This window comes from Rhipicephalus sanguineus, chromosome 2, assembly GCF_013339695.2.
Source record: "Rhipicephalus sanguineus isolate Rsan-2018 chromosome 2, BIME_Rsan_1.4, whole genome shotgun sequence".
NCBI lineage: Eukaryota > Metazoa > Arthropoda > Arachnida > Ixodida > Ixodidae > Rhipicephalus > Rhipicephalus sanguineus.
The window spans coordinates 231,320,185-232,368,303 of NC_051177.1; the positions used below are offsets into that span (position 1 = coordinate 231,320,185).

Consider the following 1,048,119-nt stretch of genomic DNA (forward strand, 5'->3'; position numbering starts at 1 on the left):
TTTATATGGCGGTAGATAGGAACTTTTCATTTAGCAATGTCAATAACTGTACTCGGCAGCTGATGCTATAGCCAATTCACTGGAAAGCAAGGGTTGATGTCAGTCGTTGGTATTGTTTTAAATGGAAGCCTTTCTTAGCGAACTTCTGCGACTTGAGCGTATCTATCTATCTATCTATCTATCTAGCCGCCTACGACTTTGTGCTCTCCTGGTCGCTTGGTTCATCGAATGTGCACCAAATTGGCATGGCGTAACATGACTGTATGACGAACATAAATGACAAGTCATAACATGAAATCATGACACGCATGTCATGTACAGCATGATTTACATGCTACTCTCATGGTCGCTGGCGCCGTTTCGCTAGTTTGACATACACCAAATTGGTATCTTGCGACGTGACTGTGTGACGAACATAATACACGAGTTAACAGAAATCATGACACGCATGTCATGCACAGCATGATTTACGTGTCACGCTCATGGTGCGCTGGCGGCCGTTTCGCTAGCTTTATATACACCAAATTGGTATCTTGCGACGTGACCGTGTAACGAACATAAATAACACGAGATACACGAAATCATGACACGCATGTCATGTACAGCATGACTTCGTGGCACGCTCATGGGCGCTGGCGGCAGTTTCGCTAGCTTGATCTACCCCGAAATTGGTATTGCGCGACGTGACTGTATGACGAACATAAAAACTCGAGTTAACATGAATCATGACACGCATGTCATGTACAGCATGACTTACGTGCACGCTCATGGGGCGCTGGCGGCAGTTTCGCTAGCTTGATATACACCAAATTGGTATTGCGCGACGTGACTGTGTATGAACATAAAAACACGAGTTAACATGAAAATCATGACACGCATGTCATGTACAGCGACTTACGTGCCACGCTCATGGAGCGCTGGCGGCAGTTTCGCTAGCTTGATCTACCCCGAAATTTGTATTCCGCGACGTGACTGTGTGACGAACATAAAACTCGAGTTAACATGAAAATCATGACACGCATGTCATGTACAGCATGACTTCCGTGCCACGCTCATGGGGTGCTGGCGGCCGTTCGCTAGCTTGATATACACCAAAATTGGTATCTTGCGACGTGGCCGTGTGAGGAACATAAATAACACGAGTTAACATGAAAGTCATGACACGTATGTCATATACAGCATGACTTGCGTGCCACGCTCATGGGGCGCTGGAGGCGGTTTCGCTAGCTTGACCTACCCCGAAATTGGTATAGCGTGACGTGACTGTGTAACGAACACAAATAACACGAGTTAACATGAAAATCATGACACGCATGTCATGTACAGCATGACTTACGTGCCACGCTCATGGGGCGCTGGCGGCGGTTTCGCTAGATTTATACACCAAAATTGGTATCTTGTGACGTGACTGTGACGAACATAAAAACACGAGTTACCATGACAATCATGACTCGCATGTCATGCACAGCATGACTTACGTGGCACGCTCATGGGGCGCTGGCGGCGGCTTCGCTAGCTTGATCTACCCCGAAATTGGTATTGCGCGACGTGACTGTGTACGAACATAAATAACACGAGTTAACATGAAAATCATGACACGCATGTCACGTACAGCATGACTTACGTGCAACGCTCATGGGGCGCTGGCAGCCGTTTCGCTAGCTTGATCTACCCGAAATTGGTATTGCGCGACGTCACTATGTGACGAACATAATAACATGAGTTAACATGAAAATAATGACACGCATGTCATGTACAGCATGACTTACGTGCCACGCTCATGGGGTGCTGGCGGCCGTTCCGCTAGCTTGATATACACCAAAATTGGTATCTTGCGACGTGACCGTGTGAGGAACATAAACAACACGAGTTAACATGAAAGTCATGACACGTATGTCATGTACAGCATGACTTGCTGCCACGCTCATGGGGCGCTGGCGGCCGTTTCTCTAGCTTGATCGACACCGAAGTTGCTATTGCGCGACGTTACTGTGTGACGAACATAAATAATAGGAGTTCACATGAAAACCATGACACGCATTTTCCTCAATGACATACAAGACGATGTATGCAGCTCTTTGCTGGCTGCTTCGCATTATATCGATTCCCACAATGCGTGGGATCTGCCGGCTTTTTTTTTTGTTACTGCTGATCGTCCTCGAATCACGAACATTCTGTCCGTTATCTGCTCTATGACTGGAAGTGCACACCAAGTCTTGGTCTCCTCACTTCCTGTATAACAACACACGGCTCGCCTTTTGCTTCACGCACAACTTGTGGGCACTGTGCTGTTTTGTTGCACATCCACCACACTGTCCCTTTTGAAAGGGCCAACTGATGCTGAAACAGATCGTCTGGCATTTAAAGTACCTTTTTCTCATTCAGAAGTGTGCTCATTTGTGAATGCAGAAGTAATGTGAAAGAATATGCACGCAGTTTCTTCAAGACAGAACCTTGTAAAAAAAATTCGGCAGATCCCACGTACCGTGGGAGTCGATGTTATGCGAAGCATGCGGCGGGTAGGTGACTGTGGCGTGACTTTTTTACTGAGCGAACGCGTTACAAAATGACGCTAAAGATTTGTATATATTTTATACGCACACATATATATATGTTGAAGAGCTGCATATGTGTTATTAAGCAGTTGTTTACGGTTGGTAACGCGCTGCCAATGACAACGTGGGTATTACCCAACCCAGAAGCGGTAAGCTGATATGTAGTGTTTATACGTGTCCCGAGAACGCACGTGCGTTTCACGAACCCGTGTGCATGTGTGCAAGAAGTTTTTACAGTTCTTGAACAAGGCATCATCACCGTGATCAGTGAGCACCAGCAGCTGGTCATGACTTGTTATAGGATCCGGTCGTGATCGTGGGGAAGAGGGGTCCATAGTGTATTGAAGTACGTGGTATAGTAGAGCTGTTGGAATTCGTGGATGCCTCGGTCATTTCGTCGACAAATTGTCTGTCGAAGAGCCGGCGACATGTCAGAACCTGAAGCCACCTTTCGCGTTGGTGAGGCATAGGCCGTCGAGGCTGGTAGGCCTGGATAGTGCTACGTAGACCAACATCAGTGGATGGTGTTTGTCCTATTCGTAGACTACCTGGGCGTATGTGGCCTACGTAGCCTACTATACAAATGGCTGTCAATCAATCTGACCTCATCTTCGGTCAGCATGAGGCCATCGCCCAGCCTCTTAAGAAATGAAGAGGACACTTCATCGTTCTGGTGGACGAAGTGCACTTTACGATGCGGTGATGTGGATAACATATGTAACTTTCGTTAATGTATTCCTCAGGGGTCGAGCAATTCTTCAATATAGCTTGCTGAATCATAGGAATACAAACGTAACGTTTATTAGACTGCTATAAAATAGTAGCCAACACTGGAACTACAGACGTCAATCTGATATGACGCCCGTATCGTAGGGGTACACATCGTAGGAGTATCATGTAGTGTTTATTGCTTTCTTGTATAATTAGATAGCCAGCACCACAACCACAATTGACGTTGCACCGATATTGCGCCTGCGTAGGTTCTTATCCAAACCAATTTATAGACCTGGTCGTGGCTCAGTCGTAGAATACCTGAGTGCCACGCAGAATGCTTGGGTTCGATTCCTGCTGGGATCCTAATTTTCATTGTATTCTCCTGCGTGATTGGTCAACGCTGCCGATGTTGGTTTTACTTAACTCTCTAGCATTTAAGTTACCCAGTGTCTGTTCTAGCCGTTCCTGGTAGACATAAACTGTCAATCACCTGTGGCGATACCCGTACACCTAGGCCCGTGGTTAAACGGGGTAATGGGCCACACGTGTTCTAGTGGAAAGGGTTTGACGACGTACGCGACAGGATTTTAACGTTATTTATGTCATGACGCGGCAGTCATATTCGTCAACTCCTCTTACCCTCCCCATGCAAATTTTGGTCTACACCAAGTTAAGGAGGCGATCATGAGAGCACCCAGACGTAGGCGGCTAGATAGATAGATAGATAGATACGTAGATAGAAACGCTCAAAGTGGCAGAGGTTCGCTAAGAAAATGCCTTCGGCATTTTAAAAAATTATTCGTGTTCACACCAATGCAAAGATAGCATATACTTTCTGTAAATAAACGTACATTGTGAAACTGTTGTGTCATGTTTTAAAGCATTACTGACATTTATTAAATGCACAAGTTACAAGAAACATCATGCTGAAGGAAGCACAGTGTGACATCATACTGCATGGGTAATTAATGACTATACAATGGAAATATAGATGACATCAGCATGCAACATAAAGCATTATACGCGTTTCAAGGAGCACCTTTGTGGTCACGTGTGGCAGGGACAAATACTGTAAACAGTATCTGCGCACCTCAAATTTTGGTTTAAGTTCGGCACATGTTGTCTCTGTTTATTGCTGTGTCCCATCCTACAGCATGAAAAAAAGGGACACATGAAATTGCTGCACAGTATACCAATCACAAGGTACATGGGCAATTGTGTGCACAGCTATGCATTTCAGATATATTACAGGGTAGTATAGTACCCCTAACAAGATGGCCGTTTGTCAATGTTTATAAGAAAGGACAGTTGCATAAGACTGGTAGTACATGAAGCAGCAAGACAAACCAATATATACAGTGTCCAAAACACACCTGTGCAATTGATGGATGCTTTCCTGAATAGCAATAGGAAAGTTTTTCCTTACAGATATAGCATCAACATTACATAAATGTAAAATGCATGTTGCAGTGTAACTGGCCTAATTGGTTTACAAAAAAAAGTATATGTTTGGTTTTCGAGGACATAACTTTGAAAAAGGATTGATAGCTGTGACCCACGCAAAAGTCAACTGCAGTTACAAAAAGGACACAGATAGTAGACTGTGTTGTTATTTTGCTTAGTGTAAAAGCACCTTCTGTGAGTGGCAAACAGGCATATCATCCTTTAGTGCAACTTGTAAAAACACTTGTGTCATATACATTCCTACTTCAAGTGACAACTACAGTCTTTTGGCGTACAGTCAAGCATGGTCTGCATATCATTTCAGATAGCTGACTAGCACATGTAAAAAACTTATGAAGAGCAAGCACTGCCATGAAATCTTGCAGTGTCAGTTTCACTGGAGAGAAAGGCTATGCTTAGAGGCTTGCCGCATGAAATGACGCGCATGATATGTGTTGTGTGCATCATTTTAGAAGGCTGACGACCACATGTCAAAGCAACTTCTGAAGACGTGCTCACACTACTACAAGAAAGTGGAGTATCTATTTAAAAACACTAATGCCCTACGCTGTCACACCAAGAGATGACATGCAATAAAGAAACGTGAAACAAAGAACAGAAAAATGAAGACAAGTTAAAACGGAAATAAAGTCTTAATGTTCATGGCCGACGAGGTGGCTACAGCAGTAGTGAAGACTGGGGAACTCCAGGCCCAATGGCAGCCAGGAGATGTAGACGGTGCCTGCGATGCATTAGGTAGCCGAATGCATGCCACTCACTCCATCGACAAGCTCCGGATGCTGCAGCTAGAGAAATTCACAATGTATTACAGGCCAATTAATGCAAGAACACACAGGAAACCAAACTAACGCTCCATCGGTTTGATTCGGATAGGCGGCGATGACAAGGCATTTGTCATTGAGCTGGAGAAAAAATGCAACCGTTTTTTGTTATTTATACGTTTAAACCAGGGCCCAACCACAAGAACTCAATAGATTTGAAGTGTTGGTTTCACTTATTTTTGTTCCACGAAAATGTGACCCCGAATTGACTCCGCTCCTTCTCAACCTCGGTACAAGCACTTCAAAGTAGCATCGTTAAGTCTTCACACTTGAGCCTCCTTTACGTGGCAAAAAAACCTCGGAACTTGGCGAAACACTCGTAGCACTTCTAGCCACACACACACCAAAAACAGGCCCTCCGCTGCTGGAACAGCCTGATAGGTGGCTCCGTAAATTTTCCCATCTTTTTTTTTTTTTTTTTTTCAGAGTTCTCGCCGCAACGCGGTAAACCAATGCAGCATATATCATACAGTTCTTTGCAGGCTACAACAATTATACTTATCAAATCTATTCGTTATATCATCACAAATGAAACACCGTGGTGTGCATGTTAACACAAATGTTTTACGCAACAAGTTTCTTCTGTGCAAGTTCGATTCATTAGAAGTGTACGTAAAATGCACAGGGGAAACAACTGAATGTGCACGTCCATGTACGCTGTAACTACGCTCGCTCACGCACTATCGTTCAGGAAATCAAAGGTGAGCTTACTAGATATCAGACGATAGAAGTACAGGCTTCCCCAGTTCATAACGATTTTTTTTCGCTACCTGTAAGAACCAAAGCAAAGTAAACATAACGCGGTAACGGCATTTTTACTCACCTTGCGGCTAGAATTCCATGTTTTCCTTGCTCTTCGCAGCTTCCGATATTCCTCTGCGACGAAAATACTCCCCGGTAGTCGCGATCACATTCTTTTCCGCAGCATTATAGGTGACAGAACAGAAAACACGGCTCGCAGAGACGATCAGCTGTTTTTCTCGCAAACGGCCGCCATAAGCGACTTGGATTGGATGCAAAAGCGACACCCATGTGGCTACGACTCTCAAAATACGTTTGTTTTGCGTTTACTTCGCAATACGCTTCATTAACCTTAGCACCAGAAGCTCATAAAACAAATTTGTTTTCATTTGCGTACAATTGTTCTTTTGTCACACGCTCGCGGACGAAATAAAAGAGTTATACGGCCCCTTTGCGGCCCTCAGCCAAAAAATCACTAAAGCCCTAGATTTTCCCCCCAAAATACCTACACATTACTAAAGATTTCCCCAGAATTCCTACGTAAAAAACGCCAATTGCCGCACTTGTCTTGCTCAACAAGCTATGGGCGGCTACGAGCGCTTTTTATTGGCCAAATTCAAAAAACGTCGCGGCTTCCACCGTGGGCGGTGCCTCAAGCGTGACGTAACAGGGAAAACGGAATACGGAACACGGAATAAAAGTACATTATACGTATAGTGCCTAGAATATACTGGCTTAGTGTGCTGAGCGCGCGCTTTGGCGTGGCCACCGCGCTGATGCCTTCCCATAGTCACCGCATGGCGGCGCTGCGACTCGCTAAGGTCCGTGATGATTGAGCAGAAGCTTCGAGGATTATTTCATGCTGACGATATTGTCTTATTTGCTGACAGTCGAGAGGATATACAGCAGCTGGCGGATATATGCGGAAGGGAAGGGGAAGCTCTAGGACTAGGATTTAGTGTAACAAAATGTGGATTGATGGTATTCAATGACCCTTGTGATCATGCGGTGTCAAGACAGGGCCAAGAAATACCGAGGGTGAGCGAATACAAGTACCTCGGAGTATGGATAAATGAGGGTGACAGGTACATGGAAGTACAGGAAAAAGCCTCAGCAGCAAAAGGAAAGAGGAATGCTGCAATAATGAAGCACAGAGCATTGTGGGGATACAATAGGTACGAGGTGCTTCGAGGTCTGTGGAAAGGTGTAATGGTTCCGGGGCTTACTTTTGGGAACTCAGTGGTGTGCATGAGGGCAGAGGTGCAATCGGGAATGGATATAAATCAAAGGACTGTGGGACGCCTCGCGTTGGGTGCTCACGGGAAGACGACAAATGAGGCTGTAAAGGGCGATATGGGATGGGCAGGTTTTGAGGCGAGGGAGGCTCAGAGCAAAATAAGGTTCGAAGAAAGGCTAAGGAATATGAAGGAGAGTAGATGGGCAGAGAAGGTGTTCCGTTACTTGTATAGGAAGAGCGTGGACACAGAGTGGAGAAAAAGAACTAGGATACTCACTAGTAAATATACGGCTGGTAGTGTAAGCAGTATGTCAACAAAGAGCGTTAAGCGAAAAGTCAGAGAGGCGGAGAGGATTTACTGGATGGCAGCTGAAAAAACCGGCTTTGAGTAACTACCGAAAGGGCAAAAATGAAATAAGGAGGGAGGCATTTTACGACAATTCAATGGGAAGCGCTTTACTGTTTGAAGCGAGATCGGGTTGCCTTAGAACGGGTAGTTATAAAGCGAGATTCAGTAAAGAAGAAGAACAATGCACGTGCTGCGGGGAAGATCAGGAAACGGCGGAGCATGTTCTGATTGAATGTGGAGACATCCACCAGGTGTACGTTTAGGCACGAGCCTACATGACGCCTTGGGTTTTAGAGACAATGGAAAGCTGAACACACCCGCGATTGAAATAAGTAAGAGACGGTTAGAGTATTGGTGGCAGAAAACTAGAGAGAAAGGACAAAAATAAATAATGGGGAAAAAATAAGGACATTCTGCCGTACAGGGCGCAGAATGGAGCTGTAAGGTTTTTTTTTCTTCTGTAGTAAATAGTTTTAATTGAAGTAAAGACACTAGGCCAACGCTACAAAAAAAAAAGGTAAAGGTTTTTTTTTTTTTCGTTTCGAGCCTGGTGGCACACTTGTCACCGCCCCGTTATAAAGGGGACGCTCATAGCATCCATCCATCCACCCATCTACCGCGCGTCGGAGGCTCCTGCGCTTGCAGCTGCGTAGCACGGCGCTTTCTGCCGCAAGTACAGTGTTATTCGTCTCCTTTAACACAGTCGTCAAAACGCTCGATCGGAAGAAGGAAATTTTATTGCCAAATTATTGCCCGCAGAGAATCCTCAACTGGTTGGGCAATAGAAAGCGACGAAGCGTTTCACACGTACCTCACGTCGTCTGCTAGTTTTCGCGACTCTTTGCTTCACCACCAAAGCGAAGTAGAAAAGTCGCAATTAATATACTACGACACACCCAACTTGCCAGTCGAAAACAGTCAGCTAAGGTTGACACGTTAGACGCAAAAAATCGTGAAATCCTGTCGTAAGGATGGCTCACGGCAATTTCGATCGCGATCAAGCCCGACTCGGACTGTTCGCAGTTGGTACATCTTATTCCGTTGAAAACCGCGCGAAGACGGGACGAAGGCTAAGGAACAGCGCTTGTGTTCCTTAGCCTTCATCCCGTGTTCGCGCTGTTTTCAACGCAGCGATTCTACCCGAAGTCGATCAAGTCAACTGCAATTCGCGCCTCAGTCGCGGTCATATTTTTATATTAGCGGTGCATGTCACTCGGTATGATGCACCATCATGGACTTATCATGCGCCGTCAGATCGGTGGCTACGATAATTCTCGCGAGCAGATATTTGATCCGGAGCGGGTCGACAGTAATCTCAAATTCCCGTGTAACGCTGGTATTACACAAATACAAACATTACACACGCTGTTTTTACACAAATATTTCTTGCAGACATTATGACACCAGCTTTTGCACTTTGTTGGCTCCGCAAACAGGATGCATTTTGCTCATCCAATGCTACAGATAAGCATATGCCCCATACTTTCGGATCGGTTGTTTCGATGTTTCTGCAGTTCAGCTGTGCCTACTGCATTTTGTAGTACGTGAGTAAGTTCGTAGAGCATCGTTTATACGCAAATGTAGGTTGGGGTCACTTTCACTGTTCTGCGTTTTCCAGCATGGCATCCGCATTTTCTAGAACCACATGCGGTGAACACAAGCCAGTCTGAATAGGATTCACTACTCATGCATTTTATTGAACGGCACTGCTCACTTCACAAAAAAAAAAACATCACGAATGTGTCTGGAGCTTCAATTTCATTTTAACGGAAGGAAGGTAAGTTCAAAGAAACCGAACAGGGGTCATTGTAGTCAAGATCGACAACTCAATTAGATAATTTCATTAGTGTAGCATTGTGATTGGCTGAAATATTGCCTGAAAAAATCAAGTGCAAGGCACCTTTGTGAATATGGGCTCTTGTTTTTAACCGCAATGAGTTAACAGTTTAAGGTGGTTTTTTGGTAAAAAAATTCAATTTTGGGATTTCTAATTACCTGATACAGCATTATTTATCCTTCAGAAAATATATCATATTTCGGCACTCACCATTCCAAAGCAATTTTGGGTTCTTTTTCTTGACACATTGACAGGTAATGCGCGCGTACCCTTACGTTACTTCTGCGTTTTTTCAAAAGAACATTTTTGTCATTTCTGTACCTTTTTCTCAAGACCTAGTGGGCTTAGAAAACAAGAATTTCTACGTGTTAACTAATGGCATTTAGATAACTGGCACTAGAACCAGTAGCCTATGCGCACTCGTATTTTTAGTATAAAAAATCAGTCATAAGTGGCAATTTTCATAAATCAACAGACATAAAAAACATAACAAATCTCGTTTTTGTTGTACGCTCACAATTTTACTTCCACTTCTGTAAAACCTTTATGCAAAATTACAATGCTCTGCAGATGGCAGATCTTATTTAAAAAGTACATCAGTAAAAAATACAAATAAAAAAAAACATTAAACAATTTCAACTATCTTTGAGCTTTAATGTAACCTGCGTCTACCCTAAAATACCTCGCAAATTTTAGTCATAGCTTTTCATTACCACTGCTGTACAGTCAAACTTCGAAACTCACTTTCAGAGTATGACCCCACCTTAATAAACTGGGAATATAATCTGAGCTTCACTATGAAAAATCCCTCGTTTCCACAACTTGACCATCAACTTATCAAACATAAGTATGCTGTTCAAAACACACACATAAATGTGACAAAACGCTCAACAGAAGAGACACAAACAAATAGTCATAAACAGTTCTAAATGAGCAAAACACAGTGGAAAATGTTTAACGGGCAGGGAAATACTCACACAACTGCTTAATACAAAATATTAGTGAAAACCTCATCTGTACATCAACAGAAAATGCGATAGCCACTCCGACAAAGCGGCACGAAGCATGTTTTTCTGCGCCCCTGATGCTTCACCGCTTCATCATAACTGTTTGCAGTTCTCATTTACACGCGCGTACACAAAGAACAGCGCAAACACGATAAAACAGACAAATTCGGACACGAAGGCACGGAGTATTTATAAAGCTGCGGAGGCACTAAGACACGCAGGCCAAACCGGCGCGCGGGCTACTACACCTTTGCGACAAGCGTCGCCGCCTGCCGGCGAAAGTTGGAAGGCATCACCGGCCCTGCCACCTCCTCCCATAGGAAACCCCCTCCGCTCAGCACACTAGCCAGTATATTCTAGGCACTATATTATACGTACAGTGTACTAGTAATTATACGGGTACTGATCACTGACCTCCATTCACGACCTCCTCGGATTTTTTCGACTTGACTAGGGAATTCCTGGGTACACTAAGGCGCTAGTTTTGCTCGGTAGCCCAGGGTAGCCATCATGAATGGTTCTCGTACCGCTAACGTTGGGCGATGTTTTGGTGGCTTTTTACCCCGTATTCTGAAACTAGCCTCGACTCGAATTTCACTCCTCACTTGACCGAGCTGAGCAGAGCGCCGCTGGCGCCGCCGCTCGACAGAAAATGACTCACCGGTTCTCACGAAATGCCGGCTATCGCTGATATGCAGTGAGCATTCCTGCCGAAAGGTGGATCTGCCATCGACATTCCCGAGTCAAGGTGGAGCGCCGGGTGAAGGGTCGTTTATCTCGTGCCGACCGTCGAGTGCAGCTGAAGCGTCTGTGACTACGGCAACATCAGCAGCTTCACTCCATGCAGTGAGCCCACTACTCCTCTTCTTCTTCACTGTAGTGCCACCGTCCACTTCATCGGTTATTTCTGTGCGTGTAATACTGGAAGTGTCAGCCAGCGCAGCGCCACGCGTAGCCAATCGTAGTTCGAAGGCTATGTGCTGGGCCAGAGGCTCCGGAAGTCTTTCGTAGGAGAGGGCAGGATAACGTTTGGAACCATATTCTCAAGTGCACGCACGCGCACGCAAGCTCGCACGTTTCTCATCTGTTTATACTTAGCATGTGACTTTGAAAATATTTGTCAGACTGTAGCATGGGCATTTCAAGCATGACCATTGTTGTTATTGTTTGTATTTTCTTTTACTCTACTAACTTTTTTCATTGAATTAGGAGCAGATATGAATTATAGTAACTTGTATTCTTTGAATAAGTAAAGCATCTTTCTTTATAGTTTATCCATATCTATCGCAATAGATAACTCCAAACAATCCTCTTGGTAGTGTATGCGGTCCAGAGCCCGACGTGAAAGAGCATTCCCTGGTTCTTTCCATAAATTGACTAAGGCTGCACAACCTTGTTTGACAAAAAGGCTTGCATTTCTAATGTATCTCCAGCGTGACGTTAATAAAGACGTCATTTCGCGTCTTCAAACAAAAACAATCATACATAAATCAGAAAGGTATACTACCAACGATATTTCATTGTTCGATAAAATGAGCCTTTACGATTTCAAACAGAATCTGTTCGTCACGCGCGATAAGAATTCAACGGAAAGATATAATTTTCGAATAGGCAGCGTAGAACAGTGCAACAAATACGTACACAAAAGAAGACGCAAACACAAGCGCTGCACTGCAACTGGTGATTTATTGTCAAAAGACCCAGCTTATGTGCGTGAACACGCACGTGCGCCCTGACAGCAGTGGATACGATGAGGACCAGAAAAACACGAGCAAACCGCACAAATAAAGGCACAACAAAAAACAATAAACACGTGGTTCCGATTAAAAAAAATTGCCACACTGTATGTGGTTATAAGGTATCGGCGCGCTTTTTCAGAGAACGCAACCGAGGGGCAACTGACACACTTATCTTTGCATTTGTCAATTTCCATGGCCTCGATTACCTCTCTAGTTTCCTTCTTGCGTTCCTTGCGCACAATCTCCGTACCGGTTAAAGTGGGAGCACAGCCACAATCCCTACAATGGAAGGCCGAATGTCCAGAATCTTTTGCTGCAAAGTGGCGGTTGTGTTCCGTTAGCCGTGTGTTTATGCACCTGTCCGTCTGACCAATGTAAACCTTGTTACAGGTCAGAGGGATCTTGGAGATCACCTCCTCTGTGCATGCGACGTAGGGCTTGCGGTGCTTGATTTCATATGATTGCGTATGCCTCTTAGCGCCATTCACCTTTTTGCACAGGCCCGACAACCGCACTGGTGCTGAGAACACAACGTCGACACCGGCTTTCCGGCCTATCTTTCGCAGATTGTGCGAAATGGCGTGCACATAGGGTATCACCACCGTACTCCGGTGGTTCCTGCTTGCGGCAGCACTTGTTTTCTTTTTTTGCAAGCCTTCTGCAACCGAAACCAAGAGGTTCGACGGATACCCAGAGCGCCTAAGGCGGCTCACCTGGTTAGCGAAGCTGACATCACCTTTGTGCGGACAGGATTTTTGGAGGGCGCTAAGGAAGCATCACCTGGCAATTGCTCTCTTTACAAGGTGTGTGAAGTTGTGTAAACCACTTACACAACTTGTAGCTCTGTAAAGTTGTGTAAAAAGCAATAATTGGAAGAACTTGGGAAGTCCTTGGGACCGTAAAGAAAGCTAGGTCTAGACTTATTCTTAGCTGCAAAAAAGCATAAACCTGAGTGCCCGCTTCGGGTAATTATCTCTGAGACAGGAACCTGGCAGAAATGTCTTGCCAATTTTTTGCAAGAGAAACTTAAACTTTCCACCATGGATGACCCTTACCAGATTCGAAACTCCAGTCAGGTAATAGACTTTTTTAAGAACACGACCGAGACACGGCTTTCAGCTTTTTTCTGCTGACATAAAAGATTACAGTATTCCGCACAACGACCTAATGACAAGCGTGGGCGAATGTATTGACGGGCACGGTGTCACCCGATTTCAAAATAGCGCCGGCATTCACAGCAGCCAATTCATGGAACTCCTGTCAACTTACTCGCATTCCACTTTTGCGGAATGGAAAGGCGAAGTGTACATCCAGAATAATGGAATTTCTATCGGCTCTTGCATCGCTCCGCTGCTGTCCGACATTTATTTGGCTGCGCGTGACAGGAAACTAAATCACGCCTTTCAAGGTCAGCAGGTGACTTGAGTTTTTAGAATACGTCGATGATTTTTGAGTGGTTTTAGAGTGTGACGACAAGGACCTTAATTCTGCAGTATCTAACGTTATGGCCACATTTTCTTCGTGCCTCGCACCATTGTTACTAACGTACGAGCTGCCCATTAGCGGGTATATCAGCTTTTAGACCTTGGTGTATAGCAGTGTTGCGGAGTTGCCACTCCGGAATTAGAATGACTGCGGAATTATTCCACATTTTCGCGACCCCGGAACGGAATGAAATGGGGACAACGCTTGGAGGAACGGAATGGGAATGGAATTAAGCACCTTTTGCCCGGAATGGAATTGGAATGGAATTACGTCTTTTTTTTGAAAATAGAATTGATGAGACAAAATATTTAATTTCACCGCACTATCTCTCAGACCGCGTAGACCATACGTTCAAGGTACGAGAAATCGCATGCAAGACTGACGTATTTCAAGATGTTTTTTTTCCCAAAACAATCCTAGAATGGAACCGATTGCCTTCAAACACTGCCTCTATCGTGTCGAATGATTCCTCTATTAAAATAGCCGTGTTTTTTTTTGTTTCTACTTTTCTGATTTTTATATGCAATGTTATGTTATGTCATTGTTATATGTATTTGTGTTGCTGATTGTGATTAAGTGGTGATCTTGATTATTTGTTTGGCGGTATTATATTCTATTGTATTCTCTTTTTGTGAACCCTCCCCACTGTAATGCCAATTGGCGCTGTGGGTAATGAAATAAATAAATAAAAAATAAAATAAAGAATCAAAGAGAGGGAGAGAGGGAAACAAAGATGAAGCAAGCGTGAGAGAGCAAGGCAGAGAGGGAGGAAGGGAAGTGAAGGGGGACAGGAAAGAGTAAAGCGTAGCGCATACAGATTGAGCAAGAGATAAAGAAATGTGGAAAGACAATCAAAGGGAGAGAGAGAAGAACTAGGAATAAAAATAGAAAGAGCAAAAAAGAGAGAGAAATACATGGAAATAAAGACAACAAAAAATCGGAAAGAGAGAAAAAGCAAAAAGGGAGAGGAAGAAAGAAAAACTAAAGAGCAACAAGGAAGGCCGCCCAGCTCCGTACTTCCTTCAGGCTTGACACCATTAGTGCGAAGCTGCGTTACTTTTTTTTGGCTATGACTTCTCAGCAAACCTCGCCACCAACTAGTTGGTTATTTTGTTTGAGCGTGCGACAGCAGCACGCGTTTAAACCGCCCCGCACAAAAAAAAGAGAGAAAATGCTGCGTGACACCTGGGAGGCTGACAGAGGGGCCCCTCTCCGCTTCCGGGGTAGATATTGCGAGCCACGTGCGGCACACTTGTGCCACATGCTGCGCGAGCTGGCTTTTTTGATTGCGATCGGACATCCGAGAAGTTCGCGTACAGCTGCGGAGCACCTAGTAATAAAATACGGGAAAGGTGTTTTTCAGCATTTGTTTTATACAGGGCGTTTACAATAGCGCACGTGGCAGCCGCACCGAGCTTCATCGGGGTCGTCGTGAAGGTACAGTGTTTCACCTTATATTGACTGCTGTCGTCCAATGCACAAAATTCCTCCGAAACAGGCAGCCGTAGTTCTCTAACGATGCAAGAAATCACCTGAGCACAGTCCAGTGCTGCCGTCTTCGCTATTTTAGCCGAGTCTTCTTAATTACAAAAAAGATCCTGCGGTTAATGTGGTGCTTGTGTATCCAAATTCCGCTACTATGAAACCCGAGGAAGCGCGTAGCACGGGCGCCTAGCGATTCCCTTGGCTCTCGACCTTGCCAGCGCCTCGGCAAGCGCCTGCTTGCCGAGCCCTATCTTGCACGGCGTGGGTATCAGCCGGCTCTCTCAGAAGCGTTTTTCGCGATTTTACATAAATCATTGTAATTAATTCTTGGTTACTTCTGTTCTGTATTGGTCACCACTGCGTAACCATGAGACAGTGGTTGGCCGACAAGCCGGGACTCTAAAGTGGCACGTACTTGAAATATGAACTGCGTTCAAATGCCGTTTCGGGAATTTGCCTAAACAGCTCACGCATTTGAAATCACTGCAATTATATGCTGACGCGATGCAGTCGTCTGCGTTTCGTATTTTTCGCACTGCTAGCTGCACTGCTAGCTGGTATGCTTGCTAGTCGTACAGCTGCCGGCGGATACATCCGGCTGCTGCTGCTTTTGCTCTTCAGGCTGGCTTACCGGCAAACAGTTATGGAATGCTTTATTTGACATTCCAATTACTTCACGCTAACCCCTCGTTTCGGTTAATCAAGGTCTTTTCACAACAAGCGAACATAGGCTTACGAAATCAATGAAAGGCACGATAAAGGCTTTCCTTTCGTGAATGTTCATTTCCACTAGTCGGCATGTTTCGCTATGCCTAGCATCACGATTGGTTGAAAGATTCTTTTTCAGAACCACTCTAGCTTGAGCACTCGGGTGTTCACTAAGTATTTCGTTCGTCACGAACGAAATACTTAGTCGCTGGCTTTTGCCACTGCTTGGCCGCCTTTGGTAAGGCTATGTCCAGCATTAAGAGACATGTGGTCATTTTCAAACAACTCTAGTGTAGGAAGCTTTTGTGAATGAGGAGCACACACCACCTCGTGCGCTGGTGTGGTGGCGTCACTCCTCAGTTCACCTGGTGACAGGAGAAAGAAAAAAGCGGATGTCCTTCTCCTAACACATAATTTCAGCCAATACATTTTTGGGCCAAAGTCAGTGCTTCATCCCAGGCCCGTATCCAGGAGGGGTGGGGGGGGGGTGCTAGCGGAATTCTGATGGAGGGGGCTGTTTTACCGAAAATCAAAAATGAAAGTAAGTGTTTTCCAAGGCCTTCAGCAAATGGGTCGCCCCCGAAAAAATTTCGTGGCTACGGACCTGCTGCATCCACCTCACTTCTGCACATTTAACGGTGGTTAAAGTGCTCGACTGCTGACCCGAAGGTCGCGGGATCGAAACCCGGCCCTGGCGGCGGCATTTTCGATGGAGGCGAATAGCTTGAGGCCCGTCTATTTAGATTTAGGCGCACGTCAAAGAACCCCAGGTGGTCGAAATTCATAAGCATATCGTGGTTTTGGGATGTTAAACCCCAACAATTACTATTATTACTATTTCTCCGTGGGTCGTGAGACGCAAGAGAAGACTAGACAGTGTTCTCTCAGCAATGTCTCTGGCTCGCGGCGCACCGCAGTTCAATTATAGGAGTGGAAAGTGTGCTACGGACATCATGGGGAACATAGAAATTGCCGCAACGCATACGACAGTATACTAAGTTGCTCACAAAAAGTATTTACAGATACTGCGATCCCCAAAGGGAATTTTAGCAGGGTGGAAGTACAATATTGCCGCGCGCTTAATATGCCAGCGAGAAATAGGCAGACGAAGACGCAGTAACTCTCACGCCAGAGCCTTTTTGGTCCTGCTGGTTTCCCTTCCATGAGCGCTGCTTGCCCCGGTGGTCGGTTAATCCCGACAGGCAGCTGTAGTCCATGGTAGCCCCCAGGTGGGCTGGCCTCCACAACCTTTTTGGTCCTGCTGGTTTCCCTTCCACGAGCGCTGCTTGTCCCGGTGGTCGGTTAATCCGGACAGGCAGCTGTAGTCCATGGCAGCCCGCAGGTGGGCTGGCCTCGATGACCTCTTTGGTCCTGCTGGTTTCCCTTCCACGAGTGCTGCTTGCCCCGGTGGTCGGTTAATCCGGACAGGCAGCTGCAGTCCATGGTAGCCCCCAGGTGGGCTGGCCTCGAGGACCTTTTTCGTCCTGCTGGCTTCCCTTCCACGAGCGCTGCTTGTCCCGGTGGTCGGTTAATCCGGACAGGCAGCTGTAGTCGATGGCAGCCCCCAGGTGGGCTGGCCTCGACGACCTTTTTGGTCCTGCTGGTTTCCCTTCCACGAGTGCTGCTTGCCCCGGTGGTCGGTTAATCCGGACAGGCAGCTGCAGTCCATGGTAGCCCCCAGGTGGGCTGGCCTCGAGGACCTTTTGGTCCTGCTGGTTTCCCTTCCACGAGCGCTGCTTGCCCCGGTGGTCGGTTAATCCGGACAGGCAGCTGCAGTCCATAGTAGCCCCCAGGTGGGCTGGCCTCGACGACCTTTTCGGTCCTGCTGGTTTCCCTTCCACGAGCGCTGCTTGCCCCGGTGGTCGGTTAATCCGGACAGGCAGCTGTAGTCCATGGTTGCCCCCAGGTGGGCTGGCCTCGAGGACCTTTTTGGTCCTGCTGGTTTCCCTTCCACAAGCGCTGCTTGCCCCGGTGGTCGGTTAATCCGGACAGGCAGCTGCAGTTCATCGTAGCCCCCAGGTGGGCTGGCCTCGAGGAGTTTTTTTATTCTGCTTGTTCCCCCTCCACCCGCTGCCTCACCGGTGGTTGGTTACTCCGGACTAAAGTCCCTAGATTTTTCCCTGTTCTTTAAAGGAAAAATCTAGGGACTTTACTCCGGACAGGCGGCAGCCACGTGGCACCGCAGGTAAACCGGCCAGGCGGCAGCCACCTGGCAATCGCAGGCGTCAGGAACGTCTCCTTTCTCTCCGCCTTCGGGGAATGCATGCCCGATCACAACACACAGCGCTGACTTTCAACAAAGTCAGCGCTGTGTGTTGTTACCTTCCTCTGTCCTTGTCCGTTGCGGTGTTCGTATATTCAATCAATGATGCTTTTCACTTGCAGCGACCTATTATGCAATAAAATTTGTTCTCTGTATCGACTGATCTGCTAGCAAAACAGTTACATCACCCGCGAGCAGCAGGAAAGCATTGCATAACGTTGGTGTGCAGCAAAAAAATCACAGCATATCCACGGGGTGAATGATGATGAGTGGGGCGAAGCTACGGAGGGAATCATCTGTAAACCGTGAAACTCTTCCGTGAAATGCGCCCAGTACATAATATAAAGAGTGTGAAACATCGTGTGTATATTAAACATCAAACTTTTATTGTACTGTTGGTTTACGTGGTCCCTTGATTATCACTTGTGATCGGTGAAATGCAAGGAAGAAGTCCGCTCCCGAGCGAAAGAGCGCCAAGAGCGACCGCATTCCCCGCTCGCCCTGTGCGAATTAAAGGCAAGGCTAGAGGGAAGACAGGACGCGCGTTCCACGACGCGAGGTCGGTAGCATGCCCAACGAAAGCCAACGGAACGCGATCGTGCAAGTGCTCCGGCTTCGCATCGCCTCATGGTTCCATTTAGCGTCCCAAAACCAAACATATTGCTCAAGGTGTGCCTTGCGTTTTTCGTAGAAATAATTTCTTTATCATGTACATTAAGACGAAAAGTTGAAAGCTCACTAGAGTGTATCGCCCGCAAAGTATGTCTTTTAGTGTGATTTAACTCTCGTATGGCAGGGTCCTCGCGCCGTTGCCGGTCCACCTCGCCCGTTGACGATCGGGCGAGGTGGCTAAATACAACAACTACTACTACACTTTAAGAAAAACATCTGGCGTTCTTTCGTTCTGCTTTTACAAAACATCTGGCGTCTTTCGTTGGTTTATTTCATCAATCAACGGCGTTTTGAACAAAATTTTTATTGTTTAATCACGCACAGGAGAAATCTCACCAGGCACTACCTTGGAGGTAAACAATGGCTGCTAATGGCAATGAGAGACAGAAGAAGTCGGCTTTTAGCTAACACTTACACTTCTACTTCTACTAACGTTTCCTACTGGAACATGCCAATGGCTGCTAATGGGGAATGAGAGACAGAAGAATTCGGCTTTTAGTTAACGCGCACGCTGCGAATTTTTTATTGTTCAACAACGCACAGGAGAAATCTCCCACCGGCACCACCTTGGAGGTCAAAGCGTAAGACATGTTACTCACTACTACGATCACGACGACTACGAGGGACGAACGGGTGCCGCCTTAAGGAGCTTCGCCCCTAAAATATCCTTACCTTTCATGGCTTGCGGGGCTTTTCATCATCGCAGTCACGTTTAACCAAAAGACAAATCATCATCAAACGTGGACGGTGTTGTGCCAGAGCACCTGACCGAACGGGGAAACGAATAAACACCTGCACTTCGTTGGAAGTCAACGGCATCGCGGTCAGCGTCTGCCCTGCGACCAAGAAAAGGGCCAGCTCCTGCCACCTGGAAGCAGGGATAAACCCCTGCATGCTTTGTCTGCATTCCCGGAAAACGGCGTCTTCGCCCAGCCGGCCCCGTCGACTGACGCCAGTCGTTCTCCCAAGCTACCCAGCTACGGAAAGCAGCATTCCTGAGGACGACGGAAAGGCTGCTCAACACCTGCGGCCAAAAGGAGGGTTCCATCACAAAGGTGCCTTATTTAAGACCAGGCTGGTCCGTTGTAATGGAGACGCCGACTTGGTTGAGCTGGCAGGCTCTGTACCGCTATAAACTGCGATAACCTGCTATAACCTGCTATAACCTGCTATACCTGCCATAAACGTTGTTACTGTTTCATAAACGTTTTGCCTCCTTGTCCTGCTCCTCAGCGATAAGTCCGATCTTCGGCTACATCGGCTCGCCAGCCTCCCGGCTTTCATCGACACGAAACCCGCATTCATAAAGGCCCGAACACACGTACGCGTTGCAGCGCGTCAACGCGTGACTTTTTGAAGCGGCGTCGCGCCCTCTCTCTATGGAGAGGGAGGGCGCGCAGCTTCGCGTAGCCGCGCGCCCTCCCTCTCCGTAGAGAGAGGGCGCGACGCCGCGTCAAAAAGTCACGCGTTGACGCGCCGCAACGCGTACGTGTGTTCGGGCCTTAACAGTGGTGGCAGCGGTGGGATACCACGACTCCGTATCTCGAGCTGCGCACCCCAGGGCCTATACCTTATTTCTTAAAGGGGTCATGAACCACTTTTCCAAGTAATGATCTAATGGCCTCAGTATCGGAGTGTACTGCCTCCCGAATCGATTGCCGCAAAAATTTCTCGAATCCGTCAAGAATCAGCGGAGTTACGGGGGTTTGGCGCACGCTCCCAGCGCTTTCTCTCTTTTCTCGTGCCGACGAGCGCACTGGAAGCTAGACAGGGAGGGATGGCATGGGGGAAAGAAGTTACGCCAGCGCGCGTCATGAAACGCGATCGCTCTCCCGCTGTGATTCGCTGCGCGAGTGCGGCGCCGGCAAGTGGCGGCATTCCGCGGCAAGAAGCGCATCTGATCCGAACGCCGCTCTCGATTTACGTCGGCTATCGGCCAATAAGCATGCTATGTCTTTGCGACGTACAGCGGACAGACGCCCCGCCCACCGACGAGAGTGAGAACCGGCCTCTGTTTGAAAAGAGGGTGCCTGGGGAAACGGCAACTTCGCGCTCCGCTTGTGGCCATTACGCGGCGCGCACGACTGTAATATTTGGCAGAGCAGTTCATAGCCGTGTCAGCTTTCCGCAGGATGTGTTTTTTCAATCAGTCCAAGGGGTGCTTCATGACCCCTTTAACAGTGGAGGAAAGCGGTGGGATACCGCAACCCCAATTCATAACAGTGGTTGGCAGCGCTGGGATACGCTACCCTCATCTCAACGTTTGGCTGCGATGGGATACGCTACCCTGATCTCAACGTTTGGCTTCGGTGAGATACGCTACCTCAACGTTTGGCTGCACGGGGATACCCTGATCCCTACGTTTGGAGAGCCGGAGCGGATCCCTGCAGGCCCGAGGCTCGAGGACGACCACGACACCTCTCGACGGCAGCTACGAGTTCGACCAGGGTCAGCTACTTTGGTTGGGTGAGTGCCCAAGGTTTACTGGTCATTTCGCCAGACCTCTCTAGCACAGGCAGGTGTTAGTAGAGTTTGATTCATTTTACTCACTTCGAACCACGATATTAGTTTTAAAGTAAGAGTAAAGTTTGTAGAAAGGCATCACGAGGGACGAGATCGCGATGGAGAAGTACCTAGTGCAGGATCTCCTTGAAATTTGTGAGGACTTGGGCATTTCCGCCGGGTCCGCAAAAACGAAGGAAACGATTCTCGAGGTGATGCGGACAGAGAACGTGACCATCGAGGAAGCTGACGAGACTTGGGAGGAGATTTGCGAGAAAAAGCGGAAGGCAGAGGAACGCGAAAGGCGCGAAAAGCAGGAAGCGGAGTAACGCGAAAGGCGCAAAAGACGGGAGGCAGAGGAACGCGAAAGGCGCGGAGAGAGGCAGGCTCAGAGGCGTCGCGAAGAGCGAGAGCATGCTCTTAAAATGAGAGAGCTTGATCGTAAAATTGAGGCGATTAAGTGGCAGCGAGCACAGTACCAACTCAAGATCTTCGAGACAGGCGAGAACATTGTGTCTTTTCTCGTTAAGTTTGAAAAGGTCTGCGAGGAGGTTGGTGTTAGCCAAGACCTTTTGGTGGAGAGGCTTCTCGCGTTGCTCCCGTGCCGAGTCGCATCTGTTTTAGAGCGCTTATCCGCTAAGGAAGCGCATGACTTTGATAGAGCTAAATATGCTTTGTTCAGCCACTTTGCTGCTTCAAGTCCGGCTGACTGCGAATGTAGAGACTATAGGTACAGCGCTGAAGCGCGTAGCAAAGCGCTAGAAATTGAGGCCCGTCTCAAAGCACGTGTGGACGAGGCGCTTCGCAAGACGAAAGAGGAAGAAGCGCTTCGCATGGCGCAAGAGGCTGAGGCGCTCCGCAAAGCGCGTGAGGATGAAGCGCGTTGGAAAGCGCAGGAGGACGAGGCGCGCCGCAGAGACCAAGAGGTCGTGAAGCGTCGCAAAGAGCGAGAGGCGGAGGTGCTTCTAAGGGCGAAAGTGGCCGAGGCACTTCGTAAAGCGTTAGAGGCCCAGGCCCGTCGCAAGGCGCTAGAGGGAAAAGCGCGTCAGAGAGAGCGTGAGGATGAGACGCGCCGCGAAGACCAAGAGGTCGAGAAACATCGCGACGCGCTGGAGGCTGAAGCTCGTCGCGAGGCGCAGGACGCCGAAGTGCGTCATGGTGATGAGAAGGCCGACTTCGAAGGACAAAGAAAAGGTTGTACTCGCGACATTAGTACACCGCCACGAATTGAGACATCTCAAGGCGAGCCGGCTAGGCTAGAAACGTCGGAACTATCGTTCTGCCAGAAGCGCAGACACCAATAAGCGATCCCGAGGATCAGCTAGTTGAGCAGTCTCAAGCTTTGGCAAAGCAAATCGAATGCAGCGTACTTGCGAGTACGAGGGCCAATGCTACGAGCGTTGCGAGCCGTTTGGTCAGAAAAAGGCGGTGGCGAAAACGCGTGAAGGCGAACGCGAGAGCGACGAGTGGCGTTAAGCGCACTAAAGTGGATGGCGCGATGACGTCATCTCTCGTGACGCCAAGCTCCAGGTTGGGCCTAAGAAATCGAGAAGGCCCGCTAAGAAAAGATGGAAGTTGAGACAGCTGCGGAGATCTAGATTTGACGTCGAGCACACTAAAGTGGCCAGGCACGATGACGTCATCTCTCAAGACGCCGAGTTAAAGGCTGGCCTTCAGATCACGAAGAGTCCCACCAAGAGAAAGGTCAGGCAGGAGATTCCAAAAATTCCTGCTGGAAAAAGTTGAGACTCCTGCGGAAACTGAGATTAGGCGTGAAGCGCGTCGCGAAGAAAAGAATTTCAGTGAAATTCAGACGCCGAAGTCTTCACCCTGGTCTCATCCTTTTCACGACCTAGTCGGGGCAGGAACGCAGCGAGGTGTCGCGTACACCGTAGAGATGGGTCGCTCAGGAGCGAGCCGGCTCTTTTGAGCGGCTCTTTTAACACGAAAGTGTTTTATGCCGGGGTCCACCAAGTACTTCCGTCACGGTTATGACGTTGATAAAATGGACGCCAACGGGTGAGAAAGAAGAAACTAAGAAAAAGATCCGCCGCTGGGAATCGAACCCACGACTTTGCGGCCGCGACGGTGAGCGCCCAACGCTCAACCGACTATGCCAACGTGGCAGATGACGGACCTAAAGCCCCTCCATCGCGTCTACTGCCGCTTTTTTAAGTACCGCCATCTATTGTTCGACGACGCCCACTTCCGGTTCCGGAGCTTCCGGAAGGAAGTTCTTGAGCCACTTCCTTCCGCTTTTTCCTTCCATCTTGTTTCTGCGCACGCATGTGCACACGCGAGAAAGCTCATATTTGCTTCTCCGTTTCGCAAGTGTTGTTTTAAGGTTCGTCGTAAACTGCCTGCCGCCGAGCGAGTTTTCGCTCGGTGTTTCTGCGTCGCGAGGGCATGGGCGGGCATCAGGCGGGCATGGGGCAGGTGCATCAACCGGAAAAGCAGCAGAAACATCACGGCGGCACTTCGGCTTCCGCTATGCGGGGAACCGGTGTAAAGGGAGAGGGGGCGGACGAGTTGGCGCTACGTAACCTAGCCGGCGGAAAACGCATGGAGGGGCTTTAGACGGACCCTCCACGAACGCGCCTTATATCTTTCACACATTCTCTCTCGTACGGTGCTCTCTGTTGGCGGTGTAGGTAGGCCGCGCGGAGCGGGGCGGTGCCGCCGTCTGTGAGAGGTAAAAAGAAGTAATGCGTCAACGATCTACATTTACTAGCGCTTACTCCGAGATTGCGTGTAATATCGGAGGTCATGGTTAAAGCGCCTCGATACCCGCGAGGGACACTTGTCGCGCTGGCGTTGCCGAGGGAAGCTAGACGCAGTTACGTTCTTTCCCTTGCTTTCGCTTCGTGTTAGCCTGCGCCGTCTCATCGGATTAGTGCAAGTTCCACGTGCACCAACGGGGTTTCTCCGCCGCCGGCTGCTTCGATTGCGAGAGCCCCGACTAACATAACTGCTGCAATACGCGTTGCAAAAAGGAAGCAATTTCGACGGGCGAATGTCGTGCCTTGGTAGAGCAAGACAGAGGCCAAAAGGACGCACGCGCTTGTGGCTCAAGCTACGAACCTCTGCCTCCCGTGTTGCTGAAGCGCAGTGTGTTAGTGCATGCATGAACACAGGCGTCGGTAACCCATTACTAGTAAGCGCACACCGTGCTGCTTGTCTCCTTAATTGACAACGTTTTGAAGAAGTGCATATCGGGTACCAGTGTTGATTATGAGCTTGTTGATGTCATCTTTACGCGCGATTCAAGATTCGCTGATTCCAAATATATGTTCACAACTTCAGCTACCACAGCGGTTTAATCATGATCATGGGCGTTAGTCGTCGCGATAGAGACATGCCACTAGGCGTCAACATGGGTGTATCGACGTCAAACGGTGCTATAGCTGCCAAACACCAATAGACATTGTAGAAGCTCTCATATATCACTACACGATAAGCACAACCTCTGTGGAGACACGTTTCACTTTCGTGTTATACCGATTGCTATGGCGGAGGGATCAGCCATGTTTTTTAAAGAGCGGGTGATCCGCGGCTCAGTAAAAGTGAGCGGCGGTTCTTTGGGAAAGGGGGAAAGCCGGTTCTCGCTCGTTCAGTGAGCCGTGTTGAACCGATCTGCTCAGAGAGCCGGGGATGAGCGGTGAGCCGGTGAGCGCATGAGCCGGGCGGTACAGTAGTGCATTGTCGGTAGCCGGCTCTCTCTCGCTCAGTGAGCCGTGTTGAACCAACGCCACTAGGTGTTGTTCGTTGAACCGGTCGAGCCGCTTCGTTCGAGTTCGCGTTCCTTGAGAGAGGTACGCTACGCTGGCTTTTACGCCACCTATTGGGGATGACAGAAAGCAACTGCCCTTTCGTCCTTGCTCACAACAGTCGTGCCATGGTCGCAGCCAACAACATTGGAGAAGGGACAATCAACGTAGTCGCAGCATCCTCGCCTTCGGCTTCCTCCGCGGTGCCCACCGGCCGCTCCATGTTGTTATCCAGAGGCGTGCACGGAAGTTTCGTCATTGGTTTCACTTTCGTTTACTGGCCGACGAGTGTTGGCCGCTGCGGGCAGACTCGCGCTACTTGCTCGCTGTGTGTAAAGCCCTGGCTTCAGCTGTGTGCGGTGCACGTGGCAGTTCATCGTGAGCTGGTGCAACTTGTCGAAGACCAACAGATGAACGTAGGTCCTGGTTTTAGTGTACCGTAAAATCCCGAGCAAGTACCCCCCTACGGTAGGGAGCATATCTAGGCTTCCCGAGTCACGCGGAAGCACGTGGCACTGAATTGCGTCTCCAGAACATTTTGCAGAGGGGTGCATAAGCGAGGGGGGGGGGGGGGGGGGGGACATCCAGCAGCGACCAGTGCACGCCGCGGAATTTCAGGAGGGGGAGGCCAGCCTCCTTCTTGCCTCCTCTCCCTCCTAGTGTTTTCCCTTCCTCCGTTGATTTAGGTGAACCGTGAACCGGTGAGCCGTTCAAATGAGCCGGTTCACTTAAGTGAGCTGAGCCGTTCGGAGCCACTCACTCAAGTGAGCCGCTTTGCCCATCTCTAGTACACCGGAATAGCGACAAAGGCTGTTCTCCACAGTGGCGAAAGGGTAACGGCTTAGCCCGGAGGGGTACAATGGGCAGACAAAACCGCTGGTCTGCCGGTTTGTCTGAGTTCGGCGACCACGGTACAAAGGTAGCCGCGACTAAGTCTTTCGGACAGGTTTCTTCCCTGTTCCTTTGTCGAGATCGGACTCCTCGAAAGGGTGGAATGCGCGTCTCCCCAGCGCTCGTCTGAAGGGGGTGCCGTATGGAGATAAGCACAGTACAATGACGGATCCCAAGACTTTCTCTTGTATCCAGTTTTGGTAACTAATTTGCGTGCTTACATTTGGTCGTCTGCTGATGAGTAAGGAATGCGTCAATGTTTTTGTCAATTTTAATTTCCTGCTCATTTGCAGAAGCAAACATTGAGATGTTCGTTTGCTTATTTGTTTGTTGTATTAATATTTAGAGCCATTACCGTTAACGCTAGTGTAAAGAGCTGTGAATGGTTTTAAAGGAGATGTAGGCTAAGTTGAAAGCCTCCGTTTTAGATACCTTTGTTTCGACAGCTAGAAACATAGCTGTTAGCGCTCTTGTAGAGCACAGCTTTTCGTAGTGGTTATAGAGATGAAGGCTGAATGATAAAAGCCTCTGTTTAACGTACTACTGATCGATTTTGCGTTACGTGTTAGTATGCGCGTCAGTGTAATTTTAGTTTCTCCTTGATTTGTGTTAAACGCGTGAGTTTGATTTCCAGTTTTACTTCGTATTTAGTTTGAAGCGCTTTGTTTTCTTGATGTAATAATCATTTGCCGAGTGCAATGAGCGAAAGCGTTTCAGCGAAAGGCTAGTGTTATTTATCCTGAGAGGTTTGTTGACAAGCATTCAGAACGCTTGCGAGCGGTGCCAAGGCGCACGATTTGGGAAGCACTTAGTGAAGTGTTCGTAGTTTGGGGCAAAATTGAGTTTTCCCAGTTGCTTCGATTGTCACAATCTGCCGATGTCACCATTGAGAATCGCTCGCGAAGAAATTCTGATTGGTTTTAGCAGTGTCACGTACTGACGCTTAGCTAGATGCACGTCCTCACTTTGGTATTTTTCTTGAAATACGTTGCTCGTGATGTTTTAATTTTAGCTTAGCGTAATCTCGAGGAAAATGTTTTGTTCTTGTATGCTGGTCTGGCAATTTGATCAGCATTTGGAGGGCACTTGATTTGGCCAGAGTGGTTTGGCTTTGTGTTGAATCTTGGCAGTTCCAGTGAACCGCTGCTGAGCCATGGAGGTCACTCCTCGAGGAAAGAGCGGTACGGCCACAGTTGACATCGGTCAACCAGCACCGCATCATCCGAGCTGCGTTTGAGAGCTCGAACTCTGGATGCATTGTCTTGTGGCGGGGGTGCTGTTGTGCCAGAGCACCTGACCGAACGGGGAAACGAATAAACACCCGCACTTCGTTGGAAGTCCACGGCATCGCGGTCAGCGTCTGCCCTGCGACCAAGAAAAGGGCCAGCTCCTGCCACCTGAAGCAGGAATCAACCCCTGCATGCTTTGTCTGCATTCCCGGAAAACGGCGTCTTCGCCCAGCCGGCCCCGTAGACTGACGCCAGTCGTTCTTCCAAGCTACCCAGCTACGGAAAGCAGCATTCCTGAGGACGATGGAAAGGCTGCTCAACACCTGCGGCCAAAGGAGGGTTCCATCACAAAGGTGCCTTATTTAAGACCAGGCTGGTCCGTTGTAAGAGAGACGCCGACTTGGTCGAGCTGGCAGGCTCTGTACCGCTATAACTGCGATAACCTGCTATAACTGCTATAACCTGCTATACCTGCTATAAAAGTTGTTACTGTTTCATAAACGTTTTGCCTCCTTGTCCTGCTCCTCAGCGATAAGTCCAATCTTCGGCTACATCGGCTCGCCAGCCTCCCGGCTTTCATCGACACGAAACCCCCATTCATAACAGTGGTGGCAGCGGTGGGATACCACGACTCCGTATCTCGAGCTGCGCACCCGAGGGCCTATACCCTATTTCTTAACAGTGGAGGAAAGCGGTGGGATACCGCAACCCCAATTCATAACAACGGAGAGGTAGACTTCTTTTATGGAGCGGAAAGTAATATCTGGGGTTTTACGTCCAAACCACGATATCACTAGAGAGGCGCCGTAGTGGAGGGCGCCGGAAATTTCGACCATCTGGTGTTCTTTACCGTGTACTGACATCGAACAGTACGCGGGCCTTTAGCATTTCGCCGCCATCGAAATGCGACCGCCGCGGCCGGGATGAAACCTGCGACCGTCGGGTCAGGAGCCGAGCACCATAACCATTGCTCCACCGCGGCGGACGGAGCAGGGTTACCAGATGGTGCGAGCCTCAAACCGCCAAATTGGACTCCGAGGTAGCCAAAACATAGCCCAACGCGAAAATTTGAAGTAGCCCAAATATAGCCAAAATCAGCAAATGTATGCGTGAATCCGTTGTATTGCGTAATATTTTTTTCTGCTATTCCATCCACAATGATTGAGCGATGGCTGCAGAATCTAGAAATTTAAGTGCACGAAAGTAGCCGAAATTTAAGTAAATTTAAGTGGACGAAATGACAAACTGCCACCGACAGGGTCACTGAACCTGCACCTTCGGATGGGCGCTCCCCACGTGTCACGCGATCTGCTAGCTTTCACAATCATGTGCCCACTTCCCCTTTTCGGGAGACTTGAAAATATGCGCCAATGACTGACCAAGCGCCAACCTCACCCCCCCCCCCCCTTCCTTTCCCTCCCTCTCGACGTTTTTTTTTTTTTTCAACCTGTTCTCCGCCACATAATCCTGCAGCAGCGGTTCCTGAGAGTCTTTAGATATGTGCACGATTTCTTAGTACTTGTACAGTGTGATGTCTCGGGGTCGCATTGAAGAACGTTTTTCCACCCTTGTCAGAACACGTGAAATCTCAGACAGACAACCTCCGATTCAGTAAAAACTGTAAATGCACGCGTATTCAAGAAAGCATTTCATAAGAAACACAGGTGTGCATTCTACTTAGAGGCACTTTCGCTGTTATCTTGAATTTTGGTCTGGGAATGAGCAAGAGGGCCCCCTCCACATCTTTCTTATTATCTTTCACTGAGTGGAGGGGGGAAAAGGGGGGGGGGTGATTGCTCGGCATTTTACGGTAGTAGAAGTCAAGAAAGTCTAGAGAAAACGTGAGCGATCAACATGGTTTCAAATTGACGACACGTGAAGCCCTTTCTTGGGCTACGTCTCCAGGTGCTGGCATCGTTCAACACACTGGAATGTTTTGATGACGGGACCTATTAGCGGCATGCGCATGTAAGCCTTGGCGTTCTTTGTATAGAGCTTTTAACAGAGAGAACGATCACCACCTTTCTTGGCTTCTGCACAGGAGTACAAAAGCTGACATCGCGCCTCGGTACTGCATTTTTGGGGGGTCAGGCATGTTAACAACGGCCCAAAGGGGCTTATGGCGGCGGCCAGGGGGCCTTTGTTGACAAGGTGCATTAGAGTTACTTGAGAGTTTTAGTCCTGGGGACCCACAGAGGATCGCGTACGCACGCTCCTGCTTTCCTTTGTATTCTCCATGGGTGCAGCTGCTGGGAGTCCCCGGCACTTGTAAGTCAGGAGGTACAGACGAGCGCAAGAACGTGCGTGCGTAAGCCGTTTGGGGTCCCGATACTAAAATTATCTACATTTTGTAGCTTTTTGGAATTCTTGCCTAGTCGATAGCAATGTAGCCCAAAAATAGCCACATAGCCAAAGAGAAAAATTCGACGCCAACTCGAACAAACAGTAGCCCAATTTGGCTATTAATAGCCCAATCTGGTAACCCTGGGACGGAGCGAAAAGAAAAACTCGTGTGTGCCGCTGCTCAATGGCGTGGTGTGTCGAACCGGAAGCCGCCGCATCCCATGGTTCCCTGCGACTGATCATTTTATGGGTCACCTACTCAATGCACACGTGAGAGAGGATGCTAGTTAAATTGAGAAAATCCATCAGGTTGTCTTTGAAAATGTTTGATTGCAATGCAGTCTAGGAAATAAAAAATACTTCGTGTGAAAATTTGTCGGCCATTTTTTAAGAATGTCCGGATGCTATGACAAGGCCCGTGTGAGGAGGAAGAAGAGGAAAAGTAAACGCTGATTGGTGGTTTGCTTGCGCAGCAGCGGCGAAAAATAGCTTTGGGGAGTGATTCGGTTGCCAGGAGAGAAACGATGACGCTCCGCGGGAGGAAGAGGTAAAAGCGGCGTCTCGCGAGCGGTGAGCGGCGCTCGTGAAAGCGCCGCGCCGCCAGTGTGTTTGTACCAAGGAGGTTTAAAAAAAAAAAAAAAACTTCTGGAGTGGAGGTCCCCTATGCGCACCCACGCGAGCGGTTGACGCCTGGGAAACCGGTTGGCAGCCATTTTGCTCCAGGCAAGAGGCAGCGCAGCTTGTGCGCGGGCAGCGTAATTGTGAGCTTCCGCGGGGGCATTTCAGCATGAGAACTGGATAGTTAAGTGTCACTTATTTGGCGGAATTTTTTTTTGTCCTGCAAGATTAAAGAAGGCAGCTTTTTACGCCATAATACATAGGGTGAAGCGCGCCTGATAACACGTAGAATTCGCTGCCAGCATTCCCGAAATCAAGCACATGGTGGAGTTAATAAATGGTACATAAAATTTTATTCATCCCCGGCTTTTATACAATTTCAAAAGAAAAAAGAAGAATATACAATGTGGTTTTACGTGAATCGATAAAGCAACAAATCCAAAATAACTTCAAAATGCATCATAATGCAGACAGTAATGAAACTAACCGTATGAAACACGCGCCCTTAAAAACTAAACACAGCAAAAGAAAAGATGGAAAAGCAGAGCAGTTGACCAGTTGCAGCAGCTCTTGTTTACGCTCGTCCACAATTTTTTAAAAATAACAGTCCTTGTCAGCAGCGTTCTTACTCCGCTCTGGGAGTTTTAAATGCGAAGCATTTCTTAGCGAACCTTTGGCACATTCAGCGTTTCTATCTACAAGTCTATCTACCTAGCCACCTACGCCTGGGTACTTTCATGATCGCCTCCTTAACTTGGTGTAAACCAAAATCGGCATGCGAGGGTAAGAGGATTTGACAACATGGCTATCGGATCATGACATAAATACGGGAAAATCCTGTCGCGTACGTCGTCAAACCCTTTCCTCCAAACACGTGTGGCACATAGCCGTTTAGCACTGGCCGCGGTGTACGGTTACGCGCCACAGGTGATTGACAGTTTATATCTACCTAGGAACGGCGAAAAAAAAAAAGACATTAGTAACTTAAATGCGAGAGCGTTAAGCAAAACCGACATCAGCAGCGTTGACCTGACGAATGGAAAGAATAAATATTAGGATCACAGCAGGAATCGAACCCAAGCATTCTGCGTGGCAATCAAGCATTCTGCCACAGAGGCACGTCAGGTATATAGACTGGTTTGGAAAAACAGCCTACGCAGGTGTAATGGCGGTGCAACGTCAAGTGTGGTTGAGGTGCTGGCTATCTAATTTTGCAAGAAAGCAATGCACATTACGCATGTACTCCTACTATACAGACATCATATGAGATTAACGTCTGTGGTCCCAGTGTTGGCTCCGCTTTTATAGCAGTGTAATAAACATTACATTTGTATTTCTATGTTTCAGCTATATTGAAGCATTGCTCGACCCCAGAGGAATACATTAACGAAAGTTACGTATCATATCCACATGGTTACACCATAATGTGCACTTAGTTTCCGTAATACGGACATTATGTACTCTAACGTGAGGGCTGGCGTTACATTTCACCATAAAGTTACCCTTTAAACGCCAGTGTTGTCGACGTGCCTGGTAAGCCCACGATGTGCAAACAGCTACTACACTTACAAAAACACGTTGATCCACCTCGTAACGCTTGGCTCAAAGCCATAAAATACAGCATAGAAGTACGTGCTGACTGCTTCGCATGAAACAGATCCCCAGAAAGCGTGGGATCTGCCGAATTTTTTTCCGGTTGATTTCTTTTGAAATGTGGTGAAGCCTGATTTCACAGCGAAAGCTGTTATCAGATCACAAGGGCAGTGGGGTGTCCGCCGCCGGTGTCCGTAACTACTATCGCGCGAAATAAGAAAAATCAAATAAAAATAAACAGGCGCAGGTGGGATTTGAATCCGGGTCCTACGCGTGACAGTTGAGTATTCTGCCAGAGAGCCACGCTAGTGACTGGAACTCCTTTGCAAAGACATCCTTACAGGCGTCATGTCGGGCAAGGAATCACGTTAAATGTGTAATGTATATGTGTCAGAAGAGTAAAATAACGACCAGGCGTCACACAATGCTAATTGCGCAACGAGTGACCGGGTCGTTAAATGCTTTAAATCCATTACAAAAGGCTCAGCCATAATTCTTGATCGTCATCAGCCACCAGGAGCGTAGCCAGAAATTTTTTTCGGGGGGGGGGGGGTTCAACCATACTTTGTGTATGTTCGTGCGTGCGTTTGTTTGTGCGCGTGTATATATACGCAAGCAAAACTGAAAAATTTCGGGGGGGGGGGGGGTTGAATTCCCCCAACCCCCTGGCTACGCCCCTGTCAGCCACAGGCAGCATCAACAAAGTTCACATAATGCGTTACAGATGTGTAGCGGGTACCTCGCTTATCCGCAGAAAGACGAATAATGGCATAGTGATTGCTTCCCTACTTCACAAAAATTATGATTTGCGGCGTAGTGGGTAGCTTGCAAGTGTACCTGTATTAGTTTCCTCAAGAGAGTTTAGAACGGGCTCTAGAAAGGCCGCTCTTCCAGCTTTCTCTGTGACTGTGCTGCGCGCTCCGCGCAGGCCTGCAATTTTTATGTACAGCTTGGCAATCTTCGACAAATTGTAAATGTGGTTATCGAGTGGATCGCAGTCCAAAAAGTGATACATCCACAACACTCGCTTGTCACCAAAAGGGTGGAGAAATTCGCCATCTGTGGAACTTCCGCGCGGGCTCAAGCGACGACCCACACGTTTTCTGCGTGGAGCAATATGGCGGTCGTCGGCTTCAGCCGTTGGCTTCAGCGGCGGCGCCCCGCCTCCACTCCAGAAATTTTTTTTAAACCTCCTTGGTTTGTACCCATACCTATACAGTCCGCGCCTTACAGCTCAAAGCAGCAGCGGACGAGGCGACCCACTTCTGTACACAGTATTATTGCGATAGCAATTATATGGACAGTCTCGGCTGGATTTTGCCGTCGCCGTCGCCGCCGTCATGCACCGTATATGTATAAGTATGTATATATATATAACAGGCCCAAAGAAAAATAATTCAGAAAAATGCCCCCGAAGCGCGGAATCGAACCAGGGACCTCTTGTTCCGCAGCGAGTGGCGCTATCCACCCCACGTAGCTAACGGCGAGCGTTATATACACACCCTCTACCGCTGGACGGACTCAGAGACGGCAAGCGATAATAAGCGTTTCTTCATTACCAGCGAGATGGCGCTAGCAGCGCGACGGGCGCATTTAAAAGTCGTCAGCGAGCTCGCTTCTTGTTATATTTGCGCAGGGAGACCCTTGCCTCTCCGCTGTCTGCTCGCGCGGTTTTCTCGTGGTGAGGGGAAGAGTAATGTTTCAAGCTTTCACCGTGATGTCCGCGCTCATGTTATGGAGCGTACGAAAGTCACTCGAGCTCAAGGGACGCCGCTAAACGAACAAACAGAAGATGAGCGCGAACTATCAAGTGTCACAGCTCGACACTTGAAGCACGCTAGTTTCCTTCGCTGCTTCGGCCGCCTTTGCAACAGGAGCGGTGTTCAAACTGACAGTATCCATTGGCGAGCCTCACTTCGTATAGCATTAATTTCTTGCTATCGCATTCATTGCTTCGCCCTTGCGGCGAAACTGTGACTTTTTTAAGTTTTACGCTGCTGCGTGTCTGTAAATTGCCCCTTCGCTCGCGGTTGTGTGAAGGGAAGCACTCGCCCCCTGTGGACATCTTTTAGGTGCAGTGATCAATGCCGTCCAACGTGGAGTTGAAAGCCCGGCTAGCTGACCGCTGCCGCTTGGTCCAAGTTGTCCGTACCATGGCACACGCGCACTCGGCGCTGCGTCAGCAGGATACATACTTCGGCGCAGCACGAGGAAGGCTTAAGCTGCGCTTGCAGGAGCTACTCGCCGATAACGGAGAGGCTCAGGTGAGTGCGCACACCCATCTCGTGCAATGCAGGAAAGCATAACCAGTCATTGTTCAAAGCAAAAGCACATGAAACAGTCAGCAACCGGCTCTCCCGGGACTCGCGTTGGGTCACGCCATGGCTCGAGGACTTCAACTGCTCGAAAACAGGAGCCCGGCCTTCAGAACATCGCGCGTGGTTGCGGGTTCGCAGTACGCTCCCTCGCCTAGTCTTGCCGGCGTTCTAACCAGCTCTCTTCTGCGCGAGCCCGACTCCCCCCCCCCCTTTTTTTTTTATCGCATTCGCTGCGCGAGCTTCAAATCTGTTTTTATCGTCTTCTTCTAGAAGGAAGCAGCGCTGTCGTCTGCTTCACTCGTGTTTTTCCAGGTACTTCTTCACAACAGCAAACACGGACGCCTTGGTGAAGCGGAACCTGAAGGCAAAATCTTCAGTGTAGAACCCATGGGGCTGACCCTGTCGCGAAGTGACTTTAGCGCCGATGAATACTGGCACACACTTTTACGAAGGAGAACTGATGGTCATGGTTCCAAATTTCCGTGAAGTCAGTCGCGCTTCTATTCGCCCAAGTTGTTTTTTTCCTCCCAAGTGGCGCCGGACGCCGTGCTCGCGTGGCTCGCGTTTCTCCGCCGTAGGCAGCAGGCGAACGCGGTGCCGGCAGCGCCACCTCCTTCGACGCTCGAGAAAAAAAAAAAAAAAAACCTAAAGAAACTCTCTCACGCCAAGGAAAGCTAACGAAAGCGTATAAAATGCAATTCTCAGCTATGCATATTTGTTTTTAAGCAAGATAAGCCTACCTGCGGGGGTTTCTTGCTCCTACCAATAGATTGAACCGCACTGCCGTCGAGTGACGCAAGCGGTCATACTTTCACGACTTTCAGAGCGAAATTAAAAAAAAATATATAATTCCTGTTTTACTAGACAAAAGCACGCTCGTTGCCACCGATTTGACAAACGATCTTCTCATTTCCACCAAATTAAAGAGAATTTCCGAGTGGTAGACAACCTCTTTAATGTCCACTCTATCTATAGCTTACCCCATTTCATGCAGCTGATATTTTTTCAATTTTTAGCGGGGTCATCGGACAACTCTCACCGGCGCTAGACAGGGTGGACTGGAAGATTGGAAGAGTGTCGCTCGATGCCCCTAAAAATCACACTCTCGCCGCATGGGCGAAGCAATGAATGCGATAGCAACAACTCGAAATGCTACACGAAGTAAGGCCAGCAGCTAACTCCTTTGCACCCGATGTCGCGTAACTCAACAAAAGGCTGGTTTAAGGCAATGCGGCCGCTCCAGGGACCGAAGCGGTTTTCGTGCGGTCAGTGGCTACTTCACCAATGATGTGCTTCACTGAATCGCTTACCAAGCGAGCACGCCACCAACGAGCTCACCAAGTTTACGAGCCGTCTTGTGATGTCTGTCGCAGCAGCGCTCGCGACCGTGCGTGATTAGCTTTTGTATTGTAATATGAGGCGTGGTTGGCTTTTGTACTATATTTATTCGTGCCGTTCCTTTAAATAAACTTCAGTTGTGAGTCAGCGCTCGCGTCGTCGCCTTCTTAATACTGTGTCCTCGTCCCTTTAGCGCTGTCAGCTATAAAAAATGAACTATCACCGAGTAGCCCAAGTTTCCTTTGTTGTGCCCTTACGAGCAAAGTTTGCAGTTGCCGCTTGAGCGACGCGGCACCATTTAACGAACCTAATTTGCGTGACACGCTGCTGGGTTGAAGGCAGACGCAAGCTTTGTGTGGGGTTGCACTTGATACCTTTCAGCGTCTATTTGACGAAAATGTAGTGCAAGGTAGTGCTTTCAAGCACAAGCAAGCAGCGTGCTTTGCCACGTTCAACGTGCATTAAGGTTTAATTATTTTGATGGTATTCACGCCTTCAAGATTACAAGCTTTCGTCTTCAAAAGGTAGTAAACGGTACGGTGTTCCTGAACAGCTGGCCAGAACTTCATGCCTTCATTCCAGTGATTGATGTCCCCAAATTTATTTGGAGACAACGCATCTGCATATAATACGTAGCATTAGTATGCAAGTAAGCAGTACACTCCTGGCAAACGACCGCTTAAAACAACGCATATAAGGCGGAAAGTAGGTCAAATTTTCGACGATTTTAAATGGCTCTTCAAGCGGCCTACTTATACGGCTCTTCTATGCGGCCCCTGGCTAAGCGGCTCTTTCCTATGCGGCCTAAGTTTATGCGGCTCTTCCATATGCGAGGCCACCTCGTTGCCAGAAGGCCGTTTAAAAGTGAACGCTTAAAGTAACGCATACCATCGATTCGGTTAAGCGGTATTTCAGGTCAAATCTGTCCGGCTTATATACGGCTCAATATGCGGTCGAAATATATGTGGTACTTTTCGCAAATTTCTAGAAAAAAAAAAAGAAGTTCTTCTAGATTGTAGTTGGTCCTGCAGTGTTCTTTTTTTTCTTTTGCTCTTTTCAGCCTTCCAACTTATAAATATGCACTTAGACATCACAAGAACACTGCACAGAGAGTCACAAACCATGAATAAACACACACACTCCACCACGGGGATTTGAACCCAGGCCAACCGCGTGACAAGCAGACACTGTAACCACTACGCCACCGCACCACAGGATCTAGGTGGACTTCCGCGGCTTTATATATGCACTTCACGTTATCTTGGACGATTTTATGATCGGTTACAACGCTATAATTTTGCATATATGAGAGGCATCGTTCGCGTATAATGCGTGTGTATACGAGTGCACGATCTTAAGCGAACCCACGCGGGCAGTCATAGTCAGTTTGTGTGTGGAATTATGTTTCTCGTCCGACGGCTTGCGCATCCCGCACGGAGACAGAGGTGAACAATGAACGATGCGTTTCCGAGTGCACTTCCATTTGCCGGCATCATACAGCAGCCGAGCGTGCCCTGATGTGCAACCAGTCGCCAAAGAAAAGTTTTCTGCGATGTTTGACGCAGTACAGGCGGTGGAAGTCAGCTGATCTCATCTCCACTCGGCGAAGTACCGTCTCCCACGTCTTTCGCGAGCATTGCGTTGATGTCGGTGCGTTTATACGGACAGTATTGTGTAGAGGTTCATCTCAGGGAATCGGATTAAAACACATAATCGCTTATTCGCGCAACAGATGGGTTTGGTGTAGTGCAGCGCGTACGGGGCGACGGACCAGCTTTCAGAACGGGCGCGCTCATTTCTCTCCCGAGTATAGTATAGACGATAAAGAAACGTTGTTGTTGAGTCGAAAGAACAACGAGCCTTCGCAGAAAAAGAATGCAGTCTCTCGAGCTCGAGGCTGACGGCAATGACGAGCGATGCCGTGGAATTGTCATGCTGGGGAGGAGGGCGGGTCTGAGATTGGTCGTTCTCGTGGTTCGTTCGTTGTTGACAGTTGGAAGTGATGCCCCCTTGGCTTCCACAAACGATGAAACGTAGTGCATGACTGGCGCGGAAAGAGCACGCATGAAATCGCCTGCATCACCCGTTAGAACATATGTTTCCTGCCAAGCGTCGCATCAAAAGAAGCTAGCAATGCTTGAAATCGAATGAAGTCACAATATGATCCAGCTTTCAAGGATAAAACCATGCTATTTCTTCAAAAGTCAGAAGTGGCCTGAAGGATTCAGAAGGATCATGTGAGCAATCATACTGAATAATGCAAAGATTAACTTGAAACATTTTAATATTTAATGGGCGCTGTTAAATCTAAATAACAGCCCCAAATTAAATATGCACTTGTTTTGCACCTTGAAGGTTCATGAACGTTAAGCTCTACAAGATGCCTCAGTTGACCGCATATCAGCACCGAAGAACGATCTGGTGGAGGCCCTGTGTTGGGGAACATGGCAGGTTGAAGGTTGTTTTCGTATTCCACCCGTTGTCGACGAGTGAAAGTGATTCTTTCCTTGGCTACGAGATGTGATCGGAGCGACAAGGGCCAGTATTACTTCACTCGACGTCATCCAGTCGAGTATGCTTTGAGCGTAACGACGCTTTAATGTATAAACTAGCAAAATGCTGAAAGCGGCTGAACTCGGGCAGTAATCTTGACTTCTAGGAATAAATATTCACCTGTCTTAAAAATGTGCTGTCAGTAGCATCCTGCTTGATTCGGATCATGGGACACGACATGTAAGCGTATAATACTAAATAGTAGATATAGAGGAACAATTCTTATACTCAATAATTGTCATAATTGCAAATAACAGCGGCAAATAAAAAGCATGCTTTCACACTAATAGCACACCCATAAATGTTGAGCTTTACGTGTCCCAGTCAACCTCCCTCATGTTCGATACCAGGGGCGTAGCCAGAAATTTTTTTCGGGGTGGGGGGTGGGGAGTCAATCATGCTTTATGTATGTTTGTGCATGCATTTGCTTGTCTGTGTGTATATATACGCAAGCAAAATTGAAAATTTTGGGTTGCCCCCCCCCCCCCCCCATAACCCCCTTCGCTACGCCCCTGTTCCATACCATGTAGCTTTACGAGCACCTTTATTTAAATATCAGCTGTCATGCAACATCCTTAGCTTTGGCTAGTACAGCAGCTAATACAAACTGTGCTTGAGAATTCAAGATTTATTGCCAGTACCAACACTAGCTATACACAAAAACATTCTGTAGTAGTTCCAGCACAAGTGTTGCAGCTTTTTTTTAGAATTAGCAGCTCATATAGCGCTCACATAAGCATGCAGACATACACGTCTAAATGTGCAGCTATTATTCTTTTTTACGAAGAACTGTGCGAAATCAACTGGCACAAGGAGAGACGCACGGACAAGCGTCTTCCTTGTGCCAGTTTATTTCTCGCAGTTCTTTGCAGTCATGAATTACCAACTTGCCCAGCGATCTATTCTTCGATATTATCCTTTACATGCAGCCCACTTCCATGGCAGTTACCACGGCACACCATCTGTCAGACATCGTGCCACATGAAGGGTATTCGTATAAGTAGTAGATTTGTCCTTCACTAAAAGTTGAGACCTGAAATGTATTTGTTCTTTTTCTGGCATCATTTCAAAACATGAACTTTCCCTTGCAGTGTTGAGACATATATTTGCAGTAAGTTAGGCATTGTGTCCAAATCCATCACTGTGCCAGACTGGCACTTATTTATGTATGCATGGGTCCCTTATTTCCACTCTGTGCTCCAAGCCCTTCCCTTCACACATTACTGTAGAACTGGGGCACTTAGGTGTTTCATCTCGCAACGCTAATTGTTGTTATATTTTGTGCCATTTCTTCAAGTACCCATGCCATTATTTAGTGCATTAAGTGAATGAAGGAACATGTTATGCTGCTGCAGAGCTGCACACTGAGCAGAACAATGAGATGCAGAGCCATGAGAGAAAATATAGAGAACATTGTCACGGTACAACGCAAACACAAGACAGTGAAAAGTTCTACAAGAGTAGGACAGCTTGTTGACACAAAAAATGGCAGGCGCAAACATGTCTAACAAGAGTGAAACTTGGGCTAGTTGGTTGTCCTTCATGATGAACCATCAGCACAACCATACACTGACAGGGGAAAGGTACACGAAACACAGCACTCTGTTGTGTGCCTTCTTTCCAATGTCCATGTGTGGTTGCACTGCCGGTTCATCATGAAGGACAAACATGATGTCTTCGGCAAAATCCCAAAGACCCACTAGGCATTGATGTTCATTGATGTCGCCATTGTCTTTCTCGCCTGCAGAGCACACACGTCAATACATACACAAGAGGATGCATCGTAAGGGTTTTTCACCTACATGCTCTGTTGTTGGAGTAATAGGGCATTGTGTGAACAAAATAATGAATGTAAAAATGAAATCACCCTAATATATATGTCATATTCCTTATTGCTCAATTCTCAACCTCCACGTGTTCCACTTCAGCACCTGTGCACATAATGGCCCCCTAAAGGATCTGGGCAGTAGTTTCCCTGAAATGGATTTGAAAGCTGCTATTGGATCAGATTAAGCTAACTGGATCTCATGAATGTATCCTTTCGAAACAAAGAAGGGGACAGTCCACTTGTTATTTTCTAGCAAGCTACCTTAGCAATTTGGCCTTGAACGTGTGTACTTTCCTCGCAGTTGTGTCCCAAACTGCAGTCAGTGGCCTATCGGTTATCAGTAAAAATTTTCTTTATGAACAGTCTACAAGTTCAGTAATGCAGCACTGTAATGGATGTATCATTCTGACATATAGTTTATGCATTAAAAACTCTTCAGTTGAAATTCCTAACCAGTTTCTCTATCAGTAATGACCACAATTGCTATGCAACTCTCGGTACCATCATCTGCGTGCATGGATTGATGCATTCTGCAATGCTTTAATCATGCATCTTATCACTGGCCCTGTGATCTCACAAGTCACCTGTGTCCTTCTCTAGACAGTAACAGCTATAAATATTTTGCATAACTTAACTAGTTTTTTTTTTCAAACCGCATGACTTACCTCTATTTGCACAGTCAGTAAGCCTGAACACACAGTGCACACTTTTGTAGTTCGACATATTTTATTTTCAATTACGAACAAAACTGTGCAACAATGTATACACCAATACAGCGTTTGTAAACTAATAAGTGATTCTTACACTTTTACAGAAACAAGGTTAAAAAAACAACTGCGAAAGAGGTGATCAAATAATTGAACAGAACGATTAGTTGTTTTTCTACGCTTTAGGGGTTTCAGGCCTTCTCATCTGACGAGAATTAATTGATAATGACCTAGCTTGAGCTTCAGCACGCCTATACGTAGAAAAAACTCCACTTTCTTGCAGAGTGCAGGTCAATACATACATGGAAAATTGCACCACATAAATGGCAGGAGCTACCTAAATGCCTTCAATTATAATTACTTAAACACAATAAGATAACGCAGAATTGACTAGAGTAACAAAGAAGTATTGCAAGTAAGTTGGCCTTGATCGACGCCATATATGTAGCCTTGGAAACAGACGAAGGGTTGAGGTGTGCTTCCTGCCTGTTTCTGGCACTTAATTTGCAATATATGAGTAGAATACACAGTGAAAAAAATTCTGTTCTATACCATGAGCTGTGTAGTGCACGTAGGTACTATGATTTATCACAAATGTATGACTAAAGTAGATACCCTCTATATTAGTGGGCCTGAAGTTTGAGGACGCAGCTTTTCTAAAAACATGGGTATCAGCTGTGCATGAACGACAAGTGATATGCTAATATAATGCCCTAATAAATAGGATTTTTCATAGTACATGCATCAGAAATAATACGATGACTGTGTATGTTATACTCCGAGGAAACCTACAAAATGAACAATGAATATGTATACAGTCGACGTCCGATTTCCCGGACCCTCAAGGGACCGCGAAAACGTCCGGAAAATCGGGCAGTCCGGAAAAACGAATGCACGTGAAAACGCACATTTTTGGTAGGTATTTTTCGCTGACGGAGAGCGTCACAGCCGGAGTACAAGATTCCCATAGCAATTCAGCCAATGCATTGTTTAGGTGGCTCTGAAAAGAGCCGTTTATAAAAAAAAAAATACGACGTGGCCGGCACTACCTCATAGGTCAGCACTTGGGCGCAAAGAAGTCGCTTATTTTCTTTTGCACGGTCCGCTTGCCCGCGATTATGTCTGCCTCAATTTCAGTCAACGTCATGTTGCCGCTGTACACCAATGACAGTGTCATCAGTGCTCGCGTCAACTCCGTGTTCGTTGGCTGTGTAGGAGCTGGCTCTTCGTTCTCGGTGTCGGCATCGGAATCCTCCGTAACTTCATGAATGATTTCGTCATCGGTCAACTCCGCACATAGCTCGAGGTCTTTGTCAGCGTCGGCGAAGCCCTCAAGGGTTATCTCGGCTGGAATCAACACGCCGCCAGCGCGCAGATCGTCGAAGGCAACGTCCGCGGATGGCAGTTCGTCTTCGTGAGCCTACGAGGTGGCTTTGTGCGCTTCGAAGGCGCGGACGAAGACGAAGGAGCAGTTGGTGCCATTGCTGTAAACGGCGAATCCGCTCGACGAAAAGCGCAGCACGAAACAGCTAGGAACTCGGTGGATGCTGAAGGTCGGGAAACGTGATCACTGAAGGTAGCGCGCAGCAGCAAACGATCAACCACAGACACGACCGCAGAGCAGGCACAGCTGACAAAACAACACGTGAACGAACACAGTGAAGTTTGGCTTGGCTAAGCTACGGCTGGCAACGGATTGACACGTGCGGTTTCGAGGTTACAGCAGCCGCGGCGCGGTGCGGCGTTGCTGCTGATGCGCGGGTTCAAGGATATGAAAATGAAAACAACCAAAATGGCGGCGTCGGTGGTGACTTTGGGTCGGCGGTTAACAGTAAAAAGTCCGGGAAATCGGATGGCGAAGGCTATAAGCGTCCGGAATTTCGGACTTTTTAATACATTGACTCTATGGGGAACTTGACGGTGCCACAGATGAGTCCGGGAAATCAGGCATGTCCGGAATTTCGGGCGTCCGGGAAATCGGACGTCGACTGTATATGAACACACACACATACACACATTATTGCACATGATGTCTGCCTTAGATTCCAATGCTAGTGTACCTGCTACTCAGGTATCCTCAAAAGAAAGAGCATTGAAACGTGCATGCACATAAAACAAACTTAAATGTCTCTAAAGTTTGTGAAAATTCAGCTAGCCAGCAGCCTTATCTACCCAGCCTAACAATGTAACAAAAAACACACAAACGAAATAAAACTGCACAAAAAAGAACATAAGTTAGGCGTTGTCCTTGAGCTTGTCGAGAATCTTCAGCAGTTTACTGCTTGCCCAGGAATGTGGAAAACTCTCTTCCTTGTGCAGCAAACTTTGAATTAGTCCCAATGTTTGGGCGAAAGCAGATGGGTAGGTTACATCCTTTATGTAATGTAAGGTCAAACACAAGAAAAGTGTCTTTTCAAGCGTGCAGTCATCTTTCAGGGTAACACGCTCGTCCTCAGCACAAAAAGTAAGCTTTGTTGCCGAGCTCCAAACAATCATGGGCCCCGGCAACCCATGGACATCTGCAAGATACTGGAAAAAAGTAATAAAAACTAATATATGTTTTATGTTCTGCACAGCACATCTTCATACAAAAAGCTAACAATTCAGAGGTAGTGGATGGATGAATGCCAGCACTAAAATATTGCAAGCTTTAGATGCAAAACCGTGCATCAATTGAGATTGTTATGGGCGTGGTTTATGCCACAGTAAATAAATCAGTTTCAGCCACCCCGATACGCAGCTACAGGTGCCACTGCTTGAAACTTTGCTAATGCATTCAAAGCAGCCACAAGTACAATGTCAGATCTCACAAGTGTATAAGCAAGCGTTTCTTTGTGTTTCGCACGCAATGTTCATATCATATATCTGTTCCATGAAAATGGGTAAAAACAGCAGCCAAATGAGTGTACTGAGACCATAAGTTACGGAAAGCAGAGCCTTGGCTTGCTTCAATAGTAGGCTGAAATGGAGGCCTGAAGCCACCCCTCAATGATGACATATCACAGGTGGTGACAGATGGCATGCGTGTTGGGCATGTCCTTTTGCACTAAACTTGAGTGCTGTAGTGTCACGCTCACAGGGCAAACCTGGAAATACCTGGTTTCTGTTGGGAAATGGAAGTACCACAGGACAACCAAAAAGGCCCGAATGGATTGCCTACATTGACTTACATGATTGCTTATGTGTGTACGCCTTTGTGCATACAGATGTACCTGAGCTATCTTAAACTATTTTAAACAAAGGAATTGACTGGGCCCTATTCAATTGCAGAGTGAGTGAGTGAGTGAGTCAGAACTTTATTTTGGTCCAAAAGTGGCAGAAGCTGAACGCGACTGGAGGTCCCGCTAGCTCAGCCAGGTGGCTCCACCCAGGAAGCAGAAAAGGAACTCTGCTACAAACAAGGTGGACGTAGCGACAGAGTCCACATTGAAAAACTAAAGGCCATGTCCACACTAGGATACATAGCAGTTCCCACTCATCATGTAAGGTGGCTACGCATGTAAGGTGGCTACGCATAGGCTAGTATCAATATTATTTGCAGCACCAAGGAAACAAACTTTAATCTACATGGTTGTTCTAATACTAAAATTTGACATATAATCTTTCGTTGAGTGAATGATACAAATTACATTCAAAGTCAATGTCACAGTACTTTAGCAGACTCAAAGGGCCCACTTTGTGTACAGAGATGCGTGCAGTGAATGGTGCTGTTGTATATAGACTAATATCACAACTTTGCAGGTCCTTTCGGCTGTCAATGCACACGTCTGAGAGTGGTGCCACCACCTGCTTATCGAATATTGTCTTTCATTGAAATTAAAGCTCTTTTGCAGAAAAGCATTCTTGCACTCAAAAGTATTTTGTGTTTGCATATAGCATAATTGGGGATAAAATTACCCTGAACATCTGCTTTCAACGTGGTCTTGACCATGTATTTGTCGTCTGTGCAGACATAGAAAAGCTTTCGTTTTTTTTTAAATTTCATATGCTGCGCCGAAGATTGCTGCATAATTGTGACAAAATTGTTGTGCGAAAGAAAATCCTTCAATGAAATGAGCTAGCTATAGACTTAATTGTATTTTGTCAACTCTCCACCAGAAACAAATATATAAGTTATATCTGTTGCAGTACCTAAACGCAGATAAATAGTTACATTGTTTACGAACGTTCTACGATAGTCATGCACGTACAATGCTGATTCCGTTTTTGAGCAATATATGAGAGATAGATCCGCTTTAGGTGCACAATTGTAGATGGTGCTTGATATTGTTCTTGATTCGCGAACCACATAATAGTGAGCAACAGTGTTTCGCTTTCTGACAATTTGCGACCTTCATGCATTTCGAAGAAAAGGTCCGAGCAAGAGGCTCTACCGATGCGCCTTTCACAGATCTATAGAGACTCGTTAGGAGCGGTGCTTTGTTTCTAACAGCACAACACAAAATTGGGAGCATCGAAATAAACTCACCCAGTCGTGCATGGTTCACGGGGCAGTGCCCGCAGTAGGAGCACCAGGCAACTTGATGTGGCACGCCTGGTTCCCCTGGCTGGCGGCTGTACGCGAGCAATCCAGTCTGATGCACTCACACTCACATCGCACTCACACGTGCCATCATAACTGCACGCTCTTCTCTGAATGCCTTTGACGTCGGTCGAGGCGTACGTCCCACGCAGCAGGGCCTGATCGGCACTGCCGAAACTTTGAAGCACGCCAAGACGATCGCGGGACCGAATTCTCAACGAAAACAGAGAGACCACGCAAGGAGCGGGCGCAAAAGAGACAGACACCGCTCGACGCGCATGGGAGAGAGAACTGTATAGGGGGAATAAGTCAGCAGCGTGAGCAGGGAGAGAACGCGATCAAAGGTTAAAACTTCCTTCGCACGTTGAGTTTGTAGACGTCGCGGGCGTTGTTTGCGTGACAATTTTGCTCACGAGTAAACAGAAACAAAGGCACGTCTACAATACGAACTTGTATACTTTAAACAAAAACGTTGCGAGGCGAACGAGGCGACTGACATAACTCGGCACGGCCGCTGCTGGCCGCTGTCTTTCCAACGCACGTGCTTCACACGAAATCAGATACAATCGGAGAAGGTCAGAGAGGCGCTGGCTTTATCTCGAGTTCACCGGCCGCATTCGGCGCCAACACAGGAAACACTACGCGACGTTAACGTGGACTTCGAGCCTTGAGCACGCTCGCTCGGCGCTGTTGATATATAAGTTTCTCTCTCGCTTCTCGCCGCGGCGCCGATCTCAATTTCCCGCATAAATAGCGGGCCCTGTATAAGCGTTGCGTCCGCTCGAGACATTTTCGCGTCAATAAGCACTGGGCCCCATATAAGCGTTGCGTCCGCTCGCGGCCGCATATAGCGGGCCCAGCCCGTCACCGCAGAATTTATCACGCTTAATGGCGGTTGAAGGGCCGCTTATATGGAGTACCTTGTGGTGGAATAAAAATGGGCCGTTTATGTGCCGGACGTTATACGGGACTTGAATAAGAGTGTACTCGCGCCAATATCCTTTACGTCGCAGTGCAGGCGTAGCGCTAGCTTAAACAGCTAAATTTTTAGCATATGGTTGCAGAGAACACTTTTAATAAGATGCAACGGGATTCCGCCCATTTCAACATCGGCTTAACTCAGAGTAGCACAGGTTCGCTTCTAAAGCATCATTGTTGCAAGATTAATATCGTGCAGATAGCTTCCAAGGCAATTGATGAAAGATATTGCAGGTGATGCTCTCCGATTGCACGCTTTTGTGAGCAAGACACATGATTCAGAGAGCGCTCATAGAACAAAAATTACATTCCGTGAAACTAACCGCGAAGCGTAAACTAATTATTACGCGAGTGATGTTGAAATGATGACTCGGTTTCCATGAAACTTTGTGCTCAACTTGTAATATGCGGCAACAAAACATTCACTCTAAGGAAAAAGGGTGTTAAAAGTGTATGTGGTTTGTCCCTTTCGGGATTAATGGGGCACCGAAAACCATTAATCACTTTAAGGACTAACGGCGCCGGGTCTAACAGTTAGTCCCCGTGCAGTCACTCCTACAAGCTAACTGTTATTCCGCACTGATCACATCAACGGACAAACATTTAGTCTTCACATTTACACCTTATCGGGGAACCGTTAGTCCAGTTGAGATGATCTGTTAATCCCCAGGGTTGAGTTTTGACAGTTACTCTCCGCAAGGCTTAATACTTTTTACAGCGAAAGCTGTTATGAGATCGTTTCAGCGGCCGTTTTTGGCGCCGTAGTTCAGTTCAGTTCAGTTCAGTTTATTTTCCTTAAAGGCCCCATTAGGGGTGTTACATAAGGGGTGGGGTACATCATGTGATGGGTAATTCCAAATAAAATCCAATGAACTTTGTAAACAGAGGAGGAAAAAAAAAGCAAAATGTTGATACACTGAGAACAGCTATAAGGTGGGCTAGTTGGTGTTGATTCATCTTCAAAGGTGCGCTTAAGTGAACACAAACGACACAAACGAAAAAGTACAGGACATACAAACGAAAAACGAAAAAGTACAGGACAGTTGGTAGTTTGCGCTCGTTGCCGTATGTCCTGTACTCTTTAGTTTGTGTCGTTTGTGTTCACTAAGCGCACCTTTGAAGATGATACACTGTGCAAACGAAAACGACAACACGCTCTAGGTAATTAATTTGGCAACATTAGGAGAAACAACACAATGTGCTAATTTTAACGTAATAACTGTTGAAGATCTTGCACAAAAATAACACTGTACACATAAATACAACATAAAAACAATGAACCGTTGTAGAAATAAGTACTCGCGTTAGGTACAATCAATGGCAACTAATTTGGTAAAACAGAAGACACAGCAGCAATGAACATATGGTTGTTATTTGTAGATACAACATGGTGCGGAAGGGCATTCCACTCTGACGCTGTTCGAGAAAAAAATGATGCAGAGAAAGTAGTTGTGTGTGAACGCGGTTTTAAAACCTGTAGCTGGTGACCAGTGCGTTGCGATATTCTTGCTGGTGGGGTGATGTACGACATGCGGTAAAGTGAACTGTAGAAAAACTTATGAAAAAGACCAAGGCTGGCTATCGTACGACGGTGTAAGAGTGATTGTAATTTAGATTTTTCTTTTAAGGCTGATATGCTTACGTCATACGAGTAGGATGAATGAATGTATCTTGCTGCGCGATTTTGAAATTACTCAAGTGCGCTGATGAGGTATTTTTGATATAGGTCCCAGATTGGTGAAGCATACTCAACTTTAGGCCTGATTAGTGATATGTACGCCAGTAGTCTCACGTCGCGTGGGACATGACGTAAGTGGCGCCTCAAAAAGCCTAGTGATTGGTTCGCCGATGATAGAATGCTGTTGATATGTGTGCCCCAGTTAACATCAGATGAAATTAAGACTCCTAAGTACTTGAATGATGGGACTGTTTCAATGAGGCTATTGGCTATTGTGTAAGAAGAAGGAATGGGGCTGCGACTACGGGTAAATGACATATGTTAACATTTTTTTTTTGGATTAAGAGTCATTAGTCACTGGGTACACCAAGTCTGTACATGGAGCAAGGTGTGGGAGCGGGCTAGTTGGTATTTCATAATGCTAAATCTTTAGCGCAGAAAAAAGGCAGTGATGGTTTCTTGGCGGCTCATTGCGCAGAATGTAAATGCGTGCCTTTATTTGACAGTACATCAGTGTTGGCATCTCACCCTAAGGATAGCATCAGGCTCATCATTGAGGCGGCAGCGATTGCTAATGGAAGCTGCATCAGCAAGCCATCCATCGCACTAACAAAAAAGGAACTAGATTACTTAATTTCACCCGCACGTGTAGGTCCTGCGTAGTTTTGCTGCTTTTTATTTATATAAGTGTCCCCTTTTGCGTTGAATGATATCTGTGTAATCACATGTGACAGGTATATATGTGTGTGTTGCTTTAATAAACGATAGTTGGAAGTTAGCGCTTGTCTTCGTCGTTTCTTTGTCCGCTGTGCTCGTTTTGCGCTAAAGTTTTAGCATTCTGTACATGGTTAAGGTTTTGCTGCAACGTATCTGCGTCAGTAATATTGTTAATGGTATGATAAATCACGCAGTCATCTGCGGACATACGGATTTTACAAGTTACATGGAGGGGTAAGTCATTGATATATATATAAAAAAAGAAGTGGGCCAAGAACAGACGCCTGGGGGACACCTGAAGTAACCGCAAGTGGGACGGAGGACTGATCACTCACGCTGACGAATTGCGAGCGGTTGACTAAGAATCCGCCGCCGCCGCCGGTGTCCGTAACCACTATCGCTCGAAGTAAGAAAAAAAACGAAATAAGAAAAAAATTCAAGCATGGAACGAGGTTCGAACCTGGGCCCTCTGCGTGGGAGCCCGGTATTCAACCTCTGCGCCATGCAGGTTCTTGAAACTGCTTTGCAAAAAGGTCCTATACAGGCTTCACGTCGGGAACGAAGCACATTAACATGTGCAATGTAGCGTGGTAGAAGAGTAAAAAATTACACCATCTCCCGCTAAAGGGGACCATGAGGCGATGCGAAGCCGGAGCACTTGCACGATCGCGTTCCGTTGGCGTTCGTTGGGCATGCTACCGACCTCGCGTCGTGGAACGCGAAGAGGGACACTACGCGCGTCGTATCTTCCATCTAGCCTGGCCGTTAATTCTCACAAGTCGAGCGGGGAACGCGGTCGACAGGCGGGCGAGAGGGTGGCAGCGTAGGAGAGGAGAGAGAAGGGGAGGGGACGCGCATGCGCTCGAGCTCATCGAGGCGTTGCGCAGGAGAGAATTTCGGCATATCTAGCCCGCGTTTCAGAGGAAGAGTGGAAAGGGGGAGGAGATAGGGGGAGGGGAGAAGGAAAGTGGGGAGGGAAAGTGGAGAGGGGAAGGGTAGATGGTGAGTGGAGAGGAGGTGTGTGGAGAGGGTGTGCGCATGCGCAGTAAGGGTGGTCACGCCGCACACCACCACCACCCGATTGAGCTCCGCCTTAAGATACTTCGCATCTAATAAAGTAGCAAGCGTCGCACAACGCGAATTCTGTAACCAGGCGCCATACAATGCGAATTGCGCAACGAGGAGGTTGTTGAATGCTTCCAACCCATTACAAAGGGATCCGGTATAATTCTTCATCGTCATCAGGCACAGCATCAACAAAGTGCGCAGCCTTACATGCATTTAGCAGGCACCACGGTTCTCCGTAGAATGACGAAAAATGGCATAATGCCTGCATTCATACTTCTCAAAAATTACAATGATTTATAGCGTAGTGGGTTCCTCGCAACTGCACTTGTATTGGTTGCCAAGGGAGACCATAAGCGCATGATCCATATCCTCGGGGTCTCAGTAAAGTTCTTCGCCTCCCCCCCTCTCTGTCCCACGTCAACGTATGTTATACAGCATGGCAGGAGAGGGAAATAGCGACCGGGCGTCACCCAGTGCAAATTACATAAATGGTGGGCCGTTTAAAGTTTCCAACCCATTACAAAGGGATGAGCCATAATTCTTCACCGTCAGCAGTCGTCGCGTCAACAAAGTTCACATAATGCCTTACAGACTTGTAGCTGGTATCTCGTTTCTACGCAGAATGGCGAATAATGGCTTAGTATGCGCTTCCCAGCTTCACAAAAATTGTGATTTATGGCGTAGTGGGCACCTTGCTAGTGTACTTGTATTAGTAGTCCCAAGAGAGCTTACAACGGGCTCTAGAAACGCCGCTCTTCCAACTTTAGATGTGACTGTGCTGCGGTTTCAGCGCAGGCCTGGCGTTTTTTTGCGTGTTCTTTTCCGCGGTGAGCAGGAAAAAGAACACGCGAAAAAATATTTAGTCGTGCGTGCTTCAGTGCTTTCGCAGTCAGTGCGACAACGAAAGGCAAAACTGATACAATTGTTGTGGCTGCGTCACACCCGAATACTGTGCATGCGCAGTATTGTTCTTCTGTCCTCCTTTCCTCTCCCCCCTCTTTCTACCTCGGGGATAAAAGCAAACACACGCCCCCAAATAAAGGTTTTTTTGTGTTCGAGCAGTCTGGGCCTCGTAACCAGGGTGTCGGAACGGAACGAAAACCGAAAACGAAAAACGAAAAAAACGATATTTTTGACCGGAACGAAAACGTAGCAGAAACGTTATTTATTATTTCGTTCCGGAGTGAAACCGAAATTTTTTCAATCGTTTTTCGGTTCACGAGAAAATTTCGCAATCCGGAACAACTGAGCTCATGCAATGTGAGCATATCTCAGGGTACAGTATTAGCGCGTACCTCAGACAGGAAATCCAAAGCAAAGATATGTTGAAATTGTGCGAAAAACGAGAACAGTGGCAACCAGAGATGTTCATATTAACGCAAGTGGACTTTTGCGCGCCTGTCAAGCAGGCCAAAGTGGAGAGGGCATTGTCGGCACTGAAGTTTGTTACAGCGAAAGCTGTTATGAGATCACAACAGCCGATTTTGGCTCCATAGTTGTCCGCAGCCGCCGGTGTACGTGACCGCTATCGCGTGGTATAAGAAAAAATTAAATGAGAAACAATTTTCTAGGATCCGCGCCCTCTGCGTTGCAGTCGGGTCTTCCACCACAGTGTCACGCTGGTGCTTATAACTCCACCGCAAAAATACTCTACACAGGCGTCATGTCGGGCAAGGAATCGCGTTAACATATGTAATATAGGGGTGGCAGAAGAGTAAAATTACAAGCAGTCATCACACAATGCTAATAGCGCAAAGAGTGTGTGGTTTAATGCTACCCACCAGTGTTGCGGAGTTACCACTCCGGAATTGCATTGACTGCGGAATCTTCAACATTTTCGCGACCCCGCAATGGAATGGGGACAACGCTCGGAAGAATGGAATGGGAATGGAATTACGTCTTTTAGGGGCGAAGCTCCTTAAGGCGGCACCCGTTCGTCCCTCGTAGTCGTCGTGGTCGTAGTAGTGAGTAACAAGTCTTACGCTTTGACCTCCAAGGTGGTGCCGGTGGGAGATTTCTCCTGTGCGTTGCTGAACAATAAAAAATTCGCAGCGTGCGCGTTAACTAAAAGCCGAATTCTTCTGTCTCTCATTCCCCATTAGCAGCCATTGGCATGTTCCAGTAGGAAACGTTAGTAGAAGTAGAAGTGTAAGTGTTAGCTAAAAGCCGACTTCTTCTGTCTCTCATTGCCATTAGCAGCCATTGTTTACCTCCAAGGTAGTGCCTGGTGAGATTTCTCCTGTGCGTGATTAAACAATAAAAATTTTGTTCAAAACGCCGTTGATTGATGAAATAAACCAACGAAAGACGCCAGATGTTTTGTAAAAGCAGAACGAAAGAACGCCAGATGTTTTTCTTAAAGTGTAGTAGTAGTAGTTATATGTAGCCACCTCGCCCGATCGTCAACGGGCGAGGTGGACCGGCAACGGCGCGAGGACCCTGCCGTACGAGAGTTAAATCACACTAAAAGACATACTTTGCGGGCGATACACTCTAGTGAGCTTTCAACTTTTCGTCTTAATGTACATGATAAAGAAATTATTTCTACGAAAAACGCAAGGCACACCTTGAGCAATATGTTTGGTTTTGGGACGCTAAATGGAACCATGAGGCGATGCGAAGCCGGAGCACTTGCACGATCGCGTTCCGTTGGCTTTCGTTGGGCATGCTACCGACCTCGCGTCGTGGAACGCGCGTCCTGTCTTCCCTCTAGCCTTGCCTTTAATTCGCACAGGGCGAGCGGGGAATGCGGTCGCTCTTGGCGCTCTTTCGCTCGGGAGCGGACTGAGCGGACTTCTTCCTTGCATTTCACCGATCACAAGTGATAATGAAGGGACCACGTAAACCAACAGTACAATAAAAGTTTGATGTTTAATATATACACGATGTTTCACACTCTTTATATTATGTACTGGGCGCATTTCACGGATGAGTTTCACGGTTTACAGATGATTCCCTCCGTAGCTTCGCCCCACTCATCATCATTCACCCCGTGGATATGCTGTGATTTTTTTCCGAAAATAGAGGACGTTTTCGTCTACGTGCTGTTTTTGAAGCTTCAAACGTTAGTAAGTTAGAGCCTCGCAAGTTAACACTAAAGCAGTATTTTTAAAATGGCTTAGCTTATTACAAGCACGGTACATTTATAAGCAACGCGCCAACTACAAACGGAGGCATAAGTTACTGTACAAACAAATGCATTATCCCAGCAGATACCGAAGGGAGAAACAAATTACCCCTACGCGTTGGTTCCCATTGATACCCCGACCCGAAAGTGGCGAATACTGTATGCACAGCCTGATCTTTATCTCACGAGTAGCTTAGTACCTGACACACGTAAATAACCTTTGCGACAAGGAAGACATTGCATACCTGCGCACAGGCGAACACAGAAAGTCTCCTCACCCCATCCATGCTTGCGAGGCGCGCTTGACAAGCTTGAGCGCTGACGGGCAGTGCGGCCCAGTGTTCCGTATTCGATGCAAAGGCGCTTTTGTCAGCATAAAAATACGATATGTCGTAATTTTAGCATTACCAGATTTAAGCTTAAACAATATTGAAACACCACCATTCGTTCGAACATGTTGACCACGCAAATACTATCGGTAGCGGGAGAACTGCCTCTATGGGAATTAGTAGGGTCTGCACGAGATATGTCACCAAGCTGCTATTCCCCTACCTTGGCAACGTGTTTTGCGTACTTTTGCAGTTCTTAATACATTTGATGACATCAGCTTTATGGGGCGTTCATTCTTAACTCGATAAAACTATCAAGATGCCTTTCCTACGCTGAGGAATTACAGGAATGGAATCGGACTGCCAGGCCATTCCCTGAGTGTCAATGGGCTAAGCGGGTACCGCGATTCTCCGAAGAATGAAGAAAAATGGCATAGTGGGAACTTCGCTACTTCAGAAAAATTGCGACGATTTATGACGTAGTGGGTACGTTGCATGTTTACTTGTATTAGTTGTCCCAAGAGATAACAACGGACTCTACAAAGTCCGCTCTTCTAGCTTTTTGCTGTGACTTGTGACTTTTTGCTGTGACTTGCTGCGTGTTTCACGCAGGCCTGGAGATCTTTTTATCAGAACAGCGGTCTCGCACATCAGAGAGTGCACTCAATGACGTGCTGCTTCTGAGATCGTGCTTACTCCCTTGACACAAAGAAATTAAGCCAACTAAAAAAAATCGTATTTTTCTTGTGAGAAAATAAATACCATGACTTTGAAATGAATGCTGGTTTGTGCTAGTTGGTAGGAATACGCGGTACAGTTACTTCCGCTCCTCTGAAGAACGTGTTTTACCCTTGTCCCATTAAGAGGAGAGCAAGTAACTACATCACAAATCCAACGTTTTTTTAATGATTGCTTTACCTTTTTCATATTTTCTTTTTTTATACAAAGAAAAGAAAACCGTTACGAACCGTTACGGAACGTTTTTTTTTTCGTCCCGGAACAGAAACGAAACGGAACTTTTTGCGGTGAAACGAAACTAAAACCGAAACGAAAAACATTTCGTTCCGACACCCTGCTCGTAACTGCTCCGGCTCGCGGGCCGTGGATATGCTACACAATGAAACATTTTATTTTTCTACATACATAGGAAGTTTCTGCCTTTCTTCAGTGAATTCACTGTCAAATGTCGAATACAGGTCCAGCCGCGTGTGATATCTCGTATAGTCCTTTTTGTGAAGCTGCTCCAATGGAAGCGGTAGATGACTGGTATTGCACGCGCCAGGGCACACAGAAGTCTGCACGTTGTGGACAACGGCTACGTCCTGCAAAGCACAAAAATATTGCACATAGTTAGTCACACGTGCCAGAGAGGATGAAGATGCGCGCGAATGGCCAATACGTGCAAGGTGAAATAAAAGCACACGTTTAAAGTATGGCCTAGCTGGGAAATCAAGAAGAAAAAAAGAAGGAAGACTGGACGAGCGCTCCTCCTTCGTCTTTTATTTGTGCTGTGTTTCCCTAGCTAAGCATGTACCAACTCGCCCAAATCAAAGTCTTGGTTAAAATATGGCATGCAAATGATTTCACCGTGATGTCATATATATTCAAAGACGACGAAAAAAACCCTTAAACAAGGGGTTCGAGCCGACGTTTCGTCAAGTGGTCTTGTTTTCTTCAAGAAGACAAGTCCACTTGTCGAAACGTTGGCTCGAGCACACGCCCCCTGTTTACGGGTTTTTTCATTGGAAGCTTCCATCTGTCCTTTCCTGCCGTTTTTTGGATAATCAAAGACGCATTTCGAGCGACCTAGCCCAACAGCTCAAGTGCGGCAGCCGCAGCCATCACGCCGAGGCGCCACCAACGTGTCGGCGAGTTTTCTGCGAGCGGCGTCGTACAGCTCGAGCAAGCCCGTCAGCCACCGCTGCCGCCGGCGAACTGGCGAACCTCGAGTAGACATGTGCGCCGGACCCAAAATCACCGGCGGCGGCGCGTGAACGGCGCGGGGTTCATCGGACCGACGGCGGCGCGGCGCGGAGGGGGAGGGGGGAGGGCGAAGCAGTGAATGCGATAAGTACACGCAGCAATGTTACATGAACGAGGGCTAGCAGCTAACTCTTCTTGCTCCGATCTCACTTCACTCTACAAAACGCGGCTGTATGGCAATACGGCCGCTCCCGGGAGAGGAGCAGTTTTCGGTCAGTTTGTCGTATCAGTGGTCCAAGCGCGCAGCACTAAGATTACAGTGCTCACAGCGCGTAGAAGGTATACGAGCCCTTCGCTGGGGGATGTCTGCCGAAATAGCGCGCGTGCCAGCGCTCTTGACCGCGCCCTTATAGTCACAGTTGCTGCTCAAGTTACGCAGTCCCTCTCCCCAGACATCCCTTCCTGCTCCTTCGCCCAGCAAATGACGGGCGGGGCTTTTCCTTCTGCTTGAGGAGCGATCGATGGCAGGCCTCTCACGCGGGTCCATGTTATCCCGTGTGACGGAGATGGCCAGCTTGTTTCATCTCTGCTTTAGCCATGTTCCTTGCCAACGCTCGCGAGCTTTTACTCGCGGGTAGAACATACAATGCGCGGAGCGATGTTATCGATTTAGAGTTTATACGGAACATGACGGCGACGGTGAAAACCTGTCTTGAGTGTCCATACAAGTACTAACGCAATAAACATATACAAAAGACGTCGATGCGGGCTCGCCTTTTTCCTGGAAAGCTGCGTCGTCTCCGCTGTAAAGAGTGCGTCCGTTGTAAGGATCGTATAATCCGGCGCCTTTTCCATTGGTTTCGTTCTCGCCTTCACTACCCTTCTTACAGGGGACATCTCCTCCACACTTATTTCTTCATAAAGCACGCGTATAATGTCAGCACTGAGCGTTGAACCTATCATGATTTCGCTCGTGTCGGCTGCAGTCTGTTATCTCTGCATGCGCGGTCGCAAACGCACAAAATGGAGCGAAATAAGTTAATGGCGCACGATAGTCGTGCGAGAGAAGCAAGAGCGGGTGGGCGGCTGCATAGAAAAGCAGTATGGGAGACAATTCACAACTGTTATTTCCCGTATGTGGACCAGTCGAGAGTATGTACCCTGATGATGTCACGTGAATCACTGTTCTGGCATCACGAAATGCACCAAAAGACAAGAAACTCGAATAGAGAATAACGCGCTCGTTGTTCTTGTTTTTTGTTGTATTTTAAGAGGCTGTTAGGGACCTTTACAAAAACAGGGTGTGCAAACACTGAAACAGCAGAGTCGGCAAGACACTAGAAACGCCGCTAACAACTGAAAAATCAGACAGCGGCGGAACCGAAGGTAGACACAAATATTTAACTGCGCATTCCCACGTAAGAGGCCATACCTATCAATCAAGTGCGAGTAGTGGTCTACGTGGGAGATAGCTGTTCACTCTCTCGACTTTTCTCTTTTGTCCGTGTTTCCACGTCATGTCTTCTTAACATGAATACCTACCAACTGGCTCAGCTATATTCTAAGTTTGCCATTCTCTTTATTTCTGTATTTATTTATCGATTTACTCGAGTAAGAATGAAAGGAAAAGGTGTACAAACGCACCGAGTTATATATATATATATATATATATATATATATATATATATATATATATATATATATATATATATATATATATATATATATATATATATATATATAGCGGTCACACGCAGTTGTCATCTTATGTTGTCATTCTTGCTATCTATAAGTTCTTAAACTATCTACTTCAAGCGTGTTTATAACGAAACCCACCGCGATGTACTTGTTACTTTGACAAAGTCTGGTCCACCAGACGAAATGTTAGTGAAAATATACAGTGCCAAACCAACGAAAGTCGTAGTTTCTTTCTTCATTCCTTATTCTATCGGGGTCCGCGTGATTCTTTTCCCACTACTATATATATATATATATATATATATATATATATATATATATATATATATATATATATATATATATATATATATTACTTATCTATTTTATTTATTTATGCACTGTGTACTAGGTTCAAGACTCCAAGAATATGCCAACCAGCGAGTTGGGTCGTCGCCCTTTAAGGCCGGAGGACGCGGCAGCGTTAAGGTCAGGCAAACTCGTGATATTTCTGGAGAAGAAAGAGATACTACCACTTCTGGGGAGCAGCTCGATGCGTTCATCCAAAGGAGATGTCCACAGTCCATTTCGGCAGAATGCATTCTGTGATTCGAAAAAGCGGTGAGCTGTGATGTCACCTCGCTCTTGACCACGTCGCCGCAGCGAATCCGCCAGCACATTCCTAGCGTAAGAAGGGAGTGGACGAAATGCACAGAAACAGGAACTTTTAAAGTGTGAATTTGCATATGAATTTGTCCCAGATGTTTGCGAACGATTCAGGGAATTCGTACCGACCTTACAGCTGCGTTAGACGAGCGGCCGCATTAAACCTAAATCGATGGCTAACACGATCAAAAGACATGTGCACCGACAATCGGATCTTTGAGGGCTGCGTTCGTTGCATTGAAGCGCATTCCGTCCCTACCATTTGTGTCGAGAGTGTTTGAAAGCTTCGTGATATCATGATGACGCTGCAGAACAAGAACCGGAAACGGGAGGCACGCTTCTCGCAGAGCTCCCGCTATTGAGCGGCCGCTGAAATGGACACTTCATTACATAGACACATCTAGAAGAGCTCCTCCGGCGAAGTGCTGTATTTTATTTCCAGATTTCCCATTCGAATCAAAAGAAAACACTAAAGGTACATTCACACCGAAGGCGGGGCGGCAAAGCGGTCAAGCGGGCTTTTCAAGGCGGCGAGGCGGCGAGCGCGCGTGCCTGTTCAGACCGCATGGCTCTCTTGGCTGCCCGCGCGGCCGAGGAGGCGGGGCCTCTCGCGCTTTAGCGCACGTGTCGCTATTACGTGGCACGGCTTCTCCCAAAGAGACACCCGCACCACCGCCGCGCCACCGCCGCAGCGCGTTCTGATTGGCTGCGGCAAAGCGGCGAGTAGCGGCGAGCGGCAAAAAATTGGTCCGAGAGCGATCGGACCTGCCGCCTCGTTTTCCGCCCCGCTTTCGCCGCCTGGAGAGGAGGTTTTGCCGCTTTCCGCCTCACCGCTTTGCCGCTTCGGCCGCCCCGCCTTCGGTATGAATGAGCCTTAACGGCGGCGCGCCGCAATTATTGCGCGGCGGCGGCGGCGGCGTGATCTCTCTTAGGACGTCGGCGGCGGCGCGAGCGGCGTGACCAAAAAACCCCGCATTTCCCCGAAGGAGAGTATGAGGAAGTGCGAAGCACGGGGTGATGCTATGAGGGGGCGCGCGCGACTACACTGCAGAGCCGAGCGAAGGAGACGGCAGCGAGAGAGCACGCGCCAGCCGACCCACGGAGGCCTGGCCGTTTTTAAGTTTTAAGTGCAAAGCACTTTTACTGATGATGATGATCTGTCTTCCGAACTCGTTCCAAAGAACCCGCAACGCGTTCAACTTGTTGGCGGCGTTGCGCACGCCCGAGATGGGGCTCAGGTTGTTGTCGAACCACAGTCGATCGCACACCGCGCAGCTATATCCAAAGCTGCAGTCCAGGAAGTCTCGCTTGACGCGCGCGTCCGGCCGATCGAATTCGAGGGCCCGGGCCAGATCGGCTTCGGGGTGCTCTGCTCGCTTTGCACGCTTTCGTTCGGCGTCTCGCCGCCGGCCTTCGTCACCACAGGCAATGCGCGGGGCGCGCGCAGCCACGGAGCGGGGGGGGAGCGCGCGCAGTCACGTGGGGCGTGACGTCGCTGAGCCGTTGCTACAGACGCTCCTCTCCGCTCCTCGCGCCGTTGCTATGGGACGGCGGATTCAGGGTCGCTTATAAAGTGCATTCGCACTTAAAACAGGCGGCGGCGGCGGCGCGGCGCGGCGGCGCGGCGCGGCGGCGCACACCTGTAACCTCGAGTGAGCGCCACAAGAGCGAGCGAAAGCGGGCCGCCGCCACGGACGGCGGCGAGCCGGGCGAACTGCTTGCGAGCGAGAGACGGGGAAGCCGACGGTAAGGGCGACCAATGTCCACAGAGTTCCGAAGCGCAGCGAAAGTCGGCTAGCTTAGCCTAGCTAAAGCCCTCGCCAGCCCATGCGGTGCATTGCGAGCGCACGACGTACAGTCGAGCTCGTTACCGGCCACAGCAATGCGTTTTGGCCGATTCGCAGCGCAGCGGCGAGGCCTCTGCCTAATATCGCGTGCTCGCAGCTCATCACCGCGGCGAACCCTGGGTAGAGTGTACTGTACCCTGGGTGAGTGAGCGTCCGGGCGGCCGACAGAAATGGCGGCCAGTTTCGAGGCGGTCACAAAGCACAGGCGAGCTGACGCCCAAGCCGGCCTTCGCGGTGCATTTCGTGCGCGCGACATACAACACGATCGAGCCCGTTGCCGCAATCGCGGTGCGTTTCACGCACTGGACAGGTACGACAGAGTAAAGAGTGAACGAATCCAGCGCCGATTTCTTCCCAGAGTCAAGATTGAAATCACGGATCCGATAGGCCTACCGCCTTCTCGGCCGCCATTCCCAGCCGGTGGCGATGCAGTGTCGTGACTACTATGCAGAAATACAGCGCGGCGCGTTGAGATTACCTCCACACTTTATGGGTGAGGCGAAACGTTAAAGCAGCACGGCACCAGCCGTACATCCATGCGAACGTGTATATCTAAGGCGCCGCGGCATAGTTCCTACATCGTCGAGCTAATGCTCGAGCACGGCACAACCGCCAACACGCCACGACGAACACAAGTGGGAGGACGGTTAGATCCCTTGAGAACGGTTTGCACGCGGAACGTTTCTCTGCACACGGCCTGCATCTCCCGACTATCTGATTCAACAGTGTATCCGCTGATCGCGCGCGCCTGTTAGACTCCGTTACTCCACTCTCCACTCCACCACATATATATATATATATATATATATATATATATATATATATATATATATATATATATATATATATATATATATATATATATATATATATATATATATATATATATATATATATATATATATATATGGTGGAGAAGATCCTCTGTGAGAACAGTAACAACGGGAGTTTTTATTTCGACAGTTTCGGACAGAGGCTGGCCTTCATCAGGAATAGGGGACATGTTGCTTGCACTCTTATTTATACAATCTTGTACGAAAAACGAGAGAGGAAGGAAGCGAAAGAGGGGAAAAAAGGAGAAAAAGAAGACCATGAGGTGGAGAAATTTCCACGGGTCACTGCGCTATGCAAACGGCGTCGTCAATGCTTATATCTTTGGAAGCATTGCGTTCTGTGTGTGTGCGGGTGGCGGTATCTTTAATGTAGAGGGCGTGTACGAGTGGCCGGCAACGGGAAGGGCTGGTGTGTGCGGAAGTGCACGTCCAACGACCTACTCGCTTACCAAGTGTTCGTCTCGACCCCCTCCTTTTTTACCGACAGTCACCATTCAGGTGTTGGCGGCCTTGACTGGGCGACAGTGGTGGGCAATCGGTCGGGGTCTTTCCTCTATCCTTCCCTCCCTCCGCATATTGTTCCTCAACAGGACGGCGCCACGCGGCTCCGGCGGGACGGCGTGGGCAGAGAAGGAGTTGAGATAATAGAGAGTTTTAGCAAGCTACGGAAATACGGTACGCAAATACGCTACCGTAGGACGGTACCGCTCCTCCTTTCCAGGTCGTCGACCTTTTGCCGGGAAGGCACCCCAACACCACAAAAGCTTTTTCAAAATTTACTGTGGGGTTGTCACGGCGTATTGTTGCCCGCCAGCCCACGCATTATTAACGAGACACCTGTCGTTTGGGGTACGCATTGTCACTGGAACGGGGAGCGGCAAAAGCACAACCAGCGGGAAAGGAGGAACGCTACCGTACTGCCTTACCGTATTTGCGTGCCGTATTTCCGTAACTTGCTAAAACTCTCTATTAGAGTCTTTTAGCAAGTTACGGAAATACAGTACGCAAATACGGTAAGGCAGTACGGTACCGCTCCTCCTTTCCCGGTCGTTGAGCGGCCAAACACAACCAGCGGGAAAGGAGGAACGCTACCGTACTGCCTTACCGTATTTGCGTACCGTATTTGCGTACCGTATTTTCGTAACTTGCTAAAAGACTCTATTAACTCATTGCTACGGCGACGTCTCGCTTCGAGGGGGACACCGCGCATTGCCGCAAGGAGAAGCAAACGGGCGTTTAATGTAAATTCTAGTTTGTTCTGGAATTCTGCGTTCGGAGGCCCTTGGTTGTGTACGCGGTGGCTGTTAGACCTGTCAAGCTTAAAACCATTGGTCGGTTAGTAAGACAGAGGTGGAAAAAGACGACAGTAGTACTTCGGAGAGAATAGTGACAATAAAAGATTTTTCTGACTGTCTAGTCACCGGCGCAGTTACAGTGCCGCAAAATATTCAATTGTTATGTTTATTATTACTTTACAGTGCTTTAATTGCTGCAAGTGTACCCGGGTTCTCATTTATGCCTCTTTCGAGGGTGTTAAACAGATGTATGAGGTATGACTCGCGTTCACGTTTCCGGTTTGATTTAAATCGTGTTTCTAAGAGTGCAACTGATAATTTGTCAAAGGAATGGCCGGGAAAGTTGATGTTTCGATAGAGGTAGATTTCGGGCTGATTTTGCGTGGGCTCCGTGATTATTAAAACGAATCCTAAATGGTGTTTCTGTTTGTTCGATGTATGGCATGCTGCACACGTTGCATTCGAGTAGATATACCACATTAGAGGAATCGCATGTTAGATTTCCTCGTATGTTAAAAGGGGGGGGGGGTGCCATCAAATTTCGAGGCTATAACTAGCCTGTCGCGGGTTTCCTCTGTATGCAAGGACACTCCACACGAAGGGCCGGACACAGGAAACGTTTTGAATATATTTTAATTCGCTTCCAAAGTGTACCTAAATGCCCGTTCTCCCGATCAAAACCCATCGCTAGCGCGCCAACTCTGACGTAGATCTATAGGAGGGGCAACGAAAGTTGTAGTGACGTCACACCAGATCTGCTGTAGTGACGTGAGTGACCTTCGGACCTCTGCCACCTCCGCAACGTACGTACCGGCTGTAGTGAACTAGAATATATTTTAGTTTACTATAGTACCGGGAAAGCATCGGTTGCTACATCACTCGCCGAGTTTCGATCGATTCCTGGCTAAGTGCGTCACAGCCTTGTGTGGTCACGTGACCAAGCCTCCTACACTTCTACGTCACTGCCCAACCTCGGCGCCCAGACACGGAAACCGAAAGTTGTCGACATTAAAAGGTGATATCAAAATATTTAGCGAGAATACATGAATCTTGGTGCGTGCATCATGCTTCCTGGAGCTATAGGAAACGCTTACAGCAAAGAACGCGCATGCCACAAATTTGGTGGCACCACCCCTTTAATTGAAAACTTGGATTGTGTGCTGGTTACCATGTTCGTCTCTCGCATCGCCTTACATACAAGACATCGAGGCGTTAGACAGGGTCGGCATGAATTATTGGGAGTTGAAGTATTGATTCGGGGGTTCACAAGTGTGTCTTTGAGGTTGCGCGATCGTCGATAAACGACGCCAGGGGCAGATATAAATGCGCGTTTCAGACGTACACTTTGTTCCAGTATGTTGTAATGTCGTTTAAGGATTCTGTTTACATGGGGGAAATTCGTGCTGTAAGTTAAACACAGGTTTGTCTGTTGCAGGTTGCGTTGTGGTGGCCGCTTCATAAGAAGGTCATCACGCTTCAGTTTCCCAGCTTTTTGAACAGCGTCATCGATTACGTGCGGAGGGTATTTCTGTTTATCGAGCATAAGTTTTAACCTCTGTGAGCTCGTGTCAAAATCAGCGTCTCTTGAGCAAATTCGCTTAAAACGGTGGGCCTGGCTGTATGGAATGCTGTTTTTACAGTGGCGCGGGTGGTCACTTTGGTAATGGAGGTGCTGTTGTCAATCTGTTGGTTTCCGGTAGAGGGTTGTGGAGAGCTTGTCATCTTCTATCGTTATGGTAACGTCGAGAAAATTTACGGTTACTTGTGAGTAGGTGTGTGCGAAGTGTATGTTTGGATGCACAGCATTGTAAGTGTCGATAAAGCTTAGCAGTTCGTCCTCGCCGTGGGTCCTAATAAGAAAAATGTCAAGGTATCATCTGTACTGTATTAGAGTGGTTTCAAGGAGGTTTTAGCATAATTTGGTGCCAGTTTGGTACCCATAGCGGTTCGGCTAATTTGTCGAAAGTACTCCTGGTTGAATTCAGATGAGTTCAATTCCAAGACCATCCTCGTCAAACTTGCGATCGCAGGGAAATCTGGGGTGTCAGGCTGTCTATGGTGTGTGTACAGGTTTTTTAATGCCGCTATGCCATCATCGTGAGGGATATTTGTATACAATGAGGACACATCAAGAGTAACTAAGAACGAATCTTTCGGCACGCACAGATCTGCAATATCTCGAAGGAAATGTGTGGTGTCCTTTACATACGGCGCGAGAGTGCAAGGAATGTGGCTTATTAATTTGTCCACGTACCCCGATATGGGTTCGGTTACTGTACCTATGCCTGATATGATTGGTCGATTTGGGTTACCGGTTTTATGAATTTTTGGGAGTATGTAGAAACGACCTGTACGAGGGTGTGCTGCGTCGCATTAGTTTGTGCTCACTGCGTGTTATTCTTCCTGCGTCCAACAGTTTCTTCAGTTCTGTTGCTACGATACGCACGTATTCGTTTATCGGATACGGTGGGAGGCGTTCGTAAAAGTTTGAGTCATTTAGTGACGGCATGCTTCTTGCGTCGATTATGTAAATTTCTGTCCAGGCCGAGCAGAACAAAATGATAGAGTGAGATAACTGATATTTATTCTCCAACCAAAGTTACGAAGACACGTAAAAACCCGACGTTTCGGAACCAGCTCGGTTCCTTCCTCAGGGGGGACTGCGGCGGCTTGGCAGCGGCCTCTTTAAGGCACTCTCGCGGCGTTTAACGACCCCACGCATTACCGAGGAGCGTAGCCCATGCGCATACACCGGGGGGAGAGTTCCGAGTGAACGGTTGATATTTTGAGTGGTCCTCTGTATATGCCACGACTCCAGTAGTAACCTCCTCCTCCACTTGGTTTCACTTTCGAGGATGGCGGTTCCGTTGAAGTCTATTCTGTGGTCAAACGTCTCTGCGTGCTCGGCGACGGCGCTGCGTTCTTTGTTGAGTTTACGGACGTCGTTGACGTGTTGCCTAATCCGTTCGGGGAAGTTTTTGGTCTCGCCGATGTATGACGAGGGGCAGTCGGCACACGGTATTTTGTAAACGACGCCGGGCGCCCTGTCTTTTGTTGGTCGGTCTTTCGGGCGGGGAAGGAAGCGGCCCAGCGTGCATGAAGGCACGTGCGCGATGTGCACGCCTTCTTTCCTAAAAATCCGAGCCAACGCCTCGCTGGCTCCCTGGACGTATGGGACCGACACGCGTTTTGGAGAGCTGTTCGTCAATGCTGGCTGGGAGTCGCGTAACCTCTTTTTCTCTGCGCGGCGGGCGACGGATCGAATGAAATTTCTGGGATAACCGTTTTTTCTGAGGTCCGCAATTACGCGGGCCTCTTCTTTCCGGCGTTCCGAAACGTCGGGTTTTTACGTGTCTTCGTAACTTTGGTTGGAGAATAAATATCAGTTATCTCAGTTTACTTACCCAACCAGACAGACTTCTGTCTAATGTTTACCTTCAAAATGATAGAGTGCTCTAACGTTGAGAGCGCCTACTCAGCGTTAGCCTCCTCTGCAATGCTGTAGCGCAAAGACAACCTTGTTTATCGCGGCTCAGAGATAGAGTTGGTTGAATCTATTAAGGTACTTGGCGTGCATCTCTCAAAATCACTGCAGTGGGATGAGCACGTAAATGCAGTATTACAAAAGTTAGGTGCGATAACTGGTATTGTGAGTCGAAACCGCTATGTAATCCCTAAACCAGTGAAATTGTTGATTGATAATGCCCTTTTCGCGTCGTATTTAAACTACTGCCATTTAGTTTGGGGGACTACTACTGAATCGAACCTCTTGCGGCTATTACTTATGCAAAAAGATTTTTGAGAATAATTGCAAATGTACCAACTGTGCATCCTTCTGAAGAGCTATTTAGAAGATTCAAAATATTAAAAACACAAGACATATACGTGTACAGATTGCTCCGTGAATATCGAATACATTGCGAGCACCAGGATTCTCTTTTCATGGGATTAGTAAAGTTGCGTCCGAAAGAACCATCATATAATATACGAACAACCGGGACATGGGATGTTCCACATTGTCGAGCTGGTTACGGTCGGCAAATGGCTCGTAATAAGCTTCCGCATTTATTAAATGATTACAAGAATAAACAAATTGATATTCGCGATGTAAAATTGTCTGAATTGTATGATTTTTTCTTAACTTAAGCCCTTCGTCTAAAATTGTTTGACTTTATATAAATAAACACTTAAGCTGTCACTAATGCAATACTATAGAAGTGATGAAGTGTTGTGTTGGTCCATCACGCAGTTCTAAACAGGATGTATGAAAATGCAGGACGTTCTGTAAAGGGTAACTAACAATCGATGTATATTTTGGTGGTTCGTTTCCATTCATATTTTGCTGAACATGATTCATTACAAATTTTTGTGTTAACAGTGTCAAGAACATGCTTGTAACTGAGCTGCTGTCTTTGTACGGGGGTGAAGGACTCCCTCAAGCCATTCAAATGGCTTTTCCCTTCGCCTCCGATAATAATAATAATAATATCTGGGGTTTTACGTCCCAAAACCAAGGTATGATTATGAAAGACGCCGTAGTGGAGGGCTCCGGAAATTTCGACCATCTGGTGTTCTTTAACGTGCACCTAAATCTAAGTACACGGGCCTCTACCATTTCGCCTCCATCGAAATGCGACCGCCGCGGCCGGGATGGAACCCGCGACCTTCGGGTCAGCAGCCGAGCACCGTAACCGCTATACCACCGCGGCGGACCTTCGCCTCCGATCACATGTATTGTGATGAATCAATAAAATCAAATCAATCAATCAATCAATCAATAAATAAATCAATCAATCAATCAATCAATTAATCAATCAAAGCGTCGCATAGGCGGTCCGCACAGCAGAGCTCCGACAGTCCGTGGTCGTGAGACACGAGAGACGATCTCCACAGCAGAAGCGCAGGATAATTTTGCTCATATAAATAAGTGTTTAATGTGTAGAAGTAAAAGTACGCCTCAGTTGATGCTTTCCCAGTGTGCAGCCGACAATGACCACTGTAGAAAGTGGGGGGCTCCACCCCCCTAGCTTTTCTCAGAGGGGGGGCAGGTGCCCCCCCACTGAGAAACCAGCTGACACGCGTCCGTAAACCAGCTGACAAATGGAAAGAACCTGAGTCGTTTGTGGAGTTACACTGCACGAAGAGTGAGTGCCCCGAAAGTATCCTTTCGGTGACGTATACATCGCGGCAAGTTTCTTCGAGTGGGGAGGCTGTGTGAGCGTGGTGGGTAACGGACCGTGCGCAAGCAGAACCTATGACAGCGGGAGCTCGCGTGATAGCTACGCTGTCAATGTGAAAGCTGTTGTGGCGGTGCGCTCTGTCGAGATGGGCTAAGAGCAGCTGGTCCGATTTGTGGGAATTCTTGGCTTGCAAAATCAATGCACCACAAGTCCTTCACAGCCATCAGCCGGAAAGTCTGTGATGCGGTAGTGGATGCCATCTCTGCAAATCTTGCGAGGTCTAGGGAACTCGCAATGAGTGAAGTTGGTAGGGACGACATTACCGTAATGTACGATGGTACGTCACAAAAGCCACAGTGGCATAGGGACATTTGTGTCCCTCGACACTGGACTTTGTTTGGACTTCAAAGTAGTGATGCAGAACTATCGATGGTACTATCGATACTATCGATAGCTGAGTCACTATCGAACTATCGATGGTAAAAGATACTATCGATAGCGCTATCGACAGTAAGTACTATCGATAGTTTAAAATCAACAGCGCGAACTCATTGCAGAATAAACTTGGTTCCCCTTGCGTGTCGTACATAGTGGAGCCGGAGGAGCAGGCTCAAGGGCAAGAAAGTTGATATGATTGAGTTCTTCACCGAGTGCTTCACTGACACATGGTCATAAAGTCAAACTATTCAGCTGTAGCGGAAAGGAAGCCGTTACATGCGGTGGAACTCCGCGGCTTGAGATTTATATTGCATTTTATGATTTGAAAATTAAAAAAAAAACATCAAGAACTAAGTTTGTAATTCAGATGATGTAACTGGTTGCTTTTAAATATTAATTTATTCATGGACATATGCCGCTATTTTCACTGCGCAAATCATTTCTCTCGCCAAACATTTGCTCATAAATTAAGCGAAGCTGATAGTAGGCTATCGCAAATATTTTGGCAGTTTGGCGAGCCAGCAACAGCACCATTATTCGTAACACTGGATAGTTTGTCACGTAGTTGTGATGGTGAAGAATGCTGCAGCAAGACGGGGAAATACGAAGCTCTTTATTTGATCGAACTTGTGCCCAGAAAATCGAAACTCAGAATACAAGCGATACACGCTGGGCACTAATAGCTGCGAGAACAGTCGCCGGCCGTCGCGTAATCTGATAATCGGCGGAACGCTTCGTCTTTTATACATCAGTCATCAAACCTTCCAGCTTTATCGCTGGTGCTCGCGTAGGCTCTCGAATAAACTTGACTATTCGCGTCCGGCGCTTAATTGTTGCAATGATCTCAGACAATCGCGAAGTTTCTCAAACATTGCGCCGCGGTTTGCGTCAAACGCTGCTAACAGTCTGTGGGTGAAACCCGAATACATCAAAACAAAGCAAAAAACACGCGTGGCAGTAATATCGCTCGCAATATTACCGATGGTACTACCAATTCGACTATCGATAGTTTATCGATAGTAGTTCTATCGATAGTTTGTTTACACTATCGATAGTTCCAAAGGAACTATCGATACTATCGATAGTCAAATTACCGATAGTTCTGCATCACTACTTCAAAGTGCTGTCGAACTTCTGCCTATCCTGCAGTCGGCTCAAGGGTCTGCCAGATGAAGAGGAAAACATTTGGCAAGCGTTTTATGGCCCGGTCTGTCAGCGAAATTTTGACTGTGCGGCCTATGCTATGGAAGCAGAAGCTGCCGTGCGTATTTGGCAAAGGAGCCAGACTTAGGGCACGCCACTGCGGATCAATAAGTTCCTCAGCGACGGCGCCTCGGGACTGTTCTTCGCAAACTCAAGGAGCCACTGCCAAGAGGGGAGGAGTTGAAAGAGCTTGCGATTCAGAAACTGCAGACCTATTATCTGGTCGCCATCACAAGCAATAGGGCAAACATTAAAGACCTGCACCAGGTGATTTGGGCCTCCTACTTTCATTCTTGCTCATCAGATGGTGAGAGCATCCAAGAATTCGGCCCAGGTGGACCAGGATCTTGGTGCAAACACAGGCGTGCCGAAGCCTTGAGCAAACCGCACCGGCACACACACCACTGCTCACCAAGGCCCAGGGAAAGGCAATATTCCCCATCTACAAAAGGCTCACCGACGAGAAGCTGCTTGCGCGCTGTGTTCAGGGCAAAACTCGGAATGCAGCAAAGTCCCTAAACAGTAAAATTTGGCTCCTCTGTCCGAAGACACGATTTGCCTCAAGATATGTTGTGGGAATGGCCACTACCATGGCTGTTCTGTGGTTTATTCGAGGGCACTGCAGCTTTGAACGTGTCCTGGAAGAGCTGGGCGTGCTCCCACCTCATGACCTGGCTGTGCTTGGCACATCACATCATACCTCTGCACGAATGGATTTGGGAGCGCAGTCCATTCGAACACGTTGCATTTCCTGGAAGCAAATGTTTTTCACCTTTACGTTGTTCACTGGACACTAAGGCTTCCCGACCACTCGTGCGTTAAGACTCCGCACAAAAAGTCATTTGGAATGCTCGCACCAAAGCTAACCTTTCTCTCTACAATGTATGAAACTGTCCTGGTTACAGGAGAAGTAGCTTGCTGGGACATGCTGTGTAGTCCATAGTTAACGCGATTTTCTAGCGGGAATGCTGCGCCCTTGTTCATGTCGGACCGCAGTACGAATGTCTAAGAATTTCTGGCGCGCTTAATACTGATTCGGTGGTGGAGAATTGCCGATCCCTTAATAAAACACGAATTCAGTCTCGTGTGTCCATCTTGTCTTAGTGGTTTCGTTGCTTGTCAGTGCTCGGACAGTCACCTTGGCTATGCCTACATACGTCAGAATACAGTTTCTGTCGGCGCCCGCCTGCCACGCTAACGGCGTGTCCTTCTTTTAGATGCGAAGTATCTTATGGTGGAGTTCAATCCGGTGGTGGTGGTGTTGGTGGTGTGCGGCGTGACCACCCTTACTGCGCATGCGCATACCCTCCCCTCTCCACTTCCCCTCTCCCTTTCCACTCTTCCTCTGAAACGCGGGCTAGACATGCCGAAAGTCTCTCCTGCGCAACGCCGCGATCAGCACCAGCGCATGAGCGTCCCCTCCCCCCTCCTCTCCTGCGCTGCCCCCCTCTCGCACGCCTGCCGACCGCGTTCCCCGCTCGCCCTGTGAGAATTAACGGCCAGGCTAGAGGGAAGACAAGACGCGCGTAGCGTTCCTCTTCGTGTTCCACGATGCGAGGCCGGTATAGCATGCCCAAAGTACGCCAACGGAACGCGATCGTGCAAGTGCTCCGGCTTCGCATTGCCTCATGGAACCCTTTAGCGGGAAATGGTGTAAGTTTTCTCCGGGCACTTGGACAGAAGCAGTCTGTTCACTCCTGTCTTCATTTGTTAGAAGTAGCCCTGGCCGAAACGGTGGCAATAAAAGATCACACTGTGTAGATTGATGCTGCCTTTCGGCGTCTTTACAGCAACACCAGCGGGAGTGACCAGAAAAAGTGATGGTCTTTTGCTTAGCTGGTGAAAAGTTTTCTCTTTCTTCTCGGATTTTATATGGCCCGGCTCTAAAGCATGGAACTCCATGTTCCCAAGCTTCATCTGGGAGTGCGAAACTCATGCCGCTCTTCTTTGAGGGGCTTCTGCGTTTCGTACGCCGGTGCCTATTAGGGGAAACAAACTTATTGTACAAAGGCCCAGACTTTTCTAGTTGGCCATGTAGACCTTTGATGGTAGTCAACTCCGTAGGCGAAACCACTGCACGGGAATTATGTTTCCTGTTCAAGTTGACGGCATAAGGATCGTTGTCTTTTGATCCTCTCTCCTCTGAAGTTGCTGACTCTTCGGCCCCGTACTGCCATTTTGGGTTCGGGTCATTGGCTTCTCGGGCGCCCCAATATTGCCGACAATTACTTGGCACATGGGTCGCTCCATACACCTCACTAGTAGTTTGCCTGTATAATACGGTGATGACAAATAGACCCATGCCTCTGGGAGATCGAGCGATATCCCGTCCACCAAGACAACAGTTCCGGTCTTTCCCGTTAGCGCGGTATCAGGTACTAAACTTCGCTGGACAATGACTGTGTTGCTACCAGTGTCCTGCAGCACTGTCGCCTTACGTCCGAAGACATAACCTTTCGTTGTCGGCATATAACTTTTATTTGCGCCGTCTCGACGTTGAGGACTTTTGTCTTTCGCTCACACACCGAGAAGGAATGACTCGCCAGTGTTCCGACACTCCTGTGTATTGGCTCGCTCCTGTCCCACGCATTCCCTTTGTGTTTGCGCACCTCTTGGTTTGTCGGCCAACACACGTCACGTTACTGACGGACCTGCTCCACTTACAGTTAGCAGCAACATGTCCCGTCTTCTGACAAGCGCGGCAAAAAGGTGGCCCGACCTTCCAGTGACACGTGGAAGCGTCATGTCCTACCCGGTTGCAGAGCGAACATTTCGTTGGCAGTGCCTTTTGCGGAACCCTGCCATATCTGCTTTCGTCAGCAGTAATCGGGTCTCCGGGCGTCTCTCCAAATTTACCCAAATTGCGTTGTTGCTGAGCTTCCATGAAATGGTCGCATGCTTCCGACATCTCAGCTAAGGTTCTGCAGTTTCTCTCTCTTATAAACACCGCCAGCCTGTCATCACAGTTCTCAGGAACTGCTCTGCTACCAGAAGGTCTCGTATGCTTTAAAGGGGTCATGAAGCACCCCTTGCGCTGGTTGAAAAAAAACGTCCTGCGGAGAGCTGGCACGGCTATGAACTGCTCTGCCAAATATTACAGTCGTGCGCGCCGCGTAATGGCCACAAGCGGAGCGCGAAGTTGCCGTTTCCCCAGGCACCCTCTTTTCAAACAGAGGCCGGTTCTCACTCTCGTCGGTGGGCGGGGCGTCTGTCCGTTTACGTCGCGGATCTGTCAGTTTACGTCGCAAGAGACATAGCATGCTTATTGGCCGATAGCCAACGTAAACGGAGAGCGGAGTTTGGATCAGATGCGCTTCTTGCCGCGGGGTGCCGCCACTTGCCGGCGCCGCACTCCTCAGTACACGGTAGCCGCACTCGCGCAAGCGAATCACAGCTGGAGAGCGATCGCGTTTCATGAGGCACGCTGACGTAACTTCTTTCCCCCATGCCATCTCTCCCTGTCTAGCTTCCAGTGCGCTCGTCGGCACGAGAAAAGAGAGAAAGCGCTGGGAGCGTGTGCCAAACCCCCGTAACTCCGCTGATTCTTGACGGATTCGAGAAATTTTTGCGGCAATCGATTCGGGAGGCAGTACACTCCGATACTGAGGTCATTAGATTATAATGGGCAAAAAACAGCGCGCAGACGGACGGGACGAAGAAAGGGATACACAGAACAAGCGCTGACTCTCAACTGTGGTTTATTAGGCATATGCAAATTATTTATACACAAATGATAAGCATCAAGAACATGCGCAGAGGGGCTGGCAAGGTACCTTAACAAGGAAAAAAAGAAAAGAAAACTGCTTTTTAACATCGTGATGAGACTGCGCAGGAGCGACCAAAGATCAAACGAACATACGACTGATTAAGTTTACTTCTTTTTCGTGTAAAGAAACCGATGTTTGGCTGACGCAGAACTCTCCTTCTTTTTTAATGTAGAAAGCTTCCACAAGTTCCCGTGTCGTTTGATCACCGTGCCTAAAGAGCACAGTCGTGTCACTGAACGATGGTCCAAAAAGCCGGGGTATGCATAGGGTCCAGGGTTGCACCGGTACTGAGCGACATTTTCCTAGGAAAAGTCGACTTAAGCCTAGCCAAGAAGCTTGAAGGAAAAGTTGTCCGTGTCGCCCGATACGTGGATGACTACTTAATTGTAATGTCCAAATATGAACCGTCCCTGAATGTGAATGAGATTCTGGAGGTCTTTCAAAACGCTGGAATGGGGCTTGAGTTCACCAGCGAAAAACCTTCACAAAACGCCATACACTTTCTAGACCTAAAGATTACCTTTTCTAACAACCACCCTTGTTGGGCGTATAACCCCAGGTCTGTCAAACCACTCCTTAATTATAAGTCGGGGCACTCTAAAATAGTAAAGAAGGGCATCGCTACGTCAAGCCTCGGAGCCGCGATTAGGAAGTCGTGTAGTCACCAGGGGGAAAAAAGCTTTTCTGATCAGGTGGGTCGCTTTCAGGCAGCCGGGTTCCCGACTCCTGTAATCACTTCCGTCTGCGAAGGACTAGTGCGTCAGATTAAGAAGGGACAAAAAAATGTAGAAAAAGAGCGGCCAAAAAAATGTGCCACTATGCCCTACAAGCACAAAATGGCACATGGGTTAAAAAATGTGGCGTCGCGTTACGATGTTCAAGTACTATTTTCAGCCAAAAATAAGTTAGGAAAATTGTGCCCGATGGTGAACAAAAAGCGTGATAAAAGAAGGTCTAGCGAAATTAAATGCGGTGTGAAGCACAGGGACGCAGCAATGCCTTGTGCACAAGGGGTAGTGTACAAAATACCCTTAACCTGTAAAAAAGTGTACATCGGGCAAACGGGGCGCTGCCTCTATGTACGGCTAAAAGAACATTCCGCAACCTTCAAGACATGCACGTATGCCAACCTGCCTTCGCACTGCAACAAGTGTGGGTGCAAGCCATTGTTCAGTGACACGACTGTGCTCTTTAGGCACGGTGATCAAACGACACGGGAACTTGTGGAAGCTTTCTACATTAAAAAAGAAGGAGAGTTCTGCGTCAGCCAAACATCGGTTTCTTTACACGAAAAAGAAGTAAACTTAATCAGTCGTATGTTCGTTTGATCTTTGGTCGCTCCTGCGCAGTCTCATCACGATGTTAAAAAGCAGTTTTCTTTTTTTCCTTGTTAAGGTACCTTGCCAGCCCCTCTGCGCATGTTCTTGATGCTTATCATTTGTGTATAAATAATTTGCATATGCCTAATAAACCACAGTTGAGAGTCAGCGCTTGTTCTGTGTATCCCTTTCTTCGTCCCGTCCGTCTGCGCGCTGTTTTTTGCCCATTATGTATCACCAACTAGCCCAACTTTCAGTCCTGCTGCATTAGATTATTACTTGGAAAAGTGGTTCATGACCCCTTTAACACGTCTTATCTATTTCTGACATTTCGATCCATCGATCGAAGTAGCCTTGAAGACGAACAGCGAATTGGCCGCCTGTTTGGAGGTCCTCGGGCTTACACGAACGAAACTTCAAGCGGTACCCATCTGCCGTAAACCGGAATCGTTGTAGTAAGGCCTTCTTGGCTTTCTCGTAGTCCAGTGAGTCCGCAGGAGATAGTCGCCCGTACACTTTGAGTGCCTCGCCCGCCAGAAGCATGCTCAATGCGGTTGCCCACTTATCTTTAGGCCAATCCTGCCCTGCTGCCACTACTTCGAAACGCCTGAAGTACGCATCGAGGTCGTCCCGATTCTCATCAAAAAGAGGCATAAAGTTACGGGGGCATACATGCAGGGGCACGGGATGATCAGGGACGGCGGCTGTTTCCACGCGTCCACCCGAACCCGCTTCAGCTTCTGTGAGACGCAAGCGAAGCAACAAAATTTTCTCCTCCAACGCTGCCTTCTCGCGAGCCAAAACTAATGCGCGCTCCTCGCGCTCGGCCTGCTCGCGCCTCGCGTCACGTTCAGCGGCACGCTCCTCTCGAGCACGCGCTTGCCCCTCCGCCACCCACTTTCGAAGCGCGTCCCCGGTTAGGCCTAACTTCTCGCTGGCGCTTACTAAGTCCTTCAGATCCATGTTTCTCTACAGTAGCTGAACACTACAATCAGCCTCGTCCTGTTGCTGACGCCATTGTAATGAGAAACGGTTCGTTTCTTAGAATATTTAGGTTAGGAACGCGGAAGGTTCACACCTTACTGACGAGGCTGCTTGCAAGTTTCCACCAACATTTTATGAAAACATGTGACGAAAGCACATACACACAAAAGCAAACACAGCAAACAAATATACAATTAACTAAAAACAGTGTCTAAGCAGCAACTGTCCTTAAGAAAGTGAGCTGCCACAGGCTCACCCATCGGTGAGTCGAATGCTCCGGGCGACGAGAGGATACGACCGGCGCGGGAACTCTTGAAGAGGTCGACGAAGGTGTGAGGAGGATGGCGAGAAACGTGGTGTCTTGCCGAAGCGAAGCGTCGGAGGACGTCAGCGGCCACGCGAAGACCTTGGCTCCGTGGACCGCATCCGAGAGCGTCGACACTCGGGTCCGGTCACCCGACTCCATCGAACGCCTTTTGCTTCTCCTGCACGCGACTCTTCGTGTTCGCGCCCCTTTTCCTCAGCGTCCTCGTTGTCTTCTTTGGCCGCCGCACGTCACGAGTACAAACCACAACTCATTCGCGCACACATCACACGTGTGCAGGGCCCGTATTCTCAAACGATCGCAAAAGGCGACAGTATCGCGTTTGGTGACGTAGAATTTGATGCGTTCAATATGTAAAAAAAAATTACACCATATCCCGCTAAAGGGGACCATGAGTAGATGCGAAGCCGGAGCACTTGCACGATCGCGTTCCGTTGGCGTTCGTTGGGCATGCTACCGAGCTCGCGTCGTGGAACGCGAAGAGCGACGCTACGCGCGTCGTATCTTCCATCTAGCCTGGCCGTTAATTCTCACAGGGCGAGCGGGGAACGCGGTCGACAGGCGGGCGACAGGGGGCAGCGTAGAAGAGGAGAGAGAAGCGGAGGGGACGCGCATGCGCTCGAGCTCATCGCGGCGTTGCGCAGGAGAGAATTTCGGCATGTCTAGCCCGCGTTTCAGAGGAAGAGTGGAAAGGGAAAGTGGAGAGGTAAAGTGGAGAGTGGAAGGGGAGATGGTGAGTGGAGAGTGGAAGGGGAGAGGGTGAGTGGAGAGGGGAAATGGGAGAGGGTAGATGACAAGGGGAATGGTAAGGGGGAGTGGAGAGGAGGTGTGTGGAGAGGGTATGCGCATGCGCAGTAAGGACGGTGACGCTGCACACCACCACCGGATTGAGCTCCGCCTTAAGATACTTCGCATCTAAAACAGTCGCCTGTGACGTCATTGTTGCAACTGGCCGTTGGTAGTACGAATGTCTCACAACACAGGAGTGAGCGCACCGTACGAGCGCAGAGCAACCCGAGTGCGGCGTCTTCGAGTGTGTGCTGCTGCTTCTACGCAGTGGCCAGGCTTGGCCGGCTTGGCTGTGGCTACTTGAAGTGTAAGACGTGTTGCAAGTGCTTTCAACGTTTTTTTGTCCGATTCTTTAATGCACAGTACAATACGTAAAGAATGCAACTTTGCGTGAAACGTATTTTCGTTGAGAGTTTAACACGGCGTACTCGGAGAGTTCAGCTGTAGCGTGCCGCCGCAGCGACATCGTCTCAAGATCTCAACATGTTGCCGGCTCGCGATAAGCCACGCGAGCAACGCACGGTTCATGTTCCTGGGACGATCAAACCACGAAAAAAACACCCGCTGGCAAAGAACGAGTGCTGATAATACCCCAAGGTAATGCTCGATGAAAGCTTTAGCGTAAAAAAATTGGCCGCGTATCTGCGTGCTTCGCTGCAAATGTCGTCTAAACACGATAGAAGAGGCGCTGCATGATATGGGCGCCATCTGGCAATACGTTGAGAAACATGAGTGCTGTGTTGCGGGCTGGTAGTCCCGGCGGTCCCGGCGCAGCAGCAGGCGAACACCGGCGGTGACCAACGCGACCGACGGGGACGCCAGCCAGCCCGAACACGCGGTTTGGCGCGAAGCGCTGAAGCAGAAGAAACGTCCGCACTCAACGAGTACTCTCCACACACTCTTTTACTTACACGACGCCTGGGTAAATCAGGAATGCCAGAGCGGTGCCCCATGCCACTCGTACAGTGCAGTACTGAACCGAAACCGAAACACAACAATGAGCTCGTGCAGAGGGCACGGAGGAAGGCAAGTTTTAGCGCAGTCGCATGTTCAGCGCAGCTTAAGAAACTAGGGTCTTTAGAATTACGTATGTATGCATTTTCTATTAAAGGAACACACCCCCTAATACTTACCTAGTGATGTTGCGCCACAGATATGCGTAATGTTTGCTTTTTCATCGACAATGTGCACAAGTATGAACCTAGTCAGCCGTTCAAGATGGCTGGCCCTTGGGTAAGTGGTTCAACTTTGGCCGAGTGGCTGAATCGAGGGATGTGCTGACAAACAGAAAGACAGACAGACCAAAATTTCTCCGTTTAAGTATCCCAAGAAAGACTATCGTCTTTAAAAATGCTGCGTATATCCACCGAGGATTGAATACTAGAAGCTACCGCCTACGTCACTGAAACGCTAGACTTCACCACGAACCGACAGTTAACGGTGCCTTCGTTTATTGCAAATATGTCGAGAGCGCCGTCGAGCACCATGACGCAAAATTGACGTCGGCGGAATTACCAGATGGCGCCCTAACTTTTCCGGTTTGCTCAATAGCCAATCAGCGCGCACCAAAGGCGATACTTTTGCGATTGTCGCCTTTTGAGAATACGGGCCCAGTATCACGGTATAAGCCAAGGGGTGTAGCAATACCGGGATACCGGACGATGGTGTCGACATCTTGTGGGCTTCGGGCACCCACCGTCATGGACACGTTTGTTTTGCGCTTAGTGTTTTTGAGGGAAAGATGATTAAAGGGCAACTCATTCGTAATTACGCCGCTGCAAGGCATTTACATTGGAAGTAGAGGGCCCGATCTTTCTGCAATAACAATTTTGTGCTTGCCTGGTTCACGTTGGCCCCGCTAGATGGCGCCACCTATCCAGCCCGTCAGGGGCTTTAGGCCTCTCACGTTTACGGATTCGGTATTCTAGGTCGCTCTAGCCTCGCTAATCCGGCTGAAACAAGGTGATCGTAAGTGGCGCTCGCACTTCAGCTTATTTTGACTCGGCGGCTGGAGTCTCTGCAAAGCGGATATCGCGAGTGGCCACGAACGAAGGTGGATTTGCGAGATAGAGCCGTGAACGTAAAGCCTATACGGCGAGTAGTTTACGTTCCGTAAACGTTCACGCTCCGTAAAGGTTCGCGCATGCGCAGATTCCATCCGGTATCCGGTAACACGGTAACGTAAAGAAGTATAGGGAGCTTGCACGAACGGCGGCGACGCTATGCACTCTGGGTAGGAAGCCATTTTTTTTGTCAGAAGCGACCGCGGAGTCCAGTGGTGCAGTCGTGTTTGCGAGCGTTGGCGTAGCTTGCAGGTGTGATCAAGTGCGAGCGCGACGCAAATTTAGCTCCAAGGAGCGTCGTGCACGATGTCAGCTACACCGGAAGACTACACCGCAACGCTGTGCCAAAAAGACCGCGAGCGGTACGAAGAAAAGACGAGACTCTGCGCGATCCACACGTTGTGCGGACGACCGTGTAAGCGATGTGGACTTGTGGCCGCGCGTCGACAGTCGCCGATATTCACGAATTTCTTATTTTGAGGACGAGTTCTATTACCGCGGAACAGCTGAAGTCGAGAAAGGCCCTCGAGGGCCACAACTTTGTTACGAGTGGCTGGGAGCCGTGGGCGAATAAATTCGCCGCCGACACCGTGATCATCGTCGCTCAAGTAAGACGTATTAATTATTTGACTTTTCCGTGTGTGCCAATGCTGTGATCCGGCCAGTTCGATAAGCGTACCATTTTACGCTCATGTTTTGCTTCCTCGATGCTACTCTGAGCTTTCTCATTTACGCCAAGTGTAGCGTAAGTTTGAAGGCACCTCTCCGAAAGCTCTCGGTGAGTAAGGGTCAATGCGGATCTGTCGTAAAGCCGACGCAAGTCAGCACAGAGAAATAGACATTAGCACTTACGGAAAAGTCAAACAATTAACACGTCTTACTTGAGTGACGACGATCGCAGTGTCGGCGGCGACTTCTTTCGCCCACGGCTCCCATCCACTCTTAACAAAGTTGTGGCCCTCGAGGGCCTTTCTCGACTTCACCTGTTCGCCGGTAATAGAGCTCGTCCTCAAAACAAGAAATTCGTGAATATCGGAGATGTCGACGCGCGGCAACAAGTCCACATCGCTTACGCAGTCATCCGCACGAAGCGTGAATGGGTCCAGCCCGCAGAGTCTCGTCTTTTCTTCGTACCGCTCGCGCTCTTTTTGGCACAGCGTTGCGGTGTAGTCTTCCAGTGCAGCTGAAATAGTGCACGACGCTCCTTGGAGTTAAATTTGCGTCGCGCTTGCACTTGATCACACCTGCAAGTTACGACAACGCTCGCAAACACTACTGCGCCACTGCACACCGCGGTCGCCTCTGACAATAAAATGGCTGCCTACCCAGAGTGCATAGCGCCGGAGCCGTTCGTGCAAGCTCCCTACAAGTACAAGCTAAAGGTCCCTCTTTACTGTGAAATAAATTCTAGGTGGCGTTTCTTTCACCGGCAGCGCGCACACACCGGCCGCCGGCCGGCTGGTGCCGACGACGCAACGAAGACTACTTCGTATCGCTTCGAAGTTGTAGCTGGTGATTCTGCGGGAACACGACCGATACGCCCGCTGACGAACCCCTTACTTTTGTTAGCGCTGGCAGTGTTGTTCGTAGTTGTTCCTAATTCGGCACATCGAAGCGAGTTCCTAATTCGGCACATCGAAGCGGCACATCCGCGGTGTCCGGGCTCGGAGGCTTGCACTTGTTTGGGCCACGACCTCCGTGGTTTGGGCTCGGCAGCTAGCTAGGGAAGAAAAGCGGGTGAGTTGGCTCGCTTGCTGTGTGCGCTGGCGCGAGTTGAACTTGGCTCTCATAACAGTTTCTATTCGTTGTAATAGTGCTTCGCTCTCACTCTGGTGTAGAGCCGATATAACTCGTTTTCGTGCAGGCCGACAGGGCCGAGATGTGCAGCACGGTAGCAGGTGATCGGCGCGCAGTTATGCTCGCCTTTCTTGCCGGGCATTTGCGTACGACACGCACTGTCACGCATTTACTACCTGTTGGACGAACCGTTTATTCCTTGGTTTAACGAGTGCAGTTATTCCAACTTTTCAGAGTGTGGTTGTTGTGCTCTCTCAGCTGCGTTCTTTTTTGAACAGCAAAGCTGTTTAAGGCAGCCGCAATCTGTGCTGTGTGGCTTGTCAAGTATGTGCCACAGAAACTGGGTAAATCCCAATACTCGCCACTGGTTCACACAAAAAAAAGAAGAAGACAACCATCAGCCGAACACTAGGGAACGGGAAAAGCAATTGTGCCTGCGAGAAGACCCCGAAGTGACGGAAGGCGTACGACAACGACGACGTGCCCGTAGATCTATGAGAGGTGCGAGCGCTTGGTTTCACCGCGAGACTGTGTCTAGAGTTTGGACATCCGTGTCGTGTGTGTAACTGTGAGTGGTTTAACTCGAACCTCTCTGCGCTGAGAATCAACGAAGAAACAACTTAGCACCACCTAACTAAAGCCTATAACAACGACCTAGAAGCAACCTAGAAACAACTCTCATCACCTAGCTAAGGCCTAGAAACAACTTAGAAGCAACCAGGTTAGTCTTCAGAATCGTCCGGTTTCTGTTAGTGCTTAGTGCAAGCTTTGCCAGTTTTGTTGTTGTTTTTTTTGAGACATCTGAATGGTGGGTGTGGTACGACGATGCCGAACACGTTTTGCGTGCCGGCGGGCGGTTCCGTATACAAGAGAACAGCCAAAAGGCGCGTTTGGTTTACCGAGCAACAAGAAGCTAAAACAGCTTTACATAATGCCCCGGAAGTGTGCATTGCGTTTTCGCGAGCAGACACTAACGCCTTACTTCGGCAAGTAATGCGCACCTACACTTCGGAGCACTGGAACAAACCAGAACGCCGGCACGAGCGGCTTCATAAATGGGACCCAGAAATGAAGTTTCGTATGCCTCACAAGCTGAAGCGAAATATGACATGCATCATTCACCGCATTCGTCTTGGTGTGGCATTCACAAGACGCTATGCCCACTTGATCGGCTGCAGTGACACAGGTCCCGATTGTGGTCATTGTCGGATACCAGAGACACTTCAACATATATTTTGCGCCTGTCCAGCGTACGCACGAGAACGACAAAAACTGATCTCATCGATTGGGCAGTATCATAGTAGGCCTTTAACCGATGAGGTTGTGTTAGGTCCTTGGCCTGACGTCAGCAGCACAAGTGTGGTCATCGATGCAGTCGTAGCCTTCTTACAAGCCACTGGACTGGATGCACGTCTTTAGATTTGCCCCAGCGTCACGAACTATATTCTCATCTCCCTACCTTACCATCGTCATTCATCACTCTTTCGCTCCCCTGTCCCCCCTCCCCAGTGTAGAGTAGCAGGCCAGAGCAAACTATAGCTCAGGCCGACCTCTCTGCCTTTCTGTAAATAAATTCTCTCTCTCTCTCAAGGCATATACGCGAGAAATGAAAGTGGGCCGTACCGCTGCTAAACAGTGGTGATTCCAATCTTGAATCGATGAACACGCGTACGTGCACGAGTGCTGGCGGGTGGTTCCGTTTGCAAGAGAACAGCCAAAAAGCGCGTTTGGTTTACCGAGCAACAAGGTGCAGCACGAGAAAGGAAAGAGGGTCCTACCGCTGCTAGACTGTGGTGATTCCAATCGTGAATCGATGTAGTACATGCATATTTGCACGAAACACATTTATTCCCCTGACATCGTCGCTGCCTGCGATTGCAATTTTAACGGCATAAACTTGTTGAGTAATGGCATCAGGTCGGCGAAAAAGTTATGGCTGGCGAAGCACCTCAGTTTCACTTTCTTGGTCATTAGACGAAGTCATTCTACAGAAGCAGCCCTTGCAGTAATGATTTATTGATCTGCTGTTAAAATAGTTTTCACACTTGGAACAGAAAATTCAACAGCCGTGTTGGACGAACAATCGGCTCTCTGCGCGTCAATATATTGCGATTGCTTAGGGATGTATGTGGTCGCACCAGCCCAATTGTTCCCACTTTTTACAAGTGTTACCACTGGCGCATTGTTCGAGTGCGCAGCATTTAATGTCAGGCAAATATTTAGACGTGAGCAAACAGCGCTAAACACGGGACGAAGAAGAACGACAGACACAAGCGCTGAACTAACTGGTTTATTGCTTGGATATGCAATATACCGGGTGCTCAAAATTAAGCTTTATGGTTTTCTTAAAATTCAACACTGGGAGGCACGTGAAAACCACTTTTGCAGATAAGTTATGTATCCAGGGGGACACAAAGTGAGACAATAATTATCGCTGTCAGCCGCCCAATTAACTAAGATTGAATAATGAACTTTTTAATGAGTGCAGCAAGCGGGCATATTTGTATTGAAAAGTTGGAGGCAGTCGCGTTTCTACGCAGTTCCACTTGGAAGAACTCTTCTAGCATGTCTGCCGAACAATAGTCCGGGGCGCTAGTTGCTTATGGTATTTAGGCGGGCGTTTTGAATTAAGGCCAAGATTGTTCTCAATTAACGACGCTAACATTAACTATACGATGCGTTAGAGCAGTTACGATCCAACTTCGGGTTTACCAGACACATAGCTACAAATTACAATAAAAAAATTACACCATCTCCCAGTAAAGTGAACCGTGTGGGGATGCGAAGCAGCGCATGGGTCGACTTAATGTTTCGTTCATCACGGGCACCTTGCCCGATGTTAACGCGTCCTTGCACGTGGAGCACACCATGAATTCACTGTAGTTGCTGTTGCTGTTACTCGTCCCGAACTCTTGTTGGAGCACGCCACGCGGCTTGATCGCGCGTCTGCAGAATCTCGTTCCCCCACGCCATCACGCGATGGCTGAGAGAGTGTAAGGGGGAGAGCCAGGCCCGTAGCCAGAGGGGAACCCTAGGGACCCGCCCCCCTTCCCCCCCGAAATTTTGATGAAGTAGGTGTTTTTACCAAAATAAATAATAAACATAAGTGTTTATCTCGAAAAGTCGAGGTTTTCAGCAAGTGGGTCGCCCCCCCCCCCCCCTCTGAAAAAAATTCCTGGCTACGGGCCTGGGGAGAGGCCGCAGCGTCTTACCCAGCCCCATACACAGGCGCGAACGCGCTAGCGCGTGCCAGCACACATGGTTTTGTCTGCGTTACGCCAAGCTAGGACAGCGTACGGCAGCCCGGGCCCCTGAAGTGCTCTGCACGTATCGTCATCAAGGCGATCGAAGAACAAGGGGAAGAAGACTTCTCCTTGGCGCGAGCGTGCGCTCAATATGTTACAGATGGCTTTGCTAGGTATTAGAAAGCGGACGGTCGCCAATGGAGCTACGGATACAGCGCCGAGCAAAAGCTGCTTCGCATCTAAAAAGTCGCAAACAAAACTTTCGCTGTCAGGGGTCCGCTGTCAAGCAAAGCGACCTTCGCGGAAGTTTAGAAAGCTAGAACACCGAGGCTGTCCCATACACAAGCACAGCGATAGCAGCGTTCGCATCCCCTCTCATGCAATGCTGCGCCTCTGGCGGTGGTCGTTCGCTCCATATGAGACTGAGGGTGCAGTTTCATGACCATAAAAAGTATTAACGGACTCTGGTAGTACTAAGTATTGCTAGGCTTGGCTATTCTCCGCTTTCGGTCGGTTCACCACGCTACGCACGCGTTACGTGGTTTCGACGGGAACATGTCACGTGACTAGCTGTTACGTGACGTGATTTTAGCCACGTGATCAGCTGTTACGTGGTTTATTGCGGGAACATGTCACGGGACTATTTGTTGCATCATGTTACGTGATTTTAGTAACGTGACTGGTTGTTACGTGATTTTAGTAACGCGAATAGTTGTCGCATGATGTTTGCGGGATTTTAGTCACGTAAATTCTTGTTACGTTATGTTACGTGATTTTTAGTCACGTGACCAGTTACTTGATGTTATGTTATTTTAGTTACGTGACTAGATGTTGCATGATGTTTAATGACGTGACTAGTTGTTGCGGGATGTCACTTGATGTTTAGTCACGTAACAATTACGTGATGTTTTGTCTCGTGACTAGTTGTCACGTGACGTTACGTCATTTTGTTCAGGTGACTAGATGTTACGTAACTTTGGTCACGTGTCTAGATGTTACGTGGTTTTACGTGATTTTATTCAGCTGACAATATGTTACATGATGTTACGTCATTTTAGTCAGTTGACAAGCTGTTACGGTATGTTGCGTTATATTAGTCCCGTGAATAGATGTTATGAGATTTTTAGTCACGTGACTTGTTATTACATGTTTATTCGCGTGACTAGATGTTATGTGATGCTTGGTCACGCGACTATTTGTTACGTTGTGTTACGTGATTTTAGTCAGGTTACTAGATGTTGCATGATTTTAGTCACGGGAATGAATGTTACGTAATTTTTAATCACGTGTTGTTACTAACGTTACGTGATCTTTAATCATTTGGCTAATTTATACGTGATGTTGCGTTATTTTAGCCGCGTGACTAGTTACAGATGTCATGTAATTTTCAGTCACGTAACAGGCTCGCTCATCAAGTTATTGCATCCCACGCTGGACAAACCGGCGCACGTGTTGCGAAGCAGAAGAGGACGAAGCGAGGCCCTGCCGGTTCATGAGGATAAGTTTTGTTCAGGCTAGCCGGCTAACGAGAGAGCTGGGAGAGTAAAAGCTTTATTAAAGGTAAACGAGCCTCAGTCCGGGTCCACGGCGCAACAAAATGCTTAAACAGCGTCGCTGTTTAAAGGTCCACACAGTGATCTACATAGTAGTTATCAAGTTGCACCTTGCGCAGAGACTGAAACGTTCTAGAAATGTTTATTACGTTCACATGCTGGCCATGTTAACCCTATCGTGCATGAATGAATATTGCGTGGTTGAAATTTTTTTCGTTCAGATATTAAAAAACTGACTCCAAAATAGAAGCAACAATTGTTTCCGCTTTTTTACATCCCATATTAAAGGTGATACGATGTGTCCCCATGTTAGGACAACGAGGAGCTACGCTTCAAGCATGCTTCGCAGGAGTCATACTTGCAGTTCAGGACATTCGTTGTAAAAGGAGGAGGAAGGAAATGAAGGAAAGGCAGGGAGGTTAACCAGACGCGCGTCCGGTTTGCTACCCTACGCTGGGGGGAAGGGATGAAGGGATTAAAAGAAAGAAAGAAGAGGGAAGAAGGCACTGTCAGGGTACATATGCACCTGTCTATTGAATGCCTACAAGCGGTCATTTAAGCCGGTCGATTTTAAAAACAGCAGTAATGCTCGCGTCGCTTTGCTGGCCTGCGATGCGTAGGGCCACGATCCGAGGACCTTCTCTTCGGAAAACGGTCTGTCGTCTAAGTTATTCAGCGCATCGCGCAGAACGTTTCGTTCGTTCACAAAACGTCCACAGAAACACAGTAGATGTTCTATCGTTTCGTTGCTATTGCACGAGTCACATTTTGAGGTGTCTGCCATTCCTATGCGAAAAGAGTACGCCTTCGTGAAAGCTACTCCTAACCACAAGCGGCACAGTAAAGTTGCATCACGGTGGGGGAGGTGTGATGGAACTTGGAGCTTCCTCGATGGGTCTAGTTCATGCAGGCGACGGTTCCAGACACTGGGGTCACTCAACCAAGTTTGCGTCATGGTGTCAGCGAACGAGCGCAGACCCCTTGCAGCGTCTGTCCTCGACAAGGGTATTGGGGTTGTCTGGACATCCTCGTGGGCGGACCGAGCAGCATCATCAGCGAGGTTGTTAACCACAACACCACAATGTCCTGGCAGCCATTGGAACACAACGTCATGTCCCTTCGATAAAGCTTGGTGAAGAGCTTCTCTCATTTCGTTCACTAACTGCTCGTGCACCCTTCGTCGTAATGCTGATTGCAGACTCTGAAGGGATGCCTTAGAGTCGCAAAAGACAGCCCACTTTTGAGGCTGGGCTTCCGCGATTTAAAGGATAGCAGCACGTAAGGCGGCAAGCTCCGCTGCTGTTGATGTCGTCCTGTGTGACACCCTGAACTTGACAGTCACTTGGCAGGCCGGAATAACAACAGCACCCGTGGAGCTGTCGGCTAAGACTGATACTCTTTGTTGAGTAGTGACAATGTCGCCTGTCGTAGAGCCACTGTCGAATGACGGCTCTTCGTTATTCCCGGAATTGTGAGGCGTACCTGTGGTTGTTGCAGGCACCAAGGAGGCGACAGTGGTCTTGCTGCTGGAGTAAAGCCCGACGGAAGGCATTCTCTATGAGTCGAAACAATCTTTTGAAAACATGGCTTGCGGTCTCTGAAGTGGCAACGCAGCAATATGGTGACCGGGAACTCGGCAGAGATGTCTAATGTGAGCTCTTAAATTGTCAGTAGTGACGTATGTTAGAATCGGATGCTCTCTTGCAATCGTAATTGTCCCGTGCGTTGAGGTGCAGCGTGGTAATCCTAAGCACGTGCGTAGTGCCTGACCTTGCAAACTTTGGAGGGTGTGGATGTTCGTCTTGCATGTATTGGTCAGCATCGGCAAGCTGTAACGTAAAAATCCCAGAAACAGTGCTGTGTAAAGCTGCATCATGGAAGGTATCGATGTGCCCCAAGTTTTCCCGCAGAGGAACCGCATTATGTGAACGATGGAAATTAGTCTTCTCTTCAAGTAAACGCAGTGGGCGCTCCACGAAAGATCCCTGTCAATAATCACACCTAGGAAGCGATGGTTCTTCTGGTACGAGACATTTTGGCCGTTGATAATAACAGGATATGGTGTCATGGCCTTGCGTGTAAACGCGACCCACGCACATTTCTCGGTAGAGACAGAAAGACCCTGTTTGCGGAGATATGAGCAGGTTAAGGTGGCAGCCTGCTGGACTCTTGTGCGCACTTGAAGACGGGTCACAGCCGAAGACCAAAGGCAAATGTCGTCAGCATATATTGATATGTGAGCAGTACTTGGTAAAAGCTCACGAATGCCGACCATCACAAGATTAAACAAAGTGGGGCTCAATACCCCGCCCTGTGGGATGCCACGGGAAGTATAGTGGTTGGCAGTGGGACCACCTTCTGTCTGCACAGAAAAGGACCTCCTCGTCAAATAATCGCGGATCCACTGAAACATCCGACCGCCAATTCCGACAGCCTCCAAGGACTCCAGGATCGCGTCATGTGTTACGTTGTCGTACGCCCCTTTCACATCGAGAAATAGCGCCAGTGATATGCGCTTGAGCCACTTTTGCTGCTGGACAAAGGTTGTGAGGTCAATTACGTTGTCAACGGATGACCTGCCGCGCCGAAAGCCCGTCATGCAGTCTGGGTACACATTGTAGCACTCGAGATACCATTCTAGGCGTAGAAGTATCATCCTTTCCATGACTTTCCCGACGCAACTTGCCAGGGCAATAGGGTGAAATGACGTCAAATCGAATGGTGACTTTCCTGGTTTGAGTAGTGGCACAAGCCGACTTATCTTCCATTGCTGGCGAAGAATGCCCGCATGCCATGAGTGGTTGTAATATCTCAACAGCTTTCCTCTGGCCTCTTTTTCAAGGTTGGCTAAAGCGGCGTAGGTGACGCCATCAGGCCCTGGTGAAGATGATCGTCGGGAAGCCGCCAAGGATGCGTCCAGTTCTTCCATAGTGAAATCTTTGTCCATTTCTGGGATCCGGGGCTCAGGAAAAACACTCTGAACTGCGGAAGCGGCCATGGCACACACACCAGCGATTCGCGTACAAAAATCATTCGCCACTTCAAGTTGGGTGCGGCCTAGATGTAGGGCTAAAGCCATGAAAGGATGTCTTTGTTGGGGAGTCGAGCGCAAGCCACGAATAGTGCTCCAGATGCATGACAATGGCTTGCGAGGATCCAATGTATCGCAGAATGATTTCCAGTGCTGCTCTTCAAGTTTGTCTAAACGTCGTGGGACTTTTTTCTGTATGCGCCGTGCCAGCCTCAAGTCACATATTGATTTCGTGCGTCTGTATCTCCTTTCCGCCCTTCGGCGAAGCGTACACAGTTTCTCCAGTTCAACGTCAAAGTCTGAACGCTTGCCGGCAAAGGGGAGCATGCAGGAAGCTTCCCTCATTACCTCTTTGATAACATCCTCCAAGTTATGGCCAAAGTCTTCTCGGCATGCATTTTCCATGAGACGCTGAAATATTTGCCAATCGATTCTCCGTATTTTATTCCTAGAGGAGGAGTTGGTAAGACCTCTGATTCGCACATAAGTTGGAATGTGGTCACTTCCATGTGTTTCAATGTTTGAAAACCACTGGACTTGCGACCGGAAGCTTCTGGATACCAGGGTCAAATCTAGGCAACTGCTGTACGTAAGCCCCCGCAGGTATGTAGGACTGCCATCATTTATAAAACACAGGTCGTGCTTAGAGGCGAATGACACGAGGTTTCTTCCTTTAGCGTTGATCGTCGAACTACCCCAGAGTAAGTGATGTGCGTTGAAGTCACCAGTTATTACCCAAGGGCCACTAGTTGCTGACAATATGTCTCGTAGTCTGTCCTGTTCAAATCGTCCGGCTGGCGATATGTAGACACCTATGAGTGTGAATGACACTTTCTCCTTTCTTACTCGTAAACAGACATATTGATTGTCATCATGTGGTTGAACTGTGTGGTGAACATACGTAAAATCCGTGCGAATGTATATAACCACCTTGCTGCGTTCCTCGCACGTTGAAGAAACAAAAGCTTCGTACCCTGATAGTTTGAGAGGTTTTTCTATGTTTGGTTCGCAGATAACAATTACGGGAATCCGATTCGTGAATACGTACGGTCGGAATGATGAGATGCGTGACCTCAGGCCTCTTGCGTTCCACTGTAGAATCGACGCTTGTCTGACCTCGCTGCGGAATGACAGGATTGGACGAGCCATGGTTTCTACTGGAGGCTTGCAAATACTGGATTTAGAGCATCCAGTACTTGTAGTGCACTCTGAGCCAGCGGGGATTTCTGATTGCTGCAGAGCTTTCGCAGGGCATCCAGCAGCGTTCGAAACATTGTGATGACTTCTTTGTCCTCCTCAGGCAGCTTGTCGGCGGCTGGTTCGGAGGTTATGGCTGTCGATGTGAACTTGGAACTTGCAGGTGGCTGTGACTTCGGCAGTGTAGGCCAAACTGACTCAACAGCAACAATACTGTTCGTCGGTTTGTTGGTCGCGCTGGCCGCCTTCGTTCTTGGAGGCAAGGGCGGTGAAAAAGAAGGGCGGTGGAGGGGCGCGGCCGATGCAGAGTCTGTGGCATTCTTTAAAGAACTGCGGCGACGATGTCGCCTCTTTCTGAAGGTCTTGGCAGCCTCCCGATGCGAAGAATGGTCTCTCGCCATTTGTTTCAACACTGCTATTTCCCTTTGAATTTTTGGGCATTCTTTTGACGAAGCTGCATGAGATCCATCGCAATTCGAACATTTGAGGATAGTCGCTTTGCATTCATCCGCAGAATGGGTCTCGGCGCAGCGAGAACACACTGTCTTGTTTTCGCATACGCTTTTCACGTGGCCCATCTTCATGCAGTTATAACACTGTAGTGGCTTCGGTATGAAAGGTCGCACAGGATGTCGAAAATGGCCCACCTTTACGTGCGAAGGAAGAGAGTCGCCCTTGAACACTATCTTTAAGCAGTGTGAGTTGCCCAGACGGACAACCTTTGCGATGACGCTGGCTTCATTTGCCGGCTTGACAAGAATATCGAAGTCGGAGCTGGGAATGGCAGTATCCACGTCGTAGATCACTCCAGTGACGACGCTAGAGCCCAACGGAATATAGGAACGAACCTTCATTCCATCCAGCTCGGTGACGTTGCGCAGTGTGTTAAGTGCGGCAGCATTTGAAACGTCGATCGCCAAGACGTTCTTACGCGTGTTCACTCGGATGTCCGTGATCTCATTTGGCACCAGTTCTTTCAGCAGCACCGAAACAGATTGCCTGTTGAAGCGCTTCATGTTGCCGTCCGGTACCTCAGGGACGAAAAGGATGGTGTTGGTCACGGGTCTCCTTTGCGCTCTCTCATTCAATGTACTCGATGACGAAGAGGTTCTGGTGTTCCGCCTCTTCGCCTTACGGCTCATTACAAGCTCAAAATCGTCGTCGGAAGGTTCCTCGCTGCACAGTGAGTAGACATGAGTGCCCTCGCTGTCAGAGTCGCTATAGGGGCCCGTGCGCTTCCTGGATGTGGCCGCCGCCGACGCCGCCGGACTTGGCATGCGTCCGTGGTGGTCCACGTCCATCACCGACGAACACGGAAGCGATGTTTGCAAAGTACACGTATAGTTAATTGGAAAAAGGCGGGAGATACTCAGACAACGTTCTGACAGAGCTACGTGTAATGGAGTATAAACGCACAACCAAAGGAAACGAGAAAGAAATGTATAGAGAGTGGGATGACGAGAGTTAGTATTTGAAAACGCTCGTTCGTTCTTTCGTCAGAACAAACAAGTGACCACATAAATAGCGACAACACGACAAATTTGACAACCGAAACTATTTTCCTTGCAGCAATATTCCTTGCACTCACTCTGCAGTATAAGTGGCCTTAGGTTCAACTAGGTTGCGTGTAAAGATTTGAAAGTGTTGGCACATTTCACGGGCCGAATAACTCCATGTGCTTGTTACGAAAAAATGCACTGCGGCAACACTAGGCATACATTTGCTCGGTGTTATTCGAAGACTGGTTACCACCATGAAATCTTTCATCGCTCGCGTGATACTACGACGTCTTTTTTATAAGAAGAGGAGATTCGCAACGACGTCCCCGTTGCTTGCGTTCTTTCGCTAATTCACTACGAAAGACGAGAGCTCTGCTGCAGAACTCGAGGTGATCAGCAAAGCTTCAATTTGGGCTTGTTGGTACGGCATTGTAATTTAGATGCACTGAGCGAAATGTACAAACGAGAAACGCAACAAGAGTACAGGTCTAGTCAAGGCATTGGATTCCACGTCCTCTTCTTCATCTGCTTCGCTGCAGCAACACGTGCGCTCCCCTAGTCCTGTCCTCTTGTTACGTTTCTCGTTTGTGCATTTCGCTCAGCGCATCTACATTACAGTCGAGGTGATCCGTCGTCTTTTCACCTCCTTTGAGCCACTTCCACAGAATTCATGGTTTCACAAGACCTGCTTTCAGGAGGTGATAAAGCATCCTGAGATATCTCCTCCTGTTTCGGACGTGATTCCTGTGGACCACTGTGGATTCCATGTGGTTCGCTCCACCCTTGCTGCGAAGCTGTGTACCTCTACTCTGCAACGGTTTCGTCTCCTTGGGTAGAAAGACGCGTGCGCAAAAGCAAAACGCCAGGCCCCTAATCCACCAACAGACGCTCGCGCTCGCGTGCTCCTCTGCTAGCAGATGCGCGCGCTTCTTGCGTTTTCACCTCCGACGCCGAGGAAGGGCATTCGGAGAGGTGGACAGACGAGCCCACCAACGCGTTTGCTATAGTCTCGTGCGCAACCAAATTTCGACCTCTGGGTGGTTTAGGGGCCATTTCACAATTGAAGGTACACGGCACATCTGTCTTTGCATCAGGCGTACAGCATAGAGATCGGTATTCGTTTCAATAAAGAAAAGCGCAAAACAAGCATCAAAAGCGCATGCTGGATGATAAGGTGCCTGACAACAATGGGAGCACCCTTCCACGCATTCCCGGTGACGATTAGGTTGCAGCTGCCTTGCACTTCACACGAGGGCTTCGGATTAGGTCAAATGGCCCTTCCTTCTCCCCGCGTGTGCTTCCCGCTTTCATATATAAAAGGGAGACCCGTCTAGCAACTCATACAGTTCATGCTAAGACTGCCGTAGGTAGACCACAGAAATCAAAGGCAACAGAATAACAGCGTGAATACAATGCTCGAGGAAAGGAACAAATTCGTCTTGCTGAAAATGGTCGCAGAAGCAATCACGGTCTACCACAGCAACCACAAAGCGATTAGCACTACCATTACTCTAAAGTAATAATAAAACGTATCCTACCATCAGCATGTTTGGTGTTCGATGCAGCTTCGCTGGACATGCACGTTCGCAGGGTGGGATGGCGGCGAATTTTTTTAACACGAAATTGTTTTATGGCGGGGTCCACCAAGGCTTTCATGACGCATTTCCGTCACGGAAACACGTCAGAAAAGTGAACGCCATCAGATGGCAAAGAAAAAAAGTATAAAAAAAAGGTCAGTTGACAGGAGTCGAACCCATGCCCTCTCGGTCCGCGAGAATGGCTGGCGGGCGTTTAGCCCACTGAGTTGCCACCAAACACATAACGGCGACTACATGAACGCGCCCTTTATCTTTCACATATTCGTCTTCAAGTGCTCTTGGATGGCTATGAGCGTCCCCTCTATAACGGGGCGGCGACATGTGTACCACCAGGCTCGAAAAAACAACATAAAAACGCGCCGTTTCTACGACCGTCCCATTCGGCGCCTTTCTAATAGAAGTTACATTTAGGATGACTGCCAGTTGGGCATGTGCGGTAAAGGTTCGTGATAGAATGTAGTAGAAGTGTAATTTCGTCAGCGCTTTAACACATCGCGAGGTGGTGGATTTAGCCCAAGCCTCGCTCATAGCATCCATCCATATCGAAAAATATCTCTCCGACGCTCGCCTGGCTGTCGCACCGCGTTCCACGCTCGCCTTGTGAAAATTAACGGCCAGGCTAGAGGGAAGACAGGACGCGCGTAGCGTTTGTCCTCGTGTTTCACGACGCTTTGAAGGAGTGCATATCGAGTATCGGCGTTTATTATCTGCTTTTTGATGCCATCTTTGCGCGGTATTCATCATATGCGCTGTCCATGTATATGTGAAGAACTTCAGTTGCCGCAAGGGTTAAATCGTGATCATAAGCGTCAGTCGTCGGTACGGAGACGTTCCAAAAAGGCGCCAACGTGATTGCGTCTACATCACGCGGTGCTATATCTCCCAAACAACAGTGGACATTCTACAAGCTTTCATATACTAATGCACTATAAACAATCAACTACTTCTGTGACGACACGTTTCACTTTCGTCTTATACCGATTCCTATGACAGAGGGATCAGCCATCTTTTTTATACACCTCTTAGAAGAAAGGCCTCGACATCTCATTTATGCTTATCTCTTTACATCTACCGCCTCGTTGTTCCTTCAGGCTTCCGCTCAGCATAGCTGGACACAACGTGAAAAAGGGAGTTTTTCACTCTAAGCCAGAAGAGAGCAGCTTGGCTATAGGGGTTGCACTTTTGGGGGAACAATGGCAAGGGCACCCTAACAATTGCACTCTTAGAGGATGAAATGTTAGTCCCCGCCGTTGCTCCCTACGGATGACATGTTACTCCCACCACTCGCTCCTGAAAAGCCAACTGCTAGTGTCTGCCGTTACTCTCGCGTTTTCGTAGTTACTCTTTGAGGAACAGCTGCTCATGCTTCCAGTTAGTCCCCAATGGATAAACTGTTTAGACCTCCATATCTGTAGTTACTCCTAGTGGGGATGAATATTTATCTCGAACATGCTTTTCAGACGCTGGACACATGGCCAGAACTCCTCGGCAGTGCTTTGCTTGGGCGCTTGCAACGCAAATATGGGCAAAATTTAAACGAAAAGAAATGCTTTATTATTTTCCTTTCATTGCAGCAACGTGTCTGCACGCGCAGAAGTAGAGCTGGCCGCAAACCGCTGCAGACGCTAATCCTGTGGTATAATACATCCAAGGCTTTCTGCGTCTTTAGTGGAAGAACGTCAAATTTCCAGCACAGGGGAATCTGCGTCACTAGGGCAGAAACAAGGTCATCTTCTTCGATTGTGTCTGGCTCGAGCTACGGAGTGCTGTTGCTTCCATCAAACTAGCGCCCTCGAGCCTCACCGCAGGCATGTGACGTGAAGTATCTCGTTGCTGCAAAAAGAAAAAAAAAACACGGTTGATCCCTCCGTCATAGGAATCGGAATGACACGAAAGTAAAGCGTGCCCTTGCAGAAGTAACTGAATGCTTACTGTACATTGATATAAGAGAGTTTGCACAATGTATATTGATGTCTGGCAGCTAATGGCGCCGTTTAACGTGTATGCACCCACTTTGATGACTGGTGGTACATCTCCATCCCGACGACTAACGCCCATGTTAAATGATTAAACAAACCCTTGTGGTAGCTGTAGTACTTAACGGTGAAAGCGTAATCAGAGAACGAGGTGTGATAGCCAGAAGAGCGTCGCATATTAGGCGCAGAACTTGGTCGCCATCCCGCGGCATGTTAAAATGGGATTGAACACCACGGCCGGATAGAGGGAAACGCAAAGCGCGTCGTGCCGCCCCGGTAGCCCGGCCGCGATTTTTATCGGGGCGAGCGCGTGAGCATGGAGCGCGGTGTTACAGCCAGGTGAGGCAGGCGCGCGTCGCAGAGCTATTTTTGGTTTGTATTAGCGTGATGCTGGGCGAGGCCGACGCTTTTACGACGCTAGGGCTAAGGTTGTCACCTCGCGGTGTGTTAATTCATTGACAAACTTGAACTTCTATTGAAAACACGCCGAATGGAACGGACGTGTAACGCGTTGCAGGTGCTAGTCGCGGAGGCAACAGTAATGACGAATTACTTTACTGCTCACAGAGGGCAACACCACCCCGCCGACCGAGAGAGTGGTACATATGAAATGCGCGTTTGTAAAGCCCCTACAGTCTGTGACCGTGGCGCAGTGGATAGCGTGCCAGGCATCTGTTGTTGCGGAGCGAGCGGTCGTGGGTTCGATGCCCGTTGATGGAACTTTTTTGCTTTGCCATCTGATCGTGTATATTTTTGACGTCATTTCCGTGACGGAAATACGTCACTGAAGTCTTGGTGGACCCCGGCATAAAACACTTTCGTGTTAAAAAAAAAGTAATACACAAGAACGTTGAGTTGTCGGGAATGTAAACAGTTGTGTGTGTCTCTGTTTGATGCGATTGGGAACAAAAGTTATAATGCCAGCCTTATCATCAATGTTTAAAGAAAAAACTATTTGAAGCGCTATAAGACGCATGCTGCTGAAAACAAACGTGGAAATAAAAAAAAAGCAAAACGTTCGTGATGTTTCTATCTGCGATTGTGCGCACTCCGGGCGCCTTTAACAAAGAAAGGGAGTGTTTCATCCTGAAAGGAACAGCCTGGCAGACGACGCTTGCGCTAGCGCTGCTTCGTGCGCCTGGGCGTACTGCTGCCAGTCTCGCAGATTATCGCCGTTGTAAGGCGCTGATACTGCGTGCGGTCGACGCTCGCGCGATATTATTAAAAATGCTGGAGGCTGTACATTGCTGCTAACATGGGTACCTGTTAAGGGAAAGTCATCAGTTACTGTGCCAAATGTTAATAAAGTATTATTATTATTATTATTATTATTATTATTATTATTATTATTATTATTATTATTATTATTATTATTATTATTATTATTATCAGTAAAGACAACATGCATGTGCCCATTCCTGTACTTCCCTCTTAACTACTCCCTCTTAATACTCTTTCAACAGCGTGAAGTGGCGTTGCGGCAACAAAGGCAGTGTGTAATCGGCTAATATTCCCTATGAAATTACCTATGCTTTCCAGGAAAGCAGCGTACACTAAATAACGTGTTGAAAGGGTGTCGTTTCGGCTCACAAAAACAGTCCTGATATCGTGCATGCCTCTCTATTGCATTATCGCCGCGCGCCCGGCACTTCCAGGTCACAAATGGCATGCACCTTATGAGCGTGAGACAGCATTCTTCATAGGAAAGTGGCGAGTGCCGAGAATTCAAGAAAGGAAACGCAAGCCAGCAGCAAAGTAGCCGGTTGAAGATCTCTCCGTCGTTGCTATGGCAACGGCGCGAGCGGCCGCGCTCGCTTCCGAGTCTGCTTGCCTACCGTTCCCGCCGCCGGCCTGCGCCAGTCAGCGAGGGGGGGGGGGGGATTGGGTAAAGGGAGGGGGTACTTGCTGAAGGCCTTGACAGTTTCAGAGAAACACCTATTCTCATTATTCTTGTCGGTGAAACACCGCCTCCGTCAAACTTTTGGGAGGAGAGGCGGGCCCTTGGGGCCTACACCCTAGCTACGGGCCTGGCCTCTGGACTCCTAGGTGGCCCCGGTCGGTCTACGAAACTTCTTCCGAAGTACCACGGCCCGTACCGTGTGGTGTAGCAAGCCTCGTACTTCATATACGCCGTCAAGTCGCTTGATGCTTATTGTAGGGTCATTCCACGCCAAACGTCCCAAACATTGCGCTCGACCCTCTCCAATTGTATTGTAAAAAATTGTGGACGTATGAAAGGCTGGCTTCTCAACGCTCGTCTGTAATTTTCAGTCTTTTTTAGCAAGAGTAGAGTTCATCTTTTAATATTTGTGCCTCGACATCAACGAAGGACGGTCTGGGGGTCACCGTCCTGCGACGCAAGTACAGCGATCGACTCCCGAAACGTGTTGGCCAGAAGCAGCAGCGCGGCGGCCCTCCGTTGTCGCCCGCCCTTCATGATGCTCTAATGGCATCCACCGCAAGTTCTCAGGCATCAGGTCAGCATATTCATTCTGTAGACCACAAAGAAGATGAACAAGCAAGAAAACGGCTGCGTGAGGATGACGCTCAGTCAAGGGCGTCTACAGAAGACAACGAAGAGATGGACCAGGCAGCCTTCACTGTTGTCTCCTACAAAAAGAAAAGAGCTGCAGGTGTTCCTGTCATATTCAAGCCAACTCAACCTAACAGAAGCTTCTGGAAAGTCAACCCAAATCTCCTGGCTTCTGCAGTCGTGACAACAGCCCAAGAAAAGGTACTCAGCCATCGTCTCAACAAGGATGGCAGCCTCATGGTGACAATGTCTTCAGTTCCTGCAGCTAATCGCCTCCTCGCGGTGACAGACCTGGCGGGTATTGCTGTAGAAGCACGAGTTCCGTACTCCTACTCTGCCACGTACGGGAGGATACAGGACGTCCCTGTTGAGTACTCAGATGACGACCTCAAGGAGTATTTGAGCGAACAAGGGGTTATATCTGCTAAAAGGCAAGTTGCTTACATTCCAAACGAAGATGGCGTTGTAACGGAGACCCGAAGACGTTCGGTCATCCTCGAATTCTCTAAAGACGCCCCTTTACCAAGCCGAGTGTCATTTGGATTCTGCAGTTATCCTGTAACGGAATATATAGGATCCGCTACTCAGTGCTTCAGATGTCAAAGGCATGGGCATATAGCGAAATACTGCAACGGCCCCATCCGCTGCAAGATATGCGCTGGCGCACATACGCACAAGGAGTGTACGTCCCGTTCTCAGCCTCGATGTGCAAACTGTGGAGCTGACCATGCTGCGTCATATGGCGGGTGCCCCAAAAAGAAAGCAGCTACTCTAGCACGGACAATGGAGCAATTCCAGGGAAAAGCGCGAAAACGACGAGAACCGCCGCCGAATCCGGATGTGATATTCACATCTACAAATCAAAAGCAGCAAGAGCAGCAAATCCAGCGCAGCGACACAACCTCGAAAAAGTCATTTGCCTCAGTCGTGAAAGGAAACCAGAAAAGACCATCATCTGCAAAGAGCCAAGAAAAGTCCTCAAGTGATCCAGATGCAAGTCAACAACAAATGTCCCCAAAGTCGCAACAGAACAGGAAGAGCCAAGAAAAGCTGTTGGGTGGCAGCACCATACAGGACATATCAAGTATGCTGATTCCCATGATGTTCGCGGCAATCAAGGCTCTCCTGTGTGCCAACCCATCGTTGAAAGACATCCCAGAGGTGCAGGCAGTCCTGGCTTTTGAACCACTAGTGACCACTTCTCCCACGGCGCAACGCCGTGGTTCTTCTGAGTAACAACCATGGATTCGCTACCAATCGACTCGCCAGCGGTGTCCACCAACAAGCACTTCCGTACATGTACTATTTTCCAGTGGAATGCTCGCGTTTGCGGTCCAAGTTACCAGACTTTAAGTATCTAGCGCGAGTGTACCGTTTCCCGTTCATGGTCATTTCCGAGTCTCGCGTCGACGAGCAGTTTAGGTTACAAGGTTATTATTTTCATCATTCCAGGCGACAAAGCGGAATTAGCCGACTCCTCATTGGATTTCGAAACGATGTGCCTGCATCTGTGATTGACGTTGGACCACATGACAAGAATGAATATGTTTGCGCAACCACAATGATTGCATCTCAAGTGTTTACCCTAATCGGGGTCTACTTGGAACCAGGATCACCGTTCGACGTATCAAGACTCGAAAACTTGTTGACAAGCACTCAGTCTCCGCATATTATTTGTGGCGATTTCAACGCACATAACGAGATCTGGGGCAGTTCTTATACATGTGCTCGTGGTGCTAAGCTGGCCAAACTTCTTGCAAAATACAATATAGAGCCCTTAAATGATGGCAGCATAACTTACCTGAAAAATCCGAAGACTGTCAGCTGCATCGATGTCACATTCGTCTCAAGTCAAGTGGTCCAAATGTTTGGATGGTGTACAGACTTCGAGACTCGAGGAAGCGATCACTACCCTATCCTAATCTCTGCCCGTCATCTTCGGAAGTCGCCCAAGAAAGTGACACTGAAGTCGGTAGACTGGGACGCTTACACAGCAGCGGTAGACAAAGGGATCACAGCCTCGACTACGAATGCAGAATTAATACAACAATAGCTCATTGCCTCCAAAAAAGCACTCGCTCTGTCGTTAAACGATGTAATATACCAACTAACGACGAAGAATTCGAAAGATTATGTGCCATTCGAAGGCGTGCCGAAAGGAAGGCTCTACGTACAAAAAGTATCGAAGACCTCAGAGCTTGCCGACGGGCACAAAGACACATAAGACGTTACTTAACCAAACTGAACCGAAAAAGATGGAAAGACTTTTGTGGTACGCTGGATATACGAAAACCGCTGAGCAAAATCTGGCGAGTCATCAGAGGCATTCGCAAGGAGCCGCAACAGCTTTACCCTTTTCTTGCGCTGTCACTACATGAGCGCGCATCGCTGAAAGAGGTGGCAGAGCAGTACTGTAGGCTCCTTTCCAGCGGGGCAACGCCATCTCTGAACATTGCAAATCATCAGACTTGTACACCTCGAGCGACCTTTCCTGACTTAGAGGAACTTTTCACAATTGACGAGCTCAAGGCAGCAATCAGCGACACGAACAAGCGATCAACTCCTGGTCATGACGGCGTGAGTTATGCAGCCCTCGCAAAACTTAAGCCCCACATCTCGCCTACGTCTTCTGGAGTACTATAACGCCTCGTGGATAAATGGGGAGGTTCCTAAGGAATGGAAACTTGCTAAAGTTATTCCTATATTGAAGCCGGGAAAGCAGCCAACAAATTACGCCTCCTTCAGACCCATATCTCTGCTTAGTTGCGTAGGGAAGCTATTCGAAAAAATGATTCACAAACGTCTTGACTGGTTTCTGGAAACTAAGAAAATTACCCGGAGGAAATGAATGGCTTCCGTCAAAATAGGTCTGCCATTGACAATGTCATTGCCTTGATCTCATCAGTTGAAGAAGAATTGGCTTGCGGAAACACACCTACTGCGTTATTTTTAGACATTAGGCCGCATATGATTCCGTCTATCACAAAGCAATACTTGACGCTTTGGAAACCCTTGGTCTTGGAGGACGGCTTTACGCATGGATTGCAGATTATCTTCAAGGGCGCCAACTTTTCATGTGTACACCGGAGGGCCCTACAACGTTCCATGCCGTCGAAAAGGGAGTACCACAAGGAGCTGTGTTGAGCCCGGTATTATTTAATCTAGTGCTTATCCATCTGAAAAGAAACCTGCCCCGTGGCGTCAGCATCACACTGTATGCGGACGATATCTGCATTTGGAGTGCAGCGCGTTCCCGAAGAAACACCCAACAACGTCTCCAGAGAGCGCTGGCAAACATATCGGCCTACCTAAATTCAAGAGGTCTCAAACTGTCCCCCGACAAAAGCGTTGCTATGGCTTTCTCGAGGAGAAGAATGGAAAAATACCCACTAGTGTTGGGTGGTCGCACCCTTCCATACGTGAAGACACAAAGGTTTCTTGGGGTGACGATTGATAGGAATCTCACATGGTCTCCTCAAGTGAAGAAACTGACTGAGAAGATTTCGTCGGCGTCGCACGTATTCCGATTTTTAGCCGGGTCACAGTGGGGCAGCAACTGCCGAACAATGGTGCTCCTTCAAAAGGCCTACGTTGACGGTACCTTGCGTTATTACCTGCCCATCCTGCATAATATGCCTTATACAAGCAAGAGAAAACTTGAAGCGGCACGTAACAACTGTCTTCGAATATGTCTCGGCCTTCCAAAGGGATCGTCTCGAGTAGCAACTGTAGCAGAAGCCGGATGTCTGCCTCTTGAAGTGATAGCTTCGCAGGAGACACTTCGGATTCACCTCAGACACGTTCTTCACAACAAGAACCACTTTCTAAAGAATATTTCTAAAGCCAGTGCTACATCTAGTTTCGGGCAGGCCGTCGGAAGCATAGGCGCACGTATTACGATCCCTGCTCAGACGTCACCTATTATGCCAAAGAACATCCCACCCTGGACACTGTCACCACTAGAAATTGTGCCGTATATCCCCGGAATTAGTGCAAAAGGAAAATGCCCCAAGCAGCAATTCATCAGATAGCGTTGGAGTATATGTATAAAGAATACGCAGCCGAAACGCACATATTCACAGATGGTTCTACAAGGCAACGTCGATCGTCATATGGAGTTTTTGTGCCCTCAACAGGAAAATCCCTCTCGTATCGTCTTGAGAGAGCGACATCTTCTACGTCAGCTGAGCTATATGGCATTGAGAGGCTCTTAAGTTTATACTACGACAGCAACTGCCAAAAACATGGGTGATATTACAGATTCTAAGCAGCCCTGCAAAGTATATGGAACAGGCACAAGCATGGTAATCACCCAAGTGTAGCATCTGATATCGCCTATCTTCATCACAAGGCTAAGATTGATGGACATTACATTAAGTTCCAATGGATTACCTGGCCATGCTGGTATTTCAGGAAACGAAAAAGCGGACGAAGCAGCCCGAAATGGACTCCAGTACCGGAATTCAGAAGAATATTTTTTACTAAAGTCGACGCCTCGAACATCGCAAAAAAATATGCCTATCAAGAAAATGACCGCCTCTGGAATCTGCCGCTCCACAAGATAACTGTCTTCGTTGCATTGACCCAGAAGTGAGAGCGAAAATTTCCCCAACACTTCCTCGCCAACTTGAGACACTGTACATCGTCTTCGACTGAACGTGGCATACACGAACAGTTATTTGTACCGCATAGGGCGCACCACTAGTCCCTGCTTGATACTGTGGCAGCATAGAGACAGTAGAGCACATATTACTGGACTGCTCCGCGTACCGCGATGAGAGAGCAGTGTTTGAGAGACAAATGGACATGATTTGTCACGATCAATTAACGTTGCCAACATATTAGCCCTAGTGCCCGGCCCTTCTAAACAGCGACGGGTTTACAGTCCCTGTTTAATTACTTGTCAAACATTGGCCTAGTAGGAAAGCTTTAATGAATATGCACCCCAACCCCCCCCCCCCCGATTATGTCATACAGCAAAGGCTTCACTTACCTGACACACTCGTTGTAAACATTTCTATCCGGTTCACTTGCGCTTTCATTTTTGTATTTCTTTTCTTTATATTATTATTTCCTTCTCTCTCTTCGTTAGTCTGTCACACCCCCTTCCCCATCCCTACACAGAGTAGCATGCCAGCGGTTATATACTGACGCCGGCAAAAATCTCTGTTTTCCAATAAAGAGTCTCTCTCGCTCTCTCACTGCACCATTTGCCCTCGGAAAGTATTTCTTGGAAAAAAAAATTTTCTTGTCTGTTACAGTGATTTGAATTTTGCCGTAGTGGGTGAAACATAGGTTGCGAAAAAATACTATAAAAATACAATACTTTACGGAACGCCTTAAATGTCGGCTGTTTACTTGAAAAGGAATGGCACTATCCTATTATCGCCCGTTGACGACCACTACTTTGTCTCACGATGTGCTTTGTGGTGAAGCAATGTTGCAATTCTGTGCCCATTTTGATTATTTTTTAAAAATTTTACGAATATTACAGACAAAATAGGACTATATCACATGGCTGAATAGTTGGCAGTAAGCGTGTCAAAAAAGTTTTGAAGTCGATGACCGAGGAGTTTCGAAGTGGAAGGGGCGCAAACATTGAAAAATGTGTGAAATGCCCCACGTTCAGGCGCATGTAGAGTGGTGATGCGGTCCAAGTAAAAATGCACGCTTGGTCTTGTTGGGAAGGGTATACAAAGGTAATTTATTTCTGAAAGTTTAATCGGAGTGTTTTTGTTTTAGGCGACAAACAAAAATTATGTTTAGCGTTCGCGGCGTGCCTGGGCGTGGGCCCGTAAGTCCGCTTCACTGCGCCGCCACACTTCCTTGGGGCAACGGAAGTATTCAGCGCCCACGCGGGTGGCAAGATCGTGTGCTGCTGTGAGTTTTCACGTTGCTGAAAACTTGCAAACAGTGTATATGGCTGGCAGAATGTTTCGGAAGGGCACTAAAGGCTGCCGGTTAGTAGTCGGAGCAGAGCACGATTTCATTGGCCACGTTACTGCACGCACACGTACGACAGACGCAGAGCTTGGGTTGTGTTTTCGATCTCTGCGGAGGTTGCAGTTCTTACTTCCGTTGCCGACGTATGGTTCTTCGCCACTTGAAATGCCTGTGTTGCTGAGTAGGTGGTGAGCCCGGCATTTAAGAGTGGTCATTGATGATGGCACGAAATGGTGAAACGTGCGCATACCTGTGAGGGAGATTGTAGACTGAAACCTTGCTGAGAGCTCAACTTTCTTCCACGCTGCATGCGATGCCTTCATCTTAGTAATCGCCTTGCGATTACTAAGCGAAGGCGATAGACATTAAAAGGACGAAGCCGCCTTTAAGGCGGCTTCGTCCTTTTGTATAGTTATCGCTTTCGGTTTTCGTTGTACAGGCTCTCCGTCTAAAATATGACACAGTAGCAGTATACTCACCGTTCACAATGTTTATCTTACGCGCTGCCAGGGGATGCGGCCGAAAGACGAACCTTCGAGTGCCGCGTGCTCGCTCGGCGACGCGATCACCGGAGCAAAGTTCACATCTGCCGAAGATCCGAGCGTAAGAATACGTAGCACCATTCGGCTCCGAGGCACGAATGGCGCGAGTCACGTTCAAGCGAGCTGCCCATAAAAAAGAATTATAAGTGTATTCCCGGTGCCTGTTAGCCGCTTTTATTATATAATAATATATTTTAAACGAACCATCACTCGTTTTCCCTGACACTTCGTCGGCGGCACTGCGGAAAGCCGAAGACTGTGTGTCGAAACGAGAAAACTCACAGCAGCACACGATCTTGCCACCCGTGTGGGCGCTGAATACTTCGGTTGCCCCAAGGAAGTGTGGCGGCGCAGTGAAGCGGACTTACGGGCCCGCGCCCAAGCACGCCGCGAACGCTCAACATACATTTTTGTTTCTCGCCTAAAACAAAAAACACTCTGATTAAACTTTCACAAATAAATCTCCTTTGTCCACTCTTCCCAACGAAATCAAGCGTGCATTTTTACTTGGACCGCATCACCACTCTACATGCGCCTGAACGTGGGGCATTTCACACATTTTTCAATGTTTGCGCCCCTTTCACTTCTAAACTCCTCGGTCATCGACTTCAAAACTTTTTTGACACGCTTACTGCCAACTATTCAGCCATGTGATATAGTCCTATTTTGTCTGTAATATTCGTAGAATTTTTAAAAAATAATCGAAATGGACGCAGAATTGCAACATTGCTTCACCCAAAGCACATCGTGAGAAAAGTAGTGGTCGTCAATGAGCGATAATCAGATAGTGCCATTGCTTTTCAAGTAAACAGCCGACATTTAAGGCGTTCCGTAAAGTATTGTATTTTTTTAGAGTATTTTTTCGCAACCTATGTTTCACCTACTACGGCAAAATTCAAATCACTGTAACAGACAAGAAAATTTTTTTTTCCAAAAAATACTTTCCGAGGGCAAATAGTGCACTGATATGAACGTCCACTATTTTTTACAATACAATTGGAGAGGGTCGATCGCAGTGTTTGGGACGTTTGGCGTGGAATGACCCTGTAATGAAATAACTAGGCATGATATTGTGCATATGTACCTGACGAAGCTTCACTGTCACTGTGCAGCTGTCCGTAATTAGCCGTGATGGCTCTTTTTCAAAGGGACGAAAATGTAATGCAAAAGAGCGGCGCTACTTCCAGAGGCGGAGAAGGCTGCTCCTTAGAAAAAAGGCGACGATTCGACAATACAAGCTTTTGCGCTGGGTCTACTATTAACTGGTTACGTTTCTGCGTCGTCTCTAATAGTAGAGTACTTCTTTAAAACGCTTAATTATATTACAAATGGCTGCCCTCATGCTTGCCTTGGTTTCGTTTTTGTATTGCCTTCTTATGGTTGAGGTTAACTAAAATCTGGGTTCCTTTTCTTCGTTATTAAGTAATGGGTTGCGTGGTAATAAATAATATAATATTAGAATTGTTTACTTGCTCCATTTACAGAAGCGAAACCGAAACTGCTGCAAATATCTTGGTTGCAATGCTCCAGCGGAAAAAAACAAGCAACTAAATCTCAGCAAGCGTTGTACTAGTAATAATAATTGCTGGAGTCTACGTGCCCAAACCATAATATGTTATGAGGCGTGCCGTAGAGGAGGGCTGCGGAAATTTCGACCACTTCAGGTTCCGTAACGTGCATCTAAAACCAAGTACACGAGCCTCTAGCATTTTCGCCTTGTTCAAAAATGCTGGAGCTGCCGTCAAACCTGTGCCCTTTGGTCCAGCAGCCGGGCACCGTAACCGCTGTACCACCGCGGCAAACATAAGCAATTCTGAGAGAGACAAGAATAGAAGAAAACCGCATTGGGATTCGAACCAAGGCCCCAGCGATTGCGCGCAAACAGCCAGCACGGACGATCAACCCATTCAGCCACAAGCGCGCGGCGGCTAGCCTGTGATTACGATAGCTATTATAAAGATACTACGGTCAAACTCTCCTTGCAACGCTCCTTGTAAGTGTCCCCACCTTCCAAAGAGCAGGAGCGGAATGCAAAAGTGAAAACAGCTGCTTTCTGTTTGCAAAAATGCGCTGTAGACCATAATTCGATGTTCACAGCGCAAAGAACGAGGACGACATTGGAAACCACACACCAGCGCTGAACTTAAAACTGACTATATTTTCAAACGTACAGCAATATATATGCGCTCTTCACCAGGAAAGAAAAAAGAATAGAGCAAATGAAGCATACAAAAAATTCCACAAAAAATTGTAGAAGCCCAAACAATTTGGAAACGTGATAAAAAGTGCACGAGTGCAGCTTCGCTTGCTCTTTCGAGCAAGGAAAGTGAATTTCTCGTGATCGTAAAATATATGTGATATCGATGATGAGTTGTTGTTTCCTGCGACTACAATTTTTTGAACACCAGGCCTGCAATTGTCGCGTGACCAAAATCACGTAACATCGCACATCTACTTATGTGACTACAATCCCGTAACAACTATCCACGTGACTAAAAATCACGTAAAATCAAGTAATTAGTCTCGCCACTAAAATCCCGTAACGTCACGTAACTATTGACGTGACGTGTTGGCGTCAAAAACTTCGGAACAACCGGGTGGCGCGGGGCAACCTCAGCGTTCGCACTGGACTCTAATAAAGATGTACTTTCTCTCTCACGTGACTAAAATCCCATCACGTAACTACTAGTGACGCGACATTTCCCCTCCAGAACCACGCAACGAGTGCGTAGTCTGGGGAACCGACCGAAACCTGAGAAGAATAGATGATCCAAGTCTAGCCATATCCTATAATACTGTCACGTGCGAAAAGGAGGTCCCCGGGCAAGAAATACCACGCTGGCAGAAAGACTGACGCAGGTCTAATAATATGGCCGCGCCAAAACCAACAGAGACTGAGCGAGAGCGCGCGCTGTCCCAAACGACTTCTTCATTTGATTTTGCTCGATGCGGGCTCGTGCTCGCCGCAGTTCATCATCCAGGTGGCATTATTCCCCCACTGAAAAAAAAATCATCGCCCCGATGCTCGTGCAAGCGGACATGCATAAGCAGAAAAGACCAAACGGGCCCAGTGTGGGCACTTCGTAAAAAAAAAAAAGAGAAGGCCGAGGCACAGTCGCACTAACGCGTGAAGTACGGCTTGAGTCGTAGAACGTGAACAATCTCTGGGTAGTGCTTTCGACGTTGGGGTGACATGGTTCCATCTTGGACAACCTCATAATTCACATCACTCATGCGACGCACCACTTTGTACGGTCCAAAGTAGCGACTCAGGAGCTTTTCGGACAATCCTTGGCGGCGAACCGGAGTCCACACCCAAACTTGATCTCCTGGGTGGTATTCGACGTGTCGATGGCGAAGATTATAGCGGTGGGCATCTGCAGTTGCTGTTGCGTGATGTGGAGTCGTGCCAACTGGCGAGCTTCTTCGGCGTATTGAGTAAGCTGCTCAGCTTCAGGTGTAAGCGAAGCGTCTTAGTCGTGTGGCAGCATAGCGTCCAGCATGGTTTGTACCTCACGCCCGTAGACGAGACGGAACGGCGTGAATCGTGTTGTTTCATGGACGGCAGTGTTGTACGCAAATGCTAAGTACGGCAGGACCTGATCCCACGTCTTGTGCTGAACGTCCACATACATGGATAACATGTCGGCGATGGTTTTGTTCAGTCGTTCCGTCAACCTGTTAGTCTGCGGATGATACGCCGTCGTCTTGCGGTGGTTCGTGTAGCTGAGTTTGAAAACGTCATCAATAAGCTGGGCCGTGAAAGCTGTTTCTCTATCAGTGATCACGCACGACGGGGCGCCATGCCGAAGAACGCTCTGGTCGATGAAAAACTTGGCAACATCGGAAGCCGTAGCTCGTTGTAGGGCCCTTGTCTCGGCGTATCTCGTTAGCTAATCTGTCGCCACGACGATCCACTTGTTACCGGCAGATGACAGCGGAAATGGCCCCAGTAAATCCATTCCTATTCGATGGAACGGCGCCCTAGGTGGTGTGATGGGTTGCAGCAGGCCTGCAGGCTTCAGTGGCGGAGATTTGCGGCGTTGGCACTCACGGCAGCTTTTTACGTAGCGCTTCACGTATGCAGCAAGTTTGGGCCAGTAGTACGCCTGTTTAACTCTGGCGAGGGTTCGTGAAGAACCTAAGTGGCTGGATGTGGGCTCGTCATGGCAGGCAAGAAGAATGTCGTCTCGCATGTCAGAAGGGACGACTAACAGGTGGGCTTTCCCGTTGCCGTTCAAGTTTTTCTTGTACAAGACACCACTGCGCTGACAGAATGACACGAGATTGCGAGAAAGGTGTCGTGGTACGGGAGTGTTGCGTCCTTCTAGATTGTCGATGATTGCGCGAATCTCGGCGTCCTCGTGTTGTCGTGCGATCAAGTCAGTTGCAGTGAGAACTCCGAGGAAGCCGCTGTCGTCTTCATTGTCGGGATCACAAACTTCAGTAGGTGCACGGGACAACGAATCAGCATCTTCGTGCTTGCGGCCTGATTTATAGACGATGGTAAGGTCAAACTCTTGCAAACGAAGGCTCCATCGTGCCAACCGCCCAGACGGGTCTCGTAAATTGGCTAACCAGCACAATGAATTATGGTCGGTCACCACCTTGAAGTGACGACCGTACAGGTAAGGCCTGAATTTCATGGTTGCCCATACTACTGCGAGGCACTCCTTCTCTGAGGTAGAATAGTTCGTCTCGGCGCGAGAGAGGGTACGGCTGGCGTAAGCTATTACTCGCTCAGTGCCTTCTTGGTGTTGGACAAGAACGGCGCCAAGACCTATATTGCTCGCGTCGGTATGAACTTCTGTGGCAGCATCCTCGTCGAAGTGAGCAAGGACTGGTGGTGCCTGCAAACGCTCCCGTAGATTGATGAAAGCCGCGTCCTGTTCTTCATTCCAGGTGAATGGTACATCTTCACGTGTGAGGCGAGTCAGAGGTTCGGCAATCTTAGAAAAATTTGCGATGAAGCGGCGATAGTAGGCGCAGAGGCCGAGGAAGCGACGTACTGCTTTCTTGTCACGGGGAACAGGAAAAGAAGCAACGGCGGTGGTCTTGTCGGGGTCAGGTCGAACGCCGTCTGCGCTCACAACGTGGCCCAGAAATTTGAGTTCTTTGTAACCGAAGTGGCATTTTTCTGGCTTCAGCGTGAGGTTTGCAGAGCGGAGCGCTTCCAGAACAGCCTGCAGACGCATCAGGTGTTGTTCAAAGGTGACCGAAAAGACGACGACATCATCAAGATAAACAAGGTAAGTGTGCCACTTTAGACCGGTGAGAACAGTGTCCATCATTCTTTGGAATGTCGCTGGCGCGGAACACAGGCCGAAGGGGAGCACCTTGTATTCATACAGGCCATCCGGTGTAACAAAAGCAGTTTTTTCGCGGTCACGTTCGTCAACCTGGTCTATGGAAGAAAAATACTTGGCCCGTCGCAGTCTGTCCAATGAATCATCGATGCGCGGCAAAGGATACACGTCTTTTTTACTCACGCAATTTAGCTTCCTGTAGTCAACGCAAAAATGCAATGTTCCGTCTTTTTTCTTTACTAGAACGACTGGCGATGACCACGGACTATTGGATGGCTGTATAACATCATCTTGGAGCATCTCTTTGACTTGCTCATTTATCGCGACATGCTCTTTGGCCGAAACTCGGTAGGGCTGTTGTTTAATGGGCGAGGTATCGGTGTGCGTAATAATCCTGTGCTTCGTAATGGGCGCTTGACGCACCTTCGAGGACGAAGCGAAGCACCCTTGAAATTTAAGCAGCAATTCATGCAGCGCCGTTCGTTCTTGCTCCGAGAGGCTCGAATTGATGTCCACCCTTCCGAGCGCTGAATAGGCGTCTGTCGATGTCGATTGGAGCCCACTCTGCATTGATGTAGACGTCAAACATTCAGCGACGTCTTCTATGGGGTAGGCGAAAGCGATGGCAGTGCGAGGAAAAAGGTTCCGCTGCTCATTACTAAAATTCGTAACAAGCAGTGTCGCACGGCTGTCGCGAAGCATGACGAGGCTGCGGGCAGCGCAGATACCTATGCTAAACAAAAGTGCCAAGTTGCCTTCGGCGACTGCCTCACCGTTACGTAGTTCGTCACACACGATATCAACCAGGACGCTTGAACGCGGGGGCAACGTGATGCTGTCGGCAGAAACGCGAAACGTGCTGATATGACGGTCATCGGGTTTCTCTGCTACTCTTTCTGTTGAGAATGTGACGGTGCGCTCTCGAAGGTCAATAATTGCACCGTATTCCCGTAGAAAGTCGACGCCTAAGATGAGGTCTCGGGAGCATTGAGGAAGTATAAGGCAACGGCAGAGGAGAGTACGTCCACGAATGCCGACTCTGGTCGTGCACATCCCGAGAGGGGTGACTACGTGTCCGCCGGCTGTACGGATTGTCGTCCGTAGCACGGCGTCGCAACTTTCTTCAGATGCGTCGCAAGTTTTCTGCTCATGATAGAATAGTCAGCCCCGGTGTCTACTAAAGCACTAGCGTCGTCGCGGCCGTCGAGCACGACAGGTATGTCTAAGGAGAAGTCGGCTTTCGAGTTCAGGTGCTGTCGCCGTCGAATTGCTGCTGGTCCGTACTTGCGTCGATGGAGGCCTTGCTCACGTCGATTGTCAGCGGCCTCGCCCCCGAAGGTCGCTGCCTTTAGTTTTCCCGTCTAGGGCTTGGCGAACGTGCTGGCGCCGCCACTGGGTAGTTCCGGAAATCTGGAGAAGATCGTCTTGGAGACGGTGATCGCGACTGCCGCCGCAACGGCAGTGGCATGCGCTGCTGGGACAGGTATTCCTCGATCGCTCTCGGTCTTTCACCAATCTTGGCCTTGGCGAGTCGACGGCGAAACCCCGAAGTCCAAGGCGGCGATATGGGCATTCGCGGTATACATGTCCGGCTTCACCACAGTGATAGCACAGTGGCTTCTTCGTTTGCTTTTGCTCGATGCGGGCTCGTGCTCGCCGCAGTTCATCATCCAGGTGGCAATACTATACTAGCAAAAACTTCGCACCTCTAGCAAGAGCTTGGTATTACTAGCAAAACCGTAGAAGAAGCTAGGTCGAACGCTAGCTCCGCTTTCGGTTCCAGCCTTCCGCAACCAGTACATGCTGCGCACATTTTCATTTACAGATGTTTAAAATGGCATCTTATTGCGGTACGTTGTGGTGGGCTGCGAGTGCGTGCGAAAAGCTGCTGAATGACAGGATTTTCGTTTTGTAAATGGGAGCACCAGTCCCTGGACTTCCCGAAAGCTTTGATCCACACACTTCATATCACACGGACCTATCCGATGCAGCTCACAGTGCTTTGTGATGTTAAAGGAGAAGGCATGCTGGTTTTTTTCTGTTCACGTAGGGCGATAGATATGACAAGAGATGAATAAAAATCCCAGTTTCACCGCAAGGACGATGCAATGAGTGCGATAGCAACAAATGAAGTAAAGCTGGCAGCTAACTCTTCTAGATGCAGTCTCGCGTAAATCTACAAGATGGTGCTGTAAGAGAACGCAGCCACTCCAGGTAGGAAAGGGGATTTCGCACAGTCTCTTCGAGTTGACAGCGCAGCATATAGAAGGGTATATGAGCTAGAGGTGTGCACGGGCTCCGGGTAGCCCGAAAGCCCGAGCCCGACCCGGCCCGCGGGCCGGGCTCGGGCGGGCCGGGCTACTTGGAGTTTTATCGAGCCGGGCTCGGGCCCGGCGCAAAGCCCGACTCAAGCCCAAAATATAGATAATGAGCGGGAAATTTTTCCAGCACGCATAGAGCGCCTTTTCCGCGACCGCCGTTTACCGCTTTTCCTTTCCATTCGCTACTTTAAACAAAAGGGGAGCAGGTAAAGCACTGCCTCTGTTGCACTCCGACAAACAGAGAAGTAACACCACCTGAGTTAGTGACGGCGCCACGCGACTGTTCACGTTAGATTTAAGGCCAAATCCCATATGAGTGAAAATGCACGCGACAACGACGAGCGAACCGACGTAGATCGCTTTCGTGCAAGCTGACGCTTGCATGGGCATACCCCATACACGTGACGGCTTTGGCTAGCGAACTCCATTGTTGCTGGCATGAGGCCGTCTACTTGTATAGCAAAAGTGCCGCGCTGTCGCAGGTATGCAATGCAAATAAAATTCCCAAGCTTGCCAGGCTGGCAAAAAAGATATTAGCAATTCCGGCGACGAGTGCAAGCAGCGAACGTAACTTCAGTTCGGCGGGCTACATAATACAAAAGCGCCGCACTTCGTTGAAGCCGGAATCGTTGGACTGCTTGCTGTTATTGCACGACAATTTGTAATCTGTGTAATAGAGACTGTTCGTCGTGTGTCGCGTGAGCATATTTGATATGCTCAATAAAATGCCAAATTACCGGAAAATGATGTTTTGTTTTCGCAACGAACCTTCAAAAAGCCGGATCGGGCCGGGCCGGGCCCGGGATTGTGTTTTCGTACGTCGGGCCGGGCCGGGCGGGCTCGCAGCCCTTTGCCGTCGGGCTCGGGCGGGCCTTCGACAAAGTCAGCGGGCCCGGGCCGGGCTCGGGCTCGGAAATACGGCCTGTGCACAGCTCTAATATGAGCCGTCCGCTGATGCTTGTCGAGATAGCGATTTTGATTTCATTTAAGTTAGGGCGAATTCATTGCACTGCTGTTTGAAAAAGAACAAATAATTTTTGCTATTCTTTGATTGGCTTAATTATCTGTTGGTTTCATTAGTAGTGTATAACAAAAAAAAAAGAACCCCTCGAAAAATTACCCTTCGTTCGTTAAGATTACGACAAACACTTGCGTTAGCCCTAAAGTAAAAATCAACTGCGAAAACGTCTAACTGTGTCATTTAATTACTTACGAATTTCTTAAAAGGTACGTGGAATGGAGTAGTAAATATCTCGGACAGATTTTTAGGAAGTCTTTCCAGCTCGCTAAATTACCGTCAGACTGGAAATTAGCTAAAATCATACCAATACATAAATCAGGAGATAAAGGTACTGTATCCAATTATAGGCCTATATCGCTCACAAGTACATCGTGTAAACTGCTAGAACACATTATTTTTAAACGCATCACACTTTTCCTTGAAGGAGTACACTTTCTTTCTCCCAACCAGCATGGATTTCGAAACGATTTATCAACTATTACACAATTGACCGAAGTTGTACATGACCTTGCATATAGCCTTAACAACCGCAGTCAAACAGATAGGGTCCTGTTAGATTTTTCAAAAGCATCTGACAGTGTATGTGATAACAAATTAATCGCAAAATTAGAAGCCGTCTTAGGTAACAGTCCATTTACCTGTTGGATTAAGGACTTTTTGCTTAATCGAAAACAGTTTGCATTCTTTGAACACGCTACATCAAAAACTGTTTCTGTGTCATCAGGCGTACCACAAGGGTCAGTTCTTGGACCGTTGCTATTTTTAATCTATATTAACGACATTGCAATGAACATCAATTCTAACATTAAACTTTTTGCCGACGACTGTGTTATATACCAGGAAATTAATAGTTATACAGACCACGTTGCTCTGAGTGCTTCCCTTAACACAATATCCGAGTGGTGTAAGCTATGGCAGATGTCAATTAACGTAAAAAAATCCGCCGTGATTACGACAACTAAAAGAAAAGATCCTTCCCACTTCGCTTATGCAGTCGACGGCACCGTACTGACTAGAGTATACGACCATAAATACTTAGGTGTGACGCTTACTGCAGACCTTAATTGGACCCAGCACGTCGATAACATTACCGCAGCAGCACTACGCAAGTTATTTTTTCTTAAAAGATGCCTAAAACTAGCTCCTATCCCGATTAAGCTGCTCGCCTATAAGACATTTATAAGACCGATTTTAGAGTACGCCATTGTGGTTTGGTTCCCGCATACGAAGACAAACTTAAGAAAACTGGAAGCAGTGCAAAGAAAAGCCGTAAGATTTATCCACAACAGGTACAGGCGCACAGACTCGCCAACTAACCTTCTAAACGCATCCAGTCTAAAAACGCTGTCAGAAAGAGCGAAAGAAGCCCGGCTAAAATTTTTGTTTCAGATTCTTAACAAAAACTTCAGGATAAACGCGTCCAAATACATTTCGTTTTCCGAATCTCGACTTACGCGTCAAAGGCACGCAAATGAACTAACAGAATATTCATATAGTAATGAAACTTTTAAACATTCATTTTTTCCACTTGCCATTAGGGAATGGAATCAACTACACCAATCTATCACAAACACGAAATCGTTCTCGGAATTCGCCAATAAAATTGAAGGTACACACAACTAGTATTGTCCCAATCAGATGTCATACTGCCTACGCCTATCCCCCATTAGTACTTGTCGGTTGCCTCCCCTTGGCGCAGCTAGGAAAACATACAGGCTAATTCCCTCTTCTCTTTGTCTGAAAATACTTTTCATGGGATGTGATATTACTGCTTCATTGTACAAATGGTGTTCAACCTTAACACAGTGTCACTTGATTGATTTGATAAATGTACGCAAGTTGATCGTATGTATTTATGTAACCACTGTTTGTTGTTGTAATATATTATTGTAACCTTTTTTTTTCTACGTTCGTTTGCATAGTTTATTATCCTGTAAACATTTCGCATATTGCACTGACTTTCTGTATTGCCCTCCCGCTACGCTCTCAGCGGAGAGCAGCAGTATTGAAAATAAATAAATAAATAAATAAATAAATAAATAAATAAATAAATAAATAAATAAATAAATAAATAAATAAATAAATAAATAAATAAATGCCTCGCTTGTCTAAGCTTAGTTCGCTTCCTTTACGTTGCTGAATTGTAGGTACCTGAGAAGATCGTAACGACATCATTGAGAAGGGAGAAATAAGTTTCCACCACAATACGCGTACAAAAGTTCGAAAGAGCTTTGTTCACCATAGCTTGATCGGGCGTTCTGTTCCTTAGGACGTTTATAAAAGAATAAAGTAAGAATTACAAATGTAGATCTGAACGATGTGATACGCGTGGAGTGTTCAAACATACACTGAAAAAGTCATATAATAAAGAGAAAAAGAAACGGCAGCTCTAGATTACAGTCAAGAACCGAAACCGAAACGAAAGCTCTTTTTTGTTTCGGCGGCGACATCCTGTGCGAAGCTGTGGAACTAAGTCACGGGCTGAAAAAAAATGCTGATCCGTCGCCAGGAATCGAACCGATGACGGCGCGGTTATGATGCGCTCTGAACTTGAGCGCTTAGCTCGCTCGGCCACGGTGTACGCCTTGTCGCCTGTGGTAAGCAAGGGTTTACCAATTTACCACAAACATTTGAACGACCGGGCTTCAAAAAACGCGTTAGAGAAGAATGTTATGCCAATTGCGGCAAGTTGAGAATGGCTTCAGACGAAAGCTGATTGTCAGGACTACATGTGATTTCCTCAGGGGCGTAGCCAAGGGGGGGGGGGGGGTTGAAACACCCCCCCGAAATTTTTCAGTTTTGCTTGCGTATATATACACGCACACATACAAACGCACGCACGAACATGCATAAAGTATGGTTGAACCCCCCCCCCCCCCCAAAAAAAAAAAAAAATTCTGGCTACGCCCCTGGATTTCCTGACCATTAACATAACTTGCTTAGTTTTACGACAGTGACCGTTTTTGTCTCCAAAAACAGGCCACATTTTTCGCCGTTTCTGTAGGCTCCCATTGTACAATCTTTAACTGCTCTGGGAACAAAATTGAAGCTTACTGCAACATGATCGCTGCAGTCATCTCGTGCGTTTAGGTCCCCAGAAGCGCTCTGTGGTCTGCGTTTTTCAACATTCACCCTCTACACTTAATTATTCGGGAAAAACTCGCCAGTTCCATTGAAAACGCGCTAGCTTCGCACCGGGGCCGCCAGGGGCGCTGGCTGTGATGTGTCCACAAAAGCTGGATATGTTAAGCTGTTGGTTCGGCAGCCCTACGTTTCGTGCCCCTGACCGCGTCTACGTCCACTGTGGCAGTGTTTTCATTTTGGGTGACACAGGCCACGATCTGTGCGGCAGTTTGTCGTTGTCGCGCTTATAGGCGCTTGCTCGCTTTCCAAATGTTTAATTTTATCGTTAGCGGCAGCAAATTGTTGTTCCAAGAATTTGACGTGTTCTCATAGAATAAAGAACCAGTTTAGAGAAGGGAAACTGTAGCCTTGACAACGGTACGAAAGATAAGCAGCGGCAGCGCATGGAACTACTGAAGGCACCCAAGAGATGGCGCTGCGTAAACAGGAAGCGGAAAACAAAATTTATTGTTTTTTTAGGTAGAAAAAAGCTAATGGCTGCCTTTTTTATTCCGTACCGGGTGCGTATGCGCATACGCGGGTGCCTCGGCTGGTTTTTTATTCTATCCTTTGTAAACAGAAGTGGAAGAAAGAGGCCGGGACTCGCGTAGGGCTACGGAGGTCTCGTTATCTTTCGCCCGCTTGTTTTGAGCACGACGATACGTCCAGCAGCACGCCAAAGCGCCCTTCGGAACGCAGTACCTGTGCGTACGAAGGTTACATGGAACCGAAAGGCATACGTTGGCAACTGGCACCAGTAAGAACAACTCACGAGTGAGTAGAAGGAACGATAATCTTTATTGACAGTGAGCAAGCGGTAAAAGGCCCTTGTTCAGACATCGTGAGCTCGTAAACGACTAGCCTTCGCGGTACTTCAAATAGACAAAACAAATTAGATGACGTTTGTTGCCCGTTTCTACCGTCAGCTAGCGCTCACAATAACCAACTTGTATTGTAGGACAGGCGTAAAGCATCAATATTTTTTTTGCTACAGTTTCAGTACTTGCTTTCAACGAGTACACCTGAAGACGCCCGGGTTTGTTGTTATTACAACATATTGCGGTCAGGCTGAGAATACCAAGCAGGTTCACGCAAAGAAATCACATTATAGTGGATGCCTACAGAATGGCAGAAAACATGAGCATTTTAACACGTGATACCGATGAAACAACCCATAAATGGGATATATGCAAGGCCTCAAAGAGGTGCAGAAATACAGAGAAGGGAGAAACGATTCTCTATCCCGGTCATTCTCCTATTGTAACATCGCCACTGGAATGTAGGCTTCATCAACAGTCTGGCCAAGTCATGCTCATGCCATCGCGTAATTCACTCGTTCATTTGAGTCCACCAGACCTTGCACGTACACAGGCGTCCACTGTTAAAGGGAACATCGGAGCGTGTGGCGGCAGCTCGGCGCCACCGCCGGCCGTCGGCCGCAACGAGATTCGCGCAGACGCAGTGAGCACCGTGCCCGGTGCGCTTTCGTTGCGTCAGCGGTTCGCTTCGCGACGATTTGCAGCGCGGAAGCAGACGGCAGCAGACGACGAAAGAGCACGACTCACAGCGCGCACTGCGCCTGCGCAAAACTCGTTGCAGCCTCTGGCCGGCGGTGGCGCCGAGCTGCCGCCACACGCTCCGATGTTCCCTTTAACAGTGGACGCCTGTGTACAAGTGGAATAGCAGCTTTGTCCACACGTGTTAGCATACAACTCAAAAGCGAGAACAATGAAGTGTGATATGTTAACGAGGTCACAAAGCAGAAAGAAAAACGCCGAGCTTGAAAGTACGTGTACCTGCTATCGTCGAGGAACCTGTGGAAACTGACGCCTTCGCTGGTATCGCAGCTCCTGCGGCACCATACCGCACCGTACCGCACCATAGCACACCGACTGCCCACCATAATTGCAATATGATTACATCGGTGAATTAAAAAACTTTCATGCGTATTTTAGACAACATTAACGATAGAATTCGCAAGAAAACGGGGAGCAACAAACCAGCTGCCAACCATCGGACGATAACTGCGCATATTCTGCGCGTCATCTGCGGCACCCGAGACGCAGCGGCGCACTTTTTGCGCTTCGTCACTGGTCACAGCGACGGTCCGCTTGCTCGCTACCGCGCGCCGGCCGTCAGCGGTGAGCGACAAGGCAGAGATGTTTTCAATCACTAAACAACAAATTACTCATCATTCAAACATTACTTTCAGTTACACAAGAAAAAGCACTTTATGCGGCAATGATAGCTGTATTTTTCTTAAATATTGCTTTTATTACGGCGCCTCTGGCGGATTTTTGGCGTCGCCGAGGGCAGATTTGAACGGAGCCACTATGGTTTGTTTTTTAGCTGCGACGGGGTCGAATTTTCGCCCCCCTTCGGCGATGGCTGGAACTTGAGACTTTCCGAGGCCTGGTGTTCTGCCAACTCCCTCACCTGTTGGTTTTTCGCCAGGGTGTTTTCTGCGGCTGTTGCGGCTAGAGTCACTGGAAAATCAGAGTACCGCAAAGGTAGGCTGCACGCGGGCAACATTGGGTGGCGGCGGCCATGTCCCTTCCAGACCGTCCGGCGCGTTGCTAGCGTGTGTTGTGAGGTGACTGATCTTTTAGCCTCAGTGCCGTGTTACGCTCGTCAGAACGGCATTATGTGTGTGTTTCTTCAAGAGGATATCAGAAGTGATTTCGAGCCATCGACAGACAGGTATGGATCGACTGCGCGGTTAGCAGTGTAACTAATGGAACGTACGGCGAATGTTGCCATGTGCTCGCGAACTCTCTTCATGGCTTCATCGGTCTCTTTTCGTGTCACGCCCGGGCGTGTTCGCTAGGTCGGATTTGTAAACATAGTTTGCATTAGCGAAGTTACATCGTGCGAGATGCCATTTACTTCGACATTTGGTGAATCTTGACTGTTTGCGCTAGCTTTGCAGTCGGTGTTCAGTTTCACTGCACTCGAGAACGTTATCGAACAACATCGAGAACATTCAACATTGCGTCCTTCGACTGATTCGCTTACGCATAGCTTGCTTGCGCGCCGTGCTTGCTGTTCAACTGGTTGATATGTGTAACAGAAGTTGTGTGCTTACGGTAATTGGAAGTTGTGTGCGACGTCTTGATTCGGAATACCAGCAGCCGAACGCACGGGCGAATCGGCGTGCGGTAGGTAAGGTGCATCTTATCTTACGATGAGTAGAAATAGGCCATCGAAAATTATTGACATCACTACTTAGTTTGTTTCATTCCTATTCTTGTCTCCTTAATATTCCCAATGTTGCAATGAATTTGCAAAAATTTTGCTGTGTTCCGACAAACAGTTCTTTTTTTGGCGTTGCCAGCGCGTAAACAGCTGGGGTTCGGTTTCCGCACTGCTGCACTTTTTTTTCACAATGCACTCTTATTAAAACTTCCTCGGCACGGTGTTTTATGTTTTTTTGATCAGAAGTAGCACATCCCGGAATTTTAAAGCGCATGCTACTGCAACACAGCATGTATATAGACCTAGGGCTCGCATAAAATCAACTCCCTCAATGCGTGGGATCTGCTTTTTTTTTGCTGTGACAATTTCTCACCAATTAACAGTATTTTAAGGGTACGCTCGGTGCAATGCACCATTAGCAGCATTTTTTGCAACAAATTTAAAATATTCTTCAACATGCCTTATACCAAGTTTATCAACAGAGTTCCACGCTTCTGTTTTGTGCATTGCCAAAGATCATGCCACAATTGCCTTCAATGTATACCAGTAACCAGTTATTATTTTAATAAACTCTTCGATTTCGCTCTCGTGAATGACACGCTTATAACTCGGACAGCGTGCGTAATCTGTTCAACAGATCGAGATATAAACAGCCGAGCAAATAGAAAAGGTATGTAGTTTTCAATATCGCTTACATAGCGAACCGAAAAGGTGAAGTATCCTGTCGCATAGATCTTTTCCAGCAAAGGTAGCGTAGTTCACTGCAGGAGGAGTGTTATTCGAGGGGGGGCGAAATTCGTTCAGCCCAATATGCAGCCACATAGAACGGCGCTCTTTGACATTAATTTTTTCCCACACGTCACACGAGATTCCCAGAGTAGCTCACCAGTACGTTCGATTGATGGTGTGCCAGTCTCTTCTGGCATCTGCCTGCAGTGGCGTAGGCAGGGGGTGGCACACCGGGCCCGTGCCCCCCCCGAAAAAATGTCTGCTTACGCCCCGGTCTGCATGACGCGTTTAAAAAAGCGACGAGGTACTTCTGGGGACCGTGGTACTGCTAAATGTCCGGCCCCGCTCTGCTTGAACGCGCCTGCACCCAAAGCGCTTGGAAGGGATATGGCGGCGAGAGGTCACGTGATGCGAGTAAGCCAATCGTGTCGGCGGCGGCGCGCGGAAAACAGATGTGATACTCTGAAATTTTTCCAGTGACTCTAGCTGCGGCTTGTCCGTCTGCCAAGCAGCACCCTTTGCGTGCGGGACGGCCGGTTGTCTGTTGTGGTTATTCCGGTCCTAGATGGCGATCGGAGTGGGCACCGTGGTCAGGTCCGGTGGCACTGGTACTCTTCACGCTAAGCGGCGGGAAAGATCCTTGATAGTTCTTATTGTCGATGGTAGTCTCCTCAGTCTGGGAGCCGGAACGGTTCTGAGTTGCCTTGTCGATGCTCTTGAAGGTTGTTGGAAGGTTCCTTTTCAGGAATCTGTATTTAAAGTTGCGACTGCCGCTTAGGTGGCCGCCTTCAAGGACGACGCATTGCGCCGGGCAAGCGAGTTCTTCGCCGTCGGTAGGTTTGCGGGTGGCTTCCGCCACATCGACGGCAGGGATTTTGTTTCGGCTTCGGACACACGTCGGGCCCGTGAACAGTTTGTTTGCAATTGAAACACGCCTCTACTCGTTCTCTGAAGAGATATACCCAGGACGTGAAGGCAAGGTAGCGACATGCTTGGCAAGGGTGTAGACAGCGAGGGTGTGTGGAATCGAGCGCGCCCTCCCCTTTGGCGCCTCGTTCCCCAGCTAGCGCGTGTGTTCGCCCACGCGGCTCGACCGCCGGGGACCGCCGTTAATCGGCAGCATGGCGAACACGGCGGCAGCGCCAGGCCTCTTTGTCTGGTACGGGCCATGTGTCTGCTTCCCGGTGCGCGGGCACGCGTCCGGGCATGCCTGGGCATGCTCACATGCTCACGCCACCAAGCTAGCTTACGTCACTAAGCAACGCCTGTCCTCATTGGCCGCCAGTGACAATCCCCTTCCCCCTTGAGCTCGCTTCCAGGTATATGTAAAGTGTAGCGTAACTTCCGTAGAAGCCCACGTGTCAAACCGGTGCTAGTTGTTGCAACAGTCGCCATCTATGTGAGGAGGACAAACAGAATTAAAAAAAAAGAAGAAAAGATGACGCCAGAACCGGAAGCGGAAATGGCGTCACGTTTTAACGCGATGGGCGCGAATTATGAAATTGTTTGACAGGGCGCCGCTTCTCACTTTTTTTTTATAGCTGCACGTTCTTTTTCTTATCACTATGACGGCTCCATAATGGAAGCCTGCAAGATAGCGGGAAGACGGAAAAAGATTTGATAAATAAGGTGTATTTTATTAGCGAAATATTGCAGTTGAACAGGGTATTACCCCAAAATATATAACACAGAAATCAGAAGTAGCATAACAATTCAACGTGCACACAGACCTTGCACATGTGTTGCTCTTGCATCCGTAGACAGCGCAGCGTTTCTTCGCGTAGCGTGGCGGACTCATCGTCCCGAAGGCGACAGCACGCCGGCCGTGCGCTGGCAAAACACAGTCACTGAAACGGTTCCCGATGGCTGCGATGGCTATATTACCTTCTGCCAAGTACCACGACTAGAAAACAACGCTTATGCGAGGAAATCACCTACGGACGACAGGCACAAACCTACTGCGCAAAAACGAGCGACGCCAATACATCTGAAAATGCGCAAAACCGTTGGCCCATGTTACCAGAACTGCCTGCATTGCCCGCTGTTTCTGAAAATAAACGAAAAAAATTGGCCACTCAACCACATACCCAAGACTAAAGTTTGAATAAAGTAATCTATAATTTAATTCGTGACAAATAAAATTAAACTAATGAAAATAACGTTTAAATAATTTTTTGTTTTCATAATTTGTGTCCCCCTCACCTAGTAGCGCTTTAATCGTCACGCGGTTGTTGATGTTTGTCGCAATAGGTTTCCGACCACTTTTCGTTCCGACTTTCGCGACCTATTTAGATTGACCTTTCGCTTCTGTCTAGCGTGGGCTTGCCCGCGGCAGATGCTCCCAGGTCAGCACGAGAGGTTGACGCGCTGCTCTGGGAGGCGGCTTCTCGTCCGTGCGCTCGACTGCTGCCCATTGTGTGATGGTCGTAGCGCCGCTGGCAAGCGTACTCGATCGGTCTTGCGGAGTTGACTTTACGGCCTGCAAGCCCGTGACTGTCGTACTGTGCTGCATCTTGAGTTAATAAACCCGTGTTGTTTGTTGACATCCTGCCTCGAGTGCCTTTTCTGCGCCGTGCCGGAGTCGACGAACCCGGCCGTAGCGTCTTTGTTCGCTGCGGCAGTGGAGAATGTCGCGTCCTTCACGGTCGCCTCGTAGGTAAGCTTTGTGCTAAACCTATCTCCACAAGGGTTATGAGTTATGACGAAATGCCTGGTCTTACCCAGTCGCCGGGCTCCTACGATGTCGATAGTTGGATTACGGGCGCGAAGCTCGTTGAAAATCTGGTTGTCACTCTCGAAGCTGTGCGCATTGAGTATTATGCCCTTAACTGAGTTGTCAGGTCCTGGGCATATACAGCTATGGCACAGGATTGGTCGGCAACTTTCAGTTGCGTAATCTTCAGGTAAGCCATTACGCGGTTCTCATCAGGCGTGCTGACTGTAATAGTATTGTTGGTCAGGTGAATGCGCACCTGGACCATGTGCAAGACTGCGGGCGAGTCGAAAGCGGTAGCGGCGCATAAGGCTTCAGTAAGGCGGGTCGATCCCAGATCGGCCAGGTTTAACGAACCCTGCGGTCGCGGGACAATTTTGTAGTCTTCCGGCGGTAACCGTGGTAGTGGGCGACGTTTTGGAGCAGGGGCTGGCCGTGCACGACGAGGAGCGGGCCTGCCGCTTTGGGCGTCGGCGGCCGCATTGTCAGCAGCGTCTGAGCAGTGCTCGGGGTCAGGACGGGGATATCGGCGATGCATGGCCAACGCAGTATGTGACCATGATCAGTCACTGAGGTCTTCATCAGTTATTGGTGTTCCGTCTACGACAACTTCCATTTATTTCCCTGCCTGGGACGCGCTCTGGAAGCGAACGCTGGCAGAGAAAGGTGTCCTCTCCTTGTCGCAAGCACGCCGGAGTTATGGTAAGCACGGCGGCGTAGCGAAGTTGGGCATGTTGCGCTCACAGGAGCAAAACGACGACTTGCCGGCGTGGAATGGTGATTTCCAACGGTGCCAGGCGTCCTCCTGGAGCGGGGGGTCACTTTTCAGACGTAGAAGAGCAAACTTGTGGCGATGCAGCAAGGTGAAAATGCAGAGTCCATGCGAAACTTGTCCGTGAGCTCTGGGGATCGCAGCGCCTTGGCATTTTTTCTTCTACTGTAAAATGAAGTGTGAAAACAAATGGTGGGAGAGGACAAAGGTGACGCGGCAAGCCGTAATGATGTTGCTGTGATCCTCAGGTGATTTCTGTTTTCAGGAAAGCAGGAAGGATTTTGGCACAATGTCTGTGTCATCTCAAACAGGCAGTACAATGGTGGCATTTGAAGGTACTGATATGATAGTTCATCCTTTTTCCTTTACGTAGCTGAGTGATATTTCGATGAGCCTTTTCACCAACGGGGCGCGCTAAGCACTATCATGTATGTGATCAATATTCCGTACCGTCTGCTTGCGTCAAAGCAGATATGTGGCTGGTGTACAGAAAACTGTGTGTCCTATTGTTCTATCATATGCTGCTGCGTCCTCTAACATAAACAAACATGTTTGCATTCAGGATGCTTGATCTGCATAATACCGCTAAGTGAAGCATACAAGTGAAGCATGTAAAAGCTGCTCGAAAGCATGAATATTTTTTGTTGAGGCTGCGCGATGAAAATACAACTATTAGTAATACTGCCAACCTTAGTAGCAGCATAACAGTTCAGTGCTTCAGAAAAGTAAGGACGTGCACGTGGAACCCGAGAGCACTCTTGCAACGCTTTAGAACGGGAGAACATGTAAGGGTGTGATTGGTTAGCATGCACTGGGACAAAGTGCAGAAACCAGGGTGCAGCCCAGTCATGAAATGCTGTTACGAAGGCCTGTACATGGACAGCCTTCTGAATCTAGGCCGAAGTGTTATGCTTTGTGCTAGCCAGTTAGACGTCAATGAGCAAAATAAGATGTTAGTAGCACCAATATAAAAAAGTCACAGTTTCACCGAAAGGACGAAGCAATGACTGCGATAGCAACAAAGTGTTATACGAAGTGAGGATGTCAGCTAACTGTTTTGTATCCGATCTCGTGTAACTACAAAACGCTGGTGTAAAAGAATACGGCCGCTACAGGAGAGATGCTCTCCGCATAGTCACTTCGCGTTGAGAGCGCAGCACGTAGAAGGCTATACGAGCCGCCCACTGTGATGGCTGTGGAGATAGCGCACGCGCCAGCGATCGCGACCGCGTCCTTAGATTCAAAGTTTCTCCTCGCGCGACACCCCCCCCCTCCCGTCTGAGCGAATGCGCCATCCGAGCGGCAGAGGGTACATGCGTCTTTTTATGCTCGTTAAACGGGCGCGGGTTTCCTGTCTGCTGCAACAGCAGGCCTCCGAGCGGGTAGATGTTGACGCATGCACCCTCTGAGCGACGGAAATGGGCCGGCTTGTTTGACCTCTGCTTCGGCCGCGTTCATCGTCCCCGCTCGCGCGCTTTCACCCGCGGTATAACATGCGATACGGGAAGACCTTATCAATTGGACTTCATACGAAAGGGACATGATGGCGACAGCAACGGCGACGGCAGAACCCGTCGAGACTGTCACTAAACCCGTCGGGACTAGCAATAAAAATCTTCCAAGTTGGCTTTTTAGTACCATGAGCAATCACTCCAATGAAAACATGGAGAATTTATCACAGCCATAACAGTGTAGGCACAGACACGTGCCAGCGTAGTTATGTACCATGATACATTTACTCGCTGGTGCATACATGGGCAGTTTGTCCCAAAATCGATCCTTTCATATGTGTAACATACACAATATCTGCACTTACCGAAATTCACGTCTTTATTTTGCATCATGGAGGACAATATTATCTGCGTTATGCACAAACGTGTGAAAATCACGATAGACCTACCAAGAAAACAAATAACTGGATCAACATTGTTGCACACAGTTGTAGGAGAAATCTGGTTAAATGAAGCCAAGCGGGAATCGGCCTATTTAGTCGCAAATGTTAGAGCTCAAACGGCGATATTGCGTTTAGTAAAACGACGTGGCTTTCAATCTCTCGATTAGTATTAAAGCTGGAAACGTGATTTCAACAGCTAAGCTTCAGCAATGCTTCACTGCGCATACACATTCCTTGATGCAGAATAATTAGGTTCATAAGGGCTAGGTCTTGGGCCAGTTGGTGCATCCTGAACATGAAAACGCGGTTACTAGCGAATACACAAAACACGCACACAAGAAAGTGTCAGAGAGCGTTCTCCGTCTAACGCCTTCTTCATGTGTACGTGTTTCGTGTATTCGCTGGTACCCCCGTTTCAAGTTCATGAATAATAAGGACCGCACTGACATAACTATACTTCATCTATATATGGTTCCGAGAACGTTCAATTTCGTGAAGGTTTGTCATAATTTAAGGGACCGACAACTGCCCAGAACATGAAATGAGATGACTCCACTGATTGAAAGATTATCCGTCACATTTACTCAAACCAGCCCTGTTTTTTTAATGAGAGATGGATTTATATTTGTATTTCTTAATTGAAAGTCGCGAAAAATGACCTGTGTTGCCTCTGGTGGCAAGAACATGAACGATCCGATGAACCCGACCACGTGACGGTTGATTGCTGTACGCGTTGGACAATTTTTATAGTATTAAAATATTGTTCGGTTCTTTATATTAAAAGGTATTACTCGATAAAAATGTACATATGGCCTGCGTTAGAAGTATGCATAAAGTGGCGCTGTTTTCGCGTGATGTAATGATCCCATGCTCGTTAGCGCGTCTTGAGGAACTTTTCAGCGTGCTCATGGAACCGTGTACGCAGTTTCCAGGTCGCTAAGATTTTGGAGCGACATAGTTTTGGTACCTACACATCGTCTCAGAAATGACGCGCGCTGCTACTCGGCGCGGTCGCGCATATGCGTAGTGACGTTTTCGATGACTTGGCTTGGCTCGTGCATCGAGAGAGTAACGACGCCGGGACAAGCCACCCATGACACAGGCGCAGGCAACCTTGGACGCATGCGCACACAACGCAGTAGAAATACAGGGAAGGTGTATAACGCCACATCATCTCATTGTAACAGCTTGTTATTTTCAAAAATAGTTGAAAGCTCTAAATAAAGGTGCATAGTTCACAGGAACTCCTGCGAAAGCAGAGCAACAACAGCTTTCACAAATCGCGGGAAGGGCTGGTGTCATCGCTATCAACTCTCAGCGTTGCTGGAAGAAAGGTGCATCTGTCTGTAGAGCCTTTCCGATCGAGAAATACTGCTTGTAAAATAACTACGTGCTTTTGGATTAACTACTGCAGGTACAAACACTGCGAAGGGCGAGCTTTCTGTCGCGTTGTAAAAAAATGGGCCGAGAAAAATCAGTTGTCGGTCCCTTTAGGGAAAAAAATGTGAACGATGTCTGTTTACGATATTGTGTACATGTGCAAAGTCCTTGTTTTATAGGGCTCTTCTGCCAAATGATGCATGCAACGTGAACGTGAAGCAGTGGCTCGTCAGTGATGTGCGACAACACATTAGTTACTTTATTTACATATACTGCATCCCGAACAGGGCTGCAGCACAACCGCAGTCCTCAACACGCAGCTTTCATTGCCATTTTGCCAATGAGGGACAAGTAGCATCAAGGCAGCAGCAACGAATGCAATTTTTACGAAATGGATATTATTGTGCAAAGGCCCAGAAACAGCAAGAGTGCAGTGGCAGTGTGTTGCGAGAGGCAGCAAGAGAAGTTCCGGCGGTAACAACAGTGGTAAATTGAGCCCGATGCAGCTAGCATTTGATGCAAGAGCCGAGCATATTCCCTTTGATAGCGCAAAAGCACACAACAATGTCTTTAGACAGCTGCTCACGAAGTCAACACGTATTGCGCATGCGGTGAACAAAGACACATTTGGTGCTTGAGAACGGCGCGAGCAGTGCTAGTCTGTAAGTACATAAACAGTTTACAAGCCGTAAATATAGTTGCAAATGCAACGCAGCTTGTCACTATACTCACCTGCAAGCTCATGTCGGCTCATGGGCGTCGGCAGGGGGCTGCAGAAGGGGCATTTGCCTCCCCAAGCCACACCAGCACTTGCCCCCCACGCAAGCCACACTATTCAACGCGGGCCCCAAGACAAAACCCTGCCGACCCCCACGTGTAGGCACAGCGTTTTGTTCTGCGAGCAAGCTGGTGTATGGCAGATAGCTGAAGACTTCGTGTTTACGCCGTGTTTGTTCCATTCACCATCAAAATCCACAACAGTGTCGCGCTATTGAAATATCAGGAGACATTAAGCTCCACGAATAATAAACAAGAACGCAAATCTGTGAAACGTACGCGAGTGGAGAACGTGGTCTATCGCTATGTATTCAACCACAAACCATGTGAGTATTCCCAATGTCTACGAACGTAGACATTGGATGGCGCGCTGTGCGATTCAAGATGGCGCCCGGAGAAGGGTCAACCCGTCTGCTAGCATACGGACAGACGCAGGTCCTGCGCCGCTTTCACCGGATGAAGCCATGAGCTGCACTGAAATGGTTATGAGGCCAAAATACTTGCCGAAATCGTCGGAACAGCTAAATGCTCGCGACCTGATTATTGCATAGCGTCCTCAATGCTCGCCACCTAATTATGCCGCTTAGCGTCCTCAAACGACGACAGCGGCACAGTTTGCACTTATGTGCTTGTGCCATAACATTGAATTGAAAACGGCCGAAGACATGTTCGTGCTCAGGTGAGACTAACATCTTAAACATAAAAAGTGTATCATGAAAACCAGCGCGTCTGCCATTTGCAATTTGTTTTCATTTCGACAACTGCTTCTGAGAGATTTCCAGATGTTACGCGGGGATAAATTAAACAAAAAAAAAATAACATGTACACTTAGTGCCATCCGTGATATACTTCTAAAACCTTCTCTCCTTACATGAGGACATCATGGAGCAGGGGAAGAATAATCGCAGTGCAATGTCACTTATTAATTTTTATTTAGGTGGCTGCTATGCGTGAGAGGGTCAAAAGTGCAAAAATACCGAGAGAAAAATATGGGCGAGTGTGGCGTTCAACTCGGTCATGCCCTATTGCGCAGGATGAGACCGCCACGCTGTACTTCTACGACCGGCCGGACACGGTGGGCCCTAAGCGCAGCGACTACGAGTTCATGCGGTTCTCCACCATTGATGAGGCATTGGTCCTGAAGGTGAGCAACCGCAGCATGCTGGACTGTGTTCGGCACTGATCACAGTAGGGGCCTTTGTGCAACGCTGCGTGCAACGACACCAGGGGCATTCATTAATGGAAGTCTTCTAACTACAATCAAACGCGCATATGTGGCAACAAAACGGGAATTAGATTTATCGTATACGTTAAATAGAAATAATTTAACGTACAAGGGGTGTTCAAATTACGAGGTATGAAACGTCGTAAGAACATGACCGTTTACATAGATGCCTATGCCGCTATGGGAGAATGTAGCGATACATCTAGGGATACGATTGGAGTCTCTGCCGTGGATCGGAGCATGCGGGGGCGCCGCATGCGCAGTAGAGCGCAGAGGCTCTTATAAAGAGCGCCGTCCAATTGAACCGGCAGTGCGTGTGAGGACAGGATGGCGTTCACATTGCAAAATTCGACGATTGAGGAGTAGCCGCGCGTTAAACGATGTCTGACAGCGGAAGGTGTTAAAGCGGCCACGATTCATCACCTGGGATTCCATGTGTTTGGTCCCCTGAAAAAACACTTGAAAGGGAAGCGCTTCAACTAGGATGACAAACTCAAGGACGTGTGAAGGACTGGGTTTCGTCATTGCCACGGGAATTCTGAGAACAAGGAATCTTTCGGCTCATTCATCAATGGGATTGTTGTGATCAGGCACATGCCGGTGCGCAAGTCGGCGACACGGCATTGCTATGCAATACTGCAATAAATCGGCCTCACGGCGATTTTTTTTCGTTTTTCTTTCTGTGCGGTGAAGCGGTCTGTGACGTAAGCACCAAGGAGCAAGATCGGCGGGAAGATGAAGAAGTTGCGTTTGGAGCAGGTGAATAAATGGCGGACGACATCTGTCTCTTTGTAGACCAATGATTGACTGAATTACATTGAAGGAACAGTACATTTTGGCGCAGCCTACAGAATCTATGGCAAAAGTACTGGGATTGCATACACCAATGAAAAATTGTGAAACAGATATGTTCGAGGGAAGCTCCGCAAAGCCCAACTACTGGCTTTCGAATATGCATGTTAAAAGAATGGGTGGGTGTCTGATGACCAGAAGATTGAAAATATGCGCCGCGATCTTGGTGGTATAGCTAAAAAGTGGTACGACATGCAGCTTCTACTTGACCACCAGCATGCTGGCAAACTGGAAAATGTTTCTGGTTGTCGATTTTCGATCGCAATGCGGTGGAATGTTGGGACGCTGCTCTGCGCTTTACCTACCAATGTGGTTCATTACTAGCAAAGGTACTAGAATGCTTTCGTGAGAAATGGCACTTGTGTACGAAGCGGAGCCTAAACTTGCACCATCGGCAGCTGTAGCTTTAATTATACAAGGTCTATGTGACGATGTACGGAGCAAAGTTCATATTAGAGACCCGAATACATTTGAGGATCTTCTACAGTGCCTAGAATTCGTGTTGCCAACAGCTGAAATACCGTGACAACTACCGTCCTGTAAAACAGAACAGGTTCCTAACTCATCTGAACTGAACGCACCACATGACTGAACGCCAATGAAAAGTTAGTTCATTTGCGTCTAGCGTCATCTCTTTTAAAGGAAAGCTCATACCATCCTCCTAATTGTAATGATAGCAGTGTTCAACATGACACACTGTCCGGTACCTCAAATGTGTCGCCAAGAGAACTCCAGGCCGAGGAAAAGTCCCAAATGACAGGCTAGTATGATACAATGTACGTCGTGTCCACTTGCTGCTTCATGTTCCAGCTAAAGTCAATGACGTGGAAATGAAAGCTCTCGTCGACGTTGGAGCATCCGTGTTGATAATGAATAAGAGGCTTGTGGACGTCAACTGCCTGCATACTGGCACTACCCTGCGCGTTCAGGGATGTGATGGGACTGTGAGTTCACTTAATGAGTGGGCGTCTGTAATTCTCGCTCGAATTTCAAGGCCACAGAATTACAACCGACGTGTTAGTGCTGCAGATGTCACGAGTTTCTGCTATCTCGCCCTAACATAAAGAAGTTAGAGATGAACCATTTACGAGGACGACAAGATTCTAAATGAAGACCATCTAGCAGGAAAGGACGAGATAGAGTCGCTTGCGCGCTTAATGCAAATGTACTGCGGGGAAGACATGACAACCAGTACCCAGAGCTATTGTGCATAGGAAACTATTCTCCAGCAATAAAATCTCATGAGGTTCCTTTTGAGCTCGCAGACAAAACAGGTGCTCGAAGAAGTCCATATAATTTGTCGCGAGAAAAAAAGGCATGGTTGAAAGCAGGGTTACAAGCCGTGCTGGATGCTGGCATTATTCGACTTCCGTGTCGCCATTTGCATCGCGAATAACTATCGCTCCAAAAGAAGATAGCAGTTTTCGTCTGTGCACATATTACAGGGCTCTTAACCAACAAACTGTGCTTATACCATACCCAATGCCTAGAATTGATGACATCATTGGCCAGACCGGTGGTTGCCATTGATTTTCAAGATTGGACCTTTGCAAAGGCGTCTGGCAAATTCCATTGGCGGAAGACACGAAGTACACTGCGTTTATTACACCATTTAACCTGTATGAATATAACCGGCTACCGTTCGGGTGGAAGAATTTCCCAGCTAGTTTCAAAAAAATCCTGCACGAAATGCTTGACAGCCGTATTTCGGAAGCTTCTACAACATTTACACGATGACATAATAGTTGATTCGAAAACAAAAGAAGAGCATCGAAAACACCTGTCCGTAGTTTTTCAAGCTCTAAGTGCTGCAAGGCTGAAAGTGAACATTAAGAAAAGTGCTTTCTTCCAAGAAAAGGCAGTGTTCCTTGGGAAGAGTCTTTAACGGTTCTCCAAAAAGCACAAAGCAGGAATCCGTTGAAAGAATCTCAAATTGGTGAAGCCCTATGGCATACATCATTGCCTGTTTTCCTGGGACTGGCCGGACCTTCATTAATGACTGTGCTACGAAAACGATATGCCTCACACTCTTGACCTAGAAAGGTATGCCGTTCAGTGGGATGCCGACTGTGAAAGGGCTCACTCTGAGCTTGTGCAAAGAATATCATCGCACCCTCTCCTACGATACCGGACTTCTCCTTGCCGTTTGTGCTGAGTACTGATGCGTCACGTTATGCTAGTGGAGCAGTCCTTTACCAAGAAGCTATCAGACTTGAATCATCAAAAGCATTATGTAGCTGTAACATCGTCTATCTGCAAACACGGCGACAGTTGTTTTACAGTTGTACACTGAAGTCAGCTGAAGTTAACTGCTCAACAACAGAAAAGGGTTCATTTTGTAACAGTTCAAAAGACGAAAGACACAGAAGACGTAACAACACGAGCGCTGACTGACAACTGAGTGCTTTATGGAAACAAGACAAACAAAAGAAAGAAGAAAAATAACAGAACATGCGCGCACAAACTATGCACATGACAAAAAGACGACAGGCTTGCAGCATCATTAGGTATTGAAGTTTAATGTTTGACGGAAGCCCGTCTGGTCGGGATGATAGATGGTGAAGGTAAAAGAACCTCGAGGCACTGCGCCGACCAAAGTGAAAATTAAAACACACAGGAAAAGACGTTTCGGCTCCACACGTTCCAGAGCAGAAACTGCGACAATCACTCGTGAAGTGAAAGACAGACTACCCAAAGTGAAGTTCCCCTGTGTGGTGTACGCTGGTCCCATGCGCGGATTGTGACGACGTATATATTGGTGAGACTGGTGACTTTGAACGGCGTCTCAAGCAGCACAATTATGACGTGAAGAAGGGAAATGTGAAATCCAGTGCTTTGGCTGAGCATGCGTCAGGTGGACACACAATAGACTGGGGGCGGGTACGTGTTCTCGCTAGAGATAAAGGACTGTCACGGCATCTTCATCTTGAGTCGCTCGTGATACAGACCAAAACCGCGCACTCTCAACAGGAGCGATGGTAATATGCCGCCAGTTTATGCACGCTGCTAGCGTGACGTATTCAAGCGTACATAAGGCGAACTGCTTGATGCACGTTTTCCATTCACCTTGTGAACAAGCTCCCGTTGTGGGAGCCAAAACGTCTTTTTAAATGCGAAGCATTTCTTAGCGAAACATCTGCGACTTTGAGCGTATCTATCTATCTATATATCTATCTATATCTAATCTATCTATCTATCTATCTATCTATCTATCTATTATCTATCTATCTATCTATCTATCTATCTATCTATCTATCTATCTATCTATCTATCTATCTATCTATCTAGCCGCCTACGACTTTGTGCTTCCTGGCCGTTTCGTTAATCGGATGTATACCAAATTGGTGTGTCATAAATGGCCTTATTACGAACACAAATGACAGGTAATATCATGGAAAATCATGGACACGAATGTCATGAACAGCATGGATTTACATTCCACGGCTTTGGGCTCCCTGGCCGTTCCGTTAATCGGATGTCTACCAAAATTGGTGTGTCATAACATGGCCTTATCGCGCACATAAATGACAGGTCATATCATGAAAATCATGACACGCATGTCATGAACAGCATGATTTACATTCCACAGCCTTTGGGATCTGCGGCCATTCCGTATATTTCATCATACCAAAATTGGTACGACGTGTACAAGATTTCATGAGAACATAATGACAGGTCCTAACATGGCAAATCATGACGCGCATGTCATGGGCAGCATGATTTACATGACATGGTCTCGGGGCGCTCGCGGCACGTTTAAATGAAGGGATACATACGAAAACTGGTATGACGAGACTTTCTGTATGACGACCATAACTGACACGTGGTAACATAAAATCATGATAAGCATGTCATGTATGACATGATTTACATGCCACGCTCATGGCGCACTCGCGGCCGTTTCGCTAGATTGATATACACCAAAATCGGTATTGTGCGTTGTGACTATGAGAACATGAAAACAGGTGGTAGCACGAAAACACCATGACACTCCATGACATGCATGTCATGATTTACATGCCACGCTCATGGTGCATTCGCGTCCGTTTCGCTTGCGTGATATACACCAAAATTGGTGTTACGCGACACGACTGTGTGACGAACGTAAGTGAGACGTGGTAACATGAACATCATGACATGCAAGTCATGTACGACCTGATTACATACCACGCTATGATGCGCTAGCGGCAGTTTCAGTAGATTGATCTACACCAAAATTGGTATCACGCGAGTGACGTATGAAGAATATGAATGACAGTTGGTAAGATGAAAACCATGCATGCATGTCATGTATGTATGATATACATTGCCACGCTCATGGTGCATTCGCGTCCGTTCGCTTGCGTGATTACACCAAATTTGTGTTACGCGACACGACGTATGACGAACGTAAGTGAGGCGTGGTAACATGAAAATCATGACATGCACGTCATGTACGACTGTTTACATGCCCCGCCATGATGCGCTAGCGGTAGTTTCAGTAGATTGATATACACCAAAATTGGTATTGCGCGATGTGACTGTATGAAGAACATGAATAACAGTTGGTAAGATGAAAACCATGACATGCATGCATGTATGTCATGATTTATTTGCCACGGCTCTGATGCATTCGCGGCCGCTTCGCTAGCTCGATATACACCAAAAGTGCTATTGCGCGAAGCGACTTGTACAGACGACGGTAAATGAGACGTGGTAACATGAAATCATGACTGCATGACATGCGCGACCATGATTTACAGGTCATGCTCATGACGCACTCGTGCCGTTTCGCTTGCTTGAACACCAAAATTGGTATTGCGTGGACGCGACTGCATGACGAACGTAAATGAGAGGTGGTAACATGGAAATTCATGACATGCAGGTTAGGTATGTCATGATTTACATGCCGCGCTCATTGTGCATTCCCGGCCGTTCGCTAGCTTGGTATACACCAAATTGGTATTGCGCGACGCCACGTATGACGAACGTAATGAAAGGTCGGTAACATGATAATCATGACATGCATGAAATGTACGGCATGATTTACATGCCATGCTCATGGCGCACTCTTGGTCGTTTCGCTAGATTGATATGCACCAAAATTGGTATTGCGCGATGTGACTGTATGAAGACATGAATACAGTTGGTAACATGAAAACTATGACATGCATGCAATGTATGTCATGACTTACATGCACGCTCATGGTGCATTCGCGGCCGTTTCGATAGCTTGATATACACCAAACTGGTATTGCGCGATGTGACTGGATGACGAACATAAACATGCGAATCATGTATGCCTGTCATGTACGGTATGATTTACATGCACTGTCATGGTGCGCTTCCGGCCGTTTGTTAACGTGATATATACCAAAATTGGTATGGCATGACACGAGTGCGTGGGATGAACATAAACGACAGGTCATGCATTTACATACCAGAATATGCGTTTCATTGGCATGGTGTACACTAGATTGTGCATGCATGCGGTGATTGGCAAACATGCGATATATGGTGACTAGATGCCATGGCATGAATGATTTCATTTGGCTCAAAGGCAAACAAGGCGATGTATGCAGCTCTTTGCTGCTGCTTCGCATTACATCGATTCCCACAGTGCGGGGAATCCGCCGAATTTTTTCTGTGTGTTTTAATTTTCACTTTGTCGCGCAGGTGCCTCGAGGTTTTTTTACCTTCACCATCATTAGGTATTACTCAAGTAAGTCAACTCGCATTCGAGCAACGCTATTGGCCGCGAGATCGAGCGGTGTCGGCGCCTCGCGGCTACTGGCTGAAGCGCCGCCATAGTGTGGATTGCTCCCTGCGGCGTCTGCTAGCCACGCCGTGGTTTGCATGTGCGCGTACGTCCTGCACGTTCTCAAAGGGCGGTTTGTTCTGTTCTGTTAGCGCGAGTTTAACTGCTCGTACGTATACCTAACTTGGTGCACAGAAGCAAATGAGCTTGCTCGGCTGCATGCTCATTGTAATAAGATCAATGAGTGCGACTTCCGAGAGGGCTGTGTATTGGTTGTCGTACCCTTCGTTCGTCAGAATCATTTCAGTCTTGGTGCCGCTTTCTGGTTCAAGCACACCCTAAAGTGCGCTTGGCGTAGTCCCAAACATCAGGAACATTAAACAGTATGTGAATGCAGCGTTTTATCAACTCGGTGGTAAACAAAAACGAGGCTCATGTACTTTGGCGTTGTTGTAATGTGTATAACTGCGGCACTCCAGTTCATGATGAGCTTTAGCTGTGCCTAAGATGTCCTTTCATTGTACGGTCGTGGTCCCGCTACAGCGAAATATTTCTATCAAGTGAAGTCCTGAGACTTCGGTACTCAAACTGTCCCTAAAAAAAGAAAAGAAAAGAAAACAGACAATGGAATGACACGGCCGTGATAAAACGGAGTTGCCGCGCGCAATTTTAACTTGGGGGAAATTTATGCAGAATCACCCATGTGCTTAGATTTAGGTACGCTTTGAAGGACCCAGATGTTCAAGATTAATCCCGACGGCGTGCCTTACATTTATGTCGCATAATTTCACGCGAAACCTCATACATTTTTACATTATCTTGAGCGTTTGTGTGGAGTTGTTATAAATTGATGGAAGGCACCGGACATTATTAGTTTGAAAAAAAAAAGACACTTGTTCCATAAAATAACCAGACCTTTGTTGCATCACTGTCATGCACGTAAACAATCGATGAAACTCTGTGCTAAACTCTTACCTGCGTATACATGCGTATTCGCGTGAACAGTGCTATTGAACTCATTGCACAGGAATATGGGCTGGTATACAAATGAACAAGAAGTAAACACTTGAGTAGTTAATTCGTGCTACTGCAGTGCGTGATACACAAACACAAGCTGAACACGTACAGAGAAAAAATTCGGCAGATCCCACGCACCGTGGGAGTCGATGTTATGCGAAGCATGTGGCGGGTAGGCGACTGTGGCGTAACTTTTTTTTTATTGAGCGACACGTTACAAAATGACGCTAAAGATTTGTATAAATTTTACACGCACACATATATATGTTGAAGATCCGCATATGTGTTATATAACCAGTTGTTTACGGTTGCGTAACGCTGCCAATGGCAACGTGGGTATTACCAACACCAGAAGCGGTAAGCTGATACGTAGTGCTTATACGTGCCCGAGAACGCACACACGTTTCACGAACACGTCTGCATGTGTGCAAGAAGTTCTTGACAATTCTTGAAAAGGGCATCATCACCGTGATCAGTGAGCACCAGCAGCTGGTCATGACCTAATTGTTATAGGATCCGGTCGTGATCATGGTGACGAGGGGTCCATGTGTAGTGAAGTATGTGGTATCCCTATTGCAAAACCCAGCGCCACTGGGTGCCAGCGTCCAGTGCCATGCCTGATTATGGGCCCAGCGTCGCGCTGGATACTGGGCCGCTGGAGAGGCGTTTTACTGGGAGGCGCTGGGTACTCAAGCGCAAAACGGCTCTACAGTGTAAAAACGGCGGTGCTTACGTGCCCTACATAAATATATTACTAAAGAAAGGCATATAGAAAGCATTATTGCAATAAAAAAAAAAGCCGTATGAAAAAGAAAAAAAAACTCCACCACCAGGATTCGAACTCGCCACCTCTCAATCTCCAAGCGAGTACTCTACCACTGCGCCACGCTGAATCACGTCAACAACGCTGTAAAAGGGCTAGTCAACACAGTAAGACAGCGTTTCGTTTCATATTTCCGTGTCGCGTATTCAAGGAACACGCGATCTTCCTCTCCAAATAACGCTTGCTTCTTTATTAGACACAAAACAAAGGGTGGCCGGAAACGAATGAAATGCCCGAAATGGGATGAGCGCTAGGTTTATTCAGGAATTCCCGTTTTAACTCCGAAAAATATCAAATGGATCGAGGACCAGCGTACAGTTGGACGGCTGTTACTGCCGATTTTTTAACAGCCGTTTCTCGCCCTTGCTAATGATGAACATGTACAGAAGCTTTATGATGACGCGTTCGAAAAACACGCGCCTGCATGAATTCATACTGAGTATTTCTCGCGCGAGCGACGATATTACTGGGGGCGGGCGTGGCTGTATTCTGATTTGCAGTTTTATCGATACCTACAACTATAAAACCGCTCAGCAAAAACAAATACAATTCGTAGCAAAAAGATGCCGGTGTGTTAGTTTACTAACGCGTACCAGTTTACACGTATGTGTTCTCACGTATGAGTCAGAGAAGTACCGGCGAGTGCGGCCGGCTGCTTTCGGTGAGCCTGCGTTCGTTGCTGAAAGCGCGTCGCATCGATGGCCACCGCTCCTTGTTCGGACACCGTACAAAAGAAAAAATGGTTAATTTAGGTTAATTTAGCGGATGTCCAGACTATACTTTACAATAAATTTTACACGTTGGAATTGCGTGTACTTAAACGAAGAAGCGCCGGTGGCATGTAGATGGACTCGGCCGGTACGCTAGGCCTAACACTCGCTGGGAGCCGCACTGGGTTGGACCGATCTCGGCGCAAATGAGTTGCGATGGTTGAAGTTTTTGCATTTTAGCCTCGAAACCTTTTTAACTGTTACCTAACGTATTGCTGAAGTAAGTGGAAGTGCGAGAATTGCCCGAGATGCGTTTCCGGTGTGGCGATATCGAACGACGGCTGTTTTTCTGGCCTCCGTTCGGAGGGGGTCGCGAAGCCAGAGCTCATTTAGTTCTTGCCATTTGCACAGCGATGTAACAATTTGCTCTATATGTTCAGACCAATGCCTCCAGACTTATAAACATTAAAATATGAAGTCATTACCGCAACACATCACGAATGCAAAACTGATATATATGAGCGGTATGCACGAACGAAATGTGTATTCACTGCTCGTGCTCCGCAAAAATTAACGACTTCATTGGCACTGCATGAATAAAAAAAAGCGTGGTAGAAAGCAAAATTATTAGTGTTGGCTGCTTTGGGTTATTAACATATTTTCCTCCACATTCGACAGGGAAACAATAAAAGTGACCGTGATTTCACGTATATCATATCACGTATATTATGAAAATAACTCCTCGTCTTTCTCTGCAAAGCTAGAATTTGTGACACATGTTTGGGACCCGTTAGGATAGCATCTATCGGTACCATCGAATCAGACATTTGATATTCAAAGATACCAAAGCATTGCGCCGCGCACGATACTGAAAGCAACGCTCGCACTGGCAGAACAGGGCGGGCTCCAGTATGTGCCAGCGCACGCCAGTGAGAATTCCAGCGTCTCCAGCGCTTCCCAGTGAGCGCCAGCGTCACAGCGGCAAAGCCAGTGGCTCTACCAGTGCGACCCAGCTCTTTCCCAGTGCTTTCACCGACGTCCCAGTGAATTCGAGCGTATACCAGTGTTCCCAGTGCGGTCCAGCGCCAAAAAACGTACTGGTATCACGCTGGGGGTACTGGAACGGCGCTGGTTTTTGCAATAGGGATAGTAGAGCTGTTAAGATTCGTAGATGCCTCGGTCATTTCATCGACAAATTGTCTGTCGACAGAGCCGGCGACATGTCGGAACCTGTAGTCACCCTTCGTGTTGGTGAGGTATAGGCCGTCGAGGCTGGTAGGCCTGAATAGTGCTACGTAGACCAACATCATTGGATGGTGTTTATAGTATTCGTCGAATACCTGGGCGTATACGTAGCCTAGTCGACAAAGCGGCTGTCAATCAATCTGGCATCATCCTCGGTCAGCATGAGGCCATTGCCCAGCCTCGTAAGAAATGAAGAGGACACTGCGTCGTTCTCGTGGACGAAGTGCACATTACGGTGCGGTGGTGTGGATATCATATGTAACGTTCGTTAATGTATTCCTCCGGGGTCGAGCAATGCTTCAATATAGCTTGCTGAATCATAGGAATATACAAACGTAATGTTTATTAGACTGCTATAAAAGCGGAGCCAACACTGGAACTACAGACGTTAATCTGATATGACGCCTGTATCGTAGGAGTACACATCGTAGGAGCATCATGTAGTGTTTATTGCTTTCTTGTAAAATTAGATAGCCAGCACCACAACTCCAATATACGTTGCACCGATATTACACCTGCGTAGGCTGTTTTTCCAGACCAGTTTATAGACCTGGCGTGGTTCAGTGGTAGAATGCCTGATTGGCACGCAGAATGCTTGGGTTCGATTCCTGCTGGGATCCTAATTTTCATTCTTTCCATTCATTGAGTCAACGCTGCCGATGTTGGTTTTCCTTAAGGTTCTAGCATTTAAGTTACCAATGTCTGTTCTCGCCGTTCCTGGGTAGATATAAACTGTCAATCACCTGTGGCGCATACCCGTACACCGCGGCCCGTGGCAAAACGGGTATGTGCCACACGTGTCTAGTGGAAAGGGTTTGACGACGAACGCGACAGGATTTTAACGTTATTCATGTCATGACCCGGCAATCATATTCGTCAAATCCTCTTACCCTCCCATGCAAATTTTGGTCTACACCAAGTTAAGGAGGCGATCATGAGAGCACCCAGACGTAGGCGGCTAGATAGATAGATAGATAGATAGATAGATACGTAGATAGAAACGCTCAAAGTGCCAGAGGTTCGCTAAGAAATGCTTCGCATTTAAAAACGAAAAACGTCATATAGTGCGTAAGCGCAGACTGTCATCCATTGCGATCATCCCTTTCATCGGCAGATCGCGCTTCTCTCACGAGTAATAGTAAGGTTGGATGATCTTCGTGCATCGATTCAACAATGAGGAGCATATATATTACCAGTAAGCTGCAATCAACGCATTTTTATTCGCCGAAAATCGGCTCAAACCACTTACAGCGAAGCGCCGCTGTGTGCATTTGTATACGCGCCTCCGACCGCCTCTCCACACTAACGCGGCTACGGTGCTGCCACCTATAGGTCGATCTCGCGGCCAATACACGGTGTGCCAACACACTTGTCGCCATTTTTGCAGATAGACAATGCTTCAGCTGTCTGCCCTATGCAAGAATCATTGTGCCCAAAAACGGTGGTCGTGCGGCAGAACTCCGCGGAGCACCTACAAGCGGCACAGTGGGCAGACAAATGGAAGTACGGCGTAGCCTTCAAGGAGCTATTGTGCTCACGCAGACGAATGTTGAGACAGCGCCCCGTTTGTCTCACATAAACCTTACCGCATGACAACGGAATGGAATATACGACATTGCTTTTGCAAGGAACAAATTGCGTGCGGTGCTTGACTGTGAAACTTCTGCTAGACGACACATTCACACCTGGGGACAACTTATCAATTCTGGCATCAACATTGAACTCAACATTGAACTTGTCACCAATCTTTTACAGCGAAAGCTGTTATGAGATCATTTCACCGGCCGTTTTTGGCGCCGTAGTTGTCCGCCGCCGCCGCCGCCGGTGTCTGTAACCACTATCGCTCGAAATAAGAAAAAAAAACGAAATAAGAAAACAATTTCAGGACGGAACGAGGTTCGAACCTGGGCCCTCTGCGTGGGAGCCCAGTATTCAACCTCTGAGCCATGCCGGTGCTTGAAACTGCCTTGCAAAAAGACCCTATACAGTCTTCATGTCGGGAAGGAACCACATTACCATATGTAATGTAGTGTGGTAGAAGAGTAAAATAACAACCAAGTGTCACACAATGCGAATTCTGTAACCAGGCGTCACACAATGCGAATTGCGCAACGAGTGAGTTGTTGAATGCTTCCAACCCATTACAAAGAGCTCTGCCATAATTCTTCATCTTCATTAGCCACAGCATCAACAAAGTGCGCATAATGCCTCACAGGTGTTTAGCAGATCCTACGGTTCTGCGCAGAATAACGAAAAATTGCGTAGTGGCTGTTTCCTTCCTTCACAAAAATTATGATTTATAGTGTAGTGGGTTCCGCGCAAGTGCACTTCTATTGGTTGCCAAGGAAGCCCATAAGGCTCCCATGATCCATTTCCTCAGGGTAAAGTTAATTCCCTTTCTCTATCTCTTTCTCACGTTAGCGTATGTTATAAAGTGTGGTGGGAGAATGAAATAACGACCGGGCGTCACACAATGCGAAGTACGTAACTAGTTGGTCATTTAAAGCTTCCAACCCATTACAAAAGACTCAGTCATAATTCTTCATTGTCATCAGTCATCCCGTCAACAAACTGCACATAATGCCTTAAAGATGGTACCTCGCTTCTCCGCAGAATGACGAGTAATGTCGTGGTGGGTGCTTCCAACTTCACAAAAATTATCGTTTGTGGCGTAGTGGGTACGTTGCTAGTGTAGTTGTATTAGTAGCCACAAGAGAGTTTATAACGGGCTCTAGAAATGCCGCTCTTCGAGCTTTCGCTGTGACTGTGCTGCGCTTTCCGCGCAGGCCTGGCGTTTTTTTTTATACGGTGAGAGATACCATGAATATAAGGAATCACCGCTATCCTCGTGTTGTTAAGTCTTGTTCTGTGTAATTCTTTCGTCTTTGGCGCTGTACCAAAGGTAATCCGAACCAACTAGCTCAACTCTCCCTTTTGCAACAGAAAAGGAAGCATTGGCCACATTAAAAGCTGTGTAGTATTTTCAAATGTACCTAGAGGGTGCAAAATTTACCCTTTTAAATGCGAAGCATTTATCAGCGAACCTCTGGTACTTTGAGCGTTTCTATCTACGTATCTATCTATCTGTCTATCTATCTATCTATCTAGCCGCCTACGTCTGGGTGCTCTCATGATCGCCTCCTTAACTTGGCGTAGACCAAAATTTGCATGGGAGGGTAAGAGGATTTGACGAATATGATTGCCGGGTCATGACATGAATAACGTTAAAATCCTGTCGCGTACGTCATCAAACCCTTTCCACTAGACACGTGTGGCACATACCCGTTTACCACGGGCCGTGGTGTACGGGTATGCGCCACAGGTGATTGACAGTTTATATCTACCCAGGAACGGCGAGAACAGACATTGGTAACTTAAATGCTAGAGCGTTAAAGAAAACCAATATCGGCAGCGTTGACTCAACGAATGGAAAAGAATGAAAATTAGGATCCCAGCAGGAATCGAACCCAAGCATTCTGCGTGGCGATCAGGTATTCTACCACTGAGCCACGCAAGCAGGTCTGTAAACTGGTTTGGAAAAACAGCCTACGCAGGCGTAGTATCGGTGCAACGTATATTGTGGTTGTGGTGCTGGCTACCTAATTTTACAAGAAAGCAATAAACACTACACGATACTCCTACGATGTGTACTCCTACGATACAGGCGCCATATCAAATTAACGTCTGTAGTTCCAAGTGTTGGCTCCGCTTTTATAGCCGTCTAAAAACATTACGTTTGTATTTCTATGATTAAGCAAGCTATATTGAAGCATTGCTCGACCCCGGAGGCGTACATTAACGAAAGTTACATATGATATCCACATCACCGCACCGTAAATTGCACTTAGTCCGCAAGAACGGCGCAGTGTCCACTTCATTTCTTACGAGGCTGGGCGATGGCCTCATGCTGACCGAGGATGATGCCAGATTGATTGACAGCCGCTTTGTAGACTAGGCTACGTAGGCCACATACGCCCAGGTAGTCTACGAATACGACAAACACCATCCACTGATGTTGGTCTACGTAGCGCTATCCAGGCCTACCAGTCTCGACGGCCTATACCTCACCAACGCGAAGGGTGGCTTCAGGTTCCGACATGTCGCCGGCTCTGTCGACCAGGGGCGTAGCCAAGGGGGGGGGGGTGTTGGGGGGGTTCAAACCCCACCGAAATTTTTCAGTTTTGCTTGAGTATATATACACGCACACATACAAACGCACGCACGAACATACATAAAGTATAGTTGAACCCCCCCTCCCCCTCCCCGAAAAAAATTTCTGGCTACACCCCTGCTGTCGACACACAATTCGTCGACGAAATGACCGAGGCATCCACGAATTCCCACAGCTCTACTATACCACATACTTCACTACACATGGACCCCTCGTCACCACGATCACGACGGGATCATATAACAAGTGATGACCAGCTGCTGGTGCTCACTGATCACGGTGATGATGCCCTTGTTCAAGAACTGTCAAGCACTTCTTCCACACATGCACACGGGTTCATGAAACGTGCGTGCGTTCTCCATCATGAGGGACAAGTATAAGCACTACATATCAGCTTACCGCTTCTGGTGTTGGTAATACCCACGTTGCCGTTGGCAGCGTTACGCAACCGTAAACAACTGCTTATATAACACATATGCGTCTCTTCAACATATATATGTGTGCGTATAAAATTTATACAAATTTTTAGCGTCATTTTGTAACGTATCGCTCAGTAAAAAATTACACCATCTCCCGCTAAAGGGGACCATGAGGCGATGCGAAGCCGGAGCACTTGCACGATCGCGTTCCGTTGGCGTTCGTTGGGCATGCTACCGACCTCGAGTCGTGGAACGCGAAGAGGGACGCTACGCGCGTCGTATCTTCCATCTAGCCTGGCCGTTAATTCTCACAGGGCGAGCGGGGAACGCGGTCGACAGGCGGGCGAGAGGGGGGCAGCGTGGGAGAGGAGAGAGAAGCGGAGGGGACGCGCATGCGCTCGAGCTCATCGCGGCGTTGCGCAGGAGAGAATTTCGGCATGTCTAGCCCGCGTTTCAGAGGAAGAGTAGAAAGGGGGAGGGGAGAGGGAAAGTGAAGAGGGGGAGGGGAGAGATGGGAACCATCGTTAAAGGCGCAACACCACACAACACAAGAGAAGACCAGACGAGCACAGGCGCAAACTAACAACTGGGCATGCTACCCTCCAACTGAGCATCACCCCTCCGGAAGTAAGTGCCCTGTTTGGACCTGTTGCGCCTTCGTGGGGACATGTGAAAAGACTGGTTAAAATTTTACGATCCGAGCTTTGGCGGCAAGTGCGTTTATACTTCGACTGGCTTAGGGTGGCTACCTTTACTCGGTACCCTGGAGGTGTGGCGGAAAGGCAGTTCCACACTCTTAAACGGGAAGCCATGCGAATCACGGAATTTTGGTGGAGCTACAACCTTAGGTGGATCCTTGGCGCTGTGGCGAAGCCTAAGGACCCGGAACGTCGTACCGGCAGCCTGACAGTCATGGGAGGAGCTTCAGTTCCTTCCAATATTAGAAACATTCTAGAGAAGGGTCCTAAGTTTGGACTAGAACCGTGTGTGCCTCCCCACGAACTTGCAGCCTTGAACCGAATTTTCAGAGAGAGCACCTCAGGAAGATCGTGAACGCTGTCTTTTGGAAGGAATTGACTATCTCGCCAAGAATGTAGAAAGTACGGATCCAAGAGGTGCTAAAGACAGTTTGAAATGTGTGGTGAAGTTCTTTAAAGACAATGAGTTGTGCGTCTTGCAGGCAGACAAGGTAGGCGGTTTCGTTGTCTTGCCCAAAACACTGTACCATGTAAAAGCTGCTGTGGCTGTCAACAAGAATTTCTTTTGCGTGAAGAAAGGCAAGGCAAGAGTTAAATGTAAAGCAGTAGAACTTTGCAAGCGCTTAGATCTTCTTAAGCTCGCCCGAGATATCACAAACAGTGATAGTGCTGCGCTGAGCGTTTTCTTTAGCGTTAAGACGCATAAACCCGATGCCCCATTTCGTACCATTGTGAACGAACGGGGCACGTGGCAGCATTGCGTCAGTAAGTATCTGCTTAAAACCCTGAATTACCTCGATATAACTGATCCGTTCCTCACAAAAAGTTCCGTTGATGTAGTGAACTTTCTTGAAGGCAACAATGACATTGGTTTTGCGTTTTCTGTTGACGTGGAAGAGCTCTTTTACGCGGTGCCCCATGATGAACTGTTTCTCGCAGTTAAAGACTGCATTGATGAAAATGGTGCGGTTGCTTTCCAAAATGCCGCAGGCATGTCAGTAGGAAACCTTTTAGCCCTTTTAGAATTTTACCTCCAGACCACTTTTATCAAATTTGACGACCAGATTTACCTTCAAAAGAAAGGCATCTGTATTGGTTCATGCATCGCGCCTGTGTTGTGTCATATCTTTTTATCATCCATCGATCGCTCTTTACACGATCGTTTTAATTCTTCTAACAATGACAAGGTCCTTAAAGGTTTTCGTTATGTGGACGACTTCTTAGTTCTTTTTAACAAGTGCTCATCCTCATATGAGCATGCGCAGAAGTGTGTGCTAGAAGATTTTAAACATCATGGGAAAGGGCTAACCTTCACTTTTGAACGTCCGGAAGAAAGTAGGCTTCAGTTTTTAGATTTGCAATTGACGTTCAACGAAAGTCATGTTTGCTGGGCGTACTCTCCGCGTGCACAAAAAGAGCTCCTTCCGTACAATTGAGCTCACTCAAAAACGGTAAAGAGAGGCATCGCTACTCTCTGTTTAGATTCAGCACTTCGGAAGTCGTGCATTCACAAGGTGCAGGATAGTTTTAACCTTCAATTGGGGAGGCTCTTTTCAGCCGGCTTCCCTGGGTCGGTCGTCTTGTCTGTTGCTGAGACGCTGCTTAAGAAGTTGAAGCACCGTTGCTACTCAGATGCCGCGAAGCCCCTGGTGGGCGCCCAGAGGCCAGAAGTGGTGCCGTACATGCATAAGGTCACACATAGCCTGAAAAAAGTGGCTAGCCGGTTCAACGTGCCGTTGGCTTTCTCGGCCCCCCAGAAGCTCGCTCAGCTGAGCCGTCGCACCACCTGTGCGGAGGAAAAGGGAGGCTGCAAAAAGAACCATGAACGACGTTTCGTTCAGTGTGCCAGCAACGTCGTGTACGAGATTCCCCTGACCTGCGGCAAAGTATATATCGGCCAGACGGGGCGCTGCCTCAATGACCGGCTCAGGGAACACGCAAGAAATCTAATTAACAAAGAGCGAAGCCATCTTCTCGACCATTGCATGACATGCCCGAATTGTGAACCACGTTTCCGATGCGCAAAAATTGTAGGTAGAAGCAGACAAAAAACGGCTCGTGAAACGTTAGAAGCGTTTCTAATCAGGAAAGCAGGTGAGGCGTGTGTCAGCGACACTTCCATTGCGCTTTACAAAGCTGAAATTGATTTTCTTTCGCGATATTTTTGATGTTTTCCGAGGATTGTTGTGACGTTGCGCCTGCGCAGCCTGTTGGTATATATGCTTGGAGATCTGCCTTCAATAAATCAGTTGTTAGTTTGCGCCTGTGCTCGTCTGGTCTTCTCTTGTGTTGTGTGGTGTTGCGCCTTTAACGATGGTTCCCATGTCTGAACACCAACTAGCCCAACAGTCAACTCTCTTAAAGGGAGGGGAGAGGTAAAGTGGAGAGGGAACGTAGAGAGGGGAGGGGAGAGGGTGAGTGGAGAGGAGGTGTGTGGAGAGGGTATGCGCATGCGCAGTAAGGGTGGTCACGTCGCACACCACCACCACAACCACCACCACCACCACCGGATTGAGCTCCGCCTTAAGATACTTCGCATCTAAAAAGTTACGCCACACTCACCTACCCGCCGCATGCTTCGCATAACATCGACTCCCACATAACGTGGGATCTGCCGAATTTTTTACGGATCACCAAGCACTGACTCAGCTTCTCGGTACGACACAACCAAGAGGCAGCATCGCCAGATTGGTAAAGTATCTACAACAGCTTGACTTCTTCTTTTCACGTCTTCTAGGTCCTCTACTCACAGATGCAGATGCACAGTCCAGGCTTCTGATACCGGCCGCTGTTGACAACCCTCTACAAGTTAATCACACAAAGTTCTGAGAAGGTACCAAAAATAAATTCATCAATGGAAAATACCACGTCCCACGAACAATGATTGTTAAGATTATAAATCATTACCACGACACTCCAGAATCAGGCGGACATGACGGTTTTTGGCGCACGTTTCATACGTGGCCACGTAAATCGTTTCACAGTTTGCGAAACGATTTACGTGGCCACGTATGAAAGGTGACATCAAAAACTGCATCCGCATACGTCGTGATTGCCAAAGGAACAAAGCCATGTTCAAGCAGCCCATGGACATAATGATAACAACGGAGCACTCCAGCGTCCCATTCGACGTTATTCACTGGGACTTCGCAGAGCTCAAAAAGAAAGGGGAAGGAGACAGGAAGACGCAAGCTTTCCTGCTAGCAATCAATGAATGTACGATGAAAGTTACAGCCAGAGCAGGAAAGGATGACGCCAACAGCGTCGTGGTTCTACTAAAGGCAGAATGTTTTCGAAATACGAAGAAATTGGTGTGTGACAGTGGACCTGTACCTGCTTTTCGAAGCGCAAAGCTTTCAGAATGGGTGAACGATCACGGAGTGCCAACAAAGTTTTGCTCCACCTACCACCCAGCTGCCAATGGCCTTGCTGAGCGTGCTATACGAGACGTGAAGCAGTACATGAAGATGTACCCGAACTTTCCAGGTGGTTAGAAGTGCTGCCTCGAAGCCGCTGTAAGACACCACCACCGGTCGTGCACAAGTGGTCTGGGATGCAGTCCTCTTTTCGCAGCTTCCTCCGCAGGGACGTCTGCACAAGCCAGCTTCTTCGGGGGGGGGGGGGGGGGGGGGGTTCGACACCCGTCCATGCCTACACTCACAGAATAGATCTAGTAAAAAGGGCGCCTTTTTGTCACACAACAATGATCGTCATCTGGCTCGCTTGCGGTTTCCTTTCTGGAAAACTCGGCGCTGGCCACTTTCCTACCAAGAGTTCCATGTCACGCTGAAAACGCACATGCCGTTCGTGACCTGAAAGTGCCGGGCGCCCGGCGATAATGCAAAATAAATGACGATTATTGTTGTGGGACAAAAAGACGCCCTTTTTACTCGATCTATTCTGTGAGTGTAGCCGTGCGTGGCTTTGCCGTGTCCGGGGAAAAGGGGATCCTGGCGGTTGAGCCGACGCCGGGTGAGTGGACCTTTAAGGCCCACCGGCAGAGGCAACACATCCCCTTGGTCCCGGCTTCACGTAGACGGTATCCCTGGGCTGACCCACCCATGGGAAATCGGCCGTCATCTTTTCCTACCCCTTTACCCCCTCATCTTCGTCTTTCTGTCTCACTTTTAATCTTTACTGTCTACTTCTCTTTTCCGTTTACTTCCGATTCTTCCTGGCGGCAAGGGTTAACCTTGTGTGGCTGTCCTACGTATGCTAAACCATATTTGGTTATAGTAACGGCGTACTGTTGGCGTAGTGGAGACTTTTCCCATGTTCTGCCACGTCACCTTGTTGGGCTCCGTGGTGGGTGGTAGGCGCCGTTGCCGAAGAACTCACTTTTCTCATGGGACCTCCGAACCTTTCTGTAACCGACCGTGCCCCGAAAAGGGTACGCACCACCGCAGCTTCTCTCTTTTCGCCTAAAAACAAAGAAACTTTCCCGAAATAACAGGTCCTTCACTGTGAACAATTAGCTATGACAGCTACAGCAATTTCGCCTTTCCTTGTGGCCAAGTGCCTAAAAGAGACCATTGGAGCCGGTTATAATAATAATAATAATAATAATAATAATAATAATAATAATAATAATAATAATAATAATAATAATAATAATAATAATAATGATAATAATAATAAGTTTATTTGCCATCTTTGTGAAATACAGATGGGGGGATTGTAGAAAAAAAGCTGTCCCCGGACAGCTTGACTAGCCTACAACCCTTTGTATTTGGCAGTAAGGCAATATCACACATAAACACACATACATATGTACATACACTCTTACATAATTATACAAACACAAAGCCGCACACACGCGCATATATACAGGGGCATAGTAGTGCTTTAACATATTTCAACTCACACTTTCATCTTAATAGGCAACGAAATCAAAGATGTCTAAACATTGCAACGTGAATCTATGTAGAAACCTCATACGACCTTTTAAGTTCTTTGAAGGAGGCCGTAAAAAGATCAAACTGTATTGATTTATAGCTGTTTAATAGTGTAGGTATTGTATATTGAAGCATTTGTTTTCCGTAGTTTGAACGTGGTGTTGGCACTAACCATTCCTCTAAGTGTCTGGTACTGTAACTTGGAGCTTTTCTTTGAAGCTGGGCAAGATTACCTAGGTTGTTTATGTTCCGATAATTATCTTCTTTGTATATGTGACTCAAACGATATTTTTACAAATTATGTGCAGGGATCACGCCCGAATTGTTAAAGAAAGTTATTGTCGATGCTGTGTAAGAAGCGTTGTACGCTTGGCGGAGATATTTTTTTTGTAACAGGAAAATACATTCTAGATTGCTGTGCGTTGTGGTACCCCATAATATTTGACAGTAGTTTAAATGAGATTGAAAAAGTGAATTATATAGTAAAAGTTGAATACATGTGGGAAGAATGTAGCGTAAACGGCCTACTACACCAGTGATTTTGCTAGCTTTATTTAGGACGTAATTAACATGATTATCCCATGACATGTTGGCTGAGAAGATAACACCCAGACATTTGAAGTTCTCGGTAATTTCAATACTTCGGGAATGTAACATAATGCCTTGATGTGGGGGCAACCGCTTGTTCTTTGGCCTGAATATGACTGCTTTTGTCTTGTTTATATTTATTTTCATTAAGTTTAATGCAGACCACTCCTCTAGATTTTTCATTGTATTGTTACATTGTTCTATTAGATCATGAATATCATAACCAGTGAAGAAAATACTCGTGTCATCCGCGTAAACAATAAACTTTGCCTCAGGGTTAATATTGATGATATCGTTCAAATAAATATTAAAAAGTAGAGGTCCCAAAATACTTCCCTGTGGTACTCCACATTTGACAGATCTTGCCTTAGAAGTAAAGGTGTCGATTTTCACAATTTGGGTTCTCTTGGATAGAGAATACAAAGATGGCAAGTGAAGATCTGCTCCTCGAATTAAAATACAAAGAACAGTTCAACAAACTCGCACACCTCGTAGCTTTGCGTAACATCTCTGTATCTGTAACTTATGAGCGATTTGGTGCGAGCTAGTTGGTACTCTGTGCTCGGGCATCTCGTTGATTCCTTCGGTGTTCGCCCTGATCAAGATAAAATACGGGCTGTGAAAGATTTTCCTGTGCCAACTTGTTCCAAAGACGTTCGCAGTTTCTTCGGCCTCTGCTCTTACTTCCGTCGTTTTGTCAAAAACTTTGCCGACGTCACGCGCCCTCTCACTGAGCTCCTCAAGAAAGACGCTGCCTTCGTCTGGGGTCCTGAGCAAGCGGATGCGTTCTCCAATCTGGTACAACTGCTTACCTCTCCACCCATTCTCGCTCACTTTGACGTATCAGCTCCAACAGAAGTCCTTACCGATGTAAGCGGTCATGTCATCGGTGCAGTCCTGGCCCAGACACAACAAGGTCGGGAACGCGTTGTTGCCTATGCCAGCCGCCTTCTTTCTCCTGCTGAGCGCAAGTACTCCATTACTGAACGCGAATGTTTGGCGCTCGTTGGGCAGTCGGAAAATTTCGCCCCTATTTGTACGGCCGGCCATTCACAGTCATCACTGATCACCATGCTTTGTGTTGGCTTTCGTCGCTGAAAGACCCTTCAGGCCGCCTTGGTCGTTGGGCTTTGCGCCTCCAAGAATTCGACTACTCAGCTGTCTACAAAACCGGCCGCTTACACGAAGATGCCGACTGTTTGTCCCAATATCCTGTTGACCCCCCAGACAGTTCTACGGCCAACCTTTCTATGATAGTCTTCTCTCTGTCCGCTTTTCACGACATTGGAATCGAGCAACGGCGGGACACCTTGCACGATATCACCCAAAGGCTAACATCCGCGACGCCCGACCCTTCCCTTCGAATGTTGGAGCTTCATGATGGTGTATTGTACCGTTGCAACATGCGTCCCGACGGCCCCGACAGACTACTCGTTGTTCCTCCTCACCTGCATACCTGTGACTGTACCGCGACGTCTCCCGTTATATTGCTGCCTGTGACCTTTGTCAAAGACGGAAAAAACCTACTACCCATACTGCCGGACGCCTTCAGCCGCTCGACATACCATCAGAGCCATTCTACCGTGTGGGTGTTGATCTCCTTGGCCCTTTTCCTACGTCCACTGCGGGCAATAGGTGGATTTCAGTAGCAACCGATTATGCAACCCGATACGCGATCACACGGGCTCTTCCAACTAGCTGTGCAACTGAAGTTGCCGACTTTCTCCTCGAAGACGTCATCCTACACCATGGCGCCCCTCGGCAGCTCCTCAACGACCGAGGTTCGAAAATGGGTGATGACCTCCCACGCTCCTGCGCCACCACACACAAGCTTTCAACTGCTTATCATCAGCAAACCGACGGCCTAACCGAGTGCCTTAATCGAACTCTTACTGACATGCTATCCATGTATGTCTCCGCCCCTAGTGACGCCACCGTCGTTCACCCTCGCACTGACGTAGTTCATGTTACACGGCAAGCCCTATCACTCGACTGCCTCCTGATGAGCACCGGGTCGGTGCTTCAGCCGCCGGGAAATAATGTCACGGGCTGAAAAGGACAACGAAGAAGAGAAGGAGGAGGACGACGTTGACAGAACCTGCAAGCTGGGCGCCATCTTGCCAGCCGCTGCTTGCAGGTTCTGTCAACGTCGTCGCTGTCAACGTGGTCAACGTGGTCAACGCTGTCAACGTGGTCGCAGGACGAGCGCTGTCCTGTATCTGTAAGTCCACACCGAACCACGAACAGGGTCAACAGGTAGTATCGAACAAAGACTTGATGACATTCAACGAAGATGAACTCCTCGACGAATGGAGGTACCAAGCTGTAATCCTTGTGCAGCGCATCAAAATCAGTCAGAACAACGAAATCACAACAAAGCATCTAATACTCACTTTCCGTTCAACCACGGTACCAGAGACTCTTGAACCGGCTATGTGAAGCTTCGTGTCCGACCGTATATCCCGAACCCGAGGCGTTGCTCCAAGTGCCAGAGATTTGGTCATGGGTCACAGAGCTGCCGAGGACAGCTTATTTGCGCTAAGGGCGGCACCATCGGCCACACTACTGACGATTGCAGAAATGATGAGGTCCATTGTGCAAATTGCCGTGGCAGTCACACCGCATACTCCAGAGCTTGCCCGGCCTGGAAGAAAGAAAAACAAAGAATCACTGTAAAGGTAAAGGAAAATATACATTCCGCGAAGCAAGACAACGGATTTCTTCGTCATTCCCACTGAAAACATCTTTCGCCGAAGTGGCGCAACGAGGGTCGGTGCCACTAAGACCCCTAGTAGTTGCCCGGACCACGCTTAGCGTGCCGAGGCTAGCGCCACTCGCACCTACAGTGGGAGCAGCCAGCGCTGCTCTGCCCACTGTCAATCAGTCCACACCAGTGGCCTCCACGAACTCTGGCAGCAGCCAGGGCAATGAAGAAGCCAAGAGGATCCCATGGACCTCCGGCTTGGTGGGGTCAAAGACTTCGTCGACCGCGGTGAAGTCTAGATTACGCAAACACCATTCGGTAGAGCTGTCTAGTCTGGCGCCTATCAAGAGGCGATGGACACTACTGGTCCACCGGCGCAAGGTTGTGCCGAAGGAGCGGCGAACATCCGTCGACCGCTCCAAAAAAGACAAAACCAAAATCACAGGGCCTGACAAAGGCTCTATCAAATAATTGACTATCCTTCTTTGCGACACACAGCACACGTGCACTTTTGACATGGACACTATATTACAATGGAATATTAGAGGACTCTTACACAATCTTACGCCAGAACTGCTCAGTAAAATGTGTCCAAATGTGCTGTGTGTACAGGAGACACACCTTAATCCTAAACAGACAAATTTCCTCTGTCAGTATGTTGTCTTTCGAAAAGACCACCAGGATGCTCTCGCATCTTCTGGCAGTGTAGCAATCATACTAAACCGAAAGGTACCATGCCAGCACTTTCCACTCCGCACGGCACTGAAGGCAGTAGCCGTTCGAGATGTACTCGCAAATCAACTCATTACTCTCTGCTCAGTATATATACCCCCGCACTACCAGCTACACAAACATGAACTCCAATCATTTATATTATAGACGAGTTGCCTGAACCTTACCTCGTCTTCGGTTATTTCAATGCTCACAGCAGCCTCTAGGGCGACTCTCGCACCGACGCGCGAGGCCGCCTCATTGAGAATTTCCCCTTTTCCACAGGCGCATGTTTACTCAACAAGGAAGATCCCACGTTTTTTAGCCTCGCGAAGAAATCTCATTGAGCCATTGATATTAGCATCATATCTCCATCGATTTTACTTGATTTTTACTGGGAAGTGGTTAACCCCTTAACTGCTTTGGACGAGCAGAGCTCGTCCTGCCCAAACTGTCCCCAAACTGCTTTGGACGAGCAGAGCTCGTCCTAGCGGAGTAGGTACTCCCCTCTAGCGTTCAGGACAAGAGGCGCTCTTCTACAGCTTAGATTGCGTGTAATCCACCAGATGGCAGCATTTACTTGGCAATTTATTTTTCTTCTGCCGAAACAGCGCGGCTTTTGTATGAAAAGATGGCTTGCGGTGGCGGCCACCCATGCATAACTGGCTCGTCAACACGAAAACGAGGCTTTTCATTTTGGTCATCTTCTTCGAGTGATGATCATTCGGATACGGATGTTTATCTTGTATCCGGAAATGAAGACAGCGAAGGCGGTGAATTGAGCATCTCCTCCGGTGAAGATGAAAACAGCTCGGAAGCGAACATCGCGAGTGCTCGCCAGTGGATCCTGCTCATCCTGCTTGATGCGGACAATCCTCCTGTGAAGCCTCCTCGCTTTCCATTCTTGGCCATTCCAGGCAAAACTTTCAACTTGTCATTGCCAGATGACCTTATGGAATATATTCAGCAGTTTCTTCAAATGTGCTTCGTTTGCTCTCGGAAGCGAGGAGAAAACGGGAAAAAATTGAGAAAGAAAGCTCACTTTTGGTGCAGGAGCTGCAACAGCCCCCCTTGCGTTATTCCGTGTATTGATTTGACTACGTATGTGGTACAAATATTTTTTCAGCATTGACAAGCTGCTTTTTAGTACAATCAGATTCGAAATCAGCAATAAAAAAAATAGGCACTTTTGGTTGGGAAATTTTCAAAAAAATAAAGCACTTAAGGGGTTAAAAACCTTTACGGGAGTGACCACTTCCCAATACTCCTCAAAACACAACAACAAAATGAGTCTCCACCCCAGGCTCCTTGGTGGAAGCTTGACAGAGCCAATTGGGAGGAGTTCCACAACCTTACTAAGATCTCGTGGGCGGACATTTATTTTTTTGGTATTGACGCTGCTGTTAAGTATTTTGCCGCTTTTATAATTAACGCTGCTTTTTTATGCATACCAGAAATAACTAGGGCGACCGGCAAGCGTCGTGTTCCCTAGTGGAACGACGGGTGCCGTCAGGCTCGGAGAAAACAGAATAAAGCTGGGGGCTTCTGCGCGATTCCCCCACCACAGAAAATCTTATTAATTTTAAGCAGGTCAAATCAGAAGGCCAGAGAAACCGCGGGCAGGCTAGAAGGGAAAGCTGGCAGAAGTTTATTTCGGGCATAAATTCCTACAGAGATGAGGCTAAGGTCTGAAATAGTGTGAAGAAAGTAAGTGGTCAACCAGCATATTTGATGCCCTTCGTACACACCCAGGGGGAAGGCCTGGAAGACCATGCCGACTCTATGGGAGCACATTTCGAATTAGTATCTAGTCCTACACCTTATTCCGAAACCTTCTAAAGATACAAAAGAAGGTTGGAACGAGAGATGTTGGAAAGGAAATATACAAAAAATGAGGCATACAATGCACCGTTCCTGCTAGCAGAGCTACAGGCAGCACTGAACTGTCGCAAAAAGTCTGCCCCAAGTTCTGATCGTATTGTATATCAAATGTTAACACACTTTTCCGACGAAACACAAAAAACACTTCTTTCCCTTTAAAATACCATATAGGTTTCAGGCGCGATCTCTACTTCCTGGAAGGAGGCTATAGTGATACCTATCCTGAAACAGGGAAATGATGCATCGTCTGTCAAAAGTTAGAGGCCTATCGCGCTGACAAGTTACCTATGCAAGCTCTTCGAAAAAATGATAAAATGCTGGCTAATGTTTTCCTCGATACAAACAAATTACTTGACCCGTACCAGTGCGGATTTCGAAAGGGTCAATCCACAACCGACCACTTAATACACATTGAAGCACAGATTCGCGAGGCATTTGTCCATAAGCAATTTTTTCTCTCTGTATTCCTTGACATGGAAAAGGCGTACGATACAACATGGCGCTTTGGAATACAGAGAGACCTCTCACACCTAGGTGTGCGAGGTAGGATGTTGACTATTGGCCTCGAGGCCCACCACTGGAAACGCTGGCGCCACCGTCGGCGTGACGTGCTTGGCAGGATCACGTGGTCTCAGCGGCTGCGTCGACAGCTTGTGGCGCACTGCCGCGTGCTTTGAAAACGAGATTCAAGTCCCACATGCGCTACGGTCTGTTCAAATTCGGAAGTTTTCTCTCAATTTCTACTCAATCGAAACCATTGTAATAGAGTGGCTGCCTCCGAAGGCGACGAAGGCTGCCTCCGAAGGCGGCGCTACCGCTCGGTGCCGCAGTACAGCGCTTACGCAACGGAGCCCAGTGTCAGCCCACACCGGTAACCGCGGGACAAGAAACAGCGTGAAGCATGGGTTGTAAAGCTAAGAACCGGCAAGTAGCCATCGGCTACGAGTCTTGTGTGCAACAAGCACTTCCGCGACAAAGACTTTCGTTACTGCGTCGGGCCTGCAATGTTCGGTGAGTAGCAGACAGCGCGCACTGAGACGTTGGCTCGCGCGTGCTTCCCGCCGGCAAATGATGCTTATCTGCAACATGATGGTAAAAGCGCTACCTTTTACCACGTGTGATGCCATCTCAGAATCCTCCCATGCAACCTCTTGATCGTCGGCCCCGTGCTCAGCGTCCACAAAATCGGCTGCAGATGCGCAAGTCATTGTTTAGATGCGTTGAATTAAAAAACGCACAGGGTCCCTTATGCATACGCTAAAGATGACTAGAAGCTGAAAGCCACCTTCTTCTTGTGAGTCGATGTACTGATTGTCCGCGTTCTGCACCTAACAAGGTTTTGCATGGCCTCCGTCACTGATCATGGAGGCAATGCAAAGCGACCATGACATGTGAATACGTCATCACGTGACGTCATAATGACGCTACATATTTTGGCGATCCGTGACGTCATGATGACGTCATATGGTGACACCATCACGTGACAATTATTGTTTGCATCACTCGTGTTGACGCCGCCAACGCGGGACGCCGACGGGCAACCTTCTCAGTTGATGAGGCATCTAGGGCTTTCGCCTTCATAAGCTAGATAAGTTTTGCATTGCTTAATAATCTACATAAGTTTTGCATTGCTTCGTAAGCTACAGAAGTTTTGCATTGCCTCCGTGATCGGCCCATCGATCACGGAGGCAATGCGAAGGGACCATGCCGTGTGAACACGTCATCATGTGACATCACGTTATGTCACGTTATGGTGGTGTCATAATGAAGTTACAAATTTAGGAGATCTGTGACGTCATGATTACTTCATACGGTGATGTCATCACGTGACGATTATTTTTTGCGTCACGCGTCTTGACGCCGCCGACGGTCAACGTTCCCGTTTGAAGAGGCATCTAAGGCTTTTGCCTTCATAAGCTACGCTACGTTTGCTGGTGGACTAGCGAGAGAGTCAAATGCTGCGGCTGTGTGCTGCGTTTATGTTGCCAAAGTCATTTTTTCAGTCGAGCTTGCGTTCCCCTAACGCAAACACAATGTGCTAAAAAGCCCAAATTTATTTGTGCCACCCTCAAACTCACGTTGAGCCTCTTCAACCACATGTATTTTCTTGGAGCCTCATTTATTTACGTGGGAAAGATGTCACTCGGTTGGCGTTAGACACGACACTGCTGCCAAAATTGCTGATGTGCTCTCCAAATAATTACTATCCTGTTTTGCGGCTGCTGGTTGCTGCAATAACTTCTATTTTATTCACCGCTATTTCAAGTTCATGTGGGTCCTAGTTCACAGCCGACGTTTGCAGACCAAGTCCGGCAAACGCTACTGTATTTTCTTTCTTTTCTTTGGCGTCGCATACTACTACATGTTCGGTCTCGTAGACTGGTTCTCCTTCCACCAGCAATCTCGAAGTGGTGAAGCTTCGGTCTATGAATTTGTTGATGATAGAGAGCGGCAAGTTCACTGAAATGCAAAGGTAACGATTATTAAGGAGCATTAAAAAAGGCGTCGCATTTGCTCACGTTTTGTGTGAGCACCAAACGAAACGAATGCACTGAATAAAGAAACAGAAGCAGCGGCATTTGCCCGCTGAGAAGGCCGATCAATGCGCAGTGCGAGAGAACTTGTCAAATGACATTGAAACGTACCCGAATTGAGACCGAAAAAGAAAAAAAAAAAACACTGAATCGTCGGGACGGCACATCACAAAGTTGCCATGCGCACCGAAGCCGCAGTTGTAAGGAAATTGTTTTTGAAGAGCTTTGATAGCGTCGCGAAACAGTAGTTGTTTGTGTACTCACAAATTCTCATATTTTGCGGCCTAAAGTTCACAGCGCGGTGCCAAAACGCGCTCGTAGCAAAAGCGAAACCATCAGTACGAACATACACGCAGACGCTCATACATGCAGATGCACCGTCAGTCGTCGCGAACCCGTGCGATCGCTGGCTTGAGGCTTCTTTCTGTTATGCTCCGTTTGGTTATACAGGCAGCCTACTCTAACGAGATATTTCACATAGTTTGCACTCAGCGAGTGACTACCTTTCACGCAAGAAGCCGGTTCAGGGGTCTCCAACGCGGTGACAGCGTGAAGCGGATGCTCGGTTTTCTGCAAAGAGACAGCGACTGTAGACTGTCTTGTGCTTTCACTTCGTCGAAAATGATTATTTTGACAGTAAAGAACACAGTTCCTTTCGAAAGTAGTTACAGAAATGCCCTGGAGGGCTTCCGCGAGGTGTTTTTGTAGAGCGCCGACAGCAAAACCTATGGGGAGCGCGCCGGCGGTATTCTACCTAGCACGCAATCGAGGCGTGTCCGATAGAGGGCGACTCCGTAACTCCTCTCGGCAAATAGTCGAAAGCTATCCATCTAATCGCACATTTCGTGTACGAGTGGGCAATGTCTTGTTCCGGCCATTTGTTCCGGCACCAGCCTGTGGTACTCCAGGACACTGGAGTACCACAGGCTGGTGCCCAGAGTTGTACGATTTTAAATGCGAAGCATTTCTTAGCGAACCTTTGGCACTTTGAGCGTTTCTATCTATCTATCTATCTATCTATCTATCCAGCCGCCTACGTCTGGGTGCTCTCGTGATCACCTCCTTAACTTGGTGTAGACCAAAATTAGCGTAGGAGGGTAAGGGGACTTGACGAATATGAATGCCTGGTCGTGATATGAACAACGTGAACATCCTGTCGTCTACGTCGTCAAACCGTTTCCTCCAGACACGTGTCGCACATGCCTATTTATCACGGGCCGTGGTATACGGGTATGCGCCACAGGTGATTGGTAGTTTATGTCTACCAAAGAACGCCGGCAACAGACATTGGTAAAAACCGACCTCTGCAGCGATGACCCGACGAATGCAACGAATAAAAATCCGGATCTCAGCAGGAATCGAACCCAAGCATTCTGCGTGGCTGTCGGGTATTCTACCACAGAGCCATGCCAGGTCTGCAAACTGCTTTCGAAAAAGAACCTACATAAGTGTAATGTCGGTGCTACGTCAATTGTCGTTGTGTGCTGGATATCTAATTTATAACAAAGCAATAAGCGCTACATATGTACTCCTACGATGCAGGCCTCATGTCAGGTTAACGTCTGTGGTTCCAGTGTTGGCTCCGCTTTTATAGCAGTCTAACAAACTTTACATTTGTATTGCTATGATTCAGCAAGATATATTCAAGCGTCACTCGACCCTGGATGAATACGCTAACGAAAGTTACGTACGATATTCAGATCATCGCGCCATAAAGTGCACTTCGTTTCGATAATACTGACGTAGGTGCTCTAACGTGAGTACTGACGTTACATCAGTTACCCTTTAAACGCTAGTGTTGTCGACGTGCCCGGTACGCCCACGATGTGCACACAACTACTACACTTGCTGAAACACATCGATCCACCTCGTCACGCTTGACTCAGAGCAAAAAATGCAGCATAGAACTAGTCGCTGACTGCTTCACATGAAACCGATTCCCACAAGGTGTGGGATCTGCCGAATTTTTTAACATAAAGGTGAATTCTTTGCTTCTATACATCCCGCGTACCATGTTCTATTCCACATATGTGGATGACGTGCAGATAGGTCTTGTAACCTTGCCACGCGTGAGCGGCACGTTCAGCTTGGTCTCATCAAGGTGTCTAAATGGGCAGACGAAAACGGATTCAGGCTGAATCCACAAAAAAGCATTTGCGTGTTATTTTTTAGAAAGAGGGACCTTCATCCCGTTCCTGACATTGACCTGCATAGTCAAAATCTGTCTGTAAAGACTGAGCATAAAGTCTTAGGCCTAATCCTAGACACACAAGTAACCTTGATACCACACGTCAAGTATATAAAAAACAAGTGCTTAAAATCAATGAATATCCTGAAAGTGTTGTTACGGTCTACATGGGGTAGGGACAGGAAGTGCCTGATGAATATGTATAAAAGCCTTATTCGCAGATTACGGTGCCGTGGTTCATCAGTCTGCGGCACCGAGCGCCTTTAAGAAGCTTGACCCTGTCCACCATTTAGGCATTCGTCTTTCTACACGTGCTTTTCGCACCAGCCCCATAGAAAGCCACTACGTTGAATCGAACGAGTGGTCACTCCAACTGCAGAGATCTTACATGTGCTTTGTAAATTTCCTCAAAATGAACGCAGACAAGGAACACCCTTCCCACTCTACAATCAATGATTTGTCCACTTCTGCACTTTTTCACAACCGGCCTTCCGTGAGGCAACCGTACGCACTTCGCATTAGGAGCCTAGCTCAGGAATTGGGTCTGTCACCCCATGAACACTCTCTAATGGCTCCCGCCGCACATCTCCCGCCTTGACAGTGGCGGCTTATAGATTGCGATGTCTCCTTCATGGAAATCAGGGAGCACGCGCCAGTTGCACATATACGTACAGACTTCCTCGAATTACAGCACAAGTATTCGCAACCTGAATTGTTTAGTGATGCCTGAATTGTTTAGTGATACATCTGTGTCGTATGCTGCGGTTGGTCCATATTTCTCAGGTGCCGGCGCTTTGCACCCCAATACAAGCATCTTCACAGCACAAGCTGATGCGATACTTGCGGCTGTTAAACATATTAAACAAGTAAAACTACAAAAGGCAGTTATATACAGGGATTTCCTAAGTGCGGTAAGAGCTTTAAAAACTATGAAAAAATCGTAGTTACTTAGCTCGGCTATGCCAGGATATACGTAGTGGGAACCAAGGCTCAGCTGAATATTCTTAGCTGTCCTTGTTGTCTAGGATTAGCTTGATTATCATGCTTACTGCTGCTTTGATGACACACACACGGTATATGCATTATGTGACACATTTATATTGCGCGCGCGCGTCTTATTTTTCATGAGTTGACGCTTCACCCACAAAGAATGGGCAACGCGCTGCGCAGGCCGCGCCGCGATGTGTAAGAAGCTTCGCGGTTGTTTTAGAACGTCCCGTTAAGATCGCGTGCCGCACGCTAATGTTCCAGCTTTGCGGAGATATAACGCCGCCACCAGCGATATCGCTGGAAAGTTCGATAGCGCCTGTATAAAAGCCGACGCGCTTGACCGCTTGTCAGTCGATCGACGGTCGACGCTCTGTTCGCCGCTATCAGTGTATTGCTGTAGTTTGACTTTTAGTTTCCTGGCCACAAGTTCGGCCAAATAAAGAGTTTCATCTCGCACGTGCTGACTGCTGCCTTCGTCGATGTCACGACCATGTGACATTATTTATTTTTGCTCAACGCCATTTCTATATTGCCACAAAGACGGCTCGGTGGTCAGTGTAGTAACATGCTGCCGTCTCTTTGGCCGCAACGCCAGGCGCAGCGTAAGACGGCCACTGCGCAACGGAGGCGCTAAGCTGGGCGCGCGTCGGCGCCAGTATGTCTGCCGCGGCTATGACGTCACTCCTCTTTAATGAGCAGATCGGCGAGGCGCGTGCGGTGGCGCCAGCTCTGCGCCCTGTGACGTCACTGCACCTCGCGCATGCGCAGCACGACTATGAGACTGCTACGCGAAACTGCTCCAGCTCGGCCAGTGTAGCTAACGCTACAAGAACACAGAAATCCTGGCGTTGTCTCGCTATACTTATTTTATGCACAGTCTACACACTCGAACAACATGTCGTAGTGTGCTGGATGCCAGGGCACCGCGATATTTAAGGAAACGTCTTGGCGGACCAGCTCGCTGGATCCGTCCGGGAAGACGCTACCGATGCATCCATACTAGAGCACTGCACGGGCCTGATCTTTAGGCCCGGGCCCGCTTTGTGAAGCCCAGCCCGGGCCCGGGGTTCCAAGCCTGGGCCTGGGCCGGGCCCGGGCGTACATGACCGAACCCAGCACGAGCCCGGCCCGGGCCCGTGGTTCCAAGCCCGGGCACGGCCCGAGGCCGGCCATACACGACCGAACCCAGCCCTAGCCCGGCCCGAGCCCGGGCGTTCATTACTAAACTTATCCAGGGCGCGCGTGTTCATGACCAGGCCCGGCCCGGGCCTGCTAGAGGATATTATTTGATGATGATTATTTATTTATTTATTCATGTGACCCTACAGGCCCCAGAGCAGCATTGAGTAGGGGGGGTTACAGAAAAATCAGAATACATAAAGCATAAAAAAGAAATTATTACGAAGAAGAAAACAAAGAAAATTGTACAGTCGGAGGAAGAAGAACAAGCACTATAATCAAATGCAGCAAAATACAAAATGGAAAAAAAATGAAGCATAATAGACCCTTTTCGAAAAAGGGCGCCCCTAGCGCCGCGCACGCAAACTACAGTCTGCCGCCATTGTGAGGGCACCGCAGCAGACGACGCAGGCTTCGGCAACGTGCCAGTGCGTGAGATTTCAGCACCGCCGAATCGTGAACTGTCATCGTTTTTCGTAGAGACGGCGTGCTGCAATGGTGCAGACGTGCTGCGTTCCCATGTGCCACCATCGAGGATATCACGACGAGAACAGCGATAAGGTACGCGGTAAAACTTGAATAACAAACGCGCGTGCTCTCTCTCCGTATGTGATGTCAAACGGACGTGCGGAAGGACGCCGTTTTGTAAACGCGCTACAGAAACGGACGTGCTTATTTCACAGCGCCATGTGTAGCCTTGCTTTTAAGTGGCTGCATGTGGTGAATTGCAATAGATTGTTTGCGCAGAACTACTGCGAGGGTTCGTAAGGCCAGTCAGGAGGAGGAATAAACTTTCATTGAGACCAGCAATTTGTTTGGCTGGGCCTAGGCCTCCCACGTGGGGACGTCGAGGTCTTGCCTCTCCCCCGCCTCGCGGGCAAAATAAAAATGAAGTTGCGTACCGTTCATTTAGTAGCGACAGTACTCGCATATCGTAAGCCACGTGTCAACATTTTTTAGTACATACAAATAGGGGCGTAGACAGAAATTTTTTTCGGGGGGGGGGGGGGGCACCACCTTGATCTGAAGTGTGGGGGCCGGGCAGGCAGATGTGGTCGAGTGTTATTTTGTGCTCTGTGTGCCATGGCAAAAAAAAAAAAAAATTCGGGGGGGGGGGCACCCCCTGGCTACGCCACTGCATACAAATATACATATAGAGAAAAGAGCTGGTCATCTCGGCTTCATCTCGAATCTATCACGATCCAGACAACAGCGCACACACTCAATCGCAATGACGGAAACTTTCCAGACGCCTACACACGTTGCTTACGTCACGTTGCTCACACAGTCATTTTTCACTTGTGAACAAGGCTCCCGTACGGGGGCCGAAACGTCGTGCTTTTATTTGCTTTTAATCGTGGTCAGAGTGTTGTTTTAATTGGTTCAACAAATATACCCAACGCGTGGCGTCTGGAAAGTAGTTGCGTGGTGTGGCTTGCGGCAGACCTGCAGGAATTTCACCGGTTGCTGTCGCATAGTTCCACGACAGCGACGTCCTCCTTTCCTTCGGTGATAAGTTTGTAGCTTCGGCGAGCCTTTTTTTTCCTGGTCCGGGCGCGCACGCGAGTTGGCTGTGGTCATGGTCCCGCACCCGCGGCAGTCGAGCCAAACTGCTCCTCCAACCCGTTGAAGGGTACAAAATGTTGCTCATTGTGCATCGGAAGCATCTCAGAAAGACCAACGGAGAATACTAAGAGCTCGTTCAAGCACGCAAACAGTGAGATTTCAGCGGATGACACGGAGAACTAGCCGCCAACACAAACATCACAGCACTCACGCATTTGACGGCTCGCTTTCCATGCCCCCACGATGGCGCTGGCTATCCCACGCTCCTTTGCGAAGCGAAACTGACGAAAAGCCCACCGTCAGGTGGCGTATTTATGAAAAGGGTCTATTATACAAAATCAAGGGAACAGATAAACTTGCAGTTGCTCACGAAATTTGGCCGGATCTCTCAAAGAAGCTATTTCATCCGGAAGGCTATTCCAAAGTGCGATGGCGCGTGGCAATGCAGAATTATTGAATAAATGTGTGTTGCCGAAGATGCGTCTGAAACTGAGGTGATTATGAAGTCGACTAGATGTCCGCGAAGGAATGTCAAGCGATAGACGACTGGTCCACGAGTTGTAGTAGTACTTATGGAGGAGGCATAGACGGGTGACAGAGCGGCGGGAATCCAAGTTAGTAAGGGCAATATCGCGTTTGATTTGGATGATGATGGAGTGGCGATTATACATTGAAGTGATGAAGCGGGCTGCACGATTTTGGATGGATTCCAGTTTATCTATTAGGTATTGTTGATGCGGAGACCAGATCGACGAAGCGTATTCCAGCTGAGGGCGTACAAACGTTTGGTAGGCCTGTTGCCGAATGGTAGATGGGGAATGATGCATATTCCGGCGCAAGAATCCCAGTGTTCTGTTTGCTTTCGCGCATATCTTGTCGATGTGAGTACACCAGGAAAGATTAGTACAAAGATGAACACCAAGGTATTTGTAAGTAGATGAACGGGGAATTTCTGCTGAACAGATAGAGTAAGAAAAGTTAAAAACCGATTTTTTACGGGTGAAAGAAAGTACGCAGCACTTAGATGTGTTAAGCGTCATTTGCCAACGGTCACACCACTGATTTATTAAGTCAAGGTCCTTTTGTAAATGTACGTGGTCTTCTTCAGAGCTAATAGTTCTGTACACTACGCAGTCATCCGCGAAAAGACGAATTGAGGAAGAAATGTTACAAGGCAAGTCATTAATATAAATCAGAAAAAGAAGAGGGCCTAACACACTGCCCTGGGGTACACCTGATGAAACAAATGAAGTAGACGAGCTGAAGTTATTGACAAATGTAAACTGCTGTCGATTGGATAAAAAATTTCGAAGCCAAGATAATGTTGATGAGTCGAGCTTAAGTGCAGACAACTTAGCTATTAGGCGACAATGGGCAACTCTGTCAAATGCTTTCGCATAGTCTAAAAAGATGCAGTCAACAATTTGATTACTATTCGTGCCGTTATGTAAATCAGACGTAAATTCTAATAGCCGAGTATCACAAGATAGCGCTTTCCGAAAACCATGCTGATTTAGAAAGAAGAAGTTATTTCACTCAAGATGGCTGTATATATGGGAGGTGATGATGTGTTCAAGCAGCTTGCAACAGATGCATGTTAGCGAAATGGGGCGGTAGTTACCGGGTGAGTGTTTGTTACCATCCTTGAATATCGCAATAACCTTTGCTATCTTCCAGTCAGTGGGAAGTTGACCAGTAGGTAAAGACTGTTGCAAAATGTGGCATAAAATTTGACTGGACGAAGCGGATGTGTTTTTAAGTACCTTGGAATTAATATTGTCAACACCACACGATGTAGACAGCTTTAGACCGTGTATAAGTTTAGATATGCCTTCAACAGTAACACTGATAGGAGACATGAAGCAGTGCTCACAATCGGGAACACTGGCAACCGAAGAAGAGTCTTCATTAGTAAAAACAGAGCAAAAAAAACGAATTGAAGATTGAAGCACACTCAGATGCAGAGACAGGAACATTATCGGCGTTATGTAATGTAACAATGTCACTGCCACGGTCAGGCGAAATGGCACGCCAAAACTTTTTAGGGTTAGTGAATAAAAGTGAAGACAGGTCAGCGGAAAAATATTTCTTTTTTGCTTCGCTAATCGCAAGGCAGTAAGATTTTAAGCAGTCTTTATACATCGACCATGACTTAGGAGATGATAACCTTTTAGCGGAAGCATATAACCTTTTCTTTTTATTTCTGAGCGATCTAAGCGATTTATCAAACAATGGGTTGGATTTATCAATAGATATTGTTATTAGTGGAACATATTTATCTATGAGGAGCGCCATAATATTTCTAAAGGAATTCCAGTTATCCTGAACAGACCTGTAGGTGAATGAGGGAAGAAATGTATTGTGTAGGAAGACATCAAGTTCAGCGTTCATTTGATCGTAATTTGCCTTGCTATAATCCCTGATTACCTTGCACTGAACACCCGGAGATTTTAGTGGAATATTAATTGAAAACTGTAGAAGGTTGTGATCGCTAAAACCGTCTAATTGCACAATTGGACCTACGGTATGTGGCTCTGTTGTCAGAATAAGATCTAAAATATTAGTATCGCGAGTGGGCTCTGAGACAAGCTGGGTGAAATTGAAGTCAAAACATAGTTCGATGAATTCACTTGACGTACTGATCGAAGAAGACATGCGAGACCAATTAATATCAGGAAAATAAAATCACCAAATAAGTAAATTTTTCTGGTGGGAAACATGTCAAGAGCCCTGGAAACACTTTTGTGAAGCTCAGACACGAAAAGGCGGTCAGAGGATGGTGGGCGATAGCATACGCCCATCAATAATTTTCCAGGTATGGTAGGACAGGCGACCCAGACTATATCAAGGGGAGTGTCAGTATCAAGGAAGGAAGGTATAGTTCGTTTGATGGCTAACAGCACGCCGCCACCCTTTTTATGTGCCCGGTCATGGCGATAAATTGAGTACTGATTTGAAGCATTGTCACAAATTAGCGGGTTATAAAGCGCGCGCGAGGCCGCTTTCAGCTGGCTGCGAGACAGAACGGCGCGAACCGCTCGCCCAAGAAGCGCAAAAGACGAAAAAACAAGCATCAAAAGACGCCGGCGCGCCGCATCCTCCTCACCCACTCGAGCCAGACGCCGTCGACACGATCGAACGCCCGGCAAAGCCTGGATGGTTCTAGAAGGAAGGGGGGACGCATCCCCGAGCGGTGCCGCCGCGATTCGAACCTACGAGAAAGCTCTCGCCCTTTCTCTGGCCTCAGCTGTACTGGACGCCGAAGAAACATCCCGACGCTTCTAGAAACCGGGGGAGAAGGGATAAAAGCGTGCAAGCGACGACGTTAAGTCAGTGCAGGCAGTCGAGACAGTCAGTGAGAGAGTCGAGACAGGAGTGAGTCAGTCGGCCCGGATGGTGAAGTTATGCTACGTGTGGCTCCGTTAGCCAAAGAAGACGTGTTTATGATGGTGTGCGGTCAGTCGATCGTCGATTTGGAAGAATCCGATGACGACACCGTGTGAGCCGTGACAAGTCACGACGACGGTTGAGCTACGACGATCAACGCTGGAGCTGGCGTGAGTGTTTCCTTGAAGAGAAGCATTCGATTACCGTCCAAGTATTGCGGACTGGATACGCCATTATCTATTCAGGACTTTAACTGTCGTTGAATACTTGTAATGCATGCGATTGCATTCATAGCGTGTGATCTGTTTGTTTAGCTCCCGTTGTGTAAACACCATCTGAGTTATATTGTGAAGCTGTAACTGGCACCAGCCGAGTGTGCATGTGTTTGTATTAGTTGTATTGCCTTAACTGAGAATATATTTCGTTTTCGTTTGTGTTATCGACTCTCGGCTCCGACTCGGTCTTTGGACCACAACCGGCGTTCGCTGGCGCACCAAAGGACCAACTCTAAATTGTCCGCGCTTTCGTGGTGCGTTTTCGGAGGGCCGTGACGCCAGCCCTTAGAATCCGCCCGGCGATTGCCGACCCGATTAACGGGATTAGTGACAATTATTCTGGCGTCCGCGACAGGACCTTTTTGGTGCACAGTGTGTCCAAAGTAGGGAGAAAGAGCCTTGAGACGTTGATAGTGCTTGCGAACGATTTTGAGTGTTGCACCGCGTTCTCGCTAACCTGTGTGCAGAGAGTGTTTCTGAATTCGAAGTTAGGCAGATATTTCGTGCACGCGGCTAGGTTTTGTCGACTGGCATCATGGATCTCGAGAAATTAGTTGCCCTTGGTGAGAAGATGGGTTTGTCTGGGGCCGAACTACGAAAGTGGGTTAGCCAAAAGGAAAAAGAAGAAAGAGAGAGGGCTAAGGAAGAAAAAGCTGCAGAACTCGAAAGAGAGAGGTTGGCAGCTGAAAGGGCCAAAGAAGAAAGAGAGCAACCATTGAAACTAGAGCTTGAAAGAGAGAGGTTGGCGGCTGAGAGGGCGAAGGAAGAAAGAGAACAACAATTGAAACTAGAGCTGGAGAGAGAGAGGCTAGCAGCTGAGAGGGAGAAAGAAGAAAGAGAGGCGCAGATGGCTGAGAGAGAAAGGCAACGGCAGCACGAATTGGAACTCGAGCGGCTCCGTTTGCAGCAGCGCACAGAGACTCCCGTCCAGGCTAGAGTGGAGAGCAGCGAAAGGGAAGATCATAGCTTCCGTTTGAACCCAAGCAAACTGCTTGAGAGGAAAGATGACCTTGATGCATACCTGCACAGGTTTGAGACAATAGCTAGAAGCCAAAATTGGCCGGAGCAGCAATGTGCAACAGCTTTGAGCACTTGTTTGAGTGGCGAAGCGCTCAGTGTGTACGGTAGGCTGACACCTACCGATGCAGCTAATTACGTAAGAGTAAAAGCTGCTTTGCTGAAGCGATTTAGATTCACCGTGGAGGGCTTCCGAGATCGCTTCCGTACAGGAAAGCCAGCTGATGGTGAGACGGCAACGCAGTATGCTGCGCGGCTCAGCCATTGTTTTGACAGGTGGATCGAACTTTCAGAGACGGCACAGGAGTACGGTGAGCTTAGAGAGCTCTTAATCAGAGAGCAATTTCTCACCAGTTGCCACCCGAGCCTGTCGCTGTATCTGAAAGAGAGGAAAGCTAAATCGCTTGACGACATGCTTGAGTTGGCCGATCGATTCTTGGAAGCGCAAGGTGGCACGAATTTGGCCAAAGTAAAAAAGGAGGTTCACGAGGAGTCGAAGAAATCGGCATCTGAAGAAAAGAAGCATGCACCGGAGAGTGTTCCGCGATGCTTTCTGTGTAACCGGGTGGGCCATCGCGCTAACAGTTGTCGGACCAACTTCTCACGCCCCAGTGTGATGAAGTGTTTTAAATGTGGTCAGACCGGGCACAAAGCCGACGCATGTCGAAGGGATATGAGTAAAGTCCACCAAGCAGCTTGTGCGTATGCCCCGCCAAAAGAGGAAACAGAAGCGATCAAAGATGAATTGGCCGATGTGAAAAGCGGGAAGAAGATGCATTTCATTGGTGCTGCGGTGACAAAAGACTCAACTAAAGGAATGCCGACACTTAAGGGGAAAGTTGGTGGAAGGGAAGTCACAGTACTAAGAGATAGTGGATGCACCACTGTTATCGTACGAAAGAAATTGGTCCGAGAGAGTGACTTCACAGGCAGTACCCAACCGGTTCGCCTGCTTGATAGTTCTATTCGAATGCTTCCTGAGGCCAAGATTGAGGTGGAGACCTCTTACTTCAGCGGGAGAGTTACTGCCCTGTGCATGGATAAGCCCCTGTTTGACCTAATCGTGGGAAACATCGATGGAGCTCGAGGGCCATACGATCCTGAACGTTTGGGAGAAGCCCCAAAGATGGAGCCCTCGTCAGTTCAGGAACCGCGACGAAAAGAAACCGCGGAAGAGAATCTCAGGAAAGATGTCACCGGAGCTCATATTGAAGCCGAGGCGTCACAGAATGGCAACAATGGAGCACCAACGGTCGCTGTACCGCCTGTGAAGACGCGCCGAGCAGGTGACATTGCAACTGAGCGGCCACCATCATCTGCGGCTCAAAAGATGACGAAGGTGGTCGTCCAAGCAAAACACCACGGCGCGCAGAAGTTGGCAAAGCACCACGAACGTTCTAACGAACGCGACCACGCCTTGCTAGCGTCGAATGTGTCGACGGCAACAGAGACGCCCCCTCCGGTACCGTCAAATGGAACGGCTCGAAAGAAAAAGAAGAGAAACAAAAAGAGAGCGAGCGAGCACCGAAAGAAGGGGCGCAAGCGCGACACAATTTAAACAGGATAGGGTGTTGGAATTGAATTTGTTTGAAATGGTTTGAGTTTTGAGTGTGTTGTGTTATTGGTGGCATGTGTGTATGGCTAGTGAGCCTAAGTGTTGTTTGCTTAACATTATGTGTACAGAACTATTGATATAACTGTATAAGCGTTGTAAAGGAAGAGCTTGGTTTTGTGCGTTCGCATTGTTTTATACGAAATGTATGATGGCGTTTTGTACTTATGTACTTGTGTTTATCTTTCATATGTTGTGACGTTGAAATGCCCTGTGAATTATATTAGGAGTTCTGTTGTGACGCGCATTTTGTGTGGACTGAGTTATGGACTCTGTCTGTGGGACATTTTTGGATGTGTATGTGCGCGCTAATTTGTGTTGTTTGAATATTATGTGATAATATTCTTGAAGTGGCGGGCAGTGTCACAAATTAGCGGGTTATAAAGCGCGCGCGAGGCCGCTTTCAGCTGGCTGCGAGACAGAACGGCGCGAACCGCTCGCCCAAGAAGCGCAAAAGACGAAAAAACAAGCATCAAAAGACGCCGGCGCGCCGCATCCTCCTCACCCACTCGAGCCAGACGCCGTCGACACGATCGAACGCCCGGCAAAGCCTGGATGGTTCTAGAAGGAAGGGGGGACGCATCCCCGAGCGGTGCCGCCGCGATTCGAACCTACGAGAAAGCTCTCGCCCTTTCTCTGGCCTCAGCTGTACTGCACGCCGAAGAAACATCCCGACGCTTCTAGAAACCGGGGGAGAAGGGATAAAAGCGTGCAAGCGACGACGTTAAGTCAGTGCAGGCAGTCGAGACAGTCAGTGAGAGAGTCGAGACAGGAGTGAGTCAGTCGGCCCGGATGGTGAAGTTATGCTACGTGTGGCTCCGTTAGCCAAAGAAGACGTGTTTATGATGGTGTGCGGTCAGTCGATCGTCGATTTGGAAGAATCCGATGACGACACCGTGTGAGCCGTGACAAGTCACGACGACGGTTGAGCTACGACGATCAACGCTGGAGCTGGCGTGAGTGTTTCCTTGAAGAGAAGCATTCGATTACCGTCCAAGTATTGCGGACTGGATACGCCATCGTATATTCAGGACTTTAACGGTCATGGAATAGTTGTAATGCATGCGATTGCATTTGTAGCGTGTGATCTGTTTGTTTAGCTCCCGTTGTGTAAACACCATCTGAGTTATATTGTGAAGCTGTAACTGGCACCAGCCGAGTGTGCATGTGTTTGTATTAGTTGTATTGCCTTAACTGAGAATATATTTCGTTTTCGTTTGTGTTATCGACTCTCGGCTCTGACTCGGTCTTTGGACCACAACCAGCGTTCGCTGGCGCACCAAAGGACCAACTCTAAATTGTCCGCGCTTTCGTGGTGCGTTTTCGGAGGGCCGTGACGCCAGCCCTTAGAATCCGCCCGGCGATTGCCGACCCGATTAACGGGATTAGTGACAAGCATGATATAGCTCTGTGTCGCATACGTCAGCGTGAAGCCAAGTCTCGGTTAGCAATAGAATATCTGATTTACTGTCCTCGAGATATGAATCAAGCAAGACACGTTTCGGTAACAAGCTGCGAATATTAGTAAATGATACTGAAAGTGAAGGAGAACATGAAGTAGACGGCTGCTGAACATTAGCACTGCGTACATCGGCAACTAGCTATCTAGCGGTTACTACGGTGTCAGAACAAGTGTCATAGATATATGTAGTATTATCGATACGGAAGTTTGTCGACATTCAGTTTGAAAGGACAATTCCGTTCCCTAGCAAACTGAAGCAGTTTCCTGCGCGCTTGCCGTGTTGCTTGCGAAAAATCTTCTCTAATAGAGATGCCAGTATTTTTCAGCCGATGTGCACCAGCGAGGATTGCTTGCTTGTCCTTAAAAAAAAACGTAAGCTCAATTATCGGCCTACATTTGTTTCAAGCAAATTTACCCAGCCGGTGCACACGTTCATATTGAGAACTGGTAGTGGTGATCGCTAACTTATCTGAGCATACGGCGATAATTTTACTTTCAGAAGTTTCCCAGCTTTCTTTGTCCACGTTGGGAACTCCAAAGAACAACAAGTTGCACCGTCGCATTCTATTTTCCGCCTCATCACACCTTGATACTACTGCTTGAAGTTGATCAGAAATAGAACCAATAGCACCATCAGCAAAGTTGGATGAAGGAGGGGCATTAGAAACCAGCTTTGCTTCCAGAGTGACCACTCTCATGGTCAAGCTTTTGATTTCTTTATCGGTAGCATCCTGCTTTTCTTTTAGCCCCTTAATTTCACCAATTGTATTCTGACCCGCTTCAAGCCTACGCACTGTTTCAAGAACGATTGCGAGTGTTTCCTCGACGCTAGGGCCGGGATTTGATTCAATGTCACCTGAAAGCAGCAACAACAACTACGATGCAAACTTCCGGCGCAGGCATGAAAGAAACAGCAATGTACGAAACATCTTATCAGGCAGGTCAGTAGGGCACGACACCGCAACAAGGCAGTAATGGCTACTTTTCAAACAGGAAGCATCTTTGAAGTAACCAACCTGGAAATACAGCAGCGGTAAGCGTCCCATCCCTTCAACGGTGTCGTGCCCAACCGAATTGGAGCTTGGCTGGCTTATATATCCTACGTCATGGCTTGCGAGGGCATCTGGGAGTGAACCATGTTGCAGCCGCCAGTAACCGAGGGAGCCAAACTTGGCCATCTTTGCACTTTCGGAAACGGAACTGCCTGATCAAGACAGCGCGGCCAATGTTCGAGAACCCTCGAAGGCAGGTCACTGAGGAACGTAACCGAGGTGGCGTCTGGCTGGCCGCTGAATCCGGAGTCATATTCTGCGATGGCGTCCACGAAAGAACCATGTCGCGGGCCGCCGGTAGCCGAAGGAACCAGCTCTGACCACCCCTGCACGTTTAGAAGCGGGAGCGGAACTTCATGGCCAAGACTTCACGGCCACCGTACAAGAAGCCACGTCGACCAAGCACTGAGGAATGCAACCTGGAAATACAGCAGCGGTAAGCGTCCCATCCCTTCAACGGTGTCGTGCCGTTAATTAATGATGCCTTGCGCACTGTAGCGGGCGATCGGACGGAAAATCCGTTGTTTACATTCATCGAAGTGTTGCTTTGCCCGCGGTGGTAGCTCAGCGGTTAAGCTGTTTCGCTGTTAAGTCCTAGGAGGCGGGTGCGATTCCCGCAGCCACGGCGGCCGCATTTTCATGGGGGCAAAATGCAAGAACACCCGCCTACTTATCTTTAGATGCACGTTAAAAATCAAAGCATCCCTATTGGAAAAAGTCAAATGGTGGACATGGTGGAAACCACCATCCACCATTATAGTGGATTAATGTAGTGGGTGGATGGTGGACGGTAGTGGATGGTGGGTGGATAGTGGACGGTGGTGGATGGTGGACGGTGGTGGGTGGATAGTGGACGGTGGTGGATGGTGGGCAAGGTGGGTGGATAGTGGACAGTAATTTAGGTGGGCAGATGGTGGACGGTAGCCTTGGTGGGTAGAAATTATGCTGTGTACAAGGTACGTGGCAGGTACGGAGATGGCGGGCATATTTGTCAATGAACTATTTCCCTTTCAATGCTATTTCAGTTATATTTCAAAACATATTTGCCTGTTACACAAGGCATACAGGTTAACCACAGAAAACCAACTGGTAACTCTCAGCTTTGGTTCCAAATGTGTTATGAGGCAAAACAGGCAGAATAATACCAGGTTTGCACTAAGCAAAAAGGAGACTGGCTCAGTGAATAAGTTTATTCCCTTTTCTACATTGCTTGGCGTTATGCTTACTCCTTTGCCTCGACGAGCAGCTTCTGCAGAAAACCTTTGTAGAAAACCCTCACCACTACATCAGGGTAGTTCCTCGGTGGCTATAATTGAAGCGGCTATAAAGAGATGCATTTCTCCAAGCAACCTGAAAAATATTTAAAAAGCATCATTAAAAAATATAAATGATTTGTTTAGAAATCAATATATTGATGCGTCTTACACTGCTCCTTTCAATCAAATAAATAGATACTATAGTGATTCCTTGTTGCAAGTATGACATATTGTTGGGCTAGTTGGTTCATAGGTACAGCAGACACCTTTAAAATGGGCGACGACAATACGTTAGAAGACAGAAATAAACAGACACACACGAAGCGCACGGTGTGTGTGTTCTCTGCGCTTCGCTCGTTTTCGCGCAGTTTATACGTGTCTGCTGAACTTACGACTAAGTGACTTTTGAATTATTACAGTAAAATTGCACTACAAATCACTACAGCTCGTGAGGTACTACCGGCTGTTATGTTATTTTTTCGCGAGTTGGCGTAAGCGAAATAGTGCCAGCATTCCGTGCGGGGACAATTACTTGCCCTCGCAACAGGTCGGCAGCGTTCACGTGATGGTAGCCCTTGAAATAAATCTTATTAAAACCACAAATGGGTCAGTTCTCGCGGCAATTAACCTACCCCTCCCAAAATGAACGCGCGATTCGCTAGCCAGCGTTGAGCAAGAGAAAAAAAACACACCGAAACCACAGCCTAAACTTTCAAACGTTGCAGCGGCAAAAGAAATCCGCATTGGACGATGCCGGCGCCCAGCCAACGGGGATACACAGCCGGCCAGTTGACGCTAGCGCTGCAGTGCCGAACCCCCACCCCATTCTGCCTTCCCCAGAAGCCCACCTACCACATTATATCGTCCTTCAGGGGCGGATTCTGAACAAATTCCCGTTATTTCCGACGTAAAAACTTATGAGTATACAAGGGTGCTAGCATAATCAGTGTTGTTTATTGCATCACCAAATGAAACTTATCGCGCCTCACCGATTCCCAGTCACAGCACAACCCGATGGCAGTAGCAATAATTTTTTTAGTTTGGTTATTACAAGTGCAGTGACGATACGAGAGCCTTTCTGTCGAAAATTTGATCTATGCTTTCAGTTTTACGGCGGGTAGTGCGCCCGTCTCACATATCCAAGCACTTTGTAACAGTATCGATTAAGCTGTTCACAAATGTCGGGCGGGAGCAGCTTCAACACAACTGCAAAGACATTCAGCACCACCGTATTCAATATCCCTTGGCAATACGCATAGAGCAATAATAATGCATAACGTGCACAGAGTAGCACTCACAGCCCTACCTTTCGCAAGAGAACATGCTGGTAGCGTACACGTTGCGACGTCCGCCGGTCTTCAGGTGATGTAACGAGTCGGCGTTGGCTGACCACCCCGTTTGCAGGCATCCGTCGGTCTAGATGCAATATGGTGAGTTCATATGTGCACGAACTGTCACGTCGATTCTCCATGCCACAGCGCGCGTTGCGAGAAACTATTCCGGCACTCTTCATAGATGATGATCACCAACAAAGAAATCGTACTTGGGAAGCTGGCGCCTGCAGCTCGCTTAGTGTGCCGTGTACCGCGCATCACACTGATTCAAGATGTTCCGCCTAAGTCAATGACCGCAACATAAAACACAAAGCACGGGCACGCACGAAAATCAACCGCATCAGCACAAACACAATCACCACGCCATTACCACGTTGTAAGCAGCGCGCCGCCATGTTAGGAAAGAAAAATCTGGGAGGGACGACAGCGGCGACGCCAGTGGCCACGGCCAAAACGAATTTCACTTCCGACGCTGTCGGACGTGACGTCACCGCCGCCATTGAGACAGCGCTTATGGCGAACACGGCCTCAGAGACTGGCAGTAGACATTAATCTCGGAGGCTAGGTTGTAAGGCGCTACCAGCGCAGCGAGGAGGAGGGAGCTGGGAAGCAGCTGCTCGGCTCAGATAATAATAACTGCTGAGGTTTGACGACGTCCCAAAAGCACGATATGATTTTGAGAGACGCCGTAGTGTAGGGGCTCCGGAAATTTCGACCACTTGGGGCTCTTTACATGCGCCAATATCTAAGTATACGGCTGTGCTTTGCACCTTGCCCCCGTCTAAATGAGGTTCTCTGCTCAAGCCGCAAATTGTTTTTACAATACAGTACATTGTCAATCTGTTTACGCGAGGTGATTCGGTTGCAGCATGCATTTCACGGGCCTTTTTCTCAACGTTTACATCCGTAGCGCACATGATGTTGATGTTTACTTCCAGCCTTATCATAAATGTGAGCGAGCAGCAAATTCAGCGCGAATGTTAAAGCGCAACAGGCGTGGTCTCGGGTAGTTACATCCCACGGAAGTCCAAAAATTAACTGCTATCCAGTGATCACTAATTTTGCTTTTTCTTCGTGCTCGAATCAATATTCTCAGCCAGGAAAATCGTATTAAAATTTACTAATAATCAGGCAATTTACTAATAATCAGCATTTTTTCGCGATCGATACAATAGGTACTGCAAACAAATGTAGCATTGAAAACGAAAGCTCAGGGGGCTCGTCCACTCACCACAAAAATATAGATTTATTTCATGTCAGTCAATAAGAAATAAAAAAAAGGCATGCTCAAAAGGGGTGTATTACAAATACAAAACAAGTTCGATCCTGTCTATTGAGTTTTACATTGCTCCATTAGGCATTACCAACAAGCTCAAAATGCTGTTCATTTGCACTGCAATGATATTTCACATTAAACTCATCGTAGTTGCCAGTGCTTTCGAGTATTATGACGGTGTTTGGCGCAGCTTCTCCGGCATGGTGCAGCCGGTACACCATCATTTTCCTCACCCACCATTCCCTCGCTGCTTTCCACCATTCGCGCCATAGTGGGCGCTGTCTCTTACCCCTACCCAGTATTTTGCTGCTACTCTCCACCATCGTCCACCATCCTTTCCACCTTACCCAGCTAACGTACACCATGCCACCCACCACTGTCCACTAAAACACCATGATTTCCAGCATACCCAGCATTATTTCCACTATATCCACCACCTTTTCCAGTATCCACCATGGTAGTTTTTCCGATAGGGATATATCCACGTGGTGAATGATGATGAGTGGGGCGAAGCGAACACGCGCTGCAGCAAGCGATGGCATTGGCGCGAGCGTGGTCCTTCTTGATGGAAGATAGTGTGACTAGATTGAGAACCACAATCTGTTGCACGCACCGCAACTACGGCCGAAACTGTTATCAAGGAAGTCCCGCTGGAAGCGCGCGTCGGCGCCTTCGGGCAGAGCCCGCCTGATGCGTTTTGCAGCCACTTCACGTGCTCGCACAGCCTCGGGCTCTGCCTGCCGGTACGCGCGCTTTCTCGCTGCCTCACGGTCCTTCACATTTGGAAGATCCGATTCGCGCCGCAGCCGTGCAGCTTCGGCCTCGCGGGCTCGAACGGCGGGCTCTTCGCGCCGCAGCCGTGCAGCTTGTCGAGCAGCTTCGGCTTCGTGGGCTCGAACGGCGGAATCTGCTTCGCGCCGTCGACGTGCAGCTTCGACCTCTCGGGCTCTCACCTCAGGATTCTGTCTGCGAGCGCGCGCTGCCGCCGCTTTCCGTGCCCTCCGTTCCGCAGCCTTGTCTTGCATCTGGCGACTCCGAGCTAAAGAGAAAGCGTGCCAAGAGTGTCACTCGTCAACGTCTTCTTCTTCTACTGCATACCAGAACGCGCGCAGTAAAGAAGAAAGAATGCCACACAGGCGAACACGCACGAGAGTCTCACTCGTCAACGTCGTCTTCTACAGCATACAAGAACGCGCGCTTCTCACGAGCTAGAGGTGGCTAATACAACGCTACAAACGGAGGATGGACAGACCCACGGTATAAGAAGCTTCGCCTCTAAAAACTCCAGGTGGTCTAAATTATTCTGGTCCCGATTACGGCTTGCCTCTTAATCATATCGTGTTTTTGGCACGTAATAGCAATGAATATAAATGAAATGTTGCTATATATGGTACATGGCAAGCATTACAATAACAGTATAGTGAAAATAAAGCATAGCCACAAAATTTATTTAAAAGAGGTATACAACTATCATGAAGAAGCGGATAGAAGCAAACCCGGGATATTTTCTTTAATGCTCTTTTCTACATTCGCGTTGGAAACAATAATTACACAACTTTTTAAAAGAGCCTCCCGATTATTAATTTTTTGCAACAAGATAAAAAACGTTAGCGTTATATATGGTGAACAGCCACCAAAATCAGATGAAATATAAATCGTTCATATTCTAACGTCGTCACGGAAACGTAATCGCCATGTACAATATAATTATATAATCAAGCTGCTACACACCATACTTGATGCTATTCCAAATGAAAGGTTTCACCCTTCTACTTCTAAGCTCTACTGAGAGCCAGCTTTTTGCATGTGTCACTTCAGCTTGGCACAGAATGCCTTAGACCATGCAATGCACAACGTTCGCGCGTGCTCGAAGGCCCGACCTAAGCCTTATGAGCGGGTCCGAGTCCGGCCCGGCCTGCAGACTCAAGCCGGACCCAGGCCCGCGGCTTCAAGCCCGGGCCCGGGCCGGGCCCGCACTTTGAAGCCCGAGCCCAGCCCGGGCCCGCCGAGAAACGTTTCGGACGGCCCGGCCCGGGCTTTCGGTTCGGCCCGGGCCCGTGCAGTGGTCTAATCCCTACCTGGCCCCCTGATAGACCTACAACATTTCCTAAGCAGAGAGATCAGGGCTTTTTGGCAGAGGTCACGGAATAGGCAAACACAAAATAAACTACACGTATCAAGCCACATCTGGGCAATTGGCCGCTAGTATCGAAGTCACGCCACACAGAAGTCAATCTGCAGACTAATGAGTGGTTACACTCCAGTACACACACACCTTCTGTCCGGTGGCGATCCACCATTGTGTGATAAATGGGGTGAACCAGCCACCGTGCCTCATATTTTCATGCAATGCAATGAATTAGACGCTATTCGAAAAAAAAACACTTCTCGTTACCATACCAACACAGCAACTTCCAGTACACCCTTCCATGTTCATCGGTAGGGAACCGCTTTTTAAATACGAATAGTTGTTCGCCTTTTTAAAGGATCTAAATAGTTTTGACGTCATACTTTCAGGCAAACCGTAGCACAACCTCTGAAAATAGGTGCTGCTGCGGCAGCTACATTAGAAAAGGACCTGCCTCGCGGCACTTGGACCCAAGGGCGTTGACGAGGCATTCGAGCTCATACCATATCCCCATATTTTTATTATCACGACCAATTGCTATGCATTGACTGTACACATATTTCACGTATACACATATTTCACGTCATTCTCATGATTATAATACTGCTACACCCGCTCCTTTCTTTCTATGTTTTCTGTTACCGGTCCATTCCATGTGTAGCTGATGCCTTGTGCAAAGCGTGCCAGAATGTCTGAAAAGATTCCAGATTGTAGTAGATCATTTGGTTAAGATTTCGCACATGACGCGAGTAGTCAAGATTATTTCAGAACTTGCGCGACCACGATGATGACTGCTTCTTGGGAACCATAATTGCCGACGACTTCGCTGAACGACAGCAAGCGGAACCGGAGCTCAGGGGCCTTATGGAATACCTCAAGGGCAAAACCGCCGTTGTTCCGAAAGTATTCAGGCGAGGATTGGCGTCATTTTTCTTCAAAAACGACGTCCTCGTAAAGAAGTACTTCTCTCCGGCCCGGGCCTTGTTGTTGTACCTTCGGCACTACGACCAGAAGTTCTGCAGGCCCTGCACGACGACCCGACGGCTGGCCACCTCGGCCTTTCCCGCGCGCTTGCGAGGATACAAGAAAAGTACTGGCCACCTCTTACCGCTGACGTCATTCGCTACGTGAGGACATGCCGGGACTGTCAGCGACGCAAGACACCGCCGACAAGGCCAGCAGGACTTCTGCAGCCCATCGAACCACCTCGCCGATCGTTTCAGCAAATCAGGAATGACTTACTGGGGCCGTTCCCGACGTCGACGTCCGGAATCAAATGGAGCATAGTAGCTATACCAACTTCACACGCTACGCCGAGACAAGGGCCCTGCCCAAAGGCAGTGCCGCCGAGGTAGCGAAGTTTTTCGTTGAGAACATCGGCCTGCGTCATGGTGCCCCAGATGTCATCACCGCCAGAGGTACGGCCTTTCCTGCATACACTACTCAGGCGATCTTGAAATACAGCGAAACAAGCCACCGCCTGACCACAGCCTACCACCCACAGACCAATGGCCTCACCGAGCGTCTAAATAAGACCATCGCCAACATGCTGGCCATGTACGTCGACGTCGAACACAAGACGTGGGATGCCATCTTTCCGTACGTGACCTTCGCGTACAACACGGCCGTGCAAGAAACGACGCAGATGACGCCATACATGTTGGTATTCGGAAGGAACCCGGTAACGACGCTCGACGCCATGCTACCCAACGTCACCAACGAAGAAAACCTCGACATGACTGTCTACCTTCAGCGCGCCGAAGAAGCCCGACAACTCGCCCGCCTGCGCATCAAGAATCAGCAGACGACGGACAGCCGCCGACACAATCTTCGACGGCGCTCCGTGGAATACCAGCCCGGCGATTGCGTTTTGGTCTGGACGCCGATACGCCGACGTGAACTTAGTGAAAAACTTCTTCGTCGATACTTCGGCCATACGAGGGGCTTCGACGTCTCGGCAATCTTGATTACGAGGTTATCCCGGGCGGCATTACGAACTCTCAACGGCGCCGTGCACGACCTGAAGTCGTTCATGTCGTGCGTCTTAAGCCGTTTTATACGCTTTAGTGAACCAGAGGACTGTACCTTTTGCTTTTTTATTGTAATTTTGCTTGTAATTATTGCTTGTGGTCCTTTCTTGCTTTATTATTGTATTTCCCTTCTGTATGCATTTGTTTTGCCCTTCCATGTTCTGTTAAAAGCATCGGGACCATGCCTTTGCAGAGGGGGGCAATGCCACACACCAGGGGCGTAGCCAGAAATTTTTTTCGGGGGGGGGGGTTCATCCATACTTTGTGTATGTTCGTGCGTGCGTTTGTATGTGTGCGTGTATATATACGCAAGCAAAACTGAAAAATTTCGGGGGGGGTTTGAACCCCCCCAACCCCCCCCTTGGCTACGCCCCTGCCACACACGCTCATTTCTTTCGATGTTTTGTGTTACTGGCCCATTGGAAGTGTAGCTGCTGTCTTGTGCAAAGCGTGCCACAATGTCTCAGAAGATTCCAGATTGTAGTAGATCATTTTGTTAAGATTTTGCACAAGACGTGAATAGTCAACATTATTCCAGAGCTTGCGCGACCACCAGTGATAAGGCTGGAAAGTTCGATGCGTGATGTATGATAGACGGTGCATCTCAGCGATCTTCAGTTTTATCGACGGCCGACGCCCTGTTTACCGCTATCAGTGTACAGCGTGTATTGCTGTAGTTTCGGTTTTCATTTTTAGGCCACAAGTTCGGCCAAATAAAGAGTTTGTCGACGTCACGACCCCGTGACAAGAGAGAGAGAGAGTACAAGTTTATTAAGAGTCAGGGCCGTTAGACCCCGTGACAATACCTATATGTTCTACCCGCCTTTACCCCTCAGAATCTTAGGCCCCTATTGGCCGCGAGATCGAGCAGAGTCGGCACCTAGCGGGGAGCGGACGAAACCCCGTGGTGTGGATGGCTCCTTGCGTCATCTGCTAGCCACGCCATGTTCGCATGTGTGCGTACCTCATGCACGTCCTCAGGTTACATCTGATTTCTTTGTGCTAGCACAATATCAAATGCTTGTACGTATGCCTACACGATATGCATAAGCATTTCGCCTTACGAGACTTGTATGCACTCTATTAAGTGAGCGCATGGACGTGTCGGTATGGCGCTTGTTCTAACCATCGTACCGTCCATTCGCCAAAATCATTTTAATGTGGGTACCACTTTGTCGTATAAGCACATCACATAGTGCGTTTGGCGTCGTCCTAAATGAAGAAAAAGTACTAAATGTAGATGTGACAATGTAGAATTTTAGCGACACCATCTCGTGAAGTGTCGGCGATTTGCAAAATCCTTTTGATACCGCAAAGCATGAACTGGCGTCTGAAGACGATGGTTAGCGGTAATAAAGACCTGAGGCCAGGCATTTCTACTGCAGTACGCGTATTCATGCAAACAAAGAGCAATGTGCACAGGTTCTACTTCATCTAGTTACGCAAAAATACAGGCTCTCTTTCTTTTGTAGCCGCTAGAGCAGGAAGTAAATACTTCATTGCCTCAGTCGCACAACACTATTTATGTCGTGGTATAGGCAACATACAATATAAACACGTGCAATTAAAGCAAGGAAATACGTCGAGCACAGTGCAAAACACGAATGTGACCGAAGGCCAGTACCTCATTAATTGGCAGATTGCGCTTCTCTCACACGTAATAGGTACGTTAGGCCGGTTTGGTGGATTAATGTGGCAATGGAGGGCGTGTACATCACCATTAGGCAAGAGTTACTGCATGTGCTACCTTTAGGTAGCAGAGTTCCGCATCTGTCTTACAAACGCCGCTAACAACCATGCATTGCGGAGAAACTGACGCTCGGGCCAATTTCTGTATTTCTCGACGCCGCCGCTGCAGCGAACTGGATTAACACTAGCCATCGACAGCCAATGTTTATCGGCGGTCTTCGACACGCCCGACATGTTAAGCGGCGATACGATAGGCATGTTGCCTGAAAAAACGGAGTGCGACTTTACCGCACAGCTGTGGTTGCTAGCCAGACATATGCGCAACTCTGCTACCTAAAGGTAGCATATACAGTAACTCTACATTAGGCTGTAGTCAACACGCGTTATTCGCCGACAGTCGACTCAAACTGCCTACGGCGAAGCGCCGCTGCGTACATGTGTATAAGCGTCGCCGACCGCCTATCAACACAAACAAGGCGACGGTTCTGCCACCTATAGCCCGATCTCGCGGCGAATACGGCCACCTATTGTTCACATTTGCTATCATGTCCTGGCGCTCCTTGGCGATCCAATGGCGCTTGCGCCTTTTAGCGTACAAATCAATTGTTTTACCAATATTAGATTACGCCGTTATTATATGGGATCCGTTTACTAAGACTAACATTAACAAATTAGAAAAAGTGCAAAAACGAGCAGCGCGTTTTATTTACAATAATTTTTCAAGGACTTCTGTTACGGACCTATTAACCAGAGCTCAACTTTCACCTTTGTCATTAAGATACCGTAACTCAAGGCTTAAGTTTTTGTATCAACTGATTAACGGCCATTATCAAGTAGACATAGCTGATATTTTTTCTTTTTCTTCTGGCTACTCTACCAGGCAGAGACATGACCTCACCATAACCCCCTTTCCCACACGCAATATTGCTTTAAGTATTCATTCTTTCCTCGCACCATAGTCGAGTGGAATAAATTAACTAATGCAATTGTCTCAGCACCCTCATTGGCATTGTTTTCATTGAAATTAGAAAGTGCACTAATCAGTTGAATCGTAGTACATACTACTGTACATGATTGTGTAATGTATTCTTGTATTTTTATTGTATGTTTTTGCCCGTTGAAGTATTTTTTTTTCCCTGTATTCATTGTATAACATGTATATACTATATGTCATTGTACTTACCAATTGTTCATAACTAACTTGATGTACCACCCTGCTAAAATCACCAAATGGTGATTGCAGTATCTGTAAATAAATAAATAAAAAATAAACTACAGATACCATCATCTTTTGGTAGCTTCAGGGACTGTACCAGTGCTTCCAGCAGACCACGAACTGGGCCTTCTCGAAAATCTGGTGCTTTCCGAGAGAAGGAAAACTGCGAAGCAGCAAGAGGCCTACAATAAGAGAATGGAACATGAACAGCAGACATACAACCTGGAGACTAGTGCGGAAAGGAATGAGGTGATCCAATGATAAGCCCTTTCAATTTATCAAGACGGCTTCGCAACATGGCATCTTGAAGACTACCTGGTACCAGCGACACTCCACGCAGACAGAATGCGCCTCAAACAGCAGCAACAATAAATACTACGCCAGGAAGTGTGAATAATGAAGTCCGGGAAAGTGTAGCGGTCTGTGCCTGAAGCACCAAGGAGCAAGATCCGGGAGAAGGAGAACAAGTCGCGTTTGGAACAGGAAGTATAAATGGCGGCCCGTCTCTCTGTCGCTCAATGTTTGCGTGAATTACACTGAAGGAACACTTCACGCGGTTTCTATTTCGATGTGCGGGTTATACGCGGGAGCGAGTTATACGCGAGAAAATATGGTACCCACGTAAACAGCGCATCTCATAAAACATTGCTCTTTACTTTGTGAATGCATGCACCGCGGGCACACAGCGCAGAAATAAGTCTCCGATCGTTTTTCGCTCTTAAGAGAACGTCGACCGTATACGACGAGTGATGATCGGAAAGAGCGCGTGATGGCAAGCACCACTTTCCACTTTCTCTGCGCGGCGCCCTCCTGATCTATCCGAAACGCATGCGCGAAAGTCCGCTTCCGTGAGCAACATCCACCTTCTTGTGAGGGAGAGCCGACATCTTGTGTGTTCAATGTATAAAGTTCCGACTATTTTGGTTCGATGTAGCCGTAGGTGTTCCTATTCCATGGCGTTAAAGCTTTGTCGTATGCGAAAATAGTTCGATATGTAGGATAATTTAATTTAGCCTAGTTCGGTATTGTCACGTGGTCATGACGTGGACGAAGTCAGAAGTCAGCAGGATAAGAACGAGTCTTTTATTTGGCGAACGTGTGCCAAGAAACGAAATAGTCACTTTACAAGCGACGCACGAGGAGCACGGATTGCGGCGAACAAAGCGGCGTCCGTCGATCAACTGACAAACGGTCAAGCGCATCGGCTTTTTACAGGCGCTATCGAACTTTCCAGCGATATCGCTGCTGGCGGCGTTATCTCTCGACAAAGCTGGAACATTCGCGTGCGGCGCGCAATCTCAACGGGACGTTCTAAAACAATCGCGAAGCTTCTTACACATTGCGGCGCGGCCAGCGCAGTGCGTTGCCCACAGGGTTCGTGGGTGAAGCTTCAACTCATGAAAAATAAGACGCGCGGCAATATGACCGGGCTTGACGGTGCGGATCTTTCTCCGTTCATCACTATGCGGGCGACTGTTTTCTGGCTTGTGGGGATAGCAACAGTTTTGTCAGCCGAGTCGCAGATTGCAAGGTCACTGAATGCCGCGGCAATTCACTCAATCACTCTAGTGAAGACATAGTGCGTGGTCCGAACACTTTCTTGGAAATTCGACCGCAGGAAGTGTTGATGGATTTGTGACATATGGCAGTAGCAACAACGCAGCGGATGACGTGGACATTCGGAACGGCTGCCCTATGATACTGCTGAAAACACACAAATAAAACTATTGAAGCATCACTATAAAAAAAAATTGGACCATCTCCCCGAAGGCAACCTTGATGGGATGCGAAGCAGCACCTTTGCGCACGGGTGGCGTCACGGGTTGAACGCGGGTGCTGCGGTGAGCGCTGGAAGATTCGTTTGAAGCGAAACTCGGTGTAGCGTTTACTGGTGTAAACGTTTGTTTGAAACGCAGACACGGGAGGCGAGCGGGCGTTGGAGCCGGCAGCTGCGGGCGCTCCGGCGGGTGAGGGAAAGTGACGTACGCGCGCACCTGCGAGGGGAGGCTGACGTCAACGCCCAGCTGCGGCATGACCTACTTGGCGCCGCCCCAACATCTGCGCCGACGGAAGCGCGTTGCCTCGCGTTCGTGCGGACGGAGGGACAGCGTTACACAGGCTAGTCAAAGAGCTGCTTCGCATCTAAAAAGGGATCGAGAATAGAGCAACGGGCTCTGTTCCTCCTTCAGAACGGCGACTTTCTCCTTTGCGGGCGATTTACTCGTCGCGCCCTCTTGCGGCAAGCGCCAAGGGAGAAACATTTCTCCTCAACCACGTGACTTGCACGTGCGCGCATGCGCACGCGGAGTTGCATTGTGATTCCGTGCTACGGAGAGCGGCCGCCCTTTCGCGCTCACTCGGCAGCCTCAGACCAGACTATCCAGTGCAACTGATCTCGGCCAGTCGAGTGCAATTGTACCTAGGATTGATGCGAGCAACACACGAGTGACGTTCATTGTTTTTGTTCTATTTGTTCAGTAACGTGTGTGGCGTTTTTTTTCTTTTTTTATAGGCATGGCGTGTGCGCGATGCGCCGCATACTTCCGTGTGTCTCGTGTTGTTTGTAAACGTTTGCGCACGATCTGCTTGTCATAAATACAGTAGGTCCCGCTTCACAAAACAGTCTTGTTTTAATGAACACCTTAGATTGTACACCAATAATTCAATTTTTTTCGGCGTTAACATACTTGGCAAGAGCACGCGTTTTTAGTTTTACACAGCACTTATAGCACTTATCAATACAACAAGCAATATAAAGAAGCATGAAAGTTAATTTTTACAGCATTTTAGCAAACGTGATACCACTGGACAGTGCATGCGTGAAAGTACGATAACATATACTTGCTGCAGTTTGACGTGTCGAAGCCACCGTATGATTATGAGGCACGCTGTAGTGTGGAACTACGGATTAGTTTCGATAAACTGGGTTTCTTTAACGTGCACCCGAACATAAGCACATAAGCGTTCTTTGCCTTTCGCCCCCATTGAAATGTGGCCGCCGTGGCCGCATTTTAACGTTAACCTGCATCATAATTGCACATATCTGAAAAATCACTTCTGTCAATTAGGCCAAAATTCTCAATGACACGCGTTTTGGAATACGCATGCCATCACTGAGAATTAGGACGGACTTATGCACGCGTGCAGTACGTATCTCTCGTTCTCAGGATTTTGCTTTGGCGTGCGAAACTCAACACAAAATGCGCTTGTAATGACAGCTGTGCACAGTAGGTAATCACTAACAGTCTCACTCACCTTTGTGAAAAAGCATTCCAAATCCAACGCAAGACTAACCACCGCCACACGACAACTACACAGTTGTCGCATAATGACCGCGATTTCACACACCAGGCGAATACCGTGACGTAACAGTAGGAGAGCAGCATGTAGGTACAGCGTACTGAAATATTACAGAACACGTAGTGTGGGTAGCGTTCTTTTCCATAATTCGCGCGGTGTAGCGCCAGTTTCTCTACTAAAGTAATCGAGGTGCCGCGACGCCAAGAGCCACTGCCATCACTCTCGAAAGACCACCGTCCGGTGCGAGGCCATCTTGTCTTGTTTCTTCGCATGACCCGCGTTGTAACGTAACAAGGTATACACAAATGAGACGGCCGTACCGCATCAGAAGCATTGTCATTGAAGGGCTAGCAGTTGAACGAATCCATGGCCCATCGTCATACTGCCACGTGCGTTTCTTCTTATCACTTTTGCTGTATTCGGTTTTTTCCCACAAAGACTGTCAGCAACGCTCAGCGCAAACACCTGATCGTTCGAGAAGCTTCGCGATTATTGTAGACCATTTTGTTAAGATTGCCCGCAAGACGCCAACACTCGAGCTTATTCTTGAGATTGCGCAACAAGCAGCGATATCGCTGGAAATTTCGATAGCGCCTGTATAAAAGCCGACGCGCTTCACCGCTTGTCAGTTTATCGACGGTCGACGCTCTGTTCGCCGCTATCAGTGTATTGCTTTTCAGTTTCCCGGCCACAAGTTCGGCCAAATAAAGAGTTTCATCTCTGACGCGCTGACTGCTGCCTTCGTCGACGTCACGACCACGTGAAATCTGGTGGAGGTGCTGGGTACGTTCATGTTCCGGACGCCCCCGTCAAGCGGTGAACCCAGCCCCACTCGTGAAGAAGACACCGACACCATCAGGGACAGTCGAGCAAGCCGGAGACTCAAAGGACTACTCCCTCAATTTGGACTCCTACCGGACAAGCCAAGAGCCACGGCGACGAAGACAACTGGCACGATGACAGCCGCAGTGTCCCCTGCAGCTGTCGTGATGCAGCCGCCCAGGGAGCCGCCTACCTTCCATGGATCGCCAAGCGATGACCCCGAAACCTGGCTGGAGGCGTTCGAAAGGGTCTCAGCATTCAACAACTGGAACACCGAGGACAAGCTGGGCCACGTGTACTTTTACATGGAGGACGCGGCAAGGACTTGGTTCGAGAATCGGGAATCAAATCTTCGAACCTGGGACATCTTTCGCAGCGCTTTCCTGGAAACGTTCACAAGCGTCGTGCGAAAGGAATGGGTCGCCGCATTACTGGAAACTCGGGTGCCGCTCCCGAATGAAAAGGTGACAATCTTCGCGGAAGAGATGAACCGACTGTTCCGCCATGCTGACCCTGACATGCCCGAAGAGAAGAAGGTTCGTCTCCTCATGCGAGGAGTAAAGGAACAGCTCTTTGCTGGACTTATGAGGAATCCACCGACTACCGTCCAGGAATTCGTCTCAGAAGCCACGACCATCGAGAAGACGCTGGAGATGCGCACCCGGCAGTACAATCGCCGCGCATTTCAAGACAGCGCAGCTGTTCATGCCCTCGGATCCGACGACTTGCGCGAAACGATCCGAGCCATCGTACGAGAGGAGCTGCGAAAGCTCGCACCTTTTGCACCGTCCGAAGTGACGTCGATTGCTGACGTTGTACGCGAGGAAATCTAACAGTCACTGGTTGTTCCTCGGCCGACACCGCCGCAGCTGCAAGCAATGAGCTATGCTGCTGCAGCCCGACGCAACGCCCCCCCCTCCTCGCCCACGTCAAGACGGTGCGCCGCCCCAGCAGTTCCGCCGCCAGGCACGACCGCCGCCACCACCGACGTCATACCACCCGCCAGCCGGCCAGCGATACACGCCGAGGAAGACCGACGTTTGGCGCGCCCCTGACAACCGCCGGCTCTGCTACCACTGCGGGGAGGCCGGCCACACGTACCGCCGCTGCAAGTACCGACAGATGGGGCTACGCGAATTCGCCGTCAAAGCGCCGCGCCCGCAGCCAGGCGAACGGCCTCGCTTGATCAACGACTACCTCACAGGCACGCAGTGGCAAGAACGACGACCTTCCCGCTCGCCGTCGCCCGGCCGCTACATGTCACCGCACCGCCGGCAGTACACTGGCCCAAACCGGGGCCGGTCGCCTAGCCCATATGCGGAAAACTAAGGGCAGCAACTGATGGAGCTGCGGTTGTTGAACGACGAAATGCTGAAGATCCTCCGTCGTCGACGACGACACCGCGACGATGTTCCGAGCCCTCGCCGCACGCCGAACGACGTCGACGTCCTGACGACGAAACTTTGCGACCGGAAGGAGACCTGACGACGCAACGCGGAAGCAGCGGTGCAAACCGACGTAGCCGTGACCCGACGACGCGACGTAACCGCAGCGCAAGACTGCGGACAAGCGACCTCGACGTTCTGATCGACGGCCACAACGTCACCGCTCTCGTCGATACTAGAGCCGATTATTCCGTCATCAGTGGGCCGTTCGCAGCAAAGTTGAAGAAAGTTAGGACTGCTTGGGAAGGCCCCGAGATCCGGACCGCTGGAGGCCAATTCATAACGCCGATTGGTATCTGCACGGCGGACTTATCCTGCGAGCTTCGTAATCCTTCAAAACTGCTCCAGGGATGTGATACTTGGAATGGACTTCCTAAGTGACCACGGCGCCGTCATCGACTTAAGAACCAAGTTGATAACCCTATCGTCGGAGAAAGCGACACCGCCGGATACGAACCCATGTCAACATGCCCAGAACGTGCTCGAGGATCAAGTCACCATTCCTCCTAGATCCAGCATCATAATTCCCGTCGGCACCGAAACGGCTGAATTAGAGTGTACTAGAACAGGGGAGTGCTCGGAACGGCCGCAGCACCAATGTACAGAAAGTTAAGCCCAAACAGGGTCAATCCACCTGCAGCGCTGCGATCGGTAGTCTGCAATGTGTCGTCGTTTAAGAGTTGCGCGCGGCTCCGTCAAAGTGGCGCAGGGGTAGAATGCCCGCTTCCCACCCAAAAGGCCTGGGTTCGAGTCGCAGCAGTAGATGGTGGGTTTTAGGGGCGAAGCTCCTTATAGCGGCACCCGTTCGTCCCTCGTAGCGTAGTATGTAACCAGTCTTACGCTTTGACCTGCAAGGTGGTGCCGGTGGGAGATTTTTCCTGTGCGTTGTTGAACAATAAAAAATTCGCAGCGTTAGCTAAAAGCCGACTTCTTCTGTCTCTCATTCCCATTAGAAGCCATTCTTTACCTCCAAGGTAGTGCCTGGTGAGATTTCTCCTGTGCGTGATTAAACAATAAAAATTTTGTTCAAAACGCCGTTGATTGATGAAATAAACCAACAAAAGACGCCAGATGTTTTGTAAAAGCAAAACGAAAGAACGCCAGATGTTTCTAAAGCAAAACGAAAAGACGCCAGCTGCTTAATGAAAGACGCCAGATGTTTTCTAAGCAATGGTTTTCTAAACAATGAAAATTCACAGCGTACATGTAAAATTAAAGTGCGCTGCAAGTCGTCATAACTCATCGAACCTTTAGTATAAACGCGCCCGATCTCACGTCGGTGATGATGTACTGGGCAGAATTCACGGAAGATTCACGGTTTACCGATGAACCTCCGCAGCTTCGCCCACTCATCATCATTCACTCCGTGGATATGCTGTGATTTTTTATTCTTAGTGCCACCTGATATAGCTGTGTTGGTTTTTTACTTTATTTCTTAAAACTAGCTTCTGTTGCTACGTATTGCTACAAAAAGTAACGTAAAATGTGAAATCTTGTTTCGAGTCTGATATTTGCGAAAATCTCGGAGGCCATACTTTACGTTTTTGTTCAATCCCGTGTAGTGGCGCTGCAGATAACTGCGCTCACTGTCAAATTTCGTTTATTTCACTTCACATATTGCGTTACTTTTTGAACCAACACGTAGCAATCTAAGCTAGTTTTAAGAAACAAAGGAAAACCAATACAGCTACAAAAGGTGACACTAAGAATAAAAACCCACCATCTGCAGCTGCGATTCGAACCCAGGCGTTTTGAGTGGGAAGCGGGCATTCTACACTTGCGCCACTTCGGCGGAGCCGCGCGCAATTCTTAAACGACGACACATTGCAGACTACCGATCGCAGCGCTGCAAGCGGATTGACCCTGTTTGGGCTTCACTTTTCGAAGCTCGTTCCGGGCACTCCCCTGTTCTAGTACACTCTAGCTGAATGCATCGAAGGTGTCATCGAGAGCTATCAGCGTTTGCTGCTAGACCGTGACATTTGCGTCGCAAGGGGCATTGCTCGGTTGCACGAAGGAAAAGGAAGCGTGATGCTAACGAACTTCAGCCAAGAATACAGATACCTGAGCAGGGGCACGACGATCGCATACATCGAAGAAATCTTGGCTGTCAGCGATGCGTTTGTGTTTTCAGATTCTGACGAAGCTACAACGACAACCGCAATGCCTGGCCATCCTTCGACGTAAACTCAAGCCTTCCCGCTCGCCAACAACAACAGCTCCGATGCCTTCTGAGGAAATACAAGGACTGTTTCTCGTCGTCATCACGGGTCCGGCAAACGCCGCTTGCTAAACACCGTATCATAACGGAAGAAAATGCTCGACCACTCCGTCAGAGTCCCTACCGGGTGTCGACGCGAGAAAGTGACGCCGTTAAGAAACAAGTCGACGAAATGCTACGCGACGACATAATCCAGCCGTCCAAGAGTACGTGGGCGTCTCCCGTAGTGTTAGTGAGGAAGAGGGATGGAACCCTACGTTTCTGCGTCGATTATTGTCGCCTGAACAAAATCACGAAGAAGGACGTGTACCCTCTTCCACGGATAGACGACGCCCTGGATCGACTTCACAACGGGAAGTACTTTTCGTCGATGGACCTCAAGACCGGCTACTAGCAAATCGAAGTCGACGAGAGAGACCGAGAAAAGACGGTCTTTATAACACCAGACGGCCTCTTCGAGTTCAAGGTCATGCCCTTCGGTCTTTGTTCGGCACCTGCGACATTCCAACGTGTTATGGACACAGTGCTGGATGGCTTGAAGTGGCAGACGTGCCTCGTGTACTTGGACGACGTCGTTGTGCTTGCCTCAAGCTTCGACGAACACCTCCGGCGCCTTGAAGCTGTACTTGAAGCAATCAAGACCTCCGGCCTCACCTTGAAGCCTGAAAAGTGCCGCTTCGCTTACGAGGAGCTCTTGTTTTTAGCTCACGTTATCAGCAGCGATGGTGTTCGCCCAGACCCGCGGAAAACAGCTGCGATCGCTGCCTTCCCGCCACCCACCGACACCAAAGCCGTGCGCCGTTTTCTCGGCTTGTGCGCCTACTACAGGCGCTTCGTCAAGGAATTTTCACGAATCGCCGAGCCGCTAACTCACCTCACGAAGACCGACGTGCCACTCAAGTGTGGAAACGGCGCAAATCGAAGCATTTAAAGAACTGAAACGACGCCTTCAGATGCCTCCGATACTAGCGCATTTCGATGAATACGCCGATACGCAAGCAGCGTAGGACTCGGCGCCGTCCTTGTGCAGAAGACTGACGGGCAGGAAAGGGTCATCAGTTATGCTAGCCGGTCGATATCAAAGGCAGAAACGAACAATTCCACAACGGAAAAGGAGTGCCTAGCGATCATCTGGGCTACATCCAAGTTTCGCCCCTAGCTCTACGGCAGGCACTTCAAAGTTGTGAGCGACCACCACGCATTGTGTTGGCTAGCTAACTTGAAGGGCCCTTCAGGTCGGCTCGCACAGTGGAGCCTACGACTTCAAGAATTCGACATTACCGTCGTTTAAAAGTCCGGAAGAAATCACTCCGACGCTGACTGCCTGTCTCGCGCCCCCGTCGCCCCACCGCCGCAGGACGACAAGGAGGACGACTGCTTCTTGGGAACCATAAGTGCCGACGACTTCGCCGAACGACAGAGAGCGGCCCCAGAACTCAGGGGCCTTGTGGAATACCTCGAGGGCAGGACCACCGTTGTTCCGAAGGTATTCACGCGGGGACTGACGTCGTTTTTCTTGCGCAACGGTGTTCTCCTAAAGAAGACCTTCTCACCGCTTCGAGCCGATTGCCTTCTCGTGGTACCCTCGAGATTGCGGCCAGAGGACCTCCAGGGTCTGCACGACGACCCGACGTCTGGACACCTGGGTGTTTCTCGCACGCTAGCAAGAATACAGGAGAGGTACTACTGGCCGCGCCTTTCCGCCAACGTCACCCTTTACGTAAAGACCTGCCGGGACTGTCAGCGACGCAAGACACCGCCCACTAGGCCAGCCGGACTTCTGCAGCCTATCGAGCCACCTCGGCGGCCGTTCCAGCAAATCGGGATGGACTTACTGGGGCCGTTCCCGACGTCCAATACCGGAAAAAAGTGGATCGTCGTGGGAACTGACTACCTCACCCGCTACGCCGAGACAAAGGTCTTGCCCAAAGGCAGTGCCGCCGAGGTAGCCAAGTTCTTCGTGGAGCACATCGTCTTGCGTCATGGCGCCCCAGAGGTTCCCATCACCGACAGAGGTACGGCGTGTAGCGTCATCATCATCGTCATTTTCCAACCACCGCGCCGCGCCTCGAGCGCTAGGCATGAGCTGCGCTCGAGGCTAGATAAGAACGTGCCCACGCTCCGTGCCCACGAGGTAGATAAGAACGTGCCCACGCTCCTGGCGGTTTGAACGCTGCAGCCGCCGCCGCTCCGCTTCGGCAATCGCCTTACAAATAAAGTGGCGAGACAACGACACGGCCACGTTGGCCGCCGTCACGTCTACCGTTCTCGCTACAGGCGTTTACGGCTGTCCTAACTCAAGCAATCTTGGAATACAGCCACCGCCGGACCACCGCGTACCACCCACAGACCAACGGCCTGTCCGAGCGTCTCAATAAGACCATCGCCGACATGCTGGCCATGTACGTCGACGTCGAACACAAGACGTGGGACGCCATCCTTCCATACGTGACCTTCGCGTACAACACGGCCGTACAAGAAACGACGCAGATGACGCCATACAAGTTGGTCTACGGACGAAGCCCGGCAACGACGCTCGACGCCATGTTACCAAACGTGACCGACGAGGAAAATATCGACGTGACCACCTGCCTACAGCGCGCCGAAGAAGCACGACAGCTCGCCCGCCTACGGATCAAGAACCTGCAGACGACTGACAGCCGCCGCTACAACCTTCGACGACGCCACATGGAATACCAACCCGGTGACCGTGTATGAGTATGGATGCCAATACGCCGACGGTGACTTAGTGAGAAGCTTCTTCGAGGTTACTTCGGACCGTACAGGGTACTTCGACTCCTCGGCGCATTCGACTACGAGGTTGTCCCTGACGGCATTACGAACTCTCAGCAGCGCCGTGCGCGACCTGAAGTCGTCCATGTCGTGCGCCTCAAGCCATATTACGCGCGTTAGTTAATCTGAGGACTGTACTTTTGCTTTAGTATTGTACTTTAGTGCATGTGCTTATTGTTTATTGTATATCTTGCTTGTTCATTGTAGTTTCTTGCTTTATTGAGTTATTTATTGTTGCATGCATTGGCCACCTCCCCCCGGCCGTTCTGTTTTGAGGCATGGGGACGATGCTTTTTCAGAGGGGGGCATTGCCACGTGCGTTTCTTCTTATCACTTTTGCCGTATTCGGTTTTTGCCCACAAAGACTGTCAGCAACGCTCAGCGCAAACACCTGATCGTTCGAGAAGCTTCGCGATTATTGTAGATCATTTTGTTAGGATTGCGCGCAAGACGCGAACACTCGAGCTTATTCTAGAGATTGCGCAACAAGCAGTGATATCGCTGGAAATTTTGATAGCGCCTGTGTAAAAGCCGACGCGCTTCACCGCTTGCCAGTTGATCGACGGTCGACGCTCTGTTCGCCGCTGTCAGTGTATTGCTTTTCAGTTTCCCGGCCACAAGTTCGGCCAAATAAAGAGTTTCATCTCTTACGCGCTGACTGCTGCCTTCGTCGACGTCACGACCACGTGACAAAACTTGTGGTCAACGCATAAATACAACGTGAACAGATGTGAACGCCAAACTATTAAACGAAGTCGACGCGACGAAGGCGACAGAATCTCAACTGCATGTTGTCGATGTTGCGCCCTCCCACAGTAACTATTGAAAATAAAAAAAATCACAGAGAGAAATTTCATCTGTGGCCACTGTCGAAAGATGGCGCTACTTCAAATTGTCGTCGGAATGGTATGAACGGTTCTCAATATGGTCGTTTTCGCACTAACTTAATCAACTCTGTAATTATATTGTTCATTACTATGCGGCTTTAGATTAACTGGTGCGCTTGGCTAAGCCATAGCTACTATTTAATAATGTCGGCATATATTGTGCCGCAAGGGTACTAATGTGGGCTTGTTGGTTCATCATAAACTGGCATTTAGCATAGCGCGGGAAGACACACGGACAAAGAAGAAGAACGATACGAACACAAGCGCTAACTTTCAACAACGAAAATTTTATTTCAGGATCGGTCATATATACACACATGAAATCACGCGACAGTAATCACGCGAAAACATAAACGTGGTCTTTTCAGCTCCGAACAAGTTGAGCACCCTATGTAGAGCTACTAATCCAGTAATGACTACCCGGTCGGTGTGTGATAAGAAACACAAGGATCAGTTTGTCCCATGCGCTGTGGGCGTTGTTTATCGCATTCCCATCTCGTGCGGCAATTGCTACATAGGCTAGACCGGAAGATGCATTAATGACCGATTGAGGGAACACCGAAATAAAGTAAAAGGTGTGTCAGGTGACGGTTTTTTAGCACTTCACTGCAAAACGTGTGCATGCCACCCGGTACTAGAGCACTGCACGGGCCGTGATACTCGGCCCGGGCCCGGCCCGGGCCCGGAACTCGTTCAAGTTTACCCACCCGAGCCCGGCCCGGTGACTCCAAGCGAGACCCGGGCCCGGCCCGACCCGACCGCAAATCGGGCCCGACAGGGGCCCGAACCACTAATCTAGGTGGTGTTGCCCGAACATGGAATGTGTTTTAATTGGCAAATATGTTGACTTTCTTGGCGCATGTTTCGCTAACAATTATACTTTAACCTACGGTAATTTCTCGTAAAAAGGGACTCACCGTGGAAACAGCTGAGCGGACACACTGGGCACAATGGATGTTTGTTCAGCAGTGGTATAATCTATACCTATTTTTTCTGCAAATACAATAGGGATCAAGGGCGTTTTGTAGCAGATAATATTGTATCAAGGAAAGTGATTTGCAGCATGAGTTTAGTTTCAAGAGGGAGCGCATTAAAAATCAGAGAAAGAGAACAGAACGCCCCCTTCACTTTGTTTTTGTTGCACTCTCGTTGAAGTTTAAAGCAAGCTCTAACGACAAAGCCGATCGTGCACTCTTCTGGATATGTAGAACCTGTCTTGAGCATAATAGCACCTTGCCACAGGAAGGGAAATAGGCGAAGAAAGCCAAATGTATTACCTTGTTGTAAATGCACAAGCCTATAGATAAAAATTATAATGAACCGCGTGCACCCCGTGTACTTTTAGAAATACGTATAAGCAGCTAAAAGGAAGAGAAAAAAACTATTTGTCATAGCATACTATTTGCAAACATCACACCATTGCTAGTATATACAGTCTATAATTTTTGTGGCATATTTTATAGTTTATTTCTTCTCGTGTTATTGTGCAAAAAATCAAATTGTCAAGAGATTCCGGCTTTATAATCACACCATGCGCTATTGCATCACCTATCCTGCCGCGCTATAAGTTTCTCGCACTGATTGCGTTAGCCGCAGGGGTGCACATCCACCTTGCGAATTCTAAGGCGTCGGCAGTCCTTGTTCTTAACTTCCACCACTGGAGCAAATTTAGAATACCTTCGTGGGCCTCTGTAGAATGAACATAGCTGTCCAGCTCACCCTTTCATTTCTCTTGTTCTCGAACGTCGCGCCACTCTTAAATGTCATCTGTAGAACTCTTTGAGGGCTTCTCCTTGAAGTTTCCAGCAGCGTATGTTATGCATGGTTTGCACCGTGCTCTTTTGTGTCCATATTATAACGGTGTATGCCTTCTTAACGATGTTGTACTGGTAGAAGGTGGTCATTGGGCTACCCGGGTAAAACGAGCATGAAGTGGACGAAGCGATTTCGATCAATTTTCGGGGTTCGTTACCAGTGTGGTAATAAAGACGCGAATAAGCTTACTTACTCATTGGATGCATATGGTTCGAGATAAAGCGATATCACCCCGGCCGGAATTGGTAATTGTCGTTTTTCAAGCCAGATATTTCGTCAAGCGAATATACTTTACCCCACGCCTTGCTTAATGGGCCTATGCCATTCCTGCACGTTTCAACGCTGTTGCGGCAGTATCATGTAGCTCTCGCACTATATAGCAAAGGGGCCTCAACACGTAGCCCGCACATGTCTGTCTTCGTCCCATTTTCTTTCTTTATAAGTACGTTCTTAACCTACACAGTCAGGACAGGGCTAAAGTATTTTTTTTTTCGTGAGGCGCGTACCCCCTGCAGCGACCATGTGTTGATACATAACCGTTAAACAAAACTACATTTCAGAATTGGCGTCCAGATTTTAGTCATTTTGGAGATAGGTATCCATATGTTGTTGGAATTCTGCCTCCGAATACCCTTCAGAAATGACCCATATAGAAGATATGGAAAAGGTCTTTCAAATGACAGCGTTAGCTGACATTTGGTACGACCTAACCCCCCTCCCTGTTATCTTCGTCACTGTCCTTTTCCCTGCGGGAGTAAATTTTCGTGAATGGGGCCCGTTAGCTGAGGTCAGTTTGAAACCCCCTATATAGCGGAGCAAGACCAAAGCTCAGACGTTAACAATGTGGACACGCAAAGCAGGCTGTGCGCATCTATCTCGCGTCACATGACCACTGGGAGTCATGACGGAACCAAGGAAAAAGAATGTCTTTATAGGAATTATACACAACGAGACTCCGTGCAGTTCTTTCGTTTAAGTGGAGGGCTGGAACTTTCAAGAACGTTTCCCTGTTTTGGAGCTCTGTGATCGCTCTTGCGATCACAGAGTTGCGATCTTGCGAGTTATAAATTTATTATATTACATTTAATACTGCGATTACAGAATAACATTTGTGATATAAAATAATAGCGACTGCAAATAAAGCACAGCATAGCGATTTGTTAACCATATAAGCGTCTGGTCTATTTATTCTAGCTCGCCTGTTTCAGATAAGTCAAGTAGCCCCAAATGCAAGGAGCGGAAAATGTTTAGTACTTGTCCCTCATAAAACTTCTTCAAATAGCTTGGCCACACATAAAAAAGCAGTTTTTTTCCGAGATAAAATGTGAAACATATATGTATGCACAAGGTATGTGGAACAAACTTAGAGACATTGAAGAGAAGAATGATTTTACTATAATCAGTAACTTGCTCTTTTACAATTGCAAAATGACGGCGCTCGCTACGACAAGGCTCTTGGTAAGCGATAAAACGCACAAAAATAAAATGCGGGTGGCGACGCCACCTTGAAGTTCGCGCAGCAGGCGCCGTGACGTCATAGATTCCGACAGTGTCCACAGGGGCCTGCGTAGTTCCTAATCGGTAGAAATGAAATACATTGACCTCTGACGGGGCCATAGACCTAACATACCAAGTTTTAGGAAATTTCTTTGAGCCAAAGTCCGCAAAATACGACAAATACAGTTTGAAATCCGTGACGTCGCACGCGGAGTTTACATGGCGAAATTTCAAAATGTAACTTTGACCTTGACTTTCTCCTTTATTAATAAGCTTATGATGATTAAGATAATGACATTCGAGTTCTCAGAGTACAGTTTATCAGTCTAAACCGATTCACTGCATGTTTCACTTTAGTGCCCCTTTAGGAACTGAGCAAAGTTCAAGCCCTGCCCGAACCGAGCCCGTCACCTTAAACCCGGGCCCGGCCCTATGCCCGGAGCTTCAGGCCCGAGCCCGGCCCGGGCCCGCCGTGAAAGTTACTTTACCCGGCCCGGCCCGGCCCACGGGCCGGGCCGGGCCCGGGTTTTCGGGTAGGCCCGAGCCCGCGCAGTGCTCTACCCGGTACTAGAGAATACTGCGATTCTTTCAAGAAGTAAATCAGAGCCTGTAAGACTGATAATAGAGACAGATCGCATCCTTTCCGCCGGCGACCACTGTATCAGCAAGGTGTCAATGTCATTATCCACCAAAGAAATTGAATATTTGCGCATGCCCGGTAGTTAAGGTTGATTGCCATGTTTAAACTGCTGCATGACGAATAAGACTGAACGCCATTTTCCATGTGCTATCAGTTGTAAACGAAAATATCTCACTACTGTCGCGTGATTTCATGTGTGTATATATGACCGATCTTGAAATAAAATTTTCGTTGTTGAAAGTTAGCGCTTGTGTTCGTATCGTTCTTCTTCTTTGTCCGTGTGTCTTCCCGCGCTATGCTAAATGCCAGTTTATTGTGCCGCAGCCATGAAATCGTAGAGTTGAAGAAAAATGACGCATCGCTTGTGCTAACATGGTCCACTGTAATTCAGCGACTATATAAGGGCCAGCGCTTCATTTAGGGGTATGTGTAAACGTCTGTACGTATGCGTCTGTAGTGAATTGTTCATGTTATAGGTTTTATACTTGCGAATGAATTGTGTATGTATTGAATTCATTGTGTGTACTATATGTCTGCCTAGTAAACGTGTGCGTATTATTAACAGCTCTATCAACTTTCTGGTGTTCTTGAGTAATCCATGAATGGGCCTACCTTCCCGAAATGCCGTGTGCAGTATCAACGTAGGCCGCCTCAGTCAGAAACAACTTTTTTTTAATATTCTTTATTCCCTCTAGGTGGTGGTGGTGAAAACATTTTTATTAGTGAAAATTAACCAAAGAGTTGCAGTGTGAGGCACTGCATGCTTGAGTGGCCAGACCCTATTCCGGGACACCAATGGAGCTGGCCGCTGCCCGAGCGCGCGTCACCAAGGAGCGTTGAGCATCTAAGGTGTAGCAGCTGAGCAGGTACTCCTCCCAAGCCTCTCTAGTTGGGATGGGGAAGGGGGATGAGAAGGGAAGTGGGTTGGAGGGGCACGAAGCTACGACGTGATAGGTGTCGACGAGGACCTGACAGGTCGAGCAGGTGCCATTGATTTCCCGCAAAAAGTGCCTGGCGACCGCCGGACTGAGATAGGTGTTCGTCTGGAGGCGGCGTAGCAGTCATTCGTCCGCCTTCTCCAGACCTCGTGCGGGATCTGAGTAGAGGCGGCGCGAAGCACGGTAATAAGCCAAAATTTCGCGGACGCGCGTCAAATTCGTATTGCCAGATTCCGTCTCGGGACATGGAGGGGCAACGGCCCGGGTGCGAGAAGCGCGGGCAGCGGCATTCGCCGCCTCGTTGCCGGGCAGGCCCGAGTGGCCTGGGGTCCATACTATGCGAATGGGGTGAGGGTTAAAGCGCCAAGAGGCTGCCCGAAGCAGGCGAGCCGCCAGCGGGGCGATTGAACCCTGAAGGTAGCGAGAACAGGCCGAGCGCGAGTCCGTCAGGATGGTGCGTGAGGTGGGATGCGAGGCGGCCAAAGCAATGGCAACCTCCTCAGCTTGCGTTACAGTGTCGCCTCTAAATGAGAGGCCATCGACGTGTTTTCCCTCTGTGATCACGGCGGCCGTGAAGTGACCCGAGGGGGAGGTGCCCGAGACGTCCACGTAGAAAACGCCAGGACGATCGGAGTGTCGCGCCTGAAGGGCCGCGGAGCGTGCTAGTCTACGGCCGGGATGTAGCTCAGGGGACATGTTGCGGGGCAGTGGTTCCACCCATAGTTTGTGACGCCAGAGTTCCGGTATCGGTGTAAGAATGTCCTCATCAGATATCGCGTTCAGGCCAAGCCTGTGTAGCAGACGCCGCCCTGAAGGCGTCTGCGACAGACGGTTGATTTGACTAACGCGATGAGCTTCCCGCAGCTCTGCAAAGGAGTTGTGCACCCCCAATGCCGCAAATCGGCTGTTGGAGGTGGCAATGGGAAGGTCTAGCGCGCGTTTGTGGACTGAACGGAGGAGGACGTCCAGTTGGCGCTCGTGGTGACGACGCAGGCGAAGATAAGGCGAGGCGTAGAGGACGCGGCTAGTCACAAACGCGTGGGCCTACCGCAGAGACTGGGTCCCGCGGAGGCCACCGCGCCTGGTAGAGACACGCCGTATCATAAGGCTCACTTGTTCGCTGGTGCGTCGGAGGCCTGCTATTGTGCCCTTGGGATCCAAGGATGATGTGAGGTGAAGCCCAAGAATTCGTATGTTTTCGACTGACGGGATGAGACCGGACGGAAGAAAAATCTTTGGTGGCGGTAAGCGGGAGACCGAGAGAAGAGCCGATTTAGCTGGAGAGCACTCCAGGCGCGCATGAAGCAGCGTAGGTGTCCACCAGAAGGGCAGCCTTTTGCAGGCGTTCTTCGATTTGCGCTGGGGAGCCAGCGTTAGTCCAAATTGTGATATCCTTAGCTTATAGTGCGTGGTGTATTCCCTCGACCTCGCGCAGAAGGGAGGGGAGGTTCTTCATGGCCAGGTTAAAGAGTAGGGGTGACAGGACTGCCCCTTGCGGTGTACCCCGTGTGCCTAATTGGTATGGGCCGTGTTCGGTAGACTCAAGGCGGATGAAGGCGGCGCGATGAGATAGAAATGCGCGAATGTAGTTGAATGCCTTCTGTCCACAGTTTGTGGTAGATAGGTTAGAAAGAATACTACTGTGTCTGACATTGTCGAACGCCCCTCGAAGATCGAGAGCTAGTACGGCTTTATCGTTGCGGCGCATAGTGGTCGGGTGTATAATATCGTGTTGAAGCTGAAGCAGGACGTCCTGCGCCGACAGATGCGGGCGAAAACCAAACATCGTGTCGGCAAAGGTCCCCCTGGCCTCCAGGTAGACGGAAAGGCGTTCGCGTACCATACTTTCCATAAGCTTGCCGGCGCAGGAGGTAAGTGAGATGGGTCTCAGTGCCTCGATGCTTACCGGCTTGCCCGATTTAGGTATGAATGTAACGAGCGATGTTTTCCATTCCAATGGGAGCGGGGAGCCGTCCCATATCGAATTGACCAGGTGGAGTAGCGAGAGGTGTGCCTGGTCGGGAAGGTTGGCCAGGAGCGACACTGTGATGCCGTCCAGTCCAGGGGCCGTGCCCCATCGCATTTTAACCAGTGCAGCTCGTAGATCGGAAAGCGTGTGTGGGGCGTCGAGATCGGCTTTAGGGGCCCCGGAATACGCATATTCTGGGCCTGCGGGATCAACCGTGCGACTGATGTATCGGTCACAAAGTTCTTGCGAGAGTTGATCTGTAGTGCCCTGGTAGGGCATGCAGAGCGCGGCGGAGCTGGCGTTGCGTTTTTCCCCGGGTGGTGGAGGGATCCAGAAGGCTACGAAAGAGTCGCCACATACTCTTAGAACTCATTTGGTTTGCCACCTTCGTGCAGGTGTCGGTCCAGTTTGAATCGGCAAGCTGCGCACAGTATGCCGCCGCCTCTGCAGTGAGCGCCTCGATGCGAGCGCGAAGTTTTCGATTGAGTTTGTTACGCTTCCAGCGCTTTATAAGCCCGCGGCGAGCGTCCCAGAGGTGTAGGAGGTGTGGATCAATTGCAGGAGTCAAATTGGAGGTCGTGAGGGTGCGAGTGTTCGCTCGCTGCGTATGGAGGACGTATGACGCCCACTCCGCGTATTCGCCGAGTCGGGGATCGCGGGAAATGGTTGCATTCTGAATTTGGTCCAATCTGTGAGGCGGGCCTGGCCACGGTGTTGGCGCATTTTCTGCCGCGGCGTGAAGCAATTGCGGATCATAAAATGGTCGCTGCCTAAAGTCTCGCCCAAATTTTCCCACGTAGCATCGCGGATGTTACGAGTGAGGGAGAGGTCGGGAAATGTGTCACGTGTGACCGAATTGCTGGAACGCGTGGGCTGTGCCGGATCGGTAAGCAGCGTGAGGCTAAGCGAGGAGATAAGCTCCTTAAGCTCTCTGTCCCGGGCCTTCTCCTAGTGGTAACCCCAGTGAGGGCTGGGGGCGTTGAAGTCCCCAACAATCACCAGGGGTTGACGGGCCGCCGTACGCAGCGCCCGATGAAACAGATGTGCAAACGAGGCCCCCGCAAGACGAGGGGGACAGTACACGTTTAAGATATGTATTGATGGTTGGCCTCTCTGTTGAGGCAGCACTGATACCATACAGTAGTCGTATGGGAGATCCAGATCGAGGTCGATCTGTATCGCCGTGTACGCCTTATGCACTAGGAGGCATGCGGTAGTGCCTCCCATATAGGAGCAGTATCCAGAAAGAGTTGGAGTCGCGCCAGATTCTTGGAGTGCCAAGATGGCCGGCTGAGAGCCAAGGGAGTGGAGGAAGAGAGAAAGGTGCGAGCGCTTTCGCCTGTTCCCGAATCCTCTAGGGTTCCACTGTATGATCTCAAATTTCGAAGGCAAATTTGAAAGGGATGTACGGTTGGTAGCCATCGTGAATATCGTAGGTTTTAGATTTGGTCCTCCATGTCCCGCTCAGAGCCTTGAGAGGTAGGTAGGGGTACGGAGGCCGGATTGTCTGGCGGCAAGGTGGTGGTAGCCACTTTACGACGACGTCGAGGAGCTGAACCCGCACTGTTCACCGAAGAAGAGCGGGAACGCGATGCTTTCGGTTGAAACTGAGTGATCGCCCAAGCTTGAATATCTTGAGTGACCTCTACTACTATGCGTTGGACAGAGAAGTTAGTAATGAGGTGATTGATCGAGGCTTCGACGCGCGTAAGGCGTTCCTCTATGCGCGGGACGCGGTCCTCGCTGGGCTGAGTTGGGTTAGTAGGCAAGGGAGCCTGAGGTGCCCCAGAAACTGCCGGAGCTGCCGGAGTAGGTTCGTCAGCCACTGGAGCTGGGGGGTTATTCGGAGTGCACGTAGCGCGAGGGCTAGGCTTTGAGGTAGCCGGTGTAGCCGCCTGGACAGGGGTGGCAGTACCGAGTGGCTTGGCAGTGCGCTGTTGTTGGGGTGCAAGTTGTTTAGTTAAGAGTGAGAGTTGTTTAGTTAGTAGTGCATTTTGCTTTTGAAGTTCCGCAACTTGCTGGCGAAGGGTCGCAAGCTCGGGGGAGGGAGCATCGAGAGCGGGGGGTGAAAGAGGCTGGGAAGCAGCAACCCCTGCCCAACTGCTCACCTGAGGTACCGCCGCCGGTGCGGTGAGCGGTGGGAATGCCTGAGTGTTGGCCGGTTGTGATGGACCCGTCTGATGCATGCGGGTGCCTTCGTTCGGTTGTGACGAAGATGAAGTGGTCCCTTGAGATGTCGAGGGTGGCTTGGGCTTCCGATATTTGGCCGCGCAGCCACTGGTCCCAGTCTCGTGGGCGCCGTGGCAGAGGAGGCACTTGGGGTGGCAATCGTGATCAGTGAGGCCCTCGGGGTCGGGGATCCCACACTTGGCACATTGCGTTGGAGTGGGGTGAGGGCACTCTGGCGGTCGATGGTGCCGCACCTAGTGCAAGCCGGGACGGGTTTCTTGTAAGGGCGGATATACGTCGCCACGCAGTGGTAGAAGAGGAAGCGGGGCAACTTCGTGCCCTCGAAATTCACCACCGCCGCCGCGGACTCTCCGAGTTTTCGGACCGCGAGGATGGTTCCTCGAGGCCAGTACAGTTCCGATTTGATTTTCTCCGGGGTTTCAGCAGGGTTGATGGTGATCACACCCCTGCACGTATCCCCTGATGCCTTGGCGTGGCCTCGGACGGGCAGCTGTTGACCCCCCACTTGCAGCTGGGAGTCCCCGAGGAGTTTTGGAGCCATAGGCAGCATGGTAGTGCTGAAGACCAAGATATTAAATGCGAAGCATTTCTTAGGGAACCTCTGGCACTTTGAGCGTTTCTATCTACGTATCTATCTATCTATCTATCTATCTATCTATCTATCTATCTATCTATCTATCTATCTATCTATCTATCTATCTATCTATCTATCTATCTATCTATCTATCTATCTATCTATCTAGCCGCCTACGTCTGGGTGCTCTCATGATCGCCTCCTTAACTTGGTGTAGACCAAAATTGGCATGGGAGGGTAAGAGGATTTGACGAATATGATTGTCGGGACGTGACATGAATAACGTGAAAATCCTGTCGTGTACGTCGTCAAACCCTTTCCACTAGACACGTGTGGCACATACCCGTTTACCACGGGCCGAGGTGTACGGGTATGCGCCACAGGTGATCGACAGTTTATATCTACCCAGGAACGGCGAGAACAGACAATGGTAACTTAAATGCTAGAGCGTTAAGGAAAACGAACATCGGCAGCGTTGACTCAACGAATGGAAAGAATGAAAATTAGGATCCCAGCAGGAATCGAATCCAAGCATTCTGCGTGGCAATCAGGCATTCTACCACTGAGCCATGCCATGTCTACCAACTGGTTTGGAAAAACAGCCTACGCAGGCGCAATATCTGTGCAATGTCAATCGTGGTTGTGGTGCTTGCTATCTAATTTTACAAGAAAGCAATAAACACCACATGATACTCCTACGATGTGTACTCCTACGATACAGGTGTCATATCAGATAAACGTCTGTGGTTCCAGTGTTGGCTCCACTTTTATAGCAGTCTAATAAACATTACGTTTGTATTCCTGATTCAGCAAGCTATATTGAAGCATTGATCGACCCCGGACGAATACATTAGCGAAAGTTGCATATGACATCCACATCACCGCACCGTAAAGTGCACTTCGTCCGCTTGAACGACGCAGTGTCCTCTTCATTTCTTACGAGGCTGGGCGATGGCCTAATGCTGACGGAGGATGATGCCAGATTGATGGACAGCCGCTTTGTAGACTAGGCTACGTAGGCCACATACGCCCAGGTAGTCTACGAATACGACAAGCACCATCCACTGATGTTGGTCTACGTAGCACTATCCTGGCCTACCAGCCTCGACAGCCTATACCTCACCAACGCGAAGGGTGGCTTCAGGTTCCGACATGTCGCCGGCTCTATCGACAGGCAATTTGTCGACGAAATGACCGAGGCATCCACGATTTCCAACAGCTCTACTATACCACTTACTTCACTACACATGGACCCCTCGTCACCATGGTCACGACCGGATCCTATAACAAGTCATGACCAGCTGCTGGTGCTCACTGATCATGGTGATGACGCCCTTGTTCAACAACTGTCAAGAACTTCTTCCACACATGCTCACGGGTTCGTGAAACGTGCGTGCGTTCTCGGGACAAGTATAAGCACTACATATCAGCTTACCGCTTCTGGTGTTGGTAATACCCACGTTGCCATTGGCAGCGTTACCCATCCGTAGACAACTGGTTATATAACACATATAGGCTTTTAAACATATATGAGTGCGTATAAAATTTATACAAATCTTTAGCGTCCTTTTGTGACGTGTTACTTAGTAAAAACAAATTACGCCACAGTCCCCTTGCCGCCGCATGCTTCGCATAACATGGACTCCCGCGGTACGTGGGATCTGCCCAATTTTTCTTTTTTGCTCCCAGATCGGCCACACTTGAACTAGCGTGGTGGAGCGATCGCCCAGGTAGTTCCGGATCGCGTCGCCCGCGCGATCGGCCGGGACACATGTGCGTAGCTCGCAGGGAACGCGAGGTTTCACGGCCACGATGTAGTCATCTCGAGAGAGGCGGGGCGTCTGACGCGGACGCCACTTGTGTTGCCTCGCCGGCAGCGAGGAGGAAGCAGAGGTGGGCCATTTGGGTGGGCGCACCACCGGCGGGTCGGCACGCCGGCGTTCCTTGCACAACTGGGGGATGGCAACCAGCTGCGGCTCCTCGCTGTTGCTGGGACGCAGACTCGGATTGCGCTTGCTTGCGTTTCCATATTCTCACCATATCCTCGAGATATTCGTCTTCTGAGGGCATAGCCTCTGAGGGCATAGCTTGTTCGGGGGATGGAATCTCCATCGACAGTACTTGCGTTGAGGCAGGGTCATAGCCCGTAACCACGTTGGCAGCCGCCATCGCAGGGCCGGGAGCCGCCCCGACGGGCTCCCCCAGCGAGGCGCCTTGCAGCCGGGAGTGAAAAATGTCCTTCAAGTTCCAGAAGCTGGGCCCACCTGGACGAGGGCGGTGTCTAGGTGAAGCGTAGAACTTGGTGGTGACGATAAGCCCGGATTTCAGGGGTATGGTGGTGGTGGCCCGCAGAAATTGAAGGAAATCTGCGGAGCCGATGCGGCGTGCGTCCGTCACCATCCAGCGCTCACAGCGCCCTCCTCCCTCTACATGGCGCCAGCTACCACCTAATTCACGGCCGCGGCGCTCTCACAGCTCCACCTACTTATATGAAGTTGAACATCTATCTATCGAAACTATGCTCTGCTGCGCCGGGATTGTTTTGATGCTACAGAATGTACATTTTGGAGGCACAAACATGTGGATAACGTCGCTACACCGTGTGACGCTTCGACAAATAAAGACAGCAAGCCTAACGTACAGTCTCCGGATGAGAGGCCCTTTGCAGTATCCGTCTCTTTTAAAGTGAACGCCGTCTCGCTGCCGAGCGAAACGTACGAGTTCCGTCGTTCCGTTTCGCGAGGTTTTCATCACTACAGGTTTGTCTGCTCGATTTTATTGTCATAGCGTTCGATATTAGGCTCAGCGGGACCATTTTTTGTGATTGCCAGTGCCGCATACTCTTTATCAGTCGAGAATCGATGCACTCGCTAGGCCTAAATCTATTGCTCGCTTCACTGGCTTGGCGTCAGCCATGTTAATTTTGACGGTTTCTCCATTGAAAAGAGAGGAAAGTTCCTCCATTTGAAGGCGACCATTGGGGACATCGCCGTTTCTCCCTTAAAGAAGAGAGGGTCACTCCATTTTTTAAAAGAGTGATGGAGTACATACTCTTGGGCTAGGTGGTTTTTTGCTATAAATGACGCCTCGCGAATGACGTGTTGCCTGACACGTCCTGTCTTTCGGTCTCTATGGCGTCATTCGTAAGAATTAAGATATACTGAGTAAAGACTGGATTCTTCCACGAAGTTTGTCTCGCCGGCATTATCACTGTTCTCAATGAAGACAAGCCTCCTGTCGCGTAGATACGGCCCATAAATGCAGCGTTTGTTCAAGAAAATATGACGTGGTGGTAAAGGATTCCATCGATTTCAGAGGCGTTCCACAATGGGCGCACCGAGGGTGCGCCGGTACCCAGTAACTGATGCTATCTCCATGGTGGGCTGGTCGGCGATCGGCCATTTCCGATACGGGAATCTGACAGCGGAGCTGCTCGGTCCGTGGACAGCAAACTGTGCCAAGCAGCTGCTAGGATAGCATAACTGTTCACAGTAAAATATGGCAAGGGAAGTGAGGGGGAAGGAAAGGATGAAGCCATAGCATAACCATGTACACTATACCACAGCATGGGATGGGAAAGAGTAGTGACGTTGAGAAGGAGGGATGTGAGCGTTAGGAGGACAGATAAGGAAAGAAGGATTAAAGAAGAACAAGCTGTAGAAAAAGGCAGAGAAAGGAAGAAATATCAATCAATCAACTTTTATTTCTCGCAGAGAAATATGGGGGTAACGGAAAAAAAGCCGCAATACTGCGGCTTGCCAAAGCTCCGGCCCCCCAGAAAGTCCAGCAGCAAAAATGAGCAATGGCAAAAGAAATGATTTTGCTGGAAATAAAACATTTGATTTGAATGCACTTTGACAGGAAGAGGCAAATGTAGCAAAAACTAGGAAAAACATGAGAGGACTTGGTCTTTATGCATCATTATACGTAGTGATACACATTCGTAAGAATTATAAAAAAAGCACGTCAGAATTGAAGGTAATGTTACGTGTACAAAAGAAGTTGATAAATAATCCAACAAAAAACTGCAAAGGGAATAAATCAGTATTACAAGAGAACATAAAAACGTTAAAGACGTACTGTAATCATTGGTAAACGACATGAGACATCACATTCATTTGAACGAAATCTAAACAGATAAGAGTTACCAACATTGAGCACTTTTCTCTAGTATGCAAAATGTTATAGCCTCGGTTTATAATGTGGACCATGATAATAAGTGCTATAGGTGAAAAAATTACATCTTGAACGCAAAGTACAAAAAATTCATATGAAAAAAAAAGTCACAGTTTCGCCGCAAGGGCGAAGCAATGAATGCGATAGCAAGAAAAGCGGCCCGTGATGGACGCGCTGCGACTACCGTGCGTCCATCACTACCCGGCAGCTACTAGACAGTTTTAATATCACGTACGTAGGGACTTCTCATACGCAAACGTGAAAAGTACACGTACGTTACGTGCACGACATCTGAAACGCTTTTAGCTACACGTACGCGACGCGCGGTGAGAGCTACCACGTAGCTCCATCTGCTGAGAATCATGAACACTGCGGTAGCTTGTTCGAGCGCCCGCGCGAGCAGACAGCAGAAGGGCAAGGTTCTCCCGAAGAAGCGAGAGAGCTGGCCGACGCCTTTAAGTGCGCCCTTCGCGCTCCTAGCGCCATCTCGCTGGTAATGAAGAAACGCTTATAAGCGCCTCCGTCTCGGAGGACTGCAAACGGTAAAGGGTGTGTATATAACGCTCGCCGTTATCTACCTGAGGGATGTACGCTTTGTGGAGTAGTGCTTAGCGCACCGCGCTGCGAATTGAGAGGTCGCTGGTTCGATTCCGCGCTTCGGAAGCATTTTTCTGATTTATTTTTCTTTGGGATATTGATGTATATATACATACTTATACATATACGCAGCACGTGGCGGCTGCATTTTCGATGGAGGCGAAAATGTTTGAGGCCCGTGTACTTAGATTTAGGTGGACGTTAAAGAACCCCAGGTGGTCGAAATTTCCGGAGCCCTCCACTACGGCGTCTCTCATAATCAAATCGTGGTTTTGGGACGTTAAACCCCAGATATTAATTATTACATATACGCAGCATGACGACGGCGACGGGAAAAACCAGCCGAGACTGTCCATATAATTGCTATCGCAATAAAAAGAACTAAACATTTTACCAAAGAGAATGAGCAAGCCAAAATGCACACAGTGAAAAAAAGAACGCCATGCGCAAACAGATAAACCGTACGTATCATTCTGCGACTGATGAATACGACTAGATGTTAGTGAGAAACAAAGTCTAATCTACACCCGATAAGAATGAGCGAACGCTGCGTGTTGAAGCCGTCTCAGCGGCTATGCCATGTTTTAACGCGATAGCGTTAGAGAGCTCGTGTCGCAGAAATTCCGTTGTCGGTGTCGGCACCGTTGGTTGTGAGCGAAAAATCGACCGTGAGCGAAAAATCGAGAAAGCAGCAAATAAAATAAAAAATAGCAATTTCGGTTTCATTGAGGATCGAACCCGGGACGTTCGCGTGGCTAGCAGGTGTCCTACGACGAAGCCACGAGGTTACTTGCAGCTAATTCGAAAAAAAAAACACTACATAAATGCTATGTAGTGGAAGGAGTCTCCTTAACGCATTTTGTTCGACAGGTGTCACGACGAAAACGAGCCCATTCGGCGATTTGTAGGCGCATTTGGGAGACCATCACACTACGTCGAAAGAGGCCGGGATAGTGCAGCCATCGCCGCTAAAAACACACACGCTTTCAAACAGCTCTAAAAATGGACAACTATGTCCATCTAGCGGAAAACATATCAACAAGCAAACAGCAAACGCTAGATAATGTGCTGCCATCTGTGAGGCATTGTGAGACTCTTCATGGCCTCCGAGATGGCGAGCGCGCGGCGTGTATCTTAGAGGCCATGCGACTCTTGCTTTAGATCGAAAACCTGTGCCATTCGCGCGCGCGTGTGTGTGTGTGTGTGTGTGTGTGTGTGTGTGTGTGTGTGTGTGTGTGTGTGTGTGTGTGTGTGTGTGTGTGTGTGTGTGTGTGTGTGTGTGTAACAAAACACATTAATAAGTATGCACTTAGTGGTTGAAGTGCGCACTAGGGGCCGGATTTCGCTATTGCGTTCAACTCTTAAAGGCGAAGCTTAAGGGTCCGCCAATTTTGCATATTTGTTTAAGGTTGCAGCTAGTTGGTACGATACAGACTGACTGCCATAATTCGTGCGGCATAATGGCTGGATCCAGGCATACTGACTTCTTGTGTCGTATGAATAGTGAGGTCTTCTTAGGCGAAACGAACTGATGAAATCGGTGTTATTAGTCCTCGTGGCGAGACGGTATGTACAGGAAAAACGGAATGCGTAGACGAATTTAACTTTGAGTATATTAAGTGCTCCAAAATAACGGGCAGTATATGAGTAGCATACGAAACGTTGGCTATTGCACGAATTGCGCGCTTTTGGTATAACCCTAGTTTTTTCAAGTTGTCAAAGGATGTAGTAGACCATACAAAATGACACTAATTTAATGTCGATAAAAATAATCCATTGTATACCAAACGTTTAGCTTTTTCTGGTAATATTTGACGGTTTTTTGTTAATCGATGCAGTGGCGGAATTTAACTGGTTACAAATATTTTGCACATGCTTATTCCACGACAATGTTTCTGTGAAAGTGACACCCAAAGCTTTGATCTCGCTAACAATATTTATGTCGTTATCAAGATACATAGTGACGTGAACAGCGCGTTTAATACACAAGGACGAAGAACCGACGAGGACTAGCGCTGACTTCCAACTCAAATTTATTAACACAAACATAGAAAAACGAGAACGAGTAGGCACACGTATTCACCGCTCATTTGAATTGTGCATGACGGCAGACATGGAGAGGGAACCAAGAAACAAAAAGAATTAATAAGCAAAAACCACAAAACCGCGAAAAGACGTCAGGAGAAGCAACCGGAGTATGTCTAGGTTATCTGACCGAATGACGTCTTCTCCTGACGTCTTTTCGCGGTTTTGTGGTTTTTGCTTATTATTCTTTTTGTTGCTTGGTTCCCTCTCCATGTCTGCCGTCATGCACAATTAAAATGAGCGGTGAATACGTGTGCCTACTGGTTCTTGTTTTTCCATGTTTGTGTTAATAAACTTCAGTTGGAAGTCAGCGCTAGTCCTCGTCGGTTCTTCGTCCTTGTGTATTGCACGCGCTGTTCACGTCAATATGGAATACCAACTAGCCCGGTCACAAACCTTGCATCAAGATACAACTTTGTTGTCAGTTCAATAACTGTATGTCTATGCGAAAACTTATAGGTTGAGTCTCTTTTGTGTTAATTTTCAAGGAATTTCTTTTTGACCACGCTAATACTTCTGCAATGGCATCATTAGCTAAAGATACCAACTTATCCGGCATTACTCCGCGGAAAAACTAAAGAAGTAGACAGAAAATCTGCGTTCGCCAAGTGGTGGCTTGGCGGCTTCTGTTTACACATACTGCGCAGGCGTGGAAGTGGCTTCACGTCAAAGAATCCCAGGTGGTGGGAATTTCTGGAGCCCTCCACTACGGCGTCTCTCATAATCATGTCGTGTTTGGAACATTAAACCCCAACTATTGTTATATTGTCGCGGTCAAAAAAAAAAAAAAACAAAGGCGACGTTTACAAGGCGGCGATACAAGGCCCAGGTCCCATCGTCCCAAAAGGGGTCGCCACAGCACAGCCAGAAACAAAGGCACTGGTGATGATGATGATGATGATGATGATGATGACCTCTTACTAGTGGCGCTTACCCACAAAGGGGGATGGGCCAAGAACCGGGAGGCACTGGTGCGAGGACTACTGCCTCTTCGTCTGCCTCTTTCTCGCTAGCATATTAAAGAGGCCATGACGTGGTCGCCCAAAGATTTGTGGTTTTCAGCGAAAATTGGAAGTAGAGGGTCTATTATCCCTATACAAATTTCAAAAGTGGGCCGTAAAAGAATATTTCAGTGCAAAACAAGCACTAGAAGTCACCGGCTGTAAACTCCGCCCACCGCCGGCGACCGCCATTTAGTCATGGCGCGTGTGACGTCATGTGCAGCACAGAACAGAGCCGTCGTCTTCTATCAAAGTTTGAGCCGCTGCAAATCCTTTGATTTCAGTGCGAAGCTGAAGAAAGCTAAAATATCTCGATATCACGTGCAGCTGACCCCGGAACAATATCGTTCGCCGCAATGCAGACGCTTGCACAGCTGGCTGCTTGTTACTTCACGGCTCGCGGGTGCACCAATGTAGCCTGACTCTCGGGCCACTCGCGCGTTTATAAAAATATTCGATTATAAATTACGTGCTCGACCAAATGCGCTAAAATTTCGCCAGCTTATTTGTGAATGCACAACGATTAATTCACATAACACAGATTGTGGTCGAAAGTTGGGTGTCATGGCCCCTTTAAGCGCGTGGCATTGCCCCTCCTCCCGAATGAGCATCGCCTCGATGCTAAGTTTACTGCAAACATAAACGAAAACCTAATGTCCCGAAAACCATATTGTCACAATGTGTGGCATGGTTTTAACCGCACCGCATACACAATATCGGGTCGTGGCTGTCGGCGTTGTGGTGGCTGGCTTCCGTCCGGAAGGACGTCGTAGTTGATGCCGCTCACTCGTCGTAGGACTTTGTAAGGGCCGAAATAACGACTGAGAAGCTTTTCAGAAAGACCATTGCACCGCACGCGGGTCCAAACTAACACCTGGTCACCCGATCGGTGAACGACTTGTCTGTGGCGGAGGTTGCAGCGCCGTGTATCGACGCCCTGTTGTTTCTGGATGCTCACGCGGGCCAGTTGGCATGCTATTCCGCGGCTCGTTGCACAAATCACTCAGCATCTTCGTCAAGATTGGCGATGTTGTCAATGTCGCATGGGAGTGTGGCGGGACGGTGCGGCGCCGCTTCTGCGCCTGCGCGCAGCGTCGACGCTACTAAACCGAGCGCCAGTGTGATAAGAACACTCCCGCCCTCAGAAGACAAACTGTGAGTGCTCCCGGAATCAAGTCAGTTGTCTTCTTTCGCATCCCAAGCCAGAACTTCAACAGCAACCCGCAGAGATGGCCGCGAGCTGCCAACTTAGAGGCCGTCGCATTTTTGTCACCGAACAAGTCAGTAAGCGCAGGTTCCTCATCGACTGCGGTTCTGACATCTGCTGCTTTGCCCGAGCCTTCCTGCACGACAAGCGCCCTTGCACGTCGTTCGAGCTAAGTGCGGCGAGCCATTCAAGCATTAAGACCTACGGCGCGCTCCGCCTCAACATCACCCTCAAAAACCTACGCCGTGCATTCCCATGGAATGTCGTCATGCCCGACGTCGCAGAGCCAATCATCGGGTCCGACTTCCTGGCGTACTACCATGTTATACCTGACTGCCGGCATGACCGACTTATCGACGCCACAACAGGCCTCTCCGCGACCAGCGTTAAAGATTTCGCCGTTAAAGATCAATCGCCATACCACGCCATCCTCGCAGAATTTCCTGACCCGACACGACCTAGCGGGCGTCCCCGAGAGGTACGCCACTCAACCGTGCACTACATCCGTACTACTCCAGGCCCCCCGGTCTCCTGTCGCACCCGCCGCCTAGCTCCGGACCGCCTTCGAATCGCCAAAGCAGAGTTTGAAGCGATGCTCCGCGAGGGTGCTGCCCGCCGCTCGGAGAGGCCTTACGCCTCACCGCTTCATTTGGTGCGGAAGAAGACCGATGGCTGGCGCCCCTGTGGAGATTATCGCGCCCCCAACGCCCGTACCATTCCAGACATGTACTCTGTTCGTCATATACAGTATTTTGCCCGCCGCTTACACGGCAGCACCGTATTCTCAACTATTGACTTGGTAAAGGCCTACACACAAATTCCTGTGAACCCAGATGACGTCCCGAAGACCGCGATCATCACGCCCTTCGGCGTATTCGAATTTCGTTTCATGAGCTTTGGCCCCCGCAATGCGGGACAAACCTTCCAACGCTTCATCGACGACGTCGTCCGCGGCCTAGACTTCTGTTTCATCTACCTAGACGACATCCTGGTCTTCTCCCCCAACGAAAAGGCTCACCACCAACACCTTCGTAAACTGTTTCAACGTCTCCATGACCACGGCTTACTCATAAACGTCCAGAAGAGCACGTTTGGCGCCCCCGTCGTCACGTTTCTTGGCCATCAAATTTCTTCAGAAAGGACTACACCCTTGCCTGACCGCATCTTGGCCCTTCAGAACTACGCACGGCCTGTCACAGCGAAAGACCGCCGCCGTTTCATGGGCATGCTCAACTTTTACAGGCGTTTCGTGCCTAAAGCGGCCGCATATCGGGCCCCCCTTCACGACGCGTTGGCTGGCCTACGAGGCAACCACCCTGTCACTTGGACACCACTTTTAACTCAAGCGTTCGAAGACTGCAAAACTGCCCTTTGCAACGCCACTCTACTTTGGCATCCCAAGCCAGACGATTCCTTGGGCCTTTTCACGGATGCCTCTAGCACCGCCGTCGGAGCCTCCCTGATGCAGCGCGCGGGCCAAAACTGGTGCCCGTTGGCCCTTTTTTGGAAGAAACTCTCTAGCCCAAAAACACCCTCGTCTAACAGGCATCGCCGACGAAACTTCGGCCCCTGCGGATACAACATGGCCGCCTCCTACAGAGAGCTTCTCGCCATCTACGAAGCGGTCCAACACTTTCGCTATATTGTCGAGGCACAGCACTGCACCGCGCATATACACTGACCACAAACCTATCACTTACGCCGTCTCCCAATGACGAGAAAAACTTCCACCGGTCCAGCAGAACCAATTGTCCTTTATCGCCTAGTTTACCACCGACATACAACACATCAGCGGAAAGGATAACGTGGTCGCCGACGCACTCTCGCGCGTCTCTGCTGTCGAGCTGCCACCCGTTACGACTGACACCCTCGCGAACGGTCAGAAAACGGACGCCGAACTCCAGCAGCTCCTCGAAAATGGCTCCTCTCTTCAACTCCAACAAGTCGCCGTCCCTGGGTCGACGGACACTCTCTACTGCGATATATCCACCGGACGAGTGAGACCATTAGTCCCTTCGCCGCATCGCCGCAGCGTTCTCAGCCAGTTACACAACCTCAGTCACCCCTGCATCCGCGCTTCTACACGCCTTGTGACTGACCGCTATGTTTGGTCCTCAATGCAACGGAATTGCGGCGCCTGGACACGCACGTGCAGTCCATGTCAGCGCGCCAAAATCACCCGGCACGGCACATCACCGCTCGGGGCATTCCTCCTGCTGTCGCAACGGTTTCAACACGTCCACATCGACATCAGTGGCCCCCTTCCACCGGTCGGGCCTTACCACTACTGCCTCACCGCCATCGATCTGATTCTGATCCATTTAGCTTAATGTCTCGGTAAGTAGGGCACTGCTGTTGATAACATTGCCGTTTTAGAAGTTGTCATACGTTGAGCTTTCACTCTGACATAAATTGTTATTTGCCTTTAGTGTTCCTTGAAGAAGTTTCCTCCTTGCTCCTACATTCGATCATACTGCGTCACGGACCTCCTCGCGTCATAATTAGTGACATAAAACTGACATATTAAGTCAGTTTACGGCAGACGTTGTCGAGAAACTCCTCTGTACGGGCGGCTCGAAACTGAGACACTCGGCACCTTAGCAACCGCGGATGAATGGCCTCACCGAGCGAACAAATCGGACGCTGGTTAACACGCTGTCAATGTACGTTGCGTCCAGCAAGAATAACTGGGATGACTTGTTACCGTTCGTCATTACTGCGCTACACATCAAACTGTAAGCACGGAAAGACCGTCAGAGACTCGGTGGTCGAAATCCACAAGCTTACGGAGCCTTCGTGCGGCGCATCCACACAGGCAGAGAAAATCCGACAAACTGACGAGAGGGCTCCAAGAATACATGTAACGGCAGGCAAAGCTGTTGTGGCATGGACCGAGATGGAAAGGTGATCTTTTCAGGTGGCAGAACACTTTTGTCAGGACATGGAAATGTGTCACCCCCACATACACACGCTGTCAACACGAAGTCACCCATGGATAAGAGTTTTATTTCTGGTATGAAACTTGTACGAGTCACAGCGTCGACGCTAATATACATAGAGAAGCTGCAAAGGGAGCCGATCTCGTCTCGGGAGCTTTCCAGTGAAGAGCTTCAAGAGGCTGAATGCCACCCGATCCGCGTCATACAAAAGGCATGTATTCGACGTGTTTACGTGCCTTCACGAAAAAAAGCCTCTTTCTGTGTTGAGCCACGTTAAATTATCTGCAGGCTTTTGTTCGACAAGAGAAGATTAATTCACACAAAAGGTCTGCTCCTGTTACCTTCATTCTCTGGACGGGTCCGAAGTTAGACGCTCTGTTCAGCTGGAGTGGGAGAATAAGCTCTACTGGAACCAAATGGAGTGGGGCAGCCAGGTTGCTCAAGTCATGGAAAATTGTGTAACGCGATCTGCTGGGCGAGCGAAGACACTGTCGCCCAGCACACGTCACTCATACTCGTCGTTATTGCTCCCCGTGAGCTGTTGCTCGGTCGAGCGCATGAAGCCATTATCATTTATGCTGTTTCGTGAGAGAGTTCGTGTCGGACGCGCCGTCTTTTGCTAAAGAAGACAGCGTGGCAGCGAGCGAACATTAAGGTCCACCACAAGTATCATGCCTGCTGAGCAGTTAAATCTAGCCGTGGCACTCCTTCTGGCCAGCGGTATTAGAATGTCTGTTGTGCCACTACGTTTTGTCTCAGAATGCGTGGCATTCTGTTGCGTCCCGCTATTAATAAAAAGAAAAATTGCGCCCTGTAAAATTGTCGAAAATAGCATTTATCACTAAGGCGTGATGGCAAAGAAGTTATGTCGCCTAACTATGTGTGTGTATATTTTGTCATTGTATTCACGTAATTCTTCCATGCAGAGGCTGCTCTCCCGAAGCATGGGCGTGCGTGGCATTGTGCAAAAAAGGCGGGACCTCTTCCTCGTCGGCCAGACGAGAGTGCATGTGGACACCGTGGAGGGTCTCGGCGACTTCGTCGAGCTCGAGGTAGGTTAGCCTGCTCGACCGATGGGCAACAAGCTTTCCATTTTTCTCTTCGCTTTACTGAAATCAGTTGAAAGAGTGCACCCTTTGCTCCTGTCCCTGCTGCGCTTTTAACCCCAGTTTACTTCGCATTCATCCTCCATGTGTGGTTTACATCTTGACCTATACAGGGCTTTTATTGCGCCATCACTAAATACTTCAACGAAGCCTTCGTGGCAAGTCTTTTACTTTCTGAGCCGCGATGGTACTGTGCTTACGGTTTGCCCAATTTCTGTGGCACACACGCGCTATCGGAGTTTTACGGCAGAGCTGTTATGGTTCGCCATGTGTTGTAGATAGAAAATTATCATCATCATGAACCTGGACAATGACTCTGGACAGAACAAGGGAAGCTGCCCATCGGCTCTGCCGTGCCTTGCGCTATTTAGTGCAAGCTGCGCTAAGTTTTATTTTTACTTCCAGTATACACACATTGAGATGCTGCATATATATTCACGTTTCGCAAGCGTGTCTGCTTAGCCAAGTGCGTAAGACATTCGGCTTTGGAGCGGGGACTCTAGGCTCGAAACCCCGTGAAGAATATTCATATAGTCAAATACGTTTATGTATGTACAGAAATTGGTCGTGCGTGAGGGACGGATTGACAAACACAGTTTTCTCGCTGAGTTATCACAGAATTGCTTGCGGTTTTCAAGTTCCTGTCGTCGCTCGCACTGTGCTAACCAATATTGCGTTGTGCCGCTTTGTTTGACATTGAGCTGAATGTTACGAGGCTGTTGGACGCCTTTACGCAAGTGCTCTATGCATGTAGGCAGCAGTGTGACGGCTAAAGGGCAGTGTGACGTTACGTGGCCACCCGCCGCGGTTGATATGGGGCTCGTCTGCTGACCCGAAGGTCACGGGGACGAATCGCAGCCGCGGCGGCTGCATTTTCGATGGAGGCGAAAATGCTTCAGGCCCGTGTACTTAGATTTAGGTAGACGTTACAGAAACCGAGGCGGTCAAAATTTCTGGAGCCCTCCACTACGGCGTCCCTCATAATTATGTTGTGGTGTTGGGACGTTCAACCCCAACAATTATTATTACATTACATGGGCACTGACGTTCGACTGTAGATGCCAGTTACAGCAGCAATGCGCACGAATCAAATTAAGCCGTGGTTCGCCGAAGCGCTTTTATGCATTTGCCTAAGACGATTCGAAGGCCCCCGTCTTTTTCTTCTCAGTTGATGTGTTGATCCTGCCACGCCCCCTCCGAAGTCCTTCTGCACCTGACGTAGCTATTTGCATGGCCTCCACGATCGGGGCATTGCAAGCAAGGTTTCTTTACCTCACCTGGTTTTGTCCTGCCTGCTTGATCGGCCTACCTTTGACCAAGCGACGTCATGGGGAGGGTCATATGGTGACGTCATGGCGTGATGATGGTTTTTTGCATCACTCGTATTGACGCTGACGACGCGAGACGCGTTTGATGAGGCGTCTAACGCTTTCGCCTCAATAAAAAGAAACATCGCTTCCGATTGACCGTGCGTCTTGGAATCACCGAGGCATGGCGGAGAACGCCTACCCGAATGCTGTAAAAAGAATATTTTTCACAAATTAACGGCTGTTACTTTATGAATACCGCTGGTATGCTTTCACAAGAGGACTACGTATTGTCATGCACCGACCACGTATGTTTTGTTTTATGGATGCCAACGCATTCATGCACTGGCACTGTGGCGCACATAAATTCACCCTTCTCATTTTCTTTTCGCCTTATTCTCATAATCTCAGACATTAAAAAAAAGTGCCCCGGAATAAAACCGCACCTCTTTTGCTCAATGCAGAAGTGTATGCTGAAAACGCAATATTTATTGCGCCTCGCCTGTCCCTCTTATCTTTTTTTTTCCTATACATGTATATGTTACGCCCTGTGCGGTTACATGCCATGCATTGTATAATATTGCTATGCCATGCATTGTATAGTATTTCTGCAATTACATGCTATGCATTCTATAAGCAAATGCGAAGCATTTAGTAGCGAACCGAAGTCACTATGAGCTGTTTTATCTACGTGGGTATCTATCTAGCGGCCTACATCTGGGTGCTCTCTTGATAGCCTCCTTAAATTGGTGTAGACCCAAAATAGCTGGGAAGAGTAAAAGTATTTGTCGGATATGACTGTCTGGTCATGACATGAATAATGTGAAAATCCTTTCACGCACGCATTCAAACCCTTTCCTTCAGACACGTGTGGCAAATACCCGTATACCACGGCACACGCTATGCGAGTATGCTCCACAGGTGATTGACAGTTCATATTGTCACGGGGATGACGAATACACGAGAGAGACAGCAGCGAGTATATTTACAATATTTACGAGCAACTGTGCCACCGAATGACTGCCAGCATCTCGCGCGGCATTCCAGCTTCTTCCTTGTCGCTTCGTCTCAAACGGCGTGCTCATCCACAATGCCTCGTAACATCACCCCCGGCGGATGGAGCGCCGTCACGGCGCCTCCTAAGTCATTCAGCATTGTCAGTGTAGTAGCGTTTGAGGCGCGACACATTAACGACATCAGTAGGTGGTGTAGCAGAAGACGAGAGCGGATGGACGCGAGTGATGAGGTAGTCAACGTCAGTGACATTGCGGAGAACTTTGTAGGGCCCCGTGTATCGAAGGAGAAGCTTCTCGCACAAGCCTTCGCGTCGGTACGGCGTCCAGAGTAGGACAAGAGATTCAGGAGGGTAGTCGACGTCGCGGTGCCGGTTATCGTAGCGCGCTTTTTGTAAGACCTGAGAATTACAGAGCCTGGCGGGGGCGACTCGGCGAGCCTCGCGGGCGCGAGAAGCGGCGTCTTGAGCATACACGCTTGGTACGACGGTATCAGAAGGGAGGAGCGTTTCCAAGGGGAACATAGGATTGCGGCCGTACAGAAGAAAGAACGGCGAAGAGCCGGCGGTGTCATGCCTCGACGAATTATAGGCAAAAGTAACGTAGGGTATGGTTGCGTCCCAATCACAGAGGCGCACATTGACAACATATCCGTGAGAGTCGGTTGAGGCGCTCGGTAAGACCGTTAGTCTGCGGATGGTAGGCTGTAGTAACTTGATGTTCGGTAGAGCAGCTACGGAGGATTTCGTCGATGACTCTTGCGAGGAAGCAGCGGCCCCGATCCGTAAGAAGCTGGGCGGAGCACCGTGTCGAAGAATGACGTCATTTAGCAGAAACTCCGCGACGTCTGTAGCGCACCTAGTTGGCAAGGCACGTGTTATGGCATACCTGGTCGCATAGTCAGTTGCGACAGCAATCCATTTGTTGCCTGACGAGACCGACGCGGAAGAATGGCTCTGATGGAATGTCACTAGTGCGACGCACCTCCACCAAATTGTCAAGACGTTTACTAACGGGCACTCAGCAACGGCGCACGGCAGCGACAGTCAGAGCGGGGCCGACTCTCTGCACGAGGAGCCTGCTCTCAGAGAAGAGAACGACCCACTGGAAGGCGCTCGAGAGGACGACCCATTACTGAGTAGGAACGCTTCGCTACACTAGGTTTAAGCAGGCCAGCCTGAGGAAGAGCAGGACGTTTGCGCCGCTGACAGTGCTCGCAAGCAGCGACATATCGGCGCACAGAACCATAAAGGCCAGGCCAAAAGAACCGCGGCCGCACGCGGTCATAGGTGCGTGAAACGCCCGGGTGTCTCGCAGTCGGAGCCTCATGCAGATGTTGAAGAAGGGTTGCACGCAGGTGTCGGGGAATAACTAACAAAAGTTCTGGACCATCAGGCGTCATGCCGCGGCGATACAGAATGTCATTGCGTAGGACATACTGGCGAAGAGAAGGGTCGTAACGTCCCGAGGAAACTTGGCGGATGACCATCTTGAGGGTTGCATCCCGACGCTGTTCTGCGCCGATGTCGTGCCAATCTGATATGGCGAGTACACAAGAAGCATTGTCATGATCAGCGAGGCTAGCAGGGTCCACCGGATGACGCGAGACAATCGGCGTCTTGGTGCAGCCTTCCCGATTTGCAGATTACGTCGAAGGCATACACTGGGCCAAGGCGACCAGTTGGGTCCTCGAGCGATGACAGCCAACAGAGAGCGTGGTGGTCGGTAATAACCGAGAACTCACGGCCATACAAGTAGGGGCGAAGTTTTGCGACAGCCCAGACCAACGCAAGACATTCGCGCTCCGTGATCGAATAGTTCCGCTCAGATGAGGAGAGAAGGCGGCTGGCGTATGCAATAACACGTGTTTTGTGGGTTTACCCCATCCGTCGGACATGGCAACAGATGTGTGGTGATCGGCGATCGTGATGCGAGCTGTGCACATTCCTATTACGGCAGGACTTCTTCCGTCAGCGACACGAATAATAACAGGAGGAACCGGAGTAAGCACTCTTCAGGCGGCGACGAAGTCGAGCACTAATCACGGAAATATGTGCCCCAGTATCAACAAGTGCAGAAACAGTCAAGCCGTCAACGTCAACGTCGATCAAATTGCGTCGTGTCGGCAGTACGAGAAGAGAATTTGAGGTGGAATTAGAATATGCAGCATCACCTCTAAGAGCTGCAGCTCTTAGTTTTACTGTCGAACATTGAGCGGCGAGGTCGGACGTCATCGTAGAGGAGACGGGGACGACGGGCGACGCGCTGGCGGCCAACGGGACTGGTGACCTCGGGGCGACGGCGAGCGGCTGTGCGGCGTAGCAGTGGCATCGGCGTTGTATGGCTCGAAAGGCTGGGAACGGTGATAGCTGTCGGCGGGGCTAGCAGTGGCATACCGGGTTCTCAAAGGCGAAGACCAACGATTGTTGCAATGTCGTGCGACGTGACCCATACGGCGGCAGTTGAAGCAGATCGGCCGATCACCTGCAGTTCGCCATTTAGCCGGATTACGAGAACATGTATAAGAGGTATCTTATACATGTTTTTTTTGCCAAAAATAACATTGGTAACCTGTGTCACCAAGTAAATCGAGAGACCAAGACGAAAATATGCAGTAAGAAGCATCGCCGGAAGTACGTTGAATGTCGTGATAGTGTTGTGTATAAGATACCTCTTTCTTGCGGCCGTTACTATGTTGGTCAAACGGGGCGGTGCGCTTATGACCGCATGCGCGAGCATGCGAACAACGTCCGTAAACAAGCCAGAGATAGTCAATTGTCGCTTCACCGTAATGAATGTGGTTGCCAGCCATCTTTTAAAGATTCGATTTTCCTGTCGAAGTACCATGATGAACGGGCGCGGGTCATTTCTGAAGCGTACCATATCTATCACGGCGGAGAGGCATGTGTCAGCCTCCCCTCGATCTCCCTCCTTCTGAAGGAGTTAACCTTTCTCGTCCGATTGAGGATTTTTTGGCCTCTGCGCAGGCTAATCTTTTTTCTTTGTTTCTTTGCTTTTGGTTTCCTTGAGATTGTGGCGCAGTATATATATGCAGACTGGAAGAATAAAACACATTTGGTTGTTAGTCAGCGCCGTGGTTTGTGTCCTTTCTTCGTCCCGTCTTTTAGCGCTGTTTCTACAGTTAATCATAAACCAACCAGCCCAAATGCGTACCTTATTGCAGTTCATTTCTTCTACATCGGTCTCTTTTTCTTTGTTCACGTCTTTCTTGTGTTTGCGTCCTTCTGTCGTTTGCATCAATCTGCTCGCCACTGCGGCTTCTAGAGCTCGTCCCTACACCTACTGGCTCAAGCATTCCTACCTGCCGCCGGAAGTTTCCCGTCTTTTCGGGGCTCTGATGCCTTCAGAAGGCCATGTCAAAAGGTTGTGCCGCATCTTGCGGTCAGAGGCATGCCGACAGGTTCGCTTCTACACGGACTGCTTGCAGGTTGTGAACCGCAATGAATTGCCTTTACCTAGTGCCCAGAAGAGGTTTCTGGAAGACTTCCGACTGCCGTCTCAGACTGCCGACTTCCTTTGGGGCAACTTGGTCGTTCGACTGCCAAGGAGCAGACATCAGTATCCAGAGCAAGGTAAACATGTCAAGTTACTCGGAGATTCCTGAATCCCGGAGCTCGGGCCTAAATATTGTGAGCATCCTGCTTTGGACAAGACGGAGCTACTCGGCCTCGTCAGAACAGCTGCTGGTAAAGCAAGGACAGATGATGTTGACCGGTGTATTAGGGAAGGAGTTGACTGCCTGCCTCAGAAGGTTAAAAAAGGCAACACTGTAAAGCTCCGCTCAGCGGTTGCTGTCCTTCGAGAAGCCGGCCTGAAGCTGCTCCTCTCTGACAAAGAAGGATGATTCGTGGTGGCGCCTCGTGGTCTGTACAAAGAAAAAGCAGACGCGGCCATTGACGGCAACTTCAACGAAGTGAAAGGAGTGGTTCTTACGAAGGTGAAAACAAGGGCTGTTTAGTTATGCGAAAAAGCAGGACTTGCAAAATTGGCACCATCCGCGAAGGCGTGCAAATGAACCAGCCTTTCAGCCTTCTTCAGCGCCACGACTCACAAGTAACTTTGCCCGTTCCGGGCGATCGTTTCTGAGCGCGGAACCTGGCAACGAGAAGTTGGTGTGTTTCTGCAAAGGTTCTTGTGCATCCTTGACATCGACGACCCCTTCCTCATAAGGACCCCAAGTACCGTTTCTGTCTTTTTCACGGATGACTGTCCAGTGGTGCTTGTGCTTTTTCGGTCGATGTCAAGGATTTACATTATTCGTTACCCCAGAATGATGTGTGTGCCGAAATTGGTAATTACATTGACAGATACGGTGTTCTCAAGTTTCAGAACCCATGTGGAATCACTGTAGACAAGTTTTTAGAGTTTTTAAAGTTTTGAATGATATTCACCTTCATCAGTTTCGAAGATAAGCTTTTTATTGAACGGAAAGGAGTCTGCATAGGCTCATGCATCGCCCCTGTTCTCAGTGACATTTTACTAGCCAGCTACGACCGTAACCTCGAGAGCAAGCTCAGACAGACTAGCACGGTAAAGGTGATGCGATACGTGAACGACTTTTTATTTTTTTATAGAACTAACTCTCGTGACGTGCCGCGCCACGGTGGTCTAGTGGTTATGGCACTCGACTGCTGACCCGAAGGTCGCGGGATCGAATGCCGGCCGCGGCGGCTGCATTTTCGGTGAAGGCGAAAATGTTTGAGGCCCGTGTACTTAGATTTAGGTGCACGTTAAAGAACCCCAGGTGGTCGAAATTTCCGGAGCCCTCCACTACGGCGTCTCTCATATTCATATCGTGGTTTTGGGACGTTGTCCTTCAGACAATAGGCTACGCTTCTTGGAATTGGAACTTTCGTTCTCAAACAGCCATGTGTGTTGGTGTTATGCGCCTAGGTCTCAAAAGAGCCTTCTCCCGTTTTCTTCTGCGCATTCAAAAATTGTCAAGCGCGATATTGCAAGGGCTTGCATGAAGGCAGCGCTTGAGAGGTCCTGTGACCACCAAGTGGAAGCGAGCTTTTGTTCTCAAGTAGCACGCCTGAAGCTTGCAGGTTTCCCAAGAACGCTTTTGACCAGCATTGCAGAAAGCATCGTATCTGGTTTTAAATGCAAGTGCTCACCAGCTGTTCAATCAGTGACACACCCGCAGAAAAAAGTAGTGGTCATTCCTTACGTGCGCAAGATGGCACATAATCGCCCCGCCACGGTGTTCTAGTGGTTATGGCGCTCGACTGCTGACCCGAAGGTCACGGCATCGAATCCCGGCCGTGGCGGCTGCATTTTCGATGGAGGCGAAAACTTGAGGCCCGTGTACTTGGATTTAGGTGCACGTTAAAAAACCCCAGGTGGTCGAAATTTCCGGAGCCCTCCACTACGGCGTCTCTCATAATCATATCTTGGTTTTGGGACGTTAAACCCCAGATATTATTATTATTATTATTATTATTATTATTAAGATAGCACATAATCTTAAGAAAGTGGTCAGCAGGGCAGGCGTTAGACTGTTGTTTTCTGCGAAAAATAAGCTTGGTAGCCTGTGTCAGCAAGTAAATCGAGAGATCGAGACGAAAAGATGCAGCAAGAAGCATCGCCAGAAGTACGTTGAATGTCGTGATAGTGTTGTGTATAAGATACCTCTTTTTTGTGGCCGTTACTATGTTGGTCAAACGGGGCGGTGCGCTAATGACCCCATGCGCGAGCATGCGAACAACGTCCGTAAAGAAGCCAGACATAGTCAATTGTCGCTTCAGTATAATGAATGTGGTTGCCAGCCATCTTTCAAAGATTCGATTTTCCTGTCGAAGTACCATGATGAACGGGCGCGTGTCGTTTCTGAAGCGTACCATATCTATAACGGCACAGAGGCATGTGTGAGCCTCCCCTCGATCTCCCTCCTTCCGAAGGAGATAACTTTCTGTCCGATTGAGGATTATTTGGCCTCTGGCTAATCTTTTTTCTTTGTTTCTTTGCTTTTGGTTTCCTTTAGATTGTGGCGGAGTATACATATGCAGACTGGAAGAATAAAACACATTTGGTTGTTAGTCAGCGCCGTGGCTTGTGTCCTTTCTTCGTCCCGTCTTTTAGCGCTGTTTCTACAGTTAATCATGAACCAACCAGCCCAAATGGGCGCCTTATTGAAGCAAAGGGAATAAAGAGATAAAAAGGCAGGAAAACATAGACACAGAGAAAGGAAGCGATAGAAAGAAAGGGAAAGATAGAGGAAGTAAAGGGACTAAAAAAGATAGAAAGACAGGAAAACATAGACAGAGAGAAAAAGAAAGCGATAGAAAGAAAGGGAAAGATAAAGAGAAGCCAAGGGAATAAAGAGATAAACAGAAAGTGATAGAAAGAAAGGGAAAGATAGAGAGATAAAAAGATAGGAAAACAGGGACAGAGAGAAAAAGAAAGTGGTAGAAAGAAAGGGAAAGATAGAGGAAGTAAAGGGAATGAAAGGATAGACAGGAAAACATAGACAGAGATAAAAAGAAAGCGATATAAAGGGAATGAGAGAAATAAAGGGAATAAAAGATAAAGAGGCAGCAAGACATAGACAGAGAGAAAGAAAGCGATAGAAAGAAAGGAAAAGATAGAGTAAGTAAAGGGAATAAAAAGATTAAAAGACAGCAGAACATAGAGAAAGAGAATGTGATAGAAAGGGAAAGATAGAAGTAAAGGGAATAAAGCCATAAGAAGACAGGAAAAGATAGACAGAGAAAAAAGAAGGCGATAGAAAGAAAGGGAAAGATACACAGAAGTGAAAGGAACAAAGAGAAAGAAAAACATAGAGAGAGAGAAAAAGAAAGGAAAGATAGAGAGAAGTAAATGGAATAAAGAGATAAGAAGACAGGAAAACATGCACAGAGAAAGAAAGAAAGCGATAGAAAGAAAGGGAAAGGTAGAGATAAGTAAATGGAATAAGGAGATAAAAAGACAAAAAACATAGATATCGAGAAAACGATAACGATAAAAAGAAAGGGAAAGATAGCGAGATGTAAATGAAATAAAGCAATAAAAAGACAAGATAGAGAGAGAGAGAAACAGAATGCGATAGAAAGAAAGGGAAAGATAGAGAGAAGTAAAGGGATAAAGAGATAAAAAGACAGAAAAACATAGACAGAGAGAAAAAGAAAGGAAAACTAGAGAGAAGTAAATGGAATAAAGAGATAAGAAGACAGGAAAACATGCACAGAGAGAAAGAAAGCGAAAGAAAGAAAAGGAAAGTAGAGATAAGTAAATGCAAGAAGCAGATAAAAAGACAGGAACAGATAGACAGAGAGAAAAAGAATGCGATAGAAAGGGAAAGATAGAGAGAAGTAAAGAGAATAAAGAGATAAGAAGACAAGAAAACACACAAAGAGAAAAAGAAAGGGATGGAAAAATAGGAAAGATAAAGAGAAGTAAATGAAATAAAGAGATAAAAAGACAGGAAAAGATAGGCAGAGAGAAAAAGAATGCGATAAAGAGAAATGAGAAATAAAGAGAATGCAATAAAGAGAAAAGGAGACAGGAAAACATGCACAGAGAATAAAAGAAAGCGATAGAAAGAAAGGGAAAGGTACAGATAAGTAAATGGAATAAGGATATAAAAAGACGAAAAAACATAGACATAGAGAAAACGATAATGATAGAAAGAAAGGGAAAGATAGAGAGAAGTAAAGGGAATAAAGAGATAGAAAAACAGCAGAACAGGGACAGAAAGAAAAAGGAAGCGATAGAAAGAAAAGGGAACGATAGAGAGAAGTAAATGGAATAACGAGATAAGGAGACAGGAAAACATGCACATAGAGAGAAAGAAAGCGATAGAAAGAAAGGGAAAGGTAGAGATAAATAAATGGAATAAGGAGATAAAAAGACAAAAAAACATAGACATAGAGAAAACGATAATGATAGAAAGAAAGGGAAAGATAGAGAGAAGTAAAGGGAATAAAGAGATAGAAAAACAGCAGAACAGGGACAGAAAGAAAAAGGAAGCGATAGAAAGAAAAGGGAACGATAGAGAGAAGTAAATGGAATAAAGAGGTAAGAAGACAGGAAAACATGCACAGAGAGAGAAGGAAAGCGATAGAAAGAAATGGAAAGGTAGAGATAAGTAAATGGAATAAGGAGATAAAAAGACAAAGAACAGACATAGAGAAACCGATAACGATAGAAAGAAAGGGAGAGGTAGAGAGAAGTAAATGGAAGAAAGAGATAAAAAGATAGGAAAAGATAGACAGAGAGAAAAAAATGCGATAGAAAGAAAGGAAAAGCTAGAGAGAAGTAAAGGGAGTAAAGAGATAAGAAGACAGGAAAACATAGACAGAGAGAGAGAAAGAAAGCGATAGAAAGAGAAAGACAGAGAGAAATAAAGGGAATAAAAAGATAAAAAGAGCGCAAGACATAGACAAAGATAAAGGACGCGTTAGAAAGAAAGGGAAAGGTAGGGAGAAGTAAGGGGAATAAAGAAATAAAAAGAGAGCAAGACATAGAGAGAAAGAGAATGCGATAGAAAGGAAGGGAAAGGTAGAAGTAAAGGGAATAGAGAGATAAGAAGACAGGTAAACATAGACAGAGAGAAAAAGAAAGCGATAGAAAGAAAAGTGAACGATAGAGAGAAGCAAAGAGAATAAAGAGATAAAAAGACAGCAACACGTAGGCAGAGAGAAAATGAAAGGAAAGATAGAAAGAAGTAAATGGAATAAAGAGATAAGAAGACAGGAAAACATAGACAGACAAAGAAAGAAAGCGAGAGAAGGAAAGGGAAAGATAGAGAGAAGCAAAAAGAAAGAGATAAAAAGTCAGAAAAACAGACGTAAAGAAAACGAAAACGACAGAAAGAAAGGTAAAGATTGAGAGAAGTAAATGGAATAAAGAGATATAAAAGACAGGAAAAGATAGACCGAGAGAAAAAGATTGCGACAGAAAGAAAGGGAAAGATAGAGAGAAGTAAGGAGAATAAAGAGATAAGAAGACAACGAGACATGAAGACAGGAAAACATAGACAGAGAGAGAGAGAATGCGAGAGAAGGAAAGGGCAAGGCGGAGATAAGTAAAGGAAATAAGGAGGTAAAAAGCAATAGAAAGAAAGGGAAAGATAGAGAGATGTAAATGAAATAAAGAGATAAAAAGACAGAAAACCATGGACGTAAACAAAACGAAAACGACAGAAAGAAAGGGAGAGACAGAGCGAAGTAATTGGAATAAAGAGATAAAAAAGACAAGAAAAGATAGACAGAGAGAAAAAGAATGCGATTGAAAGAAAGGGAAAGATAGAGAGAAGTAAAGGGAGTAAATAAATAGAAAGACAGGAAAACATAGACAGACAGAAAAAGAAAGGAAAGATAGGGAGAAGTAAAGTGAATAAAGAGATAAGAAGATAGGAAAACATAGACAGAGAGAGAAAGAAAGCGAGAGAAGAAAAGGGCAAGGCCGAGATAAGTAAAAGGAATAAGGTGGTCAATAGACAGCAAGACAGTGACAAAGAGAAAAAAGCAATAGAAAGAAAGGGAAAGATAGAGAGAAGGAAAGGGAATAAAGAGATAAAAAGACGGAAAACATAGATATAGAGAGAACGAAAAAGACAGAAAGAAAGGAAATATAGAGAGAAGTAAATGGAATAAAAAGAAAACAAGACAGGAAAACATGCACAAAGAAAGAAAGAAAGCGATAGAAAGAAAGGGAAAGGTAGAGATAAGTAAATGGAATAAGGAGATAAAAAGACAAAAAAAAACAGACATAGAGAAAACGATAACGATAGAAAGAAAGGGAAAGGTAGAGAGAATTAAATAGAAGAAAGGTAAAAAGACAGGAAAAGATAGAGAGAGAGAAAAAGAATGCGATAGAAAGAAAGGGAAAGATAGAGAGAAGTAAAGGGAGTAAAGAGATAGAAAGGCAGGAAACATAGACAGAGAAAAAAAGAATGCCATAGAAACAAAAGGGAAAGATAGAGGGAAGTAAACAGAAGTGATAAGAAGACAGGAAGACATAGACACAGGAAAAAGAAAGCGATAGAAAGAAAGGGAAAGATAGAGAGAAGCAAAGGGAGTAAAGTGATAAGAAGACAGGAAAACATAGAGAGAGAAAAAGAATGCGATAGAAACAAAAGGGAAAGCAAGAGAGAAGTAAGCAGAAGGTATAAGAAGACAGGTAAACATAGACAGAGAGAAAAAGAAAGCGATAGAAAGAAAGAGAAAGATAAATAGAAGTAAAGGGAATAAAGAGATAAGAAGAAAGGAAAACATAGACAGAGAGAAAAAAGTGATCGAAAGAAAGAGAAACATGAAGAGAAGTAGATGGAATAAAAAGACAGCAAGACGTAGACAAAGTGAAAGGAAGCAATAGAAAGAAGGGGGAAGATAGAGAAAAGTGAAGGGAATAAAGAGATAAAAAGACACCAAACATAGACAGAGAGAGAAAGAAAGTGGTACAAAGGGAGAAAAAGATAGAGAGAAGTAAAGGGAATAAAGAGATAGAAAGACAGGAAAACGGACAGAGAGAAAACGAAAGCGATAGAAAAAAAAGTGAACAATAGAGAGAAGCAAAGAGAATAAAGAGATAAAAAGACAGCAACACGTAGACATAGAGAAAAAGAAAGGAAAGATAGAAAGAAGTAAAGGGAATAAAGAGATAAGAAGACAGGAAAACATAGACAGAGAGAGAAAGAAAGCGAGAGAAGGAAAGGGAAAGATAGAGAGAAGTAATAAGAATAAAGAGATAAAAAGTGAGAAAAACACAGACATAAGGAAAACGAAAACGACAGAAAGAAAGGGAAAGATAGAGAGAAGTAATTGGAATAAAGAGATATAAAAGACAGGAAAAGATAGACAGAGAGAAAAAGATTGTGAGAGAGAGAAAGGGAAAGATAGAGAGAAGTAAGGAGAATAAAGAGATAAGAAGACAACGAGACGTGAAGACATGAAAACATAGGCAGAGAGAGAAAGAATGCGAGAGAAGGAAAGGGCAAGGCGGAGATAAGTAAAGGGAATAAGGAGGTAAATAGACAGCGAGGCATACACAAAGAGAAAGAAAGCAATATAAAGAAAGGGAAAGATAGATAGAAGTAAAGGGAATAAAGAGATAAAAAGACAGGAAAAGATAGACAGAGAGAAAAAGAATGCGATAGAAAGAAAGGGAAAGATAGAGATAATTAAAGGGAGTAAAGAAATAGGAAGACAGCAAGACATAGACAGACAAAAAAGGAAGGAAAGATAGAGCGAAGTAAAGGGAATAAAGAGATAAGAAATAGGAAAACATAGACAGAGAAAGAAAGCGAGAGAAGGTAAGGGCAAGGCCGAGATAAGTAAAGGGAATAAGGTGGTCAATAGACAGCAAGACAAAGACAAAGAGAAAGAAAGCAAAAGATAGAAAGGGAATGATAGAGAGAAGTAAAGGGAATAAAGAGATGAAAAGACAGGAAAAGATAGACACAGAGAAAAACAATGCGATAGAAAGAAAGGAGTGATAAAGAGAATTAAAGAGAATAAATTCATAAGACAGAAAAACGTGGACAGAGAGAAGAAGAATGCGATAGAAAAAAAGGCAGAGATAGAGAGAAGTAAAGGGAATAAAGAGAGAAAACGACAGGAAGTCATAAACAGAGATAGATAGAAAGCGATAGAAATAAAGGGAAAGATAGAGAGAAGCAAACGGTGTAAAGAGGTAAAAAGGCAGCAAGACATAGACAGAGAGAAAAAGAAAACGATAGAAGAAAGGGAAAGATAAAGAGTAGTAATGGGAATAAATAGATAAAAAATCCGGCAGATCCCACGCACTGTGGGAATTGATGTAATGCGAAGCAGCCAGCAAAGAGCTGCATACATCGCCTTGTTTGCCTTTGAGCCAAATGAAATCATTCATGTCATGCTATCTTGTTCGCTATATATCGCATGTTTGCCATGCATGCATGCATCCACAATCTTGTATATGTCATGCGAATGAGACGTATATTCTGGTATGAACAATGCATGACCTGTCGTTTATGTTCATTACGCACTCGTGTCATGACATGCCAGTTTTGGTATATATCCAGTTAACAAAACGGCCGGAAGCGCACCATGACGGTGTCATGTAAATCATACCGTACATAACATGCATAACATGATTTGCATGTTAGGACCTGTCATTTATGTTCGTCATACAGTCACATCGAGCAATACCAATTTTTTGTGTATATCAAACGAGCGAAATGGCCGCGAGTGCACCATGAGTATGGCATGTAAATCATGCTATACATGACATGCATGTCATGGTTTTCATATTACCACCTGTCACTTATATTCGACATACAGTGGCGTCGCGCAATACAAATTTTCGTGTATATCAATCTAGCAAAACGGCCGCGATCGGACAATGAGTGCGGCATATAAATCATATCGTAAATGATATGCATATCAAGATTTTAAAAATCCCACTTGGCATTTATGGTCTTCATACAGTCGCGTCGCGCAATACTAATTTTGGCGTATATCAAGCTAGCCAAACGGCCGTGAATGCACCATGACCAATTCATGTCGTACATGACTTGCAGGTCATTATTATCATGTCACCACCTCCCGTTTACGTTCGTCATACAGTCGGGTCGCGCAATACCAATTTTGGTGTATATCAAGCAAGCGTAACGGACGCGATTTCACCATGAGCGTGGCATGTAAATCATGACATACATGACATGCATATCGTGGTTCTCATGTTACCACCTGTTATTCATGTTCTTCATACAGTCACATTGCGCAATACCAATTTTGGTGTATATCAATCTAGCGAAACGGCCGCGAGTGCGCCATGAGCGTGACATGTAAATCATCTCGTACATGACATGCATGTCATAATTTTCATGTTACCACGTGTCAATTATATTCGCCATACAGAAATGTCTCGTCATACCAGTATTCGTATATATCCATTTATTTAAACGGCCGCGAGTGGTCGAGATCATGTCATGGAAATCATGCTGCACATGACATGCGTGTCATGATTTGCATGTTAGGACTTGTCATTATGTTCGTCATGAACTTTTATCACACCATACCAATTTTGGTATATAATAAATGAACGGAACGACCGCAAGTGCCCCAAGACCGTGGAATGTAAATCATGCTGGTCATGACATGCATATCATGATTTTCATGTTATGACCTGAGATTTATGTTCGTAATACGGTCAGTTTATCCCATAACAATTTTGGTGTACATCCGAACAACGAAACGGCCAGGAGAGCACAAAGTCGTAGGCGGCTAGATAGATAGATAGATAGATAGATAGATAGATAGATAGATAGATAGATAGATAGATAGATAGATAGATAGATACGCTCAAAGTCGCAGATGTTCGCTAAGAAATACTTCGCATTTAAAACAACAAGACACATACAGAGAGAACAGAAGTGATAGAACGAAAGAGGAAGAGAGAGAAGTAAAGGGAATAAAGAAATGAAAAGACAGCAAAACATGGACAGAAAGAAAGAAAAAGATAGAAAGAAAGGGAAAGATAGAGAGAAGCAAAGGGTATAAAGAGATAAAAAGACTGTTGGAAAAATATCGAAGAAGAGAAAGAGGAACGTTGTCTCGAAACACGCGCTAAAGCAGCAACCCACGGAGTCGGGCTGCGGTTTATCATAAATAAACCACCGTTTTACGCACTGGAGGCTCGATTTTCTTCAACTGGTGCCGAAACCCCTCGCAAGAGTGAACCACATCGATGGCCACAAGGTAATCGCCTTCCAACGTACACGGTTTCATCGTGAGACCTCTAGCGGCTCAACGCGGATTCGAGTCATGGAGGCTCTCAAGCTGAAGCGCAAGGCAAAAAGAGCGCAATTAACGCGCCTTATCAACAAGATTGAGGCAACTATCGACCAAGACGCTGTCACGGAAGAGCAGCTTTGCATTTTCACCGATCGCCTCACGCAACTTCACACCGACTTGCGAGCCACTGACTCCGCCATCGTTCCTTTGTTATCGAGCACGGAAGCGGAGACAGAATTTGACCGCGTTGTGGAATACAACGATCGAGCTACAGCGACGTCCGCGAAGCTCAAGTATCGGTTACGTCGGTTTCACGAGTCCCAGAACAGTCCTCTACCAGAGACACCAACCGAACCCGTGCAGCGCACGCCCCAGCCCGCCGTCCAGCTCCCAAAAGTCGACCTCATGAAGTTCGATGGCCAACCGTCATTGTGGACGCCCTTTTGGGAGCAGTTCAGCCAATTGATCCACAACAACGGTGGACTCACCGACGTAGACAGATTCACCTATCTACGTTCGGTCCTGACCGGCGACGCGGCGTTGGCCATCGCGGGACTTCCGGCAACTGCAAGTTGCTACGCTGAAGCACTGGACATTCTGAAAAACCGATTTGCCAAAACCGACGTGATAATTCAAACTCACATGCAACGACTCATCGACATGCAGCCCGTGCGATCCTCCAACGACCTTCAAGGACTGCGCTGCCTCTACGACACGGTGCAGTCCCAAACGCGAGCGCTGAAGTATCTCGGAGTACCAGAAGACAATTATTCTGCAATGCTCTACCCCATCCTCCTGAAGTCGCTTCCACACGACATAGTCATCGACTTCACCAAGACCATCGCACGCCAAAGTACACAGCAAAGAGGACAAGGTGGAAACACGGGCCAGCACTCTCAGGAACTGAAGGCGAGCATACAGTCTTTACTGTTTTTTATTCAAAACGAAGTAGAGTCTCGCGAACGATCAGTCCTACACATTTCTGTCGAAGAGAACGCGAAGATGGTTAGAGTAAACGAGGTTCGCACTACTCAGACATCCTCTTCGCGCCATCAACGTTTAACAACGGAGTCTCTAACTTCATCTGCCAAACCAGTTCCGAAAAAAAAACCCCTGCTTTTTCTGCGAGTCCACCACTCATGATACAGAAAAGTGCGACTGTCCGATTCCGCTCGAGGAAAAGAAAAAAAGGCCCCTAAACACACGTCGATGTTTTCGCTGTACTTTACAACATCATTTGGCGAAAAATTGCAGGAGGAATGTTACATGCACGAAGTGCAATCGACGCCACGCAGAAACGATGTGCGACCCTGGGATGTTGAAACCGACTAATGGTGCTCAGGCATCACCGACACCGATGCAACTCGAAATGATTGGAGCCGACAATTCAAAACGGCGCGTAAACCTTCAGACAGCTGTTGCTTGGGCAGCCAGCCAAGAGAGCAAATGCCTAGCTCGAGTTTTATTCGATGGAGGCAGCCAGCGCACTTTCGTAACTGAACAACTGGCTGAAAAATTACGTTGTCAAATACTAGATCACGAGAGCCTTACGGTGGGATATTTTGGAGGTCAACTTGAAGAGAAGACTTTCCAGCGTGTACTTGTCACTCTAAGTTCACAGCGTAGTGGAAATTCGCTACTAATCGAAGCTCTCGTCACGACTAATATCTGTCATCAGTCCATTCCACGACAGAATAAAGATGTCATCGACAGACTTGAACGCCAAAGATATTACTTCTCAGACATCGATCAAGCCGACAGCCCAAACGTTGTCGACGTCTTAATCGGCAGTGACTATTATTGGTCATTTGTTACAGGAACAACACAAAATTTGGACAATGGACTCAAAGCTGTCGAGACTACTTTAGGCTGGACTCTCCATGGGCCAGTAGTCTCTTGCGCCACAGTCACGCATTGTAATGAGGCAATAGTTCTAAAAGCAGTGACAGATTGTAAAATTACAACGGAAAACTACTGGGACTTAGAAATATTGGGAATAAAATCTCAGGAGCACACGGAGACACAAGACGAAAACCCAGTTCTGGATTTCTTCAACAGCACAATCAAGATGGAGAATCGTCACTACGTGGTATCGCTGCCATGGAAACCAACAAGTCTTCACAACAACAATCTAGCAAACGCAGAGACTCGTTTACATCAGCTTCTCCAGAAGCTTCGCAGATGTCCTCAGCTGCTACAAGAGTATGATGTTGTCATACGCAAATACACCAACTACGGTGTAGCAGAGAAGGTCACCGAAGATAAAACAGAGGATACGGTATATTACATGCCGCACCATACAGTGATACGCGAGGACCGCACAACGAGAGTACGAGTAGTATTTGATGCTTCATCCCATGAAAAGGGAGAACTCTCGCTTAACGAAAGCCTACATTCTGGACCGAACCTAAATGCCGATCTTATAGGTCTGCTTCTCCGTTTCAGGAAACATCTCATTGCTTTAGTCGCAGACATTCAAAAGGCCTTCCTACAAATCAGTGTCAACAGCACAGACCGCGACGCATTGCGGTACTTGTGGTTGGAGAAGGCGCCCAGTCCCGGTCAACCATTGCCTAACCTTGCCACATTTGGCGTGGCAAGAGTACCTTTCGGCACGACATGCAGTCCGTTTATTTAGCGGCAACCATACGTCATCACCTTGATCAGATGTCGTTTAATTACCCCGAAACTACAAAACTTCTACGGAATTCAATGTATGTTGATGACATTTTAATAGGAGCGGAATGCGTCGAAGACGCGTTAAGTTGCGTACGGAAGCTACTGAGATATTTTCAAGTGCATCGATGAAACTGCACAAGTGGGCTTCAAACGACCCACGCGCACTTAGCACGCAACCGACACAGCCACCGGAGCTGCCTCTAGGACAATTAACTGGAGTGCTGAAAGTCCTGGGGTTGGTTTGGCATCCAGACACCGACGTACTGTCGTTCAGCCCAGGAAACGCTTTGGAATTCGTTCAATAAAGGACCGATACCAAACGGTTCATGCTACAGACGACTTCCCGCTTATACGACCCTCTTGGCATGTTGACTCCTTTCACAATAAGGATGAAGATTTGTTTCCAAAAACTTTGGCGGAAAGGCGTTGACTGGGAAGAACAGCTGCCTTTCGACACTCTACACGAATGGAAGAGTTGGTGCAATGAACTTCCCCAGCTTTGTAATATAGAAATACCTAGGTTCTACCGACAGGGAGCGCATGAACCTGACGACAAATACGCACTACATTTTTTCGCTGACGCCAGTAAGTCAGCCTACTGACGCTAGTAAGTCAGTTTGCTACATTTCAACGACAGGACAAACGAACAGCAAAAGTTCAACTATTGTTTTGTGCAAGTCCAGGGTAGCACCAATAAAGGAGACTAGCCTTGCCAGACTAGAACTGCTAGCCTGTCTAGTCTCAGCGCGGATGTACGACTACGTACGTTCGAGAGCTGGACGAGGACATCACTTCAGTCCACTTTTGGGCTGACTCCATGATCGCACTGTACTAGATTACCGGGGATCCTCACAAGTGGAAAGATTTCGTTCGACATAGGGTAACGGACATTCGGAGTAAAGCGGACATAACAAAGTGGCGACACTGCCCTGGAAAGCAAAACCCTGCTGATTTTTTAACGAGAGGAGTATCCGCCAATTGAGCTACTAACAAACTCTGTCTGGTGGACGGGACCCAACTGGTTTATTTCTAAAGAAAATGGATGGCCACCACACCGCATTCTGAACTCCACAGATCTTCCACTGAGTGTCACGGAAGAACGTACTCCTCGAACAGCATCATTGGAAATTTCCGTTTAAAACGAATCACCAATTCTGGATATTCATACCTACAGCTCCCTCTCGAGATTACACCGAGTTACAGCTTGGGTACTAAGATTCGTATCGAAGATGAAGCGGAAAGATTTATCACAGGGGGCCCTGACTGCCGAAGAAATACAAGCCGCCGAATTGTATTGGATAAAAAAGGTCCAAAGTTCAGCCTTCTCTCGGGAAATTGATCACGTTTCTAAAGGAGCTCAGCATATACGTGATTCTATACTCCGGGATGTAACATGCTTCCTCGACAATGGAGTTCTTCGCGTCGCAGGACGTCTACAATTCAGCAAAAAATCTTACGAGGAGAAGCATCCAATCGTCTTACCCAAGGATCACTACTACTGCGAGCTTATCGTACTGCAGCACCATCGTCAACTGCTTCATGCAGGAGTTCGGGATACACCCCTTGAAATAAGGGAAAGATTCTGGATAATAAGAGGACGACAACTAATCAAGAAAATCATCAGAGGGTACATAGTATGCCAACGCTTCAATGCCAGACCTATGACCGAAGTAGCTGCTCCGTTACCACCGGAAAGAGTGACCGCTTCAGAACCATTTCAAGTAACAGGACTAGATTTCGCCGGTCCCTTATATGTTAAACATTCTGATGGCTACACCAAAATGTATATTTGCCTATTCACGTGTGCCATGATTAGAGCAGTTCATCTCGAACTAGTCGAAGATATGACTGCCACAAGCTTTCTTAATGCTTTCCGACGCTTCGTCTCGCGACGGGGACTTCCGTCGGCCATATATTCAGATAACGCCTTGGCGTTCAAGAAGAGCAAGAGAGAGCTCTCAAAACTGTGGAAATCATTGAGAAACGAAGAAGTTTGTAGTTACATCGCTAACAATCGTATAAAATGGAAATTGATTGCCGATCATGCACCATGGTGGGGCGGTTTTTACGAGAGACTTATCAGGTCTGTCAACCTGGCGTTGAAGAAGTCCATCGGAAAAGCGTCTTTTACGGAGAAACAGCTACAGACTGCCATAACTGAGGTGGAAGCTGTCATCAACTCCCGACCAATCACGTACGTTTATAACGACTGTCGAGATCCGGAACCCCTCTCTCCGGCCCACTTTCTCATTGGAAGGCGAATATCTGCACTTCCTGACCTAAAGCTTGCCGAGATTACAGTCGATAGTAACCACCTTGGAGCTATCTGGGAACAACGAGAGAAAATTCGAAGATCTTTCTGGGAGCGTTGGTCGAAAGAGTACCTCTCGGATTTGAGAACAATACCAACTCCCAAGTCCACGACTTCGTCTGACCGAATTAAGAAAGGCGACCTCATTCTTCTGCAAGACTCCAACAAGCGCCGGCAACTATGGAACATCGTGCAAATAGAGGATCTCCATAAAGGAAAAGATGGCAAGACAAGATCCTGCACATTGAGACTACCGGGTGGGAATACCGTTAAACAGCCAATTCAACACCTTTACCCATTGGAATCAAACCCTCTGTGAACTTCTGTGCGCGGGGCAGTTTTGTTGGAAAAATATCGAAGAAGAGAAAGAGGAACGTTGTCTCGAAGCACGCGCTAAAGCAGCAACCCTTGGAGTCGGGCTGCGGTTTATCATAAATGAACCCTCGTTTTACGCATTGGAGGCTCGATTTTCTTCTAAGACAGCAAGACATAGACAGAGAGAAAAATAAAGGGACAGATAGACAGAAGTAAAGGGAGTAAAGAGACAAGAAGACAGGAAAACATAGACGGAGAGAAAAAGAAAGCGATAGAAAGAAAGGGAAAATTAGAGAGAACTAAAATGAATAAAGAGATAAAAAGACAGCAGAAAAGAGAAAAAGAAAGCGATAGACAGTAAGGAAAAGATAGAGAGAAGCAAAGGGAATAAAGAGATAAAAAGACAGGAAGACATAGAGAGAGAAAGAAAGCGATAGAAAGAAAAGGAAAGATAGAGAAAAGTAAAGGGAATAAATAGATAAAAAGACAGCAAAAGATAGACAGAGAGAGAAAGAAAGCGATATAATGAAAAGGGAGCGATAGAGAGAAGTAAAGGCAGTAAAGATATAATAAGACAGAAAAACATAGAGAGAAAAAGAAAGCGATAGAAAGAAAGGGAAAGATAGAAGCAAAGGAAATAAAGAGATAAAAAGACAACGAGACATAGACAAAGAGAAAGAAAGCGATAGAAATGAGGGGAAAGATAGAGACGTAAAGGGAATAAAGAGAGAAAAAAGACAGGAAAATATAATAGACAGAGAGAGAAAGAAAGCGAGATATAAGTAAAGGGAATAAGAAGGTAAATAGACAGCAAGGCATAGAGAAAGAGAAAGAAATAGAAAGAAAGGGAAAGATAGAGAGAAGTAAAGGGAATAAAGTGATAAAAAGACAGAAAAACGTAGGCATAGAGAAAACGAAAACGACAGAAAGAAAGGGAGAGATAGAGAGAAGTAAATGGAATAAAGAGATAAAGAGACAGGAAATCATAAACAAATAGAGAGAAAGCGATAGAAAGAAAGGGAAAGATAGAGAGAAGCAAACGGTGTAAAGACATAAAAAGACAACAAGACATAAGCAGAGAGAAAAAGAAAGCGATAGAAAGAAAGGGAAAGATGGAGAGAAGTAAAGGGAATAAAGAGATAAAATAAACAGAAAAACATACACACAAAAAAATGAGAGCGATAGAAATGAAGGGAAAGATAGAGAGAAGTAAAGGGATTAAAGAGAGAAAAAGACAGGAAAGCATAAACAGAGAGAGAGAGAGAGAAAGCGATAGAAAGAAAAGGAAAGATAGAGAGAAGCAAACGGTATAAAGAGATAAAAAGACAGCAAGTCATGGACAGAGAGAAAAAGAAGGGAAAGATAGAGAGAAGTAAAGGGAATGAAGATATAAAAGGACAGCAAGACATAGACACACAGAAAAAGAAAGGGAAAGATAGAGAGAAGTAAACATAATAAAGAAATAAGACGACAGGAAAACACAGACAGAGAGAAAAAGAAAGCGATAGAAAGAAAGGGAAAAATAGAAGCAAAGGTAATAAAGAGATAAAAAGACAGCAAGTCATCGACACAGAGAAAAAAGAAAGGGAAAGACAGAGAGAAGTAAAGGGAATAAGGAGATAGAAAGACAGGAAAACATAGAGAAAGAAAGACGTAGAAAGAAAGGGAAAGATAGAGAGAAGTAAAGGGAATAAAGAGATAAAAAGACAGCAAGGCATAGAGAGAAAAACATGGCTGATCCCTCCATCATAGGAATCGGTATAACAGGAAAGTGAAACTTGTATTCACAGAAGTTGTGCTTATCGTGTAGTGATATATAGAGCTTCTACAATGTCTATTGTTGTTTGGCAGCTATAGCACCGTTTGACGTCGATACACCCATGTTGACGCCTAGTGGAATTTCTCCATCGCCACGACTAACGCCCATGATCATGATTAAACCGTTTTGGTAGCTGATGTTGTGAACATATATTGAGAATCAGCGAATCGTGAATCGCGCGTAAAGATGACACCAGCAAGCTCATAATCAACGCTGGCACCCGATATGCACTTCTTCAAAACGTCGTCAATTGAGGAGAGAGGCAGCAGTGTGTGCTGACTAGTAATGGGTTACCGACGCCTGTGTTCATGCAAACACTACCACACTGCGATTCAGCAACACGGGAGGCAGAGGTTCGTCGCTTCAGCCGCAAACGCGTGCGGCCCGCTGGTCTCTGTCTCGCTCCACCAAGGCACGACATTCGCCCGTTGAAATCGTGTCCTTTTTGCAACGCGTATTGCAGCAGTTTTGTTAGTCGGTGCTCTCGCAACGAAGCAGTCGGCGACGGAGAAATCCCGTTGGTGCATGTGTAAGCTGCACTACTCCGATGAGCCGGCGCACGCTAACACGAAGCGGGAGGCAAAGAACGTAACTGCGTCTAGGTTCCCTCGGCGACGCCAGAGCGGCCAGTGTCACTCGCTGGTATCGAGACGCTTTAACCATGACCTCCGATATCGCGCGCAATCTCGGAGTAAGCGCTAGTAAATGTCGATCGTGACGCATTACTTCTTTTCACATCTCACAGACGGCGGCACCGCCCAATTCCGCTCCGCCTAGCTACACCGCCAACAGAGAGCACCGTGCGAAAGAGGATGTGTGAAAGATATAAGGCGCGTTCGTGGAGTGTCCGTCATCTGGCAAGTTGGCTTAGTCGGTTGAGCGTCGGGCGCTTACCATCGCGGCTGCACAGTCGTGGGTTCGATTCCCAGCAGCGGATCTTTTAGATGCGAAGTATCTTATGGCGGAGTTCAATCCGGTGGTGGTGGTGGTGGTGTGCGGCGTGACCACCCTTACTGCGCATGCGCATACCCGCTCCACTCACCCTCTCCCATACCCTTCTCCACATCCCCTCTCACCCCCTCTCCACTTCCCATCTCCATTTTCCCTCTCCCCTCTCCTCTTTCCCCTCTCCACTTACCCTCTCCCCACGCCCTCGCCCCTTCCCCTCTCCACATCCCCTCCCCCATCCCCTTTTCCACTCTTCCTCTGAAACGCGGGCTAGACATGCCGAAATTCTTTCCTGCGCAACGCCGCGCATGCGCGTCCCCTCCCCCTCTCTCTCCTCTCCTACGCTGCCCCCCTCTCGCACGCCTGTAGACCGCGTTCCCTCCTCGCCCTGTGAGAATTAGCGGCCAGGCTAAGACAAGACGCGCGTAGCGTTCCTCTTCGCGTTCCACGACGCGAGGTCGGTAGCATGCCCAACGATCGCCAACGGAACGCGATCGTGCAAGTGCTCCGGCTTCGCATCGCCTCATGGTCCCCTTTAGCGGGAAATGGTGTAATTTTTTTCTTAGTTTTTTCCTTTCTCACCCGTTGGCGTCCATTTTGTCAACGTCATAACCGTGACGGAAGTACTTGATGGACCCCGGCATCAGAAAGCGATAGAAAGAAAGGGAAAAATACAGAGAAGCAAAGGGAATAAACAGATAAAAAGACAGGAAAACATACACAGAGAGAAAAAGAAAGCGATAGAGAGAAAGGGAAAGATAGAGAAAAGTAAAGGGAATAAACAGATAAAAAGACAGGAAAACACAGACAGAGAAAGAAAGAATGCGATAGAAACAACAAGTTAGAAATAAAGGCGTTAAAGAGATAAAAAATAAAAAGACACGAATACATAAACAGAGAGAGAAGGAGAGCGATAGAAAGAAAGGGAAAGATAGAGAGAAATAAAGGGAACGAAGAAGTAAAAACGTAAAAAGACAGAAAAAACATGGACACAGTGAGGAAGAAAGAGGGAGAGAGACAAAGAAAGCGATTTAAAGAGCATGCGAGGATTTTGGCCTAAGCGCTTACTTTCAGGGATGGAACATTCTCTGCTGACTTAAGGTAGGTCAAGAGATAAAGCATCCAAGGGTGTGCTCATACGAGCTGTACTTAAGAGGCAAAAACAGTCACAATTACCTTGGTAGAAAGAAGAATTGCGTCGCGTTCAATTCAGAATTCTTCCTCCGCACTGTTCGGCTGCGTGCCTTTGTTTTCTGAATGAAAAGGTGCTGGGGCGCAGCAGCAAACTGTTGCACGCGAGCTGTCGGAGGCGTTTCACATGAAAAAGAAGAATGTGTGAGCAGCCACACGTCAGTGTATTTGTCGGAGAGTCAGCGATGGCTGCCTTGCCGGTCAGCAGATCTTTGGATGGATTCGCCTTTTGACCCGTGCGCAGGCGCGCTTGTGACATACTGAGTGTATATTTCCCCCAGTTGTCGTAATAAACCAGTTGATAGTGAGCGCCCGTGCGGTCTTCATTTTTTCTCTTGTCTTTTTTCCGCTCTGCCTTTATTTTAAGACAACGAACAAACTCACCCAGCAAAACATTTAGTAAGCCAAAAGTCACGAGTCTTACATTTGAATAGTATCCACCAGTCTAATGGACTGTAAAATCGCTGTTCTTCGAATATTTTCGCACATAACGACGGCACTGGATACGCACGCATACGGTTGTTTCTGCGTGTTTATGCCTTCCGGTTTGCAGTGAGCCCTTCAGTTGTTAATTCAGCGCCTTGTCCTGTGCATCTGTCTTGCTTACTGCCGTAAAAATATTGCTCTCCGCAGTAGTGCCGGCGGCCTTTGAGGTGTATTAGAGAAAATGCGCCCTTTTCCGTTTTGAGTGAACGTGGAGACTCGAAGTGTAACTTCGAAACATACAGTGTTATTGGCTTTCTGTGATAAAATCTTTGTGAAAAGTAATGTCAAGTTCCCAGTTTTACCGTCAGTGCATTTGTATGTATTTTCGCTTTGTTGTATCCTTTCTTGTATTGTGCTCAGTTAAGTACAACTCATGGTGCGTTTTCAGAGAAATCGCTTCATTGAAAGCCACGATGTAGGAGCGCGCGTAAACGTTCATGTGCAACTTTCCGCATAGGTTTGGGTTGAGTAAAGAGGTGTAACCGTATTTCGTGGCGCATGTGTGACATAATTTGCTCTTGTCTGGTTACCAATAGGTTATGCTGGAAGAGACGCAGACGACAGAAGATGGCCAGGCCATCGCCGAGGGTCTTTGCAAGGAACTAGGTATAGGTGACGAAAGCCTCATCTCTGGCTCGTACATCGACATGCTGCCTCATCAACCACTGTGGCAATAAAGTCTCTCACGGTCCTCTATGCCTAAGACGACTCGAAGGCGAAAGCCATCTTCTTTTTCCGAGTCGGTGTACTGATCCTACCCTGCCCTCTTCCGAAAGCTTTCTGTACCTACCGTGGTTTTGCACTGCCTCAAAGATCAGAGGCATTGCAAGCTTTCTACACCTCACATGGTTTCGCACTGTGTTCTGTGATCGGCGCAGCAATGATGTCATGTGATGACGTCTTCATGTGACGGCACAGATTTTGGTAATTTATGCTGTCACGATGCCGTCAAACGGTGACGTCATTTCGTGATGATGCTTTTTGCATCAACCGTATTGATGCGGGACGCCGACGCCACCGATGCCGACGGTCAATTTTCGCGCTTGATGAGGCATCTAAGGCTTTGCCGTTAAATGTCACTTCTAATGAAGGAACGAATGATGGTTGCAACATGTTTAACTGCGGATCAGTTTAAGCGACCACCCTGTCGTCGTCCCATTTCTCGCGTTGGCGTCACGCAGCTCCCACGTTTAATACACACAAGCCGAGCAGGCTGCACGCTTGGAGCGCCAGCGCGCACTTGCGTGCAAACGCAGCGTCGCCAAAGGACTAGTGCGTCTGTCCAAACCAGCGAAGCGACAGCGAAACGCCAGCGTCGGGAGAGAGACACAGATCTACGAATGAGAGGAGGCGAAACGCCAGCGCAGTGATTTAGACGAACTGCGCTCGGAGTAGCAGAAAGTAGAAGAACATTAGAAAGGCGACCACAGAGCAGAACATAGACGATTGCAAAACGAATTAGATAACCACGAGAAATGAACAGAAAAATATAGAAAAGCTGACATAATCACAAGAACAGAAAAGAGCGGATAAACAGAAAGGAAACACAGGCGCAGTTCGTACCGCATTCACTTGGGCTGCGATTGGGTCTTGATTATTATCTTTAGCAATGCCAAATGAAGAACCATTAAACATGACGTACAAGGGTAAAACACATTGGCTTGGTATAAACACGCAGTCCAGCGTGTGCTGTCGTATATCCTGGAACGTACGTCACTACTCGCATCGTGCATGTAATCAGTATTGAGGACAATTTCGCTATACAATTATTGGCAACATTCTAGATGGCTCCAATTCCGAAATCCGAGATGACTGCGTGCCCTGCGCCGGGAGATACCGTCGTGAAGGTACGTTCACACCGAGCGCGGATCCGGAAAGCGGACGCGGAATATCCACAAAGCCGGAAAATCCGCGGCCTCTTCCCAGGATCGCGCCCGGACTCGTTCTTTTCCGCGCGGAAAAGTTGGCCGCAGCCAATAAGAACCGAGATGAGCGCTCCCAATATCACGTAGTGCTGCTAGATGGCGACACGTCCACCGTCGAATAGTTAATTGCTCCACGCGCGCGGCGGAGCATGCAGAAGGCAACGCGGTCGGTCTGAACAGCCGCGCGCCCTCGCTGCCTCTCCGCTTTAAAAATCCGCTTGCCGCTACCGCTCTCCGCGTTCGGTGTGAATGTGTCTAGAGAGTTTTCAGCCAATAGAAAAACGCATGGCAAAATATCGCCAAGAGTGCGTGTCAACAATTCTGACGGGTACAATTAGGGAAAAAAACGAAAAAAAGAAAGAAGGTGCACTAGAATAAAGTACGACGCAGAGAATTTCAGTTGTGCCGTTTCACTGCGCGGCTGCATACGCTGCATTATTGCCCTTCCGTATGAGTGTACTGCGACGACCGAAAACATTACAGCGGCGCGAGTTTCTCGTTGAGCACGGTAATATGATGACGACAGTAGCCGATGTGCAGGGCGACATACCGACGTGATACGGGATATAATCATCTTAGCGAATATTGTTGTGTGAAGAATGCACAGGTTGTGGATCTAACGTCGCGGCAATGAGATGGATTAAATTTCTTACAACCTTAGCTGAGTGGAAGCTGTTTTCTTTAGTGATTAGTTTGTGGTAGGCTCTTCTGCGGGTACGTACTTGTTTATTCACGTGCATTCGATTGGATCTTCCGTGTGGCCATGGAGCAAAACTCAGCAAGAGCAAGAAACTCATCACAGCGTTCCTAACAATGAACCACCTTTATGCGATGGATCAAAGATAATGCCATGCCCGCTCATTACCTTATTTGTGATGTGGTTGGCTCCCACCCACAAGAACTGCTACCGCCGGTCGTCGCAGGCCGCGCCGCATTCCTTAAAAGCTTCGCGATTGCTCCAGACTGTGTTGTTACGATCACGCCGGAGGACACGAGTAACCGAGTTTACCCTAAAGCTAATACGAGCACCAGCGATAATGCTGCAAGGTTCGACAAGGGATGCATAAAAGCTGACACATTTCACAGAAGAGCAAATTACCGACGGCTAATGACATTCATCGCCGCTATCAGTGTGCAGCGTGTGTTGCCTGTAATTTGAAGCTTCATTTTCTGGGCACAGGTTCGCCCAATAAAGAGCTTCAACAGTCCGACTGGGCCCAACTTCTTCACCGTCACGACAACGTGACAAAATTGTTTCCAACATGAGCCAATGTCACTGTGTAAGCTACAAGAGCGTGGCTCTTTGGAGGCGGCCGGCGAGTTTCAACGCTTGTTCCGAAAGATCGACTTCCGTTCGTCGACTATCTTCATTCCTGAGGAGCTCATCAGCGCCCGGGTGCCAGGCCTACACGATGCGATTATGCGAGCTGGAGTATTTTATTGCGATCGCAGTTATATGGGCGCTTTACGGCGGGTTTCTACCGTCACCGTTATGTCCCAATTATACATATATATTCTAAAAACGTTTATTGGCGAACACTTGGCGACGAGGCACGCCAGCGACAGTCAAGGCGGGGCCGACTCTCAGCACGAGCTGCGTTCTCTTCGAAAGGAGCCGAAGAGGGCGACTCGCTAGAAGGTGCTGGAGAGGACGCCCCACTGCGGAGTTCCAAGGCCCGGGTACGAAAAGGGAGCCGCCTGGTGACCTAAAAGCTTGGGACTATAAGCGGGTCATGGTAGGCCTCGAGGCGCTCCACGTTGACAATGTCGCGCCCTCGACGGCTCATATCCCAAGATGGTTCAATGCGTTCAATCGGGCAGTTTACAGGGGATGTGCGTTCGACGACTAGGTACGGACCTTCGTATTCGGGCAGTACTTTTGAGGAGAGGCCAGTTGCAGTAGGAGGGATCGAGAGCCATACGAGCGCTCTATAGGGAGGAACGTGGGCTTAGAAGTGGTTGTGTCACCGCGAATGCTCCTCTGCCGCTGTTGTTCGTGTGTATAAAGGTCTTGGCAAGTTCGCGGCACTCTTCAGCAAGTCTGGCTGTGGCAGCTTTTGGCGCACACTCAGATTGATGCGGCTTGTATGGAAGGATTGTGAGGATTATGTGTGATGGGCACATGCCATACAGTAAGAAAAAGGGGGGAAACCAGTAGTACTCTGAGGGGCGGTATTGTAGGCGAGGTGACGAAGGGCAGAATGGCATCCCAATTATTGTGATCGCCGGCGACCTACATGGAGAGCATGTCACCGAGCGTACGGTTAAAGCTTTCGGTGAGGCCATTCGTCTGCGGGTGGTAAGCAGTAGTTTTACGGTGAACAACCTTGCACTCTTTGAGAATGGCTTCGACGACTTCCGATAAGAAGATGCCAACGCGCCCAAACGGTCGATCAGGGCAAGGTAGAGATTGCAGACCTGTCGGTGACAGGTGCGTCGAAGTTTTGCGGCGCTGACAATCGATGCAGGAGCGAATGAGCTTCTGGACATGGCGGTACATCCCTCGCCAATAGTACCGTTGGCGAATGCGGTGGTAATTTTTCTAGACCCCCGAGTGGGCACATTGCGGATCAATGTGGAACGACTCGCATATGTCAGAACGCAGACTGCGGGGTATTACTAGTAGCCACAGGCGGCCGTCGCCGTCGTAATTGCGTCGGCGAGGAGGTCGTCGCAAACGGCGATATGGTGAGCTTGATGAAGCAACGCGCGACTGGATGTTGTTGCCGATGGATCAGTCAGCAAGTCTATCAGTAAGGCAATCCATTGATCCTTGCGCTGTTCGATAGCAATGGTGTCAATGTCGATGGAAGAAACGGCAAAGTGAGACACTGAGCTGTGGGCATTGTCGTCTGGTAAGGGAGAGCGCTACAGGGCGTCAGCATGCTGGCGTCCGTTGCGGTACAGTACGCGGACGTCGTGGTCTTGCAGGCAATGTGGCCGACGGGCAAGATGGCCTGACGGATCCTTCAATCACGACGACCAGCACAGTGCATGACGGTCGGTGACGACATCAAATGGGCGACCGTACAAATAAGGTCGGAACTTCTTAAGGGCCCAAATGATTGCAAGGCATTCTTTCTCCGTAACGGTTAGCATACGACTTGCATATGCCACGACATATTCCTGGAACCGAGGTTTTCGCTGCGCAAGGACAGCGTCGAGACCAACACCGCTAGCGTCCGTGTGTACCTCTGTAGAAACCGTAGGGTCGTAGTGGCGTACTGTGGGAGGAGACCTCAGCAAACGACGGAGATTTGCGAAAGCGTCGTCGCACTCTGACGACCACGAATAGAGGGGCCCATTACTTCCAAGGAGCTTCGTCAGCGGTGATATGGTAGTCGCGAAGATTCGGATGAAGTGCCAAAAGTAGGAGCTAGTCCTACGGAACTGCGCCGTTCTTTGACCGACGTAGGTTTGGGGAACTCTATCATGGCCCGAAGCTTGGCTGGATTAGGGAGAATTCCGTCCTTGAACACGACGTAGCCTAGTATAGTCTGCTGCCGTGCTGCAAATCGGCACTTCTTCAGATTCGGTTATAGCCCGGCGTCGTTCAAACGCGTCAAATCATGCCGCAGGCATTGAATATGCGTTGAGAAGTCCGGGGAGGAAACGATGACGTCCTCGAGGTAGCACAGGCTCGTGTGCTACTTCAGCTTGCGCAGAACGGTGTCCATCATGCGCTCGAAGTCTTGGGCGCATTGCACAGCCCAAACGGCATGACGTTGAATTCGTACAAGCTGTCAGACATGACAGTCTGTCTCCGGTCTCGTGTCATCAGCCATGGGTACTTGCCAGTACCCTGGGTGCAAATCGAGCGATGAAAAGAATTGTGCCCCTTGCAGGCTGTCAATGGCGTTGTCTAGTCGATGTAGGAGATAAACGTCTCTTACGGGTGAATTTAATCAGTCTTCGGTAGTCCACACCGAACCGCACAGAGCCGTCCTTCTTCACAACGAGAACGACAGGAGACGCCCACGGGCTGTTTGAGGGTCGAAGAACATCGCGGTGAAGCACGTCTTCGCCTTCATCGTTAATTACACGACGCTCTGCTGGAGATACGGAATATGAACGTATGGATACGCGATTTGGACGAACGATGCGATGCGTGACAGCAGACGTGTGGCCGCGAGAAGTTTCCACGACTTCGAACGAAGAACGAAATTCCTCCAACCGGCACAGAAGCTGAGAAAGCTCGACCGACGTAAGGTTGTCAGCAGTCGAGGAACCAAATACATCAGCGGGTGACGAATCAGATGTAGAAACAGCACTGAGCGTACGTAGAAACAGCACTGAGTTGGCGCAGTGCCTATCACCCGGTGCGTCCCTAACTTGTGCGTCTTCGAGCGGTTGCTTTCTGCCGAGACATTCCCCTAGCACCAACGTAACAATGTACGGGGATGGGTTGGTAACAAAAATATCGGTGTCGCCCTGAGTGATATCCACGGTCGCAAATGGCACCAGCAAGCCTTTCCTAGTCAAAACACGGTTACATGGAAAAAGGAATGCAAAGGTGTTCGAGAGTCCGGTGCAATAGACTGACAGACCCATTGACGTGTTTGCAGAAACTGTGGTGTCGTCTTTGACGAGTACCTTGGTCGCAGCCGATGGATTGTCTGCTGGCATCGAATCAGAGAATGCTGAGAGCTCTATTTCGGTTGGTGCGCAATGAATTACGGCGTCGTGGTAAGAGAGGAAATCTCAAGCCAAGATGGCGTCGTGAGAGCATGAAGAAATTATTATGAATTCGACGGTGTACAAGGCGTCCTTAATGATGGAACGGCTGTGCACACCGCTGTCGGGTGAATCCTTTGGGCGCTGTCTGTATGGAGGGAGAGCCCGGAAAGTGGCGTCGCCACTTTTCGTAGTAGTCGGCTAAGTTTAGCGTCTATAACGGATACGGCTGTTTTAGTGTCGATAAAGGCAGATGCGCGAACACCGTCCACAAAAACGTCTATCACATTCGATGTGCTTCGCTGAGGGCTTTCGCAGTTCGATAGCGTCACAGCCCTTGCCTCGTGGACTGTGACGACTAGTTTTCCTGGTCGCGTGGGACCGGACGTGGCCGCATCGGCGACAGTGATCGTTGTCGTGGAGACGGTGAACGGCGGGTAGATAGCGCGGGGTGGGAGGTCGGTGACATAGGCGGCAATTGGTCGTAAAATTACACCATCTCCCGCTAAAGGGAACCATGTGTGGATGCGAAGCAGCGGGTAGATGGTTAGCTTGAGCGGGAGATGGTGTAATTTTATTTCTTGCGTTCTCGAGCCTGTGCCTTCCTCTGGCGTAGAATCAGCACTGTCTTCCAGTCTCGATCCAGCTCCCGCTGCGTGGAACTGCCGGCGTCCGAGGTATTCGACTTCCGCAAAGTCGCAAGACCATGTGCGTCTGCCTCTCTGCAGTCCATGTCATTGGTGTCGTCGTGGGATTCTTCAGCAAGGGGAATGAGAGCACGAGCGCCCCGCGTCTACAGCAAGGAGGTTTTTTTCAACCTCCTTGGTGTACAGCCACAGAAGCGGAGGCGGCCATCGGCCGCTCGTGCCACGTGAAGACGCCGGAGGCGTCGCAGGAGAGAATGAGGCGAGCGAGAGTGGGAGTGCAGAGGAGTGTGGAGAGGGTTTGCGCATGCGCAGTAAGGGGGTCACGCGCACACCACCGGATTGAACTCCGCCCTAAGCTGCTTCGCATTTAATAAGGGCGGCATGATTAGCTGGTGTGGGTTGATGCGAACCGAGGCGGCTGCACGCGATTGCAATAGCGTGCGACGTGACCGGCGCAACTGCACGCAGAGCAAATGGGGTGGTTGTCGGAAGTGCGCCATAGATTCGCAGCTTCCATCCATGCAAGGAGGTTAAAGAAAAATTGCTGGAGTGGCGATTATTGCGCGAGAGTGAAGCCGTGCCCACCACAATATGGCGGCTTCGCCCGCCATCTTAGTAGAGGCATGATAAACCGTTGGCGTTTGCCGAATGAAAGCGAGCGTTTTCCTCGCACGCCAGACGAGTTCAATACGGCAACTTTTACGGGTCAGATACAGCTCCAAGTGTGTCTTTGTGCTACTAGTTTTCGATTGTAAGCCTCAATGTCACGGCAAATTTTATTGGAGATCAATCGCCAATACTCCCCTCGACGGGTTACTTTCGTCGGCAACAACGATCTTTTATTTTATAATTAACGTAGTACTTAGACTAACAGATCAAATCCATTTGATCTCTAAGTAGGCACCACCAGAAAAGAGCACGTTTCCGAGCTCTTTGGTGGGCAAAAGTCGGCTTCACTTTTGCTGGCAAGGCGTTGCAAGAGCTTCCACTCCAGAATTTTTTAGATGCGAAGTATCTTAAGGCGGAGCTCAATCCGGTGGTGGTGGTGGTGTGCGGCGTGACCACCCTTACTGCGCATGCGCATACCCTCTCCACACACCTCCTCTCCACTCACCCTCTCCCCTCCCCTCTCCACTTCCCCTCTTCCCCTCTCCACTTTCCCTCTCCCCTCCCCCTTTCCCCTCCCCCTTTCCACTCTTCCTCTGAAACGCGGGCTAGACATGCCGAAATTCTCTCCTGCGCAACGCCGCGATGAGCTCGAGCGCATGCGCGTCCCCTCCGCTTCTCTCTCCTCTCCCACGCTGCCCCCCTCTCGCCCGCCTGTCGACCGCGTTCCCCACTCGCCCTGTGAGAATTAACAGCCAGGCTAGATGGAAGATAGGACGCACGTAGCGTCCCTCTTCGCGTTCCACGACGCGAGGTCGGTAGCATGCCCAACGAACGCCAACGGAACGCGATCGTGCAAGTGCTCCGGCTTCGCATCGCCTCATGGTCCCCTTTAGCGGGAGATGGTGTAATTTTTTAAACCTCCTTGCATCCATGTCGCAGAACGCGATGGACAAGGCCGCTGCTCATATGACTGCATGGTGGGCTCCAGTCGAGGCCTGTGGATGACGTCGACGTATGTAGACGGCACAGCCGCGTCGAAGGCCTTGGATCTTGCGACAACTTCGGCGTAACTTAGCGGGCCAACCACAGGAATCGCTGGGGGTGTCCTGACTACAGCTTGCGCGTAGCTTAGTGGCGCAGACACTGGAGGCGGCTGGTAGTATTCAGGAATGACCTCTGCGATGTCTTGCTGAATTGCTCGGCGGAGAGGAGGCAGAAGTGTAGTTCAGGGCTGTTCAAGAGCTTGCGGTGGAGCGAAAGCCAGTAGACAGACCTGGCGGGCAATTTCCTCATGAACGAGCGACTTGATTTCGGCAAGCAAGGTGGAGTGGTCAGAAACGGTCGACAAGCCCACGAGATCAGCGTTGCGTGACGGCGGACGACGGGTCATCAAGCGCGGCCGGTGCAGCTCCTCGTAGCTTTGGCACAGCGTGATGACCTCGGCCACTGACGAGGGTTTTGGCCAGCAGCATGGTGAAGGCATCGTCGTCGATGCCTTTCAGAACCTTCCTGATTCGGTCAGACTCCGACATGCTCGCGTCGGCTTTCTTGCACAAGTCAAGGATATCTTCATTGTAGCTCGCGAAAGATTCACCGGCCTGCTGAGCTCGGTCACGTAAACACTGTTCGGCTTGCAGCTTGCGAACGGCAGTATCGTGCGTATATATCGTGCGTATATATATATATCGACAGTATCGTGCGTATATATATATATATCAGTACGTATATATATATATATATATATATATATATATATATATATATATATATATATATATATATCAGTACGGCATCATCCGACGCCGTAGTTAATCTGCACCGCGACGGAATTCTTTAGGGGCACGACACCTGTTCGGGAATGGAGCACTCACCGTTCTTGCTCTTCCATGCTGCCTTGCTGTTTGCTCAACTGACTGGCTCAGCTATCGGTGGCCTTTCATCGGACTGCCCGGTTCAAACAGCGCTACCACTCAATAATCGGTCACAATAGACCCCGGGAATGCCCCTTCCACTTCTGGACAAGACAGGCAACTTCGGTTGGCAACCAGACATCCGTACCCTCGCCTCCAGTGCATCATCCGACGCCGTACTTAATGTGCACCGCGACGGAATTCCTTTGGGGCACGACACCTGTTCGGGAATGGAGCACTCACCGTTCTTGCTCTTCCAGGTTGGTTACCTAAATAATTTAGCAAGGTGCATGTTTGGGCTAGTTGGTACTCCATTTGAACATCTAAAAAGCGCTTGTGTGTGTCGCATTCTCCTGTCTTTCGTCCCTGAAGTTCGCGCTATTTAGATGTTCAAATACCTAAATAAGATGAGCACTTGCTGCTTTGAAGCAGTAATCGTTCCTTATTTCTTGTGTCGTGCCCCAAAAATTGTCAATGATGCTCAGTGTGTGTTGTGAATTAAGCGCCTACTGTGTTACTGAAATGCGTCTGTTAACCTCCGGCGATGTGGAGGAAAATCCCGGTCCAATAAGAACGACGTGCTGGCTACTGTTCTTGCCACAGTTCAAAGAATAGAGACTGGTCAAATGATATTCGTAGTGTACTCAGTACCTTTAGGCATTGGCAGGCGTCCGTGGATGTAGAACTATCTCAGCTGTCGGCCAGAATCCGCAGCATTGAGGTCGACATGACTGAACTAAGATGTACAGAGCCATCCGCCTCAGAACGCACCGGCGGATTGGTTTCTCGTGACATCTCCGAGAAACTAAAAGCAATCGAGTCTCGTTGCGACAACGAAGAAAAATGTATGTGTCGGTCAAACTTGCCCTTTTTTGGCATCGAGGACGATTCGTCAGATACATGGTCAAGCGCCGAAAATAAAGTGCTTGAAATGTGCTCGGAACGTCTAGGCATAACCATTGATCTTGCCAAGATTGAACGAGCACATCGCATGGGCAAGTACAGCAGCGGGAAATGTTGACCAATCATTGTGAAATTTACGTTTTTTAAAGACAACCAGCAGATTCTAGAGAACGGTCACAAATTGAAAGGCACGCACTTTGCAGTGCGAGATTTTTAAATGCGAAGCATTTCTTAGCGAACCTCTGGCACTTTGAGCGTTTCTATCTATCTATCTATCTATCTATCTATCTATCTATCTATCTATCTATCTATCTATCTATCTATCTATCTATCTATCTATCTATCTATCTATCTATCTATCTATCTATCTATCTATCTATCTATCTATCTATCTATCTATCTAGCCGCCTACGTCTGGGTCCTCTCGTGATCGCCTCCTTAACTTGGTGTAGACCAAAATTAGTATTGGAGGGTAAGAGAACTTGACGAATATGACTGCCGGGTCATGACATGAATAACGTAAAAATCTTGTCGCGTACGTCGCCAAACACTTTCCTCTAGACACGTGTGGCACATACGCGTTTACCACCGTCCGCGGTGTACGGGTATGCGCCACAGGTGATTGACAGTTTATATCTACCCAAGAACGGCGAAAACAGACATTAGTAATTCAAATGTAAAAGCGGTAAGAAAGACCGACATCGGCAGCGTTGGCCCGACGAATGGAAAGAATAAAAATCAGGATACAAGCAGGAATCGAACCCAAGCATTCTGCGTGGCAATCAGGTATTCTACCACAAAGCCACATCAGGTCTAAAAAAAGGTTTGGAAAAACAGCCTGCCCAGGCGTAATGTCGGTGCAACGTCAGTGGTGGTTCTGGTGCTGGGTATCTAATTTTACAAGAAAGCAATAAACACTACATATATAGTCCTACAATACAGGCGCCATATCAGATTAACGTCCGTGATTCCACTGTTGGCCCCGCTTTTATAGCAGCCTAATAAGCATTACATCTGTATTCCTGTGATTAAGCAAGCTATATTGAAGCATTGATCGACCCCGGAGGAATACATTGACGAAAGTTACGTATGATATTCACATCATCGCAGCGTAAAGTGCACTTAGTCCGCCAGAACGACGTAGTGTCCTCTTCATTTCTTACGAGGCTGGGCGATGGCCTCATGCTGACCGAGGATGATGACAGATTGATTGACAGCCACTTTGTAGACTCGGCTATGTAGGTCACATACGCCCAGGTAGCCTACGAATACGACAAGCGCCATCCACTGATGTTGGTCTACGTAGCCCTATCCAGGCCTACCAGTCTCAACGGCCTAATCCTCACCAACGCGGTGGGTGACTTCAGACTCCGACATGTCGCCAGCTATAAATACAGAAAATTTGTCGATGAAATGACCAAGGCATCCACGATTTCTAACAGCTCTACTATAACTCATACTTCACTACACATGGACCCCTCGCCACCGTGATCGCGACCGGATCCGATAAAAAGTCATGACCAGCGTCTAGTGCGCACTGATCACGGTGATGATGACCTTGTTCAAGAACTGTTAGGAAGCCCTTCCACACATGCACACGGGTTCGTGAAACGTGCGTGCTTTCTCCACGATAACGGACAAGTATCAGCGCTACATATCAGCTTACCGCTTCTGGTGTTGGTAATACCCATGTTGCCATTGGCAGCGTTACCCAACTTGAAATAACTACTGATAACACATATGCGGCTCTTCAGCATATATGTGTGCGTATAAAATTTATAGAAATCTTTAGCATCATTTCGCAACGTTTCGCTCAGTAAAAAAAATTACGCCACAGTGACCTTGTCGCCGCATGCTTCGCATATTATCGACTTCCACGGTACGTGGGATCTGCCAAATTTTCCCTTCAAACAAGGCTCGCGAGTAAAAAATTGTTGGCGTTAGCGAAAACAAAAAATACGCCGTTCAAGCTCAATGTCGACAAACTTCGAATAGATAACTGTATTTATATGTACGATACTACAGCTGAATCTACCAAGCAATGCACGGAACAGCTAGCACGTAGAAACACCCACACGTGTTTCTACTAATCCTCCTTCCTTGCCTCAAAGCAGAAATTTACACTCGGCGCTATCACTGTGCTTCAGTACCATGCGTAGCATAATTCCTCAAGTCACGGAACTCTGCTCATATCTCGAAAACAGCGATTGCGATATCCTGTTGCTTACCGAAACGTGGTTAAATTTCGATATTGCTGATATAGAAGTCCTGTCCGACTTGGATCAATTTAGCATCTTCAGAAAAGACAGGGACGATAGGCGGGGAGGGAGCGTTCTCATTGCTGTAAGGAATCACATCGCATGTTTCATCATAGACACTGCTACTACGATAGAAATGTTATGGATCTGCATTACGCATAACATGTCTAAATCCGTTCTTGGCATTTGCTATCGACCGCCAGATAGCCCAGACACATTCCTTACTAACTTGCACGACAACATTGCCGAAATCAGAAGCAAGTTTCCAAGAGCCAATATGCACCTTTTCGGTGACTTCAATTATCTTGAAATTGACTGGATTAACTTGCGTTCTTCCTCACGAAACTGTCGTGATTTTATTAATCTAACCCTGGATTTTTCATTCGCACAGTTAGTCGACATACCCACCAGAGATCAAATCACATTAGATTTAGTACTAACGAGGGTAGCGATGCGGGCTTGTTGGTCTGTCATGGTACTTGGATGTGGGCGCGAAAAGACACGGACGAAGGGAAGAAGACACACACACTGGCGCTACTTATTTATCGACCGCCAGATAGCCCAGACACATTCCTTACTAACTTGCACGCTAGCGCCAGTGTGTGTGTCTTCTTCCCTTCGTCCGTGTCTTTTCGCGCCCACATCTTAGTACTAACATCTGCTCCAGAGACTGTCGGTGTCATATGTTTTATTGATGGCTTTAGTGACCATCGCCTTCTACAGCTAACAATTGAAATACCGTCCACCACTCGCCACGCCAAACCAAAGAACATATTTAACTATAAAAAAGCTGACTTTAGAGCGATCAATGACGGCCTGAAATCATTTTCCGAAGCTTTCCTAAAAACGTTTTCACACAGGTTGGTTAGTGAAAACTGGATTGCCTACAAAGAGAAATTAACGGAACTAACCCACGCCCATATACCCCGCACAAGGCTACGTGTAAACGTATCAAAACCTTGGTTCCATAGGCCACTTCTAACGCTGAAGAACAAAAAGGAACGCCTTTTCAAAATTGCGAAACACACCGGCACAGAAGCATCGCGGAAAAAACACAAGGATTTCGAAAAGGAATACCGTAACGCTATTCGTAGTGCTAAAAAGCAATTTTATTCGCATGAACTTCCCGCCCTCATTAAAGACAACCCCAGAAGGTTTTGGCAAACGATCGCTCCTCCAAGTACCCGTGATGACATAGTGTTATTGGGCAGTAGTGGGAACCCTGTTGTACAAGAGCACTGTTCAGGCATACTTCACAGCTGTATTTACTCAGGAGGACCACTAAAATTAGCCACTGCCTTCTGAAGTAAACTATCAGTACATGGTACCTATAGTAATTACATCCCAAGGTATTTCAACGTTGATCAACACACTTAAATTATCTAGTAGCTCCCGCATAGAGGGCATTAAGTCGAAAATCCTGAAAAACACTGTCAACTTTGCGAGCACCATCTGGGCCAACATATTTGAACAATAAGGTCGAAGTCTGGGTCAGTTGGTACATGACGCTGAGGCAAAAACCAGTCAAAAAGTCGCCGGACAAGGGGAAGAAGTGACACACACAAGGACTGGATTGAACAATCCTTATCAACAGGTGAGATACCCAAGGATTGGAAGGTGGGGAAATTATTCCCGTCTATAAGAGCGGAGATAAACGCTGTGTTACAAACTACAGACCCATATCATTAACAAGTATTCCATGCAAAATGCTCGAACACATCATCGCTTCTAACTCCGCCCAGTTTCAGGAAAATACTTCTTTTTTGCGAATCAGCATGGTTTCAGGAAAGGGCTTGTTATGTTTGCCGCTCATAAGTCGATCCTGCAGACGGGATGGCGCGGCACGGTACGTCGTACAAAGCTTCTTTCTCGGCTCTCCCCCTGCCCGGTCTTCGGCTGTGCAATTATCAAGAGAAAGCAAACGGCTTCTTTTGAGCAGCGATGGCCAGCATGGGTTGCGGTCAAGCGACCGTTCTCAGAGGTCGGCGGCCTGAATGTGTGGGAAAATGAGGAGGACATCCCCCGCTCTAAGCCGTCGCTCGAGGCGACAGTATGCGTGACCCCAACACGGACCAAGATGTGCTTTTGCAACAATGCAAGGTCGAATGCGTGGGAGGCAGGGTCACGCAGACGCCTTTTCTTTCCCGGAACGGTTTAACGACTGGCGCCGCGAGTTCAACTCGATGTGTATGGGAAAATGGCGTGGATGCACCAGGGCTAAGATACAGATGTATTTCGACCGTGGGAATCCCTGAGAGCGTGGGAAGGAGAGGGAGAGCCATGATGGGAAAGAGTGCCAAAACGCCTGTCTGCGCTGTAAAGACACTGCTGTCGAGATTAAGGACAGCCCAGTAGGGAGTGGCTTAATCTGAGGATAAACGGATTGGATAAGGGAATGTCGAGGCGGACCACCAGTGGCCGCCTCCCCTTTTCTTTGTTACCGCAAGGTACTTAAGACTGGACGGAATTCGTTTCCCTTCAGTCTAGGCTGTAATCACTTAACTGATCGATCAGTAAGACTCCGTACGATGCAACTTTCGTCTGGGCCGTAACCACTCGGTGGTCGAACAGTGAGACTCGGTTCTTCGTATGTAGTAACAGTGTTCTAGGCTCTAACTTAAGAAAAGTTAAGTAGAAGAGTAAGACGCTGTTGATGTCTATGTTATCATCAGTGTGCTTCGGCAAGATGTACATATGACTGTAAATATTTCGCTGCAATATACCTTCAAGTTTTTATTACCTCCAACCTGCCTCCTGCTTCATCGACGCCGATCATCTCCTTGACGGGACTTCAATCCACATCAGGGAGAAAACGAACAGGAAAAAAACATAACTGGGCTCTCATGTGAAACACAGCTCATCGAATTTACTCACGAACTACACCAGAATATGGACAACGGCTTCCAGACTGATTGTATTGCCACGTGCGTTTCTTTTTATTACTTTTGCTGTACTCGGATTTCGCCCACAAAGACTGTCAGCAACGCTAAGCGCAAACCGCGCCTCTATGTTCTAGATGCTTCGCGATTATTAGATGTGAAGCATCTTATAGCGGAATTCAATCCGGTGGCGGTGGTAGTGGTGTGCGGCGCGACCAGCCTTACTGCGCATGCGCAAACCCTCTCCACTTCCCCTCTCCGGTTCACGTACGAGGCGCTCTTGTTTTTGGGTCACATGGTCAGCAAGACTGGAGTGCGCCCAAACCCGCAGGAAACAGCTGCCATCGCCGCTTTCCCGCCACCCACCGACAAGAAGGCCGTGCGCTGATTTCTCGGCTTGTGCGTCTATTACAGACGCTTTGTCAAAGACGTTTCACGGATCGCCGAGTCACTAATGCAGCTCACGAAGGCCGAAGTCGAATTCAGGTGGCAAACAGCGCAAGTCGAAGCATTTCATGAGCTGAAACGACGGCTGCAGACGCCTCCGATACTTGCGCATTTCGACGAATACGCCGATACGGAGATTCACACCGATGCAAGCAGCGTAGGACTCCGCGCCGTCCTTGAGGAGCGGACGGAAGGACTGGATAGCGTTATCAGTTATGCTAGCCGGTCGCTGTCTAAGGCAGAGGCCAACTATTCCACAACGGAAAAGGAGTGCCTCGCCACCATATGAGCTACGTCGAAGTTTCGCCCCAAACTCTACGGCAGGCCCTTCAAAGTTGTGAGCGACCATCACGCCTTGTGTTGGCTAGCTAACATGAAGGACCCTTCAGGTCGCCTTGCACGGTGGAGCCTAAGACTTCAAGAATTTGACATTACCGTCGTGTACAAGTCGGGAAATAAACACTCCGACGCCGACTGCTTGTCTCGTGCCCCCGTCGACCCACCACCACCCGGCGACCAGGATGATGACAGCTTCTTGGGAGCCATAAGTACCGACGACTTCGCCGAAGGACAGCGAGCCGACCCGAAACAGAAGAGTCTAGTTGAATACCTGGAGGGCAGGACCATCGTTGTCCCAAAAGTATTCAGGCGAGGGTTGGCATCATTTTCCTTCAAAAACAACGTCCTCGTAAAGAAGAACTTCTCTCCTGCCCGAGCCAGCTACCTTATCGTTGTACCTTGAGGACTGCGACCAGAAATTCTGGATGCCCTGCACGACGACCCGACGGCTGGACACCTCGGACTTTCCCGCACGCTGACACGATTACAGGAAAAGTACTACTGGCCGGGCCTTGCCGCCGACGTCACTCGCTACGTAAGGACGTGCCGAGACTGTCAGCGACGAAAGACACCGCCCACAAGACCAGCAGGCTTCCTTCAGCCGATCGAGCCTCCTCGGCGACCATTCCAGCAGATCGGGATGGACCTCCTGGGGCCGTTCCCAACGTCGACTTGCGGAAATAAATGGATCGTCGTGGCTACCGACTACCTCACCCGCTACGCCGAAACAAAAGCCCTGCCCAAAGGCAGTGGCGCTGAGGTAGCCAAGTTCTTCGTTGAGAGCATCGTCCTTCGACACGGCGCCCCGGAGGTTCTCATCACCGACGTTTCCGGCGTTTACGGCTGACCTAACTCAGGCGATCTTGGAATACAGCCACACAAGTCACCGCCGGACAACCACGTACCACCCACAGACCAACGGCCTCACCGAGCGTCTAAATAAGACCATCGCCGACATGGTGGCCTTGTACGTCGACGTCGAACACAAGACGTGGGACACCATCCATCCGTACGTGACCTTCGCGTACAACACGGCCGTACAAGAAACGACGCAGATGACGCCATACAAGTTGGTCTACGGACGAAGCCCGGCAGCGACGCTCGACGCCATGTTACCAAACGTGACCGACGAGGAAAACATCGACGTGACCACCTACCTACAGCGCGCCGAAGAAGCACGACAGCTCGCCCGCCTACGGATCAAGAACCAGCAGACGACTGACAGCCGCCGCTACAACCTTCGACGGCGCCGCATGGAATACCAACCCGGTGACCGTGTATGGGTATGGACGCCAATACGCCGACGGGGGCTTAGTGAGAAGCTTCTTCGAGGTTACTTCGGACCGTACAGGGTACTTCGACGCCTCGGCGCACTCGACTACGATGTTGTCCCTGACGGCATTACGAACTCTCAGCGGCGCCGTTCGCGACCTGAAGTCGTCCATGTCGTGCGCCTCAAGCCATATTACGCGCGTTAGCGAATCTGAGGACTGTAATTTTGCTTTATTATTGTATTTTCTTGCTTGTGCTTATTGTTTATTGTACTTTGTTGCTTTATTCTTGTTATTTATTGTTATCAGTGTATTGCTTTCAGTTTCCCGGCCACAAGTTCGGCCAAATAAAGAGATTCATCTCGGACGTGCTGAACCAACACCCTCTAGACTCTAAGGCCGAAGCGCTCTCCGCATTCGAAGTGCTGACGTCACCAAGTGGAGGCGGCGACGGCAGCGGGAATCCGGTTTCCCCCGTTCCCGGTGGCCCGCTCAAACGCGGATGGATACAACTCGAAACACGTGTCACTGGTCGTCATTAAGAAAGTCGCGCCATTTTTCTGAATAAACAAATACAATCGGCGGAAGAAACCTGCAATAACCCTATGAGAGTTATCTTTAAATGAAATATCAGCACCCAGCGAGATAACTTTCAACTCAAAAGCGCGCTATATTTAATGACGGAGGGCGCGTAGTGCGGCGGCACACCGGCACGTCAGTATGTTTCTTGCTGCCACACGTGGTACGTCGGTTCTGTCAGTGCAGTGTGCCGTTTTTTTCTAAAATGTGAGAACGTCGTGCGTGCTGAAGCGTGTGTGGGGCATTGAATTCGTCAAACCGAACAAGTGCTGTGTCCTTCAGTGCAGTAGCAATTACGACTTGAAGTGCAAGGTGTGCGTTTTTCGATTTTCGAAGATGCGGAGCTGCGCTAAAAATGGCTGCGCGCGATTCCGTGTGACAACTTCACTCCTTCACAGAACCTCAGGGTGAGCTTTCCTGCAGAATATTCTACATATACTTCCAAGCGTGATTAGAAGTACGACGGTCGCCACTTCTAGAAACGCCAGTGACGAGGATGAGGAATGGCATGACCTTCAGAGGGAAGCAAACTGTTCACGGCCTTGCTGCAACATAGTTGTCACCGAGGAAACGCTGTAAAACATGACGGACATTATCCCGGTATTAGTGTATATGGCAGGGTATGCTGTCTACGCCGCCTTGAAGAAACTCAAGAGTGAGAAATGTAGAGAAGCAACGACAGTGAATAAAGAAATTTCGGTTTGTGTTGCAGAGAAGCACTGACCTCGTCAGAGCAATGGACCGTGGAAGTATCCTGCTTTTAGCGCTGTTTGTCGTAAATGCTGTCGCATATAATCATGCAGTCCTGGAGCAATCGTCAAAACAAGAAGTGCTTTAAAGTTCTCGAAACAGCACCAAGTGGTTACAGACCTCACCGTGGAGCTCCTAACCAACGACAAGTCGTCATATTTTAATACCTGCGACGATGGACATGCTTGACAGCTGGTTCTGAAGCAAGAGTTGCAGTGCAGCACGAATCCTCTCATACAAGTCTTTAGCCGCAAGAAATAGTTTTAGAAGCTGAATCGAAATCAAAGAAGGGAAAGCTGGAAACGCTTAGCTAGAAATAGCTCTCGAAGTGCCTTTGGCCCCGCTGTAAATAAAGTTGTTCAGACAAAATGCCATTAGTCTCCCGTTCTCGCTTATAAAGCACGCTTGCGACCTGGTGTAAGATTTCCTCTGTTTCATTTATTACCTGCCCATAAGTTTCCCTATCACTGGCAAGCGCAACTCGAGAAGGCAAATGTATGGAGCCTACGTAGTTTCGCACGAAGAGTTAACCTTGCAGTTTTACTTAAGGTCGAAGGGTAGCTTGTTCCTATGAATCTTTTTTTTTATTCGAACTTCCCTGAATGCATTACGCGAAGATAATTTTCTTCGAGGTGTGACTACGTGTTCGGGCTCTTTTGTGGCCGATGTATCAATCAGTCGCAAGTTTGTGCTACCAGCCGGATGTATAACGAAGAACCGATGAACAAAATTATGCGAAGTTCCTGGACATTTGATATATCTATTTCTGTTTACTACCGAGGTGAAATACAGGGCATAAGCTCAGCAAAACTCGGTTTAAGTGCTTGATACTCCTCGGAGCAAACACACGTCTTTTACTTATTCACAAAAGAAAGAAATATGTCAAAATTTGTGAGGCTGATTTGACCGTAAATATTTGCACGCAATTCCTTTACTCCTGGGGAGGGAATTCCTAAGCACCAAACAGGAACACTGACGAAAGAAAAAGGCCAAGACAAGCGCACAGCAGACGTCCCTACGCAAGCCTTCGCTGTGTGGCGAGCAACCGCCGCCGCCGCTTCGTGACGTCACGGTGGCAGCCTTCAGGCGTTAAAGTCTAGAGGGTGTTGGCTGAACGCTGCCTTCGTCGACGTCACGACCACGTGACAATATTTTCATCGACTTTTCGAAAGCGTTTGATCGCGTCCCCCATACCCGCCTTATAGCTAAACTGTCATCTTTACATCTTGATTCGTTAACAACATCGTGGATTCGAAATTTCTTATCATCTCGCAAGCAGTTCAGTCATAGGCGATCATTGCTCCGAGTTAAGTGACGTCACATGTGGAGCCCAACAGGGAAGTGTATTAGGCCCCTTATTGTTTTTAATTTTCATCAATGATCTTTCGACAGAATTGTATCTAACATCAGGTTGTTCGCGGATGATTGTGTCGTCTATCGTAAGATTTGCTCACATACTGACCACATCACCTTGCAGCAGGATCTTGACAGAATCACCAACTGGTCTTCATCTTGGCCAATGACCCTTAACACGGATAAATGCAAGTTGCTTACTTTTAGTCGTAAACACACCAACTCGACATTGCATTACTCGCTTAGCAATAATTTTGTAAGTGAGGCATCTATGTACAAATACTTGGGTATACATCTGACATCAGATTTAACTTGGTCTATCCATATAGAAAAAGTAACCACAAAGGGATCGCGTACAGTTGGGTACCTCAAACGAAATCTTCGGGATGCACCGTCAGCTACACGTAAACTTGCCTATTTATCATTTGTTCGTCCCCAACTCGAATTTTCATCATCCATATGGTCACCCCATTAGGCATATTTGGTTCATTCACTCGAATCCATACAAAATCGTGCAGCTCGTTTCATCGTCGGCGACCACAGGCGAACATCGAGCGTGACTGATATGAAGTCGAAGCTATCCCTTCCATTGTTAGAGACGCGTAGGAACATTGCACTTACCAGCCTCCTTCATAAAATTATCTGGCCGCATCATGCATCTACACTACCACTTATTCATGCGCATCGTAGATCCCGTCGCCTTCACAATCATCGAAGTTTGCAACGTCTGTTCGGACGAACAAAGGCTTTTAATTCATCGGCTTTGCCCCGTGCCATAAATCAGTGGAACAATCTTCCAGATAATGTGATGGACTTACGCGACCCTGACGACTTCAAGCGAGAACTTCACGCTATGTTTTCGTAACTTTTTTTTTCTTTGTGCTTTTTTCTTCCACGTACATACGACATTGTATAATGATGTTTGCATTGCCAAAAATGTGTCGCTCTTCTTTGTTTAAACATTTGCTTACTCAAGTGTGGTTTTGTTTCCAGATGCAACAATATTATTGCGCATCTCCTATCGTTTCCAGCCAAATCACTACTAATACAAAACGTTCACTGTGTTAAAAACAATTGTATTATGCATTCACTTTGCACAACTTACCTGTTTTGGCTCTACTAACACATGCACCAAACTGTTCGGATTATGATGTAAGACCCCCCTCACCTAATGTTCCAATGGGAACCTGTGATGTACTTGATTAAATAAATAAATATATATGGCATGGTGGCGAAAGTAGCCGTGGCGTTGCAAACAGTGAAGAAGATCCTCCGTGAGAACAGTAACAACAGAAGTTTTTATTTCGACAGTTTCGACCAGAGACTGGCCTTCATCAGGAATGAAGGCCAGCCTCTGGCCCAAACTGTCGAAACAAAACTTCCGTTGTTACTGTTGTCATGGGGGATCTTCCTCACTATATATATATATATATATATATATATATATATATATATATATATATATATATATAGTATTGGGAAAAGAATCACGCGGACCCCGATAGAATAAGAAATGAAGAAAGAAACTACGACTTTCGTTGGTTTGGCACTGTATATTTTCACTAACGTTTCGTCTGGTGGACCAGACGAAACGAAGAAGGACAAAGTCTGGTCCACCAGACGAAACGTTAGTGAAAATATACAGTGCCAAACCAACGAAAGTCGTAGTTTCTTTCTTCATTTCTTATATATATATATATATATATATATATATATATATATATATATATATATATATATATATATATATCCACAACGTTTAAAGGGAACTGGGAGCCCCTGGTTTTCATTGCTTCTTGGAGGAGTCAGCACAAACTTATCATAATGTGTTGCAAAACCAAACGAAGCCAAATTTACTAGAGATGGAAAACATACAAACAGCAGCATTTCACAGCAAATCAGAATTCGGACGCTGAGCTGGAGCTCCCGGGAGAGCTGCAAGCGATGCTCATGGAGTCGCGACAGAAGAAACGCAGGCAAATTCAAATTACTGATTACGTTAAATTTTTCATTGCATTAACTGTGCAATGTAAACGAACGTGCTCCGGAACACAAATAGCGTCATATATTTCACATTAAGGGTCACTTCTCACATGAATGCATGCCGGTGCTTGTTTCTGGCATAACACTGACTGATCAATTAGTTCCGTTCCCTGTTAGAGAACTGCTATGCAAGAAAACCGAACATCGGTGTTCTTACATAGCAGAGAAATGATATTCATCAATGAGCGCTGTTAAAATGACGTCTTATGGGTGATAATATTTTTTGTGATGACACATTTTTGAAAAGCGCATGCTCGGTATTGATTTCTGCGAAGTGTACTTATAGGAGGAATGTGTGTAATAAAGTTCAGTTGCAAGTCTGCGCCAGTGTGTGTCTATGGTTGTTACGCGCGTGTCAGGTAGCGCAGTTATCCCTTTTGTATTAAGATGCACCAACTCGCCCAGCAACAACTTCTGCTTTCTAGATTGTCTCCACTGACATTTCTATGGAAATTTAAGGTGCTGATATTCTGTCCATTTAGTTATAGTTTCAATCATATCTCTACAAATTGTCCACCGATGGACATTCCTCGCGAAGTTAGCTCGACCGGGCTGATCGACACGGTACTGCGAGAAGCTTCGATGAGCCTTGAAGCCTTCGTGCAAACAGGATCGGTGAAAGTGAATCTGCAGCTCCAGACACTGAGCGAACTCATTCTGGAACCCATTCGCCGTGGCACCTTCAAGGAGGAAACGGCTTCTGAGGAGGTGAGCAGCGTTTTGTCCGCTATTGAGCGACAACAATGGTGCATGATGCAACAAGCTGAAATAATGGGATCACTGGTCAAGTCGCTTAGCCAGGAAAAATCACAACGACAAATTGTAGAACCAGACCTTTTTGAAGGAAACTCGAAAAATGCGGGTCATCGGATGTGGTTTTTTGAGTATTCATGCGAACAGAATCTGTGGAAAAGTGACGACACGAAGATTGTAAACATGCGCCGTTACTTGGGTGCCATCGCAAGAAAGTGGTATGATTTGCAACTTATGGATGGAACACCAATGTGTTGGGAAAGATGGAAGAGCAACTTTTTGGCGTCTTTCCAGGTCAATGCTGTAGAAAGATGGGATGCGGTACTACACTTCACGTACACGTATGGCTCTTTGCTGGAGTACAGTCTTGGGAAACGCCGCCTTCTGCATTCTGCAGAACCAAGCTCCCGTCATCTGCAGTTGTAGCTTTGGTAACGCAAGGTTTTTCCGTCAACATCCGCAGTCAAGTATAAATAAATGATCCACGATCATTTGATAAACTTCTGCGATGCATACAGACCTCAGTTCTTCGCGAGAACAGCGAGGTGGTAAACAAGCTCTTGATCGTTTTAACCAAAGTAAAAATGAAGCGTTCATTCTGTCATCTGAGCCTGATAACGAGTATCGCGGATGTGTTCACCAGCGGAACAATGAAGAAGGGCGATTTTCAGCGTTAAGCGAGGCAGAGCTTCCACGTGAGCTAATTGCGTTCGAGGACAAGCCCCAAGCAAATGCCTACACCGAGATAGTTTACTTGATATCATTAACCTTACTTTACGCACCTATTAGCGTAGATGGCACTGAAATGAAGGCCCTTGTTGATAGTGGGGCTTCTGTCTCTGTCATCAATAAGAGTCGAGTGGATGCCGGTCGCCTGCATACTGGTAGAGCACTGCGTGTGCAAGCCTACGATGGGTCCGTGAGCACGCATAACGAATGGATTACCCTAACCATTGAATTTCAAGGACAATCAATTACCACTGACGTATTGACCATTCCTGACGTTAGCTACGATTTCCTTTTGTCCCCTCCAGACAAGAAGAAGCTTAAGATAAATATCTATTGGGATGACAGACTAATGGTTGAGGACAACGTCGGACCAGAGGATCCCCATGGGGCGCCTGACAAAACACGGATGATTTTCGACCAGGACGACAACGAAAGTACTCAGAATTTACGTGCATGGGCAGCTACCCTCCGGCGATGAAATCTCACGTCGTCCCTTTCGAACTTAGTGACAAAAGAGTTGTGCGCAGAGTTCCTTATAGCATGTCTAGAGATAAAAAGGTGTGGCTGAAAAAGGAGTTGCAAGAAATGTTTGAGGCTGGTATTATCCGCCCTTCTGTCTCTCCATTTGCTTCTCCCATAACTATTGCCCCCAAAGAAGATGGAACATTCATACTCTGCACACATTACCGGGCTCTTAACCACCAAACAGGGTTGATACCTTATCCAATGCCGAGGATCGACGATATCATTGACGAGACCGGTGGTTGCCATTGTTTTTCAAGAATAGACCTTTGCAAGGGGTTTTGGCAAATCCCACTCATGGAAGAAACGAAAAAGTACACCGCATTTATAACTCCTTTTGACTTATTTGAGTACAGCCGCCTACCATTTGGTTGGAAAAACTCTCCGGCATGATTTCTGAAAACTATAACTGATATTCTGAAACCTTATTTGGGAGTATTCTGCAACGTCTGCATTGATGACATCATCGTGTATTCAAAGACCAAAGAGGAGCACCGGAGTCATCTGTCAAAAGTTCTTCATGCTTTGAGTCTTTCTCAACTGAAAGTCAATTTCAAGAAAAGTGCTTTCTTTGAAGAAAAAGTTGTATTTCTCGGAAGGGTGTTTGACGGACGTACTAGAAGCACGAAACGAGAATCAGCAGAAAGAATTTCTTAGCTGGCAAAACCTTATCATGTGCACTCTCTGCGTGCTTTCCTTGGCCTCGCAGGACACTTCAGGGCGTTCATCAAAGGCTACGCACTAAAGACACGGTGCCTCACACGTTTAACTAAAAAAAAACGCACCCTTCCAATGGAATGAGGAGTGCGAAGCCAGGGGCGTAGCCAGAAATTTTTTTCGGGGGCGGGGGGGGGGGGGGTTCAACCATACTTTATGAATGTTCGTGCGTGCGTTTGTATGTGTGCGTGCCTATATACGCAAGCAAAACTGAAAAATTTGGGGGGGATTTGAACCCCCCCAACCCCCCCCTTGGCTACGCCCCTGTGCGAAGCTGTCTATTGTGACCTTGTAAAGCTAATATCGTCGGATCCCATCCTGCGCATACCAGACTTTTCTCTGCCTTTCGTACTGAATACGGACGCATCACACTACGCGACCGGTGCAGTTTTGTATCAGAAACCCTCAAAACAGGCCGATCAAACGAAGCATTACGTGGTGGGATACTACAGCTACACGTTGAAACCAGCTGAACGTAATTATTCTACTACAGAAAAGGAAGCTCTGGCAGTCTTAAAAGCAGTTCAGTATTTCCGAACTCACCTTGAAGGGGCTAAGTTCATGCTATTCACGGACCGTCAGGCGTTGACACAACTTTTGAATATGGCACAACCGAAGAGGACGCATTGCGAGATGGGTCAACTAACTGCAACAGTTTGATTTCACCGTTTCGCACCGTCCTGGCCCGCTTCTAACCGATGCTGATGCACTGTCTAGATTGCTTGTTCAATCGTCCAGTGAAAATCCAGAAATGATCGATCATAACAAGCTATGGGAAGGTACACAAGATCTGCACTTTATTAATGGAAAGTACCATGTACCACCCGCCCTGGTTCAAGAGATTCTTAATCTCTACCATGGCACCCGTGGATCAGGTGTGCACGATGGCTTCTGGCGCACATACAAAAAATTGCTTATGAGGTTCACATGGCCAGGTATGAAAAAGGACGTCACTAATTATATCCGCACATGCCATCTTTGCCAAGTAAACAAAGTGAAGTACAAGCAGTCGACAGATGTTATGACGAACCCCGAATATTCAAAAGTACCGTTTGAAGTGGTTCAGCTAGACTTCGCAGAGCTTAAGATGAAGGGGGAAAGAGTCATGCGAACGCAAACTTTTCTGCTTTCCATTGACGAATGTACAAGAACAATCGTAGCTAAAGCAGGGAAAGAAGATGCGAACAGCGTCATCAATCTACTCAAAGATGCGTGTTTTAAGCACACCAAGACACTAGTCTGCGATAACGGTCCTGCTTTCCGTAGTGCCAAGCTAGCAAGATGGGCTAATGATCACACTGCAGCGATCGCATTAGCAGAACGGGCCATACGGGACATAAACAGCTTTTGAAGATGCATCCAGACTTTCGCGAAGGCTGGAAATGCTGCCTTGAAGCCGCTGTGAAGCACCATAACCGGCCATACACAACGGGGTTACGCTGCAGTCCTCATTTTGCTTCAACCGGAACAGCACCCATACTACCTGCAGATCGTGACCTAGGCCTCCTAGAAAAACTCCAACTTACTGAAGCAGAGAAAAGTGCCGAAGGTCAAGAAGTATACAAGCGACGGATGAAGAGGATTTTTGATAAAAGGCACAACAGTGACATACCGCACATCCAGCCTGGAGACTATGCTCGTGTGAGAAAAGGAGTGACACCTTCAAGTGCTAAATATGACGGACCGTTCCACGTTGTCAAGACAGCATCTCAACGCGGGATATTGAAGAATGTGTGGTACACTGCAGCCTCGGGTTCACAGAGAGTGTCTTTTCACTGGCAACGTATATAAGTAATACACCAGGAGGTGTAATCAAAGAAGTCAGGAAGAGTGAAGCGTTCTGCAATACGCGCACGGAAGAAGATGAAGTGGAAGAGGGGTAGAAGTGGAGGGCGAAGAAGTTTGAATAAGATGGCGGACGACACCCGTCTGATCGAAGCCATGTCTTTTATGTGTTAGTTCTTACAAAGAACGCTACAATATATATATATATTGTAAAGGACGAGATAGAGACAACACCCGTTCCTGGGCCAAGCTGTTCTATCCTCTCCTCGACTTTCTCTTCCTCGCCCTAGCTGTCCGCGCGCCAGAGCCTCGGTGGCGCTCTTCGTCATCACACTCGGCCATGACTGCGACTCGCGGACCAGCCGACAATGTCTCCTGTGGGTGGTGTTGGCTACATCGCGGTGGTCGGGTTCGACCACGCCGCAACTTGTTTGGGAGACCTGCCCAAAGAGCCTCTGGCGGTCGACACTGGTCGAATCGCTGTGGCCGGTCTCGACCACGCTAGGGCTTAGCCTGAAACTTTGCCGACGCTGTCTTTGAAGGTTGGTCTCGGCCATACTGCGACATTGCACGGGAAGCTGGCTCGTTTGTCTTTGGTTGATGAAATTGGCTCTTTCGCGGTAGTCGACGTTGCCTGTAACGATGCGGCTTGGCTCGTCGATCTGCCATAAGTGGGTCTGGTGGGCGACCCTGGCTGTGATGCAGCGGTCGTCGCACGCCAAGCGGACAATCGTTGTGCCGCCTCAGCTTGACGCTCTGGTCTTTATCTGCGTTTGCGTGCAAAGCCGGCGAACACTTGCGCAACACCGAATGCGTGCGAACTCGGACAGGCAGCGGGACGGGATCGTCGTGATTCGACAGAGCAGCCTCTCCCTCAATATCACCGTACGTTGTCGTTCTGTGGTGACTGCCCGAACGACTTGCATTGGCATCTGCAAGTGTAACGCTCGCACACTCGGCCAATGACTGCCGCGATTTCCGGGGCTGTGACTTCCCAGTGAGGGTCGAATCTGGAGTGGCGGTTCGTTCATCGCTTCCAACTTGTTGCGAGGAAACTGACGTCCCACAGCAGGCCGACGGCTCCGTGCGCTCTAGTGCTGACCAGCTTAGAGGCCGCGTCGGCGGCCGCTGTGAATGGGATGTGGTCTCGGCGTCTATATGGGATGGTATGGTGTCAGATACTGAGGCAAGAAGTGGTGCGCTTGGTTTCTGAGGTATGTGTGTACCAGGACAGGTTGTCCAACTGCCTGCCGGTGAGCTACAATGCACAGTTGCAGCCTCGAGGTGGTTCTCCTCCTGAGCTCCATCCTCGGTAGCAGTCAGGTTGGACTCGGTGCTCGCATAGGAGTTATAAAGACTCCGTCCAAAAGCAGCTATGAGCTTGTTGCTCCATTCCGCCCAGGACTGCTGCTGCACGCCTTCGTATCGATGCCACGCCGCGGCACCATTCCGAAGGCGGTCAATTGCCACGCACCATTTCTGTTGGTCCGTCCACGCTTGGCGAGCTCCAAGAGCGTTGACGGTGGCCAGCCAATGGTCGGCGTCGTCCTGGAAGCCGCGGAACTCCGGTAGTTCGCAGGCAGCCTGTGATGGTGATACGGCAGCCGAAACTCCGGAGCATGACGACGCCAAGCAGCCTAGTTGGTATGAGAGCTCCGTGAGGGCATTCAGGAGCTTTCTGCGGCTCTCGGGTGAGGTCTTTTCCTGGTCTTGTGAGGCAGCTTCAGCTAAAACGGCATTCATTGTGCACAATGAAGGTATAGCGGCCGGACACATCTCGGAGCACCGCACTATCCAGCCGTTAATCTCGTCGCGGAGGTGTGCGATGGCACAGAACAGCTCCGCGGCGCTGTCGGATGAGTCGCAGAAAGCGCGAGGACTCACGTCCGCGGAGTATGCGGCGGTAGCAATACGCCCGACGGCAACATCCACGTCCAAAGAAGCCTGAACGGCGTGCCTTGGATGCTCACGCGTTGGGACAGTCCTGGGCACGGGTGCATGTCACGGGAAATGTATGCGACGTTCCCAGACGACAGGAGCCCGTGCGGATTCACATACGATGGTGGTAGTATGGTTCCTGACAGGTCGTACTCTGGAACCACCGAAGAGGCATGGACGCCGTCCGCGGAAGATTCGATGCGTAGCGGCAGCAGAGGTCGAGTCGTGGAGTCCATGATGGAGGAAGCGTAAACGGCGTTCCTTGGATGGAGAGACCCGCGCTGCCGACGACACTCGACGGCAGGTGGCTTCAGCTTGAAGGTTCGAGTCGCGTCGTAGGGTGCGCCGTTGTAAAGGACGCGATAGAGACAACACCCGTTCCTGGGCCAAGCTGTTCTATCCTCTCCTCGTCTTTCTCTTCCTCGCCCTAGCTGCCCGCGCGCCAGAGCGTCGGTGCCGCTCTTCGTCATCACAATATATATAATGTAATGACGAGGAACGACACCGGGGCTCTGGCGCGAGAGCAGGATGCGCGAAGAAGAGAAGAACGAGGTTCAGAATAGAACAGCCGGCCTAGTGAACAGGCGTTGTCTCTGTTTCTCTCGTTACAATGGCGCAGTCTACGAACTATGGACCGTAAGTGCGTCCTCGTGGCTCATCGGCGCTGCGAACCTTCGCTCGAAGGAGCGAATATGCAGCCCGTCTCGCTACTACTGCCGGAAGCACCTGTGCCACCATTCAAGGATGGCGTCCAGGCCTCCTCGGTGGCTCAAGGGCAGGCTTACCCCGGCGCCGCCAACATAGTACACGGCCTACCGTTGCCCAGGAATGCTGTGTCCTACTCCTCGAACGTCACCACTGGCTCCACGCGCGGATTAACCGAGACCGCTGCCGAGCTTTCCGCCACCATCGCGCGACTCCGAGTCACGGTGAACGCCTTGGCAGCGTCGGTCTCCGTGCTGTGTGCTACCGCCTTGCCAGCGCTGTACTCGCTCAATGTCGCATTGGCCGCCGCTGCCTCGTAAGACCATGAAGATAGCTCACCCGAGAGCCGCAGAGAGCGGCGGTATGCCCTCACGCAGCTCTCTTACCAACTGGCCTGCTTAGCGTCGGCTCACTCTGGATTTTCGCCTGGTGTGTTACCATTGCCGGCGGGCTGCGAAATACCGGAGCTCCGCGGCTTTCAGGACCACGGCGGAAATTGGGTGGCGGCCGTCAACGCTGTGGGAGCACGCGAGGCCTGGACAGACCAGCAGAAATGGTGGGTGGCCATCGACCACCTTCGCGATGCCGCCAAGGCATGGCATGCCTACGAAGGCGTCCGGCAAGGATCTTGGCCGGAATGGTCAGCGAAGCTGGTGAGTCTTTTTCGCCCGCTATCTCATGCCTGCGGCCACCTAGCTCAAGATCCACTGTCAACCCCGGATGGGAGCTGTCGGACCCCCGATGGGAGCTGGGAACCCCGGATGGGAGCTGCCTAGACAGCGCAGCTCAAGCCTCTACCACCCTGCCCTCCCTCAATGACCGAGATCCTGAAGTGCATCATCCCGACGGTGCAGGTACGCCCTGCACCGACGTGCTCACTCTCAGGTACCGAGTTCCTGAAGAGAACTGCCGCGATGGTACAGCTGTGTCCGGCAGCTCATTCACAGCAAGCTTTGCGGAACGCACCACCAAAGACACTGACGCAATCCGCAAGGCGGGCATCGCAGTCCAGACCTCAGACTCCGCGTCTGGACACACCTCACGGCATACCTTGCTCCAGACCAAGACCACCTGCGGGCCACCGAAGCCGATGACGGGGACCCCAAGCTCATCATCACTTGGAAACGTGCAGACTCCGGCTGCTCTAATGCCTGACACCCGTGCAGTCCAGAAGCCGAACGAGCCCATGACAGCAGATGGTCACCTTGCGCCAAATCGGAACTGGGGAGACCCCCCGGAGGCCGGTAGGCCCATAGAGGCCGGAGAGACCAACACGACTGCAGACATTGAAGACATGCCTCTGCTATCTAAGTGTTACGCTCCCGCGACGCCAGCGCAAGACGTTTCCTTGCACACACATCTGTCACCTCTGTGCGACGCTAAAGTTATGGACACTGATGACTCGGCAGCGCTGAACCTTCTACCAAGGTCGCGCAACAAGGGTCATCCACTAGCGTCATTTCCTGCCGCTCAGCCTGTTAAGTCAGAGCGTGACCAAGGCCTTCAACGACCACCCCGACACAGGCAATGTCGCCCTGCGGAATGCTCGGCAGCTCAGCAGGACAAGTCACGGCGTATACAACACCGACCACCGCGACACAGTCAATGCCGTCCGCCTGAACTACGTTTGGCACCTCATCAAACGAAGTCACTGCGTGGCCGAGATCGGCCACCTCGATGCAGCCAGTGCCACCCACCAGAGACACTGTCGGCAGATGCGACCGCTCGCAGTCGTGGCCGAGTGTAATGACGAAGAACGACAACGGGGCTCTGGCGCGAGAGCAGGGTGCGCGAAGAGAACAACGAGCTTCAGGATAGAACAGCCGGCCTATATATATATACTGTGATGACGAAGAGTGGCAACGGGGCTTGGCCGCATGCTCGGGTAGCGCGAGGAAGAGAAGGACGAAGGCCAGAGAATAGAACAGCCGGCCCACGAACGGGCGTTGTCTCCTGTTTCTCTCTTTACAATGACGCAGTCGTGAAACACAGAGCCATCAGAAGACGTTAATCCGCCTGCCTCTATCACCCTTCGAAGCGGGCGAGTGCTTTCGGACTCGCAGCCACTACATTCCGGGGAAGGCGTCCAGGCCTCCACGGCGGCTCAACCACAGGGTGGCGACTCCGATATGACCCGTTTCTTGGACATGTTGACGCAACGCCTCACCAACATGGCAAGCAGTTCCACTACCGCCATTGGATGCGCCGCACCTGGGCCGTTACCTGAGACTGCTATTCCAGAATTTCACGGGTTTCAGCACGATCCGACCACCTGGGTCTCGACCGTCGACTCTGTCGCCACGAAATACTCTTGGCCAGAGTCTACGAAGAAATCCGTCGCGGAAGGGCGCCTTCGAGGAGCTGCACAAGCCTGGCATCGTCTTCACGGAAGCAAGTGTGCCTCATGGACTACTTGGTGTGCGGCCCTCACGTCCACATTTGCCCCGCTTCCGGGCGCCTATGACACTCGCTTCATGGAGATGCGGTCGCGCCGGCAAGCCCGAACTGAAGACATTGCCGCATACATCTGCGACAAATTATGCCTCCTGCAAGCTTGCGATACTGCCTGGCCCTCTCCGGCAGCCAGACAGTATGTCATCGATGGCATATACGATTCGACGCATGCGGCCACACTGTCTGTGCAGACAGTCCATCAAAGCATCGATGCTTTTATCCGACAGGCAGCGGAGTTGCACGATACTGCAAGACGCCGCGCTCCTGCAGTCTCCCCACAGGAACCCGCTACCACGCGGCGCGGATGCTTTTCCTGCGGGCGCTTGGGGCATGGATACAAGGACTGCCCACAAACGCCACGCCAAGCCATCCAGTTCCAAGCGCGGCCACTTCCGACTGTTCGGGTCCGCGTCGATGGCATCGGTGAACTCATGGCACTCGTGGATACTGGAGCCCAGCGAACGGCGCTGCTTCGCCGACACGCCCCAGTCACCCTCTAGCCTTGGACCGAGCCGCCCCTACGGGGCCTCGGCGGCAGCGTACTCCCTGTAGGTGCGGTGGACCTGCAGCTACACACCGAAGCCGGGAGCAAGTTACTTTGCGCCGTTCCCGTCTTCGATGACCTACCCGCTGACATGGTTCTGGGAGCGGACTACATCATGTCAGGTCAAGTGCAGCTCACCATAGATAGCGACGGCGTCCACATCCGTGGATTGACCCCGAGTACTTCTCCGGATAATAGCTCCCAAGGTGAGCCAGCAACGCTGCACTCAATCTCGGCCGTGCTCGAAAGGCACACATCACTTTTTGCTGATAGTACTGCGCAGCTCCCTGGCACTAGCTTATTAGAACATCGTATACCGACTGACAATCATCCGCCGCTGTCTGTGCCGTTACGGCGATATGCAGAAAGAGAGCGGGCCGTCATTGCCGAAGAAATAGAAGAAATGCTAGCCGCTAATGTAATCAGGCCGTCTTCTAGTCCATGGGCTGCGCCTGTCGTTTTAGTCCGCAAAAAGAACGGTAGCCTGCGATTCTGCGTGGACTATAGGGAGCTAAATAAGCACACCATACCCGACTCATACCCGCTGCCGCGTATTGACGACGCTATTGACACCATACGAAATTCAAGATTCTTTTCATCTCTGGATTTGAAAGCGGGGCATTGGCAAATCAACGTCGCCGAAGAGGATAAGTGCAAGACGGCTTTCCGTACGCCTTCTGGCTTGTACGAGTTTAACCGTATCCCTTTCGGGTTGCGAACCGCCCCAAGCACGTTCCAGCGGGCCATGAATACAGTACTGGGTTCGCTGAAAGACCAAGCCTGCGTTGTGTACCTCGACGACATCCTTGTTATCGGTGTAACTGAAGAAGAGCATCTACGAAATCTCGACGAAGTTGTGAAGAGGCTGCATGACGCTGGATTCCGCCTTAACCGGGAGAAATGTCACTTTGGCATGACGACAATATCCTATCTCGGGTATACCATATCTCAGGACGGCGTGCAGCCCCTTCCTGAAAGAATTCAAGCTGTGACCAACTATCCCGTGCCAACCTGTATTAAACAGCTGCAGGTATTCCTGGGAATCGCGTCGTACTTGCGCAAGTTTGTCCCCAACTTGCGTCAACTGCTGCACCGCTCACGGACCTGTTAAGGAAGGGAACACAATTTCAGTGGGGACAATCGCAGGACGACGCCTTCCGGACCCTTAAACATCAATTGACCCATAGCCCTGTTCTGTGCCACTTCAATGAAGAACGGACTACAGAGGTACACACCGATGCAAGTCAAACTGGTATAGGGGCCGTTCTTATACAGCGTGACCCGCACGGACGTGAGCACGTCGTCGCCTACGCCAGCCGCAAGCTGCCTGACGCGGAGCGCCATTACCACTCCAATGAACTAGAGTGCCTGGCTGTCGTCTGGAGCGTTGACGAGAAGTTCCGGCACTACCTGTTTGGCCGACAATTCACTATTGTAACGGATAACTCCGCTGTGGCGTGGATGTTCGCTAAACAGCACCTCAAACACAAGTTTGCGCGGTGGATAGTTCGGCTGCAAGATTACACTTACAACATCCGTCACCGCGCAGGAGCACAAAACCAGGTTGCGGATGCCTTATCGCGAAACCCGACCGAGGAACGCTCCCTGCAAAACCGCGAAGACTGGATCATGTTCTCCCAGGAAGAAGTTTCGAATGCCCAACGCATCGACAAAGATTTAGACACCATTATGAATTCCCTATCAGACACGGGCCGCAACGCCAAATTTGCTTTACGCGACGGCACGCTGTATCGTCGTCGTTGGGTCGAGAAGCAAGACGAACGCCACCTTTTGGTCATTCCTACCTCCTTACGTTCGGGTATTGTGCGTGCCATCCACGACACACCCGAAGGAGGCCACATAGGCTACCGAGCAACATTGCGCAAAGCACAAGAGCGCTTTTGGTGGCCGAGAATGGACAGGAGCGTGCGTTCGTACGTTGCAAGCTGTAAAGTGGGCCAACAACACAAACGGCGTCCGGGCTGTCAACCTGGATTACTAACACCGATTACGCCTCCGGACACAATTTTTCACACTGTGGGAATAGACCACATCGGGCCTTTTCCAACGTCGGCAGCAGGCGACAGATACATTATAGTCGCGGTGGACTACTTGTCAAGGTTAATAGAGGTCGCTGCCTTGCCTTCCCTTGCCGCCAGTTGCGTCATAAACTTTCTGCGGGACCACTTCGAATGGAGACACGGCCTCCCTAAGAAACTCCTCTCCGACAGGTCGACCACTTTCCGCAGTCGTGAGCTCCGTACCTACCTCCGGCAAGCGGGGGTTGAGCATCATTTCGCGGCAGCCTACCATCCACAAGCGAACGGCCTGACAGAGAGGTCGAACCAGACGCTACAAGCTCGACTGGCACCGTATTGTACGAGCAACAAGCCCGGTGAGGCCGACTGGGACGAGCATCTCAAAGCAGCTGCATACGCAGTTAACATGGCGTTGCAAAGTTCAGCCGGAACCTCTCCCTACGAAATTGTCTACGGTCAACTATCAAAACTTGGCGCTACACTCTCCTTGGACACGCCTGTACAACCTGGACGTTCTGCTGCACGAGGGACACTTTGCCGCAAAATACGAACCAAGGCGCGCAAGAGGATAATGCATGCCCAACAGGAGCAAAAGCGACATTACGACCGCCGCCACCGTCGGGCACCGCCATACCGTATCGGCGATGAGGTGTGGGTGCAACGAGGTACACCGTCCCCTGCGAAGAAACTATGCGCGAAGTTTGAAGGGCCCTTTATTATTACGCAACAACTGGGCGAGAACACTAGGCGAGTGCGGTCCTCGGATTCTGACTCTCGCGCAGACAAAAGTAGGCGCAACAATTTTGCCGTGCATGTGTCGCGTATTAAGAATTGTGTCCGTAGAGACGTCTGAAGTGCCGAAATCTGCATTTCTTTCAGAGGTGCACCTTTCGCAGCGCGGCCGAGTGTGATTACGAAGAGTGGCAACGGGCTTGGGCGCATGCTCGGGTAGCGCGAGGAAGAGAAGGACGAAGGCCAGAGAATAGAACAGCCGGCCCACGAACGGGCGTTCTCTCCGGTTTCTCTCTTTAGAATATATATATATATATATATATATATATATATATATATATATATATATATATATATTGTATCGCTTCGTGCAGAAATTCGTCCGCTCTTGCCTCGATTGCCAACGCCGAAAACCCTCAACGCACGTGTCACCAGTCGGTCTGCAACCATTACCTTGCCCTAACCGTCCGTTTGGGCGCGTGGGCATCGATTTATATGGACCACTTCCTCTGACGTCGGCTGGTAACAGTTGGGCCATCGTCGCCGTCGACCATCTAACGCGATACGCCGAAACCGCTGCCCTCCCAGCGGCTACAGCGTGCGATGTTGCCTCCTTCCTGCTACACCGATTCATGCTGCGTCACGGTCCACCCCAGGAGCTTCTCAGCGATCGAGGCCGTGTCTTCTTATCGGAGGTCGTCGAAGCCATTCTCAAAGAGTGCCATGCCGTTCACCGCAAAACTACTGCTTACCACCCGCAGACGAATGGCCTAACCGAACGCTTTAAACAGCACGCTCGGCGACATGCTCTCAATGTACGTCGCCGCCGATCACACAAATTGGGATGCCATTCTGCCCTTCGTCACCTACGCCTATAATACCGCCCCTCAAAGCACTACTGGTTTTTCACCCTTTTTCCTGTTGTACGGAAGGCACCCGTCGCACACCATTGACACCATACTACCCTACAAGCCGGATCCATCTGATTGTGCGCCTATATCTGACACAGCCAGGCTTGCTGAAGAGTGTCGCGAGCTTGCAAAGTCCTTTACAACGCACGAACAAGAGCGTCAGAAGAGCCTTCGCGGTGGCACCACCACTTCTGAGTCCACGTTCCTCCCCGGAGCGCTGGTATGGCTCTCGGTCCCTACCACTGCAACTGGTCTCTCGTCAAAACTACTGCCGAAATACGAAGGCCCCTACCGGGTCGTCGAGCGAACATCTCCGGTCAACTACCTGATCGAACCCATCGAACCAGCTTCGGACATGCGCCGTCGAGGGCGCGACATAGTCAACGTGGAGCGCCTCAAGGCCTACTATGACCCACTCATAGTGACGAGCTGTTAGGTCGCCGGACGGCTCCCTTTTCCTTTTGGACGGCTCCAATTTGTTAAGCTGTTTATTGGACAGCACTCGGCGACAATGAGCTATGGCGACAGTCAAGGCAAAGGCACGGGCCCCGAGTGCGAGCGGCGTTTAGAAGAGGACGACCCACTAGGAGCCGCTGGAGAGCGCAACCGTTAAACAGTACCAATTGCTTCGCCACAATATATATATATATATATATATATATAATATATATATATATATATATATATATATATATATATATATATATATATATATATATATATATATTTATTGTAATGAACGAGACACAGAGACAGCACCCGTTCCTGGGCCGGCTGTTCTATATTCTACACTTCTTCCTCCTTTTCCTTGGTGCTTTCCCAGCTCCTCGCGCAAGCAGCGGAGCCGCATTGCCGTTCTTGCCTTTCACACTCGGCCACGCTGCGGACCTGGCAAACAAAGAGAAACAACAGTTCATTCCAAGGGACGCACTCGTTTCTTGAAGCGTGACACATGCACTGCGAAGTTGTTCCTTTTCCGCTGATCGAGTTCAAAGCTTGGATGAGGTGGTAACGCGCCAGGTATTTTGTCCTAACCGTTCGGTGATCGTGAAGGGCCCCTCGAACTTCGGTAGTAACTGCTTGCCCGGGCAGCTGCCGCCCCTTTGCACCCACACTTCTTCTCCAATTTTATATTCCGGTGCAGGGTGCCGGCGGAGGTCATAATGGCGCTTTTGTTTTTCTTGTGCTCGTGCGGCTCTTTTCCTGGCCGCAGCTCTGATCTTCTGACAGGCGTCTGTACGGATGTAATGGCGTGTGACGCTAACAGGAGCGTCTAGGCTGAGGATCGCTTTCAGCTGGGGCAGCTTTCCGTATACGATTTCGTACGGTGTCGCACCGGTAGACGTCTGCAGCGCCGCGTTAACTGCATAGCCAGCAGCCCGAAGGTGTACGTCCCAATCGGCCTCTCCTTTCTTGTCGACTTTGGTGTACGGAGCGAGTCTTGCCGGAATACTTTGATTAGTACGCTCAGTAAGGCCGTTTGTCTGCGGATGGAACGCTGATGCGTAATGGTGCTGTACACCCGCCTTGGAAAGATACGTTCGCAGTTCCCGGCTACGAAATGTTGTTGCACGGTCAGATATGAGTTTTTTTGGCAAGCCATGCCTCCATTCAAATCTGCGCTGCAAGAAATTGACTAAATGAACGGAGGCAAGAGATGGTACGGCTGCCACTTCTACGTATTTGGACAGATAGTCCACAGCTGCAATGATGTAGCGGTTTCCAGCAGTGGTGGTGGGTAGCGGCCCTATGTAATCGATACCCACCGTATGAAATATCTGATCGGGTATCTGCACTGGTGTTAACAGTCCAGGCTGACACCCCGGCAGTCGTTTAAACCGTTGACACTCTTCGCAACTGGCTACGTAAGAACGCACATTACTCTGCATTTTCGCCACCAGAAAGCGTTCTTTCAGCTTGCGAAGCGTGGCTCGTTGTCCAATGTGCCCTCCTTCGGGATCATCATGAATGGCCCGTAGTATTTCGGTACGCGGACATTTCGGAACAGCCAAGAGGTAGCATTCTTCCGAGAGGTCGTGGTGCCACTGACGACGGCACAGTACATCATTGCGTATTGCAAACAATGGATTTGTTTCCGTGCCCGTTACAGATGCAATGATTGGAGCCAAGTCCTCGTCCTCTTCTTGGGTTTTGCGCACGTTACTTGGGGCACAATAGATGTGATTTTGCTTGCTTCCTTCAACGCGCATGAGTGGGTTGCGTGACAAGGAATCGGCGATGTGTTCAAGACCCCAGCGCGATGACGCACGTCACAAGTCATACTCTTGAGCGTGATAATCCACCGAGCAAACTTATGCTTGAGCTGTTGCTTGGAAAACATCCAAGTCACGCGGCATTATCGGTTACCACGGTGAACCTGCGTCCGAACAGATAATGGCGAAAATTTATCGTCCACGCTCCCACACCACTGCCAGACATTCCAGCTCATTGGAGGGATAGTGGCGCTCTGTCTCGGAGAGTTTCCGGCTGGCATAAGCGACGATGTGCTCGACGTCTTCTGGATCACGCTGGACTAGCACTGCCCCTAGACCGACTTGGCTAGCGTCGGTGTGCACTTCAGTGGCCCAGTCATCATTGAAGTGACTCAATACAGGACAGGCAGTGAGCTTTCGCTTTATCGTCCGAAAAGCAGTTTCTTGCGCGGCGCCCCATTCAAACTGGACGTCCTTTTTGAGGAGATCGCTCAGGGGAGCCGCAATCGAAGCGAAGTGGGGAATAAACCTCCGCAGGTAAGATGCCATGCCCATAAACGACTGCACTTGCTTCAAGCTGGCTGATGTGGGAAATTCCGACACTGCTGCGATGCGCTCCGGGAGTGGCTGTATACCGTCGGGAGAAATCTGATGTCCAAGGTACGCTATCTTAGACAGACCAAACTGGCACTTCTCTCGGTTTAAGCGGAACCCCGCCTCGTAGAGATTCTGTAGCACTTCGTTTAAACTGCGAAGGTGTTCATCCTCTGTGGTGCCGACGACGAGGATGTCATCTAAATAGACCACGCAGGCTCGGTTCTTCAGTGAGCCTAGTACGGAATTCATCGCGCGCTGAAATGTGCTAGGGGCCGTTCTGAGCCCAAACGGCATGCGATTGAATTCATATAGGCCTGACGGAGTGCGAAAGGCGGTCTTGCACTTATCCTCTTCTGCGACGCTAATCTGCCAGTAGCCTGCGCGTAAGTCGAGTGAGGAGAAGAATCTGCAGTGGCGAACTGTATCGATGGCGTCGTCGATGCGAGACAATGGGTACGAGTCGGGCGTCGTACACTTGTTGAGCTGCCTGTAGTCTACGCAGAACCGCATGGACCCGTTTTTCTTTCGTACGAGCACGACAGCTGCTCCCGACGGACTTGATGAAGGCCTAATTATGCCTGCGGAGAGCATTTCGCGTACTTGATCTGCGATAACGGCGCGCTCCTTCTCCGCGTATCTTCTCAACGGCACGCATATCGGAGAGTGGTCCCCCGTTGGTATTCGATGCAAAATCATCATAGTACCCGGGAGATCTGCCGTAGTGTCGGCGAATATTGCGTTATGCCGAGCCAGTACAGAACTTAAGGTAAGCGGACTCGGCGGCTCACCTCTCAACGTTGGCAGGGGCTTCGCCGCAGCCTCGGTTGACGAACGCCGGAGCTCTACATGGCCACGATCGATGGTGATCTGGACGTCGTCCGACAGCAGGAAGTCTCTACCCAGAATCATGTCGGCAGGTAGATCCTCGAAGACAGGAATGGCTGGCAGAGACTTTGTCCCCGCTGTCGTCTGGACATAGACGTCGAGCATGCCCACTGGCATCACGCTGCCTCCCAGTCCGCGGAGTGGAGGCTGCGTCCATGGGGAAATGGCGTCGGGAGCGTGACGTCGGTGCAGTGCCGTTCGTTCAGCGCCGGTATCAACAAGCGCTGACAAGTCGCCGATCCCTTCAACATGCACTGGTAACACTGGGGTTTGAAATGCTTGTTACTGAATCCGGGGTTGGGACGATAAGCGGCACTCCTTGGCGCTGTGCCCAATACGTCCGCACAAAAAGCAACCCCGTCGAGCGGAGGTGGGTGGGGACTGTCCGGCCTGCTCTGGCGTGCCGAACGTAAGACGACGTCGGGTACTCTGCTGCACTTCCGCGGCCTTGTGAGCGAAGACGGTGCGTGAGATCTCAGGCAACTGAGAGGACAGGATGGCCGCATGAGTGGCGTCCCACATTCGGTCGACCATGTACTGGCGCGCAGCTGGAGACTGCCACGTGATGCCGCAGTCGTTGAGGAGCTGAAGCTTATCATAAATGTAGGTCGTGACATCTTCAGTGGGACCTTGCCGGCGCGATCGCATTCGCATGAACTGCTTGTCATACGTGGACGAAAGCGGGCGGAAGGCACTCACTAGGGCTGCACTCCATGAGGTCCAAGTGGTGTGGTTATGTCCGTCGTAACGATGCCAAGCTTTGGCCGAGTCGCGTAGTCGGTTCTCGGCGAAAGACATTTTGACGTCGTCAGGCCAAGAATGTTGGCGGGCCAAGGCATCGATGGTCTGCAGCCAGATGGTTGGGTTGTCTTGAAATCCTCGAAATTGGGGAAGTTCCGTCAGAGATGGCGGAGACAGTGTTGTACGTGCCAAGGCTCTTGTAATGCATGCGTTGGTGTCTGCCACGGACTTCATGATAGTAGAGACTGCCTGCGTGAGCACGGTGAAGTCGCTGCAGGCCGCATTTGAAGTAGGAGTGTGACCTCTGGCGTCGATGCGGAGGTCGCTTGGGCGGCGGTGTGCGAAATAAAGTCCGAGGGAGCATGGACAGCGTCCCTTAGGACTGAGGTAGCGTCCACCTGCAAGGCAGTGAAGTCGAAGACCGGAGCTGTGGTGACGCCTGTAGACGAGTCAGTTGGTCCAGGGGCGGGGTTGGGCTCGGAGCCCGAAGTCGCTGTAGCGGAAGCCGCTGAACGCGAAACTGTGCGTCCGCTCCGTAGCACTGTGTGCGACTGCAGGTCGTCAAGCAGAGGTCCGTCGGACGGCTGCGCCATTGTAATGAACGAGACACAGAGACAGCACCCGTTCCTGGGCCGGCCTGTTCTATATTCTACACTTCTTCCTCCTTTTCCTTGGTGCTTTCCCCAGCTCCTCGCGCAAGCAGCCGAGCCGAATTGCCGTTCTTGCCTTCACAATATATATATATATATATAATATATATATATATATATATATGCATATATATATATATATATATATTATATATATATATATATATATTATATAATATATATATGTATATACATATATATAATATTATATATATTTATATATATATTGTAGCGAAGCGTTGGAAGTTTGTAATGGGTCGCCCTCTCGAGCGCTTCTAGTGGGTCGTCCCTTCGGCTCTTCTCTGACAGCACGCTCCTCGCGCTCAGAGTCCGCGCTCTGTCTTGACTGTCGCCGTTGTGCTTCGTCGACTAGTGCCGTCAATAAACGCCTTTATAATTTGGTGGAGAGTGCTGCGCCGTCCAACCAGCTTCGGTCCGTTCGATGCCCCTGGCGCTTCGATCCCTTGCCGTGCCCTCTACCATGCCTCAAGACGCCGCCCAGCAAACGCTTCCCCCTGTACCGACACCATGCTCCGGTTCCCCCCGCATCCGCGACCCTCCTATATTCACCGGCGCGGATGGCACTGACGTGGAGGACTGGCTCGCGATATACGAGCGCGTGAGCGTACCCAACAAATGGGACGAGGCAGGGAAGCTCAGCAACCTGGTTTTCTACCTCGCGGGTGTGGCCAGCCTGTGGTACAACAACCACGCAACCGACTTCCTCACGTGGTCTGATTTCAAGACCGCCATCATCAACGTGTTTGGCCGACCTGCCGTACGTAAACTGCAAGCCGAACAGCGTTTACGTGAATGAGCTCAGCAGACCGGCGAGTCGTTTACCAGCTACATCGAAGACGTCCTCGACTTGTGCAAGAAGGCCGATGTAACCATGTCTGAGTCTGACAAGATCCGACACGTTATGAAAGGCATCGACGACGATGCCTTCACCATGCTGCTCGCCAAGAACCCTCGTACCGTGACAGAGGTGATCACGCTCTGCCAAAGCTACGAGGAGCTGCGCCGGCAACGGTTGCTGACCCGTCGACCTCCATCACGCGACGCCGACCTCGCTGGCTTGTCGGCCATTTCTGATCACTCGGGCTTGCTCGCCGAGGTCAAGTCATTTGTGCGCGAGGAAATTGCCCGCCAGTTTTCTCTACTGACCTTGCCGCAGTCGCAGCATGTTGAACAACCGTCGACCACACTGCTGCCTCCCTTACGCCGCGCTATTCAACAGGAAATCGCGGAGGTCATGCCGGAATACCACCAGCCACCTCCGGCGCTTGCGCCACTCAGTTACGCGCAAGTAGTAGCCAGGCCACCCCCAGCGATCCCTGTGTCTGCCCCACATCCTTACGCCGAAGTCGTCGCCAGACCACAGGACTTCCAGGCGAGTGTGCCGGCTGCGTACGCCGACGTCATCCCTAGGCCACGACTGCAGCCGACCATGCAGTCCTATCAGCCGCCACCCCGTCCACCGCGTCTTGGGCCATGGATGGGACCCACCCCGGCGAACCGATGGCGCACTTCCGACAACCGCCCCATCTGCTTTGCGTGCGGTTGCGCCGGTGACGTCGCCCGCTATTGCAATCGCGTGCAGTCGCCTCAAGTCGCCTCAACCATGTCAAGCCAGTCGAGCCGCCCGTATTACGATTCACCGCAGCCTATGTCACCGCCGTCTCGCCCAGCGCCCGCTACCCGCCGTTCACCGTCACCACGACGCCGCTCACTGTCCCCGATGCGGCCACGTCTGGTCCCACGCGACCAGGAAAACTAGTCGTCGCAGTCCACGAGGCAAGGGCTGCGACGCGATCGAACTGCGAAAGCCCTCAGTGAAGCCCATCGAACGTGATAGACGTGTTTGTAGACGGTGTTCGTGCATCTGCCCTTATCGACACTGGAACCGCTGTATCCGTTATGGACGCAAAGCTTAGCCGAATACTGCGCAAAGTGACGACGCCACTTTCCGGGCTCTCCCTCCGTACAGCCAGCGCCCAACGTATTCACCCTACAGCGGTGTGCACAGCCCGCGTCATGATTAAGGACGCTATGTACGCCGTCGAACTGATCATAATTCCTGCCTGCTCTCACGACGTCATCCTCGGATGGGATTTTCTCTCCCGCCACGACGCCGTCATTCATTGCGCACCAGCCGAAATAGAGCTGTCACCATTCTCTAATTTGACGCCGGAAGACAGTCCATCGGCTGCCAGCAAGGTGCTCGTCAAAGACGACATCAAATTGCCTGCAAAACTCGTCAGCGGCGGTGTCCGTCTACTGCGCCAGTCTATCCGACACCGTTGCACTCCTCTCGCCATTCGACCGTATTTGCACGAGGAAAGGCTTGCTGGTGCCTTTCGCGACCGTTCAAATCACTCAGGGAAGCACCTCTATTTTTGTAATCAACCCCTCCCCGTACAGTGTTACGTTGGTGCGAGGGGAATGTCTCGGCAGCGTGGAACCCCTCGAAGACGCACAAGTTATGGACGAACCCGATGACACGCACGGCCGCAGTTCCAGTACGCTCAGTGCTGTTTCGATGTCTGGTTCATCACCCGCTGACGTGTTTGGTTCCACCATAGCTGACAACCTTACGCAGGTCCAGCGTTCCCAGCTTCTGGACCTGTTGGAAGAATTTCGCTCTTCTTTCGATGTCGCTCAAACGTCTCTCGGCCGCACGTCGGCCGTTACGCACGGCATCGATACTGACGACCACCTGCCACTGCGGCAACGTCCATATCGCGTATCTCCCACAGAACGCCGTGTAATCACCGAGCAAGTCGACGACATGCTTCGACGCCATGTTATTCGACCCTCCAACAGCCCCTGGGCGTCTCCTGTCGTTCTTGTTGCGAAGAAGGACGGTTCTGTGCGGTTCTGTGTCGACTACAGACGACTCAACAAGATCACTCGTAAGGACGTGTATCCACTGCCGCGAATAGACGATGCGATTGACAGCCTGCAAGGCGCCGAATTCTTTTCATCTCTCGATTTGCGCTCAGGGTACTGGCAAGTACCTATGGCTGACGACGCTCGACCGAAGACCGCCTTTGTCACGCCCGACGGCCTGTACGAATTCAACGTCATGCCGTTTGGGCTGTGTAATGCGCCCGCCACCTTTGAGCGCATGATGGATACCGTTCTGCGCAACCTGAAATGGCACACGTGCTTGTGCTACCTCGACGACGTCGTCGTTTTTGCTCCGGACTTTTCCACCCATCTTCAACGCCTACGGCATGTTTTGACGCGTTTGAGCGACGCCGGTCTGCAACTGAATCTAAAGAAGTGCCGATTTGCAGCACGGCAGCTGACAATCCTCGGCTACGTCGTGTCCAAGGACGGAATTCTCCCCGATCCAGGCAAACTTCGCGCCGTGACCGAGTACTCGAAACCTACGTCCGTCAAAGAACTGCGCAGTTTCGTAGGACTGTGTTCCTACTTTCGGCGCTTCATTCGAAATTTCGCGACTATCATATCGCCTCTGACGAAGCTCCTCGGAAGTAACGGGCCCCTCCATTCATGGTCGTCCGAGTGCGACGACGCTTTCGAAAAGCTCCGCCGTTTGTTGACGTCGCCTCCCATACTACGCCACTACGACCCAACGGCTCCTACAGAGGTACACACAGACGCTAGCGGTGTTGGCCTTGGCGCTGTCCTTGCGCAGCGCAAACCAGGGTTCCATGAATATGTCGTGGCATATGCAAGTCGTACGCTTACTAAAGCCGAGACCAATTACACCGTCACCGAAAAGGAATGCCTGGCGATCATCTGGGCCCTTACGAAATTCCGACCTTATTTGTACGGTCGCCCATTTGATGTGATCACCGACCACCATGCACTATGCTGGTTGTCGTCACTGAAGGATCCCTCAGGTCGCCTCGCCCGCTGGGCACTTCGCCTACAGGACTACGATATCCGCGTGCTGTACCGCAGTGGACGCCAGCATGCTGACGCCGACGCACTCTCGCGCTCCCCATTGCCTGACGACAATACCCATAGCTCAGTGTCTCACAATGCCGTTTCTTCTATCGACATTCACACCATCGCTACTGAACAGCGCAAGGATCACTGGATCGCCTCATTGATAGACTTGCTGACTGATCCATCGGCAACACCATAAACTCGCGCGTTGCGTCGTCAAGCCCACCATTTCGCTGTTCGCGACGACCTCCTCCACCGACGCAATTACGGCGACGGCCGCCAGTGGCTACTCGTAATACCCCGCAGTCTGCGTTCTGACATATGCGAATCGTTCCACTCTGATCCGCAGTGCGCACACTCTGGGGTATCGAAAACCTACCACCGCATTCGCCAACGGTACTTTTGGCGAGGGATGTACCGCTACGTGCAGAAGTTCGTTCGCTCCTGCATCGATTGTCAGCGCCGCAAAACATCAACGCACCTGTCGCCGGCAGTTTTGCAACCTCTGCCTTGCCCTGACCGGCCGTTCGGGCGCGTTGGCATAGACTTGTATGGACCACTTCCTCTAACGTCGGCTGGTAACCGCTGGGCCATCGTCGCTGTTGACCACCTTACGCGATACGCCGAAACTGCCGCCCTCCCAGCGGCTACAGCGCGCGATGTTGCTTCCTTCCTGCTGCACCGATTCATGCTGCGCCACGGTCCACCCCAGGAGCTGCTCAGCGATCGAGGTCGTGTCTTCTTGTCGGAAGTCGTCGAAGCCATCCTGAAAGAGTGCAACGTTGTTCACCCGAAAACTACTGCTTACCACCCGCAGACGAGTGGCCTCACCGAACGCTTTAACCGCACGCTCGGCGACATGCTCTCGATGTACGTCGCCGCCGATCACACCAATTGGGATGCCATTCTGCCTTTCGTCACCTACGCCTACAATACCGCCCCTCAGAGCACTACTGGTTTCTCCCCCTATTTCTTATTGTACGGCAGACACCCGTCGCACACAATCGACACAATCCTTCCATACAAGCCGGATCCGTCTGAGTGTGCGCCTATTTCAGCCACAGCCAGACTTGCTGAGGAGTGTCGGGAGCTTGCCAAGACGTTTACTACGCATGACCAAGAGCGGCAAAAGAGCATTCGCGGTGACACCACCACTTCTGCGCCCACGTTCCGCCCTGGAGCACTCGTATGGCTCTCAGTCCCGACCACTGCACCTGGCCTCTCTTCCAAACTGCTGCCAAAGTACGACGGCCCCTACCGTGTAGTCGAACGCACATCCCCGGTCAACTACCTGATCGAGCCCATTGAACCATCTTCGGACATGCGCCGTCGAGGGCGCGACATTGTCAACGTGGAGCGCCTGAAGCCCTATCATGACCCGCTCATAGTGACAAGCAGTTAGGTCGCCAGGCGGCTCCCTTTTTCGTACCCGGGGTAATTGTAGCGAAGCGTTGGAAATTTGTAATGGGTCGCCCTCTCGAGCGCTTTCTAGTGGGTCGTCCCCTTCGGCTCTTCTCTGACAGCACGCTCCTCGCGCTCAGAGTCCGCGCTCTGTCTTGACTGTCGCCGTTGTGCTTCGTCGACTAGTGCCGTCAATAAACGCCTTTATAATACATATATATATATATATATATAATATATATATATATATATATATATATATATATATATATATATTGTGGGTTCAAAGGGGCGCCAGCTAAGTGGGCAAGAAGCTACTCGCGAAGTTGGAGGGGCCCTTCACAATCACCGAACGCTTGGGAGAGAACACGTGGCGCGCTAGCACCGCGGACATATATATATATATATATATATATATATATATATATATATATATATATATATATATATATATATATATATATACATTGTAGCGAAGCATTGGAAGTCTGTAATGGGTCGTCCTCTTCAGCTCTTCTCGGAGGGCAACTTCGCGAGTAGCTTCTTGCCCACACAGCTGGCGCCCCTTTGAACCCACAATATATATATATATATATATATATATATATATATATATATATATATATATATATATATATATATATAAAAGAAGACACACGTCGAAAAACAGAATGGTTTCTTTACGTTTCGGCCGTGGGACCGGCCTTCGTCAGAATAACCAGGCCGTCCCACGGCCGAAACGTAAAGAAACCATTCTGTTTTTCGACGTGTGTCTTATTTTTATTCATACTATTTACCGGCGTCCAAGAAGTTATTTTCCTGCAATTATATATATATATATATATATATATATATATATATATATATATATATATATATATATATATATATATATTGTGGGTTCAAAGGGGCGCCAGCTGTGTGGGCAAGAACCCACAATATATATATATATATATATATATATGGTTCAAAGGGCCGCCAGCTGTGTGGGCAAGAAGCTACTCGCGAAGTTGGAGGGGCCCTTCACAATCACCGAACGCTTGGGAGAGAACACGTGGCGCGCTAGCACCGCGGAGATATATATATATATATATATATATATATATATATATATATATATATATATATATATATATATATATATATATATATATATATATATTGAAAGACGCAGGAAGACTTCACCAGGCAGGGCCAGCAGCAGCGTTTATTCCGCGATGTCTGCCTCGGCTCCGAACAGCAACCAACCAACCCAATGGCGATGATGATGGTTATGTACAAGTGAGAACGATGAAGTACGATAAATGTGCTTACACTAATTCCCCCCCCCCTCTTCGAAGCGGCCAGCCTGGCCGCAACTCAAAGATCAGCTGAACGAGTAATGAAAGGCTTCATGCGTGACACGTGAACAATTTCTGTGCTGCGACGACGGTGGTCAGTGACGGACTGAAGCGGGGTGACGAGATAGTTCACTGGGGAAGTTCGTCGTAGAACGGTGTATGGGCCAACGTACCGGTGAAGAAATTTCTCGCAGAGCCCTGACGCTCGAGTCGGGGTCCATAGTAAGACCTTATCTCCGGAATGAAATGTCACGTCGCGTCTTTTGCTATCGCAGCGACGTTTTCGTTCTTCTTGAGTGGCTTCCGTGTTGCGCCGAGCAATTTCACGGCATTGCGCGACTCGAGCTGCGAACTCTTCTGGTAGAGGAGTACTGGACGGAGCTGGACCAAAGAAGAATGCCGTGTCGAAGACTGATGATGCAGATCGTCCATACACAAGGAAGAAAGGGCTGTAGCCGGTAGATCTTTGTGTCGCGGTATTATATGCGAAGGTGACAAATGGCAAAATATTGTCCCAGTTTTTGTGATCCGGACGTAGGTACATGGAGATCATGTCAGAGAGCGTTCGGTGAAAGCGCTCAGTAAGACCGTTCGTCTGTGGGTGGTACGTAGAAGTGGTTTTATGCGTCGTTCTACAGGCCCGTAGGACTTCCTCGAGGACGTGCGAAATGAAGGCTTTGCCCCGGTCACTCAGAAGAACGCAAGGAGCTCCATGGCGCAAGACGATGGACTGCAAGAAAAAGTCGGCGACTTCTGTAGCAGTACCGGACCGAAGAGACGCAGTCTCGGCGTATCTTGTCAAATGATCGACTGCAGTGACGATCCAACGGTGACCGTTAGACGTCAACGGCAAGGGACCATACAAGTCAATTCCGACAAATTCAAAAGGTGTTGTCGGACAGGGAAGAGGCTGCAGGAAACCGGCGGGTGGGGACGTGGACCGCTTACGGTGCTGACATGACGCGCACGAGCCCACGTATTTGGCTACCGACGTGGACAAGCCGGGCCAGAAACAGCGGGTCCTGATGCGGTCGTAGGTCTTGCGAAAACCTAGATGACCAGCAGCAATGTCATCGTGAAATGCTTCTAAAACGCGAAGACGAAGGCAGCGGGGAAGGACCGGCACCCACTTGTTACCCGTGGGATGATAAATATAGCGTTCGAGCACACCGTCGTCGAGGCGGAATTGTCTAAGCTGGCGTCTCAAGCGGCTGTTAGGTGGTTTAGTGATGCCGCGAAGGTAGTCAAGGAAAGTTCGACAGTAGGTGTCGGCCTGCTGAAGTGAACGGAAACCGGCTTGCGAAGAAGGTTGAATTTGGTCCAGTGAGGTGATCGACAGGTGTCGTGAGGCAGGCGGGATGTCGGAGCTCTGAGGAGGCGATGCGGAGGACGTAGTGTGAAGAGATAGTGAAAGTGGGCATCGGGACAGCGCGTCGGCATCATGATGACATTTGCCAGACTTATATGTGATGGTAAAGTCATACTCTTGCAAGCGCAGGACCCAGCGCCCTAGACGTCCTGACATATTCTTCATCGAGGACAACCAACACAGTGCGTGATGGTCTGTGACGATAGTGAAGTGCCGACCGTAGAGGTACGGGCGGAATTTTTGTATCGACCAGACAATAGCCAGGCATTCCTGCTCCGTGATCGTGTAGTTCCTCTCCGCTGTCGACAGAGTCCGGCTGGCGTATGCCACAACATGCTCTTTAGAGGCGGCATCACGCTGCAAAAGTACTGCTCCAATACCTTGCGCACTTGCGTCAGTGTGGAGGACAGTAGGCGCGCTCTCGTCAAAGTGGCGAAGCACTGGTCCGGAAGTCAGGCGTTGTTTAAGGACTTCAAATGCGATCTCGCAGTCGTCGGACCAAGCGAAAGGAGCACCAGCGACTAATAGCTTATTTAGGGGAGCCGCTATAGTCGCGAAGTTGCGTATAAAGCGGCGAAAGTATGACGCCAGGCCAAGAAAACTGCGCAACGTCTTTTGGGTGGAAGGCCGAGGAAACTGCAATACAGCGGCTATCTTGTCGGGATCTGGCCGGACTCCGTCTTTGGAAACGACGTGACCGAGGACTTTTATACTTTTGCTGGCAAACATGCACTTTTTGGTATTTATCTGAAGGCCAGCGTTCGAAAGGCACTGAAGTACCTCGTCTAATCGTTGAAGGTGTTGGGCAAAGGTAGATGAAAACACAACAATATCATCTAAATAACAGAGGCAGGTCTTCCATTTTAGGCCACGAAGAACAGTATCTATCATGCGCTCAAATGTTGCCGGAGCGTTGCACAAGCCAAATGGCATTACGTTAAATTCGTAGAGCCCATCCGGCGTAGCAAAGGCGGTTTTCTCTTTGTCAGCCTCATTCATAGGGATTTGCCAATACCCCGATCGTAGGTCAAGGCTGGAAAAATACTGCGCTCCTTGTAGTGTGTCCAAGGCGTCATCTATTCGAGGCATAGGATATACATCCTTGCGCGTGATCTTATTCAGCGCTCGATAATCAACGCAGAAACGAACGGAGCCATCTTTTTCTTCACTAAGACGACCGGAGAAGCCCAGGAACTGGAAGATGGCCGTATTATCTTGCGTGATAGCATATCATCAACTTGTTCTTCAATGACTTTTCTTTCCGATTGTGAGACACGATAAGGCCGACGGCGTATAACACCAGAACCATCCGTTTCAATGCGGTGTACGGCCACGGGAGTCTGACTCAGTGTCGTGGCACAGCTATCGAAGCAGGCCTTATGCTTAGCTAAAAGCGCCAATAACGCTGTGGATTGTGCAGAGGTTAGATCGGAGCCGATTACTGCTCGGAAAGGGGAAGAACTCGCACCTGACGTGGGTACTGACGATGAAGACGGGCAAAGTGCTGCAATGGAGGTCAGTGGAGATGCGTCTATCGTCGCTACAGTCATCCCCTTGGGCAACATCGTAGATTCTGCAGTTGTGTTGCAAATGGGCAGAAGCGCGCGGCCATGAGACAACCGGAGGAGACAGGGGGCGACGAGAATTCCACGAGAGGTGCAGCGAGGAGCAGGGGCAACTAGGGCGTCACCATCGGCTACTTGGCTAGATGCAACAGCTACCACGTGTTCATGACCAGGGCGCAAAACACAGTCTTCAGCGACAGCCAAGTTGAAGATCAATGAAGGCGGGGCTGACATAGATGCATCCGATGTATCCGTGATGTGAACGACGTGTTCTTTACATGATATGACAGCGGAAGCAGAATGTAGGAAGTCCCAACCAAAGATAAGTTCATGAACGCACGTGCGTAGCACAATCATCTCGATGTGGTGACGTATGCCGTCGATGAAAACGCGAGCCGTACACTGTCCATCAGGTTGGATGAGTACGTTATTTGCGCCACGCAACACAGGTCCCACATAAGGTGTTCTGACTTTACGGAGCCGCGAGCACAAGTCACTACGTATAACAGAAGTAGCGGCACCGGTATCAACAAGCGCTTGCACAGGAACACCTTCAATAGTCACTGACAACAGGTTAGCCGGGGAAACGGGAGGCATTTTTGATGATCGACGGGACGCAGTTTTCCCTCCAAAAACTGCAATCCTTAGTTTTCCGAATGTTGTTCAAGAGTGCGGGAGAGGGGCCGAAGCGGCGATGCCGAGCGGCGGTAGGGTGATGGAGAGCGTCGTCTGGAGGAGCGGTAGTCCTGATGTTGACGCGGGGACGCTGGAGGAGACGGAGCCCGGTACTGCGTGAATGGGTAGGAGTCTGGACCATAATGATCGGGTCTTCGAAACCGGTCTCGCTCGAACTCAGCATAGCCTCGTCGTTCATCCTGCTGGCGGCGACGGCAGTAACGAGATATGTGGCCTCGGATACCGCAGTAAAACAAACAGGACGGGACGGACGCCACTGAGGAGACGAGGGTGGAGCAGGTACCGCACCTCGCACAGAAGCCAAATGGCCACAAGTAATGTCAGCAGGCCCAGACGTGACCGCAGCAGGCGGAATTGCAGCTATATCGGCATATGTGGGCATCAGTGTTTGAGCAACTGATGCTGTCGGTGTCGTCAGGGAGGCCACATCAGCGTATGTGGGCAGCGGGCGTGCTGGTGGAGCGACCGGCGCTGTCGGTGTTGTCATGGCCGCCAACTCCTGCTTCACAAGATTCCGCAGGTCGAACGGTGCGGGTGGAGTTGAGACGGCAGTGGACCGCTGCTGTTCCAGGTCTCGAAGTTCTTCACGGATGATGGCGCGGATAAGAGCTTTCAAATCAGAGGGAGGCATAAGGCGAGGATCGCTGTCTTGTTGAAGGCGGAGGGACTGCAATTGGTCAAGGCGTTGGCATGTGGAAATGATGTTTTCAACCGTAGTTGGATTGTTAACAGCCAAGGCGTTGAACGCAATCGTGCCAATTCCTTTAAGGATGTGGCGAACACGCTCGGCTTCCGTCATATCGCTGTTCGCACGGCGACAGAGGGCCAAAACATCCTCGATATATGAAGTGTATGTCTCCTGTGCAAGTTGAACCCGCGTAGCCAGCTTCTGTTTGGCGGTTTCGGAACGACCTGACGAGCATCCGAAGATTGTCGCAGCTTGGTGGCAAAGGTCAACCAATCGACGAAGTCAGTTTCGTGGTTGAAATACCACGTTTTGGCAACGCCGGTCAGGTAGAATGGGAGATAGCTCAATTTCTCCGCTTCGGTCCACCGATTGGCTGAACCCACACGGTTGTAAAGGTCGAGCCAGTCCTCGACGTCGTCACCGCGGAGACCAGCGAATACGGGTGGTTCGCGCTGAGGGCTGGTGACAGTGGACGAAGGGAGGGCAGCCGCAGGCATCGGCGCGGTAGGGTTAGGGCTAGGTGTTGGTTCCGTTGTCTGCATAGCTGTGGGGGTGGCCGGGCGCAAGCGGCGACCGGATCGTAGCTCCAGGTGGGACACGAACGTAGGAGGACGTCGGGATCTTGACCCACCTCCACCACTCTGAAAGACGCAGGAAGACTTCACCAGGCAGGGCCAGCAGCAGCGTTTATTCCGCGATGTCTGCCTCGGCTCCGAACAGCAACCAACCAACCCAATGGCGATGATGATGGTTATGTACAAGTGAGAACGATGAAGTACGATAAATGTGCTTACAATATATATATATACATACATTGTAGCGAAGCATTGGAAGTCTGTAATGGGTCGTCCTCTTCAGCTCTTCTCGGAGGGCACGCTCCTCGCGCTCAGAGCCCGCGCTCTGTCTTGACTGTTACCGTTGTGCTTCGTCGAATTGCCGTCAATAAAAGCCTTTGTAATTTGGTGGAGAGTGCTGCGCCGTCCCACCAGCTTCGGTCCCCGTTCGATGCCCTTGGCGCATCGATCCCGTACCGTGCCCTCTATCATGCCTCAATACGCTGCCCAGCAGACGCCTCCCCCTGTACCGACACCATGCCCCGGTGTCCCCCGCATCCGCGACCCTCCTGTCTTCACTGGCGCGGATGGCACTGACGGGGAGGACTGGCTCGCAGTATACGAGCGCGTGAGCGTACCCAACGAATGAGACGAGGCAGGAAAACTGACCAACCTGGTTTTCTACCTCACGGGTGTGGCAAGCTTATGGTAAAACAACCACGCAACCGATTTCCTCACGTGATCTGGCTTCAAGACCGCCATCACCAACGTGTTTGACCGCCCTGCCGGTCGTAAACTGCAAGCCGAACAGCGTTTACGTGAAAGAGCGCAGCAGACCGGCGAGTATTTTACGAGCTATATCAAAGACGTCCTCGACTTGTGCAAGAAGGCCGACGTAACTATGTCTGAGTCTGACAAGATCCGCAACGTTCTGAAAGGCATCAACGACGATGCCTTCACCATGCTGCTCGCCAAGAACCCTCGTACTGTGACAGAGGTGATCACGCTCTGTCCAAGATACGAGGAGCTGCACCGGCAGCGGTTGCTTACCCGTCGACCTCCATCACTCGAAGCCGATCTCGCTGGCTTGTCGGCCATTTCTGATCACTCAGCCTTGCTCGCAGAGATCAAGTCATTTGTGCGTGAGGAAACTGCCCGCCAGTTTCCTCTACTGGCCTTTCCTCAATCGCAGCATGTTGAACAGCCGTCGACCACACTCCAGCCGTCGACCACACTCCATTACGCCGAGCTATTGAGCAGGAAATCGCGGAGGTCATGCCCGAATACTACCAGCCACCTCCGGGACCTGCGCCGCTCAGTTACGCGCAAGTTGTAGCCAGGCCACCCCAAGCCATCCCTGTGTCTGCCCCACATACTTACGCCGAAGTCGTCGCCACAGGCCTTCGAGGCGAGTGTGCCGGCTGCGTACGCCGACGTCATTCCTGGGCCACGACTGCAGCCCACAATACAGTCCTATCAGCCGCCGCTCCGTCCACCGCGTCTTGGGCCAAGGATGGGACCTACTCTGACGAACCGCTGGCGCACTTCCGACAACCGCCTCATCTGCTTTGCGTGCGGTTGCGCCGGTCACGTCGCCCGCTACTGCAATCGCGTGCAGTCGCCTCGAGTCGCCTCAACCATCCCAAGCCAGTCAAGCCGCCTGAATTACGATTCACCGCCACCTATGTCATCGCGGTCTCGCCCAGCTCCCTCTACCCGCCGTTCACCGTCCCCACGACGCCGATCACTGCCCCCAATGCGGCCACGTCTTGTCCCACGCGACCAGGAAAACTAGTCGTCGCAGTCCACGAGGCAAGGGCTGCGACGCTATCGAACTGCGAAAGCCCTCAGCGAAGCGCATCGAACGTGATAGACATGTTTGTGGACGGTGTTCCCGCATATCTGTTAGGAAGCCGCCGTATCTGTTAAGGACGCAAAGCTTCGCCAAATACTGCGAAAAGTGACGACGCCACTTTCCGGGCTCTCCCTCCGTACAGCCAGCGCCCAAAGTATTCACGCTACAGCGATGTGCACAGCCCACGTCATGATTAAGCATGCTCTGTACGCCGTGGAATTGATCATAATTCCTGCATGCTCTCACGACGTCGTCCTCGGATGGAATTTTCTCTCCCGCCACGACGCCGTAATTCATTGGGCCCCAGCCAAAATAGAGCTCTCACCATTCTCTAATTTGACGCCGGCGGACAGTCCATCGGCTGCGAGCAAGGTACTCGTGAAAGGCGTCCCTTCAACTTCTTGAAGGGCCAACTGGCCCTTCAAGAAACCCTTCGACATCAAAGTGCCTGCAAACTCGTCAACGGCGGTGTCAGTCTACTGCGCCAGTCTATCCGATACCGCTGCGCTCGTCTCGCCATATGACCGCGTTTGCACGAGGAAAGGCTTGCTGGTGCCTTTCGCGACCGTGCAAGTTACTCAGGGCAGCACCTCTATTTTTGTAATCAACCCCTCTCTCCTTCGTCCTTGTCTGCTGGCGCTGATGATGGTTTCTAACCCCTCCCCGTACAGTGTTACGTTGGTGCGAGGGGAATGTCTCGGCAGCGTGGAACCCCGCGAAGACGCACAAGTTATGGACGAACCCGATGAAACGCACTGCCCCAGTTCCAATACGCTCAGTGCTCTTTCGACATCTGGTTCATCACCCGCTGACGTTTTTGGTTCCTCCATAGCTGACAACCTTACACAGGTCCAGCGTTCCCAGCTTCTGGACCTGTTGGAAGAATTTCGCTCTTCTTTCGATGTCGCTCAAACTTCTCTCGGCCGCACGTCGGCCGTTACGCATGGCATCGATACTGGCGCCCACCTGCCTCTGCGCATGATGGATACCGTTCTGCGCAACCTGAAATGGCACACGTGCTTGTGCTACCTCGACGACGTCGTCGTTTTTGCTCCGGACTTCTCCACAAATCTTCAACGCCTACAGCATGTTTTAACGCGTTTGAGCGACGCCGGTCTGCAACTGAATCTAAAGAATTGCCGATTTGCTGCACGGCAGCTGACAATCTTCGGCTACGTCGTGTCGACGGACGGAATTCTCCCCGATCCAGGCAGGCTTCGGGCCGTGACCGAATTCCCCAAACCTACGTCCGTCAAGGAACTGCGCAGTTTCGTAGGACTGTGTTCCTACTTTCGGTGCTTCATTCGAAACTTCGCGACTATCATTGCCACTGGTGAAGCTGCTCGGAAGTAACGGGCCCCTCCATTCGTGGTCATTAGAGTGCGACGACGCTTTCTTAAAGCTCCGTCGTTTGCTGACGTCGCCTCCCATACTCCGCCACTACGACCCTACGGCGCCTACAGAGGTACATACAGACGCCAGCGGTGTTGGCCTTGGCGATGTCCTTGCGCAGCGCAAATCAGGATTCCCTGAATATGTCGTGGCATATGCAAGTCGTACGCTTACTAAAGACGAGACAAATTACACCATCACCGAAAAGGAATGCCTGGCCATCATATGGACCCTACAAAATTTCGACCTTATTTTCATGGTCGCCCATTTGATGTCATCACCGACCACCATGCACTCTGCTGGTTGTCATCATTGAAGGATCCATCAGGCCGCCTCGCCCGCTGGGCACTTCGCCTACAGGACTACGATATCCGCGTGCTGTACTGCAACGGACGCCAGCATGCTGACGCCGACGCACTCTCGCGCTCCCCCTTGCCTGACGACAATACCCACAGCTCAGTGTCTCACAATGCCGTTTCTTGCATCGACATTCACACCATCGCTACTGAACAACGCAAGGATCACTGGATTGCCTCACTGATAGACTTGCTGACTGATCCATCGGCAGTACCACCCACTCGCATGTTGCGTCGTCAAGCCCACCATTTCGCCGTTCGCGACGACCTCCTCCACCGACGCAATTACGGTGACGGCCGCCAGTGGCTACCCGTAATACCCCGCAGTCTGCGTTCTGACATATGCGAGTCGTTCCACTGTGATCCGCAGTGTGCACACTCTGGGGTATCGAAAACCTACCACCGCATTCACCAACGGTACTTTTGGCGAGGGATGTACCGCTAGGTGCAGAGGTTCGTTCGCTCTTGCATCATTGTCAGCGTCGCAAAACTTCAGCGCACCTGTCGCCGGCAGGTCTGCAACCTCTACCTTGCCCTGACCGGCCGTTTGGGCGCGTTGGCACTGATTTATATGGACCACTCCCTCTAACGTCGGCTGGCAACCGCTGGGCCATCGTCGCTGTTGACCACCTTACGCGATACGCCGAGACTGCCGCCCGCCCAGCGGCTACAGCGCGCGATGTTGCCTCCTTCCTGCTGCACCGATTCACGCTGCGCCACGGTCCACCCCAGGAGCTGCTCAGCGATCGAGGTCGTGTCTTCTTGTCAGAAGTCGTCGAAGCCATTCTCAAAGAGTGCAACGTTGTTCACCGGAAATCTACTGCTTACCACCCGCAGACGAATGGCCTCACAGAACGCTTTAACCGTAGGCTCGACGACATGCTGTCGATGTACGCTGCCGCCGATCACACATATTGGAATGCCATTCTGCCTTCCGTCACCTACGCTTGTAATACCGCCCTTCAGAGCACTACTGGTTTCTCACCCTTTTTCTTATTGTACGGCAGGCACCCGTCGCACACAATCGACACAATCCTTCCATACAAGCCGGATCCGTCTGAGTGTGCGCCTATTTCTGCCACAGCAAGACTTGCTGAGGAGTGTCGTGAGCTTGCCAGGACATTTACTACAGATGACCAAGAGCGGCAGAAGAGCATTCGTGGTGGCACCACCACTTCTGCGCCCACATTCCTTCCTGGACGCTCGTATGGCTCTCGGTCCCTACCAGGGCAACTGGCCTCTCTTCCAAACTACTGCCCAAATACGAAGGCCCCTACCGTGTAGTCGAACGCACATATCCGGTAACTACCTGATCGAACCCACTGAACCATCTTCGGACATGCGCCGTCGAGGGCGCGACATTGTCAACGTAGAGCGCCTGAAACCCTACCATGACCCGCTCGTAGTGACACGCAGTGAGGTCGTGCCCGCGCTCTGTCTTGACTGTCGCTGTTGTGCTTCGTCGACTATTGCCGTGAAAAAACGCCTTGATAATATATATATATATATATATATATATATATATATATATATATATATATATATATATATATATATATATATATATGTATATATATATATGGATATATATATATATGTATATATATATATTGAAAGACGCAGGAAGACTTCACCAGGCAGGGCCAGCAGCAGCGTTTATTCCGCGATGTCTGCCTCGGCTCAGAACAGCAACCAACCAACCCAATGGCGATGATGATGGTTATGTTCAAGTGAGAACGATGAAGTACGATAAATGTGCTTACACTAATTTCTCCCCGTCTTCGAAGCGGCCAGCCTGGCCACAACTCAAAGATCAGCTGAACGAGTAATGAAAGGCTTCTTGCGTGACACGTGAACAATTTCTGTGCTGCGACGACGGTGGTCAGTGACAGACTCAAGCGGGGTGACGAGATAGTTCACTGGGGAAGTTTGCCGTAGAACGGTGTATGGGCCAACGTACCGGTGAAGAAATTTCTCGCAGAGCCCTGACGCTCGAGTCGGGGTCCATAGTAGGACCTTATCTCCGGAATGAAATGTCACGTCGCGTCTTTTGCTATCGCAGCGACGTTTTCGTTCTTCTTGAGTGGCTTCCGTGTTGCGCCGAGCAATTTCACGGCATTGCGCGACTCGAGCTGCGAACTCTTCTGGTAGAGAAGTACTGGACGGAGCTGGACCAAAGAAGGATGCCGTGTCGAAGACTGAGGATGCAGATCGTCCATACACAAGGAAGAAAGGGCTGTAGCCGGTAGATCTTTGTGTCGCGGTATTATATGCGAAGGTGACAAATGGCAAAATATTGTCCCAGTTTTTGTGATCCGGACGTAGGTACATGGAGATCATGTCAGAGAGCGTTCGGTGAAAGCGCTCAGTAAGACCGTTCGTCTGTGGGTGGTACGTAGAAGTGGTTTTATGCGTCGGTCTACAGGCCCGTAGGACTTCCTCGAGGACGTGCGAAATGAAGGCTTTGCCCCGGTCACTCAGAAGAACGCGAGGAGCTCCATGGCGCAAGACGATGGACTGCAAGAAAAAGTCGACGACTTCTGTAGCAGTACCGGACCGAAGAGACGCAGTCTCGGCGTATCTTGTCAAATGATCGACTGCAGTGACGATCCAACGGTGACCGCTAGACGTCAACGGCAAGGGACCATACAAGTCAATTCCGACAAATTCAAAAGGCGTTGTCGGACAGGGAAGAGGCTGCAGGAAACCGGCGGGTGGGGACGTGGACCGCTTACGAGCTCACGTATTTGGCTACCGACGTGGACAAGCCGGGCCAGAAACAGCGGGTCCTTATGCGGTCGTAGGTCTTGCGAAAACCTAGATGACCAGCAGGAATGTCATCGTGAAATGCTTCTAAAACTCGAAGACGAAGGCAGCGGGGAAGGACCGGCACCCACTTGTTACCCGTGGGATGATAAATATAGCGTTCGAGCACACCGTCGTCGAGGCGGAATTGTCTAAGCTGGCGTCTCAAGCGGCTGTTAGGTGGTTTAGTGATGCCGCGAAGGTAGTCAAGGAAAGTTCGACAGTAGGAGTCGGCCCGCTGAAGTGAACGGAAACCGGCTTGCGAAGAAGGTTGAATTGGGTCCAGTGAGGTGATCGACAGGTGTCGTGAGGCAGGCGGGATATTGGAGCTCTCAGGAGGCGATGCGGAGGACTTATTGTGAAGAGAGAGTGAAAGTGGGCATCGGGACAGCGCGTCGGCATCATGATGACATTTGCCAGACTTATATGTGATGGTAAAGTCATACTCTTGCAAGCGCAGGACCCAGCGCCCTAGACGTCCTGACATATTCTTCACCGAGGACAACCAACACAGTGCGTGATGGTCTGTGACGATAGTGAAGTGCCGACCGTAGAGGTACGGGCGGAATTTCTGTATCGACCAGACAATAGCCAGGCATTCCTGCTCCGTGATCGTGTGGTTCCTCTCCGCTGTCGACAGAGTCCGGCTGGCGTATGCCACAACCTGCTCTTTAGAGGCGGCATCACGCTGCAAAAGTACTGCGCCAATACCTTGCGCGCTTGCGTCAGTGTGCAGGATAGTAGGCGCGCTCTCGTCAGAGTGGTGAAGCACTGGTCCGGAAGTCAGGCGTTCTTTAAGGACTTCAAATGCGATCTCGCAGTCGTCGGACCAAGCGAAGGAGCACCAGCGACTAATAGCTTATTTAGGGGAGCCGCTATAGTCGCGAAGTTGCGTATAAAGCGGCGAAAGTATGACGCTAGGCCAAGAAAACTGCGCAACGTCTTTTGGGTGGAAGGCCGAGGAAACTGCAATACAGCGGCTATCTTATCGGGATCTGGCCGGACTCCGTCTTTGGAAACGACGTGACCGAGGACTTTTATACTTTTTCTGGCAAACATGCACTTTTTGGTATTTATCTGAAGGCCAGCGTTTGAAAGACACTGAAGTACTTCGTCTAATCGTTGAACGTGTTGGGCGAAGGTAGATGCAAACACAACAATATCATCTATATAACAGAGGCAGGTCTTCCATTTTTTTGTTCTTCAATGACTTTTTTTCCGATTGTGAGACACGATAAGGCCGACGGCGTATAACACCAGAACCATCCGTTTCAATGCGGTGTACGGCCACGGGAGTCTGACTCAGTGTCGTGGCACAGCTATCGAAGGAGGCCTTATGCTTAGCTAAAAGCGCCAATAACGCTGTGGATTGTGCAGAGGTTAGATCGGAGCCGATTACTGCTCGGAAAGGGGAAGAACTCGCACCTGACGTGGGTACTGACGATGAAGACGGGCAAAGTGCTGCAATGGAGGTCAGTGGAGATGCGTCTATCGTCGCTACAGTCATCCCCTTGGGCAACATCATAGATTCTGCAGTTGTGTTGCAAATGGGCAGAAGCGCGCGGCCATGGGACAACCGGAGGGGACAGGAGGCGACGAGAATTCCACGAGAGGTGCAGCGAGGAGCAGGGGCAACTAGGGCGTCACCATCGGCTACTTGGCTAGATGCAACCGCTACAACGTGTTCATGACCAGGGCGCAAAACACAGTCTTCAGCGACAGCCAAGTTGAAGGTCAATGAAGGCGGGGCTGACATGGATGCATCCGATGTATCCGTGATGTGAACGACGTGTTCTTTACATGATATGACAGCGGAGGCAGAATGTAGGAAGTCGCAACCCAGGATAAGTTCATGAACGCACGTGCGTAGCACAATCATCTCGATGTGGTGACGTATGCCGTCGATGAAAACGCGGGCCGTACACTGTCCATCAGGTTGGATGAGTACATTATTTGCGCCACGCAACACAGGTCCTACATAAGGTGTTCTGACTTTACGGAGCCGCGAGCACAAGTCACTACGTATAACAGAAGTAGCGGCACCGGTATCAACAAGCGCTTGCACAGGAACACCTTCAATAGTCACTGGCAACAGGTTAGCCGGGGAAACGGGAGGCATTTTTGATGATCGACGGGACGCAGTTTTCCATCCAAAAACTGCAATCCTTAGTTTTCCGAATGTTGTTCAAGAGTGCGGGAGAGGGGGCGAAGCGGCGATGCCGAGCGGCGGTAGGGTGATGGAGAGCGTCGTCTGGAGGAGCGGTAGTCCTGATGTTGACGCGGGGACGCTGGAGGAGGCGGAGACCGGTACTGCGTGAATGTGTAGGAGTCTGGACCATAATGATCGGGTCTTCGAAACCGGTCCCGCTCGAGCTCAGCATAGCCTCGTCGTTCATCCTGCTGGCGGCGACGGCAGTAACGAGATATGTGGCCTCGGATGCCGCAGTAAAAACAAACAGGACGGGACGGACGCCACTGAGGAGACGAGGTTGGAGCAGGTACCGCACCTCTCGCAGAAGCCAAATGGCGACAAGTAATGTCAGCAGGCCCAGATGTGACCGCAGCAGGCGGAATTGCAGCTATATCGGCATATGTGGGCATCAGTGTTTGAGCAACTGATGCTGTCGGTGTCGTCAGGGAGGCCACATCAGCGTATGTGGGCAGCGGGCGTGCTGGTGGAGCGACCGGCGCTGTCGGTGTTGTCATGGCCGCCAACTCCTGCTTCACAAGATTCCGCAGGTCAAATGGTGCGGGTGGAGTTGAGACGGCAGTGGACCGCTGCTGTTCCAGGTCTCGAAGTTCTTCACGGATCATGGCGCGGATAAGAGCTTTCAAATCAGAGGGAGGCATAAGGCGAGGATCGCTGTCTTGTTGAAGGCGGAGAGACTGCAATTGGTCAAGGCGTTGGCATGCGGAAATCATGTTTTCGACCGTAGTTCGATTGTTAACAGCCAAGGCGTTGAACGCAATCGTGCCAATTCCTTTAAGGATGTGGCGAACGCGCTCGGCTTCCGTCATATCGCTGTTCGCACGGCGACAGAGGGCCAAAACATCCTCGATATATGAAGTGTATGTCTCGTGTGCAAGTTGAACCCGCGTAGCCAGCTTCTGTTTTGCGGTTTCGGAACGACCTGACGAGCATCCCAAGATTTGTCGCAGCTTGGTGGCGAAGGTCAACCAATCGACGAAGTCAGTTTCGTGGTTGAAATACCAAGTTTTGGCTACGCCGGTCAGGTAGAATGGGAGATAGCTCAATTTCTCCGCTTCGGTCCACCGATTGGCTGAACCCACACGGTTGTAAAGGTCGAGCCAGTCCTCGACGTCGTCACCGCGGAGACCAGCGAATACGGGTGGTTCGCGCTGAGGGCTGGTGACAGTGGACGAAGGGAGGGCAGCCGCAGGCATCGGCGCGGTAGGGTTAGGGCTAGGTGTTGGTTCCGTTGTCTGCATAGCTGTGGGGGTGGCCGGGCGCAAGCGGCGACCGGATCGTAGCTCCAGGTGGGACACGAACGTAGGAGGACGTCGGGATCTTGACCCACCTCCACCACTCTCAAAGACGCAGGAAGACTTCACCAGGCAGGGCCAGCAGCAGCGTTTATTCCGCGATGTCTGCCTCGGCTCAGAACAGCAACCAGCCAACCCAATGGCGATGATGATGGTTATGTACAAGTGAGAACGACGAAGTACGATAAATGTGCTTACACTATATATATATATATATATACAATTATATATATATATCTGTGTGTGTGTATGTGTGTGACGCCTGCAGCCAGTCAGGTAAAGCTGACGAGGAAGAAGGGTGCGTGCAATAGAATAAATAAATGGCGTATGAGCCACGGGACGTCTCATTCATAGCGTCACACAAGTCGACAGGATCAAGACCTGGCAGCCACTTCATCAGCCGCACATCATCCACTAAGTTCTCAACAAGACGTTCTGACCACATGGACTACCGAAGGAGGTCCTAGCTGCACACAGCGACCACCATCATGGCAGCAGCATCAACAGACATTGACATCCCACAGTACGCCGCATGAGCGGACGATGGACCCGTAGAGGAATGGTTCAACCATTTCGAACGTCACGCTAGCGCTGCATCATGGACGGAACGGCACATGGCTGCCAACTTCAACAACTACGTGACCGGTGAGGCTTTCAAGTTTTAGCTTACACACATAATTCAAAACGACGAATCATGAAATAAAATTAAAGAGGAAATGGTCATCTGATCTAAAAAATACGATGAAGGCTTGTCTATAATCCGCCACCTAGAGAACTTTCAACTGAGCCATCACAGTCCACGTGCTTTTCCGACGAAAAGTAACCATCCATCAGGTTTCCCTTCTGCACAAAAATTGGCATCTTCTACCTCTTGACTGAACCATAGGACACGATGAGTAATTGCACAAAGCGATGCAGGTGATTCGTCGTATCCAATACGTGACCCACCGCCTGGATTTGCATGAAGTGGCTCTTCTGTTGCTCACAACGATTACCCCATTGCTCACAAGGTCGCTGCTTTCACCATGAACGAACTGAGGTGTAGCGGCATCATCATCATCGCTCACGATCATCATCATCGTTTTACCATTTACGCGCCGCGCTTCTCGCACAGCTCATGCTCAGCGCTCGAGGCGCGAGCAGTTTGGAACGAGCTCACGCTCCTGGAGGCTGGACGCCGGCAGCCGCTGCCGCTCTGCTTGTACCAGGGCCTGCGAATAAAGTAGCGAGAACGGCACGGCCACGTCGGCCGCCTGACGTCTCTCTCCCTCGCTACAATTGGTGACCCGGAGAACACGGCCTTCGCCGAGCGGCCCGCTGCCATGCTTCCGCGACTCTGCCCTCCAGTTCCGCCGTTTCACCCGGCCTACCCACGAGCGTGGTTTATGCAGCTCGACGCCTGCCTCGCGGTGAACGGCGTCACCGCACAGCCACTGATGCACGACATCCTGCTTGACGCCCTCCCAGCTGAGCTGCGTCATCTGTCCGCCGCGTCGTCATCCAGCCCGCAGCCATACGACGACCTCTGCGCTGCGGTGCTGGCTCGCTATGGCGAGACGTACCGCCCGCTACCGGGGACCCGTGAGTTCTGGGTTTCCCCTCCGCCAACGCGAGCGGTACCACCCGGCCCGCAGCCCTCCCATGACCGCGACCTACCTTCCCCGGCAACGTCTCTATCCACCTCTCGTCCGGCCACCAGCGCAGTGGTTCCCGCGCCGGACGACCCGCCCGACGATGTTCAGGATCCTACGCCCGAGGTTCCCGCACACGACGACGTTGCTGCTGCCATCGACCAGTCCGCCACGAGCCGCGTTTCTTCGACGACCTCGGCCGACGGTCCATCAGGCATGCCCGCCATCCGCCCGTCGTCCCTGTCCTCGCCGGCTCACGACACGTCCCTGACCTCTGCTTCCACGCTGGCTACCTTGCCGCCCGAACTGGAAGCTGACACGGACAACCTCTCGCCCACTGTTCGCCCCTCGCTCGCGGAGGTTTCGCCGTCGACGGTACCCGAACACGACCTTTCACCGACTTCTAAGCTCTGCGCCTCTTGTCAGCAGCGACCAGCGTCGCCCTCGACGTCTACCGCAGCACAAGTTCGTGCCCCTTACCAACTTCGGCCGCACTTGCGCGACGCTGCTACTATGACGGAAGCGCCTGAGGGCGACATGCCTGCTGGTTCGCCAATGGCAGAGCAAGCCGCACATGTGACGCCTGCCACGTCGACCGGCTTCCAGCATCCTGATCAGCGCACGAGCCCTCCTGTGCCACCTGCAGAGGGTGCTTCAACGCGCACAGGAGCATCATCCGAGCCTGCAGCGACTACGCCTGCTCGGTGTCACCGCAGATTTGCTCCTGAGCCCTTGACACAGGACGCCGCCCACCTGACATGTGGCCACTGTGCAGGCGCGCTGTGCCGACATCCGCGTCAGCGCTTTGCCCGCACAGGAAAGACCCATTGCAGCAGCTACTCGCCGATAGTTGCTCGTCGTGGCTTCACTGCGCCTTTTCGCATTGTTTCGCGCACATCGCCCGCACCGGCCCTTGTGCACCCGTTCTCAACGCCATCTGCCAGCCGCGCTCACTTGCGCCAACCGGTCCGCTACCGAAAGGCCCCTTCATGTCGTCGTGGGATCCGCCTGGGCACGACACCAGCGTACTTTCGCCTAGTTCCCCGCCCTCTACGCTTCTCCCAGAGCCGCCCGCCAGAGACCCAAGGGTTCCCGATGGTCCTTAACCGTTGACGACCTGAACTGCCCACGGACATTCTGTCTCGCGTCACTAGCCTTGTATATACGCCCCCATAGTTTTTCATTTCGGCTTCATTTCTGCGGGGGGGAGTAATCTGTAGCGGCATCATCATCATCGCTCACGATCATCATCATCGTTTTACCATTTACGCGCCGCGCTTCTCGCACAGCTCATGCTCAGCGGTCGAGGCGCGAGCAGTTCGGAACGAGCTCACGCTCCTGGAGGCTGGACGCCGGCAGCCGCTGCCGCTCTGCTTGTACCAGGGCCTGCGAATAAAGTAGCGAGAACGGCACGGCCACGTCGGCCGCCTGACGTCTCTCTCTCTCGCTACAGAGGCATCGAGAAAATACCCAGCCACGCCAGGACGAGTCCAAGAGATGTCTTTGGCCACAAGATTTTAATTCAAAAGTTACGCAGTGTTACCAGCATTCGTGACCGGGACCTAACCAAGGCATCTCTGCTGCCGTATCATCGTCTAATGCTTACCCACTTGAAGAGAGAAGCAATATGGAGTCACCCTCACGATTGATCGGTGCACACATACCCGAGAGTCAAAGCAACCCCGAAGGCCCAGATGCATCGCACCTCGCACGCTGCCAAGTGCCAGAAGCATTCATAGTGAACGGCGTCGTAGAACAGTGTGAAGAGCTTTCTCACAATTCTGACATACAACCACCAATGCCCGACACGACAAGCATCAGCCCATTGTGCACCAGCGACCCATTGAATACTGCATTAACTCGCGACGAAAACGAAAGTCATGTTCTGAAACGAAAGCCGCATCAGCAACATGGGCAGCAGCAAGCTCAAGCAAATTGACCAGGTTAAGCGACTTGTTTTCCGACAAGGACAACTACAGGCATCGGAGCAACACTCACGGCTTAAAGAAATACGTTTACAAGCGAGTCAACTGGAGCGACGACAAATTCGAGGTGTCAACACATCAAATTCAAGACATTTTCGCAAAAGGGAACGTCATGCAAGTTTTCTCCAGCAGAGATCAAGACTCAGCCTACGATCAAACCTATTCATCCTTCACTTACTCGTGCAAACACACAGGGACAAGAAGAGACGTACGAGGAATGGCATCCCGCAACACGTGCTGGATGCCCATTGAGTCGTTCCTCAAGTTGTTGCACTTTTATTTAGTGAACACCCAGGAGCGTTTCCGTGAAGGAACGTCCATTCGGGCAAAATGTGTATGCCTTGGGTCCAAGGTAGCTCCGGTACTAAGCAACATGTTCATGGGCAGCATAGACAGGGATCTGGCAAGGTGCCTAGAAGGTGGTGTTTACAAGGTCTACAGATATATAGATGACTACTTAGTGCGTGGCTGCAAAGTTCTTCAGGATGATTTCAGAAGAACCATATTAGAGGCTTTTAATTCTCACGGCAAAGGATTAGCCTTTACTTCCGAGGTACCGGTTCAAAATTAGCTTCAATATCTGGATATAAAGCTACAATTTTTGACCACGTGTGTTGTTCGTTTTTGCCGAAGGTTGGCAAGCCGCTTTTGCATTATACTTCAAATCACTCTAAGCTAGTTAAGAATGGCATAGTCACGAATAGTTTTCGGTCAGCATTGTCAAACTCTTCCTCTCACAGAGCTCATGACGTGTTTCATGAACAGGTTCCCCGACTGCAGGATGCAGGATACTCGTTGTCGGTGTTGCAAGCTAATGGCAGCAGACTTGTAAGAAAACTTGTAGGGATCCTGCGGCTGAAGAACCGACGGAGAAGAGAAGAGGCAGATGAAGTCGGCAATGGCTGAAAACTGTGTTCTGGCAATGGTGAAAACTGAGCTTCTTCACTGCTTAAAATACGTCTCATGTGAGACCTGGTCCGATGTGACTCCAATACATGAGGCGACACATAAATCGAGGCCACATGACGAATACGGCAACTACACTACTTCCGTGGCATCTTGCATACCAGGCGAATGTGAACAAGCCAACAGCATGACATGGGAATTTACTAGCAAGGAAACCCCGATTCTGCAGGAGATGGTGTTTCTTATGAACTCAAACATTTTATCCGTACCCATGGCTGTAAATAATTGCAAGGTGTCAGCAATCGTGGACACTGGAGCATCAGTGAGCTTGATCAACGAGCAGCGAGTGGACAAAAATCTCATTTTCGCAGGAAGAGTTGTTAGAGTCCAAAGTTACGACGCAACATGCCGAGAGCTAGCGAAATGGACGGACGTAAAAGTGAATTTCGGACGTCAAGAGCATATGGTGAAAAGCCATGTCATTACAGGAGTTGAGTTTGATTTCCTTTTGTCAAGGCCTGACATGAAGCTATTTAATATGAATATTCTTTGGAATGACGCCATCACCACCGAGCATTCTAACCTCGTACATACATCTCAAAACAGGAAAGTCACGTGCTCGGAAGAAGTTGTGTCAACATTTCCTGAGCTTTTGTGTGTTGGGCACTATCCACCAGCAACTACAGTGATTGAAGTACCTTTCGAGCTTCGAGGCAAAAGTGTCGTGCGAAAGAAACCATATGGACTAAGCCACGAAAAGAAAGCATGGCTTAAGCAAGAGCTCCAAGGAATGTTAGATTCCGGCGTTAAGAGACCATCAACCTCTACATTTGCTTCACCGATTGCCATTGTGTCAAAAGAAGACGGGTCTTATCGATTGTGCACGGACTATAGGCTTGTTTACAAGCAAACTGACTCGTTCCCGTTCCCCATGCCCCGAATCGACGAAATAATTGACGAGATGGGAGGATGCAAGTGGTTCTCCAGGATTGATTTATGTAAGGGTTACTGGCAAGTACCACTGAAAGAAGAAACCAAGATGTTCACCGCTTTTGTCACGCCTTTCGACGTCTACGAGTACAACCGGCTTCCATTTGGGTGGAAAAATTCTGGCGCATGGTTCCAGAAAATGATGAACAGGGTGCTCAAAGATTTTCTTGGAAAATTCTGCAACGTGTATGTTGACGACATACTGGTCTATTCAAGATCAAGAGAAGACCACATTGCCCACCTGTCAATGGTTCTAGGAGTGCTAAGTAAAGCACAACTTAAAATAAACGTTAAGAAGAGCGAATTCTTTTGTCGGACGGTTGTGTTCTTAGGCAGGTCCTTTGACGGAAAGACTAAAAGCACCAAAAAAGAGAGCATTGAGCGGATAAAAACACTAGTCAAGCCATTCGATTTGCACTCTCTTCGCGTCTTCTTTGGCCTTGCCGGACACTTCCGGGGGCTTATAAAGGATTATGCCACAAAGACTAAGTGTTTGGCAGCCCTTACGCAAAAGGATACCCCATTCGTGTGGTCGGAAAATTGCAAGCGTTGCTACAACGAACCCGTCGAAATTATTTCGGCAGGTCCTGTACTTACGCTGCCGGATTTTAACTTGACGTTTGAGTTGTGCACAGATGTCTCTCATTATGGTACTGGAGCCGTCCTTTATCAAAGAGGCACCAATAAGCCCGTCGCACAAATGCTACAAGTGATTGGATATTTCTCCTGTACCTTTACGAAGGCTCAAGTAAATTAATCTACCACAGAAAAAGAAGCCTTGGCTGTTGTTATGGCACTCAAATATTTTAGGAGCTATCTCGAGGGAAGAAACTTTATACTATACACATATAACCAAGCATTGACTTATATATTGTAATTGACACAACCAAAAGGCCGCCTTGCCAGATGGGTCAGTGAGATTCAGCAGTACACGTTTGAAGTGGCCCATCGCCCAGGACAAAAGCACCAGGAGCAGACGCTCTAGCGAGACTCCATGTATCTAGGGACAATAATCTTGAAGAAGTCAACCTAATCAAGTTGTGGGAAGGCTCCGAAGACCTCAAGATAGAAGATGGCAAGGTACTTGTGCCCGAAACGGCAGTACCTACAATACTGCGACTATAGCATGAGAGCCCTGAGTCTGGAGGTCACGATGGGTTCAAAAGAACGTACAGAAAATTACCCCAAAGATTTACTTGGAAGGGCATGAAGGACGACGTGGCTAAATATGTAAAGACATGCCACAACTGTCAAATTTGCAAAGCAAAGTTTAAGCCATGTGGAAACAAGATGGTAACTCTACAGTATTCTGACACACACCATTTGAAATACTGCACCTTGATTTTGCAGAACTGAAAAAAAGCCAGGCCTGCGCTGAAACCGCAGCACAGTCACAGCGAAAGCTGGAAGAGCGGCGTTTCTAGAGCCCATTGTAAGCTCTCTTGGGGCTACAATACAAGTACACTAGAAAGGTACCCACTACGCCATAAATCACAATTTTTTGAAGTTGCAATGGGAAGCACCTTCTAAGCCATTGTTTGTCATTCTACGGAGAAGCGAGGCACTAGCTACACGTCTGTAAGGCATTATGTGCACTTTGTTGACGCGACGACTGATAACGATGAAGAATTATGGCTCAGTCCTTTGTAATGGGTTGGAAGCTTTAAACGGCCGACCAGTTATGTAATTTGCATTGGGTGAAGCCCGGTCGCTATTCCCCTCTCCCGTCATGCTGTATAACATACGTTGACGTGGGAGAGAGACGGGGAGGGGGGGGTGAAGAACTCTACTGAGACCCCGAGGAAATGGATCATGCGTTTATGGGCTTCCTTGGCAACCAATACAAGTGCACTTGCGAGGAACCCACTGCGCTATAAATCATTCTAATTTTTGAGAAGTAGGGCAGCCGGCACTGTGCCATTTTTCGTCATTCTGCGGAGAGTCGTCGTACCTGCTAAACGCATGTAAGGCATTATGCGCACTTTGTTGATGCTGTGCCTGATGACGACGAAGAATTATGGCAGAGCCCTTTGTAATGGGTTGGAAGCATTCAACAACGTACTCGTTGCGCAATTCGCATTGTGTGACGCCTGGTTACAGAATTCGCGTTGTGCGACGCTTGGTGCTTATTTTACTGTTCTACCACGCTATATTGCATATGCTAATGCGGTTCCTTCCCGACATGAAGCCTGTATAGGACATTTTTGCAAAGCAGTTTCAAGCACCGGCATGGCTCAGAGGTTGAATACTGGGCTCCCACGCAGAGGACCCAGGTTCGAACCTCGTTCCATCCTGGAATTTTTTCTTATTTCGTTTTTTTTCTTATTTCGAGCGATACTGGTTACGGACACCGGCGGCGGCGGCGGCGGACAACTACGGCGCGAAAAACGGCCGGTGAAATGATCTCATAACAGCTTTCGCTGTAAAAGAAGGGTCAGGGTGTCAAGAAGACTCAAGCTCTTCTAGTCGCAGTGGACGAATGCACGCGGTTTGTGGCTGCCAAAGCTGGAAGGGAGGATGCGAACTGCGTCATCTCTTTTCTAGAGAGGGACATGTTCTGCAACGTCAAGGTTATTGTTGCAGACAACGGACCGGCGCTCCGAAGCGAGAAACTTCAGCATTGGGCTACCGCAAGAGGTATCGAGCTGCGTTTTCCTGCACCATATCACCCGGAAGCGAACTCTCTGGCTGAGAGAATTATTCGAGATGTGAAGATCTTCATAGCCCTGTACCCCAACTTCAAAGGCAGGTGGAAGTGTGCGTTGGAAACTGCTGTCAACCGTCATAACCGGTCGCACACTGCTGCCTTAGGATGTAGCCCCTATTTCGCCGTTTTCAAGAAACCACCTTGGCTTCCTGCGGACAAAGAACTGTGTATATTTGAGAAAATCACGCTGAAGGAAAAGCCTTTGGATGTGCAACAGAAAGAGAAATATAGGAAAACGGTGAAGGCGAACTTTGACAAACGTCACCAGTCAGCAAGGCCAAAATTGAACCTGGAGACATGGTACTGGTTCGAAAGGGTCTGGACTCAGTGTCCATTTGTAGGTCCTTACCTGGTCGTGAAAACAACGAGGCAACAAAGAATTCTCAAGACTATATATTATCAAGGACCACGAAGCAAAGTTGAAGAGGCGTCGGTTGGCAATACACTGCTATACCATCCACGGAGGGATGCGAATAAAAGCCCGGGAGGACGTAGGGATGCTGCGGCTGAAGACCCGAAGATGAAGTCGGCAATGGCTGAAAACTGTGTATATTAAACAGTAAACGTTCCTTCCTCCTGTTGGAACGTTATAAAACTTAAACAGGAAAAATAGCCGTCGGTGGAAAAGTGAAGGCAGAATGATTCTAGCTCCCACGTAGTAGTGATTCCTTATGTGCACGGGCTCTCTCACACAATAAAAAAGGTAGCAGGAAAGTACGATGTCAAGGTGGTGTTCTCGGCCAAGAACAAGATCGGAGGTGTATGTGTCTTGGTTAATCAAAAATGTGAAAGACTTAACAGTGCACAAGAAGCTTGTAGAAATAAACACAAGCACCAGTTTGTTCACTGTGCCATCAACGTAGTATACAACATTCCGTTGTCATGTGTACTTAGGGCAGACTGGTAGATGTATTAACACTAGACTAAGAGAACACATGTGCAGTGTGAAAGGTCGCCGTAGCACTTATTTAGCGCTGCATTGCAGCAAGTGCGCATGCGCATCTTGTTCCGAAAGCACAACTATTGAATATAGGCATCGAAATAAAACTTGTAGGGAGATAGGCGAGGCCTATCACATCGAAATGCACAAATATAAGTGTGTTAGCTCTGGTTGCAAAGGAGTTGTCGCTGATGTCAGTGCGTTAAGGCGTATGTTCATGTGATGCTGTGTGTGCTTTTCATGTTTTTGGTGTTTTTAACTTGATCGAGCAGAACAGTGGGCTGTTAAATATGTGTGTATTCCGAAAAACAACTCAGTTATTAGATCGCGCTTGTCCTCGTAAGTATCTTCTTGTCCCTGTGTGCTTGCGCTCGTAATTAAAGGACGAATTTGTTCCTACTAGGCTTAATTGCAGTTTTGGATCAAACCCACTCAGACAACAGGACACAAAATGACCAAAGAGGCCCAAAACCACAACCTATATTCCGGAAGGACACAGAGATAGCCCCGTCAGTCTCGGTCAACGAATACGCAAACTGCTAGCGCCGCATGTGTACCACAAACGACAAAGGAAGCGACATCTACCAAATTCGAACCGCTGGTGCTCCAAGCCGTTTCAACCCCGTTCATTCCTCGCCAGAATGCAAGATGTACCATCACCAGTTTCCACGTTCAAGGTGTGCATGTTTTGTCCAGAACGCAATAGCCAGCCTCGCCAACCAGAGCGCTTGTGCATGTGACAGAACTGCCCACTCTGAATTATTTTTTGCGAGCTTAGGGAAGCTATTGGGGCATGGATCTATCTGCAAGTTCGGATATTTTCCCCCATACGACTCTCCTTGATGACTTGTAACTCTCGCATTCTCTCGGGGGGAGGAGGAATCATGTGACGCATGAAGCCAGTCAGGTAGAAGCTGACGAGGAAGAAGGGCGCGTACAGTAGAATAAATAGATGGCGTATGAGCCACGGCACGTCTCTCTCTCATTCATTGCGTCATATATATATATATATATATATATATATATATATATATATATAGAGAGAGAGAGAGAGAGAGAGAGAGAGAGAGAGAGTAAGGAATGAGACAGAGACGGCACCCTTGCTGCAGGTTGGCTGTTCTATCCTCCGACTTTGTTCTCCCCCTCTTCGCCCTATCCGAGCATGCGTTCGTGCCCGAGCGCCGCTGTCTCAATTACACTCGGTCACGCTGCGAGCACGATGTCCTGCCAAAAAAAAAAAATTCGACAGATCCCACGTGCCGTGGGAATCGATATTATGCGAAGCATGCGCAGGAAGGTGAGTGTGTCGCAATTTTCCTCATTGAGCAAAACGTTGCGGAATGACGCTAAAGAATTGTGCAAATGGCAAATGGTACACACATATTTTGAAGAGTCGCACATGTATTATATAACGAGTTGTTTACAGTTGCTTAACGATGCCAACAGCAACATAGGTGCTACCAACACCAGACGCACTAAGCTGATATGTAGTGCTTATTAGCCCCGAGAACGAACACTGGCGTCGCTGCGATCGCAGCGATGTGACGTCAGGGAAAGGACTCTCCTGCTGCGCCGCCGAAGCGCGCGTTTTTCTAAGCCCGCAGTGTTCCCGCTCTTGCGATACGATGGTCACTTACTGCTCAGTTCCGCAATGCAAATCTCGCAAGGTAGACGGCATAAGTTTTCATCACTACCCGAAATCGACCAAGCTGAAGAAAGCATGGATAATCATGCTTAGGATGGGCAAACTGCCGTCTAAGCACGCTGTCGTCTGCAGGAAGCATTTCAAAGAAGAGGATTTTGTATATCCCGTGTACAAGACGCTAGGTAAGCTTTCACATTTGCTTTTCGCTTCTTTGTGCTCGGTTAACGTGTCCACTACTATGTATCAACAGGTTACAAGTACCGAAAGGTGTCTCCGGAAGCAATTCCGTCCGTCAACTTGCCTGTTCGTCCGCACGATGCGAAGAAGCAGCTCATGCTCGCAGCGAAAAGACTCCGTAAGTGTATCGGTATAACGTGCATGTGCCGTTAGTGCGCACTCGTCGTTCAAAAAATCTATGCAGATAGCATTACCAATTGACAAGCATCTGCGGTAGCCACAACGGACGAGATGTCCGCGCCGGTGTTACATGGTGCCGCACAAGATCGACTCGTGGCGGTAGCTCGTTTCCCATTTGATCATGCTGAAGCGATGTAGAAAGCTCTGTATTCTGATCGCTGAGCTAACTATTCTGTTTATGCTCCAATGTCTAAGATATTTTTAGAGTAGTTCATTTGAACACGGTGCAAAACACGTACGGTACCAAAGACGACACTTATGAAGAGTGCTTGTGTAGTCTTTTCGGTTCAGCGATTACGCTTCGCCGTTTTCAAGTATGCTTCACTGACGGGCTCAAAGTTTTTATCTATATATGCACTGAATCAGTGAGCCATTACTCTCGGCGCTTTAAAACAATTGTGTAGGCATATTTACGGGCGCCACACGGCGCGCTTACGACTGTCATCAATCGCGACAAAAGGTCAATCCCGATTGGCTTCCTCATACTAGCTGCAGAGAATCGCGGTGGAGAGAACGATTGCAAGTGTTTACGTAACATCGGCGTTACACCTGCGTGAAGTAATTGCTAGGAAAATCTCCAGCATGGCTTGATTACCATTTCAGGAGAAAGACGTGTTCCCGTGCGATCTTACCAGCTGCCCCAGGCAAGCGTGCCCACCGAGGCCGACAGCTCGAGCAACGCGACGTTGGAGCATGATGCAGAAGGAGAACCAATGGAATGTAACGGTATGTTTATCTGTCGATACCAAGAGTCGACGTGCCAAATTTAGGTCTCAAGTGGGCCTTAAAGTCATTTTTGTAATATGGAGTGTTTCAGTGTTGTTCTTTTATCATCCAGCTGTTCCGGACGAGAGCTCAGGCGACTTCATTCAAAATACAGAAGGTATAAGTTCACACTGCAGCAATCTTACCGCTGCATGTACTATTACTGCTAAGTGTTTTAATTTGCGTAAATCTTAAGCTCAGTATGTTTTTTTTCTTCAGAGATTGCTGCTGAAGCTCAGAAGCTATCCAGAGAAATCGGCATTCAGGTGGACACTACAAGCATCCCATTTTCCAGAGGACAGCTTATCGCTATTTCAAAGGTTCCTGATGAGCATGGTCTACTTGTCCTCACAGGCATTGGATCTTTTGAGTTGTTTTACAACTTAACAGAACTTTACACGGAAGCGCGGTTGCGTCAAGGAGCGCGGAGGTTTTGCTTAAGCGATGATGACGCTGTGCTTCTGACATACATGAAATTGTATCATGGTTTAACATTTTCACTGTTGTCAGTGCTGTTTGGCATTCACCGAACAACTGTTTCGAATATATTCAAAGACTCAATTGTAATATTAGCAAGCATTCTTCAGCACGCAGTTTTTTGGCCAAGCAAGAACGCGATTGTGAACTGCCTCACAGTGTACTTTAAGCATTATAGAGACACAAGGATGATGCTTGATTGCACGGAAATAGAAATTGAGCGGCCAAAAGACCTTGTGTCCAGGCTCCTCACGTACAGTCATTACAAGCGTACGTACACCGCTAAAGTCTTGGTGAGTGAAACATGAGGTGGCTTAATAAGTTACATCACCCCCGCATATGGCGGGAACGCCTCAGACACGCACATCACGAAGCAGTCCAAACTGCTTCAAAAGTGCATTCCACATGTTGATAGTGTGATGGTGGACAAAGGTTTCCTTATAGGCGAACTTTGCAAAGAGCGCAACCTAAAAATGATCAGGCCTCCTTTTCTCATGGAGAAACAGCTCACCACAGAGGAAGCTGCAAGAAACCGATCCATAGCAAGTGCCCGAGTGCATGTGGAAAGGGCCATTCAAAGGATGAAGCTGTACCGCATTTTAAAAAATCGCTTTGATCTCGACCTTGTGCCATACATTGACAACATATTCAAAATAATTGCAGGCACTGTGAACCTCTCAAAGCCACTGTTCAACAACAACAAATTTCTTTTCGACTCTTAATCTCAGTGTCTTTTCCCTTTGCAAAGCAGTTCTTGAGCAGTTAAGCGTGCGCCAGGCAAAGGGTAGTGTGTACATAATGAATGTAAACTGGTTTGTCAGCTTAATAAAACATTATCCAAGAAATCACCACGTGTGACGTTTTTTTTTACGGTTCTACCATCAACTCTGTAAAAAAGCAAAGAAATTATGAAATGCCACCAGCTGTGTTGGTAGTTAAGGTTTCTGCATTTGGAGTACACTATGAAACCCCCTATTTTTGTAGGGGGAAAATGTCACTACTTGTTTTGCATGAGCTTTGTGGAGGCCCAGCACTTACACAGATTCTTTGAAGTCTGAGAAAAACCAAATTGTTAACACGTGACGGTATTTTTCTTGTCTATGGCCATGTTTGCACCAGCAAACCGCTTGAGTGCTTTTCTACTGTGCCTTTTAACAAAATCCATCAGCAACCGTCATGAGCACATGGTTAGTGCATTGAGCACAAATAAAGCGTGAGGTTTGTCCGAAGCCAGCGTGCGTCATATGCTGGTATGACATCACCGCTTCAATGAGGCACATCTTAGCTATTCTGTTATTCAAAAGTTGAGTACACATTAGATGAAATGACAGAAGTGATTTTTGCGATATGTTAAAACCATGTTTTGGTATCCGTGTATACAGTATTTCAGAAGTCAGCACTGCATTTTCTAAAGTACCATTAAGTGTATTTGTCTTGTCAGAACCTTGCACTGCAACAAAGATCCTGTAAAACCATACCTGCAACCACAGGCCCTTATATGCAGGACTTGTGCTGTGTGCTTTAAAAAAATTATGTGCATGCAAGGACACACTGGGCAGTAAGGCAAAATAATAGAACAGATTTCAAGCTTCTGTCAAGAAGCAACGCATTTATTTTTTTCAAAACCAGATATAGATATCCATTGGAACACTTTGTGAGAAATGTGCGAAATATTGCTGCATGCATCATCCTTGCGTTGCTTCGTAATGCAGGTATCACACATAGCAGCTAGTACATCATTGTAATGCCTTTCAGCAAATCTTAATAATACAGAACTAAAAACGAATCAAAAATATAAACTAAGAAGCGTTGCACCCTTCAAAATTGCACTCTTTACTGCCGTAATAGTAGCTTAATTCTCGCAGAATGTGCACGGCCTGAATTCCCACAGCAATTCAAGCAAAGATTATTGCCAAGTAAGCAGGCAGCTGTGTGTGAAAACTGTTTACAATATTCAAGAACCATTCATTCTATAACAATGATGTCAAGATGTTCAGCTAGCCAAAAACCTCATTGCACGAAGCACTTTTTTATCTCTGACACAGTCACGTCAGTTAACACGCCAACTACACAACAAAACGAACATGAAATAAACATCAAACAATCAGAACTACAAAGGCTTACTGAGCAAAAGATAGTCGTACTTGAATATCACAGCATCAATGAACTTTCTATATACATGATTGTACAAACAGGAAAAAGAATGAAAACATATTTTTGATGTGGGGCCACTGCTCAATATTTATTCTATCAAAACAAAATACACATGCAATTATGACTAGATGCGCATACAGATAGCTTGGTGTGGAACATAGTGTCCTTCCCGGGTGAGTTTGACATCACAGTTACACCTTTATCACAACCATATCACAAAATGTATTTTACTAAAAAAATACATGCACTTAATGCCACATGGATAACTGAATTGGCTGCAACTTGAAGTCGACTAAGTGACATTAAAAAACTAGCGTAGCAAACGTATGACTAGGAGTGATCTCCAATTCCACATGCAACTTCTTTTTGTGATTTATGTGGTGAGGTAACTATTTCAAGTTTTTTTGTTTCTGAGCAGAAGTTTGCAGGTTCGTTTTTCGGGCTGCTTTGCGTTCGAGAAGAAACATAGCTGGATGCTTATAGTGCCAGGTATCCAACCAAATATTGATGCAATATTGCCCACTAAGCGTCCTGATAGCCTTTTTGTCAATGTTGAAAGTTAAGCACCATCTACAGACATTGTTTTGGTTAAAAAGGGAGCTTGCCATTTGGTGACCATAGTGCATTAAAAGTTGCAAGCATAACTGAAGCAAAGCATATCACATAGAAAGAACATGTGGCAGTATGTACTGTTCGAAAAAAATGAGGACCTTTCAAGTACATTACTGAAATATTCCTTATCAAATGGCACTGCAATACAGGTGTAATCTTGGTCACTGACATATACAAACAAATCTGCATGCTGAATTCCTGTGATGCCCATCTGTACCTGCACTTGACAAAAGTATGTGGCGGTACGCTTGAGATTCTGAGTCAAAATTTTTTCTTTGTTGTTCTCCATGTTCTCTTCCAAGAACTTTTTTGTTGACTCAGGGCATTTGATTTCCAGCACCCTCTCAGGGCAACAGTCGCACTTTACTAGGCCATCTGGACTCGCACCCATGTATGGGAGACCTTCCACAATGAAAAGCCCACACTGTCTGAGAGCCAAATTATCATGGCTGGCACGTTGGCTTTCATAGCATTTTCGTGCATTGCATTCCAGAGCAATACCACGACGCATTGTTGCTGTACAAGCATTATTCTGCCTCATGACTTTTCTCAGCAAGGGTCTCAGATCATGCGGGCCCATTTTTGTCCTTAATGTATTTACACGGGTAAATATACTGTAGGCAATAGAAGCGGTGACCATACCTACCCTGCGACGCAGCCAGAGACTAGATTTTGCCTGATCTCGTGTTAAACTTTCAATCACAATAATGTCTTCACGGCTCTTGCTTTCCAGTAAGTGTGCAAGCAACCTTTCTGGCGTCACTTCACCGCTGATCCCAAGGAGGCTCCTTAGCTCGTTCACAGAACCGATGAGTGTTAAATCATGATGCGTTCGCTCAGAAGTGGAACATCCTGCTTCTTTGGTTGGCTCCGGTAGTGCGTATTCTGCTGCTAAAGAAACATTTGCAGAAAAATATGTGAAGTGTGGCATATGCTGAAAATAATATTTACAGTAATGGCTTCAGGACTGCTTAAAAGTGTGTGTAACAAATGTGATAATGATCAATCCTTATGTTTCTTGAATGAAATGTACACAGATGATTGCATAAATATATCCTGCACTAGTCATAATATATAAACTGAAAATTTCAACCATTAAGCACTGTGTTCATGCATGGTTTAAGAACAACATGGAAGGCAGTCATTTTTAGAAGCACATTTTTAAAGGAGAAATGCCCAATGCATGTGTTATCTATCTAACAGGAGAGCCGTGGAAATTCAGTGACGTAAACACTACTGTTTGCTACATGTGACTACCCGTGAAGGATTCAAGGGCATGTAATGTGCCTTAGGACAGATCGAAAACCCTTGCATGTTCTATTACTAAAACGGCTCCAAATCCATGCATATTTAACTAAACAAACTGCATTGCCTAAAGGTCTACACGCATTTCTGAATAACCTGGCTTGCTATGATCATGAAAAACATATTTTGCATTAACTTATGTTGCAACAGCAAGAAAACACTGCATACTGCCATGATAACACACACATCACAGACCAACCTATTAGGCAGCAGTGTCTTCAATTATATGTTGCAAATACTTGCTAAGCAAGGTAATGCGAATTACACATTTGCACTATTCAAGGTGTCAATGTGGTGCATCACACCTGGAAACTAAACAGATTAGAGTTATGGGCGAAGGCTGTTTGTGACTCTCAGATGCAAAAAGCCAAATTAGGTTTGAATGCATACCTGTTTCAGTATCTCTGTCTAAGTGCATTTTTGCAGCAGATTGATAGCTTACATTTTTCAGCAGTCTCTCAAGTATGTTGCCATCCAGTTGGGGGACCTCTCTGATTTTTGCCTGAAAAAAGGAACAAAGATAATGTTACATTTTAGATGGCAACATGTATACACACCGCATAGATCATCACCATGGACACTTAGTATTGAGGTTTATGCATTTATTTTCCCACCTGTCAGACTTTTGTAAGCAAGCATGGAAATGCATATTTTCACTGTGTCAAAAGTGCTTCATCAGACTTGTTTTTACAATAGCATATAGCGTGCCTTTGCCTCAGACGCACATTGAGGAACGTCAGAGGAACACACAGGGGAGAAGTGCTCGCATTGTAGTGTCCCGTCATTGTTGCACAATCCACCATCCAGTACACCGTACCAAGACATATTTCAGTCTCTAGTTCTAGAATGATACTGTACTCAGAAGCCAACACATGTACCTATGACTACAATCATAATATGTACTCTTGACAGGCATCTGTACACAAAGTTTGCCGAATATATAGTCTATGGTCACGCAAGTATTATCCTAAATAATGAAAGTGCTCTTACATTTTAAGAAAATACGAACAATCATAGTAAGGCACGTTCACAAGATCATTCAAGCCGACATATTGAGGAGACTGCTTCATCTCATTGTTACCCTTTGCTTGCCCTAGTTTTTCATGCACTTTTAAAATAGGAATATATTTGCATACCTTTTTAGCACATGGAAGATCAATTATAGCTCTTGGCTGGTACTTTTCTTTTACTCGTTCTTTGTGCTCTTTGCCCTACTTCTGCGGCTGGTCGGTTGACGAGAGTTTGTCAAAAGTCTTGGCAGCATTTATATGCAACAGAACAGCAACAATGTGTTTGCACTTGTAATTCCTGTGAATAAGATATTTATAATGAGTATATTCCAAAAACACAAACCTTCACAAGCGTAATTTGCGTTAATCTCAAGCCTACTTTTCTTTACGTGGAGCCTAATGATACACTTATCAAACTTCTTCACGCTATTAGAACAACGATTAACACAGACTTCCAGTATGAAAAGAAAACCCTCTAGCTAAGCAAATGCTCTCCGCAGCATACAAGAGTTCACATTTTTTAATGGAAGCAGACGCTACAAAAACAGGAGCTCCACAGTAAATAAGGAGATACTTAATTAGAAGACCAAGATCATCACAGGTTGAAATACTTAGTTTTCATATCATACTTCAAGAAATAGGTGCTAAGAAAATATTTTTTAAATGTGTGCAACTACCCCACAGTGTGGCTCAGACTCCGTAATTAAAACGAGCATCTCAAAGTATTACAAATAAAATGAATGAATATTTTCTATTAACTAAGATTGCCGTTTATCGCGCAAGTGATGTCCACTCTGCAAGCGTCGATCCGACGTAATTGCGCTATCTGCTACCTGAGGCTTTAGCTGAATCTGCCTGTCATAAAGAACCACACTGTATATCTGAAAATCTAAAGAAGGCGATAATTTCAGTTACATGGTTTCGGAAAAACCAAGATATTGGTACGAATGTGCAGGTTTCATCAATATAGTCGCAAGTGATTATTGTCATACCCAGCTTTGCACGAACAACTCGTCCGATCGACCGCTGCAACGCAAACGGTAATTTTCACTTCGTGCGGAGCACTGCTGATAGCAGTAGTCTGCAACACAAAGGCCAGAAAGTCGAAACGAGCATCCCGAGCTGTTTCGATGGCGCACTCAACGACGTGTCCCGCGTAATAAACGTCCTCCGCCTCAATTAAGCACCGACTTGTTTCGCACGCCTTGTCCACATACCGGTTGATGCTGCTCAGCGGCAATGCAACTGAAAACAAAAATAATATACGAAAATGTTATCTAAACTGGTACATGAGAGTAGTGTGCACCGCGGCTACGGTGCTGCACGAACAGACAAGCTGAGAACAATAAAGTTAACCGATTAGCTTCCCCATCTTCGTGTGGTGAACATAAGCACTAAAATCACTGAGAATTTCATTCATTCAGTTTATTTCGACAAAAGGAAAGTTTGCCTGGGTTGAAGGGACTAATAAATGAGAAACTGAACAAAGGCGAACTGAGCGACTACAATAGAAAAAACAACTGACACAACAGCTGGGGCGAGCACTTTGGAGATATTTTGCTAGATCCACACAGCAACCGCTTTAGTGGCAGCGCGGGCTTTGCACAGCGTCAGAAAGGCTGCCTGGAGATACGCGGATGCGTCCGATGCAAAGAAAACTTGAGTCAAAACCATCATCTCCCCTGAAGCGATCACCAAAAAACAACGCAACCTGATCACAGCTTTCGAAGCACGCACGACGAAGCGCCGGCATGGATGACGCTTGTAGACACAAATAATTGCTTGCTTACCTGAAACACGATCGGTGCTGTTTCCGTCGTTCATTAGAAGCTTGCGGCAAGCGATAGGCGAAAACAAACACATTACCACGCAGGGTGCCGAAGCGGGCGCGTGATAACGCACGCGGATAACGGCGGGCGTCGAAATAGTCGAGACGCGAGTCCTTGCCGTGACGTCATCCAGGCCTCTCGCCAGGCGGCGCCACTCACACTTCTCGGGGCTAATATTCTTCAATACTGGATAGTTCGAATTCCAATAGGACAATGAAGGAACACAAATGCACAGGACAGGCTTTACTCGCAACTAAGCTTGATTCAGACACACACGTAACAACCATAGACAAACACAGGCGCAGATCTGCGCCTGTGTGTGTCTATGGTTGTTACGTGTGAGTCAGGTAGCGCAGTTATCTCCTTTGTATTAAGACGCACCAACTCGCCCACCAACAAGTTCTTGATTCAGAAAAGTTTCCCTAGATATATACACAGCCGAATGGCACGCGCAGGCGCACTACAAGTGCGTTACACTCACAGTTGCAGTTGTTAGAGTTGCGTTAGAGTTCTTATGCTTATACTTATCCGTTATGACGGAGAACGCACGCATGTTTCATGAACCCGTGTGCATGTGTGGAAGGCATTCTTGGCAGTTCTTGAATAAGGTCATTATCACCGTGATCGGTAAGCACCAGCATCTGGACAGCACTTGTTATCGGATCCGTTCGTGATCGCGGCTACGAACGGTCTAAGTGTAGTGAAGTACGAGGTATAGTAGAGCTGGTGGAAACCGCGAATGGCTATTAGGAAGACATGATCTATGATGCCTCCTGTCCTGGACGTGGCACCGAGGTCTTGTGATGCGCTGTCCACATCCAAGCCGCCTTTCATGCCGTCTAAAAACCAGGTGTTGTTGGGTTTTGATAAATGCTGAAGTCGTCGGTAATCATGAGGGACATGGTCGTCTCGGCAGAGTTATTGTAGGAAGCATTGACCCTGGTTTTTGCATAATCCACGTGCACGACGTTGCAGACTACGTGGACGAGTTTATGATAGCCCAGCGTCTTCCAGGGGTGCTCTGTTTTAAACTCCCTGACTTTCTTTGCGTCGGCCGCTGTGGTGTAGTGGTTACGGTGCTCCGCTGCTGACCCGAAGGTCGTGGGTTCGATCCCAACTACGGTGGTCGCATTTTGATGGAGACGAAATGCTAGAGGACCGTGTACTGTGCGATGTCAGTGCACGTTAAGAATACCATATTGCCACGCCCACTTCTTGTCTTGTTTTGATGTATTCGGGTTTGACCGGCAGGGACGGTTATCAACGCTCGACGCTGTCCGCGAAGTAGTGTTCCAGAAGCGTTGCGATGGTCGTAGATCGGTTTGTTAAGATTACGCCCCGCACGCGAATGTTCCAGCTTTGTTTAGAGATTACGCCGCCACCAGCGATATTGCTGGAAAGTTCGATAGCGCCTGTATAAAATCCGACGCGCGTGACCGCTTGTCAGTTGATCGACGGTCGACGTTCTGTCCGCCGCTATCAGTGTATTGCTGTAGTTTGACTTTAATTTCTCGGCGACAAGTTCGGCCAAATAAAAAGTTTCATCTCGGACGTGTTCACTGCTGCCTTCGTCGACGTCACGACCACGTGACATCTGGTGGAGGTGCTGTTCCTTCATGATCCGGACGCCCCCGTCAAGCCGTGAGCCGAGCCCACACCGTCAAGAAGACACCGACCAGCGGGCCAGCCGCAGGCAGCAAGGTCTCCCACCGGAGTACGGGCCTCTACCCGACAAGACCAGGAAGACCCCGACCATGCCCACCACATCAGCGACGGCGACAGCACCCATGGTGCCTGCACCTGTGCTGCTACATCAGCCGAGGGAGCCACCTACCTTCCGTGGGTCACCGCTCGAAGACCCGGAAAGTTGGCTTGAAAAGTATGACCGCGTCGCCCTTTACAACAACTGGACTGATAACGACAAGCTACGGAACGTGTACTTCGCCTTGGAAGACACCGCTCGAACATGGTTCGAGAACCGAGAGGCCACGCTCACAACCTGGGACCTTTTTCGCGCCGCTTTCCTGGACACGTTCACGAGCGTCGTCCGGAAAGAAAGAGCCGAAACTCTGCTAGAGACTCGCCGCTTCCTAATGCGAGGAGTCAAGCAGGAACTCTTTGCCGGCCTTGTTCGTAACCCACCTAAGACGGTCGCGGAATTCGCCTCGGAAGCCACAACGATCGAAAAGGCGCTTGAAATGCGTACGAGGCAGTACAACCGCCGGATTCCCACGACGACCTACGGGGAGGTTCAAGCGCTGCAATCCGACGACCTGCAAGACACGATCAGAGCTATCGTGCGGGAGGAGCTGCGAAAACTGTTGCCGTCCTCGCAGCCTGAAGTAGACTCGATTACTGACGTCGTGCGCCAGGAAATACAGCAATCCCTGCGAGCACCTCAACTAGTGCAGCCTGAGCCACAAGGGATCAGCTACGCCGCTGCAGTCCGCCGCAACGCTCCTCCTCGCCCGCGCCAAGACGCCGCGCCGCCGCAGCAGTTCCGCCGCCACCACCGACGTCATACCGCCCGCCAGCCGGCCAGCCATCCGCGCCGAGGAAGACCGACGTTTGGCGCGCCCCTGACAACCGCCCGCTCTGCTACCACTGCGGGAAGGCCGGCCAACGTACCGCCGCTGCCAGTACCGACAGATGGGACTACGAGGATTCGCCATCAATGCGCCGCGATCGCAGCCACGCAAACGGCCTCGCGACATCGACGACTACCAAACCGGAACGCAGTGGCAAGAACGACGTCCTTCACGCTCGCCGTCGCCCGGCCGCTACATGTCACCGCACCGCCGGCCGTACACTGGCCCAAATCGGGGCCGGTCGTCTAGCCCGTATCCGGAAAAGTAAGGGCAGCAACCGATGGAGGTGCGGTTGCTGTACGACGAACTACCGAAGATCCTCCGCCGACGACGACGACGTCGCGACGAAACCTTCAGAACACGACGCGAACCAGACAGACCCCTGACGACGAGATCTTGCGGACCGAAGAAGACCCGACGACGCAACATGGAAGCAGCGGAACAAACCGACGCAGCCGTGACCCGACGCCGAGACTCAACCGCAACGCAAGACGACGAACTAGCGACCTCGACGTTCTCATCCACGGCCACAACGTCACCGCTCTCGTCGATACTGGAGCCGACTATTGCGTTGTCAAGACGTTTATTAGCGGGCACTCGGCGACGCCGACAGTCAAAAGCGGGGCCGACTCTCTGCACGAGGAACGTGCTCTCAGAGAAGAGGCGACCCACTAGAAGGCGCTCGAGAGGACGACCCATTACGGACTACGAACGCTTCGCTACAATTACCCCGGGTACGAAAAGGGAGCCGCCTGGCGACCTAGCACCTTGTCACTATGAGCGGGTCATGGTAGGGCTTCAGGCGCTCCACGTTGACAATGTCGCGCCCTCGACGGCGCATGTCCGAAGATGGTTCGATGGGTTCGATCAGGTAGTTGACCTTGGATGTGCGTTCCACGACACGGTAGGGGCCTTCGTATTTGGGCAGTAGTTTGGAAGAGAGGCCAGTTGCAGTGGTCGGGACCGAGAGCCACACGAGCGCTCCAGGGAGGAACGTGGACTCAGAAGTGGTGTTGTCACCGCGAATGCTCTTCTGCCGCTCTTGTTCGTGCGTTGTAAAGGCATTCGCAAGCTCGCGACATTCTTCAGCAAGCCTGGCTGTGTCCGAAATAGGCGCACATTCAGAGTGATCTGGCTTGACGGGAAGGATGGTGTCGATTGTGTGCGACGGGTGCCTGCCGTACAATAAGAAAAATGGCGAGAAACCAGTAGTGCTCTGAGAGGCGGTATTGTAGGCGTACGTGACGAAGGGCAGAATGGCATCCCAATTTGTGTGGTCGGCGGCGACGTACATCGAGAGCATGTCGCCGAGCGTGCGGTTAAAGCGTTCGGTGAGGCCATTCGTCTGCGGGTGGTAAGCAGTAGTTTTGCGGTGAACAACGTTGCACTCTTTGAGAATGGCTTCCACGACTTCCGACAAGAAGACACGGCCTCGATCACTGAGCAGCTCCTGGGGCGGACCGTGAGGCAGCATGAATCGGTGGAGCAGGAAGGAGGCCACATCGCGCGCTGTAGCCGCAGGGAGGGCGGCAGTTTCAGCGTATCGCGTGAGGTGGTCTACAGCGACGATGACCCAGCGGTTACCAGCGGATGTCAGAGGAAGTGGCCCATACTGATCGATGCCAACGCGCCCAAACGGTCGGTCAGGGCAAGGTATAGGGTGCAGACCTGCCGGCGACAGGTGCGTTGAAGTTTTGCGGCGCTGACAGCCGATGCAGGAGCGAACGAACTTCTGCACGTAGCGGTACATCCCTCGCCAAAAGTACCGTTGGCGAATGCGATGGTAGGTTTTCGCTACGCCAGAGTGTGCACACTGCGGATCAGAGTGGAACGACTCGCATATGTCAGAACGCAGACTGCGGGGTATTACTAGTAGCCACCGGCGGCCGTCGCCGTTGTAATTGCGTCGATGGAGCAGGTCGTCGCGAACGGCGAAATGGTGGGCTTGACGACGCCACGCGCGAGTAGATGGTGTGGCCGACGGATCAGTCAGTAAGTCTGTCAGTGAGGCAATCCATTGGTCCTTGCGCTGTTCGGTAGCAATGGTGTGAATGTCGATGGAAGAAACGGCAAAGTGAGACACTGAGCTGTGGGCATTTTCGTCAGGCAAGGGAGAGCGCGACAGGGCGTCGGCGTCAGCATGCTGGCGTCCGTTGCGGTACAGCACGCGGATGTCGTAGTCTTGCAGGCGAAATGCCCAATGGGCGAGACGGCCTGAGGGATCCTTCAACGACGACAACCAGCACAGTGCATGATGGTCGGTGACAACATCAAATGGGCGACCATACAAATAAGGCCGAAACTTCGCAAGGGCCCAGATGATTGCCAGGCATTCTTTCTCCGTGACGGTGTAGTTGGTCTCGGCTTTAGTAAGCGTACGGCTTGCATATGCCACGACATATTCTGGGAACCCAGGTTTGCGCTGCGCAAGCACAGCGCCGAGGCCAACACCGCTGGCGTCCGTGTGTACCTCTGTAGGGGCCGTTGGGTCGTAGTGGCGTAGTATGGGAGGAGACGTCAACAAACGACGGAGCTTTGCGAAAGCGTCGTCGCACTGTGACGACCACGAATTGAGGGGCCCGTTGCTGCCAAGGAGCTTCGTCAGCGGCGATATGATAGTCGCGAAGTTTCGGATAAAGCGCTGAAAGTAGGAGCATAATCCTACGAAACTGCGCAGTTCCTTGACGGACGTAGGCTTGGGGAACTCTGTCACGGCCCGAAGCTTGGCTGGATCAGGGAGAATTCCGTCCTTGGACACGACGTATCCTAGTATCGTGAGTTGCCGTGCTGCAAATCGGCACTTCTTTAGATTCAGTTGGAGCCCGGCCTCGCTCAAACGCGTCAAAACATGCCGCAGGCGTTGAAGATGCGTGGAGGAGTCCGGGGCGAAAACGACGACGTCGTCGAGGTAGCACAGGCACGTGTGCCATTTCAATTTGCGCAGAACGGTATCCATCATGCGCTCAAAGGTCGCGGGCGCATTGCACAGCCCAAACGTCATGACGTTAAACTCTTACAAGCCGTCGGGTGTGACAGACGCTGTCTTCGGTCGAGCGTCATCAGCCATGGGGACTTGCCAGTACCCTGAGCGCAAATCGAGCGATGAAAAAAATTCTGCTCCTTGCAGGCTGTCAATGGCGTCGTCTATTCGAGGTAGGGGATAAACGTCCTTACGGGTAATCTTATTGAGTCGTCGGTAGTCCACACAGAACCGCACAGAGCCGTCGTCCTTCTTCGCAACGAGAATGACAGGAGAAGCCGACGGGCTGTTGGAGGGCCGAATAACATCGCGGCGAAGCATGTCTTCGACTTGCTCGTTAATTACACGACGCTCTGCTGGCGATACGCGATATGGACGTTGCCGCAGTAGTGGTTGGGTGCCAGTGTCGATGTGATGCGGGACAGCAGACGTGCGGCCGAGAGAAGTTTGCGCGACATCGAACGAAGAACGAAATTCTTCCAACAGGCATAGAAGCTGGGAACGCTCGACCGACGTAAGGTTGTCAGCAATCGAGGAACCAAACACATCAGCGGGTGACGAATCAGATGTGGAAACAGCACTGAGCGAACGGGAGCTGGCGCAGTGCGTGTCACCCGGTGCGTCCATAACTTGTGCGTCTTCGAGGGCTTCCGCTCTGCCGAGACATTCCCCTCGCACCAATGTAACAATGTATGGGGATGGGTTCGTAACAAAAATATCGGTGTCGCCCTGAGTGACTTGCACGGTCGCAAATGGCACCAGCAAGCCTTTCCTGTTGAAAACGCGGTTAGATGGAGAAAGGAGTGCAACGGTGTCAGCGAGACCGGTGCAATAGACTGATACAGCCGTTGACGAGTTTGCAGGAAGTGTGGTGTCGTCTTTGACGAGTACCTTGGTCGCAGCCGGTAGACTGTCCGCCGGCGTCAAATCTGGGAATGGTGAGAGCTCTATTTCGGCTGGTGCGCACCGAATTACGGCGTCGTGACGTGCGAGAAAATCCCATCCCAGGATGACGTCGTGGGAGCATGAACAAATTATGATGAATTCGACGGCGTACAGAGCGTCCTGAATCATGACACGGGCGGTGCACACCGCTGTCGGGTGAATACTTTGGGCGCTGGCTGTACGGAGCGAGAGCCCGGAAAGTGGCGTCGTCACTTTTCGTAGTAGTCGGCTAACTTTAGCGTCCATAACGCATACAGCAGCTCCAGTGTCTACAAGGCCCGATGTGCGCACACCATCTACAAACACGTCTACTACGTTTGATGGGCTTTGCTGAGGGCTTTGGCAGTTCGATAGCGTCCCAGCCCTTGCCTCTTGGACTGCGACGACTAGTTTTCCTGTTCTCGTGCGACTGGACGAGGCCGTATCGGCGACAGTGATCGGCGTCGTGGGGACGGTGAACGGCGGGTAGATGAAGCTGGGCGTGACGTCGGCGACATAGGCGGCGGCGGGTCGTAATACGGGCAGCTGGACTGGTTGGTGACGGTTGATCCGACTCGAGGCGGCTGCACGCGGTTGCAATAGCGGGCGACGTGACCGGCCCAACCGCACGCAAAGCAGATGGGGCGGTTGTCGGCAGCGCGCCATCGGCTTGCCGGGCTAGGTCCCATCCATGTCGCAGGACGCGAGGGACGGGGCGGCGGCTGATACAGCTGCATTGTGGTCTGCAGTCGAGGCGTATGAATGACGTCGGCGTACGCAGCCGGCACACTCGCTTCGAAGGCCTGGCGCCTGGCGACGGCTCCGGCGTAAGTTAGCGGGGGCACCACAGGGAGCGCTGGGGGCGGCCTGGCTACAACTTGCGCGTAACTGAGAGGCGCAGGCGCTGGAGGGGGCTGGTGGTATTCCGGCATGATCTCCGCGATTTCCTGCTCGATTGCCCGGCGTAGGGGAGGCAGCAGTGTGGTCGACGGCTGCTCAACATGCTGCGGGTTAGCGAAGGCCAGTAGAGAAAACTGGCGGGCAATTTCCTCGCGCACGAAGGACTTGATCTCGGCGAGTAAGACGGAGTGGTCCGACGTGGCCGACAAGCCAGCGAGATCGGTGTCGCGTGATGGAGGTCGACGCGTCATCAGCCGCTGCCGGCGCAGCTCCTCGTAGCTTTGGCACAGTCTGATGACCTCTGCCACAGTGCGAGGGTTTTTGGCGAGCAGCATGGTGAAGGCATCGTCGTCGATGCCTTTCATAACGTTCCGGATCTTGTCGGACTCAGACGTTGTCGCATTGGCTTTCTTGCAGAAGTCGAGCACGTCTTCAATGTAGCTCGTGAAAGACTTGCCGGCCTGCTGGGCTCGTTCACGTAAACGCTGTTCGGCTTGCAGCTTGCGAACGGCAGGGCGGCCAAACAAGTCGATGATGGCGGTCTTGAAAGCCGACCACGTAGCGAAATCGGATGCGTGGTTGTTGTACCATAGGCCGGCAACACCCGCGAGGTAGAAAACGAGGTTGCTCAGTTTGCCTGCCTCGTCCCATTTATTGGGGACGCTCACACGTTCGTAGATAGCGAGCCACTCCTCGACGTCGGTGCTATCCGCGCCGGTGAAGACAGGAGGGTCGCGGATGCGGGGGACACCTGGACATGGCGTCGGTGCAAGAGGAGGCGTTTGCTGGGCGGCGTCTTGAGTCATGGTAGCAGGCACGGTACGGGATCGAAGCTCCAAGGGCATCGAATGCGGACCGTAGTTGTTGAAAGGGCACAGCACCTCTACCAAATTGTCAAGACGTTTATTAGCGGGCACTCGGCGACGGCGACAGTCAAAAGCGGGGCCGACTCTCTGCACGAGGAACGTGCTCTCAGAGAAGAGGCGACCCACTAGAAGGCGCTCGAGAGGACGACCCATTACGGACTACGAACGCTTCGCTACAGCGTCATTAGTGGGCCCTTCGCCACGAAGTTGAAGAAAGTTAAGACCGCTTGGGAAGGCCCCGAAATCCGCACCGCTGGAGGCCATCTGATAACGCCGATTGGTGTCTGCACGGCGAGAGCCACCATCAATAACCGGACTTATCCTGCGAGCTTTGTAATCCTACAAAACTGCTCCAGGGATGCAATACTTGGAATGGACTTCCTAAGTGAACACGGCGCCGTCATCGACCTGAGGTCCGAGTCGATAACACTAACCTCAGATAAAGCGCTCCCGCCCCGCGCGACGCCAGGGAACAATGCATTGAATGTGATAGAAGAGCAGGTGACCATTCCGCCGCGTTCCAGCGTCATTATTTCCGTCGGCACCGAAAAAGCTGCAGACATTGAAGGCCTCATCGAGAGCGATCAGCGTTTGCTGCTAGACCGTGACATTCGCGTCGCAAGGGGCATTGCTCGGTTGCATGAAGGAAAAGGAAGCGTGATGCTAACGAACTTCAGCCAGGAATACAGACACCTGAGCAGGGGCACGACGATTGCATACATCGAAGAAATCTTGGCCGTCAGCGATGCGTTTGCCTTTTCAAATTCTGACGAAGCTACGACGACGATCCCTGAGCCACCCTTCGACGTAAGCCCAAGTCTTCCCGCTCGCCAACAGCAACAGCTTCGACGCCTTCTGCAGGAATACAGGGACTGTTTCTCTCGTCATCGCGCATCCGACAAACGCGCCTTGCTAAGCACCGCATCGTAACAGAAGAAAATGCTCGACCACTCCGTCAGAGTCCCTACCGGGTTTCGACGCGGGAACGGGAGGCCGTTAAGAAACAAGTCGATGAAATGCTGCGCGACGACATCATCCAGCCGTCCAACAGCCCGTGGGCGTCTCCCGTGGTGTTAGTGAAGAAGAAGGATGGGACCCTACGTTTCTGCGTCGATTATCGTCGCCTGAACAAAATCAAAAAGAAGGACGTGTACCCTCTCCCACGGATGGACGACACCCTGGATCGACTCCACAACGCGAATTACTTTTCGTCGATGGACCTCAAGACCGATTACTGGCAAATTGAAGTCGACGAGAGAGACCGAGAAAAGACCGCCTTTATAACACCGGACGGTGTTATAAAGGCGGTCTTTATAGACCGAAAGACACCGGACGGTGTCTTTCGGTCTTTGCTCGGCACCTGCGACTTTCCAACGAGTCATAGATACTGTATTTGCTGGCTTGAAGTGGCAGACTTGCCTTGTTTACTTGGACGACGTCGTTGTGTACTCCTCGAACTTCGACGAACACCTCCAGCGACTTCAATCCGTACTTCAAGCAATCAAGAACTCCGGGCTCACCCTGAAGCCAGAAAAGTGCCGCTTCGCGTACGAGGAGCTCTTGTTTTTGGGTCACGTGATCAGCAAGACTGGAGTGCTCCCAGACCCGCAGAAAACAGCTGCCATCGCCGCTTTCCCGCCACCCACCGACAAGAAGGCCATGCGCCGATTTCTCGGCTTGTGCGCCTATTACAGACGCTTTGTCAAAGACTTTTCACGGATCGCCGAGCCACTAACGCAGCTCACGAAGACCGACGTCGAATTCAGGTGGCAAACAGCGCAAGTCGAAGCATTCCATGAAGTGAAACGACGCCGGGGTGAGCGTCAGCGACGCTCAGCTAAATGTACCTAATGTCAAAGCTTACGCTACCAATTCAGAAGCGCACACGACATCATTACTATATCGAAACCGAACGTGTTAGAGGTGGTGCCTTTAAGACATCTGAAAAAGCAAGTAGTATAGACATACACATACCTTCGAATCACGGAGAGAATGCATGTAGATCTCATCCAGTGTCATCACGATGAACGGCACGCTCTCATTTCTCTTTTTGGTAGCCCTGGGGGAATCCAAACACTGGAACATTCGGTACATTGGCACGATCGGCGACACTTGGGCACCCAGCACTGCTCCATTGGGAGAGCTTGCAGGTGTACAACGCGAACATTCAGTGAACGAAGCAGATCACATCACCACGTAGCACTTCACAAACGCAGACCACGGTCTTCATGCAGACGCCAAAAGAAGCACCAGTATGCCACGACAGGCTTCGTCAGGCTTAGCAATCCTGCTCTCTCGAACGGCGTGAGCATGCATGCGCACGTCTACTCCGCAGGAGACGAGGGTCAAGAATGAGTGACGTCAGAGGCCATGCCCGGAGTAGTGAGCAGGCCTGAAAGCATTCTAGAGGGCGCTGTCTCATGGCGGTAGGATCCATGGCCAAGGACGCGTGGACGGCGTCCCTTGTCGTGAACTGGTGTCACGGCGTCGGCGAAGTTGTGTAGAGCCGCCGAGGAGGCCTAGGCGCCGTCCCCGAACGGTGGTTGCAGCGGCGGCAGGTGAGCAGGTGCTAAGGAAGCCTGGACGCCGTCCTCACGTCGCGCTTACTGCGGCTGCACGTTGGCGGGTTCCATGAGCGAGCAAGCGTGTAATCTTACGGTTCGATGGTTGTAGACTGCGCCATTGTAAGGAATGAGACAAAGACAGCACCCTTGCTGCAGGCCGGCTGTTCTATCCTCTGACTTCGTTCTCCTCCTCTTCGCCCTAGCCGAACATGCACCCGTGCCCGAACGCCGCTGTCTTCATAACAATATATATATTGTAGCGATGCTGAAGCACAAAGGCTAATAAAACAAACGTATTTATTAAGGGCGAACCTGTACCCACAACTCAAAGGCACTGCAGTCGGAAAACTGCGAGTCAGTCGAACACCAAAGATGTCGTTCATCTGTTCTCCTCTTCTTTTTCTCCCGAGAGACACACGAGAGCGTGGCGCATGCGAGCCAGGTACGGCCAGGTGCTCGTGCCGCGATGGTCGCTGCGCGGCACTACGATACGGCGTGCAGTGTCGGGTATGCATGTTAACGGCGCGCTATTTGAATGCGGCCAATATGTCGCGGCATTATCCCCTTCCTCAACGCATCGACCCGATGCGTCAGACAGGGAAAGTAGTCGTGCGAACTCTCACTCGTTTTACAGCGAAAGCTGTTATGAGATCATTTCACCGGCCGTTTTTGGCGCCGTAGTTGTCCGCCGCCGCCGCCGCCGCCGGTGTCCGTAACCAGTATCGCTCGAAATAAGAAAAAAAACGAAATAAGAAAAAAATTCCAGGATGGAACGAGGTTCGAACCTGGGCTCTCTGCATGGGAGCCCAGTATTCAACCTCTGAGCCATGCCGGTGCTTGAAACTGCTTTGCAAAAAGGTCCTATACAGGCTTCATGTCGGGAAGGAACCACATTAGCATATGCAATATAGCGTGGTAGAAGAGTAAAATAAGCACCAAGCGTCACACAACGCGAATTCTGTAACCAGGCGTCACACAATGCGAATTGCGCAACGAGTAGGTTGTTGAATGCTTCCAACCCATTACAAAGGACTCTGCCATATTTCTTCATCGTCATCAGGCACAGCATCAACAAAGTGCGCATTATGCATTACATGCGTATAGCAGGTACCAACGCTCTCCGTAGAATGACGAAAAATGGCACAGTGCCTGCTGCCCTACTTCTCAAAAATTACAATGATATATAGCGTAGTGGGTTCCTCGCAAGTGCACTTGTATTGGTTGCCGAGGAAGCCCATAAGCGCATGATCCACTTCCTCGGGGTCTCAATAAAATTACACTGATTTATAGCGTAGTGGGTTCCTCGCAAGTGCACCTGTATTGGTTGCCAAGCAGGCCCATAAGCGCATGATCCATTTCCTCGGGGTCTCAGTAAAGTTCTTCGCCCCCCCCCCCGTCTCTCTCCCACGTCAACGTATGTTATACAGCCTGACGGGAGAGGGACATAGCGACCGGACGTCACCCAATGCAAATTACATAACTGGTGGCCCGTTTAAAGATTCCAACCCATTACAAAGGGCTGAGCCATAATTCTTCATCGTCATCGGTCGTCGCGTCAACAAAGTGCACATAATGCCTTACAGACGTGTAGCTGGTGCCTCGCTTCTCCGCGGAATGACGAATAATGGCTTAGTAGGTGCTTTTCAACTTCACAAAAATTGTAATTTATGGAGTAGTGGGTACCTTTCTAGTGTACTTGTATGGTAGCCCCAAGAGAGCTTAACGGGCTCTAGAAACGCCGCTCTTCCAGCTTTCGCTGTGACTGTGCTGCGGTTTGAGCGCAGGCCTGGCGTTTTTTTCGATGATCTGTCATAGTAGGGCTTCATGCGGACTACGTGTACCACCTCTGTGGGATTGCGGCGTCTTGAGGTCTCGTGTCCAGCAGATTTGACTTCGTAAGTAACGTCGCTTATATGACGGAGTACTTCGTAAGGGCCGAAGTATCGGCAAGGAAGCTTTTCAGAGAGTCCACGGCGGCGCACTGGGGTCCATATCCACACTTCGTCACCAGGCTCAAAAAGCGCTTCAGTACGTCGCTGGTTGTACCGACTGGAATCAACGCGCTGTTGGCGGCGTATTCTGTATCTTGCCATCTGTCGTGCTTCCTCGGCTCTTTGCAAGAAATCGTCTAGGTCAGGTGGATAGCTGCTTTCGTCACCTTGTGGCAACATGACATCCAATGGAGTGGTTACTCTTCGGCCGAATACAAGTTCGAATGGCGCAACTCGAGTTGTTTCTTGAACGGCTGTATTATATGCAAAGGGTATGTAGGGCAATATTTCATTCCACAGTTTATGTTCAACATCGACATACATTGAAAGAATGTCGGTCAGAGTTCTGTTCAGGCGTTGCGTTAAGCCATTTGATCGAGGGTGGTACGCCGTGGCTGTTCTATGACCGGTATGTGTCGTTCGCATCAGGCACTGCATTAGGTCTGTAGTAAAGGCCGTTCCACGATCCGTGATAACGACGATGGGCGCACCATGTCTGAGGACTATGCTGTTGACAAAGAACTTGGCGACTTCGACTGCTGTTGCGCTGTACAGAGAGTCAGTCTCAGCATAGCGGGTCAGATAGTCTGTGGCTACCACTATCCACTTCTCGCCTGTAGAAGATGTCGGGAAAGGTCCTAGGAGGTCCATGCCGACTTGTTGGAATGGGGCGTCCGGAGGGTCTATTGGCTGGAGAAGACCTGCAGGTTTTACGAATGGAGTTTTGCGTCTTTGACATTCGCGATAGGTTTTGACGTAGCGCTGCAGTGATGCGAGCAACTTAGGCCAGTAGTACTTCAGACGAATCCTGGCGAATGTACGGCTCACACCCATATGTACAGATGTCGCATGCATGCAGAATTTCTTCTTGCATAGCTTTAGGTACGACTAGTAAAAACTTTTCGCCGTTGGGCTCGAAGTTCCGCTTGTAAAGGACTCTTCCTCGAAGACAGAACGAAGGGAGTCCTCTCGAGAATATGCGCGGGAATTGAACGTCGAGACCCTGCAGGCGTTCCACAAGCGGCAGCAAATCCGGGTCATCAAGTTGTTGTTGAGCGATTTCCGATGCATAGACAACGCTTAGGAACGGGAAGTCATCGTCTTCAGACACACTTGGATCGACTGGTGCGCGTGACAAGCAGTCGGCATCGCTGTGTTTTCTCCCGGATTTGTATACTACAGTAATGTCATACTCCTGCAGCCTAAGGCTCCATCTTGCTAGTCGCCCTGATGGATCCTTGAGATTTGCCAACCAGCATAGCGAATGGTGGTCACTGACTGCCCTGAACGGTCTACCATAAAGGTAGGGACGAAACTTGCTTATTGCCCAAATGACTGCGAGACACTCTTTTTCTGTTGCAGAGTAGTTAGCCTCAGCTTTCGACAGTTTGCGGCTAGCATAGGCTAACACTTTCTCTTGACCATTTTGCCACTGGACTAGTATAGCGCCGAGGCCGATATTACTGGCATCGGTATGAACGTCAGTGTCGGCTGTCTCATCAAATGGGCAAGGATTGGTGAAGCTTGCAGGCGTTCTCTTAATTCGTCAAAGGCGTCCTGCTGTTCGCTTTCCCATATGAAGGGCACGTCGTCTCTTAGTTTTTTAAGGGGTTCCGCAATGTTTGCAAAGTCTTCCACAAACCGCCTATAGTATGCACATAAAACCAAAAAGCGACGCACTGACTTTTTGTCTCTGGGTGTCGGGAACATCGCAACAGCGGTTGTCTTTTCGGGATCTGGGCGAACGCCTTCAGAACTAATGACATGCCCAAGGAATCGCAGCTCTTCAAAGCCGAAGTGGCATTTTTCCGGTTTAATTGTCAAGTCTGCTGAGCAGATGGCTTCCAGTACTATGCGCAGTCTCTCTAGATGTTGGTCAAATGTTGCGGAGAATACGACCACATCATCCAAATACAATAGGCATGACTGCCATTTCAATCCCGCGAGGACAGTGCCCATCATTCGCTGGAACGTCGCTGGTGCGGAAACCAGGCCGAATGGAAGCGCTTTAAATTCGTAGAGGCCATCTGGTGTTACGAATGCTGTCTTTTCACGGTCCCGCTCGTCCATCTCTATTTGCCAATATCCACTGTTGAGATCCAAGGAGGAGAAAAACTTTGCACGTCGCAGCCGATCTGCCGTATCATCGATACGTGGCAGAGGGTATAGATCTCGTTTAGTTACACTGTTCAGTTTCCGGTAGTCGACACAGAATCGAAGCGTGTTATCTTTCTTCTTAACGAGCACTACGGGGGACGCCCATGGACTGTTGGAAGGCTGGATGACGTCGTCTGACAGCATCCCCTCCACTTGCTTCTCGATAATTGCTCTTTCCTTTTGCGACACTCGATATGGGTGCTGGCATATAGGTCTCGTGGCGTCTTCTGTTATAATTCTGTGCCTTGCAATAGACGTGCGCCGGACCTTCGAGGTAGTGGAGAAGCAGTCAGAGAATTCCTTTACCAGGGCATATATCTGTTTCTTTTGACTTTCGGGGAGGTTCTGGTTGATGGTTACTGATGTGTCGACGTTGCAGGCCCCTCGTTCAGTGGTTGACATTGTCGTTAAGCTGCATAGTTCGGTCGTCATACAGAACTCATGGAAATAGGCGATAGCCGTACCTTGGACGATGTGTTGAAATTCATTCCCGAAATTCGTCAGTAGGACATCTGCACGGCCATTGGTTAAATGGACAAGGCCTCGAGCCACGCAAATTCCTTTGTTCAAAAACAGCCCTACGTTTCCATCTGCTAAACCTCCACGGTCATAAAATGCCTCATTCTCCACAAGCACCATTATACTGCAGCGTGGCGGCACAGTTAAGTCATTCGCAACGACGCGCAGAGCAGTAAGGCGCCGCTCCTCCGATTCCTCCACAGGCATAGCTTGTTCGGTGGAGAATACACTGGACCTACGCAGGTTAATTATGGCGCCGTTAGCTTGTACAAAATCCATCCCTAATATGAGTTCCCTTGAACATTCGGGCAGTACAATGAAGTCGGCAACGTTAGTAAAGCCTCTTATTTGGAGCCTTGCAGTGCATCTACCAAGGGGCGCAATAATGTGTCCACCTGCCGTACGTATCTGCGATCCGCTCCATTTCGTTACAACTTTTTAGGGGCGAAGCTCCTTAAGGCGGCACCCGTTCGTCCCTCGTAGTAGTGCGTAACCAGTCGTAACGCTAGTACCAGATCTTGACCTCCAAGGTGGTGCCGGTGGGAAATTTTTCCTGTGCGTTGTTGAACAATAAAAAATTCGCAGCGTGCGCGTTAACTAAAAGCCGAATTCTTCTGTCTCTCATTCCCGATTAGCAGCCATTGGCATGTTCCAGTAGGAAACGTTAGTAGACGTAGAAGTGTAAGTGTTAGCTAAAAGCCGACTACTTCTGTCTCTCATTCCCATTAGCAGCCATTGTTTACCTCCAAGGTAGTGCCTGGTGAGATTTCTCCTGTGCGTGATTAAACAATAAAAATTTTGTTCAAAACGCCGTTGATTGATGAAATAAACCAACGAAAGACGCCAGATGTTTTGTAAAAGCAAAACGAAAGAACGCCAGAAGTTTCTAAAGCAAAACGAAAAGACGCGAGCTCCTTAACGAAAGACGCCAGATGTTTTCTAAAGCAATGGTTTTCTAAACAATGAAAATTTACAGCGTACATGTAAAATTAAAGTGAGCTGCAAGTCGTCATAACTCATCGAACCTTTAGTATAAACGCGCCCGATCTCACGTCGGTGATGATGTACTGGGCAGAATTCACGGAAGTTTCACGGTTTACCGATGAACCTCCGCAGCTTCGCCCACTCATCATCGTTCACTCCGTGGATATGCTGTGATTTTTCAGTTTCTTCGCCATTTGGTGGCTTATTACGGAATAATCAGCGCCGGTGTCGACTAAAGCATTCAGCTCGCATCCGTCTATCTTCAACCGCAAATCTGAAGTAATCTTTTCGCTGCTGCACCTATTTACGGGCAATATAGCGTCGTCACCCTTAACCCATGATGGAGGATCTTCGTAACTGTGGTTTTCAGCGGCTTCACCTCCGCAGGTCGCTTGCTTCAGTTTTCCGGGTGTGGGCTTGGAGAACGACGTCCAGGCAGTCTTGTAGACGCACGTGGGTTGGGCGAACGGTAGCGCATGGGCGACGGTGACCTTGGCTGATGCTGGCGTGGAGCGAGTGGGCTCTGGCGTGTGGATAAGTATTCTTCAATCTCTGTTTGTCGTTCACCATTTCGAACGCATGGTGCATACAATGGAAAGCCCCGTAATCCAGCCTGTCGGTAAGGGCAGAACCTATACAGGTGACCTGCTTCTCCGCAATGGAAACACAAAGGCCTGCGATCGTGGTCACGCCAAATGTCACTTTTCCGGGGCCTTTGCTCCAAATAGCGAGCTACGCTACGCGCTGGAGGCTGGTAGCTAGCCGTTGGTTCCGGCGGATGAGGCGCACTGCGCGCTGTCGGCGCGTAAGGCGCCGCCATCGCAACTGCTGCATTGCTGTGCACCACGGGTTGCCTCAGTACCTCGGAGTACGTTGGGATGCGTCGAGTTGACTGTGGCTCACGCTCCGGCTTCCGCATGAGCTGCCTCAGTTCGTCTCGCACTACGTCGACGACAGACAGTGCAGTTGTGGTCTGAGGTGCTTGGCACTTGCTGAGTTCTTCCCTGATTACTGATCAGATTAGCTCTCGCAGGGTTTCCATGTCATTCCGTACGCCTCCAGAGAAGACAATGGCAGGTGAACAGTTTATGTCCCGGTTGTATTGCCGAGCCCGCTGTTCCAGCGTTTTTTCGATGGCTGTCGCTTCGGAATGAAACCCGGCAATCGTTATCGTTGGGTTTCGGACGAAAACAGCGAATAGCTCCTGCTACACGCCACGCATAAGATGGCGCACCTTCTTATCTTCGGCCATGTTGGCATCGGCACGCTTGAACAGGCGGATCATGTCCTCGATGTACATCGCCACACTTTCGTTCGTGAGCTGGTTCCTGCTTTGAAGAGAAACCTCCGCCTTTTCTTTGCGATCTGTGCTGGCGTAAGTAGCCAGCACTTTTCGTCGAAATTTATCCCAGGTAGACAAAGAGGTTTCATGGTTCTCAAACCACGTCTTTGCAAAGTCCTCCAAAGCAAAGTACACGCGACGGAGCTTCTCTCTCTCGTCCCATGCATTCAGGCTCGCCACTCTCTCGAACAGGTCCAACCAATCTTCCACGTCTTCGAACTAGTCGCCATGGAACACTGGCGGCTGGTGAGGTTGATTGATGACCACTTGTGCCGGTGTTACCTGGCTAGTCATGGTGGCGGTGTCCGTTGTCTGAGTTCTCCTTGGCGTGAAGTGAAGAGGACTGAACTCAGGTGAGTCACCTCGAAGACGGCGGCTGGCCCTCTGGTGTACAGGTGTCACTTCTACGGCATCGACTCGCTGGTCGTCGGGGCTACCCTGTCTTGCGTTCGTGGGGCTTCGATTCATACCCCGCACCTCCACCAGAAATTTAGCGATGCTGAAGCACAAAGGCTAATAAAACAAACGTATTTATTAAGGGCGAATCTGTGCCCACAACTCAAAGGCACTGCGGTCGGAAAACTGCGAGTCAGTCGAACACCAAAGATGTCGTTCAGCTGTTCTCCTCTTCTTTTCCCCCCGAGAGGCACATGGGCACGTGGCGCATGCGAGCCGGGTCCGGCCAGGTGCTCGTGCCACGATGGTCGCTGCGCGGCACTACGATACGGCGCGCAATATCGGGTATGCATGTTGACGGCACGCTATTTGAATGCGGCCAATATGTCGCGGCAATATGTATATATATATATATTTTTTGCCACGGGGTCGTGACGTCGACGAAGGCAGCACTCAGCGTCTCCGAGATGAAACTTTATTTGGCCGAATTTGTGGCCGCGAAACTGAAAGTAAAACTACAGCAATTCACACTGTACACTGAGAGCGGCGAACAGAGCGTCGGACGTCGAACAACTGATGATCGCTGGGACGAGCCGTTTTTTGTAGCTTTAGCTACACTTGCCTAGCCGGAGCCGATTTCGCGTGCATCCTCATGAGCCGTGCTGCGCATGCGCGAGGATCACTGATGTCACACAGCTGGCATCTCACGCGTGCTCCGCCACCGCCGCGCACGACTCGCCGCTGCTGGTCTGCGCGTTCGGGAGGAGTGGCATCGTAGCCGCGGCAGACACACTGACGCCAGCGCGCGCGCAGACTCCGCCACCACCGCGCGCAACTCGCCGCTGCTGGTCTGCGCATTCGAGAGGAGTGACGTCGTAGCCATGGCAGACACACTGGCGCCGGCGCGCGCGCTGCTATTCGCCTTCGCTGTGCAGTCACCGTCTGACACTGTGCTGGAGCCGCTTGATAGCGCCTCTGACTGGCGTTTGAAGTTGGGTAACGCCATGGAGAAGGAGAGCGCAAATGCTGCTCAACGGCGCAGAAGAGCCGAAAAGCTTATCTCATCGGATCCCGAAGTAGTTGCTTGGCCATTAGCGGTTCAGCGTACGAAGAATGAACAGAAGGCTGATAATCTTAGACAATCTGGAAAGCTAAGAATAATCAGCTGAACCTTTACTAACGCTACGTATATCCTGGCCTAGCCGAGCTAAGCCACTGCAAATTTTTTATACATCATGCATCGAACTTTCCAATCTTATCATTGGTGGTCGTGCAAGCTATGGAATAATCTTGACTCTTCGCGTCATGTGCGCAATCTTAAGAAAATGATCTACTACAATGGCGAAAGTTCTCGAACACTGCGGCGCGGTCAGCGTCGATCGTGCTAACCGCCCTTACAGGTCGAACACGAATACAACAAAGTAAAACAAGCGGGCGTGGCAATGCCTCCTTGGTAAAAGCGTCGTCGAGATGCGTAAAATAAAACAGGTAAGTAAAAAAATGTGAAGTGCCTTAGCTCGGCTATGCCAGGATATACGAAGCGTTAGCAAAGGTTCATTATTCTTAGCTTTCCAGATTGTCTAGGATTATTAGCCTTCTTCTGTTCATTCTTCGTACGCTGAACCGCTAATTGCTAGGCAACTACTTCTGGATCCGATGAGATAAGCTTCTCGGCTCTTCAGCGCCGTCGTGCAGCATTTGCGCTCTCCTTCTCCATGGCGTTACACACCTGCAAACGCCAGTCAGAGGAGCTATCAAGCGGCCCCAGCGCAGTGTCAGACGGCGACTGCACAGCGAAGGCGAATAGCTGCGCGCGTTCCGGCGCCACTGTGTCTATGGCTACGACGTCACTCCTCTCGAATGTGGCGCAGACCAGCAGCGGCAAGCCGCGCGCGGCGGTGGCGGAGTCTGCGCGCGCGCCGGCGCCAGCGTGTCTGCCGCGCCTACGACGCCACTCCTCCCCCAACGCGCAGACCAGCAGCCGCGAGCCGCGCGCGCCGGTGTCGGCGCGCGCGGCTCGCGGCTGCCGACACCGGTCCTTTCAGTTTGCGGCTGGCGCGACTGTCGCTAATGGCGTCGGTGTCTTCTTCGCGGCGTGGGCTTGGCTCACGGCTGGAGGGGGGCGTTCGGTACATGGACCGGGAAGTACCTCCACCAGATGTCAAGGGGTCGTGACGTCGACGAAGGCAGCACTAAGCGTGTCCGAGATCAAATTCTTTATTTGAGCGAACTTGTGGCCGGGAAAAAGTCAAACTACAGCAATGGACACTGTACACTGATAACGGCGAACAGAGCGTCGGCCGTCGAAAAACTTTTGATCAGTTTCAGTTTCAGTTTATTGAACGTATTTGAATGGGGGTTACATATGGGGAGAAGTATACAGAAAGAGGTCCCTTAGTGCGAACACTGCAATGGGACCTCTTGTTATAGAATACATAAGAAAATAAAATCATGAGCAGAAATAGCGCCAAACAAGGATAGAATGTGCACAAAATAACAGGAGAGGCATTATGGTATGCGAAGACGATTTACACTATTTGACACTGAAAATACAAGAAAGGTAGCAAAATAAGTAAGAGCTAACAATGTGTAATGATGCTATCTTTAGGATAGTATATTATTAAATATTTCACATGAAAAAGAATGCAATGAAAGTGAATAAAGAATACATGAAGCATTGTGAAAGCGGCGATGAAGTAACGACAGTGATTAAATATAGTTCAATTATCCAAAGGATGGTTCAGAAAAAGGCGAACGGAATGTTTGAAAGCATATAAAGAGGGCGATGTTTTGGCTTCCAAGGCAGAGTGTTCCACACCTTGATTGCGGAGAAGCTTACTGTTTTTTGTCCATAGTTTGTGCGAGCCTTGGGCGGAAAAATATTGCTTTGAAGGGAGAAACGTGTATTATTAGAGGAAGTCGTAAATTTCTTGCCTACGACATACAGCAGATTCGGATTACGTACCATGCGGTAGGCAATTACGGCTAAGTTAAAGACGATAATATTTGAAATGGGAAAGATATTTAGTGAAGAGAATAGTGGAGCCGAATGAGCGTGATAATTACTGTGCGTTATTATACGGAGAGCCTGTTTTTGAATATGCGCTAATGGGCTTAAGTAAGTTTTATATGTAAGTCCCCAAGATTCAATGCAGTAGTTGAAATGACTATGAAGGAACGCAAAATAGAGAGAAGTTAGAGTAGGGAGCGCAAAATATTGGCGGGCTCTGAGCAGAACACGAATGCCATAGGCGGTCTTTCTTTTTATTTGGTTAATATGTTCATTAAAGTTCAAGAAACAGTCAAGTTCGATGCCGAGAAATGTACACTTGTCAGATGGGAATATTTCATGGTTATTGACATACACTGGTAGTGCGTTATCACGTTTTTTCGACCGAGAACTGAAATGACATACTTTGTCTTAGATGGGTTAATAACAAGCTTGTTTTTATGGCACCAACTAATGACGCTCTGAAGATCACTGTTTAGCTGGGAGGTTAGGGCAGGAATGGAGTCATGTGCAGTGAAAATGGTGGTGTCATCAGCGTAAAGCAAGCATTCTGTGTGAGGTGATAAACAGTCTGCCAGGTCATTTATGTAGATGAGAAATAAAAGAGGACCTAATATAGATCCTTGTGGGACTCCTATATTGATAGTTTTGGAGTCCGAGAGCACGCCTGAAATAGATACAACTTGTGTACGGTTCAGTAAGTAACTAGAAATGAATTCTCGTGAAGGGCCAGTTACACCATAAGAAGAGAGCTTGTTTATGAGAATAGCGTGGTCGATCGAATCAAAGGCATGACTGAAGATCGCTGAAGCGAGCCGTCTTTTTACACACGCATCAAAGTTTCCAGCCTTATCACTGGTGGTCGTGCAAGCTCTGGAATAATCTTGACTCTTCGCGTCATGTGCGCAATCTTAACACAGTATTCTACTACAATCGCGAAGCTTCTCGAACACAACGGCGTGGTCAGCGTCGAGAGTTACTAACCGCCCTTGCGGGTCAAACCCGAATATATCAAAGTAAAACAAGAAGCGGGCTTGGTAAGGCAATATATATATATATATATATATACATATATATATATATATATATATATATATATATATATATATATATATATATATATGGGTCATTTCACGCCAAACGTCCCAGACATTGCCCTTGACCCTCTCCAATTGTATTGTAAAAAATTGTGGACGTTCATATCAGTGCACTATTTGCCCTCGGAAAGTATTTTTTGGAAAAAAAATTTTTCTTGTCTGTTACAGTGGTTTCAATTTTGCCGTAGTGGGTGAAAGATAGGTTGCAAAAAAATACTCTACAAATACAATACTTCATGGAACGCCTTAAATATCTGCTGTTTACTTGAAAACCCACTGACGCTGCATACTTCCGTTGCCCCAAGGAACAGTGGCGACGCAGTGAAGCGGACTTACGGGCCCGCGCTCAGGCACGCCGCGAATGCTCAACATAAAATTTTGTTTCTCGCCTAAAACGAAAAACACTCCGATTAAACTTTCACAAATAAGTCTCCTTTGTTTACGTTTCCCAACGAGACAAAGCGTGCATTTTTACTTGGACTGCATCACCACGCTACATGGGCCTGAACGTGGAGCATTTCACACATTTTTCAATGTTTGCGCCCCTTCCACTTCGATACTACGCGGTCATCGACTTCAATACTTTTTTGACACGCTTAATACTAACTATCCAGCCATGTGATATAGTGCTATTTTGTCTGTAATATTCGTAGAATTTTTAAAAAATAATGAAATTGGGCGCAGAATTGCAGCATTGCTTCACCACAAAGCACATCGTGAGACAAAGTAGTGGTCGTCAATGGGTGATAATAAGATAGTGCCATTTCTTTTCAAGTAAACACCAGATATTTAAGGCGTTCCGTAAAGTATTGTATTTTTAGAGTATTTTTTTGCAACCTGTGTTTCGCCCACTACGGCAAAATTGAAATCACTGTAACAGACAAGAAAATTTTTTTTCCAAAAAAAAAACGCCAGGCCTGCGCTGAAACCGCAGCACAGTCACAGCGAAAGCTGGAAGAGCGACGTTTCTAGAGCCCGTTAAGCTCTCTTGGGGCTACAATACAAGTACACTAGAAAGGTACCCACTACGCCACAAATCAAAATTTTTGTGAAGTTGGGAAGCACCCACTAAGCCATTATTCGTCATTCTATGGAGAAGCCAGGCACCAGCTACACGTCTGTAAGGCATTATGTGCACTTTGTTGACGTGACGACTGATGACGATTAAGAATTATGGCTCAGCCCTTTGTAATGGGTTGGAATCTTTAAACGGCCCACCAGTTATGTAATTTGCATTGGGTGACGCCCGCTCGCTATTTCCCTTTCCCGTCATGCTGTATACGTTGATGTGGAAGAGAGACGGGGGGGGCGAAGAACTTTATTGAGACCCCGAGGTAATGGATCATGCGCTTATGGGCTTCCTTGGCAGCCAATACAAGTGCACTTGCGAGGAACCCATTACGCTATAAATCATTGTAATTTTACTGAGACCCCGAGGAAGTGGATCATGCGCTTATGGGCTTCCTTGGCAACCAATACAAGTGCACTTGCGAGGAACCCACTACGCTATAAATAATTGTAATTTTTTAGAAGTAGGGCAGCAGGCACTGTGCCATTTTTCGTCATTCTACAGAGAGCGTTGGTACCTGCTAAACGCATGTAAGGGATTATGCGCACTTTGTTGATTCTGCGCCTGATGACGATGAAGAATTATGGCAGAGCCCTTGTGTAATGGGTTGGAAGCATTCAACAACGTACTCGTTGCGCAATTCGCAATTGTTTGACGCCTGGTTACAGAATTCGCGTTGTGCGACGCTTGGTGCTTATTTTAATCTTCTACCACGCTATATTGCATATGCTAATGTGGATCGTTCCCGACATGAAGCCTGTATAGGACCTTTTTGCAAAGCAGTTTCAAGCACCGGCATGGCTCAGAGGTTGAATACTGGGCTCCCACGCAGAGGGCCCAAGTTCGAACCTCGTTCCATCCTGGAATTTTTTTCTTATTTAGTTTTTTTTCTTATTTCGAGCGATACTGGTTACGGACACCGGCGGCGGCGGCGGCGGACAACTACGGCGCCAAAAACGGCCGGAGAAATGATCTCATAACAGCTTTCGCTGTAAAATACTTTCCGAGGGCAAATAGCGCACTGTTATGAAGGTCCACAATTTTACAGCGAAAGCTGTTATGAGATCATTTCTCCGGCCGTTTTTGGCGCCGTAGTTGTCCGCCGCCGCCGCCGCCGCCGGTGTCCGTAACCAGTATCGCTCGAAATAAGAAAAAAAAACTAAATAAGAAAAAAATTCCAGGATGGAACGAGGTTCGAACTTGGGCCCTCTGCGTGGGAGCCCAGTATTCAACCTCTGAGCCATGCCGGTGCTTGAAACTGCTTTGCAAAAAGGTCCTATACAGGCTTCATGTCGGGAACGATCCACATTAGCATATGCAATATAGCGTGGTAGAAGATTAAAATAAGCACCAAGCGTCGCACAACGCGAATTCTGTAACCAGGCGTCAAACAATTGCGAATAGCGCAAGGAGTACGTTGTTGAATGCTTCCAACCCATTACACAAGGGCTCTGCCATAATTCTTCATCGTCATCAGGCGCAGAATCAACAAAGTGCGCATAATCCCTTACATGCGTTTAGCAGGTACCAACGCTCTCTGTAGAATGACGAAAAATGGCACAGTGCCTGCTGCCCTACTTCTAAAAAATTACAATTATTTATAGCGTAGTGGGTTCCTCGCAAGTGCACTTGTATTGGTTGCCAAGGAAGCCCATAAGCGCATGATCCACTTCCTCGGGGTCTCAGTAAAATTACAATGATTTATAGCGTAATGGGTTCCTCGCAAGTGCACTTGTATTGGCTGCCAAGGAAGCCCATAAGCGCATGATCCATTACCTCGGGGTCTCAATAAAGTTCTTCGCCCCCCCCCGTCTCTCTTCCACGTGAACGTATACAGCATGACGGGAGAGGGAAATAGCGAGCGGACGTCACCCAATGCAAATTACATAACTGGTGGGCCGTTTAAAGATTCCAACCCATTACAAAGGGCTGAGCCATAATTCTTAATCGTCATCAGTCGTCACGTCAACAAAGTGCACATAATGCCTTACAGACGTGTAGCTGGTGCCTCGCTTCTCCATAGAATGACGAATAATGGCTTAGTGGGTGCTTCCCAACTTCACAAAATTTTTGATTTGTGGCGTAGTGGGTACCTTTCTAGTGTACTTGTATTGTAGCCCCAAGAGAGCTTAACGGGCTCTAGAAACGTCGCTCTTCCAGCTTTCGCTGTGACTGTGCTGCGGTTTCAGCGCAGGCCTGGCGTTTTTTTTTTACAATACAATTGGAGAGGGTCGAGCGCAATGTCTCGGGACGTTTGGCGTGGAATGACCCATATATATATATATATATATATATATATATATATATATATATATATATATATATATATATATATATATATATATATATATATATATATCCCTTTCAGTCACGAATTATGATGCACTGTCTGCAAATGCACAAAACTTCCATGGCATGATTTCAAGGCACTCAGTATTACATTTCAAGAAATAAAATGAAGGAATGTGTTGTTTTGTGTGTTACAGTAATTAATGCTAATTAGCGTGTAATTGAATATCTAATTATTCTGCAATCAGTCAGCTTCAATCCTTGCATAAAAGGAATCAGCTATTAGGCCCTAAATGCATGCACAGTTTCTTTTTTGGTTGTATGCTTTTCGAGCGAAGAAAAAGAATACTCTTGACGTTGGTCTTGGAACGTCGCACGTCGAACGATCGTCGAACATGGTAGTGTCTCTAGCAAAGTAAGAATCTGCAGCAATGTACAGCATAATGAAGTTAAATAAGCGCTAGCTGTCAACTCAGGATGCCTGCACGAATGTGCACACTAAGTTTCAGGTCATTTGAAGAAACACGCGGTGCGTGATGCGACTTCGAAGTTGATGTGTACATATGTACACACCGTGACTGAAAGGGATATATATATATATATATATATATATATTGTAAGGGAAACGCGCGAGTGTGCGGAACGCAGAAGAAGAGTAGTGGAGCCTCCCCTCTAACCCCCCTCTACCTCCCCTCCCCTCCCCTCTAAACCTCCCCTCTAAAGAATTATAACATTTATAAAACCACTCAAGTCTTGGCCAATCCCCCACAGTGGGTGTGAGCCAAAGTTGCAGGTGAACAAGAACAAGAACAAGGACTATGTGGTTGTGTGGTTTGGCGATCGGCCACAGGTCTTGATCCGCAGTTACGCTCATCCGGTTCCTAATCATTTCATCTCACCTGTAAGCAAATGCATTCCTTCGTAACAGTTTGGTGGAATGTGCGGGGTACATCGCTCTGGACGACCCAGCTCTACCGATTTTGCGACGGAGCAGACGCTTGGCTGGCTTGCCACCGCATTTACCAGATATGGAAGACACAGGAGAAGGCCATAACAACCTCGCCGGTGATGAGCAACAGGGCAAGCTGCCTACGGCATACCGAAACGTCAGCCAAGGCCCTTTTCGGCGAAGCTGGATGAAGATGTTGGGGACTGGCTTAAACACTACCAAAGAGTGAGTCGCTGCAACCGCTGGAGCACTGTCAAGCAGCTCGAGAACGTGGTGTTTTTTTCTCGCCGGGACTGCGCTTCTCTGGTTCGACAACCATGAGAGCGCATTGACGACATGGGAAATGTTTGTTGACGAACTGAAGAAGTGTTTTGGGGACTCGACAGCTAAGATTAAGCAGGCTGAGCAGACACCTTCGCGCAGACCTCAGTTACCTGGCGAAACTTGCGCCACCTACATCGAGGCTGTATTGAAACTTCGCGGAATCGTCAGTTCGACCACGTCTGACGAAGATAAGGTAGGCGATCTCCTCAAAGGAATCGCGGAAGAAGTATATATTTTTCTTATCAAAAAAGAAGACCTTATCACTCCATCCGACATAAGAAAGCACTGCCGTGCGTTTCCAGCGCTGAACAGGAGGAGAATTATTTCGAGATTTGGGCGTCTTGATAATGTGACCACGATTGCAAGTGTCACCATCCCATCGCATGACGACATCTCCTCGGTTATCAGACCAGTTGTTAAAGAAGAGCTTGCCCAGTTGTGGGCACAGCTAATGTATGCCATCAGTGTGCGTTCGACCAACGCCCCCATGAACCACCGGTATCTCGGTCGCGTCAGAGTTCCTCTGAGTCTCGGCCAACTTACACCGAGCGGTTTGGACAAAGGAGTGAGCGGGCACTCGAAAACCAGGAACGTAGGCAAGCGGCGTCACGGAGCTTTGCTCCCCAGCCGCCATCTCCCGGCTTCTATCAACCAGAGAGGTCTTTCTCACCGAGGACGACAAGCCGCTACACACGCGTACTTGCTACAACTGTGGACTGCCTGGTCACATCGCTGGGTACTGCTACCGCCGCCAGCAACGAGCGCCGTGATTCAACAATGACACGCCCCATGTGTCTGCTGATGAACCCGGCCATTTCCGAGCTCCTTTCAACGGCAACGCGCCGCACGCGCTGACCCCCTTTCTCCGACCACAGCGTTACCTTACCGCCAGCAGGACAACGGCGATCGCCGACACCGCGTCGTCACTCGGGGTCACCACCGCCGCTGGGAAACTAACTAGTGCGACCGTTGGGGGCGAGGCCGCAAAATGATCTTCCTCAAGACCCCCTTGTGTTTTAATGGTTACGAACAAAGTGCGTGTTTCTGTTGACAATGTGGTACTGTTGTCCTATAGTTGATACCGGTGCTGCGGTTTCTATAATGAGCTTGTCTTTCAAAAATCGCCTTGGGACGAAAGTAATGTTTGCTTGGAATCGGAGTGCCACCTTTCGTGGTGTATGGAGAGAAACGTTGTGCCCTGTTGGTGTTTGTTCTGTTTCAATTACCGCAGGGAATCAAAAGCTTAGAGCTGAAATAACTGTGCTTGCACGTGCCACTCATAACATTAGACAGTTTGAGTTTCACGTACGTGAAGCTCCTGCGTGTCTTCACTACGCATGCGCAATACGTGGAGGCCGCCCACGCGTCTTGCCGACGCGTGTGAGATCTTGGCGCTTGTGTTGCGTGCTCTACGTACGTGAAAGTCCTATGGGGTGCTCTCGCGAGATCGCGGAACTATCGAGATAGGGTAGCTGGGCAGTGTTCAAGATGGCGGCACACGAAAAACGCCCCGAGTGGTGCTCCGCGCTAGAAGTTTTCGAAAAGTGACGACTTGGATGTACATCGTGACGTTCTAGAGTGCAACCCAATCGAAGCGAGCATGCAGTATTGATTGAGATGGACAGAAATCGCCCTGCGCTTGTCGACGGCCAGTGCCCGCACCCGCCCGCACATGAAGAGCGCGATCGCGTAAATAGCAGAAGCTCGGATTTTCAGTTGCGTCTTATCACATCTGCGTCGTCCGGTGAGCTCCTTAAATACTGTTGCTCTGTTTTCGCCATGATGACGTGGTGAATTTCAGCCCAAGAGAACACTCACAACAAATGTGGGTCACAGTGCGCGCTGAGGGGTATTTTTCTGCTGAATATACGCGACGACCGTTACGTCTGCCGTGCGTCTCTACGTGCATTCCTGTGGGTGTGTCTTCTGCGCGCTTAGCGGCCCCCGCCGAACATGGGACGGATCGTTTACCGCTCGCCGACGGCATCTTCGATTTTTCTCGTACAGGACTGGCTAGGCAACTTTCAAAAACCACGTTTCACATGAATAAACGCAATTCGGCTTCTGGCCTCCGTGTTGCTCGCGTTCTTCGACTACCGGCGGTCGTTCTGCCGCCGAATACGCAACATCATGCGACATCTGCACCGCTAACCTTGCAACAAAATCACGCGTCTTCGGGTTGAATATTTCGCTGTATACTATAGTACGTGGCGCTGCGTCTCCGTACGTGAAACGCGTGCCGCGTGACGCACGCAGAGTTCTCACGTTCGCGTAAGCAAAGAATCCGCGTACGTGAAACTAAAACTGTCTATTATTATAGGTATCGATTTCTTGCGTGAATGCGGTGCCACTCTGGATTGTGGCAGTGACGAAACTTTTCTTCGCAGCGCGTTGCCCATTTCATTGACGGAAGACAGTGGCGATAGCTCGGCCATGCTTTCAGCGTCGCAAGACGGCTGTTTGGCCCCGCAGACCGCAATGGTTGTGGGCGTAAGCCCTTCACGTTTTCATGCGGGTTCTTGCTATGGTTTAGCCGAGCCGGATTTTAATAGCGCTCTCAAGAAAAAATTGGCAGATCCCATCCGGTCAATTGAACCATCGCCGGCCGTAAAGAAATCCCACCCAGATTCCTACCCTGACTATTCTGCCAACATTCAGCGTATGATAAACAAGTCACTTCTTTCTACTGAACAGTGTCTGCTGCAGGAGGTCCTCGCAGGCTACGCTTCCGTGTTTGACTTTGCCCAAGACGAATCATCTACCGGTACACCGCCACTATCTCGTACACAACATCGGATCTATACAGGGTAAACACCGCCAATTCATCAGAAGCCTTATCGCGTATCGTCTTCTGAAAGGAAAGTTATCGCCGAGCAGGTTGAAGACATGTTGAAGAAGGGAGTGATACAAGAATCGTGTAGTCCCTGCGGGGCTCCGGTCATTCTCCTAAGAAAGAAGGATAATTCATGGAGATTCTGTGTGGACTACCGCCGCTTACGAAAAAAGACGTCTACCCTCTGCCACGTAGAGATGACGCCGTCGACTGTCTGCACTCTGCCTCCTATTTTTCTTCTGTTGGCTTGCGTTCGGGGTATTGGCAAATTCCCATGCTCTCAGCAGACAAGGAGAGGAAAGCCTTTGTAACACCTGACGGTCTTTTTGAGTTTAACGTTATGCCCTTCAGTTTGTGCAATGGTCCAGCGACATACGAGAGATTTAGGGATACAGTACTCCGTGGACTAAAGTGGGAAATTTGCATGTGCTATTTAGATGACGTTATTATTTATGCAAAGACTTTTCAAGTGCACAATCACCGCTTTTCGCTTGTACTTGAATGCATACGGAAAGCTGGCCTTGTTCTAAACTCTACAAAGTATCATTTCGGTGAACGTTAAGCCTTCGTACTAAGCTTTCTTGTGGGCAGAGAAGGCATTCGACCGGACCCACAGCCACAGAAGACCGCACTGGTTCGTAACTTCGATCAACCGCGAAACGTGAAGGACCTTCGAAGTTTTCTGGGTCTATGCTCGTATTTCCGCCGATTTATTAAGGATATTTCACAACTCGTGGCCCCGCTGACGCCCCTTCTCCAGAAAGATGCGCCGTACTTGTGGGATGATAAATGTGAGGTCGCGTTTCAACAGCTGAAAATTTTGCTGACTTCAGGACCTATCCTGAAGCCTTTTGATCGCGAAGGTTTCACAGAATTGCATACTGATGCTAGTGGACTTGGTGTTGGTGCTGTGCTCGTCCAAATGTGCAGCGGCCGCCAGCATGTCATAGCTTACGCCAATCGGACACTGACCAGAGCAGAGAAAAACTACACCGTCACCGAGCTCGAGTGCTTAGCAGTCGTATTCGGCATTCAGAGGTTCCGACCATATCTGCATGGCTGAGAGTTCACAATAGTGACTGACCATCACTCCCTATGCTGGCTTGTGGGACTCCGTCTGGCCGGTTGGCCCGTTGGGCGTTGCGCCTCGAAGAGTACAGCTTTTCTGTGACCTATCAGAGCGGACGGTGTCACACGGATGCCAATTGCCTATCCCGCCTTCCTTCAGTGCACACCAATGCTGACGACGATGACTTTGATGATTGTTTAGTTTCTGTCTCGTCCGACTTTCCCGATCTTAGCAACTTCAAGAGCGGTCTATGGTCGCGGCTTGGGCTAGTTGGTTCATGGTTAAACTTGACAAAAAAACAGCGCAAAAAACAGCCGGAAAAGACTGCAACAGAGCTACTCAGCTTAGTGAGGCAAGTGTCCGGGCTGGCGCCGGAAGCTGAGGCAGAAGGAGTGTACGTAGTATTGAAGTGTGGACAAAAGAAATGTCTAGTACCAGTAAAACAAACGGAGCGTTACTTGTGAAATAATTCGCTTACCCTGCATCCCTCAGATAAGCAAGTAGGCTTTTTAATCTTAAAGAAGGCCGTGTTCATGTCGAAAGCTAAGGGAGCAATTTTATCGCCGTTCACTTTCGGAGATGTTTCCCTGAAAAAAAGTAAAAACAGACGCTACAAAGTTATGTAAAAATTATTTCTGCACGATTTGTTTACATCTATTAAGAAAAGCATACGATTGAGCTTGGATGCGTATTTTAGCGCAAAAACTCATAAAGTAGATATACCGCTAAGGATCATTATTTCAGAAAGCGACACCTGGCAAAAAAGCGTATCCTTGTTTTTGCAAAAGAAATTGAACCTGTTGAATGTAGATGACCCATTTCTTGTGCGGAAGTCAGATGAAGTTGTCTCGTTTTTAGAAAATTGCAAGGACAAAAGCTACATAGCATGCTTTTTTGACTTCAAACACTTGTATTATTCATAATTGATTTTTAAGGCGCAAAGCAGGACATACACAAGAAAGGACACGGGACGGAGCGCCACTAACAACTGAAGTTTATTCGCAGAAATTCACATATAAATATATGTCGTCCTCAGCGTGTGCGCAGAAAGTTGTATTGCCATCAATGGGGGCGGGATAAAGCATGTTCAATGAACTTTTTCTCTGATTTGTACAATACTATAGACGTGTCGCTGACGCACATGTCACCTTTTTTATCGATAAAAAATGCTTCCATTAATTCTCTGGCAGTTTGGTCTGAGCTTTTAGCGATAACCCGCACGTCATTAAATCGCGGTCCACAAGAGCTTAACGGGCACTGCCTAATGTGCTTAGGCAAATTGGGGCCCTGTTTATTTTGCTCTACATTTCGTTCGTGCTCCCTGATTCGCTCATTTAGGCATCTGCCGGTTTGTCCAATATAGGAGCAGCCGCACGCAAGAGGAATCTCGTACACTACCCCTTCAGCACATTTCGTGTAGGATAGCCCATGTCGAGTTCCACAGCCTCTTACATTCTGAAGGTCTTTTTCTTTTTCTTTTCCTATTTGAGAGCAAAGCCCTCCGAGCTTCCTGGGCGCAGAAAAAACGAGCGGAACACCATGTCTGCTCGCAACCTTTTTCAGGTTATGGGCCAACTTGTGCACATACGGCACGGCCACCGGTCTGACCTCTTAACGAGGGACCTCAGCAGCGGCCCTAGGAGCCCTTTTCTTCATTTTTTGCAAGAGGCTTTCAGCGACTCCGGTGACGAGCGAGCCAGGGAACCCAGCTGAAGCCAGCCTGACCAATTGGTTGTCGACACTAGACTGCATCTTGTGAATACACGACTTTCTGACGGTGGATTCCAAACATAGCGATGCGATTCCCCGTTTAACTAACTTTGAATGACAGGAGTCATATGGCAGAAGCGCCTTCTTTGTACGAGGGGCATACCCCCAACAGACCTGATTGGCACAAAACACAATTTGCAGATCTAAGAACTGCAAGTGATTACCATTAGGCAGTTCACTGGTAAATTCCAAGCCTTTTCCATGTTGTCTGAATAGCGATAAAATCTGGTCCACAGCCTCATCGAAGTTAACGCTTCCTTCCTTGGTTAAAATGATCAAAAAATCGTCCACGTACCTAAAAACTTTAAGAACTGTGTTAGAAGGTAAAAGCTGCTGCAAGACCCGGTCAATTTGTGATGTGATAGGAAAATATTACATAAAACAGGCGCGACACAGGATCCAATGCATATACCGGTTTTCTGCAGATAAAACTGCTCGTCAAATGCGATAAAAGTCGACTTCAGGTAAAAGTTTAAAAGGTTTAAAAAGTCATCAATGGAAAGGCCAGCAGTGTTTTGAAAGGAAACAGGGTCATTTCTTTCAATGCACTCTCGAACTGCAGCAAATAAGGCTTCATGTGGAACAGAATAAAATAAATCAACCACATCTACAGAAAAGGCCCGTCCAACATCATCGTTTGCATGGAAAAATTCACACACATCATCGGACCTTTTCGTTAAGAACGGGTCGTCTACGTTTAACATGCGCAAGTGTTTCAACAGATAAAGGCTCAGCTGGTTCTGCCATGAACCATTCTCGGTAACGATTGCTCTAAACGGCAAACCACCCTTATGCGTTTTTACTGAAAAGAAGACTTTGAGTGCGCTACTTTTACATTTGTTGATTCCTTTAGCGAGGGTGTCCAAGCCGAGGCGCTCACACAACGCCACAGCTTTGCTTTTAACCTTCGTAGACTTAACAGGTATGGGTGAAAAATTCTTATTAACTGCCTGGCCAGCTCTTAGTTTAAAGTCATTATCAGCCATAACAACAAACCCACCCTCCTTATCAGCTTGGAGCAATGTTAAACAGTTTCTGCTAAAATAGGACACGATACATCTGGTGGACATTTCCTTCCCACGTGCAGGCTTCGGAAAACCTGATTTTAGAAGGCAGTCTACTCCTTCTAGCAGGCACTTTTCTCGCTGTTCTGCTTCTGCTTTCCGAGCGATTCGGCGATTAACGGCGATCAGTTCGTGAGGGGTAACCTTTGGTTCTAAACCAAACTTGGGTCCTTTTTGAAGCACCGACAACACTTTCTCAGGTAGGTTAGTATCCCCCACAATCACTACATCACTTCCTACTTTCGTCTTGCTCTTTCTAACTTCCCTGAGCAGCGAGTTCAACTTGCACAACCATAAATGTTCCGTCATCTGGCCGGTCAACCTCTTGACAGAGCGAAAGTTCCTTTCCGCCAGCCACGCAGGGAATTGCGCTCGATAGGATGTGCGGATAAGGTCGTTAAGCAGGCGAACTTGACGCCACAACTCTGACCTGAGGATTTTGCTCATCCTTTTCACATGTCCCCAAGACGGTACCACTGGAAGGAACAGGCGACTTACTTCAGCGGGAACCAGTCCATTCTTGATGCAGAACGCAACACTTCTGGCGCAACAGGTGCTGAAGACGATACGTGAAATCCATTCGTTGATGGAACACTGGGACGACACACACACAGCAGGGCCCACTGGACTAGAAATATGGTTTAGGAGAACTTTTTGTTGGGCAAGTTGGTGAACGTTCGTAATTGATTTTTAAGGCGCAAAGCAGGACATACACAAGAAAGGACACGGGACGGAGCGCCACTAACAACTGCAGTTTATTCGCAGAAATTAACATATAAATATATGTCGTCCTCAGCGCGTGCGCAGAAAGCTGTATTGCCATCAATGGGGGCGGGATAAGGCATGTTCAATGAACTTTTTCTCTGATTTGTACAATACTATAGACGTGTCGCTGACGCACATGTCACCTTTTTTATCGATAAAAAATGCTTCCAATAATTCTCTGGCAGTTTGGTCTGAGCTTTTAGCGATAACCCGCACGTCATTAAATCGCGGTCCACAAGAGCTTAACGGGCACTGCCTAATGTGCTTAGGCAAATTGGGGCCCTGTTTATTTTGCTCTACATTTCGCAAAATAAACAGGGCCCCAATTTGCCTAAGCACATTAGGCAGTGCCCGTTAAGCTCTTGTGGACCGCGATTTAATGACGTGCGGGTTATCGCTAAAAGCTCAGACCAAACTGCCAGAGAATTAATGGAAGCATTTTTTATCGATAAAAAAGGTGACATGTGCGTCAGCGACACGTCTATAGTATTGTACAAATCAGAGAAAAAGTTCATTGAACATGCTTTATCCCGCCCCCATTGATGGCAATACAACTTTCTGCGCACGCGCTGAGGACGACATATATTTATATGTGAATTTCTGCGAATAAACTTCAGTTGTTAGTGGCGCTCCGTCCCGTGTCCTTTCTTGTGTATGTCCTGCTTTGCGCCTTAAAAATCAATTATGAACGTTCACCAACTTGTACAACAAAAAGTTCTCCTAAACTTGTATTATTCCTTGCCGCATCGGGAACTTATGCTCTGTATTGAAAATTGTATCGACAAATACGGGGCTGTTGCGTATCAAAATGATACAGGGTTTTCAGTGCAAGGTTTTTGGAGCTGTTAAAAATTGACCTCGAGTCGACATTTATGACATGGGAAGATAAGCCCTGCATCCAAACTAACGGCATATGCATTGGCTCGTGCGTAGCTCCAATCTTAAGTGACCTCTTAGCGCAGCTTGATAGGCGTGTGCGTGAACAACTGGAAGTGTCAAGGGTAGCCAAAATACTCCGGTACGTAGACGACTTTTTAATCATTTTTGATACGGACGAAATGGGCTTAGAACCAATAATGCTTCATGTTTTTGAAAAATTTCGTGACTGTTTTAAACCGCTAGAGCTAACCTTTGAGATGCCGGTGGACGGAGCTATCAAGGTTTTAGATATCAAACTTCGTTTTTTCAAGGATCACATTTGCTGGGCGTATGAGCCACGTGCTTGTAAGCCACTTCTTCCATTTGACTCGGCCCATTCAAAGCTCGTAAAAAGTGTTGTAGTTCGGGCAAGTTGGCTCGTAAAAAGGTCCATTGCTTTGACATTCCTCACGAACGCATTAAACAAGTCATTTTTGCATTTGATGACAGATAGTTTTAAAAGACGGGTGCTCCGTCTTGAAGCAGCAGGTTACCCGAAGCATGCGCTTATTTCCGTAGCGTAATCACTTCTGAAAACGATAATGGAAAACACAAAGGATGGCCAAGAAGAAACAAGAGAAATAGGGCGAAAAACAACCATCATACCTTACATTCACCGGCTGGCGCATAACTTCAAAAAGATAGGAAAACACGCCGATGTAGAAGTTGTATTTTTTGCGCCTAAAAAATTGTCCGCAATGTGTTCAAAAGTGAAAGAAACAGAAAGACAGCCACAGTCTTGTCCCATAAAGCATGTCAGTCAGTTTGTAAACTGCATTGAGTGTGTTGTCTATTCAATCCCACTGTCCTGCGGAAGTAAATATATAGGGCAAACAGGCAGATGCCTTAATGAGCGACTGAAGGAGCATAACTACAATGTAAATAGAGCAATTAGTGGCCACCTAGGCCTCCATTGCAGAGATTGCGGCTGCAGACAAATCTTTTCCGAAACAAAAGTTGTAGCAAGAAACAAAGATTATAGAACTAGGGAAATTATCGAAGCTGCAGATGAAACGTGTTAAGAATAACTGTGTGAGCACGCCATCTCTAACCCTGTCAATGAAAGAAATAGATTTTTTGAACCGAAGGTGAAATGTACAGCACGTGCTTGTGGCGCTCAGTGATGAAGCATGTCGATGAGATACGGACAGCAGTGAACCATGTTTGTTTTCTTTCCATTTGACTGTTAAGGTAGCTTTGTTCATTGTGAGATTTTGTTCATTATCTGATTTCACTGTAACCCCCCCTTACTCAATGCCTTCGGGCCTGTAAGGTATTTTCAATAAATAAGTAAATAAATAAATAAATATATGTGCCCACATGTCAAAATAAAATCAGTTATAACTCAGCGCTGTTGTCGTGCCTACTTTGTCTTGTGTCCTCTCTAAATTCTGCGCTGTTTTTCGCCAAGTTTAATTCAAGAACAAGCAACAACGCGATCCTACCTTGAAATCCTTTCTGGAAGCTGTGCAGGATTCCTCAGGAAAGCATTTTACAATTTCTAACGGCTTACTATACAAGAGGAACTACTCAGCCGACGGTCTTCCGTTGCTTCTGGTTGTGCCAGAGAGCTTGCGGCCAGTCGTTCTCCGTTCTATGCACGATGACATAACCTCTGGTCATCTTAGCTTCGCACAAACGCTACATTGACTTCGGGAGAGGTTTTACTGGCCGCAAATATGGAAGACCACGAAACAATACGTCGCCACCTGCGCTGTTTGTCAGCGCCATAAGCAAACCACGACTGCTCAGGCAGGTTATTTACAGCCCGTTTCACCAGCGACATCTCCTTTTGAAAAAGTCGGCATCGACTTACTCCGACCACTTCCTAAGACCCCATCCGGCCACCGATATGCTGTAGTGTGCGTGGATTATTTAACCCGATATACGGAAACAGAGGCACTTACATCTGCCTCAGTGACCGCCGTCTCTTCTTTTCTCCTTCAACGGGTCATATTGCGGCACGGCGCTCCACGGGTAGTCATCAGTGACCGTGGACGGCAATTTATCGCCGACGTTGTTGAAGAACTTTGTGGTTCTTCTTATCGACAATCCACTGCTTACCATCCGCAAACGAACAGTCTCACCGAGGGGACGAATCGTACTCTGATGAATATGCTATCGATGTACGAAGGTTGTACCAAGAACAAGGTTCCCATATTTTTTTGCAAAAGGAAAACACTGTTTATTGTTATTATTTATACATCGTTGAAAAGCTTACACTTTTGTCTATTTTTCAACATAGTCTCCATTGTTTTCGACACAGTTTTCAAGACGGTGCTCCAGCTTTTGTATTCCTAAGTCGAAGAAGTCTACCGTCAACCCGTTGAAGAAGCGTGTGACCTCTGCTCGGTCGGACTTCATCGTCGCACTTGAAGCGTTTGCCACCCAAGTGTTCCTTTACCTTGGGGAAGAGGTTCTTTCATTTGTGCCCTGGGAAGCTACAGGAATGCGTTCAACAAGTTCACGGACCCTCCGATCTTTGAGCAGCTCACTGTTGATCTTCTGGACAATCGCATCCGAAACCGGTGGGCTTCCTCTTCGTTCTTCATCGTGAACTTCCGTGCGACCCTCAGCAAGAGCCCTGCACCATTTGCGGACGTGCTGAACGGTCGCGCACTCATCACCATAAACCTCAGTCAGTTGCCGATGAATCTCCATGGGCAGTAACTTCCTTGCGTGGAGAAAACGAATTACTGCTCTAACTTCGCACTTTGCGGGAGTAGCGATCAACAATTCCATCTCTGACGGCTGCCAAGCGAACGCTGAGCGACGTAGCGAATCGCGGAAGGGACGGCTCGAGAGAGGGGGAACCACTGCGCGGGGCAGTGTAGTCGGATTTAGCCTAGCACCTTCCCTCGAGGCTGCAGCTCAGTGGGAACCTTACTTTTGGTACAACCCTCGTATGTTGATGCTGACCACAGGAACTGGGACGCCATCTTGCCTTTCGTAATTACGCATACAATACTGCTAAGCATGAAGTTACTGGGTGTGCACCTTTCTTCCTGTTTTATGCACGAAACCCTCAGAGTTTTCTGGACTACCTTTCTCGCATCAGGAAGATCTTTCCATCGCTCAGACATTGTGTCGTGCCGAAGAAGCACGTCGACTTGCGCGCCTTAGAATGTTGTCATCGCAAGAACAAAGCAAGAGTCGCTACGATGCCAAGCATATTCCTGTAAGTTTTTCTCCTGGTGACTATGTTTGGCTGTGGACTCCTGTTAAAAAAAAGTACTGTACCGGCAGTTCCTAGCCAACTATTTAGGCCCATTTGTGATAGTGTCTCGTCTAAGTGACATAGCTTACATTATCGCTGAGGTGACGGCAAGTAACAGGCGTTCTCGTTACACAAGCTGTTCATGTGGCTCGCCTCAAGCAGTACCATCATAAGAATATTTAGCTCGCTCGACGAGCTTCGTCTGCCCCCGGGGGAAATGTAAGGGAAACGCGCGAGTGTGCGGAACGCAGAAGAAGTAGAGTAATGGAGCCGGCGCTTGAATTATGTGGTTGTGTGGTTGGGCGATCTGCCACTGGTCTTGATCCGCAGTTACGTGCATCCTGCTCGTAATCATTGCATCTCACCTGTAAATAAATCCATTCCTTCGTAACAATACATTGCCACGCCCACTGCTTATTTTATTTTGATGTTTTTTTTTGTTTTGACCAGCAAGGACGGTTATCAATGCTCGAGGCTGTCCGCGAAGCAGTGTTCAAAAAGCTTCTCGATTGTAGTAGATCGTTTTGTTAAGATTTGGCGCCGCACGCGAATGTTCCAGCTTTATCGAGAGATAAGGCCGCCACCACCGATATCGCTGGAAATTTCGATAGCGCCTGTATAAAAGCCGATGCACTTGACCGCTTGTCAGTTCATCGACGGTCGACGCTCTGTTCGCCGCTATCAGTGTACTGCTGTAGTTTGACTTTCACTTTCCCGGCCACAAGTTCGGCCAAATAAAGTTTCATCTCTGACGTGCTGACTGCTGCCTTCGTCGACTTCACGACTACGTGACATCTGGTGGAGGTGCTGGGTACGTTCATGTTCTGGACGCCCCCGTCAAACCGCGAACCCAGCCCCGCTCGTGAAGAAGACACCGACACCATCAGGGATAGTCGAGCAAGCCGGAGACTCAGAGGACTACCCCCTCAATTTGGACTCCTACCGGACAAGCCAAGAACCACGGTGACGAAGAAAACTGGCACGATGGCAGCCGCAGTGTCCCCTGCAGCTGTTGTGATACAGTCGCCCAGAGAGCCGCCTACCTTCCATGGATCGCCAAGCGATGACCCCGAAACCTGGCTGGAGACGTTCGAAAGGGTCTCAGCATTCAACATCTGGAACACCGAGGACAAGCTGCGCCACGTGTACTTTTACATGGAGGACGCGGCAAGGACTTGTTTCGAGAATCGGGAATCCAATCTTCAAACCTGGGACATCTTTCGCAGGGCTTTCCTGGAAACGTTCACAAGCGTCGTGCGAAAGGAACGGGCCGCCGCATTACTGGAAACTCGGGTGCAGCTCCCGAATGAAAAGGTGACAATCTTCGCGGAAGAGATGAACCGACTGTTCCGCCATGCTGACCCTGACATGCCCGAAGAAGGTTCGTCTCCTCATGCGAGGAGTAAAGGAACAGCTCTTCGCTGGACTTATGAGGAATCCACCGAATACCGCCCAGGAATTTGTCTCAGAAGCCACGGCCATCGAGCTGACGCTGGAGATGCCTACCCGGCAGTACAATCGGCGCGCATTTCAAGACAGCGCAGCTGTTCATGCCCTCGGATCCGACGACTTGCGCGAAACGATCCGAGCCATCGTGCGAGAGGAGCTAAGAAAGCTCGCACCTTTTGCACAGCCCGAAGTGACGTCGGTTGCTGATGTTGTACGCGAGGAAATCCACCAGTCACTGGGTCTTCCTCAGCCGTCACCGCCGCAGCTGCAAGCAATGAGCTATGCTGCTGCAGCCCGACGCAACCCCCCCCCCTCCTCGCCCGCGTTAAGACGCCGCGCCGGCGCGGCAGTTCCGCCGTCAGGCACCGCCGCCACCACCATCGACGCCATACCGCCCGCTGACAGGACAAGGATGCGCCCCCCGAAAGACCGACGTTTGGCGTGCCCCTGACAACCGCCCGCTCTGCTACCACTGCGGGGAGGCCGGCCACACGTACCGACGCTGCCAATACCGACAGATGGGTCTACGCGGATTTGCCATCAACGCGCCGCGCCCGCAGCCAGGCGAACGCCCTCGCGACATTGACGACTACCTCACCGGAACACAGTGGCAAGAACGACGACCTTCCCGCTCGCCGTCGCCCGGCCGTTACATGTCACCGCACCGCCGGCAGTACACAGCCCAAACCGGGGCCGGTCGCCTAGCCCGTATCCGGGAAACTAAGGGTAGCAACCGTTGGAGGAGCGGTTGCTGTATTTCGAAATGCCGAAGATCCTCCGCGGCCGCCGACGACGACAACGCGACGAGACCTTCAGAACACGACGCAAACCGCACGGAGCCCTCACGACGAAACTTCGCGGCCCGAAGAAAACCTTATGACGCAACGGCGAAACAGCGCGACAAATCGACGAAGCCGTCATCCGACGCCACGACCTAACCGCAACGCAAGACGACGAACTAGAGACCTCGATGTTCTTATCGACGGCCACAGCGTCACAGCTCTCGTCGACACCGGTGCCGACTATTCCGTCGTCAGTGGGCCATTCGCCACAAAGCGGAAGAAAGTAAAGACCGCTTGGAGTGGACCCGAAATCCGGACAGCCGGAGGCCACCTGATAACGCCGATTGGTGCCTGCACGGCGAGAGTCACCGTCAATAACCGGACTTATCCTGCGAGCTTTGTAATCCTGCAAAACTGCTCCAGCGATGTGATAATCGGAATGGATTTCTTAAGTGACCACGGCGCCGTTATCGACATGAGGTCTGAGTCGATAACACTAACATCAGACAAAGCGCTCCCGCCCCACGCGACGCCAGGGAACCATGCACTGAATTTGATAGAATAGCAGGTGGCCGTTCCGCCGCGCTCCAGTGTCATTATTTCCGTCGGCAGCGAAAAACCTGCGAACCTTGAAGGCGTAATCGACGGCGATCAACAACTACTCCTGAACTGTCAAACTTGCGTCGCAAGAGGTATCGCCGAGCTGCATGACGGTAAAGCAAGGGTACTGCTGAAAAACTGCAGTCACGAATATCACCTCAACATGGGTACGATGGTTGCCTACATCGACGAATGTGCAGCCGCCAGCGATGCTTTCGCCCTCTTCGATGCTGCCGAACCTGCTTCGACGAATGGAGGTCCCGAACCGGATTTTGACGTCAACCCGAGCCTTCCGAAGTTCAAGCAAGACCAGCTCAAAACCTGCTCCTGCAATACAAGGACTGTTTCTCGTCCTCATCGCGGGTCCGACAAACGCCCCTTGCTAAGCACCGCATTATAACAGAAGAAAATTCTCGACTACTCCGACAGAGCCCCTACAGAGTTTCGACGCGAGAACGTGAGGCCATAAAGAAACAAGTCGACGAAATGCTACCCGATGACATCATCAAGCCTTCAAAGAGTCCGTGGGCGTCACCCGTGGTGTTAGTGAAGAAGAAGGACGGGACACTTATCGGCGCCTGAATAGAATCCCGACGAAGGACGTGTACCCCCTCCCACGGATAGACGACACCCTGGATCGACTTCACAACGCGACGTACTCTTCGTCGGTGGCCCTGAAGACCGGCTATTGGCAGATCGAAGTAGACGAAAGAGACCGAGAAAAGACCGCTTTTCTAACACCCGATGGCCTCTTTGTGTTCACAGTCATGCCTTTCGGTCTTTGCTCGGCACCTGCGACGTTCCAGCGCGTCATGGACACCGTACTGGCCGGATTGAAGTGGCAGACGTGCCTGGTTTATTTGGACGACGTCGTTGTGTTTTCCTCGACCTTCGGTGAGCATCTCCAGCGGCTTGAGGCAGTACTTCAAGCAATCAAGACCTCTGGACTGAACCTGAAGCCAGAAAAGTGCCGATTCGCATACGTCGAGCTCCTGTTTCTGGGTCATGTGATTAGCAAGTCTGGAGTGCGCCCAGACCCGCGGAAAACAGCTGCCGTCGCCGACTTCGCGCCGCCCACCGACAAGAAGGCCGTGCGCCGATTTCTCGGCTTATGCGCCTATTACAGACGCTTCGTCAAAAACTTTTCACGGATCGCCGAACCACTGACGCTTCTCACGAATACTAACGTGGAATTCTGGTGGGAAACGGCGCAAGTGCAAGCATTTCAAGAACTTAAACGACGCCTGCAGATGCCACGCATACTTGCGCATTTCGACGATTGCGCCGATACGGAAATACACACCGACGCAAGCAGCGTAGGACTCGGTGCTGTCCTTGTGCAAAAGACTGACGGGCTTGAAAGGCTTATCAGTTATGCTAGCCGGTCACTATCCAAGGCAGAAGCCAACTATTCCACAACAGAAAAGGAATGCCTTGCCGTCATCTGGGCTACGTCCAAGTTTCGCCCCTGCCTCTAGGCAGGCCCTTCAAAGTTGTCAGTGACCATCACGCCTTATGTTGGCTAGCTAACTTGAAGGACCCTTCAGGTCGTGTCGCACGATGTAGTCTGAGGCTTCAAGAATTCGACATTACCGTCGTGCACAAGTCCGGACGAAAACACTCTGACGCCGACTGCCTGTTCCGAGCCCCCATCGACGCGCCGCCGCAAGAGGACGACGCGACTGCTTCCTCGGAACTACCGTATTTACTCGAATCTAGGCCGGCCCCAATTCTAAGCCGATTCCCGAAATTCGCAAGGCCAGAACACAAAAAAAAAACTTAATCATTGTACTCGAATCTAAGCCGACCCCCCAATTTCGCACATGTTTTTTCGAAAAAAAAACATCGGCTTAGATTCGAATGAATATGGTATAAGTGCCGATGGCTTCGCCGAAAGGCAACGAGCCGACGCGGAACTGGGGGACCTTATGGAGTACCTCGAGTGCAAGACCGCCGTTGTTCCAAAGGTATTCATGCGAACACTGCCGTCGTTTTTCTTACGGAACGGCGTTCTCATCAAGAAGAACTTTTCGCCACTTCCAACCGACTACCTTCTTGTCGTGCCCTCATCATTGCGACCAGAGGTCCTCCCGGCCCTACACGACGGCCCGACGGCTGGGCACCTCGGTGTTTCCCGCACGCTCGCCAGAATACAGGAAAAATACTACTGGCCACACCTTGCTGCCGCCGTCGCCCACTACATTAAGACTTGCCGAGATTGTGCGGAATACACGACGTCGACGTACCCCTGAGTCACAAGCGTTCGAACTTCGCTGGAGCCGCCGCCTTGCCGGCCTCTCACCGACGACTTTCATCATGCTCCAGAACGAGGGACAAGACTCAGTACCAGCTGCAACCACGCATAGGTCAACACCGGATGCATCTATTCGTCTTTACATCGAACCGCGCCCGTTCGCTGGAAGAGGAGGAGAAGATGTGGACGAGTGTCTCAAGCATTATGACAGGGTGAGCCGATACAACCAGTGGAAGTCCATCTTCAAGCTCGAGTATGTAGCGTTGTTTCTGACGGAAACCGCTCTGGTATGGTATGAGAATCACGAAGAGTCTTTAACAACGTGGCAGCTCTTTGTAGAAGAAATGAAGACGTGTTTCGGTGACTCAGACTCCTAGGAGAAACGCACTGCACTTGCGCAGAGCTCAGACTCCTGGGGAGACTTGCACCACATACATAGAGGAAGTCTTCAACCTGTGCAAGATTTTAAACCAGCGGATGTCGCAAGAAGACAAGGTCAGACATCTTCTGAAAGGTATTGCCGAAGATGTTTACAGCTTCCTAATATGTAGAGAATATGTTACCTCTGTCTCGAAAGTTCTGCGCCGCTGCCGTACCTTTGAGGCGCTGAAGACACGCCGCATTCACCAAAATTTGGGCGACTGGCAAATGTCACAACTGTCGCCAGAGTCGATGCGAGTCCGACCGCAGATCTTGCTTCAACTATCAGGAAAATCATGCGTGCAGAACTGCTGCGACACGACGTCACCTATTCTCCGCACTACTCGACGCCAGTAGCACCATCTTCTCTTTCGCCGCCGCCAGTGTGCGTTGCGGACCCCATCGAAGCAGGAAGAATGTGGCCGCATCAAGACACATTCGCATTTGAACAGCAATATGGGCAACACGTTCGCCCCGGCCGCGGCACACAGCGACAGACAGCTATAGTCGAGGCTGCTTAGCCTCCGCATTCGTTGAGGCGACCCTTCACGGCAAAGCGTTCTCAACAGCATTTCTTTGAACGTCCTCTGCCCGTGTGCTACAGCTGCGGCGTCGAGGGCAAAATTGCGAGGTACTGCCATCGCCGTGAGCAGCCGAGGTACGACCGCTCGACGGCATCTGACCGACCTCGTGTTTCACGTGCCTACATGTTCACAGGAAGCTCGGCCAAGCAAAGACCAGGGATGTTGCGAAACGCCTCTACGGCCTCCGATAACAGCTTCACGCCACCGCCTGCTCCTCGGGGAAGCCAGTCGCCGTCTCCTCGGCGCCGATACCTGTCGCCCCCTCCGGAAAACTAGTCGACGCGGCCGTTGGAGGTGAGGTCGCTAGACATCCTACGATTTCGACAGAAGTACCTCGGTCAATTCGCATGTTCAAGAATAGGGTGTGTGTGCGTGTGGATAAACAGCGTTTCAACTATGGCCTTAGTGGACACAGGAGCAACCATTTCAGTTATGAGTTTCGCGTTCAAGCGCCTCCTTGGTCGAAAAGTGATGTTCTGCTGGCACTGTACCGATACGTTTCGCGGAGTGAGTGGTGAGCTTCTACATCCTCTTGGTGTGCGCAGTATAGAAGTTAGCTTGAGTGGTGATGTATTACAGCGAAAGATGTATCAGATCATAACAAGGGCCGTTTTTGGCGCCGTAGTTGTCCGCCGCCGGTGTCCGTAGCCACTATCGCGCGAAATAAGAAAAAGAAAGATGGTTGAACCCTCCTTCATAGGAATCCGAATAACACGAAAGTAAAGCGTGCCCTTACAGAAGTAACTGAATGTTTACAGGAGTAACTGAATTGATATAAGAGAGTTTGCACAATGTGTATTGATTTGTGGCAGCTATAGCACCGTTTACCCTGTACTTTGCTTTAGGTGCACGTTAATGAACCCCAGGTGGTCGACATTTTCGGAGCCATCCACTACGGCGTTCCTCATAATCACATTGTGGATTTGAGACGTTAAACCCCAATATTAATAATAGTATTATAGCACCGTTTAACGTGGATGCACCCACTTCAATGATTGGTGGTACATCTCCATCCCGACGACTAACCTCCATGTTGAATGATTAAACAAACCCTTGTGGTAGCTCTTAGTAGTTAACAGTGAAAGCGTAATCAGAGAACGAGGTGTGATAGCCAGAAGAGCGTCGCATATTGGACGCTGAACTTGGTCGCCATCCCGCGGCATGTTAAAATGTGATTGAACACCGCGGCCGGACTAGAGGATAACGCAAAACGCGTCCTGCCGCCCCGGTAGCCCAGCCGCGATTTTTCTCGGGGCGAGCGCGTCAGCGGTGAACGCGGTGTTACAGCCAGGTGAGGCAGGCGCGCGTCGCAAAGCTATTTTTGGTTTCGATTAGCGTGATGCTATGAGCGAGGCCGACGCTTTTACGACGCTTGGTCTAAGATCGCCACCTCGCGGTGTGTTAAGGCATTGACAAAATTGAACTTCAATTGAAAACGCGCCGAATGGGACGGACGTGTAACGGGTTGCAGGTGCTAATCGCGGAGGTCACAGTAATGACGCATTACTTTACCGCTCCCAGAGGGCAACACCACCCCGCCGACCGGGAGAGCGGTAGATATAAAAGGCGCGTTTGTAGAGCCTCCAGAGTCTGTGGCCGTGGCGCAGTGGATGGCGTGCCCGGCATCTGTTGTTGCGGACTGAGCGGTCGTGGGTTCAATGCCCGTTGACGAAACTTTTTTTACATCTGATGTAAATTTTTTCTACGTCATAGCCGTGACGGAAATATGTCACTGAAGTCTTGGTGGACCGCGGCATAAAACACTTTCGTGTTAAAAACTAAAGCAAAAAAATCCAGGACGGGACGAGGTTCGAACCTGGTCCCTCTGCGTGGGAGCCCAGTATTATACCTCAGAGCCATGCCGGTGCTTGAAATTGTCTATTCTTCTGAGTCCTGGGTTAATGTTACGTGCACGAATTTTTTCAGAAAGTTCAGTATAGCTGGAAGAGACCACGTAGGCAAAAGGTGTTAAAGCTTAGTTTAGTGAAAGTTGGGGTTTGTATGTGGTGCAATGTCAAATATATTGGACCTCAGACCTTGACTTGGTCCTGATGTCCAATATATTAGACATCATTACCAAATAACACGGCAAAAATAACGTACTTAAAAGATACTTTAACAATGATAAGGTACTTAAAAATGATAAGCAAGCAAACAAACTTCAGAAATGCAAGTCAAATTAAGCAGTTTGACGAGTGCGGCCATAGAACACGCCACTGCTGACCGCTGCCATTTTGGACTAGTATTCCAGGCGCGCCGCTGCATTGATTATGCCCACACTTGACATAGTGCGCTAGTAGACGTTGAAAAAAACTAAAAAAATAGTTTTCAACGGCAAATAGTGGGTGCTGGGGTTGGAGCAGACGACAACGAGTTGTCCGATATCTTGGACAATTCTCCATAGCCGGGACTCAAGAGGATATTTGATGTAGCGTGGTAGAAGAGCAAAATAACAACCAAGTGTCACACAATGCGAATTCTGTAACCAGGCATCCCACAATGCGAATTGCGCAACGAGGGGGTTGTTGAATGCCTCCAGCCCATTACAAAGGGCTCTACCATAATCCTCCATCGTCATCAGCCATAGCATCAACAAAGTGCACATAATGCGTTACAGGTGTTTAGCGTGTACCTCGGTTCTCCACAGAATGATGAAAAATTGGATAGTGGCTCCTTCTCTACTTCACAAAAATTATGATGATTTATGGCGTAGTGGATTTCTTCAAGTGCACTTCTATTGGTTGCAAAGGAAGGCCATAAGGCTCCCATGATCCATTTCCTTAGGGTCTTAATAAAGTTAATTGCGTCTCTTTCTCTCTTTCTCACTTTAACGTATGTTATAAAGCGTGGTGGGAGAGGTAAATAACGACCGGGCGTCACACAATGCCAATTACGTAACTAGTGGGTCCTTTAAAGCTTCCACCCATTACGAAGGGCTGAGCCATAATTCTTCATCGTCTTCCACCATCGCATTATCGAAGTGCACATAATGCCTTACAGATTGTACCTCGCTTCTCCGCAGAATGACGAACAATGTCTTGGTGGGTGCTTCCCAACTTCACAAAAATTATGATTTGTGAGCGTAGTGGGTACTTTGCTAGTGTACTTGCCCCATGAGTGTTTATAACGGGCTTTAGAAATGCCGCTCTTCCAGCCTTCGCGGTGACTGTGCTGCGCTTTCCGCGCAGGCCTAGCGATTTTTTTAACGCAGAGTTGGCAGTTCTACCAGGCCCCGGAAAGTCTCAAGTTCCAGCGATCGCCGCAGAGGGCGAAAAAATCAACCGCGGCGAGTTCCATCGATATGCGCGGAGAGTGGAGCTACTGACTCCTCTTTTAGCGGTCGGATAAGTTAGTTCGCATTTTCCGTGTTAGGGGCGCTCAACGCGGCCAAAAAATTTATTTCAGAATGTATCAGAAGATTGTTAAAAGCTTAGTTACCGTGTCATTTTGCATACAGCTAGTAGGGACCAGTTTTTGTGTTACTTCTAGAGTTAATACAAGAGCTTGATTGTTTGTGGACAAGTATTGAGATTACACTGACGCTCGAAAAGCAGCAGCCCATTGGCATCGATTGCGCTTCGGTCGGGTATTTCATTCAAATTGTACCGCGGTCGTTTTCTTTGATCGGCGTTACGCAGCTCCGTTTTAAATCAGTTTTGATATAGCAATGCGAGTTTGTGCGCCAAATTTTACATGCCGCTGCCACAAAGCGAACGTGTCTAAAGCCTGTGAATCACGTCAGCTGCGGCGCTTCACCGGCTGCCAGCGTGAAAATTCAATGCCAGCAAGGAGCTCGGAGACTACCTTCGAAAACGGAATAACCATGCACCATGTGGGTGTGCGCACCGGTGAGTGAAAATGCACTGCTTTGCATTTGAACATAGCTTTTTTTTTTGCATGCGCTACGGTTTTTGTCATTTCAAAAGGTTTTACGACTCGTCCAGCTGATCGGATGCACCGCTTGTGGATTACAATGACATTTTCTAAGATTATTTACTTTGTTCTCACTTTTGCAAAAAATATCTTTACTGCTAAACTTTGTAACACAGATCACAGCATAAGTTTTACCTATTTCTGCACAAATTAGTCTTCTGAGATAAATGCTCATAAGTCCAATGCATGGTAGAGCCAAGTGAACTTATAGTATGTATATGCATTTATACATTTTCGTAAGTTTACAATCATACATATTACATTTGCACATACCATGTAGTTTATAGAGTTGGGAAATTAACTGACTTAGTATCCTCTAATTGAGGCTTGGTCAGACACGGTCCACTGAAGGTCACCACTAAAACAAATTCACAAACAAAGCAATGTTATGCGCCCACTATTTTTCTCATGCATTGCTCTCATATACATTCTTCTCAGACATGAATCACAAATTCACTCACGCTTCTGCCATAGTAATCATTATTTTTTCCTCTTCCAACCCAACCACAGCCTCCATCCAAGAAACTGCTCATATCAGCACACGCTCGGATGCTTTACCTCTGAACCTACCTTAAGTCAGCAGAGGATGTTCCACTACTGAAAGTAAATTCGTCGTCCCAAATCCTCACAAGGTATAGTTGTGGACACTTTACTTATTGAACCAATTTTTTTTCTTTCATCATTTCTGTCTTACTTTTTCTCATGACTCAATTTTTTTTCTTCTCAGAAAACTGGACAAAAGAGAGATCATTGGTTTCCAAGCTACCCACACCAAGTCGTAAGAAGCTCAAGAGTCGCCTGTGCACCACCAACGTTTACCAGGCGGACAAATGCAAGCCTTATACTGAAAAGCAGTGATAGTGTACGGTATGTTGAAGCAGTACAAAATTGGGTCCACAAATGATTGCTTCTTGCTTCATGAATTACTCAGTTTAGAGGAAATGTGCTGGCTTCAAATTTCTTGGATAGTGCATGTGATGGGGTGCACATACTGTACTTTAATCTACGTGTGAAACTTTGCATAGAGTATCACATGTAACTTGGTAGCAAGTGGGCCAGTAGTAGTGCATATTTAGCAGCACTTGTTTTTTCCCAGTGAATATAGTTTGCTGCAATTGTGGAGGCTGTTGCAAAGCAATGGCAGGGAAAGCTACAGTAGTGCTGAAACAAAGAGTTATGTGTACCGATTGGTTGTAGGGAGGGACATTGTGAAGGTTCTAAAATAGAAAACTGTGTGCAAACACTCGTGCCTTCATTAAACAAGGCATGTCGTGTAGTGGTCACCTGGAGAATAGTTTCCGAGTCACTACTCTGGAATAAATAACGTTTGATGATGGGAGTAGAAGAATAGAAGCATGTGCATGAGGACATTTTGGGCAGTGTTCTATGAAACAGGCTGTTGAATTTGTAAAGCATTTGAAAATTTAGTCTTTAGTTTTATTCAATGAACTTTGCCAATACATTAATGGGATGATATGTAAACAGACACATCCAGAAAAGAGGGTACAGCACCGTTGCATTTGTGCAAGCAATTTGTTTTGTATGTGAAGTGGAACCACAGACAAGTAGCAAATAATATTTATTCTAGATAACAGACCTGACACATGACACGGAGTTTTTAAAAGTATGTTTATTTTTAACAGAAAAATAAATGAGTGCACTCAATAGATACAATCAGAGTTCAATAGAGTTGGCCAGTGTTTGTGCATGTGAAAGATTTGAATGTGTAAGAACTGCTATTTCTTTGATATGGGCGTGAGCTATATATCCAAAAAAGGCTAGTCTTGTGTTCATGCTTGTGATGCGCTGCAGGTAGACACGGACCAGAAAAAACGAGAACACAGGGTGATGCGCAACACCTTGTGCTGTTCTCGTTTTTTCTGGTCCGTGTCTACCTGCAGCGCATCACAAGCATGAAGACATGCCATCTAGCCCCTATCGCCGCCTTATTAGTTTTGTGTGACACCCGTGTTAAGAGTGAGGCAGACAGTTAGGAGGTAGTGAAGAATGAAAATGGTAAATTCAGCTTCTGGCAATCGTCCATCGTTTAAGCAGTGTCTTTCACGACTATGCACCATTGGCACCAGAAAAAATTGACTAATTTATTTTTCAGTGCGAAACATATCAATTAAACAAAGAAGCTAATTATACACATTTGACAGAAATGATTACTCACTGCCTATTTTTCCAACATTGCTACTATTACTTCCAGCACTTCCTAGCTGTCTAGTATACTACTGTTCCAAATGTCTCTATTGTGCGTGCACACATCATGTGCAGTCTATCGTCGGTGCTGTCCACTGGTACATCATTCTTTTTTATTTATAAATGAGTGCTTTCAGGAACACGCGCAGGCATCTGCCATCACATACGTCAGTTGATAAACAGTGGGCGAGCAAGGGTAGCTCACTTCTCGAAACTTGTCTTCCGTGACAACCTTTACAGGAATGTTCACTTGCTGAAATGTTGGATTCAGGCTAAGGGTTTCCTTATTCGCCAACAGTTACTCAACTGAAGTGTTTGTCACTGCAACCTCTTTTGAAACATGAACCAAGTTTCCTTTTCAACGTGATACCGTAAATGGTGTTTTCCCAGAACACACGAGCTTAGCTGAACTGAAAGTTGAGCTAAATGGTCGGAATTCATCGTAAAAAGATCGGCGCGCAGGCACGAACACAAGGATATTGAGCACAATAACGAGAACACGTTATGTACAGGAATAGCTATTGCCCCGCCACGGTGGTCTAGTGGTTATGGGGCTCGACTGCTGACCCGAAGGTCGCGGGATCGAATCCCGGCCACGGCGGCTGCATTTTCGATGGAGGCGAAAATGTTTGAGGCCCGTGTACTTAGATTTAGGTGCACGTTAAAGAACCCCAGGAGGTCGAAATTTCCGGACCCCTCCACTACGGCGTCTCTCATAATCATAGCGTGGTTTTGGGACGTTAAACCCCAGATATTATTAAAAATAGCTAGCACAACAGTGTGGTTTCACTTTTTTTTTTCAGCGCCGAGTGGCTCTCGCCAATGTGTTGTCAAAATAGTAACGTCGGGCTGAGGCTAATCTTACTGGCACTGCATCTTTTGCGAGCTTTGATGCTGTTTGTTTATTACCGCTCAAATCGTCAAACGCGCATGTGTAAGTGAGAAAGAGGACGGGCAGCACTGTACGCAAGTACTGTGCAAGGGTCACCCATCGTAAATAGTATCGTCTGACGCTTCGTTCCGCGTACTATAAGAGGTATGCTGAACGAGCCAAGAGACATAGAGTTGCTCAGTTTCAGCTGTCAATTTTATTAAGCAGATGGATATTTCTGTTTCTTGTATGTATTGTTCAACTCTGTAACTGACAGTGCTGCTTGTTTACATGTATACTGCTACATTCACGATTGCCAATAAACAATGTAAGCTTACTTGCTTGGCGTGTTTTTTGCCAGTTGAGGCCTTTCGGTCACCTGGCGACGTAACGGAAATATTTGTAGTAACGATAGGCTGCCGCGCGCGCGAATACAACCCCCGGGCAGGAGTGAATAAACGCCCAGAACCAGCGGGCGCGCACCGCGACCACCTGCACCCGCCAGCAATGCGGCAGCCATATTGCCTCAACGCAATGATGATGATAGTTTTCGCAGCGCCATCTCTTGGTCGGATACTTTAGTTCACAACGCCACCGCTACCCTTATTTCCGTTGCACTGTCAAAGGTACAGTTTCCCTTCTGTAAATGGTAGTATAAGTATTCTGTGGTTCTACCTCATGCCACGCATGACGTAATTCTGGGTCTGAATTTCTTGAAGCTGGCGGTGCCAATGTTGATTGCCGAACGGGCGAAATTAGCGTATATTCGAGCATTCCGCCTGCGTTTGTCGAACACCCGCCTTGCCACGAAAGTGCTCTTTACGTATGCATAGATACAGTTGTCCCGTCGTTGTCAGCAAAGTGTGTCCCAGAAACATGTTCGCCTACCACCGACATAACATTTGACGCTTCACCTCAGTTGCATGAAGAAGAATGTCCTGATACCTTACTGTACGCTGCCAGTTGTTCAAGGGCGCACTAGCTTATGTACCATGAACTGTTCCGATGAACCCACGATACTGTCGGAGGTTCTGAAGCTTGCGGCGATTTGTGAACGGCAAGTATTTTCTCTTGCGAACCTTGCAGGGCGCCGCGATTCCCCACATGAGTCTAATTTTGATAATGTGCACGCCATAGACTCTTCAATTATGGTTGTGATCAACAAAGAGCTAAGCACAAACTAGCGTCGTGAATTGGCGAGTATTCTCACGAATTTCTAAGTTTCAGCGCAAGGAGACACAAACACGAGCAAGAAGGGACGAGGACACGGCGCTTCTTGCTCCCTTCTTGCTCGTGTTTGTGTCTCCTTGCGCTGAAACTTAGAAATGCAGTACCAACTAGCCCACCAGTCGGATTTATTGAGATTGTCACGAAACACTCCGGAGTTTTCGAAAAGACTTTGCCCAGAAAGAGGATCCACCATCGTTTCCTCCTGCTCGCATACAGCACCGCATTGATACGGGATGTAATCGACCTACAAGTCAGAAGCTATACTCTATGTCACCTTCGGAGCGCAAGGTTATCAATGAACAACTTCATGACATCCCAAAGAAAAATGTTATCCAGCAATCGTGCAGTCCGTGGGCAGCCCCAGTAATCCTGGTTGAGAAGAACGACGGCTCATGACGATTTTGCGTTGATTACCGTCGCCGCAACGCTATCGCCAAAAAGAACGTATATCCTCCTCCACGGATCGATGATGCTATAGATTGCAGATAACAGTGCACAACAATGTAGATATTGGCAGATAACAATGCACAATCCACGGATCGATGATGTTATAGATTGCAAATAACAATGCATAACAATGCAGATATTGCAGAAAGCAATGCACAAGAAAGATAAGGAAAGAACAGCATTTGTAACACCAGACGGACTTTTCGAATTTAATGTGATGCCGTTCGGACTGTGTAATGCGCCAGCTACGTTCGAGCGCCTCATGGACAAAGTCTTGCGCGGTTCGAAAGTGGAAGTCTGCATGTGTTATTTGTACGATGTACTGCTCTTTGGGCTCACGTTCCGTGAGCACAACACACGCCTCGACTTTGTGGTACATTGTCTAAGCAAAGCACGTTTGGCGTTAAACTCGAAGAAATGCCATTTTGGAGAGCGCCACACACTAGTTCTAGGCCACTTGGTGGACAAAGAGGGCATACGACCTGATCCAGCAAAGACGGCTGCAGTGGAAGCCTTCAACCAGCCTCGCTCAGCCAAAGAACTACGGAGCTTTGTGGGACTATGTTCGTACTTCCGTCGCTTTATTCCTGCATTCGCGAACATTGTGCATCCACTGACGTGCATTCTCGAAAAAGGCGTATGGTTCGAATTGACCTCGGATTGTGCGTCCGCTTTTTGTGAACTCAAGTTCCGATTGACGTCCCATCCGATTCTCCTACACTTCGACCCTATGGCTCCCACAGAAGTGCACTCGGACGCTAGCGGCGTTGGTGTCGGTGCAGTTTTGGCTCAATGCGTCGATACCAAAGAACATGTCGTGGCGTATGCGAGTCGCTCCCTAAGCAAGTCTGAGCGTGACTACACTGTAACGGAACAGGAATGTCTTGCAGTGGTCTTCGCAATACAACGCTCCCGGTCATACCTCAGCGGACGCGTCTTCACCGTCGTGACAGACCATCATTCTCTTGCTGGCTGGCAAATCTGCGCGATTCATCCGGTCGACTTGCACGTTGGACACATCGTCTACAGGAGTACGACTTTACGGTTTCATATAAGAATGGTTGCCGTCAGGCTGATGCAGACTGCCTTGTGCGGCTGCCGCTTCCCACGACGGACGGTCACGCGGACAACTTCGACGGGTACATCGCATCGTCGGCGCTAAGATTTTCTGACAGGTATACATTTAGGACTGAGCAGAAAATGACAGTACTTTGCAGCAGCTAACGGACGATATTCATCGGCCACTCGTTCTTGCTTACACGAAGGGCTCCTATACAAGAACTATTCTACTACAGGTTCGCGATATCTTCTGCTAGTCCCGAAGAGTCTCCGCGTTTCCATTTTGAGAGCCATGCATAATAATCCAACATCTGGCCATTTAGAGACAACGAGGACTCTCTACCGCCTTCAAGAAAGGTTTTACTGGCCCGAGATGCATCAGAACACGCAACAATACGCGAATAGCTACTACGAATGTCAGCGTCCCAAGCGTCCTACGAGTACTCCTCCTGATCGACTACTCGGATACATGCAGCGCGACTTGCACGAAGACAGGAGACACATAAAACGCAGACGAGCGCCTACTTACAAGTGAGTTTATTTGCACTTTCACAGCCCATTGTGTATGCACCAAACCAGCCTATATGCACCATTACGCGGATGAGCAAGATAAAATGACGACGAGAAAAATTAGGGACCCCATGATGCCGTAAGCAAAAGAAAACAAAACAAATGGTTGATTCATCCGTCAAAGGAATCGGAATAACACGAAAGTAAAGCGTGCCCTTACAGAAGTAACTGAATGTTTACTGTACATTGATATAATAGAGTTGGCACAATGTATATTGATGTCTGGCAGCTAATGGCACCGTTTAACGTGTATGCGCCCACTTTGATGATTGGTGGTACATCTCCATCCCGCCGACGAACATCCACGTTAAATGATTAAACAAACCCTTGTGGGTGAAATCGTAATCAGAGAACGAGGTGTGATAGCCAGAAGAGCGTCGGATATTGGACGCAGAACTTGGTCGCCATCCCGCGGCATGTTAAAATGTGATTGAACACCACGGCCGGACTAGAGGGAAGCGCAAAGCGCGTCGTGTCACCCCGGTAGCCCGGCTGCGACTTTTCTCTGGGCGAGCGCGTCAGCGGGCAACGTGGTGTTACATCCAGGTGACGCAGGCGCGCGTCGCAGCGCTATTTTTAAATGCGAATGCATTTTTTAGTCGCGCTATGTAAGGCATCTGGCGTTGTCCGCGCGCCTCTCCGCTCTCACTTCCTCTCCCATAGCAACAGCTGCGGACGCGCGCGCTTATCCTCGCCCCTAACAACCGGAGCAGGTGGTGCGGGCGGAGTAGCGGAGAGTGAGTGGAGAGGAGGAGCGCGCTCTGGCGTGTGAGGGCGCTCGCATCGTGGGAGCTCGGCGGAGCTCCCGCGTGTGTGGAGAGAGTGTACGAGAGGGTAGGTGCAGTGCTTCGCTGCTCCTTCTCTCGCCGTTCGCTCTCTCTCCTCCCTGCGCCACCGCCTCAATGCAGTGCGTTTGAAACGCGTTTGTGCTGCCTTGGCACAGCCTGAAAACAGCGTGTTCTAAACACGCTTGTGCTGCATTGAAGGCGGTGGCAACATGCCTGAGGTGATTACGAACGCACGTAGGAAGCGTTCGTTGAAAGGGGCGCCCAAAAGGGAGACACTTGAGCGCGTCGACGTGTCCAGCTTTACGCCATTAAAATTACTACGCCGTCTACTCTCGGCGCAAGAAATGCATTCGCATTTCCTCACGATTCCCTTCGGGGAGGTGGGGGCATTTTTTTGTTACAGTCAGGCCGACGCTTCTACCACGCTTTGGCCAATGTCGTCACCTCGCGGTGTGTTAAGGGTATTGACAGAATTGGACTTCTATTGAAAACGCGCCGAATGGGACGGATGTGTAACGCGTTGCAGGTGCTAACCTCGGAGGCCATAGTAATGACGAATTACTTTACTTACCGCTCCCAGAGGGCAACACCACCCCGCCGACCGGGAGAGTGGTAGATATAAAAGGCGTGTTTGTAAAGCCTTCAGAGTATGTGACCGTGGCGCAGTCCTTAACTGCTTGCCACCGTCATTTTCAAGATGGCACACTATTCTAATTCCAAAATCAGAAGACCCGATGGTCCTCCGCAGAGTGACAGCATACCGCCCCATATGTTTAACAAACTGTGATTACAAAATTCTAATGAGAATTCTTGCGAAACGTCTCCAAACTGTCATTAAAGAATTAGTAGGACCGCATCAAACATGTGGCATTAAAGGTCGATCGATTTTCACGAATATACATACAGCACGCAGTGTACTAGAGTGCTGCGACGTAATGGGAACCGCGGTGGCAATGCTGCAAATCGATTTAGAAAAGGCCTTTGACAAAGTCCCTCATGAAATACTTCTCTGTCTTCTAGATTATGTCAATGTAGGAAAAGTAATTAGAGACGGAGTGGCTATGGCGTACCGGGATTGCTCAACACAACTGATTGTCAATAAGGTTGCCGGTGTGCCCATCAGTGTGCAGAGATCTGTGCGTCAGGGGTGCCCCTTATCTCCGCTGTTGTTTTGTTTATACATTGAACCGTTTTGTCTCAGCGTTATAAACAGTGAATGTATACGTGGATTTAAACTGCATGAGGTCGAAGTGCGGCTTCTCGCCTATGCAGATGACATCGCCATTCTTTGCACTGACTATGAGAGCATTACACATGGGGTAGAAAAGGCTAAGCAATACTGTTCTGCAGCCGGAAGTACGGTGAATTGGGGAAAGTGCATAGGTTTCTGGCATGGTGAATGGTCCGGGAACCCTGAAATTTTTGCTAATATCCCTTTCGTTAACAAACCCGTGAAATACCTCGGGTTGCCCTTACATCACTACAAGGACAGTGGTCCATACTGGCAGGAACAGGCTGCTGAGTTGCGTGATAGGACGAACAAATGGAATGAATGGAAATGGTCAATATTTTCTAGAGCAACTGTCTGTAACTTATTTTTGGTCAGCAAGATTTCGTATGTGCTTCAGGTTCTTCACTGTTCGAGAATTAACACCCCAAAATTTCACCGTGTTCTTGCAGTGTTCGTGTGGGGGTCAACATGGGAGAGGACAAGTCGGGCTAATTTGTTCTTGCAAGATTGAAATGGGGGGCTTGGATTGACACACCTCTTTTTGCGCCAGATTGTAAATCGCTTTCTGTTCTTACGCAATGTACAGGACCCTTTTCCGCGCATTGTGTGCCAGCTTCGCCTGTGCAAACGGTTGCCAAAGATTTTTGTATCCACGAAATATTTTCCTGGAAGCTTACATGGATTTGTAAAAGAAGTAGTCTTAGCTACTAATTTCTTGTCCGCTTGCTTTTCTCTCGATTATCTTACCACTGTGACATGGAAGAAATTGTACAAAGACCTTTGTGACGTTGTACTACCTGCACCGCTGTATAGAACCATTTACCCTGGGGGTCGATGGAGAAATGTACTAAAAAGGGTCAAAATAATGATGGTACCTGCAGGAATGAAAACATTCTTCTTTCAACTACATTCAGGTACACTTCCTGTCGAACCTTGGCTAGAGGAAAAGGGCATGCTTGTGCCATGGGGAACCGATTGCTTAATATGCTGAAAAGTAGAAACAATAGACCACATGTTCCTCGACTGCTGGGACGATGTGTTTTTATGGGACGTACTGCAGCGTACCATCAAAAAAGAATTTCCCCTTAGACCCCCCTGGAATTCGATATCTCGCTGTCGAAAGTGATCACGGGACACCGTTTGATCTAATAATGTTGATTTCACTCCACAGCATATGGAAGTGCAGGATGGCCATACGGCACGCTGATGTGGACGCCCGTCCGGCACGTCAATACTTCAAAGAAAGCGTAACCCGTTTTGTTGAAGAACAAAAACTTCTTGAAGATGTTCCCGATTGGTTAGATCGTGTAGAGCTTCTTTTACAAATGAAGGAGGTTTAGAGCGTCCTCATTAGTCCCGGTATGGCCCTTCCCTTTTTTTCCTGTCGATCCCTCTCCCTTTTTACGCAACCAGTGTTTGTATTGTAAATAGCGTTTCTTCTCGTGTTTGTTTCTTGTCAAAAGCAGGCAATAAAGAAAAAAAAGACCGTGACGCAGTGAATAACGTGCCCGGCATCTGTTATTATTTTTATTTAAAAGTACCTTACAGGCCCCTGGAGGCATTGCGTAAGGGGGGTAATCCAAAAAAAGAAATGTTACGTTTCAACAGTGTACAAAATGAACGCGTATAAATACTCAAGAAATACATAAGAACAGGAAAAAAATATTACAGAAACATATGCGGGAACGTAGTGATCATTGCGTTATACAATAAAGAGATACAAGGAAAAAATACACTTTCAATCACGACAGCGCATATACACAACAAAATGTGGCACATGAAAATACGAGCAATATAAGGAACGAACGCGACATAACTCTGCTACTACAAAAAAACATTTAATGTAAAATTTCTCACAAATAACAATAAGGCTATAAAAAGGACAATGTAATAGGTATGGTATAAAGCATTATTTTAACAAATGTGTGGTAAGTAGATGCTTGAAGTCATCTTGGTTACTTACGGAAGCTATGTTGTTAGGAAGGTCATTCCACAGGCGAATGGCTCTTGGAAGAGCGGAATAGTTAAATGAATTAGTCTTCCCGTAAATGCGCATAAAATTAAACTGATTGTACAAACGTTGTGACCTATATTGTGGAGTTTCAAGTTGCAAAAATGATGACGCTGTGTTATAGATGTATTTTTGAAACAATGATAGAAGGGCGATATCCCGACGATTATACAAAGGATGAAGTGATAAGTCGAGTTTAATTTGTGTAATGCTTGTTTTATAGTCATAAGAACGTGAAATGAAACGTGCAGCCCTAATTTGTACGGATTCGAGTTTTTCGATTAGATATTTCTGATGGGGAGACCAAATGGATGCTGCGTACTCAAGCTGAGGTTGTACAAATGTTAGGTAAGCTAGTTTACGAATATCGTTAGTAGAATGATGTAACTTACGGCGTATGTAGCCCAATGATCTCGAAGCATTTGCGCAAATGTATTCAATGTGAGTTGACCATGAAAGGGTAGAAGTTAGATAAACCCCGAGATATTTATATTGTGTGTCATGCAAGATATTTTTGTTATTTATATGATACGAAAATGTAGATGTAGTACGTTTTCCGCTAAAACAAATGATTTTTAATTGAGAAACGTTAAGCTTCATTCGCCAAGTGTTACACCAAAGGGAAACAAGTTCAAGAACTCTCTGGAGGACTTGGTGATCGTCGTTAGTCTTAATAGGACGATAAAGAATGCAGTCGTCTGCGAAAATGCGCACGTGTGAGGAAATATTACGTGGTAAGTAATTAATGTATATTAGAAATAATAATGGCCCAAGAACGCTTCCCTGTGGTACCCCTGAAGTAACGCTAGAAAGAGGAGATGAAAAATTATTAACTACTGTGAATTGTTGACGATTGTACAAAAAATTACGGATCCATGTTAGAGTAAGAGAGTCTAGTTTTAGAACAGATAACTTCAAAAGCAAGCGGCGAAGTGCTACGAGATCAAACGCTTTTGAAAAATCTAGGAACGCACAATCAGTTAGTAAATCCTCGTCCATATTAGCATGTAAATCGGTTGTTAATTCGAATAATTGTGTCTCGCATGAGAAATTCCTTCGAAATCCATGTTGATTTCTGAAGAAAAATTTGTTAGCTTCGAGATGGCTGTAGACATTAGATGAAATTATATGTTCTAGCATTTTACAGCAGATCGATGTTAATGATATTGGACTGTAATTTGCTGGCGAGTATTTGTTACCTGACTTAAATAGGGGTATAACCTTAACTATCTTCCAGTCTAAAGGTAGCATGCCTGTCTCTAATGATTGCATGAATATGTGTGTCAGGATTTGACTGGACACTGTGACCGTGTTTTTGAGGATTTTAGAATTAATATCGTCGACGCCACAGGATGCGGTTAGCTTGAGGATATTTATTAGGCGTGCGACACCTTCAACCGTTACTTCTATGGGTGACATATATAGGTAGTTTGATTCCGGTACTTCAGAATGTTCAGACTGATCTTCTGTGGTGAATATAGAAGAAAAATAGGAATTAAAAATTGAAGCACAGCGAACATCTGGGAGCGGAGTGTTATTATCGTCGTGTAAAGAAATGCTAGTGTGGTCGTCGTCTGGGCTTATGATGCGCCAGAATTTTTTGGGATTAGATTTTAGAAGCGATGGTAAGTCATGAGTAAAGTATTTATCTTTAGCTAAAGATAGGGCAGAACAGTAAACTTTTAGGCTTTCCTTGTACTTGTCCCAAGCTGCTTGCGTGCGCAAGCGCTTAGCGCTATCGTAGTGCCGTTTTTTTCTGTTGCGTAGTAAACGTAATGATCTGGTGAACCATGGGTTGGACTTGTCATTAGTTATTTTAATAAGGGGGACGTACTCGTTAACCAGGGTAGTTATCTTATTCCTGAAGAGAGTGCAATTCTCCTCAACCGATCGGCTGTTAAACGAAGGTAGTAACACGTGGGACAAGAATAAATCTAATTCGGAATTTATATCGCTGTAATTAGCTTTATTGCAATCGCGTATTTTTTTAGTGGCAAAACCTGTAAAAGATGAGGGAACGTTCAGTGTTCCTTGCAGTAGGGAATAGTCACTAAGCCTATCAAAAGAAGCAATTTGATCAATTGTCTCAGGTGCATTTGTGAGAATCAAATCTAAGATGTTGTTACCACGTGTAGGTCGCGTAACAACCTAAAACAGGTTAAAATCTAAGGCTAAATTGATAAACTCTGTTGATGTGTTACACGATGAAGTTAAGTTCACCCAGTCGATAAGAGGAAAGTTGAAGTCTCCCAGAAGATAGCATCATACGGGTGAAGCTTTGTCACTGATTCTATGCTGTGACGTAAGTCGTTAACAAATGAAGAATTAGAACTCGGAAGCCGGTAACAAACGCATAGCAATACGCGCGAGGATGAGAACGTACATGCAGCCCAGATGATTTCTAGGTTAGAATTTGAGTCAATCGCGTAGGACGGCAGTGCTGTTTTTATTCCAAGAAGGACACCGCCACCTCTTTTATCTTTTCGGTCACACCTGTAAATGTTGTAGTTCTGAACAGAGTCGAATATTTCTTTGTTAGCGACATCCGGGTACAACCAAGTTTCAGTTAATGCTACTATGTCAGATTTACTGTCTTCAAGAAAGGAAGAAAGCTGGTCGCGCTTGCGCACTAGACCAGGGGAGTGAAACTTCCTATACCATCCATGGGACGCGATATTCGCTCGCAGCGCCGGACGAACACCTGGTGTTTGGGGGCGGTACTAAAACGTGGCGGCGCATTGCAGGCACACACTGGGGGACGCCATCTTGATGAGGACTGAGGATCCGAGTGGCCGGGGGGGGGGGGGCACCAAATTCAATTGGGATGCAGAAACAAGGCAAATTGAGCGAGTGGAAGGTATTCAGATGGCGAGCGCGCGACGTTTTTCCTGTTGCGCAACCCACCACATGATCAAAACGGCAATCGTCGCGTTCTGATTGATGAAGATTTGCCCAACCCCCTATTTTTGCACCACTTACTCTAAGACTTTGTTTTTGTTTACGTGTACACATTAATTAAACAAGAATAAAGAGCAGAGTTTGCTGGAATGTTTTATTGCCTAAACGTACCATTCATACAGTGAAAACACAACTTGAGTATTTTACGCTACTGCTGCAACCGCATCCTGATATGCTGTGCAAGCGTAGAAAAACAAGATCGTACCTTTCGTCCGCCGGGATCCGAAACAATTTTATGCCGGTGTGGCGTGAAGAATTTCGACACCACTCAGCACAGCACTATTTGCGATGACGGCGCGAATCCATTCATGCGTCTGTTTGGCTGAAGCTTGCAAGGGTTTTGCCAGTTTCGCTGAAACAAACTTTACGGTGTTAAAAGCGGCCTTTGGGACACCGTAGGCCGAAGCATACACGGGCGCGCGACAAGAAACGCCCCTTTTTCGCAATGAGAGATAGGACGGCGAGTTCCCGTTTTCCACTCCGGGTGGCGCTCGTATTTTCGCGATGTCGAACTGCAACCTTGAGGTTCACTTGTGTATTAAAAACTCCGGAGTTAATAAGTAACCTGGTAATGAATATAAAATGGAACAACAACGTTCATTTATGCTCGTAGGTAGTACAGCCCCCAAACATTAGGATCGCTGCGGTCACGGGACAGAAAAACCGCGAAGTTTCATCCCTGTGACTACACTTCGAATGTTAGTGAACCTTAATGATACCGGAGGAAGGGCGTGCAAGGAGTTATACCGATTAGGGCCTCCTGGGCCTGCGCTGCCCTTGAGCTATCTACTTAAGGGGATCACCGTATTAGTAGTGGTATCAAATATGTACGTCTTATTATGTATGCGCAGTCTGTCAACCATCAGTTTGAAAGGCTTATCATGTGTCTTCGCGAAGCGCAATCAGCTGCCTTCTTGCCTGCCTTGTAGTTGGGGAAAAATCTTCACTTATAGCAAAAGGCGTTCCTTTAAGTTTGCGCGCAGATGCAAGAATGTTTTCCTTGTCCTTGAAAAAGGTGAGTTTTGCTATGATTGGCCTGCGTTTAGCGTCACTGTACCTGCCCAGTCTATGAACGCGTTCAAATTGGTTGTTAGACACAGTAATGTTAAGGATCTCTGAGCAGAACATCCTTATTTTTTTTTCAGATGCTACCCAGTCTTCATTGTGGCAGTCTTCAATTCCAAAAAAAAAAGAAGGTTACAGCGTCGCATCCGGTTTTCAGCATTATTTATTTCAGAAGTACTGCCAGCCTCTCACATGAGGCCTTAGGCAGGGGTGGGTGATACAAAAAAAGTAAACGGATATGAGAATAGAACAGGAAAAGAAAACATCACGCAGAGCTACACCATCAAGAACTAGTGCATCAAACTGAAACACGAATATTTGTAGTGAAACTTACACAATTGTAGTGATTTACGCGTACACGTACAGAAAAAAGTAGAAAAAGAACAAAACCAGATAAAAAGAAAACAATGAGAGCAAACATTTGTTTATAAACAACTAAAAACAAACATCATATAACGGTTCAAAAATCAGCAACATTTCAATAAACAACGCATTGATATGAAAAAGAGCTAGAAAGTGGAGCATAAATTGAAGCCTGTTCCGGATGCGTGGTGGAATAATAGAGGGCGAAGCGCAAAGAAACATGAAAGTCAAGTAGGTTGCTGGTGTTTAAGTTTTCCCATGAACGACTGAACAGTTTCGCAGTTTATCAGATCCGCAGAAAGGGCATTCCAACTAGTGACAGTGCGCGGAAAAAATGAGTTTTTAAAGACTTTTCTTTTACAGGAATACTCCTTCAGTTTTTTTTGGATGCTCGGAACGAGTTGATCGGCGGTAAACCGTTTCTATGTACGCGTCCTTGTTTATGCGCAGTTTGTCGTGGTAAAGTAAAAACATGTACTTCAATCGTTCGTGTTGCCGTCTGGCCTGCAGTGTATCTAGATCAGCTTTTTTCAACAGTTCGCTGGGTGACGTAAGAGCACTGTAGCGATTATAAACAAACCGGATTGCTTTTCTTTGAATCATTTCAAGTGTTTTAATATTTACTTGGCTGTGAGGTTCCCAAACCACAGATGAGTACTCGAGGATCGGACGGATAAAAGTTTTATACGCAATTAATTTCAACTTTGGGGTAGATTTGCGCAAAGAACGTCTTAGAAATGCTAATTTCTGTAAAGCTTTCTTCTCAATGTAAGCAACATGCTCATTCCACTTAAAATCTGCACTTAATACAACCCCCAAATATTTATAAGTGTTAACAAACAATAGTTTCTGACCATTGATGGAATATGAGTGTTGCAAAGGAAGTCGCTTGCGCGTTACAGTCATAGCTACCGTTTTCTTTTCATTAACCTTCATTTGCCACACTGCACACCAGGAAGATATTTTTGTTAACGCTGCGTTTAAAAACCTGGTCGTCTGTACTACGTATTTCCTGATAAAGGATGCAATCGTCTGCAAATAACTTAATAGTAACCGGGATGGGCAATGTCGTCTATCAAAACTAAAAAAAGAAGTGGCCCAAGCACTGAGCGCTGAGGGATTCCCGATTTCACCGGTCGGGAATCGGAGTGGACGTTATCTATAGAAACTATTTCATTTCGACAAGAAAGGTAGGCCTCAATCCATGAAATTAATGTATCGTTTTGCAATATAGATTTAAGTTTCGTGAGTAGTTTTGGATGCGACACGCGATCAAATGCTTTTTCGAAGTCTAGGAAAATCATGTCAATCTGGCCTCTAGAATAGCTGCAATGTCATGAACGGTTTCCAACAGTTGTGTCACGGTTGAGAAGCCTTTTCGAAAGCCGTGTTGTCGGTCATTGATTAGATTGTTTTCCTCGAGAAAAACTGAGATGTGCTTGAATATAATATGTTCTAACAACTTCGCGAATGAGCAAAGCAGAGAAATCGGCCTATAGGCGGAGACAAGAGAAGAGTTAGGCGATTTGGGTATAGGGATAATTTTTCCAAATTTCCAGTCATCTGGAAGCGCGTGCTGTGACAGTGATTTCTGAAAAATGATGCACAAAAACTTCGAGCACCATTCAGCATACCTCACAAGGAATGCGTTAGGTATGCTATAAATACCAGGCGTCTTTTTGGGATCTATGTTAAGAAGCAGAGACAAGATTCCTTCCTCGGATATTGCAAGGTCACTTATTGGTGGGATATCATAAACCGTTTTTGAACATGGCCTTCTACCATCGTCATCAGTAAACACTGAACAAAAAAACGTGTTAAATGATTCTGCGATAGTTTCCTTGTTAGTAACTATAGCCGCATTTACACATTTACTATGAAAACACCTCTTTTTCGGGGCAAAATGCTGCCAGAATTTCGCTGGGGACGACAGCAAGAAGTTTTCTAAAGTGACGTTATAGTACTGATCTTTTGCTTTCTTGATACTGTCTTTTAATTCTTTGCGCACGTTGCTGAGTTTATGCATGGTCGTCGGAGTGGGGTTCTGACGATGCTGTTTTCTTATCTTCTTTGCTTTACGCCCCAAGCGAACAACTGGCATAGTAAGCCATGGGCTAACATTCTTTATTATTTTCACTTTTTCTGGCACAAAATCGTGAACGCACTGCAACACAAGGTTTTTGAAGAAACACCAAAGGTTGTTAACAGTACAAGTGCTACATTCAGAAAGTAAAGTGAACCGAGAAAAATGTAAGTCTAATGTGTCCAGTATTTCGATGTCTTTTGCGCGCGAGAAGACAGACACCACGCGTTCTTCCCTTTTGCTTTTTGAAACTTCGTTAAGGTTAACGCTCACGTAAACCAGTTTGTGATCGGATATTCCGTCAAGCACAGTGGTGTCCGCTACACGACGCAGCATGCTGTTGCTAACGAAAAAAAAATCACAGCATATCCACAGAGTGAATGATGATGAGTGGGCGAAGCTGCGGAGGTTCATCGGTAAACCGTGAATCTTCCGTGAATTCTGCCCAGTAGATCATCACCGACGTGAGATCGGGCGCGTTTATACTAAAGTTTCGATGAGAGTTATGACGACTTGCAGCTCACTTTAATTTTACATGTACGCTGTGAATTTTCATTGTTTAGAAAACCATTGCTTTAGAAAACATCTGGCGTCTTTCGTTAAGCAGCTGGCGTCTTTTCGTTTTGCTTTAGAAACATCTGGCGTTCTTTCGTTTTGCTTTTAGAAAACATCTGGCGCCTTTCGTTGGTTTATTTCATCAATCAACGGCGTTTTGAACGAAATTTTTATTGTTTAATCACGCACAGGAGAAATCTCACCAGGCACTACCTTGGAGGTAAACAATGGCTGCTAATGGGAATGAGAGACAGAAAAAGTCGGCTTTTAGCTAACACTTACACTTCTACTTCTACTAACGTTTCCTACTGGAATATGCCAATGGCTGCTAATGGGCAATGGGAGACAGAAAAATTCGGCTTTTAGTTAATGCGCACGCTGCGAATATTTTATTGTTCAACAACGCACAGGAAAAATCTCCCACCGGCACCACCTTGGAGGTCAAAGCGTAAGACTGGTTACGCACTACGATTACTACGACTACGACTACGACTACGAGGGACGAACGGGTGCCGCCTTAAGGAGCTTCGCCCCTAAAAAGATCCAGAGTTGTAGCAGTAGTATTCCGTATGCAGGTGGGTTGTTTAACTAGTTGAGTTAAATCATGAAAAAGGACTATATCGACTAAGCGTTTCGCTTCACTTGAAGACGGTACAGGAAAATCAGTATTCCATATAACTGAAGGGACGTTGAAATCACCGCCAACTATAATATTACTAGAGCAACCGTGGACCATGCAAAGAAATTCATTAAGCTTATCAAAGAATGCTTCGTCTGTACCTGGGGGGCGGTATAAGTGCGCCGACTATGAACTTAAGATCGCCTGAGTCTACCTTCACGATTACGCATTCAAGATCTGGTATATCGGCTAATCTTTCAACTTGTAAGCTTTCCTTAAATATAATTGCCACTCCGCCGCCTCGACTACTCCTATCTTTGCGATAGATGCGGTAACCGTGGGGCGTGATCTCATCGTCACTAACGTCGGTGTGGAGCCAGGTTTGAGTAATTATCAAAAGATGAGGGTGATACGTTAACACAACACGGTCTAAATCATCGCTTTTTGCTAGAATACTACGGGCGCTAATATTTAAGCATCGGAAACGTCCCCCGTCCTTGTCGTTTCATTTGTTACGAGTTGCTCTGGTAAGCGGTCTACTCGCAGAGACCATTCTACGCTGAACTTCATCTAATGTTAACAATTGATTGTCAATCTTAATTTTGTCATGTACAAGTTTAACCTTTGTGCCCGATTTCCTAATATCTGAAGTGCTGTTCCATAGTAGCTTCCTGACGTGCCGAGTGCTTGCAGAGATATCCTCCGAGACTGAGATTCCCTTCCCTTTTAACTTGAAGAAACTTTTGAGAACGTTAACTTTTTCCCTGTGATCGAAAAACTTCACGATAACTGGTCGACTTTTATCATGCTGCCTTCGCCCTAGCCTATGAATCCGCTCGACTGAGTTTACGTTCACGTCTAAATATGCCTGAACACATTGTTAACTACGCTATCCATGAGGTCGTCAGATGCGTCATCATTCTTATCCGGTATGCCGAACACAACAAGGTTGTTACGCCTTCTTCTATCCTCTAAATCAACGAGCTTACGTTCTATGACATCTAGACGAAATGTTTGACAACTGGTCAGTAACATTGCGCAAGTTAGGTACAGTATGGTTATCTTCGGCTGTTTGCTGTGATGATGTGCTACGTGTTTCCAAAGCTGCTATTCTGGCATTCAGGCGCTTAATTTCATTCTCGGCGGCGGTGCATTTCCCCTTATTTGTTACCAATTCGGAAAGTAAAGTAGCCTGCCCCTCCTCAAGTTTAGCAATCTTTTCATGGCGGAAGCGAAGGCGTCCGCCTCCGCCTTGCTCATGGGACCTGGATTACTTTCCACGTCACCGGAAAGCATGAGCAGCAGACCAGATAAACAAGAACACAGGCGATTTAGAAACGCAAAACATCGGTTCAATGGATCAAGTAACTCTGGTGGGCACGATACCGCAAGGAGACAGTAATTGCTAGACCTAGTACAATGCGCTGATTTCAGGTAACTAACCTGTAACAGTAACGGCGGTAAGCGTGGCATCTTTGCTGCGGTGTCGAGCCCCAAGTGGATATTTGGCAACTGGTGCTTTTGTACTGCTGCGGCTCTTCCAGACGAGGTGGCAAAGTCACGCTCAGGTTGCCAGCACGCATAGACCACTCCGTCTAGATATGGCTCCCGGTGAATTGTTGATTTAGTCCGAAACGCGGCGCTGGAATGGTTCCGGAGAGAGCAAATCGGCTCCGTCAGAGGTGGACCAGTCGAAGACGAAAAGTTGTCGCAAGAAAGAATCCCGGAGTATCCGCGCGTCAATGGGCGCGCAGAAAAAGGGCATTCTGGAGGGGCGTCCACGAGATGCAGCTGGCCGGAACGGAGCGGACCACGGCACATCGCCCAGGTAACCACAGCCCGTAACACTAACGGCGGTAAGCGTGGCATCTTTGCTGCGGTGTCGAGCCCCCTGTTGTTGAGGACCGAGTGGTCGTGGGTTCGATGCCCGGTGACGGAACCTTCTTTTCTTTACCATCTGATCGTGTACCCTTTTTCGACGTCATTTCCGTGACAGAAATACGTAATTGAAGTCTTGGTGGACCCCGGCATAAAACACTTTCGTGTTAAAACTTTCACATGCCTACAGCGGGACGAAATGCCAACGTTTATGCGCACCTGTATCACACAAAGCGAACTCCTGTTTGATGACAAGACGGCACAATGAAATGCACTTCAGAAAACATGCCTACAAAACGAAGCCAAACACGCGCATGGCGTCAAATTCAATTATTTACCCGAAAAAACAATCTGGAGAGAGACCTGGGTAAGAAGCTGTCGCAGCAGCTTGACGAAGGCCCAGGGTCCCTTATATGGCAATAGCACACACATGACGCATGTCCCAAAGTGATTTTACATAGCATTTGCATCGAAAGGTTTTATACATACCGATAACCATACATCACACATGTACATAAAATGAAAAAAATTGTCAGATCCCACGCGCCGTGGGAATTGATGTTATGCGAAGCATTCGCAGGAAGGTGACTTAGTCGCAATTTTTCACATTGAGCGAAACGTTACTGAATGACGCTAGAGAAATCTGCAAATGGTATACGCACATATTTTGAAGAGTCGCACATGTGTTATATAACCAGTTGTTTACAGTTGCTTAACGATGCCAACAGCAACATAGGTGTTACCAACACCAGACGCAGTAAGCTGATATGTAATGCTTATATTCTTCAATACTGGCTAGCGCGAATTCGAATAGGACACTGAAGGAACACAGATGCACAGGACAGGCGCTACTTGCAACTAAGCTTTATTCAGAAAAGTTTCCCTAGATATACACAGCCGAGTGGCTCGCACGGGCGCACTGCGCGCACTGCACGTACAGTTGCAGTTGTTAGAGTTGCGTTACACTTATGCTTTTAAGTATCCGTTATGACGGAGAACGCACGCACGTCTCACGAACCTGTGTGCATGTGTGGAAGGGGTTCTTAGCAGTTCTTGAATAAGGTCATCATCACCGTGATCACTGAGTACCAGCAGCTCGACGGGACTGGTTATCGGATCCGTTCGTGATCGGGGCTACGAACGGTCTAAGTGTAGTGAAGTGCGAGGTACCGTAGAGCTGGTGGAAACTGCGGATGGCTTTTACGAAGAAATGGTCGATAGGATGCCTCCTGTCCTGGACATAGCACCGAGGTCTTGTGATTCCCTGTCCACATCCAAGCCTTCTTTCATGCCGTCTAAGAACCTGGCCTTGTCGGGTTTTGATAAATCAACGCTGAAGTCACCGGTAATCACGAGGGACATGGTCCTCTCGGCAGAGTTATTGTAGAAACCATTGATCCCGGTTTTCGTGTAATCCACGTGGCCGATGATACGAACCACGTGGACGAGTGGATGGTAGCCCTACGCATTCCAGGGGTGCTCTGTCTTCATCTCCCTAACCTTCCTTGCGTCGGCCGCTGTGGTGTAGTGGTTATGGTGCTCGGTTGCTGACACGAAAGTCGCGGGTTCAATCCCGGCCGCGGCGGTCGCATTTTTTTCAATTCAATGTTTATTTTCTTGATCAATCAAGAGGGCGGCGAGGACTAAAGGCTTGCGAGCCTGACGATGGTCCTCGCCCCCACATACACTTCTTACAGCGTTTGGCAATCTTTATAAAACGTCACACTAAAACACTGGGCATAGCGGTATTCAAACATAAACAAAAACAGTGTTTAAACGGAATATAGGCAATATGCGCATACAGAATATTTACATGTTTTTACAAGGTTTACAACTTATCTCAGAAATCACCAAATTCTGGATGCACAATGCTCTGTATATCAATTCAAACGATATACACATAATTACCATACACATTGCTATGTCACATCGAACAAGCATTAAATAAATATAAGAGAAACAGAATACATTAACAGTGTGCAACAATTTTTTTATCTCGAAAATCAATGGAAAGAGAAATGTAACCCAGTTGTAATTAATAAGGATTTAATTTGCTTTTTAAAGACGGACGAGGAGCATTCGTAATTAACTTGGTCTTCTGTTTTGTTTAAAAGACAAATACTTTGGTATGATATTGTTTGTTTGCCGTAGTTTGTTCTCGCTTGTGGAGTGTGGAGCTGTGTGTGTCGGAGGGAGTACATAACAGAACGACTCTGATTCATCACAAGGTACATCTTTTGCTCGTATATATAGTGCATCATTTTTAGGTAATATATGTGATCTGCACGAATCATTGAAAATTTTACGAATAGCGACGCAGTTTCGAGGTTTATTAACGACCCTGTGTAATTTATATCAAGGCGGAGAACTTTTTTTCTAGTCGTAGGAGTCGTATATAGTTAGATTCGGTGGTAGTGCTCCATACTAATGCTCCATAAGAGAGCTCTGAATAAAAGAGTGCGTTATAGAGCAAGACCTTTACGGAAATCGATACGAAGTGTGCGATTTTGTGTATGGTTCCTACTACTCTAGATAGATCGTTGGAGAGGTGTCTTATGTGGCAATTCCAGGATAAGTCCTCCCTAAACCACACTCCCAGAAATTTCTGTTCCGTTTTTCAGTTGAGGATGACTCCATCAAACATAATAGACGTCTCGTAGTTAACTTTTTTGTTGATAGGTCTGAAGAGGATGTAGGTTGTTTTGGATACGTTCAATTGTAATTTATTTTTACTAAGCCAAAGTAATAGTGACTTTAAGTATGTATTAACCGTATCTTCTAGTTCATGTAAGTCATTTGATGCAAAAAATACATTGGTATCGTCTGCGTACATAATTATCTCTGGAGAATTTGGAATAGACTATGTCATTTATATAAACAAGGAAAAGCAGCGGGCCTAATTTCGAACCTTGTGGTACACCTTGTTTAATTTCCATTAATGATGATGACACTGTTTCTAGACGAACAGTTTGCCTTCGCCCCTTCAGATAATTACTAATAAAGCATTTTGCTACCCCCCTGATGCCACATTTATCTAACTTTGCTAATAATATTATCATGGTCAATGGAGTCAAAAGCTTTCCTAAGGTCGAGAAAGAGACCCAGGGTAAAGCTTTTTCTTCTCAATATTTTCGATTACTTTATCCTTGATATATGAAAGGTCTTGTTCCGTACATTTGTGTTTTTGAAAACCGCACTGGCTTTTCGCAATAACATTATGTTTTTCAAAGAATGTATTAATTCTTTCCAATATGACATCTTCAAAAATGTTTGAAAAAACGGGTAGGACAGAAATGGGCCGATAGTTTGACAGGTCATCCTGCGTGCCACCCTTGTAGACAGGAACTACCCTCGCAACCTTTAGTTCCTTAGGGTATACTCCAGAAGCCAGAGTGAGATTAATAATATATGATAACACCTCAGAGATTAATGGGGCTATATATAGAACAGGTTCAGCGCTGATTTCATCGATTCCAGCAGCTCAATTAGATTTCAATTTCATTAGGTATGTTACAATTTCCTCTGCACATGTTGGTCGAAGGAAAATAGAGCTCTGTATTTGTTGAGTATTTGTGTTTACAGCATTGCCTTTATGGATTTCGCCCTTGAATTTGGCAGCGTTTATAAAGTGATCGTTCATTGCATTTGCTATATCCCCATCGCACAGAGGCGGTCCGTTCAAGATTATCGTTTCCGGTGCCCTGTGAATGGTTTTCCTACAAGTTATTGTGTTAATAACATCCCACAATTTTCTGGGCTCACTCTGAATTTGCAGAAAAACGTGCTCGTAGTAAATGCTTTTAGCCTTTTTCAATTTTTTGGTCAAGCCATTACGAAGCTTTTTGAATGCTTTCAGGAGGTTTGGGTCACGTGTTTTAACGAAAGTGTGGTACATGGCGTGTTTTTGCCTTATCTCTGTTTTTAGTTCGTGATTAATGCACGGCTTTCGCGCGTTATTAGACTTCCGTTTTACGTAGCAGACAGGAAATGCGCGGTCATACCATGTCCGTATTTTGTTTAAAAGAATAGTGTAGGCCATGTCTGCATTTCCATCATCATAAACATCTCTCCAGTGCAAGGCTCGAACGAGGTTTCCGAATTCATTTAAAGACGCGTTGTTTATATTTCTCTGTGGCCGCCGGGAATTGTCTTTTTTAGCATTGGGCTGACGAAGCGCTGTAAGGCAGTAAACAGGTAAGTGATCACTTATGTCGGCTGATAATACACCAGTGGTAATGTCATTTGTGTTCAGGTTTGATATGCACACATCAAGCAGAGTCGCACTATGCTCTGTAATTCTCGTAGGTGTATTTATGTGGTTACTACAGCCGTAGGTTGCCATCGTGGTATGCAGCTCAGATGTCCACAAATCATCTACGGCCATATCAACATTAATGTCACCCATTAACAAAAATGGTTCGTTATGAAAGCATCCATACTGTAGTAAATTTTCAAAGAAACCACACATTTTCTTTTTCTCACCCGATGGTGGCCAGGTAAATTACAGAAACGGTAAGGTTTGAAATTTTTAAGGTTAGGCATTCCACGTCGTCCTCTATGATCGAGAATTCATCTATGCGACTGTGCTTGAGACATTCTTTGACATAAATAGCTACGCCACCACCTTTCCTTCCATTGGCGCCCTACACTGTACGATGCATACCCATGAAAAACTGGCGGTTGTTCACAATCTGATAGCAAGGTCTCTGTGAAGAGCATAAGGTCAAACTTAACATTTGTTTCCTGAAGGAAAACACCGATTTCAGTCCACCTTGTTTCTGATGATTCTGGTGTTCATATGTACAGAGGACAGAGCAATAATGCTGGCATATTGTGTCCGAAATATGTCAATATTGCAATACGTTTCTTCTTGGTGAATGGCAATGATAAGGAAAAACAAACACAAATAATAAGGTAGCGATAGAAAGAAGGAGAGCTGTCGCACTGAATTTCAGCATTAGCTTCCAAAGACGGTGACCTTGGGCGCAATTTTGTACAGGTCATTTTCAGTGCAGATGGGAACCACTTCTGCGCTTTCATCTTTACGGGCAAAAATTTTTCCCCCAGACGTCCAAACGAACTTCCATCCCGCCTGGCGCTTCCTTTGCAGTGCTTTTGCAAGCAGTTTTTTATTGCGCTGTGTTAAGTTCTCATTGACGTAGACACGCCCACTTCCCTGCAAACCAAGCGCATGACATTCAATTTTTGCTTTCCGCGCTTTTTTCAGTAAGTCATTCCGCTTGTTTCTTCGGACAAAACGAACAACGATGTTGCTCACTCCTACTTTAGGGGTAGAGACAAAATGACAGACATCAAGATCTGCTTCATCAATGATCTCTCCCAATTTCTCGCCTATCATTTGTATTACTTCAGTTGGATTGTTACCGGTTGGTACACCTTTAATTTCGAGATTATTTTGTCTTTGATACTGTTCTAATTCCTCAACTCTTTCTGTTAGCCTTTCATTCTCTGCCTTGAACGCAGAGTTCAATTGAATAATCTCCATCAGCTCCTGCCGCAGGCCCGCAATTTCTGAACTGAGACTTTTGAGGTCATCAAAAGCCCCCGAGCAGAAACCCACGCTCTCTTTCAGTTCTCGCATTTCCAATCTTAGGTCACGCTTAAAGCTTTCAAGATGTCTAGCAATGTCTTTGATTTCCTTCACCTCAGCACCATGTTTACATTCCTTTGCATCTTTCCCAGAGTTTTTTGCCATATTGACAGGGCCGAAACTACGCTCAGTAACAGTCAAAAAAGGTATTTCCAGTGAGGGCAATGACAGGGCAAAGTATCAGCATAAAGAAGAAACGAAACAGCATAAGCTCTACCTTCGGCAGCAGACGCAGTTTAAGGTTATGGATTACAGAGTACAGAAAGTTTTATGAAGTAGAATCACCAACCTGTAAACGTTAGACGACCTTGATTAGCACCTGACCGCTTGCCACCGCTGCCGCTGCCGAAGTGAACGAAAGCCTACGCCCACAAGATGAGCTTGATAACCAGGATTGGCCGAGCTGCTCATAGATGGCGTCGGTGACAACCACGTCACAGGCAGAGGAAAGCGCGCCCGAACAAATCTTTTCGTCCAAGAGCCTTTCGTTCCTGCTGTAGACACTTCCCGGAATGTCCACAGGTTACTGGCTAAGTTGCACAGCGATGGCGAAATTCCTGGCCCGCCGTGAGGCGTATACGCTGGACCTTCCCTGCACCGAGGTCGCACCGGGGGCCAATTGTAAAAGTTAGACGACCTTGATTAGCACCTGACCGCTTGCCACCGCTGCCGCTGCCGAAGTCAATGGAGGCGTAATGGAGGCGTTCAATGGAGGCGTAATGCTAGAGGCCCGTGTACTGTGCGATGTCAGTGCACGTTAAAGAATACCAGGTAGTCAAATTTTCTGCAGCCCTTCACTACGGCGTCTTTCATAATCATATGGTGGTTTTGTGACGAAAAACCCCAAGAAAACTGTTATTATCACTTTCCTTCCGTGTCAATGTGTATGTTCGCGGTTGCTGCGTTGATTGAGACTGTGTTATCACCTGTGGCATATACTCCCATAACATGAACTCTGGTATGCGGGTCTGCGCCACACGTGACTGAGGGAAGGGTTTCATGACGTGCGCGACAGGTATTTTGCGTTATTCATGTCATCACCAGTGAATCGTGTTCGCGAAAGAATTATCCTACGCTCCCCGCAGGGGCGTCTGCGCAAGCAGGCGTTTGGTGTGTAGCGACACCACAGACCCGAGCTAACGGGGGGGTTTCGACCCCCTCCCACGCCTAGCCGTGCGTGGCTTTGCTGTGTCCGGGGAAAAGGGCATCCTGGGGGTTGAGCCGACGCCGGGTGATTGGACCTTTAAGGCCCCCCGGCAGACGCAACACACCCCTTTGGCCCCGGCTTCACGTAGACGGCACCCCTGGGCTGACCCACCCAGAGGAAATCGGCAGTCGCCTTTTTCTGTCTCTTTACCCTCATCTTCGTCTTTCCATCTCACTTTTAATCTTTCCTGTCCTCTCCTCTCTTCCATCTACTTCCGTCCTTCATGGCGGCGAGGGTTAACCTTGTGTAGTTGCCCAACCTTGGGTAGTTATATTTGGTTATAGCGGCGACGCATGGCTGGCGACTTCAAGTGTTCTACCTTGCAGCATCCCCTTGTTGGGCTCGATGGTGGGTGGCCACCATCGCCGCCGAAATTCGAATGTTTATATGGCAAACACTTTTCCCGCACTTCTTGATCGCCGCCTCAAAAGGTGGCTCACCGATGAACCGTTCACTTTTGCCCAGCCTAAGCAGTCTTTCCCCAAATACCATGTGATACACAGTCAGCACGAAACGAAAACCGTCCGAACTATTTCTCCGTTCCTCGTGTCAAAGTCTCTCACGGAAGCGATCGGTCCAGGCTATAAAATAACGAAGATGGGAAGCGGCGATCTCCTTCTCGAGGTTCGCGACAAGCCCCAATACGACAGACTATCGAAACTTGTGGCTTTTGGCGATATTCCTGTCTCAGTTGGCCCACACAGGTCAATGAACACAGTACGTGGCGTCATTTCAGAAGATGATCTCCTTGAACTCAATGAAGGTGAATTACTGGAAGGATGGCAAGAGCACAACGTTGTCAAGGTTCAAAAATAATGATAAGGCGAGACGATAACCAAATCCCTACCAAACACATAGTTATTACTTTTGGAACCAGTGATTTACCCGAGTCAATCGAAACTGGCTACTGCAAACTTCGAGTCCGACCGTACATACCTAATCCCCGCCGATGTTTCAAGTGCCAACGATTTGGACATGGGTCACAGGGCTGCAGAGGGCGTGCCACTTGCGCAAAGTGTACGTCCAACGACCACTCATCTGACACTTGCACTTCAACAACCCGCTGTGCCAACTGTGAAGGAGACCATCCCGCCTACTCGAGATAATGTCCCTCGTGGAAAAAAGAGAAACAAATCATAGAACTCAAAGTTAAATTCAACCTATCTTTACAAGAGGCACGTAAGCGTTTTTCTCTGCAAAACCAGTCCTCTCCTTCCTATAGCGATGTGACGCGTCGGGGCGCAGCGCCACATCTTTCGGCGGCTGCAACGGCCACACGTAGTGTGACTGCAGTCAAGCCATCCGCGCCCCGGTTAGAGCAGCAAGTGCTGTTCCGCCCCTTGCCAATCAGGGCCAGCAGACTCCCACGTCTGCCGGACCCAGGGCCACTGCTACGGCAGTAGGGCCCGAAAAACTCCGAAATGTGCCCGCTGAGCGGGCGCTATCCACCACCTCAGAAGTGATGGATACCTCTAGCTCTGCTGCGGCGTCTCAGACGCCCAAGGAACGTCGAAGCTCACTCGAGCGCAGTAAGAAAGAAAAACTCCGCATCACGGGGCCTGAAAAGGTCTCGTGAGCGAAAGGTCTTGTTAACCCACCTTCCTTAGACGCACAGCATAAAACACGTCAAAATGGATACCCAAATACTTCAGTGGAATGTTCGAAGCTTGCTCCACAACCTAGATGACATTAAGGAACTCCTCTATAAGTACAGTCCAAGGGTGCTGTGCGTCCAAGAAACGCACCTTAATTCTTCTCACAAGAACTTTCTCCGGCACTATGCCATTTACCGCAAAGACCGCGATAACGCCCTGACTTCGTCAGGCGGTTTGGCAATAATCGTAGATAAGCGAGTCGCTTGCCGGCATCTGCAACTAAAAACGTCCCAAGAGGCCGTCGCGGTCCGCGCAGTACTTTTTAACAAGCTGATCACTATTGCATCGATATACATCCCCCCGAACTATACTCTGTTAAAAACAGAATTTGAAAGTTTAATGTGTGAACTACCCGAGCCTTGTATGGTCGTAGGAGATTTCAATGCTCACAACACGCTGTGGGGAGATAGCCGTTGTGATGCCAGAGGGCGTCTAGTAGAAAGCTTCCTCTTTTCTACCGGTGCATGTTTACTGAATAGGACGGAGCCCACTTTCTTTAGTATGGCAAACAATACATCCTCATCCATCGATTTAAGCATTGCATCAAGTACACTCGTTCCATATCTACAGTGGAACGTGATTAAAAGCACATATGGCAGTGACCATTTTCCCATTATCATAACGTTAACAAAAGACGACCAGTGCTCTCCATGCGTTCCCCATTGGAAAGTTGAGTCAGCCGACTGGAAGCGGTATAAAGAACTCACTCACATGACCTGGGAAGCCATCTCGGAACTTCCCATTGATGATGCAGTTGCACATTTGACGGCTTTTATTGTTGATATGGCCTCAATCTGTATCCGCGAAACCAACGGATCACCTTTAAAACAACGCACTCCCTGGTGGAATGATGAATGTAAGGAAGCTCGCAGAAAACAAAACAAGGCTTGGAATGTTTTTCGCGACTCTCCAACAGCCGAAAACTTGATCAGCATCAAGAACATAAAGTCAGAAGGTAGGAGAACGCGCCGGCGTGCCAAAAGAGAAAGCTGGCAAAGATATGTCTCCAGCATTAATTCGTATACCGACGAAAGAAAGGCCTGGAACAGGGTAAACAAGATAAAAGGTCGAGAAACTCACCCTCTACCACTAGTAGATACGCAGAGCGACACTCTTGAAGATCAGGCTAATTCGTTAGGGGCACATTTTGAACACATTTCTAGTTCATCTCATTACTCGGACACATTCTTGAGGTACCAGCGAAGAGTGGAGCGGTTGCCTCTCCACCGGAAGGGAAATAAAAATCAACCGTATAACCGTCCATTCAACATGGCGGAGCTACAGGCTGCACTGAAGTGCTGTAATAAATCAGCCCCTGGAAAGGACCGAATAGTCTGCGAGATGATCTGCCACTTACACCCTGAAACCCACAAAACATTACTGTCGCTTTTTAACTCTATGTTCTCTGCCGGCTATATCCCGACTGCCTGGAGAGAAGCAATAATAATCCCTATTCTTAAAGAGGGCAAGGACCCGTCCTCCGCCAGTAGTTACAGGCCTATAGCTTTGACAAGTTGCCTATGCAAACTCTTTGAGAAAATGATTAATCGGCGCCTGCTCTATTTTCTTGAAACAAACAATCTATTAGACCCATTACAATGCGGCTTCAGGGAAGGTAGATCTACAACAGATCACCTTGATCGCATTGAGACTACTATTCGCGATGCCTTTGTGCACAGCCAGTTCTTCTTATCGGTGTTTTTAGATATGGTAAAATATAAGATAAGATAAAGATAAAGTAAAAGATAAAGTAAAAAGAAAATATAAAGTAAAATCAGATGTACATCATCCATGTAACTCAGTGATTGAGGACGTATCCACGGCCAGGCTGTTCTGCAACAAACCAGCTACTAGACGTCCACTGTCTCTCCGTTTGAAAGCAGTGGCAGAGGAAACGGGTGTCTCTCTTCTAGATAATGTCCTAATGGCCCCCACTCGGCTTCGACCGCCGTGGGAGTGGCAGAATATCCAGTGCGACATTTCTTTTATAGAAATATCAAAACGAGCACCTGAGACTCACATACGTTCACACTTCCTCGAGCTCCAGGACAAGTATTCATGCGCAGAATTTTACACAGACGCTTCTAAATCACATGCTGGTGTTGCTTACGCAGCACTTGGATCATCATTTTCCATGTCTGGTGCACTGAATCCACATACAAATATATTTACAGCGGAAGCATATGCGATCCTACACGGCGGTTAAGTATATAAAGTAAATTTATGTTACGAAAGCAATTGTGTTCACGGATTCATTGAGCGTCGTTAGAGCTCTAATGAGCCTACGAAAACATAAGAACCCAGTCTGCAATGAATTATACAGCTTGCTATGCTCAGCGTATATGGGCGGCGAAGTCGTTATAGTATGCTGGGTACCTGGCCACAAAGACATAAAAGGCAATGTAGCTGCAGACGAAAGCGCCACCTCAGCAAACTTTGAATACGCAGACACAAAAATAGCTCTCCCTCGCACTGACCTGAAGCCTTTTCTGCGTCAAGAGTTGCGAAAATGCTGGCAAAGGAATTGGGACAGTGAAGTGTCAAATAAGCTACATACAGTCAAGCCAAGAATAGGGAACTGGATATTCGAGAAAGCAACAAGATATAAGGAAGTACTTCTTTGCAGGTTAAGGATTGGACATACCTATGGAACACACTCGTATCTACTTAATGGAAATGATCCCCCGAGATGTGACGGGTGTGGCGACACCCTTACAGTCCTTCATGTTCTCATCCAGTGCCCCGAAAGAGAAACCCAACGTAAAAAGTACTTTCACCTCGCATACCGTGAACACATCCCTCTTCATCCGGCATTTTTTCTTAGCAATGAACCGCTTTTCGATTCTAAAACAGTGCTAAAGTTTTTAGAAGACGTAAGCAAGCTACAAATAATCTGGCCTGGTCATCTGTGACTTCAAGTACCCTCTCGAACACTAATGCTTTCCATAGATTGTACACTATCATATCATCGTAATGGAGATTGTATGCACATAGCTCACATCATTAGTCATTCTTACAGTTTTATTTCTTGGATGATTTCCGCAAATCCACAGCAACCAGTTTTAGGTCCCTATACAACCACGTCGCATCTACCATTTGCAACTCATTCAATCATGGCATATACTACTCTGTAAATCCGCTACCACATGACATGGCGCTCTTTGGGCCATAACTGGCCTTTGTGCCATTAAACACATCATCAATTATCCTACGCTATGCAAATTTTGGTATATTACAACCCATGGAGACGAATGGGAGAGCGCCCACACGTAGGCGGCTAGATAGATAGATAGATAGATAGATAGATAGATAGATAGATAGATAGATAGATAGATAGATAGATAGATAGATAGATAGATAGATAGATAGATAGATAGATAGATAGATAGATAGATAGATAGATAGAAACGCGCAAAGTGCCTGAGGTTCGCTAAGAAATGCTTCGCATTTAAAAATATATAAACAGGGGATGGCTGCTCGAGCCGACGTTTCGACAAGTGGACTTGCCTTCTTCAACGCTGGAACTCATTTCCTTAGCTATCGTGTATATATGCTTCGTGCCCTCTCCACCAGAAGGGGGAAGGGGTGGGGGAGGGGGCGACAGGCATAAGGAACGCGAGAAAAAAGGAACGAAAAGCGGGGGGCGGGAGACGCGAGGGTGTACGTTACACTGAATGACTGTCAACGGAAGCACGTGGCATTTTAACAATGGTAGATTCGAAATGCCTAAGAAGGGATTAACTCTCATTCGTTTTCGTTGTGTATGTAACATACCGAATATATTCAAAAGTCCCCTTAGAAACGTTAATACCTGCTGGCTGGAGTGTATTGAACTTGTGAGTAAGGTATGACTGTATATTTTCTTTCTTTTGGGGACCGGAAGTTTGACTGAAGTATGTAAAGTTTAAGATCTTCGAAGTTGTGACCTGCTATAATAAAGTGCTGTGCCATTGCTTTGGGTAACTCTTCGCCGTGTCCGCACGATGCCCGTTTATCTAACATTAAAAAAAGGTAATTTGCCACCTGTTACTCAAAGAAACCATGTTTGTAGACTGAAGTTCTTTTATCAGTTGGTAAATGGTCATTAGAAAACTAACACATCATATATCTTGATTCCATCTACAGGTTACGCGACTAGAATCCGACGTTCACAAACAATCCAGCCTTTAAAGCAAAGAGTCGATTCCTTTAAATATTCTTTCTTTCCTCGCACAATAAACGATTGGAATAACCTGTCTAACGAAGCTGTAACCCAAAAATCTTTGGTATCCTTTGAAGAGCATTTGATCTGAAGGATCCTGTAACCTGTTCAGACTGCATTGACTTGTTTGTTGTTCTTTTTTGCCCAAATGTACGTTTCTTATGTTTATGTACCACTCTGCTATGGTCTAAGTTAGACCGCAGTATTTATAAAATAAATAAATTTATAAATAAAATTAACAGGCTGTCCCGTTTCGCCAATGTACCGTTTTTGACAATATGAACATTCGATAATATAGATAACTTTTGAACTAGTGCAGGTAAAACTAGATTTTATATGATGGACGTAATCACTTCCAGTGCTTTTAACTATAACGCCATCTTGAAGGTGCTTACAAGTCTTACATCTTGGACGAGAACAAGGTGTTATGTGGTCCACATAACACCGCCACATAACACCTTGTTCTCGCCCTTGTAAGCACCTTCAAGATGACGTTATAGTTAAAAGCACTGGAAGTGATTACGCCCATCACATAAAGTCTAGTTTTACCTGCACTAGTTCAAACGTTATCTACATGATCGAATGTTCATTTTGTCAAAAACAGTACATTGACGAAACGGGACAACCTGTTGTTAGATTAAACGGGCATGGCGCGGACACGGCGAAGTAGTTACCCAAAGCAGTGGCACAGCATTTTAATGTAGCAGGTCACAGCTTCGAATATCTCAAACTTTACATACTTCAGTCAAACTTCCGGTCCCCGAGAGACAGGAAATATACAGTCATACCTCATTCACAAGTTCAATACACTCCAGCCAGCAGGTATTAACGTTTCTAAGGGGGCACTTGAATCTATTCGGTATGGTACATACACAACGAAAACCAACGAGAGTTAAGTCCTTCTTCTAGGAATTTCGAACCTACTATTGTTAAACTGCCACGTGCTTCCACTGACAATCATTCAGCGAAACGTATACGCTCCCGTCTCCCGCTCCCCCCCCCCCCGCCACCGCTTTTTGTTCTTTTTGAAGACGATAGTCTTTCTTGGGATACTTAAACGGAGAAATTTTGGTCTGTCTTTCTGTTTGTCGGCACGCCACTCGATTCAGCTACTCGGCCAAAGTTGAACCAATTGCCCAAGGGCCAGCCATCTTGAACGGCTGACTAAGTTCATACTTGTGTACATTGCCAATCGAAAAGCAAACATTACGCATATCTGAGGCGCATCATCACTAGGTAAGTATTAGGTGGTGTGTTCCTTTAATAGAAAATGCATACATCCGTAATTCTAAAGACCCTAGGTTCTTAAGCTGCGCTGAAAATGCGACTGCGCTGAAACTTGCCTTCCTCCATGCCCTGTGCACGAGCTCATTGTTGTGTTTCGGTTTCGGTTCTGTACTGCACTGTACGAATTCCATGGGACGCCGCTCTGGCATTCCTGTTTTATCCAGGCGACGTGTAAATAAAAGAGTGTGTGGAGTACTCGTTGAGTGAAGACGGTTCTTCTGCTTCAGCGCTTCTGCGCCGAACCACGTTTTCGGGCTGGCTGGCGTCCCCGCCGGTCGCGTTGGTCACCGCCGGTCTTCGCCTGCTGCTGCGCCGGGACTACCAGCCCGCAACACAGCACTCATGTTTCCCGACGTATTGCCAGATGGTGTCCATATCTCACGCAGCGCCTCTTCTATCGTCTTTAGACGACATTTGCAGCGAAGCACGCAGATACGCGGCCAATTTTTTTCCCGCGTTCCTTATGACTCACCCAGTCCTCACGGTGGCCTCTTCCCTCCTCCCCCTCCCCTTCTCTCTTCTGGTGGAGAGGGCACGAAGCATATACACACGATAGCTAAGGAATGCAGTTCCAGCCTTGAAGAAGACAAGTCCACTTGTCGAAACGTCGGCTCGAGCACGCAGCCCCTGTTTACGGATTTTTCCACTTCCATCTTCCACTTCCTGCCGTTTTTTGGATATACATAAAATGTAGCAGTAACACTTCGTACAAGAATGCAGGGTAATGTGTTATTATAAATATAAAAAAGTAGTCGCGCAGATGTTTTTTATTTAATGCGGCTGTGTGTCTGTACCTGTTGAGTATGGTTGGAATATTGTGAGTTAGTGATTGCAGGCTGTAGTTTTTTCGGGATCAAGGTACCTTCCATACCTTAGCGTTTCGTGTGTGCTTCGTCTTGTTGTGGGGTTCTAGCTTAGCGAGTGACGTAAAGTAATTTTGGCCATTTTTGGATGAGAAGTACATTTTTTCTAATAATCTATATTCATATATTCTGTAAACACGGCGTAATTTGTTTTCGAGAAGTATACCATCTGTGGTTGAATGTCGATCAACGTTTTCAATAAAGCGGACGCCCGCCACGGTGGTCTAGTGGTTATGACGCTCGACTGCTGACCCGAAGGTCGCGGGATCGAATCCCGGCCGCGGCGGCTGCATTTTCGATGGAGGCGAAAATGTTTGAGGCCCGTGTACTTAGATTTAGGTGCACGTTAAAGAACCCCAGGTGGTCGAAATTTCCGGAGCCCTCCACTACGGCGTCTCTCATAATCATATCGTGGTTTTGGGACGTTAAACCCCAGATATTATTTTATTATCAAGCGGACAATTTTCTTTTGAATTATTGCTAGTTTTTGCATGTTGCATTTTGACGTTGTTGCCCTGACAAAGTAACAGTAGTGTACATATGACAGGAACAGACCGTAATATATTTGTAGCGTTGCCCCCGTAGGCAAAAATGCGCGGCAGTGCGCGATAGCACCGGTAACCGCAGATAGCTTACCGCAAAGATAATTGATGTGAGTATCCCAACGTAAACTAGAGGAAAAATATACTCCAAGAATTTTCAAGCCTTCAACCAACTCAATGCGTTGCTGCTGAAAGTAAATATCATTATGAATGAGGAGGGGTTTATTTTTAGCGCGAAACACGATAACGTTGTTTTTCTTTGAATTTAGCGTAAGCCTGTTCGCCTGAGTCCAGTCGGAAAAACTGAGCATAATTTCATTGCAGTTTTCGACAAGCTTGTTGGCATCAGGACCTGACACACACAATTTGCCATCATCCACGGAGATGATAAATGGTACACCATTGGCTATACTTACAATGTCATTATTAAATACATTAAACAAAAGTGGTCCAAGAATACTGCCCTGGGGCACACCGCATACAACAGGTAAATAAGATGACTTGTGGTTATTGATATAGACGCACTGAATCCGTTCATTAAGATAGGACTGAAGTAATTCTAGCGGTCTTCCATGAAATCCACATAGGGAAAGTTTCTAAATAAGGATCTCGTGATCGAGACTGTCGAAAGCTTTACTGAAATGTATGAATATACCGGCTGTATAGCAGTTATGTTCAAAGCTCTATAATACGTTTTAGGGGCGAAGCTCCTTAAAGCGGCAACCGTTCGTCCCTCGTAGTAGTGCGCAACCAGTCGTAACGCTAGTACCAGATCTTGACCTCCAAGGTGGTGCCGGTGGGAGATTTTTCCTGTGCGTTGTTGAACAATAAAAAATTCGCAGCGTGCGCGTTAACTAAAAGCCGAATTCTTCTGTCTCTCATTCCCCATTAGCAGCCATTGGCATGTTCCAGTAGGAAACGTTAGTAGAAGTAGAAGTGTAAGTGTTAGCTAAAAGCCGACTTCTTCTGTCTCTCATTCCCATTAGCAGCCATTGTTTACCTCGAAGGTAGTGCCTGGTGAGATTTCTCCTGTGCGTGATTAAACAATAAAAATTTTGTTCAAAACGCCGTTGATTGATGAAATAAACCAACGAAAGACGCCAGATGTTTTCTAAAAGCAAAACGAAAGAACGCCAGATGTTTCTAAAGCAAAACGAAAAGACGCCAGCTGCTTAACGAAAGACGCCAGATGTTTTCTAGAGGAATGGTTTTCTAAACAATGAAAATTCACAGCGTACATGTAAAATTAAAATGAGCTGCAAGTCGTCATAACTCTCATTGAACCTTTAGTATAAACGCGCCCGATCTCACGTCGGTGATGATGTACTGGGCAGAATTCACGGAAGATTCATGGTTTACCGATGAACCTCCGCAGCTTCGCCCACTCATCATCATTCACTCCGTGGATATACTGTGAATTTTCTTCAGTGTTAGGAGTGCCATTTCTGTGGACCTGTTTTTCCGGAAGCCCTATTGTGAGCCAGTAAGAACACACTTTTTATTTAAGAAGTTCGTCATTCGACTAAATACGAGCTTTTCTACACCCTTTGAAAAAAATCACCATCTCTCACTAAAGGGAACCATGTGGGGATGGGAAGAAGCGCATGGGTCGACGTAAAGTTCCTTTGATCACGGGCTACTTGCCCAATGTTAACGCGTCCTTGCATGTGGAGCACACCGTGAATTCACTGCAGTTGCTGTTACTCTTCCCGAACTCTTGTTGGAGCACGCCACGTGGGTTTATCGCGCGTCTGCAGAATCTCGTTCCCCGACGCCATCACGTGATTGATGCCACAATCACGTGATGGTGCCGGGGAACAAGAGGCCACAGCGTCTTACCCAGCCCCTACAGAGGCCCGAATGCGCTAGCGCGTGCCAGCGCATTCTGACTACGATACAACGCGTTGCTTCATCGCGCGTCTGCAGAATCTCGTTCGCCGACGCCATCACGTGATTGCTGAGAGAGTGTAAAGGGGAGAGGCCACAGCGTCTTACCCAGCCCCTTACACAGGCGCGAACGCGCTAGCGCGTGCCAGCACAGGTGGTTTTGTTTGCGTTACGCAAAGCTAGGACAGCATACGACAGCCTAGGCCCCTGAAGTGCTCTGCACGTATCATCATCAAGGCGGTCGCAGAACAAGACGAAGAATACTTCTCCTTGGCGCGAGCGAACGCTGAATATGTCACAGATGGCTATGGTAGGTTTTAGAAAGCGGACGGTCGCCAATGGAACTACGGACAAAGCCCAGCGCAAAAGCTGCTTTGCATCTAAAAACTGGGAATACCGATATCGGTCGATAGTTAGACGCAAAATTTCGATCACCACCCTTATGAATAACTGAAACCTGAGCATATTTCATTGCGCTTGGGAAAATTGCAGTCTCTAAAATTCAGTTGTAAATATGCACCAGTGGAAGAACAATAAATCTTCAGACTTATGTTATAGGCTTAATCTGCAAATTATTTATATCTAAAGCTTTACTGTTCTTTATTCCCATGTACACTTTGTATACTTCATCCACACCGGTAGGCGCAAAGAATGCACTTTTGCAAATAGCATTGCAGCGGGCCGTTTCCTTCACGCTTTCATTGCCGCTAGGGATATCATTTCGCGCATTCGCGAAATGATGGTTGAAGTAATCGGCCAAGGCCGTGCCTGCTATCTCACGTGAGTCTAGCTTTATTGGTGTTACGGGCGTAACGTCTTTAAGGCGACCTAGAACATAAATAATCGTTGGCCATGCGATCTCTGGTCATTGCCTGGAAATATTTGCGAATAATTCCTGCTAGTACATTGCCTTTGCCTGTCTTTGTTCAGCATTCAGTCTGTTTCTAAATTTTTTGAATGTCTGTAATGTTAAGTCGCACCGTGTACGTAAGAAGAAATAGTAGATATTATTTTTTGTTTGTATCATTTTTGCAAGCTAACGTGCAACCCAAGGCTTTCTAATTTTTTTTTGTATGCTTGGCTGTTTTCATTGCAAGATTCCTAGCATATATATCGATAAATGTTCCAATAAAATCCTTGTATGCATCATTTCCATCTGTTTTTTCTAAAACATGTGACCAATTGTGCTGAGGCAAAAAGCCAGTCAAAAAGACGCCGGACAAGGGAAGAAGCGACACACACAACGACTGGACTAGCAACTGTGCTTTATTAGCTGACAGCGCCTCCCAGAAGAACCACGGTGCATGCGCTGATCACGTAAAACCATGAAGCCAATACCCAAAACATGAAAAAAGCAAAAGCAGAAATTGGCCTACATAACGGCCAAGAATCTACCGCCAGAGTGACAGGAACTCGCATTCCTTCTGTAGTCATGAACCAATTGTGGTTCATGACGTCAACCTTGAATTGCTCTAAGTTTGCTTCGTTCCAGCCTTGAAGAAGACAAGTCCACTTGTCGAAACGTCGGCTCGAGCGCCCACCCCCTGTTTACGGATTTTTCCATCTAAGTTTGCTTGAGTGATGCATTGATAAGTTGCCTTTTGACATGCGTGAACTACGTTTTTCGAGTCATCAGGGATCAGGGTATATTAATTAGATAGGGCAGTGGTCGCTTAGGTCAGACACCAATGTGCCTGTACTGCATACAGTAGTAGTAATATCGACTATTAGAAGGTCAAGAAGACAAGATGTACGACTTCTTATACGTGTTGGTGTAATGATTGTATTCATAAAACGTGAAGGCTGGAAACAAGTGTTCAGTGCAAGAGATCAGTTTGTTCGAGCATATGTATATTTATATCACCGCCCCACACAAGTCTAGGGAGGATTACAAAAATATATGAAAGTGACGACATTTCCGTTTGGCGGGTGATATAGCACCGAAATTTTTCTGTCTTTATTTTTTGCCGTGATTATTTCGTAGTCTTCTCTTACTTTCGTATATTGTTCTACCAATTCGCATTTGGCGTCTTCTGCAACAAATATAGTCTACGAGCGTAGCGATGTGAGCTTGTTGGTGCATAATGGAAAGGCACCTTCTTAGCGCTGGTGTGGACGAGGCCATATAGGAAGAGACACATGTTGTGAGTAGCACCCATGTGTCCAGTGTCTCTTCCTATATGTCCCGGTTTACACCACCGCTAACAAACTGCCTTAGCCATTCTGCAACAAAAAGCGTGATACCACCACCTTTTCTACTAAGGCGATTATTAACAAAGCGATGTTAACCATTCAAAGTCAACATCGCGCAGTTATTGTAGTACCATGTTTCCGATATCATGATCACATTAAACCTAAATATAAATTGCGAAGGAAAGTGAATAATATCGTCAAAAAAACGTAAAGGTCGTCAGAAACCTTGGATGACACGCAAACTCTTACGTAAAATAGACAAAAAAGACAGATTATTTCGGAAATTCATGCGTACGCACGACGAGGCTGACCTAATTGCTTTCGAGCAGTTCCGAAATGCCTTACGTAAAGAAATGAAGAAATCAAAGGAGCTGTATCACATACAAGCATTTACTGTGTGCTCAAAACGAGCAGATGTTTTATGGAATAGAATAAACTCTTTGATGGGCCGCAATCCGAAAACAGAAGAAATTAAGGAGGTACTCCATGATGGAAACTTGGTCAGTGGAGAGGCTATGGCCAATGTTTTTCGTGATTACTTCGTTCACAGAGACTTTACCGACAGATCAACCGCTGCTTCCAGAAACTCTGGGTCCAGAAACTACTAACACGTTTTTCTTAGCAGGTACTATATAACCAGAAGTCCGCACAGCATTCCTCGGCTTAAAACACAGTCGCAGCTGCGACGCCGATGGCATGCAAATAAAACCAGTGATATATGTTATCGATCAGATCGGTCCAGCACTAACACACATATTCAATCTCTGTATTTCGACATGGGTTTTTCCTTCGAAAATGCAAACGGCACGCGTAATAGCTCTCTACAAAAAAAATTTGCAGTGTTTTAGCTCGGCTATGCCAGAATATACGTAGCGTGAGCAAAGGTTCAGAATATTCTTCTTAGCTTTCCAGATTGTCTAAGATTATTAGCCTTCTCGTGTTCATTCTTTGTACGCTGAACCGCTAATTCCCAGGCAACTACTTCGGGGCCCGATGACATAAGCTTCTCGGCTCTTCTGCACCGTTGAGCAGCATTTACGCTCTCCTTCTCCGTGGCGTTACCCACCTGCAAACACCAGTCAGAGGCGCTATCAAGCGGCTCCAGCGCAGTGTCAGACGGCGACTGCACAGCAAAGGCGAATACGTGAGCGCGCGCTGGCGCCAATACGTCTGCCACGGCTACGACGTCACTCCTCTCGAATGCGCAGACCAGCAGCGGCGAGTTCCGCGTGGCTGTGGCGGAGAGCGCGTGAGATGCCGGCTCAGGTGAGCCAGCTGTGTGAAATCACTGATCCTCGGGCATGCGCAGCACGGCTCATGGGGATCCACGCGAAATCGGCTTCGGTGAGGCCAGTGTAGCTAACGCTACAAAAGGGGAACAAGCATAACGTTGCAAATTATTGACCGATATCCATTCTCCCCGTATTTTCTAAAGGTTTCGAAAAAATTATATTTAGTCGCTTATCCTGTTTTTGCACCAAATATGTCCTGACAAAATCGCAATATGGCTTCCAAAACATAAGTCTACAGAACTCGCCCTACTGGATCAAAATGAATATATTTTACAACAGTTTGAACAAAAAAATAAAATGGTCGGAACTTTTGTGGATTTCGCACAAGCATTTTATTGGAAAAATTAAACCATTATGGCATTCGGGGGCTCCCACTCATGTTACTTAAAAGCTATCCGGCGCATAGGTGTCAATTTGTTTCGATAAATTGTTTAGTATCAGATAAGAAAAACAGAATTTAAGGGGTATCACAAGGGAGCATTCTTGGCCCTTTATTTTTCGCTTTATATATTAATGACAAAGTCCATATCTCCCCAGAAGTTTATTATCTATGCAGACGACACGAGTTTATTGGTCACCTCAGCACCAGATATTATTCTTTGTAATAAAGCTAATGACATCTTACAGAAGTTAGACAACTGGACAAGTAGCACTAAGTTAAAAATAAATGCAACTAAAACAAAAGCCGTAGTTTTTCATTCCAAGGGTCAACAAGCTACTTTGGAGAATAACATTGTACTTAGAGGCTCAGGTATAGAAATAGTGAAGTCCGTGAAAGTACTTGGGGTACATTTCTCAAGTTCTTTGCAATGGGATGACCACGTCAATAATCGTCAAATAAAATTAAGCCGGTGTAAGGACCGAGTGGTAGTTCGTCACGTTTGCAAGTGCGTGGCTCAACGGAACAGGCGACAAGAGAATACGCACGAATAAGTTTCAATAAACATTTATGGGGACAAGGGATTCTAGGGACGATCACGGAGAACAAGCACAGAGATAAACACACATCAATTAACGTGAAAGTCCTACCCGCGGAATGTCCGATCAAGGTTACAAAAAAAACATCTCACGACTTGTAGATGCCGTCTTGCGGAGGGTCAGTCCACGTGCGGCGACGAGTCTCGTCGAAGGCGTGCCTAAGCACGCAGGTGACACGTCCCGTGTGCCTTATAGCAGGAAGACAAGGCCTCCGGAAGGCCTCCCGTTCGATCACGGCCTTGCGCCGTCCCAGGTGGCGACGGTGTTCAGGAACTCGTGACGCCTGCCCGCCGACAGAGCAGGAGCCTCACCCGGTACCGGTAGCCCCAGGCAGGTACCTTGGCTCCCCAGGTCTCACCGAGAACAGGCAGGAGGAGCTCCCCAGACAGCGCCCTGGTCCGGCACGTCCTCGCCGGAGCCACCGCGAACGCCCGAACCACCAGGCAAGCACCAGTCCTCGCTGAGCATCGCCACGACGAACTTCTCGGACAGCGCCCTGGTCCGGCGTGTCCTTCGGCTAGCTTCGCTCAGCCCTCTGCGCGTTCCACACGCGCCTCTCTTCTTTTTCTTCTTTTCTTGTTTTTTTTTCTCTCGTGCCGCCGCCGCGCGTGCCACCTGCCGCTAGCTCGCCTTCGTGTCGCCGTCGTCTTCATTCTCATAAGTCCGCACAAACATCTCAAATTCCACCAAAAGTTCAGAAACATATAAATTCCCTTTACAAATTCCCTCCATTCACTGCAGCCGGATAACTGGAATATTCAGGCGTATCCACTACCTCATCCCCAACTCGGTGAAGGTATTGATATTGCCACGTGCGTTTCTTATTATCACTTTTGCTGCATTCGGTTTTCGCCCAGAAAGACTGTCAGCAACGCTCAGCGCAAACAACGCCTCATAGTTTCAGAAGCTTCGCGATTATTGTAGATCGTTTTATTAGGATTGCGCGCAAGGAGCGAACACTCGAGCTTATTCTAGAGCTTGCGCGACAGCCAGCGATAACGCAGGAATATTCGACGGCACATGCATAAATGCCGACACGCTTCACCGGTTGTCAGTTGTATCGACTACCGACGCCCGATTCGCCACTATCAATTTACAGTGTGTATTGCTGTAGTTTGAGTTTTCTTTTCCCGGCCACAAGTTCGGCAAATTAAGTTTCACCTTGAACACGCCGACTGCTGTCTTCATCGACGTCACGACCACGTGACAACTGGTGGAGGTGCTGTTCGTCCATGTTCCGGACGTCCCCGTCAGGACGGGAACCCAGCCCACGTCGCGGAGAAGACATTGAAGCCAACTACGACCAGCGAGCTAGCCGTAGGCAAGAAGGTCTACCACCGGAGTACAGGCCTCTACCCGACAAGACCACGAAGACCCCGACCATGACCCCACATCAGCCACGGCGACAGGACCCGTGGCGCCTGCACCTGCGCTGCTACATCAACCAAGGGAGCCACCTACCTTCCGCAGGTTACCGCTCGAAGACCCGGAAAGTTGGCTTGAAAGGTACGATCGCGTCGCTCTTTTCAACAACTGGACTGATCCCGAGAAGCTACGGCACGTATACTTCGCCTTGGAAGACGCCGCTCGAACATGGTTCGAGAGCCAAGAGGCCACGCTCACAACCTGGGACCTTTTTCGCGCCGCTTTCCTGGACACCTTCACCAGCGTCCTCCGGAAGGAAAGAGCCAAAACTCTGCTACAGACTTGTGTACAGCTGCCGAAAGAGAACATCGGCATATATGTACACTGAAGAAATGGTCCGCCTTTTTCGCCATGCTGACCCCGCTATGTCTGAGCACAAAAAGATCCGCTTCCTAATGCGAGGAGTCAAGCAGGAACTGTTTGCCGGCCTTGTTCGTCTCAAAAATGCCCTCAGTAAGTCCTGTGTGCACATGCTTGACGAGAGCTTTAGGCAGCAAGCTCCACGTTTACAAACAGCAGGGTACCCGACCTACCTCATAGTTGCAGTAGCCGAGTGTTTGCTTGAAGAATCTAAAGGTATGCACTGTAATGCCAGCACCAATGATCGCCCCACGCCTGAAAATAGAAACGTGGCAGTCGTTCCGTATATCCATCAAGTATCGCACAATCTCAAAAAAATAGCCGCCAGAGTTAACACCCGTGTTGTCTTTTCCGCCCCGTTTAAACTCAGTAAGTTGTGCAAGAAAACTAATGCAGATAAGACAGCTCCGTCTGAATGCTCCATTAAGCACAGAAAACCTTTTGTGCAGTGTGTGACTAACGTTGTATACCGCATTCCTCTGTCTTGTAGCCGTGCTTACATTAGGCAGACTGGCCTCTGCCTAAATGTCCGCCTCGGAGAGCACTGTAATAATGTGGGCAACTTCCCACCTGACGGCTTCCTGGCGCAACACTGCCATGGTTGTGCATGCAAACCGAACTTTCAGGGAACCGTTGTCGTCAGCAGGAACCGGTCCGAAATTACTAGGCTGATGATTGAAGCCGAACAAATCGATTATCTTGGAGACGCTTGTGTTAGCAATCCCTCAATGGTCCCTGAGTGCTAAAGAATTACACTTTCTGCGCATGAACCATTAAATTTGCTTGTCATTGCCTGTGCACCCTGTTTATCTATCTCGTGAGGTGAATTTCCTTGTTTGTTATCAAATTGTTGTTTTTATGAAAGAGTGTTCACGTGACTGTCGTGCGCAAAACTGGTATATGAATCGGCAGGAGAATGAAATAAACCATTGTTGTTAGTAGCGCCAGTGTGTGTACGTCTCTTCCTTCTGTCCTTGTCCTCGTATGCGCTCAACTCATTCAAGTATGACCAATCAACAAGCCCGCATCGCCACCCTCGTCGACCGAAGAAGACCCGACGACGCAACATGGAAGCAGCGGAACCAACCGACGCAGCCGTGACCCGACGCCGCGACCCAACCGCAACGCAAGACGACGAACTAGTGACCTCGACGTTCTCATTGACGGCCACAACGTCACCGCTCTCGTCGATACTGGAGCCGACTATTGCGTCATCAGTGGGCCCTTCGCCACAAAGTTGAAGAAAGTTAAGACTGCTTGGGAAGGCCCCGAAATCCGTACCGCTAGAGGCCATCTAATAACGCCGTCTGGAGTCTGCACAGCAAGAGTAGCAATCAATATGCGCACGTATCCTGCGACTTTCGTAACCTTGCAACACTGCTCCAGGGACGTCATACTTGGCATGGATTTCTTAAACCATCACGGCGTCGTCATCGACTTAAGAACCAAGTCCATAGCCCTATCGTCCAGGGGCGTAGCCAGAAATTTTTTTCGGGGGGGGGGTTCAATCATACTTTATGTATGTTCGTGCGTGCGTTTATATGTGTGCGTGTATATATACCCAAGCAAAACTGAAAATTTTCGGGGGGGGGGGGTTGAACCCCCACCCCCCCCCCCCCTGGCTACGCCCCTGCTATCGTCGGACAAAACGACATCGCCGGATACGAATCCATGTCAACATGCCCTGAACGTGCTCGAGGGTCCAGTTACCGTCCCGCCTCGCTCCAGCGTCATAATTCCCGTCAGCACCGAAAGAGCTGAAGATATCGAAGGTGTCATCGAGAGCGATCAGCGTTTGCTGCTCGACCGTGACATTTGCGTCGCAAGTGGCATTGCTCGGTTCCATGAAGGAAAAGGAAGCGTGATGCTAACGAACTTCAACCAAGAACACAGACACTTGAGCAGTGGTACGACGATTGCATACATCAAAGAAATCATGGCCGTCAGCGATGCGTTTGCCTTTTCAGATTCTGACGAAGCTACGACGACGACCCCAATACCTGAGCCACCCTTCGACGTAAACCCAAGTCTTCCTGCTCGCCAAGTACAACAGCTTCGATGCCTTCTGCAGGAATACAAGGACCGTTTCTCGTCGTCATCGCGGGTCCGACAAACGCCCCTTGCTAAGCACCGCATTATAACAGAAGAAAATGCTCGACGACTCTGTCAGAGTCCCTACCGGGTTTCGACGCGGGAACGGAAGGCCGTTATGAAACAAGTCGAGGAAATGCTACGCGCCGACATCATCCAGCCGTCCAAGAGCCCGTGCGCGTCTCCCGTGGTGTTGGCGAAGAAGAAGGATGGGTCCCCGCGCTTCTGCGTCGATTATCGTCGCCTGAACAGAATCACAAAGGTCGTGTACCTTCTCCCACAGATAGACGACACCCTGGATCGACTCGACAATGCAAAGTATTTTTCGTAGATGGACCTCAAGACCGGCTACTGGCAAATCTATGTCGACGAGCGAGACCGAGAAAAGACTGCCTTTATAACACCGGACGGTCTGTTCGAGTTCAAGGTCATGCCCTTTGACCTTTGCTCGGCACCTGCGACTTTCCAACGCGTTATGCATACAGTGTTGGCTGGCTTGATGTGTACTTGGACGACGTCGTTGTGTTTGCCTCAAACTTCGACTAACAACTCCGGCGCCTTGAAGCTCTACTTCAAGCAATCAAGACCTCCGGACTCACTCTGAAACCAGAAAAGTGCCGTTTCGCGTACGAGGAGCTCCTGTTCTTGGGCCACGTCATTAGCAAATCTGGAGTTCGCCCCGACCCGCGGAAAACAGCTGCCATCGCTGCCTTCCCGCCGTCCACCGACATAAAGGCCGTACGCCGATTTCTCGGCTTGTGCGCCTATTACAGACGCTTCGTCAAATGAATTTTCACGGATCGCCATTAACTCAACTCACGAGGAGCGACGTGGAGTTTAAGTGGGGAACGGCGCATGTCGAGGCAATTCAAGAACTGAAACGACGCCTGCAGACGGCTCCGATACTTGCGTATTTCGACGAATATGCCGATGCGGAAATCCACGCCGACGCAAGCAGCGTAGCACTCGGCGCCGTCCTTGTGCAGAAGACCGACGGACCGGAAAGGGTCATCAGTTATGCTAGCCGGTCCCTATCCAAAGCAGAAGGTAAATATTCCACAAGAGAAAACGAGTGTCTTGCCATCATCTGGGCTACATCTAAGTTTCGCCCCTACCTGTACGGCATGCCCTTCAACGTTGTGAGCGACCAGCACGCCTGGTGTCGGCTAGCCAACTTGAAGGACCCTTCAGGTCGCCTCGCACGGTGGCGCCTAAGACTTGTGGTACTGGGCTTGCTGCGTCCTGTCCGTAGTTAAAGCATGTGTTAAGCTGTTTATTGGACGGCACACGGCGACAATGCACTATGGCGACAGTCAAGGCAAAAGCGCGGGCTCCGAGCGCGAGCGGCGTTTAGAAGAGGACGACCCACTAGGAGCCGCTGGAGAGCGCAACCGTTAAGCAGTACCAATTGCTTCGCCACAATTACCCCGGGTACGAAAAGGGAGCCGTCCGGCGACCTAACAGCTCGTTACTATGAGTGGGTCATAGTAGGCCTTAAGGCGCTCCACGTTGACTATGTCGCGCCCTCGACGGCGCATGTCCGAAGCTGGTTCGATGGGCTCGATCAGGTAGTTGACCGGGGATGTGCGCTCGACGACCCGGTAGGGGCCTTCGTATTTCGGCAGTAGTTTTGAAGAGAGGCCACTTGCAGTGGTAGGGACCGAGAGCCATACGAGCGCTCCGGGGAGGAACGTGGACTCAGGAGTGGTGGTGCCACCGCGAAGGCTCTTCTGCCGCTCTTGTTCGTGCGTTGTAAAGGCCTTTGCAAGCTCGCGACACTCTTCAGCAAGCCTGGCTGTGTCAGAAATAGGCGCACAATCAGATGGATCCGGCTTGTAGGGTAGTATCGTGTCAATGGTGTGCAACGGGTACCTTCCGTACAACAGGAAGAAGGGTGAAAACCCAGTAGTGCTCTGAGGGGCGGTATTATAGGCGTAGGTGACGAAGGGCAGAATGGCATCCCAATTTGTGTGATCGGCGGCGACGTACATTGAGAGCATGTCGCCGAGCGTGCGGTTGAAGCGTTCGGTTAGGCCATTCGTCTGCGGGTGGTAAGCAGTAGTTTTGCGGTGAACAGCATGGCACTCTTTGAGTATGGCTTCGACGACTTCCGACAAGAAGACTCGGCCTCGATCGCTGAGAAGCTCCTGGGGTGGACCGTGGCGCAGCATGAATCGGTGTAGCAGGAAGGAGGCAACATCACGCGCTGTAGCCGCTGGGAGGGCAGCGGTTTCGGCGTATCGCGTAAGATGGTCAACGGCGACGATGGCCCAACGGTTACCAGCCGACGTCAGAGGAAGTGGTCCATACAAATCGATGCCCACGCGCCCAAACGGACGGTTAGGGCAAGGTAATGGTTGTAGACCGACTGGTGACACGTGCGTTGGTTTTCGGCGTTGGCAATCGAGGCAGGAGCGGACGAACTTCTGCACGTAGTGGTACATCCCTCGCCAGAAGTATCGTTGTCGAATGCGGTGGTAAGTTTTGGATACCCCAGAGTGCGCGCATTGCGGATCAGAGTGGAAGGATTCGCATATTTCAGCACGCAGACTTCGGGGTATCACAAGTAGCCACTGGCGGCCGTCGGCGTTGTAATTGCGTCGGTGCAGTAGGTCGTCACGAATGGCGAAATGGTGGGCTTGACGACGCAACGCGCGAGTGGTTGGTGTTGCCGACGGATCAGTGAGCAAGTCTATTAGCGAAGCGATCCATTTATCCTTGCGCTGCTCGGTAGCGATGGTGTGAACATCGATAGAAGAAACAGCAGTGTGAGACACTGAGCAGGAGGCATTGTCGTCAGGCAAGGGAGAGCGCGAGAGGGCGTCGGCGTCAGCATGCTGACGTCCGTTGCGGTACAGCACGCGGATGTCGTAGTCTTGCAGGCGAAGTGCCCAACGGGCGAGACGGCCCGAGGGATCCTTCAATGACGACAGCCAGCATAGTGCGTGGTGATCGGTGACGACATCAAATGGGCGACCATACAAGTAAGGTCGGAATTTTGTAAGGGCCCAGATGATCGCCAGGCACTCTTTTTCCGTGACAGTGTAATTGGTCTCGGCTCTAGTAAGCGTACGACTTGCGTAGGCGACGACATATTCGGGGAACCCTGGTTTGCGTTGCGCAAGAACAGCACCGAGGCCTACACCGCTGGCGTCCGTGTGTACCTCCGTTGGGGTCGTAGGGTCGTAGTGGCGTAGTATGGGAGGAGACGTCAACAAACGACGGAGCTTTGCGAACGCGTCGTCGCATTCGGACGACCACGAATGTAGGGGCCCGTTACTTCCAAGGAGCTTCGTCAGCGGCGATATGATGGTGGCAAAGTTGCGTATGAAACGTCGAAAATAGGAGCACAGTCCTACGAAACTGCGCAGTTCTTTGACGGACGTAGGTTTGGGAAATTCGGCCACGGCCCGAAGCTTGGCCGGATCGGGAAGGATTCCGTCCTTCGACACGACGTAGCCTAGGATTGTCAGCTGCCGTGCTGCAAATCGGCACTTCTTCAGGTTCAGTTGGAGGCCGGCGTTGGTCAAACGCGTCAAAACATGCCGCAGACGTTGAAGATGCGTGGAGAAGTCCGGAGCGAAAACGACGACGTCGTCCAGGTAACACAAGCACGTGTGCCATTTCAAGTTGCGCAGAACGGTGTCCATCATGCGCTCGAAGGTCGCGGGCGCATTGCACAGACCAAACGGCATGACGTTGAACTCGTACAAGCCGTCGGGCGTGACAAAGGCTGTCTTCGGTCGAGCGTCATCAGCCATGGGTACTTGCCAGTACCCCGAGCGCAAATCGAGAGATGAAAAGTATTCTGCTCCTTGGAGGCTGTCAATCGCGTCGTCGATTCGCGGCAGTGGATAAACATCCTTTCGAGTGATCTTGTTGAGCCTTCGGTAGTCCACACAGAAGCGCACAGAACCGTCCTTCTTGGCAACGAGAACAACAGGAGACGCCCACGGGCTGTCCGAGGGTCGAATAACGTCGCGTCGAAGCATATCGTCCACTTGCTCATTAATTACCCGACGTTCTGTGGGAGACACGCGATATGGACGTTGCCGCAGTGGTGGTTGGTCGCCAGTGTCGATGCGATGCGTAACAGCGGACGTGCGGCCGAGAGAGGTTTGCCCGACATCGAAAGAAGAACGAAATTCTTCCAACAGGCACAGAAGCTGGGAACGCTGGACCGACGTAAGGTTGTCAGCAATGGAGGGACCAAATACATCCGCGGGTGAGGAATCAGACGTGGAAACGGCACTGATGGTACGGGAACTGGTGCAGTGCGAGTCATCGGGTACGTCCAGAACTTGTGCGTCTTCGAGGGGCTCCACTCTGCCAAGACATTCCCCTCGCACCAACGTAACAATGTGCGGGGATGGGTTGGTAACAAAAATAGCGGTGCTACCCTGAGTGACTTGCACGGTCGCGAAAGGTACCAGCAACCCTTTCCTAGCGCAAACGCGGTCAGATGGCGAAAGGAGTGCAACTGTGTCGCAGAGACCGGCGCAGTAAACTGGCACAGCCGTCGACGAGTTCGGAGGAACTTTGGTATCGTCTTTGACGAGGGTCTTGGTGAATGCCGATGGACTGTCTGCCGGCGTCAAATGTGAGAATGGTGAGAGTTCGAGGGCGGCTGGTGCGCAGTGAATTATGGCGTCGTGGCGGGATGACGTCATCCTAGGATGACGTCGTGGGAGCATGCAGCAATTATGCTGAACTCGACGTCGTACATAAAGTCCTGAATGACGACGCGAGAAGTGCATACTGCTGTAGGCCTAATACTCTGGGAGCTGGCGGTACGGAGGGACATCCCAGAAAGTGGCGTAGTCACTTTTCGAAGTAAGCGGCTAAGTTTTGCGTCCATAACGGATACGGCGGCTCCAGTGTCGACAAGGGCAGATGCGCGAACACCGTCCACAAACACGTCTATGACATTCGATGGACTTCGCTGAGGGCTTTTACAGTTCGATAGCGTCGCAGCCCTTGCCTCGTGGACTGCGACGACTAGTTTTCCTGCTCTCGTGCGACAGAACGTGGCCGCATTGGTGACAGTGAGCGACGGCGTGGAGACGGAGAGCGGCGAGTGGATGGAGCTGGGCGTGACGTCGGCGACATAGGCGGGTCGTAGAATGCACGGCTGGACTGGCTGGTGGTGGTTGACGCGACTCGAGGCGGCTGCACGCGATGGCAGTAACGGGCCACGTGACCGGCATAACCGCATGCAAAGCAGATGGGCCGGTTGTCGGGTGTGCGCCATCGGTTCGCCGGGGCAGGTCCCGCTCACGTCGCGGGATGCGATTGACGGTGCGGCTGCTGAAATGACTGCAAGGTGGGTTGCAGTCGGGGCCTAGGGATGACGGCAGCATACGTAGCCGGCACGCCTGCTTCGAAGGACGGAGGTCTAGCGGCGGCTTCGGCGTAACTCAACGGTGCAGCCGCAGGGATTGCCTGGTGCGTCCTGGCGACAACCTGAGCGTAACTCTGCGGCGCAGGAGCCTGAGGTTGCTGGTGGTACTCAGGCATCACCTCCGCGATTTCCTGCTCAATCGCTCGGCGGATGGGAGGAAGAAGGGTCGTCGACGACTGTTGAACGTGCGGCGGGTGGGCGAAGGCCAGGAGAGAGAACTGGCGTGCGATTTCCTCGCGCACGAATGCCTTCATTTCTGCCAACAGCGTGGCCTGGTCAGGTATGGCAGCCAAGCCAGCAAGCTCTTCGTCGCGTGATGGAGAGCGACGGGTCATCGAACGTTGCCGGCGGAGCTCCTCGTAGCTCTGGCACAGTGTGATGACCTCGGCCACGGTGGAAGGGTTTTTAGCGAGCAACATGGTGAAGGCATCGTCGTCAATGCCCTTCATAATGTTCCGGATCTTGTCAGACTCGGACATCGTGCCGTTGGCTTTCTTACACAAGTCCAGGACGTCTTCGATATAACTGGTGAAAGATTCACCGGCCTGCTGAGCTCGTTCGCGTAAGCGCTGTTCTGCTTGCAGCTTACGAACTGCAGGGCGGCCAAAAACGTTGATGACGGCGGTCTTGAAATCCGACCAAGTAGCAAAATCGGACGCGTGGTTGTTGTACCACAAGCTTGCTACTCCCGCGAGGTAGAAGACCAAGTTGCTCAACTTGCCTGCTTCGTCCCATTTGTTAGGTACGCTCACACGCTCGTAAATTGCGAGCCAGTCCTCCACGTCGGTGCCATCGGCGCCAGTGAAGATGGGTGGATCGCGGATGCGTGGGACACCGGGACATGTGGTCGGTGTGGGAGGCGGCGTTTGCTGAGCGGCGTCTTGGGGCATAGTATATGGCAGGGTACGGGAACGAAGCTCCAGGGGCATTGAATGGGAGCACAGCACCTCCACCAATTTGTTAAGCTGTTTATTGGACGGCACACGGCGACAATGCACTATGGCGACAGTCAAGGCAAAAGCGCGGGCTCCGAGCGCGAGCGGCGTTTAGAAGAGGACGACCCACTAGGAGCCGCTGGAGAGCGCAACCGTTAAGCAGTACCAATTGCTTCGCCACACATGGAAGATGGAGGCTTGAACTCACAACAAACAACAACAATTTATTTGACGCTACACTGCATACGGCGGGGTCGATCCAGGCACAAGGGACAGCGAGGCGGCGACCATGATCACCGGTAGCAGCAATCGCCCAGCGTGGGTGCGAGTATCCGTCCTTCCTGGCAGCCAAGGCACCTCTCCCTGGGCAGCGCGCAGGCTGCCCCTTTTAAGCCGCGCAGCGGGGCCACGCGCACCGCCTCTGCGCAGCACGTGGCGCTATCTCGCGATAGCCGGTATGCGTGGTTCCCACAGACTTCAAGAATTCGACATCACCGTCGTTTACAAGTCCGGAAGAAAACACTCCGACGCCGACTGCCTGTCTCGTGCCCCCGTCGACGCACCGCCGCAGGACGACCACGATGATGACTACTTCTTGGGAACCATAAGTGCCGACGACTTCGCTGAACGACAGCAAGCCGACCCGGAATTCAGGGGCCTTGTGGAATACGTCAAGGGCAGGACCGCCGTTGTTCCGAAAGTATTCAGGCGGGGATTGACGTCGTTTTGCTTGAAAAACGACGTCCTCGTAAAGAACTTCTCTCCGGCCCGGGCCAACTGCCTTATCGTTCTAACTTCGGCACTGCGACCAGAAGTTCTGCAGGCCCTGCGCGACGACCCGACGGCTGCTCACCTCGGCTTCTCCCGCACGCCCGCGAGAATACAAGAAAAATATAACTGGCCACGCCTTACTGCCGACGTCGCTCGCTACATGAGCACATGGCGGGACTGTCAGCGACGCAAAACACCGCGGACATGGCCAGCAGGATTTCTGCAGCACATCGAACCACCTCGCCGACCGTTCCAGCAAATAGGTATGGACATACTGGGGCCGTTCCCGACGTCGACTTTCGGAAACAAATGGATCGTCGTAGCTACCGACTACCTCACCCGCTACGCCGAAGCAAGGGCCCTGACGAAAGGCAGTGCTGCCGAGGTAGCCAAGTTCTTCGTTGAGAACATAGTCCTGCGTCATGGCGTCCCGGAAGTCCTCATTACCGACAGAGGTACGGCCTTTCCTGCTGACCGTACTCAGGCAATCTTGAAATACAGCGAAACAAGTCACCGGTGGACCACAGCCTACCACCCACAGACCAATGGCCTCGCCGAGCGTCTAAAGACCATCGCCGACAGGCTGGCCATGTACGTTGAAGTCGAACACAAGACGTGGGATCCCATACTTCTGTTCGTGACCTTCGTATACAAAACGGCCGTGCAAAACTACGCATATGACGCCATACAAGTTGGTATTTCGACATTACCGTCCTTTACTTGTCCGGAAGAAAAAGCTCCGGCGCTGACTCCCTGTCTCGCGCCCCCGTCGACCCACCGCCGCAGGACGACCAGGAGGATGACTACTTCTTCGAAACCATAAGTGCCGACGACTTCGCCGAATGACAGTGAGCGGACACAGAACTCAGGGGTCTTGTGGAATACCTCGAGGGTGGAATACCTCGAGGGCAGGACCACCGTTGTTCCGAAGGTATTCACGCGGGGACTGACGTCGTTTTTCTTGCCAAACGGTGTTCTTTTAAAGAAGAAGTTCTCGCTGCTTCGAGCCGACTGCCTCCTCGTGATGCCCTCGACATTGCGACCAGAACTCCTCCAGGCTCTGCACGACGACCCGACATCTGGATACCTGGGTGTCTGTCGCGCGCTCGCAAGAATACAGGAAAGGTACTACTGGCCGCGCCTTGCCGCCGACGTCACTCGCTATGTAAAAAACCTGCCGGGACTGTCAGGGACGCAAGACACCGCGGACCAAGCCAGCCTGGCTTCTGGAGCCTATCGAACCACCTCGACGGTCGTTCCAGCAAATCGGGATGGACTTACTGGGGCCGTTCCCGACATCCAATACCGAAAACAATGCATCGTCGTAGCCACCGACTACCTCACCCGCTACGCCAAGACAAGGGCCCTGCCCAGAGGTAGTGTAGCCGAGGTAGCGAAGTTCTTCGTTGCGAACATCGTCCTGCGTCATGGCGCCCCATAGGTCCTCATCACCGACAGAGGTACGGCGTTTACTGCTAAGCTAACTCTGGCAATATTGAGATACAGCCAAACAAGCTACCGTCGGACCACAGCGAACCACCCACAGACCAATGGCCTCCGCGAGCGGCTAAACAAGACCATCGCCGACATGCTGGCCATGTATGTCGACGTCGAACACAATACGTGGGATGCTATCCTTCCGTATGTAACCTTCACTTAAAACACGGCCATGCAAGAAACGACGCAAATGACGCCGTGCAAGCTGGTCTACGGAAGGAGCCCGACAACGACGCTCGACGCAATGCTACCAACCGCCACCGACGAAGACGATCTCGACGTAGCCGCTTATTTGCAACGCGCCGAAGAAGCTCGACAGCTCGCCCGCCTCTGCATAAGAACCAGCAGAGGGCCGACAGCCGTCACTATAATCTTCGACAAACCAGGTGACTGTATTTGGGTCTGGACGCCGATACGCCGACGTGGGCTCAGCGAAAAACTTCTTCGACGATACTTCGGGCCATACAAGGTGCTTCGACGCCTCGGCTTTCTTGACTACGGGGTCATCCCTGACGGCATTACGAACTCCCAGCGACGCCACGCACGACCTGAAGTCGTCGATGTCGTGCGCTTTAAGCCGTTTTTTGCGCGTTAGCGAACCAGGGGACTCTGCTTTTTCCTTTGTTATTGAAATTTTTGCACTTGTTGTTTTCCCTTCCATGTTCTGTCACAAGCATTGGGACGATGCTTTTTCCGAAGGGGGGCAATGCCACGCCCGCTTCTTGTTTTGTTTTGATGTATTCGGGCTTGACCAGCAATGACGGTTAGCAACGCTCGGCGCTGACCGCGTGGCAGTGTTCGAGAAGCTTCGCGATTGTAGAAGATCACTTCTATTAAGATTGCGCAAGCCCGAACAGCCTAGATTATTCCAGAGCTTGCGCGACCACGAGTGATAAGACTGGAAAGTTCGATGCGCGATGTAAAAAAGACGGCGCGTCACAGCCATGAGCAGTTTATCGACGGCTGACGCTCTGTTCGTCGCCATCAGTGTACAGTGTGTATTCCTGTAGTTGGACTTTCCGTTTTCCGTCCACAAGTTCGGCCAAATAAAGAGTTTCATCTTCGACACGCCGACTGCTCCCTTCGTCGACGTCACGACCACGTGACAATATTCTAAATTACTCGGAGCTTGCCAGCACGCTAACTGACAGTCTCCGAAAACATGAATCGGAAGTGGTCACTTGGAGCACCGAGAGGGAGGACGCTGTCTAAAAATTGAACACAGCTTTGTCTTCGCGGCCTGCGCTTGTCGCGCCAGACATTGGCTGAGAACTTGTTCTCCGATGTGATGCTAGCAACCGACGTCTAGGTGTCGTTCTTGCCCAACTTGACGAAGGAGGCGAGGAGATTCCCGTGCTTTATCTCAGTAAGAAGCTGACTCGACGAGAAGAAGCTTTCAGCGCCTCCGACAAAGAATGTTTGTGCATTGTGTGGACCATTCAAAGCTAGGATGCTATACTCAAGGCACAAAATTCACATTCGAGACTGACCATTGTCCTCTTTCATGGCTGACGCAAATGTCGAGTAAAAACGGGAAGCTGCTCAGATGCAGCCTCACGTTGCAGGAATACAACTTCGAGGTCAAGTACAGAAAAGGGAACCAGAATAAGGATGCCGATGGAGTGAGTCGCTGATTTTAGGAGTCAATCACAGATTTATTGTTGTTGCTGTCTTTCTTAAACGTGTTCGTATCGCTGACTAAGCTGGAAATTGAGATAACGGCATATAATTTGTCTATTCGAGAGCTCACCACAACTGGAGAGAGAGAGAGAGAGGGAGCATTTGTAAAGCCATGGAGGAGTTATAGTGTCAGGTGGGCGTGTCGCTCGCGCACGCCGAGCAGAGTGTTTGTGTTTGTGTTCTGTATCCTAGGAACAAGGTCAGGGGTGACGCCAGTGCTGGCGCCACAAACGGCCGAGTGTCTTTGGTTATCACTCCGAAAAGCAACCCCGACGCTTTGCGCGACCTGACAGCTGGCCACCCTTAGGTCGGATCTTCCGGCGGCGGAGGAGTCTGTTGTGCTCCGCTCCGAAGGACTAAGTCGAGACGGGCGCGCTGGCGCCTCAATGGCGGGCGTCCCAATGGCGGGCGTCCAGGTGGAGGGTGACTAATGGGACTCGCAGCTCTATGGAAAGTGGTTTTTCTGGGAGCTGTCCCTGGCGTCCATGAGAAACCTCGCGGAAGGCCACTGGACTAGTCAACTTTCCAAAACGCAGTGCAGGTGTTCTTCGACGCGAGGGGAGAGCCCTGTCTCGAGCGTGATGACAGAACCTGCTCTGACTCATTGACCCCTCTGGCGACCCCTTCCTTTTCTGAATCGACCGGAACGGGCAGAGTAGAGAACAGCGGGAGGACGAGACAGAAGACGGACAGCAGAGGCCCGAGAATGCGGGTTCCCGAACTGCTGGGCCGATTGAAGCTTTCTCAATGTTTATAAATCATTTTTCTTAAGTTATTACCTCGAAGCCATAACTTGACCAGCAATGCCTAATCTTCGTGAACGCACCAGAACTCACGCATAACGCTACAGGGTCATGGTAGATATTGCGGCGCTCCACACATTGTCGCGCCCTCGACGGCGCATGTCCGAAGATGGTTCAACGGGTTCGATCAGGTAGTTTACAGGGGATGTGCGTTCGACGACACGGCAGGGATCTGCTATTTGGGCAGTATTAAAAAGAGGCTAGTTGTAGTGCTAGGGATAGAGAGCCATACGAGCGCTCTCGGGAGGAACGTGGGCGCAGAAGTGGTAGTGTTACCGCGAACGCTCGTTTGCCGCTCTTCGTCATGTGTAGTAAAGGTCTTGGCAAGCTCGTGACACTCTTCAGCAAGTCTGGCTCTGGCAGAAATAATCGCACACTCAGGTTGATCCGGCTTGTATGGAAGAATTGTATTGATTGTGTGCGACGGGTGCCTACAGTACAATAAGAAAAAGGGTAAGAACCAGTAGTGCTGATAGGTGGTGTAGCGAGTAGAGAGAGACGTGAAGGCGGCCGACGTGGCCGTGCCGAAGTCTCGCCACTTTATTCGAAGGCCCTGGTACAAGCAGAGCGGCAGCGGCTGCCGGCGTCCAGCCTCCAGGAGCGTGAGCTCGTTCTACTCTCGCGCCTCGAGCTCTCTGAGCATTAGCTGCGCGAGAGGCACGGCGCGTAAGTGGTAAAATGGTGATGATGATCGTGAGCGGTGATGAAGATGCCGCTACAGATTACTCCCCCCCGCAGAAATGAAGCCGAAATGAAAAAATATGGGGGCGTATATACAAGGCTGGTGACGCGAGACAGAATGTCCGTGGGCAGTCCAGGTCGTCAACGGTCAAGGACTATCGGGAACCCTTGGGTCTCTGGCGGGCGGCTCTGGGAGAAGCGTAGAGGGCGGGGAACTAGGCGAAAGTACGCTGGTGTCGTGCCCAGGCGGATCCCACGACGACATGAAGGGGCCTTTCGGTAGCGGACCGGTTGGCGCAAGTGAGCGCGGCTGGCAGATGGAGTTGAGGGCGGGTGCACAAGGGCCGGTGCGGGCGATGTGCGCGAAACAGTGCGAAATGGCGCACTGAAGCCACGACGAGCAACCATCGGCGAGTAGCTGCTGCGATGGGTCTTTCCTGTGCGGGCCCAGCGTTGACGCGGATGTCGGTGGCGGCGCAACGCCGACCTCAGCTTTGCATTGCGGCGGACGTGCTGGCACGGGTATACAAGTCGACGGACGCGGGAACGTCGTGATTGCAGAACCATGCCACGCGCAATGCGAGTAGGGATTGGGTGTACGACAGGTGGTAGGTAAGCGCGTCGGGCAGCGGTAGAAGACGCTCTCGCCGTGTCGAAGGGCATGCCTGCATTCAAGGTACACCGCTGCTGGTTCGCGTCCCCCGTTAAGAACTCCGGAGGAGGGATGTCATGGAACACCGCAGGCGGACGCTCTGCCAGAGGTTCCGACAGCGCGCATGTGCCCGCTCCTGTGCCCAGCACACGGGGTCTGGTGTGTAGGTCGGCGTGTTGGATGTCTGCCTTTGCGGCAGGCGTGGCATGTGCGGGCTGGTCTGCCATCGGCGAACCAGGCAATTCGTCCTCAGACGCTTCCGTCATCGTAGCAGCGTCTCGCAAGTTCGGCCGGTGTTGGTTCGGTGCTCGAACTTCAGCTGCGGTGGACTGCGAGGTCAATGCTGGTCGCTGCTGGCAAGACGCACATAGTGTCGAGGTTGTTGAAACGTGGTGATGGTCGATGGACGAGGACGGCGAATCCGCCACAATGGGGGAGCGAATAGCGGACGGTGCGATGTCCGTGTCCGACTCCAGGGCGTGCTGCAAGGTAGCGGTCGTGGAGTCAGATGGCTCCGAGGTGTCGCGAGCCGTCGATGTCGGAGAAGACGCGCGGATGGCGGGCATGCCTGATGGACCGTCGGCCGAGGGTGGCGAAGGAATGCACCTCGTGGCGGACTGGTCGAAGGCAGCAGCAACGTTCGGAACCTCGTCGGGTGGGTGGTCGGGCGCAGGAACTGCTGCGCTAGTGGCCGGACGAGAGCGAGAAAGAGACTTGGCCGGGGAAGGTAGCTCGCCGTCATGGGAGGGCTGCGGGCCGGGTGGTACCGCTCGCGTTGGCGGAGGGGAAACCCGGAACTCACGGGTCCCTGGTAGCGGGCGGTACCTCTCGCCATAGCGAGCCAGCACCGCAGCGCAGAGGTCGTCGTATGGCTGCGGGCTGGATGACGACGCGGCGGACAGATGACGCAGCTCAGCTGGGAGGGCGTCAAGCAGGATGTCGTGCATCAGTGGCTGTGCGGTGATGCCGTTCACCGCGAGGCAGGCGTCGAGCTGCCAGAACCACGCTCGTGGGTAGGCCGGGTGAAACGGCGGAACTGGAGGGCAGAGTCGCGGAAGCATGGCAGCGGGCCGCTCGGCGAAGGACGTGATTTTCCGGGTCACCAATTGTAGCGAGTAGAGAGAGACGTGAAGGCGGCCGACGTGGCCGTGCCGAAGTCTCGCCACTTTATTCGAAGGCCCTGGTACAAGCAGAGCGGCAGCGGCTGCCGGCGTCCAGCCTCCAGGAGCGTGAGCTCGTTCTACTCTCGCGCCTCGAGCTCTCTGAGCATTAGCTGCGCGAGAGGCACGGCGCGTAAGTGGTAAAATGGTGATGATGATCGTGAGCGGTGATGATGCCGCTACAGTGGTATTGTAGGCGTAGGTGACGAAGGGCAGAATGGCATCCCAATTGGTGTGATCGGCGGCGACGTACATGAAGAGCATGTCGCCGAGCGTACGGTTGAAGTGTTCGGTGAGGCCATTCGTCTGCGGGTCGTAAGTAGTAGTTTTGTGGCGAACAACGTCGCACTCTTTGAGAATGGCTTCGACAATTTCCGACAAGACGACACGTCCTCGATCGCTGAGAAGTTCCTGGGGTGGACCGCGACGCAGGATGAAGTGGTGTAGCAGGAAGGAGGCAACATCACGCGCTGTAGCCTCTGGGAGGGCGGCAGTTCCAGCGTATCGCGTGAGCTGGTCTACAGCGACGATGGCCCAGCGGTTACGAGCCGACATTTTTTACATTTCATTTTTACATTTCTTTATTTGTTTCCATTGTAAACATCGTTACACAATGGCAAGGGCTAAGATAAAAGCTGCTATAGGAAGCTTGAGAAGCTCTTAGCCCCCGGTGCTATATGGTGGCAGCAGGTGGCGGAAATGGCATAGGTGACGTGATTGAATAAACCAGGATTGCATCTACAGTGAACATCAATTTCACAATCAAGTAGGGAATTACAAAGTAATGTAAGGTGCACAGCTATTAGTAGAGGTAAGGAGGGAATAGATTATCGTACAATGTGATTTGACAACATCGTAACACGATTCTTACAGTATACACTTCTTACAGGTTGGGGTAACTTTGAACAACAGGAAAAATGTTCTACAAAAAATGTCCGACATTTCAACAGAAGTGCTCAACAAACATGTTCAACAAGTGTTCAGCAAAAAATGTCCAACAAAAAAGAAATCTATGAAAGTGATCGCATCAGCGATACTAGTTGAGACCGTGTTATGTTTGAGGTTAGAAATTCAGCATTTTCAAGTGCATTCAGCAATCTCGGTAATCTATTTTTTATCATTTGTAGCCCATAATTTGTTCTTGATATTGGTACAAACCATAGTTCACCGTAACGGGTGGTATAGCTAGTTGTATTTTAATGTAGACAGGCTATTTCGTTGAATACGCTATTTTCCAAGTTCTTATTGGAGTGCCATACGAGAAGCAGGAAACGATTGTATAAAGAATAGATAGTGGGCATGTTGTACTGCATGAAGAGGTGCTCAGTGTGATGTTCGTATGATACATTTGCTATAATACGTATTATCTTCTTCTGTAATAGATGTATTTTTTAAGGTTACTTTCAGTTGTGGTGCCCCACACGAGGTGTGCATAGTTGATGTGAGTTGCAAATAGTGAGTGAAAGATTAATGGTTTTACAGATGTGGGTAGAAGATATATATTCCTATTAAGCATTCCTGTGATACGGCTAAGTTTTTTTGTAACAAGGTCGATGTGTTTATCCCAGTTTAATGTGCTGGAAAACTATGGTCCTAATACTTTTATTTCATTAACTATTTCTATGTTTCTGTTGTTCATCACCAGGGTGTGAATGTGTGGAATTTTTGTTCCTTTGGCGTGAAAAATTACCGCTTTAGTTTTATCACAATTTATTTTCAGATGATTTTTTTGCTGGCCAAGTCACCATGTTCCGGAGAAACTCATCGGCGCTCTTCATTAGTGTAGTGTAACATGGAGATTAGGACAACATCATTTATATATAAATTGAAGGGCATGGGACCTAGGATACCACCTTGAGGAACACCTGTTTTTATATTACCAGCTGATGACTTAAAGTTATTTGTTTGTGCATATTGCCGTCTTAGATGTAAATAGGACTTAATGAACTGTAATGGAATACCCCTGATGCCGTAGGTCGCGAGCTTTCCTAATAATATATCGCGGTTGATATGATCGAAGGCCTGAGTGTAGTCAACAAATATACCTATTGTTAGCTGCTTTTTTTCAAAGTTACTCAGTATGTGATCTTTCTGATCTAGAAGTGCTAATTGCGTGGACTTGTTTTTTTGAAATCCATAGTGAGCTTTCGTGGTAATACGATGTTTTTCACAAAATGATGACATTTGAGCTAAAATGATTTTTTCGAGACCTATGGAAAAATGCGGTAAAATTGATATAGGGCGATAGTTTTGAATGTTGAGCCTGTCAGCCTTTTTATATATTGGTGTGACTTTGGTAGTCTTCATTATCGATGGGAAGATACCTGCAATAATAGCTGTGTTATAGATGCGTACTAGAACAGGCGCTATGTCATGAATAACATGTTTAATTGGACGGATCTGTAGGCCATCTGAATCGCAGGTTTTAGAATTTTTCATTGCCATGAGTACTGTGCAGATCTCATCAACGTTAGTTGGGTGAAAAAATATTGTATTTGCGATTGAGGACAAAGAGGGGTTGGTTCCAGGGCTCATGCGCGGTTGTGTTTCTCTGTTAAGGAAGTAATCGTTAAACGCGTTCACCATGTCAGTACCGGATAATAAGTGGCTGTCTACATTATTTTTTCTATAGGTTCTGCTGTTTGGGTACGCTCCATGGTATTATTAAGGTTCCTCCAGACATTCTTCGAGTTTTCTTCACAAAATGAAAAGAATTCCAGAAAGTAGTTATCTCTCGTTTTTCTTATTTCCTTGTTTAATCTATTCCTGTACACCTTGAATTCCTTAAGGTCTGCAAGATCACGGGTTTTGATGAACTCAGCATGCAATTTTTCGCGTTTCTTAATTTTCTTCAACAGCTCTCTCGTTATCCATGGTTTGCGGAATGAGTTCGGCTTAAATTGTTTTTTGTGAAATGTTTCTGATATGCTACAAGTAACTTCTCAGTGAAGGTATTATATGCTCTTATTAGGGGAAGTGACCCTACAGATCGATGCCAACGCACCCTAACGGCCGGTCACGGCAAGGTAGAGGTTGCAGACCTGCCGGCGACAGGTCCGCTTAAGTTTGAGGCGCTGAGAATTGATGCAGGAGCGAGCGAACTTCTGCACGTAGCGGTACATCCCTCGCCAAAAGTACCATTGGCGAATATAGTGGTAAGTTTTCGATACCCCAGAATGCACACACTGCGGATCGCAGTGGAACGACTCGCATATGTCAGAACCCAGACTGCAGGGTATTACTGGTAGCCACTGGCAGCCGTCGCCGTTGTAATGGCGTCGGTAGAAAAGTTCGTCGCGAACAGCGAAATGGTGCGCTTCACGAAGCAACGCGCGAGTGAATGGTGTCGCCGATGGATCAGTCAGCAAGTGTGTCAGCGAGGCAATCCATTGATTTTCGCGCTGTTCGTTAGCGATGGTGTGAATGTCGATGGAAGGAACGGCAAGGTGAGACACTGAGTGGTGGACATTGTCGTCAGGCAAGGGAGAGCGCGACAGGGCGTCGGCGTCAGCATGGTGGCTTGCGTTGCTGTACAGCCCGCGGATGTCGTAGTCTTGCAGGCGAAGTACCCAACGGACGAGATGGCCTGAGGGATCCTTCAATGACGACATCCAGCACAGTGCATGATGGTCGGTGAACATCAAATGGGCGACCATACAAATAAGCTCGGAACTTCGTAAGGGCCCAGATGATTGCCAGGAATTCTATCTCCTTGATGGTGGAATTGGTCTCGGCTTTAGTAAGTGTACGATTTGGATATGCCACGACATATTTAGGGAACCCTGGTTTGCGCAGCACACGGAAAACGCCGAGGCGAACACTGCTGGCGTCCATGTGTACCTCTGTAGGGGTCTTAATGGCGTAGTATGGGAGGAGACGTCAGCAAAACACGGAGCTTTGCGATGGCGTCGTCGCACTCTGACGACCACGAATTGATGGGCCCGTTGCTGCCCAGGAGCTTCGTCAGCGGCGTTATGGTAACCGCGAAGCTTCGTATGAAGCGCCGAAGGTTGGAGCATAGTCCTACGATACTGCGCAGATCTTTGACGGGCGTAGGCCTGGAGAACTCTGTCACGGCCCGAAGCTTGGCTGGATCGGGAAGAATTCCATTCTTGGACACGACATAGCCTAGTATTGTCATCTGCCGTGCTGCAAATTCTTTAGATTAGTTGCAGACCGGCGTTGCTCAAACGCGTCAAAACATTTCGCTTGCGTTGACAATGCGTGGAGAAATCTGGAGCGAAAACGACGACGTCGTCGAGGTAGCACAAGCACGTGCGCCATTTCAGGTTGCGCAGATCGCTTTCCATCATGCGCTCAAAGGTCACGGGTGCATTACACCACCCCAACGGCACGACGTTGAATTTGTACAAGCCGTCGGGCGTGACAAACTCTGTCTTCGGTCGAGCGTCATCAGCTATGGGTACTTGTCGGTACCCTCAGCGCAAATCGAGCGATGAAAAGAATTTTGCTCCTTGCAGGCTGTCAATGGTGTCGTCTATTCGAGGTAGGGGATAAACGTCCTTACGGCTGATCTTATTCAGTCATCGGTAGTTCTCAGACAACCGCACAGCGCCGTCCTTCGCAATTAGAACGACAGGAGACCTATGCCTTTTCTCGGGCCTGTGAGGCATTTGCTAAATAAATAAGTAAATATATAGATAAATATAATCTTGTTATTTTTGTTTGCACAAAGTGTGTGTACTGCCACTGCGTGACGCTAAACTGTTGAACAGGTCGGGAAGCCTAGTCAAGCTCTGATGATCGTTTTCTTCCCATGTTCTCTGCTCCGTGAAGTGGTAAATAAATGAAATAAAAAACTCGACCGACCATGCATCCTTCTGTGGGATGCCGTGTCGATGGAAGGACGCATCCCAACATAAAACGTAATGACTGTTTATTAACGAAGTAGCAGCAGCGGGGTGAGCATACCGACGCTGCGCTCGGGCGGTTAGCGAAGGAATGATGATATCCGGGCTTGGCAGCTTAGGTTTATAGCCACCGTCGGTGACGTAAGCCTCCGGTGACGCTGCGGTGGCGCTGCCTCTTATCGGAGGCGTGGTGCAGCATGCAGCCGTGTCAGGCCGGGCTAGCTAGTGACGAGGCGGAGGTTGCGCCGGTTTGTGCGCAGTGTGTCGCCACGTCACCCCCCCCCCCCCCCCCGCGGAGTGCAGAGCCCTCAGAGTCTGTAGAAATCCGGGAGGCGTACCAGATGTCCAGAGCGTGTCGTGAAAGGAGCGGGCTGCGACGTCGGAGGCTGTGGATAGATGCCTGTCGATGGAGTGGCGCTGCCCGGTTCGTTCGCAGCGATGTATGCGAGCATGAGCCGGTCAATTGAGACGCGGACGTCGTTCCCGTTTAGGCGCAGCGTGATGTTTTTGTCGTCGCGATGGACGATCAGGTAGGGTCCGCTGTAGGGTGGCTGGGAAGGCCTGCGGACGGTGTCGTCGCGCAGGAAAGAGTGCGTGCACGATGCTAGCTCCCTGAACACGAAAGCTGTAGGCTTGCTGTGGTGGGCTGCAGCTGACGGGCGTAAGGCGGCGATGGTGCGTCGGAGCCGGGCGACGAAGTCGGTGGGATCTGACGCCGTAGTGCTGCATGGCAGTGCAGCGAGAAATTCACCTGGGAGACGGAGTGGTGCCCCGTAGAGGAGCTGTGCTGGTGTAGCGTGGACGTCCAGCTTGAATGTGGCGCGAAGACCGAGGATGACGGCTGGGATGGCCTCGAGCCAGGTTGAGTCCGGGTGGCACATAATGGCTGCTTTGAACTGTCAGTGGAAACGCTCGATCATTCCGTTGGCACAGACTGGTGGTCCTCAAGCGTTCAAAACCGATGGTCAGCCCGAGGAACCTGAAAAGGTGCGACTCGAACTGTCGTCCTTGGTCGGTGGTTACGCGGCGGGGCGCGCCGAAACGAGCAATCCAGCCGGTGAAGAAGGCCGAGGCGACGTCTCCCGCGGTGATCCCCTCGAGGGGCCATGACTCGGGCCATCGAGTATACCTGTCGATGGCGGTGAGGCAGTAGCGATAGGGTCCGGCCGGGGGAAAGGGTCCTATGACGTCGAGGTGGACGTGCTCAAACCGACCGGAGGGCAGAGAGAATGTTACGAGTGGTGACGTGACGTGCCTGGTGACTTTAGCCCGTTGGCATTGAATGCAAGAGCGCGCCCAGGTGCGACAATCCCGCTGCATGGAGGGCCAGACATAGCGGTCAGCCACGAGGCGTGTAGAGGCGCCTATGCCGGGATGGCTGAGGTGGTGGAGCTGGTTGAAAAGACCAAGGCGATGGCACAGGGGCACATAGGGCCTGCTTCGTCGTGTTGACATGTCGCAACAGATTGTGGTTGTCGACCCTGGAATGGGGACTTGTTGCAGCTGTAGTGAGGACCTGCCCTGGAGAAGTTCCTGCATTTCGGCGTCCCTAGTCTGAGCCTCGGCGAGGACGGCCGCTGTTATCTGCACAGAGCTTATGGCTGCTACACGTGAAAGCGCGTCGGCGACCACGTTGTCTTTCCCGCTGACATGTTGGATGTCGGTGGTATCTGTGCAATGAACGAAAGTTGGTTCTGCTGTACAGGCGGGAGTTTGTCGCGACGTTGAGAGAAGGCGTAGGTAAGGGGCTTATGGTCTGTATAGATGGTGCAGTTCTGTGCTTCGAGAATATGGCGAAAGTGTTGCAGTGCTTCGTATATCGCAAGAAGTTCTCTGTAGTAGGCTGGTAAATTTGTCGGGGCGGTAGTCGTGGTTTCGTCAGTGGAACTGGCGGTTGAAGGGGTCGTTTTCTGAGCTGCGAGTTTCTTGGAGAAGAACGCCAAGGGATGCCATGTGTTGTCCACGCGTTGCATGAGGGCGGCGCCGACGGCGAAGCTAGATGCGTCCGTGAAGAGTCTCAAGGGAGCGTCTGGCACGGGATGGGTGAGGAGCGTGGCGGTGCAGAGCGCGGCTTTGCATTCTTCGAAAGTTTTCGTTAACGTCAGTGTCCACGTAACGGGTTGGTTTCCTCGTAGCCCAGCCAAAGCATCATGGAGGGGAGCCTGGTTGTCGGCTGCGTGTGGCAAGAAACGCCTGTAGAAGTTCAGCATGCCAAGGAAACGGCGAAGGTCTTTAGCGTTGGTGGGTCGAGGGTAACTTTGCAGGTCCGAGATCAGTTCGGCCAAGGGCCGAGTTCCGTCAAATGAAACTTCGTGGCCGAGGAAGTGGATGACGGAAGCGCCTAGCGTACGTTTTTGCGTATTGACGAGTAGACAGTGGTCATCGAGGCGTTGGAACAGCAGACGGAGGTGGCTGTGGTGCTCTTCGGCGTCGCGGGAGAATACCAGTATGTTGTCAAGGTAAACGAAGCAGAAGTCGAGGCCACGGACGACTTCGTCGATGAAGCGCTGAAAGGTTTGTCCAGCGTTCCTCAGGCCGAAGCTCATGAAGGGAAACTCGAACAGGCCAAAGGGAGTGTGATTGCGGTTTTCGGGACGTCATCCGGATTGGCGGGTATCTGTGTGTAGGTCTTCACCAAGTCTAGTACGGAGAACACGTGGCAGCCATGAATGCGATGGGCGAAGTTCTGTATGTGGGTGACGGGGTAACTGTCCGGGATGGTGCGTGCGTTGAGGGCACGGTAGTCCCCACAGGGCCGCCAGCCTTCGGTCTTCTTTGGAACAAGGTGAAGTGGCGAGGCCCATGGACTGTCAGAGCGGCGGGCGATTCCTTCGCGGAGCATGGCCTCGAACTCTGCTTTGGCTATGCGCATGCGGTCCGGGGCGAGGCGACGGACGCGGCAGAAAGCCGGGGGGCCTGAAGTGGTCCGGATGTAGTGCATGGTGGCGTGATGCACTTTGCGTGGTAGTCCGCTGGGGCGCGTCAATCCGGAAATTCGGCGAGGATGGCGTGGTATGGCGAGTGCTGTCAACACTGAGTACCTTGATGCTTGGCTGTTGGGCGGTCGTTCGCTGGCCTGGTGTGGAATGTCCCGTTGTTGCGTCGATGAGGAGGTCGTTGCGGCAGTCCGGACGGAGGTTGTAGTGGGCCAGAAAGTCTGAGCCGATGATTGGCTCGGCGATGTCGGCGATGACAAAGTTCCAGTGAAGGTCACGGCGTAAGTTTCTGAGCTGGATGTGCAGGCGGAGGCAGCCGTACGTCTTGATTGTGGAGCGGTTTGCCGCGCTGAGCTCGAAAGACGTAGGCGCACGAGGACCTTGAAGATGGGATCGCGGGTAGCAGCAAATGTCGGAACCGCTGTCGACAAGGAACCGCTGCTTCATTATTTGGTCAGTGACGAAGATGCGACGGCCTCTGGGTTGGCAGCTTGCGGCCGTCTCTACGAGCCGCCGTTGGCGTTTTCCGCATGCCCAGCGGAACAGGGTGGTCGACATTGCCGGGCGCTGTCCCCGAAGCTTCGGTGGTAGTAACTCGGGCGGCCGTTGTTATCGGGTTGCCGCGACGAATGGTGTTACGGTCGCGGCTTTGAGAGTGGCGGCGCTGGTGCATCGGAAGACCTTCACCCAGGCGTTGTTGAATGAAGGTGAGCTGCCGGTCGATGTCGTTTATACGGCGTGCAAGTTCGGTGGTGTTCAGCGGTGCGGCGACAGCCTGGATGGTGGGCGACAACTGCGGCAAGGAGACCTCGATGACACAATCAGCGACCTCGCCAAGTTGGTCGAGAGGTAGCGTCAGCTAAGCCCGCAAAATTTCCTGAACGTGCAGTGGAAGTCGTTGGAGCCAGAGTGATCGCAGGAAAGATTCCTGGACTTCCATGTTACCCGCGAGAGCACGCATGTGGCGGAGTAACTGCGACGGTTTGCGCTCGGCAAATTCTGCGGACTGAAGTTGTCGCACTTTCTGTTCTTCCGAGAGTGACAGCCGGCGGATGAGTTCGGTCTTGAGGTATTAGTACAGGTTGGCCGTTGATGGGTTGGCGATGATATCCCGGACCTCGTTGGCGTAGCGGGCGTCCAGGTGGGCGACGACGTACTCGTAGCGAGTCCGGTCTTGTGTGATGCGCACCAGGGAGAACTGAGCCTCGACTTGGGCGAACCATACCTCGGGCGAGTCCGCCCAAAATGGCGGAAGCTTGAGAGTGACACGCCAGACGTCCAGGTCGGCAGCGGCCGCAGTGATAGCAGCATCTGCGTTCACAGCGACCGTTGGAACGGAGCTTTGGGGGGCGTAGTCCACAAAGAGGCTGTGCGGAATCCCCGGTCGAATGCGGTCCGTTTTGCTTGCGCTGCTGCTGTTCCTCAAGTTGTTGTTGAATTTGTCCCACTTGCTGCCGAAGAGCGGCAAGGGCTTCCGGGTCGGCCATAGTGGTGCGCTTTGTTCGGTTTCCGGGTCACCAGATGTGGGATGCCGTGTCGATGGAAGGACGCATCCCAACATTAAACGTAACAACTGTTTATTAACGAAGTAGCAGCAGCGGGGTGAGCATACCGACGCTGCGCTCGGTCGGGTAGCGAAGAAATGATGATATCCGGGCTTGGCAGCTGGGGTTTATAGCCACCGTCGGTGACGTAAGCTTCCGGTGACGCTGCGGTGGCGCTGTCCCTTATCGGAGGCGTGGTGCAGCATGCAGCCGTGTCACGCCGGGCTAGCTAGTGACGAGGCGGAGGTTGCGCCGGTTTGTGCGCAGTGTGTCGCCACACTTCCACAGGGAAGGTGGCAAAAGAATTGTTATCATCATCAAATTTTGCGGTGGCTCGTTTAATTCTTGTGGGCTGAATACAAAGACCTTTGAAAGAAAGCCTTAAATAAAACATTGCGTTCATGGGGTAATCGCAACTTCTACGTGAGAATATGTGTTCTATTTCTCGAGAGTCGTCGCTCCTGCGGCTAAGTTGCACATATTCAAGTGACAACTATAGGCGAAAGCCGTAGATGCCTCATAAAACGCGAGAAGTGAACACGAGTGCTGCAGAAAATCACAGTCATGTGATGACGTCACCCCATGACAGCACCATGACGTCACAGGTCGCCGAAATTTGTGAGTTCATCGTGACGTCCCTATGCGCCACATGACGTCTTCGCATGACATCGTCAAAGGTGAGCCGGTCACCGGGGGACTGCTAAACCATGCGAGCTGCAGAAGGCTTGAAATTCTCTTGTGAAAGCAGTGCGCAACCATGTTGGGTGCGGAAAGCTCTCACGCGGGACTGAGAAGAAGTTGGCCTTCCAGTCGTCTTAGGCAAAGTCCTAAGGGACTGTGTGAGATTTTCCTTAGAGGAGCACTTGTGAGCCAGAAATTTTGCACGTCTAGTATTGCGAGGTCATCCAGCATTCGTGCATTATAATCAGGCTAAGGAGCATAGACACTCAGGAAACGAGGTTCCATAATCGTTTATTCTTTGGCTGGTTGAAAAAAAATATTGAGGCGTCTTCGTGCTATGCTTTATTTGCGAGCCGTGACCACAGCAAACAAGATGGGACTTCAGTTCTTGGCCCTGCGACTGGGGTAGGCGCCATGGGTTTCCTTGATGAGTGTGATTTCGTCCAAAAGCTGAAGTCCCTGGAAGAGCGTACAATATAAATAAATTCAAGTTCATCTCCGCGTCGTCATTATGGCAATGTGCAGGCTGCAGTAGCAAGGCACAGGTTACGGGCCGTTCGCACAGTTTCTTGAGTTGTCCGTGTTTTCATGCGTCGTACTATGAGCATAGCGGGTATAAAATCTGTGCTAAAGCAACTTCACCAGCTGCCACTACTTGCTATAAGCTGCGCATCATCTAACAAATCAACCACAGGATATGAAACGTGACGTATGAACCACAACACTATACCAAAGTTAATACAAGATGCACAATTAACGAAACAGAGTATTTATTGATCGAACATCATAACGTAGAAGGAAAAATGAGGCATGTAGCATGAAGTTGATACAATGGAATTGCAGCAAAGGTTCTGGGTAAAAATCAAATGTCACATCGAGCGGGTGAATAAATGTCTATGCAACTCTGGAAACGAAGAAAAATATTAGGGGCTTATTCACAAAACTTCGCATAGTAAACAGAAGTGTTACACTTCGCTCCTTGTTGTAGACTCTTGTTTATGGTAAAAAAATTACACCATCTCCCGCTAAAGGGGACCATGAGGCGATGCGAAGCCGGAGCACTTGCACGATCGCGTTCCGTTGGCGTTCGTTGGGCATGCTACCGACCTCGCGTCGTGGAACGCGAAGAGGGACGCTAGGCGCGTCGTATCTTCCATCTAGCCTGGCCGTTAATTCACACAGGGCGAGCGGGGAACGCGGTCGACAGGCGGGCGAGAGGGGGGCAGCGTAGGAGAGGAGAGAGAAGGGGAGGGGACGCGCATGCGCTCGAGCTCATCGCGGCGTTGCGCAGGAGAGAATTTCGGCATGTCTAGCCCGCGTTTCAGAGGAAGAGTGGAAAGGGGGAGGGGAGAGGGGGAGGGGAGAAGGAAAGTTGAGAGGGAAAGTGGAGAGGGGGGAGAGGGAAAGTGGAGATGGGAAGGGGAGAGGGTGAGTGGAGAGGAGGTGTGTGGAGAGGGTATGCGCATGCGCAGTAAGGGTGGTCACGCCGCACACCACCACCACCGGATTGAGCTCGGCCTTAAGATACTTCGCATCTAATAAGCACCTTGTCATTTCCCACACCAGCAGCTTATGCTAAAATTGCGTGCAACGCGCAAAGTTAGGTTCCGCTATCCGTGCGCATGTTTACTTAGTTTCTTGAAAATAAATCTCATTAGCAGCACATTTATATGCGAAAGCGCAACAGTATAATTCTAGTGGAACGTCTGGTGATGAGGCGGTCTGGTAGTGGACAACATTACGTAGTCTTGCGCTGCAGCAGGCACAAACAGAAAGTTTGATTGCTTCGTCTATGACAGCTGATACATGTATGTAAGTCTGCTGGACGTGACACTACTCTTGTTTATCTTTTTCTGCAACAGTGAGCGGGCAGATTTTGTGGGAGAGGTTGTTCCAAAAATGAGAAGTATACTACGTAAGAAAAATGCGCTCACACGATGCACATTTGATTGTATCGCCGTTTCCCAGAGATAGCGGGTTTTCAACCAGTTAGCGCGTCATGTAACAAAGAAAAAAATCAGTTTCGCCGCAAGGCCGAAGCAATGAACGCGATAGCACCAAATTGGAATGTTATGCCCAGTAAGGCCTGTGGCTAACTCTTTTGGATCCGAGCTCGCGTAACTCTACAAAGCGCTGGTGTAAGGGCATACAGCCGTTCCTGGTAGAGAAGTGGTTTTCGTGCTGCCCGTCGTCTGAACAAAAAGCAACTGGTGAGAGCACACCACGTATACTAGCCGTCTAGTGACGTCTGTCGAGATAACCCTCGCGACCGCGCCCTTACGATAAAAGTTCTCATTGCTGCTCGAACGACGCAGCACCTTTCTTCTAACTTCATTCCCCCCAGCGGCGCCCCCTCACGCTCCTTCGCCCGACCAAAGACGGGCGGCGAGTTTCCTCTCTGCTTGAAGGGCCATGACGCCACCGTCGCATACGGCACGATGTCATCGCAGGTGCCCTTTGAGCGACAGAGACAGCCGGCTCTTTTATATGTGAAGCATCTTATAGCGGAGTTCAATCCGGTGGTGGTGGTGGTGTGCGGCGTGACCACCCTACTGCGCATGCGCAAACCCTCTTCACTTCCCATCTCCCCTCCCCCCTCCCCTCCCCTTTCCCCTCTCCCCTTTCCCCCTCACCGCTCCTCCTCTGAAGCGCGGGCTCTACATCACGAAACAATGCTTCGCATCGCCTCATGGTCCCCTTTAGCGGGAGATGGTGTGATTTTCATCTATGCTTCAGCCGCGCTCGACCCCAGCACTACTGCGCTTTTACTAGCGCGTAAAAAATACGATGCTCTGGGAGGCGTTATCGATTTGGACTCGATACGGGTGGGCTCGGTGGCTACGCCACGGAACAGTCATCTAACCCGCTCCTGTTTGCCATGCAGGTGTACGTGATGCTTGCCATTCACGCACTTGCCTCTGCTTCACTGGGCACAGTGCCTAACAGACCAGCAGCCTGCGAGCCTTTGTGGCTCGAAATCAGCGCGGATACGCCTACCCAATGCGGCTTCAACATCGATGCACTGGCCTTTCAAGCGGCGCCCCCGCCCGAGGAACTATGGATTCAGCAGCCACTGGCAGCCCAATCTTCATCAGCATCACCAACAGCTATAAAACCGGAACATCCCCGCGCGGCGCACTGTGGGCTCGGTGGCTACGCCACGGAACAGTCATCTAACCCGCTCCTGTTTGCCATGCAGGTTGGTAGAAAAAGCTCTTTTGTTTCAAAAAAATCAAGTAATTACTGTCTGGTCCAGCTGCCGAGCCCGCAGCACTGTGTATGCCTTGCTTTTGAATGTATCGATGCCATTCACTGTTTATTACTGCTACTGTCAGGGGACATAGAAACCAACCCAGGGCCTACTGATCCTGTAATTCTTGCTGAGCTGAAAAAAATATCTACCGGGCAGTCTGCACTCCTTTCCGAAGTACAAGACTTAAAAGTGCAACTGCATACTACGGAAAAAACTATTCGTGGCCTAAGTGATAGAATAGCACAGTTGGAGGAGCACTACAAAACCCTTTCAACTGTGCAATCAGAACTAGTGACATTACAGACGAGTATGGCTGCCACCAGCCGTCACATTGAAACTTTAGAGGCCCGGTTTGAGGACGCTGAAAATCGCTCGCGACGCAACAACCTGCTATTCCACGGACTTCCAGATACTAACCACTCTGAAACTTTCTCGGAATCGGAAGGATTAATTATGAACCTCTGCAGTGAGCACTTAAACATAAAAATTGACCCGAAGGAAATTGAAAGGGCGCATCGGCTCGGCCGCTACAAGGCTGGCCTGCAGCGTCCTATCATAGTAAGATTTACATCTTTTAAAACTAAAGAAGTGATCCTTTCTAACGGCAAAAAACTGAAAGGTACAACTTACGCAATCAGGCAGGATTTCTCACGTTCGGTCCAAAATGCACGAAAACACCTTATAGCCTTCGCTAGAAACAAGTCGACCGCTTTTTCATGCCCTTACAAAACGTTGTTTCTTCGCTCAAAGCGGTATGCCTTCGATGAAGTATCGCAAACAGTCAAAGAAATCCCATAGCAAACCAGGCAGTATCGCCAACTGCCACACCGCCCCCGTAATGACGCCCGAGCAAATATCACTACTTCCATGGTCTACACTAACGTGCGCAGCTTTCTTTCAAAACGCGCGGAAATATGTAGTCTTGTCTCGTCATCTAGCAGCAATATAGTCGTGCTCACCGAAACGTGGCTTTCTGGTGACGTCACAGACGACGAAATCCTGACCGATCTCCCGAACTTCGACGTTTTTCGTAACGATCGTAAAGGCGCACGTGGGGGAGGTGTTCTAATCGCCACTAGTAAGCTACTCTCGTGCTCAGTCGTCGACATTACGACTGACTTAGAAATCCTATGGCTTCTCATTCGTTCTACGCCACTAACTTTGCTACTTGGAGTGTGCTATCGGCCCCCGCAAAGCAGCCCAGACTTTCCGCAGAAATTTAACAACATATTGAAGCATCTCATTTTGAAACATCCCAACGCGCGCGTCCTAATTTTCGGCGACTTTAACTATCCCGACATCGATTGGCAAGACCAGGCAGCTTTGTCAGGAACAAGTGCGGAAGCAAAATAATTTGTGAATATCTGCCTAAACTTCAACCTCACACAGCTGGTGTTGGAGCCAAGCCGCGTGACAAATAGTTCAGCGAACATATTAGACTTGATATTAACAACACATCCTGAAAGTTTATCTTCGCTTACATACCTGCGCGAAATCAGCGACCATAAGGTTATACACTCAGTCTTCAACTTCACTCACTTGCCCAGCCAGATTCAATCGAAGACTATCAGTCTGTATGATAAAGGGAACTACGAGGCAATCAACAACGAGCTTCAGGGCTTTTTACCAGACTTTGAAGCCTGTCTTTCGAGCAGAACGGTGGAAGACAACTGGACAATTTTCAAAAACAAAATAGGGGGTTAGCAAGGAAGTTCATACCTACAACTACATTTCGCACGTCTTCCCAGAAACCACGGTTCTCAAAAACCTTGAAAAGACTAGAAAATAAGAAAAAACGGTTATTTCGGGCTGCCAAGCTAAAACACAGTGCTCACAATTGGGAAAATACTATACGGCTGAACAGGGCTGGGCAAAGATACTTTGAAACTGTATCGCGATACGATACAAGATACTGAGGCAAAAAGTATTGGAGATACAGATACAAGATACTGCCGCAATAATTGTATCCGATACGATACTTGGCAATTGTATCTTAAGATACTTCGATACATTTTCAAATTTGTTAATATACATCCATATAATGTAGCAGCAAATGCCTATACACGAGAATTTGTGCTTGAAAATATCCTAACCGGGCTTACCTATTTTGTTTCACTTGAATGAAATGTCTGTTAGTATTTTAAAAGTTTCGCCCTTCTTGTTCAAAGTACATTAGTTTCCTTCCAAAACAACTTATTGGAGCTTGTTTTAGCTTCTTCACAGGACAACTCTTTATACACTTCGCTGACAGCGGTTCTTGCTTGTCATTTTTGCAGTTGATGGGAGTCGCTGCTCAGCATGCCCAACAGCTAGCGGGTTGCCATATAATGACAAAAACGTCAATAAGAAACCATCGCACGGCGGCGCAAATACCGACCGGTGTGGACTTTTACCTTGCCCGTAAAAGACAGTTTGCACAATACCATATATCCGGACATGTGTACAGCAGCAGCAACGCTGGTAGCGCATTTTTGTTTTTTTTGGGGGGGGGGACGCATGGTGTATACGGGGTTTGTGAGCGTTCGCTAGCGGCCCGGCCGGCACACATGGCTGTCTCCGTCCCATTTGTTTTTATTTTCTAAATAAGTATGTTCGTGAACTACACAGACATATGACTGGTCTCAAGCATTTCTTTCGTGAGGAAATGTGGTCACCATGTGCTGAGACATAATCGTGGAACAATGACTATATTTCAATCCGCGTCCAGATTTCACTCGTTGTGTACATCGGTATCGATGTTTCTCGAATCCTGACTCCAAATCCCCTTCAGAAATGACCTATATAGGAGATAATAGAAAGGCTTTCTTTCAAATGGCAACGTCATTTTGTTCAAACTCTCTCCGACCCCACCATCATCACTTTCCCGGCCCTTGGAGCTAAATTTCGCGACTGCGGCCCGCCGACTATAAGCTGAGTTTGAGACCCCTAGTGTATACATAGACGACGTAAAACTGCAATGAATTTCCATGTTCTACTTAGCTGCTGGCGTAAGGGATTCTTTGTTGATATACTCACTAACGTAAAATATTTTAGCAATTTTTCTTCAACGAGAGAACATGTGCAACACAGAAATGTCTCAGACGTATTGTATAGTTGCACAAAGCATCGCAGGACACCGCCGCTATTCGCGCTATTGCCGCTTATAGCTCCCACTACGCGGCGATCAGTAATACGAAAAATATTTAAGAAGGCCTAGAACAGGAAAACGAATATAACTAAAATAGAGAGGTGGTTGTGTATCAAACATTCACACCGAATGAGTACAGAAACACAATACAGACGGCGCCCTTAATAGCTATCAGCATGAAGTATCGTCAACGTACCTGTTGAGACAATAGAAAATTCAGTGCCTATGGAAAATTGCTCGAAACGGCTCGTTGGGACGCTCAGGAGTAAAACGGAGCATTCAGTAAAACAACGTTTCTCGAATCTCCTTCCTAACAACTTTAAGATGGCTCCCAATGATTTCCGTTATTATAATGAAAACTCAATTTCGCTATTTTCTTAAGCGGTAAGCAGAATATTTTGTACTGTATACTCAAGGCACGCCCACATATCAATATATTTGTTTTCAAAATCGCCTTGGCAACGTGTAAATCTGTAAACAGAAGTAGAAATAAAGCAGACAGAAGAATAAAGCAGAAATCTTATTTTGGGAGCTCGTTACAAAAGACATACTGCAGTGACCAGGCCGAAAAAACAGTGCAGCGACCTAGGTAATGTATGTGATGCAAAATGACAGCTAAGAAAGCACTTGTGCTAATAATCAAATTATGATTTCATAAATCCTTTGAATAAATGTAGATGAAAGTGAAAAATACGGTACGCCAAGATATTTTCTCTTAGGTAAACGCTTGCTCTATTAGATCTAGCATCAGTACCAGTGGTGCTAAAGTTGTTGGAATCTTATTTGCATATAACTTAATTCATTGCATGCAAGCCAAACTCACATCCACGAGATCCTTCAAATCGCTGAGATGTAAAATCCACGCGACGCAAAGCAACCCCATTCTTGCACGCATCACATTTCCTTACGGAGCAAGACGCAAGAGAATCTTCAATAGAGAGTTTTAGTTCCGGGGCCCCCAAGCGGCCCGCCTACGCACGCTCTTGCGTTCCTTTGTACTCCCAGCCGCATCCACGGAGAATACAAAGGAACGCAAGGGCTTACGTACCCAAGCCGCTTTGGGGTGGCGGCACTAAAACTCCCTAATAACGACACTGTAACAACATCAGAATTTGCGCGATAGACGCCGCACGCACTGGAGTACGCGGTGCAAGACAGTGGCTAAGAGCAAGTGTCGCGGTATTGACGCAACTAAAAAGAAAAGAAATCCAGAGAACAAAAGGTACGTGGGCTGGGCGTAGACGTCCGCGTGCTTGTCTTCCTGATCTTCGACCCTCACTGGATGACTCTGGCGTAAAAATAAAATAACGTCACTGCCGTTAGACTTATTCAGATGGCTTAGTGGCACCAGTACCAGCGTGAGAATCGGAGCTTGGCCAGCGATTATTGTTTCGCGTGGTTGTGTTGCGATAGAAGTATCTTGTATCTTTAGGATACATTATCGAATGTATCGGAAATACAGATACAGATACTCGTCTTTCGAGACGTATCGCGATACAGATACAAGATACCCATAGAGTATCTAAGATAGTGGATTTAAGTGCCTGTCTCGCCAGCCGCCGCTGGGTTTCGGTGCTGTCATGAGGACGGGATACTTACAGTCTCTTGCTCTTCAGGTCAGTATGCCTTACTGTCACGATTCCGTTTATCGATATGACTGGTATCGCGTGACGGCACCGAAACCCAACCTTTTATGTCTTGTGTATGCTTATTTGCATTGCCTGTCAGAGACAATTGCCGAGAAATCTCGGGCTGTGTTTTCTGTGCTGTGGGGGCGTTTGTTGCTGTCAGGGGACGTCGAGATGAATCCGGGAGCGTTCACGGTGGAACAAGAACAGGAACTTCTTAAGGCATTGCGGTCACTACCAAAAATACAAGACGGTCAGGATAAGGTTATCGAGGCGCTCAAAGACATTAAAGCTAATCAGAAGGTTGCTGACAACAAGCTCACAGAACTTACGACTCGACTAGCCGCGATTGAACGTGACGTCAGTGGTCTAAAAGAGCTAAGGGCCGATTTCCAACAGCTTAAATCTGAGAACTCCTCACTTGCAGCCCAGTTGGACCGGGTTGAAAGGCACCAAGATGACCTTGAAAATAGGTCACGCAGAAATAACCTGGTGTTTTATGGATTGAAAGACTTATCAGGCGAGAGTTGGGAAGACTCTGAACGTCAGGTGCTGTCTCTATGCTCGGGCCATCTGGGTGTCCAGGTGACGTCATCGGACATTGAACGGGCTCACAGGGTGGGCCGCTTTTCTACCTTGAAGAATAGGCCCATTGTAGCACAATTTCGTTCCTTCAAAGAAAAGCAAAATATACTTGCGAAGGCACACAAGCTAAGAGGAACCACTCTGTCAATAAGCGAGGATTACTCAAGCCAAGTTCGTTTAGAAAGAAGAAAACTGGTCGCATTTGCCAAAGAGCGCAAAGAGGCATTCAGGCTTCGCTTTAATAAGCTGATTATGGGGGCCCAAACATTTATGTACAATTCTTCCAGTGATGACGTAGAACCGTTGCAATAACAATCAAAGCCTTCTGTTCCATGCCAAGTGCACGATCAGCCAGAACTGGTCTTCGTCGTTGTAAACTGTCGGAGCATAAGAAATAAGAAGGATGCGTTTTCAGACCTTGTAGCTACTACGAATGCCGATATAATTTTAGGCACCGAGTCGTGGCTTGACGACAGTATTTACAACGCAGAAGTTTTTCCTTCACATATGAATGTCTATCGCAAAGATCGCGATGCGCGCGGCGGGGGCGTTTTCATATTGGTTGATAACAGATTAAAAAGCGTGTCGGTATCACTTACCAGCCTTCAGCATGAAGCAGTGTGGTGTAAAATTGAGCTGTCACAAGCGCAACACGTTGCGGTGGGCTGTTTTTATCGGCCGCCTAACTCCAACAATGCGCAACCATTGGAAGCCTTGTCTGAAGCACTGGCTACGTTAAGAACTGAATATATTTTACTAGGAGGGGATTTTAACCCGCCTGATGTTGACTGGATAAGTCATGTTCCCGTCTTGCGCTCGCGGTCGGGCCCGTACTTGGCACTTGAGGAGCTCATTCGAGAACACGCATTACATCAGTTTGTTGCTTCTCCCACAAGGTACAGTGGGCTATGTGCTAACATAGTAGATCTTGTTTTTTGTAATCGTCCCACCTTCATAAAGTCAGTTACAACGATGACTGGGATTAGTGATCATGAGGTAGTTGTTGGTAGTTTGGTTTGCCCAAAACTAAAGTTAAAGAGAATGTCACCGCGAACAATTTATTTTTATGAAAACGGTAACTATGAAGCGATATTATCCAATCTTACTTCGTTTTTCACTGAGTTCCAAGAGTGTTCTTCGATCATGAACATCACCAGTCTTTGGGAACTCTTTAAAACCGAGCTTGCTAATTTTGTTAGTACTCATGTACCTTCCAGGGTTATTTCCGGGAAACGAAGAGCCGATAAACCTTGGATTACCGCGAGCCTAAGGAAGTTCATTAATAAAAAGAATCGCACTTTCAAGCGTTTCCGTTCATCAAGAACTGCTGATGTTCAAGAAAAACTCGCCGAGTTAAGTCGAATGTTAAAGAAACAATTAAGAGAGGCGAAAGATAGCTCTTTTGTTTCCCTGGAAAGAAAGCTGGTTACTAATCCCAAAGAGGTATGGAAGTATGTGAAATCGAATACGGTGGACTCTGTTGGCATTCCGGACATAACTGATGGTGAAACAACCTTTTCGGAAGATGCAGAGAAGGCAGCCTGCTTAAATCGATATTTTCAATCTGTGTTTTCTGAACCATTTCAAGGCGAAATGCCATATACGACACCACAGGGATTGGAACCTATGGATAATATTGTTATCTCCGCTAGTGGTGTGTGCGCTCTGCTAGAACGACTTAAACCAAACTCGGCTCCGGGACCTGATGCTATTTCTAATCACGTATTGAAGAGGTGTGCAAGAGCTCTAGCGCCCTTTTTAGCTGTCTTATTTTCAAAATCGCTTGAAGATCAGAAACTGCCATCTGAATGGAAGCTAGCAAACGTTGTGCCGATACCAAAGTCTGGAAACAAAAATAATGTTGCCAACTACAGGCCAATTTCATTGACCAGCGTATGCTGTAAAACTCTTGAATACGTTATATATAGCGGTATTATAAAGCACTTGGAAACGAATAATTTTTTCTGTACAGTTCAGCATGGTTTTAGGTCTGGTCTGTCATGTGTTACACAACTGTGCGAATTTTCTCATGATGTTTTCAGTTGATATGATAAAGGTCATCAAGTCGATTCGGTATTTTTAGACTTTCAGAAAGCGTTTGACACCGTTTCGCATGCTCTTTCATGACATAAATTATCTTTTTTAGGTCTGTCTGCATCTGTTCTTGGTTGGTTGAGGGATTATTTATCTTCTAGAAAACAGTCTGTCCGAGTAAATGGTTCGTCTTCTTCATACGTCAGCGTAACTTCCGGGGTGCCACAGGGTTCGGTGTTGGGTCCATTGCTCTTTGTGGTCTATATTAATGATTTATCAGAGACGCTAACATCGAACGTGAGGCTGTACGCAGATGATTGTGTTATTTATACACCAATACACAGTATGGACGATATTTGTGCTTTACAACGTGATCTTGACACTGTGGTGAGGTGGTGTGAGAAATGGAAGATGTGTTTGAATGTAAAAAAGTGTTGTTTTCTTAGTTTTACCAGAAAACGCAAACCTTTTCACTTATGCTACAGCTTGTCAGGAGCACAACTGGACCGTGTTGAACATTTTGAATACCTTGGTGTATACTTTTCTGCCGATTTATCTTGGAATAAGCATATAGGTTACGTAACTGGCAAAGCCAACGGTGTGTTAAACTTTATTAAACGCAATTTCAAGTCTGCCCCAAAAAATCTGAAAGAAGCTTTGTATGTTACAAATGTCCGACCTATCCTTGAATATGCCTGTCCAGTATGGGATCCTCATGGTCAAACTCTAATATATAAACTTGAACGCATACAAAACCGCGCTGCACGCTTTGTCAGCGACAATTATAACTTTAACTCCAGTGTTACCTGTATTAAAGGCAACTTAGGATGGAAACTTCTTGAGCAGCGCAGAAAATTCTTGCGATTAAAGTTTTTCCATTCGATCTTTTGTAATGAAATTCGCATCAACAAGAGTTTATACATGATGAGACCATACTACGTGTCACATAGCAATGATCATTCAAAAAAAAATCCGCGAGATCAGCTGTCGTACCGGTGTCTTCGCTAACTCTTTTTTTCCTTTCACTACTCGTGAATGGAATAAGTTGGATGCGTGTGTTGTTGATCTCGCAGCCGATGCTTTTTGTTCATCACTACAAGATGTGTGCTTTTCGTGAATACGCAGACATTTATGTGCAAATGTGTGCCATTTTTTTACTGTAAAACTGTGTTTTTCCTTTCTAACCCCCCTACAATAATGCCCATTTGGGCGATGTAGGTTTCACTAATAAATAAATAAATAAATAGTATCTAAGATACATGTGTCTTCGATACTGCCCAGCACTGCGGCTGAAAAAGCATATTTGCTCGCCTTACGCAGCGCCAAGCACTCGTTTTTGCACACAGACAAGATACTTACTAAAAACCCCAGGAAATTTTGGAAAAATATTTAATCCGCAGGAAACGCACAGCATTACATTGAAAAGTGAAGTGGGAGACGATATTGGTAATTTTGAGAGCGCTGAGCTATTCAATACTGCTTTTTCATCTGTGTTTACCCACGAAACCCCTATGCCATTCCCTGTGTTACCGAATTGTGTCCTGTCTTCCATGTCGCGTATAACATTTATCCCAGAGGGTATAATGTCTGTCATTGAAAAATTGAAACTGTCTTCTTCGGCAGGTGTGGACGGAATTAATTCCAAAATTCTTAAAAACACTAATTGTATTTCTTCAGTGATTCTGTCGCTGATATTCTCACAGTCACTTCACACCGGCCACTTACCAGCCGACTGGAGGATGGGGAAGGTCACTCCGGTCTTCAAATCAGGTAACAAAGACAGCCCTCTAAACTATCGTCCCATTTCTTTAACAAGCGTGCCCTGTAAAATTATGGAACACGTCATCTTTTCTCAAATCATTCATTTTCTTGACGGCAATAACTTCTTCCACCCCGCGCAGCATGCCATTCGTAAGGGTTACTCTTGCGAAACCCAATTAGACGTCTTTGTTCAGGATTTGCTTGCCAATCTTGACACTAATCTGCAGACGGACGCAATATTTTTAGATTTCTCGAAAGCGTTCAACACGGTGCCTCATAAGCGGCTCTTAATGACACTTAGATCTTTAAATATACATCCTGACATAGTAAATTGGATTGAGGAATTTCTAACTAACCGCTCGCAGTTTGTCTCCATCAATGAAGTACACTCTAGTCCCGTTCCAGTAGCGTCAGGTGTCCCCCAAGGCTCCGTTCTCGGGCCCCTTCTCTTCCTGATTTACATAAACGACCTAGCTTCATGTGTCTCCTCCTGTATCCGTTTATTCGCCGACGACTGCGTAATATATCGCCCAATCACCAACCCCACCGATCAAGCCGCTGTCCAAGATGACCTAAACAACGTGCAAGAATGGTGTGACCCGTGGCTCATGAAACTTAATCCCAACAAATGCAAGACCGTTTCATTTCACCGCCGCCACAACCCCTTTCTGTTCCCTTATGTAATTGCTAGCGTTACCCTCGAACACGCGCAGTCATACAAGTATCTCGGTGTCAGCATATGTAATGATCTGAACTGGCGCGCGCATATTACTAACATTACATCATCAGCGAACAAATCTCTGGGTTTCCTGAAACGTCACCTCCGGCACGCACCTAAAAATGTCAAGCTAGAGGCCTACAAGTCCCTTATCCGGTCCAAATTGGAATACGCATCTGCAGTCTGGAGCCCACACCAAGCCTATTTGATCGACTCACTCGAGGCAGTTCAAAGCCATGTCATCAGGTTCATTCATTCTTCGTACTCATACAATACCAGTGTAACATCGCTCAAAAAAGAATCGGCTATTTCAAGCCTCGACATCCGCCGCCGCATCTCTAGTCTCAGCCTTTTTCATAAGTTTTTTCACAGCACGCTTCGTCATCCCTACATCGCTCCACCGGCCCGCATATCTCACCGCACGTGTCATCCACTTCAAGTTGCCCGGCCGCGGATTAAGAAGACCACCTTTTCTGAGTCCTTCTTTGTACGGACAGCAAAAGACTGGAATGACCTTCCCCATGATGTCGTCACCACTGAATGCTCATCATCATTTTTTGATCGACTATGTGTCCATTTTTCAAGATAAAAACTTGTGGCAATAAAAAAAATTTATATGTTAACCCACCCCTTATGTAATACCCCCTCGGGGGCCTTTAAGGAAAATAAAGTTATGTTATGTTATGTTATGTTATGTTATGTTATGTTATGTTATGGTATGTTATGAAGCCGACGGCAAAAAACTGCTGACAGTGTCCATATAATTGCTATCGCAACAAGAAAGAGCAGAAAGGAGAGGTCACCTTATCGGTGTAGGACATTACGTACGACCCTAAGCGCTAGGGCGGCGTACTGCTCTTGGTAAACCTAGAGTTACTGTATATGCTACCTTTAGGTAGCAGAGTTGCGCATCTCTCTTCCAACGCCGCTAGCAACCATGCATTGCGGAGAAGCTGCCGCTTGGGCCAATTTTTTTATTTCTCGACGCCGCCGCTGCAGCGAACTGAATAACCACTAGCCATCGCGAGCCAATGTTTATCGCCGGTCTTCGACACGCCAGGCATGTTAATCCGCGACATGGTAGGCAGGTAGGCATGTCTCCTGCAAAAACGAAGTGCGACTTCACCGCATAGCTGTGGTTGCTAGCCGGACCTATGCGGAACTCTGCTACCTAAAAGTAGCATATACAGTGACTCTAGGTAAACCGGCGGGTGCTGGCGACCTTGCTGGGGAATCGAACCAACGACCTCCTGTATTGGAGGTGGACGCTCGAACAACTTGAACGCTGCTACGGTTTGAAGCTGTGCAGTGTTTCTCCTCTCTCACACAAACATCACAGTTTCGATTAAGGGCGAAGCAATGAATGCAATAGCAACAAACTGCGATGTTATACGACGTAAGGCTAGCCGCTAACTCTGCTGGATCCGATCTCGTGTAACTCAACAAAACACTTGCTTGAGGAAATACGGTCGCTTCAGGAACCGAAGCGGTTTTCGTTTTGTCAGTTCTCTAATCCCGAATTAAGCTTTGAGAGCACAGCAAGTTTACGAGCCGTCTCCTGATGCCTGCCGAGAGAGCGCACGCGCCGAGATCGATCCGCTTCCTCCCCTCCCCTAGCGTCATTTCATGCTCCTTACGAAAGACGGGCAGAGAGTCTCCTCTCTGCTTGAGCAGCAATCGACGGAAGGTTTTACACGCAGGCTGATGTCGCCGCATGCGCCCTCCGTGCGACGAAGACGGCTGGCTGGTTTTCTCTCCACTTCAGCCGTGTTCATCGCCAGCGCTCGCGAGCATTTATTCCTGGGTATGACATACTGTCACGGGGTCGTGACGTTCACGAAGGCAGCAGTCGGCTTGTTCAAGACTAAACGTTTTATTTGGGCGAACCTGTGCCCTGTAAAAGAGAAGTCAAACTACAAGCGATATACCCGCTTACACTGATAACGGCGAACAGAGTGTCGGCAGTCGATAATCTGATCTGCGGTAAGCCGCATCGGCATTTATACATGCGGCATCGAGCATTCGAGCCTTATCTCTGGGTGGCCACGTGAGTTCCAGACTAAGCTCAACAGTTCGTGTTTGCACGCTCAAGCCTATCAGAAGATCCCAAAATAATCTGGAAGTCTCCCTGACATTAGGGCGCGGCTTGCGCAAGACAGCGGCTACGCGTGCCACAGACTAGTTACGTAAAAATAACAAAAGCGCGCGAGGCAATACGATGCACGGGGTGATGTTATCAATTTGGACATTATACGGGAAAGGACGGCCATGGCGACGGCAAGAACAAGTCGATAGTGTCCGTATAATTGCTATCAGAATACAATTGTAATGTGGATCCTACACGGCTGATTGTGTTGATGCAATAACAGATAGCTGAGCTAGTTGGTAATTATTCGTGTCAAACAGACGTCCACACACAACAGGGCGTCCACACACAGACACAAGAGTGAAGTCAAGACACCACAAACACCGAATATCAACTGAAAAGGCGCACAACAACGGAAAGGAAAGAAGGCACTAAAACCTATCTGCGCCGGCCCAAGCAATTCGCCTCGAGATATCTGAGTGCCGACCTCTCGCGTGTGACGTCAGAGAGAAGACTTGGGTGCGGCTCTTCGCGCAAGCGCTCGCTACGTGAAGGTTGCTCGACGCTGTTGGCCAGTCTGTCCTGCTCGAGTTATTGAAACATTAGTGGGCAAATCAATTTTAGTTTGTCAGCAAACGTTTTGTGTACACAGGTCCACATGACTACAATTGGGAGTGGAGTGTGACTTTTCGTTCAAGTCAAGTCTGTTTACGCTGCGCTAACTTTTGCGAATAGGCAGTAAAATTGATCGCGCTTCGCTTCCAAAGCAGCGTAGACTCCCTTTAACTCTCTTAGCGGGGCGGCGCTTTCACGTAAGCTATTTCAACGCCATCCAGCCAGTGAGTGACGCTACGAACTCGGGAGCGTGATCCTGGCCGCGATGATTGTGAGTATATAGAAGATATGTTAAATGTTAACGTTTCTTAACCGTAATGCTAGCAGACATCTAAAAAACTATCATTATATAATGAAGAAAGGAAGACATTGAAAACACGGGCTCAGCTATCATCATCGCTAGAGGAAAGCACGAGATCAGCGTTGGAACACCACTATCTTGTTCTACATAGTGTAGGATGATCAGCGCAACCTTGACTCCCGCAAACACTCACACAAACAATCACTCATCCACCCGAGGAAGTGTCGTGTGTGTTCCTCGGGTGGATGGGTGAGTGTTTGTGTGAGTGTTTGCGGGAGTCAAGGTTGCGCTGATCATCCTACACTATGTCGAATAACCAACTAGCCCAACAAGAAGTTTTATTGAGCTATCTTGTTCTACCTGCGTACTTTTTCGAGCTACCACCCGTTTGTTCGGCTCGCCCAATAATCCTCTCTACAATTAGAAGAAAATACAGCTGGAAATCGAGCAACGCCTTGCGACGCGAGCAAACTATAACGAAAATGATGTTTTTGTAGCCAGAGCCTAGCAGACAACAAAAGCCGAGTCCCCGCGTCACCGGAGCTCCGTTTGCAGCGCCACCATCGGAGGCGCACCAGGTGAATTGGCGAACCTATCAATCCGGCACGCGTGGTTGTCTACGTGAGAGATAACTATTCAGACACCTGATTTCTTCTTTATGCAGGTTCATTGATGGTTCGCTCACACATGCGCCACCACTAGTATCGATATGCCAGGCCTCAACCATTAAACACATTTCTTCATTCCTGTATGAACGTCTTGAATTGGGCTGGTTGGTGCATACTGCTTTTTGAACGAAGAAACAGCGCTAGAACAGGACAAAGAATACAGACGCCTCATGGCCAGCATCCATACGAAGGACACTGTTGAGGTGTTCCGATACGTGGATGACTTTCTGGTCTTCTATAATCATAACAAAAAAGACGATCGATATCGTGTTGCAAATATTCATGAAGGATTTATTTCTGAAATGAAGCGGTTAAACTTCACAACTGAATTGTCCACTAACTATAGTCTAAAATTTCTAGACATGCAAATAGAGTTCACCAATGACCATGTGGGCTGGCGGTACAAACCACGTTCGCTAAAAGGCATACTTCCTTACACGTCTTCAGATCCTAAATTAGCAAAACGTGGTGTCGCATAATCTTGTTTGTTGGCATCGCTTTCACGGTCTTGCTACCACCAAGTGAACGCAAGTTTTCAGTTGCAATTGCAGAGTCAACTTAAAGCAGGTTTTCCTTTGACCTTGCATTCTAATGTTGCTCAGCAATTGATGGCAAGAATAATATCACCAAAGACCACAAGAAAGAAGAGGACCCTCGTAGAAGTACTGTGGTGATACCATACGTTCATAAACTGTCCCACAACCTAAAGAAAGTGGCACGAAAATTCGGAGTTAAGATAGTCTTCAGGGCACGCCATCCAGAAGCTATCTAGCCTCTGCAAGAGAATTAATGGTGAACAAGTACAATCTCTTTGCAAAAAGAAGCACGCGCAACAATTCGTTGGATGCCGAGGGAACGTTGTCGATAAGATCCCCCCCACTTGCGGACGGTGCTGCATCGGCCAAACCGGCCGATGTATCATTGAGCGGTTACGTGAACAAGCGTGCTCGCTAAAAGGGTCCGTGAGCAGTGATCTGGTAGATCACTGAAGGAAATGTGATTGCAAACCATATTTCAAGGATTCTGAATTACTAGGCACTTATGCAGAGCAACGCCGACGTGAGATCTTCGAGGCTTTTTGCATCCAGATAAGTGGAGAATGTTGTGTCAGCGCAGCTTCGCTATCACTTCGCAAAAATGAAATGTACCTCTCAAAACGATGATTTGGCAATGTTACAGCGATCTTGTTGTCCGATGTATATACTGATTGTGTTTCCCCTGTATATATTGACGTGCAAACGCCATAAAATATGGTTGTTATACAGCGCCGTGTTTGTGTCCTCTCCAGTGTTGCGGAATGGGCGCCTCCATTCAGGAAAATTAGAACTTGCCGTAATTTCATTTTTTTTTCAGTTCCTCGGAATGAAAAAAACTTAGCCCATTCCCGCTCCGGGAATGCCCGGGCAGTTCAATTCGACTCTTGTAATTCCTCAACGTAAGAAACGCACCTTCATAGTTTTATCGAGTTCAGAATGAACGCCCCATAAAGCTGATGTCATCAAATGCATTAAGAACTGCCAAAGTACGTAAGACCCGTTACCAAGCTCGAGGGATGGTCACATATCTTGTGCAGTACAACCACCCTTCTAATTCCCATAGGAGCAGTTCTGCCGCTACCTGTAGTATTTACATGGTCAGCATGTTTGAACGAAAGGTGATATTTAAAAATTGTTTAAGCTCAAATGTGTTAATGCATAACATGCCAAAATGACGACATAGCGCATTTTTATGCTGAGAAAAGTAGTGTTCAAGAAGACTAAGCAGTTTTGTCACGCATCTGAGGTGAGACGGCGAAGCAGTATCAGGTAAGACGGTGCGCAACCTAGTATACGAAAGCTTGCAGTGAACACAAGCATCGCGCCAGCGTCAATACGCATCACAACTTCGAGAAGAGCTTTTTGGAATATGCGTCCGAGTCGTTGACGGCGACAGAAGCAAAAATTACACTGTCTTCCGCTACAGGGAACCATGTGTGGATGCGAAGCAGCGGGGAGATGGTTAGCTTGAGCGGGAGATGGTGTAATTTTAAATGCGAAGCATTTCTTCGCGAAATTCTGCGAGTTTGAGCGTATCTATCTATCTATCTATCTATCTATCTATCTATCTATCTATCTATCTATCTATCTATCTATCTATCTATCTATCTATCTATCTATCTATCTATCTATCTATCTAGCCGCCTACGACTTTGTGCTCTCCTGGCCGTTTCGTTAGTCGGATGTATACCAAAATTGGTATGGAATAACATGACCGTATTACGAACATAAATGACAGGTCATAACATGAAAATCATGACATGCATGTCATGAACAGCATGATTTATTTTCCACGGCCTTGGGCCTCTTGCGGCCATCCCGTTAATTTCATATATACCAAAACTGGTATGACGTTACAAGAGTTCATGGCGAACATAATGACAGGTCCCAACGTGCAAATCATGACACGCATGTCATGTGCGGCATGATTTACATGCCATGGTCTCGGGGCGCTCGCGGTCGTTTAAATGAATGGATATATACGAAAACTGGTATGACGAGACATTTCGACATGACGAACACAACTGACACGTGGTAACATGAAAATCATGACACGCGTGTCATGCACATCATGATTTACAGGCCACGCTCATGACGCACTCGCGGCCGTTTCGCCAGGTTGATGTACACCAAAATTGGTATTGCGCGATGTGACTGCATGAAGAACATGAATAACAGGTGGTAACATGAAAACCATGACATGCATGTCATGTATGTCATGATTTACATGCCACGCTCACAGTGCATTCGCGGCCGTTTCGCTGGGTTGATATACACCAAAATTGGTATGGCGCGACGCGGCTGTATGACGAACGTAATTTAGAGGTGGTAACATGAAAACCATGACATGCATGTCATGTATGTCATGATTTACGTGCCACGCTCATGATGCACTAGCGGCCGTTTCGCGGGCTTGATATACACCGAAATTGGTATTGCACGACGCGACTGTATGACGAACGTAAATTAGAGGTGGTAACATGAAAACCATGACATGCATGTCATGTATGTCATGATTTACATGCCACGCTCATGGTGCATTCGCGGCCGTTTCACTGGGTTGATATACACCAAAATTGGTATGGCGCGACGCGACTGTATGACGAAAGTAATTTAGAGGTGGTTACATGAAAACCATGACATGCATGTCATGTATGTCATGATTTACATGCCACGCTCATGGTGCATTCGCGGCCGTTTCGCTGGGTTGATATACACCAAAATTGGTATGGCGCGACGCGACTGTATGACGAACGTAATTTAGAGGTGGTAACATGAAAACCATGACATGCATGTCATGTATGTCATGATTTACATGGCACGCTCATGGTGCACTCGCGGCCGTTTCGCGGGCTTGATATACACCAAAATTGGTATTGAACGACGCGACTGTATGACGAACGTAATTTAGAGGTGGTAACATGAAAACCATGACATGCATGTCATGTATGTCATGAGTTACATGCCACGCTTATGACGCACTCGCGGCCGTTTCGCTAGGTTGATATACACCAAAATTGGAATTGTGCGATGTGACTCTATGACGAACATAAATGACAGGTCCTAACATGCGAATTATGTTATGCATGTCATGTACGGTATGATTTACACGACACTGTTATGGTGCGCCTGCGGCCGTTTAGATAACTGGATATATACCAAAAGTGGTATGGCATGACAGGAGTGCGTGATGAACATAAATGACCGGTCATGCAGTGCATATACCAGAATATACGTTTCATTGGCATGGTATATATCACATCGTGCATGGCAGACATGCGAGATGTGGTGAATTAGATGCCATGGCATGAACGTTTCATTTCGCTCAAAAATAAAGAAAGCGATGTATGCAGCTCTTTGCTGGCTGATTCGCATTACATCGATTCCCACAGTGCGTGGGATCTGCCGGATTTTTTTTTCTTGGGTTCTCGAGCCTATGGGTTCCTCTGGCGTAGAATCAGCGCTATCTTCCCGTCTCGATCCAGCTCCCGCTGCGTGGAACTGCCGGCGTCTGAGGTATTCGACTCCCGCAAAGTGGCAAGATCGTGTGCGTCTGCCTCTCTGCTGTCCATGCCACTGGTGTCGTCGTGGGATTCTTCAGCGAGGGAAGGAGAGCACTAGCACCCCACGTCTAGAGCCACAGAAGCAGAGACGGCCATCGGCCGCTCGTGCCACGTCAAGACGTCGGACGCGTCGCTGCTGCTTACTCGTGGCAGGAGAGAATGAGGCGCGCGAGAGGAGAAGTGGAGATTGGGAGAGGGAAAAGGGGAAATGGGAGTGGAGAGGAGGTGTGTGGAGAGGCTTCGCGCATGCTCAGTAAGGGTGGTCACGCCGCACACCACCACCATCCCCACCGGATTGAACTTCGCCGTAAGATGCTTCGCATCTAAAAACCTTGTAGTGGCTTAGCTCGGCTATGCCAGGATATACGTAGCGTGAGCTAAGGTTCAGCAGTGGCGCGATCTTGTACGCATTCCAAATAAGCACGGATGCGTGGAGTTCTTTTGAGATGCACGCGATTGGTCAACGGGAGCCGTGACGAACGCGGTGACTCTGAGTGTCACGTGAGCCGTGGCGTCATGTTGCTGTCAATCATTTCTTATCGGCCGCTTTCGGACGAAGGCGAAAGAACTGTTGCCGAGACCGTCCGAAACCGAGAAGCACGGATTATAACGGCTGTCAGACGGCTTGACTTGGATCGGAACGTAAGCGTTCAAAACAGTCAGCCGCTTTCGTAGCCGGTACGTTCCATACAAATAAGCCAACAGTTGGCGAAAATGGCGTTTCCTTTCTTTGTCGCGCATTTTCGCGCCGCCTGTGCGGCTGCTGCAGACGCGCAGAGACGACGCCCCGAGGTAGATGATGCATTTGAAGAGTTGACAGAAGAAGAGTTCCAGCAGTGTTTTCGTGTATCCAAACGAACAGTGCGTAGCTTGTGCGACGAACTTGACCCTATCATAGGATGTCAGCGAGCCAGTGGCCTTTCCACAGAGAGGAAGGTGTTGTGCGCGCTGCGATTCTTCGCCACAGGAAGCTTCCAGAGAAGCGTTGGTCGCGAGGAACATATCGGCATGGCCCAGTCAGCCGTCAGCAACACCATTCACGAGGTGACAGCGGCCATGATTACCGCGTCGGCCCAGAGAAAATTGGTGGAATTTTCCTTGACACCGGCTGCCAAGGACGAGGCAAAGACGGCATTTGCGCGACGCGGCGACATCCCAGGCGTGCTGGCGTGTGTCTACGGTACGTTGGTCGCCACTCGCAAGCCAGAGGGACTCAACTATGCCGACACGGCGACCTTCATGTCGAGGAAAGGATACTACGCCCTAAATGTCATGCTCGTAAGTACCGTTGGAATGTTTCACTTAGTCGCCTTTCTTACTCGCCCATCGCAGCAATTGTTCACTTGAATGCCCAAGATGGAATAACTAGTAAAGTAACGATCTCGTGGAAGTCTGATATATCCACGGCAATGGTGCATGCCATGCGTTTCTGTGCGTAAGCAGTTTCAAAATTGTGTTTTCTTTCTGGCGTGCATACACAATGAAGTTGTTCATTGTGGAGGTATTAAGGAATATGGTCAGCAGTCGTAGCAGAAATCGATACACGACGGGAAGATATAATGGAAGCATGTTGAACACGGAAGTACTTGCAACCATTGCATGGGCTGGCTTTGGCGTGTATGAGTTTTCTTGCCTAACAGCATGGCCCAGGTTTTCACTTATCGATCAATTAGTGGAGAAAATAGCCGCGCACACTGGAGCGGGGTGGGAAGCATCTCATGGTCGGGGCAGTGTCCGTTCTGCGGCGTCCGCACCCATACTACGCATGCGCCAACTGTCCCCCCGCTCCTAGCGTGAGCGCGAGGAGGTGGCGTGAGCGCTGCCTCCACTTCGTTTCTCCTCTCCCGTTTCTCTCTCTCCGCCACAGCTTTGCACTCATATGTATTGCGGTGCGCGCTCGCTCCCGTTGCACTCTCCTTCGCTCCAGTTGCACTCTCCGCTCGTAAACGGCAACGCCGGCAAGCGTTGCACTCTCCTTCGTAACGGCGCTATGGACGCTCGCGAAGCTGAACGTAAACGGCAACGCCGGCAAGCGAATCTCGAGGCTGCGAAAGCGCGCGTTTGCTGTGCTTCCGTCATTCTCTCTCTGTGCAACGGTGTGCGAAACGCCATGAACAACGTCAACGTCGGCGCTAGTTGCAGCGGCAGCGCCACCGCCGCGGACCAGAGGAAGGCTCGGGAAGCCGAAAGTAAACGTCAACGTCGGCAAATGGTAAACCAAACGCCTCGACGACCACCGTCTCATAAGTCACATAAGAGAAACGGAAACTCGATGCGCACCCCCCGCGACGCTTTCGCATCCCATCATGGTTGCCCGTAGGGGGAGATGATGCTTTCGTACACATATCTTTCTGTTTGTGTATGCATGAAGTGTATATATGCAGGTCTTATGTTTACCAGTATTCTATCTCCTTAATTTGTTATACTACCATAAATATCCTTTGTTCACTATGTACCTGTATGTTGCCCCAAAAATGTATGGAATGCTGCCTTGCGTATGGCCACTCGGGCATTTTCAAGCTGCATTTTCGCCGCTTTTCACCTGGGTTGACCCCTAAGAGCTACTGTGTTGGAAATAAACTTTCTTGATCTTTGGTTCTCAACTAGGGCAGAGCACTGAGCTGTCATTGTTCTGTCACAGGAGACTTAGCATGTCCCCTCGAGCCATGGCTGCTGATACCAGTGTCTGACAATCCCGCTGGCTACACCTCCGAAGGCCAGTACAACCGGGAGCACGCATCCATGCGCAACGTTGTGGAGAGGTGTATCGGAGTGCTGAAGAGCAAGTTCCGCTGCTTGCAGCACTTTCGGACAATGCTCTACAACTCCGATAGAGCAGAACGAATCGTTTATGCATGCGTTGCTCTCTACAACATTGCCTTGGACGCGGGCGACTGGACGTTGGACGAGTATGGTTGGGACGTTCGACCAGCCGAAGATCCAGATGAGCCAGAGAAGCCGGGGGAGAGCCAGGTGCTAGAACCGCGCGACGTGCTGCTCAGAGGAAGGCAGTAGCGCAGTGCCGTCGTGGCCCTTTTCTGTAGGACACAGGAACGGTGAGTTTTCAGAACACATACATAATTTATTTATACAAATTGCAGCGCTCCAGGGCTATCACAGGCAGGGTTTGTACAAACGAACATTAAGAAACATGCGTACACATCAAATCAAACTCCATGCAGATGGTGAAGGTTCCCAAATGAACACATCTGACAGATTACGGTAGTTAAAACGCATTTGAGCTAATACAAATAATCTTTAAAAAAGAACGTAATGGACTCAGAAACTATTGTGCCCTCTTCAGTGTGTAAGAGTCTCCAAGCCTTCCACTTTTTGCATTAGTACTCATGAAGCAGTCTTGGGCATGCAATGGTTATGCCCCTTTATCTGTGAAGAGCTTCATTTGCTGCTGCTTCCAAGCTAGCATTGTTCTCTGCAGTATGCACATCGCGAAATGCTTCATTCCATACATATGTTCAATAAATTGTGTTAATTATTTATACCGCTGAACTACTCCTTTTCTCTTTTCGCCCCTACAATTATTGTTAGCCAATATTTCAATGTGTTTAAAAAGGGATATGTGTGCTTTGAGCCATTTCATCCTGCATGATATGTATTCATTATGTGTGATCGTTTATTTTTTGTGATGCCCCCCTTGCCCAATGCCTCTAACGAGGCCTGTAAGGACTCTTTAAATAAAAATAACAGTGTGTTCTGTGCGTCCTGCGATATTGCACTTGCTGTACATGTAGATGCAGCAGTTGTTACTTTCTGCTCAGGACAATACACCGAACATCTGTTTGTACTGCCATTGTTTATGGTTATAGTAATGAGGAAGGATTAGAATAACAGAGAGCTGAGCTGGTTCGTGAGTATTCATTCTAAAAAGACAGGGCATGCAAACATGGACACAAGACTTCTTTCTTGTGTCCGTGTTTGCACGCCTTGTCTTTTTGAGGAATTGACACAAAGGACTTTTTTTCCTGGTGCAACATGAAACAAAGTAGCAATGTGAAAGTGCAGCCTTTTCTTTATATGTCACAGGAAATATGAAGCGGAAACGCCCATTTTCTCATCGTAGCCATGACAGGCTTGATGTAGTAAGTACATATGATCGGCACTGTGTGCTCATGCTCACCATCAGGAAAAGTTTTGCACAGTTTTTATAAAGCACCCCAGAATGATCAAACGCTACATCCTGTTCATTTGGACGCTCAGTGTACTTTGGTAGGAACAAGGGAATAGGCTTGATAGCCGCCTCTTGCGGTATGTGTATCGAAACTTCCGTGCAAGCGTGAATACGCAGACGAGGCAAGCTAGAAAAGCGAATGCACATTCAAAACAGCAAAAAATACAATGCTTGGTGGTGTTTCAAGATTAAACACGATGCATCATGGTCGAATGGTTAGGCGTAAATTAACATAAATTGCCGAGGAATTCACAAGTCACCTCTGTCACACACTGTGATGAGAAGTCCATCTCGAAGCTTAAACAACTTGGTACATGTGGCAAAGCATGTGCTAACATTGCAACATCAACATCACACTATTCGTTTTCACGACGTCACATAAAACTTGCAGTTCCATTCGCATGACTTTGCAAGAAAGTATGACTTTGACACGCGTTGCCATTCCCTTCTTAGAGTTATAAGTTACTAACTAGGAGCATTCATTTCTCTACTGCAATTGTACTGCAGCACTGAAAAATGGATGAATCATAATTGCAAAAAAATGCAATTGCACTTGTCAGGTGTGGCGAAAGATAAATTATATGCCACGTGAGCCATTGGCTCTCCAATCTTACAGCGCTCCGAACGTATCACACTTGAAACTTATTCCTGCAATGATGATGGCCATTTCCATTTGTGAGGCTATGGAACCTGAATAGTTACTAGTGTGGTGCTCTGAACAAAGACCACATTGTTGTCGTAGCATGCTAGCCTCACTGCCAAAATGAAAAATATCACAATGTGAACACTACGCGGTAACCCTTCATAATGTGTGCGGTGATTGAACTGGTATTGGCCGCGAGATCGAGCGGAGTCGCCGCCTAGCGGCTTCTGGCTGAACCGCGCCTAGTGTGAATTGCTCCATGCATCGTCTGCTAGCCCCGTTGTGTTTGCATGTGCGCGTACGTCATGCAGGTCCTCAAAAGGCGGTTTGTTCTGTTGCGTTAGTGCAACTTTAACCGCTCGTACGTATGCTTAACACGATGTAAAGAAGCATTTGGCCTTGATCGGCTGTGTATGTACTGTAATAAGATCAGAGAGTGCACTTGTCGAGAGTGCTGTGTGTAGTCGTCGTACCCTCCGTTCACGAGAGTCATGTCAGTGTAGGTGCCGCTCTGTGGTTCAAGCCCATTGCAAAGCACACTTGGCGTTGCCCTAAAGATGAGAAGTATTAACTCTCATGTGAATATAGCCTTTTAGCAGCACGGTGGTAAAAAAAAAGCTCGCTTGTACTTGAGCGTTGTGGTTAGGTGTTGTTTATACGTTACGCGACGAGCTTTAGTTGTGTACGGTCCTGGTCTCACTAGAGAGAAATATTTCTGTTAACTCACGTCTGGCACTACGGTACTTAAATTTTCCCCTAGAAAGAACAGAAAATGAAATGACACGGAAATCGCAAAACTGAGTTGCCTTGCGCAATTTTAACTTTGGCGAAATTTATACAAAAACACCCGTGTGCTTAGATTAAGTTGCCCGTTAAAGAGCGCTGATGGTCAAAATTAATCCAAACGACGGGCTGCGGATCCTTCACCTGGGGAACGAGAAGCAGCTGCGAGACGGCAACGACGGGCTGCGGATCCTTCACTCGGGGAACGAGAAGCAGCTGCGAGACGGCAACGACGGGCTGTGGATCCTGAACGTCGTGCTCGAGAAGCAGCAACCGTTCGTGAACGTCGAGCAGCGTATTTATCACTCGGGCAGCGCGACGCTTCTGTGAAACCCAATTACGCAACATTCACGCGATAACCCCACTACTCTGCGACGCATTTACTCGAGTTCCCCCCGTGGGAAGATGCGGGCGACATTTTTTTCCCGAGAAACGCGTAGTAGACTTTATAAAAGAGCAATATTTATGTGTGTTACCCGCAGATAAAGAGGGCGGCTTTGCCGTGATGTCCGTAAAAAGTACCTGGAAAAAGCATCCCACACGGTTTCGGCCCTTTTTGACTGTCATGATAAAGTTTCAGTGAAAAAGTTCGAAAGTAAAGCTAAGAGCCTGCTTCGCAGGTTAAATCTTGAAAGCGTCCATAAGAACATGTCAGATGCCAAGGAAGATTTCCTTGAAGCCTTTTTTAGCGCGAAAACGCACAAAGTCGTCATGCCTTTTAGGCTAATAGTATCTGAAAATGGTACCTGGCAAAAATGTGTTGCGCCCTACCTGCAGAAAACTTTGAAATGCTTAGAAGTGAACGATCCGTTTCTGGTAAAAAATTCATGTGAAATACAGGATTTCATTTCGTCGCGTTGGAATAAGTGTCTCTTCGCTTTTTCTGTCGACGTCAAGGACCGGTATTACTCTATTCCGCATGATTCATTGTTACAATGCGTTGAAGAATGTATAAATGAGTTTGGTGCCTCTAATTTCCGGACTCAGTTTAGTGTCAGCGTTAGCGGGTTTTTAGAAATTCTTGGGTTTTACCTTCAGTCGACGTACATCCTATGGGATGGAAAACCTCACCTTCAAAAAGCCGATATCCTGTATAGGGTCTTGCATCGCTCCCATCGTCAGTGACCTGTTTTTAGCCAAACTTGACTGATCCATTTCGGAAGATTTCACTAACACTAATGTGACGCACGTTTTCAGATACGTGGATGACTTTTTAATTTTTATGGACAGCGATGTTGCATCGTACAAGACTGACGTTCTTGCTGTTTTAGATCTGGTGCGAAGTGGTTTTAAACATTTTGATCTTACCCATGAGCTTTCTGAGAATCGTGAAGTAAGGTTTCTTGACGTTAAGCTATTCTTAAATAATGGCCGCTCTTGTTGGATGTATCACCCGCGTGGAAATAAGCCCGTCTGGCCATTTCACTCCGTGCATTCAAAACTAGTTAAGCGGGGTATCGCAAAATCATGTTTCATGAATGCTTTGAAAAAAACATGTGTACACAAGATAACTGGAAGCTTTGTTGAGCAATCCTCAATGCTGACGTCGGCTGGTTACCCCGACCATGTTCAAATTTCCGTGGCCGAAGGCCTGCTGCGTGAGCTTCGGTCCAAAGAGAATGCTAACGTAGTCCAACCTATCACAGCCAGACAAGCTTTCGCCGTAGTTCCGTATATGCACAAGATAGCGCACAATCTTAAGAAAGTGGCGCAGCCAGTGAATGTGAACGTGGTCTTTACGGCCCCTCAGAAATTGAGCTGCCTGTGCAAGCTGTCCGTTCCAGCGTCCAGACCCACCCTCGGGTGCACTACCAAAACTCAAATAAATTTAGAGATTGCATTTGTAATGTAGTGTATCAGCTACCGTTGTCGTGTGGAAGATACTACGTCGGCCAAACAGGTCGTTGTTTAATTAAATGAGAGGCTGAAGGAATGTCTGTACAATGTGGATCGGTATAAACAAGGGTGGCTGTCTGCTCATTGCAGCACATATGGGTGAAGGCCAAAGTTTTTCAGATTGCACCATTGTCGTAAAAAGCAGGGATGGCACCACACGCGAAATCATCGAGGCAGAAAAGATTTTTTTCATTAAAAGACGATTGCATTAGCACCCCTTCTGTCGCGCTCACCGATAAAGAACTGTTGTTCCTTGACTTGGCGTTTTGATGTACTTGTGCAATATCACTGTGTTTCGCGCATGACTGGTGGAACTGGTGACTGTATAAAAGCAACGACTTTCGCAAGAAATAAATTGTTGGCAGTTCAGCGCTCTGTCTCCTCTCTTCATCCCCTCCTGTCGTTTGCGCTGTTAAGCACTCTTTACCGACAACACGCTTTTTCCCATTGCTTTCTGCAAGCATGCTCGGACTTAATAAAACAGACTTCTTTAAGCGTTCAGCGACAGTGTCCACTGCCACGCGAGGATAACCTAACACCTAATAGACGCGTAACCTGTGCGTTAAAGCTGGCAGTTTTTTTGTGTTCACATGACTTAGTGGTAGGCTGGAAGGAAGGCATTTATGCGCGGAAATCAGGAATTAGCATAGCTTCAAAGGTTGCTCCAATTCATAGTGATTTATACCTTAGCAAGGTCGAGAAACGTTGAGAGGACGCCTTAGGCGTCCTCTCAACGTATTTTTAAGGTTTTTTGGCACGTGGACGATTACTTGATTTGCTGTAGTGGTGATGACTTTGCATCCCTGGTTATGTCAGTGAGCGAAAAATTTGAATTAAATGGAGGAGGGCTTAACTTCTGTAAAGAATTGCTTCAGAACTGTGGAATACAATATTTTTAGACATTTCCTTGACGTTTCAGAAGAAACACGTTTGCTGGCAATATTCTCAAAAATCTCTAAAGCCGCTGTTAAACTTCTGATCGAAAGATTCTAAGATTGTAAAAAACGGTATAGCCATGTCATGCCTTAAGTCTGCTTTCACTGTAGTCGCAGTAATATACACATATATATATATATATATATATATATATATATATATATATATATATATATATATATATATATATATATATATATATGTGTGTGTGTATATATATTGTGGGAATTGCGCGCATCGCGATCCGATTACTGCACGTGCTGCGCAGTAGGGGTGCGCACGCACCACAGATACCCCATAAAAGCGCCAGCCAACACGACGCGCGGGCAGTTGGCAACGGACCTGCAGAGTGTATGCGCCCGTGTGGTGGCCAGCCGGCGTGGCGAGGGCTGAACTGGACTATGTATGGCATGTGTAGTGGCCGCGAGGACTTTAAGCTGGTAGATTAACTTTTGGTCGTTTCGTTTACTAAAAATCACATCATATCCACGGAGTGAATGATGATGAGTGGGCGAAGCTGCGGAGGTTCATCGGTAAACCGTGAATCTTCCGTGAATTCTGCCCAGTACATCATCACCGACGTGAGATCGGGCGCGTTTATACTAAAGGTTCGATGAGTTATGACGACTTGCAGCTCACTTTAATTTTACATGTACGCTGTGAATTTTCATTGTTTAGAAAACCATTGCTTTAGAAAACATCTGGCGTCTTTCGTTAAGCAGCTGGCGTCTTTTCGTTTTGCTTTAGAAACATCTGGCGTTCTTTCGTTTTGCTTTTACAAAACATCTGGCGTCTTTCGTTGGTTTATTTCATCAATCAACGGCGTTTTGAACAAAATTTTTATTGTTTAATCACGCACAGGAGAAATCTCACCAGGCACTACCTTGGAGGTAAACAATGGCTGCTAATGGGAATGAGAGACAGAAGAAGTCGGCTTTTAGCTAACGCTTACACTTCTACTTCTACTAACGTTTCCTACTGGAACATGCCAATGGCTGCTAATGGGGAATGAGAGACAGAAGAATTCGGCTTTTAGTTAACGCGCACGCTGCGAATTTTTATTGTTCAACAACGCACAGGAAAAATCTCCCACCGGCACCACCTTGGAGGTCAAAGCGTAAGACTGGTTACGCACTACGACTACGACTACGAGGGACGAACGGGTGCCGCCTTAAGGAGCTTCGCCCCTAAAAATGTTTTTTTTAGTTGTGAGGCAGCGCTGCATCCCATCATTTGGCCAGACGACGAGAACCCCTACAAGTGGCGCCCAACGTGCAAGTAGCGACGCCTGACCAGCAAGATGGATGCGGCATTGAAAAGACTCCTCGAGACAATGGAGCGGCTCGACATAACCTCTGCAGTGTACTGCGCGGAAAGAGGACACGCAGAGTCCGCGGCCTATTGTGCGGCGAGGGGCGTTGTGGTCCCGACTGTGTACTGCGGGCGATGGCCGCCGCCCCCGGTTGGGCGGGAATAAACACCGGCGCAAGAAGGTGAGACCAGCGATGCCTGTAATGCCGACGCGGAGGCTCCAGTGGGGGAGCTAGCAGTGGTCGAGGCCCCGGCAACGGCTGCAGGCGAGGACAAGGACGCCGCGAAAGACACGACTACAGAGGACGGAGACACGAGTCCCGTGGCTGAAGAGGCCATGGTCGTGCATGGCGGGGACAACCATGACATGGTAGCGGGGACGCTGGCAGGCACACCCCTGGTTGGACAACCGAGCACATCGGCGAAAGGTGATGGGAATGACGACGAGTGTGACATCGAGGGTGGTGAGCTGCATCACCGTATGGACGACCCCGCAGTGCACGGCGACATTGCGCGCAAGAGACATGGCAAGGAAGAGCACGGCTACAGCGGGGACAACAAAAAGAACGCTGTGGGAGATCCTGCTGCCGCCAAGGACGAAGGCGCTAGTCACGAGACCAAGGAGGCCTCGATCGTGCAAGCCAACGACGACCACGGCTTGGACGCCTGCATGGAGGAAGAGATCCAGGCTGTTGCAGCGCAAGGGAGGGCGAGTGTGGAGGCGCCGAAATCTCCCGCGGGTGCCCCCACCATGACATGCGCCGCAAAGAAGCCTGTAACAGCAGCTGCAGGAAAGCCTAGACAGAACGCAGCGAAAGGCAGCAAAGCCACGCCCGTGAAGGCCGTCACGCCAAGAAGGAAAGCTGCCACGCAGGTAGGCACGAAGGCCGCGGCCGCTGGTAATCGAGACAGAGAGTACGGCGCCATAGCAAGGCCGACTTCTAGCACAGTGGCGAGGACTGTGTCGGCGGAAACGAAGTCGCTGTCGTCGACAAGCCCGACATCAGTGCCAAAGACCGCATCGGTGGTGCGCCAGACGACGGTAGTTAACACCAGCAATGATCCTACGGAAGACAGCAAAGATAACCAACGGCAACGAACTTTTTCTCAGGGGGGGAATGTGTGGGAATTGCGCGCATCGCGATCCGATTACTGCACGTGCTGCGCAGTAGGGGTGCGCACGCACCACAGATACCCCATAAAAGCACCAGCCAATACGAGGCGCGGGCAGTTGGCAACGGACCTGCGGAGTGTATGCGCGCGTGTGGTGGCCAGCCGGCGTGGCGAGGGCTGAACTGAACTATGGATGGCATGTGTAGTGGCCGCGAGGACTTTAAGCTGGTAGATTAACTTTTGGTCGTTTCGTTTACTAATAAATGTTTTTTTTAGTTGTGAGGCAGCGCTGCATCCCATCATTTGGCCAGACGACGAGAACCCCTACAATATATGTATATATATATATATATATATATATATATATATATATATATATATATATATATATATATATATATATATAGCCTTTATCCGTAAAGTTCCGAGACTTAGTCCACTAATAAAATGCGTTTAACATTGAACTCATGTGTGCAGCACCTCTTCGAAATAACCTCCCTTGCCGTCTATACAGAGCTTCCAACGCTTCTCGAGGTCTTTGAAGCAGTTGGAAAACGCTTCTATTGGCAGGGCTGTCAGCTCCTTTGTCGTGGCGTCTTGAATGGCCTCCACGCTCCCCATCCAGCGACCTTTTAGGGCTCTCTTCACACGCACTCTAAAAAACTGAAACTCCTGCAGTGAGAGTTATAGAGCTGTGTTAATCCCACAGATCTCATTATACTCTCTCTAAGGAGGGCGCTTTACTCTCTTTTGGCCAGGAGGAGTGAAAAGGCCTTTCACTCCTCCTGGCGAAAGAGAGTAAAGTGCCTGTTTCACTCCCGCATCCCACGAGAGAGTAAAAGGTTGTTTTACTCTCTTGCCATATAAAAGCTTGTTTGAGAGCTTGTTTCAGTCTTGCAACTCTCCAAATATAACGAGCTGTAAAGAAAAGTTCGTGCAGTCTAATATCTTTGGCAGTAGCTCAATCGATGAAGTGACGGCGATAGATTCCTCGTCAACTTATCGCGACGAAAACCACTGACATGCACAAAGAATCTGCGATCATAAATGTACGCGATTATACTCACACGTACGCACACTCTGAGTCAGGTCCTAGTTATTAACTGACTAGAGGTGGCACGCCGCAGCGTACGCAATAAAATGCTGTGGACAGAAAGCACGAGAAAAAAAAGGAAAAAAAAGGGGGGGGGACTCTTAGTTTCGCCTTTAAAACGCGACAGCGGTATTCGTACACACGCATGGTCGCGCACACGCACACACACACACACACACACACGCGCGCGCGCGCGCGCACACACGCACACACACACACACTATCGCCTTCTCAATCGCTAGCTTGCCTGCGCTTCTCGATGGAGACGTGTACACAGTGCCGCAAGGAAAGCCAAAGTGCAAACGCCCTCTCTCTCTTTGCATCTACCTCGACTTTTCGCTCACGACCAACCAACGCTGCTTTTTCGCTCAGAACCAATGACGCCGACGCCGCCGACACCGGAATTTCTGCGAGACGAGCTCTTTGACGCTATCGCGTCCAAAAAAAAAAGATATATATAAACGCGACTTCCTTCAAGCAGCCGCTAAACGGGAGGGCTGTTACATGAGCCGCCGAGAGAAACACGATAACGCAACCTTACGACGCAGGCACGCAGGCGCGAGCGAGGAAAGACAAAATAAAAAAACAGACACACACACACGCACACACACGGGCGCACCAGGAGAGGAGAAGCGTGCGTGCTCAAGTCGAAGTCTCGCCGTCGCCCGTCGCTGCCTTCGCCATTTTCTCCCGTTGCCCGGTCATCGAAGTTTCCGAATTGCTCAGCTGTGTCGGCTGTGCGTGCCCGTGTTCTGTGTGTGCGCGACTCTGATCTCAAGGCTGGACGTGAACGGCATTTAGCGACGGCAGTGCAACATCGCGTACTGTGAGTGTGTTCTTGTTGGTTTCATGATGGTCTGAAGGACTCAAGCGTGCTTGCACCTTCGTGTATTCGTGTTCGGCAAGCACTTGGTTAGGCACAGTCGGAAATGCGAACGGTAAGTGGTGCTTCTGTGTTCTCAGTTTCGCGTCGCTCAAGTGTGTAGTGCTGCACAGTGTGTCGCGTGGAAAGTACAATAAAAAGCAGAATGGAAAAGCATTGCGCGCACATACGTGTGATGCCTGATGCGCGTTTAAAAAGCTTTTGTGAAGGCACACGCTTCGCACGGCCAGTCTATCGAAGAGCGGGTACGCCTCAATGAAGACAATTTGTGCTACACAATTTCTTTGCTTGCCATAAAGCGTGAATGCGGCAGCGTGCTTTCAGAAAATATAAACAAGCGAGAGGTCGCGGTAATCACTCCGTCATGTGTGCATTAAGGCTAACTTTTGTTTTCAGTTGATTCAGTTATTGTAGTTGTCAGCCTCGGTTGTACGATGGTTGCGGTGCTCGGCTGCCGACCCGAAATTCGATCTCGGCCGCGGCGGTAGCATTTCGGTGGAGGCGAAACGCTAAACGCCTGTGTACTCTGCGATGTCAGTGCACGTTAAAGAAAACATATGGGCGAAACTTCCGGAGCCCTTCGTTGCTCCCTTCACTTTTTTAGAAAAACGCCTATTTTCATAATTCATTTTCGGTAAAACACCCCCCTCCATCAGAATTTCGCTCCCCCCTTCCCCTGTGGCTACGGGCCTGGCGTACGCTATTCCAAATCTCCCTAATATTAGTAAGTGGGAATACTTTTCGATAACAATTTTGCATTGCGCACTTTGTTCGTCTCTAAGACAAAAAAAGAAACAGCATACCATATATAGGGTAATAACGTCATTAGGTTGGACAAGAACGAATAAATTATGCTGCAGAGATATGAATTATGGCCATATATTATGTGAAAGTTGTCTGCTAAGTGACAGCGTTTATGGTGAAGCACGTGCATTTTACGATATTGTCACTTAATTCGTGACAATTTTGTGACATAATTAGTGACATCTTGAACTTTCCTGAATTTCATGTGGATATTCTCATCGAGTTGAAGATGTGCGAGCTGTGCCAGGCTTATTCAGTCACATCAGTGCAAGTCAGCTCAATGCAATACCGATGGCAGAGGGACAATAATTAAAAAAATGTGACTCTCATAAGACTATTATGAAGCTTTGAAGCAAGGCTAAGCAGCCATTAAACATTATCACGGTTAAAAAAACTAATGTTCAGCAAGAACAGAACACCTTTCATCATTTCTTATGGTTTACTTCTTTAAGTCATATGTAAGCTTCCTACCTTCATGCTTCTTGATGAATGTGAATATTGTGTTTAGTGCAGCACCAGAAGCAGTAGACAATGGCACGCAGGTCACCAGATGACTCTATCGCAAATTCTCAAAGGATGTGCTGTTGTGCACCTACTCCTTGCTGTATCATGCTTTGTTTTGAGCTCTTTCATTAGCATGATACACGGCAAACAACTTAATTTATCAGAAACTAAAATGCTGTGTTTTTGACGAAATGGTAGGTGTGGAGTAAACTTGAAACCACATGTATTTGCTTTCTAGTCTCGCACAGGCAGTGAAATTTGTGGTTGGCTGTAGGCTGGCTGTAGGTTATGAATGTTTGTGCAGTTGGCAACACTACACTACTGAACTTGATGTGTATATTTGTAAATGCTGCAAGACTTAAAATAAAGGAAAGAAAGAAAGAAATGGATGGGTAGACAGGCAGGTTAGCCACTTCTCAAACTGGCTGGCCATGCTGTGCAAAGGAAGAGGGTACGAGGAATAAAGGATAATACAAAAGAAACTTTACAGAAGAAGAACAAAGCAGGAAAGAAGAGTATGATGCCTCGTAAAGTCTCTCTCTAAGCTCACTTTTGCGTAAGAAGCACAGCAGCACTTTCAATGCGAACATCAAACGGGAGCAACAATGAAAAAGCTCTGGAATCTGTTTTCCCTGAGATTAAAAAAAACGCTTTATCTACACTGCCAGTTTTGTATTATCTACTGAATTAGTTCTTGGTGTTCGAGTGCATTAGGATAATAAATTCAGAGTTAAAAGATCCTTACATGCATGGACGTCTAACTGAATTTATGCCGGTTATCTGAATTAGGTATTGGTGTGCTTTACAGCTGTTTAGTGCAGCATGAAATAGTGAGTCACTGCAAAAAATCTGTACATTTTTTTCTTTGCAGATGGTGCTCAAGATGGCACATGCAATGCTATGCAGCTGTGGACACCAGCAGCTTGATAAGAACTCCTGAAGCTCATCTGGATGCTTCACAGAACCTTGGTTGGTAGCAGTAATCTCGTTAGGAGAGAGTGGTCAAATAGAATTCATTTCTGAATTGTGCAGTGCATACCTGTGTTTAATGAAGCAAGTCATTGATACATTGGAAACATTGAGAGTATCACTATTTTGAGTCCAATGTCATGGTAGCTCTTATCTCAGTCATCCGATACAGTATGCAGAATCTGCACCTGCACTCTGTCACGCCTATAACACTATATTGAATTTACAGTGGAGTGCCTCCATAATAGACACCTGTAGCATGATATTGACTGTATTGTGAGGGATTCATAATGTTCCAGGCGAAATGGTCAGTACTTATATAACGGCAGTGCTAAGAAGACAAGGACAAGAAAGTGCACATCAAGAGCGCTTACTCACAACTGAAAGCTTTATTGCCTAAACTTGAACCTCGCCTATTACCCGCCAACTAGTTCACATTCCCGTTTTGCTTCAAACAGTCAGTATTGTGATGCATTACCTTAACAATGAAGTGGCATATACATCGATATACATTGAAGCTAACTAGCGCATTGTTATTATGGTGTTTAACTTTATTTTTGTGTTTGGTAGTTGCAAAACCGTTCACAATTTGGGACACAAATGTTAGTCCTGTTGTGAGTCACAACAGGACTAACATAGGATGGGCTGCATGCGCCTTGTGATTTAAGTTATCACTGTTAGGAAAATTTTTACATTCATTTCCACTTGATAGTTATATTAATTGCTTGTCTAGTTTGTGTTGGCTAGGGGAGATTTATGGTAACAGCAAGCAGTAAGCAGCATATAAAATTTTCAGTATCCATGCATTTCATAGTTGGCAGAAGCAGGATGGTGCAGTGCTTACAGGCAGATGCTATGTGCACAGCTGGTTTAGTCTGAAGTGCTGTGAGAAAGACAACATCTAGATGTTGCTTTGGCATAAACAGAGTTTTATATTTAAATGTAAAAAAAAATTGAGGCTGTCCACTGTGGCATGCCTCATAAGTACTATATATCTATATTTTGTCCCGTCTAGCCTAGGATTTTAAATAATTTATTTGGGAGAACTTGCGCTAAGTTTTGAGGATAAATGAATTATTTTTATAATAGGAGTTGCCTCCACAAAACAACAAGCAACACTGCACACTAGCTATTGTACCTTGTTCTTTTGCTAGGTGTATAAAAACATGGCAGCAAAACATGGATAAGCAATTCAGCCTCGTCTTTCTGTATTATAATGCTGCGTCTTTCTAGATATTACAAGAATGAAAGTGTGCTGCACACTCATTGCATATCTCACAAGAAAATACTTGGCAGCTTCTTAATTTTGTATTTTTCTGTTTTTTCGGAAAAGTCTGCAGTAAGAGAAGACAAGTGGGTATTTTGTACGGATGCAGAAAGCTTAATGGACTTCTTTGCTTGATATCTTTTTCAGGAAGACTGAACACTTTTGGCAAAGCAGCAACAGTTCTGGCCCACCTGTTTGTCTACAAGACGGTCTCTTCTGTGAACACTCCTGTGCCTTACAGTATACAATACTGGTGATCTTGTACATCTCTCAGTATTTAGGTTTGTCAGCACTTGGACTGCTGCACTGTGTTATGCACGGTGCTGAGTCCAAACTTTCCAATAACACTGTGCAATTGAAAATTTTACATGGCTTGAAAAGATGCTGAATGTAAACTCATTTAATTTACTAAGCATGGTTCTTGACTGTTTTACAGCCGTTATTTATTCCCTGTTCAATTTTTATTCAACCTCATGGCATGTCCAGTCCTTGGCTCTAATGTGCCAAGCCACCACCAGTATTGATGGGCAATTTTTAATTCAAAGCATGTTATTGCCTAACTCCGAGGTAACTTTCCTGTCACGGTATTCGCAGATTCATTTTCAATGTGGCACTTCTGCATGAGCCATAAATTGAGCTGTTGAAGGTGACAAGGAACCAATTTTCCGGTCGCATTTCATGTCACTAGCTGGCATGTAAATATTGTAACCATTGGTCTACTATTTATGCATAATAATACGGGTGAATAGGGTTGCGAAATAATGCCATGTTCCCAAGCTTAACTTTATAAATTTACATTATTTCTTAAAAATATGTGAATAAAGGCAACTGTGTTTACAAACATTGGCAGATGGATCTATGGTCGACACCACAGGTCTTTATACAAAACATTGAACTGCACATCATGCGTAACATGTTTTCATGCCTGAGGGCAAACTAATGCAATATACAAGAAAAATGGTACACCACCATGCCTAAGTGTTCCAAGCCTTTATTACTTATCGAGTTGCCTTCATGTGTAAGGAGACACCAAGTTCTCTGTGCATCAGGGGCATAGGCAGAAATTTTTTTCGGGGGGGGGGGGGGGGGTCGTCTCCTTGATTTGAAGTGGGAGCCGGGCAGGCAGATGTGTTCAGTTGTCATTTGGGGCTCTGTATGCCATAGCAAAAAAAATTTCGAGGGGGGGGGGGCGAGGGAGGCCCGGTGTGCCCCCCTGGCTACGCCACTGCTGTGCATGCCATCTCATTGGATTGTACTTGCATACTGGCATTTCGAGGTGTATGTGTCTTGCTTTGTGATGAATTTTCGAACTATACTTTCATAATATTTTACTGCTGTGAATTAGTGCTCAGGTTGCATTGTGTATGTTGTTTCATCTGTTCACTAATGAGCATAGGTTCTGTGGTAGATGAAAATGTATAATTTACATTGACATTGTGAATGTTATTGTTTTGATTCTAATAAAGTGCTACAACCAGCATTTATTGTATCATTTGAAGTTTTAAGAATTTGTAATGCATTCAAACAAAAAAGTCCTTGCACATGTAAAAGAAATTGTTCAGGCTCTGATATATAGTCTACAAATAAAAGCAGAGCGCGAAAAAGACGGTACACAAGAGACAAGAAGACGGGACGGGCGCTCACTACCAACAGATTGCGTCAGCCAGACGTCAGTGTGCTTGCGGGAGCGGGAATTTCAATTGCTTTGCCGCGGTATGCAGTAGATGTTCTGATGACTAGCTTTGTGATGTGTGCGCAGGCGCGCTTGTGACGTACGCTCTCTATATTTTCCCCCAATTCTTTCGTAATAAAATCAGTTGGTAGTGAGCGCCCGTCCCGTCTTCTTGTCTCTTGTGTCCCGTCTTTTTCGCGCTCTGCTTTTATTTGTAGACAATGCACCAACTCGCCCAGCAACGCGTTCTATTATTCTGATATATAGGTCGTGGTTCTCAGCCATGGATGTTTTGGAGACCCCTTGTGGACTGGTGGAAGTGATGAGGGACCCTTTGCAGTGAGAAGTAAGGAGGGGGGGGTGAGGGCTTATAAATTAGCACAACATGCAGCGTGAAATAGGTGCCTTGCGTTTCTCCGTGGCAAAGAATGGTCAAACTTTTAGTTCCACGCCAATTCAATCTCAACAGCTTGTCACTAAGTTGTGCGATCTGCCGCCACATTTCAGCTGTTTCTCACTACGCTTTCTCTTCAAATATGCAAGCCTGGAAAAGCACATGTGGTAGAAAATTGCAGTAAAAGCTTTACAGCCATCTCATGGAAAGCATAAGTCAGCTCCGCCGCAATGCATAAACGTTATGCGGTGAAGCAAAACAAAAAATAGGGGGGGGGGCGCTGTCATTGGACATATTGTTTCTTCAAAAAAGGCGTATTTTCTTTTTTGTTCGAAGATGCGTTTCGTGGACCCCCAGAAATGGCTACGCTGACCCCCCCCCCCCCCCTCCCTTCTTGAGAACCACTGCATGCTACAGATAATGCTTGCGTTACTAGATGGGTTTAACCGATGATTCTTGCAAAACATCGTGCAAATAAGCGACAGGCAGTAAACGGAAACAGATCAACTGTGATCGAACATTGATGGGTTGATCATTTATCAATGGTCGCATAATTTGTAGATTTGGAATCAACTACAGGTACACGAGGTAGTAGGAGTGCACATGGCACCCACTTTTTTCAGTTTTTATTTATCTACTGCACTCATCTTCGTGCTATGTGTAATCCTGAATCACGAAAAAGTCAAGTTGTGTCGTGCCGTGACAAAAATATCCTAATTAAAATGACACCTTATTTTCTGAAGAACAGCTGTTTCACTGAGGCATACAATAATGCCTTTTTTTTTAATAGGTACTGCACAATCTCTTCAGGAGTAGTGCCAACTACACGCGGACGTTCGCAATACAGAGGCGCAACAGTATTATCTTTTATTTATTTTAAGGGAGACATGTCACTCGCGAATTAATGGACATCGTGCTTAACCTTGGTGGACGCCTTCGACATACATTTTAACGGCGGCGTGATACGGAAGAGTAAAGGTTACTTAGTAAAAGGTAGCCAGTCTCCTGGTATAAAAGTAATTAAATACTGACTATGACTAATTCAGAAGCACTGTATGTCGTGCTTCAGCGCGCGTAAGTGCTCATCACGCAAATATTCGGCTAACTGCTCAGAGGTGCCGCTGACCCTGCGTGCAGATCGCAACAGCACCTACACGCGCAATAAATGCACATGCTTGTATAGGTGCACGCTAAAATACCCTTGGAACTCTGACATCGACGTATGTAACAAAAATATGCGATGATGGTCTTCGAACAGCTGAGAACGCACTGCCGACACTTGCAGCTCGCGGCAAAAATAACCAAAACTGCTCCAACAGCACACGCTCGTAGAGTACACATACGTGAGTTTCGCTATCTAGAGGTACTTTTCGCGCCGGTATGGGCAAATTTTTGGGCGAGCGAGACATCCACGATGTATGGTGAACACACAAAAAACACACGTTTATCATTTCTCTTGCGGCACGACAAACGACGAACAGAAGTCGGAGCTGAAGGTGCTAACGGTGGCCTTCGTGAGTTCATGGCGCCGCGCTAACTATTTACGAACCTAATCCACGCGCAAACACACGCCGATGATGCAAAAAAAGAAGTAGCAAGCTCCGCCCTCTCGTTGCAAACCACTTTGTAGATATATATGGCCGTGAAAAGTCAACGAAGCACGCGGTGGCTCTGTGGCGTAGTAGTTAGAGTGTCTGCTTTCGGTGCTTGTGGTCATGAGTTCGATTTCTGTGTCGTGTGCGATTTGTATGTGTTGTCATATGTGCGTGTTTACATTGATGTCCATTTTCTAATTGCCCCTAGAGATAAGCATTACAGAAGTTATTCCGTGAAACGCTGTTAGAGTGCCAAAATTTTTTTTCTCAGCCGCTTTGTGTGCCGTAGCTGCCGCCACGTCAAGTTGCGCCAGCTATGGAGGATAAAAACAACTAACCGACACATAATGTATGACCTTCGAGATTCCAGGATTGTCACTCGCTAAGCCTACATCGTTGATTATTTGAGTATGGCTCTCGAAAACGGTGCCGAATCGACACGAATACCTTGCTGTCGAAGCTTAAGGACGTGAACCTAAAGCAAATAAAAGCATCAGTTCGGCGATAACGAGCGACAGAGCGTGCGACGGCCACTTGATAGATTCGAGGTGGGCGGCTATCGCTTTCGGCGGCGCGGCCATGTTTACCGGGCGTGCGTATGCGCAGTTCACACCCGGTATTCCGGTGCAGAGCATTTTGCGTATTGCGGTGTGCCGGACAGACTAAAATCCTCTAATGTATGTGTTTCGGTTGCGAGCGCTCTACGTGTTTTGGTTGCGTGAATGTGTGCGCGTATGAATGTGCCATTTTCTGTGCTCGATTAATTTTATTTCAAAGCTGTTTCAACGTGATAGCTTTACTCCCTCGGAGGAGTGCTTTCACTCTATCGCAGACGGAGTACTGCACTCCATGAGGAGGCGTTGAATCACTCCCTGTCTGGAGGGAGTTGTTTCACCCCAGAAAAGGGAGTGCCCAGCGGGACAAGCCAAAACTCTCACAAAGGGAGTGCCCCGACGCCCTTTGTTTTAAGAGTGCGGGGAAACCGTAAAAATCACATAGGGAGAGGTCAGGCGAGTATGGCGGATGGGGAAGTACAGTAATGCTGTACTTGGCAAGAAATTTTGTCACGCTGAGAGCAGTGTGCGGCCTGGCATTATCGTGGAGAAGGCTCCGTTGTCCAGATGCCCGTAAGTCAGAGCGACGGCGTCGCAGTGCATCACGCATGTGTTGGAACACGCGGATATAAAACTCCTGATTCACCGTCTACCCTTGTGGGACGAACTCGTGGTGTATGACACCTCTGGCATCGAAAAAAAACTATCAGCATCGTCATTGTTTTGGTCTTCTATCGCCGCACCTTCCTCGACGCCGGAGAGCTTGTGGACCGCCATTCGGCGCTCTGCCTCTTTGTTCGGGGGTCGTATTGAAAACACCATGTTTCGTCTTCAGCAATGATGCTGTTGACGAATGCAACATCCTTCTGTGCCTCGGAGACCAAATCAGCGCTCACTGATGCCCGCGTGTCCTTCTGGTCCTGTGTGAGGGACTGCGGCACAAGTATGGCATTCAGCTTTCGTTTCCCCAAGTTCTCAGGCAAAATTTGGTGGCATGTTGTCTTACTAATGTCGAGAGCATCCGGTAGCACACGGACAGTGATGCTGCAGTCGTGCTGTACGAACTCCCTGATCCGAGCCCCGTCGTTTTCATTCTGTGAGGTTGCAGGGCGCCCCTGCGTTATGTCTTCTTCGACCGGCGTTCTCCCCGAAACGAACCTCTTGTGCCACTCGAAAACTCTCGCCCGCGATAATATCTCGTTGCCATAAGCGTCACGAAGGAGAGATAGAGATAAACATTTTAATGAAAAGCTGGAGATGTTTGTCTGGCTGTTCGCCTGACATGCTACTCCAGGTGCTGGGTGACTATTATGATATATACAGTGATAAACGCATAACACAAACAGCCACACAAGTTTACAAAGTTTCGTTCAGGCTCGTGGCCCGCAAGAAAGTCAACAGCGCTTTCGTGGCACGTAGCGCGCAGGTGCTGCTTTGCCATGGGCCCAGAACATGTCTCAACTCTGAGCACGATCCCCGTTGAAGATGCAAGGCCGATTTCAGAGACGGTCACGAAGCAGCTCATACGTCTGTGTGCCTGTCTTGCCAAGCTTCGGAATTTTACGTTTACACGCTGTTCGAGGTGGACGTCCATATCTCCACATTCACTCACAGTAGAATGCGCGGAAGACTAGTGACAACCTATGAATAAATGGAGGCTATGAGCGTCCCCTTTATAACGGGGCGGTGACAAGTGTGCCACCAGGCTCGGCAAAAAAAACATCCCTTTACTCTTCTTTTTCTTAGTGTTGGCCTAGTGTATCTACTTCAAATAAATCAATCTTACTACAGAAAAAAAAAACGAATTCTCAGCCCAGTTCTGTGCCGCTTACGGCAGAATGTCCTTATTTTTTTCCAATATTTATTTTTGTGCTTTCTCTCTAATTTTCTGCCACCAATACTGTAACGTTCTCTTACTTATTTCAATCGCGGGTGTGTTCAGCTTTCCATTGTCGTCTCTAAAACCCATGGCTTCATGGAGGCACGTGCCCAAACGTACACCTGGGTGGATATCTCCACATTCAATCAGAACATGCTCCGCCGTTTCCTTATCTTCCCCGCAGCATGTGAATTGTTTTTCTTCTTTACTGAATCTCGCTTTATAACTACGCGTTCTAAGGCAACCCGATCTCGCTTCAAACAGCAAAGCGCTTCCCCTTGAATTATCGTAAAATGCCTCCCTCTTTATTTCATTTTGCCCTTACGGTGAGGAGTGCTATAAGGTGGGCTAGTTAGTGTTGATTCATCTTCAAAAGTGCGCTTAGTGAAGAACACAGACACAAACGAAAACGTACAGGACATAAAGGCAACGAGCGCAAACTACCAACTGGTTTATTGTCTGAAAGAACGTGCCCCCAAGAAAGGGGTGTGTCAAACGAGCATGCGCAGATGCTCATAAAAAGACGGAAGGGACAGGGCGATAAGCGCGGGGGGGGGGGAGGTGAAAGAAAAGGTGAAAAAGGAAGGCAAGGAGGAAATGCGACTCGAAGAAGCAAGATCGAATCAAAATTATATTGTAATTTCCGCAAAATCTACCTCAGCCGCTGTCAGGACGATAGAAGGCGCACTAGCACAAGCTTCCTCGCCTTCTTCCATAATGTTCAATATCTCCAAAATTGCTCGGACCGTTTTTTCTTCGGAGCGGGCTACTACAGCTGTTCTTTCGAAAAAGGCTTTACATGAACATTTCGTACAATGTGCCGCTAAGTTACAAGCGGCTGCTAGCTGCTGGCAGGCGTACCGATGCTCTCTTTGCCTTAGATTAAGGCATCGTCCAGTCTGTCCTACGTACGACCTACCACACGATATTGGAATCTTATATACCACACCATTCATGCACTCGACGAACCTGTCTCTGTGCTTAACATCGCAAATTGGCTTTTGGGTCATTTGACCTGCGTTGACTTTTTCGCACAGGCCTTTCAGCTTTTGCGGGGCAGAAAAGATGACTTTAATATCGTGTCGCGCAGCGATTTTCCTCTTTCGGTGCGAAAGATTGTGTACGATAGAATCACTTGTCTAGAGCAGTCGAGCGGCCGGCTGCGGACTGCAAAAGCGCCGCTTACCGGCAGTCGCTGGGTTCGAGATATGTTGTAATACTGAAAGACGAGCTAGTTGGTATGAGTGCATCGTAACTTATTTTAGCGCACACTGACACACGGACACAGAAAAGAAGGGTACACCACAAGCGCTACTATCAACTGAAGGTTTTATTCAGAAAAGGAACATATATATATCAAAGTAGTCACCCTCTGCCCATGCGCACCGTCGTAGTTTCAAATCCATGTCATCGTACCGTATCTCATGTGTTAATTATCCGCTTTAGCAGTGACACTTCTTTTTCGAAAATCGTCACTGACGGGTGGCTGATACATGATGATTGCCTAATGTTGATGTGAAATGCCTCCGCAATCTCTCGTGCGGTGCGATCATGGTGCTTGAACAAAATGATTGTATTTGTTGGTTGCAAGCGCCAAAAGCCTGCATGCGTCATGACTGCTCGCGGCCATTTCTGTTATCGGCCTGTAGATTTTTGCACGAACGAGGGTGGGCGGGATCCGGGTTTATTGGCTGCTTCCGTTGTCGCGTGCAGCCGACACCGTAGCTGATAAAAGAGCAAAAAATAAAACACGACTCCTCTAAAAACCCAACCGCATGCACGCGATTTTCGAGCGACGGCGACGAGCGACGTGATTTGCTGTCGCGGACGGCCATCCATCGCCGTCGCTTGTCGTGTCGCAGTTTTCTGGAAAACTAGAAAAAATCGCTTGTCACCCGGAAGTGAGCGTGACGACGATTTCCGGCAACATGGAAGCATCACCGATCCTCGCTTCGGTTGCAATTTTCTTGTGATGCTTCTAACCGGCGCGTACTTCAAGGAATGCAAGTGATAGCCTACCTCCTTTATAGCCCCATCACACGCGGAGAGCGAAGCAGCGGCCGTATTTTGTCGTTAATTTTGATCGACGGTTCCTTTTGATGTTTAGTGGTAGCTTGCTGCACTGGTGGTAGCTTGCTACAATGTCAACATCGTCGTCGTGTGATGTAGCCCTTCTTGCGAGGCAGCGATGTGGGGCTCTGCGGCTTTTCTTAAACGTTCTATGACAGCAAGATGAAACGTTGTAGAGATCCGCCTCATGGACTAACCCTATCATAAAGCAGTTTGCGAAGTGCGACGTAGTTACTAACGTAGTAGCGTAGGCAGCGTATAAGGTCCCTGAAAAATATAGAGTAGCGGCAACTGCGTCCCTACGCCTCGGCCTCCTCCCCTAGCAGCTGCAGCAACGCCCCTAGGGTGTCCTCCGGGAAGCTACAGATTTTACCTGCTGTAGTGAAAACCCCTTCTTTCTGCTGTTGTACCGGTTGTCGGTGCCACTGCCAGAGCAGGTCTTGGCGCCACTGGCACAGCAGGTCGGCATCCTGAAGCATCCAGAACCACCGTACGAACTGACTCAAGCGCGGTCGACCACGCACCGTGCACCGATCAAGTAAAGAACCCAGACGAAGATGAACAAGATGGCGCTCGGACCACCTTCTAAAAAGATAGTGCGCCACTCTAGCGATTTCTTAGCGCCGCCGAGTTTGCAGTGGCTCTGCCATCAGGGGCGAGCACTTTTGCGTGCTCAAAAATTATGTACTTGTGATAATTTGGGCAGAAGAGCGACACCAGGGAAGACGACAATGAAGAGCGCGCGGGATCGAAAAAGCGCGTGACAGCGTTCGAAGGAGGCAGCGTGGAAGGACAGATGGTTCTCGGCTGGACGTCCGGTCCGGAGAACTAGGAGACGTCCTCCAGGCGCTGTACTGTCCTGTCCTCCTGCTGGGTGACTGGCCCAGGGACCAGGCGATCCGCTACTGTTCCGGTTGCCGTCCTGACAGCTGCACAGCCAGTGAACGAGGCCTGTCCTCCTGCTGGGTGACTGGCCCAGGGACCAGGCGAGGTTCCACTGTTCAGGCTACCGTCCCGTGTGGCTGTGAGTTCCAGTTTGCTGTGGGCCGCTAGTACTGCTGCCGTTCCGTGTGGCTGGCATGACCCCGGTGTGCTGCTGGGACGAACGCGGCGGCTGAGAGCTGCGGCTCTGTTGCGGAGCTTCGAACGGCCGCTACCCTCCTGCTGCTGTTGCGGCAGAAGGCCGTGTCATGGCGTGGGCCAACTCCCGTTGAGTGCGCATTCAACGAGCCAGGCGACGCGTTGCCCCGAGCGATCGGCGTCCAACAAGCCACAAGCTAAACACGGCGAGAGACTTCTCATTTAGAGACACATTTAGTATAGGACTGCATGTGACAGGCTATTTTCACGAATACCTCATCAATAGTTGCTTTCTTTCTGTAAATATATTTGTGTGTGTGTGTGCACTCGTGGCTCGATTGTTCCTTGGCTAGCGGTCCTGGGCCCAACCCCGACACTACGTCACAATCTGGCGAGCCTGCCAGGATACCGCTGTTAAAAGCATCGAAGGAAAATATCGTCCCTCGAGTGCACCCTCACAGAAGTTCGTCCTGTCATGGATACTGAGAGATTAGCCGCAGTAGGGTCACAGCTAGGCTTGTCCGGCGCAGAATTACGCAAGTGGATTGAGAACGAACAGGCAAGACAAAGGGATGAACGTGCTGCCGAAAGGGAGGCGAGCAAAGAAGCAGACGAAAGAGCTCGACAAATTCTTGAGCTGAAGCTAAAGCTTCAAGAAGGAGCTAGTGGAGCTGCAGCAACTAACTCTGAGCCTATGCCTCTACCGAATCATGCCTCTTCGGTTCTCAACCCACAAAAACTACTGCCATTGTTTGATGAGCGACGCGATGACCTGCATGCATCCTTGCAAAGGTTCGAGCGCGTGGCAACAGGGCAGGAATGGCCACAAGATAAATGGGCCCTTGCAGTGAGCATGTGCTTAACTGGTGAAGCACTAACAGTGATCGGTCGCATGACTGCCGCTGATTCACTGGATTGTGATAAAGTGAAAAAGGAATTGCTGCAAAGATTCCGGTTTACCGCACAAGGTTATCGCGAGAAATTCCGAAAGGCGCGACCGGAGGATGGAGAAGCTGGAAGACAGCTAGCTGCTAGACTTTCAGGATACTTTGATTACTGGATTGATATGGCCAATGTCTCCAGAACGTTCGACAACCTCCGAGACCACATGATCGCTCAACAGTTTCTTCAGGGTTGCCATCCGAAGCTGACCGTATTCCTTAAAGAACGCGAATGCAAGTCCCTTCAGGAGCTCGCTGACACTACTGACCGCTATCTTGAGGCGCAGAACCTCTCCAACCTGGGAAGAGTACCGGATGATGGGAAGGAGTACAAGACTACCTTAGATGCTTAAAAGAGACAACCTCCGAGGTGTATGTTGTGTAACCGTATCGGCCATCAAGCTCAGGAATGTCGCCGCCCAGCAAAGGAAGGGGTCAAGTGCTACATATGCGGAAAAAGTGGCCATAAGAGCGAGAACTGCTGGAGCGCGAAGGCACAGAAGGGGCAGAGTTCAGCATGCGTTCATGAGGCCACAGCCAACCACCAGTGTAGTCTTCCTCCACGTGACAAGGTTGTCCGACATCAAGACAGTAAACGTGACGTGACGTTTCGGAAACCTGTTTTCCTGGTAGATGGAATGCCTGTAGTAGAAGGACAAGTCCTGGGTCGAAAAGTAAGAATCCTCAGAGATACAGGCAGCAATACAGCAATCATACGAAGAGACTAAGTTCCAGACCAGTGCTTGACTGGAGCACGAAGCCGAGTGGTGCTAACAGATGGATCCGGTAAAGAGGTTCCGGAGGCGAGAATTAATATCCATACACCATATTTTACCGGAGCAATCAAAGCATTATGTATGGATAGTCCTCTTTATCATGTTATTTTAGGCAACCTTCCTGGCGTCAGGGAAACCCTCGAGCCAGATCCCAATTGGAGACGCGCTGTGGTCGACGGAAGCGACGACACATCGGCAACCTACCATGTAGAAGAGATGCCTCACAACGTTTCCGCCACGATCAAGCCACAAGAAGGCAAGATGACTCCATTATGTGTACCAGCCATAAAGATTGGCGAAGTAAACAAAGAGAAGCTCGCCGAGCAACAGCAGAACGACAAAACGCTGAAGACACTGTTCGCTAAAGTGGGCAGAAACTTCAAATCGCAAAAAGGCCACTGTTATTCGTTTTTTGAAAAAGGTGGACTTTTGTACCGCAAGTATGAACTTGCTACAGGAAGAACGTTTAACCAGTTCGTCGTGCCAACATCCTTCAGAAGGTCAATACTGTAAGTCGCGCACGAAGGTCTTATGGCCGCACATCAAGGCATACGGCGAACGACAGATCGTGTCTTTACAGATTTTCACTGGCCAGATCTGCATGGGGACGTGAAAAGATTTGTGAAATCCTGTGATGTGTGCCAGAGGACAACACCAAAAGGAAAAGTTGGTATTGCGCCATTGGGACATATGCCTACCACACGTACGCCTTTTGAGCGTGTGGCAGTCGATCTGATCGGTCCGTTGTCACCGAAATCGGAACGGGGAAACCGATATGTGCTCACGCTCATAGACTTTGCCACTCGATATGCAGATGCAATAGCACTACCTGCAATCGATGCAGAGCACGCGGCAGAAGCACTAATCGAGATTTTTTCTCGTGTTGGTCTACGGAAAGAGATTGTGACCGACCAAGGGACGGGCTTTACATTAGAGCTGATGAAAGAGGTTGGTCGCCTATTAGCTGTCAGGTTTCTTCGGACGACACCATACCATGGAATGGCGAATGGACTAGTTGAAAAAATTCAACGGAACCCTAAAGACGATGTTGAAAAGGATGTGCCAGGAGAAACCTCGTTTCTGGGACAGATACCTTGCACCACTACTCTTCGCCTACAGAGAGGTACCGCAAGCGAGTCTGGGCTTCCCGCCTTTCCAGTTGATTTATGGTCGGCACGTCCGAGGACCACTGACCGTCCTCAAGGAACTATGGGCCAACGAAAACATCGATGACGAAATTCGCACCTCTTACACGTACCTCGTCGATCTTAGGAATCGTCTTGAAGATACGTCCAAGCTTGCCCATGAGGAACTGGACAAGGCGCGAGCAAAACAGAAATGTTACTACGACCGAAAGAGCCGTCCGCGCAAGTTAAATGTGGGCGATAAAGTCCTAGTCTTGCTCCCTACTGACACAAACAAATTGTTAATGCAATGGAAAGGGCCATTCGAAGTCATCGAGCGGAAAAATGACGTCAACTACGTGCTGAACTTAAGCGGGAAAATGAAGATATTTCATAAACATGCTGAAGAAATATGAGGAACGCGAGCCCATTCCCCCGCAGCAGGTCTCCGTGGTCACTGAGATTAGTCAAGATTCTTCGAATCTAGCGGAGGAGTCATCCAGCGACGATGTTTCGCCCGAGATTACATCTCCCAGCCTTGTCCGTGCACAGACAGCCACTGACGTGAAGGTATCGGCGGATATGAGCGACGAACAATGCTCCCAAGTCCGTGACCTGTTCCAAGAATACGAAAGAATATTTTCTGACCTGCCAGGAAAAACAGAACTCGTTGAATCCGCACTGCGCTTGAGTTCGGAAAACCCAGTGCATGATCCACCGTATCAAGTTCTATTAAGATTGCGAGAAAGCGTACAAAAGGAGGTGCGAGATATGTTAACGTTAGCCAAACATCTAAACAATAGAGTGTTACGCTGGAGTTTGCTCTTGCAAGAGTGCACTTTTACTGCTGACTACATCAAGGGCTGTGATAACGTTGGAGCCGATTATTTAAGCCGTGTATAAGGGTGTTGCACATAGTGTTGTGTAGTACACGGACGTTTCCCACGTTTCATGTTGTGACGTGGCAGTGTGTATACATCCAAGTGGACATTTACCTTTCGTGAACGTTGCATGTCCACTGACTGTGACACCCTATGAAATTTGCTCTTCTTCTGCCTATCAGAAAAAGCTGTAAACAACTTTCTTAAAACCCGGGGTATTGTGATAATATGGGCAGAAGAGCGACACCAGGGAAGACGACAATGAAGAGCGCGCGGGATCGAAAAAGCGCGTGACAGCGTTCGAAGCAGGCAGCGTGGAAGTACAGATGGTTCTCGGCTGGACGTCCGGTCCGGAGAACTAGGCGACGTCCTCCAGGCGCTGTACTGTCCTGGACTGCGGCTGGGTGACTGGCCCAGGGACCAGGCGATCCGCTACTGTTCCGGTTGCCGTCCTGACAGCTGGACAGCCAGTGAACGAGGCCTGTCCTCCTGCTGGGTGACTGGCCCAGGGACCAGGCGAGGTTCCGCTGTTCAGGCTACCGTCCCATGTGGCTGTGAGTTCCAGTTTGCTGTGGGCCGCTAGTACTGGTGCCGTTGCGGTGGCTGGCATGACCCCGGTGTGCTGCTGGGACGAAAGCGGCGGCTGAGAGCTGCGGCTCTGTTGCGGAGCTTCGAACGGCCGCTACCCTCCTGCTGCTGCTGCGGCAGAAGGCCGTGTCATGGCGTGGGCCAACTCCCGTTGAGTGCGCATTCAACGAGCCAGGCGACGCGTTGCCCCGAGCGATCGGCGTCCAACAAGCCACAAGCTAAACACGGCGAGAGACTTCTCATTTAGAGACACATTTAGTATAGGACTGCATGTGACAGCCTATTTTCACGAATACCTCATTAATAGTTGCTTTCTTTCTGTAAATATATTTGTGTGTGTGTGTGCACTCGTGGCTCGATTGTTCCTTGGTTAGCGGTCCTGCGCCCAACCCTGACACTACGTCACAGTACCGTACAATGTTATGCTGTTGGACACCATGAAAAGACGCCACTTGCTTCGGTATACATTACATTGCCGTATTTATCGCTATTAGGAGCTGACTCGCGAGGTTCTTAAGCTAGGGCGAAGTTCCGCGTCGTAACCTGCATCCATCGATTCAAAGCGTCGTGGAACGCGAAGAGGAATGCTACGCGCGTCGTGTCTTCCCTCTAGCCTGGCCGTTAGTTCTCACAGGGCGAGCGGGGAACGTATTCGACAGCCATGCCAGCGTCGGACAGCTATCTTTAGGGCCACTTTGTCGTGCGCGTCTCGAGAGCAGTTTTGTAATTGAAAGAAAATTAGGAGCGTTGCGCCTGCAAGTGTCGACAATGGAGAATCAAACGCTCTTAGATATTTCTTGTATATATATACTTCATAAATATATATATATATATATATATATAACTACGTGTGTCACGTCTTCATATGATGGTAGAGGACTTGTACAGAAGAATCACGTGTTTTCCCGATCTAATCCGAGCCAGCTTCTCTATCATCATTCACTTCGTGGATATGATGTGAATATTTTTTTTTCATTCCCTTTATTTCGCGGACTTTTCCAACCGCGTCACACAGAACTGCAGCGCCCTCGGGCGCTCTAGCGGAAGAATTGCACAAGCCTCTCATTCCGGCGAAGAGCCATGCTCTACGACTCAACTTGCTGCTCAACTAACTTCAACTGCAATCTACAAAGCGCACGAGTGAGGAGGTGCCTGTACACTGACACGAATGGCGCTACTTTAGTTATTTCTCAGGGACTTTAGGCTACGACCTACTGTACTCCTGACCTGCCCAGGTGTCCCCTCTCCAGCGGCCACGTTCTAGTTCATACCTCCTGCCGCTAGGGACGTAACCTACGAGCATTGTGGCGCTAGTCAGCACCTGTTCGCTGACGACAGCTTTAACGCTCGTGGTGATGCTTCGCCAGCGCAGTAGGGCTATCATTTAATTATTAGGGGCGAAGCTCCTTAAAGCGGCACCCGTTCATCCCTCGTAGTTGTCGTAGTCGTAGTGCGTAACCAGTCGTAACGCTAGTACCAGATCTTGACCTCCAAGGTGGTGCCGGTGGGAGATTTTTCCTGTGCGTTGTTGAACAATAAAAAATTCGCAGCGTGCGCGTTAACTAAAAGCCGAATTCTTCTGTCTCTCATTCCCCATTAGCAGCCATTGGCATGTTCCAGTAGGAAACGTTAGTAGAAGTAGAAGTGTAAGTGTTACCTAAAAGCCGACTTCTTCTGTCTCTCATTCCCATTAGCAGCCATTGTTTACCTCCAAGGTAGTGCCTGGTGAGATTTCTCCTGTGCGTGATTAAGCAATAAAAATTTTGTTCAAAACGCCGTTGATTGATGAAATAAACCAACGAAAGACGCCAGATGTTTTCTAAAAGCAAAACGAAAGAACGCCAGATGTTTCTAAAGCAAAACGAAAAGACGCCAGCTGTTTAACGAAAGACGCCAGATGTTTTCTAAAGCAATGGTTTTCTAAACAATGAAAATTCACACCGTACATGTAAAAGTGAGCTGCAAGTCGTCATAACTCATCGAACCTTTAGTATAAACGCGCCCGATCTCACGTCGGTGATGACATACTGGGCAGAATTCACGGAAGATTGACGGTTTACCGATGAACCTCCGCAGCTTCGCCCACTCATCATCATTCACTCCGTGGATATGCTGTGATTTTGTAGCGTTAGCTACACTTGCCTAGCCAGAGCAGGTTCCGCGGGGGTCATCATGAGCCGTGCTGCGCATGCGCTCGCGACTCGCCGCTGCTGCTCTGCGAATTCGAGAGGGGTGACGTCGTAGCCATGGCGGCGCGCAGCCATTAGATGCGAAGTATCTTAAGGCGGAGCTCAATCCGGTGGTGGTGTGCGGCGTGACCACCCTTACTGCGCATGCGCATACCCTCTTCACACACCTCCTCTCCACTCCCCTCACCATTCCCCCTGTCATCTACCCTCTCCCATTTCCCCCTCTCCCATTACCCTCTCCACTTCCCCTCTCCCCTCCCCCTTTCCATTATTCCTCTGAAACGCGGGGTAGACATGCCGAAATTCTCTCCTGCGCAACGCCGCGATGAGCTCGAGCGCATGCGCGTCCCCTCCCCTTCTCTCTCCCCTCCTACGCTGCCCCCTGTCGCCCGCCTGTCGACCGCGTTCCCCACTCGCCCTGTGAGAAGTAACGGCCAGGCTAGATGGAAGATACGACGCGCGCAGCGTCGCTCTTCGCGTTCCACGACGCGAGCTCGGTAGCATGCCCAACGAACGCCAACGGAACGCGATCGTGCAAGTGCTCCGGCTTCGCATCTACTCATGGTCCCCTTTAGCGGGAGATGGTGTATTCGCCTTCGCTGTGCAGTCGCCGTCTGACAGTGCGCTGGTGCCGCATGATAGCGCCTCTGACTGGCGTTTGCAGGTGGGTAACGCCATGGAGAAGGAAAGCGCAAATGCTGCTCAACGGCGCAGATGAGCCGAGAAGCTTATGTCATCGGATCCCGAAGTAGTTGCCTGGCAATTAGCGCTTCAGCGTAATAATGAACAGAGGAACGCTAAACGTGCTGCGGAAATCTGGAAAGCTCAGAATAATCAGCTGAACCTTTGCTAACGCTACGTATATCCTGGTGTGGGATGCCGTGTCGATGGAAGGACGCATCCCAGTATAAAACGTAACAACTGTTTATTAACGGAGTAGCAACAGCGGGGCGAGCATACCGACGCTGCGCTCAGTCGGGTAGCGAAGGAATGATGATTTCCGAGCTTGGCAGCTTGGTTTTAAAGCCACCGTCGGTGACGTAAGCCTCCGGTGACGATGCGGTGGCGCTGTCCCTTATCGGAGGCGTGGTGAAGCATGAACCCGTGTCACACCGGGCTAGATAGTGACGAGGCGGAGGCTGCGCCGGTTTGTGCGCAGTGTGTTGCCACATCACCCCCCCCCCCCCCCCCCGCAGAGTACAGAGCCCTCAGGGTCTGTAGAAATCTGGGAGGCGTACCAGACGTCCAGAGCGTGTCGTGACCGGAGCGGGCTGCGACGTCGGCGGCTGTGGATGTATACCTGTGTATGGAGTGGCGCTGTCCGGTTCGTTCGCAGCGATGTATGCGGGCTTGAGCCGGTCAATCGAGACGCGGACGTCGTTCCCGTTCAGGCGCAGAGTGAAATTTTTGTTGTCGCGATGGACGACCAGGTAGGGTACGGTGTAGGCTGGCTGGAAAGGCCTGCGGACGGTGTCGTCGCGGAGGAAAGCGTGCGTGCACGATGCTAGCTCCTTGAAGACGAAAGGTGTAGGCTTGCAGTGGCGGGCTGCAGGTGACGGGCGTAAGTCGGCGATGGTGCGTCGGAGCCGGGCGACGAAGTCGGTGGGATCTGACGTCGTAGTGCTGGATGGCTGTGCAGCGAGAAATTCACCTGGGAGACGGAGTGGTTCCCCGTAGACGAGCTCTGCTGGTGTAGCGTGGATGTCCGGCTTGAAGGTGGCGCGAAGACCGAGGATGACTGCTGGGATGGCCTCGAGCCAGGTTGAGCCCGGGTGGCACATAATGGCTGCTTTGAATTGTCGGTGGAAACGCTCGATCATTCCGTAGGCGCAGGGGTGGTAACTGGTGGTCCTCAAGCGTTCGAAACCGACGGTCAGCCCGAGGAGCCTGAAAAGGTGCGACTCGAACTGTCGTCCTTGGTCGGTGGTTACGCGGCGGGGGGCGCCGAAACGAGCAATCCAGCCGGTGAAGAAGGCCGAGGCGACGTCTTCCGCGGTGATTCCCTCGAGGGGCCATGCCTCGGGCCATCGAGTGTACCGATCAATAGCGGTGAGGCAGTAGCGGTAGGGGCCAGCCGGGGGAAAGGGTCCTATGATGTCGAGGTGGACGTGCTCAAACCGACCAGAGGGCTGAGGGAATGTTCCGAGTGATGACGTGACGTGCCTGGTGACTTTAGCGCGTTGGCACTGAATGCAGGAGCGCGCCCAGGTGCGACAATCCCGCTGCATGGAGGGCCAGACGTAGCGGTCAGCCACGAGGCGTGTAGAGGCGCGTATGCCGGGATGGCTGAGGTTGTGGAGCTGGTTGAAAAGACCACGACGATGGGACAGGGGCACATAGGGCCTGCTTCGTCCTGTCGACATGTCGCAACAGATTGTGGTTGTCGACCCTGGCATGGGGACTTGTTGCAGCTGCAGTGAGGACCTGCCCTTGAGAAGTTCCTGCAGTTCGGCGTCTGTAGTCTGAGCCTCGGCGAGGACGTCCGCTGTTATCTGCACCGAGTTGATGGCTGCTACACGTGAAAGCGCGTCAGCGACCACGTTGTCTTTCCCGCTGACATGTTGGATGTCGGTGGTGAACTGTGCAATGAACGATAGTTGGTTCTGCTGTACAGGCGGGAGTTTGTCGCGACGTTGAGAGAAGGCGTAGGTAAGGGGCTTGTGGTCTGTATAGATGGTGCAGTTCTGTGCTTCGAGAATATGGCGAAAGTGTTGCACTGCTTCGTATATCGCCAGAAGTTCTCTGTAGTAGGCTGGTGAATTTGTCGGGGCGGTAGTCGTGGTTTCGTCAGTGGAACTGGCGGTTGAAGGGGTCGTTTTCTGAGCTGCGAGTTTCTTCGAGAAGAACGCTAAGGGATGCCAGGTGTTGTCCACGCGTTGCATAAGGGCGGCGCCGATGGCGAAGCTAGATGCGTCCGTGAAGAGTCCCAAGGGAGCGTCTGGCACGGGATGGGTGAGGAGCGTGGCGGTGCAGAGGGCGGCTTTGCATTGTTCGAAAGTTTTCGTTAACGTCGGTGTCCACGTAACAGGTTGATTTCCTCGTAGCCCAGCCAAAACGTCATGGAGGGGAGCCTGGTAGTCGGCTGCGTGTGGCAAGAAACGCCTGTAGAAGTTCAGCATGCCAAGGAAACGGCGAAGGTCTTTAGCGGTGGTGGGTTGAGGGTAACTTTGCAGGTCCGAGATGCGTTCGGGTGAGGGCCGAGTTCCCTCAGATGAAACTTCGTGGCCGAGGAAGTGGACGACGGAAGCGCCTAGCGTACTCTTTTGAGTATTGACTAGTAGACCGTGGTCATCGAGGCGTTGGAACAGCAGACGAAGGTGGCTGTGGTGCTCTTCGGCGTCGCGGGAGAATACCAGTATGTCGTCAAGGTAAACGAAGCAGAAGTCGAGGCCGCGGACGACTTCGTCGATGAAGCGCTGAAAGGTTTGTCCAGCGTTCCTCAGGCCGAAGCTCATGAAGGGGAACTCGAACAAGCCAAAGGGAGTGATGATTGCGGTTTTCAGGACGTCATCCGGATTGACGGGTATCTGTGTGTAGGCCTTCACCAAGTCTAGTACGGAGAATACGTGGCAGCCATGAATGCGATGGGCGAAGTCCTGTATGTGATGGACGGGGTACCTGTCCGGGATGGTGCGTGCATTGAGGGCACGGTAATCTCCACAGGGACGCCAGCCTTCGGTCTTCTTTGGAACAAGGTGAAGTGGCAAGGCCCATGGACCGTCAGAGCGGCGGGCGATTCCTTCGCAGAGCATGGCCTCGAACTCTGCTTTGGCTATGCGCATGCGGTCCGGGACGAGGCGACGGGCGCGGCAGAAAACCGGGGGGCCTGAAGTGGTCCGGATGTAGTGCACTGTGGTGTGCTGCACTTTGCGTGGCAGTCCGCTGGGGCGCGTCAAGCCGGGAAATTCTGAGAGGATGGCGTGGTATGGCGAATGGTTGTCAACACTGAGTACCTTGATGCTTGGCTGTTGGGCGGTCGTTCGCTGGCCTGGTGTGGAATGTCCCGTTGTCGCGTCGATGAGGAGGTCGTTGCGGCAGTCCGGAAGGAGGTCGTAGTGGGCTAGAAAGTCTGAGCCGATGATTGGCTCGGCGACGTCGGCGATGACAATGTTCCAGTGAAGGTCACAGAGTAAGTTTCTGAGCTGGATGTGCAGGCGGAGGGAGCCGTACGTCTTGATGGTGGAGCGGTTTGCCGCACTGAGCTCGAAAGACGTAGGCGGACGAGGACCTTGAAGATGGGATCGCGGGTAGCAGCAAATGTCGGAACCGCTGTCGACAAGGAAACGCTGCTTCGTGATTTGGTCAGTGACGAAGATGTGACGGCCTCTGGGTTGGCAGCTTGCGGCCGTCTCTACGAGCTGCCGTTGGCGTTTTCCGCATGCCCAGCGGAACAGGGTGGTCGATATTGCCGGGCTCTGTCCCCGAAGCGTCGGTGGTAGTAACACGGGCGGCCGTTGTTGTCGGATTGCCGCGAGGAAGTGGTGTTACGGTCGCGGCTTTGCGAGTGGCGGCGCTGGTGCATCGGAAGACCTTCACCCAGGCGTTGTTCAATGAAGGTGAGCTGCCGGCCGATGTCGTTTATACGGTGCGCAAGCTCGGTGGTGTTCAACGGTGCGGCGACAGCCTGGATGGTGGGCGACAACTGCGGCAAGGAGACCTCGATGACGCAATCAGCGACCTCGGCAAGTTGGTCGAGAGGTAGCGTCAGCTGAGCCCGCAGAATTGCCTGAACGTGCAGTGGAAGTCGTTGGAGCCAGAGTGATCGCAGGAAAGATTCATGGACTTCCATGTTACCCGCGAGAGCACGCATGTGGCGGAGTAACTGCGAAGGTTTGCGCTCGGCAAGTTCTGCGGACTGAAGTTGTCGCACTTTCTGGTCTTCCGAGAGTGACAGCCGGCGGATGAGTTCGGTCTTGAGGTATTCGTACAGGTTGGCCGTTGGTGGGTTGGCGAGGATATCTCGGACCTCGTTGGCGTAGCGGGCGCCCAGGTGGGCGACGACGTAGTCGTAGCGGGTCCGGTCTTGTATGATGCGCGCCAGGGAGAACTGGGCCTCGACTTGGGCGAACCATACCTCGGGCGAGTCCGCCCAAAATGGCGGAAGCTTGACAGAGACACGCCAGACGTCCAGGTCGGTAGCGGCCGCAGTGGTAGCAGCATCTGCGTTGACAGCGACCGTTAGAACGGAGCTTTGGGGGGCGTAGTCCACAAGAGGCTGCGCCGAATCGCCGGGGAATGCGGTCCGTTTTGCATGCGCTGCTGCTGTTCCTGAAGTTGCTGTTGAATTTGTTCCACTTGCTGCCGAAGAGCGGCAAGGGCTTCCGTGTGGGCCATAGCGGTGCGGTTTGTTCGGTTTCCGGGTCACCAGATGTGGGATGCCGTGTCGATGGAAGGACGCATCCCAGTATAAAACGTAACAACTGTTTATTAACGGAGTAGCAGCAGCGGGGCGAGCATACCGACGCTGCGCTCAGTCGGGTAGCGAAGGAATGATGATTTCCGAGCTTGGCAGCTTGGTTTTAAAGCCACCGTCGGTGGCGTAAGCCTCCGGTGACGCTGCCGTGGCGCTGTCCCTTATCGGAGGCGTGGTGTAGCATGAAGCCGTGTCACACCGGGCTAGATAGTGACGAGGCGGAGGCTGCGCCGGTTTGTGCGCAGTGTGTTGCCATACTGGCATAGCCGAGCTAATCCACTGTAAATTTTTTATGCATAAATGCAAATTACTTGGAAATAAAAGTACGAAAAGTGAATTAGAATTATTTTTTGCACTTAAAAGGACACATCCGTCCTACACTATGCACTTCTACGGCTTCTCACGTTCGTCAACCAGTGTGCAGTAAATACCTACCAAGGCTGGGCAGTATCGCGATACAAGAATATCGCGATAGTATCTTAGAGATACTTTTGAATATCTGTATTTCTGTATCGAGACACATTTGCAAAATGTATTTGTATCTCAGTAGTGAAATAGGTTTACGATGTATCGAATATATCGCGATACAGTGTAGGACGCGGGTATCTCGTTACTTTTCTTTCGGAAATGAGCTAAGTGTTTCCAAGGAGGAAGGAAGATTTTTTGCCCTAATCCAAGCAAAGGCGCGCTACCGGTTGGCGAAAGGTTCCCCGCACGCACACAATGGCCAATGTGGTAAAAGCGCCTGACGCCACTGAAGGCCGAATTGCGGAAGGAGTATTGTCAGCCTCTGCCGACGAAACTAACTGTTTCTCAAGGCAGGTATCGCACCCCTAATTATTTTTTTCGGGCGGAAAGCCATTTCGCTAGTTTGTGAGTCTTGTCTTGAGGTCCAATCGACGCTGTCTAAATGACGGCCTACTTGAGACGCTGCTGTTGCTTAAGTGCTATCAGCGCAGCAGCCTTGTGTCTAACAGACCTTATGTCTAGAATAAATGTATGCCTTTCCTAATGCACTGGCGTTCGCTAGTGATTGGAGCGATATTTTTGACTTCCAATATTTAATGCATTGCAACACTAATCACAATATTACCCTGAACCTAATAAATGTCTTAGCAGAGCATCAGCGTCTTCGAAATAAGAAAAAAAGTATTCCAGTATTCGGATTCTTGTATCTGTATCCCTGTAACTGTATTCCGGGATACATTTTCGCCTTTTTGCAAATGTATCTCCGAAATATCCCGTTACGTCCAATACAAATGTATCTCAGTATCTGTATTTTAGGATTCCAGCCCATGTATTTCGATATCTGTATTCCGGAATACTTTTCTGAGTATCTCTGCCCAGCCCTGATACCTACCCGCACTGAATAGCTTACTTGACCCTCCGTCTAAGTTTGCAGAAACAGTCACATAATTCCGGCAGTTCGTCACATTACACAGAGTATTTACTCCAGAGCCGTCCAAAACGGTCGCACGAACAGGTTATAGGTAGCGCCACCTACGACGAGGGGTGGAACGAGAGCGGGGACGCGCGCTCCCATAGGAACCCCGCTCTCTGGGCAGGTCAGGAGTACAGTAGGTCGTGCTTTAGGCAGCGTACACTTCCGGGCGCCCCCTCGAGATCACAGCAGATACTACTGTCGTGGTTAAATACAAGATTGCGAAAAAAAACAGTCACGAAACGCTTTTATGCCTTCCTTATCTCACACAAGACATCAATAAATTTGGCATGTTGTCATTCATCTACTTTGTACCTGCGTGCACGCAATAGTTTTCAATCGAGGAACCGTGACACTTGGTCGCAAACATGTGGGTGCTCCCGTCGCGACGCAACAGCGCCACGGAGCCCGTTTGTCGCTGTCGCTCGTCGCCGTCGCTCGAAGATTGCGTGCATGCGGTTGGGCCTTAATAGATTCGTGTCTTTTTGAAGCCGAAAGACTGGCAGGCGTTTAAGCTATTCATTTTTGAAAAAGCAAAGCAATTTGAGAAGACGCTTAACGCAACATATAGAATACGTTGCTCATCGCTGATCTCATTCGCACTTAGAAAGGGGTCTGCTGCTGATGCGGCAATCAGTAGGTCTTCCTCAGGCGACGTGGCCCTTTCAGGGCGACCACCGGCTCCGTCTTCGATGGGACCTGTGTCACGGTACGCCTTTAAGACTCTGCTCACAGTTTCCATTGGGCGTCCTGTCACATCACAAATGGCTCTACGGGTCATTTTACGCCCCATTATTTTACGCCCCATTATCCTTCGTTAACCGTGGAGCCATCGCAAAAAATTCGTTTTACGTCGCGTCGTTCGTCGTTTGCGTCTATCACATCGTGTGCCAATTGGCGGTGACTTCACCCTTCACCGAGACGCCGATGAATCATTGCCACCTTTTATCTTGAATCATGTGTAGTTCTCAGAGCCAGTGCATGCATTCCGGTGCACATCCTCGCTTATCACGGGCAGCGGTCGTTCCACCAGCGACAGCAAGCAAAAAACTAAACTGGAGAAGAAAAAGAAAGTAACGTAACCTACTATCTCGTATGAACGTAACCTATCTCGTATCATCAAATTTACATGCGGACATCGCAGATAGGCCGAAGTGCACTTGCCGCGTGCAGGCCTTTTACGCTTGCATCCAACATATCTCGAACCCAGCGACTGCCGGTGCGCGGCGCTGTTGTAGCCCACAGCCGGCCGCTCGACGGCTCTAGACAAGTGTGATTCTATCTGTGCGTATGGCAAAACGACAGGCCTCTTGCTTTTATCTATAGGTACTTTAGCTTTGTTAGCAGTGGCTATCCTAATGGAATGATTACACAAATTTCTGAAAAGCAGATAGAACTAAGACGCGACCCTAACAAAGCTAAAGTATCTATAGGTAAAAGCAAGAGGCCTGTCGTTTTGCCATACGTACACAATCTTTCGCACATAATGAGGAAAATCGCTGCGCGACACGATATTAAAGTCATCTGTTCTGCCCCGCAAAAGCTGAAAGGCCTGTGCGAAAAAGTCAACGCAGGTCAAATGACCCAAAAGCCAATTTGCGATGTTAAGCACAGAGACAGGTTCATCGAGTGCACGAATGGGGTGGTATATAAGATTCCATTATCGTGTGGTAGGTCGTACGTAGGACAGACGGGACGATGCCTTAATCTAAGGCTAAGAGAGCATCAGTACTCCTGCCAGCAGCTAGCAGCCGCTTGTAACTTAGCGGCACATCGCAAGAAATGTTCCTGTAAAGCATTTTTCGAAAGAACAGCTGTAGTAGCCCGCTCCGAAGATAAAACGGTCCGCGTAATTTTGGAGACATTGAACATTATGAAAGAAGGCGAGGAAGCTTGTGCTAGTGCGCCTTCTATCGTCCTGACAGCGGCTGAGGTAGATTTTGCGGAAATAACAAGATAATTTTGATTCAATCTTGCTTCTTTGAGTCGCATTTCCTCCTTACCTTCCTTTTTCACCTTTTCTTTTCTTTCACCTCCCCTCCCCCCCCCCCCCCGCGCATTATCGCCCTGTCCCTTCTGTCTCTTTATGAGCATCTGCGCATGCTCGTTTGACACACCCCTTTCTTGGGGCCACGTTCTTTCAGACAATAAACCAGTTGGTAGTTTGCGCTCGTTGCCTTTATGTCCTGTACGTTTTCGTTTGTGTCTGTGTTCTTCACTAAGCGCACTTTTGAAGGCGAGCCCTTTCGGTAGTTATTCAAAGCCGGTTTTTTCTCCATAGCCGCCGTCCAGTATATCCTCTCCGCCTCTCTGACCTTTCGCTTAACGCTCTTTGTTGCCATATTGCTTATTTGACATATTGCTTATTTTTCTACATGTAGTGCCTACTAGCGGCTGCCAGAGCAGTTAACATAAATAGCTCAGGTGAGCCCGTAAAGATGGAGCTACGCATACGCACCAAGATTTGTTTTGGGGAATCACTTCTACAGAAGAAAGTAAATCAGTCTCGCAAGTTTACGAACAAAGGACACACACACACACACACACACACACACACACACACACACACACACACACACATATATATATATATATATATATATATATATATATATATATATATATATATATATATATATATATATATATATATATATATAGGAAGGTATTTGAGACACGACGTACGGAGCACAGTTTATTTCGACGTTTCGGCCGTGGGACCGGCCTTCGTCTAGGAATACAGAGCATAAAAAATCGCGCACTTATATATGCCAAAGATTGGGGGCCCCCAAACACGTGTTCTAGTATAATAAACAGGCAATTTTATACCAGTACAAAGAAATTTTTCACTGATGAAAAATACAGCACTGTGTGATATCACCATGTGTCAGTCATTGGCAAGTGAGGTGGCTTAACGGGATACATGTGTAAGTACATAGCGGCAACGATAGGAATAGCCATAAGCGTTTTCATACAAAGACAGTAATGACAGTCGGTTCGTGAAAGATACGCGTTCAAGATGACAGAACTGACAAAAAAGAAAAAAAGTAGTAACAGTAAAATACCTGAAACAGTGAAAGTAATAATATATATATATATATATATATATATATATATATATATATATATATATATATATGCACAGTCATACCAGGCTAACAGGCACCAGAAGGCACAGCGGGGCGAAGATGCAAAACAAGGGCGTTTTATTTAGAAAATGGCTGACGTCCGAGAGCGCGCGCGTACCGACTCCCTGAGTTGTTTTCTCTCAAGAGGCTGGCCACTACACTTGCCAGCCTACCTCGCGTCTATTCGCCCCACTCAAGAGCGACTGTCCCGGCCGATCGGTTCAGGTTCAAGAGGAGAAAAGTCGTAGCGTGAAGGGGAAAATATAACCACAGCAATGTAGTACATGATGCGAAGGGGTTTTGGAGTGTGGCTGATCACTCGCGAGCGCGGTACGGCTGCATCCGTACTACGCAGGCAACCTCGGAACGTGGACGTCGTCGGCTCAAACTCGGATCAGAGCTTTGGGGCATGACCTCGTAAATCACACCACTGTGGCAGCGCGCAACTTCGCAAGGGCCGAAATAGCGTCGTAATAACTTCTCTCACAGATGTTGGGTACGTGTCCACACCCACATGTAGTCACCTGGTTGACAGTCGGCGTTCCGTCGGCCATGGTTGTAAAGGCGAGCGGCGGTATCCTGCTGCGTGCGGATGCGGTTCCGTGCAAGAGGGCGGGCTTCCTCGACTTTCTGAACGAGGTCGTCAACACTGTCATTACTGCTGGTGTCTTGGTCTACTGTGAGTATGGCGTATAACGGTGCTGCGACGCGAAGTTTGTAAACAAGCTCGAATGGTGGTAGCTCAGTGGTCTACTGCACATCTCTGTTTAAGCAAACGTCACGTGCGGCAAAATTTCATCCCACGTTTTGCGCTCTACATGAACATACATAGAGAGCATGTCGGTCAGTGTTCTGTTAAATCGCTCCGTCAAGTCGTTGGTTTGGAGATGAGAGGCACTGGTCCTCCGGCGGTTGGTGTGCGTCAGCTTGGCAAGCTGTTGCAATAAAACAGCAGTAAACGCTACACAGCGATCAGTGATGAGAACAGCAGGTGCACCGTGACGCAACACAATGCCGTGCACGTGTAATCGGGCGACTTCAACTGCAGTTCCCCTGGGTACAGCTTTTGTCGCCGCATAGCGAGTTAGACAGTCGGTTCCGCCGATGATCTACTTGTTTTCGAGGATGATGCAGGAAACGGACCGAGAAGATCCCTTCCCACTTGCTGGAGCGGCACAGGAGGCGGTTCTAAAGCCTTGAGGAAAGCGGAACGCTTGGCATATAGAACTTTACGCCTCTGGCAGTCACGACAGGTTCTGACCAAGCGCTCAACGGACGAATATTCGCAACTTTCACGTACCGTGGCGCCGCCGAGCGGTGGCCGCCGGAAGCTCTGTTGAGATTATTGAAATGCTGGACCCGCTGGAGTCAGCGAATGTTGCCACTTGTTTTGTTTCGTTTGGGGTCTTTTTGCGACGGTGCGCGCGGTCTCGATATTAGCTTGATACTTTCAGTTCCTCAATGTGAACGGAAAAGAACAAGGCAACTGATTTTACTGCGGGCATCGATGCTCACAGCATACAGCGGGAGGCAAAGCAAGAGCCTCCCCTTCAGATTAGCGCCTCGAAAAGCCGTGAGTGTTTAAGCGGGTTAAACTTCGCAAACAAATAACCAAGGCCCATGAATGTATGCGGAATCCCATTTTGTGTCCGAGTCATATCACCTTTCTTGCGCTTCGTTCCTCCGCTCGACACAGTCGCTGTGCAGACAGTACCAGAACTGATTAGGAATGCGTTCCCCCTCCATAGTATAACGAAAACTCCGGTTTCAAAGCGTCCATCGCAACATTCTACGTCTGAAGTGACTGTGAAGTGCCTCCGTGACCTCCACATTTCCAGCACTTTTTGTTCGGTATTACTTGCTGATGACGCTGTTTTTTCGTCCCTGCCCCGTACGATGTTACTTATTGCACTTCTCAAACACCAAAAGCGTAGGATGATCACAGCAACGTCACATCTTAAACATGAAAATTGCGTCTTGCCGCTGGTTTCATTCGCTGCTTGTCGACGTATTGTGGCATTCGGCTGTTTCTTTTCTCTCTTTTTATCAAGAAAGCGCAATAAAATCGTATTTCCGATAATCGCACATGCCTCAAGTGGTCCTTGTGCTTCGGTCTCGAAGGGCAACACATTTTTTTTTTCGTTTACTCCCATTACTTTGTGCTTTGAAGTGAGCTGAGCAAGCTACGCGGCAGAATGCAGTGAAAGCAAAAATGAGATAAAGCTTCTCTCCGAGAATGTCTCTGATGTTACTGAGAGATCTTTACTGAAACTCCTACTACCATATTGTGCTAACAACACAGCGGGGGTTGCAACGCGCGATTAAGCGCCACAAGCAACGCGACGAGTGTCTTTGCTTTATTTACAATTGTGTGCATATTTACCTTCCTAATGAGGTTGCAATCACGTACCCGACATTCCTTTACTTATTACAATATGGTACCGCAACCCTGCTTTCACAAAAACATAAATCGGGGCGCAACCGAAGCGCAAAGAACTGAAATCCTAAGTGGCCGGCAGGAAAGTTGTCCTGGCACGTCGGCAAAACTTCCTCACGCATATATAATAATAATATCTGGGGTTTTACGTCCCAAAACCACGATATGATTATGAGAGACGCCGTAGTGGAGGGCTCCGGAAATTTCGACCATCTGGTGTTCTTTAACGTGCACCTAAATCTAAGTACACGGGCCTCTACCATTTCGCCCCCATCGAAATGCGACCGCCGCGGCCGGGATCGAACCCGCGACCTTCGGGTCAGCAGCCGAGCACCGTAACCGCTATACCACCGCGGCGGACAAACTTCCTCACGCAGTGCCGTTGGAACGATGAGGAAAAACCTTTCCTGGGTGTTCTCGAAGCTCCTCGCGTAGAGAGGATTGTTCCGCAGGGAATACAATGTCACTCATCCTGAGAGCGGTCGTGAGATGACAACGTCAGCTCCATGAAATGAACGGATGACAGGAAGCAGCTCAATGTCCGCACGTTGATGGTCAGCCATCCGCGCCACGCCGACGACGCAAAGAAATGGCAAATCCTGTTCCATCTCGGATGATGCTCTTGTGAATAAGAGAACATGACAGGAAGTGAGCGCCAGTGTGGTTATGTCCGGATCGGTAGACGACAGTTATGTCGTACTCTTGAAGACAACCAAGACTCCAACGAGTGAGGAAGCGTGATGTATCTCGATGATTGTAAACCAACAAAGGCAGTGGTGGTCACCGACCGCTCGAAATGGCCAGCCGCGTATATAGAGTCGAAACTTAATGATGGCCGAAACGACTGCTAAGCACACTTTTATGGTGGCAGAGTAGTTCGCTCTGATTTCGTGAGACTGCGGCTCGCGTAAACGATCGCACGTTCTGTGCCGTCCTGCCATTGAAGTAGAGTGGCTCCTAGACCTACGTTGCTGGCGTCCGTGTGAGCCTCGGTTTCTGCAGTGTCGTCAAATGTGCCAGTACCGGAGCTGTTGGAAGTCGCTTGCGTGATTCTACGAAGGCCTGTTGTTGCTCTTCCGTCCACACGAAAGGTAAATCTTGTCGCGTTAGTCTTGTAAGAGGTTCCGCAATTTTCGAGAATCCTTTAACAAAACGACGGTAATAGGTGCAGACACCAAGGAACCGCTGAGCGGCCTTCTTGTCTGCAGAACGAGGAAACTCGGCGAAGGCCGCCAGCTTCTCTGGGTCTGGTCGAACACCCTCAGGGCTCACCACGTGGCCTTGAAACTTGAGTTCCTCGTAGCCAAAGTCGCACTTTCGGGCTTGATAGTGAGGTTTCCCTTGCGTGTTAGAGTGAGGACGCTTTTTAGCCTTGCAAGATGTTGGTCGAACGTGCTCAAAAGTTAAAGTTACGTGCACGAATTTTTCAGAAAGTTCAGTATAGCTCGAATAGACCACTAAGCAAAAAGTGTTAAAGCTTACCTTAGGAAAAGTTGGAGTTTGTATGTGGTGCAATGTCGAATATTTTGGACATCAGGACTTGAATTGGTCGTCATGTCCAATATATTGGACATCAGGACCAAATAACATAGCGAAAATAACGTACTTAAAAGGTATTATAAAAATGATAAGGTACATAAGAATGATAAGCAAGCAAACAAACATCAGAAATGCAAGCCAAATTACGTAGTATTTGACAAGTGCAGCCGTAGAACACGCCACCGCTGACCGCTGCCATTTTGGACTGATATTCCAGGCGCGCCGCTGCATTGATTTTGCCCACATTTGACAGAGGGGTGCTAGTAGACCTTGAAAAAAACTAAAGAAATTGTTTTCAACGGCAAATAGTGGGTGCTGTGGTTGCAGCAGACGATAACGAGTTGTCCAATATATTGGACAATTCCCCATAGACGGGACTCAAGAGGATACAAGACTGGTCTGCCCCTTTAGTCCAGAGAGCACAGTGCCCACCATGGGGTGAAATGTGGCGGGAGCGGAGCAGAGACCGAAGCGCGGTACCTTAAATTCGTAAAGCCCGTCGGGAGTCACGAACGTGGTTTTCACGCGACCACCCTCGTCAACTTTAATTTGGAAGCACCCTGACTTGAGGTCTAATGATGTAAAGAACTGAGCATAGCGTAGACGGTTCAAGGCGTCACTAATCCGTGGCAGAGATAAACATCGCGTTTGGTTACTTTAGTCAATGCAGAAGCGAAGTTTGTTGTCTTTTTTCTTTAGTACAACAACAACGACGCCCACGAACTTGTCGACGGTTGAATGACGGCATCATTCAGCATTTCTTGAACTTGACGCTTAATCGCTTATTTTTTCTAGAAGACACAGGGTATGCATGCTGACGAAGAGGCCGCGCCGACTCCGTAACAATACGGTGTTTGGTAACGGAAGTGCATTTAACTTTCGATGCTGTGGAGTAGCAACTCGTGGCTGCGACAAGCGCGACCTCTTAGGGCTCACCTCGGCACGCAGTTGCACTCCATTTACGAAACTAGAGTGGCGAATAACCAAGTGCAACAGTACTTGAACCTGGCAGATCAAGTGAAGGAAAACCTGTGGCGACAACAGCTGTGGCAACTCCGAGATCAAGTGTCCAGGGAGCGGCCCATGTCATCGAGCCACAAAGGTAGCACAGTCCACATTAAAGAAGGCTTTTCTTTGCCAGATAAAGGGTGTCAGGTCATGGAACGAGGTCCTAAGTTCACCACGGAGACCAACAGGAAAAAACCGGAGCTACTCTCTCTAGTGCGGCAGATTTCTAGACGTGTACTGGATGAAGAAGGCGTGAGGATCACCTCGGAAGGCATTGACATCCTCAAGAAATGTAAGCCTCAGTGTTTGAAATTGCCGGTAATTAGCACTGCTTCGTCCCTTGTTAACCATGCGCTGTCCATAGTACCAGCTGATAAAGAAGGGGCGTTTGCAGTGTTTTCACATGGTAGTTACGACGAAAATACAAGGAATGATTTAAACGCAGTGTTTAATGAACACAAAGGAATATCGTTGGCTAAAGTAAAGAGGAGAGCTGTCGCGTTGTCCCGTGACATGAAGCTAGACCACGTATTGAAAGGAATTGGAAAAAGTAAGGATACCAGCCTTGATATATTTTTCAGTGCCAAGACGCGCAAAGAAGGCGTTCCGTTCAGGGTAATTGTGTCGGAGAAGGACACATGGCAGAAGGCCATTGCGGCATGTTATCTTTTAGAGAAGCTTAACCTGCTCGAGGTCAAAGATCCATTCATCACGAAAACTTCCGAAGAAGTTCTCGCGTTCGTAGAAAGTAATTCTAACAAAGGGCTTAAGGCCTTCTCAGCTGACGTAAAAGACCTGTATAATTCTTTGCCGCAAAATGAATTGTTGTGTTCAATCATGTATAGATGAATATGGGGAAGTAAGGTTTAGTACGGAAGCAGGTACTACCCGTGAGCGTTTTTTAGCACTGTTACACATGTCAACCTTCGTGCAAGGAAATAAGATCCGCAGAAACGAGGGGTCTGTATAGAATCCTGCTTAGCCCCAGTTTTGAGCAACCTGTACTTAGCCAAGCTAGACAGAAGCTTGTCTGGCCGCCTTAGTGAGACAAAGGTTGTTAGAATTTTTAGTTTTGTTGACGACTTTTTAGTGTTTCTTAATTGTTCGTTAGACGACTTTGACACTGAATGTTCTTCGGTTTTTACTGTTGTACGCGTGCCTGTCTCCTCTAGGAGTTACCTTCCAAGTTCCCTCACAAGGAAGTATTAAGTTTCTAGACATCAATTTTCACTTCAGTGACGACCTGACATACTGGCGCTACAGTCTTAGAGCAATTAAACCATTGTTATCTCACCACTCAGCGCATTTCAAACTAATTAAAAAAGGAGTTGCGAAAATGGCTTTCACTAACGCGCTTAACAAATCATGCCATTACTGTACCGACGAAGCGTTAAGGCAGCGGGCCCTACGTCTACAGGAAGCTGGTTATCCCAGGCAGCTCTTAGTATCTGTCACAGAAAGAATGCTGAATGAAGCGCGAAATTCAAATAACCCTGAGAGAGTGCAAGAAACTTGTGACTGGAAGAAAGAACGACTGGCAGTCCACCGGTTGTCGCACAACCTAAAGAAAATCGCATGGCGAGGTAACACTGATGTGGTTTTCTCAGCGCCTAATAAGCTGATCAGGCTATGCAGAAAAACAAAACCAGAGAAGGAAAGTGCTCGGAGCTGCCAAATAAAACACAGCAACAAGTTTGTTGAATGCAACAGCGCGGTCATCTGCAGCATCCCGTTGACGTGCGGGAAGAGTTACGTAAGACAATCAGGAAGATGCGTCAATGATAGGTTGCGGGAACACAAACTTGGAAAAATCGCATGTGACGGGTTCCTCGCACTCCATTTTAATCAACACCGATGTTCCCCTCTCTTTCAGTCCACCAAGATAACGGGTAGTAGCAAAAGTGAACCATCACGACTTATAATAGAAGCTGAGCAGATAGTTGCGCTCGGTGATATGTGCACCGTCTTTGGCACTATCAGACAAAGAATTGGAATATCTGCGCATGCCTTAAGATACCCTGTATATATATATTTTTTGCGTTCTTCACCCTGATCTCAGGACTCTGTCACGTGAACCGAGTGTATAAGTGCACTGTGTTTCCGAAAATTAAAGATTGCTGGAAGCTAGCGCTCTGTGTGTCTATGTATGCCCACGCCTATATCTTTCGTCCTATCTTTTACGTGCGCTACAAGGAAACTTAACGAAGATGCGTATCGGAGATGCGGCAAAAGAAGTCAAAGATCGGTGATACGTGCCCTGATTCTCAGGCAACAGCTCGTAAGAAGGTGGCTGCAATTCAGTATCTACATGGTATTTCACATAATCTCAAGAAGACAGGGCAGACAGCAGGGGTCTCGCTTTTTTTTTCTGCGCCCCATCAGCTTTGCCAGTTATGTGCAAAAACAAGTCTTGTAACAAGGCCGTCTAACCATTGTAAAATTAAGCACCGAAATAAATTTGTTAAATGCATATGGGGTTGCGGGATCTCGAGAGCGCCGCTCATCGAACAAACGAACGCTGTATACACCGTATTGTAACGAACACATGACAGATACTAACATGTTTTAGACAACGGCTAGCCCGTCAGCCGAGTCTTATATATAGCGTAGCCGGCCTTGTAATTCTTTACGAAGAAAAACATCTACGGCGTCCTCTTTTTCTTTTTTTCGTGGAAACAGATTGAACAAATCTAGCGAGACTTAGCTTCGAAGGTCGCAGGTTCAGTCCCTGTCGGCGGCAAGTTATCTTTTCGTCCACTTCACTTTCTTCACATTTATATCCTAATTACTACAAATAACATCCCCTATACTTTTCTTGGCAGTACTGTCTGTTAGTTCTCATTAATATTGTGTCTAACAAAGAAAAACGAGCCCTTAAAATTCCCCTTCTTTCGTTCTTGCAAATAACTGCACTAACAAGACAAATAACACTCTAGAATACCATTATAACACACGCAAAACAACATAAAACACACAGAGTAACAGGAACGCAGCGTTGCCGACGTTCAGCTGACTACTGAAGCCCGCAGGAATAGCCCTTGGATCACCCCACGGCCTCTCCCGCGAGAGACTACAGTCGACCGCAACGCCAAGCCCCAAGGAGCTCTGCTCCACAGAGCCCCGCGTAACCTAGTCGCCATGTGGCGCCACTGGCGCCACCGCGGGACCCCAGGGCCAATTGTCGCAGGGCGGCGGCCACGCTAATTACGCCGCCAGCTATGCTAAGTACGACGCGCGGTGCGATGCGGCAAAAACTTTACAGAGGGTGCGAGCACCCCCACACCCGCCCAGACTTAAATCAACATGTATTCCGACAACAACAAGAAAAAAAAAAAAAACTCAACGAACAGGTACACCCGTTCTGCAAAAGAAAATGCAATACTTGTGGCAAAGCCTGTCCCTAAAGAGTGCCCGCGCACCGCGACCACTACCGCTTTTAATCACCGCTGAACAAGCGGCTTTTCTGTAGGCTCGGTGTCATGACCTTTGATTGATTGCTTTATTTGCTTCGTCACAGTACAGTGTAACAGGAGGCGGAGGGAAAAGCCGAAATGACGGCTTGGGGGATCCTCCGCCCCCTTCGTGAACAATAGGCAGCAGCTGAAGGACATCACAATATCATACACTGCATAACATAGCATAGCATAACATATCATAACATAGCTTATACAACAACGAAACCCGCTGCAATCTTCTGCACCTAAATATATGCTACATAGTTTATACAACAAAAAGAGCCGCTCATTCTGCGACACTTAAATGAGACACATCTGTACGTTTGCTAATGTAATTATTTAGAATTCGCAGAAGAGTACCTCGAAGCATCCGAAAACCGTGATTAGTACGAAAGTAAGGAACGTTCCATATTTCTGTATTTCTTGCTTCACACGCCTTTTCCTTTAGCAAAGATTCGCCATCTCCGTAAACAAAGAGTTTGAGCGTTTGCAGATAAGACAGTACTCGTAGTAGTCTGTATTGATATAGGTCATTCACTTTGATTATCTTATATTTTTTAAACAGTGGTTCGCTAGGTGCTAGAACGATAGCGTTATTTATCAGCCCCAGTATTTTCTTCTGTATTCTCAGTAATTTTGTTCTGTGGTTGTTCCCCAAACCAAATAGCAACAGTTAAGAACTCAGTACCGGACCCGCGAAGGCAATGTGGCAGTCAGCGCGAGAAAGCGTCGTTCGCGCCGACAAGTCTTCTGGCCGCGGGTTGCGAGCAGGAATCATAGGGCTTCGGTTTGAAGGCAGCTGTACAGGTTGGAGGCATCTCCATTATCTGAGATACCCGACCGCATTCCTTGCAAGCGGCGAAGACGATGTGGAGAAGACCGCCAGTCCGCGGGTGACATCGCTCGCGCTGCGTACAATCAAAGCACCCTAGACAGAACGGCGGAGAAGGACAAAGGAAAGGAAGCTACCTGCGTGTCGCTCATGTGGTACGGTGTTCAGTAGCGCTAGCAATGATATCGGCGGCGACTGAGACCTCAAGTTCAAGTGAGCCATGTCGCTTTTCTCAATCCTTGCAATGCAAGCTAGTTGAGTGAAGCAAAGTGCAACGCCTCAACGCCACAATCCAGTGGGCTCTCTCCCACGTGCGAGAGACAGCTCCGAAGACCCTTAGGCCTAACGAGTCACTCGACGACAACCCACATCTAACCAACACCCAAAACAGGCGCAGTACAGGCAGCCGTGAAGAGACTTGAGCTTTTTGAGGTGGCATTGCTGCTTGTTGCAGCCGATCGAGCAATCGGCGCCTACCGTTCACTGACGGTGTGGGAACCCGCGGTGCCTAGCCGCGACACCAGACATGGCTTCCTGAGCTGTGATTCCCAGAGTCAGAAACAGCAGGCATTTACAGAATAATTCGGACCACCTACGCGGCTTCTGTGCTCACTCGCTTCTACCTTGCTTACAATCCACAAGCTCTAGGCCCAGCTCTCTTAGGATGCGGACCACATGAATCTCGTACCAACTGCTTGAAGAGGTTCTGGTAAAATACGCCTTGCGGACAAAAACTTTCAGCGTGCCGGCAAGTTCAAACGTGCCACTGCAACCGATCTCAAGGAAGCACGCCGCCGACGCTAGCGATCAAAGTCTCCCTTGGCCTAAGCTAATCCGGATCAAACAATGGTTGCTCCGAGCCGCTTCAACTGTCGTTCCAAGTTCCAAGAACCCCACGTTGGGCGCCAGTGTGGGAGCTCGAGAGAGCTGCTCATAGAACAAACTGACGCAGCATACACCGTACTCTAACGAACACATGAGCATTTATAAGCTATTTTCACACAGCGGTAAGTCCGCCAGCCAATTCCTACAGATAACTACAGTAACGCGACAAATAACACACAAGAATGCCAATAACGCACACAAAACACAAAGTAACAGGAATTCAATGTGGATGACGTTCGACTCACCACGGGAGTCTGCGGGAACGAGCCCACGAACGCTTCTACCAGAAGCAACCGTCGACGAGTAGAGCCAAGCCCCAAGGAGCTCTGCCTTCAATGCGCCAAGCCTCAAAGAGCAAGATCCTCATGACCCCGCGTAACCTCGCCGCCACGCGGTGCCGCTGCTAGCTTGCCTTGATGCCGGGCGCGCACATCGGGGCACCCTAGCCACTGCTTTAGCCACTGCAGGAGCACAGCGCCAACTCCCGCTCGGCGGAGATTACACTAACCACGCTACTACGACGCGCAGGCGCCACTGAGACGAAAGCTCGGGGTGTGCGAGCACGCCCACATCGTGTTGTGTGAAACATACCCTTGTCCTGCGGCCAAAGTTACGTTGGACAGACGGGCAGATGTTGTAATGTGCGTTTGCTTGAGCACTGTCCAAAGAGGCAAACACGCAGTGATGACTTCTTCCTGTGTCGTTATTCGGAATACAAATGCGGGCTTTTTTTGACAGAGGAACAATGTTCTTCACTAACCTAGGGATGGTGAAATCGACGAAAGATCAATGATTTTTCGATTGAAAGTATCCCGCAAATCGATTAATCGTCATCAACGGTAAAGTTTCATTGAATCGACTTATCCATTAAATCTTTTCGATTAATAGATTTACGCTCAGTGACAAGAATTACGCCAACGTTCTGAAGTTTTGCTGGAATGATTGATTGATTGAATGAATGATTATTCGATTGATTGATTGATTGATTGATTGATTGATTGATTGATTGATTGATTGATTGATTGATTGATTCAAGCTTTATTCAAGACACCTTAAAATTCGCCTGCGAAAGATGCCTGAAAGATGCCTGACAAGGCTACGTCACCCAGACAGCAGCTGTAGCATTCTGATGTCTCTCATTTACAAATGACACAACTGCAAAACACATGTATGGAACACTACAAGAACAATAAATAAGAAACTTTTCTTTTCTGCTTTGAGAGGAAAAAATAACAAAAGATAAAATGCGACAAGCAGTGGTTTACACATCTGGCATCTGTTTAAAAAGGTCATACAACATACATTATGATGTTGCAATGTTGCTAATTTTTGCACGCCGTGGTTCGTACGTAAATCGAGATTTGACTATTATATTTTTATACAGTTCCTGAGATTTTTGCTTGATCTGATATTTTCTTCGAAGGGTGTTCGATTACCTCTGTATTGGCGCATTATTTTTAGTCCAACTCTATCTTTAGTAGGTTCTACGTCGGCAATATGGTAAAGTAGCTGAAATAAGGAGTTGTACTAACAGCGTATGGAATGTTTCCAACTCCTCGTATTTGCAACGTCAAAAGTGAATTTATATTTGCCTCCGTAGTTATAGAACACACCAGAGAGGATTGTGTGAAACGTGATTGTATAAGGACACAGTAAACCTGTCGCTTAGCGTCGGGTAGTAGAAAGTGCATTAATTTATTTATTCATCCAATGGCTGTAGAGACGTCAGTCCTTAGAGGGTATTTTTACGTTCTTCTATATTAACAATATCATTTATATGAAGTAAGGAACAGTACCGGTCCAAGAATGGACCCCTGAGGTACTGCATATTTTATAGGGCTCGTCTCAGATCCGAAGTGATTGATGATAATCACTAACCAAGAGCAGCGACTGCCATGCTGCGGCGGTTGCATCACGAGCGAGCTGCAGCAGTGTGTCCGCGTGTTATAATGCCGCAGCCGTGAGCGCTTTCCTTCTCTTCCCTCGCACTGCTCGTGCGTTACGTCACGCAGCCAGCCTTGCAACTCTACATGATAATATTTCCAGCGTATTTTTCCTCCTTGTGTAGGGCCAAATCACGTTAGGAAAAAAAATGTCTTAAGGGCAGTTTTCATTTCCCGTGCACTTATTCAGCTGTATGCTGCGCCAAATGCCAACGCGCGGCCTCATGCGCCTATCGGTGCTTGCGCTTCAATCGTGCTGCGCAGTACTCTCTCTGGAGGGTACTTTGCAGCCTTGGTATAACGGATCAAGTGTTGGCATTAGAGCACTACACGGGCCGCAATATTCAGCCCGGGACCGGCCCGGGACCGGAACTCGTTCAAGTTTGCCCGCCCGAACTCGGCCCGGCGAGGCAGAGCGAGAGCCGGGCGCGGCCCGAACTCGATAAAAAATTTTGCCTACCATGCCCAGCCCGGCCCGACCGCAGATTGGGCCCAACAGGGGCCCGTGCCAATAATCTAGTTAGTGTTGCCCGAACATGAAATCGACAGCGAGGCGTTTTAAGTGGCAGATATCTACGCTTTGTTGGTGCATGCTTTGCTAACAATTGTACTTTAACCTGCGGTAATTTCTTGTACAAAAGGGGCTTACGGTGGAAACAGTTGAGCGGACATACTGGGTACGATGCACGTTTGTTCGGCAATGGTATACTGCACCTTTTTTAGATGCGAAGAAGCTTTTGCTCGGGGCTGTGTCCGGCGCTGGCGTCCGCGCTCCACTGCGCATGCGCCTACTCGCGCTGCAGCCGCGGCGCAGCGCGCGCTCACGCCAAGGAGAAGTATTCTTCCTCTTGTTCTTCGACCGCCTGGATGATGATGATACGTGCAGAGCAGTGGCGGATCCAGAGGGGGGTAGGAAAGGGCCATCGCCCCCCTACCCAATACTGTGTCACCCCCCCCCCTCCCCGCTGCCTGCAGTGCCTGTCTCTCCTCCTCCCTACCCCACCACTCCCCCTTCACCCCCCCCCCCCCCCCGCGGTCAGAGTTGTCACCTGGATCCGCCCCTGGTGCAGAGCACTTGAGGGGCCTGGGCTGCCGTATGCTGTCCTAGGTTGGCGTAACGCAGACAAAACCATGTGTGCTGGCACGCGCTCGTGCGTTCGGGCCCGTGTAAGGGGCTGGGTAAGACGCTGTGGCATCTCCCCCTTACACTCTCTCAGCAATCACGTGATGGCGTCTGGCAACGAGATTCTTCAGACGCGCGATGAACCCGCGTGGCGTGCTTCAACAAGAGTTCGGGACGACGTGATCAACGGAACCTTAAGTCGACCCATGTGCTGCTTCGCCTCCCCACATGGTTCTCTTTAGTGGGAGATGGTGTAATTTTTTTTCTGCAAATACAAGGGGGGGCTCATCAAGTGCGCTTTGTAGCAGATATTGTAGCAAGGAAAGTGATTTGCAGCTTGAGTTCAGTTTCGATAGGGAGCGCAAAAAACAAAGAGAAACAGAGGAGACAGAGAACAGAACGCGCTCTTCACTGTGTTTTTATTGCTCTCTATATATAAATTTAAAGCATGCCGAAATGACAAAGCCAATCGTGCACCCATCTGGGTATGTAGCACCTGTATTCAGCATAGTAGCACCTCGCGATAGCTAAATAGATACAGAAAAAAAGCCAAATTTATAACCTTTGTTGTAAGTACACTAACCCAGATTGAATTAAATTGGAAAACGTTTATCAGAAAAGGAAATGGGTTTGAGAAGAAGGTGGGAGGAGCTCCTAGTCCAGGCTCCACTGGCCTCAGCAGCCCGCCGCGCCTGGCCGAGGAGAGCCACTGGCGCCTCCTTCTCCTCGCTGGCGAGCTGGGTCTCCCACTGCTCCGCCCGAAATATTGCGCCGGAATCTGAGGCGAATTAATTTTGTGGGCCTTAAAGGCCAACTCCGGCAATTTTTCGAGGTCGATGGATCTCAATGAAATTCGCTGGGTACGTTTCTTTGCACGTTTCCGTCATTTATGCCAAATTACAGGCTTGAGACATGCGCAGATTGTTTGCAAATGAATTTTAAAGATTGTCTGCAAACGCCCTCCTGGCTTCCCACAATTATTGGCAACATTGCGTCTGTGACGTCAGTATTGGGAAGGCGGCGGAAGTGACGCAGCCGAGGGCACCGCTAACTTCGGCCGCTACAGCGAGCGTCTGCTGTGCTGGCCGAGACACTGTCAGTATCAGACGCGGCACTGTCAGTCGCATACATTACAGCTGATGCGCGGCGTGCTCACCTCTCCACTGTGCCCCTTCTCGTCTGGGCTGTCAGTTTTCATACTCCGCGCCGGCGTGACCGGCATGCCTTGCACGACTTCCGGTTCGTTCGTAACAACGTCTACGTCATACGTATACCGTACACTCGGTTGGGTTTCGGTTTCGGTGTTGAGCTTTTTTGCTTATTTAAAATTATTCTCCAATTTGGCGAGTATTTCTGCTATCGGGCCCGTAACAGGAGCGTCTCAGGAACATAAAAGCACCATTACTTGGACATGGCCAAAAAATCGCCGGAGTTGGCCTTTAATTCACATTCCCACGTAATGTGCAAACGATTTGGCTGCCTTCCACACCACGGGCAAGCACCCGCGTATGCGGTTGGGTGGATGGCATGTTTTAAACGCAGGTGCGGTTGTGTATTTTTCTGCAGGCGGCGCCACTCATGCGCTTCTTTAACATCTAGCCGAGAGTGGAGCGGGGAGTATCGCCGTCGTTGTCGACGCTGGTGTTCTATGATATCCCGAGGAGTGTGGGGAGCCTGGAGAAGCAGACGGGTATCGGGACGAGGGACAGTCGCTCGGTGAGTAATAGCTCGAGCTGCACTGTCCGCACTATCGTTACCCGTTTCCGCTATATGTCCGGGGCACCATATGATGAAATGTTCCCAAAAATTGTAACGAACCGCGTGTACCACGTGTACTTTTAGAAATACGTATAACTAGCCGATAGGAAGAAAAAAAGTATTTTTCATAGCATTTTTTTCATCTATCATACCACTGCCAGTATATGCGGTATTTGTTTTAAATGCGACGCATTTCTTAGCGAACATTTGACTCTTTGAGCATATCTATCTATCTATCTATCTATCTATCTATCTATCTATATGGCCGCCTACCTCTGGGTGCTCTTATGATCGCCTCCGTAACTTGGTGTAGACCAAATTGGCATGGGAGGGTCAGTTGTTTTGAAGAATATAACTGTCGGGTCATGACATGAATAAGATGAAAATCCTGTCGCGTACGTCGTCAAACCCTTTCCTCCAGACACCTTCGGCACATACCCGTTTACCACGGGCCGCGGCGTACGAGTATGCGCCACAGGTGATTGCACAGTTTATATCTACCCAGGGACGGAGAGAACAGACACTGGTAATCTAAATGCGAAAGCGTTAAGAAAAAGCGACATCGGCAGCGTTGACCCGACGAATGGAAAGAATAAAAATTAGGACCCCAGCAGGAATCGAACCCAAGAATTGTACGTGGCAATCAGGTATTGTACCACGGAGCCACGCCAGGCCTTTAAACTGGTTTACAAAAACAGCCTGTGCAGGCGTAATGGCGGCGCAACGTCATCCGTGCTTGCGGTGCTGGCTATCTCATTTTACAAGAAAGCCATAAACACTAGATATGCGCTTCTTCGACACGGGCGTCATATCAGATTAATGTCGGCGCTTCCAGTGTTAGCTCCGCTTTTATAGCAGTCTAATAAGCATAACATTTGTATTCCTATGATTCAGCAATCTATATTGAAGCAAGGGGAACACATTAACGAAAGTTACGTACGATATTCACATGATTGCACCATAAATTGCACTTAGTTTCGATAATACTTACGTATCTACTCTACACATAAGGGCTGACATTACGTCGCACCATAAGGTACCCTTTCAACGCCAGTGTTGTCGACGTGACTGGTAAGCCCACGATGTATACACAGCTACTACACTTACAAAAATACGTCAATACACCTCGTAACGCTTGGCTCAAAGCCATGAAATACAGCATAGAAGTACTCACTGGCTGCTTTGCTTGAAAATGATTCCCACAACGCGTGGGATCAAAGTTATAGCGACGTTTATAGTTTATTTTTTCACGTGTTATTGCGCAAATAATTACGTTATTAGGAGATTACGGCTTTAAGCACGCCATGCGCTATTGCATCACGTATCCTGCCGCGCTATCGTTTCTCGCACTGCTTGCGCTAGCCGCACATCTGCCTTGCGAAGGCGTCGGCAGTCGTTGTTCTTAAGTAACACCACTGGAGCAAATTTAGGAGGGACCTCTGCACAATTAATATAGCTGTCCAGCTCATCCCTTCGTTTCCCTCGTTCCCGAACATGGTGACGCTCATCAATGCCACCGATGAAACTCCTCTTTCAGGGCTTCTCCATGCAGTTTTCAGCAGTGTACCTTATGCACGGTTTGCGCCGTTTTTTTCCCCGTATTATAATGGTAGTCGCGCTCAATATGACTTGCAGCATGGGAGCGCATGGGCTGGTGAGTTCAAAATATGCGCGTTCCTTCAACTTGTTCTAATTTCCACGACTGAATGTTACTTTCTTATTTGGGATCGTCGAGGAGTGCGAGAAGGGCGTTTACTAATGGAAGTAGGGGCCAGTGGAACGACAGGCGAAGTCCTTGAAGTAGTGAGGCCACGCGGTCCCGTGTTGCAGGTCATGTTGAGCGCGACTGTACATGCCTTCCTAACAATGTCGTATCGCTAGAAGGTTGCCATTTGGCTACGCGGGTAGGACTACAGGAGGTGGACGAAGCGATTTCGATCTATCTCCGGGGTTCGCCACGCTCACAGCGACAAGACTCTTGGTAAGCGCAAAAACGAGCAAAACGAATATGCGGTTGGCGACGCCACTTTGAGATTCGCGCAGCAGATGCCGGGAAGTCATAGATTGTGACGGCGTCTACGGGGGCCTATGTAGTTCCTAATCGGTAAAAATGAAGCACATACATTGACCTGTGAGGGGACCACAGACTTAACATACCGAGTTTCAGGAAATTTCGTAGAGCCAATGCGCCTTAAACACGCAAATACAGAGTGAAATCCGTGACGTTACGCGCGCCGATTTCAGTGCGAAAATTAAAAATAGAACTCTGACCTTGATTTTCTCCTCTGTTAATAAACAAATGGTGGTGAAATGAATAGCATTTGTGCTCTCAGTTTACACTTTATTATTTTAAACCGATTCAGTGTTCAACTTTAGTGTCCATTTAAGAACTGAGTAGGGTCCATGCCCGGCCCGACCCTAAGCCCGGAGCTTCAGGCCCGAACTCGGCCCGGGCTTTCGGGTAGTGCCCTGTTTGGCATGTCGGATTACATCTCATTCTTTGAATGTCACTTCAACCGCAGTCCGCTGGTTACTAAAAATTTTAAAAATTTATTTTGCATAGCGGCGTAGGCAATGCGCAGAATCTCGCGTTTGATTATCCATGGGTTATTGAGCCACTGGTTACTGCAGTTTCAATGTTATATACACAGGAACTGCTGTTAGGCGTTTCAGTAAGCTGATATGTAGCGCAGTTGTAAACACAGTGTAAAATAATTTCACGAAAAGCGACAAATATGCGGTGTTTCCCGTTTGCTAAATTATTAGAGTATGTTATTTTGACCTTGCTAATTGACTCAATAAAAAAAACTAATGCAAAATATATCACAGCTCTTCGCGATCAAAGTTCTTGGGCGGATCGGTGTTCGTAATGTTCCAGGTGAGGCAAGTATAAATTCCAGTTCCCCAGATTCTGGGGATTCTAGCGAAGACAGAGTAAATGGTTAGACGCAAAGAGGCCTAAGGGCGCTTTGTGATCATTAAACTGAAATATATTTATGTAATTGTGTCGTTTGCAAGGGAATAAAAAAAACCACCGACGATTACGATACTGCCCAATGCGAATTCTGAGCGCAGCTGTTTAGGTGTTTTGATTTTGCGATAAGTTCAGGCGCTTAGAATAACAGAGAGCTGAGCTAGTTGGTAAGTATTCATTCTAAAAAGACAGGGCGTGCAAACACGGACACAAGAAAGAAGTCAGGACACCACAAACGCCGACTAACAACTGAAGAGACGCACAACGGCTGAAAAGAAAGAAGGCACGAAAACTTATCTGCGCATGCCCATTCAACAGGCGAACCTAGCAATCCGGCACGCGTGGCGGCCTACGTGGAAGATAACTGTTAAGGCATTTGATTTCATCTTTATGCAAGTTAATCGACGGTTGGCTCACGCATGCGCTACCACTATTCTCGATATGCAATGCTTCAATCATCAGGCGCGTTTCTTCATTTCTATGACGGTACAACACTGCGCATTCATCGAATTTTGGCGTGCACTTACAATCTCGACAATGCAAAGATAGATTAGAAGGTGAGCCTCCTGTTAGCGATCTCTTATGTTCCAACAATCTCTGGTTAATGCATCGGCCCGTTTGTCCTACGTAGAAGCGGCCGCAGCTGAAAGGGACCTTATACACCACACTCGTACGGCAATCAGTGAATTTGTTGGTGTGTTTTACGAAACAAATATCGGTCCGCTTCTTTTCTTTTACTGGCTCAATCTTCCTCTGCACAGCGGCACAAATCTTACCTAGCTTATTGGCAGCCGTGAAAACAACATTAACGCCGTATCTACTTCCTACTTTCTTTAGCCTGTGAGATACGCAATGAATGTACGGAATACCTACGACACGTTTCTTCCTATCGCTTTCTGCAACCATGCTCGGACTTAACACAATAGACTTCTTTAAACGCTCAGCGACCGTGGCCACTGCATCACGAGGATACCCTACATCTAAAAGACGCGTAACCTGTGCGTTAAAGCTATCACTCCTTTTGTGCTCACACGACTTGGTGAGGGCTGATTTAAGGCAAGACATGGCGATGCCGTTTTTTACAACCTTCGAGTGCTTCGACGAAAAATTTAACAGCGATTTCGAAGATCTAGGAGAATACTGGCAGCACACGTGGTTCTTCTGGAACGTTAAGGAAATGTCTAGAAATTGTATTTTATTATACAAGATTGACAATCTTTTGGAAGGCGCCTTAGGTAATTCGGTTATTAAGGTTTTTCGTTATGTGGACGATTACTTGATCTTTTGTAGTGGTGAGGACTTTGAAAACGTGGTAACTTCCGTGAGCGAAAAATTTGAATTAAATGGAGGAGGGCTGAGCTTTACTAAAGAGGTGCCTCAGAATAATAAAATACAATTTCTAGACATTTCCTTAACGTTCCAGAAGAACCACGTGTGCTGCCAGTATTCTCCTAGATCTTCGAAATCGCTGTTAAATTTTTCGTCGAAGCACTCGAAGGTTGTAAAAAACGGCATCGCCATGTCTTGCCTTAAATCAGCCCTCACCAAGTCGTGTGAGCACAAAATGAGTGATAGCTTTAACGCACAGGGTATACGTCTTTTAGATGTAGGGTATCCTCGTGATGCAGTGGCCACGGAAGCTGAACGTTTAAAGAAGTCTATTGTGTTAAGTCCGAGCATGATTGCAGAAAGCGATAGGAAGAAACGTGTCGTAGGTATACCGTACATTCATTGCGTATCTCACAGGCTAAAGAAAGTAGGAAGTAGATACGGCGTTAATGTTGTTTTCACGGCTGCCAATAAGCTAGGTAAGATTTGTGCCGCTGTGCAGAGGAAGATTGAGCCAGTAAAAGAAAAGAAGCGGACCGATATTCGTTTCGTAAAACACACCAACAAATTCACTGATTGCCGTACGAGTGTGGTGTATAAGGTCCCTTTCAGCTGCGGCCGCTTCTACGCAGGGCAAACGGGCCGATGCATTAACCAGAGATTGTTGGAACATAAGAGATCGCTAACAGAAGGCTCACCGTCTAATCTATCTTTGCATTGTCGAGATTGTAAGTGCACGCCAAAATTCGATGAATGCGCAGTGTTGTACCGTCATAGAAATGAAGAAACGCGCCTGATGATTGAAGCATGGCATATCGAGAATAATGGTAGCGCATGCGTGAGCCAACCGTCGATTAACTTGCATAAAGATGAAATCAAATGCCTTAACAATTATCTTCCACGTAGACCGCCACGCGTGCCGGATTGATAGGTTCGCCTGTTGCATGGGCATGCGCAGATAAGTTTTCGTGCCTTCTTTCTTTTCAGCCGTTGTGCGTCTCTTCAGTTGTTAGTCGGCGTTTGTGGTGTCCTGACTTCTTTCTTGTGTCCGTGTTTGCACGCCCTGTCTTTTTATAATGAAGTTCAAGCGCGACTGCCTGGCTCACCGGGAGAAGACGGAAGGCAGCGCGTGGGCGTGTTCTCTCTCCTCGCGCTCTCCGTGACATCGCCGCATTTCATCCTCCGCTGCCCTCCACGTTCGCTCTCTTTCGTCCTCGTTCGCTCTGCCGGTTAGGACGATGCCGACGCCACTCAACGCAGGAACGGACGCCTAAAGTGCTGGACACATGGTGCGATTCGGCATCCGGTCCGAGGTGCGACGCCGCGGGCGGCATACGACGATTTAGGACACATGGGGTGAACGAGCAACCCGCGCGCAGGCTCCGCCCGCACAAGGCACCTCGGCTTGCACGCTCGGAAGTCATCGTATCCTCTTCATTGAGTACAAAAAAAACAACCTTACACAGCCACGCTTCGTTCTGTGACAACATTGCCAATAAAGCGGTGCCTTCCCGAGCGACAAACATAGCAACAGGCCGCATTCGCTCACGACTCCGAGAGTAGGCCTATCACGACACTGAGCGTAGGCCTAGCAAGGCGGACGCTGTCGCTAGCGCAGTTCGCGATCAAACGCGAGCTCATCGTCGAGTGCTTATTTTTATCAACACGGCTAAAACTTTTACTCTTATGAGACGCGTTTACATGCGCAGTTGATCTTCTCGACGGCCTCGGTATGAAGAGCGAAGGAGAAAGCGAAGCGGCCTTTCATCACGGCTCGATATCTCGCTAGGGGTTCGGAAACGGGCACCGCCTTGCACAAATGGCCCACTTCAAACGTAACTTTATTCAATCATGAGTTATTTGATGGCAGAAAGAAAGTTTAACTTACGTTTTCATGATTGGATCCATCCGACCGTTGAGAAACAAACGCGCAAACAAACAAACAAGCAACAAACACGCCATCAGAAACGTGAATTGTGGCCATACAGTTATTATACTGACTTTAGAGGAAAAGCTCCCCATAGGGCCCATGCATTGAAACCTATAACCGCATGGGTTCCGCCATGATGGAAAAAAACGATCGTTGCCAGCGTTGCCAGACCCTGAGACGCTCGCTATATTTGACGTGTAAAGGCGTTTATTGACGGCGGGATTGACGGCGACCATGCGCAACGACGACAGTGACGACAGAGCGCAGACTCTCACGAGAAAGAGCACGAGGGGCGTGCTCTCCGAGAAGAGGCGAAGAGGGCGACCCACTAGAAGGTGCTCGAGAGGACGGCCCACTACAGCGTTCCAGTGCTTCTCTACAATTACCCCGGGCACGAAAAGGGAGCCTCCCGGCGACCTAACAGCTTGGCACTATGAGCGGGTCATAGTATGCCTTGAGGCGCTCCACGTTGACAAGGTCGCACCCTCGACGGCGCATGTCTGAAGATGGTTCGACGGGTTCGATCAGGAAGTTGACCGGGGATGTGCGCTCGCAGACATGGTAGGGGCCTTCGTATTTCGGCAACAGTTTTGAAGAGAGGCCACTTGCAGTGGCGGTGACCGAAAGCCATACCAGCGCTCCAGGGAGGAACGTGGGCTCAGAAGTGGTGGGCCATCACGAATGCTCTTCTGCAGCTGTTGTTCATGCGTCGTAAATGTCTTGGCAAGCTCGCGACACTCTTCAGCAAGCCCGGCTGTGTCAGAAATAGGCGCACACTCCGATGGATCCGGCTTGTATGGAAGTATCGTGTTTGGTGGTGTGCGACGGGTGCCTTCCGTACAGTAAGAAGGGTGAAAAACCAGTAGTGCTCTGAGGGGCGGTGTTATAGGCGTAGGCGACGAAGGGCGGAATGGCATCCCAATTGGTGTGATCGGCGGCGACGTACATTGAAAGCATGTCACCGAGCGTGCCGTTAAATCGTTCGGTTAGGCCATTCGTCTGCGGGGGTAAGCAGTAGTTTTGCGGTGAACAGCATGGCACTCTTTCAGAATGGCTTCCACAACTTCCGACAAGAAGACGCGGCCTCGATCGCTGAGAAGTCTTCGGGTGGACCGTGACGCAGTATGAATCGGTGAAGCAGGAAGGAGGCAACATCGCGCGCTGTAGCCGCTGGTAGGGCGGCGGTTTCGGCTTATCGCGTTAGATGGTCAACAGCGACGATGGCCCAGCGGTTACCAGCCAAAGTCAGAGGAATTGGTCCATACAAATCGATGCCCACGCGCCCAAACGGACGGTTAGGGCAAGGTAATGGTTGTAGACCTGCTGGCGACACGTGCATTGCAGGTTTTCGGCGTTGGCAATCAAGGCAGGAGAGAAGAACTTTTGCACGTATCGTTGCCGAATGCGGTGGCAAGTTTTGGACACCCCAGAGTGCGCGCATTGCGGGTCAGAGTGGAAGGCCTCGCATATTTCAGAACGCAGACTACGGGGTATCACTAGTAGCCACTGGCAGCCGTCGGCGTCGTAATTGCGTCGGTGCAGTAGGTCGTCACGAATGGCAAAATGGTGGGCTTGACGACGCAACGCGCGAGTGGATGGTGTTGCCGACGGATCAGTGAGCAAGTCGATCAGCGAGGTGATCCATTTATCCTTGCGCTGTTCGGTAGCGATGGTGTGAACTTCGATTGAAGCAAAAGCTAAGTGAGATACTGAGCAAGGGGCATTGTCGTCAGGCAAGGGAGAGCGCGAGAGGGCATCGGCGTCACCATGCTGGCGTCCGTTGCGGTACAGCACGCGGATGTCGAAGTCTTGCAGGCGAAGGTCAGCGAGCGAGACGGCCTGAGCGATCCTTCAATGACGACAGCCAGCATAGTGCATGATGGTCGGTGACGACATCAAATGGGCGACCATACAAATAAGGTCGAAACTTTTTAAGGGCCCAGGTGATCGCCAGGCACTCTTTTTCCGTGACTGTGTAATTGGTCTCGGCTCTGGTAAGCGTACGGCTTGCGTATGCCACGACATATTCGGGGATCCCTGGTTTGCGCTGCGCAAGGAGCGCCGAGGCCTACAGCGCTGGCGTCCGTGTCTACCTCCGTTGGGGCCGTAGGATCGTAGTGGCGTAGTATGGGAGGAGACGTCAACAAACGACGGAGCTTTGCGAACGCGTCGTCACACTCGGACGACCACGAATCGAGGGGCCCGTTACTTCCAAGGAGGTTCGTCAGCGGTGATATGATTGTGGCAAAGTTTCGTATGAAGCGTCGAAAATACGAACACAGTCCTACGAAACTGCGCAGTTCTTTGACGGATGAAGGTTTGGGAAATTCGGTCACGCCCCGAAGCTTGGCCGGATCGGGAAGGATTCCGTCCTTGAACACGACGTAGCCGAGGATTGTCAGCTGCCGTGCTGCAAATCGTCGCTTCTTCAGATTCACTTGGAGGCCGGCGTTGCGCAAACGCGTCAAAACATGCCGCAGACGTTTGAGATGCGTGGAGAAGTCCGGAGCGAAAACCACGACGTCGTCCAGGTAACACAAGCACGTGTGTCATTTCAAGTTGCGCAGAACGGTGTCCATCATGAGCTCGAAGGTCGCGGGCGCATTACACAGACCAAACGGCATGGCGTTGAACTCGTAGAAGCCGTCGGGCGTGACAAAGGCTGTCTTCGGTCGAGCGTCATCCTCCATGCGTACTTGCCAGTACCCCGTGCGCAAACCAAGAGATGAAAAGAATTCGGCTCCTTGCAGGCTGTCAATCGCGTCGTCGATTCGCGGCAGCGGAAAAACAGGCGAGAGCGTTACACAAACCTATTTTAATTACACACAAGAAAAACACACATTGTTACCCCAAACCACTGCAAACAAAAAAAAAATACCGGTACTAAACAAAGCTATCATACAGTCAACAAACAAGTGATACAAGTCGCTAAACCGTATGAAGCGTTCGTCGCTTAATGAACTCACAGCGTTCCATGCGAGATGAGTCGAGGCGTTGCGTTGGCCAGCGTTTCCCGGGAACAGGACCTAGCTCAGGCAAGGGCTACGGAGCGGTGCCGTAGGACGCTGCGCTCGGTGCACAAGCCGATGACGCTCCCTGGCCGCTGAGGGTGTTCGCGCCTGCCATCCATTTCCTAGGACGTGTCCTTCGATGTCCGGTGACTACGGTGCGATGCCGTAGAGCGATGGAGCACGAGCCTACGGTGCGATGCCGTAGAACAAAGGCAGCCAGAGCGCCCGGAACACAGGCCGGCGACGCTCGTGCCCGCCTCACACGCTCACGATCGAACACCCAGGGCCCTTCTGCCCACGTCATCTTCCTCTTTTATATGTTCGACTTCGTTTTTCTCTTCTTCTCGTCGTGCGGTTATACGTCAGGCTACGCTTGACGTCTTCCTCTTCTTCTATCACATTTTCTTTGTCACCTCCTATATGTGACAATGGCCCCCTCCTTCAAGAGTTTTCTCCGGAAGAAAACTGCTTCAAACCTCCGGTACCTTGACACGAGTAACAATCCGATCTTTTCCACGATCTGTCTTGTGCTAACACTAGAACACCACCACACTCCTAATAAACTTATCACTGAGCAGTTTCAGGGACACTTCACCAATACACTAGGATCACTCCCAGTCTGCATTGTTGAAAATAACTTTGTAAGCACACGATGGTTAAGTCAACACCAAACTAGGTTTGCTCTATGCACGGGCTAATTACATCATCACAATTCCTTTTCTAGCGCATGACAAGTATCAAATTCCAAATTCGTTTTCTCCTCCTCACGCTGCGCGTCTTTCGCGACTTTCTTCCTCGTCTTTGTATTGTCCGTCGTTGCGAACGCTTAGTACAAACGCTGCCTTTATTCCTGCTCTTAACGATCATGGAACGCCTCATCCACACGACTCTTCTAGGGTGCGTCCTCACTACGTAACTACGGCCGAGCTTCTGCACAACTCTCTTAGCATACAGGTATCTCTGATTAATTTTCGGGGCGTTCTTTCTACAATGCTTTGACTGAACAACACCGCAAGTGTCAGCCAAGCCAATGAAACTCTCACTCTCCAGTACTGCTATGTCTTGCGTATGCCCTGTGCTTTTTTCTTCAAGACGCGTATCTTTCAGCGAACTGCTGCTCTCGATTTCTGCGACCCCAGTCAAAGCAGCGACCGTTTCTTGAGGTCCCTGATCATTATCTTCGGCGTGCCATTCACTACCCACTTCATTGCTCGATCTACAAGCCACATCTGAGTCCACTTCTTTGTTCCTGCTAATTACTAGACCCTTTCCATTTTTACAGTCTCCACCGTCGCTAGTCATCTGTTCTACCGGACCACAGCTGTGGGCCTCAGGCTCTGTAAGTTCCCGCAGGAACTCCACCTTTGGAATTCCTATGTTATCCTCTGTGGCCATTGCCAACCTCATTTTGTGCTCCCCACCTTGACCTAAAGCTGTCCGCTCACACCAATTCAAGTCAACATCCAGGGCTTCTCGTCTGTCGTCTAAAGGAGCAATCACTTTTCTGGGACAGACTCGCGTCGATCTTGGAGGTTCTGTCTCTGCTATGGAGCCCCTATCATATGTGCTGCTCTCACTACCTCGCTCTAAAGCCCGCTGTTTCCGCATAATTAACTCCTTCTCGTGCTCAATCCTCCTGATTTCACGTTCCTCCTCTTCGCGCATTTTCTCGCGCCTCTCCTCGCGTGCCTGCGCTCGTTCATCTCTCAGCCTCTTTTCCTCGCGATCATAGAGGCTTATCGCTTCTTCGCCCGACAAACCAAGCTTTACTGCTAACTCTAAAATCTTCGTCAAGTCCATCCGCCCTGCCGAATAGAAATCCGTGAGATCCACAACAAAAAATAAGAAAAAGGATCCTGGCAGGCTCGCCACTTATTTTTGTCACGGATCTCCGGACAACAGTCGGCTAGAATGAACGGACGAGGCGAGAGCGTTACACAAACCTATTTTAATTACACACAAGAAAAACACACATTGTTACCCCAAACCACTGCAAACAAAAAAAAAATACCGGTACTAAACAAAGCTATCATACAGTCAACAAACAAGTGATACAAGTCGCTAAACCGTATGAAGCGTTCGTCGCTTAATGAACTCACAGCGTTCCATGCGAGATGAGTCGAGGCGTTGCGTTGGCCAGCGTTTCCCGGGAACAGGACCTAGCTCAGGCAAGGGCTACGGAGCGGTGCCGTAGGACGCTGCGCTCGGTGCACAAGCCGATGACGCTCCCTGGCCGCTGAGGGTGTTCGCGCCTGCCATCCATTTCCTAGGACGTGTCCTTCGATGTCCGGTGACTACGGTGCGATGCCGTAGAGTGATGGAGCACGAGCCTACGGTGCGATGCCGTAGAACAAAGGCAGCCAGAGCGCCCGGAACACAGGCCGGCGACGCTCGTGCCCGCCTCACACGCTCACGATCGAACACCCAGGGCCCTTCTGCCCACGTCATCTTCCTCTTTTATATGTTCGACTTCGTTTTTCTCTTCTTCTCGTCGTGCGGTTATACGTCAGGCTACGCTTGACGTCTTCCTCTTCTTCTATCACATTTTCTTTGTCACCTCCTATATGTGACAATGGTGTTGCCGACGGATCAGTGAGCAAGTCGATCAGCGAGGTGATCCATTTATCCTTGCGCTGTTCGGTAGCGATGGTGTGAACTTCGATTGAAGCAAAAGCTAAGTGAGATACTGAGCAAGGGGCATTGTCGTCAGGCAAGGGAGAGCGCGAGAGGGCATCGGCGTCACCATGCTGGCGTCCGTTGCGGTACAGCACGCGGATGTCGAAGTCTTGCAGGCGAAGGTCAGCGAGCGAGACGGCCTGAGCGATCCTTCAATGACGACAGCCAGCATAGTGCATGATGGTCGGTGACGACATCAAATGGGCGACCATACAAATAAGGTCGAAACTTTTTAAGGGCCCAGGTGATCGCCAGGCACTCTTTTTCCGTGACTGTGTAATTGGTCTCGGCTCTGGTAAGCGTACGGCTTGCGTATGCCACGACATATTCGGGGATCCCTGGTTTGCGCTGCGCAAGGAGCGCCGAGGCCTACAGCGCTGGCGTCCGTGTCTACCTCCGTTGAGGCCGTAGGATCGTAGTGGCTTAGTATGGGAGGAGACGTCAACAAACGACGGAGCTTTGCGAACGCGTCGTCACACTCGGACGACCACGAATCGAGGGGCCCGTTACTTCCAAGGAGGTTCGTCAGCGGTGATATGATTGTGGCAAAGTTTCGTATGAAGCGTCGAAAATACGAACACAGTCCTACGAAACTGCGCAGTTCTTTGACGGATGAAGGTTTGGGAAATTCGGTCACGCCCCGAAGCTTGGCCGGATCGGGAAGGATTCCGTCCTTGAACACGACGTAGCCGAGGATTGTCAGCTGCCGTGCTGCAAATCGTCGCGTCTTCAGATTCACTTGGAGGCCGGCGTTGCGCAAACGCGTCAAAACATGCCGCAGACGTTTGAGATGCGTGGAGAAGTCCGGAGCGAAAACCACGACGTCGTCCAGGTAACACAAGCACGTGTGTCATTTCAAGTTGCGCAGAACGGTGTCCATCATGAGCTCGAAGGTCGCGGGTGCATTACACAGACCAAACGGCATGGCGTTGAACTCGTAGAAGCCGTCGGGCGTGACAAAGGCTGTCTTCGGTCGAGCGTCATCCTCCATGCGTACTTGCCAGTACCCCGAGCGCAAACCAAGAGATGAAAAGAATTCGGCTCCTTGCAGGCTGTCAATCGCGTCGTCGATTCGCGGCAGCGGAAAAACATCCTTGCGAGTCATCTTGTTGTGCCGTCGGTAGTCCACACAGAACCGCACGGAACCGTCCTTCTTCGCAACGAGAACAACGGGACACGCCCATGGGCTGCCCGAGGGCCGAATAACGTCGCGTCGAAGCATATCGTCCACTTGCTCATTAATTACCCGACGTTCTGTGGGAGACACGCGATATGGATGTTGCCGTAGTGGTGGTTGGGCGCCAGTGTCGATGCGATGCGTAAAAGCGGAAGTGCGGCCGAGAGCAGTTTGCCCGACATCGAAAAGAACGAAATTCTTCCAGCAGGCACAGAAGTTGGGATAGCTGGACCGATGTGAGGTTGTCAACAATGGAGGACCTAAACACATCAGCAGGTGACGAATCGGACGTGGAAACAGCACTGAGCGTACGGGAACTTGGACAGTGCGTGTCATCGGGTGCGTCCATAACTTGTGCGTCTTCGAGGGGTTCCACTCTGCCGAGACATTCCCCTCGCACTAACGTTACAACGTATCGAGATGGGTTGTTAACGAAAATAGCGGTACTGCCTGATTGATTTGGACGGTCGCGAAAGGTACCAGCAAGTCTTTCCTTGTGCAAACGTGCTCAGATGGCGAAATGAGTGCAATGGTGTCGGATAGACCGGCGCATTCGACTGACACAGCCGTTGACGAGTTTGGAGGTACTTTGGTATCGTCTTTGACGAGGAGCTTGCTAGATACCGATGAAGTGTTTGCCGGCGTCAAATCTGAGAACGGGGTGAGTTCGATTTCGGCTGGTGCGCAATGAATTACGGCGTCGTGGCGGGAGAGAAAATCCCATCGCAGGATGACGTCGTGCGAGCATGCAGCAATTATAATGAACTCTACGTCGTACAGAACGTCCTGAATGACGACGCAAGCGGTGCATATTGCTGTAGGATGAATACTCTGGGAGCTGGCTGTACGAAGAGACATCCCAGAAAGTGGCGTCCTCACTTTTCGTAGTAATCGGCTCAATTTTTGGTCCATAACGAATACGGCGGCTTCAGTGTCGACAAGGGCAGATGCGCGAACACCGTCCACAAACACGTCTTTGAGATTCGATGGACTTCGCTGAGGGCTTTTACAGTTCGATAGCGTCGCAGCCCTTGCCTCGTGTACTGCGACGACTAGTTTTCCTGCTCTCGTGCGACAGAACGTGCGTGCATGGGCGACAGTGAGCGACGTCGTGGAGACGGAGAGCGCCGAGTAGATGGACCTTGGCGTGACGTCGGTGACAGAGGCGTAGGTGGGGCGTAAAGTGTGCGGTTTGACTGGCCGGTGGCGGGCGACACGACTTGAGGCGGCTGGACACGATTGCAATAACGCGCCACGTGGCCGGCGTAACCGCATGCAAGCATAGGGGCGGTTGTCAGGTGTGCGCCTTCGGTTTGCTGGAACAAGGCCCGCCCATGGCGCAGAACGTGATTGACGGGGTGACGACTGATATGACTGCATCATGAGCTGCGGTCGTGGCCTCTGCATGACGTCGGCGTAGGTAGCCGGCAGAGCCGCTCCGAAGGACTGGTGTCTAGCGGCGGCTTCGGCGTAACTGTGTGGGGCTGCCGTAGTTATTACTGGGGACGTCCTTGCGAGAACTTGTGCGTAACTCAGTGGTGCAGGAGCCGGATGGTGCTGGTGGTACTCAGGCATGACTTCCGCGATTTCCTGCTCAATCGCTCGACGGAGGGCAGGGAGAAGAGTGGTTGACGGCTGTTGAACGTGCTGAGGTTGAGCAAAGCCCAGCAGAGAGAACTGGCGTGCCATTTCCTCCTGCACGAATGACTTCACCTCTGCGAGCAAGGCGGAGTGGTCGGATTTGGTCGACAAGCCAGCGAGCTCGGCGTCGCGGGATGGAGAGCGACGGGTCATCGACCGCTGCCGGCGCAGTTCCTCGTAGCTCTGGCAGAGCGTTATGACCTCGGTCACCGTGCTGGGGTTTTTTGGCGAGCATCATCGTGAAGGCATCGTCGTCGATGCCTTTCATAATGTGCGTCATCTTGTCAGATTCTGACATGGTGGCGTCGGCTTTCTTGCACAAATCGAGGATGTAGTTATGTTTTTCTTTTGTTCGTTTTCTCCTTGATGTGGATTGAAGTCCCGTCAAGGAGATGATCGACGTCGATGAAGCAGGAGGCAGGTTGGAGGTAATGAAAACTTGAAGGTATATTGCAGCGAAATATTTACAGTCATATGTACATCTTGCCGAAGCACACTGATGATAACATAGACATCAACAGCATCTTACTCTTCTACTTAACTTTTCTTAAGTTAGAGCCTAGACCACTGTTACTACACACGAAGAACCGCGTCTCACTGTTCGACCACCAAGTGGTTACGGCCCAGACGAAAGTTGCATCGTACGGAGTCTTACTGATCTATCAGTTAAGTGATTACAGCCTAGACTGAAGGGAAACGAATTCCGTCCAGTCTTAAGTACCTTGAGGTAACAAAGAAAAGGGGAGGTGGCCACTGGTGGTCCGCCTCGACATTCCCTTATCCAATCCGTTTATCCTCAGATTAAGCCACTCCCTACTGGGCTGTCCTTAATCTCGACAGCAGTGTCTTTACAGCGCAGACAGGCGTTTTGGCACTCTTTCCCATCATGGCTCTCCCTCTCCTTCCCACGCTCTCAGGGATTCTCACGGTCGAAATACATCTGTATTTTAGCCCTGGTGCATTCACGCCATTTTCCCATACACATCGAGTTCAACTCGCGGAGCCAGTCGTTAAACCGTTCCGGGAAAGAAAAGGCGTCTGCGTGAACCTGCCTCCCACGCATTCGACCTTGCATTGTTGCAAAAGCACATCTTGGTCCGTGTTGGGGTCACGCATACTGTCGCCTCGAGCGACTGCTTAGAGCGGGGGATGTCCTCCTCATTTTCCCACACATTCAGGCCGCCGACCTCTGAGAACGGTCGCCTGACCGCAACCCATGCTGGCCATCGGGGCAGACAAGCTTGCTCAAAGGAAGCCGTTTGCTTTCTCTTGATAATTGCCCAGCGAAAAGACCAGGCAGGGGGAGAGCCGAGAAAGAAGCTTTGTACGACGTACCGTGCCGCGCCGTCCTGTCTGCAGGATCGACTTATGAGCGGCAAACATAACACGTCCCCCCTAAAGAGTACGCTGGGCTGTTCTACGCTCAGTGGTACGATAAATCACTGCCGCGATTAGGTCACTGGACTTTCTAACCATACAACAGTCTACACAAACATCAAACACAATTACGAGACAACACGACAGGAGAATACAAGAAACGTAAACAAGTACATGCTAAACAATCAAGCACACCATTGCTGCTTCAAGCAGTATGATCACTAGTGTCTGTTTCCTGAATTCACAATCACACAGTCCACAATATACAGCAGCAAGTGGGCAGGAACATTCACGTCCCCCCCCCAGTTGGCATGGCACTGTTATCCTGTCGGCTGCGCCAGTTATGTTTTTCTTTTGTTCGTTTTCTCCTTGATGTGGATTGAAGTCCCGTCAAGGAGATGATCGACGTCGATGAAGCAGGAGGCAGGTTGGAGGTAATGAAAACTTGAAGGTATATTGCAGCGAAATATTTACAGTCATATGTACATCTTGCCGAAGCACACTGATGATAACATAGACATCAACAGCATCTTACTCTTCTACTTAACTTTTCTTAAGTTAGAGCCTAGACCACTGTTACTACATACGAAGAACCGCGTCTCACTGTTCGACCACCAAGTGGTTACGGCCCAGACGAAAGTTGCATCGTACGGAGTCTTACTGATCTATCAGTTAAGTGATTACAGCCTAGACTGAAGGGAAACGAATTCCGTCCAGTCTTAAGTACCTTGCGGTAACAAAGAAAAGGGGAGGTGGCCACTGGTGGTCCGCCTCGACATTCCCTTATCCAATCCGTTTATCCTCAGATTAAGCCACTCCCTACTGGGCTGTCCTTAATCTCGACAGCAGTGTCTTTACAGCGCAGACAGGCGTTTTGGCACTCTTTCCCATCATGGCTCTCCCTCTCCTTCCCACGCTCTCAGGGATTCTCACGGTCGAAATACATCTGTGTTTTAGCCCTGGTGCATTCACGCCATTTTCCCATACACATCGAGTTGAACTCGCGGAGCCAGTCGTTAAACCGTTCCGGGAAAGAAAAGGCGTCTGCGTGACCCTGCCTCCCACGCATTCGACCTTGCATTGTTGCAAAAGCACATCTTGGTCCGTGTTGGGGTCACGCATACTGTCGCCTCGAGCGACTGCTTAGAGCGGGGGATGTCCTCCTCATTTTCCCACACATTCAGGCCGCCGACCTCTGAGAACGGTCGCCTGACCGCAACCCATGCTGGCCATCGGGGCAGACAAGCTTGCTCAAAGGAAGCCGTTTGCTTTCTCTTGATAATTGCCCAGCGAAAAGACCAGGCAGGGGGAGAGCCGAGAAGGAAGCTTTGTACGACGTACCGTGCCGCGCCGTCCTGTCTGCAGGATCGACTTATGAGCGGCAAACATAACAGATGTCTTCAGTGTAGCTGGTAAAGGTTTCGCCGGTCTGCTGAGCTCGTTCTCGCAAACGCTGTTCGGCCTGCAGCTTACGAACGGCAGGGCGGCCAAACACGTCGACGATGGCGGTCTTGAAAGCGGACCACGTCGGGAAATCGGATGCACGGTTGTTGTACCACATGCCTGCCACACCCGCGAGGTAGAAAACCAAGTTGCTCAGCTTGCCGGCTTCGTCCCATTTATTGGGGACACTCACCCGTTCGTAAATAGCGAGCCAGTCCTCCACGTCGGTGCCATCTGCGCCGGTGAAGACAGAAGGGCCGCGGATACGGGGGACACCGGGACAAGCGGTCGGGGCAGGAGGCGGCGTTTGCTGAGCGGCGTCTTCCGGCATGGTAGATGGCAGAGTACGGGATCGAAGCTCCAGGGGCATCGAATGGAGACCGAAGTTGTGGGGACGGTACCACACTCTCCACCACTTTGTAAAGGCGTTTATTGACGGTGGGATTGACGGTGATGATGCGCGACGACGACAGTCACGACAGAGCGCAGACTCGCAGACTCTGCGAGCAAGAGCACGAGGGGCGTGCTCTCCGAGAAGAGGCGAAGAGGGCGACCCACTAGAAGGCGCTCGAGAGGACGGCCCACTACAGCGTTCCAATGCTTCTCTACAGACGGTAGTAATCAGTTTTAATCTCCCAACCTAAGCCAGCTACGCGCTGTTCAGAGAACATCAGCTGTGTTTTGATGCGTGAAGCCGTGTGTTAGTGTTGCGTTGTCTGTGCAGCTGGTCCGGTTGATAACAGTTAAAATTTCCACCTGTTTGTGCATTGTTTTTACTAGGCACTCCCTACCAAAGTTTCTCCGTTCGCTGGCACAAAGGTCACTCGACAGATTCGCAGCTCGAAGCAAAGTCCGTATGCCGTGGTCGCACGCTGATTCGACTTGCAATGGCGAGACACCTGTATCCACGTTCTTTTTCAGCTCATTGCTGCCGCGCTTCAGCGCAGAGAGCCGTAAAGCAGAAAAATGTCGATTGCAGCATGCAGCGGCGAATGTGAGTGAGACATCTCCCGAAAGCTTTAATCGAAACTAAAGCTACACTGCACACGAAGCTTTATCGCCGTTAAAAAGACAAAAAAAATCGGTTACGACTAGTTCGTACATAACTTTCAGGGCTTGTCTCATCTCTTCTTTGCCGTCCGTCCTGGTTTGCACTGATGCACTGAAGTTTCCAGCTCGAAAGAAAAAAGGGCTGTCACATGAAGTCGAGTGATATGCGGCGACAGAAAACGCACACAACGGGACACTATGACAACTACGAGATACACGACGCGGACGAAGTTTCAGGGGCTTTAACACGACGTGCAAACCGGCGCAATCGGCCGCAAACACACACTCGCGTACTCGCGAGTGTTGATATGGTGGTGACATCTAATTAACCAGCCTCCAAACGCTCCTTTCCGCGCGCAGTAAATTGCATAAATAGCCGTCGTATTCTTTCGTAGAAGTATTCAAAATAAACACAAAACAATATCCGCATGTTTTTATTTGTGCAGATGCTTCTTTAGGATTTGATATGTGATGGCAAGAATGACAACGTTCCAAGGTGTCAGCGTTCTTGTGGTTATAGGTCTCGCGGCCCAGCTTTTCCTCTAGAGTCAGTATATTAACTCTATGATTGTGGCGAATTGGGCCTGTAGGTTGATCATCGTAAACACTTCGCGGCGCAGGAAAAACAGACACAAAAAAACAGACACAAATTATGTTGTCTGGTGTCGTTTTTTTGTGTGTCTGTCTTTCCTGCGCTGCGATGTGTTTAAAAGGCGTGACGCCAGACGTCTCCCGCGCTGCCATTGGCTGCGGCCGTCAGACCGACGCGGCAGCCGCGGTGCGGCTACCTTCAGCAAGCTGGATGCCCGTGCGGCGTGCAAATCGTCCCCGCATGCTGACGGAACCTGTTGGGCTTCTGTCGGGTGTCTGTCGGATGCGGCTTTTGGCACGAACAGCCGTACGGCGAATCGCATCCGAATTCGCCATATAAGCGCTTAAGAGATGCGCTCTTAAACTTGTTTATTATGGGCGAGCTTGTGCCCGGAAAACAAGACGCAAGATCAAAGAGTAGGCTAGAGCGTTCCACACAAAAATCACAGCATATCCACGGAGTGAATGATGATGAGTGGGCGAAGCTGCGGAGGTTCATCGGTAAACCGTGAATCTTCCGTGAATTCTGCCCAGTACATCATCACCGACGTGAGATCGGGCGCGTTTATACTAAAGGTTCGATGAGTTATGACGACTTGCAGCTCACTTTAATTTTACATGTACGCTGTGAATTTTCATTGTTTAGAAAACCATTGCTTTAGAAAACATCTGGCGTCTTTCGTTAAGCAGCTGGCGTCTTTTCGTTTTGCTTTAGAAACATCTGGCGTTCTTTCGTTTTGCTTTTACAAAACATCTGGCGTCTTTCGTTGGTTTATTTCATCAATCAACGGCGTTTTGAACAAAATTTTTATTGTTTAATCACGCACAGGAGAAATCTCACCAGGCACTACCTTGGAGGTAAAGAATGGCTGCTAATGGGAATGAGAGACAGAAGAAGTCGGCTTTTAGCTAACGCTGCGAATTTTTTATTGTTCAACAACGCACAGGAAAAATCTCCCACCGGCACCACCTTGAAGGTCAAAGCGTAAGACTGGTTACGCACTACGACTACGACTACGAGGGACGAACGGGTGCCGCCTTAAGGAGCTTCGCCCCTAAAAGTGCCTCTTCGACCAAGGCACGTGTTCTTCTCCCGAGCCTCGCAGCTGAACCCACGTTCTCGTGTCCGTGTGCGAGAGGCATGCGTTGCGCTGTCACAAGAAGCGCGAGCAGGCACGCGGCATTGCAGACGCTAACACACTGCGCTGCGCGTTTGCTCTCTTTCGTCCTCTTTCACTCTGAAGGTGCGGCGACGGCGACGCCTCTCAACGCAGGAAGGGGCGCCTAAGAGCTGCGCTCCAATATGCAACTTGAAAAAAGGAATGGTTGCCTCCAATTCCCCCTCCCTTTCTATGCGCACCGCTACTAACATATTGTGGGCGTTCGTTAGACACATCTACCCTATTCGTTCATGTTCATCGTCATGGGTGTTCGTCGTCTTCATCGGTGGTGGGAACGCTGCTTGATTGTGAGATCTGTGCCTCGAGTGTGGTCGCTTCACCGTGCCTTCGGGGCCTAATAAAGGTCGCGTTAACCGTTGCGTCACAATATCAACAGAGCTGTCGATCCCAGGAGCGCCTTCCGTGTCCGATCGACTATTCTCACTTGCTGATTGTGTGGTTCCTCGAGTTGCTGTTTGGGATGCCGCACCGTGGACACGGTGTGGTTTTCTGCCTTTCTGTGGACACGATCTTTTCTTAGCAGGGACCATATCGATGAAAGGGCAAGACATATCGTTGTAAGGGCTAGGGTGATTTGTTGTCACCCAAACAGCCATGCTAGTTTTCAAGCGTGGCCGTGCCGGATCAGGCATCTCAGTATTTGATGTTCCTTTGCTGCTCAGAAAGGAGCATGTTGCTGAAAAAAAAACCGAACTTCTTTCTCGCTTTACACACTGGATAGTTCTTACATATTGTTATTGCACTTCATTTTTCACTAGTGTCGTTTTTTTTCATTCCTTGTTTCTTCCTGCAGTGCCTCACTCGGCAAGTTTCAAAAGAAATATGAAGACACTTAAAGAGACAATAAAGAGGAACAATGAATCAGTTTACGTCGATAAATTGTGCTATGAGAACTCTAATGACGTTAATTTCGTTATCATGGTTTTATTAATAAAGGAGAAAATCAAGTTCATAGATTCATTTTTAAATTTCATGCTGAAATCTCCCCGCGTGACGTCACGGATTTCAAAGTGTGCTTATCGTATTTTGGCGCCAATGGCTCAACAAAATTACCCGAAACTTGGTATGTCAAGTCTACGGCCCCTTCAGAGGACAATTGATTTATACCGATTGGGAACTACGTAGTTCCCAGTTTTGTACGGAACGGCATTCCTAGGAACGATGTTCCAGGAACTAGTTCCTTTTTGGAGGAACGGAGGCACGCCACCGTTCCATTGAGGATCGGTGGGCCAGTAACGGTAACTCGTTACGTTTACGCAGGAACGGTAGTGGGAACGGCGTTCCTTCTTAAACGTCCCTCGGCATTTAAGAGGCTCACGAACGCAGCACGTCGTGCAGAACAGACCGGATGGGCGACCGCGTGAGGCGCAAGAATCTACCGCTCGCCTGTAACTTGGCCACCGTAAAATGCCGAGCAAGCGCCCCCCTCACTTTTTTGGGAGATTTGAAATAAGCGCCAATGAACGAGCCAGCGCCCCCTAACCCTCCTCCCCTGCGGTCACCTTTTTTGTTTTCAAAACGAGCACCGCTTGTGCAAAAAGAACCACAAGAATGAATACACCGAATGCGTCTCTAATGTTGTTTATGGAATTCTGTTGTCATGTGGCCGGTCGTATATTGGTCATCGTTCACCGGGTGTGGCGTATCTAATGCACCAGGTGGTTCGGAGGATGGTGCGCTGTACACCAGGCTCTCCGGTGTGGGCCATGTGCCAGCGCAGGTCTCTGCAGGCCGAGTGCGCCAACTGAACTTTTGCGTCCGACTCTGAAGGAGAATCCTTCACCGTAGGGGCTTGCTCAGCATTTTACGGTGTGCTGCACTTTAAAGGCGGCCGGCGGGGGAAGCGCGATAAGAGCGTTTCTTTAGATTCCTTTTATCCACACCTGCTGCTGCTGATGTCAGACTTGTAAAATTTATGTAGCTCGATGGGAGCTTTAAATTGCTCACATTATTTCGCCTCAGGATTACCCGGCAGTGAGAGGCACTATATTTTGAATAAAAATTCAAATGTAAGGTTAATGAAATGACACGTTCCAATTTTCGAAATGTAACTGGAACGACTTCCTTTCTCATTAGAGGAACTTGTAACGGGAACTCGTTCCAATATTGGGAAGGAACGAGCTTTCCTTCCTGTTTTAGAGGAACGTGTACAACGCTGGTAGTCCCTAGTAGGCGCCGTCAAAACATGTGACGTCACGGCGAATGGTGCGGAAACTTCAAGGTGGCGTCGCCACCCGCATTTTGGTTTTGCGCGTTTTCTCGCTTGCTAAGCGTCTTCTCGCAGCAAGCGTGGTGTTTTTGGTATCGTCAAGGAGTGCTTTACTAATGTGAGAAGAATAGTTTTGCTCTTTAGTGTCCCTTTAAGCTTCGCCTTCGAGACTGCAACACGATGGCGTAATCGGGCCCCATTCTCTCTCCGTAGGCGTCCCAAACGTGCCAAGAGGAAAGGATCACCTGTGCGCGCAACACTGGCCGTGTCAAAATCTCCCAGAATGCCTACTACGAGTGCAGTTGCCAAGTGCCCACTAGGCGATAGTTCACGATTTTGCTAAGTACCCACCACGCGTCTGTAAAGCAATATGCAGCTCCACATTTTGTTGATAGTGTGGCGCTGATTAATTATGCCTGAGAGGCGAGCGCTATGTAGTGGTGGGCCACCCACTCGTTATAGAGTTCACATGGTGTGACGCCTAGCGGAATTCTACGCTTCTGTCAAGCAATATTACATCACTCCTCGCGCTACTTTACGCATATTCTCTTCCCGAAGTAATGTGAAGAACTGGCGGGGCTCTCTGGTGAAACCTCACTTGACGCCGAATGCAGGGGTATGAGTCCGGCTCGAACCCGTGGTCTTAACCAATGCTGCGACATGAGCTGTTTAACAACACCGCGTTGAAACCGACTGGCGGGCTTGATGGCATTGCACAGATTGAGGCTTACGGTAGAAGAACGACGACGCAGGACGCCATAGCGTCGTGTCCTTGCGTCTTCTGTCGTCTTGCGACGTTTCTTGATTGTGCTCAGCACATGCACTCAGTAACGCCATTTTCTAGCGGAATGCCTTGTTCCGCAACATTCCAGGAACACCGACCATTGTCACTTCAAGTATCCGTCATTACCTGGATTTCTGTCTTGCTTAGTTTTATACCACAATTTGCGTATGCTAGCAATTAGCGCCTATTATTTTTAGTATTAAACAAAACAATAAATGGGCTTGCCGTTGCGGTTTTCGGCAGCTGACCCGAAAGACGCTAGCTGGATCCTGACCGCGTCGGCGACCGCATTACGTTAGAGGCAGACCGCTGAAGGCTCGTGCACTGTCAGCGTACTTCAAAGAAGAGCCCCAGGTGGTCGGAGCCTTCTACTGCGGTGTCTAGTAATATAAGTCGCTTTGGGACGTTAAGCGTTTTAAACCAGCCAAAACAAATCACATCACTTATCAACCCTTTGCGTTCTTGTGGTTTTATCGTTGTTCCGCCTAGCAAGCAAATATGTAAGCTACCACGGGAACCAGAAACCGTGTTTCAACCTTTTTGAAAGCGCCCTTCGAAAATATCCACCGATCGATTAATCGAATGAGAAACCTTCATTGAAATTGATTAACCGTTTAATGGCCAAATCGGTGAACGATTAACGAATAATCCATTAAAAAGACGAATGCACCATTCTTGCGCTAAGCGTAATGGTAGCACAAGGATCATCACTGAGGCTGCAGTTAAAGTTAATGAATACTAACAATAATAATAATAATAATAATAATAATAATAATAATAATAATAATAATAATAATAATAATAATAATAATAATAATAATAACTGGGGTTTAACGTCCCAAAACCACGATATGATTATGAGAGACGCCGCAGTGGAGGGCTCCGGAAACTTCGACCCCCTTGGGTTCTTTAACGTGCACCTAAATCTGAGTACACCGGGTTCAAACATTATCGGCCCCATCGAAAATGCAGCCGCCGCGGCCGGCATTGGATCCCGCGACCTTCGGGCCAGCAGTCGAGCGCCATAACTACTAGACCACCGTGGAGGGGCGGTTAATGAAAGCTGCGTCAACGAACCGTACATCGCACTAACTCATAAGAAGCTGTCGTATTAGAATTAACCTGCGCGCTGCGTTAGCAGCTGTTAACATCGTAGCTGTTCTAAGCCAGCCGTGCAGAGCGAATGGAAAATTGTCATCATCATCAACTCTCATCGTCCTCATCTTCGCCTTTGCTCACAGAACACCGGCGTGTCATGTGATGGGCGAGAGTACAGAGAGAGTGAAAAACACGGTTGGTCCCTCTGCCATAAGAATCAGCATAACACGGAAGTAAAACGTGTCCTTACACAAGTGGTTGAGTGCTTACTGTACAGTACATTGATATAAAACTGAGAATAACAGAGAGCTGAGCTAGTTGGTAAGTATTCGTTCTAAAAAGACAGGGTGTGCAAACACGTACACAAGAAACGAGTCCGGCCACCACAAAATGCCGACTAACAACATGAGGCACGGCATATTGAGGCGGCATATCGAGAATGGTGGTAGCGCATGCGTGAGCCAACCGTCGATTAACTTGCATAAAGATGAAATCAAATGCCTTTACAGTTCTCTTTCACGTAGGCCCCCACGAGAGCCGGATTGATAGGTTCGCCAATTGGATGCGCATGCGCAGAGAAATTTTCGTGCCTTCCATCTTTTCCGCCGTTGTGCGTCTCTTCAGTTGTTAGTCGGCGTTTGTGGTGTCCTGACTTCTTTCTTGTGTCCCTCTTTGCACGCCCTGTCATTATAGAAACATTTATATAAGAGGGCTTGCACAATGTCTGTTGGTGTTTGGCAACAACAGCACCGTCTAAAGTGGATGCACCGACAGTGACCGTTGGTCGCACATCTCTTACCCGACGACTAAATTCCATGATGAATGGTTACACAAACTTTTGCGGTATCTGTAGTAGTTAACGGTGAGAACGCAATCAGAGAAAGCGGTGTGACAGCCAGAAGGGCGTCGCTGATTGGACGCAGAACTTGGACTGAAGTCACCATCCTTATTGAACACCGCGACCGGACTAGAAGGAAACGACACGCGCGTCACGTCTCCGCTCTAGCCCGGTCGCGACTGTTCGCGGGGCGAGCGTAAGGGGGAACGCGTTGCGACAGCCGGCCGAGGCAGGCCAAGGCAGCCGCGCGTCGCAGAACTATTCTTCATATGAATGGATGCTATGAGCGAGGCCGAGGGTAAGGTCGTCACCTTAAACGCGCCAAATGGGACGGACGCGTAGCAACGACGCGTCGCAGGAGTTCATCGCGGAGGCCACGGTCACGGTGCATCACTTCATTTGCGGCTCCCACACGCCGGCACCACCTCGACCGAGAGCACTGCGAGAGGAAAGTGTGATGTATAAAAGACGCGTTTGCAAAGCCTCCAGAGTGTGTGACATTGACGCAGCGGATAGCGTGCCCTGCATCTGTTGTCGCGGACCGAAAGGTAATGGGTTCGACTCCCGGTGATGGGGCTTTTCTTTTCTTTGTCACCTGATCGTGTGCGTTTTTTCACGTCCTTTCTGTGACGGAAATACGTCACTGAAATATAAAGACATAGAAAGAAACAAAAAAAGGGAAATCTTTGCCGTGAAAGATTTCTTGGCGAGGCGAGCTTCGAACCCGCGTACCACGATAGGAAGGCGAGCGACGTAACCACTCCGCTGTCCAAGCACGCCAGTATAGCATAGCCTTGCCTTGTATAGCATACTGTAGCAAGGGGGCGGGGAAGGGATGTGAGGGGAAGAGGAGATGGTAAAGCATAGCATACAGGGAAAGAGAGAGAAAGCGATAAAGAGGAAACGAGAAATAGAGGGAGACAAAAAGAAAGCCATGTGGTTATAGCAAGTGCAGTTTGAAAGTGTGGCCCAGGAACGCTGTCGTCTTCAAGAATCGGCACGCGCTTTCTTCGTTTTCAGTTTCGTCATCTTCTTCCTCTACTGCTTCGCTCCCAGAGCGCCGATTTCTCCACCGTGGGGGGCAGTAATAGCGATGGGCGAGAGCAAGCGTGTACAGCGTAGCATAGGACAGCAAGAGGTGGAAAAGAGAGAGGCCAGCTCTGATGTGACCCAGCCTAGCGCGACTTAGCTGCACTAGTTTCTTTTTTTTAAAGCGCGACTGATGAAATGCCGAACCTGTGAAAATCTTTTCTCTGTTAGAGAAAATGCCGGCGATATTCATACGGACGTCCAGTTTGGCGCGTCCTATAGAGCGCAGCAGTGGGACTTCCGATCGTCATCACATGCGGGACAGTCACATGAACTGAGGGGTTGCATAAAGTATGGCGTAATGTCACCACCAAAATTTGAGTGAAGGCGAAAGGTGCTGCGAGAACCATAATCTACAGCCACGTGCTGCTCTACGAACGACTCAGGTGGCGTCATCCTCCCGGATGTGACGCTCTTTAGGCACGCTACGGTTGACTAACTTATTCTTATCCGCATTTGTAGGCTTAGCGGCTTGTAATATCGAAGGAAACGTTCTTGCGACAGAACGTGGTTAATGTTATCAGAAAGCCGTTGCGCGACCATTTGAGCAGCCTCCTTGTTTGGTTTAACTTTGAAATTGGAATCATTACGGTAGTTCTGCCTTTATGTTGCTCTTCATAACTTTATTTGCGCGTCGTAGTAAATGGAGGAAAACCGCTCGACCTTATGCTGCCTTACAGGCGCAACGTACAGTGGCGTCCACTCTTAGGGTGAACACGGCTCAGCGTGGCCGCGCTCCGCGTAGCGCCATTGCATCCGGCATGGACGCGCACCGAATCGAAGCGGCGCAGGCGGACATCAGCGCGCCGCTCTTGCTGTAATACAGCAAGGCAAGAGCAGCGCCATGGCAATGTTTCAGCTCTGTTGCAGACAACGCGAAGTTGCTCCCGCGCGTCCCTCTACGCATGCGCCGCTACGCTTCGATGCGCGGCCGCGCCAGGTGCGCTGGCGCTGCGCGGTGCGTTGCCACGCTGCGCCATGTTCACCATAAGAGTGGACGGCACTGTACGTTGTGTGCTTGAAAGCAGCGTAAGCTTCTACACTTTCACGAATGAAACACGTTAACTCTTGTGAACACATGTCATCTACACTTGCAGAACAGACCTGTACATAGTGGCTGCCGATCTTACATTTTCCACGGAGAATTGTTGCAGGCTCAGATGCGTGCCGTTGTGCAGCGTCATCACTGTGTAGCCGTAGTCTGAGAAACGGGCGGCGCTCCATTCTGCCGGGTTTTTCACAAACGGGTCCAGCTTCTCCTGGCAGCCCTATGTCGCCACATAGAAAGCAAAAAAACATGGTTGATCCCTCCGTCATAGGAATCGGAATAACACGAAAGTTAAACGTGCGCCTATAGAAGTAACTGAATGTTTACTGTACATTGATATAAGATAGTTTGCACAATGCATACTGATGTCTGGCAGCTATAGCGCCGTTTAACGTGGCTGCACCCACTTTGATGCTTGGTGGTACATCTCCATGCCGACGACTAACGTCCATGTTCAATGATTAAACAAACCCTTGTGGTAGCTGTCGTAGTTAACGGTGAAAGCGTAATCAGAGAACGAGTTATGATAGCCAGAAGAGCGTCGCATATTGGACGCAGAACTTGGTCGCCATCCTGCGGCATGTTAAAATGTGACACCATGGACGCACTAGAGGGAAACGCAAAGCGCGTCGGGCCGCCGCGGTAGCCTGGCCGCAATTTTTCGGGGCGAGCGCGTAGGCGGGGAACGCGGTGTTAGTCAGGTGAGGCAGGCGCGCGTCGCAGAGCTATTTTTGGTTTGATTAGCGTGATGCTATGAGCGAAGCCGACGCTTTTACGACGCTTGCGTTAAGGTCTCCACCTCGCGGTGTGTTAAGGCATTGAAAAATTGCACTTCTATTGAAAACGCGAATAAATGAGACGAACGTGTAACGCGTTGCAGGTACTAATCGCGGAAGTCTCATTAATGACGAATTATTCTACTTTGCCGCTCTCAGAGGGCAACACCACCCCGCCGACCGGGGGAGTGGTAGATATAAAAGGCGCGTTTGTAAAGCCTCCAGAGTCTGTGACCGTGGCGCAGTGGATAGCGCGCCCGGCATCTGTTGTTGCGGACCGAGCGGTCGTGGGGTGGATTCCCGTTGACGGAACTTTTTTTCTTTGCCATCTGATCGTGTACATTTTTTCGACGTCATTTCCGTGACGGAAATACGTCACTGAAGTCTTGGTGGACCCCGGCATAAAACACTTTCGTGTTAAAAAGGAAATACGAAAAACATAAGGGTCCTCCAATACGTAGCTGAACAGGCAAGGATGCAGCTATAAGAAATGACGTCACCGTACAAATGAAAGGATTGCTATACGCTCTTTTGTTTGTGACAAGGGCTGCATCATTCCTGGTGTCCGAATGGTGACCGGCACGTCGCCAAAATGCTGTAACTATCCTCCCAGGGAAATAGTACCTGCATTCACGTGGTTTTCCTGAATTTGCTTTGTTTCTCTTTCTGCAACGTACGCAGACAGAAATATTGCCAGTTCTTAACGAGATATTGCAAATGCCGTGCAAAATCTTCTACGTTCAACATTAACCCATATATGCCCAAACTGAGAAAAAATCACAAAGCAAATATTTTTTTTTTTACAAAAAGTGTACTTCTATTCAAAAGAAAGCACAAGTTCTTTATTTACTACCAGGTAAACGCAACACTGTCTTTCAAGCCGTCCTATACATATAGGACATTGGGCATTAGGGGTGCTATGTGTGGGTGTGGCAAGCCTTGAAACATTTCAGGTGCACGCCGACATTGCACTCCTTCCTTTCCATGGCGTCTTTCACACAAAGCACGCGTTTGCCTGGAGAAAGCAGTCGGCACGTGGAAGCATGAAAAGGAAGCAATGTGTAGGCTTGCACACGTTGAGAATGAGGGCTGCTTGATGTGCTGTAAGTGGCGCTAGTCATCAGCTAAAGAAATAGCGATGTTAGAGTGCACCAAAGAAGCGTCCTATATGTAGGACACTGGGCATATATGAGTTAAGCATCCTGCCGGAGACGCGCACACCTCTTTGTATTTTTCTTCTATAAATTGCTGTCTTCCTGGGAAAACACCGTTAGTGCATCCTTCTATTGGTGGAGATGTTATGTTAGTGTTATCTCCAAATGTTATCATAGAACTTGTTGCTGGGCCTGTTGGTACATAACGTAGCCAACTAGCCCAGCGACAAGTATAGCAGTGCTTCGTCTTTTGCTGAGACATCGTCTTCGTCTTTTGCTTGCTCAGACATCTAAATTTTTTCCTCAATATTTTAGGTCAATGGTACGCCGCAGTTACTAAGACCGCTTTCAGCTGTTAACAAATAAACACCCAAGTTCCGGTTCTCGTTTATATGTTCTAATTTTTTTGTGTTTTTGTGAGCGATACGTAAGTGCTTTTTTGGTTGCAATGACGGAAATCAAGGTACAGACCCAATTTGTTAGCGTATAGAGCACAACAGTCATCGCTCCGAGGTTTCTCAAAGGGTGCAACTGCACCTTATGTATTGTTCTATAAAATGCTTTAGCTATAAAATTCCTTTGCTATGGGTGTAACGAGGTTAGTTTATGCTCAAGCAAGGGCACATGTATACGTAACATGCTTGTGTCATGGTCGACAATAAATGGAGAGTTTAACTTATTCTCCTTTGCGTTCGCCTTCCCTCTTCTTTAACGCATCTTCGCGGAATTCAGTTGACTTGGAATCTGCACAAAAATGTTCGCCAAAATATCTCTAGCCAAAGTTTTACACAAAGTGTACGCCGAGCCATACAAACACAAACGAAGGTCCAAGTAATCGTAGTAACCAGTTGCTTTTGGCTTCATCGTCCATCACGAAAGAAGCTAAGGACACAAGAAAAGAGCATGAGACAATACAATGGCCGATCATCAACTGGAAGGGCGGATAAGAAATGCTAGTATATTGATGAAGTAATATGTCTTTTTTGTAGTGGCTCTACGCATCGCCGATACGCCGTGTCACTTTCTCTCGCTCTCGGTAGCCTTGTATGTGCAAGCTGTCGCCTGCGTTCTAGCTTCTGTTGGGCAGTCGCTAAACCGAAAATTATACAAAATATTTGAGGGCGCCCGAGCGTCGCCTTCCGGAGCGGAACGAGCTACCTTAATGGGGTCGTCGTCGTTGAGTCGCTTGCTAGCCTTCGCTTCTCGGTAGACACCTAAGCCGTGACGCGGGCATTATTATTTACTTGCGTCTGTGCGCGAAACATTGGCCGAGTGAAACTGTTCAAGAATACATGTCCACTGTGAATGCAGTTACGAAGTGCGTGCTACACCATATTTCATCATATTGCGAATCAGCGAAGTGCGCAATACGCGCAGCTGCGCACTTTGTCGATGCTCTTGATCCCAAGGCAGATAACGCTCATCGACGGTTCGGGCAGTGCCATTTCTCCTGAAAATTGCGCATCCATACTTAGCTCTTTCGGGACCGCATAAAAAAGAGGCAACGCGGAAAACTGTCAGAAGTTCTTGGTTTTTTAAATCAAGTTATGGTACTATATTTCTGTTACGTACATCAAAATAAAGCTAATGAAATGGCCTTTCATACGGATTGAAATATTACGCATAACGGTTATACATAGTAATAATAATAGTGTTCTATTGACAACTTGCTGTAAGGACAACATAAAAAGTTGGAATAAACATAGATACTTGCGCAAACATAGTTCAGCAAAAAAAAAACCCCGAGATATACAAACATGGCTAATTGCCTCTTTTCTTACCAGAGCACTCCACGGGCCGTGATTCTCAGCCCGGGCCCGAACCTGAAAAAAAATTTCACTTACCCGGCCCGGCCCGGTACGACCACGGGCCCGAGCCTATAATCTAGGTCGTGTTGCCCGAACATGGAATCGACACCAAGGTGTTTTAAGTAGCAAATATCTATGATTTGTTGGCGCATGCTACGTTAGCAAGTACGCTTTATTCTACGCTAATGTTTTGTCCAAAAGGGCCTCAGTGTAGGACCTAAGCATTTCTTTTGGCCATGGATATGCCTGCTGGCAGTATTTTCCTTGGGTACAGAAGGGTTTGGTGCCATATGATTCTTCCCAGTCAAAGATTGTGAAAAGGGGAGTTGCTATTCTCTGTTTAGAGTCGGCTCTGAGGAAGTCGTGCGTTCACAAAATGCAGCATGCATTTGACAATCAGATTTCCCGTCTCAAGACGGTTGGGTTCCCTGACTCGATGGTGACGCCAGTGGTGGAAACTATTCTGCAGAAGGTGAAAGGTTCGAGGAGGGAGGCAAGGACGAGGACGACCCCTCTTACCGTAAGAGCTGAAGTGGTGCCGTATATACACAAGGTCAGCCACAACCTAAGGAAGGTAGCAGGCAGGTATGGTATCCCCCTTGTTTTTTCGGCGCCATTCAAGCTGGCGCGGCTCTGCCCCCGTACCTCCAGAGAACCTAAAAGAAGTCTCGGCTGTCGTAAAAACCATGCAAAGCCGTACGCTAAGTGCTCTACAGGAGTCGTGTACGAAATCCCCCTGGCGTGCGGCAAGTCCTACATAGGGCAGACGGGGCGGTGCCTAAATGATCGAGCCAGGGAACACGAGCAAACGTTAAAGAAAGGAAACGTTTTGGCGCACCTGCCTGCGCACTGTAAAGACTGCACGTGTGAACCACGGTTTCAAGGGATAAAGATTCTGGGCAGAAGCCAAGATCCAACAGCTCGAGAGCTATTACAAGCTTACTTTATTAGAAAGAAAAGTGATGATTGTGTCAGTGACACCTCAATCAGATTATTTCAATCGGAAATGTCTTTCTTGGACAGGTGGCTGCCCCACTAGACTGATGAGCGGACGTAACTGTGTCTGCGCATGTCATAAATCGCTATATATTGCTACGTCTTTTAGTGAATAAATTGAGTTGAAAGTTTACCGCCCGTGTCGTCGTACCTCGCTTTGTCCTCGTCTTTTTTGTGCGGTCAAAAATGTCAAACAGTAAGCACCAACTACGCCAAACGCAAGTTCTCCTAAAGTAGTAACAGTTGACCAGACATGCTGGGTACAATGAATACTGGGTGTTCGGCAGTGGTCTACTCTGCCTATTTTTCATTCGCAAATCGAATGGGAATCATCAACAGCGTTTGGCAGCAGATATTGTAGCAGGAAAAGTGATTTGCAGCACGAGTTCAGTTTCAACAGGGAGCGCAATAAGAATAGATAGACAGAGAACAGAGCGCTCTCTTCACATTGTGTTTATTAAGAGTGAGGACTGACAACTGGTCACAACGTGTATTTAGATCCTGGTAGAAATGAAAAGACAGTAATATATAGTGACAGATTCCAGCATCCTTTTCGCGCTGTCAGTAGGATTTCTATTTTTAAATCGTGCTTAAGTGTAACAAAACAGGTACGTCGCGCAGCCTAGCGGAAGAGACTTGAAGCTGGATTACGGAGTCGATCACTTTTTGCTGCACGTAGTCACGTAGTCTCATGCTGTCATGCGCCGCATAGTAAGTCCTGAAAATTAGAGTATGTATGTTATTATCTACCGCCGCTCTATTTTGTGCTGCTTACGAGGTAAAATGAGTTGTACGGTGAGAAGTGGCGCTGCCTTCGCGGTAAACAATGGAAGATGTCGAGCGCGGAGTGCACACTGGAACATGCGCGCGGAGTGCACGCATGCGCAGCAAACCGCCGCGCTCGAATATGAACCGCTCTTGCGCTCACTGTATGCAGCATGGGTTGCCACTTGTGTTTGCGAATTCATATTCGCCGCAGATTGAAAAAATCAGGTTACGAATGTTTCGCGGCATTTTTCACATTGCAGTTCTGTGATTCGACACTATCACCGGTAAGATTTCTGTTGCGCTAAAAAAAATGGGCACCATAAAAATTGGTTGTCGGTCCCTTTAAAGGGCCCCTCACCAGGCCACAAAGCAAACTTTGGTTAGACGTTGGACGTTGTTGTGCGCCGAATGAAGAGCAGTATGCCGCAAGAATTTTTGAAATCGGTCCATTACGAGCTGAGAAAAACAATAATTTGTAGCGGCGCGAAACCATGACGCGAGGAGGCGAGTTTCAAACCCTTGCCACTCGCCCCGTGTAGCCTCCGCAAGCCAAATCCCTTCCCTACTCTCTTCACTTGACACATACGCATGAACACGTCATGTGTATGCATGGTCACGTGCGCATGACGTGCCCGGGCACACGAGCGGCGTTGCACGGCCGCTACCTTTTTTTTTATGTAGCGGCCGTCGGCGTTGTGTCGGCGTTTTCTGTGGTGTACTGCCTGTTTCTGCGGGACGGGCATGAGAGTTACGACATTTGTACGGGCACGAGATGGCGGTATCATGAGCCAGTGCCGCACAGACGTTTACTTGGACTTGGTAGAATAAATGAGCATAATGAGTGCTCAAACAAGCTAGAACATTACTTTCGTTTCCAGGGCTGGCGTCTGCTCGATGCGCTAACCACAGGGGCACGAACGCATGCAAAACGGAGGCACATTAGCCCCGCATCTCGCTGCAATTCACGGGAAAGAAATTAAAAAGACGCACACATTTCCTTTTTTGTGTCTCACTATTTCTCTCAAGTTTTATTCATCTATTCAAGCAACAAATTACACAAACTACACATGTCGTGTCAAATAATTATCGGAGTGTCACGTTCTACTGTTGGCGACGTCAGAGCACAGTCGTCTACGTAGGGCCATTCCCTCATGTATATCATCCCCTCATTCTCTGTGCGCACGCCCGCAAGAGAAAGGGCAAGCAGCGTTCAGCTCGAAATTTGACCCATTTCCGCGGCGCGTAGCTTTGCAAATTTTGGCAGACGTGATCGTGAACGCCCAGTGTATGCACTGCGCTCTTCAGCTCAATATTGTCAAACCTGGCGGGGGGCCCTTTAAGCCGGCCGTGAAATGTCGACACTAGACAGATTTAGTTGGGCGTCCTCAACAACGTACGGACTCAGCCTGCCAGCCATTTCCTATGGCAGGCTGCGTCCGTACGTTGTTGCGGACGCTCAACTAAATCTGTCTACTGTTATAACCGGCAATGCAAAGAAACGCCTTGCAAGGGACATCATCGGCGTACCTGCTATGCGTGGTCCGCGTCTCACAAGAACCTCCTAGTGCGCTGCAAGAAACGCGCATCGGCGCGCGTCCAAGAAGAACGCTTACGAGAAGGGCGTGCACGGACCGATACAAAAGGAGCGTGTCGGGAGTGCGCTCTCTCTCTCTCTCCCGCCTTCGCTGGCTCTCTCGTCTCGAGTGTGCTCTGGGACCTTGTGATGTAAAGGCGCGCCTGTACGCTTTCTTTGTAATGCTCTGTAAATATGTAAATTGAAGGCGTATTCTACTTGTTCGTGAGAACCGTTGCAAGAGTCCCTCTTCACCGGAGCCCAGGTGCCCGCCTCAACCCCTCCTCGGTCACATCAACAGGTTGGCAGCGGCGGGATCGGTTCGTGTTCTTTCCTGGTACCGATGCTGGTGAGTGCTCACTTTCTGTAGGGATGCTGCCATGTGTTTTGGACAGATGGTGATGCTTATCCGAAGGGGTAGAATAGTTGCTTCTTTGTGAGGGCTTGTGTTTATTAGAGGTAACTTCACGGCAGTTTGAGCAACGGGAGTCTGCCAGGGCTGACCATGAAATGGAACAATTGAGGAAAGATGATTGAGTGCTGTTGTGCGAGGAGCTGGGGATTGAGGTGGCGAATATGCATAGACAGCCACATTTAATACAGGCAGTTAAGGATTCTGGCGCGGATGAGGAGGAGCTTGCCGAGTGCTGGGAGCTAAATCACGAGAAGACGAAGAGCGAGAGGGCCTTGCGTTTGAAAGAGAGACCGCCAGGCGCAAAGAGGAAGCTGAAAGCCAAAAAAGGGAGCTTGACCCCTTGCGGCTTGAACTATCGCAAAGGCCAAACCTCCCGGTGGTCAGAGCACAGACAATGAAGGGATTCTGGATAGACCGGGAGAGAGAAACATTGAACGCGCGGCTGAGCTCGCTGATGACTACGGTGTCTGTCGCCAGACAGAGAAAGCACGCGTTCGTCCACTTAGCAAACTGCCGCACAAAGATTGCCCTGAACGTAAAAGCGCTTGCTACAATGAAGAGGTAGAATTGTCCCTAAATAGGTTCATTGAAGGAGCACACACAGGTCTCTTTGGTAGTAACGGCGTATGCCGCGAAGAAAGCTTTCAGCTGGTGGCCGCCGATTCTGGTATACCTGTGGTTGCGGCAGGCATCACAAGCATGCCCGAAGAGCAGGTGAATGACTCGCTCGTGAAGAGAGAGAGATTGGCTTCTCGGCTCAGGGCAGATGAGATTTCTTCGAGGGAGCAGGAAAAGAGTGCACAAGCACTCGTCAAAGTAGAAAATGAGCGGCCGCATATAGTGATGTGGATGGGCAGGATGGCCAAAATGGAATGCTCAGTTGTGTGGAATACAGCGCTAAAGCGGGACAAAGCGAGGTGATACCAGATTTCCAGTGCACAGCTTCTTCAGCGGCGAGGAATCTGGCGCATTTTGTGTGGCGCCTCTAGTTCCACAGGGCACTTCCTCAACGATCTCATGTCTGTCAGATTTTGAGCCAGAGGAAGGCGTTCGCATGCAGGTAGGGGTCGTTCGGACGCTCCTGTCTCCGTGTGTCAGGAGACAAATGCTTTGGTTTGGATCCCGTTGTTGCTGCACCGTAGACAGAAATTCTGTGAAGTGTCCGGGTGTTTTCATGCGGGCTTTCAGACACGCGTCTCAAAGAACACGCTATAAAGCGTCTTTCTGTCTATGGCATAGTCAGCATGTGAAAAGTTCCACTCGTCTGGTTTGGGACGCTATCACTGAAAGGGACACTAAAGGCAAATAACTTACGTCAGAGTGAAAGCCCAATGTATGACAACGTCTAAAACGGCAGTATTATGAACAGCAGTGCCCTACTTACCGAGAAAGTAAGCTAAATGTATTACACGATGAGCGCCACGTGTAGGACATTTTGGAAGTGATCCCGATGACGTGGGAGAGTCCGAATACAATTAATCACTAGTAATCAAACTGCCTGTAATAAAAAAAGAACATTTCGTGCATCAAGACACGTAATAAAATGCTGTTTGCTCGTTTCTGTTTGATTCATGGGAAAAAGAACCTCTTTGGTGTTGCCTTGGGAACGGCGCGCGTGTTACAAAGGTTCCATTTTCGCCGAACTGAGCTTCGTCCGGCGCCCTGCTTCGCTCACACCGTCGCGTCTCAGTGGTAGTTTGGGTATCGCGTACTGCCGCGTGTATTTTGCCCACTCGTGGAAGTCGCACTGACAGAAAGTTCGACAAAATACCGCATGCACGCGATGTTGCCGGATGCCCGAATGGTGCACGCTCTCAGTGCACACCGTCGCGCAGTAAAGGCGGGCAACAGGCACGGTAACAGTGACGTGCGAAATACCGCTTTCAGGCGGGTGATTTGACGTGCGCTAACGCGGTGCGGACCACTAAGACGTCCTTTTATTTCAAAATAAGCACTTCCTTGGCATAAAAGTAGCACTACGAGGTTTCTGCAGCCCTTACGTGACTTCTTCGGGCGGCGGACGAGCTGTCACAACCGGCAATACAAATACCCGGTCCGCAAGGGCGCTCGTCGGCGTACCTGCCATACGCGGTCTACGTCCCACAAGAACCTCCTAGTGCGCTGCAAGGAACGCGCACCGGCCTGCCTCGTATACGCGGTCCGCGTCCTAGAAGAACGCTTACGAGAAGCGCGTGCACGGACCGCTAGAAGAGGAGCTTGTCGGGAGTTGCTCTCTCTGGCCTTCGCTGGCCCTCTCGTCTCGAGTGTGCTCTGGGCGCTTGTGATGTAAAGGCGCGTCTGCACGTTTTCTTTGTAATGCTCTGTAAATATGTAAATTAAACGCGCATTCTACTTGTACGTGAGGAGCGTCACGAGAGTACTTCGCCGAAGCCTGGGTGTGAGCCTCAACACCTTCTCGGTCACGTTAACCCTGCCGCAAAACTATCATCATCATGAACGGCTATATTCCACAGAATTTGGGCAAATCCCACTGCTCACCGCTACGGCGTGGTCTGTAACAACAGTCCTGATGAGTGAAAGAAGGAGTACAGAGGTAGAAACAAACAGAGATATGAAAAGAAAGATATAAAGAAAGAGAGGAATCATTGCCGAAAGAAATTCTTTGCGAGGCGGGATTCGAACCCGCTTAACCTCGATCCGAAGGCGAGCGTCCTAACCACTCGGCTATCCAAGCATGCTGGAAGAGCGAAGCATAGCCTTGTACAGTATATGGCGTAGCAAGGCGGTGGGAAAGGGAAGTGCACGTGAGGATGAGAGATGGTGAGGACGGCGAAGCAAGCAAGCCGCCCCACCGACGGAGACATCGCGCGCAACCTACGCTCTATATTGTCACGTGGTCGTGATATAGACGAAGGAAGAAGTCAGCAGGATAAGAACGAGTCTTTTATTTCGCGAACATGGACCAAGAAACGAAATAGGCACTTTACAAGCGATGCACAATGAGCACGGATTGCGGCGAACAAAGCGGCGTCCGTCGATCAACTGACAACCGGTCAAGCGCGTCGGCTTTTATACAGGCGCTATCGAACTTTCCAGCGATATCGCTCGACAAAGCTGGAACATTCGCGTGCGGCGCGCAATCTTAACGGAACGTGCTAAAACAATCGCGAAGCTTCTTACACATCGCGGCGTGGCCTGCGCAGCGCGTTGCCCACAGTCTTTGTGGGTGAATCTTCAACTCATGAAAAATAAGACGCGCAGCAATGCCGCCCTCTGAAAAAGCATCGTCCAGCTGCTTAAAAACAGAACATGAATACATGCAATACTTAAAAAAAAGTAATAAAGCAAGCAAACATTAGAGTCCTCAGGTGCGTTAACGAGCATAGTACGGTTTAAGGCGCACCACATCCACGACCTCGGGTCGAGCTGGGCGCCTCTGAGAGTTCGCGATGCCGTCGGGGACAACCTCGTAGTCGAGTGCGCTGAGACGTCGAAGTACCCTGTACGGTCCGAAGTATCGTCAAAGAAGCTTCTCGCTCAGTCCGCACCGTCGTATTGGCGTCCAGACCCCGACACGGTCGCCGGGCTGGTATTCCATGTGGCGTCGTCGAAGATTGTAGCGACGGCTGTTGGTGTGCTGCTGTGTCTTGATGCGCAGGCGGGCGAGCTGTAGAGCTTCTTCGGCATGTTGTAAGTAAGCGGCGGCGTCGTGTTTTTTTCGTCGGTGACGTTGGGTAGCATGGCGTCGAGCGTCATCGCCGGGCTCTTTCCGTAGACCAAATTGTACGGTGTCATCTGCGTCGTTTCTTGGAAGGCCGTGTAGTAAGCGAAGGTCACGTGCGGAAGGACGGCGTCCCACGTCTTCTGCTCAACGTCGACGTACATGGCCAGCATGTCAGCGATGGTCTTATTTAGACGCTCGGTGAGGCCATTGTACTGCGGGTAGTAGGCGGTGGCGCGGCGGTGGCTCGTCTCGCTGTATTTGAAGATCGCCTGAGTTAGGTCCGCAGTAAAGGCGGTACCTCTGTCTGCGATGAAGACCTCTGGGGCGTCATGACGCAAGACGATGTTCTCCACGAAGAACTTGGCTATCTCGACGGCACTGCCTCTAGGCAAGACCTTTGTCTCGGCGTAGCCGGTGGAGTAGTCAGTTGCTACGACGGTCTACTTGTTGCCGGATGTCGACGTCGGGAACGGCCCCAGTAGGTCCATCCCGATTTGCTGGAACGGCCGGTGAGGTAGTTCCATTGGCTGCAGAAGTCCCGCAGCCTAGTCGGCGGTGTGTTTCGTCGTTGGCAATCTCGGCAAGTCTTAACGTAGCCGGCGACGTCGGCACCAAAGCGTGGCCAGTAGTATAAAAAGCGAGTGAATGCGAGCCAGTTGGTAAGAATCCATGGTTAAAACAGCGCGAAGAAGATGCGGACAAGAAAGAACACAGGACTAGCGCAGTAGTATATTTCCTGTATTCTGGCGAATACATTAGTGGTGCAGGTGGGCCCGCAGGCCCTTCTCACATTCTGTATTCTGGCGAGCGTGCGGGAAACACCGAGGTGTGCAGCCGTTGGGTCGTTGTTTAAGACCTGGAGGACTTCTGGTCGCAATGATGAGGACACTATTATTATTATTATTATTATTATTATTATTATTATTATTATTATTATTATTATTATTATTATTATTATTATTATAGTGACGGCTGCAGGCAATATGCTTGTTCTTGATTCGGAGACGGGCGAGCTGTCGAGCTTCTTCGGCGCGTCGCAAATAAGCGGCGACGTCGAGGTCGTCCTGGTTGATGGCGGTTGGTAGTATTGCGTCGAGCGTCGTTGTCGGGCTCCTTCCGTATACCAGCTTGTACGGCGTCATTTACGTCGTTTCTTGCATGGCCGTGTTGTATGCGCAGGTCACATAGGGAACAATGGCATCCCACGTCTTGTGTTCGTCGACATATATGGCTCGTCGACATATACGGCTAGCATATCGGCGATGGTCATGCTTAGCCGCTCGGTGGGGCCATTGGTCTGTGGGTCTGTGGGTACGCTGTGGTCCGGTGGTGGCTTGTATGGCTGTATCTCAGGACGTCTTGAGGGGCTAGTTGGTTCATACTATGCAGGAAAATTGGCGCTAAGCTAGAAAAGGACAACACAAAAAAGGAACACTTCTTCTGTTGAAGTGTTCCTTCTTTGTGTTGTCCTTTTCTAGTTTAGCGCCAATTTTCCGGCACTGTATCTCAGTATTACCTGAGTTAGGTCAGCAGTAAACGCCGTACCCCTGTCGGTGATGAGAACCTCTGGGGCACCATGACGCAGGACGATATTCTCAATGAATAATTTCGCTACCTCGGCGGCACTGCCTCTGGGCAGGGCCCTTGTCGCGGCGTAGCGGGTGAGGCAGTCGATAGCTATGACGATCCGTTTGTTTCTGGTATTGGACGGCAGGAACGGCCCCAGTAAATCCATTCTGATTTGCTGGAATGGCCGTCGAGGTGGCTTGATAGGCTGCAGAAGTCCGGCTGGCCTAGTCGGCGGTGACTTGCGTCGCTGACAGTCCAGGCAGGTCTTTACATAACGAGTGACGTCGGCGGCAAGGCGCGGCCAGTAGTACTTTTCGTGTAGTCTTGCGAGCGTGCGAGAAACACCGAGGTGTCCAGATGTCGGGTCGTCGTGCAGAGCCTGCAGGTCCTCTGGTCGCAATGTTGAGGGCACCACGAGAAGGCAATCGGCTCGAAGCGACGGACGTTCTCCTTTAGCACAGCACCGTTGCGCAAGAAAAACGACGTCAGTGCCCGCGTGAATATCTTCGGAACAACGGTGGTCCTCCCCTCGACGTATTATTGCGATAGCAATTATATGAACAGTCTCGGCTGGTTTTTGCCGCCGCCGTCATTCACCCTATATGTATAAGTATGTATATATATGTAAAAGTCCCAAAAATAAATATTTTGAAAAATACTTCCGAAGCACGGAATCGAACCAGCGACCTCTCGGTCTGCAACACGTGGCGCTAACCACAACGCCAGAAAGCGCAGATCCTTGAGGTAGCTAACGGCGAGTGTTATATACACACCCTTTACCGCTGGCAGGACTCAGAGACGGCAGACGCTTATAAGCGTTTCTTCATTACCAGCCAGATGGCACGGGGAGCGCAACGGGACCATCTAAAAGTCGTCGGCCAGCTCACTGGCTTCTTCTAATATTTGCGCAGGGAGAACCTTGCCCTTGCGCTGTCTGCTCGCGCGGTAAATGTTTCTGCAGCGTAGCAGGGCGTTCATGACGGGCCGCCTTTCTTGCTATCGCATTCATTGCTTCGCCCTTGCAGTAAAACTGTCACTTTTTTCAAAATGCCCCTGAGTTCTGGGTCCGCTCGCTGTCGTTCGGCGAAGTCGTCGGCACTTATGGTTCCCAGCAAGCAGTCATCCTCCTTGTCGTCCTGCGGCGGTGGGTCGAGGGGGCGCGAGACACGCATTCAGCGCCGGAGTGTTTACTTCCGGACTTGTAAGCGACGGTAATGTCGATTTCTTGAAGTCGTAGGCTCCACCGTGCGAGGTGACCTGAAGGGTCCTTCAAGTTAGCTAGCCAACACAACGCGTGGTGCTCGCTCACAACTTCGAAGGGCCGGCCGTAGAGGTAGGGGCGAAACTACGATGTAGCCCAGATGACGGCCAGGCACTCCTTTTCTGCTGTGGAATAGTTGATTTCTGCCTTTGGTAGCTACCGGCTAGCATAACTGATGACCCTCTCCAGCCCGTCAGTCTTCTGCACAAGGACGGTGCCGAGTCCTACGCTGCTTGCGTCGATGTGGATTTCGGTATCGGCGTATTCGTCGAAATGCGCTAGTATCGGAGGCATCTGAAGGCGTCGTTTCAGTTCTTGAAATGCTTCGATTTGCGCCTTTTCCCACTTGAATGGCACGTCTGCCTTCGTGAGGTGCGTTAGCGGCTCGGCTATTCGTGAAAATTCCTTGACGAAGCGTCTGTAGTAGGCGCACAAGCCGAGAAAACGGCGTATGGCCTTCTTATCGGTGGGTGGCGAGAAGGCAGCGATGGTAGCTGTATTGTCCGGGTCTGGGCGAACGCCATCATTGCTGATCACGTGACCCCAAAACAAGAGCTCCTCGTATGCGAAGTGGCACTTTTCAGGCTTCAGGGTGAGACCGGAGGTCTTGATTGCTTGAAGTACAGCATCAAGGCGACGAAGGTGCTCGTCGACGGTTGAGGAAAACACAACGACGTCGTGCAAGTACACGAGGCACGTCTGCCACTTCAAGCCGGCAGTACTGTATCCACAGCCCATTGAAAAGTCGCAGGTGCCGAGAAAAGAACAAAGGGCATGACCTTGAACTCTAAGAGGCCGTCTGGTGTTATAAAGGCAGTCTTTTCTCGGTCTCTCTCGTCGACTTCTATTTGCCAGTAACCGGTCTTGAGGTCCATCGACGAAAAGTACTTTGCGTTGTGGAGTCGATCCAGGGCGTCGTCTATCCGTGGAAGAGGGTACACGTCTCTTCGTGACTTTGTTCAGGCGACGATAATCGACGCAAAAACGTAGAGTTCCATCCTTCTTCACTAGCACCACGGGAGATACCCACGGACTCTTCGACGCCTGGATGTTGTCGTCGCGTAGCATTTCGTCGACCTGTTTCTTTACGGCCTCGCGTTCTCGCGTCGAAACTCTGTAGGGGCTCTGACAGAGCGGTATGGCAGTTTCCTCTGTAATGATGCGATGTCTTGCGGCTGGGGTTTCCCGAATTCTTGACGACAACGAAAAACAGTCCTTGTATTGCAAAAGCAGGTTATTGAGCCGTTCTTCCTTTTTCTACGTCGAAAGCTGGTTGAGGAGCTCGGTTTGTTGTAGTAGGCTAGGAAGAATCGGCGAAGGCGAAAGAATTGGTGGCTTCCACAATTTCTTCCATGTAGGCGACCGTCGTGCCTTTGCTCACGTGCTCATTATACGCGTTGCTGAAATCCTGTTGCTTTCCCTCCCCGCAACTTGGCTACTCTGGCGACGCAAATCTCGCGGTTAATGAACTGGTGCTGGTCGCCTTCAACGACGCCTTCCAGGTCTGCAGATTTTTGAGTGCCGAAGGAAATGATGACGCTGGAGCGAGGGGGAATCGTGACCTGGTCTTCCAGCACATTCAAGGCGTGCTTTCCTGGTGGAATGTGTGGCAGTAGTGCTTTTTCTGCGGATAGTGTTATCGACTTGGATCTCAGGTCGATGACTGCACCATGAAGGCTTAAGAAGTCCATGCCAAGAATGACATCTCGAGCAACGCTGCAGGACTACGAAGTTCGCAGGATAAATCAGGTTGTTAATGGTGATTCTCGCTGTCCAGAATCATGCCGGCGTTACGGGGTGACCACCAGCTGTCCGGATTTCGGGACCTTCCCAGACGGTCTTGACTTCCTTCTACTTCGTGGCGAATGGTCCGCTGATGACAGAATAGTCGGCTCCAGTGTCTACGAGAGCTGTGACGCTGTGGCCGTTGATAAGAACGTCGAGGTCGCTACTTCGTGGTCTTGCGTTGCGATTAGGTCGTGGTGTTGGATCACGGCTACGTCGGTGTGTTCCGCTGCTTGCTCGTCGCGTCGTCAGGTCTTCTTCGAGCCACGAAGTGTCGACGTCAGGGCCTCGTTCGGCCTGCGGTGTATTCTGTCGCGGCGTCGTCGTCGGCGGCGGAGGATCTTCGGTATTTCGTCGTACAGCAACCGCACCGCCATCGGTTCCTGTCCTTAGTTTTCCGGATATGTTCTTGCGGAACGGCTCCGAATAGGACCTCTGTACTGGCGGCGCTGCGGTGACCTGTAGCGGGCTGGCGACGGCGATCGGGATGGTTGTCGACGTGCCCACTGCGCTCCTGCTATGTGGACAGCGATGTCGTGAGGTCGTTCATGCCGGTGTGGACACGGCGAGTTGACGGCGAAACCGCGTGCCCCGATCTGTCGATTGTTTTGAGAACGCCGTCAGAGCCGAGGGCATGAACAGCGGGGCTGTCTCGAATCGATCGGCGATTGTACTGGCGCGTGCGCATTTCCAGCGTCTTCTCAATCGTTGTCGCTTCTGAGACAAATTCTTGGACAGTCGAGGGTGGGCTCCGCATCAGCCCAGCGAAGAGCTCTTGCTTTACTCCTCGCATAAGGAAGCGGAGTTTTTTAGTCCTCGGGCGTGGCAGGGTCAGCGTTGCGAAACAGTCGTGTCATTTCCTCTGCGAAGATGGCCACGCTTTCGTTTGGTAGTTGGACACTTGTCTCCAGCAAGGCTGCGGCCCTTTCCTCTCGCACGACGCTAGCGAACGTTTCCAAGAAAGTGCTGCGAAAGACGTCCCAGGTTCGAAGAGCGGATTCCCGATTCTCGAACCAGGTTCTTGCTGCGTCTTCCAGGTAAAAGTACGCATGGCGCAGCTTGTCCTGGCAGTCACAGGTGTTGAACGTTGTGACCCTTTTGAACGTCTCGAGCCACGTTTCGGGGTCTTCATTTGGCGATCTATGGAAGTTAGGTGGCTCTCTGGGTGGCTGCATCACGATCCCTGCAGGTGACACCGCGGCCGTCATCGTGCCTCTGGTCTTCGTTGCCGTGACTTTTGGCTTGTCCGGTAGGAGTAGGTACTAGGGGGGGGGGGCGGTGTAGCCCTTTCAGTCTGCGGCTGGCTCGCCTGTCCGTGATGGTGTCGGTGTCTTGGCCACGAATTGGGCTGGGTTGACGGCTTTACGGGGGCGCCCGGAACATGAACAAACAGCACTGCAGCGAGAGAGAGAGACGTCAAGGCGGTCGACGTGGCCATGCCGAAATCTCGCCACTTTATTCGAGAGACGACCGACCTTGCGACAGCGGCTGCAAGCGGCCTGACAGTCAGGAGCGTGAGCTCGTTCTTTACTGGCTCTTCTTTCTCACACCTCGAGCGCCCAGCATGAGCTGCGTGAGAGACGCGGCGCGGTGGTTGGAAAATGACGATGATGATGAATGGCGATGATGATGACGCTACAGATTACTCCCCCCCGCAGAAATGAGCCCGGAATGAAAAACGATGGGCGCGTATGTACAAGAACGTTCATGTCGCGAAACGATAGGGTCCGTGGGCAGTCCAGGTCGTTAACGTGAACGTAGCTGTCAGAAATGACAAGGTCTCGGGGGGGGGGGGCGACCCTGGGAGCAGCGCAGCGGGCGAGGGTCGCGACGAAGAGACGCTGTTGCAAGGAGCGAGCGACACCGATGACGTGGAAATCGGTAGTGGGCCGAGAAATTCCGCTGTGCAGCCCAGCGAAATTGGCACACACACAAGCTGTTGTGATGCTGGCGGTTCTTGCGCATACTCGGGCGGAGGTATCTTAAAAGCAGGGTGGAGCGTAGGCGTAGTACGTCTGGGCCAGCGGGTTTAGACGTACGTCGGCGCGAACGTAGCCGGGATGGGCGGGCGACGCAGTTGCGGCGACGGTGTCGGTAACGGCGTTGCCGGTGGCACATTACTGGATGCGGCTGCTGCATTAGCTGACGTGTAGAGTGCCGACGAGCCGCGAGTCGTGCGCTGCAGATAGACGCGGAGCGACTAATCTCGGTGTCATGAGCCGTGTTGGAGGGACTGGACGACGGTGCAGCTGTAGTCGCAGAATGAAGTTGTTTAGTAGGTGAAGGAGAGCGCGTGTGCGGGGCGGCAGGCGGGTTGTATGCCTGCGTGGCCGGTAGGGCATACGCGGTCTGGTCTACCTGTGTCAAGCCCGGCGGGTGGTCCTCGGGATTTTCTGTCATCGTCGCAGCGTCACGCACGTTCGGCCGTAGCTGGTTATGGGCTTGAACGTCTGCTGTGGGAGATTTCGAGGACGATGGCAGTTCCTGCTGGCAAGATGCGCACAGTGTCGAGGTCAAAAAGGCGGGTTCGTTGGACATCGCTGGCGATGCCTCCGCAATTGGGGGTCGTACAGCGGAAGTCACGATGTCCGTGTCTATGGCAGGCTCCAGGGCGTGCGGCGAGGTAGCCGTCGTGGAGTCTGACGTGTCAGAAGTGTCGTGGGCCGTGGAGGTCGGGGAAGACGTGGAGATGGCCGGCAAGTCTGAAGGACCTTGGGCCGAGGCTGTCGAAAAAACAGAGCTCTCAGTGGAGTGGCCGATGGCAGCAGGCACTTCCTGTACCTCGTCGGGCGGGTGGTCGGGCGCGGGAATCGATGCGCTGGTGGCCTGACGTGAGGTCGGAGGAGTCGTAGCCGGGGAAGTCAAGTCTTGGTCAAGCGAAGGCTGCGGGCCGGTTGGTACCGCTTCCTGCGACGGAGGGGAAATCTGGAACTCGCGGCTCCCCGGAAGCGGGCGGTACGTTTGTCCGTAGCAGGCGAGCACCGCACCGCAAAGGTCATCGTAGGGCCGCGGGCTGGAGGACGACTCGACGGCTAGATGACACAGCTCAACCGGGAGGGCGTTCAGCAGGACAGCGTGCATCATCGGCTGTGCATTGATGCCATTCACCGCGAGAATGGCATCGAGCCGCATAAACCACGCTCGGGGGTAGGCCGGGTCAAACGGCGGAACTGGAGGGCAGAGTCGCGGAAGCATAGCGGCGGGCCGCTCGGCGAAGGGCATGTTCTCCGGGTCACCAATTGTAGCGAGAGAGAGAGACGTCAAGGCGGCCGACGTGGCCGTGCCGAAATCTCGCCACTTTATTCGAGAGACGACCGACCTTGCGACAGCGGCTGCAAGCGGCCTGACAGTCAGGAGCGTGAGCTCGTTCTTTACTGGCTCTTCTTTCTCACACCTCGAGCGCCCAGCATGAGCTGGGCGAGAGACGCGGCGCGGTGGTTGGAAAATGACGATGATGATGAATGGCGATGATGATGACGCTACAAGCACCTCCACCAGATGTCACGTGGTCGTGACGTCGACGAAGGTAGCAGTCGGCGTGTCGCAGATGAAACTTTTTATTTGGCCGTACTTGTGGCCAGGAAAAGAAAAGTCAAACTACAGCAATATACACTGTATTCTGATAGCGGCGAACAAAGCGTCGGCCGTCGAAAAATTGTTTATGGCTGGGACGCGCCATCTTTTATATATCACGCATCAAACTTTCCAGTCTTATCACTGGTGGTTGCGCAAGCTCTGGAATAATCTAGACTATTCGCGTCCAGCGGCGTCCTGCGCACAATCTTAACAAAACGATCTAATACAATCGCAAAACTTCTCGAACTCTGCGGCGCGGTCAGCGTCGAGCGTTGATAACCGTCCTTGCTGGTCAAACCAGAATGCATGAAAATAAAATAAGTAGCGGGCGTGGCATTATATGCGCGCTGGTCACGTGTTCTTTTTTTGTACTTCGAGGGCTTTCTTTGCAGCTTGGAAAACGGTACACGTGAGACTGTCTTTATTACAATTAATGTAGTGGGGGTTTCTGAAGACGCTCTCGACCTTTGCAAACCCCATTTCTTGCCTAAAGTCAATATTTAGCAATTTCGTTAAATAATTCTAATTAGCAAATCAATTACATACAAAACTAAAATTTTCTGTAGTGCGCAAGGTGGCTGTCAGAAACCTGCAACTGATTTCACTCGCCTCTTCTAATATTGTATTTTTCAACCATTGGCACAAGTTAACTGGGACACCCGGGATATGTGTGTATGTGTGTGCGTGAGTGTGTCAGTGCGTGTGTGTGCGCGTATGTGTGCGTGTGTGTGTGCGCGCATAGTCTCCATTCTCACAGGCCATAGATGTTTTGTCTGAGACGATCACAGTGTAGTGAAGGAGGCAGGAGGAGGTAAAACTTTATTTGACCAAGGGATTTGGGCACGTACGTCCCAGGGTCCCCGCACGACTCCACTGCGCTATGCGTTCATGAGTTCATGCAGTTCCATGACGTGGGCGGCCCGGTCAGTGGCGATCTTCTGCTTGGCCGGGCCCGTCGAGCGCAGCAGGGTCTCCCATTCCTCCCATGTCGCCAGTGGCTCCGGGCCCCGCGGGGGAGGGTCCGCCGGGCATTCCATGAGAATGTGGGTAAGGGTAGCGTGGGGGTGAGTGCATTGAGCACAAGACTGGGCGTACGCACCCGGGTAAATGCGGGAAAAGGAATAGGGGGAGGGAAGGGTGCGAGTCTGAAGGCGGCGCCATAATATTTGGTGAAAATTTTTCAGGGATCGGTGGGGTGGGGAATATAACTGGCGTTCGGCGCGATATGACTGGGTCATCTAGTTGAACGAATGCATGCGCTCCCTGGAAGAGCCCGACTCCGATTCTGCCGCCGCCCGGTTGATGAGACCTCGGCAGTGGTCATTGGCGGCTTCGTTGCCGGGATTCCCAGAGTGCGCAGGCACCCACATCAGCTCCACATGGCGGGCCGGGTTTTTGGTGGGCGAGCTGAGAATTCGGAAAGCGGTCTCGTGGACTCGTCCTCGCGCGAAATTTAGGATCGCGGTTTTCGAGTCGGAAAGAACGTTCCGGGCGTCAGTCTGTGTGAGGGCAAGCGCGATCGCCGCTTCTTCCGAGGAATCCGGTGTGGATGCAGGAGGAAGGTGGAGAGTTGCGATGGGTCGGAGTGTGTGATCAACGACTGCAACTGCCGCGTCGTCGCCCGTGCAAGCTGCATCCACCCATACCACGTCCTCTTCAGAACCGTAGCATTTGTGGAGAGCTTTCGCACGTGCCTTGCGGCGGGCCGAATGGTAGGTACCCAGGCAGCACACAACGTCGGGCCGATATTGGCTTTACGGCGGCTGTGCGCGGCCCCACCTCGGGCCAGCATTGCCAGCCTGTCGCCGATATCGGCGGAGCCGTTGACTTTCGCCGGCAAAATTGGGCCGAGTTTGCCGCCTTTCAGCCGATGTTGGGCTTTCACCGGCAACATGGGGCCGAGTTTTCCGGCGTCCTACCGCCTTTCTGCCGATATCGGCATAGCCGATTTCTTTCACCAGCAACACTGGGCCGAGTTTGCCGGCGTTTTGCTGTTCTTCCGCCGATATCGGCTTAGCCGGTAGCTTTCACCGGCAACATTGGGCCGAGTTAGCCGCCGTTTTGCCGTACTACCGCCGACATCGGCCGAGCCGATGGTTTTCACCGGCAACATTGGGCCGAGCATGCCGTCATTCTGCCGGGCTTCAGCCGACATCGGCGGAGCCGATGGCTTATCGACGGTGTTGGAACTTTCTTGTCTCCCTTCAGACAGTTATACATGCCCTGTTGAGAACGTCCTCCTGCGTCGCTGCGCTCCAAAAGTCTTCGTCACCGACAGAGGTACGGCTTTTACAGCAGAGCTAACGCAAACCACCTTGAAATAGAGCCACACAAGTCACCGACGGACATCACCGGCACGCGAATGGCCTCACCGAGCGGCTAAATGAAACCCTCGCCGACATGCTGGCAATGTACTGTACGTCGAACACATGACATGGGACGCCATAATATCTTCCGCACATAACCTGAAGTTAACACGGCAGTGTAAGAAACGGCGCACATATGACGCCGTTCAAACTAGTACACGGAAGCCCCTGAAGGACGCTGCACGCCGTGTTGCCGGCCGTCAGTGACGAGAATAACCTCGACGTTGCGCTCTACCCGCAGCCCGCCGAAGAAGCCCGGCAGCTCGCCCGCCTAGGATACAATCGTAATGCAATAGAGCATTATGCGCTTGAATATTTGTAGCTTAAGCTGCAGAATGCCGCTACATCAATTGCTGTATTAGCACAAATAACAAAGTTCAGATATTGTACCGTGCTAATGCCGCACGTACGACTCGGGGCGCGAAGTATCACCGACTGAATAGCTTGCATTCTCTTAGTTTCTGCTATGACATTGACTAACAACTATCGCTAGCACAGTCACTTTTCTACCAAAAAAAGGTGGTCTTTAGAAGAATAACTGACTCAAATTAGATGGCCACTTCGTTGACCAGTTGTTCAACGCTATCAAAAATGTTGAAACGTTATAACACATACCACTAACTTCATGGGCCAAATTCGAAGTACTTTTGTTTTGTAAATGTTTTTGCCACTGGTCGGCCGACTTCACAGCATCAAAATTCACCCAAACATTGCCGCACGAATGCTTTTAGCGGAAGAAGTTTTATGTGAATACTAATTATGTGCATAAATCGAGCCTGTCATCATATTTATAGCGCTATATCCTTTCAGCCGCTGAATGTGTGGCGCGAGCGCTCATATACTACACGGACAGTTTCCGATCTCTGTGTTTACATATATTTACTCACGAGCGCGTTTGGGTAACAAGCGCATTTGCTTCAGTGATGTCACATAATTTTACTTTATGAAAATAGTAAAAAGCCCAGCAAGGCGTGTTGCTGTGCGAGTTGGTTCATTGCTTGAGAAAAATAGGTGTGGTGCAAAAAAGACCGGACGAAGTGAAGACACGTTTTGTCGTTTGAATGTTTCCAAATCAACTAGCCCGCTGACCATCTTTACCGAACTGACAAACACGTGTTTGCCACGTGTTTGTCAGTTCGCATTTGCACTTCGTTGCCGTCCATTTTATGACATACATATCTTTTTCTAGTAAAAATCTCGCTCAACGATTGCTTCCCACGTGCTTTCAGAAACAGTCGCATAAAATTATTATTATAGCACGTTCTCTTCTTATCGTGTATTTTCTATTGACCATCGTGTTTTGTGTATTCTGATATGGTGCGCTTGCATTTTTTATTCGCTCGTGTTTTTAGCGATCCAACGGGCACACGTGAGTGGTTTTTATGCACGATTCCTTTCTGTTACAATCTTACCTTTAGATTAGGAATGCGTGCGTGTCTATCTTCTTTAGATGTAGAGTTCATGGGATCTTGTGGTACCGCTCGCAATGTTTTTCGCGTCGCGTGCAGCAGTTTATCTATCTTTCTGTCCCTTAAGTTATCACTGAAAAAATTGCAATTTCCGCTTAAAGGATAACGCCTACCGTTCCTTGGTGAATTTAATAAACGTGCGGGGGGGGGGGTACTCCTCTGCTCGCCATTAGCTCACGCGTATACAGATTCTTCTAGTCTAGTTGCCACTCTTAATCTCGCTGTTTCGGCAAGCCGCCTAACATTATCTTTCTTTTCTTTGGGTCCGTCTTTAATCCTACTTTAATGCTGCCTTCGTTTACATCTCCAGAATTTTTTTTGTGATTCGGCACCGTCGTTACTGAAAAGCGCGATATCGTCCGCAAAACGCAAGTAGCTAAGATATTCTTGGTTAATCCTTAGTCCTATTTTTGCCCGTTCTAGTTCTTTCAAAATTTATAGTGAATGTGCTACGCATAACGTTGTAACTTGTAACTCTTCGCATAGGCGTGCGCAGAGTGGGGCAGGGGGGTGGCCGGCCCCCGTAGTCACCTAAGAAGAGGTGGGCGCAAGGTCTGCCAAGCACATTGCCTTAATAGGGAGGGGGGGGGGGTCGCCGCGATGAACCTTCGCCCCCCCCCCCCCTATGAAGGGGAACCCTGCTCACGCCTATGATTTTGCGCCTCACCCCATTCTCGATTAGGATTGTCCTGCTTTTTTTGAGGAATACGGTGGCCGTGGGGTTGTTTTAGATGTTGGCTACTGTTATGACTGGCAGTCGGTGGCGACGCGCTGACCATGAGAATGGACGGGCGATGCGTTCTCACACTGCTAGAACACCTGCATCCTTCCTAGAAACGGAATCCCCGAGACGGCAAGCGACCGACAATGGGCAGAATATCGACCTCAAAGTCGGGGACGGCAAAGCCAGAGACAATGGGCCACCTGGGCTTGTATTGGTGTGCTGCGAAGACGCCCTGACCCGTATGTTTAGACAGGAGTCGCCGCAAACACTATTCTGCCCTTCGGGGAAAAGAAGAGTACGAGGAACGAGCCTGAGGAACCTGTCGCCTTGCTTCCCCCACAAGCGTCCCGTCGACAACCTGGCCCTTGCTGTTTCAAGAATGCAACGACCCCTCAGCGACAGTGAAATGGACTGTGCCATGATGGGTGGGGTCGTGTGTGTGATTGGTGGTCATCAAGAAGGAGGAGCCAGCCTGAGGGGTTAAAACGACGGTGCTAAGTGAGAAATGGGGCTCTGAGCCCTCGGTAACAGGCTCATCCAATTCGCTCGTCGTTGAATTCTGACCTTGTCACGATGTAAATTGAGTGTTCAAAAAGTGCCAGTAAACTTGTTATTGTTTTCCCAACTTGCTAGTATCAGTTCCTCAACCCGGAGACTCGACTACGCTACCAAACGGAGTCCGGGTACGACGCTGCCCTATCGTAGCAACAACTTGGTTGCCGAGGAGGGATGGATCCAAATACCTAGGCACGACAACTGGTGATCAGCGCTTGGATCTGAAGCTACAAGCGACAACAACAGTCGGCCTAAGGGAATGCAGCTGTCTCGAGACATCGATCACGTGGGGGTGAGTGCTTGGCTTTTCCTTTGATGTGGACCAGGTTCTAAACGAGGGTTTTACATCTGGCAGATAACTTTGCCGAAAGACTCAAGGTTACGTACTTTCGGATAGTTATTTTGGAAGTAGCGGGCACTCGGGACGATCATGGACTTACAGAAGTTGCAGGAGCCGGACTTGTTGCTGTTGTGTAAGGAATTGGGGATCAATACAAAGGGTTTGGCACGAAAATCCCTAATCATACAGGCAATCATTTATTTGGGGGTGGATGATGAGGAGCTCTGTGAAGAATGGGAATACGCCAACCAAAATAAGGAAGAGCGGCTCAGACACTGGGAGAGAAAGGAACGCCGCGAGCGTGAAAGAGAGGAAAAGGAAGAAAAGAGGCGTAAGCGTGAAAGAGAGGAAAGGTGGCGTGAGCAAGAGATTGAGCTCCGCAAACTAGAAGTCAAGGTAGAACTCCTAAACTTTAGTAAGAGGTCGGGCAGTTGTCCCCAGCGAGTGGTACCTCTTCTCAACACAAAGGCAGAGTTCAAGATGTCAAGGTATATGCAGCCATATGTGGTATCAGGGGATATCGGCCTATATCTTGCAGAATTGGAACAAATGTGTGAGGAACTGTCTTTGAGCGAGACACTTGGTCTCAGGGGTTATTGTCAGTTCTGCCCAGTGAGGCAGTTGAGGTTGTTGCGCGACTCAGTGAGAAGGACGCGGACAACTACAATGTAATGAAGGCATCTTTATTCCGGAGATTCGGAATTTCAAACAGGAGAGAGGCCAGCAAGAATGGTATGCTAACGGATCCTTCTCCTGAGAACGAGCGACAGGTCGCCGTTTTCGAGATCGCGCCAGAGAAAGGCCCGCCGTTTCAAGAGAACATGAAAGCAGAGCAGGTTGAGAATGAGGCCTTGGCCGGTCTAGAGTTAGGGACAATTCCGGAAGACGTTCCTTCCGTGGACGAGGTTGGTACCAGCCGCCCTGATGGGCTCAAGAAGAAGCTGGAAACCTTCCTCGTGCCTCGAAAGGACGTTTCGGAATCGTCAAAAGTAAACGCGGTTAGCGTGGTGGCTGACAATAGCAAGGACGCGACGCTTCCAGAGTTAGGCGATACCGTCGGTGAGGGCCCAGGTTCAGATTTTATCAGCGCTGACGCAGATAATTTGGCCCGACAGTCCGACGCGGCGGAGAATTCGAGAGGTGTGAGCGAGATAGAAGGTGTAGCAGAAACACCAACGAGCTGCACGGCTCCGCATGTCGCGACCCGAAGCGATGATGAAGGCGTCGTGAGAAAGGATGTTTGCCGAAAGCGCAAGAAAAGAAAGAGGCGAAAGCGTTCGGCGGACGTTTCAGAACCGTCAAAAGTAGATCCGGTTAGCGGGGCGGCCGACCATAGTAAAGACGCGACGCTCCAGGGCTGCAGCGATACCATCGGAGAGGGCCCAGTTTCAGAATTTGTGAGTGTTGACACAGATAATGTGGCCCTAACGTCCGACGTGGCGGAGAAATCGAAAAGCTTGAGCGAGAAAGAAGGTGTAGTACAAGCACCAACGAGCTGCACAACTCCGCATGTCGCGACCCGAAGCGATGATCGAGGTATCGAGAGAAAGGATGTTCGCCGACATCGTAGAAAAAGAAAGCGGCGGAAGCATTCGGCTCAGCGTAAGTTTAAGAAAGGTCCCACCCCGGCGCGAGAAAGACGGAAGCGTAGGCCAACGGACAGTTCGCGGAAACGCAAATTGAGGCATTCATTCAGCCGCAAGCAACGCGAGAGGCGCAGAGGGAGAAAGCAAGGTACGCTCCCACAACGGAAGGCGAGGTTGAGATTGACAGTTTTGGGAGAGCACCTGGGTCCAAGTCGTCAAAGTCGAAAGACCAGTGTACGGCGGGTAACAAAGCACCGCGCGGAGGCGAACACAAAGGGAGAATGGACAGGGTTTCCCCCCGTTTCTGGCATTCCATTCGCCTTTCAGAGGGAAGCCGGCCGAAGTGCCGAATGAAGCGTGACTGTAGTGTGCAGCGGATAGCTCGTGCATGTTGTAGCCTCTGGCGAGCTAGAAAGCCGGCAGGACCGCGGCCCCATCGGGTACGATTCAAGCGAATCTAATTGAGAAAAGAGGAACGGTCAGTTCGAGTAGGTTTGCACGTGCGTGCAAACTAGGATTACTCATTTTTTTGTTAGGAATGTAGAATTCAGCCAGTTTAATTTTGTGTGTTACGAGATGTGGTGCAAAGGTTTAAGAAGAAAAACCGCGCAGTAGTAAAGGCTGAAGAGAGCGTCGAAGTTTTTTTTTAACATTAGGATGAACTTCTGAGGAAGGTGTTTTTAGCGCGAAAACTGTAATTTTTGTAATTTTGAAAGGATATGTGCGATATCGTATGCGCTCACGTTCATGTCGATTTGGGGTGAATACGCATTTGAGGAGAGATATCTGCATCAGCTTGCGAAATGAGTTTGGCACTGAGCGGTGCAGTTTTCGTTACGCGCTAGTTGGATTGGCAAGCATTTGGTGCAAGCTTTTAGCATAAAAGCAATGTAAATGTTAGAAGTGCTTTTGAAGTGTATTGCACCTGCGGTTATTTTTTTGTACAATGTGTGGTTTTAATGTAAGCAACAGCTTTTAGAAGAACTTAGAGGGATTAGGTGAGCGGTTAATAGTACATTGTGTTTTGCAACGCTGTAGGAATAAGAGTAATGAAGCGCTCAGGAGAGCTCAGTAGTATTATCAGAGGCGTTGGCATGGGCAGGTAACTTTAACCGAATGAACCTGTTAGAAGGCAGTGTTTATCCCATTATGTCTTGTTCTTTTTTTTTTGTGAAGAAATAATGACCGAGTGATCACACAAGCGGATCATTAAGCTTTTCCGAACGTTACGGTGTAAGCGATTGTTCCGGCAGGTATGAGACGCGGTCGAACCTTTTGTTGGGGTTCTGACTGTAAAGGATGAGAAGGTCGTTTTGCAGGTGCAATCGTAGACTACTTAGGTCATGGCGTAGGCCTAGGTTTTAGGAAACCTAGTGAGCTTAAGAGCTCAGGAGTAACAGACTATCCGCGGCCCAAAACAAAGAAGGACGAAGGGGCGTTTTGGGGCTCGCTGGAATGCAGTCTTTGCATCGGAAGTTATTCATCGTTGGCCACCCCTTGACCGATGTTCGTCGCGGGACAGAACAGGCGAAAGTGGTCTAGGATGAAGAGAAGGAAGCTGCCTTCTTAGGCTTGAAGGCGGTACTGATTAACCGTCCGGTTTTGCGAGCTCCGGATTTCGACCGAGAGTTCACGGTCCAGAATTATGTGAGTGATCGAGGACTAGGTGCCGTTCTATGTCAGAGGGATGACGATGGTAATGAACATCCCGTGCTCTACTTGAGCCGAATATTGAGCTCTCGCGAGATGGCGAACTGCGCTTCAGAAAAGGAGTGCGCTTGTATTGTGTGCACCATTCATAAGTTGCAGTGTTATCTCGGAGGCGTCAAATTCAGCGCAGATACGGATCGTTATCCCCTTGCCTGGCTGCAAACCGCGACATCAAAGAACAGTCACCTTCTGAGGTGGAGTTTGAATCTTCAGCCGTATCATTTCGACATTAAAGATAAGAAGGGCAAATTGAATTGAAACGCTGACGCGCTTAGCCGCTCTTTCTAAGCGAGTCTGGGGTGCTCTTCCCAATGTCTCGAAATTGATATTAGAGTTTTTTTTCGTTTTCGTGCAACTATTTGTGTGACTGAATAATGTAGCACGTTTGGTTTCTCAGAATAAGTGAGTGCTGAGAGTTTTGAGTGTCAGCTTTTCGTAAAAGGAAGTAATGAAAGTTTGTTTGTCAATCCTCTTTTGGCCTGGTTTACTCGGAGGCGGCCGATGCTTGCTCTTCATGTGGTTGAGTTTCAGAGAGGCCGAAGAACTTGGGCTGCAACTGACCAGACAATGCTTCAAGCGAAGACGAGCTTTGAGCATTCAACGGTGGCGAATTCCGTCGACCCTTCGAGCAGCAGCGATGGCTGCTACCCTCCGTTTCTCCACTGGCGAGGGAGGAGGCTGTTATGACTGGCAGTCGGTGGCGACGCGCTGACCATGAGAATGGACGGGCGATGCGTTCTCACACTGCTAGAACACCTGCATCCTTCCTAGAAACGGAATCCCCGAGACGGCAAGCGACCGACAATGGGCAGAAAATCGACCTCAAAGTCGGGGACGGCAAAGCCAGAGACAGTTGGGCCACCTGGGCTTCTATTGGTGTGCTGCGAAGACACCCTGACCCGTATGTTTAGACAGGAGTCGCCGCAAACACTCTTCTGCCCTTCGGGGAAAAGAAGAGTACGAGGAACGAGCCTGAGGAACCTGTCGCCTTGCTTCCCCCACAAGCGTCCCGTCGACCACCTGGCCCTTGCTGTTTCAAGAATGCAACGACCCCTCAGCGACAGTGAAATGGACTGTGCCATGGTGGGTGGGGTCGTGTGTGTGATTGGTGGTCATCAAGAAGGAGGAGCCAGCCTGAGGGGTTAAAACGACGGTGCTAAGTGAGAAATGGGGCTCTGAGCCCTCGGTAACAGGCTCATCCAATTCGCTCGTCGTTGAACTCTGACCTTGTCACGACGTAAATTGAGTGTTCAAAAAGTGCCAGTAAACTTGTTATTGTTTTCGCAACTTGCTAGTATCAGTTCCTCAACCCGGAGACTCGACTACGCTACCAAACAGAGTCCGGGTACGACGCTGCCCTATCGTAGCAACAAGTTGGTTGTCGAGGAGGGATGGATCCAAATACCCAGGCACGACACTACGGTATCTGTAGATGTTTAGATATTCCTTTATGGAATAATTATTCCGGAACTGCTGGCGTGTGTTCTTATCTGAATAAGTTTGTGTTTATCACCTTGCAAATGTGTTGTTCCTTAATTTCTCAGACACATGCGTAGTTGGTGCAGCAGGCCTTTCATTACTTTAGTTGTGTTAGAGACAATATTGACTTTCATTCTCGGCCTTGCACGGTTCGACAGAATTGTGGGTCTTAATCGCACACTAAGACATCAGTGGAGCAGTCGTTCTAATTAGGAAGCATTTTTCGAATACGGCACCAATGGTAGTCAATGAATGCCGTTGGGCCGCGAATAGTCTATTTTAGCGCTGCTGACTTACAGAACAGTAACCACAGTAATCCCGAACTGCCGTGGTCGGCACGCAGCCATTTTAATTCATAACACATGTATCAGCCTGCCTGATCAAGTTACTTTACGCATCGAGCAACTACCGCCGGTGTCTCCATATAAACTAGCTATGTGCAGACCACGACGATACAGTACTACCGTACTTAACGCACGGTAAGCCACCACTGCTAAAACATAATAACGGGTGTACACGGTCACGCCGGCGGGGCCGACACCACGCCAGCATCGGCTAGCATACATAGGCCCAATGACGGCTTGCCATCATCGGCTGAATAACGGCAGGCCCTTCTCGAACCGACGCTGGCTAGCCCACGTCGGCCCGAAGCCGGCAAGCCCGCATCGGCCCAAGGGCGGCTAGCCGACGTCGGGCCGATGCGGATGAAAGTAGCGCGTGCGTGATTTGCCGACGTGGGGCCAATATTGTTGCCATCATTTGCCGACGTTGGGCCAAGATCGGTCCAATGGCGGCGTGCTCCCTGGGTAATGTGGATGTTTCTTGGGAGAAGTTTTACTCGACCCAGGCAGCACACGATGTCGGGCCGATATTGGCTTACGGCGGCAGTGCGCGACCCCACCTCGGGCCAGCATTGCCAGCCTGGCGCCGGTATCAGCGGAGGCGTTGACTTTCGCCGGCAAAACTGGCCGATTTTGCCGCCTTTCAGCCGATGTTGGGCTTTCACCGGCAACAATGGGCCGAGTTATCCGGTGCTCTGCCGTCTTTCCGCCGATATCGGCTTAGCCGATTTCTATCACCGGCACATTGCACCGAGTTTGCCGGCGTTTGGCTGTTCTTCCGCCGATATCGGCTTAGCCGATGGCTTTTACCGGCAATATTGGGCCGAGTTAGCCGCCGTTTTGCCGTACTTTCGCCGACGTCGGCCGAGCCGATGGTTTTCACCGGTAACATTGGGCCGAGCATGCCGTCATTCTACCGTGCTTCAGCTGACATCGGCGGAGCCGATGACTTATCGACGATGTTGGAAGTTTCTTGTCTCCCTTCAGACAGCTATACATGCTCTGTTGAGAACGTCCTCCTGCGTCGCGGCGCTCCAAAAGTGCTCGTTACCGACAGAGGTACGGCTTTTACGGCAGAGAACGCAAACCATCTTGAAATAGAGCCACACAAGTCACCGACGGACATCACCCGCAGGCGAATGGCCTCAGCGAGCCGCTAAATAAAACCCTCGCCGACATGCTGACAATGTACTGTACGTCGAACACATGACATGGGACGCCATAATATCTTCCGCACATAACCTGAAGTTAACACGGCAGTGTAAGAAACGGCGCACATATGACGCCGTTCAAACTAGTTCACGGAAGCCCCTCAACGACGCTGGACGCCGTGTTGCCAGCCGTCAGTGACGAGAATAACCTCGACGTTGCGCTCTGCCTTTAGCCCGGCGAAGAAGCCCGGCAGCTCGCCCGCCTAGGATACAATCGTAATGCAATACAGCATTAGGTGCTCGAATATTTGTAGCTTAAGCTGCAGAATGCCGCTACATGGATTGCTGTACTAGCACAAATAACAAATTTCAAATATAGTACCGTGCTAATGCCGCACGTACGACTCGGGGCGCGAAGTATCGCCGACTGAATAGCTTGCATTCTCTCATCAGTTTCTACTATGACAATGACTAACAACTATCACTAGCACAGTCACTTTTCTACCAAAAAAAGGTGGTCTTTAGAAGAATAACTGACTCAAATTAGACGGCCACTTCCTTGACCAGTTGTTGAACGCTCTCAAAAATGTTGAAACGTTATAACACATACCATTAACTTCATGGGCCAAATTCGAAGTACCTCTGTTTTGTAAATGTTTTTGCCACTGGTCGGCCGACTTCACTAATGTATCCAGCATCAAAATTCGCCCAAACATTCCCGCACGAATGCTTGTAGCGGAAGAAGCTTTATGTGAATACTAATAGACCATTTTCAAGCAATCCCAGAACCCCCAGCGGGCGCGCGAAGCACTATGGGAAAAGTGTGTACGGCGAGCTCGCCGGCTGTTCCGTCGCTCGCTCTTCGTTGGTGCCGTGGGAGCACCAAACGAAAAAAAAACGCGTCACCGCTGGTTGACTATTATTAATCCTAAATGCTACACATGTCCGAACGCACCTGCATGTATCTCTACGCATTAAATGCGAAAGGAATGATGCAGTCAGTGTGTATGTATTACCGAGCCGATGTATACCGGATGTAGCAGTTAAGCGGCATGCGAGTTTTCACGTGCCTATACATGCCGTCAAAACGTGCTATCGTGAGCAATGTGAGCTGGAACACCGAATTCTTATTTATTCAAAGATTACTTGTTCACAAGCCGCTATGGCATTTAATGGCATAGCGGCTCGTGATCGGGTTTAACCAAACTGTAGAAGGTGTTACAGTGTCCAGGTATACAGATGATTATTTGATTTTAATTGACAAGTCACGCGCTGTACAAAGAAGTGAACACATTCTAAACGTGTTTAAAGAAAAGGGATGGGACTAGAATTCACTTGCGAGATGCCTTGCTCTGATAATTTGCAGTTTCTTGATACATGCTTTTAAGTTTCACTATGGAGCATACGCGGGCAGTAGAGCCCGCGTTCAGCGAAATAGGCGTTTAATTTCGCGTCGGCGCACTCGAATATTGTTAAACGAGGAACTGTGATGTCATGATTACGCACGGCATTGGAAAAAACCTTGCGCACATAAGATGAGCAGTAGTTTCCAGCTTCAAAGTGATCAAAGAAGCGGGACATCCTGCGTATCGTTTTATCGGTTTGCAAAAATTTGTTCGCATGGCAAAGAAAGATTAACACGGACGTTCTCCATCCGTAATTAATGAAGAAACTAGAAATATTGCAGTTATTCCACATATGTATAATAAGTCGCATGGCCTGAAGAACGTAGGGAAGCGATGTGGGGGTGAAGGCTGTGTATAAGCACAGCCGCTACATTAAAAAAAACAGGTGCGGCCTGCTGCGTGGCGCCGAAACGGCGTCCGGGTCCTAGTTCTCCTTGCGCCCGCTCTGGCGCCACCACAACGGTCCAGCTGTTCACGAAGAAGCGCTTCGACAGCCGCGTTTGTACGCACGACACTTACTCCAATCAGGCCGTAGATAAAGCGTTTTATAGTTGCACATTACAGGTCGAATAGTGAAGTCGTTATTAGAACTGCCGATTACACCACATATATGAACAGTTTGCCCTGGAGTACCAATGTTTTGTAGAGTGGGCCTCAGTACTCTCCATGAATGCTGCCCGTTTGACTCAACTGAAATGAAGAGTGTCACTCAGTCACTGATCCCGTTAATGGACAGGCAGTCGCCGGGAAAGTTCCAAGGGCTGACTTATCGGCCCACCGAAACGCACCACGAAAAACACACAATTTAAATGTAGGTCCTTTTAGTGCGCCAACTAATGCCGGTTGTGGTCCAAAGCAAGAGTTAGAGCCAAGAGTTGACAACACAAACAAAATATATTCTGAGTTAAGGCAGTACAAGCACCACGCAAACATCCACACTCGGCAGGTATCAATTACAACTCACAACATCACTTAGATGGTGTTTAAAACAACGGGAACAAACTTACCGTGCTACAAATGCACTCTCATCCATCAGAAACTATCGAAGAACACTTAAAGGCCTTGAATATTCACCAAACGTGTGCAGCCCACAATTCTTTGAACGTTCCTCGTATATTTCTCTTCCATGAAACAGTCAAACAATATCCAGCTCCGGTCACCGTCATTCGGCGACACTCTTCTAAATAGTGCTCCCACGGTGTCATCACTCGATTATCTAAGATCAACTGACCGCACTACACGACTCACACGAACAACATAATTTCTTCGCCGACTTCATCCTACCGTCGCTACCGTCCTACCCTCCGTCGTCTTTCGTTTGGATCCTTCCCGGTTTCGCGAACACTCCAAGTGATTGTTCGCCTCGTAGCACGTAGCGCAGCGACAGCTAGGGGAAAGGGATTCGTCTCGCCGGTTCGTCTGCGGAATCGGTCGGTTCCACTTTGATTTCTTGAATTCTCCCGATCTGCGTGGCTGTTAGGCTGTCGCGACCGCGACGGCGTTCTCGGTGGAGAGGGTAGGGGTTCGCCCCGGGCGCCTTTTGATGCTTGTCTTTTTTGTTTCGTTGCGCGCACCCGTTGGGGGTAGCAGTCAGCGCGGTGGCATGATGCTGTAGTCAGGATGCGGCGGCGCGCGGCTGTTTTAGCGCTCGTTTGAGGCAGAAAGAAGTGCTCTTTTACGAATATTACGCTTCCCAACACTGTAGATCGCACGGGAATACGTGGAACTTCACAGTAGCGTCTTTTTACACGTTCGAGTTGCACAGCGGCACACAACAGGTTCGCGTCATTCATCCGCTAAAAAAACGTCTGCCACACACGCGCACACCAAAAAACCGTACTCATGCGCAGGAAACATGAGGCAAGCTGCTCACATGCGCGGTCACACACAAGAAAGACACGAGAAAGCACACGGACACGCATAAATACTGAGGCGACCACACAGTAACACGGACCAGCGTCTGCCTTGCGTACCGCGCTTGTGGCGCCCTCACCCAAAACAGCTGCCGCTCAGCCAACCCGCGCTCGCCCATTGACGGCGACGCGACGCAGCAGGCCGCACCTGTTTTTTTTATGTAGCGGCCGTGGTATGGGAGACCAGCGCTGGATAGGTGGCGCGTCGAAAAAATGCGCCTGGCGGGAAGTCGCGGCATAAGTCCGCCGCTCGATCCGACGACATTTGTTGCAGCTCGCATATGTTTCGGCTGTGCGCGTCGTTTCGCTTCGGTTCAGGCTTCTGGGAGAGAGAAAATAAAACATTAACAAGGTTCTGTGAATGCTCATTCAGCTAGCGCCATCAAGCGAAAGAATACTAAAGAAAATTTGCAAAGCTTTATATATTTTTCGCAGTGTGCCGCGGCGAGCGCGCCTGCGTAAACCCGTTAGCGTGGTTCCCGGGTTCGCGGTCCCGTGCTTGGTTAAGTTGTCGACTGCTATGGCGCCAGTTGTGCTCCGCTATGGTTTTAGTAAAATAACATGGCCTGAGGACCACTTCCGCAGAAAGGCACTTGAAAACGGGGCGAAGCTGTGCAAGGCGAAATACGTGTACGATGTGGAAGAGACGGTGTCGTGCCGTGACAGCGATTCTCAAGTTGCAGCGAAATGCCACTCGCAAGTATACCAAGCCAGCTACGATGTCACACTTCAGGTAAGCGAGCATTTGATGCTAGATCGGTTATTACCGCGTTTTCCTGTCCTGTTTCTTTACGGCGCGTGTAGTTGTGTAAAATAAGCGCGAAGCTGTACGCAGTAAATCGCACAGTTGGTTTTTTGGCAGCAGCGGCACGACCAGCGAGCACACGCCTAAGATTTCACTCCATATTTTACAGCCGCAACAGGAGAAGGCGTTGTGACTGAAAGCACTGCTGATCCGGGCCGGCGCACATCGGTATTCGTGTTGGCATCATCCTTTCAACGAAAAGAGAGGCACAACGACAGATTGCGCTGTTGACGTCACCGGCTGCCACAGCGACGCTACTCGGACAAAGCCAACGAATTTTCTACGAGGGGCGTGAACCATCATTTGGCAGCAGCGGCACGACCAGCGAGCACACGCCTAAGATTTCACTCCATATTTTACAGGTTGGTGAACATCTTTTTGTGCCATTGTTCTGCCCTCTGCCGCTGCTGCCAAGCGTTGGTGTGTAGTTGAAGTGTGAAACTGCAGTGACATGTCACAATTACGTTGTTGTTCATGCCGTCTTGAACCAGAAGACGGACGCCCGCTTCTTGCTTGTTCAGAATGTAAATTCGCATTCCACCTAGGTGCATGCTCAGGCGTTTCGGAAGAAGCGTACAAAAAACGGGGGAAAAAAACATGGAAGTGCGATAAGTGCAAGACCGGTGGCCAGAAATCTGGTACTGATGCGGAAGGGGTGTCAACTGATAGCATAGTAGCGCAACAACTCCACTCACTAGAACTTAAGATTGATGCACTCCTAGCTCTGCCAAGCAAGCTCCAGGCAATGGAAACAGCTATGCAGCTTCTGTCAAACAAGTTTGATGAATTCAGTGAACGACTGCACGCCCAAGAAACAGCAACGAAAGACTTGTCGAAGAGAGTCGATAAGCTAGAGAAAAGCAAGGTAGATAAAGATGTGGCTGTGATGGCACAAGATTTAGACAAGCTAGAATATCGTAGCCGACGTATGAATCTAGAAATACATGGCATTAAGGAAACTGAGGGTGAGGATCTTCTGGCAAAATTGAATGAAATTGCGAAACAAATATCACTTCCCTCCCTGACCCGAAGTGAGCTAGAAACCATCCATCGGCTACCCGCTAAACCAGGCAAGACTCGTGGCATTATTGTGCGCTTCTTGAATCAGGAAACGAGGGACAAGTGGCTCTCAAAGCGGCGACAGCTCAAAAGCGAAAACAGTAACACGTACATTTGTGAGAACATGACTCGACAGGCGCGTGAACTGCTCACTATGACCAAAGAATGGGCTAGGAAATCGGGTTTTGCATTCGTATGGCATGCCAATGGTAAGGTGCTAGTGAGGCGAACAAATGGCGAAAGAGCAGTGGTCATTCGAGGAAGCGAGGACATAACACGTTTATCATGAAGAGTGGTATCAGTTGTGTACTTCTCTGGTGATCCAGTCCCAAGATGTCGTACTCACCATCCGAATTCCTACGCGATCTTCCAACCTTAAGAAGCTGCTCTGCGCTTTCGGTTTTTCATTTAAATGCCAGAAGTTTAAGAAAGAACTTTGATGAAATAAGCATGTTGTTGTCGGAAACTAATTATCCATTTGATATAATTTGCTTTACTGAAACATGGCTCTCATCAGATGATGATTGTATTTTGATTGACGGTTATGAGTGCATTTCTGCATGCCGATTACGAAAGCGTGGTGGTGGTGTTTGTGTGTATGTCCGTACAAACCTCCCATATAAAATTGTTGCTGAGTTTAAGGTCGTAGGTGATAGCTATGAGTGTATAATGTTAGAATGTTCGAATGTGTTATTTTCTGTTATTTATCGCCCTCCTTCTGGTTCAATAGAAAGTTTTTTGAATTTCATTGAAAAGTTACTGGCGAGATCTCTAGATTCTCGCTTACAAACTGTCTTAGTAGGTGATTTTAACATCAATATGTCACTAAATAACCCCAGCTACGTACGCCTAAATGAACTAATCGAAGCATATGGTTGTATGAATGTAATTAGCACTCCAACAAGAATAACCGCCACGTCGGAAACAACGTTAGACCTATGCATTACAAGTTTCGATTCTACTGATGTCAAAGCAGGTGCAATTACTGCCGACATCAGCGACCATTTTCCAACATACTGCTTCCTACCAGGCAATCGTGTAATCAAAAGTAAGGATGAAACGCTATTTAGGAGTTACTCTAGCCGCAACATTAAACTTTTTGAGAACCTTATCTCTAGAATTGACTGGAGCCCGGTAATAGAAGAAACAGATCCTAATAAATCATACAACAGTTTTTTAAAACACTTGACATCTGTATATAACGAGTGCTTCCCTCTTAAGCCATGTAAGAAACACGGAAAATGCAGAAAACCATGGGTGACAGTGGAACTATACAACAGAATTAAAGTCAAAAACAACCTTTTTCAAGTTTTCCTGTCTTCCAGAGATGAAAACGATTTACGTAATTACAAAAAATTTCGTAATACACTGAACAAAGATTTGAAGATAGCCAAGACGGAATACTATATTAGTAAGTTTACCACTCATTCAGGAGACGCGCGCCTGCTGTGGGACACAATAAATCAGCTTATTAACAAAAAGGAGGTGTCCAGACGAATAAAATTTGAAAAACCGGGAATGAATAAATCAGAAATTGCTGACACTTTTAATAAACACTTTTTAACAGTTGGTGAGTTTACAACAGACCGCACGGAAACGTGTTGCGAGAACTATATAGCGTCAAATCACCCGTCTAGTGTATTCCTCTTTCCTACTGATCAACATGAAGTGGTAAAGCTAATCTCGTCATTAAAGGATAACTGTGCTTGCGGCCCAGATGACATTAAGCCAAAACCTTTAAAGGCTATAAGTCACTTTATCGCTACACCACTAACGCATATTTATAATTTGATGCTATCTTCAGGTGTTTTTCCCGATCAAATGAAACTTGCGAAAGTAACTGCCATCCATAAAGGTGGGTCATTTGATGAGCTCAACAATTACAGACCTATATCTGTACTCTCTGTGTTCGCGAAAATGGCTGAACGAGTAATATATAAGAGGATTACGGGCTTTCTAAACGCAAACAATATAATAGCAAAAGACCAATATGGATTTTGCAAAAACAAATCTGCTGAGTCTGCTCTACTCAGCATCAAAGAATACATTCTAGACAACATTGAAAACAAAATCTATACACTAGGAATATTTCTGGATTTTAGAAAGGCATTCGACAGCATACAACACGATCTTCTTTTACGAAAACTTCCGTATTACGGCATTCGGGGTACCACTGCTCAACTAATACAAAGTTATCTTTCGTCTAGAAAACAATATGCCGTTGTAAATAATACACACTCTCAAGTTGAACACATTAAGTATGGTGTCCCCCAGGGATCGATTCTTGGACCTGTCCTATTCCTGCTGTTCATTAATGATATCGTAAATATCGAGGGACACAAGAAAATAATATTGTACGCTGATGACACAAATGTATTTTTCGCAGGTTCAAACGTATGTGAGCTATATAAAGAAGCTAACGTTTGGATGGAAAAGCTAAATTTATGGTTAAACGCAAATAAACTTCAACTGAATATTGCTAAAACAAAGTACATGTTTTTCAGGCCTAAAGGAGTAACTCATATACCATGCACTCCAATTTACTTCCAGAGCACCGAGATTCAGCGCACAAAAACGATAAAATTTCTAGGAGTTCTATTCCAAGAACAACTTTCTTGGTCTCCACACATTGACGCTATAAAAAAAGATCTTTCCAGGAGAATCGGCATTTTAAATAGACTGAGATACTACGTCCCAACAAATGTCAAGCTACAGATTTACTACGCTCTAGTACATTCACGACTAACATACTGCTCCTTGGTGTGGCTCACAACGACCGCCACAAACCTTAATTCTCTGTTGATATTACAAAAACGTGCTATACGTGCAATATCTAACACTCCCCTTTGCGAAAGCGCTCGACCATATTTTAAAATGTACAAAGTATTGCCTATAAAACTGTTATACAGACATAAGCTTTGTCTAGAGATATTACACCAGTATAGACTAAATGCATCACTATTCTTGGAAACATATTATGTGAAACAAACACCATACGAGCTGAGAAAGAGCTTAATATACAAATATAGATCACGAACGAACTACGGTGACCAACGATTAGCTTCACAAATTCCAGACATATTAAACAAACACCCAACTATACTACATTTACTGGAAGATAGAACTTCAGCTAGAGCATTTAAAAAAATAACAAAAGAGTTTCTAGTTGAACAAAGTGATGCTTTTCTCGATTTTTAAAATTTGTTATTCATTGATGTTTTGTACTCGATGCACCTTGTTCATTATTGTCCCTTCGCCTGTTGTTTGTTTGTTATATTCTAATTTGTCTTGTAGAGCAACTCGAAACCCTAGTCAAGAAGTTTCTTGTTAATTTATTTGATAAAAAACATGCATTAGTTTGTATTTGCCACCACTCGAATAAGGACTCTGTTTATATTTCAATGCTTTTAGTCATACTTCTGGTAGTTCTGTTCCACTATGGTACCCGTGTAAGAATTTTCTGCGTACTGTGCATACTGTATGTTTCTGCTTTGCTGCCAGGGTGGCACGACCCAGTCAGGCATTTACTTAGCCTTTAGTCGTGTCCCCCAAGGCAACGTTGTTCAATTTTGCCTTGAATAAAGCAAACCAAACCAAACCAAACCAAAATCGTACAGCGAGTTGACTTCCGTGCGTGATCGCAACGCTGGCACTACATGTTTTCATTTCGAACGAAAACCTGTGCACGTTTACTTAATGCACTTTTGCAAGCACGTCGCAGCGGTAGCACTCGAGCTCAATAACTTAGCCGATGCAACGTCGTCAACTGACGTGCCTCAAGTGCTCCCATAGCTGGCCGTCTTCACTGTGGTATAAAACAATGAAACACGCGAAATTCGCTTTAGACCCCAGCTCGACGCCGCCAGAGAGGACCGAACTTACCCCGCTCGCCTGACAGCTTGTATCCAACGTTGCCTCCGTTCTTGCTCGTATGGTTTCGCAGTAAAGACGTAGAAAGATATATCACCTCTCATTCCTACGTAGTTATGACACTTATATACGCTGCAGTAACCGTCGGCCTCCTTTTTTTTGTTCGGCGTTCAGTGCCCGCACCGCCTTCGCTAGTAGCCATCCTTGTGCGTGTCGTCCGCGGGAGCGGCTGAGAAGTGCGCGCTTTGACCGCCAGGGCAGCACGGAAACTCCAGCGCTGGTTCCCTATAAGCTTAGTCGCATTAAGGTCGCAGGGGTCTGCGGTGGGCAACGAAAAATACGGTCAGATGCATGCCAATTGTTGTGCAAACTGTTTAGGAGTTAGCCGCAAATTTCTCTTTCTTATGTCCACATGTAGATCGGCCAGACTGGTCATGTATTAATACGCGCCTCAGCGAGCATAGAAATTCAGTGAATGGAGCCGTCTCATCTCGTATCGCTATGTCGGTCATGAAAATGTAATCCCATCTTTGAAAGCACAGTAATTTTGTACCGTCAATCTAATCAGACAATGCGAGAAATTTCGGAGGCATATCATGCTACAAATAACGCCACACTTTGTGTCAGTCAACCTTCTCAGTCGTTACATGACAAGGAATTCGACCTTATTAATCGACTGTAAACACGCGCCTTGGTTGTTTGAATTTTTTGTGCCTCTTCATGACACGCGCGACGCACTCCCATTATTGTATATACGCTTTTTTTCACGCGTGCAACAAACTTTCAGTTGTGTGTGAGCGCTGGTTTGTGCATTTCCTTCCTTGTACTGCTCCTCTCTTTCTTCGCTCTAAGTATTATTCCAACCTGTAGTTATAGCACCAACGGAGGTTAGTAGGCACTTATCATTCGTTACATATATGGTGCGTGCGACGCATTAAATGTATCTCATTTCCCCAAATGCCGACTGCACTTTCGAGTGTACTCTTTAAATATCAGAACCCCACACTGTACTCGTCGACAGTGTCGACGGACGTTGATTCCAAATGCATCCGCGAATCATAGACCGCTCGTGCACTTCATAGGCAACCGAGATGTATTTTTTTTTCATTTATGCCGTAGGCGCACTGGCGCCAAAAAATAAATAAATGTGACGCTTCTGAGTCGCTCAACTAGTCCAACAGTGGGACAGATGGAAACCGTCGATAGGCCGTCGCAGCTAAAGACTGAAGTTCGTGATTGAATTGCACAGTAACACGTTGCACCTTGCCAAATTCATTGTGTCTAAGAAGTCCTGGCGCGGCGCAAGCAGAAAGCTACAGCGCGAGGCCCACGCGCTCGTCGCGGCGGCTGCGGCGGCGTACACACATTTCCCATGAGTGCTTGCGCTCCCGTTGGTGGCGCTCGTGTGCTTGAAAATGGTCTATTCTGTGCATAAATCGAGCCTGTCATCATATTTATTGCGCTATATCCTTTCAGCCGATGAATGTGTGGCGCGAGCGCTCACTACTACACGGAGAGTTTCCGATCTCTGTGTTTACACATATTTACTCACGCGCGTGTTTGGGTCAAGCGTAACAAGCGCATTTGCTTCAGTGATGTCACATAATTTTACTTTATGAAAATAGTAAAAAGCTCAGCAAGGCGTGTTGCTGAGCTAGTTGGTTCTTTACTTGAGAAAAATAGGTATGGCGCAAAAAATACAGGACGAAGTGAAGACACGTTTTGTCGTTTCAATGTTTCCAAATCAACTAGCCCGCTGACCATCTTTAACGAACAGACAAACACGGGTTTGCCACGTGTTTGTCAGTTCGTATTTTCACTTCGTTGCCGTCCATTTGGTGACACACGTATCTTTTTCAAGTAAAAATCTCGCTCAACGATTGCTTCCCACGTGCTTTCAGCAACAGTCGCATAAAATTATTATTATGGCCCGCGAAATACGATGAAAAATGCGGCTCCAACGTGGTGTACGCAAAGTTTTTATGTAGCGACATGTGGCAACAAGTGATGCATTGAAAATTCGACGATCGCCTCACTCAAACGGCATGCCCATAGACATGCTGGGGGGATCGCACACCATTGTGGTAGGCTGAGCCGTGCTTTCAGGAAGGGAGAATTCGAATTTTTTTTTCGTCTGCTTCAACCTCTATCCCCCCTTTCTCCCTTCCCCTCGTTCAGCGTCATTGTCACGAAACTCGCTTGACCAGGCAGGGTAGGGTAGCCGTCCCGACAGAGAGACAATCGTAGCTGTGGGAGCAGGTTTTTTTCACTCCGACCAGCAGAATTCTTCAAGAAGTGCGGTGTGTGGACATGTGTGGCGGAGAGTCAAAATCGTGCACGAGACGGATACGCGGCAGGATTCCGGCATTGTTTTCGGCAGAGATCATCGCAGCGAGAAACCAGTGGCCCCCTGCTTCCATGTTGAACTCGCTCACCTCATATAAGGCCACGTGTTCACTACTGTTACGTGTCATCAGATTTTTGTTCTCTTCTTATCGCGTATTTTCTATTGACCGTCGTGTTTTGTGTATTCTGATATGGTGCGCTTGCATTTTTTATTCGCTCGTGTTTTTAGCGATCCAACGGGCACACGTGAGTGGTTTTTACGCACGATTCCTTTCTGTTACAATCTTACCTTTAGATTAGGAATGCTTGCGCGTCTATCTTGTTTAGACGTAGAGTTAATGGGATCTTGTGGTACCGCTCGCAATGCTTTTCGCGTCGCGTGCAGCAGTTTATCCATCTTTTGGGCCCTTAAGTTATCACAGAAAAAATTGCAATTTCCGCTTAAAGGATAACGCTAATTTAATTGCCAGTCATGTGTTGCTAATGCCTACCGTTCCTTGGTGATTTTAATAAACGTCGGGGGGGGGGGGGGTGCTTCTCTGCTCGTAATTAGCTCACGCGTATACACAATCTTCTAGTCTAGTTGACACTCTTAATCTCGCTTTTTCTGCAAGCCGCCTAGCATTATCTTTCTTTTCTTCGGGCCCGTCTTTAATCCTACTTTAATGCTGTCTTTGTTTACATCTCCAGAATTTTTTTCGTGATTCGGCACCGTCGTTACTGAAACGCAAGTAGCTAAGACATTCTTCGTTAATGCTTATTCCTATTTTTTCCCGTTCTAGTTCTTTCAATATTTACAGCGAATGTGCCGCGCATAACGTTGAAGAGATTGTAACTCTTCGCGTAGGCGTGCGCACAGTGGGGCAGGGGGGCGGGCGGCCCCCGTAGTCACCTATGAAGAGGTGGGCGCAAGCTCTGCCAAACATATTGACTTAATAGGGGGGGGGGGGGGGGCGCCGCGATGAACCTTCGCCCCCGCCTCCTCTGAAGGGGAACCCTGCTCACGCCTATGATTTTGCGCCTCACCCCAATCTCGATTAGGATTGTCCTGCTTTTTTTGAGGAATACGGTGGCTGTGGGGTTGTTTTAAATGTTGGCTACGGTATGTATAGATGTTTAGATATTCCTTTATGGTATAAATATTCCGGAACTGCTGGCGTGTGTTCATATCTGTGAATAAATTTGTGTTTATCACCTTGCAAATGTGTTGCTCCTCAATTTCTCAGACGCATGCGTAGTTGGTGCAGCAGGCCTTTCAGCAATTTAGTTGTGTTGGAGACCATATTGACTTTCGTTCTCGGCCTTGCACGGTTCGACAGAATTGTGGGTCTTAATCGCACACTAAGACATCAGTGGAGCAGTCGTTCTAATTAGGAAGCATTTTTCGAATATGGCACCAATGATAGTCGATGAATGCCGTTGGGCTGCGAAAAGTCTATTTTAGCGCTGCTGACTTACAGTACAGTAACCACAGTAATACCGAACTGCCGTGGTCGGCACGCAGCCATTTTACTTTATAACACGTGTATCAGCCTGCCTGATCAAGTTACTTTACGCATCGAGGAACTACCGCCGGTGTACCCATATAAACTAGCTACGTGCAGACCACGACGGTACAGTACTACCGTAGTTAACGCACGGTAAGCCACCACTGCTAAAACATATTAACGGGTGTAAACGGTCACGCCTCCGGCTACCCGACGTCGGCGCGGCCGACACCACGCCAGCATCGGCTAGCATACATAGGCCCAATGATGGCTTGCCATCATCGGCTGAATAACGGCAGGCTCGTCTCGTACCGACGCTGGCTAGCCCACGTCGGCCCGAAGCCGGCAAGCTCGCATCGGCCCAACGGCGGCTAGCCGACGTCGGGCCGATGCGGGTGAAAGTAGCGCGAGCGTGATTTGCCGACGTGGGGCCAATATTGCTGCCGTCATTTGCCGACGTTGGGCCAAGATCGGTCCAATGGCGGCGTGCTGCCTGGGGAGCTGTGTGTGTATGGGTCGGGGGATTGGTAGAAGTGTGGGGTCGGCTGCTGGTATGTGAATATTAAGGGTGTCAAGCATGTAGCGTCCGGTGAAAGACTGAGCTATATGAGCGTATTGCGCTCGTCTGTGGGCCTCAATGAGTTTGTGTGTGGTGTTATGGAGCCCAAACTGAAGAAGTTTAGTGGTCTGTGTGTTAGGGGGGAGATGTAGGGCCACCTTGTAGGCTTTACGAAGCATGGCAGCCAGGGTGGTGATTTCTTCTTGTGGAAGTCGGAAATACGGGATTGTATAAAGGATGCGGCTCAGTATGAAGGCATGAATGAGACGACACAAATCGTGTTCCTTCAGGCTATTATGTTTGCCAGAAACTCTGCGGACGAGGTGCGATAGCGCTTCCATCACCCGCTTGAGTATCCGACATGGGAACCATCGTTAAAGGCGCAACAACACACAACACAAGAGAAGACCAGACGAGCACAGGCGTCTGTGCTCGTCTGGTCTTCTCTTGTGTTGTGTGTTGTTGCGCCTTTAACGATGGTTCCCATGTCTGAACACCAACTAGCCCAACAGTCAACTCGCTTGAGTATCCAGATAGTGAAAGCGTTGCGGCCGTTGTTTTACGTGTGAAGGCCCAAGATCCGGATTGTGTCGACCTCTGGAATAGGGCGACCGGCCAGAGTTGCAGGGAACTGTCGCTAGAACTGATGAAACGCTTGTGAAAGTTATACAAATAAATGTATTATCCGTAGCGTATTTCCGGCATTTGTTCAATGTGTCGATGCAGTCAAGCACTAAAAAAATTGGCATTTTGGATACGATTTTTTAAACATCAATCGGGATGTAAGGAATTGGGGTATGAGGCCAAGTGGAAAATGCGAATTTTTTTCAAAACGCCATTTTTTTTGTTTTTGGTCATGTTAGATGTACAATTTTCGCCCATCATTTTTCTGCATGAAGTTTTTGTTTACGCAGTTTCTTTCAAAACATACAAGCAAAAATGCTAGACCGCCCATCATCTACGAAACCGAAACTGAAAGTGCCAGTTTTGTTTGCATCATAAGATTAGCTTGATACGTAATATTTTGTTGTGTATTTAACAATCGTATATGAAGCGCGAACATGTAATAATGCTCTAATACCATTGTCGACACACATTTTTATCATAATAGTTGAATTTCTCAGCAGGTGGACGGGCAACGTCGCGCATGTGTCCTTTAAGCTCAAGGACACGTATGTGCCTGTCATTCATCAAATTTGATTTTATATGACACTGTGTGTCATTTCAATAATGGCAAAAGAAGCACATTTGATATCTTGAAGCACGTTGTCATATAGATCCTGGCCTCTAGACTGCTAAAGCTTGCCCCACAAATGCTTGGCGCCGCACCGCGAAAGCATCCCGTCACAGCACTGATGCTGCAGAGCGAGCTAGAAGCAAAAAAATCACAGCATATCCACGGAGTGAATGTTGATGAGTGGGCGAAGCTGCGGAGGTTCATCGGTAAACCGTGAATCTTCCGTGAATTCTGCCCAGTACATCATCACCGACGTGAGATCGGGCGCGTTTATACCAAAGGTTCGATGAGTTATGACGACTTGCAGCTCACTTTAATTTTACATGTACGCTGTGAATTTTCATTGTTTAGAAAACCATTGCTTTAGAAAACGTCCGGCGTCTTTCGTTAAGCAGCTGGCGTCTTTTCGTTTTGCTTTAGAAACATCTGGCGTTCTTTCGTTTTGCTTTTACAAAACATCTGGCGTCTTTCGTTGGTTTATTTCATCAATCAACGGCGTATTGAACAAAATTTTTATTGTTTAATCACGCACAGGAGAAATCTCACCAGGCACTACCTTGGAGGTAAAGAATGGCTGCTAATGGGAATGAGAGACAGAAGAAGTCGGCTTTTAGCTAACACTTACACTTCTACTTTTACTAACGTTTCCTACTGGAACATGCCAATGGCTGCTAATGGGGAATGAGAGACAGAAGAATTCGGCTTTTAGTTAACGCGCACGCTGCGAATTTTTTATTGTTCAACAACGCACAGGAAAAATCTCCCACCGGCACCACCTTGGAGGTCAAAGCGTAAGACTTGTTACGGACTACGACGACTACTACTACTACTACTACGACGACGACGACTACGAGGGACGAACGGGTGCCGCCTTAAGGAGCTTCGCCCCTGAAATGACGAGGTGCCGCTCGAGCAAAGGTAGATGAGAGCAAGGTCCAGGATAAAACTAGCTACAAATACCGAAGATTTTAGCGCTCCTGATCACCTTGTATAAGCGCTGCACCTGTTTCAATCTTTTATAACACGAAAGTGCTTCATGCCGGGGTCCACCAAGTACATCCGTCACGGATATGAAGTTGATAAAATGGACGCCAACGGGCGAGAAGAAAAAAACCAAGAAAAAGATCCCCCGCTGGGAATCGAACCCACGACCTTGCGGCCGCGACGGCAAGCGTGCGACGCCCTACCGACTAAGCTAACTCGGCAGCTGCTGGACAAGGCGCGAACGCGCCTTATATCTTTCACACATTCTCTTTCGCAGGGTGCTCTCTGTTGGCGGTGTAGGTAGGCGGGGCGGTGCCGCCGTCTGTGAGAGGTGAAAAGAATGCTTCACGATCGACACTTACTAACGCTTTCTCCGAGATTGCGCGCGATATCGGAGGTCATGGTTAAAGCGTCTCGATACCAGCGAGGTACACTGGCCGCGCTGGCGTCGCCGAGGCACCCTTGACGCAGTTACGTTGGTTACGTTCTTTGCCTTTCGCTTCGTGTTACCGTGCGTCGGCTCATCGGAGTAGTGCAGCTTCCACATGCACCAACGGGATTTCTCCGCCGCCGACTGCTTCGATTGCGAAAACACCGACTAAAAAAACTGCTGCAATACGCGTTGCAGAAAGGACGCGATTTCGACGGGCGAATGTCGTGCCTTGGTGGAGTGACACTAGCGCCTGCGAGACAGAGGCCAGCGGGACGCACGCATTTGCGGCTCAGGCTACAAACCTCTACCTCCCGTGTTGCTGAAGCGTAGTGTGTGGTAGTTTATCATGAGCGCAGGCGTCAGTCACCCATTGCTAGAAAGCGCACCCCGTGCCGTTTTTCTCCTTAATTGACGACGCTTTGAAGACGTGCATACCGGGTACCAGTGTTGATTTTGAGATCGTTGATATCACCCTTACGCGGTAGTCACGATTCGCTGTGTCCAAATATATGTTCACAACGTCAGCTACCACAACGGTTTAATCATGATCATGGGCCTTAGTCGTCGCAATAGAGACGTGCCGTCAACATGGGTGCATCCACGTCAAAACGGTGCTGTAGCTGCCAAACACGAATAGACATTGTACAAGCTCTCATATATCACTACACAATAAGCATTACTTCTGTGAGGACACGTTTCACTTTCATGTTATACTGAATCCTATGACGGAGGGATCAGCCATGTTTTTTGTTGATTTTCTCAGTTTTTATTTTTTTTTGCATTTTTCCGCACGCAAAGAGGCATTTTTTTTGCGAAAAAAGATTTCTCATTGAAACATAGCACACTTTCTTATCACATTAGTAGGTATGCAATGAACTTTACTAAGCAAAATTGTGCCACAAGATTAAATATGGCTGCCTATTACGCGAAGGGGCCTCTAGTGTTAGTGCATAATTTTTGGTTTATTTAATCACTATGTTTTATTATTCATCTCATCTCGTTTGTTTTGGTTAATTGCCTTGAACAAAGCTTCTTTTGTGTCCCTGCAAAAATTAGTTTTTTATTGAGAGGAATTTGAGTTGGAGTGTTCGCGTAAGGCCTATTTTTAAGAAAATTTTCAATTATGAAAAATTAACAAAAATAGGACTTGCTTTATAATGGTCACATGTGCTAAAAAGGTGTGCTTTATAACGTAGACTAATAGTCTGCAGTGTTTATTGCGTTTTAAAAAATTCAACTCTTCGCCTCATACCTTAAAGATATGTGAGCTGAAAACAGATAACTCTACTGCTACCCAGAATCATAATGACGAGTAAAGCTGCGCTAAAAACGCAAAGACAAAGACGAGGAAAACAGGACTCGCGCAAATTCACAACTGAACGTTTAATGTTTGAAGAATGGCACATATTAAACGTTCAGTTGTGTGTCTGCGCGAGTCCTGTTTTCATCGTCTTTGTCTTTGTGTTTTTAGTGCAGTTTTAGTCGTCATTGTGAATTTATACCAACTAGCCCGACTTGGTGCTCTGCTATGCTACCCAGAATATACATTAGTCAGCTCCCTGCACTGAAAACCCCAGGCACGACAACGCTGTATTTCTTTCACACCAACTTGCATAAAAAAGTAGTCAAAATGCATGTGTCTTTGGCAATATACTAAGCTCGTAATGAACAACTAAAGAAATGAAAATTGACTGGTAACCTACTGAGACCAAGGTCAGCCTTCACTCATTCACGATGACATAGGTCCACATTCAGGTGCCTCGTGAAACAGTATGCTGCGCCAAGGAGCTTCTTTGAACAATGTGGTAACCTGTGGTGTGCAGTGTCTCGGGCAACTGCATTCAGCTTACGACAATACATGTTTTTTGTGTTTTGCTGGCGCCACGTCAACCAAATAATCGCGAATAAATCATTATTCGGAAAACTAGGGAGTTATAATTTCCCCCACAAATTACCACTGGTAAAAAATAAGCTCCAGCGTTTATCAAATGGGTGCTGCAAACCTAGAGCTGACCTGCCCTGCCCCCTCCCCCCCTGACTTTAAGCCCTGCCTGGCGGCTCGCAGATTTCTTGGGTCCCCAATTATAAAAAAAATCACAGCATATCCACGGAGTGAATGATGATGAGTGGGCGAAGCTGCGGAGGTTCATCGGTGAACCGCGAATCTTCCGTGAATTCTGCCCAGTACATCATCACCGACGTGAGATCGGGCGCGTTTATGCTAAAGGTTCGATGAGAGTTATGACGACTTGCAGCTCACTTTAGTTTTACATATACACTGTGAATTTTCATTGTTTAATCACGCACAGGAGAAACCGCACACACGCACTACCTTGGAGGTCAAAATCCAGTGCCTATAGACGGTTTCAAGATTGCGATAGCGGCAGCACGTGGTGTACCCCAAGAAACTTCCGGTCACCTCATTTATTATTCTGCAACACCGAAGCGTAAAGCGTTTTTTTTTGAGATTTGTCAGAGTAAGGGAATACTCTTTTTCCAGCACGTGGTGTACCCCAAGAAACTTCCGGTCACCTCATTTATTATTCTGCAACACCGAAGCGTAAAGCGTTTTTTTGAGATTTGTCAGAGTAAGGGAATACTCTTTTTCCAGTTTCACATAAAAGAAAGGCGCTTATAGTTAAAGACTAACACTTTTAGTGTTGTGTGTAGCTTAGAAGAATATTTAATTCAAATATTTTGCTAGACACAGGGAGAAAAGTGTTGAAACTCTACGGGCTACTCGCCAAGGCTTTTGTTCCCTGCTAGCCTACGCCAGCGCAGGAAACCGGAAGCGGTCCAGGGCCTGTGTTAGTAAACAGTGATACCCTCTATATATACGGGGTGGTCAGTGAACGGTTGTGCAGCGCGAGCGGTCGGTTTTTTCAATCAAGACGCTGCCGCGACGCTGCCTCGCAGCGCTGCCTGCGTCGGCGCCGCTGCGCCGCGAGGCAAGATAGGGGGGGGGGGGGCCGTAGCAGAGGAGAAACATCTGGCGTCTTTCGTTAAGCAGCTGGCGTCTTTTCGTTTTGCTTTAGAAACATCTGGCGTCTTTTCGTTTTGCTTTTAGAAAACATCTGGCGTCTTTCGTTGGTTTATTTCATCAATCAACGGCGTTTTGAACAAAATTTTTATTGTTTAATTACGCACAGGAGAAATCTCACCAGGCACTACCTTGGAGGTAAACAATGGCTGCTAATGGGAATGAGAGACAGAAGAAGTCGGCTTTTAGCTAACACTTACACTTCTACTTCTGCTAACGTTTCCTACTGGAACATGCCAGTGGCTGCTAATGGGGAATGAAAGACAGAAGAATTCGGCTTTTAGTTCATTTCATTTCATTTCATTTATTTTACCCTCAATCGCAAAAGCTTTACAGAGGGGAGTGGGGTACATGAAATAACAGATTATAAACAAATCAAACAAAATAACGTCAAAATAATAACGATTACAATACATATGAAGATACAATGTAAGGCTAATACAACTTAATACAAATGCAGGTACAATAAGAAATATGGAACAAAAAGTTGAAATAAAATATATATATATATATAATACGAACTTCACGCGTCATCAAGTAAGTAATTCTGTACGGTGGAAGAAAACAGAGCATGATTTGAAATGGAAACGATGTCGAAGGGAAGGTGGTTCCAGTCCGAGGACGTGCGTGGGACAAAGGAATGATAAAAAGTGTTAGTGCGGCAGCTAATGACGTCTACCTTATGTTGATGATCTAAACGAGCTGAGCGATAAGATGGGGTCGTAACGAACTGAGGTTTCAAAAATGGATGATTGAAAATCTTATGAAAAAGTATGAGACGAGATGCTTTGCGACGTGATTCAAGTGACTGCAAGGAAAGGGTGCGTTTCATTGACGTGACACTGCTAGTGCGATGGTAATTAGATAAAATGAAGCGTGCTGCGTTATTCTGTACCATCTCAAGCGAATGAGTTAAGTTCAGTTGAAAAGGGTCCCAGATGGAGCATGCGTATTCAAGTTTTGGACGGACTAATGTTTTGTACATTGTTAGTTTCACGGCTTGAGGGGCGCGACTAAAGTTGCGTCGCAGGTATCCTAACGTACGGTTACTATTGTTAATAACGTAGTTTATGTGATGATTCCAGCTCAAGTCAGATGATATGTGAATCCCCAAGTATTTGTACGAAGTAACAGTATCTAGAGTAACGTTATTTAAGGTGTAGTTAGTAGGAGGTTGGGTAGTACGTGAAATGCGCAAAACTTTACATTTGTTAGTGTTGAGGTCCATGCGCCAAGTTGTGCACCAGCTAGCAATATTAGTAATGTCAGTTTGCAAAGAACTAGTGTCGAAGTTACTTGAAATTTCACGGTATACAACGCAGTCGTCTGCAAAAAGGTGAATCGAAGAGGTTACAACATCGGGTAAGTCATTAATATAAATAAGGAAAAGTAAAGGGCCCAACACAGAGCCCTGGGGCACACCAGAAGTAACCGGAGAAGAGGGTGAACAGTAATTATTGGCAATAACGTACTGTGAGCGATTAGTTAGAAAAAACTCGATCCAAGTAAGAATGCCGTTGTCAATATTAAGGGTCCTAAGCTTGTAGAGTAGTAGGTGATGATTAATCTTGTCAAATGCCTTAACGCGCACGCTGCGAATTTTTTATTGCTCAACAACGCACAGGAGAAATCTCCCACCGGCACCACCTTGGAGGTCAAGATCTGGTACTAGCGTTAAGACTGGTTACGAACTACGACGGGGACGAACGGGTGCCGCTTTAAGGAGCTTCGCCCCTAAAATTGCAGTGTCTTAGCTCGGCTATGCCAGGATATACGTAGCGTTAGCAATGGTTCAGCTGATTATTCTTAGCTTTCCAGATTTTCTAGGATTATTAGCCTTCTTCTGTTCATTCTTCCTACGCTGAACCGCTAATTGCCAGACAACTACTTCGGGATCGATGAGATAAGCTTCTCAGTTCTTCTGCGCCGTGGAGCAGCATTTGCGCTGTCCTTCTCCATGGCGTTACCCACCTGCAAACGCCAGTCAGAGGCGCTATCAAGCGGCCCCAGCGCAGTGTCAGACGGCAACTGCACAGCGAAGGCGAATAGCTGCGCGCGCCACTGTGTCTTTGGCTACGACGTAACCTCTCTCGAAAGCGGCGCAGACCAGTAGCGGCGAGCCGCGCGCGCCGGTGGCAGAGTCTGCGCGCGCGCCGGCGCCAGCGTGTCTGCCGCGCCTACGACGCCACTCCTCCCGAACGCGCAGACCAGCAGCGGTGAGCCGCGCGCGGTGGTGTCGGAGAGTTCGTGAGATGCCAGTTCTGGTGACCCAGCTGTGAGACATCACTGATCCTCGCGCATGCGCAGCACGGCTCATGATCCTCCACGCGAAATCGACTCCGGCTAGGCAAGTTTAGCTAACGCTGCAAAACTGTCTAATGTTGCGCCAGAGTCGGGATGTGCGCCTTCGACTTGTACTTTGACATACAGGGCGTGGTCGGCCGTGCGAGCGCGCTTATCTGAGGGGGAGTTTTGTACGGCTTGTGCTTTCTCCGCAAAGTTTGCGTTGAAGCCATAGGCCACACGAAGGCCACTTTGCTCGCTGCAGCGGCCGCGTTTGCGAAAGGAGTGATCTGCTAGCTAGGACAGCCAAAGTAGACGTCAATTGCAGTAACAACTGTGCAAGTTCGCGCTCGTCCTGTGTGTGTGTGTGTGTGTGTGTGTGTGTGTGTGTGTGTGTGTGTGTGTGTGTGTGTGTGTGTGTGTGTGTGTGTGTGTGTGTGTGTGTGTGTGTGTGTGTGTGTGTGTGTGTGTGTGTGTGTGTGTGTGTGTGTGTGCTTTCTTTTCGTGCCTCCTCCTTTGTGTTTGAGCAGCGCGCTGCAAGTGTCGAGTTGTGACGGTTGTTAGTCTGCACTCACCTCGTGTGTTTTCTCTTTTCCTGCGTCATTTGAGGTTGAGCAGCACGCAGCAAGTGTCTAGCTGCTTGCCGTTCTTCCTGTGACGTTCCAGTTTCTTGCAACGCATTCATTGCTTCGCCGTTGAGGCGAAATTGTGACTTTTTTTAAATCTTACACTGCGCTATCTTTAGGCGTAGGGTAAAATGTAAGGCAATCAGGATAGCTGTGCTGAAAGTTGATAATTTCCATTCCTCTCACGCATATCTTTAATCAGGCATTACAATCCGGCTGTTTCCCAAGTGCGAGGAAACGTGCGAAAGTCACTGTTATTTATAAAGGTGGTGAAAGGAGTCTTGTTACTAATTATAGGCCCATATCCATCCTCCCAGTATTTTTGAAGGGTCTTGAAAAAATAATTCTCAACCGTTTAAACAATTTCTTTGCAAAACACAACATAATTTCCGATTGCCAGCATGGATTTCGCAAGGGAAAATGAACAGAAACGGCCTTACTAACACAAAAAGAAATAATTCTTCATAACATCGAAAAAAACCAAGTAACTCTTGGTATATTTATAGACTACACAAAAGCCTTTGACTGTTTAAACCATAATACTCTTTTAAAGAAGTTGTATTGCTATGGCGTACGTGGTGTAGCTCATTCCTTGTTCAATGCTTGCTTAAACGATCGTCAGCAGTGCGTTACGATTAATAACTGTGTATCCTCTTTTAAAAATGTTACCTCTGGAGTTCCACAGGGAAGACTCCTGGGGCCATTTCTTTTTAATGTGTACGTAAATGATGTGACTGAACAAAATAATGACTCTTCTATTGTAATGTACGCGGATGACACAAGTCTGTTCGTAACCGGCCATGATATAAATGAAGTTTTTACCAAGTCTCAAAAAGCGCTTTCAGATCTTTGGGAGTGGTCGAACACTAATTTGCTTAAAATAAACGCTGGTAAAACTAAAGCCATCTTATTTAGGGCGAAAAACAAACATGCACGTCTACCAGCAGACTTGTGTCTTGGTGGGAGTGTAATCGATATTGTAGAAAAGCATAAATCGCTTGGCGTCATCCTTTCTGCTGATCTGACGTGGACGGCTCACTTCGACTCTCTTGCTAGATCACTGTCTTCAGCTACGGGAGCGCTATCGCGGTGCCGCCATTTCTTTCCTAGTAAGATCAAAATGCAAATATATAACGCACTGTTTAGCGCACGTGTGAACTTTTGCACACTTGTGTGCGGAACAACTACGCAAAGAAATCTGCGTAGAATCCTCTTGTTACAGAAAAAAGCATTACGATGCGTCGCTAACGTTTCCTACACGCATCCCACTAAAGAACTTTTTCTCCAATATCAGGTAATAAATGCCACTTTCATGTATCAGTACCGCCTATTGCACTCGTTTTTCTTTTCAAACAAAAGTACTATAAGCTTTCTAAGTAGTAAGTGCAGGTTAATAAAACAGATAAGTGATCCTAGAACCAGAGGCCACGAGAAATGGTTAGTACCGCGATGGCGCACAACTTATGGCAGTCACTGGCTTTCAATGTACCGTATCTTTTAAACAAATATCAGAAGCAGGGTATTGATTTTAACAATGTTTGTAAAAAAAAGTTGCGCGATTATTTTATGTCTGAACTGTACTAAACAGCGGTATTTGTTCCTACCACTACACACTTTTCATTGTACAATGTAATATATTTTTTAAATAGTTGTGCGAAAAAATGTTTCGATACAAACCTGTTCACAGCAAACATGTTTTAAATGTACATATCATGATCCGACATCATTTTTTATGTATGCTTACCTTTCCGTTTATGTATGCACGTGTAACAGTGTATATATGTATGTCTAATGTTTACTAGTATTCTATGTCCTTACTTAGTTTTTTATTTACTACTTTAAATATCCTCTGTTCATTAAGTACCCTATGTTGCCTATAAATGTACGTGTACGCTGCCTTGTGTATGGGCCCTTAGGCACCTTCAAGCTGCATTTCGCCGCTTTTCGCCTGGGGTGACCCCCAACTTTACGTTGGAAATAAATTTTCTTGATTCTTGATCCTCTGCGACCCCCGGCCAGCCCTGCAAGCGCTGCTGCACACCAAGCTAACTTTCGTTAGAGCTAGCGGTGTGCGTCTATCCCTCTACTGGCTTCCCTCGCACGTTGGGATGGAGGCCGAAGCCGCCGCATAGGCAGCATACCACAGCGACACCCCTGTCTACCAAGGCCCTGTCGGACTACTCCTGGGAAGGAGTGCGGCAACTGATACCAACGGCCCACCCTGACAAGCGGGTGGCAAGCGATAAACCACCGCCACCCCTACACAAGAGCCGCCTGTAGAGATGCGAGCGGTGGCTGCTGCTTCGCCTGCGGACCGGCAGCACACTAACAGCGAAAGCTGGAAGTGCCCTTCTAGAGTGGCCTTGTAGAGTCCGTTCGAAACTCTCTTGGGGAGAGTAATAGAAGTACACATGCAAGGTATCTACTACGCCACAAATCACAATTTTTGTGAAGTAGGGAAGCACTCACTATGCCTTTCTGCGGATAAGGGAGGTATCCACTACAAAACTGTGATGATGTTACACTTTGTTGATGCTGCATGTGGCTTATGACAATGAAGAAATATGGGTGAGTTTGTATCGGGCGGGAAGCATTAAGCCACACACTCCTTGTGCAACCAGCATTGTGTGACGCCTGGCTGCTATTTTACTCTTCTGCCACGCAATATTGCATATGTTAACGTGATTCCTTGCCCGACATGACGCCTCTACAGGGTCTTTTTGCAAAGAAGTTTCAAGCCCCAGCGTACCTTTGTGGTAGAATAATCGACTGCCACACAGAGATCCCTGGTTCAAGTCCAACCGGTCAAGGATATACTTCTATTTAATTCGTTTTTTCTTCTTTTGCCCGATAGTGGTTACGGGCGGCACTGGCGGCGGACAACTACTCCACTGCCGTTGTGGTTTAACAACAGATTTCGATGTAAAACACGATGCACAATAAAATGGGCAATGCTACCAATACAACATATCTCACCATACATTCACTAAAAGTTATACACACACCAAAAAAAGTCACAGTTTCGCCGCAAGGGCGAAGCAACGAATGCGATAGCAAGAAAAGCGGCCCGTTATGAACGCGCTGCTACTCTGCAGAGACATCTACTCCCCAGCAGCAACTACCGCGCGAGCAGACAGCAGAAGGGCAAGGTTCTCCCTGCGCAAATAGTAGAAGTGAGCGCGCTGGCCAACGAATTTTAAATGCGCCCGTTGCGCTCCTCGCGCCATCTCGCTGGCAGTGAAGAAGTGCTTATAAGCGCCTGCCCTTTCTGGGTCCTGCCAGCGGTATAGGGTGTGCATCGCTCGCCGTTAGGTACCTGAAGGATCTGCGCTTTGTCGCGTAGTGGTTAGCACCACGCGCTGCGGAGCGAGAAGTCGCTGGTTTGATTCCGCGCTTCGGAAGCATTTTTCTGAATTATTTTTATTTTGCACTTTTATATATGTATACATACGTATACATATACGGTGCATGACGGCGGCGGGAAAAACCTGCCGAGACTGTCCATATAATTGCTATGACAATAAAAAAAAGAAATATAGTGGCGGGGCAATGCACACATTAACGAAATTCTTATTGTCATATCTAAACATAAAGTAATTACGACGCGCTTACGTGACAGCTGCTGAAAACTTGGATCAAATACAAGGTCATTGCCTGTAACGATCGCCATTTTCACAGAGATCAGCAAGCGGCTCATACCACTGCGCGTGTTGTACTCTCACCGCAGAGTTTGCGTTGAAGAGATAGACAGTACGAAGGTCGTTATGCCAGTTGCAGCGATCGTGTTTCCTTACGCCAGCGTTCTGTATATGCGGTTACGACAAATCGCATGCTAAATGCGTTATCTACTAGCTTTTACTTCGTATAACATTCCAATTTGTTACTCTCCCATTTATTACTTGGCTCTTGTGGCGAAACTGTGATTTCTATGTAAGAATGCAATACATGAGCTTATATCCCCGCCGCTTACACAGGCGCCCAGAGATAGTTAGAGAAATGGAATTCTTCCTTCCATAAAACCAACGGAGAACTAGACTCCCTGTGTGCACCATCTTCTTGCTTTAGTCTTGTTCGGATACGAACCAATGGGGTTTTCAGTGTGTTTAACTGTGAGAGAGTTGTGATAGGTGTGATTGTATTTTGGGCCCCTCTTATGACTAAAAAGCAGCAGGCGCCCTATTTGTGCGCCAAGATATATAAATATATACAATAAATAGGAATCGGTATAACGAGAAAGTGAAATGTGTCGTCACAGAAATGGTTGATTGCTTTAGTGCATTGGTATACCAGAGCTTGCATAATGTTTATGGTTGTTTGGAAGATGTAGCACCGCCTGATGTGGACGCACTCACGTTGACACCTGGTGGCACATCTCCGTACCGACGACCAACTTCCATGATCATGATCTAACCCTTGAGGTAGCTGAAGTTCCTAATATCTATGTGAACACCACATATGGTGAATCCAGCGCAAATATGGCATCAACAAGCACATAATGAACACTGATACTCGATAAGCGCTCCTGCAAAGCGCAGTGAAACGCCAAGTGAAACGCTGCGCGCGTCGTGTCTTCCCTCTAGCCTGGCAGTTAATTCTCACAGGGCGAGCGGGGAACGCGGTGCGACAGCCAGGCGAGCGTCGGAGAGCTATTTTTCGATATGGATATATGGAATGAGTAAAGTTTGGGCTAAAGCCGCCACCTCGCGGTGTGTTAAACGAAATTACACTTCTACTGGAAACGCGTCGAATGGGACGGTCGCAGCAACGGCGGGTTTTTTTTGTTTGGTTCTTCGAGGCTGGTGGCATACATGTCACACCCCGTTATGAAGGAGAGAAGATTGATTTTAAGGGCTCGTTTTTCTTTGCTAGACACAATTCTAATGAGAACTAACAGAGAATAATGCCAAGGAAAGTATAGGGGGTGTTATTTGTAATAATTGGGATATAAATGTGAAGAAATTAAAGTGGACGAAAAGCTAACTTACCGCCGTCGATCAAATTAAAGTGGACGAAAAGATAACTTGCGACCGTCGATCAACTGACAAGCGGTCAAGCGCGTCGGCTTTTAAACAGGCGCTATAGGCACCCTGCAATGCAGTTTCCGAGATACGATGGTAGCGCCAGAAAACACAGCCTAGCGAGTGGACGCAGCAAAATCGAGTGTCTATCCTCCGCATCCTCTATGTTCAGAAACGCTCCTTGACTTGAACGTGACTTGCCATCGCCTCAATGCAGTGAGTTTGAAACGCGTTTGTAGCGTTTCTGCTGCCTTGCACAGCCTGAAAAGAGCGCGTTCTAAACGCGTTTGTGCTGCATTGAAGGCGGTGGCAACATCCCTGAGGTGATTACGAACGCACGTAGGAAGCGTTCGTTGAAAGAGGCGCCCAGAAGGGAGACACTTGAGCGCGTCGATGTGTCCAGCGAGCGTTTCATTTTCTTGGTATCCCTGGCGGCTGGTGCCCTCAACACTCAGGCGTTCGATAAGAGCTCCATCGCGCCCTCTGGTCAGTGACGGGTGCCTATGGAACTTTCCAGCAATATCGCTGGTGGCGGCGTTATCTCTAGACAAAGCTGGAACATTCGCGTGCGGGGCGCAATCTTAACAAAACGATCTACTACAATCGCGAAGCTTCTCGAACACTGCTTCGCGGACAGCGTCGAGCGTTGATAACCGTCCCTGCCGGTCCAACCCGAATACATCAAAACAAGAAAAAAGTGGGCGTGGCATTGCCCCTCTCTGAAAAAGCATCGTCCCGATGCTTGTGAAAGAAGAGAAAAAAAACAAGTGCATACACAAATAAATTACAATAAAAAGGAAAAAAAATAAAGTCGCCAGGTTCGCTAACGCGCAAAAAACGGCTTAAGGCGCACGACATGGACGGCTTCAGGTCATGCGCGGCGTCGCTGGGAATTCGTAATGCCGTCCGGGATGACCTTGTAGTCAAGAGCGCCGAGCAGTCGAAGAACCTTGTATGGCCCGAAATATCGCCGAAGGAGTTTTTCGCTAAGCCCACGTCGGCGCGTCTACGTCCAGATACAAACACGGTCGCCGGGTTGGTATTCCACGAAGCGTCGTCGAAGATTGTAGCGACCGCTGTCGGTGTGCTGCTGGGTCTTGATGCGCAGGCGGGCGAGCTGTCGAGCTTCTTCGGCACGTTGTAAGTAAGCGGCGGCATCGTGATTTTCTTCGTCGGTGACGTTCGGTAGCATGGCGTCGAGCGTCGTCGACGGGTTCCTACCGTAGACCAACATGTACGGCGTCATCTGCGTCGTTTCTTGGACGGCCGTGTTTTATGCGAAGGTCACATACGGAAGGATGGCATCCCACGTCTTGTGTTCGACGTCGACATACATGGCCAACATGTTGGCGATGGTCTTGTTTAGCCGCTCGGTGAGGCCATTTGTCTGTGGGTGGTACGCTAAGATTCAGTCCCTGCCGGCGGCAAGTTATCTTTTCGTGCACTTTAATTTCTTCACATTTATATCCCAATTATTGCAAATCACACTCCCTATACTACCTTGGCATTATTGTCTGTTAGTTCTCATTAATATCCCGTTATGAAGGGGACGATCATATTGCCACGCCCACTTCTTGTCTTGTTTTGATGTATTCGGGTTTGACCGGCAGGGACGGTTATCAACGCTCGACGCGGTCCGCGAAGTAGTGTTCTAGAAGCGTCGCGATTGTAGTAGATCGGTTTGTTAAGATTGCGACCCGCACGCGAATGTTCCAGTTTTGTATAGAGATAACGCCGCCACCAGCGATATTGCTGGAAAGTTCGATAGCGCCTGTATAAAAGCCGACGCGCTTGATCGCTTGTCAGTTGATCGACGGACGACGCCCTGTTCGCCGCTATCATTGTACAGCGTGCATTGCTGTAGTTCTAGTTCTCATTTTCCGGCCACAAGTTCGGCGAAATAAACAGTTTCATCCTACAAACGCCGACTGCTGTGTTCGTCGACGTCACGACCACGTGACATCTGGTGGAGGTGCTGCTTCTTCCATGATCCGGACGCCCCCGCGAAGCGCTGACCCAAGCCCAAGCCGCGAGGGGGACGACGGCAAAGAAAACCCGGATCGTCGAACAAGGCGCAGGCAGAAGGGACTGCAGCCAGAGTACGGGCTCCTTCCCGAAAAACACCAGGCAGCCCTAGGTCCCAACACCGACCGCAGCGACGATGACCGACCCCGTGCAGCCTGCGCCGATGCTTCTCCGGCAGCCCAAGAAGCCGCCAACTTTCCGCGGGTCGTCATTCGAAGACCCGGAAACCTGGCTCGAGACCTCCGAAAGGGTCTCAGCGTTCAACAACTGGGACTCCGAGGAAAAGCTGCGCCAAGTCTACTTTTACCTGGAAGATGCAGCAAGGACCTGGTTCGAGAATCGGGAGTCCACTCTTCGAACTTGGGACGCCTTTCGCAGCGCTTTCCTGGAGACGTTCACAAGCGTCGTCCGAAAGGAAAGGGCCGCAGCCTTGCTGGAGACGCGGGTCAAACTTCCAAATGAAAGCGTGGCCATCTTTGCAGAGGAAATGACCCGGCTATTTCGCCACGCTGGCCCTGCCATGCCCGAGGACAAGAAAGTCCGCTTCCTCATGCGAGGAGTAAAGGAACAGCTCTTCGCTGGACTTGTGAGGAATCCGCCGAATACCGTCGAAGAATTTGTCTCCGAAGCAACAACAATCGAGAAAACGCTTGAGATGCGAACACGGCAATACAACCGCAGCTTCTCGACCACAAGCTACGCCGACGTTCAAGCACTAGGATCCGCCGACCTGCGTGAGACGATTCGAGCAATCGTGCAAGAGGAGCTGCGAAAAATTCTACCTTCGTCGCAACCTCAAGTGGATTCCATCGCCGACGTCGTGCGCCAGGAGATCCAGCATTCACTCGGTGCGCCTCAGCTAGCAGAGCCGCAGCCGCAAGCTATGAGCTATGCTGCTGCAGCCCGCCGTCATGCTCCTCCTCCACGCCCACGCCAAGACGACACACCGCCGCAGTACCGTCGCCAGACGCCGCCAGCGACGCCCTACCGTCCACCTGTCGGCCAGACGCCGCCGCCGCCACCGACGCCCTACCGCCCACCTGTCGGCCAGCGCTACACCCCGAGGAAGACCGATGTCTGGCGTGCCCCTGACAACCGCCCGCTCTGCTACCACTGCGGGGAGGCCGGTCACACGTACCGCCGCTGCCAGTACCGTCAGATGGGGCTACGCGGATTCCCCGTCAACGCGCCGCGCCCGCAGCCAGGCGAACGGCCTCGCGACATCGACGACTACCTCATAGGCACACAGTGGCAAGAACGACGACCTTCCCGCTCACCGTCGCCCGGCCGCTACATGTCACCGCACCGCCGGCAGTACACTGGCCCAAACCGGGGCCGGTCGCCTAGCCCGTATCCGGAAAACTAAGGGCAGCAACCGATGGAGGTGCGGTTGCTGAACGACGAAATGCTGAAGATCCTCCGCCGTCGACGACGACACCGCGACGAAGTTCCGAGCCCCCGCCGCACGCCGAACGACGTCGACGTCCCGAAGACGAAACTTTCCGACCGGAAGCAGACCTGACGACGCAACGCGGAAGCAGCGGTGCAAACCGTCGTAGCCGTGACCCGACGCCGCGACGTAACCGCAACGCAAGACGGCGGACTAGCGACCTCGACGTTCTGATCGACGGCCACAACGTCACCGCTCTTGTCGATACTGGAGCCGACTATTCCGTCATCAGTGGGCCGTTCGCAGCAAAGTTGAAGAAAGTTAGGACTGCTTGGGAAGGCCCCGAGATCCGTACCGCTGGAAGCCATCTAATAACCCCGATTGGTGTCTGCACGGCGAGAGTCACTATCAACAACCGGACTTATCCTGCGAGCTTTGTAATCCTACAAAACTGCTCCAGGGATGTGATACTTGGAATGCACTTCCTATGTGACCACGGCGCCGTCATCGACTTAAGAACCAAGTCGATAACCCTATCGTCGGAGAAAGCGACACCACCGGATACGAACCCATGTCAACATGCCCTCAACGTGCTCGAGGATCAAGTCACCATTCCTCCTAGATCCAGCATCATAATTCCCGTCGGCACCGAAACGGCTGAATGCATCGAAGGTGTCATCGAGAGCGATCAGGGTTTGCTGCTAGACCGTGACATTTGCGTCGCAAGAGGCATTGCTCGGCTGTATGAAGGGAAAGGAAGCGTGATGCTAACGAATTTCAGCCAGGAATACAGACACCTGAGCAGGGGCACGACGATTGCATACATCGAAGAAATCTTGGCCGTCAGCGATGCGTTTGCCTTTTCAGATTCTGGTGAAGCTACGACGACGATCCCTGAGCCACCCTTCGACGTAAACCCAAGTATTCCCGCTCGCCAACAGCAACAGCTTCGACGCCTTCTGCAGGAATACAGGGACTGTTTCTCGTCGTCGTCGCGGGTCCAACAAACGCCCCTTGCTAAGCACCGCATCATAACAGAAGAAAATGCTCGACCACTCCGTCAGAGTCCCTACCGGGTTTCGACGAGGGAACGGGAGGCCGTTAAGAAACAAGTCGATGAAATGCTATGCGACGACATCATCCAGCCGTCCAACAGCCCGTGGGTGTCTCTCGTGGTGTTAGTGAAGAAGAAGGATGGGACCCTACGTTTCTGCGTCGATTATCGTCGCCTGAACAAAATCACAAAGAAGGACGTATACCCTCTTCCACGGATAGACGACACCCTGGATCGACTCCACAACGCGAATTACTTTTCGTCGATGGACCTCAAGACCGGCTACTGGCAAATTGAAGTCGACGACAGAGACCGAGAAAAGACCGCCTTTATAACGCCGGACGGCCTGTTCGAGTTCAAGGTCATGCCCTTCGGTCTTTGCTCGGCACCTGCGACTTTCCAACGAGTCATGGATACTGTATTAGCTGGCTTGAAGTGGCAGACTTGCCTTGTTTACTTGGACGACGTCGTTGTGTATTCCTCGAACTTCGACGAACACCTCCAGCGACTTCAATCCGTACTTCAAGCAATCAAGAACTCCGGGCTCACCCTGAAGCCAGAAAAGTGCCGCTTCGCGTACGAGGAGCTCTTGTTTCTGGGTCACGTGATCAGCAAGACTGGAGTGCTCCCAGACCCGCAGAAAACAGCTGCCATCGCCGCTTTCCCGCCACCCACCGACAAGAAGGCCGTGCGCCGAATTCTCGGCTTGTGCGCCTATTACAGACGCTTTGTCAAAGACTTTTCACGGATCGCCGAGCCAACACAACTCACGAAGACCGACGTCGAATTCAGGTGGCAAACAGCGCAAGTCGAAGCATTTCATGAACTGAAACGACGCCTGCAGACACCTCCGATACTTGCGCATTTCGACGAGTACGCCGATACGGAGATTCACACCGATGCAAGCAGCATAGGACTCGGCGCCGTCCTTGTGCAGCGGGCGGGCGGACTGCAAAGGGTTATCAGTTATGCTAGCCGGTCGCTGTCTAAAGCAGAGGTCAACTATTCCACAACAGAAAAGGAGTGCCTCGCCATCATCTGGGCTACGTCAAAGTTTCGCCCCTATCTCTAAGGCAGGCCCTTCAAAGTTGTGAGCGACCATCACGCCTTGTGTTGGCTAGCTAACTTGAAGGACCCTTCAGGTCGCCTCGCACGGTGGAGCCTGAGACTTCAAGAATTTGACATTACTGTCGTGTACAAGTCCGGAAGGAAACACTCCGACGCCGACTGCTTGTCTCGTGCCCCTGTCGACCCACCAACGCCCGACGACCAGGATGATGACAGCTTCTTGGGAGCCATCAGTACCGAAGACTTCGCCGAACGACAGCGAGCCGACCCTGAACTGAAAGGTCTAGTGGAATACCTGGAGGGCAGGACCATCGTTGTCCCAAAAGTATTCAGGCGAGGATTGGCATCATTTTCTTTGAAAAACAACGTCCTCGTAAAGAAGAACTTCTCTCCGGCCCGAGCCAGCTACCTTATCGTTGTACCTTCGGGACTGCGACCAGAAATTTTGCATGCCCTACACGACGACCCGACGGCTGGACACCTCGGACTTTAACGAACGCTCGCACGAGTACACGAAAAGTACTACTGGCCGCGCCTTGCCGCCGACGTCACTCGCTACGTAAGGACGTGCCGAGACTGTCAGCGACGGAAGACCCCGCCCACAAGACCAGCAGGCTTCCTTCAGCCGATCGAGCCTCCTCGGCGACCATTCCAGCAGATCGGGATGGACCTCCTGGGGCCGTTCCCAACGTCGACTTGCGGAAATAAATGGATCGTCGTGGCTAACGACTACCTCACCCGCTACGCCGAAACAAAAGCCCTGCCCAAAGCAGTGCCGCTGAGGTAGCCAAGTTCTTCGTTGAGAGCATCGTCCTTCGACACGGCGCCCCAGAGGTTCTCATCACCGACAGAGGTACGGCGTTCACGGCTGACCTAACTCAGGCGATCTTGGAATACAGCCACACAAACCATCGCCGCACCACCGCGTACCACCCACAGACCAACGGCCTCACCGAGCGTCTAAATAAGACCATCGCCGACATGCTGGCCATGTACGTCGACGTCGAACACAAGACGTGGGACGCCATCCTTCCGTACGTGACCTTCGCGTACAACACGGCCGTACAGGAAACGACGCAGATGACGCCATACAAGTTGGTCTACGGACGGAGCCCGGCAACGACGCTCGACGCCATGCTACCAAACGTGACCGACGAGGAAAACATCGACGTGACCACCTACCTACAGCGCGCCGAAGAAGCACGACAGCTCGCCCGCCTACGGATAAAGAACCAGCAGACGACTGACAGCCGCCGCTACAACCTTCGACGACGCCACATGGAATACCAACCCGGTGACCGTGTATGGGTATGGACGCCAATACGCCGACGAGGACTTAGTGAGAAGCTTCTTCGACGATACTTCGGACCGTACAGGGTACTTCGACGCCTCGGCGCACTCGACTATGAGGTTGCCCCTGACGGCATTACGAACTCTCAGCAGCGCCGTGCGCGACCTGAAGTCGTCCATGTCGTGCGCCTTAAGCCGTTTTTAGCGCGTTAGCGAGCCTGGGGACTCTATTTTTTTCCTTCGTTATTGTAATTTATTTGTGTATGCACTTGTTTTGTTTTTTTTTCTCTTCTATGTTCTTTCATAAGCATCGGGACGATGCTTTTTCAGAGGGGGGCAATGCCACGCCCACTTCTTGTCTTGTTTTGATGTATTCGGGTTTGACCGGCAGGGACGGTTATCAACGCTCGATGCTGTCCGCGAAGTAGTGTTCTAGAAGCGTCGCGATTGTAGTAGATCGGTTTGTTAAGATTGCGCCCCGCACGCGAATGTTCCAGTTTTGTCTAGAGATAACGCCGCCACCAGCGATATTGCTGGAACGTTCGATAGCGCCTGTATAAAAGCCGACGCGCTTGATCGCTTCTCAGTTGATCGACGGACGACGCCCTGTTCGCCGCTATCATTGTACAGCGTGCATTGCCGTAGTTCTAGTTCTCATTTTCCGGCCACAAGTTCGGCCAAATAAACAGTTTCATCATACAAACGCCGACTGCTGTGTTCGTCGACGTCACGACCACGTGACAATATTGTCACGTGGTCGTGACGTCGACGAAGACAACAGTCAGCACGTCCGAGATGAAACTGTTTATTTGGCCGAACTTGTGGCCGAGAAACTGAAAGTCAAACTACAGCAATACACTGATAGCGGCGAAGAGAGCGTCGACCGTCGATCAACTGACAAGTGGTCAAGCGCGTCGGCTTTTATACAGGCGCTATCGAACTTTCCAGCAATATCGCTGGTGGCGGCGTTATCTCTAGACAAAGCTGGAACATTCGCGTGCGGGGCGCAATATTAACAGAACGATCTGCTACAATCGCGAAGCTTCTCGAACACTGCTTCGCGGGCAGCGTCGAGCGTTGATAACCGTCCCTGCCGGTCAAACCCGAATGCATCAAAACAAGACAAGAAGTGGGCGTGGCAATATCATCCATCCATGCAATAGCGGTGTGAGAGGGAAGTGTGAGAGATAAAAGGCGCGTTCATGTAGCCTTCGTTACATAGGCGTATTTACCGAAGTGTGGGGGGGGGGGGGCAAGGGGGGCGCGAGCCCCCCACTGAGGAATGTTGAGGGGGCGGAGCCCCTCCACTTTCGACAGTGGTTACTGTCGGCTGCAGACTGGGAAACTAACAAGTTAGGCAAAGTTTTACTTGAACGCAATAATAACGTATTTTGTAATAAAATTTGTCCTACGATTCTGCTGTGACGACTCCGTGTGTCATGACCTTGCACTGTAGGTTACCTGCGGTGCGGGCTGCGTATTACACGCTTGTGCGCCTGGCGCTCGAGCATTGCAGAGGAGCCTATCGCTCAGCAGGGGCTCTATAACATTACAGCGATCTGTCATGATTTTATTTTGTCCTGCCTGGCCTGAAATTTAAGTAATCCGCGATGCATATATGGGCGGGAACCAGTAACCGTTTATAGCCCGATCAAACGCTCTCCTTTTTCAGGAAATTCAGTTTCTTTGAAAACGAATAGCATCGTCACGGCTCCATATTCAAGCTGCTGAGAGTTGATGAGTGTGCAGAGGTGTCCTGTATTTTAGTTGTGCCTAGCCAGGACAGCTAAAATAGATTCCCACTTTAGTCTCCGATTAGCCTGCTTCACTTTGCTTATCATATGGTAGCCTGTAGCGATCGTGGCGGCTTGTAACAAGGCAGTGGACTCAAGTACATTGAGAAGCCCAGCTTTGAAGTTTGCACCGTTACTTGATCTACCTCACCAGGGAGATGGTCAGCGTCCACGGTTTTCCGGACTAAGGAGGCTGCCTACCTGCAAAGCATTGTGTCTGTTCCTAATAATGTTTATTTCTCCCTCTACCTCTTTGTCAGCAACGATGAGTTCACAGAGCTCAACACAGCTCAACATCGTTACACCACAACTGAAAGTATCTATCATACACATATCAATCCATCTCGCCCGCTACTATAAGCAGCCGCTACCAATGTGATTGACGGGCAGCCTCCTTAAATTACGTTCAGAAAGAGACACTGTCTGGCTATTCCGAAAAAAATGAGCTATTGTTCAGCACAGTAATGTGCTGCTTACTGTGCACACTTCATTTTAACGCCGCGAGTTTTCCCAGACTTGTGACGTCGCGAAACAAGCAGGCGATTTTATGGCACATTGAAAAATTTTGACGAATAGCGAAGAACCAATCACAAACAATACGCCGTATTGAAAATAGTTCATTATTATTATTATTATTTTACGCAGTCATGCGTACGTGGCAATTACGCGGTGGATCACTTACGCGTCTATCGTAACTTATTTTTAGCGCACACTGACACACGGACACAGAAAAGAAGGGGACACCGCAGTGTGTCAGCGTGCGCTAAAAATAAGTTACGATGCACTCATACCAACTAGCTCGTCTTTCAATTTTACTTCACTTACGCGTCGTTTGCTGCGTCGTTTTACGAGCAGGTGCTGTGAGCATGACCCAGAAAATTTCGACCATTCATTAACAGCTAACGAACTATACGTAAGGAAACAATGCGTGATAGTTTAGCGTTGTTAATCGCCCACATTTTTTTCAAGGAAAATTTGAGCTTACACAGTTTACGTAGGCTATTTGCTTGGAGGAGCCGGAGGGGAGCAGTAAAAAGCCACTTTACCGCTTTCCCGTTCACCCCCCACCCAAGCTGGGAAAAGTAGGATGGCAAGGAACGACTCCTAGTATAAAAATTCGTAGTCATTTTTAGTCTTATAACTATACACAGCCAGCTCAATGTGGTTTGCTTAGGTATTAATCGACTGAACTTGGTATTCTTCTTAAGAAAGACTTGATATTAGAGGGCTCTAACAGTAAACAAATTGGCACTCAGCTAATCCTAAAGACTTTTGCGAAGTACCTTGCTTTGTCAGCCAAATGTTTTGTTTAGTAAGTGAGAATTTAAGGTACTAGAGTCATAGCAGGTTCCTCATACTCATCGTATCTACAACGCCAAACTAAGACTGGGAAGTTTGATATATATATATATATATATATATATATATATATATATATATATATATATATTCTGTGGGTGCGGTACGTATAGGAAAACAAGACGGTGCACGTACAGAAAGCAATACTTTATGCCTAAGGTTTCGGCCGTGGCACGGTCTGACGAAGGCCGTGCCACTACCGAAACGTTAGGCATAAAGTATTGCTTTCTCTTCACTGCACCGTCTTGTTTTCAGCAAGGTGCATGTTTGGGCTAGTTGGTACTCCATGTGAACATCTAAATAGCGCGAATTTCAGGGACGAAAGACAGGAGAATGCGACACACAAGCGCTAACTTCCAACTGAATTTTATTGAAGAAAACACATGAATATATAGGGTAACACCAGGCCTGCGCAGCTTTACTTCCACGTAACCACATTCACTCCTAGGTGATAAGATTTATCTCTCTAAAGGCGCACCACCAGTTACATATAACAAAATAAAAGTTAATAAATCACATACCACTATCTTGAAAAATGTGCAGTACTGTTCACCCATGATGACCAAAAAACGTGAGAGATAGTAGAAGCAGCAGAGATGGCCAAGGATGTTAGGCATTGTATAAGCGTGCCTTCCATTGCTCTGTCAGCAAAGGAACTATGTTTTTTGGGCGTATTGCAAGATAGCGGTATGTGATTTATTAACTTTTATTTTGTTATATGTAACTGGTGGTGTGCCTTTAGAGAGATAAATCTTATCACCTAGGAGTGAATGTGGTTACGTAGATGTGAAGCTGCGCAGGCGTGGTGTTACCCTATATATTCATGTGTTTTCTTCAATAAAATTCAGTTGGAAGTTAGCGCTTGTGTGTCACATTCCCCTGTCTTTCATCCCTGATGTTCGCGCTATTTAGATGTCTTGTTTTCATATATATATATATATATATATATATATATATATATATATATATATATATATATATATATATATATATCCGGCGGACAGAGTGAGCGACGCCAGCCCCCCACTCGCGAACGAGTTGGTACGCCATTGCTCCGTTATGTGTTTGGCGGTACCGCAGTAGGCTACACGCCCGCCAGCCATCGTCGCGGACCAAGAGGTCATGGGTTCGACTCCTGTCAACGGAACTTTTTCTTATAGTTTTTTTCTTTGCCATTTGATGGCGTTCATTTTGCTGACGTATTTCCGTGACGGAAATACGTCATGAAAATCTTGGTGGACCCCGGCATAAAACATTTTCGTGTTAAATATTAGGTAGTATTGCGGTATGAAATAATAATAGTACTAATAATACGAATGATAATATTGATAGTAATCAACAAACATCGCAGCGCATGAATGTGTAATGTGCAAAATGCTTCTATTTGGAGAAGATAAAGTTACTTACAGCTGATCCCGTGATAATATGCACTGGTGCTCCAGGGTTTGTGTAAGGTTCTTCAACACTGCCGTTGTAGACCTATCACAAGAAGGGTGGCAAGAAATAGTGATTGAATTTAAAATAATATCAAATTTACATGCAATAAGCTCTTTCAGGAAGGAAGTGGAAAATATTTATACGACATTAGAAAAGTAGAAGTTTGGGCCAGTTGGGAATCCATACTTGGTAAAGAGAGAGAAGCAAGGAAAGACAGGGAGGTTAGCCAGACGCACTTTCGGTCTTCTACCGTGCACTGGGGGAGAGGGGTAAAGGGGCGAAAAGAGAGACAGATGAAGAGAAGAGAGATAGACACAATGACGAGCACATTTTGTGGAGCACATCCAGTCTACAGGCGGTCGCTCAGATTTATTGCTTTCAGGTACTTCATGCGTAATTTCATGCGAAACAGCCAGCCAATCGATTAATGCTGCATTTTTAACGCGATAGCGTTAGAGATCTCGTTTCGCAGAAGTTCCGGTGTCGGCGTCGGTGACGGCGTCGTTTGACTTGCGCGAAAATTTCTCCCTCACCGAAGAGTCGAGAAAGATGAAAATAAAATAAACAATAAAAATATTCGTTCCCATTGAGGATCGAACCCGGGCCGTTTGTGTGGCAAGCAGGTGTCCTACCACAAAGCCACGATGTTACTTGCAACTGCTTCGGGAAAAAAACACTACATAAATGTCATGTAGTGGAAGGAGTCTCCTTAACGCATTTGATGTTGCATGGCAGAAGCGCACAATCGTGCAAGGTGACGCTTAACTGCATCAACTGTTTCAGTGCGATTTTTGTGTGTGAAAAACTTAGAAGTAGGAAGGCGTGTGAAGACCAACTTCACATCTTTCGCACTCCCATCGGCTCTCGCACTTCTCGCCGTGTGCCTCGCAAACTAAGCACAGCCTTGAGGGATTCTTCTTTATTTTGTTCGGCAGGTGTCACGACGAGACTGAGCCCATTCGGCGATTTCGGTAGGCGCATGTGCGAGGCCATCAAAGTACGTTTTTAGCGCGACGCCAGGCTTCGAAAAAGCCGGTATAGTGCACCCATCGCCGCGAAAAACACAACTAACAGCTCGAAAAATGAACAACTATGTGCATCTAGCGGAAAACATATCAAGCAAACAGCAAACATTATATAATGTGCAACCATGTGTGAGACATTGTGAAAAACATGTCTCGACTACAGCGGAGCCTGTATGGTTCGGCCGTTCCAGCACAGGGAAGTCGACACACTGTACAGTTCTTGCTGATCGATGAATCGGGACATTCATGTCAAGTAGTCGCTCTCATGTAGACCTGTGCGCCGCAGCCGCCGAAGCCCCGAGAGTGATCACGACGACGCCGCCGCCGCCGCCGCCGCCGCAAACATTTCGGCGCGCCGCCGATAGTCTTTTCTTTTGACCCAAAGGCCGATCAAGACACAAAATACATCACTTCACCGGGGGTCTCTTCTCGATCTGTCTATGTAATAGGCTGCCCAGTTCAGCCGCCGCTGATTGGCCAAAGCTCGTCGATCAGCGCGCCCTCTGTTTCAGGTTTTCTTCTGCAACGTCATTCTGACGTCACGAAGCTTTCACAACTCTCGACAGAATATGAGAGGGACGGACTGCGCTTCAACCATGGAGAAAAAAAAGAGAGCTAAGCTAGTTGTTATGTACTTATGTTAAAATATCAGTTTCACCGCAAGCGCGAAGCAATGAATGCGATAGCACGAAATCGTAATGTTATACCAACTAAGGCTGGCAGCTAACTCTTTTGGATATGATCGCGCGTAACTCTACATAACGATGGTGTAGAAGTAGACGGCTGCTCCAGGGAGAGCTGCGCTTTTCGCAGTCTCTTCGCGTTTGAAGCGCAGCACGTAGAAGAGTATACGAGCCGTCCGCTGATGTCTGCCGAGATAGAGCGCGCGTCAGCGATCGCGACCGCGCCCTTAGAATCAAAGTTGGCAGTTGGAGCTCGAGCGATAACTCCCCCTTCCCCCGCGTCCTTTTATGCTCGATCAAGACGGGCGGGCCGTTTCCTCTCTGCTTGAGCAGCATTCGACGGCAGGTCTAACACGCGGGGGAATGTTATCGGATGCGCCCTCCGAGCGAAGGAGATGGGCCGGCTCGTTTGATCTCTGCATCAGCCGCGTTCGTTGCCCCAGCTCGCGCGCTTTTACCCCCGGGTAGAACATACGATGCGCGTGGGGATGTTATCAATTTGGACTTTATACGGAATACGACGGCAACGGCGACGGCACAATCCCGTCGAGACTATCGCAATAACAGACAGCATGGGTAAAGACCGACCTAAAATAGAAGTCAAGAGAGTGAACAGTTATCTCTCACATAGACCAACACACCCACCTCATTGATAGGTATTGCCGCTCGCCTGGGAATGCGTAGATAAGTATTTGTGTCTACTTCTTCCGCCGCTGTACGATTTTTCAATGTTTAGCGGCACTTGTGGCATCTTGACTACATTCTTGTGTCCGTGTCTGCATGCCCTGTCTTTTTAAAGGGCCCCAAAACAGCCTATGGAAATCCAAAAGATGCGGCCAGTTTGCACTAAGTCTCGCAAAGCTTGGCACAGCGAAGCACGGGTCCATCACCGCTTGTACTCCCCTTTGACCGACACGTCTAGCTGCGAGATGCGCGGCTTCCTCCTCGGGAGTACGCGCTTTCTTAGGACGCCCCATCACTGTCTGTACACGGCCGGGCGCAGCCTGGCTTTGCACTATAGAGCGGAGGTTGCGCGCGGTGTTTCCGTCGGTGGGCGTGGCTTAGGTACTGCGCGTGCGCGGCTTGGCCAGGTGGTGCCGTATCTGGTCGCTAGACGACGCGATGCTTGCTTCCTCTTTTTCTCTCTACGTTTTTCTCTGTCTTTCGTTGATGCTCCCTCTGTCTCTATTTCTTTTTCGTTCTGCATTTCATTCGCTATATTTCTCTTTCTCATTCTTTCTGTGTTACACTTTACTCTCTTTTCCCTCCTCCTCACCAATACATCTCTGCTCCTCATCCCCACTTCCCTTTCCAACCGCCTAGCTACACTATACTATACAAGGCTATGCCCGGCTAGCGTGCCTGCAGAATAGCTGAGTGGTAGGATGCTCGCCTTCCGATCAAGGGTACGTGGCTTCGAATCCAGCCTCGCGCAGAATTTTTTTTATTTACATCTTTCTTTCCATCTTCCTGTTTGTTTGTTTCTTTCTTTCTCTCCCTCTCTCTTTGTACTCGTTCCGTCACCCGTCAGGGTTATTACAGGCCACGCCGTAGAGGGATTTGCCCAAATTTTGTGGCTCATACCGATACATGTTGATGATAGTTTTCGGGCACGGTCAAACACATTACGCCGAGCTAGAACAGCGTAGCTGTTAAAGAACGAGCGCGTTATTTTCTCTTGGCGTTTCTCGTCTTTTCGGCGTACTTAGTGACGCCAGAACGGTGATTCACCTGACACCATTCGGGCACATACTCTCGATAGGTCAACATACGAGAAATATCACTTCTGAATTGTCTCCCATCCTACGTTGCCATGCAGTTGCCTACCAGTTCTTCCTTGTCTCGCATGACCATCGTGCGCGATCAACCTAATTTCACTCCATTTTGTGCGTTCCTGACTGTGCAAGCGGAGATAACGGGGTAGCCGACAAGCGCGAAATCCTCATAGATTCAACGCTTAGTGTTGACATTGTACGCGTGCTTTGTAAAAAAATAAGTGGCGAGGAGATATCGTCTGTAAGAAGGGTAGTGAAGGCGAGAACGAAACCAATGGAAAAGGCGCCAGATCATTTGATTCTTCGAACGGACGGACATGGTGGGAATGGCAAGCACTGACCAATCGTTGAAACAAACATAAATTGACGTTTCGGCCCCGCTACGGGGGCCTTGTTCACAAGGAATGAAAGTTTTTAGGGCATGGGTTATATGGGCTTGATGATGTGACGTAAGCATCGAGTGTATATCGGGGGCAGATTGCCTGAGTTGCGGTTGAGCGTGTTATCGGTCGTTTGAATGTGAAGGGATTCAAGATGAAGCCTAGCTGATTTGTTCTTTTCTTTTCCTATTATCTTCGCGCTATCCCAGTCGATGTCATGGCTCGTGGACACTGCGTGCTCAGCTAGCGCGTTAGTTGCCACGTGCTTGGTTTTCACGTCATAGCTGTGCTGTTTAATTCTTTTTCCAAAGTCGCCTGTTTCACCGATGTAGACTTGATTACAATCGGCGCAAGGAATTCTGTACACGACGCCCGGGAACTTCTCCTTATCGAGTTTGTCTTTCACCGTCCCCACAGCTTGTCTGAGCTTGCGCGTAGGCACGTGAGCGACGTCGACTTCATACCCTCGAAGGATTCGGGACAGACCTTCGCTTATGCCGGGGACGTACGGCACAGGAATCCTTTTTCTCCTCCCCTTGTCGTTGTGTTGTTGAGAGTCATTTGGCGTAGGATGAGCTAGGCTCTTTTTAACAGCTTGAATGAGCGAACTGGGGTAGCCCGAAGATGAGAGGTCACGGCGTATCGTGGCTAGCTCGGCCGCTTGGTTCTCCGGAGTTGAGGAAAGTTTCTCCGCCCTACGTACAAGTGAAGCGACCACCAACTTCTGACACATCCGGTGCACAGAGCTGAAACTTAGGTACTTGCCAGTGTGAGTTTCCTTCCTTAAGACACTGAACGACAACCTACTGCCGTCGCGTTTCACGAGCACGTCCAAAAATGGCAGACGACGCGATGAAGCACGTACCCGTGTCGTCTGTGTACTTTCGAAGCTACGCCGGAATCAAGAGTTTGATCCTTTGTCGCCCGAGGAACGCAAGGCACTAAAAAGACTGCTTGACAATAAGGATATCGTTATACTCCCCGCCGATAAGGGAAACGCCACTGTCGTGTTGGACACACAAGACTACGAAAACAAGATGCGACTCATGCTCGAGGACGATCGAACGTACGTTCCCTTGAATCGTGATCCCACTGCAAAAGTGCAAAGGGACTTGCAGAAGCTACTGGCTGACGGATTTCGGTTTGTGCCTCCTCAGCAAAAGTCGCTGTATTTTTCTCTTCTGTGTAACAATGGCTCCGCTCCCGCTCTGTACGGATTACCCCAGATACACAAGGAGGGCGTCCCTATGCGCCCAATTGTCGACTTCACCGCTCGCCTCTCCACAAGTTATCGAATTACCTTCACAGGATTATCTCCCCTTTGGTCGGCAAAACTGAAGCGCACGTACGGAACTCGTACGACTTTATTGAAAAGGTTCGCAACACGGCCCTACATGACGACGAGATCATGGTGTCCTTCGATGTGAAGTCACTTTACACAAGCGTGCCCATTGACTTCGCCGTCAAGGTCTGCACTGACGCTCTCGAATCGGACCCAAGTCTTCCAGAAAGGACACCGCTCGAGGCTCCAGATCTCAGCAGACTTCTCGAGTTTTGTCTGAGCAACACATACCTCACGTTCCAGAAAAAGTTCTTCAAGCAAGTCCATGGAACCGCAATGGGAGCCTCGATCTCAGTCACCGCAGCGAACTTGGCAATGGAGTCACTGGAGTCCCGTGCCCTGTCTAGTTTCAGCTCACGTCCAAGGGTATTCCTACGCTACGTGGACGACTGTTTCTCAGTGGTTAAGAAGTCTGCTTTGAGCGCTTTTCTTCTGCACCCTAATAGCATGAATCCAGCCATACAGTTCACGACAGAGGAAGAAGTTAATGGTCGTCTGCCATTTTTGGACGTGCTCGTGAAACGCGACGGCAGTAGGTTGTCGTTCAGTGTCTTCAGGAAGGAAACGCACACTGGCAAGTACCTAAGTTTCAGCTCTGTGCACCTGATGTGTCAGAAGAAGTCGGTGGTCGCTTCACTTGTACGTAGGGCGGAGAAACTTTCCTCAACTCCAGAAAACCAAGCGGCCGAGCTAGCCACGATACGCCGTGACCTCTCATCTTCGGGCTACCCCAGTTCGCTCATTCAAGCTGTTAAAAAGAGCCTAGCTCATCCTACGCCAAATGACTCTCAACAACACAACGACAAGGGGAGGAGAAAAAGGATTCCTGTGCCGTACGTCCCCGGCATAAGCGGTCTGTCCCGAATCCTTTGGGGGTATGAAGTCGACGTCGCTCACGTGCCTACGCGCAAGCTCAGACAAGCTGTGGGGACGGTGAAAGACAAACTCGATAAGGAGAAGTTCCCGGGCGTCGTGTACAGAATTCCTTGCGCCTATTGTAACCAAGTCTACATCGGTGAAACAGGCGACTTTGGAAAAAGAATTAAACAGCACAGCTATGACGTGAAAACCAAGCACGTGGCAACTAACGCGCTAGCTGAGTACGCAGTGTCCACGAGCCATGACATCGACTGGGATAGCGCGAAGATAATAGGAAAAGAAAAGAACAAATCAGCTAGGCTTCATCTTGAATCCCTTCACATTCAAACGACCGATAACACGCTCAACCGCAACTCAGGCAATCTGCCCCCGATATACACTCGATGCTTACGTCACATCATCAAGCCCATATAACCCATGCCCTAAAAACTTTCATTCCTTGTGAACAAGGCCCCCGTAGCGGGGCCGAAACGTCAATTTATGTGTTTGTTTCAACGATTGGTCGGTGCTTGCCATTCCCACCATGAATTTTCCCGACCAGACGGGTTTCCGTCGAACTCTGGACTTCAACGGACGGACAGTTTACAGCAGGGTGTCGGAACGAAATGTTTTTCGTTTCGGTTTTAGTTTCGTTTCACCGCAAAAAGTTCCGTTTCGTTTCTGTTCCGGGACGAAAAAAAAAAACGTTCCGTAACGGTTCGTAACGGTTTTCTTTTCTTTGTATAAAAAAAGAAAATATGAAAAACGTAAAGCAATCATTAAAAAAAACGTTGGATTTGTGATGTAGTTACTTGCTCTCCTCTTAATGGGACAAGGGTAAAACACGTTCTTCAGAGGAGCGGAAGTAACTGTACCGCGTATTCCTACCAACTAGCACAAACCAGCATTCATTTCAAAGTCATGGTATTTATTTTCTCACAAGAAAAATACGAATTTTTTTAGTTGGCTTAATTCTTTGTGTCAAGGGAGTGAGCACGATCTCAGAAGCAGCACGTCATTGAGTGTACTCTCTGATGTGCGAGACCGCTGTTCTGATAAAAAGATCTCCAGGCCTGCGTGAAACACGCAGCAAGTCACAGCAAAAGCTAGAAGAGCGGACTTTGTAGAGGCCGTTGTTATCTCTTGGGACAACTAATACAAGTAAACATGCAACGTACCCACTACGTCATAAATCGTCGCAATTTTTCTGAAGTAGCGAAGTTCCCACTATGCCATTTTTCTTTATTCTTCGGAGAATCGCGGTACCCGCTTAGCCCATTGACACTCAGGGAATGGCCTGGCAGTCCAATTCTATTCCTGTAATTCCTCAGCGTAGGAAAGGCATCTTGATAGTTTTATCGAGTTAAGAATGAACGCCCCATGAAGCTGATGTCATCAAATGTATTAAGAACCGTGCTTGTAATAAGCTAAGCCATTTTAAGAATACTGCTTTAGTGTTAACTTGCGAGGCTCTAACTTACTAACGTTTGAAGCTTGAAAAACAGCACGTAGACGAAAACGTCCTTTATTTTCGGAAAAAGACGTAATTCCGTTCCCGTTCCATTCTTCCGAGCGTTGTCCCCATTCCATTGCGGGGTCGCGAAAATGTTGAAGATTCCGGAGTCAATGCAATTCCGGAGTGGTAACTCCGCAACACTGGTTGGAAGCATTAAACCACACACTCTTTGCGCTATTAGCATTGTGTGATGACTGGTTGTTATTTTACTCTTCTGCCACGCTATATTACACATGGGAACCATCGTTAAAGGCGCAACACCACACAACACAAGAGAAGACCAGACGAGCACAGGCGCAAACTAACAACTGATTTATTGAAGGCAGATCTCCAGGCATATATACCAACAGGCTGCGCAGGCGCAACGTCACAACAATCCTCGGAAAACATCAAAAATATCGCGAAAGAAAATCAATTTCAGCTTTGTAAAGCGCAATGGAAGTGTCGCTGACACACGCCTCACCTGCTTTCCTGATTAGAAACGCTTCTAACGTTTCACGAGCCGTTTTTTGTCTGCTGCTACCAACAATTTTTGCGCATCGGAAACGTGGTTCACAATTCGGGCATGTCATGCAATGGTCGACAAGATGGCTTCGCTCTTTGTTAGTTAGATTTCTTGCGTGTTCCCTGAGCCGGTCATTGAGGCAGCGCCCCGTCTGGCCGATATATACTTTGCCGCAGGTCAGGGGAATCTCGTACACGACGTTGCTGGCACACTGAACGAAACGTCGTTCATGGTTCTTTTTGCAGCCTCCCTTTTCCTCCGCACAGGTGGTGCGACGGCTCAGCTGAGCGAGCTTCTGGGGGGCCGAGAAAGCCAACGGCACGTTGAACGGTTCAGGAAATAGCAGTTATTACACATTCAATCCTTTCACATGCACAAACACTGGCCAACTCCAATGAACACTGCTTATATCTATTCAGTGCACTCATTTATTGTCATCTTAAAAATAAACATACTTTTAAAAACTCATCTGTCATCTGTCAGGTCTGTTATCTAGAAAAAATATTATTTACTACTTCTTTGTGGTTCAACTGCACATACAAAACAAACTGCTTGCACAAATGCAACGGTGCTGTACCCTCTTTTCTGGATGAGTCCATTTATATATTATCCTATTTACGTGTTGGCAAATTTCATTGAATAAAGCTAAAAACTCTTTTTTCAAATGCTTTACAAATTCAACAGCCTGTTTCATAGAAACCTGCCCAAAATATCCTAATGCACATGCTTTCATTCGTCTACTCCCATCATCAAACGTTATTTATTCCAGAGTAAAGGAAAGCAGATGATTTTAAGGGCTCGTTCATCTTTCTTAGGCACCATATTAATGAGAACTAACAGACAATAAAGCCAAGGAAAGTATAGGGGGTGTTATCTGTAGTATTTTAGAATATAAATGCGAAGAAAGTAAAATGGACGAAAAGTTGACTTGCCGCCGGCAGGGACCGAACCTGCGACCTGCGAATAACGCGTCCGATGCTCTACCACTGAGCTACGGCGGCGATCATCCTCCCGTCCACTTTCTGGGGTATATATGTTCATTTAAACCAAGGAGTGATAGTCAGCGCCAATCGCAGCCAGGGCGGCGAGTGTAGAACACTTTTTTTGCCTGTTGGCGTCACGTAGCACGTAATCTTTTTACGAGCTGGCGGCTGACCAATAATCCCTCGCATACTACCTGAAGGCATTAAGTCTGCCAGGACGATACCCTCGCTATGAATGAAGGAAAGCAGATGATTTTTTAAGGGCTCGTTTATCTTTGTTAGACACAATATTAATGAGAACTAACAAACAATAACGCCAAGGAAAGTATAGGGGGTGTTATCTGTAGTATTTTAGAATATAAATGTGAAGAAAATAAAGTGGACGAAAAGATGACTTGCCGCCGGCAGGGTCCGAACCTGCGACCTTCGAATAAGTATAGTAGTGACCCGGAAACTACTTGCCAGGTGACCACTGCACGAAATGTCTTGTTTAATGAGGGCGCGAGTGTTTGCACACAGTTTCCTGTTTCAGAACCTTCACAATGTCGCTCCCTACAAGCAAGCGGTACACATAGCCTTTTGTTTCAGCACTACTGCAGCTTTGCCTGCCATTGCTTTGCAACAGCCTTCACAGTTAGAGCAATCTATACTCAGTGTGAAAAAGAAGTGCTGCTAAATGTGCACTACTACTGGCCCACTTGCTACCAAGTTACATGTGATACTCTATGCAAAATTTGACTCGTAGATTAAAGTACAGTATGTGTACCACATCACATGCACCATCCAAGAAATTTGAAGCCACCACACGTCCTCTAAACTGAGTAATGCGTGAAGCAAGAAACAATAATTTGTGCACCGAATTTTGTACTGCATCAACATAGCGTACACTATCACTGCTTTTCAGCGTAAGGCTTGCATTTGTCCGCCTGGTAAACATTGGTGGTGCATAGGGTTGTCACTGTGGCGACTCTTGAGCCTCTTACGACTTGGTGTGGGTAGCTTGGAAACCAATGATCTCTCTTTTGTCCAGTTTGCTGAGAAGAAGAAAAAAATGAGTCATGAGAAAAAGCAAGAAAGAAATGAAAGAAAAATCGGTTCAATAAGTGAAAAGTCCACAACCATACCTTGTGAGGATTTCGGACCAAGAGTTTACTTTTAGTAATGGCACATCCTCTGCTGACTTGAGGTAGGTTCAGAGATACAGCATCAAAGCGTATGCTGATATGAGCAGTTTCTTGGTGGCTGTGGCTGGGTTGGAAGAGGAAAAAACGACGATTACTATGGTAGAAGCGTGAGTGGATTTGTGATATATGTCTGAGAAGACTATATATATGTGAACACTGCATGAGAAAAATAGTATTTACATAACATTGCTTTGCTTGTGAATTTGTTTTAGTGGTGACCTTCAGTGGACAGTGTCTCACCAAACCTCAAATAGAGGATACTAAGTTAGTTAATTGCCCAACTCTATAAACTATACGATATTTGCAAATGTAATATATACGATTGTAAACTTAAGAAAATGTAAAAATGCGTATACACACTATAAGTTCACTGCGTCTGCCATACATTGCCTTTATGAGCATTTATCGCAGAAGATCCATTTGTGCAGAAATAGGTAAAACTTATGCTGTGATCTGTGTTACAAAGTTTAGCAAGAAAGATATTTTCTGCAAAAGTGATATCGAAGTAACTAATCTTAGAAAATGTCATCAGCGGTGCATCTGATCAGCTGGACGAGAAATAAAACCTTTTGAAATAACAAAAACCGTAGCGCATGAAAGAAAGAGCTATGTTCAAGTGCAAAGCAGTGCATTTTCACTCACCGGTGCGCACGCCCACATGGTGCATGGTTATTCCGTTGTCGTAGGTAGTCTCCGTGATCTTTGCCGACATTGAATTTTCATGCTGGAAGCTGTACAGCCCAACGTTTATAAAGTATCTATAAATGTTGGTGCAGCCGGTGAAGCGCCGCAGCTGACGTGATTCACAGGCTTTAGACGCGTTCTCTTTATGACAGCGGCATGTGAAGTTTGGCACACAAATTCACATTGCTATATCAAAAGTTATTTAAAACGGAGATGCGTGGCGCCGATCAAAGAAAACGACCGCGCTACAATTTTAATGGAATAAACGTCTGAAGCGCAATCGATTCCAATAGGCTGCTGTTTTTCGAGTGTCAGTGTAATCTCAATACTTGTCCTCAAACAATCAAGCTCTTTTATTATCTAGAAGTAACACAAAAACTTGTCCCTACTAGCTTTATGAAAAATGACACGGTAACTAAGCTTCTAACAATCTTCTGATACACTCTGAAATAAAACGTTTTGGCCACGTTGAGCGGCCCTAACACGAAAAATGCGAACTTATCCGACCGCTAAAAGAGGAGTTAGTAGTTCCACTATACGCGCATCTCGACGGAACTCGCCGCGGATGACTTTTTCGCCCTCGGCGGCGATCGCTGGAACTTGAGACTTTCCGGGGCCTGGTTCGACGGAGATGGAGTTGTGCCCATGTCACACGGCGGTTTTACGAGCTTTGGACAGAAGCCGCAAGGGGTCCATTAGGCGATGATGTACCTACAGTCTGCATGCAAGATTTCGCGTCTGATCACGCTGAAAACATTCTCAATGGTACGTGTGATTATAAAAAGTATATTCTTATCACATCGATAGAAAAAAAATTGTCTTTATCACAGAAACGTGTACTTGCAAGCATGCTGACAGTAATTTTGACAGGAGTGCTGGCAACGCTGTACGTTTGTTTTGCTACGCGTCTTCTCTACACGTGCCGATTGTCAAACACACTGTAAGTTGTCGAGCTCTTTGAAGTTGCGCTACCACCCAGATCATGTTGTCTTTTCCAATATCGGCTGGGCACAGGTCTCACGTACAGTCCACGAAGCCTTTCTGCGGATGGCTCCCACAACAGCCCGACTGCTGCCAGTACGAGAGCCGGCGTCGACGAAGAAGCAAAAAACCTGCGTCTCTCGACTGCTATGACTATTGGTAGTGCAGAAGTAGAATGAAGAGCACCGCAATAAGAACGGAACGAGATGCACAGACGTAAACACAACGGTGCACACGGACTCGGAGACGCATTCAAAATGGCGGCAAGACGACTTTTCGCGAGGCCTAGTGCGGAGAGTATGTGCGGCGAGTACGGCACTTATACGGTTTTCTTTCGTTAACCACACGTTATCACTGGATTATGCAGTGAAATAACTTTCAATATTAATAAAATTCATTATTGTGTTGACTGCGCCTGTTTTATATTTGCGGTTTTTACCGTAACTACAGATTTCTGGGGACGAGAGTACTGCATTCCGCCGCTAATGGTGATCGCCGAAATCACTTTGCGAAACGCTTCGTTTAACTTCCTTGGCGTAAGGGAGACCGTGTGACACGCACCGCATCTCCGTTGACGTAACGACGAGGGAGTTGCACGTAGTTAGCGGGTGCCCGTAGGACAGGGGTATAACATTACGACATGTTGCCATCGCATTCACAGCTTCGCTTTTTCGTTGGAACGCATATTTTTCGAAATTCGAGGGAAAAATGTCTGGGCGGTTGGGCGAACGCTCGCAAGCAGTCACTTCAGTCATAGGTTACATGAAATTGCATGTCACGAAAAGCGGCACTGTCTCCAAAAGTTATCGTCTCAGAATATGTCCTCAGCAGCGACCTCTAAACTGAAGTACAAAATGATTTTGCACGACTGCTTCTGTACACTTACTTGTGTTATGAAATAGCTTAAGTCATCATGGTAAGATGCTATAATAAAAATCAGCGTTAATAAACACCACAGATGATTCGGAAAACTCACTGGTTATTTGCATATCATATAGGCAGCCTAATTCTCGAAAGTCGCCGAAACAAATAGGCTCCAAGATGCTGTTTCGCTGCACTTATTTCGCAGTAGGCAGACTGCATTGTCTTGCATGTCCTGCTTGTAACACCAAACCTTCAGCAAAATTTCGATGTAAACATTACGAGATATATAAACCAGGACCTGCAAGGCTGGCTAAATGATATATGAGGTGAAGAAATAGCGAATGACGGCATAAACAATAAACAGCTGCTAAATGCTAAATAGCCGAATGGTCTAACTCCAACAACCATCACGCATCATTCAATGAACACTTGACAGCCAATAAAGAAAATCGAAATACAGTATGCAGAGGTCGCCACACTTGAGCCCTTTATATGCTGCCACCGGAGCGTGGCGCCCCTGTATGTTGTGTGCCTATATATGCTTGGGCCCAAAAGGAGCGGGTGCTCATTCATCCCAGCAGCGTGTACGTTTCTGCGTGCCCGTGCGGCACTAACCACGCGACGTGGTGTCAGAAGCGAAAAATTAACGCCCCCAGCCTCCAGCCTCGCCACGACAGGACGGCAGCGCGATGCCCCTCGAGACCAGCGAGCCGCCGAAACTGCAGAGCGCCAACCTCCAGCCACCGGCACCGTTCAGCTTGGCAAAACCGGGAACATGGCGACATGACTCAGCTGCTACGAAGACTGCGGTTTCAGGAGTGACAAAAGCGTCGGAGGTACTGCATGGGCCTGGAGGCCCGCCCGCTCTTCGAGACATTTTCGCTCGACGCCCAGTCGCTCGCCTCATACCTAGTCGTTGCCGCCCGCTTCACAGAGCACCCGGCAAATGAGCTCTACGAGTTGCCGCGGTTCCACCGACGTGTTCAGCTATCCGACGAAAGCGTCGACACGTACTACGCAGAACTGTGCAGGATGGTGAAGCGCTGCAGCTACCCGTCAGGTGCTGTCGAAGAAAGGCTCGTACATGGCCGGCTCGTCGTCGGCCTCCGTGACTCTCGTCTCTCGTAACAGCTGTGCCGAAACGCGAAGCTGACGCTCAAGGAGGCTTGAACACAGGCCCGTCAATCTGAGGACGCCGAGAAGGAAAAGGCGTCGTCCCAGAACAGCACCGAGTACGCCCGCAAGCTCAACCTCGACGCCATAAAATCTAATAAGTTCGTCGTCGTCGATCGGAAGCTAAGCCTATTACGCCGCAGCCGCAAACAGAGCGCTCACTCAAGCTGTCCACATGTGATTTTTTCGGCCGCGCGCCTCACCGACGTTCTGACTGCCCGGCTCGACGCTCCGCCTGCAACTTGTCCAAAAAAGAAAGGCCACTTTGCCGAAGTATGCTGGTCGTGGAAGTACTAGTAGAACAGGCTCGGCTCCATTCACCTGCACGCCGTCGCGACGCCGGCCACGGCCAATTTCGTCGACGTCACCGTTGACAACTACACAGGGCAGTTCAAGGTAGACTCCGGAGCCGAAGTATCCACCGTTCCAAGCGACTACCCTACGCTGGTTGCCAAGCTCAACCAAGTCGACTGTCACTTCGCGTGCTAGGCTCGTATTTGGCACGACTTCAGTAGCAAGGGAAGTCAAGTTGTCAGTCTGCTTCCGCTTGTAAGCCACGTCCTTGGCGGCGACGTCTTTCCTTGGTGGCCACTTGGCACGTAGCTGGGAGTCTTGCTTTGGGACTCTGGTTCTGAGTTGACGTGCCAGCAACGTAGCTGGGCTGGACTTTGCTAACAAGCGGAATCAGGCTGACGACTGCAACACGCATCACGGCGCTGGACACCTGCCGCCACTCCAAACAGGCCAGCGTGTGTGGGTACGACCTGACCAAGTGCAGGGTATGGTCTTCAGTTAGGGGCAAAGACAGAGAAGCTATGTGGTCGAAACGGAACGAGGTGGCGTCCTACAGCGCAACCGGCGTCACCTAGTGCCTTTTGCATCTACTGCCTCCGGAGAGAACCACCGTCAACAGCTGCACAGCCAGCACCATCGCAGCAAGTTCCCCTTCAGGAACCTCAGCCGGCCAACAACGTGGAATCAACTTGGACAATCACCCTTGGACAGTCGGTGCAACAGTCCTCTGAAGCCAGAACCCGTAGTGATGACGTGATGCGAACACGTTACGGCCGGCGTGTTGTTCCGCCGCGCCGCTTGTGAAACTTTTCGCGTCTCTGGCGTCCTCTATTCTCCCGTCGGACCGTTAAAGCTTCAAGAGGGGAGATGCAGAAGTCGCCATAGTTGAGCCCTTTATTTAGGCTGCCACCGGAGTGTGTCGCCCCATGTAACTTCTGTGCCTATATATGTCTGGGCCAATAAACAGCGGGTACTCTTTTGTCGGAGCAAGCGGTGTGTACGTGTCGGTCTCTGCGTGCCCGTGCCTCTGCGCCACTAACCACACCACACAGTAGACTTTCAATGAATAGAAATCACTTAAACGGAATTGCTGCTTATTTGGAACCAGTGTTGCGGAGATGCCACTCCGGAAATGGAATGACTCCGAAATTATCCACATTTTCGTGACCCCGGAATGGAATGGGGTCGCGAAACTGGGGTCGCGGAATGGGATCGCGAAAACTACGACTAGCGCTGAACTTGCAAAGACATTTATTGGAACAATTTCACATATATTAATGCTGACCGACACAGACGTCATCCACTACACATGCGTAGGTGCGCCATCTCTTTATCAGTAAGTTGTAGGGATGCCACGCTTACACAACTCTCCCCCACATAGGAAATTATGTCCTGATTCTATGCTTCCTCGGGTGATTCGCGCTTTGCTCCTCTTAATGACGGAGTGTTATTTAGGTTATACAATGGCTGGCTAGGAAACCTTCAAGATCTTTTCCGTCACGCGCATTTTTTTACATTTTTCGCATGCTCCCTTAGCCTATCGTTGGCGCATCTCCCGCTTTGGCCAACGTACACTCTTCCGCACTTTAAAGGAATTTCGTACACCACCCCTTCTGCGCAATCAACAATGGGCGGCCTGTGCTTTGTGCCACAGACCTGCTGCTTCCCTGCCTTTGGGTCGGTCATTCTGCAGAGCTTAGACAGCATGTGTGGTGTCGTGAATACGACTTTGACGTTGTACCGCTGGGCCACCTTTTTGAAGTTGTGGCAATGCTTGTGCACATAAGTTATCACAGGCGCCTTCTGCCTGCGCGATGCGCTAGCTTCACAACTTTGCGAGGCGATGGCGCATTTTCTTGAGCAGGCTCTCTGCGACGAAAGTGATGAGGGGCTGGGGATACCCAGCTTGACGCTGGAACGCTTCGTCCGCACCTACATCACTCTTATAGGCGCACTGCACAGTGCATATCCATAACCATCACCAAGATTCGCACTTTCCAAGCTCCAAGTAATACTCATAAACATGCGGCAACGCTAATGCGATGGCTCTTATAGGCGGCCAATTGTACACAGACGCGCGCATTCCGACTTCAACCTCATGCCAGTGTACAGCAATGAGCACGACAATCGGCGAGTGGGGTGAGCCTCAGGCGAAACGCTTGGTGCATCCGAGCGATGCAGGAAACACATGCCATGTTGCATGTTGCCGCTGCCGAAACGACGGTACGCGATAAAACGTTGTAAAACACTCCGAGCTGTTGCCGCGGCGGTGTACTTCGAGCGCGGCACAATCACAAGCTTCTACTCATAGCGTTTCATATTTTTTCTATTTTTCATATTTCCCGTGCTTTTTTATGAGCCAAAAAAAAAAAAAAACGCCAGGCCTGCGCGGAAAGCGCAGCACAGTCACAGCGAAAGCTGGAAGAGCGGCATTTCTTCAGACAGTTCTAAACTCTCTTGGAGCTACTAATACAAGTACACTAGCAAGGTACCCACTACGCCATAAATCACAATTTTTGTGAAGTTGGGAAGCACCTACTAAGCCATTATTTCTCATTCTGCGGAGAAGCAAGGTACCAGCTACACGTCTGGAAGGCATTATGTGCACTTTGTTGACGCTACGAATGATGACGATGAAGAATTATGGCTCAGCCCTTTGTAGTGGGTTGGAAGCTTTAAACGGTCCACCAGTTATGTAATTTGCATTGGGTGACGCTCGGTCACTATTTCCCTCTCCCGCCATCTGTATACCATATGTTGACGTGGAAGAGAGAGGTGGGGGGGGGCGAAGAACTTTACTGAGACCCCGAGAAAATGGATCATGCGCTTATGGGCTTCCTTGACAACCAATACAAGTTCACTTGCGAGGAAGCCACTACGCTATAAATCATCGTAATTTTTCATATAAATATAAATCATCGTAACTATGCCATTTTTCTTCATCCTACGGAGAGCCGTGGTACCTGCTAAACGCATGTAAGGCATTACGCGCACTTTGTTGATGCTGCGCCTGATGACGATGAAGAATTATGGCGGAGCCCTTTGTAATGGGTTGCAAGCATTCAACAAGCGACTCGTTGCGCAATTCGCATTGTGTGACGCCTGCTTACAGAATTCGCCTTTTGTGACGCTTGGTGTTTATTTTACTCTTCTACCATGCTATATTCAAATGTTAATGCGGTTCCTTCTCGACATGAAGCCTGTATAGGACCTTTTTGCAAAGCAGTTTCAAGCACCGGCATGGCTCAGAGGTTGAATACTGGGCTCCCACGCGGAAGCCCCAGGTTCGAACCTCGTTTCATCCTGGAATTTTTTTGTTATTTCGTTTTTTTTCTTATTTCGAGCGATACTGGTTACGGACACCGGCGGCGGCGGCGGCGGCGGACAACTACGGCGCCAAAAACGGCCGCTGAAGTGATCTCATAACAGCTTTCGCTGTAAAAAAAGAGCACGCAATTAAGTACGTTGCCGAAAATAGCGCAGTTATATGCCATTAGAACATTGCAGTTATGCCTCATTGACATTTTAATGATTATTTTGAGTACTTGTCGAGTTAGAAACATAATTAGGATTATTTAACTAAACCTTACCAACGAAAAAAGAGTAGTGGGTACTACAGTGTACTGGGAACAATATGCACTAGGTGTGCTTCGCGTAAGGGCGTTCTTCTGTGTGAGGATATGTGGGACACCCTGCATATAGTCCGTTACATTTGGTGGCAGCGGCCATCACTTCACCTCGTTCGATCGAGTCAGAGTCGCAACGTTTGTGGCACGATCAGCGAATCAACTAGACAACGCCGTCTATGCAAGCGCCACTACCACTGAGTCACCGTTGCCGCTGTTATGCTACCCACCACAGTAAAGGCTGGACTCTGAGCACGATTTTCTGGGCCTCGTCACGAGGGTTTCTCGCGTCGCCCTTCACTTCCGTTTGTTTGTGTTACTGTGTCTCAAAAGCGTCCTGGTGACTTCGTCGACGGCCGGGCTGCAAAGACGCCCGAGTGTTCCGGAACGCGCCTTTCTAGTCCGGCCGTGCTTGTCGTCTTCGCTTTACCATTGTCCGCATACGCACTACATGGCGATGAGAGATACAGGAGCCGCATGTGATTGCTAGATTGGAGGGCATTCGTGTAAGCGCACCCTTTGTAGCACAAAACGAAATCAAGGACCTTGACCGCAAAACTTCACGCATGACTGGTTGCAGGCACTAATGTTTCGTCCGCGCATGTTTCTTGCATGTTTTTTTCTGGTAACCAGTGGGCATCAAAAAGCTTGCTGGCTTCAATAACATTTAAGCTGTCAGTCTGCGTGTAATATGTGCCTTTTTCTGTGTGGTGTCGTCTCCGGCTGTAAGTATAGGATATATATAGATATACACGCCTTTTTTCTTGGCATGTCTAAGTGGCAGATCGATGTAAGATATGTGAGGCCTACCTGGCGATCGTAGACTGGCCAAAGACGCTCGTACGAGTGTTCATGGGCCCAGAACTCGAGGTCGACTCCATATTTGTGGAAGAGGTCTTCGAGTCCGTACAGGTGTACCAAAGGGATTCCTTTACGAACCTGCGCATACATCGGTCTAGCATTCCTTAAAAGGCTCAAGACATTATGTTTCACGCACGTATAAAAAATTGCCGAGGATAACCTACACTATGCAATTGCTTTCGACCATATGCAATCATGCAGAACGTGCACTTTCTAAACACAAAACTTAATCTGATGCACCGCAAACAAAAAGAATTGCCTGCTGCGCTTGCGTTCAAAGCCCCGAGTCAGCGATTCTGCACCTTGCAACCGCACATCGCAAATTCACGCATGACTGTTCTGCAGGCACTAGTTTTTCGTCCGCGCATGTTTTTTGCACGCTTTTTTTCTTTTAGCCAGTGGGTATAAAAAACAAGCTTTTCCGGGTCGGACCCATCATTTTTCTTATTTGCATCAATGTCAAGTTTTCGCTCTCAGAAAACGTTGATGTGTAGCTCACAACCAATGACGTCAACACCGAAGATTCCGCGCAACGAGCTCTTTAACGCTTTCAAGAAAGCGCGGAAAACCACAACACAGAAAACGAAAGGGAGTGGACGACGCGTGCTCTCCCCTTCACAACGCGGGCTGTTTTGACACATGTGGTCGGCTACTTAGCATCGAATTACTTGCGTGCGTCAACTTCTGAAAATGAAGGCTTCTTTGTTGTTTTGCCGGAAGCTCTATTTTTAAGGAAGGGTTCAGATGCGCTGGATAAGAATTTTAAACAGGTGTCGGTAAAAGAAGAGAAAGTTAGGGAACAGCCGCGCGAGCTTTTGGATGAGCCTAACCTTCGCGGCCTTTCGTTGGTAGTGAAGAGTGAAAAAGGCCTACATCTTGAGATTTTTTGCTCAGTTAAAACCCACAAAGCGCATATGCCTTTCCCAGTCATTGTATCGGAAAGGGGACCTGGCAGCATATTGTCTCTGGTGTTCTGCAGCGCCATGTCTCCTCGCTGTCCATTCAGGGACCTTTCCGTGTGCTTAATTCCGAAGGTCTTGTCGAGGTCTTGAAAAATGATAACCATGGCATGTGTTATGGATTTAGTGTTCATATTGAGGATGTTTGTTACTCGCTTCCGCAGCACAAACTGATGCAAAGTGTCAAGTTATGCAATACTGAGGGTAATGACGAAATGAGATTTAGAACCAGGTGCGGTGTTTCATTTCGAGGGTATTTGGAGCTGTTGTTCTTCTACCTCAGCGCCACCTTTGTAAGATGGCACAACGAACTTCTTGTACAGAAGGCGGGAGTTTGCATAGGCTCCAGAGTAGCTCCCACTCTGTGTGACATTTTTCTTAGTAGAGTGGACCGGCTGTTGGAAAAAAACTTCATGGGCTTCACAAGCGTGCCTTTTGGTATGTGGATGATTATATATTTTCACTGCATAGGCAAGACCACCACAGAGTGTGCACTGACGTCCTGAAAGTTTTTAAGGAGTGTGACTCTCGCTTGAAGTTAACTGTAGAGCTTCGCAAGGAAAAAGAATGGCAATTTCTTGACCTGTGGCTCTCCTCCCCACATGTATGTTGGGGTTCTTTCCCTAGTTAGTCTACTAAGCCACTCCTCATGTATGGATCGGCTCACTCAAAAACTGCTAAAAATAGCGTAGCGCTTTGATGTATCAAGTCTGCCCTCCCAAAATCCTGTACCCATTGTGGTAGACCAATAATCAATAGACTAAAAGCCGCTGGGTTCCCTGATAACCAGCTGGGTTCTGTTGACGAGAAGTTTGTCAGATGGGTAAAATCTAGGTGCCTTTCAGTGCCTCACAAAGAAAAGGCGGAAAAAGGGAAGCCGATGATGATGATATGGTATTTTAAAGGCGCAAGGGCCCAGCGTGGCCAAATAGCGCCATGACTGATAGTGGTCTTTACGATGACTGATGACTTGCGATGATATCATTACGGCTGTACAGTGGCCTAAAACACGCGCTGTACGAATACGTAAAATATTATATATTTCAAGTAGAAAACAGCTCTACGAGACGGGACAAAGAAAGGGCACAAACACGGCGCTGACTATCAACCAAATGTGCTTTATTCCACCAGTCCGCATATGTATACTCCAACATGACTAAAGAGAGCATAACAAAAAAGCAGAAAAAAACCCGGTCAGCCTGCACAGAGGCAAGAAATTCTTAACTCGACAGAAAAGTTATCTCCTTCGGAAGCAGTGAAATCGAGGAGAGGCTAACACATGCCTCGCCGCCTTCACAAATGTGATACGCTTCAGAAACGAGACGCGCACGTTCGTCATAGTATTTTGATAGGAAACTCGAATCTTTAAAAGATGGCTGGCAGCCGCATTCATTGCAATGAATGGACAGTTGACTCTCTTTTGCTTGTTTAGAGACCTTGTTCGCGTGCTCTCGGAAGCGGTCATTAGCACACCGGCCAGTCTGACCAATATAGTAACGCCCGCAGGAAAGAGGAATCTTGTACACAACAGAATCGCAGCATTCAACAAACTTTTGCCGGGGCTTCTTACTACATCTTTTCGTCTTGGTTTCTCTGTTTACCTGCTGACACAGGCTACCAAGTTTATTTTTGGCAGAGAATAACAACCTCACCCCAGCCCTACTGACCACCTTTTTAAGATTATGTGCCACCTGGTGCACATACGGAATGACTGCAACTGGTTGCTGGGGGTGTGTCGGTGATTCCACAGCTGTTGAGACCCTGTTCTTAAAGCTAGAAAGGAGGCTTTCTGCGATGCTGGTCAATACAGTTTCCGGGAAACCTGCCAGCTTCAAACGTGCTAATTGACAGGAAAAACTCTCCTCGACCTGGTGGTCACAGGACCTCTCAAGCGCCGCCTTCATGCAGGCCCTGGCAATGCCGCGCTTCACAATCTTCGAGTGCGCGGACGAAAAAGGGAGAAGGCTCTTCTGCGACCTAGGCGCATAACCCCAACAAACATGGTTGTTTGAGAACGAGAGTTCCAAGTCCAAGAAGCGTAGCCTATTGTCTAAGGGATGCTCAGTGGTCAACTCAAGTGGACTTAATTCCGTGAGGAATATGTCAGAAATTCCAGCAGCAGGCTGTACGTCACGAAGGTTACTACAATATAAAACTAAGAAGTCGTCCACGTACCGCATCACCTCTACCACGTTAGTCTGTCTAAGCTTGCTGTCAAGATTACGGTCATAGCGGGCTAGTAAGGTGTCGCTGAGAGCAGGGGCGCTGCATGAGCCAATGCTGACTCCTTTTTGCTGAATGAAAAGCTTATCGTCAAATCTTGTAAAGGTGGATTGCATGTAAAATTTTAAGAACTCTAAAAATTTGTCGACAGTGTTTCCACATGCATTCTGAAACTTAACAACACCGTATCCGTCAATGCAAATTACTAACTTCGGCACACACATCATTCTGAGGCAACGAGTAGTATAATTCCTTGATGTCGACTGAAAAGGCACGCACACCCACTGGGCAGTCATCTCGGAGATAGGCAGAAACAGCACCTGGGCTCCTTATGAGGTAGGGGTCGTCGATGTCAAGTAGGCACAAGAACCTTTGCAGGAACGCACCAACTTCTCGCTGCCAGGTACCGCACTCGGAGACGATGGCCCGGAACGGGCAAAGTTCTTTGTGAGTCTTGGCGCTGAAAAAAGCTGAAAGGCTGGTTCCTTTGCAGGCCTTCACGGATGATGCCAATTTGGCAAGTCCAGCTCTTTCGCACAGCTGAACTGCCCTAGTTTTCACTTTCGTGTGGACCACTCCTTTCGCTTCGTGGAAGTTGCTGTTAATGGCCGCTTCTGCCTTTTCCTTGTACACAGCACGAGGCACCACGACGAATCCTCCCTCTTTATCAGACAGGAGCAGTTTCAGGCCGGCATCCCTGAGGACAGCAACCGCTGAGCGGAGCTTAACCGTATTGCCTTTCTTAACCCGCTGAGGCAGGCAGTCCACTCCTTCCCTGATGCACCGGTCAACTTCATCCGTCTTTGCTTTACCAGCAGCTGTTCTGACGAGGCTGAGTAGTTCCGTCTTGTCCAAATCAGGGTGCTCACAGAATTTTGGCCCGAGTTTGAGAAGATCCGCCACATTCTTCGGAACTGAGGCATCCCCGAGAACCTTGACATCTTTACCTTGCTCTGAATTCTCACGTTTGCTCCCAGGCAGACGAACGGCCAGGTTGCCACAAAGGAAGTCAGCAGTCTGAGACGCCAAACGCAAGTCTCCTAAAAACCTCCTTTGGGCACTGGGTGAAGACATTTCACTGTAGTTCACAGTCTGCAGGCAGTCCGTGAAGAAGCGAACCTGTCGAAATGCCTCTGATCGCAAAATGCGGCACATTCTTTTGACATGGCCTTCTGAAGGCTTCAGAGCCCCGAAAAGACAGGCAAATTCAGGCGGCAGGTAGGAATGCTTGAGCGAGTACGTGTAGAGGCGAGCTCTACAAGTTGCAGTGGCGAGCAGATTGATGCAAACGACAGAAGAACGGAAACACAAGAAAGGCGTGAACAAAGAAAAAGAGCCCGATGTAGAAGAAATGAACTGCAGTAGGGTAAGAATTTGGGCTGGTTGGTGCATGACTTCAAGTAGAAAACAGCGCTACGAGACGGGACAAAGAAAAGGCACAAACACGGCGCTGACTATCAACTAGATGTGCTTTATTCCACCAGTCCGCATATTTATACTTGTGGGAATCGAGCGCGCCCTTCCCTTTGGCGCCTCGTTCCCCAGCTAGCGCGCGTGTTGGCCCCGCGCGGCTCGAGCGCCGGGAACCGCCGTTAATCGGCAGACCACGGCGGCAGCGCCAGGACTCTTTGTCTGGTGCGAGCCATGCGTCAGCTTCCCGGCGCGCGGGCACGCGTCCGGGCATGCCTCGACATGCTCACATGCTCACGCCACCAAGCTAGCTTACGTCACTGAGCAACGCCTGTCATTGGCCGCCAGTGACAACCCCCTTCACCGTTCAGCTCGCTTCTGTCTGGCGCGGGCTTGCCCGCGTCAGATGCTCTCAGGCCTTGACGAGAGGTTGACGCGCTGCTGAGCAGGCGGCTTCTCGTTCGTGCGTTCGACTTCGGCCCTTGTGCGTGAGTCGTGGCGCCGTAGGCAAGCGTACTTGCTCGGTCTTGCGGAGTTCCCTATACGGCCTGCAAGCCCGTGAGTGTCGCACTGTGCTGCATCTTGGGTTAATAAACCCGTTGTTGTTACCCTGCCTCGTGCGTGGTTTCTGCGCCGTGTCGGAGAAAACGACGAACCCGGCCGCAGCGTCGTCGCACGCAGCGGCAGTTGAGAACGTCGCGTCCCTACACGGTCGCGCTCGTAGGTAAGCCTAGTGCAAACCTATCTCCACATACTCTACCATGACTAAAGAAAGCATAACAAAAAAGCAGAAAAAACCCTGTCAGCCTGCGCAAAGGCAAGAAATTCTTAACTCGAAAGAAACGTTATCTCCTTCGGAAGCAGTGAAATCGAGGGGAGGCTAACACATGCCTCGCCGCCTTTACAAATGTGATACGCTTCAGAAACGAGACGCGGGAGGATTCATCGTGGGAGGATTCGTCGTGGTGCCTCGTGGTGTGTACAAGGAAAAGGCAGAAGCGGCCATTAACAGCAACTTCCACGAAGCGAAAAGAGTGGTCCACACGAAAGTGAAAACTAGGGCAGTTCAGCTGTGCGAAAGAGCTGGACTTGCCAAATTAGCATCATCCGTGAAGGCCTGCAAAGAACCAGTCTTTCAGCTTTTTTCAGCGCCAAGACTCACAAAGAACTTTGCCCGTTCCGGGCCATCGTCTCCGAGTGCGGTACCTGGCAGCGAGAAGTTGGTGCGTTCCTGCAAAGGTTCTTGTGCCTACTTGACATCGACGACCCCTACCTCATAAGGAGCCCAGGTACTGTTTCTGCCTATCTCCGAGATGACTGCCCAGTGGGTGTGCGTGCCTTTTCAGTCGACATCAAGGACTTATACTACTCGTTGCCTGAGAATGATGTGTGTGCCGAAGTTAGTAATTGCATTGACGGATACGGTGTTGTTAAGTTTCAGAATGCATGTGGAATCACTGTCGACAAATTTTTAGAGTTCTTAAAGTTTTACATGCAATCCACCTTTATAAGTTTTGACGATAAGCTTTTCATTCAGCAAAAAGGAGTCTGCATTGGCTCATGCATCGCCCCTGCTCTCAGCGACATCTTACTAGCCCGCTATGACCGTAATCTTGACAGCAAGCTTAGACAGACTAACGTGGTAAAGGTGATGCGGTACGTGGACGACTTCTTAGTTTTATATTGTACTAACCCTCGTGACGTACAGCCTGCTGCTGGAATTTCTGACATATTCCTCACGGAACTAAGTCCACTTGAGTTGACCACTGAGCATCCCTCAGACAATAGGCTACGCTTCTTGGACTTGGAACTCTCGTTCTCAACAACCATGTTTGTTGGGGTTATGCGCCTAGGTCGCAAAAGAGCCTTCTCCCTTTTTCTTCCGCGCACTCGAAGATTGTGAAGCGCGGCATTGCCAGGGCCTGCATGAAGGCGGCGCTTGAGAGGTCCTGTGACCACCAGGTCGAGGAGAGTTTTTCCTGTCAATTAGCACGTTTGAAGCTGGCAGGTTTCCCGGAAACTGTATTCACCGGCATCACAGAAAGCCTCCTTTCTAGCTTTAAGAACAGGGTCTCAACAGCTGTGCAATCACCGACACACCCCCAGCAACCAGTTACAGTCATTCCGTATGTGCACCAGGTGGCACATAATCTTAAAAAGGTGGTCAGTAGGGCTGGGGTAAGGTTGTTATTCTCTGCCAAAAATAAACTTGGTAGCCTGTGTCAGCAGGTAAACAGAGAAAACAAGACGGAATGATGTAGTAAGAAGCACCGGCAAAAGTTTGTTGAATGTTGCGATTCTGTTGTGTACAAGATTCCTCTTTCCTGCGGGCGTTACTATATTGGTCAGACTGGCCGGTGTGCTAATGACCGCTTGCGAGAGCACGCGAACAAGGTCTCTAAACAAGAAAAAGAGAGTCAACTGTCCATTCATTGCAATGAATGCGGCTGCCAGCCATCTTTTAAAGATTAGAGTTTCCTATCAAAGTACTATGACGAACGTGCGCGTCTCGTTTCTGAAGCGTATCACATTTATAAAGGCGGCGAGGCATGTGTTAGCCTCCCCTCGATTTCGCTGCTTCCGAAGGAGATAACTTTTCTGTCGAGTTAACAATTTCTTGCCTTTGCGCAGGCTCACCGGGTTTTTTTTCTGCTTTTTTGTTATGCTTTCTTTAGTCATGGTGGAGTATAAATATGCGGACTGGTGGAATAAAGCACATTTGGTTGATAGTCAGCGCCGTGTTTGTGTCCTTTCTTTGTCCCGTCTCATAGCGCTGCTTTCTACTTGAAGTCATGCACCAACCAGCCCAAATTCGTACCCTACTGCAGTTCATACTATATATATATATATATATATATATATATATATATATATATATATATATATATATATATATATATATATATATATATTGTGATGACGAAAACCGGCACCGGGGCTAGGGCAAAGTAGAGAAAGATGAAGTAGAGAATAGGAACAGCCGACCTGCAGCAAGGGCGTTGCCTCTGTTCTCTTCTTCTACAATGGCGCAGTCTACGAGCTATAAACCGTAAGTGCGTCCTCGTGGCTCATCGGCGCTACGGACCTTCCCTCCAAGGAACGATTATGCAGCCCGTCTCGCTACTACTGCCGGAAGCACCTGAGCCACCATTCAAGGACGGCGTCCAGGCCTAGTCGGTCGCTCAAGGGCAGGCTTACCCCGGCGCCGCCAAGACAGTACACGCCCTACCGTTGCCCGGGATAGCCATCCACCCTTCCCGCAGCGACAACGGCTTACTCAGTACTCCATCGGCACCCGAGCCGCTTAGGGGTGCTGTCCAAGCTCCCTCGGACAAGGGTCCCTCCTCTGTGAGTACGCTGATCGTGTCCTACTCCTCGGACGTCACCACTGGCTCCACGCGTGGATCGCCCGAGAGCACCGCCGAGCTCTCCGCCACCATCGCGCGACTCCGAGTCACGGTGAACGCCTTGGCAGTGTCAATCTCCGTGCTGTGTCCTGCCGCCTTGACAGCACTGCAGTCGCTCAATGCCGCGTTGGCCGCCGCCGCCTCGCAAGACCATGAAGAGAGCTCACCCGATAGCCGCAGAGAGCTGCGGTATGCCCTCACGGAGCTCTCATACCAACTCGGCTGGTTGGCGTCTTCATGCTCCGGAGTTTCGCCTACCGTAGCACCATCACCGGCTGCCTACGAACTACCGGAATCCCGCGGCTTCCAAGACGACGCCGACAATTGGGGGGCCACCGTCAACGCTCTTGGAGCTCGCGAGGCGTGGACGGACCAACAGAAGGCATCGATAGGAAGGCGTGCAGCAGCAGTCCTGGGCGGAATGGAGCAACAAGCTAATAATATTATCTGGGGTTTAACGTCCCAAAACCACGATATGATTATGAGAGACTCCAAGTGGAGGGCTCCGGAAATTTCGACCACTTGGGGTTCTTTAACGTGTACCTAAATTCAAGTACAAGGGCCTCACACGTTTTCGCCTCTATCGAAAATGCAGCAGCCGCGGCCAGGATTCGATCCCGCGACATTAGAGTTAGCAGTCGAGCGCCATAACCACTAGACCACCGTGGCGGGGCGAGCTACAAGCTCACAGCTGGTTTTGGAAGGAGTCTTTATCATCCCTATACGAGCACCGAGTCCGACCTGACTTCTACCGGGGATGGAGCTCAGGAGGAGAACCACCTCGAAGCTGCAACTGTGCATTGTAGCTCACCGGCGGGCAGTTTGACAACCTCTCCTGGTACACACATACCTCAGAAACCAGGCGCACCACTTCCTGCCTCAGTATCTGACACCATACCATCCCGTATAGACGCCGAGACCACATCCCATTCACAGCGGCCGCCGACGCGGCCTCTAAACTGGTCAGCACTAGAGCGCACGCAGCCGTCGGCCTGCTGTGGGACGTCAGTTTCCTCGCAACAAGTTGGAAACAATGGACGAACCGCCACTCCAGACTCTTCCCTCACTTGGAACAGCCCCAAAAATCGCGGCAGTCATTGGCCGAGTGTGCGAGCGTTTCACTTGCAGAAGGCAATGCAAACGAAGTCATAATCGTCGAACATCTGGCCGTTTTGTCAAGATCTCCTGACGACAACATGGCCGGGCCTATCGATGCAGACGGTGTCGGCATCGACAGTTCAGGCTACATGGCGTGCGAGCCTGCTGATGACGTGACGCACTTCGTTATGACTACCGGCGTACCGCCTGAACGCCGCGCAGATCACGACGAAGCTGTTCTCGTCGCTACAGGACTCACCACTGATCGTTCGGACAGTCACAGCAGAGCAAAAGAGTACGGTCACAGTGAGGGAGAGGCTGCTCTGTCGAATCACGACGATCCCGTCCCGCTGCCTGTCCGAGTTCGCACGCGTTCTGCGTTGCGCAAGTGTTCGCTGGCTCCGCACGCAAACGCGGATAAAGACCAGAGCGTCAAGCTGAGGCGGCACAACGATTGTCTGCTTGGCGTGCGACGACCGCTGCATCACAGCCAGGGTCGCCCACCAGACCCACTTACGGCAGATCGACGAGCCAAGCCGCAGGCAACTTCGATTACCGCGAAAGAGCCAATTTCGTCAACCAGAGACAAACGAGCCAGCTTCCCGTGCAATGTCGCAGTATGGCCGAGACCAACCTTCAAGGACAGCATCGGCAAAGTTTCAGGCTAAGCCCCAGCGTGGTCGAGACCGGCCACAGCGATTCGACCAGTGTCGCCCACCAGAGGCACTTCGGGCAGGTCTCCCAAACAAGTTGCAGCGTTGTGTAACCCGACCACCGCGATGTAGCCAACACCGCCCACCAGAGACATTGTCGGCTGGTCCGCGAGTCGCAGTCATGGCCGAGTGTGATGACGAAGAGCGGCACCGAGGCTCTGGCGCGCGGGGGGCTAGGGCGAAGTAGAGAATAAGAACAGCCGGCCTGCAGCAAGGGCGTTGTCTCTCTTCTCTTCTTTTACAATATATATATATATATATATGTGTGACGCTATGAATGGGAGACGTCCAGCGGCACAGACGCCATACTTTTATTCCATTCACGCGCACTTCTTCATCCTCGGCTTCTCCTACCATGGCTTCATACGTCACATGATTCCCCCTCCCCCCGAAAAAAGGCGTGAGTTACAAAGAACGAAAAGGAAACAAGGAGAGGCTTAGAAGTGACAAATCTCAAAATGCACAAATCGTTCCGTGCCCCAATGTAGTTCCGTAAACTTGCAGAAAACTTCAAGGCAGAGTGCAGCAGTCCGATGATGTTGAGAAGAGCTCTGGTGGTCGAGGCTGGCTGTTGCGTTCTGGAGGACACAAGCATGCCTTGCACATGGACACTGATCTCAACACAGTTGTTAGACATGTCACAAGTGAATCATATTGGAACACTTTGTAACGCCGGCAGCTCGGATGTCGTCGGCGTCCGTTTGTCGTGACCGTTACACATGCGGTGCTTCTACTTATTCTATCCGTTGAACGAGGGTGATGGGGCGATGGCCGTGTTCTTTCAGAAGAAAACTTGGTTGTTTTCTGCCGGTTTCGTCGTTTGTTGTGATGTTGTCTCACATGGTTGGCTCGTAGGCACAGTCTTGATGCCTGACATTGAAGGCGTCTCTGACGACGTTCCTTTCGGTGAAGTTGTCTTGAATTTGATGGTTTCTTTGTCTTGAGCGAGGCATCTTGAAGTTGTCTTCGCTTCAGTTGGCTCGCTTTCAAACGTCTTTCCGATTGTGCTTCTGATATTTGTAGTTGTCCTTGCCGGAGTGCCAGTTGCTGTCCCTTAATTTGGTCGATTTGCTTGGGTAGGCCTTGCTGATGATGCTGCAGAAATTGCTGAAGCGACAGCCCTTTTGAAGCATGGCGTTGATTTTCGTGGCAACTTGATGTAGTGTCCACTAGGTAGCTGGTGCTATGCTTTTCGGGCAGTGAAGTTGGTGCGAGCTCTTCAGAGGCTGCTGCAACGCCGTTAATTACAGACGCCTGTGGCAGCCGGCAACGTTCGACGTTTGATGCCTCTGAGCTTTCTGTGTTGTTTCGACTCTCGGGTGGGTGTGGACTTGACGGTGATGCCGTAACAGGCGTAGCTTGGTCAGACTCCGATTGCGAAAGGTTGTCTCTATGCGCACCTACCGAGCGACGCTGTTCTGACGCATGAATCTGTACGGAAGGGACGTGGCTTGGTCGAGTATCTTCACAGTTCCTCAGCTCTAACCCGACCGTAGCGAGCTTGTGAGGTGTGAGGTGAACGTTGGGAGCAACTGGAGATCCACATGATGCAAAACCAGGTGGTGGGTGAAGTGTGCGATACGGGGAGCAGAGTGCATAAGGTGGTTCAGTTGCATGAGTCCTATGGTTCAATGACGACGTAGAAAAGGCTGATTTTCGTTCAGTATCAAAGCCCGGTGGAAGATTGAGTCTCCGTGGAAGACCTCCATGCCTTTCAGTGAGCGGATGCTTTAATCTGTCTGTGGGGAATCGAGAATTCATGCTTGGTGTTCGGATGCGTGAAGACTGCTTTTGACTGTGACGACTGAGTGCGATTGTCTCCACATGGTTGTTTATAAGCAAGTATTTGTCGTAGTCATTAAAACGGGTAATCATCTCTTCTTTGATCTTTTTCCATGACTCGTTGTTTTGAAATATGTGTGTGAGGTAAAATCGGAATGCCTCACCGGTGACGTAGTCATTGAAGTTGGTGACCATCTCCCTTTCCGACCATGATGCAGCGGTAGCGTGGAGCTCGAATAGGTCGAACCACTCCTGCACGGGTCCATCGTCCGCTGATCCGGTGTACTTGGGGATGTCAAGGTCAGCCGATGGTTCGGTCATGATGCTGGTCGCTGTGTGCAGCAGGATCTGCTTCGGTGGTCTGCATGCGGTCAACGTGTCTTGCTGATGGCTTTGCTGGTGATGTGCGGCTGTTGAGTCGGCTGCCAGGTCTCCATCCTGTCGACTTGTGTGACGCTATGAATGGGAGACGTCCAGCGGCACAGACGCCATACTTTTATTCCATTCACGCGCACTTCTTCATCCTCGGCTTCTCCTACCATGGCTTCATACGTCACATATATATATATATATATATATATATATATATATATATATATATATATATATATATATATATATATATATATATATATATATATATATGTGGGAAAAGAATCACGCGGACCCCGATAGAATAAGGAATGAAGAAAGAAACAACGACTTTCGTTGGTTGGGCACTGTATATTTTCACTAACGTTTCGTCTGGTGGACCAGACTTTGTCAAAGTAACAAGTACATCGCGGTGGGTTTCCTTATAAACACGCTTAAAGTAGATAGATAGTTTCAAAGAACTTATCGATAGCAAGAATGACAACATAAGATAGCGGTCACGCGCAGTCGACATGGATTCATGCGCGCACATTTGGGACTCGTGGCAGCGAAGTCAGGTTACACAGGGTAGCATAGATTGCACACGCAGTTGATATGGCATTACACACTAGTGATATGACAGAATTGTTGGATTGCACGTCACATGGAGGAAAAGGCGGGGGGGGGAAATGACATCAGATCTGCGCTTTACCTATTTTTTTCGCAGGAACGTAATCACATGCTAGCATTAAACTGCGAACAGTCTGAAATCGCAAACAGAAAATCTACTCAGCACTAAGGTCAATTTTTACTTTTAACTTCTCCTGAAGTACGCTTCAAACACATCAAGGTTAATACGAGAAGAAACTAAAAAACTAAAAAACAGCACAGACACCGTACATGATGCACACAACTCAGTACGTATGCACATAGTCTGGTACGAAAGCCGAAAAATAGTGGGTGATTACCAACGTAACCGTAGAAGAAACACGAGCGATATTAGAAACAAGAGCTGCCTATCCCGTTGAAGACCAGGTTATGATTAACAGTGCTTAGTGGGAACGCTTGTAAGTGTGCCTATGCTTTCGTTGATACCGGATGAGACGGTGTTAAACTTATAGATTAGGTAAGACTCGCGGGCTTCGCGATCATGATGAGAACGAAAGCCTGACTCAAGTATAGTGGCCCGAATATTTTCAAAAGAATGCCCAGGTAAACGAATGTGTTTTGATAATGGTAGGCTAGGAAGCTTATTGGAATGCGATCTATGGTTGTTAAAGCGTATTCTAAATGAAGTTTCCGTTTGGCCAATGTACTGTTCTTTGCAGACGGTACACTCAAGCATGTATATAACGTTAGAACTATCGCAATTAAATGAACCTCGAATGTTAAGGGAGAAGTCTGAAAACGTGCTATTGGCTTTCTGTGTCGTTTGCATATGTACGCACACCTTGCAACGTGCTTTGTTGCAGGGTGCACAGCCAGTTATTTCGGGCTTATTTACTTTCGATGACGTTAATAAATCCCGGAGATTTTTAGACCGTCGGTACACAACGCGAGGTGGTTCAGGAAAAATACTCTTGAGATGTTCGCTTCGGGCAAGGATATTGTAGTGGATATGGGCAAGGATATTTTTCCTGAACCACCTCGCGTTGTGTACCGACGGTCTAAAAATCTCCGGGATTTATTAACGTCATCGAAAGTAAATAAGCCCGAAATAACTGGCTGTGCACCCTGCAACAAAGCACGTTGCAAGGTGTGCGTACATATGCAAACGACACAGAAAGCCAATAGCACGTTTTCAGACTTCTCCCTTAACATTCGAGGTTCATTTAATTGATAGTTCTAACGTTATATACATGCTTGAGTGTACCGTCTGCAAAGAACAGTACATTGGCCAAACGGAAACTTCATTTAGAATACGCTTTAACAACCATAGATCGCATTCCAATAAGCTTCCTAGCCTACCATTATCAAAACACATTCGTTTACCTGGGCATTCTTTTGAAAATATTCGGGCCACTATACTTGAGTCAGGCTTTCGTTCTCATCATGATCGCGAAGCCCGCGAGTCTTACCTAATCTATAAGTTTAACACTGTCTCATCCGGTATCAACGAAAGCATAGGCACACTTACAAGCGTTCCCACTAAGCACTGTTAATCATAACCTGGTCTTCAACGGGATAGGCAGCTCTGTTTCTAATATCGCTCGTGTTTCTTCTACGGTTACGTTGGTAATCACCCACTATTTTTCAGCTTTCGCACCAGACTACGTGCATACGTACTGAGTTGTGTGCATCATGTACGGTGTCTGTGCTGTTTTTTAGTTTTTTTAGTTTCTTCTCGTATTAACCTTGATGTGTTTGAAGCGTACTTCAGGAGAAGTTAAAAGTAAAAATTGACCTTAGTGCTGAGTAGATTTTCTGTTTGCGATTTCAGACTGTTCGCAGTTTAATGCTAGCATGTGATTACGTTCCTGCGAAAAAAATAGGTAAACGCAGATCTGATGTCATTTCCCCCCCCCCCCCGCCTTTTCCTCCATGTGACGTGCAATCCAACAATTCTGTCATATCACTAGTGTGTAATGCCATATCAACTGCGTGTGCAATCTATGCTCCCTGTGTAACCTGACTTCGCTGCCACGCGTCCCAAATGTGCGCGCATGAATCGATGTCGACTGCGCGTGACCGCTATCTTATGTTGTCATTCTTGCTATCGATAAGTTCTTTGAAACTATCTATCTACTTTAAGCGTGTTTATAAGGAAACCCACCGCGATGTACTTGTTACTTTGACAAAGTCTGGTCCGCCAGACGAAACGTTAGTGAAAATATACAGTGCCAAACCAACGAAAGTCGTAGTTTCTTTCTTCATTCCTTATATATATGTATATATATACACTATAAAATTATGAGTCACATGTGGAGGGATATCTATGGGTGTTCAATGGACGGCAAGCGATCATGATATGAAAATACTCCTAAATAGCATGTATGCCTCCTCGAGGCCTTTGAGCCCCGAAAGCCGCGTAGCAGGTGCTTTCTAGTGCGACTACCGCGGCAGCAGCCTCTGTAATAAGGCAGTGCTATGGCTCGCCTGGAAATGTAACAAGAACACTGTGTACATCTCTTAAAGGGATCATGAACCGCTTTTGCAAGTAATAATCTAATGACCTCAGTATCGGAGTTTAGTGCCTCCCGAATCGATTGCCGCAAAAATTTCTCGAATCGGTCAAGAATGAGCGGAGTTACGGGGATTTGGCGCACGCTCTCAGCACTTTCTCTCTTTTCTCGTGCCGACGAGCGCACTGGAAGCTACACAGGAAGGGATGGCACGGGAGAAATAAGTTACGTGAGCGTGCGTCATGAAACGCGATCGCTCTCCCGCTGTGATTCGCATGCGGGAGTGCGGCTACGGTGAACTGAGGAGTGCGGCGCCGGCAAGTGGCGGCACCCCGTGGCAAGAAGCGCATCTCATCCGAACGCCGCTCTCGATTGATGTCGGCTATCGGCCAATGAGGACGCTATGTCTTTTGCGACGCGGAGAAGCAGGTACGTGACGTCAACCGGCAGACGCCCCGCCCACCGACGCGAGTGAGAACCGGCCTCTGTTTGAAAAGAGGGCGCCTGAGAAAATAGCAACTCGCACTCCGCTTGTAACCTTTGTGCGGCGCGCACGACTGCAATATTTGGCTGAGCAGTTCATAGCCGTGGTAGCTTTCCGCAGGATGTGTTTTTTCAACAAGCCCAAGTGGCGCTTCATGACCCCTTTAAAAATGCGAATAATGATTGATATTTAAGAAGAGGTTCCTTACCGATGAACATTTACAGGTGAAGCGGAATGCGCTTGTGGAATGCCGTGTCGATGGAGGGACGCATCCCAACATAAAACATAACGACCATTTATTAGCGTAGTAGCAGCAGCGGGGCGAACATACCGACGCTACGCTCGAACGGTTAGCGAAGGAATGATAACTTCCGAGCTTGGCAGCTGGGCTTTACTAGCCGCCGTCGGTGACATAAGCCACCGGTGACGCTGCGGTGGCGCTGTCCCTTATCGGAGGCGTGGTGCAGTATGAAGGTGTTCACGCCGAGCTAGCAGTGGCGAGGTGGAGGCTGCGCCGGTTTGTGCGTAGTGTGTCGCCGCATCACCCCCCCCCCCCCCCCCCCGCGGAGTGCAGAGCCCTTAGGGACTATAGAAATCTGGGAGGCGTACCAGACGTCCATAGCGTGTCGTGACCAGAGTGTCGGAACGAAATGTTTTTCGTTTCGGTTTTAGTTTCGTTTCACCGCAAAAAGTTCCGTTTCGTTTCTGTTCCGGAACGAAAAAAAAAACGTTCCGTAACGGTTCGTAACGGTTTTTTTTCTTTGTATCAAAAAAGAAAGTATGGAAAAGGTAAAGCAATCATAAAAAAAAACATTGGATTGGTGATGTAGTTACTTGCTCTCCTCCTAAAGGGACACTAAAGAGCAAAACGATTTTTCTCGCATTAATAAAGTAGTCTTCCACGATACCAAAAACACCACGCTTGCTGCGAGAAGACGCTTAATAAGCGAGAAAACTCGCAAAAAGAAAATACAGGTGGCGACGCTACTTTGGAATTCCCGCACCACTTGCCGTGACGTCACGCCTTTTTGACAGCGCCTGCTTGGGCCCACGTACTTCGGAACCGGTTAAAGCGAAGTACATTGTCCGCTGAGGGGGCAGAGACTTGACATAACGATGTTGTGGAAATTTCGTCGGGCCAGTGGCGCCAAAATACCTTAAATGCTCTTTGAAATGTTTTACGTCACGAATTACAAAGTTCGGCGCGAAATTTAAAAATGAAACATTTAACTTGGTTTTCTCCTCTAATAGTAAACCTATGGTGGTGAAATAAACAACACAAGAGTTCTCCGAGCACACTTTATCAATCTAAACCAATTCATTGTTTCTCTTTAGCGTCCCTTTAAGAAAGTGGGACAAAGGTAAAACACGTTCTTCAGAGGAGCGGAAGTAACTGTACCACGTACTCCTACCCACTAGCACAAACCAGTATTCATTTCAAAGTCATAGTACTTGTTTTCTCACAAGAAAAATACGAATTTTTTAGTTGGCTTAATTCTTTGTGTCAAGGGTGTGAGCACGATCTCAGAAGCAGCACGTCATTGAGTGTACTCTCTCATGTGCGAGACCGCTGTTCTGATAAAAAGATCGCCAGGCCTGCGTGAAACACGCAGCAAGTCACAGCAAAAGCTAGAAGAGCGGACTTTGTAGAGCCCGTTGTTATCTCTTAGGGCAACTAATACAAGTAAACATGCAACGTACCCACTACGTCATAATTCGTCGCAATTTTTCTGAAGTAGCGAAGTTCCCACTATGCCATTTTTCTTCATTCTTCGGAGAATCGCGGTACCCGCTACACATCTGTAAGGCATTATCTGCACTTTGTTCTGTGGCTGATAATGAAGAATTATGGCTGAGCACTTTGCAGTGGGTGGGAAGGAGTGTTGCGGAATGGGCGCCTCCATTCAATTCCAACTCCATTCCGGGGAATTAGAACTTGCCGCAATTCAATTCCTATCAATTCCTCGGAATTGAAAAAACTTAGCCCATTGGCACTCAGGGAATGGCCTGGCAGTCCGATTCCATTCCTCAACATAGGAAAGGCATCTTGATAGTTTTATCGAGTTAAGAATAAACGCCCCATAAAGCTGATGTCATCAATAGTACGCAAAACACGTTGCCAAGGTCGAGGAATAGTAGCTTGGTGACATATATCGTGCAGTACAACCACCCTACTAATTCCCATAGGGGCAGTTCTCCCGCTACCGGTAGTATTTGCGTGGTCAACATGTTTGAACGAATGGTGGTGTTTCAATATTGTTTAAGCTTAAATCTGTTAATGCTAAAATGACGACATAGCGTATTTTTATGCTGACAAAAGCGCATTTGCATCGAACACGGAACACTGGGCCGCACTGCCCGTCAGCACTCACGCTTGTCAAGCGCGCCTCGCAAGCATGGATGGGGTGAGGAGAACTTTCTGTGTTCGCCTGTGCGCAGGTATGCAATGTCTTCCTTGTCGCAAAGGTTATTTACGTGTGTCAGGTACTAAACTGCTCGTGAGATAAAGGTCAGGCTGTGCATAGAGTATTCGCCACTTTCGGGTCGGGGTATCAATGGGAACCAACGCGCAGGGGTAATTTGTTTCTCCCTTCGGTATCTGCTGGGATAATGCATTTGTTTGTGCACTAACTTATGCCTCCGTTATGCGCGTTGCTTATAAATGTACCGTGCCTGTAGTCAGCTAAGCCATTTTAGCTTTAGTGTTAACATGCGAGGCTCTGACTTACTAACGTTTGAAGCTTGAAAAACAGCACGTAGACGAAAACGTCCTCTATTTTCGGAAAAAGACGTAATTCCATTCCCATTTCATTCTTCCGAGCGTTGTCCCCATTCCATTGCGGGTTCGCGAAAATGTTGAAGATTCCGGAGTCATTCCAATTCCGGAGTGGTAACTCCGCAACACTGGTGGGAAGCATTAAACCACACACTCATTTCGCTATTAGCATTGTGTGATGACTGCTTGTAATTTTACTCTTCTGCCACCCCTATATTGCATATGTTAACGCGATTCCTTTCCCGACATGACGCCTGTGTAGAGTATTTTTGCGGTGGAGCTACAAGCACCAGCGTGACATTGTGGTGGAAGACCAGACTGCCACACAGAGGGCGCGGGTCCTAGAAATTTGTTTCTCATTTAATTTTTTCTTATATCACGCGATAGCGGTCACGTACACTGGCGGCTGCGGACGACTATGGAGCCAAAATCGGCGGTTGTGATCTCATAACAGCTTTCGCTGTAACAAACTTCAGTGCCGACAATCCCCTCTCCACTTTAGCCTGCTTGACAGGCGCGCAAAAGTCCACTTGCGTTAATATGAAGATCTCTGGTTGCCACTGTTCTCGTTTTTCGCACAATTTCAACGTATCTTTGCTTTGGATTTCCTGTCTGAGTTACGCGCTAATACTATACCCTGAGATATGCTCACATTGCATGAGCTCACTTGTTCCGGATTGCAAAATTTTCTTGTGAACCGGAAAACGATTGAAAAAATTTCGGTTTCACTCCGGAACGAAATAATAAATAACGTTTCGGTTATGTTTTCGTTCCGGTCAAAAATATCGTCTTTTTCGTTTTTCGTTTTCGGTTTTCGTTCCGTTCCTACACTCTGGTCGTGACAGCACCGGGCTGCGACGTCGGCAGCTGTGGAAGATGCGTTTGGCAGGAGTGGCGCTGTCCGGTTCGTTCGCAGCGGTGTATGCGGGCTTGGGCCGGTTAATCGAGACGCGGACGTCGTTCCCGTTCAGGCGCAGAGTGAAGTTTTTGTCGTCGCGATGGACGACCAGGTAGGGTCCGCTGTAGGGGGGCTGGAAAGGCCTGCGGACGGCGTCGTCGCGGAGGAAAGCGTGTGTGCACGATGCTAGCTCCTTGAACACGAAAGGTGTAGGATTGCGGTGGTGGGCTGCAGATGACGGGCGTAAGGCGGCGATGGTGGCTCGGAGCCGGGCGACGAAGTCGGTGGGATCTGACGTCGTAGTGCTGGATGGCAGTGCAGCGAGAAATTCACTTGGAAGACGGAGTGGCCCCCCGTACACGAGCTCTGCTGGCATAGCGGGGACGTCCGGCTTGAAGGTGGCGCGAAGACCGAGGATGACGGCTGGGATGGCCTCGAGCCAGGTTGAGTCCGGGTGGCACATAATGGCTGCTTTGAACTGTCGGTGGAAACGCTCGATCATTACGTTGGCACAGACTGGTGGTCCTCAAGCGTTCAAAACCGATGGTCAGCTCGAGGAAGCGGCGAGAGGGTTTCTGACAGGAGGTCCGCCTTCAGCCAAATGCTCTGGGACCTCCTTCTGTATACTTACGTAAACATGCATGTTTTTTATGAAAGTAAATAAACTGAAACTGAAAACTGAGAAGCCTGAAAAGGTGCGACTCGAACTGCCGTCCTTGGTCGGAGGTTACGCGGCGGGGGGGGGGGGGGGCGAAACTAGCAATCTGGACGGTGAAGAAGGCCGAGGCGAGGTCTTCCGCGTGATTCCCTCGAGGGGCCATGCCTCGGGCCATCGAGTGTACCGGTCGATGGCGGTGAGGCAGTAGCGATAGGGTCCAGCCAGGGGAAAGGGTCCTATGATGTCGAGGTGGACGTGCTCAAACCGACCAGAGGGCCGAGGGAATGTTCCGAGTGGGGACGTGACGTGCCTCGTGACTAGCGCGTTGGCATTGAATGCAGGAGCGCGCCCAGGTGCGACAATCCCGCTGCATGGAGGGCCAGACGTAGCGGTCAGCCACGATGCGTGTCGAGGCGCGTATGCCGGGATGGCTGAGGTTGTGGAGCCGGTTGAAAAGACCACGGCGATGGGACAGGGGCACGTAGGGCCTGCTTCGTCCTGTGGAAATGTCGCAACCAGTGTGGCAGAACGGAACGAAAACCAAAAAGAAAAACGAAAAAACGCCAGGCCTGCGCTGAAACCGCAGCACAGTCACGGCGAAAGCTCGAAGAGCGGCGTTTCTAGAGCCCGTTGTAAGCTCTCTTGGGGCTACTAGTACAAGAACACTAGCAACGTACCCACTACGCCGTAAATAACAATTTTTGTGAAGTTGGGAAGCACCTTCTAAGGCATTATTCGTCATTCTGCGGAGAAGCGAGGCACCAGCTGTAAGCATTATGTGCACTTTGTTGACACGACGACTGATGACGATGAAGAATTATGGCTCAGCCCTTTGTAATGGGTTGGAAGCTTTAAACGGGCCATCATTTATGTAATTTGCATTGGGTGACGCCCGGTCGCTATTTCCCTCTCCCGTCATGCTGTATAACATACGTTGACGTGGGAGAGAGACGGGGTGGGGGGGGGGGCGGAGAACTTTACTCAGACCCTGAGGAAATGGATCATGCACTTATGCGCTTCCTTGGCAACCAATACAAGTGCACTTGCGAGGCACCTACTACGCTATAAATCACTGTAATTTTTGAGAAGTAGGGAAGCAGGCACTATGCCATTTTTCGTCATTCTACGGAGAGCCCTGGGTACCTGCTAAACGCATGTAAGGCATTATGCGCACTTTCTTGATGCTGTGCCTGATGACGATGAAGAATTATGGCGGATCCCTTTGTAATGGGTTGGAAGCATTCAACAACCTACTCGTTGCGCAATTCGCATTTTGTGATGCCTGGTTACAGAATTCGCGTTCAGCGACGCTTGGTGATTATTTTCCTCTTCTACCACGCTATATTGCATATGTTAATGTGGTTCCTTCCCGACATGAAGCCTGTATAGGACCTTTTTGAAAAGAAGCTTCAAGCACCGGCATGGCTCAGAGGTTGAATACTGGGCTCCCACGCAGAGAGCCCAGGTTGGAGCCTCGTTGCATTCTGGAATTTTTTTGTTATTTCGTTCTTTTTTTCTTATGTCGAGCGATAGTGGTTACGGACACCGGCGGCGGCGGACAACTACGGCGCCAAAAACGGCCGGTGAAATGATGTCATAACATGTTTCGCTGTAAAATTTCGGGGGGGGGGGGGCGTTGAACCCCCCCCCCCCCCCCGCTGGCTTCGCCGCTGGTCTAATGCTTCCAACCCATTACAAAGGGCGAAGCCATAATTCTTCATCGGCATCATAGCTGCGCGAGGACTAGTAAGCCGCGGCGCAGAGGTTCTAGAGAATCGGGACCCTCCCACCTCGTATAACGAACTCACCAAACATTTTTATAGGGCGGAGACAGTACCCTCTACCACATAGAAAAATAAGCAGACCAGACGCTCTGACACTCAGGCTACTTCAGATCGGGGCGTACATTAACCCAGCGCTATTGACCAAGATTTGTCCAGAAATACAGCCAACTAATGCGTGTTCATTATGTGCGGATATAGCGAACCTATCACATATGCTCTGGCGGTTCCCCGCGTTACGCGGCAGCCAAGCCATCGCGCCGTCAAAATGGGAGGTTGCTATTACCAGCCCCGTCCTCGAAGAACAACTATGGGCAGTCCAACGGGTCCACGATGCAACAGAGAGACTTGGTCTTTCTGTTCCGAAGTGGCAGCGGCCCGCAACGTGATAGGGCGTGTTCCGAGGGACCAAAATAAAGTTTATACATCCATCAGCCACAGCACAAAGTGCACATCATGCCTTACAGGTGTGCAGCGGGTACCACGATTCTCCGAAGAATGAAGAAAACTGGCATATTTGGTGCTTCCCTACTTTAGAAACATTACAATGATTTAAGGTGTAGTGGATACCTTGTATGTGTACTTGTATTAGTTGTACCAAGATCGTTGAGAACGGGCTCTAGAAAGGCCGCTCTTTCAGCTTTAGCTGTGACTGTGCTGCGTGTCCTGCGCAGGCCTGGTGATTTTTTTATCAGAACAGTGGTCACGCACATCAATGAGATGCTGCTTCTGTGATCGTGCTCACTCTCTTGACACAAATCTTTGAGCAGGCTACAAAAAATCGTTACTTGCTTTTGAGAAAAAAATTCGACAGATCCCACGCGTTGTGCGAATCGGTTTTATGCGAAGCAGTCAGCGAGTACTTCTATGCTGTATTTTATGGCTTTGAGCCAAGCGTTGCGAGGTGGATCGACGTGTTTTTCTAAGTGTAGTAGGTGTGTGCACATAATAGGCTTAATGGGCACGTCGACAACACTGGCGTTTGAAGGGTAACTTATGGTGCGACGTAACGTCAGCCCTCAAGCTAGTGTATGTACATACGTCAGTGTTATCGAAACTAAGTGCACGTTATGGTGCAATCATGCGAATATCCTAAGTAATTTTCGTTAATGTATTCCTCCGGGGTCGAACAATGGTTCAATATAGCTTGCTGAATCATAGGAATGCAAATATACCGTTTAATAGATTGCTATAAAAGCGGCGCAAACACTGGAACCACAGACGTTAATATCATATGACGCCTGTATCGTAGGAGTAGATAGCTAGTGGTTGTTGCTTTCTTGTAACATTAGATAGCCAGCACCACAAGCACAATTGATGTTGCACCGACATTACGCCTGCAGAGGCTGTTTTTACAAACCAGTTGATAAACCTGGCGTGGCCCTGTGGTAGAATACCTGATTGCCACGCAGAATGCTTGAATTCGATTCCTGGTGAGATCCTAATTTTCAATCTTTGCATTCGTCGGGTCAACGCTGCCGATATCGGTTTTTCTTAACGCTCTCGCACTTAAATTACCGATATCTGTTCTCGCCATTCCTGGGTAGATATAAACAATCAATCACCTGTGGCGCATACCCGTGCAGCGCAGCCCGTGGTAAACGGGTATGTGCCACACGTGTCTGGAGGAAAGGGTTTGACGACGTACGCGACAGGATTTTCGCGTTATTCATGTCATGACCCGACAATCATAATCGTCAAATCTTCTTACTCTCCTATGCCAATTTTGGTCTACACCAAGTTAAGGAGGCGATCATGAGAACACCCAGACGTAGGCGGCTCGATAGATAGATAGATAGATAGATAGATAGATAGATAGATAGATAGATAGATAGATAGATAGATAGATAGATAGATAGATAGATAGATAGATAGATAGATAGATAGATAGATAGATAGAAACGCTCAAAGTGCGAAAGGTTCGCTAAGAAATGCTTCGCATTTAATAAATACGATGACTTTTAAGAGTTCGTTTGTGCTGGTTGTTAGGAATTGCGGTGCAATTACTTCCGATCCTCTGAAGAACGTGTTTTACCCCTGTCCCACATCAAGCTTGTTCTGGGTTTCCTCTCTATGCAAGGACACTGCACACGAAGGGTCGGACACGGCAAGCGTTTAGAATATAATTTATTCACTTTCAAAGTGTACCTAAATGCCCATTCTCCCGATCGAGACCCATCGCTAGCGTGCCAACACTGACGTAGCTCTATGGGAGGGGAAACGAATCTGAAATCACACCAGATCTGCTGTAGTATAGTGCCTAGTTTAGTGCCTATAGCTGTAGTGATGTGTGTGACCTCCGGACCTCTGCCACCTCCGTTACGTCATCATCGTCATCATCAGCCTGTCTACGCCCACTGCAGGGCAAAGGCCTCTCCCATGTTCCGCCAATCAACCCGGTCCTGTGCTTTCTGCTGCCACGTTATACCTACAAACTTCTTAATCTCATCTACCCACCTAATTTTCTGTCTCCCCCTCACGCGTTTGCCATCTCTTGGAATACAGTCAGTTACCCTTAATGACCACCAGTTAACCTGCCGACGTGCTACGTTCCCGGCCCATATCCACTTCTTCTTCTTTATTTCAACTACGATATCCTTAACACCCGTTTGATCCCTGACCCACTCTGCTCTCTTCCTGTCTCTTAAGGTTACACCTATCATTTTCCTTTCCATCGCTCGCTGCGTCGTCCTCAATTTAAGTTGAACCCTCTTTGTAAGTCTCCAGGTTTCTGCTCCGTAGGTAAGTACCGGTAAGATGCAGCTGTTATATACCTTCCTCTTGAGGGATAGTGGTAGACTACCATTCATTATTGGAAAAAAGAGCACAAAAAACCACAGGACACACAGGAAGGGAACGCACACTGCGTTAAATGGCACACAAGGCAGAGTACAGTGTAACAAGCACAGGGTTTTTATGAATTCTGGGGGTTTTTAAGCCCTCACAACGCTTAAAGGATCTTTGCATATAACTGACACTTGAATTATTGATTCTTTAATGTGCTTAGGGGCTGACAATATCGCATGACGCTCTGACGTAAATATGCTTGTTTGAGGATGCAGCAAGCTGGCATCCGAAAAGGATAGGGCAACCGCTGCGTACGTGACGCCAGAATAAGACTTCGATGCACCAGTATAGCATTCGAAGCAAGAATACTTGTGCTGCAGCTCTAAAATGTGTATACGGATATGTGGAACAGAGGCGTGCTTTGAAGGAAAGCAGATGATTTTTAAGGGCTTGTTTATCTTTGTTAGACACAATATTAATGATAACTAACAGACAATAACGCCAAGGAAAGTATAGGGGATGTTATCTGTAGTATTTTAGAATATAAATGTGAAGAAAGTAAAGTGGACGAAAAGATGACTTGCCGCCGGCAGGGACCGAGCGGGCGACCTGCGAATAACGCGTCCGATGCTCTACCACTGAGCTACGGTGGCGGTCATCCTCCCGTCCACTTTCTGGGGTATATATTTTCAATTAAACCAAGGAGTGTTAGTCAGCGCCAATCGCAGCCATGGCGGCGAGTGTGGAACACTTTTTTTTTGGCTGTTGGCGTCACGTAGCACGTGATCTTTTTACGAGCTGGCGGCTGACCAATAATCCCTCGCATGCTACCTGAAGGCATTAAGTCTGCCAGGACGAGAACGGCAGACTTAATGCCTTCAGGTAGTATGCGAGGGATTATTGGTCAGCCGCCAGCTCGTAAAAAGATCACGTGCTACGTGACGCCAACAGCCAAAAAAAAAAAAGTGTTCCACACTCGCCGCCATGGCTGCGATTGGCGCTGACTATCACTCCTTGGTTTAAATGAACATATATACCCCAGAAAGTGGGCGGGAGGATGACCGCCGCCGTAGCTCAGTGGTAGAGCATCGGACGCGTTATTCGAAGGTCGCCCGTTCGGTCCCTGCCGGCGGCAAGTCATCTTTTCGTCCACTTTACTTTCTTCACATTTATATTCTAAAATACTACAGATAACACCCCCTATACTTTCCTTGGCGTTATTGTCTGTTAGTTCTCATTAATAAAGAGGCGTGCTTTGTAACTTCTACGAAGGATACGTCACAGTCTTCAAGCTGCCACTGCCATGGTGGGAGCTGTATAGCGGAAGCCATAAACACGTTTTCGAGAAGGGAAACATCAATTTCTTTTGTCAAGCCTCTCACACGCAGCGATTAGGGCTCTGGCAGTGTAGGGCGGTTTTCGAAGAGGTAGCAGCTCGACAAGTTATTTATGAAACGGTATGTGGGGTGTTCCTCGTTTGCATACGCTTTGGGAAATACACGAAAGATGAGTATGATCTCTGTAACTGAAGCGACCACTCGTCTGATTCCACGTAAAGGCTTTCCACAGGGCTTGTTCTGAAGGCACCTGTAGAAAGGCGTATTGCTCGACGGTGGACGGCGTCCAGCATCTTCAAGGGACTTGGTGTGGCAGACTGATAAACTATGGCCTAGTAGTCTAGTCATGTGCGTAAAAGGCTGTTGTATAAATTAGTAAAACACTTTTCGTCGCTACCCCATTTGTGTGTTACAGTACTGTCATGTGGTCACGACGTCGACGAAGACAGCAGTTGGCGTGTTCAAAATGCAACTCTTTATTTAGCCGAACTTGTGGCCGTGAATTGAAAACTCAAACTACAGCAATACACACTGCACACTGATAGCCGTGAACAGGGCGTCGGCCGTCCATAAACTGATCTGCGGTAAGGAGCGTCGGTCAGGCCCGTAGACAGGGGGGGGAGGGGGGCCCGGGGGGCTCGCACCCCCCCCCCGCAATTTTTATGATACATGGTATTTTATGGAAAATAAATAATCAAAATAGGCGTTTTTCTCAAATAGTCAAGGCTTTCAGCAAGTGCCCCCCCCCCCCCCCCGGAAAAAAATTCCTGGATACGGGCCTGGCGTCGGTATTTATACATGCAGCATCGAACATCCGAGCCTTATCGCTAGTGGCCGCGTTAGTTCGAGAATAATCCCAACTGTTCGCGTTTGCGCGCTCAAGCCATTAGACCATTTTAAGATAATCTGAAAGGTTCCCAGGCATAAGGGCGCGCCTTGCGCAAGGCGGTGGCTACGCGTGCCATGGAATAGTTACATAAAAATGACAAAAATAAGCGCGCGTGGCAGTACCTTTAGAATGTTCATTGTTTTCATGCACTTCTTTTTAAGATAATTGATGTGTGGCACAAAGGTTAGCTTCGAGTAAAAGATTAAACCTAGGAATTTGTGTTCCACTTTTATGGGTAGCCGCTTGCCAAGCAGGTCAATGCCGGGATCGGGGCGCAGGCGTCTGTTTCTACAATATAAAACGCAAGTGCTTTTCTGTGGGTTGAGACTGAAACCATTCTGATCTGCTCATTTGGCCACCTTCTTTAAACCAAGCTGTACCTGCTGCTCACACATTGTAAGGTTGCACAATTTAAAACCTATTTGTATATCATCGACATATGTGCAATATTATAAGCTTACGAGAACGGAAATATGGTCGAGTTTGTAAGAATTCATCATAGAGCAGGTAGCGCAAAAATTACGGGGACGCAAGAAAGCAACATAAACACGAGACGAGCGCTAATGAGATGGGCAGGTGAGCAAGCTTCGAAAAGCTGGGTACCCAGAAGCTGTCATTACTGCTGCCAGCTTCAAATGTTTAAAGGCCTAAAGGCAGGAGCAGTGTGTGCACCAAAGGTACGTACGTTAGGCAAAACACATTTCACGGTCATACCGTACATCCATGGGCTATCTCATCGCGTGAAAAAGGTGGTGTCGCGTCATGATGTTGACATTGTTTTCACCGCTAAAAACAAGGTTGGCGCCATTTGTCCAAGATTGCAGAGGCGCATGTGCAATAAGGAGGACCCCAAAAAGGCTACTTGTACCATTAGGCACGGTATGCGTTTTGTTTCTTGCACCTGCAATGTTGTTTATTGCATCCCTTTTTCATGCGGACGTAAATACATTGGCCAGACGGGCAGGTGTTTCAAAATTAGGCTCAGAGACCATTTGAGCTCTCTCAAAGGTTCACCATACTCGCATCTCGCGATGCATTGTCGGCAGTGCGGCTGTCAGCCGCTTTTACCTGACACAACAGTGCTGTACCGCCACCGTAATAAGGGTCCAGAGAGATCGTGGAAGCGTTTTTGATTCAAAAGAAAGATCTCGAGTGTGTCAGCCAGCCTTTCTTGAGCCTGCACCCCTGTGAGATAGCGTTTCTTACAGCTAACCTGGCACCTACGCTTTCCGCGCGGTAAAAGTCTCTTGTTTGAGCACGCGCCCTCGTATCGCTCCCGTTCAATTTTTATCTTATCGTGGCTGCGTTACATTTTGTTTGTATTATTTTTGTTGTAAGAGCCGATCAAGATGTTGTCATACTATTCATTGTGGATTACGATGTACGTTCTTGGGTGAAGATGTGCTGTTTTGATCTCTGCTGGTTTATAAATGGGCGTGGATTCTGAGAATAAATTTCAGTTTGAAGTTAGCGCTCGTCTCGTGTTTATGTTGCTTTCTTGTGTCCCCGTAATTTTTGCGCTACTTGCTCTATGATCAATAATATAAGCTGCGTAGGATGCACAGACGCCAGGATTTCATTTTTATAATAAAATATTTACAGCTGAGGACAGCACTCTGTGGCACTCCAGTTCCCAGAACAAATGGGCTTGATAAGACGTTTCCCAGTCGGACACGGAATGTGCGATTGGACAGATAACTTTCGAATATAGCCAGCATCCTGCCTCCTACACACAAGTGAAACGTCTCTCAGTTCTTCGGGGGAGGTGCTCTCAGCTAATAAAGCACAGTTGCTAGTGCAGTCGTTGTGTGTGTCACTTCTTTCCCTTGTCCGTCGTCTTCGTGACTGGTTTTTGCCTCAGCGTCATGTACCAACTGACCTATAGACTTCGGCCTTATTGCATTTTGCGTCGTATGCCTTTTCTACGTCAAACAACACGGAGAAAGAACTGCTTATGGACGAATGGTTCGCGAATCTGTGATTCAATGCGTACTAAATGGTCTGTTGTGGATCGACCCTCTCGATAAACCCGCACTGGTATGGGTCAAGCAGTTTATTGATTCCAGGAAGTATATTAAGCAGCAGTTAATAATTTTTTTCCAAATACACAGGCAACTTGTTTCCAAATACACAGAGAACACAGGCAATACACAGGCAGCTTGTTAATCTATGGGCCTGTAACTTGAGACAGAGGATGGATCCTTTCCCTGTTTCAGAAATGGAATTACAGTAGCTTCCTTCCAAGCAGAGGGGATCTCGGCAGAGGACTATATAAAGTTGTAAAGCGAAAGGAGGCTCTTTTGTGTATCATGTGGTAGGTGTTTCAAAATCTGGTATATTACGCGATCAGAACCTGGGGCAGATTTGTTGCAACAGTTTAGTACCGCCTGAAGTTCGGCTAAGCATAAAGGTCGATTGTATGCCTCGTTTATTGGACATTTGCGTTCTAACTCCTGTTTTTCTATTCGTGATTTCTATCATTGGAAGCGCGGGTTCGATCCCGGCCGCGGCGGTCGCATTTCGATGGAGGCGAAATGGTAGAGGCCCGTGTACTTAGATTTAGGTGCACGTTAAAGAACACCAGATGGTCGAAATTTTCGGAGCCCTCCACTACGGCGTCTCTCATAATCATATAGTGGTTTTGGGACGTAAAACCCCAGATATTAGATTAGATCTATCATTGGAAGTTTTCGGAGTAGTGTGAGGAGCTCGATATGTATTCAAAATGTGCGCCCAGGAAGAAAACTTGATCTTACAAGCTTTTATACCCTGGGTACTTACTAATGGCAGTGAATGCATTTGTTGACCGTTCATATTTCTTACCCTATTCCATACTTCTGCCTCATCTGTGTACGAGTTCATACATGATATGAACATTGTCCAACTCCCTCGTCTAGCTTGTCGGCACGTTCTCCTTGCCTGGGATTTAGTGGGCTTGAAGGTTTCCAAGTTTTTGCCTGTCGGTGACTCGCGAAGCAAAGCTCCATGCTTTGTTCTGTGTGGTGAAATAGTGAAGAAGACGAGGACAGCAGCGAGGAATGCGCCACGTTGCGGACAAAAATGGGGCGCGTGGTGGTGGCGGCGAAGAAAAAAAAAGGAAGAAGAAGCAGAGAGCTGGCGGGAGTGGCCACGGAGGCACAGCGTTCGAGAGGCCACGTTCGCGAGGGCTACCCGGGACAACCGCTGGGCAGCCTCCTGACGGGTCGCGCTCCTGCGGGCGCTGGTGACCAAGGTGTCCGTGTCCTGCCCGGTACCTGGCCGGTTCCTGCCTGCTTCTTTCCTGCGCTTGCTGGTTCCGGTCTGCCTGCCTGACCGCGTGGTCCACCACCACTCACCCTGCTGCTCACCTAGCCACGCCGCTACGTCCCGTCTATCTGCTGAGACGGTCGACCGTCGGCCTGCTGTGCTGCAGTCGTTTACCCGGGACGTGAGCAGGACGTCAACGAATGTGAGCGCATCACTCTAGGACACTCCACGCGTATTGACATTTTCGTTTGAAGTGTATATGGGGGATATCTGTTATGCGTGTATTGTCTTCGAAGGTTGTTGCTGCTTGGTAATATATGTTGCTTACCAGCCTTATCGTGCACGGCTCCTTCCTTCACCGCACCGTACATGAATCAAAGTGACGGTCCGCACCTTACTCTTTACATTTCTGGCGTCCGCGAGACAGGACTAAGCTCTCTTAACATCTTTTGAGAGCCTCACTTTGTTCACGTGCGGTGGTTGAAAGATGGATGCCGAAAGACTGATAGGTGTAGGTAAAGAGTTGGGACTTACAGGCAAGGCACTCCAGCAGTGGATAGAGAAGGAACGCGATAGAGAAAGCGAGGAGTACGCGCTAAAGCGTGAGGCAGCTAAAGAAGATCATGAACGAGAGTTACAGCGGCAAGCTGGAGAACGCCAGTTGCTTGAGCTTCAGCTGCGCGTGCATGAATTACAGCAAGCTGGTCAAGCAGTCCTCGCCGAACCAACTGATCGTGACGCAAGCACTCAAGGGTTTCGAAGCCCGCACAAGCTCATTCCGGCGTTCAATGAAGCCCGTGACGAGCTCGATGCGTACATTCAAAGGTTCGAGCGAGTGGCCACTAACCAGGGATGGCCTAGTGACAAGTGGGGCCTCTCCTTGAGCTTGTGCTTAACGGGGGAAGCTCTGTCGGTAGTCGGACGCATGGCCGCTGAAGATGCGACTGACTTTGTGAAGCTTAAGTCGACATTGCTTCAGAGGTTCCGGTATACACAGGAGGGCTACCGAATCAAGTTCCGAGAGGCCAAACCGGAAAATGGCGAAACAGGACGTCAATTTGCCGGCAGATTACTGGGGTATTTCGACCACTGGCAAGAGATGGCGAAAACCGAAAAAACATATGACGCCTTGCGAAACCGGGTTGTCTCGGAGCAATTCTTGCTTCAATGTGACCAGAAGCTCGCTATATTTCTGAAAGAGCGAGGTTGTAAAGACTTGGACAGTTTGGCCGAAACAGCCGATCAGTACCTCGAAGCTCAAGGCCTGACCCACCTGGCGAGAGGTAAAGATGGAACTGCGTATACGAAGAGTGGGACACCAGCCAAAGAGCCCTCAGGCTATCAGGGAAAGCCCCACTGCTTCATATGCAACAAGCGAGGACACAAGCCATCAGACTGCTGGTCTCGGTCTACGGGAAGCAAGACAGCGAGCGGCTGGAACGGGAAGAATCCGAAAAGCTTTCCCAAAGATACGAAGGACCGCAACGAGGCTTCGTGTTCTCTTTCACGGCCTGACCAAGCACCGAAAGAAAACAACCACTGCGAACAACACAGCGGTGTTACAAACACGGAAGGTACGAGTCGTGAAAAGATTGGTTCGGGTGCGCATAGCGTCGTTGGACCGAAACGTCGACCAGAAGGAATGCCTACAGCGCAAGGGTGTCTAGAAGGGCAAACCGTAACCGTACTGAGAGATACCGGTTGTGACACTGTCGTGGTAAAGCGCGCACTCGTTCCAACCATAAGTTCACTGGAGAAACGCGAACTGTCTATTTATTAGACAGTTCCGCCCATTATCTTCCAGAAGCAAGAGTGGAGATTGACTGCCCCTTTTTCAAGGGCACTGTACTTGCCATATGCATGGAGCAACCACTCTATGATGTGGTACTGGGCAATATTCACGGTGTTTACCCCTCTCTTGTGCTACCTGAAAACAAAGATGACACCAAGAAGTCGGCCCCGCCGGATGCAAAAGAAGGAATAAATTACGACTCGTATGAGAGGGAAAAGGATGACTACGTTCGTGACAGTGACGTGGCTGCTGTGTCGCGATCTACTTCACGAAAATCGCCAAAGTTGCCAGTAGCCGTCGCCAGCCCATTAGACATTGATCCCGAAGCATTGGCGATGCTGCAGAAGGACGATCAAAGTCTCAGCGGTTGCTTCGCGGACGTGGGCAAGACCAGAACGACGCGATCTACCACTGCCACCTTCGTCCTCATCAACGACCTTCTCTTCAGGCGGTATAAGTCCGCTACAAATAGAGAAGTGGAGCAACTGGTTGTGCCGAAGGACCTTCGAGCATCCGTTTTGAAGATCGCACACGAAGGCATCCTTTCCGGACACCAAGGGACCAAGCGGACTGCGGACAGGGTTTCGGAAGAGTTTTACTGGCCTGGCATGCAAGCTGATGTCACGCGGTACGTGAAGTCGTGCGACATTTGCCAGAGGACCATTCCAAAGCACCTGGTAGGACGCGTGCCTCTTGGGAACATGCCAATCATCAACACGCCATTCCAGCGCGTCGCAATCGATATCGTCGGTCCGCTATCGCCTAGATCGGCCAATGGCAATCGATATGTTTTAACAATGGTTGACTTTGCAACGCGTTACCCAGACGCGGTTGCTCTGCCAAGTATTGATACTGAGAGGATCGCCGAGGCGTTGCTTGAGATGTTTTCCCGCGTTGGAATCCCACGGGAAATAGTTACTGACCGAGGTACCCAATTCACCTCGCAACTGATGAAGGAGTTAAGCCGCCTGCTTTCCTTTAAACAACTACCAACGACGCCTTACCACCCAATGGCAAATGGCCTAGTGGAACGCTTTAACGGAACGTTAAAACAAATGATCCGACGAATGTGCCAAGAAAGCCCCAAAAATTGGGATCGCTACTTGGCCCCACTTTTGTTCGCATACCGAGAAGTCCCACAGACGAGTTTGGGTTTCTCCCCTTTTGATCTCCTGTACGGTCGCTACGTCAGAGGACCAATGGCTATACTCAAGGAGCTTTGGTCAAGAAGACAATTGGATCAAGAGACAAAGACGACCTACGGCTACGTTGTCGAGCTGCAAGAACGGCTGCACGAGACGTGCCAACTCGCCCATGAGATGCTTCGAAGATCGAAGGCTACGCAGAAACAATACTATGATCGCAAGGCGAAGACACGGCACCTTTCCGTGGGAGACAAAGTGCTCCTTTTGCTGCCTTCAGAAAACAACAAGCTCATCTTGACGTGGAAAGGACCCTTCGCCATCACTGAGAAGAGAAGCGACAGTAACTTCGTCATTGACTTGGGCACGCGAAAAAGTACTTTCCATATCAACTTACTCAAAAAGTACGAGGAGAGAGACTCAGGCGACTCACCATCGCCGGCAGAACATCGAGCTGCTGCCGCTTTCAGCTCTCGCGAAAACATGGAGAAGAATGACCCTCCGTGTATTGTACTGAAGCGGAAAGAAACATACCAGGACGTGAAAATTGACACGGAGTTGCCGGTGGAACAAAGCGCTGAAGCTAAGGAAGCGTTGCGTACATTCCGAGACATATTCTCGGATATACCTGGAAAGATGCATCTCGTAGAGTGCCAGCTAAGACTTACCACTGACTCACCAGTGCATGTCCGTCAATATCCGGTACCTTTTGCAGTCGAAAAGGCTATAGAAGATGAAGTACAAGAAATGCTCACGCAAGGTATCATTGAACCTTCGCACTCACCATACCAGTCGCCGGTGGTAGTAGTGAAGAAAAAAGATGGCAGCATGCGGTTGTGCATTGATTTCAGGCAATTAAATCGAGTTGTCATCATGGACAACGAGCCAATACCAAGAGTAGACATGATGTTCGCCAAGTTGGGAAAGAGTCGTTACTTTTCAAAGTTCGACTTCACCAAAGGGTATTGGCAGGTACCAATGCAGCCGGAGAGCAAATATATGACCGCTTTTCAGTCATCATCGGGCTTATATCAGTTCTGCTTCATGCCGTTCGGCATAAAAACTGCGCCAGCTGTTTTTACACGGTTGATGAGGAAAGTAGTGCACGGTATTCCTCATATCTACCACTACTTTGATGACGTATTGATTGCCACAGAAACATGGGAGGAACACGTCCATACCCTCCGACGATTCTTCCAACAAGTCAAGAACGCTGGCCTAACCATCAAACCATCCAAAAGTGAAGTTGGCTTCACTTCTGTGAAATTCCTGGGACATATTGTTGGCCACGGCATCTTACGTCACAGATAGAGACGCTGGAGAAAATGGAAGCCGCTAAGAGGCCGACTACCAAGAAGGAAATCCGTTCATTCCTCGGCCTTACCGGATACTACCGAGACTTTGTGCCAAAACTATTCTGCAGTGTCGGCACCTCTCACAGAACTGACCCGCAAAGGAGCACCCAACAAGCTCCTCTGGGAGGCGCGTCATCAGGAAGCATTCGACAAACTACGACACTTGCTTCTGCTAAGCCGATTCTCCGCTCTCCAGATTTAGAGCAGCCGTTTGTACTACGTACAGACGCATCATCGACAAGCCTCGGAGCTGTCTTACTGCAACGTCACGATGGAGTTCTACACCCGGTCGCATATGCGAGTAGGAAGCTACTGCCAAGAGAAGCACGCTACTCTACTATTGAACGGGAAGGCCTTGCCCTTGTCTGGGCCATACAAAAGTTTCACGTCTTTCTCTATGGCAAGCGCTTCTTATTACAACAGATCACGAACCCTTTCCTACATCAATTCCGCTAAGCATGTGAACAGGGTGCTACGCTGGAGTTTGTTAATCATGGAGTACGACTTTACTACAGAGTACATCAAAGGCAGTGACAACATTGGAGCCGACTACTTAAGCCGAGTATCGTAGCTCCTTCTGATGGCCTGTATATATGTAAATATTTCTGTTACATCATTTGTGAACGCGTGTAGGGCCTCTTGTGATGCGTGAACGGTGTTAATAACTGTGAACTGTGCCCTGTGTGTGTTGTGCGACAGTGAAACACGTCCTCATCCTGCAAGCCGACTCTACAGCGCAAAGTTGTTTCAAGTGAAACAACTTTCTTGAGTGAGGGGTAGTGTGGTGAAATAGTGAAGAAGACGAGGACAGCAGCGAGGAATGCGCCACGTTGCGGACAAAAATGGGGCGCGTGGTGGTGGCGGCGAAGAAAAAAAAAGGAAGAAGAAGCAGAGAGCTGGCGGGAGTGGCCACGGAGGCACAGCGTTCGAGAGGCCACGTTCGCGAGGGCTACCCGGGACAACCGCTGGCAGCCTCCTGACGGGTCGCGCTCCTGCGGGCGCTGGTGACCAAGGTGTCCGTGTCCTGCCCGGTACCTGGCCGGTTCCTGCCTGCTTCTTTCCTGCGCTTGCTGGTTCCGGTCTGCCTGCCTGACCGCGTGGTCCACCACCACTCACCCTGCTGCTCACCTAGCCACGCCGCTACGTCCCGTCTATCTGCTGAGACGGTCGACCGTCGGCCTGCTGTGCTGCAGTCGTTTACCCGGGACGTGAGCAGGACGTCAACGAATGTGAGCGCATCACTCTAGGACACTCCACGCGTATTGACATTTTCGTTTGAAGTGTATATGGGGGATATCTGTTATGCGTGTATTGTCTTCGAAGGTTGTTGCTGCTTGGTAATATATGTTGCTTACCAGCCTTATCGTGCACGGCTCCTTCCTTCACCGCACCGTACATGAATCAAAGTGACGGTCCGCACCTTACTCTTTACATTCTGCTTCCTCCGCGCTTTCCCGCACGTATCGTTCCGCGCTTGGGGAATGAATTTACAAGCGGTAAAGTAGGAAAGCTCTAGAATACATCGCAGCACCATGATTGCTTAGAGTGGACATGTCAACCCAGGTCAAATGAGCAAGACTTCGGTACCGTTCCCAATCAGCTGAGTCAACCTTCCGCCGAGAGGCCTGCGTAGGAAGGTCACCTTGACATACTGTACTCAGAATGATCGGGAAATGGTCACTTCCATATGTGTTTTTAAAAACATCCCATTTAAAATACGTTAAAAGCGCCGGTCATGAAATGCTGAGATCTAAAGCGGAGTATTATGTGGGCTCCTTCGTATTCAAAAGACATAGTCTAGAAGAAAAAACAAGCTGTTCAATTACGCGTCCTCGACAGTCAGAGCGGGAATAGCCCCACATGACATTCCGTGCATTTAAATCACCAAGAATGAAAAAGGGCTCTGGAAGCTGATCTGCTAATGATTCTGAATCGCGTTTGTGGAGCTGATAATGTGGCGCTATGTACACAGGGGTCCACTGTTAAAGGGAACATCGGAGCGTGTGGCGGCAGCTCGGCGCCACCACCGGCCAGCGGCAGCAACGAGATTCGCGCTGTGAGTCGTGCTCTTTCGTGGTCTGCTGCCGTCTGCTTCCGCGCTGCGAATCGTCGCGAAGCGAACCGTTGACGCGACGAAAGACCGCCGGGCACGGTGCTCACTGGGTCTGCGCGAATCTCGTTGCAGCCGCTGGCCGGCGGTGGCGCCGAGCTGCCGCCACACGCTCCGATGTTCCCTTTAACAGTGGACCCTTTGTACAAGTAGCATATCGTAACCAGTTTACTTAAACGTACAGCTGGAGCAGCCTCTGCTTCAAGGGCCTGTTTGGAGTTCCAAATGTTGGACACCGCCCTATAACGTAGCAGCATCCTCGCGATCTTTGCAGTAAATAACGTGTTTTCGGAGGAAGTTTGTGTGCCTTCGACATAAGTGCGTTTCCTGCACACACAGCACTTTCGCTCCAAGTCTTATTGGAAGTTTAACTTAATAGACCTTTTTGTTGGGCTAGTTGGTACATGCTTACTGAAAAACCAAAAAAACGCGTACCATCAAGGAAAAAAAGTAAGGACAGCACAGAAAGGGCGTCACTCGCAACTAACTTTATTCCCAGAACATCAGCGTCATATATAACCACAGCGACCCTGCGCGCGCACATCCACTCACAAGCTCGTCAGAATACGCGCGATAACATGACCAACTAGCCGAAAAATGAATCGATGAAACTAAATTCACCCCCACGCAGAGCAACAGATGTGTCACTAACACTGCATTCTTTCTTCTTTCTAATATAGTGTGCTTCCATAATTTCACGCGCTAAGACATCGTTACTCTTTCCAAGAACGGAAACACTGGCAAACCCAGGCTCACACTTGCATTGTGGTTCCTGCCAGTGTGAGCCTGGGTTTGCCAGTGTTTCCGTTCTTGGAAAAAGTAACGATGTCTTAGCGCGTGAAATTATGGAAGCTTACTATATTAGAAAGAAAAAAGAATGATGTGTTAGTGACACATCTGTTGCTCTGCGTGGGGGTGAATTTAGTTTCATCGATTCATTTTTCGATTAGTTAATCTTGTTATCGCGGGTTTTTGACGAGCGTGTGAGGCGATGTGCGCGCGCAGGATCGCTGTGGTTATATATGACGCTGATGTTCTGGGAATAAAGTTAGTTGCAAGTGACGCCCTTTCTGTCCTGTCCTTACTTTTTCCTTGATGGTACGCGTCTTTTTGGTTTTTCAGTTTTCAGTTATTGGAAGTTGTTGGACGTCATCGAGGTTTTGCGATAAGCCTCTGACGTTTCCTTGAATTAGAGTATCCATGTTGAAACCAACCTGTGCTGTGTGTGTGTGTGTCAGAAACAAGGTTGAATAAATTTACGGAGCCTTTTCAGGCCCTGAAAATTGGAGTTTTCTCTTTGTTTCAGCGTTCGTGGGAAGCTCGCCGCTCCTTGGACGCTGCCTGTATGTGTAGTGTTCGAGTATGTGTAGCGCTCATAGCTTCAGATGAAGCACTGGACATTCACTCTAACGAGCAATGAGGTTGAAAGGCCCACCCATTACAAAGGGCTGAGGCATAATTATTCATTATCAGCAGCAACAGCATCACCAATGTGTGCAGGTTGCGACAGCAGCCATGTAAGCAATACCATAGCAGCAACGCCTAACACTTGCTGTATGCGAAGCTGCCACTTTGGATATAACGGATTCGACGAAAAGGCTCTACGTTTGTTATGATGGTTGCTGAGCGCGGGAACAGACGCAACACACAAGAATCATACACAGAGGACGAGCGCTACTTTCAACTGTTTATTCCGCGATGTCTTCACGAAATATGCATTGCGTTGGCGCATGCGCAGATGGGTTCAATGAAAAGAAGCAAGAAATGGACATGATGGCAGATTTACTAACTGATATATGCTTTGAGGTATCTAAGTTCACGGGAGCACAGAGTGACAGAAGGTTCGCTAACGCACCCTGCCCCCCTCTTCTGAATGAGAAATCCTTCCAGTAACAAGCGGGCCTGCTCGTTGCGGCATTTGCCAAGAATCTTTGCCTCACGAAACAATGCCTCACAACCACAATAGTCCACGTAATCCGCTAAGTACGTTCATTCTTTTTTATGTTCAAGGCATGCTCTTTCAAACGCTCATTTGCACACATTCCGCTTTGACCGGTGTAACTTTTTCCGGGACAGTGGTATGTCATAAAAGACGCCGCAGGGGCTTTTACGTAAGTCAAAAGGCTCTTTTTTTAACATGAAAGTGTTTTATGCCGAGTCCACCAAGACTTTCATGACGTCTTTCCGTCACGGAAAGTCAGCAAAATGAACGCCATCAGATGACAAAGAAAGAAAACTGTAAGAAAAAGTTCCGTTGACGGGAGTCGAACCCATGACTTCTCGGTCTGCGACGATGGCTGGCGGGCGTTTAGCCTACAGCCAAACACATGACGGAGGGGACATGAATGCGCCTTTTATGTTTCACACTTTTCTCTCGCGGTGCTCTTGGATGGATGGATGGATGGATGCTATGAGCGTCCCCATTATAACGGGGTGGTTAAATGTGTGCCACCAGGCTCTAAATAAAAAAGATGGTTAATCCCTCCGTCATAGGAAACGGAATAACACGAAAGCAATGCGTGCCCTTACAGAAGTAACTGAATGTTTACAGTATTTTGATATAAGAGAGTTTGCACAATGCACATTGATGTCTGGCAGCTATAGCACTGTTTAACGTAGATGCACCCACTTTGATGATTGGTGGTACATCTCCATCCCGACGACTAACGTCCATGTTAAATGATTACACCAAAACCTTGTGGTAGCTGTAGTAGTTAACGGTGAAAGCGTATTCGGAGAACGAGGTGTGATAGCCAGAAGAGTGTCGCATATTGGACGCAGAACTTGGTCGCCATCCTGCAGCCTGTTAAAATATGATTGAACACCACGGCCGGGAAACGCAAAGCGCGTCTTGCCGCCCCCCGGCCGCAATTTTTCTCGGGGCGAGCGTGTAAGCGGGGAACGCGGTGTAACAGCCAGGTGAGGCAGGCGCGCTTCGCAGAGCTATGTTTGGTTTGGATTAGCGTGATGCCATGAGCGAGGCCGACGCTTTTACGACGCTTGGGCTAAGATCGCCACCTCGCGGTATGTTAAGGCATTGACAAAATTGAAGTTCTATTGAAAACGCGCCGAATGGAACGGACGTGTAACGCGTTGCAGGTGTTAATCGCGGAGGCCACAGTAGTGACGAATTACTTTACCGCTCCCAGAGGCCAACACCACCCCGCTGACCGGGAGAGTGGTAGATATAAAAGGCGCGTTTGTAAAACCTCTAGAGTCTGTGACCGTCGCGCAGTGGATAGCCTGCCTGGCATCTGTTGCTGCGGACCGAGGGGTCGTGGGTTCGATGCCCGCTGACGGAACTTTTTTTCTTTGTCATCTGATCGTGTAAATTTTTTCGACGTCATTTCCGTGACGGCAATACGTCACTGAAGTCTTGGTGGACCCCGGCATAAAACACTTTCGTGTTAAAAAGAACACGCCGTTGCTACGACCGACCCACTTGGCACGTTTCTAATAGAAGTGTAATTTCGTCAACGCTTTAACACAGCGCGTGGAGGCGGATTCAGCCCAAGCCTCGCTCGTAGCATCCACCCATATCGAAAAATAGCTCTCCGACGCTCTCCTGGCTGCCGCACCGTGTTCCGCGCTCGCTCTGTGAGAATTAGCGGCCTGCATAGAAGGAAGACACGACGCGCGTTGCGTTCCTCTTCGCATTTCACGACGCTTTCGAGTGCATATCGAGTATCAGTGTTTATTATGTGCTGGTTGATGCCATCTTTGCCCGGGATTCACCCATATGCCGTGTCCCCGTATATATAAGACTTCAGCTACCGCAAAGGTTAAATCAAGATCATGGGCGTTGGTCGTCCGTACGGAGATGTGCCACTAGGCGTCAGCGTGAGTGCGTCCACATCAAGCGGTACTATATCTGCCAAACAACAATAGTCATTGTACAAACTCGCATATTGACGCGAGGTAGGCTGGCAACCGTAGTGGCCAGCCCCTTGAAAGAGAACAACGAAGTTAATCGGTGTGCGCGCGCTTTCGGATGTCAGCCTTTTTTCCAGAGTAAACGTTCCTGTTTTGTATCTTCGCCCTGTGTCTTCGCCCATCTATCAGTTAGCCTGGTGACATTTCCTGTTGAAAGTGCTGGGTACGGTAAATGATACGGTCTCTAGATAATACCCCAGACGCAAGCCCGCCGAGTAGTTCAACCGAGCTTACCCCTGTGCCCGTACGTACCAGTCGTCGTCTCCAGGGCCTCCAGCCACAGCACGGTTTGCTACCTCAACGCACGCGAACTATGAATCAAACACCTCCTAACGCTACCGTGCAAGAACCAGCGCAACTCGTCGTCAACGAAACCAGGACGCTGAAGACATTTCACGGAGCTGCTTTCACGGATGCAGACGACTGGCTTGAGCTCTTGGACTGGGTTGCCATCATCAACGACTGGACCCAAGAGCGTAAGCTATGCTATGTGTATTGCGTTCTCAAAGATTCCGCAAAAACGTAGTTTGAGAACCAAGAGGCAACGCTAACGTCGTGGGATGAGCTTCGTCGGCAGTTACTCAGCGCCTTTGCCAGAGCGGACAGGAAGGGGAGCTAAGTGTGCGGTGGAGGCCAGAGTTCAAGGCCCAAACAAAAGGGTGACAACATACATAGAGGACATATATCGGCTTTTTCGGCGTGCGGACCTCTCTATGACTGAAGCCAAGAAAGTTCTTCACCTGATGCGGGGTGTCAAGAAAGAAAAATCACAGCATATCCACGTAGTGAATGATAATGAGTGGGCGAAGCTCCGGAGGTTCATCGGTAAACCAGGAATCTTCCGTGAATTCTGCCCAATACATCATCAACGACGTGAGATCGGGCGCGTTTATACTAAAGGGTCGATGCGAGTCATGGCAACTTGCAGCTCACTTTAATTTCACATGTACGCTGTGAATTTTTTTTTGTTTAATCACGCACAGGAGAAATATCACACAGGCGCTACCATTAAGGTCAAAATCCAGTGCCTATATATACGGGGTGGTCAGTGAACTGTTGTGCAGCGCGAGCCGTCGGCTTTTTCAATCAAAAAACTCGCTAGCAGACGCTGCCTGCGTCAGCGTCGCGAGGCGAGGTAGAGGGGGGGACCGTAGGAGAGAGGGGAAACATAGGAGAGGAGAGGGTGAGGGCGCCCCTAAAATCGGAGAGCAGCTGCACCGCCAACGCCATCTAGCGTACCTTCACTCAACCGCCATATTGTACGCATGACTATGAGACAGCGCCCTCTCGGAAACGAGACGATAAATGGAATGCGTCCAGCGCCACCTAGTATATCGTCACCCAACTGCAGTTTGCATGCATCTCTATGGGACAGCGCCCTCTATTGTACGATAAGGGGATAAACAAAATCAGGGTTCCCCTGATTTTGTTTTCGTCATATATGACGCTAAGCTCAGGGGAACGTTTGTTTTCGTTTTGCCTTTCGAGGACAAGAGCGCGTTCACGATTGTTTTCATTCATGGCAGAAAGTCAGCGCCATCGCCATCGTTATCACGTGTAGTGGGTACATTCCACTATACGGTGGCTACATACAGGGGACGCACAGCCCACGCCTTAGGGAGCTTCGCCCCTAAAATTTTTGCCGACTTCACTCGAAACCGCCTGCGACACTTGCGGAGTTCCACGATGAAGCCACTGTCATGGAGAGGGCCGTTCAACAGCGTGCCAGGCAGTATAACCGCGATGTCGTGAAATCAAGCGAGGTCAATTCGGTCACCATCGGCAGTGACATCAGCGCCTTGCGTGAGCTCATCAGGGCTGTCATCAAGGAGGAGCTACAAAAAATGCAGATGACTGCTCCACCTGTAGGACAGCTCTCCGTTGCGGAGATAATTCGCGTCGAGGTACGTCATGCTGTCCACGCTCCCCAACACTACGAGGTGCCACACCAACGGCAGTGCGTCGAGATGAGCTACGCGGAAGCAGTGCGACCTCCTCCACCGTGCAGTACTCCCGGCGTGGTGCACCCAGCTCAGAAAATGGAAGACGGCTTCAGTCGTCACAACCCACCGTTGATCGCCGAAGCAACACCAAGGGAGAGCGATCTCTGGCGCACACCGGACCGAAGGCCCCTTCGTTTGCATTGTGGAGAACCGGGGCACATATATCGAGCGTGCCCTTACCGCCGTGTGGGTCTCCGTGGATTTTCGCCGAACGCCCCTCGTCCGCGACCTGGTGAGCGACCACTGGAAATAGAGAACTTCATCTCGAATCGTCGCAATGTGGAGCATTGATGGCACGAGCCCCGTTTATCGTCTCCTGCTCGTTATAGGTCCCCAAGCCCAGCCTTTTCACGCGGCGCTTTGAGACGCCGCTCACCCAGTCCTGCGGGTCGGGAAAACTGAGTTCAGCGACCTCCGGAGGTGAGGCCGCTGACGCTGACTGCACAGAAGATGCTCCATTACGACGACATCGACGACAGAACAGAGACACACAGACGCAGCCAGATGCGGTACCAAATGTGGTAACATCCAACATTACTGTAACCGTGGACGACGAAGTAAAGGTGCTAATTGATACTGGAGCAGACACTTCAGTTATGAGCATTGACCTTGCCTGCAAGCTGAAGAAGGTTTCTACACAGTGGACTGGCTGGCAGATTCGGACGGCAGGAGGCCATCTTCTAACTCAGGCGGGATGCACAGCACGAGTGAGCATTCGTGAGTTTACGTATCTCGGAGATTTCATGATACTCCCGAATTGCCCAAGGGACCTAATTCTCGGAATGGACTTCCTGCAAGCTAACGGAGCCCTGATTAACTTGCAAGAGTCGCAGGTAGAGTTTTCCACGACGTACGCCTTAGCTGGTAGCACTGACGACTGTTATGTCAATGCCTTGAGGGTTGTCGACGTTAACGTCACGTTACTGCCGAAGAGTAGCGTTATTGACCCTGGTAACCTGCGACGCATTCGATGAATTTGACGACTACGAAGGCATTGCCGAGGCAAATATTCCTCTGTTGCTCAAACGGAACATCTGCATAGCCCGAGGGCTTGTTCGGCTGCAGAATAAGTGCTCTCAAGTTCTGCTCACGATATTCAGTAATGAATTTCAGCACGTCCCTCAAGCACCGCTGTCGCCTTCCTCAGCGACATAGCCGACTTCTCCGACATCAGCACGTTAGAGTTGACTTCATTGGGTGCAACAACCTGTGCTAACCTAGGCAGCCGCATTCACGTGAATGCTGACTTGTGAGATCCGCAAAAGGAGCGCCTGCTAAGCCTTGTGACAGAATTCTCGGGCTGCTTCTCCACAGCATCAAAAGTTCAGCGCACTTCCGTGACCACACACCGCATTGTTAGGGAGGCGTCGGCACGGCCTCTTCCCCAGCATCCATACCGCATGTCCCCAAAGGCGAGGAAGGCGATTGAGCGTCAAGTTCAAGAAATGCTGAATGATGACGTCATTCAACCGTCGACAAGTCCGTGGGCGTCGCCTGTGGTACTAGTAAATAAAACAGATAACACAAAAGTTGACTACCAGTGACTTAACAGAATCACCAAACGCGATGTTTATCCCCTGCCACGGATTGATGACGCCTTGGACCGTCTACGCCATGCTCAGATCTTTACAACATTAGACCTCAAGTCAGGGTACTAACTGTACTGACTGGTACTGAGTGTAAGGGCTGTACGAATTTAAAGTACTGATGTGGCAACACACTGTGCACAAACGGGCGCAGCCTCCGCCTCGTCACTATCTAGGCCGTCGTGAAATGGCTGCATGCTACCCCACGCCTCCGATAAGAGACAGCGCCACCGCAGCGTCACCGGAGGCTTACGTCCACCGACGGTGGCTATAAAACCAAGCTGCCAAGCACGGAAGTGACCCTTCCTTCGCTACCCGACTAAGCGCAGCGTCGGTATGCTCGCCCCGCTGCTGCTACTTTGCTAATAAACAGTTGTTACGTTTATGTTGGGATGCGTCCTTCCATCGACCCCTCATCCCACATCTGGTGACCCGGAAAACAAACGCACCGCACCGTCATGGCCGGCCTGGAAGCGCTTGCCGCTCTTCGCCAACATGTACAAGAACTTCAACATTAACTGCAGGCCCTGCAGCAGCAACATCCCGCCAACGTCTCCGCACCCCTGGCCGTAATGGCCAGCGCCGCTGAGGATGTCAGAGCCCCTGCAGAAGGCATCCCGCACGCTGCTTCATACGACACCTGGCGTGTCGCTGTCAAGCTTCCACCGTTTTGGTCGGACTCGCCCGAGGTCTGGTTCGCCCAGGTCGAGGCCCAGTTCTCCCTGGCGCGCATCACGCAAGACCGGACACGCTACAATTAAGTCGTCGCCCACCTGGACGCACGTTATTCCAGCGAGGTCCGGGATAGCCTGGCCAACCCACCAACGGCCAACCTCTATGAACACCTGAAGACCGCACTCATCCGCCGCCTGTCGCTCTCGGAAGACCAGAAGGTACGACAACTTCATACCGCAGAGCTTGCCGAGCGCAAACCTTCGCAGCTCCGGCGCCACATGCGTGCACTCGCGGGCAACATGCAAGTCCAGGATTCCTTCCTGCGAGCGCTTTGGCTCCAACGACTCCCGCCGCACGTCCAGGCAATTCTGCCGGCTCAGGTTAGGCTACCTCTCGGCGAACTTGCGGAGATTGCTGATCGCGTCGTCGAGGTCTCCTTGCCGCAGCTCTCACCCACCATCCAGGCTGTCGCCGCACCGCTGAACACAGCGGAGCTTGCACGCCGTATCGACGACATCGATAGACAGCTCACCTCCATTCAACAACGCCTGGGTGAACGTCTTCCGATGCACCAGCGCCGCCAATCGCAAAGCCGCGACCTTAACACCACTTCGTTGCGGCAACCCGACAACAGGCCTGTGTTACTACCACCGACGTTTCGGGGAGAGAGCTCGGCAATGTCGACCACCGTGTTCCGCTGGGCATGCGGAAAACGCCAACGGCAGCTCGTAGAGACGGCCGCAAGCTGCCAACCCGGAGGCCGTCGCATCTTCGTCACCGACCAAATCACGAAGCAGCGGTTCCTTGTCGACAGCGGTTCCGACATTTGCTGCTTCCCGCGATCCCATCTTCAGGGTCCTCGTCCGCCTACGTCTTTTGAGCTCAGTGCGGCAAACCGCTCCACAATCAAGGCGTACGGCTCGCTCCGCCTGCACATCCAGCTCAGAAACTTACGTCGTGACCTTTGCTGGAATTTTGTCATCGCCGACGTCACCGAGCCAATCATCTGCTCAGACTCTGGCCCACTACAACCTCTTTCCGGACTGCCGCAACGACCTCATCATCGACGCGACAACAGGACATTCCACACCAGGCCAGCGAACGACCGCCCAACAGCCAAGCATCAAGGTACTTAGCGTTGACAGTCATTCGCCATACCAGGCCATCATCGCCGAATTTCCCGGATTGACGCGCCCCAGCGGACTGCCACACAATGTGCAGCACACCACCGTGCACTACATCCGGACATCAGGCCCCCCGGTTTTCTGCTGCGCCTGTCGCCATGCCCCGGACCGCATGCGCATAGCCAAGGCAGAGTTCGAGGCCATGCTCCGCGAAGGAATAGCCCGCCGCTCTGACAGTCCATGGGCCTCGCCACTCCACCTTGTTCCGAAGAAGACCGAAGGCTGGCGGCCCTGTGGGGACTACCGTGCCCTCAACGCGCGCACCATCCCGGACAGGTACCCCATCCAACATACAGGACTTCGCCCATCGCATTTATGGCTGCCACGTGTTATCCGTGCTAGACTTGGTGAAGGCGTACACACAGATACCCGTCCATCCGGATGACGTCCCGAAAGCGGCAATCATCACTCCTTTTGGCTTGTTCGAGTTTCCCTTCATGAGCTTCGGCCTGAGGAACGCTGGACAAGCCTTTCAGCGCTTCATCGACGAAGTCGTCCGCGGCCTCGACTTCTGCTTCGTTTACCTTGACGACATACTGGTATATTCCCGCGACGCCGAAGAGCACCACAGGCACCTTCGTCTGCTGCTCCAACGCCTTGATGACCACGGTCTACTCGTCAATATCCAAAAAAAGCACGCTAGGCGCTTCCGTCGTCCGCTTCCTCGGCCACTGAAGTTTCATCTGAGGGAACTCGGCCCTTGTCCCAACGCATCTCGGACCTGCAAAGTTACCCTCAACCCACTACCGCTAAAACCTTCGCCGTTTCCTTGGCATTCTGAACTTCTACAGGCGTTTCTTGCCACACGCAGCCGACTACCAGGCTTCCCTCCATGATGCTTTGGCTGGCCTACGAGTAAACCAGCCCGACACGTTGACACCGACGTTAGCGAAAACTTTCGAAGATTGCAAAGCCGCCCTTTGCACCGCCACGCCTCTCACCCAACCCGTGCCAGACGCTCGCTTGGGACTCTTCCCGGACGCATCTAGCTTCGCCATCGGCGCCGCCCTCATGCAACGCGTGGACAACACCTGGCATCCCTTGGCGTTCTTCTCCAAGAAGGTCGAAGCTCGGAAAACGGCCCCTTCACCGCCAGTTCCACTGACGAAACGACGACCACCGCCCCGACAAGTTCGCCAGCCTACTACAGAGAACTTCTGGCGATATACGAAGACTGCAACACTTTCGCCATATCCTCGAAGCACAGAACTGCACCATCTATACCGACCACAAGCCTCTTACCTACGCCTTCTCTCAACGTCGCGACAAACTCCCGCCTGTACAGCAGAACCAACTCTCGTTTATTGCACAGTTCACCACCGAAATCCAACATGTCAGCGGGAAAGACAACGTTGTCGCCGACGCGCTTTCACGTATAGCAGCCATCAGCTCTGTTTGGTAGATGAAGGAGGAAATCAATTTGAAGGGCATGAAGCGCTAGGTTACATCCGAAAGATAACAGCCGATTCGTTTAAAAGGTCACCCAGGGTATTCCCGCGGTGAGTAAAAGTACGCAAAGGAGTGCAACTGACGAAGATGTAGTACTAGAGAATTTCAAATGGAAGAAGGCCGAAAGAAAAATTCCGAAGCGCACTACTCCGGGCTTAGATGAGGTTCCCGTCAGCCTCATTAACGAACTCGGACATAACACTAAAGAAGCACTGCTGAAAGCCGTAGAAAAGTGCTTACAGGAGAGGGAAATACCAGACAGTTGGCGAAAAAGTAGAATAAACTTAATCTATAAAGGCAGGGGAGAAAAGGATAACATCGCTCGTATAGACCGCTAACCATTACATCGGTGCTATACACCAGAACACAGCGAATTCAATGCGTGCCGCCATATTTAGACTGCGCGTCGCGCCATCTGTCGCAAGCGCGGCGAAGCAACACCGTGGGCTGCTATGGTAGCAGACGCTCCGCAAATCAAACGCAAAACTTCCCAAGTTCAATCCGACGGTAAGCATGTGTCGCGCCTTTACTCGCCTGGAAATTTGTGCTGTTTCCTTGTGAAACGTCGAGAGGACTATACTCGACTGTGCAGAATGTCTACAGCACGTGCAGTGCAGACTGCGGAAGCAACTTCATGAGGTACCTATACGCCGTTACATTTGTACAAAACGTGCGCGCTGTGTGCGCGCGTGAGTCGTAATATCTCCTATTATTGGCATGCAGCCTGCCAAAGAGTACAGCAGTGATTTGGTACCGCATACTGCAGATTGCGCACTAAGTATTGTGAGAAATCGGCATTTCAGCGCGGATCACGTAATAATTAGCGTACGCTTTGCAGACAGTTACGCAGAACGAGATTTTTCCTGCACAAGCGCTCTTACAGCCATGTGTCTTGCTCACAAAAGCGTGTAATCACGGAGTTCCCCCGCAGTGTCGTTCATCGATCCCTTTTGGAAGCTGTTTGCGCGACTTTGGTAACGATTATGCTTTACAAAAGAAACTGAGGTACCGTATGTCAACATGACAGTGTGCACGGGCGGATCTCGATGTCCCTTATTACAGGCGTGCTGTGCGAACACATGGCGAAAATTTAGCTGTCCCGAGACAGCGCCCAGGGTCGCAGGGGCGCAGCCAAGGGGGGGGGGGGTACACCCCCCCCCCCGAAATTTTTCAGTTTTGCTTGCGTATATAGGCACGCGCACATACAAACGCACGCACGAACATACATAAAGTATGGTTGAACCCCCCCCCGAAAAAAATTTTTCCCCCGAAAAAAAGTTTTTCGGGGGAAACTCTCCCCCCCCCCGAAAAAAAGTTTTTCTTCGAGATGGGGGGGAGGGGAGGTCACAGATTCCTTTAATGTATGCTTTTGCGTGTGTTTGTATGTGCGCGCGTATATGTGTGTACACACACAAGATGTAAAAACTGGGGGGGGGGGGGCAGTTGTGTTTAGAGAGAGAGAGAGAAAGAGAAGGAATGTAGGAAAGGTGTTGAACCCCCCAAACGGCTTCCCTGGCTATGGTCCTGCTTGAGCTTCTAATAATAGTAACTGTTACCTGTGTCTATGATGTGAAGGGCATTGGTGTAAGTACTGTTTACTTATGTGTCACTGCTATGTATTCTGTGCAGATGCCTTATGTCCACCCAAATTTGGGGACATCAAGGATTGGCAGGAGAACATGAAGCTCTGGCCACCTGTTCAAGAACACCACATTATCTACTACCTTTTAAAGGCGAAGGCATGTGACCTCGAAGATGTGAATGCCATCAAAAGCACTGAAGCATACAACTACGTCGAAAGCGGGAAAGTAGGCTGCTTGCTTGTACACGAGGACACAGCCACACACTACATCTTCATCAAAGGAGACGTTGAAAGGTCCCAGGCACTAAGTGCACCCCTACACAAAGCTTGGGTCTGCCTTCAACCCAGCGGCGGTGTCGTCACAGGAGACTGCTCTTGTATGGCTGGTGCAGCACGGGCTTGCAGCCACATTGGTACGTTGTTTTTACATATGTTACCACCCTATGCACCACAATGCCACTCAACTTGGCTGTCTGAATAATAGACTTCAGTTTTGCGAGATGCCCCTTGTCGAAATGCTAAATAAACTAAAAAAACTTACGTACTGTTTTGAACCATCCTTTAGCTACTCACACTTTTTCTCAAGGTCACTTCGTCATTTTTGAACTTGCCTTTGGCACTCTTTTCAGTGAAAATGGGTAAAAAATTACTAAGAAATTTGTATAAAATTGTGTTCATAAAAGAAAATGAAGTTTATAAACCATTCGTAGCTACTGCACAGTCATGATAGCAAGGACGTATAACATCATTACAAGGACCACAACTTCATCCCCTTATAGCGTAGAAGAACAGGTATTCAGGCACACGTATGACAGGTATTCTGGCTACAGAGAAGAGCTAGGTGTACCTTACTGATATGAAGTGCAAATGTGTCTCATTTAAACTATTATTCAATACAACGAATATTTTGCATTAATTTTAGTCTACGGCACTTAACCTAATGGAAGGTTACCATCATTTTTTAAGATCAATATCAGTATTGCAGGAGTTTTAAATGTGTGTCACTGGAAGGTTTTTATAAGTGGAACAACTCTCGTTTCAGGAGCTCTTCTCTGGAAGATAGAGTTTGCTGTAAGACTGGGCCTAACTGGTACTGCGTGCACTGACAAGAGTGCTGAGTGGAATCGTGGCACTAAGAGGAATGTACTCCCTGGACAAATCGAAGAAATGGACTTCACACTAAGAAGACAAATGGAGCCTGAGAAACCAAATAGGGGGCAACGTCATCTGGAATTTCAAAAGTTTAAGGACCATATTTCACTTCTGAAAAGCTTTGAAACATGTCCATTGAAAGGTCTTGCCTCAGTACGGGGTACCATTTTAAACACAATACTAAATGCTCCACCTGCAGATCCTACAAATGAGACTCTCGAATCTTGCAGTGCACCATCTCATGGCCTTCACAGTGATATAGGACCTGACAACTGCGAGTGCTGTGCCAATTTTTACAAAAGATATGTAGACATACCTCTAAATGCTCAGCTTAGATTAGCAAAAGGAACAGTGGAGCAACGTGGCAGTGTATGGGAAGGCAGCAGAAAAGTAAGAATTACTGCATCAGTGACCTCTAAAATTCCAAAGCGCAAGCAAACTTTGCCAGAAAAAGCGTTAGCACGCCTTCTGAAGCCTACCTTCCAAGGCAACAAGGCAACTGTGCATGGTACACAGTGTGAACCTCTAGCCAGGGAAGCATTTCAGCAAAAAACTGGTCTAATTGTGGCAAGATCAGGAACTATAGTGTCTCAAAGAGATCCATACCTATCTGCAAGCCCTGATGGACTAGTTGGCACAGATGCTATGATTGAAATTAAGTGTCCCTGCACAGAAGACTGCTCCTCTCTGATAGAAAGTGGAAAATATGATGTAAGGAAAGGAGATGATGGATATTTCCTTTCCAGGTCAGGCAGGGGGGGTTACTATAGTCAGGTACAATTCACCATATATTGTTGCCAAAGGAATCATTGTTTCTTCTATGTCTGGACCAGGAGGAAAACGGTTCTCGTTAATGTGAACTATGACCCAGTAATACTTGAGCCTTCAACCTTACGAGAGTGCGCAACTTTTACTTTTCATTGTACCTTCCGGCCCTGGTAGATGACTCTGCGACTCAAAGCTCGACAGCACTTGAAGCATATGCCATGTTTCTAAGCACTGCTATGTAAATTATGTCAGCAAGGATAGTTACCTTGCAGTGTATTTATTTTAAATAATTTATTATGCTTTTTGTACGTGTGGACAAGGACGAGAACAGTTCTTGCTAATGTGAATAATGACCCAGAATACCTAATCTCCAGCCTTGTGCGAGAGTGCGGATGTTGCTTTTAATCGTATTTTCCAGCCCTGGTAGATAACTCTGATTCAAAGCTCGACAGCACTTGAAGCATATGTCATGTGTCTAAGCACTGCTATGTAAATAGTGACAGCAAGAGTTAACTTCCAGTAGTGTGCACTATTTAAAATAATGTTTTACCTCCAGTAATCTGCAGCTGGAGAACAGCAAGGGTTATGATGCAACACCCTTTTTTTCACTTGAAAGCCCTATCGAGGGGTGTAAAATAGGTTTAGCATCATATATGTACAGTATATAGAGCTTGGTCTCTTTAAAGGCTAACTGCAACGGAATTTCATTTTGGCGGAACATGTTGAAGACCGAAGCAATCCTTGGCAAAGCCACAAGACTATTAATGATATTGTTTCCTAGTTATCAGCGTTTAAGGAGCGCCGATACAGACGTGCACCCGATTCAGCACTCAGAGATTGTGTCAAGGAGCCATGCATTCCAAGGTATGTGTCACTCTCAGTGAGCAGTAGTGGTGATGTTTTATTTGTTTTAGTATCAAAAATGGCTACCTCTGTGAGTTTCTTGCAATGCTGTGACTAATACTAGCAAGAGATTTTGTATAAGAGCTGCCCTATATTTATGCTGTTCAAACTGGGCGACAGTTTCCGTTGCAGTTGGCCTTTAAAAAACGTACAGCAAGGATCTGAGGTGGGAACATATCTCGTCCCAAACTACTGTTGCAGCATTTAAAGCAGGAAGTGTTACAATATATGTTAAGCTTCAGAAGAGACACAATTTGTTTAATGCTTGTGATAACAGAAAACTCATAGTTGGTGCTGGCCCATCAATAAAAGCGATTTACAACCTTGTAAGTGATGATTATTTTTTTCACAAATAGCATACACTATAGACACTAGTGCTAAAAATTGCCAAATCAATAACAAGAACCCTCTTTTGTGAATATTTATTAGAGTTCAAAAATATGCTATGACACGCTTGGTGCTTGCACAATAAGAACAGCTGGTTTCAGCAAGTTGTTACACTGCATTGTTTGCTCATGGCATATCTTTCACTGAATGCACTCAAACAAATTGCAGCTCTCACAGCAGAATCCCTCATGAAGCAAACAAGTTTACCAAAAACAATAAAGCGAAATAAGGCAGGCTTTTTCTGCAGCAAGATTGCCGAAAGCAATCCGGTACCCATGGTCACTTTTGGATAGAAATAAACTTTACACAAACAGCTTCTAATCTGGCATCACTGCTCACTGCGAATCAAACACGACTTTAAATTGCAAAGTCCAGCACAAACTACAACAATGTCGTTTACGAGTTTCTTGTGATGAATTGGGACACTGTTCTTCAATATTCTGAATGGCTTGATCCGATTTATTGCCCTTTCAACATGTATTGCTAGCGAAGCAATCCGCCTTGTTCTTGTAACCTCGACTACCTCAAGCCGTTTCCTTCCCTGAGTAAAAGCGGGCATATTTAGGCGAATGCCCTTTGCTTTCATTTCCTCACTCATCATGAAGCCTCGATCAGCCATTACCTCATCACCACTTTCAAGGTAGCTGCAAAATCCAGAATCCTGAACAATAAAGCGATCAGAAGCTCGCCCACCATAGAATCTACTACAATAAGAACAGCTGGTTTCAGCAAGCTGTTACCTGCATTGTTTGCTCGTGGCATAACTTTCACTGAATGCACTCAAATTGCAGCTCTCACAGCAGAATCCCTCATGAAGAGAACAAGTGTACCAAAAACAATAAAGCGAAATAAGGCAGGCTTTTTCTGCAGCAAGAGTTGCCGAAAGCAATCCGGTACCCATGGTCACTTTTGGATAGAAATGAACTTTACACAAACAGCTTCTAATCTGGCATCACTGCTCACTGCAATCAAACACGACTTTAAATTGCAAAGTCCAGCACAAACTACAACAATGTCGTTTACGAGTTTCTTGTGATGAATTGGGACACTGTTCTTCAATATTCTGAATGGCTTGATCCGATTTATTGCCCTTTCAACATGTATTGCTAGCGAAGCAATCCGCCTTGTTCTTGTAACCTCCACTACCTCAAGCCGTTTCCTTCCCTGAGTAAAAGCGGGCATATTTAGGCAAATGCCCTTTGCTTTCATTTCCTCACTCATCATGAAGCCTCGATCAGCCATTACCTCATCACCACTTTCAAGGTAGCTGCAAAATCCAGAATCCTGAACAATAAAGCGATCAGAAGCTCGCCCACCATAGAATCTACTACAATAAGAACAGCTGGTTTCAGCAAGCTGTTACACTGCATTGTTTGCTCGTGGCATAACTTTCACTGAATGCACTCAAATTGCAGCTCTCACAGCAGAATCCCTCATGAAGAGAACAAGTGTACCAAAAACAATAAAGCGAAATAAGGCAGGCTTTTTCTGCAGCAAGAGTTGCCGAAAGCAATCCGGTACCCATGGTCACTTTTGGATAGAAATGAACTTTACACAAACAGCTTCTAATCTGGCATCACTGCTCACTGCAAATCAAACACGACTTTAAATTGCAAAGTCCAGCACAAACTACAACAATGTCGTTTACGAGTTTCTTGTGATGAATTGGGACACTGTTCTTCAATATTCTGAATGGCTTGATCCGATTTATTGCCCTTTCGACATGTATTGCTAGCGAAGCAATCCGCCTTGTTCTTGTAACCTCCACTACCTCAAGCCGTTTCCTTCCCTGAGTAAAAGCGGGAATATTTAGGCAAATGCCCTTTGCTTTCATTTCCTCACTCATCATGAAGCCTCGATCAGCCATTACCTCATCACCACTTTCAAGGTAGCTGCAAAATCCAGAATCCTGAACAATAAAGCGATCAGAAGCTCGCCCACCATAGAATCTACTACAATAAGAACAGCTGGTTTCAGCAAGCTGTTACACTGCATGTTTGCTCGTGGCATAACTTTCACTGAATGCACTCAAATTGCAGCTCTCACAGCAGAATCCTCATGAAGAGAACAAGTGTACCAAAAACAATAAAGCGAAATAAGGCAGGCTTTTTCTGCAGCAAGAGTTGCCGAAAGCAATCCGGTACCCATGGTCACTTTTGGATAAAATGAACTTTACACAAACAGCTTCTAATCTTGGCATCATGCTCACTGCAAATCAAACACGACTTTAAATTGCAAGTCCAGCACAAACTACAACAATGTCGTTTACGAGTTTCTTGTGATGAATGGGACACTGTTCTCAATATTCTGAATGTCTTGATACGATTTATGCCTTTCGACATGTATTCTTAGGGAAGCAATCCGCCTTGTTCTTGTAACCTCCACTTCCTCGAGCCTTTTCCTTCCCTGAGTAAAAGCAGGCATATTTAGGCGAATGCCTTTTGCTTTCATTTCTTCACTCATCGTGAAGCCTCCATCAGCCATTACTCATCACCACTTTCAAGGTAGCTGCAAAATCCAGAATCCTGAACAATAAGCGATCAGAAGCTCGCCCACCGTAGACTCTAGATACAAAGTAGTAAAACCAGTTGGGGCTATTGCTACCAGAAATTTTCCCGTGTTTCCTCCTTTGTATTGGCTATATGTCTGGGCACGAGCATATAGCTTCTTGGGGCGCTGCATGTGCACTTCTGTGCAATCGATAATGCATCTAGTGCCCTTGTATCCACTTTCTTTGAATGTTTTTGGAAGTGACCTTTGTATGGTTTCTTGAGGCAGCCAGATTATCAAATGTCTTCTTGAAATGGCAGCTAGTGCTCGAAGAACAGTGCGGAAAATCTTGCCAGCAAGTGACACAGATATGAAAAAACGATGTGGCAAATCAGCATACAGTAAGCCTAATCTAAGTCGCATCAAAGTTAGCAAAACGGCATCACTATTGCCTAACTTGAACTCAATGCTGACTTCACTATCCACAACCTTGACAACTCACAGAATGTGCAATAGCTCAAGCCAGTGTAAACTGATACTGACCAGGCAATAATGAAAATACACTGTAGGATGATGTTTGGGTTCCTGCATCAACATATTTCACACTACAAGAAAAGTAGCAGTGTCATGCAAAGGGCTTTCCGCACTACTCAAGTGAAATGTCCAATGGTACTGTTATGTGCTGCAGGCTCCGGTAATGAGGACGCTGTGGACAGCTCAACTGCGTGCAAAGTCTCGGCATCACATGCGTCGAAACAGGAAATTGGGGCTGCCTGCACCTGTTCAGCGCTTTCGACCACTACATAGTATGCAGGGTGGAAATCAAGTAGCTGGTTTGTAGGCTCCTGCAGTTCATGGGCATACAGTCTTACGGTGTTTGTAGTTCTTCTACATCTGTGTTGAAGTGATCAGGTGTTGCCACTTGTACAGCTTCACTCGTGGCATCCTCTGCAGGCAGGTAATCAGACGTCACTGGCTGTGATGTGTGCACATAGTGCTCAACGGCTTGTCGCTCTTGTAGAGTGACAGCAGCTGGTACTTGTGTGTGAACGCTGAACAAGGCAGATGGGCTTCCACTGACAGGCACGATGTCGTCCTCCACACTTTCCCTTTGACCATGGTCACTACTGCGTTGGTCACAATCTGCAACATTTGACAGGGCATACTGCCTGCCTGACGAGCTGACGCCTGCCTTTTACCACCTGCACATTGAAGGCAAAATGTACATAGCTTTGATTTAAGTCATCGTGGTTGCTATCTTCAGGTACTTGCACATTTAGAAGCTGCATAAATAAGAACTGTTACAGCTTAACAGGTGCCCCTTCTGCTACGAGACAGTTGTCAATTCTGGTGAATAGCGGTCACCATCCAAAGGCATAAAATGATGTACAAGTCATAACATGGTGCAATGATGTCATCGTGTCCACTATGTCTGGGGTAACACCACAATGAGAACCTTGGTCTGCAGTGTCATGTGTAAATATCCATAATGACTCTCGCCTTGTTTGTACGAGTCAAATATGAAATATTTTTGAAGCGAAAGCCTTAGATGCCTCATCAAACACAAAAATTGACCGTCGGCGGTGTCAACACGATGATGCAAAAAATACGTGTCACCATAACGTCACAGATCCCAAAATGTGTAACGTTGCATAACGGGACGTCATGTGATGACGTCTTCACACGACATTGTTGCTTTGCATTGCCTCCGTGAATGGTGCGCCAATCACGGTAGCAATGCAGAACCAGCTGAGGGACAGTGAACTTGCAATGCCTCCGATCCTGGAGGCAGTGCAACACCTCTCTAGTTGCAGAAAGCTTTCGGAGGGGAGTGTGGGAGGATCACTACATCGACCGAGAAGAAAAAGAACCCCCAGGTCGCGGAATTGAATCCTGCATTTTTGATGGAGGAGAAAATGCTTGAGGCCCGTGTGCTCAGATTTAGGTGCACAGTACGGAACCCAAGTGTCAGTGGCATAGGCAAAAATTTTTTTTCAGGGGGGGGGGCTTCTTGATCTAAAGTGGGGGCCGGGCAGGCAGATGTGGCCGAGTCACTTTTTGCTCTGTATGCGATGGCAGAACATTTTTTGGGGGGAGGGGGGGGGGCACGGGCCCGGTGTGCCACGCCGCTTCAATTCCGGCACTCCACTACGGTGCCTCTCATAGTCATATTGTGGTTTTGGGACGTTAAACCCCAAAATTATTATTATTATTATATTATTATTATTATTATTATTATTATTATTATTATTATTATTATTATTATTATTATGAAGGAAAACAAGAAGACGGCTTTCGCCTTCAAGTCGTCTAAGGCGAATGCATAAGGGACCCTGTTAACTTGTTATAGTGGTTGCGATATTTTTTTTTCCTTCATGAAGCAATACTAATAAATGCAGTGAAGATGTTAAGCACTCAAAGAGAAACACACACGGCCAAATGCAATGTGCAAACCCTTAAGAGCACTACACTGGAATGAGTGCTAAACCAGCATTCATTGGAAATATTGGAAGTGCAGTGTTTACAACATTAATCCATATGCGCAGTCAAAACAACATATGTGGGTCAGATGCAGGTATATATGTGCAGTTGCAGCGCACTCTGACAGAGTACGTAAACGTAAAATTAACGCCCCCACCACTCCGCCTCGTCAGGAACACACGGGGAATGCACTTTGATTCCATGAAACTAGCCCATTAACTGCAGTCTCAATTAATACCGGTGTCACACGGTCACTTGTGATCGCGATCGGGCGTGATCCGGATCGAACTTCTTGATCGTGACTGGCTCATTCAAGCAAGTTGCAAAAGGGAGCCAGTCAGTGTTGATAATTTTGATTCCTGTTGGGCTTAATCGTGATCAGCAGTCCACCGAGTAACACCTGTATAACAGCTTGTTCGAAGCCGTACCAGCTTGCTGACGCTCCTGGTTTAAAAAATTTAAAATCCATGTTTAAAACCAACAGACTGATCTCTGTTCCGCACAACAGCACTCACGCAATGTAATAAATTGTTCATTTTCACGGTATTCAATAGAAACAAACGACGCGGACTAGCAGGAAAATATGCAGTCGCCTACGGCACCTTTGCACTTAATGGTCAAATGCACCGCTGCGAGCATGAGCTCGCAGCTGTGAACACAGCTGTTTGGAAGCTCTGCACGGATAAAACTTGAAAAAGGCTCACCTTATGGTGTACCCAAGGCGAAGAATTGGACACGGGGTTTAGCTCGGAAGGCTTGTTGTCCAGAAAGTGCTCGGAACATACCTGCGTATCACGCGAATTACTGGTGTAAAACGAAATAGTTGGCGTCACGCTTGAATACACGCAGTAAGTGTACTTACTCGTGCATTTGCACTGGGCTCGTAGTTTTTCCTGTTCACTGCAATTATCCACTGGCGGCGAAGCTCGGCGTTTTTCGTTGCGGATGGAAATCTGTGCAAGCTGAAAACGCCGCACCGGCACGATTCCCGCGTTGTGTTGTGATCTTCACAGACAGCGCTCAGTAATTTCTTCCTCTTGCGCTGGTTGTTTTGACATCCCAAGACGACGCAGTGGTGCCCAGACGACGTCTTGTAAGCGGAACCGGCGGGAACGGGCACTTTTTCGCATTTTAAAGTCCCAGAGCTGCGGCTTGCCATGTTAACTTATGGTAAAGGATACACGCCTCGGCAGCCCAGCAGAAAATGGCCGGGGCGTCTGGGTGCGAGAGTATCCCGCCGGCAGCCTGGGTGCGAGACTGCCGTGCTCTGGTGTATACAGGTTGGCGATGCAGGCAGTAAAATTAAAAATAGAAGCGTGGGTAGAACAAAATGATATTTTTGGAGAACTTCAGAATGGATTTCGAATCGACAGGCGGTTAGACGATAATCTGTTTTGTTCTTACCCAGTGTATAGAAATATCAAAATAGAAAACAGGCCCTTATACGTAGCTTATCTAGATATCACCGGGGCGTATGACAACGTTAATCAGGAAATTTTGTGGGATATATTGAAAGAAGTGGGCATAGGGGACGACTGTATACAGCTTTTGAAGGAAATATACCGACAAAATATAGTTTGTATAGAATGGGAAGGAATAAGTAGCAAGGACAGCGTTGAAATTAGCAAGGGGCTGAGACAGGGATGTCCTTTGTCCCCGCTGTTATTCATGCTGTACACGGTGAGGATGGAAAAAGCGCTAGAAGGTAGTAAAATTGGATTTAATTTGTCGCACAAACAGGTCGGCACGATGGTTGAGCAGAAGCTTCCAGGTCTATTTTATGCTGATGATATTGTCTTATTTGCGGACAGTCAAGATGATATACAGCGACTGGCAGATACATGTGGAAGGGAATGTGAGGCTCTAGGACTTGGATTTAGCGCAACAAAATGTGGATTGATGGTATCAATGATGACGAAGACCATGCGGTCTTCATACAGGGCCAAAAAGTACCGAGGGTAAGTGAAGTACAAGTACCTCGGAGTATGGGTAAATGAGAGGGACAGATATATGGAGGTACAAGAGAAAGCATCGGTAGCAAAGGGAAAGAGGAATACTGCAATTATGAAGCACAGAGCTTATGGGGATACAATAGGTACGAGGTGCTTCGAGGGCTGTGGAAGTGGTGTGATGGTCCCGGGGCTTTCATTGGGAACTCCGTGGGTGTGCATGAAGTCAGAGATACAATCAGGAATGGATGTAAACAAAGGACGGTGGGCCGCCTCGCGTTGGGCGCTCACGGGAAGACGAGCAAATGAGGCTGTAAAGGGTGATATGGGATGGGCACAGGCTTTGAAGTGAGGGAAGCTCAGAGCAAAATGAGATTCGAAGAGAGGCTGAGGAAAATGAAGAAGAGTAGATGGGCAGAGAAGGTTTCAGGTATTTGTATAGAAAAAGCGTTGACACGCAGTGGAGAAAAAGAACTAGGAGGCCTCACCAGTAAATATACGTCTAGCAGTGCGGGCGATATGGCAACAAGGAGCATTAAGCGGAAGGTCAGAGAGGCGGAGGACTTATTGGATGACAGCGATGGAAAAGAAGCCGGCTCTGAGTAACTACCGAAAGGGAAAAAAACGAAATAAGGAGGGAAAGGTTTTATGATAATTCAAGGGGAAGCGCTTTACTGTTTGAAGCAAGGTCGGGCTGCCTTAGAACGCGTAGTTATAAAGGGAGATTCAGTAACGAAGTAAGAACAATCTACATGCTGCGGGGGAACTAAGGAAACGATGGAACATGTACTGATTGAATGTGGCGATATTCACCCAGATATACTTGTGGGCACGAGTCTGCAGGGAAGCCTTGGGTTTTAGGGACAACAATGGAAAGCTGAACACGTCCGCGATATAAATAAGCAAGAGACCGGTTAGAGTATTGGTGGCAGCAAAGTAGAGATAAAGTACAAAAATAAATAATGGGCAAAAAATAAGGTCATTCTGCCTTAAGAGGCAGAGAGATAGACCATGAATTTATAATTTTTTTTGGTATAATAACATAGATTCAATCAATGTAGATAAGATATTAGGCCAGCGTGAACAAGGAAGTTTTTTCTTTTTTCTTCGAGCATGGTGGCAGACATGTCACCGCCCCGTTATAAAGGGGACGCTCATTAGCATCCATCACTCCATCCATCCATCCATCTTGACAACAGCGGATGTCCTCGCCGAGGCTCAGACCTACGGACGCTGAACTGGAGGAATTTCTCAAGGGCAGGTCCCACTTCAGCTGCTACAAGTACCCATCCCAGGGTCGACAACCGCAGTCTTTACGACATGCCGACAGGACGAAGCAGGCCCTATGTGCCCCTGTCCCATCGCCGCGGTCTTTTCAACGAGCTCCACAACCTTAGCCATCCGGCATACGCGCTCGACACGCATCGTGGCTGACCGCTACGTCTGGCTCTTCATGCAGCGGGATTGTCGCACCTGGGCGCGCTCCTGCATTCAATGCCAACGCGCTAAAGTCACGAGGCACGTCACGTCCCCACTCGGAACATTCCCTCGGCCCTCTGGTCGGTTTGAGCACGTCCACCTCGACATCATAGGACCCTTTCCCCCGGCTGGACCCTATCGCTACTGCCTCAGCGCCATCGATCGGTACACTCGATGGCCCGAGGCATGGCTCATCGAGGGAATCACCGCGGAAGACGTCGCCTCGGCCTTCTTCACCGGCTGCATTGCTCGTTTCGGCTCCCCGCCGCGTAACCACCAACCAAGGACGACAGTTCGAGTCGCACCTTTTCAGGCTCCTCGGGCTGACTATGGGTTTCGAAAACTTGAGAACCACCAGTTACCACCCCTGCGCCAACGGAATGATCGAGCATTTCCACTGACAATTCAAAGCAGCCATTATGTGCCACCCGGACTCAACCTGGCTCGAGTTCATCCGAGCCGTCATCCTCGGTCTTCGCGCCACCTTCAAACCGGACATCCGCGCTACACCAGCAGAGCTCGTCTACGGGGAACCACTCCCTCTCCCAGGGGAATTTCTCGCTGCACTGCCATCCAGCACTACGACGTCAGATCCCACCGACTTCATGATGACTGAGGGGCGCGAGAAAACGGCACACAACAAAAAAAACACGGGACGACGCGTTTACTAGCAACTGAATTATTTTATTCAGGAAAGACATATTTATACCGCAGTGAAATCAAATCTAACTCAACGAGTCGACCAAAAAATATAAAACCATATGCCCGGCATACCTACGTGAAGTAACGTTGTAGATAGGCCATCTCCCCTTCCTGCAGAATGATAGAGGAGTGACTGATGCAATCCCGCCCCTCCCTCTGGAAAAAGAGGGCTTCTATAATCTCCCTCTCAGCGGAGCCTCTGTGCCTGTAGATTACAGTTGTCTGCTCAAATGTAGGCTTGCAGCTACCCTGATCGCACCCTCTGCAATGCATCTCCAGATGTGTGAACGGCCTTCCTATTAAGGAGCTGCTGTGCTCTCGCAAACGCACGTTGAGGCATCTACCAGTTTGCCCGATGTATGCCTTGCCGCACGACAGTGGTTGTGTGCTTTTCGTAGTGTGCCGTTTTCTCGCGCCCCTCAGTCATCATGAACAAATACCAACTCGCCCAACTTTTTACCCGTACCCACCGACTTTGTCGCCGTGCTCCGACGCACCATCGTGGCCTTACGCCCGTTACCTGCAGCCCACCACTGCAAGCCTACACCTTTCGTCTTCAAGGAGCTAGCATCGTGCACGCACGCTTTCCTCCACGACGACACCGTCCGCAGGCCTTTCCAGCCACCCTACAGCGGACCCTACCTGGTCGTCCATCGCGACAACAAAAGTTTCACTATGCCCCTGAAAGGGAACGACGTCCGCGTCTCCATTGACCGGTTCAAGCCCGCATACGTCGCCTCGAACGAACTGGGCAGCGCCACTCCATCCACAGGCATCTATCCACAGCCGCCGACGTCGCAGCCCGCTACGGTCACGACACGCTCTGGACGTCTGGTGCGCTTCCCAGATTTCTACAGACCCTGAGGGCTCTGCACTCCGCGGGAGGGTGATGTGGCAACACACTGCGCACAAACCGGCGCAGCCTCCGCCTCATCACTATCTAGATCGGCGTGACACGGCTGCATGCTACACCACGCCACTGATAAGGGACAGCGCCACCGCAGCGTCACCGGAGGCTTACGTCACCGACGGTGGCTGTAAAACCAAGCTGCCAAGCTCGGAAGTGACCCTTCCTTCGCTTCCCGACTAAGCGCAGCGTCGGTATGCTCGCCCCGCTGCTGCTACTTCGCTAATAAACAGTTGTTACGTTTATGTTGGGATGCGTCCTTCCATCGACACGGCATCCCATACTGCCTTTCGGCCTCTGTTCCGCTCTCACCACATTTCAAAGAATGACGGACACTGTGCTCGCTGGCCTAAGTGGCGGACGTGTCTTGTATACTTGGACGACGTCGTTGTGTTCTCAAGCACGTTTGACGAACACCTCACACGGCTAAAAAGCGTACTCACAGCAATACGCAAGGCAAGCCTCACTATCAAGCCCGAACAGTGCTACTTTGGCTACCAGGAACTTAAGTTTCTAGGCCACGTGGTGAGCCCTGACGGTGTTCAACCAGACCCAGACAAGCTGACTGCCGTTGCCGAGTTTCCTCGTCCTGAAGACAAGAAGGCTGTTCAGCGGTTCCTTGCCCTCTGCGCCTACTACCGTCGTTTTGTTGAAGGATTCTCCAAAATTGCAGAAGCTCTTACGAGACTAACGCGACAAGATGTACCCGTCGTGTGGACGGACAGCAACAACAGGCTTTCGTACAGTTACGCAAGCGACTTCAGACAGCTCCAGTGCTGGCACATTTTGACGACACTGTGGAAACTGAGGTTCACACGGACCCCAGCAACGTAGTACTTGGAGCCATTCTAGCTCAATCGCAGGACGGCGTAGAACGTATGATCGCTTACGCGACCCGCAGTCTCACAAAAAGCAGAGGCTAACTACTCTACCACCGAAAAGAGTGCTGCAGTCGTTTGGGCCACCAGCAAGTTTCGACCCTATCTGTACGGTCAGCCATTTCGAGCGGTCAGTGACCACCATTCGCTTCGTCGGCTTGCCAATCTCCGAGATCCATCAGGCCGCCTCGCTCGTTGGAGCCTTCGCCTTCAAGAGTACAACATAACTGTCGTCTACCGATCCGGACATAAGCATACCGATGCTGACTGCCTATCTCTTGCCCCTATTCCTGTGGCATCATCCGACATGGAAGAAAGCTTGCCGTTTCTTGGCTTCGCCGACGAGGTGCGGATGGCTGAACATCAACGTCAGGCCACTGAGCTGCTTCCTGTCATCCGCTATCTTCGGGGAGCAGACGTTTTTGTCCCACGCCAGCTCTCCCGAGGCCTGACATCGTATTGCCTTTTGAAACAATGTTCTCTACAAGAAAAATTTCGAGAACAGCAGGAAACTTTTCTTCTCGTCGTTCCAACGGCACTGCGTGGGGCAGATTTGCAGATGTGCCACGACGACCCCACTGCCGGTCACTTAGGCTTTGCGAGGACGTTAGCGCGCATACGCCAAAAATACTTCTGGCCCCAGCTATATACGTCAGTTCAGCGCTTTGTCAGGACCTGCCGTGACAGTCACAGGTGTAAAGTTGCACCCGTCGAGCCTGCCGGCTTCCTCCATCCTTTGGATCCGCCTCCAGCGCCGTTCCAGCAAGTGGGAAATGAATCTTCTCGATCCATTTCCTACGTCATCCCCGGACAACAAATGGGTGATCGCCGCAACCGACTACCTAACTCGTTATGCGGAAACAAAAGCTGTGCCCAGGAGAACTGCTGTCGAAGTCGAGAGATTCTTCGTCCACGACATCGTGTTGCGTTATGGTGCACCAACTTTTCTCATCACTGATCGCGGTTCAGCATTTACTGCGGAATTATTGCAACAGGTCGCCAAGGTGACGCACACCAACCACCGGAAGGCCACAGCCTAACGTGCTCAAACCAACGGTTTTACGGAGCGATTAAACAGAACAATGGCTGACATGCTGTCTATGTGTGTGGATGTGGAACACGGGATACCAGCGAAAGCGAAGAAACACGTACACAAGAAGAAGGTGTTACAAATGGACGAACGCTGGACTTTCAACTGTGCTTTATTGGAAATTGCATTGCCGCACAAGGCTTCTCACGCATGCTCATCACCGTCACTTCCCACGACACGTGACACTCAAACTTACTTTTCCGCTAAGTAGGCACGTTCTTTCGACGTCAGAGGACAGGGCACGTATCGCTGACACAATTATCTTTATGATTCGCAATATGAAATGCTTCTAAAATCTCCCGCGAATATCTTGCCTTTCCCCTACCAAAACTGGTGGTGCGATGGAACATCGGCTTACTTGATTTGCATTTCATGCAACTGCGGCAACGAACAGCCCAAATTGCTTCCCAAGTCCGCGCTCAAGGATGTATTATGTTCTTGCAACCGCTTAATTTATACACCTGCCCGTTTGCCTAATATAAACTTTGCCACACGCCAGTGGAATGTCGTAAATACACCAGTCTTGCACTCAACAAAGGGTTTCATGTGCTTGACTTGACAAGCCTGTTCCTTTTCCCCTCCATACCTGTCCTCGCACACAAGCCTGCCAATTTGCATGGTGCGGAAAAAACCACGCTGACACCTTGCTTTTCAGCCACTTTCTTTATGTTGTGAGAAACCTTATGTACGTAAGGTACCACTTCGCAATCCTTCATATTCTCTGAAGGCTTCCTAACTTTAAGCCCCTTCATTTTTTTCAACCCCTCATTCCGCCACAGACCTAATGACCGAGAAAGGGAACCCGTACATGAGGCGACCACAAAACATGAGGAACACAAAACATGGGATGAAATTTGGCCGCATGTGACGTTTGCTTATAATACAGCTGTGCAAGAGACCACCGAGCTTACACCATTCGTGCTTGTTTACGGACGTCGCGTCACCACACCGTTAGACGCCACGCTCCCACTAGAACACGACACCAGCAGAAATGACAGTGTTGACGACTTCATTTAGAAAGCCGAGGAAGCTCGCCAGCTTGCTCGGAACCGCATTCGCACGCAGCAGGATACCGACCCTCGCCGTTACAACGTGGGCCGACGGAATGTCCACTACCAAACAGGTGACTACGTGCCAGTGTGGACACCTATCCGACACCGTGGGCTGTCGGAGAAGTGTTACGACGCCATTTTGGCCCTTAAGAAGTTGTGCGCTGCCTCAGTGATGTTAATTTTTGCCTCAGTGATCTGACGTTTTTGCACAGGCCCGACAATCTCACTGAATGCTGCAAAGAAGCACACGTACCCGTGCGAAATCAAGCACAGTAGCCCCTACGTCACTTGCACGGAAGATGTGATCTATAAGCTCCCTTTGAACTGTAACAAGATTTACTTTGGCTAGACGGACAGGTCCCTAAACAAGCGGTTAACGGAACACAACCGTCACTTCACGGCTAAAGATTCTGGACATTTGGCCTTTCAGTGTAGGGATTGTGGCTGTGCTCCCACTCTAACGGGTACGGAGGTTGTGCACAAGGAACGCAAGAAGTAACAAGAGAAATACTCGAGGAAATGGAAATGGACAAAAGGAAAGACAAATGTGTCAGTTGCTCCTCGGTATCATTCTAAAAAAAGCGCGCCGATACCTTGGTCTATAATCATATATTGTTTGCAATTGTTATCATAAATCCTGTCATACTGTGCAATTTGTTTTCTTTTGGTTGTGTATTTTTTTGTGGTATTGATCAAGTTCACTTCTATCAGTGCGCATGTGCATATTATTCTATATAAGGCGGGTCTTTCGTCAATAAAGCATCAGTTGTAGTACAGCGCTTGTGTTTGTGTCAATTTATGTTTGCGTGAATTTGTCGTTTTGTGCGCTGCTTCATCAAATATCATGGCTCATAAACTGGCCCATCAGTACATACTGTCGCGGGGTAGTGACATTCACGAAGACAGCAGTCGTCGTGTTCAAGCTGAAACTCTTTATTTGGCCGAACTTGTGGCCGGGAAATGAAAACTCAAGCTACAGCAATACATGCTGTACAATGATATCGGCGAACAGGGCGTCAGCCGTCGATAAAATCTTACAAGCGGTGAAGCGCGTCGGTATTTATACATGTGGCGTCGAATATTACAGCGTTATCGCTGGTTGCCGCGCAAACTCTAGAATAAGCTCGAGTGTTCGCGTCTTGCGCGCAATCTTAACTAAACGATCTACAATATACGGGAAGCTTCTCGTACAATGAGGCGCGGTTTGCGCTGAGCGTTGCGGACAGTCTTTGTGGGCGAAAACGAAATACCGCAAAAGTAATAATAAGAAACGCACGTGGCAATATTAAGTAAGTTCATTTCTTCATAGTGCCGTCCTCTTGCACCCTGAACCCATCGACTGGGACGGTCGCTCTTGAGAGGGGGAATTGACGCAAGGTAGGCTGGCAACCGTAGTGGCCAGCTCTTGAATGAGACGAAGTTAGTCGGTGCGCGCGCGCTTTTGGTTGTCAGCCTTTCTTCTAGAGTTAACGTTCATGTTTTGTGTCTTCGCCAATTCATCAGTTAGCCTAGTGACAACATACCAATGGACTATAAACAATCACCTACTTCTGTGACGACCCGTTTTACTTTCGTGTTATACCGATTCCTATGACGGAGGGATCACCAATCTTTGCGTTTGCCGCAATTATGGCAGGACAAAGGCTGGCGAGCTTTTTTTTTGGGGGGGGGGGGGGAGAGAAAAATGCCACTCCAACGTCGTGCTTCATTTGCCACTTTCTTGAGGTACTGCGAAACCTGTGTATAAAGGGAACGATTTCAGAGCAGAAGTTCAAACAAGGCAATAAACATAGACACCAGCGACCTCACTCGAAAGAAAACGCACTCTTGAAGTCACTCGCAGTTACGAACTGATCAGTATTATATTTGTATGCGAAACTTCACGCAGAAACTAGGGATGCGCGATAGCGAATTTTACAATGGAATAGCGATGACGCCACTTCGAATGCGAATTCAATACTATTCGAAGAATTGTCGAACAGTAATGTAACAGAATTCTGGTTGGAGCTAGTTGGCACAGGTTCATAGCTGAGGATACTTTTGGCGCAAATCGAACGAGGACACATAACAGTAGTTCAAAATTTTTGAATATTCCCACACCCCTAGAACAGAAACCATAAATATCGCCTAGATAGACCACGTGTAGTCCACAGCTGCTGCTTCAGTAAACACCAAGACGATCAGATTTGCTTGTTGCGCGCGCAAATTGACCACATACAGGTATAACGGGGTGCTCGGAATAAAGGAACAATTAGCCGGAGGAGCAGCGTTGCGTGTCGCCAGTGCGCGATAATAGCTTGTTGCTCAAGCGACGTTAACTTGCGCGATCAGCTACACTAACGTATGGTGAAATGCACGATTGAAGCTCTACTTTAAAGCGGGATCAAGACACATAGGTTTAGATATGAGCTCAAGCGCTATCGCATCACTTCATGGGCAGCCTTGCACGAACCATTGCTTTAGAACTAGCTAGTAAAGCTCGCATGCTCTATTATTTTGCTAACACTCATCACTGCTACGCTAAGTAAGCGAACACAGCAAAAAATATTCCGGAGCCCATCGGCAAAATGGGGACAAGAGAAGGCTGCATGCCTGAGGAACTACTTTTTCTCCTTTCTTTCTTTCGCGTTGCGCAATGATCTCTCCTGTTGCCTTCCTCTATGCTGTGAATTGCACCGTCAACCACGCGCTTAGCAGCGCGACACTTCAGTTGCTCTATCTGAAGGTTGATTAGTTGATTCAAGATAAAACTTAAGAAGTGTAACACAATATTTCAGGGTCAAACCGCTAGTGTTCTGGAAACATACGACACCATCATTCTCGATACATGACCTAACGGCACAAAACAGGGATTCGTGGGGAGTAGAAAAGAACAGGTTCTCGATGTCGTTCGCTTCTCGTCCTTGTTTCTGTTGCACCGCATCTTGTTCAATGGTGTAAGCCTGACTCACCCAACAACATGCATCATTGCAGAGAAACAATAATTCCGTGAAAGTTGGCGATCTTAGAGTAGATATCGCACAATGAGGTAAACGCGGGAAGACGCACTGTAACGACATTCAGCAATCAACCACGCGATGCAGGTTGTAAGTGGGTGAATTACATCAGCGGTTGTGTAAATCAGCAGCATAGCATGTTCTGTCACTTGGTACATAGCAAGGTGCAGGGCTTAAAGGATGGAAGAGACACTTTCTCTCCTCTCTTGTTTCTTCCGTGGTTTAAACCTTGCGCCTCTTCTAGTGTAGCATCAGTTGTGGCGGCGGGGCTTGTCTGACCTCAATTCTGGTTGCTCTGCATCATCGTTCTCATCATCACCGTCAGTAGATCACGCCAGCTGCAGGGAAACGTGTTCAGTTACTCTGGTCCTGTGTTCACTGCATACATGTCACCCTCACAAACTTCCTGATCTCATCTGCCCACCCAGTTTTCGGTCCACATCTTGCCTTCTTTTGGAATGCACACTGTTACTCTTAATGATCAGTAGGTGTCTTGCCTCCTCGCCACACACCCTGCCCCTGGGCATTTCTTCTTGATGTCAACTAAAATGTCCTTAACACACAATTGTACCCTGACGCGTTGTGCCATGCTCTTGTCCCTCAATGTTACAGCTATCATTTCCCTTTCCATGTCTCGCTCCGTCGTCCTCAACTTAAGTTAGACCCTCTTCGCAAGCATCCTTGTTTCTGCCCCGCAAGTAAGCACCGGTGCAGCTGCTATATGCAGCTGTTACATACCTTTCTCTCGAGGGATTCTGGTAAACTACCATTCATGATCTGAGAATGCCTGCCCAGTACCTCATTCTTATTCGTCTCGTTACTTTAATCTCATGGCTCGCAACTGCAGTCACTACCTGCCTTAAATACGCGTCTTCCTTTAATGATCTGAGTGCCTTGCAACATAGCGCAAACAGCTGTTTTCTTCCCAGACTGTTGAACATTACTTTAGTTTGCTGCATATTAATTTTCAGACCAACCAACCCGTTTTCCCTGTCCATTTCGGTAATCGTGATTTTCAGTTCGTCCCTTGAGTAACTCAGAAAGACAATGTCATCAGCGAATCGCTGGTTTCTGAGGTACTCTCCCCTAACGTTTATCCGTAACTATTTTCGATCCAGGGCTCTGTAAACGTCCCGTAAACACGCGGTGAATAGCTCATATGAGATGATATTTTCCTGCTTTGTGTATTGGAATTTTATTACTTTCTTTATGGAGGCCTATGGTGGCTGTGGAGCCGCTGTAGATTCCTTCCACTATTTTTATATGCGATTCATCTACACGCTGTTTGCGTTGTGCCTGCATGACTGCCGAGATCTCGACTGAATGAAGGGCTTTCTGGCCCTTATATAAATGTAATAAACGTAACATATCACTCAGCATACGACCCCCGCAGGAATATGCCAGTGAACGCTGCTTCTGATACAGCTCGCATTAACGTAAATTACCTTCGACGAAACTGACTCGTCTGCGCGAACTTGATGGTCGACGTTACACAGTACCACAGGCAACCTTTTAGAGGCCACAATGCAGTTGGTGTGCCTGGCAAGCCCTCCTTATACAAACAACTGTTGAATTTACACAAAGTGTCCATCCGCTTCGCAACGTCTTCATGAGCTGTGTCGCACCGCACTCCCCACCACATAACTGTTGTGGCCCACTATATCATGCATCAGGGTGGGTTCGTGTTGTACGTAGCAAAACTTTTTTCGTTCGGTTCAGTTTCCCATAGTCATCGTTCTTCATTTCAGTCTAGCAAAAAATTGTGCTACTTTCCTCTCCTTGACTCCGTTTTGATATCTGTTGGCTTCACATAATTGCGTTTATAATTCTGACTACATGCCTTTGGCTCGTTTTGGTCGCTTTCACTCCTCGCTTGGCCAGACTGCTGTAATTCCTGCTCTGAAAAAAAAAACATGTACATCTCTGGCGTCACTGCAATGACCTTCACAGCTCATGTTGGAACTTGTGTTGGAGCCAGCCATAGTGTTAGTATAGACTCTAGAGGAAAAGCTCACCATAGGGCCCATGCATTATAATCTCTCACCACAAGGGCGCCGCCATTACTGTACCGTGCGAGCGTTACCAGCCCCTGAGACGAATGCTAGACTTGAGGGTAGTATTACGTTTTCATCGTAATTAATGAAAGTGAGCTCACGTGAAGGCGACTTGTAAGTACGTGTGAACAGAAAGCGCAGAAGACGACGCATTGCGACTCACAACTCGGTCAAAAGACGCGCAATCGGCCGCGATCTCGAACTCAAGTGGATATGATGGCGCCATCTAGCAAAAGTGCCTGCAAACGCATCCTCCTTAGTCGCGGTTCCGCGCACAGTAAAATGCCTAAATGGCCTTAAACCTTGCCTCGAAATCTTTTAAACAAGCGTTAAACACTGTGTGCATGTTGCTAATTTGTCGAAGTTACGGTGTTTGATTTTTATTACCAGTATTACTCACATTCTAGCCGATTTCACACACTCACAAAGGTACAGTAATGGCGGTGTTCTTGTGGCCGGCGCTTTTTCGGCCCAGCTTTTCCTCTAGAGTTTGTACTAACTCTATGGAGCCAGCTGAAGCACGTTATCGGCGAGGACGGAAGGCAAGCCACAATTACTACAATTTGGGGCGTTTCATTCCTCAACGGAACTTACGATGCTTTCGTTCATGGTGCAGTCGTCTCGGTCGTTGTGCTGCATACATTGGCCGGTGCCCCATGGTGATTATCCAAGGTCTCTCGCGTCGCCGCTCAGGACGGGTGGCCTCCTGGGTACACGAACGTCGCGTATATTATGACGAGCACACTACTCTCATTATTAACACTTATTTCGCAAACTTTGCGCAACTTCTCGTATGCTTGTCTTTCTTTTCGTTCTTTGTTGACTTTAAATTTTGGTTCTCACTACATAGCTTTCGCTCGCTTTGGGCGTCTGTGTATCTTACGCGTGCATCACGAATACTTACAGGCGTACTTGTCTGTATTTTCTCGGTGGCTGCTTTTCGCATGTTGTCAGTATTGCAACATGCGTTTTGTGAGCATTGCAAAGCACCTTCCCGAATTCCCTAGAATTGCGGCCTACAAAATTTAGTGTACTTTTTTGCGAATACTGGAGGTTCTAATAATCTAAGAAATGCACTTGTATTATTCGCAAATGATTATGCTCGCTTCGTCAGCACAGCCGTCACGCAAGGATTACTGCCACGAAGAAGTTACTCGGGCTGGCTTCTCGTCGTAAGCTTTTTCAGCTGCGTTTATTATGTTTCGTGGCTCGCTTACTTTTCCACCTTCTCACGTTTCGGCTACAAGCGATCATCTCATAAAGTTGGTGTTATGTGATGTCTATCCAAAACGTGCAGATATTCTTTTATCCCCAGAACATCTGTTGACTGGGATCACTTTCCTGTAGCCACGATCACCGACGGCCATCCATTTCGTTCTGCACTACCTACACATTTTATCAGTAATGAAAATCATGTTTTCACTCCCTTCCAGAACGCTTTTGGCCAGGAGGGTGTTAAGAACTAAATAAATAAATAAGAAATGTCTCATTATCCTGATTCGGTGGAGACATCAGCAGTCATACAGGCACTGCGGAATCAGGGCATCGACGAAGCCTATATAAACATAATGGAAGAAATCTGCAGCGGATCCACAGCCACTATAGTCCTCCGCAAAGAAAGCGACAGAATCCCAATAAAGAAGGGCGACACGGCAGGGAGACACGATCTCTCCAATGCTATTCACCGCGTGTTTACAGGGGGTTCTCAGGGCCCTAGATGGGGAAGAATTAGGGATAAGAGTTAATGGAGAGTATCTCAGTAACCTGCGATTCGCTGATGACATTGCATAGATGAGCAACGCGGGAGACCAATTACGGCTCATGATTACTGAACTGGATACGGAAAGTAGAAGAGTAGGTGTGAAAATTAGTACGCATGTAACTAAAGTAATGCGGAAAAAATCTTGGCAGAGAACAGCGCTTTGCAATTGGTGGCGAGACACTGGAAGTTGTAAAGGAGTACGTCTACTCAGGACAGGTAGTAACTGCGGAGCCAAACCGTGAGAGTGAAATAACTAGAAGAATAAGGATGGGATGGGGCTCATTCGGCAAGCATTATCAAATCATGAATGGTAGTCTACCCTCAAGAGGAAGGTATATAACAGCTACATCTTACCGGTACTTACCTACGGAGCAGAAACCTGGAGACTTACAAAGAGGGTTCAACTTAAATTGAGGACGACGCAGCGAGCGATGGAAAAGAAAATGATAGTTATAACCTTAAGAGACAGGAAGAGAGCAGAGTGGGTCAGGGAACAAACGTGAGTTAAGGACATCATAGTTGAAATCAAGAAGAAGAAATGGATATGGGCCGGGCACGTAGCACGTCGGCAGGATAAACGGTGGTCATTAAGGGTAACTGACTGGATTCCAAGAGATGGCAAACGCGTCGGGGGGAGACAGATAATTAGGTGGGTAGTGAGATTAAGAACTTAAGAGGGTGTTGAGGCGAGCTCGTTGGTACGGATCCATTAGAATGCAGCGCTTAAAGAACACAAACACTAAGAACGAAAACGAGGACGGGCGCTGACTGCCAACAGTTGGTTTATTGTGCGTTCACATATATAAAGAGGGCGAGAAAAAGAAGGGAGGGGGAACATGGAAGGAAGGGAATTATGCGCATGGGTGTGACTATGACATTATGCCAAGCTGCTTCTGATTACTGGCTGAGATATCTGAATTCCTTGTCTGTAAGTGTGAGCGAAGGGGCACTGACACAAGCCGCGCCTTTGCACATCATGGTGTACGTTTCAAAAATTTCACGTGCCAGATTGTCCTTGTATCGGCGCAACACTTTGGCTTTTTTCAGGAGCCGAGTGCACCCACAGTGTGCGCAATGGATTGCTAAATTGCTACCGTGCTTGTTCTTGACGTTGTTCGCGTGCTCTCGCAGACGATCATTGAGACAACGTCCCGACTGGCCGATGTACGATCTGCCACAGGTCGTGGGAATCTCGTACACGATCTCTTTTTTGCACTGTACATAGGGCGGAGCGTGATTCTTCCCGCAGGATTGGGAGTCGGGGGGATTTCCGTTGACGCGTTTGCACAAAGATGAAAGTTTGTTCGGGGCTGAAAACACTACACTCACACCTGTTCTTCCAGCCGCTTTTTTGATTCGATGCGAGACTGCATGAACATAGGGTAGGACAACTAATTTCGATCTGTCGAGTGGAGGCCGTACTTTTTCTTTTGGGCACCTGATGTCTCGGACCGAGACTTCAATGAAGGTTGAGAGGAGGGGTTCCGGGAATCCACTATCTTTGAGGCGCTTAAGCTGGTCATTGAAGCTGCGGTGTATCTTGTGTAGGCAGCTGCGTGAGAGGGCGTTCTTCATTGCTCCGAGTGCAACAGCGCGCTTAACTGTCCTTGAGTGTGCCGACGAAAAGGGGAGAAGTTGCTTCTTGGACCGGGGAGCGTAGGCCCAGCAGATGTGTTTGCGTCCCAGATGGAGTTCAAGATCTAAAAAGCGTATGTGTTCATCCCTTGGAAGTTCTTTCGTGAAGGTTAAGCCATGAAACGTTGTCTCGAAGGCACTGAAAATTCGTTCCACTTCTGCAGGGGCATCTTCTAGCTTGGCAGGGAATAGCACCAGGAAATCATCCACGTATCGGAAAACCTTGATAGAGCCTTTGGAGGCCAGTTGATCCTGGAGTTTTCTGTCGTAGTGCGCCAGAAGTAGGTCACTCAAAATAGGGGCGATTCGAGAGCCAATGCAGACCCCATTTTTTTGTACTAGCAATTGGCCGTTATGCATAACCACCGTTGATCGAAGGTATAGGTTCAGCAATTCCAGAAAATTTGGTACGTTAGTCCCAATGGCGTTTTGGAAACGCACAACTCCTACCTCGTCTATGCCATCTTGAACGACAGATACTAGAGCATCTTGAGGTACGCTGTAGTACAGATCTTTTATATCCACAGAAAATGCGTAAGTTTCAGTGGCACAGGAGTTCTTCAGGTGTTCGCACACCGTGGACGAGTTGCTGACCAGGAATGGATCTCTTACTTCCAAAAATGACAGACTTCTTTGCAGATAGGTGCCTAAACAACGCTGCCACGTTCCGGCTTCGGACACTATCACCCTGAAAGGATTGCCTTGTTTGTGTGTCTTTGCTGTAAAGAAGGCAGACAGGCTAAGCTCTTTTGTGAGCTTGATAGAAGCTGCCAGCTTCGAGAGACCAGCCTTTTCACACATTTCAAAGGCTAACTTCTTGGCTTTTGCCGGGCGAAACCCTTCCGATATTTTGAAGTTGTCACGGAAGGCATTATCTGCTGACTGTTTGTACAGTTTCGGCTCAGCCACAACAAAACCTCCCTCCTTATCTGCTAGCAGCAGCTTCAGATCGTTGTTTCTTAGGGAAGAGACCACATTGGACAGGTTAACGCGACTACTACAGCCTACCTCAAGATGCTCTAGTATCTGTCGTTCAAGATGGCATAGACGAGGTAGGAGTTGTGCGTTTCCAAAACGCCATTGGGACTAACGTACCAAATTTTCTGGAATTGCTGAACCTATACCTTCGATCAACGGTGGTTATGCATAACGGCCAATTGCTAGTACAAAAAAATGGGGTCTGCATTGGCTCTCGAATCGCCCCTATTTTGAGTGACCTACTTCTGGCGCACTACGACAGAAAACTCCAGGATCAACTGGCCTCCAAAGGCTCTATCAAGGTTTTCCGATACGTGGATGATTTCCTGGTGCTATTCCCTGCCAAGCTAGAAGATGCCCCTGCAGAAGTGGAACGAATTTTCAGTGCCTTCGAGACAACGTTTCATGGCTTAACCTTCACGAAAGAACTTCCAAGGGATGAACACATACGCTTTTTAGATCTTGAACTCCACCTGGGACGCAAACACATCTGCTGGGCCTACGCTCCCCGGTCCAAGAAGCAACTTCTCCCCTTTTCGTCGGCACACTCAAGGACAGTTAAGCGCGCTGTTGCACTCGGAGCAATGAAGAACGCCCTCTCACGCAGCTGCCTACACAAGATACACCGCAGCTTCAATGACCAGCTTAAGCGCCTCAAAGATAGTGGATTCCCGGAACCCCTCCTCTCAACCTTCATTGAAGTCTTGGTCCGAGACATCAGGTGCCCAAAAGAAAAAGTACGGCCTCCACTCGACAGATCGAAATTAGTTGTCCTACCCTATGTTCATGCAGTCTCGCATCGAATCAAAAAGCGGCTGGAAGAACAGGTGTGAGTGTAGTGTTTTCAGCCCCGAACAAACTTTCATCTTTGTGCAAACGCGTCAACGGAAATCCCCCCGACTCCCAATCCTGCGGGAAGAATCACGCTCCGCCCTATGTACAGTGCAAAAAAGAGATCGTGTACGAGATTCCCACGACCTGTGGCAGATCGTACATCGGCCAGTCGGGACGTTGTCTCAATGATCGTCTGCGAGAGCACGCGAACAACGTCAAGAACAAGCACGGTAGCAATTTAGCAATCCATTGCGCACACTGTGGGTGCACTCCGCTCCTGAAAAAAGCCAAAGTGTTGCGCCGATACAAGGACAATCTGGCACGTGAAATCTTTGAAACGTACACCATGATGTGCAAAGGCGCGGCTTGTGTCAGTGCCCCTTCGCTCACACTTACTGACAAGGAATTCAGATATCTCAGCCAGTAATCAGAAGCAGCTTGGCATAATGTCATAGTCACACCCATGCGCGTAACTCCTCTTCCTTCCATGTTCCCCCTCCCTTCTTTTTATCGCCCTCTTTATATATGTGAACGCACAATAAACCAACTGTTGGCAGTCAGCGCCCGTCCTCGTTTTCGTTCTTAGTGTTTGTGTTCTTTAAGCGCTGCATTCTAATGGAGATTAAGAAGTTTGTTGGTATAACGATGCAGCAGAAAGCACAGGACCGGGTTGATTGGCGGAACATGGGAGAGGCCTTTACCCTGCATCGGGCGTAGACAGGCTGATGATCATTAGGCTTTGCTGTATGAGTTTTCGAGAGCATCATTCTGTATTGCACCACTGACTGGTTTCGTGCATTATATTGCTACAGATAACCGCAAACGCCGCGTTTGTGGTGTCCTGACTTCTTTCTTGTGGCCGTGTTTGCACGCTCTGTTTTTTAGAATGAATAGTTACCAACAAGCTCAGTTCTCTGTTATTCTGTGTTTTTATAGACTAAAAAACAGTGGACACGGTAAAGCATTCTTTACCTGGATATTATGGACAACATTGTCACGTGGTCGGGACGGTGACGAAGGCTGAAACAAGACTGGGAAATAGGCAACTCTTTATTTGGACAAACTTGTGCCCGGCAAATGAAAAGTCAAACTGCAGGAAATTCATGCGGTACACTGATAGTGCCGAGAACAGTTGTCGAGTAATTTAATCATCGATGGAGCGTCTTTTGTACATCGGTCATCGAACCTTCCAGAGTTATGGCTGGCGCTCGCGTAAGCTCTCGAATACACGTGACCATTCGCGCCCTACACGTAATCTTCGCAGAATGATCTCAAACAATCGCGAACCTTTACAAACACTACGGCGCGGCCTGCGCCAAGTGTTGCTAACAGTTTTTGTAGGTAAAACCCGAACAGAGAGACCTACTTCGAAATCCAAAGTACGTCTCAGTACAATGGTAAAAAGCATGTTACATAGTATAGCGCGATACAATAATAAATAGCATATTTCTCAATACTCAATCTACATTACAGTTACATCATAAAACTGATTATTTGCATCACTTATTGAATGTGCTTTTGTACTTTGGGAGTCTTCACAGCGCAGGACAGACAGAATAATGAACTGAGTTTATTATATGTTTCAAAGAAACGCGATACTCATTTCAGTGCGATGAACGTAAAGCTAGAATGAAGTGGGATGCGCTATAGAGTTGACTTCATTTGAAACCATTCCCTAGCAATGATCCCGATAGAGTTAGTGTACGCAGAGTGACAAATGCAACTACACTGACAGAGCCATCGCACTGACCACTGAGTGCTACGCCGGTCAACCTAATAATAATAATAATAATAATAATAATAATAATAATAATAATAATAATGTGGCGAAGCAATTGGTACTGTTTAACGGTTTCGTTCTCCAGCGGCTCCTAGTGGGTCGTCCTCTTATAAACGCCGCTCGCTCTCGGAGCCCGTACTTTGGCCTTCACTGTCGCCATAGCGAATTGTCGCCGAGTGCCGTCCAATAAACAGCTTAACAAATTGGTGGAGGTGCTGTGCTCCCATTCGATGCCTCTGGAGCTTCGATCCCGTACACTACCAGCTACCATGCCTCAAGACGCCGCCCAGCAGACGCCTCCGCCTACACCGACCTCATGTCCCGGTGTCCCTCGTATGCGCGACCCCCAGTCTTCACTGGCGCAGAAGGGACCGACGTGGAGGACTGACTCGCGATCTATGAACGCGTGAGTGTCCCCAATAAATGGGACGAGGCCGGAAAATGGACCAACTTGGTTTTCTACCTCGCGGGTGTGGCCGGCCTGTGGTACAACAACCACGCGTCCGATTTTGCGACGTGGTCCGACTTCAAGACCGCCATTATCAACGTGTTTGGCCGCCCTGCCGTTTGTAAGCTCCAGGCCGAACAGCGTTTGCGAGAACGAGCTCAGCAGGCCGGCGAAACCTTTACGAGCTACATTGAAGACATCCTCGATTTATGTAAGAGAGCCGACGCCACCACGTCGGAATCTGACGATATGAGGCACATTACGAAAGGCATCGACGAGGATGCCTTCACGATGCTGCTCGCCAAAAACCCCAGCCCAGTGGCCGAGGTCATCACGCTCTGCCAGAGCTATGAGGAGCTGCGCCGGCAGCGGTCAGTGACCCGTCGCTCTCCATCCCGCGACGCCGAGCTCGCCGGCTTGTCGACCATATCCGACCACTCCGCCTTGCTCGCAGAGATGAAGTCATTCGTGCGCGAGAAAATCGCGCGCCAGTTCTCCCTGCTGGACTTTGCTCCACCTCAGTAGGTTCAACAGCCGTCAACCACACTTCTCCCTGTCCTCCGTCGAGCGATGAGCAGGAAATCGCGGAAGTCATGCCAGAGTACCACCAGCACCATCCGGCTCCTGCACCACTCAGTTACGCCGAAGTTGTCGCCAGGACGTCCCCAGTAATACCTACGGCAGCCTCACAGAGTTACGCCGAAGCCGCCGCTAGACATCAGTCCTTCGAAGCGGCTGTGCCGGCTACCTACGCCGACGTCATGCAGAGGCCACGACTGCAGCCCACAATGCAGTCATATCAGTCGTCACCGCGTCAATCACGTCCTGCGCCATGGGCGGGCTCTGCTCGAGCAAACCGATGGGGCACACCTGACAACCGCCCCATATGCTTCGCATGCGGTTACGCCGGCCACGTGGCGCGTTATCGCAATCGCGTCCAGCCGCCTCCAGTCGTGTCGCCTGCCACCAGCCAGTCAAACCGCACTCTTTACGCCTCACCTACGCCTCTGTCACCGACGTCACGCTAAGCTCCATCTACTCGGCGCTCTCCGTCTCTACGACGTCGCTCACTGTCGCCGATGCGCCCACGTCCGGTAGCACGCGACCACGAAAACTAGTCCTCGCAGTCCAGGAGGCAGGGGCTGCGACGCTATCGAACTGCGAAAGCCCTCAGCGAAGCCCATCGAACGTGATAGACGTGTTTGTCGACGGTGTTCCCGCCTCTGCCCTTGTCGACACTGGAGCCGCCGTATCCGTTATGGACCAAAAATTGAGCCGATTACTACGAAAAGTGAGGACGCCACTTTCTGGGATGTCTCTTCGTACAGCCAGCTCCCACAGTATTCACCCTACAGCAATATGCACAGCTCGCGTCGTCATTCAGGACGTTCTGTACGACGTCGAGTTCATTATAATTGCTGCATGCTCTCACGACGTCATCCTGGGATGAGATTTTCTCTCCCGCCACGACGCCGTAATTCATTGCGCACAAACCGAAATCGAACTCTCCCCGTTCTCAGATCTGACGCCGGCAGACACTTCATCGGTATCGAGTAAGGTCCTCATCAAAGACGATATTGCCACGTGCGTTTCATCATTTTTGCTGTATTCGGTTTTCGGCCACAAAGACTGTCAGCAACGCTCAGCGCGAACTGCGCCTCAAGGTTCGAGAACCTTCGCGATCATTGTAGATCGTTTTGTTAAGATTGCGCGCAAGACGCGCACACTCAAGCTTATTCTAGAATTTGCACGACAGCCAGCGATAACGCTGGAAGAATTCGACGGCACATGTTTAAATGCCGACGCGCTTCACCGCTTGTCAGTTGATCGACGGTCGACGCTCCGTTCGCCGCTATCAGTGCATACAGTGTGTATTGCTGTAAATTACATTTCCGTTTCTCGGCCACAAGTTCAGCCAAATAAAGAATTTCATCTCGCACACGTCGCCTGCGGTCTTCGTTCACGTCACGACTCTGTGACAATATGAAAGTGCCTCCAAACTCGTAGACGGCTGTGTCAGTCGACTGCGCCGGTCTCTCCGACACCATTGCACTCATTTCGCCATCTGACCATGTTTGCACAAGGAGAGGCTCGCTGGTACCTTTCGCGACCGTCCAAGTCACTCAGGGCAGCACTGCTATTTTTGTTAACAACCCATCTTCATACATTCGTACGTTGGTGCGAGGGGAATGTCTTGGCAGAGTGGAACCCCTCGAAGACGCGCAAGTTATGGACGCACCCGATGACACGCACTGTCCCAGTTCCGGTACGCTCAATGCTGCTTCCGCGTCCGATTCGTCACCTGCCACAAAGACTGTGTTTAGGTCCTCCATTGCTGACAACCTCACATCGGTCCAGCGTTCCCAACCTCTGTGCCTGCTGGAGGAATTTCGTTCTTCTTTCGATGTCGGACAAACTTCTGTCGGCCGCACTTCCGCTGTTACGTATCGCATTGACACCGGCACCCAACCACCACTGCGGCAACGTCCATATTGTGTGTCTCCCACAGAACGTCGGGTAATTAATGAGCAAGTGGACGATATGCTTCGACGCGACGTTATTCGGCCCTCGGACAGCCCATGGGCGTCTCCCGTTGTTCTCGTTGCGAAGAAGGACGGTTCCGTGCGGTTCTGTGTGGACTACCGACGGCTCAACAAGATCACTCGCAAGGATGTTTATCCGCTGCCGCGAATCGACGACGGAATTGACAGCCTGCAAGGAGCCGAATTCTTTTCGTCTCTTGATTTGCGCTAGGGTACTGGCAAGTACCCATGGCGGATGACGCTCGACCGAATACAGCCTTTGTCACGCCCAACGGCTTGTACGAGTTCACCGTCATGCCGTTTGTTCTGTGCAATGCGCCTGCGACCTTCGAGCGCAAGATGGACACCGTTCTGCGCAACTTGAAAGGGCACACCTGCTTGTTTACCTGGACGATGTCGTGGTTTTCACTCCGGACAACTCCACGCATCTCCAACGTCTGCGGCATGTTTTGACGCGTTTGCGCAACGCCGGCCTCCAAATGAATCTGAAGAAGTGCCGATTTGCAGCACGGCAGCTGACAATCCTCGGCTACGTCGTGTCCAAGGACGGAATCCTTCCCGATCCATCCAAGCTTCGGGCCGTGGCCGAATTTCCGAAACCTACGTCCGTAAAAGAACTGCGCAGTTTCGTAGGACTGTGTTCGTACTTTCGACGCTTCATACGAAACTTTGCCACCATCATATCGCCGCTGACGAAGCTTCTTGGAAGTAACGGACCCCTAAATTCGTGGTCGTCCGAGTGTGACGACGCGTTCGCAAAGCTCCTTCGTTTGTTGACGTCTCCTCGCATACTACGCCACTACGATCCTACGGCCGCAATGGAGGTACACACGGACGCCAGCGGTGTAGGCCTCGGCGCTGTCCTTGCGCAGCGCAAACCAGGGTTTCCCGAATATGTCGTGGCATACGCCAGCCGTACGCTTGCCAGAGCCGAGACCAATTACTCAGTCACGGAAAAAGAGTGCCTGACGATCATATAGGCCCTTACAAAGTTTCGACCTTATTTGTATGGTCGCCCATTTGATGTCGTCACCGACCATCATGCACTATGCTGGCTGTCGTCATTGAAGGATCCCTCAGGCCGTCTCGCCCGCTGGGCACTTCAGGACTACGACGCAGGACTACGACGCCCGCGTGCTGTACCGCAACGGACGCCAACATGCTGACGCCGACGCCCTCTCGCTCTCCTCCTTGCCTCAAGACAATGCCCCCTGCTCGGTACCTAACATTGTTGTTTCTTCCATCGACGTTCACACCATCGCTACCGAAGAGCGCAAGGATAAATGGATCACGTCGCTGAACGACTCGCTCACTGATCCGTCGGCAACACCATCCACTCGCGCGTTGCGTCGTCAAGCCCACCATTCGCCGTTCGCGACGAGCTCCTGCACTGACGCAATTACAACGCCGACGGCCGCCAGTGGCTACAAGTGATACCCCGCAGTCTGCGTTCTGAAATATGCGAGTCCTTCCACTCTGACCCGCAATGCGCGCACACTGGGGTATCCAAAACTTACCACCGCATTCGACAAAGATACTTCTGGTGTGGGATGTAGCGCTACGTTCGTTCTCTCCTGCCTCGATTTCCAACGCCGAAAACCTGCAACGCACGTGTCGCCAGCAGGTCTACAACCATTACCTTGTCCTAACCGTCCGTTTGGGCGCGTGGGCATCGATTTGTACGGACCACTTCGTCTGACTTCGGCTGGTAACCGCTGGACCATCGTCGCTGTTGACCATCTAACGCGATACGCCGAAACCGCCGCCCTCCCAGCGGCTACAGCGCGCGATGTGGCCTCCTTCCTACTACACCGATTCATACTGCCCCATGGTCCACCCCAAGAGCTTCTCAGCGATCGAGGCCGTGTCTTCTTATCGGAAGTAGTGGAAGCCATTCTGACAGAGTGCCATGCTGTTCACCGTAAAACTACTGCTTATCACCCGCAGACCAATGGCCTAACCGAACGCTTTAACCGCACGCTCGGCGACATGCTGTCAATGTACGTTGCCGCCGATCACACCAATTGGGATGCCATTCTGCCCTTCGTCACCTACGCCTATAATGCCGCCCCTCAGAGCACTACTGGTTTTTCACCCTTCTTACTACTGTACGGAAGGCACCCGTCGCACACCATCGACGCGATACTTCCATACAAGCCGGATCCATCTGAGTGTACGCGTATTTCTGACACAGCCGGGCTTGCTGAAGAGTGTCGCGAGCTTGCCAAGACATTTACGACGCAAGAACAAGAGCTGCAGAACAGCATTCGCGATGGCACCACCACTTCAGAGCGTTGCTCCCTGGAGCGCTCGTATGGCTCTCGGTCTCTACCATTGCAAATGGCCTCTCTTCAAAACTGCTGCCGAAATACGAAGGCCCATACCGGGTCGTCGAGCGCACATCCCCGGTCAACTACTTGATCGAACCCATCGAACCAGCTTCGGACATGCGCCGTCGAGGGCGCGACATAGTCAAGGTGGGGCACCTCAAGGCCTACTATGACCCACTCATAGTGACGAGCTGTTAGGTCGCCGGACGGCTCCCTTTTCGTACCCGGGGTAATTGTGGCGAAGCAATTGGTACTGTTTGACGGTTTCGTTCTCCAGCGGCTCCTAGTGGGTCGTCCTCTTATAAACGCCGCTCGCTCTCGAAGCCCGTGCTTTGGCCTTGACTGTCGCCATAGCGAATTGTCGCCGAGCGCCGTCCAATAAACATCTTAACAATAATAATAATAATAATAATAATAATAATAATAATAATAATAATAATAATAATAATAATAATAATAATAACAATAATAATAATAATAATAATAATAATAATAATTATTATTATTAATAACTATTATTATTATTATTATTATTATTATTATTATTATTATTATTATTATTATTATTATTATTGCGGTTTCAGGTCTCCAAACCAAGCAATTACGATGCTGGATGTCATGCTCTTACTCGGCAGGAGTGACACTACCATCGATGCGAGCAACTTTATCCAGCTCGCAGACGCCGCTCCCAAGCTTGCACTCGAGCGAATTCAAAACCAGCAGCGCATCGACTCACAGAGGGACAATTCTCGTCATCACGTGGTTATTTACCAAGCCGGTGGTTAAATGTGGCTGTGGATTCCCATTCGCCAAAGAGGCCACTCGGAAAATTTGCACCACCGCTACTTTGGTCCTTGTAGAGTTCTACGTCGCCTCAACGACGTCAACTACGAAGTCCTGGCTGAAGGCACGGCTCGGCAATCACGTCATTTAGAGCAGGCAGACATTGTGCATGTATCGAGGATAAAGCCGCACTATCCCAGTTGACTATTCGTCAGTCTACTTGGATGATCGTTCGGACACCTCGTCACTGCTGCATCACGTGTCATGTGTGTGTGTGTGCGATTAGTTTCTGTTCTAGAAGAGTTTGGATGCGAGCTCGTTGGTACGGATTCATCTTAAAAACACAGCGCTAATTTAAACAAGGACAGAATACACAGCAAACGAGAACGGGCGCTGACTGCCAACAAAGCCTTTATTGTGTGTACACAAATATATATCTTTTGAAAGAAAGGAAGGGGAGGGGGGGAGAGGGAGGGAGGTGGATGCTAATGCACGAGGTACTAAAAACAGGCGTGTAGTCGTTAATATTGCTGTAGGAAACTGTATTCCTTGTCATACAGGGTGAGTGACGTGGCGCTAATCACTCTAAGCCTTTGCGCATCATCGTGAAAGTCTCGAAAATTTCTCGAGCGCGATTGTCATTGTACTTGCGTAGTACCTTGGTGTCTTGAAGCAGAGGTGCGCATCCACATTTGGCGCAGTGGATCGCCAGATTACTGCCGTGCTTATTCTTTACGTTGTTCGCATGTTCCCGCAGGCGGTCGTTTAAGCATCGTCCGGTCTGCCCGACGTACAGCCGTCCAAATCTTTAGCTATGCCGCACGAGCGCCCACTTTTTTGTGCGTCAGCGCCGTACGACGGAGCCAAGTTGCAAACAGGGCGAGAGTAAGCGCATGCACATGAAGCGCGCTCAGCTGGGCCCATCGTCTGCTTGGCCGTTCCTTCGTGAGAACGTCGCCGCGCATTAATTCACGGATACGTCACACGCCCCTGCGCATGAGATAAGCTGACAAATGTAGATCATGCGCGGGGGCGTGCGATGGTATCCGCGGATTTCATTTTCTCGGTTGCTTGCTGATCTTCGGAACATAAGATACGGGCCAGATGGGCTGTCTGTCCGTCTGAAGTCAGTTAATGCGGGGCGACGTTCTCACGAAGGAACGGCCAAGCAGACGATGGGCCCAGCTGAGCGCGCTTCATGGGCATGCGCTTACTCTCGCCCTGTTTGCAACTTGGCTCCGTCGTACGGCGCTGACGCACAAAAAAGTCGGCGCTCGCGCAGGATAGCTAAAGATTTGGACGGCTGTACGTCCCGCCGCAAGTGGTGGGAATTTCATACACTACACCACTTTTGCATTCCACTAGGGGCGACACGTGGTTCTTCCTGCAGGGATCATGGTCACAGTGGCTCCCGTTCACACGTTTCCACAAAGACCCTATTTTGCGGGGGGCCGAGAGCACGACCTGCACACCGGCACGCCCTGCAGCCTTTTTGATTCGGTGGCAAACAGCATGTATGTGCGGGATAACCGCTAACTTCGGCTACCGTCCACTCTGCTACCACTGCGGGGAGGCCGGCCACACGTACCGCCGCTGCCAGTACCGAGAGATGGGGCTACGCGGATTCGCCGACAACGCGCCGCGCCCGCCGCCAGGTGAACGGCCTCGCGACACCGACGACTACCTCACCAGAACACAGTGGCAAGAACGACGACCTTCCCGCTCGCCGTCGCCCTGCTGCTACATGTCACCGCACCGCCGGCAGCACACTGGCCCAAAGCGGGGCCGGTCGCCTTGCCCGTATCCGGAAAACTAAGGGCAGAAAGCGATGGAGGTGCGGTTGCTGAACGACGAAATACTGAGATCCTCCGCCGTCGACGCCGACGCAGCGACAAAGTCCGAGCCCCCGCCGCAAGCCGAAAGACGTCCAGCAGACGAAATTTTTGCTACCGGAAGAAGACCTGACGACGCAACGCGGAAGCAGCGGTGCAAACCGACGTAGCCGTGACACGACACCGCGATGTAACCGCAACGCAAGACGGCGGACTGGCGACCTCGACGTACTATTCGACGGACACAACGTTACCGCTCTCGTCGACACTGGGGCCTACTATTCAGTCGTCAGTGGGTCATTCGCCGCGAAGTTGAAGAAAGTTAAGACTGCTTGGGAAGGACCTGAAATCCGCACCGCTGGAGGTCATTTGTAACGCCGGCTGCAGTCTGCACAGCAAGAGTCATCATCGGTGACCGAACTTATCCTGCGAGCTTTCTTATCCTGCAGAGCTGTTCCAGGGACGTGATACTTGGGATGGACTTCCTAAGTGAACACGGTGCCGTAATAGACCTGAGATCTGAATCCTTAACGCTATCCTCAGAAGAAGCTCTGCCACCCCCCACGACGCCAAGAAACCACGCCTTAAGTGTGCTGGACGAGCAGGTCACCATACCACCTCTCTCAGCGTCATTATTTCCGTCTGCACCGAAAGAGCCACCGACTTGGACGGCGTCATCGAGGGTAACCAGCACCTTTTGGTCAATCAAGACGTTATCGTTGCAAGAGGAATAGCCGAGCTTCGTGGAGGAAAAACAAAGGTGATGCTCACGAATTTCGGCTACGAATACAAGTACGTGAACAGCCAGCAATGCGCTCATCCTCACATATTTAACCGAAGCTTCCACGAAAACGCCAGGGCCGGAACCTGCTTTTGTCGTCAACCCAAGCCTTCCCCAGCGCAAGCAAGAACAGTTGAACATCCCTGCTCCAACGAAACAAGGACTGCTTCTCGTCGTCATCACGAATTCGACAGTCTGGTGGCAAAACACCGAAGTATAGCGGAGGAAAGTGCGACGGCCCCTCCATCAGAGCCCCTACAGAGTGTCGACTCGAGAGGGCGACGCGATAAAGAAGCAAGTCGACGAGAGGTACGCGACAGCATCATCAGCCGTCCAAAAGTCCATGGGCGTCACCCGTGGTGTTAGTGAAGAAGAAGGACGGGACACTGCGCTTCTTCGTTGATTATCGGCGCCTGAACAAAATCACGCAGAAGGACGTGTACCCCCCCCCCCACACACACAGATAGGCGACACCCTGGATCGACTTCACAACGCGACGTACTTTTCGTCGATGGACCTCAAGAAGCAGCTATCGGCAGATCGAAGTACACGAAAGAGATCGAGAAAAGACCGCTTTTATAACACCTGACGGCCTCTTTGAGTTCAAGGTCGTGCCTTTCGGTCTTTGCTTGGAACCTGCGCTCTTCCAGCGCGTCATGGACACCGTGCTGGCCGGATGGAAGTGGCAGTGTGTATTTGGACGACGTCGTCGTGTTTTCCTCGACCTTCGACGAGCATCTCCGGCGGCTTGAGGCACTACTTCCAGCAGCACACCGACAGCCGTCGCTACAATCTTCGACGACGCTTCGTGGATTGGCACCCAGCCCGGCGACCGTGTCTGGGTCTGGACGCCAATTACGACGACGCGGACTGAGCGAAAGCTTCTTCGACGATACTTCGGACCGTAAAGGGTACTTCGACGTCTCGGCGCACTCTACTACGAGGTTGTCCCCGACAGCATCACGAACTCTCAGTTGCGCCGAGCTCGACCCGACGTCGTACATGTGGTGCGCCGTAACCCGTACTATGCTCGTTAACGCACCCGAGGACTCTAATGTTTGCTTGCTTTATTAGTTTTCTTTAGTATTGCATGTATTCATGTTCTGTTTTTAGGCATCGGTACGATGCTTTTTCAGAGGCGGGCATTGTCGCGCGTCTTATTTTTCATGAGTTGACGCTTCACCCACAAACGCTGTGGGCAACACGCTGCGCAGGCCGCGCCGCGATGTGTAAGCTGCGCGATTGTTTTAGAACGTTCTGTTAAGATAGCGCGCCGCACGCGAATGTTCGAGCTTTGTCGAGAGATAACGCCGCCACCAGCGATATCGCTGGAAAGTTCGATAGCGCCTGTATAAATGCCGACGCTCTTGACCGCTTGTCACTTGATCGACGGTCGACGCCCTGTTCGCCGCTATCAGTGTACAGCGTGTATTGCTGTGGTTCTAGTTCTGATTTCCCGGGCACAAGTTGGACCAAATAAACAGTTTCATCTTTCGCCGGCTGCTGTCTTCGTCGACGTCGTGACCACGTGACAATATATGCACAACTTCAGCTACCACAGTTCATGATCATGGGCGTCAGTCGACGCGATGGAGGCATGCGACTAGGCGTCAACTTGGGTGCATCCACGTCAAACGGTGTTAGAGCTGCCAAACACGAATAGACATTGTACAAGCTCTCATATACCACTACACAATAAGCACTACTTCTTTGAAGACAAGTTTCACTTTCGTCTTACACCGAATCCTATGACGAAGGGATCAGCGATGTTTTTTTAACGTTGACCTGCCCCAGCCACTTACTCACAATCCTCAGCAGTTCTGGCGCGTTGTAAATCCCCAGGAAACCCATTCTATCGGCATAACGAATGCAGAAGGCGCTACAGCCACTGATGCCGAGTGCGCTGATATCTTCAACGCAGCATTTTTCTGTGTTTACAAAAGAAACTACCACTGCAGTCATCCCCCTAACTACTAACATAATATCGCATATGCCACCCGTTATGTTCTCTACCGATGGAATGGTCCATCATTGAAAAAAGCAAACTGTGTACTTCTTCAGGTGTACACGAAATTAGCTCAAAGATTTCAGTGAATGCTGAACGCATATCTGCAGATGTCTGAACCCATTGTGTTCCCAGTCATTGTCTACAGGTGCCTTAGCATGTGATTGGAAGTGGGAAAGGTCGTGCCGGTCTTCAAAGCAGGTAACAAAGACTCGCCCCTTAAACTACCGCCCTATTTCTTTAACTAGTGTCCCTTGCAAAATCATGGAACATGTCTTTATACTCGCATATCATGGCCCTTTTATATTCAGTAAACTTTTTTCATCCTTCTCAGCACGGTTTTTCGCAAGGGACTTTCCTGTGAACACAATGAGCCATCTTCCTTCACGATCTCCACGTAATCTTGATAAAAGCGCTCAGACACTGCCATCTTTCTAGAATACACTAAAGATTTTGTTACGGTACCTCGTAATCGTTGGCTAATAAAATTACCCCTGTTGAACTTAGATGCTCACGTAATACAATGGATAGAGGAATTTCTAACCGTTTCAAGCTCGTCCTTGTAAATAACCACTCGTCCAAGCCCCTTCCTGTCACTTCACGCGTCCCGCAAGCTCAGTCTTAGGACCACTTCTTTTCCTAATATATTTAAACGATCTACCACATCATGTATCTTGTCCTATTCGCATGTTCCCTGACGACTGTGTAATTTATCGTACTGTAACTAACATTTCAGACCAACAATCTGTGCAAAACGACCTTGATAACGTGCATGACTGGTGCACGCGCTGGCAAATCGCTCTAAACCCCAACAAATGCAAATTTGATGGGATTTACCGCTGTCGTAATCCATTCCTTTCTACTTACACAATCGCGAACGTCCCTGTCGAATCAATTCAAACCTATAAGTACTTAGGCATAACTCTATCCCACGACCTTACCTGGATTGTGCATGCGACTAACATCATTTCATCAGCAAACAAGACCTTAGGATTTATGAAACGTCGTCTCCGTTATGCGCCACAAGTCATAACTACTCGCGTACAAATAATTAGTCAGACAACAACTAGTATATGCCGCTGCCATCTGGAACCCTCACCAAACATGTACCATCAATGCCCTTGAATCAGTTCAGGATCGTGTCACAAGATTCCTTCATTATTCATATTTATATGACGTCAGCATTTCCCTCTTAAAAGCAGACTCAAGCTTGTCATCCCCCGCTTTTTGTAGTCATGCTGCCAGGCTCTCTTTTTCACAAATTCTTTTACAGCTCGCTAATGCGCCCACCTTACATCACACCATCATCTTCACGCACGTCACAGCGCACCAGCCATCAATAGCAAGTTACTCGCCCTCGAACACGAGCCGCAGCATTTCAAGCCTCATTTTTTCCTCGGGCTGCCAGAGACTGGAACGACCTGCCCCACCATGCTGCTGCCATAACAAGTCATTCTGAAATTCTGGACATTGTGCAAACATGTATCACACTATAACACCTGCTTTTATTGTACGAACATGCTACGCCCCCCCCCCCCCCTTTTGTAATACCCCTATGTGATGTGGTGCGCGTAGGTACGTGAAAAAAAATTGATGGACGACAGCAACGAAATAAGAAAAAAGCTGCTGTGACACCGGAGCATGAACCACGGGAAGAAAACGAAGAGGAGCGACGCGAGAAACTCTCGTGGCGCGAGGATTGGAGAAGAGAAAAAGAAGAAAAAAAAGGCGCGCGTGGAGAAACGAATGGAGCGGAGACAGAACGGCGGAAGAAGCAGCCATGGGGAGAAGAAAGCCTGGCTCTTGCCGATGGTTTAGGTCTTCAAGCTTATTTCTGTAAACGGTGGGCGCAACGCCGTGTACGGCCGAACAGTGCACCTAAACGTCAGTGATCCTGCGAAGTACCGACGGAACGCGTTCGCAACACACCGACTGGCCACCTGATTCCGCGTGGAACCTCTAGCACCGGGCCGAAGACTTCGGAGCGTCGCTTCTGGGATGCTCTGGTTTCCACAGCGAGGTGCTAACGGTGGTGTGCGCACATAGACTTTTAGATGCGAAGTATCTTAAGGCGGAGCTCAATCCGGTGGTGGTGGTGGTGGTGTGCGGCGTGACCACCCTTACTGCGCATGCGCATACCCTCTCCACACACCTCCTCTCCACTCCCCCTCACCATTCCCCATGTCCTCTTCCCCTCTCGCCTTCCCCTCTCCACTTTCCCTCTCCCCTCCACCTCTCTCATACCCCTATCCACTCACCCTATCCCTTCTCCTCTCCACTTTCCCTCTCCCCCCCTCTCCACTACCCTCTCCTCTGCCGCTCTCCCATTTCCCTCTCCCATACCCATCTCCACTTCCCCTCTCCCCTCCCCCTTTCCGCTCTTCCTCTGAAACGCGGGCTAGACATGCCGAGATTCTCTGCTGCGCAACGCCGCAATGAGCTCGAGCGCATGCGCGTCCCCTCCCCTTCTCTCTCCTCTCCTACGCTGCCCCCCTCTCGCCCGCCTGTCGACCGCGTTCCCCGCTCGCCCTGTGAGAATTAACAGCTAGGCTAGATGGAAGATACGACGCGCGTAGCGTCCCTCTTCGCGTTCCACGACGCGAGGTTGGTAGCATGCCCAACGAACGCCAACGGAACGTGATCGTGCAAGTGCTCCGGCTTCGCATCGCCTCATGGTTCCCTCTAGCGGGAGATGGTGTAATTTTTTCTCTCTTCTTTTCTACTAACTGAAGTGTTAGATAGTACCCTTGTACCTATTGTGTATGACGTGAGTGTTGTGTTGTATATCGCATATAAAGCGGGTGTTATCAGAATTTATGTTCTATGTATGTGTGTGTGTCAGAGAAAGTGTGCTTCGTCCTAATTACCTGTAATTAGGAACCTGCTACGGTGGATACTACACACCGTGACACCCTAACGGGGTCTTTAAGGTACTGAAATGCAATAAAATGAAATGAGAGAGACAGGGCGTGCAAACACGGACTGAAGAGAGAAATGAAGACACCACAAGCGCCGACTAACAAATGAAAAGGCGCACAACGCCGGAAAAGAGAGAAGGCAAGAAAACTTATCTGCGCATGCCCAAGCAATAGGTGATCCTATCAATCCGGCACGCGTGGTGATCTATGCGAGAGATAACTATTCAAACATTTGATTTGATGCAGGTTAATCGATGGTTGACTCAAGAAACCATGGGGCAGTCGATATCCGATTTATACATCGAATAGATCACTTGCATTTCGGTAATTCTTCTCTAGAGTGCAGGCGGGCGGCGTAAAGGGCCGAATAGTGCCGATAAAAAACTGCGGCTGAGCCCACATTATCTCAGGCAAGAGAGGCCCAATATTCGCCGTTGAAAGCCGACGGCTCAGCCGACATAGGCTGAAGAGCTGCCAAACTGGCCGATATTGCCGGTCAATATCAAAGGCTCAACCGATATTGGCTCACTGATGGCAACAATGGGCCACGATTAGGTCTCGCACAGCTGCCGTAGAGACAATATTGGCCGACGTTGTGTGCTGTCTGGGAACACTACCTAGTAAATATTCTTCATTTTAATTGCGCCGTCATATTTGCGCAACATTTTGGTGAATGTGGAGCTTTCCCTGTTCTACGATGGAGCTCCGCAGTGGTCACACCGTCAAGATTTCAGCAATGACTCCCGCTGCCGACATGCCATCTCTATCTACTTGTTCAGTTCCCTGGCGAATGTGATGCGAGCTTGCTGGCAATACACCTTGAGTAGGTTTCTTCGTAATGTTCGCGCACACATGGAAACACTGAGCGCGTACCTAAAACAATGTTTTGTTGTTTTATGTTCGCGTTCCGTGTTCCAAAGTGCACTTACGCACTCAGCCTCACGAGTCATAGCCACGTGAGCATTATAAGCGAAAGGAAGAAGATTCAGTCATATCTAAAGAGCTGAAAAGTTCTTGAACAGGTGGTGTCGCTGGAGCCGAAGTTTCGATACGTTTCTTCTTCTGTTGCTGTCATGAACGAGATAAGGCCGCTTGTCGAAAACTTGGCTCCACCCCTTGTTGAAGGATTTTTCCCATGTTCAAGCCTCCATCGTCTGAACTTCAGTCATATGTAGAGGCATGCGCAGATACTCAATTCTTAGTGAGAGAGAACCAATGGCGGCTTGCTGATACACATATCCCCCAGGGCAGCGATCTCTTCAGTCGAATTGAATAAGAACCAGCGGAAAACACGAACCACAGAAAAAGAACACGACGGGACAGGCTGGCATGTGATCAGTTGTAAGTGCCAGCCTGTCCCGTCATGTTCTTTCTCTGTGGTTCGTGTTTCCCGCTGGTTCTTATTCAATTGGACATTTACCAACTAGCCCAGTTCATCGCCTTGATCTCTTCAGCTTCTACTACAAGTATTAAGTTCGTATTTAGTTCTACCTGTAACATTTGCTGAATGAAAGAGAGGAGAGTGCGATGCTTTTGCAGTGAAATGTGAGGAACGTATTACGTGCAAGTTTGCTGACCTCGCAATCTGTCATTGACGCACATTCCTTACTGGCCTACGTAACACTTTCTTAGTGAATCATTATTCAGTCTGAGTCAGTGGAATTGCCATCTTAATGATATGCTACCGCTGACTGGTGTCTCATACACTACAAACTTGCTCCTATGTGTTACGTGGCAGCTCCGAGCAATTTGCTTCTCTGGTTTTTTCTTTCTGAAGAGGCTGATTAGGTTATCACTCATGAGGTGCTGAGAAAAGCAAATCGGTGTTACATCAACGTACATCGCCGTACCCCAACGTACATCAACGTTACATCAACGGTTACATCAGTGTACATCATCGTGCGGTGACCGCTGGATACAGTAAAACCCGACCCTATGAATCTCGGTTAACTTTATGTCGAACGCTTTTCGAACGCGACAGTGCTGTAACCTCAACGCATACATACGAAAACTTACGGCTACATGGAACAAAAACAGCCGGAACACTTGATATATCGAACATCGGGCAGTACGAGGTGCCTCAAGAAGTTACTTTTTCCTCACGGAAGGGAACTTTCCCGCATGTATTTGGGAGAGTGAATGGTGTGTTTAGTCACGGCCGCTAAATAAAAAAGAGGTGCGGCCTGCCGAACGCTCTTTTGCGCCGGTGACAGCGCTAGCTCTTGCTCCCGCCGCCGTAGCGCTGCACAACGGTAAAGAAACCCCGCTCCCACAGGTAGCCAGCCTGCTGCGTGCATTCGTTTTAGTGGTCATTACGGTCACCTCACGTTGACCTGTGATTGCATTTAAGCTATTTATGTGCAAGACACGCCATATGACATATCAGTATGGTTTCCTTTGCGGTTATTGCTACTATACGCGAGAAGGGCATGCTCCCCTGAAGACACACCTATAAGCGTGCTGTACAGCGCCGCTGCCAAAAGTTAGATGGATGAGAGTGAAACTTTATTAAACAATCGCTCTTTTTTTCTTCTACTGGGAACAAAAGTGGCCCACTGCTGTTCGTTGATGTCATCAGTCGTTTGAATGCTCTAACTTTTGTTATCTGCGTGGACGACTTCCTCAAGGCGGGGGCTTTTTTAGAGATGCGTGATTACTTTCTGCTCTTCAAAATAAACTAGCGTGACATGGAGTATCTCTCACGTATATACTTGCAAAATCTGGTGTATATCTGCTTCGCATTGCACTGATAACTGCCATTTTTCAATGATACCCGATTCAAACATGAGTTGTTACCATTGAACTACATTACTGAAACACAGTAAATGCAAACGTCTTGCCTACATATTGTACCAAAATGGCAAGTTGGGCGAGTTGGCGCGTACTCACTTCCTGAAGAAACAGCGCAGATGGAAAACGAAAACTAGAAATGGCGGATAGACACAAAGCGCTGCACACTGAACTGGAGGTTCCTTGGGTTTTAACTCTCGCGTTTTAACGCGGTCTTCCACGGCAGGGCTGTGTACGCGGCCCTCCATTCCATAGAATCCTTCCGCGTTCGACGTCATTCAACTCACCACGCTTTCTGTTTCAGCAACTTCTGCACGCAAGGGATTGACAACTTCTTTTCTTTAGCTTTGGCACTCGTCTAGTTAATATTGTTTCCTGATGGATATGGAAGGAGTAGGCAAAACATAAACAAGTGGTCTACCTTTCAACGGGGACGCGGATAGCTTGTAAGCTGGAAAAGATGAAGATATGGTCGGCGCGGCTGTCGGTCGCAGCACCTTACGCTCTACCTTGAAGTCGTACTGCTTGAAGTGAACGAAGTGAATGTGCGACTTCTTCGCAGTTATCGATCTCCACCATGGCGACAGGTGTTAAGCATCGCAGTTATGGTGAAATGTCCAATCACATGAAGCACTCACTGATAGAGCCAGCGCAACAAAAAACCCGCACCTTTTCTACCTCGTAAGCAAGCGTACGGTTGCTCATTTCCAGCAAGAGCGCTTGCTTGCGCTCACCCGAGCGTTTGTTTACTAGCGGGCGCGGTTTACCGATGTGCAGCGCCCCCGCGGTAGCGTCTGAAAACTCTGCCTCTCACGCGTTCTCCTATTGAAAACGCACCCATTCGGCAGGCCACAGGTGTTTTTCATTTAGCGGCCATGGTTTAGTAGAGCGCCGTGCAGAGCGAGTAGAAACTACCACTTGCCATTGGGTGCTTTTCCCATGATTCCTCGTATTCGCGCCCGTCGGCTGTCATGTCGTGCGGGGTCGCGTTTGCTTTTCCGCTCCCTTTGTTAAAGCAATGGCTGCCGTAAAACGGAATTACATGGCTGTTCTCGGCAAGGCTGGAGATAATCAATGTTGTCGTACGTAGAGAAAAGATGTCTGACGGCGCCGCTGTGTATATCCCAGGAAGCATGGCGAGTATGATATCCAAAAACGAGACCAACATTTGGGCCAAGGCAGATTAGAGGCTTTTGGTGCCAGACGAGTACGCACAGCTCCGACTGAACATGTTTAGGCGTTGTTTCCATTGCTACCTTATTTTCTCGCGTATAACCCGCCCCTAAATATAATCCGCACTACAAAAATCGGAAATTAAAACTTAAAAGCAATCCCGCCCTACTGCAGTGAAGCCTCCTTCCACACCAAAATTTTTACCGAAAATACAGCAAATTCCTTAAAAGTTCTTCATCGAACTATAGAATATATCGACGTACTAATTCCGGTTTTTTTGCGAGTTCGATATATGCGGGTTCGATTGTATATGGAATAACTGCTGGTCTCCTTTTTTCCTCAAGGTAACAAGTGTTCCGCACACTTTCAGAGGTCTCTGCTTTTTGAACTTCCTTTAGCATTCCTTCGGCAAGCGATACTTAAAACTGACTAAGCCAGCCTGCATATTGTAGATACATGGCATGCTGCTGAACGCTTCATCGTCCACAGATGGTTGCCACTACGAAAACTCACTGTGCTGAGGTCTCTCATGACCACTACACGCACTCTCCTCCACAGAATGACGGCTCCGTCAGCTCAGTGTGCACTGCAAGTTTTGGATTCGTCGGAGCCAGTTCACGTAAGCCCTTTTCAACATCTCGGACTCTAGCCTACATTTAAACAACCGCAGAGGAACCGATCTCAGATATTTCTCGCTTGTGAGTATTACCTGTTCTCTTTTCCTCCTCGCGTTCTCTTTTTTTTTCTCCTTTGCCATAGCTCTGTAGCACGAACATGTCTAGTCAGCGCTGAAGATAAAATCAGTCAAGAAAATATTTTCTTAAAAGGGTGCCTCGAAAGTCACTAGTAATGCACAGAAAAACGGCAGGAAGTGGATGGAAGCTTGCGATGAAAAAATCCGTAAACAGGGGCTGAGTGCTCGAGCCAACGTTTCGACAAGTGGACTTGTCTTCTTCCAGCAGTTCCAGCCTTGAAGAAGACAAGTCCACTTGTGGAAACGTTGGCTCGAGCACTCACCCCCTGTCTACGGATTTTTTCTCAGTAATGCACAGAGGCACTGCTGTGTAACAGTAAAAACACAGGAACTCTCAGTGTCCCAGTCGTCTAACACACAACTAACAAACGCTAAAACTTCACCAGCAACATGGCACAACTTGAAAGCGCTAAAAAACAGGGACAAATGAAAAAGAGTGGACACGACGAGCGCTAACTTGAAACTGAAATTTATTACAAGCTAGTCTAGGTTATGCTTCCTCAGCAACTTCACCGAATCGGCTCTCACTTGCTCAGCCTTAAGCCCTACACGACGAAAATTCCTATCAATCGCAGACCCGCCTTTCTCAGAAAACATGCCTTCGCATGTAGCAGGCCAAGTGAAAAGTAGTAAGGGCCTTCTTTTGAGTGTGTTTTTTAATGCAAAAATACACAAGGAAGGTATTCCTTTTCGCAAAATCGTTTCAGAAAGGAACACATGGCTGCGCCTATTGTCAGGTTATCTCCAGTCACACCTTCAACGGCTGGATGTACATGACCCTTTCGTTATACCCAGTTCAGACAGCGTTGGTAACTTCTTAAGAAATGAAAATCAAGTTGGATGCAAGGCCTTCAGCATAGACGTTGAGGATTACGCGATGCCTCAAGACGTGTCGCTACGATGCGTTAAGGAGTGTGTGACCTAAATGACGAGGTTGCCTTCACAACACGCTTCGGTTGAAGGCTTTTTGGAGCTGCTGAACCTTCGTTCGACCTTCATTTGCTGGGAAGGCAAGGCACAACGTTCGGAAGTGTGCATTGGGTCGCGAGTGGCTCCTGTTTTGAGCAGTATTTTCTTGGGTAGCGTCGACCGGGCCTTACAAAAGCATCTGTGTGGCCTTGCCACTAAGATTGTGCGCTACGTGGACGATTACTTGGTGTTTGTAAATAGCGACAATTTCAACGGCAGTGTTGTGAATGTCCTGAAGCTATTCAGGGAGCAAGGACTAGGACTGAATTTCACATTTGAGATGCCACGGGATAACTTGATTCAGTACCTTGATCTGCAAATTTCTTTCCATGACTCCCACCATATGCTGGATGTATCTTCCCCGGTCAGTAAAAAGTCTGCTGAATTTTAATTCCTCGCATTCTAAACTCGTCAAGAATGGCATCGCTCTGTCTTGTGTACGATCCGCCGTTAACAGATCCTACGAGCACCTCATGCAACAGAGTGTTCAGAACCAGGTTCACAAGTTGTGAAGCGCAGGGTATCCTGATTCAGTGATTGCCTCCGCTGCCCCGAAGGCTCTCAGGTTGGCCAAGTTGGAAGGCAAAAGTAAGCAGGCGAATGAGTCGCTCAAAAAACGGCCCTCGGTGATTATTCCATATTTTCACGGATTTTCGCACCGCTTGAAGAAAGTGGCCGCTCGTCACGACGTTGATGTCGTTTTTTCTGCAAATAACAGGCTAAGTGCTATATGTCCGGCTTTGCAGAAGTGCCTTGGCACGAAGGAGCGTGCCAAAAGTAATCGATGCAAGGTGAAACATGGCTTAGAGTTTGTGCCCTGTAAACAGGGGGCTGTGTACCATATTCCTTTCGCGTCTGGACGGTGCTATGTTGGGCAGTCGGGCCGATGCCTGAATGTTAGGCTTAGAGAGCACCACAGCTCCCTCAAAGGAACGGCCTATTCGCACCTTGCGATGCATTGCCGTGATTGCGGATGTGAACCTGGTTTATCTGACACTTCTGTAATTTCCAGACATGATAATAAACTAACAAGGGAGATAGTCGAAGCCTATCTGATTAAAGAGAAAGGCGACGCGTGTGTCAGCCAGCCTTCACTGAGTCTCTTGGAATGCGAATATAATCCACTGCAGAAATCTGGCGTCATATCAAAGTGATTTTGTGATGTTTTTCTTGGGCTTTTGTGAGCAGTCTGCGCAAGTGTGCACGCATGTGCGCCATCTAATAGGGTTTACCTTTTTCCAGTCTTTCTTGTAATAAATTTCAGTTTCAAGTTAGCGCTCGTCGTGTCCACTCTTTTCCATTTGTCCTTGTTTTTTAGCGCTTTCAAGTTGTGCGATGATGTCTTACAAACTCGCCCAAGTTTCCGTGCTTCTAAGCTTCATCAGCAAATCTACAGGGTGTTTTTAGACAATAGAGATTTGGTATAAAAATGTTATGACGGCAGACTTCCTGCCTTTTTCGCACATGAACTCCACATTGAGGCGCAAATACTTTGCCGCAGTTGAAATGACACTGTTGCGACTAATTAACAAAAACTCGTTGATTACCTTTTTCAGTTATTAACTTGAGGGCAGATGTCTATATTAAAAAGTTGTAGTACTTGCATATTTATGGAATACCTATTTTTTTAGAAATCACAAAAGTTGCACGTAGTTCGAGATATTCATCATCGAATTTCAAGGTCGAAATCGAAACTAATCGCGTCTGGCGCGCAGGAAGCGCGACCGTTCTGCTACGTAAGAGCGGAACTACCCGTCACATAAGAGTGACGAAATTTGAATGACGGCGCGCCGCGGCCATATATTTCCGGAAAAAGCTGCAAGTCATCTCACTTGTGCCCGCGCATGGCCTTACTGTTGCGCGTAGTGTTTGGTGCTTATCTGTTTCTTTGGAACACTGCACAAGAAAACCGCACTATCAACCCCTTCTTTGTCTGGGAAGCATAAAACTCGGGAGCGGCTACTGCGGCGCTTCTTGCCGACCGGCAAAATAGTTTTACAGTTTGAGAAGGCAAGAAATAGGCACAACCCATCGCACGCACGTATTAAGCTGTCTACTAGAGGTGAGCATGCGGCTTGCGTTCGCAGCCACACATATGCGAGTTGCAGTTGGACAACACCGTTATTGTTTTTTTAAATATCGTGAAGAGCACGATGTTGCTGTTCCTAGAAGCAGTGAAATTAAAGCACTTGAGACTCGTAGTTTAACTTTTGCGTCAATGACAGAACTGCATGATGGAAGTGCGTTTTGCTTTTTTGCCTGTTTTCAATCGCCATCGTTTAAATACGGGTTTCTGAGACTCAGTAGGCAGTTTTAGAATAGCGTACGCAAAGCTTTGTGTTGGCTTTTCGCTCAACTGCGTATGCGTCGTCCGCAAACCACTTGCGGGCTCCAGTTAAGTGACGGAAAGAGCGGGCCCCAAACGCTAACTTGGCGTACGCTATTCTAAAACTGCCTAATATATCGTAGCTTGCACTGAGCCGAGACGACGAAACTACGTTTGCCTCATGCGACTGCGTAAATTTTGTCGTTGGTATTCATAGTTTTCAATTGCGTTATTTCAGAACGGAAACGTTTTCGGAGTATTCGATAAGGCTAGAACTGATGCGTTTGCCTAAGGAGGGGCTAACAGCTGCAGAATATGCTCTCTGCGAAGTCTCGATCCGCAACTCAAGTGGACCAGCTTTGTATCCTGCCCCCAGTGCTTCGCCTCGGTGCGTGAATATGCTATGTACTTTCGGCTGAAGAGGTACTCTTCGTGTTTATGTATTATCTCTGCAATTACCTATGGAAAACCCGCATAAGAATTCATGTGTAGGCATGAGACTTGTCCTATACGCAGAATTTCACAGTTTGTGTTTATCCCAGTGAAGTGCTCAGCGTACCCAGCATGACGTCCTCCCTTCAGTGGTGTTATATTCAGCTAGGCATTGTATTCACGGTGAAAGAAAAGCTGCGTATAGGCTTATTTCACCTGGTCGTTGAGTAATACGCTCTTCTTCGAATGTTATGTGCTGCTGCATAAACTGACCATCGCCTGCATCCCGTTGCCACCAACGAACTGTAAAGTAGTGTTCAAGTACCATATAATGTGCATTGCTCTTTTCAGTGTGAAGTACTACTTACTCTGTTAAATCTGATCTTTTTCATTTTGTTTATGTAGTGAAGATGTCCAGTATTTCATGTATTTTTGTGCAATATCTGAGCAAATATGTAACTGGTTGTTTTGTGTTTCGTATCAGTACAACGCCTAATAAGTAAATCATAGCAGTATTGTTTAATATTTAGATATCTTGCGCTTCTTTATGTTTTTGTCATGCACTGACATTTCTTCTAACTTCATGATTATCTCTCATCAGAGATAATCACACTCACTCTGCACTTTGTTGGGTATTGCACCAAATTAAAATCGTGTTCCTTATATGTGTATACGTCAAAGGGCCGACACATTTCAATGTGTTCGACTTTTTAATTTCTAATTTCTAAACTTTAACAATGAACTTTTGTGTTGTTTAGTCATGCACACGCTGTGAAGTCTTGCCTTCTGTTCTTCTCCTGAATTCGTATCCTGCCCCATTACATACAAATATTGAGTTTAGGAAACAGAGCAATAAAAAGAGGTCACACAAATGTTGTGGGTGGATTCATCTTTTATGCTCTAGCACATGCTGGCTGCGCGAAAACACGAATGCGTGGCCAAGCACTGCACGCGCTCGAGTGCACGCGAAAAAAAAAAATGCCAGGCCTGCGCGGAAAGCGCAGCACAGTCACAGCGAAAGCTGGAAGAGCGGCATTTCTAGAGCCCGTTGTAAACTCTCTTGGGGCTACTAATACAAGCACACTAGTAATGTACCCACTACGCCATAAATCACAATATTTGTGAAATTGGGAAGCACCTATACAACGCCATTATTCGTCATTGTGCGCAGAAGCGAGGTTCCAGCTACACATATGTAAGACATTATGTGCACTTTGTTTACGTGACGACTGATGACGACGAAGAATTGTGGCTCAGCACTTTATAATGGGTTGGAAGCTTTAAACGGCTCACCAGTTACGTAATTCGCATTGTGTGACGCCCGGTCGCTCCCACCATGCAATATAACATACATTGACGTGAGAAAGAGAGACAGAGAGAGGGGGGAAAACTTTATTGAGATCCCGAGGAAATGGATGATGGGCTCAAGGGCTTCCTTGGCAATCAATGCAAGTGCACTTGCGAGGAACCCACTACGCTACAAATCATAATTTCTGTGAAGTAGGGAAGCAGCCACTATGCCATTTTTCGTCATTCAACGGAGAGCCGTGGTACCCGCTAAAAACATGTAAGGCATTATGCGCACTTTGTTGGTGTTGTGCCTGATGACGATGAAGAATTATTGCAGAGCCCCTTGTAGTGGGTTGGAGGCATCCAACAGCCCACTCGTTGCGCAATTCGCATTGTGTGACGCCTGGTTACAGAATTCGCGTTGTGTGGTGCGTGGTTGTTATTTCACTCTTCTACCACACGAAATTACATATGTTGATAAGTTCCTTCTGGACATGAAGCCTGTATAGCGTCGTTTTGCAAGGCAGTTCCAAGCACCGGCATGGCTCAGAGGTACAACACTGGGCTCCCACGCAGAGGGCCCAAGTTCGAACCCCGTTCCACCCTGGAAATTTTTTATTTCGTTTTTTTTCTTATTTCGAGCGATAGTGGTTACGGACACCGGCGGCGGCGGCGGCGGCGGCGGACAACTACGCCACCAAAAACGGCCGTTGAAATGATCTCATAACAGCTTTCGCTGTAAAAACCGGCGCGTGGCATGGGAGAGGTTAAAAAACGCCAGGCCTGCGCGGAAAGCGCGGCACAGTCACAGCGAAAGCTGGAAGAGCGGCATTTCTAGAGCCCGTTATAAACTCTCTTGTGGCTACTAATACCAGTAAATTAGCAACGTACCCACTACGCCGCAAATCATAATTTTTGGGAAGTTGGGAAGCACCCACCGCGACATTATTCGTTATTCTGCGGAGACGCGAGGTACCATCTGTAAGGCATTATATGTGCTTTGTTTTTGCGGTAGTTCATGACGATGAAGATTTATGGCTGAGCCCTCTGTAATGGGTTGGAAGCTTTAAACGACCCACTAGATACGTAATTCATATTGTGTGACGCGCGGTCGTTATTTAACTCTCCCACCACTGAGTATGTGCAGCGCAATGGTACGAAGACAAGAGAAGACACACAAACGACATAGACTGGCGCTGTTACCATACGTTAACCATACCGTTACCATACCACCACGCTTTTTGCCATACGTTAACCGGAGAAACGGAGAGAGAGAGAGAGAAGAAATTAACTTTATTGAGAGCCTGAGGAAATGGATCATGGGAGCCTTATGGGCTTTCTTGGCAACCAATGGAAGTGTACTTGCCAGGAACCCATTACGCTATAAATCATCATAATTTTTGTGAAGTAGGGAAGCAGCCACTGCCATTTTTCGCCATCCTGCGGAAAACCGTGGTACTCGCTGAAGACCTGTAAAGCATTATGCGCACTTTGTTGATGCTGTGGCTGATGACGATGAAGAATTATCGGAGAGGCCTTTGTAATGGGTTGGAAGCACTCAACAACCTACTCGTTGCGCAATTTGCATTGTGTGACGCCGGGTTACAGAATTCGCGTTTGTGTGACGCCTGGTTGTTATTTCACTCTTCTGCCACACTACATTACATATGTTATGTGGTTCCTTCCCGACATGAAGCCTGTATAGGGTGTTTTTGCAACGCAGTTTTAAGCACCGGCATGGCACTGAGGTAGAACACTGGGCTCTCACGCAGATGGCCCAGGTTCGGACCTCGTTCCATCCCAGAAATTTTTTCTTATTTCCTTTTTTTCTTATTTTGTGCAATAATTGTTACGGACACCGGCGGCGGCGGCGGCGGAAAACTACGTAGCCAAAAAAACGCCAGGCCTGCGCTGAAACCGCAGCACAGTCACAGCGAAAGCTGGAAGAGCGGCGTTTCTAAAGCACCGTTGTAAGCTCTCTTGGGGCTACTAATACAAGTACACTAGCAAGGTACCCACTACGCCATAAATCACAATTTTTGTGAAGTTCGGAAGCACCTACTAAGACATTCTCCGTCATTCTGCGGAGAAGCGAGGCACCAGCTACACGTCTGCAAGCATTATGTGCACTTTGTTGACGCGACGACTGATGACGATGAAGAATTATGGCTCAACCGTTTGTAATGGGTTGGAAGCTTTAAACGGCCCACCAGTTATGTAATTTGCATTAGGTGACGGCCGGTCGCTATGTCCCTCTCCCGCCATGCTGTATAGAGGTGTGCACGGGCTCCGGGTAGCCCGAAAGCCCGAGCCCGACCCGGCCCGCGGGCCGGGCTCGGGCGGGCCGACGTGTTTTCACCTCGGGCCCGGGCCGGGCTCGGGATACTTGGAGTTTTATCGGGCCGGGCTCGGGCCCGGCGCAAAGCCCGACTCAAGCCCGAAATATAGAGAATGAGCGGGAATTGTTTTCCAGCACGAATGCAGCGCCTTTTCCGCGGCCGCCCTTTACCGCTTTTCATTTCCATTCGCTACTTTAAACAAAAGGGGAGCAGGTAAAGCACTGCCTCTGTTGCACTCCGACAAACAGAGAAGTAACACCACCTGAGCTGGTGACGGCGCCACGCGACTGTTCGCGTTAGATTTAAGGCCAAATCCTATATGAGAGAAAATGCACGCGACAGCGACGAGCGATCCGACGTAGATCGCCTTCGTGCAAGCTGACGCTTGCATGGGCATACCCCATACACGTGACGGCTTTGGCGAGCGAACTCCATTGTTGCTGGCATGAGGCCGTCTACTTGTATTTTGTAATCTGTATAATAGAGACTGTTCGTCGTGTGTCGTTTCATCATATCTGATATGCTCAATAAAATGCCAAATTACCGGAAAACGATGTTTTGTTTTCGCAACGAACCTTCAAAAAGGCGAGCCGGGCCGGGCCGGGCCGGGCCCGGGATTGTGTTTTCTTACGTCGGGCCGGGCCGGGCGGGCTCGCAGCTTTTTGCCGTCGGGCTCGGGCGGGCCTTGGACAAAGTCAGCGGGCCCGGGCCGGGGTCGGGCTCGGAAATACGGCCCGTGCACAGCTCTAATGCTGTATAACATACGTTGACGTGGGAGAGAGAGGTGGGGGGGGGCGAAGAACTTTACTGAGACCCCGAGGAAATGGATCATGCGCTTATGGGCTTCCTTGGCAACTAATACAAGTGCACTTGCGAGGAACCCACTATGCTATAAATCATTGTAATTTTTGAGAAGTAGGAAAGCAGGCACTGTGCCATTTTTCGTTATTCTACGGAGAGCCGTGGTACCTGCTAAAAGCAAGTAAAGCATTATGCGCACTTTGTTGATGCTGTGCCTGAAGACGATGAAGAATTGTGGCGGAGCCCTTTGTAATGGGTTGGAAGCATTCAACAACGTACTCGTTGCGCAATTCGCATTGTGTGACGCCTGGTTACAGAATTCGCGTTGTGCGACGCTTGGTGTTTATTTTCCTCTTCTACTACGCTATATTGCTTATGTTAACGTGGTTCCTTCCCGACATGAAGCCTGTATAGGACCTTTTTGCAAAGCAGTTTCAAGCACCGGCATGGCTCAGAGGTTGAATACTGGGCTCCCACGCAGAGGGCCCAGGTTCGAACCTCGTTCCATCCTGGAAATTTTTTCTTATTTCGTTTTTTTTCTTATTTCGAGTGATAGTGGTTACGGACACCGGCGGCGGCGGACAACTACGGCGCCAAAAACGGCCGGCGAAGTGATCTCATAACAGTTTCGCTGTAATAGCAAGCAAGGGCAAAAAAGAAACGGTGCGCGTCATGGGAGAGGAGAAAAAGCAAGCACGCAAAAAAAAAGAAAAAGGCGCGTGGAGTGGGAGGGAGAGGGGTCGAGAAGCGAGCGGCTCTTAGGGCTCGTTCACACAGGCGTCAAACGCTCCGTCACGTCACCGTCACGTCAAAAAAACGTACAGCAGACGCGACGTAGCAGTGTACGAACAGACGACGGCGGTTGCAGCGTCGACAGGAGCACGTTTTAGGGGCGAAGCTCCTTAAGGCGGCTCCCGTTCGTCCCTCGTAGTCGTAGTCGTAGTCGTAGTAGTCGTAGTCGTAGTGCGTAACGAGTCTTACGCTTTGACCTCCAAGGTCGTGCCGGTGGTAGATTTTTCCTGTGCGTTGTTGAACAATAAAAAATTCGCAGCGTTAGCTAAAAGCCGACTTCTTCTGTCTCTCATTCCCATTAGCAGCCATTCTTTACCTCCAAGGTAGTGCCTGGTGAGATTTCTCCTGTGCGTGATTAAACAATAAAAATTTTGTTCAAAACGCCGTTGATTGATGAAATAAACCAACGAAAGACGACAGATGTTTTGTAAAAGCAAAGCGAAAGGACGCCAGATGTTTCTAAAGCAAAACGAAAAGACGCCAGCTGCTTAACGAAAGACGCCAGATGTTTACTAAAGCAATGGTTTTCTAAACAATGAAAATTCACAGCGTACATGTAAAATTAAAGTGAGCTGCAAGTCGTCATAACTCATCGAACCTTTAGTAGAAACGCGCCCGATCTCACGTCGGTGATGATGTACTGGGCAGAATTCACGGAAGATTCACGGTTTACCGATGAACCTCCGCAGCTTCGCCCACGCATCATTATTCACTCCGTGGATATGCTGTGATTTTTGTGCAGTGTTGACCGACTGATGCACCAAAATAGGAATTGTCCACGCAGCTCAAATGCTTCGCTGGCGCTCTCCCGACTCCGCTGGGCGCTCCTCCTCGCACCACAAACACACACACACGCACAAAAGCAACCACTTGTCCCCCCGTTTTATGGCCCATTCAGTCAGGCGCGCGTTCAGTGTTTCAAGGCCACGGACCCGGGGGCAGTATGCTAGACGCGTGGCTCTTCTCAGAACTCGGAACTCCAAACGTAAACTTCTGATTGGTCCGTTTTCTAGGGGCGGGGCTCCGTCCCCGTGCCGGCGACGGAAACGTAGAGCACTGCTCTACGACACCGTCAACTGTTTTTTCCGGAGAAAACGTCTCGGAAACCCTCTCCCCTGACGGAAATCGGCGCCGTGACGTTGACGTGACGGAGCGTTTGACGGCTGTGTGAACTAGCCCTTACTGTTGCACTGACGACGTAAGCGACGTAACCGTTACGTCATCGCCGCCAATGCTCAGAGGCCTTCCGCAAGGGGCGTAACTCAATGGCGCTGTCGGCGCTTGCGTCGGCGGGGCGTTTGAATTTTGCGTCCCTATGGGAGGTATACGAAGAGACCCACCCTTGGCATCGTTTCGTGGAATTCGAAAATAGCGTCGCGGCCGGTGCGGGGCGCACGGCGGCAGGCTGCGATTAGCTACTTTCATTTTGACTTGCCATCGACTCTACAGTCAACTTTGCCTTCAGTTATCGCACTTCTGGTTGACGGCCCCTTTTCAAGATGGTGGCGATGACGTAGTCATAACGTAATTCTTTGGGACCCCTGAGCGGCAGTCTTTCCGACCGTTGGCTCGCCTCACTCGCCGACGGAGACAGCCGGGCTGGCGCGGTCGGCGCGGTGCCTCCGCTTCCTCTCGCTCGGTCGTTTGGGATGCGTTGTGTCGGTTGCGCTGGTTGCGTCAGTTTCCTGTCGTGTAGTTTTGTGTTCGAGCAAACATGCGCATCTTCGGTGGCGTTGACGCCAGGCTCCGGGCTCGAAGTTACGCTTGGAGGGCGGAATACTCATGGAGCTGAGGACACGGACAACGCGCGCCTGTTAACGGTGAGTGTACTGCTTTCGTAGGTACGAACAGGGGCGTAGCCAGAAATTTTTTTCGGGGGGGGGGGGGGGGTTCAACCAGTGGGCACGGGAAAGTCACCTGCGACACCATGGCTCAATTCCTCTTCGTGCGACTTTTTTACTTCGTGCAGGCTCTGGTCCGTTTCGCCACTTATCCGAGCTGCGACATGTCACGCACCGTCTATCTGATGCCTACGGATCAACAGTCAAATCAGCCGGTGCACAGCGACAGCGGTGAAACGCCGTACCATCTGATGACTTTCAACGATTATCCGCAAGACGCATCGCTCCGCTTGACCCGGACAGCCGCATCGACAAAGCAACCAGTTTCAGCGCAAGTTATAACCAGGCTGGGAGCTTCGCATCGCTTCAGTGGGCACGGGAAAGTCACCTGCGACACCATGGCTCAATTCCGCTTCGTGCGACTTTTTTACTTCGTGCAGGTTAGTAACAAGTGTTCCCTGTTCGCTAAGCGCACTAGCAACAGATGTACTTTGCTTTTCCCGTGCCCCCACGCACTGTGTACCGCATATGATGAATATGTTCATGTACTTTCTAAGCTGTTGTGTTGCGGAGATATTGAAAGCAACCCCGGTCCCGATGAATGGCAAAAAGAAGTGCTAACGATGTTAAGAGAACTAAAAGCTGAGACGGGTAGGCTAGCCCAGGGCCAAGTGGATATCTCGGCTAATGTCGCAACGGCGCAGAAGTCTTTCGAAGAAAAGTTTGTCGCAATGAATACGCGAATATTGAAAATCGAGGCCCAATGTGACAAAATCGATGACGTAAAAGAGCGGCTCAATCTAGCAGAAGAGGCCGTGAAAACCTTCGAACAAACAAGCACTGTCATGAGTTCACGCCTTGACGACATTGAAGACAGGGCTCGTCGTGATAACCTAATATTTCATGGTATCCCGGACGCTAAGGAATCGTGGATACAAACCGAGGAAAAAATTGTAAGCCTTCTGACGCAACATGTCGACCCGAACATAACTGATGATGTAATTGAGCGTGCGCATAGGTTAGGTGGCAGCTACCAAGAAAACAGGTGTAGACCTGTCATTGTCAAGTTTAGTCGTTTTAAGCTTCGGCAGCAAGTTCTTTTTAAGCGAGCAAAGTTTAAAGGTATTAACGTTTCCGTCACAGAAGATCTTTCAATAGCCACACGAGTTGCACGGAAAAAACTATTTGAGTTTGCAAACTCATTGCCACAGTCACCAGCCTTCTCAGTTCGGCATGATAAGTTGTATGTAGGTAACACCTGCTACATTTATGACCGTGCAACTGATGGTATACTAGAGAAGGAAACTCGTAAGACTACAACTCCCGTTCCAAACGACAGTGTCACCCAAGATAAGCCATCGGGTAGTCGCAATGGACCTGCCTTTAGTACTCGTAACCGCAAAATTAATGCGAATTCTACTCATTCCAGTCGTTCTCACAAGTAACAATTAGCCGGAGGTAGGAATGATGACGTGACTGCTCTTTTCAAAGTACCTGTTCTTTTTTCCAACATAAGGAGCATTATGAAACACAGGATTCAGCTTAATTCTATTATTTCCTCAATGGAGGCAAAATTAGTAATATTAACCGAGACATGGCTCAACTCAACGGTGGAAAATACAGAAATTTTCCAGACTGACGTCACATATGACGTGTATCGGTGCGATAGAGAGGATAGACAGGGCGGTGGTGTATTGATAGCCGTATCGCAAAAAATTTCCTCTTTTCAAGTAGAAGTTGTGTCCTCTCTGGAAACAGTCTGGGTTGGTATTTCAAGTAAGCACACAAAGATTATATAAGGCGTATGCTATCGTCCTCCAAACTATACATCGTCATTCGTCGATGAATTGCATGACGTTCTCGGCTATGTCGTCACTCGGTATCCTTCGTCACCAATTTTTCTTTTTGGTGACATGAATTTTCCTAACATCACCTGGCACACTGGTGTTCCTCTGCTCGACCCCTTTTCAACACAATCCCAACAGTTCCTAGATTTTTGTAATTGTTTTAACTTCACCCAGGTTGTAACGAAACCAACAAGGGTAACTAATGAATCGTCTAATACATTAGACCTAGTTTTGTCAACACATCCAGACTTCATATCCCCAATTATCTATCTTCCTGGTCTGAGCGACCATTTGGTGTTACATCTCGACATCACCATGTCTTTTTCACGTGGAACTGAAGAAGACAAGTACATCCGGGACTACCGCAATGCAGATTTTGACGCCATTAACCAAGATATGTGCGCGTACTTAGACACATTTTGTTGCAATTTTGAAGAGAGAAGTGTACAAGAGAACTGGGATCTTTTCAAAAACTTAGTTACTAATCTCACCAATGCGCACATTCCCCTTCGACGCATACGGAACAACACAAAAAGACCGTGGTATAACACGCATCTCAAACGTTTGTCTAATAGAAAAAAGCGCCTTTTCCGCACAGCCAAGTTGCAAAATACTAGAGATTGCTGGGTAGCGTATCAAAATGCTGAGGCAGAATACGTGGAAGCTGTGCGTGCTGCTAAGAATCGTTTCCAAACGCATACGTTGCCTGAATTGTTATCAAGGAACCCCCGGCAATTTTGGAACGTTATCAATTCTAACCAAAATGCGGATTTATCAATCAACGATGACTCTGGTGAGCCGCTACCAGCATCTGAATGTGCCGCGTTATTTAACAATATTTTTTCAGCCAATTTCTCGGGAAACACTGCTGCACCTGTTGACGCAGTTGTGTGCCGTGACTACCGCTCAATGTTTCCTATCACTTTTGATTCTGCAGGAATTTCGAAGTTAATTGACACCTTAAAAACGTCCTCATCATGTGGGACTGACGGTATCAACTCAAAGTTTCTCAAACAAACAAGCGCATATTCGTCTCTCTTCTTGTGTAAGATTTTCCAGCAGTCACTTGACCAAGCAACCTTGCCGCTGGACTGGAAGGTCGGTAAGGTTGTGCCGATACACAAGTCTGGTAATAAACATTCCGCTCTTAACTATCGGCCCATTTCACTAACGAGCATTCCGTGTAAACTAATGGAACATGTACTGCACTCACATATTGCGAAATTTTTAGAATCGAATTCATTTTTTACATCGGCCCAACACGGTTTTAGGCGTACGTTTTCCTGTGAAACCCAGTTGCTTCTTTTCACTCATCACCTGCATACCATTCTTGATAAACAATCTCTAATTGACTGCATTTTCCTGGATTTTGCAAAAGCATTTGAAAAGGTCAATCACGCTTTACTAATGCATAAGCTCTCCTCTCTCAACCTTGACTCGAATGTACTGGCATGGCTCGACTACTTTCTAACAAACCGTCTTCAGTACGTCACTGTTAACGGTCATGACTCGCCGGAAATAAGTGTAACATCGGGTGTACCGCAGGGCTCAGTTCTGGGACCTCTGCTGTTTTTAATATATATTAATGACCTCCCTGACTGTGTTTCTTCATCTGTTCATTTATATGCCGACGACTGTGTGCTTTACAGAGAAATACGTACCGATGATGATAGGAACATCTTGCAGACAGACTTAAATAACATTAGGAATTGGTGCGATAAATGGCTTATGAAATTAAATCCCAAAAAATGCAAGCTAATGACCGTCTCCCGCCAGTTTAATAACTCCTCAACATACAAACTGGGTGATGTTTATCTTGACCACGTGTCGTCATACGGGTACTTAGGCGTTACCATTTCTTTCAATCTAACATGGAATGCCCATATTAACGTCATCACGAACAGTGCTAACCGTACATTGGGATACATACGTCGAAATTTTAGCAACGCCCCACTTTCCTTGAAGATGCTTCTTTATAAAACCCTCGTGCGCTCGAAATTGGAGTACGCTGCTGCAATCTGGAACCCTCACCACGAAAACTTGATTAGGCACCTTGAGCTAATTCAAAATAACGCTGCACGTTTTATTCTATCGGATTATCACCGTACATCAAGCGTAACAGCAATGAAGCACCATTTGTAACTGCCACCTCTATCACTGCGTCGCAAGTACTTCCGCCTTTGCCTTTTCATAAGACCTACCATCATCCATCACTGCGTAACGAGCTCATTACGCCTCCCACATATCACTCCTCTCGGATCGACCACGAACACAAGGTTAAAGGTACTTTCTGCTACACAAACACATTTTCTTACTCCTTCATACCGGTCACATCAAACGATTGGAATCAGCTACCAGGTGACATCGTTTCCATCTCTGATCACTCCCTCTTTCGTCATTCTTTATCAGTTCACCTATTTCGTGATAGCTCTCCCTAGTCATCCGATCTATTCCCCCTCCCTACGAATTTGTCTCCACGTGTCAAGATGCCAACGTTTTCCAGTGGATTCTTGATTTTTTCTGTGTGTGTGTTATTTCTCTTACTTTTACACTTTCTTGCTAGTACTGTATAATTTTACCACATTCACTATTTGCTTCTTGTGATTTGCTTATTTTTACGTTTCACTTTTGTTGCGTTTCATTGAGTAGAGATGTTTTTTGCTTTAGTCTTGTTCATGTATAAAATAGCACGTTCTTTTTTTTCTCGTTGTTTTGTATTTTTCATGTTGTAACCCACTCCCCTCTGTAAAGCTTCGGCGATTGAGGGTAACAAAATAAATAAATAAATAAATACTTTATGTACGTGCGTGCGTTTGTATGAGTGTGTGACTATATACCCAAGCAAAACTGAAAAATTTCGGGGGGGGTTGAACCCCCCAAACCCCCCCTGGCTACGCCCCTGGGTACGAATTATAGATGGCTTGCATGTGACGTCATGGATGCAGCTTCTGAAAGGAACTGGTACTCCACGATGGCGACTTTGATGACAAAGAACTTGCGTCTATGTGAAAACGACGCAGCAGCAACGTCCCTGTGCGTGAATAATAAAAGAACCTGCGTGTGATGTTTTGACAACATTAATGTGACATCGGAAACTACGCGTCCCCACATGCTGGTGCTCCAACAGGGCGCTTTCAGTGACGTCAGTGGAAGCCATCTATACAGCTTAGCTGGGCGTCTGCAGCAGCTCTGCGGAAGTTATCTGCCAGCCATTTTGAACAGCAGCCTGTGCCCGCGGGCCTATTGCAGATGCCTCACTAAACTGTCTGTTAAAGGGAGGCTGAAGCACTTTTTTAAAAAAGTGACTTTGGAATGTGTAATCATAGTTTGATCCTTGCTGAATTCGAAAACCAACGTAAGAGTTCACAGAAGTGAACGCAAAGGGCATTTCTTGGCAAAAAAAAAACAGCGGCTGCAACCGCAGGGCTTCTTGAACGGCTGCACGAAGGCGGTGACGTCAACTTCGTTGGGCCGCGTCATCGGCGCCCTCAGCTCTGTAAAAGCATGGCCTTCGCGATCAGTTACACCAACGCATGCGGCCAGAAGTAGCCACGGAAGCCACGGCTCCGCCAAAAGCACGGCGGTAGAATAAAACAGGTGGCCCATCGAGCGCCGCGAGCTTGTCGCCGTACTGCTCGAGTTGCTCGCGGCCGCCGCTAGGTTCGCGACGAGTTTTGGGGCCGAAAGACGCGCACCGCAAGCTCTCGCTGTGCTGTAAAAATCGGTTTCTTTAGCTAATTTTGTGGCTTTAAAATGTTGTTTGTGTTTTTATTAGCTTGTAGTGGCTGTCTGCCAGCTTCGGCTGCAAAAGTAAGAGCGCCAGGCTTTATGAAGCTTAAATTTTTTAGGGGCGAAGCTCCTTAAGGCGGCACCCGTTCGTCCCTCGTAGTCGTCGTATAGTCCGTAACAAGTCTTACGCTTTGACCTCCAAGGTGGTGCCGGTGGGAGATTTCTCCTGTGCGTTGTTGAACAATAAAAAATTCGCAGCGTGCGCGTTAACTAAAAGCCGAATTCTTCTGTCTCTCATTCCCCATTAGCAGCCATTGGCATGTTCCAGTAGGAAACGTTAGTAGAAGTAGAAGTGTAAGTGTTAGCTAAAAGCCGACTTCTTCTGTCTCTCATTCCCATTAGCAGCCATTGTTTACCTCCAAGGTAGTGCCTGGTGAGATTTCTCCTGCGCGTGATTAAACAATAAAAATTTTGTTCAAAACGCCGTTGATTGATGAAATAAACCAACGAAAGACACCAGATGTTTTGTAAAAGCAGAACGAAAGAACGCCAGATGTTTTTCTTAAAGTGTAGTAGTAGTAGTAGTTGTATGTAGCCACCTCGCCCGATCGTCAACAGGCGAGGTGGACCGGCAACGGCGCGAGGACCCTGCCGTACGAGAGTTAAATCACACTAAAAGACATACTTTGCGGGCGATACACTCTAGTGAACTTTCAACTTTTCGTCTTAATGTACATGATAAAGAAATTATTTCTACGAAAAACGCAAGGCACACCTTGAGCAATATATTTGGTTTTGGGACGCTAAATGGAACCATGAGGCGATGCGAAGCCGGAGCACTTGCACGATCGCGTTCCGTTGGCTTTCGTTGGGCATGCTACCGACCTCGCGTCGTGGAACGCGCGTCCTGTCTTCCCTCTAGCCTTGCCTTTAATTCGCACAGGGCGAGCGGGGAATGCGGTCGCTCTTGGCGCTCTTTCGCTCGGGAGCGGACTTCTTCCTTGCATTTCACCGATCACAAGTGATAATGAAGGGACCACGTAAACCAACAGTACAATAAAAGTTTGATGTTTAATATATACACGATGTTTCACACTCTTTATATTATGTACTGGGCGCATTTCACGGAAGAGTTTCACGGTTTACAGATGATTCCCTCCGTAGCTTCGCCCCACTCACCATCATTCACCCCGTGGATATGCTGTGATTTTTTAATCGGCGCGGGTAGTCCCGATATGACTGTCACAAGGTGCCGATTGCAAGAGAGGCGCGTGTATTTTTTTTTTCGAAAGCGTGAAAATTCCTACCGGCGAGTGTGCAGAGTAAAAAAAAAGCATTTGGTTTTCACGTTATCGTATGTATGTCGGAGGACTGTAGCTGGCGGCCTTTCCGTGGAATTGCATTTCTCCACAACTGTAGTTGCTTTTCGTCTTTCGCCGCGGAGAAAAGACACAGCTTTTCTTTGCACGTTTTGTAGCCAGACTTGCAATTTGGAGCGAAGCATTTTCGTCCCATGGTGGCCGCCGCATCAGCGGCACAGTTCGAGCCACCGTGGTTTCAGGCGTGGTTCCAGCTTACAAAGTGAGCGGAAACACCGACGCGGTCGTGCGCGTTGGTTTGACAGAGCGCAACAAACGCGACGCATCAGAACGGATCTGAAGCCGTGGGATCACCAAATCACGACCACCGTGATCTGGCCGTGATCATGACTCGAAGGCTGATTGCGACTTTGCGACGCTGGTTGAGTTGCATAGGGACGCTCTTGCTCTTCGGACGCTTGCACCCACGGACGTCTCCGCATTTATCGAAGATGACCAAGCAGAAAGGAAGAGACGCCGCTGCAACGCTGGTTGCGTTGCATGCTTTCATTAGTGGCGCGTCCGTTCTAAGCGACGGCAACTCTTCAGTGTTGCTCAAGGCGTCTCTGGTTTAATAAATTAGAGCACTGCACGGGCCGGATTTTACGGCCCGGGCCCGGCCCGGGCCCGCTTTATGAAGCCCGAGCCCGGCCCGGGCCCGTGGTTCCAAGCCCGGGCCCGGGCGTGCTTGACCGTACCCAGCCCGAACCCGGCCCGGGCCCGTGGTTCCAAGCCCGGGCCCGGCCCGGGCCCGGGCGTACTTGACCGTAGCCAGACCGAGCCCGGCCCGGGCCCGTCGTTCCATGCCCGGGCCCGGCCTGGGCCCGGGCGTTCATTACTAAACTAATCCAGGGCGCGCTTGTTCATGACCAGGTCCGACCCGGGCCCGCTAGAGCATATTAGTTGTTGATGATGATTATTAATGATGCCGTGCTCTTTGTAGCGGGCGATCGGACGGAAAATTCGGTGTGTGCATGCATCGAAATGTTGCTTAGCCCGCGGTGGTAGCTCAGCGGTTAAGCTGTTTCGCTGTTAAGTCCTAGGACACGGGTGCGATTCCCGCGGCGACAGCGGCCGCAATTTGATGGGGGCGAAATGCAAGAACACCCGTGTATATACTTACTTTTAGGTGCACGTTAGAGAACTCGAGGTGGTCGAAATTGATCCGGTGCCACTACGGCGTGCCTCGTAATCATATCGTGGTTTTGGCACGTAATACCAAGGAATATAAATGAAATGTACCGTATGTGTCAACCTCGAATAAAAGACCGAAATCTTTATTCCTCCCGTGGGAACAACCGTGATCTGGCCCATTGTTAGTGCTGTTAATATATATATATATTGTTAAGGCGTTTATTGACGGCGGGATTGACGGCGACGATGCACAACGACAGAGCGCAGACTCGCAGAGTCTCACGAGCACGAGCACGAGGGGCGTGCTCTCCGACAAGAGGCGAAGAGGGCGACCCACTAGAAGGCGCTGGAGAGGACGGCCCATTACAACGTTCCAATTCTTCTCTACAATTACCCCGGGTACGAAAAGGGAGCCGTCTGGCGACCTAGCAGCTGGTCACTACGAGCGGGTCATGGTAGGGCTTGAGGCGCTCCACGTTGACAATGTCGCGCCCTCGACGGCGCATGTCGGAAGATGGGTCGATGGGTTCAATCAGGTAGTTGACCGGGGATGTGCGTTCGACAACACGGTAGGGGCCTTCGTATTTTGGTAGTAGTTTGGAAGAGAGGCCAGTTGCAGTGGTAGGAACCGAGAGCCATACGAGCGCTCCAGGGAGGAACGTGGGTGCAGAAGTGTTGGTGGCACTGCGAAGGCTCTTCTGCCGCTCTTGGTCCTGCGTAGTAAAGGTCCTGGCTAGCTCGCGACACTCCTCAGCAAGTCTGGCTGTGGCAGAAATAGGCGCACACTCAGATCGATCCGGCTTGTATGGAAGGATTGTGTCGATTGTGTGCGACGGGTGCCTGCCGTACAATAGGAAAAATGGTGAGAAACCAGTGGTGCTTTGAGGGGCGGTATTGTAGGCGTAGGTGACGAAAGGTAGAATGGAATCCCAATTTGTGTGATCGGCGGCGACATACATCGAGAGCATGTCGCCGAGCGTGCGGTTAAAGCGTTCCGTGAGCCCATTCGTCTGCGGGTGGTAAGCAGTAGTTTTGCGGTGAACAACGTTGCACTCTTTGAGGATGGCTTCGACGACTTCCGACAGGAAGACACGGCCTCGATCGCTGAGCAGCTCCTGGGGTGGACCGTGGCGCAGCATGAACCGGCGGAGCAGAAAGGAGGCTACATCGCGCGCTGTAGCCGCTGGGAGGGCGGCAGTTTCGGCGTATCGCGTAAGGTGGTCTACAGCGACGATGGCCCAGCGGTTACCAGCCGAAGTCAGAGGGAGTGGCCCATACAAATCGATGCCAACGCGCCCAAACGGCCGATCAGGGCAAGGTAAAGGTTGCAGACCTGCTGGTGACTGGTGCGTTGAAGTTTTGCGGCGCTGACAATCGATGCAGGAGCGAACGAACTTCTGCACGTAGCGGTACATGCCTCGCCAAAAGTACCGTTGGCGAATGCGGTGGTATGTTTTCGATACCCCAGAGTGCGCACACTGCGGATCAGCGTGGAACGATTCGCATATTTCAGAACGCAGACTGCGGGGTATTACTAGTAGCCACTGGCGGCCGTCGGCGTTGTAATTGCGTCGGTGGAGGAGGTCGTCGCGAATGGCGAAATGGTGGGCTTGACGACGCAACGCGCGAGTGGATGGTGTTGCCGAAGGATCAGTCAGCAAGTCTAGCAGTGAAGCGATCCATTGATCCTTGCGCTGTTCGGTAGCGATAGTGTGAACGTCGATGGAAGAAAGGGCATTGTGAGACATTGAGCTGTGGGTGTTGTCGTCAGGCAAGGGGGAGCGCGAGAGTGCGTCGGCGTCAGCATGCTGGCGTCCGTTGCGGTACAGCACGCGGATATCGTAGTCCTGTAGGCGAAGTGCCCAGCGGGCGAGGCGGCCTGATGGATCCTTCAATGATGACAACCAGCAGAGGGCATGGTGGTCGGTGATGACATCAAATGGGCGACCATACAAATAAGGTCGGAACTTCGTAAGGGCCCAGATGATCGCTAGGCATTCCTTTTCGGTGACGGTGTAATTGGTCTCGGCTTTGGTGAGCGTACGACTTGCATACGCCACGACATATTCAGGGAACCCTGGTTTGCGCTGCGCAAGGACAGCGCCAAGGCCAACACCGCTGGCGTCTGTGTGTACCTCTGTAGGGGCCGTAGGGTCGTAGTGGCGTAGTATGGGAGGCGACGTCAACAGACGACGGAGCTTCGCGAAAGCGTCGTCGCACTCTGACGACCATGAACTGAGGGACCCGTTACTTCCGAGGAGCTTCGTCAGCGGCGATATGACGGTCGCGAAGTTTCGAATGAAGCGCCGAAAGTAGGAACACAGTCCTACGAAACTGCGCAGTTCTTTGACGGACGTAGGTTTGGGGAACTCGGTCACGGCCCGAAGCTTGGCTGGATCGGGAAGAATACCGTCCTTGGACACGACGTAACCGAGTATTGTCAGCTGCCGTGCTGCAAATCGGCACTTCTTTAGATTCAGTTGTAGGCCGGCGTCGCTGAAACGCGTCAAAACATGCCGCAGGCGTTGAAGATGTGTGGAGAAGTCCGGAGCGAAAACAACGACGTCGTCGAGGTAGCACAAGCATGTGTGCCATTTCAGGTTGCGCAGAACGGTATCCATCATGCGCTCAAAGGTGGCGGGCGCATTACACAGCCCAAACGGCATGACGTTGAATTCGTACAAGCCGTCGGGCGTGACAAACGCCGTCTTCGGTCGAGCGTCATCAGCTATGGGTACTTGCCAGTACCCTGAGCGCAAATCGAGAGATGAAAAGAATTCTGCTCCTTGCAGGCTGTCAATCGCGTCGTCTATTCGCGGTAGTGGATACACGTCCTTACGGGTGATCTTGTTGAGTCGTCGGTAGTCTACACAGAACCGCACAGAACCGTCCTTCTTCGCAACAAGTACGACAGGAGACGCCCAGGGGCTGTTAGATGGTCGAATAACATCGCGTCGCAGCATGTCGTCGACTTGCTCGTTGATTACACGGCGTTCTGTGGGAGATACGCGATATGGACGTTGCCGCAGTGGCGGCTGGGCGCCAGTGTCGATGCGATGCGTAACGGCGGAAGTGCGGCCGAGAGAAGTTTGAGCGACATCGAAAGAAGAGCGAAATTCGTCCAACAGGCCCAGAAGCTGGGAACGCTGGACCGGTGTAAGGTCGTCAGCAATGGAGGAACCAAAGACATCAGCGGGTGATGAACCAGATGTCGAAACAGCGCTGAGCGTACTGGAACTGTGGCAGTGCATTTCATCTGGTTCGTCCATAACTTGTGCGTCTTCGAGGGGTTCCACGCTGCCGAGACATTCCCCTCGGACCAACATAACACTGTACGGAGATGGGTTGATAACAAAAATTGACGTACTGCCCTGAGTGACTTGCACGGTCGCGAAAGGCACCAGCATGCCTTTCCTCGTGCAAACACGGTCAGATGGCGAGAGAAGTGCAACGGTGTCGGAGAGACTGGCGCAGTACACTGACACCGCCGTCGACGAGTTTGCAGGCACCTTGGTGTCGTCTTTGACAAGTACCTTGCCCGCAGCCGATGGACTGTCTGCCGGCGCCAATTCAGAGAATGGTGAGAGCTCTATTTCGGCTGGTGCGCAATGAATGACGGCGTCGTGGCGGGAGAGAAAATCCCAAAAATCCCACCCTAGGATGACGTCGTGAGAGCAGGCAGGAATTATGATCAATTCGACGGCGTACAGAGCATCCTGAATAATGACGCGAGCTGTGCAGACCGCTGTTGGGTGGATACTTTGGGCACTGGCTGTACGGAGGGAGAGCCCCGAAAGCGGCGTCGTCACTTTTCGCAGTAGTCGGCTAAACTTGGCGTCCATAACGGATACGGCGGCTCCAGTGTCGATAAGGGCGGATGCGCGAACACTGTCCACAAACACGTCAATCACGTTCGAGGGGCTTCGCTGAGGGCTTTCGCAGTTCGATAGCGTCGCAGCCCTTGCCTCGTGGACTGCGACGACTAGTTTTCCTGGTCGCGTGAGCCCGGACGTGGCCGCATCGGCGACAGTGAGCGACGTCGTGGAGACGGTGAACGGCGGGTAGTTGGTGCGGGGCGGGACGTCGGTGACATTGGCGGCGCTTGGTCATAATAAGGGCTGCTTGATGAGCTGGTCAGGGTTGATGCGACCCGAGGCGGCTGCACGCGATTGCAGTAGCGTGCGACGTGACCGGCGCAACCGCACGCAAAGCAAATGGGGCGGTTGTCGGAAGTGCGCCAGCGGTTCGCGGGTCCCATCCATGTCGCAGAACGCGATGGACGAGGCGGCTGCTGAAATGAGTGCATTGTGGGCAGCTGTCGGGGCCTGGGGGCGATGTCGACGTATGTAGGCGGGACAGCCACGTCGAAGGCCTGTGGTCCGACGACGGCTTCGGCGTAACTCCGCGGGCCAGCCACAGGAATCGCTGGGGGCGGCCTGGCTACAGCTTGCGCGTAGCTTAGTGGTGCAGGCACTAGAGGCGGCTGGTGGTATTCGGGAATGACCTCCGCGATTTCTTGCTGAATCGCTCGGCGGAGAGGAGGCAGAAGTGTAGTTGGCGGCTGGTCAACATGCTGCGGTGGAGTGAAAGCCAGTAGAGAGACCTGGCGGGCAATTTCCTCACGCACGAACGACTTGATTTCGGCGAGCAAAGTGGAGTGGTCAGGAATTGCCGACAAGCCTGCGAGATCAGCATCGCGTGATGGCGGTCGACGGGTCATCAAGCGCTGCCGGCGCAGCTCTTCGTAGCTTTGGCACAGGGTAATGACCTCTGCCACTGTGCGAGGGTTTTTGGCCAGCAGCATAGTGAAGGCATCGTCGTCGATGCCTTTCAGAACATTCCTGATTCTGTCAGACTCCGACATGCTCGCGTCGGCTTTCTTGCACAGGTCAAGGATGTCTTCGATGTAGCTCGTGAACGATTCCCCTGCCTGCTGAGCTCGTTCACGTAAGCGCTGTTCGGCTTGAAGCTTACGAACGGCAGGGCGGCCAAACACGTTGACGATGGCGGTCTTGAAATCGGACCACGTGGGGAAATCGGATGCATGGTTGTTGTACCACATGCCTGCCACACCCGCGAGGTAGAAAACCAAGTTGGTCAGCTTGCCTGCTTCGTCCCATTTATTGGGAACACTCACCCGTTCGTAAATCGCGAGCCAGTCCTCCACGTCAGTGCCATCCGCGCCGGTGAAGACAGGAGGGTCGCGGATACGGGGGACACCGGGACAAGCGGTCGGAGCAGGAGGCGGCGTTTGCTGAGCGGCGTCTTGCGGCATGGTAGATGGCACGGTACGGGATCGAAGCTCCAGGGGCATCGAATGGAGACTGAAGTTGCGGTGACGGTACAGCACTCTCCACCACTTTGTTAAGGCGTTTATTGACGGCGGGATTGACGTCGACGATGCACAACGACAGAGCGCAGACTCGCAGAGTCTCACGAGCACGAGCACGAGGGGCGTGCTCTCCGACAAGAGGCGAAGAGGGCGACCCACTAGAAGGCGCTGGAGAGGACGGCCCATTACAACGTTCCAATTCTTCTCTACAATATGTATATATATACGTGATCTGGCGTGTTTATAAGGAAACCCACCACGATGTACTTGTTACTTTGACAAAGCCTGGTCCCGCAGACAAAACGTTAGTGTAAATATACAGTGCCAATCTATATCTATAATGGTGAAAAAAAATAGCACTTCAACTGCTTTTCTATTTTTATTGCTAAGCTTTACTAAGAGCCAACTCTTTGCACGTGTCACTTCAGCTTGGCACAGTATACCTTAGACCATGCAATGCATAACGTTTGCGTGTGCTCGAAGGCCCGACCTACGCCTTTTAATGAGCGGGTCCGAGTCCGGCCTGGCCCGCAGCCTCAAGCCCGGGCCCGGCCCGGCCCGCAGCCTCAAGCCCGGGCCCGGCCCAGGCCCGCAGCTTCAAGCCCGGGCCCGGCCCGGGCCCGCACTTTCAAGCCCGAGCCCAGCCCGGGCCCGCCGGAAAACGCTTCGGACGGCCCGGCCCGGCCCGCGGGCCGGGCCGGGCCCGGGCTTTCGGGCCGGCCCGGGCCCGTGCAGTGCTCTATAATAAATACACCGCGGATATCTTTCTCAAAAGTTAAAGATGTAAATTGCAGTTTAAGTGCTCGCGACGCACGCTGGCCACATGCTTTCAAATGCGCTGTAGCGGAGATATCGGCCCAGAGTACACCTGCTGCCACCTTGCGGCAAAGCGGCGGCAACTCGAGCACCTCCGTGACACGCGCGGCGCATTCGGGGAGCGGCGCTTCGGGCCACCTGTTATTCTACCACCGTGGCCAGAACTACCGACTATGACGTAATTCCGGTTAGTTCATTTTCACGCCCACACTTTTGGCGCGCTTGCTTGGGGGGAGCAAGACGAACTTTTCTTTCGCGTATTTTAAAGCTCCTGCTGCCGCAACAGCGAAAAAAATTACGCCATCGTCGACAATAATGTTGGTCCTTGTTAACAACAAAGCTTTACCGAATTGTAAAACCACTTCAGCATCCCTTTAACGAGTTGACACCGTTATGCGCGTTGCTGTACAAGCTCCCATAAAATAAGCGATGCAAACAATTATCAAGGGCCACTTTTTTTTGCTGATCACACATTGTTGCTGCACTGCTAAAGCTGCAAGATGTCGTTTTCAGATGCGCTTTAGTCTACTTCATAACAACATTTCCATCAACCTTGAGTGTTCAGCGTGCTTCTGCGCGTGGGTACGTGAAAAAAAAGTCCGTGTACGGAAAGCTTAGACGCACTTTATATAATGGTTTTTGTTGGCTTAAGGACGGTAGTTTGAGGTGTAGATATAGTACGATGCATGATAATTGATGGTAGCGCAGGCCAAAGACACGGACAAAAGAAGGCACATGAGACACCACAGTGCTAACTTTCAACAACTATTTTATTACCAGCTGATCCCGCTAGTATATGTACTCTCTCCCGGTCATACGTCATGGTTCCAGCACGTACGCGGTAGTCTCTTAAGTTGGACACGCCTCGCCGGTATGGTGAAAAAGCTCGCGACTTTCGACGGCGCCGTTGTTGCGGCCGCCGTCGTGCTCTCCTGTCGTCCCTCGTTTCTCTTTGCTGTTTTCGTAGTTTGCCTACACTGCGATGATGTTCGGCGTTATAACAGAATCGAGTGAGTGTACGTGACTGCGGGAGCTATGTGCGGTAATTCTAGCATATGACATGTCTGATCTCCACGTAGACGGCGTCCGCGCGCTGGGTGTCGTTCGGGCGCTCGTACTCGCATGTGTTTACTGAGTATTTAAGAATGGGCTTAAAATGATGTTTATATTCTTCGTGTAGCATGAGTAGAGTCATCTGCTTCAGAGCTGGCGACGAGAGCTGCGGCTTCTTTACACGAATGACTCGACAACTGTTGAAGGATCTGCAGGGGCTGTGATCTCCCCAGGAAGAGCCGAAAACATCCAGTTTCCAACGTCACACAAGACAACATCGACAGCCGTGGAGCTCGAGGCACTCTGCAGCGCACTCCGCAGGATTGATCGAGAAGCACCACAAAAATAGAGCATTTTTACTGATTCAAAACCAGCTCTGCAATGTCTTCGAACTGCTCTACGTCCTGGGCCTCAAGACCAATTGGTGCTGGAAATAAGACAACTGTACCATCAACTAATAGACGAAGGACATGCTGCAACTTTTAAGTGGTTGCCAGGCCACTGCGGCATCATCGGTAACGAGCATGCCGACGATGTAGCTAAGAATGCTCACGAAAATGGCTGATGGAATATATTCCACTATCAAGAAGCGGCGCAGCAGGAAAGATTAATACCCTGGCGCATGATGTCGCAAGGTCTATGTGGAACACACCCGGTTTTCTCCACACCCGTCTTCACCGCCTGGATCCATGCCTACGCCTCACTATTCCATCTAGCCTACCCCGATCCGAGACGAGCCTTCTCTGGCGCATGTGGCTTGCGGTGCCTTTTACGAACGTTTTTGCTTGCCGCATCGGAATGACAGACACGGCCGCATGTGACCATTGCGGCAATGAGGAAACCATCGAACATATTTTATGTCAGTGCCCTCAGTACAGCTCTCAGAGGCAATTCCTCTCAGCAGTGTTTGTTCGCCTCGACGACCAGCCGTTTTGCCAGCAGTCAATCTTAGAATGTCGGAGAGATCGAGCTTCACGCCAGAAAGCAACGAAGGCGCTGATGAAGTTTCTGCGAGCGACCGGCCTCGTTGAACGATGGTGACACTCCTGTGTGTGTGCGTGTGTGTGTGTGTGTGTTTGTGCTCCCCTCCCTCCCTATCTCATCCCTCTCTTTCTTACTTTTCTGTCTCCCCTTACCCCTTCCCCAGTGCAGGGTAGCAAACCAGATATGTTTTCTGGTTAACCTCCCTGCCTTTCCGCATTACATTTCTCTCTCTCTCTCTCTCTCTCTAAGGATGGGTTACGTTTGTAAAACATGCGGTAAGTAACCGCTCACCGCGTGCCCCTGACTGCCGGAGGATGTGCATGGGCGTCGAATATGCCAGCGCAAAGCCGTGCTTATTCTGAAACCAAATTTTGAAGCGATTTCTCAGAAATAAGTGTTTTATTTGTACATAGCCAGTGCCTATTGCGAAACGAGGTTTCAGGTGCCTTTTACGTGAAAATTTGTTTTCGTTGCGAGATTATTTCGAACGAAACACTCGTGCCAGATGGGTGTACAGTAACGGTGTCTTGAACAAAGGGTGGTTTTAAATACAAAATTCAGTGTGTAAGTTTTGGTTACTCCCAGAATCCCGGATCACTTCTCCCGCCTCTTCACTCCATTTGACAGCCAAACTCGGGGAAACGAAGGTGTCGCTATGGTCTGGCGCCTCACCGCTCGTGATGGGAAAATCAACACCGGCGTTCGCCCTCTCAACGAAACGAGACAGTCGGTCCTACATTTCATTTTGGTTGGACAAAACGACATAGCAAAAGAGGTGAGTGGCACCCACGCAAAGGAGCCTAAACCAATTTCGTTTGTTGTTTAAAAGAGGCTCACATCATCTTGTGCTGCAAGTTTGTCGCCAAGTGACGTGTTACAAAAGCTACTATTTGCAAGCTGTGTTTTACACGATAACGGCAAAAAACTTGGTTCCTTACCATGCGTGTTTGCATTTGTTGTTTTGTTGTGAGCCTTCATTATGTCTGTGTGAACCACTTATTTTATAGGTTTTGCAAACTTTTACTGCAATTTCATTTTCTCATCATAATATCACGTTCTGCTTTTCAGATACCGTTTTTCATGATGCTCACGCTGAAGAGGAGCGACAGCCTGGCAGTTGCAAGTCTGATGCGTCCAGCCGTCATCACTTTTAGATTTATTCTTAATCGTAAAGAATAAATATTGAAACATGATGCCGATTCCTGCAGTTTATTTTTCACCATGTGACACTATGTACATCAGTCACACATTTTAGTAGGCTATACTCATACAAGCATGTAATTGAGGAACACCCCAACTTCTTAATTGGAAATAAAAGACCATCTTGTGGCGCTTTCTATATTACTTTGTGGAAAAGGTGCATTGTTTTGACGAGTTTTATTAAAATAATGCTAAAGTTGAACCATTTCTTTTTTGGTACTTGCTGGGCAGAACGGCAAGTATTATTGAACTTCCTTAAAATGAATACTTGACTATTTTCAACAGTAGTCGCGCAATACTGCAGCAAGGATCAAATGAGTAGCTTAAAATAGTTGTGGAGTCGCTTGACACTTCGGTGTGGGTCATTTGACCCCGTTGGAGTGTTACCGGCAAGAATCGTCTGACTCCCTCATATGCGCTTATGTGATCCTTCGGATGAGAGTCTTTCCACTCTTCCTAGACGGTCAGGGTACACTCCTAGAGCGCGCTGACTCTTACCCACCAGGAGAGTCACCATGACTCTTTAAAGAGAGTCGTATACGTGGCAAGTCAGAGCTCTCCGAAAAGAGTCACCTATACTCTTTTTTTTTAAGTGTAGAGCAAGAGCAGACATCCATGTAGATCGCTAGAGACTATGGATTCTTCCTAATGGCCGGGTCGGATCGCGTAGAACCAGTTTCTCCCGAGGCGGTGAACACCGTTATCCTTTCAAGTTTTCTTTTTTTTACCGAAAACGATAGAAAAATACTACATTTTTCTCAGCCGATTTTATTCAACATGTCTTGAAACAACTAAAAAAATATTTAAAGGCAGTATATTCGCAAGTTAGAAGCAAAATAATTTTTTTTTAAACGTGCAGAGAATTTGCTTCACTGCACTGCACCATGGAAAATGCTTTAACCCCTCCTGTCTTCGGAGTAGAAAATGTCTCTGAAATTAAAAGCAAAAATAATACGCAGGCACAAGGGAGCCTGTGAAAGGGTGGCTACTTGGGTTGGTTGGTACTGCTTTCTAAAAGGAAAAATACAGCTCTGTGAAAGACAGCTTTGGACGCGTCGGTGGGGTTTTGTTTATACCTATCGGCGTCTACCGCCGAAACGTTGGGACGCGGTCTTCGTCCGAATCCGATGATCTAAAACAAATTGAAGAGGGGAGAAGCAAGTTGGAAAGGGTGTTTCAGCTTCACTAACGTGAAACCTGTGGAGAGGCGAAGCATGCAGTGTTCGCCGGTGTTTCCCACAGCAATATCACTGTTAATGGCCAATTGGAGACACGAGAGAGATTTGACACAGAGACCCGCGGTCCGCTTTTAGTTAACCTGCACGCTGCGAATCTTTATTGTTCAACTACGTACAATAGAAATCTCCCACCAGCACTACATTGTCTATATATACGCGGGGGCCGGTGAACGGTTGTGCAGCGCGAGCAGTCGTTTTTTTTTTTAATCAAGAAACTGGCTAGCAGACGCTGCCTGCTTAGGCGGCGTTGTCTCTCGTGGGCGAGGGCGCGTTCTCGTGCCTTGCGAGCTGGTAGTTCAGCGTTCATCGCAGAAAGAGCGTTTCAATAGTCAACGCGCGTCGTGCTCTCTCTCTCGCCACAGGACGAGTGCTGAGGACGTGGCGCCCTCTCTTGCGCTCAAGCAAATACACCGTCCCGACAGCAGACGACAATGCACGCCGACACGCCGAGGCCGTAAGGTGCTTCGCCCCTATAAATATGCTGCTGTGTGCAGTCGCTGCTTCACACACAGAAGAAATGAAATTATTAATTCCACAAAACCTCGGCGAACAAGCGTTTTCTTCTTTTTTTCTGAAAAAAGCTGCTGCCGGCACGAGCGGCCCAGAGGAGGACGCCATTTTCTAATTGCGGTTAACAGAATCCGGTTCCTTCTCGACCAAAATGCATGCCTTGAGCGCGTTTTTTAACTTTTACTGCACCAGCTGTTCAAGCCACAGAAAACTACGCAAATCAGAATAGCTTGATTTCTGTGCCCGCAAACGCTTCTTTCAGCGTGGACGAGGTCAGCTCCTCCTCGGTCGAGAGAGGGTTAAAAGTAAGTTATAAAGTAGACAAAAGCTGCGTGCAGACCACATTTTTCTTTCTTCTTTTGCTTTTCACTCTCCCCTGATGGCTCTCCGCAATTTCGCATTCGCCAACCGCTCGCGCCATGTCAGTGCGGCGGCGTATGCTCGCCGGTGCATCCCATTTCACTGATGCTAGCGGTAGTTTACGAAAGTTGGTTGAGCTATAGCAGTTGGCGGAACACCATATAATTCCGAACAGTCAATGTCGCATGCTAAAATGAATAACGGGCTCAATCTGCACCCGGAAGGCAAACTTGAGGCTAAACAGATGTTCATATAGGCGCCCGTTTTGAAAATAGGCATTTATAGGCACTTATAGGCATATAGGCACGAACGCCAAGGATAGGCTTTTATAGGCATTATACAAACACAGCCCTCCTTAGCCTTTATTTCATACTCACATATCAAAATGGCGCGATAGGAACGTAAAGAACAAAATAGGCGTTTGCCTAAAATCCGGCCTCTAGACATGACACAGGGGGAGGGGATCGGAGATCTCTGTTCGTTCCGCGTTCGTTCTGGCGGTATTACGTCACAAAAGTGGGCGGTCCGCAGCTCTCTTCCGTCGAGAAGAAGAGGACAGCGAATCGTCAAGCGGTGAGCGGCGAGCTTTCCGGAAGTAGACGCGCATCGTTTGTCCTCGGCAAGGGGACCGTATATTTCAAAACGAAGTGTTTCTCGCCTTCTAATAAATACAGTTGTTATACGAAGCCTTCTAATAAATACAGTTATTATGCGAAGCCGTTTGTTCGCTCGAGAGAACGCGTGCGAACGGTTTCGCGCTCCGTTCGTTTGTAGCAGACGACATGCTCGTTATGACGCGGTATGACGTCACCAAAAAATAAAAGATCAAGCAGAAAGAAAAATGGCTACGCCCCTCAGAGACGTGGTTTTTTCCGGCTTCGGCCAATCGCGTACGCCGCCAGAATGGGTACAAAACGAACGGCGCAGAACAGAGATCTCCGATCACTCCACTCGTTATGCCGCGATATGACGTCACCAAAAAAGAAAAGATCAAGCAAAAAAAAGAAATGGCGACACCCCCCCGGCCTTGAGTGGCATCTCCCGCTTCAGCCAATCAGCGCACTTGTTCTTCCCCAAGAGAACGAACAAGCGGAACGAACAGACCTCCGATCACCCCAGGGTAATTGCGCAGAAGACGAAGACAAAAAGGTGCTTGACACCTTTCCAAGCCTCTTCTCTGTCTTCGTCTTCTGCGCATTCACACTGTGTCATGTCACACCAACAAGCCCATGCTGCTGCTACCCTCGGGCGTTAGACGATTCCGCCTCGCAGTGTACATCCTCCATGGAACAAACGGTGAGCTATTAAATCCGAAGCATTTCTTAGCGAACAGTAGGCACTTTGACCGTTTCTATCTATCTATCTATCTATCTATCTATCTATCTATCTATCTATCTATCTATCTATCTATCTATCTATCTATCTATCTATCTATCTATCTATCTATCCGCCTACGTCTGGGTGCTCTCGCGATTGCCTCCTTGACTTGGCGTAGAACATAATTGGCATGGAAGGGTAACAGGGATTGACGAATATGAATGTCTGATTATGACATGAATAGCGTGAAAATCCTGTAGCGTACGTCGTCAAACCCTTTCCCCCAGAGACGTGTGGCACATGCCCGTATAGCACGGGCTGCGATATACGGGTGTGCACCACAGGTGATTGACAGCTTATGTCGAACCAGGAACGGCGAGAATATACATTGGTAATTTAAATGTAATGTAAAGTGAGTGACAAAGTGGCATAAAGAGTCGACGACAAAACTAGGTCCTAAGGTCCATAATGTCTAAGTTGATGTCGCCGACTAGTATAAAGGGTTGTCCTTGTAGGTGTTTTATACTCTTCTGTCACAATTGTGATTGATGTTCGTCTATTGTGAACCTTTTTTTATTCACATACACACATATATATTTCGATCATCAACAGTTTTCTATATACCGTGACAGCCGACAGTGAGAGTCGACGACAAAGCAAGGTCCTAAGGTCCATAATGTGTACACTGAAGCCGCCGACTAGTATGAAGGGTTTGTGCTTGTAGGTGTTTTATATTGCTTCGTCGCAACTATTATTGATATTAGTCTATTGTTAAACCTGATGTTTCGATTTTACACTGTGCTATGCCGTGAGCACGGACAACAACGCACAACGGACAAGCCTCGACCCTAAGGTGCTTCGCCCCTAAAACCGACACCGGCAGCGATGACCCGACGAATGCCAAGAATAAAAATGTCGTCTAAAGACGATAGAAAAGGCGCTGCGTGAATAATGGACGCCTTCTGGCAATACGTCGGGAAACATGAGTGCTGTGTTGCGGGCTGGTAGTCCCGGCGCAACGGCAGGAGAAGACCGGCGGTGACCAACGCGACCGGTGGGGACGCCGGCCAGCCCTAACACGCTGTTTGGCGCGATGCGCCGAAGGAGAAGAAACGTCCGCACTCAACGAGTACTCTCCACAAACTCTCTTATTTACACGTCGCCTGGGTAAAACAGGAATGCCAGAGCGGCGCCCCCTGTCATTCGTACAATGCAATACTCAACCGAAACCGACACACAACATGAGCTTGTGCAGAGGGCACGGAGGAAGACAAGTTTCAGCGCAGTCGCATTTTCAGCGCAGCTTAAGAAACTAGGGTCTTTAAAATTGCGTATATATGTATTTTCTATTAAAGGAACACACCACCTAATACTTACCTAATGATGTTGCGCCTCAGATATGCGTAATATTTACTTTTTGATCGACAACGTTCACAAGTATGAACAGCCGTACCAGTTCAAGATGGGTGGGCGGTAAGCAAGTGGTTCAACTTTGGCTGTTTGGCTGAATCGGGTGACGTGCCGACAAACAGAAAGACAGACCAAAATTTCTGCGTTTAAGTTCCCCAAAAAAGACTATCGTCTTTAAAATTAGGATCACAGGAGGAATCGAACACAAGCATTCTGCGTGACAGTCACGTATTCTACCACAGAGCCACGCAACGTCGAGGAACTGCTCTGTAAAAAGACCCTACGCAGGCGCAATGGCAGCGTAACGTCACTTGTGGTTGTAGGGCTGGCTACGTAAGTTAATAGTAAAGCAATAAACAATACATAAGTACTCCTATGATACATGAGGCATGTCGAGCTAACGTCAATTGCGGTTCCAGTGTTGGCTCCACTTTTTTAGCAGTCTAATAAACATTACCGTTCGATTTCTATGATTCAGCAATCTATATTCAAGCTTTGCTGGACCCCGGAGGAATACGCTAACGAAGGTTACGTATGACATTCACATCATCTCAAGTAGCGTGCACTTCTTTTCGAGAAAACTGACGTCAGCGCTCTAACGTGAGGGCTGCTGTTACATCAGACCATAAGTTACCCGTTCCACGCCACTGTTGTCAACGTGCCTGGTAAGCCCACGATGTGCACACGACTAGTCCTTGCTAAACACGTCGATCCACCTCGCAACGCACAGCTGAAAACCAAGAAAAATGCAGCATAGAACTACTCGCATAATGCATCGCATGGAACCGATTCCCATAAGACGTGGAGTTTGCCCAATTTTAACACGAAAATGTTTCACGCCTCCGTCCACCAAGACTTTCATGACGTATTTCCGTCCCGGAAATACGTCAGCAAAATGAACTCCATGAGATGGCAAAGAAAAAAAACTAAAACAAACAATTCCGTTGACAGGAGTCAAAACCATGACCTCTCGGGCCCGCGACGATGGCTGGCGGCCGTTTAGCCCACTGAGCTACCGCCAAACACATAAGGGAGGCTACATGAACGTGTCTTTTATCTTTCACACTTTCATCTCACAGTGCTCTTGGATGCATGGATGGATGCTATGAGCATCCCCTTTAAAACGGGGTGGTGACATGTGTGCCACCAGGCTCGAAAAAAACAACGTGCCATTGCTACGACCATCCCACTCGGCGCGTTTCCAATAGAAGACTAATTTCTTCAACGCTTGAACACGCCGCGAAGTGGTAGCTTTTGCCCAAGCCTCGCTCATAGCACCGATTTCGAAAAAAAGGCCCTCCGACGCTCGCCTGGCTGCCGCACCGCGTTCCCCGCTCGTCCAGCGAAAATTAACGGCCAGGCTAGAGGGAATACGCGACGCGCGTATCGCTTCTCTTTGCGTTTCGCGGTGCTTTGAAGGCGTGCGTATCGATTATTAGTGTTTATTCTGTGCTTGTTGACGCTATCTTTGCGCGGGGTTCAACATATGGGGTGTCCACGTATATGTTGAAGGGCCTCTAAACTACCAATAGACGCTCGCCTGCTCCTCTGCGTGCCTTTTCTATATCTACAACAGCCGTCATGACGTCATTTGTATGATTAGGTGACGTCGCGAGCAAGAGACGCTGTCAGTGGGCGAACAAGTGCCTGTTTTCTGCTAGCATATGCGCGCGCTTCTTGCGTTTCCACCTGCGACACTGAGGAAGGACACTCTGGGAGGTGGATAGACGAGCCGACGAACGCATCCTAGCGAAGGAAAGAGCGAAACGAGAAAGCGCTTGCAACTCCGCCAGCATTCGCTGTAGACTCGGGCACAACTGCAACGCCACAACTAGTTGGTTCTAGTTCACTATAGCCACAACCTAATTTCGACCTCTGGGTGGTTTAGGGGCCCTTTGAGAAGTGCAGCTACCCTAAGGGTTAAATCATGATCATGGGCGTTAGTGGTCGGTACGGAGATGTGCCACTAGGCCTCAACGTGAGTGCGACCACATCAAGGGGTGCTATATCTGCCAAACAACAGTAAACATTGTGCAAGCTCTCATATACCAATGCACTATGTACAATCAAATACTTCTGTCACGACATGTCTCATTTTCTTGTTAAAGCGATTCCTGTCACAGAGGGAGCATCCATCTTTTTTTTATATACACCATTTACCGCTGGTAGTACGCAGAGCTCGGAAGTGCTTCAGCGTGTTCATTATCACCCGCGAGATGGCGCGAAGGGCGCGCTTTAAATAGAGTCACTGGAAAAATTTTCAGAGTATCGCATCTGTTTTCCGCACGCCGCCACCGACGCGATTGGCTTACTCGCATCACGTGACCTCTCGCCGCCCCTTCCAAGCGCTTTGGGTTCAGGCGCGTTGAACGCAGAGGGTGGCCGGACATTAGCAGTACCACAGTCCTTAGAAGTAGTTTGTAGCTTTTTTAAACGCGTCATGTAGATGCCAGAGAGTAGCTCACCAGCAACCGAACGTATTCTGGGAATCTCGTTTATTTTTGCATTAAAAATAAACGAGAATTTTTGCATTAAAAATTAACGTAAAAGAGCGTCGTTTTACGTGGCTGCATAGTTGGCCGGAATGAATTAGGCCCCCTCGAAGAACATTCGTTTCTGCAGTGAACTACATCAACTTTGCTGAAAAAGCTGTCATGTGACAAGATACTTCACCTTTTCGGTTCGCTATGCTTAGCGATATTAAAGACTACATACCACATACCTTTCTATTTGCTCGGCTGTTTATATCTCGATATGTTGAAGAGATTCTGCATGCATTTCGAGTTATAAGCCTGTCGCGCACGAGGGCGAAATAGAAGATTTAATGAAATAGCAACTGTTTACTGGTATGCCTTGAAGGCAATTGTGGCATAATATTTACCATTGCGCCAAACTGAAGCGTGGAACTCTGTTGATAAACTTGATATAAGGCAATGTTATTAATTTTTGCCAAAAAAACGCCAGGCCTGCGCTGAAACCGCAGCACAGTCACAGCGAAAGCTGGAAGAGCGGCGTTTCTAGAGCCCGTTAAGCTCTCTTGGGGCTACAATACAAGTACACTAGAAAGGTACCCACTACGCCACAAATCAAACTTTTTGTGAAGTTGGGAAGCAACCACTAAGCCATTATTCGTCATTCTATGGAGAAGCGAGGCACCAGCTACACGTCTGTAAGGCATTATGTGCACTTTGTTGACGTGACGACTGATGACGATGAAGAATTATGGCTCAGCCCTTTGTAATGGGTTGGAATCTTTAAACGGCCCACCAGTTATGTAATTTGCATTGGGGGACGCCCGGTCGCTATTTCCCTCTCCCGTCATGCTGTATAACATACGTTGACGTGGAAGAGAGACGGGGGGGGGGGGGGCGAAGAACATTATTGAGACCCCGAGGTAATGGATCATGCGCTTATGGGCTTCCTTGGCAACCAATACAAGTGCACTTGCGAGGAACCTACTACGCTATAAATCATTGTAATCTTACTGAGACCCCGAGGAAGTGGATCATGCGCTTATGGGCTTCCTTGGCAACCAATACAAGTGCACTTGCGAGGAACCCACTACGCTATAAATAATTGTAATTTTTTAGAAGTAGGGCAGCAGGCACTGTGCCATTTTTCGTCATTCTACAGAGAGCGTTGGTACCTGCTAAACGCATGTAAGGGATTATGCGCACTTTGTTGATTCTGCGCCTGATGACGATGAAGAATTATGGCAGAGCCCTTTTGTAATGGGTTGGAAGCATTCAACAACCTACTCGTTGCGCAATTCGCAATTGTATGACGCCTGGTTACAGAATTCGCGTTGTGCGACGCTTGGTGCTTATTTTAATATTCTACCACGCTATATTGCATATGCTAATGTGGTTCCTTCCCGACATGAAGCCTGTATAGGACCTTTTTGCAAAGCAGTTTCAGGCACCGGCATGGCTCAGAGGTTGAATACTGGGCTCCCACGCAGAGGGCCCAGGTTCGAACCTCGTTCCATCCTGGAATTTTTTTCTTATTAGTTTTTTTCCTTATTTCGAGCGATACTGGTTACAGACACCGGCGGCGGCGGCGGACAACTACGGCGCCAAAAACGGCCGGAGAAATGATCTCATAACAGCTTTCGCTGTAAAACGTTGCTAATTCTGCATTGCGCCGAGCGTACCTTACAATACTGTTTAGTGGGTGGGTGAGAAACGGTCAAAGCGAAAAAAAAAATTCGGCAGATCCCACACATTGAGCGAATCGATTTCATGCGAGCTCTATGTCTATATACATACTGTGTTGCAGTAGCATGCGCGTTAAAAATTTCCGGCATGTGCTATTTCCGATCAAAAGAACATACAGCACTGTGCCGAGGAAGTTTTAATACTAGTGTATTTTGAAAAAGAAAGTTGAAATTAAAGTAGTGCAGAAACCAAACCACATCTGTTTACGCGCCGGCAACGTCAACAACAACAACAAAAAAAAACTGTTTGTTGAAACACAGCAAATTACTTGCAAATGCACTGCAAAGTTGGGAATATTAAGGAGACAAAAACTGGAAATGAAACAATAATTAGTGATGTCAGTCATTTTTGATGGCCTATTTTCTACGTATCTGTTAAGAAATTCCAACGTATTCGCAAAATATGATGCACCTTACCTACCGCACGCCGATTCGCCCGTGCGTTCGGCTTCTGGCGTTCCGAACCGAGAACTAATTACGTCATGCACAACTTCCATTTACCGTACACACACACCACTTCTATTACATATAACACCCAGTTGAACAGCAAGAATGGTGCGCAAGCAAAGTATGCGTGAGCGATCAGTCGAAGGACGAAGTGTTGAATGTTCTCGATGTTTTTCGATAATGTTCTCGAGTGCGCTATGAAGTGAACCTGAACACCTACTGCAAAGCTAGCGCAAACAGTCAAGATTCACCAAGTGTCGAAGTAAATGGCATCTCGCACGAAGTCACTGCGCTAATGCAACTGTGTTTATAGCTCCGGGTCTAGCGAACGCACCCGGCCGTGACACGAAAAGACACCAATGAAGCCATGAAGAGAGTTCGCGAGCACATGGCAACATTCGCCGCACATTTCGTTAGTTACACCGCTTACTGCGGAGTCGATTCATAACTGTCGGTGTCTAGAGATCACTTCTAATATCATCTTGAAGAAACACAGACACACATTGCAGTCCCGCTGAGCTTAACACGGCATCGAGGCGAAAAGATCGGTCACTTCTCAACACACGCTAGCAACGCGCCGGACGGCCTGGAAGGGAAATGGCCGCCGCCGCCCAATGTTGTCCGCGTGCAGCCTACCTTTGCGGTACTCTGAAATTTTCCAGTTACTCTAGCTTTAAAGGCCGTCGCCCCGCTAGTAGCTGCGTTGAGTGGGTTGCTCTTGTGTTCAGAGGAGCAGTAGCGTTTGAGAGTTGGATCAATCGCAGGGGGCCTTGGGTCAAACGCACAGGACGCTATACATGGAGACGCGGGCCATTTTGCGCCGTGGCTCACGCTGCATTTGCTTTGTCTCACTGGGGACCCACGCTAGTTTGATTTTTGGGTCTTGGGACAACGCGAGCGCAAGAACCCTGGAGTGGCTTGGGTTCTGCGCATGCACCCTGACTGCCCGCAAATGTATTGAGTCCTATATCTCCTCGGGCCCCCAATTCTAAAACTCTCTAGTGTTTCGCAGAAGTTGAGATGTGTGCCTCCGACTTTTACTTTGACATACAGTGCGTGGTTGCCCTTGCTCGCGCGCTTATCAACTGAGGGGGAAGGTTCGCACGTGTTGTGCGTTCACTGCAACGTTGCGCTGAATGTATAGACCGCACGATGGTCACCTCGCTCGTTCCAGCGGTCACGTTTGCAAAAGGAGTGAGCTGCTAGCTAGAAGAACCAAAGTAGTGGCTAGTTGAAGTACCAACTGTGACAGCTGTTAGTTCGCGCTCGTCGTGTAGTGGAGTTCTCCGGTGTGACTGCAGCGCCAGAAAACACAGCCTAGGGGATAAAGAATTGCGGGCAGTCTACGCTAAGTCAGCTTGGCACAGCGAAGCACGGGCCGCTCATACTCCTTGTGGACCGGCACGTCTAGCTTCGAGATACGCGGCTTGCTCCTCTAGAGTACGCAGCCAGGCTACGCACTGTAGAGCGGAGGTTACGCGCTATGTGTCCGTCGGTGTTCATGTCTTAGCTACTGCGCATGCGCGGCTTGGCCAGGTGGCGCGGTATCTGGTCGCTAGACGACTGTGTGCTTGCTTCCCCTTGCTTTCTATCGTTTCCTTCCCTCTCTACTTCTCTATCTCTCTTTCTTTCTAAATTTTTTTCTATTTCTATCTCATTCTTTCTGAGCTACGCTTTCCTCTCTCCCTTCCCTCCTCCTCACGCTCACTTCCCTTTCCCACCCCTTGGCCACGCTATACAATTCAAGGCTATGTTATGTTCTGCTGGCGTACCTGCATAGCCAACAGTGTCTCCATGTCATAATCTTTTTGCAAAAGCCACACTGTTTAATTACCGAAAACCTCTGAAAAGGAAAAACTTCGCTCCGTCGAAGGTTACAGGCCAATATCGCTGTCCTAATTACATATCGAGCACCACTGTTGCTAAATCACTTTGGTGAGCAATTCAACTTTAACATGTCATTAACTCAGTTCAAACGTCACATCAAGGATCTACTTGTGAATAGATTTCTGTAAATATTGTCTCCTACGAATGACAGGCCAGGTTCCTCCAACCTGCTTCTCACTTTTATGTACCATATGCATGTGTATGTAGATGTATATACAGTATGTATATATAGTGTGTGTATGTATGTAGAGGTGTGTATATGCATAAATGCGTGTATCTGTATAGCTTTGCCTTTATGTGCCTTTTGTATTTCTTTTTTAATATAACATGAAAACAGCCACGATTTCTGAATTTTGTATGCTTATGTAGCTTATGTTGCAAATTTTCATGCAATTATGTTCTAGTTATTCTTTGCTGCTCCATACATGTTGACAATTGGTATATCATGCCGCACTGTTTGCTGGACGCTTAAACGTTGTGCACTTCCCGTAGCGAAGCCCCGTCAGGCTGAATGGCCTTTAGCTTCGCTTCGTTTTTTTAGTGTTTTCCAGAAATAAAATCTCTTCATTCATTCAAATGTGGACTACAAAATTTTTGCGAAAGTATAATCAAATAGGTTGCAATTTGCGATGTCTATTCTCATTGGGTCGCATCAGACATGTGGAATTAGGGGCCCATCTATAAAAAACAGTATGCACGTTGCTCGTACAGTTCTTCAGTTCTGCTATGGTTATCAAAAACAGCTTGTAGTGCTACAGGTAGACCTTGCAAAAGCCTTTGATCGTGTTAGTCATTTGTTCTTTTTTTCTCTTCTTGAGCTTGCCAATGTCGGAACAGTTGTGCTCAAAGGCGTTAAACTTTGTTATTATCAATGTTCAACTCGTCTCATTGTTAATGGTCAACTATCTAAACCTGTTTCTATTTGCTCTTCGGTGAAACAGGAATGCCCGATGTCACCACTTCTGTTTGCACTTTATCTGGAGCCGCTGTGCTTAAGCATAATACAGTCCAGTTGTGTTAGCGGCTTCAGTATATTCGGCGGTGAAGTTAAAGTGTAAGCTTCTGCAGACGATGTCGCTTTCTTTTGCACAGATAAACCAAGTGTAGAAAATGTCGTATCTACAATTGAAATGTTTGGCGTTGTATCAGGAGCTCGCTTAAATTCTTCTAAGAGTTTCGGACTATGGTTTGGCTCGTGGGGTACCACGCCGAAGCAATTCGCAGCTTTTAATTGGACACCAATCCCGCCAAAGTACCTCGGTGTACCACTAGACGCGTATAGATTTAGTGCGCATTACTGGAAGGAGCGCGTTCCTAAGCTTGAACGGCAGGACCAGACATTTGTTCCCCAGCCACTTTCAATATTTGGGAGACCTGAAGCTTGCAGTACTTTCCTAGCAACAAAGCTTTACTACGTATTGCAACTTATCCATTGCGCAAGATTTTATGTACAACGCTTTCATCGAATTTTTGCTACTTTCATATGGTCCTTGACTTCTGAGCCGATGCGTCGTGACATTTTCAGGCCAATTAGTGAGGGTGGGTTGGGATTAGTACATCTTTATCTATGGCAAACAGCTTGGCGGTTCTTTTTTTTTAGACAATTCCCATCCCGTAATACGTTCATTCTTGCAGGTTACACTTGTTGATTGCTTGCCTGACTTAGTTGTTTCATCAAACTTCTCCGAACATCCGTGTTTATGGGGATTCATGCAGGAAGTTTATCTCGCAGTTCGGTTCCTTAAAGCTCGCCTTTCCATGGAATACCTGTACACAGTCTCGCGCAAGGTACTATATAAGGAATTACTAACTATGCTCTTCCCGCCTTCGTTGTACCGTTCATTGTACAACGATCTTTCAGGCCACGATGTGTTGAAACGTGTGCGAAAATGTATATTCCTCCTAATTCAAAAACATTCTTCTATAAACTACACTCTGAAACACTGCCGGTAAACACATGGTTAAAAAGTAAAGGTATTTTTCTCTTCTGTTAACTGCTGTCTATGTGATGTGCCGGAAACAATAGAACATCGCTTTATTAGCTGCAAAGCCTTCAGCGAGCACTGAAAAAAAGCTCTGTCAGTAATTTTCACACCATACGTTATCTTATACCAACATCTCTTGATGAAGTGCCATGTGTTTTTCCTCTTGGGTATGCATAGCTTATGGAAGACACGTATATATATATATGCAAGACCTTAATGCAGAACCCACCATTTCTTCAAGCATACACTTCATTCGAATAGCTATTCACCTAAAGAGAAGAAAATTCGTAAACAGAGGGAGGGTGCTCGAGCCGACATTTCAACAAGTGAACTTGTCTTCTTCAAGGCTGGAACTCCAGCCTTGAAGAAGACAAGTTCGCTTGTCGAAACGTCGGCTGGAGCACCCACCCCCTGTTCACGGATTTTCTCATCGCAAGCTTCCATCTTCCACTTGCTGCCGTTTTTTTGGATTCACCGAAAGCACATTTATGACGACCTGGGCTTTAGACCGGACTGGTACCCCTCCTGGGGAGGTGCTAGGCCTCACCACCTTTTCTATATAATGCGATGTGAAGAACTCTCACTGTTCTACTGCATGTTGTGTTAGCCATTGATCGTGTCCTCCGTAACGCTTGAGCGCTTATTGTCGCTATGTGATTTTACTTTTGTTTGCTTTATTTGTTATCTTATTGTGCATTCTAATACTCAGTGTAATAAATACCATGAAAGAAAAAAAAGTGCCTGCGTAGCCGAGTGGTTAGGACGCTCGCCTTCAGATCGAGGGTTCGAAGCTGCCTCGTGAACAATTTTTTTTTTCGACAAGAATTTCTCTCTTTCTCTTTTTTATATCTTTCTTTCTTTCCTTCTCTCTCGCTCTCTCTGTACTGAAGAGGAAGAACGGCTATTTGGGCTAGTTGGTTAAAGTGCACGGAAAGCACGTATCGTCCCTCTTTGCTTTCCGTTCCTCGCTAATACGCCTTTCCTTCAGCACTACCATGCTTGCGCTGCAAACCCTTTCAATACGCTCTCGGTACTCGTTTGTACAGGCGACGCCACAGCGGTGAGTAGTGGGACCTGCCCAAATTCTGTGGCACATACCCGTTCACGATGACGATAGTTTTCGGGCACGGTCACACACTTTACGTTGAGCTAGAAAAGCTTTGCTGTTGAAAAAAACTGAGACGGGCCAGGACAAAATGGAACATGATGTGCAAGTCTCCCCACTGCATGAATGAGCGGACTATACGGGCGTCTGGTATTTGCGTGCCCCGAGCAATCAATGTAAGCGAATTTGGGAAGTTCCAACGAGAGCAACGCAGCTCCCTCTGGTCAGTAAATGGTGCCTTATGTGCGTTCTTTTCATGCGTCCTTATTTGTGTTCGAAGAGCGCGCTGCAATTGTCGAGCTGTGACAGTTCTCAGTTCGCGCTCGTCCTGTGTTTATTCTTTTCGTGCGCCCTTTGTGCTTGAGCAGCGCGCAGCAAGTTTCGAGCTGCTCGCCGGCCTTCGTGTGACATTCCGATTTGTTGCTGCCGCCTTCATTGCTTCGCCCTTGCGGCGGAACTGTGACTCTTGTTGGTACGTGTGTTATTTCTCTGCACAAAGGTTGACTTAAAGTACGCGTGTACGCGTGTTCATGTACGCCTGCTCTAAAAATGTCGTGCGATTGTGCCCACTTTCGTAAAAAACCGTTACAACCCCAAATCCATCTATACACGACTGAGACGAACTTAACACTGCGTTTTGCGGCAGAATAATGCAGGTTCTTCAAATTTGCTAACAAATCCCTTTATTCTCGCTGTATTTGGCCTCCACGAATGTCAACGCTTCTCAATTTTTTGTGGTGAGTGGATGCTAAGTCTCGAGAAGGTTGATCTCAAAATTTAAAGTAAACTTAAGAGAAATACTATTATCCTGAAATGGGCGCCACAAACGCACACCCAACCCACGTTTGGAAATGACATCGATAACTTTGTGAACTGTTCTTACGAGCTTGGTACGGGGCAGGCAATTGAGACCGGCTCGCCCTACTCGGCAAGACGAAGGTTAGGCAGGAGGTTCGCCAGAGTTCGGGAGAAAAGACATATGCGACAGAAGGCGTATACATACATACCTTGAGGTCTTGCTCCAACCATTCGTACTGATGCTTTATCTGCAGAAATCCGTACTCAACGAAAAAGTAAAATTCTGTGGATAAGCTGATGATGTGTGCTGGTCCGATGTCAAAACTGGGAAGAAAACGGAAAAAAATGCCAGCACTGAGAAACAAACCCTGGAAATCATTCGTATCATGCCACCTGTTTACTCGTTAGCATGTCGGCATAGAGGATGCTTAAAACAAAGAATTCAGCGTTATCCCGCACTTGAGATAGCCAAAATGGAATGGCAGCTGACTGCTGCAGACATGTAGCTCGAAGGTGTCTATGACACCGCACACTCGGGCAGGGTGCAGCTAAACACAATGTTTCACTGCAAATCAGTTTTTTGCGGAATCCCGCAAGGTGGCGGAAGGGTTAAGAAAGGGAAAATGGACAACCACCCATTTTTAGCACAAAGCCACAAGGAAATCCATACAGATTTCTCAGATAATAGTCCCCGGACCAGGACGAATTTTTCGGCGACTAATAGGCTTTATTATCTGAGAAATCCGTTTGGATTTCCTTGCGGCTTTGTGCTAAAAATGGGTGGTTGTCCATTTTCCCTTTCTTAACAATATTGTGCTGTTCGAACAAGTCATAAAGAGTAAGCATGGGCAAAGGGCATCTACACACTTAGTCTAAAACAAATGGCAGGTACAGATGCTGAAAATACACGCACTAACTTCTCGAGGTGCTCGTTGACCTCTGATAGTAGCACTGCAGGCACAACTCATTGACTTGAGGAGCGGCTACTAAAAATGCCATAAAATATTTTCTCTTGATGTGCGATGATGCACCGTTAAACTCAATTCAGCCACATTTATGAAAAAGTTAAAATACGAGCTATCCCAGATAGATTCGTTTAGCTCTCCGGAACCGCATCACCGTTTCAGGCTGCAAAGAAGAAAAAGGCGAGGCGTGGCATATGAAGGGCGATATTGTAGCCCTGAGGCCGAGCGCCATTGCAGTTGAGTGAGAAGTTATCTACTTGTTCGTTCCACGATACTGCAGCAAAACTTGGCATCAGCCTGAAAAAAGAGGGCTAGATGCGTTTTCCAGCACATCGGGCATTCAATAATGGGCTATTGGGCTATTTTAGCCTGCGCATGCCTATACTGCGTTCCACACATGAGGTGCAACGCTGTGGAGGCTAGCGATACTTCTTGCAGTAGGTGCGTTCGCATTAAGAAATAGGTGAATGTTCTCACCAACGAGAATAGAATGTTTCTTTTTGCGCTTAGGCTGATTAATAAATAAAGATGTTTTGTGCCCTAGAAAGAAAAAAACCCTGTTATGCGGCTGCTATACTCGCGGACAACTTTTCTTGGCAATGAAGGGAAAGCTACGGGGGCGGAGCATCTGCACATGTACTCCTACGCGAAGCAGTCCGGTTTGTTGTGCGTCTCGTAACGCCGTGGAAAGTGATTGCTAGCGTTGCATTTCGACGCAAACGCTGCTTAGCGTCTAAGGTAAGGGTAGAAGGCGCGAATTTTTCACGCACGCAAAAACTCAAAGTGACAACGTGTAAAGTAAAAGAAATGCAAATATCTCGCTTGTGTGCGCTGCGTTCCGTCTCAAAGAGCTGCATGTATAAAATGGAGGAGTATTTTCTATATATCTGACGCAGAAAATACGGACGCAATTCTGGGACTTCATTAGCGGTAAGATAAGTGCATTGTGGCTCTGTAGCGTTCGCTTCATTGCCAAGAATAGTTGTCCGTGAGTATAGCGTCTTGTTGTTCTCTTTTTTTGTGCGCGTTTCCTTTGCGCGCCGTCTCGACGCGTCGCGCGGAGGCGCGTGCGAGCGTTTACAACGACAAAAAAATCACAGCATATGCACGGAGTGAATGATGATGAGTGGGCGAAGCTGCGGAGGTTCATCGGTAAACCGTGAATCTTCCGTGAATTCTGCCCAGTACATCATCACCGACGTGAGATCGGGCGCGTTTATACTAAAGGTTCGATGAGTTATGACGACTTGCAGCTCACTTTAATTTTACATGTACGCTGTGAATTTTCATTGTTTAGAAAACCACTGCTTTAGAAAACATCTGGCGTCTTTCGTTAAGCAGCTGGCGTCTTTTCGTTTTGCTTTAGAAACATCTGGCGTTCTTTCGTTTTGCTTTTACAAAACATCTGGCGTCTTTCGTTGGTTTATTTCACCAATCAACGGCGTTTTGAACAAATTTTTTATTTTTTATTCACGCACAGGAGAAATCTCACCAGGCACTACCTTGGAGGTAAACAATGGCTGCTAATGGGAATGAGAGACAGAAGAAGTCGGCTTTTAGCTAACACTTACACTTCTACTTCTACTAACGTTTCCTACTGGAACATACCAATGGCTGCTAATGGGGAATGAGAGACAGAAGAATTCGGCTTTTAGTTAACGCGCACGCTGCGAATTTTTATTGCTCAACAACGCACAGGAAAAATCTCCCACCGGCACCACCTTGGAGGTCAAAGCGTAAGACTGGTTACGCACTACGACTACTACGACTACGACTACGAGGGACGAACGGGTGCCGCCTTAAGGAGCTTCGCCCCTAAAATGGGCCATCAGCCGCGCGGAGTGATGCATTTCGTTGACCAAAGTTCTTGCATAGCTTGTGCAGCGTTGCACCTGATGTGTGAGTATAGCCACATTAATATCTGGGGTATAACGTCCCACAACCACCATATGATTACGAGAGACGCCGTAGTGGAGGGCTCCGGAAATGGCGACCCCCTGGGGTTCTTTGACGTGCACTTAAATCTAAGTACACGAGCCTCAAATATTATCGCCTCCATCGAAAATGCAGCCGCAGCGACCGGGATTCGATCCTGCGACCTTCGGGTTAGCAGTCGAGCGCCATAACCACTAGACCACCGTGGCGGGGTGAGTACAGGCACGTTCGGATCAATGAAGAAGACTAATAACCAACGAACTATTCAACTGTAGAGTAAAATGTAATTGATTAACCAATCTAAAAAGACAGGGCGTGCAAACACCTGACTTCATTCTTGTGTCCGTGTTTGCACGCCCTGTATTTTTAGAATGAATACTTACCTCCTAGCTCAGCTCTCTGTTATTCTATGATTAACCAATTTCTGGACATTTATGTCAGAAAATGCATAATGATTATGAGGCACGCCGTAGTGGGGTACGGCGGATTATTTTCCATCATCCATAGCTCTTCAACATGCACAAATCTATGTACACGGGTATTCTTGAGTTTCGCCTCCAGCGAGGCCGGCGATGTAACTTGCGTGGGTTCGAGGTAGTTGGTATTCCATGCTCTACTACTTCTTGCGCAAAATTTTTTAGACGAAGGACGGATGCTTGTCCATGTCTTTTCGGTCCTTCGTCTAGAAAATTTTGCGCAAGTAGCAGAGTGGGGATGGAACCCGCGTTTTTGGACGCACGATAGCACGATTTTTATTTGCAAGGCTACCATCGCGGGCGCCAAGCGAGCATACGGAGGCAAGTTTGAAGGCCAACTCCGACCATTTGTTTTACCATGTCACAGTAAGGACGAATGTAGGTTCATAAGACGCTCCTTTCGCGCGCCTCATAGAAGAAATGCTCAGCAAATTAGTCAAAAAGATGGCTGATCCCTCCGTCATAGGAATCGGTATAGCACGAAAGGGAAACATATCGTTCCAGAAGTAGCTCATTGTTTATAGTGCATAGTTGTACGAGAGCTTGTATAATGTTAATTGTTGTTTGGCAGACATAGCGCCGCTTGATGTGGACGCACCCACGTTGACGCCTGGTGGCACGTCTCCGCACCGAGGACTAACGCCCATGATCATGGTTTAACCCTTGCCGTAGCTGAATTTGTCAAGATATACCTGGACACCCTATATGGTGAATCCCACCCAAGGATGGCATCAACAAGCACATAGTAAACACTGATACTCGATATGCACTCCTTCAAATCGCCGTGAAACGCGAAGAGAAACGCCACGAGCATCCTATCTTCCCTCTAGCCTGGCCGTTAATTCTCACATGGTGAGCGGGGAACGCGGTGCGGCAGCCAAACGAGCATCGGGGAGCTATTTTTCAATATGGATGGATGCTATGAGCGAGGCTGTGTTCGCGATGTGTTAAAGCGTTGGCGATATTACACTTCTACTATTGGAAACGCAGCGATTAGGACGGTCATAGCAACGGTGCGTTGCCGGAGCTAATTGCAGAGGCAGCGAAGTTTTTATTTTTTTTTCGAGCTTGGTGGTACAAATGTCACCACACCGTTATAAAGGGGATGCTCATAGCATCCATCCATCCCTCCAAGAGCACTGTGACAGGAAAGTGTGAAAGATAAAAGGCACGTTCAGGTAGGCTCCGTTAAGTGTTTGGAGGTAGATCAGTGGGCTAAACGACCGCCAGCCATCGTGGCGGACCCAGAGGTCGGTTGTTCGACACCTGTCAACGGAACTCTTTCTTATAGTTTATTTTCTTCGCCATCTGATGGCTTTCATTTTGCTAACGTATTTCCGTGACCGAAATATGTCATGAAAGTCTTCGTGGACCCCGGCATAAAACCCTTTCGTGTTAGGAGAAAAACATAGTTGATCCCTTCGTCATGTGAATCGGTGTAACGCGAAATTGAAATGCTTCTTCACAAACGTAGTTCGATGTTCATTGCACACTAATAGATGAGAGCTTGCACAATGTCTGTTGGGGTTGGGCGGATATAGCAGCGCTTGATTTGGACGCATCTACGTTTATCCTAGGGGCGGATCTCCATCCCGACGACTAACGTCAATAATTATGATCTGCGCCTCTCGCTTCTTGGGCTCTGTGGCTGTGCCGCTGAAGTGTCCACTAACTCGTTGCTGTTCGCCATGCAGGTTAGTTCACCCCCCAGTTTATTCGCTAAAAGCAGCTGCCGAGCCCGCGGTGCTTGTTTTCGTTGTTTGATGAATGTATTGCTGCTGGGCGTTTCTTGCTGCTGCTCTCGGGTGATATTGAGCAAAATCCTGAACCTGACTCAGCAGCGGTGCTGGCTGAACTGAAGAATCTTCCGAGCAATCTTAACTTCTCTCGGAAATACAAGATCTAAAATGTCAGCTACTAGCGACCAATGCCACCCTGTCTGAACTCAGTAAGCACCTAACGAACGTGGAAACCAATTGCCAGCAAATTGAGCCCTTGAGGCAGCAGCTCGCAACAGTGCATACCGACACCGCTGAAACGGCTCGTCGAGTTTGCAATCTTGAAACCCGCCTTGATGAAGCGGAAAACCGCTCTCGACGTAATAATTTGATCTTTTATGGCTTTAATGATACTAACAAAGCCGAATCATTTGCTCAGTCCGAAGAACTGGTATTTAGGTTGTGCTCCGAGCAATTGAATTTTTCCTTGGAGCCAAAGGAAATTGAGCGAGCACATCGCCTTGGTCGACACTGTCCTGGTCGTAACCGGCCTATTATTGTCAAGCTTTCATTTTTTTTAAAACCAAGAAAGCCATCTTGTCAAACGGCCGTAAGTTTAAAAACACTCCTTACAGTGTGGGCGAATATTTTTCTAAGAAAGCGCAGAACGCGCGTAACCACCTTGTCACTTTTGCGAGGGGCAAGGCAGTTCCTTTTTCCCTTCACCACAAAATATTATTGATTGGATCAAAGCGCTATATTTTTGATGAGACGTCACAATCCGTTAAAGAATCATAGCTAACGCGCGGCCTTCGCCAACCTTCCCGACGTACTCTGCCTGTCCCTCAAAACTCTTTTTCAGTGTCTGTTATCTTTACCAATATTAGAAGCTTCCTTTTCAGACGTGAACAGGTAGCTGACGTCGTATCTTCATCTGAAAGTGACTTCCTTATTTTGACTGAAACGTGTCTTACTAATGAAATCGCTGACAGTGAAGTTATGAATGAACTGCCGAACTTTGGTGTTTTTCGCAAGGACAGGCAGGGTGCCCGAGGCGGTGGCGTTCTTATGGCCGTAAAAAAACAGCTGAAGTGTTCCGCTGTTCACGTGACCACGAACCTGGAAATTCTATGGCTTATCTGTCGAGCTAACTCACAGCTACTACTTGTCGGTGTCTGCTATCGTCCCCCCCAACAGTAATGCTGACTTCCCCGGTGAGCTCAATATTATATTGGCTTTTTTAACAAAAGAATTCCCGAACGCGTGCATTTTGCTTTTTGGTGACTTCAACTACCCACATATAGACTGGACTGATTATTCTAGCCCAGGTGCCACTAACGGAGGAGTTAAAGATTTCCTAGACGTTTGCCTTAATTTTAACCTCTCTCAGATAGTGAAGGAGCCCACGCGTATAACTCATGATACCGCAAACATACTTGACCTGATACTAACCACTCATCCAGAGAGCATGTCCTCCATTAGCTATTTACGCGAAATAAACGACCACAAAGTAATCCAGACACTTTTCTCTTTTTCGCCCGTGAAATATCTTACAGATCGCAAAACAAACCGCCTGTCCGACACAGGGACTTATACCGCAATTAACAGTGAATTAGAAGTATTTTACCAATCATTCGAATCGGGGTTCGAAAATCTCTCGATAATTGAAAACTGGCGCCTCTTCCATAACAAGTTGTCTCACCTTTTTGCGCAATACATACCGTCAATCGTACCAAATCCAGCTTTTGTGGATGGATGGATGGATGCTATGAGCGTCCCCTTTAAAACGGGGCGGTGACATGTCTGCCACCAGGCTCGGAAAAAAAAAAAAAAGCTTCCTTGTTTCATGTTGGCCTAATACCTTATCTACATTGATTAAATCTATGTTATTATACCAAAAAATATAAATTCACGGTCCATCTCTCTGCCTCTTAAGGCAGAATGACCTTATTTTTCCCCCATTATTTATTTTTGTTCTTTATCTCTACTTTTCTGCCACCAATACTCTAACCGTCTCTTACTTATTTCTATCGCGGACGTGTTCAGCTTTCCATTGTTGTCCCTAAAACCCAAGGCTTCATGTAGACTCGTGCCCACACGTATACCTGGGTGAATATCGCCACATTCAATCAGTACATGTTCTATCGTTTCCTTAGTTCCCCCGCAGCATGTACATTGTTCTTCTTCGTTACTAAATCTCGCTTTATAACTACGCGTTCTAAGGCAGCCCGACCTTGCTTCAAACAGTAAAGCGCTTCCCCTTGAATTATCATAAAACCTTTCCCTCCTTATTTCGTTTTTTCCTTTTCGGTAGTTACTCAGAGCCGGCTTCTTTTCCATCGCTGTCATCCAATAAGTCCTCTCCGCCTCTCTGACATTCCGCTTAATGCTCCTTGTTGCCATATCGCCCGCACTGCCTGCCGTATATTTACTGGTGAGCCTCCTAGTTCTTTTTCTCCACTGCGTGTCAACGCTTTTCCTATACAAATACCTGAAAACCTTCTCTGCCCATCTACTCTTCTTCATTTTCCTCAGCCTCTCTTCGAATCTCATTTTGCTCTGCGCTTCCCTCACTTCAAAGCCTGTCCATCCCATATCACCCTTCACCGCCTCATTTGTCGTCTTCCCGTGAGCGCCCAAGGCGAGGCGGCCCACCGTCCTTTGATTTACATCCATTCCTGATTGCACCTCTGACTTCATGCACACCACTGAGTTCCCAAATGTAAGCCCCGGAACCATCACACCCTTCCACAGCCCTCGAAGCACCTCGTACCTATTGTATCCCCATAAAGCTCTGTGCTTCATAATTGCAGCATTCCTCTTTCCCTTTGCTACCGACGCTTTCTCTTGTACCTCCATATATCTATCCCCCTCATTTACCCATACTCCGAGGTACTTGTACTCGCTTACCCTCGGTATTTTTTGGCCCTGTATTAATACCGTATGGTCTCCGTGATCATTGAATACCATCAATCCACATTTTGTTGCACTAAATCCTAGTCCTAGAGCCTCACACTCCCTTCCGCATATATCTGCCAGTCGCTGTATATCATCTTGACTGTCCGCAAATAAGACAATATCATCAGCATAAAATAGACCTGGAAGCTTCTGCTCAACCATCGCTCCGACCTGTTTGTGTGACAAATTAAATCCAATGTTGCTACCTTCTAGCGCTTTTTCCATCCTCGCCATGTACAGCATGAATAACAGTGGGGACAAAGGGCATCCCTGTCTCAGCCCCTTGCTAATTTCAACGCTGTCCTTGCTACTTATTCCTTCCCATTCTATACAAACTGTATTTCCTCGGTATATTTCCCTCAAAAGCTGTACACAGTCGTCACCTATGCCCACTTCCTTCAATATATCCCACAAAATTTCCTGATTAACGTTGTCATACGCCCCGGTGATATCTAGATAAGCTACGTATAAGGGCCTGTTTTCTATTTTCGATATTTCTATACACTGGGTAAGAACAAACAGATTATCGTCTAACCGCCTGTCGATTCGAAATCCATTCTGAAGTTCTCCCAAAATATCATTTTGTTCTACCCACGCTTCTATTTTTAATTTTACTGCCTGCATCGCCAACCTGTATAGCACCGATGTAATTGTTAGCGGTCTATACGAGCGAATGTTATCCTTTTCTCCCTTGCCTTTATAGATTAAGTTCATTCTACTTTTTCTCCAACTGTCTGGTATTTCCCTCTCCTGTAAGCACTTTTCTACGGCTTTCAGCAGTGCTTCTTTAGTGTTATGTCCGAGTTCGTTAATGAGGCTGACGGGAACCCCATCTAAGCCCGGAGTAGTGCGCTTAGGAATTTTTCCTTCGGCCTTCTTCCAATTGAAATTCTCTAGTACTACATCTTCGTCGGTTGCAATCCTTTGCGTACTTTTACTCACCGGGGGAATCCCCTGGGGGACCTTTTTAAACGCATCGGCTGTTATCTTTCGGATGTAACCTAGCGCTTCATATCCTTCCAATTTATTTCCTCCTTCATCTACCATATGTTGTTGCATTGTGACAGACTTCCTACCCAGCGCTTTTAGGTGGCTCCAAAATATCCTAGGCGCGGCCTTCTTCTTTCGCGAATCTCTGTCATCCAGCGTTCACTTTCACCTTTAATTTTTGCCTCGACTAATTTCTGCACAATGGATTTTTGCTCTAAATATATTTCCCATATTTGGTTGACTTCGTCCTGTGGCCGCTTCTCCTTTTTTGCCTGTCTGTGCTCCCGTGATGCCTGACGTCGCATCTCGATCGCTTCCCGGATTTCTTTGTTCCACCAACTTTTTGGCTTTTTCTTTCCTTTCCAACAAATAGTTTTCTTCTCTATTTCCATTTCTTTCGTGATTACATGTAGCAGCTCACTATACTTCCAGTCTTTGCCTGGTAGTTCGTCTACTTTTTCCTCGACTCTTGCGGCTATATTTGTTATTTGTTTGTCATTTAGATACGAGCTGCCAAACTTTGATTCTATGTTCTTATTTTCAGTTTTATATCCCATTTGTAATATTATGCGTTTATGATCACTACCCAAGCTGTTAATGCCTTCTTCGTCTATTCTCATCTCTCTAAGTTTGTCATATATTCCTTCTGTCATGAGACAGTAATCAATGCTCGATTGCCTGTTTCCGACTTCCCACGTGATCTGCCCCTCACACTTAGGCCCCACGTTAACTATCTCAAGACTATGTTGCTCGCAGAGATCTAGCAATAACTTGCCATTGGTGTCTGAATATCCGTCAAGGTCATGAATGTGAGCGTTCATGTCCCCTAGAAGGATTATCTCGGCATCATGACCAAATTCTTTAATATCGGTGCTTATGCATTTCACTATCTCCAGATTCTTTTCTCTGCAGTTATTGCCTGTCCACAAGTAAGCTACACCTAGCCACGTTTTCTTTCCACCTACTGTGCCCGAAACCCACATGTGCTCTGAACACGTTTGTTTCACTCTCTCCCATTTTGTTCTGCTATGAATTAGCATTCCAACCCCCCCACCTCTCCTTTCTGATGTGATCCTGTTACATCCTTCCCAAACATAATTTTCAATATGTGGTGGCTCTTCCAAGTCTCTAAGGTGTGTTTCTGTAACCGCATAAACACCTATCTGTTCCTTGTTTAACTGTCCCTCAATCTCTAACCATTTTGCCTTTTTTTCTGCCACCCTGCATGTTAATGTAACTAATTGCAACACGCGCATTCTCCCTTCTTTTACCTTTTCTCTGTTTTTTCGCTATACTACCTGTCAAAGAGTCCCCCTGGTTGTTTTCCTCATTACAAGCTACCATGAGCACCGAAGGGCCCCCGTGCCCCCCAAAAAAGCTACTGCGCGTCCTGCAAGACGCCAACCCACCTCATGGCCAAGCCTCCTATCGAAGTGTATTCCGTCTCTTCGAAAACCACCCCACCTGTGCACCTCTCTGTTTATTTCCACTACCTCGATGCCTTTCTCTCTACTCATCTGCCATATCTCTTTGTTTGCGTCGACAACCGCTCTTTGCAGGTTGCCGTCACGCACCGGTACCTCCGGTATTGTGCATACCACTATCTGCACCTGAGGGGAAATGGCGCGCATGTCATCGACCCCTTTCGCCAATGTGGTCGCTAGTTCGGCTGATTCGTTACTCAAGACGTCGTTTAGACCTCCCGCGATTATCACGAGGTTACGTCCATTAGACTTAGCTGCGAGTTTTGCGTTAGCTTGTCTCATCACTGATCCCAGCCTATGGCCCGGGAACTTTCCTATTAAAACTCGTTTGTCGCCTCTCACCCTTTCCTTGACTGCTTCTGCGCATGTAGCTAAATTCGAGTCCCCGGCGATTATCACGTGATCCGACTTTTCTGGTGGACTCTCCCGCACCTGGCCACTGCACCTGTTACTAGCGCGTGCTACTGCTGTTGTTTTGTCCCCTCCCGTTCCCAAGACTACTTCGCGGAAGGTGGGTCCTGTGTCCCTTGCACCTGTCTTTTCCAAACCTGTTTCCCCCTTCGCGCCTACCACTGTGGTGGTCGATGCCCCATTTTTCCCGCTGTCGCCTGCTTCCCTGTTCCCCGTGGCTACCCCGTGGCTACTTCCCTGTTCCCCGTGGCTTCCCTGTTCCCCGTGTTCCCCGTGGACACATCACAGCCAGCGCCCCTGGCGGCCCCGGCGCGAAGCTAGGGCGTTTTCAATGGAACTGGCGAGTTTTTCCCGAATAATTAAGTGTTGAGTGTGAATGTTGAAAAACGCAGACCACAGAGCGCTTCTGGGGACCTAAACGCACGAGAGGACTGCAGCGATTATGTTGCAGTAAGCTTCAGTTTTGTTCCCAGAGCAGTTAAAGATTGTACAATGGGAGTCTATGGAAACGGCGAAAAATGTGGCCTGTTTTTCGAGACAAAAACGGTCACTGTCGTAAAACTAAGCAAGTTATGTTAATGGGCAGGAAATCACATGTAGTCCTGACACTCAGCTTTCGTTTGAAGCCATTCTCAACTTGCCGCAATTGGCATAACATTGTTCCCTAACGCGTTTTTTGAAGCGCGGTCGTTCAAATGTTTGTGGTAAATTGATAAGCCGTTGCTTACCACAGGCATGGAGGAAGGAAAAATAAGGAGAGGCCCTGACGTCACATTCGTGAAGCCTCCACATCGCAAACACCCGCATCGCCTCCTAGCGAAGGAGCCTCGAAACATTTCGCGATTTCCGCCGTGTCGTTTGGAAGCGCATGCGCGTTTCGAGCCCTTTTTTTTTTTTCGCCGTGCAAGCGACGCCGCGGCGCAGTTGATTCACGCGTGCTGCTCCTTGTGTGTGTTCTTTAGGAAAGCTACGCAATGCCCAGCTGTTGCGTATGGTTGCGTATACCCGGTGCAAATCGCGTGCACTGCGGAAAGTGCCGGCTGTCACTTTTCATGTGTACGTACACGTTCGCTTCATTGCTGATCACTAATGCATGGTATATGCATGCGAAGCTCTCGGATGTGCGCTCTGTTGCTTCTTACTCATTGTGTCAACTCAGAACACACGTGAACTTTTGTTTTTGGCGTCTGACGCGCCGTACATAACATGCGCCGAAGGCATCGTACGTTTTTAGAGTGTGTCGTTCAACGAAAGGGCAATAAACTTATGTTGTTGTTATCGGACTACGTGATGTATGTATTGTGCGGTGTGCGCTCGCTGCGTGCTTGTTGTTGTGTGCGTACTGGAATTACAAACTTTACGTGCACGATCGCGTATACAATACAGCGGTGCCCTATTTTCGACGTGAAGTTACGTCAACTATAGGTTGGCGTTGCGCCAAATACTACAACGCTCACACCATATACACGAACAAAGAACCGCTAATCCGGCAACAGATCGGGAAATCGGGCTACGAGAAAGGGAAAGCCTAACGCCCAGCAGAACGCGTAAGTCACTGCTAGGTGAGTTCGAATACGATTATGCAGGGGCTGAACGTTTTTGATCACGGCACGTACCGGTATTCTGTACTGTTGCACAAAAACGCTCCACGAAGAATTTCAGCACGCAGCGCTCGGGCCTGCCACGCACGAACAGCCTGGTAAACGTCTGCTTGCAACATTTTACTGCGTGCGAACCGCACAATACGCGCTAAGTTTACGCCGGGACTACAAATCTGCGCAGAAGCTAACCACCGCGGAGAGCACGCCGCGGGGCGTCTGCTGTTTTGTTTGCCCCATAAATCTGACGTCACTTCCGCCACACTTTTCGCAACGCATTGAAATAGGATAGGGCCTCTCCTTAGTATTCCTTCCTCCATGACCACAGGCGACAAGGCGTACGCGGTGGCCGAGCGAGCTAATCGCTCAAGTTCAGAGTGCGGCATCACCGCACCGTCATCGGTTGGATTCCTGGGCCCGTATTCTCAAACGATCGCAAAAGGCGATAGTATCGCGTTTGGTGACGTAGAATTTGATGCGTTGAATAAGCAAAAAAAAGACTTGCCTGTGACGTCATTGTTGCAACTGGCCGTTGGTACGACGAATGTCTCACAACACGGGAGTGAGCGCACTGTACGAGCGCAGAGCAACCCGAGTACGGCGTTTTCGAGCGTGTGCTGCTGCTTCTACGCAGTGGCCAGGCTTGGCCGGCTTGGCTGTGGCTACTTGAAGTGTAAGGCGTGTTGAAAGTGCTTTCAACCTTTTTTTGTTCGATTATTTAATTCACAGTATAATATTTAAAGAATGGAACTTTGCGTGAAACGTATTTTCGTTGAGAGTTTAACACGGCGTACTCGGAGAGTTCAGCTGTAGCGTGCCGCCGCAGCGACATCGTCTCAAGATCTGAACATGTTACCGGCTCGCGATAAGCCACGCGAGCAACGCACGGTTCATGCTCCTGGGACGTTCAAACCACGAAAAAACACGCGCTGGCAAAGAATGAGTGCTGATAACACCCCAAGGTAATGCTCGATGAAAGCTTCAGCGTAAAGAATGCTGCGTATATCCACCGAGGATTGAATACTAGAAGCTACCGCCTACGTCGCTGAAATGCTAGACTTCACCACGAACCGACGGTTAACGGTGCCTTCGCTTATTGCAAATATGTCGAGAGCACCGTCGAGCTCCATGACACAAAATTGACGTCGGCGGAATTACCAGATGGCGCCCTAACTTTTCCGGTTTGCTCAATAGCCAATCAGCGCGCACCAAAGGCGATACTTTTGCGATTGTCGCCTTTTGGGAATACGGGCCCTGGCGACGATCAGCATTTTTTTTTCAGCCCGTGACTTAGTTCCACAGCTTCGCACAGGATGTCGCCGCCGAAACAAAAAAGAGCTTTCGTTTCGGTTTCGGTTCTTGACTGTAACCTTGAGCTGCCGTTTCTTTTTAACGCGGTAGCGTTAGAGAGCTCGTGTCGCAGAAATCCCGCTGTCGGCGTCGGCGCCGTTGGTAGTAGTAGTAGTAGTAATAGACTTTTATTCAGCCAAATTCATAGGCCGAGCATTTCGACCGCCTGCGCGATCAGTCGACGCTGTTCTTCTTCCCCTTCGGCGCCGATCCAGTCGAGCCAGGTGGTGATGGAAAGGAAAGGGGGAGGATAAGAGCTGGATTGCTGAGCAGTTGGACAGTAGAAAAGGCAGTGTGGCAGGTCTGCATATGTAGATGGGCAATTGGGACAGCAGGGGTCCGATCTATATTTATAAAGAAAAAGGCGAGAGGGGGTGATCAGGCAGTTCATTTGGATGTGCCGTAGAATTCGAGCCTCTAGTAGAGTGAGCGATGGATGAGGAGGAGGGTAAAGACGCTTATCGAGTCGGAGCTGTAAGTATACCTCCTTGATAGTATGGCGCAGCGAGATCTTCCCATCGTTCTTGACGGAGCTCCCACTGTCTCCCGAAGGTGTGGGCCAGGGGATGAACGGTGCCCGGTGCAATATATCACGGGCGAGCCGGTGAGCCAGCTCATTGCCGTCAATCCCCGAGTGCCCAGGAACCCAGCGTAGGAAAACAGGGGAAGGTTGCAGTGCATAGACAGCTTGCTCAACCTCCTGTTGGAGGTATGGGGGTAATGTGCGGTTCTGTATGTTACGGATGGCGGCGTAAGAGTCAGAGTATATCGTGTACTCGGGAAGTGAAGGGAGGGAAGAAAATGATTGTAAGGCATGGACAATGGAAAGGACCTCGAGCGAAAGTACATCGGGTGGGTGCAGGTATGGCCCGCTGGTGTGGGTTTCAGGTGTCGAAAGGTGTGGATGGTAGATAGCGTAGCCGCATGAACCCCGAGGAGCCACGAACGAGGCATCCGTATAGGCGACTCCCTGTGTAGAAAAAGGAGGGGAATGATGCTGCGCTGCCGCGTGACGACGGCCGGCGTGAAGAACGGGGGACATGTTGGACGGGAGAGGAAGGATACGAAGGTTGGGAGCAGGGGGCGCCGTTGGTTGTGAGCGAAAAATCATCCGTGAGCGAAAAATCGAGAAAGTAGCAAATAAAATAAACGATAAAATCTTCGGTCCCAGTGAGGATCGAACCCAGGCCGTTCGCGTGGCAAGCAGGTGTCTTACCACAAAGCCACGATGTTACTTGCGGCTGCTTCGGACAAAAACACTACATAAATGCCATGTAGTAGAAGGAGTCTCCTTAACGCATTTTGTTCGGCAGGTGTCACGACGAAAACGAGCCCATACGGTAGGCGCATTCGCGAGGCCATCAAACTACGTCGAAAAACGCCGGGATAGTGCAGCCATCGCCGCTAAATACACACACGAACTTTCAAACAGCTCTAAAAATGGACAACTATGTCCATCTAGAGGAAAACATATCAAGCCAACGCAGCAAACGCTAGATAATGTGCTGCCATCTGTGAGGCATTGTGAGAAATATGTCTCAACTTTTCATGGCATCCGAGAGGGCCGGCGCGCGGCGTATATCTTGGAGGCCATGCGACTCTTGCTTTAGATCGAAAGCCTGTAAAATTCGCGCGCGTGCGTGCGTGTGTGAGTGTAACAATACACATTAATAAGTTTGCACTTAGTGGTTGAAGTGCGCACTAGGGGCCGGATTTCGCTATCGCGTTCAACTCTCAAAGGCGAAGCTTAAGGGTCCCCCAATTTTCTCTTTATTATATGACTTTTTAGTGCATGTTTAAACACTCCACGCGTATCAGATCGTTCAGATCTACATTTGTAATTCTTACTTTATTCTTTTATAATCGTCTAAGGAACAGAACACCCGATCGAGTTATGGTGAACAAAGCTCTTTCGAACTCTCGTACGCGTATTGTGGTGGAAACTTATTTCTCCCTTCTCATGATGTCGTTACGACCTTCTCAGCTACCTACAATTCAGCGACGTAAAGGAAACGAACTAAGCTTAGACAAGCGAGGCATAGTAATTAAATGACAAAGTTAGACGTTTTTGCAGTTGCTTTTTACTTTAGGGCTAACGCAAGTGTTTGTCGTAATCTTAACCCTTTCGGCCCTGGCGGTGTCAATTGACACCATCACACAAGATGTCCCCTAGCACGTCGGAAATGAAACCGAAACTGCTCATTCTTGGGGGAACACTTCTTCAATGATCCCCACTGCGATTGACGCCAAAATTGCAGCCTGCTTGCGGAGCTGGGAGACGCAAAGAAGAAGACGCTTGACCGAAGTCATGGGTGACGCCGAGGCGGGTCAGCTGAGGCGGGTGAGCGCCATTTTCAGGACGACGTACCGAAGCCGTTTCAATGAGTATCACACTGAAAAATGAGACGAGGTTCACATTTTGTGTACTCTAGTGAATAGCATGAAAAAAGATGCCATTTTTCTCATTTCACAACCGCTGAGCCCTGATGACCTAATTTGATGTCATGTCTGTAAATCCATTATTACTTGCACCACTGGCTGAATTTTTGGTTTGTGGTCTTCTGAGCTCATAACTATTGAGAAAACACGCACAAAAAAAGCCCCCGACCAAAATAAAAAATCCAGGGCTGAAAGGGTTAACGAACGAAGAGGAATTTTTCGAGGGGTTCTTTTTTTTGTTAGGCACTACTAATGAAACCAACAGATAATTAAGCCAATTAAAGAATAGGAAAAATTAGTTGTTCTTTTTCAAGCAGCAGTGCAATGATTTCGCCCTAACTTATATGAAATCAAAATCGCTATATCGGCAAGCGTCAGCGGACGGCTCATATACCCTTCTATATGCTGCGCTCTCAACTCGAAGAGACTGTGCGAAATCCCCTCTCCTACCTGGAGTGGCTGTGTTGTCTTACAGCACCATTTTGTAGAGTTACGCGAGACAGCATCTAGAAGAGTTAGCTGCCGGCTTTACTTCATCTGTTGCTATCGCACTCATTGCATCGTCCTTGCGGCGAAACTGGGATTTTTATTCATCTCTTGTCATATATATCGCCCTACGTGAACAGAAAAAAACCAGCATGCCTTCTCCTTTAACATCACAAAGCACTGTGCGCTGCATCGGATAGGTCTGTGTGATATGACGTGTGTGGATCAAAGCTTTCGGGAAGTCCAGGGACTGGTGCTCCCAGTTACAAAACGAAAATCCTGTCATTCAGCAGCTTTTCGCACTCACTCGCAGCCCACCTCAACGTACCGCAATAAGATGCCATTTTAAACATCTGTAAATTAAAATGTGCGCAGCATGTACTGGTTGCGGAAGGCTGGAACCGAAAGCGGAGCTAGCGTTCGACCTAGCTTCTTCTAGCTATTCGACCTTCTTCTCCTAGCTATTGCTAGAGGTGCAAAGTTTTTGCTAGTATAGTATTATAGGATATGGCTAGGCTTGGATAATCTATTCTTCTCAGGTTTCGGTCGGTTCCCCAGACTACGCACTTGTTGCGTGGTTCTGAAGGCGAAATGTCGCGTCACTAGTAGTTACGTGATGGGATTTTAGTCCCGTGGGAGAGAAAGTACATCTTTATTAGAGTCCAGTGCGGACGCTGAGGTTGCCCCGCGCCACCCCGTTGTTCCGAAGTTTTTGGCGACAACACGTCACGTCAATAGTTACGTGACGTTACGGGATTTTAGAGGCGAGACTAATTACTTGATTTTACGTGATTTTTAGTCACGTGGCTAGTTGTTACGTGATTGTAGTCACATAAGTAGATGTGCGATGTTACGTGATTTTGGTCACGCGACAATTGCAGGCCTGGTGTACAAAAAATTGTAGTCGCAGGAAACAACAACCCATCATCAATATCACATATATTTTACGATCACGAGAAATTCACTTTCGTTGCTCGAAAGACCAAGCGAAGCTGCACTCGTGAACTTTTTATCACGTTTCAAAATTGTTTGCGCTTCTACGATTTTTTCTGGAATTTTCAGTATGCTTCATTTGCTCTATTTTTTTTCTTTCCTTGTGAAGAGCGCATATATATTGCTGTAAGTTTAAAAATATAGACAGTTTAAATTTAAGCGCTGTGTGTGTTTTCCAATGTCGTCCTCGTTCCTTGCGCTGTGAAACATCGAATTATGGTCTACAGCGCATTTTTGCAAACAGAAAGCAGCTGTTTTCACTTTTGCATTCCGTTCCTGCTCTTTAGAAGGTGGGGACACTTGCAAGGAGCGTTGCAAGGAGAGTTTGACCGTAGTATCTTTATAATAGGGCTATCGTATCACGGGCTAGCCGCCGCGCTGTGGCTGAATGGGTTGATCATACGTGCTGGCTGTTTGCGCGCAATCGCTGGGGCCTTGATTCGAATCCCAATGCGGTTTTTTCTTCTTTTTTTGTCTCTCTCAGAATTGCTTATGTTTGCCGCGGTGGTACAGCCAGGCCCCGGAAAGTCTCAAGTTCCAGCGATCGCCGCAGAGGGCGAAAAAATCGACCGCGGCGAGTTCCAGCTTCAAACACCGGGAGTGGATCTACTAACCTCTGCGTTAGGATAACATGGAGACGTTGTGGAGGCCGCCATTCGCGCTATTTGACTTTTTATGTAGGGGCGCCCTCGTCGGGCCCAAACTTCAAATTAAAATATTCTTGAATAAGGAAGTTTAGTTGTTTGCTTACTGTTACACTTCAATAAACAAATTGCTGTTTATACGAAGTGGCCTTGCCTTGCCAGGTGCCACGTCATCAATCTTTTGTAATAGTTTTTGCTCCAACAGACTCGTAGTTGTCAGCAGCCTATCGGCATCATTATCTTCATTTCAAAATATACGGCGGCAGAGGCAACGTAACGGCAGGTAACGGTTCACGGTGCATTCGGATGGGTCTCGCGCTCTTTCGTTTCGCTGTAAAAGTTTCCAGCCACTGCCGGCCGAGACACTCGCTTTCGTTCTGTTTGTTTTGACTCGTTGAAATGCTTTCGCGAAACGCATTGAGCAGACTTCGGGAGAACGAAGGGACCGCTGAAGCGTTCACCGGATGAACACTCGTTTCAAGCCCGAGAATATACGAACCGGTGAGTATAAAAACCCACTGCTTCAGCTTTTTACCAATGACCGTGTGGGTGTCACACGGAGGCGACGCACTGCAATATTAAAATGTTCAACGTGTCAAACTCTGTCGATGAGAAAACGTGCGATCCTTGCGGCGTGGCTTCAAGTGGGAGCAAGTTGCCGAGTTTACCGCTCGGTTCACATTAACCAGGCCGCTGCAATAAAGAAAGGCAACTGCATCACCAACGTCTCGCATGTATCTTCGTAACTAGCCCGCATATCAGTCCAAAAAAGATACGAGTTATATTTTGCCGCAGTCGCATTTGAGAGGCCAGGTTTAGAGGTCTCATTTCTCCTTTTGTCAGTTTAGGTTATTTTTACTACACATTTAGTGCAACGAAAGCTTCACATAATTGTGAGTGCACATTCACTTTATTGTGATAAAGAAACCGGCACTGTAATCAAAAATATTTTTGTTTTTTTTTCTTCCATAGCCTCCTGGTCTGACAAGCTGTTTGCAATGAGCAAGGCACCTGTTATATGACACGCCTGTAAAGAAGCTAGCCCGAGTGAAACAACATGCATTATAAGGTACGTTTACATATATGTATAACAAACCGCTGTTTTTGTTCACTATGTTTATATGTTTACTTTTGCAAAGTTTAATATTCATTGATAATGCTTATCAATATCTGGTGATGTCATTGTTTTTCCAGGATTGCCGGGCAACGACAGTATGACTACCCCCGAATGTCCACTCTGCAAGTGCGGCGAAACATGTGAACGTCTGCTACAACAGGTCATCTTGAACCTCACGCTTGCAATGCTGTATTTGTGAATGGTTTACCAGGCATCTCATGGAGGTGTGCCTACAATCGTCCACAAGTATTAGCTGTCTACTGTATCATGCAATCTACACCGCAATAGCGTTGAAATTGAGCACTAGCTCCGTGCATTAGTTACGTTACCTGGCACTCCTGAGCTCAACGACGCAGGTTTTATACCCAGCCACGGTGGTCACATTTCATTGGGGGCGAAATGCAAAGACACTCGTGTGCTTAGATCTGCGTCTGAAGTTCAGGGAAAGACGGAAGCTTGAAGAGACGAAAAATTTGTGAACAAAAGGTGTCGCTGGAGCAAATGTTTCGACAAGCAGTCTTGTCTTCTTCAAGGCTACAACTGTGTTTGTTTAACTCCAGTCAGTTAGAATCAATCTAGAGTTGCCCACTACTGTATGACTCATAATCATATCATGGTTTGCATGTGAATCATCAGAAATTATAAATTTAAGTGTAAATATATAGAAGTCTGTCTGGCTGGGCAAGATTATAAGAATAAAAAGACCCTGCTGCCACATTTATTCATCAATCTTCTTAATTTAAAAAAACTAAGAGACCAAACGGGTCTCGAAACGTAGGGTCAGTTTTTTTTAAATTATAACTCGCATTACAAAACGAACATCACGGCAGTGAGGGGAATTAACAGTCTTTCCAACATCTAATAATATCTAGAGTTTAACGTCCCAAAATCACGATACGCCGTAGTGGAGGGCTCCGCAAATTTCGACCACCTGGGGTTCTTTGACGTGCACCTAAACCTAAGTACACGGGCCTCAAACATTTTCGCCTCCATCGAAAATACAGCTGCCGCACAACGTAAATGCAACATTTAGTTGTGCCTTATGAGACAGTTTACAAACTATGCTCAAAATTGTTTTGCCTTAATTAACTGTGTTAAATCATAGAAGTTTACAAAAAGATACGACAAAGCTTTACAAGGCTGTGCTCAATTACATTAGCCTTTGCACATATGTTCAATGGGCTCCTTCAAATTATTTACAGCTAATAAACAAATTATAGGTGTGACGAGCACTTCTTCCAGCACAGCTTCACCAAGCACGTTTACGTTGTCGTGATGAGTGAGATTGTGTTCATTGAATATGGTAGTGTTTTCTTTTTTACATAGCAGAGAAACGTCCCAAATTTGTTTGAACACACCTACTTCTGCTGTTTGATTAAATTGACATGTCACAGTTGTAGCACCTACCACTCTGAAGTGAAAGTCTGTAAACTACTGTCACGAAAAAAACCTAGGAAATCGAAGAGGTAATTTAAAACATACATGAATTTGGACTTATCCACAGCCACACTACAAGATTTTACGTATTGTCACAGAGTCGTGACGTCGACGAAAGCAGCAGTCGGTGTGTCCAAGATGAAACTTTTTATTCGGCCGAACTTGTGGCCGAGAAACGAAAAGTCAAACTACAGCAATACACACTGCACACTGATAGCGGCGAACAGGCGTCGGCCATCGATAAACTGATCTGTGGCAAGGCGCGTCGGCATTTATACCTGCGGCATCGAACATTCGAGCATTATCACTGGTGGCTGCGTTAGTTCGACAATAAACTGGGCTGTTTGCAATTGCACGCTCCAGCCTAACAGAAGATCCTAAAGTAATCTGGAATGTTCCCAGACATTCTGGCACGGTTTCCGCAATGCAGTAACTACACGTGCAATTGGCCAATAACATAAAACATAGAAAGAAAGGAGCGCATGTGGCAGTATTTCAAGCCGGAGCTACTAAAAGTAGCAGGGAGAATACATACTTGAGCTTCCAAGCCCAAATATATTGAAAAAGTAAATAACACAATAACAAGTATGCAATATATATACGACCTTTATTTATCCAGCATTGGCACAGGTTCACATCGTACCCCACAGTTTGATTTCGTGAGTGTTTGCTTGCAATAGAGTGCTCAAGTTCTATCGACATGTCTATGTGATACAGAGATTGTGCTTACGGCTGAGCAGTTGTTTAGTGTTCTGTGCGAACACCAACGAAGATGTACACTGCATGCCTAAAGCTTATTTTCTTAGAATTGTGCTTCTAGAATCTGTAAGCTCTCGCCTTATATCTCTGTTTCTTTAGCATTTATCTACGCTGCATACTCAGCAGTCCGATTACTACTAGCTCCAAAAATTTCTAGCTGTAGAAACTGTGTAACTGAACTATATCGAGGAACAAAACGAGCCTGAAATATTTTCTTCCACCTATTGCCTGAATACGTACTACCTATGGTATGGCTTCACCGCCGAGAATTTAGCCGAGAAATTCGTGCCTGCCCTGTAGACACAATAACGCGATATTCCTTATTTGTAACGCATTCAAGGTGACATCGCAGAGCGAGAAAGATGCAGAACTGTGTGCATCCGTGATTGTTTACGTAAAAGATTCATCAAAACTACATTGCTCTCACTGCGCCAACTATCTGTCGGCGTAGCGCACGTTTCGTTTCCGACTCCACACCATGCACTCAAAGATCAACACAACCTGGCAAGCGCCGCATAACTAACGGAAGGATAATACCCTTGTCCTAAAGCTATGCTGTTAAAACTCGGACGCTGCTACACAACGAGAGCAACGTTCTTTCAGCGATCTCGGTGTTCATTTATATGCACATATTTGTCAGCTTTCAGACTGATTACACACGTACGGGTTGAAAGCTTTCGACGTGTATGAGTGACTTGTTTTGCTTGGACCTGACTGTATACATTGCTTGTACCAGCTTGGGCACTCACAATAAACGATGCAAACCTTACTTGATTGACGTTGTTTTTGCCAGTCGAGGCCAGTTTGGTCACCTGGCGATAGCAACATGTTTAGCAACGACAAAGAACAAAATACCATAGGGAGCAAAAAGCGCAGTAGCGCGGCCAGGGCGAACCAACCGCAAAAACGCGTTTGTCTAATGATGATGATAGTACTTGCAGCGCCATCTCGCCTCGCTCTATTGCAGTTCAGTACGCCGCCGCTACTCTTATTTCCGTACTACAGTCAAAGGTACAATTTCCGTTCTCTAATGTGGTAGATATTCTCTGGTACAGCGGTTACGGTGCCCGGCTGCTGACCCAAAGGGCACAGGTTTGACGGCGGCTCCAGCATTTTTGAACAAGGCGAAAATGCTAGAGGCTCGTGTGCTAGAGGCTCGTGTAACCAGCTTTTAGATGCACGTTACGAACCTGAAGTGGTCGAAATTTCCGCAGCACTCCTCTACGGCACGCCTCATAAACATATTATGGTTTGGGCACGTAGAACTCCAGCAATTATTATTACTAGTACAACGCTGTTGAAGATTTAGTTGCTTGTTTTTTCGCTGGAGCATTGCAACCAAGATATTAAATGCGAAGAATTTCTTAACGAACCTCAGGCACTTTGGTCGTTTCTATCTACGTATCTATCTATCTAGCCGCCTACGTCTGGGCGCTCTCTTGGTCGTCTCCATCACTTGTAATATACCAAAATTGGCACAGCAGGGGACCAGTGTATGACGAACACGATTCACTGGTGATGACATGAATAACGCAAAATACCTGTCGCGTACGTCATGAAACCCTTTTTCTCAGTCACGTGTGGCACATACCCGCATACCAAAGTTCATGTTATGCGTGTATGTGCCACAGGTGATGGAGAGTCTCAACCAACACAGTAACCGCGAAGACAAACATAGTGACAGGCAGGGAAAGTGATAATAATAATAATTGGGGGGGTTTTAAACCCCAAAACCATGATATTATTATGAGAGACGCCGTAGCGGTGGGCTCCGGAAATCTTGACCATCCGGTATTCTTTAACGTGTACCGAGATCGCACAGTACACGGGCATCTAGCATTTTGCCTCCATGGAAATTCGACGGGCCACGGCCGGGATCGAACCCGCAACCTTCGAGTCAGCAGCCGCGCACCGTAACAGCTACACCACCGCGGCTGACACAAGAAAAGCGAGGAAGCTGATGACAGTACACCCCTGGAAGACGCTCAACTACTATCCACTCGTCCTCGTGGTCCGCAACGTGGACCACGTGGATTACGCAAAAACCGGGATCGATGCTTCCTATAATAAATCTGCCCAGAGAACCAGGCCTCTCATCATTACCGGTGACTTCAACATTGATCTATCAAGACCCAACAACGCCTGGTTTTTCTACTGCGTGAAAGACGGCTTGGATGTGGACAGGGCATCAAAAGACCTCGCTGCCACATCCACGACATGAGGTATCATAGATCATTTCATCGTAAGGTGCATCCAGGATTTCCACCAGCTGTAATATACCTCGGACTTCACTGCACTTAGACCCCTCGTTGCCGCTATCACGAACGGATCCGATTAACAAGTGCGGTCCAGCTGTTGGTGCTCACTGATCATGGTGATAATGACCTTGTTCAAGAACGGTCAAGAAACCCTTTCACACATGCACACAGGTTCCTGAAACATGCGTGCGTTGTCCGTCATAACGCACAAGTATAAATATAACAACTGTAACAACTGTAACTGTCCCTGTAACGTACGTGCAGTGCACCTGCGCGCGCCACTCGGCTGTGTATATATCTAGGGAAACCTTCCTGCATGAAGCTTAGTTGCGAGTAACGCCTGTCCTATGCATCTGTGTTCCTTCTTTGTCTTTTTAGGATTCGCGCTATCCAGTATCGAAGCATATAAGCACTACATATCATCCTTCCGCGTCCGGTGTTGGTAACACTCATTCTGCTGTTGGCATCGTTGCGCAACTGCATGTAAACAACTGGTTATATAATACATATGCGACTCTTCAACATTAAGTGTGCGTATGCCACTTCCACATTTCTCTAGCATCATTCCGTAATGTTTCGCTCAATGTGAAAAATTACGCCACAGTCACCATCCTGCGCATGCTTCGCATAACATCGATTCCCACGGTATGTGGGATCTGCCGAATTTTCTGCTGCAGTTTCGGTTTCGCTTTTGGAAATGGAGCAAGTAAACTTCGAATGTTTTATTTTTTGTTACCACACAACCCATTACTTAATAGCGAAGAAAACGAACCCATATTTTAGTTAACCTCAACCATAGGAAGGCAATACAAAACGAAACCAAGGCAAGCATGAGGGCGGCCATTTGTAATATAATGAAGCGTTTTAAAGAATTCTAGTATTAGAGACGACGCAGAAACGTAACCAGTAACAGTAGAACCAACGCAAAGCTTGTATTGTTGAATCGTCGCCTTTTTTCTACGGGAGCAGCGTTCTCTGCTTCTGCAAGTAGTGCTGCTCTTTTGCATTACAGTTACTTCCCCTCCGAAAAAGAGCCATCCTGGCTAATTACGGACAGATGCACAGTGACAGTGAGGCTTTAGCAGGTCCATATGCACAATCTCATGCCTCGAAATCGTTTGATTACAATAAGTCTGAAGCGACTTGACGGCGTATATGAAGTACGAGGCTTGCTAGACCACACGGTACGGGCCGTGGTACTTCGGAAGAAGTTTCGTAGACCGACCGGGGCCACCTAGGAGTCCAGAGGCCAGCCCCGTAGCTAGGGGGTATGTCCCAAGGGCCCGCCTCCCCTCCCAAAATTTTGACGGAGGCGGTGTTATACCGACAAGAATAATGAGAATAGGTGTTTCTCTCAAACTGTCAAGGCCAACCCCCTCCCCCCCCCCCCCCCTCGCTGACTGGCGCAGGCCGGTGGCGGGGACCGGTGTGCACGGAACAGACGGCGAAACGGTAGGCAAGCAGACTCGGAAGCGAGCGCGGCCACGCGCGCCGTTGCCATAGCAACGACGGAGAGATCTTTAACCGGCTTCTTTGCTGCTAGCTTGCCCCATTATTAAAGTCGAGGCTACATGCCAGTTATCGTGTCTTCTGACATATTATTAAATTTTCTTAGTCGCTTTCGCGCGTACTTCTATTGCAACTTTTATGTTGCACTAAAATTTAATATTGAATTATATATTTCCTACTATCTATTCTACTATGATTTCCTTATCTACAATAGAGACAAAGCTACCCGATACAGTGGAAGGGACTTTCAAGGTGGGCCTACACGTTTGAGCCAAGAAAGAATCTCAACCAGGAATGTCTTCGCAGCTTTGACATTCCTATCAAGCCAGAAGATTCCAGGATTCAATACGCGGCTGATATTTTGCATCATGAAGTACAAAAAAAAGCTCGGGTTTTGAAGACCCTCGAGCGGAGCTGTAATCATTCTATTCGACATGGGTCACTTTCCGTTGGGCTTTCAGAGGAAGAAGACTACTGCTTAAAAAAATTCGGCAGATCCCACGTACCGTGGGAATCGATGTTATGCGAAGCCTGCGTGGGATGGTGACTGTGGCGTAGTTTTTCGCATTGAGCGAAACTTTACGGAATGACGCTAGAGAAATGTGGAAGTGGTATACGCACACTCATAAGTTGAAGAGTCGCATATGTATTATATAACCAGTTGTTTAGAGTTGCGTAACGATGCCAACAGCAACTTGGGTGTTACCAACACCAGACGCGGTAAGCTGATATGTAGTGCTTATATTCTTCAATACTGGATAGCGCGAATCCGAACAGCACAGGGAAGCAGAGATATACAGGACAGGCGTTACTCGCAACTAAGTTTCATTAAGGAAAGTTTCCTTAGATATATGGTACGCAGCCGAGTGGCATGCGCAGGCGCACTGCACGTAATACGTTAAGTCACAGTTGCAGTTGTTACAATTGCGTTACAGTTGCTATGCTTATACTTGTCCTTTATGACGGAGAACGCACGCACGTTTCACCAACCTGTGTGTATGTGTAGGAGGGGTTCTTAACAGTTCTTGAACAAGGTCATTATCACCATGATCAGTGAGCACCAACAGCTGGACCGCACTTGTTAATCGGATCCGTTCGTGATAGCGGCAACGAGGGGTCTAAGTGCAGTGAAGTCCGAGGTATATTACAGCTGGTGGAAATCCTGGATGCACCTTACGATGAAATGATCTATGATACCTCATGTCGTGGATGTGGCAGCGAGGTCTTTTGATGCCCTGTCCACATCCAAGCCGTCTTTCACGCAGTAGAAAAACCAGGCGTTGTTGGGTCTTGATAGATCAATGTTGAAGTCACCGGTAATGATGAGAGGCCTGGTTCTCTGGGCAGATTTATTATAGGAAGCATCGATCCCGGTTTTTGTGTAATCCACGTGGTCCACGTTGCGGACCACGAGGACGAGTGGATAGTAGTTGAGCGTCTTCCAGGGGTGTTCTGTCTTCAGCTCCCTCACTTTCCTTGCGTCGGCCGCGGTGGTGTAGCGGTTACGGTGCTCGGCTGATGAGCCGAAGGTCGCAAGTTCGATCCCCGGCCGCGGCGGTCGCATTTCGATAAATAAAATATGCTAGATGCCCGTGTACTGTGCCATCTCGGTGCACGTTAAAGAATACCAGACGGTCAAAATTCCGGAGCCCTTCGCAACGGCGTCTCTCATAATCATATCGTGATTTGGGACATAAAACCCCAACAATTGTTATTATTATCACTTTCCTTGCGTGTCACTGTGTGTGTTCGCGTTTACTGTGTTGGTTGAGACTTTGTATCACATGTGGCACATACCCGCATAACATAACTCTGATATGCGGGTATGTGCCACACGTGACTGAGAGAAAGGGTTTGATGACGTACGCGACAGGTATTTTGCGCTATTCATGTCATAACCAGTGAATCGTGTGCGTCATACGCTAATCCACTGCTATGCCAATTTTGGTATATTACAAGTTATGGAGACGGCCAGGAGAGCGCCCAGACGTAGGAGGCTAGATAGATAGATAGATAGACAGATAGATAGGTAGATACGTAGATAGAAACGGCCAAAGTGCCTGAGGTTCGCTAACAAATGCTTCGCATTTAAAAAGCAGTAGATATTAAGGGAAAAAGCAGATTTCTCTAGGCTTTGTCTGGCTGAAGACTGGTATTTTTCAGTCATTGCTACGAGCGAAAAACTACTAATCAAAATTCCTGTGCGCATAAACACCATCGTTCTGTTTAGGAAACCTCCTGAAAAGAAAGGCTTAAGATTTCCTTTGGAACGCCTGCACATCTTCGCGGCAACAGAAGGAGGTCCACTCGCAACTGAAGAAATTTTCATATGCTGGGTGAACGAAAGAAGGGGAAATTAAAGGGTTCGCTTTTCACTGATGTGTCTTGTGACCCGTTGTTGAGCAAGTCAAATGCATTTTGTATTCAACATCAGGAGTGGTACAGAATAAAGAAGTGATTTTGAGAGATTGTAGGAATAGTTACTATGTTATGTTGAATTAACAATCGTTGTTGTCAACGCAAAAACGCCAAAATTCGCTCTTCTGAATTTCTTTGTGCTGATCAAAGTGGACGACTGGGCCAGTAGGTGATTCATGATCGACTTTGTGCTTGCTGTAGTGCAAGGTTGAAAGAGACTGCGCCTACAGAACATGAAAGGAGAGCTTCAGGAGAACTTCCAGCCCATTAGAGTAACCTATTGCTGTATCTGCGCCAACAGTATTCAAGACAATCACTTCGAGCATATGAGTCAGTCGACCGTGAGAAAAAAAAGGGGAAAAAAAAGAGAGAAAAAGAAGAAATGCAATTAGGATAGATAAGTGCCTTTTTTAGCGGGATAGACGGCAGATCTAGAGATTATTACACAACACGTCAGTCGTATATGTTCTACTATACGTTCATTCCTAATAAAAAAACTAACCAAGTTCACATTTTCCGGTGTAGCCCCGCCACGGTGGTCTAGTGGTTATGGCGCTCGACTGCTGACCCGAAGGTCGCGGGATCGAATCCCGGCCGCGGCGGCTGCATTTTCGATGGAGGCGAAAATGTTTGAGGCCCGTGTACTTAGATTTAGGTGCACGTTAAAGAACCCCAGGAGGTCGAAATTTCCGGAGGCCTCCACTACGGCGTCTCTCATAATCATAGTGTGGTTTTGGGACGTTAAACCCCAGATATTATTATTATTTTCCGGTGTACAAGATCATCTTTCAACGACTGTGTCATTTTTGCACACCCGCTTAGACGGCGCCAAGCTCGCGGTGGCAGCCACATTTCAATAAGAACTAAATGAAAACAAATAAAAACTATCTTTACCTTCCTTTTTTTTTACTCTCATTCCTAGCGTTCTCAAACTTAACCAGTTCTAATTTGAGGTAACGCAAGGAGCAAACGAGCATCACGCAAGTGGTACACCAAAGTAAATTCGGTTTATTATGCAACCACAATATCCTGTTCGTACCCAAACATAATGGTTTCCGCTAGCTGAAAAAAGAAACTCGGAAAGCAGCATGCTGCTCCAATATCCCACCGGTACGGCAGCGCAAGGAACTAAACAAACAAACAAACAAACAAACAAACAAACAAACAAACAAACAAACAAATAAAAACACGATTCTCTTCATGCATCGTGGGCGCGTCTATAACGGCCAGACATTTGGCATGGCACGTCTAGAAAAACTGCCAATTCATTGCCAGTCGTCGCCGTCGAGATAACGCCGACAAACAGCGCTCTCTTTTCTGCGCACCGAGGTGAAGCGACAGTCTCGGGGCGTGTGTACTGTTTCTTTTGATTCTCTTTTATTTAGTGCCGTGTCACTGCATACGTCATGGCGGGACTTTTGAATTCTTTAAGGTGGATACGCGACGTGGTGTCGTTCACGCGAACTAGGCCGCTGGTGTCCAGAAAAGCTGCATATGTCCGGCCTAATCGCAACCGGCCATGGTTCACAAACACACTAAAAAAAACTTTAGAGCAAAAACAAACGTCTGTTTCGCTCCGCCAAACTTCGACCAAGTCCCAACTCCCGGTATAAATATTACGAAACTGAACGCACCTACTTGGCCGCTATCCGACAACAGAAACATTCATTTTTTTCATTCAGACCTACCCCTCATGCTCAATAATAATCCCAAAAAGTTCTGGCAGGTAATCGACCCTAAATCATCACCTGGTATCAGAATTTCTAAAGACTGTGAAATTTTATCCGACATAGAGTGTGCTAATTTGTTTATTTCTGATTTTATATCTGTTTTCACTACCGAACCACGCATGCCTCTCCCTGCATATCCTGTTCACGTCATGCCTCAATGCCTGATATCAATTTTACACCTGTCGGAATATCTACTCTCATATATGAAGTTTAAGGCGCGAATAAGACACGGACGAAGATAAGGAACACACACGGAGCGCCACTTCCAACATAGATTTATTTCGAAAGAGCACATAACGTATTTATTCGCAATGCCCACGGACTATAGGTGGCGCGCCGTGCTTTTCAAGATGGCGCCAGGAGGAGGGTCAACCCGTTTGTTAGCATAGGAAGAGATAGGACGTGCGGACGTACGGCCCGTGCCACTTTCACCGGATGAAGTCATGAGCCGCGCTGAATTGGATATGAGACTAAAATACTTTCCCAAACCATGGAAAGTGCAAAGTGCCCCCCCCCCAATAATTATTTGCTGCGGTGTGAAAGGTTATATTTCAGCTCCGTTACCGTGCATAACGATGCTTTGCGAAATCCTGTGCGTGCTACATAAAACTGCATGAACTAAAATTGACGTATGAGCTGAACGGCACACCGAGGTAGTACGTACCGAGCCTGCCTGACGGATTTGCCGCAGTAGTAGGCCGCCAGCGAGTAGCGTCATCGCTGCAGCACGGGACCGCACGTTTAACGTGGTTATGGTTTGCAAACATAACACGCCGTCGTCATTACTTGCGCAGTCGGGAACGCGGTATTACGTCTTCAACGGAACACGAGCATTTAACATCCCATTCAGTAGCGCTTGTGTCACAGCCATGCTGAGACTCTAGCCGTGTGCAATTCACTTCACTCGCATGTTGCAGATTCGATCAGCCCGATCCAAACATGAATATCGAAAAGAATGCACACGTACGCTTTTCGCAACGTCGAAGAAGTTAGCCGAGAGGCGTAGATTGTGGCCGTGACTGCACGTTCCATCGCTCTAACCATTTCGCTTCGCTGGTCGAGCTCGAGCGTGTTGGCGATGCGGCGCTCCATATTATCCACAATAATTGTGATACATGCAATGCACAAGAGGAACTATATGCTTTTATTCTGACCTCGCTCAAGGATATTATACGTTAAATACAATCAAAGTGACTTACGAGCGTGAAAGAACGTTAACGCACGAGGGGACGTGAAGTGCAACTCGCTCCTCGTGAGTTCAGCTGATCGTTCATCGTCGCTGTCACAGCTGTCACTCTCGGTGCTTTCACAGTCTTCAATGTCCAGTGAAAAATTCTCGTCGTCAAGATGGTTTCTTTCAACATCACTGCTGAAAGCAATCCGAAGAAATTCCTCCGCCGAACGACTGCGACCACTCCGCGTCACCACGTTTACAATTAGAGAGACGTCTGGGCGCGAAGAACATTATGCTCTCGGATCGGTCAACGAGCAAATCGCTTGCAGTGTGCTGCCACCTATCAACAAACGTACAAAAACAAACGGCGCAGCGCTGGCTATGAAACCAACACCAACACACTGGCGAAGGACGGTGTGGAAAGCGTTCGCTCCACGAAAGGCGTGGAGCAGACGCGTCCTCGAATGTTTGAAACGTCGCTCGCACGATTAGCAACAGCGCTTTGCTGACAAAGGATAGAGGCCCTATTTTGATGTATCGACAACTTGAGATCGCTGAGTTTTACAAGAGCACATCGCGAGCCCGCGCGACCTCCCGCGTAGTGTTATGGGATTCATGCTCTACAAGAAACACTGACCAATGCTATATAAAAGTAAAACAGGGTGAGATTCAACTGAATATGTCAGACGATAACATTGAACTAACCTACGTGGCTACAGAAAGCCTCGCGAAGTTGATAGTATGCGTACGCTGTGGGCTAGCACTGAAAGCGCGAGTTGCCACGTATTTTCACGAAAACTTCGCGTCTCGCAAGAACGAATCAGATTTCTCATGTCACAGAGGGCCCGGTTTGTTCACTGATGCAGGGAACATGCAAAGTCGTAGGTAGTGTTTCTTCCTTGCCAATGCGTTAACACTGAGGTTAGCACAGCCGAACAAGGGAGAGACTGCGTAGTGCTGCCATTTTATCGTCTACTAACCCTCCTCGAGAGGACGCTCCTGAATTCCGCTTGGCGGCGCGACAGTCTATGGGCATTGCGAATACACCACGCGCGCCGTCATCGTGCCTCAATGCGCAGTCGCACTCAAGTAGCGTAACTCTTTCGGCGATAGTGAAATGGATACAACGCTGACGCATAGATCACCTGATTCGATTATTTTCTTAGCCTCAATAATTAGTCGTGCTGATTTATCAGGATTTCGGCCGACTACCGCGCAGGCGCCAAAGTCCGGAACGCAATGACAATCCCGGCAGTGTATCGCGAGGTGGCCCTCTCTGCCATTTCTGACGTTATTATTATGCTGTCTCAGCCTGTCATTCAGGCATTGTTCGGTCTGGCCAACGTAACTTCTACCACACGACAAGGGGATCTCGTATACCACGCCCTTCTGACAGCTTACATACTTGTTCTTGTGGTTGAAATGCAGGCCGGAGCTTTCCTGAGGAAAGGGTTAGTCATCTTGCAGAGCCTGGAAAGTTTTAACGGGGCAGTGAACACCACCTTTACATCAACATGATCGGCAATCTTTTTCAAATTATGGGATACGCGGTGTACATAAGGAATCACAGCAAGTTTGACATTGCTCTGGGGCGGCTCCTCACTTACGTGGCGGTTCTGCGACTTTCTCAACGTCTTCTCCGCCACTGACACCAGAACGTGCCTGCATCCTCAAGACGGACAACCTGCTTGAGGAAACTTTCAGCTGCTCTGTGTGGGCACGATTTCTTGAAAGCATTCAGCAGGCACATGTTGGCGATGCTACGTTTGACAAGCTTTGGAATGGGACGAGCTAAAAGGTAGCAGTGGTTTGTTTGCACGAGGCTCATATTGCCAACATGCATGGTCAGTTGTTAAAAACGATCTTAGATCTAAAAATCTTATAGTGGAATCTACCGAAAGTTCGCGTGTCACTATTAAGGGAGATAAAACATGTCTAAAAGTGTCAAGGTGTTAGTGACGACTTGGTCGGTGTCCATGAACTTTTTGTCTGTGAGGACTAAAAATTCATCTACGAATCTAAACACCTTGATAACACCGCTACCTTCGAGAAGGCTAGAAATGGTCCTGCCAGCGCGAGCTAAAAACAAGTCACTTAAAAAAGGCGCTAAACAGGAACCTATACAAACGCCGCTCTTTTGCAGGTATGGGCTACCATGTGGTAGAATTTACGTTGGCCAGACCAAACAATGCCTGAATGACAGGCTAAGACAGCATAATAATAACATCAGAAATGGCAGAGAGGGCCACCTCGCGATACACTGCCGGGATTGTCATTGCGTTCCGGACTTTAGCGCCTGCGCGGTAGTCGGCCGAAGTCCTGATAAATCAGCACGACTAATTATTGAGGCCAAGAAAATATCCGAATCAGGTGATCTATGCGTCAGCGTTGCCTCCATTTCCTTATCGCCAAAAGGGTTACGCTACTTAAATGCGACTGCGCATTGAGGCACGGTGACGGCGCGCGTGGTGTATAAATACGTTATGTGCTCTTTCGAAATAAATCTATGTTGGAAGTGGCGCTCCGTGTGTGTGTTCCTTATCTTCGTCCGTGTCTTATTCGCGCCTTAATCTTCAAATATGTTAAACCAACAAGCCCAGTCTGCCATTCTTACATCTACTCTCATTGACAAACATAAGTTATCCTCATCAGCCGGGGTTGACCAAATCACCTCGAAGCTATTAAAAAATACCAAGTGCATATCTGCAATGTATCTAACCCTGCTGTTCTCACGATCATTATCATCAGGCACCCTTCCAGGCCACCCTTCCCTTGCAAGGTACTGTAACATGTCATGTTTTCACACGTTATGAATTTTTTCGACAGCAATAACTTTTTCCATCCATCACAGCATGGTTTCCGTAAGAATCTATCATGTGATACGCAACTAGCACATTTCTGCATGATCTGCACTCAAACCTTGATCGTAACATTTTAACAGGCGTCATTTTCCTTGACTTTGCGAAGGCATTCGATAAAGTAGCTCATAAAAGATTAATATTAAAACTTTCTCACTTGAACTTGCACCCTAACGTCCTAACATGGACAAAGGAGTTTCTTCATAACCGATCAGAATCTGTCATTACTAACAATACTGCTTCTAAATTTCTACCAGTAATATCAGGAGTCCCCCAGAATTCAGTTTTAGGCCCCCTAATATTTTTAATATACATAAACGATCTACTATTGCATGTATCATCTAACATTCGAATTTTTGCCGATGATTGCATCCTATACCGATCTATCATTAACAATAACGACCACATCTCATTGCAGAATGACCTAAATAACGTTAAGAAGTGGTGTGACGAGTGGTGCATGGCCTTAAATCCCCATAAATGTAAATCCATGTCAGTTTCCCGCAGCCGTAATCGACATACCCTTTAACAATTGACAATACCCCCATTGACAATGACGACTCATTCAAATACTTAGGCATTACAATAACGCATGATCTCAACTGGTGCTCTCATGTGACTAACATCATATCATCTTCAAACAAAACCTTAGGACTTCTCAAACGTAACCTTCGCAGTGCTCCTCAACATGTAAACTTAATCGCATATAAAACATTGGTTCGGCCTAAACTCGAATACGCAAAACGGCTGTTTGGCCTAGTTGGAAATGGTTCATCATTTAAGAAGCGCAAAATGACACGGGGACGAAGCATAGACACACACAGGTCGAATACGCATCACCCATTTGGAATCCTCACCAGAGCTACCTCATCGACGCCATAGAATGCGTGCAGAATCGCTCCGTAAGGTATATTCATTCATCATTCTCATACGACATCAGTGTTTCTTCATTAAAAGCAGATTCTGCTTTGGAATCGCTAGCACATCGCTAGCATATCGCCGTCGTATCGCAAGCCTATCATTATATCATAAATTCTATAACAGTTCACTTCGCCAAGCACCTTACATTCTACCTTCGATGAGCATTTCACTGCGCACAGCCCATTCATCTAACGTTGCTCGTCCAACTGCACGTACTGTCGCTTGCTCGTCATCATTTTTCCACCGCACAGCCAAAGACTGGAACAAGCTTCCCCGCCACATCGCTTCCATCACCACTTCACCTGCCTTCATGGAAGAAATAAGATTTATTCGTGGACAAGTTCTGCAATCTTTGTTTGTAAAACCACCCCTTATGTAACACCCCTCCTGGGTCTTTAAGGTAAATAAATGAAATGAAAAATGAAATAAACATATGTGGTAGCTGAAGTAGTAGTGATGGTCGAATAAAATGTTTAATCGATTAATCGTTAATTGTTAATCGGTTTAGCCTTTAATCGATTAATTGCTTTTGGTGGATTGTTTTAATCGATTAATCGACATTTTTTATGGGTGCTTTAAAACCGATATCGCTTTGTTTGAGAGGCATCGTTCGTGTTTGATATGGACCCAAATTTTTTAATCAGACGCGCTGACCATCGAAAATTCCCACTTTCGAAAGTGTCGACGACGGGCCCCTTGTGTCCAGTGTGCGAAAATTTCCACTTTCGCACACTGGACACAAGGGGCCCGTCGTTGTTGGTTGATGTCGCGGATTCAAGCATCTGTGTCCATCATCCCTGGACTATTTTGCGGCAGGTCGTATTTTCTCGAAGCCTGCTAACTCGAGCTCATCGATCCCGGAGGCGCGTTCGGGGACCTCACTGGTTGGAAAGTCGCAGCTGAAACATGCAGTGTGGCGGAGGGTGAGGAAATCCCGAGAAAGGTAAAAGAGAGACGAGAAGGAAGAGGAATTAAATAAGATGCTCGCTCTCCTAAGCACGGCGTCTTTTCTCGATTTGTCGGTTAGATGTTGTGGAAGCCCTACATAATATATAGTTTCGGACTGACGCGATCTTTTCCTTGAGGTCACCCATGCAGAGATTACACAGAAACATACTGGCCTCAAACAGACCATCGGTACAGGCAACTGCGGGAAATACAGTGACATGAGTTTCTGCCTCCCGGCTAGAATAAACAGCAGCTGTGCCAGCTAGTATACTCCGCAGGTGTTATCTGACCGTCGCCTTAACACGGCTACACTCGCACCTTTTCAATCGTGCGTACAGCCTGAACTCTGAGCGCTATCTAGCGTATCAGACATTACAACATAAATTTCGCGACTGTCCTTTCTTGTCACAGCAGAAGGGGGGCCTCTAGCTGAAAGCTGTATTTCTCCATAAATGTGCGACCACACAGGACTACTAAATGCTACACGGTCACTTCTTCATTAGTAATGCACTGGGTGCTAGACGTTCGGTAAACCGACGCGTAAAGTTGCGGATTACATAAAGGGTCTATAAGGCCCTTTTCACAATTCGCGAGTACGCATTCCTGCGCTACATTTTCTCTCAACAAATGGCAGCAACTTTCGTGCTTCAAGTGGAGACGAAGTCGTATATAGTTGCACGTGCTGTCTATTATGCGTGTTCGTGTCAAGAGAGCCGAGTCTACATTTCCGCGTCCCAGCGCAAGCAAACCGCGCTTGAACACTCCGTTTGAAGAAGTGACTAGCTGCCATAATTGGGCTAACTGCATCGCAGGAAAGCTAGCTGAACAATTATGAAAATGGTACATACCCTATGAGACGGACACTTGGGCTAGTATGGTATACAGCATAATAAAAGATGGTTACTAGCGTCCTTGTCTTCTTTACAAACATGTCTTATTATGTATATACGGATAACCTAATGATCTCCCCATCACCGTACTTCATCACTCTTTTTCCCCCGTTGCGTTTTCCCTGGTGCAGAGTGGAAGACAGGGGCGTGCTAGCTCAGGCCACCCTCTCTGCCTTGTAATATATTAAATGCGAAGCATTTCTTAGCGAACCTCAGGCACTTTGGGCGTTTCTATCTACGTATCTATCTATCTATCTATCTATCTAGCCGCCTACGTCTGGGCGCTCTCCTGGTCGTCTCCATAACTTGTAATATACCAAAATTGGCGCAGCAGGGGATCAGTGTATGACGAACACCATTCACTAGTCATGACATAAATAACGCAAAATACCTGTCGCGTACGTCATGAAACCCTTTCTCTCAGTCACGTGTGGCACATACCCGCATACCAGAATTCATGTTATGCGGGTATGTGCCACAGCGGATAGAAAGTCTCAACCAACACAGTGACCGCGAACAGACACACTGATGCGCAAGGAAAGTGATAATATTAATAATTGTTGGGGTTTTGTGTCCCAAAACTACGATATGATTATGAAAGACGCCGTAGCAAAGGGCTCTGGAAATTTTGACCATCTGGTGTTCTTTAACGTGCACCAGGATCGCACAGTACACGGGCATCTAGTATTTTGCCTCCATCGAAATGCTACCGCCGCGGCCGGGATCGAACCCACGACCTTCGGGTCAGCAGCCGAGCACCGAAACCGCTACACCACCGCGCCGGACGAAAGCAAAGTGAGGAAGCTTCAGACATAACACTCCTGGAAGACGCTCAACTACGATGCACTCATTCACGTGGTCCGCAACGTGGACCACGTTGATTATGCAAAAACAGGGGTTAATGCTTGCTACAATAAATCTGCCGAGAGAACCAGGCCTCTCATCATTACCAGTGACTTCAGCATTGACTTATCAAGACCCAATAACGTCTGGTCTTTATACTGCATGGACTACGGCTTCAATGTGGACAGGGCATCAAGAAACCTCGCTGCCACGTCCAGGAGAGGAGGCATCATAGATCATTTCATCGTAAGATGCACCCAGGATTTCTACCATCTGTGCTTTACCTCGCACTTCACTACACTTAGACCCATCATAGCCGCGATCACAAAAGGATCCCATTAACAAGTCCGGTCCAGCTGCTGGTGCTCACTGATCACGGTGATGATGACCTTGTTCAAGAACTCTCAGGAACCCCTTCTGCACATACACACGGGTTCGTGAAACGTGCGTGCGTGTCCGTCATAGCCGACAAGTATCAGCACAACAACTGTATCTGTGACTGTAACGTACGTGCAGTGTGCCTGCGCGTGCCACTCGGCTCTGTGTATATCTGGGGAAACTTTCCTGAATGAAGCTTAGTTGCGAGTAACGGCTGTCCTGTGCATCTCTGTCCCTTCTTTGTCCTGTTCGGATTCGCGCTATCCAGTATTGAAGAATATAAGCACTACATATCAGCTTACCGCGTCTGATGTTGGTAACACCCATTGTTACCCAACAGTAAACAACTGGTTATATAATACATATGCAACTCTTGAACATATGAGTGTGCGTATACTACTTCCTCACTTGTCTAGCGTTATTTTGTAACGTTTCGCTCAATGTGAAAAATTACGCCAGTCACCACCGTGCGCGTGCTTCGCATAACATCGATTCCCACGGTACGTGGGATCTGCCGAATTTTTTTCTCTCTCTCTTTCATTGGTAAACAATATTTTATTTACTAAAGAGTCTAACAGAACGGCACTAAGAACCAGTCAGGAAATAAGCAGCGCATATTACAATGCCGCACTTACACAAAAAGCGAGTAAAATCTGAGGGTTGAATAAAGTACAAAGAAAGTTGCGACTGACACTACAGGCGACGAAAACTACTCGTTTGTCAAATGTGAGGAGAGATGGGTTTATGCGGCAACACGATGAGACAGCGCAGCAAAAAACGAACACGAATAAAATAAGCAACAAGACGACGCGCTGGCACGTGTGAAATTTAAAGAAAAGAATAAACTTCTGTGTTGAAAGTTGCCGAATCGCCGTGCTGCTTTCTCAACAATCCCCTTTTGTTTTGTTTCATGGAGTTGCTGCTCCGAATCACATGCATTTTTCTACTGAGCGAAGAAATGTCAGTTGCCCGAGATGCTCGGGCGACAACCTGCACCTCCTTTGGGTCGCCACACATCCAGGATGCGAAAAAAGGCGCTCGAATGCTACTGACATTGCAGGAATTGGCAAATACTCCATTCCAACGTCAAACACATGATCTAGGCCAGTTCGAATGCTGTGCCAAGTCCCAATTGGGTTAGGATTGGTGCGGCGATCGACTACAGGGTTTCTATAGTATCTCTTGAACTGAGAAGCCGATTGGTTCATCGGATCGTCCTCCAGTGCAACTAGTGCAACACAGTTGCGTAGGAGTGCGCGTGCTGCGCGATCGACGGCAACCAGCTTAAGGGAGAGGAGCGGAAGGCAGTAGCAGTAGTAGACTGTGAGAAGCGGGCAAGTTCATTTCTGCCTCGGTGGGGTGGAGCCGCCTCCTGCCCGCGCTTGCAGCATTGTGGAGTGCTTGGAGTTGGACGCCGTACGCGACGGAGATAAGGGCGAGTTCATATCTTTCTCAGCTCCGGGTTCGTTCTGCTAGCGCAGAAATATGCGCTGCAGTGAAAGAAAGCAGTAAAAGAAAGGCAATGTGCACGGCATCTGCGTCTCAGGATAGCGCGCCTCGCAGTCATGCGGCCCGGCCAAGGGGCGAGGTTGGTGGGTTGGGTTGAATAATTCGAATAATCGAGCGGCGGAAATCGATGATGATTAAGATTAATTGTGAACCTTTAATCGATTAATCGTTGATCGATTTGACCATCCCTATGAAGTAGGTAATATAAACCAGGACACAGCGCATGGTGATTCCCGTGCAAGGATGGCATCAATAAGCACATAATCACTCCTACTCGATATCCGCTCATGGAATGCGTCGTCATATTATTAATTAATTGATATTAATTAATTAATAATTAATTAGCACAAGAATGTTTTTATGCCGGGGTCCGCCAAGACTTTCATGGTGTATTTCCATCACGGAAATATGTCAGCAAAATAAACGCCCTCAGATGGCAAAGAAAAAAAAACTATAAGAAAAAGTTCCGTAGACAGGAGTAGAACCTTCGACCTCTCGGTCCGCGACAATGGCTGGCGGGCGTTTAGCCCACGGAGCTACTTCCAAACACATAACGGTGGCTACATGAGCGCGCCTTTGATCTTCACACTTTCCTCTCGCATGGATGGATGTATGGATGAGTGCCATGAGCGTCCCCTTTATAAGGGGCGGATGACGTGTGCCACCAGGGTCGAAAAAAAAACTTGGTTGCTCCCGCCCTTAGCTCCTGCAATGCGCCGTTGCTACGACCATCCCATTCGGCGCATTTCCAATAGGAGAAGTGCAATGTCATCAACGTTTTAACATACCGCGAGGTGGCGGTTTAGCCCAAGCCTCGCTCGTGGCATCCCTCCATATCAAAAAATAGCTCTCCGACGCTCGTCTACCTGTCGCACAGCGTTCCCCGCTCGCCCTGTGAGAATTAAGGACCAGGCTAGAGGGAAGACACGACACTAGCCTCGTTTCCTTACGCGTTTGACGACGCTTTGAAGGAGTGCATATCGAGTATCAGTGTTTACTATGTGCTGGTTGATGACTTATTTGCGCGGGATTCACCAAATGTGTGTTCTGGTAATGTATGTCCTAGTATACAACTCTCGTATACCAGTGAACTATAAACAATCAACTACCGTTTGACGAGACGCATCACTTTCGTGTTATACCGATTCCTATGACGGATGTATCAGCCCTCTCTTTTTTTGCATGCTGTAGCCCATCATGGGCTATGGCAGGAGTGGCGATAATATCACATATAAATAGCAAAGAAAAAAATGTAATTGTTAAACAACAAATAAATCTGGGCAATGCATCCCAACGTTCAATTGTTGAAGGAAAGTAGCTGTATTCGTACATATCAGTTTTAAATTTAAGGGGCAAAAGATTGAGATTATGCTATCTACGAGTGCAGGGAGGTTGAGTAAATTCAAAATATTTGTTTAGGCGGGTACAGCGTGGAGATTTAATTAGGGCGTGCAGAAATTTTAAGCTTTCGTTGTGGCGACCTATAGGGAACCCAAGCTCAAGTTTGCGGCGCGACGACAGCGCCGCGCCAGCTGCGCTGCGGCTCTGTCGGAAAACTCTGAACCGTCGCGCGGCCGACTCAGCCCCTTTCACGGTAGCGGTAGCGCACGTGCGCTCGCGTTCTTCTCTCGGTGCGGGTAACTGTGGGGCCGTCAGCTCGGCACGTTGAAACGAGAGGCTTGCTGTGCGAAGCTGCGCATTTCCACGATGGCAGAAGCGACCCCGCGGAAGCGCAAGCGTGGTCCGAAGTATTGCGGTTTAGTGGCCAGCCACAACAGTGCAGACAAGGCAACACGATTCACGTGGTAAACTGTATCGGTTCCCGGGCGTGTCGCACGAGAAATAAAGGCGGCAAGCGTGGATAGCTGACAGCGCTGTCTCGCCTTCTATTTTGGCTGTCTGAGTTCATCGCTTTCGTTCGTTCCGACTACCTGAATCGGTAAGTAACGGGGCGCATGCACGCAGCGACTACAGTAATGATTGCTCGCTGTCTTCTCGCATTGTTAAAGTCCAGTTACGGTTGTAGGTGAAGCAACTTTGTGTTTTGATTCCCCGTGCTCGTGAGACCTGCCCGTCGTTGTTGAACGTTCACATTCGCGTTATACCGTTAGCGTTGCGCGGTTGGTTGAATTCAACTGACATTGTCAGAAGTTCGGCGCCTGCATTTCACGCGTCGGGAAGGCTGCTTTATCACGCCGGAACGGACGTCTGTGCATTTTCAGCAAGCTTTGACATCGTTCTGCAGGTTTGCTTTGTTTTTGTCACTTTATTGGGGTGATATATATTTAAGCCGCTAGATATAACTGGCACTTCATACATGCTTTGCAATTGCAACCTTGAATTAACCACCTTCTGACTTTGTGCGATTTTCTAGCCGCGTTCACGCAACAGGTTTTATACGCCTGTCAAGTCGGTATCATAAAAAGAGACTGCAAGCATGACGCGAGAGCCGAAAAAACGAGGCGAGCAGTTCATCTTGCTTCACAGTGGTTGAAGCTCAGCTAGCTGCCTCGCGTCTTAATCGGCGGGTGATTCTCCAGCGGCACGGAGGACTTGATTCTAACCTTCTCAGGAAGCAGTGCCGCGGCCGTATAATCTTTTTTTCGCACGCCGCAAACGTTTGTTCACGAAAGTACACGGCTGCTACTGTAAGCATGCCATATCAAAACAACAATCATATGATTCGTAGTCCACGCCGCAGAACATCGATAGCGTGTACGGCTTCATTTCGGAGTGCATGTGGACCATTATTCATCTTTAACGTGACAGAATGAGACTTACCTCGAGGTATACGTCCTACACGGTGTAATCGCGACTTGGGAAATGCATTTCGCTTTGAGTCGGGCGTGGTTGTCGTCGATCGTCTGCTCTTCACCGTTAACGTGATTGACGAGCCTTCCTCATTTTATCAAGTTCGCTTTGCGGAAGTGCCAGTCAAGCTTGAAGATCCTTTTGAAGCCGCACTGCACGCGGTACATTGTGAGACGCCGCAAGTGCACCGCGAGAGCTCTGCACGTGTACGGAAGCGAGCGGCAACGCGGTGGCGAGAAGGGAAAACGCTCGCTGATCACGCCCCAGTTTCTCTTTTTCTGCCAGAGATGGCGCTGCCTGTCAAGAGCAGCAGCGCCGCTAAGCGTTGCTTGGGAAGCCTATTGCAAGATTGGTCACTTGGAGATTCCAGAAATTACAAGAGGGCGAAAAGTTCCCATCATAACAACGGTAGATGAAACGAACAGCTTTCTTTTGAAAGGACTAAATTTTGTTGATATCGTTCTTATCAAATGGGTTCCAGACTGTAGATGCATGTACTGGGCAGATCAGTGTTTCGTAGTTGAGCAGTTTGGTTTCTTGAGGGGCCACTCGAAGGGTGCGCTGAAGATAACCCAGTTTTTTTACTGCTTTAGTACTTATTATTCGAATATTCTTGTTCCAAGATACATTGTCAATAAAGAGAAGTCCCAGATACTTGTACTCGGGTACTTTAAGTAAAGAAGAGTTATTGAAAAATACGAGACATTTGAGGGAGATGAACGCCTAGTGAATGTCCGAAGACAAACGGTAAGTTGTGCGCTCTCCAGCAAATTGGTAAATTTCACTTCTCCTAACGCATACGCTACGACACAACAACTATAGAAACGCTGACCACACTGCGCTTCAACAACGCGAGAGGCAGAGCTCTTAGCATCAGCCGTGAACTCACGAAGGCGTTCCACTGTCGTGGCGTATATTCCACTGCTCAAATCACTCACTGAAACTGTACTGAACGCATTGGAGTGCGAATCGGGGAGCCAGCCTCCGCGGCGCTGACAATACCGAAGCGCCTCCTATCGGCGCTCGTTAGTGTCATAGTGCAGCACCTCTCTAAGACGGCCACACCGCCCACCGAAGATCACTGTGAAAGGGAGGGGTGGAATATATAAGACGCGTTTTAAAAGGCTCATGCGTGATCGTCGGTAGCGCTGTAAGTAAAGCGCCCGACTCCTGTCATCGCCGACCGAGTGGTCGTGGGTTCGACTACTGGGTCATCGAAGTGAGCGAGAAATTTTTTCTTCTGGTCTTGTTCATCATATGTTCGTGTGCATTTTACCGACGTCACATCCGTGACGTAAATGATGTCAGCGAAGTCTTGGTGGACCCAAACATAAAACCATTTTGTCTCAATAAATTAAACAAGTGAGAGGGCTCAACCCAAAAGCCAACCAAGCAGTACTGCATTCGCGTGACGTCTAAAGAGGCACGAAGCAGAAGTCGTGGAAGGCTATTCCGGCCCGGCCATCACAGAGGACGGATGTTGCGAAGAGCAGACACTCAGCGGAAACATGTGGAGCACATATAAGAGAGCGACTCGACACGTCCTTCCAACGCCGGAGCCTAAACGCAACTAACTTTTAGGTCGCGTTCACACTTGGCCTCGAAGGGGGCGAAAGCGGCAAAACTCACTGTAAACTCACTCGCCTCGCCGCCGAAGTGGCCGGAAAACCAGGCGGCGAGCCAGATGCGAAAACATCAGTCCGAGGCCAATTCTTCCGCCACGCGAAAGGGGATCGCCTTTCGGCTTCACGGGTAGCCGTAATTTGGCTACACTAGCTTAAACCACGTGGTGTAAACAATGGCCGGCCACAAATTCAACATGGCGGCCAGGACGTCGGCAGTGGCTCGCATCGGCGCATTTGCAAACTACCTGTGCAGCACGACAAAACTCACAGCATCGACAATGACGCGTTCCTCGAGAGCCTGGTTTGGATTAGGATTGCTGAGAACACTAGAATTCGCAGGTGAAGCAGCAGAGAGTCGGCGTGCCCCAACGTATCTCGCTTTTGCACAGCCGGGTCAATCCGCCGCCGCCGCCGTTGCTGGCGTGCCCGCTTGTGCATTTTCTGCTTGTGTATCTCTCGAAACAACGGTTTCGAAAAGTGAAAGCAATTTCTTTTCTATAGGCGTATCTACCGGGGGGCAAGGGGGGCGCAAGCCCCCCATTGAGAAATGTTGCCCCCCCCCCCCCACTTTCGACAGTGGTTATTGTCGGCTGCAGACTGGGAAACTAACAAGTCAGGCAAAGTTTTACTTGAACGCAGCAATAAGGTAATTTTCTAATAAAATTTGTCCTACGATTCTACTGTGACGACTGTCCTCCGTGTGTCATAACTAGAGGCCGGATTTTTAGGCACCAAAAAAGCGCGTTTTAGGCGCCAAAATTAGGCAGGCAAAACAGCGTTTTAGGCCTCCAAAATCGTAAATAGTGGCACAATAAATTTTTGCATAAATTCAAATAATCTTAAACAATTATGTGCCCGACCCGTATCTACGACAGGAAAGTCAGAAATGTTGTTGTTCATGATGGCACAAAGGCGCCAATGGTTGAACACAGCCATGAAATTGTCCTTTTTCCCGCATGGTTCGCAGAACACAGTCTCTCCTTTTATTGTCTGGCATGGTGAGTCAAGTGTCCACCGTCGAATCAACGCATTCCTGGGTCTCTTTCGTTCCGGCGTGGCTGCGAAGGGCAGCACAGGAGCAGATGCCCAGACCACTAAAAGACCAGAAGGGAGGGATGCCTCGTATTGACCGGGGCTAATCGCGTAAGGTCAATTTCTCCCCTCTTGGTGAACACCCCGAAGAGCCCCTCATCATGTTTGAGCATTTCGAGCTGACAAGTGTAATGGATGCACTGGCCGCTCACGATCACGTCTGCCAAGGTTTGCGACGCTAAGCCCTGCGGAAAGACGTGAAATTCCAAACTGAACGCCGTTGCCCTTTTTCTCGTAGGCACGCGCCACCAGATGGAGGGGCTGACGTACTACAATGAGTGGTCCTGCGTAGTTATTGGGCACTGACGTCGCTCTCCTACGTAGACATTGATGCTCTGACGTCGCTAACAATAGCACGTGATGCTGCGAGAAGTATTCGAGACGACGTGTGTAATTTGTTTAATCTGTCTCTTGAATGAATGACCGAAAGCTGAGAGAAATAATAAAAGACAGAAACGAAATTTGCGCAAGTTTTAGCAGTGAAGCTGTTCAGGCTAGCCGTAATGTGTGCAGCCTACCAGAAAAGTGATATGTGCCACGGCTAACTATCACCATCATAAACGCGTATGTGCCACAGAAATTGGGTAAATCCCACCACTGGTCAACTAAAGATGAAGAAGGCAATATTTAGCCCAACAAATGTCTGAGAAGCGATGGCGGCGAGCCTAACACCCCGAGTACGTACAATACTAGGGAACGGGAAGGGCAAGGGCGGCTGCGAGCAGAGTGTAGGAACGGAACGAAAACCGAAAACGAAAACCGAAAGACGATATTTTTGACCGGAACGAAAACATAACCGAAACGTTATTTATTATTTCGTTCCGGAGTGAAACCGAAATTTTTTCAATCGTTTTCCGGTTCACAAGAAAATTTTGCAATCCGGAACAAGTGAGCCTCATGCAATGTGAGCATATCTCAGGGTATAGTATTAGCGCGTACCTCACACAGGAAATCCAAAGCAAAGATACGTTGAAATTGTGCGAAAAACGAGAACAGTGGCAACCAGAGATCTTCATATTAACGCAAGTGGACTTTTGCGCGCCTGTCAAGCAGGCCAAAGTGGAGAGGGGATTGTCGGCACTGAAGTTTGTTACAGCGAAAGCTGTTATGAGATCACAACCGCCGATTTTGGCTCCATAGTCGTCCGCAGCCGCCAGTGTACGTGACCGCTACACTCTAAATATTTTCACGCGTAGCAAGCGTGAGTGGGGGGCGTGTTTTTGCACGCTTGTTCTATGCGTGGTGTGCTTTCACGCTGAAAAAATCACGCTTCCTAAGCGTGACTTGCGGTATGCATAACGCTTGCGAAGTGTGAGTGGGGGAGATTTTTGCACGCTTGTACTGAGCGTGGTGCGCTTTCACGCTAAGCGCACCACGCTTGCCAACCGTGACTGCCAACCTTTTTAACGCTTAGAGAAGGTGTAAGAGAGGAGTTTTACTTACTTAATGCGGCGTTCTCCCGCTCCTTGAAATGCCTTTCTGACTGTCAGAAATCATTTAAAAAGAAAGCTGAAAGAAGATTTTTGTTGTGCTGTATGGGCTTGGCGGCTTCTTGAAGAGTATACATACTGATGCCCGGCTTTATTTAGCGCATTACAAAAATTAATTTTTCCTTTTCATCTTGCACATGTGCAAACTGTAGAACGCGACACTGCGAGAGGGTAAAATGAGCTGGCTGGCTGAAACATAAATATGGATTTCGGTTTATAGTACAAAGAGTAGGCTAGAAATAAGAGAGAAGCTTTCATTATTTCACTGGCTACTCTTTCCATGTTGTACCCAACGGTACATATACACGCACAGCTCAACATCGGCAGTGCGGTTTGTATTTACGGTGCAGCTAGCAAGCTCGTGTTTCGCAGAACCAATGGAATGTTTCCATGCCCAATATGGAAATTGAAACTTGATTTTTGTAATTAGCTATTTAATGCCGGGCAACCAGCATATATACCCGCCAAACAGCCTCCAAGCATCAACAAATACAGCACAACAAATATTATCTTCTCTCATATTTACTTTTAAACACTTTCTGACACTCAGAAACACATTTTATAGAGCAGGAGAATCCCGCATCAAGTAAGTAAAAATCCTCTCTTACACCCTAACTAAGTATTAAGAAGGCCTCCCGTCATGGATCGACAAGCCTCACATCGCGATTGCGGCGTTAGATCTTCGTTGTACACCGTTCAGAATTTAGTAGTGTTAGCAGAATGAAGGCGTTCTGGATTGTCTCAAACTTCGCTTGTCACAAACCCCAACGCCATGGAAGGCAGTGCAAGGCAAACCGTCATAAAGCATCTTCCACAGGTGCATCTGGCGAATCCTACAATTAAGCCTCTGATGTGCATGCATTCTTTCGAGGCGATTACTTATATATACGTTAGTCCGGAAATTTGAGTGAGGAATCTTGCGCGGAGTGCTCTGACACTTTAAACTTTGAGTCAAAGATAAGGCGTTAAGTAGAACGAAATATTTACAAGAAATTAAATTTGAGTAAAACATTTATTGACCATAACTTACAAAAACGCTTCTTTTTATGGAAGAGCAATCCAAGAAAAAAACACACAGGAACTGTAAAATAGGCGCTAGATGAATTTTGGATGTCTCTTTAAGCAGCACATAAACTTTGATCTGTACTTAACTCAAACGAAGTGTAGTTTCCTGAACAAATCCCGTAGCCTTTTCTGCGCCCATGGAATTTCGTCGATGCCGGCACGTTTAACGACTGCTTGAACGAAGCCAAACAACTGGTCAAAAGCAGCGGGATACTCAAGGTCCTTGACGTAGTACACACACAAAGCACCAGTGCTTTTTCTAGCGACGTGTTCGGCTGTAGCTTCATGGTTTCGCGGGGCTCTTTGCCGCATACAAGCTCCTTCACGTCGCCCCACACAATGCACGGGCCAATAATGCCTACGGGTGAAACCTGGCAAAGATAAAAAGGAGAAATTAAATTGGTACCTGATGGAATGAACCGTTGTCGAATTTCACTTGGTACAGAACTACAAATTCATGAAAATGATTTGTCGACAAAGCTCCCATTGCGACTGCGGCGTTAAATCTTCTGATACACTTCTGAAAACTGAGTATAATGTCAGAAGAATGATGACGTTATGGATTGCTTCTGAAACTTTGGCTCTTAAAAAACTATTTTACTCACCTCTGTAATTAGGGCCATTTTCGCGAGCCTTGGCCTCAGGTACGCATCCACCTCTGTGTACGATGGGTCCGCTAAGGATGACACTGTCGCCACTGCAGGCAGAATTTTGCTGAGGTTTTTGACATTCTCATCGATAGTGCTTAAAAATCTCAGTTCACTTTCAAGGCAAGCTGAAAGAGAAAACGTGGAATTAAACTTCATGAACACAGAATACAGCGCACAATCAGCAAAACTTCGTGGCTCTTTGTTGATTTAATTATAGCGCCACTGGGGGTCAGCAAGAACAGTACAGAGGGGTTTTGAAGTCGTAAAGTCAAGTATAGTGCGTACACCGGCAATCTGTTTGAGCACGAATGAAAAAAAGAGTGAGTGCTCCAGATTACACTGGGCGCCAATAAAACCTTCTGAAATATGACAATCTGAAGAAATAAAGAGGGACATAAGAAGGTACAGGGATGTCTTACCAGTTCTTCGTTTAGGAGATAAGCCGGTAATACTGCCACTGGTGACGTGGTCCTCAGGATAAAGGATGCTTTTAAAAGTGCCTTCACGCGGGGTGCATCTATTCCGCTTTCAGAATGTCCTTCTTCATCTATTGTCTGCACAGATAAACAAGTATAAATTTCACAGCGATAAATATAATTGCGGAAGTAAGACGAGTGCCTCTTTCTGAACCCCATACACTCCAACAGACCTTGCGAGCTTTTCAATCAAAAGTTGTTCCCTTTACAAACGAACTACGTTGGCATAACAGTTAGTCCTCCTCGAGACTAAATGCAGAGAGGTTAACCGTATGTTTTACATCCCGTATGACGCAACTGTAAGCCCCAAAGAAGGAACATTGTGGTGCAACCGTTCATCCATAAAGAGGAACAGCTGCAGGAAAAAAAAAGATTTGTGCCCGCGGTGGGAATCGAACCGCTGTCTTGTCGGTTGGCAGCCGTGTGAGCTAAGCACTCTTCCGCAATTATAGCGTTTGTGGAAGTAGAACTCAACTCGACTGTGAACACGTGCACTCAGCGTGATATCTCAGACATATTCATCCATTAGAAAGAAAACCGTTAACCTAGCTGGGATCGTATACTGACCACATTTCACTGCGAATTTCAGAAACTGCATTCAAAATATCAGCTATTATTTACACCACTGAGTACCATACGAAGCACTTCATTTTTGTACTCGCGACAATTTAGGACTTTTACAGTAAAAGGTGCAACCTCAAATTGACTGTTTTGACACGTATGCTCTACCTGAGCCGCTTATAAAAACAGCTTTTCTGTAATTCCGTATAATTTTGCTATAAGATCACAACATGACTGCAACAGAGCTCCATTCTTGCTGCCGCCACAGCTAGCTTTACCGACCGCCGAGGCACTGGCTCCACGTAGTGGACTGTCCGGTAAACTATTTATGCTTCCTTGCGGTAACGCAAATATTAGGGAGTTTTCGAATAGGGGCCCCAAAGAAATAGCGTCGAGGCCGCTGCGTATGCGCGAGACCCGAACAGCTTCGGGTTTTGCGTTGGGCACGCTATTTCGCGAATTTAGCGGGAGTCCCAAAGCCTGCCCCAAAAGCTTTGCGTCAAACAAACATGACGGCACTCACTTCGAAGCGACGGCTCTCAGCCAAGACCACAGTGACCTAGAATTGGGGGAGTGCCCAAATCGCCGCAGACCCTATACAAAAATTGTATAACTCCTGCTTGACCCAAAGCGAGCCCACGCAAGAGGCTTTGGGGCCCCGAACGTTTGGGTCCCTTATTCGAAAACTCCCTATTAGTTGCACACAAGTGCGACTTCACCCAGTAGCCTGAAATTCCTGAAGGTGACGCAGTCGTATCTTACTATAAAATGCTAGGTTGCGGCATAAGTAGTTCGCCTGTAACCAGAGCGGTCTCTCGGCAATAGCGGCTTCATATAATACTTATGGACTCGTGCGTTGCGCACCCACATAAAAAAAGCGAACTTCAGCCTTGATGTGCAGCAAAAACACGCAATTTTAGTGTGGCCTTAAAGCGCTTGTTTTGCAGGATATGGCACAATTTTAACGCTTCGTAATGTACGCATCGACTACATGAGTTTATGGCATACAATATATTTTTGGTCATTTTCGAGGCGCTCTGCGGAGGACGGAGGAAGCAGGCGCTGTTTATTCCCCGCGCGAGGCGCCAGGCGGCCCATTTACCGGCGTTCCGCCTCCTGGCCCGAAAATGGCCACCGCCGCGAACCGCGACGCGGTCACGGAATTTGGCGCCCACAAGCCAAAGCTAACGAGCGCTAGACGCGGGGACCAGTGGATACCCGACGGCGAAGGAGAAACGGCTCACAGCCACGGCACCGAGAGCAACAAGCCTTCCTTCTTTCTTGTCGTCCTTCCCGGTCGATCGCACGACCCCAGTGAAACAGAAACTCTCGGACTGAATGCGACATCACTTTCTTTACTACAAATACTTCCATGAGCAATTACTCAAGGTAACCACGTCACGTCGCTACGAATCCGGCATCTAAAGTTAATGTTGGCTCTGATGTAAGTGTTCAAGCCAAAATTACGCCGCTATGACACGAAATGGAGATGTTGAAAATGAAAGTGCGTGAATTACATAGCCCTAAATTTTCGCGTTTCTGTCCGTCAGTACTGTACACAGAGAACTTGGCCTGATACTAGTGTTAAGTTCAGAGGTCAATAGGAAGAAACGTCACTGTTGGGAAAATAGTTGTCAAATATATAATGAGCAAACACATTTCGAAATATTTGCTTACCCAGGTATTCCAAGCGGCCGTGAATGGCAGGCGAGTGCCCGCAGTATGCACACCATCCGGCCGCTATAGCAGAGTTCGCAGTGAGTGGCGCCGTGTCGCGCGAGAACTCCCGGCAGTCGCATTCGGTGTTCTTGCATCTACCGCGCGGCACACCACGCAGGTCAATCGATGTCAAGTTATGCAGGACTTCACCACTTTTCAACACCACAAAGCGAACCCTCCGCACAGTACACGCTTGAAGGGCAGGCAGAGACGATGCACAAAGTGCTTGCTAAGTCAATGACTCCAACGACTCTAACCCCGTTTTCCCGCCAAAAGTATATATGAAGCAAGCGCCACCTTTCAAGGCATTCGCGTGAAAAACAAAAATAATGGAAAGCAGGCGCAAATCGCAGCAGCAAATCAGAGGCGAGTAACGGCGAGGTCGCACGGCTGTCTTGGCGATTGTATCAGGATATATATACGCGTGATGAGGAGAAGCGTGATCGGCGTCGCGAACTTTTCCTCAGCGTGAGTTTTCCGGTTCTCACGCGTACAATTCCGCATCACGCGTAAAATACAGCGAATGTGCGTGTCCTCGACCGGCTTCACGCTTGGGTGGAGGAAAACAACGCGTATTTTGAGTCACGTGGTACATAACACGAATTTTAGGAGGCCGAGGGGAGCGTTTCACGCTTACTAAGCGTGAAAATATTTAGAGTGTATCGCGTGATATAAGAAAAAATTAAATGAGAAACAAATTTCTAGGACCCGCGCCCTCTGTGTGGCAGTCTGGTCTTCCACCACAATGTCACGCTGGTGCTTGTAGCTCCACCGCAAAAATACTCTACACAGGCGTCATGTCGGGAAAGGAATCGCGTTAACATATGTAATATAGGGGTGGCAGAAGAGTAAAATTACAAGCAGTCATCACACAATGCTAATAGCGAAATGAGTGTGTGGTTTAATGCTTCCCACCAGTGTTGCGGAGTTACCACTCCGGAATTGGAATGACTCCGGAATCTTCAACATTTTCGCGAACCCGCAATGGAATGGGGACAACGCTCGGAAGAATGGAATGGGAATGGAATTACGTCTTTTTCCGAAAATAGAGGACGTTTTCGTCTACGTGCTGTTTTTCAAGCTTCAAACGTTAGTAAGTCAGAGCCTCGCATGTTAACACTAAAGCTAAAATGGCTTAGCTGATTACAGGCACGGTACATTTATAAGCAACGCGCATAACGGAGGCATAAGTTAGTGTACAAACAAATGCATTATCCCAGCAGATACCGAAGGGAGAAACAAATTACCCCTGCGCGTTGGTTCCCATTGATACCCCGACCCGAAAGTGGCGAATACTCTATGCACAGCCTGATCTTTATCTCACGAGCAGTTTAGTACCTGACACACGTAAATAACCTTTGCGACAAGGAAGACATTGCATACCTGCGCACAGGCGAACACAGAAAGTTCTCCTCACCCCATCCATGCTTGCGAGGCGCGCTTGACAAGCGTGAGTGCTGACGGGCAGTGCGGCCCAGTGTTCCGTGTTCGATGCAAATGCGCTTTTGTCAGCATAAAAATACGCTATGTCGTCATTTTAGCATTAACAGATTTAAGCTTAAACAATATTGAAACACCACCATTCGTTCAAACATGTTGACCACGCAAATACTACCGGTAGCGGGAGAACTGCCCCTATGGGAAATTAGTAGGGTGGTTGTACTGCACGATATATGTCACCAAGCTACTATTCCTCGACCTTGGCAACGTGTTTTGCGTACTATAGATGACATCAGCTTTATGGGGCGTTTATTCTTAACTCGATAAAACTATCAAGATGCCTTTCCTATGTTGAGGAATGGAATCGGACTGCCAGGCCATTCCCTGAGTGCCAATGGGCTAAGCTTTTTCAATTCCGAGGAATTGATAGGAATTGAATTGCGGCAAGTTCTAATTCCCCGGAATGGAGTTGGAATCGAATGGAGGCGCCCATTCCGCAACACTCCTTCCCACCCACTGCAAAGTGCTCAGCCATAATTCTTCATTATCAGCGACAGCACAAAGCGCAGATAATGCCTTAGAGATGTGTAGCGGGTACCGCGATTCTCCGAAGAATGAAGAAAAATGGCATAGTGGGAACTTCGCTACTTCAGAAAAATTGCGACGATTTATGACGTAGTGGGTACGTTGCATGTTTACTTGTATTAGTTGCCCTAAGAGATAACAACGGGCTCTACAAAGTCCGCTCTTCTAGCTTTTGCTGTGACTTGCTGCGTGTTTCACGCAGGCCTGGCGATCTTTTTATCAGAACAGCGGTCTCGCACATGAGAGAGTACACTCAATGACGTGCTGCTTCTGAGATCGTGCTCACACCCTTGACACAAAGAATTAAGCCAACTAAAAAAATTCGTATTTTTCTTGTGAGAAAACAAGTACTATGACATTGAAATGAATACTGGTTTGTGCTAGTGGGTAGGAATACGTGGTACAGTTACTGCCGCTCCTCTGAAGAACTTGTTTTTACCTTTGTCCCACTTTCTTAAAGGGACGCTAAAGAGAAACAATGAATTGGTTTAGATTGATAAAGTGTGCTCGGAGAACTCTTGTGTTGTTTATTTCACCACCATAGGTTTATTATTAGAGGAGAAAACCAAGTTCAATGTTTCATTTTTAAATTTCGCGCCGAACTTTGTAATTCGTGACGTAAAACATTTCAAAGAGCATTTAAGGTATTTTGGCGCCACTGGCCCGACGAAATTTCCACAACATCGTTATGTCAAGTCTCTGCCCCCTCAGAGGACAATGTTCTTCGCTTTAACCGCTTCGGAAGTACGTGGGCCCAAGCAGGCGCTGTCAAAAATGCGTGACGTCACGGCAAGTGGTGCGGGAATTCCAAAGTGGCGTCGCCACCTGTATTTTCTTTTTGCGAGTTTTCTCGCTTATTAAGCGTCTTCTCGCAGCAAGCGTGGTGTTTTTGGTATCGTGGAAGACTACTTTATTAATGCGAGAAAAATCGTTTTGCTCTTTAGTGTCCCTTTAGGAGGAGAGCAAGTAACTACATCACCAATCCAATGTTTTTTTTTTATGATTGCTTTACCTTTTTCATACTTTCTTTTTTGATACAAAGAAAAAAAACCGTTACGAACCGTTACGGAACGTTTTTTTTTTTCGTTCCGGAACAGAAACGAAACGGAACTTTTTGCGGTGAAACGAAACTAAAACCGAAACGAAAAACATTTCGTTCCGACACCCTGGCTGCGAGAAGACCCCGAAGCGGTGGAAGGCCTACGTCAACGACGACTTGCCCGTAGACCTATGAGAGGTGCGAACGCTTGGTTTCACCGCGAGGTTCTGTCTCGGGCGTTTGGACATCCGTGTCGTGTCTGTGACAGTCTGGTTTAACTCGAACCTCTGTACGCTGAGGATCCACGTAGAAACAACTCAGAGTCACCTAGCTAAACCTTAAAACGACCTAGAAGCAACCTAGAAACAACCTGCATCAACTAGCTAAGCCTAGAAACAACCTAGAAGCAATCAGATTAGTCTTCAGAATGGTCCGGTTTCGCTGTTTCGAGCTTTGCTCGGCTTAGCGCAAGCTTCGGCAATTTTGTATCTTTTTTTTTTACTTCTAATCGAAGCGAGATGCCAGACTTATCTGCCGCAATTCCGCATGCGTTCGTGTTCTCGTCATTGCCGCGTCGTGCCAATGCCAGTCCCGACAACGCTTGGCGCCTTTTTGGTGCCTTTTTGGTGCATCGTCCCTTACAGCAGTTCTCGCGGTGCGATGCGCTGTAACGATACGTGATCCGAGCCAGCCTCTCCAAACGTGTGCGCACTGAGGAGTCCATCCTACAGCAACGAACGCCGAAACGACACAGCTCGTCAACGCGGATACACGGGGCTAGTGGCAAGGGTTTCAAGATCGCCTTCTCGCATCACGGTTTCTCGGCTCATAATGAACCAATTTGAAACATTCTTGTGGTAAAACGTTCTTCACTGGGCATGCAACAACTTCCGGTGTCTAACTACAATTTCTTACGTGACCTCGATCGGGCACGGTTTTTTCGTAAGTAAATTACAAAGAAAACAAAAGCCGCGCGCGCATCACACTTTTTATTTATTCTGATCTAAACCCTCCTTTCCCCCGACGGTACTCCACTGTTTCGCATTCGCTCTCCACCTTCCGGTGGCTGCACAGAGGGACCTCCTGTTCCCTGCCCACCACCACACGCAGGTCTTCAAGGCTCTTCTTGACTTCCTTGGGCACACTGTACTGGACAACCGGCTGTACAAGCCACCTGCCGCGTCCTCGGCAGTCGACGCCGCTCTCCTTCTTCTTTCTGATTCCCATCTTCATTTCCCTCTCCCCATTCGCCTGCAGACGCTGAGACGGGCTTCCATTCAGGTTCACTGCTGCTAGCGGTTGTTTTTCCCGAAGTTGGTTGAACTAGAGGGCTAGGTTGAATCACATAGAGTTTTGAAAGGTCAATATTGCCCGGTAACATGAATAACGGTTTCAAACAGCACTTGAAAGCGAAATTTGAGGTTAAATAGTGCTCATATAGGCACCGTTTTTGAAAATAGGCATTTATAGGCACTTATAGGCATTTAGGCACGAATCCCAAAAATAGACATTTATAGGAACTATAAAAACACTACAAAAGCCCTTCTTAACCTCTAATTCATGCTCATATATCACAGTGGCACGATAAGAACGCAAGGAACAAAGTAGCCATTTGCCTAAAATCCAGTCTCTAGTCATAACCACGCACTGTAGGCTACCTGCGGTGCGGGCTGCCTATTCCATGCTTCTGCGTCTTGTGCTCGAGCATTGCAGAGGAGCCTATCGCTCAGCAGGAGATCTATAACATTACAGCAATCTGTCATGAATTTATTTTGTCCTGCATGGCCTGAAATTTATGTAATCCGCGACACAAATATGGGTGGGAACCAGTAAACGTCTTGTAGCCTGACCAAACGCTCTCCTTTTTCAGGAAATTCAGTTTCTTTGAAAACGAATAGCATCGTCACGGCTCCGTATTCAAGCTGCTGAGAGTTGATGAGTGTGCAGAGGTGTCCTGTATTTTAGTTGTGCCTAGCCAGGACAGCTAAAATAGATTCCCACTTTAGTCTCCGATTAGCCTGCTTCACTTTGCTTATCATATGGTAGCCTGTAGCGATCGTGGCGGCTTGTAACAAGGCAGTGGACTCAAGTACATTGAGAAGCCCAGCTTTGAAGTTTGCACCGTTACTTGATCTACCTCACCAGGGAGATGGTCAGCGTCCACGGTTTTCCGGACTAAGGAGGCTGCCTACCTGCAAAGCATTGTGTCTGTTCCTAATAATGTTTATTTCTCCCTCTACCTCTTTGTCAGCAACGATGAGTTCACAGAGAGTTGTACACGCGCAAACACAGCTCAACATCGTTACACCACAACTGAAAGTATCTATCATACACATATGAATCCATCTCGCCCGCTACTATAAGCAGCCGCTACCAATGTGATTGGCGGGCAGCCTCCTTAAATTACGTTCAGAAAGAGACACTGTCTGGCTATTCCGAAAAAAAAACAAATGAGCTATTGTTCAGCGCAGTAATGTGCTGCTTATTGTGCACACTTCATTTTAACGCCGCGAGTTTTCCCAGACTTGTGACGTCGCGAAACAAGCAGGCGATTTTATGGCACATTGAAAAATTTTGACGAATAGCGAAGAACCAATCACAAACAATACGCCGTATCGAAAAATAGTTCATTATTATTAATTTTTTACGCAGTCATGCGTACGCGGTAATTACGCGGTGGATCACTTACACGTCATTTGTTGCGTCGTTTTACGAGCAGGTGCTGTGAGCATGACCCAGAAAATTTCGACCAGTCATTAACAGCTAACGAACTATACGTAAGGAAACAATGCGGGATAGTTTAGCGTTATAATAGCCCACATTTTTTGAAGGAAAATTTGAACTTACACATTTTACGTAGGCTATTTACTTGTAGGAACCGGAGGGGAGGAGTAAAGGGCCACTTCACCGCTTTTCCGTCCACCCCCCACCCAAACTGGGAAAAGTAGGAGGGCAAGGAACGACACCTAGTATATAAATTCGTTCTCCTTTGTAATCTTATAACTATACACAACCAGCTCACTGTGGTTTGCCTAAGTATTAGTCGACTGAACTTGGTCTTCTTCTTAAGAAAGACTTGATATTAGAGGGCCCTAACAGCAAAGAAATTGGCACTCGGCTTATACTGAAGACTTCTGCGAAGTATACATACCTTGCTTTATCAGGCCCATGTTTTCTTTAATAGGTGAGCATTTAAGGTACTAGAGTCATAGCAGGTTCTTCATACTCATCGTATCTACAACGCCAAACTAAGACTGGAAAGTTTGCTGATGCAATGCTCAGATGATCAGGTTAAATTTGGGTGTACTTTATAAACTTCACGGTAATATTTCCAAAATGTTATTAAACAGTGCTGTGTTGCAGCGGTATAGGGCGGCCCAGCCTGCACAATCTGTTTCTGCAATTTCTTCCTTGATTTAAAACAAACAGTTTTGAAAAGCAGCGGGCTTTGCTGATTAAGGAATATAAATTCCTCGGACTTAAATGCGCGACCATCGACGATTACCTCTTTCCGAGAGGTTGTGTATCTCGACGCGACCAGGCCCATCGAGCTCTGCTGACCTTTATGGACCAAACAGATCTGGCCACCCGTCTATAAGCGTTTCTCTTTTTTTTGTGTGTGTGTTTACCTATTTTTGTCCAAGTCTTCGTCAATTTTTTTTCTTCACTTTCCTATCTCCTTTCCTTTCTTTCTCCTCCTTTCCTCTGCCTCTTCCCTCCTCCCGAAAGAGTAGGCAGGCGTTGTGCTCCTTCTGGTGGCAGTTGCCAGCTTGCTCTCTCCCTCTTTTCTCTGTGTCCTTGTGCTTGTATGTATGCAAATCAAATAAATAAATAAATAAATAAAACCAAGTCATCTGATGAGCTCTCTAAATATAAAAAATCGCCTCGAGTCAAATATATATATATATATATATATATATATATATATATATATATATATATATATATATTGATGTGACCGAGGAGGGGTTGAGGCTGCCACCCAGGTTCCGGCGAAGAAGGACTCTTGCGGCGCTTCACACGTACAAGAAGAAAACCTGTTTAATTTACATATTTACAGGAGGTTCAATAACCAAGCCGTAGAGACGCGCCCTAACATCACAAGGGCCCAGAGCGAGACGAGAGGGCGAGCGAAGGCCAATGAGTCCCCCAGTGCACACCCAACGCGCTCCTTTTATCGCGGTCCAAGCACGCGCTAGACGCCGACTGCGTATAACAGGCCCGCCGATGCGCGTTCCTCGCAGCGCACCAGGTGATTTCCCGCGTTCCTGCGGAACGCGGACAGCGTATGACAGGTACGCTGACGAGCGTCCCTTGCAGGCCGGTTCCTTGTATTGCCGGTTACAACAATATATATATATATATATATATATATATATATATATATATATATATATATATATATATATATATATACGGCCGACAGAGCGAGCGACGCCAGCCCCCCCACTCGCGAACGAGTTGGTACGCCACTGTTCTTTTCCGTATTTTGCATGCATTACTTGAATTCGGTAAGAAATTAAACGCTCAGGAAACTGGCAAAATTGAATGGAATGAAGGAAGGAACAGGAGAAAAGGAAAGGCGCGAATGTTAACCAGTCGAGGACCGGTATGCTACCCTACACTGGGGGAAGGTACGAGGGAGATATAAGGATAGAGAAAGACAGCAGGAGAGCACGCACGCACAAAAAGTCACACACATCTCGGAGTCATGCTAACGCCGTTAGACTACAACCGCCGGTGCAAGTCTCATGCCTTCTAGAAGTTGAGCACTGCCTTCGTCGCCTTCACCCGCGATGACCTCTCAGGACGACATTCCAGAACGGTTTCTGCCGTCATCGGTCTGGGATCTATACGAGCAAGAGCGACTGCGAGTAATTTTCTCTGCGCATTGTAGCGAGGACAGTGGCAGATGATGTGCTGTAGTGTCTCCTCGCTAGCACAGGTGTCACAAAACAAGTTGTCAGCCATTTCGATTCGAAAGGAGAATGACTTCGTGAAAGCCACTCTTAGCCATCAACGGCAAAGCAGAGGGGCATCATTTCGGCGTAGTCCAGTAGGTGTCCGAAGACTTTGTGTGGTCGGGCAGTGGTTGCGCAGTCTGCTTGCTGTATTACCAGCGGCGGCGGCGACGGCATGCACGAGGGGCAGCACAAATGTGAACTTTTTCGGCGCGCGCGAACACGGTTTTCCGGAAGCCGTGGCGTTTTCGCTGTCTCTTCGCTTCTCAAGTGTGAATGCGCCAATAAAGTGAAAGCTCTACTGGCCTAGTAGAGCTAGTTTCACCGTGCATCTGCTCTTGACCTTAAACGAAGAACGCGTACCACGCTTGCCTTGAAGCGAAAAATACATACCGCGTGACTAGCCGCGTCCGCCACCGCCGCTGCTCCGACAGCTGCTACGATGAGAAAAGCTGCCTCGCCAACCGTGTGCACGTTTTAACCACGTTAAGGCTGTTTCACATGGCGCGATTGCAGCGAAGAAAATCGCTCGGTTCGCTCTATTCGCTCTGTTCGCAACCACCGCTAAGGGCGCGTACACACTGAGACATTCGGCGGCGAGAGCGCGCGGAATCCGCTTCGGCGGCAGCGAGATCCGCCAGAAAATCCCTTTCCGCGTCGATCGGTCCTGGACCGATTTTTGCGGCAGCTGCCGCCGGATTCCCTCACCGCGAGCCAATCGGAACGCGAGTAGAACATTCGAAAAATGGCGGCGTGCTTGTGATATTGCAGTCGTCGAAGCCCGCAGCAACAGCGAAGTCTTTCGTAATCATCCTGTAGCTCTCGACGAGTGCCAAGTGTTCTCGCGATTATCATCTTTGCAATACACCATCGCGATCTCGCGAAACGGGAAGCGTTATCTCAGCTCGACCAAGCTTCTCGCGTCTTGCCAATCAGGGCGAACCAACCACGACTGCTTGCGTCGTTTCTTGTTCGGCGAACGCATGTTTCTCCTCGTCAGACATCGCCAGAAAGTTCCTTTCCAGCAGGCCCAGCAGTTCCACGACCCTGCTCCTGTTTATGCGCTTCGCCATAACGAAACGCGTACACAACACAGAGCGCGTCGATGCCAGCGTTCCTTCGCGCAAAGGGACGATGACAACTAGGCGCCCTAGTTTCGGCGGTGCGGTCGCGGCGGCGCGCGAATTCCGGTCGCTGTGGCCGGCGGATTCCCCAGTGTGAATGAGCCATAATGGCGGTTTCGTTTCACATGGACAGCGAATGGTCTGCGATTTTTGCTTCGCGACTGGCGCGGCGCGCCAAGTTGCTTGATGCCGTTGTTTGTTGCAGACACTGCATAAACATTGAATGCAATGTAACAATCTGCGCGTTATGATATTCTTAACTTTTCATCACCGGTAGCAGGCGCGTAATCAAGGAGAGGGGGGGAGTTGGGGGGTTGAACACCCCCCCCCCCGAAAATTTTCAATTTTGCTTGCTTACATATACAGGCACACATACAAACACACGCACGAACATACTTAAAGTATGATTGAACCCCCCCCCCCCTAAAAAAATTTCTGACTACGCCCTTGACAGGTAGCGAAGAGCACGCCTGTCTTGTCATTTAAAAACACTTTACAATCTAAATTCACTTGAGAATACGCAACAACGGCCACAACCAAAACAAACTCGTTGGGGCAATTTCGACGGGTCTCGACTGAAAAATCGCTCCGCCGCTGCGAACAGAGCGAAAAATTGCCAACATGTTGGTCGCTCGCCGCTGACCGCTGCGGCGAGAGCGATCGGCCGTTTTTTTCGCTGTGAGCGAATTCGCAGCCTGAAAATCGCTCTGTTTCGTGTCATGTGAAACGGCCTTAAAGCCCCAACCGCATGCACGCGATTTTCGAGCGACGGCGACGAGCGACAGCGACAAACGGGCTCCGTCGCGATGTCGCGTCGCGACGGGAGCACCCACATGTTCGCGACAAAGTGTCATGGTTGCTAGATTTAAAACTATTGCGTGCACGCAGGTAAATTGCAAAAAAGAATTACAGAGTAGATGAATGGCAGCATGTCAAATTTATTATTGACTTGTGTGAGATAAGGAAGTCACAGCAGAATTACGGGATTTCCTTTTTTTTTTGCAATGTTTTGTTTAACTGCGACAGTAGTATCTGCTGTGACCTCGAGTGGGCGCACGGAAGCGCACGCTATCTATCTACTACGCATATACGACGTCTACGACGCTACGACGCACTTTGAACTGACATTGCAGCAAGCTACCATCATTGCAGCAAGCTACTAACGAAACATTAAAACGAGCCGTCGATCAAAATTAACGACAAAATACGGCCGCTGCCTCGCTCTCCACGTGAGATGGGGTTGCAAAGAAGGTAGGCTATAACTTGCATTCATTGAAGTACGCGCCGATTGGAAGCATCAAGAGCAAATTGCAACCGAAGCGAGGATCGGTGATGCTGCCATGTTGCCGGAAATGGTCACGCTCACTTCCGGGCGACAAGCGATTTTTTCTAGTTTTCCAGAAAGCTGCGACGCGACAAGCGACGGCGATGGATGGCCCTCCGCGACAGCAAATCATGTCGCTCGTCGCTGTCGCCCGAAAATCGCGTGCATGTGGTTGGGGCTTTACTCGCCGCTCTTTCCGCCCCGTCGGGTCAGCGGGCGAGTGCTTCAGTTCAGCCGTTATGCCATGGTCGCGCGATGGAAGGAGGGAGATTGAAGTTGTCTGCGTGGTCCCATCGGCGAAAGCGACAAGCTGCATCAGACCGTCCTGGGCATCCCATGAAACACAAAACCTCTGTAGAACGTCTTTAAAACGTTTAAAACCTCTGTAAATCGTTCTATAGAGGTTTTTTGTTTCATAGGATGTCGCTGCGCTTGCTAATGAGTTAAAGCGGAAACATGAGTACCAGCGCGCAGTGTGGCTGGCTAAAACGAGCGAAGAACGGAAACTTCGCCGAGCTAAACGTCGGGAGAATGAGGCGTAAAGACGACAGCGACGAGCTATAGGGGCGGCAATGGACGCCTCGCGTTCGACTTCGGCGACGGCTTCAGAAACTTACGAAACGGCGGTACGTTCTACTAGCCATATCGCTCGGTTGGCAAACTGTGCTTTGGCTACGAGGGTAAACGAGCATAACCAAGTGTAACGAGCATAACCGGACTGAGCAGAGGTAAGCCGGAGCCAATTTCATCTTTATTTCTGCGCCCCTCGCGCTAGCCTTGCTGCCACGCCGCTCGAGGGCTCGCCTGACCTCCTTCTTCACCTCGTAATCTCGTCGATGTCGGTGGCGCTACATAGCTCCTGCCCCTAGAGAGCAGCATGGTCTGCGAACAATATCAGCACTGCCATGAAACTCGGCGGATTGATGTAGCGTCCGTGCCGACGGGAACAGAGACGTGTGGGACTAGATTGAGCCATGCCACTGTGGGTGTCGTCTCGCAGAAGGCTGGCTTTAGCCGCTCCAATGCGATGGTGTCAGGTTTACCGTGAATATCCACGATATATGTCGACTCGCGTTAATCCAGTACCGGAAAGGGCTCGAGATAGTGTGGGTGGAGAGCAGTCCGAATAGCTCCAAAGCGCACGAAAAGGTGGGTTGTGTTCGTCAGTTCAGTTGGAATGTAAGGTGTGCGAGCTAGAACAGGGCCTGTCGGGCAGTATTTAAGACCCCGAAAGAGGTCCCGAAGAAGTTGCGCGTACTCGTGGGTAGACAGAGCTGCCGAGCGTGGTTGTGATGAGAAGTCGCTGGGCAGACGAAGCGGAGTACCGTAGACGAGCTCCGCGCTCTAGCACCCGGTGTCCGATTTTAATGCGCACCGGATACCCAGAAGTACCAATGGTAAACTTTGTACCCATTGCGATGGCGTGCCATGGGCAATCAGTGCTGCCTTGAGCTATTGATGAAAGCCTCCTACGAGGCCATGGGCGTAGGGGTGGTAGGCGGCCGAGCGCAAGCGATTCGTGCCAAGCAAGCCCAGGAGCTCTTGAAATAGAGCATACTCGAATTGCTGTCCTCTGTCAATGACAACCTAGTGCATCCGAAGCGGGCAACCCATGTTCTGACAAATGCTGCCGCGACGGCCGCAGCAGAGCTGTCTTGAAGTAGAGTCTCTTCTGGCCAACGCGTAAACATGTAGACAGCTGTGAGCAGGTAGCGAAATCCGTCACGCGGTGTTAGTGGTCCAACGATGTCGATGTGTACAATGTCGAGACGATGGTCAGGCTTAAGAAACTGGCATGTTGGTGAAACGGGGTACTTTATTTTTTTTGTTTATTTATTTATACTGTTAGCCAAAGGCTGATACAGGGTGGAGTAATGAAATACATTTCACACATCGTTGAAGACGCAAGCACTGCACAATGAAATCAGGACAAACAACACATCTGGCAGTTTTAAACAAACCTACACCATATAGACCATACAAATCGTAATTCAAACAAACGACAAATATAACCAAAAGTACAACACGCAAATTAATTCAAGTTTTACAGAGTAGTGACCAACGATGAGCATATAGCAACACAACTGCGAACACTACACTCAACGAAAGCTGTACCATAGACACAAAATATTCACCATCATAATCAGGAACTTTTTCAACCTCACGTACAATTATTTGAAATTATGTAAAAACATACATGCCGCTTATCACTGGCAAAAAAGGAAGGTAATAACGTTTAAATATAGTTACACGGAAGAATAATGGGCCAGTACCATTTTTTTTCAAATTCTTCTGAAGAGTTAATTTTGGTTATGCTATGCGGTAGCGCGTTCCACTCTTCAATCGTTTTCGGAAAGAGGGAGTACTTGAAGGTGTCAACTTTTGTAGTTATGGGCGCAAATTGATCCTGATGGCTATATCTAACAGACTGTGAAATACGTGACATTCTGTTTTGTATGTATCTGTGACGGTTAAAATTTAAGCAGCTGTGTTTCATTAAGTGAATGAATTTTAATCTAGCCACTTTACGCCGCAATGAAAGCTCAGGCAAGTTTAGTTGAGTGAGCATTTCAGTCACTGAATCTGTGTACCTATATTTCGACATAATGAATCTCGCTGCACGTCTCTGTATTTTTTCAATTTGATTTATTTCGTTCTTTCTATGTGGATCCCATAATATGCTACCGTATTCTAGTGCGGGACGTATCAAAGTCAGGTATGCGGTTAATTTAACATCTCTTTTGCACGTTGGCAGGGTGTTGGCAGGGTGTACATGCACGCACCCATTCACGTATATTCTGCGTTCATCCGGGGCCGTGCGTACACAGTAAATATATTTACACTCTTAAGGGTGTAATAAGGGTGCTCGCTTTAAGGCACCCTTGTTAACACCCGTTTTACACCCTTATTGGCAGTATTTGGGTGTTCGTAAGTAAAGCACCCTTGCAACACCCCATTTAGACCCTCATTTGAGGGGTGTTAATGCACAAGGATGCAGATATACGACATTTTTTGGCAGGTTTTGCTTATATGTTAAGTAGGCGTGAACCGTCCTGATACCAGCAATGCACCTAACTACACTGTAAATAATATTGAAAAAAAAAACAAGGCTTCGCGCTACAAATGGGTGGTTGTCTATTTTCTCTTTCTTAACCCTTCCACCACCTTGCGGGATTCCGCAGAACTGATTTTCAATATATCTCCTGTTGCTTCGAGTTGTCGATGAATTCGCCCTCGCGCTGCCAATTGCTAGCTTCCTGGTTAGGTCAGTTGGTAGAGCGACCGCCCCGGAAAGGCGTTGGTCCCGGGTTCGAACCCCGGACCAGGACGAATTTTTCGGCTAATAAGAGGCTTTATTTCTGAGAAATCCGTGTGGATTTCCTTGTGGCTTCGTGGTACAAATGGGTGGTTTTCTATTTTTCTCTTTCTTAACTGTAAAAAATATGTGTAAAAGTACAGACATCTTTACAGAAAATGTCTGTGGTCACACCGAAAATTTCTGGTATTCGCCGTTAACAGAAATGTGTGCCTGCAAAAAACAGAGAATTTCTGTCTTTAAAGTCGGCGCTTTACGGACGATTGATCACGTGTCTCTTAGTACTTAAAAAACTTACACCATCTCCCGCTAAAGGGGACCATGAGACGATGCGAAGCCGGAGCACTTGCACGATAGCGTTCCGTTGGCGTTCGCTGGGCATGCTATCGACCTGGGGCATGCTACCAACCTCGCGTCGTGGAACGCAAAGAGGAACGCTACGCGCGTCGTGTCTTCCCTCTAGCCTGGCCAATAATTCTCACAGGGCGAGCGGGGAACGCGGTCCACAGGCGCGCGAGAGGGGGGCAGCCCAAGAGAGCAGAGAGAGAGGGGGAGGGGACGCGCATGCGGCACTGGTAGGTCTCTTCGTATACCTCCCACAGGGACGCGTAATTCAAACGTTCTGCGACGCTTGCGCCGAGAGCGCCAAGAAAGCCGCTGAGTTACGGCCCTGGCGAGTGGCGGCGCTGTAATGGCGGCGATGACGCAGCGGTTACGTAACGATTGCGTTGTTTACGTCGTCAGGGCAGCAGTAACAACAGCCGCTCGCTTCCTCTCGCGCTCCCTTCCCCCCTCTCCCTCCCTCGTACTCCTCGCGCCGTTCTTCTTTCTTTTTTTTTTTTGGAGCGCGCTTGCTTTTTCTCCTATCTCATGTCGGGTGCCGTTTTTTTTTTTTTGCCCTCTGTTTTGGCGGCTCCTTTTTCTTCTTTCATGCCGCGCGCCGTTTTTTTTTTCGTGTGCGTGGCGCGTTTTTTTTTTTTTTTCGCGTGCGCGCGTGCTGTGCTTGGTCGTGCATTCATGTTTTTCTGCCCGCTCGTGTTGCGCAGTGCGTTTGAATGCACGCAGCCTGCATGATCCAGAGCATAAGGGATGACTTCCACCCACAACATATCTGTGACTTCGTTTTATTGCTCGTTCCAAAACTCAAGATTCGCACATAATGGGGCACGATACAAGTTCCGGAGAAGAAGAGAATTAAAGAATGCACAGTGTGTCCATGATTAAACAGCACAAAAGTTCATTGTAAAGTTCAGATATTGGAAATTAAAAATCGAACACACTGAAAATGCAGGCCCTTTGACGTATACACATATAAGTAACACGATGTTTGTTTAGTACAATACTGACCAAAGTGCACAAGAGCTTCCGATGTGACAGAGTCATGAAATTTAAAGAAATGTAGGCGAAATGTCAGTGCATGGCAAAAACAATGAAGACGCGCAAAATACCTAAATATGGAATAATAATGCAATGAACTACTTATTAACCACTGTACTAATACGATACACAAAACAACTACATATATATATATATATATATATATATATATATATATATATATATATATATATATATATATATATATATATATATATATATATTGTCACGTGGACGTGACGTCGACGAAGGCAGCAGGGAACACGTCCGAGATGAAATGCTTTATTTGGCCGAACTTGTGGCCGAGAAACTGAAAGCGATACACTGATAGCGGCGGACAGAGCGTCGACCGTCGATCAACTGACAAGCGGTCAAGCGCGTCGGCTTTTATACAGGGGCTGTCGAACTTTCCAGCAATATCGCTGGTGGCGGCGTTATCTCTAGACAAAGCTGGAACATTCGCGTGCGGGGCGCAATCTTAACAAAACGATCTACTACAATCGTGAAGCTTCTCGAACACTGCTTCGCGGACAGCGTCGAGCGTGGATAACCGTCCCTGCCGGTCAAACCCGAATACATCAAAACAAGACAAGAAGTGGGCGTGGCATTGCCCCCCTCTGAAAAAGCATCGTCCCGATGCTTGTGAAAGAGCATAGAAGAGAAAAAAAAATTCGGCAGATCCCACGTACCGTGGGAATCGATGTTATGCGAAGCCTGCGTGGGATGGTGACTGTGGCGTAATTTTTCGCATTGAGCGAAACTTTACGGAATGACGCTAGAGAAATGTGGAAGTGGTATACGCACACTCATAAGTTGAAGAGTCGCATATGTATTATATAACCAGTTGTTTAGAGTTGCGTAACGATGCCAACAGCAACTTGGGTGTTACCAACACCAGACGCGGTAAGCTGATATGTAGTGCTTATATTCTTCAATACTGGATAGCGCGAATCCGAACAGCACAGGGAAGCACAGATGTACAGGACAGGCGTTACTCGCAACTAAGTTTCATTAAGGAAAGTTTCCTTAGATATATGGTACGCAGCCGAGTGGCATGCGCAGGCGCACTGCACGTAATACGTTATGTCACAGTTGCAGTTGTTACAATTGCGTTACAGTTGCTATGCTTATACTTGTCCTTTATGACGGAGAACGCACGCACGTTTCACGAACCTGTGTGTACGTGTAGGAGGGGTTCTTAACAGTTCTTGAACAAGGCCATCATCACCGTGATCAGTGAGCACCAACAGCTGGACCGGACTTGTTATCCGATCCGTTCGTGATCGCGGCTATGATGGGTCTAAGTGTAGTCAAGTGCGAGGTATAGTACAGTTGGTGGAAATCCTGGATGCCTCTTACGATGAAATGATCTGTGATGCCTCTTGTCCTGGACGTGGCAGCGAGGTCTTTTGATGCCCTGTCCACATCCAAGCCGTCTTTCACACAGTATAAGGGCCAGGCGTTGTTGAGTTTTGATATGTCAATGTTGAAGTCCCCGGTAATGATGAGAGGCCTGGTTCTCTCGGCAGATTTATTTTAGGGAAGCATTCACCCCGGCTTTTTGTAATCCACGTATTCCACGTTGCGGACCACGTGGACGAGTGGATAGTAGTTGATTGTCTTCCAGGGGTGTTCTGTCTTCAGCTCCCTCACTTTCCTTGCGTCGGCCGCGGTGGTGTAGCGGTTACGGTGCTCGGCTGATGACCCGAAGGTCGCAAGTTCGATCCCCGGCCGCGGCGGTCGCATTTCGATAAATAAAATATGCTAGATGCCCGTGTACTGTGCCATCTCGGTGCACGTTAAAGAATACCAGACGGTCAAAATTCCGGAGCCCTTCGCACCGGCGTCTCTCATAATCATATCGTGATTTGGGACATAAAACCCCAACAATTGTTATTATTATCACTTTCCTTGCGTGTCACTGTGTGTGTTCGCGTTTACTGTGTTGGTTGAGACTTTGTATCACATGTGGCACATACCCGCATAACATAACTCTGATATGCGGGTATGTGCCACACGTGACTGAGAGAAACGGTTTGATGACGTACGCGACAGGTATTTTGCGTCATTCATGTCATAACCAGTGAATCGTGTGCGTCATACGCTAATCCACTGTTATGCCAATTTTGGTATATTACAAGTTATGGAGAAGGCCAGGAGAGTGCCCAGACGTAGGAGGCTAGATAGATAGATATATAGATAGATACGTAGATAGAAACGGCCAAGAAATGCTTCGCATTTAAAAAAACAAGTGCATACACAAATAAATTACAATAACAAAGGAAAAAAATAGGGTCCCCAGGTTCGCTAACGCGCAAAAAACGGCTTAAGGCGCACGACATGGACGACTTCAGGTCGTGCGCGACGTCGCTGGGAGTTCGTAATGCCGTCCGGGATAACCTCGTAGTCAAGAGCACCGAGGCGTCGAAGAACCTTGTATGGCCCGAAGTATCGCCGAAGGAGTTTTTCGCTAAGCCCACGTCGGCGTATCGGCGTCCAGACCCAAACACGGTCGCCGGGCTGGTATTCCACGAAGCGTCGTCGAAGATTGTAGCGACGGCTGTCGGTGTGCTGCTGGGTCTTGATGCGCAGGCGGGCGAGCTGTCGAGCTTCTTCTGCACGTTGTAAGTAAGCAGAGCATCGAGATTTTCTTCGTCTTTGACGTTGGGTAGCATGGCGTCGAGCGTCGTCGCCGGGTTCCTTCCGTAGACCAACTTGTACGGCGTCATCTGCGTCGTTTCTTGGACGGCCGTGTTGTATGCGAAGGTCACATACGGAAGGATGGCATCCCACGTCTTTTGTTCGACGTCGACATACATGGCCAACATGTCGGCGATGGTCTTGTTTAGCCGCTCGGTGAGGCCATTTGTCTGTGGGTGGTACGCTGTGGTCCGGCGGTGGCTTGTTTGGCTGTATCTCAGTATTGCCTGAGTTAGGTCAGCAGTAAACGCCGTACCTCTGTCGGTGATGAGGACCTCTGCGGCGCCATGACGCAGGACGATGTTCTGAACGAAGAACTTCGCTACCTCGGTGGCACTGGCTCTGGACAGGGCCCTTGTCTCGGCGTAGCGGGTCAGGTAGTCGGTAGCTACGACGATCCATTTGTTTCCGGTATTGGACGTCGGGAACGGCCCCAGTAGGTCCATCCCGATTTGCTAAAACGGCCGTCGAGGTGGCTCGATAGGCTGCAGAAGTCCGGCTGGCCTAGTGGGCGGTGTCTTGCGTCGCTGACAGTCCCGGCAGGTCTTTACGTAACGAGTGACGTCGGCGGAAAGGCGCGGCCAGTAGTACTTCTCCTGCATTCTTGCTAGCGTGCGAGAAACACCCAGGTGTCCAGACGTCGGGTCGTCGTGCAGAGCCTGGAGGACCTCTGGCCGCAACGTCGAGGGTACTACGAGAAGGCAATCGGCTCGAAGCGGTGAGAAGTTCTTCTTTAGGAGAACACCGTTGCGCAAGAAAAACGACGCCAGTCCCCGCGTGAATAATATATATATATATATATATATATATATATATATATATATATATATATATTATATATTATATATATTTGCGTGGTTTTACCTACGCTAAGAGGGCATAGTGGGATATACCCGGAAAAGGGAGCGGAAAAGGAGGTGAAGAGGTCGACGTTGTGTTGTGAGCTGTGCTGTGGCTCGATACTGACTCAGTATTGTATTTTCCCCGTAACATTTTTGGTGGAGGTGCGGGGTACGTTTTTTTTTGACGACGGAGCTCCGCAGTGGACGCCTCCTTAAGTCTGCAACCATGGCTCCGGGTGAAGACACGCCTTCGCCAGCTACGTCGGCAACATCTCCGACAACAACAACCCAGTACATTGCTTTAACGCAACCCCGTGACCCCGGCACCTTTACCGGGGATAACAACATCGATGTGGACAAGTGGCTCAGCATGTACGAGCGCATCAGCAAGCAATATGGCTGGGATCCAACCGTTATGCTGGCAAATGTCATCTTCTACCTCGACAAAACCCCTCGCGTCTGGTTTGAGACCCACGAGCACGAAGTCACAAGCTGGGACATGTTTAAACAACAGCTCCGTGACCTTTTCGGCAACCCATTTGTTCAACAACTTGCTGCACGGAAAGAATTGGCCGTACGTACTCAAACGTCAACCGAGCCCTACTTGACCTATATTCAAGAAGTGTTAGCCTTGTGTCAAAAGGTTGACCACAACATGTCCGAGGCTGACAAGATTTCACACATTTTGAAAGGTATCGCAGACGATGCGTTCAATCTGCTCGTTTTTACCAACGTCACGACCATCGACGCCGTAATTAAGGAGTGTCGCCGCCTGGAGCAAGCGAAGAGTCGGCGCATTCCGCACCAGTTCCATCGTCTCCCCAACACCGCTGCAACATCGTCTTGCGAAGGAACCCCTTTTCAGCCGTCCACAACTGACGATGTGACACGCATCGTCCGACGCGAACTCGAGGCTGTGTGCCCGGCTGCCCATAAACCGACGTTGTCCGAGACACCGGCCCCGGCTGTCGCCCTGATCCAGGCCGTTGTCCGCCAGGAATTCGCCAATCTGGGTCTGTGTTCCACTGTATGTGCCATGAACAATACTGACACCTCCGTAGCCTCTGAGACAACACGCCGCCGTCCGTACCCTGTTCATTCCAGGAACCCTTCTGAATGGCGAACAGCAGATGATAAGCCGATCTGCTTCCGCTGTGGTCGTGCAGGCCACGTTGCTCGTTACTGTCGCAGTCAGTGGCCCTCTACTCCTCCTAGCCAGTATCCCGCTTACAACGGCCCCTCCCGCACAATGAATCGCCGTTATCCGAACCGCACTGAGTCTTCAGCATTCGCCGCCCCTGAGGACTATGGCCGCACATTCCCATCGTCGCCACCTCCAAGCCGTTCCTCTCGCTCACCAACGCGCCGCCGCTCGCCCTCGCCGTCATTTAGCCGCCGCATGTCTCCGGAAAACTAGGCTGCGCAGCTTCTGGAGGTGAAGCTGCCCTGTCGACGTTAACCAAAAATCCTCTGTTGCCCTTACGTCTACACCAGAACACACTTGAAGTACATGTTGATGGCACTCCTGTTCAAGCTTTGATCGACACAGGCGCTCACGTATCTGTCATGAGTGTGGATTTTCGTCGTCGCATGAAGAAGATTCTGACGCCACCCTTGACCAATGTGGTACAAGTCGCGGATGGCGGCACCGTTCCTGTCGTTGGGATGTGTACAGCTCAGCTTAGCGTTGCCGGTTATCAGGTGGTCGTCCTTTTTACTGTCCTTGCCACATGTCCCCACGACCTCATACTTGGGCTGGATTTTCTGGCAAACCAACTCTGCGCTTATTGATTGCTCCGCCGGTGTGCTGCGCCTTGAACTGCCGCAACTCAGTGACCCCCCGTCCCAACCTTCGTGCCGATTACATTGCAGCGACTTTATTCATCTGCCCCAACAATCTGTTACGTACGTCGATATGTTGTGCTCACCAGCTGTGCCAGACGGTGACTACTACGCTGCGCCTCTTCCCGACTTGCTGCTCACGCATTGTGTTGCTGTTCCCTGTACGGTTCTCAGCATCACGGCTAACAGAAACCTGGATACCGGTGGTAAATTTCGGCTTCGCAAATCAAGTGCTCCCACAAGGCATTTCCGTAGCCCACCTTTGTTCGCTACTAGATTCACCGGTCGAAGCTTTCGCCTTGGATGCCGCTGTTCCTACGCAGCGGACGCCACCGACAACCAATTGTGGCAGCCGTCAAATTTTTAACATGATCGCCGCTGACCTTCCGCCTGAACACGTTGAAGCCCTCCAGCGCGTTCTCGGGTCCTACCAGGACATTTTTGATTTCGGTGACCGACCTCTAGGGCAGACGTCCGTTGTCCAGCATCGCATACACACAGGTGATGCCAACCCTGTTCACCGCCGCCCCTACAGAGTGTCTGCGTCTGAACGGAGCGTCATCCAGCAGGAAGTAAATAAGATGCTAGCGAAGGACATTATAGAGCCGTCCTCCAGTCCCTGGGCGTCTCCGGTAGTGTTGGTTAAAAGAAGGACGGATCGTGGCGCTTTTGTGTGGACTATCGCCATCTCAACAACATCACAAGAAGACGCCTACCCTCTACCTCGAATTGACGACGCCCTTGATTGTCTGCATGGTGCCGCGTACTTATCTTCCATCGACCTCCGTTCTGGATATTGGCAGATCGCTGTGGATCCCGTGGACCGAGAGAAGACGGCCTTTGTAACCACCCGACGGCCTTTACCAGTTCAAGGTTCATGCCCTTTCGGCCTATGTAATGCCCCAGCCACATTCGAACGAATGATGGATTCTCTGCTTCACGGATTCAAGTGGTCTACGTGTCTATGTTATTTAGACGACGTAATTGTGTTTTGGCCCACGTTCGAAACGCACCTTGAGAGAATCTCAGCAATTCTTGAAGTGTTCCGTCTCGCCGGACTTCAGCTTAATTCGTCCAAGTGCCGGTTCGGCCGTCGCCGCATTACGATCCTTGGGCATATTGTTGATGCCTCCGGCGTACAACCTGATCCGGAAAAAATTCGAGCCGTGAAGGACTTCCCTGTGCCGAAAACCGCCAAAGATGTTCGCAGCTTTGTGGGACTCTGCTCCTACTTTCGGCGGTTTGTCAAAGACTTCGCCGAAATTGCGAGACCTCTCACGGACCTGCTCAAACAAGACACGCCCTTTAGCTGGGGTCCCTCGCAAGCAGCAGCTTTCTCCAAGCTCGTCACACTGCTCACATCTTCCCCTGTTCTGGCCCACTTCGACCCTGCTGCGCCATCCGAAGTCCGCACTGACGCCAGTGGTTACGGAATCGGCGCTGTGTTGGCCCAGCGACAACGTGGGCAGAATCACGTGATAGCATATGCTAGCAGGCTGCTGTCCACTTCGGAGCGCAATTATTCAATCACGGAGCGCGAATGCCTCGCTCTGGTATGGGCAGTTGCGAAATTTCGCCCTTATTTATACGGCCGACAGTTTACAGTGCTCACCGACCATCATGCCCTTTGTTGGCTCGCCTCTTTGAAAGATCCCACAGGTCGTCTCGCTCGCTGGGCACTCCGTTTGCAGGAGTATACCTACACGGTCGTGTACAAGAGTGGAAAACTGCACCAAGATGCGGATTGCCTATCCCGCTACCCTGTGTCTGACCGGCCCTCTACGAGCACTGCCTCGATTGACTGCGTATTTTCCCTCTCCCAGCTGCTTCGCCTCGGCGACGAGCAGCGTCGGGATCCGCATCTCAGTCGAATAATGCAACGGCTGCGATCCTCCCCGCACGACGCCTCTGTACGCATGTTTGCCTTCAAAGATGACACCTTATATCGGCGTAATTTGTCACCCGCCGGACCCACTCTACTGCCGGTCGTACCAAAGCACCTGCGTTCCCAGTCCTCCACGAGCTTCATGACGCCCCAACCGCTGGCCACCTTGGCGTTTCTCGCACGTATGACCGTGTGCGCCGCCGCTTCTACTGGCCTGGCCTTGCACGCTCTGTGCGGCGTTATGTCAACGCCTGCGAAGTTTGTCAGCGCCGCAAGAAGCCGTCGGGACTTCCTACTGGGTATCTTCAGCCTATCGACATCCCGCCGGAGCCCTTCTTCCGAGTCGGTTTGGACCTTCTCGGTCCCTTTGCAACATCCACTTCAGGAAACAAGTGGGTTGCCGTTGCTACCGATTACGCGACCCGCTACGCAATCACGCGAGCCCTTCCAACCAGCTGCGCTACAGACGTCGCTGATTTTTTACTTCGGGATCTTATTTTAGTGCACGGTGCCCCACGACAACTGTTGACAGACCGAGGCCGTACTTTCCTTTCTCAAGTGATTGACAATATCCTGCGTTCCTGTTCCACCCAGTATAAGCTCACGACCTCTTACCATCCCCAGACAAACGGGCTGACAGAGCGCTTAAACCGGACCCTGACAGACTTGCTTTCGAAATACGTGTCGACCGACCATCGTGACTGGTTCATATCTTAAAGCAAATAGGCGCACTATGGGAACAAGGACAAAAGGGAGGAACCGACGACACAAAGCGGTTCCTCCCTCGTCGGTTCCTCCCATTTGTCCTTGTTCCCATAGTGCGCCTATTTGCTTTAAGATATGAACCGTTACCAACTAGCCCAAATGGCTGTTTTGCTACAATATATCGTGACTGGGACCTTGCACTTCCCCACGTGACGTTCGCGTACAATTCCTCCCGGCACGACACCGCTGGATACTCACCGTTTTACCTTTTGTTTGGACGCGAACCAACGTTGCCCTTGGATACCTTCCTTGCGGCTGCTGCAGAGTCGACCACGGAATACGCACGCGACGCTATTGCCCACGCTGACCACGCCCGTCAGCTTGCCCGCAACAGATTGACGGCTTCTCAAGAAACACAGAAGCACCGTTACGACGAGCGGCATCGTGACGAACGTTTTCCAACGGGTTCCCTCGTTCTTCTCTGGTCCCCAACGCGACGTGCCGGCCTCTCTGAGAAGCTGCTTTCTCGATACACGGGCCCATACCGCGTGCTTCGACAAGTGACAGACGTTACATACGAAATTGTCCCGGCTAATCCTACAAACTCTTCTCCTGTGTTATCCCGTGACGTCGTCCACGTATCCAGGCTCAAGCGTTACCACCCACCTTCTGCTGTGGTTCCATAGACGCGCCGGGTCGGCGCTTTTGCCGCCGGGGGTTGTGTTGCGTGGTTTTACCTACGCTAAGAGGGCATAGTGGGATATACCCGGAAAAGGGAGCGGAAAAGGAGGTGAAGAGGTCGACGTTGTGTTGTGAGCTGTGCTGTGGCTCGATACTGACTCAGTATTGTATTTTCCCCGTAACATATATATATATATATATATATATATATATATATATATATATATATATATATATATATATATATATACATAAATTGCTGGATACCTTCACTCCTTATAAACAATATGAAAAAGCAGATTTAGCAGAGTAAGCAGTACATCGCACTAAAAAGGAAAATACACATTATTTGGCACTTGACCACTACTTGAGAGTTAGAAGGCGGCAACGGCATGAAGGCGATGGTCTGTTTATGCAGCAGCACATATAACATTCGAAGAAACGCGTATTACCCAACGGCCAGGTGAAATAAGTCTACTACACAGCTTTTCTTTCACCGCGAATACAATGCATAGCTGTAAGATAACGTCACTGAAGTGAGAATGTCATGCCGTGTACACTGAGCACTTCATTGAGATAAACGCAAAAAATAAAATTCTGCATATTGGACACTTGCAATACTCAAGGCTCACCAAACAAAAACAACTCTCATGTCTACACATGAAGGTTCTTCGAACGGTTTTTCTATAGGTAATTACAGAGGTAACACATAAACACAAAGAGTACTTTTTCAGCTGTAAGTACATATAATGAATATTCACGCACCGGAAAGAAGCACTGGGGGCAGAGTAGAAAGATGGTGCACTTGAAGTTGCGGATCGAGACTTCGCAGAGAGCAGATTCTATAGTTATTAACCCTTCCTTGGGCAAACGCGTCACTTGTGGCTTTCTCCATAATTTAGAAAACGTTTACGTCCTGCAGAAAAGCATTTGCAAACTGAATTCAAGCGAGAAAAATTAGAAGAAGAAGAAGAAGAACTTTATTTATTTCAACATTCGGGATGCTGAGGGCCGTGGTCAAAAAGCCTCTAATGGGCTTGACTGGGACCACGACCCCTTACAAATGGGCAGCTAGCAACACTTTTATTGCAGTGACAATGTACAAAAATTTGAGCAAGCATAAAGCATAAAGCATAATAAGCATAAGCATAATAAGCATAAGCATATAAAGCATAAGATTGAAAAGTAATAAACTCAAAGAAATGACCGTAATTATTTCCTTACACATACGTATCAATAAGAGAGTGTAACGATGCAAGAAAAGAAGATCGCAAGTTTAGCACAAAGTAAAAAAAAAAATAAATATGGGCATGTGCCCATACGCTTACTACACTTACAATCAGAACAGTCACTCAAATGGAAGACGATATGCATTCAAGTGAAACGGCAAGAGGAAACGCAGCATTCTTTGCCGTAGTTAGTGCGCGTGCGTGGGATAAACCATGTGTGATTGAAACGCGGTGTTATAAAGAAACTTTGCGGTGGTTTAGGTGGCAATGGTTCCTAAAAGGTTGTCCGCCTTTTACTCCTGCCTGGTAGCGTTTCACAAGCATTGCGCGGTAGTATTCAGGTAGAGGTAGCAGCTTCATGTCGTGAAATATGGGAGTGGTGTACTGCGATATGGAGCATTTCCAACGGCACGAACAGCCCTTTTCTGTATGACGTGCAGTTTGCGGATATTGTTAGAGTGTGTACCCCAAACCAGATGACAGTAGTTGACGTGAGATAAAAACAGGGATTTATAGATGAGAAGTTTAACTGCCCTTAGGTAGCGAGAAGCGCACCCGGGATAATATGCCCGAAGTCCTTGATATAATGCCACATAGTTTTCAGTGTGTGCGTTCCCAAGACATGTGCTGATCGAAAATTATTCCCAGACACTTAATACGCTGTACTATCTCAAGGTCTGAACTGCCAAGTTTTAATGGGACATGACAAGGGGTTTGTTTGTTTTTCGGCCTGAAATATACAGCTTTTGTTTTTGATGTGTGAAGTTTTAAACAGTTAACGCGTGTCCACGTGGCCAACTTCGCCAGTACCTCATTTGCGTCATTAATTAAGTTTGTATAATTTTCAGCAGCAAGAAGCAAGGTTGTATCATCAGCGTATATAATACATTTTACAGACGTGTCAATTTTTACAATATCATTTATGTATATACAAAAAAGCAGAGGCCCTACATTGCTACCTTGTGGTACACCCGCTGAAATTTTTAGTAAATTGGAAGTACAATTGCCGACGGACTACTTCCTGCTGCCGATACCTTAGGTATGATTCAATGAGTTGTAAGAAAACACCTCGAAATCCATAGTGTGCACATTTCTTTAGCGCGTAATGTGATTTATTGTGTGTCGAACGCCTTTGAATAGTCTACGAAGATGCCTAAAGTGTGTAGTTCGCGTTCAAAAGCATTAGTATAATTCTTCTGTTCAAAAGAGCATGTCAGTCGTACGGCCTTTGATAAAAACCAAACTGCGAAGGAGTGATGATGTGGTGCTTATCTAGGAAAGAAACCATACGCTTTTGAATTAGTTTTTCCAGACCTTTTGAAATTACTGGAAGTATAGATATCGGTCGGTAATTGTTTAGTGCCATTTTTATCTCCTCCTTGTGACAGCACAACCACTTTTGCAACTTGCCAACTTTTGTGGGAAAATTCCGGTGGAAAAGCAAGATTAAAGATATGCTCTAATAATTCAGCAATGATATCTAATACGTGTTTGATGGCTTAATCTGTATGTCATATGCTCACAACACGTGCTGTTTTTCACAGACGAAAAAGCATGTGAAAGTTCCCAAGCTGTTGTTGGCGCCAAAAACGCGCTCTCAGAGATACGTCAGACAAATATGTGGTACTAGCTGAATGTACTGTTCCTTTGCTAGAGATACAAAATAGTCATTGAATAAGTTTGCTAAATCATCCTTACAAATAAGCACCGTCATCAAGTCAGTAGCTGAAGTCATCCCGTACGGCAAGAATTTGTTAGTCTAGCCAGTAGTCTGTTCATCATACCGTGAAGATGCTGTTAAGTACGCTTTTTGTAACCAAGGCGTTTAGTCGCTGGGCTTGAAACGTTTAAGCGTTCTTCGTTCGTTTTTCAGGAGTTTCGAACATTTATTTTTACGTTTATTCATACGACAACTTTTAGTCAGCCACGGCTTTTGGCTTTTTACCAGAGCCATCACGCAAACGTAGTTTCGTCGTCTCGGTATAGTGCAAGTTTGAGATACACAGAGACAGAAACGCGTATTTAACGAAGCGAGTGATAAACAGGCCAAAAAAAATGCAAAAGCACTTCCAAGGAAGCATCATGGCAGAGACGCAGAAGTTAAACTATTATCTAAAGTGCTTTATTTTCGTACTTATTTGGTACAACGATGCAAAATCGTGCTCTTCACGATTCAGCCATGTTTAAAAACAACTGTTGTCCAACTGCAATGAAGCTATATATGTGTGGCTGCGAACGCAAACCGCATACTCACCTATAGTTTTTTCGATCAGGGATGAATCTTGCGGAACTCGGTCTTGAAGTATTCGTGCACCGCTGCATGATGTACGAATGGTGTGTGCCGTTAACCATCACGGCGGCAAGAGAGCACAACACGCAAACACCGCAAAAACTGCACACGCCGGCCAACGGTCGCTTCATGTAACGGAACATCACGAAACTTCACATCAAGGCCGGCGACTACGACGGGCTCCGATGTGGCGGCGGCGGAGCACGGCTGACCATAACGACTGCTCCAAGAAGTCTCAAAAGCGGACAATGATCCGCCAACCTCATCGAGAGACTTGCAGGTGTCCCCCAAGCATAGCCTGCCTGCACGGACAGCCTGGTGCCCGCGCTCAGCGCTCGCTTCATGCTACAACGGAACTTTCGAGAAATTCAAAACTAGCGTTGCGGCGCGCGCACGGCCTCCGCAGCCGGCGCGGGGCGCACGGCGGCGGGCTGCCATTGGCTGCTTTCATTTTGACTCGCCATCGACTCGAGCGCCAATTTCGCCTTCAGTTATCGCACTTCTGGTTGGCGGCTCAATCAGGCTCAGTTTCAAGATGGTGGCGATGACGTAACGATGACGTAATTCTTTGGGACGTCTGAGCGGCAGCGTTTCCGACCGTTGCATGCGCTGGCGCTCATCGCGGCGTTGCGCAGGAGAGAATTTTGGCATGTCGAGCCCACGTTTCAGAAGAGGAGTGGAGAGGAGGAGAGGAGAGGAGAAAAGGGGAGAAGGGAAGTGGAGAGGGAGAGGGGAGACGGGGAGTGGAGAGGAGGTGTTTCGAGAGGGTAAGGGTGGTCACGCCGCACACCACCACCACCACCGGTTTGAACTCCGCTATAAGGTGCTTCGCATCTAATACAACGATAAAAATTGACTGCACCAAGTAATAAATTACTTATATTTTAGGAAGCAAGCCAACGGTAGCAACTATTCTTGTTTCAAGTAATATGCGTATTTTTACATGTTGCGGTCCTTGCTTTCGGTGCGCTGCAATGCACAGATTCAAATTTCATGCTGCGTAGGCCTAGTTTCTTCTTTGTGGACTGGACCGACTGATGCTCCTCGTTGTTTGCTTGTCGGCGGTCTGCTGCCATTGAACCACTGCGCTTTGTTACGGTTCGTCCATCAGGCGAGTAAGAGTTCCCTTGCTGCTTTATGATTACTGAACTCTATTCTGTGTTACTGAAGTGCTATTACGTCATTATGTTGTTGCTATCGAGCTCGATGACAACGGCTCGTGTAGCCATACACAGTTAGCAACGTGTTTTGAACCAATGGTTCTAGAAACGTTGGTTGCTAGTGCACGTCGCATTTAGCTGTGCTGCTGCGCTTAGCCGTGCGGCAGGAGGTGTAAGCAGAGCAGTACTCCCATTTGAAATGTGCCAAACGGCTTCTGCGGTCTGCGCAGTGTGCTTCGTTCTTACCGCGCAGAGCGTACTATTGTGCACGCCCAGTTCAGGCGCTGAGTGCTCGAGATTGCGTCACACTGCAATGTGTTCGACCGTTGTCTTATCTGTGAGAAGCTAGTTTAGACGCACCAAGCAGGTGCTTCTTTCAGAAGCCACGGAAGTGGCTATTTCGCGCAAAGAAAACACAAGGGGAGGGATAAGGGGAGCCCTTGTGTTTTCTCTGAGCGAAATAGCCACTTCCGTGGCTTCTGAAAGAACATGAACCGACTAGCCCAACAGCGTGTGCTTCTGAAGCAGGTGCTTCACTAATGTTGCGATCAAAGAATGTGTTCCCGTCATGTGGCGTTGGTGGAATGAGTCCCTATTATGCGGATCGCTTGCGTCCTTAGCTTGCTATGATGCGTGATTTTTGTTCTGCTTTGCAAGCCTCGTTATAAACGGCCCTTTATAGTACAGCGCAACGTTCGCGTCAACCAACGTTAGCAGAAGTTGGCGACGCCAGGTTCTCTGGTTCGTCACGTTACGTTGACGCGAAAACCGAGCACCTATACTCCCACTTGCGCGCCGCACCGGCCGCGCTACGTCGACTTGACGCATGCGCAGTTGAGCACGCCCGGCGTCCCTTCGTCACGAAGAACGCAGGAACGCTGACGCCGTGAAGTCTTTCGGCACAGTGTTCTTTGGGCAACGTCGCCGGTGCGGAATGCAGCATGCCACATCTCGCGCCGGCTGCAGCAGGGGCGCGGCGCACCGACGGACGCCGGACGCGCCGGTCGCGCTGGCCTTTGTGCTGTACGTTTGAATAGCCTAGCCTGGCTGTGCCGAGCGTGCGCACGCGTCGATGTTACGTCGAACTATAGGGAACCCAAGCTCAAGTTTGCGGCGCGACGACAGCGCCGCGCCAGCCGCGCTGCGGCTCTGTCGGAAAGCTCTGAACCTTCTGCGCGGCCGACTCAGCCCCTTTCACGGTAGCGGTAGCGCACGTGCGCACGCGATTCTCTCTCGGTACGGGTAACTGGGGGGCCGTCAGCTGGGTACGTTGAACCGAAGGCTTGCTGTGCGAAGCTGCGCATTTCCGCGATGGCAGAAGCGACCCCGCGGAAGCGCAAGCGTGGTCCGAAGTATTGCGGTTTAGTGGCCAGCCACAACAGTGCAGACAATACCAAGACACACGATTCACGTGTTAAACTCTATCGTTTCCCGGGCGTGTCGTACGAGAAATAAAGGCGGCAAGCGTGGATAGCTGACAGCGCTGACTCGCCTTCTATTTTGGCTGTCTGAGTTCATCGCTTTCGTTCGTTCCGACTACCTGAATCGGTAAGTAAAGCGGGGGACAGACGGTCCGATTTTCCATGCGATCCGACGGCTGACGTGGCGGTGGGGGAGAGGGAATGGTGGCTGCACGATGCAATGAAAAGTCACCATTCCGGTTTCCCCTCCGCCGTGTCGGACGTCGAATCGCATGAAAAATCGTACCGTCTGTCTCGCCCTTAACGCGGCGCATGCACGCAGCGACTACAGTAATGATGACTCGCTGTCTTCTCGTATTGTTAAAGTCCAGTTACGGTTGTAGGTGAAGCAACTTTGTGTTTTGATTCCCCGTGTTCGTAAGACCTACCCGTCGTTGTTGAACGTTCACATTGGCGTTATACCGTTAGAGGGTGGGTGATTTGAAGAACTGGCGGCTTTCGATGAATTTGCGCTCCGTCGAAGGTATCGGCGCCGTGATTTGAAGCTGGATCTTGAATGTGGTGTAAGCGCTTACTTGTTCGAAATACTCTGGCTGTTTTTACACGCGTGGTGAATTTGCGAACCGTCGAAGGTATCGGTGCCGTGATTTGGCGCTGGATTTTGAATGTGACTACAGCGCTTACTTATGACTACAGGGTTTGTCTTTCTCGGCACCAAACTGGCCTTTTTTTATTCAGCAGTTCTTCCTTATTGCACGTTTCACGTGTGCTGCCAGTTGAGCTCCGTCGACCTGATCGGCTTTTTGCTCATGAAATCATTTATCACCGTCGTGTGCCTATCGACGTTGCTGCTTTTGGATACGCCAATCGGTAATCTCCCATCATTTGGCAAGTTAATACATTTGTCAGAGACGTGCTAAGTTTTTATTACGAGCACCATTTCGAATATCGAATTATTTATATATCGAACTATTTCACAATCTCCATCGAGTTCGATATATCCGGGCACCATTGTACACCGAAAATAGAGCGACATTTTAGATAATCTACCTCTAGATAGATTAGATAGCTAAAACGGATGCGGTTCAGATGGCCTCACAGACGCTTTTCTTAAGCTTTGTGCGCCAACACTACCACAGTTTTTAAAGGTACTATTTGATAGATCACTTCTAGATGCAAGTCTTCCTTTAGACTGGAAAAAAGCAATGATTGTCCCAATACATGTCTGTTCCACAGAGTGACGTCTCTAATTACCGACCAATATCGCTGACTAGTGTGGCATGTAAAATTCTTTAACACATAATATATACCTCCATTGTTGAACACATGAATAAATATTCACTATTAACGCCACAGCATCACGGGTTTCGAAGAGGATTTTCTTGTACTATCTAACTGACCGAATTTGTGCACGACATAGCATACGCGTTAGACAAAAGAAAAACAATTTACTGTATTTTCTTAGGTTTTAAAAAGGCGTTTGATACTGTCCCTCACCGTTTACTTCTTGAGAAAATGACTGTGTATGGCATTAATTCACAGGTCATCGCATGGGTCGCTGATTATTTGACATTACGCCAGCATATTGTAATCGGTAATGGTGCCAGTTCGCGCGCATCGCAGGTACCATCGGGCGTACCCCAAGGGTCGGTATTGGGACCGCTTTTATTTCTGATAAACATCAATGACATAACTGAAGGCATAGAACCCCATATACGGTTGTTCGCGGAGGACTGTGTTTTGTATAGGGAAATTACGGATTCGCGGGACAACGTGTTCATTCGCAGGGACCTGGCCAAAATCAGTGATTGGTGTACACGGTGGCACATGCAGTTGACATTGAATAAGACAGTTTACATGGAGCTTACGCGTAAGAAATTGCAGTCTCAAGCCTCGTACACAATTAACAATGTCATTATAAGTAAGGTTAATGAATACAAATACTTAGGTGTGCACTTCACGTCTAACTTAAATTGGCAGCGACATGTTGACTATGTAACAGGCAAGGCCGGGAAAGCAGTCGGGTTCCTTCGCCGTAACGAGAAGAACTTTAAATTGTCAACTAAAGAATTGCTTTATAAAACAAATGTGCGTTCCGTTCTCGACTATGCGTGTATCGTTTGGGACCCCTCTACAGTATGCGACACAGCAAAATTTGAAAGCGTGCAGAACTTGGCTACTCGATTTGTTTGTGGACGTTTTGAGAAAAGTTCAGTCCTACGCGCGCGAAAGAATTATTGCAATGGGATACACTAGATTGTCGAAGACGCAGACTTCGCTTGAAGTTTTTAACACGAGAGTGTTTTATTCAGGGGTCCACCAAGTACATCCATCACGGATATGACGTTGATAAAATGGACGCCAACGGATGAGAAAAAAAATCCAAGAAAAACATCACCCATTGGGAATCGAATCTACGACCTTGCGGCCGCGACGATAAGCGCCCGACGCCCTACCGACTAAGCTAACTCGGCAGATGCAGGACACGGCGCGAACGCACCTTACCTCTTTCACACATTCTCTTTCGCACGGTGCTCTCTGTTGGCGATGTAGGTAGGCGGGGCGGAGCGGGGCAGTGCCGCCGTCTGTGAGAGGTGAAATGAAGTAATGGTTCACGATCGACATTTACTCGCGCTTACTCCGAGACTGCGCGCGATATTGGAGGTCATGGTTAAAACGTCTCGGTGTGCGTCGGCGCGCTGGCATCGCCGAGGCACCCTTGACGCAGTTCGTTCTTTGCCTTTCGCTTCGTGTTAGCGTGCGTCGGCTCAACGGAGTAGTGCAGCTTCCACATGCACCAACGGGATTTCTCCGCCGCCGACTGCTTCGATTGCGAGAGCACCGACTAACAAAACTGCTGCAATACGCGTTGCAGAAAGGACGGGATTTCGATGGGCGAATGTCGTGCCTTGGTGGAGAGAGACCAGCGCCTGCGAGACAGCGAGACGCACTCGTTTCCGGCTCAGGTTACGAGCCTCTACCTCCCGTGTTGCTGAAGCGCAGTGTGTGGTAGTGTATGCATGAGCGCAGGCGTCAGTCACCCATTGCTAGAAAGCGCACCCCGTGCTGTTTTTCTCCTTAATTGACGACGCTTTGAAGAAGTGCATACCGGGTACCAGTGTTGATTACGAGATTGTTGATATCATCCTTACGCTATTCACGATTCGCTGTGTCCAAATATATGTTCACAACGTCCGCTACCACAACGGTTTAATCATGATCATGGGCGTTAGTCGTCGCGATAGAGACATGCCGTCAGCATGGGTGCATCCACGTGAAACGGTGTTATAGCGGCCAAAGAGGAATAGACATTGTATGAACTAGAGCACTGCACGGGCCGGATTTTACGGCCCGGGCCCTCTTTATGAAGCCCGAGCCCAGCCTGGGCCCGGCCCGGGCACGGGCGTACGTGATCGAACCCAACCCAAGCACGGCCCGGGCCCGGGCGTACTTGACCGTACCCAGGCCGAGCCTGGCCCGGGCCCGGGCGTTCATTACCAAACTAATCCAGGGCGCGCTTGTTCATGACCAGGCCCGGCCCGGGCCCACTAGAGGATATTAGTTGTTGATGATGATTATTAATAATGCCGTGCGCTATGTAGCGGGCGATCGGACGGAAAATCCGGTGTGTACATGCATCGAAATGTTACTTTGCCCACGGTGGTAGTTCAGCGGTTAAGCTGTTTCGCTGTTAAGTCCTAGGACGCTGGTGCGATTCCCGCAGCCACGGCGGCCGCAATTTGGTGGGGGCGAAATGCAACAACACCCGTGTATATACTTATCTTTAGGTGCACGTTAGAGAACTCGAGGTGGTCGAAATTGATCCGATGCCACTACGGCGCGCCTCGTAATCATATCGTGGTTTTGGCACGTAATACCAAGGAATATAAATGAAATGTATCATATGTGTCAACCTCGAATAAAATACCGAAATCTGTATGCCTCCCATGGGAACAACCGTGATCTGGCCCATTGTTAGTGCTGTTTGTATATATATATATATATATATATATATATATATATATATATATATATATATATATATATATATATATATATATATATATGTCACTTCAGCTTGGCGCAGCATACCTTAGACCATGGAATGCATAACATTCGCGTGTGTTCGAAGGCCCGACTTACGCCTTTTAATGAGCGGGTCCGAGTCCGGCCCGGCCCGCAGCCTCAAGCCCGGGCCCGGCCCAGGCCCGTGGCTTCAAGCCCGGGCCCGGCCCGGGCCCGCACTTTCAAGTCCGAGCCCAGCATGGGCCCGCCGGAAAACGCTTCGGACGGCCCGGCCCGGCCCCGGCCCGCGGGCCGGCTCGGGCCCGTGCAGTGCTCTAGTACTGAACTCTCATATATCACTACAAAATAAGCACTACTTCTGTGAAGACACGTTTCGCTTTCGTGTTATACTGATTCCTGTGACGGAGGGATCAGCTAAGCCCCGCAACGGTGGTCTAGTGGTTATGGCGCTCGACTGCTGACCCGAAAGTCGCGGGATCGAATCCCGGCCGCGGCGGCTGCATTTTCGATGGAGGCGAAAATGTTTTGAGGCCCGTGTACTTAGATTTAGGTGCACGTTAAAGAACCCCAGGTGGTCGAAATTTCCGGAGCCCTCCACTACGGCGTCTCTCATAATCATATCGTGGTTTTGGGACGTTAAACCCCAGATATTATTATTATTATGAGGGATCAGCCATGTTTTTTCACAACATCTTTCATTCAAAAGTTGGCATTGATAGGCATCTTTATATAAAGGTACCTAACTACTATTCCCATAGGGTTGACCACGAGAGCAAGGTTTTGGAATTTCCCTGCAAAACACACTCCTTTAGCAAGTCTTTTTCCTAGAACAATACGGGATTGAAATCTGACAAGTCTGTCGCAACTATATCCTCCTATGACATATTCTTTGCACTCCTAAAATAATTCTTCTTGGGGTAAAGTTGCCGTTCACTCATGTTACTGCTAGTGATGACTGCTATATGCTTGTACTTGTAATTTCCTGTATTGTTCATTCTTGTTCATATAAGTATGCTTTTATCACTAAATTAAACTTCATTGTTTAATTACTTATATGTGTGCTTGTATACTTGTAATCTTGTTTATTTTTTGTTTGCACAATGATTCACTATGGTGCACTTTAGTGTATGCTATTGATCTTCTTGTACATGTATTTATTTATGTTCCCTTGATGCTGCTCGAGATTGCTACCAACTGTATGCTTTGATTTTTTTTTGCTTCCCCCCCCCCACTCTAATGCCATGTGGCGCTGTGGGTATGGAATAAATAAACAAAAATAAATAAATAAATAAATAGTTTCTGTAACGTATGCGAAGGCCTTGCAACGCACATGCTGCCATATTTGTGGATATAGACTGCCTGAGCCACTTCTCGCGCTGTCCTATCTTTATGCCTAGACAGCACCTTTGTTTCATGCAGCAAGGGGTGACACTTGAAAACTTTGCAATGCAAGCACAGAGTTGATGAAGGCTGAGCCTTCAGCGAAGCCCTGTGATCCATTAGACTTGTTCAAACACCTCCCGGTTTGCCCGATATAGCACTTTCCGCAAGACAAGGGGATGAGATAGACAACAGCCTTGCCGCATTCAACTAACTCATCCCGATGATTAACTTCACAGTCATTCCACCTTATTCATTTGCCTTCGACTTTCCTCTCCACTGCTGCGCAGACACAGCCCAACTTGTTCCTAGAGGAAAAAACCACCTTTGCACCATACTGGTTTCCCACCTTTTTCATACGGTGGGAGAGGATGCTCTGCAACGCGATCAGCAATCTCCGCAAGTTCGTCGAGAGATAGCCTAACCTGAGCCTGCAGAATTGCCTGGACGTGCGGCGGGAGTCGTTGGAGCCAAAGCGCTCGCAGGAAGGAATCCTGGACTTGCATGTTGCCCGCGAGCGCACGCATGTGGCGCAGGAGCTGCGAAGGTTTGCGGTCAGAAAGCTCTGCGCACTGAAGTTGTCGCACCTTCTGTTCTTCCGACAGCGACAGGCGGCGGATGAGTTCAGTCTTAAGGTGTTCATAGAGGTTGGCCGTCGGTGGGTTGGCAAGGATATCCTGGACCTCGTTGGCATAACGTGCGTCCAGGTGGGCGACGACGTAATCGTAGCGGGTCCAGTCTTGCGTGATGCGCGCAAGGGAGAACTGGGCCTCGACCTGGGCGAGCCAGACCTCAGGCGAGTCCACCCAAAACGGCGAAGCTTGACAGCGACACGCCAGGTGCCGTATGAGGCAGCGTGCGGGATGCCTTCTGTGGGAGCTCTGACATCCTCAGCGGAGCCGGCAGGCACGGACTCGGTTGTGGAAGCGTTGTGAGAATGTTGCTGTTGCTGGGTCTGCAGTGCGTGTTGAAGTTGTTGCACTTGCTGGCGCAGGGCGGTGAGGGCTTCTGGGTCAGCCATTGCGGTGCGGTTTGTTCGGTTTCCGGGTCACCAGATGTGGGATGCCGTGTCGATGGAAGGACGCATGCCAACATAAAACATAACGACTCTTTATTCATGCGCACAGTGTCGCCACATCACACCCCCCCCCCCGCGCAGCGCAGAGCCCTCAGGGTCTGTAGTATGGGCCTGCATGCGATATCGATGTGGGTTTTCTTCCTGCAGCAACAAGGACTTTCCGAAACGGCGCAACATACCTTGTGATGTGCATTTTTGGCAATGTGTGCTTACGAGGGTTCACTTTCAGTGCCTCTGGGAACAGATTCACCGTTGCGCTGCCTCTAGATGGATGGGCAGCGTCGAGAAGATGGGGAACGGCGACGGAGCCTAAACACAACTAACTTTTGCTATATTTCTGCGCCCCTCGCGTCAGCCTTGCTCGAAGTCGCGCCTGACCTCTTCTTCCTTCGCCGTCCAATCCCGTCGATGTCGGTGCCGCTGCAAACCTACAGCGCACAAAGCGCAGCACGTCTCTGGTTGACGGTAAGGTTTTTATCAGCGTGAAAATACTGTTGAAGAGTACACGTGCGCGAGCTCTACCTTACGGAAACTCTTTCCGTAACCCACACCAGGTGTACCTGCTCGCAGTGAGCAGCTTGCCGTGCAGAATGTGGCTCGTACTTGGCTTGTAAAAATTTCATTTATCCCATTGCAGCGACACGAAACGCTGCTATCTGGGAAATTATTAATTCTGCCCACGAAAATTTGAGAGACTTTAGGCAAGCCGGTGGCATGATGCGAGCTTCGCGTCCGGGCCTTCAGGTGTCGCCCCCATCGAAACGACGACAGCGCACCGCCGGCAGCGGTAATAGAAACACCATCTAAGCCTTTTTTTCGCCGATTTTATTTGTAAGACTTCAAATCAATATGCATGAAAAACCGTTTCTCATTTAATTTTAGGCTGCCAGAAGCGCGTATAGCGCGAAGGCTAAAAAGATTTGAAAGTGACGCACTTTTGGTGGCAGCGCAAACCAGAAAACAAACAGTCACGCCGCACTGGTAGCACTGGTGGCCTTGCAAGGGACGCGGATATGTTCATATCGTTATAGACAGTTTGCTGAATACTGTGAATGAAGTGGTGCGACATCTTGAGCAGCAGAAGTGCAGAGACTTTAGCGGTATACCTTTCTTATACCAGCGAAGGCTTCGTGCAGTTCGGTGTATTTATCATCCAACGCTGGGCAGCTTCTGTGCTCCGGATATCTGTGGTCGGGCTATGCGTAGTACGTACCTTCTTTGCATATAAATGCTTATGCATGCATGTTATTCACTGGTATACATGCTAAAACGCTACTTACGTGTCGTTCGTTTTGTGTAAACATCGATACAGTCGCAATAAAATAATTTATTGCAGCAAGTTTGTGTGATCAGCGTTGCCATTTCGCTCGACCTGTATGCGGCAGCACTACCCTACTAAAGTAAGTATGTAAGATACTTATGTGTACCTAATGAGTAATTGACCACAGTGTACCTTATGGAAACGAGAGAAATTCAGGGAGGGCGGAGAGGGGCCTGCCGGAGCGAGCGGGGGACAGCGGCGACAGAAGCAGACGACGACGGCATCGTCTGCTTTGCGCAACGCCCGCCGCCATATCAAAGCGCCCTTGTGCGTTTGAAACGTATTTCATTTTATACACAGCTAAAAAATCTACAAACAATATTCGTAGTTCTTAAAACTAAACTGCGTGTGAAAGATGATAAAAGCTTTTTCTGCTGAGAGCTAGATAACATTTTTAATTGTTTTTGCAGCTACCGTTAGAATCCAGACGGCGCTACCATCGTGTCCAAACTTCGTCCCCATTGGCTCTATGGACATGTCACTCCCTCGCTTTAGGTTAGACCACACACAGAGAGAGATAGCCTTTTACGTGATTACTGTGCTACCAGCGTGAGCGGCTTGGGTAAGCTGTTTAATCAGGGGCTAGAGAGATGTAACAGGCAAGCACATGTCGTAAACAAGCGTGCTCTCCAAAATGGTTGCTTCCTCGGCTGCGCACGCCGATGTACAGTCTGTCTCTGTCTCTGTCGTCTGTCGACTGTCTCTGTCTCTGTCGTCTGTCGACCTTTGCACTTCTTTCGCGCTCTTGCATGGTTCGTACACTGTGACCCAAGAGAGAGAAAGGGATTACGTGAATTGTTCCTTTGAAGCAGTAACTGCGTTCCCACAACCATGGCTCCCTTGGGGAAGAACGGCAAAGGGACGAACTGTTTCTCCTTTAGGAGTTATTTCCTTGGAAAATTAAATGTTAGTACCCCCTTGCTCGCGAAGGATGAAATGTTACTCCCAACAGTTGCTCCTGAAGGACCAAGTGTTAGTCATTGCAGTTACTCCTTAAGGAGTACCTGCTCATACTTCCGGTTATTCCCCAAGAGATAAACTATTTAGTCCACGATATCTGTAGTTATTCGTTATGTGGCTGAATATTTATTGCGAATGTGCTTCTTGGACGCTGCACACATGACCCGAGCTCCTTCATATAGCGCTTCGTGAGTGCTTGTAACACAAAATGTGGACCAAGTTTAAGCAAAAATACGCTCTATTATTTTGTTTCCTTTCAGAACGTGTGTGCGCACACACAAGTGACGGTGGGCGCACACCCCTGCAGACGCTAACCATGCGGCATAAAAAATAAAAGGTTTTCTGCTTCTTTGGTGGGAAAGCGATGGCAAATGCCCAACACAAAACTATCTGCGTCATCAGGACAGAAAGAAGGCCGTCTTCTGTGATTGTGTCTTACTTCAGCGGCAGAGCGCTGTTGTTTCCATCAAGTTAGTACCCTCGAATGTCACCGTAGATACATGATGTCAAACATTTAGGTGCTGTAGAAAGAAAAAAAAGGAGGGGTTTTACATGCCAGAACAAATATATAATTTGGAGCCCCACAAACAGCAGTGGACGTGTGGTTAACTGGGCCAGTTAGAATGGATTCATGGTTGGTACAGTGCGAAAAAACAGACGGAACACAGAATGAGCTCATTTGTGTTCTTTACACTTCCTGCGTTTCATCCGGTTTTCTTTTTTTTCGCTGCTCCGACAATGAATCCGCAGTAGTGGAGTTGGCATTTTGAAAAGTCCACTTGTAGCGAAGCCTTAGACCGCTGTATTGGGGGGTCCTCCAGCCCCTTCGAGTGGGTCGTCCTCTTGGGGTACTTTCTGAAAGAATTCGCTCGTGCTGGGAGTCCGTGCTCCGTCTTGACTGTCGCCGTTGTGCATCGTCGCCGAGTTGTGAACCGTCACCAGTAAACGCTTTCCCAATTGGTGAAGCGTCTGAGCACTGTAAATGGAAATGCTAACACAAATGGCCAGTAAGGACAAAAGTTACGGGGCGAGCCGTATCAATTATGATGTCGTGGGTGCTCATCACATGATGTCTGTTGTCGAGAAAGTAGGACTGTGGCACAAAGTGTGTGCCATCTCAACTAGGCAGTATATTTCCTGCACTTGAAGCTACGGCTAGTTCAATTCCTCCCAATTTCCTTTGTTTACGCAGCTGAGTCATCTTTCAATGCGACCTTTCACCGTTGTGGCTTACTAAGCGCTAGCATGTGCGTACCTTCCGCTTGTTTTTAAAGCAAATATTTGGCTCGCGTGTATAGTAGCTGTGGTTTTCAAGTTCTATCATATTCTGCTGCCTCCTCTAGGATAAATACACATGTGTCCATTGAGGACGCTTGAAGTGTACAGTACCGGTAAGCACACGCCAGGCTAGGGAAACCTGCTGGAAAGCATGAATAATTCGCAAAGGCTACACGATGAAAAAGGATCCCTTACGCAGTCGCCTAAGATTACTCCAAGGCGAAAACAATGTTATTTTTTGTCCTTAGTCGATGTCATCCTCCCTCCCCCTTCTCTTGCCTGCGAACGCTTTCTGAACCTAACCACTGCCTCCAGGATCGGAGGCATTACACGCTTTCACAACCTCACATAGTTTTGCACAGCCTCCGTGATCGGCCCCCCTTGACCAAGCGGCGATGTCCTGCGATGACGTCATCATGTGCCGTCATCTTGTGATGCTATTATGACATCCGAATGACGTAACGATGAAGTCAGAAATTTGACAATCTATGTTGTCTTGATGGCGTCACGGGGTGACCTCATTGACGACTCCATGCTACATTCAGGTCATGTGACTGGGTGCGCCGACTGCACACGCACGCCTTCATTGGGTCACCTGACTCTTGACCGAATTGACACTAACATTGACGCTGACACCAGTGTCGCGTAGTACCGCTAGGTCCTGCCATATCTCGAAGGCATCGACGATCAGTTTTCGAATTTGATGAGGCATCAACGGCTTTCGCCTTAGCGGGGCCATGCAACGCTCTTCCAAGTAATCTTCGAACGGCTTTCTTAAAGCAGTTTATTGCCTCACGAATCAACTGTCGCAAAACGTTTTAGAATGCTCCAAGTAAGAGCGGAGTTACAGGAAATTGTAACACGCTGTAAGCGCTTGCCCTCGGCTTAGAATGACAGAGAGCTGTGCTAGTTGGTCAAGAGAAGAGAGCTGGCTCTCTTCTTTCGTGCGAACGAACGCGCCGGAAGTTAAGCAGGGAGGGCTGGCATGGAGGAAAGAAGTTACGCCGGGTGTGTATCGTGCTGTGTATCACTCGTGGTGCGCACTCCGGTGTGCACCGACGTGATGATGGCTAATATAAGCGACGACAATAAACCCGGCAAGGCATTGCTGCTTCCTATTTCATCGGTGATTGTTCAATCTTTGATCAGCCTACCTGTGGCTAATACATGGTGTCAGAGGTGGGCGGATCTACGGCGGATGCTACTACGCCGCTTCGGCTGTGCCGACAATCATGGAACTACTGAAGCCACCGGACCGACCATGCCTGATAGGAAATGTTCAGAAGAACTGGGAGTTGTTTAAGCGAAAGTTCAATTTGTTTCTACAAGCAACAGAGCCAGCAACACCACTGACAGAAGCTGCTAAATCATCCCGGCTCCCGACTGCTGCTGGGGACGACGCATTAGAAGTCTTCAATAACTTTACGTTCGCTGAAGGCGAACGTAAACAAGCAAGACTACCAGACTTTGGTAACAAAATTTGAAGAGTACTGTGCAGATCAGCAAACGAAGCCTACGAAAGATACGTCTTTAGGACAACGACGCAAGATGAAGCTGAGCCAGTGGAGCATTTCATAAGAGACCTGCGCAAGCAAGCAAGGTATTGTAACCTCGGTTCGCTTTCTGACTCGATGATTCGCGACCAAATCGCATTTGGCACGTGGAACAATAAGCTGAGAGAAAAAATGCTGCGCGAGGATTTGACGCCCCAGAAAACCGAACAAATCTCCAAAGCAGCAGAGCTTGCGAACAAGCAAAACGAAGCTTGGCAAGGTAACGAAGCAAGAGTGGACGCTACCGAAAAAGTTACCTGCATCACACTCAAGGCTGGAAAGCTCATGTCCAGTGCTGCAAGTGAAATTGAAGACATGAGTCGAGGAAGTGTCCCGCGTTTGGCAAAATATGCCACGCCTGCGCAGGCCGAAATCATTTTGCGATTTTTAGCAGAAAGTATGAGGTCGACGAAGTACAACATGAAAACGAGGACTTCGCAATTCTGGACGTCACCGTATGCGGAATCCAGAAAACAGATTGGATTGTGAAGGCCCAGGTTGGACAGCAAGAAGTTGCATTCAAAGTAGACACTGGTTCCCAAGCCAATTTATTACCACTGTCGGTGTACAACAGATTCGGTACGAAGCCAACCCTCAGGGTAAGTAATTCCGTTTTACGGTCCTATAGCGGAAACGCTATCGTGCACTACGGAGTGACAACTCAAGTGGTTACGATCAACGATCGTCAGTGCCTTGCAGGCTTCTTTGTTGTGAATCGGGGCCAGCGTATAATAGGTCTCGAACTGGCTCCATCCGTAGCACTTCTTCCCCATGCTGTCGATTCTGTGACCACTGAAGGAATGACCCCAACGGCGCCGAAATTCAGCCACCTCTTCGAAGGCACTGGGTGCGTGAAGCGGCACTATACTATGGTACTACGTGACGATGCAGTTCCAGTAATCCAAACAGCGCGTCGCGTTCCTTTGACCTTACGGGAACCACTGCAGAAAGAGCTGGTGCGCATGGAAAAGGCGAACATCTGCAAAGTGCACGAACCTACTGATTCGGTAAGCTGGCTTGTTATCATACAAGAAAAAGACGGTAGCCTCAGGGTATGCATGGATCCAAGAAGCGTAAACGCATGATTGCAACGCGAACACTACCAGATGCCACAACGCGAAGATATTGAGGCGGAGCTGTCCGGTGCGAGGTTCTTCATTCGACTGGACGCTAACGCAGGGTTTCACCAAATTCCGCTTCATGAATATACCTCAAAGATATGCACGCTCGTTACGCCAATCGGGCGCTATCGATTCCTTAGACTTCCATTTGGCATCGCTTTGGTGCCCGAAGTCTTCCAGAAAACACTGAGCGCGATTTTTTACCCTTTAACGGCAGTGAGAGTGTACATTGATGACATTCTTGTGTGTGGATCATCCAAGCAAGAGGATGACAGTCGCCTTCAAGCCACCCTATGCGCAGCACAACGCGCAGGGCTAACACTCAACAGAGCGAAGTGCCAGTTTGGAGTGCAGGTGATAGCTTTTTTGGGCGATGTTATCAGCTGAGCGGAATTCGTCCAAATCCAGCTCTTTGGGCGAAATGCTCGTACCAACCGATAAACTTGCCGCACAACGCATGCTTGGGGTAATAAGCTATTTTGGAAAATATGTGCCAACTCTCACTGATAGAGCGGAGCTTCTTCGAAGCCTGATACGGGAGGACGCCGTATTTGACTGGACAGAAAAAGTCACAGTTTCGCCGCAGCGGCGAAGCAATGAATGCGATAGCAACAAATTGGAATGTCATGCGAAGAACGGAAAACAGCTCGAAATTTCCAGCGCGTAGCTCAAGCGCAAAGGACGCACGAAAAGAACACACACAGGACGAACGCGAACTATCATGCGTCACAGCTCGACACTTGAAGCGCACTGCTCAAACATAAAGCAGGACGCACGAAACGAATGAACAGGTATACACAGGACGAGCGCAAACTATCACAGTTGTTACTTATTTCTGTTTGAACAGCGCGCTCCTTTCGCAAACGTGGGCGCTGCACCGAGCGAAGCGACCTTCGCACGCTCTGTGACTTCAGCACGGACATCGCGGGGAAAGCACATAACAGACAATCCCGCACCAACCCCCCCCCCCCACCACGCCCGCCCCTTTCTTTCCTCGGATCAGCGCACGAATGCGACCACGCCCTGTAGGGCGAAGAGAAACGGCGTTCGCAGGAGCGGGGCGAGCTGGCCGACGCCTTTAAAGGGACACTAAAGGCAAATAACAATTTATGTCGGAGTGAAAGCTCAATGTATGACAACTTCTAAAACGGCAATATTATCAACATCAGTGCCCCACTTACCGAGAAATTAAGCTAAATGTATCACATGATGACTTCCCCGGCGCCCTGCTTCGCTCACGCGGTCGCGTCTCAGTGGTAGTTTCGGGATCGCGTACTCACGCGTGTGTTTCGCGCGCTCGTAAAAGTCGCTCTGACAGAAAGTTCGACAAAATGCCGCATGCAACGGACGCCGGCACTACGAGCCCTCAGCAGCACATACCGCGTTCATCGGGGCTCAAGTCGCTAAATTGGAGCCCAGCGTCGCGAGCCAATGTCTCGTTGTCAAGTTCTCCGTCCAGATCCATTGCGGCGATTGCGGCAAGCTTCGATGGCGTTGATGGCCGTTTTTGCTGCTGTGGGTCCCGCTACTTTCGCTCTCCTGCTACTAGTGTCGGCGGCCGCGAAGTTAAAGGCGGGCACCGTTGGGCACCGGCAGCATGACGTCATGAAAAGTCTGATTTCAGGCGGGTGATTTTAAGTGCGGCTAACGCGCATGCGGACCACTAAAACATGATTTTATTTCAAAATAAGCACTTTCTCGGCGTAAAAGTAGCACTACGAGGTTTCTGGACCGCTATTTCAACAATCAACGCCGACTCAATATTTGCCTTTAGTGTCCCTTTAAGTGCGCCCGTTGCGCTCCTAGCGTTATCTAGCTGGTAATGAAGAAACGCTTATAAGCGCCTGCCGTCTCTGAGTACTGCGGTAAAGGGTGTATATAACGCTCGCCGTTAGACATCTGGATGGTCTGCGCCTTGTGGCATAACGGTTAGAGACACGCGCTGCGGATCGAGAAGTCGCTGGTTCGATTCCGCGCTTTTTCGGAATTATTTTTCTTTGGGACTTTATATATATACATACTTATACACATACCCAGCATGAAGGTGGCGACGGCGACGGCAAAAACGAGCCGAGACTGTCCATATAATTGCTATCGCAATAAAAACACGCTCACGAATGGCACACATTCTGCGAAGCAGTGCGCACTGCCCCGCTCATCGCTATATTCTACCCGCGAAAGAGACAAAGATAACGGCAGACGCATCCAAGGATGACATAGAGGCCGCACTGCTCCAGCGACACGCCAGTGGCTGGTGTCCTATCGCCTACGCGTCCCGAGCCATGACCGACGTTGAAAAGCGTTATTCTCAAATAGAGAAAGAAGCGCTGGGTATAGCATACGGTTGTGAGAAGTTCCACCGCTTTGGGTATGATAGGAAAATTGTGATCCACACCGATCACAAACCGTTGCTAGCTATTTCGTCCAAAGACACCGGAAACATGCCCCGAAGACTTCAACGATATCTTCTTCGTTTATTATTATACGACTATGTTCTACAGTTCGTTCCAGGCAAAGAATTGGTCCTTGCTGACATCCTGTCAAGGGCCACACCGTCACAGCGTGAAGACACGGTGGATTTCGACGACATTGAGGTACACGCAGTTGCTGTTTTGTGATCCTTAGTGAGCGAAAGAGGCAAACAGCTCTTGTCTCAGGAAGCATATAATCACCCTGAGCTACGTGCAGTAATAGAAAGCCTGTCTTAGAACAATGACGTCGTAGGAACACCCAAGCCATTCACCTCGGAACTTTCACTGGTTAACAAAATTCCTCTGTAAGGCAGTCAAGTAAAAACTAGAAGCAGCCCGAAAAAAACGACGACAAAAATAGGAACACACACAGCAGGACTAGCGCTGTACTGCCAACTGAATGTTTATTGAAAAAAGTCGCAGTTTCCCCGCAAGGGCGAAGCAATGAATGCGATAGCAAGAAAAGCGGCCCGAGATGGACGCGCTCCTACGCTGCAACAACATCTGCTTCCCGGCAGCAAGCACCGCGCGAGCAAACAGCGGAAGTGCAAGGTTCTCCCTGCGCAAATATTAGAAGAAGCTAGCCAGCTGGCCGACGACATTTAAAAGCCCCCGTTGCGCTCCTCGCGCCATCTCGCTAGCAGTGAAGAAACGCTTATAAGCGCCTGCCGTCTCTGCGTCCTGCAAGCGGCAAAGGGTGTGTATCAGGCCCGTAGCCACGAATTTTTTTCGGGGGGGGGGGGGGGCACTTGCTGAAAGCCTTGACTATTTGAGAAAAAAGCCTATTTTCCTTATTTGTTTTCGGTAAAACACCATGTATCACAAAAATTTCGGGGGGGGGGGGGGGCTTCCTGAAGGATGTGCGCTTTGTGGCGTAGTGATTAGCGCCACGCGCTGTGGAGAGCGAGGTCGCTGGTTCGATTCCGCGCTTAGTAAGAATTTTGCTGAATTATTTTTCTTCAGGACACTTATATATATATATATATATATATATATATATATATATATATATATATATATATATCTTATGATGACAAAGACTCCGATGTTCGGGCGCGCGGGCAGTGAGATCGAGGCAGAGGAAGAAGAGGTTCAGAGAATAGAACAGCCGGCCTGCAGCAAGGGTGCTGTCTCTGTCTCATTCGTTACAATGGCGCAGCCTACGACGCGAATCGAATCTTGGAGATGAAGCCACCTGCCATCGAGGGCCGTCGGCAGCGCGGGTCACTCCATCTAAGGAAGGCCGTCTCCTCGATCATGGACTCCACGACTCGACCGCTGCTGCCGCCACGCATCGAATCATCCGCGGACGGCGTCCATGCCTCTTCGGTGGTTCCAGCGTACGACCTGCCAGGAACCATGCTATCACCTTCGTCTGAGAATCCGCACGGGTTCCTGTCGTCTGGGAACGCCGCATACGCTTTCCGTGACATGCGCCCAGTGCCCAGGACTGTACCAACGCGTGAGCATCCAAGGGACGCCGTTCAGGCTTCCTTGGACGTGGATGTTGCCGTCGGGAGTACTGCTACCACCGCATACTTCGCGGACGTAAGTCCTCGCTCTTTCTGCGCCTCATCCGACAGCGCCGCGGAGCTGTTGCGTTCCATCGCGCGACTCCGAGTCACGGTGAACGGCTTGGCAGCGTCATTCTCCGTGCTGTGTCCTGCCGCCTTGCCAGCACTGCACTCGCTCAATGTCGCGTTGGCCGCCGCCGCCTTGCAAGACCATGAATCGAGCTCACCCGAGAGCCACAGAGAGCTGCAGTATGCCCTCACGGAGCTCTCATACCAACTCGGCTGGTTGGCGTCGTCATGCTCCGGAGTTTCGCCTACCGTATCACAATCACCGGCTGCCTGCGAACTACCGGAGTTCCACGGTTTCCAGAACGACGCCGTCGACTGGGTGGCGACCGCAAACGCAATCGGAGCTCGCGAGTACTGGACGGACCAGCAGAAGTGGTGCGTGGCCATTGACCGCCTTCGGAATGGTGCCGCGGCGTGGCACAGGTACGAAGGCGTGCGGCAGCAATCCTGGGTCGAGTGGAGCACCAGGCTCATAGCTGCCTTTGGACCAATTGACTACCACCTCGCTGCCACCACCCAAGTCCAACCTCACCGCTACCGAGGATGGAGCTCTGAAGGGGCACCACCTCGAGGCTGCTACTGCGCAGTGCAGCTTACCACCACGACAACTCGAGACAACATTCTCTCCACGGCAGTTGGTAACTCGTCCCTCAAGCTCATCTTCCCTTAGGGACTTGGATGTGCCGGCTCCTGTGGTGCTTCACACCCGATCAATTCAGGAGGCGGACGAGTGCATGGCCATCAACAACGTCTCTTCAGGCTCGTCGGAGCCACATCCCCGACTTCAAGCGCAAAAATTGGCCGGGTGCGCAGATGGCCACCTTGTGCTAAGTGAGCCAGATAATGTAGCAGGGGAACTCAGAAGCACAGCGCCGGAAGAGCCACCTATACCACCTCCACAGCCGTTGGGCATCGATGAAAAGAAAGAGAGTGAGCGCCCCGTTGCTAACGTGCAGAATGTGGCTGAAGAAAGCATTTTTCAGTCCTCCCAAAGCCACAGAATAATCGAAACGATTCTCCGGACGGTCTTTCCGATTCTGACAATCATGCGGATGTAACAGAAAGGAAGCCACCCCAAGTGCCTCCCACGGGGCCTCCTCGGATGCTGTTCCGGCATCCTCTTCGGGCATGCGGCCACCGTTACCTCTGCAACAAAGCCAAACCCGGCAGCCAGAAGCATGTTTTACCGGTCAGATGACGTTGCAGCGTGGCCGAGATCGACCAGTGCGATGCAGCCAGGGTCGCCCACCAGACCCACTTACGGAAGGTCCACGAGCCAAGTCACCCCAGGCAGCACACAACGTCGGGCCGATATTGGTTTTACGGCGGCTGTGCGCGGCCCCACCTCGGGCCAGCATTGCCAGCCTGGCGCCGATATCGGCGGAGCCGTTGAATTCTGCCGGCAAGATTGGTCCGATTTTGCCGCCTTTCAGCCGATGTTGGTCTTTCACCGGGAGCATTGGGCCGAGTTATTCGGCCTTCTGCCATCTTCCCGCCGATATCGGCTTAGCCGATTTCTTTCACCGGCAACATTGGGCCGAGTGTGCCGGCGTTTTGCTGTTCTTCCGCCGATATCGGCTTAGCCGATGGCTTTCACCGGCAACATTGGGCCGAGTTAGCCGCCGTTTTGCCGTACTTTCGCCGACATCGGCCGAGCCGATGGTTTTCACCGGCAACATTGGGCCGAGCATGCCGTCATTCTGCCGTGCTTCAGCTGACATCGGCGGAGCCGATGGCTTATCGACGATGTTGGAACTTTCTTGTCTCCCTTGAGACAGTTATACATGCCCTGTTGAGAACGTCCTCCTGCGTCGCGGCGCTCCAAAAGTCCTCGTCACCGACAGAGGTACGGCTTTTACGGCAGAGCTAACGCAAACCATCTTGAAATAGAGCCACACAAGTCACCGACGGACATCACCTGCAGGCGAATGGCCTCACCGAGCGGCTAAATGAAACCCTCGCCGACATGCTGGCAATGTACTGTACGTCGAACACATGACATGGGACGCCATAATATCTTCCGCACATAACCTGAAGTTAACATGGCAGTGTAAGAAACGGCGCACATATGACGCCGTTCAAACTAGTTCACGGAGCCCCTCAACGACGCTGGACGCCGTGTTGCCGGCCGTCAGTGACGAGAATAACCGCGACGTTGAGCTCTACCTTTAGCCCGCCGAAGAAGCCCGGCAGCTCGCCCGCCTAGGCTACAATCGTAATGCAATAGCGCATTGGGCGCTTGAATATTTGTAGCTTAAACTGTAGAATACCGCTACATGGATTGCTGTACTAGCACAAATAACAAAGTTCAAATATTGTACCGTGGTAATGCCGCACGTACGACTCGGGGCGCGAAGTATCGCCGACTGAATAGCTTGCATTCTCTATTAGTTTCTGCTATGACAATGACTAACAACTATCACTAGCACAGTCACTTTTCTACTAAAAAAAGGTGGTCTTTAGAAGAATAACTGACTGAAATTAGAGGGCCACTTCGTTGACCAGTTGTTCAACGCTATCAAAGATGTTGAAACGTTATAACACATACCATTAACTTCATGGGCCAAATTCGAAGTACTTCTGTTTCGTAAATGTTTTGCCACTGGTCGGCCGACTTCACTAATGTATCCAGCATCAAAATTCACCCAAACATTCCCGCACGAATGCTTTTAGCGGAAGAAGTTTTATGTGAATACTAATTCTGTGCATAAATCGAGCCTGTCATCATATTTATAGCGCTATATCCTTTCAGCCGCTGAATGTGTGGCGCCAGCGCTCATATACTACACGGACAGTTTCCGATCTCTGTGTTTACACATATTTACTCACGCGCGTGTTTGGGTAAGCGTAACAAGCGCATTTGCTTCAGTGATGTCACATATTTACTTTATGAAAATAGTAAAAAGCTCAGCAAGGCGTGTTGCTGAGCTAGTTGGTTCATTACTTGAGAAAAATAGGTATGGTGCAAAAAAGACCGGGCGAAGTGAAGACACGTTTTGTCGTTTGAATGTTTACAAATCAACTAGCCCGCTGACCATTTTAACGAACTGACAAACACGTGTTTGCCACGTGTTTGTCAGTTCGCATTTGCACTTCGTTGCCGTCCATTTTGTGACATACATATCTTTTTCAAGTAAAAATCTCGCTCAACGATTGCTTCCCACGTGCTTTCAAAACAGTCGCATAAAATTATTATTATGGCACGTGAAATACGATGAAAAATGCGGCCCAACGTGGTGTACGCAAAGTTTTCATGTAGCGACATGTGGCAACAAGTGATGCATTGAAAATTCGACGAACGCCTTTCTCAAACGGCATGCCCATAGACATGCTGGGGGATCGCACACCATTGTGGTAGGCTGAGCCGTGCTTTCAAGAAGGGAGAATTCGCATTTTTTTCGTCTTCAACCTCTACCCCCCCCCCTCCCTTCCCCTCGTTCAGCGTCATTGTCGCGAAACTCGCTTGACCGGTAGGGTAGGGTAGCCGTCCAGACGGAGGACAATCGTAGCTGCGGGAGCAGGTTTTTTTCACTCCGACCAGCAGAATTCTTCAAGTGTCCGGTGTGGGACATGTGTGGTGGAAAGTCAAAATCGTGCACGAGATCGAATACGCGGCAGGATTCCGGCATTGTTTTCGGCAGAGCTCACCGCAGCGAGAAACAGTGGCCCCCTGTTCCAGTTGAACTCCCTACCTCAATATAAGGCCGCGTGTTCACTGCTGTAGGTGTCATCAGATTTGTTCTCTCTTATCGCGTACTCTCTATGTCTCTATGACCATCGTGTTTTGTGTATCTGATATGGTGCGCTTGCATTTTTTATCGCTCGTGTTTTTAAGCGAATCCAACGGGCACAGTGAGTGGTTTTTTATGCACGATTCCTTTCTGTTACAATGTTACCTTTAGATTAGAAATGCGTGTGTGCTATCTTGTTAGATGTAGAGTTCCTGGGATCTTGTGGTACCGCTCGCAATGTTTCTCGGTCGCGTGCAGCAGTTTATCCATCTTTTTTGGCCCTTAAGATATCACTGAAAAATTGCAATTCCGCTTAAAGGATAACGCTAATTTAATTGCCAGTCATGTGTTGCGAATGCCTACCGTTCCTTGGTGAACTTAATAAAAGTGGGGGGGGGGGGGGGGTGCTCCTCTGCTCGTAATTAGCTCACGCGTATACACAACCTTCTAGTCTAGTGCACTCTTAAGCTCGCTTTTTCGGCAAGCCGCCTAACATTATCTTTCTTTTCTTCGGGTCCGTCTTTAATCCTACTTTATGCTGCCCTTCGTTACATCTCCAGAATTTTTTTCGTGATTCGGCACCGTCGTTACGAAAAGCGCATTTACCGTCCGCAAAAAGCAAGTAGCTAAGATATTCTTCGTTAATCCATTATTCTATTTTTGCCCGTTCTAGTTCTTTCAATATTTATAGTGAATGTGCGCGCATAACGTTGAAGAGGATTGTACACTCTTCGCATAGCTGTGCGCACAGTGGGGCAGGGGGCGGCCGGCCCCCGTAGTCACCTAAGAAGAGGTGGGCGCAAGGTCTGCCAAACACATTGACTTAATAGGGAGGGGGGGGCGCCGCGATGAACCTTCGCCCCCCCCCCCTCTGAAGGGGAACCCTGCTCACGCCTATGATTTTGCGCCTGACCCATTCTCGATTAGGATTGTCCTGCTTTTTTGAGGAATACGGTGGCTGTGGGGTTGTTTTAGATGTTGGCTACGGTATCTATAGATGTTTAGATATTCCTTTATGGCATAATTACCGGAACTGCTGGTGTGTGTTCATATCTGTGAATAAATTTGTGTTTAACCTTGCAAATGTGTTGCTCCTTAATTTCTCAGACGCATGCGTAGTTGGTGCAGCAGGCCTTTCATCAATTTATTGTTTGAGAGACAATATTGACTTTCGTTCTCGGCCTTGCACGGTTCGACAGAATTGGGGTCTTAATCGCACACTAAGACATCAGTGGACAGTCGTTCTAATTAGGAAGCATTTTTCGAATATGGCACCAATGGCAGTCGATGAATGTCGTTGGGCCGCGAATAGTCTATTTTAGCGCTGCTGACTTACAGTACAGTAACCACAGTAATACCGAACTGCCGTGGTCGGCACGCAGCCATTTACTTTATAACACAGTATCCTGCCTGATCAGGTTACTTTACGCATCGAGCAACTACCGCCGGTGTCTCCATATAACTAGCTACGTGCCGACCACGACGGTACAGTACTACCGTACTTAACGCACGGTAAGCCACCACTGCTAAAACATAATAACGGGTGTAAACCGTCACGCCGGCGGCTACCCGACGTCGGCGGTGCCGACACCGCGCGAGCATCGGCTAGCATACATAGGCCCAATGACGGCTTGCCATCATCGGCTGAATAACGGCAGGCCCGTCTCGGCCTGAAGCCGGCAAGCCCGCATCGGCCCAAGGGCGGCTAGCCGACGTCGGGCCGATGCGGGTGAAAGTAGCGCGAGCTGATTTGCCGACGTGGGGCCAATATTGCTGCCGTCATTTGCCGACGTTGGGCCGAGATTGGTCCAATGGCGGCGTGCTGCCTGGGACAGCGTGGCCAGGACCGTCCACTGCGATGCAGCCAAAGCCGCTCACCAGAGACACTGCCGGTAGCTCCGCGCGCTTGCAGTCATGGCCGAGTGTGATGACGAAGACTCGGATGTTCGGGCGCGCGGGCAGTGAGATCGAGGCAGAGGAAGAAGAGGTTCAGAGAATAGAACAGCCGGCCTGCAGCAAGGGTGCTGTCTCTGTCTCATTCGGTTACAATATATATATATATATATAGATATATATAGATATATATAATATATATAATATATAATATACATACTATACGGTGCATGACGGCGGCGGCTAAAACCAGCCGAGACTGTCCATATAATTGTTATCGCAATAAAATCACCGCATATAGCTATGCCACCAAACACGCCTGTCACACAAAGAACGCCACAGGAAAATCAACTATTGCGGACATGCGTATTGCTATACTAGCAGGTGTTTATCGAGAAAACACCTCTCATGAGTAGTTAAAATAAGTGACGCCGCGCTGACACGCTTATCTCCAGCTTTATTGAAAAAATAAGCTTCCACAATTCCTCTTTCTTTTTTGGATTTTCCAAACGTCAAAAACTAGTTTGCCCGAACTTGGGTGTGCATGAGCATTTTTTTTTTACAGTGGGAGGTTAGATGGCTGCCATAGTCATTTTTGACATTGTTCTTATGTTACCTGGCCCTATCATTAAAGCATTGCCCAGTTTGTCCGATGTGCACTGTCCCACAACTTAAAGGGCCCCTGACAGCCGATTTTTTGTTTGTGACATTTATGTTGCAATAAGTAGGTCTATGTCTTGTAATCACGGAATGACACCGCAAATGCTCCTACGTGATGTGTAATTAATCCTAGCAGCGTTAATTATGGTCATTTTTAGTGTAGGTTTAAAACGCGCGCCGAAAGAGGATAAGAAATTAGCGCCGCGCCGCGGCGGTCGCGCCTCGGGGCAAGCGTGATGACGTACGCTCAGTATTGGGTGACGTCAGCCACGCACTTGTTGAGCTGCCAGTTGGAGAAGTTCATCTGCTCGTCGAGCACGTGGTAGACGATGTCATCGCTGTCAGACGCAGATTCGTGGCCCTACTCATCGTCTAACGAGTCCGACGACGGTTCGCAAGTGACAGACGCTGAGGTTGCGAATGTTTTGAACGGAGGAGCCTGGCAATGCAGCGGCTGAAACCGAACGCGTCTCCTCGCCGCAAGGATCGCGGCTGCACTTTTTAGGGGCGAAGCTCCTTAAAGCGGCACTCGTTCGTCCCTCGTAGTCGTAGTGCGTAACCAGTCGTAACGCTAGTATCAGATCTTGACCTCCAAGGTGGTGCCGGTGGGAGATTTCTCCTGCGCGTTGTTGAACAATAAAAAATTCGCAGCGTGCGCGTTAACTAAAAGCCGAATTCTTCTGTCTCTCATTCCCCATTAGCAGCCATTGGCATGTTCCAGTAGGAAACGTTAGTAGAAGTAGAAGTGTAAGTGTTAGCTAAAAGCCGACTTCTCCTGTCTCTCATTCCCATTAGCAGCCATTGTTTACCTCCAAGGTAGTGCCTGGCGAGATTTCTCCTGTGTGTGATTAAACAATAAAAATTTTGTTCAAAACGCCGTTGATTGATGAAATAAACCAACGAAAGACGCCAGATGTTTTCTAAAAGCAAAACGAAAGAACGCCAGATGTTTCTAAAGCAAAACGAAAAGACGCCAGCTGCTTAACGAAAGACGCCAGATGTTTTCTAAAGCAATGGTTTTCTAAACAATAAAAATTCACAGCGTACATGTAAAATTAAAGTGAGCTGCAAGTCGTCATAACTCTCATCGAACCTTTAGTACAAACGCGCCCGATCTCACGTCGGTGATGATGTACTGGGCAGAATTCACGGAAGATTCACGGTTTACCGATGAACCTCCGCAGCTTCGCCCACTCATCATCATTCACTCCGTGCATATGCTGTGATTTTTTTCTAACGCTCCGATGCGTTCGCCTATAGTGGACTCCCTATGCGTTGCTCTTTTTGTTGCCACCCGGCAGTTATTTTTTTTTACAAGCGTCTAGCGCTGACAGCACTGCTTGGCGCCGCCGTTGAAGAACGGTGAGAGGCCGTGAGCTGGTGTATCACTGGCGTCTGAAATATGGTAGCTGCGCCTTAGTCGAAGCAGCTGTAGTGAAATATAAAGAAAAACATAAGAGTATGATATTACATTATGATTCCAGTTCACTACAGACGCCGCTTGGACACCGCAGTTGTACGTCCTCAACCCAAAGCGCTTTAATTTTTCTTTCTTCTAATGTGTTGACCTGCAAATAATAAGGACGAAAATTATGATCCCCAGCGTATGGTCCACTGTTCGATCTCACGCACTCGCCGCGTGCAAGTTGCTTAAAATTAGAATGAAGTTATTCTCAATCGCGGGTACAATTACGTGTGTAAGTTGTTTCAACCTCCTGAAACAGCCGAGTATGATATCATTCGAAGTTAGTCGAAGCGAACGGCATACACGTTCTCTGTTAAACGCGTTACACAGTTTTATTTGGGCATCCGCAGCAGCTCTGCGGACGCAGCCTGCCAGCCATTCCCAATGACAGGCTGCGTCCACATGTATGTAGTGGGCGCTCAACTGAAACTGTATATTAATGCACAGCACCGCTACAACGACGCGGAACTTGGAGGAATGCACACAAGGAACGCGCGCAAGCGCCTACAGCAGAAGGGGCGGTGCGACTAGAAAAAGTTGCACTGGCGCCACCTGGATTTTTCTTCGCCAAGAGGAACGCCTGGACCCTCCCGTTCGCGCCACTAGGAAGTCGGTTCTAGTTCACTATAACCACAGTGCACCGCGCGTATTTCTGTCTGTGACGTCGACAATACTTGCTTTACCTCTGCAACGTCACAAGGGGCCTACGTCTACGTCATACTAGTGGTTATGTTGATAGCAGTTCAAAGTTCAAATGAGCCCTCAGGCTTACTTTAAAACCAAATTAAAATATCTTAAAGGCAACGCTCGTCAATCATAATGGGTCAGAAGTGCCCCCGCATGCAGGACTATGAAACAACAAAAGCATCTCGCGTTTCCAAATTCGGTGTCAGGGGTCCTTTAATGGTATCTTATAAACAACATCAGAGGTGCACTTGGTGAATTTTGTTTCATGGTTAGTAGTACATATTTGTTTTCGAAGTTTTAACAGATATGCAGCATAGTTTTAGAAAAGGCCGCTCGACAACCACTCAGCTTGTTGAAATCGTGCATGACTTTGCGAGCACTATAAACAGAGGGAAACAAACTGATGCTATATTTATGGATTTCAGCAAAGCTTTCGATAAAGTCTCTCATGTTAAACTGACTAATAAGCTACGCGCTGTGTTAAAAAAAGAAAAAAAAATAGTAGGATGGATTGAAGCCTACCTTACTGATCGCAATCAATTTGTTAGTATAAATAAAACAGTGTCAGATATTCAATTTCAATTTCAATTTCAATTTCAATTTCAAAATTTGTTTTATTGTATTCTTGTACAAGAAACAAAAGGATGTTGGGGCTAAAGGCATATAGCCTGACAGAGGACACAAAACCCTTGTACACAGTTCGTACAGCAAAATAAATAAAAAAATAAAAATACAGCTTTCGCGACATCCAGACCATCATGAACAAAAGAAGCAATAGAGAAAGAAATAGCTGACAAAAAATGTCATGTTACATTGAATCTGTCTGACTATACAAATCTTGTACATAACATAATCCCTCAGGAAAGAAGTAGACTAGAACATTAGAGGCATGTGATGCTTAACATTTTTATAGTTTATACAATACATGCAGTACAAAAATTCCAGCGCCTGACTACTATCATTGTTAGCATCGGTATTTTTTTTATGATCCATGAAACAGTATGTTTTCCTGCAATAGCACTTTTTTAACTTGTACCTTGAATGATTTTTCTGTACAATCAAAATTAAGCTTATGTTCTAATTTGTTTAATATGCAAGTTTTTTGATAGGTAAAAGTTAGTTTACCATAATTTGTTCGTGTTCGTTCTGGACGGCGTAGGTTTTGGCGGATAGGATAAGTGTGTTGTCTAGCTCCTTAACTGTGCTCATACAATTTTTTTCTATGTATGATTTGTAATATTTTCATATAATAGGCTTGATCAGCACGCAGCATATATCTTTCAAATAAAGGTACTGTCCTCAAGTTTGCGTCATTTCCTTGGTGTTTGCAGTATAGAGGCGGAGAACTCTTTTTTGTAGAAGTACAAGTTTCTTGTAGTTAATTTTGGTAGTTGTTCCCCACCCCAGAGCTCCATAGCACAGCTTAGAATAAAAAAGGCAATTGTATAGCTGTTGTTTCAGCCATAGGGGAATCAGTTTAGAAATTCTGTACATAATACCAATAGTTTTGGATAAGTCTACACATAGTTGGCTAATATGCGCGTTCCAGCTTAACTCTTCATTAAACGTCACTCCAAGAAACTTCTGGTTTGTCACTTGCTGCAGTTTCATTCTTGTTTCTGTCAAGTCTGGCGTCCCGCAAGGATCCGTTCTTGGACCACTTTTTATCTTGTTATATATAAATGGTATCGTCGCTAACGTATCTGTAAAAGTCAGGCCTTACGCTGACGACTGCGTGTTGTATGAATAAATAACAACGCATGAAGACCAGCTTAGGTTAAACGGGGACTTTATAAGGTAGCTGATTGGTGTAAGCAATGGCAAACGTGTATAAATTTTGAAAAGACATTATATATGCGTGACGCCAACAGGCAGAAAAATGAGTGTTCCACACTCCCCGCCATGGCAGCGACTGGCGCTGACTAACACTCCGAGGTTGAAATGCACATATATACCCCGTTAAGTGGACGCGGGGATGACCACCGCCGTAGCTCAGTGGTAGAGCATCGGACGCGTTATTCGAAGGTCGAAGATTTGGTCCCTGCCAGCGGCAAGTTATCTTTTCGTCCATTTTTGTTTCTTCACATTTATATTCTAAATACTACAAATAACACACCCTATACTTTCCTTGGCGTTATTGTCTGATCTCATTATTATTGCGTCTAACAACGAAAAACGAGCCCTTAAGAGTCATCCCTTTCCTTCAGTATATATGCGGGTAACATTAAAAAAGAAGTCACAAATATATCGCTATGGTACAGAAGACGTTCCTTTGTCAGAAGTTACGCATTTTAAATACATGGGCCTTTACATAACGAGTGATCTCTCGTGGTCAAAACACCTTGAGACAGTGCTTTGAAGGTGCCGCCGTAGGATGTTCTTTTTAAGACGAGCATTAAAATCATCCACACCAACAATACGTCTCTTGGCATATAAAACACTCGTCCGCCCGCTTTAGAATATTCCGCAATTATATGGCACCTAAAAAGACAGGGCGTGCAAACACGGACACAAGAAGTCAGGACACCACAAACGCGGCGTTTGTGGTGTCCTGACTTCTTTCTTGTGTCCGTGTTTGCAGGCCCTGTCTTTTTAGAATGAATAATTACCAACTAGCTCAGCTCTCTGTTATTCTATATGGCACCTGTTCACTAAAACGGACGTAGGGAAACTAGAAAGCTTACAAAAGAAAAAGATGGTTGATCCCTCCTTCACAGGAACCGGAATAACACGAAAGTAAAGCGTGCCCTCACAGAACTAACTGAATGTCTACAGAAGTAACTGAATTGATATAAGAGAGTTTGTACAATGTATATTGACGTCTGGCAGATATAGCACCCTTTACCGTGTACTTAGCTTTAGAAGCACGTTAATGAAACCCAGGTGGTCGAAATTTTCGGAGCCCTCCTCTACGGCGTCCCTCATAATCACATCGTGGATTTGGCAAGTTAAACCCCAGATATTATTATTATTATTATAGCACCGTGTAACCTGGATGCACCCACTTCGATGATTGATGGTACATCTCCATCGCGATGACTAACGTCCATGTTAAATCATTAAACAGACCTTTGTAGTAGCTGTAGTAGTTAATGGTGAAAGCTTAATTAGAGAACGAGGTTTGATAGCCAGAAGAGCATCCCATATTGGACGCTGAACTTGGTGCCCATCCCGCGGCATGTTAAAATGTGATTGAACACCACGGCCGGACTAGAGGGAAACGCAAAGCGCGTCCTGCCGGATTAGAGGCAAACGCAAATCGCGGCTGGCAGCTCAGCCGCGATTTTTCTCGGGGCGAGCGCGTCAGCGGTGAACGCGGTGTTACAGCCAGGTGAGGCAGGCGCGCCTCGCAGAGATATTTTTGGTTTGAGTTAGCGTGATGCTATGAGCGAGGCCGACGCTTTTACGACGCATTAGTGTGCCTCGATGTGTAACAAAACGCGCATCAAGGCACCCTAACGACGCATGGTCTAAGATCGCCACCTCGCGGTGTGTTAAGGCATTGACAAAATTGAACTTCTATTGAAAACCCGCCGAATGGGACGGACGTGTAAAGAGTTGCAGGTGCTAATCGCGGAGGCCACAGTAATGATGAATTACTTTACTCTACCGCTCCCAGAGGGCAACATCACCCCGCCGAACGGGATAGTGGTAGATATAAAAGGCGCGTTTGTAGAGCCTCTAGAGTCTGTGGCCGTGGCGCAGTGGATAGCGTGCCCGGCATCTATTGTTGCGGACCGAGTGGTCGTGGCTTCGATGCCCATTGACGGACCGTTTTTCTGTGACATCTGATCGTGTAAATTTTTTCTACGTCATCTTCGTAACGGAAATACGTCACTGATGTCTTGGTGCACCCCGGCATTAAATACTTTCGTGTAAAAAAAGCTGTTCGATTCGCCTACAATACGTATGGCCGCACTTCAATCACAAACCTTCTATCTCGAAGTGGCTTACCTGCTGTTACTCATCGAAGTCGCGTACATCGTTTGAAATTCTTTTTTCAACTGATAAAAGGTCAGTACCAGATCGACACGTCCCACCTCCTGGCATATTCATCAGGTTACGATACCAGGCACAGACACTCACTAGCTGTAACACCGATCACGACACGTGTCAACTGTTTTAAGTATTCTTTCTTTCCTAGAACGATAGTGCATTGGAACAAATTGCCCGATAAAACTATGACACAGTATTCACTATCGCAATTTGAATCGCACCTTCAGTAGGAAGCATTTTGTTGTCTGACTGAGATGTCTTTCGTGCGTTTTTTTTTTCCTTTTCTTACTCATGCTAACTCATTGTCTGTTTGATTTTAAAAAGTTGGAATAACGTCACATGCCTGTTTGCTTTTTTCTTTTAAGCGCATGTGCGGACAAACCCATTGATTGTTTTCCCTCGGTATTTTTCTGTTTTTGTGCACTTATATATGTACCACGCTGCCAAGATCTTGTAGAAGATCGCAGTATCTGTAAATAAATAAACAAGATAATAAAATAACACAGGAAATATTAATGTCCAAAAAGTGTTGGTATTGTTCTTAGGCGTTTCAAAAGTGAAGTTCAGTCCCCTCCATGCATCCTAAAAATGCCCAGCATATTTTGTATTTCGTCATCAAAACAGTAACCCGGACGTTTCTTCAAAAGAATGAGGTAGTCATCAACGTAACGATAAATACTAGTGACTGGTGAGTCACTTAACGCAGCGCAAATACGGTTGTCAAACCTAGATAAAGATATGTCACTGAGAATGGGTGCACTGGATGAACCAATACAAACGCCTGTGCTTTGAATGTAAAAAGTTCCGTTGTGATTATTGGCTGTCGAATTCAGATAAACATCTAAAAGCGTGATGACGTTTATGCCTGCTGAGTTTTGGAAGTCTTCTTCATTTGTTTCACTGATTTTTCCCGCACAGCGGCTAGCAAACCATCACATGGAAGAGAATAAAACAAATCTTCTACGTCTACAGAAAGCGCCGTCACACTGTTTTCATTAGTAACACATAGACCGCTTAGTTAATTGACGAAATCCTCCGAACTTTTCACTAAGTAAGGGCCATTCAACGGAAGTTTCTTCAAATGTCCTTGCAAGAACCTTCCGACAAGCAACTGCCACGAAGCACTTTCAGACACAATTACCCTTAACGGGTAGGTGGGTTTGTGCGTTTTACACGTGAAAAACACGTCAAGGAACCCAGAATCTGCCTTGCTTTTGATCTTCTGGAAGTGTTCCAAATTAAGATCCCGAACTAGCTTGAGAGCTTCCTTTCTTTGGATATTTGGATCGATGTTCACTACCTTGAAGTTCTTCGCGATGGCTTCGTCGGACTTTTCTTCCAGGACGTTTTCCGGTAGTCACAACTTAAAGTCAGGGGGGGGGGGGGGCTCGAAGTGCTCGCCCCCCCTTCCATTTCTTAAGGAGGGTCTGTATGTATGTGTGTATGTGTGCATTTAGGGGAAATTCAAATTCTTTATTTTTTTTCAAGTACATTTTGAATGGGTTCCAGGGCTAAAAGCCGCGGTCTGCTGCTTGACAGAGGCCCGCAAACCAAAAACACAAGGCAGGGCTTGACTTCAAGGCACACGTGGCGCCCGTCCTTGGTGCACATACTAAATCATGAACAGAAACATGTCTGTAGCTAAACGTCGTTGAACTAATATGTCATCAGAATAGCTAACTGTGAAATATGTGAATCGCGAACAAAACGCTGCGCAGCATTGTTTTTACATAGAAAACAGCAACGTTACAATAATGAATATAGAACTAAAGATGATACCGAACTGTAGCTTAATTGTACAAAAGAAGAAAACAAAACATAATAAAAAGGGAAAAATAAACACACTTTACATCTATACAAACACAAACGAGGGGAGGGGGGGCTCAGAGGTCGCCGCCCTCTGAGGGCCCCCCTCCAATGAAGGGAGACTTTAAGCCCCGCCGGTAGTGATACAAACATTCCTTCCTTGTCGGATTGGAGGATATTCATGCTATAGCTCTTCAACCAGGACACCACATGCTTGAACGGTAACTTGGTTGCGTTCCGGGGGAGCACATTCTTTATGACACAGTCGATGCCTTCTTTTGTGGCATGGTCCCTTTCGCGTTCGTCGACATTATTTGCCATACCTCTAGCCATGGCCAAAAACTGCTGCCCTGATAATTGCGGTTCATAACTGAATTTTAGCTCTTTGCCTAAAACAGCCTTCGAGTTATTAGGAACATCCGCCCCACCCAGAATGGTGACGCTATCGTTAGGCTTAGGTTTCGAATACGGTTTCCGTAAGCAAAGTCTGATGCGGTGCCACAAGGATTCAGTAGACTGACCCACAAGTTTCCTGTATTCTTGCATGGCTCGGGCACCCCTGCAAGGGTCTTTGCCCTCATTAACGAGCACTTGAAGCCAATCACTGAACATGCGAATATGTTTCCACTTCTCGGATTTGAGCAGCTTGCACATTCTTTTCGTATGTCCCCACGAAGGTTCCACGAAACCAAAGAAAGCATAGATTTCAGAGTGTAGAATCTGGTTCTTCATGTAGTAGGATAGCATTCTGGACTGGCAGGTAGTGACGGCGATTAAGCTGACAAAGGTGCTTGCAAGATTTGACACAGCCGGTGAAGACACGATAGAGCCCATTGTAGAAGAAATATGTGTTAGCAACAGCTTGTAGGTTTGGGCGAGTCGGTTCATGATGCGAAAACTAGAAGCAGCGCGAAAAAAAAAAACGACGACAAAAATAGGAACACACAAAACAGGACTAGCGCTGTACTGCCAACTGAATGTTTATTGAAAAACCACCGCGTATAGCTATGCCACCAAAAACGCCTTGCCACACGAAAAACGCCACAAAAAAATGAACGATTGCGGACATGCGTATTGCTATTGCCACGTGCGTTTGTTATTATCACACTTGCTGCGTTCGGTTTTGGCCCACAAAGACTGTGAGCAACGCTCAGCGCAAACCGCGCCTCACTGTACGAGAAGCTTCGCGATTATTGTAGATAGTTTTGTTAAGATTGCGCACAAGACGTGAACACTCGAGCTTATTCTAGAGCTTGCGCGACAACCAGCAATAACGCTGGAATATTCGACGGCACATATGTAAATGCCAACGCCCTTCACCGCTTGTCAGTTGATCGACGGCCGACGCCCTGTTCGCCGCTATCAGTGTACAGCGTGTATTGCTGTAGTTTGAGTTTTCATTCCCCGGCCACAAGTTCGGCCAAAGAAACGGTTAGATCTTGGACACACAGGCTGCTGTCTTCGTCGACGTCACGACCAAGTGACATCCGGTGGAGCTGCTTCCCACTCCTTGTACCGAACTACCCCCTCCAACCGTGAGCCAAGCCCACACCGTCAAGGGGACACTGACGCCAACGCTGAACAGCGAGCCAGCCGCAGGCAGCAGGGTCTCCCACCAGAATACGGACCATTACCCGACAATACCAAGACCACGACGACGAAGGCGACAGGCACGATGACGGCTGCTGTGTCACCTCAACGAGTCGTCATGAATCAGCCCAGGGAGCCACCGACATTCCGTGGATCACCATGTGAAGACCCCGAAGCTGGTTGGAAAATTACGACCGAGTTGCTCAATTCAACAACTGGGACTGTGACGAGAAACTTGTACTTCGCCCTTGAAGTACTTCGTACTTCGCCCTTGTACTTGTATTTTAGGAGTGCTGTTTCTTGGGCGAGTTGGAAATTCATACTTGGAAGGGTAGCGCTAGTAGACACGGACTAGAGGAAGACACACAGACACACAGGCGCTTCCGTCTGTGTGTCCGTGTGTCTTCCTCTAGTCCGTGTCTACTAGCGCTACCCTTCCAAGTACAAACTTGTACTTGTACTTCGCCCTTGTACGTGTACTTCGCCCTTGAAGATAGCTCCAGGACCTGGTTCGAAAACAGAGAGGCCACCCTGACGACCTGGGCCCTATTTCGCGCCGCATTCCTTGGAACCTTCGCAAGTGTCGTGCGTCAGGAAAGGGCCGAAACCGTGCTGGAAAGCCGTTTACAGCTCCCAAACGAGGACGTCGGAATGTACACAGAAGAAATTACATGTATGAGCAGAAGAAGCTCCGGCTACTAATGCGAGGAGTCAAGCAAGAGCTGTTTGCGGGCCTTGTTCGCAACCCGCCCAAGAGTGTCAACGAATTCCTTACAGAGGCCACAACAATAGAAAAGGCGCTTGAGAACGCAAAAGTTTTTGGGGGTGTGGTTTCAAGAAAACCTCTCTTGGGACCATCATGTCAATAAACCCAGTAAAGTAGTAGGCTCTATGTATAAAATTAGTAGTCTTATACCACTAACACTAAAGAAAGCAATATACCACGTCCTCTTTTACTCAAAACTGAGCTATTGTGCATTAATATAGGAAACAACAGCTGCAAAAAACTACGACAAATTATTAAAACTACAAAAAAGGGTAATACGATGTTTCGAAAACTATCATGGTAGACCGCGAGCGAGACTTACCCGCAAACAATCTTTTTGATAAAGACTCATTAATCAGAGCAAATCAAATTTACTATTATAGATTACTTTTGCACATAAAAAAGCACAGGCTCCATGTTAGTAACCTCACCATTTCTTCCCCTCGATATAAATTACGCCACCAAATGAGAACGCCACCACTCCTGCGAACTAACTACGGGCGTCAGGACCTAGAGTATCAAGTACCCCGGCTATTAAACATTGATGAGAATCATATAGATTTTCATGCCCCCCGCTTTAAACAATTTGTAAAAAACTTCCTGTTACATTCCACGGTAAATTATCAATAAAATATATCTCACTAATATTTTTTATGTACACCGCATACACATGTTTTTCTTTTCGGTTTGAGTTGAAATTTGAAAGTTCACAATTTAATTCGTATATGTATATGTTCTTGAAGTGTTTGTATGATATGTTTGTTTTTCATCAGGTATCTTCAAGTGTTTTCATATATGATGTCTACCTGTATTGCTTTATTTGCAGTGATAATTATGCACATGCATTTTTTATTTCTCTGGTTGCTCCATTGTTTGTACTCGCTTCGAAAACGTGTACATGCATGCCGAATGCGCATAGGAGTAAGAGCCTCTGTCAGGAAATATGGCCTTTAGCTCTTACTCCTCTTTATGTATCACAATGAAAGAAATAAACTTCAAACTTAAAACAAAGATGCGGACAAGGCAGTACAACCGCCGCTCACCATTACCCGACTACGCGGAAGTTCAAGCCGTCAGCACCGACGACCTGCGCGAGACAATCCGAGCTGTCGTGCCTGAAGAGCTGCGTAAGATGTTTCCGGAATCGCAGCCTCGAGTGGACTCGATTAACGGCATTTTTCGTGAAGAAGTCCAGCAATCGTTGGGCATTCCCGAAGAACCGCAGCGGCATCCGAAGGCTATGAGCTACGCTGCTGCAGCGCGTCGTAGCGCTCCCCCTTGGCGCCCACGGGAAGACGCCGCACCAGCGCCGCCAGACACCGCCGCCGCGGCCACAGACGCCATATTGCCCGACTGTCGGCCAGCGCAACGCTCCGGGGAAAACCCACTTGTGGAGTGCCCCCACCACCGTCCGCTCTACTACCACTGCGGGGAGGCCGGCCACACGCACCGGCGCTGCCAGTACCGACAATGGGCTACGCGGATTCGCCATCAACGCGCCGCGCCCGCAGCCAGGCGACTGGCCTTGCGACATCGACGACTACCTCACCAAAACACAGTGGCAAGAACGAAGACCTTCCCGCTCGCCGTCGCCCGGCCGCTACATGTCACCGCACCGCCCACAGTACACTAGCCGGAAGCGGGGCCAGTCGCCTAGCCCGTATTCAGAAAACTAAGGGCAGCAACCGATAGAGGTGCGGTTGCTGTACGACGAAATGCCGTAGATCCTCCGCGGCCACCGGCGACAACAACGCCAAGAGACCTGCAGAACATAACGCGAAGCAGACGAAGCCTACGAAACCTCACGGACCTAAGAAGGCCTGACGATGCAGCTTGGAAGCACCGCAACAAATCGACGCAGCCGTGAACCGACGCCGCGACCTAACCGCAACGTAATGCGACGGACTAGCGACTTTGATGTTCTCATCGACGGCCACAACGTCACCGCTCTGGCCGACACTGGGACCGACTTTTCCGTCGTCAGCGGGCCATTCGCCACCAAGCTGAAGAAAGTAAAAACTGCTTGGAGTGGACCCGAAATCCGGACAGCTGGAGGCCACCTGATAACTCCGATTGGTGTCTGCACGGCCAGAGTCACCATCACTAACCGGATTCACTGCGAGCCATTCACTAACCATCACTGCGAGCTTTGTAATCCTACAAACCTGCTCCAGGGATGTGATACTTGGAATCGACTTCTAAGTGACCACGGCGCCGTCATCGACCTGAGGTCTGAGTCGATAACACTAACCTCAGGTAAAGCGCTCCCGCCCCACGCGACGCCAGGGAACCATGCATTGAATGTGATAGAAGAGCAGGTGACCGTTCCGCCGCGCTTCAGCGTCATTATTTCCCTCGGCACCGAAAAATATGCGAACCTTGAAGGTGTCATCGAGGGCGATCAGCACCTACTCCTGAACCGTGACATTTGCGTCGCAAGAGGTATAGCCGAGCTGCGTGACGGCTAAAGCAAAGGTAGTGCTGACAAACTTCAGCCACGAATATAGGCACCTCAACAATGGTACGACGGTCACCTACATCGAGGAATGTGTGGCCGCCAGCAATGCTTTCACCCTCTTCTATACTGCCGAACCTGCTTCGACGAATCGAGGTCCCGAACAAGATTTCGCCGTCAACCCGAGCCTTCCGAAGGTCTAGCAAGACGAGCTCAAAACCCTGCTTCTGCAATACAAGGACTGCTTTTCACCGTCGTCCAGACTTCGGCAGACACCGATCGCAAGACATCGCATCATAACAGAAGAAAGTACCAGGCCACTTCGTCAGAGCCCGTACAGAGTTTCGACGCGAGAACGTGAGGCCATAAGAAACAAGTCGACGAAATGCTAGGTTACGACATCATCCAGCCTTCAAAGAGTCCGTGGGCGTCACCCATGGTGTTAGTGAAGAAGAAGGATGGGACCCTACGTTTCTGCGCCGATTATCGTCGCGTGAACAAAATCACGAAAAAGGACGTGTACCCTCTCCCACGTATAGACGACGCCCTAGATCGACTCCACAACGCGAAGTACTTTTCTTCGATGGACCTCAAGACCGGCTACTGGCAAATCGAAGTCGACGAGAGAGACCGAGAGAAGACTGCCTTTATAACACCGGATGGCCTGTTCGAGTTCAAGGCCATGCCCTTGTGTGTCTGCTCGGCACCTGCGACTTTACAACAAGTCATGGACACAATATTAGCTCGCTTGAAGTGGCAAACGTGCCTTGTTTACTTGGACGAGGTCGTTGTATTTTCATCGAACTTCGACGAACACCTGCAGCACCTTGAATCCCTACTTCAGGCAGTCAAGTACTCCGGGCTCACCCTGAAGCCAGAAAAGTGCCGCTTCACGTACGAGCAGCTCTTGTTTTTGGGTCGTGTGATCAGCAAGACTGGAGTGCGCCCAGACCCACAGAAAACAGCTGCCATCGCCGCTTTCCCGCCATTCACCGACAAGAATGCCGAGCGCCGATTTCTCGGCTTGTGCGCCTACTACAGACACATTGTCAAATTTTCACTTATGGTCGAGCCACAAACGCAGCTCACGAAGACCGACGTCGAATTCAGGTGGCAAACAACGCAAGTCGAAGCATTTCATGAACTGAAACGACTGCCTGCAGACGCCTCCGATACTTGCGCATTTCGACGAACACACCGATGCAAGGAGCGTAGGACTCGGCGCCGTCTTTGTGCAGCGGACGGACGGACTGGAAAGGGTTATCAGTTATGCTAGCCGGTCGCTGTCTAAAGCAGAGGTCAACTATTCCACAACAGAAAAGGAGTGCCTCGCCATCATCTGGGCTATACGTCAAAGTTTCGCCCCTACCTCTATGGCGGGCCCTTCAATGTTGTGAGCGATCATCAAGCCTTGTGTTGGCTAGCTAACTTGAAGGACCCTTCATGTCGGCTCGCAGGGTAGAGCCTAAGACTTCAATAATGCGCCATTACCGTCGTGTACAAGTCCGGAAGGAAACACTCCGACGCCGACTGTTTGTCTCGTGCCCCCGTCGACCCACCAACGCCCGACGACCAAGATGATGACAGCTTCTTGGGAGCCATAAGTACCGAAGACTTCGCCGAACGACAGCGAGCCGACCCGGAACTGAAGGGTCTAGTGGAATACTTGGAGGGCGGGACCATCGTTGTGCCAAAAGTATTCAAGCGAGGATTGGCATCATTTTCCTTGAAAAATAGCGTCCTCGTAAAGAACTTCTCTCCGACCCGATCCAGCTACATTATCGTTGTAGCTTCGGGACTGCGACCAGAAATTCTGCATGCCCTGCACGACGACCCGACGGGTGGACACCTCAGACTTTCCCGCACGCTCGCACGAGCACAGAAAAGGTACTACGGACCGCGCCTTGCCGCCGACGTCACTCACTACGTAAGGACGTGCCGAGACAGTCAACGACGGAACACACCGCCCACAAGACCAGCAGGCTTCCTTGAGCTCGTCAAGCCTCCTCGGCGACCATTCCAGCAGATTGGGATGGACCTCTTGGGGCCGTTCCCAACGTCGACTTGTGGAAATAAATGGATCGTCGTGGCTACCGACTACCTCACGCGCTACGCCGGAACAAAAGCCCCGCACAAAGGCAGTGCCATTGAGGTTGCCAGTTCTTCGTGGAGAACATCGTCCTTCGACACGGCGCCCCAGGGGTTCTCATCACCGACAGAGGTACGGCATTTACGGCTGACCTAACTCAGGCGATCTTGCAATGCAGCCATACAAGCCACCGCCAGACCACCACGTACCACACCAGACCAACGGCCTGACCGAGCTACTAAGACCATCGCCGACATGCTGGCCATGTACGTCGGCGTCCAACACAAGACGTGGGACGCCATGCTTCCGTACGTGACCTTCGCGTACAACACTGCCGTACAAGAAACGACACAGATGACGCCATACAAGTTGGTCTACGGACGGCAGCCCGGCAACGACGCTCGACGCCATGTTACCAAACGTGACCGACGAGGAAAACATCGACGTGACCACCTACAAACAGTGCACCGAAGAAGTACGACAGCTCGCCCGCCTACGGATCAAGAACCAGCAGACGACTGACAGCCGCCGCTACAACCTTCGACGACGCCACGTGGAATACCAACCCGGTGACCGTGTATAGGTATGGACGCAAATACGCCGACGGGGTCTTAGTGAGAAGCTTCTTCGACGATACTTCGGACCGTACAAGGTACTTCGACGCCTTGGCGCACTCGAGTACGAGGTTGTCCCTGGCGGCATTACGAACTCTCAGTGGCGCCGTGCGCGACCTGAAGTCGTCCATGTCCTGCTCCTCAAGCCATATATAGAAGACAGAGAGACTGACTTCCCCTTCCGTTACAGTTTATTGATTGAAACTCAACTTCCTTTTCCTTTTTCTCTCGCGGCGCTGTCCACGTCCGTGCCCACGCGCTCTGTCGCACATCGTCCTCTTCAGTTTTCATCACCATATTACGCGCGTGAGTGAATCTGAGGACGGTAATTTTGCTTTGTTTTGTACTTTCTTGCTTTATTGTTGTCATTTATTGTTGCATGCATTGCCCCCCCCCCCCTCTTTGTGTTCTGTTTTAAGCATTGTGACGATGCTTTCTTCAGAGGGGGGCATTGCCATGTGCCTTTCTTTTTATCAATCTTGCTGTATTCGGTTTTCGCCCACAAAGACTGTCAGCAACGCTCAGCGCAATCCGCGCCTCATTGTTCGAGAAGCTTCGCGATTATTGTAGATCGTTTTGTTAAGATTGCGCGCAAGACGCCAACACTCGAGCTTATTCTAGAGCTTGCGCGACAACCAGCGATAGCGCTGGAATATTCGACCGCATATGTATAAATGCCGACGCGCTCCACCGCTTATCAGTTGATCGGCGGTCGACGCTCTGTTCGCCGCTATCAGCTAGCAGAAAAGGGTGTCCACATGTCCACACAAGAAAAAGAACCACTGATGAAGATTTTTTGCTTGGTTTACTTGGTCACCGCTCTGCTCCCTTGCAGGATGGCCGGTCACCGGACGGAACTTTTGCAGGGCAGGCCTATATGCACTAGACTCCCCGACTCCCCGACTTCAGCCTGCAGCCCAAGCTTCCTGTAAAAAAGCGCCAGCAGAGGTCGTCCGGACGACCGCTGAGACCACTCCTACCAAGAGGCGTGGTTCACGTGAAAGGCCAGGCTTGGTCTCAAAAGGCTAAGGTATTGGGGAAAGTAGCCCCGAGGTCCTACAACGTCGCAACTAGAGAGGGGTGAACGCTGCGGCGTAACCGACAACAGTTGCTGGCGACCTCGGGGCCATTTGCGTATTACAGTGACAGTGACACTGACATCGGAGATGATGACGCAGAAGAGCCTCCACATGAGATCACGCCTCGTGTGAGTTGACCGGCACCTTGAAGATCCTCGCACATTAGATCTCAACGAAGACGTTTAGCATACGGCCACAACTTGGAACAAACAGTTTGTGGCCTGTTCCTCTGAACTATTGTTTAATTTGTGTTTTTCCTATCGCATTGTACTTCTTTTAGATGCCTTGTAAAAAAAGAAAAAGATAGGAGATGTATCATGCCGTGCATCACTCGTTGTGCGCACTCCGGTGCGCACCGACGTGATGATGGCTAATATAGGCGACGACAGTAAACCCGGAAAGGCATTGCTGCTTCCTGTTTCGTCGGCGACCGTTCAGTCTTTGATCAGCCTACCTGTGGCTGATACGTAATGACCTTGAGCGCTTTCGTTTCTTTTTTTTTCAGTGCGGAACACTTTAGGGGCCCTGCTTGTCGTCCGACTACTGTCGCATAATAACGCAGTGGTCAATACAGGCCTAAAATAAGGCTAACAATGCTTAAAACTAGTGCAAGATAAACTCACAAGACCTGAAATAATATAGACTATAGAAATAACCAAAAATAATAGTAATAATTTACCTAAAATTGCGAAAAACGCTTCTGAAACGGTCGGTGATACCGCCACCGGCCAAGAGAGGCCGTCACCCCCTCGGCAAGCACGCGATTGCCAATCGAATCTCGGGATTCCCCGTGCTACGCACTTGCTGAGGTTTTATGGTGGTGGATCTGCATTACGCGCATGATTTAGAAGAATACGCATATGCATAACGTTAAGTGCAGTACTGAATTGACGAGGACGGGACACGGAGTGACACACACACAACCCTTGTTAGAACAATACCGAGGCCTGCAGAAGAAAGACATTAGTGCAAGATTTCTTTTTCGTACGCGCGTATTACTTTCAGTAGGATCGCGAGGGAAATGAGCGCATACAAACGCAGAGAACCAGATAGTGTGAGTACCAGTGCCCAGGGCAAATAAAAAGGATGCACCTACACTTGCGCTAAGCGCACACAGAAAAATGAACAAAACCACACGAGAACAAAAATAACAAAAAAGTCAATGCCCATGGTAACGCAAGAATTAGCGTTAAAGCACAAGGGCTGTTGTGTGCAGTACGGCTTGAGCCGTGCGACATGCACGGTTTTGGGCCCAAGTTGTCGACAAGAAGACACTGCGCCGTGAAGAAATACCTCTTATTGCTGACAGGTCTGTGAATCTTGTACGGTTAGAAATAACGGCTCAGGAGTTTTTTTCAGATAAGCCTGGTCGTCGGACAGGGGTCCACACCCACACTCGGTCGCCAGGTTGGTAGGCGACGTTTCGGCGGCGCAGGTTGTAACGTCGCGCATCTGCATCTGGTTGGTGACTATTGTTTAGGCGAGCCAGTTGTCGAGGTTCTTCGGCGTACTGAATGTATTGCTCGGCGTCTGGAGCAAGTTCACCGCTATTATCGTACGGAAGCGTATCATCAAGCATAGTTTCCACGTTGCGTCCGTAAACAAGGCCGAAATCGCGTTGTTTCTTGCGTTGCCGCTTGCTACGCAAACGTGATCTATAGAAGAATGTCTTCCCAGGTTTTGTGCTGTACGTCCACGTATATTGACAGCATTTCTGCTATGGCCTTGTTAAGCCTCTCCGTCAGTTCATTGGTTTGTGGATGATAAGCTGTTATTTTTCGATGACTTCTGCAGCTTAGTTTCAACATGTCCTCTATCATTTGTGCTGTAAATGACCCCCCTCTGTCCGTGATCACGCATGACGGGCAGCCATCCCGTAGGACGATGTGGTGCACTAAGAACTTTGCGACTTTACAAGCAGTGCCGCGGGGTAACACTTTTGTCTCGGCATAACAATTCAGGTGATCTGTGGCAACTATAATCCATTTGATCCCGGAGGGCGATAAACGCAAGAGTCCTAGAAGGTTCATTCCCACGAAGTCAAATGGTGTCCTCGGTGATGCAATCGGTTGTACTAGGCCCGCGGCTTTCACAAGCGGCGTTTTGCGGCGCTGGCACTCGCGGCAGCCTTTCACATAGCGGTGTAGGCTCGTTGATAGTCGTGGCCAGTAATACTGCTGGCGCACTCTGGCGAGAATTCGCGAGTGGCCGTAGTGTCCTGGTGTGGGTTCCTCGTAACACGCAGCGAGGATGCCACCACGCATGTCGGTAGGTACAACGAGTAGAAAGGCTTTGTCGCTACCAAGAACATTTTTCTTCTAAAGGATGCCCCTTCTGACACAAAAGGAGGACAGCTCACGAGGAATGTACCGAGGAACCTGGGACTTTCGACCTTCCATGGAATAAATAACAGGGCAAGGTGGGGGTCTAGCGCCATGTAAGAAAAGGTTGAGGAAGTTAGACAACAGGAAAGAGGCGCACTCGCAACTGAGCTTTATTTTGCGTTGATTGCAAATATAAAGCCATGAAAACACCACGTATTACCGACACCACTGCCACATAGCGGAACAACAACCAGATAAAACATCGCGCACAGTACTGATCATCAAGATAGTCCATCTGGCATCTCAAGCCAGCCAGAGCGGTATCCATCATCCACTGAGGCAGAACAGAGGCCGAAAGGAAGAACTCCGAATTCATAAAGTCAGTCTGGAGTTACAAATGCTCTCTTTTCTCTGTCGCGCTGATCAACCTCTATCTGGCAATAGCTACTCTTTAGATCAAATGACGAAAAATACTTCGCGTGTCGTAACCTGTCGAGAGAGTCATCGACTCGTGGAAGCGGGTAAACGTCTTTTTTCGTGACGCTGTTTAGCTTCCTATCATCAATGCAGAACCATAGCGTACTGTCTTTCTTCACTAGAACGACTGGTGAGGACCAGGGGCTGCTGGATGGTTGAATGATCCCACCGTCGAGCATCTCCTTTACGTGCGTCTGAACAGCCTCGCGTTCTTTGGCAGAAACGCGGTAAGGCTGCTGTCGTATAAGGCGAACGTCATCGCCTGTAATAATTCGGTGCTTCGTGAGGGGCCTGTGACGGACTTTAGAAGAATGGGCGAAGCAAGATTGAAATAACTTCAGAAGATCATGAAGTGCAGAGCCTTCCTCTCGTCCGACAGCCTCGCATTAACGTCATTGCGGTCAATAAACTTGTCACCATCACTCACTTCCCCGGACGCGAAGCACTCCATGACGTCGGCTACAAGGTCTATAAGCCACGGTGGTACCGCGAAAAAGATGCCGGTGTTCGCAGTTGAAATTTGTAGCAAGTATCTGTGACCGTCCACCAAGAACACGCACAAGCCTTCGGGCTGCGCATACGCCTTGAAGCAGGAATAGTGTGAACTTCCTTTCGGCGACCGCGTCACCGTCTCAGTGGTATTCGCAAGCAACCTCTATGAAAACAGTCGCTCGTGGAGGCAGCGTCACACTGTCGCGAGCAACGTGCAGCGCAGGTGTGCGACAGCTATTGGCCTCTCGATCTGTTGCGCGTTGTGTCGACAAGTTCACGGATTTATGATCGCTCCGCACCCTTGAAGGAAGTCCATGCCGGGAATTATCTGACGAGAACAGTCACGAAAACCAAGGCAGGTAACTGCGAACACTTACGCACAAATTATCACTCTTGCAGTACAGCGACAGTGTACTACCGACCCAGTGTACTATCGACCTAGTACAGCGATAGTGGTGCAACAACGTGTCGTCCAGCTGTCCGAATACGCATTCCACTCCAAGGTGTCATCAATTTCTTGAGATCTGTTGCAAGCATTCCCCTAATAATTGAAAGGTCTGCACATGTCTCCACTTAAGGATTGACCTGAAGACCGTCTCTAAGCACAGGTATGTCGAGCGAGACTCCGTCACCGTGTTCAGATGCAGATGACGGCGTTTCTCCACCACTGTACTCGAACTCTGATGCAATGTCTGTGGCGTTTTGTGCAAGCGTCGATGGGAGGTCTTCCGCACTTTGAGTGCCAGCAACATCGCCCCCAAAGGCCGCTACTTTGCGTTCTTCCGACGGGGTCTTGGGCAGCTCCTCCGTGCCGTTGCGCCGAAACGTGGTCCAGTGGCTGTGGGTCGCCGCAGAGATGGTGACCGCGATTGATGTCGTGTGATGGGCACACGCTTCTGGGCCAGATACTCTTCAGTTGTTTTTGTTGGCCTCTGACTAACATGGGAACGACGAGAATTAATGGAGAAACCACGTAGTCCAAGTTGTCAGTACAGACATTCGCGGTATAGATCTAGATGTGACCGGCCTCACCGGTAGCAGGTAGGTCATCTGTCCCACGCACGCCAGAGGTCAGACTTCTGCGTGGGTGCTCGGCGACCATCGATGTCCAAACCAGCGTGCGCTGATTGAATTGCGACTGCCGGCATCATCTAGATTGGAACTGCTGGTCTCGAGAGGGGTATGGAAGTTCGCAAGGCTTCCGCGTACGTGCGCCGCCGACTATCTGCAGACACAGGTGCCCGCTCAGCGTCGGTAGGCATCGGTTGAAAACGATGGGTGTGCAGCACCTGCTGGACCTCGTCGCGGACGATTGGCAGCGCTGACAAGTTTCGCTTCGCGGTTGAAAGTAAACGAGAACACTCAATGTGTGCTGCGGGGGCCACTTACTACGGCGGCATTCATCCCAACGTTTCAGCGTACCGAACAGAAACGACCGACGCATCATGGGTCATCAACGGCAGCTGAGGTCTGGGCCCTGAGCATGGAACTCGACCTTCTTCTAGAGGCGTCACCGGCCCCGCGGAAAGGTTCACTACAATGCGGCTCACGCTACGCGCTAACCCGGAGGAAGAGCTGGGGCTTCCCTCGAGTGCGCGATATACGCAGCAAGCTCGCCGCACTCGTCAGCAGGGGTGTCACAGTCCGACTGCAGTGCGTACCGAACCACTGCGGCGTGTCTAGCAATAAAATCGTCGGCAAGCTAGCTGCAAATGCACATCTACTGCGTCCTCTTGATGTGCCCCTGAACAGCTGCATCCGACGGTACCTGCAACAGCAGCACCCTGACCCACGTACCGCACGCGGCATATCTTACCGATGAAGGCCGGGACCCCTGCGGTGGTGCGCCCGTTGTGTGCAGGCTTCGTCTCAGACTCGCCTCGACGGACACTTGCCAACACTGAGCTCAAGTGCAGACCCTCAAAAACTTGCTTCTGCAGTGTACTGCTTTAGAAACACCGCGGGAGGATCTATTGAACCACTACGGCGCGCAGGAGCTGCCGGCCGACAGCGCCGAAACATTCCATATAGCCTCGCGGCCCCTCCGACACGTGGGAGGCTGGTCATAGAACTCTATGCGACTTCGAGCAGTCTGGCCTCGATGGAACAGTGCTGGTGTGCGGAGCCAGGTGACAAACTCTTTCGAGCTGATCTTTTTCTCAAGCGAACTATGAGGCATTACGTCTTTATATACAGTACATATGTAAATATCCGTTACATCTTTCTGTTCAAGCATGTAAACAGTGTCCCTCTGTCATCTTCCTGTCCTTTACTCATCCGTTATGCACTGATGGACACCGCTCATGTGTCAGCCGCTGGAGCGAGGCAGGTACAGTGCGACCATCATTCACTCTTTTTCCCCTTCCTTCTCCCTTTTTGTATGTATTTGCTCAAATCAACAAAACACTCGCTACGGCGATGGCTGGCAAGATTGCCATGGCCTTTGGCGGGGCGCAACATCTCACCAAACGTCAACCCCTTTCGCTTATGGCGCAGCTTCTAGACATGGCAGTCTGTGAAAAACGCATTAAGTTATTCTCCGGTAGTTTCAGCCTGAAATGAAGGTTCGGTGTACTGATTTCGGCACCTGGTCTTTCAACTTGGCTGATAATCTCGGCGGCAAAAGCATTGGTCCGCATCCTTTTAAAGAACACGAGAGGGTCGACATTTCCGGAGCCCTTCACTACGGCGGGCCTTACAGTCATATCTTAGTTTTTGCACTTAAAACCCCACAAATTATTATTATCATTGAGTAAGGATAGCAAACATTACATTGTTTGCTGCACAGCTTTTGCTCACTAAAGCAACAAGGGCAACACCCCGTCGCTTTTTGTCGTTTATCGTGGGTTCACGCAAAATAATCACTAATGCAGCCAATTCAAAAAGCCTACCTGAAGAAGTGGTTGTTCATTCGTCCACTTCGGTCGACCATGGAAAATCTGTTGGCGTAATTGGAGAAGTTGCTGAAGCAATAGAAAAAAGAAAAACAAAAGCGATCCAATAAGTTTACAAGTCGTTGTCATCCTGCGGGGACATTGCAAACTAAAGATAAAGATTGCAAACTGAAATAAAATCAAAGGCACATAAAAGATAATAATAGTCCAAGCTCCTTTAGTAGAATTTATTGACACACTGCAAGAAAAAGCGACTGATATCGCGAGGCGGAATTTAAAAACGCCAGGCCTGCGCGGAACGCGCAGCACAGTCACAGCGAAAGCTGAAAGAGCGGCCTTTCTAGAACCCGTTCTAAACTTTCTTGGAGAACTAATACAAGTACACATGCAAGATATCCATTACGCCACAAATCATATTTTTTGTGAAGCAGGGAAGCAAACAATATGCCATTATTTGTCTTTCTCCGGATAAGCGAGGTAGCCGCTACACATCTTAAGCATCATGTGCACTTTGTTCATTGATGCACTTACGCATCATTTGCACTTACGATGAAGAATTATGGTTCATCACTTTGTAGTGGGTGGCAAGCAATAAATCACACACTCGTTGCGCAATTAGCATTGTGTGATACCTGGTTGTCATTTTCCTCTTCTGCCATGCTATATGACTCATGTTAACGCGATTCCTTGCCCGACATGACGCCTGTATAAGGTCTTTTTGCAAAGGAGTTTCGAGCACCAGCGTGGCTCTGAGGTAGAATACTCGAATGCCCCGCAGAGGGCCCGGGTTCACATCCCATCCGATCCTGGGTATTTTTTATTTACTTCATTTTTTTCCTATTTCGCGCGGTTACGGACCACGGCGGTGGCGGGCAACTACCCCACTGTGGTTGTGAGCTATAGCAACGGGTCTCCCCGTAAGGAAATCCAGACGTGCGCGGGAGACACACCGCAGTCACAGCATAAACCAGGGGCGCAGGTGGAAGTATTTTTTTTTTCGAGGGGAAGTTGCCTAGTAGTTTCCTTCTTCTGCTGCATTTATTATCTGCTTCAAAGTATGTGTGAATGTTATACAAACTGCCATTGGTAAAGGGTCTGCTGTGTACTGGAAGCACTCCGACATGCATGCGGTTCGTAAATGGAAATGCTGATTCATTATTTTTATTACGAAAGGACTTTTTATTGCCAGTCTTGATCCAATAAGAAGTTGCACATAGCTTTGCGTATCATTTTGAAGCAGTCAGTTGCTGTGGCTTTACGTTTGAAAAAAAAAAGAGCTTGTTACCTGCCCTTAAATTTACGTTCTGCGTGATGTCTGTAGTTGATAAAGGGAAGGGTGTTCTAAGGCAAGAAGCGGCAGCAATTTGGCCATTCACTGTGCTAAGTGTGGCTTCCAACCTCGTTTTCAGGAGACGCGTGTGCTGCGCACATGCAAGGACCAGACTGCACGTGAAGTCTACGAGGCTTTCGCAATGAAATGTAAAGATGAAGCATGTGTAAGCGAGCCGTCTATTAATCTAACAGACAAGGAGTGTTGCTATCTCCGTAACTAGTCACCTATGAATAAACGATAATGTGCCGCTGGACGCATGCGCCGCTAGAAGCTCTCTTATGTTTCCCTTCCCTGTTTTTTCTATTTCTGTGTATATTTGCGCGTTTTACAATAAACCATCAGTTGGCAGTCAGCGCTAGTCCTGTGTTCTTTCTTGTCCGCGTCTTCTTCGCGCTGTTTTTAACCATTGATTCTTACCAACTGGCTCGCATTCGCTCGCTTTTATGGTACCAAACACGCGTCCAAGTTTGTTGACTGCGAGGTGGGAATAGTGTATCAGATCCCGTTGTCGTGCGGTAGATCTTATATAGGACAGAGTGGGATGTGCCTGAATGTTCGTTTGGGAGAACACAAGCGTTCATTAACAAAAGACACGAATTCTCGTTTAGCAGATCATCGTCGGGACTGCGGGTGTACTCCGCACTTTACTGATACCATGGTTCTTTCCAGGCATAAAAAGCAGCTTCCCCAAGAAATTATTGAGGCCTTCCATATTGGAAGAAGCTATGAAAGATGCGTTATCCAACCATTGATAAAGCGTTGGGATAAGGAATACGAGTTTCTGGTCAGCACGTGCGGAAGTGTGACCCAAATGTCGTTGTGCGCATGCTATGTTAAGGGGCAACAGCCTTGGATATTCTTTTCGTTTTTAGTGTGGAGTACAAGTCACGTGACTCGATTATTTCTTCTCGTTTACTATTTTCAGTTTTTCCGGAATAAAAATTCAGTTGAGAGTCAGCGCTTGTTCTCTGTGCTCCTTCTGTCCCTTGTCCCTTTTTGTGAGCGCTGCACAGTCCTAAGTATGAATAAATACCAACTCGCTCAATTTTCTATTCTAAGTCAGCACAAGAGGAAAGCTGAAAGGTTTGAAAAATGTCTATTCCTCACGGTCAAGACTTGTCGCCTCTACTTAAATCAGCCTTCCTCAAGCAGTTCTTATTCACATGTTTTCAGCCCTTTCAAAATGCCTGTCAACTATTTGATTGGAACTTGATGCTCACTTTGGATTCCCGATTCCTCGGCATGTAGAAGAGGTTGGGCACAGGCCTTTGACACGGTTAATGCGATACGCAGATTTCACACAGGGCGCCATACCTCGATGAGCTCATGGATGCTGCATTTGAGGGAAAGTAAGCCAGCTCGATTGCTTCTAGACGGACTAGCTTTCTGTGACTTCAGTACTCATTCAAGAAGAGGAGCACCTGCTTGTGCCTGATCATTTGCCTATATAAGTGCAGTAGCCAGGCTCTTAAAACGTCTTTGTTCCTCCATGCCTTTGTGTTGGCAGCGCAGTCACCTCTCATTTATTCGCTGCTAGGTGTGAGCCTGCTTGTACTTCGTTGTTTTTTATGTACCCTCCATATTGCAACAAAGTGCATGGTCAAGCCCTTCTTGGAGCACTTCTGTGACAGTGGTCGCCTGAAATTGTGTAGGTTTTGCCTGAAGAGAAGCCCAATTTCGTCGGCATTAAGCACGTCCATATCTTTGCACCTGGCAAGAAGCATCAGCAACTTATTTCCTTTCTACGTGGACACAGCGTCCACACTGGTGCTGCTGCATTCACCTTGCATTGGTCCAGCCATCGGTCCCTAAATACAACACCATCGTGTCCGAGGAGCTTAGCCAGTTATTCCACTCACTTCCTCAACAATTGTCCGTTCATCGAAATTTCGCAAGCTCATGCATCTTGAAGCCACGTCAGGTGTCCAGACTCAATCTTTACGCGTGTTACGTCACAGAACCTGCAGCGCAATGGATGAATTTTCTGCGAGACTTGCTTGGAACAATTCCTTTGCCCTTCACAGTTGAATACATGACCTGCTTTGACAGTCCAATCTTTCCTGCGATTCGGCTGCCTTTCTTGTCACGCAGCTGCATTAAACATCTTGATCCTGTCACTCAGTGAAATTTGCTCATTTTCTGCAGGTCATTGTCTCAGCAGCTGTGCCCTGCAGCTCACTAGCAGGGGAATATATTGCCAAAATGGCGTCAAGCTATAACGCAAGACGTGGGGACTGGCCTCGCTAGAAGCTCGGCTTAAGGTCGCCATATTTCCAGCAGTGATTTAACCTTGTCATGGTTTACCCCTTTCAAAGGAAATGACGTAAATATAAAGCACCACAAACAAGTACCTGTCATCCTGTGAGGACATGAGGAAGTTTTTACTTGTCATATTGTCCTTTGCTTTGCATTCCAAGGCTTGTTTACGCCAGTGGCTCAGCAATCGCTCACACATCCATGCTGGTGTGCAGTGGCAAGTTTCAGCTTGTCTCTTGGGTGGTTTCCATTCGTAGCGTTCACGAAAACTGACGTCTCAAACTGATGTTTCCTTCAAAGGTTGAGCTCTTGACAGTCACTTGCTTTTTGTCCTTGGAGTTCCAATTCCAGCTGTTCACAGCCAGACGCTGCTATGCATACAAAAGTGCTGCCAAGCTTGGGCGTTTTTTTTCAAAAATAGTGAAAATTGATTCTCTCTTGGCAGCATTAAGATGAATAGTTACTGGAATTTCCTTATTCATTTGTATTTTTAGAAAGGCGCACAACCGCAGTTTTCTTGCGTACGCTCACATGTACTGTGATTACAACATAGATGTGCAAAATGGTTCCTCTCCTGCAAACGAGTGAATCACTCATTGTTTTGATTGAGACTACTGCCATGTTGCAATCAGATTGATTGGATATTAGCCTTTGAGGCAAGTATTTCCTAACCAGTTCGAAATTCTAATCTATCCGAGGATCACCTTCTCAGCCGTGTGCTGGCTTGACGATTGTGACTTGTACATAGGTGACAGTAATTTCGTTGCACAATTTTCTTAGCGTGTCAAACGTGCTGATTTCAAAACATATGCATTTTTATTTCTAATGTGAGTTTCTTTGTCACGGTTATTTTAATTGTTTGTGAATAAGGAATGCGTCGATACCGAAGAAAAATGTTTTTTCCTCACTTTGTGATGACTTTAAATAATAATACTAGCTTCTTTCGAAAGAGGTCACTGTGAAGATTGTAAATCTGCAACAAAAGAAAATGCGACCATGACTTCGAATTTGGCAAAAAATTACTGTTAAAGGGCAAAGTGAGGAGATATCCGCACTGTCAAGTTTACTGACCGCACCTGTGGCTGCAGGAACAATGCATTTCATAACTTAAATATAAAGAAAAAAAGATTTCCTTCTAATTGTGTCTGTTGTGGCCGATAGTTTGTAGTGAATTTTGTTGTATGATGAAATAGGCTTGCCAAACTGAGGTTCGAATATACACTCAGTTATATCTGAAATTTTGTAGCGTGCATGTTTGCTGTAACAAGAGTTTATGCTTTACTTACCCTTCAGCACACAGCACAACATTCGTGAGGCAACACACTCATATAGAAACAAGCATGTGCCCACTAGTGTCCTAAATTTCAACCAGGTATTCAACGCTCGCGCTGTGAAAGCGTAATTACAGAAATTTTCAGCCTAAGTTATATTGCAGCTAGTACCTATGTCTGGCCAAAGTGCAACACTGACCAAAAAAGAGGGAACACCCACAATCACAACAGTGGATGCCGAAATGGTACTCCACGGTATTGTGCACATTGTTGTGGTGCTCGCTGAGCTGTTCATTAATCTGCTGCTTGTTTGTCCCACATTTCTTCCTGCATGTCAGCAGAATTGAAATACCGTTCGTACTGCGCAGGAGAAAAACGTCTTCTGTGCTTCACAGAGCTTGCAGAAGCACTCTCCCTAACGAAGACCCTGATTCTCACCCTGAGGAAATCCTACCCTCATGCAATACAGTGCAGCTTCACGCATACAGGTTAATTGCTTGATGAGCTCGGGTTACCCAGAGTGCGTGAGTTCAGTGGTGAGCGTAAAGCAAGTTGAAATACCTGAGAAACATGCAGTCTCTCAAAAGAGTCTGGCAGTTTCGTCCCACAAGCACAAGGTTTCGTATTGACTAAAGCTGATTGGACATGAAATGGGAAATTGCCATCCATCGATTTGTAGCCGAGCGCTATGCAGAAATGAAGAACTGCTGGATGGCAATTTTTCCTTATAACCCTTCCTACACCTTTCGAGATTTCACAGAACTGCCTTGCCAAGATCAGCCCGTACACTCAGATAGGAGACCTAGAAAAGCGAAAGCTTCGAAAGCTTGTCAAATAATCGAGAAAACCACTTGCACAGTAGCACGCTGGCAATTCTTGTCATAACTAAATATCATGCAGCGGCCTGACTCCTATTGAGAGCTTGCACATTTCTCAGATTTATAAGATGAGAGCTCCAACGGTGACTTTCCCGGCTTCAGGCAGTGGAACCAGGCGACAAGTCTTCCAGCTTGTCGGGAGCGTGCCATCTTGCCAGGATTTGTTGTACAACTACAGGAGAAAATTTCTCGCGCGTTCGCCCAGATGACACAGGGCTCTGTACGAAATTCCGTCGGGCCCTGGTGCCGACGCGTGTCCACACAAAGCTAGTGCTGCCTTGAGTTCATGTATGGAAAATGGCAAATCCATGCGGGGATCTCGTGGTTGTGGACAGATGCTCGAGGGTAATAGGCTGTTTGGTGCTGTGAGTTGCCCAGATAATTGGCACAAAATTCTTCTGCCACGTCAATATCAGGTCGCTTTTGAGAGAGAGCTAGCGCCTTGAATGGTGACCGCTGAATGGGTTTTGTGCGCAGACCTCGTACCGTCCTCCACAATAGCGATAGAGGTTTACGAGGGTCAAGGGACTCGCAAAAACAGTCCAACGTTGCGATTCGAGTTTATCTATGCGGCGCTGAATCTTCTTCTGTAGACGTCGAGCGGTCCGTAAGTCTTCCATTGCCTCCGTGCGTCGGTACCTTCGTTCAGCACGTCGTCGGATTGCTCGAAGTCGCTCTAACTCGATGTCAAATTCCGTTAATTTCGAAGAGCATGTGAGAGTACGCGTAGTATCGTGTATCGTGCTCTTGATTATCTCCTCTAAGGCAAGTGAGCTGTTCGCTTGACATTGCTCTTCCATGCGAGACTGAAATTTTGTCCAGTCCACTCTTTGAATGCTATTGCGTATCTTAGAAGGGGACAATCCTTCAATCTTAACATATGTGAGAATGTGGTCACTCCCATGCGTTTCTATGTCCGGGAACCACCCAGCACGCCTGGCGAGGCTTCGTGACACAAACGCCAAGTCAAGACAGCTGCTATACGTTGAACGACGCAAAAATGTTGGACTGCCGTCATTTAGCAAGAATAGTTCATTGTCGGAAGCGAAGGACACCAAATTTCTGCCTTTAGCATTGATCTTGCTACTTCCCCAGAATGTATGGTGAGCGTTGAAGTCCCCGATGGTAACGCACGGGTGGGTAGATGATGACAGGATGCCTTGCAGTCTTTTATCGTCAAATCGACTTGATGTGGATAGGTAGGCACCCACAACCGTGACGGTAAGCCTCTTCTTCACTGTTACACATATATATTGATTGTCGTCATGAGGTGATACCTCATGACGACAATTACCGCCCTATCGCGTTGGCCAGTTGTATAGGCAAAGTTATGGAGAGGATGATCCTCGAACGCCTGGAGTGGTACTTGGAGTGCAACAACACATACCCAGATGCCATGGCAGGATTTCGACGTGGTCGATCATCGATTGACAACGTAGTCGACCTCGTCACCTACGTTCAACACGAGAAAGGCCGAAATCGTCTCTGCACTTCTTTGTTCCTCGACGTCAAAGGGGCGTATGACAACGTTACGCATGAAGCCATCCTCACCGCTCTCGAAGAGGTAGGAATAGGCGGTCGGATGTTACGTTGGATACGTAGCTATCTCTCAATGCGATCCTTTTTTGTGAGCACCGAGGACGGTCAAACATCTCCACATTTTAGCTACCGTGGCGTCCCTCAGGGCGGCGTACTCAGTCCTGTGCTGTTCAATCTTACGCTGACTGCCCTCCTTGAGCACCTGGCAAGCACAGTTAGGCTATCAATGTACGCGGATGATCTCTGCATTTGGACGTCCGCCGTAACACGCCTACAGTTGCGAGCGAGAATTCAACGAGCTGCCACTCAAACTGCGCATTACCTCCGTAACAGAGGCTTGAAAATTTCTTCCGAGAAGTGCGCTCTCGTGGCGTTTACGCGCAAGCCTATGAATACCTACAGCGTAATAATCAACGGTCAAGCTATACCGTATATTCGATCACACAAGTTCCTGGGTGTCATAATTGACAGAGACATATCATGGAGCCATCACGTATCATACCTAAAAGAGCGGTTGATTGGCATCTGTCATCTGTTGAAGTTTGTCGCTGGGAAGACTTGGGGAATGTCCCCAAGTGCCATGCTACAGCTGTACAGGGTACTTTTTCTCGGCTTCCTGCGGTACAGCTTGCCTGCAATAACCAACGCAAGCAAAACAAGCCTACGAACGTTACAAAGTGTTCAGGCCCAGGCACTCCGGATTTGCCTAGGCTTGCCTCTTAGTGCATCGACGGCGGCTTCTATAGCGATAGCCGGAGACCATCTCATCAAGACACACATCGACGTTGAAACACTCGGGACACATATAAGGCATCAGGCTCGGACTCCCCGCCACCACCTAGCCTCTTTACCAGCAGACAGACCACGCGCGTCTTTTTGCCAAACGGTAACCGCGTATCGCGAGTCTTTACCAACATGTTTCATGCCCGCCGCGAGACCTTCGGTTCCTCCGTGGTGCCTGACTCAGCCCAGCATCAGCCTAACAATACCTGGCATCCAGAAAAAAAGCGGATATGTCGTCACCTGCCCTTAAACAGCTCGCTTTACTCCTGCTATATGAGAAGTACCAAGGCTATGTACACGTATACAATGACGGCTCCGTTTTGCCAAACAGCTCAACTGCAGCAGTTGTGATACCGATCAAAGCCACAACAATCAAATTCAAGACCTCCCACCTAACGACATCGACGGCAGCAGAGCTCGCAGCGCTTCGTGTCGCATTACATTTCATAAGTGATGAACGGGCACAAAAATGGACTATGTTCAGTGACTCCAAGGCGGCACTACAGTCTCTTATGTCACCTTTACGACGCGGCCCGTACGAACAACTTGTATTCGAGACTGCAGAAGAGACGCACCATTTAACTGAGAAAGGGCATGAAATAACTTTTCAGTGGCTTCCAAGTCACTGTGGGATTATCGGCAATGAACGCGCCGATCAAGCTGCCCGTTCCGCCCATACTGAAAACAATCAACTCTTAATACCGCTCTCCAGAACTGACGCTGCACGGAAGCTCCGCGTGCTTGCTCGCCAACTCGCCGTGTCGCAGTGGAACGAGCCACACTTCCAGCACGCACGACTATATGCCCTAGACCCAACACTCAGCCTTAGAATTCTCCCAGGACTTCGTCGAAGTGACGCTACCCTTCTGTGCAGGTTATGGTTGGGTGTCGCATTTACCTGTGCGTACGCGTTCCGCATAGAAATGGCCGACACCGCAGCTTGTGACCACTGCGGAAGTGATGAAACAATTAAGCATATTCTGTGCGACTGTCCACAGTACTGTTCGCAGAGACAGTCGCTTTGCAACGCGTTTGACAAATTGGACGACCGAACTCTTTTGGAAGAAAGAATCCTGCGCCATTGACAGGACTTTACGCATCAGAAGAAAGCTGTGCAGGCGCTAATGCGCTTTCTGCGTTCAACCGGGCTATCAGAACTGCATGTGTGCATGTTTTGTTTTGTTTTTATTTTATCTCCTTCTCTCTCTGTCCTCTTTCCGACCCCTATATCCCACCCCTGTGCAGGGTAGCAAACCGGTCGCTCGCACCAGGTTAACCTCCCTGCCTCTTCCTTTTCATCTATTTCTCTCTCTGTCTCTCAGGTTTATCAACCCCTTTTATGTCTTAGCAGTCTTTCGGCCTCCAATGAGAGCAGGCGGTGTGGGTATGCAGAGTTTATCAAGCGATGAACCTTTTGGTCGATATTGCTCTGTTTGGAATAGGGGTAGGCTTTCATAAGGGCATTGAATAGTATTTTCTCAAGCTCTGTCACGTACACGACAGGCTTCGTACCCTTTGCACTAGGAATGGTGTTTCGATTCCACTGACGGGTAGGAAAACGGAAGAGTCGTCTATCTACGGGAAAGGAGAATTCTTCCGAAAGGCCAAAGTGTGATTAAATTTTCTCTAGCAGAATTCTGGTTTGAGCTAGTTGGTACTGGTGCATAACTGAGGATACTTTTGGCGCAAATCGAACGAGGACATCGGCGCCCCTCCTGTTCTTTTGTGTTGTGTGTCCTCGTTCGATCTGCGCCAAAAGTATCCTCAGTTGTGCGATTAAATACCGCAAATTCGTGGTCCTTGCATACCGGTGGTCACAGACTCCTTGACAGCATTAAAATTAGCTTATTCATTCTTCCATAAAACACTTCCTCTTATGTTAAAGATACTATGTTCAACATAATATTATGTTAAAACATATTGCACGATATATCTACGTATTCTTGTAACAGCTTGAAAGCAGTCTATATAGATGTCTAGCACTATCAGAGTGCAGCGGAGCTTCCTGTACATGCCGTAAATGCACCCCTTCCAGCGATCAAGTAAAGGTTTTTGAATATTTCAGCGGTCCTGCTGCAGGTTCTCCGCCTCCTGCTTAAGGTACAGTGACAAAATGGTATGGCTGACAAAATGGTGCAGAAAATAAAGAATGAGATTCATCTGCTGTCCAAGAGGCGTGGACGTACAGACACTGTGGACAGGAGCCGTACCTTGTCGCAGCCTCATCACAACTTTCTGCACTTCTTGCGTGGCGGTCGGCTGAAACAAATGATTGACTAGAAGCAGCTGTGCAGAACTAGGTTGTGGATGCGTCGGTTGGGTGCACTACCTCTTAGTACATGATAAGAACCACAGAAAATTTGTGTGCTCTCTTAAAGGTGCATGCTGTGGCAGTTAGTTGGCCTCAAACGTTTGTACAGGACAGAAAGCTATACGAAACGACTCGGCTGACGTCACAAAAAGACTAGATGAAACTTACAAAAGCAGAGAGTCCCCCTAACGAAGAGAACGTCAAAAGTGGAAAGAGAAATTAAGGAAGTAACAAAGAAGACCAATAGTGTTTAGCTAAATGTATTCCTAGAGCAAATTCAAGAAATTATACAAGCGCACAAAAAGAAGTTGGTAGAACTGGAAGCCAGGAGTAGATATAATTCTGTTGTGTTTGGAATTAACGAAACCAAACACGAAAAACAGGAGACGCTTCGGCAGAAAGTTGTTAACCCTTTCCCTACAGAGCTTTTTGGCCAAAAATGATTAAAAAACTAAAATCTTTTTGTTCGCCGATATGATTCCACGTGTTTTGAAGCAAATAAAAAATTACACCATCTCCCGCTAAAGGGGACCATGAGGAGATGCGAAGCCGGTGCACTTGCACGATCGCGTTCCGTTGGCGTTCGTTGGGCATGCTACCGACCTCGCGTCGTGGAACGTGAAGAGGGACGCTACGCGCGTTGTATCTTCCATCTAGCCTGGCCGTTAATTCTCACAGGGCGAGCGGGGAACGCTGTCGACAGGCGGGCGAGAGGGGGGCAGCGTAAGAGTGGAGAGAGAAGGGGAGGGGAAGCGCGTGCGCTCGAGCTCATCGCGGCGTTGCGCAGGAGAGAATTTCGGCATGTCCAGCCCGCGTTTCAGAGGAAGAGTGGAAAGGGGAGGTGAGAGGGGTATGGGAAGGGGGAGGGGAGAGGGGAAGGGGAGAGGGAATGTTGACAGGGGAGGGGAGAGGGAAAGTGGAGATGGGAAGGGGAGAGGGTGAGTGGAGAGGAGGTGTGTGGAGAGGGTATGCGCATGCGCAGTAAGGGTAGTCACGCCGCACACCACCACAACCGGATTGAGCTCCGCCTTAAGATACTTCGCATCTAAAAAGCTATTCAAAGGCGCTTTATTGGCAAGATAAAAAGTATTTTATTGAAAATATGCAGAGCATTGGCTTCTCTACATCGCACAACAGAAAGTTCCCTAACGTCTCCAATCTTGGGACAGAAAATGTCCCTTTGAAATTTTAGAAATAATGGACAGGGACTATGGAGCCCATGAAAAAAAAGTTCGGCAGATCCCACGCCCTGTCGGAATCGGTTTCATGCGAAGCAGCCAGCGAGTACTTCTATGCTGTATTTGATGGCTTTGAGCCTGTGGAGATAGGTTTGCAAAACGCTTACCCTACGAGGCGACCGGCAAGGGACGCGACGTTCTCCACTGCCGCAGCGAACAAAGACGCTACGGCCGGGTTCGTCGACTCTCCAGCACGGCGCAGAAAAGGCACTCGAAGCAGGATGTCAACAAACAACACGGGTTTATTAACCCTAGATGCAGCTCAGTACGACAGTCACGGGCTTGCAGGCCGTAAGGGGAACTCCGCAAGACCGATCGAGTACGCTTTCCAGCGGCGCTACGACTATCACACAAAGGGAGCAGTCGAGCACACAAATGAGAAGCCGCCTGCTAGAGCAGCGCGTCAACCTCTCGTGCTGGCCTGAGAGCATCTCCCGCGGGCAAGCCAGCGCCAGACAGAAGCAAGCTGAATAGGGAAGGGGGTTGTCACTGGCGGCCAATGAGGACAGGCGTTGTTCAGTGACGTAGGCTAGCGTGGTCACGTGGTGGCACGAGCATGCTCAGGCAAGTTCGCACGCGTGGCTCGTGTGGGGAAGACCAACGCATGGCTCGAACCGAGCAAAAAGGCCTGACGGCGTAGCCACGGTACCCATGTCGTCGATTAACGGCGATTCTCGGCGCTTGAGCCGCGCGGGGCCATCACACGCGCTAGCAGGGAAGAGAGGCGCCAAAGGGGAGGGAGCGCTCGATTCCCACAAGACAAGCGTTACGAGGTGGATCGACGTGTTTTTGTAAGTGTTGCAGCTGTGTGCACATCGTGGGCTTACCAGGCACGTCGACAACACTGGCATTTAAAGGGTAACTTATGGTGCAACGTAACGTCAGCCTTCACGTTAGAGTACATACGTCACTATTATCGAAACTAAGTGCATTTTATGGTGCAGTAATGTGGATATCATACGTAACTTTCGTTAATGCATTCCTCCGGGGTCGAGCAATGCTTCAATATACTTGCTGAATCATAGGAATACAAATGTAATGGTTATTAGTCTGCTATAAAAGTGGAGCCAACACTGGAACCAAAGACGTTAATCTGATATGACGCCTGTATCGTAGGAGTGAATATGTAGTGTTCATTGCTTTGTTATAAAACTAGATGGCCAGCACCACAACCACAATTTACGTTGCAGCGCCATTACGCCTGCATAGGCTGTTTTTCCAAACCAGTTTATAGACCAGGCGTGGCTCTGCGGAAGAATACCTGATTGCCACGCAGAATGCTTGGGCTCCATTCCTGCTGGGATCATAATTTTTATTCTTTCCATTCGTCGGAACAACGCCGCCGATGACGGTTTTTCTTAACGATCTCGCATTTAAATTACCAATGGATGTTCTCGCCGTTCCTGGGTAGATATAAACTATCGGTCACCTGTGGCGCATACCCGAACACCGCCGCCCGTGGTAAACGGGTATGTTCCACGCGTGTCTGGAGGAAACGGTTTGACGGCGTACGCGACAGGATTGTCATGCTATTTTTGTCATGACCCGACAGCCATATTCGCAAAATCCTCCTACCCTCCCATACTAATTCGGGTCTACACCAACTTAAGAAGGCGCTCATGAGAGCACCCAGACGTAGGCGGCTAGATAGACACGTAATAGAAACGCTCAAAGTGCCAAACGTTTGCATTTAAAAAGCCTCAGACGTGCCGGTGTGCGTTTGCTTACATCTACGGGCGCCCGCTGCGGATACGGTGAGACGCGGCCGTCCTCCCAATCCGATGATTTAGAAAAAAAATATGCTGCTCCGTGTAGTCGCTGCTACACTCGCAGGAGTACTACAGTTCTTCATTCTACAAAACATTTTTTTTAATGCAAAGCATTTGTTAGCGAAACTTTGGCACTTTGAACGTTTCTATCTATCTATCTATCTATCTATCTATCTATCTATCTATCTATCTATCTATCTATCTATCTATCTATCTATCTATCTATCTATCTATCTATCTATCTATCTATCTATCTATCTATCTATCTATCTATCTATCTATCTATCTATCTATCTAGCCGCCTACATCCGGGTGCTCTCATGATCGCCTCCTTGAATTGGTGTAGACCGAAATTGGTATGGGAGGGGAGAAGGGTTTGACGAATATGACTGTCGGGTCATGACATGAATGTCAAGAAAACCCTGTCGCGTACGTTTTCAAACCCTTTCATCCAGACACGTGTGGCACATACCTGTTTACCACGGGCTGCAGTGTACGGGTATGCGCCACAGGTGATTGACAGTTTATATCTACCCAGAAACGGCAAGAACAGGCATTGGTAATTTAAATCGAGAGCGGTAAGAAAAACCGACATTGGCAGCGCTGACCCCACGAATGCAAAGAATAAAAATTAGGATCTGAGCACGAATCGAACACAAGCATTCTGCGTGACAATCAGGTATTCTGCCACAAAGCTATGCGAGGTCGCGCAACGTCAATTCTTGCAAGTGCTGCCTCTCTAAACCTATCTCCACAAATTACAACGGTACAATTGTTACGGCGAGCAGAGCTTTCGTAAGCGAGAAAATAGCACAAAACCGAAGGATGGGTGCTGACGCCCCTTGAGCTTTCCCGCACTAGGCGCCTGTGACGTAGGAAATCACAAACGCAGGCGGGCAGCGATTGGTTGACAGTGATTTAATGCTTCTAATAGAAATGCCTGATGAAATTTCTCTTAACCGTCCATAAACAGTACTTCGCACATATTTAAGCAGTGCCACTCAACGAAGTACAATTTTAACACATAACTAAAACAAAAATTAGCAGTTGTTCCGTGTACCAATACAACCGATGAGCGAAGTTCATTAGAAATGGGACGCAAACGACCATGGGCCTGATCTCGCTGCTGGCTTTCATGAAAGAGGTAGGGTGGGGAGAGCGTCTTATGCGCTCGGTGGCAGGAACGACTGAGCAAGTGAGTGTGCGGCACGCGCAGCGCAGGGAGAGGGATACAGGTGGGAGAGGGTGCGAGCGGTGATGCGCTGGGGACCTTCGACGGCGGCGACGGAGCGCCGAGCGCGGCGTCGCCGCGCGCAGCGTTTCATTGTCTTTTGCGCCGGCGCCGGGTGGGGAGACCGTCTGCTACTACGTTCGACAAAGCGCCCGTAGTGCGCTAGAATGATGGTTGTCATTTGACAATCCACGATAACGGTGGTAAAAGTGAAAATGGCCATTATAAGCAGCTCTGCACAGATCTTACTTTTTTAACCTCGAATTTCTGGTACGCTAGAACCAAACCGCTCAAGGCCTAAACATTTCCTCTTAAATCACCGCACCCTGCAACCTAAAGCGATGCTTAAGAGAAGGGAGCTTCGACGGCGCGGAGAAGTGCGGGCCTAAGGAGCTTCGCTCCTAAATATCAGCAGTTGTTCCGTGTACGAATACAACGAATGAGCGAAGCTCCTTAGAAATGGGGCGCAAGCGAAGATGTATGTTTTGAAACTGTATAGTGCGCCGCGCGGCGCCTTGTTCTTTTTCATTTCGTGCGGCGCAAATTCATATTCAAAGTTCATATTGAAAATACCAAAATGACAGGAGCCCGTGTGCGTTGAACTGTCTGCCGGAAACCTTTCCCACTGGTATTAGCACTGCACCGAAGCATCGAGCCCGGCATTGGAAGGTGCTTAGTAAACCTGGTCGTGTGAGGGAGGCGGCCTGTCGTGGTGGCGTTACGGGGAAGCCCGACGGGGCACTCGGGAACACGTTTTCTGCTCGGCGTTGTGAACGTGAGGCGGAGCGGCTGGAAAGTTTCTCATCGCGCTAAGGACTGTCTTCACACAAATGTAAGCACAAGCGTTTCGAGGTGCTCGAGACAGTGGCCGTAATGGAAGATCTCCGAAGTCGACGACCCTCTGGACCACTGTCCGGACTCAACGCGTACCTCGTTGGCGGTGGTTCTCGGAATCAAGTCGCCAAAGCGTGGGACCTGTACGTCGTCATTGCGTGGTGCATGTGTAGACCCTATTGGGCACCTCGTCCATGATTACCATCGGATGATACGCTGACGCGTTCTCCTCACTGAAAATACTGGCATGAAGGCAAGCGATGTGGGCGACGGCGTGAACCGGCTGTACAAACGGCCCAATGCGTCTGCTAAAGGACAGCGGCAGTGTCTCCACCCAACTGTATCGTTTCATGTGGTGCCGCGCCATGAGCCCCATCGTTCGCAATGGCTCAACGCTGTGCCCATAATTACACGGCAGTATAAGGAGCCAGAGAAACCGATGCTATGTTCTCTGCACTTCTCGCCATTGGATTATGTGTACAATCCTGCCCTCGGGATGGCTTTCGGCTTTGCCCAAAAGGGGAGTCCTCTCCCGATAAGCTGTGCCGTCCATTCATTCCCGCCACAGGCGCCCTTGAACGAGCAAACCAGCGTCTCGGTGAGTGTCGAATCCCACTTATGATCGCCACCGTAAACGTATACCGAGTAGGCGCGCCACTTTTTTCTCTTGTTTGGTTTTTCAGGTTGTTATTGCCGAGACCACGATCGAGGGCGACGCGGCTACAGGGTGCAACTGTGGAAATCCAATCTGTGGTAAGTTGAGGTCATCCTCATGAGGTGCAGTAGTTTATTGCAGGGATGAAGTGCGTTAAGATTGTGTGTGCATTACAAAACTGTACGAAACTCCGAACAACAGTTTGACGTCCAACAATGCGAAACAATTTAAGCGCCTACTCTGTGTAGTTCTCTTCTTTTCCGTCTATGTTTTTTAGCGCTTCGCCCACAATGAATCCTCAACACCTAGCCCAATTTGCAGTTCTGTTATTTTAAGCTTTTCGCGTGTGCGACAGAGAACTGGTTCTGCTTTCGAGGACAGTTGGGTTGCAGAGACCGAGAGGTCGCACGGTGATGTAACCACTGCGCCCTTTGGAAGCCACAGATAGACACCAGCAATTTTTACGGTAACATATTGTGGTACTTCACGGTACAAAGCAATCTGAACTAAGCTTGACTGCTTTGCGCATATATAAATGCGGCAGTTCATTCGCAACTTGCTAAATTTCTGTCACGGCAGCAAAGATTATTTGCTTTTGAGGTAGACGATTGCTACATGGACACTGCTGTGGATGACGGAGTCGGCTACCCCATGAAAATACACTCAGAGGTAAGTGAAGTCGGGAACGCACCATGAACGTGGCATGTAAATCATGCCCTACTCGACTTGCATGCCACAATGGTCGTGTTAGACCTGTCATCTGTGTTCATCCTACAAGCAGTTCACGCAATACCAATTTTGGCGTATTTCGAGCTAACGAACCGGCCGCGACATTACGATGAGCGTGGCATGGAAATCATGCCCTACATGACAGGCATGCCACGACTATCGTGTTACCACCTGTCATTTATGTTCGTCGTACAGTCACATCACGCTATACTAATTTTGGTTTCATCTTATAGCAAACTGCGCAGCAGCAGCGACACAAAGAAGGAACGTAAGGGACAGACGAGCGCAAACTGTGAGTCTGCGCTCGTCTGTTCCTTTCGTTCCTTCTTTGTGTCCCGTCTGCTGTGCAGTTTGCTAGAAGATGAAACCTTACCAACTTACGCAGCTTTCAACGCTTGTGACACTAATTTTTGTATCTTAAGCTAACGAAACGGCCGCGAGCGCACCATGAGCATGTCATGTAAATCATGCCCTACATGACGTGCATGTCATGTTACAACCTCTCATTCATGTTCTTCATACAGGTTACGTAACGCAATACCCAATTTGGTACACGTCAAGCTAGTGAACCGGCCGCAAGTGCACCATGAGCGTGGCATATAAGCCATTCCGTTCATGACATGCATGTCGTGATTTTCATGTTATCACTAGTCATTTATGTTCGTCATACAGTCGCGTCTCGCAATACCCAATTTGGTACATGTCAAGCTAGCGAAACGGCTGCGAGCGCATCGTGCACGTGGCAGGTATGTCATGGCGAACATGACGTGCATGCCATGATTTTCATGTCGCCACCTGTCCTTTATGATCTTCATACTGAATTCTTTTGTCATACAAGTTTTGGTATATATCCATTTAATTAAACAGCCGCGAGCGCCCCGAGACCATGTCATGTAAATCATGCAATACATGACATGCGTGTCAGATTTGCACGCTAGGATTTCTCACTTACCTTTGCCATACACTTTTGTCACGCTAAACCAATTCTGGTATATATCAAATTAACGAAACAGCCGCAAGAATTCGAAGACCGTGGCATGTATATCATGCCATCATGACATACCTGTCATAATTTCCACGATATCACATGTCATTTATGTTCGTCATCAGTCATATTATGCCATAGCAATTTCTGTGTACATCCCATTAATGAAACGGCCAGACCCCGCAGGGCTGTCTGCGGAAGCAGGCGTTTGGTGGGTAGCGACACCAAAGACCCGAGCTAAGGCGGGGTTTAGACCACTCCCATGCCTAGCCGTGGGTGGCATTGCCGTGTCCGAGGAAAAGGGGATCCTGGGGGTTGAGCCGACGCCGGGTGATTGGACCTTTTAGGCCCCCCCGGCAGAGGCAACACACCCCTGTGGCCTCGGCTTCACCTAGACGGCTCCCCACCCGGGGGAAATGGGCACTCTCCATTTCCTGTCTCTGTTCGGCACATCTTCCTCTTTCTCTCTTACTTTTAATTTTTCCTGTCAACTTCTATCTTCAGTTTATTTCCTCTTTTTCCGGCAGCAAGGGTTAACCTTTTGTGTCTAACCACCCTGACTTCAGCCATATCGGGTTATAGTCGCGGTATACAGCTGGCGCGGGCAGGTCTTGCTCGTGAGTTCCTGTCACGTCCCCTCGTTGGGCTCCGTGGTGGCGGCTGCTACCGCGGTTGAAACACATACAAATTTGATGGCCACTTCGCTTTCATCACCTCATCGCCACCCTCAGAAGAGGACGCGCACCGATGTGACAGCTTAAAGTCACTGTAACGGGAAAAGTACCGCGTTCTTTTTCTCTTCGCCGCCGCGCCTTTTCGTTGGCTTCGCCACAAAATAGGTCCAGCTCGCTCGCCTCGCTAGTGTCTCCCGGCCGGCGACGAACGGCGCTTTGGAAGGCAAATATTTTTATAGCCTCAGAAATTAGTGCAGGAACATTACAACATCCCGTATCGTTTTGACACTTCGTCACAAGCCTGTCGAGGCATCCAAGAATGCCTGGGCGCTGCGCTTTTGGGTGCAGCAACCGGCGAGAAACAGGCAAAGCTCTCTTTGCTATTCCCAGCGGGAAAAAGGATGGCAATCGACGGGCTTTGTGGCTGCACAGAACACGGCGGGAAAATACCCACATTTGTGAGGCAAGCATTTCATTAAGAATTCGCATATGTTGTTTTGGGGAATCTTTGCATCTCCCCTGCGTTAGTGCAGCTTGTTTCGCGTGGTTGCCGCATAAGATTCATGCACAATAACATTGCCGGGCAGCTTTTAATTATGTTTCGCGTAAAACTGACGCCTTTGGGCTCACATTTAACGATCAGCGCGCCATGAAAACTGACTGCTACAGATTGGTATTGCGTAACGTGACAGTATGAAGAACATAAATAACAGGTGGTAACATGAAAATAATGGCACGCATGTCATGTAAGACATGATTTACATGCCAAGCTCATGGTGCACTCGCGGCTGGTTTGCTGGCTTCATATGCACCAAAATCGATATTGCGTGATGTACGTGACTCTATGACGAACATAAATAACAGGTGGCAACATGAAAATAATGGCACGCATGTCCTGAAGGCATGATTTACATGTCATGCTCATGATGCTTTCGCGGCCGGTTCGCTGGCTTGATATACACCAAGATTGGTATTGTGTTACGTGACTATATGACGATCATAAATACCAGGTGGTAACATGAAAATAATGGCACGCTTGTCATGTAAGGCATGATTTACATGTTACCACCTGTCAATCACGTTCTTCATACAGAAATATCTAGTGATATTAATTTTGGTATATATGCATTTCGTTAAACGACCGCGAGCGCCCCGAGACCATGCCATGTAAATCATGTTTTACATGGGACGCCTGTCAAGATTTGCGCGTTAAAAGGAGTAACTTGTGTTCGTCATACCCTTTTGTCACGCCATACCAATTTTGGTGTGTATCAAGCTAGAGAAGCGGCCGCGAGCGCACCATGAGCGTGGCATGTAAATCATGCCGTGAATGGCATGCATGTTATTATTTTCATGTCATCACCTGCAATTTATATTCGTCATACAGTCATGTTATGCCATACCAGATTTGGTGTACATCCCAATAACAAAACGGCCAGGAGAGCACAAAGTCGTGGGCGGCTAGATGGATGGATGGATGGATGGATGGACGGACGGATGGATACGTTCGAAGTCGCAGAAGTTCGCTAAGAAACGCTTCGCATTTAATAAATAATACCGACAGCCGAGCGCGTAAATGCCGCGCAGTTCGCATTTATTTATCGCGTTAGTACGCGTGCGTGCGCGTGTAGGCAAGTGAAAACTGCCGCTATTTCTTTCCAAATCAGTTAGAGAACAACGGTATGCTTCATTGGGGGCTGCAAAAGCGCACGCAATGCGTAAAAAATGCATCACTCCGCGTGAAATCAACACCGTCACGCCGCAGCTGCTGCCGCGCTGGACCAAATATGGCGGCGGGCAGGACGGTCGCGGTACTTTTCCCGTTCCAGTGACTTTATGACAGCTAAGTTCGTCACCAACAACGAAAGCACCTTCCCCAGATTCCACGTTATTCACAGCGAGCATTCGGAAATAACTGCAAGACATGTTTCTCCCTTCAAGGTCTCCAGAACCCTAACAGACACCTTAGGGCAAGGATATAAAACAAGAAGCTAGCCAACGGGGACGTTCCTTTAGAAGTGCTCTACTAACCCCACTACGAGAACCTTTTAAAAATCACAGCCTTCAAAGACATTCCAGTATCCATTAGCCCTCACCGATCATTAAACACTATCCGACGCGTCATTTCTGACGATGACCTAAAATATGTGAGTGAAGAAGAACACCAAAACGGACTGAAGGACCAAAACGTCGCGAATGTGTACAGAATAAAAATCAAACGAGAGAACAAGGCAATCGAAACAATGCACTTCGTTCTGACATTCGCATCGAGCATACTACCGCACACTGAGGAGCTTGGTTACACCAAAGTTAACTACGTCCATATATTAGGCGCTTTTAGCTGACAGTATTTTGCCTCCCGCTCCGCTCAGCCAGTCGGTGGTGGCGCCACTGCGCATGCGCCCGACGGTCAGGCGCTGAGCGTGTGACCGGACCGTCGCCGTGAGTCTGGGCTGTAGCGAGCGAGGTATCACGTGACACGAGGAGAAACAACCAAAATGGCAGCCTCTTGTGCCGCGAGTCCGCGCTACTCGGAAAACATAGCGGTTGTTCGCTCTACACGAGGATACACGAGGATCTGTGCCTTCTCCGAGAAGTCGTCCCAGCCAATCACTTTGAAAATCCGCGCATGTGGGATGACGTTCTACGAAACGTCATTGCAGCGATACATCGAGAGATGACACTTCGGGCCATAAAGGAGCGTCTCGAGCTGCTTCTTTGGTGCTTCCGTCAACAGGACTCCGCAAACCTTCGCAAGTAAGCGATTGCATGTACAATAGTAAGAATTTGGTTTTTAACAGCAGCCACTCTCCCACCTATTCAGAAACGCTCTTTATTTTGACGTGCCACAAGGCAACGCGCTGAACGCGCCGCCCCAGAGCAGCGCGTTTGAAACGCGTTTGTGCTGCCTTGAAGGCGGTGTCTAAGTTCAAGCGCTTCTGAATATGGGCATAAGCGTCCATACTGCGTGAGCTCATCTGAGCTAAATCATACTTTGGATTGCTAGGTCTGGAACGGAAGAATATTACGCCTGCCTTTCTCTGCTGCACTTGGTGATATAGGACTCAGTTATTGCGTTGCATTGCCTCCGTGATTGGTACACCGATCACGGAGGCAATGCAAATGGACGATGTTATTTGATGAACTCGTAATGTGACGTGATGTTATAGGACAACATAGTGACGCCAAAGAATGTGGCGATCTGTGATGTCATGTTAATGTTCTATTCTTGCGAAAAACTGCTAACGTTGTGTTGTTCTCATAAATGTTTTTCAGTGTTGTAGTGCTGACTGCATGCTCATGGTTGTGTGATGTTATATGAGCATGTCATTACGTGTTGCTTCCCATTTCGTGGTGCCTGTTTGTAACTGTGTTCAGAGAGTTGAAAGCACTCTTAATCTAAATTTCTGTTTTTTTGAAGCGCGGAGAGAAAGGGGACAAGCAAGTGCATAGACATTGTTCGTTCTCACTTGCTTTTCTCAATGTTCGTCAAACTCAATGCCAGCTAATGGGTTATGCGCAACCTAAATTTTCAGAGCCGCTCCACACAGGACGAGAAGTATGGTGTACCGCATGTGATTTCCTCATTGAGAGATTTCATCGCTTATTTGCAATAGTCTTCCGCTGGGTAAGAATTTTTTTTTTAATTTCACTTCATTGTCCTCTATTCTGCTGCAGAAAGTCAGTCACCGGCATCACTCCTCTTGGGAATGATTGGAGATGAGGAACCTGAGCCACCAGTCCAAGGGAGTGGTGACACTGCAGTGCAGGTGGACAACAGACAAGATGACACCACACTCCAAGAGCCAGATGATTCCAGGCATTTGTGCCGCACTGTCACCGTATCTGTACCCTTGTTCACAATAAAGAAAACAACACCTTTGCATCTCCGGGTTCACTCCCACTTTCAGTGATGTCATTGATCGAAGCAATTTTAGTCCAAATTCTGGAGCAGATAAAACCCCGCTTTGGAGCAGAAAATGAGCCTTTTCCAGCATTAACAACCCAAGATTTTCGAATGCAAATATATATTTCTGTAACATAAGCAGCTTCTCAGTTTTTAACGAAATGGAATACCCTTCTACGTACCTGGATGCATGTGCACTTCAGGCAGAAAATGCCGGGCCTGCTGTATCTCAGCAGTTAACAAAATGGCCTCAAGAGTTTATAATCGTACTGCTCAGTGTAATTAAAGCAATAAGTCACGCAAGAGGTTGTCGTAAAATAAGAACTGTAGTTGCACGAAGTATTATGCATAGTGCCTTTTCTCTGAACAAAGCTACCCTTTGGGCTGTGTGGATTGCATCCGGTAGGAGCAATACAGCCTTCAGTCTACGAGTACTCGCTATACACAAAGGGTACAGGAGAACGCAGCGGAACTTGGGCGAGCACAATGTATACCTAACAGCATGAAGACACCATGCACATAAGATTGGATAATTGTAGCTTAGGTGGTAGTCCAGCGCCAAGCCAAGGTGACAAAAAAAAACATGGCTGATCCCTCCGTCATAGGAATCGGTATAACAAGAAAGTGAAACGTGTCTTCACAGAAGTAGTGCTTATTGTGTAGTGATATATGAGAGCTTGTACAATGTCTATTCGTGTTCGGCAGCTATAGCACCGTTTGACGTGGATGCACCCATGTTGACAGCATGTCTCTATCGTGACGACTAACGCCCATGATCATGATTAAACCGCTGACGGTGTGAACATATATTTGGACACAGCGAATCGTGAATCCCGCGTAAGGATGATATCAACAAGCTCATAATCAACACTGGTACCCGGTATGCACTTCTTCAAAGCGTCGTCAATTAAGGAGAGAAACGGCACGGTGTGCGCTTTCTAGTAATGGGTAGCCGACTCCTGTGCTCATGCATACACTAAGACACACTGCGCTTCAGCAACACGGGAGGTAGAGGTTCGTAGCCTGAGCCGCAAACGCGTGCGTCCCGCTGGCCTCTGTCTCGCAGGCGCTGCTCTCGCTCCACCAAGGCACGACATTCGCCCGTCGAAATCGCGTCCTTTCTCCAACGCGTATTGCAGCAGTTTTGTTAGTCGGTGCTCTCGCAATTGAAGCAGTCGGCGGCGGAGAAATCCCGTTGGTGCACGTGTAAGCTGCACTACTCCGATGAGCCGACGCACGCTAACACGCAAGCCAAAGGCAAAGAGTAACTGCGTCAAGGGTGCCTCGGCGACGCCAGCGCGGCCAGTCTACCTCTCCGGTATCGAGACGCTTTAACCATGACCTCCGATATCACGTGCAATCTCGGAGTAAGCGCTAGTACACTGTAGCGCTAGTAAGTGTCGATCGTGAAGCATTACTTCTTTTCACATCTCACAGACGGCGGCACCGCCCCGCTCCGCCCGCCGCGAAAGAGAATGTGTGAAAGATATAAGGCGCGTTCGCGCCGTGTCTAGCATCTTCCGAGTTAGTTTAGCGTCGGGCGCTTGCCGTCGCGGCCGCAACGTCGTGGGTTCGATTCCCCGCGGGGTATGTTTTTCTTGGTTTTTTAAGTGCGAATGCACTTTATAAGTGACCCTGAATCCGCCGTCCCATAGCAACGGCGCGAGGAGCGGAGAGGAGCGTCTGTAGCAACGGCGCAGCGACGTCACGCCCCACGTGACTGCGCGCGCTCCGCCCTCCGCTCCGTAGCTGCGCGCGCCCCGCGCATTGCCTGTGGTGATGAAGACCGGCGGCGAGACGCCGAACGAAAGCGTGCGAAGCGAGCCGAGCACCCCGAAGCCGATCTGGCGCGGGGACGCGCGATGCGTGAGCGAGCGCGGGCCCTCGAATTCGATCGGCCGGACGCGCGCTTCAAGCGAGACTTCCTGGACCGCAGCTTCGGATATAGCTGCGCGGTGTGCGATCGACTGTCGTTCGACAACAACCTGAGCCCCAGCTCGGGCGTGCGCAACGCTGCCAACAAGTTGAACGCGTTGCGGGTTCTTTGGAACGAGTTCGGAAGACAGATCATCATCATCAGTAAAAGTCCTTTGCACTTAAAAACGGCCAGACCTCCGTGGGTCGGCTGGCGCGTGCTCTCTCGCTGCCGTCTCCTTCGCTCGGCTCTGCAGTTTAGTCGCGCGCGCCCCCTCATAGCATCACCCCGTGCTTCGCACTTCCTCATACTCCCCTTCGGGGAAATGCGGGTTTTTTCTTTTTCCCCCGTTGGCCTCCATTTTATCAACGTCATATCCGTGACGGATGTATTTGGTGGACCCCCCCACTTTCGTGTTAATATGTTAAAACACTTTCGTGTTAATATATAAAAGGCTCATGCGTCAAGCGTCACCGTAACGCGAAAATAAATCAATTCATACTGTTTTAAAACAGAATTTCCTTTCTTGCTGCAAGATAAGTACAATCTTTATTTTCCTTTTCAACGTACTTCTGACTTTCATGCACAGGTGGCGTCGCGCTTGCCTTGACCGAAAGACGCTTGGCTAAAACCAACAACGCGCGTTGCGCTCCGGTAACGTTGAACGTTTGAGCGGAACGGGGAACGGACCACAGAATCGGTCAGCTAAAAGCGCCTATTATGACTCCGCGACGCTGCTTCAACTGCCAACGATACGGCCATGGCTCAAAGAGCTGCAGGGGCCAAACCGCATGTGCCATGTACGCTTCTCATGAACACGGTTCTGAAAACTGCAAAGTTGAAACAAACCACTGCATGAACTGGAGGGAAGTGATCCTGCTTACTCGCGAGCCTGCCCAACATGGAAGCAGGAAAAAAACATCGTCACACTCAAAGTTAAAGAAAACATTCAGAGAAACATTCACGGAAGCGCGGAAGTGTATTTCGTTCATGGAAAGCAGAAGCTATTCCGTTGTGCTGCAGGAGGGGGCGGCAACACAGCGGCCTAGAGCACCTGCCCAGGGCACACCTATACTCTGTTTCACAAGCTGTTGTCCGTGCAGACAAAGGTAGAGCTCTCTCGTATATCAGGGCTGTAGGGGCACAGGAAATAGTCCCTGAAATATTTTAGCAATCCAGTTCTATTTCGCAAGCTACACCCACACAAATTGAAAATATTGTTAGGATTCACTTTTTCAAAGCGTGCAGAGTGTTTTTATCATTAGTGGAATTAAAAGAGAAAGCCCGCATGGATGCATCTTTGCGGAGGCTTTTGTTGTGAGGTGGTGATGCGCCGCCTTTCGGAATCATGGCGTTGTCCGAGTTGGTTGCGTCTGTGCAAGATGCCTCTCAAGCTGCGCGACCAGCGAGTCATCCTTAAAATGTGCGCGGTTTTCCCAAGCTGGCGAAGCAGATAGCTTTAAATGTTTTTGAAGGGCTTCGCGTCGAGTGCAGGGACAGTGCAAGTGTGGGTGCACTTATCAAGAGGACCGCGAAACTGAGCCAGGTGGGCGAGCGAATGCTGTATTGGTGGAGAAGGGAGATGGAAGAGGCTGGCGAAGTCCTACCATCGAAGAAGCGTTCTTGTAGGAAAGGCCGTGATCGGAAAAAAAGCTGGGCGATTTTGACCTCAGGGTCTTGCGAAGAGTGGTGCACGGCTTTTTAGGGGCGAAGCTCCTTAAGGCGGCACCCGTTCGTCCCTCGTAGTCGTAGTCGTAGTGAGTAACCAGTCTTACGCTTTGACCTCCAAGGTGGTGCCGGTGGGAGATTTTTCCTGTGCGTTGTTGAACAATAAAAAATTCGCAGCGTTAGCTAAAAGCCGAGTTCTTCTGTCTCTCATTCCCATTAGCAGCCATTCTTTACCTCCAAGGTAGTGCCTGGTGAGATTTCTCCTGTGCGTGAATAAACAATAAAAATTTTGTTCAAAACGCCGTTGATTGATGAAATAAACCAACGAAAGACGCCAGATGTTTTGTAAAAGAAAAACGAAAGAACGCCAGATGTTTCTAAAGCAAAACGAAAATACGCCAGCTGCTTAACGAAAGACGCCAGATGTTTTCTAAAGCATTGGTTTTCTAAACAATGAAAATTCACAGCGTACATGTAAAATTAAAGTGAGCTGCAAGTCGTCATAACTCATCGAACCTTTAGTATAAACGCGCCCGATCTCACGTCGGTGATGATGTACTGGGCAGAATTCACGGAAGATTCACGGTTTACCGGTGAACCTCCGCAGCTTCGCCCACTCATCATCATTAGGCGCTTTTAGCTGACCGATTCTGCGGTCCGTTCCCCGTTCCGCTCAAACGCTCAACGTTACCGGAGCGCAACGCGCGTTGTTGGTTTTAGCTAAGCGTCTTTCGGTCAAGGCAAGCGCGACGCCGCCTGTGCATGAAAGTCAAAAGTACGTTGAAAATGAAAATAAAAATTGTCTTGTAGCAAGAAAGAAAATTGTTTTAAAACAGTGTGAATTGATTTATTTTCGCGTTACGGTGGCGCTTGACGCATCAGCCTTTTTATTTTTTTCTCACCTTGGCTTGGCGCTGGACTGCAATCTAAGCTACAATTATCCAATCTTATGTGCATGGTGTCTTCATGCTGTTAGGTATACATTGTGCTCGCCTAAGTTCCGCTGTGTTCTCCTGTACCCTTTGTGTATAGCGAGTACTCGTAGACTGAAGGCTGCATTGCTCATAACGGATACAATTCACACAGCCCAAAGGATAGCTTTGTTCGAAGTAGAGGCACTATGCATAATATTTCGTGCAACCACAGTCCTTGTTTAACGACAGCCTCTTGTGTGACTTATTGCGTTAATTACACTGAGCGGTACGGTTATAAACTGTTGAACCCATTTTGTTAACTGCCGAGATACAGCAGGCTCAGCATTTTCTGCCTGAAGTGCACATGCATCCACGTAGAAGGGTATTCCATTTCGTTAAAAACTGAGCAGCTGTTTATGTTGCTGAAATAAATATTTGCATTCGAAAATATTGGATTGCAAATGCTGGAAAAGGCTGATTTTCTGCTCCAAAGCGGGGTTTTATCTGCTCGAGAAGTTGGACTAAAATTGCTTCTATCAATGACATCACTGAGGGTGGGAGTGAACCCGGAGATGCAAAGGTGTTGTTTTCTTTATTGTGAACAAGGGTACAGATACAGTGACGGTGCGGCACAAATGCCCGGACATCATCTGGCTCTTGCACAGTGGTTTCATCTTGTCTGTTGTCCACCTGCACTGCAGTGTCACCACTCCCTTGGACTGGTGGCTAAGGTTCCTCATCTCCAATCATTCCCAAGAGGAGTGATGCCGGCGACTGATTTTCTGCAACAAAATAGAGTACAATGCGGTGAAAAAAAAATTTCTTACCCAGCGGAAGACTATTGCAAATAAGCGAAGAAATCTCGCAACGAGGAAATCGCTTCCGGTACACCATACTTCTCGTCCTGTGTGGAGCTGCTCTGAAAATTTAGGTTGCGCATAACCCATTAAGCTGGCATTGAGTTTGACGCACATTTAGAAAAGCAAGTGAGCATGAACAATGTCTACGCACTTGCTTGTCCCCCTTTCTCACGGCGCTTCAAAAAACAGAAATTTAGATTAAGACTGCTTTCGACTTTCTGAACACAGTTACGAACAGGCACCACGAAATGGGAAGCAAAACGTAATGCTCGCATAACAGCGCACAGCCATGAGCATGCCGTCAGCACTACAACACTGAAAAACATTTATGAGAACAACACAACGTTAGCAGTTTTTCGCGAGAATAGAACATCAACATGACATCACAGATCGCCAAATTCTTTGGCGTCACTATGTTGTCCTATAACATCACGTCACATTACGAATTCATCAAATAACATCGTCGATTTGTATTACCTCCGTGATCGGTGCACCAGTCACGGAGGCAATGGAACGCAATAATGGAGTCCTATCACCAAGTGCAGCAGAGAAAGGCTGGCGTTATAGTTCGTGAAAATTCTACCGTTCCAGACCTAGCAATGCAAAGTCTGAGTTAGCTCAGATGAGTTCACGCAGTATGGACGCTTACCCCCGTATTCAGAAGCGCTTGAACTTAGACACTGCTTTCAAGCAGCACAAACGCGTTTCAAACGCGCCGCCCTGGGGCCGCGTTCAGCGCGTTGCCCTGTGGCAAGTCAAACTAAAGAGCGTTTCTGAATAGGCGGGAGTGTGGCTGCTGTTAAAAGCTAAATTGTTATTATTGTACATGAAATCGCTTACTTGCGAAGGTATGCGGAGTCCTGTTGACGGAAGTACCAAAGAAGCAGCTCGAGACGCTCCTTCATGGCCCGAAGTGTCAGCTCTCGATGTATCGCTGCAACGACGCTTCGTAGAACGTCATCCCACATGCGCGGATATTCAAAGGGAGTGGCCGCGACGACTTCTCGGAGAAGCCACAGATCCTCGTGGATCCTGAAGTGCCGTCATGTTTTGCGTGCTGGCCGAATAACCGCTGTTTTCCGAGCAGCGCGGACTCGCGGTACAAGAGGCTGCCATTTTGGTTGTTTCTCCTCGTGTCACGTGATCCCTCGCTCGACGGTCCGGTCACACGCTCAGCGCCTGACCGTCTGGCGCATGCGCAGTGACGCCACCACCGACTGGCTGAGCGGAGCGGGAGGCGAAATACGGTCAGCTAAAAGCGCCTATTCACTCCGTGGATATGCTGTGATTTTTTTGAGAAAGGCGAAATTCCAAGTATTGCCAAAGTGGTGCAGCGTTTCAAGGACGAGACGCTATACCGACCGTGTCCACGACGACGATGCAGAGGATGCTGAAGAAGACTGGGCTTCAGGTACAAGAAACGCGCTCGGAACGCCCTTCTCATAGAAGCGACGCACATTGTCCAGAGTCGCCTCCGGTACCTGCGCCTAATAGCGGAGCTGCGACGCCAGAGTAGGGGAATTTTTAACACGAAAGTGTTTTAAGCCGGGGTCCACCAAGTACATCCGTCACGGATATGACGTTGATAAAATGGACGCCAACGGGTGAGAAAGAAAAAAAAACCAAGAAAAAGATACCCCGCTGGGAATCGAACCCACGACGTTGCGGCCGCGACGGCAAGCGCCCGACGCCCTACCGACGACGCTAACTCGGGAGATGCTAGACACGGCGCAAACGCGCCTTATATCTTTCACACATTCTCTTTCGCGGCGGGCGGAGCGGGGCGGTGCTGCCGTCTGTGAGATATGAAAAGAAGTAATGCTTCACGATCGACACTTACTAGCGCTGAGACGCTTCTCGATCGAGGAGCTGCGAGGTTGTCGCGGCGCGCTGCTGCAACGAACGCTTCCAGCGTCTGTCTACTGCTCTCTTGCTCCGCTCGACACCGTGCCGGCTCCCCTTGTAGGGGAGCCCACCGAGGAGAGGAGATGATCGCCCCGTCAAGATTCCAACCCCTCGACCAACTGGAACGAAGCTTCTAACAGCCAGCCAGCAGACCTTACCATCCAAGGACCATCCCGGCCAGCGCTGCTGAGCGACGCACCAGCAAACAACCCCGCTGGCACAGGAAACCAAGTAAGCCCGCATCTTTTTGCTGAGCGTCATGCACTACCCGAGCATACAGCGAGCGGCCGTGATACAGCTATGGGAGACCAGCGCTGGATAGGTGGCGCGCCGAAAAATGGCGCCTGGCGGGGAGTCGCGACATAACTCAGCCGCTCGCTTGGCCTCCGCGCCGCCGGCTAATCTCGGAGGCCATGCCGCTCGCGCTCGGACGACAGGCCGCACTGTACCGCGGTGAGCGCACGCGCGTGCGCCGTTCCCGTGCTTTATTTTGGCGCGAACAGATCGAGCAGCCATTGAGCCAGTAATACGGCTCTATGGTTTAAAAAAAAAACTTTGTCTGAAGGCTAATTTCTCAGGAAAGCACTGGAAAACGGAGAGAAGCCATGCAAAGCAGGCTACGTCTGTGCATACGGCGTCGAAAAGACAGTGCTGTGCCGTGGTGGCGACTCCATAGGACGACTCCGTCGTCACCATTTTGTGGTTGCGTACTGGAATTTGTGTCAAGCTAGTGCAGGCTAACAAGCCTCCATTGATAAGTACGGGCTACGTCGATACCAGCTTCCCGCTACTGCAGTAAAAAAAAATGTAAGAGGCAAGAGACAGCTGCGTCAATGTTTTTTTTCTGCCGTGGTATGTATGCCCAGCCCGCGGTATGTATGCACGCGGACGTTGATCAAGCAAACCACCGTGCTAGCATAGCATGTATGGTGTCGCGCTGTTATGCTCCAGGGCGCGGGATAGATTCCCGGCCACGGTGGCCACATTTCGATAGGGTTGAAATAAAATGAACACCCGCGTACTGAGATTCATGTGCACCTTAAACAACCCGAAGCGGTCAAAATTAATCCTGATTCCCACACTACGGCGTGCCTCATAATCGTACCCTGTTTGGCACGTAAAACGCCAGCAATTGTCGATGTTGATCAAACACGTTTATTCTAAGCAGACACAAGCGAGCGAATAAACTAACACAGTACGTTAAGCGAATTAAACGGCGAGTAAAAATCCAAGACATCTGACCCTTTTCTAGCGAGGCATAAATTGCGATGTCACTTCGCCGCGGCAGCCAATGCACAAACAAGCTTTACCGCATCGGCTGACTCCAGAAAGCTAAGCTTCGAGTAGTCCGCTGCTCTGTTCGTGACAACAACTCTGTCTGTAGCCCAAGTGAAGTTCAACGGAGGCATCCATCGCGTGCGTATTTCTCATAACAGTTCCGCGGCGTCGGCGAACGTGCCCCCGTACGCATCTCGTAGACAGACAGCTTTCCTTCTGCTTAACTGTTTGCAAATAATGTAGACTACCTGCCTATCCTATCATATTCACTGCACGCGGTGACATCAGAAGGAGCTTGGTGGTGGTCAGATGCAAAGATTGTTACATATGCCGCATGCTGCATAATATGTATGTTCTATTTACGACAAAACACGGATTAAATTCTGCTCGTAGGCCCCTATTTCCACTGGTGGCCCTCACTATCGAATAAATCTAGCAGACACGCGCAGTTCGGTTTATAAACCAGCCCGACGCGACTAGACAGGAGAGCAAGAGCAGAACATACTGTGCTCGCCTGACTGCCGGGATGAAATGGCGCATCCGTTCCTATACACGTTTTAGAAGGAAAAGCATAGACGGATACGTCCTCCCTCATTTCTACGTATTGTGGCATTTGAATGCGCAACAGTACCGCCAGCATCCTTTAGTTTTGTTTCGGCGACACGCGCCCGCATCGCCTCAACCAGTCGCCACTATCGTCCGGGGGAGCGGCTGGAGTATGCGCGCTTTGACCGCCAGGGCGGCACTGCCCGCACCGCGGAAACTCCAGCGCTGGTTCCCTATGGAAGACCAGGAAAGCTGGACCGTAGTCCAGAACCGAAAACTCCCGCGACCCAAGCCACCAACCACCCCACAGCCGCAGACCATAATGCTGAGGCCTGAAGCATTAGCGCTTCCTCAAATTAAAGGGTCGGACATTCAATGCAGGCTCCTCACCAAGTCTAGCCTAGCAGTGGTTGATTGCTACACAGAGCAAGCTGCACATTTGCTGCTCAACCTGGAGCACCTGATCATTGACGACCAAATTGTGCAGTTTAATACATATGTTGCTCTCCGTGAAGGGCGCATAAGAGGCGTCATTCACAGAATCAAGGGTCTAACTGAAGAGCAGTTAATGCAAGGCCTGACAAGTTCGACCCACGAAATCGTGTCCGCACGGCCCCTCGGCATGTCTAACACAGCACTAATCACGTTCAACGGCACAAACCTGCCAGAATACGTGGCTTTCGAATCAGTGCGTTTCCTTGTGCACAAGTACAGACCAAAGATAACCTCATGCATGAACTGCTTAGGCATAGGCCACAGAGCTGACGTCTGCACAGCCCCGAAAAGAGACCCAGAAATTTGCACAAGCTGCCATACAAAACATGCAGAGGATTTTATCTGTACGCCGAAATGTATACACTGTAGTGGACCCCATGACTCGCGTTCTCCCGACTGTCCAAAGGTAGCAGCAGCTACTACTGCTCTTCGTAAACGAGTGAACAAACCGTACAAGCCAGCAGCGCCCTACTCATCACCGCACCGCAACGCATATCAGGCAAAGTGACCCAGAAAGCGCAGCAGTCGCAGGAACAAAACTTTCCGTCTCTCGAGAGCGACCACCAAACACTCACGCCGCAGACGCGCACGCAGTCTGCAACACAGCCTCTGACGCAGCTAGCGTCCACCGCCACATATGCAGCTAGGGTGCATAACGCGCCGTCTCAGCAGAATCCCTCGCCTGCACCGCAGACGCATCCAAGCGTTCTGCAAGAACTCGCGGAACTACGAAACACCCAGAAGAAATATCTGCAAATCATCAGTGACCAACAGAAAACTATTGATGAACTTAAAACGGTTATTATCCAACTAAAAGAACAAAACGCTGCTAGAGACGCTCTAACCTTGAGTCAAAGACAACTCCCCCCCGAGTATGAGCAGTACGAACGTCGCTTCGAGCAGTTCGCTGCACAGCTACAACACATGCAGCACATTATTCAGACACTCAAACCAAAAGCGTCGCTTACAGGTAACAAACGCAGTAGGCCAGCTGCCACTGTAGATCAAGAAGAAAAGAAAGATTCAGAATCATGCCTCTGATAGTCCAGTGGAACGCGCGAAGCCTTCTCAGCAAAGTCAATGACTTCCTTTTACATAATAAATTCCCTCGAAAAAAAAAACCCGATATTATTTGCGTGCAGGAGCCGGGCAAGTATTGCCACATACCAGGATATGCTGGCGTTTCATCAGGTCAATGTGTTACGTACACGAAGAAGAACCTTCCTGCCGTCCACAATCCGCTATCTTCAGATTCATTCTCATGCATTCAGACAAGCACCGAAATCGAGGGAATAACATGAAATATTGAACTTCTACAGTTCTCCAAAATCAAGTAATGCGAAAATTCCCTTCAGTAAAATGGACACTAAAGCTCCAGCTTTAATTCTGGGAGACTTTAACGCGCCTAGCGTCTTCTGGGGATACTCAAAAGATTCTCCAAAAGGGAAGCAACTGAAGTAAGCTTTGGAAGACGCCGGTATTACTCTTCTTAACACGCCAGACCAGTACACAAGGATCGGTGGCGCGAAGCAGAATAATACATCGCCGGACCTCACGTGGGTTAGGCACCTACCACAAGGTACACACTGGGACACATGGCCCGACAATATTGGCAGTGACCACTTACCAATTGTGATTGCTTGAGGCAGGATTTTTTCTCAGGCAAAGGAGGGTTCATTCATTGACGGGGACAAGTATCGGTCTTATATGGATGGATGCCCAGAAACAGCGACCCTTAATGAACTTACAGAATATATACGAAAAGCGACACGGAAGGCAAGCAAAACCTACAAGAAAGTACCTCAAAAGCCTGCGCCCGACAAGCACCTCCTTAACTTATGGGAGGCACGCATAGCTGCTTTACATGCATACAGGACAGAAAAATCAGCTCGTAATCGTCTGAAGCTTAAGGTTCTCACGAGACAAGCATCAAAGTACGCGTGCAAGTTACGTAGGCAGCAATGGCAGGATTGCTGCAACCAGCTACACGGTCGGATAAATAATCAAAGATTATGGAACATTGTCAAATCATTGGAAGGCCGGGGCAAAACTCGAACAGCCGCTGAAAACCTATGCTTGGCTTCCCACACATCAGCGCAAGCCACCGCCGATACCTGTGCCAACACATTTTTTCCACAGCCAGGGAGGAATCCGGAGTATCCAAAATGGCCAGAAGAAAAGCAAAGCAACGACGTAATGGATGCCCCTTTCACAATCCAAGAACTTATGACAGCACTAAAGGAGTCAAATAGTAAAACAGCTCCGGGTCCCGATATGATCACGTATAAACAATTACAGCAACTTACAGAAAACCAACTAATCCCCGTTCTTGCCATCATCATTCAATCATGGGAAGATGGCAAAATTCCTACGGAGTGGAAACATTCCAGTGTTATACCACTCCCTAAGCCAAACAAACCTCCTACAAGTGCCAGTAACCTCCGTCCCATTTCATTAACTTCAGTAATCGGCAAAGTGATGGAGCGAATGGTAAACAAACACCTCACATGGATGTTGGAAAATGGGGAACACTATCATTGGACCCAAACTGGCTTCCGACCTCACCTATCTACGCAGGACACACTCCGGCGCCTATACGTGGATGTACTAAAGGACCCCTCACCGTATTGGCCGAGCACTATTGTAGGCATTGACGTAAAGAAGGCCTTCGACTCGGTGCCTCATGACACTGTACTACGAGAGCTGTCAGAACTACCTGTAGGTAGAAGTCTGTACAATTACGTTCGAAGTTTTCTGCAGAGCAGGACCTTTTCTATAAAAATAGGCTCATTTACCAGTGAACCATATTCAAAGAAAATCGGAGTTCCGCAAGGGGCTGTTATCTCCCCAACGTTGTTCAACATAACAATGCGTCCACTTGCCTGCCTTTTAAGTGAAGTCCAGTCCATCTCGGCGGGAATCTATGCAGACGATGTTACAATATGGTCTAACGCGCGAGACACCTCTACCCAACAACAGCAACTCCAAAAAGCAATAGATGTTATCACCAATTTCCTTGACAGACAAGGTCTCCAGGTTTCACCAGAAAAGACCGAGTTTGTAGTGGTTCTCAAACCCACAAACCATAGAAAGCAGCAATTCATTCGAGATAAAATCCAACTTGCTGTTCGAAACACGAGCATACAACACAAAGAGCACATTAAGATTCTAGGTATAACATACCAACAAAATGCAAGGTCTACCCAATGGGTAGAAAAAGCGCTGCACACGGCGAAACAGATAATAAGAGTGCCGCGAAAGCTGACAAGCCGTGTCTCGGGCCTATCCGAAGGTCAAATTAAAAGGCTCGCACAAGCGCTGGTCCACTCAAGGTTCCTATATGGGCTACGCTTCCTGCCAATGACGCCGACCCAGCTTGATATAACTGAATGCATCAACAAAACATGCATTCGTATCGCCACAGGGCTACCGAAGTACGCCAAGCTCGAAGACCTGTACGGAACAGGTCTACTTCTTCCAATAGGCGACTACGTTGAGCCAGCACTGCAAGCCCAAAATGAGCGCCTCAAGCTAACCCGTGCGGGGAGAGCCATCAGAAGCGAACTAGGCCTAAGCAACGAAGACCTACCTCAAATTCTACCCACCATTCCACCATGGGAAGATATTACCGTGACAGACAATCGGCCGCTTCCGAAACATATGAACCAAGCCTCGGACACACAGAGAAGGGATTACTACGCTCAGCGGCATATTGAGTACCTAAAAACTATATCTGACGAAGAAGAAATCATTTACACGGATGCCTCGTGCACTCTGGAAGGGTCCAACACTGGGGCATTTTTGAACCTGAGAACAGGGGAAGCATCCTCATTCTCTATTACGCATTCTTGCTTGCTACCCGAAGCAGCCGAAGGGCACGCTATTTCGGAAGCTCTAGCCCACTACACTCAAACAGAATCATCGCCAAAAGCTATTCACATCTTCACCGACTCTCAGCAAGTGATTAGAACGCTCCAAACCCGAAGTAAGCTACCAGAATACGCCAGGCACATCCTCAACTATGCCGCCCAACTTCAAGAACGATCCATCCGGGTAAGGATTCATTGGATTCCTGGACACACCAATATACCGGGGAACGAGCTAGTTCATCACCGAGCCTTGCAACATCAAAGCAAGGAACAACTCGGGGATGCCAGCTCGGAGCAGACCGCGACGTTAATCCAAGGCGACACCCATGACGCCAACTACCGAGCAAAATTCCACCACCGGCGAAAGTTAAGGGCTAAATTAGAAGAAGCTAGAAAACACGACGCCCCGCCACCAAGATCCACCCACCCCTACGAAGTCATACTCAGAAGACTACAAACACGAAGCTTCACAACAATCCCAGTGCTACACAAGATGTACCCGACTAAATACCCCAACCCCAACTGCGACTACTGCCAAGCCCCAGCAACCACGGAGCATATCCTCTGGGAATGCCCAATTCACGAATCAAGCCGAGCTGCTTTCATAAAAAGAGCCCAACGTACGCTGCCCCACCTACAGAGGGACATGGAGGAAACCACCCACTGGATACTCGAAGATCCACTCATCAGAGCCAGGCTAAATATATGGTGCAATGACTTGCGCAAGACGGCCATCCCCTGCCCAGCAATAACAAGCACAACAAGCTCACCAGTTTGAGAAAATAACCTTTTCATCTTTTTTTTTCTCTCTTTCCTTTCCCATTTTTTAACACCATGGTGCTGAAGCCAACAAGCGAGAGTACTTTGTATATATTTCAATAAAGTTTTCAATCAATCAATCAATCACTTACTAGCGCTTGCTCCGAGATTGCACGTGACATCGGAGGCCATGGTTAAAGCGTCTCGATACCAGAGAGGTAGATTGGCCGCACTGGCGTCGCCGAGGCACCCTTGACGCAGTTGCGTTCTTTGCCTTTGGCTTCGTGTTAGCGTGCGTCGGCTCATCGGAGTAGTGCAGCTTTCGCGTGCACCAACAGGATTTCTCCGCCGCCGACTGCTTCGATTGCGAGAGCACCGACTAACAAAACTGCTGCAATATGCGTTGCAGAAAGGACGCAATTTCGACGGGCGAATGTCGTGCCTTCGTGGAGCGAGACAGAGGCCAGCGGGACGCACGCGTTTGCGGATCAGGCTACGCAGAGGCTACGAACCTCTACCTCCCGTGTTGCTGAAGCGCAATGTGTGTTATGTATGCATGAGCACAGGCGTCGGCTACCCATTACTAGAAAGCGCACACCGTGCCGTTTCTCTCCTTAATTGACGACGCTTTGAAGAAGTGCATACCGGGTACCAGTGTTGATTATGCGCTTGTTGATATCATCCTTACGCGGGATTCACTATTCGCTGTGTCCAGATATATGTTCACACCGTCAGCTACCACAACGGTTTAATCATGATCATGGGCGTTAGTCGTCGCGGTAAAGACATGCTGTCAACATAGGTGCATCCACGTCAAACGGTGCTATAGCTGCCAAACACGAGTAGACATTGTACAAGCACTCATATATCACTACACAATAAGCACTACTTCTGTGAAGACACGTTTCACTTTCGTGTTATACCGATTCCCATGACGGAGGGATCAGCCATGTTTTTTTTTCACCAACGAAACGTGGGTCAACGCTGGTCATAGGCGTAGTCGCATGTGGATAGACGGCACTGTCCAGTCTACGTACGAAGCCCATCGATCTGGTTTGTCGACTGCTCTTCGAAACCCCAGTGGCAAAGGAGGTAGACTGATTGTCACGCACTGCGGTAGCGAACAGGGTTTTGTTGAAGGCGCAGCGGAAGTCTTCCAAGCTAAAAAAAGCTCAGGCGACGACCATGAAGAAATGAACGGGGACCACTACGAAAGTGGTTCTCCCCGAAGCTGCTTCCACTGCTACCACCTGGCAGTGTTATAGACACGGATAACGCACCTTATCATTCTGTGAAGGAGGAAAAAGTGCCGCGTATGAGTAGCCTAAAAAAGGACATACAGGCCTGGCTTCACGAAAATGGTGTTCCGTGGAGCAGCGACATGGTGAAGGCGGAGCTCACGAAGCTAGTCGACAACGTACACGCAAGCGGGGACCGATACCGTGTGGACTGCATCGCTGAGGCTGCTGGTCACCTCGTTGTGCGCCTACCTCCCTACCACTGCCAGCTTAACCCCATAGAGCTTGTTTGGAGTGACGTGAAGGTCTTCGTAGCAGCGGCGAACAAGACGTTCACACTCTACTATTGCAAGGAATTAAGCAAGTAACCGCCGAGAAGTGGAAGCGATATGTGGAGCATGTTATCGCTCAGGAAGATGTAATGAGAAAACTGGACCACTTCATCGATGATGCTGTTGACACTGTAATCGCCCTGGAGGACGAAACAATGAGTACTTCAGATTTAAGTTGTGATGAGGACCATGACATGTGAGCTCTTGTAACAAGCTCACGTCTATCATTACATGTGTGCGTAGAGGTCAGGATCATTGAGTACTATCGTAGTGAGAGTAGCCAAGCTGAAAAAACAGAACTGTCTGCTATTATGACAAGGAATCAAGCAAGTCACACTCAGAAGTGAAAATAAAGATTCAAGTTGATTGATTCAATCATTCGTTCGTTAAGTGATTCAGTGACTGAAGTAAATATTCTTATTCACGCTGCATAAACAATGAAAAAAACTAACGCCCCAAGAACTCATAGGAACCGGGTGACGATAAATAGAAAAGCCAGTGAAAACAGCGCTAAAAAGACGGGACAAGAAAGGACACGGGACCACGGCGCTGTGGTCCCGTGTCCTTTCTTGTCCCGTCTTTTTAGCGCTGTTTTTCCCTCGTAATCATGAACCAACCAGCCCAAATGCGTACCCTACTACAAATAGAGAAAGTCGGTCCAGTTTTAGTGCAACGCTGGTCGTCTCGTCCGTAAATAATCAAAACAGATCAAAGAGGTACCCAGCGCCATCTGCTACAAAAATTAAAAGATAGTTATTATAGTAGGGCTACTTCCATACAGACGGGGCCACCGGTCGAATTAGCGGACGCGACATCCGCGTGGGAACACTCTTATGAAGTGCGTTCTGTCATGATTGTCTGAGAGCTCCCGTACCTTACACAACGCTGCCAACAGCTTGTGAAACGGAGTATAGTGATGGCGGGGCAGGGCATCCAGCGCTAAAAGTGGACGCAGCTCGCGCTGCACCACTATTTCGAACTCAGGCTGCGCGGACCCCAGGGTCAGCGAGCCTCAAGGCCTCTCTCCACGTGGCGAGGCTCAACGCGATCAAATCCGTACATTCAGTACGGACGTCCGATGCGTCAAGCGATGCGATGGACACGAGTCAAGGTAGTCCTGGGCCGTTGACGTAAGCAGGACGGCGGGACTCCTTGGATCGAAAAAAGATGGTTGATCCCTGCGTCATAGGAATCAGAATAACACGAAAGTAAAGCGTGCCCCTACAGAAGTAACTGAATGTTCACTGTACATTGATATAAGAGAGTTTGCACAATGTGTATTGATCTCTGGCGGATGTAGCATAGTTTAACGTGGATGCACCGACTTTGATGATTGTTGGTACATCTCCATCCCGACGACTAACGTCCATGTTAAATTATTACACAGAACCGTGTGGTAACTCTAGTAGTTAACGGTGAAAGCGTAATCAGAGAACGAGGTGTGATAGCCAGAAGAGCGTCGCATATTGGACGCAGAACTTGGTCGCCATCCTGCGGCGTGTTAAAATGGGATTGAACACCACGGCCGGACTAGAGGGAAACGCAAAGCGCGTCGTGCCGCTCGCGGCCGGAATTTTTCTCGGGGTGAGCGCGTGAGCGGGGAATGCGGTGTAACAGCTAGGTGAGGCAGACGCGCGTCGCAGAGCTATTTTTGGTTTGGATTAGCGCGATGCTATGAGCGAGGCCGACGCTTTTACGACACTTGGGCCATGATCGCCACCTCTCGGTGTGTTAAGGCATTGACAAAATTGAACTTCTATTGAAAACGTGCCGAATGGGACGGACGTGTAGGCCACAGTAATGACGAATTGCTGTAGTTTACCGCTCCCAGAGGGCAACACCACCCCGCCAACCGGGAGAGTGGTAGATATAAAAAGCGCGTTTGTAAAGGCTCTAGAGTCTGTGACCGTGGCGCAGTGGATTGCGTGCCTGGCATCTGTTGTCGCGCACTGAGAGATCGTGGGTTCGATGCCCGTTGACGGAACTTTTTTTCTTTGCCATCTGATCGTGTAAATTTTTTCGACGTCATTTGCGTGAAGGAAATACGTCAGTGAAGTCTTGGTGGACCCCGGCATAAAACATAAAAAGACAAGCTCCAGATCACTGGGCCTGAAAAGAAAACTTAGGTTTTTTACCCTACCCATATAGTACAACATGGCATTTACAGATTGGAACTGCAGAGGACTCCTACATAACCTAAGTGACATAAGGGTCATACTAGCCACGATTTCGCCAGTAACCTTGTGTTTACAAGAAACGAACTTTGGTCCTAAACACAGAAACACCTCGAAAAACTACAATGTATTCCGGCACGACCGAGAGCAGGCAAATAGGCTCTCAGGGGGTGTTGCTATTATAGTTAAGAGGGGAGTTCCAGCACAGGAACATAAACTTAAAACCAGAATAGAAGCCATGGCGCCGTCATACACGCATTTAAAAGGATTACAGTGAGCATTGTATATTTGGAGCCGCTTCTTAAAAGAGTTATCTCTGACTTAGAACACGTTATAGAGCAGCTGCCAAAGCCCGTCCTGGTAGTCGGAGATTTTAATGCGCACTCCACTTTTGGGGTAGTAAAAAAACTGACATTAGAAGCCAAATAATTGAGAATTTTATATTAAGCGAGAACCTTTGTCTACAAAACACAGGATAACCAACATACTGCTCTAATAGGTCAAGAAGAATGAGCTGCCTAGACTTATCCTCTTGTTCCCTTCCCGTTTTATGGATTTCAAATTGGATGTCCTAAATGACCCATACGGACGCGATCGCCTACCGTAGTAATCAACCTAATAACTTCAGCAGAAGTCATCCAACGAAAACCACGACGTTGGAAGCTACATTTAGCCGACTGGGCCCTCTTCCAAGAAAAGGCTAGCCTCAACATAGATTAACTAAACGAATGTATCACAAACTGTATCATTACAGGTGCGCGCCAATCCATTCCTCAGACCTCTGGACTGGTAAAACAAAATCACAAAGCATGGTACACATACGCATGCAGAGAAGCAAAAACGAAGCAAAACAAAGCCTGCGGAACCTTCCGCAGGTACACAACACCAGAGAGTTTTGTAAATTTTAAGGAGGCCAGAGTGAAAGCCAGATACATCCGCCGCAGCGCTGAAAAATCTTCGTGGCAAAAGTACTTCTCTTCCATAAACAGAACCACCACATGAAAAGAAATGTGGGAACAGATCGGAAAGATAGACGGCAGTTTCTCTCTATTAACTGTAACCTTGCTCAGAACCACTGGCGTACAGATAAGTATCGAAGGAGAGGCAAATATTCTGGGTGAATTCTTTTGCGCTGTTTGCAGCTCCTCACATTACACACAATCGTTCCTGAAACACAAACATACAGCCGAGAAACAGCCTTCCATCAAGCGTCAATACAAACGAACCCTACAGTTGCTTAATCACTTCTCAAGAAATGCACTCTGTATTGGCTGCAGGTAAGCAGACTGCGTAGCAGACTCATGACACACACTGTCAAATGCTAGCCCATCTCTCCGAGCCCGCCACAGGAACACTTTTGACATTCGTTAACAAAGTGTGGATACCTGCAAAATTACCTGAAGTCTGGAAGAAGGCCATTACCGTGCCTTTTTTGCAACCGGGAAAGCCACTGAAAGATCCTAGTAGCCACAGACCTATAGGTTTCACCAGCTGTCTAGCAAAGCCCTTTGAAAGTGTTCTTTATGTTAGGCTGTCATTGGTGTTAGAATCCTGCAAACTTCACGACATTCATCAGTGTGGTTTTAAAAAAGCATGCTACACAACCGACCACCAAGTACGCCTCGAAAATACTGCCCGTGAAGCATTTTTGCACAAAGAAAACTGTCTGGCCGTCTTTTTGTTTATTTGCAAAGGGCATACGACACTACCTGGAGGTTCGGAAATCTCCAGGGCCTGGGTGAGGTAGAAATCCATGGCAGGATGTTGAACTACCTAAAAGACTTCTTATCTTCCCGTTCATTCCATGTGCGCCTAGGCTCGACGTTGTCGAAAAATTTCACGCAGGAAAATGGAGTGCCACAAGGATGTATTTTAAGCATAACAGAATTTGTCGTGAAAATGAACTCGATCAGCAAAATATTACCGAAGTCAATCATGTATTCACTCTACGTTGACGACCTCCAGATTACTAGCACATCCTGCAACACATCAATATGCGAAAGACAGGTACAGTTAACAATTAAGAAACTGGAAACCTGGGGAGGCATCAATGGTTTTCACTTTTCTGCGCAAAAAACAGTGGCCATTCTTTTCTTTCTCAAACGCGGCATACAGACAGACCCTACCTTACACCTAAACCAAACTGAATTACCAGTAAAGAATGAACACGAGTTCATTGGTGTAATTTGTGAAAAGAAGCTTACATTTCGTCCAGATATAAAAGCGCTAAAGAAAAAAAATCCCAAATTCCGAACATACCGAAAGTCCTGTCACGCAAACACTGGGGTTCACATAGGGCAAGCCTACTACAAATTTACCGTTCAGTAGTACGATCCTGTTTAGATTACGGCAGCATAGTATCGCGAGACAATCATATCTGAAAAGACTGGATCCGGTACATTGTGAATCATGACTCATTTGTAACTAGTCTAAAGTCATTTCTAGGACAAAATGGAAGCCAATAGAGAAATTCTATCCTCAAATCACTAGTTTTGATTTCCTATGTCCTTTTCTTTTTCGTTTTCTTTTACGTTGCAGTTTATTTATTCTGTTCCGCTTGCCTTGTTTATTTAGTGTTTCTATTAGTTTCATGTGATACTCATGATGTCTATTGTTCTGAAACTTTACCTTATGATTGTTTTTCTACGTAGTACAATACTGTCACACGTAGCTGTTTTTACACCATTCGATGTTTACTTATTCATCTACTCTGATTTCATTGTTCAGTGTGTATTTTATTTATTTGCCACATTCACTGTATCACCCTCCCCCCCCCCCTTGTAATGTCTTCAGGGCCCTTAGGGTATCTGAGTATTCTACGCCTCGGCCTCTCAACTGGTGCATATATAACGTCAATCATAAACAGTCTGTATGTGGAAACCAATGAGCAGACAGACCATGCTGACATACTCATATGTTCTAAAGATTTGTTCAATGCCGAACCACCTCTGTCACACTATAGTAAATCAGTGCCCATCTAGACACTATTCATCAACCAACCCCGAGCAATAATGCCACTCTTTCTTCGCTTTGAAGAGAAGTGCCAAGAGATAAATACACAGGACACATTGCCTAAGATCGCACAGAGAACCAATGCGCTCCCGCCTTGGTACTGTCTACGCTCTGTGTGTGACTGTAAGCTGACACAATTTCAAAAAAAAAGCAGACATTGGTAATTTATATGTGCGAGCTTCAAGAAAAATCGACATCAGCAGCGTTGACCCGACGGACGGATTGAATAAATTAGGATCCCAGCAGGAATCCAACCTGCGTGGATCAGGTATTCTGCGTGGCAATCAGGTATTCTACCACAGAGCCACGCCAGGTCTATTCGCGATGCCCACGAACTATAGGTGGCGCGCCGTGCAATTCAAGATGGCGCCCGGAGGAGGGTCAACCCGTTTGTTAGCATAGGAACAGATAGGACGTGCGAACTCACGGTCCGTGCCACTTTCACCGTATGAAGTCATGAGCTGCACTGAAATGGATATGAGACCGAAATACTTTCCCAAACCATGGAAAGTGCTCACCACCTAATTATTTGCTGCGGTGTGAAAGGTTACATTTCAGTTTTGTTACCGTGTATCAACGATGTTTTGCGAAATCCTGTGCGAGCTACGGAAAACTGCATGAACTAGAATTGACGTAAGAAATGAACGGCACTCGGAGGTAGCACGTACCGAGCCTGCCTGACGGATTTGTCGCAGTAGTAGGCCTTGTGGGAACCACGCCCACCGGCTATCGCGAGATAGCGCCACGTGCTGCGCAGAAGCGGTGCGCGTGGCCCAGCTGCGCGGCTTAAAAGGGGCAGCCTGCGCGCCGCCCAGGAGAGACGTGCCTGGGCTGCCAGGAAGGACGGATGCTGCCACCCGCGCTGGCCGATTGCTGCTGCCGCCGATCATGGTCGTCGCCTCGTCGTCTCGTGTGCCTGGACCGACCCCGCCGTATGCAGCGTAGTGTTAAATAAATTGTTGTTGTTTGTTGCGAGTTGAAGCCTCCGTCTTCCTTGCTTTAACTGTGGACGGGACGCAGCAAGCCCAGTACCCACAGTTGGCGCCCAACGTGGGGCCTGGTCCACTGGCAGCTCCCCAACTGGAGCTTTCTCGCCAGCATTACTGACGTCTATGTTCCCGCCTTCTTGCGCGGGTGTGAATTCGCGCCCAACCGGAATCGGCGACCATCGCCCGTAGTCCATAGTCGGGACCGCAACGCCCCTCGCCGCGCAATAGGCCGCGGACTCGGCGTGGCCCCTTGCCGCGCAATACTTCGCTGAAGCCAGATCCAGACGCTCCATCGTCTCAAGAAGACTTTTGAGAGCAGCCTCCATTCTTGCTGGTCGTACACCCGGCCGATTACACGTTGGGCGCCAGTTGTGGGGGTTCGGCGTCCACTCCAAGGAAACGGGCTGCTCGTCGAAGTCGAGGTGATTCAAAAAACCATTTATTAATAAACCTTTAACGTTAGGGCAACCAAGGGTAAAACACAATAACAAGTTCAACGAAGTTCGACGCACAACTTCCGCGCCGGTCCTGCTATCCTTGGCCCCAGCGGACCGCACTCCGCGCACACCCACGCACCTCACGGCAGTTCGCCGGCCACTCCTCCCGCATCTTGTCGGCCGGAGCTTTTATAGTGGATCTATGCGACGCGCGCACTTCTACTGCGCAGCACGTGTCGTGATCGGCTGGCAGTGCGCGCGATTCCCACACATTCCCCCCCAGAGAAAGGAAGGCTCGCTGCCGGTTGTTTTCGCCGCCTTGAACGGCATCGTCCTTGGCCTTCGTCACCGTCCTCGGTCTCGCTGGCGATGTCACCCTTGACGACGATGTGGCCCTCATTATCGTCGGCGCCTTCTTGACCGCCTCGCTAGCCGTCGCATCTGTCGCGGTCTTTGTAGCTTCCGCCGGCCCCGCTCCCATCTTCTCCGCTTCACGAAGAGCGCCACCCGGCTCGTGCTTACCGGACGGCACTGTAAGGTGGGTCTCTCGTGTGGGGCTGGCCAGCTCTTTCTCCCGCAGGCTGCACACGGGCTCCTTTTTCGCGGTCGCTTTTTCTGTCATCTTCACGACTTTGCCAGCAGCCCATGGCCCAGGCGCAACGACATCCTTCGTCTCGGCATCAGTGCCATCGGTGCCGTCCAACTTGGATTCCACCGCAGCTGCCGCCTTTCTCGAGGCCTTTGTCTGAGCGCAGACATCCCGGGCAGGATTCGGCGTGTCAGTGCTTCCCGAAATCACTTTCACCGCAGCCGCTTCGTTCTCGATCTCTTCGCCCGCGTCCATGTCGTCGTTGACCACGGCATGAACAACTGTGGCTTGCTCAGCCACGTGACTCACGTTTCCGAAATCTCTAGCAGAGTCGTCCGCGGCGTCGTTGTCGTCCCTGTCAGTTGCCGGGACCAGTAACGCCTCCCTTCAGCTGCCAGATCTTAACAAACCTTTTGTGTTACAGACAGACGCCAGCGATTACGGACTTGGCGCAGTACTTCTGCAGGAATGCGCAGGCGCTCTGAGGCCCGTTGCCTTCGCAAGCCACACTCTAATAATAATAATATCTGGGGTTTAACGTCCCAAAACCACGATATGATTATGAGAGACGCCGTAGTGGAGGGCTCCAGAAATTTTGACCACCTGGGGTTCTTTAACGTGCACCTAAATCTAAGTACACGGGCCTCAAACATTTTCGCCTCCATCGAAAATGCAGCCGCCGCGGCCGGGATTCGATCCCGCGACCTTCGGGTCAGCAGTTGAGCGCCATAACCACTAGACCACCGCGGCGGGGCGCAAGCCACACTCTGACCGGGGCGGAACGAAACTACTCGGTAACAGAAAAAGAGTGCCTGGCTATCATTTTCGCATTAAAGAAGTTTGACATGTTTTTGGACGGGGCTCAGTTTGTCATTCAGACTGATCACCAAGCGCTCTCTTGGCTGAAACGATTGCCTAATCCCTCGGGACGATTGGTCCCATGGGCGCTTACCTTGCAGCGCTACGACTATGTCATTGAGTACAAGAAGGGCAGCACGAACACAGTTGCTGACGCACTTTCACGTGCACCTTTGTCTATTGAACCGCAGGTCGAGCCGGAAACAGTGTATGCGGTTACGACACCAGCTGTGACAATACAGTCACGTTGGGGCACTTTGGTCACTAAACAGGAGCTTCTGGCAGCACAGCAAGGTGATGGCTTTTGTCGTAAGGTGTCAGAAAAGCTAGCGGCTCGTGATCCAACTGACACCGGAAGCGACGAGGAGACAGACTGCTACCTGCTCGGAGAAGGAGGCCTCTTGTTCCGGTACTTTCCTCAGGTTGATGATGGTAGTGTGGAGTCACCGTTTCGAGTTGTTATTCCTCGCAAACTTCGCAAATTGTTCATAAAGTAGTACCATGACAGTGCTTTAGCTGGTCACTCTTCAGGGCAGAAGACTTACGAGAAGCTGTGTCGTACTGTAACGTGGCCAGGTTTGAAACAGGATGTATCACGCTACGCGCTTTCCTGTTCAGTTTGTCAAAAGGCGAAACCACGTGGGGGTTTACCGTTAGGAACAATGCAGTCAGTTGAGAGTACATCGCCATGGCAGATTGTTGCATGTGACGTAATGGGCCCGTTTCCCATGAGTCCGCGGCGAAACCAGTATCTGCTTGTTGTGACTGACCATTCCACGAAATGGGTTGAATTGTTTCCTTTGCGCAAGCTCACTTCGCAGAAAGTATGGGACTGCCTTCTCGAAACCTTCACGAGGTTCGGATTCCCTGCCCAGCTGATCACGGACAACGCGACGTACTTCACCAGCAAGGTGTTCACGGATTCCTGTGACGCTTTGGGAATTCGTCACAAGCGCACGTCTGTGTATCACCCGCAAGCCAACATCACGGAACGGGTAAACCGAAATGTGAAATCTATGCTTGTCGCGCATACTGAGCGTCATAAAGACTAGGATCTGAAACTGGCAGAAATAGCGTTCGCAACTAGGACGACAGTTAATCGCTCAACAGGCTTCACTCCTGCTCAACTTAACCTGGGCAAAGAATTGAGCTTTCCGCAGGACAGTGCTTTGGCATGTGCAACCGCTTCTTCAAGGCCTTATTCAAAGTTTGCAGGGGACCTGAGACAGAGGCTGACCGACGCGGTACAACAAGCCAGACAGCACCTCGATGTGTCCCGAATGGAACAGGCAGGACAGTGTGACAAGCGTCGACAAAACGTTAGCTTTGAGGTTGGGGACTTGGAGTTGAAGCGGACACACCCGCTCAGCGACGCCTCGAAAGGTTTTGCCGCTTCCTTAGCTAACAGGTGGGACAGACCGTATAGAATCACCCAGAAATCCAGGCTTTCGTACATGCTGAAAGATTGCTTAACTAATCAAGCGTGTGGCCCTATTCATGTCTCAGATCTTAAACCATTTTATGCACGGCAAGACGCAGCAGCTGGCGATCCAGATATGCCTCACCAGGGTTTGGCCACCCAGTCATACACGCCACCAAGCAAGTGGTACAACCTGCGTCCCCGGTGACTGACAAGAGGCGTTTGCGAAAATGACTCATCCCCTTGACTTGTATTTTTTTCCAGTTCCGTTTTCCACGAATTTTGGAGGGAGGAGGAAGCATTCATAGGCCTTCCCAAAGTACTTTAATGTCCCGTTCGCCTTGTTATGCGTTGAATGCACATAATTTTGTTTGTGGCGAGAAGGAAATGTTTACTGGTTTTCATTGTCCTCGCTATGCTTTAGGGTCCCTGCAGCCGGCCTTTCCGGACCATCCTCCGGTCCCCACCACGTCATTTTGAGGCGGGGGGATGTGTGGGAACCACGCCCACCGGCTATCGCGAGATAGCGCCACGTGCTGCGCAGAAGCGGTGCGCGTGGCCCAGCTGCGCGGCTTAAAAGGGGCAGCCTGCGCGCCGCCCGGGAGAGACGTGCCTGGGCTGCCAGGAAGGACGGATGCTGCCACCCGCGCTGGCCGATTGCTGCTGCCGCCGATCATGGTCGTCGCCTCGTCGTCTCGTGTGCCTGGACCGACCCCGCCGTATGCAGCGTAGTGTTAAATAAATTGTTGTTGTTTGTTGCGAGTTGAAGCCTCCGCCTTCCTTGCTTTAACTCCGGACGGGACGCAGCAAGCCCAGTACCCACAGCCTCCAGCGAGTAGAGTCATCGCTGCTGTACGGGACCGCATGTTTAAGGTGGAGATGGTTTGCAAACATATTACGCCGTCGTCATTACTCGCGGAGTCAGGAATGTGGAGTTACTTCTTCAACGGAACACAAGTATTTAACACCCAGTTCAGTAGCGCTTGTATCACAGCCATGCTGCTGTGATACTAGCTGTGACCCTAGCTGTGTGCATTCACTTCACTCACATGTTGCAGGTTCGATCAGCACGATCGAAACATGAATATCGAAAAGAATGCACACGTATGCTTTTCGCAACGTCGAATAATTCGACGTAGCGAAACATTCGTCGAACAACAATTCCGTTCGGAAGGTACCGGTGAAGTGCAGAAGTTAGCCGAGAGGCGTGGATTGTGGCCGTGACTGCACGATTCATCGCTCTAACCATTTCGTTTCGCTGATCAAGCTCGAGCGTGTTGGCTGCATGCGGCTTTCCATAATATCCACAATAATTCCGCTACGTGCAATGCACAAGAAAAACTATCCTTTTATTTTGATCTCGCTCAAGGATACTACACGTTAAATACAATCAAAGTGACTTACGAGCGTGAAAGAACATTAACGCACGAGGGGACGCGAAGTGCAACTGGCGTCAGTTAGCAGCTGATCGTTCATCGTCGCTGTCACTCTCGGTGCATTCACAGCCTTCTACTGCTTCTACGTCCAGTGAAAAGTCCTCGTCGTCACGATCGTTCCTTTCAACATCACTGCTGAAAGCAATCTGAAGAATTTTCTCCGCTGAACGACTTCGACCACTCCGCGTCACCATGTTTACAATTAGCAATTATAGACAGACGTCTGGGCGCGGAGCACATTTCGCTGATTTCGCTCTCAAACCGGTCAACAAACAAATCGCTTGCAGTGTGCTGCCATCAGCAAACGTACAAAAGCAAGCAGCGCAGCGCTGGCCGTGAAATCAACACTGGAGAAGGTGGTGAAGGACGGCATTGAGAGCGTTCGCTCCACGAAAGGTGTGGAGCGGACGCATCCACGAATGACTAAAACGTCGCTCGCACGATTCGTAACAGCGTTTCCCTGACAAAAGATAGACGTCCTAAAATGTATATCGTCAAATTGATATTGCTCACTTATAGAAGAGCACATCGCGAGCCCGCGCAACCTCCCGCGTACAGTGTTAAGGGATTTATGCACTGCAAAAAACACTGACGAATGATATATGCAAGTAAAACAGCGTGCGTTTCAACTGAAAATGTCAGACGATAACACTGAACTAACCTACGTGGCTACAGACAACCTCGCAAAGCTGAAATGTGTACTTACACTGTGGGCTATCATTGAAAGCGCGAGTTACAAAGGTAATAGACATTACCTTTGTATCCCTATGATTCAGCAAGCTATATTGAAGCATTGCTCGACCACGGGGAAATACATCAGCGAAAGTAACCTATGATATTGTCACGTGGTCGTGACGTCGACGAAGACAGCAGTCGGCGTTTGCAGGATGAAACTGTTTATTTGGCCGAACTTGTGGCCGGAAAATGAGAACTAGAACTACAGCAATACACGCTGTACAATGATAGCGGCGAACAGGGCGTCGTCCGTCGATCAACTGACAAGCGGTCAAGCGCGTCGGCTTTTATACAGGCGCTATCGAACTTTCCAGCAATATCGCTGGTGGCGGCGTTATCTCTGGATAAAGCTGGAACATTCGCGTGCGGCGCGAAATCTTAACAAAACGACCTACTACAATCGAGAAGCTTCTCGAACACTGCTTCGCGGACAGCCTCGAGCGTTGATAACCGTCCTTGCTGGTCAAACCCAAAAAACATCAAAATAAAACAAGAAGTGGGCGTGGCATTGCCCCCCTCTGAAAACGCATCGTCCCGATGCTTGTGAAAGAACAAAGAAGAGAAAGAAAACAAGTGCATACAAAAAGAAATCACAATAACAAAGGTAAAAGTAATAACAAAATTACAATAACAAAGGTAAAAGTAGAGTCCCCAGGTTCGCTAACGTGTAAAAAACGGCTTAAGGCGCACAACATGGACGACTTCAGGTCGTGCGCGGCGTCGCTGGGAGTTCGTAAAGCCGTCCGGGATGACCTCGTAGTCAAGAGCGCCGAGACGTCGAAGAACCTTGTATGGTCCGAAGTATCGCCGAAGGAGTTTTTCGCTAAGTCCACGTCGGCGTATCGGCGTCCAGACCCAGACACGGTCGCCGGGCTGGTATTCCACGAAGCGCCGTCGAAGATTGTAGCGACGGCTGTCGGTGTGCTGCCGGGTCTTGATGCGCAGGCGGGCGAGCTGTCGAGCTTCCTCGGCACGTTGTAAGTAAGCGGCGGCGTCGAGGTTTTCTTCGTCGGTGACGTTCGGTAGCATGGCGTCGAGCGTCGTCGCCGGGCTCCTTCCGTAGCCAACTTGTACGGCGTCATGTGCGTCGTTTCTTGGACGGCCGTGTTGTAAGCAAAGGTCACGTACGGAAGGACGGCGTCCCATGTCTTGTGCTCAACGTCGACGTACATGGCCAGCATGTCGGAGATGGTCTTATTTAGACGCTCGGTGAGGCCATTGGTCTGCGGGTGGTATGCGGTGGTGCGGCGGTGGCTCGTCTCACTGTGTTTTAAGATCGCCTGAGTTAGGTCCGCAGTAAAGGCGGTACCTCTGTCTGTGATGAGGACCTCTGGGGCGCCATGACGCAAGACGATGCTCTCCACGAAGAACTTGGCTACCTCGGCGGCACTGCCTTTGGGCAAGGCCTTCGTCTCGGCGTAGCGGGTGAGGTAGTCAGTTGCTACGACGATCCACTTGTTGCCGGAAGTCGACGTCGGGAACGGCCCCAGTAGGTCCATCCCGATTTGCTGGAACGGCCGGTGAGGTGGTTCGATTGGCTGCAGAAGTCCCGCGGGCCTAGTCGGCGGTGTCTTCCGTCGCTGGCAATCTCGGCAAGTCTTAACCCTTTGCGGTCCGTTGTCGGGCAGCGCCCGACAACGCAACACGGCCGTAGCGGTCCGCTGTCGGGCCCCGCCCGACAAGGGTGTTCATGGTTTAAATTTTGCTGTTTTCTCACCGCGAGTCCCGCGCATTTTTTGTATACATGAAGGGCCATCTCTTGAGGAATAAGTGAGCTTTGTTTGTTGAGGTTTTACTTTTTTGACACTAGGGTGCAGCACTATGATCAGCACGGGGCCTAGAGCGTACCCACTCGCGCGCGCGGTTCGCTGAGAAGCATGGCCACGTTTTCACCGCGTGCGTTTTACGGCGGTGCTTTTAGCGAAAGCGAGGATGACTTTAGTGAGGAAGAGAATTACGTGCCTCCACCAGACAGTGATGACAGTGATTCGACAGAAGTGAGTGACGAAGACGACGACGGCGGCGGTGGAAACCTGCAGTAATAACCCTGGCCTGCACACAGGGGAATGCTTTGAGCGGTATCATACGTTGCCCAAATATCACTAAAAGAGTTGCCTGCAGAATGCAGGAGCAAAAATAAATATCCTGTGCGTTTCTCTTCCACAGCTTGTGTTTTTATTCGCGGCGCCAGAAACTGGCGAAATAGTTTCGGACCGCTAGAGCCGGAAAGTGGGTAAAGGTTTTGGACCGCAAAGGGTTAACGTAGCGGGCGACGGCGACAGCACCCATGGTGCCTGCACCTGTGCTGCTACATCAGCCAAAGGAGCCACCGACTTTCCGTGGATCGTCGTTTGAAGACCCGGAGAGCTGGCTGGAGACGTACGAGCGAGTCGCCACCTTCAATCACTGGGACTCTGAAGAGAAGCTGCGCCACGTCTTCTACCTAGAAGACGCCGCGAAGACGTGGTTCGAGAACCGTGAATCCAGCCTTCAAACCTGGGACCTCTTTCGGACGACGTTCCTTAATACATTCGCGAGCATCGTCCGCAAAGAAAAGGCTGCTGCTTTGCTGGAGACAAGAGCGCAGCTACCCAATGAGAGCGTCACCATTTACACGGAAGAGATGACGCGACTTTTCCGCCTGGCCGACGCTGCCATGCCTGAGGAAAAAAAGGTCCGCTTCCTTATGCGGGGAGTGAAACAAGACCTCTTCGCAGGATTGGTGCGGAACCCCCCGAAAACAGTCACCGAATTCCTCACCGAGGCGACAACTATCGAAAAGACACTTGACATGCGGACGAAACAGTACAACCGCTCTCCGCTGTCTGCAACCTATTCCGAAGTGCACTCGCTGGCCACCGACGATTTGCGGGAAACCATCAGAGCGATTGTGCGGGAGGAGCTGCGCAAACTGTTACCTTCGCCGCAGCATCAAGTGGATTCAATCGCCGACGTTGTCCGCGAGGAACTCCGGCAATCGCTTGGAATTCCCGAAGCACCGTAGGCTCTGCCGGAAGCCATGAGCTATGCTGCTGCAGCCCGACGCACTACAATCGAGAAGCTTCTCGAACACTGCTTCGCGGACAGCCTCGAGCGTTGATAACAGTCCTTGCTGGTCAAACCCAAAAAACATCAAAATAAAATAAGAAGTGGGCGTGGCAATATTGACATGAGTGCATCATAAACTGCAATTAGTTTCGATAATACTGACGTATGTGCTCTAACATGAGGGCTGACGTTGCGTCAGACCATAAGTTACCCAAGAAGGATCCGTTGATGGGCGAGTTGGTACATGTCTTGAAATATACTGAGTATGTGCTGAGTATGTGCTGTCTTCGTACCATTGCGCTGCACATACTCAGTATATTTCAAGACATAAGTTACCCCTTAAACGCCAGCGTTGTTGACGTGCCTGATAAGCGCACGACGTGCATACAGCTACTACACTTACATAAACACGCCGATCCACCTCGTAACGCTTGGCTCAAAGCCGTAAAAAACAGCAAAGAAGTACTCGTCGACTGCTTCGCATGAAACCGATTCGCACAACGCGTGGGATCTGCCGAAATTTTATTTTCTAGCGGTATTTGTACCACTAACCACAACATGTGGCGTGTACATTTGATTCCAACCGAAGAAAAAAAACACAAGCACATTTCCAGTTCCAACTAATCTTCGTAAGCATGTGAATCACATTGTGCACAGTCTTTTTGTGTAAAATAAATCGATGGGTTGCCGACACACGGGTCCCAAAGTGCGGCCATGTTAGGTGGTCTTATTATAATCCACGTACGTGGCTTATAAAGTACGTGGTCTTATTATAGGCCTCGTCATTCCGCACCTACTGTTATACAAAAGACGTTTTTTATTGACATCTTTGTCAGAAAATGACAAGGGGTGTCTGAGTACAATATGAAGTCCTTGCTATGGAGAAGCCGTAAAAGTGGCTCGTGTTTTATTTTCTTTTATTTATTCATTTATTTATTTTTGCTCTGTTTCCACAAAAACAAGACGTGTGGTGGGCGCTTCAAACACCGCTGGAAAAGGAAAACAAACCTGCAGTTGCAACGCGTGAAACAGAGCACCTAGACGGGACCGAAAACGAAAAGAAGCACACATACACAGCGCTGTTGTTGTAGCTGCAAGTTAGCGCTGCGCGTCGTTGTGCGTTTACTTTCTTGTGTCCATGTCATTTTCCGCGATCCAACTGAACTTAAGAAATGGACATTATATAGAGTTTCACTGCAACAAGTGAAGCTGCGTGGACTCACTAGGCGCTCTCGTGGTTGCCGACGCAGGTCATATAAGGCACGTAGGCTGCCACCGGCTCGATCTGACGCATGAACTCGTCACCTACCCTGGCGTTGTCCTAGAAGAGACGCAACATGAAGGTAGTGGTAAGAACGTCTTCTGTGTGTTGAATCTTGTGTATTACAACATCACTATGTTCTCAGGTATGGTCGGCTGGCTACCTTGTTACATTTTTCAAATGTCTTCTCTGGAGAACAAGGTGACGGTACAAGAATCACGCCAAGAGAAATTCGGTCTGCACAAACACGTGCCCACGATTATACGCATTTTGCATTTTAAATATATCTTAGGGTATTGTAATGCACTGACACGTGAGTCACAACTGCACAGAAACAAAAGCGTTATTGAAACTTTGAATTGAAATTATTTTACTAACTACTTTATGAATGCAATGAAATTTATTGTCGCTGGACCATCACGTCGACGAAAGAAGCAGTCGGCGTGTCCTAGATGTAACTCTTTATTTGGCCGAACTTGTGGCCGGAAAACGGGTAGTCAAACTACAGCAATTCACAGTGTACACTGATAGCGGCGAACAGAGCGCCGGCCGTCGATAATCTGCTCTGCGGTAAGGCGTGTCGGCATTTATACATGCGGCATCGAACATTCGAGCTTTATCGCTGGTGGCCGTGTTAGTTCCAGAATGAACTCAACTGTTTGCGTTTGCGTGCCCGAGCCTATAAGAAGATTCAGAAATAAACTGGAAGGCTCCCAGCCGTACGGGCGCGCTTTGGCAAGACAGCGATTACAGGAGTAACAGACCAGTTACATAAACATAGCAAAAGAAGCGCGCGTGGCATTATCGTCAAACATATAACTTGCAGTTACAGCTTTAATTGACCCCAACTACATATATTACTATAACATGTACTTGGCAAGCTTTATATAACACTAAAGTTTTTTTAATAAAATGGAACATGATTCATCTTGGTAGGAAGCGCACAACTTTTACAGAGGACACGAAAGAAGAGACACAAGCGCTCGTTTATTGTTTATGAAGGAACATGATTCACGGACACAAACTGCCTTCAGATATTGAATATAATAAAGTATATTCCCTTTGCCTAAACACAGTGCTATTTAGAGGAGTGCTGAACCACTTTTCCAAGTAACCGTCGGATGGACTCAGTATCGGAGTTTATTGACTCATGAAACGATTGCTGCAAAAAATTATCGAACCGCTCAAGAACGAGTGGAGGAGTTACAGGGACTTGTGGCGCGCTTAAATTAAGTGCTTCCTCTGTCGTGCGGACGATTGTGCCGGAAGCTGCAGAGGGAGGGACGGCACGGACAAGGAAGTTACGTGAGCGCGTCACGACCTTGAGCCTCTCTCCAGTTGGCATTCCCGGGCTCGCTGTGTGGCTGATGTCTAATAGTGTTAGCAGACTATGGAGCGTGGCGGCACCCCGTGGAAATAGGCGAATGTGGTCCAAGCGCATTGGCCAATAGAATGATATGTGTTGCTTGACGTCAAGCAGCAAGCGCCGGCAGCTCCGAATAGAGTGAGCGTGTGCCTCTGTACGAGAAAAGGGCAAGTCGCGCTCCGTTTGTAAACCCTCCTTGCCGTGCCGGACTGCAAGATGGGGCTCAGCTGTCCACAGCAGTGTCTGCTTTCCGCAGGATGCCACGAACGCGGAATAAATGTTGCAAGAATAAATGCTCTTAGTAAAGCCAAGGCGAATTCAACGTTAGTGTGCCACTTTGTAGTGAAGAGTCTGTAATGGTTTAGCTGGCGTTCACTTCATGCACAATCGCGAAGGACTCACTCGGATGGCAATAACGCAAGTCCTTAGGATTAGGGGGCTAAGAAAACAATTTTTAGGTCAAATTTCGCACTAGTGCGAACAAAATGACGTATGAGCAGTCATTCTTTGAACGCATGGGCGTCTATGGAACATTCGCTACCACTTACATTCTCCTTGGTAGCGCGTTCATCGAAGCGAGTGGAAAGCAAGTGGTTTAGTTCTGCGGATATGATAGCATCGGCGTCGCATTATTCCGGACAGAACCCAACGTTTGGAAGCCGGGATAGCAAAACAGGCTGGATAGCTTCGCTTTTCCTATATTGGCAGAGTGCGCTGTACACCGCGGTCAGGAGGACTTCGCCGGCGCAGCATGAAGCCGTGATCAGCGGATTTCAGGTTCCGGAAAGAAAATTCCGCCATGTTGAAATTGGTTATTTCTGCCAAGGGCGGAGCCAATGCCGGGGGGGGGGGGGGAGTCCGGGGTTCAAACCCCCCTATCCCCGAATATTTTCAATTTTGCTTGCGTATATATACAAGCACACATAAAAACACACGCTCGAACATACATAAAGTATTGTTGAACCCCCCTGAAAAACATTTCTGGCTACGCCCTTGATTTCTACTACCGGATTATACAAACAATTTTTCTGGTACTGCCCGCGCAAAAAAAAAAAAAGCATTTGGCGACTGTACTTTCCATAATAGGTCAACTTGTGTTTAGCCAAGTTCAGATATAACGAAGCAACCTGCTAATATATTCGACTTCGTTATGTGGAGGTATAAATAGAAGAAGACGTCTTACCGAATCCATGTTGTAAGCGAAGTCACCTGCATGAGAAAAAAGACACATATGTGCTCAAAGAAAATGCTCACTGAGGATGCTATAAGCTTGCAAATATCCATACATAGAAACGCATACGTGAAAGATTAACTTTTGAATTTGCCTGACAACACGTCCAAAATGCAAGGTGGGGTGAAAAAAACGCCAGGCCTGCGCTGAAACCGCAGCACAGTCACAGCGAAAGCTGGAAGAGCGGCGTTTCTAGAGCCCGTTAAGCTCTCTTGGGGCTACAATACAAGTACACTAGAAAGGTACCCACTACGCCACAAATCAAAATTTTTGTGAAGTTGGGAAGCACCCACTAAGCCATTAATCGTCATTCTATGGAGAAGCGAGGCACCAGCTACACGTCTGTAAGGCATTATGTGCACTTTGTTGACGTGACGACTGATGACGATGAAGAATTATGGCTCAGCCCTTTGTAATGGGTTGGAATCTTTAAACTGCCCACCAGTTATGTAATTTGCATTGGGTGACGCCCGGTCGCTATTTCCCTCTCCCGTCATGCTGTATACGTTGACGTGGAAGAGAGACGGGGGGGGGCGAAGAACTTTATTGAGACCCCGAGGTAATGGATCATGCGCTTATGGGCTTCCTTGGCAACCAATACAAGTGCACTTGCGAGGAACCCACTACGCTATAAATCATTGTAATCTTACTGAGACCCCGAGGAAGTGGATCATGCGCTTATGGGCTTCCTTGGCAACCAATACAAGTGCACTTGCGAGGAACCCACTACGCTATAAATAATTGTAATTTTTTAGAAGTAGGGCAGCAGGCACTGTGCCATTTTTCGTCATTCTACAGAGAGCGTTGGTACCTGCTAAACGCATGTAAGGGATTATGCGCACTTTGTTGATTCTGCGCCTGATGACGATGAAGAATTATGGCAGAGCCCTTTGTAATGGGTTGGAAGCATTCAACAACCTACTCGTTGCGCAATTCGCAATTGTTTGACGCCTGGTTACAGAATTCGCATTGTGCGACGCTTGGTGCTTATTTTAATCTTCTACCACGCTATATTGCATATGCTAATCTGGTTCCTCCCCGACATGAAGCCTGTATAGGACCTTTTTGCAAAGCAGTTTCAAGCACCGGCATGGCTCAGAGATTGAATACTGGGCTCCCACGCAGAGGGCCCAGGTTCGAACCCCGTTCCATCCTGGAATTTTTTTCTTATTTAGTTTTTTTTCTTATTTCGAGCGATACTGGTTACGGACACCGGCGGCGGCGGCGGCGGCGGCGGACAACTACGGCGCCAAAAACGGCCGGAGAAATGATCTCATAACAGCTTTCGCTGTAAAAGTGGGGCAAAACTGAACTCATGCTACTTTGCTCTTCAACGTTCATGTACGCTTTGAACACAAATATTACACGGAAAGAGCGGGGCTTATGGAAAACTGTGACGTTCACGAAGCAGACAAGGACGCACATTTGCGTCTGTAAATGACATGACTGCACGCAATTCAAAATGCGACCCCAAAGAAATTCACGCTGTGGCGAAGCAATTGGTACTATTTAACGGTTGCGTTCTCCAGCGGCTCCTAGTCGGTCGTCCTCTTATAACGCCGCTCGCTCTTGGAGCCCGTGCTCTTGCCTTGACTGTCGCCATAGCGAATTGTCGCGGAGTCCCGTCCAATAAACCGCTTAACAAATTGGTGGAGAGTGCTGTGCTCCCATTCGATGCCTCTGGAGCTTCGATCCCGTACCCTATCAGCTACCATGCCTCAAGACGCCGCCCAGCAGACGCCTCCGCCTACACCGACCTCATGCCCCGGTGTCCCTCGTATCCGCGACCCCCCCAGGCTTCACTGGCGCAGATGGGACCGACGTGGAGGACTGGCTCGCGATCTATGAACGCGTGAGTGTCCTCAATAAATTGGACGAGGCGGGAAAATTGACCAACTTGGTTTTCTACCTCGCGGGTGTGGCCGGGCTGCGGTACAACAACCACGCATCCGAGTTTACGACGTGGTCCGACTTCAAGACCGCCATCATCAATGTGTTTGGCCGCCCTGCCGTTCGTAAGCTGCAGGCCGAACAGCGTTTGCGAGAACGAGCTCAGCAGGCCGGCGAAACCTTACCAGCTCCATTGAAGACATCCTCGATTTGTGTAAGAAAGCCGACGCCACCATGTCGGAATCTGACAAGATGAGGCACATTATGAAAGGCATCGACGACGATGCCTTCGCTATGCTGCTCGCCAAAAACCCCAGCACAGTGGCCGAGGTCATCACGCTCTGCCAGAGCTACGAGGAGCTGCGCCGGCAGCGGTCGATGACCCGTCGCTCTCCATCCCGCGACGCCGACCTCGCTGGCTTGTCGACCATATCCGACCACTCCGCCTTGCTCGCAGAGGTGAAGTCATTCGTGCGCGAGGAAATTGCACGCCAGTTCTCTCTGCTGGACTTTGCTCAACCTCAGTACGTTCAACAGCCGTCAACCACTCTTCACCCTCCCCTCCGTCGAGCAATTGAGCAGGAAATCGCGGAGGTCATGCCTGAGTACCACCAGCACCATCCAGCTCCTGCACCACTCAGTTACGCCCAAGTTGTCGCCAGGACGTCCCCAGTAATACCTACGGCTGCCCCACACAGTTACGCCGAAGCCGCCGCTAGACATCAGTCCTTCGAAGCGGCTGTGCCGGCTACCTACGCCGACGTCATGCAGAGGCCACGACTGCAGCCAACGATGCAGTCATAACAGTCGCCACCCCGTCAATCACGTCCTGCGCCATGGGCGGGCCCTGCTCCAGCAAACCAATGCGCACACCTGACAATAACCCCATATGCTTCGCATGCGGTTACGCCGGCCACGTGGCGCGTTACTGCAATCGCGTCCAACCGCCTCAAGTCGTGTCGCCCGCCACCAGCCAGTCAAACCGCACATTTTACGCCCCACCTACGCCTCTGTCGCCGACGTCACGCCAGGCTCCATCTACTCGGCGCGCTCCGTCTCCACGACGTCGCTCACTGTCGCCGATGCGCCCACGTCCGGTCGCACGCGACCAGGAAAACAAGTCGCAGTCCAGGAGGCAAGGGCTGCGATGCTATCGAACTGCGAAAGCCCTCAGCGAAGCCCATCGAACGTGATAGACGTCGATGAGGGTGTGTTTGTCGTGATAGACGTGTTTGTCGACGGTGTTCCCGCCTCTGCCCTTGTCGACACTGGAGCCGCGGTATCCGTTATGGATCAAAAATTGAGCCGATTACTACGAAAAGTGAGGACGCCACTTTCTAGGATGTCTCTTCGTACAGCCAGCTCCCAGAGTATTCATCCTACAGCAATATGCAAAGCTCGCGGCGTCATTCAGGACGTTCTGTACGATGTCGAGTTCATTATAATTGCTGCATGCTCTCACGACGTCATCCTGGGATGGGATTTTCTCTCCCGCCACGACGCCGTAATTCATTGCGCACAAGCCGAAATCGAACTCTCCCCGTTCTCAGATCTGACGCCGGCAGACACTTCATCGGTATCGAGCAAGATCCTCGTCAAAGACGATACCAAAGTGCCTCCAAACTCGTCGACGGCTGTGTCAGTCGACTGCGCCGGTCTCTCCGACACCATTGCACTCATTTCGCCATCTGACCACGTTTGCACAAGGAGAGGCTTGCTGGTACCTTTCACGACCGTCCAGGTCACTCAGGGCATTACCGCTATTTTTGTTCACAACCCATCTCCATACATTGTTACGTTGGTGCGAGGGGAATGTCTTGGCAGAGTGGAACCCCTCGAAGACGCACAAGTTGTGGACGCACCCGGTGACACGCACTGTCCCAGTTCCGGTACGCTCAGTGCTGTTTCCGCGTCCGATTCGTCACCTGCTGATGTGTTTAGGTCCTCCATTGCTGACGACCTCACATCAGTCCAGCGTTCCCGACTTCCGTGCCTGCTGGAAGAATTTCGTTCTTCTTTCGATGTCGGGCAAACTTCTCTCGGCCGCACTTCCGCTGTTACGCATCGCATCGACACCGGCTCCCAACCACCACTGCGGCAACGTCCATATCGCGTGTCTCCCACAGAACGGCGGGTCATTAATCAGCAAGTCGACGATATGCTTCGACGCGACGTTATTCGGCCCTCGGACAGCCCATGGGCGTCTCCCGTTCTTCTCGTTGCGAAGAAGGACGGTTCCGTGCGGTTCTGTGTGGACTACCGACGGCTCAACAAGATCACTCGCAAGGATGTTTATTCGCTGCCGCGAATCGACGACGGAATTGACAGCCTGCAAGTAGCCGAATTCTTTTCGTCTCTTGATTTGCGCTCGGGGTACTGGCAAGAACCCATGGCGGATGACGCTCGACCGAAGACAGCCTTTGTCACGCCCGACGGCTTGTACGAGTTCAACGTCATGCCGTTTGGTCTGTGTAATGCGCCCGTGACCTTCGAGCGCATGATGGACACCGTTCTGCGCAACTTGAAATGGCACACGTGCTTGTGTTACCTGGACGACGTCGTGGTTTTCGCTCCGGACTTCTCCACGCATCTCCAACGTCTGCAGCATGTTTTGACGCGTTTGCGCAACGCCGGCCTCCAACTGAATCTGAAGAAGTGCCGATTTGCAGCACGGCAGCTGACAATCCTCGGCTACGTCGTGTCCAAGGACGGAATCCTTCCCGATCCGGCCAAGCTTCGGGCCGTGGCCGAATTTCCCAAACCTACGTCCGTAAAAGAACTGCGCAGTTTCGTAGGACTGTGTTCGTACTTTCGACGCTTCATACGAAACTTTGCCACCATCATATCGCCGCTGACGAAGCTCCTTGGAAGTAACGGACCCCTAAATACGTGGTCGTCCGAGTGTGACGAGGCGTTCGCAAAGCTCCGTCGTTTGTTGACGTCTCCTCCCATACTACGCCACTACGATCCTACGGCCCCAACGGAGGTACACGCGGACGCCAGCGGTGTAGGCCTCGGCGCTGTCCTTGCGCAGCGCAAACCGGGGTTCCCCGAATATGTCGTGGCATACGCAAGCCGTACGCTTACCAGAGCCGAGACCGATTACTCAGTCACGGAAAAAGTGTGCCTGGCGATCATATGGGCCCTTACAAAGTTTCGACCTTATTTGTATGGTCGTCCATTTGATGTCGTCACCGACCATCATGCACTATGCTGGCTGTCGTCTTTGAAGGATCCCTCAGGCCGTCTCGCGCGCTGGGCACTTCGCCTGCAGGACTACGACATCCGCGTGCTGTACCGCAACGGACGCCAGCATGCTGACGCTGACGCCCTCTCGCGCTCCCCCTTGCCTGACGACAATGCCCCCTGCTCAGTACCTCACATGGCTTTTGCTTCAATCAACATTCACACCATCGCTACCGAACAGCGCAAGGATAAATGGATCACGTCGCTGAACGACTTGCTCACTGATCCGTCGGCAACACCATCCACTCGCGCGTTGCGTCGTCAAGCCCACCATTTCGCCGTTCGTGACGACCTCCTGCACCGACGCAATTACAACGCCGACGGCCGCCAGTGGCTACTAGTGATACCCCGCAGTCTGCGTTCTGAAATATGCGAAGCCTTCCACTCTGACCCGCAATGCGCGCACTCTGGGGTATCCAAAACTTACCACCGCATTCGACAACGATACTTCTGGGGTGGGATGTACCGCTACGTGCAGAAGTTCGTTCGCTCCTGCCTCGATTGCCAACGCCGAAAACCTGCAACGCACGTGTCGCCAGCAGGTCTACAGCCATTACCTTGCTCTAACCGTCCGTTTGGGCGCGTGGGCATCGATTTGTATGGACCACTTCCTCTGTCTTCGGCTGGTAATCGCTGGGCCATCGTCGCTGTTGACCATCTAACGCGATACGCTGAAACCGCCGCCCTCCCAGCAGCTACAGCGCGCGATGTTGCCTCCTTCCTACTACACAGATTCATACTGCGTCATGGTCCACCCCAAGAGCTTCTCAGCGATCGAGGCCGTGTCTTCTTATCAGAAGTCTTGGAAGCCATTCTGAAAGAGTGTCATGCTGTTCACCGCAAAACTACTGCTTACCACCCGCAGACGAATGGCCTAACCGAACGCTTTAACCGCACGCTCGGCGACATGCTGTCAATGTACGTCGCCGCCGATCACACCAATTGGGATGCCATTCTGCCCTTCGTCACCTACGCCTATAATAGCGCCCCTCAGAGCACTACTGGTTTTTCACCCTTCTTCTTACTGTACGGAAGGCACCCGTCGCACACCATCGACACGATACTTCCATACAAGCCGGATCCATCTGAGTGTGCGCCTATTTCTGACACAGCCAGGCTTGCTGAAGAGTGTCGCGAGCTTGCCAATACATTTACGACGCAGGAACAAGAGGTGCAGAAGAGCATTCGCGATGGCACCACCACTTCTGAGCCTACGTTCCTCCCTGGAGCGCTCGTATGGCTCTCGGTCCCTACCACTGCAAGTGGCCTCTCTTCGAAACTGCTGCCGAAATACGAAGGCCCATACCGGGTCGTCGAGCGCACATCCCCGGTCAACTACTTGATCGAACCCATCGAACCAGCTTCGGACATGCGCCGTCGAGGGCGCGACATAGTCAACGTGGAGCGCCTCAAGGCCTACTATGACCCACTCATAGTGACGAGCTGTTAGGTCGCCGGACGGCTCCCTTTTCGTACCCGGGGTAATTGTGGCGAAGCAATTGGTACTCTTTAACGGTTGCGTTCTCCAGCGGCTCCTAGTGGGTCGTCCTCTTATAACGCTGCTAGCTCTCGGAGCCCGTGCTCTTGCCTTGACTGTCGCCATGGCGAATTGTCGCGGAGTCCCGTCCAATAAACCGCTTAACAACGCAAAGAAAGCAAATGCATGTAACTATTCGAGCACAGTGTGACGATTGTATATGCATTTGGAGAACGCCATTTTAATCTTATGATGCTGCTGATCAAGCTAAAACACGTCTTTTTAACAATCAGGCGCATTACTCGACAGAAATGTCGCAAAAACGCACTTAAAAGGGTTCATTGCTGGGCTGGGGGTCTTGGATAACTGCTGAGATATTTCTGATTGATGTCGTAGACCATATGCCATGTCTGACATAGAGCGATCCGCTAGCGCCATCGAGCAACCATGAGCGTTCACAACGCCACAGGCAGAGCGGCGTATAGGAAGCTGCAAAAGCTCGCCCTGCGGGCCACTTAGCGGGAACATCAACAGAATGCCATTCTACTTTTTCTAATAAATCCTCAAGTAAAGTGCGTTGGGGGGCTAGTTGGAAAGGGGTACGTGGCAGGCCACCCTCAGCCGGTACCTCCAAAACAGTTGAGAAGCTTGGAACCTGAGGATCCCTACAGGATTGCTAGTTCGGACCGACTTGTGGACATGTTGAAAGACACGCAGCCAGAAGTGACTTCTGGCTTTTCGGTGGACATAGAGGAGTTGTCCTATTCGGTCGCCCACGAGGACCTGTTCGTGTCCGTTCGCAACTGCATTGAACGCTCGGGAGTGGTGGACTTTCAAAAAAAGTCACAGTTTCGCCGTAACGGCCAAGCAATGAATGCGATAGCAATAAATTGGAATGTAACGCGAAGAACGGAAAGCAGCTCGAAATTGCCAGCGCGTCACTCGAGCCCAAAGGACGCACGAAAAGAACGCACACAGGACGAGCGCGAACTACCATGCGTCACAGCTCGACACTGGAAGCGCACTGCTCAAACATAAAGCAGGACGCACGAAACGAACGAACAGGTACACACAGGACGAGCGCGAACTGTCCCAGTTGTTACATATTTCTGTTTGAACAGCGCGGTCCTTTCGCAAACGCGGCCGCTGCAGCGAGCAAAGCGACCTTCGTACGCTCTGTGACTTCAGCGCGGACATCGCGGGGAAAGCACAAGACATACAACCCCCCGCTCCCTCCCCCCCTCCGCCAGCCGCTCCCTTCTTTCCTCTTGTCAAGATGTACTTTTGGGCTAGTTGGTTCATATTCACAGTAGAAGAGCGCCGGCGAAAACAACAGACCAGACGACGAGAGGACACATAACACAAGGCCTCGAGATAAGCGCACGAAGGCGACCACGCCCTATAGGTCGAAGAGCAACGGCGTTCGCAGGAACGGGGCGACTACCTTTAAAGCGCGCCACGCGTGCACATCACGCCATCTATGTGGTAACTAAGAAAGCATGCTGGTGTAAGTGTTGTGTATAAATAGCTCGCCGTTAGCGGGCTGAAAGACGGTGCTGTTGGTGGCCTAACCGTCTAACTCCGCGCACTGGAAAGCGGCAGGCCGCCCGTTCGATTCCGCGCGTCGGAAAGTTTTTCTGAATTATTTTTCTTTGTGGCTTTGATATATCAGGGTAAAATAAATATTTGTTTCCTATATTGTAGTACGAAGTCTTTCCCAATATTTTTTACGGTAGCCAGAAGAAGTTCTCGTTATCCATATATATATATATATATATATATATATATATATATATATATATATATATATATATATATATATATATATATATATATGCTGAAGTGAAGTGGACGAACAAACGAAAAACGATGCTTTATTGCCAACGTTGCGGCCGGGGACCGGCCTTCGTCAGGGCACACACATGTGTGCCCTGACGAAGGCCGGTCCCCGGCTGCAACGTTGGCAATAAAGCAGCAACGTTGGCAATAAAGCATCGTTTTTCGTTCGTTCGTCCACTTCACTTCAGCATCTATAATTCTACCGAATCCAGGAAGACCTTCTACATATATATATATATATATATATATATATATATATATATATATTGTAGCGAAGCTCATTGGAACTCTAAAGTGGGTCGTCCTCTCCGGCCCCTTCTAGTGGGTTGCCCTCTTCGGACAGAGCGCAGCTCGCGCAGAGTCGGCCCCGCCTTGACTGTCGCTGTCGTTCATCTTCGCCGAGTGTCCGCCAATAAACATCCGCCAATAAACATCTGCCGGTTCTGCCACCGCTGCTGCTTTGGCAGCAGCGGTGGCAGAACCGGCAGATCTACTCATTTTCGTCTGTCTGCGCAGATTTTTCGTCGACCACTGTCTTCCTGTCGGTGGCCTGAGTGGGGCCCATCTTCCTGCTATCAAGTTTCATCGCATCGTGTGCTATTTTCACGCCGCGATTTCTTCGACTGAACTGCTGTCTCCATCTGAGGCTACCGACGATCTCACCGCTGGGGGCCACCACCATCACCGAACTTCACTATAAAATCACCGACCCTGAGGACCGCGGCTCTTTGGCAGCAGCGGTGGCAGAACCGGCAGATCTACTTATTTTCGTCTGTCTGCGCAGGTTAGTCAACGCCCTGTAAAAAAAATATTTCTTGCTCTTAGCGTGTTTCCTCTGTCGCCGCTGCTGCCAAGCAAACCGAATTTGTTCTCTGTGCTACATTTCCTGCTACTATGTCAACACTAAATGCATGCCCTACATGTAATGTTGCTATTAAATCGGATGAATTGTCGGTGGCATGTGGCGAGTGTAGCCACTGTTTTCATTTTGGAACATGTGCTGGCATATCAGAAAAACAGTATAAAAAGAAGTCTGAATCGGCTAAGCAAAAGTGGGTTTGCTGTACGTGCAAAGACACTGGAAAAAGTGCCGAGATCACTGAAGGGAGGTCTGAAGCTGAAGATGACATCAGATCCATTCTCGGTGGTATAAGTCAGAAGTTAGACGAGTTGTTGCCGCTCAAGGAAACAGTGCCAAACATCGAGCGGTCGATACAGCTCATGTCGGACAAGTACGATGAGATGTTGACGAGACTTGCCGCGCAAGAAAAAGACACGAAAGAAATACGGAAAAGACTTGAGCGCCTTGAACAGAACACCTGCGCTAGTGATGATGCTACAAAAAGACTTGAGGCAGATTTAAATGAGCCCGAGTGGAGAAGCCGCAAGTTAAACTTGGAAATACATGGTGTTGGTGTCTCTGAAGGTGAAAATTTGCTTGCAAAGGTAAATTCTGTAGCCAGCATGATTGACGTTCGTGCACTTGAAGCAACAGACGTCGCCGCCATTCACCGCCTCCCGTGCAAATTTGGCAAAACACCAAGTACAATCGTTCGGTATACCAGACAATCTGTTAGAGACGAATGGCTGCATAACCGGTCAAAACTGAGAGAAAAGAAATCCAACCTGTTCATCCAAGAGAACTTGACCAGTCAAAGCCGGCAACTTCTTCGAGAGGCTAAAGAATGGGCGAAAGAAAATGGGTACAAATACGCATGGCACAAGAACGACGGTGATTCTGTGCTAGTAGTGCGTCACAGGTCCGACTTTCCCGTGTAATCCTGCTAGTTGACTGATCTAGAATAATTTCATTCTTCAAAATAGCTAATCAAAATCCCTTTCTTCCGCACGAGTTGGATACTTTTGTGTCAAGACACCACGCACATTCCTTGAAGTGCATTCATCTAAATGTTCGGTCGCTCTACAGCAAGGAAGCAGATTAAATGACTTTATCAATGGTTTTCATTTTCTGTTTGATGCAGTAATGCTCAGTGAAACTTGGTGCAGGGATGACCGTGATTTGTTCAAATTTTCATCTTATCAATCGTATTGTGTGAACAGAACTAATCGTCGAGGCGGTGGCGTTATGCTGTTGCTAAGGGAGCGCGTAAACTGCGAGCTGCTTTCCAACTTTTGTATCTGTTGTGATGATATTGAAATAATAACAGCTCGTGTGAATGACTGTATGTTTTCTGTCTGCTATAGACCACCAAATGGAAATCTTTCTAGTTTCTTTTCTTTTTATGAACAGCTATTGTCATTTGCTTCAGAAACTGGCAATTATTTGGTGTCTGCTGGTGATTTCAATATTGACTTGTTGACCATTTCTGCACCACAAAAAGCAATGTTAACCATGCTGACTTCAAACGGTTGCGAAAATTTAATCCGTGTACCGACAAGGATAACAACTGAAAGCGAAACACTGCTAGATTTATTTATCACTAATATCGATTCTTCAAATGCCAATAGTGGTGTAATATCGTATGACCTTAGTGACCACCTCCCAATATTCGCTCTGCTAAGAAAGCAAAATTTCATGGTAAATGAAAAGCATCAGTACGTTTCTTTTCAAAATATTACACAAACAGGTATGAATAATTTTAGAGCTGAATTGCTCCTTAGCGATATTACGCAAATTCTGAAAATAGATGACGTTGACATGGCATACAGTAAACTTATTGATGATATTTCTTGTGTATATAAGCGTCGCTTCCCACAAAAAAAGTTTAAATTGGGCAAAAAAATAAGAAAACCATGGATAACCCCTGAATTGTTACAAAAAATTAACTGTAAAAATGCGCTTTATCACAAGTTCATTAAAAATAAGGATCCAAGCATATTGAAAGAATACAAATCGCTTAGAAACAAGCTAAACAGAGAACTAAGATCGCACAGGAAATGCTATTTTCAAGCTGAGTTTGATAGCTGCTCGAACAAACCCGATATGTTGTGGCAAAAGCCTAATACTAGCTTAAATCGCCGTAAATCGTCTCCACGTGTGGAAAAGCTATTTCTTGGTGGCCGCGAAATATCGGGCGATGATTTGGCCAATACATTTAATGATTATTTTGTGAGCAATTGCAATTCTTGTGCATCTGCTGATATTACAAAATCTATGCCAGATAGGAATCCATCTTCCCTTTTCCTTCACCCATTTACGGAGTCTGAAGTACTGTCAGTTTTTCTTTCACTTAAAAATAGCTCAAGTTGCGATGTTGAGGGCATGCAGGTTCGTCCAATCAAGTATGTGCTTGATATCATTTGTCCATATCTCACCTATATTTTTAATCTGTCTTTGGCGAGCGCTATCTTTCCCAGGAGGATGCAGATCGCAAGAGTTTCTGTGCTTTTTAAGAAAGGAGACGTAAACGATATGAAAAATTATAGGCCTATTTCGATATTACCAGTATTATCTAAAGGGCTGGAGAAACTTATACATATCCAAATGTCTAAATTTTTCGATAAGCACAATCTTATCTCTACAGCCCAATTTCGATTTAGGAAACGCCTGTCTACTGAGTTAGCCTTACTACAACAAAAAGAATTCATTTTATCACAATTTGAAAGCAAGAATCTTGTGCTCGGCCTTTACATTGATTTCACTAAAGCATTTGATTGCATGCATCATTCCATATTACTTGAAAAACTTGAAACTTACGGTATTCGCGGGCACTGCTTAAACCTCCTGAAGTCTTACCTTGATCATCGCTATCAATACGTTCAGATTGAAAATTGCCGTTCAGACTTAAAACATCAGTAGAGGCGTTCCTCAAGGCAGTATTTTCGGCCCATTTCTTTTTAAAGTTTACATAAATGACCTGGTAAATATCTACAGTGATGCGAAATACGTCATGTACGCTGACGACGCTAGTCTATTTTTTTCGTCACCTGAACTTGGTAGCCTTCAGAGCAACGCCAACACTGCCCTGAAGGCTCTCCAAGAATGGTCCGCAGCAAACGTTCTGCAAATTAATACAAAAAGACAAACGCCGTGATTTTCAGACCGACATCTCAGCAGATAAGCTGCGATCACATCACTCTCCTTTACGCACATGATACAATCGAAACAGTAAGTAGTGTAAAAATACTGGGCGTTACCTTCACACAAAATATGATTTGGGATGTACACATCGAATCGGTTTTAGGGAAGTTATCTCGTGTGGTCGCTATGATGGCGCGTAACAGGTTTATATTACCTTTAAAATAAAGCTTCTTGTTTACAATGCACTCTTTTTTTCTTCCTTATATTATTGTTTTTTGGTATGGGGTACGACGACATATACCAATAGTGAAAGACTTCATATACTGCAGAAAAAGTTTCTACGAGCACTTTTCAATGTACCCTATAATTCTGTCACTAATCCCGTTAATGGGGACGGCAACCGCCGGGCGGATTCTAAGGGCTGGCGTCAAGGCCCTCCGAAAACGCACCACGAAAGCGCGGACAATTTAGAGTTGGTCCTTTGGTGCGCCAGCGAACGCCGGTTGTGGTCCAAAGACCGAGTCAGAGCCGAGAGTCGATAACACAAACGAAAACGAAATATATTCTTAGTTAAGGCAATACAAATAATACAAACACGTGCACACTCGGCTGGTACCAGTTACAACTTCACAATATTACTCAGATGGTGTTTACACAACGGGAGCTAAACAAACAGATCACACGCTACAAATGCAATCGCATGCATTACAACTATTCAATGACCGTTAAAGTCCTGAATATACAATGGCGTATCCAGTCCGCAATACTTGGACGGTAATCGAATGCTTCTCTTCAAGGAAACACTCACGCCAGCTCCAGCGTTGATCGTCGTAGCTCAACCGTCGTCGTGACTTGTCACGGCTCACGCGGCGTCGTCATCGGAGTCTTCCAGATCCACGACCGACTGACCGCACACCATCATAAACACGTCTTCTTTGGCTAACGGAGCCACACTTCGCATAACTTCACCATCACCGGGCCGACTGACTCGCTCACTGACTTGCCGTCCCCCTTCACTGACTCCACTACCGTCGATTGCACGCTTTTATCCCTTCTCCCCTGGGTTCTAGAAGCGTCGGGAGAGTTCTTCTGCGTGCAGTACAGCTAAGCCTGGGGAAAGGGCGAGAGCTTTCTCGTAGGTTCGAATCGCGGCGGCATCGCTCGCGGATGCGTCCCCCCTTCCTTCTAGAAACATCCAGTATTTGCCGGGCGTTTGATCGCGTCGTCTGCGCCTGGCTCGATTGGGTGAGGAGGATGCGGCGCGCCGGCGTCTTTTGATGCTTGTTTTTTCGTCTTTTCGCGCTTCTTGGCGAGCGGTTCGCGCCGTTCTGTCTCGTAGCAGTTTGAAAGCGGCCTCGCGCGCGCTTTATAACCCGCTAATTTGTGACACTGCCCCCCACTTCAAGAATATTATCACATAATATTCAAACAACACAAATTAGCGCGCACATACACATCCAAAAATGTCCCACATACAGAGCCCATAACTCAGTCCACACACAATGCGCGTCACATTCATAATAGAACTCTCAATACAATTCCAGGGCATTTCAATGTCACAACATATGAAAGATAAACACAAGTACAAAAGTACAAAACGCCATCATACATTTCATATAAACAATGCGAACGCACAAAGCTCTGCAATTATAATGCACATACAATTATATCAATAGCATTGTACACATAATGTTAAGTAAACGACACTCGGGCTCACTAGCCATACACACATGACACAGGGAATAATAACACTTCAAACACTTTCAAACACAAAACACTTCAAACAAATTCAATTCCAACACCCTGTCCTGCTCAAATAGACTCGCGCTTGCGCCCCTTCTTTCGGTGCTCGCTCGCTCTCTTTTTGTTCCTCTTCCTTTTCTTGCGAGCCCTTCCATTTGACGGTGCCGGAGGGGGCGTCTCTGCTGCCGTCGACACATTCGACATCGGCAAGGCGTGGTCGCGTTCGTTAGAACGTTCGCAGAGCTTCGCCAACTTCTGCGCGCCGTGGTGTTTTGCTTGGACGACCACCTTCGTCATCTTTTGAGCCGCAGATGATGGTGGCCGCTCAGTTGCAACATCACCTGCTCGGCGCGTCTTCACAGGCGGTACAGCGACCATTGGTGCCGCATTGTTGCCGTTCTCTGACACCTCGGCCTCAATCTGAGCTCTGGCGACATCCTTCATGAGATTCCCTTCCGCGGTTCCTTTCTGTTGCGGTTGCCGAACTGACGAGGGCTCCATCTTCGGGGCTTCTCCCAAACGTTCAGGATCGTCCTGCCCTCGCGCTCCGGCGATGTTTCCAATGATTAGGTCAATCAGGGGGTTATTCATGCACAGGGCAGTAACTCTCCCGCTGAAGTAAGGGGTCTCAACCTCAATCGTGGCTTCAGGAAGCATTCGAATAGAACTATCAAGCAGGCGAACCGGTTGGGTATTGCCTGTGAAATCACTCTCTCGGACCAATTTCTTTCGTACGATAACAGTGGTGCATCCACTATCTCTTAATACCGTGGCTTCCTTTCCACCAACTTTCCCCTTAACTGTCGGCATTTCTTTCTTTTTGTCTGTTGTCACCGCAGCACCAATGAAATCCATCTTCTTCCCACTTTTCAGATCGGCCAATTCATCTTTGACTGCTTCTGTTTCCACTTTTGGCGGGGCATACGCACAAGCTGCTTGGTGGGCTTTACTCGCATCGATTGGACATACGTCTGCTTTGTGGCCAGTCTGACCACATTTAAAACACTTCATCACACTGGTGCGTGAGAAGTTAGTCCGACAGCTGTTAGCGCGATGGCCCACCCGGTTACACAGAAAGCATCGCGGAACACTCTCCGGTGCACGCTTCTTTTCGTCGGGTGCCGATTTCTTCGACTCCTCGTGAGCCTCCTTTTTTACTTTGGCCAAATTCGTGCCACCTTGCGCTTCTAAGAATTGATCGGCCAATTCAAGCATATCCTCAAGCGATTTAGCTCTCCTCTCTTTCAGATACAGCGACAGGCTCGGGTGGCAACTGGTGAGAAATTGCTCTCTGATTAAAAGCTCTCTAAGCTCACCGTACTCCTGTGCCGTCTCCGAAAGTTCGATCCACCTGTCAAAATAATGGCTGAGCCGCGCGGCATACTGCGTTGCCGTCTCGCCATCAGCTGGCTTTCCCGTACGGAACCGATCTCGGAAGCCTTCCACGGTGAATCGACATCGCTTCAGCAAAGCAGCTTTTACTCTTCCGTAATTAGCTGCATCGGAAGGTGTCAGCCTACCGTACACACTGAGCGCTTCGCCACTCAAACAAGTGCTCAAAGCTGTTGCCCATTGCTGCTCCGGCCAATTTTGGCTTCTAGCTATTGTCTCAAACCTGTGCAGGTATGCATCAAGGTCATCTTTCCTCTCATCAAACGCCACAAGCAGTTTGCTTGGGTTCAAACGGAAGCTATGATCTTCCCTTTCGCTGCTCTCCACTCTAGCTTGCACGGGAGTCTCTATGCGCTGTTGCAAACGGAGCCGTTCGAGTTCCAATTCGTGCTGCCGTTGCCTTTCTCTCTCAGCCATCTGCGCCTCTCTTTCTTCTCTATCCCTCTCAGCTGCTAGCCTCTCTCTCTCCAGCTCCAGTTTCAATTGTTCTCTTTCTTCCTTCAACTGTCGCTCCTTCGCCTCTCGTTCTTCTTTCTCCCTCTCAGCTGCCAGCCTCTCTCTTTCAAGCTCTGCTGCTTTTTCTTCCTTAACTCTTTCTCTTTCTTCTTTTTCCTTTTGGCTGACCCACTTTCGTAATTCGGCCCCAGACAAACCCATCTTCTCACCAAGGGCAACTAATTTCTCGAGATCCATGATGCCCGTCAACAAAACCTAGCCGCGTGCACAAAATATCTGCCTACTTCGAATACAAAAACACTCTATGCACACAGGTTAGCGAGAACGCGGTGCAGCACTCAAAAATCGTTCGCAAGCACTATCAACGTCTCAAGGCTCTTTCTCCCTACTTTGGACACACTGTGCACCAAAAGGGTCCTGTGTCGCGGACGCCAGAATAATTGTCACTAATCCCGTTAATGGGGACGGCAACCGCCGGGCGGATTCTAAGGGCTGGCGTCAAGGCCCTCCGAAAACGCACCACGAAAGCGCGGACAATTTAGAGTTGGTCCTTTGGTGCGCCAGCGAACGCCGGTTGTGGTCCAAAGACCGAGTCAGAGCCGAGAGTCGATAACACAAACGAAAACGAAATATATTCTTAGTTAAGGCAATAGAAATAATACAAACACGTGCACACTCGGCTGGTACCAGTTACAACTTCACAATATTACTCAGATGGTGTTTACACAACGGGAGCTAAACAAACAGATCACACGCTACAAATGCAATCGCATGCATTACAACTATTCAATGACCGTTAAAGTCCTGAATATACAATGGCGTATCCAGTCCGCAATACTTGGACGGTAATCGAATGCTTCTCTTCAAGGAAACACTCACGCCAGCTCCAGCGTTGATCGTCGTAGCTCAACCGTCGTCGTAACTTGTCACGGCTCACGCGGCGTCGTCATCGGAGTCTTCCAGATCCACGACCGACTGACCGCACACCATCATAAACACGTCTTCTTTGGCTAACGGAGCCACACTTCGCATAACTTCACCATCACCGGGCCGACTGACTCGCTCACTGACTTGCCGTCCCCCTTCACTGACTCCACTACCGTCGATTGCACGCTTTTATCCCTTCTCCCCTGGGTTCTAGAAGCGTCGGGAGAGTTCTTCTGCGTGCAGTACAGCTAAGCCTGGGGAAAGGGCGAGAGCTTTCTCGTAGGTTCGAATCGCGGCGGCATCGCTCGCGGATGCGTCCCCCCTTCCTTCTAGAAACATCCAGTATTTGCCGGGCGTTTGATCGCGTCGTCTGCGCCTGGCTCGATTGGGTGAGGAGGATGCGGCGCGCCGGCGTCTTTTGATGCTTGTTTTTTCGTCTTTTCGCGCTTCTTGGCGAGCGGTTCGCGCCGTTCTGTCTCGTAGCAGTTTGAAAGCGGCCTCGCGCGCGCTTTATAACCCGCTAATTTGTGACAAATTCCCATACCTCAGATTTATTTTTGAAAGGAAATATCACCGTGTGTTTAACCTTTACAATTTTAAGTTAAGTCTAGCGTTTAAACGAGAAATAAAGGAAAACTTAAAGATTTTCCATGAGTTATCTAATCTTCCTAAAAACATTCATATGGCACTCGTCACATAGAACAGTGGAAGGTGGTCACTGCGCGGGCAAAGTATTCTATGCAGCGAATATTATGCACGCTACCAACCCTTTTAAATTCATTTCATAAATTACAAATTGATTTGCAGATAACTTCTGCACGAACACTGCGCGAACATTTCATCAATCCATGCTCACATAGTAAATAGGAGAAAAATATTGCTTTCTTCATATTTTTTACTGTTGTGGCTGTTTCTTTTTGTATGAAATTGTATAATTTTTTGAATATATTCGTATTCTGAATATTGTGTTCTATATGATTTTCTTTTTCTTTTGTGAAACTGTGCTATCGCTGCCTGCATTGTAGAGGTGGCTGTGGGCCTCTGTCAAGTTGCTTGTGTTTCAAGCAACTTTTACCCGCAGTCTCCTCCATCAACGATGGAAATAAAGAAGTTATTATTATTATTATTATTATTATTATTATTATTATTATTATTATTATTATTATTATTATTATTATTATTATTATCATTATAATTTGGTGGAGAGTGCTGTGCCCTTCAAAAAACTACGGTCAGCATTCAATGCCCTTGGAGCTTCGATCCCATGCCGTGCCCTCTACCATGACTCAAGATGCCGCCCAGCAAACGCCTCCCCCTGTACCGACATCCTGTCCCGGTGTCCCCCGCATCCGCGACCCTCCTGTTTTCACCGGCGCGGATGGCACCGACGTCGAGGACTGGCTAGCGATTTACGAGCGTGTCAGCGTACCCAATGGGACGAGGCAGGAAAACTGAGCAACCTGGTTTTCTACCTCGCGGGTGTCGGAAGCCTATGGTACAACAACCACGCATCTGATTTCGCTACGTGGTCCGCTTTCAAGACCGCCATCGTCGACGTGTTTGGCCGCCCTGCGGTTCGTAAGCTGCAAGCTGAACAGCGCTTACGGGAACGAGCCCAGCAGTCCGGCGAGTCTTTCACGAGTTACATTGAATACGTCCTGGACTTGTGCAAGAAAGCCAACGCGACCATGTCTGAAGCTGAGAAGATCCGGAACGTCATGAAAGGCATCGAGGACGATGCCGTCACCATGCTACTCGCCAAAAGCCCTTGCACTGTGGCTGAGGTCATCACACTGTGCCAAAGCTACGAGGAGCTGCCCCGGCAGCGGCTGATGACGCGTCGACCTCCATCACGCGACGCCGATCTCGCTGGCATGTCGGCTATTTCGGACCACTCCGTCTTGCTCGCCGAAATCAAGTCCTTCGTGCGCGAGGAGATTGCCCGCCAGTTCTCTCTACTGGCCTTCGCTCACCCGCAGCCTGTTGAACAGCCGTCGACCCCACTGCTGCCTCCTCTACGCCGGGCTATTGAGCATGAAATCGCGGAGGTCATGCCGGAATACCACTAACCCCCTCGGGCGACTGCGCAGCTCAGTTACACGCAAGTTGTAGCTAGGCCGCCCCCAGCAATCCCTGTGGTTACCCCACTTACTTACGCCGGAGCCGTCGCCAGGCCTCAGGCCTTCGAAGAGAGTGCGCCGGCTGCGTACGCCGACGTCATCCATACGCCATGACTGCAGCCCACCATGCAGTCATACTAGCAGCCACCCCGTCCCTCGCGTCCTGCGACATGGATGGGACCTAGCCCGGCAAGCCGATGGCGCACTTTTGACAACCGCCCCATCTGCTTTGCGTGCGGTTGCGCCGGTCACGTCGCGCGCTATTGCAATCGCATGCAGCCGCCTCGAGTCGGCTCGACCGTCACCAGCCAGTACAGCCGTCCATATTACGAGCCGCCGCCGCCTATGTCACTGACTTCACGCCCGTGTCCATCTACCCGCCGTTCGCCATCCCCCAGACGCCGCTCACTGTCACCGATGCGGCCTCGTCCGGTCGCCCGAGACCAGGAAAACTAGTCGTCGCAGTCCAAGAGGCAAGGGCTGCGACGCTATCGAACTGCCAAAGCCCTCAGCAAAGCCCATCGAACGTAGTAGACGTGTTTGTAGATGGCGTGCGAACATTGGCCCTTGTGGACACTGGAGATGCCGTATCCGTTATGGACGCTAAATTTAGCCGACTACTGCAAAAAGTGACGACGCCGCTTTCCGGGCTCTCCCTCCGTACAGCCAGCGTCCATAGCATTCACCCGACAGCGGTGTGTACAGCCCGTGTCATCATACAGGACGCTCTGTACGCCGTCGAATTCATCATAATTTCTTCATGCTCTCACGACGTCATCCTGGGTTGGGATTTTCTCGCTCGCCACGACGCCGTAATTCGTTGCGCACCAGCCGAAATAGAGCTTTCACCATTCTCCAATTTGACGCCGGCGAACAGTCCATCGACTGCGACCAAAGTACTCGACAAAGACGACACCACAGTTCCTGCAAACTCGTCAACGGCTGTGTCCGTCTATTGCACCGTTCGCTCCGACACCGTTGCACTCCTTCCCCCTCTGACCGCGTTGTAACCAGGAAAGGTTTGCTGGTGCCATTTGCGACCGTGCAAGTCACTCAGGGCGACACCGATATTTTCGTTAGGAACCCATCCCCGTACATTCTTACGTTGGTGCGAGGGGAATGTCTCGGCCGAGCGGAAGCCCTCGAGGACGCACAAGTTATGGACGCACCGGGTAACACGCACTGTACCAGCTCCCGTACGCTCAGTGCTGTTTCCACATCTGACCCGTCTACCGCTGATGTATTTGCCTCCTCAATTGCTGACAACCTTACGTCGGCCCAGCGTTCCCAGCTTCTCTGCCTGTTGGAAGAATTTCGTTCTTCGTTCGATGTCGCGCAAAATTCTCTCGGCCGCACGTCTGCTGTCACGCATCACATCGACAGTGGCGCCCAACCACCACTGCGGCAACGTCCATATCGTGTATCTCCAGCAGAGCGTCGTGTAATTAACGAGCAAGGGGACGACATGCTTCGCCGCCATGTTATTCGACCCTCAAACAGCCCGTGGGCGTCTCCTGTCGTTCTCGTTGCGAAGAAGGACGGCTCTGTGCGGTTCTGCGCGGACTACCGCCGACTCAATAAGATCACCCGTAAGGACGTTTACCCCCTCCCTCGAATAGACGACGCCATTGACAGCCTGCAAGGAGAACAATTCTTTTCGTCGCTCGATTTGCGCTCAGGGTACTGGCAAGTCCCCATGGCTGATGACGCTCGACCGAAGACAGCGTTTGTCACACCCGACGGCATGTACGAATTCAACGTCATGCCGTTTGGGCTGTGTAATGCGCCCGCGACCTTTGAGCGCATGATGGATACCGTTCTGCGCAACTTGAAATGGCGCACGTGCCTGTGCTACCTCGACGACGTCGTCGTTTTCGCCCCGGACTTCTACACGCATCTTCAACGCCTGCGACTTGTTTTGACGCGTTTGAGCGACGCCGGACTACAACTGAACCTAAAGAAGTGCCGATTTGCAGCACGGCAGCTGACAATACTAGGCTACGTCGTGTCCAAGGACGGAATTCTCCCTGATCCAGCCAAGCTTCGGGCCGTGACAGAGTACCCCAAACCTACGTCCGTCAAAGAACTGCGCAGTTTTGTAGGACTATGCTCCTACTTTCGACGCTTCATACGAAACTTCGCGACTATCATATCGCCGCTGACAAAGCTCCTTGGCAGCAACGGGCCTCTCAATACGTGGTCGTCAGAGTGCGACGCCGCTTTCGCGAAGCTCCGTCGTTTGTTGACGTCTCCTCCGATACTACGCCACTACGAGCCTACGGCCCCTACAGAGGTACACACGGACGCCAGCGGTGTTGGCCTCGCGCTGTCCTTGCACAGCGCAAACCTGGGTTCCCGGAATATGTCGTGGCATATGCAACTCGCACGCTTACTAAAGCCGAGATCAATTACAGCGTCAAGGAGAAAGAATGCCTGGCAATCATCTGGGCCCTTACGAAGTTCCGACCTTATTTGTATGGTCGCCCGTTTGATGTCGTCACCGACCATCATGCGCTGTGCTGGTTGTCGTCATTGAAAGATCCCTCAGGCCGTCTCGCCCGTTGGGCACTTCGCCTGCAAGACTACGACATCCGCGTACTGTACCGCAACGGACGCCAGCATGCTGACGCCGATGCCCTCTCGCGCTCTCCCTTGCCTGACGACAATGCCCCTTGCTCAGTATCTCACTTAGCTTTTGCTTCAATCGAAGTTCACACCATCGCTACCGAACAGCGCAAGGATCACTGGATTGCCTCACTGATGAACTTGCTGACTGATCCATCGGCAACACCATCAACTCGCGCGTTGCGTCGTCAAGCCCACCATTTCGCCGTTCGGGACGACCTCCTCCACCGACGCAATTACAGCGGCGACGGCCGCCAGTGGCTACTAGTAATACCCCGAAGTCTGCGTTCTGACATATGCGAATCGTTCCACGCTGATCCGCAGTGTGCGCACTCTGGGATATCGAAAACATACCACTGCATTTGCGAGTGGTACTTTTGTCGAGGGATGTACCGCTACGTGCAGAAGTTCATTCGCTCCTGCATCGATTGTCAGCACTGAAAAACTTCAACGCACCAGTCACCAGCAGGTCTGCAACCATTACCTTGCCCTGAACGGTCGTTTGGGAGCGTTGGCATCGATTTGTATGGGCCACTTCCGCTGACTTCGGCTGGTAACCGCTGGGGCATTGTCGCTGTAGACCACCTTACGCGATAGGCTGAAACCGCCGCCCTCCCAGCGGCTACAGCGCTATGTAGCCTCCTTCGTGCTCCATCGGTTCATGCTGCACCACGGTCCACCCCAGGAGCTGCTCAGCGATCGAGGCCGTGTCTTCTTGTCGGAAGTCGTCGAAGCCATACTCAAAGAGTGCAACGTTGTTCATCGCAAAACTACTGCCTACCACCCGCAGACAAATGGGCTCACCGAACGATTTAACCGCACGCTCGGCGACATGCTCTCCATGTACGTAGCCGCCGATCACACCAACTGGGATGTCATTCTGCCCTTCGTCACCTACGCCTACAATACCGCCGCTCAGAGCACCACTGGTTTTCTCCCTTTTTCTTATTGTATGGCAGGCACCCTTCGCACACAATCGACACAATCCTTCCATACAAGCCGGATCGGTCTGAGTGTGCGCCGATTTCTGCTACCGCCCGACTTGCTGAAGAATGTCGCGAACTTGCCAAGACCTTCACTACGCATGACCAAGAGCGGCAGAGGAGCATTAGCGGTGACAGAATCACTTCTGAGCCGACGTTCCTCCCTGGAGCGCTCGTATGGCTCTCGATCCCTACCACTGCACCTGGCCTGTCTTCAAAACTACTGCCCAAATACGAAGGCCCCTACCGTGTTGTTGAACGCACATCCCCTGTAAACTATCTGATCGAACCAATCGATCCATCCTCGGATATGCGCCGTCGAGGGCGCGACATTGTAAACGTCGAGCGCCTCAAAGCGTACCATGACCCGCTCATTGTGACAAGTTGTTAGGTCGCCAGGCGGCTCCCGTTTCCCACCCGGAGTAATTGTAGCGAAGCTTATTGGAACTCTGAAGTGGGTCGTCCTCTCCGGCCCCTTCTAGTGGGTTGCCCTCTTCGGACAGAGCGCAGCTCGCGCAGAGTCGGCCCCGCCTTGACTGTCGCTGTCGTTCATCTTCGCCGAGTGTCCGCCAATAAACATCTCTATATAATATATATATATATATACGGTGCATGACGGCGGCGACGGCGACGGCAAAAATCAGCCGAGACTGTCCATATATTTGCTATCGCAATAATCCGAGTGGACTTTCAGTAGAACGTTTTTTGGAGTTACTTTAAGTGTACCTAACTTCAACCATCGTGAGCTTCAAGGAAGGCTTTTAAGCACAAAAACGGGGAACTTGTATAGGATCTAGCGTAGCGCCAATTTTAACTGAAATCTATTGACGAAAGCATTGTACGAGTCTTCAGATATGCCGACGATTTTTTTAATCTTGGAATATGTGAAATCAGACAATAACGTAGCCGAGGTAGCAGATAACAATCTTCATGTTTTTAAATCTGTTGCGAAGAAACTAAATTTTACTTTTGAGCTTCCACTGAATTCAAGCTTGCAGTTTTACAGCGAAAGCTGTTATGAGATCACAACAAGAGCCGTTTTTGGCGCCGTAGTTGTTCGCCGCCACCGCTGCCGCCGGTGTCCGTAACCCCTATCGCGCGAAATAAGAAAAAAATATCAAAGATTCAACGAGGTTCGAACCTGGGCCCGCGGCGTGGAAGCCCAGTGTTCTACGTCAAAGCCATTTCGGTGCTTGAAAGTACTGTGCAAAAAGACCTTATACAGACTTCATGTCGGGAAGGAACCACATTAACATATGAGCTGTGTGGTAGAAGAGTCAAATAAAAGACGGGCTCACACAACGCGAATTTTGTAACTAGGCGTCACACAATGCGATTTGCTCCATGAGGTGGTTGTCGAATGCCTCCAACACATTACAAAGGGCTCTGCCATAATTCTTCATCGGCGTCAGCCACAGCATCAACAAAGTGCACATAGTGCCTTACAGGTGTTTAGCGGGTGCCACGGTTCTCCAAACAATGACGAAAAATTGCATAGTGGCTGCTTCCCTACTTCACAAAAGTTATGGTAATTTATAGCGTAGTGGGTTCCTCGCAAGTGCACTTCTATTGGTTGCCGAGGAAGGCCATAAGGCTCCCATTTTCCATTTCTTCGGGTCTCAATAAAGTCTATTCCCTCTCTCTCACTTTCTCACGTTAACGTATGTTACAATGCATAGTAGGAGAGTTCAATAACGACCGGGCGTCACACAGTGCGAATTACGTAACTAGTGGGTCGTTTAAAGCTTCCAACCCATTACAAATGGCTCTGCCATAATTCTTCATCGTCATCAACCGTCGTATAAAATCTGAAGTGTTTAGCGCAGAATTATGAAGACGGGACAAGAAGGGAGAACACGTACACAGGCGCTAACTTTCAACACATGATTTATTTGAATCCGGATCACACATATTTATACACTTGAGAAAAATCACGCATGCGCAGGTACAGCACCGTGGAGGAACAGCAGTTCTTTGTTAGTCAGCGATAGTGACGGGGTGCTAACACAATCTTCGCCAAGCCTATGAATAGTTGCCGATTCGATGATTAAACGAGTTGTTTCGTCGAGGTGCCTACGGACAATGAAACATTTATGAAAAAGCGGAACGCAACCACACGCGCTGCAGTGTGTGGCTGACCAGCCATCGCTGCCTTTCCTGACATTGTTGCAGTGCTCCCTGAGCCTATAATTAAGACAACGCCCCGTCTGTCCTACATAATGCTTACCACACGATAAGGGGATCTGGTAAACAACAACTTCCTTGTAGGGCACGTAACGTGCCCTGTGGTTCTTACCGCAACCAAGCCTTCCTCGAGCAACTGGGTTGCTGCTTTTGCAAAGTTTAGCCAACTTTTTTGAGGCTGTGAACACGACGCCAACGTTTGCACGAGCGCCCACCTTTTTTATGCTGTGGGATATCCTGTGTAGATACCGTATAGCGGCAAACTTTTTCGGCCGTCAAAATTAGCTGTTATTTCGGCCTGACGATTGGAAGGTGGTTTTTTGCGCAAGCATTCTGCAACCGATACAAAGTGATCGGGATAACCTGCTTGCGTCAGGCGAGTTCTCTGGCAGTGAAGGCTCGTCTCCAAAAGATGAGAACAAGATTTCTTTAGGGCGTTATCGAGGCAGTGCCGGATAATGAACCTTTTTACCAGTTTTGAGTGGGAGGAGTGGAAAGGCAACAACGGCTTGCTCCCCCTAGGTTCGTAAGACCAGCACGTGTGATTTTCGTGGAAATGAAATCGTACATCGAGGAACCTTATTGTACAATCCCCGCCCGGAAGTTCGTGAGTAAGCACAAGCGGCTGTTGGCAATCACGTGCCAGTGTTAATATGTTAGTGGCTTGAGATTCGAAGGAACCTTTGTCAGCTTTGATGAAGAACGGATAGTCATCCACATACCTGGAACATTTAAGAACATTTGTGCCCGTAACACGCGTCAAGAGGACTCTGTTAATACTGGCTAAAAACAAATCGCTAAGAACAGGCGCAATGCAAGATCGAATGCGAATGCCTTGCTTCTGAATAAAGTTTCACATCCCATTGAATGAAAGTGGAGTCGAGGTACAAGGCTAAAAGATCTAAAAAATGCCTGGATGAGATACGTGAAGCATCCTTGAAATCTATCCAGCCAAACTCCTCAAGGGCATCCCTGATGCATTTCAGTAACCAATCACGAGGCAGAGAGTAAAATAGGTCCTTAACATCTCAGAGATGGCAGAAAGGCCTTCGTTGGAGTGCAAGGATATAAAGTCCAAAACATCCTGGGTCCTATTCACTATGGATGGGTCATCCACCTCCAAGATGTTAAGCTTCTCTTGTAGGAAGAGAGCCAAGGCCTTCTGCCACGTGTCTATTTCGGAGACAATCACCCTAAGGGGAGTTTCTGGCTTATGCGTTTTGGCGCTGAAGAAAACCTCAAGACATTCTTTCTTCCATTTCACATTTATTGCCAGCACTTTATCTAGACGAAGCTTCTCACACAGGTCCTTTGCTCTCTTTTTTATGTTTGACATGCGCACATCGGCTCGACACTCAAAAACAGCGGAAACCGCTTTGCTTGGATAAGGAAGGGGGGTTTGCTGTGATGTCACAGTGTCCTGACGGCCTTCGTCAGAATGGGTTCCTTTCTGACGAAGGCCGTGCCACGGCCGAAACGTAAATGAGTACAAATATGCAATTTTCGTAAGTGTGCTCCTTCATTTCTTCAACTATATATATATATATATATATATATATTCTCGAAGAAAAGATGGCTTAGCAGAGATCTTTTCGCCGAAAAACCACCGATGCTTCTGTGGTCTCAGCGGGTCTGCACACCAACACCTTAAAATCCCTAGATTTTTACGTCTTCTTTAAAGGAAAAATCTAGGGACTTTACACCACCTAGATTAGAGGTCCCTTCGTTTCACCTGCACTTTGTGAACCGGTTCACGGTGGCCCTGCACTCCGGCATTCGTTTCACGAGGCTTGGCACGAATTCCCTGCACCTACTCGTGAGGTAGTGCCAAGTCCGTGGAGCACGAGATGGCTGCAATCGCAGCACACGACGCAGCCGACTGCATTCGTGGCTATTTTAACGGCGCCCAACAAATACGTCAGTGAACGTTTTGCGGTAGTTTGAAATGCCAGGCAACGCAAGCGGCGGCGACTTTTACGAATCACAACCTCCACAACTCGCGAGATAGCCGACCGTAGCATAGAGGGCTTGCACGACATCTGCACTCTCGTATTCGTTTCGGCATCTCGTTGCTGCTGCACTTTCTTACACGTTCCCTGCACGACGGCGGCACCCAGACGGCACCTCCATGAACCAGTGCAGGTAGTGTAGGGTGCATCGAATGGACCTTAGCTCAAGGCCTCTCCATGCCCGTCGTGACATCACGGTGCTTAATTGCCCGCACCGCTTGCTTCGCGGCTTTGCATGCTACCAACAGTCCCCTCTATCGCGTTGGAGGTGCGTACGGCGTAAAAATGACTTGCTTTGAGAAAAAGCTGAGCGCTCTTTGGTCATGCTTTCACGTGTACAATTCAAAATCGAACGAATGTATTGCCAAAGAAAGGACGGAAATACAAGCAGCACACTTCCCTTTTTTTAACACTAAAGTGTTTTATGCCAAGGTCCACCAAGACTTCAGTGACGTATTTCCGTCACGGAAATGATGTCACAAAAATTGACACGATCATATGGCAAAGAAAAAAAGTTCCGTCAACGGGCATCGAACCCACGACCGCTCGGTCCACAACAAATGATGGCGGCCACGCTATCCACTGCGCCACGGTAACAGACTCTAGAGGTTTTACAAACGCGCCTTTTATATCTACCACTCTCCCGGTCAGCGGGGGGGGGGGGGCGTGTTGCCCTCTGGGAGCGGTAAAGTAATTCGTCATTACTGTGGCCTCCGCGATTAGCACCTGCAACGCGTCACACGTCCCTCTCATTCGGCGCGTTTTCAATATAAGTTCAATTTTGTCAATGCCTTAACACACCGCGAGGTGGTGACCTTAGCCAAGCGTCGTAAAAGCGTCGGCCTCGCTCATAGCTCTGCGACGCGCGCCTGCCTCACCTGGCTGCAACACTACGTTCCCCGCTCACGCGCTCACACCGAGAAAAATCGCGGCCGGGCTACCGGGACGGCACGACGCGCTTTGCGTTTCCCTCTAGTCCGGTCGTCGTGCTCTATCACCTTTTAACATGCCGCGGAATGGCGACCAAGTTCTGCATCTAATATGCAACGCTCTTCTGGCTATCACACCTCGTTCTCTGATTACGCTTTCACTGTTAACTATATACTACAGCTACCACAAGGGTTTTTTTAATAATTCAACATGGACGTTAGTCGTCGGGATGGAAATGTACCACCAACCATCAAAGTTTGTATACATTGTACAAACTCGCTTATATCAATGTATAGTAAACAGTCAGTTACTTCTGTAAGGACACGCTTTACTTTCGTCTTATTCCGATTCCTATGACGGAGGGATCAACCATGTTTTTTTTTTTAATAAAAAGCTCGCTACGCCACGCACAGTTCACTTCTTTTTTAATGTATTTGCTTTGCGCGTGGCAGCTTTTTTTCTGGGCGTGATGCTGCACTGCACCATTTTTTCATTTTGCAAAAATTGTTCAACAGTGCGTTCGTCGCTGCATTCGCTACAAAGCGCATCGCAGTTTCAGACAGTTGGGGAAAACTGTGGGCGCTGCATCTTCCAGTTCCTCAGGCGTACTTTCGAAGCGATGCGAGCTAGCATGCCGAAGAATAAACGCAGGATTTTTGGATATATCGGTCAAGATCCACTTTCGCGGTCGTATTATCCCATTTTGCGCAAACACGTGATCGTATTAAACGCATGAAAAATGCATTATTTCGAAGGGGCGTTGGCCGTGAATGAAAACAAGAACGTATTAGGCTGAAAAACGTATTATGCAAAATCGTATCAATGAGATTCCACTGTATATATATATATGCTATAGATTGAGCGTTAAGATGGGTGCTTGCGGTGATCACGGAGCAGTGAAGCCAACTGTCTTCAGAACTGAACAAATGCTTATGGATGCGATAAAATACTTATATTATTCCGAATGTATTTCGGGCATTTATTCAACGTGTCAATCCAACCTAGCATTAAATAAAGTTATTTTCGGAGCAATTTTTCAACAATAATTCGGAATGTAAAAGCTCAAAGATATGGCAGCTCGAACTAATTGTAACATTATTTGACTTACTGTATTCAGAACCTCAGGCACGACAATGCTATATTTCATTTTCACTACCACTTGCAAAATAACGTAGGCAAAATACATGCGTCTTTGCAATTACAGCAGACTTGTGATCCACAACTAAAAGAGTGGAAATTGAGTACGGCAAACTAAACCGACCAAGCTTAACCATTACACTGATTCACGAGCAGGTAGCTTCAAACTCAGGTACTTCTTGAAACAGTATGCTGAGCCAAGACGCTTTGTCGAACAGGGTGGTGACCCGTGGTTTCAGGAGGCGCTGCCCGTGGTGTTCATTGTCTCATTGAGTGGCATTCAGCAGTACGACGATACCTGTTTTCTTCTGTTTAGCCGACACCCCGCCAACCACACATTCGCGGTCTGGGCGGGGATTGGCGCATTGTCAGGCATTTAGTTGCCTTTTCGCCACCCCTTCCCATTAAACCACTGGAAAAAGATGTATGCTTCAATGATGAATAAACTTCAAATTCAAACTAAATCGATTCCGAAAATTGCGGAGTATAATTTACCCGCACAAAGCACTACTGCCAAAAAATTCAACTCCAGCACTTGTCAAATGGGTGTCGCAGTGCCACCGTCGGAATGCCGAGGGGGGGCCGGCCTCCTCCTTAAAAAATGGAGGGGGAGCCGGGTCCCCCCTGAATTAAGCCCTGCATCAAATTATTTTTCAGGGATGGTGGTCACATGCGCTGGGCATACCAGCCACGATTCAAGAATCCCCTTTTACCGTACGACTCTTGCCATTCAAAGCTTGTTAAAAGGAGAACCGCGAAGTCATGTTTGAAGTCATCTTTAAGTAAGTCATGCCACCACACGGTCCAGGATAGTTTCACCTCCCAAGTGGCCAGACTGCAAGAAGCGGGTTTCCCGGGCGTTCTGCTAAAGGCCAGAGCAGAGAAACTGTTGGAAACCTTGAGTAGATATACTGCACCTTTACGGTTGGACAATACATTAGGAACAGAAAGACGAGGTTTTGTCGTTTTGCCCTATGTCCACAAACTTTCGCATGGTATCAAGAAGGTGGCCAGGAAATTTGGCGTAGATATTTTTTTTCAGCGCCATGTAAATTGTCACGAGTGTGCGCCCTTACGAGTGTGCAGAGGAGTGGAAGCTGCGGCACGAGTCACAAACGCAAGTTTGTAGGATGCACATTGGAAGTTGTATATGAGGTCCCGTTAAGCTGCGGCAAGGGCTACGTGGGCCAAACTGGAAAATGGTTAAATAGACGCCTTCCGGAGCACTCGTATGCTGTAGCTTCAGCCAGTGGGCAACATTTGGCGGTTCGTTGCAGATCCTGCGCTAACTGCATCCCACTTTTTCAAGAAACGAAAGTGCTGGGGCGTGCCAGAGAAAAAAGAGCGCGTGAAATTTTGGAAGCATCACTTATCTCGAGGCTTGGTCCTGATAAATGCATTAGTGAGCCCTCCGTTTATCTGCATAAGAAAGAGTTGGCATTTTTAGCGTAGATAAAGGGCTCTTACTATGGTTAGAGTGTACTAGAACGGGGGAGTGCCCGGAACGAGCTTCGAAAAGTGAAGCCCAATCAGGGTCGATCCGCTTGCAGCACTGCGATCGGTAGTCTGCAATCTGTCGTCGTTTAAGAGATTCGCGCGGCTCCGCCGAAATGGTGCAGGGGTAGAATACCCGCTTCCCACTCAAAAGGCCCGGGTTCGAATCGCAGCTGCAGATGGTGAGTTTTTATTCTTAGTGTCACCTTTTGTAGCTGTATTGGTTTTACTTTGTTTCTTAAAACTATCTTAAGTCGCTACGTGTTGGTTCAAAAAGTAACGCAAAATGTGAAGTAAAATAGAAGAAATTTGAGAGCGAGCGCAGTTATCTGCAGCGCCACCACCCGGGATTGAACAAAAACGTAAAGTATGGCCTCCGAGATTTTCGCGAAGATGAGGCTCGAAACAAGATTTCACATTTTCCGTTACTTTTGGTAGCCATACGTAACAACAGGAGCGAGTTTTAAGAAAGAAAGTAAATAACCAACACAGCTATAAGAGGTGGCACTAAGAATAAAAACCCACCATCTACAGCTGCGGCTCAAACCCGGGCCTTTTGAGTGGGAAGCGGGCATTCTACACCTGCACCACTTTGGCGGAGCCGCGCGCATCTCTTAAAGGACGATACATTGCAGACTACCAATCGCAGCGCTGCAGGTGGATTGACCCTGTTTGGGCTTCACTTTTCGAAGCTCGTTCCGGGCACTCCCCTGTTCTAGTACACTCTAACCATAGTAAGAGCCCTTTATCTACGCTAAAAATGCCAACTCTTCACACGCTCTGCGGTGTGACGATCGTAAAAATAAATTGCAACATCACAGGGACATCGGCGTCGCGTCATTCCGCTGCAACAGTTGAAGAAGGCGCATTAAAACAAGTAGCTTACACCGACTTCCCTGAAGCACCGCAGAAATACAGGAGTACTCGCCGCGCCAAAAGGTACGGTTGACGTCCAAGTCCAGCACAACATTCCGATCATGCACGTCGTAGGTGGTAACGGATTTCCCTTTTTCGACCAATAATCAGTTCGAGCAATCCATCCTTATTGGAAGAGCATCTGAGGCTTAACCTAGCTATCTCCTGCGATCTGCTCTCAACTCACTAACAAGCTACGGTTGGAAGCGATATTACAGAGGCACGGAGCTCTTTCCAAGGACGATCTTGGCACTAGAATCAAAAACGTACTTGCCGTTTTCGCAGGAGACTAGCAGTTGTCAGGCCAGCGTGCACACCTGTTCCTGTGAGAAGACGCACGCCCAAGGTTTCGTGAAACGAGAAAAGTGCCTTTCGCTGTACAACCAGGTTTTCAAGCCTCAATTGCTCGAGAAACTTGGCAACATAACGCCTGTGACTACGATCGACTTCGTGACACCGGTGATACGAGCGTTGAGGAAGGAAGGTGGCATCCATATGTGCAGCGATTACAAGACGACTGGAGTAGCGGTCTGTCTCAACGTCCTTGTCTTGGCACAGATCACTGCGACGAATCGAGTACATGCTTGCCGTTTTTGCAGGAGGCTAGAAGTTCTGAAAAACTGACGGGAATAGAGCCTACGAGCAGATGTTGAAGCAAGAGGATTCCAAGAAGTACCTCACACTCAGCACTCTGAAAGGACAGCACGCGTTCAACTGATTAACACTGGGAATGCACTGAAATAGAGGCTGGGTCCAAGCTAGTTGGTATAGTGGCATATTCTGATGCCGCGACTTGCCATCAGAACCTCTGGCATGGCTATTGATGAGTGTATTTACACTGACATGACCAAGATGGACGGGCGCATTCTCTTTGTTGGCGCAATGCCTCTCTTGGATTGCACTAGCTTTGTAGCAATATGGCATCACACCACTTGCCATCAGTGTGATGAATGCGCAACACCAAAAACCATTGCCTGCCTCATAGACGGAAGAGTTGTGGTTCAACATTGCAGAAAAGCAAGGCACCTTTTTTTTTTTTTCAGGGTGCCCATGTTTTCTGTTCTGTGACTTTGCGAGTGCATTAGTATGTCCAAAGAATTGCGCAAGGCTGGGTATGGCGCTGCAAATTTGTTACTGCAGTGCATTTGTTCAACAAAAGTCTTGCAAGCCATTTTACCACAGAATGCCTTCATAATGTTATTGGTAGCTTGCGTGGTGGTTAACTATCCAAAAAATATCTTTGCTACATAAAGCTTATTGTTGCACTATCTGACAAGAAAAGAACCTTAGTTTGGCAGCCATAGCAGTCGAGGGAACTGTGCAGGTTTACGACGAGGTACTGTCGAGGCTCAAGAATGCCTACAGCCAGGTTCGTCTTGGTGACCCTCTGCACCCATCAACCCTGTGTGGGCCCCTGCATACGGAGCGTGCAGTCGAGGAGTTCCTCGAAGCTGTGGCTGAAGCGGTCAAGTCCGGTGGTTGCGTCCAGTGCGGTGGAAAGGTGAGCTCACAATTATGCATTGGTCAGGCAGGTACGCTCAAAATAAAGAAAGAAAACCGAAAATGCCAACGTTGATATTTTCAAATTTGACTGAATGGCGACAGTGGAAACCCAGGGCTATTGTCATGCGGCCAGTAATGGGTGCTGTTCAGTATGGCGGTCCACTCTGACCCTAGAAGAAGGAACTGCACTTGCTTTGGTTTTGCAATGTGCGTGTGGCAAGCATGGTTCTCGAGGCTTTAATCTTGTGTTATTCGTGCAGTGGCTGCTGTTCCTTTGTCATTGTCGAAAGCAAGCATGTGATACTGTTGCATTGTGAACTTTCACAACATTTTGGAAAACATGAAGGGCCAAGAACCACTTGTTAAGAGTAGCCATTTCCCAGGCATCAAGTGATGCTTTCCTGCTCTTGCCAGAAAAGAAAAACTTTAAATTCGTGAAGGGTATTTGTTCACAATATTTTCCACACTCATTCTTTTCTTAAAAAGTCTTTCTTGTGGCTGCAAAACAGTTTTTACGAAAGCAAGCAGTAGTGAACGCGCCCCCCTGAACACACTTCCTCAAATTCGCTGCGTGCTTGCCATCCACTTTTCTAAAAAAAATCTTCCAGTGCAAAAACCAATATGCTTGTCTGGAGTCAGCTGTATATAAAATATTTCTGGACAAATTCTGCGTACCTGTTAAGCGCATCTGTTAAGACGCTTTTACAAGTACTTACATGATTGGGCAAGTTGGTGCATTATAATGATATAGCGCCGCTCAGTTTGAGCATGAAGAGAAGAGGCTACAGCGAAGCAGGTTTTAGCCTCCTTACACACTGTGCCTGTCATGCCTCTCAATAAGGAGTGAAGGCGCCGAGGGCCAAGAAGGTGTGCTGACGCATACGCTGAACCAGCAAGCTCTCAGACGTCAAAGCTTTCAGCCTTTCAAGCATCTTAGATGAGGAGAGCAGTCTGGCAGCAGGTATGCTGCAGTGGACTTGGATATTGTTTGTGGTGCAGTTGGACAGAATTGCACATTCATACTGTGCGGTGGAAGTGTTCAGCTGAACGAAATTGCATCGTAGCTTCTATGTTGTTTGTCTAGGTTCAGGAGGACTGCGACAGTTAATGCTGGTCTCTCATGTAATGATGGCAGTATCACACGTGCCGAAATTTTCAACTGATTAGGATTGAAACCTAGCACAGTCAACTTGCTGAAAGAAGTTGACCTCAGTTGAGGATACTTTGCGAATAGAGCTGCACAACACCTCACAAAAGAAGCAAGACGACAGGTTCAAAAGTGACAGAATGACTTTGACAATGATTGCTCAACTGATGGATACCAAGTAAATTAGTTGAATGGTATCTGTGGCAAAAAATATTTGCTTTTCAGCTGTTTTCTCATTTAAACTGTTATTTCAAAACCATGTTTTCTATTGCTTAGGTACCATTATTTCCTCACTTGCCACACTCACCGCCAGTAGCCATGACGGCGAGTGTGGAACACTCTTTTTCTGCCTGTTGGCGTCATGTGAACTTATTACGTGCTGGCAGCTCACCAGTAATCTCTCGCATACTACTTGAAAGCATCAAGTCTGCCAGAACGAGACCCTCGCCGTCATGGCTACTGGCGGCGCTGACTGACACTCCCACGTTTTAATGTACATATACTATACCCTATAAAGTGGACGGGGGGATGGCCGCCGCGGTAGCTCAGTTGGTAGAGCATCGGACGCGTTATTCGAAGGTCACAGGTTCGGTCCTTGCCCGTGGCAAGCTATCTTTTCGTCCACTTTTCTTTCTTCACATTTACCTTACATTTACTACTAATAACATCCCCTATACTTTCCTTGGCATTATTGTCTGTTAGGGCTCATTAATATTGTGTATAACAATGAAAAACGAGCCCTTAAAATTTCCACTTCAGTCCCGGACAAAGTGTGTCAAACAAACAAACATAGCGCTGCTCCATGCGCAAGCGCAGGCCCTTACCTTTGACTTGCCAGGCTAGTACATTTTCAAAATCAGCAGTGTCTTTATTCTCAATTTTGACACAAAAATTCGAACCACCATTCAAAACAGCCTTCCATTTTTCCTCAAATGCCGACAAGGTCCGCATGCCATTGTCGTTGCAAAGAAAAGTTAAAGAAACTGAATGAATAATGAGAAACGCTAGAATCACCCACGCAAAGTATAGCTATGCGGATGAATTCTTTCTCTTGTTTGCGAATGCTTACGTTCCGCATAGAATGGCATTCTTTCGCTTCGTAGTTTGAAGTTGTAAGCGTCCGGTCTCTTTCGCTTGGCGCTCAGGGACTTTCTGTTTGTTTACACTGAGAGGCAAGACAGCGCTACTCGATCCTAGAGGAAGTACGGAGCCGGTCTGTATTTCTGTTATTTCAACTGGCGTCATAGCTTCTTGGGGACGGTGTTCAGCGGGGATCATCTTACGCGCCTCCTCGGCTATCGCACTCTTTGCTTCTTCCGCCGCGGCATTAGGTTCCAGTTGGGAATGCGCTTCCTTACGTTTGGCCCCTCCTGTGCTTGGTTCGGCCGCTAGCTGAGCGGTGATTTGGCGGGCTGGCGAGTGCGTGGACGCTTGCACTGTTCCCTCTCCGAAGTCTCGACCGCGCTCCCGCAACAAACGTTCCGAATGGTTTGAAAAGGTAGTTCATTGACAGCGCCTTCGACACTCCTGCCTCTGTTTCCAGGTCTCCGAAAGGACCGGATATTATCACTCTTGCTGTTGGTAAGCGAACGCTGTGTTTTTCTAGCACCGATTTAATCCTGATTACGTTCCCTGTATAGTCCTGCACGTTTACAGAAGGGTGAACTACCGACGACACAAAGCGCACTTTTTTTTTCTCGTGACGCGATGGTTCTATCTAGGCATCGAGATAAAACCACGCGCGAACTAATTGAAGCTTTTCACATAAAGAGATGCGGGGATAGATGCGTCAGCCACCCTTCTATCGCCATAACAGAGATAGAATATTCATATTTGATCAACACACTGCATTAAACTTGTCTGCCCTCCCCTCTCCTCCGCCCCCCCTCCCCACGCAGTTTGAATTTTCTTTAGTCCGGTTTTCTTCGAACTTCCTTTGTGTATAGACGCATGCGCCTCATAATCTGTTAAGGGGATACTCATCTTGTTTAGTTTTGTTTCGGCGAGGAAAATTGCACCACGTGCCCTTTTTTTGTAACGTATTTATGTGTACTCTTTCAATAAACCTTCAGTTGCGAGTAGTGCGCTTGTGTCGTCGGTTCCTTCCTTTTGTCCTTGTTCCCATAGTGCGCCTATTTGCTTTAAGATATGAACCGTTACCAACTAGCCCAAATGGTACTAGGTCTTGTTGCTCCACTGTCTCCTAATGCATTACAGGTTTTTCCGTTAATACGTAACTCCTGTAGGTATGGACGGAGAAGCTCAAAGTTTTCTTCGCTTTTGTTCACGTAAGAAAGCACTACTGCCTTCTCTTTCTTGCATTCCGCACCTATACCGTGGCAATTATAACACCGGTACGGCCGTCTTTTCTCGAATTCTCGAGCGTCAAGCTCCTTTAGTTTTTCTTTGGGAGCGTTGCTAACTCCGTTATCCTGTCTATCTTCCGGTGTCTTCTCCGCAGATTCGGCCCTCTCAATAGCTTTTTCCTGTTTCTGCTTTTTTTGGATAGATAAACCCTCCCTGATTATCCCTTCCACGTGAACGCGTATCATCAGTAGTGAGCTTTCGCCGCATCACATACTCGTCAGCTAGCAGCGCTGCCTTCTCTACCGTATCCACGCCATCTCTATCTTGCACCCAAAGTCTCACTGCCTGTGGAATACTGCAGTAAAATTGTTCGAGACATATACACTCCACAACCTTAACTCTACTTTCGTAGACATCGGCGCCCTTCAGCCACTCCGAGAGGCCTGTTTTCAAACCGTACGCAAACTCAGAGTAGTCCTCATTACTCTTTTTGCTCGCGTCTCTGAAATGCTGCCTAAGTGCTTCTGAGGAAATCCGATACCTCTTCAAAAGCGTTGCCTTTACTTTCCCGTAGTCCTCCGCATCACTCACACTCAATCTTGCGACTACATTTGACGCCTCACAGGGTAACAACGTCACTAAACGCTGTGACCAAGTGCTCGGAGCGAATTTACACCTCTCGCAAGTTCTCTCGAAATGAACCAAGAACAACACAATGTCCTCGGCCATCTTGTATGGTTTAATCCACTGGTCCATCCGACATGGCTCGACCTCGCTTGGTCGCCCAAGGTTGGCAGCTGTAGCCTCGTGGTTGTGTCCGCTTCGGGTGCAAGAGGTCGTGGGTTTGAATCCATGTGCCGCCTGACACCCACCGGTTTTACAAAACGGGCACAGGCGTACCCCAGCCCGACATTCGGCTACTGTCAGGGGCGAGGCGTCTGGGAAGGGAACCTGCGCCATTCAAATCCCGTTGAAAAATGTGGGCACAAACCGAAACCCTGAAAAGGGAGAGTTCAACTCTCCCCTTCGATACCCGCATGCGACTTCAGGATTTCAACCTGTATCTCAGCCATTTCTTTTTCGTGTTTTTGCTGTTGTCGCTCGTGTTCTCCCTGGCGTTCTTCACGCTCTCGCTTTTGCGCGTCCTGCAACACCTGCCAAGCAATACTCTCATCGTAGTTTCCACTTTCCCTAATTGCCTTTTGGATAGCTGGTTTTTTCATATTCTTGTCCACGTCAACTCCCAACTCATCACACAACGGCAGGTCTGACCTCGTCAACCTTCTCGGATCCACTTCAGCTGCTCTGACCGGTGGGTTGAACTGTTTCCTTCAATTTGTGCAAACACTCAATTGCGACAAATTACCCGATTCCCAGAACAATCAAAATGAACAGCAAGTTTGAAAGTCTGGCGAATTAAAAGGAAAAAAACCACACGCTCACCCACGGATGCAACACCATGCCATCTGGTTCGTCCGTCCGCTGCTCTCAGTTGCTCAGGACTTTCTGGGTCGAAGACTCCACTCTGCTTTTCCAGTTGCTCAGGACTCTGTGGGTTGAAGGCTTCCTCACTCGCCGTACCCAGATGCTCAGTCCTTCCGGAGTCCGTTCCCTGTCGCTGAGAACTTCTTGGATCGAGGGTCCATCCCACCGCTGCCGCAGTTATTGCATCTCGCCGCTGAGGTGCGGGAGTTGGTCGTGAATGATGCGGACGTATGATGAAAAACTTGGGTTTATTTACAATAGGTGCATTAATAGAATATGGTGAAAAAACTGGAGATACACATAATGTCGGCCGGGAGCATATCGTACGCTGCGGACTGCGGCCAGGAGACGACGAGCAGTCTTTTGATGGTTGTGCTTCTTATAAAGCTTTACAACGCGTCACTTCCAGCCAGTTGCAGCGATGGCGTAGTGGGTAGAACATCAGCTTCGCATGCAAGAGGTCCGTGGTTCGAATCCCGGTGCCGGACAATTCCCAACCGGATTAAAAAAAAAAAAAAAAAAAAAAAAAATCCGCGTGATGATGGAATTGTGTAAAAAGGCCTGGGGTGCAGCCTCACTGGCGACCACAGCCAGCAATGCACTCCCTCACCAGAGCAGGATTGGCCACCCTGGTGTAGTACTTGGCCACTACCTCCCACATGAGTACACCAATTAACCCTCGGCCCTCAGTCCCCAGCGGCTGCGAAGCAACTGACCAAGGCGGCGGTCAGACCTGCGACGCAGCAGAGGGTGCTAAGAATCTCTGGGTCCGGACAGGCCGTCATTGGAATCTGAACTTGGCTACATATAACGCTAGAACTTTATCTAGTGAGGCGAGTCTAGCTGTACTATTCGAGGAATTAGAGGGTGTTAAATGGGATGTAATAGGGCTCAGTGAGGTTAGGAGGCCACAGGAGGCTTATACAGTGCTGAAGAACGGACACGTCCTATGCTATCGTGGCTTAGCTGACAGAAGAGAACTAGGAGTGGGGTTCCTTATTCATAAAAATATAGCTGGCAATATAGAGGAATACTATAGCCTTAATGAGAGGGTGTTATGTATCGTGATTAAGTTTAATAAGAGGTACAGGATGAAGGTGATACAGGCCTATGCGCCTACATCCAGCCATGATGATCAACTGGTTCAACGCTTCTACGAAGACGTAGAATCAGCAATGAGTAAGGTAAAGACACAGTATACTGTACTGATGGGCGACTTTAATGCAAAAGTAGGGAAGAAGCAGGCTGGAGATCATGCAGTTGGGGAATATGGCATCGGCTCTAGAAATGCCAGAGGGGAGTTACTAGTAGAGTTCGCAGAACGCAATAATTTACGGATCTTGAACACCTTCTACAGAAAACGGACTACTCGTAAGTGGACATGGAGGAGTCCTAATGGCGAAACTAAAAATGAAATAGACTTCATAATGTGCGACCACCCGGGCATTATACAGGATGTAGAAGTAGTTAACAAGATCCGATGCAGTGACCATAGAATGGTAAGATCTAGAATTCAACTAGACGTGAGGAAGGAACGGCAGAAACTGATACGCAAGAAGCCGATTAATGAACTAGCTCTGAGAGGGAAAGTTGAGGAATTCAGAGTTTCACTTCAGAATAGGTACGCGGCTTTAACCGAGGAAACCGACCTTAGCATTGACGCAATGAATGATAATCTGACTAGTATCATTAAGGAGTGTGCAGTGGAAGTCGGGGGTACAGTCGTTAGACAGGACACTGGTAAGCTATCCCAAGAGACGAAAAACCTCATTAAGAAACGTCAAGCTATGAAAGCCTCAAATGCAACAGACAAAATAGAGCTGGCGGAGCTTTCGAAGTTGATCAATAGGCGTAAAGTAGCCGACATAAGAAAGTATAATATGGAGAGAATTGAGCATGCTCTAAAGAACGGAAGAAGCCTTAAAGCTACGAAGACAAAACTGTGCATAGGCAAAAATCAGATGTATGCGTTAAGGGACAAGGATGGCAAGGTCACAACCAATATGGATAGAATAGTTGAGATAGCGGAAGAGTTCTACAGAGATCTGTACAGCAGCCGAGACAGTCAGGATGATAACGTAAGAAGCAGTAATATCGCAGAGGAATCTGACATCCCACCAGTATTAACAGGAGAAGTAAAGAAAGCCCTAAAGGGAATGCAAAGAGGCAAAGCCGCTGGTGAGGATCAGGTAACATCAGACCTGTTGAAAGACGGTGGAGAGATTATGTTAGAGAAACTGGCCACCCTGTATACGAAGTGTCTCTCGACAGGGAGGATACCAGAATCTTGGAAGAATGCCAACATCATCTTGATCCATAAGAAAGGGGACGTCAAGGACCTGAAAAATTACAGGCCCATCAGCTTACTGTCCGTTGTCTACAAGCTATTCACAAAAGTAATTGCTAACAGAATTAATACGACATTAGAGTTTAATCAACCAAGGGACCAGGCAGGATTTCGTACAGGCTTCTCAACAATAGACCATATTCATACTATCAATCAGGTGATAGAGAAATGCGCGGAATACAACCAACCCCTATACATAGCCTTCATAGATTACGAGAAGGCATTTGATTCGGTGGAGACATCAGCAGTCATGCAAGCACTGCGGAATCAGGGCATCGACGAAGCCTATATAAACATAATGGAAGAAATCTACAGCGCATCCACAGCCACTATAGTCCTTCATAAAGAAAGCGACAGAATCCCAATAAAGAAGGGCGTACGACAGGGAGACACGATCTCTCCAATGCTATTCACCGCGTGTTTACAGGAGGTTTTCAGGGCCCTAGATTGGGAAGAACTAGGGATAAGAGTTAATGGAGAGTATCTCAGTAACCTGCGCTTCGCTGATGACATTGCATTGATGAGTAACGCGGGAGACGAATTACAGCTCATGATTACTGAACTGGATACAGAAAGTAGAAGAGTAGGTCTGAAAATTAATATGCATAAAACTAAAGTAATGTGGAACAATCTTGGCAGAGAACAGCGCTTCGCGATAGGTGGCGAGACGCTGGAAGTTGTAAAGGAGTACGTCTACTTAGGACAGCTAGTAACCGCGGAGCCGAACCATGAGAGTGAAATAACTAGAAGAATAAGGATGGGATGGGGCTCATTCGGCAAGCATTATCAAATCATGAATGGTAGTCTACCACTATCTCTCAAGAGGAAGGTATATAACAGCTGCATCTTACCGGTACTTACCTACGGAGCAGAAACCTGGAGACTTACAAAGAGGGTTCAACTAAAATTGAGGACGACGCAGCGAGCGATGGAAAGGAAAATGATAGGTGTAACCTTAAGAGACAGGAAGAGAGCAGAGTGGGTCAGGGAACAAACGGGGGTTAAGGATATCATAGTTGAAATTAAGAAGAAGAAATGGATATGGGCCGGCCACGTAGCACGTCGGCAGGATAACCGGTGGTCATTAAGGGTAACTGACTGGATTCCAAGAGAGGGCAAACGCGTGAGGGGAAGACAGAAAATTAGGTGGGTAGATGAGATTAAGAAGTTTGCAGGTATAACGTGGCAACAGAAAGCACAGGACCGGGTTGATTGGCGGAACATGGGAGAGGCCTTTGCCCTGCAGTGGGCGTAGACAGGCTGATGATGATGATGATGATGAAACCGGTAAGCACACCAAGACGGACAATTAAAACGAAACACAGGGCGCTATTTTTAATATTTATTGCCACACAAACAAGCCATATATGCAGTTTCTTCGCTCATCACGTGGTAACAGGGCATGCTTGAGAACGAGGCTATCAATTTTTTTCTTATGCTTTTTGTTTCGCTGAAGATTACATCCCATAACGTGCGCACGGAAACAGCGCAACGGTGCGACAAACAATTGATACCATGCAGGAGAAATATTTGACCGAGCTCATAAGTGCGCTGCCAATGGTAAAATAGTGTGAAAAGGGTGACATGATATGAACATGAGTTCTAACAAAAGCGGGCCCCACAAACGAATAGAAGTGAAGAAACAAGGTACGCGGCTGAAAAAAGGAGATCGTCAAAAAGTATTTAAAAAGGGGCTTTAAAAGGTTAAGACTTAAAAAGTATGAAGGAAACAGACAAGCAGAAGGCAAGGAAATTAACCAGAAAAACTTCCGGTTGGCTACCATACACTCGGGGGTTGGGGAAAGGGAATAGAAAGGCCTGCGCGCAAAACGCAGCACAGCCATAGCGAAAGCTGGAAGAGCGGCATTTCTAGAGCCCGCTATAAACTCTCTTGTGGCTACTAATACAAGTACACAAGCAACGTAGCAACTATGCCGCAACTTGTAATTTTTGTGAAGTTGGGAAGCACCCACCACGACATTATTCGTCATTCTGTGGAGAAGCGAGGTACCCTCTGTAAGGCATTATGTGCGCTTTCTTGATGCGACGGTTGATGACGATGAAGAATTATGGCTGACCCCTTTGGAATGGGTTGGGAGCTTTAAACGACCCACTAGTTACGTAATTCGCATTGTGTGGCACCCGGTCGTTATTTAACTCTCCCACCACGCTTTTCAATATATATGTTAACATAAGAAAGAGAAAGAGAGAGCGAGGGAATTAACTTTGTTCCGACCCTAAGGAAATGGATCATGGGAGCCTTATGGGCCTCCTTGGCAACCAATAGAAGTGCACTTGCCAGGAACCCACTACGCTATAAATTACCATAATTTTTGTGAAGTAGGGAAGCAGCCACTATGCAATTTTTCGTCAATCTGCGCAGAACGTGGTACCCGCTAAATACCTGTAATGTATTATGTGCACTTTGAAAAATTATGGCAGAGCCCTTTGTAATGTGTTGGAGGCATTCGACAACCCCCTCGTTGAGCAAATGGCATTGTGTTACGCCAGGTTACAGAATTCGCGTTCTGTGACGCCTGGGTGTTGTTTTACTCTTCTACCACACTACAATATATATGATAATCTGATTCCTTCCCGACATGAAGCCTGTATAGGGTCTTTTTGCAAAGCAATTTCAAACGTCGGCATGGCTCTGAGGTAGAATAGTGGGCTCCTACGCAGAGGGCCCAGGTTCGAACCTCGTTCTGTCCTGGAATTTCTTCCTTATTTTTTTTCTTACTTCAAGCGATGCGTGATAACGGACACCGGCGGCGGTGGCGGCGGCGGCGGACAACTACGGCCCCAAAAACGGCCCTTGTTGTGATCTCATAACTGCTTTCGCTGTAAAACGTGTAGCACTAGTACATCGTCAAGAATCAAAGCCCACTCTCGGTCAATAGAAGCTAAAAACAAATGACCTCAAACTGGCGCGACACAACAGCCGATGCAGATACCCTGACGCTGGATATAGTATTGATCGTCGTAAGAAACAAAGGTCGAGCACAAATAAAAGTCTAACAAAATAATAAGAACATCAACTTGAATGCTTGTACTTCTCTGCAAAGCTAGCGCTCCATTATGTTTGATGCAACACCGAAAAATGGGAAACAGTTCCGCATGTGGAATCGAATAGAACAGATCTTCATCGTCTACACAGAAGGCGGAACCACTGGGCGACGTTCATTGAATTCTTCATAGCGAAAGGATCTTCTACATCAGGGGCGCTAAGATGCTAAGATGTAAATAACGGCTAACATTTTTCTGCCAACACTCTCGTTCGCTCACTGCACATCCTAAGGGAATTAGTGCCTCTACATCTAAAGGGCATTAGTGTCTCTAGATATGGCGTGCGCCTGCGCGATAAGGCTTGGCCGCGTGTCTTGCGCCCCGGCCACGGATTGTGTTATCACACTTACACTGCTTAAATAGCGCCGGCATTGTAGCTGGCGCGGGCATTTCTTGTTGTAACATTGTCGCGGGCAGTTCGCCCGCCGTTTGAGTTGCTGGCATAATAACTATAATAAAGCCTCAGTTTTCGCTCGCCGTTTGTTGGGCTGCTCTTCCGTAAGAAACGACATAGACTGGCGACGAAGATGGGATCTACCAGCATGGAACAAGCTCCGGCCTGGTAGCAACTGGAACCCGCTGGCGGATTACGCAGCTGTGAAGCAGCCTCTGGGGACGACATGGCTAAGGCGACCGCCCAAGCCGACAGGGTCAAGGCGAAGGCAACCGCATGTTTTTAGCTGGGGCAAGTAGAGCCATTTGATACCTCGACAGGCGATTGGATTAGCTATGAGGAGCGTGTGCACGCTTATCTCCGAGCCAACGATGTCCCCGATGAACGGAAGGTAGACGCGTTCATCAGCATAGTAGTCCGCAAACTCATTCGCTTCTCAAGTCGCTTACCGCCCCAACGCAGCCGTCCCCACATTCTTTAGAAAGCTTGTGCCAGGTACTCCGTAAACATTTGTCCCCTCAAGGGTCAGTCATAGCCGAGCGAGCGAAATTTCCTCGTCGAATGCAGAAGGAACATGAAACAATACCGCAGTACGTGGCAGAGTTACGGACGCTGGCCCAAACGCGCGAGTTCGGTGTGTTTCTCGACGAGTCACTCAGAGACATATTTGTGTGCGGTTTACTGCGAGTCGACATCCAAAGACACTTATTTCGAAGGACAAGCAACTCGCGTTTCAACGATCTGTTGATCGTGCCTTGGAAGCTGCGCTCGTTAACGCTACAGCTACTCACTCGAAGCCCGGTGGCGAGTTCGAAGTTCACCAGTTGCCGACCAAGAAAACCACGAAATGCTCCCACTGTTCTGCAAACCATAAGGCCAGTACATGCCCGCACATTACTGTAGGTCACCATCTTCGAGAAAAATTTTACAGCTGCAGTGCAAAAGTTGTAATTATGATTTTGGCTTGTAGGGCTGATGTAAATTTAATTTTTAGAATGATGAAACTGCTGAAAATGTAAAAAACAAAATTTATAAAAATCAAAGTGCCAAAATATGCATGTTGCGCCAACAGTCATAATTACAAAATGGTTGGTTCGATTGAAACGCAACTTGGCAGGTACGTAGTGAGGACACTATCCTGTCCATTTAAATTCCACGATCAACCCATCTCTAAACTAAGGCGCGTTATCGTAAAAATACTGAAAAGTTTATATTTGACAGCTTTGTTTTACACATAATTGGTCATGGTACAAAAGTTACTCCTCGTTTTCAATGATTCTGCTTGAATGCACAACTCAACCTATAAAAAAATAGTACGCAAAATTGTATGAAAAAATGTTTATCAGAAGGAACGTTATCACTGTTTGCGTAAGTGGAGGATGCAAAAAATGATGTGTTGGCAAAAACGGTTTTAAAGATTTCAATTCAATGTCCATATAATAAAGAAACACTCAATATGTCTGAAATTTTCTAGGTTCATAGCTGGGGACCTATTCTGAAGCGGCGCATTCTCCTTTCGAGCGAGCTGAAGTACATATATTTTTTCTAGCTCGTTTTGAGTCTCCAGCTGACTCTCATCTAAGTGCGCCACACCAGCTCCACGCTTGGTATATTCATTCCATAACTTGTGTTGATGTTTCATTTTCGTCCTATACTTTGGCATATTTCATGGAACACTATAGGTTATTCCATGAAAGGCCTGAACTAAGTGCAAGAGCTCGACGTGGTGTACGAAAAAGCGCTGACAGCCGAGCGAAAATGCGCGCAACTTAAACAAGAGAGTGCCGAAGCCGTGTAGTGAAAATTTTCAAATAAATCGTAAACATCACGCCCGACAAGCTTTAGAATGTACTTAGACAACTTAGTATTACGCGATATGTATAAGGAAAAACATTTATGACGGCATGGCAGGTGTTGTGGAATCAGAAACCTTCAGTTTCGGTTTCGAATGCGTCTAAGAGGGCTTGGAAAAATGATTTATAACTTTCGAACGGCTCAAGATAACTACATATTTGTTTTTGCTAAACATTCTTGAATAGACAAGGAGCCTGAAAATGTCGAATCCAAAAAACATCATTTTTTAATGCGCTTTTGAAGGTGGTGACCTACCTTAATGCCACCTGTTTTCTCTGTAACAAGAAAGGGCACATTCAGAAAGCCTGCCGGCGTATGAAGCACCAGAATAAGGGGAAGCAAACAGCCCCGAACGCTCGAGTTTGGCAGCCGTTGGAACCGCCCCTGCGAAGTGTGGTGGGCAAAGAGGTAGAAACAGGAGAGCCCATTATGCTTAGCGTAATTGTAGAAGGGAGTCCTTTGCAAATGGAGCTCGACACGGGGGCCGCTGTATCAGTAATATACTGGGTCAATGCCGTTCACTTTTTCCGCCAGCGCCGCTAAGAAGGGCTAGCCTGAGGCTCAGAACCTGTACTGGGGAACCTATTAAACCATTCGGAATTAAATAGTCCACTTCGCGCCGAAATCACATTCACACAGAAGAAGAAACACAAGACAGGACGGGCGCTCACTTACAACTGTTTATTCCTTGAGGAAACAGGCTAATATACACCCACTTCTCATCAACACATGCTAACATGCTCGCTTACCTAATCATGCTATCGGACGCATTCTCTCTAGATACCGTACTTCAGAGTCATACAGGATGAGTGACGTCTCGCTAACACAATTGATACCCCGTTTCTTTATGTGATATGCCTCCAAAATTTCCCGCGCTACCTTGCTTTTACTTTTTCCCAGGATCCTAATCTGCGTGAAGCATGGTGTGCATCCACATGAAGCGACATGCGCGCTTAAATGCGCGCCGTCCTTATTCTTTACCGTGAGAGCGTGTCCCTCGCTCGATCATTGACGCAGCGCCTCGTTTGGCCAACATAGCTCTTCCCGCACGATAGGGGTATCTCGTAAACCACTCCGGTGGCGCACTTCGTGAACGGCCGCGCATGCTTCTTTCTGCAGCCTTTCGGCTGTTGAGCATGACTTCCATTGATGCGAGGGCACAACTTCGCAGTTTGTTTGGGGCGCCGAACACCAGCGGTACACCATGCCGACTCCGCCACCTTTTTAGGTTGTGTGTAACGTATGAATATAAGGCACCACCTCCGGCCGTTCTTTTTCCTTTCGTGCTTCGTTGGGCCTTTCTTTTACCTTCTGCAGAAGGCATTCCGCAACCCGCATACAAAATCGAGCTAGGGAACCCGGCGACCTTCAAACGGTCTAATTGTGCACTAAAACTAGGCTTCATGAGATGCAGACACGACTTCCGAAGTGCGGACCCCAGGGAAAGCATTGCAATGCCCCCTCTTCACGGTTTTTGAGTGGGCCCGAACAAAGGGTAAAAGTTTCCTTCTTCGCACGGGGGGAAAAACACCCAGCAAACATGACTGTCACAAAGGGTTAGTTTCAAGTCTAAAAACTGCATGACCCCATCGTCAGGCAGCTCATGCGTAAAGGACAAACCTTGTCCGTTCTGCCGAAAAGTCTCTAAAACCTTATCCACCATTACTTGGTTCGTCAAATCTTCCCGTTTTTTTAGTAAATCAGAAAATCGTCTACGTATCTAAAACTTTAAAAACCATTTCATTGCTAAAAATTCCCTCCAGTGTTTTGTCAATCTGTGAAAGAAAAATGTTGCACAGCAAAGGAGCAACACATGACCCAATGCAAATTCCTTGACGCTGCAGATAAATTTTACCCTCATATGACACAAAAGTGGAGTCAAGATAGGCTTCCAGCAGTGATAAAACCTATCCGCAAGCATGCCTACTGAACCTTGAAAGTCAACAATTCCGTGCTCATCAATACAGGTCATCACTGCCTTAAAAAGAGCATCATGTGGCACTGAATAAAATAAATCCTCAATGTCTACTGAGAATGCAAAACCAATATTATGGTTATCGTGCAGGCACTCAATCAAATCTTCAGACTTCTTGACCATGAAGGGATCACTAACTCTAAGCAGGTTAAGCTTTTTGTCAGAAAGCGGCTGACGTTCTTTGCCACGAATCTTTTTCACTTACAATCGCCCTAAACGGAATGCTCGGTTTGTGCGTCTTTGCTGTAAAGAAAATATCTAGCGCCTCCCTTTTACTCTTAACTATTTCTTTTGCCAATTATCAAGCGCATATCTTTTACATAGCTTTAACATCTCCCCTTTGCTCTATCCACATTTCGCTGTACAGTCACAAAGTTTTTCATAACAGCTTGTCCAGCCTTGTCCCCATAAAGTTCACATGGAAGCACAACAAAAACCACCGTCCTTATCCGCTTGCACAAGCTTCGGACCACTGTCCTTGAAAAATTTCACGACACCGGAAACCTGGCGGTCCGTGGGGTTCCCTCCGCTCCGTGGTGTTTGTCTATGCAGGCAGTCCATCCCTTCGAGCAGGCACCTCTCCTGTGCTTCTTGGCTTGCTCTTTTTGCCACCCCTCTGTTCATGGCAATCATTTCGTGCGCAGCAACGCAGGGCTCAAGGCCAAACTTTGCACCTTTTTCCAGTATTTGCGTAACATTATCAGGCAAAGCGGCACCCCCAAGAACAACCAAGTTCTTCTTCCTTCAGTCCCACTGTCTGTCCTTATTCTGGTCGACAATTGCTTGAGAATACACATCCCGTTTCCTTCAATTAACCGAGCCGCCAGCTGCCTCATAGCACGTAAATTCCTCAAGGCGAGCCACTCGAGAAACTCGCTATAACACACCACCCTGAGCCAGTCACTGAAAAGGCGCACTTGACGCCACAACTCCGAACGCTCAATATTGGAAAATCGTTTTAACGTGAGACCAGGAAGGCCGAACTGGACCAAACATGACACTTACTTCTTCGGGAACGAGTCCTTTCTTGACACAAAATCCAATGTACCGGGCGCGGCATGTTGCGCGAACGATGTTGGCAATCAACACGTTTGGATGACGAAAGGCAGCAGGAACACAAAAGGAAGAAGAGCCCGCTGTAGAAGAAATATACTCTAGTAGAACTCGCTGTCGGGCTAGTTGGTACATGTCTGAATTAAATAGTCAACTTCGCGCCGAAATCACATTCACACAGAAGAAGAAACACAAGACAGGACGGGCGCTCACTTACAACTGTTTATTCCTTGAGGAAACAGGCTGATATACACCCACTTCTCATCAACACATGCGCAACATGCTCGCTTACCTAATCATGCTATCGGACGCATTCTCTCTAGATACCGTACTTCAGAGTCATACAGGCTGAGAGTGACGTCTCGCTAACACAATTGATACCCCGTTTCTTTATGTGATATGCCTCCAAAATTTCCGCGCTACCTTGCTTTTACTTTTTCCCAGGATCCTAATCTGCGTGAAGCATGGTGTGCATCCACATGAAGCGACATGCGCGCTTAAATGCGCACCGTCCTTATTCTTTACCGTGAGAGCGTGTTCCCTCGTTCGATCATTAACGCAGCGCCCCTGTGGCCAACATAGCTCTTCCCGCACGATAGGGGTATCTCGTAAACCACTCCGGTGGCGCACTTCGTGAACGGCCGCGCATGCTTCTTTTTGCAGCCTTTCGGCTGTTGAGCATGACTTCCATTGATGCGAGGGCTCAACTTCGCCAGTTTGTTTGGGGCGGCGAACACCAGCGGGCACCATGCCGACTCGCCACCTTTTTTAGGTTGTGTGTAACCTTATGTATATAAGGCACCACCTCCGGCCGTTCTTTTTCCTTTCGTGCTTCTGTTGGGCCTTTTTTACCTTCTGCAGAAGGCATTCCGCAACCGCATACACAATCGAGCTAGGGAACCCGGCACAGTGTACGGCCATGTTGTACAGTTATGCACAGTGTAAGGCCATGTTGCTGCCCCCACTTTTGCTTTAAATTGCTGGCGTGGTCACGCAAGCGATCGCTCGTACATCGGCCAGTTTGGCCGATGTACGAACGAACCTTATTCACGAAGCCGCACTTGCAGGACGCCAACCGCTTGGCATGCCTCTGGCAGGATACGTCAGGGCTTTAACTGCTCCGTTTACAGGCTGGCACTGGCCTGCAAGCTGACACCTGAGCGCCCAATCTGACTGACCTCTGCGCGCCCAGCAGCCTTCGCTGACACCTGTGCGCCATGCGCAGTGACACACTTACACCTGCGCACTGACACTACACTGACACCCTCCGCGAAATGCGCCCTACGCTGCTGCTCTGGGTGTTGTGCGATACCGGCGTGCGCTTGCCTCCTCCATGAATAATGGAACTGGATAACGGTGGATAAGCTAGTCCTAATGGATTGTGTGTGCACACTGAAGCCATGGAAGTCGACGACTAATAGTTAACGCAAATCACCCAAGTATATCCAAGTTAAGCAAAAGTCCACCCTAACGCTACCCGCTCGTGCTATTAAAATATTTACTGGTACATTATCGTCGTCTCAATTTTTTCTAACTCGTGCGCTGTTTAAACCAGGGTGTCGGAATGAAATGTTTTTCGTTTCGGTTTTAGTTTCGTTCCACCGCAAAAGTTCCTTCCGTTTCTGATCCGGAACGAAAAAAAATGTTCCGTAACGGTTCGTAACGTTTTTTTTTTTGTATGCAAAAAGTTGAAGTTAAGGTAATCATAAAAAAAACATTGGAATTGTGATGGAGTTACTTGCCCTCCTTTTTAGAAAGCGGGACAAGGGCGAAACACGTTGTTCAGATGAACGGGCGTAACTGTACCGCGAGTTTCTACCAACTAGCACAAACCAGTATTAATTTCAAAGTCGTAGTATTTATTTTCTCAAAAGACGAACATGAATTTGTTTAGTGGGCTCAATGCTTTGTGTCAAGGGAGTGAGCACGATCTCAGAAGCAGCACGTCATTGAGAGTACTCTCCGATGTGCGAGACCGCTGTTCTGTGATGAAAAGATCGCCAGGCCTGCGCGGAACACGCATCACATTCACAGCGAAAGCTGGAAGAGCGGACTTTGTAGAGCCCGTTGTAGAGTCTCTTGGGGAAACTAATACAAGTACACATGCAATGTACATACTACGCCATAAATCATCGCAATTTTTCTGAAGTAACGAAGTTCCCGCTAGGCCATTTTTCGTCATTCTTCGGAGAATCGTGGTACCCGCTACACATCTGTAAGATATTATGTGCACTGTGTGCTGTGGCTGATGATGATGAATGATTATGAAGAATTACGGCTGAGCAATTTGCAGTGGGTGGGAAGCAGTGTTGCGAAATGGGCGCCTCCATTCCATTCGAATTCCATTCCGGGGAATTAGAACTTGCCGCAATTCCATTCCTTTCAATTCCTCGGAATGAAAAAAACTTAGCCCATTCGGACTCTGGGAATGGCTGGGCAGTTCAATTCCATTCCTGCAATTCTTCACCTAGGAAAGGCATCTTGATAGTTTTATCGAGTTAAGAATGAACGCCCCCATAGAACGATGTCATCAGATGCATTAAGAACTGCAAAAGTACGCAAAAACACGTTACCAAGGTCGAGGGATAGTAGCTTGGCGGACTATCTCGTGCAGTACAACCATCCTACTAATTCCCATAGGGACAGTTCTCCCACTACTTATAGTATTTGCAGGGTGAGCATGTTCGAACGAATGGTGGTGTTTTAATATTGTTTAAGCTTAAATGTGTTAACGCTAAAATGACGACATAGCGTATTTTTATGCTGACAAAAGTAGTATTCAAGAAGACTACGCAGTTTGTCACACGTCTAGAGCGGTCGTGAACATGGAGAAACTAAGATTTGGTTAATGGGGAACAAAACCCTGTAGATCTGCTGAATTAGTTGGAACAGTGCACCGCTCGGGCACCTTGTGCCTTTGCATCGAATACGGAACACTGGGCCGCACTGCTCGTCAGCACTCATGGTTGTCAAGCGCGCCTCGCAAGCATGGATGTGGTGAGGAGAGCTTTCTGTGTCTACCTGTGCGCAGGTATGCAGTGTCTTCCGTGTCGCAAAGGTTGTTCACGTGTGTAGGTACTAAACTGCTCGTGAGATAAAGATCAGGCTGTGCATAGAGTATTCGCCACTTTCGTGTGGGGGTATTAATGGGAACCAACGCGCAGGGGTAGTATGTTTCTCCCTTCGGTATCTGCTGGGATAATGCATTTGTGTGTGCACTAACTTATGCATCGGTTTGTAGCAGGCGCGTTGCTTATAAATGTACCGTGCTTGTAATCAGCCAAGCCATTTTAGCAATGCTGCTTTATTGTTAATTTCGAGGCTCTGACTTACTAATGTTTGAAGTTTTAAAAACAGCACGTAGGACAAAAACGTGCTCTATTTTCGGAAAAAGACGTAATTCCATTCCCATTCCATTCCTTGAAGCGTTGTCCCCATTTCGTTCCCGGGGTCGCGAAAATGTGGAATGATTCCGGAGTCACTCCAATTCTGGTGGGACAACTCCGCAACACTGGCGGCAAGCATTAAACTACACACTCTTGCGCTATTAGCATTGTGTGATGACTGGTTGGTATTTTACTCTTCTGCCACGTTATATTACATATGTTACAGGATCCACTGCCTGACATGACGCCTGTATAGATTATTTTTCCGAAGGAGTTGCAAGCACCAGCGTGGCACTGTGGTGGAGGACCCGACTGCCACGCAGAGGGCGCGGGTTAAACTCCCATCCGATCCTAGAAATTTGTTTCTCATTTAATTTTTTCTTATATCACGCGATAGTGGTCACGGACACTGGCGGCGGCCGACAACTATGGCGCCAAAATCAGCTGTTGTGGTCTCATAACAGCTTTAACTGTAACAAACTCAGCGCCGACAACGCCCTCTTCACTTTGGCCTGCGTGACAGGCGCGCAAAAGCCCACTTGCGTTAATAAAATATATCTGGCTGCCACTGTTTTCGTTTTTCGCACGATTTGAACGTATATTTGCTTTGGAATTCCTGCCTGAGGTACGCACTAATACTGTATTCAGAGATATGCTCACATTGCATGTGGTTAGTTGTTCAGGATTGCGAAGTTTTCTCGTGAACCGAAAAACGATTGAAAAAATTTCGGTTTCGCTCCGGAACGAAATAATCGATAAAGTTTCGGTTACGTTTTTGTTCCGGTCAAAAATATCGTTTTTTTTTTCGTTTTTTGTTTTCGGTTTTCGTTCCGTTCCGACACTCTGGTTTAAACTGAGTGAGTGCACTATTTCCTTTAGTGGATCTACGACGTATAGTGGGGATGGAAAAAAAACGCGAACATGCAGGATCTACATTCACTGCTGTTTCGCATTTATTTCGAGCGGTTGTAGCGTGGACGGTGATAAAAACCCACTGGAGTCATCCATGAGATAATCAAGAACCAGCTAGCATATTTTAACACGAAAGTGTTTTATGACGGGGTCCATCAAGACTTCATTGACGTATTTCCGTCACGGAAATCACGTTAAGGAAATGTACACCATCAGATGGCAAAGAAAAAAAGTTCCGTCAACGGGCATCGAACCCACGACGGCGCGGTCCGCAAGAATAGATGCCGGGCACGCTATCCACTGCGCCACGGTCATAGACTATAGAGGCTTTACAAACGCGCCTTTTATATCTAACACTCTCCCGGTCGGCGGGGTGGTGTTGCCCTCTGGAGGCGGTAAAGTAAAGCAATTCTTCGTTACTGTGGCCTCCGTGATTAGCGCCTGCAACGCGTTACATGTCCCTCCCTTTCGGCGCGTTTTCAATAGAAGTTCAATTTTGTCAATCCGTTAACACACCGCGAGGTGGCGACCTTATCCCAAGCGCCGTAAAAGCGTCGGTCTCGCTCATAGAGTTTCATACAATAACCTAGAGAGGAAACTGGCGCTGCGATCGTTCAGCCACCATGGGAATGATGGGAAGTACAGGCTTCGGATTGGATTTCGTTAGCTAGCGAACTGTCTACGGATATTTTTCTACAGTTTCAGTTTCGTTCTTCGCGAGGCGTGGGCAGTGGGGTGCGTTGCAAAGCACTCTAGCAGTGCCTTTTGTTGTTCAAAAAGGCTGAAGACCGCTAGATCTCTTGGTTTGCTGCGACGTTGCAAATTTACAGGTTGCATTTGACAGATTTAGCAAAGCGTCGTGCACTCACCGCTGCGCATAGATGTAGCGTCCCATGCCAGTGCAGGAAATTGCATAGAGTTCACGTTTTGTGATAAGCGCTACTTGTTAGAACTCTTTCAAATCGACAGAAAAACGACGGCGAAGCTAAGTAGACGCACCGTCGCGCTCCTCTGACTCGACTTCACAACAAAACGAGAGATGCGTTGGGGGCAGACGCAGTTGCACAGACGCATCTGGCATCGCAGCAGATGATACGTTGTGTTTCTCACTGAATACGGTACTGTTATTTCCATAAATAGACAATGCGTACTTTCGAGGGAAAGACAAGCGCGTTTGTTTCAAGTGTTGTAAAGAAAATAATCATTATATTGTGATGCCAAATCTGGAACACAATTGCAGAGCAATGCATACCCTGGTGGTTGAATTTGTCCAGGTTTCTTTTCTATCTCACGGTCACGGAATTTTTTGGCAGTAAGATTTACGTACAAAAGAATAAGTATGGTTTAATTGTAAATAACTTTATATCGCTTTGTTTTACCCTAGGCAACGAGCGTCGCGAATCTCAAGAACCTAATCCATCCGAAGCAAATCCGAAGTTTTACTTCCCATCATTCCCATGGTGGGTGAAGCGCCGCTCATGGAGCCCCCCGTAGACACTAGCGCCAGATTCCCCTCTAGGTATTATTGTAAGAAACTCTAGGGTCTCGCTCATAGTATCACGCTAATTCAAACCAAAAATACTCAACTCAACTGGCTGCAACACCGCGTTCCCCGTTTACGCTCCCCCAGAGAAAAATCGCGGCCGGGCTACCGGGGCGGCGCGACGCGCTTTGCGTTTCCCTCTAATCCGGCTGTGGTGTTGTTCAATCGCACTTTAACATGCCGCGGGATGGCGACCAAGTTCTGCGTCCACTATGCGACGCTCTTGTGGCTATCACACCTCGTTCGCTGATTACGCTTCACCGTTAACTACTACAGCTACCTCAAGGGTTTGTTTAATCATTGAACGTGTTGCGCGGGTGTCGGAACGAAATGTTTTCGGGGCGAAGCTCCTAAGGCGGCGCCCCGTTCGTCCCCTCGTAGTAGTGCGTAACCAGTCGTAACGCTAGTACCAGATCTTGACCTCCAAGGTGGTGCCGGTGGGAGATTTTTCCTGTGCGTTTGTTGAACAATAAAAATTCGCAGCGTGCGCGTTAACTAAAAGCCGAATTCTTCTGTGTCTCATTCCCATAGCAGCCATTGTTACCTCCAAGGTAGTGCCTGGTGAGATTTTCTTCTGTGCATGATTAAACAATAAAAATTTTGTTCAAAACACCTTGATTGATGAAATAAACCAACGAAAGACGCCAGATGTTTTCTAAAAGCAAAACGAAAGAACGCCAGATGTTTCTAAAGCAAAACGAAAAGACGCCAGCTGCTTAACGAAAGACGCCAGACGTTTTCTAAAGCAATGGTTTCTAAACAATGAAAATTCACAGCGTACATGTAAAATTAAAGTGAGCTGCAAGTCGTCATAACTCATCGAACCTTAGTATAAACGCGCCCGATCTCACGTCGGCAATGATGCACTGGGCAGAATTCACGGAAGATTCACGGTTTACCGATGAACCTCCGCAGCTTCGCCCACTCATCATCATTTTTCGTTTCGGTTTTAGTTTCGTTCCACCGCAAAAAGTTCCGTTCCGTTTCTGTTCCAGAACGAAAACAAATGTTCCGTAACGGTTCAGAACGGTTTTTATGCAAAAATTTGAAGTTAAGGTAATCATAAAAAAACATTTATTTGTGATGTAGTTACTTGCCACTTCTCTTAGGAAGTGGGACAAGAGTAAGACAAGTTCTTCAGAGAGCGAAATAAACTGTACCACGAATTCATGCAACTCGCACACAGCAGTATTATTCCAAAATCATAGTATTATTTCCTCAAAAGACAAATACGATTTTTTTAGTGGGCTCAATGCTTTGTGTAAGGGACTCATAAAACTGCTGCGTGAAGTCAACAGAATCTGTACTGTAGCCTGACGTCAAGCTAGTGTCGATGTCAGTAGGTGCGCTATGTAAAAATTGACTTTAATATCGAATTAAAATATCTTATGGGCATTTGCTGAGCTTCACACTTGCTCAGAGCTGTCTCTGCATACAGGAGATATGTATGGCAGAGTAAACGCGCCTTCGAAAAAAGGTGTCAGTACCCTTTAAGGGAGTGAGCACGATCTCAGAAACAGAACGTCATTGAGTGTACTCTCTGATGTCCGAGACCGCTGTTCTGATAAAATGATCGCCAGGCCTGCGCGGAACACGCAGCACAGTCACAGCGGAAGAGCGGACTCTGTAGAGCCCCTTGTAGGGTCTCTTGGAGCAAATAATAAAAGTACACATGCAAGGTACCCACTACACCATAAATCATCGTAATTTTTCTGAAGTACCGAAGTGGCCACTATGCAATTCTTCGTCATTTTTCGGAAAATCGTGGTACCCGCTACACATCTCTAAGGCATGTGCACTTTGCAGTGGGTGGGAAGCAGTGTTACGGAATGGTAGCCTCCATTCCATTCAAATTCCATTCCAGAGAATTAGGACTTGCCGGAATTCCAATTCCATTCCTGTAATTCCTCAACGTGGGATAGGTAATCTTGTTAGCTTTACGAGTTAAGAATGAACGCCCATAAAGCTGATGCCATCAGATGCATTAGGAACTGCAAAAGTACGCAAAACCACCGTTGCCAATGTCGAGGGATAGTAGCTTGGTGACATATCACGTCCAGTACAAGCGCCCTACTACTTCCCATAGGGGCAGTTCTCCCGCTACCTATAGTATTTGCATGGTCAGCATGTTTGAAGGAATGGCGATGATTTAATAATGTTTAAGCTTAAATTTGTTAATGCTAAAATGACGACATAGCGAAACAGTTTTTCCAGGCGTCTGGAGCGGTCGTGAATGTCGAGAAAAGCAAGGTTTGGTTAATGGGTAACAAAACGCTCTAGATCCGCTAGTATTAGTTGGAACAGTGCACCTCTCGGGCACCTTGTGCCTTTGCATCGAATACGGAACGCTGGGCCGCACTGGTCGTCAGCACTGACGCTTGTCAAGCGCGCCTCGCAAGCATGGATGGGGTGAGGAGAACTTTCTGTGTTCGCCTGTGCGCAGGTATGCAGTGTATTCCTTGTCGCAAATGTTATTTACGTGTGTCAGGTACCTAAACATGCTCGTGAGATAAAGATCAGGCTGTGCATGGAGTATTCGCCACTTTTGTGTGGGGGTATCAATGGGAACCAACGCGCAGGGATAATTTGTTTCTCCCTTCAGTATCTGCTGGGATAATGCATTTGTTTGTACGCTAACTTATGCCTCGGTTTGTAGTAGGCGCGTAGCTTACAAATGTACCGTGCTTGTAATCATCCACGCCATTTTAAAAATACTGCTTTTTTCTACATTCGAGGCTCTGACTTACTAATGTTTGAAGTTTCAAAAACAGCACGTAGACGAAAACGTGCTCTATTTTCGGAAAAATACGTAATTTCATTCCCATTCCCTTGCTCCAAGCGTTGTCCCCATTCCATTTCGGGTCGCGAAAATGTGGAATAATTTCGGGCGTCATTTCAATTCTGCAGTGACAACTCCACAACACTGATGGGAAGCATTAAACCACACACTTTGTGCTATTAGCATTGTGTGATGACTGGTTGTTATTTTACTATTCTGCCACGCTATATTAGATATGTTAACATGATTCCTTGCCCGACATGACGCCTCGATAGAGTATTTTTGCGAAGGAGTTACAAGCACCAGCGTGGCACTGTGGTGGAAGGCCGACTGCCACGCAGAGGGCGCGGGTTAAAATCCCATCCGATCCTAGAAATTTGTTTCTCATTCAATTTTTTTTCTTATTTCACGTGATAGCGGTCACGTGATAGCGGACAACTATGGCGCCAAAATCAGCTGTTGTAATCTCATAACAGCTTTCGCTGTAACAAATTTAAGCGCCGACAATGCCTTCTCCCCTTTGGAAAGCGTGACAGGCGCGCAAAAGTGCACTTGCTTTATTATAAACATCTCTGGTTGCCAGTGTCTTATTTTTCGCACAATTTCAACATATCTTTGTTTTCGAATTCCTGCTTGAGGTACGCGCTAACACTGTACCCTGAGATATGCGCTAATTGCACGAGCTCACATTGCACGAGCTCGGCGAAGTTTTCTCGTGAACCGCAAAACGATTGAAAAAATTTCGGTTGCACTCCGGAACGAAATAATATATAAAGTTTCGGTTACGTTTTCGTTCCGGTCGAAACTATCGTTTTTTTCGTTTTTTCGATTTCGGTTTTCGTTCCGTTCCGAAACCCTGCGCGTACGTTAGTCGTCGGGATGGAGATGAACCACTAAGCATCAAAGTGGGTGCACCGATGTTAAAGGGTGCTATAGCTGCTAGACATCAATATACATTGTGCAAACATTCAACTACTTCTGTAAGGACACGTTTTACTTCCACGTTATTCCGATTCCTATGACGGAGGGATCAACCACGTTTTTTACTGTCACCAAGGTCAGAGCCTGATGAAACAGCGCGCCACGCTGTTCCGTTTGTATCAGTCTAGCGTGCACACCTTGACTTAGGCAACTGCGGTAAGCTTCTGCGGGCTGACCATGCTACGTCCTGCTTCATGCCATGTACCGACGGGGAAATGCACACACCATGCACGTACCGATACACCTTTGCAAAAGTGCTTTGAACTGATAAACTCTACAAGCCCACATATGTTTTCCAAACTATAGAGCGTTTCCAGCACATGAGGATCGTTTGCAGAGACAGTCCATTTCTACGTACTCCAACGTAGGAGGTGCGTCTCTGCAGAAAAATATTAATGGTTTTGAGAATAAGAGGCCTGTAGCGGCCTCATATTCCTGTCCTAACGATGCTTACGTGTTTACCTTTACAAGGAGATGGCAGGATCTCCTTCGGTAGCCGACGGTGACCGCTGAGCTTTGCTTTTGGTTTTGAATGCCGTGGAAATCGAGAGCGTCCCTCCCCTTCGGCGTCTCGTTCCCCAGCTAGCGTGTCGTGCCGGCCCCGCGCGGCTCAATCACTGGGTACCGCCGCTAAACGGCAGCACGGCAGGTCATGAGTACGACGACAGATTGTGTAGATTGAGTGCTTGTGCGAGGCCAGGGCCGCCTCACGCACTGGCGTTGACTCTGCAGCGGTGCAACTTTGTTGTGCGCTACCGGAGAGTTCAAACGTCGAGACCGACGCCTTGTCGCGTGCCCTCGTTTCGGCGTCTGACACTTGTGTCCGCCATTCTCGATAGCATTTGCACCATGTAGACACAGGGGCCTCTGTGTCCAGTTGGTCGAAGGCGCGGACCCCGACGGCGAATGGACTTTCCAGTCCACCGCCTCGGTTGAGCATGTCACTTCAGTCGGTATCGTCTTCAGCTGAAAAGAGCTGCCAAAGGCACTGCATCGCGATCCGTTTTGTCAACATAAGGTTGACGGGCTCCAAGAGCCAAGCTCCCAAGGAGAGGGCGGGCGCGACTCGACAGCTGGTATTGCTGTGGGTGTTGAGTGCTTGACGAAAGCCTGCAAAAGGACGGGACACGAGAAAGAGGCAGACGCAAACACCATCGAGTGCTGTATACGCCGGCTGGTATTACTGCGGGTACATTGCATACGCATCTGCTTGTCGCCGGAGGAGTTCTTCTGCGCTACATCCCACCTGAAAAAGGTGCGTGCGCCCCGCAGTCTCAAGAAAGCCACCCTAGGCTATTTCTCGGACTCCCGGTTGGTTGGTCGCGCGAGTAGCCATAAGACTAAGCTGTGCCGCTCTGCTACCTGGCTAGACATGACGCTCTTCACTCCACGTGTGGCAATGAGTGAAGTCTTGTGTGGGCGAACTCCTCGGGCTCATGTAGCCGCCCTCATTGGCTGTCCTCATTGGCCCGCCAGTGACAGCCTTTCTGCACATGAGCTCGCTTCTGTCTCGCGCTTCGTGGCCGCGACAGATGCTCGCACGTTTGCAACCAGGAAGTCACACGCTACCTTTGCAGGCATCTGACCGGCCATCGGAATCGGCCATCTCAGCACCGACTGTATATATTTGAGCAGCGCTGCGTTGCATAAATAGCTGGTAGTCCAGCCGCTTTCCTGGCTTCTTCACTGCTTCCTGTGATCGTTCGTTTTGTCTGGATAGATATCTCCTTAATGCAAGCACCAACTAGCCCAACAACGCTTTATATCAGGCTCCGTACAATTTACATTAAGTTAGACGAGGCTCAAATAAGGATATTGTAACAAAATGGCTAGTTGGTCTGGTAAGTGCTTCTTCGTGTTTTGAAAAAGTAAAACAGCGCACAAGGAAAACTAAGAAAAGAAAAAGGGGAAGACACGCAGCGCTGTGTCTTCTGCCTGTCTTTCTTGTGTTCGTTTTCTTTGTTTGTTGTTGTTTTCTTCAAGAAATTAAATCAGCATGCCGATCGATCATGAGGCTAGGGGCGACAGCAATTTTCGTTAGAGTAGAAGAATGAGGGTGTGGGACAGCCCTATTCTCTTTGCGTATTCTAAGCTCAGTTTTATGTATTATTCTATGTCCTCATAAACGACTTCATCCACGGAATGTCCACTGATCGCTTTGTGTGAGTTGACGAATTTTTTTTATTTCATTTATTTGCTTATCAGTACACATATGTGATGGGAGGCGAAGGGAAAAGCCATTCAAGGATGGCTTGAGGGAGTCCTTCGGCCGCGAATCGGCAAATACAGCAGCAAAGGCACAAGAACGTTGTTTACATTGCGGAACACTCTGAAAGACCTTCATTATATACTCAACATTGTCATACACTTTGACGAAACAATTAAATTAATCAAACACATATTCCCTATACAGAATGTCATGCATGGACATGCATTACATCTGCATGATATATCAGCACAGCGCTTCATTTCAACTTTCGCGTTGACATAGTGGCAACTTAAGAAATAAATGCAAACAAACGCAGCTCTCAACGACAAATTTAGGCTCGGAGGAATCCGTAGAGTTCATCATTAAACTCGGCGCAACGCACACGATATACAAACGAAGAATACACGAGGACAGGCGCCAGACTCAACTGATCTTTATTCACGTCGACACACACTTATATACACGCACGTGGTTACACAAAAAACACGCGAAGGTGATAAAATATACAGGGTTTTATCACGCTGGCCTGCTAAAATACGAAATTTCTTTTTGCTGCAGGGCGATGGAGTGAACGCTGATGCATGAGTTGCTCTTATGAATGTTCAAAGCCTCTATTATCTCGCGAGTTGTCTGTTTCATAGAGTTTCCAACAATACTTACTAGAGGGAACTCTGGCGCTAGTGTCTATGGGAGCTGCAATGCATCGCGCTTCAGCCAGCATGGGAATCATGGGTAGTACACGGATTTGTCTAAACTTCGTTCTTTCGGCTCCGTTTGGCTCCGCGTCGCCTGCATCCGCTTTGTCGCAAAACGAAGTTCAGCAAAAATCAGCAGTTTCACTTCACCACTTTAACTTCTTTAGGCTCACCGATTCAAATCTGGTCACGAAGCTCACAACGATCCATTCTTTTATCCGAAAGAAAACCAAACATAGCAATAAACAAAGCCACAAGTGCGTTCGAAGCCCACAAGCACGAAGACTAGGCAAATCCGTGTACTACCCATCATTCCCATGGTGGCTGAACGATCGCAGCGCCAGAGTTCCCTCTAGGTCATTTTAGGAAACTCTATGGTCTGTTTATTATTCCTAGCGATGACGTTGGCGACACAGATACATCCTGTTGGCGACACAGGCTGTATCTCCCTGAACGAAGCCCTGGAGGCAGGACCATACTTGAACCCGGACTTGCTGAAGGTGCTGCATAACTTCACAATTAACCACATGGGACTAACTGCAAGCATTGAGAAGGCATTCCTGCAAATTTCAGTGACACCGGCAGATCGCGATGCCCTTCGATTCTTTTGGCATGAGCACTTTCCCACGAAGCAAGACCGAGATCCCGCGATATAGTCTGGAGAATGACACGAGTGCCCTTCGTGTGACAAGCAGTCCGTTCCTTCTCGCAGCCACAGTGCGTCATCATTTGTCAACTACTGCGGGTAATTCATGCATCACTGAAGCTATCAGTGAGAGCCTGTACGTGGATGACCTAATAACAGGAGCGGAGACAGAGCAGGACGCTGTAGACTTCTACCGAGGTGCACGAGACGTCATGAATCGAGCAAGCATGGCACTGCGCAAATGGAATTCAAATTCCAAGAAGCTGCAACAACTGTTCAACGACGAGGGAACCGGATGTGCCCTGAGCTACGTTGAGTGTCCAACATCAAGTGTCTACGAGTCCTCGGACTTGTATGGGACAAGGACAGAGATCATCTGGCGTTTTCCATGAAGGCGATCTTGGATTCTTAGATAGAAACAGCGACACAAAACAATTTATCCTTCAGGCATCAGCTCGTATGACCCGCTTCGTCTTATTTCCCAGTCACAGTGCCAACCAAACTCATGTTCCAAACACTGTGGGAACTGGGTATTGAATGGGACGCTCCTCTGCCTGAAGACGTCAAGACAGCTTAGACCCAGTGGCACACCCAGCTACATTATTTAACGGACGTACCAGTGCCAAGACGATACGGTGGCTTGCCCAACGATAGCTGGAAATATGTGCTGCAACGATAGCTGGAAATATTTTCACAGATGCGAGCCCCAAAGCTTACGGTGCAGTTGCGTATTTGCGCACCTATGGAGTCAAGGAAGCAGCGGTGACTCTCGTTCTTTCAAAGTCCCGAGTAGCACCGATTAAGAAATTGTCTCTTCCAAAACTGGAGCTGATGGGCATGGTGATCGGTGCACGATTGAAGGAATATTTGGGGCAATCATTGGGTCTCCCTAGCGACAAATGGCACATGTGGACAGACTCATCTATCGCACTGCATTGGGTACGAGGTTCCGCGGAACAATGGAAGCCCTTTCTCACCAGCCGAGTTTTGGAAATTCAGCAGCGAACGGATCCAGAGCTCTGGAATCACTGTCCTGGGAACGAAAATTCCGCCGACCTATTGACGAGGGGAGTAACCCCGAGAGCACTCAAGTCAAGCTCAGTGTGGTGCAACGGGCCTGTTTGGCTTTCACAGCCATCTACTTGCTGGCCATGTCATGAAAACACCGCTGACATGAGCATTGCAGAGGAGGAAAGAAAGACCCTTCGAGTTCACAACGTGACAGTGGGGAAATCCGTATTACCCATGCAGAAATACAGCTCCCTCTCCAAACTGGTTCGAGTTATCGCTTGGGTACTGCCATTTGTTCACAGCTCCAGGCATCCCAACGAAAAACACGAGCGACATCTTACGACAGAAGTGCAAGAGGCGCACACTTGTTTGATACTTCAAACACAATGCGATACCCTTCAAAATGAACTCCAATGTCTCCACCGCTCGATACGCTTGCCAAGTGATTTTCCGATACGTGATCTGAGCGTGTGCTGCAACGACGAGGGCGTGTTAAGAGTGGGAGGAAGGCTCCATGCAGCCGACATTTCCTCCAGCGTTAAGCATCCGATTGTCCTTGCGTCGAGGCATCCCATCACAGAATTTGTCATCAACGCAGCTCGTCGCCGTCTCCTGCATGCTGGCGCGCTAGAGACTTTTACCGAACTGAGGGAGAAGTACTGCGTTGTGCGAGGAAGGCAGACGGTAAAAAATGCCCCCACCTCCCCGAAGGGAATCGTGAGGAAATGCGAACGCATTCCTTGCGCCGAGAGTACACGGCGTAGTAATTTTAATGGCTGGACACATCGACGCGCTCAAGTGTCTCCCTTTTAGGCGCCTCTTTCAACGAACGCTTCCCTACGTGCGTTCGTAATCACCTCAGGGATGTTGCCACCGCCTTCAATGCAGCACAAACGCGTTTAGAACGCGCTGTTTTCAGGCTGTGCCAAGGCAGCACAAACGCTACAAACGCGTTTCAAACGCACTGCATTGAGCGTGTGGCGCAGGGAGGAGATAGAGCGAACGGCGAGAGGAGGAGCGGCGAAGCACTGCACCTACCCTCTCCTACACTCTCTCCACACACGCGGGAGCTCCGCCGAGCTCCCGCGATGCGAGCGCCCTCACCCGCCAGAGCGCGCTCCTCCTCTCCACTCACTCTCCGCTACTCCGCCCGCACCACCTGCTCCGGTTGCTAGGGGCGAGGATAAGCGCGCGCGCCCGCAGCTGTTGCTATGGGAGAGGGAGTGAGAGCGGAGAGGCGCGCGGACACCGACCGACGCCTGACATAGCCCGACTAAGAAATGCATTCGCATTTAAAAAATTAACACCATCTTCCCAAAGGGAACCCTGATGGGATGCGAAGCACCAGCGTTGCGCACGGGTGGCGTCACGGGTTGAACGGCGCTCACGCGGGTGCTGCGGTGAGCGCTGCAAGATTCGTTTGAAGCGATGGCTGGCGTAGGTCTTGCCGTTTCTTCAGAGTGGACACGGGCGCTGGACCGGAGCTGGCGCGCGTTTCGCCTTGACTACCACGGCCTTTTGATCGGTGAAGTGCACGCTGAGAGGTTCCTGCAGACATTCGACATCGAAGTTAGCAAAGACCAGATCGATGCACGTTCCCCTTATCGTGGTGGGTAGTTGCCGTTCTGCCGACACGCACTTCAGCGAGTGCACGTAACGCATGTAATTGACGAGCCATTCTCCTCCTCCTCCGCTTACGTCAACGTTGAAGTTTCCCGCGACTATAAGAGGCGCGCGTCGACACGCCTTGCCGCAATCAGTCTGCGTCTCCCCCAGACAGCGCTAAACCTGTTCCTTCGGAAGCTTGGGAACGAGGTACAGCGCAAGGATCACGACGTCCCCGACGCGCACGGCAATGCGCTCGGAGCAGGAGCGTCTTCGAGAGGTTCCGGATCGTTCTTCCAGGTCGACGTTAAACGCGCGTAGCGCACGCCGACTCCGAGCGTAAACGGCGATTCCTATAAACTGCCCTTGCAAATGGGGTTGCAAGGGCAGGTGATAATGCCTGCTCAATCAGACATCTTAAGAAGTACACCGCGTGTTCAGAAGGGGTGGTATATAAGATTCCTTGTACCTGCGGGTCTGTCTACATCGGACAGACTGCCAGATGTATAAATGTTCGACTGCGCGAGCATGCGAATTCTTTGAAGGGGGGTGTTTCGTCTCACCTCGCCAGCCACTGCCGGGATTGCGGGTGCATGCCTTCCTTTGAGCAAACGTCCATCATCACTCGCCATCATAATCAACGCACACGTGAGATTTCAGAGGCGTACCACATGGCTAAGTGCGATAGTGTTTGTATAAGTCAGCCATCAGTCTCATTATCGGAGCAAGAAATCCGTTTCATTGATCGAGTGTAATCTTGCGTGGCACGTGTGTTTCTGTATATATATATTTGTCTTTTCAAATAAAATCTTTCAGTTGAAGATCAGCGCTTGTCCCGTCCTCTTCTCTTGTGTCCTTGTCAATTTCGTGCGCTGCGCAAAGATGGACCTATAAACGAGCCGAAAGAGTGTTACCACTCGATGTGCGCTCGAGCGTTGCGAGCGGTGGAGAGGGTGAAGCGAGAGAGAGGTTACACGTACAGACACGTTTCAACTTCGTACGTTAGGCGCGCGTCAGATTTATTGCGCGTGAACCGACGAGTCGGCGGTGTAGAGAGCGGCGGTCGCGGTAGCGGAGCGAGCGGCGGTAGCGGCAGGTGTTGCGGGCGAACGGACGAGGTGGCAGCTGCGGGCGCTGCGGCGAGCGCGCGACAGGCGAGGGAGAGAGTGACGTCAGCGCGCACTGCGAGGGGAGCGTGACGTCAACGCGCAGCTGCGGCGTGACCTACTTGACACCGCTCCAACACCCGCGGCGAGGGGAGCGCGTTGCGGCGCGTTTGTATGGAGGCACGGAGGGACAGCGTTACACAGGCTAGTCAAAGAGCTGCTTCGCATCTAAAATGTGCTAAAGAAATGTGTGACGGGCAATCGTTTCAACAGCCGTGCTGCTGCTGAGCCAGTCGCTCCTCTGCCTCGCGAAAGGTAAAGTCCCTGAAAAATAACTAAAGTAGCGCCATTCGTGTCAGTGTGCAGGCACCTCCTCTCTCGTGCGCTTTGTAGATTGCAGATGAAGTTAGTTGAGCTGCGAAGCTCGCAGAGCATGGCTATTAGACAGAAAAAGAGGCTAGTGCAAGTATTCCGCTAGCGCCCCCGAGTGCGCTGCGGTTCTAAGTGACGCAGTGGGAAAAGTTCGCGAAATAAGGAGTATTAAAAAAATCACGCCATTTCCACGAAGTGGATGATGATTGAGGAGCTGGCTCGGAGATCAGGAAAACCCGTCAATCTTCCGTACAAGTCCTCTACCATCATATGAAGACGTGACACACGTTGTTATACATACATATATACATATTGTTTTATTAATTTATAATTTTGATGAACCATGTACCCAATTTACAATTATATACACATTGATGAAATATATATACAAGAAATATCTAAGAGCGTCTGATTCTCCATTGTCGACACTTCCAGACGTAATGCTCCTAATGTTCTTTCAATTTGAAAACTGCGCTCGAGACGCTCACGACAAGGTGGCCCTAAATATAGCTGTCCGACGCTCGCCTGGCTGTCGACCGCGTTCCACGCTTGTCCACTGAGAATTAAAGGCCACGCTAGAAAGAAGACACGTCGCGCATAGCGTTCCTCTTCGCGTTCCACGACGCGTTGAATGGGTGGATGCAGGTTACAGCGAGGGACTTCGCCCCAGCTTAAAAAACTGGCGAGCCAGCTCCTAATAGCGATAAATACGGCAATGTAATGTGTACAGAAGCAAGTGGCGTCTTTTCATGGTGTCCGACAGTATAAAATTGTACGGTACATAATGTTTTATTAGGCAAAAGTGCTCGCTCCTGATGGCAGCGCCACTGAAAACTCAGCGCCGCTAAGAAATGGCTAGTTTTTAAGATTGGCGCACTAGTTTTTCAGAAGGTCGTACGAACACCATCTTGTTTGTCCACGTCTCGGTTGCTTACTTGATCGGTGCACGGTGCGTGGTCGACCGCGCTTGAGTCAGTTCGTACGGTGGTTCTGGATGCTTCGGGATGCCGACCTGTTGTGCCAGTGGCAGCAATCACCGGTACAACAGCAGAAAGAAGGTGTTTTCACTGCAGCAGGTAAAATTCGTAGTTTCCCAGAGGACACACTAGAGGCGCTGATACAGCTTCCAGGAGAGGAGGCAGAGGCGAAGGGACGCAGTTGGCGCTACTTTAGTTATTTTTCAGGGACTTTAGCGAAAGGGTGACACAAGCGCCACCCTTCGAAGTAACAGGTGTAGACTTCGCTGGACCGCTGAACACAAAGGATCAAGGAAATAACAGAAAGTCTTACATCGTCATTTTCACGTGTGCAGTTACGCGCGCAATACACCTGGAACTGCTGACCGATATCTCGACATCTAACTTCCTGATGGCGTTCCGAAGATTCATCTCGAGAATGAGGGTCTGTCGAGTCATCTCTTCTGACAACGCAAGGACTTTCAAGCGTGCTTCTAAGGACCTGCAGAAACTGTAATACGAGGAGAAGACATTCAGAATATCTTCTTAAACCACCAGATCCGATGGAAGTTCATAACTGAGAAAGCGGCTTGGTGGGGCGGATTTTGGGAGAGAATGGTTCGTTCCGTGCAAACATCCCTGAAGAAGGTTTTGAGAAGCAGCTACTGCAATTTCGAGGAGCTCACGGGAATACTAATTGAAATCGAAGCTATCATCAACTCTCGAGCCCTGACCTACGTCTACACAGACGCGAGCGAACCCAAACCTTTAACACCGTCTCGCTTCCTGATAGGTCAGAGACTAACCACTCTTCTTGACAGCTCTTCCGCCGCTTAAGTGGTTCAGAAACCTGGTCAACTCACGCGTCCCTGGCGCTACCGCCTTAGAATGGCCGATCAGTTTTTGGCGTCGGTCGCAGGAGTACCTGGCGAGTCTCCGATAGGCACATTTCGCTGTGCCGAATTTGTCAAGTACACTAAAGCAAGGAACCCTCGTCTTAGTTCATGAACAACATCTGGCAAGGCAGCTCTGGAAAACAGGAGAAGTGGCCGAAGTCCTTCTAGAACGTGATGGAAAGATCCGAGCCTGCATGGTGCGCATGCCGAATGGAGCCACTTTGAAAAGACCATTTCAACTCTTATGCCCCATGGAATACACGGACGAATGACCAGAGGGTCATCCCGGGGGGCGTATGAAGAAACTGCCAAGTTCAGCCTCTTTCTTTTCGCCAACTGGCAACCTTGTACTATCGCGAACTCGCTCGGCAACGGGCATCCCTATCGGAATAAATTTTAGTTCTTTTGTTCATCCCAAACGAAGCAGTTGGTTCTTTTTTTACCTGCGATGATTTCCTCAGTTACCCTATTACAGGTAGAGTCGCGCTCAATATTACTCCCAACACGCGACCGCGTGGCCTCATGAGTTCAAAGATTGCATATGGCACCAACTTGTTTCTATTTCTACAACTAAAAACTTTTTTTTTGCTCTGGATCATTGCCAACTGCGATCACTGCATTTAGATGTGAAAATAAGGGCTAATGGAAGCTGTTGGGGCATCTTGGATATTGTAAGGCCATGCACTACTGTGTTGCAAATCATATTGAGCGCGACTGTACGTGCACGCTGGCGGAAAGCATGCCGCGGCGGCATCCCACCCACCAGCGCCTCCGCTCAGCAAGCACCGGCACGCTGTCCACATTGGCGCTGTCACGAGAGTACCCAATCAAGAGTAGACATTTCTTTCAGAAGCCACGGATGTGGCTATTTCGCGCAAAGAAATAGCCACAAAAGTCGGTTCATGGCTTCTGAAAGAACATGAACCGACTAGCCCAACAACGTGTGCTTCTGGAAGAGTAGACATGTTGAGGCGTGCGCGCGAGCCAGCTCGCTGCCAGCTTGCGGCTTCTCCCAATAAGTTTGTCTAGGTGGCGTTGCTTCTCCCCGACCAGCGCCTCTCTATCTTTCTGTGCCTGGGCAAAGGAGAGGAGCGCAATGGGAACCAGCCGTGGCCGTTAGTACGGCTTTTAACCGTTAGGCGCCACCACCGGAGTAGACCCGCCATCGCGTAATCGCTCGCGGAAAGAAAGGCCGTGGCTGCATTCCAAGCTACTATATGGTTCAGTTTTGGGCTGTATTCGCGCTCTTTAAAGTATAATGGAAACTTATAAACGGGAATCACGAAGCGCTTGTCGTTCTGGGCAACCAGGCCATTTCAAAGGCATGTGTTGCTCGCGGCTAGTTGATCGAGACGCTCGCGCGTCGTCTGCCAGACCCATACCAGAGAGCCCATGCCAGTGATGCGCAGAACATTGTTTTGTCACCGCTACGTTCGCTTGACTGAGAGTCGGTTTTTGACTGTCTGAAAGTGGATTTTCGAAAGCAGCATTTGCCAGGAGCTAATACTGAAAGCTTGGGCGCTTAAAGTTTCCTGTTGAATGCTGCCGTCTACTCGTGTACCCCACTATACGCAAGCCTGGAGTTCATGCGCTAAGTAGCACAAATTGTCACTAGACGGCTTCCAATGATATAAGTGATCACCCGTTCTCTTGATAAAGCTTTTGAGAATTACATTTGCTGCCACCGAGAGAAAGCAACTGCTCTTGCCATAAAATGAGGAACTGTGTGCCAGTTGATTCCACGATTTCAGAGCTTAAAGCAGTTAAATCGTGATGGTACGCAAAGCAAACGAAAACAGCTGCATATGCCGCGTGCTACCTGCAACACTGGCCGAAGTTTGTGAACAGACGCTGTTGTTGCAGTCTAAAGACGCAGTGCGGGCTCTCAACTTGAGCCAATGTGATAGGCGAGAAAAATGCGGCCTGTTGTCAGTTGCTTGTGCTCGTCTTTGTGCTTGTCGACGGATTGCTGTAGCCTCCGCGTCTGACTACTCAGCTCTTTTTCTTTTCTCTTCCATTTGGTATTTTCGGTAGTGAGCAAAGTAGAGACGGAGTGGCTGTGGACGTGAACGCTTTTGTCGCATGGCGCAGCCTGCTCAGCTTTGTGCACGCATTCATTGTGACACTGTGTATGGTGATTGTCGGCTGTTTCGCTGGTACCGCATGTGGTGTCCATGCGCTCCGATTCTTCAGCTTCGAGACTTAATGTCAGCATTGCCCATGACGGCAATCGCAAGGTAGCGTTGCCACTATTACATGCATTTGTTGCCTGTTCGGACGCATCACGGTTCACCTCGGGCTGCAACCGTGAAGGGTAGTCTGCAAAGACCGACGCTAGTGCATCCTTCTTGGGCCGCCACTTCTTACATTCTATGAAATATTCGGATCGTAAATGACGGCTCCATATTGTAGTGTTCTTTGAAGATGTATTAGGATACCAATTATCCCGCCTAATTACTGCAAGCCACCTCTCCCGAAAACCGGCGGAAGCTGGAATTTTATGGAACGACAGCCGAACAGTGTATTAAGGTGAAAGCCTTAGATTTCTCATAAAACGTGAAAATTGACCGTCTGCGGCGTCCGGCGGCGTCAACACGAGTGATGCAAGAAATCATCATCAATGCATTTAGCTGGGCTAGTTGGTATTTACTGAATGCTTCCATATCACTAGAGAACAAGCACAAGGACTCCAGAAAAAGAGACAGGAACAGCTAGACTTCAACTGATTTTTAATCAACATGAAGGACAGAATATACAGAATCGCATTGCGCACACGCAGGTGCGACGTCACGGACAAAGTTCTTCAGTTCTTCAAGAGGAATTTCACAGCCGCCTATCTGTACCGCCCGCACACACGTGGGTTTCGCTTGGACAGATAGTCCAGTTTTAGTTTCGACAATGCAATGCAGTTTGCAATGCAACGCGGCCAAGAAAGTGGCGCAAGATGTGGTCTTGGCGTCCTTTTCGCGGCTCCTAATAAGCTGGCGCGTCTATGCTCCGCAGCGATGGAACCGGAAAACAGGAACCCGAGAGCAGCTTGTAGAAGAGGAGTCGTGTACTCCATTCCACTTGCCTGCGGCAAAGTCTATATAGGTCAGACAGGCAGATGCGTCAATGAACGGCTCAGGGATCATCGTACAAAGCAGGGGGAGGTTTACTGGCGATGCACTGCAAAAAGTGCAAAGGTTGTATCCAGGCATATGACGCTATTCCGGTGATGCACGTTGAAGGTCAACAAAGATAAAGGGAGTTAACAGAGGCTCCGGAAATTCACAGTGCCGGTGAGGAATGTGTCAGCACACCATGCATTGTCGGAAAAAGACATGGACTATCTGTCCAAGAAAAACCACGTGTGCGCGGGCGGTGCAGATCGGCGGCGGTGAAACTCCTTTTGAAAAACTTTGTGTGTGAAGTGGCACCTGCGCGTGCGCAATGGGATTCTGTATATTCTGTCCTTCACTTCGATTAGAAATCAGTTGAAGTCTAGCGGTTGTCCTGTCTCTCTTTCTGTAGTCATTGTGCGTCTTCGCTTGTAGTATGGAAGCATTCAAGAAACCATCATCACGTGATAACGTCAACCTATGACGTCACAAATAATAACATTTTGTAACACCATCGTGACGTCACATAATGTTACTTCATGTTACATCTTCGCTTGGTTAAAGATGGACCAATCACGGAGGCAGTGCATAGCCATCTGAGCTGCAGAAAGCTTGCAGTGCCTCCGAGCCTTGACGCACTAATGAAACCACGTTATGTGCAAAAATATCTCAGAGGGAAGCCGAGCTCTTTTTCAAAGTCAACCGTTGGCCGAGGTTCCTAAAGACAAGGAATGTGCCATACGCACTGCAGTCAGCGGTAGAATCGCAGAGAGAAAATTTGGTCGACTGTAAATACTCGCAACCGTGAATACTGCGGAGTATGCCACGACCGCCGCCCCCGTGATAAAGAAAGATGGCAGCGTACGCCTATTTGGTGGTTATAAGACAATGATAGATTTCTCACTGGACATCAAACATTGCCCGCCACCTAAGATCGATAATCTATTGGCTGCGTTGACCAGGGGAATGCATTTTACTAAGATCGAGCTCAACAGGGCATACCAACAAGTACTCATGTCGGAATAGTCAAAGAAGTGCTTGGCTTCGAACACGCCGACAGGAGTGTCAACAGGCTACCCTTCGGAATTACGTCAGCGCCAGGTATTTTTTAGAAAATAATCGGCACGATGCTGGAGGGCATAAGTGGAGTTTTTTGTTACCTCAATGACACATTTGGTCACAGGAAGAACCGCTGAAGAACACTTGAAAAATCTAGAGGCACTCTTGAAACATTTGCGCAGGCATACGGGGACACAGAAGAGACACACACACAGGCACATTGCGCCTGTGTGTGTGTCTCTTCTGTGACACCGTGTGCCTGCGCAAATATTTCAAGACTAATGTGTTCCAACTAGGCCGAATCGCAGTTTTGCTTCAGTTTACTCTTGAAACGCCTGTTGGGGCGAGGCGTCAGGATAACGAAAGAAAAATGCGCGTTTTTTCACAAAGAGCTCTGTTGTCCGGGGCACAAAATTAGTGCAGAAGAAATATGTGCGTCACTGGAAAATATTGAAGCAGTCATAAACGCGGCACCACTGACAACCAAGTAGCAAATACAGTCCTTCCTAGGTGTCGTGAACTATTACGGAAAGTTTGTGCGTAATCTATGAACAGTTGCCGCGTCCTTTTACCAGCTTCTACGGAAGGACGCTCCTTGGTGCTGCGACGGCAGCCGCCGAGAAGTGTTGAAAGAAGGTAAAACAATGTTGTCATTGCCGCATGTGCTGGCCCGTTACGACCCGAATCGACCGTTCAAGCTGGCCTGTGGCGCTTCGCAGAACGGGGTAGGTGCAGTGCTGTCCTACGTTTCCGAGGACGGCAAGTCTAGGCCGGTTGCTTTTGATTCGCGCACGCTGACCGAGGCAGCGAAGTAAGCTATATGGAAGTAGGCTACCAACGGCACGTGCCTTTTCAATCGTTCTTACCCTGTGCTTTATACATTGCTTATATTTCATTTTAGTTTCTAATGATTTAGATCTTTTATCTTTCTGGTGTGGCTGCCTTGGCTTCTTTGGCTTTAATATTGTTACGAGGGTTGTTAGAGAGCTTTATTCGTAAGGCAGTAAGGCACTGGACGGCGAGTGTCAGCCAGTACTGCACGTCGTTCTTCTCTTCCTTTCTACTCTGTTGTTGTTGTCGCTGCTGCTCCTTCGCTGTATATTAGACCCACTAACATTGCTCCTCTTGCAGACGAAGCCCTCCGGGCGAGAAGTCAGTTGGAGGGTCGCTGAGTAAAGGGCTTCAGGCGTGCTATATGCGTGACTTCGGTCTTGGATGACCGCCTTCCACTGGCAGTTAGGCGTGCGATCCTGTAATTCAACTCACTAAGGCGCTCTGTCACAACAAACGGTCCAACATAGTCAGCGAGGAGTTTTTGACTCAGTCCACGTTTCCGCACCGGAGTCCATAACCACACTAGGTCACCAGGATTGTAGGTGACCTGACGGTGTCGACTATCATACCGGGATTTGTAGTGCTCTTGTGAAGCTAGCGTACGCAATCGGGCGAGACGCCGAGCCTCCTCCGCGCGGCAGAGGGTTTCCGCGATACAAGCGTCGTTATGACTGCAGAAAGCAAAGATAGTGTCCAAAGTGTACCTCGGTGAACGATCGTAAAGGAGGAAAAACGGGCTGTATCCAGTGGTCTCATGCTGCGCGGTATTATATGCGTACGTGACGAACGGCAGCACTTCGTCCCAGTTCTTGTGGTCCGAGCTCACGTACATGGACATCATGTTCACAAGAGTTCTACTCGTGCGCTCAGTCAAGCCATTGGTCTGAGGGTGATAGGGCGTTGAGTGTCGCAGGTTTGAGGCACACAGACGTAGAAGTTCTTCAACAATATCAGCTGTGAATTGACGGCCACGATCACTAATGATCACGCGAGGGGGGCCATGGCGAAGTATTATCGAATGCAGTACAAAATGTGACACTGCGTTTGCAGTTGCAGAGGGTAGCGCCGCCGTCTCGCAGAATCGAGTCAGGTAGTCGGCGCATACTATGATCCAACGGTTGCCTTTGGATGAACGTGGGAATGGTCCTATCAGGTCGATGCCTACTTGTTCAAAAGGTGATCTGGGTGGCACCACGGGCTTTAGGTAACCGGCTGGGGCAGCAGTAGGTCTCTTGTGACTTTGGCACTCGGCACAGCTGGCTGTATGTCTCCGTTGTCTTGCGCATTTGAGGCCAGTAAAATCTTTCTTTGGCACGATGGAGTGTTCGCGTGGATCCTAGGTGACCTGAAGTTGGGTCATCGTGCACGACGCGCAAAACAGAAGAGCGGAGGGCTTCTGGCACCACGAGAAGAAACTGTGCACCTGTCGCGGAGAAATTCTTCTTATACAGCAACCCATCTCGAACACAAAAATGGCACGCTGTTGACTGTTTAGCGGCAGAGAAAAGTGGCTCTAAACTTGAATCTTCGCGCTGTTCTTTTGCGAAGGTTGCGACATCTGGGAAATCTCGATGTACGGTTGCAATTAAATGGTCAAAACTGTCAGCGTCACATTCCGTTGCACGAAGAGGCATCCTGGAAAGGCACTCGGCATCAGCATGCCGTCGCCCGCTCTTGTAGGAGAAAGTGAAGCTGTGCTCTTGCAATCGCAGGGCCCATCGTGCAAGGCGTCCCGACGGATCACGAAGACTGACGAGCCAGCAAAGAGAGTGATGGTCGGTGATGATCGTAAACTCTCTCCCGTAAAGGTACGACCGAAACCGCTGCACAGCAAAAATAACAGCGAGGCATTCCTGTTCAGTAACCGTGTAGTTACGCTCGGGTTTGCTTAAAGACCGACTTGCGTAGGCGATGACATGTTCCTTGTTGTCTAAGCGCTGAACAAGAACAGCACCAAGACCTACACCACTCGCATCTGTGTGGAGCTCCGTTGGCGCTGAGGGATTGAAGTGTCGGAGTATCGGCTGCGACGTCAGCAGAAACTTCAGTTGTCGAAAGGAAGCAGAACACTCGGGCGCCCACTCGAATGGGGCGTTCTTGTGCAGGAGGCTTGTCAAGGGATAAGCGACGTCAGCAAAGCGAGGAATGAATCGCCTGAAGTAGGAGCATAACCCCAAGAAGCTGCGAAGTTCTTTCACAGACTGAGGTGGCTCAAATGCTTCAACAGCCTCCGTTTTTGCAGGGTCGGGCCTGACGCCGTCTTTATCCACGAGATGTCCCAACACCAAAGCTTGGCGTTCACCGAAATGGCACTTTTTGGAGTTAAGCACAAGACAGGCCTTCTTTATGCAGCTGAGGACAGTGTCGAGACGCGCGTTGTGCTCGTCAAAGGTACGACCAAAGATGATAACATCGTCGAGATAACACATGCATATCTCCCATTTTAAACCTCGCAGAATGGTGTCCATGAAGCGCTCGAAGGTGGCAGGGGCGTTACACAAGCCGAATGGCATAACGTTGAATTCAAAAAGTCCGTCTGGTGTCACGAACGCTGTTTTTTCTTTGTCTTCGTTATGCATCGGTATTTGCCAATAACCGGATCTCAGGTCGACAGAAGAAAAGTAAGAAGCCGAATGAAGACAGTCCAACGCATCGTCTATACGCGGAAGCGGGTAGACATCTTTCTTAGTAATGCTGTTCAGCCGCCGATAATCTACACAAAATCGCCAACTGCCATCTTTCTTTTTGACGAGAATAACCGGTGCAGCCCAAGGGCTCGCGGACTCCTGAACTCCCTTCTGCAGCATTTCTTTAACTTGCTCACCAATTATCTTACGTTCATCGGGTGCCACGCGATACGGCTTCTGTCGTATAGGGTGCGCTGACCCTGTATTTATACGATGGCGGACTCGAGACGTCGGAATTGGGGGCGTCTTACCGTCTTGCGAGAATTCGAACACTTCTGCGTGCTTGGTTAAAACATCCAGTAACGTGTGGCGCTCGCTTGTGCTGAGTGACTTGTCCACCATCTGAAGTAGCTTCGAGTCCGAAGGGCATGAATGGAGGGGCTCGTCTGCAGCAGCTTCGAGTACAGCCAGGAAAGTCGGTGTTTCTTCCTTGAAGAGCGCGAGCTTCATGCCAGAAGGTAGAAGTATGGGCTGGGCCGTGTAGTTCATCGTCCATAATCCGGAACGTCCTTCAACTACTGATACTATGCAATGCGGCACCAAAACATTCTTCTTTATACAGGCTGAGTGAAGGGGTTCCGTTGCGGCGTCAAATGTTGCAGGAGCGGTGCCAGAGCAAATGACCGGTACGCGGACAGTACATTGTGCGGGCACGACGACATCCTCAGCTACACAAAAAGCACTCTCTTGGCGGCGTGGCGAGCTCTCCATGAGTCCGGTCATAACTTCGTCGTGTACCGACAACTCCCCACTTCGACAGTCAACAGTTGCACCACACTCCCGCAAGAAATCTATGCCTAAAATAATATCGTGCGTAGATCGAGGAATAACGGCGAATTCAGTACTGAATATTTTGCCGCACAAACACACATCAGCAGTGCAAACACCAACCGGGCACAACGTGTCACCACTAACGCTAGAAAACGTCGATGTATTGTTCCAGTGAAACATAACTTTTTGTCCTAGTAAAGCTTTGAAACTAAGGCTCATCACCGAAATCGTTGCGCCAGGATCCACAAGAGCCATAGTAGGCACACCATCCACACACACGTGAACTTTGTTTTTCAGCATGAAGGCTGTCGGAGGTATATCGTTTGGCAGCGCACAGTATCCGGCGACCTTACCCCCATCGGCCGCACTGCCTAGTTTTCCGGATGTGGTGATGGAAGGCGACGCTGTGGCGACGGAGATCGCGGAGCACGTGGGGCAGGCGGAGGCGTTAAGCTGCGGTCAGAAGCTGGTGACGGGTTCCGGAAGTTACCTTGACGGAATCGACGACTGGCAGGTGGACGTGTTGGCCATGACGGGGTGAAGTGTCAATAATTTGCCTGGTAGGATGCTGGTGAGAGCTCTTCTCGGTATAGTCGGCGACGGTCGCAAAACCTGGAGATGTGACCTGGGAGACCGCAGCTGTAGCACACACGAGGAGGAGGCCGAAATGCGCGATGCTGCTGAAACCCCTCGGTTCGGTCAGCAAGCACTGGATATCCGTCCCGATCATCGTGGTCTCTGTACACCCTCGTCTCTGCATACGTAGGGTGCAACCGCGGCGTCGGAGAAGTGTTGCGGCGCTGCTGCTCGCTGTTGAAACGAGGTCGCTTGCGGGTCCAGACTGTGGCACGGCTTGGTAATTGTCCACGTCTGCTGCGTTAACGGATGGTTGCCACGACATAGGCGGTAGTCCGGGCTCATTGCCTCGGGAGTCGTCACCACCGAAACGGCTGATTTCGTGGCAGCGGAGCAGTTCCTCCCGTACAATCTGCCGTATCGTTGATGAAAGGTCGAATGGTGAGCTAGCTTCGACGCTGGCCACGGTCGGTACATTAAACAGGCGACCGAATTTCGGTGCAATACGACGCATCTTCAGTGCTTCGAACATGCGGCAGTGTTGCATTACCTCGCCCACAGATGTCAGATTTTCTTTGGCAATGAGAAACTGATACACACCTTCGGCTATGCCTTTAAGAAGATGCCCCACCTTATCTTCTTCGGACATGCTGGGGTTCACGAGTCTACACAGCTTAAGAATCTCTTCTATATACATGGTACATGTCTCGCCTTGGAGCTGGGCCCTTTGGGACAGAGTCTGTTCGGCTCGCTTCTTTTTCGTGATTGAATCTCCAAAGCACGTTTTCAGTTCCTCTTCAAATATTTCCCACGTCGTGAGCGTGTCTTCGTGGTTGTCGTACCACAGGAGCGCAGTATTCGTGAGAGATAGCACAACATGTGACAGCTGAGCTGCTGAGTCCCAGCCGTTTAGTTTGCTCACCCTTTTGTACTGCTTCAACCACTCGTCGACGTCCTCACTGGCAGTCCCGGCAAAGCAGGGTGGCTGCTTGTAGAGTTGCGATGGGGCCACTGACCTCGGTGTTTGAGTTCCCGGTAGCATGTCTCCTGCTGAGGCGGGCGGAAGTCCCGCAAGGCGACGACTCCGACGGGGGTCAAAGTGTAGCGATTCCGTTGTTCGGTGCTCACGTACCCCGCAGCTCCACCACTCTGTTACGAGGGTTGTAAGAGAGCTTTATTCGTAAGGCAGTAAGGCACTGGACGGCGAGTGTCAGCCAGTACTGCACGTCGTTCTTCTCTTCCTTTCTACTCTGTTGTTGTTGTCGCTGCTGCTCCTTTGCTGTATATTAGACCCACTAACAATATGTTTGCCGGTTGGTTTTAGGATAATTATGCTTTTCACTTCTATCATATCGGGGGCGTACTTTGTGGCGTAAGAATTTTCGACTGCGCGGTTACCTTCGGTTGATTGTCTTTTCAGCCAGCAGTTGTCACGTGGTTTTCATTGCTTCGTTTCTTCGTGTTATCTTTCTGTTGCTTCGACGCGTGCCTAGAAAAAGGCCCTGCGTTCGAAGTGAAAAAACAGTTGTAAGTTCAGCGCTGTGTGTGTGTGTCCTTCCTAAATGTTCCGTCTTTTTTGCGCAGGTAAATCTATCTTAATCATGATCCAACTCGCTCAAGCAGCAGTTTTAGCAAATATAGCCAGCTTGAAAAAAAAGCATTGGCCATTATTTCTGGCACAAAGAAGTTTCACTGCTCTATTTATGGCCGAGCATTCACGTTAATCACTGATCATAAGCCGTTACAGCAAATTTTGGGGCCAACAAGGGGTACCCCGCCTATCGCGGCCTGCGCGACTACAGCGTTGAGCTGTGACGCTTTAGGCATGCAGAGACGACCTTCCTTTCAAGAGGTCATCCGATAACGCAGATTATTGTTCCCTTTGCTGCTGCCGTGTGTGAAAGACGAGACGCTCGAAACTGAACAGACTTTGTGTTCATTGCGCCTGGCCTCCTTACCAGTGTCGAGCAAAGAAATCACGCGTTGCACAGAGCAGGACAACGATCTGGTGAAAGTAAAACAGCCGGCAGATCCCACGCATTGTGGGAATCGATGTAATGAGAAGCAGCCAGCAAAAAGCTGCATACATCGTCTTGTATGTCACTAAGGAAAATGCGTGTCATGGTTTTCATCTTAACTCCTATCATTTATGCTCGTCACACAGTAACGTCGCGCAATGCCAGCTTCGGGGTAGATCAAGCTAGCGAAGCAGCCGCTAGCGCACCATGAGCGTGGTACGTAAGTCATGCTGTACATGACATGCGTGTCATGACTTTCATGTTAACTCGTGTTATTTATGTTCGTCACACAGTCACGTCGCAAGATACCAATTTTGGTGTATATCAAGCTAGCGATACGGCCGCCAGGCGCACCATGAGCGTGGCACGTAAGTCATGCTGTACATGACATGCGTGTCATGATTTTCACGTAACTGCTGTTATTTGTATTCGTCACACAGTCACGTCGGAAGATACCAATTTTGGTGTATATCAAGCTAGCGGACCGGCCGCCAGCATACCATAATCGTGGCACGTAAGTCATGCTGTACATGACATGCATGTCATGATTTTCATGTTAACTCGTGTTGTAATGTTCGTCACACAGTCACGGCGCGCAATACCAATTCCGGGGTAGATCAAGCTAGCGAACGGCCGCATGACATGCGAGTCATGATTTTCATGTTAACTCATGTTTTTATGTTCGTCACACAGTCACGTCGCGCAATACCAATTTCGGGGTCGATCAAGCTAGCGAAACGGCCGCCAGCGCCCCATGAGCGTGGCACGTAAGTCATGCTGTACATGACATGCGTGTCATGATTTTCATGTTAACTCGTGTGTTATTTATGTTCGTTTCACAGTCACGTCGCAAACACCAATTTTGGTGTATATAAAGCTAGCGAAACGGCACCAGCGCACCATGAGCGTGGCACGTAAGCCATGCTGTACATGACATGCGTGTCATGATTTTCATGTTAACTCGTGTGTTATTTATGTTCGTTACGCAGTCACGTCGCAAGATACCAATTTTGGTGTATATAAAGCTAGCGAAACGGCCACCAGCGCACCATGAGCGTGGCACGTAAGTCATGGTGTACATGACATGCGTGTCATGATTTTCATGTTAACTCCTGTTATTTATATTCGCCATACACTCACGTCGGAAGATACAATTTTGGTGTATATCAAGCTAGCGAAACGGCCGCCAGCATACCATGAACGTGGCACGTAAGTCATGCTGTACATGACATGCGTGTCATGATTTTCATATTAACTCGTGTGTTATTTATGTTCGTTACACAGTCACGTCGCAAGATACCAATTTTGATGTATATAAAGCTAGCGAAACGGCCACCAGCGCACCATGAGCGTGGCACGTAAGTCATGCTGTACATGACATGCGTGTCATGATTTTCATATTAACTCCTGTTATTTATATTCTTCATACACTCACGTCGGAAGATACAATGTTGGTGTATATCAAGCTAGCGAAACGGCCACCAGCATACCATGAACGTGGCACGTAAGTCATGCTGTACATGACATGCGTGTCATGATTTTCATATTAACTCGTGTGTTATTTATGTTCGTTACGCAGTCACGTCGCAAGATACCAATTTTGGTGTATATAAGCTAGCGAAACGGCCACCAGCGCACCATGAGCGTGGCACGTAAGTCATGGTGTACATGACATGCGTGTCATGATTTTCATGTTAACTCCTGTTATTTATATTCGCCATACACTCACGTCGGAAGATACCAATTTTGGTGTATATCAAGCTAGCGAAACGGCCGCCAGCATACCATGAACGTGGCACGTAAGTCATGCTGTACATGACATGCGTGTCATGATTTTCATATTAACTCGTGTGTTATTTATGTTCGTTACACAGTCACGTCGCAAGATACCCAATTTTGGTGTATATAAAGCTAGCGAAACGGCCACCAGCGCACCATGAGCGTGGCACGTAGTCATGCTGTACATGACATGCGTGTCATGATTTTCATATTAACTCCTGTTATTTATATTCTTCATACACTCACGTCGGAAGATACCAATGTTGGTGTATATCAAGCTAGCGAAACGGCCGCCAGCATACCATGAACGTGGCACGTAAGTCATGCTGTACATGACATGCGTGTCATGATTTTCATATTAACTCGTGTGTTATTTATGTTCGTTACACAGTCACGTCGCAAGATACCAATTTTGGTGTATATAAAGCTAGCGAAACGGCCACCAGCGCACCATGAGCGTGGCACGTAAGTCATGCTGTACATGACATTGCGTGTCATGATTTTCATGTTAACTCCTGTTATTTATATTCTTCATACACTCACGTCGGAAGATACCAATGTTGGTGTATATCAAGCTAGCGAAACGGCCACCAGCATACCATGAACGTGGCACGTAAGTCATGCTGTACATGACATGCGGGTCATGATTTTCATGTTACGACTTGTCATTTATGTTCGTCATACAGTCATGTTACGCCATACTAATTTTGGTGTACATTCGATTAACCAAGCGACCAGGAGAGCACAAGTCGTAGGCGGATTAGATAGATAGATAGATAGATAGATAGATAGATAGATAGATAGATAGATAGTAGATAGATAGATAGATAGATAGATAGATAGATAGATAGGATAGATAGATAGATATAGATAGCTAGATAGAATGATAGATACGCTCAAAAGTCGCAGAAGTTCGCTAAGAAATGCTTCGCATTTAAAAGTGCATAAGCACAATGCTGGCTAAAATTTGTCAGTGATGATAGTCTGAAACATTACTTCACCAGAGGCAATAAACTGACATTGCGGCAAGGATGCATTTCGCTCGGAACACGAGTAGTCATTCCCGCAAGGCTGCAGAGGGTGATTCTGGACGAGCTACGCAAGGTATAGCTCGCAGGTATAGTTCGCAGCGCGTAGCACGTAGTCACGTCTGGTGGCCATTCATCGATGGGTACCTAGAGCATATGCTGCCCCAAACACAGTGCTTCTTGCAAAGCACCGTAGCACCCGTGGTCCTAGTCGTCCGCACCGTGGCAGCGCATACGCAGAGATCTTGCAGGACCTTTTCAACAGTCAATGTTTCTCATAGTGGCTGATGCTCACTCGAAGTGGCCAGAAGGTTCCCTGATGCATTCGACTACTACAGATGCCACAATTAATCGAGTGCTTACAAGATGTGTGCGCTCGTTTTCGTTTCTCTGAGACAATTGTGTCGGGTAACGGCTCACAATTAACGTCAAAGGATATGAAGCAGTTCGTTAGGAAGATTGGTTACTGGCACGTGCAGACAGCGCCCTACAATCCTAACACCAATGGGCACACCTAATGTTCTGTACAAACCCTGAAGGACGACACCCGTCAACCACTGAAGGTAAAGCCTACAAGTTCCTGCTGGCGGTACATGCCACACGTTACGACGCACGAGGAACCAGCCGGCCTATTGGTGCGACGTTTGCGCACGCGCCTTGATGTGCTCAAACCCGCGGTGGGGGAAATGGTGGCTTACGAACAGCTCAGACAGACGGTGAACCAACAGCCTCGTGTGCGCCGAAGTTGGTGGACCATCGTTCTCGCACGCGATTACAGGGGACAGTGCAAATGAATACCAGCGATGGTGATGGCTCAAACCAGACCAATGTCTTTCAGGGCGGCTGGCGGCGCCACAAGCCAGTTGCTTCAAGATATGCTTGCCAAAAACACCGTTCAAGACGATGGTTTCTCCATGTGGCCGCAGAGCGACAGAACCGGAGCAAACGCCTTCACCCCCGACTTCGCTGACAGACACTTCCCGAGGCGACCAGGATCGACGCTGCCCACTCCAGAATCGTCGACTACTGATCGGTTCTAAGAGGGAACGCCAAGTATAAGCTTCATAATAAAAGCGGCGGAAGTGTTGTGTTCACGATAGCGCACATGATAACCAGACTGCTGTTTCACTGATTCTTGAAGTAAACTTTTGCCGAAATATTCCGGCAATAAACGCTATTTTCCACGTTTGAACCCTGGGCTGTTTCAATCTCTGGTCGAGATTCAGCACGTCCCTCAAGGTACCGCAGTCGCCTTTCTCAGCGAAATCTCTGACTTGTCCAACATCGCTACGTTGGAAGAGACTTCCGGATGCAAGGACTTGAGTTAACCTGGTCAGCCACATTCACATGAATCGGGACTTGTCAGAACCACAAAACGAGCGGCTGCTAGGCCTTTTGACATATTTTCAGATGCTTCTCCACAGTATCGAAAGTTCAACGCACTTACATTACCAAGCACCGTGTTGTTACGGAGGAGTCGGCGCGGCCTATTCGCCAACATCCATACCGCGTGTCCCCAAAAGAAAACGAGGCGATTAAGCGTGAAGTACGGACATCGCTCTAAGCAATGCGAGCATCGCGAACCCAGCGAAACGCCGACAACCCCGTTACGACAAGCGAAGTCAACTGCAGCGCACCTGCCAGCCATGCATGCGAGCGCGCTCCGATCGCGGGGCCAGCGCGCATGCCGGAGGAGGAAGCGACTGTAGAAGCTAGTGGCTCGTGATATCGGCGGATGATGACCACAATTAGTGGGGTTTTCTGGCGCAAGGGCCATGGGTGGCCAAAGAGCGCCATGTCTTAGATCTGGTGTTACCGATGCCCAATGATCACAATGACAGGGTGTTCTATGGCTTATAGAGACCTAAAATCGCGCGCTATAAAGAAGCGTAAAAGGTGTGTACAGAGTATAAATGTACGGCAGTGTGATGCGTGGTGTGATCTATGGGTGCGTAATGAATTACAAGGGAGAATGGCATGTACAGCCGCGACCACGTCTGCGGAGAGCGCGCGAGCAGCCGGTTTTCGCCCTGCGCGGCGACACCTTGAGGCAGTTTCGGGTTTCTGATGTGTCAGGAGCATGCGCGGCCTAGTAGTAAGGCTGACCACGTCAGAGCCCGAAACTGCCTCAAGGTGTCGCCCCGCAAAACAAAAACCGGCTGCTCGCGCGCTCTACACAGACGTGGTCGCGGCTGTACAAGTGAGGTGCTAAAGTACTAAAGAGGTGCCTCAGAATAATGGAATACAACTCCTAGACATTTTCTAACGTTCCAGAAGAACCACGTGTGTTGGCAGTATTCTCCTAGATCTTCGAAAACCGCTGTTAAATTTTCGTCAAAGCACTCGAAAGTTGTAAAAAACGGCATCGCCATGTCTTGCCTTAAGTCAGCCCTCACCAAGTCGTTGAGCACAAAATGAGTGATAGCTTTAACACACAGGGTACACGTCTTTTAGATGTAGGGTATCTCCGTGATGCAGTTGCCACGGTCGCTGAACGTTTAAGGAAGTCTATTTTGTTAAGTCCGAGCATGGTTGCAGAAAGCGATAGGAAGAAACGTGTCGTAGGTATACCGTACATTCATCGCGTATCTCACAGGCTAAAGAAAGTAGGAAGTAGATACGGCGTTAATGTTGTTTCACGGCTGCCAATAAGCTAGGTAAGATTGTGCCGCTGTGCAGAGGAAGAATGAGGCAGTAAAAGACAAGAACCGGAGCGATATTTGATTCGTAAAACAAACAACAAGTTCACTGATTGTCGTACGAGTGTGGTGTATAAGATCCCTTTCAGCTGCGGCGCTTCTACGTAGGAGAGACGGGCCGATGCATCAACCAGAGATTGTTGGAACATAAGAGATCGCTAACAGGAGGCTCATCTTCTAATTCATCTTACATTGCCGAGATTGTAGGTGCACGCCAAAATTTGATGAATGCGCAGTGTTGTACCGGCATAGAAATGAAGAAAACGCGCCTGATGATTGAAGCATGGCATATCGAGAATAGTGGTAGTACATGCGGAGCCAACCGTCCATTAACTTGCATAAAGATGAAATCAAATGCCTTAACAGTTATCTTCCACGTAGACCGCACGCGTGCCGGATTGATAGGTCGCCTGTTGCATGGGCATGCGCAGATAAGTTTGTGCCTTCTTTTCAGCCGTTGTGCGTCTCTTCAGTTGTTAGTCGGCGTTTGTGGTGTCCTGACTTCTTTCTTGTGTCGTGTTTGCACGCCCTGTTTTAGAATGAATACTTATCAAACTAGCTCAGCTTTCTGTTATTTTATTGTACAAGTGAGTATGCTACAACATTAGCCTGTGATTTGAGTTCTCGTGCGTGCCGCAATACGATGTATACGGGGGGATGGAGCAACGTGGAGCGGCGACTGTACGGCTTTTAACACGAAAGTGTTTATGCCGGGGTCGACCAAGACTTCAGTGACGCATTTCCGTCACGGAAATGACGTCCAAAAAATTAGATGATCAGATGGCAAAGAAAAAGTTGCGTCAACGGCATCGAACCCACGCCCGCTTAGTCCGCAACAACAGATGGGCACGCTATACACCGCGCCACGGTCACAGACTCTGGAGGCTTTACAAACGCGCCTTTATATCTACCACTCTCCCGGTCGGCGGGGAGGCGTGCCCTCTGGGAGCGGTAAAGTAATTCGCCATTATTGTGGCCTCCGCGATTACACCTGCAACGTGTTACATGTGCGTCCATTCGGCGCGTTTTCAATAGAAGTTCAATTTTGTCAATGCCTTAACCACGGCCGCTAAATAATAAAGAGGTGCGGCCTGCCGAATGGGCGCGTTTTCAATGGGGGAACGCGCGTGACATGCAGAGTTTTGAGACGCTACCGCGGGGGCGCTGCACATCCGGTAAACCGCGCCGCTAGTAACGAACGCTCGGATGAGCGCAAGCAAACGCTCTGCTGGAAAGGAGCAACCGTACGCTTGCTTACGATTGTAGAAACGGTGAGGGTTTTTTGTTGCGTTGGCTCTATCAGTGAGTGCTTCATGTGATTGGACATTTCACCATAACTGCGATGCTAACACCTGTCGCCATGGTGGAGATCGGTAACTGCGAAGAAGTCACACATTCACTTCGTTCACTTCAAGTAGTACGACTTCAAGGTGTAGAGGCGTAAGGTGCTGCGACCGAACAGCCGTGCCGACCATATTTTCATCTTTTACACATTACAGCTAGCCACGTCCTCATGAAAGTAGACCACTTGTTCGTGTTTGCCTACTCCTTCATATCGAACAGGAAACAATATTAACTAGACGAGTGCCAAAGCTAAGAAAAGAAGTTGTCAATCCCTTGCGTGCAGAAGTTGCTGAAACAGAAAGCGTGGTGAGTGAATGAGTCGAACGCGGAAGGATTCTATGGAATGGACGGCCGACGTACACAGCCCTGCCGGGAAGGACCCGCGATTAAAACGCGAGGAGTTAAAACCCAATGAACCTCCAGTTCGGTGTGCAGCGCTTGTGTCTATCCGCCATTTCTAGTTTTCGTTTCCATCTGCGCTGTTTCATCAGGAACTGAGTACGCACCAACTCGCCCTTCTTGCCATTTTGGTACACTTCTGTAGGCAAGACGTTTGCATTTACTGCGTTTCAGTCATGTAGTTCAATGGTAACAACTCATGTTTGAATCGGGTATCATTGTAAAATGGCAGTTATCAGTGCAATGCGAAGCAGATATACACCAGATTTAGCAAGTATATACGTGAGAGATAATATTCCATGTCACGCTAGTTTATTTTGAAGAGCAGAAAGTAATCACGAATCTCTAAAAAAGCCCCGCAATGAGGAAGTCGTCCACCGAGATAACAAAAGCTAGAGCATTCAAACGACTGGAAGACGTCAACGAACAGCAGTGGACCACTTTTGTTCCCAGTAGAAGCAAAAAAAGAGCGATTGTTCAATAAAGTTTTACATTCATCCATCTAACTTTTGGCAGCGGCGCTGTACAGCACGCTTATAGGTGTGTCTTCAGGGGAGCATGCCCTTCTCGCGTTATAGTAGCAATAACAGCAAAGGAAACCATACTGATACGTCATATGGCGTGTGTTGCACATATAAATAGCCGAAATGCAATCACAGGTAAACGTGAGGCGACCGTAATGACCACTAAACGAATGCACGCAGCCGGTAGCCACCCTGGTGCGAGCGGGTTTTCTTTACTAGGGTGCCTTGATGCCCGGGGGGCGCGCGCATCGAGGCACTCTATTCTTTACTAGGGTGCCTTGATGCCCGCGCGCTCCGCTGAGGGTGAGGACAAGCGCGTCGTCTGCTACGACGGCCGCCATTGCGAATCCCGCCGAAGCTCGGCAGCATGCGAAACGCGCTACACAATGCGCTTGCGGTGCGCGGATACGTCCGGAAATAAGTGCACGCTTGTGAGCTTTCTCTTTTTCGTTCCTTTTTTGAAGCTTGGGCAGCTTTTATTGCTGTTCTTGCCTAAATGTTTATCAAGGAAGCATGTAATTCATGTAAGCTGACGGCCTGGTTACGCGCTGGAGGCATGCAGCGTAGACTCCGTTATGTTGAAAACCAATCCTCTTCCTTACGCCGGAAACGACAAAGTCTAAAGCCTTACTTAATTTTCTCGTAAGCTCTGCATTCCAAATACCCAAACAATCGTTTAAAGTATTTGTATACATGTCAGCAGCAGCAGTATATGTATCTGAATACACACAATTTAGTGTTACCTAAGCGCGATTAAGGTGGCTCATTTTGCTAAGTTTGCAAACAATTTACTCGTTTATTGTAAATGGCATCATACATATTGTACACAGAATAAATGGCGGAGGGGCATTATGGTGTGAATATCTTGCTAAAATGAAACAAAAGCTTCTTTATCTTTATTATTCCTGCCATTTCTTGCTCACAATCTGTAACCGCTACTGTATCGGCACTCGAGTTGCACCTTGAGTCCTTATCAAAACGATGAATACGTTGTTGAGTAGTATGCCGTAAAACTTTGCATGCGCGCAGCATCAGTGCGTTCTGCCTTCTTCTTTTTGTATCTGCAGTTTCTTTTCTGTATCTGCAGGTTTTCTCGCATGCCCAATTGCATGCACATATTATTGAGTGTTCCCAATGCTGTTTTACACTTTGTGCGGCAGATGCACGGCGTCGTTTATTTATCTCTTTATTAATAATAATATCTGGGGTTTGTACTTGCCAGAAACATGATATGATTATGAGGCACGCCGTAGTGGAGGGCTCCATGAATTTTGACCACCTGGTGTTCTTTAACCTGCACTGACATCGCACAGTACACGGGCCCTCTAGCATTTCGCCTCCACCTAAATGCGACCGCCGCGGCCGGGATCGAACCCGTGACTTCGGGTCGGCAGCGAGCTCCGTACCACTACCAACACCATGGCGGATGTATATTTAAGGGAAAGCCTTAAATGCCTCATCAAACGCGAAATCTGACTGTCGGCGTCCACGCGTCTACGGCGTCAGCGTACCACGACGTTGGGGACGAGGGATGCAAAAAATCGTCACGTGAGACATCACCATATGACGTCATCATGGCTTCACAAATTTTGGCGTGACGTCATATGATGCCGTTATCACATGACATCGTAGCTTGGTCAAAAGTGGGCAGATCACGGAGGCAGTGCAAAACCAGGTGAGGTGCCTCCGATGTTGGAGGCAATGCAAAACCGCGCTTTGTGCGCAAAAAACTGAGAAGAAGAAGATGGCTTTCGCTTTCGAGCCGTCTTAAGCGATCGCATAAGGGAGCCTGTGAGTTTTTATTTCATTACATGGTTTTCCATGACGTACTCACTGTACAACTTGACTTTGTTTCTTGTATTTTTTTACTGACATAGCGTGTCTACTGTACACAATGCTTCCCCGTCTTCTTGTTATTTTCATGCGTCTTCTTTGTATAGACGCGTCGCGAGAACTGTTGTATGCGCATTCCTGTATTAGCCTTCAGGGCTTACATTATTAATAAATAAATTATGCTTGCTCAAAGAAATAAGATATTCAATGTGTGTGTGTGGTGTGTGGTGGTGTGTGTGGTGTGGTGTGTGTGTGTGTGTGTGCGTGCGTGCGTGGTGTGTGTGTGTGTGCGTGTGTGTGTGTGTGTGTGTGTGTGTGTGTGTGTGTGTGTGTGTGTGTGTGTGTGTGTGTGTGTGTGTGTGTGTGTGTGTGTGTGTGTGTGTGTGTGTGTGTGTGTGTGTGTGTGTGTGTGCGCGCGGGCGCGCGCGTTATTATTCAGTGTACAGGCCATTTATTTGTGCGCGTTAGTGCTGCGCTGACGAAGCAATTACACAAATAAAACTCAAATTACACAATAAAACACAACTGCCACTAGTCGATTCACAGTGATCGTAAATGATTAAAAACAGGAACTGCGTAATTATTTAAGACAGGACGAAAATGTAACCTTGAAACACTGAAACAGGGAAGGAAAAAACATTTACCTGCACACATACATACATGGGCATCAGACCTACACGAAGGCGTACTTGAAACACGGAAAGGAATATAAAAAACAAGAACCCGCCGTGGTTTTAGTTATGGTGCTTGATTGGTGACCCGAAGGTTGCGGGATGGAATCCCTGCCGCAGCGGCTCCATTTCGATGGAGGTGAAATGACAGAGGCCCGCGTACTTAGATATTGGTGTACGTTAAAGAACAACAGATAGTCAAAATTTCGGGAGCCTTCCACTATATACGGTGCCACTTATAATCATATCAGGGTACTTGGGACGTAAACTCTCACAAACAATTATACACGCATATTATATTCCATGATACATTTCAAATAACAAAAATAGCGAAAGCAAAAATCAAAGGCAGATACAGGACTAACCAAGTGCAGTAATGAAGGTTTCCGAAGAAAAATGCAGGATTCATGCACACGTGAATCAAAGCATTTTAAGCATGTAGCTGATATCAGTGTGTCCATTTATTACGCAAGGTTAACACCGGCAAAAGATATCCTTGCATGTGCATTCGAAATACCGGCCGGAAACTTACGCTGCAAGTGCATAACGTGTTCTTCGGATGCCGCTTGTCACGTTTGATGATTTTTACTGTCCAAAGAAACCTCGTATCTTCTAAAACAATACAGCTCCCAGCGTTTCTGGAATGATTGGTGCACTGCGGCACGCAACACCGACTATGGTGACGGTATCGAGCGCATAAAACTGGAGGGTAACGAGCACCGACCTAAAAACAGCACGCGCGCACGCACAAGTAACAGGGCGGGGGATTCAAAATGGCGGCCACGCTGCCGCCAAGGCCGAGGAGCACCTGCCCTTTCAAAAGCTGACACCACTCTAAGCGGGGGGCGCGCGCATCGACGCACTCTATTCTTACCGTTGTGCAGCGCTGCGGCGGCGGGAGCAAGAACTAACGCTGTCACCGGCTCAAAAGAGCGTTCGGCAGGCCGCACCTCTTTTTTATTTAGCGGCCGTGCCTTAACACATCGCGAGGTGGCGATCTTAGCCCAAATGTCGTAGAAGCGTCGGCCTGGCTCATAGCATCACGCTAATCCAAATGAAAAGTAGCTCTGCGACGCGTGCCTGCCTCACCCGGCTGTTACACCGCGTTCCCCGCTCAAACGCTCGCCCCGAGAAAAATCGTGGCCGGGGTGCCGCACGACGCGCTTTGGGTTTCTCTCTAGTCCGGCCGTGGTGTTCAATCACATTTTAACATGTCGCGAGGTGGCGACCAAGTTCTGCGTCCAATATGCGGCGCTATTCTGGCTATCACACCTCGTTCTCTGATTACGCTTTCACCGTTAACTACTACAGCTACCACAAGGTTGTGTGTAATCATTCAACATGGACGTTAGTCTTCGGGATGGAGATGTACCACCAATCATCAAAGTTGGTGCATCCACGTTAAACAGTGCTATAGCTGCCAGATCATATGCATTGCACAAACTCTCATATCAATGTACAGTAAACATTCAGTTACTTCCGTAAGGGCAAGCTTTACTTTCGTGTTATTGCAATTCCTATGACGGAGGGTTCAACCATCTTTTTTCCTCCTCCTCAGCCCTGTATTTTTTATGCATGTCTGAAATAAAGACTCAGACGGGAAAATAGCACAAACTGCCTACTCGAAGCCTTTGAGGCCAAAGGCATGGAGGCAGGTGCTTTCTTCCATTTAGTTACCGCAGCAACAGCCTCTCCTCAGAGGTCGTGACGAATTGCCGGGTATATGACATCCCAAGCAACCACAGATATCCCTCAGGTATCCAATATATATCCGTTTCGGATATAATGGATATCCGGTGGGGATCCGTAAATCTCCGCTGGAGCTCAATCGGAGGTCCGACAGATGTTGAAAAAAACATTTTTGCAGATTCACAGGATATCCAGAACGGGATCCTGTCTGGACTATTTGGAC

General features: G+C 48.7%; 3 protein-coding genes and 2 pseudogenes across 6 annotated transcripts in view; 3 read left to right on the forward strand and 2 right to left on the reverse strand.

Moving 5' to 3' along the window:
- Window positions 1-242,197, forward strand: part of LOC119384163 (uncharacterized) — a 386,807-nt gene extending 144,610 nt beyond the window's left edge. The window contains exons 1-5 of one of the 4 annotated variants that reach the window (XM_037652451.2): window positions 15,240-15,386; window positions 34,093-34,284; window positions 126,671-126,781; window positions 215,527-215,652; window positions 242,051-242,197. In XM_037652451.2, coding sequence (XP_037508379.1) covers window positions 34,105-34,284; window positions 126,671-126,781; window positions 215,527-215,652; window positions 242,051-242,191 — 558 coding nt within the window. In that variant the 5' untranslated portion in view covers window positions 15,240-15,386; window positions 34,093-34,104 and the 3' untranslated portion in view covers window positions 242,192-242,197. Of the gene's footprint in view, window positions 1-15,239; window positions 15,387-34,092; window positions 34,285-126,670; window positions 126,782-215,526; window positions 215,653-242,050 lie in introns of those variants that run through there. The other 3 variants (XM_049412789.1, XM_049412788.1, XM_049412787.1) reach the window with 3 other exon arrangements.
- Window positions 242,198-316,912: 74,715 nt separating this feature from the next.
- On the forward strand, window positions 316,913-317,753 carry LOC119384164 (uncharacterized; annotated as a pseudogene).
- Window positions 317,754-319,741: 1,988 nt separating this feature from the next.
- On the reverse strand, window positions 319,742-323,833 carry LOC119384160 (uncharacterized; annotated as a pseudogene).
- Window positions 323,834-441,855: 118,022 nt separating this feature from the next.
- LOC119384162 (acid phosphatase type 7-like) lies at window positions 441,856-957,286 on the reverse strand. Its single transcript, XM_037652450.2, is given in 10 exon segments — window positions 441,856-442,041; window positions 547,082-547,219; window positions 616,539-616,610; window positions 635,252-635,380; window positions 705,917-705,959; window positions 705,961-706,028; window positions 774,394-774,508; window positions 900,577-900,648; window positions 954,673-954,770; window positions 957,260-957,286. Coding segments are annotated over 10 exon segments (822 nt in total). The 5' UTR covers window positions 957,269-957,286; the 3' UTR covers window positions 441,856-441,963.
- Window positions 444,415-445,675, forward strand: LOC125757325 (uncharacterized). Its single transcript, XM_049412790.1, has one exon. The coding sequence runs from the start codon at window positions 444,461-444,463 to the stop codon at window positions 445,631-445,633; it is 1,173 nt and encodes a 390-aa protein (XP_049268747.1). The 5' UTR covers window positions 444,415-444,460; the 3' UTR covers window positions 445,634-445,675.
- Window positions 957,287-1,048,119: the final 90,833 nt, after the last annotated feature.

Coding starts and splice junctions, on each gene's coding strand:
- LOC125757325 (XM_049412790.1), top strand. CDS start 444,461: ATGCAGGTGTACGTGATGCTTGCCATTCACGCACTTGCCTCTGCTTCA.